This window comes from Eurosta solidaginis, chromosome 3 (assembly GCF_040869045.1).
Source record: "Eurosta solidaginis isolate ZX-2024a chromosome 3, ASM4086904v1, whole genome shotgun sequence".
NCBI classification, from domain to species: domain Eukaryota; kingdom Metazoa; phylum Arthropoda; class Insecta; order Diptera; family Tephritidae; genus Eurosta; species Eurosta solidaginis.
Genome location: NC_090321.1, coordinates 22,146,262 through 23,299,694, shown reverse-complemented (window position 1 = coordinate 23,299,694; position 1,153,433 = coordinate 22,146,262). Strand labels below are relative to the sequence as shown.

Below are 1,153,433 nucleotides of genomic sequence, written 5' to 3'. Positions count from 1 at the left end.
AGAAAAAGAAGGGAACGGACGTGAAAAAAGGGCCCCCAAATTGATGGTTGCCTAGGGCACCGTTGAGGGTTAATGCGGCCCTGATCAACCCCCTTGGAACCTCGGAGTGGTCCTTCCTAATTTTGACTGAGCTGATGATGTTGCTGAACGTCATTTTGCAAAGCTGTCTAAGTTTTGCGGAAAAGCCAAATTCAGCAAATTAGGCAGCTTATATTCGTGCTGCCGAAGACGGCTTCAAAATCGGCGAAGATGTATTGTGTCATAATTCTTTTTTCACGATTCAAAGTGATCTTCAATATTACACATAATTTGCTGGACAGAACCTTACATGCGGTATTAAGAAGTCTGATTCCGCTATAGTTGGCGCAGTTTGCAAGGTCGCCCTTTTTGTGGACTGCGAAAAGAACGCATAGATTCCAACCATCAGGCAGGCACTCGTGCGACCATATTTTACAAAAAAGTTAATGCATATGCATTTCTAACTCCTCGCCGCCGTGTTTAAATAGCTCCGCAGACAATCCATCCCATGGCCTTGTTGTTGTTTAATGCGGTTATTGCTGTTCTGACTTCATCATATATACGGACTTCAGCATATATTCAGTATTCAGACTATCTCCTACTTTCTCTGCAGGGTCCTTACACTCCCCATAAAAAACACATTCACATTCGCCTCCTAAACCCCTTATCACCACTTTTCGTTTCTGTAATCGCTCTGCACATCTTTCACACCAATCAAACAAACCACGAATCGAGGAATTTGTCCAACACAAATGACAGTTGTTTGATCAGCTCATTGTTAGCATGACCTTTCCGATATTCGCCACATGTTAGTATTCCTATAATAAATTGTTGTAATTTTATTAGAATTTCATTAGTGAAAGTAACAAATAGCTGAGCGCTCCGTGTAGAAAGTAGAAAGTGAGTAACATCTGTGCAACTCAATGGAATAATTTATGCGACACGCCTGATTGCATCGCATCGAAGAACGTATTGACAATTTGTTAACAAGCCAAAGGACAAAATTTTTAGCGTTCGATGAACTTTTGTATAAAATCTAAAAATAAACAAGCAATATAAAGGAAGAATTTATTATAGTCCTGGCATAACCATGTGCATGTATGTGTCTGTTCATGTGGAAAATTTTTGAAAACAATGTAACTTATTCTTAATTGGCTTCATACAATTTAATTTCAAAGTTTATAGCAGCCTTTATTGACAGCCTCTTCCGTTTTATTACTTCAACCAGAGTTCAGCTTCAATTAATTTATAAAGCTTAACGACGCTTACAATGAAACTTGAAATCATTTGAATTAAGAAAATTGATGAACGGTTACAATTAATTTTCTCTTAAGTAGCACTTTTATTCATTTAGAAGCGTAGAGTTGTATATCTTAAATAAAATTGGCTAACGTTAAACGTCTTAAGTGAACTTCATTTTTGCGCGCCTTTGTTGCGAATCAATCAACAATTAATTTCAGTTATTAGCTGTAATGTATCGATTTTTCTTCCATGCCTTTCAGTGCAATGGTGAGCAGAGTCAGAAACTCTTAAACAAATGAATCATAAGCAAGAGATTTGCGCATACGAAACATTAAATTTAACAAGAAGAAAAGCGCTAAAGGATTCACAAGAGGGCTCGTATTTGCACACAGATGCTCAGCATACACACTCGCAGGAATTAAATTCTCACTGAACTCAATGCTCGTACATATGAGCTGTGCAATATTGGAAAAATATTGAGCACACAACTCGCGTGTGTACCATATGAAATAAAGCAGGTGTGTGCTCTTTCATTCAAAAATAGTATGCACATGCTCGTGTGTGTGCTGTTTAATTTAATACACTCGCTTATGTATATGTGCTGAATGCAGTTAAAAGAAAGTACATGAGCATGGTTAGATTGCATCATGAGTTAAAAAAGCGTAGCCTGACGTACATATTCGAGGGAACGATACCCTTAATGGTGCTTGTTATCGGTACGTACCGGCAAAGGGTCATTAACACCGATAACACTCCGAGGCAGATGCTGACTCTGAATACCTTAAAGACAAAAATACCACGAGATTATTAATAATACCCCAGCCACCATTTTTTGAAAATTTTTATCAAAAAATATTTAAATATCATACCCCAAGATGATTAAAAACGTTCAAATTTAAAAGCCTTTTCTGTTCGAAAATAACTGTATCGTCGGGAGAAAAATGTACCATAAATGTGATTATTCTTGAATAATCATTTATGATTCTTATTTCGAAACGCTTTTTATTCATATTTGATATCATTGTAAAATTGAGCTTTAATAGTTTTAGAGTAATATTTGACTGCTTTTCACAGTCATTTTCTGATCATATTATAATATATTTCAATCGTTTTGGTTGATATTTTTGAATCATTTTTGAATGCCATTATAATGAATTTATTCTTCATATCTCATTCAAAATATGATACTACATAATAATCTTATTTCATCGGGGGAAGAAAGCATGCGAAAGTGAGCTATTCGAACCACAGCTAACTCGCAAACAAACTTGACCGATATACACCTGCGACTACAGCATCCAACATCAGCATTATCGTCTTCATCTTAAAATACGGATACGATACGGGATGTTGAAGGCGTATCCAAGTATGTCAAGATAGTTTCACTTACCTGGGGTTCAAATAGCTCACAATCTATGTATTGTCCAATCATTGTGTATTTTCTGGAAAGCTGAAGGGGAGAAATGGTTGAAGAACTCTTCGTTTACGAGCAGCATTACATTATTTTTGTATTCTTCAAGAATCTTTTGCATAAATAATAAAATTTTTATATAATTTTTCTTAGCTTCATGATTGAAAAAATATGTGTATGTGAAAAAAATAAAACTTTTAATGAAAAGTAAATTTCAACAAGTCTAAAATTCATTATTCAGTCAACAAATATATTCATAAAAGATTCAGAAAGCTGAATGAAAAATGATTATAAATTTTTGATCACCTAAAGTAAACACATTTGATTCAAATATGATTCTAAAATGTGATTGAAAAACTAGATTCAGTTTTTGATCATCTAAGGTAAGCATATTTGATTATTCTTTTTGTTGGTTTTTATGAAATATTAAAATTTAGTCATTAAAGGACTTCAAAAATGATTTCAAAAAGTGATCGAAAAATGCTTTTTAGTTTTCCATCAAAAGTATTCATATTTGATTATTTCTTTTGTTCAATTGTATGATAACTCATTATTTAGTCAGAAAGAGTAATCAAGTTGTATTGATATGTAGGGAAATTCAAAATTGAATCACCTAAATGCTGAGTGGGACAGAGATTCCAATGCTGAGGTGACGCTGTAGTCATGAAAGAATACCAAATAATTGCTCAATTGAAAATGTTAGCAGTCTTCTTTTACCTACAGTCTCACATCTAGGGTAGCTAGACGGCTGGATTAAAATGCATGTAATAAACATATTTGATTGAAAATATGCAATTTTTCTGAGGCATTTTGATAAAAATTATTTAATATGATATTTTTTTGATATGCCTCTTTGTTTATGAATGCCAATGGCAGTGTTTTTTTGAAAGAAAATACTCAGATCACTCAAATTTTATTTTTTACGCATCACATGTGTATGTGCATTAATATTTTATACACAAAGCACACACATGAGCTGTGTGCTTAACCTTTTTTCTGATAGCGCACAGCTCATGTACATGAGGAAAAAAAAAAATACAAATGTGCTGCAAGTGTGTGTGTAAATAAGAAACTTGGAAGAGAGCATGATGGAGTTTCCGTGAGAGAGTGAACCTTGGTGCGGATATATGTAGTTTTTTCTTGTAAAACTGGAAACAGTGTGGGGACTAATGTTGTAAAAGCCTTCAATCAACATAAAAATATTAAATTTAAGCTTTGAATCTATTTTAAATACCTTTGGTTTCTCTTAGAGTAAAATGCTGATTTAACTATTTCAATTCGGCTGTAATAGCTTGGTCCGAAAACGATGTCAAACAATTTGTGTTTTGCTATTCGAAAGATTAATAAGAAAAATAACTACCGTAACTCATCTTCATTTAAAAAAGCCATTTTATATAAGCCCTCTTTTCCTATTAATAGATGTATCGAACGGTATTTGCTTTGTCCCATTCGCGACAAAAAAAAAGTCGAATGTTGTTACTCTAAAATTTTGCAAGCCGTTCTCTTATTTCATATTTGTTTTGCAAAGTTAGGAACTCCTTTCAAATATATCCAACAATTCAGTTTTGACTTCTTTCAAGTTCTTAAGGAATTATGCAACAATGACAAGTACGCAGAAACAGTTTTTAGAAATTAGTAGGCAACGCTAATACTCCTAATAATCCTAATAGAGATATGAACTAATTACGTCCAGAAATCAAAATACGACATCTATGAAGTAGGTTTTTTCAATACCTTTGGATCTGCGTCAAACCCCTTAGACATTTTAGTGAGAAACATAAGAGAAATACACTCTTTCATAGTAGGTTGTCAGCCAGTGTTGTCACTATACCACTATAGTGGTAGATCTACCACTATTTAGGCTAAAATCCGGATCTACCACTCCTACCACTTTTTTTTTTTAAATTTACTACTTTTTTATTTGCATTTGACTATGTTCTTTAAGTTGCTCACAATGACCTAAAGTTAAGGTTTTTAAGTATGTTGAAAATTAAACGTAAAGCACACTCTGTATAAGCTTTTCAAATTTTCACCAAAGAAATGTGTAATTTTTATAACACCTATGTACATACGTACCTTCGAAAGAACTTATACAATTTTATCTAAAATTTAACTTTATTGATGGGAAATTCTTGCCAAAACCTTTGTAATAATCTGATTTTTCGACTGCTGAGTGGAATATCGCCGTATCTCTGCCGCCGTTTCAAAAACGCCCTATCTCAGCTTAAATTTAATAAATTTGTGACATTAGCTGGGACGTTTATGAAAAACATTTTGGGCGTTCTTCAATCGAGTTCTGAGATAGGTCGTTTTCAAAAGAAAAACTGAAATATGGTGTTTTTGAAAAACATTCTCAGATAGGGCATTCTCGAACTGGCAGCCGAGATACGAGCGATATTACACTCAGCCGTCGATTATTCCGATGGATGCCTTCGATGTCACGGATGTAAGTTGTAAGATTTAAAAAATAAATTATTTTAATGCACAAGTCCATTTCATTAGATTCGGGCTATTGGTATTCGTTGGATACCATTGAAGTAATTTGTTATTTTAAGGTTTCTTAGTAGTATTATTATATGTTTGAACTATTTGTTATGAAAAATGTAATATTTGGAGACTGTAAATTAACTTTAGTCGTATCCACACATGGTTTGTTAAAGTTCTTTAAAGTTCTTGGCCGGTAGTTCGCATTTCATTATCAATTTCAGCTGTTAAGGTTTTTGTAGTAAAAAAATGTTCAAAGCTTAGTTCTTTGATACTTATTCAAATAGTTTATTAAAAAAAAAAAAAACGCCTAAAAAATACCGACTATTAACTTCAGAATTAAAAACTAGGTGAGAGTCCCACTATTATTTAATTATATTTTTTTATTTAATAAGGTCTAAAGCCTATACAGTATACACGTACTCTTCATACAGATGTTTCTATGTATGTTGTTAATGCACTTGAAGTTGTTATGTTCGTTTTAGTCGTTGAATAATAATAATTTGAAAAAATTGGTTTTAATGTTAAATGTTTAAAATTCTACCACTATTTTCAAGAGATCTAGCACCCTTTTTTTTGAAAATCTACCACTAAATAGATTTTAGAAGTGACAACACTGTTGTCAGCTTTGTTTTTTCCTTTCCAACCCGTGTAGTGTGCAGCTGCAGTAAACTCCGAACTTTGTTTCAGTTTAACAGAACTTAGTTCCACTTAACAAAAGCTGATACTAACACATGTTAGATAACAGCAATGAATATTTGCTATATAATGTTAAAAATAGCGTCAAACGTGTTTGAGTGACTTTTAATTGTATCGCACTCAATAGGGTTGAAGCAAACAATCTTATAAGCAACACACAAGTTTGAAGTAAGCAGGTTGGACTTAATAGCAGTGATTTAACAGCATACTTACAGTATTTTTTAAATTTTCTGTATTTAACAGGTTCATCGTTCACAACCGAATCTGATTTTTGCGTAGCCATGCGGAATTTTGTAGTCGCTAGCTATAACAACCTACAACCTAAAGTCTACATGCAGAACGGCATGTAAACTTTTTACTCAGAGTTAACCACTCATGTTAAACTCATACATTTTAAAAAATTTTTGAAATTAACTCTGAGCTAAAAAAAATTTCCGTTTTGCAAGTAGGTATAAGGCTAAGTTTACACATGCCCTAATCTACAATAAATCGTAAATAGATTAACTACGCGTTCACGTATGTTCCATATCTAGAAACTAGACTATTTTCTGTCAAATTTTTACGTTTCTCTTTTATTTTGTGCTTCCAATTAGAGGTAACACTATAGAGGTGAAAAAAATCCGCATCTAAAATTTTATCATAATTACGTATTATAGAAGGGAAAAGTTTATATGGGAAATCTATTTATATAATTTACGATTAGAAGTTAAGAACGAAGGTTAAGATAATCTCATTTAATGGAAACTAAGTATAAGTGTACATGAGAATCATACGAATTGCAAAATTTTTCTCTCGATTTTCAGCAAAGCTGTTTGAAAACTTGAGGCAGAAATATATTTTTAGCGCTTAGAGACAAATATTCGCAAAATATGATTAGTATTCTTAGTAGGAAGATTTCAGCTAAAAAACTTGCCATCCATATCCGAATTCCTCAAAGTTAACAAGTAAGGAAGGCTAAGTTCGGGTGTAACCGAACATTGCATACTCAGCTGCCAAATTACAGCTTGCGAAACTTTTAAATTACCTTCTTTTAAAAGTGGGCAGTGCTACGCCCATTGCCCAAAATTTTACTAATTCTCTATTCTGCGTCATAAGGCCAACCGACCCACCAAGTTTCATAGCTTTATCCGTCTTTGGTAATGAATTATCGCACTTTTTCGGTTTTTCGAAATTTTCGATATCGAAAAAGTGGACGTGGTCGAATTCGTTCATTTTAAATAGCGATCAGAGCTGAGAGCCCATAAACTTACATACCAAATTTCATTAAGATACCTCAAAATTTACTCAAGTTATCGTGTTTACGGACAGACGGATGGGCGGACGGGCGGACGGACATGGCTAAATAAATTTCTTTTTTTCGCCCAGATTATTTTGATATATAGAAATCTATATATATCTCTAGTAGTTTGTGCCGGTATGGGGTACCGTTATGCGAACAAAATTAATATACTCTGTTCAGCTGAGTATAAAAATTTACAATAATGCAAGAAAACCGCTATTAAGTGAATAAAAAAAGAGAATTTATGAAGTCTCTGGTACCAAAAATAATAATAACATTTTTTTCAAGTTCATAAAACGTTATCTAAAATAAAAGAACGCGTCCATATGCCGCCAAGCCAAATGGGAAAACTGCAGGAAATTTCCAAAATTCCCAAGGTCCTTCCGCTTCGCGAGAACGTTAATTACGACGGTAAATTAAACTACAATAATAACAGTAAATTTTCAACAATGTAGCGATAATCTATAAAACAAACGAAGACAATGCTCCGGGAGATATCAAAAATTATTACACTGTTCGACTCATACGAAAAGAAATCAAAAAAACCAAAAATGTAGACCGAAAAAATACACTGTGCAACAGCGAATTTACAACTTTTGCCACATATAAATTGTTCTGAACAAATCTTGCATTTTCACGCTTAATTTGGAGTCTCGAAAGCATGAGCAGAGAATACTGAAGGGTTTTAGTTTAAGTGACAAGCAGACATTGGTGCTTATACAATTATGTAGTCATATTTCATACTACCACCAGTTTTTCATATTTTCTCTAAGCTAAAATAGTTGCTAGATGTTGCTGCAACATGTTGCTAACGATTTAGTTGGCATTTGTACTGCTAGGCCAAACAAAAAAAAAAAAAAAAATACCGAAAGGAATAATGGTTGACGGATAAAATGTGATTTTAAATGTTTGGCTTTTTATAAAAAACAATATCTCGATGGGCACCAATGTTATAACCCTTTGGACCCCTTAATCCTTAGTTGCAAATAAGAAAAAGTGTGAATACCAAGTACTCGTGAAGTTCGATGTGTGGATATATACATTTGTACTATAGAAAACTAAACAAGAGCTCGCCTAATCGTTGATGTTAAATCAGAACAGAGGTTACTTTACCAAAAACTAATAATTTTGGAGCTATTTGAGAAGAGCTTTGTCGGTTTCTTATGGGTAACAATCGATACCGAAAAGTTATTGTTTTATTAGCGGCTTTTCGTCGTTAGCGAATTATAATAGGCGATTTATCGGCTTCGTCATCGGCGCCCATTGGTTTCTTATCGATTTTAGATTAAACTTTTATCAGTATCTGTTTCATTACAAACACATGAGTCTTCGATAACAAATCTATGACTCGCTGATAATAAACAAGTAACATTCTGAAAACTTTTCGATATGAAATCGATAATTTTTTTATAACAAATCGATATTATTGATGGTTTTTGATAGCCTTGTAAGTATTCGTTATTGTAAAACTTTATATGAGCTAGAAGTTCCTGAAGATGATTTCAGGCTGAAATCGAAATATCGACGAATTAAAACTAAAATACAATTTTAAATATTGTGTTTTATTTAAATACGGCCTTTTAGCTCATATAAAGTTTTACAATAACAAATCGATATATTTCTATAAAGAATCAACAAATTTACGATTAAAAGTCGATAACTATTCGATTACCAATCGATGGGACGCTAATACCAAATTGGTAACACTGCTTTAACAAATCCATTAATTTTCGATAGCATATCCATAAGAGTTTGATAGCATATCGATAACTTTTCGATGACATATCGACAATTTTTTTTATTACAAACCAATACATTTTTTAAAAGAAAACGCTAACTTTTTGATAATAAACCCATAAGTCTGAAAATGTAGCGATAACTTTCAGATAGTAAAGAGAAAGCTTTTCGATAAAAACCGATAACTCGTCGATAAAAAATCAGTTATTAATTGATAACCTTTGGTATCGATAGATTTATAAATTTTTTTCTTGCCTCTCCTTTCTGCTTTGCTTACGTTTACACTTACCTTACGTTTACACTCTGGATTCGCCGTTAAGCAAATATATTCACAGACCAACAATAAATTATACGTACTCAACGAACTTAATCGTTTTCGAAAATGATTTGTAATAAGATCGCTTTTAGAAAATACCATCTCTACACTGTTGAAAGAAAAAGTTCGCATTTTGTTGCACTGTGTTTGTAAGTAAAAAAGCAAAGCTTGCTTGCGTGTAAAATTCCATTCATAGTAATAATTCACATAAATAGTATATGCTTATATATATACCTCAATTAATATTAAATCCATTTATGAACCAAATTTATGATAAGACTGTACTGATTTGTTTTTCAATCACGAAAAAACAAAACCAGTGCAAATACGACAAAACGATAAAAAGTGTCAATAAGCTGAAAAGTGCGTTATCTGTTTTATGCCTACAAAGCAAAGCTATCGGAAGTACATAAGGCCAAAGAAGACAATATGCGTTGAGCTTGTGAGCAACAGCTACATATCTACATATCTGGTCAGTTTATAGAGCAAACTCTGCACACAAAAAAAAAAAAAAAACTTAAGCACAAAACGAATATGAACAACGTGAACGCAAATATTTGTGAGGAACTTTACTATGAATTCATTAAATGGAATGCTGCAAAATAAAAGGTGCGTTAAATTTTAAATGATAAAAATTTTTTTAGTAGTGAAAGTAATTTTGCAGTTAGGTGTGGCGCCTAGCATTTATTTTTCGAGTGACTTCCTGTTAAACTTTTAACATTGTCAATGAGCAAAGTTCACGTAGGAAGCACCAAATCTTTTACAAATTTCACAGATAGCGATAAAATTTTAACAAGTGCGGTTGTTTACTCGCAATTTTTGCTATATGTTCAAAATTACCTCGAATTTCGCACTAATTAGAAGTGTGTGTTTATTTTGTTATCAATTTTTGATGAAATTCTTCATTTCATTTTAATAACAATTGTTGTCATGTTCTTAACAAATAATATTCATTAAGATAATAATTATGTTTTGAAAATCTATGGTGTTAGTATGTAGAGTAAACTTTTGGAAAATCGAACTTTAAACCGGACTTGTTTAATATTCTCAGTTTGGAATGTTGCGTAGATGTGGTGGGGATCTACTTGTACTTGTGTGCTTTAAAATACATCGAATATTTATGAACACATTTTATTACCTATTTTCTCTTTAATTTGGCGACGGCCGAACCGAATGTTTTAGGTTCTGTTTTAATTACAAAAAGTTTTTCTAAGCGGGGTCGCCATTTAGGAGTGGTATGCAAACACTCCGATTGTATTTCTGCCGTGGAAAGCTTTTCCTTGAAAATTCATCTGCTCACAGCTCGCCATGAAACCTTTATGTTATGCTTGAGACATTTAAAGCAAACAATAAAAAGGAACATTACGAAAATTGGTAGCGAAACTCGGTTTAATCCATACAAGGTGATGGCAAAGCGAATTTAACCAATTCGTCGTGCAGAAGAATGTCAAGTCAAAAGAAAATTTTCATTGATTTCGATTAACTGGCATAATGTTGTACGAGGCGTTGTATGGAAAATAATCAAGAAGAAGCAATCAGCTGTTGGCATAACAAAACCTGGTACTGAATTCGCCTTGGCTCTGCCTAAAGCAAAATATAAACTTTTGTTGTAGAAAATATAGAAAGATTTTTTTGATTATTTTTTCAGCAGAAAATATTATATTGACCTAATTGATATTTGAGCAACGAAAGAGGGCAATAATCATGGTTATCTACAAGAAGTTATTTATTGCATGCAAAAATTTGCGCTTATAACGGTTTTCGTGTTTACCCTTAATTTGTTATTCTCTTACTTAGATTGAACGATCGGCAATGCCAAAACTGATTTATTTTAAGAGTGAATAAACGAAAATCTTATAAGAAAAATTTAAGGCGCGAATAATTCCCGGAGAGATTTTAGGCTGAGCTTTTCTTCCAATTTGCGTTGTGCTCCTTTTTTAATTTTTCCTACAAATTGTCGGAATGGGACCTATATGTTTTATGGCGACTCCGAACGGCATCTGCAAGGCAGGTGAGTTTTCACTGAGAAGTTTTTATGCAAAAAATACACTTGGAGTGCTTGCCAAATCACTGCCGAGGGGCGATCCCTATTAGAAAAACTTGTTTCTAACTGTAAAAGCTTGTTTCAAAATTTTTGATGTTGGTTTGCCCAGGAATTGAACCCAGGATCTTTGGTTTGGTAGGTGGAACACGCTACCACCACACCACGGCAGCCGCAAAATCTTATAAACATATTTTTAAAGACGAAGTACAATTTAAAGTTGTTGTTGTTCTAACGGAAGCCCCCTCCCACTGTTTCGACTGCGAAAAAATTCTTGTGATCCTTTTGGGGTTTTTTCCAAAGCTTCAAAATTTATTCTCAATTGAAAAGCAAAAGAAAATTAATCAACTCGCTTAGTTTGTTTTTGTTTTCTAAGTTTTAGAAAAGAAAGCGGAGCTTTTTTAAAACGACTCCTTTTTATTAAAAAAATTTCAATCTTTTATTGGAACTCGTAAAAGTTTGTTTCGTGAATCTTTTGTTGTCCCTTTAAGCCGCTTACTGATTGATGCTGCACAGTTTGAACTACAGTGCATGCATTTGAAGACTTACCATTTTAATGAAACATATAATGTAATACTATTTTCACACAGACGGCTTATTGAATAATAAAGGCAGTTTTCTACATTAAGACGCTTATTGAGCTCAATCATCCCTACAAAATTCGAATCTATTATTTCATTACTAGCTAATCGAATGCCTAATGAAGTCAAAAGCACAATGCAACTCTGTTGGCAGCGTTCCGCTTCCGTTTCCGCTTCTTAGTTTTTGGTGTGTTCAGTGCTTAAAAATGTCATTTGTCAAAGCAAATCTCATTGTCTGCATGGCGGAACGATACAAGGTGGCCGCATCGAACAGCTGATTATAACCTTTTTTATTTGATTTGATACATCAACTACCGGCGCAGTACGATTTTTACATTTGTCCATCGAATTTACAAGTACATGAATTTTTTTTGTTTGTAGGTATGTCACCATGCTCCCACCTTGTATCGTTCCGCCATGATTGTCTGTCTCATCCTTCATACTAATCGAGCAGTTACTTCTGTGTGAAAGCAAAAAATTTACGATTTCATTAGCAGGTGAAATGAGATCATTAAGTTTCTGTGTGAAAACAGTATAAAATCCGCCGCATGCTTTTAAATTAGGCCTTGTCAGTAACAGCAGATGTAGGAATATAAGGAACGGTTGAGCACGTTCTGTGTTCGTGTCCTGCGCTCGCCAGTTCAAAGCACCAGCTGTGAGGGGTGGCAGAGTTGCCAGATCTCGAGGCAGCAGTTATGCTAGGTCCTAAAAATGTTTAGTATTTACCAAGAGGACGCAGTTATTCTATAACATAAGTTGTGGCACCTGATTACGGTTCTTCCATTTGGTCGTCAAACAAATTCTGGTAACACTATGAAAATATTCCCTCTACGTGACGTTTCAATATTTTGACATTTTTGTCAGCACTTTTTATTTAGGCTTTAGAAATTCTCTACATATATAAAGTACTTACATATTATTATGAGTTTAGATGATTAGGGGAGAGGTTATCGGTATTATGTTAAGATTGGTATGCGTTAATTAATGTCATATGGTAATATCTAAAAGTTGTTGAGTATAACCAAGTGCTCCCTCAATGAGACATCAGTATACTCGCTATGAAGATGACAAGATTGAAAAGTCTTCAGTCTATCTAAATTAGGGCAACTTTGTTTAAGTTCGGTAAGCTAATCGCCTTTTAAGGTGCGTCGGTTCTATGCAGACTGGTGCCTTAAGGGTGCGTTTTTGCATTTTATTTCGTTCTCGGTCACCAAGTTAGGCATTTTGTGAAACATTTTAAAAATCTTGGAACTGATATTTATTGTCGATTTATCTGCATCGGTAAGCTAGTCAAGTATTTGCATGGGCAGACATAGACTCCTTTCAGTCACACCATTTCTGTCACCATCAGTGCCTAAAGTTGAATAATCAGATCATCCTATTGGTGAGTGAGACAGTTTCGATCGTATAATGTTGCTTTTCGTTTCCGATGATTTATGTATCGTAAATGCCGTTATCTCTATCATGGCTTAAGCCAGGGTGCTGAGCTTCGACCTAAAAAAATCGTTATCAAAGCGATTTTACGTTCGTTCGATTGAAATCGTTTTCGAGATGGTCGGCTTAGTACCGGATCTGCATCCGGCAAAGGACGATCAACATCGATAACACTCCCTAAGGCCTTCGGGGAGTGTCCTTATCGCTACAACAACAACAACAACGTTCGTATTAATATTTCTGAAAGTGGTTGAGGTAACAGGTGTCAATTAGGTTATTTTAGAACGCTACTTATTCGTGTCTGGACGAAGAACTGAATTAACGATAAAATATGTAAAACTGAGAAAGAAATTGTACATTTTGTTGATCATATAAACATTTGAGCAACGAACGAGTCTCGAGCTATAATGAAGCTACTTGAACTTCTCGCTATTCGGGTATCCAGAGTTCCAGTTACAAGTGAACTTTCCCGGTTATGATAACTTTTTGAAATGTTGCTAAAATCCAACCCTCTTTTCCGAGTATTCTTTTCGATATTTAAGGCTCTCAACTTTTGGCCCAGCTTTAAAAATTTGAATTATAAATTTAGAGTGAGTATAATCTTCTATTTGTAGTGTATTTAACGCAAAAGCGGGGTTTCAAACCCCAACATTGTCAATAGGGTAATCTCGTTACATCAAGCACAAATGAACGAAAATTAGTCCCATGCTTTCGAATTACCAAACAGCTCACCAAATAACCAACTATCGATATGGCCAGCTGTAACAACAGCACCAAACAACAGCGCCAGATTCTTTTCCAGTTTGCGTCGTTGTTGTTGTTGTTGTAGCGATAAGGTTACTCACCGAAGACTTTGGGGAGTGCTATCGATGTGATGGTCCTTTGCCGGATATAGATCCGGTACACTCCGCAAACACAGCTCCATTAAGGTGCTAGCCCGACCATCTCGGGAACGATTTACATATATGGCCACATTAAACCTTCAGGCCATACCTCCCTCCCCACCCCCAATTTCCATGAGGAGCTTGGGGTCGCCAGAACCTCGTCTGTTAGTGAAACGGGATTCTCCGCTCGAAGGTGAGATTGACAGTTGGGTTTGGAGAAGCTATATATTGCGCTGGAAACCTGAAAAGGTTGCGCTACACAACCCCTTTAATCTGGTATTTTAGTCGCCTCTTACGGCAGACATACCTACTGCGGGTATATTCTAACCCCCTAACCCGCTGGGGGTAGTTTGCGTGATCCTCTTTCATTTTTCCTACAAATTGACGAGACAGAGCCTACAACCAGATACCCACATACAGGGCCGGCGAAAGGCGTGGGTATGGTGGGTAGGACCATCCACACTGGAATTAGAAATAGTCTATAAAAATTATGTCAAACAGTCGATAAAAAGTATAATAAAAACTCTCATTACATTATTACTTGTGTCAATTGATTAGTGATCATACCTAATTTGTAGAATAAAATAATCCCTCAGGCCTACCACTTTAATCGCCGATCAAAACTACCCAACCAGATTTTGCCCACATATAATAAACAACAAACACCATTGGTGACACTTAGCGCCTGAGGCGCTCGTACTCATAGTACAACTACCAACAACACCTTCGTTGCTGGCTCAAACCTTAAACCTTACCAAAAACTCAATACATCTGACTACCGTTGCGTTCAATATAATACCGCTCAGCTCATTCGACTGTGCCTATGTCATTAGTCAATACATTTTGGGATTACACCTTCATAGTTTAACCACTGTACACAGTCATAATAGCCATAGTCGCCATAGTTCGTTTAGGGTTTAAATTCGTTTCATTTATTTGTTGGTTGAATGCTCACGCGTTTGTGTTCATGTGCGCTCCATAGAATGACCAATTCACATTCGTAAACTCGTAAAATACATTCGTATGCGTTGAAACGCGTTGGCTCGAATTGTGGCTTGCGCGCACACCGGTTGTCGTTGCGCCGTTAGGTGGTGATTGTTATAATGGTGGTGGTGGTGGTGGTTTTGGTGCTAGTGTTAGTCGTATTACTGATGTTCGTTGTCGTCGTCTTCATCATCATCGTCACACCGTCGTTATAGCCATTTGGATCGTCTGCCCATATAGCATTACAAGCGATATGATTTCAACAGTGCTGTAGCAGAGCAGTAGCGCCAGCACAACAATACAACGGGCACCAACAACAGCACCAGGCAAGCAGGCAAGCAGCGACGACGGTGTGCTGTGAAGCCTCCTCCTCTTTCATCAGCATTCGATTTCAGTACAATTTCGTATCGTATCGGATTCATTCAACACTGAACCAGAAGTTTTAAGCATTTAGTTTGTATTTGGTAAGCGTACATTTCAGTTCTGTAGCAACTGTCGTCGGGTTAAGAACGTTGGAAACGCTTCAAGTCAAAAATATTACTACTCATACACCTTTAATAGAGAGCTAAACGAAGTAGAATTATAAAATAAGTGATTTTGAAAAAAATATTTCAATTATGAAACAAAGTTTAAGCGTGTAAAGCAAATGTTTTGAATAAAAAACAACAACAGTTAAACTTTTTGTGAGTTTAAAAAAAATTTAAGCGAATATTTTTACTAAAAAAGTGTTTAAGTGTTTTACATTGCAACAAAAAATTAAAACATATTAATTAAAAAAAGTTTAAAAATATTACTTAAGTGTAAAAGCTAGAAGGCCAGTGAGTACTGCTGTGAAAAAATTATTTAATGCTTAACGATATAAAAGTGTAAATTTGATTTAGCGAACGCAGCACTGCTTGAAGCTGAAAATAAGCAATGTTTGTTTTGAAAGTAAAATAAGAATAATTAAATATAAAAATTGTTTGCATAAACTGTAAAAATTATAAAAGTGCATATAGCCACATCGCAAAATAATTAAAAACAAAAAAAAAAAAGTGCAAAAGAAAAACAAAAATAAAATACGACAAATTTGTTTATAGAACTCAGCTGGCGCGGAAATTTTTCAGCAAAAAAAGAATTTAAGCAAAATTTAAATTTTTTATCGCAAAACAAAAATACTCTAAAAAAAGCAAAGCAAAAATATATTTGTAGTGTAAACAATTAAAAAAAAAATTTTTTTTTTTTGATAAACTCGAACTAAAAATCTTGTTTATATGCAAAACCTCAGTGCAATAACTTGATAATAGCTTAGTGGCAACTTTCGTTATTCAAAAAGCATTATTGCGAATATTTTAAAAAGAAAAAGTGCGCGTAAACTGAATTTTGACGTTTGGATATAATAATTGAGCATTAATAATTTCTAAATATTGCTTCTAAATAAATTTTATTTATATAAGAAAAAGCACAGCCAATGTTGCATTTTTGTGTTGTCGCACAAACAACCAATGTTGGATTATAAATTAAACCCATATATTTGGGGGATACAATGAGGCCAGAAAGATACGATGTAAGTACGAAAAAGATATTTTTTTTAATTTATTTATTTTTTTTATTTAAAAAATAAAATAAATAAATGTAAGGCGCGATAACCTCCGAAGAGATCTAAGACCGAGCTTCTCTTCCAATTTGCGTCGTGCTCCTCTTGAGTTTTCCCTACAAATTGGCCGGACGGGACCTACATGTTTTATGCCGACTCCGAACGGCATCTGCAAGGCAGATGAGTTTTCACTGAGAGCTTTTCATGGCAGAAATACAATCGGAGCGCTTGCCAGACACTGCCGAGGGGCGACCCCGCTTAGAAAAATTTTCTTCTAATTGAAAAATCTTATTTCTAAAATTTTGATGTTGCTTTGCCCGGGAGTTGAACCCAGGGCATACGGGGTGATAGGCGGAGCACGCTACCATCACACCACGGTTTTTTATTTAGTTCTTGTTTATAATTAAAATTTAGTTGAAAGTTATAATAAATACTTACTTTTGTTTAACATTTTTAAATAAAGCAAAACTAAATAAATAAAAAATATTTTATAAATGAATGAGAAGGATAAGAAAATTTTGAAAATTTAAAAATATATTAAAAAGAGAAGAACAAAATATATTTAAAAGAAATGTATTTTAGTTTTTTGAATTAACAAGAAAAAATGGGTTCCAGCTTGAATGATTTTTATTACTCAGATCATTTTATTAAAAATAAATCAAAATATACAAACCATTTAAAAAAATTATAAAATGCATACTACCCTCTAAAATAAGCGATCTCAACTCTTGTGTTCAAGATAAATAATTTAAAAATTAAAAAACCCTTAGAAATATTTCGCAAATTTAACTGGGTATCAAAAAGATTTCCGAAATTCTAACTTTTCGTAAAAAGGAAAAACTAGAACAAAAACAAATTAACTATTAAAAAGAAAAGACATTTAAAAGTTTGAAACCAGTATTTTTCTGATTTGAAAGACTAAACCAAAGAATTTTCGCAGCAACCAAATTTCTCTAATATTAATAACAAAAAAAAAAAAAAAAAAAAAACAAAAAAAAAATAATTTTGTTTGAAACATTGTTTTTTTAGTTTTAAATCAGTTCAATGTTTTCTTAAAAAGAAAAAATATAAAAAATTGAATATTTACAAAAAAAATTAAGTAATTAAAAAAAAACATTTCAAAGTTCGAAAGCAGTATTTTTCTGATTTGAAAGAATAAAACTAAAAATCTTCGCAGAAAACAAAGCCAAAAAAAAATAAAACAACTATTTTTGAAAAAAAAAAAAAATTGTTTAGAATATAAAACCAGACTATTTGAATGTGAAAGAATAAAACCTTCAACAGTTTCTTGAAGAAAAAAAAAAAAAATAACACTTAAAAAAAAATTAATACTCGCAGGCGTGCTTACTTAAATCCCACTCTTGGGAGAAAAGGCTTTGAGGAGATGTACAAGGTATAATAGCAACAGCTTTCGCTTTGTCCGTCCTGGTGTCGTGTTGTATAAATTTTTTCCCAAAATGTGATTGAATACAAAAAGAAAATACTCAGCCATATATTTGAGCCTTTTCATGCTTTCAAGCTAAAATATTCGGAAATAAGAAAAAGTTAGTTTCACAAATTTTTTAAGAGATGCACAAAAACATTTTACAAATTTGTCACTTATTTCATGAAAAAGTCAGAAATACAAATTTAAATAAATGGTAAAAAATTGCTTTCTCTCTAAAATATTGCACAAATGTCAAAAATAGTTTTTGAATAAAATAAACTTATAAGCTATAGAAAAAACCTTTAGAAAAAAACAATTTTTCTCCCAATATTATTTTCCCTGTTGTTCACTAAAAATTTTGTTCCGAACTTTTTTCGAAATCAGTTCGTCACATGTAAATTATTTTCAAAATTGGTATTGATTTGTTTCGAATATTTTGAGAACAGACTTGTTAAATAATGATTTCTAATGATAATGATTACCCGTTCAATTGATAATTTTCTTCAAAACCATTTAATGATTACTTGCCATTATTTTATTTTGATTACTTTCCACTTTATTAAAAAAATAATAAAAAAACAAAAAAATCATGATTTTTTACGATTACTGAAAAGAATAAAAAATAATAAAGCAACTTTTTTTATTACTTTTGATTATTCTTGATTTTTTCGTTTATTTTTAATTTTTTTGATTATCTTTGATTTTTTCGTTTATTCTTAATTTTTTGGATTATTTTTGATTTTTCGATTATTATTATTATTTTTTTATTTTTATTTTTTTTTTCCGCATTGTTGAAAGAAAAGTTCTCGTTCGTTACATATTTGTAGAATTAAAGTCGTAAAAAATAAAAAGTTATCGCTTGTTTTATTGTAAATATATGTAAGTAATGCAAAATTTTAACTGTTTGGGAAAACGCAAATGAAATTTTATTTTTTCATACAGTTTCTTTATAAAAATGAGATTTAAAGGCAGCTATATCGGTCAATTTTGGCCCCTTAAGTGTTCTATATATGTGATCATTTTCTCGCTAGACGTCTATTGAAGGGTGCCATAAAATTTGGAATTTTTTAAATTTTTGATTTGCATCTGTTTACAATAAAACTTGCGACATCACATGGCTTGATTGGTTTTAGTATTGTAAGAAACGACGTCGTTCAGATAAGACTTGAGTGATCAATCGACTAATACACAACATACGATAAAACTTCTTCGGAAATATTCAATTACGGTCAACTTACTTCACTTTTTTGAAATAGTTACCAACACTGTAAGTTAAATGGAAAATAATTCAACTTTCTTCAGAAATGTGACAACTTCGACAAATTACGTTGCTGTATTGGTGTGTTCTTATTTATATTGGTTATGAGTTCTTATTTCCGAAGCTATCAACTACAATCTCGTTTTAACAGTAATAGAAATGAAATTCCAAAAATTTAAAGCACTTATAATAAGATTAGAAATTAGAGTAATAAAATGACTGCAAGTAAACAAATATTATAAATCGATAAAGAGAAATAGTTGAAAGTAGGCCGCTTTAAGCTCATACGAAGACAGTAAACATTATCGAAAAGATAATAGAATAAATGCTATTAAAAATGAAAGAAGTTAAAAAGAAACTGATAAGTGATATAAGTCAATAAAGTAAATAAACAAAGAAGCAAAATACTGGGATATAATAGGAAAAACGCAAAGGGTTGTTGGAATTTTATTAAAAACAAAACTTTCTAAAAAAGAATATTACATGACGATGTGTTCAATGACCTGGCTTTCGAGAGCTTATACCTCAAAGCGTAGTTTGGTTAAAGCTTTATACTTGCTATAGTGTAAAATGTGATATAAAATTATCGAAAGTAAAATGTGAACACAAGCAAATTAGGGAATTTAGACTTAAAACTTCTCATTATCAAAATATAAAGGGATTGCTTAGTTGAAATCAAAATGCAATATTAAGCATCAGATTTTATACGATGTTGTGTACGACACCCAAATTTCTATAAAACAAAACAATCCATAAAGCAACTCAGATTTTTCGACACTCACTGGAGTGAGTAAGCCTAGGGGTCGACCTTTTGGACTTGTGCAGAGTTTTGGTGCAGTTGAGCTATAAAAAATACTCTGCTTTTAGTCGAGCACTCAGAATAGTATAGACAAGTTTTCTGTTTCTTGTTTTAGCTATAATTGAATAAAACTTTTCAAAAATGTATCATGAGCAGACAGCGAACTACTTATTAGTTAATTGTTTTTGCAGTTTCTTATTGTTCAAACAAATTACAAAAAACAAGTAAATTTTACTGTTGTTTCTTTTCAATTTAAGTAAATTATATAGACTCCCTGAAAAAAGTGAGTAAGCATCGGAACGCGTTAAGGTTTTACCATTTCTAACGGCCACGAACTCTGACCAATTAATAAAGAACATCTTTCGAGTTATTTTTCAAGCTTGTTTGGGCGATCTAGCAAAAACAAGTCTAAAATCTTTTGGCGATCACTTACTAGAAAATCTGAGACGCTTATCCGAAAATGCGGTACCGAATCGTCACTTACGATAACGCGATCGAAAAGAACTTACACTCAAATGATAAATATGATTTTGTCAAAATATTTAGAAAAATAATAACAAAGTATGGATCTCGTGGTCTCTAGATCACACATATCATTTCTTTTTAAATTAAAATTTTAAAATGATATTCAAAATACAGGCTCGATTAAAGCTTAAAGCCTATAACAATATTTTTTATGATAATTGTTGTTTCTTAATTTTTTATTTTTTTTATTTTTTTTTTAGTTTCTAAACTGGAAGCATATTTTTTTATTTACGAACAGAAGTTAGAAATTATTATTAATTATCGTTTTTTATTTAATTTTTTTTTTTTAATTTTTTTCTAATTTTTCTATTGTTGAAAAATTATTTTTTATTTTGGAATAGAAAATAGAAATATTTTTCAGACAACTGCAAAATGAAAAATAAATTTACAGTTATAAAAAAAACTAAAAAAATATCATAAAAATTATTGTTATAGGCTTTGAGCCCGTATTGAACCTGGAATAATTTATCAATAGCCCGATAAAAACAAAAAGAATTGAATATTTTAAATCTTTTTAAATTTCATACTTTGATTTGGAATAATTTTCATAAAAATACATAACCGAGTTGGTCTAAATTAATTTGGCTCGAATATGGCCCAACACCTTAAACTTTCGTCTCGTGTCTAAAATTGGCAAAGATTAATGGAAAACAATTGCAATAAACATTACTTTGCAATGCTTATCCGCCATCCTTTGTCAAATTTTTTGCGGCATTGTGCCACCTTCAGCGCCATTTTTCAAACTCTTAATAACCTAAAGCGCATTAAAATTTTGTTTTTTGTAAATTTAAGACCAAAGTTGTCTTCCTTTCGTAGGCAAATAACTGTTAACATTTATAAAATTGCTTTTACGGTTTGTCAGAATGAGAAACGTTTGTTTTTTGCCAAAGTGAGGGTTCTCTGTAAGAAAAAAACAAAGGCTAAAAATGCATTTGCCTTGTAGCTGTTGGTCAGTGTCAGCATAGAAAACATTGCTTCAGTCCCGTCACGCTAATTCGTGGGGAAAAATACAAAAAAGTAGCACGACGCAAATCGAAAGTGAAGCTTGGCTCCAAAGCACATCGCGCTAAGTATTGTTTTTTTTTTTTGAGGTTAAATTAGTGCTTTCCACTATTGAGTGCACTATGCCCAAGTATGATTTTAATTCATTGTTACGAAATTATTTTAATACATAATTCGCTGTATGAACAAATGCGAAAAAAAACGCTTCCTGTTCTATGTAACTTTAAGCTTCTCGACAAACTTGATTCATATTTAAATTTATTTTCTCAAGGCGGCCACGTGTAAAAGGGCACGTGCAGCCCTACAAATACAGGCATCAACGTAAAGAACGTGAATTTTCTATAATACAATTTGAGTGTTTTTTTTTTGCAACTTTTTTTATATAGAGCACAATTTCTATATTACAATAACTATTTGTTTAAATAATTTTACGATTATTATTATGTCTGATTATGAATGATTTGCTGTGAGAAAGGTAAGCGCATAATAAAAATAATAATAATAACAATTAACGCGCACGGTTTGAACACACCCCTTTTAGAAGAAGGGCAAATATGCGACACACACACATATGAAAGACATATGAATGCATGCATGCAGATTAACATACATACATATACATAAGTATATGAATTGTGTATGCAAATTTTTATATTAAATGTGTATATGTATGTGTGCTTGTAAATATATTTGAACGCATTACGATATGCACTCCGGTTTTTCCAAGCAAACAAGCAAGTGAAGAGCAATCAATGTTCGAAATGTTGAAACATACTAAACGTGACAGGGTTGCGCCGGAAGACAAGGGGGCTCAAACAACAACCCTTCGTCAGCGACAAAAAGAACATATAATCCTAATTTTACGTTTGCTACCAATATAAAAATGCAACGCGAAAGTGGTTGTATACAATTTTCATATTACATACATACATACAAAAATACTTGATACTTGCAATAGCTTACTCAATTAAGTTTTTGTTAAAGGGTAAATGGGGGAAAAAATGAAAAATGTTTAAACATTGCCTTCAACTAAGCACGCTCACATGTTTTATACACATACATACAAACATTTACATAACACAGCTTCTTGTTAATGTTATTTATTATTGATATTGCTTGCAGCTGACATGATATAAATCAACTAGTTGTACAGCAAAATAAAAAAAAAAAAGAATAAAATAAATAAATGTTATATGTACTAAGTAATGCAGCAACAGCAAGTAATTCAATTGAAATTGAATTGAAATGCAAGCAGCCTTATAGGCGCACAAACCCTTTTGACAGCAATTTGATGGTGGCGCTGACTGCACTCGATGAACTGGTAGCAGGCGAAAATGATATAAAAATATGTTTGTGTGCATGTGTGTGTGTGTGTAAAGCGAAATCATGCAATATATTTATGTATGTGTATGTGTGTATACAATATGCTATGATGATGTGCTGAATTTTATCTGCCTTCTCTCTTTTCCCCCCTTTTTCACCACAATTGCTTGAGTTATTCGTAACTGCATTGTAATTAAATTGTTATTGTTATAATGTTGCTTTTGTTGTTCTTTATTGTGTAATATAATGCGCTTTCCAGCAAAAGGTTAATAAGATTTGCATAGGTAGGCGCATGCAAGTCTACAAGTTAAGGGTACAGTAGGGTGAGTGATTTGCGACGTCGTGCCAACTAAATTTGGTTTCCGAAAAGTTCTATAAAAATAGAGCTTACGATTTCTTCTCGAACACAAGCGAGATTTTCGAGACCCGAGAAATCGAGAACTTGTCTTCTCGCGAGATTATCGTGTCTCGCAGTACTCGTAAATCTCGCGAGCTTCTCGGCATTCTTACTTAATCGCTGTATGGACAGTATTTATACACTTGGTTTTTTTTACTTGTGACTTTTTTGTTGATTATATTGCTTCAATGACATTTAACTCAAAACATATTTATTATACATATAATTTTGTGCGCAATATTTTATTTTTCAACGAGACATCAAGAACACGGCTTCTCGCGAGATTCTCGAATCTCGAATTTCTCGTAAGGCTCGCGCGATTCTCGAATCTCGAATTACTCGTAAGGCTCGCGAGATCCTGGAATCTCGAATTACTCGTAATACTCGCGATCTTCTCGACTTTCAATTCAGTCGCTGCATACGCAAAATTCTATACATTTCGGGGTTTTTTACTTGTAGTTTTGCTGACGAAGAATGAATCGATTAAGGCGAATGTCAAGAAGCTCGCGTAATTCTAGATTCGAGAAACTCGCGAGAAGGCGAGACTTGCTTGCTCTATATAAAAATAAAAATAAAATACATATGTTATTATTTATTTAGCAAATTTTCAATGAGAAGCTATTTAACCGCGCCAGAGTATTGTTGCATCCTAAAAATACTGAATTCGATTCTGATATGATTTTTCTCCGAAATCGAATGTGATCTTCGAAACATCTCATTCGCTCTAGTTTTCGCGATATTTCGGCACTAAGATGCGGAAAAATGCTTTTTGGGTCAATTTTCAATTTCTATATAGTAATAAGTTGTTTCAATGATGATAAACATAATAAACAAAGTCAAAAATTATGACCCACACATTTGAGTATAGTTTTTACCCTTTATCTTATACACACCATTTTCAGTACATTTTAAGTTTGAAATTTATAAGAGCGTATATAGACCTTGTTTCAAAGTAGGTTGTGAAATTTTCGCAGAGTTCTAAAATTTATGCATAGTAGCCATATTGCTTCACAGAAGCTCAACCACGATGATGAAGGCCCTTAAGCGGATATTACTCCAATGGGTTCTGGAAATTAACACCATTTAGGTGTATTCGAGAAGAATCAACAAAAATAAAAATTTTTCTGGAGAAGGTTTTCAAGTTGCCATTCCATGTATCCAAAGGGCAAAACTTCAAAAAAAGAAAGTTGTTAATGACGATGCCTATTTTTTTAGCACGTGACGCCAGGAGGCAGTGTCCAGTTAATATAACCATCATAAGCCTTAAGTCTTCTCTTTTAGTGATATGAATAACTTTGTAGGTATATCGTGGAATTTACACATGTTCTTAAAAGTTTTCCTGCCCTGCGCTTATGTTTCTCTTTTCATTTCTTTCAAGCAGATCGGGACGTCTACCGTCGATTTATAGAGTGGAAAACACTCCTTTGCCATTTTATTGGCTTTTTCGTTACCTTCTATATTTTACGACCGGTTGCCCAGTGTGGATGTATAATCTGGTCTGAGATAGGCCTCTTCAATGCTTTTTGGTATTCCAAATGAAGTATTGCGCCAGAATATTGCCTTAGTGACCGCCTGACTAACAATACATGTATAAATTCATACGACTGTAGCTTAAGCACACTTCCTCCAGAATTTCAGCTGCTTTCTTAGCGGCTACAAATTCCGCCTGAAAGTAGGTAGATCCTAATTCTGCCGTGAATGTGGAATCATCGGAATACACGTGTATAGTATATTAGTCTGCCATTTCTGCATTCATGTTCATACCCTCCAGTTCCGTTTTGGATCCAAGACCCCTTTCGAAGCTCAGACCAAGTGTCCTAACTCAGTCAACTTATGAAGAAAGCGCTATTTCAGAATTTGGTTTTAAAACGCCAGATCTCTGCTGAAATTGGTATATTGAATTTATGATTCTTAAGCATTTTCAAAACGAATTCTGAGTAGGGGCGTTTTTGAATACAATCTCGGAAAGGTCGTTCTTCAAATAAATTCTTTGAGAGGTTTTTCGGATTTTCGAACTGGTAGCTGATGATACTCTTTCAACTATTAATATACCAACCACATACATAAGCAGCAAGGTGAATCCATATAAGGCGTTGGCAAAGCGAATTCAGAAGAATGTCAAGTCGAAAGAAAGTTTTTATTGATTTCAATTAACTGATATATTGTTGTATAAGGCATTGTATGGCAAATAATTAAGATGAAGTAATCAGCCCAACGGCTGATTATAAAAACACCCGGTACTGAATACGCCTTGTAAAAAATATTTGAAATGGAAAGCAGATTGTTTCGCTTTAACAATAAAATACGAAGCATCATGCAAAGTGGACTATTTTTTTTTTTTTTTACTTTATAAGGCATTTAATTAATTTGTATACCAATTTCACACACACAGCTAATTAAGCAAATAGTAAAGTTTTTCAAATTAAAGGGCTTACTGAGCGCTTTTCCTCATGCAATGTACACATTTGTATTCATTTAATTAGTACCCTAATTGCGCTCAGTAAGCGCTTTTATGTTGCAAGTTGACTAATTGCTTTATTAGTTTTCTATATAAAATGGGTATGAAAACAAAGCATAAGAACTGATTTCTCAATTAAGCATACGAATTTTTAAAAAAATTTGCGAAATTTTCTCATTTTCAACAAAATACACGTAACTTTATAGTTATCAGCTTATCTGCTTATTTGCCTGTTTTTCAAACACAGTTTGCAAAGATAAAATACACTGTAGGGAAATAATTTTTAAGCAGATGAGTTGATAACCGGTTGACGTGAATACCCCCATTTCGTATGCGAATGCTATGATCAAATTTTTAACAAATTACTTTTGAGTTGGTTTGTAAATTTCAAAAAAAAATTCTGTTAATAGAAAATTAAGAGCTTTTTAGTGTAAAGGAGAAACTTATTTTGCAAACGGTTCAACCCTCCACTGTATGTCTGTAGTGTTTTTAGCAAATTCATGAAAAATAAATTCTTTAACAAGCAATTTAATTATTTTACAATATTCGCAAGCTGTTAAGAAACGAAAAATCCCCCTTATAAATTGTAGTACGAAAAGTGATCATAAATGCGCCCACACAAAGTTACGAACGATAAGACAATGGCAGCTATTGAAACGTTTTCAGGCTTTGTTTTTCAAAGTTTGCTTATATCATTTTATTTTCACAGATTTAGGCCATATTTCCTACAACTGAATGAAATAAACTAAAAATTCTCACACAATTGGTGACATTGCAATTAGTGACAATACGCATAGCAACTTGAAGAACTAGCCTGAGAAAATGTTTTCTTTCAACAAATTTTCATTCATTCATAAGTCAAGTTAGTTATTTGAAACGCTTGTGCTTATCACATTTCCCTCATCAAAGCGGTTGTAGCTTTCCCACCCACCCAAGAGACAACATGCTAAACAGCAATCAACTTGTCTGTATATATACTGCTAAACACCGTCAATATATATATATAAAATTTTCCACTTGTTTTATTCTAAACATTGCTTCATTATTGACATTATTATTGTTGTATTTTGCATTTTGTTGTCAATCGTACAAAACAAAAAAAAAAACTTAACTTGGCTTGCGTTTAGACAGCATGCATTATCTATCAGAAAAGCAAGCGCCTCTTTGCGGCATAATTGGTATTTGTACAAGTTTTAATTAACCTTATCACATATTTTGTTGCTCTTGTGAAACTCTGAGAATTTTTAATGGGTTGAGCTGAAAAGGGGAGGTGAAAAGGGTGGGCATATTTTTAACAGTTGTACATTGTTAATAGCTGCTTTGCTGCGGAGACTCGGCTGTTTGTTGGCAAGTTTGTGGGTGTGCTGAACCGAAACATTTGAGGCATTGTAAATTTTACCAAGTAGCGCAACTAACAGCTGATCGGCGAAAATTCGCACATTCACACGCACAGTTCTCGACTCAGTTTCAAAACAAAACTTTAGATTATTTAATTCAAATTTTAAAGCGAGATAATCCTTACAAATTTATGCATACAGAATATATATGGCGTTTTTGTTGTTATTAAAACAATAGTTTTATTTATATTAAAGCTTTTATCATTTTTTTTTTAACTTTGAAAAATCTCCGAACACCATTCCTTCATTATTTGACATTCTACTGCCTAGTCCACTGCCTTCCACTCTATTCGCAACATAATCTCTACTTAAGCTGCCAAACTATATAGTAAACAATGATTTGAGGTGCCTAAAACCGTTGCGTTTGGTAGACATATGACAGACATGACAAACTATTTATTGTTTTTAAAGGAAATTTAGCTGATATTCTGTATTGTTATGAAATTGGCTCGCGTTTTTTTTTTCAAAGAATATTCAATTCGAGCCCCAAGTTGTATTGTTTTCAAAATACTTATCGTTGACAGAAATTTGTGGTCTGCAGAATTTAATTGTTTGTCGTTTTGGATATTCTGTTGGTTGATCGTCTACTTTAACACCCAGGCTTAGATAATTATAATAAGCCAATAAACGTCAATGTTTTGTTTAGAATCTATCCCACAACAGACATGCTAGGTTGAACTGGCCGGTCCATGAGGACCTCACATAGACTGATTGAGTCCGTAGTGTTGAGTAGTTAGACATGCTAAGGTCCCATGAAATTGTACTCATGTGCAAAGGAGTAAAGAGGCTGACTTTTTGAAAATATTTGTTCAAATACCCTTCATGAATATAGCATGGGTATTCGAATTTTGTTGGGTATAAAAAAATTATCTTAAAAAACGGGCTAAGTCAATATATCCGTGCACGTATGTATGCTAGCCTGTTTGATCGCAAACTACTTACTCCTTTATAGAGATAGCCGTCTGAAAATGTGTCTGTTGATAAGTTTTTATTATGTTGGAACAGGTCAATATTAGCAGAATTTTTTTTTCGTGTAAGTAATGCCATGACAGTAGCAATAATAAAAATCCGATCTTGAATTTACTTAACCAAGTAGTAAAAAAAATTTGGCCGTTTAATTAAACCTGATTCAAAAGGAAGGTAAGAAAGCTTGTGAGGTAACCAACAACATTTTAGTTTAATTCTTAGTCATAATAATTTTGAAGCTGCGGACTTTTCAAGTTATTTTATGCTTTTCAGTAGTCAGACAAGCAAACATTTTATGAGTTTTGCGGTCGGTTTTTGTGGGGGCGGAAAAAATTTTTCATCAGCGGTCTGGTATTTTTAATAAAAAATAAAAAAATTAAAATTACTATCGGCAGTTTAAATTAAGTATTAATTATTTGAATTATATTTGGGTATCACATTGAAGCCTTGTAAATAAAGTTGTATCAAAAAAGAGAAAGAGGATTGGAAGGAAGTTAGCAGGCAGTTGTGAGGAATCTGGAAACAAGTAGAAATAGGGAAGGAACGACTAGGAAGAGTAAGCAAAATAAGAGTAGAGGCAGGCAGAAATAACGAAGAGAGGTGGAGCATCAGCAAAAATGGTGCAGAAAAGGGGAAAAAGATTAAAAAAGTGAATTAGTTTACGTAAATACCTGCCGTCGATGGCCTAACATCACGATGCACCAATGAGCACGGATCAGAGCAACGTTGGACACATCATCACCTAAGTAGAGTTGAATCCCTGTCTAAAATCTCATGCAATCTATGGGTCATGGCACCCAGTTACAGTACAACTCCAGCGGGTTAGGGGTTAGAATATACCCGCGGTAGGTATGCCTGTCGTAAGAGGCGACTAAAATACCGGATTCAAGGGGTTTGTGTAGCGTAGCACTTTCAGGTTGCCAGCACAATACATAGCTTGTCCAAACCCAATTGTCAACCTCACATATCCGTGGCGAATCCTGTTTCATTAACAGCCGAGGCTCTGTTGACCCCGAACTCCTCATGGATCTATGGGTTGGGAGGGCGGTATGGCCTAGAAGTTAGCATGTGGTCATAACAAATCGTTCCCGAGATGGTCGGGCTTGGTACCGGAACGTACGGGATCTGCATCCGGCAAAGGACCATCAGCTCGATAACACTCTCCAAGGCCTTCGGGGAGTGTCCTTACTTAAACACCTTACCTTAAACAACTCTTTCGCACAGCCATCACGATGCTCCCGAAGGACCTACATATCTACAACGAGCAAAAACAGAGCTAGCTCCGCGGGCTACCTGATCTCGTGGTAGCAGCTTGTCTGTGGTCAGCCGAAACTACTTCCGGTTGAGTATCCACATACTCAGAATCTTGTATGGTTTCGCTTTGTTGCTGAAATCCCAAGCTGTAAACGTTTCCCCAACCTTTCAGAAATCTTAATATTGATTTCGGTGTTACGCATTTTCCTCCTTACAGAACTAGTATGCCTTAATAAAGAAGCGCCCAATATTTTCATAATCTATTTTTATAATAACAAAAGTTTTACATTTTACCCCTTACCCTTCTCCAAGGCGCTTATATCAATGAGCACACACACAAGCAATCTACATATAGTAACACGTTTGAGTATAAAAAATAAATTAATATTTTTTTGTGTAAATATTTCAAAATGACACGTTCCACCCACGTAAGCAATTCGAGGCTGACGCTCACCATTAATTATAATTATTAATTTCATATGCATTACATTGCAGTAATAAGGAAAATATCGGAATAAGCGATTATTAATAATGAAACATTTATAAAAAAATTTAAATAAAAAAATTAAAAACAATCATAAGGCACATTATACAAGATTATAATTGTATGTAAATTTATGCAAGAGCGCCGCCACACGGCAGGCGGCTGGTCAAGTGCTCACAGTCATAGATCGGAGTATGTGGCAATTAGTCTCCCACGCACTAGGAATTACCTTAAAATATACACTTGGTGGCGCATAAATACTGTAATTATTATTATTATTTTTTTCTTCTTAAACAATTGTTCATAAGATAAACGAATTTGTTGCGCATAACTCATTCTTGTTTATGTCTTTTATTATTTTTATTTTTGCATATGAACACTTAATCCCTGCGGCTGCTAATAGTGAGGTCATAAAGTTGTTGCTGAAAAGTAATTATTTGTTTAGCGAAATCGAGAAGTTGACAATTTAATAAATTTGACAAAAATAAAAAAAATATAAATATACAAAAAATTGTATTTACTGAGTTAAGTATCTGCATATGAGCATGTTGTTAATGATTTGTTGACAGCAGGTGACGCGCTGCGATTTGGGGGTGTTGCAGATGTCAGCAATTTGTTAACGCCAAAATGTCACTGATGAAATGATTGTCAATAGACGCTGGCAAAAGGTCAAATTAAGAAAAAATAATTGAATGAAAAGTATGGTAATCGAAAACGTAATAACTGTGTAAGTGCAATGTCATCAATGTTTTAAAAAATCTAAAATTTGTTATACAATAACTAACTAGCCGGACCCGTGCGCATCTTTCGCAACAAAATACAAAAGTCTCATATCATTTATCAAGAGAAATCAGCTGTTATAGCAATCAGTCATCTATCAATAAAAACTTACATGAGCTTGCGCTGCCATCTGGCGAATGTTAGCTACTGCCGGTAATGCAGTGTAAGTTCTAATCAAATATTCACAATAGTGCCATAGTACAAATAGATTTCTTTGTGTGATCACAGTCGTTTATTTTTAACAAATTATTTTAATAAAATATAGCTAAACAAAAGCACTACGACCAATAATGCTCAATGCTCGCTAATAGCACGATCTCCAACTTTTAGATTTGGATTCGAAATAAGAGCGAAAAAGGGACCTGCGCATAAAAATAGCAATTAGAAATAATATATAAAATAAGTTGACAAACAATTTTGCAGTTGTAAGGGCTGACTCATGGTCAATATTTCAAAATATTGTAAAAAATGCTCACGCTCTTATAAAGTTCTTAGAAGTTATTTCAAAAATAAATGGAAAGCAGCACTGCCTTAAGAGGTAGAGGTAGTGATAGAGATACAGATAGAGGTAGAGAAAGAGATAGAATAGCGCTAGAGATCTGAACAAAGATAGATGCAGAGATATAGATAGATATAGATAGATATAGAATTAATAATAGTACAGATAAGGATAACAATAAATATAATGATAGAGACCTAGATAGTAGGGATCTTATTTGCAGTCCGTTGCTCGACTAATTGACAAGTCGAGTAGCAACTTTTGCGTTGATTGAAAATCGACTTGCTGTATTCAATTTCAATTCAAAATAGCAAGCAATCGACTAAATGTCATTATTCAAATTATGACGGTTTCACAAATGCAATTTTTTTGCCATTAAAAAAAATTAAAATTATAAATTGCATTGTTTGCTGCATACTAATATCCGAAACCGTAGCTGGGTATTTCAGTTCTTTTCTAGCTCCGAGGATACCGAAAAAGCAAAATGCAAAATATCTGAGCTGAATATTGCTACAGTAACACTAAAGAAAGTAAGTTACTACCACCTGTTCGGAACAATCGAGAAAGTGGGCAATATCGTAATAGAAGCAACATGTAGAATTTCGGTCCGGTTTAGAGCCAAAGGAATAGTACCAATAAAAGAACTAGATCTTAATTATAAATTTTTACACTAGTTCGCATATATCGAAAAAGTGGCAATAAAGGAATAATTCCTAATTGGAAATTTTTATCTAGTTCGGAATTATTGAAAAGCTAATGCAGCGTGGACAATTTCCACCACCTAGATCATCGCCCTGTTATATTCGACAGAAGAGAGCATGTAAAAGAGATAGCACTAGAAGCGCGCCATTTTTGAACTAGAAATTTTCTCTAGAGGGAAGACGACAAACGCCTTTACGAAAACCAGAACCAATTGAAAAGATACAAACAAAAACAAAAAGGTATTCGAAAATTTGACAGCTAGTCGATTAGTGATAATCGATTGTTTTACTTAAAAACTTTCGATTATTCGAAGATCGCACTGAATCACTTTTTTCTCGGCTACCTTATCTTTGAGCTTAAACAACTTTTGAATGAATTGTATGTGCTGGCCTGGCCCGGCCCACCACTGTTTTAAGTCTATATCGCATTTCTTTGAGGTGTTAATACATTTTAAACTAAAAGTAATGTTTATTTATGTGAAAATGTATTTACGTAGATATATGTATATTTATATTTGTTATAAATATGTCATTATATAATTGTTGAAGAAAAAAAAAAAAAATCATATCAAATTGATCGAAAAAAAGCGAAGTGTCATTTCAATTCAATTAAATTTACTGCTATCGGCTCGATACCGTTGCGCTTTACTTTTATTACAAAACAAAAAAAAAACTGTCAAAAACAAAAGTCATTCCGCCACAAAAGTTGCTGTCAACATATTTACATTTCATTAATATTAGTAAGCTATTTTTAACATATTTATTTTCATATTATATTCTGAATTTCTGCTTGTCGTAAGTTTTCTGTCTTTTTTGAAAAGAAACCGCTTATGCTGGCATTTGTTTTTGACGACGACGTCTGACAGACAGTGACAACTCGTCATATGAGACAATTTTGTGTGAGCTTTTGCGCCGAAAAAATAATGATATTAATTTGACGCGTTGTGTATTTTTCGTGACTGGTTTTATTATAAAAATAACAAATATTATATTATTTAAGTTTATAATAAAATTTGCAGAAAATAGGCTTAGGTAAATACTTATTTCAAAAATATTGTACGATTATTATTTTTTTTTTTTTTTTAGAAGTATGTTTTTCTATTTAAGTATTCGTATTAGTTTGTTTTTACATTTAGAAGAATTTTTTTCCAGTCTAACAGGCCAACCTAATAAAGCCGTACTGCGTTGCGACATAAAGCATGTGTGCAAACGTCAAATCTAAATGTCAGGCAGAACAAAAATTGGAGAGTTAGGTTTTCAAGCAGCAAATTCAATTTCGGTTGCTCTCATACAAGTTGTATGTGAATGAGACATTTTTGACAGAAAATGACTTGCGTGTGTTTATATTAGGTTGGCTTGGATGTGTTCGTTCGAGTGCAGTTAAATTTAGAATTTGTTTTGTGCTGATAACGCCAAAAGTCGATTTATTTACCTTCTTATAGATAATTATGTTCCTATAAATAGCCATAAATTTGAAATATATGATAGATTAAAAAAAATACTGACGATATCGATAAAAATGCGTAAGGACCATGTCATGGCAGTGCGAGTGTCTTGGAGGGGTTTTAGAGATGTGCATGTCCTTACATTTCCATCAATTTTCAATTCTAACTAAATGTTTAGATTACATGCTATCGAGTGCTCAAATGAGTATTAGAAACTTTGTTGACTAGCACATATGAGTGGTTGTTTTTATTTGGATTTATAGTTTAAAGGTCAAAAGCGCTCTTTGGTCAACTTGTGGAAGACTTAGGACTTTAGCGTTCAAAGAGATATTGTTCTGTATAGAGCAGTGTGAGTGTCTTGGAGGGGTTTTAGAGATGTGCATGTTCTTACATTTCCATCAATTTTCAATTCTAACCAAATGTTTAGATTACATGCTATCGAGTGCTCAAATGAGTATTAGAAACTTTGTTGACTAGCACATATGAGTTGTTGTTTTTATTTTAATTTATAGTTTAAAGGTCAAAAGCGCTCTTTGGCCAACTTGTGGAAAAGAGATATTGTTCTGTATAGAAAACTTAACATTTTATAATAACACTTGACTCTCCACCACTTTTCGTTCCAACAACTTTTAGTCCGAGAAGCAGAAATGCTTTGTAAATGTTTAGCAACATGTTGCATCAACTCGTCAACGTGACTTTATTACTTTGAAATCAGTATAGAAACAAGAAGAAATTGTTTTGAATATAAGCTTTATAATCCGGCATTTTGTTTTGTGCTTCTTTGGGTATTTTGTTACCCAACACTGATTCCATGTAGAAAATTTTGTTTGAACGGGTTGTTGTTATTATTGTAGCGATAAAGACATTCTCCGCAGGTTTTGGGGGAGTTTTATCGATCTTGATGTTGCTTTGCCGGATATAGATCCGTTACATCCCGGTAAAAAGCATCATTAATGTACAAGCTCGACCATCTTGGAAAGGGTATTTATATAGTTGGATTTTTTACTTCAGTGAAAAGATTAATTCACGTCTAATTCGTTCAGTCCATCAAACTAGTTCTTTTGGCTCTTAGTTCGGTCACCTAATTGAAATATTGTTGAACCAATTGAACTACATAGTTCAATAGTTCAATTCGGAATTCAAATCTACTCACTCCCTGATTTAAACATCATATATGCTGCCAGCAACACTTATGGGAATTCGGCAGTACCTACATAAATTTCATTTTTTTTCTTCACGACTTTCTTTAAAGTGCTTCCATATTTCACTTCGCTTTTTTGTTAAATTTATGAAAGCAGAATGGGAACACTTAATATTACATTTGAAAGACTAAACTTCTAAAATAAATTATAAAACTTCACAAAATGACGATAAGGCGGTAAACATCGCTAAATTCGATCAGCTGCTTTAATTTTTGACAAAGAAGTGAAATGCCATACATTTTGAAATTTTAATTTACAAAGTTGCCGCATAAAAGTTTAGTTCACTTTACTGAACAAACTAGCGAACTAGTTCAATTAAAAGATCTAGTCCTTTCGTTCTTTAGTTCAATATATCCCCACCCCTAGTATTATATGACCGAATTGAACCTTCTTCGATATTTGGCCCCCACCACTTAGTTCCATGAAAAATCACCGTGTTTGAAAAAATTGCTGTCACTCTATGCACAAAATTGTAGAACATGCGTTCCACTGTGAACAAGATAAGTGTGATATATTATCCGTTAACTGCTTGACAGTATGTTAAAAATGGCAACTTTTTAGCGTTTCGGCAGCATTTGACAGAATGTTCAATACGGCGACGCATACGTTCGGCTATTGTCAACGGGTGATAGAAAGGGATACAGGTTGAGATCACGATAGTCACTTTAAAAATCAGGTGATCCCTTCTATTTGTAACTTTGACATCTATGCAGAAGATATCACACTTGTCTTATACACAATGCGTGCGTTTAGTATCTAGTTATATGCATAAATAAATAGCATCTTTTACCTAGTTTTCGTTTGCTTTCACAATATTGCAATATTATAATTCGACAGATGTTACGAATGATTTATCGTCATGGTCCCATGCAAGGTTTGCATGTTTAGCACAAATCTATCATTGAAAATATAATTTTTTTGAACTGCTTTATTCAACAAAATTAACATTTAAAAGGTCAAAGTGTCAAGTTTTCCAGCAAATGGACAAACAATAATGAGTGTCCATTTTAAGCCATACAATGCATCATATGCACCCATGCAAGCAATTATGCGACATGTTGCTAGCTCTAGCCGCTATGTAATGGGCGACTGCCTACATTGCAAATTTTAATTTATTCTAAATTTATTTGTCATTTAAAATTGCGATGCTGCACTGAGATTAATAAAAACAAATGTGATTTTTTTCTCAACAATTGTTAGCCTTTTTTTGCTACATTCAACTAAGCATGCAATAACTCACCAGCCAAACATATATCAAGCAACTCATATTAACAGTAACATTGACAGCGCGGCAGTTGACAGTTTAGTTGCAAGCAAATTTACAATATGAAAATAACAACAACAAAAAGAATAATAACATTAACAACATCTAAAAACTACAAAAAACTAAAACAGCAATGACAAAAATGAAACAACAAGGGGAAAACAACAACAACATCCGCAACAACAATAAAATAGCAGTCAGTCAAAAGGCAATCTAAGTAAATGGCGTAGACCATAACATTTAGTAATATGCGAGCAAAAGTAACACGAAAAAAGCAACAACAATTAAAATAACTAAACTTATAAAAAAGCATTTAGTAAAAAACTGTGCACATTTTAGTAGTAAAAATATGAGCAAAATACTTTTTTTTCTCTGAACTTTTACCGCTTTTGTTGCTGCAACTAATTTATGTTGCACTCGAAAAATGCAGCTTTGCAACAACAATAAATGCTAACAAACGCTGTAGCGCGTGCTAGCACATTTATATATACAATTATTTGTTGTGGTGGCGCCGACACAAATTTTCCGAACAACAGCAGCAAAATATCGCAGCGACTGGCCAGTAAAAGAAAAAATAAATAAAAATTGTGAAAAATAAAATAAAAATGTTTACCGCTAAAAAAGTGGCTTGAAAAATTACAAGTGCAACAACGAGGTGTAGCTAGAAAATAAGGGCAGCAACATTTTTTGTTGACATTAATTGCGGCTGCAGGTTCAACTTTTACACTGCATGCAACATTGTAGCGCTGTTTACATATATATATGTTTTAAGTAAATTTTGCTGTGACATTAGCCTAAGCGCCTGTATATTAGATACAGTTAGATGGATTTCAAATAAAACAGGTGAGTTTTATGCGGGGTGGAGGCAGGCGTAATGAAAAGTTCTAAACATATCTATTCCCAAGTGAATATAACTTAATAGGCATTCCTGTAGAGTTCGCAGATCTCGCGGTTTTTGAGGAACAACGTGACAGTGATTTTTTAGTCGCAGCGATTTTAATATGTGACTGTTACTTAACAGCGATAGAAGAGTAATGTGATTTAAACAGTCAAAAGCTCTCGTCAGTCAGAGCACATCAACTAACTGCAAGTAATTTGTGTTATCTGCTGCAACAAAATAACAGTAGATGGCGCAGTAAGCTGGGAGTGTGATTTGTCTCATTGAGTTGTATTTCTCCAATTTCTTTTGGTCCTAAGAATGAACCAGTGATTGGGTTTATCGATAAGCGCGATAAAGAGCTGCCTGCTGATGCTGTCACAGTCAGCCGCTACGATATCTTCAAAGCTATCATCGCTGCAAGTTATTGTGATATTTCAGACGCTGTGACGCAATCACAAGTACATAAATAGCTTCGAATTTTATTTCTATGAATCTTGTGCTCTGATAGGGCCACTTCAATTTAATTCTATGATAGCTTTCTTCAACAAAATATGGATTTTTGTAGTACAATTCATGACGTGCTGGGAGTCGCGCTTTAATTCGCTTAGAAAATCTGCAATAAAAGTTTTGATCTCAACAAATATGCGGCCGAAGGTAGCCTTTAAATGTATAACCTCTCGATCATAACGAACTGCTTAAAAATTATTTCCATTGGCATTCCGGTTGCAACATACCGGGAAACTGTTACACAGATCTCCTGGTTCTAAGGAGTACTTTTCAATTGGAGTTAAAGGGCTGTAAGAAATTCAAAGTTCAGCACCTGCAGACTTCTCTTTACGCTTCTCAGGCACCATCATTTACAGAGTAGCGAAATACTTCTGACCAGAAATGGATAACAGTCGCTCATGTGAACGTATTGGCTTCAGGCTCATTTACTTTAGGACACTGCCTAATGCGAGTCTAAGTGGTGCGGCTAAAAACTCCATTTTGTGGAGTAATGAGATGGAGTCAACAGTTCACACTGCTGTCTAGCTCATCTTCCTCGACATTCCCACGTGTTCGGAGGACTTGGTGATTGAGATGGGTATAGAGAAGAGATAGTGGCAGAGGAAGAGGGAAAGAGAGAGAGAGAGGTAATCGGATAGAGGCAGAGAGTTTTCGGTGGAGAGCGAGGAAGGGAGCGAGATTTAAGGTGGTGGAGAAAGACATGAAATGGCCGGGAAAGTGGAAAAGAAAATGAGGGGGAAATGAGAGATGTTTACAGAAAAACAAAAAAACAAACAAAAAACAAAAAAGAAACGAGAGAGTAATCGAACCTTATTAAATTTTTTTTAAAACTGTACAGACGAAAAATACTTCGGGCATGGCAAAGCTTTCCGGGTGTGCTGGTATATGTGTAGGTTGAACTGGCCGGTCAATAAAGGCCTCACATAGACTGAATTTGTCCATAGTTGGTATATATATGAGTATAACAATTTATTTTATCACTGATAATTTAAAAATTAGTCGGCCGTTCCATTTTGAACACACTTTACTGTAATATGTAGATGAAGTATTCGCCGATCTGAAGGTGTGGTCCATACCTTCCTTTTCCTACTCTTTCACAACCATCTTTGCTTGATTTTCTCATTAACTGACCGCTCCGCTATTGACTTTTCACATTTACATCGACGACCAAAGAGCGATTGAAAGAAAATGATGATAAAGTCAATGATGATGCTGAATATGTCAACAATGATAACTAAGATAATAATGATGTAAATATGATCATTGCCATAAAAGTACTAACATAATGGCCATTATAATGTTTATAATGACGTTTACTGACTGATGAGAGCACACTTGAGCCCATATAGCAGTAAATTTAATTTACGCGCAGTATAAACGTGAAATCGGTTTGATAGTTACGTATGGGTACTAGTTAAACGTTCAACACTGCTCGACTAGTCTCCTAAGCTGGTTGTAGGTGCAACATTTGCTTCACTATCGATAGTTCAAGCGAAGAAAAAATTATTGGCGCTGATAGCAGCTGCAAAGGCATTAGTACCCGCACACATACACATGCAAACCGGCACAGTGCAACCAAGTTTTGCTTATTCGCTTATTACGCAGGTCACATGTAAACTCTTTGTAAATTGCCACAATTTGTGTACGAATGGCTGTCATGAAATTAGGCTCAGTAGTTGTTAGCGATTTTATTGCTTGTTTTTCTGCAAAACTAAGTTTGTTTGAGTATTTTTTTTTAATTTTATCTGCACTTGTAATATTTTGAAATATTTTTACTTCCTTTATATTAGGTCAGTTGAATGTTTGTCCGCTTTTCATACAAATCTGGCAATCGATTTTTAAGTAACTTCTCATTGAGCTACAAACGTGAAACTTTACACATAGGTTAGAACACCGTGACAATGCAACAAAAGGAAAAAAAATCCGTTAGGTGGCGCACGGATCGAAATAATTAGATATAATTTGAAAATTCTCAAACCAGCTTTTAAGTAACTTCTCGATGAGCTATAGACTTGAAATTTCAAAATTAATTCAGGGGTCGATGACAGCCGACGACACGATACAAAAAGATTCGCTAGGTGGCGCACGGGATGAGATATTTAGAAAAAACGTACGAAACAGAGGGAATTTTGGGATTGATTTTTATGTAAGTTTTCATTGAGAAACAACTGTAAAACTTCACATATGGATAAGACGCCAAGAAAAAAATCCGTTAGGTGGCGCACGGATCCAAATATTTAGATAAGAATTTGGAAATTTGGTGATTTGAAATCGATTTTAAAGTAACTTCTCACTGTGCTACAAACTTGAAACTTCAGAGACAGGTTAAGACACCGTGACAAAGAAACAAAAGGAGAATAAAATTCCGTTAGGTGGCGCACGGATCGAAAAAATTAGATAACAATTTGGAAATTTGAAAGCGGGTTTTAAGTAACTTCTCGATGAGCTAGAGGCTAAAAGTTTAGAGCTTAATTCAGAGGTCGATGACAGCCGATGACACAATACAAAAGGTTTCGCTAGGTGGCGCACGGACTGAGATATTTAGAAAAATCAAACGGAACGGAGGGAATTTTGGGATTGATTTTTATGTAAGTTCTCATTGAGCTACAAGCGTAAATTAACAGATAGGTTAATACACCGAGAAAATGCAAGAAAAGGAGAAAATAAAAATATAATAAAAAAATTTTAAGCACTTCCTTTTTATAAATGGACAAAAATCAGCGCAAAATGTCGCCTTATATAAAGACATAATCGTGCTAAACTTTGATTTTTAAATTTTGACATAGAAATTGCAAAAATGTTTATGATAAGTAAAAATATAAATGTGGAGCGCAGTTGATGGACTAATAATATCTCCTTTCCTACCAACTTTTCAATCCAAGTAATATGCGCTCCACTTTTATATTTTTACTTCTCATAAATATTTTTGCAATTTCTATGTCAAAATTTAAAAATCAAAGTTTAGCACGAATATGGATTTATATAGGGAAACATTTTGCGCTAATTTTTGTCGATTTATATAAAGGAAGTGCTTACAATTTTTTTATTTAATTTTTAATTCTTATTTATTTTTATTGTCTTTTCTAACTACTCACTATTTCTTTGAGTTATGTGTTTTTTTTTTACAAATACATATTAGGGGGACTCATGTAACCGTATAAATGCCTTATAAAGTGTGTAAACGTATAAATTTATCTAGTTTACGCAGGAGCTGTCAAATTTTGTATGAAAAATCATTTACACAATTTGTATAAATTTACGCGCACATTTCATTGTGTAAACGCGGTAAACTCAAAGGAATGCAACCTTGCAGACATTACAGACGGCATTTTCATCAAAAATCTCCAACATCAGCAAGTAAAGGCGTTTTAGTTCTGATTTTTCACTTAATCTTGGTGTTTTTTAATTTGTATAACAATCAAAAAAAATTTTTTGGAAATAATACAGCTGAAAAACAATCAAGTTTATCAAGAGTATTACTAGGTGCGTTCATATAACCGCGTGTGTAAATGGATATAATTTTACACCTTATAAGTTTATATGCTATCATGAGTCCCCCTATTGTTTATCTCTTTTGTTATTATTATTTTGTTGGCGCATGGCGCAGCATAGTTTGGCGGCATATTAAAATCGGCGCATGCGTTTGAGAGCGCGCGCGCGTTCTGGTGCATATATGAATTGCTAATGTGCAAGCTTTTCGTTTTAAGCATTTGTTTAATTGTAAATAAACTGCTGCTAAGCGCATGCGTGCCAACGCTTGAACTAAAGTGTTAGTGGTGGCGTGTTGTGCATATTGGCTAATAGCGCGCAACTTAAAGTGACAACAGGCAATACACTTGTAAAAGCGTAAGTAAACATTTTTTTTAAATATTTTTTCTTTGAAAAATTTATATGTTAACGTTTATTTTTAATATTTATTTAAACTTAGTACATATATTATATTTGTGTACGCTTGAATGTGTCTGTAATTTTTTAGTATTTGCTGTCAAGTTTTGTTTATGTTTTATTTTTTTAAATTTGCTCACATCCCGCTGTTCGCTTGTAAATGCATATGCAAATATTTAGAGAATTCTTATTTGCTTACACTTAACAAACTGCAAGCGCGCGTTGTTTGGTTGATTGGGTGACTTACGCGCGCGCTGACTTTCGGTGCGGCGCATCCAAAGAGTTTAGAATACAAAGATATTGCCTGCGCGAAGATGAGTGTAAAGCAGCATAGCGTAAGAAAATCTAGTAATAGTAAAACACTTTCACCACACCACAAATTTTAACACAATTTTGTTGAGTTTTAGAGAATAAAATTTAAATTCTGAACGGATTAGCTGCATAAGATTTCTAAAAATAATTGTTAGATAATAACCGTTTTTTTAAATGTATATACATCCACATTTGCGGATAAAAACCCGCTTACATGGGTCTCCTAAGCCATTATAGAGAAGAGATAGTGGCAGAGGAAGAGGGAAAGAAAAAGAGCGAGGTAATCGGATAGGGGGAGGGAGTTGTCGGTGGAGAACGGCGAAGCTATCTAGCGGCAGTGGTTAAATAACTAGCTACAAAACGGGTTGCACCGAATAGCGGATACACGCACCTCCAATAGTGTATAACCTATAGCTGAATCGGTTGAGGTGCATAGTGGACACACACCATTTGTAAAGGTAAAACATAGAGTTAGTGTAGTGGTTAAGCATAAGCCGTGTTTTTTTTTACACGCGTATACGTTTACGTTTACGGGTGTACCGAATATCGGAGACACAACCCTCTGATGGCCATAGTGTATAACATATAGCTGAATTAGTTGCGATTCATTGTGGACACGCACCATTTTAAGAGGTGATACTTAGAATTAGTGTAGAGATGAAACATAGACACATATTTCAGTTGCATCTGAGTATAATGCCTATTGAAATTTAGGAGTACTAATTTTCAGCGCAGAAATTTCAGAAGTGTAGAAGTGTAAAATTATGCTCGGCAGTCCATGTTAAAATTTAAGTGCTCATGTGTATAGAAAAACACAGCTAATACATGCAGACAGTGGTAGTTAATACATTGTGCTGTGATGAATATGTCCTACTAGAGTTTTATGAAGCTTTTCTCACACTATTGTTCGCGCATGCAATATCTTTGATTTATACCGTCCTTGCGCGTGTAGGATTTGAGCGCGCTCTTATGCTATTTGTAAATATATACCCATGCACACATTTGAAGACAGTTAAGCATAGTCGAGAGACTAAGTGTTTTCTATTATTTCTTAATATATTTTGTTATTGTTTTTGTTTTAATATTAGCATTTGCCTGCTGTCTCAGATATTTTTAGCTTTTCTGTCGCAAACATTGCGTAACTGACCATCAGCAATAACAGCACCAACACCGTCACCATTGTCGTCTACAGCTAACATCAAGCCACAATCAGCAGTTGCACAGTGGCATTCGTCTACTTGACCCCGGCCAGCCACCCATTACTATTTTAATGCCTGTACATTAGCAGCACACGTCGATAATAATCATTGCCACTAAACAAACAAAAACGAAACAAATTTTAAAGCAACAAATATTACCATGCAAATAATCATTAACGGCAACACTTTTCAAGCTCACAATGGCGCTCACAGCTGCAAAAATATTTCATTTTTGATTTTTTTTTTAATTTTGTGAAGCTCCGCTGCTTTCCACCGAAGTTTGCGCCTGCAACATCTTTACTTTTCGATAATATTTGCTAATGGTTGCGTGGTGAGAGTGGCGTAAACGCTGAGCGGGGTACTATTTTCCAACTTAGGCTTTTTTGCACGCTATTTGATACTTTGCTGAATAGGCACACAAAAGCGCTCATACTTAAGTTTTGTTCCTCAAAGAAATTTTTTTTATTCTTTCTTTTATACTTTTTGTAAATTTATTGATTAGGTTTTCATTTTTTACATTTTTGTATGACATTGACGAGAGTTGGTGGTTGTTTTGACCATCAGCGTGAAGAATTGAGTAGCGTGAATTTGCTTTAACATTTGTTGTCACATTCCGTATTGTTAACGCTAATTTATTTGCGTACTTGGTTTTAAATGTTGGAGAGAAATTTTGGGTGTTAGGATTTGGAAAGTGTCAAGTGGCTTCAGCATTTTTTGTTGCGTATACTCATGTCGTTATGATTTGGATAAGTTCCCCTGTGAAACGAGGGCGTTTTTAGCTTTGTAACACATCGACAAAAAAATGGGTGACAGAAACCCTACTTTTACCTCAAAATCATAAGTGGAAAAATACGCGTTGTCGTCGCTTAGAAGTGCATTAATCAAGTTAATTTAATCAGATCTCAAGATATGTTTGCTTTATACTAATTTGCACGCACATTATAGCTGAGTTCCAATCAAGCTCGATACAGATTCCGATAAAAATTCAACATGCAAATACAACAACAACGCCATTGTCCTAATATTTATCTGGATCAATTTCGGATTCGTATGGCGGCTTTGTTCGTTTTGTTTTTTGTAGTCTATTTTTGTTAGCACATCCTTTTTACTTGGTAACACTAGGGTGTCCGATACTTACCAACTTTTTTCCACTCGACACCCCATATATATTTACTTTAAGTCTGACAACGAATTATAAAATAATTACATAATAATCGTTTTAATTCGTGCCGGAGAATCGATATATTTCCCAGGTCAAAATATATGGAACTACCAAATTTTTCGTAGAAAATTTCAAAAGCCAACGTCAATAGCTGCAAAATCTTATGAGAAATTACACAACATTGTGGATAAAACAAGTGTGATTTCTTATCCGTCAACTGCCTGACAGTATGTTCAAGATGGGTACTTTTAAGCGTTTTGACAGGGTGTTCAATATGGCGGCGCATAGAGCCGACTACCTTCAGCGGGTGATAGAAAAGGATACAGAATGAGACCATTTTAGTCAATTAAAATACAGGTGATCGGTTCTATTTGGAATTTTGACGTCTATGCAGAAGGTATCAATGTTATATATTCTACCAAAGGTATTTATTGCAATTGGTGTGAACACAATTTGTTAAATGTTTTTGAAGTTAAAACTCACGTGTTTGACTTCGGTATCAATCCGTAGGGAAAGTAAAAATTTTGCTAAAATCGGCGCTCGATCCAATGTTTTTTTTATACATAACACTTTTTCTGTGTAATATGGGTGTAAATATGAAATATATGTATATTAAATACAAAAACCGCAACAAAATGCGCAATTGTTTGCACATAGCTTCTGACAGAAGTAAAATTTTTAGTATCAGGAGTCGGAGGATTGTAATTAGGCGTCTTTTGATACGTCTTCCGAAATTTTTGAACGTGTTTTAACTGCCTACGACGGTTTTTAATTAATGGTATTCTAGTTTTTACTCCCTTTATATTAGTTTCGTTTGATGTTTTCGCTCCCGTCAATTTCCATACAAAAATGGCTATCCATTTTTGAGTAACTTCGTGCAGAGCTAGTGTCTTGAAATTTTGAACACACAATTGAACCCAGTGACAATTTAAGCTGAGTGAAAAAACTTTGCTAAGTGGTCCAGGAAACTTGGAAATTTCGCTTTCAGTTTTAAGGAATTTCACAATAACTCAGAGATAGGAAAAAGAGTTTTCTAAATGGGAGAGTAATTGAGATATTTAGAAAGTTCATTTACAACATGTGGAATCTTGCGAAATTTTCGAGAATAAGAACTTACCCCGCTATGACAGTGCCATATTAAGAGCTTTACTCTAGACGAGAGCCATTGCTTCGGTGTCAGCGTCACATCAAACGCACGCTTCTCAAGAGTCAGGAGGAGCTTGTCAGACCTCACTTCAATTAAGTTTATGTGAAAACTTCGTTCCACAATTAAAAATATGTATTGTTTATATGGAAATTCGTACTTGGCATTTAATATCTTGCGGTTCTCGTTTTAGCTGTAAAAATATAAAAAAGTTTCAGTCTTGAGACTTAAATTTCAGCTCGTGTGCACTAAAGCGCGAATACCCTTAACGTTCAATTCTCTTTCGTTATTGAGAAGTGAACTAAGTACTTAAGAACTTACTCCATTTAAAGCGCTATCACTTGATCTACATGAGGGTCGTCTGCTCTAATCAGCTTTTATAACAAAGAAAAATTCGGATTAGATTAACTCAAAGTGATTAGGAAATACCAAACGCGCTACATTAATCAATGAACGGGCAAATTAATGCAGATTGGCGATAGAAATGTAACTTAATGCTCTATATACAGCTGCTTTTGAACAACAGATTTTTTGAATTTATTTTATTAACTGAGGTGAAAATATGACAAAGCAAACACTAAATAATAAGAGGGTTTGCGGAAATGTAGAAAGTGAAGTACTACACAGCTAAATAGCATTTGATTTTGATGGCGCAAATCAGGTCTAAAATACTCAAGTTATAATTTAGGAACGAAGAATGCGCATGAGGCAAAATTCTTAGATATTTGAATTATATATTTATAATGATGTCGGAACGGACGTGACTCCAAGCATCATCAGGCTACAGCAAACGTAATATTTTTATTTTATAAATTTAATTGGTAACTATGCTTTGGGAAAGGACACGATTCCAAGCAGCAAATTTAATCTATCAAGCAAAAATTAACGACGCGCTAACTAAGAGGTTGGAAAGGACGCGTGTCCAAGCTAATCTACCGCATTTTTGTTTTTCATTATAAAAAACACTAATTATAATCTTTTTACCAATTTTTGTTGTTATATCGGCCTACTGATTTTAAGATCGCGGGTTCGAATAGAGCTCAAGGCCTAACAATAATTTTTTATCATTATTATTGTTATGATAAATTTTTTCTTAATTGAAAAAATTTTTAAATTAGAATAGAAGAAAGAAAAAATTTAGACAACTGCCAAAGCTCGTTGTATAGATCCATTTCGGGAACTGCTAAATTCCTTCATCGGCAACGTTTAGGCGCCGCTGCTATAACCATTCAGCCATCACAGCGGTTTTTTGTTTGTCTTCATTAATCCTACTTCTATTCTGGTTCGTGCCAATTGATATTCACAACACTGCGACATCTGTTGCAGAATGGCTGTGAAAATTGGACTTGTTTGTTGGCAATGCTGCCATAGTGTCATATTTTATTGACACTTTTTTTCACGTGCTCTGGGATGTATTAACAATTTTTGTTGTTATATCGGCCTACTGATTTTAAGATCGCGGGTTCGAATCGAGCTCAAGGCCTAACAATAATTTTTTATCATTATTATTGTTATGATAAATTTTTTCTTAATTGAAAAAATTTTTAAATTAGAATAGAAGAAAAAAAAAATTTAGACAACTGCCAAAGCTCGTTGTATAGATCCATTTCGGGAACTGCTAAATTCCTTCATCGGCAACGTTTAGGCGCCGCTGCTATAACCATTCAGCCATCACAGCGGTTTTTTGTTTGTCTTCATTAATCCTACTTCTATTCTGGTTCGTGCCAATTGATATTCACAACACTGCGACATCTGTTGCAGAATGGCTGTGAAAATTGGACTTGTTTGTTGGCAATGCTGCCATAGTGTCATATTTTATTGACACTTTTTTCCCCGTGCTCTGGGATGTATTAACAATTTTTGTTGTTATATCGGCCTACTGATTTTAAGATCGCGGGTTCGAATCGAGCTCAAGGCCTAAATTTTTTTATCATTATTATTGTTATGATAATTTTCAATTAAGAAAAAATTTATCATAACAATAATAATGATAAAAAATTATTGTTAGGCCTTGAGCTCGATTCGAACCCGCGATCTTATAATCTTTTTATTTAGAAAGAACGAGTCAGAGGCTTCGCTGACTTGTTTATGTTAGGATAATGGAATAAGACGCTCAGAAAGTATTCTTGTTGGAACGCATATGTTGAAGCAGAGGAAGGGAGGGACATTAACATAGTTGGGAGGAACGGAAGGAGGTTAGCTTAAATTTTCTTGATGCTCAAAATTGACGTCAGCTACTGCCATACAGAGAAAGCTGGCGTGACTTGTCAAGCAACAGCCAAAATGACCTGAACAGAAATAATAAATGAAAGATTAATACATTTAAATATTTTGATCTGAATATTTTTTAGAAAAGGTGATTGAAAATGTCTCGATGGTCTTCAGAGTTTGTTCTTGTCGCTTACTACAACAAGACTGTTCCATTGTCACCACTGTTCTGATTAATTTTGTAACGTAAAACACCAAAAATTTCCAACCAACTCTGTAAAGTATGTATGTAGTTGCATAAACTTCAGGTGGCCAGAGTAGAGCGGAAGATTCCATCCTGGGTTACATGGCAAGTCTATTAGCGTAAAGAACAAATTATCGCAATAAACTTCATTACGGAGACACCATATGACTGAGTCATTTCCCAAAGGTTTTACAAACGTGGTGATTAGGGTTTTTGTAATATGTACAGCCAAATATTTCACTTTATCCACTCAGCCCAACAATTTTCAAATTTTATCTAGTTTTCAAGATTATAAAAAAATAAAATTGCGCTTATTGAATATCATGCACCTGGAAAACTGCTGAACTGATTGTTTGAGTATGATTGTTACAAAAAAAAGTCCAGTGGGTGTCTTCCATTTGATGTATATTGGAACGATTTTCCGTCATTCCTTGTCAAATTTGGTTTTGAGACAAACCGGTTTCGGCGTTGTGCCATCATCAGTGTCGAATTTCGTTCTCGAGAGAGATGATGGCTTAACGCCGAAACCGGTTTGTCTCAATACCAACTTTGACAAGGGATGACGGAAAATCGTTCCAATATACATCATTTAACCACCCTGTCCGAAAGTCAACAAAACAAAATATGTCTCCCATTTATTTTTTTCACATTAATTCGCGTGTTTAGTTTTGACAAAATTTGCCAGCCAAGCAGTTTCCTAATGAGCGGTACAATCATGTCTGCCTAAAACAACTATCGGAATCATACATTCTGCTTGGACCAACTCACTAACCGTGTCTAGCATTGCTTTTTTCCTATTGCAAGGCGTGAGGGCGACCGAAACAAAGTAACGGGTAAGGAACTGTCCGCAGCTGTCGCATTCCTCGACGCGCACTCATCGAAAAAAAAAAAATTTGCTACCGACAATTTTTCGCGTGTATGAACAGGGACAATACATACTGATTTCGTTCATTTCTGAAATGAATATTCATCTCTGGAGAGGATAATTTTAAAATGAAAAATTTACTTGATAAATGGTGCTGTAGTCGAAATATCGTACTTTATTCATAGGTAAAACGCAGCGTATCACGTTCAAATATTGGAATTAATTTTATTGAAATTACATGTTTTTTTCGTTTGTAGTTCACAACTGATTAGTGAAATATTCTAAAGAGATAGTTAAAGCAAAATAAGAAAGCAATTCCCTCAGAGCCACTATTGCTCCCCAACTGAATATATTCCAAGTTGTAATAGGTGCTAAGTAACTTCTGCTCTTCTAAAACAACGAAAAAAACACTAAAAAACTAAAAGAAGACTCAGAGAAGGAAAGAGGTCAAAGGAATGATAATATCGCAGGGGAGAGGAAGAAAAGAGGACACAATGAGAGATTAAATGAGAGACGATGATTAAACCAGTGAAAAGAAGAAAGGAAAATACAGACACGAGAACAGAAAGTCTATATTTCAGATTAGAAGAGATCAGAGAGATCAAGCTAACTGTACTGTGGAAATCGAGAGCATCGAGCACTCAGCAAAGGCAGTAAATGTGTTGTGGTTTATTTGGCGTTGTGATAGGGTGGAGAGCTAATGTGGAAGTGCAGGGATTGGGATAAAGTAAGAAGAGTGTTATAATATTGATAATTTGAGTGTTGGCGGTTACTCTGTATACAAAAATAAATATCAAAACAGCTCTTAAAATCCTTAAAATCTTTTTTATTATTCTTTATTGTTTTATTTCTGAGTGATTGCCATTTTGCAAATTTGATTTTTATTGAAGTTTATGGCGCAAAAATCAAGCTACAAAAAAAAACTGCATATACAAACAGGCATATACATATAATGAATATATACATATACTCATACAAACATATGTTTTCATCAAATTGCGCTAATAATAAAATTTTATAACTATTTTGCGATTTTTTTTAATCAATACACCACAACCGCTTGTTTTACGCAATCAATAGCTTAAATGCAGTAAATAGATGAAAAATATTTGCACTTTAACAAAAGGAACAATTTGGAAAAAAATATATGACTTGATTTCATTTTTGCTGCTTTAGCCGTTTTGTGCCTGCCTGCCACCGATATTGTGACGTTTACAAATTTTTATAAAAATATTTACATTGTTATTTACAACTTTACAATATTTACGTGATTTTATAAAATAAATATATTGGCTTGTGTGGGCGACACTGAGGTAACTTGCGGCTTAAGTGCCTGATAGGAATGTGCTGCCAGAAAACAAAAAAGGTTGTAAGAAATATTTGGCTTTTAGTGAGTCATTTAAAAATTAGCATTTTTATCAGTCAACCTAATTATGGTTTTAGTGTTTATCACATAATGTGCATGCATTTTTCAAAGTAAGAAATTTAAAAACAAATTCTTTTTGGTTTTCCTGCTAGTTTAGTGAGTGACGGTGACTCATGCAAGGAATTCTAAAAACGCGCACAGCTTCCAAATGAGATATTTGTTAAACCTTTTAAAAGGGCGCTAAATATTCAAAGCAGTTTTGTTTTTATTTTACATAGCTACACATATACAAAAATAAAAATATTTATATACGAACTACTTTCAACGTTGGTGGTTTTAAAGTGCCGCTACCATTTGAAATTGTAACAATTTTTCATGCGCTTTTAGTTGACAAATCGTTCAGGTGATTCAGTTGTAGCGCCGTAGCAAGGGTTTCTTTTCCTGTACACACACACACACACACACACACACACACACACACACACACACACACACAACGCATACTTCTCTGCTTGGCAAATGTATTAAATAAATTCTATGTCAATCTTATCTCATATGTGTATGTTCCATTTATACACAGAAAGATCAAACACAGACCATGAATAATTTTTTTAATAGAGTAATGTGTACATATACATAGAAGTATCTTAGACTGGGTTGAAAAAAGTTTTAGAAAACCAATCTTAATTTGAAAATTATATTTAAAGTTTTTCGGCTTTTAAAATCTACATATTTAAGTTTGGTTTTGAAAAGCTCTGTATGTGCTTATATTGTGCTCTTGAAGTCTGCAGTTGTTTTCACATAGAATTTCTACCAACCGTGCTATAGCGCCTAAAAATATGCTTCTCATTTTACCAAACTAAGAAAAAACGAAGGGGGAAAACAGCTGCACAGTTTAGAAGGACATTAGCAGGAAAACAAATATTTATTAAAACTAAGAAAGTAAGTTATCAATTATTAATGTCGGATATCTATAAAGGGTTCAAATTTCCGAAGTGTACCACTCAAATTTTTGTATGTCTCCAAATAAAAAAAAAGTTTGTAGAATTGTTATACTATTCGACTTCAGCTTATAGGCATCAAAGCAAGACTTAATAACAACGAGCTGCGGAGATACAGAGGCTTGAAAACTTAATACTTAATGGAAAAGTGCTAATGTCATTCCTGTTCCTAAATCAAAGACACCGGTCTCATGCAAACACTTTAGACCAAAAAGCTTGCTGCCTGCGCTATCCAAAGTATACGAGAAATTACTATCAAAGCAGATAACTGACTATGTTTATAATAACCATTTACTATCTGAGGTTTAATCTGGATTTAGGAGAGCACATAGTTGTGCTACATCTATGTTAAAAATCCTTGAGGATATACGTCCAGCCTACGACCATAATAATAAACTCATAGTTCTAGTTATTTTAGATTGCTCAAGAGCTTTCGACATGGTTGATTATAAAATATTACTTCGCAAGCTCGAAACAGCCTACAACATTAGTCCTTTTGCAATTAAGTTAATGCAAAGTTATCTCATTTTTTTTTTTTTTTTTGTTATCTCACTGGCCGCTTTCAGCAAGTTCAATGTGATGATAAGTTTTCTGATTTGAAGCGCATAATGTCTGGTGTTCTGCAAGGATCCACCCTAGCCCCAAGTTTACATATCTCGTCCGATCGTGTTTTCCGAAGATTTATTTATTAGGCTGAATAACGATTTAAGACGCATCGGGAACTGGGCTCTTTTGAATAAATTGTCTCTTAATGCTACAAAATCTCTGGCGATGGCAATATCGAACGTAACATATGATTTAAGTAGCTTCCTTGAAATTATGCTTAATGGCGATAAAATATTTCTTCACGATGCTGTTACCTATATAGGATTCAAAATCAATTCAAATCTGAACTGCACTGACCATATCAACTTTGTGGTTGGTAAAATCTATAGTATTTTTCGTAACTTATACAGAATTGCCTATTTATTACCACGAGACGCTAAAATGAAGCTGGTCAAAGGTCTTATAATACCTCACATTTCTTATGGAGAACTTATTTATGGTAGCCTTGATTCAATGTCGCTTAATAAATTGCAGCTAGCCATAAACAATACTGCCCGGTTAGTTTTTAAGCTATTGCATAGATTTTATCGCGGGCTTGGCGACTAATCAAAAAAAACCGTAACGGATATTTGTCAAAAAAGATCCGAAAAGGCTCGAAAAGGTTCGAAAACGTTCGTAAAGGTTCGGTGTTAGCAACAGGCCAAATACATAATATTGGATCTCTATCATAATCAGCGGTGGGCATGTTTCCAAATTGAGAATGTGTTAGTAAACACGAACGCGTAGCGAGCACGAAAGCAAAATCAATTATTTATTTAGTTTGATTTCAATGCTTGAACGGTGAGTATATGTCACACGCACTCTTTGGTACTCTGTTTTAAGCGCACGTCCGACACTTCCTCACCGTACGACCATCGAAATCAAACTAAAAGAGCTGTCGTTGATTTTCACGAAGTCGCCATTGTGCTATCGCTTATCGTATACATATATGGTCGCTTACAAGCCAACCTTATAAAACCGCACTGCGTTTTTTTAGCCCACGCAAACAAACGGCGTTTTTTGCCCTAACCCAAATAAGCATTCGTTGCGACAATGTAAAGCATGTGTGCAAACGTCAAATCTAAATGTCACGCAGAACAAAAATTGAAAATCGAGTTAGGTTTTTACGCAGCAAATTCAATTTGAGTTGCTCACATACAAGTTCTATGTGCATGAGGCATTTTTGACAGAAAATGACTTGGGTGCGTCTATATTAGGTTGGCTTGTTAGCAGGTCTAAGCTCACGCCACCCCGGATCATAAAGTTAAAGTTGAAGTTGAAGTGAATGTTAAAGTTAAAGCGAAAGTTAAAGTTAAAAATAATGTTAAAGTTAAAGTTAAAGTGAATGTTAAAGTTAAAGAGAAAGCTAAAGTTAAAGTTAAAAATAAAGTTAAAGTTAAAGTTAAAATGAAAGTCAAAGTTAAGGTTAAAGTTAAAGTTAAGGTTAAAGTTAAAGTTAAAGTTAAAGTCAAAGTTAAAGTTAAGGTTGAAGTTAAAGTTAAATTTAAAGTTAAAGTTACAGTTAATGTTAAAGTTAAAGTTAAAGTGAAAGTTAAATATTAACTTCTCATTTATTCAATAAAAGTAAAAAATTTGTTTTCTTATCGGTCACCACGCTTAAAAAGGTTAACTTGAATTAATATCAAGGACAAAACTTGAATTAATATCAAAGAAAACAAAATGTTGCATAAATATTATAATTGCATAAGTTGATAATATGCAATAGCTTTACCGCGGCAGTCCCCGAGTGCCACACGTCCTTTTTTTCTAAGAGGAACTTTGACCATATATCTTCGTACGCTGCCCAAATTCTCGGAAGCGTAGTTTGTAATTTCCTAAAAATTAGAAATTTATGTTTCTTACACAAACTAATGCATTCTCAATATCCACGTAACTTATTTAATGAACTAACTTTTTGTCAGTCTACTAGGACGCTGAATCTATTGATCCCGAACTTTAAATTCGTGATATCCTCCAGAATGTTCTTTGTCAGTTAATCCCTCTTTGGAATTCGCTATCCTCCAAGACGAAAGCAATCAGAAAACCCAGATGTTTCCAACTTGCAATAATATCCTTCCCTAATTCATAACGTACCTTAAATTTTATAATTCTATGAACTTACTTTAAATTATATAAATCTATCATTGATTATTCAACTAATGGCTTAAGATATTTTCCTTTTTAAATGTTATTATTTTCATTTCCTTTTATTCTTCAAGAAAACTCGTTTTTATATGTAAGTTGTAGTTGTAAAATCTGATTGATGTACTATCTAAAAGACATAGTCTTACTTGTACAAATCAAAGTTCAAATAAATAAATAAAATAAATAAATACTTTAATATTCATTTGTTTAAATTATATTAAGTCGTACCTATAAATAAACTTGTTAACTGCATTCTGTAGAGCTTTCCGAAGTGTTCAATGAATATTAATGTTGCTCGAAAAAAACATGTTTACGCGTAAAACTTGAAATAATTTTAAATTTTGGGAAATTTTACTTCTTAAAAAAGTTTGAATAACATGCCAACCTAATAAAACCGCACTGCGTTTTTTTAGAGCACGCAAACAACCGGCGTTTTTTGCCCAAATCCAAATAAGCATGCGTTGCGACAATGTAAAGCATGTGTGCAACAGTGAACTGCAATTATTCATATTTTAAGGTTATTAGTGGACTAACCAAAAAATGAGTATTAGTGCGTACACAAACAAAGAATTACAAGCACTCATATCCACTAAAACACATTTACATAGTCATGCTTCGTAAAATGAATAACCGCTCATAAGCCACGAAGCAGTTCAGTACTCAATTGTCTTATTGAGCAAGAAAGTTAACTGTGTTATACGAAAACACTAATAGAAATAAGTAAGACTGACAGTGCAATAAAATGAATATAGTCATATCAGTCTTCTGACGCTAGCAACACAACGATATACACGAAACTAAACTGAATACAGAGCTAAAGAAAAACCGATAATAAACGTAGTATACAGTGCATTACACACGAAACCAACGTGCTACTGAGTTAAAGCGACTTTAACATCAGTTTATACTCAACAATGTCATATATGTATGGGACATATGTGTTGCGGGGCACTCGTATGTATTTTCTATTTTATGTGCTAGCCACTCATAGTATTTTTCTGTACTTGACTAAGTACACATTTAGACACAATTTTTTAGCTCATGACTAAGTGCACTCATTTTTTTGTACTCAAAGCAGATCTCTGGTGTGCAAACGTCAAATCTAAATGTCCCGCAGAACAAAAATTGGAAATCGAGTTAGGTTTTCACACAGCAAATTCAATTTGGGTTGCTCTCATACAAGTTGTATGTGCATGAGATATTTTTGACAGAAAATGACTTGCGTGCGTTGATATTAAGCCGGAGTCATTGGTGCCGTATGTCGTATCGCTGTATCCGTATCCCTAAGGTAATCAACTGTTTATCGTTACGACGGTAAACCAAATCCAAATTGGTTGGCTACGATACGGTTACGACCTTAGCGGCACCAATAATCGATTGCATTGATTCTCATAAGGTTGGTCGAATCAGCTGATAAAAGGTTACCGATACGGTTACCGATAAAGCACCAATGTCTCCAGCTTTAGGTTGGCATTTAAGAAAAACTGAATTTACAAGGATCAAAAAGTAAAAGAAAAAGAAATCGTGTTTCGACGCTCTCTTAACTAGAGCTTCAACGTTTGGAGCGGTCGCTTTTTTAATATGGCGAAATACCCAGTCTAATTCAAATATATAAAATCATTTGTATTCAAACAGTACGGTATGTGTGTCCTCATTATTACTTTTTCCTAAATGCTCAAGGTGCTTGTCTGCATACTAAGGGAGCACATCAGCACAAAAAGGTGGGAAATATATCGACTTGAAGATTTGTCTCAGTTCTAACAAGAGATCCAGTAAGTATATGAGTTGTTTAAAAGCGATAACGTTAAGCAGCAAAGCTGCGACCAAAGCAAAATGATGAAACATGTTTCTAAACAAAGAGGTATAACAAAACGAAAAGAGAAGAATCGCATAAAATCCTTGCGGCTATGGACAAAGCAAGGAAAAGACATATCAAAAGAAGAGAAAAAGCATGTTACTGGGCACTTCCCCTTTTTTTGTTTAATAGTAACGTTCATACACACATAAAATATTTGTTTTCTTTTTTATATTGTCTACCTCAATTGATTTGCATACACGCACATTCATATACTGATCATTGATGGTTGCGTGAATGTTAGACCGTTTTAGAAAAATATATTTGTTAATTTTTGTTTTTAAGGAAAATGTCTAGTTCTGATCTGGTGCACTTCTAGTGCATTCGAAACCATTGCTATTAGTTCTTCGTGAATCTCTTATACATTCTGTATTCTGATCTAATAGGTCAATTTGACCACAGACTTGGTCATATCATGCAAACGACTTCTCATACAACGTCAAACGTGTTTGCCGTCCGTTTTGACTACAAAGGACAATTAAATTGGCCAATAAGTGAAAACTACAATTGCTCAACGGCACGAAAAATTTGATATTGAAATTTAATTTTGACCTAATGAAAAGCAAGCAATAGAGAAAGTCTTAAGCTCAATTCACAAGGGCCCTAACTAACAGATTTTTCGAAATTGCGTTTTTCTCCGATTTTGGTATGATACATATGTGACCTGGAATCATGAGTGATTCTTATAGGAAATTTAACGCTTTTTCCAATGGAATAAAGCACAGTTTTCTATCTTTCTTAGTTTTTTCACAAATCGCATTTAAAGCCAAATCGGGCCACAAATACGATTTTTTGAAATATTTCGATCCATGCGCCACCTATCGGAGATATTTTTCTTATTATTAGTTACTTAAATTTTAATTACAAAATCCGTTCACAACCGTCGGCCGCTACATAGAGTCAAGCTAAACAAAAACTTTAAACGCGTTTTTCTCGAAAACTTGTTTTCGCACAATAGGTCCCTTTCATGATTCCAAGTCACATATATTGAAATAATTCATCACGAAACATTTTGAAGTGGTAAACCAATAATAATGAAATTATGCTATTTTCGGAATGCCTTTACTACATGTAGTGAATGTGAAAATGCTTATTGAATTAAGCTTACGATATGTGAAGCTAGTTTAGCGGAATTGTGCTGTGAAGTGCCCACGCTTTAGAATTTTTACACCGGTGGTGACCTGAAGAGCAGTGCAGAACGTTGGAAACATCTTCGGCGTTCACGTTCGTGTGAGCGCAGCGACTAAGAATGAGCAGAGCAATCAGTGAATCAGTTTTCGGTTGTACTTCGAGCAGTAAACGTATTACGCATTAACTCTTTGCTTAAATTTGTTTACACTATTCTCCAACATACTAAACACAATTTTGCGTTTGTATTTATAATCTTGCTGGCTTTGCAAACCAATGGTTTATTTAGTCTTTCGACGGCAGTAGAACCTTATATGTTCTGCATTCCCTTTAATTTCTTTCAAGGTGGAGCAAAGTAAGGAACTACGGATGAATTTTTCTCCCGAATGCAACGCCACTACATCTCGCTAGCCATGTCTCGATATTTGGTATGATCTTTGGGATCAATCTACACTTTCAATGTTGTTCCAGTATTTCTGGTGTATTTCAACTGACTTTTCCTGTTTAAGCTACACCATAACACTCTTTTAACCCACAAGCAAAAGTCGGGAAGTGGCAAATGAGATGCGGAACCCTGTAATACTAATTTTCTGGGATGAATATGGGCACATAAACGGAGTCGCTTTTATGTATATTGGAACGATTTTATGTCATACTTTGTCAAATTTAGAAAATCGTTCCAAGATACATCAAATATCCACCCTGTCGGAAACGAATAAAACAAAACGAAGTGAGTTTATTTTATACTGCCAGGGTCAACTTTGTAAAATGGTTGAAAAAGAAATATGATTTTCTTTTTTAACAGTCCAATGCATGCGTATCTATAAAAAACTTAGAAATATGAATTTAAATGGGCTTAACGAAATTTTTTTTAGCAATTGCGCCCGAAGCAATTGAAAGATGAAAGGGTTGTCGGGATATGCTTGCCTTTAAATGCTTTTGTGCTCATTTAACTGAGCTTAGAGCACAAACAAACACAGCTTAACATAATGTAATAGTGAAAAGTGCCTACTTAATTGATATTCAGTTTCTTGAAGTCATTGCTGCGGAAATCTTATAGAAAATTAAGTGTGAATATGTTACGGCACGTTTATCGAATTTTTGCAGCGAGTTTGTAGTTAAGTTAAGCAGGTAAATATTAACTGTCAATTGTCAAGGCAGTTATATATGAGCTATGGGTAATTGGAATGACAATGTAATATGTAAATTAGTGAGATTTTATGATTGGAGTGATTGAGATTATGAATGCTCAACTTCGAGGGGTGTTTGTGTTTTTCAAATTTGTTTCTTGTTTCATAATTTTAATTATTTGAACTTTCTTTTTTTACTTTTCACGCTTACTCAATTTCAAATCAAGCACTTGGCAAGTAACGAAAGATATGTGCAAAATTAATTTAAAATTTTCTGTTACAAAATAGTAATTAAAAAAACTGTTTGCTTGAGCAAGTTTAAAATTTCAATTAAAATATTTGTAAGCCTTGGATTTTTCAGCCATACGAAACACGATTACACTTGTGACGACAGTAACACTAAATTAATTTTATGCGTGAAGTTGAAATTCTAAAATGTAGTAGACGGTGAATGAGTAAATATTGGGTAGTACTTTTTTAAACGTTTTTCAAGCAGCTTTTTATTTTTTACCAGAAGACCCGGTAGACGTTGTTCTGCCCTAAATTTGGCCTATCTGCATACATTTTAAGAAGCTTTTTCCGTGTGACTCTGCCCTCCCCCCTCTTCACTTTTTCCTAATCCTTTTGTTCACTCTTCCCTCCGTATTTTTCGCTTCATCTATCTCCATTTTCGTCTCATTCTATCTCTTTCTCAATCTCTTTCTCTCTTTTCTCTTCTCATTCCTCTGCATCCCTTATTGCCTGTCCTAGAGGGTGGTATGTATTTTATTCCAGTCCCAGTTCCACTCCGAGTCTGAGTCCCAGTCCTAGTCCTAATCCCATTCCCAGTCCGTCTCTGGATAATATATATCTCTGTACTAAAGCACTCATCGAGAGCTTTCATTTGATATCCATATTGTATAAACACTGTCTAGGCATTCACTGGTCCTCGTTTTGGCCTATATCTCGAGACCCTAGTCACCAAGGGGTATGAAAATCTACTAAAGCACTCATCAACAGCTTTCATTTGTTATCCATATTCTATAAACACATTCTAGGGGTACTTGGGTCCACGTTTTGGCCTATATCTCGAGACCCTGTACGTCGATCGCAACCAATCAACGTTGATCGCAACCACCCCGTGAGGTTTACTCAACTTGTGTGAAAGTTTGAACAAAATCGACCGACGCATCTCTTTAAACACCAGCGACCAACTAACACACATTTTAGCCTTTCTTTTTATATATATATGTAGATTTTTATTTTTCACACTTCACTATAATATCAAAACGAAATGCAGATTTTCGTTGCTTTTTAAATACGGGTTAAAAATTGCACATTGAACAACTAAAGACTCTCTTGAATTAAAAAAATGTCATAGTACTTCTAAATCGCGGACCCCCTCAGAAACCCCGGGCCCGGGCCTAATTTAAAATTTACAATAAAATAATATTGCGACTTTAAACTGAGATATAACCCATCCTATATTTCAAGTTCGATCGAATTACACACGGGGTGTAAAACAAATTAAAAATCGGGTCAGTAGTTTAGGAGTCCATCGGGAACAAACATAGTGACACGTGATTTTTATATATTAAGATAATACTTTAGGAAAAATTAAAAAAAAACCCTAACGAAAATTGCATTAATGGTTAATTATTGTAATTTAAAAAAATGCATAATACAAAAACCTATTCATAAAGAATATACATACCAACAATAACGCAAAATTTTAGTATATGCAAACACACAAATTATATTCTGTACGAAAGCATACAAATACATAAAAAATAAATATAAAACAACAACAATTATTTTAAATATTTAAGGAGTTTCGATGTTCCCCTTAATGCATAATTTTTGCATTAAAATTTGTCTCAGTGCTACAATATTTTTGAAAAATTGTTTGGTGTATATTTGTTAGTGTAAATTAGAATATTATATCCAAGTGCATTGGCTTCACATGGAAGTGCTTTTCTTTGAACTTTCATATGAAATTCAGGCACTTTCGTATAAAGCTAATTTATAGGGCATATTGGAGTGCTAGGAATTTGTTTTCTTTTTTTTATATTCAAAGTGTGGATTTGTATCAGTGCCTATTTATTAGGGCAAAACAAAAACAAGAGTGCTATCAGTGTATAGGTGTTGAGCAGCTCTGAATTTAATCACTAAAAAATTGTATTTACTGGAAATGAGTCAATTATTCCTTTTTTTACTATCTTGTTATAACAATATGTCAAATTAAAACAAGCCTACTCATATCCGCCAGTTAATTTGACAGCGCCCTCAAAACACTTGATCATAGACTAAGATATGTAAATCAAGAATTTTGACGTCAAGCAACTGAAATATTTTACTAAAATTCCACTGCTATCGTAAAAAAAAATATAAAACTGAAAAGTACAGCAAGGGTGGGCAAGCTTAAAAGAGCGCTCATTTTCTAGGCTTGATGATAGTAAGTGTTTCTCACTTCACTCGAGGCTAACATCACAGCTTCAACATGAACAATATCTTTGAAGGTATGCTTCAAGATAGCATAGTGACTTCACCATGAAGGCAACTTTAGGCCATTATGAACTACATGAAGTTACAAAATATTACATATAACCCAAAACAGAGAAGATAAGAAAAAAAAATTGTATGAAATAAGTACAGCTGGACTATGAAAGTAACGACACAATCGATTTCATGCATAAAAAGCGAGCATTTAATCAGGCTCGAGTTTGCGAGTAAAAGCTGGTTAATTTATTACTGTAGCAAAAACAAAACCACACCTTTTGTTCAAAAAATTGAGTCTGAGCAAATACGCCCAGCGCGTTAAAGGTCTTAGATATTCCAACGGTAGGTATGTCTGTCGTAATAAGCGACTAAATTTCAAAGAATCAGAAGTTTCGACGTGGTCATATCTAATAATTTCAGAGATGCTCGAGCTGATACCTTAATCCTGCTAATATCCGAAACATGCCGAATCAATATAAGGCAAATGACGATTACAAAGGACAATACTTCCCTAAACCTTCAGATGCCTTTGTCGCTATAGGAGTAAAAGTTCTGAGCAAATGCTCGCTTTTTTTGCATGAGTTCAAATTTGCAAAGCAAACATTTGCCCATCACTGCACTAAATTATCTATTTGCACAGAATTTTCGCATACCAAACTCATCTAAACAGTATATATAGAATAATAATAATAAATAACACAAAATAATATTTTTATTAAATTAATGTTACTAACTCAAAAACATTTTCAAACCTAATCAGAGGCACTTCACACAAAATATGTCAAAAACAATTTTTTAATTATTTTAGCAATAAGTAGCAAGTGCATAACAACAACAAAGAAATCACAGTCTGATAGCAATGAACGTGCTGAACAAAGTTTAAGTGGCTATACAAATATCATGCAATCTGCTTTTGGATTTGGAAGAAACAAGCGAAGTAACGATAATTTGAAAAGAAAACAGATTTTAAATGCTTTAGCAAAAATGAGTAGAAACTTTTATTTTGAGTATCATTATAATTTTTTTAATACAATTGAAAAGTGACTAAAATGAAAAGCAAAAGAAAATATCGAATACTGTCTGAGGAAGCTGCAAAATAACCATGATTCAATCACAAGAGATTTGCTCGGCTGAAAAAAATTTTGACGTGTCTCTGGCGACCCCAAGTTTCTCATAAAACTAGAATATTTAAAGTGATCATATTAAATCGTTCCCGAGATGCTCGCGACCATTAAAGCCTCAATTTAAAATTCTAAGGAACTTAGCCATTTTTATATTTTTTTGTTGATCATGTCGACTGCATAGTGCAGTATCACCCTATTCGGCTTCCAGCTCGAAATCGCCCGATCTCAAAGTAGTTTTCAAAAATTTCCGATCTCATGTCAAAATATATTGAATTTATGCTCAAATGGGGCGGTTTTGGAACAATCTTTGAATAAAATTCTGAAGTACGACATTCTTCAAAAAAATTCTCAAATAATGAGAAAAGCAATAAAACTCTTTATCATTTCACGAAATATTTCGTAAAAGATGAATAATTTCCCCAAAACCTGTTGGTATTTCCAAATTCTATAGTTACTAATATACAAATTATGATACTTTTCTACTACGCTGAAGGGGATTGAATTTTCACCAGCTTTCCTTGCTTCGTAAAATCAACTCGTCCACAAATTTTAAAATTTGGAAGCGTCAAAGCTGCGCTGACATTAAAGAACAAACCTCTAATAATTGAAACATTTAAAATAATAGGTGAAAGAAGTTCATTTTTTGCATTTTAATAAGCGACCTAAAAATAGTCACGTAAAAATATTCCATTAGCAAAAACCATCGGCTTCAAGATGTCTACGAAACTCTATTCTCGTCTATCTTTTGTCTGGCATTCACTTAGTTTTTCAAGTACTCCACGTTTTGTTTGGTTATGCCACAAAATTGCACTCTTTGTTTTTATTGAATTTGTATTTATATTTATTTATTTACATTTCAAATATGATTGACACAATTATAAATTACATAGAATTTTAATTAAAAAATATAACACAGTTTACTTGCAAATTTATCTTATCATTGATTGAGTAAACGAGGCTGTTCGATAAATTTTTGTAAAAAAAAGATATATATTTGTTATTGAATATATATATATATATATATATAACAATTACGTATTTAACGTAAGAAACAGTTAAGTTTATTTCGCGTCTATGTATATAAAAATGGGGGCTGGTTTGCGTTAACTTTGTAGCACACACATTTCCAAAATGAACACCCTATATTGTGTGGAATAATTTTTGGCGCGTTTAACAGAACAGTTTTGGTAACATTGAATTTCTCTGTTTGTTAACATTAACCTTTGCATCAATATTTTGGGAGTGTCTCGCTTTTAGTACTTACGGGTTTATCCATGAGAAATTCTAACAGACACTACTCGGCGAATGTAGCTGATAAGATAAAGAAAACTCATCCGTATATTCAGTTTTACGGGGTTCCAAAAACACTTTTTTCGAGTTAGGCCTTTATTAGATCCATATGTGCGATATATTAATTTTTTCCATGGTTTGCTTCAAAACGTGTCTAATATTTATATTATTTTTTGAAGATCTGTATACTTTAAATAGAGAGAAATATGCAAACGCTTCTACCGTAAGTGCTTGATGTTATGTGATGTATAAGAGATAATATTAATAAGTACTCTGTTAAAAATGTAAATATTTGGTAATACTTAACATTTTACTTAAATTATATTCTTTACACTTTCTTCTTGCTAAGAGGTTGATTTCAAGAGAATTTTTGTCGGTCGCTCACTAAAAATTGGTTTAAAAATCCGTTACTCTTACGCGCTATCAAAAATTATAAAGGGAGTTCAGAATTTTGTGTATTTGGTGTTGGAAACGTTGCTATACCAAATGAAATCTTCAGATCGTGAGCAACTTTTTTTCGTTTTAAATTTTTTCTTTGCATATTTTGTTTTGTTTTGACAGTTGTTAATTTGCTATTAAAAATTTTAAAAATAAACTACGGTTTTTGATGTTATGTATTTGCCATGACGTAGCAAATGCGTAGCCGTATTAATTTTTTGGCGTTTTGTGTAAAAATACTAAACCAGTTTGCAAATGCAATGATGTTAGGCCATTTGCATAGAGTCATGAACTCCCTTATAATTTTTAACATTTTGCCTATGAGAATCTTGTTGTTGTCGGAATCGGTTTAAAAAGTAGAACTTTATAAGTTTTCAAAATATTTGCTAGATATTCGAATCTGAATTGTTTATTTAGAAGATACAATCAAGCAAAGTTGTCATCAATACTCTAAAATAGCTCCTCTAAGGCAAACGTGCTGCATTGAATATGTAGAGCTCTTTTCTGAGCACTTTTCGAAGAAAACTAAATCAGTAACCATTAGAAAAATACAATAGATTTCGATTGGATAACTAAATTACTTCTCGGTTTTATAATGAGGGAACTGTTTGTTTCTTCCGTGATTTTCAAGTCGCCCTCTAACATTAGAGAACGGGGGTAGTTACCTGTGTAGTGTGTGTAACACTGGAAACTGGAACTTGCGTTGCAAGCATGCCGCTCGTATAACGAATACAACCCGGTACACGTACGGAGTGACTAAACGTTAAACACTTTCTTTTTTAATTTCTCGATATGCATACAACTTTTTTTTGCCATTTATTTTTTACTTTTTATATGGGATTTCTAGAAGTACTTAGCTTAATTTAACTTACACTCATTCTGTATTTGCTGCTGCTTCTTCTTCTTCTTGCTTAAAACGGTTTAGATACTTAGACATTCTTTTCGTTTAAAACACTTCAATATGTAGCGCAAACTCTTTACAATTGTTGTTTATTCATGGGATTAATAATTTAATTCTTTATTCAATAAGCGTTACTTAAATACAAAATAAAAAATACACAAAAGTAACAATAACAATTTTTTTGCAAACTTCAGGAGTACAATTTTTTATCTTAGTAATTTTAAAGAAAAATTTGATGAATAGAGTTCGAAATATCGAAATTCGTAAACTCTTGATAATAATCGAACATGTTTAGAAAACTTTTTATACAAATGGAGTGATTTGAATATCGGAAATTATGTAAATCAATTTCGAAAACGTGTTCGAAAAAACCCGAAAATTTCAAATATTTAAAATTTTCATAAAAATTTAGAAATAGTTAGAATATTCAGAAATTTTCCGAGTATGCAGTTTTATAGTCCTATTATTATGCAAATAAATTTCGAAAGAGTTCGAAAAAATTCGAAAATTTTAAGTGTTTAAAATTGTCATGAAATTTTCGAAATTTTTTTTTTTTAATTTCGAAAGTTTTTTGAAAACGCAGTTTTCTACACCTTTTTCAATTTTAGTTTGGAAAGTTGTAATTGAAGTTCAGAAAGTTACAATTGAAGTTCAGAAAAATGTAATTAAAGTCTCGCATTTCTATTTGTAGTTCAGAAAAATACAATTTTAGTTCAGAAAATTATGATTGAAGTTCAGTTGAAAATTTTGTACTTGCATTGTAAATTTCTGTGCTTCAATTGTAATTTTTTGAATTTCAATTGTAAGTTGCTGAATTTAAATTGTAATTTTCTGAGCGTCAATTAAAAATTCTGAACTTCAATTGTAACTTTCTGAAAAAAAAAAAAAAATGAAAAGGTGTAGTCCTATCAGTTTTGGTCTTACAAAGTAAAATTTTGAAGTGGCCATTTCTAAAATCTCATAAAACACTTAAACACTTAAAATTTTCGAATTTTTTCGAATATTGTTTCGAGATTTATTTAAATTATTTGCGGCATTCAGCTCATTCTAACTTATTCTAAAAGTACCTACAGTTAAAAAAATTAGAAATATGTTAATAATTTTTGTTGGAATTTTCGTGCTCACAAGTGTACATATCTCATGTCTTATTGTAAATAGATGTAACTTAAAACTTTCGTTTTTTGAGATTTTAGAATATATAATAAAGGCATAGAAGACTGTGAACTCTGTCGTGTGGCGGAACTGCTTGGAGTTTAACCTAGAGTTGAATCATGCAATTTTTGGTGCTTAGGGTCGCTTTTCAGTGCGAATTTAAGACGACCGCAGTTTAACTTTAAAACTTAAGTCGTTTACATAAACTTTCTCGACGCCTCTCAGTTTAAGCGCCCGAATTGTCAGGTTTAAACTCTGCTTATGTTAAAACGCACTGAAAACCTGGGCCTTAGAGTTGGCTTTTGATTTTCTCAAAAACGTCTAATTTAGAATTACATCTGCTTACAATTACACCTGCGATAGACTTACAAGTATTGGTAGATATTGCCTTTAAAATATTTAGAAAAATCATGCACTAAAAAGATGATAGCAAACCAATTTACCATAAGTCAAATATGACAAATATTTGAAAATATTCTACACGCCTATCAGATAACGCGCTAATCCTCCGCTTAAATATTGATCGATACGCTGCAAATCAATGACTCCTATGGAAAATATTTAAGGGAACACCTTGGAAATTTTTTGGAATTTATATTTAAAAATTCCTATGCATTAGGGGGTCGATAGGGGCAATGACATTTATGGCGTATTTCTCTTATCTAATTGTATAAGTTATTAATAAAAGAGATAACAACGAAAAATAAATGAAAATAAAACTCGATAGCTGATAAGAAAAGCGTAAATTGCGTATTAGTTTAATATACCAGACAAAATATTTATACACACACACACCTTCGAATTGTTCGATCTTGAGAAAAATTCTTTGAAAATAGTAAATGGTAGCAAGGTTTTTGATATCAGGTGTTTTCTCCAAGGCCAAAACCAACAAGAGACAGGCAGTATCAACAAGTTATAGATATATGTACACATTCTGTTCTGCACTTGGGCCTATATGGTTTAAAATCCTATTTTATCTGCTGTTAACTATTTGTTTGTTTATTCGCTCACAAATTCAGAAATTTACACTTTACGTTCAAATAAAATTAACTGCAGTGCAATACCCTAATATATCTTAAGCTAATCAAATTAATAGATAATTGAGCTAATGAGTTAATGATTGTGGAATTTCGCATGCATGTGAAATTTTTAAATCAAATAAAAAAATGTGTTATAAAAGCATTAGGAATAGCAGTTGACGCATTTTTTAAAAACTGAAATATTTAAATCGGATATAAAAATTGAATTCATCACGCATAAAATCAACAAATACAGTCTAGACTTTTTAACTCTAATTAAGACGAGAAAGATATCAAAATAAAAGTGCGTTTCTAGTATATTTTTTTAGAAGTTATATGTATGCTTATCGAACTATAATGGAAGGGGGTTTGGTTTTTGAATTGGGGATCCCATGACTAGCATTTCCGATAAGTGTTTGTACAGCTGCGAGCACGAAAATTGCATGGGAAATTTTGATAAAATTTTTTCAATCAAATTCTCATTTCTTGTGTTTACGATAATTTAAGAAAAAAGCTACCAAAAACTATGTAACAGAAAGTATGCAAACTAAGCTCGAAAACGATTCCGAAAAAATTCGAGAAAACAACGAATTTGCATTAAGACATTATAAAATTTTTTTTAGAATATAGTGTCGTAGCCCAATAAATTTAAGTTACAAAATTCGCATTAAATTAATGAAATTTTTTTTCCGTAGGGCATATCAGTTTTTCTTCCATATAAAACAAAACCGTGTAGCCTTCGTATGAAAGAAAGTCTATAACGTCTTTCGAAACAATTTTTTTTCAAAAATCAATGGGAATTTTCACTAAAAGAAAAAGATGGTAAAATCAACCGAAATACGGGTCAATTCAACCGAAATTTCTGTAAATTTTTATCGATCGCAACAAGATGTTGAATCAACTGCGCACAAATCGTTGATTCGTAATTGACCGTTTTAGTAGTCAAATTAACAAAAAAGTTGTTGCGACAGCTTTGTACGAAAGTACCTATGTTGCGGCATTTGCAAGGCAGATGAGTTTTCACTGAGATCTTTTCATGGCAGAAATACACTCGGAGTGCTTGCCGAACAGTGCCGAGGGGCGACCCCGCTTAGGAAAATTTTCTTCTAATTGAAAAACCTCATTTCTAAAATTTTGATGTTGCTTTGCCCGGGTGTGAACCAAGGGCATATGGTGTGGCAGGCGGAGCACGCTACCATTACACCATAGCGGCCGCCATATACATACATAAATATGTGCATACATATAGTACACAACATACATAAGTACAAAGTAGAGAGCGCAGTGAGCGTAAAATTCTCTTTGAATTGAAATTGAAATTTTCTCAACTACAAATTGAAATTCTGAATTTAGATTTTAATTTCCTGAACATAAATTGAAAATACGGAGCTTCTGAACTAAAACTGAAAAAGGTGTAAATTTTGATTGGGCTGCAAAACTGCATACTCAAAAATATCTGAAAGCTCGTAAGAAAATTGGAAATTTTTATGATGTTTTCTCGAATTTATTCGAAAATATTTTGAAATTGTTTTGCATAGTTTCAGCTACAAAATTAAAGTAAGATTTTCTTTTATTGAAGAAGTGGTGATATTTTTTGTGTATTATTTCGATATCGAGTGTATCAATCCTCGAAGTAAATATGTATATGATAAGAAATTCAAATTATTCCATTCAAATAATCAAATCTAAAAATTAGTGTGACAAAAAAATTTAGTCGAATTTCGTCACCCGCATTGAGTTTGCAATTTCGGTAGCACTTGGCCTCAAAAAGCAACATAAGGGAGTTTGTGTGTCACACACCATTGCAATTTTGAGACAAGCCCCTTCTCTACTGCTATTATCGTATATAATAACCCAGCTATCAATTCAAAACATTAAGGAATCGGAAACGAATATTTAAGTTAATTTATTATTTACTTCAAGCCTTATGTGCTCCTGTGAACTGAATGGCTACGTAAGGCTACGTAAGTTGCTATAGGAAACGGAAAGAAATTTTGGTGTTCGAAAAAATGTGTCTCTTACCAAGAAATTCGAGCAATCTTTAAAATGCTAGTTGGGTATTATGTATGTACATATGTGTTACCTTATGTACTCAACGAGCATTCGCGGGAGGCATGAAGGGCACGTGTTCACCAAACACCTAACTAAGTAATGTTAATACTACAGAAACAAAAGTACATTAGCTTTAAGTTTGAAGTTATTTTGTGATTAAGTAAAGGTTGTTAAGTAGCCATTGTTATTTCATTTGCGTTAATACCTACAATGACTGTATTTTGTATTATTTAATACAAAAATAAGGAATAACAAATTATAAAGTGTAGGTGAGCAAAATATGCAAAAAGAACAAATTTGGGAGATCTAAGCTCGGGTGAAAAGGAACGTTATATACTCAGATGCGTGCTTGGCCGTTAGCGCAAATACAACAAAAGGTTCAACAACTTTTCTTGAAAATATATATTTTGAAATAATCGTAAAGGTTAAATTTAACTACAAAAATTGTAATAATATTTTTAAATTTTTTTTCGCCTGCAACAAAAAAATAATTTTTTTTAACTTTTTATTTCGGCCAAAAATTCAAACTTATAAATATAAACTTTAAAAGCTGCTGGAGCTGAATACTGTATACATTGTTTGTAAGACGACGTTTTTGAAATTTAAATTCTTTTAATTCTTTAATTTACGGACAGACGGGCGGACATGGCTAAATGCATTTCTTTTTTCGCCCAGATCATATCTATCTCGATTAGTTTATGCCGTTACGGGGTACCGTTATGCGAACAAAATTAATATGCTCTGTGAGCTCTGCTCAGCTGAGTATAAAAATAAACTAAATGCATATACACGCGAATCCGCAAAAAATCTCTCTAAGCATTTCTAGGCGATCTATTAACTAAGCAGCTTGTTATCAGCAACCTTTTTTTTACATTTATTGGCATTTGCTTTCTTACATACTTTTGCAGATAAAATATTTTACGTTTTTGTTTTATTATTTTCATACTTGTGGTTATTTATTAATGTGCACTTCTAATTAATTTCCTAGTTTTTTGTATTTTATTTTAATCTTTTGTCAGGGGTGTTCCTCAGCGCTTCAACAATTGCTCGATGAGCTAAGTAGGTATAAATATATATTCGCGCTGCTTTCTTACCCTGTATGTATGTATGTATTACCAATAAACTGCCATTTGGGCCTTCAACTCATAACGTTAAAGTTAGTGCAAATTTGGTATTCACGGCTTACGTTTCTATATTCGCTTTATGATAAATGTGATATAAAGAAAAACAAGAAGAAGCAGCCATTCGTCCTTATATCTAATAAGGCTCAAGGCTGATGTGAATTAAATACCTATTGTGTTTACTTATACGATAACTATGATCACGTTTAACGGTAATATTTCAAATGTGTTTAGTGAATTTGATGGATTCATACATTGCTACGTAAATATGAGCAACTTTTTCGTCTGTTTTTGCTATATATTAGATTTCGTTATAATTTGAACTGAATGTGAATATACCGTCATTGACCTTGAACTACAGCGCTTGTTTTACAAAGAAACACTTTTCTAATGAACAAAATGTTCTTAAATGTGATGAATTACATCTTGGATATGCGCATAAATGAATTGTTCAGCTTTCACTTAAATCTAATTGAGTTTGTGATTTATTGGAAAGTGATTTGTGAAGATTTTATGAAAACAGAAAACGGTCAAGATCATAAGTGATGCATAAACATGGAAGATGGAACGAACGGCTAAAAATGTAAGTTTCAGGAGCACCAAGGAGTACATACTTTTAAGTGGCAGTCTGGTAAAAATTTAATGAACACAAGTAAACAAATTTTATGACGAAAAAATGTATAGGCTTGAAAAAGTACACCCTCACAGAAACAGACATCCAATCCAGTTGTTTCTTAATTAATGTAACTAGGCCAGTTTAATTCATAACAATTTTTTTTATTAATGCAAACAACTGTTGTCAAGCACTTTTTCTGATGCTTAAATTCCTAAAGCATGAGCAAACATCGTAAAGAAGTAAATAAATTGATTTCTTTATTTGCTAACTTATCGCAAGATAATTTAACAAAACACCCGCACTTATTCAAGAATATGTCGCTAAGTCTAAATTTTCGATGATTGTGAAATCAAGCATTTCGTTGAATAAAATTCAATAATCGTGGCAATAAAAATTTTAATATATTGCAAACATAGACACTGAGAGAAAAAGTCTGGTAAAATAATACCGAAATACGGGTCAATTCAACCGAAATTTCTGTCAATTTTTATCCATCGCAACAAGATGTTGAATCAACTGCGCACAAATCGTTGATTCGTAATTGACCGTGTTAGTAGTCAAATGAACAAAAAAAATTGTTGTCACAGCTTTGTACGAAAGTACATATGTTGCGGCATTTGCAAGGCAGATGAGTTTTCACTGAGATCTTTTCATGGCAGAAATACACTCGCAGTGCTTGCCGAACAGTGCCGAAGGGCGACCCCGCTTAGGAAAAATTTTCTTCTAATTGAAAAACCTTACTTTTAAAATTTTTATGTCGCTTTGCCCGGGGTGTGAACCCAGGGTCTTCGGTGTGGTAGGCGGAGCACACTACAACCACACCACAACTGCGGCCGCCATATACATACATACGTAAATATGTGCATACATATAGTACACAGCATACATAAGTACAAAGTAGAGAGCGCAGTGAGCGTAAATTTCTCTTTGAAATTTGCTCATGTATTGACTGTTGATCGCTGTTGAAATGACCAGTGAGATCAGTTGTGTTAACAAAAAAATCAGTTAGATTGATTAGGAATTTGTCAATTTTACAGAATTTTGTTAACTTAAGAGCGACAATTCCTCTTCTGTTGAAATGACTCAACCAATTTGTTCGCTTGACAAAGAACCCGGTAGAATTAACCAAAATTCGATCAATTTCACCGAATCTCCGTTAAGTCAAGAACAACAGAACCGATTTGTTGATTTTATTATGACCATTTCTTTCAGTGAATGTTTGTTTCATTGATAGATTTTGCAATCAGTTCGCACACCCACAAAAAAATCCCAAGACAGTAATGTTAGGTTAGGTGGTAGCTAGTCCTGTTAGGGAGGACAGCATGAAATCCCATTGTGATACCACATAACATAACGGTGACGTAGCTAGAGCTACTTAGAGAAAGGTTGCATAGCAACAATATAGTTTCTAACGAAACCAATCTCAACCTTCTATAATACTTCGGGGATCCAAGTGAGTTGTGTCTAAAATATTTTCGTCTAGTTCTGGCAAAAGCTGGCCAAACAAGCATAGAGTTACTATGACTCCATCTCATTATCCTCCATACATCTACCAATACGATGGGGTTTCCAGTATATTGAGATGTGTCGCATGGATTTCCATTAGACAGTGTCCTGTAAAAACCTCATTGACCATTGATTGATGAGCATTAGTGAAACCAAAAGGTGGTGTCTACCCAACGATTACTGAGCTGATTCGGGAACCATCTATGCAGAAGCGTATCACTGCTGGCCAGCGGAATCGCGAAATCCCTACAGCCATCTTGATCCGGTTCAATTGTACCGATGCGGGCTAGGAGACCCGCTTGTCAAATGCCAGGGATATCGCTATGACCTAGGACCCAGATAATCTTAATTAGAAAATAATTCGAAGCAATCGTAAGTGAGGTCAGACACTCTCAGAGCACCTTCGATCAGAATAGATGTTAAGCTCCTTAAACGTAGTAGCGCTGTTATTAAATAAGGCACGATATACCTCTGAGGAGACTTAGGCTGATCTCCTCCTCCTCCTCCAAAACGAAACATTTGTTTATAATTCCCATATATAAAAGTTTCGTTTTGTTGTGAAACTCCACAATTTGCTTCGTGCAGCTTTTTAATTTTTCTTACAAATTTGCGGGACGGAACCTACATATTTAATTTTAGCTAATGGCAGAAATAGTTTTGGAATGTTTGTCAAACGCTGAGGAACATAACAGTGTAGACATTTTTTTTATGCAATTTTTTTCTAAAGATTATGATGTATTTCAGTCATAGTCCAAATTAAACCAGTTTCTGAAAGCGGCATTCCTTCGTCAATAGAAATAGTAGACTTCGGGAAGAGAAAAAAGTTTATATACAAAACAGCAATGCGAAACTGGCGCTCCAACAACAATGGATTAATGCGATGATTTCAAGGAGGACCTGGTTAATACTCCCTGAGGTAGACGCGGAAGCGTCAAAACCCATGGGAGGGAAAAGGAAAATTTAGCGTGCGGTTCGCGGTTGGAATTTCGGTGAAACCTTTGATGACATTATGAAATTGCCTGATGATGATTACGTGGCATTTTGTCGAAATGGTACCATCGCAATATGCCAGTAAATGTTTCTTTATTTCTTTTCAGATTCTCTTAGAAAAAACATAATAATTGAATATTCAATTATTATAAGCCGGTGTTAAGCTCATAAATTCTTAAATAATAAGAAATTGGAGTTTATTCCCAGAGCCGAGCACTTGACTGAGATTTAGTATTAAGATCATCAGTGTAAATTTGATCCTTGATTTTAATACTGCACTTAGGAAGATAAAATATGAACTATATTTTCTAAATTTTTTGTTCCAATCCATATAATGGGGTTCAATTCATGCATACTAAAAACTAAATACTACTAAAACTAAATCAGGGTTACTAAGTTGGCTATAAAACCGGAAATCAATACTCACAAAATCTTTTACTTTGATAATTAAAATTTGGGCTCTTATCATGTTAGGTCTACCTAAAGTAAAACTGCATATATTTTCGAGATTTGCTTTTATTAAGATTTCCAACAATAAAGTACGCCTCATCAAGACATTGTTTAGCTAACAAAAAAAGAGCGGATACGGAAGAGCAGCGAGTGCTAGTTTTGTAAGAAGGGTGACTGTTGCAAAACCACGAAGGGTGATGCAAATTATACACGCCTTCATGCAAACTCATACTCAATACGCTTGCGGAAGCGTTGAAGCCGTTGTAGTACATTTAAGTCTAAGATAAAATACAAAATAATACAAAAACAAATTGCAACAATAGCAAAAAATATAACAATGCAACTACAAATAAAATGTATGTGATGGCTACAAAAAAGAATAATGCAAACTAAAGAAGAAATGACAGAAAGCAGAGCAAAGCAAAAAAAAAAAACAAAACAAGAAAAGAAAAACAATAAGCTTACCCTACATAGTACTCACAGCAATTAACAGGACCAACAACCAACCCTCTGAAGCAAATGTGCAACTAAATAAAATGCAATTTACACCCGAAGGTGATGCAAGGGTGCTTGAAACCGGCACATAGTGTGAACAATATGATAAAATGAAAAGTGACAAAAAGTGCAAGTCTTGCAATAGATTTTGTTGCACTTTTCTTTTGTTTTCGCAGCACTAAAAATCATACATGCACTAAAAAACATGTGCATTTACACATGTTAGTGCTTAAGCTTAAGCGTAAAAGTGTATAAAAAAAAAAAAATTGCATTAAGTGCGCATCCGTTTTTAGGCTAACGTTAAGTGACATTTGTTAACAACACGCACCAAAAAAAAAAAAAAAAATTACGCCTCTCAAAATAATGCATTTTGTTTATTAAAAAGGCGTATTTTTTTCTATTAAACAACACCAAAACCATTTTATGCAGCTATTCGATAAGTGCAAAAAATGCATCAAAAAATGCTGCTTAAAAAGTGCATATTGCATAAGAGTGTGTGTGTGTTAGAGTACCACTTGGCTGCTTAGCGGTTAATGGAAAGTACAAGCCTAATTTTGGTATACAATGCGTGGAGAGGGTGCGAATTGTGGCATATTGTTTTTCATTGCATTGCAAGTGTAGGGTGTGAAAGTGGCTACCCACTTTTTTTGTTGTTATGCGTATAAAAATGAAAATTAAGTGCATTTGTTTTATGTACAATAGTGTGAACAGGGAGTTAGAATAAAAAGGTTGCGAATGCTGCAATGTGTAGCGTTGTAAGTGAGCACAGCATGCGCCGCTTGATATTTCACACTAGCTCGCATACTAACACAAGGCGTACAAGTTCTGATGACAGGGTTGCCAATGCGTACAATTTCTATATAATTTTAAGAAGGAATAACAAGAAAGGAGTTGAAGGCAAATAATAGTTGAAGCATAAAACTACAAAAATTTGCAGATTACAGAGCAGGTACAAGTTGTACAGCGGATGTTGGCGGTTCGAGCCGATCTCGAAACAACTAACCAAATATTGTATGACAAGGCAAGCATACCTCAAATATCACTAAAAGGTTCAGGCTATTGAATACTCCCAAAGCCAGGTGTTTCATCGTTTGGTACTTGATAGACCTGAATTATAAAAAATGAGGTCATTACAAAAAAAAAAAAAAAAAAAAAAAAAAAATATTTTGCTGGGCAAGCGGCAACTCTATCAGTACACACCCTCTTTCCTGACTATTGCAACGGTGTAAAGTGAAAGTGCAATTGAGCAAGGAATTGTCTGGAGTTCGGGTAGCATTAAATTCTTTGCTTCATGCTTTAACCGTAACCACCCTTCGCCCCTTTTGTATGCGTGTCTTTTTTCTCACTACCTTAATCAACTAACTGTAAAACAGTAGCCCATACCCAATTATTATCCGATTACATGTTTGATAAACGACCAAATGTTTTAACATTTTCCGCTTTCAATTAATATATTTTTTTTTTTTTCATTTTTCAGCTTATACACAATTTTTTTTTTCTTCTGCTACTTAAGCTATCGTTCAAATTTTCGCTTGTTGTGTAACGAATTTTGGTCTGTAGTAATGAATTTGTGTGACAGCGCATTAATGATGATGTTTTACGTTTTTTAGCCTGACAAAGAAAGATAGGCACGCAAAAGTGCTGTAACATTTATTGCTATGTTACGTAAGGTATGAGCGGGACTTTTTTACCCCTTTGTTTATTTAAGTATGTATATGTTGTTTTTAATATATTTCTATTATGCGCGGCTTTAATCCTTTTGGAAAATGAGTCACTGTGGAAAACTCCTGGCTCAGTTATAGCGCACGTGGCATCAATTAATACGTTTTCGTGACGTTTATTTATGGCATGGCAAAATTGCTTATAGATTGCTTTTTGATTTGAGGTGCATGAGAACAAACCGCAGAATGATTTGGAAAAGTATTAAGTAACAAAAACAAATTCATAAAATTTTGTGGTGCGATAGGATTATACCATCGATCTATACAATTTATACAGACCACAATGAATGCGCTATACGTAAGCATTCCGTGAAATTTGAAGACTCCAGCTGTTAAAATGGGGCAGTAGGGGCAGGCTTCTTATCTGAACAACCAGTTGTGGGGGATATGTGTTATATTACGACCGATCTCATCCATTTTTTCAGACACCTATATGTGCAATATACGAAAGCATATGGTGAAGTTGGAAGCCTCAATCTGATAAATTGAGGAAGATATGACAAAAATCCTTTTTTCCGTAAAATCGGTTGTATGGGGGATACAAGCTATAGTGGTCCGATGCGGCCGGTTCCGACAAATGTATATTCGAACACCCAAATATACCCGCTCACCAAATTTTATCAAGATATTTCAAAAATTGAGGGACTAGCGTGCATACAAACATACGGACGGACATAGGAACATGGCTAAATCAACTCAGCTCTTCGTCCTGATCATTTTGGTATACTTATTGGTGGGTCTATCTATTTTCCTTTTAGGACTTACAATTTTGAAATTCGTGACAAAGTTAATATACCATTTCATTTTCAAGAAAGGTATAAAAGTTGGAAAAAAGAGATAGTATTATGAATTTGGGGAAAAGTTTTTTTTATTATTTGATGACCAGAAATTGCCACTTGAATACCCAATTACAATTGAAAAAAAAACCAATTACAACCTTACTTCTCAGCTCATACCCACCACATACATCTTCCAACAACATACACCTTCACACCTTAGGTCATTCAACTGTTAAATCATCTTTCAGATCTTAAAGTAAAAGTCAACAACAGTGAAAATGTGACCAATTGTAAAGTAAAAGGGGCGTAAAATCACAACTTCTATGACAAATGTTGACACTTGACGTTTCAATGTGTTTACTCTTACGCTGTGTGTGTGTGTGTGTTTTGCAGCAGCAGCATGTTGCACTCTAATGACAGACAAGGGAGAGAAAATGTGTGCAAATGTCACATTTTGAAGCACATAAATGATGCTAACAAAGCTAAAAATATACCGCAAAAGTGGAAAGCAAAAAGGTAAAAGTGTGAGAAACAAAGATAACAATGGAATATTGCCTTTGAAAGAAAAACAAATAAAAATGGTGTATATATGGGGTAGAAGATAAATAAATGTACTTATATGGAGAATGGAGAACAGGGTGTTCAAAATATTGCGAGAAACAATTAAACTTTATAAATGAGTCTATAAAGCTTGAGGCCGGAAAAATTCTAAAGTTGTATGTTTCTCATAGTCTACACCATGGTTCAATTATATGGTTGGCTCATCTGTACAGCAACAAAATATGTCTGTTCAAATTGTCAAAATCTGTGTATTGGTGTTGGTGCGAATTATATGGAATGGATACATAAAACTTAGCAGTTTTTGTATGAGTAAGAAAATGTTGCCAATGTGTTGGTTTCATTTTGAGTTTGCCATCTCCTTTTGACAATCTCTTCGACCATGCAATGAAATAAATAAAATCAGCTGATGAAATGAGCCAACCATATAATTGAACCATGGTCTACACCATACAATTTTTGAATTCAACTCTGTTGGCGTTCTCTTTTCCGCTTTCTATTCGCGTTTACTTTTATCAATTTTTTCTTTATAGAAAATGGGAAACAAAACAAAATAAAATTAATAAATTTTAAGCACTTCCTTTATATAAATGGACAAAAATCAGCGAAAAATGTCTCCTTATATAAGACATATTCTTGCTAAACTTTGATTTTTAAATTTTGATATAGATATTGCAAAAATATTTATGAGAAGTAAAAATATAAAAGTGGAGCGCACATTTCTTGTATTGGAAAGTTGGTAGGTAAGCAGATATTATTGGTCAAACAATTGCGCTCCACCTTTATATTTTTATTTCTCATAAATATTTTTGCAATTTCTATGTAATTTAAAAATCAAGGTTTAGCAAGAATATGTCTTTATATAAGGAGACATTTTTCGCAGATTTTTGTCCATTTATATAAAGGAAGTGTTTAAATTATTTTTATTTTATTTTTATTTTCTCCTTTTCTTGCATTTTCTCGGTGTCTCCACCTCTCTGTTAAGTTTTACGCTTGTAGCTCAATGAGAACTTACATAAAAATCAATCCCAAAATTCTCTCCGTTCCGTTTGTATTTTCTAAATATCTCAGTCCGTGCGCCCCTTAGCGAAACTTTTTGTATTGTATCATCGGCTGTCATCGACCTCTGAATTAAGCTCTAAAGTTTTAGCCGCTAGCTCATCGAGAAGTTACTTAAAACCCGGTTTTAAATTTCCAAATTTGTATCTAATTTTTTCAATGCGTGCGCCCCCTAACGGAATTTTTTTCTCCTGTTGTTCCTTTCTCACGGTTAACCTGTCTCTGAGGTTTCATGTTTGTAGCTCAATGAGAAGTTACTTCAAAATCGATTTCAAAACACCAAATTCCTATCTAAATATTTCGATGCGTGCGCCACCTAACGGAATTTTTTTCCCTTTTCTTAAATTTTCTCCACGTCTTATCCTATATGTGAAGTTTTACAGTTGCAGTTCTATGAGAACTTACATAAAAATCAATCCCAAAATTCCCTCCGTTTCGTACGATTTTTCTAAATATCTTATCCCGTGCGCCCGAATCTTTTTGTATCGTGTCATCGGCTGTCATCGACCTCTGAATTAAGTTTGAAATGTCAAGCCTCTAGCTCATCGAGAAGTTACTTAAAAGCTGGTTTGAAAATTTTCAAATTCTTATCTAATTATTTCGATCCGTGCGCCACCTTGCGGTTTTTTTCCTTTTATTGCATTGTCAAGGTGTTCTCACCTATGTGGAAAGTTTGACGTTTGTAGCTCAATGAGAAGTTACTTAAAAATGGATTGCAAGATTTGTATGAAAAGCGGACAAACATTCAACCGACCTAATATAAAGTAAGGAAAATGTCATACAAGCAGAGAGAGGAAGAGAAAGCAAGAAAAAATTTAAACGACTTGACCGTAGGGATGCTTTTGTACTCTTCCCCTCTCTTCTCACCTCCTTCGCCTATGTACAGCAGACTTGAATTCAAGAATTATATGGTGTAAAAGGGAACATAATATGAAACATAATATTAAGCCAACAATTTTAGTTATTTCAACAAGATTTGAAAAGTTTTTAAGGTATTTTTGTTCAAAAACCACAAATAGTCAAAACTCAGTTTCTAAGAGGTTGAAATAGAAACTCTGCCCTATTAACAAAGGATTGTTCTTTATTTCTTACTATCAATTCGTTTTACTGATTTCTTAAATGAATGACTGCGTAGTATAAACTTTCACTTTCATTTTAGTGTTTTTTCCCCAAATTAACGTACAATTAACGAAGTACGTGCTCCAAGTACTCCTGCAGTTGCGGTACCAATGACACTTCACGGGGACTGGTCGCCAAGTGTCTATTGATTTTGACGCTTTTCCACCTTTTGTAGGTATTTACCGCTGTAACCGTTTCTGATTCACTTCTTCTTTCTAAGGTCGCTTCAACTATGGGTATAGTTTAGGTATTAAATCCTTGATTTTTTCTGCACAAATTTTACTTCAACTTCAACAAATTTCAACTTCAACTTCTACTGCTATTCACAGCGTCTGACCGATTCTTCTCGTCTAACTATGGCAACAACAACGCCAATATCGTGTATGCCTTTTCTTTAGGCAGATTCTCGAAACCGTGCGATAGATTGGAGCAATTCCCAGCTGTTTTCTGTATTGGATTGAGGCGGGAACTGTTCACACTTAAATCGAATAAACGTATAAAAGCATAGAATAAGAGGAAGATGCTTCTTCGTATATGGTTTTTGACTCTCGTAAGGTTCCTATTGGATGTGCTCTGATAAAGTAAGCTTGCTGTCTAGCCTTATCCTCAAATATTTTGTTAGACAGTGTTCTTCTCCCTATTGGTTTTTAACCCTCATGTTTATGATAGTAAGCAAGCAAAACTTTCTGGAGATGGCATTTCTCTTGTTGCCAGTTACACTACTCAAAACCTGGTTAAATTTGCGCTAACCCAGCTCGCAGTTTCGCGCTTTAATGACATCGGCAATATCGTCTGCTAAAGCGATGAGAAAAGTGCTCTATGGCAATGTCGCGGGGAAGAAGACTGTCAAAACTAATATATAAGAAACCGCGATATAGCACCAAATACGGGGCTGCTCTGCTCTCTATCTTCACCACCCTACAAGTAAAAATTCATATCATGATAAGTGAGTCGTGACCAGATTGCTTTTTCTAATAAAATGGGAAACTTGGAAAAAATAAAAGTATTCTCACTACCTAAACATATAACCACCCTATATTATATTAAAGCTAACTTTACTTGAAGCTTTAATAAGCCTAAGCAGATTGGAGTGTGGTTGAGAATAATATCTAACACAAAAAAGTTCAAATGATATTGTCCTTTAACTACCTACCTATCGACTTTCTCACAACTTGACTGCCTCTTAGCAAACTTTTATTTTATTTTATTAACATTTATTCATTCATTGTTGCTGATTAACTTCCTATCATTGTTTGCTATCTCTGGTGCTTCATAATCTCTTCCTCTTATTATTACATTGAATCCCAGATAACTTTAAGCTTTGACTCCTGAGTTGATATCCCATATAATTTTTTTTAGCTGCAAGTCTAAACGAAATGATTCATACAATAAGAATATACACACGCACATAGAAGTATAAACGTGTCCTTGTTGTTGAAACCCTCAAATATGCCCATATATAAATGCTTGTTTGTGGCTTTGGCATACAATAATATTATTAACAGTGGATGGCATGAAAAGCCGCAGGCTAGTCTAGAGATGAGCTTACGTATGTAGTATACATATGTATGAGTATGAAATATGGTTCCACATATCTTCATAGTGAAGCATGTTTTATATGCATTTGTGTGTACATTCCAATCCTTGTTGTGTGCCTGTATTGACTTTAACGTATTTCTTCGTCATTACTTTTGCTCATAAGCGTGAATATTTCTTTCAAATAGAATTCTTTTATTTTCAACTTGTTTTTTGGTTTCTTTTGGCTTCATTGCTTGTACCTTTATTGTCGATACCTATATATGTATGTATGTACTGTCTTCAATATTTGTAGTATGTATGTACTTCTCTCCTGGTGCTGTTTTTCCATTTCGCTTTGCAATAGTACAAATGTTATTATGGGCTTTTGTTGAGATTTTGAATCCTTTCTTTACGTTGTGCCTCTATTCAATGTTTTACTCAAAATGTCTTGCTCCTTTATGTGCTTACATACATATGTACATATATTACATTGTTTTTGTTAAGGTATCCGTATGAAGTCATAATCGCATGATGTAAAAATCTTTACGCATTTCAAATTGAATTCACGATTTCTTTGTATATTTGAAACCGAGCATTTGTTGCTCGAGTAGAAATGAAGTCAATGGCTTTCATGATATTTAATAAAGATTTATTATCTTAAATACATACAAGTACAATCTTTTTTGAAATTGCTTTACACTTTAAGCAGCAAATATTTTAATACATTTTTTAACTTTTAAAAAAATTTCACGGCCTTGCAAAGCTCACTCAGCCATTTATAAATACTTTTGCACGTTCAACTGGAAATTTTGTGGTACTAATATATATTCTCTCAGTAGATTTTGTTGCAGAAGTTTCTGCTACGGTAATTATTTTGTTCTTAGAAAACTGTAGTGAAAATCAGTAGCTTTTACCCGACAATAACGCAAGAGAAATACTTGATATTATTATTATGTCCATCGAAATGCAACTCTGTTATTGTTTTAATGATAAGCACACTACCCATTGGTGCTGATGGTCCTTTACCTGTACGTTCTGCTAACTAGAACCATTAAGGTACAAGCCCGACCATATCGGGAACGATTTGATATGACCACGTTGAACCTTCTGGGCCATCCCACCGCCAATACCACGCCTGATAAATGCATATATAATACATTCATAATTGTAAACCGATTCGCCTCGAGTAGGTGAGTTTGAAAAGTTAGTTAGAAAAGCTACAAAGCTTTGCACTGCGCTAAACAGCCGCTTAAATGAATGTTATTATATTAGTTACTTATGCTTTTTTGATGCAGTCTCGAATGTCCTTTCGGAACCTTGTTTTTGTGTGTCATCCTCTTTCTCTTATATACATAATTGTGCTGCCCAACTTCCACCATCATACCGCAGTACGGCATTTCAAATCATATGGACGAAAATAACTATTGAGCTCAGTTCATTCTCGTGTGAGCAAGCGACAGACGATGGAATATGCTTGAAAGCATAGAAATCTATAAACAAAAAATATTTGATTTTTGGGATAAAAATACAAAAAAAAAAGAGATAAAAAAATACGTAAATATAAACGCTTGTTTTCGTAAAAACTTCATAAAATGAATCAAACGATAAAAGTTGCTGACTTCTACCTACCGAAACTAGTCGCACAAATGTACCGATCGGTAAAAATCATCATCGAATGTACCCGAAAATAATTGCATTCGATATTTTCATAATACACACACCTATTTCGGAAATATCTTCGAACTACAAATACTAAGCAAATGGTAAAACGGTTCGAACGTAAAGCGGCACTAAAATGACGTAACGAAATCGGGTTTGTAGGTTTACGCCATTTAACAACAGATGATGGCAAATCGTTCCAACTACCATCTTGCCGGAAAATAAACCTACTAAAATGGATCAGATTGATATCGTATTGAAATTCCTGTCGCTATACCTATTAAATTCAAATTCCAGCCGATTTGTAATGCTTATAATTACTTGATCGCTACTCTTCAGGAATGTTACACCACAAGTAAATGCTCAATATAAAGTTAAAAAATTGTGACGTATTTTACACCTGTCACCAGCCCAGCATAAATTTCTCTACAAATTGTCTATTGATTGTTATTATTGTAGTCTCGCATGCACTGCGCCTGGGTGGTAGCTGCAAAGAAATCACGTACGAAATTCTTGAACTAACTAGACGTCACTAAGAGAAACGCTGGTGGAATATTTGAACAGCAAATAAATATGCTGAAAATATAAAGAAAAAAAAGCAATAAAATAAAAAAAAAACACGTGGAAAAATAGCTGTATAATTTAAAAACAAGCTCGTGTAAAAAATAGAAATAAAAAAGATATAGATGTTAAAGGAAATGTCAACAAATAAAATAACAAGCTTTTTGGAAGTATATTAGAACAAGCGCAGTATAGAAAAGTGAACAATATACATATGTATATATAAATATGGTTTCTCGTAGCAAAACACTGAAACAGATTGCTACTGAATTCAATAGTTACTTAAGTCTGAATGTATGTAGATTAGACTGGGTCGATTCACATATAAAATAAAATGATTGCGAAAGATTGCGCCTGACTTGGAAGCTTAGTTATGTAGAAAGGTTGACGAAACCACTCTTTGTTATCTATGTTAATACAATCGAACTTTTATTCTGCTTTATAATTCATTGGTTATTTGTGATCCGATTTTTAAAATTGACACTTTTTTTTAATTTTTTGTATTCTACATATTATTCCTTTAATGTGTGTTTGAGCGACAGCAGACGTTTTTTCATAGTGTGCAGAAATTAGATTTTGCTTTTAGTGGCTATTGCGCGCTTAGCTGACAGTGCATGGTTACGAAACTCAAACGCGAAGTAATCCTATAGCAATTCTATAATAGTTTCTTAATAGTCTCGAAAGGATCCTTAAATATTGCTGCAGTAATACTGAAATTCTGCCAAACTGTTCCCGAAATACTTCCAAAATGACTTCGCAAATAATCCAGAAGTGATCCTGAAATTAAGCAAGGAAATTGTATCGCAATAACTCCGAAATCATGCTTCAAATAATCCCGAAGTGTTGAAGAATTCATTACGAAATGTTGACCAAATAGTGCCGAAGTAATTCCAAAACTACAGAAATTTTTAAAATCGAATGTTAAATATCCAAGGATTTAGAAAATCAATATAAACTTCAAATTTTATAAGGCTATTTTGCAACTATTTTTTTTTTTTTTTAGCCCAATCTAATGTAGTTCATTAGGAAATATGTACTTATTTATACATCTGCATTACTTAAAAAGCAGTAGCTTGCCAGAATAGTAGTAGACATAGCGCAGAACAATCAATAGTTAAAAATTGTACAATATCTAATAAATTCAATGTCACGCTATTCAGTATGCGAAGCATAAATACAAGGTATTGAATGGTTTACGAGTAGGAAAAGAATAAGAAATTGCCAGAAAAATACCATAAAAAATGCATTATTTTGGAATGAAGCAAACATACATACAAAAGGAAGTAAGAAAAATAGCTTCAGTAAGTTAAAAAGCAAAAAAATATATATAGCAACAAAATTAGCTAGAAATGTAAAACAAAATGTGAATTTCTGGAAAAATAAACCCACTTTATGCTCGCTTTTGTGCCCAGACTGAGATAATTACATACCTAGTGTTATGGCATATCCACACGTAACAAAAAGGATTATGTGCAAAGTAGCGAAAACAAGCAGGTCACGTGGGTCAGTTGTGAAAGAAGAACAAAAAAATATACATATATATAAAGAAATAAACAAAAAGTTAAAGAAAAAAACAAAAGAAAGTTTCAACAAGACATACAAGAAGATTAACTACAATCTACAGCAGCGAACAGAACAACAGTGGTGTTTTTGTTGAAATTTCGTCAATTACATTGTTCTTTTCTCATATTCCATATTTTCAGAAAAACTTTAATGAATTCTGTAACTGAAATTATGCAAACTCATGATGTAATAATAAAGGTGATGTCAACAACATAACCTCACTTATTCAGTAGCTCTATTTTCCAGTATTTACTTGTATTACAAAAGTATTAAATTTTCATTGCTTCATATTTCGTACAAAATTTCTAAAAAATTTGTTTTCTGCAAAATTCTAGTAGCGGCTTATATAGTTATAATATTTCTAAACTTATAGTAAAATCTACTCCGATCGCCGTAGAACTCAATGGCAGTTCTGTATGATAGAAAACCCTCTGCCGAACTTGTCAGGATAAGGGAAAGCGTCAACGGGATGAGAACACCTTAATATTCATTTAATCATGACCAAGAACCAATCACAAAAACGTCTTCGAAAAAATACGAAATTTCTAGATAATGTTAAGCTTTTTGTGTGGAGTTCTCTGAATCTTTTTGTGTATGCAGTTTTGCAGCGCAATAAATTTTATGTTTGCAATCACAAGTTATTGGTTTCTCAAAATTCCATTGATTTTTGACAATTTTTTTCCGAATGGTGTTTTAGACTTTCTTCCATAAAAAAAAAAATCATATTCAGAGAACTACAAAAATTTTTTCGAAATTTTCGTAAAACTTTCTCGAACATTCGAACTATTCGATAACGTTTTGGTATTGGTTAACAAAGCTTCAGTTACAAAATTAATCTAAGGCTTTAATTCTGTACTGCGAACGATAGCTAAGACGAACGATTCACCTCCAAACGATTTCGTCTAGCAATGGTTTCTCTATCATTTTCGTTCGCCCTTTACGTTTTTTACTTTATGTCAAACAGGAAGGCGAAAGCAAGTGTCAAACGATATGTTGCCATCGTTTAACATAGTTCAAATACACTAGCGATTCGTCTCTGAGGCGAAACGCACGTTGCTTTCGTAATAAAATGTTATTTTTCTGCTCACCGCTGTATTAATGACATAATGAAGCACAAGCAAAATTGCTGTGTTGTTTTTGTGCAAAACTTTGTAGAACATTTGAAAATAATAGGGTCCATCATGTAGACATAGCAAAATGACTATATCCATACAGACGATTACCATATCAAATAACAAAGCAGCAAGCTATCGTTGATATTCTGAGAAGCAAAGCTAAGCGATGTTGGCAATAGACCAAATGGGGTAGTTATTAGAAATGATTCTCTTGCTTTTTGTTATACTTTTTGCACCCTAGGTAGGTAAATTTTGCACCAATGTTCATGGCATAGTATTACTAGCAAGTTTAAAAAATACTTGGTTTGCTTAAAAACCTCAAGAATGCTTTGCTGAATTTGAAAGGCGTTAGTTGCTACAAATTATCCTTCTGCAAAAAAAAAAAAGCCAACCTAAAATTACATACAACAAGTAGAACGATTTGATTGTTATGTACTTGAATACTATTTTAGTTTGCATGTTCAACTATATAGAGTTTGCTATTGTTGTGTATTACGCAAATGAGCTGGTTGGTAACATATGCTTACATTTGTTGAAAGTTGAAGGCTTTTCTGTTGGGCTTGTCTAGTTGTTAATAGTCTTGCGGAATTTGGCAAAATGCCCGCTATGTATGCAAGGTAATCATTTCATTTGTCCTTGTATTTCGAAATTAAAACAATTACATACAAATATACCTAACTGCAGTAAAGTCTAACACCAATTACGTTTGGGCGGTATAGCGAAGGCGGGGCATGAATAATATTTAACTTTAAGGGATGTAAATTTTAAGATTTTTGGCAAATCGATTAAAATAAGAAAGTTTTACATAATTTCAGACAGATTGGAAAGTTGGCGTACATTGGAAAGATTTTGCCTCATCCCATGTCAATATTTCGGGTAATAGTCTAGAACAGGAGTGGGCTGCTAATACGCGGAAAATAAAAATTTTAACTCGTTCAAAAGATATTAACGAAAAACCGAGTCCCAACGAAACCGGGGGTGGGATACATAGTATTTTTGTGCAGAACACCTTTCTGCGTTGGCCGCCTTCGGCAGCGTTTATAAAAAATTACCCTGGCCGGTCCACAAACGGGGTATGATCAAAATTAAATCCGTGCAAATTACCTTTGTACACAACATTTTTTTCATTGCACAACAACCACATGAACATTGCCAACTTCAACTGCAAATATATACGGTGGAAGAAAAAATTTTTGCTCGAATTTTTCGAATTACTGTTGTCGAAGTAAATGCCCGTATTTTGACACCACTCCCGATATTTCAGTTATTTTGGGTACCAGTTTTTTTTTAAGTGCGAAAGTTTCAGTTTCTTCAGTTCGGAGATTTCTTGATTTTATACAAATTCCCATTTTGGGCCGAAATAGTTGCTTGGACAAGCTTGAACCCTCGTTTCGAAAAATCTTATACTATATTAACAGTGGTTCAATGCGTACTACTAAATGATACATTTAAAAGCGTTCACATTGGTCTCTACAAATTTCGCTTAACCTTCCCTGCAAGACCGGACTGGCAGGACACCAATCCACGCAAGAAAATATACTGAAATAAATGATTCAAAAACAGTACGATGAAAAAAGAAACAAATTAATTAAAAATACAAAGCAGTTGCTAGTAAAATTGTCAGTTTGTCTTTAAAAAAATAGGGGAAACTGTTAAATATATGTAACTCTTCTTGCAAATTTTCTTTAGTAAAGAAACTACCAAAGCGTGTGTGGATCGCATAAGTGTATCGCATTTGCAGACCAAATACACACAAGTGAGTAAAATGCGATTTGTATGACCAAATGCATCGAATTTGGAAATTTCCCAACAAAATGAGGCAATTGGTGCAGTGAAAATGTAGAATTATCGAAACCTTTCATAGAGATATTAAGAGATGTACTTGTTGCTCGTGCCTCTTTTTGACGAACTAGACGTTTAAAGAACAAAACTTGCGTTACCATCTACGAATGGTCATCTGAAGCTTACGTTTTCGTTTATTGTTACGTTATTCGTCAAACGCACGAAAACCGTTGTCAAATTTGCTTTTGTACCTACTTTGTTTCTGACACTTTGTTTTCGCTTTTACAGCAACTGTTCGCGATGGAGAATGCTGAGATAACGTAAGAATCGGCTGTTATCGTTTTGTCTGTCGTATTGCTAATCGGGCTACAAACAGACGAATAACGTTAGGTAATGAAGCCATAAATAAAACGTACTAGCATTGAATATTATTTTGTAGTTTACTAACGTGAGGTTCGGTACTACTTCAGAGGGTCCAAAATGTCAATAAACGCGATCGTCGTTTAAAAGCAAATTCCTCACTTCACTAAATTCAACGTCTTACGAAATTTAAATCTAAAAATGGTTTTTGAAGCTAACCTCTTAGTATTCAATTAAAAAAAAAAAAAAAAAAAAAAAAAACATTGGTATAAATCGTAAGTTTTGTTATCCATGGGAATGGCAAACTGTTACAGACGCAGTATATTGCGCCATCTATCGACAAGTAACAGTAAATGGCGATTTCCTAATCCAGTCCTATGATCTTTTGATTTCATTTGCTGCTCAGAAGTAATGGATGACGCAGTCACAACTCATTCCATCGTCTAGTTTTCCTTAGCAGCGGTAGAAGCAGTAAGAGCGCGAGCCAGAGATGTAGTAAGAGGGGGAGGTGAAGGCAAATTAACCAACAACACCTGAAGAGAAGAAAATGTTAAGTCAAGTGCCAATACTCTACTACAAAGGAACTGTAAAGTAAACGCCGAACAAGAAGGCCTTATATCCTGTTTTTATGGGGTTAGGCAGAAGTTAGATTTGTATTAAGTTCTAGTTTAGTTTTTATATGTATTGTAACAAATTTTGAGAAACTTCGCTTATTTCAAACCTTCTGCTAACGTTCGAATCGCTAAACTGTTGAATAAATAACTCCGATATTCAATAATGCAAAATGGTCTTTATTAGACTACTTTGAAAGTACTTCACAATAACACTTATACTTCACAACCAATTGCGTGCTTAAATCAAACTGATTTTGACTGCTCAGCTTGCGCTCTTTTATGCTCTCTGCTGCTTCATTCGCATATTTCTACTACAGTCTAGACGTTTCGCCTGCTAGAACTGCTGTACATATCTCTTACTTAGCTATATACATGTATATTTGTAGTTTATGCGTTTCTCATAATCATATGCGTGTGTATGTGTAGCAACTTTCGGCTACAACCCTTCTATTTCGTGGTTTCCCAATTGTTTGTATGCGGTAGATGGTATCACTGATCCTCTTCACAATATTGTACGGGCCTTCCCAACTGCACCAAAATTTGGATGGAACACTTTTCCGCTAGTTAGGGTTGTATATCAGTACCAAATCTCCCTCCAAGAAACCTTCCGAATTATTGTTCTTGTGGTACCTGTGTTTAATCCTACTACTCATTATCCTGGGCCGTTCCCTCACACTCTGTTGTTTGGCCAATGAACTACTTCGTAGGGCTTGATCTTGACGAAGTGGCTTTGCATAATCAGTATCGTGTCGACGTTTCACAACAGTAGTCCGCGCTTGCTTGAAACAACCCTTGCATTCTTTCTGGAAAATTCTTTCAGTCGTTTTAGCGCGTTCATTAGCGTTTGTCAATGCCAGTGTTTTTCTCGCAGGTACCTTCGGTTTTGATTTGTTTGGCCTATTCGTTCTATCAACCCTTGCCCGATCTGCTGCCTTTGATTTTTGTGGTTTTTGTCAAATCTCTTTCACCAGCACTCGCTTACTGCTGAACCATTGGTCAAAACTGAAGTTAAGTGGCACATCCTTGTTCTTATACTGCATAATCCTTCTCTGCATATCGATCTTGATGCCATAGTCAACTAAGAAATCCACCCCCAATATGACTTCATCAACGATCTCTGCCACAACGAATTTGTGTAAAACCATGACCACCCCAATTAAGACTTCACATACCACTTCTCCCTGGACCTGGTTATACTCGCCAATAATCGTGCGGAATCTTGCTCCAGGTTAAGGCTTTACTCTCCTGTTGACCAAATCAGATCGGATTAAAGAATGAGATGTGCCCTTATCTACAGTCAGTACACGCTTGTTGCCATCCACATTTCCTTTGACGGTAAGACTGCTCGATTTCCTTCCAGTTCGCGAGATAGGTATCACACGACATTAAATAGCTGGGGGAAGTTCTCGATCTTTACATCTGACTCGCTGTTGCTTATCTCCTCCAGCTTTGCGTTTACGACCAGCCAAGTTGGAACTACCATGACCGGTGTTGCAATGACGTGCAATGTGACTTGGGTTAACGCACTTGAAACACTTCATAAGTCCGGCATTTTTCTGTTGTAATCCCTTCGGTGCTTCCAAAATTGTGATTGTTGTGGACACTTAGATACAACTTTATAGACATAAAGGCCCTGCAGTAGGATACTCACCTTAGTCACAGCTTTCTTTGAGAGTGAGAGTCAGTTATAGCAATTTCGATCTGCCCTTACTTTTACATATTTCACTTTAAATATTTTTACCTTTTACTGCACATTTTGCATCGAATTTTAAAAAATTCTCGATCTCTACACTTCTCATATACCTACCATACAATACTTTTTAAGAGAGTATGCGAAATTCCGTTCTACATGCGCCACCACATTGCCTCTGCCTCGTTTTGTGCACTTATTTCGTTATATTCTTTACACTTTCTGCTATTTTTATTGGTTTATTTTTTCCTCTGTGTGTGTATTTGTTCATGCTTACCTTGCCGAATTTTCACTTTTTTCGAGAACGAAAAAATAAGCAAATAAAAGGTGAGTGTAAGAAGTTTGGCAAATCTTTAAATCGCATAAATAAAAAAGTCTCCCGCTAAGTCAGACATCTTTGACACACGGCGCATACCTTAACGTGTTAGCAAAAATACAAATGCATACCAATTTGTGTTTTTAATATATGTAGATATGTATATTGAGTTTTATTTTTATTTTTAAAGTCAGTCTATATTTGCCCTTTGGGTATTAACTTTTGCAGCAAATGCGTCTGCCGTACCTTGAGCACGTTGCACGTTCACTACCCGGGCTGCAACTAACCTACCCTACCACCATGTGCTTGTTTCGCATAGATTTGGGTTTTGCAGCGGTGTATGTATGTGTGTGTGTTATTGGATGTGGTGTGCTGCAGCAACCCTCTCAGCATGTTTCGCTTTCTAATACTGGGAAGCAATATGTGTTTGCACGGCATATTTCAAATGATTCTACATGGGCTGCTGCGTGTTGAATTTACTTCTTAGTTGAAATCAATGACCTTTGCGGCGATTTTAGTTTTTTCTTTTTTGGTCAAAGCAGCGGTGTTTATTTGATGATTATACTTTGCACGTGGCTGCAGTTTTATTTTCGAAGAAGTTTTAGGAAAATACATGAGTCTGATTTTCAATTTGGTATTACTGCACAAAAAAAAAAAAAAAACAACAAATGGATGTTTTGCTGCCGCCGCCGTGGATAGTGGTAGCGTGTTCCGTCTAATATGCCGCAGGTCAAAAAAAAAATTTTTTTTTAATAAGGAAACTATTTTTCTAGGTGGGGTCGCTCCACGGCAGTGATTTGGCAAACACTCCCAGGATAATTTTGCAATGAAAAGCTTGTCATGGAAAATTCATCGGTCTTGTAGCGAAGTTCGGAGTCCTCATAAAACGTGTTGGTCACGTAACGGCAACGTAGGGTAAATTAAAATGGAACACAAGGCGCGTCAAAGATCATGTGCAGGTCTTACAACCTTAGGCTAACAAATTAACTCCTATCATTAAAAAAAAGAGGAGACTGTAGACTCATGACTCGTATTCTGAATGGAAACTGCCTTCTGGCGTCACATGCCTTTAAACTAGGCTTGGTCATTGATAGCAGATGTAGGAAGTGCGAGTTGGAGGAGGAAACGATCGCGCACGTTTTGTGCTCGCGTTCTGCGCTTGCCAAGCTGGCTTGTCGCAGCTTTCCCATATTAACCGGTCAGTCCTGGTAATCGTAAGTTTGTTTCTCGTAAAAAGAATAAAGAAAATTTGGCAACAATTATAAGTTATGCTAAAAAAACCCAAAGATATTTTCAAATCAGGCCAGAGTTAGGAGGAACAACCTATTCAATTGCAGCCTTTAGGGGACGCCAATTTCTATCTGGTGAACTCAACTGTTGTTGTTGTTGTAGCAGTGCTTCGTCTCATGCAATAGATGCGACCGATCACAAATTGTCATCAATATGCTCTAATGGGAGTCCAAGGAAACTTACAGTTTCAACAGGGGTGGACCACAGTGAGAGGTCTGTTAGAGGCGTTGGTTATACATTACAATTGAAGACATGGTTGGTGTCATGGGGGACACATTGGAAACAGGACATACATTTTGTATATCGCGGTTGATTATGGATAGGTAAGAGTTTAACCTGTTACAGTACCCACAGTGAACTCAACTCATAGATGACTACGAGCCTGAATTAAAGAAAGAAGTAGAGTTTTAACACAATGATGGTTCAAAACTTTAGGATTGAAAAACGGGAACTGGTATCTATGGGCCGAGCTCGAGAAATTGATATAAATGGGATGGTATTCCACAACTAATTCTAAGCTAGTAAGTAGGCGAATGCATTAGAGAACACAACTGTATGAGAGCAAAAAACAGGTTTTGTAAGAAACCATTGCCGGGCATGAGCGAGATGACGTTAATGAACAAGCAAGGCCGCCTTGCTAAACAACCTATTACAGCAGCATTTTCCTCCCAGCAGGTTAGGGGGCTTAGAATATACACACGGCAAGTATGCCAACATCACAGCAGCATTTTATGGGCATAGAATTACTATGGGTTCACCAAAGCACGAATAAGGAAAATCATTAGTAATTTCCTCCTTATTTTATTACCCTTACACTTGTCTAGATTATTCGTGTATTCTCGAATTCTCCTCTGATGTATCGCCGTCTCTTTTTTGCCTTGTAAATATTGACACTTGTTGTAGGTTTTGTTATCTTGTTGGTTACGCTGCACGGTGGGGTATTTGATGAATCTAGCTGGCCAAAAGCGTCAGCGGAGCTAACCACGCATATCTAAAAATTGTGTGCAGTTCGATGTATTTTTGGATTAAAAGGCAATATACGCTTCTAACCTAAATACTTGTTCACTTGTTTAGCTTTAATCAAATCTAGTTACATTTTCTTTTAGGACAGGTAAATGTGTGTTTAATTCATATGTTAGATTTTTTATACCGCATGGTTTAACTGAGTTATTCTACTTGCAATACTACTACTTTTCAAAATTATTTTTTTTAAAAACCTTGCAAACAAAAAGATATATCCTTTTTTCGTGGAATATCATGTCAGTAATTTTTTGGCAATACATAAGTTTGTGCTTTTTTCAAAGTTTAATAACAAAAACGGCTGCGCATACTCTCGATTTTTTGAGTGCTGATCAATTTTGTAAGAGACTGATACCCTTATTGGCTAAAGGTGGCAACTTTGTGAAAACATCCTCAGTGGCAACACCTAGGTAAAAAGTCTTAAAATGAAATACTATATCGATGTACCAAATTTGATTCAAATCGGTTAAGCCGTTTCCCTGATGTTAGTGGATACACAAGATATATAAAAAAAGAAGGTGAGATGGCAACCCTAAGTGGCAACCCTTCTTAAAAATGTAGATAGAAATGCGGAGTGAAATACCTTTCGTTTGATACACATATTGACATATCTTATGTATGTAATGCCAAAAGATGACCATGGGTCCCTTCGAAACCGGGGGCCCGATCCATAGTAATTCTGTGCGGAACACCGTGAATTTACTGTCAAATAATTGCGTTAATAACAATGAAGTGAGACAACTACCTTTTTAACAGAAATAACTGTTGTTTTAGTTTTGGCCAGCTAGATTGATCAAATACCCCACCGTGCGCTGTCGTTGTGCGTTCGTTTATTAGTGACGGCAGTAGGAGTTGGATAGACAAGTGCGATATAGATGAGTTTAAAAAATATTTTCAATATAAATGATGATTATTCTAATTCATAAAAATGATAAATCTCCAAATAGTTAAAGTACGTAATTAAATTTTTTTTGTTGGTGAGCTAAAGAAAATATATTTTTGCTTGACTTTTATATTTGCTTTGCCCACTCGGGTTGTGGCTTGAGATTATTAAGATTATATAGTTTTCTACTTAAAATAACCTAGAGAAAAGCACTTGAAAGTTTTTTCAGTGCCAACATATTTTAACAAAAACCAACAACAAATAAACTGCAGTGCACAACAATCCATGCATGCAAAAATGGCAATAAAAAATGAAAGTTAAAAAAAATTATTGTGGAGGGAAAACAAAAGATTTTAATCGATACTATTAAAACGTGCCACACCATAATGAAAGTGAGCCTAGACACAAGTAGACACTTAAGGTCCAACGACAGTTTTGTTATATGAATGGCATTGCTGCCACTTATAGAGTAAAGCAGTGTGTGCCTGCTATGGCAAGTGTGGCATTCAACAAAATATTTTTTTGGCCATTTTCATTTCTTTTCATTGTGAGAATAATTTATTTTTTATATTTATTCATTGTGTTAAATGCACAAAAATGTTGACACAGACATACTTTGTAGGAGGTTAATGTAAAGAGGCGATGATACTTAATAATATAAAATTATGTGAACAAAAAAAAAGAAAAAAAAAAAAAACAATATCAAGTGACAATGCGCTCTTCAAAGTTTCAATGTAGTGTGAAGCGTAACATTTAAATGCATACAATTTAATAAAAATATATATAATTTTAACACTGAGTGCTACTAACTTATGCAACAATTCAAGATATCAAGCAGAAAAAATAAATAAAATAAAAATATTACAAATGAATAAAAATTTAAATATGCTTACTTATTAAAAAAAAAAAATATGTTAAAGCGGAAATCGTTTATGTGCACTTCAGCTGCGCCTGAGTGCATTTCTTGTTGAGTGCTAGCTGTCAAAAGTAGCACAAGATAATTGTTAAACAAAAAAATGTTAACTGTTAAATGTAAACAACCGTTTTCACAAACGGAAGTGGTAATACTTGAGAGTGATTTCAGGAAGTGACAAAAAGTACCTGAAGCGTTTTGAAAATAAATATGAATTATATTTAGAAACAAATTTTTCTAAACGTGGTCACCCCTCGGCAGTGTTTGGCAAGCACTCCAAGTGTATTTCTGTCATGAAAAGCTGCCAGTGAAAACTCAGCTGCCTTGCAGATGCCGTTCGGAGTCGGTATAAAACAAGTAGGTCCCGTCCCGCCAATTTGTAGGGAAAATTGAAAGGAGCACGACGCAAATTGGAAGAGAAGTTCGGCCTAAAATCTCTTCGAAGGTTATCGCGCCATTTTTTTTTACTTAAACAAAATATATTACAAGATTTAAAACATGTGGAGAAAAAAGTTTCACATAAAAACAAAAAAAAAAAAAAAAAATATAATAAAAAAGTTTTAAAAGTTTTCAATAAAAAAGGTAGTATTAAAATTTACACAAACCCTCTGGTAACACCATGAACTCTTTCAGTGGCTGTGAAGTCCTCACGGGCCGGCCAATTTAACCTAACCTACATCCAACACCAAAAAGAGCACTGAGTTCTTAAAATTTCACTTTTTTTGAGGTGTAAGAATATATGTCTGTTTAAAAAGAAAATAAACAGCCAAAGTAACCACTTTTCTGACCTCACTAGCCTTAGCCTTAGCTAGCTCTCACTCATCACCATACATCCACACAGAGAAGCATTGCCATTTAACATTGCTTATTCAATTTTCTAAACAATATTTGCATATTTTAAAATCTCAGTTATTTATTACTTTTAATAATTTATAGGTTATAAAAATTTCAAGTTGTAAATTTGAATTTAGCAATATGGCAAAAAAAAAAAACATAAATAGATATAAGCAGTCTACGATTGTGCCGAATATATTATACCTTTCATGAATATAATCGAACTATAATGTGATTGTATTTTAAGGTAGCGAACAGGTCGGAGAACGTGAATTGTCATATCAGATGAATTACATTTTTTACAGAGCTTAAGTTGTAATTATACCGAAATAGGATTTTCAATGATGTATCAAAAATTTCCTTAATTGTGACGCCCTACTGCGTAATTACTTGAAGAATCATATGTGGGGAATATGTATATTGTGAGGAGTATTAGCATTTAAAAATGTCACTATGCTGCTTGTAAATAAAGGCACAATAAAAGCAAAGCAAGCAGTCACACATACATGTAAACAGCAAAGGTCAGAGCGAAGAGAATATTTCACATAAGTACATGTAGTCTGCAGCTAAGAGCGAAGTAGAACGAGAAACAGTTACACCTAAGAGCAGAAGAATAGAAGACAAACGCATTAAACTAAAAGTCAAGCGCGAATTTCAGATACAAAAATGCAAAATAAATAAGCAGCTTTTCGAGCAGGCTGTTCGTGAAAAGTCTAGGTCTTAGGAGAAATAGGCGAACGAGGTAACTGAGTGTATAAAAGCAACGCAAGCGGAGGAATATATAATAAGTTTGATTTTAACACGTCATCAGTGAAGTACGCGAGTAATCAAATTGTGAAGCACTACTACCAAGGTAGTGTAAGTAAGGAACATTTCATAATACTGAATATTTGTGTTATTTATTCGACGGCTCAGAGATTCGTACGATAACAGAAGGTTCAGAGTAATCAAGGATTTCTCAAATTCGCTATAATATTATCTACCGATCCTAATTAATGCTTCAGAAAATGTGTTATGATTTTTTAGCTAGCATCCATGAATTTTCACGTTTTTAGGTATTATAGTGCGGCAGAAATTAAGAAATTCATGTTATTTGAAGAGTCGGTTGTATGGGAGATACATATATACTATCGGAACGGACCTTATTTGATCCCGACAGATTACTAAAAGAACACAGAAATATATCCGTGTACTGGATTTTATTGGGATATCTCAGCAGTTTAGGTAATGATTGGTCCTGTTGTAAAACTAAACCATTTATTTAAAAAACTGCCTATTTGAATCTAGGGCAGATACATATCATTTCAAGACTTTAGTTAAGTAAATGTGCCAAGTAAATTGGCTGTTTTGCTTGAAAGGATTTGAAGCTTTTAATTGTATGTATAGTAGCTTTTGTGTGAAAGAAAATCCAAAAACACCCTAACAAGAAAAATTTATCTAAAATCAAGACGTGTTTGAGGAGACTTATATCTTGTACTTTGTTAGACTAAAATTTATTGGCACTAAAAAATTGCGTACTCAAAAACATTCAGAAAATTTGCAATAAAAAGCCCGACATTTTTATAAAATGTGAGATTAGTTTGCTTGGTTTCAGAACTAAATTAATATTTTTTCTTAAATTTTCATAAATAAAAAGAGAATTTCATTGAAAAAAATTGGTAAAAATTCCTTTTATTATTTTCGTGTTCACTGCTGTATATAAATTTCATATGTGACCCGGCCTATGAAAAGGTGGCTTATGACTCAAAAAAGAAACACCTATTAAAGATAAACAATGCATTTCTTCAGTTTCTTAGTAGTTTTTCTTTTGCATTATTTTTTTTGAGCCATAAGTCACCTCTTCATAGGCCGGTTCACATATATATGAAAGGTATACATAATTTAATAAAAATCTTCTTATATGCAAATTATTTCAAAGGCACTCAAAACGCTATTAACTTAAAGAATTTTGAGCGTTACATGTTTTAATTTTTTACTACACTCTTTAATAAACAAAAGCAGAAAAGTCATAAGTCAAGCGTTAGCAATTCATTGTTCAGATATTTATCTATAGTTTCATTGATTTTTTCTCACTTTATATTTTCAACACAATAACTTTGAGTATTTTAAATATAAGTAAAGAAAAACAAACACAAAAAACAAAAACGCGTACTTAGTGAGTTCACGATTTTCGTTTAAAATATGATTTAATTGCCTTGACGTTTCATATGAGAAACAAGCGAGTGATTGAATGATCGTAAAATTTCTGATTGTTGTTAGACCAGACCGGCATTTGTTGGGTGACGGAAGCAAAGCACACAAATTCCACATGTAATTGAGTATTTGAAAAATTATACCTTAAGTATTTATTATTCATTGTGATTGCGAAAAAGTACAAAAAGAATGTTATGCATATTCCTTAATAGAATTTTTTTGTCTAATAACAATATTTATTTTTTCTATTTAATTACAGGTTACCCCAGTTAACGCTCAATGCCAAGATAATAATTTTACTTATGGTGAGTAAATAATAATTTCTTATTTATATTATTAGCATTACATTGATAAAAGGTTTTCCAATGCCATACAATTATCTATGTTCAGTCTGATTTAAGTAACTATGCCCGCTTTTGCGTTATAGCGCATGTAGCGAGTGTGGCGCCACTGGCGCTGATAGAATTTGTCTCAATGGCGTCGTTGACGACAATACTATTTATGACTTCAAAGATGTCACTTGTACACAAACCATTGGCTAGCAATGAGCATTTACGTTCTTTTTTTGTTTTACAGGCATGAAGACGCTTCTTTAAATAATCATATTGAGTCAGTGGTATCTCGTAAACTGTGCCACTATAAAAATACTCTTCTGTGTAGCCATAATCATAAAGCGTCTTTCATAGCGCACTAAGTGAACTTGCATTAAAAATGGCTCATACCCTGGCACTGGCTTTACAATAACAGCGTACGAAAATTTACGCCAATACCCAGGCCTATGTAGGTTTGAAAACTTGTGGAAATGTGACAACTCTGACTAATTTTTTTAGAAAGAGTCAAAATCACAGCATAAAAATTCAGTATTTCCTCCGTCACTTTTTCTCTAGAAAAAGTACTAAAATGTATGCACTTAATAGCAAAATACAAGTTATAGGTTCTACAAAAAATCAAAATTTCTTCTTTATAAAAAGAAAGTTTCACACTTTATATGGAAACAAATCTGAAACATGCTTGTCGTAAATTAATACGAACTCCTAGAGATACTAGTGCTTCCGGAGACTAAAATTGATTGGGCTACATCAATGCTTAAGGCCTGAACGCATTCCACTTTTGTGTCGTTTTGGCGGTTACGTTGCGTTCAACAGCTGACTTTGAACACACAAGTCATTATTGCAACGTGCAGGCCAAAGCAACAGCAAAAGAATTCCAAAACCTTCGTTTTTCCATGCGCTGTCAGTCCCTTTTTCTTAACTACTAAATTGTACGCGAAATCCATTAATTATTATTTTTTTTTTTTCTTGAAAAATCTTTCCATATTCATGGGAAAAATTTGTTACTTTTAAAATTCGATCAATGAAAACAAACCAAAATTTGACTTTTCTTGCGTTCATGGTGGCAGGCAAATTTCCATCGTGCGTTATTTCAAAGTGACACCAGCGCCAAAACGACGCAAATTTCGAATGTGTTGGAACCTTTACTCTACAAAAAATTCCGAGACCTTCAAATGAAAGTTTAAAAATTTTTGTGAAATTTTTTCGAATTATCGAAATTCGTGAAACACGTTTTTGGGATCGGTTAACATTGTTATAGCTACGAAATTCAAAGAAGATTTTTCTAAAAATATCGAAAAATAAAGATTTTCATTGAGTGAAAGTGCGCTGTAATAATCAAGCACTGACAGTAATCAGCAATTGGTTGGGCTGCAGTAAACGAATGTGGATCGGTTGTTATACCGTTTGCTTTGAGTGTGCCGCGAATAGATTTTTTTTGTAAGCGCGGTAAGTGGTAGAAAGGTACCTACAAAGTGAATTTAGTGCAAGGTGGTGTCATAAGAACTGCTGATTGCTGCTTCATCTAATTTTCGTTTTATTGCTCGATAAGATTTTAAAATTTACCTAAACGCTTTGGAATTCTGAGTAAACTGAGTCTGTAGACAAATGTCCAGAGAAATTAGTAACGTGCTTCACATAAATCAATTTCTCTGGAATTAATTAATTTATAATTTATTAGCCCTAAAATTGACCGCCGACACCAAAGTAATTAATTAAAAAAGCATATTCTGTAGCAGAAGCTTTTTCCCTCACTGATTAGAAACACTTTTCCTAAAAAAATACCAAATATAATCCAAGCAAATAAATTTGTTTATTATGACAAACAAACACCCAACGCCTTGATTCAATATCAGTCAACTTGGACACTTTTTAAGTACAAAGCGCTAATTCATTTAATCTTTAGCTACACTCGAATAAGGGAAGTAAACGGTTGGGTCTCATAAATCAATTTAAATTAGATAGAATTTTGTTAAACAAATTTTTTAACTGATTAAATTTTATTGAAAAAAGAAAAAAAAAATAAAACAAATTAAAAAAACAAAGCTATTACTAAAATCAATGTGCACTTAAATGCTTTTTGAATGAAGTTTTCCAAACATGAATTCAAAATTCTCATTGATGAAATCTCTTCTCTTGGCACTTGCTGGCTTTTATTTTTAATCGCACTCAAATCGTAAACAAGCAAAGTGTCAAAATCAAATAACTAGTGCGCATAAAAAAAAAAAAAACATTTTGCTATTATGCAATAAATTCAGAAAACATGCTTAGCAAGAACGAAATAAGCTTGTTTGTTATAGTCACACGCCTTATCAGCCATTTAGTCGCCAACAAGCTTGACAAGTACTTTGTTATTCGAGCGCATTCAGAACACAAAACTGATTAGTGATACGTTTTCAACATGTTTCTATCTGTTGAGTTATAGAAGTTATGTTTTGATGAAAGGCGTATAGAGCCAAAAACTGTTTTAAAAAACATTCTGTCCCACAATTTCAATGTATTTCAAAATTCGTTTAAATAACTCTCCCTATATCAGAATTTGTTTGGAAAAACGGCCTATCTCAGCCAAAATTCAATACATAATGATTTGAAATATGCAATTTTTGAAGAACAAGTTCTGATGTAAAGCAGTTTTCAAGAGTGTGTAGGGATGGGGATTTTTCAATGCGGCAGACGTGAGAGGGTGATATCCCACTCAGCTGTCGATAAAAAAAGTGTGAAATTTGAGGCATAAACAAGACTTCGAAGTATCAAAGGAACTATGGAGTAGCCAAACCAACACGTTGAGTGGATGTAGAAAAGGGTAGAATCAGTAATTTGACGTAAAATCCAATGTGTTGAGAGTTTAATACTCAGTGATTCGTTGAAGAAGTGTTCACTAAACAGTGCCGCAATAGTTATGTCCCACCCCTGCTCCCTTTTCACTTACACATAATTTCAAGCAATAATTTGTTTTCATTTTTCGTGTCTTGTTTGAAATTTAAAGATTTTTTAATTGATAATTTTTTTCGGTTTAATTGATTATTTGCTTGTGACCCCTTTGTCACAGTTCAATGGCATACAACTCATCATTAACAAGTGTTATATAGAATTGAACATATGTACACATGTACTTAGTGTTATCAGCATATATTTTATTAAAAATTTTTGTTTTTTGTTTGTTGTTGTGTTTCTTGTTATTAAAGTGTCTGGCATTTTTGGAAAGTGGTTGCAGACTTAACTCACTTGAGGGGAGTTTCATAGAGAATGCTTAAAGCGCATAAAATTATTTGTACAAAAAAGTGATATCTATGTACATATCTACATTTTTTTCTTTTTGTTGTTCTATTAACGTCGTATTTATTGCTTATACAATGAAATTGGGTTTTGCGCATGTGTATATCAATATTTTTCATGATTTTCAAAAGCCCCGTCAAGTTAAAAAACATATAAACAAATATACAGCAGCGCATACGAAAATAGCAGTGTTGACTTCTATAAAATTTTTCCTTTTTTGTTTTCGCTAATTTAAAAAAGAATTTCTGTAAATTTTGTAACAAAAGCCATGCAAAGTATTTTTGAAAACGTTTTCTAAAAAGTTCGAAAATTCAAGAAAATTTTACGAAATTTTCAAATTTTTTATCTAGAGTTTTCTGATTTTTTTAAGGGGATATAGTTTTTCATTATAGTTTTCCCTCGAACTTCGCATTCATTTTTGACAATCTTTTTTTCGAAGGGCGTTAAAGATTTTCTTTCATATAAAAATAAAGCGATCCATTCTTCGTATGCAAGAAAATATACAATACCCTTCGAAAAAAAGTTGTCAAAAATCTATTCGGATTTTGAAAGATCTTCAACTTGTATTTTGTAACATTAAACATGTTTGAGCTACAAAAAACAAAACAAAACTCTAAATAAAAAGATTGAAATATTCGTAAATTTTCTCGAATTTTCAAATCTTACAAAAATGTTAGCATGACAATTACAACTTTTACAACTTTTTGGATCGTAATATCTCAAAACTTGTGATTCTTAGGAAAAAATCGATTTGAAGTTTTTTGTATATAATTTTATAATCTACAAATTTAAATATACGTTCTTATGATAAAATATACCGTAATTTTTTTGACCTTAGACCTTGAATCGTACACTGCCTATGGAAGCAGTAGAACACGATTTAAGTTCCCTCTGTGTGACCAATTGGCGCTAGTCACCCAGAGAAGAAGCGACTGTCGCGCCTTTTTGGGCGGCCATTCCCGTATAAACGGTTAAGCACCAATTAAGAAAGTAAGTAAGAATATTTGAAATATTTTTATTGATTTTCAGCTTGTTGTTTTTTCTTAAATTATCGAAAAAAAAAAAAAAGAAGTTTGATAAAAATTGCCAGTGCTATTTTCGTGTTCGGTACTGTATATAACGTGTTTCCAAAAAAGTCTACATATTTGTTCCATGACATTCGAAAGAAGTATTTGCTAATACTAACTTAAGACTTCTCAGAAATGCTCATAATAGAAGAAAAATATTTATGTAGATACGCCATTGTACCAAGTATTCGAATACAAATAAAAAAAAAAAACGTTTATGTAAATAGAGTAATTCCAAAAATCCTAAAAAATCCCCATATATTATCTAACCACCCAAAATAGCTTTTAAATATTATTATACTAAATTTAAGCCACACGAGTGTGTGCTTCATATTGCTTGTGCTGAATGAAGGTTCTGCTAACATAAATTCAGAACTTTAGTTATTGAAAATTATTTAAACAAGTGTCTGACATTGAGGTGTTTAAGAAAATACCTTTGGCATTGGAATATGTGACGAACATTTGAAATTCAAGAGCTAAAAGAAAAGAAGGTAGTACTGCAAAATTTTTAGGTAAATGATCTATGCCAGACTTGTTAAAGTTAAGACTAGTATGGATAGAGCTGTTGTTGTTGTACCGTTAAAGACACTCTCTCAAGGTTTTGGAGATTCGTTAAGCTCCGCAACTTGCACTTTAAGGTACTAACCCTACAAACACGGAAATAATTTGATACGATTACGTAGAACCTTCTGAATCCGAGGACCAGACTGTACATGTCCATAATCCATTTACATATATTGAGAGCAGATTTCAGTAAACCTTTTAGTTTTTGTTTTTTTTTTTTGACTCCAAATTATATCAATCATAGATTTAAGCAAATTGGTATTGTGAACTTACTTACCAAAGCTGGAGAAAATTATCATAACGGAGAAATATTTAATAAAAATTCTTAGACACTTTTTGGAAAATAAATAATTTATGTGTCTCAGATTTTATTTCCAAGCAGCTGTACAAGTTGTGGGGACTTGTGTGAAGATTATTGACCACACGGAAAAGATGAGTGTGATCTTAAAGTAAAGGAAGAGATTATTTAAAATTTTTATAAAATATGGAATTGTCGACACACAATTACTGTACTGTCGTGGTTTGAAGATTTTTGTTCCACGTATGCCGATATTTAATACTAATGAAAAATTGTGAAGAAAAAAATAAACGTACATATGTCCATCAAAAGATCTTAACTGGACTTTCAGAAACTTAGAATAATTTTTTGACTTATTAGACGCAACAGAAAAAGTTATTGTAATCAATCACACCGCTTAGGCCCACACATAAGCCCATAAGTTGACTCGAGGTGAATGCCAATGATAGATACGCGTATGACAAGCATGTGAAAGAAAGAGAACGCGATAGTGTTCTAGAATGACATTATAATGATATATTAACTGTGTACTTGCTTGAAAGCTTGCATATGGAACAAATTTGTGATAAGCGCTCGTAAACAAAAGATGTTCTAAGAATAAGGAAGCAAAGAAACGGTTGATTTTATGTACTAAAAACATACTACGCAAATTGCTACAGTAGAAGAATATTTAAAGAAAGAAAGAATCGAACTCAAAATCTAGCGGAAATAAAGACTTTATACGTCAACGAACTTTTAAAATGTATATGAAGTGGTATTTTGCGGGATTTATTGTTTTTTTTAACAGTGTAATGTGGGCGAATTTTTGTTAAGCAAAAACGCTTTCTCGTAGTTTTTTTTATCAAATGACAATATTAAATGTAGAGTTGATTGGTATACATAGATATATGGATCTCAGGGAACTTTAATTGACAATTTTTGCAGTCTCTTGTTTTAAGTTGTTTCTTTTATTTTCCAAAAGTACGTATTCATATTGATATGCCGTCCAAACCTATTATCATTTATTATGCGCATTTTTTAATTGAAAATTGACCTTAAATCCAATTTATGCGCATTCATTTATGGCACGCAAATTTCGTTGAAATGCAAAAGACGTTTAAGAATATTAAGCTTTAAAGTGGCCTTAATTTAAATTGGCAGCATAAGAGGCGACATTAAAGCGCCACATAAATTTCCTGCCCTTCGATATGCAAAGCATATGTCTGCATCCAAAAATATCTTACGCCATTGTAAAAGCGGTAGCAGAACGATGTCAACAAAGGGTTTAACTCCCTTTCACAGATTGTATACTACACTAGAGCTGAATTTCGATTCGATTCTTAATCGTTTTAATCGATCTTTTTTTTTTAGAAATGTGAATCGATTTTTTTTTTAAATCGTTCGATTCTGTAGGCATCGAAGTTTTCATCACTATCTACTTTACGGATGCTTGAGGAAATACATATTCCGTAATTTTTGTTTTTACAACTTTAGCTTTATTGTGTTGGTGGCTTCGAGAGAAAGGAGGGAGATAAAGAAATTTCTTCGCACTTCTGGTAAGCAATATATTGAACATGTGTTTATCTATTTTGTGGTATGATATTGTGTTCAGTACGAAATCAATACCACAGTTTTAGATTTTAGTAAGTCAACTGAAAGTGACTGAAGGGGAATTCAATCTTATAACTAAGCCAAAGATTCGCAGATCTGTTGTCTGGAAGTATTTTAGTCAAGTGCAGGGCGATTCTGCGTAATGCAAATCGTACGGAAAAAAATGTAAAACAGGTGGAAATACAACCAATTTGTTAAATCACTTGAAGCGATCATATCCAACGTTGATGGAAATTTCTTCATCAAGAGCTCTTATAGAACACTTTTTTGAACCTAATAACAACAACATAAGGAAGTATCAGTCTGTAGAAGAGCGAAGAAAACAACTGGATTTTGCTTTGATTAGAATGATTGCCATAGATATTCAACCCTTTAGGATTGACGAAGATAACGGATTCAGATCTTCTACACAATGTTTTGATCCTCGGTACGTTTTGCCTTAACGAGTAACCTTAAGAAACACACTTTTAGCAAATATATAAAATCAATACTTTTTATGATATAGACAGCAGCAAACACGAAAACAGAATGTGGCAATTTTTATGAAATTTCGTCAATTAAATTCCTTATTCCTCCTTATTTTCAATAAGCTAAGAAAATACTTCCATAAAGTTTTTAACTGAAACTACGCACCTCATTAATTATAAGGCTGCAAATATATACTGAGAACATCTTACCTTACGTATGTAATAAATACTTCCTTTTTATATGACGCTGAAAATAGATCGATTTTTATGCCGTAAACGAAGCGAGAACATTATACATATTGTAATAATAAGTATTAAAGAAGAAAGTGTTTTGGTTAATGTTCCCAAGTTTGGTTTCCCTACATTTTGAAATAAAAGATTCAAAAAAGCGCAAAAAGTATGAAGTTTCGGTAAAGACTATACTAATTATCTCACTCCAATGACAGGATCAAGTGAAGACCCATGTTGCATTCCTTGATGCTTCCAATTTTGTCGGCAGGCAACGAAACGAGAGAGAAACTGTAAAGCTTTATGGTTAAGTACGTAAGCAAGTACACTGTTACAAATATTAAGCAAAATTTAAATAAACTTTGTTTGGTTCGATTTAATCGATTTTTTTCTAGAATCGAATCGAAAAAATCGATTCTAAAAAAATCGAATCGAATCCAGCTCTATACTGCACTACATTACAGTGTGGTGCATGGGTAACACTGCGGTGCGCGTCGAGGTGGCGTCATGAAAAGAAATACGCCATTGCCGCTGCCTGTGACAAATCTTAAATTAACATTTTGCAACTAAAGTTCTTAACAAAGTTGCTGATTGAAACTTAAAAGATTGCAAAGTCATCTTTTATTGCAAAATAACGCAATTACAATTATGATACAAGCGCATCAGCCTTTGAGTAATTAGGAGACGTGGCGCCATTTCGCTAAATTTGTCGCCAAACACCACAGACGGCGCTGGTGCTAAAGCGCCCGCATCACAAAAATTGCGCTATTACCCATGCTTTCAACAACTTGCAGTAGATCGTCCTTTTGAGAATGCCGCTTTGTCTCTGTGTCTGTCTGATATATTTTTTATTGGCTTATGCAGACTGCTGTTCAACAGTTGCTGACACAATCACAACAAATAGAGTTAAAGCAAAAAAAAAAAACAATTTCCACTATTACCACATACCACAATGCACAATATAGTCGCATCATGCGACATTGGCAAATCTATTTTCAACATGAGCGCTTTTCAATAAATTCACATTTAATGCCATAACAATTGTGTCCCTGTGTCGTTGCAAGGACTATTAAGCGTAGGTAGGTAGGCTCGTCGGTCGCAACGTCAATTGGCTGTTGTTCAAAGTTTCTACGAATGTCGTTCTGCAAATTTGTTGTTGCTACTGCAGTAGTTTATTGGTGAAAAATAGGAGTCATATAAATGCCACACATTTGGTTATGAATGCATCTTGACACAGGCAGCAGAACAATTTTGTGTTCGTGTTGGTATTTGTGTAGGTGCCACATCTGTGTAGCGGCGCTACAAAGGATTAAGTTTATTGGTTTGAAAAAGGTCTGCTGGTCACATGCAGTTGCTCCTAGCCAAACGTAATCCTTTAGAATGTGTTTTGCTATACATTTTGGCTGAGAAAATATTAGCATTATGCACAATTTGATAGCAGGTTCAGCTAGCAAATTTATGACTTAAAAAAATGGAAAATAATGTTTATTATGAAGTTTAATTGGGCTTAGTTGTTGGTTAAAATAGTATAAAATCAAATTAAAAAAAATTTGTAGCTTGCTTATAATAACAATAAAAGCAAATTTTTTATTTTACTTAAAAAAGTTTTGTTTTTGGAGACTTTAAGAAGAGTAGAAAAAACTACACAAAATAACCTTGGCGCCCCTCCTCGACAATTATATAAATGTTATAGATTTAACTTAGCAAAACAATGCTCTTGGAGACTTTCGAAAAAGTGGAATAACTGCTCACAATTACTTTGTAATATATCAGCGACATTTATATTCAAGTTATAGATTTAATTAGGCAAAATATTAGTTTTGGAGACTTTCAAAAATGCTGACAAACGACTTATGATGGCTGTGCTATACATCGGCGACAATTATGTCAACATTATAGATTCTATTAAGCATAATAATAAATTTGGAGACTTTCAAATTTGTTGAAAAACGGCTTATGCTTACTATTGCTTACATAATTTACTCAGTCTACAAATTTAAAAAAACTAAAGTTGCAACTAGAGCTTTGAATCATGCGCACGAGCTACTAACAGTTGTTTTCCTCTACATAAATTTATTCAAATCACAAAAAATGCACTGTTAAATAACAATGCTATCAGTTAAAATTTGATCAGTACATGATATTATGTGGAGAGTTTAGGGAAGCATCAAAGTGTTAAAAAATGTGCTCCCAAATATAGCTATTGACATTAAGTGACGGGCTTTTTCGTTTTACTCGCCTTTTTCCAAATTTTTATATTAGGAGACTTTCAAAAAAAGTTAGATAGTATTTAGAAACTACATTGTACATCATCAGCGACAAGAATGTACAGTTTTGGGGATTTTTTAAGCAAACTAATATATTTGTAGACTTTCAAAAAACCTGGAAATCAGCTTGTATTCAAAATTCGACTTTATAGAGTTTTATAGTTAAAGAAGTTAATTACTTTAGTCTCTATAGATTTGTCTGAAACTCTATACGGGATCGGAGCATCACGCCTAAGCCACACCACTGTATAATGAGAAAATGTAGACAGTTATATTTTTGCCTTCACAACGGTAACAGGTATGGTTCTATCTACCACAAATCACAATTTGGTCCGGGAAGTGGACCGGGACCGACGTATTCCAAATAACCATATTTATGGTGCGATTCGCTTAAAATTCAGTACTTCCTGTACCTCAATCTACAAATTTACAAAGAACATTTTTTTAAAACTTCTCATACCGGGAAGTGGACCAGGGACGGATCTGTTCTAAATTAAATAGTGTATGTTGCGACTTGCTTAAATTTGGTATATGGGTACTTCCATGACTACATCATTATTTGAGTGCCTTTCCTTTCCAGGAAGTGGACCAGGGACCGACTTATTCCAAAAAATGTTAGTTATAGCACGATTCGCTTGAATTTCGTTACAGGGGTACCTGTTTAACAAAGATAGGTTATGAAAAACTTTTTATTTCGGAAAGTGGACCGATCTATTCTAAATAAAAATAGTGTGTATTGCGATTTGCTTGAAGTTTGGTATAGAGGTACTTTCATGACTAACTTATTATTTGAGAAACTTTTCTTTCCGGAAAGTGAATCAGGGCCTGACCTATTGTAATTATTTTTATTCATGTTATGATTAAGGCTCGATACAGTCTAGTCTTGTCTAGGTTAATATTTGAAAAACTCGTCTTTCCGAGAAGTGGACCAGTGTCCGACCTATTTGAAAATATCTTATTTATGATGTGGCTTGATTGAAATTTTGTACAGTAGCGTCTATCCGACAAGCTATATGCTGGAAACTTTTTTTCCGGCATGTGGACCACTGGCCTATCTATTCAAAAAAAAAACTTATTTTTGGTGCAATTTGTTTGAAATGTGTTGCTTAGGTAGCATTTCGAAAATAAAGGAAACGAGAGAGCAGTGTGGGAATTGATGAGGAAAAAAAGACAAGGGAGGTTTAGGGAGAAGAAAGAAAGTGTGACTGGAAAAAATAGATAAACATGAAGAAAGTGCGAGGGCAAGTTGGGAAGGAGATGAGGTACATATGTGCAAGGAAGGAGATGAAGAAGAATAGAGGAGGGTTGGGGGAGAGGAGAGAAAGTGGGAGTAGAAATTAAGAATATAAAAGGGAGAAGATATTTTTTTCTGCAGAAGCTACAATATTACAAATGCCTTTGTTTATTGGTAGAGTAATAACATCGCAGGGAGGAATATTATCGGGAAGGAGAGCGGATGCATTACCTAGCTATACCTTATTTATAAAAATGAAAGGCACTTTAAAAATCGCGTTAGTTTCATAGAGCTTCCTTAACAGAGATATAGAAATTCGTCGGTCAGGTGAAGCAGGTATTCGATATTTGGTTAGATGCCATATACATATGAGGAAATTGTGGTGAGAGGGGGAAGGGGAATGTGAGTTGGAGAGGGAGTTGTAGTGGGAATGGAAATAAGATTGAAAGTGAGAATCTGAATGTAAAGTTTGACGGAAGTAGAAGTGATTGTGGAAATGAGATTGGAAGTGGAGGTGGGATTGGGGAGAGCGAGTAGAAGTGCAGAAAGATAAATTGAATAAGGGATGAACAAGAATTATAAGAAAAATGGAAGACAGAGTACTAGAGAATGAGAAATATAGTGAAGATGGTAAGTGAGGCTCAATTTTGAAATGTAGGCAAACCAATTTTGGGACAAAACAAAGTCTGAGGGGGTATTCTAGTATAAAATAATGACACCCTTTTACTCAGTTTAATAATTTAAAGTTTAAATAGCATGAAATTAAGTAGTAACTGAAGCGTGAAGGCATGTGCACGAGTTACCGCCAAGTTTTTTTACTCCATAACCCATTGAAGTCGTAGTAAATGCACGACAGACAGATTTTCGATATATTTTTTTTGCTACTGCGTAATATTTACACCTTAGCTTATATTTTATTGTGCATCGAAAAATTACATGTATGCATGTATGTCTGTCGCTGTAAATAGCCAACTGTAGGCATAAAAAATTGATATGACATTATAATCCGACACGTTACACACTTGTCAGCAAAATATTGCGTTGGCTGCCAAAAAAAAAAACCACACACCTGTAATTTGAGTGCGCCTTACAGCACCAAATAAAAAAAATAATAATAAATAAAAAATGCAAAAAAAGCCGCAAACTAAGTCTGAAATTGCAAATATAGTGGTAGTAAATAATTTTTTTGCTTTAGGCGCGCAACAACAGCGTAAGTATGTGGTGCATATTTATTTAAGTACACATGCACTCAGATGCCGGTTTTGCGGTCGATGCGCTGTGGTTGCGTGATTTTTGCATATTTCAATATTAGTTTAAATTACTTTTATTATGCATATTATACGATCAAATAACTGATTTGGGTCGCTTGTGAGGAAGCAAGCGAAAGTGCATATTTCCACTCGTAGCTGTGGCTCGAACACGTGACTCCTTCTACGAAATGCATATGGCGAGAGCTACTCCTTTGTGTGCAAAAAATAACCTTCACTTTCATGCATTCCCTTTTAAAGCGCCGCTTATTCATGATATCCGCACATCATTATTATTAATCAGCTGTTTATTATCATCATTTTATCTCTATAATATCGCATCTACAGATATGTATCTGTATACGAGCGGCTCTTACTCAACGGTTCGCGCTTCATCTTCACAGCCGCTGAGGTGATGATGCCAACTCGGGCAACGCATTTCTTTAGCATGCTTCAATAGCGATGTCATCATCATCAATTTTTGTTCAATTTCATAAGCATTCTATACAAAAAGCTTTTTTTCGTTTCTTTATTATTCCACTTTTAATAATTGTTATTATGGTGGGAATTTTTTATTTTGTGGACTTTCAGCAAGTGCCTTTTGTTCTTTCGCCAACTGAAAAAATAACCCAAACTCTCATACAAGTTGTTTGCTTCGTATCCCAGAACAAGTCGAATATCATATTCAATTTTTGTGACACTTTGTATACGCTTTTGTTAAAAAGCTGCGTCTTGTTGTTGTCGGGTTTTTTGTCAACGCGCTCTTTCTTCGATACGCTTTAGTGTTGGGGTTGCAAAATAAAAATTTATGAATTGCATTTTAATTGTCGCCTATACAAATAATGACTAATAAACTTAGTATTAAATGCGCGCTTCGATGACAATATTTGCATTTTTTTTATTTCATTCACTTTTGTGTGTATGTATACGTGCGTTGCGCTTCATACCAACAATCATGGACCAATGGCTTGCGATGCTTACGTTATTGTTAAGAACGTATTTTATGATAGCGCCTGGAATGCTGATGATGGTTAATTTAATAATGCTCGAAATGTAATAAAGTGGGGTTATGTCAATGGGGGATTAGGCGTTTATGGTTTAAGGAATGCTTCAGTGAAATTGAAAGTTACGAAAAAGGCTCGTACGTGGCTGGGAGTATATTAAATGATTGGTTGTTGGTTAAATGTTAAGAAACCAAAAAAAAAAGAATTACTACAAGGCACAATTCGCTGAAAGTTAGCAATGTGTACCATATGTAATTCGCGCTTCAGTTGGGGTTAGTTTACTCTACCTTTATATGTAGTTTTTGAACGTAATGTGTAATTTTCGAAAGTCTCCAAACTCTCCAAACTATTTCAAACAATGAAAACTGTATAGTGAACATGATTTGACTGACGCCCTGCTTATTTCCCGTAATTTTAAAAGTTTTTGAAAGGCTCCAATAATTCGAGTGTCATCACAGCGCTGTTTAACATCTGCGTATATGGTTGAAGTTAGTGCTGCTAATAAACGCTGCAATTCCGAAAATTTGGTAAAAATTTTCAGTCTCCAAAAATTTTAAAAATTTGTGTAATCTTAATATTTATCACATTTACCAATTTTTCATATCTTTTTTCTAAAAATTGGAATATTTGAATTTTAAGTTTCAGCTTGCTGGTAGAGCGCTCAATGATATATGAGTTGATTATATGTACATTAGGGCGGGTCGATTTAAAAATCGTTCATTGCTCTGTGAAAATCGCATTCTAAGGATCAAAATAAGAAACTTTGCCGAAGGAACCATACCTCTAAAACGAATTCTGATGTCCCTCAATTTGGGTCGAACTTTTAGGTAGGGGCAATTTCAATTCTATCTGCTGTGTCTTGTGGTGGCTTAAAAAAAACAACAAAAGCAATTTTACGATCTGCAATTGTGTCACAGTGATACCTTCATTTTTTAAAACGGTTGAATAAAAAACCCACACAACTATGTTTACGACATGCAAATGCATCACAGTGATGCCTTGATTTTAAAAGGGGGTTGTAAAAACGCTAATTTCTAATATTTTTTTTAATTTCTTTTCTATTACTAAGTTAAATTAATTTTTTCATTTACATATGTTCTGACTAAATAAATTTCTAAAGAGAAATATAAACTCCAAAAAGAAAAAACGTAGGCATTTCAAAGTGGGATTTTTCAAAATTTGCCCCTACGACCCAAAGGGGGGGGGGGGGGACATCAGAATTCGTTTTAGAGGTATGGTTCCTTCGGCAAAGTTTCTTATTTTGATCCCTAGAATATGATTTTCACAGAGCAATGGGCGATTTTTTTGCCTCCCCACAAATCGACCCGGCCTAATGTACATACATGCATACTTACACTTGTACGTATGTTATTAAACTAACAAAATGTACTGTTACAAATTATGTTCAAAGCGCCAAAAAATAAACCATTCGTGCGTTCTGCAATTTGTGCCTCATCTGAGGTTAATTTGAAAGCATATAAGATGTTTATCTCTCGAAAAAATTTCCACTTTCAAAAATTTTCAAACTCTCCAACCTATGTTTAATAAATAAAACAGCTTATTGCGTCCAAGTCGCAACAACAGTTTCCATTTTATTCCAAAGTCTCCAAGCATTCGAGAGCTTCTCATTTGCTGTCTAGCTATCTTAATATAAGTTTTGAGTTGGTACTGCCAAAACTCGCTTCAATTTCAAAAGTCTCCCGACTTCACATGATTTGTTCTGCTACAATGAAACATTAGTCCTTGCAAGTCCAGCTTGCACGTAGAATATTGTTTGAACTAAACTTACAAAGGTTATTATCACAAAATTGTTTGAAGTTAGCTCGAAGGCATATTAGAGACAAGGTAAAGTTTCGAAAAATCTTCTAACTCTCCAAACAATTTTTAATCCTAATATCAGCCTACGAAGCGCAAATCAAATACAGTCCGACTTTTTCGATAGCAGTTTGGAACGTTGTCGAAAGTCTCCAATATTTAAAATGCCTTTAGAGCGTTGCTTAACTATCATTACACTTATCGAGTTAGTATTAATAAAATTTGCTGTAATTCAACAAATTTGGCACAGTCTCCAAACTCTACAAAATTTAAAAAATTTTTGTAATTTTAACATCTTTCACGTATAAAAATGTCACATAATTTTTTTTAGTAAAATTCAATATTTATATGTTTTCAACTTTTTATTTCAGGTAATGTTTGCCTTTGTAGTTCCAGCTTATACAAAAACAAAAGACTATGTCTTAATGCTGACAACCCACAACGACCGAGCGCTACATATAAATGACGTTGGCAAAGTGACCGCAGCTAACATAGCATTTGCACGTAAGTTTTACTTATTGAAGTCAATATTGTACGCGTACATAGCATGTATGTATATTTATTCATATATAAGTATATATGTAGTTGAACTTAAGATGAATATGTATGGAGCTGTGTTCTTGCGTCAATGAATCATCGAATTATTCTTTCACTAATTGGAAAGTTCATATACTCATCTTTTTGCTGAATATTTGGTCTGTTGCTCTGTTTATGATCGCTTGTTTACCCAGAGTGTAATCAATTTTCATTGGAAGTCTTATTGAAAAAAAAAAATAATAATTTGGCAAATTTTAATTGAATTGGCATTTCAAGCTAACCTTGTTTAACTTCTTTTATGTCTATGTCATATTTGATATATATTTTTGTTGCAACTTAATTAAATTTTGGTAATTTAATATTTTATTGAGTTTAATTCGCAGTCTGCTTTACGGGCCACTTAAGCGCTTTAATAAAGATATGGCAGGAATGTCGACTCATGACAGCTACTGCGGTAAAAAAAAAAAATTTGTCAAAAATATTTCATTGTAGAGTTTAAATCAACACATTTGCCTCGCGGTATTGACGCCATATGTCAGTTAAACTGATGATTGTGGTTTCGCCACCATAAATATTCATACAGACTTCATATGGCCCCTTCGGCGCTTGTATTATAAATAAAAAGCTCTTTCATTGAACATGATTATTATTATAAACATGGTCATAAAAATGCAAGCAATAAACAAAAAAAAAATGTGTTGTAGTTGTATAAATGTGTCCAGTTCGCTGGCCGATTATAAAAGTGCTTTGAAGTCAAAACACATAGCCACAATTGCACATTTCAAATAATTAAAGCCCACGCATGCCTGCACTGCACTTATACTTATGCATATGTGTACATGTGTGTGTATAAGTGTGTGTGTGTGAACTTAATAGATGAATTTTGATTATTTATTTTGCGGTTTTCATTTGCTGTCATAATCGCCGCAAACTGCTGTCATTCACAAACAATTTTCTAGGTCGCTGCTGTTATGCAGCAGTTAAGATTTGTTCGCGCTTTAATAAATTAAATAACAGTAATTCACTACATAGCATTTCATACATACTACCAGTGGTGGGTGTGACTAGGTCATACAGCTTGTGTGGTCATCTCGTTTTAATTTCTTTGCAATCATTCAAGTCATTCTCATGTTGTGATTGAATGAACGGATTCATGTCAAAAATATAATTTCTCAAAGTTGCGGTGCGGTAAACAGCATGACGTTTGTATAATAGAAAATTTTGTTGTCGCAAACAAGTACCTGGATGAAATATGTGTTATTAAACCTTTTTTCTTTATACTTCTGCTTGAAAAAAGGAACACTTCAGCTTATAAAATAAAGTTTCGAAACTCTACAAACCAAAAAAAAAAAAAAAAAATCGCAAAAGTTTGAATTTTTGGTCTTATAGCATTTGTAAATGCATTAACGCACTTTATTCAAAAATTTTCCAAAGTCTCCACATTGCATATCTTGCTCAAAAACACAACGGAGCAGCCATATAATGCACAGAAGTACTGCAAAAGTTTCGGGAAATAATTTTTTTCAAAAAGTCTCCAAAGTCTCCACTTTACAAAACTTCCTCATTTAACGATATAAAACACAGGAAAGGTATACATCTGTCAAGAATGCATTAAATAACATTTTCTAAAAGTCTCCAATTTGCAAAACTTGCTCAAAACTTCACAGAAAACCCTTATTAGCCACAGTTTAATTTTAAATTGATAATTTTCTCTTCACATTTAAAATACATATCAAGCTTGATATTAAGTTATTTAAATTATGTATATTAGGCACATACATACATGCATATCTTGATATAAATTAATATATTTAAGTACGCCACTTCACATCTCATTTGCATAACTTTGCAATTTTAATTAAATAACCTTCACCTGTTCCTACTAAATAAACAATAATCAAAACATCAAAATCAAAACAAATGCAGACCAAAATAAAAACTTTTGTTTTGCGTTTTATAAATAAATATTTGTATGGCGCGATAACCTGCGAAGAGATTTTAGTCCGAGCTCCTCTTCCAATTTGCTTTGTGCTCTTTGTAATCTTTGCTACAAATTGGCGGGGGGACGGGACCTACTTGTTTTATGCCGACTCCCAACGGTATCTGCAAAGAAGATGAGTAGTCACTCAGAGCTCTTCATGACAGAAGTATACTAAATATGAGTAACCGGCAAAAAAGATCGGGATTCTCGCAATTCTTGTTAGTTTAGAGACTATGAAAGGGAAACTAACTATCTATTTTGAGCCTTCCTGTAAACACATAGAACCGGTTTACTCTAAGAACCTAAACTGGCAATTCTTGGACGAGCGTACTTAAAATCGAATAAATGAACATCGAGATTTGTGGAATAGAAAGCAAATATTTTTTGCCACTCTCAGCTCTAAACCACAATATTTTTATAAATTTACATATAGAAAATGGAAGGAGTTTTTGCTTTAAGCACTCAAAAAGTTATTTGTGTAGGTAAAAGGCAGTGTACAAAAGAAATGTATAAAACAGACTAGTAAATAAACCATAAACCAATCATATAGCAAAGCAAATAATTTGGAAATTATCAAATAAAACAAGTAAGGACGGGACTGTCTTCGGCTATGCCGAAGACTTCATACCTTTCATGAATGGGTCTGAACAATAATCTTATACCGTTCGTAATCTCCGAATAATCGGATGTATAAGATAAGAAATATCTAGTGAACAGATCTACATACCTAAACAATTTTTAAGATAAACATAAAATAAAACAAGTAAGGACGGGACTGTCTTCGGCTATGCCGAAGACTTCATACCTTTCATGAATGGGTCTGAACAATAATCTTATCCCGTTCGTAATCTCCGAATAATCGGATGTATAAGATAAGAACTATCTAGTGAACAGATCTACATACCTAAGCGATTTTTAAGATAAATATAAAATAAAAAATAGGTAGGTACTTTGTGTGAGGATGCAAAGTTTCAGGTTTTTTGTGGTCTGCGTGTAAAAACTATGACTACGAATATAGATTTTCTTATTTGCACTTATTCGCATAAAAGGGGCTTCACTAGCAAAAAGTCACACGTTTTTCTTTATAAATAATTTCTAGTAAATATTATGCCTTATAAGCTATTTGATAGACATGTATCAAGGTTAGTCAGAAGGTATGTCCAACTCGTGGTAGGCTGATAATTTGAACATATGTATGTATAAACAAGAATATATATGAGATCTGTGTGAAAGTGATAACAAAAAAAAAAAAAGTTTCCTGGAATTTTCTGCAAATTGTAATTTTGAAAAGTTTGCAGGCATAGAAACCTAAAAAATAAGAGTTTCGTATTTGAGACTGTAAATGTATTCTGACGAATATTAGTGACACTAAGTGATACTCAATTCACTAGTCTGATGCTAAGTAAATGAAGCCACCACAACAATAAAGCAGGCAGTAACTTGTATCTACATAAACGAATCAATCATTATGTGTACACATATGTACGTAGACGCAGCGGAGAGAGACGCACAAACACATGCATATATCTTATCTGAAATGCTCCCAAAAGTAGGCAATTATCTGTGGAAGTATCACTCACATATACGCGCGCATATGAGAAGCTATAACGTGCATCTGTAGTTAAGTTATAGCTGGTAATTGTATAGCTGGTAGCAAATTCTAGAAATAGAAACGCCTAGAAATATGGCAACGAGGAAACCAAAAAGTATAAAAGTAGCAGCAGTTGAGGCACAAGGAGTCAGTCTGATTTAAGCAATCTATTGGTTTTGAAGTATCAGTGTTATTGTAAAGTACTTTAATAAAGGCCATTTTGCATTATTGAATATTAGAGTTATTTATTCAACGGTTTAGCGATACGAACGTTAGTAGAAGGTTGCAACTAAGCGGAATTGCACTAAATTCTTTACAGTATGTTAAATAAAATTTTTGCAGAATTTGGAAACTTACTAAAACGTGTGATTTTTGACAAACAAAAACATTCACAGATTAGTATTTATGATTATTCTTAATAGAACATATTCTGTCGAAATATTATTTACGTATTTTAATAAATAATGATCAGAAATTTTTGTAGTTTTCAAAACGTTTCAAAAGTAAATATTGCAAAATTTCACACAAATCTAATATTCAAAGTACGAAAATTAAAGGTTTTGCGCTTTCGAAGTTTCTCCAGAATATTTATAGTGCGATCATTGGGATACCAATTTCATGTGAAACTTAAGCAAAAAAAAACTTATGTAGAGTTAGGAGACTTATACAAATTAGTAATTTCTTAAGCAAGCTATTTATAAATCAATTATGATGATTAATGGAGCGTATTCATAGGAATAAATAATATTTTTTTTTTAATTTACAAAGATCACAAATTTGTGCAAGTCTCCAAAATTATCAAAACTTAGTTTAATAACATTTTTTATGAGCGTACAATTTCAAGTAGTAAAAAACGTAATTTTTTCACCACATTTATTTATTTATTTAATTTTATTTATGTAAGGCCGAGCTTCTCTTCCAATTTGCGTCGTGCTCCTTTCAATTTTTCTCTACAAATTGGTGGAACTGGACCTACTTATTTTATGCCGACTCCGAACGGCATCTGCAAGGCAGATGAGTTTTCACTGAGAGCTTTTTATGGCAGAGATACACTCGGAGTGCTTGCCAAACACTGCCGAGGGGCGACACCGCTTATACACATTTTCTTCTAATTGAAAAAATTTAATACCAACAATACCTATATAGAAAGAGCATAGAATGATAAGACAAAAGCATATGTATCATCCTAATTCTTGTTGTTGTAATCCAGGTTATTGATAGTGGGATGTTTGTTGGAATGTATATATTACGATGAGCCATGCGCAGCCTGCATTGTGTGCTTTTGTTGTTTCAGCACTAAGTTTCGGTAAACCCTTGGACATTGCTCAGTGTCTGTTTTAAAATTCATTCTCCTACTATTAGGGGTGTTCAAAATATGAAGCATTTCCAAAATATATCTTTTGTTATAGTGTTTCTCGGTATCCAAAATTCTAACGTTTTCAAAATCGGGGTGATGCCCAGTATTATTGCAATGGGCAGACAAGGCTGTCTTATTTTCCGACGAATTGTTCCTTAACTTTATATTCGACTTGTGTACGTTCTTGTTTACATATACGGTACCTTAAAATTGTTTATACTTACGGTATTCAAATTTGTTTATATTTTTTTTATTTGATTCCTTTTGAACAAACCTTTCAACCACCTGATCAGTCGATCAAGCACATCACTGCGTGTAAGTTCTATTTGTCCGCATATATATATATATATATGTTTGTACATATTTTAAATTGTTAACATTCTTATATCTTTGGTTTTTGTTTTCTCGTTTATGTTAGTCCTGATGATGACTTCAGGTTGAAGTCGAAATATCGACCAAATAAATATTTTTGAAAAAGGAAAATAAACGTGTTTTATTTACTGTACGGCCTCAAGCTCATCAAACCAATATATTTAATCATATAAAATAAGGCCAACAAAATATTGAAATGAAAAAGATGTATATGAGGGCAATTCTCTGTCTAGGAAGCATAGTAAACGTAGAAAATATTCCACATATTCTAGACCAGATACACTACACTCAGAGAACTCACCACTTACCCAAGAAATTTTCTTTTGATCTTACTTACTTACTCAATTGGCGCTTAACCGTCTAAACGGTTATGGCCGTCCAACAAGTCGCGCCAGTCGCTCCTTCGCTTCGCCAACCGGCGCCAATTGGTCACACCACGGGAGTTTAAATCGTTTTGCACCTAGTCCTTCCAACGGAGTGGGCCGCCCTCTACCTCTGCTTCCATAGGCGGGTTCCGATAGAAACACTTTCTTGGCCGGAGCATCATCATTCACTCGCATAACATGGCCTAGCCAGCGCAGCCGCTGCGTTTTAATTCGCTGGACTATGTTGATGTCTGCGTATAGCTCGTACATCTCATCATTAAATCTTCTTCGGTACTCGCCATCGCCAACGCGTAGAGGTCCATAAATCTTTCGAAGAACTTTTCTCTCGAATACTCCCAAAGCCGCTTCATCTGCTGTTGTCATGGTCCATGCTTCTGCCCCATATAGCAGGAGGGGTACGATAAGTGACTTGTAGAGTATGATTTTCATTCGCCGAGAGAGGACTTTACTTTTCACTAGTCCAAAGTAGCATTTATTGGCAAGATTGATTCTTCGCTGGATTTCAGTGCTGATGTTGTTGCTAGTGTTGATGCTGGTTCCCAAATAAACGAGGTCTTTTACTATTTCGAAATTATGGCTGCCAATAGTAGCGTGGTTGCCTAGGCGCGTATGCGCTGACTCTTTGCTCGACAACAGCAGGTACTTCGTTTTGACCTCATTCACCATCAAACCCATCTTTACCGCTTCTTTTTCTAGTTTGGAGTAAGCAGAAATAACAGCGCGGGTATTTAGGCCGATGATATCAATGTCATCAGCATATGCCAGTAATTGCACGCTTTTATAATATATTGTTCCAGTGCGGTTCAGTTCTGCAGCTAGTATAATTTTCTCCAGCATCAAATTAAAGAAATCGCTCGATAGGGGGTCGCCCTGTCTGAAACCTCGTTTAGTTTCGAACGGCTCGGAGAGGTCCTTCCCAATTCTGACTGAGCTGATGGTGTTGCTCAACGTCATTTTGCACAGCCGTATAAGTTTTGCGGGGAAACCAAATTCAGACATAGCGGCATATAGGCAGCTCCTTTTCGTGCTGTCGAAGGCGGCTTTAAAGTCGACGAAGAGGTGATGTGTGTCTATTCTCTTTTCACGGGGTTTTTCCAAGATTTGGCGCATTGTGAAAATCTGGTCGATGGTAGATTTACCAGGTCTGAAGCCGCACTGATAAGGTCCAATCAGCCGGTTCACGGTGGGCTTCAATCTTTCGCACAATACACTTGAAAGGACCTTATATGCGATATTAAGAAGGCTGATTCCACGATAGTTGGTGCATTTTGCAGTATCCCCCTTCTTGTAGACTGGGCAAAGAACACTTAGATTCCAACCGTCGGGCATGCACTCGTCCGCCCATATTTTGCTAAGAAGTTGCTGCATGCGCCTTACCAACTCCTCGCCGCCGTACTTGAATAGCTCCGCTGGCAATCCATCTGGGCCCACGGCCTTGGTGTTTTTCAATCTGGTTATTGCTATTCTATTCTTTTGATCTTATCCTGCAAATTTTTTTTTTTTTAATTTTGTTTCAATATTCTTGTCACACGAATTAATTTCCTATTCAAATACGCATGGGTTTGAGTATAGCAAACATAGAAACCGTAAAAAGTTTTTCACAAATGTATTTTGTTGTTGCGCGTAGAAAACTTTTGACAGTAAAATGAAAATCTTTCTACGGTTTCTATGGATTTAAGACAGCTAGAATACCCCTATTGTATTAAATTTCCCAAAGGCATAGGGACAGCCTAATTAACAATACCCAAATTACTTGAAAAAATCTCCATTTTTTCCAAAAATTGCACTATATCCGCCAAAAAAAAAGTATCAGATCGTTCTTCCAAGAAAATCAGCAGATAAATTTTGCACAGACGCAGATGTTGATAATAGGCGACACCATGGCGTATACGTACTTTTTGTTATCTCTCAAACGTGTATGATTTTTAGCGCCGTTGGGAGGCACGTACTATTCTATATAGTTTCGAATACCTGTTAATAAAATAAGACTATGGAAGGGCAAATATTTTATCGTACACTATATATGGATGTATGTATGTATGTTTTTGAAAGTAGTTTAAAGCTACCTCTTCACTTTTAGCAGCCACTTTCAAAGCCTACGGTGCTGCCTTAATTTTGTCACATTTATCTTGACCTGCGTAAGAGTTTTCTTTTATTTTAATTATAAAACCGTTTAATAAAGCAATTTATAGTAAGATTTAACTTGCAACTATGTAAGCATAAGAATTTCAAATAAGTCCTTTAGTCGATTTCTTGTTTTTGAATGCATTTTTCATATTAAAATGTTGTAGAACTGCAAACTTTGCGAACTGTGTGCCACTTCCAGCTTACGTTTCTACTCACACCTAGTCTTCACTTACTTAGTTCTGCCTCCTATATGTATTGTCAACTGTTTGCAATAGGTTATCAAAGATATTTGTTTTGCTTACCTGTCATTAGTTAAAGCATTTTCATTAATTTGCAAATATCTATATTCAAAAAGTATTTAAAGAAATTACGTGTTTGTATATAGTATTGAAAGCGCATTAATGCCAAAAATAGTTTACTATAAATCTAAAGAGTTATGAAGTTTTGTTTTAATATAAATTTCTTCCATCTTTTCTTCCAGAGCCCATAACCATGGATATTGTTGGTGATCCATTCAATGGCGATCCGTTTTTCATAACGCTTTATGCTAAACAAGTTGGGCTATTCTTGTGCTTTCGGCGTGGTCGTTTAGTAGGATTGGTAAGTATTTAAATATTTAATAAAAAAATAAACATCATGAGTTCATAATTTTGGAGACTGCAGGAAGAGCAAGGTTAGATGTAGTGAATTTTTAAATTTACAAATTTACTCTGCTAAATTAAAGAGCCGCTCTTTTCTATTACAGTGAAATTTAACAAGTATGAATATGATGTATAATTGCAACGATTTTCCATCATCCCTTGTTAACTTTGGTTTAGAGACAAACCGGGTTCGGCGTTGCGCCATGGTCAGTGAAATTTTTTGAATATGAACGGAAAATTGGAAAATCGCTCCAATATACATACATCAGTTTTTCATCCTGTCGTAAAATCAACAATACAAAATATATCACAACCCGAATACTCAGTTTCAAAAAAATAAAAAATTGCTCACTTTTAGTTTTCCCTACAAAGGGAAAGGCCCACTCCGAACGTCATCTGCATGGCATACGCTAGGAATGTTTGCTATATTAATGCCGACGGGTGACCCCGATTAAAAAAAGTTGATTCTATTTGCAAAACAAATGTTTTATAAATTCTTGATATTACTTTGCCTAGGAGTTGAACACAAGACCTTCGATGTGGTAGACGGAGCACGCTACTATCACACCAAGGCGGTCGCCAACCGGACGCGTTTATATATACATATATATAATATGAACGCACTTAGTTCGGTAAACGAAAGTAGGTTTAGCTGTGGTTTAAGTGGAATTTTAAACCATTCGAAAACCCTGTTTGAAAGTCTACAAAATATTGACTCTGTAGGTATTGCTAAAATTAAAGTTTTCTACTTTGTTTAACTGTGGCTAAAAAATTCGTTCCAAAATTCAAAAAATGTTTAGCTTGAAATTGTGTAAATGTGTAGTTCTCTCCAATTTACTTTGAACTCTCCAAAGAATTTACAACTTACTAAGAGTGCCGGTACATGTCATTTTGGCTGATTTTTTGAAAAACAAACCCAAATTATACAAATTCTTCACTACTATTATGTACTCTTACTGAAGAAAAAGTTATCTAAATTGGAGTCATGCTGAATTATTGCCAAAACACAAACTCTCCACTGTATACTTCGAACTCTACAATTAATTTATTTTGTGTTCTAAATACTCTAAAAGTAATCTATGCTGCATACTATATGCTGAATTTTTGCTAAGACTTAAATTCTACACTGAAAGAAATGATGCCAGTAAAATCAACAAATCGGTTCTGTTGTTCTTGACTTAACGGAGATTCGGTAAAATTGATCGAACTATTGTTAATTCGACCGAGTTCTTTGTCAAGCCAACAAATTAGTTTAGCAATTTCAACAGAAGAGAAATTGTCGCTCTTAAATTAACAAATTTCTGTAAAATTGACAGATTCCTAATCAATCTAACTGATTTTTTTGTTAACACAAATGATCTCACTGGTCATTTCAACAGCGATTAACAGTCAATACATGAGCAAATTTCAAAGAGAATTTTAAGCTCACTACGCTCTCTACTTTGTACTGTTTTCCTAAGCGGGGTCGCCCCTCGGCACTATTCGGCAAGCACTCCGAAGGTATTTCTGCTACGAAAAGATCTCAGTGAAAACTCATCTGCCTTGCAAATGCCGCAACATAGGTTCCTTCGTAGAAAGCTGTCGCAACAACTTTTTTTGTTCATTTGACTACTAAAACGGTCAATTACGAATCAACGGTTTGTGCGCAGTTGATTCAACATCTTGTTGCGATGGATAAAAATTGACAGAAATTTCGGTTGAATTGACCCGTATTTCGGTTGATTTTACCAGTCCTTTTCTTTCAGTTTAATAACCCTCGAAAACTGAAAAAAATTCACATTTAGCTCAAAAATGCTCCTTCCATGAAAGTAAATCCCCTTTAGCGTTATTTATTATTTTTACACCTCTTATAAATTATGAAGTTTTGCTATTTTTTGCTGATTAATTAGTGGGATAGTAAAAATTGAAGTGGTGCTAGAGCTAAATTGCTTGGATTTCCTATCGCACTTTTTAGTCAAGCCGTTTAAGATAACAGCAGCTATCTGAAATAAACAGTTATTCGATAGGTAGAATGTGTATAGTAAACTTTTTCTATTTATTACTAAAATTTCTGCGATTATATTGGGAGAACAAAGAAGTAAAGCAAATATTTTTGTATACTTACATACATATGTACAACTGTATTGGTTTTTGGATAGGAGCAACAAAAACTAACTATAACAGTTGGTTGTTATTGCAAACCGGGGATTACCCATTTACTTTCAATGCATGTACACGTTTTTGCAAGCAATTACTTAAATTTTGTTTTATTAAATGTTTGGGAAAAAATTTAAACAAACCGAAATCAAGACGAACAAGTCGGCAGCTACTTCGATTATACCTTGTTAATCTCTTCAAACCTTTTCTCCTTGGAGTGGGATATGAACACGCACTCCTGTGATGATCGGTCTGTTTACAAACGTATGGGTTTTTGTTGTTACTTAATAATTTTATGAAAATCGTGTACAATTATCATAAAAATTACATCCAAACTATGTAATATTTGATCATAAGCCTGTATCAGCTGATTTGCTCTACAAAACTGAAGCCTAAACGCAAACAGATGATGAAATGTGCGAGCTGACTTATGGTGGCGGTACAACTGAATCGCCTTTGGTAGTGTAACTAACTATCTTATTTGTTATAGATTTATTGTTGTGCTATCAAATGTGCACAAGGCAACTTGTTTTTATTTCTCTTGTTTTTCGTCTATGAAAATGTTTTTTTTATTATATTTTAATACATATTTTTTCAAAACATGCTGCTATATCTCGAGGCAGCAATTAAGCTGAGTTCTAGAGAACTGCTAGGATTTGCCAAGATAACGTTTGGTTGTCAAACAAATTCTGGTAATACTATGGACACATTCAGACTATGTGAGTTCTTCATTGTTCAACCTAACCTAACCTCCCTCCCTCGGTTCTCATTTCATTCAACATTTTGCCTCACAAAATATTTTCTAGTTACTCACTTCAATTTGCATTTATTTTCTTGTATCATTCACAGAAACAACTCACGCGTGATTGCCACTTTAGTGAGACAATAGAACATGGCCACTTTATGTACGCAAATGCCTACAATGGAACGCTGCGCGTCGGCTTTACGAAGCGCTTCAAGCCAATCGGACCAAAACGCTTGCAACAAGGGCATAGCATCAGTAAGGATCATTTCCTATTCGAGCGTCGCCATTTGGAAGATATTATCATGAGTCGAAGCACCTCTACAACAACAAAAAGAACAACAACAACCAGCACCACCACCACAAAAACCACAACTATCACCAAACCCACACACATTCAACATAATAAACAACATAATTCACATAATCACAATAGCAACAATGACAATAGCGCCATGTTGAGGCACTCCATTGATGAGGAGCGTCAACAACCACAAGTACAGCATACAGAAGCTGCAAAGAGTATTACTAATGATAAACATAACAATAGCCAACATAGTCATAGCGAGCATAATAATAATAGTAATAGTAGTATTAATAATAATAATAAAAGTAACAACAAAAATAATCATAATAAAAAACAACAGCAAAGCGTTGTAGCGCTAGACACGCATGAAGTGCAAAAGTTAGAGCACGCGACACGAGAACACCCACTGCGCCATGATGGCAATAGTATTAGAAACAAAAATCGCCGGCGGCGCCTACAAAATCGACGCAAACACCAACAACAAAAGCATCAACATAATTTGCAAGCAAAAAACTTGGTGCGTCACCATAACAACAACAGCACAAAAATGGCGCGTCGACGTCAACATGAACGCGAACAGCTGCTGCGCAAACAGAGTCGTCAACGCCAACAACTGCTGGCGCGTCACGAGCGACAACACCGCGAACAGACATTGCCACCACCGCCGCCGCCAGCGCGCGATTCTGACTCAGCAACCAGTTCTAGCGCTTCAACAGCGGCGTCGGCGCTTACAGCCACTGCTGCTTCGCTAGTGCCAACAACGCTGATTGACATTATGGCAATGTTGGCTGCATCGCGGCGTAAGCGTGGAAGACGGAAAAAGGATGTGGCTGTTGAAGAGGGAGATACATCGACAAGAACAGCTGGTGTTGTGGGCGCGAATAGTGGTAAAGTGCGAACACATGAGGCCGATATGCAGATTGCAGTAGCGCACGCATTAATACCAAGCGCAAGCGATGAAAAAGCGGCGGCGAATAGACAAAAAACCGAACGGCTGCAGCTGGACGATATGGAGCGCGTCAAAGCGAAAGCGCAAAGTCAAGCAGCACTGCATGCTGCACAAGAGGAGAATAGCAGTTATGCAACAACACAATGGCAGCGCAAGCATACAAACAACGCGCGACAGCAAGCGCTTGATATGAATGCCTCGAAACCAGTGAACGCGGTGCAGCATGTTGCTGGAGAGGAGGTTGCACAGGCGGCGCGAGGGCAGTTAAAATTAAAGCAACAAATAAATGAATACTCAAATAGTTATGTTAATAGTAATTTATATAGTGATTATGATAAATTAAATATCTATGCTAATAATGATAATATAAATAATGTTTATATTAATGCAATACCTGCCTTGCCAAAAAACTACTTTAACGATAATACGCATCAACGCGCCAATTATGATGTTCATAGTGACGTAGCTGATAATGATGAAGAAGAAGATGTTAAAATTAATAATAGTGAGCATATGAAAGCTGCTGGTAAGCAAGCGAATAATGTTAGTCATAGCGCCAAAGCGCATAGCAAAAGCAGCAACAGCGGCAATAGTGCGAATAGTAAAAGTAGTAGTAGACAAAATAGTGATAGTATTAACCCTAGTATGACTGATTCTGTTAGTAGTAATCGTATTTTTAAGTTAAGCCAACACCAACAACAACAACATCAGCAGCCACAGCAAACACTTAGCCATAGTAGATTAAGATATCGACGACGAGTTGCTGTAACCGAAGCTACAAACGAAGCAGCGGCTACAACAACTCATGACGTATACGACGACAACGATGTTGCTAAGCACATCGATGTTGATAGGCATGTTGCTGAGCAACATTTGCCAAATCAACAACAAGCACAGCAACAGGCGGATTTGGTAGAAAATGTTGAAGTTGCAGCGAAGCTAATAAGTTCCGTTGCAAGTTTCGGAAGTCAAACCAGCGCGAATACGAATAATAAAAATACGAATATACCTATAAAGGAAACGAAAACGAATATACTTAATGCGAATATAATTAAAAATAATTTAAAAAATATTTATAATAATTTAAATGTTAATAGTAAAAATATGCGTAATTATATAGATAACGGCATTGGCGGGCATGCCGTCTTAGCTGTTGTTGCTGCTGCTGACGATAACATCGCGAAAGACAATAATGTTCGGCGTAATTTTTTTGGTATACGCCTGCCGTTTTTTCGTCAACCTAGCATCAATAACAACAACAATAACAATAATAATAATCATGTTATGCGCAATATTAACAATAACATTAATATGGATGTAGTAGCGTATGTTAATGCTAATCAAATGATGAATGTAAATGCTAATGCTAATCTAGCTAATAATAATTACAACAACAATATTAATCATGCTAATCCAATTAATGTTGCTGCATTGCCTAATAATGAAAATGCTAATAATAATGCTGCCGCTGCCGCTGTTGCTTTAGCTGCTGGCAATTTAGCCAATGCTGCTTACAATTATGATAATCATAATGTTATTGATGCTAATTTAAATATTAATAATTATAATAATGATAATAATAATGGAAATATTTATGCTGCAAATAACGATAATATTAGTAATGTTTATGAGCATTTATTTACTGCTTATTATAAACGTTTCTTTCGTAGCTTAAATTATGCTAATACTAATCACAATGTGAATAATTATAATGATGATGACCATGGCGATGATAAGGATGATGATGATGAACGTAAAAGAAATCATAATAAATATGATATGACTATAGTACAATACAGATATGTAGTTGTCTTTTATTTTATGTATATTTTATCAATTGGAATGAGGGACTGGTTTCTTAAAGGAGAAAGAGGAAAGAGTTGCTACAACAACGGCAGGGATGAGTTGCAGAAAAACTCATACAAAAATTTTAAAATTAAAGATTTTTTTGTTAAAAAAATATATGACACATTTGCATGAGAAGTATCTACTTCCGATCCAAAAGGCAATACCTTTTTTTGCAGGACTATAATCCTGAAGTTTTGAAGATCAACAACAAAGAATAGTGGCGGATTGCCTTAATGGTGTCTGATAGTGTTCTTTCACTCTAGAAAACGAATAAAAAGGTAAATTTATAGCAAAGTAGTGGTTTTTAATAGAAGGCAAGTTATCTGGAAGATTTATGGTCTGGTTCGTGATATCGACGGCGAGTGTCGAAGAAGGTATAATAAAGAGCTTTATGAGCTTTACGCAGATATGAAGATAGAGCCGCGAATAAAAGCACAGCTACTTAGGTGGCTCTGTTATGCGAATGGACAATGCTTCGGCTAGGTTAGGTAGGTGGTAGCTGCCCTAATAAGGGGAGCTCACTTGGACAACGTGAAAGACCGTTGTGATACCACATGCAATAAAATAACGGTAACGTAGATATAGCTACTTAGAGAATCATTGGGTAGCAACGATAAAGCCCCAAATGATACCGATCTCAACTTTGGATAAATCCTCGGGAGATCCAAGTGAGTCGCGATCGAAGTACTTTCGCCTAGTTCTGGCAAAAGCTGGCCAATCAAGCATAAAGTGATTTGGTGATTTCACCTTATCATCCTCCATACAGCTGCAGCAGGATGGAGTTTCCAGTATATTGAGAGGTACCGCATGGATACCCATGGGACAGTGCCCTGTCAAAACCCCAATGACCATTGATAGGTGAGCTTTAGCGAACCCAAATATTTTGGCAGACCTCCTGCCATCCAATTTCGGCCAAAAATATCTTGCTGCCTCGGAAGACGTTGTGTCCGCTCAGAACACCCCCCACCAACCTTTCCGTCAAACTTCGAGCCATCTGTGAAGAAGTTAACCGGTCCCATGCCCCAGATAATTTCTCTTCCCTACTCCTATCTCGGCGAAGGTTGTATAGGTAGCAGTTATCGGCATAAAATAGTCCGTCTTGTCCGGGATAAGGTCTAAACTGGTAAGAAGTCTAGAGTGTTCGAAGTCAGAAAGCACATAGCCCATGCTCCGGCTAAGAAAGTATTTCAATTGACACCCGTAGTTGGAAGTAGAGGAAGACCTCCACTGAGTTGACAGAGGCAGGTAAAGGAAGAATTGATCTCACTAGGTGTTCCTGACGTTTGTTATTGCGCAATAGGGATGGATGGCGTGACTTGTTAGAAAACGTCTAAAACGCTTAGGCAGTTAACGACCAATTTCCAAAAGTGACGGGCGAGACCCCGAAGCTACAACTTATGTAAATTGATGACTTCACTTCTCAAATCCAGAAAAAGTTGTGCTTTAACTATTATATTATATTTTTATATACAAAAATACGATCAAACTTCTTTGAACTTGTGACGGATAGGGCAAGTCAAATAAGTAACATCACAGCTGCCAAGTAAAAAAAAAATTTTCTAAAAGAGAGAGGTTAGGTTAGGTCGAACTGGCCGATTCATGAGACCCTCACATAAACTGAATGAGTCCGTAATATTTATTACCAGAAGTTTGCTTAACGACCAAACTAAAAGACCCTGTCAAAAACCAGGACCTATGTTATAAAATAACTCCGTCCTCTTGGCAAATACCCGAAGCTTGCAAGGACCTCTCCTTTGACCCGAACTTAAATAAACCTGAGCAAAATCGTTTGTGGCTGTGTTTTAACCGGCCCGCCAAAAATCTTGCGACTACTCTCTAGAGTGGTCTGCTGTTGATCTACCTTGTTTACAGTGGGTTATAATAGACCCTTTTGGGCATAGATGGGATTAGTCTATCTAAAAACTTTTGTTGCCGATTTAAGAAACAATAAAAAAAGCTAAATGGGTACAATAAATTAAAACTTAAATGGAATGGAAATTAACTATTTAAGAAAAATGCAGAGACACATGCCTAGCCTAAAATACTAGTGCCTTATGTTCTAAATCAATTTGAAAAAAAAAAAAACTAAAAATATTGTATCAAATTGTTTAAAAATTTATGAAATTGGTAAGAATTTCCATATGGTTGAAATGAGGACTTGTCAGGCAGTATCCGTAGGTGAACGAAGAAGGCATGTCCGACAGTACCCGTAGGGTACCGAGAGGCTCTGTCCGATAGAACCCGTACGGATAAGAGGGACAGTAGAAAAACTACCTATTCGGCAGTATCCGTAGGAGTATAAAGAAGTAAAGTTCGAGATTAGCCATCCAGGCATGAACAGGTACGGTTGGTCGTTCCATGGGAATTGCTCAAACAAAGGATCAGCAAGGGATCACTACCATCCATTACGAAAATTCCTTCGGACTTAAAGGACTTATCGCAATATGGTTGCTCTGGGCTAGGTAACACCAAGTGAACAATCAATCGCTAACAACCATTTGAGCTGCTAGAACGATTTTGATCACTTACAGAGTTCAAGCGCTGTACGAACACCAGCGAGTTTTGTACATAGTGAAACAAAATTCAATACTTATGGCGACGTAACAACATGGGTCTTCAAATTTAGTAGTATTTCTTAGAACGATTTCAATTGTTACAACGACCTAATCAGTATTGCATAATTGACAAATACTAATTTTATTTCTAATGTAATCTGTCAAAATCACTTTAAACTAAATTTCATCGTAAAAAAGCTGTAAAAAACGAGGTCACACTAAAAATTTAAATATTTACAAAAATAAATGTACCTACAGCAACGAACGACAAAAGCAGTACTGGCAATTACTATCAAACTTCGTCAGCTACATTTTCTTTTTCATGTTTAATGTTTTAAGAAAAAACTTCTATGAATTTTTAACTAAAACTATGCAAACTAACATCGAAACGTTTTTCGAAAACTCAAGAAATTTTACGAAAATTTCGAAATGCATGCTCAAAAAATTCAGACAACTCCAAATAAAAAGTTGGAAACGTTTGTACAATTTTTCCGAGCTTCCAAATTGTTTCGAAAAGCTTTTTGAGATTGATTTGCATAGTTTCAGTTACAAAATTCGTAGAAGTTTTTTCTTAAAATAACGCAAATGGAAAAAGAAAAAATTAATTGACGAAATTCAAAAAAATTCATTGCTTTTTTCTCTCGCTACTGTACATATATATAAATATGCATTCATTTATGTATATTTGACAGCTGATAATAAATATTTATATATATTTTTTTTAATGAGCTAACAGAATTAATTTTTTTCCTAATACTGAACAAAAGAAAAAAAAAAAAAAAAATACTTCCTAACTGCTCTATCTATTTAGTTAAAATTGGTGATATTCGATAGTGTTTCGATGAGAACCTGTTTTTGAAATGTTTAACGGAAGCATTCGCCTTTGAAATAAGCTTAAATTTGTTAGAAGAACATGTTAGGACCACATTATGTATAACACAACAAGTAATTTTTTCTCGTGTAAACCCAAATTCCTATCATATAAGAGCGGTCACATATCAGTGAGTGACAGTAAACCTGAGTGCCTTTATGAAAATTGCGTGACTGCGTCGTAAAGTGTCACGGCGTCATAAATAACCTGACCCTAAGGGTAAAAGCTGTCTATGCACTGACTAACTTGCAACTTTTCACGCTTTTGCTATTCATAAAAGCATATTTTTTCTTAAATCCAAGTAATTAATTATATTCTTTATAAAAAAATCTTGCATTCAATATGAAACATAAATAACCGATAACATCAATATTAATATAAAGTTATTATTTGTTGTAACGTACCCTGCAAAAATCGTTGGATCATGTGGTCCACTTGTGTCATACTGGAGTACTTACCATTATACTCCACTGTAATGCAGCAATGGACCAACTCATGTTTCTACACGAACATGTTGTAAGCCGATCATTGCTCGTTTTTAACGATTGTAATCAATACACGATGTTTATTGGACTGTGGGTACTCCATGGATTACTCTGATGTAATGCGGACTGGAGTATATGGTCCAGTCCTAGGACATCGCAATGTTAATTGGACCATATTTTTTGTATGAATTGTGGTTAATTTTGGAGCACTCGGTTGGTCCACAGCGAGTACTCCATACATGCATGCATGGAGTACTCGCGATTTTTGCAGGGTACTTGTTAAAATTTAATATTTTCGAAACATGTAAGTACGATAGCACGCTATAGTTAGTGCGTCCAGCAACGCGAGGCATATGAATTAAGCGATTTTAAGGCACAAGCACGCAAAGCGCTAAGCCAAGAGCATCAAGAGAAGCTGCATAACTGTAGCTATTGAGAGAGAAAAACATCTGTAACCTGTCAAACGCACAAACTATTTATTTAAACATTTTGACAAATTACCAAAGCAGGTCAGTGAAGTATGTGAGTAGGTATGCCAAGCGGGTCGACTGAGCACGCGCTCCATAGCAACACCCGTTGGACGAGTCGAGCTGTGCTGCACTATGGGCTAAGTAGAAATAATTTTACGCATAATTGCGGATATTCGGTTAAAATAGTTGGGCACAATGCGCTAAATTTTCAGGTCCACCATCCACTAAAAATTTAGTGGCTGACTTACATGTTTTATTCCAACTCGGCAACGGCATCTGCCAAGCATAGTCAGGCATCACTAGAAACACATTTTCTTTAGACAAGTTTGATTAACATTTGTGTTTGTCGAGATTATACTTAACTTTTCAATGCTCTTTCCACTTCATCTAATCCATACAACACAACATAGTCCAGCGAATTAAAACGCAGTGGCTACGCTGGCTAGGCCATTTTATGCGAATGAAAGTCAACGGTCCGGCTAAGAAAGTGTGTCTATCAGAACCCGCCTATGAAAGCAGTGGAAACCGATTTAAACTCCATTGGTGTGACCAATTGGTGCCAGTTGGCAGAGCGAAGAAGCGTTTAAACGGTTAAAAGCCAACTAAGTTAGTAAACCATATGAGGCATAACTTTGGGAACGTTTGTTATAGACAATGATAGTATTATCAAGGGCATACGCCAACAATTGTCCGCTGTTATTAAAGATTGCATCAAATTGGCTTAGATGAACCTAAAGATATTGCAAGATCGATCTGCTAAAAGCTAGTTTCAATTAAAATCTCTTCTCGTGAATCTTCTTCAGGATTAAAGTTTCGTTAAGTTTGGTCGATATCAAATTTTTTAGGTCTTAAGCCGCACTGGTAGTGCTCGATCAGTTCGTTGACTAGTCTTTAGCACAATAGGGTAGTATATCGCTTACCAGGTCGCTATTATCTATCCTGCTGGCATTGGCCGCGTTATTGAAACCTTCCGGCATCCCCCGATTGTTACGTAGAACTTTCGTGGTTTATTCCTATTCGCCGACATTTGAAGCGCCTTGCACTCATCTATCTGTAGCATGTTTATTTCTTCTTATTAGGCCACTCTTAATTCTTTGCGTAGCAAAAACGCGTCTATGGCAGAGATTTCAGCCTTCAATTTAATGATAACATCAATAGACCAGACACCTGCACATTCTCTTGCAAGAGTCCAAAGACTCCAGGCACATGTATTTTACACGTTGGTTGCCAATTCCCTTGAACTATAAAATGTTTGTGGTGGTCGTCATCAGAAACAAGAGATATCATACGTGGCTCATTATATAGCCGCTCCCAACTTCAAGATGGAACCCTGGTACGGTAATAAGGTTTGAGTTGACTCTTATGACAGGCTTATATTACCACGTTTATTGTTTAAGCTCTCGCAACCCTTACGGGTTATATAAAGAAAGTGGATATGATATTGTTATTTAAAGTTGTAAGAATTATAATGCAAAAAAAGTATTCAGTGTTTCGTTAGGTAAGTATGTAAATGCATAAGAAGATGAGATCTAAATCAGATTTTTCAAAATAAAATGAACTTTTTACGGGCATAAAGAATTAAAGCACTCTCGTGCCAAATTCTCAGTACTGCCGTTTTATTTCATGATAAACTATTTTCCGACGAATCCTACTACGTCAGACTGACAAAGTGCTTATATCTGTAAAGAGAGAAGCGTCAAGATTCACGATGGGCATATTAACTGTACACTGCCTTCTGGCGTCACATGCTTATAAGTATGGCCTCATCAGTAACAGCAGATGTAGGAAGTGCGAGCTGCAGGAAGAAATGATTGAGCGCGCTCTGCGTTCGCATTCTGCGCTCGCCAGGTAAAGGCTCCAGCTACTGGGGCGACAGAGTTGCCAGAACTTGAGTATGCTAATAAGCTGGGTGCTCGAAAAATTTTAGTATTCTCCTAGTGGACGGAGTTATTTTATAACTTAAGTACTGTCACTTGATTGACGTTCTTCCGTTTGGTCGTCAAACAAATTCTGGTAACACTATGAACTTATTTAGTTTATGTGGGGTCTTCATTGACAGCCCAGATCAACCTTACCTCTTCTGTCGAACAAAAGACTTCACTCATACATCTTACTACCAACAGCAAATGCACAACTTTAAGCAAAACAAAATCCAGCTTTGCCCATAGTCCCGACTGCGAGTCGCATGCTACATTGCCGAGATTTTTGATTAGTGGCTTATGGCATGCGTGTATATTATATGACAAGCACACATCTTAATATACAGTTCGACGTACGCACTTTTTACATAAATGCACAAAATAATGGCTTATTTTTGTTAGCTAATTCTCGCAAGTACCAAACAACTAGTCATGGAAAGTTTTTTTTTCCCAGACTACGACTAACAACTAACGTTTGCTTGCTTAGTAAAGAATTTCACAAATGTTGAAATGTGTTATATAAAGTAGCAGCGGTCAACGGGCCTTCAACAAGAAGTGACATTGTCGGTGTGGCGTTTTGTATGAGCATCATAAAAAAGTTAAAAAAGCTAAGCTTAGAACGGTTTTCTTTAGAGAATGCACTCTTTGAGCTGTGTAAGAGCAAGTTTTAGTTCAGTTGTAACAGAAAAAAAAAAAAAAAAACAAAACAAGTAAGGAAAGCTAAGTTCGGGTGTAACCGAACATTACATACTCAGTTGAGAGCTGTGGAAACAAAGTAAGGGAAAATCACCATGTTGTAAAAAGAACCTAGGATAACCCTGGAATGTGTTTGTATGACATGTGTATCAAATTGAAGGTATTAAAGAGTATTTTAAGAGGAAGTGGGCCATAGTTCTATTGATGGGCGCCATTTAGGGATATCGCCATAAGGGTGGACCAGGCCTGACTCTAGAATTTGTTTGTACGATATGGGTATCAAATGAAATGTGTTAATGAGTATTTTAAAAGGAAGTGGTCCTTAGTTCTATGGGTGGACGCCTTTTCGGGATATCGCCATAAACGTGGACCAGGGGTGACTCTGGAATGCGTTTGTACAATATGGGTATCAAATGAAAGGTGTTAATGAGTATTTTAAAAGGGCGTGGGCCTTAGTTCTATAGGTGAAGCCTTTTCGAGATATCGCCATAAAGGTGGACCAGGGGTGACTCTAGAATTTGTTTGCACAATATGGGTATCAAATAAAAGGTGTTAATGAGTATTTTAAAAGGGCGTGGGCCTTAGTTCTATAGGTGGACGCCTTTTCAAGATATCGCCATAAAGGTGGGCCAGGGGTGACTCTAGAATTTGTTTGTACGATATGGGTATCAAATGAAAGGTGTTAATGAGTATTTTAAAAGGGGGTGGGGCTTAGTTCTATAGGTGGACGCCATTTCGAGATATCGCCATAAACGTGGACCAGGGGTGACTCTAGAATGTGTACGATATGGGTATCAAATTAAAGGTATTAATGAGGGTTTTAAAAGGGAGTGGCCCTTAGTTGTGTATGTGAAGGCGTTTTCGAGATATCGACCAAAATGTGGACCAGGGTGATCCAGAACATCATCTGTCGGGTACCGCTAATTTATTTATATATGTAATACCACGAACAGTATTCCTTCCAAAATTCCAAGGGCTTTTGATTTCGCCCTGCAAAACTTTTTCATTTCTTCTACTTAATATGGTAGGTGTCACACCCATTTTACCAAGTTTTTTTCTAAAGTTATATTTTGCGTCAATAGACCAATACAATTACCATTTTTCATCCCTTTTTCGTATTTGGTATATAATTATGGTATTTTTTTCATTTTTCGTAATTTTCGATATCGAAAAAGTGGGCGTGGTCATAGTCGGATTTCGACCATTTTTTTCACGCATACAAAGTGAGTTCAGGTAAGTGCGTGAACTGAGTTTAGTAAAGATATATCGATTTTTGCTCAAGTTATCGTGTTAACGGCCGAGCGGAAGGACAGACGGTCGACTGTGTATAAAAACTGGGCGTGGCTTCAACCGATTTCGCCCTTTTTCACAGAAAACAGTTATCGTCCTAGAAGCTAAGCCCCTACCAAATTTCACAAGGATTGGTAAATTTTTGTTCGACTTATGGCATTAAAAGTATCCTAGACAAATTAAATGAAAAAAGGCGGAGCCACGCCCATTTTGAAATTTTTTTTTTTATTTTTGTATTTTGTTGCAACATATCGTTACTCGAGTTGAATGTTGACATAATTTACTTATATACTGTCAAGATATTAACTTTTCTTTTAAAATTTGAATTAAAAAAATTTTTTTTTAAAAAGTGGACGCGGTCGTTCTCCGATTTTGCTAATTTTTATTAAGCAGACATATAGTAATAAGAGTAACGTTCCTGCCAAATTTCATCATGATATCTTCAACGAATGCGAAATTACAGCTTGCAAAACTTCTAAATTACCTTATTTTAAAAGTGGGCGGTGCCACGCCCATTGTCCAAAATTTTAATAATCTTCTATTCTGCGTCATAAGTTCAACTCACCTACCAAGTTTCATCGCTTAATCCGTATTTGGTAACGAATTATCGCACTTTTTCTATTTTTCGAAATTTTCAATATCGAAAAAGTAGGTGTGGTTATTGTCCGATATCGTTCATTTTAAATAGCGATCTGAGATGAGTGCCCAGGAACCTACATACCAAATCTCATCAAGTTAACTCAAAATTTACTCAAGTTATCGTGTTAACGGACAGACGGACGGACGGACGGACATGGCTCAATCGAATTTTTTTTCGATACTGATGATTTTGATATATGGAAGTCTATATCTATCTCGATTCCTTTATACCTGTACAACCAACCGTTATCCAATCAAAGTTAATATACTCTGTGAGCTCTGCTCAACTGAGTATAAAAAAAAAAAAAAAACAACAACCAAAAAGTGTAATAATAGCACACCGTTGACGTATTTTTTATCTTCATGTGTGCCGCAGTGCAGGCGGTCTCCAACAAATGCCAAAAAGCGCAGCGGGTTGCTCATCAACTCCACTACTTTTAGAACTTTCTTTCGCCTTCAACTTAACACTTTTTGTTAATTTTTGTTTGTGTATTAAAGAGAGAAATTTATGGTTTTTTAATTAGCTGCATTTTTTCGCTGCAATCGCACCGTGCATACACCGCTAAAACTTTCTTTCATTGCTTAGCTGCTGGTTGGTCTACTCAGCTTTCCAACTGCCCAGCAGCTCGAACTCTTTGTCGCCTTTTCGCTTGCCGCATGACTTTTGTCATTGGTATTCAATCGTACATACACATATTTATAAATGTAAATTAGTTTGGAATTCCTACAAACAAGCTTTTTCATTTTCAATCAAGCACTTCAAATTAATTCTATGTATTCTTCTCAGTCAATTTCTATGTATTTACGCCTCTTCACACCCAACGCCCTCCCTTCGAAAACCTTGGTGGGACTCAGTTATTTTGCTGTTAATCCGGTTATGCGCGTTGTTATACAGGTGCTTCGTATATGTACAGTGTCGTGTATTAAAATAATAGCCTACACACATTAATTCTAAATATTTTATTTTACTTTCTCTGAAACTAATCCAACTTACTTACATGAACACAGGAGGCTGAAAAATGAAAATAGAAATTTGGCTGAATCAAACTCGGAGCATCCGATCACCTGACTCATGCAATGTGGCGGTTTATGTCACAGACAGTGCCGCTAGATTGTTTACGTATACTCCAGTCTAAAGATGTTATAATGCAACACTATAAATCGGCTATACTGAGGAGGTTTACATCCTGCTGCGCATTTCAATATCTCACTTTACCGGTTCCCAAGGCACAACAATATTGAAGGGCATAAAATGGTCAGCAAAGATTCTGAAGCAGATACATATAAAGGAGGCATATGACCAATACTGCGTTGCCTCCGGTGAAAAATCAAAACACTATTTGCGAAACAAGATTATTGTAAACCAACCCGGACAATTTTTATGTCTTGTGGCCATTATGATAGTATTTGGATAAGAAGCAGAGAATAGCATTGATACTACTTGTAGCCTTCATCAAAGGGCATTGTAGTACAGCAGCATCTGGAAGAATGAAGTTTGACGGTACTCGATTCATCAATTTCTCTGCCGATGTTCAGGGCTACAGACAAGACAACTCATATTTTAGAAACCACATTTTATTGAGTACAAATTAAAAAGTCTCTGATTGTACCAATGTTCCCTACCCGGCGCACACCGTGGGCATTCACAATGAACAAAAGTGCCTCCTAGTGGAGGCGTGAAAGTTTCTATACACGCGCTCTGTAACAAAACTAACCTAACCCAAACTACATGAACATCCTTACAAAGGTGCACTACTAAACTACAAAAAGACGAAGAAGAGTTGGGTATATTTTGCAATTGGGAATAACATAATGAGCACTCTCCTGCACTTTGCGGGAATGAGCTTTACTCTATTTGCGGCTTGACTAATTGGTTCCGCAGGTATTCCATAAAGTTCTGGTGACTTTCTGGACATCATGTTGCGCTTAGCCTTTATTTCTAAATTGTCTCCTAGCCTTACTATATTTATTATACTCAGCTGAGCAGAGCTAACAGATTATATTAATTTTGTTCGCATAACGGTATCCTGTAACGGCATAAACTAATAGAGATAGATATATACTTCTATATATCAAAATGATCTGGACGAAAAAAGAAATTCATTTAGCCATGTCCGTCCGTCCGTCCGTCTGTCTGCCCGTGAACACTATAACTTGAGTAAATGTTGAGGTATCTTAATAAAATTTGGTATATAAGTTCCTGGGCACTCTTCTCAGATCGCTTTTTAAAATGAACGAAATCGGATTATAACCACGCCCACTTTTTCGATATCGAAAATTTACAAGAACCGAAAAAGTGCGATAATTCATTACCAAAGGCGGATGAAGCGATGAAACTCGCAGGTGGGTTGAACTTATGACGCAGAATAGAAAATTGGTAAAATTTTGAAAAACGGGCGTGGCACCGCCCACTTTTAATAGGAGGTAATTTACAAGTTTTGCAGGCTGTAATGTGGGAGTCATGATGAAAAATGGCAGGATCGTTACTCCTATTACTATATGTGTTCTAAATAATAGTTAGAAAAATCGGATGACGATTTAACAAAAAATTTAATATCTTTGCAGTATATAAGTAAATTATGTCAACATTCAACTCGAGTAACGATATGTTGCAACAAAATACAGAAATAAAAGAAAATTTCAAAATGAGCGTAACTCCGCCCTTTTTCATTTAATTTGTCTAGAATACTTTTAATGCCATAAGTCGAACAAAAATGTACCAATCTTTGTGAAATTTGATAGGGGCATAGATTCTATGACGATAACTGTTTTCTGCGAAAATGGGCGAAATCGTTTGAAGCCAAGCCCAGTTTTTATACACAGTCGACCGTCTATCCTTCCGCTTGGCCGTTAACACAATAGCTTGAGCAAAAATCGATATATCTTTGCTAAACATAGTTCACGTATTTATCTGAAAGCACTTTATCTTGGTATTAAAAAATGGGCGATATCCGAAAATGACCGCGCCCACTTTTTCAATATCGAAAATTTCAAAAAATGAAAAAAATGCCATAATTCTATACCAAATACGAAAAAAGGGATGAAAAATTGCGATTGGATTGGTTTTTTGACGCAAAATATAACTTTAGAAAAGATCGTGTACAATGGGTACCATATTAAGTAGAAGAAAATGAAAAATGTCTGCAGGGCAAAATCAAAAGCCCTTGGAATCATGGCAGAAAACTGTTCGTGGTATTATATATGTATATAAATAAATTAGCGGTACCCGACAGATGGTGTTCTGGGTCACCCTGGTCCACATTTTGGTCGATATTTCGAAAACGCCTTCACATATACAACTAAAAGCCACTCCCTTTTATAACCCTTATTAATAACTTTAGTTTGATACCCATATCATACAAACACATTCTAGAGTCACCCCTGGTCCACCTTTATGGCGATATCTCGAAAAGGCGTCCACCTATAGAACTAAGGCCCACTACCTTTTAAAATACTCATTAACACCTTTCATTTGATAGCCATATCGTACAAACACATTCTAGAGTCACCCTTGGTCCACCTGTATTGACGTTGCTTTTTTATTGCACGACACTGTGCATACTTGCTTAGAACTTCAAGAACCTTTTTTTGTGTTTCTTAAATTCTTGTCTCATTGTTTGCAAGAGTGTTGCTCATATTTCACCTTCATCCTGTAAGTATGAAAGCATTCTTAATAAGTGAATGATGAATGGTGTTGAAAAAATTACCTATGCAACATTCATGCATACATACATACATACACACATACGTACCTATAAAAATATGACTTAAACTGCTCCACCGCCTAATTAAATGGCGTTGATTATATTGTAGATTCTTCTTCTTTTTTTGACAAATTACCCTGCCTGTGTGCATGTAAGTTTGTTAGGTCTATAATACTTAGATATAGCTGAATGCATATATTTTTTCGAATATGTATAAATATTTGTGTGCATATATCATTTTATAGCTTTGATACACGATTACATATGATTTATGTTAAACTGGGAGAGGCTGGAGGTTGGTGTATTTGGTTGGCCTCCGCGTATTGTAGCTCAAGCATTTAAGTGTTAACTGTTCATCGTTTTATTAACTTATCGGCATTACATACAAACGTATGTAGTTGACTTTGACTCTGCCTATTTACGTATATACTCAAATAAGTTATGAATACTAGGAGGGTTAACGTACACCTTTATGCATTGCCGTATTTATTTGCATCTTTGTTGTGCGGCGGCTGCTGTGGTGTGATGGTAGCGTGCTAAGCCTACCACACCGAAGGTCCTGGGTTCAAATCCGGCCGAAGCAATATCGAAAATTAAGAAAAAGTTTTTTCAATTAAAAAAAGGTTTTTCTAAGCGTGCTTACCGCTCAGCAATGATTTGACAAACACTACGCGTGTATTGCTGCCATGAAAGGCTACTCAGTGAAAATTCATCTGCCTTGCAGATGCCGTTCGGAGTCCACATAACACATGTAGGTCCCGTCCCGCCCACTTGTAGGAAAAATCAAAACGAGCGCGACGCAAATTGAAAGAGAAGCGCGGCCTAAAATTTCTTCGGAGGTCAATAGCGCCAAAGATTTTTGTTTTTTTTTTTTTTGTGTTTACGTGACGCTCAATGATTATTTGATGTATTAATTTAATGCATCGCCTCCGCTCTCGGTATTTTAAATGGTATTTATATACGAAATGGCGTTTTGAGACGCTTCTTTTAGCTTTTAACGAAAAAAAACAGGTTAATACCAGATAGTCATTTACTTTTGTATCACATTTATGACATGTCTCTTTTCTTTCCCTCAGTTATAACAATGTATCAATTGAAAAGAGATAAGGTTCTGGCAAGTAGATGCGGTAAGTTGCAGCCTTGACACACACAATGATATTGAAAGCTTAATGGAATGGAGTTTAGAGTAGGAATGCATCTAAACTTAGAGTTACGAGTAAAAGTTGAGTGTTGTGGAAGCATTGTTCGATGAATACCATAAAGCCGGATGAGACATTTTTAAGTCATGTCTTAAATAGTATTTCTTTTATAGCGAGCGCATGAATAATTTAAAAGAAAAATAGATTGAGTTTGAGGTCAGACTTTTTTGTAGAAATTTTTAGATTTTTTTTAAATTTTTTTTAAAAATGAAAAAAAGAAATATTGCTACTAAAAATAGATTTCAATCAAAAGCAAAAAGGCTAAACATTTTTTTTTTGTGTTTAGTACCACGGCAAACAGTAGAAGCACTAAGTGCCAGCTTTTATATGACGCCATAACACTTTACGTTGCAGTTACTCACATACATACTCACCACTTTACAATAGTAAATAATTCACAAAACCACCAAAATTGACTGCCACTTACTGCCTCAGCGGGTTAGGCGGCTTTAAATATACGCGCGGTAGGTATGCCAAATCGTACCCGAGATGGTCGGGTTTATGGTGCTTGTTACCAAAACGTACTGGATCTGCATCCGGAAAAGGACGATCAACATCGATAACAGTCCCCAAGGACTTCGAGGAATGTCCTTATCGCTACAAAAAAAAAAACAACACAAACTGCCACTCACTGAAATATATGAATACGCTTTACGAAATTTAACGCAAACTAGGAAACGTAGTTACGTCGTGTTGCGATAAAAGAAATTTAACATTAAGCTTAGGCGCTGTGGCGCTGTAACTAATCATGCTAGGTATGCAGGAACTAAGCCCGGAGAAGTGAGTCCCTTAAAAAAGTTATGATCTTATTGAGCTGAACAATAGATCCCGCAAGTCTTGAAAATGGTCTCAAAGCACCAAAACTCGTTCAGGAAGTATGGAATACTACTTTTATATTAAAACCATGAGCAAAATAAATAAATAAATAAATAAAAATTCTTTCAACAAATTTTACCGAGCAAGTCGACTTCAGCAATCGAAATTTTTTTTGATTAGGCTTGAAATAGAGACTGCTATTATCCTAGTTTTTTCACAATCAGAAACGAGGAAAACTATAAAGATTCTTTCTATGGAAGTTATGTGTTTAATTTACAGTCTAGATGCTAGCTGTGAGTGCAGCTTCGAAAATTCTGAACGCCGGAAACCATAAGTCGTTCCCCTTGACAGTCTTTCACCTTTTTTAAGTTAGATAGTTTTAATAGTTTTTTTTTTTCGAAATTCGGAAAAATTGTAGATCCAAAAAAATGTTTTTAAAAACTTGGTTTTTTATTTGTTTACTAGCATTTTTGTTCAAATTAAACAAAAAATGGTAAATAAACTTTTTTTCTCAAAAATTCAGAACAAACTCATTCGAAGACAAAAAAAAATCCACCATTTTTCTTAGATTTCGGTCACTTTTTCTAAGCTTAAATAAAATGTTTTCTAAAAATTTAAAAAATATTTTTTTGTATTTCATATCAATATATTATTCAGTATCTAAGCTAACAGTATCTAACAAAACAAAATTTACGAAAAGTCTTATTTTTTTCCAAAAATATTTAAGAAAAAAGTTGTTCGAGAATAATTTTGTTTTTGGTTTTTAATTCATCCTTGAACAAGTTCATCTTAAAACAAAAATAAATCACATATCCTTATGAAAAACCCTAAAAATCTAAGAAATCTTAAAAGTATAAAATTTTCAGCATTTTATCATGTTTTCTGTAAAATCCTGAAATTTTTTAAATAAAACTTAGAAATTCATATGAAATTCGGAAAAATTAAAAATAAGATAAACAAGTAAGGACGGTTAAGTTCGGGTGTAACCGAACATTACATACTCAGTTGAGAGCTATGGTGACAACATAAGGGAAAATAACCATGTAGTAAAATGAACCGAGGGAAACCCTGGAATGTGTTTGTATGACATGTGTATCAAATGAAAGGCATTAAAGAGTATTTTATGAGGGAGTGGGCCATAATTCTATAGGTGGACGCCATTTAGGGATATAGCCATAAAGGTGGATCAGGGTTGACTCTAGAATGCGTTTGTACGATATGGGTATCAAATGAAAGGTATTAATGAGTATTTTAAAAGGGCGTGGACCTAAGTTCTATAGATGGACGCCTTTTCGAGATATCGCCGTAAAGATGGACCAGAGGTGACTCTAGAATGCGTTTGTACGATATGGGTATCAAATGAAAGGTGTTAATGAGCATTTTAAAAGGGAGTAATCCTTAGTTCCATAGGTGGACGGCGTTTCGAGATATCGCCATAAAGGTGGACCAGGGGTGACTTTAGAATTTGTTTGTATGATATGGGTATCAACTGAAAGGTGTTAATGATTATTTTAAAAGGGCGCGGGGCTTAGTTCTATAGGTGGACCCCTTTTCGAGATATCGCCATAAAGGTGGACCAGGGGTGACTCTAGAATTCGTTTGTGCAATATGGGTATCAAACGAAAGGAGTTAATGAGTATATTAAGAGGGAGTGGGCCTTAGTTCTATAGGTGGACGCCTTTTCGAGATATCGCCATAAAGATGGACCAGGTGTGACTCTAGAATGCGTTTGTACGATATGGGTATCAAATGAAAGGTGTTAATGAGTATTTTAAGAGGGAGTGGGCCTTTCTGGACCAGGGGTGACTCTAGACTTTGTTTGTACGATATGGGTATCAAATGAAAGGTGTTAATGAGTATTTTTAAAAGGGAGTGGGCCTTCGTTCTATAGGTGTTCGCCTTTTCGAAATATCGCCATAAAGGTGGACCAGGGGTGACTCTAGAATGAGTTTGTACGATATGGGTATCAAATTAAAGGTATTAATGAGAGTTTTAAAAGGGAGTGGTGGTAGTTGTATATGTGAAGGCGTTTTCCAGATATCGAATAAAATGTGGACCAGGGTAACCCAGAACATCATCTGTTGGATACCGCTAATTTATTTATATATGTAATACCTGCCAAGATTTTAAGGGTTTTTTATTTCGCCCTGCAGAACTTTTTCATTTTCTTCTACTTAATATGGTAGGTGTCACAACCATTTTATAAAGTTTTTTCTAAAGTTATATTTCGCGTCAATAAAACAATCCAATTACCTTACCATGTTTCATCCCTTTTTTCGTATTTAGTATAAAATTATGGCATTTTTTCATTTTTCGTAATTTTCGATATCGAAAAAGTGGGCGTGGTCATAGTCGGATTTCGTTCATTTTTCATACCAAGATAAAGTGAGTTCAGATAATTACGTGAACTGAGTTTAGTAAAGATATATCGATTTTTGCTGAAGTTATCGAGTTAACGGCCATGCGGAAGGACAGACGGACGACTGTTTATAAAAACTGGGCGTGGCATCAACCGATTTAGCCCATTTTCACAGTAAATAGTTAACTCCATAAAATCTATGCCCCTACCAAATTTCAAAAGGATTGGTTAATTTTTGTTCGACTTATGACGTTAAAAGTATCCTAGACAAATTAAATGAAAAAGGGCGGAGCCACGCCCATTTTTAAATTTTCTTTTATTTTTGTATTTTATTGCACCATATCATTACTGGAGTTGAATCTTGACATAATTTACTTATATACTGTAAAGATATTAAATTTTTTGTTAAAATTTTACTTTAAAAAATTTTTTTTTTTAAAAGTGGGTGTGGTCCTTCTCCGATTTTGCTAATTTTTATTAAGCGTGCATATAGTAATAAGAGTAACGTTCCTGCCAAATTTCATCATGATATCTTCAACAACTGCCAAATTACAGCTTGCAAAAGTTTTAAATTACCTTCTTTTAAAAGTGGGCGGTGCCACGCCCATTGTCCAAAATTTTACTAATTTTCTATTTTCCGTCATAAGTTCAACTCATCTACCAAGTTTCGTCGCTTTATCGGTCTTTTGTAATGAATTATCGCACTTTTTCGGTTTTTCGAAATTTTCGATAGCGAAAAAGTGGGCGTGGTTATAGTCCGATATCATTCATTTTAAATAGCGATCTGAGATGAGTGCTCAGGAACCTACATACCAAATTTCATCAAGATACCTCAAAATTTACTCAAGTTATCGTGTTAACGGACGGACGGACGGACGGACGGACATGGCTCAATAACATTTTTTTCGATCCTGATTATTTTTATATATGGAAGTCTATATCTATCTTGATTCCTTTATATATGTACAACCAACCGTTATCCAATCAAACTTAATATACTCTGTGAGCTCTGCTCAACTGAGTATAAAAACTGCTTCAAAACATAGTTCTTTTTATACCTTTCATGAAAATGAAATGGTATATTAATTTCGTCACGAAACCTTCCTTAAAGGAAAATAGATAGACCCACCATTAAGTATACCGAAATAATCAGGTTGAAGAGCTGAGTTGATTTAGCCACGTCCGTCTGTCCGTCTGTCTGTTTGTATGCAAACAAGTCCCTCAATTTTTGAGATATCTTGATAAAATTTGGTGAGCGGGTGTATTTGGGTGTCCGATTAGACATTTGTCGGAACCGACCGGATCGGACCACTATAGCATATATCCTCCATACAACCGATTTTTCAGAAAAAGAGGGTTTTTGTAATATCTTACCCAATATAACAGATTGAAGCTTCAAACTTCACCATATACTTTCGTATATTGCACATATTGTTGCCTGAAAAAATTTATGAGATCGGTATATAGTATATATCCCCCACAACCGATTGTTCAGATAAGGAACTTTTCGTAATTACTGCCCCATTTTAAGAGCTAGAGGCTTCAAATTTCAACGAATGCTTAGGTATATAGCATATATTGTTGTCTGAAAAAATCATAAAGATCGGTGGTATATATAGTATATATATGGTGGTATATATAGTATATATATATAGTATATATTTATATATATATTCGCAAATTTTAGCCCCATTTTAACAGCTAGAAGCTTCAAATTTCACCAAATACTTACGTATATAGCATATATTGTTGTCTCAAAAAATCATAGAGATCGGTTGTATATATAGTATATATCTCATACAACCGATTGTTCAGATAAGAAACTTTTCGCAATTTCTACCCCATTTTAACTGCTAGAAGCTTCAAATTTCACCAAATGCTTAAGTATATAGCATATATTGTTGCCTGAAAAAATCATAGAGATCGGTTGTATATATAGTATATATCTCATACAACCGATTGTTCAGATAAGAAACTTTGCGCAATTTCTGCCCCGTTTTAACAGCTAGTAGCTTCAAATTTCACAAAATGCTTACGTATATAGCATATATTGTTGTCTGAAAAAATCATAGAGATCGGTGGTATATATATTATATACTTCATATAAACTCTCATTTTTGCCCCTTTTTTACGGCTAGAAGCTTCAAAATTCATCAAATTTCATCAAATAGTTACGTTTGCGTCATATATTTTTGAAATACGTGATTCGCAGTCATAGTTTTTACACCCAGACCACAAAAAACCAGAAACTTTGCATCCTCACACAAAGTACCTACCTATTTTTATACCTTTCATGAAAATGAAATGGTATATTAATTTCGTCACGAAACCGAAAATTGTAAGTCCTTAAAGGAAAATAGATAGACCCACCATTAAGTATACCGAAATAATCAGGTTGAAGAGCTGAGTTGATTTAGCCATGTCCGTCTGTCCGTCTGTCTGTTTGTATGCAAACTAGTCCCTCAATTTTTGAGATATCTTGATAAAATTTGGTGAGAGGATGTATTTGGATGTCCGATTAGACATTTGTCGGAACCGACCGGATCGGACCACTATAGCATATATCCTCCATACAACCGATTTTTCAGAAAAAGAGGGTTTTTGTAATATCTTACCCAATTTAACAGATTGAAGCTTCAAACTTCACCATATACTTTCGTATATTGCACATATTGTTGCCTGAAAAAATTTATGAGATCGGTCGTATATATAGTATATATCCCCCACAACCGATTGTTCAGATAAGGAACTTTTCGTAATTACTGCCCCATTTTAAGAGCTAGAGGCTTCAAATTTCAACGAATGCTTAGGTATATTGCATATATTGTTGTCTGAAAAAATCATAAAGATCGGTGGTATATATAGTATATATATGGTGGTATATATAGTATATATATATAGTTTATATATATATATATATTCGCAAATTTTAGCCCCATTTTAACAGCTAGAAGCTTCAAGTTTCACCGAATACTTACGTATATAGCATATATTGTTGTCTCAAAAAATCATAGAGATCGGTTGTATATATAGTATATATCTCATACAAACGATTGTTCAGATAAGAAACTTTTCGCAATTTCTACCCCATTTTAACAGCTATAAGCTTCAAATTTCACCGATTGCTTACGTATATAGCATATATTGTTGCCTCAAAAAATCATAGAGATCGGTGGTATATATATTATATACTTCATATAAACTGTTATTTTTGCCCCTTTTTTACGGCTAGAAGCTTCAGAATTCATCAAATTTCATCAAATAGTTACGTTTACGTCATATATTTTTGAAATACGTAATTCGCAGTCATAGTTTTTACACCCAGACCACAAAAAACCAGAAACTTTGCATCCTCACACAAAGTACCTACCTGTTTTTTATTTTAAATTTATCTTAAAAATCGTTAAGGTATGCAGATCTGTTCACTATATATTTCTTATCTTATACATCCGATTATTCGGAGATTACGAACGGGATAAGATTATTGTTCAGCCCCATTCATGAAAGGTATGAAGTCTTCGGCACAGCCGAAGACAGTCCCGTTCTTACTTGTTTATTTTATATTTATCTTAAAAATTGTTTAGATATGTTCAAATTTCACTAAATGCTTACGTGTATAGCATATATTGTTGTCTGAGAAAATCATAGATACTGGTGGTATATATAGTATATATCCCATACAACCGATTGTTCAGATAAGAAACTTTGCGCAATTTCTTCCCATTTTAACAGCTCGAAGCTTCAAATTTTCACCAAATGCTTACGTGTATAGCATATATTGTTGTCTGAAAGAATCATAGAGATCGGTGGTATATATATTAAATACCCCATATGAACTCAATTTTTGCCCCCTTTTTACGGCTAGAAGCTTCAAAATTCATCAAATTTCATCAAATAGTTACGTTTACGTCATATATTGTTGAAATACGTGATTCGCAGTCATAGTTTTTACACCCAGACCACAAAAAACCAGAAACTTTGCATCCTCACACAAAATACCTACCTGTTTTTTATTTTAAATTTATCTTAAAAATCGTTAAGGTATGCAGATCTGTTCACTATATATTTCTTATCTTATACATCCGATTATTCGAAGATTACGAACGGGATAAGATTATTGTTCAGCCCCATTCATGAAAGGTATGAAGTCTTCGGCACAGCCGAAGACAGTCCCGTTCTTACTTGTTTCTTTTTCTTTTGCGTTAATGAATTTCTGATTTTCTAAAAAATTTCATCAAATTGATATAAAATTCTGAAAAAAAAGTAATACTAGGTTCAAACCCGCACCAAATTGGCAATTTATACTATTTGGGCAATTTATTACGCAATTTGTCATATAATAAATTGTAATAATAAATTGCCAATTTAAAAAAAATTGCGTAATAAATTGTTTCAAACTGCAAATGCAACATTGTAAAGTGTGTTTATTGAGTATATTTTAACGTCAGTTACGCATGGCTGAACTATGTGGTTGGCTCATCTCATCAGTTGATTTTATGTCTTTCTTTTCACTGGAGTAGGGATTGTCAAAAGAAGTTGGCAAACTCAAAATGAAACCAAAACATTGAACACATTTTCTTACAACACACAAAAAGGCTCGAAAATTATTTTTTTGGGTATGCCTAGTGGAACTTTTTTTTCTGAGTCCAAGTCCTATCGAAAAATCGATCCGTTAATAAATCGACCCAGTCTAATACACATACATACATTTGTATTATTTATAACCGTTTTCATTACACCATAAAGTAATCGAAGTGACAAATTAAATATTGTTTAATATTTTTTACAATTGAAAACGCCTTTAAGCAACAACAAAGGTCAACTTGCTAATAAATAGTACTAACTGATTTACTTTTACATGTTTTTTTTTTTGTTACACATAATATAAAAATCGTGTATGTGTAGGTGTAAATAGTATCTAAACGTCTGTTTGTGTTGAATATTGACGAGCAAAGATCATGCAACTATGTTTCAAAAATATCAACAATTTTTATGAGCTTTGTAAGTTTTGTTTTCATGCTGTCTTCCTTCTACTATAAATAGCAAATTTGTTCTTTTTTTTTTTTTTGTTGTCGCATAAAAACTTTGTACTGAGATGAATTTGTAGGTAATGATGGTATGCGCTTGCGTGGTATTGCTTTAGACGTCATGCCGTTTTCATAATTTAGTACTTATGATTTTATAGACTTTTCAAAATTGTTTAAAAGTTCGTTTTGATTGTCGCCTGCTTTATATACAGATACAAAAAGAAAAAAAAAAAAAAAACAAAAAAAAAAAAAACACAAAAATGCAAATTATCAAAAAAAAAAAAAAAAAAAATTTGTTTGTACTTGGTATTTTAGTTTTGAGAATTTTAATAAGCGGTTGTACATACAAACACGCATAATTATTGGTAATAAAATCAGCTGGCAATAATTTGACGCCAGTCAGGTTGGGGGTTTTTAGAGGTACGCAATTTTTTTATGACTGTAACGCCGTGTTGGGGGCATACCGCTTTATTATATGGCATAAAACAATTCTGTTTTGAGCAAATTTTTTTATTGTCTGTTTTGGTAGTAGATATGAGTGTACTTACATATATGTATATAAAGAGTAATTATGCTCATTTTTGTTGTTTCATATCATATTTACGTAAGCTTATATGTAGGTGTTTCATACGCGCGACAACAAAAAAATGATGCCCAACAATTAGTGGTCATAAGGGAGGGGGTATATAAAATCGATCGCTGGTGGTTTTACGGCAAAACTCGCCATTTATATACTTAACATAATGAGCTAGTAAATGATATTTGCCGTACGAGTAACTATGTAGCTTGCGTTTGTAAATAGCAGAAATAGATCCATAAAAACCAATACAAAAAGATCGATACTTGATTATTTCGTTTTTTAATTTTTGAAATTATTAACAACAGAAAAGTGTAAATCTATTTATGATCACGCGTTTGTCTAAATATAGATATTTTTTGGCATTCACGTCGACGTAACTTAAGATACTTGCTGCTGGAGTGCTTTGGGATATTTCTTCACTAAAAATGTAACCAAAACCACAGCGGAATTTGTTGTTAAATAGATGAGACCCTTCGATAACAAATCGTCAACTTTTTTATAATGTATCAATATATTTTTGATGACAAATTGATAGCTTTTCGATAACAAATCGATCGACGACGACAATAGATTGCTGGCTTTCCGATAACAATCTAATCGATAATCAACTGATACATTTTCGATAACACGTCGATAACTTTTGGAAAACATATCGATAATTTATAATAATAAATTATAATGTTTAAAAAATATACCGCCGTATTCAAATCGCTATAATACCATTTGTTTCCACACATTTATAGCTCATAGCATTAAATTAAATTAAGTAGATTAGGTTGAAGTGGCTGCCCTAGGGCATACTTAGGCTAGTGATAATAGTAGGTCCATTGTGGTACCACGAACAGGCACCATTACCTTTCCTTTTCGAACCATTTTGCAGCATCGACGATAAGGCGCCCAGTTAGTGCCCTTACAAATGTGGAAATTGTGTCCTTGCTTAGGTTGTACAGGTTAGGCAACCTGGCTATCGCTGAAAATATAGATTCCTTTGCCTACATTGTGTCTTCATATTCTAACTATGGCTTCCACGATGGCTAAAACTTCTGCCTGGAAGACGCTACAGTGATCGGGTAATCTGAAGGAGAGTTGGAGAGCAACGTCTCCTGAGCAGACTGCAACTCCAGCCGTTCCGTTTAGCTTAGAGCCGACCGTGTATATGAAAATGCTGCCGTCAACAGCAATGCACCTTTCCGACTTCGCTCAATCAACCCTACTGGGAATAATCATCATAAAATAGTTGGTTTCCGCAACTGTGGTGTTCGCACAGCGATTGGTGCTAGGAGGAAGGAAAGGAAACTGTTTACTATACTAGAGTGTCCTGTGGTCTTTTTCTTTGAACAGCATTGAATTAATTTTATTTGAAACAATTAGGTATATCAATGGGCATGTAATTGACCTTGAACTCACTCGCAAGGATCATTTCATTACTTAGCTCCTGCTGGGTTTTGCTCCTACACCTAGGTACGGCGAGCTTTACAGATGACCACCTACATATCGGAATCTACTCTTTAATTGGTACGTCACTTTAGTACAGTGATGATATTTGATTTTAGAATATTTCTAAGAATAGCTAATGACACAGGTTATTGACACGAAAATAAAATATAGGTCAGATAAAGCAACGAAATATAATATAACACTTAACGGTCAAATGCTGCGACAAATGTGAATTGAAGACAGAAAATTAAGGAACAAAAAATTCTCTTCTTAAAGAAAAAATTTGATACCTTAACTATATTGGAAGGGTCATAAGAAAAACTAGAAATTTGTGATTGACATTCAATTGAGTATAATTTTTGAGAAAAGTAATACAAATAACTCTCAGTGAGCACCATACTGTTTGCAGATAACTAACTTTGATTTGGTTTTCACAGAAATTTTAAATTTGGAGGTGTTTTTGGTTGTCTTTTAACAGCTGGAAATGAATGGCTTTGCGTAGGCGTGAAAATCGCTGCTGTTACTTTGCCACATTTGTATGCCTATTGAATCTCATAAAGCATTGTTGAATTTAACGATCTTAATGATCATAGCAGGTCATAATACAAACTCTACGCCTGTGATACCATTACGCTGCGACACTCAATTAATTACTTTTCTTCGACATTACAAATTAGGTCAAACATACTATTTTCCAAAAAAAAAGAAAAATTTAACACCAATCACTACAAACCAACAAGCTCGTTCGTATTCATGCATCACTTATATAAATGTAAGCAAACCAAAATGAAGACACTAAATCCTACGGGCTCGAATAACAGCCAATATCTTCCAGCAATTGTAAAGGTGTTCAAACAATTTGTCATCTGCACTGGGCGAATGTGGGTGTAATTTTGGTGCTGTCTGATCTTTGCTTTACAACAAGTACTCAAATGTAATAAAAATGCTGGTTGGTATGCGCTGTAACTCTATTTTTATATACTTTTTTGTTGTTTGTATAAACATTCACATATTTATGTCTACTTTTGTGTAGATTTTTCCTTTTATGATCCTTCACAACATTAAAAATGATGAAAAGTTGGCTTATTTTAATGGTTCTATGAGAGGAGCACCTTTACTTTTGCATTCATGGTATTACAAAAATAATAGCTAAAATTGATGTGCGGGTGCGCATCTCTCTTACATTCTGTCTTGCTCTCTAAACATTAGTTTTGTGTTGTGGTTACTTATTGCACCTACTCATCACTGAGGTTTTGTGTTGGTTATTGCAGTTGTTTGTTGCATAGTTTGCATTCCACTTACCTACCTTTATTTTTCCATGTAGTTAAATAGGTTTTGTTTTGCCTGTAGATTTTCACAGGTACATAGCATCATTAAACATGCACTGACCTTCCGCATTCTGGGCGTTTTGACAGTTCTTTGTATTTATCTTTGTGTTTGTTACTGTTACTTATATATTTGCACGCTGATGTTCGAAATGCTAGTTAATGTTGCTGTAAAAGTGCATATGTGCTTGTATGACTATATTTAGACAAAATTTGTTTGTTTGGCTTGATTTATCTCGATGTTTTGGAACGCAATGTGATGATCTCTTTGGTTGAAAGGAGTGACAATACAACGAAGTGGGTTTTTACGGAACGTTGCGAATTATTTAGAGCTAGTTTATCTATGAATGCGGGCACGAACTGCAGAGTGAAATTTTGTAAAATTCAATGCGCTATATTTAATGAGGACTTTGGAATTTAAGTTTAATTAAGCGCAAACATTTACATATTTAAAGATCAAATCACAGGTTCGCATCACATCTTTAACATCTTATGGAAGGAGATACAAAGATGGGTGGCAGGTCTGGAATGAAAATGTTTTTTTATAACTCGAAGATTATGTGTAAGGATAGTTGAATTCATAACAAAAATTTAGAGTAGCTTATCGAAAAAAGTTTAAAGAACGAAACAACTAGTGGTTCTATGAATTATATAGATTAAGGTCCATAGGTATATAACAAAAAACGAATAGACGAGGCATGGTTTCTGAGTTCTTCGGGAGTGTTATCGCTATTGGCGGTCCTTTGCCGGATGCAGATCCGTAAAGTTCCGGTAACAAGCACCATTGAGGCATCATCCCGACCATCTCGGGAACTATTTAGTATGACATGAAACCTTGAGGATCTTGGGGTAGCCAGAGCCTTGTAGAATTATTGGCTCCGAAGAAATACTATCCGGCACGTCTTTTCTCATATTGTGGAATTTTTTTTATACAAAAACTTATTGAAATAACGGCTTTATAAAGATCGCGCGATTACTTCAACATTTTCACTTCCTGCGCTTTTTTGTTGTCGTTTCAGAAATCGGACTAAAATCATTTTTTCAATTAAATGCCTTATTTATCTTGCGGAGATTTTTTATGCTGGTCTGGATACAGTAAAAATATGGTTTAGGCTACTTTCCCGAAATGGTAATAAAGTCAAACCGAAATTTCATAAATGGCCATTAAGTCAAATTTAAAACGTCATTCAGTCAATTGACTTTAATGTCATTTAAATTGGTTATAAGACTAATTGACTTTATGTCCATTTGAAGTGGTCTTAAGTTCAACTGAGCTTGTGGCCGTTGACCTTATATCACCTCACTGTCAACTGCATCTTCGCAAGGTCAACTTTTCTACACATACGCGCCGTTCGCACGACTCCTTATGGAAGGGGCTAGTCGTTTCAACATGTTATATCAAACCGTTAGTGCGGAAAGCCGGACAAGTACTTGAAAGCACAGAACACTCCCTGAAATCTTTAGTTACTATTAGCATTATATATTAGTTACGCTTATCATTTATACTTAATTTGTGCACTCGCGATCCTACCATAAATTCGTATCTTTCTTCATATATCTGTACTCAGAGTGCTGATTCATCCCACATGTACATTTTCGTATGCTATAAATGTACTACGCTTGCGCCTTGTTTACATATGTATGTAGCTACATAAAACCCCCAAAAATACAGCAAAAAAATAAAAAATATTGCTTACATTCTTACAAGTATACAAGTATTTTATGGGTTTACCTTTGTACTTTGTGTATGCACAAACGTCTTGTAAATTGACGGGCATACTTGTAAACTCTTACGCACCTTTGCACTTGTAAAGGCAATAAAATTGTTTGCTTTCTTGTTCTTGCTCATGTTTCCTATTCTTAGTTATTAGATCACTCCTACAGTAATTTGTGCTTGTAGAGTAATTTTTCTCACATATATATATTTTTGGGATGTACCAGAAGTGTGTGTACCCAAGCCGAAGGTCTCATCGCCTTTGTTCTTCATTTATTTGGTTTTAAGTTGCCAACGAAAGCCGACGTTGGAGAGCATTACTGTTCACAAAGCAAAGTTGAAAGGAGTGGCTACGGGTATATAACCTAACTTACCAGCCTATTTATGATAGAGGTAGATAGATACCAGCCCTGTCATGTTGTTGTTGTTGTAGCGATAAGGTTGCTATCCGAAAGCTTTGGGGAGTGTTATCGATTTGATGGTCCTTTGCCGGATACAGATCCGGTACGCTCCGGTACCATAGCACCATTAAGGCGCTAGCCCGACCATCTCGGGAACGACTTATGTGGCCACATTAAACCTTCAGGCCATTCCCTCCCTCCCCATCCCCAAGTTCCATGAGGAGCTTGGGGTCGCCAGAGCCTCGTCTGTTAGTGAAACAGGATTCGCCGCGGATAGGTGAGGTGTCAATTGGGTTTGGAGATGCTATATATTGCGCTGGCAACCTGAAGGGTTGCGCTACACAGCCCCTTGAATCTGGTATTTTAGTCGCCTCTTACGACTGGCATACCTACCGCGGGTATATTCTGATCCCCTACCCCGCTGGGGGGAGCCCTGTCATGTCATATGATTTAGTTGACAAGTACCCCTGTTGAAAGTGCACCAGTCAGATGGATCTCATGGAAAAGATTAAAAGGAGCCCTGCTGAAAGCAGGATCCCTGAGGGTTTTATGTATCCCGGAAAAGATCGTCAGTAATGAAAAGGGTGGCATGGTACATGCTAAAGATGCCCGAGATTGCCTAGCCTGAGCTAGGAGTCAGAGATAGCGCACGGCAATGAGCTCCCAATACAGCCACTATATGAGCACCAGTGGCTCTGCTGATCTGAAATTAGTATGTGGAGACAATCGAGCAAAGTGGAAATGAGTTGAAGTTCGGCCTCAAGAAGAATAAAATGAAAACTTTTCAACGGCAGCAGCACCAGCCGAATGCTTAATGAAGGATGTCAACAGATTTCAGGAAGCGCTCTTCTGGGCGAACTAGGGGCAAAGTGCTCTTGCGTTTACGGTGCATTGTTTATTGTGTCAAAGATTAACTTGCAGCAGGTTGGTCGATATTGATATGCAGGGTTCAGTAACTGTGTAACCACCAAAAACTATAGGCCCACAGTCTAGAAGTTACAGTCTTACTTTTAAGGTTTAATTTTTACCCATTTGCAGGACTTTCTACATTGCACAGGTTGGGGCTGAGTCACGAAGTGGTGGAATCATACACACGTCTTATGGGACAGCAAATGAGTCTCTAGTTGTGAAATAATAACTTAACTGTTTATGCTTTTTATCAACAAACGTGTTTGGCTGTGACATCAAACACGGTTTCTAAAAGCTGCTTCAGCTTACCTCTTAAAAGTTCGAAAAAGTTTCGCAACTTTAAATAAAACCAAGTAAGAACGGGACTGTCTTCGGCTGTGCCGAAGACTTCATACCTTTCATGAATGGGGCTGAACAATAATCTTATCCCGTTCGTAATCTCCGAATAATCGGCTGTATAAGATAAGAAATATATAGTGAAGAGATGTACATACCTAAACGATTTTTAAGATAAATATAAAATAAACAAGTAAGGAAGGCTAAGTTCGGGTGTAACCGAACTTTACATACTCAGCTGAGAGCTTTGGAGACAAAATAAGGGAAAATCACCACGTAGGAAAATGAACCTAGGGTAACCCTGGAATGTGTTTGTATGATATGGGTATCAAATGGAAGGTATTAAAGAGTATTTTAAAAGGGAGTCGGCCACAGTTCTAAAGGTGGACCAGGGGTGACTCTAGAATGTGTTTGTACGATAGGGGCATCAAATTAAAGGTATTAATGAGGGTTTTAAAAGGAAGTGGCCCTTAGGTCTATATGTGAAGGCGTTTTCGAGATATCGACCAAAATGTGGACCAGGGTGATCCAAAACATCATCTGTCGGGTACCGCTAATTTCTTTAACAGTATTCCTGCCAAGATTCCAAGGGCTTTTGATTGCGCCCTGCAGAACTTTTTCATTTTTATCTACTTAATGTGGGTGTGACCATTTTACACAGTTTTTTCTAAAGTTATTTTTTGCGTCAATAAACCAATCAAATTACCATGTTTCATCCCTTTTTCATATTTCGTATAGAATTATGGCATTTTTTTCATTTTTCGCAATTTTCGATTTCGAAAAAGTGGGCGCGGTTATAGTCGGATTTCGGCCATTTTTTGTACCAAGATAAAGTGAGTTCAGATAAGTACGTGGACTAAGCTTGGTAAAGATATATCGGTTTTTGCTCAAGTTATCGTGTTAACGGCCGAGCGGAAGGACATACGGTCGACTGTGTATAAAAACTGGGCGTGGCTTCAACCGATTTCGCCCATTTTCACAGAAAACAGTTACCGTCATAGATTCTATGCCCCTACCAAATTTCAAAAGGATTGGTAAATTTTTGTTCGACTTATGGCATTAAAAGTATTCTAGACAAACTAAACGAAAAAGGGCGGAACCACGCCCATTTTGAAATTTTCTTTTATTTTTGTATTTTGTGGCACCATATCATTACTGGAGTTGAGTGTTGACATAATTTACTTATATACAGTAAAGATATTAAATTTTTTGTTAAAATTTGACTTTTAAAAAAAATTTTTTTTAAAAGTAGGCGTGTTCTTGATCCGATTTTTCTAATTTTTATTTAGCACATATATAGTAAAGTAGTAACGTTCCTGCCAAATTTCATCATGATATCCTCAATGACTGCCAAATTACAGCTTACAAAACTTTTAAATTACCTTCTTTTAAAAGTGGGCGGTGCCACGCCCATTGTCCAAAATTTTACTAATTTTCTATTCTGCGTCATAAGGTCAACCCAACTACCAAGTTTCATCGCTTTATCCGTCTTTGGCAATGAATTGTCGCATTTTTTCTGTTTTTCGAAATTTTCGATATCGAGAAATTTGGCGTGGTTATAGTCCGATATCGTTCATTTTAAATAGCGATCTGAGATGAGTGCCCAGGAACCCATATACCAAATTTCATCAAGATACCTCAAAATTTACTCAAGTTATCGTGTTGACGGTTAGACGGACCGACGGACGGGCGGACGGACGGACATGGCTCAATCAAATTTTTTTTCGATACTGATGATTTTGATATATGGAAGTCTATATCTATCTCGATTCCTTTATACCTGTACAACCAACCGTTATCCAATCAAAGTTAATATACTCTGTGAGCTCTGCTCAACTGAGTATAAAAACAGGTAGGTACTTTGTGTGAGGATGCAAAGCTTGACTTTTTTTGTGGTCTGCATGTAAAAACTATGACTACGAATCACGTAAACGTAACCATTTGATGAATTTTGAAGCTTCTAGCCGTAAAAAAGGGCAAAAAAACAGTTTATATGAAGTATACAATATATATACCACCGATCTCTATGATTTTTTCAGACATCAATATATGCTATACACGTAAGCATTTGGTGAAATTTGAAGCTGTTAAAATGGGGCCGAAATCGCAAAAAAAATATATATATACTATATATACCATCATAAATATATTATATATATCACCGATCTCTATGATTTTTTGATACAACAATATATACTATATACGTAAGCAATCGGTGAAATTTGAAGCCTATAGCTGTTAGAATGGGGTAGAAATTGCGAAAAGTTTCTTATCTGAACAATCGGTTGTATGAGATATATACTATATAACCACCGGTCGCTATGATTTTTTCAGACAACAATATATGCTATATACGTAAGCATTATTTGAAATTTGAAGCCTCTAGCTCTTAAAATAGGGCAGTAATTACGAAAAGTTTCTTATCTGAACAATCGGTTGTGGGGGATATATACTATATATACGACCGCTCTCATCAATTTTTCCAAGCAACAATATATGTGCAATATACGAAATTATATGGTGAAGGTTGAAGCTTCAATCTGTTAAATTGAGTAAGATATGACAAAAATCCTCTTTTTCTGAAAAATCGGTTGTATGGAGGATATATGCTATAGTGGTCCGATCCGTCCGGTTCCTACAAATATCTAATCTGACAGCCAAATACACCCGCTCACCAAATTTTATCAAGATATCTCAAAAATTGAGGGACTAGTTTGCATACAAACAGACATGGCTAAATCAACTCAGCCCTTCATCCTGATCATTTCGGTATACTTAATGGTGGGTCTATCTATTTTCCTTTAAGGATTTACAATTTTGGGTTTCGTGACGAAATTAATATACCATTTCATTTTCATGAAAGGTATAAAAAAACCGTAAGAGCTGTTTGGAGGCCTTTTAAATATCAATAGCTTTAGATTAAAAAAAGATAACCTTCTGGACGTTTCTATGAAAGTAGGAAAAGCTGAAAAACCAGCGGACCTAAAAATTATTGAGGCAATTCAAGAATTTTAATGCCTCGGCATTATACTCAGTATAAACAAGGATGCGTCCCTACCAATACAAGATCCTATTCAAACAGCTAACAGAACATACTTTTTACATATCAAGCTCATGAGAGCTACATTAATATCAAAAGGACGCAAGCTACGACTAAACAGAACTATTATAAGAACGACTTTGCTCTACGGTTGTGAAGAATTGGTACCTAAAGCTGACGATTTGAACGAAAAATATTTAAAAACATCTTCGGACGTGTTCGACAAGTAGACGGAAAGAACCATATGCGGTATAACAATAAACTTAAAACGCTGATCGAAGGCAGACGCATAATGCTCTTGATAATAATACAAAGACGTCTTTGGTCAGGGCATGTCTCTAGAACAACCAACGGAAGCATAACAAGAAGAACATTCGAGAAAAAGAGCCCGGCGACGACAAATTTGCCTGCAAGATTTATGAAACGATATTAAAGCGATGATAATACCATAGAGCAGAAAAAGAGCGGAAAATAGGATTAATGGATGCGTATAGTAGTTGAGGCACACCGGTCTGTTAAGCCAGAACGATGATGTTGAGATTAAAAATCGGTTCCAATTTTTAGAACTTTTATCTAGGAGTTCCACATATACTTCGATTAAAATGCCTTGTATGAAGAAAAGTTCCTTTCGAATTACAGACTCGTCTTCTAATATTTCATTTTATGGCATAGTCATTATTTTTGTAATATCAGTCAGCAAAGACTGCATTAACTACGTAGTAAGTACTTCTGAAATGAAGCCCAAGCACATAAATGAGACTAAGCGACTGTGGACAATTTACATAAAATTTAACAATTATTGCTTAGAGCTACAACTACAAAACCAAGCCTTATACATGGTGTGTTAGTTGTTGTTGTAGCGATAAGGACACTCCCGAAGGCCTTGGGGAGTGTTACCGATATTGATGGTCCTTTGCCGGATGCAGATCCGGTACGTTCCGGTAATAAGCACCATTACGAGACTAGCCCTACCATCTCGGGAACGATTTGGTATGACCACATGAAACCACGACAGAGCCTCGGCGACAAAGCCTCGGCTGCGCTACACAACCCCTTGAATCAATTTGGTATTTTAGTCGCTTCTTACGACAGACATACCTACCGCGGGTATATTCTAAGCCCCTTAACCCGCTGAGGTGATGGTATGTTAGTGTTATTGTTGTATGCAGCAACAGATACTTTTTACACAACTATGACTATCGACTTACAGTCGTTCGTCGTCATAATCGTCATTTCAGCAGTTGCCGTCATTTTATGATTTCGCTTTCATTTTACATGGGGCTACGTTGTGGTCAATGCTGCAGTCACTGTTACTATAGAAATAATATAAACATAATTTAAAACAAGTAAGGAAGGCTAAGTTCGGGTGTAACCGAACATTACATACTCAGTTGAGAGCTATGGAGACAAAATAAGGAAAATCACCATGTAGGAAAATGAACCTAGGGTAACCCTGGAATGTGGTTGTATGACATGTGTATCAAATGGAAGGTATTAAAGAGTATTTTAAGAGAGAGTAGGCCATAGTTCTATGGATGGACGCCATTTAGGGATATCGCCATAAAGGTGGACCAGGGCTGACTCTAGAATGTGTTTGTACGATATGGGTATCAAATGAAAGGTGATAATGAGTATTTTAAAAGGGAATGGGCTTTAGTTCTATAGGTGAACGCCTTTTCGAGAAATCCCCATAAAGGTGGACCAGGGGTGACTCTAGAATATGTTTGTACGATATGGGTATCAAATGAAAGCTGTTAATGAGTATTTTGAAAAGGAGTGATCCTTAGTTCCCTAGGTGGACGCCGTTTCGAGATATCGCCATAAAGGTGGACCAGGGGTGTCTCTAGTTGTACGATATGGGAATCAAATGAAAGGTGTTACTGAGCGTTTTAAGAGGGAGGGGGCATTAGGTCTATAGGTGGACGCCTTTTCGAAATGTCGCCATTAGGGTGGGCCAGGGGTGACTCTAGAATGTGTTTGTACGATATGGGTATCAAACGAAAGGTGTTACTGAGCATTTTAAGAGGGAGTGGGCATTAGGTCCATAGGTGGACGCCTTTTCGAGATATCGCCATTAGGGTGGGCCAGGGGTGACTCTGGAATGTGTTTGTACGATATGGGTATCAAATGAAAGGTGGTAATGAGTATTTTAAAAGAGAGCAATCCTTAGTTCTATAGGTGGACGCCTTTTCGAGATATCGCCATAAAGGTGGACCAAGGGTGACTCTAGAATGTGTTTACGATATGGGTATCAAACGAAAGGTGTTACTGAGCATTTTAAGAGGGAGTGGGCACTAGGTATATAGGTGGACGCCTTTTCGAGATATCGCCATTAGGGTGGGCCAGGGGTGACTCTAGAATGTTTGTACGATATGGGTATCAAACGAAAGGTGTTACTGAGCATTTTAAGAGAAAGTGGGCATTAGGTCTATAGGTGGGCGCCTTTTCGAGATATCGCCATTAGGGTGGGCCAGGGTGACTCTAGAATGTGTTTGTACGATATGGGTATCAAATGAAAGGTGGTAATGAGTATTTTAAAAGGGAGTAATCCTCAGTTCTATAGGTGGACGCCTTTTCGAGATATCGCCATAAAGGTTGACTAAGGGTGACTCTAGAATGTTTGTACGATATGGGTATCAAACGAAAGGTGTTACTGAGCATTTTAAGAGGGAGTGGGCATTAGGTCTATAGGTGGACGCCTTTTCGAGATATCGCCATTAGGGTGGGCCAGGGGTGACTCTAGAATGTTTGTACGATATGGGTATCAAACGAAAGGTGTTACTGAGCATTTTAAGAGGGAGTGGGCATTAGGTCCATAGGTGGACGCCTTTTCGAGATATCGCCATTAGGGTGGGCCAGGGGTGCCTCTGGAATGTGTTTGTACGATATGGGTATCAAATGAAAGGTGGTAATGAGTATTTTAAAAGGGAGCAATCCTTAGTTCTATAGGTGGACGCCTTTTCGAGATATCGCCATAAAGGTGGACCAAGGGTGACTCTAGAATGTGTTTACGATATGGGTATCAAACGAAAGGTGTTACTGAGCATTTTAAGAGGGAGTGGGCACTAGGTATATAGGTGGACGCCTTTTCGAGATATCGCCATTAGGGTGGGCCAGGGGTGACTCTAGAATGTTATGTTTGTACGATATGGGTATCAAAGGAAAGGTGTTACTGAGCATTTTAAGAGGGAGTGGACATTAGGTCTATAGGTGGACGCCTTTTCGAGATATCGCCATTAGGGTGGGCCAGGGGTGACTCTAGAATGTTTTTACGATATGGGTATCAAACGAAAGGTGTTACTGAGCATTTTAAGAGGGAGTGGGCATTAGGTCTATAGGTGCACGCCTTTTCGAGATATCGCCATTAGGGTGGACCAGGGTTGACTCTAGAATGTGTTTGTACGATATGGATATCAAATTAAAGGTATTGATGAGGGTTTTAAAAGCGAGTGGCCCTTAGATGTATATGTGAAGGCGTTCTCGCGATATCGACCAAATGTGGATCAGGTGGTCCAGAAAATCATCTGTCGGGTACGGCTAATTTATTTATATATTCAATAACACTAACAGTATTCCTGCCAAGATTCCAAGGGCTGTTGATTTCGCCTTGTAGAACTTTTTCATTTTCTTCTACTTAATATGGTAGGTGTCAAACCCATTTTACAAAGTTTTTTCCAAAGTTATATTTTGCGTCAATAAACCAATCCAGTTACCATGTTTCATCCCTTTTTTCGTATTTGGTATAGAATTATGGCATTTTTTTAATTTTTCGTAATTTTCGATATCGATAAAGTGGGCGTGGTTATGGTCGGATTTCGGCCATTTTTTATACCAAGATAAAGTGAGTTCAGATAAGTACGTGGGCTAAGTTTAGTAAAGATATATCGGTTTTTGCTCAAGTTATTGTGTTAACGGCCGAGCGGAAGGACAGACGGTGGACTGTGTATAAAAACTGGGCGTGGCTTCCACCGATTTCGCCCATTTTCACAGAGAACAGTTAACGTCATAGAATCTATGCTCCTACCAAATTTCAAAAGGAGTGGTAAATTTTTGTTCGACTTATGGCATTAAAAGTATTCTAGACACACTAAATGAAAATGGGCGGAGCCACGCCCATTTTGAAATTTTCTTTTATTTTTGTATTTTGTTGCATCATATCATTACTGGAGTTGAATTTTGACTTAATTTACTTATATACAGTAAAGATATTAAATTTTTTGTTAAAATTTGAATTTAAAAAAAATTTTTTTTAAAAAGTGGGCGTGTTCTTCATCCAATTTTGCTAAATTTTATTTAGCACATATATAGTAATAGTAGTAACGTTCCTGCCAAATTTCATCATGATATCTTCAACGACTGCCAAATTACAGCTTGCAAAACTTTTTAATTACCTTCTTGTAAAAGTGGGCGGTGCCACGCCCATTGTCCAAAATCTTACTAATTTTCTATTCTGCGTCATAACGTCAACCCATCTACCAAGTTTCATCGCTTTAACCGCCTTTGGCAATGAATTATCGCATTTTTTCGGTTTTTCGAAATTTTCGATATCGAAAAAGTGGGCGTGGTTATAGTCCGATATCGTTCATTTTAAATAGCGATCTGAGATGAGTGCTCAGGAACCTACATACCAAATTTCATCAAGATACCTCAAAATTTACTCAAGTTATCGTGTTAACGGACGGACGGACGGACGGACGGACGGACATGGCTCAATCAAATTTTTTCTGGATCCTGATTATTTTGATATATGGAAGTCTATATCTATCTCGATTCCTTTATATATGTACAACCAACCGTTATCCAATCAAACTTAATATACTCTGTGAGCTCTGCTCAACTGAGTATAAAAACTAAAAAACACGCAAATGTGGTGCCGTTTTAGTATCTACAGTCCACTTAGATATTTGGTGTTGATAGCACCGTAGCACAGAGGTTCGTGTCTCCGCTATTAAGCAGAACTTGCTTTGTAGCGAGTTATTTAACCACTGCCGCGAGTCTTCAATAATTGCCGCTAGATGGGTCTGACTCTCCTTTGCGAGAGAGTTAGCAATAAGCATACATACAAACGAAGCTAATATAAGCGTTTTAAAAACTACTATGTTCTGAATAAAAAATGAAATAGCCAGATTCTCATTGCTTTGACTATTTTCAGTCAGCAATGGCAAATCGCTTTCAACGACCAACTGTATCACAACTCTCTACATACAAACGCATAAAATAGCTCAACTCGCGTGTAGTATTCAATTTGATAAAAATTGAGATATTCTTACAAATATAGTTTTATATCTTTATTATGCAAATTTATAAATAGAATTAAATAAAATGTGTCAAAAATGGTTACAAAGGCGCCAGTTATTGCCATTGCTGGTTTATTTGTTTTGCCAATTTTGGATTCTTTTTGTTTTACAATTTGTAAAATACACGTAGGCAATTTATAAGTTTGTAAGAATCTAAAGATTATAAGTATGGTTTTTTTTCACTGAAATTTAAATACTAATTTATTAGAATTTTTGGTCACTTTTGTTTAACAAAATTGTCGAAATATTTGTTGTTAACACTGAATAGGTTTTTCGACGCCATCGACCATATATGTGTGTATATAGTAACTATTTAGAGTTTATAAAATATTTATTAATATGCAATGTTTTGGTTAATGACAGGCGGTATTTTTCTTGTGGTATTTGCATATATTTAAGTATTTGTTTAAACAAGTTGACAGCTTCCAAAAGCGACCACGAAGGCAGTCTGCAGCGTTAAACAATGCATGAACTGCAGTTATTATTGTTGAGCTTTTTTCCTGATAAAAATGTGTTTATTCAGTTCCGCCTGCTGTTTTGATCTATACACGAGATACAAAATCTGTTTTTTTTTTCTTTCTTTCCTTTTTTAACTGATCGTGCTTTTTTGTTTTGTTTAGCTGCTGGTGTTTTCTGTTTTCTGTTGATTTTTGATATTTTTTTTATTACTTGCCATTGTTGTGATGTTTATTATCGCTTTATGTGCCCTTTCAAATGATTTTCACTTCTTCTAGGTGGCATCATTAATTTTGTTCGCGCCATAAATCAAAGCTACTTTAAATTTTGATTTATTTTTTGTCAACTTTGTTTTCGCTTTAATCTACTGTGACCAAATTTGGGTAAGTGTGCAATGAAGCCGTTATATTCGTATGTGTTTTCCGGCTTTTGTTTAGCAATTTTTTGAAAATGTGATTATTATTAGATATGTTTATGTACAATATGTTAATTTATATGTTTTTCTTGAGAAATGGCGTATATGCGTGGTAAATTTTTGTTTTTTTAGGTAAGCTATAAGCTCATAGGCCTTTTTAAGTTATCACAAAAGGAAATTGTTAAGGATGTAATGCTGCATTTAAATGTATTATTTTATAAAAGCAAAAAATAAATCTTTATTAATTTAGACTTTTTAAATCCCATAAAAAAATGTTTTAGCTTTTTGTGCGTACAAATATTCATTAAACATTTTTTTTTATATGTATACATGGCACATATTTGTCTTCTGCAATTTAATATTTAGGATTGAGCATAAGGCACATTTCATATATATGTAACGGGCAGAGTACTAAATGGCATACTTCTCAGTATATCGCAAAATGTAATGCAAAAAATGATTTCGAAAAATTTGTTAGAATAAAGCAGTTCAAAAATCATTTTGATTTCTTCGAAAAGGTTACAGTTTGTAGAAATTTACAGAAATTGCGGAAAACGTTCATAAATTTAAATAGCTTTTTAAATTTTAGTCGATTTAGTTTGCGTTCCTTAAATGACGATTATACTTAAAAAAAAAAATGCAAACATACTAACTATAATTAATTTGTAATAATTTTACTTTTAATTGTTGCCACACGAAACATGATAATATTGCTTTATACAAATGTTTTTGTTATTGACATTAGAGTAAAATTGGAAAGTTTACAAACGGCGATGGTTACTAGGACATGTTTCTGAATTCCACTTTCACTTTCCCAATTGTGTGGAATATTTATGGGCGCGCTTTCAAGAGCTTAGTAACATTAAATACAGATATTAAGTTAACATAATAGTGAACAGCGGAAGCGTTGCTTATAAAGCTCTGCTAAAAATCCAATATTACTAAGCTCTTGAAAGCGCGCCTTTAAGTATAAATTAGTGGTGTATAAAGGAATAGCAACAAAAAGGCAATACTTAGAGACCAATTGCAAAGCTAGCAGCGAGGCATTCATATGGCTAAGTGGATAAACACTAGTATGAAGTGGGAATGTTGGAGATTTCGACTTCGATATTTTGCTCCCGAGAAGTTAGGTGATGAAGAAGGGAAATTCAGAAACATGTCCTAGTAACCATCGCTCTTTTTAAACTTTTTAATTTTTCTCTAACATCAATAACAAAAACAATTGTATAAAGCAATATGAGCATGCCTAATTAAATACAGATAAAAAACTTTGGTTTACATACATGTATTTAAATAATACGCTTATAAAAAACACATAAGCGAACAAGTCATTTACAATAACCAGTATTCTAAAAATAATCGGAAAAAATCCGCTACAAACACGACTTTTGAATGCAAATTGTTCACTTTGCGCTCTTTAAAAACATGGCTTAGGGTGACCATGTTACTAGAAAGGTGTATCTGTTGGGCACAAAGTTACAAATGAATCATGAGATTGAGGTCACAATTGAAAAATGGGTGCGCACCGCCTTTTTTATGAAATTATTCCTTTAAATAAGGGTATCATATGCATTGTAATTCGAGCCTGTAATAAAATATATTAGACTTAATTTCAGGTACTAATTTTAGAAGAAAATAAAAGTTAGATCCGGACTTTTATTTTTAAAGACGCCTTATCCAAATGAAAAGAGTGTTTTACCAATATGTTCTTCTAAATATCTAGATTTGAAACCCATATAGTCATTTGAAAGTTTTTATTATAATAGCAAGATTCGTTATAGAACAACTAAAACCAACTCTCGTAGTACTATGCTTATATTTTCCATAGTAAACTTGCACCTGTTTTTTGCCATAAAGTTTTATCCAATTGAGATATTGCCTTGAAATTTGATACACCGCTTTCTGTTGAAGCACGAAGGATTCGCTATGAAAAAAAAAGTGGATTCGTATGTACGTGCATGAGAAGTTATACTTCTTTGGCATTAAAAAAATGTTTTTTATTGCATGCATATAACTAAAAATAAATAAATGTAAGGCGCGATGACCTCCGAAGAGATTTAAGGCCGAGCTTCTCTTCCAATTTGCGTCGCGCTCCTCTCATTTTTTCCTACAAATTGGCTGAATGGGACCTACTTGTTTTATGCCGACTCTGAACGGCATCTGCAAGGCAGATGAGTGTTCACTGAGATCTTTTCATGGCAGAAAGTCACTCGAAGCGCTTGCCAAACACTGCCTAGGGGCGACCCCGCTTAGAAATATTTCCTTCTAATTGAAAAAATTTGCTTCTAAAATTTTTGATGTAGCTTTTCCCGGGGCGTGAACCCAGGATTATCGGTGTGGCGGAGCACGCCTCCTTCACACCACGGCGTCCGCCTGCAAATAATTAATAACAATGAAATAATAAAAAACTAGTTCAAGTCATTTATGAGGAGTTCAGTGACAAACCACACGTACAGAAGAAATATATATGTATATATACAGAGGTAGGAAGAAAGGTTTGTTTTTTGCTCGCGGTTATTAAATTGAAGTGCCGTGGACTGTCCATTTGTGTTTCAAGCCAACTTTTCTTTTAGATGTGTATACAGAAAATCAGACTACACATTAATATTCATTTCTATAATCTAGACAATAGAGAAAATATGAACAGCCACTTAAGAAAACTTTTTAAAGTATGTAAATAATACAATATACCAGTCGTCTACAAAAATGTTTGAAAAACACAATTGAGCAAATGGTTCTAGTATTCGAACAGCGATTTAACAGGTGTTTCAAGCTGTTTACTGTTGTGAATGTGTTTTCAAACATTCGCCACTTATATATTCACAATGGTCCAATAATAAAACAACTATCGAATAAAAAAATGTAAGGCGCGATAATCTCCGAAGAGATTTTTGGCCGAGCTTCTCTTCCAATTTGTGTCGTGGTCCGGGATCTACTTGTTTATGCCGACTCCGAGAGGCATATGAGTTTTCACTGAGAAGCTTTTTATGGCAGAAATACAGTCGAAGTGCTTGCCAAACACTGCCGAGGGGCGACTCCGCTTAGACAAATTTTCTTCTAATTGAAAAAACTTGTTTCTACCCAGGCTCTTCGGTATGGTAGGCGGAGCACGTTACCATCACACCACGACCACCTTCATCTTAATTTATACACAGAATTTTCTTTAAGTTAGAAGTTGATGAAAACAAAGTTATTTGAGATTAGTGGAAGGTATTGATAGTAAAACAGCATTTCAATTAGAAAGAAAAACATTTCAGGAAGCCAAGCAACATACCTTCAAAGCTTAAAAATTTTTTTGATGGCGTATTTATAAAATAATACAGACGTTTTTTCGAAAAAAAAAAAATACATTTTATGTGAGAAGATAGCCTAACGTTGTAAGTTATATTTGCTTGCTACGCTGACAACTGTGTAAGTAATTTTCTAAAATAAGTTAAAAAAAAAACATTTGGCTTTCAAAAGTTTATTTATAAATGTACAGTATACAATGGTCATCGATCACTACGATCAGTCAGGAGACCAACAGTTTCTAATTCTCGTTGGGTAAACCAATTATCATTTCCGTATTTCAATTCTAATTTTATTACAGCGATACTTTAAAAAGCGATAAAAATAGGAACAATCAGAATTTAACCAGTAGTAGGCTGTTACATTTTTTACTATTTTTATGCAAATATGCTTAGTTTTGCTAATGTTGTTTAACTTATAGCACCAATTAAAATTGTTGTCATAAGTAGGCGTGAAAAATTTGATTGAGTATCGATTCAACAGTTTACTATTTTTAAATTTGCGCAAAAAGTTATAAATATTTTTTTTTTATATACGAATTTATATGTTTTTTCTTATTATGCTTAACACATAAAACAGACAACAAAAAATGCCACTCGCTCTACGCTCGATCATTTCACGACTGTCAAACAGGTGTGGCTGTTGCGAAGTTAAGATCAAAACAAAAACTGCTTGCCACTTGTCTACGAATGCGATAAAGGTACCGTTGGGCCGGTTAGATATGTTTCTTAATAGCAAAAGCGTGTTGAATGGTAACATTTAAATCATTTTGGTTTTTTATTAATATTGTTATTTTTTGTATTGCTTTTATTCCATTTCCTTTTGTTGTTTTGTTCACCAATTTGTGTTGCTAAATACAAATTAAGTATAATTGTATTAATTAGTTATTAACATAATCAAATTAATTCTTAAGTATTCAGTTTCTTCTTAAGTGATTCGTAACTCACAGTGTAGCAAGAAGCAAGGTAAATAATTAATAAGATTTATACTTAAATAATCCGCTTATGAGAAATCTTAATTTCTATGAATATGCATACATTGTTGTGGTGTATCTCTTTACCAGTACTGAAAAGAAAACATCAAGTCTTGTCTAAGCCATCAAAATCTATAAATATTTAAATATCAACGATTGAATGAAATACTACTATAGTATTTGTATCTTTCAAGAACGTCTCATCACAGTTTTGGTTGTAGGTCGACTTATACCAGTATTTACTTTGAAAACACCCTATCACATGATTGATTCAAAGAACGGCTCCGAAATTTTATTGACATTGCGGTTTTAGGAAAAATTGTGGTATGGAACTCTCTTGCGCTTACAGATATCTGCCGGGTTCAAATCTGAAGGCGATGCTATTATTATTGTTGTAATCGCAAAATACCCCGCGAAGGGTTAGGAAAGTATATTGAATGTGAGCAATCCTCTGCCGCATACGATTCCGGTACCAGCATCTTCTGTTACACTTGATCACAAATTCCAATTTTTTTTCTGCACCAGAGACATCATTATGAAATTCTTATGTAAAATCACCCCCTGATTTCGAAAATCAAAGTTATTTTTAATTCTATGGTAACATTTTTGAGATATTTGCGAATAACGTTTTTTTCAAAAAAAAAAAAAAAAATTGGGTGAACTTAATCATATATATCTCGAGAACGAATTGAGCAATTCGAAAACGTTTTGAAGCTTTTAAAAGGTAATGAAATTTGCTATAAACTATGCATACAACACTTTTTGCTAGGCCCACTTTACAAAGGAATTTCATTTTTCGATTCCACGAACCCTCGGTACTGTGGATTTTAGTCGCTTCTTAATACAGGCATGCATACCGCGGGAATATTTTAGACCTCCTAACCCGTGTCACTGTCAAAAGGCGAACTTCCAATGAGCTATCGATATAATTATGTATAGATATATATATATATGTATAGAAAGGAAGAACGGGCTGTCGAAACAATTTTAAGGTTGTTTCAAACGGGATTGTTTTCAATACTAGTTCAGGACTAATTTCGGACCGTTTCGGGATTGTTTTCAAAATAATTTCAAAGTTTTTTTTTGCAAGATAACTCAAAATCTTTCTTAAGCGCTTCCACGGAAAGACTGACCTCCACGTTAAAAAAAAAAAAATAATAATAATAAAGCCAGTAGATACCTCAGCACTATAAGCTATCGGTTTGAAGAATTTCGCTTTATTCTGTACAGCAAATATCCAAACATCCCAACGTTTAAGGACCAAAACATTATCATTAGTAATATGGAAACCTATTAATAAATTAGGTCTTAACAACAAAAAAGAAACAATGTACATGGGAAGGTATTTTAGGTAACAAGGCATAGTTCCTAGTGGCATAATTCCAAAAAAAAAAATTTGACACTGATTACAGTATCGTTTCAGAATCAAGTTTGGCGTCATTTCAGAACGGTTTCGGTATGATTTCTGCACTCTCTTTAGACCTGTTCAGCAAATTTTTGGGGTGTATCGGGATCTTTCGCGGTTCTTCCGAATTTTCTCGGGATTACATATTTTTGTATCATTTCTCAAATAACTAGAAATATTGGAAATTGTGTTTTCGTAATTTGGGGAGATATTTAGAGATGATGTTAGGGCTATCTTGGGTTCTTTTTGAGATAGTTTTCTGAGATTGAGATCATCTAGGAACTATCTATGAATCATTTCGTGTTTATCCCTGGGTTATTTCATATTTATGTTTCAAGATTACTCTCTGAACTGTTTAGGACCTGTTTTTAGTATTATACCGAGGTTGTATTGTAATAGTTTTAATTTTAGCTTCATCATGTGGAGGGAGCAGCGGTTAAGATCTAGCATTCCATAAATTCTGATCCTGTTTTTTTTATGTTGTTTCCTGTATGTCTTTTGCGCGAACAAGTTAATTATGGGTCTCAACTCAATTTTGCTCTGGCCAGTTTCACAAATGCATTGACCATTGCTTCAATGTAGCATTACAAATCGAGGCTATTAAATTTTAACTATTTTATTGCAATTTACTTGTACACAAATTTAAATTTTTTTTCCTTTCATGAACAAAGCCCAAATGTGATCACAGGATCACATACATGTTACAAAAACAAAAATTTGGGCTACACATAAAAACATTTGACATACCACTCAATTGTCTGCACATCATCGATTGAAATGCCAAATTAGTTGCTTGTAATGCCATTATCCTTGTGGTGATCTGTATTTGAGATTAGCACGGTTCCGACTTCCGTGTGTTAAGAGGGATTGTACACATCCATCAATCGAACGAATGAACCAATCAACTGTCACTTTTGTGCAGCATTATACGCATTTGTCAGATTTGAAGATTTATTTCTATATTAGATGTAGATATATATATGTATACATATATTTTTAAAATTTCTAAATGGGTGTTGACATTTTGCATTTTCAGCATCAGCGTATGTGTGGGTCCTAGTAACTTGAGGTACATTTGTATGTCCTTTCGAATGGTGCCGACTATCCATCAATAGTGGTGGCGCTGCTAACAACGCCGGCTATATTTTGTCGGCTTATCACAAAGCGTGGAGATTAGAGCGCAATTAACACCGATAGACAAAGGAATGGAGAGAGCAGAAAAAATAACAATGGTTGCGTGTTTCAATATGTATATGTTAGTCATTGAAGTGTGCATATTGTGATCCGGGTCCTTAATTTAAGGTATATGTAGTTGATCTTGGTTATGCGTTACTATAATCTCTTGTTTTCAAAAAGATTGTTAAGAAAATTTTATACAAGTTTAAGTTTTTGCAGTATATTTAGTAGTACTCCAGTATATATCGAAGAAGGGTTACAATAGTAACACAACAAGGAAGCTTGAAAAACAATGAGAACGCAACCTCGGCATCTGTACACCGTCACTATGTATGCTCGATATAACGGCAAAACTTTTTGAAACGGTACCAAACCAACGTATTGCGGATGTCATAAAGCAAAAGGGAGAACTTGAATGCAGATAGTGTGACATTAGACCTGGTAGAAGTCAACATTACCGAAATGTAGCACAACAAGGAAGCACCAAATCCGAACGAGTTGGGCTCTTTGCAACGTTAGACGTAAGAATGACCTTAAAGAACGCGGTATGGACAGACATGACGACCGTCTTAAAGTGAAAAGATTACAAATCCCAAGCTACATATGGCGGGCTATCAGAAGCTATCGTAGGGATCGCATTCTCGTATACAAAACTTCAAAGGGCGGGCGAATCCTAAAAGCTGTACCCTAAGAAGCACAGGGATCTATGGATCCTCTGCTAAGATAAACTTTTCAAGCCTTTGTGTTCCAGATGAAATATTCTTAGGCGGAAACGCATCCAATATTGACGCAGCAGAACCACGCAGAAAGTTCAATCAGGTCATGTTACGCACAAAATTGTAGCTAGATTCGTTCGGTCTTCAGCTGGCAGCAGAATAAATAGAGTTAGTACTACTAAAAAGCCACATATTGTACGAAACTGGTCTCGAAATGCTCTCTGGAAATATGGATTCATATAAGCTAGTTAAATATTTTGGATTAAGATTAGACTCCCGCCTAACACACTCCGCACAAATGTAGCATGCGACAGATAAGGCTTTTAAACAGGTGTTGCTGCTAACCAGGCTGCTGGCCAACATCAGTGGACTAACAGGATGTAATACAAAGCTGCTGATGGCCACTACCTCATCAACCCAACTGTACGGCTCCGCAATGTTGGCAAACACACTGAAGACGAAGAACCTCTATAAAGTGCAAATTTTTATACAGCTAACAAACTAATCTGAGAGTAACTTAGACTTATTGCACCATAAGTGCAGCAGCCGTACAAGAGCTCACCAAAACAATCCCTGCCTATTCGTGCTAGAAAGAATAAGGCTATGGAAAGACAAAACGCAGCCAGATGAAGGGCGTGCGAAAGTCGTTCAACAAGAGAGCAGGAAAAAAATAGCCCATACTAATCTTAAGAGACGGTTACTTCGGTTAGAAAACTTCCACACAAAAAAGAAATAATTTACAGTTCCGAGGTGAATACATTAAAATTCTGATGGGAGCGATGCTGAACGTAACTTCTTCGAATGCTTGCGATGAAGCCAGAATCAAACAATGCTCGACAAAAAATCGCCGAGAAGTGCAGAAAAGTTCAGAAAAATCACCATAATTACGCCAAGAGACAGGAGGCTCTTTTAAAATGAATGTAAATCTAAAGAAATGCAATAGTACTCTAAGGGAGAGCGTCGCTTATGCCAAGCCATCAGAGATTAAGCACTTATCCGCCTGTCTTGTTGAATTCTGGGAGCACCCTCTCTTTCCTTCCTACGAAAGTCGAGTGCCTATAAAAATGCTTATCTTATACCCTTAACTTCACTGAGGTTAACCTTGGTATTTTAAATAAAAGAAGAATGTGTGTGTATATATTGTATGCGTTCAAAGTTGTCAACCGATCTTGACGAAATTCGCAGACTATAAAATGTTGATGGTGCCACACCCTCTGTATTGAATTTCAGAATAGTGGGCGTTACCACCCCTGAACTAGAAAAAGTCGGAGCTTTTTACATTGCCACAAATATTTGAAGCAGGTATCCAGTATTTGGTTAGAGATTCTAAAAAGGAGAGGGAGGTGTCCACTAGACTGCGTCGAAAAAAAAAAAGTTGCCAATGTCCGCCCCTAAATTTTATGTTGAGAGGGTTTCGGAAAATTTTTTTAAAAATTTTTTTTTGTTCTTTCGAAATACAGCCGATTTTTAAAATTGATATGTCATTATTTTGGCCTTGAGACGCTTCACATTTCCGTTTAATGTCATTTTAAGCTATGAAGTCGTTTTCACATGATTAGGTCAGCTAACAAAATTTTACCCCGCTCCGAAACCCTTTCAACATAATCTTCAAATTAAGGGCGGACATTAGCAACTTTTTTTTTATGGGTTGGGTCTAGTGTCCATGTTAGTCTGAGTGAGACTAGGTATGTGGGAGTGTGATAGCGGTCATGGGAGAAGAACTGGAATAGAAAGGAAAAAGGGTAAAGGAAGAAAAAGTGTGATAAGGCGAAGAGGGCCATTTGCAATTGTAGTCAAAGCAAATTTCTCGGGCGGACAACTTCTGCCTGGTATGTTAGTTATTTATATATTTTAATAAATTTTTAAAATTTTTCTCTATTTTTTGTATTTTTTTTTTAATTATTTAATTATTGGGCTATACCCGTTACGTTTCAATATTATAGTAGGCAATTAAGATAAATTAAATAAGTCAAATAGGAAATTTATTTGCCTTTTAATTGATTCCTTTCTTTCTTCATCTCTGCGCCTACAGAATAAATATCCATCGGCACTTGTCATACTAACCATGCATTTAATATAAATAAAATAAATAAAATTTATTAACATTTACTAAAAGCAACAACTTTCATAATTAAAATCGTGTTACAACACTAAAGCTTATGCATCGATAATCACTTAACATTTATTTGTATGTATTTACAACAAAAGCATTAACAACAACACCAACACGTCGATATAGTTTAGCATGAAAAACAGCAGAAATCCATTTCATTTTATGGCATACCAACAACAATAAACTTAAAATAAACGCGTATGTGTGTATGTAAATATATGCAGAGCGGCTTTGAAGAAAGAAGTTACCATTTCTGGTAATGTTATTAACAAATCTACATATTGAAATATGTAATGTAGGTATGTCTGTATATTTCAACTACAGAAACATGTAACGGCTACCATGCCGAAACCAAACAAGCCGCACCGATTAAGCTAATAAATGTGACAAGCACACATACAACTGCGGCTGAAGCGGTGCGCATGCGCAAGCTTTAAGAAATTTCCATGGCTGTAACAAACGTTTACATATACTTGAGACCGTATTTGAATGGATGCATTTGTATGTGTTCTCACTTTTTTCGTCTGTTATTTTTGAGTGTTGCATTTCTTTCTATTTTTTATGTTTTTATACCTTTCATGAACATGAAATGGTATATTAACTTTGGTCCGATGTATGTAACCTTGAGAAATATAGAAGACAGACTCACCATTAAGTATACCGAATTGATCAGGGCGACGAACTGAGTTGATATAGCCATGTCCGTCGGTCCGTCCGTCCGTCTGTCTGTTTGAATGCAAACTAGTCCCTCAAATTTTGAGATATCTCTATGAAATTTGGCACAAGGATGTATTTTTGTATTATATTAGACATTTGTCGAATCCGGTAGGCTCGGACCACTATAACATATATCTCCCATACAACCGATCGTTCAGATAAGACGATTTTGGTCATTTCTGCCGCAATTCAGAAAGTACTAACGTGAAACTCGGTGATATATATTCTAATATAACATAGAAAATTTTTCGAAAAAATTACTTTGCCCGGAGCTATATATAGTATATATCCCATACAACCGATCGTTCAGATAGAAAAATTTTTGGTCATTTCTCCCTTAGTTTCCAATATAAAAACGTGAAACTCGGTGATATATATTTTAATATAACATAGAAGATTTTCCGAAAAAATCACTTTGATCGGAGCTATATATAGTATATATCCCATACAACCGATCGTTCAGATAGAAAGATTTTTGGCCATTTCTCCCTTAAAAAATAAAAAAAACAAGAAAAGAAGGTTAAGTTCGGGTGTAACCGAACATTAATACTCAGTTGAGAGCTATGGTGACAACATAAGGGAAAATAACCATGTAGGAAAATGAACCGAGGGAAACCCTGGAATGTGTTTGTATGACATGTGTATCAAATTAAAGGCCTAAAGAGTATTTTATAAGGGAGTGGGTCATAGTTCTATAGGTGGACGCCATTTAGGGATATCGCCATAAAGGTGGATCAGGGTTGACTCTAGAATTTGTTTGCACGATATGGGTATCAAATTAAAGGTATTAATGATGATTTTAAAAGGGAGCGGTGGTAGTTATTTAGGTGGTCGCCTTTTCAGAGATATCGCCATAAAGGTGGACCAGGGGTGACCCTGGAATTTGTTTGTACGATATGGGTATTAAATGAAAGGTGTTAATGAGTATTTTTAAAAGGGAGTGGGTCTTCGTTCTATAGGTGGTCGCTTTTTCGAGATATCGCCATAAAGGTGGACCAGGGGTGACTTTAGAATATGTTTGTACGATATTGGTATCAATTTAAAGGGATTAATGAGAGTTTTAAAAGGGAGTGGTGGTAGTTGTATATGTGAAGGCGTTTTCCAGATATCGACCAAAATGTGGACCAGGGTGACCCAGAACATCATTTGTTGGATACCGCTAATTAATTATATATGTAATACCTGCCAAAATTTCAAGGGTTTTTTATTTCGCACTGCAGAACTTTTTCATTTTCTTCTACTTAATATGGTAGGTGGTCACAACCATTTTATAAAGTTTTTTCTAAAGTTATATTTCGCGTCAATAAACCAATCCAATTACCATGTTTCATCCCATTTTCGTCTTTGGTATAGAATTATGGCATTTTGTTCATTTTCGTAATTTTCGGTATCGAAAAAGTGGGCGTGGTCATAGTCGGATTTCGTTAATTTTTTATACCAAGATAAAGTGAGTTCAGATAAGTACGTGAACTAAGTTCAGTAAAGATATGTCGATTTGTGCTCAAGTTGTCGTGTTAAGGGCCATGCGGAAGGACAGACGGAAGACTGTGTATAAAAACTGGGCGTGGCTTCAACCGATTTCGCCCATTTTCACAGAAACTTGTTATCGATATAAAATCTATGCCTCTACCAAATTTCAACAGGATTGGTAAATTTTTGCTCGACTTATGGCATTAAAAGTATCCTAGACAAATTAAATAAAAAAGGGCGGAGCCACGCCCATTTTGAAATTTTCTTTTATTTTTGTATTTTGTTGCACGATATCATTACTGGAGTTGAATTTTGACATAATTTACTTATATACTGTAAAGATATTACATTTTTTGTTAAAATTTTACTTAAAAAAATTTTTTTTTTTAAAAGTGGGCGCGGTCCTCCGATTTTGATAATTTTTATTAAGCGTACATATAGTAGTAGGAGTAACTTTACTGCCAAATTTCATCATGATATCTTCAACGTCTGCCAAATTACAGCTTGCAAAATGTAAAATTACCTTCTTTTAAAAGTGGGCGGTGCCACGCCCGTTGTCCAAAATTTTACAAATTTTCTATTCTGCGTCATAAGTTCAACCCACCTACCCAGTTTCATCGCTTTATCTGTCTTTGGTAATGAATTATCTCACTTTTTCGGTTTTTCGAAATTTTCGATATCGAAAAAGTGGGCGTGGTTATAGTGCGATATCGTTAATTTTAAATAGCGATCTGAGATGAGTGCTCAGAAACCTACATACCAAATTTCATCAAGATACCTCAAAATGTACTCAAGTTATCGTGTTAACGGACGGACGGGCGGACGGACATGGCTCAATCAAATTTTTTTTCGATCCTAATGATTTTGATTTATGGAAGTCTATATCTATCTCGATTCCTTTATACCTGTACAACCAACCGTTATCCAATCAAACTTAATATACTCTGTGAGCTCTGCTCAACTGGGTATAAAAATAAATAAATGTAAGGCGCGATAACCTCCGTAGAGATCTAAGGCCGAGCTTCTCTTCCAATTTGCGTCATGCTCCTCTTGATTTTCCCTACAAATTGGCCGGACGGAACCTACATGTTTTATGCCAACTCCGAACGGCATCTGCAAGGCAGATGAGTTCTCACTGAGAGCTTTTCATGACAGAAATACACTCGGAGCGCTTGCCAAACACTGCTGAGAGGCGACCCCGCTTAGACAAATTTTCTTCTAATTGAAAAACCTTATTTCTAAAATTTTGATGTTGCTTTGCCCGGGGTGCGAACCCAGGGCATACGGTGTGGCAGGCGGAGCACGCTACCATCACACCAAGATGACCGCCATTTCTCCCTTAGTTTCTAATATAAAAACGTTAAATTTGGTGATATATATTCTAATATATCATAGAATATTTCCTGTAAAAATTATTTCGATCGGAGCTATATATAATATATATCCTATACAACTGATCGTTCAGATAAGGGGGGTTTTTGCCATTTTTTATTTTATATTTATCTTAAAAGTCGGTTAGGTATGTACATCTTTTCACTATATATTTCTTATCTTATACATCCGATTATTTGGAGATTACGAACGGGATAAGATTATTGTTCAGCCCCATTCATGAAAGGTATGAAATCTTCGGCACAGCCGAAGACAGTCCCGTCCTTACTTGTTTTTGTTGTTTTTTTTTTGTTGAAGTTGTGGGTTTAGTTCTACTCTACTTTTAAAAATGTGTCAAGTTGTCGGTGTTTTTTATTAGCACCACATACTTAACATATTTACAGTTTTATTTTTGTGTCAATAAAAGCTTTTTGTAAACTTTAGAACGGAACTGAAAGATTTGTTTGTGTTTACTAACAAGACGATATCGTTTAAAATCAGAGATTACATTTAACGGTTAACCAGAAAGGGAACTCATTTTGTCACGGTTAAAACAGATATTCAAGAATAAAAAGGGCTTTATTAGGCCCACTTGAAATTTTTTAGCTCTGGGTTAATTTAAAAAAATTTTTCAAAAATATATGAGTTTAACCCCTCACGTCAGTTAAGCTCTGAGTTAAAAGTTAACTTGCCATTATGCAAGTGAGCTTTAGTAAGATATTTTTGTTTTCGAATTTTTTCGGTCTTTCTCATTGATTGAGTTTTTTTCTTCAAATATTACATCACCATCATTGAGATCGTTCAGTTTGACTTTAAGGCTGTTATTTTAGGACCAAATTGGGTTTCGGGAATGATGTGTAGCTCGTATGCTCTGTTAGAATTAACATCATGTAAGCATAAAAAAATAAATACTTGGCGCGATTTACTTCCGAGGAAATTTAGGAATTTCCCTACAAATTCGCGGGTAGGTCCCACCCGTTTTGTGTCGACTGCGAACGGCAGCAGCAAAGCAGATGAGTTTTCCTTTAAAAGCTTTTCATGGCAGAAATATACTAGAAATACACCCAAATCACTACAGAGGGGCGACGACTTCAATTAGAAAAACTATTTTCTTAGTTGAAAAAACGTTGTTCAAAATTGTTGATGTTACTTTGCTCGGGAGTTGTACACAGGACCCTCTCTGTGGTAGGCGGATAATATAAGGTTATTACATACTTTTTATTCCGCAAAGTTTAAACCGGAATAACCATACAAAGTCGAGATTATATATTTTTGGGGTTTGACAGGGACTATTTCGAGAACAAATTTTAGATAATGTCTGAAGTGATCGGGGGTAATTTCGAGACTTCTTGGTTGTAATTGTGGAATCATTTCGGAACTATTTTCTAAGCACTAAGGTATTGTTTTAGGTACTCTTTAGAAATTAATTTGGGAATGTGCTAGCGAACATTTAGCGATTATTTGTACGATTATTTCGGAATCATTTCAGTATTATTTCGGAATTATTTTGAGTCGGAGTGGAACCAGCTTGGCATCGTTCAGTAGCCATTTCGATATAACTACGGGATTATGTTACCAACTATTTTGTTATCATGTTGGTACTATTGGAATCAGCAGGGTTCGGAAAAATTCCTTACCTACTGCGATTATTTTCACGATTATTTCGGGACTATTTCGAGATTATTTCGGAATTATTTTGAGATCGCAATGGAACTAGCTTCACGTCATTCAGTAGCCATTTGGGTTTAATTACGGGATTATGTTATCGGCTATGTCGTTATCAGCAGGGTTCGTATAATTCACTTTATAAATACGAAAATTATCGAACTCTTATCATCATCGAATTGTTATAGGCATGCTATTGGTTTGTTGCCAACGAGTAGTCAGCTTGTTAGCGGTAACAACTATTCGACGTGTTATATGTTTATATTTGAAAAGTTGTCGACTTCTTATAGAAAAAATATCGATTTGTTATTAATACGGCATTGATGTGCTATTGAAAAAATATCGATTTGTTATGGAAGTCCTGTCGATTACTTCCGACTTATCGTGAATCGAATTTTTATTGAAAAAATATCGCACTGTTATCTACAAATAGAGGTTTGCTATCGAAAAAAATCGATTTGCTCCTGAAAAGTTATCGCTTTGTTAACAAACAGTTATCCATTAGTTATCCACTTGCTATAGTTAAATTACCGAAAAGATATCAATTTATTATCGAAAAAATATCGCTTTTTTATTGAAAAGTTATCGATTTGTTATCGAAAAAATATATGTTTACCATCGAAAAAAATTGATTTCTTACCAAAAAATTTTTTTTTATCGAAAAGTTATCGATCGCTATCGAAAACTTATCGTAAAATAAGTATTGTCATCAAAAATTCGTTGGGCCATTAAACTGCATATTCAAAAAAAATTCTGAAAACTCTAAATAAAATTCTGAAAACTAAAAATTTTTTGAAAACATTTTTGGAGATTGGTTTGCGTAGTTTCAGTTACAAAATTCATGGTAGTGTTTTCTTTAAATATTGAAAGTCAAAAGAAGAATTTTATTGATGAAAGTTGATAAAACTTGCCGCTGCAATTTTCTTTTTCACCACTGTAAGAAACTCAATCATTTATTTTACAAAAAGCGTTTCAGTTTATAATATTCAATTAACAACACCACACAAACAGAAGATGCATATAGAGAAAATTCTGCTTTGCTTTTATTACTTTAAGTAATTTATACGAAAAAATTCCTTAAAAAATTTTCTCAGCATTTCACTAACGATTTATGTTTTTATCAAATATTATTGTTAGCTCACTAATATCCTGGCAACAATTTAATTGTACACAATAACTATTTATTTACTAAACACTAGAAACCGCCTAGAAGCCACAAAAGTTTTCAACAAAACAAACAAAGAAGCCACAAAATGTCAGGTAATTAATAATAAGTAGGAAAAACGCTAATGAAGGCGAATGAAAATAAAAGGATATGCGGCACAAGAAAGCAAACCTACAAGCACTTAAGAGTTAGGTGAAAGTGAAAAAAAATTATTTATGACGATATCCTTTGTGTGTTTATTAAAAAGTATGAGATATATCTACACTCATATACATATGTATATAGAAATAGGAGTGCAATGGAAGTTATTATAAGCAGTTAATCGATTGTGTACTGGTTAACATTAATTTTATATTAATAGCTCAAAAAACGCTAATGAGGTGAAACCGTCAAAGTAAGCATTCTAGTTATGATATATTGCGGACAATCCTTGGTATATGGTCCTTGAGAAAATTTGTAAATATTATGATTTATTACGCATATTAGTACACAACGGCATACGAAGGCCGATTAGTTTGTGAATTTGAAAGTACAATAGGCGGCTTAATATTTTCAAAATATATTTTTTTTTGTGCGCAATGATTTATGGATTTCTAGAATATTTTCAATAGGGCAAGAAGCTTGAAGTATTTTAAAGTTAAACAAATAAATTGATAATGATGTGATAAACATTATTGTGAAGAGCTAAAAGATACATGAAATACGGATATCAACAAAAATGTCGGATCTGATAATGCGTTATATACATTCCGATGCGCAATGATGCGTTTGAATCCGAATACCCTATCAGAATTGTAGTAGTCCGTTTCGGTCCTAGACTCAAAAACGCTCAATCGCCAAAGATTTGTTGTCCGATTTTTTAAGCTAAAAGAATTTGTTGCATTTTTAGCGTTGCACATTTAGTGTTTAGTTGAACGGTTAGTGATAATGATGTAGTTAAAAAGTATAAAAGCTCATTAATACTTGAAAATTATATAAAATCACATATACTATTAAGCATGTATTAATTAGTAGGGAGATAGAATGTCTTACATTGAGTTGTTGAGTTAAAAATGGGATAAACTGAAGTAGGCAGAAAAATAAAATAAATTATAGCAGGATAGACTAGTGGTGAGCCATGACAAGTATCATAACGAGATATCCTTTATTCGAATTTCGGTGAAACCTTTGAAGGATAGCTTATATTACGAAATTGCCTCGCCATGGTAACGTGGCATCTTTCCAAGTACTATCATGGAGTTTGCCAGCTTCTCCTAACTAAAATAATAATAAAATATAAACTATTGTAGCGCAGTGTTAAGCTTATGAATTCTCAAAAATTGGGTGTAAAACTAAAACTAAAACTTAAAAGTGTTATTGTAAACCAAAACACATTCTTAGCAAGGTCATCACTGCTTTCATAAACCGGAATGACCGGAGTGGTGAGAACCTTGTTGTTGTATTAACGACAAAGGTTTTGGAGAGTGTTATCGATGTTGATGGTCCTTAGCTGGATATAGATCCGGTACGTTCCGGTAACAAAGCACCATTAAGTTACAAGCCCGGCTATCTCGGTAATGATTAATATGACCACATTAAACCTTATACGCCCCCCCCCCCCCCCCCCATCTCCTAGTTCCATGAGGAACTTGGTGTCGCCAGAGCCTCGCCTGCTAAATATGTGTGTGATACATTCATAGTTGTAACAGGATTCCTCTCTCGTAGTTGGGGTTGGCAATTGGGTTGTGGAAGCTTTGAATCTATAAAGGTTCGTATTGAATCCCTTGAAAACCTTGTGGTGTTTTTATGTTGCACCACAAACGTCAATATTATGCTTTGCATAGGAGTGGAGCAAAAGCTTTTAGCGTTTAGCTCTTGTTGTCTATCGCTTTCCATTTTTTACATCTACCTCATTCTTCTTCTAAGACATTTTCTCTTCGCTATCTTGCCTGCTTGCTTTGTACATCCTCATAAACTCAGTTTCCTCTCTGTCTCTTTTAATTGAGAGACAGATTGCATCAGTTCGGATGAGCGGCCAGATAAGCCCACCACCCACATCTGCCTCGAAGTTATATGAGTTGTAAAACTAACCGGTGCAGTTGAAGTAGAGACTGTTAAGAATTGTGGTGTGCCCATTGCTCATAAGTTCATATTCCGCTTTTGGAAGGCTTTTTATATTACAGGTAAATTGTATTACAATCCAGCTCTAGATTCCTAGATCTGAGTTACTTATAGCCTTACTAGCTTGGGCCATATATCTGCGCTCAGAGAAAAACGCGGCTCTAATATCCAGCACCACCGGACTCAATTCAAACTTTTCATGTTCTTACTTTTTTGTTCTTGAAAAACGAACGACCTGTTCTTAAAACAACAACCTTGTTCTTGAACTGATACCGTTTTCTTGTAAAAAGAACGGCTGGTCTTAAAATATGAACAAATGTTCTATTAATGAGAACGATGTTCTTAAATTAAGCCCAAGAAAAAAGAAACGGTACAATTCGTGCGCACTACAATGTTAAATACAACATTTGGCACAAGCCAACAAGCAGTTGTAGTGGCCCAGCGGCTATGATGTTCCGATTGCGATTGTGTGGCGCGAGTTCGAACACCGTCAAACTCTGAAGTTTTTTAAAACGATTTTTTTATGTTATATTTTTTTAACTCATATTTTTCGATCAGTTCCATTCACATATGCAAGGGTAATTCTCAAATTTGTTATGAAATGTTTAGATATATATTCAGATTGCATCAATAAAAAGAAGAATTTCTCAATAAGAGAAATACATGAAAAAATGCATAAAATGGAATTTTTTCAAATTTTGGATTTTAATAATAGTTTTTTTGTTATTAATATTTTTTATTAATGACAAAAAAATTATTATTAATAAAAAATAAATGGGTATTAATTGGAAAAATTACCTTCCCACTCCCATCCCCTCCAAAGGTCAAGCACCAACCGTTCTTGAATTGATACTGAAAAATCTTAAATCGAGCCCAAGTAGTGTTTGAAATAAGCACAGAAGGTTCACACATCAATACCAAACTGGTCATAAATTACGAACGGTGTGATTGGAAAAACCGTTCTTAAAACAAGTCCATCGGTCACGAGTTAAGAAAAAACGTACTTAACAGACTTTTGTCAACGAATGTTCTTAATTTTGAACTTGTTCATTTTAGAACGATTTTTTCTCTGAAGGTGGTATCAGCACGAAGAGAAAGCTTAATCGAAATTGCTACACTTTCCTAAGTATATGTCAAATTTTGATCACTCGCGTGTTCGTCTATTAGTCTGAGATTGCACTACCCCTCGTAAGGTAGCCAATCCTCTTCACAAAGCCGTTTGTCGTCAAGCTTATTATTTAACTTCTTGCGTTCTTTAAAGTAAATGTATCCCTGCTTATTCGTCAGGACGTTACACTTTGCAATTAACACTGGATCACAAATTCCAATTTTTTTCTGCACCAGAGACGCCATTATGAAATTCCTTTGTAAAATCACCCCTTGATTTCAAAAATCAAGGTTATTTTTAATTCTATGGTAACGTTTTTGAGATATATATATCTGAAGAACGAATTAAGTAATTCCAAAAGGGTTTGAAGAGCTTTTAAAAGGTAATAAAATTTGCTATAAACTTTTTGCTAGGCCCTGCAGATTCAAAGAAAACGAACAATCATTACAGATTTTTCCATTTTTTTGTAAAAATATAAAAAAAATTGTACTTTGCGAGGAAGGATCTCGAAAACTTTTTATTTTATTGCAGATTTGTTTTTCTCTCTAAGCTTTGTTTTATTACAAAAAAATAAGCTTTCACTCAAAAAAATTGATGTACTAATACAAAAGTTATAAGCATTCAAGTAAATATATCCATTTAATACTTAAGTACCCTACTGGTAGATATGTGTTAATATTCGCTGACTAACTGATATACGAATACGAGATCCTTCCTCGCAAAGTACACATTTTTTTATATTTTTACAAAAACAAAAAAAAAAAATGGAAAAAATCCGTAATGATTGTTCGTTATATTTGAACCTGCAGGGCCTAGCAAAAAGTGTTGTATGCACAGTTTATAGAAAACTTTATTACCTTTAAAAAGCTTCAAACCGTTTTGGAATTACTCAATTTGTTCTTCAGATATATATGATTAAGTGGACCCAATTTTGTTTTTTTTTTGGAAAGAACCGTTTTTCGTAAATATCTCAAAAACGTTACCATAGAATTAAAAATAACCTTGATTTTCGAAATCAGGGGGTGATTTTACATAGGAATTTCATAATGGCGTCTCTGGTGCATTTTGACAAAGATGCATGCAAGTTTTTGAGTTCTAAATATCGTTCCAAATTGTATTTAGCTTCCTAACTTTCGAGAGGACGCTGTTGTGATAATTCTATGGCCTGCTTAAATGTATCTTTACTAAATCTGAAGACGTTTACTAAATCTAAATGCGAAAACCGATGGCGTATGGCACTTAATCAACTAATCAGTGGTCGTCGCTGCCGTTTGAAAATTAGTTATCACAATTATAAATTTCTTTGACGGATTGTTGAAGCATCATCCCTCAGCCGTGTTGGGAAGGATGCAGAGTGCATATAGCATATTTGTGGAGATAATTCAATTAAGTTTAATTAACTCAAAATATTCCATTCAGCACCTGTTTAGACTAATTTATAAAATTATGTAGAATACTAAATTTGCCACACACATCGTGCCTTGCCTAATTGACCGCTTATCTGATAGTACCTGCAATGAGTTTTTGGGCACGAGAAAAGAGAGATAAATAAATGGATACTATAGGCGCATTACATAAAAAAATAAACACAAAACAAAATTTCCACCAGTAGCAAGGATCTTTTAGGGAAACTACAATTGAGACTTCAAGCAGCGCGCAAGTTAATTATTAATTTTTTTTTTTGTTTTCTAATATCAATTTACCCTTTTTAGTGGAACGTTAGTACGCGCATACCAGCAGATTAAAATTTAAAACAAGAATTTTTGAACGTGTTTGTTTTTTATGCTTAATTCATTACAACAACTAAGCAACGAAAATTGAAATACTTGTATGTAAAAAAAAAATTAAAATCGAAAAAAATTGATTTCACATCTGTAGTCGATCGCGCAGATCGCGCCGCCCGCCCATGTTGCGCAGCTGCAGAGATGCTTATCAGTAGCCGCCAAGCAAGTTCTAAACCAGCAGCAGTCAACTACAATCGCAACATCCAATAGTACCCACCCTAACTCGTAGATATGCAGCGCGATATGTGTGATGTGATGTTGAGCAGCGATACGGCAAGTTTCCATAACGATTGCAGCGCGTGCATGCAAACGTTACATACGTTAAGACTATTTAAAATATTTTCCTTATTATAAACATATTTTTAAATACAAATTTTTTCGCTTATCAATTACAGCGATCTTAAAAAACAGTTTTTCCTTTGCACTGATGGAAGGCGAGACAAGGCGATGCCAAGCAAGCAAGTTGGAAGCCAAATGACTGCCGATGTATGTGGGTATGCAACCAGCTTATGTATGTATATTAGGATATCATGCGAAGCGTTTGGCATTCAATGAATGTTCACATTTACTTTAATATGTTCTTATGAGAAATTTTATATACATATCCACGCATACCTGTTTATATTTTATATATTAATTTTTTTTATAGATACCATCCTTATGATCAAGCATCCTCATTTGCTGCTTTTGTATTTCTATATTTATTTATTTTTTCTCTTTTTCACCCACTTCCCTTTCCATTCGTTGCTTAAGTGCATTGCGGTGATACGCACTTGTCGATAAGCCAAAAACACAAAGGCCAAATTGCCGCCACATTGCCGCCTTCCAGCCTGCTGGGCTGCCAACTATGCTTGGGCTACTTTGTCGCCGACACCGTCGCTGTCGCCTCTGCAGCCGCGCATTCATTCTTATTTCATTAACTCATATTTAAAGGCTCATTCAGGTTTTTAGACAATATTTATATAGTATCTACAATATAGGTTTACCAGTAATGCACAGCGTTGGCAGAGCTTTCACTACAAGTGTATTGGTATGTGTGTACGAATGAAACACTCAAGAAATATTTGGGCATGAATCGTATTCAGGATGAAATCCCTAGCGGCGGATTTACGTAAACGCCTTGGTAGTTTCAAAGCGAGTAAAATCCCCGACACATAAGCAGATTTTAATGTAGATGCGGTCTACTCAATCTTATGCATTATGAGTAGATTGCACGTACTTTTATGCAGAAATGTAGATTGAGAAAGGTTGATTAAATGTTTTCATACTTTTAAGGCAATAAGGGTAATCCCCGCTTAAAACTCATACAAATAGACAACATTGGTTAATTCGTTGCTGTTCTATTAATAGAACAAAAAGTAGCAACACCAAGTTTCTTTGAAACCGCCTTACCAATGCATAACTTTACAAGAACTAAGGCATGACGTGGCTGAATGCGTAGGAGTGCGAGTTCAAATCCCACTTCCGGGAGAAAAGGCTTTGAACAGATTTACAAGGTATAATCGAAACAGCTGTCACCTTGTCCGTCCTGATGTCACATTGTTTAAATTTTTCCCAAACCATTAAATAGGGCATAAGCTTATGTTAAACGCATCTAGGTATATGAAAAATGTCGTTGTGCTGCGGCCTTAAAGGGGCAAAGCATTTCATTATTATTTAATGGCGATATCAAAGCGTCAGAGCGAAGCAGCGTAACCGCATCTGTCTGAAGACCACAGCAATCATACGATTTTTATTTGAAATGGTAGTAACTCCTTACGGCTCATGTGAGCATGACTGAACGTATACGTGCAGCTATTGTTCGTTCAATTTGCCAAGTCATTAGCCGCTTTGGCGCGCAAAAGGACTGTTATGCATAATTGCATACAGGGTGCATAACTCGTAAACTATAGTGGATGATTTTTTCCTTCAATATTAAGTAAAGTATTGCATTTGGTCTTGGGGTTGCAGTTCCAACTGATGCTGGCATCGAAAGTGCAACATAAGCGCAGTCCAAGCGACTTGTTCTGCAACCAGGTTTACCCTACAGAAGTAAAGTATTGCATTTGGTCTTGGGTTTGCAGTTCCAACTGATGCTGGCATCGAAAGTGCAACATAAGCGCAGTCCAAGCGAATTGTTCTGCAACCAGGTTTACCCTCCAGAATATTCACTCACAAAAAGCACAGAGGCTACCATGAACCCACCCTGACTCATCTAAGAAACTAGAATCTTGTTACTAGATTCAATTATGTTCATCGACAGTATATTTCAGTTCATCTTCACTGCATTTCAATTAGCTAAATTTGGAAGTACTTTCTGACTGTTGCAAATGTCTACCGATAGTTGATGGTCGGAAATGATCGCAATGTTGCGCGACGAGCGCAATGAACACTTACGTCATTTAATTTACCGAGTCAAGGGTATTGTGGGGAACGATGTCGCAATTTTGAAATGGCTTAAGGGCGTGGATCCAACCCCACCGTGGTAAAGCACGACGCAAGGTGGTGAACAAATTCCGATGCTTAAGGTCAAGGTATGGATCCCATGCACGAAAAAGCCGAATACTAACGTGCTCCTTCTACAGCAACAGAACCAGAGTATTCCGACACTGCGTTGAAGAATACTTCGGGTATCTCGGCCAACGAAGAAGGCTCAGCGCTTCAACCTCCAAAAAACAAACAGGCAAATGATAATTTGTACAAGAAGTTTATGAAAATATCATCACATGAGCGATATTTATCTGTGGCTCGAAAAGATACAAAAATTAAGATAAGACAGACATATAGCTCCGTGATGCTTCGGATCCTACAAATAACATTTCAAGACATGAAATGGCCGTAAAGACAACTATACTTAACTCTTGAAGAGGACTTCATCGACGCCGAATGAAGCTTTAGACCTCAGCTGCAGTAAAGATTGTTGGGTTTCAACGCATATATTTTGAGTTAACTACCCGAAAACGGAAGGAATAGTGATATGTTACGGAAACATTTTTGTTTTCTAGTTTCTGCACATAAAACATTCTGTATATATCGGTTTAGCATAAATAGAGTAGAGAATGTCAAGAACTTTAGTATACCATTAGAAAGTGACTGTACCACTTATCACGAATTTGTTGATAGGAAATTCGGGCAACTTAAGAAGACTGCCACTGCGGCTATCAAAGGCTTATATATACAGGGCCCGCCTCGTAATAAGCTCCAGGGGCAAAACAAAGCCAGCGTGGTTAAGTAAGTAGCTAAATTTTCTTATGGGTCAGGTTCGGCAGATGTTTAAGCTAGCAAAGCCTGTGGAAATCGGTGTGTGTTGGAATGAATACAGTGACCTTTTGAGCATCTGTGAACGTAAATACAATAGGGCGAGCAGAATCTCGTGGAAACATTTGTATGTTGTGATTAAATGTTCTAGCGAAAAATCGAAGTTTATGAAGGTCCCAACGAAGGGAAATATAATTCAAGAACAGATAAAGAGAGGCAACTTGAAATGGTCACCTAGAAATGAAGAGTCCTATGAGGTGCTACTCGGCACACGTTTTCAATGGACAGGTTGGTTTCCCGGATCGTGAAGCATTCCTTCAACTGCCATATTTGATTGTAGATTTTGCGGAAATTATTTTTATCGATCAGCATATTACAGTCAAAAGAGTATGCTGTTGTTGTTGTTGTAGCGATAAGGTTGCTCCCCGAAGGCTTCGGGGAGTGTTATCGATGTGATGATCCTTTGCCGGATACAAATCCGGTACGCTCCGGTACCATAGCATCATTAAGGTGCTAGCCCGACCATCTTGGGAACGATTTATGTGGCCACATTAAACCTTCAGGCCATTCCCTCCCTCCCTACCCCCAAGTTCCATGAGGAGCTTGGGGTCGCCAGAGCCTCGTCTGTTAGTGAAACAACCCCTTGAATCTGGTATTTAGTCGCCTCTTACGACAGGCATACCTACCGCGGGTATATTCGGAAGTTAAAGTTATGAAGTAAAACTATTCATGAGCCATTTTCCTCATCTCCAGTTAATGCTAAACAGCAGTTTATTCGAAAGAAGCATCAAAGAGCATCGCTTCGAAACATAAAAAATCACTCTACAACAATGTACCCACTATATATTAAAGATATCTAAGTAGGTAGGTAAATGCAACAGTAAAATAACTAACAACGGTACGGTTCGATAGCATATGAATCGTATGGCCGATCGGCGTGAAAAGATAAAATAAGTTCCAATTAAATGAGGCGACACAATCAAGAGATAAAGAAATGCCAACAAACGCCATAAGACATTTTTTTCTTCGGCGATTACCAAAAGCCTGCACTTAACGCAAAAGCAAAAACAAAACCATAAAGCTTGAAAGTTTTCGAATACAATACGAAGAAAGGCTTTTTATGTTAAGCAATGTGAGGCAGTCAAAAGGTCGTTGCTGACCAATCGAAGAAATTTTGATTTTCTTGCTCGAAATTTTTTGAAGATGTTGCTATTGTTGTTCTTCATTGGTGTTATGGCTCACATTGATACTGCTATGTGTTGCTGATGAAACAATATGTTATGCTATGTTGTGTGGTGTTGCCTTGTGTAGTGTAGCAGATGGCATATCAAGTTTTTGTAGTGTGACTCTTAATGCCGTCGTTGCTGATGATCGAAACGCTCTGACGATTGTTGGCGATAACGTTACACCATGACAGATGCCCAATTATAAAAGTATAAATTTAAATTTAAGCGTTCATAGTCGCTTGTATAGAGCATTTCACTCATTTTGTATTACTTAATTTCTTTTTGTTACAAAAATGTATTTGTTCGATACGATTTATCGGTGAGAAAAAATCTATGAAAAGCTTGAAAAATTAAAAATCTTAAGTTCTTTATTACGAAAGTTCTTGATTTCTTTATCTGGTTTTTGTAGGTTCAAAAAATGCTTAAAAGAGCCTAACGTACATGCAAGAATTAATTAAATGAGTAAATAGATGGCTATGTTAATTTCTAGTTTCATTTGAAGCACACATTTATTATGTAATCATTATTAAATCTTGTTGTTGTTTTTTTTTAGAAAATCTTACTTTTCTATATAAAATTTATAAGTGCTTTAGCTGGTGGTTATTAACTTATAGCAAGTAATACAGATAATTGAAGCGAATAAGTTGAAGGCAAAGGGAGTGTAGTGAAGATAGGTGTTGAATACAGAATTTTTAACGCAGACGGCCTTCAGGACCCGAATATGAAGCTAATACCAGAAGATTCAAGACATTAACTCACAAGCTGTTTATGTGATTTCAAGGGTCAGGTTGTCGTTGGGGGAGAGCTCCATGCTACCAGCTGAGCTTAAAAGATGCAGGCCACCTTAGCGGCCTACAGTCGGCATAACATGTCCCAAATCTTGAAAATAACATCACGCTTCTTCGCTGATAGATTTTTTTGCATCTCGAAACACCTAACGATTTTCTGAAAGCATTAAAGTATTTAATTTAATTTTAATTTAGTTTGATTTAATTTAATTTAATTTAATTTAATTTAATTTATTTTTTCCAAAAGTCAAAAACAACAATGGTTCTTACTGACTAAAACGAATAACTAAGCCTAGCTACAAAACAGAGTTAAGTAAATTAATAAAAATAGGCTTCGGATAAGAAAAATCAAGTATAATAGAATTCGAGATCTCATTAAGTTCACGTAGAGAGCGCGACAATGGAGCATTTATCGCATAGTTAGTAGACTTATGTTTAATATATAAGGGGTTATGAGAACGAAGAGACCTCGTTGGAATAAGAAAATGAATCGGGTGCAGCAAAGAGGAGCAATCAATATCTCCATTAACAACTCCGAAAAATAAAGACAAGGAAAAGGTTGACCTTCTGAGCTCTAATGGTTTCAAATTAATTAGCAGCAAGCGGGAATGATAAGAAGGAACTGGGTCTGAGAAATGTAAGGATCTTAGGCAAAATTTTAGGAATATCTTTTGTACTCGCTCAATCCTGTCGATTGCAAACTTGTGATAAGGTCTCCAAATAAATGCAGCATATTCCAGTTTGGAACGAACAAACGATGAGTATAGCAATTTCAAGGTATAGGGATCTGAGAAGTTGGTGCTATTACGCCTCAAGAAACCTAAGGAAGCATACGCGCTTGAAATTACATAGTTAATATGGTTATTGAAAGAGAACGAGGAGTCAAACATAACCCCTAAGTCTTTAGTCTCATCAAGGAAGTGAAGGGGAGTACCCGAGATAGTATATATCGTTGGTAGAACATTGCGAATTTTGGAAAATGTGACATGAAAGCACTTTTTGATATTGAGAGATAGACGCGAATTACGGCACCAAATTGCTGATCTATCTAAGTCTTCTTGGAGACGCTGAGCGTCATCACTATTTTTAATACTGGAAAAAACTTTTAGGTAATCAGAGTAAAGTAAGAACTCCGATGACACAAAACAATTTCCTATATCATGGATGCATAAAATGAAAAGAAGAGGACCTAAGATGCTCCCTTGGGGTACCCCAGAGGTGGCAGTAAAAGAGTTGGAAGATACACCCTCAATAGAGACCATGCAGTGTCCGTTACTTAGGTAGGAATACAACCATTTGAGAAATACAGAGTGAAAACCGAGGGAAGCGAGTTTACGTAGTAGCATATTGTGAGATACCTTGTCAAAAGCTTTAGAGAAGTCGGTGTAAATGCAATCGACTTGATGGCTTGAAGAGAACGCATCAATGCAATATTCACTAAACAAGGCTAAGTTTGTGACGGTAGGCCTTCCTACAACAAAGCCATGCTGGTTTGGTAGTAAAAAATTTTTTGCGGCAAAATACATTTTATACTTAACAATTCCTTAGAAAAGTTTAGAAATGATAGATAGCTTAGATATTGGCCTATAGTAAGAAGTATCATTCTTTTTGTCATTTTTGAAAATTAGGGAAATGTATGCAAGTTTCCAGGCATCTGCAAAGACACCAGAACTTAGAGATCGGTTAAACATGGCCAATAGTGGGGCTACAATAGCCGGACAATTTTTGAGGAGGGCGGTACTAAAACCATCACGATCAGTCTGAGTAGAGTTTTTCAGACTATTGATACCGTTAATAACGTCGATTGCGGTAAGCCGTACTCTCAGAGAAAAACGCCGTTCTAAAATCCAGCACCACCGGACTCAATTCAAGCTTTTCATGTTCTTACTTTTTTGTTCTTGAAAAACGAACGACCTGTTCTTAAAACAACAACCTTGTTCTTGAACTGACACCATTTTCTTGAAAACAGAACGGCTGGTCTTAAAATATGAACAAATATTCTATTAATGAGAACGATGTTCTTAAATTAAGCCCAAGAAAAAAAACGGTACAATTCGTGTGCACTACAATGTTAAGTACAACATTTGGCACCACTTATCAAGCAGTTGTAGTGGCCCAGCGGCTATGTTGTTCATCTTGCGATCGTGTGGCGCGAGTTCGATCCCCGTCAAACTCTGAATTTTTTTTAACAATTTTTTTATGTTCTATTTTTTTTTAGCTCTTATTTTTCGTTCAGTTCCATTCACATATGTTCAGGTAATTCTCAAACTTGTTATGAAATGTTTTAAGTATATATACAGATTACGTCTTCAAATAAGAATAATTTTTCAATAAGAGAAATGTATGAGAAAATGCTTTTTATGCATTTTTTCTTAAACTTTTGAATTTAAATAACAATTTTTTTGTTATAAATATTTTTTATTTATGACAAAAAAATTATTATTAATAAAAAATAAATAAATATATTTAAAAAAATACTTTCCCCTCCCACCAAAGATCAAGCACGAACCGTTCTTAAATTGAGACCGAAAAATGTTAAATCGACCCCAAATTGTTCTCGAAGCGTGAGAACAAAAAATCCCAAATCAAGCCCAAGTAGTGCTTGAAATGAGCACAGAGCTTTCACTAGTGATGGACGATATGGCGATTTTGAGCTATCAGTGAAAATAGATATGGCTATTTTTGAATATCGGCTATTTTTTATAGCTATAGCGATCGCTTTATTTCAACAAGCGATTCCATACAGAAGAGCGATTTTGAGCTATCAGCGAATATAGGTATGGCTATTTTTTACAGCTATGGCTATTTTTTACAGCTATGGCGATCGCTTTAATTTATCTTTAATAAGCGAATCTGCAATTATTTGTATACTTTTATATAAAAATGAATGTTTAAGTCTTTTTACCAGAGTAGATTGAATGTTATACATTAATTTATACTAAATTAAATTTTATTAGAATATATGAACCAAAATTGGAATAAAAAGAAAAAAGTATGTACCTTTAATTGTAAACTAATGTAATGTGAAATTCTACTTTTCTGAGATGTTATGATATATATTATTAACTGGCTGACGACAATATGTTCAGACTCGTATTACACTCAATGAGATGAAACTAGCTGAAATAAATGTATATGCATCTTTGTTTTATAAATTTTGTTAATTGAAAATGCTTTGATTTTTAAATGTAAGATGAATCAACCCGAAATAAATCTGTATATATAACACCATAAAAACATGATTTATTTACTATATTATACTACACCGATGTATTCAGAAATACTCCGTATGAATTTATTCTGAAAGTTGTATTTGGCTGCATAAATTTGTACAGTAAAGTGAATCAATTTTTAATGAAAAATACAGAGGAAAAATATAGCAAATTTTTCAAACTATTACAAAAATATTCTTTAGCAGAAAATTAGCCACCCACTGCAGTGCCCTAGAAATTAGCCGGATAATTCAACCATATGACAAATCTTGAATTGCATTCTCCCAAAAACCTTAAATTTTGAGTTAATCTGTTTACAATAAGACGAGTGATATATGTTTCTATAATTGTTTTATTTTAACATCAAAAACACAAGTTTTATAAAACTGTTAACGGCTACTGCCTAGAAGTATGAACTTATGAATAACACAGGCAATCAATCTTAGGCCAAGTCTAAAGACCCATGTCTATTTGGCGTCACATAGTGTAATTAAAAACAAAAAAAAATCAGTCATTCCATTTCTTTTATACATTTCATGAAATTAAAGTTTTAAAATTAACTTATATTGCTTGTTTAATATTTTGACAAATATTAATTATTTTATTATAAATACTTAAATATAAAATCAAAATATAACGAATTTTATATTTTATGATTGGCGTTTAAAAAGATAAGCATTTTAGCCTTTTCATCATCTAAGCGCATTCTTCTCTCGCTTAAAATAAGGCCGGCTTGAGAAAAGAGTCTTTCACAGGGAACCGATGTTCCTAAACACCCCAACTTTTCGCGAGCTATAGGAGATAGATTGGGATACTTGTAATTGTTTTTCTGCCACCATAAAAAAGGATCAGCTTTTCGTGCAATTACAGTTTCTTCTATATACCTCTGCACTTCGATAATTGCTCTTGAATGAGTTGTGCCTTGCGGTCTCTTTGATCTTTGCGTTGATTATTTTTGAGTTCGATCTTTCGCTTGTTTGTAAAAATTACCCAAACCACGTGGCTGCTTTTCTAGCCGACTTCACAATGTCGTCGTTCTAGTTGTTGCACAAGTTTGCTTTGTTCCGTTCGCTGTTTCGGAAAGTAAAGCACACAGATGAGCAATGATGAACGATATCTCACTATCGATGATTGCATCGCTGCTATTAGTATTAGAATTCCATGCTGAAGGAAAATCGCCAATCGGTATAATCGCTATTGGCGATATTCTGCCAGAGGTGATTGTCATTCAAAAGAATCGAATGAAGGAAAATAGCCAATCACTGATATATTTGGTTTGCAATAGCTATAGCTATTAGCGATTTGTCAATAGCGGCGATGCAATCACCAATAGCGAAATATCGAGCCATCACTAGCTTTCACACATCAATACCAAACTGTTCATAAAATACGAACGGTGTGCTTGGAAAAACTGTTCTTAAAACAAGCCCATCGGTCACGAGTTAAGAAAAAACGTACTTAACAGACTTTTGTCAACGAATGTTCTTAATTTTGAACTTCTTTCGTTCGTTTTAGAACGATTTTTTCTCTGAGTGTAGGTCATTGAAATTCAAGGCTGATTCATGATCAGAATGAAAAACGTAGTTTGGTAAAACAACCTCATTAACTGTGAAGTTGGATTGAAAAATATTGGCAAATAAGTTTGCAATGTCTATGGGGGAGGTAGCAAGCTTATCACCCAGGAAAACAGCAGCAGGCAACCCAACATCATTTTTTTAGATTTGATAAAATGCCAGATATTTTTGTGATTAGACTTAATGTTTGATTAAACCCATATATATATTTATTATACAGAAATTGTTAAGGCAGTTAAACTTCTTAGATAGTTGGGTATAAAGTCCAAAATGAATTTGATCCTTGGATTTTAGGAATTTTTTGTGCCACTTATTTCGCTGATTCTTCAGCCTTTTCAGACCATGAGTATACCAGGGAAGTTTATAAGTCCTCTTTTTAATAATTGGAATGTTCTTCGAGCAAATACCCAAGATATGTGACGTAAAAATAGTGTAATAATCATTAATATTCCGCCCAGAAAAAAGAGCGTCCCAACAAGTGTTTAGGAAACAGGCATTAAGTTTCTGGAAGTCGCAGGAATGAAACTTAAAGGATATTTTGCTGTCAAATTTAAACGCAACAAACTCGTAAAATTCGACCTTCAGACACAACGGAACATGATGTCGATCAGCAGGTGAAATAGGAAAAGAACATTCGGATATTGTTGTATTGATATTTGTACTAATGAAGGCCAGATCAAGAATTCTATTAAGCTTGTTAGTAAAACTATTAATTTGAATAAGATCAAGACTTAAGTTATTGTCGATACAATAAGATTCAGTCGCCGAAGTAATATTAGTTGGTATCAAATCAAGTTTAGAGTAAATACCACACCATGCTACATTGGGAAGATTGAAGTCGCCAAGAACGCATAGGTGATTTCCCGCTAACTTATTATGCACAATATTTACAATGTTATCAGTATATGCTTTATAAATATCAGACGTACTTTCAGGGGGTATATAAGACCCAATAATATATAACGATCCGTATTTGACGAAATACTTGCTGTTATCAAATAGATAATGATTCTGGCCAACAAGTGCTACCTGTGACTGATTGGGCAATTGAAAAGTAAATTTCTCTCTTCATAAGGTATGATACTTGTCATGATATATATCTCAGGATCATAGATGTTGTTGAGAGGAGAAAAGATGGCGCTTGGACTACTCGGGAGAACAGTTCCTTTTCTGTAATATTAACGATGCAATCGAAGAAGGTTTAATGATGAGCCGTATGAGCTTTAAGCAGACATGAGTACAGTGCAACGAATTAAAGAACAAAAGATTCGCTGGATAGGGAATATTAAGAGGATAAACGAAGACATTCTGGCTTAGAAAGTATTCTTGCCGTCACTAGTATTTGTAAGCAGAGAAAATGTAGACTTCCACTGAGTCATAAGGAACAAGTGAATGAATATTTGAACTACCATGATGATCCCAATTGACGTCAGATAACGCGAAACTGGGATAGCTTGTTACAGAGTGGCGACAGAGCAATACATGATCGTTTTCCTCTTTTATAAAAATTTCGTATTGGACTCTGAAAAGGGGGCTCACCGGAAATAGTTCCCAAAGGCATTTACTGATTCTTTGTATGTGAGGCTGAAGGCTCCTTATGCTTTTCTCAACTCATCCACTATATTCTGTGATACCGAATCCTCTCATTGTGACGACGCGGATGTTACCTAAAAGACAAGACTTCATCAAGCAGGTATTAATTTTGATTTCAGATTTGTTGCTTTATTTTCAGTATTTCGCCAAACTATGGTTACATATTTTGGCAATTCTGAACTGCACTCCGTAGCCTCTTCCAGACGATCATAAGTTGTTAGCAAAGCTTCTTTATATTTTTGTAGCGCTGACAGCAAGCGACTTGGGAATTTTTTTGTGGCTCTGCACTTAAGATGCAAATGGGGTTGCGTATGCGTCGAAGCTGAGAGCAATATCAAACGTCACATCAAAATTGAATGGCGCTCGGCCGCTGTAGTTTAGTGGTAGCGTGCTAGGCCCCGGGTTCAAGTCTCAAGCAAAGCATCAAAAGAATTAAGAAAACTGTTTTTTTTTTTCGTTATAGACAAGTTTTTAAAAGCAGAGTGGTCCTTCTGAAGTATTTTGACAAAAACTCCCAAACCAAAAATAATGTATGTTGCGTCCCGCCAATTCGGAGGAAAAGTTAGAAAGGTGCACCATGGAAATTGAAAGACATGCTCTGCCTTAATCCTAAGACACAAAGCGAAACCCCAAAAAAGATATGGAAGGAAAGGATTAACTTTGGACGGTTTGCAGGATCGTTGTTGCTGTTGTTGTTGCAGAATCTCATTTCTGCTTGATTGAGCGTGGAGAAAAAGATTGTATCTTTGAGTAGCAACCATGAAAAAAGATCACTTTCTTAGATAAGTCAGACGATACGTAAATTTAGTTTAAATTTAATGGAACTCCGCTAGCTAGTACAACAACAACATCCAGTCCTGTAACAGCGTAGGTGGAGAGAGTCGAATAGTTATTTCGTAATATATTTCACTTAATTTTTCTCTCCTTTATTTCAAAAATCGTCCATCCCGCTTTTCTCTATTTCATCCAAATTTTTTAAATTTGAAAAACATTGAACTTAATTATTTTATACGTCCTAAAACCGGCCAACTTCACATCGAAAGCCACTCCATCACTCTTACCTCCACGGTTAGTTCTTTGGCTTGTCAGCCTCGTAGTCAATTTGTCGGACAATATGCCGCTATTTATTATTTAATTTTTTTTTTGTTTTTTTGATTGCCACTGTTTGGTGTTTCAACCAAACATTGCCGTCGCCACAGCCAACAAACATATTTTTGACCCGCTTGTGCTCTTCACTCATTCCCTCCTTACCAATTTTACTTTATTTTGTAGTTTAATTGTGCGGGATCACCCAGGATGACTTGAATTATGATTGACCTGTTGCCGACGTGCATTCATTCTTAATTTAGAAGTTTGCAGATGCCTTCTGTTTCCCCACAGCCAACCAACTTGTCATCTTGCTATTGGTTTAAGCGGTCTTTTGTACGAGCATTGCTTGTTGATTATGCATTCCCTGTGAACGATCGGTTTCGTCTGTGTTTGTATGGGGTTGGTTCGTTGGTAGTTTGATCGGTCGATCAGTTGGTTGACTGATTGCTCGCTTGTCCATTTGATTGACCGCCGTTTTGTATTGCGTTGATGGCATTTTTCGGTGCCTGCTACTCGAACTACTCATGCAAGTACTACCGTACACACATGCAAGTAGCGATGATATATTTTGGGTTTGCCGCATTTTGTGGCCATTTTGCATCGGCTCATTAGACATTCCAACGGTGTGCTGCGAATTAAGTTGCTGTGGGCGTGTCTTATGCATATTTTTCATTTTCCATATTAGTGTAGTGGTTTTTTGTTAATTCATTTGATCGGACAGCGGTAATTTATTACTTGAAACGATGAGAGAATTTTTAAACACATTTTGGGAGAGTTAATTTTTTTTTGAAGATTTTTGTGTGTGTTCGAAATTTTTTAAGACGGTAGTATTACGAAAGTGGACGGGAAGATTGATAACAATTTTGAAATATAATAACAATTTTTTTATAAATTATTTGCCATTGCTTTTAAATGTATGTAAACATTTATTTGAAGCAATTTTTAATTTATTTAATAATTTGATAAAAAATTAAACTACGTGACATCAGGGCGGACAAGGCGCCAGCTGTTTCTATTATACCTTGTAAATATATTCAAATCCTTTTCTGTCCGGATGTCATGTTGTTCAAATTTTTCCCAAATTATTAAAACAAATTTTTTTAAATACTGTTGTTGATGTCTTGATTTTGCTTTAAGCTGTCTGTGTTTGAGAGAATATATCTGAATCAAAAATAATAACTATTACGCATACGAGTCGCTGCTTAGTAAAAGTTTGTCAACTCCATATGTATACGGGGTATTCCATCCCATTTCGACCAATTTTGAACCCGACCCCTTTAGAATTGGCTGAAAGTTTTTCTTCTTTTTCTAGCTTACGAAAGACGTTTTTCAGAATTTTTTAAAATTTTTTGATCCAACTCAAAAAAAGTTATGAATTTAAAAAAAAACACCGTTTTTGTCTTCAAAATGCTAAAACTTTTTCAAAAATTGACCGTTTTGGATCTTTTTTTAAATTTGTTTTTAAACGTACTTTTCGGAAAAAATACAAAAAAATTTTTAAAGTTTTTTTTTTGTATTTTTTCAGTTTTTCGAGATTTTTCAAATTTCGCCATTTTTTTTTTTTTCTCATAAAAAGCTTCAATCAATCCTGCAATCATCCCCACTAATCCCGGAGTGGGCCGATTTTTTTTTTTTATTTAATTAAAAAAAACTTTAAAATTTTTTTTGTATTTTTTCCGAAAAGTACATTTAAAAAGAAATTAAAAAAAAAAGATCCCAAACGGTCAATTTTTGAAAAAGTTATAGCATTTTGAAAACAAAAACGGTGTTTTTTTTTAAATTCATAACTTTTTTTGAGTTGGATGAAAAAATTCTGAAAAACGTCTTTCGTAAGCTAGAAAAAGAAGAAAAACTTTCAGCCAATTCTAAAGGGGTCGGGTTCAAAATTGGACGAAATGGATGGAATACCCCATATATGCCCGATATTCATCAAACCTCGAATCGGCAAGAGTTTAATAGCCCTTAAACAGAAAATAAAAGTTCAATATAGACTGATTAGTGTTCATAGTGTACGTCTCATGGGGACATTGTCTTTGAAAGTATTTCATCCTTGTAATTATTCAAGTTATTTCGTAATAAAAACGAAGTACTTACAATAATCTTACACTGAAAGAAATGGTGCTAGTAAAATCAACAAATCGGTTCTGTTGTTCTTGACTTAACGGAGATTCGGTAAAATTGATCGAAATATGGTTCATTCGACCGAGTTCTTTGTCAAGCGAACAAATTAGTTTGGCCATTTCAACAGAAGAGAAATTGCTGCTCTTAAGTTAACAAAATTCCGTAAAATTGACAGATTTCTAATCAATCTAACTGATTTTTTTCTTAACATAACTGATCTCACTGGTGATTTCACTCACTGCGCTCTCTACTTTGTACTTATGTATGCTGTGTACTATATGTATGCATATACTTACGTATGTATATGGCGGCCGCCGTGGTGAGATGGTAGCGTGATCCGCCTACTACACCGAAGACCCTGGTTTCACACCCGGGCAAAGAAGCATAAAAACTTTAGAAATAAGGTTTTTCAATAAGAAGAAAAATTTCCTAAGCGGGGTCGCCCCTCGGCACTGTTCGGCAAGCACTACGAGTGTATTCCTCTCATGAAAAGATCTCAGTGAAAACTCATCTGCCTTGCATATGCCGCAACATAGGTACTTTCGTACAAAGCTGTGGCAACAACTTTTTTTGTTCATTTGACTACTAAAACAGTCAATTACGAATTAACGATTTGCGCGCAGTTGATTCAACATCTTGTTGCGATGGATACAAATTGACAGAAATTTCGGTTGAATTGACCCGTATTTCGGTTGATTTTACCAGTGTTTTTCTTTCAGTGTAGCATCTTTATTTGTTAGGTCTACTGTAGATGCTCTAAACGGTAACGAGAGAAACCGACCATCTGATTCAAACCAATTTGATAACTGTCAAATTTAATGCAGATCGTTATAAAAATAAAAAAGTTCAAAAAAATGATCATCCCTGATGAAGATGTGAGAACGTCGAAACGCGTGGAACGGTGAAACATACATAACGTTGCCTTCAAGTTTCTCAGCCGCCAGGCTCCAGCAATGTAAGAAACTTTTGGTTAGTTTTTAAGAGCAGAGGCCAAGCCGTTGCAGATCTGGCATGAGTAACATCTTAATACTCCTCATTTTCGAGCAAGCCATTACACTAACTTTTCTTTCTTACTACACTCACCTTTTAAGGTTAGGTTAGATTGAGTGGTAGCTATTTCGATCTTAGAAGATTCTTTGTGATTACAACAAAGATACCAGCAAATCATCCTCAAATCAGCAGCAGGAGAGCATAATCAAATTGATTACCATTTCGTAAAGCCAATGTACTATAAAGCCAGGTGAGAGTCCCTGACTCCTACCAATGGCTCCTCTGTAACAATATAATGCAACGTAGAGCTAAAGAGCCCTATCTTCGGGCCTTCATGACAGTTGCCAGCGACTTATCCCCAAATAGTATATCCAGCGGTACGCCCGCGATCCAAGGTGTCCTGAAAGAGAGAACTTATGTCTTATGATACCATTAGTTTTTTAGATTCACACGTATATGGTTACATATAGAACTTCACGAGTACTTCGCATTCGGGCCTTTTTTTCTGAATACTTGTAGCCTCTTCCTATTGATTTATCTTGGAGTCAGTTGGGAAGGCAACAAGAAACGGATAGGTGGGTATCTTGAGTAGAGGCCTCTGCTTGGAATGTTTCAAATTATTTTAGCAATTAAATTTCTTTTTTGTTGTAGATTTTATTTGACTTTAAAGCAGGTAGTCTTATACCACACTTCATTCCTTCTGGATTGAGTGAGATGAAGGACGAGAAGCCTAGCTCTAAAAAATATCTGCAACGAGGTTTATGCCGCGTGCTCCGCCTCCCACGCCGAGGATCCTGGGTTCAATTCCCCGGCAAAACAAATATCGCAAATTTAGAAACAAGTGATTTCAATAAAAAAGGTTTTTCTTAGCGGGGTCGCCCCTCGGCAGTGATTTGACAAACGCTCCGAGCGCATTGTTGCCATGAAATGTTTCTCAGTAAAAATGCATATGCCTTGTGGAAAAAAATTAAAAAAGGAGCACGACGCAAATTGGAAGAGAAGCTCGGCCTAAAATTTCTTTTTAGGTGTATCGAGCCTTGCCTTGCCTAGACAGGGCGCATCGCTCGAAGGTTATAATGAAGACATCGACCAAAGCACGGGGCTGTAAAGTGTAGGAATCATGAGTAGGTTTTAGAACCTTAGATTTACAAAGTTACTCCTATCATTAAAAATAGAGTAACGTAGACTCATGACGTCCATTCTGACTGAACACTGCCTTCTGGCGTTACATGCTTTCAATTAAGCTTGGTCAGTAGTAGTTGTAGGAATTGCAGCATAGAAGAGAAAAAGAACGAGCGTGTGCTCATGCCCTGCATATGACAGGCTAAGATTCCAGCTATTAGCATTGATGCAGCTGTCAGATCTAGAAGCAGCAAGCGGCATAGGTGCTAGAAAACTTCTAATATTTGCCAAGAGGACGGAGGTTTTTTATAACATAGGTCCTTGTTTTTGATAGAGTTTTTCAGTTTGGTCATTATACAAAGTTCTAATAACACTATAAACTCATTCAGTCTATGTGAGGTTATGACGGACCGGCCAGCTCCACTTTACCTAACCTGTCTCTAAAAATTTACTTTAAAATTTAAACTCGAAATCCTCCGAGATATACATACATTTGTGTGCACGTGATTACTTTCTAAGCAGACATTCATTCAAAATTCCCACCGAGCTGAGCAATCAACAAAAATCGAACAGCCAACAACACCAACTAAATAACAACAATGTTAAACATTTAAATTTACACCATATTAGGCGCCAAACTGCATCTGCAACAACTTCGTCTTACACCACCTGAACCTCTAACAAACTTAAATAAATAAATGGAAACACGTATAAAGGAATCCAGTCGAATGCCTGTGAGAATAAATGGGGCGTTTTTCTAATTTCCACACAAAATAAACCGATACCAGCTGGCATAAAGGCAATAGTGCAACAACAAAAACAAATCTTACAGTAGCTCGAGTTAAGCATGTAAACGCCTTATCCGTAAAAGTGGAGACACCAATGGACATCAAACATGAAAAAAAAAAACAAATAAAAACCTTGGTGCGCATTTTCCTAAGAATGAAGCGGAATATGGAAAAGTATTCTGGCAACTATGGAAAATTGTCCACAATACCGTGCAACAAATTCATATGCTGTAAATGTGAAGCGGCATTGAAAGCGATTACGTTGAAATGACAGCGGAAAGAATGTGCGCTTGAATCAAGTATTCAAATAAGTACAACCTAGAAAAGGGGTAAGGAGGGAATAGTTGTAGCAAGCCTACAATAGCTGTACTTCTTAAATGGTTGCTGCGCATGCGCAGAAATATTTGAACATTTTATGCCACCCATGAAGAAGTAATCATCGCCACTTGACCAGTGCGTTCGTTTGCTTGCTGGCTTGTCAATGTTGTTGTTGCTGTTGCTCTTGTAATAGCAGTCGCTGAGTGTTGATGCTGATGGTGTTGGCAAGTTGGTGTTTGGTGACGCTGTCGGTGGCGTTGGCAATGGCGTTGTTGACAGTGATGGCAATTGGTGATGGTCGCCAACAATGAGTGACGTTTTTCTGTAGCTACATGATGTTTTTGTTGTTTTTATTGTTTGGCAATCAACAGTTAATACATTGAAAAAAAAATTATATACATATATACGCAATAATGGCGCACAACAACAAAAGCAAAAATCAAATAACATACACGCTTTATTGGTTTATGCTTATAGCCAAGGTGGACAATAAGGTGTTTATTGTTCAACAGTGGGCCGAAAGCGAAAAAGTCGAAGAAAGTTGAAAAATGCAGTAATCGAGCCGTCTGAGTTTGTGCGTAGTTTAAGTCCTCAGAAAAAAATAAAAATGATGCTATATCGGCCATTTGGGCATTACTTCTCTTCTCCAACACAGTACTAGTCCAGAAGCACTCCGTAAGGAGACATGTAGGACCTGTCGCGCGAACATGCCTTCAAAGGCAAACCTGCGAAAGCTTCAGTTGTTTTATACACCAGCCGTTCCAACATAGTATATTTTCGGGCCAACTCAAACTTACACGTGAGTTAAAACACTTCCGAGTTGTTTTAGATACTAAACTGAATTGGAGCAATCATGTCGGTGTCATAACCGGGAAGGCAATAACTGACCTTCACGCTTCTAAAGCAGCCTTGCTACATTGCAGCGGTAAGTCGCAACGTTTATATCACAGCCTCGACTCCCAACAACCACAGAAGCTTTATAAGTTATCCTCAACTTCCCCACGCTAGAGTAGTGTAGTAAGCTTCACGCTACTTATAATGAGCTTTAGACTGAATGCAGTCCTGCCTTGGATAGGCATTAGATTTTACAAGCCCATATTCTAAGAAAATTTCCCGAAAAACTTATATCAACTAGAAAATACTACGCCGACCCTTTCTATACAACAGCATGTTGCTAATTGGAATTTTAGAATGGAATCAATGGTACAATATCTCTATTCAAGACCCTTACTGCTTGGTCGTATTCTCGGGAGGCTACAAGCTAACGAGCAATGTGGGCTGCGGATTCAACTCGGAGTACTTTTCACACTCCTTGAGTATATCTGAGCCATTGTGGCTAAACTAACAGCCATTATATACAACGCTCTTTGGCTTCATGCTAAAATTCTCACATCCGTGGCAATTTTACACGACAATCAAGCAGGATAATCTTATAGAAGATAGCAATCGACTAGCGAACTGGTATCTCGGTGCGTTCGAACGGTGATATGAGTGTCAGGTCACAGTAGAGTATCTGGAAACTGTACAGCCACGAACTGTCGACGCAGGCACTTAAGCATACCGATTTAAACCAGCTATTTGACAGTGGTTCTCTTAGACACTGGAACCAATTGAGTTGACCAGACAAATATTAAAAACAAACTACGTTTCTAATTGATATCAATCGTATCTGCTTAGGCTAATTAATTGGCACATAAACGCAACAGAACACGGAAGGGGACCCAAGCGGGTTAGGGGATCAGAATATACCCGCGGTAGGTATGCCTGTCGTAAGACCCTTCAGGTTGCCAGCACAATATATAGCTTCTCCAAACCCAATTGTCAACCTCACCTATCCGCGGCGAATCCTGTTTCACTAACAGACGAGGCTCTGGCGACCCCAAGCTCCTCATGGAACTTGAGGGTGGGGAGGAGGGAATGGCCTGAAGGTTTAATGTGGCCACAAAAATCCTTCCCGAAATGGTCGGGCTAGCACCTTAATGGTGCTGTGGTACCGGAGCGTACCGGATTTGTATCCGGCAAAGGACCATCACATCGATAACACTCCCCAAAGCCTTCGGGGAGCAACCTTATTGCTACAACAACAACAACAACAACACGGTAGGGACAAAAATAAAATCTGAACAGGCACTAGATTAACTTTCCAACGGATCTTGGCTCGCTCGGCGGAAAATCTAGTTAAATTTCCTGCATATTTGATTATATATCCAGCTCATTCAATGCTATCATACTAGGTCAGATGACCTAAGTAAAGTAGTAAGCTAATAATGGCACCTATGCTCTCCCGACACTCCTTTGTGTGCTTGACAACCGGCTGTGTTGCTATGATAGCAACATTCGCTTCCATTCCGTATGTGAATCATAAAAAAAATAGTTTTTGGACCACACATTTTTCTTGAGATTAGCCCACTGTGCACTCCAGCTCGTGAAGGAAAAAAAATGTACTTCATGTTGACATTGTGCAACTCGGTAGTAATCAATTGGTGTTGCTATAAGTAAAATTGCTATTTTGGTTTTATGCATTGTTGTAGATTTTGTTGTTGCTGCCTCGATTGCGCTTGCATTCTACGCCTCCAAAAGCGAACAAACTGGCGCTGCTGGTGTTGCTATTGATGTGTGTTGTGAACTGCGTGTGTGCATTTCCAAAGAAAGCCTATCAACAAATAATTATAACAACAACAAACATTTTAATCATGCCGTTGTTGTTATTGTACTTTAACGCTTTTATACGTGCGCTTCCCATACAAAGTCTAATGGATCGAATTGGTTCGTGATCGTGATTGCATTTTGTAGGCCATAGCGCAGTAGCAGTTACAGCAAATATCAGAAACTTGAAAACCAACCACCAGCCAATGGTAAGTCCCCATGTATTTCACTCATCCCGTGGACCAGTGGTGTTGTTGTGGTTGTTTTACGTTGGCGCGAGTGCGAGCACACTGACAATCGTGACAAAATCGCCTCCGCAAAAATTGTTGACGCAACAACATCATCAAAAGTCGCAGCAAGCCACAGAAGCCGATGGTGACCAACGGCAAAAACAGTCACCGCCGTTGGTGGTCAGCTCGTGGTGAAATGAAATAATGGGAGCAAAACATAGAGTGTTGGTGGCTCTAGCTGCTGCTGCATTGATGTTGGCCTTGTGACTTTGTAACATTTTACAACAAATGTTTTTATTTTAATTATTTTTGTTTTTTCCCTTTTGCACCGCTTCACCAGCGTCTCGATCAGCATTCTGTTACGTTTATATATGTTTGTATGTATGTATGTCGCTGCATTCATTGCCTGTTTTGGCTGACGATCGCATTTCTTATCAAACTCAATTAAAATTGACAGATTTGTTGTTGAGCGCTACCACACGCTGCCTCGGCGCACTTGCGCATTAGACGCCGCGCATGCGCGCGCATTAATTGCCCACTGCTTGCCTGCTGTTGTTGTTGCAGCAGGTAAGTTGTTACATACACCGTCTATTGAGAAAATATGTTCGCACTTTCTTGCGTGCGCTTACTTTATTATTGGTAAATCTATTATTTATATATGCTTGTTGTTATTGTAATTTTCTCATTTCTCATTTGTAGGCATTTTATGCCATCATCGCCTCTTCGAACGTTTAACTAATCGTTTCGTTGTTAATTCAGTGTTTATGCATTGATTATTTAGTGATTTTCTTCCAAGTTGTTGTTGTTTAAGATGCTGGTGAAACTTCTTTCTACTTACTTAACTCATCCATTTCACGTGCAGTTTTGCAGTGCCTCATCCGCTTCCCCTACATGTATGCCGGCATTTTACTTTTATGAATTGATATGTGCGTCTCCATTGATATTCAAGTCTTCTACTTCTTCAATGTGGAAGTCTCGCAGGTGCCTTCGACTGCCACTTTCAAATTTAATTTCAATTAATGCTATGTTCACGTTTGCGATCGTGCGACTAATTAGCTTAGAGCCAACTGATTTTAATATGAAAAGGCATTTGAAATTTATTGACGTTTTATCATAGAAGAGTGGTGATGCCTATATAGGTTATGTGACTTTGTGCTGCTTCCGTAATGCTCCACGAGTAAAGGCCTCTCGAATGCCGTTGGTTTTACACAATGGGTAGGTATAGGACGCTAGCAGGGGACGAAGTCGAAAAGGACCTCGAAAGCCTTATAGCAAAGTGGCAGGGGACTAAGCGGTCGCGGACGTCACCATGAAAGTTTTAGAGGAGGACAAACAACCAAATGGTGCTGCGAGTCTCACAGAGGAACACCCAGCAAAGCATTTACACATCGAGAAAAGAAGTATCGAGGATATAAGTCTTAATTTGCAGGAAGTGGAAGATACTGAAGAGGACCTCGAAACTCGTAAAACGAAAGGGCAGACGTCAAGATAAGGGTGTTGCAGCGGGAAAAATAGCTCAATGGTGCTGCGATTCTTACAGATAACCATCCAACGTGGTAAAGTTGCGTCGGTCAAACTCCTCCTAACCCTTGAGGATGGTTCGTTTGAAATTAAAAAAGTCTACAGTACTCTATTTTTTGATACGGGTAACTTGGTAAGCCTAATGCTGTAAGACCTAGACATGATCTTCGACACTTTGCAGTTGGGATATCTACGACGCAAGCATTAATGCTCCCCTTCCCCACCCGATTATGACGAAATCAGTATAGCAATAATCATATTAAAAAACAACTAGACGGCGGGCGCTGATGGATTGTCTGCGGCGCTAATGAAATACGCCGGCGAGGAGCTGCTAAGGCGCATGTATCAGCGCGTATTATGCAAAATGAAGCCCAACGTAAATCAACTGATTGGACCTTTTCAGTGCTGCTTCAGAACTGAAAGACCTACAATCAACCAAATTTTCACAATACGCCAAATCTTGGAAGAAACCCGCGAAAGAAGAATTGGCCAACAAATTTTACTCCCGCAAAGCTTATGCGGTTATGACGATGATTAATTCGAGGTTTCAGGTAGGGTGACCCCCTTTGATGCTGGATAAACTTATCTAGCTGCAGAACTTATTCGCTCGTTCGAGCGACATTGATACCTTCGGTCTGAACACCTTTGTAACTACCGTCACTGTAAGCAGTCATAATTTCGTGTATTTGGGAACAAGCCTAAGCTCAAACAACAACATCAGCTCTGGAATCGAGCGAAGAATAACTCTTACCAATAAATGCTAGTTTGGACTAGGCAAGCAATTGAGAAGTTAAGTTCTCTCTCGGCAAACGAAACTCTTGCTCTACAAGTCACTTATCGTACCCGTTTTGCAGTAGCATGGACCAGATAACAAAAGATGAAGCGGCTCTGGGAGTATTTGAGAGAAAAGCGCTTCGAAAGATTAACGGACCTCTACGCATTGCTGACGGCGAGTATCGATGAAGATTTTATGATGAGCTTTACGCAGACATCAACAAAGTCCAGTGAATTAAAATGCAGGGGCTACGCTGGATAGGCCATGTTTTGCGAATGAAAGATGATGCACCCGTTAAGAATGTATTTTTATCGGAACTCGCCCATGGAAACAGCGGAAATGGGCGGTCCCACTCTGCTGGAAGGACCAGGTGGAAAAACGATTTAAACTCCCTTGGCGTGACCAATCGGCACTAGTTAACCCAGAGAAGTAGCGCCTGGCGCGCCTTGTTGGACGGCCATAATCTATTTTATTCGTAAGATACCGGTTTTCATATTTTGAGTGGCAAGTTTTTTTGTTTCCATATTACCGAGCACCCGATTTTTATATAGCTGTAACGAATACGGTATCGATACTTTCCATTCGATATTGCGTTCTCACTGTTCATTTAATATCCAGATATGTACTTATACATTGTACATAAATATATGTATTTGCGAAATTCCAGTAAGGTCAGTCATATTTAACCTAAGATATCAATATAAGTTAATATGCAAATTAGCGCTATATGAATGTAAGTGACGACCATATACAATGTTGTTGTATGAGTTCGCATATTAGTGTGCAATTATCTACTATCAATTGAGAAAAAATTTAATCATTCGCATATTTTCAACTGCACGATCGAGAAGCGATCAAGCGGCCAAGATCAGGCGAACTAGGAAGTAAGAAAGCGATCAATAGAAAATTTTAAAAGCAACAAGTAAGCAAGGTTAAGTTCGGGTGTAACCGAACATTACATACTCAGTTGAGAGCTATGGTGACAATATAAGGGAAAATAACCATGTAGGAAAATGAACCGAGGGAAACCCTGCAATGTGTTTGTATGATATGTCTATCAAATGAAAGGCCTAACGAGTATTTTATAAGGGAGTGGTTCATAGTTCTATAGGTGGACGCCATTTAGGGATATCGCCATAAAGGTGGATCAGGGATGACTCTAGAATGCGTTTGTACGATATGGGTATCAAATGAAAGGTGTTAATGAGTACTTTAAAAGGGAGTGGGCCTTAGTTCTATAGGTGGACGCCGTTTCGAAATATCGCCATAAAGGTGGACCAGGGTGACTCTAGAATGTGTTTGTACGATATGGGTATCAAATTAAAGGTATTAATGAGAGTTTTAAAAGGGAGTGGTGGTAGTTGTATATGTGAAGGCGTTTTCCAGATATCGACCAAAATGTGGACCAGGGTGACCCAGAACATCATCTGTTGGATACCGCTAATTTATTTATATATGTAATACCTGCCAAGATTTCAAGGGTTTTTTATTTCGCCCTGCAGAACTTTTTCATTTTCTTCTACTTAATATGGTAGGTGTCACAACCATTTTACAAAGTTTTTTCTAAAGTTATATTTCGCGTCAATAAGCCAATCCAATTACCATGTTTCATCCCTTTTTTCGTATTTGGTATAGAATTATGGCATTTTATTCATTTTTCGTAATTTTCGATATCGAAAAAGTGGGCGTGGTCATAGTCGGATTTCGTCCATTTTTTATACCAAGATAAAGTGAGTTCAGATAAGTACGTGAACTAAGTTCAGTAAAGATATATTGATTTTTGCTCTAGTTATCGTGTTGACGGCCATGCGGAAGGACAGACGGACGACTGTGTATAAAAACTGGGCGTGGCATCAACCGATTTCGCCCATTTTCATAGAAAACAGTTAACGCCATAAAATCTACACCCCTGCCAAATTTCAAAAGTATTGGTTAATTTTTGTCCGACTTATGGCGTTAAAAGTATCCTAGACAAATTAAAGGAAAAAGAGCGGAGCCACGCCCATTTTGAAATTTTCTTTTATTTTTGTATTTTGTTGCACCATATCATTACTGGAGTTGAATGTTGACGTAATTTACTTATATACTGTAAAGATATTAAATTTTTTGTAAAAATTTTACTTACAAAAATTTTTTTTTAAGTGGGCGTGGTCCTTCTCCGATTTTGGTAATTTTTATTAAGCATACATATAGTAATAAGAGTAACGTTCCTGCCAAATTTCATCATGATATCTTCAACGACTGCCAAATTACAGCTTGCAAAACTTTTAAATTACCTTCTTTTAAAAGTGGGCGGTGCCACGCCCATTGTCCACAATTTTACTAATTTTCTATTCTGCGGCATAAGTTCAACTCATCTACTAAGTTTTGTCGCTTTATCTGTCTTTGGTAATAAATTATCGCACTTTTTCGGTTTTTCGAAATTTTCGATATCGAAAAAGTGGGCGTGGTTATGGTCCGATATCGTTCATTTTAAAAATCGATCTGAGATGAGTGCTCAGGAACCTACATACCAAATTTCATCAAGATACCTCAAGATTTACTCAAGTTATCGTGTTAACGGACGGACGGACGGACGGACGGACGGACATGGCTCAATCAAATTTTTTTTCGATCCTGATTATTTTGATATATGGAAGTCTATATCTATCTCGATTCCTTTATATATGTACAACCAACCGTTATCCAATCAAACTTAATATACTCTGTGAGCTCTGCTTAACTGAGTATAAAAATGCACAGAAAAGGGGCAAAACAAATATTTTAAATATATATTGACAAGTGACTGGAGGTTAATATGACTTATGAATAATTGCATTACTTGGTTAAGGTTATTTATATATGGCTGTGTTGGTTAGCTGTACTTACTTTTTTTTTTAACACCTTCAAGAGCAATTATTGCTTTAACCCTTTCGAACCTGTTGGTACACCGTATGTACCACTACATGTGTATATTGGACTAAATCCTCAAAATCACACTCAAACTGATTAAAAAATGCACCAAAGCAGGATTTTTAGTTTGTATAAAGGTACATATAAAAACGAAATCATTTTCTCCTGTGCAGTACGCTCAGTTTTGAGTTAAATAGTGAAAGGTATGTACGTATTTGGTTTTTGAATAATAATCTTAAAAAAAAGAGTTGTAACTGCCAAACAAATTATTTTAATGGAAGATATTTATTTTATTTACAAGCTTTAGCATATATAGTGAAACATTTATATGGATTTGCTTGAGTTTTTGGAGATTCAGTGAGCTGGTACTTATATGTACCAGTAGTATTTTAAGCCGGAGTCATTGTTGCCGTATGTCGTATCGCTGTATCCGCATCCCTAACGTAATCAGCTGTTTATCGTTACGACGGTAAACCAAAACCCAATTGGTTGGCTACGATACGGTTACGACCTTAGCGGCACCAATAATCGATTGCATTGATTCTCATAAGGTTGGTCGAATCAGCTGTTAAAAGGTTACCGATAAAGCACCAATGTCTCCAGCTTTATACTGGTACATATTCGTACCAGCAGTGCCTCTCTTCAAAAACGAAGTATTCTCCCGTTTTTCTTTTATAAAGAAATAGGTACCATGTCGAAAAAACAGAGCTCAGACAAATTTACCGAACTGCTGATTGATGAAATGCCTGATTCAAATGACGATGATACAGGCACTGATTTTTTAAACGGAAATGATGATAATTATTTGCCAAAATTGGGTTCGCACGGCGAAGAATCTGGTTCCCCTTCATCGTCCAATAGTGAGCTATCAGATAGTGAAAGCATTATAGCACCGAATGAATTTGTGGGATCCAATTTAGCACAAGACGATAATGAGAATTACATCTCATCAGACTTTAAGTTGTGGTCTTCTCTTTGAGACAATTCCATACTTATACATGTTATAAATGATTACCGTGGACGTCATATAAGTCCGGAAATTCCTCTCAATTCTTTGCCCTTTCAAAATTTTGGAAAAGATGGTTCCTCGAAGCCTGTGCATGTATATCGCTTAATGTACAAATTACCCCATTTCTGAGTTTTATACCGCAGAAAAAAAAAGATCAGTAAAGACTGTTATAAATTATGCTGGGCTCTATGCTCGTTATATCTTATATCAAGCTTCCGACTTTAAAACATTATTGGTCAAAACATCCTTCAATAAGTAATGCTATTATCAAGACCGCAATATTTCGTGACCGCATCAAAATTATATTTTGCGTTTTCTCAGAAACCAACTGATTGCAGTAAAACTTATTACATCGACGATGTTGTGGAGTATTTGGTTAGGCAGAGAAGAGATGAATCAATGGCAAAGTTTAAAGGAAGATCATCCTTAAAACAATATATGCCACTCAAATCAGTAAAACGTGGAATAAAAATGTGGCTTCGATGTGACTCTGAGACGGGATACATATATGATTTCAATATATACAACGGAAGAGAACAAAATCAATACCATGGAAATTTAGGCGAAGGTGTGGTTAAATCTTTCGTTATTACAATTACAGAAAAATGGGAAAGAAATGAGCCCTCGTTCAGGGTCAGCAAATCTGGTCATTAATATCAGGTATTAAAGGTATTAAAACTGCAGCCGTACGCGGATCCCAATCACCATGCCGTTTATCTAAACGAAAAAAGGGAGCTGGGCAACTTATCCTTGCATTTACCAATTCCTATTGAGACTCGAAGACGTTGCGCAAAGTGTGCGCAGGGCAAAACACAAATCAGAACAAAACAAATTTGACAGCAATGTGATATATCACTTTGCATGATGTGCTTCGCAAAATATCATACTCAAAAATAAATTAGAATCATACATAATTTTCGAAATTTAAGAATTGTGTCTTTACTTTTTAAACATTTTTCTAGGAAGTAATATACTTTTTTGTAAAACTTTTATTTTTTCAAATTAATGACTATCCATCAATATGAAATTTTTTTATTATTATTTGTTCGTTGAGAACTCCTGGTACAAATGTTGTACCACACAATAGTACTGGTGGTACAATGTTGTACCCCCCAGCCCCCCATAATAAAAAATTGAAATTTTTGAATGCAAATAATCTAATTATCTGTATCTTAATTACTTGAAACTAATTAAATTATATTTACTTAACAGGCTGAATGTCGGTTCGAACGGGTTAAGTTCGAGCTAATATTTAAACTTTTTTTAAAGGTATAAATTGTGAGTACATACGCATCTGATGGCACATGTATGGAAAACCCGCCTATTTGAGCGACAATTAACACAGCTGTGTTAATTAAATTTAAAAATTTTTGATAAAATATGTATACATGTACAGAACTAAAAATAGGGTTAAAGAGATTAAAAAGAAGCCTCATTCTTAGTATACTACACGTAAGCTAAGTATAAATAGCGCCAATTTTTGCTTTATGTAAGCGATATATGAAGAAGCTTCTGAATTCCCAGAAATTACTTTGTAATGCGTTTTAATTTTGAAACGGAAATAAAATAAATATAAAAAAACTTTTTAGCATTTAGTATTTCAAAGAATACTGAGACCACTAAAATAGCATAAGTACCCTGCAAAAAATGCGATTAGTCTAGGCTGAGTGCGGGACGAGTCGCAAAGCAGTATGCGACTTCAGTTTTGGTATCTTTGTATGAGTTGAACTGTTCCATTTTGTTTGAGCATGTTCTATGAAAAGACTAATTGTACCCATTTCTGTTCAAAAGGGATCATTATGAGTAATACCCTTTGTATCCATATGGGAACATGTGAAGGCTAGCCCCTTTTCGTATCAATAATGACTCAAATAGGGCCCAGTCGGTTTTTCAACCTCAGTGGTAGTAAAATGATAATCTAAAGATAGTAGACGCTTTCTTGTGTCAAAAGACGCGTATTGACCACGACAACAGTAGTCCGAAAGTGGAAAAGAAAAATTTTACCTGTTGCAGTGATAGAATGTTTTTCCCAAACCAATCAGAAGATGAATGAATTTATCACTAAGGGTCATGTTAATTTGGAAATGAAAGTAACTCCAAAATAAAAAAAAATTATGTAAGCGCGATAACCTCCTAACGCCGAGCTTCTCTTCCAATTTTCGTCTTGCTCCTCTTGATTTTCCCTACAAATCGGCCGGACGGGACCTACATGTTTTATGCCGACTCCGAACGGCATCCCAAGGCAGATGAGTTTTCACTGAGAGCTTTTCATGGCAGAAATACACCCGCTTGCCAAACACTGCCGAGAGCCATCCCGCTTAGAAAAATTTTCTTCTAATTGAAAAACCTTATTTCTAAAATTTTGATTTTGCTTTGCCCGGAGTGTGAACCCAGGCCATACGGTGTGGTAGGTGGAGCACGCTACCATCACACCAGAGTGGCCGCCAATCCAAAATAAGAACCAGTAATAGATGACAGAGAAGGTAAGGAGAGATTTAAAGCTGAGCCCATGATTTGAACTCTGAAACGCCGTAAAGCAAGTGTTAACGATTCGTCCGACAGATCCTCTTCGTACCTCTACGGGTGCTGTCGGACAGATACTCTTTCTTCGCCTACGAGTACTCCCCTGTCTACCCATACAGGAATTTTTACCGATTTTATAATTTTTGTTTAATTTGATACAATATTTTTCTTTTCTTTTTAGTATTGGTATTGTACAAAAATATAACAAAAACAAATCCATCGTTAATGAAACCTAGGATACTGGTATTTTACGCTCGGTATGCGGCCTCGGATTTTTATGAAATAATTCGTTTCATTTCCATTTAATTTTTTTACCGCTTTCGTTACGTTTTTTTTGTGATTGTTTCTTAAAATTTGCGACATAAGTTTTCAACTGACTTATCACAACTGCACCCAAAAAGAGACTAGAGGGGATCGATTATTACCGAATAAAGACAAAAGAGATCAATCGCAGGTCACTCTCTTTAGGGATTAATCGCATGATTTTTGCAGGATAGTATTAACGAATTTGTGTACATGTATTTGTATTGTCTTCATGTTCTCGCTTCAAGGTATTAGATTGTATTTGTAAGCTAGTACTCTATTACTATACTACAATTCGTGCTTATTAACATTAGACCGTATCAAAGAAAACAAAAACGCTACATCTATGGGGACACGAATTTTAGTACGATACTTTACCATATCAATACTTTTGCCATACTTTTGACATTGATACCCGATACGTCTATGGCGATACTTGTTTTCATTGAGTACTTCGACCGCGCCGCAGTATCGTATGGAATGTTCTCTCTCTCTCTCTAATTTGTTTCGCTAGTGAAAACAATTTTCAATAATTTATTCAGAAACAACAGATAACTGAACAATCAAAGTTGCCATCGATCATTCCTGTGCCAGATTTATATAGAACGTTTTGCTCAATGCTTCGCGGTGCGCTCCTGCTACACAAAGTTTGTGAAACATAACAACAGCGAACAGTGAAGAGCTTTCTGCTGAGGCTATGGGAAAAGTTTTCGACATCATGTCTCTAAAGAAATGTCAATAAGAGATCCTTTTGCAATTCAGTTTCAAAACTTTATGGAAAAAGACTGCATAACAAAGTCCTCCAAGAAGAAATTTCTCTATTTCAGAATGTATTGGTGTTGGTGGTATTGTAATCAATATTGTAATCGGTTAATTCTTATATGAAATTTTTCGTATTTATATACTCATCTGCTTTCGCTGTTGACGATCGAGCTGAATACGCGTACAAGAACGAACGTGCTTATTTTCCTAGAAGAGTGGTTCAGGGAAACAAAGAAAGACAATTTTTCAAATACCCAATTTTACCGGCATTAGTACTGCGAACACACTTTTTAGTAGAGCTTTTGAATTCAATTTCAACATTATATCTTCATCGTGTTGTGATAGTTGGCTTGTAAAAGCTCTACACTTCTTTTTCTAAAGGCAGTAGGCGGTGACACGACCATTTTTTTTAGGATTAATTTATTAGCCGAATTTTATCAATTTATTAGTTTTTCTTAATGGTGAATCATATTCCTCCATTTTATCGTATCGAAAAACGAGGGTGGTATATATTAAAAATTAATGTACTAAACTTACTAAAGCTATTGTGTCACCAGAGAGATGGACAGGCGGCCGAACATGGCTCAATAGAAATCTTTTTCTATACCAATAAGTGTAATACATATATGTTTCTATATCAATCTCAATGAGAAAAGCGTTTGGAGTAATAATGCTCGTCATTAAATACAGCCGGGTATACAAATATATGAAACTTTGGAAACGAAATAAAAATTTTTCGAACGTGCGGACAGAGCGATATGTACAAAATTGGCGGTGGTCTTTACTTTTTTTATACCGCCTAATATACCTAAATAATTTTATAACGAAAACAAACAAAAAAAACTCAGTAAGACTTATCAGCTTTCAGCTGCAAACCCTTTGCTGCTTGTCAAATTGTGTGGTCAATACGCGTGGCAGCAGTTGGAAAGTAACTAAAATCGCACTAAACTTCCTTTGCGAACTTACCAAAAAATAAAGAAAACTTGAATGTTTTCAGGCAGTCAATATCATGTTGAATGCAAAAGGATATGGTTTACGTAAAAGGACTAAGATATTTCAACCAAACAACTTGAAAAATTGTTCGACTGCAAAACCACAGAAAGGATATATAGCGCAAACAAAGGAAGTTTCGAGCCACAAAGTAGACATTGGTTTTTTCAACATGTGTATCGACAATTGTTTGAGGCGACGAATCTGCAAAAATACAAAATTATTTGTGCCTATCACTACACAAAATAAACAGTATTTATGTCTGACATACACTCAGACAAAAAATCGTTCTAAAACGAACGAAACAAGTTCAAAATTAAGAACATTCGTTGACAAAAGTCTGTTAAGTACGTTAAACGTAGGTAAGCATTTATTTTTTATTAATAATAACTTTTTGGTCATAAATAAAAAGTATTTAAAACAAAGAAATGTTTACTAAAATTCAAAAGTTTAAGAAAACACGCATAATATGCACTTTTTGATACATTTCTCTTATAGAGAAATTATTCTTATTTCAAGACGTAATCTGCATATATACCTAAAACATTTCATACCAAGTTTGAGAATTACCTGTGCATATTTGAATGGAACTGAACGAAAAATAAGAGTTAAAAAAATAGAACATAAAAAAATTGTTTTAGAAAATTCAGAGTTTGACGGTGATCCAACTCGCGCCACACGATCGCAACCGCAACATCATAGTTCCTGGGCCACTACAACTGCTTGGTAGCTCGTGCCAAATGTTGTACTTAACATTTTAGTGCATACAAATTATACCGTTTATTTTTTCTTGAACATAATTTAAGAACATTCCTTCTCATTAATATAACATTTGTTCATAATTTAAGACCAGCCGTTCTCTTTTTAAGAAAATGGTGTCAGTTCAAGAACAAGGTTGTTGTTTTAAGAACAGGTCGTTCGTTTTTCAAGAACAAAAAAGTAAGAAAATGAAGAACTTGAATTGAGTCCGGTGGTGCTGGGTTTTAGAACCGCGTTTTCTCTGAGTGTAAATATGGCCGTTTTAAAAACTTTTTTTTTAGGTAGGGGCTAATGTAAATGATAGAACATAACTTTCTGAAACCATCAGAAGAGTTCATTGTCTGGTGGGTGAAGAAGGGCGCGCAAGATGACCCATCATATCAGCGGATACGGTCGGAGTTGAGTCCCAGTTTGTGGTTAACAGGGACGGTATTCTGACATATCTGTGATCACAAGTCATAATCGCCTAAGTAGATATAGGATGATACACAAAATGAGTTTTTGGTAACATTTTATACGTACTAAATAAGCAGTAACTAATTTAAATGTTTATATTGTTTAACGGTCCTTATTTGGACAATTGGTTTTTTTTTCTCGGACGTTGTGACAGCGCACTGCCCTCAAGGGGCCCGATGAAACCAGGCTAATCCTGTTTTTGTTTTTTTTTTTTCATACATACTTTTTTATTGTTTTTTTGTTTTTTTTTTTTATCCTAATTCTTATTTATGTGTTATTTATAATTTTTTTTGTTACCGAGTCTTTGAGAGGCAGTGGTTTCTTAAGCGCCGAGATCTAAAACCGCTCAGCTACAGAGAAACTCATCAGCTGAGAAATATAGATTCACAAAATACAATAGACTAAAAGTATAAATATAATTTTTTAATTATTAAGAGAAGAGATAGAACCGTCTTTTTTATGGCAAAGAGCGAGTCCGAGACATCAATTATTCTCGAGTGAGAGTTATAATCTTCACACAAACATAGAAAAGGTTCGTGTAGTTGGAAATTGCTTCTGTATTGTTTAAGAATTATAGGTTTATAATGCCTTAAAACTCGGCATGGAACATTCAAGTTTCCTTCGTTCAAAAAAAATGGGCTTGAAATCGATCCATTTAAAAGTCTAGCCATAAATACTACACCTAGCATTGCTCTACGACTTGCAAGGGTAGGAAGATTTATTAGTTTTCATCGATTAGTGTAAGGAGGAAGATTATACGGAGGGTCCCATTGAAGATTTCTCAAGGCGAGAAGTAAAAACTGTTTTTGAATTGATTATAGTCTATCCAAATGAACTTGATAACGCGGATTCCAAATTATCGATCCATATTCTAATATCGGCCTCCACAATGATTTAAAAAGGGTTTTTGTAAAGTAAGGATCACTAAACTCTTTTGCCCATCTTTTCACAAATACTAAAACTCCTCTCGCTTTATTGACTGTGGCATTAATATGAGGGTTGAAACTAAGTTTGCTATTCATTGTAACTCCCAAGTCGACAAAAACATCAGCGCTTTCCAGAGTTTGGTCATTAATTTTGTAGGCTGGCTGTATGTTTTCACGTGAAAAACACATGGATTTACATTTTTCTATGTTGAGAGGCATAAAATTCGCATTGCACCAAGTAACTAAACGATTTATATCCGCCTGGATTACAGAACGTTCTTCAACCGACGCGTATGACTTAAAAAGTTTTACGTCGTCGGCATACATTAAAATTTTAGAATATTTTATAGTTGTGGAAACATCGTTTATAAAGGCCAAAAACAGAATAGGACCGAGATGGCTGCCCTGAGGCACACCGGAGGGAACATCGGTGATATTCGAACAAAGGCCAGGTTGAAAACCAAGCAATTCGAGTTTATAAAAAAGTAATGAGTGGCGTACCTTGTCGAATGCTTTGCTGAAATCAGTGTATATAACGTCGGTATGATGATTGTTTCTAAACCCATTAAAGATGTGAGTTGTAAATTCAAGCAAATTGGTTGTGGTTGATTTGGCTCTAGAAAAGCCATGCTGAGAACTATCTATCAATGTAGAAATCGAAATTGTAAGGTGATTAGTAACGATTGCTTCGAAAAGCTTAGGGATAGCGGAGAGCTTTGCTATTCCATGATAGTTTTCAATAGACGACTTATTTCCTTTTTGATGGAGTGGGACAAGAAAAGATTCCTTCCAAGCCGTCGGGAAATGCCATTTTTTAAAGAGAGGTTAAACAGATCAGTAAGGGGCTGGTAAATGTATTCCGCACATTATTTAATAAAACATGTTGGGATCAAATCGGGACCATATTTGAAGGATTCTTTTAGGATCTTTAGTTGTAGTAGAACATCTTCAGGCAACAAATGTGGGGCATATATTGAGTTACTAGAATGGAGCTCATACGGATAATTTGTAGGTGATGAATCAACCACAGCAAAGTAATTAGAGTGAAAGAATTGAGCGAAGAAATTTGCAATCTCTTGATCGCCGCTGGAAATACTATTTCTAAACTTCATGGCAGAAGGAAACCCGTTAGTTCTGCGTTTAGAATTTACGAAATCATAAAAAGACTTCGGGTGGCAAATAATGTTTCTTTTAATTTTACATATGTCAGCTTTCTGTACACTTTTTATTAAGTTCAAAATACTTATGACGAAAAATAGCGTACTGTGCATAATGAGAATGTAAACCGGTTCTCTTATATAATTTGAATAAACGTGATTTCTTATTTTTAAAGCTTTTAAATCTTTTAATCTGAATGATATTTGTGTATGCTTGATTTTTATATTCGAGATATCGAATCGCTGGCATGATATGAGACTTTGTCTGTTATGAACTGTGACCACAGGTATGTTCAAATGCTGATACATGATACTTCTTGAGATACAAACCTTCTCAACCCATCTCAATCAAATGCTCTAATAAATACGTATAGCCAGAGAAAAGAAAAGGCACTTTAGTGAAGAATGGCAGTTCTTTAAATATATATAGGTGGAGAATTTCCAGTACAAGGCGATTTTTATGTAATAATTTCTGCGTATCATACCATATCTATTTTTATTGCTGGTACTATCGTTGTTACAGCAAAGACATTTACTCTCTCCCCATTTTTGAGTCTGGCGGTATATTCCCGCATATATATCTTTAACCTGCTAGGGCTTCTGTGATGAAATGGAACGCTTCAGCAAAAAAGGTTGTGAAAAGTACTATATAAGCTGTACACTAGCGAACAATGGCAATCAATTTAATTTTCGATATCCTAAGAATAAACTTCAATGAATTTTGTAACTGAAACTATTTCGAAAACATTAAAAAAAAAAAAAAATCGAAAATTCGTGGAAATATTACGAACTTTTTTAATTTGATTTTTTTTATACACACTTTTGTAGCCCAATCAGTTTTAGTCTAACAAAGTGTTAAGGTAACTTGTATTCCAAAGATTTAGATTTTTTTCCACTTTGAATTTAGAAAAATCTTAAACACACTACAAAACAAAAATTGTCTAAAATCATTGCGAATTTCGAGAGACCTTTAACTTGTACTTTGTTGTTCTAAAATTGACTGGTCTACAAAATAGTATACTCAAAAAGCTTAGGAGGATAAAAAGTTTAAAAATTTTCTTAAATTGTCTCGAATTTTTTAATCTTTTCGAACACCGTATATGATTTTTTTTAGTTTCAAAATGTATCCATGTTTTTTCTTACTTATCCAAAAAAAAAAAAAAAAAAAATCTTTCTGAAAATTAAAAATGAGTCTGATGTTTCCATACTTCACACTGAACTCAATGATTTTAATGTTTGGCGCTGTAGAAATAAGCTCGCGCTCAATGTCAGTAAATGTTATAGCGTTACTTATTCTAAATTAAGAAATACATTGACTTCGACTTATCTTGCTTCTGATGCAGCTCTAGTTGGGGTAAGTAAAATAAAGGATATAGGTGTTGTGTTTGATTCTTCATTCACATTTACCGAACATCTAAATTTAATAATTCCCAAAGCTTATGCCTTCTTGGCATTTATTAAAAGAAATGGCTCCAAATTTAAGGACCCATATACTAAGACGCTGTTGTATAATGCGTTCGTTAGATCTAGGCTTGAGTATGCTTCTATCATATGGAGTCTTCACTATGAGGTGCGTAATATGAGGATTGAACGTGTCCAGAAAACTTTTATGAAGTACTGTTTATCTGATATAAAATTCGACCAGTCCCTTCCTCCTTATTCTTCAAGGTGTAAGTTAATTAAACTTCACTCCCTGGAAAGTAGAAGAGTAATATCCACAATTATGTTCCTTTATGATATTGTTAATGACATAATCGATTGTCCAATAATTCTTAACTCTTTGAACTTACATGTGCCACAACGTACTTTGTGTCAACGTTATATGTTTGCTGTTGAGAATTTTAAGTCCAATTATGAGCTGAATGGGCCAATCAAACGCGTAATCATAAAAATTGTATTGATTTTTCTTTATCGCGGCAATGCTTTAAAAATATGCTCTTTTCTGCTTTAAGTTAAGTGGTTCTATATTATATATAAGCATATGAACTCTTCTGTAATCTAGTCTGTAATATTCTCTGTAAATCATAGACTAAATAAATAAATAAATAAATAAATTATCGAAATTAAAAAATAGAAAATGATAGACCAAGTTTGATAAAAATTGCCGCTGCTATTTTTCTGTTCGATGCTGCATATAGATCAAGAACGGATAAAGGAAGAGAATGGTGAAAGGCAACCGAGTAGTGAAGGGTATAGAATGAACAGTACCAGCATTGGTTAAAGGGTTAATGAAGCTCCTCGGAATTAGCGATAGTCTTATAGTAATTCATACCGCTATCGAAATTTATCTAATTTAAAAATTTTTGTTTTTCATCGGGGAACTGCGGACGAATTATCTTCGACAGCAAAATATTTTCGTGCTGCTAGTAACCCAGTAATAAGAAAACGTAAATAATATGGAGAAACACACAAAATATAATGATAAAAGTTAATTTTGTGTTGTGAAAGCGTCTACCAATAATGAAGGTAAGTTAATATTCAGAATACGTACTTAAGTTAGTAATTATACTGTTGCTTTCAAAGTTCATAAGCAAAATATTTCCATTAAAATTTTTCCTTTTCTCGTTATCAACTTCTCATTACAAAATATCTGACTTCGAATCATAATCTTATGTTTTCTCAATTCAATATACGAACTCCCATTACAAATTAACGTTTTCTCATTATTGACTTGAAAAGGTGTAGTAACGCAGCAATGAAATGGGGAGTTTACTTTGTCATTACTTTCTATAGACGTCTGCTGTGTCCTCAAATGAACTCTGCGTTTACCCCATCGGAATGAAATTGATTTAATCTTTCTGGGAGGTAAGTAATGCGTTTGCTTTTGAAATTTTAGCGCCATTCACGTTACAAAATCTTTCAAATTTCTTAAGACGCAGTTTTACAGCAAACCACTTTTGCGATAAATATTATTTACTAAAGTATTTGTTGTAATTTTGGCACCATTGAGTCTTAAAACTACGAGTTAGTACTGTTTGGTATATATTATTACACTGTGTAACATATAAGTTATTAAAGAATATACTTTTCAAGTTGTTGGCCTACCAGTTTTACACCCATGCAGAATTTGTATTCATGGTCTTGTATACAAAATCTTTCTACTTCGAATTTCGCATACATCTTCATATATGGCCTATTACTTTGTTTGTCTTTAAGTATTATTATTAAGAATCGTTTTAGGCAAACGTTTTCTCTAATTTTAACCAGGTATAAAAAAATTATGCAAAAATTTAAATTTATCTTATGTTTTGGAAAAAATCTCTGAAATTTCTAAAGATAAATTAACAAAATATCCGCCGTTTATAGTGGAAAAGTGTCCCCTTTCCTTTGATTTATAAGCATTGTTCGTAGACGAAACATAAATAAAGTGATAGGTGAAAGGATTTTTTCTTTTGACTACAGACTTTGAGAGTTTGGAACTTTAAAGTAAAGTAAAGTAAACTAAAGTAAGTAATGATTACTAATGGTAATGATTACCCGTTCAATTGATTATTTTCTTTAAAAGCCATTTAATGGTCACTTGCAATTATTTTTTTATTTTTAATTATTATTTTCCAATTGTTTAAAAAATTAATCAAAAAATCATGATTTTTTACGATTATTGAAAAAAAAAGTTATCAAAAAAGGAGTTTTTGATTACTTTTGGTTATTTTTGATAATTCGTTTCCCTCTTAGTTAGGTTAGGTTGAAGTGGCTGCCCTCCAGAAATTTGAAGGACACACTTAGGCCGGCTATCCCATTGTGATACTACTGCGTGGGCTCTAGCCCTTCCTCCTTTAGATGTGTAGGAATTTGAACCAATTTGACTTTCTGATGTAGCGTAGAATATTTTCGATTTCCACATAGCCAAGTTCTGCTAAGCACTCGATGAAATACTTATTCCGATATTCCATACGTATACTGGCAAGAGCAGGGCATCTACAGAGGTATTGCTCAACGCTTAATATCTCCTCTTCATCCCTGCAGCTCCGACAAAAATCGTTGGTTGGAATTCCCATGCGTTTGCCGTGTATTCCCATCAAACAGTGGCCCGTTAGTATCCCCATCAGTGAACGTAAGGAGAGACGGTTGAGGTGAATAAGGAACCTAGTTCGATTCTCATTTATGCGAGGCCAGGTTTGTTTGTACACCTCGCATGTGGGTTCCAGCGTCCATCTAGAATTCTCCTTCTTGTTGGAGAATAACGTGAGCCAGTATTTGCACGCAGCAAGAGAAGGAGCGATGTCTTTAAGCTGGCTTAGCTCTGTCTGTTCAGTAACAACAACATCGGCAGCACAATTCACGGGTACATCGCTATGACCTGGGACACATATAACAGCTGTCTTGCACCGCGATGCAAGTTCGTTTAGGGTTTCCCCTTAGTTGCAAACTACATTATCGTCTAATTTCTTCATTTAAGAATACAATAGGCACGCCTATTTGTGGGTAGGTATATATATACCTATATCCCTATATAAGCGCTCACGATATGCAGTTACATCGACCATGTGTGATTTTATTTACAAATTTTCCAGTTGAAACTATGAGCTTCAAATCAAATGTAAGCAGAAAAGGCTTCTTTTATAACTTTTGTTTATTTTTTTCAATAATCGTAAAAAACATGTTTTTTTTCTAGTTGGTAATCAATAAGTTATTGCTTTTTTCGCAAAACCAGTGAAATAATCATTGGCAATTTAAAAAGACATCTCATTTATAAATTACTAATGCTAATTGAAATTTAATAGGTCTGATTCAAAGTATGCAGTCTATAGATACTCGAATGTGTCGTTCATATTAATTTTTTATTTTTTATTTTGTCACACAGTAATATTTTTATTTACTAGGAAGCTTTTGTGTATTACCGACTTTGTCAGCATGTTTTTTTTCTTATGACCCTGAGTGGCTCAAAATATATATCGACTTATGTTACTTTTGTTTTTAATAAAATGTTTTTATTGACTAATATTATTTAAGATATGCAAATATTTAATTGTTTCTTAGATTTGTTCAACTGGAATGCGCTATTATTGTTTCAGCTGCTTTCTGAATAGGAATGTTGTTTTGTCTGTTTATAAGTGGAAATATTTTAGGTAAGTTAGATTATAGTATTTAGATTTTATCGCAGCCCCACACGCATAGGTAGAATAAGAAAAATAGTCTAAATGTACATACTTTCTTTCTTAATATTTATATTTCTCGAAATATCGACGAAACTTATATTAAGCACGTGCCAAATTTGGTATTTGCTTTATAGTAGATATTTTATTCTAGAAATAGCTTTTCCTTGCTTGAATGTTATTTTGAAAATTTTTCATGCAGATTTTTGTATGAGCTACAGCTAAGAGGGTAGTGCACTTCTCCTGGACGATGCAGTTATCAGTTAGAATCCTGATGAGTAAATAATAAGGGCTACATCCATTAACTAATGGCTCGATTAACAATTTCTGTTCTAATATCCATATCAAGGTCAACAACTCTATACTCAGTTCATCTTATCACCACTGGAAATGATAACCGGCTTTTTACACTCACTGTAGAGAAAATCTCTAGTTAAAACCTGATGCGCCTCGAGTGCTTTCGAAACCATTACTACGCTCTTTATATTTTTTGCATGCTTTTAACTGGCGAATTCAATATGGCGAAGTCCTAGGCTGTGGAAATTTTCGGGTTTATCGCTACAAAAAGAAGGATAACATCATCTCTTCGACGTTTTTAGCGATATCACTAATATTTGGTATGAATCTTTCACTTAGAGTGGTCCATATTGTGGAAACATTTTTCAATTCACATTACTTTTCTTCATCCTATTTTGGTATATGTTTCCGAAAATGGTTGATATTTCAAAATTAAGTACAGGCGAACTACTCACTGTAGAAATCAGTTTCGTGATTCGTTTGGTTCTCAAATTGCACAAGTGTATATTGGGTCTCCCTATTTTGAGTGACAGCTATTGAGGGTCACAAGTAAAAGATACCGCTCACGGCGTAGCCCATTAGGATCCTTCCTCAAGTATAGAATCATATTGTACAAGCAGATTTTGGCTACATCTAGGTCCACATGTTGGTGTCATATATTGCACTAGCATGTATTTTAAGTTGATAGTGTTTAAAATAAAGCTTAGGGTTATCTGGATCGTTTAGCTCACAGAGAGCGGGATGCGAATTTCTTTAACGAAACTCACTACTTGCATAACTTCCGTCAAAACCAGGAATGAGGGTACGTACGCCTCTTGATTGTTTCAAGTGTAAAGTTCGATTGAAAAGGGTTACATAAACGCACTTAAGGTAAGGACGAACAAACAAGGGATACACTACTTGTGTATTTCTAGTTAAAAACTTAGGCATTTCGAAAATAAGTGCTAGGTATAAAAAAAGTTATGGTTATGTTGAAGTGGCCGTAGTAGAGGCACACATGAAAACCATTTCGAGGACCTGATAACGCCTACCAAGGCATTCAAGTCGTACTGCACGTCCTGGGGTAGAAAAACATGAAAAAAAAATAAAAAAATTCAGTAGATGATACAAAAAAAAAAAAAATTAATAAAAACATAAAGATTGTTTGAGTCCCTGAAGAATTTGCAATGTCATCTTTTTAAAGAATTTTGCTGCGCATATTTCTTTGCTTCATTTGGGAAGGCTCATACATAAGAGTTAACTTTACCTATTAACTCTATCTGGTCTGATTATTTATATCTCTAAAATAATTAACGATTTTAACGAAAAACGAAAAAATAAGTCAGATAACTGATTATAATATCAGATGCCAAGCCAACGTCTTCGATATATAATTGGCGTCACAGCCAAATTTTCTACTTTTGATTCTCTTTTCACTGTGATAATGTCAGTACTCAATAGTTCTGAAGTCCCATTACTAATCATATAAGAATTATTTACGTATTTCTATGATTAAATTTTTGCTTTGTATTTTATTTTATTTACTTTTTATTTTTATTATTCCCGAAAAAATTCGCTTTTCGTCGCATCACCGGATATTCTTGATTTACTCATCTACCCCTTCTCACCCACTCAATAACACTTTCTTCTACCGCCGCTGTCAATCACTTGCCATTACCGTTAAGATTGCCGCTAATTTTACTACATTTTTTGATTTTAGTTTTTTATTTTTTAATCTAAAGAATTCCTCAAATATCATAAAATCAGAACAAAAAAAAAAAAAAATTGAGAATCGCTTGACAATAAGTTGGCAGGTTCTTCATAGCAGCGGTGGCGTTGATAGCATTGTTGTCGTCGGTTTGATAAGAAAATTACAATGGATTTTATGTGAATTTATCTCAGTTGTTGTAGTCGTAGGCAAACTTGGCGTATTTTATTATACCTTTCATGAACATTAAATGATATATTAACTTTGGTCCGTCCGTCTGTCTGTTTGAACGCAAACTAGTCCCTCACATTTTGAGATATCTCAATGAAATTTGGCACGTGGATGTATTTTTGTATTATATTAGACATTTGTCGGATCCGGTATGATCGGACCACTATTACATATATCTCCCATACAACCGATCGTTCAGATAAGACGATTTTAGTCATTCCTGCCGCAATTTAGAAAGTATAAACGGGAAACTCGGTGATATATATTGTGACGAATATGAGTGACACTAAATGATAGTCACATCCCTAGCCTGATGCTAAGTAAATGAAGTCACAACAACAATAAAGCAGACATTCACTTGTATCTACATAAACGAATAAAACATTATGTCTACACATATGTACGTACACGAAGCAGAGAAGAGATGCACAATCACATGCAGATATCTTATCTGAGGTGCTCCCAAAAGTATGCAATTGTAATTGTTGAAGTGTCGCTCACAAATACACGCATATGAGTAGCTATATACGTGCATTTGTAGTTATAATTATATGACGGTAACTAAGTAAATTCTGGTAGCGCCTAGCAGATGCCACGAGGAAATCACAGAGTACAAAAGCACCAGCGGTAGAGGCGCTATAATCAGTTTTTGATTAAGCACGCAATCTGTCGGGCAATAGTAGAGTTTCATTTAAGCTATCAGTCAGTTTGGTTATTAAGCAAGCTAGTTGCAAAGTATAAGTGTTATTGTGAAGTACTTTAATAAAGGCCATTTTTCCATTATTCAATATTGGAGTTATTTATTCAACAGTTTAGCGATACGAACGTTAGCAGAAGATTTAAAATAAGGGGAATTGCAGTAAAATCGTTACAATTGGTGTCAGAAGAGGAATTGTTGAATAAATTCCGAAGATTTCGAATACAACAAGGATATGGCAAAGTTGAGTGAGTTGAGGATCCAGCAACTGAAGAAGGAGTTGGATAAAGGCCATTTTTCCATTATTCAATATTGGAGTTATTTATTCAACAGTTTAGCGATACGAACGTTAGCAGAAGATTTAAAATAAGGGGAATTGCAGTAAAATCGTTACAATTGGTGTCAGAAGAGGAATTGTTGAATAAATTCCGAAGATTTCGAATACAACAAGGATATGGCAAAGTTGAGTGAGTTGAGGATCCAGCAACTGAAGAAGGAGTTGGAGAGCCGTAGATTGAATACAACCGGTATTAAACTAGAAATTCAGGAACGACTACGACAGGCAATGGAATTAGAAGGAATTGACGTGCAAGAGTATGACTTTCATCTTGATGGCGAGGAAATAACAAAAAGGGAAGAAACGTCGCAGACAGTTACGAGCACAGACTTGAACATGATTTTGGCTGCAATATCTGCTGAAACATCGACAGTGTCATCTCAACTGGAAGAACAGAAAACATATATGGCATCCCAACTGGAATCACAGGAGACACGTATTACATCAAAAATGGAAACTCAACTGGAAGAACAAAAGACAAATATAACATCTCAACTGGCAGAACAGAAGACATATATGGTATCCCAAATGGAATCACAGGAGACTCGCATATCCGAAATGTCGTCACAAATAACTTAAAAATAAATAAAAATAAATAATGCAGTTTGAGAACAAAATCGAGGCTGCGGTAGATGCTTTAAAAGGTCGTATACAGGAGCTGCAACTAAATCGCTCATTTAGTTCAGCAAGCAATCCAAAGGTAAAAACACCATCCTTTGACGGTTCTGTTCCTTTCCAGGTCTTTAAGCTACAGTTTGAGAAGACCGCAGCTGTGAACAACTGGAATCCTAAGATAAAGTTGCAGCTCTATTCGTAGCATTGAAGGGGCCAGCAGCCGAAATCCTACAGACGATTCCCGAAGGAGAGCGGAACAACTATGAAACATTGATGCCCGCTGTCGAGAGACGTTATGGAAGCGAGCATAGAAAAGAGATATTCCAAATTGAGTTGCAAAACCGCTACCAAAAAGCAAATGAGACATTGCAGGAGTTTGCTTCAGATATTGAAAGATTGGCTCATCTTGCAAATGCGGACGCACCAGTGGAATACACTTAAAGGGTAAAAATCCAGAGCTTCATAAATGGCATACGAGATGTGAAAACAAAGCGAGCTACATACGCAAACCAAAAGCCAACATTCGCAGAAACGGTATCACATGCTCTGATTCAGGAAACAGCGTCGCTTCTGTGTAAGCCAGTTTTCAAAGCACGCCGTGTGGAAGTAGAAAGGCCAGAGTGGGTAGACGCAATATTGAAGGTGCTAAAAGGACCGCAAAAGGGAAGTGGAAGAGTTATCAAATGCTTCAAATGTGGGAAGCCCAGTCACAATGCACATCATTGCGATCTTGGTCTTAATAGTTCCAACTTGGGTGGCCGTAAACGCAAAGCTGGAGGAGATGTACAAGGGCGTGCCAGATGTAAAAATCGACAACTAGCTCCAGCTATTGAATGTCCTGTGATATCTGTGTCGCAAATTGGAAGGAAATCAAGCAGTCTTACCGTCAGAGGGAATGTGGATGGCAAGGAGTGTATACTGACTGTAGATACGGGCGCATCTCATTCCTTAATCCGATTTGACTTGGTTAACAGGAGAGTAAAACCTTTACCTGGAGCAGGGTTGCGTACGGTCACTGGTGAGTATAACCAAGTCCAAGGAGAAGTGGTATGTGAGGTATTAATTGGAAAGGTCATGCTTTTACACAATTTCATTGTGGCGGAGATCGTTGATGAAGTCATATTGGGAGTGGACTTCTTGGTTGACCATGACATCAAGATCGATATGCAGAGAAGGGTGATGCGTTATAAGAACCAGGATATACCACTTAACTTCAGTTTGCAGAAAGAGTTCAATAGTAATCGAGAACTGGTGGAAAAGACTCGACAAAGACCACGAAAGTCAAAGGCAAAGGTTGATAGATCTAATGGGCTAAATAAAGCAAAATCAAAAGTACATGCGAGAGAAACACTGGCATTGACAAAACCTGATAGACGCACAAAACCGAAGCAACGAATTTCCCTGAAAGAATGCGAGGGTAGTTTCAAGCCAGAGCGCACTACTGTTGTGAAACGTGGGAACGATACTGATTATGCGAAGCCAATCCGTCAAGCGCAAGCTCTGCAAAGTAGTTCATTGGCCCAGCAACAGAGTGCGAAGGAACGATCCAGGATAATGAGTAGTAAGATGAAACACAGGTACGACAAGTAAAATAATTCGGAAGGTTTCCGAGAGGGAGATTTGGTACTGCTATACAACCCTCACCGGCGGAAATGTGTTCCATCCAAGTTTCGGTGCAGTTGGGAAGGCCCGTACAAAGCTGTAAAGAAGATCAGTGATACCATGTACCGCATACAAACCACTGGGAAACCACGGAGTAGAAGAGTGGTACATTTGGAGACGATAGCGGCGTTTAGATCGGGAGATTTGTCTGATCGGGACGATCAGACTTAGGTGGAGGGCAGTGTGACGAATGTGAGTGACACTAGTGATACTCACATCCCTAGTCTGATGCTAAGTAAATGAAGTCACAACAACAATATAGCAGACAGTCACTTGTATCTGATAAAATCACTTTGATCGGAGCTATATATAGTATATATCCCATACAACCGATCGTTCAGATAGAAACATTTTTGGCAATTTCTCCCTTAATTTCCAATATAAAAACGTTAAATTTGGTGATATTTATTCTAATATATCATAGAAGATTTCATGAAAAAATCATTTGTTCGGAGCTATGTATAATATATATCCCATACAACTGATAGTTCAGATAACGGGGGTTTTTTGCCATTTTTATACTCAGTTGAGCAGAGCTCATAGAGTATATAAACTTTGTTCGCATAACGGTAAGCCGTAACGGCATGAACTAATCGAGATAGATATATATTTCTATATATCAAAATGATCTGGGTGAAAAAAGAAATTCATTTAGCCATGTCCGTTCGTCCGTCTGTCCGTCTGTCCACCTGTAAACACGATAACTTGAATAAATTTTGAGGTATCTTGATGAAATTTGGTATGTAGGTTCCTGGCGCTCATCTCAGATCGCTATTTAAAATGAACCATATCGGACTATAACCACGCCCACTTTTTCGATATCGAAAATTTCGAAAAACCGAAAAAGTGGGATAATTCATTACCAAAGACTAAAGCGATGAAACTTGGTAGGTGCGTTGACCTTATGACGCAAAACAGAAAATTTGTAAATTTTTGGACAATGGGCGTGGCATCGCCCACTTTTAAAAGAAGGTAATTTAAAAGTTTTGCAAGCTGTAATTTCATAGTCGTTGAAGATATCATGATGAGATTTAGCAGGCACGTTGCTCCTATTACCATATGTGCGCAAAATCGGATGACGAACACGCCCACTTTAAAAAAAAATTTTTTTTTAAGTCAAATTTTAACAAAAAATTTAAAATCTTTACAGTATATAAGTAAATTATGCCAACATTCAACTCCAGTAATGATATGGAGCAACCAAATACAAAAAAAAAAACAAAATTTCAAAATGGGCGTGGCTCCGCCCTTTTTCATTTAATTCTTCTAGAATACTTTTAAGGCCATAAGTCGAAATAAATTTACCAATCCTTGTGGAATTTGGTAGGGACATAGATTCTATGACGATAACTGTTTTCTGTGAAAATGGGCGAAATCGGTTGAAGCCACGCCCCGTTTTTATACACAGTCGACTGTCTGTTCTTCCGCTCGGCCCTTAACACGATAACTTGAGCAAAAATCGATATATCTTAACTAAACTTAGTTCACGTACTTATCTGAACTCACTTTATCTTGGTATAAAATATGGCCGAAATCCGACTATGCCCACGCTCACTTTTGCGATATCGAAAATTACGAAAAATGAAAAAAATCCATAATTCTATACTAAATATGAAAAAAGTGATGAAACGTGGTAATTGGATTGGTTTATTGACGCAAAATGTAACTTTAGAAAAAACTTGGAAAAATGGGTGTGACACCTACCATCAAGTAGAAGAAAATGAAAAAGTTCTGCATGGCGAAACCAAAAGCCCTTGGAACCTTGGCAGGAATACTGTTCGTTGTATGACATATATAAATAAATTAGCGGTACCCGACAGATGATGTTCGGGGTCACCCTGATCCACATTTCGGTCGATATCTCGAAAACGCCTTCACATATACAACTAAGGGCCACTCCCTTTTAAACCCTCATTAATACCTTTAGTTTGGTACCCATATCGTACAAACACATTACAAAGTCACCCCTGGTCCATCTTTATGGCGTTATCTCGAAAAGTCGTCCACCTATAGAACTAAGGCCCACTGCCTTTTAAAATACTCATTAGCACCTTTCGTTTGATACCCATATCGTACAAACAAATTCTAGAGTCACCCCTGGTCCACCTTTATGGCGATATCCTGAAATTGTGTTCCCCTATAGAACTATGGCGCACTCCCTTTTAAAATACTCTTTAATACCTTCCATTTGAAATCAATGTCATAAAAACACATGCCAGGGTTACCCTAGGTTAATTTTGCTAAATGGTTATTTTCCCTTATTTTGTCTCCAAAGCTCTCAGCTGGGTATGTAATGTTCGGTTACACCCGAATTTAGCCTTCCTTACATGTTTATTTTTTATTTATCTTAAAAATCGTTTAGGTATGTACATCTGTTCACTATATATTTCTTATCTTATACGTCAGATTATTTGGAGATTACGAACGGGATAAGATTATTGTTCAGTCCCATTCATTAAAGGTATGAAGTCTTCGGCACAGCCGAAGACAGTTCCGTCCTTACTTGTTTTTATTTGTATTTGTATGCCTTTTTCCTGTTTCGTTATTTGTGGTGTGTAATGAAAGGCGTTCCCGGCAATTTATTGCGCTTCAATAAAATTATAAAAAAATAACAATACTTCAGTGTTCTTTATGTTTGTTTACATTTTTTTTTAATTCTTTCATAATAATTTTTTTTGTTTAATAATAATAATAAACCTTCGATGGAAATTGCCGCTTTCATAAATCGTCAAGTTTACTAGGTTTCTAGTTATGTAGATTGTTGGGTTGACCATGGCGTGCGGTCTTATGAACGACGTGAATTTCTAGGTAATCAAAATTTAAGATAAAGTACTGTTATAGATAGCACATATATCTAAATACCTACTTACAGTTACGTATATAATTGTACATATGTATTTACAATTGTAATATGCCAGTAAATTGTATTATAAAAATTATATGCAATTTTTATTATTTCTTGTTAAATTTTGTTGGCTTAATTTTGAGGTATTTTTGTTATCGTTCGATTGGAAAATAACGAATGCGCTGTTTCTGTTTATTTTAGTTATTTTGTTGTTTTTTAATTACATATATGTAAAGGGCAATATTTTCTGGTCTATTTTCATTTATATTGTGGCTATAAAGTTATAAACAGGTAATCATAATAACGGAATTTAATAACCAAGTATGTGGATACCAACATCTGTTAAGCTTTATGAGAATAATTAATAGTGCAAATGGCAATGTTCTACGTATGTAAATATTTTTTATTTATTTATTTTTTTTGAATTTAAAAACATTTCTAAACCCGTAATTTTTAGCAAGAGAGAAAAAATATAAAATGTTCAAAGAAAAATGTGTAAGACTACCTTTATATGTATATGCCCATATATAGCCTAACAAGAGCTCGACCAGGGTCAAAGTAAAACCACTAGAGAGGTAACTTTTCGATAATTAATTGATATTACTTTCGTTAACTATCAGGTAACTTCGCGATGTGAATCGATAGCTTTTAGTAATATATCGAGAACTTTTTATAACAAATCGAATGCTTTTGTTCACAATTCGGTAGCGTTTTACAACACGGTGCACCACCTAATCTTTGTAAAAAATTATCAAAGGTGGTATTGAAAGAGGCGTCGCGACCTCCGCCTTTAGAATCTGAAAGCGAAAATTTAAATTTGTATTTCTTTCAAAAGATATAAGCAAAAAAGCGGTTCAAATTTTCATGTGGTTGTTGTTTTTTTTGACAGATTTGTTGTACACACACACACTAATGCAGAAAGGTGTTCTGCGCGCATTTAGTTTTGATCCCCAAACCGGTGTCGGACCCAACAAGGGTAATTTTTTATAAGCGCGGCCGGAAGCCGCCAATGCTGAAAGGTGTTCTATGCAAAAAACTATTAATCGAGCCACATATTTCGGACCCTCTAGGTGTAATTTTACGGTTTTTTGTGATTAACATTTGACAGAAATAAAATTTTTGATTTCCGCTTTCGGATTCTTAAAACGGAGGTCGAAACGCGTCTTTTTACAACACTTTTGATAATTTAGAAAAAAATTAGGTGGTGCACCGTCTTGTAAAACGTTACCGAAAATTCGATAGCTTTTCGATGACAAATCGATAACATTTCGTTAAAAAATCTAAAACATTTTCATAACAAAACGACAACACACCAATAGGAAATATGGCACCGATAACAAATTGATTAATCACACATTACAAATCGTTAGCTTTTCTGTAACAAATCCATGACTTTTGATAACATATCGACAACTTTTCGATGATAAATTGGTAACTTTTCTCCATTCTCATTAAGGAATGTAAAGTTTCTCCTTAGCTTCGCTAAGTTTTGCATGCTTTCTGAAGCATTAAAAAAATACTTATAGTTCTCGTCGCGTCCCAACCGCTTTATACACATGTATATTGTCATATATAAGTACTTAAATGTTAGAGGTATACAACATTTTTATGGAATATAGCATTCTGCTAGTGTTATCCAAACATTACAGCATCCGCTTAGTCCGCTGCTCATGCTGCCTTTTATGCAGGTTTAAATGCGTGCTAAAGTCGCGTCCGTTACGCAGGACGTGCCCGTAATATATCTTATTGGTATCGAGTACATACCTATAAAATATATAAGTTGGAGCAAAGTGATAAAGACTTGTACCTTTATAAGAAAGTGGAAGTAAGTCAAAAGAAAACAAGTAACGACGGGATTGTCTTCGGCTGTGCCAAAGACTTCATACCTTTCATGAATGGGGTGGAACAATAATCTTATCCCATTCGTAATATCCAAATAATCGGCTGTATAAGATATGCAATATATATAGAACAGACGTACATACCTAAGCGATTTTTAAGATAAATATAAAATAAAAGATAAATAAAAAATTAAAAATAGATAGATACTTTCTGTGAGGATGCAAAATTTCACGTTTTTTGTGGTCTGCATGTAAAAACTATGATCAGGAATCACTTATTTCATCAATATATGACGTAAGCGTAAGTTTTTGATGAAATTTGATGAAATTTTATGCTTATAGCCGTAAAAAGGGGGCAAAAATGACTGTTTATATGGGGTATACACTATATATACCACCGATCTCTATGATTTTTTCATACAACAATATATGCTATACACGTAAGCATTTGGTGAAGTTTGAAGCTTCAATCTGATAAATTAAGGAAGATATGACAATAATTCTCTTTTTCTGAAAAAACGGTTGTATGGGGGATATATGCTACAGTGGTCCCATACAGCCGGCTACGACAAATGTCTAATCGGACACCCAAAAGCACATACATACATCAAGATATCTAAAAAATTGAGGGACTAGTTTGCATACAAACACACAGACGGACATGGCTAAATCAACTCAGCTCTTCATCCTGATTATTTCGGTATTCTTAATTGTGGGTCTATCTACTTTCCTTTAAGGACTTACAAATTTGGGATTCGTGACGAAGTTAACATACCATTTCATTTTAATGAAAGGTATAATAAGGGAGCAACTTTATGCTTATAAAATTAATTACGTTTTATATGCAGTTATTCTTAATTAAAATATTTTTTTTAAAGGTAGTCAATGACAACAAATTAAAACAAGACGCAAGTGTTATTGCTTGCTTTATGATATGAAGACCATATGGCTTTTAAATATGAGCCTATCACCATTGACCATGAAACTTTAGCACGCGTGCAATACAATTTCAATGGACATTCCATTAAGCAATAACAAGGAGTGATTTCGAAAGCAATCAGTCGCAGCTGCACGCTGTCAGTGTTGCTGGAATATTTTTTTCGAAAAAAGGTTAGATGGAAAAAAAAGCTAAAAGAGCTTAATAAAAATTTTTAAAGCTAAAAAAAAGTTTAAGGAAACTTTTCTAGCGTTTTGTTCATTTCATTCATAACGAACGTATCAGTATAAACATTTAATAGTTCTAAAAGAAATGTAGGAAAAAATTCATAGAAAATAATAAAAATTTACAGATGCAATCTGTGTTTTGCAAAAATTGTGTAAATAGACGCATTTGGCACTCTTCTGCTATTATTACTACAGCATATCTGTGAAGTTGAAGACACATTATCACAAAACAAAAATCAAAAACTTTTCTAAATATGTGTCAAATAGTTCTAGAAATTCTGAAGAAGAGAAAAAAAGTTCTGGAACTTTACGCCCAATATTTAAATTTTTTCAAAAGTCGAAATTTTCAAAAAGACTTGAAAAGTAAAAAAATGGTGTTCAGAAGAGAAAAATTTCTGAAAAAAATTAGTGTTCTGAGTAGCTTTTCAATAGTTCTGGAGTTCCTTAAAAGGAAAAACATGATCTGAAAAATGTGATAATTGAGCGTAATTTTGCCCAGCTCTTTTCCTCATTTTCAGAAACTCCAAAACTATTGAAAAGCTACTCAGAACATTTAATTTTTCATTTTCAAAATTTTTATAAATTTTGGACTTTTAGAAAATTGTTATCTCATTTGTGCAGATGCAATTCGTAATGGTCGAAGTGCACCCTTAATGGCAGTAAAAAGCATTGTATATCTTTGTTTTGTCTACTTGCTAGAAAACCAGATAAATGTTTCTCAGATCAAAAATTTAAACTTAGCTTAGAAGTAGTTTTTAAACAGATGGAATCGCCTGTTGAGTTGATTGGCAAACCCACGGAACTAAATCGATATTAGGTTGATATTGCTTTAATACAGTTACTATTCATCAATTTCTGCCTGCAATAAGCGTCTTAAAGTTTTGACATTCAGCCCAAATTCATTCAATGTTCGTAAAATTTAGTCTACATCAAATTGTTCATCTAGATTTTTAGAAATTTTGAAAAAAAAGCTATAAAGAAGAAAAAAATTTCTGAAAAAAGCTTAAAGCTAAATCACAACTTTTCAAGCTAAACGAAGAAAAAAAAGCTAAATCCAAATGAAATGAAAAAAATAAAAGCAAAAAATTTCATATCAAAAACTACTGATTTTCTCGTTAACAAAATTAGATAATGATGAATGTTTTTTCGCTCACTTTCTAATCACGCAAATTTAGTACATGTTTTGTTTAGCAAAAATTAGGTTTGTTTGGTTACACTTGTAAATGAAGTAAGTCATATTTATTTGAGATTAGAAAAAAAAAAAAAAATGATCAGTTATTTTCCGTATGGATTAAGCAAGCTGATAAGGCACCTATAATATGTAGTAATATACAATAATTATGCCTCAATAAATTAATTAAGCTGGTACTGCTCTGACAATACCTGGAGTTGTTAAAAAGGAAAATTAAAAACAATTAATATAAATGAATCATGAAGAAATATGCATTAAAGTAATTTATTACGTTGTGAAAGTGGCATTTCGCGATAAGAGCACTCCATTCAAGATCGTTTCAAATTTAATTGTACCCAGTAATCGTATAACGATAAGAATAAGGGGGCTTAACGTGCAATTTTTAAAAGGTTAGAGTTAGCCTTTCGGTAAGTGAAGAAATTGTTCCCAATTAACATTTTTATTTAAACTTTATTTTAGAAGTAACGTTTTGAACTGCAGTTTGGCAGCTTGGAGATCGTCAAAGCTTAATGTCTATTGCTTGAAATCTTTAAAAGCATTATGATGGCTTTTGAAATTCCAGCGAAAAAAGTCTATATTTTGAGTAAATTTTTTTGGCACATTTTCGAGATGAACTCAAATAAATCATATACTTACGTAATAAGATATTTTTGAAAGTGCATTCAGCGAAAATTCCGATACTGTAGTACTTCCCATTGTAACCGTTTTGCGAGAAATTCATCTGTTGCAAATAGGTAAACAATTCGATAAACCGAACCTGTTCCATAAGATAGCCAACTCAAAAAATTTAGCCAGTTTCAAAAACGAAAAGGTTCTAAGAAAGCAACCTGTTTCAAACACTTAACCACCTTAAAACTTAGAATTTTTGATAAAGATAAACGGGCTTATTAAAAAGTAACCAGCTTCAAAGGAGTGACCAGCCCCAAAAAAAAGTAACCAGCCAAACGAGAAAGCAATCAATTGTATAAAAATAAGCGCTTGCAAAAAAGTAACTATTACCGTTCAAACCAAGGAACCGCTACCAAAAGGATACTCGCTTCATAAAGAATTTAATGGTATTAAAAAACCCTACAAGTAACTAGTACCAAAAAGATAAGCAGCTCAAAAAAGAAATCAGCTGCAAAAAAAAAATTACCGGTTTCAAGCAAGTTAACGGCTCAAAGAAGAAGTCACCTGTTCCAAACAAGTCACGGGTTCAAAAGAAGTCGGGTGCATGCAAGTCACCGGTTCCAAAAATGTCACCGATTCAAAAAAGGAGTCAGTTGCAAAAAAATTATCGGTTTCAAACAAGTCACCGGCTAAAAGACGAAGTCACCTGTTCCAAACAAATCACCGGTTCCAAACAAGTCACCGGTTCCAAACAAGTCACCGATTCAAAACAGAAGTCGGCTGCAGGAAAGTCAACTGTTCCATACTAAAAGCAATCAATTACAAAAGAGTAAACGGTAAATGTAACTAGTTCCAAAATGTAACCGGTTTCGAAGTAGCAACTGATTCTAAAAGAAGTAGACGGCTCCTTAAAAGTAGCTAATTCCAAAAAGTAGCCGGTTGGAAAAGTAACCTGTTTCAATAAAGCAATCCAAAAAAGTACACGGTTGCGGAAAGAAGCCGATTACATGAAAGTTACTGGTTCCAAGAAAGAAACCGGTTCAAAAAAAGTTACCGTTTGTGTAAAAAGAACCGTTTTGTTAAAGAAATATGTGAAAGGTTTTGAAATGGGAGCGGTTCAAAAATGTAAGTAGTTCACCATTTGCTCTTCAAAAATTGTAACGAAGCATTATCGCAATACCGTTTTAGTTAATGAACCGAACGTGAGTCGGCCAAATAGTTGCTTGCTAAAAGCCTTGTTTCCCGCTTTTGAGGATCCAAAAGCCTTATCGTTGATACTCATCCTATCTCGGCTGTCGTTTCGACAACGCCCTACCTCAGCACACTTTGAAAAACGCCTGATACTATTGATACATATATATTGGTTTGAAGAACGCTCTACTTACCTCAGAAAATTTCTCAGTGAAAACAAAATAAATTTAGAGCTAAGAAGAGCTGAAATAGAAGTTTCAATTACCTTGGGTTATATAGTGAAATGTACAAATCCTATGAGTAAGAACTTGAAAATTCTAAGTTAAAACTCTTCAGATCTACAAAGATGTACTATATTATAGAATGTTTCCCCATTCTTATTACCAACATTTTAATGTACTTATATCCGCAATTGCTTCAAGTGTTTTTTCTGGGAAAAATGCTATAAAAAGATGATACCTACACATATGAACACACATACACATCAGCACAATGGTTAATACCCCGCAAAAAATGCGGTTCTCGAATAAATTGCAAAAGAGCATTGATTTAAATTGAATTGAAACTTCCCAATTCGAGACATCTCCAGTTTTGCAGAATTGTTGCTTTTTTGAAGCACGGCTTATACGCCAAACAGCAAGACTTAATAACAACAGGTGGTCAAGATTCGGGGGCTTGAATTTTAATATTTCTCTCATAGGTACATATTGCCGTGTTTTTATTTAACATGTATAGATATGCACTTAAACTTTATATGGAGTGCTTAGTGCATATCTTTATCTACACTTATGAAATTGTTGCACATAAAAATAGTACTCAAAAGTGTAAATCTCCACTATTCTCTGCTTAAAATTTTGGTATGTGTTATACACTATGATAAAAAAAGTGTATTCCTTCACACACTACTACTATGTATGTGCAAATGTCCATGGCGCATTTTTTAGTCGCAAATGCAGATGTATATACATGTAAAAAAACAGGCCTATTGCTTAAGACTAACAAGTCTCAAATACTGGGGATCAATAGTAGCCCATATGAGATTAAATGGAATAATCGCGGCACACTGTCTTAAGGTATTCGGTGAGGTTGAATTGGCTAGTCCGTGAAGATCTCACATATACTGAATGAGTCCATAATGTCTCTTTAGGTATTAGTTGCACAATTTTTTGCAGACTATACATACATAAACTCTATTTAGCCATTTCAACTGATTATATGCATATAACAAAATCGTACCGATTGGCGTTAAAATGCTAAACGATCATTTCATTGACTACCACTAGTACTTATCAGCTGTTCAACTCAGCGTGTTGTCATAGAATAACGCTAAAAATTAAGGTATGTTTATCGAACAAATTATTTCCAGTTAGAAGGCTCGATGAGAGAAATACAGGAAGGTGCAAAAATAATAGACCGCACAGAGCGCAAAATAAAATGCGGCAAGCGTCTAAAAAACTGCAAGAACAGCATGTGATCAATAGATTGTTCGCACATATGTATATGTATGTGTTTACCTGGGCCTAAATTGCTTCCTCACTAAGATATAATAGATGTGCTACATGTGTCCCAGTTCGATCAGCGGCACAAAAAACAATTGCATGTAAACTGATTAGTAATTGGCTAACGCTTCTAGAAAGTGTAAAATTTGGGTACAGCAAAAATGTGGATTACATTGCGCCATGATTTCGTATTACCTACAATCAAATTTTTTCTTCTTCTGCTGCTAGAATTTTTGCTGTTAATTTATGAGGCGTGAATAATTAAACGAAGAGCATGGCAGAATCACCAGCTGATAGTGAATGTTGGAAGACCATACAATCATGCGAAATGACCAATACTTAGTAGATATTGTCCTGTGTTCTGTTTCAGATTGGCGGCTTGCTCTTAGTGCATCCATTTATTTGAATGCACTTTTGTAAATGTATCGATATCTTTGCGTACTTTAATTGTTCCAGGTAATTTGCTTGAACCTGGTAACTGTCAAAAAGGGTAAGATTTATGTCATTGGGTCAATAATGGTGTTGTTTTTCTTGATTGCCATTGAATTGTTGCCGCTATTAATAGGCTTGTAATTTTTAAAAGCAAATTCCTGGGAGGATGCTGCAATTTTATGCTATTTTATTTGTTATGAGGCGCGCCGCACTTTGACAGTTCAATAGTTTTAGTTTAGTATGAAAAAAAAAGGAATAAGGATAAAAGGATAACAGAAAAAAATTCGGATATAGCAATGCGACATATATACTCGTATGATTATGAACGGCTTGAATGCATATCCGTTACCGCGATTTACTGACGTGGTCGTAGTTCGGACCGCGGGTTCAAAATTGGACAAAAAATCACTGGCGATTCAGCGCTTTGAGCCTAGGGATGTGTAATTGGATAAATATGTTCGCTGTATATTTCAAAGATGCTCAACAAACGACACGATACCATTTCACTTCATTAATAAAATAATTTATAAAAAATGTTTAAATTAAATGGTTTTATTGAAAACAATATTTACATGAAGTAATAATAATATTAAAAGCGAGAAATAATTAGGTAGGTACTAGGTACTAGTCATCGCACTCCTCATCAATCTAGGGCGTTGATCAGACAATTAAATAAAAGCGTTGGGCGCGTGAAATTTCTAAAAATGTGAGGCGTAGTATAACCTGATTAAGGTTCAGTTGGTCTTATATATGAATATCAATAGAAATTTGACGCGTTCAACGCTTTTATTTAATTGCCTGATCAACGCCCTAGATTGATGAGGAGTGTGATGACTAGTACCTAGTACCTACCTAATTATTTTCTAGCTTTTAATATTATTATTACTTCATGTAAGTAATGTTTTCAATAAAACCGTTTAAAATAAATTTTTTTTTTTAATTATTTTATTTTCAAGTTTTTAGTCTTTATTTAATTGCCTAATATTTCTCATTCTATTTAGTTCATTTAGTGACTCATTATTACAAGGACTTTTTCCTGACAATTTGTTACAATCTAAGTCCTCAATACATAATCCTACCAAAGACTTTACTCGACTTTGCGCCACGTATGCTCGTCCCTCCTCCAACTCCAAATATTTTGATGTCACTTCTACCGGACTGTATGGAGTATTTGTTCCAAGTATGAGCCAAATCGGACATCATAGGTCGCTTTCTGTTCATGTATGTATTATGTGTTCCAAATATGGACCAAATCGGACAACAAATACGATTTTTTTGAATATCTCGATCTTTGCGACACCTCAGGCGATTTTTTTCATAGGTCGCTTTCTATTCTTGCATGTATTATGTGATCCAAATATGAACCAAATCGGCCCACAAATACAATTTTTATGAATATCTCGATCCTTGCGCCACCTAGCGGCGTTTTTTTCATAGGTCACTTTCTATTCTTGTGTGTATTATGTGTTCCAAATATGAGCCAAATCGGACCACAAACACGATTTTTGTGTATATCACGATCCTTGAGCCACCTAGTGGCGGTTTTTTTTTTCATAGGTCGCTTTCTATTCTTGTATGTATTATGTGTTTCAAATATGAGCCAAATCGGAACACAAATACGATTTTTGTGTATATCACGATCCTTGCACTACCTAGCGGTGATTTTTTTTCATAGGTCGCTTTCTATTCTTGTACGTATTAATCGGACCACACGATTTTTGTGAATATCTCGATCCTTGCGCCACCTACCGACGATTTTTTGTCTTATTATTGTATTGTCATCGGGTTCTGAACTAGATATATTCCAAGTTTCAAGCTTATAGCTTATCGTGAAGTTACTTAAATATCAATTACAAAATTCGTGCCAGCCAGCCAACCAATCAGCCTGTCAAGTCAAGCTAAATAAAATCGTTTAAAAATCAAAATTTACTTAACGAAGTCATTTCGTCTCGCCGGGAAACGAAACGACTTCGTTAACGTTTTAAACGTTATGAAACGCTCGCCCTTAACATTAATTTCACTTACATATAACCAAACGCGTGTTATTTCTTTGGTAGCACTTTTCGTGTTAAGGTTTACCGTTTTTATTACCGTTTCAGCATATACGACATCATTTCGTTTCGGTTTAAAACGAAATAACAATTATTTTGAAAGCCGCTTTAACAATAACTTTCGCAAGTGTTGCAACGAATCCTTTTGAAATTTTTTGTTTTACGTGAAACTTAACGTTACGATGCTTCCTTGGTATATTTATCTAATTTTTTTTATCTCGGCAGCGCACTGCGCTCAAGTGGCCCGATGAAACCATAATACATATTTATTTTTTTATTCTAATTCTTATTTATGTTTTATTTATAATTTATAATCATATTCATATGATGCACCCTGTACTTTAAAATATTTTAATTTAAAATTAAATCTTGAATACAAGTACTGTTTGTAATAAGTGGAGATAGTAATTTAAGATTTCTGTAGGTCTCTATTCTAATTTAGCTATTCTTGCTTTTTTAACATTTAATCATGCATACTTTGTCAAATTCCGAAGCTTTGGTGTTTCCTCAGTGCACTATATTGAATTGTCTTAAACAGGCACCGAAAAATCCCAAACATATTTTTTAAATAAGTTTTTGGTCTACTATTAAATTAATATGATGGTTCACACCTAAGCCTGATAAGCAATTACATCTCAAACTCACAATGTACCGTCTTCCGTTACAAGAGCATTAAGGATTAACCTTAAAGCTGCCCACATGATGTGAATTCCACTCTGTGCCTCTGATAGTAGTCTATTCTGAGTCAGAGATCTGCTTTGAGTACTAATAAAATTAGTGCAATTAGTCATGAGCCAAAAAATTGTGTCTAAATGTGTACTTAGTCAAGTACAGAATAATACTATGAGTGACTAGTACATAAAATAGAAAATACATACGAGTGCCCCGCAACACATATGTCCCATACATATATGACATTGTTGAGTATAAACTGAAATCATACTAGCTTTAACTCAGTAGCACGTTGCTTTCGTGTGTAATACACCGTATACTTCGTTTATTATCGGTTTTTCTTTAGCGCTGTATTCAGTTTAGTTTCATGTACATCGTTGTGTTGCTAGCAGCAGAAGACTGATGTGACTTTATTCATTTTATTGCACTATTGGTCTTACTTATTCCAATTAGTGTTTTCATTTTACGAAGCATGACTATGTAAATATGTGTTAGTGGATATAAGTGCTTGATATTCTTTGTTTGTGTACGCACTAATACTCATTTTTTGGTTAGTCCACTAATAACTTTAATACTGTTTTCACACAGAAACTTAATGATCTCATTTCACCTGCTAATGAAATCGTAAATTTTTTGCTTTCACACAGAAGTAACTGCTCGATTAGTATGAAGGATGAGACAGACAATCATGGCGGAACGATACAAAGTGGGAGCATGGTGATATACCTACAAACAAAAAAAATTCCATGTACTTGTAAATTTGATGGACAAATGTCAAAATCGTACTGTGCCGGTAGTTGATGTATCAAATCAAATAAAAAAGGTTATAATCAGCTGTTCGATGCGACCACCTTGTATCGTTCCGCCATGCAGACAATGACATTTGCTTTGACAAATGACATTTTTAAGCACTGAACACACCAAAAATTAAGAAGCGGAAACGGAAGCGGAACGCTGCCAACAGAGTTGCATTGTGCTTTTGACTTCATTAGGCATTCGATTAGCTACTAATGAAATAATAATAGATTCGAAATTTGTAGGGAAGATTGAGCTCAATAAGCGTCTTAATGTAGAAAATTGCCTTTATTATTCAATAAGCCGTTTGTGTGAAAATAGTATAAAAGATGAATAATTGCAGCTCACTGTCACTCTGAGTCAATAAGGCATCACTTTATTTTTCTACAAGAGCTATTTGAAATACGTTCTCCTAAAAATATGCTAACACAGTTTAACGCATTTTTACTATGCTAACAAAGGCAGCTACCCTTAAAGTATGCTATGATGCGGATATGCTTTTGTCTTTAATTTAAGTGAGCTAAAAGTTTAAGAATTTCTTATCAAAAATATTTTCGGTAAATTTATGCACCCTTGGGTTTTCATTTAAATAATTCATTTGCACGCGTGAGTTAACTAAATAGCTAAAGCTTCTTTCAAGAATTTATCACTTCACACATATGGGCTCCATTGTGTGATTTTGGAATGATGCTTAGCATAAAAATAGACTTGGTCCTTTTGCGCCAATAAAGCTCTTATAAAGTGGAAATCAATTGTAATTGTGTAGCAGAAAATGCTGTTTATATGGAATTTGGTTTTTAGGGGTGCTTGAACTATTCTGCGAAACATTTACTTGTTTTTAGTCTTCATAATATTATTCGTGTCTCCCTCTTAGTGGGAGGATATTTGATACCCTAAAACTTTTCTCTAGTATTTATGTACTTTAAGAATATTATAAGTATTTATCTTAAGTATTCTGCATTTAAAAAAGTAATGTTGGCAGTCGTGACTCTATAGGAACTGTATCATAATCATTCATTAACTAACGCTCAACCACTTAAGTGATTTTGGCCGTTGGGTGACAAGTAGCACTAGCTAGCTTTGTATCGTGAAAATTTATGTCAAATTGAGGGCACCGAGGAATTTAAGCCTTTCTATACCTGTGCCTGGCAACCAAGCTTTGATATGCCTTTTCTTCTGCCTCTGAACTCGTGTGCGATAGGAATACCTTCAGCGGCGGAGTGGAGTTTGATATAGTCAGCGAAGCCTCTAAGTCTTTTATTTGTTGTACTTTGCTTATGTCTGCGTAAAGCTAAAAAAAAGATATATACTTGGCGCGATATAGCTCCACATAGATTTAGGCCGAACCTCTTATCCAATTTCGTGCTCATTTTGAAATTTTCCTACACATTGGTGTGACGGGACCATCATCGGATGTCGATTCAGATTTTATGGCATCATCATCTGCGTAAAGCCAAAAAAATAGATAAATACTTTACGCCATATACCTCCGGATAAATTTAGGCCGAGGCTCTCGTTCAATTTCCGTCGTGCTACTTTTTAAAATTTTCTACACATTGGTGTGACGGGACCATCATCGAATGTCGATTCAGATTTTGTGGCAGAAATGCAATTGGAGTTTCTGGAAACAATCTCATTCAGTTACAAATGGGTAATTAAAATACCAACGATACACACCATCATCATTACAGAGAGGATCATATATATAATCTTCTTTCGCTGTCTTACCTTACTCCTTCGCACCGCTATAACTATTATGTTGGCGTAGAGGTAAGCCCAACTTTTCTCAGAATATTTCTCACACCCTCAACACTCCCCTAATCCTCCGGGAAACATTTTTGCGGTTGCAACATCAACAACAACAGTACAGTGTGCTCCAGGTATGAAAAACGAATGGAGTAATCATCAGGTGCCTGTTTCGTAAGCAGCTGTTTGACGTACCGTTTTTCTTTTCTTCCTGCATGCAGGGAGGCGCGTGCGTATGTTGGGGGTGATATTTGAACCTCGAAGAGTGCGAACATCCATACCATTGGTGTTACTTATGCCTGCCGTCAATCAGGTCGATCGATCAATTACAATGAAAGATTTGGTTTCGTTAAAAATGCTTTCCACTTTAATTTTAAATTATTTATTTATTATTGCCTTTTTGGCAAACCTACTTACACTTTCTACTGGGCATCACAAATAAGACCACACAGTTCGCCACATTGCTTGGTGCATTGAAAATGAAAGGTTTTTTCGACACTTTCCCTTACGAATTTATCCACTAACAGCCGTTATTTGTTTCCCTACATTTCGAGTGTCTAGCAAATTTAATGAAGTTAACGCTATTGCCTATGAGAAGCTTGAAGTGAGAGTTTGAATATATATACATATGACAGAGCTGGGGGCTTAAAGAGCTCATTGGGCATTCATACCGATGGTGGAATTCAGACAAATAGTATATTGCCACTGGTGCAAAAACCGCCACACAGACAGCAAGTTAAATAGGAAATTTAAAATATGTTGCACGCAAAAAAGTGGAAAGGACCGACGAGCAAACAAATTTACAAAAGTCAGACAAAAATTAGTTTTTTAGTTAAGCAAAACAAGTGAATGTAGCGTAGACAGATATATGACAGCTAGTCAGACTTTTAAACAGTTAGATATGCAGATTCGTAGCTGCTTTAGTTTAGAGTTGTACTTTCTTATAATGTTTGCATATAAGTATGTATATGTGACTAAGTTAGTGCCAAAAAAATTCATTGTGCTCCTTGATTGCAAATATGTTTGTGTATGTCACGCCGTCTGGCGTTTATCTGCTTTGTTGAACTCACAGCTCGCGTCAACAGCTCCATGGCAAAGTTCGCGCTTGTCACTAGTTGCATTTCACAGCATTTTGAATGTTTGTTATCAGCAAGTTTGTAAATTAATTTTTCCCACCCACAACTCATTTAGCGATGGCAAATGTAGACGTGATGTAAAACATGCTGTGCTCGCAAGTTATATTATATAATGGAATTTTAATCGAATTCCTTTACGGAAGCACGCAAAAATACGGAGACGTCTCAATCAGTTTTTATGATTTTTTTTCGAATGGTTAAGATTTATATTTGGTAAACAGCTTTTAAGATAGAACAAACTCAACAGAGGAAAATTTACAATTTAATTGTTTAAATATTATCTGTGGCAGAAGTCAAATTCGATGCCTTACGTGACTTACGTAAGGTAAATTAAAGTTAAAAATGTCCGTCGGTTCTGTTTGGGAACGGCCGCACTAATCCACTACATAAGACAAACGTCTTAACGTGTCCTGACATCTTGCGTTGGAAAACTTATTTTTTGTTATCGGTAATTGCAACTTTTGTCTTTACCACAACCAAATTATTTGTGCATAGTTTGCTTTCGGTGTATTTTGATATTTTTTTTGTTATGGCTTTGTAAATATACTCGCTGTTTTTGAACCAAAGAAAACGTTGAATAAAAATTCAATCGATAGGTGGTGCTGAAGTGCGTTATTCTTGAAAATTATGTTTGAGGTAGAATTTGTTCGTATTGTAACGAATTTTGGGAAATGCTGATTATTTTGCACCTTCTGCTATGTTCTAATCGCTGAACTGTCGAATAAATAACTCAAATATTCAGCATACCAATATCTAATTTATTTATAACTGTAATGTAGTAGTACTTCAGAATTACAATATTAGCGTACTTCACTAAAAGCGTGTTAAAATCAAACTGATTGATCATTCCTCAGCTTGCGCTTTTTTTGTACGCTCTGTGCCTCATTCTCATATTTCTGGAATGGTCTATAATTTTCACGAGCAACCTTCTCCAACAGCTGCTTATTTATTTATGTATCCGGTATTCATAATAAATCTTACGTTTTTTTTAATTTAAAATTTGTCATTTTTGAAGGGTCGTGGTAAATATCTTTTTTACAAAAAAATACTTTAATGAAATACTTTCTTAAATTTTGTACGCTACATAACAGCCATAACCTGGACTTCGAAAGAGATCTTGGGGCCACAATTGAGCCGAAGGGTTTGTGATAGGGTGCAGAAATATCAGAAAGTACTAAACATGTGTATACGGATTTTTCCAAGTTAATGGAAGAGGTCGGGTCTGGTGTAAGTAGATCCTACAGGCTTCCAGATTACTGCAGCGTGTTTCAAGTGCAAATCAAAGCCGTGACGAAAGCAGCAGACATTTTGGAGGTAGCGTGTTTAGGCTTCATCGCATCAATATATATATATATATATTGATAGTCAGGCGGCGATGAAGGCAATAATCTCATACAATACTTCATCACGAAGTATTCTGGAATGCAGTCTGTAAGAACTGTATGTTCATAGACTGAATGAATAAATAAATAAATAAATAAATAAAGAGAACTTTGCTTGGACCGGATAATACATATATATCTGGTTTCCTGTCATATAAGGTTAGGTTAGGTTAGGTTAGAGTGGCTGCCTCCGCTGTCCGAGCGGAGACTCACGTAGGCCGTTGTGGCCCGTTGTGCTACCACGCGGGGGGCCCCTATTTCTTATTACCCTACTTTCGAAGAAGAGGAGAGTTTAGACCCCAGTGAGGCTAAACCAGCGCGTTTGCCTAATGAAACGCAAGATATCGTTTGGGTTTATAGATTCAAGCTCCGCAAGGCACCCAAAAGAGTGTCTGTGGAGGCATTGGTACCTGGTTTTTGACAGTGCGGGACAGTGGCACAGATAGTGCTCAACGCCTTCTATCTCCTCCTCGTCCCTACAGCTGCGGCAGAAGTCATTTGTCTGCAGGCCCATATAGGCACCGTGAGTGCCCATGAGACAGTGACCTGTAAGAAGGCCCACTAGTGGGCTTATAGAGATACGTTTTAACAATATCACCGATCGCGATCTCTTTTCATCCAGCTTAGGCCAGATTTTGCAGGTTCCCTCGCCCATCTGGCGTTTGCCGGATCCGTGAAAAGAGATCGCAGGTGGTATTTGCAAGTGTTTAGAGGAGGGCTGGTCCAACCAGCGGAGGTTGTTGTTTGCAAGTTGGTGCCTTCCCTAGCTAGCTCATCCGCAGCGCAGTTTCCTGAGATGTCACAGTGGCCAGGAACCCATATTATGCTTAGGTTGCAATTTTCAGCTAGTTTGTTGAGGGTTTCTCTGCACTTCAATGCCACTAGTGACGAGGTGTTACTGCATTGCAGGGATTTTATGGCAGCTTGGCTGTCAGAGAAAATTGAAATAGAATTAGTTACCTGCAGGTTAGCAATATAGCGGGCTGCCTCCCAGATAGCTATGAGTTCAGCCTGAAAAACACTGCAGTGATCAGGTAGGCGAAAGCTCTCGCTTAGATTGAGCTTCTCCGAAAATATCCCGCTGCCGACTCTGTTGTTTAGTTTAGAGCCATCTGTAAAAATGGAGATTTCGTGTGATCCCGGCTCCACGCCGTTTGCCCACTCGTTCCTCTCTGGGATTCTTGTGGAAAATTTGTTGCCCCAGCAAGGAGGCGATGTTGTATGGTCCAATTTCAAGAAGGTTTCGGGGACTTGCTTCAGGATCCGGGTGTGACCAAACCTGCAATCCCTTCATGGTTCGATAGCGTTGAGCCTCGCCGCGTTGCAGGAGGCACAGTATCTACCATATAGATCAGTTGGGAGAAGGAATAATATGTTTTCAAGAGCTTTGGTGGGAGTGGAGGGAAGGGCACCGCTGGTGAGCATTGCCGCCATCCTCTGCACTCTCGTTACTTTACTCTTGTTGGAATGATATCGAGTACCGTCCACCATACGGTGGCAGCGTAGAAGAGTATGGGTCTCCCACTGCCGTATAGATCCAATGGACTATGCGTGGCTGGAGACCCCACCTTTTTCCGATTGCCAACTGACAAGCGTAGAGAGCCATTGTGGCTTTCCTGGATCGTTCCTCCACATTTCGCTTCCAGTCAAGCTTCCTGTCTAGAATAACTCCGAGATATTTAACCTCGGTAGAGAGTTTGATTTCCTTCCCGTTTAGGGACGGGAGGGTAAATTCCGGTATACTGCGTTTGCGGGTAAAAAGCACCATCTCAGTTTTTTCACTGCTGATGCTGAGTCCGCATTCCATAGACCATGTGCTTGTTAGATTAAGAGCATTTTGCAGGAGTTCGCCAAGTACCGGAAAGTGTTTTCCGGTAACTGTCAAGGCTATGTCGTCGGCATATGCAATGACTTGGAATCCGGTGGGCTGTAGTATAGATATCAGAGCGTTCACCGTCAGGTTCCATAGTAGAGGAGAAAGAACGCCCCCCTGGGGGGTTCCTCTGTTGGTATACCTTCTTAACGATGAGCTGCCGAGCTCAGAGATAATGATCCTCTTGTTTAGAAGGAGCTCGACTAATTTCACAAGAGGCTCTTCCACCCCTAAAGCACGTAGAGATTTTGTGACCGCTGCTGGGAGAAAGTTGTTGAAGGCTCCTTCTATGTCGAGAAAGATACCCAGCGTAAATTCTTTAAAGGCAAGACCCTTCTCTATCCTAGTAGTGATATCATGTAGAGCTGTCTCTACGGATTTGCCCTTAGAGTAGGCGTGTTGGTTGTTGGAGATTAGTGCCTTATTTGCCGATCGTCTAATGTAGACGTCCAGCAATCGTTTTAGAACTTTTAGGAGGAAGGAGGTCAGACTTATTGGTCTGAAATCCTTTGGACTTTTTCCCGATATCCTGCCTCCTTTGGGTATGAAGACTACCTTTGCCTTGGTCCATTCCGTGGGGATATAGACCAGGTTGAGGCAAGCCTTGTATATTTTAGCTAGCAGCGGGCTTATAAGATCGCTTGCAGCTTGCAATTCAGCGGGAAATATTCCATTCGTTCCCGGAGATTTGAAGGGTTTAAAGGACTTGATTGCCCAGATAACTCCTTTTTCGCTTACAATGTGGTCCAGGGGTTGAAATGGCCCTGGGTTAGATTGCGTGTTTAAGATGTATGGTTGAGATCTGCAGCCCGGAAAGTGAGTGCTGATCAGGGTTTCGAGAATTTCCGTACAAGAAGTGGCCCATTCTCCACTCGTTGTGCGAATGCAGCTTGGAGGTATGGGGTTTTTGGAGAGGACCTTTCGTAGGCGATTGGCCTCTGAGACTTCTTCGATGTCATTAGTGAAGTTCTTCCAGGAGTCCCTTTTGGCCTTCTGGATTAACTTCTTAAAAGATTTTAAGGCGTCCCTATAATGGGACCAGATTCCCGTGCGCTTAGCCTCGTTAAAGAGTTTTCTGCTGTTTTTCCTCTGCTCGGAGATTTCTTGGTTCCACCAATAGGGTTTCTTTTTACCCCTCACCTTAATCTCCGGGCAGGCTACTGTGAAGGCAGCGTTACAAGATTTGGTGATGAGATCTACTGCTTCTTCTCTAAAGGAGGCGCTTCATCAGTTGTTAGCGGTAGGCTCGGCCTACCGTGAGAAGCGTTATTTAGGAGAGTAGAGGATAGGACTTTTTTATAAAGGTTCCAGTCCGTACGTCTCCTATTCCTGTGAGCCACCCTAGGCGGTGTACGCAAGAGCAGAGTGAAAATGATATACATATGATCAGAGTAGGAGTTTTCGTTAGAAACTCTCCAATTTTTGACAAGGTTAGAGAATGCCCCAGAAACTAGGGTAACATCTAGAACCTCCTTCCTGTTTGAGGTGATGAAAGTTGGTTTGTCTCCAGAGTTGCATATACTTAGATTGTTACTTATAATAGAATCAAAAAGAGACTCACTCCTACTGTTAATGTCGGTAGAGCCCCAAGCAGTGTGATGTGCATTGGCATCGGCCCCAATTATTATCGGGAACCCTTTACTGTGGGCCTCCCGTACCGCTTTGCAGAGCCGGTCCTGCACAGAAGTTGGGCGATTGTGCGATAGATATGCGGACATCAGCCAGATTGTTTGCCCCTGTAGCTCGAGGCTAATACAGGTAAAGTCCTCGCCACTAAAAAGAGATAGTAAAATAAATACTAGATTTTTCTTTACTAGAATATAAGATCTGATTCTACCTGTCACGGGCTGTGTCACCAGCCGGTAGTCCTTAGAAAAGAGTCCACAAACCTTGCTGCCAACGACCCAAGGCTCCTACTAGACCGACGTCCTCATACGTAGTGCTGAGGCGTAATATTAGGGCAGCCGAGGCTGCCTTAGAATGGTGCAGGTTTATCTGTACTACCTGCACGGCCGTTACGCTTTGTTTGCGGCATCGACGTCCATCCTCTGCTGATCCGCATCGTCGGATGCCTCCTCTACGATAGTATCGTCGAATTCGGCATCCGACGGGTCGGATTCCAGCAAAAGCTGCTCGTCCATGCCCGTAAAGAACTGGCCCGCAAACTCAGATACCGAGAGTGTATCGCTCTCGGCATCCGGAGTGCTGCGTGCCAGTTCGATATCGGCCCCATGTCTACTCAAGGTGTTGCATGAGTCCGTGAGATTCATTGTGGCGGTTGCGGATTCGCTCGAGGCGGTATCCCCGACCACCAAATCCTCCGGCGCGGTGGCGGTCCCTTCCCCAGTGCCATGGGCAGCAGATCCACTCGGGGTGTTTCTGTCTGACCCCTCGCCCTGAGGTACAGGCTCGCCCTCGTCCGGTGTTTCCTCCTTCGCACCATCCCGTCGAATTTTCATCGTGATGGAGTAGAAGCCGTAGCTTGATACTCCACCACATTCGTCAAGCCAAGGGAGAGAAGCCTCGTTTATGATGAAACCAACATGACGCTGCTTCGCCCTTGTCTCGCCGACCCGGACTATCCACCAATCGCTCGAAGGTAGCCCCGGATTCCACTCCGCGATGGTATCAAGGATCTCGCCAGGATCGGCTATGCCGTCTGGGACCCAGGCCTAGGCACTCGGTCTGTTCGGAATTTCTTCCACACCGACCGCATCCAACCTGGCCCCAGGCCACAGCTGTCCTAGCGAAGGTATGGCGAGTTTGTAGAGCTTGCACGAGCGCTCATCGGCGCAGGATACAAGCTTGACCCTACCCTGGTACCAGCCGGCATCACGGATAGTGGGAGCCGGCCCCGGATGCTTGGTCATGATGTCCTTAAAGATCTTGAGAAGGCCGTTAAGGACATCCTTCCAGTTATCCGGGGTCATGTTCCCATCCGGGTGACCGCGGTTCAAAACCGCCAGCGTAAAGTTTTCCTTAGCCGCCTCGCTGAAGGTTTTGGTCAGGGCAGGGGGAGTAGAGGTCGAAGGCCGGTGCCTTTTGGGATCGCTCGAGGCATTTCCCATAGACCTTTGTCTCTTAAGGGCCGGCATCTTCGGGTCAGAAGTTAGTTTGGTGACAGAAGAGGAAGGGGTGGGGTTGTTGTTGCTGCTTTTCTTGGCAGCAATAATCTTCCTGGCCCAGGCCAGAGAACTTTTTTGCTCTGCCCTCAACTTGTCGCTGGGAGAGTTGCCAAGTTTCTCAACGATTTTGACGGCATTGCGAATGTTCCGCTGGTTGCGGATCGAAGTCGGGATTCGCTTATTTGCCTTTGAACCCTCAAGGGGTTCAGCCGACTTGCGAGGTAACTTTACAGCGGTGGAGGCAGTACTTTTGTCCGTGGAGGATTTAGTGCTGTTACCAGCCACCTGCTGACAAGAGGTGCCCGGTACGGGCGTGGGACGGGCCTCCTGTGCTTGCTCAGTCGGACGTTGCTTTCCCTCTTTGGGGCTAGCTTTGCCGGCTGCTGCGGAATTGGACTTGCCCTCAAGGGGTTTAGTTCTTCCGCTAGCTTGCACAGGTGGCCGAAGATTTTTTTGTTGCCGTGAAGGCCTGGTCGGCGCCCTCAGTGCGGTACCCGACGAGTTGTGGACTTTTTTATTTCCTAGTCCAAGGGCGGCATCTTTACCCGTGCAGGGATCCGAGGCCAGGTTTTTGTTGTTCATTTCAAATCTTGTTCGTTAGCTGCCTACTAAGGTGAGACCGTTCGGCAGCCTGAAGTTAAAGGTATAGGGGAAACAATCCGTTCGACTGCGGTAGAGCCCCATACCGCAGCAAGTCGCCGTTACTCCCGGAGGTGGACCGGTATCCGGGAGGCTTCGTAAGAATACAGTCGGATGCCCCTGACTGCAAACCATCCAATGGGCACGGAATCGCATAACACCCTGGATTAGGGGTGGACCACCTTTTCAACTGGGCGTCGTCCAGTTCCCACCTTGAGGCCACGTTTAAAAACCATGCCTAAGCTATTAAGGAGCTGGGGCACAAATGGAGATGATTCCTAAACTTAGCTAGCACTCCCCTGGAAGGGGAAACTATTGTGCATATTACCAGCCGGCACCCTCTGGGAGGGTTCAGCCCAAGGATTTGCGCCAGCCTAAAGGGATATAAGGTAACCGATAAGTTAGCAAAGGGGGTGTAACACTCGCTAAAACGACGATAGAAATCCCAATAAGATTGGCAGAAACTAAATGTAGACAGGAGCTGCATATGATAAATCAAGCGGGGCTGCAAAATTTTTAAGATCATGTGCAAAGCCTACGATATTAGACTCACAAAGTGGCTCATATCTCTGAAGAGAGAAGATTTAAGTTATACTATGGGCATACTAACTGGACACTACCTTCTGATGTCACACGCTTATAAGTTAGGTATCGTCAGCAACAGCAGGTGTAGGAAGTGCGAGCTGCAGGAAGAAACGGTTGAGCACATTCTGTGTTCGTGTCCAAGGCTCGTCAGGTCAAGGCTCCAACTATAAGTGGCGGCAGAGTTGTCAGATCTCGAGGCAGCAATTAAGGTAGGTCCTAACTTCTAGCCTTTGCCTAGAGGACGGAGTTATTCTATAACATAAGTGCTGGTACCTGATTAGGGTTTCTTCTGTTTGGTCGTCAAAGAAATTCTGGTAAAAATATGGCCACATTCAGTCTATGGGAGGTATTTATTGACCGGCCAGTTCAACCCAACCAAAGAAGTTCAAGCTTATCCTAACAAATTGACCAACCATTGACCAAATCGGAATATCTGCAAAAGCATAACATTTTCTTCTCGATTGGCAAAATTATTTCAAGGAGACTACACACCAGAGTCGAGAAGTGAAAGTTTGATTAATTATTATTCTATTAAGGATTATAACAGTTGTCAGATTGTCACCAAAGTTTCAAACTTGTAAAATCTTACTTACTTGTTTAATGGGTGCTTAACCGTTTAAACGGTTATGACCGTCAAACAAGGTCGTTAAAGGGAGCTTAAGTCGTTTCACAACTGGACCTTCCAGCTGATTGGGCGCCGCCCTCTTCCTCTGTTTCCATGTGCGGGTTTCGATAAGAAAACTATCTTAGACGATTCATCAACTTGTACAGTCAGTGAAAACAACTATCGTTTATATCTACAGATACACTATCCACACAACGACAACCACCTTTTTTAAACGGTTTTATTTAGCTTGACTTGACAGACTGGCTGGCACGAATTTTGCGATTGAAATTTAAGTAACTTCCCGATAAGCTACAAGCTTGAAACTTGGAATATCGTTCAGACCCGATGACAATGCAATAATAATAAGAAAAAAACTCCGATAGGTGGCGCATGTATCGAAATATTTCAAAAAATCGTATTTGTGGTCCGATTTTTTTCGTATTTGGAACATATAATACATACATGAATAGAAAGCGACCTGTGAAAAAGCGCCGCTAGGTTGCGTAAGGATCGGGATATTCAAAATCGTATTTGCGGTCCGATTTGACTCATATTTGGAACACATAATACATGCATGGATATAAAGAGACATATGAAAAAAATTGCCTCCAAGTGGCGCAAGGATTGAAATATTAAAAATATTCGCATTTGTGGTCCGATTTGGCTCATATTTGGAACAAATATTACATAGAGTCCTGTAGAAGTGACATCAAAATACTTTGGAGTTGGAGGAGGGACAAGCATACGTGGCGTAACGTCGAGTACAGTCTTTGGAAGGATTACGTATTGAGGACTGAGATTGTAACAAATTGTCAGGAAAGAGTCCTTGTAATAATGAGTCACTAAATGAACTAAAGAGAATGAGAAATAAGAGGCAATTAAATAAAGACTAAAAACTTGCAAATAAAATAATTAAAAAAAACATTTTTAAGTTAAACGGTTTTATTGAAAACAATACTTACATGATGTAATAATATTACTAAAAGCTAGAAAATAATTAGGTAGGTCCTTGGTACTAGTCATCACAATCCTCATCAATATAGGGCGTTGATCAGACGATCAAATAAAAGCAGTTGGTCTTATATATGACTATCAATAGAAATTTGACGCGTGCAACGCTTTTATTTAATTGTCTGATCAACGCCCTAGATTGATGAGGAGTGTGATCACTAGTACCAAGGACCTACCTAATTATTTTCTAGCTTTGAGTATTATTATTACTTCATCTAAGTATTGTTTTCAATAAAACCCTTTAAATTAAAAACAATTTTTTTAGTTATTTTATATTTTGATATTTTCGATATTCGTTATTTAATTAAAAACAAGTAAGGACCGGACTGTCTTCGGCTGTGCCGAAGACTTCATACCTTTCCTGAAGAGCCTGAACAATAATCTTATCCTATTCGTAATCGCCAAATAATGCGCTGTATAAGATAAGAAATATATAGTGAACAGATGTACATACCTAAACGATTTTAAGACAAATATAAAATATGGCAAAATACCCCCTTATCTGAGCGATCGGTTGTATGGTATATATATTATATATAGCTCCCATCGAAATGATTTTTACAGGAAATCTTCTATGATATACTAGAATATATATCACAAAGTTCTATCTGAACGATCGGTTGTATGGGATAGTTATATACTATAAACATATAGCTCCGATCAAAGTGATTTTTTCAGGAAATCTTCTATGATATATTAGAATAAATATTACCAAATTTAACGTCCTTATATTGGAAATTAAGTGAGAAATGGCTAAAAATCTTTTTCTCTGAACGATCAGTTGTATGGGATATATATTATATATAGCTCCGATCGAAATGTTTTTTTCATGAATTCTTCTATGATATATTAGAATAAATATCACCGAGTTTAACGTTTTTATATTGGAAATTAAGGGAGAAATTGCCGAAAATCTTTATACCTGGACGATGGGTTGTATGGGATATATACTATATATGGCTCCGATCAAAGTGAGTTTTTCAGAAAATCTTCAATGATATATTAGAATACTAGCAGACCTGACAGACGTTGTTCTGCCCTAAATTTGGCCTATCTGCATTTTTTAATAAGCTTTTTCCGTCTAACTCTGCCCTCGCCTACCCTTCTTCACTTTTTCCTGATCCTTTTACTCACTCCTCCTTCCGTCTTTTTCGCTTCATTTATCTCCATATTCGTCTCATTCTATTTCTTTCTCAGTATCCTTCTACTTCTCTCTTTTCTCTTCTCTCACCTTCTTCTCATTCTCCTTCATCCCTTATTGCCTGTCCCAGAAGGTGGTATGTATTTTATTCCAGTCCCAGTCCCAGTCCCACTCCGAGTCTCAGTCCCGTTCCTAGTTTTAATCCCAGTCCCAGTCCTTCTCTGGTTAACTTCCCGGAAAAAAGGATCGTAAATACTAATATAGGCATGTCTACACATATGTACGTACACGCAGCGGAGAAGCAACGCACAAACACATGCAGATATCTTATCTGAGATATGCAATTATAATTGTATAAGTGTCGCTCACAAATGCACGCGCATGTGAGAGAAGATATAAAAATTGTGCATCTGTAGTTATAGCTGAGAAACTTATAGCAGATAACCAACTAGTAGATTCTAGAACAGAACCGCCTAGAAATGTCAACGAGGAAAACAAACACTATAAAAGGCAGCAACAGTAGAGGCGCGAGAATCAGTTGGATTTTAGAGCAATAGCAGTATTATCAGTTTCATTTAAGCAAGCTATTAGTTGCGAGTTATAAGTGTTATTGTGAAGTACTTTAATAAAGGCCATTTTGCATTATTAAATATTGGAGTTATTTATTCAACAGTTTAGTGATTCGAACGTTAGCAGAAGATTGTTTATGAGAATTTGCAGTAAATTCGTTACAATATGTTTTGGTGGTCCGATCATACCGGATCCGACAAATGTCTAATATAGTACAAAAATACATCCTTGTGCCAAATTTCATTGCAATATCTCAAAATTTGAGGGACTAGTTTGCGTTCAAACAGACAGACGGACGGACGGACAGACAGACATGGTTATATCAACTCAGTTCGTCGCCCTGATCAATTCGGTATACTTAATGGTGAGTCTATCTTCTATATTTCGCAACGTTACAAACATCGGACCAAAGTTAATATACCATTTCATGTTCATGAACGGTATAATAAAGAATTGCAGTGTTTTAAAAATAAAATTTAGAATAAAGTGTAAACTGCAGCTGTATTTGTATTATCGCCTATTGGGAAAAACATGAGCGTATGTCGTTCGTAATTGAATGAAATGTAAAACTGTAGCAAACTTCACAACATTGCAAAATTAAGCAGAATTTCTCAAATATTCATACGTACCACTTTCCCTACCGACGCCCAGTAGGCTGTTACATCAATTTCCATTTCATTTGCATGACAGTGAAAGTGTGCTCTTGTATGAGTTTGGGTATATAAAAATGGAAATATATCTCCGAAGTGAAATTAAATGGGCAAACTGAAATTAACAAGCACACAATATGCAGCTACTGAAAAAATAGAGAAAATTCGCAGAAAAATGCAAACACACAAAGGTAAACTACGAAGTTACCTTTTTTGCTGCCATTTGCGTTGCATGACGCCGTCGTTTATGATGATTTACGGTTAACCGCAAAAATGCATTTATTTCATTGGAATTTTTAATGAAACTAAAAACACCTTTTCATAGAGCATTTCAATCCATTAAAAACTGGGCGTACAATGTTAAATTATTTTAGCCGTTTGTTTAACAATTGCATGCCGCATAGAACGTGCCACAAAGTCGCACTTAACGACGCGACTGTAGAGAAAACGTATTGGGCGTTCTGCCAATAAATTTAGGATTTACGAATTTTTCAATGAAATTAAAAAGACATTTTTGTATATATTTTGCGCGCAAATACAAAAGCAATTGCATCACATTTTACCAAAAATAAATGTGTATAAGCTATCGAGCGAGTGAGTAAAATTTAATGTGGGACATGACATTTTTGTGGGGGTTACTTGCAGGCTTAAATACTTTGTGTACTTTGGGCGTGCAAAATTTTGTGGTTTTCCGGTAGCTGTAAATGTGTTTTGTATTGTTGTTGCCTCTTCCGCTGCTGCAGCTATTCTTTTGAATATATTTTTGTATGTCGTTCATGCTTAACGAATTCATTACTTTTGTTGCCGCCAGCGCCATTGTCTGCATTCAAAATTGCTTTAAATTCTTTATAACATTTTACGCTTGCATGAGTAGGCGTTTGCGTTCATTTAATGCAACATCCTTGCAACGGTATTTTCATGCACTCCATTGTATGTGTTACACGTGTGTGTGTGTAAGTGTGTTAAGAGTGTATGCATGTTTTGGCCATCACTTCCGTTGTCAACCGCTTTTAGGCGCTCCAACGTTCAGCTGCATTTTTGATTTTTCAATAAATTTCAAAAGGTTTATTTCCTTCTAAAATTTTTGGCTTCGTTCCAGAATTAGTTTCGAATTACATTTTGATGAAAGTGTAATATAATGGCGCTGTATCTATAATAAGGTCAGTATATAATGTGCTAAGAAATGTAATGTCTTATAGGCGCCCATTTGCTGGCTTTGTGCTGCCAAAAAGGACACTCGAAGTAAATAAATTCAGTGCAAGCGTATGAAAGGTGACAGTTTTAAGGTAACGCTAGCAGATATGTGGATCTAGTGGTAAGAAAACTGCTTTTTGTTTCATGAAGTCTGTTGGATAAATCTTAAAATATATATTTCTTCTGTACGTGTGATTGTAGTGAATTTCTTCTAACCGACTTTTTAACGATTTTGATGAAATTTTGTGCTTCTATTCAAGGGGATTTGGGGATGCTTTAGATTCACAATTTGACCCGTTTCCTTTCTTATATCTCCGGTAAGTGAACCAGGGGCCGTTCTATTTTAAATAGAAAATAATTTATGTTGCGATTTTCTTGAAATTGGGTAAAGTGGTATTACTAGCTTATTTTCTGAGGAACTTTTCTTTCCGGAGCAGGGACCGACCTCTTACAAAAGATCATATATATGGTGCAACTTGTTTGCGTTGCATTGTTTAGGTAGCCTTTCAAAAGGAAAATGAGAGATAAGGGTGGGAACTTGAAGAAGATTATCGAGAGTGAGGAAGAAGAAAGAAGGAAGCAGTATTAAATAGAAACGGAAAAAAATGTGAAGGGAATATCGGAAGGAGATAATGCAAGTACAAGAAAGAAGAAAAAGCAAAATAGAGCGAGGTTGAGGTAGAGGAAAGAGAGTGGAAAAATCGAGAATGAGATAGATACGGAGAATAGACAGGAATCAATTGGCTACAAAATGACAACTACTTCTGCTTTCTGGTAAATAAATAAATAAATGTAAGGCGCGATAACCTCCGAAGAGATTTAAGGCCAAGCTTCTCTTCCAATTTGCGTCGTGCTCCTATTTCTTTTTTCCTACAAATTGGCGGGATGGGACCTACTTGTTTTATGCCGACTCCGAGCGGCTTCTGCAAGGCAGATGAGTTTTAACTGAGAGCTTTTCATGGCAGAAATACACTCGGAGTGCTTGACACACACTGCCGAGGGGCGAATCCGCTTAGAAAAAATGTCTTCTAATTGAAAAAACTTGTTTATAAAGTTTTTGATGGTGATTTTTCCGGGGAGTTAACCCAGGATCTTCGGTGTGGTAGGCGGAGCACGCTACCATCACACCACGGCGGCCGCCTTTCTGGAAGAGTATATTAAAAAATGAATGCGATTTTAAAAATTGTGTTAGTTGCATATAGTCTCAAAGTGGTTTATACAAGCAATGATATTGAAATGGAGCGGTCAGGTGAAGCATGTATTCGATATTTGGTATAGAGATTCTATATCTGAGGAAATTGAGGTGAGAGAGAATGAGAGTGGAAGAGAAAATTGTACTGGGTAATGGAAATAGGCCTGCAAGTGGAAATGCAAATGAGAAGTTTAGAGGGACTATGAGTGGTGAGAGTGTGAGGAGGGATTGAAGTTGGAGTGGGAGTGCAAGTGGGAATTGTAGTTGGAGTTGGATTGGGAATGAGTTTGGGATTGGGAGGGAGACAAATGTAATGAGGGATGGGCAAGAATAATTGGAAGACAGAGTAGAAAACATGGGCCAGATAGTGAGGGGGAAAGCGATATAAGATTTTTTAATGTATGTAAACCAGCTTTCGGTTGGGAGAAACCCTGCCGGGTATTCTAGCATAAGTAATCTAAATGCTTATATTATTGAATATATTGGGGAAAAATTGATATACGTGATATCAGGACAGCCAACAAGAAGCCGATGACGATAACAAGTCGAAAACAAACCGAAAACTCTACGATAATAAAGTTAATGTTACCTCGGTGGTGGTTTAATCTCAAACCTTTCGAGTTTTAGTTTATTTAAAAACATTAGTTTTCTAATAACATTGAACTTCAAGAGTACTTGTTCTTCACGGCTTTTTTTTCCTCAATATATATATGTACTAAATATTCTGTGAAGTATTCACCAAACTATCACGCATACCCATCAAATGTTCACTTCAAACCATTAGGAACGCAAATACTGTTAGTAATAAAAGCAAAAAATAAGAAATTTAATTAGGCTTACGCATGAAAGTAGCTACTCGAAGAAATAATTATTTATCGTTATCTTATTAAAATAATTTGATTTTCGTATAAAATATTTATATATCTATGTCTATTTGTATGTATGAAATTGGTGTTTTGCGCTATGTACTCCAGAAATTAAGTATAGAGTTATTGTATATATTTTATATTACAATAATAAAAACTTGGCGCGATATTCAGCAGGGAACTCGAACACAGCATAGGAAATTTTTTTGTAAAATTTCGTCATTAAAATTTTGCTTTATTTTGTTGGTGATATTTTAATTTAAGAACTCATAAACTTAACACCGGCTTATAATAACTGAATATTAAATTACTATGTTTTTCTATGAGAAAATGAAAAGGAAGAAAGAAACATTTGCTGGCATATTGCGATGGTACTATTTCGAAAACCGCCACGTAATCATCATCAGGCAATTTCGTAATATTATCAACTAACTGAGCGCGAGTTTACAAAGCTTCTCATTCGCAACGAAAAATAAACTTTTCAAAAACACAATCTACACAATGCACAAATCAACATAGAGACAGAATATCTCAATTGTGTTGTTAGTGTAGAAATGAGATAAACTGAATTAAGCAAGGGAACAAATACAAGCAGGATAACCTAGTGGTTAAGGCAACTGTAGTTTCACCGTTTGACTCGCGGTACGAATCTCGGTGAAACCTTTGATAACATTACGAAATTCCTGATGATGATTACGTGGCGGTTTTCGAAATGTTACCATCGCTATATGCCAGTAAATGTTTCTTTCTTTCTTTTCAGTTTCTCTTAGAAAAACTTAATAATTTAATATTCAATTATTGTAAGCCGGTGGCCCGACGAGAGGGGGGGGGGGGGGGCTGAGGGGATCATTACCCCCGTGCCCGGGCTTTGGAGGGGCCCGGAAATCTCAAAATGCTATCCAAGCTTTTTGCTTACAGAAAGTAAACAAAGCACACCTTTAATCACTTTTCGTATATAGCAATCATTTTAAATTTCAACAAATTTTAAAAATCTCTTAACGTGTCTGCACCCCGCATAAGGTGTTGTTGGTTTTTGGCTTTGGCTTTGTAGCATAAAGTTGAATTTGTTTTCTGTTCCAGCAGAAAAATTCGGTATGATGCAAATTCTTATACAGCGATATACATATACATATGTATGTTTGTAAAAACGTTGGCGATAACAGTTTTTTGAAAAAAAAAAAAAACCAGATATCTTTTGGGGTTTGGGGAGTGTTTTGGTTGAAAAATTTACCCTTCCGGTATTTTTTTCCGCAGGCTCGAAAATTATTTTTTTGGGTAAAAGTTCCACTTCTTCCTAAGCCCAAATTCTATCGAAAATCGATGGCGCGATATCGGTTAATAAATCGACCCAGCCTAATACGTATACATGTATACGCTTAAATATACTTTGTATATACAAATGCATATAAATATGTAAAAGATGGTAATTTGGTTTTGAGAATTCGTTCATTTTAGTATGGGGGCTCGTATTTTTTTTTTTTTTTGCCCCCGGGCCCGGATTTTCTCTCGGCGGCCTTGTTCAATTATTATGAGCCGGTGTTAAGCTCATGAATTCTTAAATAATGAGAAGAAATTGAACACACCATTAAACAAACATTTGATATTTTAAGAAAAAATATGAATTTTGTAGCTAAAACAATGCAAACCAATCTTAAAAACATTTCGAAAAAACTCGAAAAATGTTACGAAATTTTTGAACTTTTTAAATCTGTTGTTTTTTTTCTGAATTTTTCGGAGTATGCTGACTTGTAGACCAATCAAGTTTAGTCGAACAAAGTACAAGTTTTGGGTTCGCATTGAACAAACTTAACAGTGTGCTCATGCAATTATCACTTTTAACAAAATTAGTCAATAATTTTAAGTTTAAACAGAAGAGTATGTTTCAAACGATGTATGCGGCATAAATGTGTATGTGACGCTGAAATCAAGCTGATGTAAAATGAAAATGCATACATACATCTCAAGTGTTGAAATTCGCTCGCTAAGCGCATGTTTGAATGGATGGTTGGCAGCGAACACACACACACAAACTGCCTTTTTTTGGTTAGATTAGAAAGGAAACAATTATTATTATTTTTTTTTTTTGAGCAGAAAGAATGTTTGTAAATATATTAAAGTTGAATTGCAAGTAGGGCGTGGCTTTCATTAGGTCAAATATCATAAAAACGGCTTGTCATACTAGGTCAAATTCGCTTGCCGTTCGCCTTGACTAAACAGAATAATTAAATTGATCAATAAGTGCAAACAGCAATTGCCGAACCGTATGGCACATTTGATATAAAAACTTCATTTTGATCTAATTAAAACCAAGCATGATTTATAGCGGCGTAAACTACAATTTTATCTCACATAGCTTAGGTTTAAATAGCAAAACGCCGTTTTCGTATGTTATAAAATGTTCATTTCTATTTACCACAAGTTCCTATGTTTGGTATGAGAAGACTTGACGTTTTACTTTTATACCTTTCATGAACATGAAATGGTATATTAACTTTGGTCCGATGTTTGTAACGTTGAGAAACATAGAAGCTATACTCACCATTAAGTATACCGAATTGATCAGCGCGACGAACTGAGTTGATATAGCCATGTCCGTCTGTCCGTCCGTGCGTCTGTCTGTTTGAACGCAAACTAGTCCCTCAAATTTTGAGATATCTCAATGAAATTTGGCGCAAGGATGTATTTTTGTATTATATTAGACATTTGTCGGATCCGGTAGAATCGGACCACTATAACATATATCTCCCATACAACCGATCGTTCAGATAAGACAATTTTGGTCATTCCTGCAGCAATTTAGAAAGTACAAACGTGAAAATCGGTGATATATCTTCTAATATATCATAGAAAATATCCTAAAAAAATCACATTGATCGGAGCTATATAAAGTATATATCCCATATAATCGATCGTTCAGATAGAAAGATTTTTGGCCATTTCTCCCTTAATTTAGAATGTATAAACGTGAAACTCGGTGATATATATTTAATATATCATAGATTTTCTGAAAAAATCACTTTGATCGGGGCTATATATAGTATATATCCCATACAACCGATCGCTCAGATAGAAAGATTTTTAGGCATTTCTCCCTTAATTTCCAATATAAAAAGTGAAACTTGGTGATATATATTCTAATATATCATAGAAGATTTTCTGTAAAAATCATTTCGATCGGAGCTATATATAATATATGTCTCATACAACCGATCGTTCAGATAAGGGGGTTTTTTGGCATTTTTTATTTTATATTTATCTTAAAAATCGTTTAGGTATACACATCTGTTCACTATATATTACTTATCTTATACATCTGATTATTTGGAGATTACGAACGGGATAAGATTATTGTTCAGCCCCATTCATGAAAGGTATGAAGTATTCGGCAAAGCCGAAGACAGTCCCATCCTTAATTGTTTCCACTCATCTTTATAAAATACTTCACATACGAGATATATTTCAATTTTGACTAACTTACATTCCACAGGGAAAAACCATTGAAATCTAGGGAAATCCCAAAACATTTTTCGTCATTACTCCCTCACTGTGTATATGCCAATTAAAGATGTTAATGATGACAGTTGTGCTGTCACTTGCACACCGTTACGTTTCATTGTCTGTCAATATTTGCAACCAATGTCACATTTTTGCTATTGTTCTAAGACACGTTTTTCTGCATACATTTAAGCGCACCCAAGAGAGTTAAATAATGAATGTTTGTCGAATGTGTCAGTTTAGTTTGTTTTTGTTTTTGCTTGTCAGCTGCAGTTGCCGAAAACTGCTTATGTCACGTCATCTTGAAGCCCGCACACAGGCATTTCTATTAAATTTTCACAAAAAACAAAAATAGACATGAAATATTTTCTCCATGTTTGTATTGTAATATTTTGCTGCCTTTTTCGTGCATTGTCTATGATTTGCAATATTTTGTCAATAAATCGTTCGAAAATATGACAACTTATTTTTTTAAAATACACTTCACTTGAATTGGTATCTACATATGTGCTTACATAAATGTGTAATTTATCTTTTTGATTTTTTGGTAGTTTTTGTTAACAATAACCCGCATTGAGCTGAAATATCCGCAAAAAAGCACGTATTCTTTTGTATTGTAAAAAATATTAGAAATTCAAAGGTAGATTATCAAATAGGCACTTGTGCATTTCCTTGTGCAATTCATACATTTGTATATATTAATATGATATGAGAGTCAGGAAGTTATTTGTGAATTGAATCTTTTTTTGGTTATTGAACGGCTACTGTCATAATTCATTTCAAATTCATAAATCCAAAGCTGGTTTTAATTCATAATCCTTTTCTTTTGGTATATGAGCGGATTGCATATGCGTTTGCCACATGCCACATGCTGCATGTGCGTTAGACAGGCAATGTGGAAATTAAAGTAGTTTGAGTAGTTCGAGTGGCTATAAGTATGTAATTCAGTGATATTGTTCTCCACAAGGCTGTGGTAGGCACAGTTGAATATTGCAGGAATTTTTTCAAGGTACATAAGCTCAGTAGAACGATCGACATCTGCCAATATTAACTTTTTTATTATTATTTTTGCACAGTAAGAGTCTGAGTCTATTCTATTTCACATTTGTTTTCGAGACCATTTGTACTTTTCCGGAACCATTCAGAGATAATTTCGGGATTGTTTTGTTGATCATATTTAATGCTTAGGAATTAATTCTTCACTTTCCACGGATCATTTTGGGGCGAATATTAGCACTTCTAACATCACTATGTTGCTAGTAAATAAACACGACAGTAAGCCATACATAGAAGGCAACGAAGATTATTTCACATACACATAGGTAGTCAGCAACTAAGAGCGAAGAAGAAAGAGAAACAGTTATACATCACGTTATCATCAGCTAAGAGCAGAAGTTTTTACTTACATATACATAGCTATAAGAAAAACTTAACTACAGATATACATGTATATAGCTAAATAACCAAGTATGAGATACAACTGTTCCAGAAGGCATGTTCGTGAAAAGTCTAGACCTTGGGAGAAATAGGTCAACGAGGCTAATTGAGAGTACAAAAGCAGCGAATTGCAAGCGAGAATCCATCAGTTTGATTTACGCACGCTATTAGTGAAGCACGCGATAATTATAATTGTCAAGTACTACTGTCACAGTAAAGTTGCAAATAAAAACCATTTTGTCATATTGAATATTGGAGTTATTTATTCGACAGTTCAGTGAATCGAACGTTAACCGAAGATACATAGTTATCAGAAATTTTCAAAAATTCGTTACAAAATTTTGGATTGATTTTGGTAAACTTCACACTATTTCGGTATCTTTTCGGAATCGTGCTCAGTATAGCCTCAGGACTATTTTAATATAATTTCGGCACTATTTAGTTATTGTTGCCGGAATCATTTAGGTAATGCTTGCTGTATCGTTTTCCAAATAATTTCGGGGGTGGGTTCGGTTCATTTTAGGACCAAATTGGGCGTTTTTTCGGAATAAATTTGATTTTGAATAATTTCGGAAAGGAAAACAATTTCCTTAAAATTTAGGGATTATTTTCGAGATCACTTCAGAATACTTCGGAACGATAGCGGAGAGTCTCGGAATCATTTCGGTGTTCTCTGCTGATTATTTTGGAATAATTTCGAGAACATTAATAGATAATAACGTAAATAACTGCTCCAAGGGTGTTGCGAATTCTTTTTTGCCCCTTTGTTGTTTTACTTTTGCGACTAATTTGATATTGTTTTCGGCATCATTTTGCTTCTATTTTAACACCGTGTACATCACTTCAGGAATTATTCGGTATTATTTTTTTAATAATTTATCTATTCGGCTTCGCCTCGGTACTATTTCAGCATAATTTCGGAAAATTTTGAAATGATTTCAGGACATTCCCTGCATAATTTCGGGGCTATTTCGAAATATTTTCGGGATCATTTTCTATAGAAAATTTTGCAATAATTTAGGGGTTGAGCTTGTTGTCATTTCCGTATTATTTCTGGTTTCATTTGAGAACTATTTCGGTAGGTTTTGAGATAACTTTCGTAAAAAAATTCTGGAATATATCCAATTAATTCAAGAATAATTTTGATGCCAAATTTGGAGCCTACATCACTTCGTAAGTAGCTGTTCAGAATAATTTTATAACTTACTCGAGAGTGTTTACGGGATCATCAGATAAGGTTATCCTTTAAAACCACTATGCGAATTTTTCGGAAGAATATTTGAATAATTTCGATATTGTTTTCGTTGCAAATCCTGCATTACTTTCGGGATCGTTTCAGCACTATTTCGGTATAATTTCGGATAGTTTTGATATCATTTCTAAACAACCTTCTGCTCATGTTGCGGCGTTTTTGGACCATTTCGCAAATAGTTAACCCAGTGGGAAAGGAACTCTCCAAGAGAAAAGGGACTTCTCTCCCTTTTGCTTTTTTTAAAGGGTAATTTCGAGGCTAGTTCAGAGAAAACTTGGAATAATTTCCTTATCATTTCGGTATCGGTTCAGGACTTTAACTGGGTGGTTTCGGATAGATTTTGGGACTGTAACCGGAACCATCTTTGAACGATTTCGTTCATAGCAACTCCAGGGGCCAGGTTTATTGCACATCCCGCTATAAGCAATTTAAAAATAAATTCCTCTCACCACTTTTTTTATTCAGGGATAATTTCGGGAATAGTTCGGAACAATTTCGGTATAATTTCTGGAGTGATTGGTTATTATTTTGGTATCATTGCCGTATGATTTTGAGATAGTATACGGACCATATATAGATCTCTGCATTAGTATATGTTCCCGGAGGCGAGGATCTCTATCCACCCGCCTTTGTTACAAAAGCTCTAAAAGCAACAAAAAATCAATTCTAATCTTTTGCAAGGCAACAATACTTTTAAAATTAAAGTTTTCTACAGCATGGAACATTTTAAGCAGAAACTTAGTATAAAGAAGTGAGTTTTCTCAGTCTTTTACGCTTCTTTCGAAGCTTCTGTGGAATGTTCAGCGCACTGTTTGGGGAGTCACAATGGATTATCTTGCTACTTTAGGTTAATTGGGTCTTAATGACTACTTACTTTTTGTTAGCAAAAGAAAAAATATAACTATTTCAAGATATTTTGCTTAAGTTTGTTTGTAGCTCTTACAAATAAGTGCACGCACACACAGCAATTTTCGTCCACAATAATCGTTACAAATTCTAGCATGCCAAGAGCCCCTACTGACACCCATCAATTACTTATTTTTATGACCAAAAAATAACTGTTTTACAAACTGGAGTAAAAATCATATATGTATACGGCTGACACATTAGCACAAATGCCAATGACTTAGAAATCACATGCAAGAATCATGACTCACAAGAACTAACAAACACACTGACATACGTACATGTAAGTGTAATGAAGTTCGCAGGAACAGTAAACAAAACAGCTGACCTACATGCTGATAAAATAAGTTACTTTGACGCAAGACATCTCTTTAGTTGATGATGACCAAATAAATCCTGCTATGGACTCGTACACAGTGACATTAAGTGAGCGAGTCCAAAATTTCGCAGTCAACTATTGTTATTTATGGCTCTAAATATAGGGAAGTGGAGAGCGCAAGAAATTTTAACAAACATAAAAATATGAAGAATTCAGCTGTAGTTTTAAGTGGTACGATGTGTATAATGACGCAAAAGCAACCCAATAGTTAAATGGTTTGAATTCATGGACTTGAAATAGAGCGCGCCGCAGTCATACTCAAAAGACACTCATTAATATTGTATGTATTTGAACTGGTGGAAAGGTGTTGGCGCCAAGTATAGGATCAAGTTTTTGATTGCTTGCTATTTCATAGAAAATAAACACAATGAAATACTTAAATAAAGCAAAATGGCAAAAGTTGACGCAAATTGAGATGCGCACAAAACTTTTGCCATTCATGGAAATATTTATTTAAATGCAAATACTTAAAGACTCTATAGAGTGAGTCTCATGGCTGCTGGCAGCATTTAAAACGATAAGAAAATATGCCAGCCAATTGATTGAATTTGAGAATGAGATAGGGCGCCATACACAAACAAAATTTAAAATTGCGATACTAAAAACTTCCACCTGCCTTCAAGCGCCGGAGAAGTGAATGAGGACGAAACCGCTGCCTAGCACTATTTAACTTTGATTAGGGTCATTACAATGTTAATACGCTGCCGAGGTACCCGCTTACAGTTGAACGCTCTTGCTAAAAGCAAATGCATAGTCTTATGCGCCTTAAAGTATGTTATGTTCATGTTGAAAGTTAGTTATTTAGTTGTGTGTGATTTTTAAGGAAACCAAACACACAATTGTTTCACTTTACACATTTATTGACTGAGTTAGATTATAAAATTAAAAAAGAGTTCGTTCAATGGAAGGGTTAAGAAAAAGGCTAATAGCTGGGAAGTTTTTGAAAAACTTTGTCCTATTTTTTTATTTTTCAATTAATCTCCTATGAATTTCGCAACGAAAACTATGCAAACTGTACATAATTGCCGAGCTTTTTAATTCTAGCTTTCTAAAGTTTAAATGTATGCAGTTTTGACCAAAATAGTCTAAAAAGCTTCAAACTCAAAAAAATTCAGAAAACTTCAAATAAAATGTTTGAAAATTTCGTAAAGTTTTCTCGTTTTTTTTAAAGTGTTTGAGGTTGGCAACAAAGCTGCATGCATTCAGAAAACTCCAAATACAAAGTACGAAACTTTTTCGAATTTTCGAAATTAAAAAAAAGTTTTGAAATAGAGATTAATAAAGCTCCAAAAACAACGTTTTCACGATTTTTTTCAAAAAATTTTCGAATAATAATTTAGAAACTAGCTAAAAACAATTTAAAGAAATTATTTTAAATTGAGAGTTATAAAAATATAAAAAAAAATGCTTAAGTTAAACGGTTTTATTGAAAACAATACTTACATTAAGTAATAATAATACTAAAAGCTAGAAAATAATTAGGTAGGTCATAGGTACTCGTTATCACACTCCTCATCAATATAGGGCGTTGATAATTAAATAAAAGCGTTGGGCACATGAAATTTCTAAAAGTGTGAGGTTGTTCAGTTGGTTTTATATATGACTATCAATAGCAATTTTTATTTAATTGTCTGATCAACGCTCTATATTGATGAGGAGTGTGATGACTAGTACCTATGACCTACCTAATTATTTTCTAGCTTTTAGTAATATTATTACCTCATGTAAGTATTGTTTTCAATAAAACCGTTTAACTTAAAATTTTTTTTTTAATTATTTTATTTTCAAGTGTTTAGTCTTTATTTAATTGCCTATTATTTCTCATTCTATTTAGTTCATTTAGTGATTCATTATTACAAGGACTTTTTTCTGACAATTTGTGTCCTGAATACATAATCCTTCCAAAGACTTTACTCGACTCTGCGCCACGTATTCTTGTCCTTCCTCGAACTCCAAAATATTTTGTTGTCACTTCTATCGGACTGTTTGTATTATTTGTTCCAAATATGAGCCAAATCGGACATCATAGGTCGCTTTTTATTCAATTATGTATTATGTGTTCCAAATATGGACCAAATCAGACCACAAATACGATTTTTTGAATATCTCGATCTTTGTGCCACCTAGCGGCGATTTTTTGTCATAGGTCGCTTTCTATTCTTGTATGTATTACGTGTTCAAATATGAGTCAAATCGGACCACAAATACGATTTTTGTGAATATCTCGATCATTGCGCCACCTAGCCGCGATTTTTTCCTATTATTGCAATGTCATCGGGTTCTGAACTATACTCCAAGTTTCAAGCTTATCGGGAAGTTACTTAAATTTCAATTACAAAATTCGTGCCAGTCAACTCAACCTAAATCAAACCGTTTAAAAACTGCAATAACATAAAGTTTTGTCGATTTTTGAGATTGGCTACAAACTGCGCACTCAAAATATTCCGAAAACTACAAATAAAAAATTCGATATTTTTGTTAAATTGTCTCGAAAATACTAAAAAATGCTTAAATTCGAAATTTTCTCGAATTGGCCATTTTTTTCGAAAACATTTTTCACATTAAACTGCATGCTCAAAAATTCAGAAAATTCCACATACAAAGTTTAAAATTTTCGTAAACCTGTTTCGGATTTTCGGATTTTTCGAAAAAAATTTTGAAAGTGGCTACAAATTATTAAAAAAGCTCATAGAACTCCAATAACTTAACGTTTTCTGTTTGCTGTTTTTTTTTTTTTTGAAAAAGTTTTTGAGATTTGCTAGAAAGCTGCGTACTCAAAATATTCCGAAAACTACAAATAAAAAGTTCGAAATTTTCGTCAAACTTACTTGAAAAATACTAAAAAATAATTCTCTGGATAAAAAGTCCAAAATTTGTGTAAAATTTTCTCGTATTTACGATTTGATTCAAAAACGCGGTTTGATACAAAACTGCATACCCAAAAGGATTGACTACAAAACTGCATATTCGAAAAAATTTCGAAAAGACCAGATAAAAGTTCGAATTTTTTTTTTAAGTTTTCTTTGAACAAGGCCTTTTTGGGAACAAAAGTGCATACTCAAAAAATTCATAAAAGACCAAATAACAAGTACGAAATTTTCGTTAAATTTTCGAAACTTTTCGAAAACGTTTTTGAGTTTGGTTTCTTTTGTTACAAAATTTATGGAAGTTTTTTATTAAATGATTGAAAAAAAAATTTAGTTGATTAAATTTTATAAAAATTGCTACTTTAATTTTCGCTGTTGTATGAGAGTGATTTTCAAAATACAAAACTCATAATAGAGAAAACCAAGAACCACCTTTTCCACTGCTATTCATGCCAACAATTCTTTTTTGCTTATTGCTGGATAATCTTCTTTGACCTTAACAAGTTTTTGAAATTATGCAAACGCCTCTTACAAATAAAATAAATTTAAATGTACGGATACTCTATCAAAAACGTCCTTGAAAGGACACACCAATATATATTTTTTCCCAACAGAAATTCAATCTGCCTCTGCTAACGATACGTCAACGCATAAATCTCCCATTCTACAAAGGTAACACAGCTGAGTTCAAGGCATTAGCGGCGTCATGCCAGGAGCTTCGCAATCAAATTTTCAATAACGCTCGCTACTAGGATTCTATTACTCGTATTGGTGCACCAAATTTATGAATTCTGCCAAGTGGAGTGTGCTAAATATGTATGTACGTATGCGTGCCAACAAAACTTGCTATTTTAGGTTCGAAAATACTTGTACAAAAACAAAAACTATTTAAGAAATCAAATATTTTTTGTTTTTTTTTCTCGAGTCTCAGCGAATGTATTAATAAAGTGCGTGTGCGGCAATTTTTCGTAGAAATCTAAGATCTAATTACTCACATACAAACTTAAATGTACATATGTATATATATAATATGAATTTTTTATTTATATTTTTGCTATTCGATGGCGCCAACAATTCTGCAAGTTTTTGCATAAGTTTTGCTTCAGCATTTAATATGCGTTTTTTTTTTACTTTGAAATATGAAAAAAAAAATCAAGACAAGGCGTGACGTGGAGTATTTCTTTCGTAAAATATGATGACATAACTAATCTAAATATTTATGAATGAATTTTGCAAACCAGAAATGCCACTAAGAAGAATTACAAAGGGCAAAGGAAATAAAAAAGCCCTCATGTACCAATTGGTGAGCCCGAATCTCACGTCTCTTTAGCTGGAATGCTCCCTATGTTTTGAGGAAAGGATAAGTCTTAAGAGAACCTATTATGCGTATTCAGCTTTTCGAAATACGTATACAGTAGCAACACAAAAAAGTAGCAATGACATTTTTTTTGCAATTTAATTCGATTTTATTCTTCATTTGTTTATATTCGTCACATCAATGAATTGTGTCACTTAAACTATGCCATCCAAATTCAAAATGTTTTCGAAAAAATCGAAATTTCGAGAGATCCATCGATTTAAGACTAAAATAGTGCAAGTTTTAACTTTAGCAAATTTAGAACTGATTTTTGACAATTTTTTTTTCGAAGGGTGTTTCAGATTTTCTCCACTAAAATTATGAGCCCTTCGCACCGAAAAAAATCTAAAGCGGGTTTGGTGAATAAAATCAATAAATCAATGCGAATTTTGAAAGTCTTATAACTTGTACCTTATTAGACTAAAATTTACTGGACAGCAAAACTGCAAGGCAACCAAATTTTAAAAACTCTGAATAAAAAAATCGAAATTTTACTTTTCAAACGCTCCACGATTTTACGATTTTGTAATTGATTAGTTTTTGTAATTGACTAGTACAGATTTGTCTACATAATTCAGACTCCCATCGCACTGCAGCGTGTTTCAAGTAGAAATCGTCGCGATTTGGCAAGCCTGTAAATCACTGGAGAGCTTGAATGTAGCTGGTAAAGTTTGCATCCTGTCGGATATCCAAGCAGCGATAAAAGCACTTTCCTAGCCACACATTAACTCACAATTAGTGTGGGCTTGTAAGCGATTCATATCCCAGTTATCCACCAATCTAGAACTATGCGTTGTCTGGGTCCGGGGTCATAGGGTGATAGAGGGTAACGAGAAGGCCGACGAGCTAGTACGCAGGTGCTCATCGGAGATGAACGAGGAAATAACCAGTGTCGAAGTAGGCATACCCTTAGCAGCAGACAAGGGGAATATCCAAAGCTTCTACTTAAGGAAAGCACAAACAAAGTGGAATAACATCACCATCTGCGCAATATCAAAATCCATTTAGCCAAACTATGATGGAAATAGGACGAGAAGTCTTCTGAACAAATCAAGGGCTAACACACGCAAACTGATAGCAGTCTGCACCGGTCATTGAGCAGTAGGTACGCATGCGAAAAAGATGGGCATTCCGTATAACGAGTACTGCAGAATCTGCAAAGATCCAAATGCCAGGGAGACAGTAGAACACTTTATGTGTAAATGCCCGGCTCTAGCTAGAGCCCGGCTAAGGTTCCTTGGAACCCCGTTTCTAAAAGGCCTCAGAGGGTTATATGTGATAGCAATCTCGAATATTCCTAATTTTATCAACAATTCTGGCTGGTTGTAATACATTGACCGTAACATTCCGTAGGTTTTTAGACGAGTTACATGGCATCAAAACGGCTTTAAATAGCTACTTGGGTGACCAGGGTCGCAGCCATTTCACCAACCTACCTACCTACCCAATACAGATTTCATAGGCGTTTTTTTTTTTAATTAACGTAATAAAGAAAAGTACAGACCGATATCTTTTCTTTTATGAGCCCATATTTTTGGTTAATCGGTTGGTAGCTTTTGAGTTGTCGACCGAGATTCGCAGCTTTCATTGTGGTGTTAAACTAATAAACGAATGGCATTCCGCGAATTCTTGACCGGCAATGGCCACAGGTGGTCCTGTCGAACTTGCACCCACAAATAAAGTAGTTCATCTAGCCGTATTTTCAAATGTTCTATCGTTCATTCCGTACCGAAATAGGATAGCCAATAAATGGGTCAAAGGTTGTCAAAATATGCCTTACTTTCCACCTCATATGAGTTAGATCCATCCGTGGAGTCGTTCTTTATTCTTTTATTACATATTTGCTCCCTTTTACTCCGTCGTAGAAGGTTTGCGATTGCTGAAAATGCCAGACGAGCGATCTCTAATCGAAGCCAGGACTGGAAAAAGGTGCTGGTGGACCATGGCCGTATTACGAGGGAGCGTTTTATCCACATCAAACCCTACGTTTAGTTTTTAGGTGATCACAAAAGTGCAGCAACTGTTGAGAAGAATTCAGCGTATCAAACATGTACTATACAGTTTTTTTCCGTTAATCTTTTTACTGCCGAAATCCTAACCATTTTGATCCCAGTGCTTGGGATAACCGAAACCAAAACTAAAATGAAACTAAAACTGAAACGAGCAAAACCAAAAATGAAACGAAGGCTTGTAAACTTGAAACCGAAATCGAAATATTTTGTTAACCCCAACACCAAAATCGGAATAAAACTGCAATGAAACACATTTTGATGAACAAAAGCAAACCGGCAACTGATGGACTTTGCGAAGCCAGAAACGAAACTGAAACTGAGATAAAAATCACATAACTTAAACCGACACAAACGAAATTGAGACTCAAATAACTGTGAAGAACAAAAGCAAAGCTAAAAAATTTTTCGCAGCGCAGTTTACATATTTGTTTTAATATATCTTTTAAGAGTTGCCGTACCTTTTCCAGAAATTTTGTCAACGAACTCATCACCACTTCATCTTATCACAAATAAAGTTTAACCGAATTTATGACATCAGCTAAACTTTACAAGAAATTAGGGAGTGCTTGAGAGAAGAACTTCGAAATAAATACTAGAATAATCAGTTCACTTTTATTTCTAATTATTGTAACATAGCAGAAAAAAAAAGTCGAATACTTTAACACCAGATATACACAGTCAAAAATTTTAGTTTATTCTTTAAACCTAGCAAAGTTTACTGCTAACTTTTAAGCTTTTTACTTCCTTTATGTTAGGTCGGTTGAATGTTTGTCCGGTTTTCATACAAATCCTGCAAGCGATTTTGAAGTAACTTCTCATTCATTCAAACGTGAAACTTTACACCAGGCATGCTTAACGAACGAAACGATATCATTTCGTTACGATAATCAACGCTAATAAACGGAACGAAGTCACTTCGTTTCGTTTATTAACGTTAAGATCGTCAAATTAACGTTAAGTGACTTCGTTTCGTTTATTATCGTTGATTATCGTAACGAAATGATATCGTTTCGTTCGTTAAGCATGCCTGCTTTACACATAGGTTAGAACACCGTGACAATGCAACAAAAAGAAGAACAATCCGTTAGGTGGCGCATGGATCGAAATAATTAGATATGCATTTGAAACCAGCTTAAGCAACTTCTCGATAAGCATGTGACTTTAAATTTCAAACTTAGTTCAGAGATCGATGACAGCCGATGACACAATACAAAAAGTTTCGCTAGGGAGCGCACGGACTGAGATATTTAGAAAAATCAAACGGAACATAGGGAATTTTGGGATTGATTTTTATTTAAGTTCTCATTGAGCTACAAGCTTAAAAGTTAACAGATAGGTTAAGACACCGAGAAAATGTAAGAAAACGAGAAAATAAAAATACAATACAATTTTTTTTTTATATAAATGGACAAAAATCAGCGAAAAATGTCTCCTTATATAAAGACATATCTTGCTAAACTTTGATTTTTAAATTTTGCCATAGAAATTGAAAAAATATTTATGAGAAATAAAAATAAAATGGTGGAGCGCAATTGATTGACTAATAATATCTCCTTTCCTACCAACTTTCCAATCTAAGTAATGTGCGCTCCACTTTTATATTTTTACTTCTTATAAATAGTTTTGACACTTGAGTAATATAATTTTCGATCAAAAGTTTAAAATCCAAACCAATATGTTTTACCCGTACCCCGTTTTTAAACTTTTTTTGTCTATGCATTATAAACTATTAGAGGATAAATCCAATTTTAAATATAATTGGGTTTGAATTTTGATTCAGAAGTTTAAAAAATGGAAATTTCTGGATTAAAATTTAAACCAAAATGTTTCAATTCAAAATCAGTCATGTGAGCTCAATTCGTTTTAGGCTTTGCAAAGTATGCTTTTAAAACCAAAAAAAGTGGTGTGATGGTAGCGTGGTCCGCCTATCACACCGTATGCCCTGGGTTCAACTCCCGGGCGAAGCAACATCAAAATTTTAGAAATAAGATTTTTCAATTAGAAGAAAAATTTTCTAAGCGGGGTCGCCCCTCGGCAGTGTCTGGCAAGCGCTCCGATTGTATTTCTGCCATGAAAAGCTCTCAGTGAAAACTCATCTGCCTTGCAGATGCCGTTCGGAGTCGGCATAAAACATGTAGGTCCCGTCCGGCCAATTTGTAGGGAAAAATCAAGAGGAGCACGACGCAAATCGGAAGAGTAGCTCGGCCTTAGATCTCTTCGGAGGTTATCGCGCCTTACATTTATTTTTTTTTTTTTATATATATTTAAACCAAAATGTTTAAAATTTAAACCAAAATTTTCAACCGTGTATCAATATATCAAAGCTGAAAAACAACCCTGCAAAAATCGTTGGATCATGTGGTCCACTGGAGTACTTACCATTATACTCCACTGTAATGCAGCAATGGACTAACTCATGTTTCTACACGAGCATATTGTAATTTGATCATTGCTCGTTTTTAACGATTGTAATCACTACACGATGTTTATTGGACTGTGGGTACTCCATGGATTACTCTGATGTAATGCGGACTGGAGTATATGGTTCGGTCCTAGGACATCGTAATGTTAATTGGCCATATTTTTTGTATGAATTGTGGTTAATTTTGGAGCACTCGCTTGGTCCATAGCGAGTACTCCATACATGCATGCATTGAGTACTCGCGATTTTTGCAGGGAAAAAGAATCGGCTATAACTTTTTACGACAGTGAGCATATGTATGTAACTGGTAGGACGTTATTGCCTTTATTTGTTGTGCAAAGCACTTTCCTAACTTTGAACAGCCTGCCGTATTAATACGAGAATATTGATTCAATATATGTATATGTATATTTGTGTATGTCGGTATGTGCCTGGTGTTTTCTTCTTCTCCCACAAGCACTTTGCAGTTTGGAAAAAATATGTTGCTTGTTACCAAGTGAATGAATTGATGACGTTAATTTTACCGGTTTAGCGATGACGTAAACTACAAATTTAGCTAAGGATTCCCCATTTGTTCATATCCATGTGGCGTTGTATGTAAATACGTATGTCCTTTTGGGTTGATTGCTTACTTTGTAGCGTGTTCGCTTTTTAAAAACTTTTGTTTTATCATATTTTCGCTATTTTTGTAGGCATTGCACCTACGAAGCTTTATGAGGATATTGTACTTCCGATTCTTATAAGATGGAAAGTGGGGAATGTGATGTCATCTCGTTCGTTATAGATTTAGAATCTATCTTTTCTTTTCTTCTTTCTTAAATTGTTGTTTGATTGTATTTTTATAAAATTTTGACCGATTTTAATAAATATCGCCCGTCATTTCTGTTGGGTATTGATTCGGATTTTCGTTAGAGAATTTTGAGAGCACATATTGTGATGTCGCAAGTGGGGCAAATCACTGTAGCAATATATGGGGTATTCCATCCCATTTCGACCAATTTTGAACCCGACCCCTTTAGAATTGACTGAAAATTTTTCTTCTTTTTCTAGCTTACGAAAGACGTTTTTCAGAATTTTTTCAAATTTTTTCATCCAACTCAAAGAAAGTTATGAATTTTTAAAAAAACACCGTTTTTGTTTTCAAAATGCTATAAATTTTTTAAAAATTGACCGTTTGGGATCTTTTTTTTTTTTTAAATTTGCTTTTAAATGTATTTTTCGGAACAAATACAACACAATTTTTAAAGTTTTTTTTTTAATTTTTCAGTTTTTCGAGATTTTTCGAATTTCGCCATTTTTTTTTTCTCATAAAAAACTTCAATCAATTCTGCAATCATCCCCACTAATCCCGGAGTGGGCCGATTTTTTTTTTATATTTTTTTTAATTTAATTGAAAAAAAAAATTTTCAAAAATAAAAATTTTTTTTTTATCAATTTTATTTATATAACAAAAAATGTAAGAAAATTATTTTTAGGTATTCGTTTCTTTATATATTATGGTAATCTACGATTAAAATAACCAGGATTAATGACTGACACAGTAAACATGTAAATTTTCTAAAAATAATGTAACAAATTATGAATTTATTTTCTTAAAAATCATTTTCTTACATTTTTTTGTTATATAAATCAAATTTATAAAAAAAATTTTTATTTCTGAAATTTTTTTTTCAATTAAATAAAAAAAAATATAAAAAAAAACCGGCCCACTCCGGGATTAGTGGGAATGATTGCAGAATTGATTGAAGTTTTTTATGAGAAAAAAAAAATGGCGAAATTCGAAAAATCTCGAAAAACTGAAAAATTAAAAAAAAAACTTTAAAAATTTTTTTGTATTTTTCCCGAAAAGTACATTTAGAAACAAATTAAAAAAAAGATCCCAAACGGTCAATTTTTGAAAAAGTTATAGAATTTTGAAAACAAAAACGGTGTTTTTTTTTTTAAATTCATAACTTTTTTTGAGTTGAATGAAAAAAATTGAAAAAATTCTGATAAACGTCTTTCGTAAGCTAGAAAAAGAAGAACAACTTTAAGCCAATTCTAAAGGGGTCGGGTTCAAAATTGGTCGAAATGGGGTGGAATACCCCATATACAAAAACAAATTGAGATCAAGTTATTCTCTTCTCAAAGAGTATTTATTCATGAGAGGCGTCACTAGATACCTAGGCATGTTAATCGATGTTTTCTCAAGGTACACGCTGGTTTTTTTTGTCATTGATTTGATTAATAAATTCACTTTAAAAAAAAAATCGCAGTTGCGCAAAGTGACTACACCACATTAATATATAGGAAGGATGCAGTTAACCAAAACTAACCCAAAACTTTCTTGAGAAAACATTCGGCATAAGTATCGAGTGTCGGCTCTTAACAAATAAAAACTCTTTGCTCAACCTAGTAGCTTTCTTAATGTAACATGCCTCTCGTCTCTGCTTTCAAAAGTGAATTCTTACAGGTTATCCAGGGGGCCAATTCATGTTCTCTAAAGCGATAAAATGAAAAATAAAACTCATACAAAAATTGTTCCTAATGTATGAGAATTCGTTTTCATTTTATCACTTCACAGAACGTGAATTGGCCCCCAGGCTGGACGCCTTTTGGGCAAAATTTTCTCTCACGTTGGCTTTTTCCGAATAGAACTGTTCTCTCCAGACTGCAAGCAATAGAACTGTGACTAAATAACTTTCTTAGGTCCATTTCCAAAGACATTTCATCGTCCATGATAACACAATAATTTTTGTTTGCCAATTTAATCTCATAGAGCTTAGGGATATGCTTTTTGACGTTTGTTATACTCAGCGTGCTTTACATCAGTATCGAAAAGAAATTTGATTGAGCCATGTCCGTCCGTCCGTCCATCCGTGAACACGATAACTTGAGTAAATATTGAGATATCTTGACCAAATTTGGTACACGAGCTTATCTGGACCCAGAATAGATTGGTATTGAAAACTAGTGAAATCGGACGATAACCATGCCCACTTTTATATATAAAACACTTTGGAAAACACAAAAAACCTGATTATTTAGTAAATAATACACCTAGAATGTTGAAATTTGACATGTGGACTGATATTGAGACCCTTGATAAAAAGCAATTTTACAAATATTAATCATAACTCAAAAATCGTTAAACCTATCGTAACAAAATTCGGCAGAGAGGTTACCTTTACTATAAAGAATGCTTTGAAGAAAAATTAACGAAGTCGGTTAAAGACCAGCCTACTTTTATTTAAAAGATTTTTAAAAGGGTCGTGGGCGAATAAAATAAGATATATCTTTGCAAAAAAGAGTTTTATATCAATGGTATTTTATTTCCCAAGTGGATTTATAACAATAAATAGGAAAAATTTCAAATTTTAAAAAATGGGCGTGGCACCGCCCTTATATGACTAAGCAATTTTCTACGTCGGGAGCCATAACTCCAAGAAATATTAACGGATCGTAACAAAATTGGGTACACAAATTTTCGTTATAGCAGGAAATATTTCTAGAACAAATGGACGAGATCGGTTGAAGACCACGCCCGCTTTTATATTAAAATTTTTTGAAAGAGTCGTGGACGAAAATTATAAGCTATATCTTAGCGAAAAAGAGCTTTGTATTAATAGAATTTTACTTTCTAAATTGAATTATAACATTAAATTGGAAAACACTAACATTTTTGAAAATGGGTGTGGCACCGCCCCGTTTATGACTAAGCATGTTTCGGGAGACATAACTCGAAGAAAAATTAACATGCCGCAATGAAATTGCGTACACATATTTTCCTTATAGCAGAAAATATTTCTAGTAAAAATGAACGGGATCTGTTAAAGACCACGGCAACTTAGATATAAAACAAATTTAAAAGCGTCGTAGACTAGAATAATAAGCTGACGCTGAGTATATTATGTTCGGTTACACCCGAACTTAGGCACCTTTACTTGTTTTTCACTTCGTTTTGGAACTTTTTTCTTTTTATAGGTTTTGGAAAGGTATAAAAAAAGGTAGTTCCACTCAAAATTTTTTGACCTATTTGGGGATTTTTGAAGTTTCACAATGTTTGTTGTTTTGCTAAAAGCGTTGCCATACCGTTACTGTGTGAGGCGAAGTTGTGGGTTTTCGGGATGGAAATTTCCTTCAGGAGGTAAACGCAAAAACAATAATAATATCCTTTAGCACGATTTATGTGCTTGAATATCTATTGAGAATCAGTAAAACATGCAATTTTATTGAAAAGTAGTGGATGACTCATACATTGGTTAATGACTCATATCTTTGTGGCAGCTTGACCCCTAGACAAAAAAAAAAATACACGGAAAATCCTGTTGTTCTAGCATGGCTCTATTATCATGCCTCTACAGTGGATATTTCTCGAGGCATGTTGAGAAAAATTGGACCTCCAAAGTCTGCAGTGAGTGAGATGTGTTTAATTTTTCTTGTAAAGTAATTGAAAAATAAAATTTCTCTAGTGGTAACCTGCAGAGCTACAGGGCATGTGGACTTGTAGCCAAATTATCACCATTCAATTTCAAAAAAATTGCGATTGAGTATGCTGAGCTCTTTAGAAATTGCGGTTTCGGGTTCTAAGGACCTCCTTTGGGCAATCAATTGACAGACGTGTATATTTTGTCAACATGTTCTGAGCAAACATACGGACACTTAAGAAGGCTATATTCCCTTCTTTGGTACACTCCGATCAATGTTTCTTCCACCAAAGCAATTTTCGGGAGCTCGAAAAACTTATTAAAAACCTTCTTTCCTAGGCTGATATTTCGTATTAAAATATTTCCAACTAATGCGGCCATTTTTTCTTTTTCATTTAAAATAACTATGAAAGTAATTTAGTCGTATCCGTTACTATGAAATCCATCAAAGTAGGAAAATTGGTACCATTTTTCAATCTGGTAGCTTGTTTTTGGTGAAATTGTCAACGTCCCCGCAAAAGTCAAGTGGCTAACGTCACACTAAATGGAGCTACCTCCATTTTTTGTATCATGGGTTTTGGTAGCATTTCTCTGCTTGATTCGTTTGACTTGCTCATATATAGTTTTGGCACATTTGGTGGCATCTCTTGTTGACATGGATCGGTTTTTCCTAGTTAGGGATAGAACATTATTCTCCAACTGGGCGTATGATTATCCCTTTGGGCGGCCACTTCTTGGATTGCCTTTTACTAAGCAATCCTGGAGGTGCAAAAAACGTTCTTAGAACAGTGTCATAGGATAATCCTGTAAGTTTTGTCAACTTTTTGTTGCTAACATTGGGATTATTCGTCCAAATGTACACACTTTTTTTTACGTAGCTCTTCGTACTTACTCATTTTCCCCGCTGTTGAAGGCTTGGCTTCAGAAGCTAAAATATTTTAAAAAATGCTATGAAACGCCAATTCAGAAATAATTATTTCAGAGCCTACTATGTCATTACTAAAAAGCTTGTAGGGAGTTCTAAATTTGCAGAACTCGACGTACTTTATAAAAGGAAACTCCGCGCAGTGCTCATGTTGTTTTCTGTTCTTGAGTCGTAGCTAGACGGCCGAAATGTCGTTCAGAATATTACGTTTTTTCTAGGTTCATTGATTCATTCTCTTACTCAGCGTTTTCTGAATAGTTTGTACGTACAGTGTACTTGCATTTGAATGCATTCCGTTAATGCAGTCCTCAGGTTACTCGAAGCTGAGTCCTTTCTACCAGAAATAGCGATATGAATTGCGCACTTAATAGATTCACACGATTCTTTTATCCTGGGTTAAAGCAGTCCTCTAGTACTACAAAAACCACTTGATCATTGCCTTTTGTCGTGTTGCCAGGAGCCTTAAAGCTGGTCAAAATTTGCTCGTTCATATGTGATTATTCAATATGTGATTATTTAGGTCTACAGTTACTCTACGCACTTGTAATACCAAGACTGGGATTCTAGTCAGACTTCATTAAATTGTGCTTTAATTTAGACGGCTCTTAAGTAAAATCTGAATTTCTGTAATTTTCTTCATTCGAAGGTAACGAAAAATCTTAAATAAAATGTTACTTCAAAAAAAGTATCTTCTAACAAAACAAGTAAGGAAGGCTAAGTTCGGGTGTAATCGAACATTACATACTCAGCTGAGAGCTCTGGAGACAAAATAAGGGAAAATCACCATTTAGCAAAATGAACCTAGGGTAACCCTGTAATGTGTTTGTATGACATGGGTTTCAAATGGAAGGTGTTAAAGAGTATTTTAAAGGGGAGTGCGCCATAGTTCTATAGGTGGACGCAATCAGGATATCGCCATAAAGGTGGATCGGGGGTGACTCTATAATGTGTGTTGTACGATAGGGTATCGACATTAATGAGGGTTTTAAAAGGGAGTAGCCCTTAGTTGTATATGTGAAGGCGTTTTCGAGTTATCGACCAAAATGTGGACCAGGGTGACCCAGAACATCTTCTGTCGGGTACCGCTAATTTACTTATATATGTAATACCACGAACAGTATTCCTGCCAAGATTCCAAGTGCTTTTGATTTCGCCCTGCAGAAATCTTCATTTTCTTCTTCTTAATATGGTAGGTGTCACGCCCATTTTACAATGTTTTTTCTAAAGTTATATTTTGCGTCAATAAACCAATCCAATTACCGTGTTTCATCTCTTTTTTCATGTTTGGTACAGAATTATGGCATTTTTATCATTTTTCGTAATTTTCGATATCGCAAAAGTGGGCGCGGTCATATTCGGATTGGGGCCATTTTGTACACCATAACAAAGTGAGTTTAGATAAGTACGTGAACTGAGTTTAGTAAAGATATATCGATTTTTGGTCAAGTTATCGTGTTAACGGCCGAGCGGAAGGACAGACGGTCGACTGTGTATAAAAACTGGGCGTGGCTTCAACAGATTTCGCCCATTTCCACAGAAAACAATTATCGTCATAGAGTCTATGCACCTACCAAATTTCACAAGGATTGGTAAATTTTTGTTCGGCTTATGGCCTTAAAAGTATTCTAGATGAATTAAATGAAAAAGGGCGGAGCCACGCCTATTTTGAAATTTTCTTTTATTTTTGTATTTTGTTGCACCATATCTGCACCATATATGCTGTAAAGATTTTTAATTCTTTGTTAAAATTTGATTAAAAAAATTTTTTTTTTTAAAAGTGGGCGTGTTCGTCTTCCGATTTTGCTAATTATTATTTAGCAAACATATAGTAATAGGAGTAACGTGCGTGCCAAATTTCATCATCATATCTTCAACGACTGCCAAATTATAGCTTGCAAAACTTTTGAATTACCTTCTTCTAAAAGTGCGCGGTGCCACGCCCATTGTCCAAATACTTCCTAATTTTCGATTTTGCGTCATAGGGTCAATGCACCTACCAAGTTTCATCGCTTTATCCGTCTTTGGTAATGAATTATCGCACTTTTTCGGTTTTTCGAAATTTTCGATATCGAAAAAATGGGCGTGGTTGTAGTCCGATTTCGTTCATTTTAAATAGCGATCTGAGATGAGCGCCTAGGAACATACATACCAAATTTCATCAAGATACCTCAAAATTTACTCAAGTTATCGTATTTACAGGCGGACCGACGGACGGACGGACGGACATGGCTAAATGAATTTCTTTTTTCACCCTGATCATTTTGATATATAGAAATCTATATCTATCTCGATTAGTTTATGCCGTTACGGATTACCGTTATGCGAACAAAGTTAATATACTCTATGAGCTCTGCTCAGCTGAGTATAAAAAAAATAAAGTAATGCAATTCATTTGTAGTTGAATGAGCCTTTATGCTATTTTCACCGCATACTTACATAATAACTGCATGTAAATAACTGCTGAAAACACGCCTCAATACTGGATAATAATGAGCATCGAAGTCGAATGAGCGAACATCAACAAGAAAGAAACTACAAATAAAAAAACAAGAAAGTACAGCCGCTTATAGATCCACTAACGCCTCAATAAATGAGTGAATCGAACAACAAAAACAACAAAGCAAATAAAGGTAATAAAAATTGCAACAACAAAGTAAGTGAAACTTGCAATGCCAAGGCTATCAACGTTAAAGGAATCAACAAAATTTCAAAATAGCAAAATGAACATAAATATAAGTAATGTTTAGCTGGCTAAGCAGACGCAAGTGTAACCGCACGAGACTGGGGCACTCAGCCAACAAGGCGAGCAAGACAATTGCATTGGCCAAGCAGCCTACGAACGATCTAACCAGATTGCCAATTGCATTCTATGCTAGTGAACAACGTACGATCGCTCGATCGGTTGTTGATCGCCTGATAACAAGATTAGAAAATAAGATTTATCTTACAGATTGATAGATTCGATTACCGTTGAAGTTGTTGCAGGTTGGTTAACTGGCTGGCTGGTTGGTTGGTAGGTTGGTTATCTAGCTTGCTGCATATTTGGCGCTGCAATGTTGCCACAAAAACCCATGTGCGACGCAGAGCTTCAATAGGTGGCGAGCTGATCTACCACCACAGCGGAGCAAATCGGATAAGGACGCAGATCGTTTGTAGCTCGAGCGAATGGTGGTAATTACAACACAAGCAATGATGTGGCAGCGCAGTTTGTGTTGCGTTTAGTTACGCTTCGTTAGATGGAAATTGACTGCTGTCGCCTCCCACCGCACCGCGTAACTGGTCAAGTAAAAGGTATTTAATAGACTTTTAACAGGTTTCTCATAATTTTTTTGCACGCCTTTTTTACGTGTTTTAAGTAGAAACATTTGTTGTTATGCGGCGTCTACGCTTGCTTCCTGCCACACCACCAAATATGTGCAGCATTGGAGTTTGCGCAACTCAACTAGACAATACACACATTTTTAATGCACAATGTGCAATGCTGCGCGCATATTTACTAATTTAATAATTCAAAAGCATTTAAATTCCTAATCATATCGCATAAAATGTGGCAGCCACAATCCCAACACGATGTTACATGGCGCATTGCAACGATGTGGCATGGTTACTTGGAGGATAAGCTTGGATTAGCTATTGGCATAGACGCAGGCGTATTTAATCGAGTTGTAAGGCAATAGATCGAGTTAAGAAGAAGATGAAGACGACACAGCGGTGGCGTAAAGCGAGTTGGCAAGATTAGCAGTAGAAATCGTAGCAAATAGTTCTCACCGATCGTGCGCCTGCCAAATCGACTCAACCGCTGCGCATGCAATGTGGCACATGGCAGTTTGTGCAAGTGCTTTGTTTGTATGTATGTGTTAATTTTCCTGTTATAAGTTGGTTGTAAGCTGTGCAACTTAGATCTTGGCTAGGAAATTTCGTACGCTTCCCTTTTAGCGCTACCAGTTAGAAATTGCTAGTAACCGTTGCTAACAGCAGCATTTGCAACAAGTGTTTTGTTGTTGCCACACAAATTTTTTTTTTTTTTTAACTAATTCCGTTGCTCTGAGTGATGTTGTTATAAGTTTGCGTTGTGATTGTATGTTGTAATGTTGTTATTGTGCCTTTTAGTTGGCAATTTGTAGCCGAACAAGAATTTGTAGCCTTTTTATGTTGGTCGATTTTTTACGCCTTGCAACAGTGCAACATTTGCGCCAGTTGCAAGTGTTGTACTTGTAATTGTGGTTTTTTTGTTCTTTATCTGATATATTTCTTAAAAAATTGTTCTCTTGTTGTTGTACAGCCATTAGCGCTGATGGCGTGAGATTATGGATCACTAGACGCCGCCCCAATTTTTCGGCTTCATTTGAAAGCGTTGAGGTTGGCTAAAGAGCTTATGGGATCTTAGAGAAGCAGCGGCTGCTGTGTAATGCTGCTGATTAATTTTACACGATTTGATATTGCTTTTTGCTTTCTTATATTTTTCTGATAAGATTTATGTTTAATGTATATTATTTTATTTAACTGTTGATAAGTATTATTAATCTAATTGATGATTTAATATCTTTTCAAGTAACGAATCGTGAGATGCGATTTGTAATATAGTACATGAAAGCTTCCGAGTTTTGTGTTGGATTGACTTAGCTACAAAAGGTGGTGGTAAATATCATCGTACCATACTTAACTTCAATGTTTTCTTCTGGAGCTCCAGCCACGACCCAATCGGCTATTTGCCTTAACTGCCAACTACGGGCCAAAGAGAAATGGACCCATTTAAATAATAGATAATTGTCTACAGTGATAACGCGCAGTCAATCCAAAGTTTACCAGAGGTCCTCTCAGTCTCCACAGAATGCAATACTGCTTTTATGTGGTTATATAGTACACACAATTAAGGTATTAGTAGACTAGCTGTCTTTATATGTTGGTGAGGGATGGAGCAGAAGATGGAGATTTCAGATGATCCCTTCTACATCGAGATATTTTGGGGTATTTGCTTACAGCGCAAACAGCAGACCGACAATCGATTTAAAATTGGCTGAAGGTCGACGAACATAGCAGCGTTTGACATCGGTGGGAATGGAACTTCAATAGTTGAATAGAATGTAGAATAATTTATGAATGATTAGAGTTAGAGTAGCGGCCACCGTGGTGTGATGGTAGCGTGCTCCGCCTATCACACCGTATGCCCTGGGTTCAACTCCCGGGCAAAGCAACATCAAAATTTTAGAAATAAGATTTTTCAATTAGAAGAATATTTTTCTAAGCGGGGTCGCCCCTCGGCAGTGTCTGGAAAGCGCTCCGATTGTATTTCTGCCATGAAAAGCTCTCAGTGAAAACTCATCTGCTTTGCAGATGCCGTTCGGAGTCGGCATAAAACATGTAGGTCCCGTCCGGCCAATTTGTAGGGAAAAATCAAGAGGAGCACGACGCAAATTGGAAGAGAAGCTCGGCCTTAGATCTCTTAGGAGGTTATCGCGCCTTACATTTATTTATTATTTATTTAATAACAAGGCGGTAATACGGTTAGGCGCCGAGTTTCAGTAGTTGATCATCAGCCAGCCGGTTGCATGTAACTCTTGAGCATACCAATAGACATCATCAAGATTACGTGGGAAATACCAGCGGAAACAGTGAAGCTGTAGACACCTTGCAGAATTATTTAGGAGGTTCTATCCACGTCGTTCTCCCTTAAAGTAGGACGGCTGTATATTGGTGAATACAAATTTCCATTCCGTTCCTTCTTAGCTAGGGTGATAAGCGGACAGAGCGGCTCTGTCGTTGTTATGGCAAACGTGCTCCACATATTTACTAGTAAACCGCTGAGCCTGCCTTGTCGGGCAAGTGGTCGTACAACCAAGATCTTATGTAAACATTGAGTAGGAGATACAGATAATAGAGACGTTAAGTAAGCTAAATGAAACGCTACAAATGGGCAGTCAGACTTGGACATCGAAAATAGAATAAGAAGAGTCGCGGATTGTAATAATCAGAGAAACAAAGGGAGCTCGCTGATAGTATCATGCGGCATAAAGAGTTGAATGGTTAAATGTGCAACAAAGGTGTCCGATTGGCAAGAAAGCAACTACTTCGAAAGTTGCAAGTCAGAAAGTTTGAGGAGTAGGTAGCGATAGACAACAAGAAAGAGCACGAATGGGCGTGACATGCCAAATGGATGTAGCATCAAGACGCTGATCTCCTCATATATATCAAAGGGGTTATCGTAGCATTTCATTTAGACAATTGTGTACCGAAAGGTAGATATCTGTGCAGAAGGAAGTTTCTTTTCTTCAAAATGCCGCCAGACATACTGAGTAAATCGCTTCTAACCTTATACTCGGCAGGATGGTACAGTGGAATGGAATTTCTAATCAGATTGGGCCAAGAAACAAGCGCACAAAGTGTCAAACAATGTTGCAGGTTTTATATCAATAGACTAACAAATTTACACATTCTTTTAATTGGGCTTCGTCAGTTATAGCAGAAGTAGGAAGTGTGGTTTTCAAGAGGGAATAATTAAATAAAATCTTTATTCGTGTCCTCCGTTCCCCATTTTAATACTACAGATATTAAGACTGACACAGCTATCAGATCCAGAAGCAGCAAGTTGAATAGGTCCTAGAAAGCTTATTATATCTTTGAGGACGATTGAGTTATCCTCCAGGAGCTTATACATTAGTTTTGAAAGAGCTTTTAAGTTTGGCTATGGAGCAAACATCTGCCAACACTGTGGGCTCATTCAGTCTTAGTGAGGTCCTTAAGTAGCAATCACTTCCAGCTAACCTTAGAGTGTGGCAGTTAGGGTATGTACCGTCTACCAGTGTCTACTCTGTTACAGGTACTATTGTAAGGAAGAGTAGTACTCTGCTATGAATTGGTCCTCCATTTGAAACATCCGGCCCCAGGTATTTCACACTAGTATTACAGGTGCCGAAGCGTGTGGCGAGAGTGTACCAGCTTTTGCTGTACTATGCCTAAACTACCTTTCTTTACTTGTTCTTGCAACTCAGTGTAGGTAACACGCTTCCTCTCCTGCCAAATTATGTGTTCTTGGAAGGAGCTTTTTATGATTGTAATAGATAGTGATACGACGCGAAATCGCCAATATTTAGTCAATTTACCACTTTGTTTGTCTTTCTGTAAAATCAGATATTTTCATCTTAAAAGACTATAAGTTGCTCCTGAAAGTATACAAGATTTTGCTACAGGACGTTAGAAATAATCAGCCAATTCTGGCAATATGTCAGTGAAAATCTCACTCGACGCTTTTAATAATCAGGAATTTTGAAGCCAAACATGTTCACGCATCCCCAGCTTAAATGATACTGAATTCACTCGGAGCTTTTCGTAGAAAAGCTAAGTAGGTATTGAAAAACGCGTTTCTATTATTTAAATAACAATAATCGTCAAATTTTGCGCATTATTCGAGGTCCCTTCCTGCTTTGCACATTCCCACCTTTGCTAATTTATTAAATTCTTTATACAATTCTCTAAAAGTTATTTGAAAATGTTAATTGAATAAATTTTTCATAAGCAAATATTTATGTTAATAGTAAAGCGCCAGTGCTGCTAATAACATGCAACTAAGATTTATGGCTTAAAGATGGTAGTATTGGCAAATGCCTAGGCTTCGGGATCCCGAAAAATCAAGAATAAAAACAAACGAGTTTTAGGCAGAAATAAGAAATAAGTGTTAGAAAAAATTTCATGACGAAAAATCACGCCCATTACCACTTTTGAAAAACTGTCGAATAAATGAGCAAAATGTTCAAAATGTGCTACAAACAGTCGGTATATTGCGACAAATTTCGTAACTTTAGCAACCTCAAGGGATAGGGGGTTGCTGCTAAACTTTTGGGATTAACATCACCTTAAGTAAATGCATTTAAGTTTAATTTATTTTATTTGCTGTTTGTTTTGTAAATTATGTTAATTTTCGCATGATTACATGAGGCCAGCTTAATTATAAAAGGTTGACTGACTGTTGACAAGCGACAAATTGCTGAAATGTTCGAAAGAGATAGATAGAGTTGGATACAAAAATAACAGGCTGTCTACATTACGTCGAAGCACATGTTACATATTTAGATGGACCGATAACTCAGGTTTATGTTTGAGACATTTATTTTCATGCAGTCTAATCACAACATATAATCATAAAACTAAGTACCTACTTGAAAAAAATTTAGGTAAAAAGGTAAGGAAGGCTAAATTCGGGTGTAACCGAACATTACATGCTCAGCTGAGAGTTTAGCTACGTTGGTTTCGTAGGGTTTCGTAGATGCTTTTTAAGTGGTTTTTAGTTCCATATCACATACGTTTGGGAAATATGGACCAAATTGTAGACTAAGGGTGACGTTTCTTGGAACGATATTCCTATATTCCGATATTGTACGATATGGGTGTCAAATGAAAGGTGTTAACGAGTATTTTGAAAGGGAGTGGGCCTTAGTTCTATAGGTGGAAGCCTTTTCGAGATATCGCCATAAAGGTGGACCAGCGGTGACTCTAGAATGTGTTTGTACGATATGGGAATCAAATGAAAGGTGTTAATGAGGGGTTTAAAAGGGAGTGGCCCTTAGTTTTATATGTGAAAGCGTTTTCGAGATATCAACCAAAATGTGGACCAGGGTGGCCCAGAACATCATCTGTCGGGTACCGATAATTTATTTATATATGTAATACCACGTACAGTATTCCTGCCAAGATTTCAAGGGCTTTTGATTTCACCCTGCAGAATTTTTCATTTTCTTCTACTTAATATGGTAGGTGTCATACCCATTTTACAGTTTTTTCTAAAGTTATATTTTGCGTCAAAAAACCAATCCAATTACCATGTTTCATCTCTTTTTTCATATTTGGTACAGAATTATGTAATTTTTTCATTTTTCGTAAAACAAGGATTGGTAAATTTTTGTTCGACTTATGGCATTAAAAGTATTCCAGACAGATTAGATGAAAAAGGGCGGAGCCACACCCATTTAGAAATTTTCTTTTATTTTTGTATTTTGTTGCCCCATATCATTACACTCAGAGAAAAAATCGATCTAAAACGAACGAAACAATTTCAAAATTAAAAACATTCGTCGACAAAAGTCTGTTAAGTACGTTTCTTCTTAACTCATGACCGATGGATTTGTTGTAAGAACAGTTTTTCCAAGCACACCGTTCGCACACAGCCGCTACAACTGCTTGATAGCTTGTGCCAAATGTTGTATTTAACATTGTAGTACACACGAATTAAATCGTTTTTTTTTCGGGAACTTATTTTGAGAACATTGTTTTTAATTTAAGAATATTAATAGAACATTTGTTCATATTTAAAGACCAGCCATTCTCTTTTCAAGAAAATGGTTGTCAGTTCATGAACAAAGTTGTTGTTTTGAGAAAAGGTCGTTCGTTTTTCAAGAACAAAAAAGTAAACACATGAAAAGCTTGAATTGAGTCCGGTGGTGCTGGATTTTAGAACGGCGTTTTTCTCTGAGTGTACTGGAATTAATTGTTGACATAATTTACTTATATACTGTAAAGATATTCAATTTTTTGTTAAAATTTGACTTAAAAACTTTTGTTGTAAAAAGGGGGTGTGTACGTAATCCGATTTCCTTAGTTTTTATTAAGAACACATATAGTAATAGGAGTACCGTTCCTGCCAAATTTCATAATGATATCTTCAACGGCAGCCAAATTACAGCTTGCAAAACTTTTAAATTACCTTCTTTTAAAAGTGGGCGGTGCCACGCCCATTGTCCAAAATTTTACTAATTTTCTATTTTGCGTCATAAGGTCAACCCACTTACCAAGTTTCATCGCTTTATTCGTCTTTGGCAATGAATTATCGCACTTTTTCGGTTTTTCGACATTTTCGATATCGAAAAATTGGGCGTGGTTACAGTCCGATTTCTTTCATTTTAATTAGCAATCTGAGATGAGTGAACTAATTCATGTGTACCTTAAAATTTATCTGCCCTACAAACACGAAGAATATGTCAGAGGACAGATGGACGTTAAAGCTTACTTGAGAAAACGGCGCTAAGAGATTGTGATTTACAAAGTAGCACAGCGTCACGAGTCGTATGAAAAACGGTCCCAGGAGTTCTCAAATTTTTTAACAGTGTAAAACAGTTTTAAATGTAATTCTACGGTTGAGAGTTTTTATACTCAGCTGAGCAGAGCTCACAGAGTATATTAACTTTGTTATAGACTTCTATATATCAAAATGATCTGGGCGAAAAAAGAAATTCATTTAGCCATGTCCGTCCGTCCGTCCGAAAACACGATAACTTGAGTAAATTTTGAGCTATCTTGATGAAGTTTGGTGTGTACGTTCCTGGGCGCACATCGCAGATCGCGATTTAAAATGAACTAAATCGGACTAAAACCACGCCTACTTTTTCGATATGGAAAATTTCGAAAAACCGAAAAAGTGCGATAATTCATTACCAAAGACAGATAAAGCGATTAAACTTGGTAGGTGCGTTGACCTTATGACGCAAAACAGAAAATTTGTAAATTTTTGGACAATGGGCGTGGCATCGCCTACTTTTAAAAGAAGGTAATTTAAAAGTTTTGCAAGCTGTAATTTCGCAGTCGTTGAAGATATCATTATGAAGTTTGGCAGGAACGGTACTCCTATTACTATATGTGTGCTGAATAAAAATTAGCAAAATCGGAAGACGAACTTGCCCACTTTTAAAAAAAATTTTTTTGTCAAATTTTAACAAAAAATATAATATCTTTACAGTATATAAGTAAATTATGTCAACATTTAACTCCCGTAATGATATGGTGCAAAAAAATACAAAAATTAAAGAAAACTTCAAAAGGGGCGTGGCTTCGCCCTTTTTCATTTAATTCGTCTAGAATAGTTTGAAGGCCAAATGTCGATCAAAAATTTACAAATCTTAGTGAAATTTGGTAGGTGCATAGATTCTATGACGATAACTGTTTTCTGTGAAAATGGGCGAAAGCGGTTGAAGCCGCGTCCAGTTTTTATACACAGTCGACCGTTTGTCCTTCCGCTCGGCCGTTAACACGATAGCTTGTGCAAAAATCGATATATCTTAACTAAACGTAGTTCACGTACTTATCTGAAATCACTTTATCTTGGTATAAAAAATAGACGAAATCCGACTATGACCACGGCCACTTTTTCGATACCGAAAATTACGAAAATTGAAAAAAAAAAATGCCATAATTTGTACCAAATATGAAAAAAGAGATGAAACGTGGTAATTAGATTGGTTTATTGAAGCGAAATATAACTTTAGAAAAAACTTTGTAAAATGGGTGTGACACCTACCATATTAAGTAGAAGAAAATGAAAAAGTTCTGCAGGACGAAATCAAAAGCCTTTGGAATCTTGGCAGGAATACTGTTCGTGGAATGACATACATATATAAATAAATTAGCGGTACTCGACAGATGATGTTCTGGGTCGACCTGATCCACGTTTTGGTCGATGTCTCGAAAACGCCTTCACATATACAACTAAGGGCACTACCTTTTAAAACCCTCATTAATAACTTTAATTTGATACCCATATCTTACAAACACATTCTAAAGTCACCGCTGATCCAACCCTATAGCGATATCTCGAAAAGGCGCCCATAGAACTAAGGCCCACACCCTTTTAAAATTCTCATTAACACCTATACAAACACATTTCAGGGTTACCCTAGGTTCATTTTGCTAATTGGTTATTTTCCCTTATTTTGTCTCCAAAGCTCTCAGCTGAGTACGTAATGTTCGGTTACACCCGAACTTAGCCTTCCTTACTTGTTAAAAACGAAATCTGAGTAAGTCGATTGGACAGGATAGCATAATTTGCATAGTCGGCGATATATTGATTTATATTGTAGGGAAAATTATTTAAATTTATAATCGTAATAATATTTTGCCGCGTTAGTAGAGTCGTGAGACAATACGAATTGTGCGTAAATTATATAAGAGCCCGTTCCCAACTAACCGGACGATTTTTGCAATTTCGTAACAAGCCCCGCCAGATATCCCTGTTTCGCGGTAGCTGATGCCAATTGGGAGCGCCAAGAGATGTCAAGTCTTTCCCCACCTTCTTCATATTGAAATTAGTAGATACTTTTGCATAATATTCACAGTTTTTCACTGGAATTGGCAATAAAATCAGTTCTTTTAACAGTATAATCGTTTATATTAAGTGGGGATTTGTAGTGTTTTCATATTATTGCTGTATTGTGGAGACCAACATTCCTACAACTATTAAACTAAGATTATAATGAGATAAAATTAAAATTGAAACGAGTTTGTGGCCGCGCTTTTCTAGAGCTCCTTTGGAATTTTTAGCAAACCGGACCTACACATTTATTTTTTCGACTCCAAATATCAGCTGCAAGGCAGTCGAATTTTCACTAAGAAGCTTTTCAAATCACTACTGTGGACTGCTTAGAAAAACGTTTTGAAACGAAATTACATATATATATGTACCGTTAAAATACTGCAGAGTGTACGTATTTTTTATAGCTTTGCGCTGATATATACTTTCTGTGTAATTTGTAACCATGCTAAATAAAAACAACTGTCATACACCAGTAGACACGTGCGAAAATTAACACTGTAATGCCAAAATGACAGAAAAATGCATTTGCAAAAAATAGAGACAACAGCAAAAAAATAGCATACGTCAAACTACAGCTGTAATAGCAAATAAATGCTTTAGCTAAATCAACAACAACCTACAAATGTTAGAGCAACAACAAGCAAACAATAATAAACATACAACTAATTACAACGAAAATCGTTAAAATCAATTAACAACTACAACGCAACCAACAACAAAAAAAAATATATATAAAAAAATTTAAAAATGGCCTGCACATAGTCTACCAACATATGTATAGGTACTACAAACATATCCATATACACAGTTAGAGCGCCGCCTTTCTCGAATCGGGCCAAGTGTATGGCAAACCGCAAAAGGCGGTGTGGTATTTTAGCTTGTTAAGCGCCTGCCATCAATTTTTGTTTACGCGCACATAATGAGTTTATTAGATAGTAAAATGACAACAACAACTACAAAAAAACAAATCAGCCGTAACTTCTAATTGGTACAAAAACAATAGCAAAAATTATGATAGAAAAAACTACTTAAATGCCATTACTGTAATTTGCATAAACAAATAAAAAATTTAAAAAATACCGTTAAATCTTAATGTATGTGTTCAAATGCTGGTATGGAATATACAAAAAAATTTTGGTGGAAGAAGAAGAAGACCAACAAATTTAGATTTACAACAGGGAACAAGTTTTTTTGAGAACCATAAAGTGTTGTAATGAATGTTGGGGAGTTTCTGACTATTTTGCAGCTTCTGTTAACGTTAAAATCTCTGAAATGTCGAATAAATAACTCAAGTATTTAGTATAGCAAAACGTTCTTTATTTAGACTACTTTAGGACAAGAACTTCACAATTACAATTTTTTCATACTTCACTAATAGCGTGTTTAAATCATACTGATTCTTATTCCTCAGCTTGCGCTGTTTTTATATCCTCTGTTGCCTTGTTCGCATATTTCTTCCAAGGTCTAGACTTTTCACGAATATGCCTTCTAGAACAGTTGTGTGTCATACTTTGTTATTTAGCTGTGTGTGAATGTATGTATGATTAACAGCTTCTGTCCTTAGCTGATCGTGATGTGTATGTGAAATAATCTCTTTGCTTAACCTTCATGTGCCCGGTAGTCTACATTTGTAGCAATTTGGGAAAAAAGTCAAATAAAACAAATATATCCGAAACAACATTACCCGAGGTTTTCAGTAGCTTCCTAATTGTCAATTCTAAGTCGATTAAGAGCATACATAATATTACTCGAACTATTATTTGCCTGACCCCAGATTCTACTTGAAAAAAACATCATATTGTAGCCGGTAGTCTAGGTTTGTAGTCACTATATAAAATGTATGCAAAATATCATTATATAAATGGTTTTATCCACTCAAAAGTGAGATATATATAAGGGAAAGAACTGAAATGCTAGTCGAGAAACCAACGTAGCAGAAGGTGTTGTGCAAAGGTTTGTATGCTATTGGGAGAACACCGGAATGACTACAATTTGTGGCAATTTTTTCATATCGCTAAAATTGGGCAAGTATTTAATGTCCAAAGGTCTTGCTCTTCATGGTACGGTTCGCCAAAATAAGACTTTTGTACCAAATGAAATGAAGGCTGGCCGCAATCGATCAGAAGAGTCTACCATTTTCGGGTTTCTCGATGGAAAGTTTTCTTTGGTAACTTACGTCCCAAAAAGAGGCAGAGCAGTCATAATACTTGCAAGTATACCTTTGACAAATTCAATTGTAGTTGAAAAGAAAAACAATCCACAATATATCCTTGATAACAATACAAACATAGGAGGCGTCGACGCAATGGATAAAATGCTTTCTGCATATTCATCGAAACGCAAAACTTTCCGTTGGCCCTTGGTCATGTTTTATAACATGCTAGATATAAGTGCACTTGCATCATTCATCATTTACTCGGAAAACAATTCATATGACCGTCGTACAGACGCGCGACGAAAGTTCTTGCGGAGCTTGGCTAAGCAGCTTTTTATGCCAGCAATGGAACAACTCTCTAAAGTTCCGCGGGTGGTGGGACACATCCAAACATGTAAAGCTATCGAAATGGCACTAGATAGATCCCTTGCAGCCACTTCTAGAGGTGATTTATCCATTATACCTGATATTTCCAGCGATAAACAACCAGCATATCCTGCTCGTTGTCAACACTGTGAAATGGGAAATCGTAAAAGTACACGCAAAATTTGTAGTTGGTGTAAAAAAGCAGTGTGCGATGCTCATATCGAAACATATACTTTGGGAAAATTCTGTTCAGTTCCTGAAAACTAATACGTTTTTGACTTAAAATTATTACCTGTATTCAGTATTTTTATATAAAACGTTAGTACACACGTACATGTCAAATAATCGCCATACAAGTCTTTTTATCAAAATATTATCGTGGTTTTATATGCAGTTACATGCTTGCTACAAATGTAGACTTCCGACCGTGTACGTAAGTTTTATATCCTGGGCACATGAAGGTTAAAGCTTCTGGTTATATGATTGTGTGGCTGCTTGATTTGATGTGTACAAGTACGTAAATGTGGCCGCTTGCTTTATTGTTGTTGTGCATTTATTTAGTCGCAGCATAGTCATGTATAAAACTGCTAATAGTCGCCACAGTATTTTAATTGGAGCGTGTTTTTAATTGTTTTCTGTTTTTAATATATTTAAAAATTTGTTAAGAACTACACATTTTTTTATTCTTCAAGCTCTTTAACATTACACTTCAACTTTGTTATGATTTTTGTACATTTACTACGCTTTTGAAAAACATGTACAAATCTCCACACAACTAAGGTCTGCTCATGATCGACATAGACTTTTTTTATAAAATCCATTACACGATGGCTACACGAAACCTCTAACTTTAGGATCACTCTCTCTTTCTTCAATTAGTCTCGTACTAAGTGCGGAACTAAGTCAAATCTTATAAAGACATTTGGTACCCATCAACCTGAACCTATGTTAGTTCATTGGGAATTGGGAAAAAATCGTCGTATCGACAAGGCATAACCCGTACAAAGTAATGAACTACTTCGAGTTTCAATTAGTGGCCGTGTGAATGTGTGTGAATATGTTACTCATGGAGTAATAAGCTGTCGCCTTTTGTCGCAGTAGATGGCCGAAGAAAGTTCTTTGCAAAGAACTTTGTCATGAAAAACCCTCTGTGCTGCAACCAGTATGTGCAGGAAGAGGCTTCAGATGGAATGAAAAGGCAGCGCTTGTCTGAAGGCGTTAGAGAGAGGACTACCCTGAAAGTCAGGCTACACGCTCAAGCAAGACATGTAGATTTAAAACTGGAAGGCAGCGGCTTACCTATAACGAAAGCGGAAAGTTAGAAAGAGGAGGTGAATAAGGTACAAGGAATATATTAGAGAAATGAAATGAAGCCGATAAACCAAAGAGAGGTAATAAAAAAACTTCGGATTTCTCCTTCAACATTAATGACTTGTCGAGACCTTGCCTAACTGATTGTAGCTCTAAAGCCAGATGTCTGCAGAAAGGATGATATCTGTAGATAGTATAACGACTAGGATGTTGTAGGACGTATTGTGCAAAAACTTTCATCTATCAGTGGAGCGGGGTGCAGCGATATACCGACTTTGAGATATCTAAATGGTGTTGTTTCGAACCTGCAAAGATTAGGTAAATCCCAAGAACGCTCTGTCCTTTATCTAGCGTTACAACTCGTGGATACCAACATAGGTTTGGATGGTATTGTGTCGGGCTTGGACTACGGGGAAAGTTCGCTATACGTCCTTCAACTAAATAGGAGAGCAAGGAATATGATGTAAAATAAAGATATTCTGAGCGTAGAATTCCTAAAGACAACAACGCAAACACGCTTAAAGTAAGCGAGTTGGAAAATAACTTCGAAAATATTTAAGCAAGTGAAAGTGAAGAAGACTTATGCGTAAAAATTAAGGTGTTCCATGGAAACATGCAACACAATGATAACGCGGGTCCTTCAAATAAAATCTCAATACAGTAAAGAGGCGTCGAGTAATCTTCTACTAACTCTTGCGAAGAGTCAACTTGACTTTACCCTGACACAGCAGCCATATCCCCCATTTTTATGGAGCATATCTGGGCTTGCAGCGCCTCGTAATCGATATATCAGGTAAGACCTGCAGTTACGGCAAGGGAACACCTATGCCTATTTATTTATGCAATCTATTTTCAGCATTGAGGACATAGTGGTAGTAGCAAAAAATAGAGTAGATCCTTATTTTAGAGGCTTACTTTATAGCTTACAGAATGGTGGTCACATCAGAAACATCAGAAGAGTTGAAGAAGCTGGTGTGTGAAGAAGAGAAAAAAGAATAGCTCGCCTTAGATGAGTGTGCACCACAACGCGTGAGGAGGCGGTGATACAAATAATGAGACGAGTCCTATTTGGCTATATATTTCAATGTAATGTCGTGCTTCTTTATGTGTATTTAACATACTTGAAGCCAATAGCCTCCTTCCTGTTATATAAGAGGTATATTAAGGGTCCTCATTCTCAAACCGGCGATATATCAATCTCAGCATACCCCTACAATCAAATTCCAAAAATAAAAAATATTACAATAAACTTAGGCACCATAAAGAGGTCACGATTGTAGAGAAGTTGGAGGAGTCCCGCAAAACGGGCACAATAAGCCACCTTGGGATTCTTCAGTAGAAGGAAAGTAATATTTTAAATGTGACAGAAGTCGTGCAATTCGCTCGTTGTAGCAGTGAAATCAAAATTACATCGCTTTGGAAATTTTTGAATAATTTTATAAGCTTTGTTTCAAAATTTCCCACGGTATTGGAGGTGCAAACATTTATGCCAAATGTATTACTTTTTTTAATTTCTTTTATCTGAACGAGAGTGCTTGAAAGAAATCGTGATACTCATATAATTGATTATCTTTGTTTACTTAATACGAACTTAGTCAAGTGTTATCAGAAACTAATTTCGATTTTAACGTTTATATAATTTATTAATTACGCATATAAATAAACAAAACGCCAATTTACAAGAAATTTTTGGTCAACAGCAATTTTGTAATTCAAGTGATTAATGTGGTTCATAAATCACTTTATTAAGCCTTTTCGTTACGATGATCGTCACAAGAATTTACATAATTATTTAAAGGTTTACCTTCAAATCTGTCATCAACTATTTACATGGGAACTATTTACATGGGTACACAAATAAGAAAAGTGATTTATATTTTTTTGACTGGACCTACTAAACTCTATATGCTGACGGGGATGTTTACAGAACCATACTTGTCAACACAGTTGAATTTTTGCTAAGAAGCTTTTTGTGGCGGGAGTACATACGGAGCAGGTTTCGAGACTACTGTCGCAGGGGTTGGTGCAAGGATGTTCAAATGGCGGATGAGGCGATACATGTGTATACAGATAGTTCCAAATTAGTGGAAGGAGTAGGGTCTGCGGTATACTGTGCTAATCCAGAAATAAACAGATCCTAAAGGCTGCCGGATTACTGTAGCGTTTTCCAAGCGGAAATAGTAGCCGTAACCAAAGCAGTAGAAACCCTGGAAGAAAATAGCCCAAGCTGCAATCGTGTTAACTTTTATATTAATTATTATAATAATCTCGCATAGCACAGCATCTAAATGCGTGTTAGAGTGTAAGCAGTCCCTGGAGAGAATTGGGTCCCAGGGCATATGGGAAAAGATGGGAATGAAAAAGCGGATGAACTAGCTAAAAAGGGCGCGTCCCTTGAAGCTTGCTCCGTAGACGTCCCAATTAGACTGGGCGAAATTAAGCGAAGGCGAGAGGTGCACATTATCGACCAAGCAGGAAAGGCGTGGGTTCAACCGCGGGCCTGTAAAGTGTCGAAGATTATGTGCAGGTCTTATTTTAAAAAATTTTATAGAATCTTCAGTACTTTTGTTATTTGCTTAAAAAACTATTTCTTGACCGTGTTTTCCACACCATTTTTGATGCAGAAAACAAACAAATGTATAATTAAAACTAGCGAAGAAGAACGCAGTAATTTTTAGTAAGTTTGAAAAATTATATATATACCTGTAATATAATTAACCTTTAGTTGAATGCAAGGCTTTATAAGTAATATTTTAATTTCACAATTTTGTCACTAGCCCCTGAAGAAGACCACAATAAAAGGTCGAAACGTTGGCACCATATGAAATAAAAAAGGCGTTTTTCTAATTTATTAGACTGTAAACCCGATCTTCTAATAACTACAGGTCTTACAACCTTAGATTAACAAAGTTGCTTCTATCATTAAAAGGAGGGACCGTAGACATTTGACGGGTATTCTGACTGGACACTGCCTTCTGGTGTCACATGCCTTTAAATTAGGCTTGGTCTGTGATACCAGATGTAGGAAGTGCGGGTTAGAGGAGGAAACGATCGAGCACGTTCTGTGCTCGTGCCCTGCGCTTGACAGGCTAAGACTCCAGCTATTAAGAGTGATACAGCTGTCAGGTCTAGAAGCAGCAAGTGGCTTAAATCCTAGGAAGTTTCTAGTATTTGCCAAGAGGACGGAGTTGTTTTATAAAAAACAAACTTCTGGGAACACTACGGACTTATTCAGTCTATGTGAGGTCCTCATGGAACGGCCAGTTCAAACTAACCAAACCTCCCCACCAAAGAGAGGATATAGACTTGGTTTAAGCATCACCAATGATTGATACCCTGCTTGCATCGTTCGAAAATCAGAAAAAGGTAGTAGATGAATGCTTCTGTAATATGCAATGTGTTTCAAAATTTGGCAGTACTTGCTGCCAATAAGAAAAAACTTAAAACATACATTTGGCAAAGAAGGCGCGTCAATTAAAGCATGGGTACGTTGTTTATTAGACTGGGAAGGTACAATAAAAAACTTGTAAGAGATCGCCCCTAGACTTGAAGAAATACATTTCTGACTGTTTTTCTCTAATTCTTGTATATATTTTGTCCAATGTTTGGTTTGCTAATCCAGAGCAGCAGTAGCAACGAAAAATGTGCTCTTTTACTGCTCCGGCTTTGAACAAGAGCAGAGTACAGAGCAGAGCCGTAGCATAAAAAAGTGATAGCTAGATTTTCGACGAGCTACGTCGTGTTTTAGAGTGAAATATATAGCAGAATAAACACTACAAACAAAGTGCTACTTGTAGTGGAGCGAGAGCTACACAAACATTTTATTCTGTTTGCTCTGCTCGTTATTGTTATGCAGAGCTTTGTTTTACCTCTTCTTTTTGTTGTTGGAGCTGACATAACGTTGTGATGCTGTTATTTTTGTTCATTTGGCTTTATTTGTCGGTCTTTAAGTTGCTTTTGTAGCTTCTTTTTATTTCTTTTTATCGTTATTTCATCGGGGCACTCTCCTCTGTTCCAATGTTGCATTGCGAGTGGTTGTAGATAAATAGTACGGTGATAAAAGAATAAGTTCTGCATAAAAATGCCCAACAGAGCAAATAGCGTTTGGAGTTTTTATTATGCTATTTGATCCACTCTAAAATACGACGTAGCTCATAGCAGAGCAAGAGAAATGTTATCTCTTCTTATGCTACAGCTCTGCTCCATGCTCTGTTCATGTTCGAAGCGCGAGCAACAGCATAACAAAAAACTCCGAAGTAATAAAGCATTTCCAATCATTGATGTTGTCTAATATAACTCAATTGGTATTGTGAAAAGTTTGATGATTTATCGAACTACTGTTATCGGTTCGTTTCACTGCTTTGTCAAACAAATATATGGAAATACTTTTACAAATTTATATTTTAGATTATATCATCGCAATTAACTTAGAGCGAGTTGAAATCAGCGTACACGTGATACCTCTTGTCGCGTGCCTTTTATGGCTGAACGGAGTGACAGTTTCTGCACGTTGATCTCGTTACTCGTCTCTCGATTCTACGCGTATCATGTCTCGAATTGCCATTGCATGTTCGATCCTTCGTTCATGTGTATGTTGTCATTGTTATTGTAGCTTCGTTTGCTGAATAGTGGTGGGAGCTTTGGAATTGCATAGTGGTGTATGATATTTGATAACATTCGTTAGAGTATATTGTTGGCTAACAAATTTTTTAATACATATTTATAGTTAAACTAAAACTGAAATTTATACCTTGACTGAACCAATAAAAAACATTTCTTAAAATAAACAAATTCTAAATAACTAAACAAAAAAGTCAACTAATAAGCATTTCAAAAATAAGTACAGAGTCTTTTGCACTCTGATTTGCTGAATAAAAATTGAGAAAACAATTTTGGCCTTCGGTCCCTGGCATAGTTTGCTGAACATCTTTGTTTACACTGCCAAAGTGTTAGATTGACTAGCATTAAATTTACGATTACGAATAAATCAATTATCGTCGCGCACATAGTGTTTGTTGGCTTTATCACATTTGCAAAAATCACGTCCAGTTAGCCAAGTGGCTACTGATTATGGAATGCTTAAAGCGGCATTGTGCCATGGGCAGACTAAAAAGGCAATTGCTAAGAATGTGTGGAGCATTAATCGTTCGATAACTTATTACATTGTCGCCTAGGCTGATCGATTTCAATTATAGATCGAGCAAAGCACGTGCCAGAGTAAACTGTATTTGGAATGCTGGTTATTTTTTCTTTAGTTTTTATGTTGTAGTACTTAGTCAGTCCAGGCTAAGAAGAGAGAGACATTCCTTATCAGAATATGGTGCACAAAGTTATACCCTCGCTTTCAGACGTTTCTCCCGGTAGTGGTTGCTTACCTACAGTGGAACTAAAGAGACACATTAGGACGCTCTCTCGCTGGACATCACACAGGTTGTTTCAGATGAGTACAGCTGACCAACAGCGCACGAAAAGAGGAGTGCAGCTATATCGGTAGAAGGCGATATGATTGAAGAATCCATGCTGCTCTCACCACAAAAATCTTTCAGCAGCCAGACCAGTGCCAAGCGAGAGGGATCTGTTATGTCGAATCATCGACTCACTCCCACTTGACCAGTCAGCGCAACTAACTAACAATGATGGTGTGACGTACCTAAGAGGGCACTATAATTTTGGCCAATCTGTCTGCTTTAATAGCGAAGTTCATAAAGCATTGGTGAATCATATAATTTTATTTATTTCACTTTAACAAAATGCTATTGGCTGCTGGTGACCAGCTGATGCTCGCTCGCTGTTATACTGCGTTTCCACCAAGCTCAACCTTCGTGTTCGCCTACTTCGTACGACTGATAAAACATGTCAACAAATATTGAGGGAGGCATGTATATAAAGATGCGTTTTAACTTCAGAATCAATAATTTGGAGCGAAAACAAAAAATTTAATTTCTGTCAAGAGCTATTTTGCATAAAAGAGTTGGCAAACACGGATTTCAGGTTCGATGGAAACGTATCATTAGTCAGCTGACCTGTGTGTGTTACTTTACTGTATTGTAGTGCGGTTTTAGGCACACGTGAAGATACAGGGGCGTCATACTACTTTACACTATCTTAAGAGAAAAAGGTGAGTGTGACCGGGTCGAATTGATCTAAATTATGTTCAGAAGATGTTTGCTGGGTCATATGAGAAATTCTCTCGATATAAGAAGAAATAAGTAAATTTTACTATTAGTGCACAACTTTATAAGTTAAGAAATTTTAATTAGCAGTCAGTGCAAAGATAAGAGCAGATCCATCAAGTACTTTGGATTGAGTGAAAGGAAAATTTACGTAAAAATAAAATAAATTTAATATAAGGATGCTCCCTGAGGAAGACGTGAGAGCATCGAAACGCGTAAGAAAACTTAACTTTGCCTGATACGGCAAAGGTCGCAAATCGCCATCTAAGCAAAGTAAAATTTCGGTGTAAGAAGAAAACATTATACTTAATTGAAATGTTTTAAATATATTTTTCAGAAAATAAGTTTTCGAATCTTGGATATCATAAGCCAACTGTGTTGTAGATGGCCTTACTTACTTACTTAATTGACGCTTAACCGTTTAAACGGTTATGGCCGTCCAAAAAGTGCGCCAGTCGCTTCTTTCTTGGGTTAACTAGCGCCAATCGATCAGGCCAATGGAATTTTCGGATTTAAGTTACTGAGCTCAAGTTCGCGGGTCTATGTTGAGGTCTGCTCTCCATGGATCAAACTTTTACCAACGAATGAATCCTACTGACCTATAGTGCGCTGTTCATAAATGGCGACTTTATTAACTTATGTATTTTAAAACAGTTTCTGAACGCAAAAATAAGTGCAACAGAGATTGGATGGGAAAAGGGCATGAAGAATTTGGTCGATGCCACTAATTGCAAAAGTTACGCATGCGCGCATTCCACTAAGCATTCCCTAAACGTATGTATGTGCATCCGTACAAGTGGCTGCAATGGCATGTCCATGCAGAAGACGCCAAAGCCTGCCTAGTCTACCCTCAACAAAGCAACTCAATTTCATTACAAGGTAATGGAATTCTGAGTAAGCAGAAAAGCCAACTGATATTTTACAAGACAGGAAAAAATAAAAAATAAAACAGATTCTTATGAAAAGTAATTAAGTCTAGATTAATTTACTAGAGCACTATGTAGTGGACGATGAAGCAACAAAAATTCAAAAAAACAAAAAAAATATTTACTCTAAATCAAAAAAAATATGTAAGCAAAAACGAATGTAATAATAATTGGCTTGCAAATATAGAAAACAAATATAGAAATGAACTATCGTAAATAAATGCAAAAGGGGCTGAACAAAAGTCGCGACCAGCAACAAATTATTGTTGAAGTTGAAATTGAAGTTGAAGTTCAATGAGCGGCGCCAGCCATGAGTGCTTTCGTTGGTGGGATATCGTTTTATTTGCTGATATGGATATTGTGACTATGTAGAGTGGAATGAAGGCGTATTTACATATGTACATATTGACATATGTTGAGGTGCAGGATCCAAGGTGTAATAGTTCGCGAAGGTGGACATAAATATATCAGCATACAGTGGCAGTGACATTGAATATCAGGGAAACGCTTAAGGACAAAAACATTGATAGGACAAAGAAGAAATAAAATGATTGAAAAAGAGTTGAATACAAATATTATTTAAAATGATGTTTTTTTTTGCAAAGTGTAACAAGAAAAAAAGGCCGTTCTTTGCTTTGTTTGGTATAAGGCTGTGCAAGTCTTTTAGGAGTGGCTTTTAGGCGATTTCGTTCATTTTCAGAGCAAACAGTTGTAGCTATGAAAAAAAAAAAAATGTTTATGTCAAATTTCGTTCAGATTGAAAGATTTTTGTTCGACTTATGTCATTAAAAGTATTTTGGAAAAAGTAACAGGAGCGGGTCACGCCCATTTTCAAAATTTGTTTATTTTTTTGTTCTAAGCGCAACCATACCTCGATAGAGGTAGAATATCAGTCAAATTTATTTAAATACCATAGAGTTATAGCAAACTTTGTTAAGGTTAGAGCTTTAGGAAAAGTGGGCGTGCTCCTTAACTGTTTTTATACCCAGCTCTGCTTGTAACAGGGTATTATAGCTTTGATTGCATAACGGTTGATTGTACAAGTATAAAGGAATCAAGATAGATATAGACTTCCATATATCAAAATCATTAGTGTCGAAAAAAAATTTGATTGAGCCATGTCCGTCCGTCCGTCCGTCTGTCCGTTAACACGATAACTTGAGTATATATTGAGATATCTTCACCAAATTTGGTACACGAGCTTATCTGGACCCAGATTAGATTGGTATTGAAAATAAGCGAAATCGGATGACAACCACGTCCACTTTTTATATATATAACATTTTGGAAAACACAAAAAACCAGATTATTTAGTAAATAATACACCTAGAATGTTGAAATTTGACGTGTGGACTGATATTGAGACTCTTGATAAAAATTTGAAAAAAAAAATAATAAATTTAAATTGGCGTGCCACCGCCCACTTGTGATCAAATCAATTTTACAAATATTAATTATAAATCAAAAATCGTTAAACCTATCGTAACAAAATTCGACAGAGAGGTTGCTTTTACTGTAAGGAATGCTTTGAAGAAAAACTAACGACATCGATTAAGGACCACGCCCACTTTTATATAAAAGCTTTTTAAAAGGGTCGTGGATGAATAAAATGAGCTATATCTTTGCAAAAAAGAGATTTATATCAATGGTATTTCTTTTCTTAAGTGGATTTAAAAGAATAAATAGGAAAAACTTCAAATTTTAAAAAATGGGCGTGGCACTGCTACTTTTATGACTTTTACTTCTATGTTTCGGGAGACATAACTTGAAGAAAATTTAGTTGAGAATAAAGCCATATGTATATGTATTATTGCGAAGCCTTGTAACACTATTAAGCACACAAAACAAAAAACAACAGCATTTCAAATATACAACTGGGTATGTAATGTTCGCTTTCACCCGAACTTAGACTTCCTTGCTTGTTATTATCTTCACTCAGTCTATATAATTTGACAAGGATAATGTCTCTGCCAAATTTCAATGTAATTACTTTAACGGTTTTTGAATTAAGGTTTTTTAAAACTCCAAATTTTCTTCTTCTAAATATGGATTTGCCACGCCCATATTCCAAAATTTGTTATACTCAGCTGAGCAGAGCTCACAGAGTATATTAACTTTGTTCGCATAACGGTACTCCGTAACGGCATAAACTAATCGAGGGATATATAGACTTCTATATATCAAAATGATCTGGATGAAAAAATAAATTCAATTAGCCATGTCCGTCCGTCCGTCTGTCGGTCCGTCTGTAAACACGAAACTTGAGTAAATTTTGAGGTATCTTGATGAAGTTTGGTATGTAGGTTTCTAGGCGCTCACCTCAGATCGCCATTTAAAATGAACGAAATCGGACCACAACCACGCCCACTTTTTCGATATCGAAAATTTCGAAAAACCGAAAAAGTGCGATAATTCATTACCAAAGACGGATAAAGCGATGAAACTTGGTAGGTGCGTTGACCTTGTGACGCACAATAGAAAATTAGAAAAATTGTGGACAATGGGCGTGGCACCACCCACTTTTAAAGGAAGGTAATTTAAAAGTTTTGCAAGCTGTAATTTGGCAGTCGTTGAAGATATCATAATGAAATTTGGTAGGAACGTTACTCCTATTACTGTATATGTGCTAAAGAAAAATTAGCGAAATCGGATGACGAACACGTCCACTTTTAAAAAAAAATTTTTTTTAAAGTCAAATTTTAACAAAAAATTTAATATCTTTACAGTATAAAAGTAAATTATGTCAACATTCGATTCCAGTAATGATATGGTGCAACAAAATACAAAGATAAAAGAAAATTTCAAAATGGGCGTAACTCCGCCCTTTTTCATTTAATTCGTCTAGAATACTTTTAATGCTTCACATATACAAATAAGGCTACTCCTTTTTAAAACCCTCATTAATACTTTTAATTTGATACCCATATCGTACAAACACATTCTAGAGTCACCTCTGGTCTACTTTTATAGCGATATCTCGAAAAGGCGTTCACCTATAGAACTAAGGCCCACTACGTTTTAAATAATCATTAGCATCTTTCATTTGATACACATGTCATACAAACACATTCCAGGGTTACCCTAGGTTCATTTTGCTAAATGGTGATTTTCCCTTATTTTGTCTCCAAAGCCCTCAGCTGAGTATGTTTTGACCGGTTACACCCGAACTTAGCTTTTCTTACTTGTTGAGATTTGTCTTTTGCGTTATAAAACCATTTCATCTACCGAATTGCAATAGCTCACCGGTATTAGTTGTTGGAATTATCTCATTTTTTCCATGTTACCAAATTTGCGATATCGAAAAAGTGGGTGTAGTTATCGTCCGATTTCGTTCATTTACTATACCTATCTATTCTGGGGCCAGATAACCCCGTACACCGAATTCGGTGAAGACATCTCAATATTTGCTCAAGTTATTGTGTTAACGGACGGATCGACGGACATAGTTTAATAATTTTTTTTCTTTCGATACTAATGATTTTGATATATGGAAGTCTCTATATCTATCTCGATTCCTCTATACCTGTACAACCAACCGTTATCGAATCAAAATTATAATACCCTGTGTACAAGCGCAGCTGGGTATAAAAATTATAATAAAAGTGTTATATTTCTTATCAATGAAATGAAAATTTTAATGGGAAATTGTCGCTTTGATTACTGAATTGAATGGAAGTTAATTTTTGTTGCTTATTTGAGACATAGCAGCAGATACGTCAATATCACAAAATGCAGTTGAGTTTTGCTTTTTATTTTTTTATTCCTTTTTGGAGTATCTGCAGACAGGAGGCGCCCAGCAAGCAATGATGATAGCGCCTTCAATGGCCCAATATATCTGGGAGCAATGATAAAAGCAAAATGAAGGAATGAACACGATTGGACCGATGCAGGCGCAGGGCGAATGAGTTAGACAGTTGGATGTATGCAATCAAGCAGGCGATCAAACAGGCACAATTGATTGCATTAAATAGTATAAGCGCTAAGATTGAAATGTGGCGCGCAACAAGAAAAAAATTGTGTTTTGACTTCATGCGCTATAGAAGTGAAGCTTCTGAATTATTAATGTCAGTTTATGAAGTGCCACAAACATTTTACGTAGCTTAAACTTTGATACTTTTGGTGGAATATCCAAATCTGCAGGTAAAGTAATTCATTAGTTTATTGTATATTTCGAAATAATACGCTCAAGTACATACTACGTTACAAACCATATGTTTTATATTATATTAGTGATAGCCCAGCGGGGTTTTGAAATATCGCCAAAATAATGCGACCTCGTAAAGGGCTAATGAAATTTAGGTTATCCAGTACGGGCTATAGCTAGTTAAATGGCATTATGTTTAGTGCCCTGTCTGTCTGAAGACGGGCAGAGTTGTTAAGGAATGCAATAATAATTCCTTTCATTATAGCCCCAAAGGATTACAGTAATTTTACGTTATTCCATAATATTGACTAAAAGTCAAAGCAAATAAAAAGGTGAAAGTATTCGTCCGGAAATACATTTTTTGTTTTTCCAGAATGAATCGTAATGAAGGACGCAGCAAGAAATAAAGAAACAAAATTTTCCAATTTTTTCCCCAAAATATTCCGGATGAATCAGAACAGCCTAAATGTATTCATTTCATTTCATTTCATTTCATTTATTCAGAGAATATACATTAGTACAGTAAGACAAATTGTCTTTTGTAGTACAACAAACATAATTCGCAACGACAAAATTGATTCATATACAAAAAAAAAAAAAACTCAATATAACGTAAAGTAAGTCAGAATATTTAAGTATATGTTACCGATATGGAAAAAATAAATAAATATATGAATTAAAATATGTATGATTAAATAAATATGAATGTTTGTATATAAATAAACAAATAAAAGATGCTAGAAAACAAGCATATCAAAACAATACTACAAAACTTTAAATTTTTATTTTTTTAAATTTTGGTTAAATTAGATTAAGATAAGATAAAAATAAGATAAATGCCCAGTTTAAGTTTGTTGACTAGAAAAATAAATGAAAATAATATGTTTGTAGTTGCTTTGGTTTACATTATTCCTAATTGCAGCTGGGGTAGAGTTCCAAATACGTACGGTGTTGACGAAAAACAGCTTTGTCGAAGCAACGAAGTTAAAGTTAGGCACAACTAGATTACTCGTCCTGGGAGACCTAGTGAATGTAAATTTCTCAAAAAGATATGCTGGTGATTTTGTGACAATCAAGCGGTACAAAAAAATCACACTTCTCGCTTTTTGGTACTAAAATATGTTACATCCTAATAGCTTGGACCTCCAAGCCGAAATATGATCAAACTTTCGTAACCCGAAAACGTAACGAGTTACATGATTAAAGGCGACCTCAACTTTGTGTGCAGAACATGAGTCCAACTTGTTATAAACGAGCTCTGAATAGTTTATTATTGGCAAAAGAAGCTGTAGGGCCAGTTTTCTTCTAATATGCGGAGGTGTGAAAGGTGCAGATTGCCTACGATTGCGCAAAGTGGTATACACTTTACCCATGACTGTATTGTATTAATGTGGTCTTCACAAGTTAGATTAGAGTTGATAACGAAACCCAAATTTTTAATTCTAGAAACAATTTGTAAAGCCGTGTTTCCAATGTATATTGGTGAGGCAAGGGCATCAACGAACCTATTCTTCGAAATGGGCAAAATGAACGATTTAGTTGCATTAAGGCAGAGACCATTATTATTGGCCCAGCTCTGTACTGACAATAAATCATTATTTACTTTAAGACAGAGGTTGGCTACGTCCGTGAAACTACCAGACAAATATAATTGTATGTCATCTGCATATGCGTGCATTTTCATGTGCTGACAAACCGAGAGGATATCGTTTACGAAAATACTGAATAACAAAGGCCCAAGAATGGAACCCTGCGGAACACCTCGGGGTAGGTGTTGGGTCCCCGAAATTTCGCAACCAGTATTAACAAGTTGTGATCTTCCTGTTAAGTAACTCTCCATTACCATCAAAGCACTGTAGGCAAATCCAAAATATGTTTTAAGTTTATAAGAAAGTAACGCATGGTCAACAGAATCACTGCAAAAAAACCAAAAAAAATTAAATTTTTTTATTTAATATCTAGAAAAATTAAAAAAAAAAAATGCGATACAAATTTTTCGTTGTTGACATTAGCCGTGTTTTTTAACACGCGCGTATACGTTTCGTTTGCGCGTGTTAAAAAACGCCTATCTTCGCTTAGATAATGCTTAGGAGACCCATCTAGCGGCTGTGGTAAAACAACTAGCTACAGCAACAGGGTGTACCGAAAAGCGGAGACGCAACGCTCTGATGACCATAGGGTATAACATATAGCTGAATCAGTTGCGATGAATTGTGGACACACATATAATACATAGAATTAGTGTACAGGGTGAAACAAAGACACATATTTCAGTTACATCTGAGTATAATGCGTATTGAAATTTAGTAGGACAAAATTTATGCGCAGCAATTTCAGAGGTGTATTTATAGTTTGTCTCTTAGCAGTCAATATAAAGTTTAAGCGTAAACGGATATACGCGTGTTAAAAAACACGGCTATTATTGTTAAGCCCTTTATTGTTGTCGTTGCTGTGTTTACTTAAGCTGCAAATGTCATTGCCGTTGCCATCCCTACCAACAAAGCTACGCACATACTAGACCTGATTACATTCACGACGGCGGCTACAAAGCGACATCTATCAAATTATTTTTAAAGATGTTCTTATGAGGCTAACGACAGCGAGTGACGTGCTGCTTATTTTGTCAATTAAAGCTTAAATGGAAGTAAATAACGGATAATATTAGCTAAAATCATTCTTTTGGGCGTTTTTTAAACATGATTAATAGTATTTTAAAAATTGTTCGCTCCTGTTTGCTATGATTTATATATGTAGCTGCGGCATTCAAAGTAATCTAGTAGCCAATGCTTGGCTGTGGTTGTTGTTGTTGTTGGTGTATTGAAGATAATTACACTCCCCTAAGGATTCGGTTCGGATGTTCGGAGTGTTATCGATATTGATTGTCCTTTGCCGAATATATATCCGGTACGTTCCGGTAACAAGCACCATTAAGGTACTAGCCCGACCACATTAAACCTTCTAGGCCATCCCGCCCCACCAATAGTTCCATGAGCAGCTTGGGGTCGCCAGAGACTCGCCTCCTAAATATGTGTATGATAATTGGGTTGAGGAAGTTATGAAGCTTTGTATTGCGCTTGATGATTGTCGTCAAGCTTTGCTTTAATGTGGTTGTGGTCGGTAGCCGCCGTGTTCAATGTAATCAGGCCTAATCGTCTGCATTGTTCTACTTCATATTGCCTTTTGACTATTGACCAGCTAGAACACAGCGCCAAGCAGTTGCTGACGGTTTTTTCTTATGTACCTATTCCTGCTACTGATTGTGTGTGTCATGTAAATGTTTGTATTGATGCTTACTTCTTTGCCTACTGCAATCTCAAGAGCTTTTATTTATTTACATTCCAGTTGAGGTCAAGTGTGATTTTCGATTTTTCACATTCCTCCCTGCATTCCGTTATTGCGCTGCCGTTCAGAAAGAAGTGATTGCTCATCTACCCTATCTTTAATTTTCTTGTCGATTTGTCGTCAGTTCATTCAATGAACGTACATACATGTATGTATATATGCATACACATACATGCCATACATACATATGTGTGTTCATATATTTTCCAATTTGAAGTGTTTTTCAATAATCATTACTTTTTTCATTTTTTCTATGATTTTGTTTCACTTATTTTTATTTGGTCTGCCGTCGCTGTGAACTTCACATTTTGTTTGATCATTGTTCTTCTTTGTTTTTGTTTTTATAGCTGCAGTGGTGGCGCTTGTCACTCACTGAGTCCACGTTTTCTAATATTTTTGTTCTCATATTTTTTTCCCAGGTTAATATTATGTATTTGTTTTTAAATCCTTAACATGCGATTCGTATGCTCATCTGCATTTTTATACTCAGCGTGCTTAGCACACAGCGTATATTAACTTTGATTGGATAACGGTTGGTTGTACAGGTATAAAGGAATCGAGATAGATATAGACTTCCATATATCAAAATCATCAATATCGAAAAAAAAAAATTTATGTCCGTCCGTCTGTCCGTTAACACGATAACTTGAGTAAATATAGAGATATCTTCACCAAATTTGGTACACGAGCTTATCTGGGCCGAGGTATTGAAAATGAGCGAAATCGGATGATAACCACGCCCACTTTTTATATATATAACATTTTGGAAAACATAAAAAATCTGATTATTTAGTAAATAATACACCCAAATAAATAAAAAAAATATATATATCTTATATATATATATAAAATAATACACCTAGAATGTTAAATTTGACGTGTGGACTGATATTGAGACTCCTGATAAAAATTTGAAAGAATTTTTTTAAAGGGACGTGGCACCGCCCACTTGTGATAAAATCAATTTTACAAATATTATTACATAATCATAAATCAAAAATTGTTAAACCTACTTGTGAATGGTTTGAAGAAAAATTAACGAAATCCGTTAAGGACCACGCCCACTTTTATATAAAAGATTGGACTAATAAGATAAGCTATATCTTTGCAAAAAAGAGCTTTATATCAATGGTCTTTTATTTCCCAAGTGGATTTATAACAATAAATGGGAAAAACTTCAAATTTAAAAAAATGGGCGTGGCACCGCTTTCGTTAGCCATAACTCGAAGAAAAATTAACGGATCGTAATAAAATTTGGTACACAGGTTTTCAGTACAGCAGGAAATTATTCTGGAAAAAAGGACGAATCGGTTAAATACCACGACAACTTAGATATAAGACAAGTTTAACAGGGTCATAGACTAGAATAATAAGCTATAACTTAGCAAAAAATTGTTTTGAATCAATGATATTTCACTTATCAAGTTATACTGTAAGAGGAAATGGGGACAAATTTTCTTTTAAACGGGCGGTGCCACGTGTTATGTAGAAAAGTAATTTATGTGAAATCAAATGTACAATTGAAGCTCACGCTGAGTGTATAATGTTCGGCTACACCCGAACTTAGACACCGTTACTTGTTTCAACTGAGTAAGTACCTAAATATTTTTGAAAACTTGTAGATGCATTCATTTTTATACTTTTCAGTTTACTTTTAACAGCTTTGAACTTATTTAAACGTGTTAAGCTTTTTTCCAAATGACTAAGTTAAGCCTTTAAATTGTATCAAAATATAAAAAAAAATATAGTTGACACTAAGCTGATTACAGCTGCCAAAGGTGTAACATAGATACAATGGTCCAAATATCGAAGATAAAAGTTGGAAATAAGATTAAAAATAGTTTGGAATTTCTTAAAAAACTTGAATGCTTGTAATCGAGATAAGTGATATTTTAACGACACATATCTAAGTAATCTCGCCAAAGTTAGATGTGACGCAATAGGTTAGGTTAGTTGAGGTTAAAGTGACCGAGACTGACGTACGCCATTGTAGCTCATTATGATACCACGAAGGAGCCCTTGTTTCCTTTCTATAGAATGTGGTTCATACACCCATAAAGCTAAACCAATGCATTTGCGTAATATAGCGCTTCGTTCATATTTGCCATGTTTAGCTCCACAATGGATCCAAAGGAGTGTCCGTGGAGACATTGGTACCTGGTCTTCGACAAGGCAGTACAATGGCATTGATATGCAGAATTTCGTTTATATTTGCAGATTCTTGCTCCGCAGTATACCCAAGAAGTGTTTGTGGTGAGATCGATACGTGGTCATCGACAAGGCGTCACAATGGCATTGAAAATGCGTCCTCCTCATCCCTGCAGCTGCGACAAAGTCATTTGTTTGCAGGCCCTTGTACACGCATAAGACTGTGACCTGTTAGAAAACCCACTTATGGACTTGCGTTAGCTTGTTCCGTGAACTGAGATCGCAGCCAGTGTTTGCAATACTGTAATCACATGCAATGCTACATCTCACTCACCGGAATCGGAATTTGCTGTACATTTCTAACTTATTTTGTTTTGTTGATATTCCGACAGCGTGGATAAATGATGTATAATGGAACGATTTTCCGTCATCCCTTGTCAAATGTGGTTTTGAGACAAACCGGTTTCGGCGTTGTGCCATCATCAGTGTAGATTTTCGTTCTTCGGAAAACGGAAAATCGTTCTAATGTTCATTTCTAAATTTATTAATTTATTGTATATTTTTCTTTGGCTTTTCCAAAGTGATCTTTTACGCCGACAATTTCTTGATTCTAGGAACTGGTGCTAACATATGTATGTGAGATGATTACCTGTACGAGTTTACTTTTTTCTAAGAAAGTAACCTGTGCCTTCCAAGCCAAATACTAGACGAATGGCTTTAACATCCGGGTTGCAGGTCTTTGGGAAAGGTAATAAACAATTCCAAAGTATTTGCTTTAACGTTTTACAGTCACCATTGCTGGGGTATCGGGTATCAGTTGACCAATTGCAAATAGTGTCCTGACAGACCTGTCAAATCCCTGTAAACATCCCGGCGTATGCTTATGTGTTCCCTGAATATATTTTTCACAGCGAGGCTATTGAGACCTCAGTGAGAAAGCTTAGGATTATGTTTGCTAAGCGTAAATCTTATGATTGCTATCATAAACTTAGATCAAAACATCGATCAACTTAAAAATTCCCAAACTTCAGTAAACGTGAAAAACTGAATTATGGAGGTATTATTAAATGGAGTATACAGTCCGATTGGTATAGAATTTAGAAGCACTTCGCAATTTCAGATTCTTGAGTTAGCTCTAGCTAGATCCAGGTGTGCGATATCGTCAGCTTGAAGTGTAAACTTGCTAAGCTCATGCAGCTGATCACTATACCTCCTTCGATAAGCACCATCGTACTCTTTTATAAGCCACCACAGTTTTGATTTGCTGGTAGAACTATCTTCTCCAACATTAAGTTTAAGAAGTGGCATGATAGGAAATCGTCTTGTGCACGGTTGCGAATCCAATGCAGTAAAATAAAAAATAAAAGGCTAAAAAGGCAAAGCCAAGGGTTTATTGTCAATAAGCTATCTGGTTTGTATCGACGGGAGATGGGCGTATTATCCATTTTTGATCGCCGATTTTTCGTTATGTTATCGACGAGGAATACACGAGCTATCGATTTTCAATCAGAGTGCTATAAACTTGCGAGCCATAACAAAGGTAATTAACTAATTATCGATGATATATATGTTTGTTATCGATTAGTTCGGTTTGCCATCGTAAAACTCTTCATGCTATCGAAAAATTCTACATTTCATATCGAAAAGTTATCAAAATGGTTTCGGAGTGTTATCAATTTATTGTTGTTCTTATGTATAAATAACGTTCTAGATGTATAATCGGATTTTTGTCTGTTTATAATTAAAATTTTATGGATTTTCATTTGAAAAGTTATCTATTTTTCTTCGATAGCTATCGACAAGTTTTCGATTATTTATAGAAAAGCTATTAATATATTACCAGTGAGCTATCGATTTTTTTTGCAAAGTAATTGATTTTTTTCGAAAAGTTATCGATTTCTTCGCAAAGATTTATCGGTTTGTTAGCGGAAAGTTTTCCGAGTGTTACAAATTTGTGTTATCACCAATACCAATTAAACTTCAATATAAAATCATGACGCGTATTCGTCCTCTGTTGCTATTTGACTTCAGTTCTGGGCAGCCTCTAGTTAATTTAAAACATTAGTTCTCCACACGTACCCCTGCAAAATGAAGTTAGTACTTAGATGATTATCTGTTTAAGCAAGGCTCTCTCACGGTCAAATGCTTCATGAATATGCGAACCAAGGAAATACTTTAGGCGAAGTACTTACAGAACTTGTTCCAGGCCTTCAGATACAGGCCTCAACATCTGAATGGCTTCGTTTTTTATTTTTTATGAAACTAGTGAAATCGCAAGGCTTTCAAATTTTGTGCGCGAAGGAAACGCTAAATACTATAAGCGTTTGTACATATAGTTATATTGTGACGAATATTAGTGACACTAAGTGATACTCACATAACTAGCCTGATGCTAAGTAAATGAGGCCACAACAACACTAAAGCAGACTGTCACTTGTATTTACATAAACGAATCAATCATTATGTCTACACATATGTACGTACACGCAGCGGAGAAGAGACGCACAAACACATGAATATATCTTATCTGAGATGCTCCCAAAAGGAGGCAATTATCTGTGAAAGTGTCACTCACATATACACCCGCATATGAGAAGCTATACACGTATATCTGTAGTTATAATTTTATAGCAGTAACTAAGTAAATTCTGGAAACGCTTAGAAGTATGGAACGAGGAAATCGAAGAGTATCAAAAACAGCAACAGTAGAGGCACGACAATAAGTTTGATTTAAGCAAGCTATCAGTTTCGAAGTATAAGTGTTATTGTGAAGTACATTAATAAAGCCCTTTTTGCATTATTGAATAGTGGAGTTATTTATTCAACAGTTTAGTGATACGAACGTTAGTAGAAGGTTGCAAATAAGAGGAATTGCAGTAAATTTATTACAATATCATCAAGACCTATTATAAGAACAATAACTAATAAGTTTGCTACAAAAACGAATTTAACTACTTTAATTATCAATGCTTTGAAATAATAACATTGGTGTTTGAAAGTGGTGTCGCCCTTGATTACCAGCTTCGGTTTCAGTTACTATAGCCTCGCCGTAGTAAACAACTTTTAAAATCACGTCTACTTTAATTCCAATAAAAAACTTAAACATTCACTTAAGGAAACTATTAACAAAACTTTCATTGGCATATTCCTTAACAAACAACCCACACACGCATACATACAAACAAAAATCCGATAAGTTAAAAGGAGAACCAAGAAGCTGACAACGCAAATTTGTACTGACAAGGCATAAAAACGATTAAATTTTTACTATCTACTACTAAACATTAGCAAAGTGGCTTAAATATTAAAAATAAATTGAGAATGTCTAAGAAAACGTTAAAAACAATTTCCATTACAAAAAAAGATAAAATAAAAATTAAAACAAAAACACAACTTAACGCATTATGTGCAAATATAAAATATGCATTTACAAATAGACCACAATAAATGTGTGTTAGTTAAATTTGCTTGAAGCGAAATGGAAATGTCAGGAATGCTGTTTGTGCGCCTGCGCACAGTCTTATTTGCCTTGTTTCACTGCCACTTCAGTTCAGAAAACTCAAATGCAAACTCAACTGACATTTTTATATTCATATTCATGCCTTTTTAACAAGGTGCGATAAACAAGAAATTAATGAGCGTCGTCGCCGTCACCAGCACCGCAAGCAGTATCATCATCATTGCTGAGCTGAGTGTGGTGTGATTGGTGGAATAGCGCAACAAGTGTCTGGGTAGCTATGGCTAACTACTTACAAGTAAACATCAAACTGCATTGAGCATTAGTGCATGTTCGCAAAAGTACCATCTACAGGGAGGCTAACAAGTGTTTGCATGTATGTCCTGTCTACTTGGCTAGGCCAAGGAAAAAGGCACTTGACAGACAGAAAGACAGACAGATAAATAGACAAGCAGTAACGTAATAACAAGCCGACATCAAATGAGGGTGCATAACCGGGAATGAAAATAAATAGAAATAAAAAAAAATGTTGAATCAAATTTGTAAAAGTTAAAATTAAAGTGATGAATGAAATTTTTTTTTTTTGGAAAACTGCTATCAATAGTTTTAACAGTTATTTGATAAACATTGGAGGCTCATGTGAATACATTATGTAGGACATCCAAAAAATTGGCTGTAAAAATGTCAGCTCTTTATTTTCATGTTTAGAGATTGCTCTTAGCGACTTTAGTTCTTTTATACGATTCTTATGCAGAATCACATACAATTTTAGGTAGAGTGTAAACCTTGAACACCTTTTGTACCCTTTTTGTAGACCGTACATTTTTGTATTAGAATATATACATATATCTAGCGATTTCATTACGAAGTTTTAGGTCACTGTTTACACTATTTATAACACCTGAAAGTTCCCCCTAATTTTCGTATGGAAAAATAATCACGATGAGGTGCCGATATATATAAAAGTAAAATGGTGAAACTTTTATAGGTTATATGTGCAGAACAATATTTTCTCTATAGAAAAGATATTTTATTTGTGCCCACCCTAATAAAAAAAATAATAATAATTCGAAATTATTCAAAACTCCTGCACTGTATTACCTTAGGCTAATTACTATGCATCCATGCCTCTTCCTTTTCTTTATAATTTCACTTATGAGCCTATTCGCCTATTGACAATCCTCTTCTACTTCTTTCTCCTCCTCTTCGACTTCTCCTTGCTCTTCCTCCTCCTATTTTGTTTTCCTTTCCTTTCCTTTTCCTTTTCCTTTTATAAACGCTTTGCTTTTCGTTTTGGATTTCTGTTTACTTTAACTATCATTCTCTTTTTTCTTTTAATTTTCCCTTTCCCTTTCACTTGGCTATCCTTTTACCATTTCCCTGACCCTTTTCTTTGCTTTTCCTGTTGTCATTGTTGTTGTTGTAGCGATAAGGTTTCTATCCGAAGGCTTTGGGGAATGTTATCGATGTGATGGTCTTTGCCGGATACAGTTCCGCTAACACAGCACCATTAAGGTGCTAGCCCGACCATCTCGGGAACGATTTATGTGGTCACATTAAACCTTCAGGCCACCACTCTCTCCCCACCACCTTGTTCCATGAGGAGCTTGAGGTCGCCAGAGCCTCGTCTGTTAGTGAAACAGGATTCGCCGCGCGTACGTGAGGTTGACAATTGGGTTTGGAGAAGCTATATATTGCGCTGGCAACCTGAAGGGTTGCGCTACACAGCCCCTTGAATCTGGTATTTTAGTCGCCTCTTACGACAGGCATACCTCTACCGCGGGTATATTCTGACCCTTAACCCGTTGGGTTGATTTACTTCTTACCCTTCCCTGTTTCTTTTTCTTTTACCTTTTCTTTTCCTTTTTCTTTTCGTTTCCCTTTTCCTTTTTTAAATTTTCCTGACCCTTTCTTTGCTTTTTCTCTTACCCTTTCCTGTTTCTTTTTCGTTTGCCTTTTATTTTCTCATTCTTTCCCCTCACCCGTAACATTTTTCTTTTCCTCCTTCTTCATCTTCCTCTCCCTTTTGCACTTATTCTTCCTATGGTGTTTCTTGTTCTTTTCCTTTCCCCATTCCTCTTTCCCTTTCTCTCCCTATCCCTATCATGTTCACCACCTCTGTCCAGTTCTTAAATGGTATGGCATTTCATCTCCTTTTTTCCTCTTTCGCTCAGTCGGTTTTAATTTTTTCAAAATATCTTTGATGTATATTGGAATGTCATGCCTGGTCAAATTTAATTTGTAGGTATACAAAAATTTCTTTTTAGAACGAAAAATGACACCAATAATGTCGCAACCCCGAACCGGTCTGTCTCCAAACAAAATTTGACAAGGGATGACGGAAAACCCTTCCAATTAATTACCCATTCGGTGGGGAAATCAGCAAAACAAAACGATTCAGTTTTATCCTTCGTTTTCCCCCTATTCGTATTCTTTTCCCATTTCCTTTTACTCTCGCGTGCTTTTTCTCTTTATCTTGTTTTCGGCCTTCTTCTATACCTTCTTCTCGCTTTCTGCAATACAGATCGCCTCTACACTTTTCTCAAAGCCATTATTTTTCTCTACGATGGTTTTATAGGGCAATCTTTTTTTGTTGAATACTCCCCCCCCCCCCCCCCCCCCATTTCTTAATCCTTTTTACTTCGAAGACTTCCCTATCCACACCCACTCAATTTCCTACCAATTGCCATACCAGTTTTCCACTACTTTTGCCTCTCGCTGTCCCTTACATACTACTTTATCTATAATCCTCATATGCTAAATGCTGCATACCCACTTGTTTTCTTCCATTTCAAAAGGTTTCTGCTGTTTCGCTCTCTTTCAGCGACTTTTTCTCTCATCCTCTCCATAGCTATTTCTTCGTCATTTACCTACCGTCCTACCTTCCCATTTATTAGCGACATGAAAAGCGCATTTGTGTAAAATATTTGATGCCTCTATGAATTAGTTTTTAGAGTCAGCGAATTTGCATGTTCCAAAAAAGGGGCGTGGCACCAGCTATTTCTTAAATATGGACATTTTATTTTAAATTCATAATATAAATAAAATAGCCTGTACATCTACCGGATTTTCAATCAATTTTCCCAATTTCTTCTCCTCCGTCCCCTTTCCCCAATCAACGAAGTCTTTCCTCTTTCTGCTCGCTTAAAATATTTATACCTATATCTATTTATATCTACTTGAAATAGTGCCAAAGTCAGACAGATGAGTGGCAACGCCTAATTTTTCAGAACTGCAAACTACTTCAACTTCAACACGCATATACGAGGGTTGCTATTTATATATTGAGCCTTGGCAACACTAATTGCTTGCCGGCGCCATCTGATGTTTTCAATTGAAAGTTTGACGTTTTTAAGCATAACCTTCTTCAGAAAATTTTGACATTTGAGTACAACTTGTGTTGTTAACAGCAACTTAAAAATTGTATCTCAGCGAATAAATGGAATTAACTCGTGAACATTTTCGTGCGATGATTTTTTACGTCTTTCGACGTGGATTATCAAGACAGGAGTGCTTTGAACAACTTACTTCTACTTTTGGTGATGAAGTCCCATCCTTTGCCACTGTGAAACACTGGTATAACGAATTCCATCGTGGCCGCCGTTCGCTCAGGGGCGAAAGTCGTTAAGGTCGTCCAAAATCAGTGGTTGTGTAAAAAAACATTAATGCTGTGCACGAACTCATATTGCAAGATCGACACACGACTTATCGTGAGATTGAGGCATCTCTGGGCATTAGTATGACGAGCATCAATAAGATATTGCATGAACATTTAGCTGTGAAAAAAATTTGTTCGCGTTGGATCCCGCATAATTTGACAAAAGCTCAATCCTCAATACCTCAATCGGAGTGAGGAAAGTGCTACGAAAATTGGTTTGAACGCACGCAAAAGTGTACTGATTATCCTGGAGAATACTTCGAAAAACAATAAAGCTATTTTCGATAATTAATTACTGTCTTTTCATTATTAGGCTCAAAATTAAATAGCAACCCTCGTATCGATAAATCTTTAATCTAAACATATTAGTGATAACAAATTAAAGCAAACAGTTTACTGTATTCTGCGGCGAATTATCACACAGCCATGGTCAGCTAGTATACAAATACATATAAATACTTTTACTTAAACTTTTATATAAAAAAATAAAAAAAAAAAATAAATGTAAGGCGCGATAACCTCCGAAGAGATCTAAGGCCGAGCTCATCTTCCAATTTGCGTCGTACTCCTCTTGCTTTTCCCTACAAATTGGCCGGACGGGACCTACATGTTTTATGCCGACTCCGAAAGGCATCTGCAAGGCAGATAAGTTTTCACTGAGAGCTTTTCATGGCAGAAATACACCCGGATCGCTTGCCAAATACTGCCGAGGGGCGACCCCGCTTTCTAATTTAAAAACCTTATTTCTAAAATTTTGATGTTGCTTTGCGCGGGGTGTGAACCCAGGGCATACGGTGTGGTAAGCGGAGCACGCTACCATCACACCACGGTGGCTGCCACTTTTATATATCTACATATTTATTTATAAAAAATATTTAGATTTTTTTATTAAGAATTTTTGGGTACAAATATTTCATTGCACGCTTCAGTCGCTGCGCATGCGCAAAGTAATATACACACATCTCACATGGTTTTAAAAATAGCTCTACTGTATTGTTGACGGAGCTACGTTTGCTAAGTGCTAAACAATTCATAATTGTCTTTTATTTATTATAGTATTTTACGCTGGTTATTAAAATGAATTTTTCAGCTATAGGTTTGATGAGGCCAACAGTAAAGTATGTGGAAAATGAAGGTGAAGAAGACGCAGCAGGAGAAGCCTAATATTGTAATTTTACATACTGGTTAAAAAAAATTAATGGCGAATTATTGCAACCTGATCGGCAATCTGATTAAAACTATGATAAAGAGTTGTCAATTTTTTTTTTTTTGAATAAAAATTTTTATAAAACGCAAATACATATCTTTGCACTAAGTAGACTTTGATCAGACTTTATTAACGCCCAGGGCTAGGCGACTTATTGACTAAGTACGCTATTTTATATATTTTCAATATGCACATACATATATGCATGTGTGCGTGTGTAGGCATGCGCCATGCGTCCCTACTATAATCAGCATTTGTGGTATATCAGCAACACATCGAATGCTTTGTTATTTAAAATGCCACCCGCTGCGCAATTTTTGTCAGAACCAATGGTGAGGAGACAAAGAGCGGGCAGCTCATGACCAAATGCGCGGCCAACTAACAGATCGAAATGGACAACAGCTGCCATGGAACGGCTGTTTTTACATAAGGTATATTTATAAATATTTTCATATATACATATATACATATTAGGCCGGGTCGATTTGTGGGGGCGCAAAAAAAGCGCCCATTGCTCTGTAAAAATCATATTCTAGGGATCAAAATAAGAAACTTTGCCGAAGGAAACGATGTCCGATGTCTGATGTCCCCCCTTTGGGTCGTAGGGGCAAATTTTGAAAAATCCCAATTTGAAATGCCTATGTTTTTTCTTTTTGGAGTTTATTTTTCTCTTTAGAAATTTATTTAGGCAGAACATATGTAAATGAAAAAATGAATTTAACTTAGTAATAGAAAAGAAATTAAAAAAAAAATATTAGAAATTAGCGTTTTTACAACCTCCTTTTAAACCCAAGGCATCACTGTGATGCATTTGCATGTCGACACAGCAGGTAGAATTGAAATTGCCCCTACCCAAAAGTTCGACCTATAGGGGGGGACATCAGAATTCGTTTTAGAGGTATGGTTCCTTCGGCAAAGTTTCTTATTTTGATCCCTAGAATACGAATTTCACAGAGCATTGAACGATTTTTAAATCGACCTGCCCTAGTACATGTGTTCCTAGAAATGCGAATAATATACACTGAATATGTACATATGTACAGAAAATACTAACAACAACTGCTGATACAATAATTTTTATTAGAGTCCCGAAGAAACTTCATCAGTTCCCAAGGTTGCTTTCTTAACTTTTCATCAGGTTCCTTCTCTGTTGTGGGGAGGTTGAGTTAAGTTGAAGTGGCCGATCAATAAGAGCTCACATAAACTGAATAAGTCCATAGCGCTACCAGAACTTGTTTGACGAGCAAACGTAAAATCCCCAATCAGGTGCCGCGACAGAATAACTCCGTCCTCTTGGCAAATACCAGACATTTTCCAGGACCCGGCCCAATTGCTGCCTCGGTACCTGGCAACCCTGCCAACCTGAACAGCTGGAGCCTTGACCTGGCGAGCGTATGAGACGAACACAGAACGTGCTCACCTGTTTCTTCCTGCAGCTCGCACTTACGGTTGTTTCTGCTGTTGTAGGGAAGTTGTAAAACTTGGAAACATAAAACTTTCGTTCTATTTTCAAAGTAGATTTGGTAGCAGTAATAATATCATTTTCTATTAGTGAAAAGGCCAGAGCTTCCGAGGAGGCGTTGTCCAAAAAAATTTAATTGTCCACCGGATGCACAATTTCTTTGTAGAATTCGATAGCTTTCCATTCTTTCCTTGTAGATGCGTTAACTAAGTGAGCAAAGGGAGTTCTAGTGAGCCTCCAGAGGTTTTCAGCCCAGAAGGTTTCATGCAGTCATACTAAATCGTTCCCGAGATGGTCGGGCTAGTACCTTCACGGTGCTTGTTATCAGAACGTATCGAATCTGCATTCGGCAAAGTACCATCAACATCGATAACACTCACCGGGGAGTGTCGTTACCGCTACAACAACAACAAGAACAAGAATAAGAAGAACTAAAGAGAGGAGAAAAAAAAACAACTGAAAAGGAGCTAGAATTAGACGAAGATATAGAGGAATAAATGGAGCTGAAAACAAAGTGAGGGAAAAAACTAAGAGCGAGAAAAAGACGTAGAAAAAGATAAATGCAGAGGGAGGAGTGCAGAAAGGTATAAGGGAAAGGGGGAGAGAGGGGAAGGTAAAGTAAGATTTAAAACCTTTTAAAGAGTTATGCATATAGACCACAGTGAAGGCAGAACAACATCTGCCGTGTCTGCTAGTATTTCTATATTCCTGCCAACATATTTGTATGGGTTTTGCTTCCAAAACTTCGGGATTAACATCTCTGATTACTACAACATTTTTATGTACATGTAAAAGTATATATATATGTAGGTACGCAGACCCATAAATGTATTTATAATCATTTATGAAAAATAAAATTCACTGCATCTTCAGTTCGCAATTTACGCACCACGCAATGTGTGTCCTGCGTCCTTGTACGCAAATGTAACAATAAAAAATTCACCAAAAACAAAAAGAAGAAAAATACCTCACGTTGTTTAACTTTTGCTTTTATCGCAAACAATAACAAGCAGATATAAAAGATTTCGCTATCTCTGCTAGATTTGCATGCAATTTGTAATTTGTAAATGTTGCATGTACGCTGTTGCAAGCAGATAAGCGCGGGTGGCGCTCAGTAACAAAGGAACGCGAGGAAAAAACCCTAAATATGTAATCAAAAAAAAAACAAACAAGGTTGAGTCAAGCAGGCTTGTTAAAAACAAAGTGCAAGCTCTTTGCATCATTTCATCAACAGTTGTTGATCATTTACCTGCTGCTTCTTCTTCTTCCAGGGTCTTGCCTGCTATTGCAATTTGTTGCATTCTAAATTGTACGGCATGCTTTTAGCGTTTTTTCTTGTTTTTTTGTTTTCATGCATGTTCACACCATTAAGGCAACATTGCTGCCTGCCATATCGTAAGTGTTAAAAATTAATGCATCTGTCTGTTGACTGCAGCGCCTAGAAATAGCCAACATCATCAAGTGATAAATGAGCGATCGCGCTGGCGCTACAAATCCAATCGCTATACAATCGTTTGTGTACGCTGCGCGATGAGTTCGATAAGTTAAGCATTGTTTCGGAATTTTTTTTTTTCGAAAATTTGTTATTGCATTTTTTATTGTTTTTATTTTTTAAATACTACATAGTTGGTTGGTTTTTTTTTTGTATTTTTTTTTTTTTTTTATATTTTCATATTTTTTCGACATGTGGCTAAATTGTTTCAAGTTGAATTTTATCGTTAAAAGGCGTTAATTTATTGCTTTTTAATAGCAAGAGATATTTCACAGTTCATTTGCTCCAAGTTGCGGTTACATGCAGATCAACCAAATACTTAAGCATGTGCCACATGAAAATACATGTGCATATATGTACATTAGGGTGGCCCTTATTTTCAAAAATGCGTTCCGATTCTGGATCTCACCCCCTAGAAATATGCGAATAGCCCAAAAACTAGAATATACAAAGTTTTAGGTCAATCGAAAAAGGGTTAGAGGCCTGAAGTCCTGAAAAATTACGAATTTTTACAATTTCTTAAATTTGGTCAACTCTACTTCATTTGTTTTATAATATGATATTATTTTCAAGGATGTAATTAGTGATGATTTAGTATGTGATTCAAACTGTTTTTTGCAATCAGTTACAACTTGTAAAAAATATTGTTTTTCTTGTTCGTCATTTGTAAGTATTCTATTATATTCTTCCATAAGCTTTACTCCCCGTTCTGCTCTGTCGTTAACTACTTTTATATTTATAACAGTATCCTTAGCTTTTTTATAGGTTCCTGTATCCCCCAGTATAGTGGATCTACCTCCAGAAATTGAGATGATATCCCAAACCAACCAAAAAAATCAATTGTATTTCCTGTTACAAAATCGTGTAGTTCTGTTTCTATGAATTTATTGATTTCACTGGGCCTTAAGTGTAACATCTTTAAATTATCCGTTTCTTTGTCGCTGTTGTCTATGCTTTTGATTTTTCCACAATCTTTTTCTTCATGGTACAAGAGACGTCATCATCGAACAATGCCAATGCAATACATTCTTCAGACAGGTGCCATAGGTGGTTACAAAACTTTTTATTGCAATGTCAGATATTTTTTTATTAGCATTCCTTTTTTTATAAATTTCTTTAATAAAAGATAAGTCTTGAAGAGGTACTCTATGAGGATTGGTGCAGTTAAACCAAGGCTTAACATAGAATTGTATAAGAAACGCGCATATAATTGCTATCGAATTCTCTTCGTACTCCGTTAGTTTAAACTGTTCACGAAATAAATAGATTTTTAAACAATACAATGCCTTGGACATCCACCGAGCATGATGAGTAGGCCCTGGTACACGAAACTTTATGCCATCACTTACTCCTAGACATATAGACGTTAATTCCAATAATTCCCTATAGTCATCTCTTACTATTTTCAACTATTCCTTAGAAGGTTTTTTAAAATAGTATCCTTGCTATCGCTTAAAAGTAATTTCACTTCGTTATTTTGTAGCAAATCTCTAAAACTATTTTTGTCGATGTTTTTGGAATTTTCTTGAAATCGCCGAAATAACTGAACGTCCTTACTAGTATTTGCTGAAAATAACTCTCAGCAGAACTTCATAAATATGATGACGGCAAGGTAGATAAAAAAAATTTCCCTCAAGTTTTTTTTGCAGCTCCTTTTATAACGCCTGTGTTAACCGATGTCGTATCAAAACAACAGTCCACAATATCATCCTTCAGATCCCATTCAAATAACAGTTCATACAACGTATCAGCTATTTCCGAGCCTGTTGCAGCATATAATTTTGGAACTCCCATTAGCTGTTCATCATTCCTGTAAGTAACAACAACTGGAAGCCGTTTCACCTTTTCACGACCTGTTATTTCTGGAAGTGGTTTTCCATCCCAATGCAAAGTGCAGTAATTTATATATTTAAAAAAAAACCTACTATTCAAAATTTGTTCATTCAAGAGCAGTGTAGTTTTAATAAGAAAACGTCAAAGAAATTTTTTGTAGTTGTTTGCAATTAATTAAAATATATATTTTCATTTCTTTATACTTTTTTTAAATTTCTTTCGACATGCTTGTTGCAAGAACAAGTTGCAGTGCAGGCTTAAATTTGTTGTGGCATCACGCATTTTGAAAGAAAATTTATAAAAAAAATATATGTGTATATTTTTTTAAATAAATAAACTTCAAGTTTGGCTTCAATGGATATATGTATTTGTATATAAAAAAGTTTATTTGAGCGTTTTTTACCCGAATTCCACGATTCACTGATAAACACATTTGCACAGACTTAATTTACTTTTCATACTTGTTTTTCGAAAGCAATATATATTTTGCCCTGTAACTTTGTTATTTATCGACCGATTTTGAAGATTGTGGCTATTTTAAAAAAGTAAGAAAATACAGATTATATTACGTTGTGGAAAAGCAGTAATTTTTTGTAGGGTTTAGAAATATGGAAGCCTGAAACGCGAACTTGTAAAAATTCGTCATTTTTCAGGATTTCAAGCCCTTTGCGCCATCTCTAGATCTTTTTTGATTGTCCTAAAACTTTGTATATATTCGTTTTTGAGCTATTCACATATTTTTAAGGGGTGAGATCAAGAATTCAAACACTTTTTTTCCCTCCATACAACGAAGGGCCACCCTAATGTACATACATATGTAGGTATGTATATGTTTGTGATATCTATGACTATGCAAAGTTGATAATGATCACGTGTTGATATGACAAGACAATCGAATTCCTAGCCTTCCTTGTTGGGTGCATATGGCTTGTAATAAATTCATTTTTGACATAAAAATGCTAAGAAATAAAAAAAAAAGTGTTAAATACACATTTTCGAATTGGTTTGATAGACTTTTACGGCAAATACCAAATTATTTAATGAATAATTTGGGACAAATTCAAACAACGTGATATCAGGACGGACAAGGCAACAGCTGTTTCGACTATACCCTGCACATCTCTTCAAAGACTTATCACCCGGGAGTGGGATTTGAACGAGAACTCCGACGATTGTTGAAGTGTTAGATTTAATTTTTAATTTTAAAATTGCCTGTACGGCTTACATAGCAGTATAATCGGCAAAATCATTCGTGCAAAGAGGAAGATTTCTATCTGAAATTTTTTTGAAAACCTTATAAGAAGAAGAAAAGGTCTAAAGGCGGAAGCTGCTGCTCGGGCTTTCCCACCTTTATATCTATACCATATTTTTGGAATGAAGCCCAGCTGTAGAAGTTATATATGGGACTGGGCCGGTATAGGAAGAGAAAATTTTAAGGGTTGAACACGGACACATCCCGTGGCATATATTTGTCTGTGTTATGTTTTGGTGCTTGAATTTTTCTCTACCATAAATGGAAAGAAAGCTACCCTTTAGATGTAAGCAATGATAGCCTGTCCTACAGCCCGTTTAGTGATATGTAAGAAAATGTTCTCATGTCTCGTCCGTCAGCATATTTCTGAAATATCTCGAAATATCTTTTTATAGTTTTGTACGACATGCATATAAGAATAACCAAAATCAATTTGTTTTAAATTTTAAACTATATTGCAAATGAGTACACTGAAATGGTTTTAATTTTAAATCAGGGAAGCCTTCTCTCTCAATAACAAAAAACGACTTAAGTGATTACCCTGCAAGTTTTAAACTAGTTTACAGTTTTTGGGCTAGTTTCAGAATCAAATGTGTTTACACTAACAATTTTTGAAGTATAAAATTTTGAGTTCTTTTGTGCATTCTCCAACGATGTATCCCCACCGTGAAAGCCTGCCAGTCTTCGCTAATAGGAATCATGGTATTCGATTAAATTTCAGTCATGTCATGTCATTGAGTCACAATGCTGGAGGGTACAAGTGCCAGTAGGGCTTCATAACCTATAGAGGGGAGGGCTTTAGCCGTCTGGTAGCCAGCCAAATCCAAAGGCGGCAAGTCTAGAATGGCGATCAGCGTTTTGTTCGTGATTATTCCCAAAACTATATTACTATATATTGTAAGGCACCTATGCACTTTAGCCACAACATCTTAAATTTAACGCTTAGCGCGTATACCCTAGAACAAGTGTTTGCGAAACTTGTGCTCAAAGTTTTTAGTCACTGCGATGAGATGAACTCCAGAATACCTTTGTGCCATCCTAACAAAAAATTCACGATAAAATGAAAACCAAATAAATGATTCAATGGATAAGCACATTCTCATTGCTCTAGATGTCGTATACTTGACATTATTGATCAGCTGTGTAAAATGTTAAGAAAGTTTTCCAAATTATGACTGGAATTAATTATGTAGAAATTTTCTCCAAATGAAGTCCACACATAAAGCATAGTTACAAGCATTTCTTAAATTTTTTTTAAATATTTATTTTGTAAAAACAATATAATTTTTACGCGCCAAAATTTAGTACATTTAAATCAAAATTTTAAAACATAAGAATAAAAAGCTATTACATTATTATTATATATAGCCTTAAAATAAGTTTTAAAAATAACAAATAGCCATACAAAAAAAACCTTATCCAATTAAGATATCAGCTTGACTAGCGCTATAGCGCCTTAACAAATATATACATATGTACAAGCAAGCATTTTCCAACATTCACAGATGCAACTGCATTAAAAAGAATTGGTTGCAAGAAGAAACTTCGAGTTTTTTCTACATGTAAAGCGCTCAAACGTTACTAACACAGCGCACATGTTGCCACAACAAGCTGCCACTGTTATTGCATGCAACTACAACAGTAGAGGTGTTGCTGCAACATGCTTGCATGCAACAACAGCATCGACATGTTGTTGTAGTGAACATATACAATTTTATCGCATGATAGAGATTCTGTTATGTTAATAAGATTTACTCTTTAGAGAGCGTATTTGTATAAGCAACAGCAGTGACGTTGGCAGCGAATGCTACAGCGCGCTTAAATCAACCCTTAGTTGATAGAGCGGTGTTGAGAATTGAGATAATATGATAAAGCAAAGGAGTGAAAGTAAATAAAGAGAGCTAATTTGTAAGTATTAGCGTTGGTTAAACAAAATCTGAATTTGAGTGTAAATTTGGCGTGCTCATTAAAAAAAAGGTGAGTTGGAAATGTGTGACAGAAAGTATTAAGCGTTAGTTGATGGTTAGTGAAGTAGCAAGAAATATGTGCAACAGACGTAGAGTCTATATGTTAAACTTTTTTTGATTTTTGATTCTTTGATGGAGAACCCAATTCCAAGGTAAGTGCATTTAAATTTTCTATATTTTGATGAAATTTATCGCGGTCATCTTTCCTCCCTGAAATGCATAATTCACTGCGTAATAACTACATAAATACCATGTCTACACGACGGTCTCGCATTTTTTTGGCACCAACAAAGTTTGTATCTGCTTCCTTTCGTACCGAAATATTAGTCCTTAAATCTCTCTGATTATCTACTACCGTCTTGTTGATGTTGTAGCAGTGTTTCGCCCTATCAAATAGGTGCGCTTACTCACAAATTTTCATCAATATCCTCTAATGGGAGTCCAAGGAAACTTGCAGTTTCAACAGGGGTGAAGCAGTCCGGCTGCAAGTATCTACTGGCAGGTGGGGAGCGCAACAAATGAAATGGGGTTACACTGAAATAACAGTCCGAGTCGCTCCGGTACATAGATCCCGCTGCCTTGGGAAACGTATCTATCTTATATACCGTCTTCCCTTTCTACTATGTAAATGTATGTACATAAGTTGTTCATAATAGGCATACTGAGCGATTTGATTTTAATCTGGTTCAGAAGTTACTTTTCCACCGATTTAACATATAGGAAAAACTGTTTACGGAAAGTAAAAAATCATATTTATAGAATGGTAATACCGATTTCGTGGCCTCACAAAAGACCGCATTGCGAGATAATCTTCCTACTTGTAGCATGTAGCCGATCCAATTTCTTACTATCGTCAACCGAGTGCTTAGGCGTATGCAGATTATGTTTCCGCTTGCTAATGGACAATGTGATGTACATTCCTGGCTATTTTACATTGGGTTAACCGCAAAGTTTGAAAATTATCTTAAAATTTTGCAGGGGAATCTAGATTTTGACAATCTGCCCGGGCTGTTTGTATACAATAATAAGACTGTACTACAGTAATTTTGCATTAATGGTATTTTTCCGGAAGGTGTCATAACACATAGTCCACATCATCTAGTTTACTTTTAATTTGCATTTATAGAAAGCTTGTCACAAGTTGTATTGCGGCCGTGTGTGCAGAGCCACCAAGAGCTTAATCTTTGTTTCGTTAGGAACAGCACTGTCCCATGGGTATCCATGCGGTACGTCTCAATATATTGGAAACTCCATCCTGCTGCAGCTGTATGGAGGATGATGAGGTGGAATCACCAAATCACTTTATGCTTGACTGCCCAGCTTTTGCCAGAACTAGGCGAAAGTATTTTGGTCGTGACTCACTTGGATCTCCCGAGGAGCTATCCAAGGTTGAGATCGGGATCATTCGGAACTTTATCGTTGCTACCCAACGATTCTCTAAGTAGTTATATCTACGTCACCGTTAGTTTAGTTTATTATATGTGGTATCACAACGGACCGTCATGTTGTCCAAGTGAGCTTCCTCTCATCAGGGAAGCTACCACCCAACCTAACCTAACCTAGGAACATTAGTTCAAAGAAAATAAGTAACATTTCATACGAACACTTCAAAACTCCATCATTTCTCCTTCCAGCACTTTTTCAAATTTTTTTCCAAAGGCACTTGGAAGTTGCTACCAGTGTTGCCAGGTGGTGCAAAAAAAAGAAGCTAGATTGGCAAAAAAAAAAGGCTAGAAAAGGCTAAATTTAGAAAAAAAAGAAGCTAAAAAAAGGCTAGCAATTTTTTGGTTAATTCATTACATTTTTTTTATAAAAAAACTTATAAACATAACTTAAGCATAACTTCCTGTTTCAAAACATATCAGGCACATTTTCTCTGACTAGCACATGGAATTACTTTAAATGATTGCATATATGTATATACATAAAAAAAAATATTACAAACTAATCCAATATATAAAATTCTTCTGTCACGGTTTTAGAGGCTGAAATCCTCCGAAACGGCTGAACCGATTCTCATGAAATTTTGTGAGCATATTGGGTAGGTCTGATAATCGGCCAACATCTACCTTTTTTTCGCTACGTGTCTAGGGTCTTGAGATCAAAACGTGGACCCGGGTACCCCTAGAATGTGTTTATATAATATGGATATCAAATGAAAGCTGTTGCTGAGAGCTCTAAAGTGCATTGTGATATTCGATTTAGTCGCATCAGCCTGGCAAAACTGATAAATAAGCATGCGAAGCCGAAATAAAGACAAGAATTAATAATGCCCACATACCTATTTACATACGTCCTATTCGTATATAAATTTGTCTATATTAGTATTTAGGATACTTTTTTCCGTGAAGTATGCCAGAGACGGACTGGGACTGGAATTAGGACTAGGACTGGGACTGAGACTGAGACTCGGAGTGGGACTGGGACTGAGACTCGGAATGGGACTGGAACAAAATACATACCACCCTCTGGGACTGGCAATAAGAGATGAAGAAGAAGGAGGAAAACTGGAGAGAAGAAATAAGAGAGAAGGAGACTGAGAAAGAGATAGAATGAGACGAAGATGGAGATGAAGCGAAAAAGACGGAGGGAGGAGTGAATAAAAAGATTAGGAAAAAGTGTAGAGGGGTAGGGCAGAGTTAGACGGAGAAAGCTTATTAAATTATATGCAGATAAGCCAAATTTAGGGCAGAACAACGTCTGCCGGGTCTGCTAGTTATTTACATAAAATATTCCCCGTCTGAAGAATCAGAAGAGCTTATGTCTGGGTATAAAGTTTGGCTATTTACCATAGATATGAGATCATAGGTAATTTCAAAGTCATTACAACATTTAGATAAGCGTTTTAACGAGCATCTAATATTAAACAGCGCATTAAGCATTTTAATTTTTAGTTTGTTCCTTAATTTAGTTTTCAGAATTTTCATGCCACTAAAAACTCTTTCAACCTCCGCGTTACTGAGTGGTAATACTAAAAAACTAAATATGAATTCGACAAGTTCTAAAAAAGGAGGTTCGTTTAATGCATTTTTATGTTCTCGGACTTCCCCCAAAATTCCATGGTGGAGTGTACATTTTTCCATTGTATAGTTATAAGTTTTCGCCACTGCAGCTCTATTAATGCTATTTGACTTTTAGAATAACTATACTTCTCTTTTTCAAAGTAAGAAAATACTTCTGGCTTTGAAATTTTCAACAAATTTTCAGCAGAAAAAGAATTAATCTTTTGTAGAGAACTCATATTATTAGGTATTAGGTGTTCACAGGAACTATTGAAATTATTTTATTTTAGAAATTTTTAAAAATATATTCGGAGTAAAAAAGGCTAGAAAAAAGTCACGAAGCTAAACACAAAATTTCAAGGCTAAAGGCAAAAAAAAAAGCTAAATCTAGCCTCGAAATGCTAACCTGGGAACACTGGTTGCTACGTATCGATGCAACATGCTGTTAAAAGCGGAGCCATTGGTGCCGTTTGTCGTATCGCTGTACTCGTATCCCTAACGTAATCAGCTGTTTATCGTTACGGCGGAAAACCAAAAACCAATTGGTTGGCTACGATGCGGTTACGACCTTAGCGGCACAAATAATCGATTGCATTGATTCCCATAAGGTTAGTCGAATCAGCTGTTATAAGGTTACCGATACGGATACCGATAATGCACCAATGACTGCAGCTTAAAGATTTAATCGACATTTCAACTTCAAGGGTAAACAAATTTTGGAAGGACTAAGGGTGCAGAGTTGAAGTGTTAGAATGAAATGTTAAACCTTGTACAGGGAGCAATACTTTCTAAGCCGCCAAATTTGTAACTCTTACAGATTTGTTGCATTTTTTCCTTCAAATTATATTTAATTAAAATTAATAATTGCTTTAAAACTATTTTCACACATTAAGCAATTGGGTACTCTCCGCTTTATAACAACAAATAAAGTTTTCGATAAATATATTAGGAGCGAGTAACCTTCGGTTGAGCTGAGTCGGTCTCTTAAATTTTTAAGAATTTAGTTTAGCTTCGCAGATAATTGGAAATCGAATGAAAATAGCGTAAAGAGAATAAAATTACTAAACAAACTTCTTCAGGTGAAAAGTGCCTTCTTTGATATTTAAAAGAAATTAAAAAGCTATTATTGGAATATTATTGACCACGCCGCTAATTGAACTATTGGATCAAGTCTTAGAGTTATATTTATGACTTTAGTACATGAATTCCAACGATTTTAAATTTTAGGTAAAACAACCACGGTGATAAGCGGAAGCATTGCTAATAATGCAGTGCTATAACCCTGCAAAAATCGCGAGTACTCCATGTATGCATGTATGGAGTACTCACTATGGATCAAGCGAGTCCTCCAAAATTAACCACAATTCATACAAAAAATATGGTCCAATTAACATTGCGATGTCCTAGGACTGAACCATATACTCCAAGGGCCCTATTCGCTAACTGTGAGTTTTAAAGTGTACACAAGGAATTGTGTAAACTTTGAAATTCTGATTTGTAAAGCAAAACAATAGTTTACAGAATCGCATGAAAATTTAAAGTGTAAATTGTGTGTGCAAATGAGTTTTCAATGAGTGTACATTTTTCAGTTTTTCACAGTCACGGAATTGACCCCCAGCTCCGAATTGCATCAGAGCAATCCATGGAATACCCACAGTCCAATAAACATCGTGTTAGTGATTACAATCGTTAAAAACGAGCAATGATCGGTTTACAAAATGTTCGTGTAGAAACATGAGTTGGTCCATTGCTGCATTACAGTGGAGTATAATGGCAAGTACTCCAGTATGACACAAGTGGACCACATTATCCAACGATTTTTGCAGGGAAATCCAATGGCAGATATCAAGTTCTGTTGAACGCGCCGAAAAATATTCCACACAAGTTGGGAATAAAAGCTTACAGTTTATATGCACTAAAGTGTGCATAAAATGAAAAGCAGCAAAAATTCAAAAGTTGGAGGCAAATTGCAAAGCATAAAGTGGTGAATTTGCAATCTTCTCTTATATCAATAACAAAAAAGAAAAATGTAAAAAGCAATATGATCCGGTCAAATGTAAAAAGTTCGTTTTTTTTCTAAAATACATGCTATTCATTTATTCTGCAGTTCACAAAATATCACTTCTTTACCTTACGTTATAATTTTTACAACCAATTACGTTTTTCACTTGTCTCCCACCATAACTTGTTCTAAATCGTAAGTACAAGTAAAAAATGCAAACAAGATGTAACGAAATATAAATATCATCCTATTGCCACCATCTAACATAACAATGCCACAATGGGCCACACACAAGAAAAAATGACTCAATTTGCAACAATCAAACCCTTGAGGGCATTTGGTAGCTAGTAAAACGCCCATGAAACATTCAACCAGTTAGTTAGCAAGGGAGTAGTCAGATAAACACACAAAAAAAAAAGAAGCGCCTACTACTTGTATACGTGTTTCTTTGCGCTTTGTACGTACATAGTACACCAAGAGGCATGCAACAAATTGTAAATGCCACACGACTAGTTACGTTTATATTACAAGCATTTTGATTGCTAAAAATATTTATAGTACAAAGCTTGCACATGCCACATGACCGCTGCCAATGTAGAGTATTTTTGTGTCTTTGTGAAACCTGCATTAGCTTGCGGTCAAATGACCGATGTAGCCGTGAAGCTGCTTGGTGCTTGGTCGATTGTTTGACGATATTTGTGGGTAGTTGGGTCGCATAGCACAAATGTCTTTGTTGCGGCTTGCCTCTTTAACTCTTCACTTTTTTATTTAATTTTTCTTTCGTTTGAATTCAGTTCACTTAATTTATGCATGAGCAGCAGTGCTAGTAACACACTGTGTAAGACTAGCTCAAAAAATATAAATAATAATTAATAAATGTTCATAAGAAAGTACAAATAGTTGTATCACAGTTGGCTACTTTTTTCCTGCAGGCGATTTATAGCATTTTTCGCTCGCCTTGACAAAGCCCTCTACCGCTGCAACACATTTCGTATTCGCTTATGACAATCGTAAAAATGGAATTGCTTTAAGCCGCTCTATGACAGGCACGGGATCGCTGTTGCTATTGGTTTTGCTGGCTTTTCATGTTGGTTTTATTTGCGTGAAAGCGTTGCTCTAGTTTGCCACAGTCATTCAGGCTACGAATGATGTGTTACGGCACGAAAGTGTAAAACAAAAACAGTGGCACACATACTCACCACTCATTGGTTTTATTCCAACTAGGCACTTCGTTACTCCTTCTATCGTTTAATTTCTGAGGTTTTGTGAAGATATCTGCGCGTGTGTGTGTGCGTTTAAATACTGCATACCACTCAATTCCCAACAGACCAAGCAACCAGTTTAAAGGCACCACGTAACTAGTTTGAATATCAAATCAAAAAAAAAAAAAAAAAAAATTACGTGAATGCATGAATATGCATTAGAGCGTGTCATCATCCGGAAGGAAGGTTTATGTGTTCGAAGACCGTATTAATGTTGCTCTGTTTAAGTAGCTAGTACCGAGTGGTAGCCCCCCAGCGGGTAAGGGGGTTAGAATATACCCACGGTAGGTATGCCTGTCGTAAGACGCGACTAAAATACCGGATTCAAGGCCCTTTCAGGTTGCCAGCGCAATACATAGCTTCTCCCAACCCAATTGTCAACATCACCTATCCATGGCGAATCCTGAAACAGGCGAGGCCCTGGCGACCCCGAACTCCTCATGGCGGTATGGCCTAGAAGGTCGCGTGTGGTCATACCAATTCGTCCCCGAGAAGGTGGGTCCCAAGGCCTTCGAGGGGTGTCCTTGTCGCTACAACAACAACAACAACCGAATACCAATAGCCCACCTTAATTACCCGTGGTGGTCATATCAAATCGTTCCCTTGAGCGTTAGTGTGTGTCATCATCCGGAAGGAAGGTTTATGTGCCCTGTTCTCCAACACAATTGCTCCCTTCAACTGCCCAAAGTGGTCACATAAAACCGTTCCCTTGATGGTCTGGCTATTATCTCAATGGTGCTTTTTTCCGTACGTACTGCATCAATATCCAGCAAAGAACCATCCACATCGATAAAGTTCCCAAAAATATTCTGGGAATCTTCTTATCACTACAAGAATGAAAAGTGCAAGAAACCAAGAGTACCTATCCGGGCATCTTTATATTATCATAATGTGGAGATGTCACTAGAAGATGACACTGCAAACAGAAATCTGTTAGGGTTTGTTCAGCGGAAATAATTAGTACATAACATAAGTCCTGGTAGCAAGTTGTGTTTCCCCGTTCGATCGGCAAACAAATCCATGCAAGAAATTCTTAAAAGTTTACGTAGTTTTCTACTCAAAGGTCAGTTGTACTTACTTACATATTTTACGCTTAACCGTCTAACCGAAAACATTAAGGAAACCTGAATTACTTTTTACTTGGTAATTTTAACGAAGTGACGACCTCCAACTTCTTCAGCTACCCTAATGGGTGCCGGCAAGATAGCTTCTGGGACAAATAATATCCTCTCGCCAGCATAAAATGGCCTTAGAAGCATAGCCGTTGTGTTCTCATTCGCTGTATTGTGTTGAGGTCTAAAAAACATCGTAGTCTTTCGCTGAAAGCCGTAAATCTCGCGAAGAAATATCTATAGAAAACTGAAGCTATGATTCTGCAATCTGTAGCAGGAACGGCACGATAAATGACCTGCAGAACTTGATTTTCGTTTCCCCAGTTCAGTTCTTATCATATATACGCTGTTAAAAACCCTCAGATTTTAGTAAAGCCATATCTGTCCTATCTCAAATCTGAAAGATCCTGGGATCAGGCCGCGGTGTTGGCAATTCTAAATACAAACCCCTATATTTTGCCATGATCATTCACTCCCTTATATTTTTGTATGTTTCTTTGAGTCCTACATATCAAAAGACCTTGGGTTAGGAAAAAATTAAGTTGCCTAGTTCTGTTCAGGTTCAAATAAGTGTTTCGAAAGTTTTACGATTTGCAGTTTAAGGCAGTAGTAAAATATATAAAGGACTATGGGCTTATTGTGAACCGAAATTCAATTGAAATTCCTAATAAAAATTGCAAGCCTTCTGTTTGGTTGCCATTCTTAAAAAGAGACATTACAGATAGTAATGTAAGGCTGCCTCTTAGCAACACTAAAGTAAACTGGGTTCCGACCTACTAAGCTTTTGAGCACTTCGAAATCTCATAAAGCCTTAGAATTATGGTAATTAGAAATTTGTCTTTTTGAACTGGTTTAGTCTCATTCACAAAGCACTTGTTACTAACTAGTGTTTTTATGACGAACTTGCGGTTTCAACTCGTCGGAGATACTCATACATCTCTATATACATAAAAGCATGTTTGCTACAATTGTCTCAGCTTTTCTCGAATATTTGCTGTTATTTGCAATCCAAAGTTTTGCGGTTTCATATACATATGTACATTTGTTGTTGGGTGGGTGCATCATGTTTTTATTACTTTTGTTGTATTGAGTGGTTTTTATTTGCATTTCATTTGCGGTTTTATGTTATGTTGCGAGCGCGGGTAATGCGGCTGCGCTGAGCGCAACTGCGTCGTAATCGCTTACATAGACGTTAACAGTGACTGCGACTGAACACAGTGTTTCATAATAGTAAATTGTTGTGATAAATAAGAACACATTACCCGCAGCTACGGGAAGTGGTAATGAAGTGTCAGTTCATGCTTCGCGATAGCTAACGCTAATTGGGAGCACTAATAGAGTTCAAAGCTTCCTCAACCTGTCCCTCCCAACTCAGTGGAGGTCTACTACTTCATCTGCTTTCAAATATGGGTGCCGATAGTTATACTTTATGAGCTGGGGCGCTTTTTGCCACTCACATAACATAAATCTTCCGAAGAACTTTTCTCTCGATATTCTCAGGGGTCATTCCGCCACTCTCACAACATACATAAATATTTCGGAGAACTTTTCTCTCGAAAACCTCAGCGGTCATTCTGCCACTCTCACAACATAAAACTTCTGAAGAACTTTTCTCTCGAAAACCTCAGGGGTCATTCTACCACATCTCACAACATAAATCTTCCAAAGAACGGACATTGATTGGTACAGTGGAGTAAGAATCCACATCTTTAAAGTCACATTGCGTGCACCAATCGTCCAAATTAGTTTTCTCCACTATATTTTCCATTTTCCGCACTGTATAATCGCCGACGTTAACTGGCGTTGATATTGGTGTCGCCCGCATTACTATAACGTCGGCAACACCGACAAGAGCGCCAGCAAAACGAAAACTTTGCTTTTGGCAACACTGCATCGCGCACGTTCATAGCAGCTACTGTTGTTATTAGCTTACTCCACCGTCATCGTTGTCGACGTCTTAGTCGAACAATTTCTGCTCGCTTTGCAGCGCTCATAAACGCAACTATGTATTCCTCCATAAGCCATACAGTGGCCAATGCTGCCACTTGTGTTTACACTGTCTTTGCTGTGCTGCTACGACAATAATATTATTGGTTTGATTTTTTAGTTCGCATTGCGACTGCGTTGCTCCACGCGTCACTTACTGTCACCTCGCAGCAGTCATGTTATGTGCATGTGTTCAACCATGCTGCCGGGCGCTGGTGGTTAAGCCAGGCCAGACCGGCCAGGGTAAAGCAACGAATGACTTCGAATGACTGACTACACGTTGTGCGCTTTTCGCTTACGCCTCAGTTTCGTATCGCATTTAGTTGAGTTCACACACTCTGAATAAAAACTCTTGTGAAACACCGTTGGCGTTGTTGTTCAATAACAAATACCGCCACCATCGCTATCACCATCACCAATGCCACACCACTACTACCATAACAAATATCGCAATCATCGCCGTCGAAGAACGTATATATTATTATGAGCGTAGTGGAAGCGTATGTGAATGTGAATGCGAGGTATTCCGGCTGCTACAACGAAAAGTGGAAGCACCACATAGCACCGTTGCACCTCACAACATAGCCCGGAATTGCCGTGTGGCAAACTTGTGTGTGTGTGTGTGTATATGTACATATGTGCGCCTATTTGTTTGAGTTGTAGGGGGCTAAGACGTGGTGCAAGAAATATCAAATAAGCAAACAAGTCAATAAATTAAAAAATAAATATAACCACATAAAAATACAAGAACAACAACAAGTCGGTTGTGTGTAGAAAAAAAAAACAACCAAAAGAAAAGTGCGCAAAGAAAAAGTGAACGACAACAACGGATGGAAAAGATAATGAAAAGCAATGCAAAGTGTTTGTTGGTAGTAAAGTGAAGTGAAGTGTATGACGAAGAAGCGTGTCCGTTGAGGCATAAGTCAGCAAGACGAACGGCAGAAGTGGCAAAAGTGGTTAAACTATTAAGGTGAATGTGCCACAATATTAGTAAAATGAAATTATATGCTATTATTATGAAGTACAAATAATATTTGTCTTTTATATTTTCGATTCGTGAACGCTTTTCATTTTTCATTTAAGTAAGATTTTTTTTATACAAACCGCACACGCAAAGTGGTTTGCAAACATTTTTTTGTTATTTAGATTTTTGTTTTCAATTTGAATATTTTTTTGTATACAACGGCTTTTTAACATAAAAAAAATTGTAATTCGTAAATCACAATACTCAAGAGCAATTAAACTAAATTTCCAAAATCCAGCACAACAACTTCACTCAGTCATAAATATGACATTCAGATCATCTCCACCAATTTTTTTTACAATACAGCTTCATGAGAAACTAAGTCTAAAAAGAGGCGGATCCACGACCATATTTTTAAATTTTGAATAGATAATACTGACGACCCAAATTTTAGTCCAAATACAATATTTGAACGAGTTCGCTCCTTTAATATCTATTCTAGGCCGAATCAAAATTTCAGCAACTGCTCGAGCCTTAACTCAGAAACGGTTGAGACCACGAAAAAGTACTTCAGCCTGGACCTGGTTAGATTTTTCATGACGTTCAACTTTGAACTAAGCTGGAAACTCGTGCAAGACATAGGATATTTGCTAAGTCATATATGTAATACTCCAATATTGCTACAAAAGGCTAGGTACATTTTCAAACATCAGAGTGATGTTTGAACGTTTTTATAGTATATTAACTTTGATTGGATAACGGTTAGTTGTACAGTTATAAAGGAATCGAGATCGATATAGACTTCCATATATCAAAATCATCAGGATCGAAAAAAAATTTGATTGAGCCATGTCCGTCCGCCCGTCTGTCCGTTAACACGATAACTTGAGTAAATTTTGAGGTATCTTGATGAAATTTGGTATGTAGAGGCTCCTGAGCACTCATCTCAGATCGCTATTTAAAATGAACAATATCGGACTGTAACCACGCCCACTTTTTCGATATCGAAAATTTCGAAAAACCGGAAAAGAGCGATAATTCACTACCAAAGACGGATAAAGCGATGAAACTTGGTAGGTGAGTTGACCTTATGACGCAAAATAGAAAATTAGTAAAATTTTGGACAATGGGCGTGGCACCGCCCACTTTTAAAAGAAGGTAATTTAAAACTTTTGCAAGCTGTAATTTGGCAGTCGTTGAAGATATCATGATGAAATTTGGCAGGAACGTTAATCCTATTACTATATGTATGCTTAATAAAAATTAGCAAAATCGGAGAACGACCACGCCCACTTCTAAAAAATTTTTTTTTTTTAATTTTAACAAAAAATTTAATATCTTTACAATATATAAGTAAATTATGTCAACATTCAACTCCAGTAATGATATGGTGCAACAAAATACAAAAATAAAAGAAAATTTCAAAACGGGCGTGGCTCCGCCCTTTTCATTTGTCTAGGATACTTTTAAGTCGAACAAAAATTTACCACTCCTTGTGAAATTTGGTAGGGGCTTAGATTCTGCGACGGTAACTTATTTCTGTGAAAAAGGGCGAAATCGGTTGAAGCCACGCCCAGTTTTTATACACAGTCGACCGTCTGTCCTTCCGCTCGGCCGTTAACACGATAACGTGAGCAAAAATCGATATATCTTTACTAAACTCAGTTCACGTACTTATCTGAACTCACTTTGTATTGGTGTAAAAAATGGCCGAAATCCGACTATAACAATGCCCACTTTTTCGATATGGAAAGTTACGAAAAATGAAAAATGACATAATTCTATACCAAATACGATAAAAGGGATGAAAAATGGTAATTGGATTGGTTTATTGACGAAAAATATAACTTTAGAAAAAACTTTGCAAAATGGGCGTGACACCTACCATATTAAGTAGAAGAAAATGAAAAAGTTATGCAGGGCGAAATCAAAAACCCTTGGAATCTTGGCAGGAATACTGTCCGTGGTATTACATACATAAATAAATTAGCGGTACCCGACAGATGATGTTCTGGGTCACCCTGGTCCACATTTGGGTCGATATCTACTACCACCACTCCCTTTTAAAACCCTCATTAATACCTTTAATTTGATACCCATATCGTACAAACAAATTCTAGAGTCAGCCCTGGTCCACCTTTTTGGCGATATCCCTAAATGGCGTCCACCTATAGAACTATGGCCCACTCCCTCATAAAATACTCTTTAATACCGTTCATTTGATATACATCTCATACAAACACATTCCAGGGTTTCCCTCGGTTCTTTTTCCTACATGGTTATTTTCCCTTATGTTGTCACCATAGCTCTCAACTGAGTATGTAATGTTCGGTTACACCCGAACTTAACCTTCCTTACTTGTTGTTTTTGTATTCAATAATCTAATGTACCTAAATTTAAATTTTTTCTTGTCACACTTATGCTGCTTCAATTACAAAAAATTTATAGGCTGTCTTGTTTTGATTTCGAATTCAAAATACATTGCGAACATTTTCTATTAGCAATATAGGAGTATTACATATAGATATGTGCTAAGTACTAAATTCTGCGACCCTCAAGACGCGCACATGAGATTTAACTTATGACTTTTATACCGTTAACATAATCTCCAAATAGAAGCGTATGATTCCGATATCAAACCTTTAAATGGTTGGAAAAATTTTAATTTTCTTAATGAATCAATTTTGAAGAACATTTTTTTTCAGTGGCATTATACTTTTGTACATGATTCAATCACAAGAGGTTTGCTCGACAGACACATTTTTTTGACAATTGCAGCCAAATCGAATTGACAGTCGTTAAGTGTGTTGTTTCTTTGCGAATTTTCGAAAAATATTAGTAGTAGAAATAGGAAGCAATCAGTTTACAAATACTCGATAAGTACTTAACTGCACAATTCCTTAGAACATTTATTTTAATTTTATGATGAATTTATTAAATATGCCATGTTCTATTAGTGTGGCTGAACATAAGTTTTATGAAAAGTACGGACACCAAGGAATCGTGCACTTTCGTAAACCTATGAACATACGTAACCTAAACCAATTCAAAGTTCGTCGTTCAACGTCAAAACCTCGACTATTAAATCGATTCACGTAAAAATGTCATTAGTAAATAATGGAGATGCCATAACGAAATGTACTCATTGGTCAGGTAAAAGTCTAGAACAGGAGCCTACTGCTAATACGCGTCCAAAAATATCGAGAGAGGTGACCTCAACAACAAACAAAAATCCTAAGGCGGAAAAGAAAATTTGCATCTCTGTCCGGAGATATTTGCAGTTGAGGTTGGCAATTTTCATGTGGTTGTTGTGATGTTTTTGTGCACTGAAAAAGATTTTGTGTACGAAAGGATTTTGCACGCATTTAATATTGATCCCACCTCATTGTTGGACCGGCCAGGGTAATTTTTCGTAAGCTCGGCTGAAGGCCGCCAACGCAACCCGGGGTAATTTTTTGGTTCTTCGTCAATATCTTTTGAACGAACTAAAATTTTTATTTCCTCCTTCGAATTATTGTTATTGCGGTCAATACGCGTCTTTTGACACTTCCCACGATATTCTGTTCTATTAATTCCCTATGTTCGGAGCATTCGTCTCCATTTAAGAATTTGGAGAATCGGTTTATATTTGGAATATTATGCATATTCGGACCTCGGGAGGTAGTATGAAATGAACATATTCCGAATATTCTAAATTAACGGTTTATCCGGAACGCTTCCATGAATACCTAACGGAAAAGAGCTTTCCGAAATTTCAGAATAAAAAGGTGAATACTCCCTGTGTAGAAGGACCGCACAAAAGCCTAACTCTTCTGTGAAAGTCAAGATATGAATATAAAGTTGTAAGACAATGAGCCATTTTCTTTTATTTTTGTTTTTGTCAGTTCATTGCGGCTGCTGAGTAGCGTATCACCCCAAGTCGGCTGCCTGTTCAATATCATGCTATCTTAAAATATTTTTCAAAAATTTCCCAATTCGTGATTTGTCACAAATATTAGAATTAGATTGAAGAACACTTCACCTCAGAATGGTTTTCATTAACACCCTCTTATGACAAAATGCATTGAACTTATGCTCATGTAGGGAGTTTTTGAAACAAATTTTGGGATAGTGCATTTTTGAATAAAATTCTAACGTACGGCATTCTTCAAACAATTTCTGAAAGAATGACCAAATCAACATAACTTTATCAATTCACGAAATATTTAGTAGAAAATGAATTACTTCCCCAAAAACATTTGGCATTTACAAATTTATTATCACTACTAATATACTACCAAAGGTACTTTCCTACTACAATTTCACCGAAGGGGATTGAATTATTCCCCGTTTTCCTTATTTCGTAAAAGCAACCCGTCCAGATTTTTCAATTTGGGAATGTCAAAGATATGTCATCATTGAAGAACAAACCTCTAGTAATTGAATAATGATTTTTGAATAATTTTTATTGTCAATTTGTTAGTATAAATTTATTTTTTATACCGAAGTGCTCGTTCATCATATAAAAGTGCTACTGCTTTGCACTTTTATAAGAAAATCAGATATTTCCATATTAATTTTATGTATGTTTGTTTAATGGTGTATTCAGTTTTATTTTATTTATATGCGAGGGCATATGGGAGTGCTTTGATTTTTTTTTTTATATTTGAAGTTTAAATTTATATCTGTGCCTATGATTCAGGGCACAACAAAAACGAAAGTGCTATAAGTGTATAGGGGCTGAGCAGCTCTGTACTATAGGTATACTTCTGCCTTAAATAAATTTAGCCCACCTGAACTGAGTATGCCCAAGCAATTTTAGTCTTACCAAGTCCAAGTTATAACTTTCTTAAAGTTCGCATTGATCATGGTGAGAATAGACGCCCTGCTCTTCACTGAAATCGCCTAAATTTTCAGCAAATCGGTCCAGATGGCTATGTAGAAATTGCATATTGATACTTATATTTACACCCAGATGGTGAATGTGGAAAGTGTAGCATCAGTTGGTTGGTTGTTGTTTTTCTAACAGTGCTTCACTCCACCCAACATTACAAGCAAGACATACATTATGTCTGTCGAGGTTGATTCTGGTTAGGTAAGAGTTTAACCTGTTACAGTATTGATATCGAAGTTGAGCTAGTGATATGCGTCTCCCTATAGATAATGTTTTCCCCTCCTGTGAGTTTAGGGTATTTTTATTTGACAACGAGGTTGCCGGACAATTCCTGTTGTACAGGTCTGCCGCCTTTTTGTGGATATCACTGCGACTTATTTCTGTTCTTCACATCTTCAGATGTGTTCTCAGTTACCGTATTTCTTCATAATGCTTCGGAGATTATTTCTTAAGGCCTTGGAATGTGGGTCCTCTTCAGTCAGATGTCTGTTGGGTTGCCAGATTTCTGGGTACTCAACAGAAACTGTTTGTTCAGTATTTCATTTCTCTCTCTAATCGGGAATATACTTGCCTCATTGTGTATCATCAGTTGGTCTATATCTTAGACGCATATAGACGCTCAGAGCAGTTAGGTAACTTCCTGTTTCGTGAAAAGGGTTTACAATCCAAACATTTTCAGCTGCTTTTATGCGGCCATCAACCAACTGCTCAGACGATTTGATGGATCGGGCATCTCATGTCGGGTTGACCACTAACGTGGAGAGGAGGGATATGTATAACTAGGAGGTCCCGAATTGGACCAGGTCTTGGCAGGAAGAAGTACCTGCAGGAGAAACCTTGCGAAAAATATCTAGAAGTCATTCTAGATAGTAAGTTGTCGTTGAGGTCCTCACGCACCGGCCAGTTCAATCTAACCTACCCTAACTTAAATTATTGAATATTTCCAGTTTTGCTTTAAAAACAAACAATTTATAAAACTAACAAGTAAGGAAGGCTTAGTTCGGGTGTAACCGAACATTACATACTCCGCTGCCAAATTACATCTTGCAAAACTTTTAAATAACTTTTTTTTAAAAGTGGGCGGTGCCACAGCCATTGTTCAAAATTTTACTAATTTTCTATTCTGCGTCATAACGTCAACCCACCTACTAAGTTTCATCACTTTATCCGTCTTTGGTAATGAATTGTCGCTCTTTTTCGGTTTTTCGAAATTTTCGATTTCGAAAAAGTGGGCGTGGTTATTGTCCGATTTCGTTCATTTTAAATAGCGATCTGAGATGAGTGCCCAGGAACTTGCATACCAAATTTTATTAAGATACCTTAAAATATACTCAAGCTATCTTGTTTACGGGCAGACAGACAGACGGACGGACGAACATTGCTAAATGAATTTCTTTTTTCGCCCAGATCATTTTGATATATAGAAGTCTGTATCTATCTCGATTAGTTTATGCCATTACGGGGTACCGTTTTGCGAACAAAATTAATATTATCTGTCAGCTCTGCTCAACTGACTATAAAAAAGCCAGTGGTAAACTCTGAAGTCTCCAATTGTTTAAAAAAGAACATTGCTTAATGATTGGTTTAAAATGTAGGCTCAAATTTCTAATCGGGTATTAAACAATGTGACACCCTTGCAGCAGGCACACTAGGGGTACAAACCATTCTTAAAACATATTTTCGTTCATGGGTTAATAAAAGAAGCTTATAAATAGTAACAGACAGGGTAATGAAACATATTTATATTATACACATCCATATGTACATACATATATGCACTTTTGAGGGCCATATATTCTGCTAATAGATTCTTAATACTAAAGTGATATATAAATAGGGTTCACTACTAGCCACGCACATTTGTATGCATATACACACATATGTATTTATGTATGAAAATATTTAGCTTAAGTAACTAATCCTGTATTTGACATATTAACTTATCCACACACGCTCTTATTCTGTGGGTTCGCGTTCCTTTTTTGTTGCCCAAAACGTGCTCCATTATTTAGTGGTCAGCTTTCAATGATCTAATCTACCGTTACTGCTTTCAACACAAAATATAGCACTTATGTAAAGTTATCCCGAAATATACTTTTCCCTACTTCGGTCGGCCGGTCAGTTTGCGTGCTTCAAAACACATTTAGCATTATTAAGATTATTAAGTTACAATGACTAAGCAGAATGTCAACCACCACTTACTTAACATATGGTGCATTCCAGGTCAAGTCATCTTACCGACGCATTTTGCAGCACAGATCTAGCTGTAATTTGGAAATATTTTTGTGCACTCGAAAAACATGGAAACAGTTATTTCTTGAATAATTTTTTAATGATATTAGCGAAGAATTACAAAATTTATACAGAGCGATCTTTAAGGCCGTGGCACAATGAAATTTTTCTTATAGATGCGTTTAACTTATGTATTACAGTAACAATCAACCAAGATGTTGCCGTTATAAATTTGAAGGAACTTCAGACTTGATAACTAAAGTTTATTTCGCTTTTCCCATTCACATACAAAATTCTGCGAAGCACTGTTATAAACATTCTCCCTATACACAAAAATACTTCCTAACATATTTTGCGTCGTATTCATTTGTTATATAGCAGTTTTTAATTGCGAAAAATGTTAGAAAAGTTACAAGGGAGTGGAAAAAATAATTTCACTTGCAAAGTGTGACATCACCCTTAGCTAAAGCAAATGTCAAATTCTTCTTCTTATGCTTTGCTTGCAACAAAAGTTTGCAAGTTGGCTACTTTTTCATGTCAGATGGCGCTAGTGTCGCGCTCTACCGTTCCTCATAAAAATACGTGCAATCTATTCATAAAGCATAAGATTGAGTTAAACGCATTTATATGAAAAACTGCGTATTTGACGGGGATTTTACTAGTACATGTTTCTGAATTTCATTTCTTCGCCCAGCTAGCTTTTCGGGATATGAGTTATGAACTCGAAATCTACCACATTTATAGCGGTATGAGTTTGAGCTTTGGATTGAAAAAATTGATTTAAAACACTTATATTTAAGAATTCATGAGCTTAACACCGGCTTATAATAATTGAATTTCAATTATTATATATTCTAAGATAAAATGAAAAGAAAGAAACATTTACTGGCATATTGCGATGGAACCATTTCGAAAACCGCCAACGTAATCATCATCAGGCAATTTTGTAATGTTATCAAAGGTTTCACCGGGATTCGAACCGTGAATCACATGGTGAAACTGCAGTTGTCTTTATAGAGACAAAATGTCTCAATTGTGTTGTTAGTGTAGAAATGAGAAAAACTGAATTAAGCATGAAAACAAATACCAGTAGGACAGCCTAGTGGTTAAAGGCAACTGCAGTTTCACCATGTGATTCACGGTTCGAATCTCGGTGAAACCTTTGATAACATTACAAAATTGCCTGATGATGATTACGTTGGCGGTTTTCGAAATGGTTCCATCGCAATATGCCAGTAAATTTTTATTTCTTTTCAGTTTCTCTTAGAAAACATAATAATTGAAATTCAATTATTATAAGCCGGTGTTAAGCTCATGAATTCTTAAATATAAGTATAAACTGAACACACCTTTAAACAAACGATTTAAGACACTTTTGTCTGAATTTAATTTACTACTTATAGAATAAAAGGCCTAATGTCATTATTTAAGCGATCCTGCAAAAAATGAACAATTTTGTCATATACTCCAGCATGAAGTACATGACCCAGATCAATTTTGGCTTGCGAGTAGTCCATTAATAATTTTTGGAAATTTTTTAGTTGCTCCATGGAGTACTCTGAAGAGGTATTCCTAAATGAAGATGTAATCCGAGCAGAAGTAAGTGATCCTGACCTAGGCCATCGCAGTGTAAATTGGAGCACACTTATTTAAAAGAATGAGGATCAGTTGAGGTTTGCTCGTATACTCTTTAAATATGCCTAAAGGACTCCTTAAATCGTAGTACTCCACTACTTATCCTCATTCATATAAACAACAAAATTTTCAACACAAAATGTGTAAAATTTGTATGACATTTATGCGTTTTGTTATAAAACGACTTCTCATACAAATTATTATATATCTATGTAATTCCTAGAAAGTGCCGTTAAATCCCATCCATATCTAAAAAAAAATATTTTTTGTGAAGCATGTATTTTTGAAAATTTTGGTGTTTTTTGTTTGCATTTAATTATTTTTGTAACTTTTCGAAAACGTTTCAGGATTGAGTTGTGCTATTTTAACCTTTTACTGAGTTTTCCAAAAAGTTATACCGTTAGCTTAATGTGAAAATGTGCTAAGTTGCTTTTTACAAATTTTACAGGAGACGAAAAAAATTTAATAATTTTTGAAATAACCTCTTTTTTTCAAACTGTGAATGATTATACCTTAGCTGCAATACTTTTGAGTGAAGAAGCTTTGAAAAAGATAAATAAAAATCATGTATGCTAACCAAGCAGCTATTTTAGCTATTTAGCACAATTTTCGCACTCAAAACCAATTTTTTTTCCTGACTTAGCACTTTTTACTCAACATGTTTCCCCATCACTCCTCCCCTTTAATGATTGAAATATAACACTAAAACTATATATTTCACAAAACATACTATTTATTTGTCAAACTATTTCCAACGGTTCTGATCTGGACTCTTTTGCAGGATGGTGCGCAGACAATAATTTATTTTTAAATTCAAACAAATGCTGTGCCACTGCCACACACTTTATCTACAAACTAAACGCTAAATCTCGTTGTCAAGAGAGTAAAGACTTTGGTGTAATTTTTGACTCCAAACTCCCTTTTGCTAGTCACATTGGCTCCATTGTTTCAAAATTTGTTGCAATGGTTGGGTTCAGTAGACGTAATACCAGTGACTTTAAGGACCCTACGACGTTGAAGTCACAATATATTTTTGGTCGGAAGTGGTCTTGATTATTGCTCAATAATATGGGATCCTTTCTATGAATCTAACACCTATAAAATTGAGAAAGTTCAAAAATTTTTTACAAAAATTGCTTTACGTATGCTTCACTGGCCAGTTGGACTCCAAATTGCTTGGTCTTCAGGCTTTGCATTACAGAAGAACTTTTATGTCACTCATGCTTGCTATAGTGTAATAAACTTTAGCACGAGTTGCACTGATTTATCTAATTTGTCCATTCCAAATATTCCATTCATATTTTCGGCATAATAGATTATTTATCGAAATAACTCATAAAACGAATGAATGAATGAACCTATAACTAGGACTATACTTCTAGTAAATCGATTCAGTAATGTTATTAATTTTAATAACAGCTTATATAAGTTTAAGCTTGAGTTGTGTTCTATTTTTAACTAGTATGTAAGAAAGCATGTAGTTATCGACATGTAAGAATTGAAGTAGATTATGGTCAGCGCAAAGCATTTATCAAACATCAAAGGCATGTCTCAATTGGGTGAATCCAATTTCAAGAGGTTGTCTTCGCAAACCTCTCAAGCGGTTGCCAGCGCAATATATAGTTTCTCCAACTCAATTTTCAACCTCCTGTTTCATTGAGAGCCGAGGCTCTGGCGATCCCAGGTTCCTCATGGAACTAAGGGGTGGGGAGGGCGGAATGGCCTAGAAGGTTTAATGTGGTCATATACATCATTCCCGAGATGGTCTTGCTAGTACCTCAATAGTGCTTTGTTACCGAGACGTACCGTATCTATGTATATCCGGCAAAGGACCATCAATATCGGTAATACTCCCCAAAGCATTCGGGAAGTGTCTTTATCGTTAATACAACAACAACAAAGCATGCACATTCTTTTTAACAACTGACGACTTAGCATATTTACACATCATTGTGATCGATGTATTTTGATTTAAGTTTTAAAACTGCATTAAAATACAATTTTTCAAAAAAAGTGACTTAGCACATTTTCACATTAAGCTAACGATATACATTTTTTCGATTTTTTTTAAACTTCTAAATAATAGTTCCTGTAAAACAAAAGCGCAGTAAAAATATAATGGTGAAATATGCCTTTTTTGTATTTTTATTAAAACCTTATTATTGTTGTTCGGAGTGTCATAGTGGTAAAAAATTATTTTATAAAAAAAGGTCAAATTAATATAAAAAAATTTAAGTATAGCAAAAATCTTAAGTAAGATGAGCATCGACTGCCTCATATACCCCATACAAATGTTTGTATATATAAACATATAGTTTTTCATTTTTCAGTATATATGTAGTGTAACTGACAAGTCTATGTCTGGATATTTTTATTTTTTCTTCACATATACATACATATGTATATTAGTTAATCCCTTTTTGGCTTTACAAAGGATTTGTATGCTATTTGTTTTAAATTGTATTACAAATGCTTTATTATGAATAGTGACCTAGTATATTTGCCTTTCGTTGTTTTCAACACGCAACAGCTGACCAGCTAATTAGTGATGGCATTCCAAATGCACCGTTGAATATTTGCACCATATAGGTTGGACTTTTTTGTCAGATGACCGATATTACAATTTTACCGCTACCTTGGTTCACATGTTGTAAATTGACTGCTCGACAGTTCTTTAACATTTGGAGCGTTGTTTATGCATACAATTTTTTTTATGAACCTCAAAACAGTACTTTGTCCATACCAAATTTGACAAGGAATTGGAAAATGTTTTTTTTTTTTTTTTAATCAACCAAATATATAATTGTCATACTTGAAAAATTTCTAAATTTTTTAACACAATTCGCAACATATGTAGATCCTTACACTCAACTTTGTACATGCAATCATTTACTGCAAATTATTTGCACACAACTATTCACTGCCATTCAGCTGTTTTAGAATTTGACAGTTAGTTTGAAATGTGTGCTTACACTCGCAATCTCTTTTTCTCACTCTCATAACTTAGCACATTTTCACGCTAGCTTTTCCTCCTTGAGCCTTTTGCAATATGTTTTTCTTTTACCGCATGCTCCCAACTAACCATCTCTCCAAGCACACATACATATATAAGCTAATCCGTACTCGCTCTCTTTCATACCGCGTTCCTACATATATATATATATATATGCATATACTACATTTCATACATATAATCCACTCAGCGTTAAAATTCTTTACCAATTTGGTAGAAAGGCGCGTTATACACATCGTATGAAAACGCTCAAGAACCTACTTACTTACTAAATTGGTGCTTAACCATTTAGACGGTTATGACCGTCCAACAAGGCACGCCAGTCGCTTCTTCTTTCCGCCAACTGGCGCCAATTGGTCACACTAATGGATTTTAAATCGTTTTCCACCTGGTCCTTCCTTTTCCCCTTTAAAGCCAAAACTGAAGTTGTTTTATTTCAAATTAAGTATTTTCAGTTATTATTATTCACATAAATATGAAATATCTTTCAAGCTGTGGTCTGTATTAGAGATATAAGCCGCCGATTTTCGTCGTTTTTTGCATGCCGCCGCCGAATGTCAAAAATATTGGCGCGGTGGCGGCGGCGGCGGCGTCCGGCGCGGTACTATATTTTCTACTCATTTAAGACTGTCTAGGCCATTTATTGTTCATGTCGAAAATTGGACGGATATGGTCGAAAGGAGTATCAACGGATGCGCATCACTGCCAATTATAAGAATTCAAAACACGAAAAGAAAAGTTATATAAAAAATTTAAATGCTCACTTTGCATAACTTTAAAAAAAAAAATAAGAAGGAACAATGAATTCAAATAAAATGACCCAAGTCGAACTTGTTTTCAAATTGTCCTGAAGTTGTTAAAAAAGCAAGTTATGATTTTTCAAAAATTCTATATTCCAATTGGCGTAAATAATAAGCGAAATCAATTATGCAAAATCCTTTAGTAGTTTGACATTTCCTAAAGTTGGCGGCCCTATCCCAACTAGTCCCTTGGAGTGAATCACAGTGATTCTAGCCTATCAACCAAGTTTAAATACCTACACGTTTCGTCTCCTCTTACATATGTGAATACGTAGGCACATATATTTACCAGGTGAGGCTTTGTCCTCCTCAAGAATACTCAAAGTGGTAAGCAAAAGTTTTCCCCAGATAGCTGAACAAATGACCGGGCGTGCTACTACTCTAACGTAGTGGACAGTCGAAGTAGTTTGAAAACTGAAGCTACGCGGTTATTCATAATGAATTCTTATATCAAAAGGCCGGAAAACAACAGTTTGAACTGAGCGCATAACCTTAACATCTTTCAATTTAAAATCGGTCGACTTTCATTCTAAAATATCGTTTTTGTTTAGCGAAGACTATTGAAATCAATGTTTCGAACACAAAAGTCTGCAAATTTTGGTCTACATTTAAAAAAAAAGGTATCCAGGCTCCTTGTAAAATTTTAATTATGTAGGATAATACTATTTTCACCCATGAGTTACGCAATAATATCCACTTGGACTGCTTATGATTTCGAGGGCAGCATCCTTGGCCGAATAGTTACTCCCTAACGTTTCAAGGTGTTTCTCTGGTAGTGCTCGGAAGTATAGCGCGACAAAAAACATCTGTTAGAAAGTCTTCGGAGCTATACATAGAGTTTATAGTGACGTTCATGAAGGTATGAGTTCGAAGTCGCAGCCCTTTAGCTTCTGTCTTGGCATGTTGTATGAGGGCCAGGAGGTGTAGGAGCGACTGGTGGTGGACAGGTTTGCTACTGTTCGCACTTCGGGAATTATAGCTCTTAAATCACCCCGAAAAACCTAGATGCCCCCTTTGGCGCGATTAACAATAGGCCAGAGTTGGTGCTCATCATTAAAACTGTGCCATGAGAGCCATGAATATTGAAAGACCATTAATAGCAACCGTAAGTCGCCTTTGTGCATGACCAGCAAGGAACTACGCTTTGTACGAGACATACAGACAAAAGTGACTCTTTTAAGTACCAGTCCCTAAGACCGAGGTTAGGTTCGAACCCTCCCTGAAGTAAGTGAATGAAGGACAGTCCCTCCGCAAGGAGCTGCTCTTGAAATTTTTTGAACAATCCGCGAGACTTTGCGGCAAAAACCCCGGATCTTTCGGAAATCGTCAAAACGTTGATCTCCTTAAATACATACAAACCAAACCTTTCCTAAATATTATTTTTTTAAATAGAAAAAAGCTTTTTAAAGCAAGAACACCGGCGTATACTGGCGCGCCGCCCACGTCGCCGCCGCCGGTATATAATAGTGCATACGCCGCCGCCGCCGATATAGTGATCGGCCTAAACCTCTAGTCTGTATGTATCAATTAAAATATACAAGTATTTCTTGACCACTTCTTGAGCATTCCTTCAAGCGTCTATAATGCTCAAAATATCTAGGCTTAAATTAATGGTTGCAGCACTCAACTCATCAAATAGGAAAATACATATTTTCATATAAAAAATGTCAAGTTTGGCTTAGAAGAGAAAATTAAAAAAAATGTTTGAGCGTTTCCTTGTGATATCCGGCTCTAAAGAGAGAAGAGAAGGATGAAAATTCGTTTGTAAAAACAAAAGTTCCGACAGGAACAGGGCATGCCGAATTCAAAAGTTTTAAATATCTTCATGTTGGGAAGAAGCACTTTTCTTAAGGTCGCAGCACTTTTCTTTGTTTCAAAAATATAATTTCATTTCATAGGTAGTTCATAATGCCCCACAAACAAAAGTCCGCACTAAAAATCCACACTGTTCCTATATAAGATACTAACAGACCCGGCAGATATTTTTCTGCCCTAACTATGGTCTATCTGTAAAGCTTTTGAGAAGTTTTTATCTCTCACTCTCCCTCCCACTCTCTCCTACTTTTTTCATATCATTTTACTCACTCCTCCCTGTCCTTTTCTCTATCTCTGCGACTCGCCCTCTCCCTCTTTTCTCTCACTTCCTTTCCGCTCCTCTATCCCTACCTCTATATCTTCGTCTAACCCTATGTCTTTCTGTTTCCATTTTTTCTCTTATCTTGTTCTAATGGTTATCCATTCCTTATTCACAGTCTCAGTCCCAGTTCAAAGGGCTATCTTTATATAAAGTTTCAGGCGCGTCGAACCATGAATATGATTTGATAGAAAATATCCGTCCCTCGTCCAATTCCCAGAAAAAAATATCGTAAGTTCAAATCTAGGCGAAGGGCTACAAATATACCAAATTTCAGGCAAATCTAACCATTACTAGAGTTTTTTCGGGAAGATCGGTCCCTGGTTCACTTAGGGGAAAAAAGGTTCGTAAATACTAATCTAGGCGAGAGCTACCCATGTACCAAATTTCCGGCAAATCAAACCGTGAATAGAATTTGTTCCAAGAAATCGGTCGATGGTCCATTTACCGGAAAGAAACTTCACAGGAACACGGGTTGCTGTGATATCCTTGTTTATATATATAGAATAAATATACGATTAAATCTCATTAAAAACCAAACATTAGCATATACATACAAATATACAAAAAAAAAAACAGAATTTTGTCTAAATTTTTTAACGAAATATTCAACAAATTTAAGAAAAGCGTATTATTAAATTGATATATGCATTGTTAACCATTTATGTTGCATTCACATGGCAACCAGCTTGAATATGTATGTCAAGGTGATATGGAATGAAAATACATACAACCATCCAAGCATACCTATAAATATACTCCCGAAGTTAAAAAACGTTAGCGAATGCTGGATTGTTTCACCATTCGATCTTATTCAATTTGTTTGTGACGCATTATGTAATGTGGTTAAAGTCCCACTCAAAGCAAGTTTGCTGGTACAGTTCATAGCGAACAAACAGACGAATTGCGTTTTCTCGGGAAAAATGCTAATTTTGTTTAAATAATTTTGCTGATAATAAAAAGGAATCAAGTACTTTTTTTTTGTACAGGACGAAGGGTAATATTTCAAAGTTTTACTGCAGTGAAGAAATATTATAAACGATCAATTCGTTTTTGCTTTATAGACGTGTAAAAAAATTGTATGATTTTTCACTACTTTTTGGCAATTTGCTGCGCCCCGATAATATATAAAAGATGTCGAATCAATAGTAGTTATGTATATGAAATGCACTGTATGCGCATATTTTGTGCTGCTAAAACTCACCTGAGTTCTGACAGAAGCAGCAACATAACTAACAACGAGCGCGCATTGTTATTGTCATTTAGGAAAATGAGAGAGCACAGAAGAAATGAGCAGCAACGGCAACGAGGATTTCAATCGTAGTAGCAGAGTTGCAGATATAAAAATTATTTTTTGACATTTATTTTAATATTTCGTGACACACAAATCAATTTTGCCGTCGTTGTCGTTCGGTGGTGTGTTACGTGAATTTTTCCAAGCGAAACGATTTAAATAAATATAAAAATTTTTTGTGAATTTTTAGGATTACATTTAATAATTGGTGTGATATTATATAAAGAAAAGTGTGGGAAAGCGTGCGTTTAAATTAAAATTGTCTTACGGCATGGCTTGGAGCCAAGAAAACGTGGAAAAATTGTGCGTTTGAAGTTGATGGCAATAGTGACACAATTTAATGGGCACAAATACATACATACGAGCAAAGAAATGAATTTAATTTAGTAAAATACTAGCGTGCTGTTTTTAGGGGCACGGCTGCGGGCTTAAATCGGTTACGAAAGTAGCTATAAAAATTGTTAAGAAGTTTTTCTTTTTTTTAAGGATTCAGTGTGCGGTTTGGGAGCACTTCGATAGAAAAGTGCCATTTAAAGTGTTGATGAGTACTTAAGGTATGCACTTAGTAGTCAAAAAACAAAGTTCTTTACTTAGCACATACATATGAACGAGTACATACAAATCATCAGTATATACATATGTAAATATAGGTATGTGCAGTGAAGGTGTGCTATCTTGTTTTTTATGCATAAGCTTTTGCTTACCACAAAATATTCTCAATGACTTGCCACTTTTCTATTTGCTTCTATACATTTTCACATACATACATACATAGTATATCTACAAACAGCATGCGAGCGCCGTGATACACCAACACGCACACCACTTTAAATATTTGTGTATGGAAAGGCCCATTCTGTGTGTACTTGTGGTTACTCATACCACATAGCGTACTTACTTCTAAGAATTGTCTTTTCTACTGCTTGTACTGCTGCTTTGCTAATCGATTTTGTTTCCGGCATTTTTCACGTGGTCTGAACCACTACTCTGCCTTTTACTCTTTGCCTTTGCACAGTTGTACGCTTGTGTACATATATATATACTTATATGTATATGTAGAGAGATCTGTATGAAAGGGTGTTGTTAAGGAGTTTGAAAGCTTCACGTCAGAAGAATGTTGACAATGACTAATATAACTCAAGAAATTATTTCTATAATAATACTAGCAACTCGGCAGATGTTGTTCTGCCTTAACCTTGGTCCAGCTGCATAACTTCTAGTAATTTTTTACCACTTACTCTCACTCCCACTATCTCACCCTTTTCTCTATCCTTTTATTCTCTCCTATATCTGCGCATCTTTCTCCCTCTACCTATTTTGTATCACTTCTTTTCTCTCTAGTTCCCTATCCTTCTCCCACCCACGCTCTATCTATCCCTATCTCTCTATTTTCGTCTAACTCTATATCTATTTCTTCCTCAGTCTCATTCTCCGTCCCTTGTTTTTCTTCTCTCTTGTTACCAGCCCCAGTACCAGTTTTAGTCCCAATCACAGAGAGTTTTATGTGTTTTTGAATGCTGTTTGATAAAAAGATAAAAACAAAGAACTTTGTTTAAAAAAAGTTTTGGGGTATGAAAAATTGATATGATCCGATTCTCGGACCCCCCCAATATCTTCACAGAATTGCATGGTTGTCCTACCATGGATTCATCATACGCGCAGATTGGCTTTAAATTGCTCTAGATGCTATTTTGTAATGCAAGAAAACTCACTTAGGTTGAAGCGTGCATCTATACTGAGTACAAGGTCGCAAGTAGCTAAAAAGGAATGAAAAGCCCGATAAGTTGTCATAGAGGGTGCAGCTAATGATGAATATATGTATATGATCACTCAAGTAAGAAAGGAGTGGAATGAAGTATGGGGTTGCAAAGATTCTAGGATTGTATGTAGGTACTACCATATAAGGCTCATAACGTTGATCATGTCTCCAAAGAGAGAAGAATTAAGGCTTATGATGGGCATACAAACAGGACACTGCTGTTCTGTGAGGAAAATATGGGGGAACCGATGGTCAGTGTCGTTTGGTTTGAACTCTTTTGCTTCATGCCGATTTTCAGTGTTTCCTATGATTCACTATGTCGATTTTCAGTAGTCATAAGGAGACATACCGTCACAGTTCTGAGTGCAGTATTTTGGCAGGTGTGGAGCCCTTCTTACAGTGAGTGTTTTAAAGTCCAGCGACCAAACCGACCACCCATAACATATAAGCGGCCGGCCAGTTGCAGTGTGGGCTATTAGTAACGTTTCCCTTACTTTGCTTCACGTGGTGCTAGTATGCGAGTGAAGCTAAGATTGCTTTGTAATGTTCAACCTGATATCATTTCAGGACAGCTAGTCGGTAGTATAACGTCATCAATATGAACGTCCTATATTTACTTCGCCTGTTCGTTCCACGTCGTGAACAAAGCGGCTGTGGACTAGATCGATGACAATGTAAGAACTAAAAAAGCCAAAGAGACTGTATAGATAATATTTTATTTTGAAAACTAGTGCATCTATTGAGAGGCCGGGGCCTTTTTCCATTTGTGTACAGTCTTAAGTAGAGACAATAATAGTTAATCCTTCTAATCGTGATAAGGGCTTTGAAATGTAAAAAGTCTAAAGAAGTGGAGGTAGGAACTAACCAGTGACAACGCCTGCACAATTGGATTGAAGCGGTTGATAAGCACAATGTAGCTTCAAAGCTTCCGAAACCCAATTGTCAATATCACATGCGCGAGGAGAAACATGTTACAGATATGAGTGTATCATACACATATTTAGCATATGAGGCTCTGGCGACCCCAAGTTCCTCATAAAACTGGGGGGTGGGGAGGGCGCGATGACCTAGAAGGTTCTAAGTTGCTTCTAAATTGCTAGTACCTTATTGGTGCTTTGTTGCCGGAACGTACCGGATCTATATATGGAAAAGGACCATTAACATCGATAATCACTACCCAAAGCCTTCGATTGCGGTTTTGGGGTTTGTACTTTTGAATCCTGTTGTTTTATGCCCATATTACATATCTAATTCACTCTATGTAGCGATAAATACAATCCCCGCAGACTCCGGGTAGTTTTACCAATATTGAGGGTGATTTGCCGGATCAGGCCATCCCACCCGACAGTTCCTGAAATACTCATTTTACTTTTGAATTTAGTCACTCATAAAAAATCACCCTATATACACTCATACCCATATTTGTACTTTTGTTTTCAGGGTTTATGCCTTATTTTCTACAATATTTCTTCCTCACTCGCATGCCTTGCTTTATTATCGTTCTCTAACTGAGCTTTGGTGTGGTGTGTCAGCTGTCTTAACGATTTTTCACCGAAAATGCATAGAAATGCATGGAAAACTTTAGCAGGTCGATTACGTTCAAATCATTTGTGAAGGCAAAGCAAAAGCGCAGTGACCATTTTATTACCAATTTTGACAACTTCTTGGCTCCACATCTATGACTGGTGCTTATAGTGGCTTGAACAGCGATGCTGATGTTTTAAGTGCAATTTTCGACGCATCTGCAATAAGTATTTATGTATGAGCAATTGACCGCACAGTGGAAGAGTTCAAAAGGAGGCCCGTCAGCTGCATTTTCCTGCTGCGATTTTATTATTGTTGTTTGCTGTGCATATTTTGGTGATGGCTGACTAGTCTGCAGCTGCTATAAATGTTGTTGCTGTAACTGTATATCTGCATTTTGACCTATCGACCGGATTTTTGTTGCTGGTGCGTGCTATGCAACCAATTTGCATGTATTTGTATTTGTGTATGTGTAAATGCGCTTATGTGTGTGTGTAAAGGTTCTATGAAGTTGCAAATGTGCTTTTTAAGCAGCTAAAACATAAAAAGGTGCTGTAGAACAAACATAAATACAAAAAAGTTCAAGAAGAACTTGGGTTGCATAAGTAAAATTTTTCATTGTTTGAAAAACGTGTGTAAAAATAAATAAGTTATAAATCTACTTCCTGCTTCTCGACTACTATCGGTACTTTTGTAGTACTTTTTACAACTTCTTCCAGTCACGCGAGCTCTGCTTATGTAAATTACATAATAGAGAGAGACATTTTTGTTTGTTTCTATTTTTGTTGTTGATGTGCGCGTGTGAGAAAAAAGTTTGATTTTGCCTTCGAGTTTGTGTCTCAGCGCACAGCTGACTGATTGCTATACATAAATATACACACAAAATTTTCTCAAATAATCGCCTAAAATTTAGTTTATGCGCGTCTGGCAGCGCTCTCCATGAAAAGGACTTCAAAGTCGGTACACTCATTTGCCACAAACAAATTCTAACAGTTTCAAAGGTTTAAGCAACGGCACCGGTCCTATGAGTTGAAAACGTCGCACATTATTTCTTACTTTTAACGGTGATTTTTTTCTTCGGTATACGCAGTTTACACGCGACGGTCAACTGGGTTGGTCAGTGATGCGAACGCGTAAAAGTTCCTTTAAAATCTTGGTGGAGATTTAAACTTTCGCGATTTTCAATGGAAGGTAATTTGTTTTATGGTAAACTCAAATTTTAATTTAGCTAGTGTCAAACGAGAACTTCATCCATCGTGTGTAGGAAAATATGTGTACCAATGTGATTGCATCTGATTCACAGCACCAGTTATATATATTTCCCAGATATTTGTTGTATGGGTGCTCTTCTTAAAAATATCTCGCTTTTTTGGCGAAAGTTTAAGCTGAGAGCAGGTGAAAACTTTATTGTTATCGTGACCGCCTTAGTGAAAATTACGGGTTAAGAGGAGCAGTGAGCGTGAAGATCGAGTTCTTGTTGCGTTGGGCGTGTTAGATCTTAATAATTGTCTTGATTTCATATAAAATTTTCGTGTCACAATGTTTATGGTTGAACTCTTTCTAAACGGTTCGACCGATTCTCATGAACATTTGTGAGCATATTGAGTAGATCCGAGAATTGGATCTTATTAATTTTTTATACCCGAAAATGGTAAGGAAGGTACACTCCTTAATTTTTTTAGACATAATTTTTATTTTTTATATTTTTTATGAAACAGCATTCGAAAATAAACACAAACTTCTGGGACTGGGACTGGGACTGGGAGTGGAACTGGGATTGTGAGTAAGGGATAGAAAAGGGTATAAAGACCTTAGAAGAAGAAGAACGAGGGAAACAGAAAGAGACTAAGAAAGATATAGAGTTAAAAGAAGATAGAGAGGCAGGTATGGAGCGGGGGAGGAAGTACTAGAGGGCGCTGGATAGAAAGAATTGGATGGAAAAGACGGAGGGAGCAAAAGAGATGCAGGGAAAGAGTGAAAAAAAAATTATAAAAAGAGGGGAAGAAGAATAAGAGGTAAAAACGTATAAAAGTTATGCAGACAGCCCAAAATTAGGACAGAACAATGTCCGCCGAGTCTGCTATTTGGGTTGAACTAGGTTGGGTTGAATTGTCGCGTCAATAAAGACCTCACATAAACTGAATGTGTCCATAGTGCTACCAGAATTTATTGGACGACCAAACTTAAGAATCACTCTCAGGCGCCACGAATTTTGTTAAAGAATAATTGCCGCCCCGAGAGCTGGCAACTCTGTCGCCCCTAATAGCTGGAGCCTTGGATTGGCGAACGCAGAACATGAACACAGAATGTGCTCAATCTCTCCTTCTTGCAGCGCACACTCCCTATATCTGCTGTTACTGACGGGGCCTATCTTATGAGCCTGTGACGCCAGAAGGCAGTTTCAAGTTACTATGCCCATCGTGAGTCTTAAGTTCTCTCTTCTGAGATATGAGCCAACTTGTGAGTCTAATATCGTATAAAGTGCACATGATCTTAGAACTCTTGCAGCTCCTCGCTTCTGCCCTCGCCTTTCCTACTTGTTGGAACATACGCTGATCATTGATAATTTGCATACCACCTCTGGTTTTTTGGTATACGTATTTTTTTGTATAGCTGCCCACCAAACAAGGATCCCATATTAAAATATGGGTGTAACAATTGCTTTAAGTACCAAATGGGAGAGTTTTGGTGATAGGCCCGACGTGCAACCTAGCATCATCTTGCATGCATTTTTCTCGCTCTCACTTCCACATGGAGGATGACTCCTAAATATTTTGTGCTACATTTTTCTTTGTTGGGTTACCCCTCCAAGCTTAGGCTTAGTGCGAAAAGGGACCTTAGATTTCTTAGCAAATAATACTAGACCGGATTTTTCCGCGTTTGCGGTGAACCCAATTCCAGATGCCCAGGTATGTACATCCCGAAGTGGCTGATGCATCAGAGAGTTGATTATTGTTAGGCATCTGAAGCTTATGGCGGCCACCGTGGTGTGATGGTAGCGTGCTCCGCCTACCACACCGTATGCCCTGGGTTCGCATCCCGGGCAAAGCAACATCAAAATTTTAGAAATAAAGGTTTTTTAAATTAGAAGAAAATTTGTCTCAGCGGGGTCGCCCCTCGGCAGTGTTTGGTAAGCGCTCCGGGTGTATTTCTGCCATGAAAAGGTCTCAGTGAAAACTCATCTGCCTTGCAGATGCCGTTCGGAGTCGGCATAAAACATGTAGGTCCCGTCCGGCCAATTTGTAGTGAAAATGAAGAGGAGCACGACGAAAATTGGAAGAGAAGCTCGGCCTTAGATCTCTTCGGAGGTTATCGCGCCTTACATTTATTTTTTTTTTTATCTGAAGCTTATGATGACTGGAACGTCATCTGCATATGCCATAAATTTGACTGGTACACCGTCGAATCGCCTAAGCTATTGTTTTATAATCGGCCTCAGCATTGGCAATAAAATCCCACAGTGCGACGTTCCTCTGTTGACAGATTTTGTTGCCTCGTCCCATTGCGTTGTATTCATTCTGCAGCGTAACAATGAGCCGTTCCAATTTGTTAAGGCCAGATGAACTTCAATCGAGATGAGAATGTCCATGTTTGCTCGTATCGAAAAATTGCTCCGGCGAAGTCCAGAAAACACCTAGGGCTTGTTAATGGTGTTCCAAGGCTTCCTATATATCCATAGTATCGATGGACTGGCCTTGTCGGGTCTGCTAGTAAACATATAATTTTTCAAATTAATAACCCTTTTGTTCCTACGTACATATAAATATAGACATAATAATAATAACCTAATACACCTTAAAAAGGTCTTAACAATAATGTACTAATACCCCTGAAGAAGGTGTAACAATTCGTCGAAACTCGTAGAAGTAAAAAAAGTTATTTTATAAACGGCACACAAACTTTTCTCTAACAAAAACAATTGAAAATAAATTATTGACTTAAGTTTCAAAAATTTCAATATGTTGTTTTTTTATTTATATTTACAGATAGATGTGAATAGCGAGGCGAAAATATCTTAATCGAAGGAACAGATAACTGCGTCGAAGAACCATCGAAATTGGTACTTTTAATGCACCGTTTCCAGGGAAGTTTCGAATACAGTCATACAAAATCGAGTCAATAAAATAATTGAAATTTATTAAAAAAATTTAACCAAGCACATTGTTTAATCAAATAACTAAAGTAAACGTCGAAATTAAAGAAACAACCTTTATAAATAATTATAAGTTGCAATTAAAAATAAAAATTATATGTACATGATAAAAATTAAAAGAAAAGAAAATCACTAGTGAAGTATTTAAGTAAGTATAAAAAAAAATTGCATAATTATTGGGGAATATTTTAGTCGAAACATATAATAAATGCCTTAAAAAAATTTATATTTTTTTAAATATATAAATATAAATATAAAAAATATATTTGCGAACTAATTTGCAAAAAAAAAAAAATATAAATTTGCTTAATAAATTTTCCACAGCATTGGCAAAAATTCTTGGAATTATGAAACACGCTTTTTCGAAACAAAATCAATATAACGAAATGTGTAAAAAAGTGTTAGTTCATTATAATAAATGTAAAAATACATATTAGTCAAAAAAAAAATATTTTTAATATAATTTAATAAATAATATTTGAATAATTAAAACAGAAATTAAAATTGAATAAAAAAAAAAAAATTAAAAATTAGTGCGTAAAAGTGACTTTAAACACAATATAAAATTCTGAATTGAATAAAACTATATATATAAATATTAGTGCAAAATAAAATTATATTGAAAAATATATGTATTAGAAAACGTGTTTAAAGTAGTTCCCTTATATATATTTAAACAAAAGAAAATAAAAAAAGTACGCTTTAAAATTATTTCAAGAAAAATTGCGTTACTTTGTGGACTTCATCAATGGTCGCTTGTCGTCATCGTAAAGCGTAGCCGAATGCGAATCTTAATTACATGCAAAATAAATGGGTACAATGAGGCCAAATAAATACGATGTGAGTATACAGATTTTAAAATAAATACCTAAGTAAATTAGGGGCCCATTTTGATAGTTATTACGATAAAATTTTTTTTTTTTAGTAGAAAATGTTTGGTTCAATAAATAGTCCTAGATGAAAGTTTACGGGATCACGGGGATACCCATAGCATTTTCCTGACGAAGCATGCATGCTTTAAAAAAAAATTCACAAATAAAAGTAAACTCCGTACTTTTTTTTTAAAAGTGCAAAAATAAAAGTCCATGCTTTTATTTTTTAAGGACAATAAAAGTCCGGCTCTCAAACTATGGAATGGGTCATGCAATTGAACCAAAGTTTATACGAGCAGATTCTTCTAAATATCTTTATTGTCATCTGAAATTTTTTGTGACTAATACCAAAAATGTGTTATAAAAAATTTAAAACCAGCTCTCATACTACTGTAACGCATTTTGAGGGACTCCGTTTATTGGGGGACTCCGTTTATTTTGCAGCTTCTACTAATGTTCGAATCGCTGAACTGTCGAATAAATAATTCCAATATTCAGTTTTGCAAAATGGTCTTTATTTAGACTACTTTGCGGGTAGTACTTTACAATCACAATTATACTCCACTAATAGCGTGTTTAAATCATTCCTCAGTTTGTGCTGCTTTTACACTCTCTGTTACCTCGTTCGCATATTCGCGGTCTAGACTTTTCACGAACTTGCCTTCTGGAACAGTTGTATTTCATACTTGGTTATTTAGCTATATGCGTGTGCATGTGTGAGTTATAACTTCTGCTTTTAGTTGATTACCATGATGTAATAACGACAAGGTGGTCTATGTAATGACAGCTCATTTGAAAACTCCCATACAATACGAATGATGAGAGAAAGGGGAAGAATAGAAGAGGCCGTTTTGTAAAACAGTATTAAATAAAGTACTTTTTAGTATCAAAGCCTAAGTATGTTTTTTACACTTTTAATGAAAATAACTCTTATATTGAAGTACGTTTATGTCAGGCTCTCCTAATATACTTCTGGTTCTGCTATTAAAAGTAAAAACATGCAGGGCCGCCACTTAAAGATATATTACTATATTTTCTTCAAAGCCTTTGTGACCTAATGTTCGTGAATTCTGTTTTAGTATGGCAAACCTGAGATATTTTGCTTAATTTGTATTCCGAAAGGCAAAATGAGTTACAAGAAGAATAAACAGTGAAGGTATGTGGCGGCCACCGTGGTGTGATGGTAGCGTGCTCCGCCTATCACGCCGTATGCCCTGGGTTCAACTCCCGGGCAAAGCAACATCAAAATTTTAGAAATAAGATTTTTCAATTAGAAGAAAATTTTTCTAAGCGGGGTCGCCCCTCGGCAGTGTCTGGCAAGCGCTCCGATTGTATTTCAGCCATGAAAAGCTCTCAGTGAAAACTCGTCTGCCTTGCAGATGCCGTTCGGAGTCGGCATAAAACATGTAGGTCCCGTCCGGCCAATTTGTAGGGAAAAATCAAGAGGAGCACGACGCAAATTGGAAGAGAAGCTCGGCCTTAGATCTCTTCGGAGGTTATCGCGCCTTACATTTTTTTTTTATGTGGCAACTTAATGACGACCAAACTCCTCCACTAATGTTTGCGGCTATTCTACATAGTAGTTTCTACTATACATACATAAACATAAACATAAGATGACGCAGTGAGGGATGGAGGTTCGATGACGTTGCGCTGATGATGGAAATACCAGTGGCCTGCTATAGTTTGCAAATCGCCTGAAGAGAGGTAGGGCTGATCATTTTACTTGAGTAGATACCCGGGTACTCACGTGGGGGGATCCAAATAGCCGGCCTACCGAGCATTACCCAAAATCTGTGAACAATGTAAATAAATAATTAAAGGCGTGCTAACCTCCGTAGGGATTTAAAGTCAAGCTTCTCTTCCTATTTGCGTCGTGCTCCTTTTAATTTTGCCTACAAATTGGCGGGACGGGTCCTACTTGTTTTATGCCGACTTCGAAGGGCATCAGATGAGTTTTCACTGAGAGCTTTTATGGCAGAAATACACTCGGCGTGCTTGCCAAACTCTGCCGAGGGTTGACCCCGCTTAGAAAAATGTTCTTCTCATTGAAAACTTGTTTCTAAAATTTTGATATTGATTTGCCCGAAGAGTGAGCCGAGGATCTTCGGTGTGGATGGCGGATCATGCTACCATCACACCACTGCGGCCGGTATGTAGTAACTGCATGTGTTTGTATATGAAGAGGAGCATTAGTTATTTCAGAGAAGAAAGGTCAGATAATACCCAGCTACCCAGCTATCCAATTACCGGATTAATTGGGCATTACCAAAATTACTGAGGCAGCCGGTTCCAATAAGAACATGGCAGTTTGCCATGTCGGTCATTGATTCGTCGATACTGCTACTTCATATGAGGCACGTCTCACAGCCCCATCCAAGATTAACCAGTAAGCACCGCAGACAAGATGGGATAACCTGCGGGGATAAAAATTATAGAAGCTTGTAACTGTATAAAGAATGTACATAAGTATGAAACTTTCTCGTCATTCACCATCGAATAGCCCACGGCTACACTGACCATCAGTATGGTAATGTGCTTAAGGCTAAAACCTGGCATGTTCACTCCGTCATAAACTGTTTCCAGATTTTCTGATGGACCGCTTTCCAATGAGTATTTTAACACTATTGCTTGCTGACCGAGATGTGTACTCGAATTGGCACCTGCCACATAAAACAATATATACACGATCTTGTGTAGTAGTTCTTTAATGTAACATTAATCTACGAGCTACAGACAAAGAATATTATATTGTACTAGCGCTTGTAATGAACTTTCGAGCGCTAACTCTACAAATATATAAAAGTCGGGTTTAGCGACGTAAACGACAGGGTTAACAAAAGTGTGCCTGTGTGACACCTGAAACATTGGCAACAGGCGGAAGAAATGCTTTCGGAATACGCCTCAGAACGGCAAAGAGCAGGAGAAAAGCACTTGGAAAGGAAAAGCGAATGACCCGATTAAAAAATATTATTTAAATATGTATTATAATGATTATTATAATGATTATTTTAAACAAATTACCTTTATTTTGCGACGGAAATATTAAAATTTCTATAATTTTGTTAGACAAACAAAATTATTTTATGAAAATTGTCACGAATTCGAATTGTATAAAAGTCAACACAAAATAGATTTGGAGAAAAAAGTGTTGCATAGTTTTTCGGAAAAATTGATTTTTGTAGTTTTTAGGACACTTTTTCTTCTGAATAAAAAAGTAGTTTTGCAAAGAGGCAAATTGAGTTTCAGAGTGGGAGTTCAAGATGGCGGATTAGAAAGAGAAGCTGCCAACGTCAGTCACCTTGTAATTGCATCATGGCTGATTACTATATACAGCCCTTATTCAAATCAATCTTCTACAGAATATTAAAAATTTTTATTTTCTCATTATTGCTTTATTGAATGACTAAAAAATATAGATGGTTGCTTGGTATTTCGGATTCTATTGTCAATGTAATAAATGATAATCAAAAATAATTTATTTTTAATAATTTACAAAAAATAGAAAATTATCAGAAAAATAAAAATTTTTATTTTTGCAGCCTTTTTTTAAAAATAGGCACATATTTGGTTAACTGCAAAATCTATGAATAGTTACACATGCATTGTATATTAATTGGCTTTAAAGTTAAAGAAAATGGCGCTTCTATCCATTTCAACTATTTTTTGTAAAAAGCATACCATTTTTTTGGGCTGCTGACAGATGTTCGTTAATGAAGCAAAAAGCCCTGTGTGAAAAGGAACAGCTAATTATTTCATTTAGCGAAATGGCGATTCCATTAAGTTTCTGTATGAAATCGGTATATCTCTTTTCAATCGCACAACAATTCCCAAAGTCATTCGATACAACAAATTGCTAAGTGTTTTGTTATTTTTTAATTACTTACATATTTGTTTGCGCATTTCTTACGAATCAAAATAAATAGTAGTATTTACACTGCAATTCCTTTTTTTTGTAACTAAAAGTGTCATCTTCTGTGCGCCAGTTGGATTGTCTCCGAATGTTTTGCAATTAAAATAACAAATGACAGTTGAATGATTGGTCATTGCTACAAACATGACAAATGTATGCATTTGGGTCATTGAACTTAGACAATAAATAATAAATATATGTATTTTGTTTTTAAGTAATGTGTATTGTTTATACAAATCATGTGCATAAACAATGTGTTGCAAATTTGTTGACAAATGTCTGGCGTTTGATGTTTTGCTTCCTCGAAAATATGTGAGCTTTAGACTTACAATATGTATTTACATAGGAGTTAGGAGCGAACAACTTTTCGTCATAAAATTAGTGCTCACTGTAAGAAAAAAAAGCTGGCAAAATAACAGAATTACGAGTCAGTTCAACAGAAATTTCTGTAAATTTGTATTCATCGCGAATAGCCCTTGAATCCACTTCGCACAGATTGTCGAATCTGTATTGTCCATTTAAATAGTCAAATCAGTAAAAAAAAATGCATGAGTACCAAGTAATCGTCAAGGTCCATGTGTAAAAATACAGGTTGCTTCGTCTTGTCGAGAGGTTGAGGTTGAACCAGAACACAGGAAACTTCTTCTGAAAAAAATATTTTCGGGTTTTTGAGAAGAACTCGTCGGATTTTTATTGGCAACAAACTGTATTGTTTTATAATATGCCTATTATCGATAACCAAAAACTATCGTCGACTTATCGGTTTTTAACCACCTTTTTATTGCCGAATCATCATTGGCTTCTTATTGGTTTCTTATCGGCTTGTCATAGAATGGTAACACAGTTGTCATCGATTTTGCATTAAAGTTTTACAGGTATCTGTATAATAACAGATCGATGAGTCATTGTTAACAAATCGGCAACATGCCAATAACAAACCGATAACACTTCGATAAGAAATATTCACAACTTATGATAGCAAACTGGATAACTCGCCGATAACAAATTCCCAACAGAAAATTGCCAAAAAAATGTATATCTATTTATAATATATCGATAACTTTTCGAGTAGTCAATGCATTTTTGATAACAAATCGATAACTTTTCGATAAAAATCCGTTAAGAAATTACTCACAATCCGATACCAAATCAATAACATATTCATTAACAAGTAACAAGTGCCGCCAGCTTTCCCTGTTTTGCGATAACTGACACCAATTAGTATAACACAACGCAGTGGAGGTCTCCTCCCCCCTCCTCTGCTTCCAAAATTCGGTGTCGACTGAAATACTTTCTTGCCCGGAACAGCTTCGTCCAATCTACTTCCAATTTTTCGAGGATAAGTCCGTAACTTATCGATAACAAATGGATAATTTATAGATTAAAAATCGATTTAATTTTATTTTATTTTAATCTATTTTTTTTAGCTATATTTAATTTGTTTCAAGTTAGTTTAGTTTAATTTAATTTAATTTAATTCAATTTAATTTAATTTAATTCAATTTAATTTAATTTAATTTAATTTAGTTTAACTTAATTAAGTTTTATTTAATTTAATTTAATTTAATTTAATTTAGTTTAATTTAATTAAATGTTATTTAATTTAATTTAATTTAATTTAATTTAGCTTAATTTAGTTTAGCTCAATTTAATTTAGCTTAATTTGATTTAATTTAGTAATTTATTCCATTTAATTTAATTTAATTTTGGTTAATTTAATTTAACTTATCCTAATTTAACTTTATTTTTAAATTTTTTATCAGTGTATATCTCACCACGTTTGTTTGCATTTGCTTATGTTCGCTCTGGATCTTTATTTTCAGCAAAACAGTAGTGTACTTGTACATTTGTTGCCCCTGCATTCTCGAAACTGTGCTCACAGATTTAAATATAAACATATGTATGTGACGTGTTCGCCTTGAGTTGCTGTGTAACTTCGCTCTTATAAACTCTACACTCTCATTCTTAATTACTCCTAATAGCTTATCAATACCACGCAGAGATCAAAAAGCTCATAACATGTAAGCTCTGTCAACTTAACAATTATTACTAAACCTAAGAACACATAACACTGTTAATATAACAGATTATCGTCAACAAAATTATAATAACAGTGAAGACTGTTGATATGACAGGGATTTAGGTGTCGTGGCACCTTGGTCATAGCAACAAATTAGTGAGCGCCTTGAGCGTAAGTTTCTCTTTAAAATTAACTGAGGTGTTTATATAATATTGACCGTTGTTCATTATTTAAATTACTTGTAAGAAGAATTGAGAATCTGTCATTTATACAGTAACTCTTAGAAAAGAATCGCATAAATTAACCATAATGCGACCAATTTTACCACTGAATATCCGTTAATTCGAAATCGACAACCTCGATTTGTTACTTTACATTATACTTTTACAGGTATCTGTATAATAACAAATGGATAAGTCATCCTTAACAAATCGACAACATGCCAATAACAAACCGATAACACTTCGATAAGAAATGCCCAGAATTTTTGATAGCAAAATGGATAACTCGCCGATAATAAATTCCCAACAAAAAATTCCCAAAAAAATTTATATCTATTTATAATATCGTCGGACCAATGCCAAAGTCACGAATGTGCATATTTGATGTGTTGAGATAAGCGCGTAAGACATTGTTAAAAATAGAGATTTAATTAATAGATATTTAATTTTGTATTTTTCACTATTGAAAGGTTTACTTTTGTAAACCACTAAGTAATGTTAATTGAAAAATGATTTTTAAATTTTTTTTTTTCAAAAAAATGCACATTTGTTGTTTTGGCTTTGCAAAATTTGACATATATAATATTTCGTGACTTGGCATTGTACCGACGATATATCGATAACTTTACAAGTAGTCTATCCATTTTTGATAACAAATCGATAAGTTTTCGATAACAATCCGTTTAGTAATTACTTACAATCCGATACCAAATCAATAATATATTGATCAAGAAGTAACAAGTGCTGCCAGCTTTCCTTGTTTCGCGATAACTGACACCAATTGGTATCACCCAACGCAGTGGAGGTCTCCCCCTCCTCTGCTTCCAAACTGCGGTGTCGACTGAAATACTTTCTTGGCCGGAACATCTTCGTCCAAGCTACGTCCAATTTTTCGAGGCTAAATCCATGACTTGTCGATAACAAATGGAAAACTCATAGATTAAAAATCGATTTAATTTAATTTTTTTAATTTTGTATGGCTAAATTTAATTGGATTTAAGTTAATTTAGTTTAATTTAATTTAATTTAATTTAATTTAATTTAATTTAATTTAATTTAATTAAATTTTATTTTATTTAATTTAACTTATCCTAATTTAACTTTATTTTTAAATTTTTTATCAGTGTATATCTCACCACGTTTGTTTGCATTTGCTCATGTTCGCTCTGTATCTTTATTTTCAACAAAACAGTAGTGCACTTGTACATTTGTTGCCCCTGCATTCTCGAAATTGTGCTCACAGAGTTTAATATAAACATATCTAAGTGACGTGTTCGCCTTGATTTGCTGTGTGCATTCGCTCTTATAAACTCTACACTCTCATTCTTAATTACTCCTAATAGCTTATCAATACCACGCAGAGATCAACAATTTCATCACATGTAAGCTCTGTCAACTTAACAATTACTACTAAACCTAAGAACACCGAACACTGTTAATATAACAGATTATCGTCAACAAAATTATAATAACAGTTAAGGCTGTTGATATGACAGGGATTTAGGTGTCGTGGCACCTTGGTCATAGCAACAAATTAGTGAGCGCCTTGAGTGTAAGTTTATCAGAGTGGTTTTAGGTACTGAATTTTCGGAAATTTTTTCTATTCTTTTTGTGGTAAAATTAGAAATATGCGTATTTCCACATATATATACTGGTTTAAATATTTTTCAAAATAAGTATTTACACAAAAAGTCAACATTTCACATAACAACGATTATTTACAAATACTGGTTCCCGTCGAATCGTTCATTTCTCAATCTCCCATTGCGATTTGTTTGAAAGCTCTAGCTAACCAGTGTCAAATTTTGTTGACATGCCATAGCTACCGCACTTTAATTAATCTCTTGGTAACGCTTTTAAACAGCACACAAATGTCAATACAATTATGTTTGTATGTGTGATTGAAAAATAATGAAGTATAAAATATATATGAGCTGAAAGCATGCTGGATCATGCAAAACCATAAATAAGCCATGATCACGTATTTGCGTTAAAATCGTCGATATGAAATGCGCCACGAGCACATGCGCGACGCATTAGAGCGCTTCCAACATGTGGCTTTTGGTATGTCATTGTTTGTCATTTTATGTCCAAACACATGTCAAAGACAATCTTATCAGGACACATATTAGAGTAAGTATTTGGTTGCGTATTTGACTTCTACAAAATCGAGTTTTACGAGCAATTATTTTGTTAATATTAAAAAAAAGAAAAATTATAAAAAATTTGTGCGGTCTGACGAAGAATAAATGTCAGTGTGCTTAAGTTTGAAAGTACACTAGGGTACCTAAAGGGTATGATCGGGCTATTTGGGTTTTCATACTAACTCAAATTCTACTCACACTAGTATGTATATACCTTTACTCGTTTACACTGTAAACATTCGAGCAGAAGTACGCAGAGATGTTGCTGCCGTGCAGGCGCGTAAAAGATTTTATCCGATGCTGGCAGCAGCAATGGAGCTGCAGTGGTGCAGGGAAGTGGACCAGGAACTGATTGCCAAGCTGAAGCCTTGGTTGGGAACGGCCACATGGAGAGGTCGACTTCTACCTGACACAGTTAGTTAGTTAGTTAGTATAAGTGGCCACAGCTACTACCGGGTATACCTCCACAGGATGGGCAAGGTGGAAAATCCGAGTTGCTTATACTGTGAGCTCATAGACGGGGCACGCCACGCCTTTTTCAAATGCGATTACTTCGCACAGAAACGGAGCATAGTGGAAGTGACACTAGGCGACCTATCCCGGGCAGTATCGCCCATAAAATGACCTGCAGAAGTGACAGATGGGACATGGTCAGCAGATACGGTAAGAATATTCACCTCGCTAAACGGCTAGATGGATGCTTAGCCCAATAACGTGAGAGTAGCCAAAGCGTTCACGTAGCGTGCTTCCGTACCCGAAATTATCTTTAAAGCGGTCCCTGGTGTGGAAAATGCGCAGGCCGTGGGAGGTTAGGTTATAGTGGGGAGCCCATGAAGAAAAAAAAAGGGTTTCCTACACTCATATAGGCTTGCTGCTACAGAGAGTAGCACCGAGGCTTAACAAACCGTTTAGTGCATGAAGCATTTCTTCCTTCCACGTCACACAAAAAAACAAAAAAACAACATTGTGGATGAAACAAGTGTGATATGTTATCCGTCAACTGCCTGATAGGATATTCAAGATGGCTACTTTTTAGCGTTTTGACAGGATGTTCAATATGGCGGAGTATGGGGTCGGCTATCTTTAGCTCTTCAGCGTGTGATACAAAGAGATACAGAATGAGACCACGATAGTCAATTAAAAATCAGGTGATCGGTTCTATTTGTAATTTTGACGTCTATGCAGAAGTTATCACACTTGTCTTATCTATAATGATTGTAAATCTTAACAAGTAGCGCAACTAACAGCTGATCGCTCAAAATTAGCACACATACACATATACACAAACATCACTAATGGCCATATTACGAAAATCTTTTGGAAAGATCAAGTTAAATTTTTAAACAGAAATAAACTTTTATTATTTTGGAATATACATACAAATAGTTAAGGACACCTTATTTTCAGAAAGTAAGTGAAAATGTTTTCTTATATTCAAGTATTTAGTTATTACATTTATTTTTAATATTGATATAAATATTGAAGGTATATTGACGCAATGCAATTCTGCTCTTCTTGCGGTTCTTCATTCCACTTCATTCGACTATCTTTTTTTGACTGCCTTCCAGAAGTTATTACTTACACATATCGCACACTAACTACAAAAGAGTCACAACTTAAAATTTTCAAAATCGGTTTTTTCCATAAACCAATTCACAGTACACATCTCTAACTGCCCCTTATATTTCGCTGTCATTATTTTCTTCTTTATCTGGAAAATTACCGTTATGCCAGTGTTGATTGCATCGCTTGCGCTCTATCAACTAAAGAGTACTATTTTTAGTTGTGTCGATGTGCTTAAGAACAGGTGAACAGTTTTTTTTACGTATAAAGTGTATTATTTTAAATTCTGACTATCTTGTTGCAAAAAACTTTTAATTTTGTTGTATATAAATTAAAATTGTGTTTCTTTATACGTAAAGAGTGAGTAAAGTTACTTGTGTTATTGTGAAATGTGCCTTTTTTGATGAAATACTTGTGAATGTACGAGTAGTAAGTTTTCCTAGAAATAGTCATAATTCAAAATTGCTATAGATTTTGTCCGTAAACAAATATTTACAATAAAATTTCGTAAATTCATTTTATAGTGAAGGTATCCTTCTTTGTAAAACTGGATTTCAGTATAAGATTACAGACGTTTTCACATAAACCGTTTTTCTTCTCTCCTGAACATTTACATTTTTTCAAGTTGTGACTCTTTTGTAGTTAGTGTGCGATATTTTTACACGCATATCACTAGAAAATAAACGAGAATATTAGATACAGAAATGAGAAATAAATAAGCAGCTTCGTGAAAAGTCTTGACCCGAACCCCCGAGTCGAACGAGGCATCTGTAAGTAGGAAAGCAGTGCAAGGTGAGGAATAATCAGTCAGTTTGATTTTAACATGTTATAATTGAAGTACGCGAGTATTGTAATTGTGAAATACTACTACCAAAGTAGTCTGAGTAAAGAAAATTTTGCTATACTCCATATTTGAGTTATTTATTAGAGGATCCAGAGATTCGAACAGAAGCTGCAAAATAATCAGAGTTTCCCAAAATTCGTTACAGTATTATATCATTTCTGGTTAAACCATCTTTCTTCAAATTTTTACTATTTTGAAGGTTGAAAATTTAATTCACTGCTCTATAAATATCAATTTTTTGTATACTGTAAAAAATATTGGCCCTGATTAACATTTCAACTAAGATAAGTTTTTTTAAATAACGCTTTGAAAGGAGGGATACTGTAGGAAAAAATTCTAGTAAAATATAGGTCACTCTAATATACTTATAGGTTTGAATAACATTAACTGTATGTTAGTATATATATCATGTTTTAGCATATTTGTTATATAATTATTAAATCAGCTAATTAAGTAGATAATAAATTGAGTAAAAATTGCACTACCAGTTGAGCAACAAACTCGTGAATTGATAACACCACACTAATGCGTAACGTGCAGTTTGACAACCAAAGTATATAAACACTACTTACACTGTTTGCAAAATATTTCCCATAATTTAATATCACATTGTAATCCGCTTAGCGAATACATAAAAATTTGATGACATTCACAATAAATTTTGCATGCCCGATTTGTGCAGCGTCTTCAACTTAAGCCGCTTATGCGCATATAAACTTTATGAGGGAGTTGTAGTGGCGCAGTACTTCAATTTAGAGTGAGAAAATCAGCGTTCTTGTAAATAGTTGGCACTTGTATGAGGGCTTTTTAAGTGGCAGCTAATTGACTTATAATAAACGCTGGCGCGCAGGCGTACCTACTTGCGCAACATTGTATGGCAGCGACGCCCACTTCGTTGCACTACATTTCAATTTTTTTTTTTTTGCCTTGTGCTGCCTTACTCACCCTAATAATTTTTGCCACACACGTTGTTGAAAAATCATCTGCTCGATTGCAATTAAAATTCCGCTGACTCAATATATTCTACGTTGAGTTGATTATGTTTATGCAATTGTTGTTGCTGCTTGCTGTATTGATTGCATCGCGTGTGTGCTGCTCTTGCGGCGCTTGCCGCTCACTTCTTCGTTTTATTTTTAGTATTTTTGTGCAATATTTATTTAAAAATTTTATCATTTTCTGTTCATTGTATCGATTTACATATATTTTTTTTTTCAAGGAATTCTTCTCTGTTTCTGTTTGCATACTGAGCCCCCAACTGTCTGTCCGCTGCTGTATGCAGCACTAACCACACTCAACATGCAACAGCTGTCGAAATTGTTGCATGTTCGATCATCGCGTTTACTTAGTGTGTGCTACTCATATACACCAAAGTAAACAATAAAAAACAATAACAAATGAGTAGCGCATAAAATCGATTGCAATGTTGTCCGCTGATATCTTCACTAGCTCACTCAGCTTCTCTGTTCTGCTCTTGACTCATACTGTCTGGTGGGCTGTTGGGTTTGACGAGCGCTCGGATTGCGGGGTTTTAAGACAATCCGATGTACGCGCCATCGTTGTGTGTGTGTGTGATCTTGCCACTTGGCCCTTGGCTTCAATCAATTGCTACTGTGTGAACGTGATGTTGCTCTAGTTACAATATGGTTGTAGTATTCTGTGTTGTTGCCGCCAATGCCACCAATGCAATGCTGTTGCCCATTCCACCACCAACACCAAACGGCCAGCGGCGGCTTATCTCCCTACATGCAATTGATGTTGTTGCTGTTTTGCTACTCTTTTTTGATTTTATCAGATGCTATTTGTTTTTGTGTTTCCCATTTGTCTTACGTTACATTTACGTTTATTTGGCGCAATTGCTTTAGGTTATTTATGTTGCTGCAGTTCAGCTGAAGTAGCTACAAATTGAATTTGCATTTTTAGATTCATTCGATTCGATTATTGGCGCTACTTGTATTCCTTCCTGCTATGTATTGCAATTTGCTTGGTGTTGTTGTTATTGCTGTTTGCCTTTTCACCTAGAACTCGTTATGGATCGATCGTTCAATTATCATTTACATTTGTTATTCAAGATTAAGGGTAAGTGTTATTGTTGTTGCTGGTGCTTTGATCTGTAGTTTTCAGTTCAATTTTACAAATGGAATTTTAATTGTTGGACTATAATTTTAATGTAAATTGAATAAGGCGGGAGTGACAAGGCTGGCACTGAGGTCAGTTTGAATAAACTTTTGAGTTTTTTAAGTTCAGGGAAGGCCTTTCTGAAATTATTTTCGGATTTTTCAGTCATTTCGTTCTGTGTCTAAACTTAGCTCTGGGAAAATGCGGTTTTCTATAATTTGCTGATATAAGAAGTTTCGCTGCTGTGAATAGATTTTTTGATCAGAAGCCGATAAATCATTCCAATATAAATCAACCCAACCGCATCGTTGTCTAGACTTAGTAAGGTGGGTTCCGTTAATGGCTGGAAGGAGAACTATTCAAATTCAAAAAGGCACACTAAGTCGCCGACTAAAAATAAGCTGCCTGTAGAATCAGCGAATTTGTGATGTGAAATTAAAGCCAAAACGATCTCATGAAATGCATATTGACGTATTCTTAAAATTGCCGCTGGTATCGTTGGATAGTGAATTAGTCAAGAGTTGACTGATTTAGAGATGAACCGTGACTGGTTGAATACTGACTGGTGTATGGTGGATTATCGGACCATGAATGGTGAAAAGGGCAGTGGTTGAGGGATGCCAAAAGTACCAACAGACATAGAACGGTTGAGTCGGTGAACAATGAAAAGGTGACAAGATAAATGGTGGCTGGTTGGAGGTGAATACGTAGAGAATAGAAGGTCGTCCGGTACATGATGAAGCAGCGTGTGATTTTTCCTTGCCAAAATAACATTGGTCACTTATTCAAAAGCACTGGTGGATCGGCGAATAATAGGTTAGATTGAAGTGGCTGCTGCGGAGGCACACATATACCAGTATCAGAATGCCCGTTGTGATACCAACACAAAATACCATTACCTCTTTGAACCATTTCGGGGATCAGATCGATCGGTGACTTATTTATACCCAGATTCGTTAGGATGTTGATAACGGCGTCTGGGATGTCCACAATGGTAAGCCGATATCAAAATAAGCAGTAGATCGGTGAAAGTAAAATACAAATGTATTCGGTGTTCTGGCCTGGTATGTACGGTGCTATTCGACGCAGCATTGTGTCTCTCTGAAATGAGAAGTTTGTGAACCGCAAGGTTTGTTCCTTGAAGCATCAAAACATCAAGATTGCCTTCTGGCGTTAAATTTGTTTAAATAAGGCTTCCTCAGTAAACAATTACAAACAGCAAAGGGTATTTTTTAACATGAAAGTGTTTTCCAGTTTGGATATTGAGCGAACTTCTGGTAACACTATGGACATACTCAGTCTATGTGACGTGTTCACGAGTTGGCCAGTTCAACCTTACCTAAACTTAAGTACCCGATGTGAGTGGTCACCTACCGTTTTTGTGTCTCTTTTATATTCTAACAATGGTATTGTGTGTAGTGGTAGAAGTGCAGGTAGTGGTAAGAATGAGTTTTTATAACTTTCATGAACATGAAATGGTATATTAAATTTGGTCCGATGTTTGTAACGTTGAGAAATATAGAAGATAGACTCACCATTAAGTATACCGAATTGATCAGGGCGACGAACTGAGTTGATATAGCCATGTCCGTCTGTCCGTCCGTCTGTCTGTTTGAACGCAAACTAGTCCCTCAAATTTTGAGATATCTCAATAAAATTTGGCATAAGGATGTATTTTTGTATTATATTAGACATTCGTCGCATCCGGTAGGAATCAGACCCCTATAACATATACATATCTCCCATACAACCGATCGTTCAGATAAGACGATTTTGGTGATTTCTGTCGCAATTTGGAAAGTATAAACGTGAAACTCAGTGATATATATTCTAATATATCACAGAAGATATCCTGAAAAAATCACTTTGATCGGAGCTATATATAGTTATATCACATACAACCGATCGTTCAGATAGAACGATTTTTGGCCATTTCTCCCTTAATTTACAAAGTATAAACGTGAAACCCGGTGATATATATTTTAATATTTCATAGAAGATTTTCTGAAGAAATAACTTTGATCGGAGCTATATATAGTATATATCCCATACAACCGATCGTTAAGATAGAAAGATTTTTGGCAATTTCTCCCTTAATTTCGATTCAAAAAACGTTAAACTTGGTGATATTTATTCTAATATATCATAGAAGATTTCCTGTAAAAATTATTTCGATCGGAGCTATATATAATATATATGCCATACAACCGATCGTTCAGATAGAAAGATTTTTAGCCATTTCTCCCTTAGTTTCCAATATAAAAACGTTAAACTTAGTGATATTTATTCTAATATATCATAGAAGATTTCATGAAAAAATGATTTCGATCGGAGCTATATATAATATATATCCCATACAACCGATCGTTCAGATAGAAAGATTTTTGGCCATTTCTCCCTTAATTTAGAAAGTATAAACGTGAAACTCGGTGATATATATTTTAATATTTCATAGAAGATTTTCTGAAGAAATAACTTTGATCGGAGCTATATATAGTATATATCCCATACAACCGATCGTTCAGATAGAAAGATTTTTAGCCATTTCTCCCTTAATTTCCAATATAAAAACGTGAAACTTGGTGATATTTATTCTAATATATCACAGAATATTTCCTGAAGAAATAACTTTGATCGGAGCTATATGTATATAGTATATACCTATCCATACAACCGATCGTTCAGATAGAAAGATTTTTGGCAATTTCTCCCTTAATTTCGAATCAATAAACGTTAAACTTGGTGATATTTATTCTAATATATCATAGAAGATTTAGTGTAAAAATCATTTCGATCGGAGCTATATATAATATATATCCCATACAACCGATCGTTCAGATAGAAAGATTGTTAGCCATTTCTCCCTAAGTTTCCAATGTAAAAACGTTAAACTTGGTGATATTTATTCTAATATATCATAGAAGATTTTTTGAAGAAATCACTTTGATCGGAGCTATATATAGTATATACCTATCCATAAAACCGATCGTTCAGATAGAAAGATTTTTGGCCATTTCTCCCTTAATTTAGAAAGTATAAACGTGAAACTCGGTGATATATATTTTAATATATCAAAGAAGATTTTCTGAAAAAATCACTTTGACCGATCGTTCAGAGAGAAAGATTTTTGGCAATTTCTCCCTCTTTTTAATATAAAAACGTGAAACTTGGTGATATTTATTCTAATATATCATAGGAGATTTCCTGTAAAAATTATTTCGAACGGAGCTATATATAATATATATTCCATACAACCGATCGTTCAGATAAGGGGGTTTTTTTCCATTTTTTATATTTATCTTAAAATTGTTTAGGTATGTACATCTGTTAACTATTTATTTCTTATCTTGTACAGCGCATTATTTGGAGATTACGAATGGGATAAAGTTATTGTTCGTCCCGTCCTTACTTGTTATACTTGTGATAACCAAAGCAAATTGCAAATTTTATGTGATTCTTTGCAAAAATTCCTTAAATAGTCGGTCGGTGTTGCAATGGTGGGGCTCCCAGTTTGATAGACATTTTTAAAAACTAATCAAGAAGATATTCTTCAACGGTGTAACATTTAGCAGAGATTATTCAGGAAACAGAAGTTAATGAAGTTTCACCATTCTTAACAACCTTTTGTTCTCCGACTTGCAAAACTATTATCATGCCAAGTGCGTACATATGCTGTCAACACCTTAGTTCCACACCTCAAACTGTCTTTAGTTTCTTCAACTTTTTTAACCTCCTTAAGCCTTGTCGCCTCAATTTTGTTCTTTGCAATTTATGTCAAATCAATTGTGTGGCACTCAAGTGGCAAATCGTCACTCAACGCGGCACTAAATTGACCAAAACAATTTGCAAAAAATAATTTGTAAGTAGTTGAGCTGCCACAAGCAGAGGCAAATAAATAATTTTTAGCAAAAAAAATAGCAATTTCATAGGCAAAACTATGAAGAATGAACACACAAAAAAAAAAGAAAAACAAATGTTGCAACGTCATTGCTGAACGTGTGTTGGGTTTGCATGGCGCATGCGTGGCCCACTTCAGTAAACGCATAGAGTTGGGGTGCCGATGTATTGGCGCGTAATCGCATTTAAATGATTTGTGTGGGCCGCTTTCACACTGCCGCCAACAGCTGCTGCTGAATGGGCAGCAATGCTAGTGGGCGTACAAATTAAGCGAGTTTGCTTTGATTTCTCAGGATTTATTGTGCGCTACAAACATACAAACGCATACGTAAATATATGAACCTGTAAGTGGTATTGTATGTAAGCAAAAATGCCACTCTGCGTATTTGACCCGCAGTGGCGTGCGAATATCTGATATACTTAAATATGCAAACGTGTTGCTGGCGTTGATTTGACTTTGAAATGTGCGCATGCGCATGGACTCGCTTGGGCAGCGTATGAATACAAACATACATTTAGGTTTCTCACATATTCGAACTTTAAGTAAAATATGCATTTTTTCGTATTTTTCTTTAAATGTTTTTTTCGGTGGTCTTAGTAGGAAAAACAAAAACGCTTTTGTGCATTTTTAACGCGAATTTTATGCCTTCTGACATTGATGAAGTGCATTAGTGGCGGCTGTCGGGCGGATTGCCGACTTTTTGGCCCGTTTGTTGTGCAAATGCATACTAAACTAAATAATATGTACGTGACATGACGTGACATGATTTGACGTCTGTCTGTCCGATATGAATTTATGCGCCAAGCAGTAGGGCCTACGCAGTGCGTCTTCCCTTTAGCCTTTGTGCGTGTGCGTGCGTGTGTAGTGAGCTGCCAACCAAAAACACCCCGTCACTTAAAAAGTCTACAATACTTGACACTTAGTAGCTCAACGATTCACCAATCCTGCGCCTAAATCATACTAATGAATGAACGCTTGTCACTAGCAATCAGTCTATCAAACTATACTTTGGCAATTGGTCAAACGTCCATTTAGCGGGTTTCGCAGCTGTTGTAGAGTTGTCGCTGTAATTTTTAATCGATATGCAATGCATTTGCTCGAATTTATATCAGCAACTTTGTCGTAAAGCTGTGAAGTGGTAGGCGCTTTTGCGTCCTGTCACTATGATTTCCATCAATGCTTTGTAAATTGTAAGACTTTTATGGGCGAGGATGGTGATTTAGTCGCCACGGCTTCACATTCTTATTGGTCTGCACCTCCTCTAAGCATGCGTCATGGCTTTGTAGCTGTAAACGCCATTTTAAGTTAACTAGATATCTAAGTGAGGGCTCCTTCCCAAAAACTCTGTGTACAGTGAGTCTGTCGCCGAGCAAACGGGGAAATGGAACATTACTTATTAATCGTTGTCCAGTTCGGTAGGGCAGGGTGGGCAAGAAAGATTGTCGTCTATCCTATCCTGATGTAAATACTCTTTGAAACCGCCGTGCCGTCTCAACATAACTGCAGGAAGTGATAGATTATGTCGTAGTGCTTTCACTCATACCATTCCGTTATTTTCCTCGATTCGTCCCAACATTCTTCCAACTTATCTATTCTTCGTGAGCGTGTACCTTTCCTTGGCATCTTGATAGTAGATCTACTAGGACTTTTCGAGGTAAAATAAGAATCACGCAGGACCTCGTCTGATAACCACTTGCTTATGGTATAGCAGCAAGTCGGTAGGCTGCTAGTATATCTTTTTGGTGGGTCAGTTTAGATGCATGCCACACTGATGTCCGTATCATATTACAGAGCTGGTAACGTTGGACAATAGCATACAGGTAGCTTCACCTGCGCCGCCAATGTTAGGCATTATTTGCATATGAGCTCCGCTTTTTTAGAAAATATCTCGCCCACCGCTCTAAAGCACTCCTTAAAAGTAAGTTATGAGTCAATGGATACTCCTAAATATCTCAAGTAAGGCTTTATTTGATTATCTCCGATGGCTAACTCATTCAACGTCCACTTTTGTCTTACTGCCAGCGATCTTCAGCCACATATTAGTCAGCCATTCCTTTATTCTACGGCACCATTACATGATTCTTAGAGCAGATCCAATTTCTTGGCCACCGAACATTTCTTGGGCACCAACATCGCATTCCATAGCGTTGGCCCCAAAAAAGATTCCTAAAGGACGCCTTATCAAAGAGGTATCCTTTTTCGCTAAAATAACTAAAAATTATTCTGCATAGGTAAGCAGGGGTGCCAAAGTTTCCTAACGCTTTCATGCAATTTGCAGTGTTCAAAGCACTTCTTATATCCAAAGACATCAGTGCACAGAGCTTCCTTTTACTTTGATCTGCAGGCATGACTTCCCAGGCTTTATTGAAAACTGTTTGCATTGTACCTATAGTGGATCTTGATTTTCGCAATCCAAACTGATTTTTTGACAAGCCGCCTGTGCTTTCCGCCACCTGCTGTATAAGTTCACTAATAATACACTCGAGAAACGTTCCTAGCGAATGCACCATACAAAGACGCCTGTATTAGGATGGCATCTTACCAAGTTTCAGCAAGACGACCAGTCTTTGATGTTTCCATGTTCAATTTTTATAAACGTATGTTTGTTTAATGGTGTGTTCAGTTTATAATTATATTTAAGAATTCATGAGCTTAACACCGGCTTATAATAATTGAATTTCAATTATTATGTTGTCTAAGAGAAAGAGTTTTTTATAAAGCCTGCGAATTTTACGGTTTGATATCTAAAATGCTGCACGTATACCTCATTCCAATCTGATATGCGTACAAACTGTCACTGCTTCCTTCGCTCCTGCACACAACTGAACTGCGACTACGCGAGAACATTCCAGAATTCAAAGTCGTTTCATGGAAATGCTCTCTCAAGATATGTCAGTCGGAGAATAGGCAATTTCCCATCAAATGTTATTATCCTTAGAGGATATGCCCGTTTCCACATATGTACATAGCTTATCTTTTTTTAATATTTTTTATATTCTTAGTTACAAATAACATTATCGCATTTTCGTTTAATGCTTTCTCATATACAAGTGACTATTCTCATTTCCATATGACGATTTCGCATTTACAACTGACTATTCTCAATTACAATTGACGCTTTCGAATTTTTAATGTACGCTTTCTCATTTACAAGCGATTACTCTCATTTCCATATGACGCCTTCGCATTTATAATTGACTAATCTCATTTCCATATAACGCCTTCACATTTAAAATTTATTATTCTCATTTACCAATGCCTATTCTCAATTACAATTGACGCTTTCGAAATTTTATACGATGCTTTCTTATTTACAAGTGACTATTCTCATATCGATGTGACGCTTTCGCATTTACCCTTGACTTTTCTCATTTCCATATGACGCTTTCGCATATACAATTGACGCTTTCTCATATACAACTGGAGATAGTGTAATGCTAACGTTGTCCATGTGGTTATAGCAGCATTCATGGAGTGTTGGCTGGGGTTTGTCAGGTTTGGAGTTGGATATGGTTGGAGTTGGATATGCGATACTCGATGCGATTAGCCGCTTTATTTTATTCAACAGTGCCATATGAGCCTACTTTTTTTAATAAATTTATTACAAACAGTTGACTTTGTATGTACTCTTTGCGATGACGTTCGGTTTTTATACATTCTCCGAACAAATTAGTTAAATAAATATTGAACGAGTTTTTGACTTTGTGGTCTATCTAAGGTACGCTTATACTCAAGATACTTACAAAAGATGGAAGCTGAGAGAAAAAAATCAAAACGAAGTACTTTATGTACAAGGTGTTTCTTTTTTTGGAAGTGTTCACAAAAAAAAAAAAAAAAATCAAAAAAAGCAAAGAGAAGCGCCGCATTTAGCTCAAAATTCCCCTTTTCCCAATGCTGATACTCCACAGAAATGACAATATGCTTATAATGATTTCGTTAAGCTTGATCGCTTAAATACATAAATAATTAGTTCATACTTGATTGAATGTGCGTCAATATGTCAATCTAAAAATAGAATAGAGTACTACGCAGAAGCTTTGCAAATTAAATTGCTAAATAAATAATTACTACACGAAGTTTTCACATATCCGCTTTAAATACAAAATGACTTAGAAGAATTTTTGCATTATTTTGCGAGAAAATCTCACATTGTTCAAAGAATAAACAGAAATTGTTTTGAATCGTAATCTACAGAGAAAAAATAATGAGCCAAGGTTGTGAACGCAGTGGAAATATTAGTTGGCTATTGTCCCCTTCAACTTCAATTTCTGTGAGAAAATGTTTTATTCAACTGCGTGGGCTACGTGCAAACTTCTTTGGCTCTTTGCTGCTAGTTTGCTCTGATATAATCTTTTCTCGGCCTTTTCATATTAGCCGCAATTTCAGGGGATATCAAACGACTACAGTTGACTAAACTCATTCCCAAAATCATTTGATCTCACCTTCTTTGGCTTAGAACACTTAAAATTTCTTTAAGAGCTTTTCATGCCAAAACTGCAATGCACAATAGATCTGTACAAAGGTCGTAGTGCTTCCAGGCCTAGTAATAATAATAATGCCAAAACTGCAATAGAACTTGCCTGAAAAATTTAAATTGTCTATTGTTTGCTGCTTGGGAATCGAACTATAATGCGAAATTATAGCAAAACATGTGGTCGTGGTGCTAGTTAGGCTAGTATCGGACCGATAACTAAGGATACCACATAGATAAAGACTACTTTTCTGATAAACTAGCGAACATATACGATCGCTGGTCCTACCACGGCAAAGAACTCAGATAGGGTCGGATTAGTCAGCATCAGGGTTGAGGTTGATCGACTTCGCCACCGCTCGAAGTCTGGGCTCAATATTGCCAACTACTCCGCTACATTTATATGCCAAAGCATGAACTGGAACTGATCACATCGTCAAAAGCAGGCTAAGTAACGGTGTACTGACTATGCGCTCTCTAAGAGGTCCTGATTTCGACTCGGAAAACTACTTTGTGGACACTAAAAGGAAATAGAGATATATAGTTTGGAAATAGCAGACCTACAGGTTTAGATTTGCGCTGATAAGGAAAAAATGGCCAAAAGGTTACAACATAGCGACCTGATAGCGTACCGTGCTCAAGTAAGGGCACTTCGCTTGATAAATAGATGCTGAGGTAGATAAGGAACGCTATAGTGTAATCCCTGATAATGGTATAACAAATTCCACCACCTGACGGAAAATGTCATACTATGAGCCAAGGTGTTCAAATATGAAGGCGAAGAGCATGCAAAAACGACAACGAAAAACACCGCTGGATAAGGCCATGGTCGACGAATTGAGTGGGCTTATCAGTCGTGCCTCAAATATAATAAATTTAATACCGAACAAAGTACTGTACATCAAATCTTGAAGAATGCACAAATTATCGGAATCGCTGTTTTGTTAACTTCCAAGCGGTTTTTTTGCTGGTTCTTGCATACTAATATGTCTGAATTGAAGTTCCATGTATAGTATAATACAACACCTTCGTGGCATTCAAGGGGTTGTTAAGGGCATTAGGAAGCTTAATACCTTCACAGATTCCCCACCAAATGGTCAAACTCACCAGTCCAATGCAATAATACCTGTTATAAATATGAACGTATCATACACATAATAAGCAGACGGGGCTCTGGTGATCATAAATTACTGATTTAACTAGAGGGGAGGGGCGAGATGACCTTCAAGGTGGTCGTATTAAATCGTTGTCGAGATGGTCATGCTGGTTCCTTGATGATGCTTGTTATTGGAACGTACTGGATCTATAACCGGTATGGTCGATGACCATACCCAAAAACTTGGAGAAAGACCAAAGGCTCCGTAAAGTTGCGGAGGACCTATCCGTTCCATTGGACCAAGCGTGGCTTCAGCCAAATTGACTCACTTCGACGTGGTTTTTGAGTAGAAATCTCTCATGGTGAACTTAAATCAAGCTTAATTAATCTCTCAAACCAGTTCTAACACACGATTCGCTATCATGGTCTGTATTGAGAGAAGATGAGGTGGCACTTGGATAATTGGAAAGAAAAATTAACCGGAAGTTTGATTGATCTGGCCGTGATGACATTGGCATCTAGCCTGTATTACTATCAACAACTTGAGTGTGGTAGCAGATAAATGAAGAGACCTGCAATGAGTTTTGAGGGACTTGATCTCTCTTTGTACGCGCAATTGGCGTTACATTTATTTCAAAGTCTACTATTGCATATGGGCATAGGACATTAACACAAAAACAAAATTGTTAAATAAAATTATTATCGTAATCACCGCACAATTTAACTGCGAAATTTAAAATTGAGTAGAAATCAATCAACTTAAACAAACGACATACATTTCATTAAATATCTTTCATCGAAATGCATTTATACACCAAAAATGTTTGAGATTTTTCGAGTGATATATGTAATGCATTTTGAACAATAAAATTTTACGACTCGCTAATTTGGCCAAATCTCGAAATTATTTATCAAATTTTCAATCAACACGCATCAACATTTAAACAAATGCCACTTTGAATTGCTCAGGTTTGTACGCATAGTCGTATATATTAAATAAATAACCCGATAAATCACCATTATACTTCAGTTTTCAAAAATTTAAACACAAAATTTATCACATCGCAATAAATTTAGAACATTCAACAGCTATTCAAATCCTAAATTATTAGCAAAGACGGCAACGCTGTACCCGACTCTTGTCAACGACATACGTCAAACGACGTAAACTCGAGTGGCGATTTACAATATGCCAGACAAATCCACTTTGAACTATTGCCATAATAACAATAACAGATACGTTAGTAGACGCACGCTTGATTAGTAACAAGCAAAGCACCAAAAATTGCCAAAATTTTGCAATAGAATATGAGTTGTAATCTTTGAGGCGCAAATAGCAATTACATAAAACCCAAAGCTCTAAAAATGCATACAACGGTTAAATACTTGCAATTAACAGTACTGCTGTATTAAAAAAGCTTAGATATGCTGAATACAAAATACAAAAAATACAACAAACTGACCAAAACAATATCGTTCTACATTTGCGTTTTGTGAGATTTGTAAAACCAGCTGTTAGGCCACCAAATGTACTTTGAACGACGCTTTTCAAATCAGGTTGAACGTCAAGGCGGTTGTGACGGTGTCGACAATATCTCACAAAAACTTGTCTAAGCGATGCATATTTAAATAAAGATAGGGGATAACATTGGCTCTGCAAATGTTAGGAAATATGTATACCGCATGTATTTATTGGAACACTCGCGGCCAGATAAATGGTTAGGTTAGGTTAGGTAAGGTTAGGTGATAGCTGCCCTGGTAGGGGACAGTCACTTGAACAGAATGAAGGTTCATTTTAACACAACATAAAATGAAGGACCGGTAGTCTATAGCTACTTAGAGAGTCGTTGCGATATAATTTCGAATAAGACTGCTCTCCACTTTAGAGAAATCCTTCGGAGATCCAAGGGGTCGCGACTGAAATATTTTCGCATAGTTCTGGCAAATGTGGGTAATCAAGCATAAAGTGACTTGATGAATAAACCTCATCATCTTCCATACAGCAGCAGCAGGATGGGGTTTCCAGCATATTGAGACGTGCCGCATGGAGTGTCTTTTCAAAATTCCAATGACCATTGAAAGATGAGCCTCAGTGTACCCAATCATTTCAGCAGACCTTCATTAATCGCGCCAACTTCCGCTGGGAAGACGCTGTAGAGATCAGGCAACTTAAACTTGCGAGTTATACATATTGTAACGAATTTGCTGCAAATCCCCTTATTTGCCCTTTTTGCTCTGTTCGTATCACTAAACTGTTGAATAAATAACTCCAATATTGAATAATGGAAAAATGGCCTTTATTAAAGTACTTCACAATACCACTTATACTTTGCAACTAGCTCGCTTAATAACCAAACTGATAGCTTATATGAAACTGACTTTCAAAATAATACTGCTATTGCTCGCTAGATAGCGTCTTAATCGAAACTGCTTGATAGCTCAAATCAAACTGAATTCCAGCGCCTCTACATTTGCTGTCTTTTATACTCTCGGATTTCAACGTTCGCATCTTCTAGGCGCTTCCATTTCCAGAATCTACTAGTTGCCATTGGCTCTCAAATTTCTCAGCTGTAACTACAATTGGACGATTTTATAGCTTCTCTCATTGCATACTTTCAGGAGTATCTCAGATATATGCACGTGTTTGCGCATTGATTCTCCGCTGCTCGTATACGTACATGGCACATATGTGTAGACGCAATTATTGTTTTGTTTATGTAGATACATAATGATTCATCTATGGATGTGCATGATATCACTGTTTAGCATCGGCTAAGAGATAGCAACACTCCTTAGTTTTGCTAATATTCGTAACAATATACAAAATAATAAAACTTTGTTTTGAAGCACCAGTTTCAGTTAAATATTATTTCCATTTCTATGATTTCATTTGTATTGGAAGAAAACCTCAAAAATTATTTTTTGTGCGCCATGGCGTATGAGTATCGGTTTTCCTATCATTGAAGTTAGAAAGAACACAAATAAGCAAATTTTATAACTTAAAAAATATAGAGATCAAATAAATTACCGTTGTGTTCTTCTGGGACGGTCTGACGACTGCAATATCAGCCCTTAATAAGTTTCACTTCGTGCCTCAATGTAGCAAAGCAAATGCGAGTAGTAACACAAGGAACGTTTCTTCCTTCGATTTTAACAACTGCTCACTGAGAGCGATACAACCAGTGGGGGACTTACTACGTACCACCGCTGAGGACATCAACGGTTTCAACGATTCCCGAAAACGTTACAATGAGGAATGTCACTCCGCTTTGCGCAAACTGAGCCGAGAGTATGGGCGCAGCAACGGAAGGTGTATGAGATTGTATCCGTGACAAGCAGAGAAAAGAAACAGGGAAACGTGAGATCGAAAGGCATTAATGTGGATCGGTTCGGGTTTTGGCTGATGAAAATATCGCTTGCAAGTTCCAAGAAAATTTTCGGTGGATGGTGGAAGGTTTCGTAACAGGGGCAACAATTCTTGCCGTCCTGGTGACCAATGCCTAGAGTATGCTTATGTAATCAAGACCATACCCCAGTGCTTGACGTGGATATACAACAATGGTAACCTTAAAGAAATAATTTCGGGTTTTTTGATAAGAGCTGGGTCCTCGTCTGAGCGGCAACAACCTATAGCGATAAGTTATTGTTTTATTATTGGCATATTATCGATAGCGAGTTATGGTCGTCGAGCTCACAGTTTTTTGTCGCCAAGTAATCGGCTTCTAATTGGTTTCTTATCGGCTTTTTATCGACGGGTTATAGATGCGTGATAGTATTGAAGTTGAACTCGCATCTGTACCATAACAAGTGAGTCGTCGATAAAAAATTGAACAGACCGATAACAAAATGGTAATACACCCAAAGGAAAGCGATAGTTTATTGATATGAAATCGATAAAGTTTTCATAACAAATCGATAATTTTTCAATAAAAATCGATATTTAAAAAAATTAATCGATAACACGGCGATAAAAAAATGGTATCACTCCGACAAAAAAGCGATGGCTGTTCGTTGATTAGTCGATAAATTATCGATAACTTGTAACTGGCATTTACTGGATATTGATAATATGGAAAATCTTCCAAATGGAAGTGTGCACTAAAAAATTATACCATCATCTACATATGTACGTACCAAAGATATTTCAGTTAGCCCATTCGCATAGCTTAGTCTATTTTGCTAAATTATTCGCAGATTTCACGAAAATTCCATCATCAGTACATGGGTTGAAAATTTTCTACAAAGACCTGAAATATCCAAAACGATTCAACGCTAAACACAGTTACGCCTAGGAAGTGAAAGTTGGATTGGACCCAAGGCGAATCCATAAAAGATGATGGCAAACTGAATTCAACCAATTCGCCGTGCTGAAGAATGTAAGGTCAATAGAAATTTTCATTGATTTTGATCAACTAACAAAGGCGTTGTATGGAAAATAATCAAGAAGAAGCTGTCAGCTGTTGGGATAACAACACTTTGTACTGAATTCGCCTTGGATTGGGCCTACACAACATAAACACATTGTTGTACAGAAGAGTAGAATAAATCTTAAGGAGAGATAAATTGGATGTCCAATGATTAATGAATCTTTATATATGACCTGGTATCATGAAACGAACCTATTGTGTGAAAACAAGTTTTACTAATTACACAATGTGGTTGTTTCATTATTCCATGTTACATATGGGGAAATCCGCCAAACTTTGGTTTTTTTGGAGAAAAAAATTTTTTTTTTTGGAAACATGGTATCACGCAAATATCTTTTTGTTAGGAACATTCAAGGTAAATTGGAGCTTTAGTGCATCGCCGTTACTCGTCTTACATAATGCCTCACAAAGATATAGTCAAAAGATCGAGCAAGATATATATAATTTGAGGGCGCAATGTTAAATATACATTTATTTCAACACCTCTGTACCGATTATATCGAAATTTTAACAAAATATGAAAATATATGCAGCTGTTAGCTATGTAAAATTTTTTTGATACACGAGACCCGGTTTTGTAGATATCGTTAAAAATATAAAACCGAATAACGTCAAATATTGTTTACTGCAAAGTTTGCAACACATTTATTTTAACACCTTTTCACTGATTCTTTTGAAACTTTAAAAACATATAGATATATGAACGAAGTCTATTTAGGTAAACAAGTTTTAATACCCGAGATCCGATTTTGGAGATATTGATAAAAATACAAACCCGGAAAACCTTAAATGTTTTTACTTATTTGAACACTTCTTAACCGATTGTGTTGAAATTTTATCAGAATATACATACCTATATGGGGTATATTTAGGTAAAATTTTGTTGATACCCGAAATCCGGTTTTAGAGATATCGGCAAAAATATGAAACCGGGTAACTGTCAAATATTTCATACCCGTTTGTTAATTTTTTCTCTACACCACAGTAGTATACCATCAACTGCCCCATCTTGGAATATTCGCTCAAGGAAAGTTATTGATGTTTGTACATGGGGCAAATATACGAAATTTTCGCCAAAAATTGCCAATCGTCAAAAAGTGTAGAAAAAAATTTTATTTTTTTTTAATTTTTGTACCAAATTTGTGTTTATTTTCATTTACTTTTAAATAAAAACTGGTTTAAAAAAATACAAAAAAAAATTGTCTGCACTTTTTGACGTTTGCCAATTTTTGTCGGAAATTTCGTATATTTGCCCCATGTACAAACATCAATAACTTTCCTTGCGTGAATATTCCAAGATGAGGCAATTGATGGTATACTACTGTGGTGTAGAGAAAAAACTAACAAACAGGTATGAAGTGATAAAAGTAAAATTATAGCTGTGCCCACAAAAAAAAACGCTCCTGAAAAAAAATTTACGCAACCAAGTGCTTCCACTTTTCTGCCTCTACCTTCAAAACTGAAAGGGGCACATCGAATTTGAAGCACCACGTATTTTTAGTCCCTGATAGGCTATTATCGTGCATAATCCAAATTTCAATAATCAGTTGCCTCAAAAAGCTATAAGCAAAAACCTGCAATATTGAAAATGACAAAAAAAGTATCGCTAATTTTATTGATGATAGTTTTGAGTGTTGGAGCGGCACTTTAATTTGCCCATACTTTTAGATTCTCCGTCTCAAAGACAACATTCACTTTGAATTCCATAGCGTTTTAGCTATGCCTCAAAATTTTATCGAAAAAAATTCAAAAAAAAAAAAAAAAATGAAGGGTATCGCTCGAAAAAGTGTAAAAATCGGCGTTTTTTACGTTTCAAAGTTCTGCAAAAACTTACTATCAACTTCCTTGATTTTTAAAATCATCAGATCGGATATTCAAAAGGTCAAAATTAATGCCCTTTTAGTTTTTTCCGTATGTAAAACCCGAGTATCCAAAAAAGTAAAAGTTTTTGGGATTTGCCCATATAAGCTTTAATTTTCATATCCCTTACCTAATATATCGGATTGGTCCGATTTTCGACCACGGGTGATACTAGCTTATGATTCCAGGTCACAGGTTAGGTTAGGTTAGGGTGGCTGCCCGAGGGAACACTTAGGCCAGTAGTATTAGGCCCGTTGTGATACCACTAAAAACACCGTTACCTTTCCTCTTCGAACCATTTTGAGGACCTTATGAAAGCTACCAGGTCCTTGACGTCATGCTCCACAACCTGGCTCAGATTATCAAGAAATTGAGCTCCCAGTAAGCGCTGCCGTGCTCCGCTTAGTGATGGGTAGTTGTAAATGAGGTGAACCACCGTTTCCTCCTCCTCATCCTCTTTACAACTCCTACAGCAACGACGATGAGGTGCTCCTAACCTTTCTGCATGCCTACCTATGAGGCAATGACCCGCTAGTGCCCCCACAAGTGTGGAAATTGTATCCCTTCTTAGGTTGTACACGTGACGGAATCTTTTAGAATCCGATTTAGGTCAGGTTTCTTTCGGTGTTCGACACCCCGGTGTTTGTAGCCATCTTTCGTCGGCTTGACGGTAGATGTGCTCTTTTAGCATTAGCTTGCATGTGGACAGGAGCATATCTAAGCGTTCTTGTCCAGAGAGAACCTGCCTGGTTGTACTCTGCCTAGCGAGTTCATCTGCAATGCAGTTTCCCTCGATATCCCTATGTCCGCGGACCCATGTGAGGTGTACACTGTTCTATCGAGCCATCTCTTGAAGAGATTGGCGACAGTTTAGTGCTAGTTCAGAATTGAACGAGTGGGAGCCCAGAGATTTTATGGCAGCTTGGCTGTCGCTGAAGATAAAAATTTCTTTGCCGACATTGTATGTCCCTATCCTAGCTGCGGCTTCCATTATGGCTGCAACTTCTACCTGGAATACACTGCAGTGGCCGGGTAGTCTGATTGAGAGCTGGAGGTCAAGGTCCCTTGAGTATACTCCACCTCCGACTCTACCGTTTAGCTTGGAGCCGTCCGTGTATATGCAAAATGCTGTTTGTCATAGTAAGGCACTTATCCGACTACGTCCAGTCATCCCTGCTGGGTATGTTTATATTAAAGTTGGTTTCCGCAACTGTTGTGGTCGCACAGCGATCCGTGCTAGGAGGAAGAAAACTGTATTTGTTTAGTATACTTGAGTGTCCTGTGGTATTGTTGTTCCAACACGACAACTCCCTTAGACGCAGGGCTGACGTTGCCGCTGCTCGATGACCAGCTAGATCCAATGGAAGGATGATTCCAGGTCACATACAAGCTTTAATTTTCATATCCCTTACCTAATGTGTCGGATTGGTCGAATTTTCGACCCCGGGCGATACCAGTTTTTATAATTGTGACATTTATCTGGCCACAACTGTTAATTATGTAAACATATTTTTATATGGGACACTTATTGACGAATAATTTAATGCTGTGTATTTACGCTTGAGTTATGCAATTGCAATGGGGATTTAATGCAAAACGTGGTCGCCGCAACACCGGTTGCTTATCGTTAGATTTGTTTTAATTTATTTATGTTAACAATTTTGCTTTTCCCCCCTCGCAACAACTGAGTCCGCTATGCCAATAACAACACAACGAATAATTTCTATTAACTGATTTCTCTACAGCGATATATCGCTACCGCTATTTGCTAATCAAATACTTATTTATTTCAACAATATTTTGTCGTATCTCAATTACAACTACATTATATCAATGGGAAGTGATAAATTGTTGTGAATGTTATGTACATACATACATACTCTTATTTAGTATGCATAGTTGTTGTTATATAGCATCTTATTGCATGCAATGCGAGTTAGTTTTAGTAAATTAAGAGATTTAACAAAAATTTACGAAACATTTTTACAAGCGATTTGCTGAGTTGCTTAACAATCATTGTTAGTGACAGTATTTCTTGTTATTACTCTTGTTGTTGCTGTTATTTTTTCTATCATGCACGCGATCATATGCTGCTGTCCCATGAGATAAAAGTAACAATTGATTGCTGTTGGCGGCTGTTGCTGTTCGCATAATTGAGTGTGAGTCTTTGGACCCTCATGTTGTGGCGCTTGTGAACTGTTGTTTTTTTTTTTTTTCATTTTCTCTCTAACAAAGCTAGCAAATCAATTGGCACTGGGATTTGTTATCCTGCTGTGATGTTATTACATCTGCGCTTTGGTGACTGTTGCAAATTGAGTTACAAAGTGTCAATAGCAAACAGTAATTTACAACTTTCGGCATTATTATGAGCTCCACATTGGCTTTGGTTTCAAAAAATCTTTTAATTCAGCTGGGAAAAGCATTTTGCTTCTTAAAATTGGCTATATTACATCAATGAGTTGTTTGAAATTCTTCTGTGGGATTTTTTGGAGCTTTAAGATTTTTTGAGGATGGGTGGATTTCAGATCTCATATACCTCAATTTTAAACTATAATATACTAGAGTAGCAGCAGACTTTGCTTTGCCGGAGATAAAGATAAATAATTGAGACGCTGACCTGCCCGATAATATACCTACCTGCGTTATATCTACTCTCCCAATTAACAGCAGCATTTTTTAGCTTCTGCAAAAAAAAGAAAAAAAATGGTGCATCTTTTTGCCTCTTTCTCCTCTACCCATGTTTGATCTTTGTCTTGCTTTCGTATCTTCTCCCTATGACTTTATCGATTCTTCTCTCCTCTATTCCCAATTTCTTCCCTCAACCACCCTCAGCCACCCTCTAGTCTTCATCTCCTTTCCTTATTTAGCTTTTTTTCCTTTTCTATTTCGGTGTGTATCAATTTACTATCGAACATATGTGCATCGATTTTTTATCAAAAAATTTTCTATTATCTATCGAAAATCTATCATTATGTTACCAAAAAAATATCGCTTTGCATACTTGAAGTTATCCTTTTGCCCGGAGATTACCAATTTTTATGGTTATGTTAAAAAAAGTTATCGATTTATTATCGTAGGGTTAACAATTTGCTATCGGCGTGTATTCGATTTGTTATCAAAATATAATCGGGTTTTTATGAAAAATTAATCGATTTATTATCGTCAGGTTATCGGCTATTTATCGCCAAGTTATAGATATGTTAATAAAGGGTAATCGATAGCATGTCTAAAAGATATCAGTTTGTGTTATTGGACTGTTACAAATTTGTTATCGGCGTCGATTTCTTACCGAAATTTTGTCGATTTGCAATAAAAAGTTATCGGTTTCTTATCTGAATGTAACCAAATTGTTACCGCTTGTATACCAGTAATCCATCGATAACAAAGCGATAAGAAGCCGATTATACTCGGCGATATCAAGATGATAACAAACCGACTATAATAATTTGCTGTCGATAATAAGCCGACGAATGTTTTCGCAAAAAGCTCGAAAAATTTTGTTTCTGGTAAAGATACCTCTGCTGTGGCTTAATTTGAACCTCTAAGTGAGCTCTTACTTACTTTCTTAATTGGTGCTCAACAGTTGAAACGATTATGGGCATCCAACAAGCCGCTCAAGTTGCTTCATCGATCGGTTGACTTGCTTGGTCACACCAAGAGAAATTAAACCAGTTTCAATCTGGTCGTGCCAGCGGAGTGGCGGCTGCCCCTAAGCGGGCTCTAGTTAATTTAAAATTATTAGATTTCTATATTTTTTTTTACTGTATGTTTACACATTTACTACATTTCACACACAAGTTTGCCTCCTTTTATCCGACTGAGATGCTTCTCCGGGTCTACTAAGAATGAGATGTATTGAAAGTCACAGTCACTGTTCGTTTCTGTATGATTCTAAAGGTGAATCTAAGATGCCGTCATGATAGCTGGTATGGTTAATCCACAGCCTGGTATCTTAAAGGTGGAAGACGAGTTTATAGCTGTAAGCCCCAGTTTATATGCGACTGGAGGCTTTCGAGAATAGTCGAATCGTTTAGCGAAGTGCTTTTTTTTTAATGCCAGTATATGTCGCTGGACGTCGGGTAGCAGCTTATTATTGCAACGATTTTAAATTGAGCAAAAGCTTAGCCGTTTCTTTCATTTGTTGACAAAGGCTTAGTTCCACGCGCAAGTGCTAATGTTGTGTTTCAGTTCATTCTTCACGCCAATGGCCAGGGTCTTTTTGTATATATTAATCGCAACATCAACGCTGTTTCGCCTAAGGCTTTTAGTATAACAGTCAAGCATCTCACTCTAATACACGGCAGCCGAAAGCTTTGGGGCTAAAAAAAATTATATATTCTGTTAAAGATTTCGATTAAACAACAAAAGTGTGAATATGCGTCTCAAGAAATTTAGCCAATATCAATCGATTACATGGTATAAGCGGCAGCGCTTTTTTCTGACATAAATATGATGAATATGATGTTATGCCAACTGAAAGAAAGAGGAATAAAACCAACTTAAAACAGAAGGAAAAAGCGAAAATAACAATTCATAAAACTTGCAGCAGATGCACGTTGAATTGAATGACAGGCGAAACATGCCTTGAAAATCAATTACATGCATATGACAGCAAAAGGCAGTTACTCCAAGACAGTTACACCAACAACAAAAAACTCAAGAGCAACAGCACAAACCAAATATCGTACTCATAAAAATATTGAAATTTGCTAAAAAAAAAAAAAAGCAAAAAAATAAATTTTGCAAGAGGACGCAACGGCACTTCAAGTAATAGAATGAGGAAGGAAAAGAATAAAAAATATGCCAGAAACAAACCGTCAGTGTCATTGGTGAATTATGCGGAGGCATGCGTGCGTAGATAACCGTTGCGCATGCGCAGACGCCGGCTGGCAAAATTTAAATATTCTTTGATTTTTTCATTTTTGGTAGTCATAAGTGAAATGCGCAAGCAATGTAGCGTAATGAAATTGTAAAATGATAAAACGTGCAACAAAGTCGTATAAAGAGCTTTAAGTGTGGCGCGACGATATAAATGTTGGCACTTAAATCGGCAATAATGTGCTAATGGGTGGTGTAGGAGGGCACTAGACGCCAACGCCAATGAGAATATTAAATGTTTGAGTGCATAAATGACAAATTAATTGAGCACAGACAGTAGTCTTGTGGATTGTAGATGGAAGGAAAGCAATATTAATAAAAATATTTGCAATCACATATTTGTGATGTGACTATGTAGTTTTGAAATTTAGCTTTTTATACTACAAGCCATGTTTTAATGGCTCTTCAGATTTCGCATTATTAATATGAAAATGTATTTTTAAAGCCCTTCTAGGATTTGCATTAAGATATAGTTTTAATAAAGTGGCTTTTTGTTGTAAAAAAACTCCATTGTAATTTTTGTTATATTTTCGGCAATGTCTGCAATCTGACGTTATGGTCAAGAAGTGAATTTTAATAGCAATCACTGATACATACATGTACCTTTGTTAGTATTTTTCTTACATATTGTGGGGAATCACAACAACAAAAAAAGCAAGCAGCCAGACTTATGCACATGTACACATTAAAGCAAGCAGCCACACTAATGTAAAAGGCAACGAGGAATCTTCCAGCAGCTCGAAGTGAAGAGATTATCTCACATACAATTCTGTAGTCATCAGCTAAGAGCAGAAGTTGTTACGCACACATACACACGCATATAGCTAAATAAACAAGTATGAGATACAACTGTCTCAGATGTTCATGAAAAGTGTAGACCTTAGGAAAAATAGGTGAACGAGACTAGCTGAGAGTATAAAAGCAGCGCGATGCAAGCGATAGTCTATCAGTTTGATTTAAATACGCTATTATTACTTTGTACTACCCCCAAAGTACTCTAAATAAAGACCATTTTGCAATACTGAATATTGGAGTTATTTATTCAATAGTTCAACCATGTTAGCAGAAGGTGCGTAATTATCAGAAACTCCCTAAAATTCGTTACAATATACAAGATTTACTAGTTTAACGAAATCTTTCATTAAAATCAATTTATTCCGATATAAATTTTATTGAAGTGAAAAGCTCATTACTTGGTTTTCTCGTTTTTGACTCATTCCTAGACTATTGAGATGTTCTTAAATGTGTCCAAAAAGTATACGCATAGAACCTTAATTTTTGTTATTCTCCAAAGTTTAAAATTCATTCAAAATTCATTTTTATTTTAAAAGCTGTAAATTAATATTTATAGTTTTTTCGAAAATCTACAAACGTCTGAAAAGTTTTCAGATCTATTATTTCCACTCTTTGCGAAAGTCTCCAAATTTTTCAAATCGTGCAAATGGAATACAATCGAATTACGTTACCAGCTATTGAGAATTTATTTAATTTTTTTTGTAACATCAATGCCTGGAGGTTTCTCGCAGAGTTTTCAATCTTTAAATTCTGCTAAAATTTAAACTTTTAGAATTATAAAACACCCGATTATTTATTATACTCAGTTGAGCAGAGCTCACAGCGTATATTAACTTTGATTGGATAACGGTTGGTTTTACAGGTAGAAAGGAAGCGAGATATATATAGACTTCCATATATCAAAATCATCAGTATCGAAAAAAAATTTAATTGAGCCATGCCCGTCCGTCCGCCCGTTAACACGATAACTTGAGTAAATTTTGAGGTATCTTCATGAAATTTGGTATGTAGGTTCCTGGGCACTCATCTCAGATCGCTATTTAAAATGAACGATATCGGACTATAACCACGCCCACTTTTTCGATATCGAAAATTTCGAAAAATCGAGAAAGTGCGATAATTCATTAACAAAGACGGATAAAACGATGAAACTTGGTAGGTGCGTTGACCTTATGACGCAGAATAGAAAATTAGTAAAATTTTGGACAATGGGCGTGGCATCGCCAACTTTTAAAAGAAAGAAATTTAGAAGTTTTGCAAGCTGTAATTTGGCAGTCGTTGAAGATATCATGATGAAATTTGGCAGGAATGGCTAATAAAAATTAGCAAAATCGGAGAAATTAAAAAAAAAAGTGAATATCTTTACAGTATATAAGTAAATTATGTCAACATTCGACCACAGTAATTATATTGTGCAACAAAAAACAAAAATAAAAGAAAACTTCAAAATGGGCGTGGCTCTACCCTTTTTCATTTAATTTGTCTAGGATACTTTTAATGCCATAAGTCGAACAAAAATTTAACAATCCTCGTGAAATGTGGTACGGGCTTAGATTCTAGGACGGTAACTGTTTTCTGTGAAAAAGGGCGAAATCGGTTGAAGCCACGCCCAGTTTTTATACACAGTCGACGGTCTGTCCTTCCGCTCGGCCATAACAGGATAACTTGAGCAAAAATAGATATATCTTTACTAAACTCAGTTAACGTACTTATCTGAACTCACTTTGTATTGGTATAAAAAATGGCCGAAATCCGACTATGACCACGCCCCCTTTTTCGATATCGAAAATTACAAAAAATGAAAAAAATGCCATAATTCTATACCAAATACGAAAAAAGGGATGAAACATGGTAATTGGATTGGTTTAATGACGCAAAATATAACTTTAGAAAAAAACTTTGTAAAATGGGTGTGACACCTACCATATTGAGTCGAAGAAAATGAAAAAGTTTTGCAGGGCGAAATTAAAAACTCTTGGAATCTTGGCAGGAATACTGTTCGTGGTATTATATAAAATAAATTAGCGGTACCCGACAGATAATTTTCTGGGTCACCCTGGTCCTCTTTTGGTCGATATCTCGAAAACTCCTTCACATATACAACTACCACCACTCCCTTTTAAAACCTCATTAACCTTAAATTTGATACCCATATCGTATAAACACACCCCTGGGCCACCTTTATGGCGATATCTCGAAAAGGCTTCCACCTATAGAACTAAGGCCCACCCCCTTTTAAAATACTCATTATCACCTTTCGTTTGATACCCATATTGTAAAAGCGCATTCTAGAGTCGATCCTGGTCCACCTTTATAACGATATCCCGAAAAGGCGTCCACCTATAGATCTAAGGCCCACTCCCTTTTAAAATACTCATTAGCACCTTTCATTTGATACCCATATCTTACAAAAAATTCTAGAGTCACCCCTGGTCCACCTTTATGCCTTTATAATATAAAATAAATTAGCGGTACCCGACAGATGATTTTCTGGGTCACCCTGGTCCTCATTTTGGTCGATATCTCGAAAACTCCTTCACATATACAACTACCACCACTCCCTTTTAAAACCCTCATTAACCTTAAATTTGATACCCATATCGTATAAATACACCCCTGGGCCACCTTTATGGCGATATCTCGAAAAGGCGTCCACCTATAGAACTAAGGCCCACCCCCTTTTAAAATACTCATTATCACCTTTCGTTTGATACCCATATTGTACAAGCGCATTCTAGAGTCGATCCTGGTCCACCTTTATAACGATATCCCGAAAAGGCGTCCACCTATAGATCTAAGGCCCACGCCCTTTTAAAATACTTATTAACACCTTTCATTTGATACTCATATCGTACAAACAAATTCTAGAGTCAATCTTGATCCACCTTTATGGCGATATACCTAAATGGCGTCCACCTATAGAACTATGGCCCACTCCCTCTTAAAATAGTCTTTAATACCTTCCATTTGATACACATGTCATACAAACACATTCCAGGGTTACCATAGGTTCCTTTTTCCTACATGGTGTTTTTCTCTTATTTTGTCTCCATATATCTCAAATGAGTATGTAATGTTCGGTTACACCCGAACTTAGCCTTCGTTACTTGTTTTAATTTCCGTTTATCTAAATTTTATTTATTTTTATTTAAGGATATTTACACATTTATTTCCACTTTTTCGAAAGTCTTCGAATGTCTCCAAAATTTTCAAATCGTGAAAATGGAATCTTGTAGGTTCCTTGAAAAGTCCCCAATATATACATGTCAGTATAAGTGAATGTTTATAAATTATTACGCCCTTTGTACTACTTTTGTATGCTTATGATTGTATTAGTGCCGAATGCATACAAAAGCATTGGAAAAACATTTATACATCCATACGTATATACGTATGTATGGTTGGTACATTCAAAGCGCTATACCTGCAACGATAAATAGAAATTAATCTACATATGTAATTACTACAACAATAACAATGATATAATGAGAGATTGTGCAACTTGAAGCTATCAACTTGGATTATATAGACCGTTAATACACGCACAATTCTTATCAGTTTGTTCGAATCCCACTATTTTGAAAATTGTCCTCACAACTGTTCAATCACGGCAAAGCATCCTGAGCCAAGTGGTCGGCGGTCGTCATTAATCTTCGATATACTCCAATTTTATTGCTCCAAGTTGCCCAATCACAATCAGTTATTTATATCCTAGAGTTCTTTTCGAAAAACGGGCAATAAAGAAAAATGAAAGAGTCCTAAATCATAAAATTATATATTTCAAACATATGATCATTCATACAGTATGCATATTTCATTCATGCATAAAACACGAATCCTACATACTTTTTTATGGATTTAGCTAATTACATCCTTAATGCATACAATTTATTTCAACTGGAAATTATTAATGTTTGTTACTACTTTTAGAACTCCAAATCAATATCTCTAGTCTCTAAGACATCTTTGATAGCATTTTACATCAGTTTAAAGTGTTCTAAATGGTTACGATTGAAAACGAGTACACACATTTCCTTTACACGCATTTTCAATATGCGGAAATTCCTATGCCTTAAACTTAAAGCTACAATTTTTCCAAAAACCTACAAAATGCTTTAATTCAATTTCAATTCATTTTATTTATTATTTAAGATGCATTGGCGCATTAAGACTTAGTCTCTTATTGCACAATACAAGCAGAAAACTTAAATATATAATACGGGGTTCAACTCCCGGGCAAAGCAACATCAAAATTTTAGAAATAAGATTTTTCAATTAGAAGAAAATTTTTCTAAGCGGGGTCGCCCCTCGGCAGTGTCTGGCAAGCGCTCCGATTGTATTTCTGCCATGAAAAGCTCTCAGTGAAAACTCATCTGCCTTGCAGATGCCGTTCGGAGTCGGCATAAAACATGTAGGTCCCGTCCGGCCAATTTGTAGGGAAAAATCAAGAGGAGCACGACGCAAATTGGAAGAGAAGCTCGGCCTTAGATCTCTTCGGAGGTTATCGCGCCTTACATTTATTTTTTTTTATTTTTATAGTATAGTATAGTTATATTTTAGTATAGTTTAGGTTAGTATGGAATAGCTAGGTTTTAAAAAAAGATAAAAAAACAAGATTTGAAAGCATAACACAAAAAAAAAAAAAAAAAAAAAACAAAACAAAAAAAAAAACAAAACAAAAAAAAAAAAATGAGTAGATATATCGCAGTTATGAATAAAGGTATCTATTGTCATAGTACAAAAATTCATATAAAAAGTACTTAAAATGTACAGCTTAGAAAACCTCTGAAGAAAATTTATAACCACAGTCTTATGCTGTTTTAACGATAAAATATTTAAATATGATGCTCTTAAAATTTTCAACGCATAGCGAATTCCTTAAATACTCCAATAATGGAGTATATCATATCTTTAAGCCGTGAACATTCCTAGTGGCAAGGTTGAAAGCAGCATTGAGTTTGTGAAGAGAAAGTAGGTCCAGTTTACTGTATACTACCTCAAACGAGCTTCCTTTTCTGTCTGAGGGTACAAAAAGCGAAAAGGTTCTTAAGCACTGCAAAGTAAAGTAAATTTTTCCCACAACTTCATTGATGTGTCCTCACATCGCAGCCTAGAATTGATAATGAAACCCAGATTTCTCACTTTCTCGACTAAAAAATTTCTTGCATTCTGTCACTAAAGTAACTTCTTAAGAGCTTTACAGCACATTCATCGAATGCAAAGTAGTTTATAAGTTTTATACATAGTAGGTTATGGTTGACAGAATCAAACGCCTGGGCACAAAAGTGTAAGACGCCCGTGGTCAAACTTCTTGCGGACATCATCCAGCACTTCGACAACAGCTGTAGAAGAAGAGTTGCTTGCTCTAAAACCGGATTCAAACTTACGCAGCAGATTATGCTCCTCAACGAAAGCAGTAATTTGTTGCGCCATAAGTGACTCAAGCACCTTCGACAGCCCGGTCTAAATCAAAGGGCTCGGAAGCACCAGGTTTTTTGCAAGAGGGTTAACAATAACTACTTTCCATGCGGAGGGGAAAGTGGATGTACTGAAACAATGGTTTAGAACTGTTGCTCAAATAAGCTTTAATAAAACCAAATTGCAAATAATTATTTATATTGTAACGAATTTACTTCAAATCCTCTTATTTGCAACCTTCTGATAAGTTCGAATCACTAAACTGTTGAATAAATAACTTCAATATTTAGTAATGCAAAATGGCCTTTATTAAAGTACTTCACAATAAATAACTCTCCTATTGCCCGACAGATAGCGTGCTTAAACGAAAACTGATTCTAGCGCCTCTATCTGTCGCTACCATTTATACTCTTTGATTTCCTCGTTCGCATCTTCTAGGCGCTTCCATTTCCAGAATCTACTAATTGACCATCAGCTGTCAAATTTCTCAGCTGTAAATACAATTGCACGATTTTATAGATTCTCTCATTGCATACTTTCGGGAGTATCTCAGATATATGCATGTGGTTGTGCGTTGTTTCTCAGCTGCGTATACGTACATATGTGTAGACATAATGATTGATTTATAGATGTGCATACAAGGCGCTGCTTAGCATCTGCTTAGAGATGGCAGTACCCCTTAGTGTTGCTAATATTCGTAACAATATACTCAAGGTTTCTAAAAATTTATTTGTAAAAAAATTTATCACTTACTTTCATTTCTTACTTACTAACTTTAAAGCTGTAAACTACTATTTTCTGCTTTTTTGAAAATCTAAAAAGTCTAGTAAATCTACTAAAGTCTAGTAAAATTAATTCATGTATTTTATATATTCAAGCTTTCTTAAAATTCATTTGTAAAATAAAGCTTCTAAAATCTCTAAAGCTTTAACTTCTTTCGTATAATAATTTTTTTCTCTTTCAAGTATAGCTTACGATTACAATATCAGAAATATTCCAGTGTTAAACACGCTACCTATATTAAAACGCACAGCAATTATCCTGTGAGTCCAGCCTTTTCAGCGAATGCACAAACGGTCTTGCTTCCTTTTCTCTGGAATTTTATAACAACAACAAAAATTGCAAACACCAGTGCAATTTTATATGCAAATTGTTTTTGTTACTATCTTTTGTTGTCATTTTCTGCTATTATTGTATAATGTGTCTCCTCGTAATTTTTCATGTCATCAACAGCAAATACGTTGAGTATAAATAACAACAACATTATCAACGTCAACAACGACAACGTTGTTGTCATTCTCATACACTTGACAGTTGTTGCATACTCCACACACACACACACACACACACGTACATACGCACAAACTTTCATACGCACTTCAGCAGTTTTGCACATTCATCAACGGATGCGTCATTATCAGCAAATGTTGTCATCTAATTGAGTTGTTCTGCCAGAAAAATGCGCAGAAAACGGCAACACCCAACAACAATGTAGACAACAAAAACGGCAAAAAATAAAAATAAAAATGCAAAACCAACAACATTAACAACACACAACTTGAAAGCTTAAACAAGAAACATAAAAGTAGTACAATCATACAAATCACAACAAGCGGTAGCAGCAGCAGCAACAACAATAACTGCTTTTGCGCACAAAAAAAAATAGCTGTTGAAGCATAGAAATCGCTGTTGATTGATGTTAAATTGCAGCATTGGCGTCTGTCAGCAACAACAAAGCATAAAAACTATAAGCTGACTACGTTTATTGTTGATAAGTCGCTTCTCGCTCTATGAGCACCAAAACAACATCAAATTGCTATAATCATTGAAAGTCTTCACACAAGTTGGTGGTCACTTGATCTGCTTCAGCATTCAGCTCAACTGTCATCATTTGCATATATCAAATGCTAAGCAGAAAATTTTTTGTATTGTTGCTTGTTTATTAATATTTGTAATTGTTGTTTTTGTTTGTAGCTATATTACCAACATCCCCGGTCCATCACGTCCAGCACACCTTCATTGCCAACCAAACTCAACGCTCGATCGCTGTTTCAATGTCTAATCCTGATAAACAGACCAGTCTATTCGACATAAATTGTTCAACAGCTTGATGTACAACTTGCGTAAGATTTTGTGTTACTATGCATACATTTGCGTGTGTGTGTGCGTACAGTTTTTGTAATTTATGCGTCAAAAGCATTACGTAGCATGCAACATTAGCTGCAAAATTGTTGCACTTAATCACGCACACATGCAAAATAGTGGAAACTTATTTAAGCAACTTGTTTTTTACCAGTTCATCAGTTCATCCGTTGATCGATAATTGTGCTTCCTAACTCATATCCAGTTTGCTTGGTTTGTGAGGTGCAGTGGCTTTTCTAAAGTCCAGCGAAATTTACGTTTATTAACCTTGCAGCTGATAATTGGATTAATTTCAATTTCATTCACGGATTATCGGTTTTCATAGACGCGCACTACCACCAGTCCTTTGGCTGGCGTACACACGATAGGGAGTGCAATGGGGGTGTTGAGTGACTCGCATTAACGTTAAGTGTTAATTTACCGTCTTTGGTTACGGTGCAAAGTGGCTTTTTTTTTTGGTTTAGCAACCTGTTGAAAAGCGAAAATATGTGTGTTTACACGGCCATCCCAAAGAGTGGTGATGGACGGACCCGTTTGCACAAAAATGAAAACAGAAAACTTGATGCATTTTCCAGACGTATGCAAAACTTTGTTATTTAAAAATTCTAATAAGTAGCGTTTGATGCATTTTATTTCTATATTGTATTTGTTTTGCTTTCTTTTTTAGACTTTAGTCTACATAAACCAAATCAGCAAATTTTAGAAAGCTATACAAGTCTCTAACTGAAAAATTATATCAAAACCATGACCCAATAAGTTCAGACAGGTACGGTCCTTAGTACAAAACAACAAAATTGATGGCACTCATAGTCCGGTCATGAACTCCAAAGTAGTAGGGAGGGAAAAGTGTTGGTACTATTTTGCTACCTTTTAACGACCTTTGTAATATAAAATGCGGAAAATGCCAACCAAACTCGATATATCTCCACATTGGAAATGGCGACATGAAAGAAAAGAGAAAACAGATTGAAATGGGAAAAAAAGTAGAAAAAGTTGCAAAGAACTCTGAAAAGAAAAGAGAACAAGAGGAATAGGGATAGTGAGTGTTAAAGTAAGAATAAAAGTACTGGTTTGAGAAAAAGTAGTTAGAAGATATTAACAGAAAGGTTAAGAATAAGTACAAAACTAACAGTAATAGTGAGAGTTAGACTTGGACAAGAGCAAGATCAGGAAGAATAAGTAGAAAAGCGAGGATATTCACGGAAGAAAAAAAGGGATAGGAAAATTTAATGAGCCGATTCAAGTAATTTACATGGGAGTGGAAATAAAATAGGAAGAGGACTAGATAGAGGAGAGTCAGGTGGATAGATGGAAAAAGTCAGAACATGTCTGTCTGGTTTGATCATACGACTGGAAGTATTTCATGTTTGTCTAAACGGGTTAGACAGAGCTTTTAAAAATAAAGTTATGATAAGCCAAAATTTTTTTCTGCCATTAGGTAAATCTATAAGCTCTGATTTGTCAAAGCATTGTTACTATAAAACCTCTATATATATTTTTACACCAGCCACCTTTTGCTGCTCAATGAGCTTAGATCAACGCTTGGTTAACATAGTTATATGTTAGGTCTTGGAACCGTATACCATCAATCCCGAGTTTTTTTATTACAATACTCCCAGATACTCATCTGCAACTTAATTATATTGTTCCAGATCGTTATTTACTTCGGCAGTATATTTCCATATTCCTTAGTTGTGGACAATGTGATACTCTGAATGTGATACTGTGAAGATCATTCAATTCCGTTTACTATAAATTTTCAATTTCCGCTCAGGAAAAGGAAAGAAATACACAGGAGTTATTTTCCTGCACGTTACCTCACATTTAAGAAAGGCATTTATGTAGTAGTTTTTTATGATATTGAATTATGATGATAATTTTATGATAATGAATTTTTATGCTATTAAATCAATGCTGCAGATAAGTCAAAAAGGGACATTTAAAATTATAAGCCCAAGTATTCTCAAATGTAACTCCGTTTTGTGACATTGACTTCACATGTCTGGTTTTATTGCGTCATATTGCAAAAACATGAAAAACTCCGCGACGTTAAATTGGCTATTCTGAGACACTGCAAGGTCTACACTAACTAAAAAAAAATAGATATGTAAGGCGCGATAGACTCCCAAGAGATTTTAGGCAGAGCTTTTATTACTATTTGCGTCGTGCTCCTTTTAATTTTTCTTAAAAAATGACGGAACCGGAGCTACATGTTTTAAGGGCCAGTTAATGGTGACTTAACCATAACCAGATAAAACAGCTGATCGAACCAACCTTATGGAAATCAATGTAATCGATTAATGGTGCCATACCATAATGCTAAAGCCATAACCATTGGTTTTTAGTTTTTCGCCATATCCATAATCTATAAATATTTGAGTTGGAGAATTATTAACTTTTATAAATTTTATTTATTGTTTTGTATACGTTTTGACTAAGAGACTTAATTTTGTGGTATATGTTTGTAAGTTTTTGCGTTTTCTTCATTTTTATGAAATTTTCACGATTTTTAGTTTAATGCACCAATAACTGATGCCAATTTGGCATGGATAAGTAAAAATATGGTTATGACAATGCCGTTAAGGCTATGTCTATTTTAACTCTGCTTTATATCAACTCCGAACTGCATTTGCAAGGCAAATCAGTTTTTACATACAAGCTTTTCATGACAGATATACGTTCGGAGTGCTTGTCAGGGGCGACCCGCTGGGAAAAACTTTCCTCTAATTGAAAAAAACTCTACAAAGTCTCCAGTAACTAAAAAATTAGATCAAAACTATACAAAATTTCTCGGACTTTAAAAAGCTCACAAAATTAACTTTTCTATAGCTTCTTGCTTTATTTCAAATTATACAAAGTTTCCACTAACTGATTTACACAGCTTCTCTATTAAAGCAACGAGAACCGCACTAACAGGTACGTCAAACGATACCAGCAAAAAACACAACAAATCGTGTGATAGAAAATACTATTTCAACTTTATTTAAAAAGTCAAATCCACTATTTATTTTAAAAAGGATAAAAGAAATTAAAAATTGTTTAAAGGTTAAATTTATTTTTTTGTATACATACTATACCCAATTTTATAAGATACATATTTTTCGCACCATAGTTCACTTTCTCATGGAACCTTCCTTCAGTATTTTATTCCAAAACGCCCTATGTCAGTTTAAATTTAATATATTTTGACGTGAGTTGAGACTTTTTTGAAAATAAAAAAATCTGAAGTACAGCGTCCAGCCGATAAAGAGTAATAATTCATTCAGCACTTATTTAAACAAAAAAACTCCTTCCAGATTTTGAATTATGAATTAAATGTTGTATGAAACTTCTAATTTGTGGATCAGCTACATTTATATAAAGTTTCGTCTTTTCTCGTATTCCCGAATATATTCCCACCGCACAAAATCTTCGATTCACGACGCCCGGTCCTCCAGCATATCCATAATACACTTCTTCGCCACATATAGTACAATACATTTTTTCTCCTTCGAGGTCATCCGTACAGACCTCTACTTCTACTATAGTTACGTCATATTCTGCGTGTTGACAATAATCTCTATCTATTGAAGGTAAAGCCCATTGTCTAGTTTTCATCTTTTCTCGCACCGAAAGTTCATTTTCGCAAAGTTATATTGGTGCCATTAAATAATTATTTTGAAAGGGTGTCTCCAGTTCAATTCCAGCTATATCATATTTGCCTTTTTTGCATTCTCTATTAATATTTTGATAATATAAGTCCTTCACTGTGCGAAGTAGTTCGCCTAAAGGTGTTGCACTACGTGCAACGGATATTACACTTTTATCTAAATAGGTGCATACCGCAGCTGTGATTACTATTTGCAGACTGACTAGTGAACCACTGCAATGATAGCATTGGCCATCAAATATATGTACGAATTCTCAGTTTGAGAATTTATATGGATCAAAAGAGCGCTAAGTAAGACAACCAGGATCGCGATATAATTGTGGAAATTCATTTTAGTTCCTGGCGTTTTGCGCTGCTCGTTAAGTATAAAATGACTAAAGCAAGAAAAATTTTGTAGCCGCTATTTATATACATTGGTGAAGTTAGATTTTTGTTTTTGAATTTTCGGGTGCAAGTACACGGTTAGAAATCTGAGCCTAATTTTTAACCATTAATCGGTTTAAACACTTTTTTTTTAAACTTAGCTACTAAATTGGAAACCTCTCAATTTAATATTGTCTTTTTTAATTTTTTAGAGCTTACGATTTCTCGAACTTGTACGAGACAAGATTTCTCGCGAGATTCTCGAATCTCGAAATACTCTCGAACACACGAATCGAGAATTTCGGGACTCGAGAGCTCGAATCTCGCGAGAAACGAGAAGATGTTCGAGACTCGAGAACTCGAGTTCTCGTTTCAATCTCGTTTATCGTCGTTCTCTAATTCATTTATTTATCAATTAAAAAATAGTATGCAACACATAACATTTGTTAAATATGCATACATGTGTATATGTATAAAGTTTTTTGTATAGAAAACATTAATATGGGTTATTAATTTTAGATTATTAATACGTATGTAATTTGTATTAAATTTTATTCAATATATTTTTTGTAGCTGGGCACCGCCAATTCCATAAATTTTTTTAAATCCAGTGCTCGAAATGAATTAGGCAGTTGGTTACGTACTATAAGCTTCGCCTCTGCACCGTGTATATGCTCCATTTTTTCACTGGGAACGTGTTCTTATGCTGTTTTTTTGTAAGGCACTGCTCTGGTATTCGATTTGTGGCTAGTGATAATAAAAATATGCATATATGTACAAATTATAATTAAGAGTTCCAACAACACTCTTTCCAGAAAACTTAGCCATTTCGGCTAAAATTGCTTGAAGTTTTGTGAATACTTTGAATATGCCGTACAATTCCTGTTGTGCTACTTCCTTTACAGGCAATGGTTGCATTGCACAGACAGAAATTGGCCCCTATATTCGTTTTTGTTGCATACTGCCATACCCAGCTTCTTTCTGGAGGCACTGTAGATATTATTAAATTTTCATATTAAAATATTAAATATTGTACACGTTGTTTTAAAAAATGGATATGTATGAATTATGCCTCTGAGTTGGAAGATAAAAATGTTATAAAAAAATTTTACACGTACGAGTTGATTGAAACGTCAAAGCCAACGCAATAAACAAAAAATTTTATATCTTTACAGTATATAAGTAAATTATGTCAACATTCAACTCCAGTAATGATATGGTGCAACAAAATACAAAAACAAAAGAAAATTAAAAAATGGGCGTGGCTCCGCCCCTTTTCATTTGATTTGTCTATGATACATTTAATGCCATAAGTCGAACAAAAATCCAATCCTTGTGAAATTCGGTAGGTACTTAGATTCTACGACGATAACTGTTTTCTGTGAAAAAGGGTGAAATCGGTTGATGTCACGCCCAGTTTTTATACACAGTCGATCGTCTGTCCTTCCGCTCGGCCGTTAACACAATAAAAAATAAAATAAAAATAAATAAATGTAAGGCGCGATAACCTTCGAAGAGATCTAAGGCCGAGCTTCTCTTCCAATTTGCGTCGTGCTCCTCTTGATTTTTCCCTACAAATTGGCCGGACGGGACCTACATGTTTTATGCCGACTCCGAACGGCATCTGCAAGGCAGATGAGTTTTCACTGAGAGCTTTTCATGGCAGAAATACAATCGGAGCGCTTGCCAGACACTGCCGAGGGGCGACCCCGCTTAGAAAAATTTTCTTCTAATTGAAAAATCTTATTTCTAAAATTTTGATGTTGCTTTGTCCGGGAGTTGAACCCAGGGCATACGGTGTGATAGGCGGAGCACGCTACCATCACACCACGGTGGCCGCCTCGTTAACACGATAACTTGAGCAAAAATCGATATATCTTTACTAAACTCAGTTCACATAATTATCTGAACTCACCTTGTATTGGTAAAAAATGGCCGAAATCCGACTATGACCACGTCCACTTTTTCGATATGCAAAATTACGAAAAATGAAAAAAATGCCATAATTCTATACCAAATACGAAAAAAGGGATGAAACATGGTAATTGGATTGGTTTATTGACGCAAAATATAACTTTAGAAAAAAAATTTGTAAAATGGGTGTGACACCTACCATATTAAGTAGAAGAAAATGAAAAAGTTCCGCAGGGCGAAATCAAAAGTCCTTGGAATCATGGAAGGAATACTTTTCGTGGTATTAGATATATTAATGAATTAGCAGTACCCGACAGATGATGTTCTGGGTCACCCTGGTCGACATTTTAGTCGAAATCTCGAAAACGCCTTCACATATACAGCTGCCACCACTCCCTTTTTAAAATTCTTATTAGTACCTTTAATTTGACACCCATATTGTACAAACACATTATAGAGTCACCTCTGGTCCCCTGGTATTGCGATATATCGAAAAGGCGTCCACCTATAGAACTAAGGCCCACTCCCTTTTAAAATACTCATTATCACCTTTCATTTGATACCCATAAAGTACAAACGCATTCTAGAGTCAACCCTGGTCCACCTTTATAACGACATCCCGAAAAGGCGTCCACCTATTGAACTAAGGCCCACTCCCTTTTAAAATACTCACTAACACCTTTCAGTTGATACCCATATCGTAAACAAATTCTAAAGTCACCCCTGGTCCACCTTTATGGCGATATCTCGAAAAGGCGTCCACCCATAGATCTAAGGCCCACTCCCGTTTAAAAAACTCATTAACACCTTTCGTTTGACACCCATATTGTACAAACGAATACTAGAGTCACCCCTGGTCCACCTTTATAACGATATCCCGAAAAGGCGACCACCTATAGAACTAAGGCCCACTCCCTTTTAAAAAGAATCATTAACACCTTTCATTTGATACCCATATCGTACAAAAAAATTCTAGAGTCACCCCTGGTCCACCTTTATGGCGATATCTCGAAAAGGCGTCCACCTATAGAACTAAGGCCCACTCCCTTTTAAAATACTCATTATCACCTTTCAGTTGATACCCATATCGTAAACAAATTCTAAAGTCACCCCTGGTCCACCTTTATGGCGATATCTCGAAAAGGCGTCCACCTATAGAACTAAGGCCCACTCCCTTTTAAAAAGACTCATTAACACCTTTCATTTGATACCCATATCGTACAAACAAATTCTAGAATCACCCCTGGTCCATCTTTATGGCGATATCTCGAAAAGGCTTCCACCCATAGATCTAAGGCCCACTCCCATTTAAAACACTCATTAACACCTTTCGTTTGACACCCATATTGTACAAACGAATACTAGAGTGACCCCTGGTCCACCTTTATGGCGATATCTCGAAAAGGCGTTCACCTATAAAACTAAGGCCCACTCCCGTTTAAAACACTCATTAACACCTTTCGTTTGACACCCATATTGTACAAACGAATTCTAAAGTCACCCCTGGTCCACCTTTATGGCGATATCTCGAAAAGGCGTCCACCTATAGAACTAAGGCCCACTCCCTTTTAAAATACTCATTATCACTTTTCAGTTGATACCCATATCGTAAACAAATTCTAAAGTCACCCCTGGTCCACCTTTATGGCGATATCTCGAAAAGGCGTCCACCCATAGATCTAAGGCCCACTCCCTTTTAAAACGAATCATTAACACCTTTCATTTGATACCCATATCGTACAAAAAAATTCTAGAGTCACCCCTGGTCCACCTTTATGGCGATATCTCGAAAAGGCGTCCACCTATAGAACTAAGGCCCACTCCCTTTTAAAAAGAATCATTAACACCTTTCATTTGATACCCATATCGTACAAAAAAATTCTAGAGTCACCCCTGGTCCACCTTTATGGCGATATATCGAAATGGCGTCCACCTATAGAACTAAGGCCCACTCCGTTTTAAAATACTCATTATCACCTTTCATTTGATACCCATATCGTACAAAAAAATTCTAGAGTCACCCCTGATCCACCTTTATGGCAATATATCGAAAAGCGTCCACCTATAGAACTAAGGCCCACTCCCTTTTAAAATACTCATTATCACCTTTCAGTTGATACCCATATCGTAAACAAATTCTAAAGTCACCCCTGGTCCACCTTTATGGCGATATCTCGAAAAGGCGTCCACCTATAGAACTAAGGCCCACTCCCTTTTAAAAAGACTCATTAACGCCTTTCATTTGATACCCATATCGTACAAACAAATTCTAGAATCACCCCTGGTCCATCTTTATGGCGATATCTCGAAAAGGCGTCCACCTTTAGAACTAAGGCCCACTCCCATTTAAAACACTCATTAACACCTTTCGTTTGACACCCATATTGTACAAACGAATTCTAGAGTCACCCCTGGTCCATCTTTATGGCGATATCTCGAAAAGGCGTCCACCCATAGATCTAAGGCCCACTCCCGTTTAAAACACTCATTAACACCTTTCGTTTGACACCCATATTGTACAAACGAATTCTAGAGTCACCCCTGGTCCACCTTTATGGCGATATCTCGAAAAAGCGTCCACCCATAGAACTAAGGCCTACTCCCTTTTAAAATACTCATTAGCACCTTTCATTTGATACCCACATCGTACAAACAAATTCTAGAATCACCCCTGGTCCATCTTTATGGCGATATCTCGAAAAGGCGTCCACCCATAGATCTAAGGCCCACTCCCGTTTAAAACACTCATTAACACCTTTCGTTTGACACCCATATTGTACAAACGAATTCTAGAGTCACCCCTGGTCCACCTTTATAACGATATCCCGAAAAGGCGACCACCTATAGAGCTAAGGCCCACTCCCTTTTAAAATACTCATTAGCACCTTTCATTTGATACCCACATCGTACAAACAAATTCTAGAATCACCCCTGGTCCATCTTTATGGCGATATCTCGAAAAGGCGTCCACCCATAGATCTAAGGCCCACTCCCGTTTAAAACACTCATTAACACCTTTCGTTTGACACCCATATTGTACAAACGAATTCTAGAATCACCCCTGGTCCATCTTTATGGCGATATCTCGAAAAGGCGTCCACCCATAGATCTAAGGCCCACTCCCGTTTAAAATACTCATTAACACCTTTCGTTTGACACCCATATTTTACAAACGAATTCTAGAATCACCCCTGGTCCATCTTTATGGCGATATCTCGAAAAGGCGTCCACCTATAGAACTAAGGCCCACTCCCGTTTAAAACACTCATTAACACCTTTCGTTTGACACCCATATTGTACAACCGAATTCTAGAGTCACCCCTGGTCCATCTTTATGGCGATATCTCGAAAAGGCGTCCACCCATAGATCTAAGACCCACTCCCGTTTAAAACACTCATTAACACCTTTCGTTTGACACCCATATTGTACAAACGAATTCTAGAGTCACCCCTGGTCCACCTTTATGGCGATATCTCGAAAAGGCGTCCACCCATAGATCTAAGGCCCACTCCCGTTTAAAACACTCATTAACACCTTTCGTTTGACACCCATATTGTACAAACGAATTCTAGAATCACCCCTGGTCCATCTTTATGGCGATATCTCGAAAAGGCGTCCACCCATAGATCTAAGGCCCACTCCCGTTTAAAACACTCATTAACACTTTTCGTTTGACACCCGTATTGTACAAACGAATTCTAGAGTCACCCCTGGTCCATCTTTATGGCGATATCCCGAAAAGGCGACCACCTATAGAGCTAAGGCCCACTCCCTTTTAAAATACTCATTAGCACCTTTCATTTGATACCCACATCGTACAAACAAATTCTAGAATCACCCCTGGTCCATCTTTATGGCGATATCTCGAAAAGGCGTCCACCCATAGATCTAAGGCCCACTCCCATTTAAAACACTCATTAACACCTTTCGTTTGACACCCATATTGTACAAACGAATTCTAGAACCACCCCTGGTCCATCTTTATGGCGATATCTCGAAAAGGCGTCCACCCATAGATCTAAGGCCCACTCCCGTTTAAAACACTCATTAACACCTTTCGTTTGACACCCATATTTTACAAACGAATTCTAGAATCACCCCTGGTCCATCTTTATGGCGATATCTCGAAAAGGCGTCCACCTATAGAACTAAGGCCCACTCCCGTTTAAAACACTCATTAACACCTTTCGTTTGACACCCGTATTGTACAACCGAATTCTAGAGTGACCCCTGGTCCATCTTTATGGCGATATCTCGAAAAGGCGTCCACCCATAGATCTAAGGCCCACTCCCGTTTAAAACACTCATTAACACCTTTCGTTTGACACCCATATTGTACAAACGAATTCTAGAGTCACCCCTGGTCCACCTTTATGGCGATATCTCGAAAAGGCGTCCACCCATAGATCTAAGGCCCACTCCCGTTTAAAACACTCGTTAACACCTTTCGTTTGACACCCATATTGTACAAACGAATTCTAGAATCACCCCTGGTCCATCTTTATGGCGATATCTCGAAAAGGCGTCCACCCATAGATCTAAGGCCCACTCCCTTTTAAAATACTCATTAGCACCTTTCATTTGATACCCACATCGTACAAACAAATTCTAGAATCACCCCTGGTCCATCTTTATGGCGATATCTCGAAAAGGCGTCCACCCATAGATCTAAGGCCCACACCCGTTTAAAACACTCATTAACACCTTTCGTTTGACACCCATATTGTACAAACGAATTCTAGAATCACCCCTGGTCCATCTTTATGGCGATATCTTGAAAAGGCGTCCACCTATAGAACTAAGGCCCACTCCCGTTTAAAACACTCATTAACACCTTTCGTTTGACACCCATATTGTACAAACGAATTCTAGAGTCACCCCTGGTCCATCTTTATGGCGATATCTCGAAAAGGCGTCCACCCATAGATCTAAGGCCCACTCCCGTTTAAAACACTCATTAACACCTTTCGTTTGACACCCATATTGTACAAACGAATTCTAGAGTCACCCCTGGTCCACCTTTATAACGATATCCTGAAAAGGCGTCCACCTATAGAGCTAAGGCCCACTAGCTTTTAAAATGCTCATTAGCACCTTTCGTTTGACATCCATATCGTACAAACACATTTTAGAGTCAACCCTGGTCCCCCTTTATGGCCATATCCCGAAATGACGTCCAGCTATAGAACTATGGCCCACTTCCTCTTAAAATACTCTTTAATACCTTCCATTTGATACACATGTCATACAAACACATTCCAGGGTTACCCTAGGTTCTTTTTACAACATGGTGATTTTCCCTTATTTTATCTCCAAAACTCTCAGCTGAGTATGTAATGTTCGGCTGCACCCGAACTTAGCCTTCCTTACTTGTTTCGTTATAAGTCACTTAACCTTATCTGAATGTATACATCCGAACCGATTCTCATTTAAAGTGTTTGTTTGTGTGTATTTCTACTATGAAAAGCTCTTCAGTGAAAATGCTTCTTCCTTGCATCAACTCCCTTTGGAATCGGCATACAACCTATATGTACTTAGGTACCGTCTGCCAATTTGTAGGGAAAAACAAGCAAGACGAAAATTCGAAGAGAAGTTCGGCCCAAATCTTTTCGGAGATAAATCGGGACTAGCATTAAATATTTTTTTTATTTTTTATGGTTAATGCGTCAAGCGTAATACAAATTCTAAATCAGCTAAAAAAATAGTTCTTGATCAAGCAAAATATCAAATTCGAGGTTGTTATGTTTATTCAAGCGAAATGAAATTAACGCGTATATTCTATTCTTTTTCAAAGGAAAATTTAATTGCTTGTTTCTATATTTGTACAGTTGAATTGTGCTATTAAGTTTAGATAGCTTAAGTGACACGTGTACAATATGATCGTGTTTTTAACCCTTTCTGGCATGTGGGACACCGGTGCTCCAAAAATATTTCCTTGTATAGCAAGAAGGCTAGCAATATTTTACTAATTTTTTTGTTATAAGTTACTTAATCTTATCCGAATGTGTAAATTGCGCATGTGATGTCAGCCTAATGGTCTAATTCAATGTAATACCTCAACAGCTGATTTAATTCGCCGTGCCCTTGACACTGAAAATTAAAATCACTGTTCGGTACCCTAACTACGTTCTCTCGCTCTCTTTTTGGCGAACATTCATCAGAGATGGACACACTTTTAAGAAGCTACTCATTCCCCAGCTAAATGCAAATAAGTATTTCCATAATATAACTTAGCTGTGATCTTTTTTATAACTAAATAAATATAATCAAACGCATTAATAATTAACAATTGATTTGGCTTTCGAACATTTGGTAAGTTGCAGAAACCATTCCCCTACATTGGTGACCCCGACGAAGAATTGTTTCGCAAGAAATAATTTTGCGACTTACTATCATCATCGTTTGTGAAATCATCACATTGCCATGCGGTAAATAGCACGTTGCTACTATTTTCCTTCTACCCGAAGTACGTACAAAACCAACATGACTAATCCGGAGAACACTGCGCCTGAACTCAAGCCTATATTTGCTCACTCTGTAGTGAGGCAAATTCAATTTAATCCTGGTAAGCCATTTTTTTGGTTTCCCAAATCGAAACTCAATTTATTATTTTAAATGTTTCGAAAGAAGTATACAAATTTTACCATGCAATTTCGGTAATTTATGGCCGCCACCCCGCAGAAGTGGAGGACATAATTATCGCACCACCGTCGGTAAAACCATACTCGACCCTTAAAACGGTGCTAATAACGCGTTTTTCAAAATCCAAGGAGGCAAAGCTGCAACAATTACTGGATGGCGAAGCCATCGGCGACAGAACGCCTTATCAATTTTTGAGCCACCTCAAATCTTTGGTAACCGGACTTGGTGAAGACGTTATTAAAGCAAAATGGTTGTCAGCGCTCCCCAAAGACACACGCGCCATGCTTGCACTACAAACCAACGCTTCGTTAGACGAGCTAGGTGCCAGCGCTGACAAATTGCACGAAATTCTTCACAATAGGCAGACAGCTGCGATTTCCTCAAGTACTACGGACGTGAGTACGCAAGCATCATATTTAACTAAACAAGTGGCCGCTTTGGCTACTACTATTAACAATTAGCGGTCTAGGCGAAGCAGCCGAAAACAATACCAACCACGACATAGGTCATGTAGTTTTTCAAAAGTTCGCAAACTAATTTCGAAAGGAATTTGCTATTACCATGAAAAGTTCGGTAAAGATACTAAATGCTGTACTGAGGGCGCTAAGTTTTCGGGAAAAGCGAAAGAGAATCACTTATGGCGGATAGTGATTCACTACCCGACTTTCGCCGCCTTTTTATGATCGCACCTCTGGTACGTCATATTTGGTGGACACAGGTTCCGATCTGTCCGTATTTCCTAGATCGCGGTTGAGAACCCAATTACCTCCAGTCAACTACCAGCTCCATGCAGCAAATGGTACAGTGATTCAAACTTACGGCACCAAAACAATTTCATTAAATCTTGGCCTTTGACCCGAATTGACATAGAACTTCATCGTTGCGGATGTAACGAAACCCATTATCGGGGCATATTTGTTGAGGCACTTGACCTACTTGTCGACCTTAAGTGAAAATGTTTGTGTGATGGAGTTGCAGGGTTTACATCACCTGCGTTTTTGCCAGCGCAATCGGCGCTTCATCGATTAAAGCAATCGACGGCGACACAATTTTTCACACATTACTCAGTAGGTACCCTGAAATCAGCAAACCTGATGGTGTCAATAAACCTAAGAAGCACGCTACACAGCACCATATTCAAACTACAGAAGGACCTCTAGTAACAAGCAAGGCTCGCCGACTTGCCCCAGATAAGCTTAAAATCGCCCGCGAAGAGTTCAACAAAATGATAAAACTAGGTATTGCACGACCTTCAAATAGCCTCTGGTCATCAGCACTACATCTACAACCTTAACGTTCTGGGGAATGGCGACCTTGTGGAGACTTCCGTGGTCTGAATGCTCGCATTGTTCCTGATAAGTACCCAGTACGCTACTTGGACGATTTTACGGCAAACCTCAGTGCTAAAGAAATATTTTCGACTATCGATCTAGTAGGCGCATTCAACCAGATCCCAGTGACGCCGCAGTGACATTTGCAAAACCGCAATTATAACACCTTTCGGGCTTTTCGAATTCACGTACATGACGTTTGGCGTTTTTACCAACCCTTCGAAATCTGTTTTTGGCAAGAGTGAAGTTCCTTTTTGGGTCATACGGTAAAAGGGCATGGCATTAAGCCATTAACTGAAAAGGTTGACGCTGTTATTAATGTCGAGCTACCTTCTACAATAAAATTTTGCGAGGATTCCTTGGAACAATAAATTTTTACAGGAAGTTTGCAAAAAATGCCGCAGAGATTCTTGCACCACTTAACAAACTATTGGAAAAGCCGAACGTGAAAGGCTCCCAAAAAAATCGACTGGAAGGAGGAACGAAAAACTGCATTTCAGCAAGCGAAAATCGCTCTTGCAGAAGCCACCCTTTTAGCACACCCAAACGTAACAGCACAGTGGGCCATATTCACAGACGCATTAGACTACGGGGTAGGAGCAGTTTTGCATCAACTTGTCGGTAAAAATTGACAACCGTTAGTATTCTTCAGCAGAAAAATGCGGTCATCTATTCAAAAGCTGTCAACGTACGACCGCGAGCTACATGCAGTTTACGAGTCGGCGAAGCACTTTCGTCATATATTCGAAGGCCGTTCCGTCATCATTTATACGGATCACAAACCACTGCATCATGCGTTTCAGTAACGTACAGAGAGGGCTTCACCGTAGCAGCTTCGAAGGCTGGATTTTATAAGCCAGTTCACGTCTGATATCAGACGTCTCTCAGAGCGTGATAATACAGTAGCCGACACCCTTTCGCGTGTAGAAGGCATCTCACGTACCATTTCGATACGTCAGCCCGCATTTGCACAGCAGACAGACATATAACTCCAACTTCAAATTAACAATTCCTACACCGCTTTAAACCTACAGAAGCTGCGTATTGAGGCAAACGAGCCTACATTATACTGCGACGTATGAACGGGTACTGTCAGACCCTACGTTTCTATGCCTTTGAGGAAAAACATTTTTGATGCGCTTCACTCTCTCGCACATCCCGTAATCAAATCGTCCCAAAAACTCGATAGTCAGCGCTACGTATGGCCTTCGTTGAACAATGATTACCGTACGTGGGCCAAACGTGTATCAACTGTCAGCGCAACAAAATACAACGTCATGTGTTTTCGCTGATAGGAACCTTCCAACCGATTTCGCAACGCTTTGAACATATCCACAAAGACTTGGTATCTCTGCCGTCGTCACGCGGCTTCAATCAGTGTCTAACTATAGTCGACCGCTTTACAAGATTTCCAGAAGCGGTGCCTTTGGAAAACGGAACCGCAGAGACTGTAGCGCGCGAACTCATACGAAATTGGATTGCGAGATATGGAGTTCCCAGAAGAATTACCTCCCTCCGACCAAGACCGGCAGTTTGAATCCAAGCTATTTCAAACACTGTCGCACTTTTTTGGAATCAAGCACTTAAAAACAACACCGTATGATCCACAATCCAATGGCTTAGTTGAACGTCTCCATAGACAGCTTATGTCAGCACTTTTATGCCGCAACGAATCGTGGTACGACGCTCTACGCGTGGTAGTACTTGGTCTTCGTGCGGCCTGGAAAGAGGACATAACAACAACTCCTGCCGAACTTGTAAACGGGGAGCCGATACGCCTACCAGGTGAGTTATCGCTCCATATAACTCTAAAATTTCAACTAGCGAGCTCTTATGCTCTTTAAAGAACTTTTTCAAAACTTTGGCGCCCGCCAAAATGTCACGTCACGGCAAGCGCTCTCCTTTTTATTTTAAGGAACTCGATACCTGCTCACACCTCTTAATACGAAACGACCACATCGAGATATCGTTTTCGCCACCCTACGAGGGACCTTTTTGAGTCATATCACGCCATGATAAATATTTCATAGTGGATTATAAAGGAAAACATAACGCAATATCAGTCGACAGACGAAAGCCAGTATATGTTGCAGATCAAAACCTCTCATACTTTGGCATCGACTCAACACTCTGCAGTAGTTTCATTTAAAAACTAGTTAAAAAAATAAATAAATGTAAGGCGCGACAACCTCCGAAGAGATTTTAGGCCGAGCTTCTCTTCCAATTTGATTTTTCCTATAAATTTCATATTCTTGCTAAAATTAGATAACCAAATTTAAACATTGTTTATTTTTCAAAATTTTTGCATTGTCATCACATGATTAATTTATATTACTAAATATCACAATATGTTTTTTTAAACAAGGGGAGTGTGTAGCGACTTTCGTTCAACAATTGCGCATGTGATGTCTGCCTAATGGTCTAATTCAATGTAATACCTCAACAGCTGATTTAATTAGCCATGCCCTTGACACTGAAAATTGAAATCACTGTTCCATGATCGAATGGGTGAAGATCCCGTATTCCAGAATTGTTGTATTTGTAATGGAATATGAAAAAAAAGTTGGATGACGTAGCGCTTTTGAAATTTTTCGATTTATTACATTTTTTTTTTTAGTGTTCGGAGAATTTGAAACTGTTACCTGAGTAAAGGACTACGGCATGGTAAAAATGAAATTTTCGGAGTATATTTTTTCTTCCTTTTTGAAAGCGGGGAACAACTAACATCAAATTGATTTGGTGGCTTGGCAAACCTTTCATTTGTGTTTTTGCCATGAAATGTTTCTCAGCAAAAAAGTTATCTGCCTTATCAGATGCACATGGATTCGGCCTAAATCGTGTAGGATGACCAATTAATGCTCCCATTACACACCACATTCTATCTCACCGAATATTTATCGCGAAAAAAATATTATTATCTGTTTACCATAAATATTTCATGCAATTTTAATGACATTAGGTTTCAAGACCGGTGCAGATTCCTGTAGGAACGATAATAGCGACCTGGTAACTGACGCACAGAATGTGGAAGAAGACACCGGGTTCGCCCTCCGATCGCCGATGATAAGAAGCACTCCACGGCATCCAATATCACTGCTAAAAAATTACAAGGTGCCAAGTAAAGGCGAGATACCCGCCGGGCTGTTCAAACATGTAGGCGAAGAGTATGTATTAGATAAAGAAGCAAAAAAAGTGGGTATTGCAGTAAATTTGGACAAGACGAAGTACTTGCTGTCATCGTGGCCTTTGTAGGCACGTCACTATTGACGGATATAAATTCGAGACTGTGAACGATTTCGTTCATTTGGGAAGCAGCATTAAAAGCAAAAACAATGTCGGCCTAGCAATCAAACAGAGAATAACTCTTGCCAATAAGTGTTTCTTTAGGCAATTTAAAAGTAAAGTCCTCTCTCGACGAACAAAAGTCTCGCTCTACAAGTCACTCATCATACCTGTCCTGATGCATGGCTCGGAATCATGGAAGGTGTCCTATCCGTGTTGTCGACGGCGAGTATAGAAGGAGTTATAATGAGCTTTACGCAGACATGACGATAGTGCAGCGATTGAAAATCCAAAGGCTTCGCTGGCTAGAGCATGTTATGCAGATGAACGAATACGCTCTGGCAGTTTGTAAACAGAGGAAAAAGAAAACCTTCACCGAGTTGGGAGAGACCGTTGGAGGAAAGTTTGACCTCGCTTGGTGCCCCAATTGGCGACTGTTATTGCAATACAGGGTTAGCTCACCTCACTGACTCAACGTACTTCATTTTTATATTAAACCTCAAGAAGTGCTGTATGTTGAATTTTGTCAGGATTTACAGATCGCGCCCGGACACATTTTTTGTTCACATTTTACTCCTTCTTTTCTCATTCCATACGAAAAAAGTACAAAAACTGTGAGTAAAATAAGAAGACACATGTCCTAAGACACAAACAATGAATTCAAGTCATTTCATGCAATCGTCACTTGGAAATAATCAGCTTTTCATAAGTATGCAATAAAAACTTCAACCAAAAGATATTAGATAGTAATACTATTTCGTTTTCAACTCGACCCAAATAAACCTTTGAAATAAAAAATGTAGTAGGAGGTAAGAGCGGAGCAAAATACTCCGATTGGAATAAAGTTTGAACACTGCGTCAGCAACGAAACATGTTGTCAAAAGCGTGACGTCACCAACTATGATTTTTTGCTCTCTCATTTTTTAACGCGGGATCTGTTTATTGGTTCATGTCACTGTTCGGTACCTTAACTATGTTCTCTCGCTCTCTTTTTGCCGAACATTCCTCAGAGACGGACACACTTTTAAGAAGCTACTCGCTCCCCAGCTAAATGCAAATAATACTAGGTTCAAACACACACCAAATTGGCAATTTATACTATTTGGGCAATTTATTACGCAATTTGTCATATAATAAATTGTAATAATAAATTGCCAATTTAAAAAAAATTGCGTAATAAATTGTTTCAAACTGCAAATGCAACATTGTAAAGTGTGTTTATTGAGTATATTTTAACGTCAGCTACGCATGGCTGAACTATGTGGTTGGCTCATCTCATCAGCTGATTTTATGTCTTTCTTTTCACTGGAGTAGGGATTGTCAAAAGAAGATGGCAAACTCAAAATGAAACCAAAACATTGAACACATTTTCTTACAATACACAAAAATTTCAAAGTTTTATGTTTTCATTCCATTTCATTAGCCTAATAATGTGGGTGTTCATTTTGACAGTCTGAACAAAGGTATGTTCTTGCTGTAGAGATGAGCCAACCAGCTATCAAATTACTATTGTGTAAGCTAAATCGAGTTGTATGAACAGCACTCAATTCAAATCGAAATTTCCTCAATTTATTTTTCTGTTTGAACATAGTATAAGTATTTGCATAATATAATAACTTAGCTGTGATCCCTTTATAATTAAATAAATATAATTAAACGCTTTAATAATTAACAATTCGTTTGGCATCCGAACATTTGGTAAGTTGCATTCAACCCTTCCGCTACATATACATCCGAGCCGATTTTCATTTAAAGTGTTTATTTGTGTGTATTTCTACTATGAAAAGCTTTTCAGTGAAAATGCATTTTCCTTGCATCAACTCCCTTTGGAATCGTCATGAAACAGATATCTACGTAGGTCCCGTCTGCCAATTTGTGGGGAAAAGCAAGCAAGACGAAAATTTGAAGAGAAATCTTTTCGGAGATAAATCGCGCCAAGCATTAATTATTTTTTTATTTTTTATGGTTAATGCGTCAAGCGTAATACAATTTCTAAATCAGCTAAACAAATAGTTTTTGATCTACCAAAATAACAAATTTAGGTTAATATGTTTATTTATTTATTTGTTGCTTTTTGAATAAAAAAATTTAAAAAAAGTAAAAATTTTCAGTAAAATTCGTTTAATACTTAAAATTTCATCAATTTGTTCCCAAAGTCAGTGCTGTATTTACAGTTGATGACGAAGATTGATGATGATGAATTTTATCAATCAAATTTTCCATGAAACTTCTAATTTGTGGATCAGCTACATTTATATAAATTTTCGTCTTTTCTCGTGTTCCCGAATATATTCCCACCGCACAAAGTCGTCCATTCACGATGCCCGGTCCTCCAGCATATCCATAATACACTGCTTCGCCACATATAGTACAATATATTTTTTTTCCTTCGGTGTCATCCGTACAGTCCTTTGGTTCTACTATAGTTACGTCATATTCTGCGAATTGACAACGATCTTTATCTATTGAAAGTAAAGACCATTGTCTAGTTCTCATCTTGTGTTGCACCGAAAGTTCTTCTTCGCAAAGTGCTATTTTTCCCATTCCATCATTATTTGTAAAGGGTGTCTCCAGTTCAATTCCGGCTATATCATATTTGCCGTTTTTGCATTCTCTATTCATATTTTGATAATGGATATTCTTCACTTTGCGATATGGTGTGCGTAAAGGTGTTGCACTACGTGCAACAGATATTACACTTTTATCTAAATAGGTGCATACTGCAGCTGTGATCACTATTTGCAGACTGACTAGTGAACCACTGCAATGATAGCGGTCTCCATCAAATAAATGTACAAAGTAATCGCCAGTTTGAGAATTTATATGGGTCAAAAGACCGCTAAGTACAACAACTAGGATCGCCATATAATTGTGGAAATTCATTTTTGTTCCTGACGTTTTGCGCTGCTCGTTAAATATAAAGTAACTAAAGAAAGACAAGTTTTGTAGCCGCTATTTATATACAGTGGTGAAGTTAGCTTTTTGTTATTGAATTTTCGGGTGCTAGTGCACGGTTAGAAATCTGAGCCTAATTTTTTAACCATTAATTGGTTTAAACACTTTTTGAAAAATTTAGCTACTAAATTGGAAACCTCTCAATTTAATATTGTCTTTTATAATTTTTTTCAATTTGAACTTAAAACTTGTTTAAAAGACAATTTAAAAATATTAAAATTGTTTTAAAACAAAACCATAAAAATTTCAAATAATGCAAAACTACAAACTTGTAGTCAGTTGTGGGTTTAAAAAAAAGCAAAAGGTTTAAAAAATCTAAAAATAGAAACTGGAATAGAAACTTCTGGCCTCAAAATTTATCCTTAGAGTTTAAATTTGGCGATAAAAATTCAAAGACAACAAGTTATGAATCATTCTCAAAAAATTGTGTTATACATATGAAGTGTTATGAAATTATTTCTTACACAGTAGGTAGAGCGACGCCCTCTATATCTTTAACATGCTTCCAACTGGCAAATTTAACATGGCGATGTCCTACTTTATTTGAGTTGCATTAACTGTTCAATAGTTCCGAACTAGATACAAATTTCCACAATGGAACTCGTTGACTTAACTATTTCGGTAGTTCCAAACTAGTGTTAAAATGACAGCTTACTTATTTTTTTGGTACTATTTCGTTCGTTCCGAACCGAAGAGAAATTCTAAATGCTGCTTCTAGTACGATATTAGAGCATTTATTCATAACACCGAGCCAGTGGAAAGGTTTGGATAAAGAAATCATACTCATAGTCGCAGTTAATTAAAGCTGGTAGCAGTAATATATTTCTCAAATTAAACATGTATGTAAAATATGAACCCAAGCTGTCGATTTTATAACTGCGTAAAATATTGTTAGTACCGAACTTGTGCTTCTTTGGCAGTTTAGGTATAGTTCCGAACCACAAACGTATATCACTAGTTACTGACTAAAAGGATTTCAGAGAACCGCTCACTATTTTTTTTCTAACTTTAAGTGTAGACTTCTCCAGTTTCAAATTGAAACCCAGTTCCATGTACTCACTTTCAGGAAGACCATTATAATCTAAATTTAAACAAAATTCGGTTTGATCATATGTCCAAAATGTTTCAGATTTAGGGTTAAACTTTTTACCGTGTACCTGCCAAAATCTCAAACCACTAATTGGTAAAAAGTGGGCGCTGTGGGCTGGTGAGAGCGTGCTTCGCATACCACACCGAAGGTCCTGAGTTCAAGTGCCGGCTAAAGCAACATCAAAAATTCAGAACAAGTTTTACAATTGGAAAAAATATGTCCAAGCACGGTTGCCCCTCGGCAGTGATTTGGTATACACTCCAAGCGTATTTCTACTATGAAAAGCTTTTCAGTCAAAATGCATCTTCCTTGCATCAGCTCCCTTTGGAATCGGCATTCAACATATATGTAGGTCCCGTGAGCCAATTTGTAGGGAAAAGCAAGCAAGACAAAAATTCGAAGAGAAGTTTGGCCTAAATCTTTTCGGAGATAAATCGCGCCAAGTATTATTATTTTTTTTTTAATTTTTTGTGGTTAATGCGTCAAGCCTAATACAAATTCTTAATCAGTTAAACAAATAGTTCTTGATATACCCAAATAACAAATTCAAGGTGGCTATATTTATTCAAGCGAAATGAAATTAACGCGTATATTCTATTCTTTTTCAATATTTGTACTGTTGAATTGTGCTATTAAGTTTAGATAGCTTAAGTGACACGTGTACAATATGATCGTGTTTTTAACCCTTTCACGCATATGGGACACCGATGTTCCAAAAATATTTCCTTGTATAGCAAGAAGGCTGACAATATTTTACTAATTTTTATACTCAGTTGAGCAGAGCTCACAGAGTATATTAAGTTTGATTGGATAACGGTTGGTTGTACATATATAAAGGAATCGAGATAGATATAGACTTCCATATATCAAAATAATCAGGATCGAAAAAAAATGTGATTGAGCCATGTCCGTCCGTCCGTTAACACGATAACTTGAGTAAATTTTGAGGTATCTTGATGAAATTTGGTATGTAGGTTCCTGAGCACCCATCTCAGATCGCTATTTAAAATGAACGATATCGGACTATAACCACGCCCACTTTTTCGATATCGAAAATTTCGAAAAGCCGAAAAATTGCGATAATTCATTACAAAAGAGATAAAACGATGAAACTTGGTAGATGAGTTGAACTTATGACGCAGAATAGAAAATTAGTAAAATTTTGGACAATGGGCGTGGCACCGCCCACTTTTAAAAGAAGGTAATTTAAAACTTTTGCAAGCTGTAATTTGGCAGTTGTTGAAGATATCATGATGAAATTTGGCAGGAACGTTACTCCTATTACTATATATACGCCTAATAAAAATTAGCATAATCGGAGAAGAACCACACCCACTTTTAAAAAAAAAATTTTTTAAAGTAAAATTTTAACAAAAAATTTAATATCTTTACAGTATATAAGTAAATTATGTCAACATTCAACTCCTGCAACAAAATACAAAAATAAAAGAAAATTTCAAAATGGGAGTGGCTCCGCCCTTTTTCATTTAATTTGTCTAGGATACTTTTAACGCCATAAGTCGAACAAAAATTAACCAATCCTTTTGAAATTTGGTAGGGGCATAGATTTTATGACGTTAACTCTTTTATGTGAAAATGGGCGAAATCGGTTGATACCACGCCCAGTTTTTATACACAGTCGTCCGTCTGTCCTTCCGCATGGCCGTTAACACAATAACTTGAGCAAAAATCGATATATCTCAGTTGACGTACTTATCTGAACTCACTTTGTATTGGTGTAAAAAATGGCCGAAATCCGACTATGACCACGCCCACTTTTTCGATATCGAAAATTACGAAAAATGAAAAAAATGCCATAATTATATACCAAATTCGAAAAAAGGGATGAAACATGGTAATTGTATTGGTCTATTGACGCAAAATATAACTTTAGAAAAAACTTGGTAAAATGGGTGCGACAGCTACCATATTAAGTAGAAGAAAATGAAAAAGTTTTGCAGGGCGAAATCAAAAGCCCTTGGAATCTTGGAAGGAATACTGTTCGTGGTATTACATATATAAATAAATTAGCGGTATCCAACAGATGATGTTCTGGGTCACCCTGGTCCACATTTTGGTCGATATCTGGAAAACGCCTTCACATATACAACTACCACCACTCCCTTTTAAAACTCTCATTAATATCTTTAATTTGATACCCAATCGTACAAACTCATTCTATAGTCACCCCTGGTCCACCTTTATGGTGATATCTCGAAAAGGCGTCCACCTATAGAACTAAGGCCCACTCCCTTTTAAAATACTCATTAACTCCTTTCGTTTGATACCCATATCGTACAAACATATTCTAAAGTCACCCCTGGTCCACCTTTATGGCGATATCTCGAAAAGGCGAACACCTATAGAACGAAGGCCCACTCCCTTTTAAAAATACTCATTAACACCTTTCATTTGATACCCATATCGCACTAACAAAGTCTAGAGTCACCCCTGGTCCACCTTTATTGCGATACCTCGAAAAGGCGTCCACCTATAGAACTAAGGCCCACTCCCTTTTATAATACTCATTAACTCCTTTCGTTTGATACCCATATGGCCCACCTTTATGGCAATATCTCGAAACGGCGTCCACCTATGGAACTAAGGATTACTCCCTTTTAAAATACTCATTAACACCTTTCTTTTGATACCCATATTGTACAAACAAATTCTAGAGTCACCCCTGGTCCACCTTTATGGCGATATTTCGAAAATCCGACCACCTATACAACAACCACCATTCCCTTTTAAAATACTCATTAACTCATTTCGTTTGATACCCATATTGCACAAACGAATTCTAGAGTCACCCCTGGCCCACCTTTATGGCGATATCTCGAAACGGCGTCCACCTATGGAACTAAGGATTACTCCCTTTTAAAATACTCATTAACACCTTTCATTTGATACCCATATCGTACAAACATATTCTAAAGTCACCCCTGGTCCACCTTTATGGCGATATCTCGAAAAGGCTAACACCTATAGAACGAAGGCCCACTCCCTTTTAAAAATACTCATTAACACCTTTCGTTTGATACCAATATCGTACTAACAAAGTCTAGAGTCACCCCTGGTCACACCTTTATTGCGATACCTCGAAACGGCGTCCACCTATGGAACTAAGGATTACTCCCTTTTAAAATACTCATTAACACCTTTCTTTTGATACCCATATTGTACAAACAAATTCTAGAGTCACACCTGGTCCACCTTTATGGCGATATTTCGAAAATGCGGCCACCTATACAACAACCACCACTCCCTTTTAAAACCCTAATTAATACCTTTAATTTGATACCCATATCGTAAAAACACATTCTAGAGTCACCCCTGTTCCACCTTTGTGGCGATATCTCGAAACGGCGTCCACCTATGGAACTAAGGATTACTCCCTTTTAAAATACTTATTAACACCTTTAATTTGATACCCATATCGTACAAACGCATTCTAGAGTCAACCCTGATCCACCTTTATGGCTATATCCCTAAATGGCGTCCACCTATAGAACTATGGCCCACTCCCTCATAAGATACTCTTTAATGCCTTTCGTTTGATACACATGTCATATAAACACATTCCACGGTTTCCCTCGGTTCATTTTCCTACATGGTTATTTTCCCTTATGTTGTCACCATAGCTCTCAACTGAGTATGTAATGTTCGGTTACACCCGAACTTAACCTTCCTTACTTGTTTCGTTACAAGTTACTTAATCTTATCTGAATGTATACATCCGAACCGATTTTCATTTAAGGTGTTTATTTGTGTGTATTGTAATAACTGAAATAATTGAATTTGCGTAGTGCCAATTTAGCGGCACCAGACGGAATTGAGTTCTTTATTAAAAAGCTGTTTCTTCTATACAAAATTTCTATAAGCTAAAATACCTACTTACACTAATATTTACAAACTAAGTGTATTACATACATATACCTTCGGTTCCCTGGGAACTGCATTCTAAGCATAAATAAAATTAGCTGGGGAATCTGCCACGCAAGCATAAGTGAATCATGTTAATAATTTGTATACAGGTAAAGGCTTGTGGTGAGCAAGCTTTAAACAGTAACATACCAAGGTTCAAGTTAGACGGTGCGCGGCGTAGTTACCGTGGCGTGTAGAAAATATATGTTTGTGCAAATGAATGAATGTGTCAAATAATCTCAGGTCGTACCAAAGCGAGCCAAAATATATGTATGTACAAATGTATTAATATGTATGTAAGAGTCAAAGCATTTTAAGACATTCCAAAACGGGTCAAATTATATGTTTGTATAAATGAATGAATAACTTAATGAGTGAATGCTACAGTATTTCTGCTATGAAAAGCTTTTCAGTGAAAATGCATCTTCCTTGCATCAGCTCCCTTTGGAATCGGCATTCAACAAATATGTACATAGGTCCCGTCTGCCAATTTGTAGGGAAAAGGAAGCAAGACGAAAATTCGAAGGAAGTTCGGCTAAATCTTTTCGGAGATAAATCGCGCCAAGCATTATTTTTTTTTTTTATAATTTTTTTTGGTTAATGCGTCAAGCGTAATACAAACTCTTAATCAGTTAAACAAATAGTTCTTGATATACCAAAATAACAAGTTCAAGGTGTTAATATTTATTCAAGCGAAATGAAATTAACGCGTATATTCTATTCTTTTTCAAAGGAAAATTTAATTGCTTGTTTCTATATTTGTACAGTTGAATTGTGCTATTAAGTTAAGATACCTAGGTGACATGTGTGCAATATGATCGCGTTTTTAACCCTTTCATGCATATGGGACACCGATGTTCCAAAAATATTTCCTTGTATAGCAAGAAGGCTGACAATATTTTACTAATTTTTTCGTAACAAGTTACTTAATCTTATCTGAATGTATACATCCGAACCGATTCTCATTTAAAGTGTTTATTTGTGTGTATTTCTGCTATGAAAAGCTTTTCAGTGAAAATGCATCTTCCTTGCATCAGCTCTCTTTGGAATCGGCATACAACATATATGTGCAAAGGTCCCGTCTGCCAATTTGTAGGGAAAAGCAAGCAAGATGAAAATTCGAAGAGAAGTTCAGCCTAAATCTATTCGGAGATAAATCGCGCCAACCATTATTTATTATACTCAGCATGTTTTGCTCATAGAGTATATTAACATTGATTGGATAACGCTTGGTTGTACAGGTATAAATGAATCGAGAGAGATATAGACTTCCATATATCAAAATTATCAGAATAGATTGGTATTGAAAATGAGCGAAATCGGATGATAACCGCGCCCACTTTTTATATATATAACATTTTGGAAAACACAAAGAATCTGATTATTTAGTAAATAATACACCTAGAATGTTGAAATTTGACGTGTGGACTGATATTGAGACTCTTGATAAAAATTTGAAAAATAATTTTAAAATGGGCGTGGCACCGCCCACTTGTATAAATGCAATTTTACGAATATTATTAATCATAAATCAAAAATCGTTAAACCTATCGTAACCAGATTCGGCAGAGCGGTTGCCTTTACTATAAGGAATACTTTGAAGAAAAATTAACGAAATCGGTTAGGGACCACCAAAAGGGAGTAAACGCTTTATTTATATTGTTATTTCCACTACTCTACAAAGTCTCCAATATTATGAAATATATTATAAAAAAGCTATCAAGCTCATTCTTTCAATCTCTCAAGAATCTCCCCATAAACCTCCCAAAAGTTTATACATGTCTCACACTCCCTAAATTTCCGTTAGTATTCTAAAATTTCCGTTTCCCATAATTTTTCGTTTAGAATAGTCCGCTTTCTACATATCGACTGCTGAGTGAAGTCTCACACAATTTCGACTGCCCTTTCGAAAACTCCCGATTAATTGAAACTTTTGAATAAATCCCTATTTCAGAAATTTTTTAATTGAAATTCAATACATTTTGACATTAGCTGTGGCGTTTATGATAAAATTTTAAGATAAAGCATTCTTCAACCCAATTCTGAAAAAATTTTCAGATTGGGCTTTTTCGAACTGGCAGCCGAGAGTGGTACTCCATACGCTCGTCAATATACACCCTTAAAACTTGGTTTTTAACCTAAAATATTTATATATGACACTCAATTCAAAGTACAATTCCATTTCTTTAACAATTTTAACAGCCCTATAAAGTCTCCAATAGCTGTCGCAGTGATCCTAATGCGCCCAAATATCCATTTAAACTCTTCCAAGTCTCCAAAGCCTAAAACTATGCTTCCGATACCCTTACATAAAAATGTATATGCTCAAATCCCATTTCATCGATGTTTGCCTTCCAACAATTTTGAAACTCAAGATATGATTATGAAATCCACAAAGTCTCCAATCACTACAATGGGGACTTAAAAGCTACAATAGTTTTGTTTAAAACAAAAAACCGCAAAAGCGTAGCGTTTAGATAGTTTTTAGTACACAGTAGGTCTAAATAAATATCACAGAGCGTCAAGGCACAAGGTAATTTTTTTACACACTCTCTAAAGTCAACACAAAATTCAAATTTAATTTTATTAAATCAAAGCAACCCTTTATTTATTAATTAACTGCAAACTAATTTTAAATTCCACAAGTTTTTTGCTACTTTGTTTTAGGAATATTTGTTTGTATGTATCTCAAACTATTTATATGCAACATTTAACTAAATGACATTTAAAACTGTAATTAATTAGTTAATTAATTAGTACTGTGTAGAGTCTCCAATGTTACCATTATAGGTTTTGAAGGTTAGATATATTTGTATTACACAAACATGGTTCACAAATATAGTCTGAGCTTATTTTAAACTCTACAAAAAACCGAAAGGGTTTCAAACTCTTCAAAGTCTCCAAGCGCTTCAATATAGATTTTGAAGCTTAATATGTTTGCCTAACACAAAAGTTGTTCGTAAAATACTGTAGACAGACAAAACGAACTAATTTTACAACTCTAAAAAGTGTCCAAACGCTCTTATATAGATTTTAAGCTTAAATACACAAACGTCAAAGTAGAACACATAATTATTTCGACTACATAGTAAAATAAAATTAAAATAAAGATTGTTAGAATATAGTACAAACATAAATAAATTAAAAAAAAAAGTTAAAAATATGGGTAATTTCATTCATGAATTGAACTTTTAACTAAATAGAAACAGAGCATAGCTAGATATTTCACTCTTCTTTATACCATACATACGTTTTGAGGTATACGTTGAAATTGCGCAACCTGGGTATTTTTATTTGATCGCTTATAACTTACGTACTTTTGCATCGATTTTCTTCTATGATAGCTTATCTTTTTATACTCAGTTGAGCAGAGCTCACAGAGTATATTAAGTTTGATTGGATAACGGTTGGTTGAACATATATAAAGGAATCGAGATAGATATAGACTTCCATATATCAAAATAATCAGGATCGAAAAAAAAATTTGATTGAGCCATGTCCGTCCGTCCGTCCGTCCGTCCGTCCGTCCGTCCGTTAACACGATAACTTGAGTAAATTTTGAGGTATCTTGATGAAATTTGGTATGTAGGTTCCTGAGCACTCATCTCAGATCGCTATTTAAAATGAACGATATCGGACTATAAACACGCCCACTTTTTCGATATCGAAAATTTCGAAAAACCGAAAAAGTGCGATAACTCATTACAAAAGACAGATAAAGCGACGAAACTTGGTAGATGGGTTGACGTTATGACGCAGAATAGAAAATTAGTAAGATTTTGGACAATGGGCGTGGCCCCGCCCACTTTTACAAGAGGGTAATTTAAAAGTTTTGCAAGCTGTAATTTGGCAGTCGTTGAAGATATCATGATGAAATTTGGCAGGAACGTTGCTACTATTACTCTATGTGTGCTAAATAAAAATTAGCAAAATTGGATTAAGAACACGCCCACTTTTTAAAAAAAAATTTTTTTTAATTCAAATTTTAACAAAAAATTTAATATCTTTACTGTATATAAGTAAATTAAGTCAAAATTCAACTCCAGTAATGATATGATGCAACAAAATACAAAAATAAAAGAAAATTTCAAAATGGGCGTGGCTCCGCCCATTTTCATTTAGTTTGTCTAGAATACTTTTATTGCCATAAGTCGAACAAAAATTTACCAATCCTTCTCAAATTTGGTAGGAGCATAGATTCTATGACGGTAACTGTTCTCTGTGAAAATGGGCGAAATCTGTGGAAGCCACGCCCAGTTTTTATACACAGTCCACCGTCTGTCCTTCCGCTCGGCCATTAACACAATAACTTGAGCAAAATCCGATATATCTTTACTAAACTTAGCCCACGTACTTACCTGAGCTCACTTTTTCTTGGTATAAAAAATGGGCGAAATCTGACCATAACCACGCCCACTTTATCGATATCGAAAATTACGAAAAATGAAAAAAATGCCATAATTCTATACCAAATACGAAAAAAGGGATGAAACATGGTAACTGGATTGGTTTTTTGACGCAAAATATAACTTTGGAAAAATCTTTGTAAAATGGGTGTGACACCTACCATATTAAGTAGAAGAAAATGAAAAAGTTCTACAAGGCGAAATCAACAGCCCTTGGAATCTTGGCAGGAATACTGTTAGTGGTATTGCATATATAAATAAATTAGCAGTACCCGACAGATGATTTTCTGGATCACCTGGTCCACATTTTGGTGGATATCACGAGAACGCCTTCACATATACATCTAAGTGCCACTCGCTTTTAAAACCCTATTAATACCTTTAATTTGATATCCATATCGTACAAAAACATACCAGAGTCACCCCTGTCCCACCCTAATGGCGATATCTCGAAAAGGCGTCCACCCATAGAACTAATGCCCCCTCTCTCTTAAAATGCTCAGTAACACCTTTCGTTTGATACCCATATCGTACAAACATTCTAGAGTAACCCCTGGCCCACCCTAATGGCGATATCTCGAAAAGGCGTCCACCTATAGACCTAGTGTCCACTCCCTCTTAAAATGCTCAGTAACACCTTTCGTTTGATACCCATATCGTACAAACATTCTAGAGTCACCCCGGGCCCACCCTAATGGCAATATCTCGAAAAGGCGTTCACCTATAGACCTAATGCCCACTCCCTCTTAAAATGCTCAGTAACAGCTTTCGTTTGATACCCATATCGTACAAACATTCTAGAGTCACACCTGGCCCACCCTAATGGCGATATTTCGAAAAGGCGTCCACCTATAGAACTAAGGATTACTCCCTTTTAAAATACTCATTACCACCTTTCATTTGATACCCATATCGTACAAACACATTCTAGAGTCACCCTGGCCCACCCTAATGGCGATATCTCGAAAAGGCGTCCACCTATAGACCTAATGTCCACTCCCTCTTAAAATGCTCAGTAACACCTTTCGTTTGATACCCATATCGTACAAACATTCTAGAGTCACCCCTGGCCCACCCTAATGGCGATATCTCGAAAAGGCGTCCACCTATAGACCTAATGTACACTCCCTCTTAAAATGCTCAGTAACACCTTTCGTTTGATACCCATATCATACAAACATTCTAGAGTCACCCCTGTCCCACCCTAATGGCGATATCTCGAAAAGGCGTCCACCTATAGACCTAATGCCCACTCCCTCTTAAAATGCTCAGTAACACCTTTCGTTTGATACCCATATCGTACAAACATTCTAGAGTCACACCTGGCCCACCCTAATGGCGATATCTCGAAAAGGCGTCCACCTATAGAACTAAGGATTACTCCCTTTTAAAATGCTCATTACCACCTTTCATTTGATACCCATATCGTACAAACACATTCTAGAGTCACCCTGGCCCACCCTAATGGCGATATCTCGAAAAGGCGTCCACCTATAGACCTAATGCCCACTCCCTCTTAAAATGCTCAGTAACACCTTTCGTTTGATACCCATACCGTACAAACATTCTAGAGTCACCCTTGGTCCAGCTTTATGGCGATATCTCGAAAAGGCGTCCACCTATAGAACTAAGGATTACTCCCTTTTAAAATACTCATTACCACCTTTCATTTGATACCCATATCGTACAAACACATTCTAGAGTCACCCTGGCCCACCCTAATGGCGATATCTCGAAAAGGCGTCCACCTATAGACCTAATGCCCACTCCCTCTTAAAATGCTCAGTAACACCTTTCGTTTGATACCCATATCGTACAAACATTCTAGAGTCACCCTTGGTCCACCTTTATGGCGATATCTCGAAAAGGCGTCCACCTATAGAACTAAGGATTACTCCCTTTTAAAATACTCCTTACCACCTTTCATTTGATACCCATATCGTACAAACACATTCTAGAGTCACCCCTGGCCCACCCTAATGGCGATATCTCGAAAAGGCGTCCACCTATAGACCTAATGCCCACTCCCTCTTAAAATGCTCAGTAACACCTTTCGTTTGATACCCATATCGTACAAACATTCTAGAGTCACCCCTGGCCCACCCTAATGGCGATATCTCGAAAGGGCGTCCACCTATAGACCTAATGCCCACTCCCTCTTAAAATGCTCAGTAACACCTTTCGTTTGATGCACATATCGTACAAACACATTCTAGAGTCACCCCTGGCCCACCCTAATGACGATATCTCGAAAAGGCGTCCACCTATAGACCTCATGCCCACTCCCTCTTAAAATGCTCAGTAACACCTTTCGTTTGATACCCATACCGTACAAACATTCTAGAGTCACCCCTGGCCCACCCTAATGGCGATATCTCGAAAAGGCGTCCACCTATAGACCTAATGCCCACTCCCTCTTAAAATGCTCAGTAACACCTTTCATTTGATTCCCATATCGTACAAACACATTCTAGAGACACCCCTGGTCCACCTTTATGGCGATATCTCGAAACGGCGTCCACCTATGGAACTAAGGATCACTCCTTTTCAAAATACTCATTAACAGCTTTCATTTGATACCCATATCGTACAAACACATTATAGAATCACCCCTGGTCCACCTTAATGGGGACATCTCGAAAAGGCGTCCACCGATAGACCTAAGGCCCACTCCCTCTTAAAATGCTCAGTAACACCTTTCATTTGATACCCATATCGTACAAACAAATTCTAGAGTCAGCCCTGGTCTACCTTTATGGCGATATCCCTAAATGGCGTTCATCCATAGAACTATGGCCTATTCTCTCTTAAAATACTCTTTAATACCTTTCATTTGATACACATGTTATACAACCACATTCCAGGGTTACCCCAGATTGATTTTCCTTATTTTGTCTCCATAGCTCTCAACTGAGTATGTTATGTTCGGTTACACCCGAACTTAGCCTTCCTTACTTGTTTCTAATTAAACAGAGCTTTACGCAAATAAAAAATATTTGGAAAAAAAGTTGTGGTTTTGGAATGCTGCCCCCGCAAAAAGTAATTTTTTTCATATTTTTTCATAAAAAAAACAAAAATCTGAAATGATGAGCTAAAATCTCGAAAACTATATGGTTGAGCAAAAAACAATGTATGATGCATTTATAGGAAATTTTATCGCCTTTCCGATTATGTAAACTTTTTTGCAATTGCTTGACCCCTTCTTGAGATATACGTAATTAAATGGAGCCATCTTTTTGGTTTTTATGGGATTTTGGAATAACGGTAAATTGCAAATATCTCAAAAACGGTATCATAGAATCAAAAACGAACTCGATTTTCGAAATCAGGGGATGGTTTTACATACGAATTTCATAAAGGCGTCTCTGGTAAATTTTGACCGTCGACCAGTGTAATTGCATTAATAACAAGTGTCAAAACTTTACTTTTAATCTATTTTGCTTCAATGAGATACCTGCTTTTCCAGTTTGGAAATTTACAAGCAGTTTTTTGGCATTCCAAAAAATGTATACCACCCTGCTTTAATATTACAATGTAAATAACAATTGATAAGCCATAAATTTGCAAATACAAAAATGTCTGTGCTTACACTGAAACCACTACTGCATTACAACGCAACAAATAGTCCCCGTTGCAGTTATGTTTCTTAATTGAAATTGATTTACTCACATTGCATTGAATACAAATCACCTGGAATGGCTGAATCCATAGCAATATCTCAGTTACGGACACATAAATTTGCTGTGTGTGTGTGCATGTGTAGATAAATACAATAGTAATAAAACTAAAAGTCATTTGTGGATACTTCGAAAAAGTTTGCAATGCGATTTATTTCCACAAATTGTGGCAAAACAAAGTCGTGGCAAAATAGAAATCTGAATTAGTATAAAGCAAGTAAGGAAGGTTAAGTTCCGGTATAACCAAACATTACATACTCAGTTGAGAGCTATGGTGGCAACATAAGGGAAAATAACCTTGTAGGAAAATGAACCGAGGGTAACCCTGGAATGTGTTTGTATGACATGTGTATCAAATGAAAGGTATTAAAGAGTATTTAAAGAGGGAGTGGGCCATAGTTCTATAGGTGGACGCCATTTAGGGATATCGCCATAAAGGTGGATCAGGGTCGACTCTAGAATTTCTTTGTACGATATGGGTATCAAATTAAAGGTATTAATGAGGGTTTTAAAAGGGAGTGGCCCTTGGTTGTATATGTGAAGGCGTTTTCGAGATTTCGAACAAAATGTGGACCAGGGTGATCCAGAACTTCATCTGTCGGGTACCGCTAATTTATTTATATATGTAATACCACGAACAGTATTCTTTCCAAGATTCCAAGGGCTTCTGATTTCGCCTTGTAGAACTTTTTCATTTTCTTCTACTTAATATGGTAGGTGTCACACCCATTTTACAAAGATTTTTCCAAAGTTATATTTTGCGTCAACAAACCAATCCAGTTACCATGTTTCATCCCTTTTTTCGTATTTGGTACAGAATTATGGCATTTTTGTCATTTTTCGTAATATTCGATATCGAAAAAGTGGGCGTGGTCATAGTCGGATTTCGGTCATTCTTTACACCAATACAAAGTGAGTTCAGATAAATACGTGAACTGAGTTTAGTAAAGATATATCGATTTTTGCTCAAGTAAAGGTGTTAACGGCCGAGCGGAAGGACAGACGGTCGACTGTGTATAAAAACTGGGCGCGGCTTCAACCGATTTCGCCCTTTTTCACAGAAAACAGTTATCGTCCTAGAATCTAAGCCTCTACCAAATTTCACAAGGATTGGTAAATTTTTGTTCGACTTAAGGCATTACTTTTAATCCTAGACAAATTAAATGAAAAAGGGCGGAGCCACGCCCATTTTGAAATTTTCTTTTATTTTTGCATTTTATTGCACCATATCATTACTGGAGTTGAATGTTGGCATAATTTACTTATACACTGTAAAGATATTAACTTTTATTTTAAAATTTAAATATAAAAAAATTTTTTTTAAAAAGTGGGCGTGGTCGTTCTCCGATTTTGCTAATTTTTAGTAAGCAGACATATAGTAATAAGAGTAACGTTCCTGCCAAATTTCATCATGATATCTTCAACGACTGCCAAATAACAGCTTGCAAAACTTTTCAATTACAAATTTCATAAATTAATCCGTATTTGGTAATGAATTATCGCACTTTTTCGATTTTTCGAAATTTTCGATATCGAAAAAGTGGGTGTGGTTATAGTCCGAAATCGTTCATTTTAAATAGCGATCTGAGATGAGTGCCCAGGAACCTACATACCAAATTTCATCAATATACCTCAAAATTTACTCAAGTTATCGTGTTAACGGACAGACGGACGGACGGACGGACGGACGGACCTATATGGTTCAATCGAATTTTTTTTCGATACTGATGATTTTGATATATGGAAGTCTATATCTATCTCGATTCCTTTATACCTGTACAACCAACCGTTATCCAATCAAAGTTAATATACTCTGTGAGCTCTGCTCAACTGAGTATAACAAGTAAGGACGGGACTGCCTTCGGCTGTGCCGAAGACTTCATACCTTTCATGAATGGGGCTGAACAATAATCTTATCTAATTACTAATCTCCAAATAATGCGATGTATAAGATAAAAAATATATAGTGAAAATATGTACATACCTAAACGTTTTTAAGATAAATATAAATAAAATAATTAAAGAAAAGTTTTTAAGTTAAACGGTTTTATTGAAAACAATACTTACATGAAATAATAATAATACGAAAAGCTAGAAAATAATTAGGTAGTTCCTAGGTACTAGTCATCACACTCCTTATCAATCTATGGCGTTGATCAGACAATTAAATAAAAGCGTTGGGCGCATGAAATTTCTAAAAATGTGAGGCGTAGCATAACCTGATTAAGGTCCAGTTGGTCTTATATATGAATATCAATAGAAATTTGACGCGTCCAACGCTTTTATTTAGTTGTCTGATCAACGCCATAGATTGATAAGGAGTGTGATGACTAGTACCTAGGACTAGTTATTTTCTAGCTTTTCGTATTATTATTACTTCATGTAATTATTGTTTTCAATAAAACCGTTTAATACTATGTTCAAACAGAAAAATAAATTGAGGAAATTTCGATTTGAATTGAGTGCTGTTCATACAACTCGATTTAGCTTACACAATAGTAATTTGATAGCTGGTTGGCTCATCTCTACAGCAAGAATATACCTTTGTTCAGACTGTCGAAATGTGCGTGTTGGTATTAGGCGAATGAAATGGAATGAAAACATAAAACTTTGAAATTTTTGTGTGTTGTAAGAAAATGTGTTCAATGTTTAGGTTTCATTTTGAGTTTGCCATCTTCTTTTGACAATCCCTACTCCAGTGAAATGAAAGACATAAAATCTGCTGATGAGATGCGCCAACCATATAGTTCAGCCATGCGCAACTGACGTTGAAATCTACTCAATAAACACACTATACAAGGTTGCATTTGCAGTTTGAAACAATTTATCACGCAATTTTTTTTAAATTGGCAATTTGTTATTACAATTTATTATATGATAAATTGCGTAATAAATTGCCCAAATAGTATAAATTGCCAATTTGGTGTGTGTTTGAACCTAGTATAACTTAAAATATTTTTTTTAATTATTTTATTTTCAAGTTTTTAGTCTTTATTTAATTGCCTATTATTTCTCATTCTATTTAGTACATTTAGTGACTCATTATCACAAGGACTCTTTCCTGACAATTTGTTACAATCTAAGTCCTCAATACATAATCCTTCCAAAGACTTTACTCGACTCTGCCCCACGTGTTCTTGTCCCTTGTCGAACTCTAAAACATTTTGATGTCACTTCTACCGGACTGTATGCAATATTTGTTCCAAATATGAGCCAAATCGGGCATCATAGGTCGCTTTCTATTCATGTAGGTATTATGTGTTCCAAATATGAACCAAATCAAATCGGACCACAAATACGATTTTTGTGAATATCTCGATCCTTGCGCCACCTAGCGGCGATTTTTTCCCACAGGTCGATTTCTATTCTTGCATGTATTATGTGTTCCAAATATGAGCCAAATCGGACCACAAATGCGAATTTTGCGAATATCTCGATCCTTGCGCCACCTAGCGCAATTTTTTTTCTTATTTTTGCATTGTCGTCGGGTTCTCAACTACATCCCAAGTTTCAAGCTTGTAGCTTATCGGGAAGTTACTTAAATTTTAATTACAAGATTCGTTCACAACGGCCGTGTATGCAGCCTGCCTGTCATGTCAACCTAAATAAAACCGTTTAAAAAATGGCAAAAACCCCCTTATCTGAACGATCGGTTGTATGGGATATATATGTTATAGTGGTCCGATCCTACCGTATACGACAGATTTCATATAATACAAAAATACATCCTTGTGCCAAATTTCATTGAGATATCTCAAAATTTGAAGGACTAATTTGCGTTCAAACAGACAGACGGACGGACAGACGGACATGGCTATATCAATCCAGTTCGTCGCCCTGATCAATTCGTTGTTCTTAATGGTGAGTCTATCTTCTATATTGCTCAACGTTACAAACATCGGACCAAAGTTTATATACCATTTCATGTTCATGAAATGTGTAAAAAGAAAAAAAAAATTGTAAAACTGCATACGCCATGCCTGAGCAGCAAAGTTGCGAGCAAAAACGCACAAGGCATATCAGCCCAAATGCAAAAGTCTACATACTTATGTATATAAACATACAAAGGCAGATATTTAATGTGTAGCATATGTGCATACATGCTACAGATCTTTTAAAAATTAATTTTGCACACATTTTCCAGCTGAGTTCCATGTGCCTTTTGTTAACGTTTTGTACATAAGAAGGTCTTTTCATATTTTCGAGTATGTTTTCACAAATATTTTATTTGTTTTTACTTTTATTTTAAAAGCTCCAAGCATTAATGTCGCAGTCTGTTTTCATTCAAGGTCATGTGCGTACGATGTAGGTCTACGCATTTAAATTTGTAACTGCGAATGCAAAAAGCATAACATATTACAACGGCATACGTAGATATAACACTTCAACTAACACAAAAACGTGTGCATATTACCAAATGTATGCATATCTTTAGCATTACATATCTACATTCATATTTATTGTGGCATTGAAATTCAAGCTGAGAAAACTCGGCACCAGTATGCCTCTTTCCAATTGCTCCACATTTTTTTTTTTTGCTTTCAACCTCTTCAAATTTTTCGGTGCTTGAGTGCAATATGTACTGCAAATGGCAAGCGCTCAGGTGCAACCTACACATATACAAAACACATAAACACACATCTTTCATATCATGCTTCATCATATCATTTGGTGGGAGACTTGAGTTAGAGCGCAAAAAAAGTGGGTGGAGGTTAACTTTGGTGCAGGTAAATATTATTAAATTTGACATGCTTTTAAATGCCAACAGCAGATGCTGCATTTAATTAAAAAAAAACTTTTGTATGCGCTTTTCCAGTTTCAACTGATATGCAACCACTTTGCACAGCCATACATACATACGTACCACATTGCACCTCGCTTTATATGAATGCAAATTGAAACGTATACGCCGTGTAGTACCGCGCTATTTATGTACGGCGTGTGTCAACAATGTGAGTAGCTGACGTTAATGCGCGCATATGAATATTCCTTGACGTAATTTCAAGCTATATTTCATAACATATTTTAAATTGTGTTTTTTTACTGTTTTTATACCAGTTTAAGTGACACCGTCTGTAACTAATTGCACAATAAATTACAGCTAGATAAAATTTATTATGGTATAACGAATATTTTTATACCTTTCATGAACATGAAATGGTATATTAACTTTTGTCCGATATTTGTAACGTTGAGAAATATAGAAGATAGACTCACCATTAAGTATACCGAATTGATCAGGGCGACGAACTGAGTTGATATAGCCATGTCCGTCTGTCCGTCCGTCCGTCTGTCTGTTTGAACGCAAATTAGTCCGTCAAATTTTGAGATATCTCAATGAAATTTGGCACAAGGATGTATTTTTGTATTATATTAGACATTTGTCGGATCCGGTAGGATCGGACCACTATAACATATATCTCCCATACAACCAATCGTTCAGATAAGACGATTTTGGTCATTGCTGCCGCAATTTAGAAAGTATAAACGTGAAACTCAGTGATATATATTTTAATATGTCATAGAAGATTTTCTGAGAAAAATCACTTTGATCGGAGCTATATATAGTATATATCCCATACAACCGATCGTTCAGATAAGGGGTTTTTTTGACATTTATTATTTTATATTTATCTTAAAAATCGTTTAGGTATGTACATCTGTTCACTATATATTTTTTATCTTATACATCCGATTATTTGGATATTACGAACGGGATAAGATAATTTTTCAGCCCCATTCATGAAAGGTATGAGGTCTTCGGCACAGCCGAAGTCAGTCCCGTCCTTACTTGTTTCGTTTTGGTTGCTGCATAAATTGTTTGTATATATGTTATCAAAGTATATGACGAAAGTGTGTAGTAGACGAATCTGTAGCTATGTAATTCAATAAATTCGTTAGGCTGGCATTTATAGAATTTTTTAAATTAAATTCTCAGCAACCGGCTTTTAGCGCTTGGCTTGAGGAGGTGGTGCATATTCATTCTGCTGAAAAGTTTGCTGGTTTTTGAAATTAAAAAAATGTATTTGGGAGATTCCATGTGAATGTGTTCCTTGTCGCAGAAATAATTTTTCTTACACAACTTAAAAAAAAAAAAAGTAAAAGGTTCTTGGATCTGTCAGCAGATCATTTGATCTATTCACTGCGATATCACATCTGCGAAACAAAGCATATCAAAATCAAATTTCTCTTGCTTCAAATCATTGATTCTTTTTATCAACATTTTGCGCAAAACATTGAAAAATTACGTTTTATATTTAGATGAAATGAAGCAAAAGGCAGTTGGGAAAAAGTTGTAAAACACCAAGCTTATTCAACTAAGTTTTGTATGTGCCAACGTGCAAACAAATGAGGCGGCAATTGTGAATAAGAATGGTCTTTATAGTAAACGATGTTTGTGATTGTAGGGTCGGAAAACTCCGATTTAAAGTTGGAATTTCAACGAATGGCTTGATCAATATAATGGTGAGTGAAAATATGGTTTCCTGACCTTTCTGCTGGACAAAAGGTATCAATCTAAACTATGTGCTGCACTATGCGAGATCCCAATATCGACTCGGAAATTCATCTTGTGGCCGTAGAAGAATGCACAAAAAGCTGCTCATGATATAGACAGCTGATGATTTCTCCCCTACGCTCTCACACCCTCAGTCTTTAGGCAGTTTTCGATAAAACGATGAGACCGAGTACTTCTCATATGCAATCCCCAAAAAGAAATGTTAGTATGAGGAAAGAAATATGTGGCTGAATAGCGTGCGTGCCAGGAGCATTAGAAGCGACCTGATAGAAATAATATCCGAAAAACTCTACAAGAAAATCGCAGATGATAGTATATGTTAAATCCGATATGGATAGTCGGCATAAAGTGTGTGTTAAAGTTGTGAACGGTACCTGTGTTTAGGTGTGTCTGAGTCTAATTTGCTCAAACTATTGGCAATTAAAAATATATAAAATATTAATATATATAGAACTTTAGAAAAGTTGACGGTGGGATGTCCCTATTAAAAAAATTTTTATTCGCTATATCACCGTACTTCTTTGAATCAGGTATCCAAAATTTGGTATACAGATTCCATGTATGAGAGAGGTGGGAGGAGAGCGGGAGAAATAGAATGAGAAGGTAATAGGAGGAAATAACGACTGTATTAAAATTTTAATTTCGCTATATCTCCAGAATTAATTGAAAGAGATATGCAATATTTGTTATATAGATATAACATATGGAAGAAATTATGGTGGGGGCAGTGGTAGTGGAAGTGACAATAGATTTGGGAGTTAGAGGCAGCGGTATAATGAGAAGAGAATCGAGATAAACGGAATAAGGGAAGAACAGGCATAAGGCGGAGAAATGCACAACAAATTAGACAAGGTTGTTAGTAGAGAGTAAATAAGCAAACATATTTCAGGCAGGATAACTTCTATTATTTTATTAAAATTTTATTGATAAATTTATGTTAAATTTGTTGAATATAATTTTTAGGATTATTTTCCTTTTTTATAAATGAAATAAGTTATTAGCAGATCTGCCCAACCCCTATACACTTGTAGCACCTTTGTTTTTGTTTTGCCCTGAATCATAGGCACAGATTCAAATTCACACTTTGAATATAAAAAAAAATTTCATAGCACTCCAATATTCCCTCACATATTATTTCGAATCATATGAAAATTCTTGAATTTCTTATGAAAGTGCAAAGAAAAAGCACTCCCGAATGAAGCTCGGTGGGTTGTGGATGATAAAAAAAATTTACGCTAACAATTTGACAACTAAAAATTATTCAAAACATTATAGCACTGAAAAGCATTTGTAATCAAGATTGATTCATAAATAAAATTAAAATATATAATTGACCGCGGAGCTGAAATATATGGGACATATGACAAAAGAATGTAAGCAAAACTGTACAAAAACAAGAGGAGCCTATTCTAACTTTATATGATATTAGTTAATTACACTCAAGGGAAGTCAGTAACTAGAGATACAAAATTCTAGTTCAGAACTAGACCTAAAGTGCCAAATAAGTATTAGTTCGTTAATAGCTAGATTTTCAGTTATAAAATCGACAAAACACTGTTACCAGCGGCTACATATGAGTATGCCTCTTTCTCAACACTACTCCACCAGTACGTAACTATCGAAAAAGTATTAAAAAGAAATTTGTATATAGTTAGGAACTAATGAAAAGTTAAAGTAGCGTGGGGCCATTCCACCGCATAGGATATCAGCATTTTAAACTCGCCAGTTGAAAACATGTAAAAGAGATAGATGGCGAAGTATTAGTGGTTCAGAATGCAGTAGAAATGCAGTTATTTTGAACTAGAGATCTTCCTTACGGGGTATTTTCTTGGACCTTTTGTTTCAATTCGGTATATTATTTTTCTTTTTTATGAGACATTTTTTGACTGGGGGAACTGTAGAGTAACCATGGCTATCATTTACTTGTTAAACATTTTATTAAATTCAAATGGTATTTCAGCACCTCAGTAATCTTTGTTGCTAATATATGTATAAATTGGAACACAACTTTAAAACAAACCACGTGGAGCATTTCAAAGTTTTGAAACTCAATTTCCAATGCAACATTCACGGAAATCTCTACATTCACTTTTAGTATGATTATTGAAACTCAAATTCGGACGATATATGTGTATATAATATGTTTCCACAAAACTTGAGGCTAGAGGTTAATCTAATTTTCCGCTACTTTCAGAATTAAATTTATTGGCTCTTGTATGATGGTGATATAACTATTGACGTAAAATTTTAAGCAAATATTTTGTAACTTGAAACCAAATATTCAACTTTTCCGACCTCAAATCATCAGTGTCGAAAAAAAATTTGATTGAGCCATGTCCGTCCGTCCATCTGCCCTTAACACGATAACTTGATTAAATATTGAGATATCTTCACCAAATTTGGTACACGAGCTTATCAGGACCAAGAATAGATTGGTATTGAAAATGAGCTAAATCGGATGATAACCACGCCCACATTTTATATATATAATATTTTGGAAAACACAAAAAACCTGATCATTTAGTAAATAATACTCCTAGAATGTTGAAATTTGACGTGTGGACTGCTATTGAGACTCTTGATAAAAATCTCAAAAAATATTCGTTTTAGATGGGCGTGGTACCGCCCACTATTGATAAAATCAATTTTACAAATATTATTAATCATAAATCAAAAATCGTTAAACCTATCGTAACAAAATTCGGCAGAGAGGTTGCCTTTACTATAAGGAATGGTTTAAAGAAAGGTCAACGAAATCGTTTAAGGACCACGCCCACTTTTATATAAAAGATTTTTAAAAGGGTCATGGACGAATAAAATAAGCTATATCTTTGCAAAAAAGAGCTTTATATCAATGATATTTCATTTCCCAATTGGATTTATAACAATAAATAGGAAAAATTTCAAATTTTAAAAAATAGGCGTGGCACCGCCCCTTTTATGTCTAAGCAATTTTCTATGGCGGCCACCGTGGTGTGGTGGTAGCGTGCTCCGCCTACCACACCGTATGCCCGTGTTCACACCCCGGGCAAAGCAACATCAAAATTTTAGAAATAAGATTTTTCAATTAGAAGAAAAATTTTCTAAGCGGGTCGCCCATCGGCAGTGTTTGGCAAGCGCTCCGGGTATATTTCTGACATGAAAAGCTCTCAGTGAAAACTCGTCTGTCTTGCAGATGCCGTTCGGAGTCGTCATAAAATATGTAGGTCCCGTCCGGCCAATTTGTAGCGAAAATCAAGAGCAGCACGACGCAAATTGGAAGAGAAGCTTGGCCTTAGATCTCTTCGGAGGTTATCGCGCCTTACATTTATTTTTTTTACATCGTCGTCTCCTATATTTATCACCCGCTGAAGCTAACCGACGCTATGCGTCGCTATATTGAATATCCTGTCGAAAAGCTGCCAAAACGCTGAAAGATATTTCACGCTTGTTTAGTACGCAATGTTTTAACTAACATCTTTGTTTTGAAAGTAATAACTTTTGAGTGCTAAACTTTGGAATGTTGGTGTATGGCCGCCCCTGATTAATTTATTATTAATTATTTTTTTTGTTAATAATTTGCCAAATAACGCACTTAAAGCTTACATTAAAAATTAATACTAAAGGCGTGTTAGCCATTAAAATAACACTTTTAATAATGATTGATGTGCAGAGCTGTTGCGTATGTATGTAAACAGAAGCCTGCTATTGCTAAGCGAGCTACTCCTCCAAATAAAATCTAGTGGCATAGGTGGCATGTAATTATGCAATTTTTAACAGATATGCACACCCATGCATATAAAAAAAAAGCATATGAACTTGCTGTACAGGCCAAAACCGTCTACGCTGTTAATTAAGATCGTATTATGCACTTCTCTAAAATTTGCAATTCCCCCACTACGAATATTTCAACATTCCCAATATTGGATCAAACCCTTTATCGATTGTTACTAAAAACTATTTTCAAGCAATATAATTGTGATCGCGCTCTAAATAGCAACTCTTCCTTTTTGCATGCCTTTCTCTATTACGACTAATTGCTAGCACAAAAAGTAGTTTGGTTAGTTCATACAACTTTGCTTACTCATCTCTTGCAGCTACCAAGCGCTGGAAAGCAAATAAAAATAAAACAAAATGTTAAAAACTTAAATGAAGTCACTAACTTAAACAGCAAGAAAAAATAAAACCTTCACAAAAACAGCTGCGTCATATACAAACAAGTGAGGAAGGCTAAGTTCGGGTGTAACCGAACATTACATATTCAGCTGAGAGATTTGGAGACAAAATAAAGGAAAATCACTATGTATGAAAATGAACCTAGGGTAACCCTGGAATGTGTTTGTATGACATTGATATCAAATGGAAGGTATTAAAGAGTATTTTAAAAGGGAGTGGGCCATAGTTCTATTGGTGGCCGCCATTTCGGGATATCGCCATAAAGGTGGAACAAGGGTGACTCTAGAATGCGTTTGTACGATATGGGTATCAAACGAAAGGTGTTAATGAGTATTTTAAATGGGAGTGGGCCTTAGTTCTATAGGTGGACGCCTTTTCGAGATATCGCCATACAGGTGAACCAGCGGTGACTCTAGAATGTGATTGTACAATATGGGTGTCAAATTAAAAGTATTAATAAGAATTTTAAAAGGGAGTGGTGGTAGTTGTATATGTGAAGGCGTTTTCGAGATATCGACCAAAATGTGGACCAGTGTGACACAGACCTGTCTGTCGGGTATCGCTAATTTATTTATATATGTAATACCACGAAAAGCATTCCTGCCAAGATTCCAAGGGCTTTTGCTTTCGCCCTGCAGAACTTTTTCATTTTATTCTACTTAATATGGGAGGTGTCACACCCATTTTACAAAGTTTTTTCTAAAGTTATATTGTGCGTCAATAAACCGATCCAATTACCGTTTTTCATCCCTTTTTTCATATTTGGTATAGAATTATGGCATTTTTTCATTTTTCGTAATTTTCGATGTTGAAAAAGTGGGCGTTGTCATAGTCGGATTTTGGTCATTTTTATATGCCAAGATAAAGAGAGTTCAGATAAGTACGCGAACTAAGTTTAGTAAAGATATATCGATTGTTGCTCAAGTTATCGTGTTAACGGCCGAGCTGAAGGACAGACGGTCGACTGTGTATAAAAACTGGGCGTGGCTTCAACTTATTTCGCCCATTTCACAGGAAACAATTACCGTTATAGAATCTATGCTTCTACCAAATTTCACAAGGATTGGTAAATTTTTGTTCGACTTATGGAATTAAACGTGTTTTAGACAAATTAAATGAAAAAGGGCGGAGCCACGCCCATTTTGAAATTTTCTTTTATTTTTGTATTTTGTTGCACCATATCATAACTGGAGTTGAATGTTGACGTAATTTACTTATATACTGTAAAGATAATCAATTTTTTGTTAAAAATTGACATAAAAAAATTTTTTTTTAAAAGTGGGCGTTTTGTTCATCCGTTTTTGCTAATTTTTATTTACCACATATACAGTAATAGTAGTAACGTTTTTGCCAAATTTCATCATGTTATCTTCAACGACTGCCAAATTACGGCTTGCAAAACTTTCAAATTACCTTCTTTCAAAAGTGGGCAGTGCCACGCCCATTGTCCAAAACTTTACTAGTTTTCTATTCTACGTCATAAGGTGAACCCACCTACCAAGTTTCATCGCCCTATCCGTCTTTGGTAATGAAATATCGCACTTTTTGGATTTTTCGAAATTTTCTATATCGAAAAAGCGGGCGTGGTTATAGTCCGATTTCGTTCATTTTAAATAGCGATCTGAGATGAGTACCCAGAAACCTACATACCAAATTTCATCAAGATACCTCAAAATTAACTCAAGTTATCGTGTTTACGGACGGACGGGCGGACGGACGGACGGACGGACGGACATGGCTAAATAAATTTATTTTTTCGCCCAGATCATTTGATATATAGAAGTCTATATCTATCTCGATTAGTTTATACCGTTACGGATTGCCGTTATGCGAACAAAGTTAATATACTCTGTGAGCTCTGCTCAGCTGAGTATAAAAATCAACAACAAATACCAGTATTTGCGTACAAGTTAATGTAGTCAGGTGGGTGAGAGTTCTGATGGCATAAGATTTCTCCGATTGTTCGTCGACTACTTAGACCAACAGTAAGTTAGTGAACCAGCAACACCTTATTTCATATGTATATGGGGTATTCCATCCCATTTATTTTGAACCCGACCCCTTTCGAATTGGCTGAAAGTTTTTCATCTTTTTCTAGCTTACGAAAGACGTTTTTCAGAAGTTTTTAAAATTTTTTCATCCAACTCAAAAACAGCTATGAATTTTAAAAAAAAACGCCGTTTTTGTTTTCAAAATGCTATTACTTTTTCAAAAATTGACCGTTTGGGATCTTTTTTTTTTAATTTGTTTTTAAATGTACTTTTCGGAAAAAATTCCAAAAAATTTTTAAAGTTTTTTTTTTGTAATTTTTCAGTTTTTCGAGATTTTTCGAATTTCGTACTTTTTTCACATAAAAATCAATTCTGCAATAATCCCCACTAATCCCGGAGTGGGCCGAGAATTTTTTTTTATTTAATTGAAAAAAAAAATTTTTTTATTTTTTTTGTATTTTTTCCGAAAAGTACATTTAAAAACAAATTGAAAAAAAAGATCCCAAACGGTAAATTTTTGAAAAAGTTATAGCATTTTCAAAACAAAAACGGTGTTTTTTAAAAATTCATAACTTTTTTTGAGTTGGATGAAAATATTTGAAAAACTTCTGAAAAACGTCTTTCGTAAGCTAGAAAAAGACGAAAAACTTTCAGCCAATTCTAAAGGGGTCGGGTTCAAAATTGGTCGAAATGGGATGGAATACCCCATATTTACTAGCAAATACAGTTCTTTAGAAAAGAACTTATGCATGACTCAATGCAAGTTTATATGTATGTAGGTATGTTACAGCGCGCGCATTTGTGACGGATGAAGCCTAACTAATGCTTCACAATTAACACCATATTATGTTGACGCGCCAAGAAAAAAAGACGAAGAAGAATGCAAATAGGTTGAAAAAAGAAATAAGTAATGTAAAGGAACAGGTAGAGGCAAAGTTAAAAATTGCATACATTTCGCATTCCAACTACATAAGTACTCATTCATTTATACGTACATGGAAGTTTAAAACTCCATAAGTGCGAATGCGATTGATAAGAGCCTTAAAGAGAACTATATTTTTATACTTTTTCGGATTTTCTAAATATTGAAATGTATGACAATTTTTAAAAACTAGTGCATACAAATTAGAATTTTGGTAAGCAGACACCGATATAATTTCAATATAAAGTCGGACATACAAGCTATATTTCAAGCGAACATTACCTGCCGATGACAAAAGTGGCACAGTGATCGGAAATCTGATTCTGAAATGTGTACTTATGCAATGCTAAAAACGACAAATAAAATATCTGCCATTTGCTTTGAGGTCAGTGTATTTATTCAATGGTATAACTTACAGAACCGGAAGATATTGTTCTGTCCTAAGTTTGGTCTAACTGCATGATTTTTAACTAGTTCCGAAGTCTCTTCCCTCCTCTCCCTTTCATTCGCTTCTTCCTTTCTCATTCTCTTCCCTTGCGTCTTTTTCTCCATATCCGTGTTACTCTCTTACTCCTACTAACACAGTCACAGTTTTAGTTTTCCAGAGCCTTGAAATATAGTTTTTTTTTTTGTTGAAACCAGAACTTGCTCTTTTTAATTTACATTGCGGACGTTGTGTATTTGTATTTGCGAATATTCGCGAAACCTCCAATATGTTCTACATATACCAAAATGCATCCAAGAAACTAACCAGCATTTAATAGAGTCAAAGTTCAAAGAAATTTTTTCTTTAGTGGCTTCAGTCGCCAAATAGCACAAATAAAATAATCCTATTGCAAAAAAGTGACCAAGTCCGTTATGATTTATGAAAAGTAAGTGCCGAATCCAAAATTCTGGAAAATCAAGAAAGTATATGAAGTTCTGATTATTACTTCATCCTGCAATTTGGTTAAAGGAAAATGGAGGTGAAAACAAGAAATTCAGTTAAGAAACAGGAAATGTTGTTAAAAGTTGAAACCAACAAGAGGGCGAATAACTTATCTGAGGCTATAGATCAGTGACCTTGGTCACCGATGGATCCAAAGTCGATGGAAAACTTTGGTGGAAGGATGATTTCTATTCGTAGCTAAAGGCAAGCTGAAGATTGCAGTTTTGTCTTGTCCAGAGCTCTTACGGTTTATGAATTCAACATTTAAGTACACGGTATTCTGATCGAGAATGAAGTCCGTGAGAGCGGAAGTATTGCGATCGAAGATGGTTAGAAATTTTTAAGCATGCGCCATCGTGTCTAACTATTTTAATATAGATATCAATGGATACTTTAAGACAAAACGTGGTCTGTAGAGAATTTGGCTTAGAAGGTTTTATGTGGTCATGTTAAGCGTTCTCGAGATGATCCGGCTAGTACCATAATGGTGCTTCAATACCGGAACAGACCGGATCTATATCCGATAAAGGACCATAAACATCGATAACACTCCCCAAACTCTTCGGGGAGTGTCTTTATCGTTAACACAACAACAACAGCCTATGCGTAGAGTTCCATAAAACTCTGTTTGACGAACTTTTCCCTTGAACACTACCCGAGCTGCTTCTTCTGTCATTGTCGAAGAGTGTTTCTTCGCTGGATTTCTAGGCTAATTTTGTTGTTTATGCCAAGGTAAGTTCTGAAATAAATGAAGCCCTTTATAATGTGGTATTCATGGCGGCCAACTATGACGTGATTGCTAAGACGCAAACATGCTGACTCTTCGCTTGATGACTTCAGGTACTTGCTTTGTCCCCATTTACCTCAAAACCATCTGTACGCTTCTTTGTCCAATTTGGAATAAGCAGAACGAAAAGTTTGTTGGAAGGTTCTCAAAATTATACAGGTAAACCAATGTTTTTTTGAAAATGTATTCGGGGTTTTCCTACTCCTAATAATCTTATATAAAACTGAATGTATATTTATTTATTTATATATTTTATAAACGGCGAAACTATTCATCAAATTGCAATTAAACTTATTACTCATACAGCATGTACTTCGTCGACGGTAGTTGACGTGGTAAAATACCGGGAAATGGATCAGCGACCGAATAATTTCAAAGCATTTCACTTACGCGATTTACGTGAAATTGGTTTCAGGGTTTCAACTACGTTAATATTTAAGAATCTTTGGGGAAGTGGACTAGGGGCTGACCTGTTCCAAAAATACTTATTTATATGTGATTTGTGTACAATTTGGTACATGAGTAACTCTCAAACAAAGTTAATATTTGGTATATTTTTCCAGAAAGTGGGCCAGTGGCAGGTAGAGCTAGCGAGACGCATACAGACAGACGGAAAGGTCAAGGAAATGTGAAATGTACAGGGGTAGGCGAAGAGAGGGACAAGCACAGGAAACTAGAGAGAGGCAAAAAGAGAAGGGTGGAAAGGGGGGGGGGGGGGTGAGGATAGCAATAGCGGTAGAGGTCTTCAGAAAGAGAAAAGTGTAGTGCGAGGAGAGAGGTAGAGGGAAATACAGGTGGAAATTAAGGGGTATAAGAAAAAATAAAGAAAAAAAATGAGGAGAAATGAGAGAAAATTGGGAGAGAAAAGGCAGTGGTGAGTAAAAGAGAAAGAGAGACAGTGTATGAGTGTGACTAAGTAAAATGGATGACATAAGCTTATCTGCGCCAGCAATGTACTCGGTAATAACTAGTACGAAATAAATTCATTATAGTTAAGATCATGAAGTAGCCAAAAGTATACGCATGGTTGCTTTGATTTGCAATTGGCAGCAAAGTTTCAACGCACCATGTAAAAAATTAGTTTTGAGCCCAAAATGACAGAAAAAAGTAGAACAAAATTATCTAAAAGATAATAATACATATATTATGTTCAGAAAATTTCGAGGCTACAAAAGCAAGTTAAGGTAGGGTTTTAGTTAAGGTAAAAAACTTACAATTTGAAATGTGAACTAGCAATAAATAATAGAGAAAAAGTCAAACAAATGAGTGCTGTCATGTTGCGTGCTACTACATCAAAAGATTTTCGTAAAGATATTTCAACAAATATCTATGGAATATAGACAAAAATTATTAAAAACAAGTAAGGAAGGCTAAGTTCGGATGTAACCGAATATTACATACTCAGCTGAGAGCTTTGGAGACAAAATAAGGTGAAAATCACCATTTAGCAAAATGAACCTAGGGTAACCCTGGAATGTGTTTGTATAACATGTGTATCAAATGAAAGGTGTTAATGATTATTTAAAACGTAGTGGGGCTTAGTTCTATAGGTGGACGCATTTTCGAGATATCGCAATAAGGGTGGAACAGGGGTGACTCTAGAATGTGTTCGTACGATATGGGTATGAAATTAAAAGTATTAATGAGGGTTTTAAAAGGGAGTAGCCCTTAGTTGTATATGTGAAGGCGTTTTCGAGATATCGAACAAAATGTGGACAAGGGTGACGCAGAACATCTTCTGTCGGGTACCGCTTATTTATTTATATATGTCATACCACGAACAGTATTCCTGCCAAGATTCCAAGGGCTTTTGATTTCGTCCTGCAGAATTTTTTCATTTTCTTCTACTTTATATGGTAGATGTCACACCCATTTTACAAAGTTTTTTCTAAAGTTATATTTTGCGTCAATAAACCAATCCAATTACAATGTTTCATCTCTTTTTTCATATTTGGTACAGAATTATGGCATTTTTTTCATTTTTCGTAATTTTCGATATCGGAAAAGTGGGCGTGGTCATAGTCGGATTTCGGCCATATTTTATACCAGGATAAAGTTACTTCAGATAAGTACGTGAACTAAGTTTAGTTAAAATATATCGTTTTTTGCGCAAGTTATCGTGTTAACGGCCGAGCGGAAGGACAGACTGTCGACTGTGTATAAAAACTGGGCGTTGCTTCAACCGATTTCCCCTATTTTCACAGAAAACATTTATCGTCATAGAATCTATGCATCTACCAAATTTCACAAGGATTGGTAAATTTTTGTTCGACTTATGGCATTAAAAGTATTCTCGATGAATTAAATGAAGAAGGGCGGAGTTACGCCCATTTTGAAATTTTCTTCTATCTTTGTATTTTGTTGCACCATATCATTACTGGAGTCGAATGTTGACATAATTTACTTTTATACTGTAAAGATATTAAATTTTTTGTTAAAATTTGACTTAAAAAAAAAAAATTTTTTTTAAAGTGGGGGTGTTCGTCATCCGATTTCGCTAAGTTTTATTTAGCACACATACAGTAATAGGAGAAACGTGCCTACCAAATTTCATCATGATATCTTCATCGACTACCAAATTACAGCTTGCAAAACTTTTAAATTACCTTCTTTTAAAAGTGGGCGGTGCAACGCCCATTGTCCAAAATTTTAACAATTTTCTATTCTGCATCATAAGGTCCAACTCACCTACCAAGTTTCATCGCTTTATCCATCTTTGGTAATGAATTATCGCACTTTTTCGGTTATTCGAAATTTTCGATATCGGAAAAGTGGGCGTGGTTGTAGTCCGATTTAGTTCATTTTAAATAGCGATCTGAGATGAGCGCCCAGAAACCTACGTACCAAATTTCATCAAGATACCTCAAAATTTACTCAAGTTATCGTGTTTACAGGCGGACAGACAGACGGACGAACGGGCGGACGGTCGGACATGGCTAAATGAGTTTCTTTTTTCACCCAGAACATTTTGATATATGGAAGTTTATATGTATCTCGATTAGTTTATGCCGTTATGGATTACCGTTATACGAACAAAGTTAATATACTCTGTGAGCTCAGCTGAGTATAAAAAACAAAAATAAAAAACTGAAACAAAACTTACAATATCTACTAACAACAATGTCATAACCTTGAGCTCTAACTTCATGTGCAAAATAGTATGATTAAAGTTAATAACTTTGCCAAAGATAAAAAATTTACCCAAAACAAAGACACACACACCTTAACTAAACTAAATACTTAGTGGCGCGCTAGTGAGACCAACCCACAATAATGCTGCTGTTTGAATGTAGATATGTATGTTGTTATGTGCATTAACCTAGGTCGATTTGTATGGACGAAAGTTAACCGATATCGCGCCATCGATTTTTCGATAGGATTTGTGCTCAGGAAAAAAAAGTTCCACTACGCATACTCAAAAAAATTATTTTCGTGCCTGCGAAAAAAAAATGGCGAAAGGTTCAATGTTTCGACCAAAATACTCCCCAAAACCCAAAAAAATTTTTTTTTTTTTTTTTATTTCAAAAAACTGTTGTAAATTCGTTGGTGATAACAGTTTTTTGTAAAAAAAAAAAGATTTTTTGAGGTTTTGGGGAGTGTTTTGGTCGAAACATTGAACCTTTCGCCATTTTTTTTTCGCAGGCACGAAAATTATTTTTTTGAGTATGCGTAGTGGAACTTTTTTTCCTGAGCCCAAATCCTATCGAAAAATCGATGGCGCGATATCGGTTAATCAACCGACCCAGTCTAATGTGCATAGTAAATTTATTTGCTTATACATATAGACACATGCATTTGCTGAAAGATCTTCCAACATTATTTAATTTACAGCTTCTATGTTTTGTATTTCGAGTAATTCTGGGTATGCCAGCCAATATGTTCAGCTGTCATTGTTGGCTGTCATTGCTGGCTGTCAGTTTTGCACTGTTAGCAGCTGTTACGAGTATTTCCACTTGGTTGGCTTGGCTTGATTTAACTACACTTTTTACTTAAATTTTATACTAATAGTAATAGTTGTTGTGCTTTTCAGGACATGCACATTGCAATGTTACGGCAAAGTAAACAATCTGGCATACATATTAATTATTTATTTAAACTTGCAATGCAATGCATGGAATTTGTGTCACAATACATAAACAAAATCATTTCAAGAAATACCCTGTAGGGTGAGGAAAGAAAGTACTGTTCGTCTTCATAACTTTGGATAATTTTCATTAAATGCAGTTAACCCTAAGTTTATCCAAACTTCTAAAATCGTACACTCAGAAAAAATCACCCACCCATAACAAGGAAAACCATTTTTAGACAAATTTTCTTCTTTGTCATGAGTAAGAAATTCTTATTTTATGTATAAAACTGTTCATTCATTTGAGGGAACGGTTTTTCTTCAAGAATACATGATTGAATATTTCTCTCTAAAAAAGAGTACTTGGCGTTAAAGTTGCGAACTTCGGCTACATAATTAAATTTTTAATTTTTTTTTTTTATATAATTTTCTTAATTTTTAAGAAAACTATTCTTACCACCAAGAAAAAAAAATTTCGTCACACTTTCAGAATGGCAATTAATTTTTTTAGCTCAGAGTTAATTGAAGTTCAGAGTTTTCAATTCAAGTTCAGAAAATTACAATTGAAGTTCAGAAAATTACAATTGAAGTTCTGAAAATTACAATTGAAGTTCAGAAAATGTAAATTGAAGTACAGAAAGTTACAATTGAAGTTTAGAGATTGATTGATTAAAATTGAAGTCCAAAACTTCTACTTGTAGTTCAAACCATTACAATTCAAGTTCAAAATTTCCATTTGTAGTTCAGAAAATTACAATTAACTTCAGAAAGTTACAATTGAAATTCAGAATTTCTATTTGTAGTTCAGAAGATTGCAATTCCTAAGGTTACAATTCACGTTCAGAATTTTTAATTTAAGTTCAGAGAATTAAAATTGAGGTATAGAAAATTAAAATTGAAGTTCAGATATTTATTTGTAATTCAGAAAATTAAGATTGAAATTCAGAAAATTAAAATTGAAGTTCAGAAAATTATAAGTTAAGTTCAGAAAATTTAAATTGAAGTTCAGAAAGTTACATTTGAAGTTCAGAGAATTCAATTTAAGTTCAGAAAATTAAAATTTAAGTCCAAAGCTTCTACTTGTAGTTCAAAAATTACAATATAAGTTCAGAAAATTTAAATTGATGTTCAGAACTTCTATTTGTAGTTAAGAAAATTACAATTGAAGTTCAGAAAGTTATAATTGAAATTCAGAATTTCTATTTATAGTTAAGAAAATTATAATTGAAGTCCCGAAAGTCACGTTCAGAATTTTCAACTTAAGTTCAGAAAATAACAATTGAAGTTCAGAAAATACGATTAAAATTCAGAAAATTTTTATAGAAGCTCAGAAATTCTATTTGCAGCTTAGAAAATTAAAATTGAAGTTCAGAAATTTACAACTGAATTTCAGAATTTCTATTTGTAGTTCATAAATTTACAATTGAAGTTCAGAAAGTTACAATCGACGCTCAGAATTTTGAATTTAGTACAAAAGTCACAACTGAGGCTGAGAATTATTAATTTAAATTCAAAAAATTACAATTGAAGTTCAGAAAATTAAAATTGAAGTTCGGACCTTCTACTTATAGCTCGGAAAATGACACCTAGGTTAAGTTAGGTTAGGTTAGCTTAGGTGGTAGCTGCCCTGATAGGGATAGCTCACTTGGACAACATGAAGGTCCGTTGTGATACCACATACACCAAAAATAACGGTGACTTAGATCTAGCTACTTAGAGAATTGCTGAGTAGCAACGATGAAGCTCCGAATGGTACCGATCTCAACTTTGGATAAATACTCGGGAAATCCAAGTGTGTCGCGACCGAAGTACTTTCGCCTAATTCTGGCAAAAGCTGGGAAATCAAACATAAAGTGATTTGGTGATTTCACCCCATCGTCCTCCATACAGCTGCAGCAGGATGGAGTTTCCAGTATATTGAGACGTACCGGATGGGTTCCCATTGGACAGTGCCCTGTCAAAACCTCAATGACCATTGATAGGTGAGCCTTAGTGAACCCAGTTATTTCAGCAGACCTCCTGCCATCCACTTTCGGCCAGAAAGATCTTGCTACCCTGCAAGGCGTGGTGTCCACCCAACGTTTGCTAAGCTGACTCGAGGCCCAGCTATGGAGGAGAAATCCACAGGTGGCCAGCGGAATCCCGAAATCCCTACAGCCGTCTTCATCCAGTTCAGTTGTACCAATGCGGGCTAAGAGATCCGCTTGACAGTTACCCGGGATATCACTATGGCCCGGGACCCAGATAATCTTAATTGTAAAATAATTCGATGCAATCGCAAGCGAGGTCAGACACTCCCAGACCACCCTCGATCGCACTGTGGTTGAGCTCAAGGCCTTGATAGCCGCTTGGCTATCAGAGTAGATGTTGAATTCCCTAACCGTAGTTGCACTGAATAGCATTCCACCCACCGCATCCTTAAACTCAGCAACTTCCTCTTGGAATACACTGCAGTGATCAGGCAACTTAAACTTGCAACCTACATTTAGCTCTTGACAAAAGACCCCCTCCCGCCCCCCTCTCCCGCCAACCTTTCCGTCCAACTTCGACCCATCCATGAACAAGTTAACCGGTCCCATGCCCCAGATAATTCCTCTTCCCCACTCCTCCCTCGGGGGAAAGACTGGGGTGAAGGTTGCATAGGGAGCGGTCATCAGCATAAAATAGTCCGTCCTGTCCGGGACAAAGTCGAAATTAGTAAGAAGGCTAGAGTGACCGAAGTCAGAAAGCCCATAACCCATATCACGAAGCCTGACCAACGACCGGGCCGCGACTGCCTTTCCCGCAATATCTACAGTATGTATGTTCAGCATGACATTCAGTGCCAAGGTAGGTGTTGTTCTCAGAGCGCCACTGATACCAATCAGCGCCGTCCGTTGCACTGACACTAATATTTTGGAGGTGCTCGCGGTGTCCGGTGCTTTCCACCAGACCAGCACCCCATATAGCAGAATCGGTTTGGCCGCCATCTCATAAACCAGTGTACTACTTCTGGCGAGAGTCTCCATCTCTTTCCGATAGCCCCTCTGCAGCAGTACAAGGCAACGTCGGCCTTCCTGGCCCGATCTTCCATATTGGGTCTCCAGGACAGTTTCTTGTCCAAAACAATGACACCTGAAGTTCAGAAAATTACAATTGGGGCTCAGAAAATTATAGCTGAAGTTCAATTGCAAATTCTGAGTTACAATTGTAATTTTCTGAATTTCAGTTGTAATTTTCTGAACTTCTGTTGAAGTTTCTGAACTTCAATTATTGCTTTATTCAATTGCAACTTTCTAAACTAAAACTGAAAAAGATGCAAATGAAGGAAAGCTTTTCTATGGTGCAAAATCATTCCCATTTTTTCTTCGTTTTCAGAAATTTTTGGGATTCAAAAAATGAGTTATTCATTGCATAAAAAAATTCCTATATGCCATCTCTTAGATTTAGTTAAAATATTTGCAAGCTCTATGATCAAGATATCTTAGAATCTTGAATTGCTAGTCGATGATGCTACAATCAAGATTATATCGTTTTATTTTGCTTATAAATAAGTTGATATATACTATAATATGTGTACTACATATAAATAAAAAATAAATTTCAATAAATTTGGATTTACTTGCTTAGCTATGTTATTCATCTACTAAGCAGTCAAGGACGATATTTGTTTTAAATTTTATGCTACGCTCTAATATTGATGCAACTATTTGCAACTGAAACATGTGCAAATCAAGTTGGTGCAGCTGCTGTATTTTAATTGGCTTGAGACTCTTGCATAAATATTTTATACGTGCGAACAAATATATACATATTTGAATTAATATTAGTGTCATCTTTAGAGTTGCTCTCAGCATCTACAAATGCAATTCCAAGGTTTCCAGTTCTATAAAAACTACATAATCAAGTTACGCTTTTTTTATTGTCAGCCTGGAAACGCAACCAGTGATGATGGAATAAATGTGCCCCCACCCGAATATGACGAGGTCAGAATAGCAATAACCTGCACCGCCGGCGCTGATGGGTTGCCTGCGGATCTATTCAAATACGGCAGCGAGAAGTTACTAAGGTGCATGCATTAGCTTCTTGGCAAAATATGGTCGTACGAGTGCATACTCGACGACTCTAAGTGTTCTTTGCCCAGTCCACAAGAATGGAGTTACTGCAAACTGCACATGCCTATCTTTCCAGTCTTTGCTCTCACAAGGCATCAATGTTCCAGTTGTGTACCGAATCCAGTGGACTGAAATTCAACATACCAGTCTATCTAATCTCGAATTGATCGGCAAGGCGGACAAGATGGATACGTTGTTGTTTACTAAGAATCATAAGATACCGAGCTGGGCTGGGCCTAAGCTTGGAACGATACCCCTGCAGGAGAAACCTTATACAAAATATCTAGGAATCATTCGAGGCAGTAAGTTATCGTGGAAGCTCGACGTGGAGTAGTGAAGAAGGCCCGATGGCAGTTTAGGCATGTAAAATAATGCTGAGAGGCTCGTGTTAACTGTAGTGCTCTTTCTCTAGTATTACGGCTTAAAGCGGTTTTTTAGCCTATTCTATACAATGGAGGCCTTTTTGGAGGGCAACGATATAAAAGAGCACCTACATCAAAAATTAGGGAGATATCTAGTATATAAATGCTTAGCATAACAGAAGCCCTGAAAACTACCCGAACGGATGCACTGTATGTCGTTCTCGAAATCCCACCTGTGAAACTGGTAGCGAAGAACATATCATTAACAACTGTAACGAGACTAAATCGGGGCAGCTAGAGCAAAGATCATACGGCCATAATTGTATAGCGTCACGTTATCTTATTCTGTACCTAGGCTTGGATGGAGCACTAAGAGCCACACTAGATACCGATTTTCGGCGAACGGGCTCTTACATAACAAACGCGGCGATACAAATGGGCATTGATTGTTCCAAAGTAATGGAAGATATAGGGTCTGCGATATACTTAGCTGATCCGAAAATAAACGGATCATAAAATTTGCCAGGTCACTGTAGTTTGTAGTGACCAAGGCAGGAGAGCGCCTGGAGCGCAACATTCTAAAGTGTGTTAGAAGGTAAGCAAATCATTGAAAGAATCAGGATAAGGAAAAATATTAATTTTATCGAATTCCGGGCATATGTGAATTGATCTAAATAAAAAATCGGATAAGCTAGCTGGAAAAGGCGCATCCCTCGAAGCTTGCACCATAGAAGTCTCTCTCCGATTACGAGAGATGGAAATAAGGCGAAACTTGCACGTGTTCGACAAGCTGGAAAGGCATATAATCAAGTGCGGGGCTGTAAATGTCGAAGATCATGCGCGGATCTTACGACCTCCGACTAAAAAAGTTACTCTTATTACTAAAAATAGAAAACCGCGGGCTCATAATGAGTATTTTGACTGGGCACTGCCATCGGGCATCACATGCTTTTAAACTAGGCCTCGTCAGTGATAGTAGATTATGGAAGTGCGGTGCAAACGATTCAGTACTTATTGTGCCCGTGTCTTGCGTCAACAGGCTAAGACCACAGTAAATATAGCTCGAAGCAAGGAGTAGCATAAGTCCTAGAGAGCTTTTAACATTTACCAAGAGGATGGAGTTATTATATAACACAGGTCCTGGTTTTCGAAAGGGGGTTTTCAGATTAATCGCAACGTAAACTTCTAGTAACCCTACTCGAGTTCCACACGGCCAACCAGTTCAATTAAGTGGCGGGTATCGAATCCATCGCGCTACTTAGGATAGGTGAAAAGAATTTTACACATTGAAATAGTGGTCAAAAAATTCCACAATTGTTAGAATGGAAACCGTCAGAACAAGGTATCGGCTATGTCAGCTGTTCCGCGAATATTTTCAAAATTATTAAAGAAAATCCTCTTTTATGTTTGTTATGCATACGTAACGTAGTTGAAAGTTTCCTAACTGTTAAGCTTGGCGATACTCTCAAATGAGGTGCGATTGCTGTCAGTCAAGGTTCCAAATGATAAAAGTCAACAGTAGCGGCAAAAAAAAAAAACAAATAACGCAAACAAATATAAAGCGAGATGTGTATCGTGTTTGTTTGAACTTTACACACACGCACACACATGCATAGACACAATAAAAATTGCGCTTTCATTGGCATTACTTGGCCATGTATGTTCGATAGGTCTGCACGCATGCGCGGTTTTCAATTAAAATATTACAGCCACAAAACTTCGTCTACCGCTGACTGAGTGACTTAACCAACAGTGGCGGCTTAGTTAACTAAAACTACATAAGTAGTATGTTTGTATGTTAAAACAGCGTATGTATACAATTGTTTGTATTAATTACCAACTAAGTATTTGACCGCCTAACACGCTGGCTGCCGTTTAAGCCTATGCATTGTATGGCGAAGTATTCAAACAAACAATCTCTAATTTCATAATCAGCATGTACGCCAAGATGCGGAACAACATTTAAAGAACAACAACTACAACAAAAAGATAACAACAACAACGATAAAACTATTTATAACCACAAAACCAACATCAACTTTTACAAGTCAGTTGCTTCACGATCGTCGAATTGTTTTCAAACGCATGAGAGCACTCACCTAATGCATATAAACACACACACACACACAAATGCACACACACAGCAATGCATAACTCAATTCGCATATTTGACTCTTAGAATCTGCGCTTGCCACATTGCCGCCTTGCAACATGCAGCCGGTAAATATTTTCGTTTTTTCTTTTCTTTTTCTTTGTTTCTAAGTCTGTCGTCATTCCAGTTTGACTTTTCAATTTTCCACAAACTTACCGCTGTTGTTTACTGTTGTTTTTTTGTTGCATTACTTGCTTGCTCAGCTGTTGGTTGCATGCCGGCTGCATTTGAAGAATTTCACAGATAAAATCATAACAATTTTATCTTACACTTTATGTCAATTTAGATAAAACATATTACTAAGCGCATAACATAAGCAAAAAAGTAGTTTGGAAAAGTTACATGTGCAGGGTAAGAATGTCGATTGGGTTTTGGTACTGACTTTACATTAAATCATAATTGACTATAGGGGCAGGAGCTCACAAACTTTCTGCTTTCCTACCAAATGAAATTCATATTGAGTTACAACTAAATGATGTAAAAGCGGTGCAAATATACTGTAACGAATTTAGGAAAATTCTGCTTATTCGAAAACTTCTGCTAACATTCGAAACGCTAAACTGTTGAATAAATCACTACAATATTTAGTATTGCAAACTGGACTTTATTTAGATTACTTTGGGAGTAGTACTTCACAATTAAACTTCACAACCAATAGGGTGCTTAAATCCAAACTAATTATTATTACTGAGCATGCGCTGCTTTTATACTCTCAGTTGCTTCGTTTGCATATTTATCCTAAGGTATAAACGTTTTACCTTCTAGAACTTTTGTATCTCCTGCTTGGTTACCATTTATATACGTGTATATTTGTAGTTTATAGTCATATGCGTATGTATGTGTGAGTAACTACTTCGGCTGTTGTTGCTGTTGTTTTTGTTGCGACAAGTTTGCTCGCCGAAGGCTTTGGGAAGTGTTATCGATGTGATGGTCTTTTGCCGGATACAGATCCGGTACGCTCCGGTAACACAGCACCATTAAGGTGCTAGCCCGACCATCTCGTGAACGATTTATGTGGCCACATTAAACCTTCAGGACATCCCTCCCTCCCCAACTCCAAGTTCCATGAGGGGCTTGTGGTCACCAGAGCTTCGTCTATTAGTGAAACAGGATTCGCCGCGTATAGGTGAGGTTGACAATTGGATTTGGAGAAGCTATATATTGCGCTGGCAACCTGAAGGGTTCCGCTACACAGCCCCTTGAATCTCGTATTTAAGTTGCCTCTTACGACAGGCATACCTACCGCGGGTATATTCTGACCCCCTAACCCGCTGGGAGTAACTACTTGTGCTGATGACTGTGTGTGTGTGAGATATCTCTTCCCTTCGAACTGCTGATTATATGTGCATGTACATAAGTTTGGCTGCTTACTGTATTTGTTGTTTGGTGATTATTTACTAACAGCCTAGTGATGTCAACATTCGCGACAATACAAACCTGAACATTTATAAAACGTGAATAGTAAGTAGTATTTATTTGTAACTGGCATCTTCCAATGAAAGCTCGTAACTCTCACCACAGTCAGAGTTAGGGGCTGCAACGTACTTGAATCATACCCGGCCACTCTGTCAATCTCGCCGTATCCAACAAAATTTTGGAAGACGTCTTCAAGAAAAATGAATATAGCGAAATGTATACTTTTGAGACTTCAAGGCATCAATAAAGACGCTAAAAAATTTGGAAAGAACAACGCACTAAAGAAGCCAATGTGTGCGCCTTACCCCAAAGTCCACGAACATCTTCACTCAAACGTTAATGGTATGGTGGAAGTTTCAGCTACTCCGAAATTCTGTGATATATTGCACTGAACTAAAATCCATCAATGTGGACGAATTAAATGCAATAGCTAAGAGACACATAAAAGCTAAGGATAGGTGATTACAGGCACAGTAATGTGGTTATACCAACAGACTTAGCCGCACATAAATAAGAGCTGAGTTAGGATTTCCAATTTGGCTCAATCTGCGTTTCCGAAGTGCACTGATCGCAGCGAAGCAGTGTCCAATGAAATTGCATGGCTAACGAAAGGAAATACGGTGTACGGTTTCTATCTTAGTCATTGGGCAGAGATGTAGAAACAAAACGTTGAATGAATTCTTTTAACTTTCTCTCCCTAAATCACGTATTAAGATGTCTGAAAAAGGACTTAAAGGACTACTTAGCGTAGTTAGGATCTTTTCACATCAAGGAGAATTGACGAAAAAAACTATATACTACAGGTGGAAGGATTCTAGCTCATAGTAATACCTCCATCTAATATACTAATGAGCGACCGCCAGATTTGACAGTTCGTAGAACTTTTATGAAATACTGATATCTGTGACTACGTCTTCTCAATCGCAGTAATTTTGATTAGTGATAGAAGACGAATATGATCTATATACAGTCATTTACCGCACGTTAGGGCACGGCTTAGGAGAGCCCACCCTCGTACCTAGTGTTAAAAAGTGAACCGCAACTAATTTAGGTGAACAATTTAGGAACATTAAATCAGTAAAATTTAGGAACATTACATCCAAACCAAGAACAAGTGAAAAATGGGGAACTTCCGAGCGGTGTTCTATCCCAACTATCGCCCAAGTCTTGCCATTTTCCTCGCTTCGCGTAACTTGGCACGATCACCGACTAAGTCCTCGGCAACCTTATTTACATTTCTATGATCATGCAGCCGCAATTGCAACTAAAACTCAGATCCGACCAAAATCCTTAAGTCTCTCACTTGCATCCTTTTGGGAAAAGAACGCTGATAGCTACTTGTAAAGCAATTTACCAGTCGCTTGTGTGCTAAGTGGCTGCAATATTAGCACCGAGCCTAAAAGAAGCAAGCTTCCGGGAGTTTCTGTGATGCCCGAAGATCATATACATTATGAGATGGGAATTCCTCCCATAGAGGAGTGTAGCCTTATTCCAAACAAATAGTTTCTATTAAATTTCCAGCAACCATCCTTGCAGACATTTGATTGATGTGGTCCGCTTCCCAAGCCCCCAATCGCAGCTTTGATCTGGATGCTGTGATAGGTGTAAATCTTACTTGTCAAGAACTTATACGGATCTACGCAATATATGTCATGTATAGTTTTCACACATGACATCAACCATCATTTCAACTCCATTAATACCTATGTCTCATTGGTCTTACCCTATACAAGTTTCCTTAGGCTTCAATTAGAGCGTACTGATAATTATTTGTAAGCGATCACAGGCTATGGACATGGCGAAGTACTGATTTAAAAAGAAGAAGAAGAGCAATGCGATCTTATGCGCAATTCACAATAACTCTTACCTATGAACAAAATAACAGACCCACGAATCCCTAATTTTTGCTGCTAGCTACTGCTGTATGTCATAGGTCATAGCTTACCTGCTAGAGAGGGAATTTGCAGTTCACTGCGACATCTAGCAGTGAATAGCAATACAAGTCACGGATTTATTGATTTATTTAATCGCAGTTTATTGTTTCTATGACAAAGAGCTTTGAATAGCTCTGTGATTGCGATTATTGGTAAACGTGATTGCGAATAACAAGCTGAAGCTGTCACGGACAACTCCTCTTTTAACAGAAGCTGTAACACAAACAGTCTTTCATGCTATTAGCATAGATTCTTAATTATTAACGTTTCAATATTAACTCATCGACATTGAACTGCAAAGAACTCATCACATCAAAAATTATATTAGCAAAACATAAATTATGGCCCAACCATCTCTAGTAGCCAAACTTTCTTTTGCATTCTTTAAAACTTTCAATATCAACTATAAATCTATGTTTAAAACACTACCTAACTACCTTACATTTTTAGCTATTCTTAAATATAATTTATGATTTTTTAATGACTTCATTATTTTTGTCAAAATATCGCATGCTGTTTGCGCTATACCGACCAACACATCAATACTCATTTATACTCTGTCAGTGGCATAAAGTGGCGAACTCATTAGCCAAATGGCATGTGACACAAACACTTTCATACAAGCACAACTATACTCAAACCGAAACTATGCAACAAACATTTTTGTTGAATATGCGCTACACGCTGACGTTGCCACCTTTTGCTAAATGACAAATGATGCACAGTAAGTCAATAACGGTCAACCGGTCGGCATCGGTCGATCGTCGGGGCAAATGGTTGACTGCCCAAATGACTTTAACCTACTTTCAGTTGGTAGCCAAAGTTGCTTTCAACACTCACTTAGTTTAAATTGAATGACTAAGTGATTGTAACAGAACTTTTGTAAATTTTGTTCCTATATATTTAAGTAGGTTTAGAGGTATTGCACACTTGGTCATAACTATGTACATATGTATGTGTGGATGACTATGTGTGTATGAAAGTAACATTCTGTTATACGTTACATATATATTTCAGTAAAAAAATGTACTTTACAACTTTAAATGTGCGTCAATATTCGTAAGTATAATAATAACAGTAACTTCGTCCAATGTACATTCACTTCGAAGGAAATTTAGGCCCACTTAACTTAGGTATATATAGACAAATGAAGCTAATAATCTGAGTTCCAAGCACTAACGAAGTGCGATGTGTATACATGCAGGTGTACGTCCAGGAATCTTATGGTTTTAAAGCAGACTAAAGCTCGTCCAGAGGACTAAGTCAAAACAAAGTTAACTTTATCAGAAACAAATAGTTTTCGACTGAGGATCAACTGGTTTAATATTGATTTATTATTGGCTTGTAATCGATTATATATTGAAGTTGCATCTGTATCTGCTTCATAACGCGGCGGTGAATCGTCGTTAATGAATCTATAACACGCCGGAAACAAGTTAATAACTTTTCGATAGCAAATCGATAACTTACCCAACATTTCAATAACAAATACATGACTTTTCGACAACCAACCGATAGCTTTTTGTTATCATATCTATACTTTTCAATTAGTAATCGATACCTTTTCTATAATAAAGCGTACTATGCGATAACATGGCGATAGCTTTTTAATAACAAATCGATATCGTTTTGATAACAAATCACTAAAACACCGATAAAAAGGGAACTCTCTGGTAATAAATCGATAAATTTGATAACTGTTTTATAAGATCGATGGGTACTCGATTACTTTTCGATAAAAAAATAGTTAGCTTTTCTATAGCAAACCAACAACTTGCCGCTAAATCATCGAAAACTCATCGATAACCTTTGTTTTATTGAGGGGTGACATAGCATCAACGGCTTACCGTCAATCGTCCATATAACCACTTTAAATGGCCACAAATTCGATTAACGTTATGACCATATAAAACGGACACAACATCAAATTTGAAAAGTTTACATTGGCAACGATATCGACGTGTTGACCATCGCGTATTTCCGAAATGGTCATCAGGGGTCAACTCTTTATTTCGTAAGTGCCCAAGATGTGAGTTATTTTGTTTAGCAAGATAACAGTTATGTTCTATTTTTTTGCAATATTTTAGTTCAGTCTAATGAAAGCATAACTTTTTTTTATTTTAAATCTTCTATTCTATTGAGAATTTGAGTAAAATTTGGCCCAATGAAGTAATCTCACAAATATGTATAATATAATAAATATAAATATTATATATACTAAAAGTTTAGAAAAATGTTTAAATCCAAATTTTTGCCTACAGCGCTGCTTTTCCTAATTCAGGTTTCACTATAGTGCAAAATCTAATATAAAGCTGAGCCAGTTAAGATACCTTCGTAATAAGAAGAACTTACTTAACTTAACGTCTACCCCATTCTGCGGAAGTTTTTGTCTTGTGCTGACTTTAAATTGGTTTATGTGGTTATGATCTTTTTCGCGAAGTGATCTTATGGCCGCTGACCTTATGTCACCCCACCAGCTTTTTTCCTCCTGCAAAACTTTCGAAATTGTGTTATACACCCGTCATTGAATTAACTCTGGTTTTAAAACTTTTGTTACACGAATTACTTCTTTTAGCCAACATCTCAAGCTCTTCACACACCCGCACTCCCGTTAGCCTTGTTTCTTCTTACGAAACAACTGGCTTGAATAATACGTGCCGTTTTGTGGCGGAACGTTCTTTATCATCGGTTCCCCGGGGGCGAATGGCTATGTAAAACTTCTTCGCTCTACAGAGGCATATGGCTATCTTAGTTAATTTGGTTTCGTGCTTTTTTACAAAGAGAGAGTCTAGTAGCTTGGGTAGTCATCATATTTTGAGCCACGGTGAGAGCACATTGACCTTTTTCCAATATGAGATAATAGTAATGCTAAATTTTACGAAAGAAGGAAGGTATCGTTCCAATTTGGATTATTATAATATTTTTATAAAGAACATTACAAATAAAAGAAAACACGCTAGAGACAAAAAAGTTGTAACCAGACATTTCCAGCTCAGAATAGAATTAATAAATTTCACCCCAAGAGAATCACCGAAAATAGGTACTCAGCAACTGCAAAAATTCCGAATTTTCAGAGCACAACCTTAAAAAAGTTCAAAAGCAATGTGTAAACACTATAAAGTTTTGTTGGTTTTGCCTAAGAAATTTTTTTAGATACTGTCAACGGCGAGCTAAAGCAATAATTAATTATTAAAGCGATTTGCGTGGGCTGGGCCGTTGAAGTTCAGAAATAGCACAAAATAGATAGAAAATACATTTGGAAAGCAAAGACAAAGTTCTCTGAAAAACCAAATTTCATTTATCACGCTTGTTAAATTTGTTATCACGGAAGTGCGTGATTTATCTAAACGTAAATACAAAGTAATTAATTGACAGGGCCATATGAAACGGTTACTAGATTGCATTATATTTGACCTACTTTATTGTTACTAAATGGAAATAAAAAATTTGTTGGTTAAGGGTGGATGATATATTAATTAGGGTAAAACAGATAAAAGTTTGGTAACTTATTTGTACATTAAAGCAGTATTCTAGAAGTTTAAGGGTATTAGTTTAGAGAAGTTAAGGGAAAGTTTTGTTAAGTGATGTCGTAAGTGGTAGCTATTTGAAAAGTAGAAAGAAGAGTGGGTAAATAGAATGGCTATGACCCAATCCGTCCAAGAAGCTACAGTAGATAACAGCTACAGCTTCGAAAAATCGCCGTGCTTAAACGAATGAATTGAAATTAGCAATAGAATGTAGACAAACCCTAAACGAACTTGCATCGCGGTGCGAGACAGCTGTTGAATGTGTCCTAGGTCATAGCGGTGTACCCGGGAAATGTGCTGCCGATGAACTAGCGAGGAAGGCTACTGAACAGATAGAGCTAAGCCATCTGAAGGACATTGCTCCCCCTTTTGCTGCATGAAAATACTGGCTCACATCATTTTTCCCCTAGAAGGTGAATTCCAGATGGACGCTGGAACCCACATACGAGGTGTCCAAACAAACCTGGCCTCGCATAAATGAGAATCGAACTAGGTGCCTCATTAACTTCAACCGTCTCTCCCTACGTTCACTGATCGGGATACTAGCTGCCTGATAGGAATACATGGCGAACGCATGGGAATTCCAACCAAGGATTTTTGCCGGAGCTGCAGGGATGAAGAGGAGATAGAAAGCGTCGACCACTTCCTCATAAGATGATCTGCTCTGACCAATGTACGTATGGAATGTCTGAATAAGTATTTCATCGAGTGCTTAGCAGAATTTGGCTCTACGGAAATCGAAAATATTCTACGCTACATCAGAAGGTTAAATTGGTTCAAATTCCTGCACACATAAAGGAGGAAGGGCTATAGCCCACACAGCGGTATCACAATGGGTCAGCCGGTCTAAGTGTATCCCTAACATTTCTGGGGGGCAGTCACTTTAACCTATTCTATCCTAACCTAACCTAACTGAATGCGATGAAATCTTTTTCATTAATGGCAATCACGCTAACTAATAATCGCAGTAATTGACTCAGTCACACCTTTCGTCGCAGGTACAATAAGCTGTGATAATATGAACCAATCATATTCTACACAAATCACGGATTGGTTGATTCACACTGTCGCAACTAATTGGTCTGCTGTAACGAGAGCAGTGATTAGATCTGCGACTGTGATTATTGGTAAGTGTTTTTGGGAAACACGAACTAAATCGCAGATTTGCATATTGCTAGTTTATCACCTCTCTGACTCCGTCAAAAAACGCGTTCTTCTCCAAAATTTACGAGATCTGCCAACTCTACTGTGTGTTCTAACACAAACAGCCAGACTTGCACCTTGAATCACCAAATCTCGCCCAGATTCTTCAAAATGTCTACCAAACTTTTACAATCTAGTATTTTTATCTTTATAGCATCTGCAAACCACTCATTCACTCTGTACAATTGATGTACCTATAAAAAATAAAAAAAATAACACCCTAAAAAATGGCGCCATTCCGATGACTATGTTGAAACCCAAATACATAAATATATCTTAGAAGATGTCATTTTAAAAAAATTTTCACATAAATTTAACATTTTTAAGCATGGAAATGAAAATCAATGAATTTTTAATAATAAATTAGAAGGAAATCGACTGTGCAATAACAAAAATAAAAAATTGCACGCAAACGCTTTGATTACACAGCGGGTGGTTAGACTGGCTATGCTGCAAATTAGAGGCCAAACTTACGAATACCAATGAAAATTCAGGGGTGCCCGTCAAAAAATTGTGTAAGCAGTTATAGTAATTGAAGAATACGGTTTGATGACTTTAAATCAACATTAAAGGTTTCAAGGCTAATGTTTTTTGTAAAAGCTTGCTATTTTCGTTTATTTTTAAAATAAATTATTATACTCAGTTGAGCAGAGCTCACAGAGTATATTAACTTTGACTGGATAACAGTTGGTTGTACAGGTATAAAGGAATTGAGATAGATACAGACTTCCATATATCAAAATCATCACTATCGAAAAAAAATTTTATTGAGCCATGTCCGTCCGTTCGTCCGTCACTCCGTTAACACGATAAATTGAGTAAATTTTGAGGTATCTTGATGAAATTTGGTATGTAGGTTCCTGGACACTCATCTCAGATCGCTATTTAAAATGAACGATATCGGAGTATAACCACGCCCACTTTTTCGATATCGAAAATTTCCGAAAGTGCGATAATTCATTACCAAAGACGGCTAAAGCGATGAAACTTGGTAAGTGAGTTGAACTTACGACACAGAATAGAAAATTAGGTAAGTTTTGGACAATGGGCGTGGCACCGCCTACTTTTAAAAGAAGGTAGTTTAAAAGTTTTGCAAGCTGTAATTTGGCAGTTGTTGAAGATATCATGATGAAATTTGGCAGGAACGTTACCGCTATTACTATATGTATATTTAATAAAAATTAGCAAAATCGGAGAACGACCACGCCCACTTTAAAAAAAAAATTTGTTTAAAGTCAAATTTTAACAAAAAATTTAATATCTTTACAGTATATAAGTACATTATGTCAACATTCAACTCCAGTAATGATATGGTGCAACAAAATACAGAGATAAAAGAAAATTTCAAAATGGGCGTAACTCCGCCCTTTTTCATTTAATTCGTCTAGAATACTTTTAATGCCATAAGTCGAACAAAAATTTACCACTCATTGTGAAATTTGGTAGGGGCTTAGATTCTGGGACGATGACTGTTTTCTGTGAAAAAGGGCGAAATCGGTTGAAGCCACGCCCAGTTTTTATACACAGTCGACCGTCTGTCCTTCCGCTCGGCCGTTAACACGATAACTTGAGTAAAAATCGATATATCTTTACTAAACTCAGTTCACATACTTATCTGAACTCACTTGGTTTTGGTATAAAAAAAGGGCCTAAATCCGACTATGTAAAATGGGTGTGACACCTACCATATTAACTAGAAGAAAATGAAAAAGTTCTGCAGGGTGAAATCAAAAGCCCTTGGAATCTTGGCAGGAATACTGTTCATGGTATTACATATATAAATAAATTAGCGGTATCCGACAAATGATGTTCTGGGTCATCCTGTTCCACCTTTATTGCGATATCTCGAAAAGGCATGCACCTATAGAACTAAGGCCCACTCCCTTTTAAAATACTCATTAAAACCTTTCATTTTATACCCATACCGTACAAACAAATTCTAGTGTCACCCCTAGTCCACCTTTATGGCGATATCTCGAAAAGGCGTCCACCTATAGAACTAAGGCCCACTGCCTTTTAAAATGCTCATTAACAACTTTCCTTTGATACCCATATCGTACAAACGCATTCTAGAGTCACCCCTGGTCCACCTTTATGGCGATATCTCGAAAAGGCGTCCACCTATAGAACTAAGCCCACTCCCTTTTAAAATACTCATTAACACCTTTCATTTGATACCCATACCGTACAAACAAATTCTAGTGTCACCCCTAGTCCACCTTAATGGCGATATCTCGAAAAGGCGTCCACCTATAGAACTAAGGCCCACTCCCTTTTAAAATACTCATTAACACCTTTCATTTGATACCCATATCGTACAAACAAATTCCAGTGTCAGCCTTGGTCCACCAGCGATATCCCTAAATGGCGTCCACCTATAGAACTATGGCCTATTCCCTCTTAAAATACTCTTTAATATCTTCCATTTGATACACATGTCATACAAACACATTCCAGAGTTACCCCCGGTTAAGTTTCCTACATGGTGATTTTCCCTTATTTTGTCTCCATAGCTCTCAGCTGAGTATTTGTTCGGTTACACCCGAACTTAGCCTTCCTTACTTGTTTTTATTTATTATTACTGTCATATCATAATTTGGCATTATTTTTTCCAAAATATCAGCGTTTGTTCCGTTATAATAATGGAGTTCAGGAGTTTGTGGAAATGGTCTACATCATTGCATTGCAAATTTCCTTGGCATATTTTTACATTACACTAACAAAATACATGGCTATGCATTCGCTACGTCAGTGCAAAAATTCATCATAAAAACATAGGAAATCATGAACTGTCAAAATAAAAAAAAGAGTGCAAAGAATATATTTTAAATGAAAAAAGTCGCTCACGATCCGTAGCTTATATTTGCTATAGCAACGTTTTAGACGTCAAATACATAAAATTCTGAAATCCGTTAATATATATTTTTTCTTTTAATTTGACAAAATTAATTGACAAAATTAATCATTTTCTTCTGTGGAATATAAATCTTGAGTCATGCCAATGTAAAATAAAACTGTACAAAAGAGGCCGTTTTCATAAATATGAATCCTTTTCATTATTAATGGAAACAATGATAAACTTAGATCTAATGAGTTTTCGTGGTGATAGTTCAGCTATTCAATTTAATTAAAAATAACATGTTTTTTCATTAAAAACCATCAAAATACACGCAAAACTTATTCGTAGCACCCCCAAAGGCGGGTGCCGATGCGTTTATTTTTTATTATTTGTCATAAAAGAGAGTTTCCGCCGCAGGAGAGCGCTGGTAGTGTCCTAAGCCTACCACACCGAAACTCTTGGTTTCAAAGGGCGGGAAAACCAATTTTCAGGGGTCGCCCTTCAACAGTGGCAATTAAAAATAGAAATGAAAAAAATATAAACGAAAAAAAAAAAAATATTTAGTAAATAATATTCAATAAAACTTAGAGAAATTAGATATAAATAAAATTAATTTATTAAGAATTAGCTAAATAAATAAAATGTATTAAATATTAAATTATAAAAGAAATTGAAGCGAGAGAAACAAAAATGTTTAAAAAATACAAAATTAATAGAAGTAAAAAAATCAACAAAAAGTAACAAATTAATTAATAATACGAAAAGAAATAAAGGATTTATAAACAAAAAAATAAATAAAAATAATTTTTGTTGTTATATCGGTCTACTGTTTTGTAAGATCGCGGGTTTGAATCGAGCTCGAGGTCTAACAATAATTACACAAGTTTACAAATTCAGGTCAACTTTTGGATCTGAGCAGATAAGAACGATTCTTAACTATATTTGATATGCTGAATTCGAATCTGCATTCAGTTTTTTAAGATTGATTCTAGTTTCCGAGTTCTCGCATGATACCACCGTTGTGTTGTTATAGCAACTTTTAAATAGTGGCACTGCTTGATAAGGCATTTCAACTGTAACTGTAAAATAAATTAAGTGATTAGGACAAATAAAAATGCAGAGGCAGTGTCGCAAAGTTGTTTCAAAGTGTTTTTGTTACGTTTGTGGTTGTTATATGAATAAAAAAATGGCAAAATAATAACAAATGCGCTCAAAGATGCGTATCTGCACTACTTTGGTTTCAGAGTATCAGACACTCATAAATTATGGATATCGACATTTATTTCAAGAGGTAAATGGTATCTTAACTGGGATGCAATCTGGATTCACCAAATTTTGTTGTTTTTTATGCTTGTGGGACAGCCGCGCAACTGAACATCATTATCTGAGAAAAGAATGGCAAAGTCGTACTCAATATGAGCCTGGACAGCAAAACGTCTCCGCTGAACCACTTGTAAATCCACAAAACAATTTTCTGTCACCTCTTCACATTAAAATAGGCCTTATAAAGAACTTCGTCAAAGCATTAAACCGCGAATGACCGGCTTTTCAGTACTTAGTCAAGTTGTTTCCTAAATTGTCATATGCAAAAATCAAAGAAGGAATATTTGTCGGACCAAATATCAGAAAATTAATGGCTGATAAACAATTTACAAAAATGTTTAACGCCCGATGAAGCAGCCGGGTGGGCATCTTTTCAAAATATCGTTCACCAGTTTCTTGGTAATCAAAAATCCCCTAATTTTAAGGAAACTATTGGCGATAGGTTGTAAAATTATCGAAAGATTGGAGCTAGAATGTCTCTAAGGATGTATTTTCTGCATTCCCATCTCCATTTTTTCCCGAAAACTTGGGCGATACGAACGACGAACAAGGAGAGCGGCTACACCAAGATCTAGCCAAAATTGAAAGACGATACCATGGATTTTGGGATGAGGGCATGATGAGCGACTACTGTTGGACTCTAGTACGCGCAACAGATACTAAAAAATACAAAAAGCAAAGTTCCACCAATCTTCATTTCTGATTTGTTACTTTTAAGTTAATAAAATGAATATTATTTGACAAAAATATTTAAAAATGAATTTATTGACTTTATTAAAAACTAGAATCAATCTTAAAAAACGGAATGAAGAATCGGATTCAGCATCATAAATTGTCTTAAAAACCACTTTTAGTTGCCTAGATCCAAAACCGTGTATACTTGTGTTATTTTATCATTATTATTGTTATGATAAATTTTTTCTTAATTGAAAAAATTATTAAATTGGAATAGAAGAAATAAAAATTTAGACAACTGCCAAAGCTCGTTGTATAGATCCATTTCGGGAACCGCTAAATTCCTTCATCGGCGCCGCTGCTATAATCATTCAGCCATCATAGCGGTTTTTTGTTTGTCTTCATTGTTCCTACTTCTATTCTGGTTCTTGCCAATTGATATTCACAGCGCTGCGACATCTGTTGCAGAATGGATATAAAAATTGGACTCGTTTGATGGCAGTGATGTCATAGTGTCATATTTTATTGACACCCTTTCCCCGTGCGATCTGACAAATGAGTTGGCCGATATAACAACAAAAATTGTTAATACATCCCAGAGCACGGGGAAAAAGTGTCAATAAAATATGACACTATGGCATCACTGCCATCAAACGAGTCCAATTTCCACATCCATTCTGCAACAGATGTCGCAGTGCTGTGAATATCAATTGCCAAGAACCAGAATAGAAGTAGGAATAATGAAGACAAACAAGTAACCGCTGTGATGGCTGAATGGTTATAGCAGCGGCGTCTAAACGTTGGCGATGAATGAATTTAGCAGTTGCCGAAATGGGTCTATACAACGAGCTTTGGCAGTTGTCTAAATTTTTTCTTTCTTCTATTCCAATTTAATAATTTTTTCAATTAAGAAAAAATGTATCATAACAATAATAATGATAAAATAATTATTGTTAGGCCTTGAGCTCGATTCAAACCCGCGATCTTATAAATAAAAATATTTATTAAAAAAATACAAAATTTATAACAATAAGAAACAAATTGGGTCAAAAATAACAAAAGAATTTGTTTAAGATATAAAAAGATAAGCAAATTTTAAAATAAAGAACTAATCAACAAAAAAAAAAATTTATTAAAAAAAAACGAATCGAGAAAAATTAAAATATTTATATGTAGTTTTTCAGCTTTACTGATCTATTAGGGTCAAGTGCAAATAAAATGCGATTTATTCCACCATTTAGCCCAACGTTTCGATATGGTGGTGTAAATGGTAGAATAAATCGCATTTTATTTGCACTTGACCCTAATAGATCAGTAAAGCTGAAAAACTACATATAAATTAATCAAAACTGATCGGAAATTACCATTAAAATATTTATGTTTGTTTGTTTAATGGTGTGTTCAATTTATACTTATTATTTATGAATTCATGAGCTTAACACCGGCTTATAATAATTGAATATTCAATTATTTTGTTTTCTAAGAGAAACTGAAAAGAAAAAAAGTTTCTTTGAAAATATTTAAAAAATACAAAACTAATTAACAAAGAAGCAAATAACAAGAAAATAAATTTAAAGATAAATATGCCCTACATAAAGTGCAATTTTTTTTTGTTGGGTTGCCACAGATTTAAAGAAGCTAATATTGGTAGGCCACCAAAATTGGCGGCCACCGTGGTGTGATGGTAGCGTGCTCCGCCTACCACACTGAATGTCCTGGGTTCACACCCCGGGCAAAGCAACATCAAAATTTTAGAAATAGGGGTTTTCAATTAGAATAAAGTTTTTCTAAGCGGGGTTTCCCCTCGGCAGTGTTTGGCAAGCACTCCGAGTGTATTTTTCAGTGAAAACTCATCTGCCTCGCAGATGCCGTTCGGAGTCGGCATAAAACATGTAGGTCCCGTCCGGCCAATTTGTAGGGAAAAATCAAGAGGAGCACGACGCAAATTGGAAGAGAAGCTCGGCCTTAGATCTCTTCGGAGGTTATCGCGCCTTACATTTATTTTATTTTTAATATTGGTAACTACAATGCCACATTTTGCCAAAGATTTATCTTCGTTAGATATCACAAATCTGTGAATCAATGCAACAGACAAAATTGTTTGTCATTTGTTAATTGCACGATTTTTTTTTTTTTTTTTTTTTTTTTAGAAAATGTAGGTTTTGTGCGCTTTCAATTTTGCTTTCTTTTAACTAAGTGATAATAAATAGTTAATCGATTTGCTTTATGCTTGCTTAATATAAAACAATCATTTAACTTGATTCTCTTAACGAAATGAAATGCAAAATGTACGCTATTAAAGATTCGAAAATTTTAAAATAATTGCTTCCTTAAGTTCAACGCAATTCTTACAGATAAAGACTTTTGAAATTGATTGTAGACAACTTAAAGTCCCGCAGGTGGTATGTGCTTATTTAAAAAATAGTATATCAGCGCGGGTGATATTTAAATCTGAACTAAGTGATTCCGTTCAAGTATTTGTCTTACTTTTACCATTTCTTCACCACTTACATAACAAAATATAATTTAGTATGATATCTTTTGTTATGTAATATTTACTTCCAAACAAAACAAAAAAATATTCTACTATTGCGAACAGATGAACAGCAGAGACAATTTTTTTAAATTTCGTCAATTAAATGGTTCTTCTTTTATTTTAAATATTTTGAGAAAAAAATTCGTTGTGTGTTCTAACTTAAACCATGCAAACCAATCAAGAAAGCGTTTTTGAAAAAATTCTAACATTCAATAGATTTTTACAAAAATTTCGTAGTTTTTAGTTGGAGTTCACTGATCTTTTTTTTTTGGTATGCAATTTTGTTGCCCAATCAATCTAAGTCTTATGAGTACAAGTTATATGTGTACAAAATTTCACATTGATTTTTGAAAATAGTTTTTCACGCTTTATATAGAGAATATTCTAAAACAGCCTTCGTAAAAAAATTTGCAAGAATCGATACGAATTTCGAAAGACCCATAACTTGTACTTTCTTAGACTAAATTTGATAAAACTACAAAACTGCATACAGAAAAAATTTCGGGGAGCTCCAAATCAATTTCGAAATTTTTTCGCTAATACAGATAGTAATATTGATATCATAGTGAACAGCGGAGGTACAGCTTATAAAAGCAATGCTATATAACCAATTTTACTAAGCTATTGGAGTGCGCCTATAATTATTTCACACAATTAGGATCAAAAAGAATATACCTACCATACCCAAATGGTGAATAAAGGAATAGCAGCAAAAAAGCAACAACTGCAGCCTTACATTCATATGGCTGAGTGGATAAAGACATCTGCTTTTACACTAGCATAAAGTATGAATGTTGGAGATTTCTAGTTCAATAATCAGCTCTCGTGAAGCTAGCTGATGAACAAGTGAAATTCTGAAACATGTCTTAGTAACCATCGCCGTTTGTAAACTTTGTAATTTTTTCTAATATTAATAAAATTGAAAGAATTTTATTGACAAAATTCGATATTAAAACTCGTTGCAATTTTTCTCTGTGCTGCTGTAAGCGCTAAGAAAGATCTTGCCTCTCAATTAAATATCTAGTATTAGTTTATGTTTTTATTTGCCAGCTAGTTACTGCTAAGAAGCTTGTTTACGTAAATCTCGTTCGAAGAATCCTTTATTTTAACAGATTCGTTATTTATCTCTCTATATATGATGTATTAGTACCTGGGCGACCGAGCTTTGCTCGACAACGTTTCGTTATGCTGAGAAATCTTTCTAATAGTAATCTGTGAGAAACTGCAATTTTTCATTTAAAAGAAAATTATTTAAAATTAAGTCGAATCATGTGTAAGATTTTTTACGAAGATTTTTAACTTTAATGTTCTCCTTTAAAACTATAATAGAATATGAGTAAGTATAGTACTATTTCGTCTAACTACCCCAACCCTAAATAGCAACCCTACTCAAAAATGTCCCTATTGTAATGCGGAGTGAAATACCTTTCGTTTGATACCCATATCGGCATATCTCTTGCAATTTTTTAAATTTCGAATAAGTGGCAGCCCTTAATGGCAACCCTGCTCAAAAATCACCCTACTGTAATGCGGAGTGAAATACTTTTCGTAACATACCCATATCGGCATATCTCATGCAATTTTTTTTAATTTCGAATAGGTGGCAACCCTACTCAAAAATGTCCCTATTGTAATGCGGGGTGAAATACCTTTCGTTTGATACCCATATCGGCATATCTCATGCAATTTTTTAAATTTCGAATAGGTGACAGCCCTAAATGGCAACCCTGCTCAAACATCTCCCTATTGTAATGCGGAGTGAAATACTTTTCGTATCATACCCATATCGGCATATCTCATGCAAGTTTTTTTAATTTGGAAAAGGTGGCAACCCTACTCAAAAATGTCCCTATTGTAATGCGCAGTGAAATACCTTTCGTTTGATACCCATATCGGCATATCTCATGCAATTTTTTTAATTTCGAATAGGTGGCAACCCTACTCAAAAATGTCCCTATTGTAATGCGGCGTGAAATACCTTTCGTTTGATACCCATATCGGCATATCTCATGCAAATTTTTAAATTTTGAATAGGTGGCAGCCCTAAATGGCAACCCTGCTCAAAAATCTCCCTACTGTAATGCGGAGTGAATTACTTTTCGTATCATACCCATATCGGCATATCTCATGCATGTTTTTTTAATTTGGAAAAGGTGTCAACCCTACTCGAAAATTTCCCTATTGTAATGCGCAGTGAAATACATTTCGTTTGATACCCATATCGGCATATCTCATGCATTTTTTTATTTCGAAAAGGTGGCAACGCTAAATGACAACCTGCTCAAAAATGTCCCTATTGTAATGCGGAGTGAAATACCTTTCGTTTGATACCCATATCGGCATATCTCATGCAATTTTTTTTAAATTTCGAATAGGTAGCAACATTGTGAAACATTCTGAGTGGCAACACCTAGGTAAAAAGTCTTAGAAGGTGATACGTTATCTCTATGCCCAATTTCATTTAAATCGGTTGAGCCGTTCCCGAAATCGCTCGGCTATACAAACAAACAAGAATTGCTCGTTTAAAGTAATAAGATAAATCACTGCAATATATGCAAAATATTAAATATATATATTTTTATTTTTTTTATTTTTAGGTTACCACAGCTTACGGTCTATGCCAAGATTATTTACCTCCTGATGGTGAGTCAATATATTGCAAATAAAATTTTCCAAAAAAAAAAAAAATTCCATTATATAATGTATTGTATAAGGTTTTCCATACATTTTTTAAATTTTTTTCTTTTCATTATTCAGTTTATCTTTACTCTCTAATTCATTCTAGCAAATAATCATAAAAGCCAATTTGTTTATTCATTAATATATTTTGTATTGATTAATAACTTACTTGTTAATTACGTATGTATTTGTTTGCCAATTGTTAGAGCGCAAGCGAATTAAAAACAAAAAAAAAGAAAATTACCAAAAAATAAATAAAAGGCAAAAAATTTATTTACTCTGGTGAACGTTTTGTTTATTTTGCAATCGTTAATAAACAATTTGTTGACATTTTCAAATTCCAATAGCATGCTAAAACTAAGTATGGCTGCATACATATGTACATATTTGTATTTAGATATGAATGTACTTAAGTAAATGTTTGGAATCAACCAATAAGCACAACATTGGCGCCAGCTAAGCAGTACTACAAAAATACGTTTATCGTTATATAAGCACCACAATTTCGGAGTTTCCTTCTTAGATAGGAAATAATCATAAGAATCAGTGGACCATGATCAGTGGAAGTGGACCATGGGCCGACCTATTCTAAAAAGAATAGTGTATGGTGCGATTTGATTGAAATTTAAGACAGCAGTTCCTCTCCGACAAGCTATATATGTACATGGGTCCTAACTGTTTCAAAAAATTTTCTTTTTGGTGCTATTTGTTCGGAATATATTGGGTGAAGTGAGAGTTGAAGAGGGGTAAAAGAGAAGCGAGTGTAAGGAAGAAGAAAGAAAGTGTAAGTAAAAAAGGGAGATAAAAATGGAGAAAATGCGTGGGGAGAATGGGAAGGGGAGGAAGCATGTGCAAGCAAAGATAATAGAGGAAGGGAGAGGAAGGAAAATGGGAGTAAAAGAGAGGAAAATCGAAAATGTATTTGGGGAAGATACGAAGGAGGGACAAGAATCAAATATGGAGAGAAGGAGGGAGGGAAAATGTTAAATTTTTTGTTTGCAGAAGCAACAATATGACGAATGTCACTGTTAATTAACTGGTAGATTAATAACATCGCATGGGGAAATATTATCGGGCAGGAGAACGGGTGAATTATAATTATTATATATAATTATATATCTATGCCTTATTTATAAAAATTAAAGCTATTTTAAAAATTGCCTTTATTTCATATAGTTTCGCAAATGTTTTGACATTGAAATTGGATGACAAGGTGAAGCAGGTATTCGAAATTTGGTATAGAGAGAGAGGGAATGGGAGTTGCAGAGGGAGTTGTAGTCGGAGTCTAAGACTGGCAGTAGGAATGGAAATATGAAGTTTAGCGGAAGTAGGAGTGAATGTGGTAGTAGTAATGGGATTGGGAGTGAAGGTGAGCTTGGTTAGTGGGTGTACGAGTGGGAGGCAGACAAATGGAATAAGGGATGGACAGAATTAAATTATTAATTAATATAAAAGTAGAAGTAATGAAGGCAAACAAACAACCGAATTGATAGGTGAATGGTTAAAGCAGCGGAGCCTAACCGGGCCGATGAAGGAATTTAGCAGTTCCCGAAATGGATCTATGCAACTATAGGCAAATCAATTTTAGGGCAGAACAAAATATGGAGGGTAGTCTACTTATTTAAAAAAACACAAACTTCAATTAAAAAATATGATTGAAAACAAAGATGCACGTATATTCCACATGATATTTAGAAAGCGTTGAGTATGTTTACTGGGTTGCATTGTATACAAATATTTGTATGCGCAAAGTACCTGTTTAATATTTGTATGTATTTTATTTGTCGATATTTAATTAATTTTATGTATTTTTGCACCTACTTAAACTTCGTGCTGGAGATATACATGATTTAATTAATATTTTATTTTCTCAAACAAATTATCTTTAAATTCCCTATACGCTTTGTGACATACATACACATATACAGCAGCATAAAAGAAAATAGCAGTGACAATTTTTTCCCCTTTCGTCAATTAAGTTGTATTTTTTTTAATTTCGATATTTTAACTCGAAAAACGAAACTTGGAAGAGTTTTAACAGAAATTTGTTTTTGTTTTTGGTAGGTAGGATAGCGTTGCAAAATGGCTATGGTCGGAGATTTATCCAGCATTCACTAAAGCTCTTAGGCCGTCTTCAATGATTTCGATACTTCAGCAAGCTGAAGAAGTCTCTTCAGAAAACAATATTAAAAATGTTCGCAAAAAATTTTTGTTATAACTACATACAACGAAACAGATAGTACCTATAAGAGATAAGTCCAAAACTCGGCTACTGTTTTCCTCATGTTTGTCGCCTCGTTCCGTTTCGTTGAAATCGAATCCATTGATCATAATGCTTTTGAGCAACTCGCCGATTTTGGCTACATAATCGTTTGTTAATGATGGATTAAGTGAAGGAACCTTTTATGTGTACATACTACTTTTAATATCGAGGGGCCGTATCATAGCACATGTACCCAGATAGACTGATGGTTTTTAAATCTCAACGGCTTTGAAGTTTTAAGTCAGATTCGATGGAACATGTGAGTTTGTGACTACGGTTAGTCAAACAATCCATGACTAATTACTACTTTTATAACACATTACACATTTTGGTATATATTGTAAAAGTAAATTTGGGTTTCGATTATATATCTTAAGCCTGACTTCGAAGAATGCAAATGGCTTCAAGTAATTTTAATTGTCTTCAAAAAGACTTCTCATTTAATGATTGCAATACGTGAATATCAAACAACGCGGTAAAAAAAGAGTACAAGTTACATAATGAAGTATGGATGGTGACTTCATTTTTTAAGTATCAGTCATAGAATTAAAAAATTGGCTGCATTCATTTTGCGAAAATTTAGGTAAATAATTATTTAAGAAAGATTGCATTCTTTTACAACTCTGTAACAAGCAAGTGAAATACGAATGAAGTCAAGTTCAATAAGTCTTCAAATTACATTGTTGACATAAACAAAGCTTGCCTTGCAAAAAATAAATATTGTTTTTTTCAAGTAAAAACAAGTAAGAAAGTCTAAGATCGGGTCAAACCGAACATTAATACCCAGCTGCTTATTGAAGCGCTGTTGTTGTTTTTTGTTTTTTGTGGTTAATAGTGTTTACGAGGCTGCGCAAAAATATATATATATTGTTCTATTCTGAAATAATTTTCGTTCAAAAGAAGCAAAACGGATACAGAGGCTTGAGCGGATAAAAATGCAGTTTAACAGTTGTAGCTATGAAAAAAAATGTTGATGCCAAATTTCGTTCGGATTGGGAGATTTTTGTTCGACTTATGGCTTTATAAGTATTTTGAAAAGAGTAACAAAAAAGGGGCGGGTCGCGCCCATTTCAAAATTTGTTTAAGTTTTGTTCTTAGCTCAATCATACCAATTTTGAGGTAGAATATCAGGCAAATGTAGCGAAATACCATAGAATTAATGTAAAATTTGTTAAGGTTAGATCTATAGGAAAACTGGGCGTGGTCTTTAACCGGTTTTGATTATCTTCACTCAGTCGGTATAATTTGGTAAGGATAGTGTCTTTGCCAAATTTCAGTGTAATATCTTTACCGGCTTTTGATTTACGCTTGTTAAACTTCCAAATTTTTTTCTTGTAAATGTGGGTGGTGCCACCGCCATATTCCAAAATTTTTTGGAATTTATGTATTGGGTCATAAAAACCTGTAACATTTCATTAGCTTAGGTAGGTAGGTTGAACTGGCCGGTCCATGAGGACCTCACATAGACTGATTGAGTCCGTAGTATTACCAGAAGTTTGTTTTAACGACCAAACTGAAAAACCCTATCAAAAACCAGGACCTATGTTATAAAATAATTCCGTCCTCTTAGCAAATACTAGAAGCTTCCTAGGACTTAAGCCGCTTGCTGCTTCTATATCTGACAGCTGTATCACTCCTAATAGCTGGAGTCTTTGCCTGGCAAGTGCAGGGCACGAGCATAGAACGTGCTCGATCGTTTCCTCCTCCAACCCGCACTTCCTACATCTGCTATCACTGACCAAGCCTAGTTTAAAGGCATGTGACGCCAGAAGGCAGTGTCCAGTCAGAATACCCGTCATGAGTCTACAGTCCTCTCTTTTTAATGGTAGGAGCAACTGTGTTAGTCTAAGGTTGTAAGACCTACGCTTGAACCCACGCCTTTCCCGCTTGGTCGATCATGTGCACCTCTCGCCTTCGCTTAATCTCGCCCAATCTAATTGGGACATCTACGGAGCAAGCTTCAAGGGATGCACCCTTTTTAGCTAGTTCATCCGCTTTTTCATTCCCATCTATTCCCATATGCCCTGGGACCCAATATAGATGTATGCTTCTCCCTGTCCCGATTCTCTCCAGAGACTGCTTACACTCTAACACGCATTTAGATGCTGTGCTATGCGAGATTATTGCCTTAATTGCTGCTTGACTGTCAATATAAAAGTTAACACGGTCGCAGCTTAAGCTATTCTCTTCCAGGGTTTCTATTGCTTTGGTTACGGATAATATTTCCGCTTGGAAAACGCTACAGTAATCCGGCAGCCTGTAGGATCTACTTATTTCCAGATCAGCGCAGTATACCGCAGACCCTACTCCTTCCACTACTTTGGAACCATCGGTGTACACATGTATCGCCTCGTCCGCCATTTGCGCACCCTTGCGCCAACCGTCCACCTCTTTTGTGGCCTTAAGATCTCCCTCGAAGCGCAGATAGGGAATCATGTAGTCTGTTCGTCTTGTGATTGATGACGCTATACTACTATGGCCATATGGTCGGCGATCAAGCTGCCCCGAAGCACCGAGCCTGGTAGCGGTCGTTAACGCTTTGTTCTTTGCTACCAGCTCTACAGGTGGGATGTGCAAAATGGCATACAGTGCACCCGTCGGGGTTGTTTTCAGGGCTCCCGTAATGCTAAACATCGATAGTCTGCATACCCCCTCTAATTTTTTGAGGTATGTTGTTTTTTGTGTGGCTTTCCACCAAACAAGAACTCCATAGTATGGAATAGGGCGTACAATCGCTGTAAAACCCAATGAGAAAGAGAGGGCGATAGGCCCCACGTACACCCCAGCATTCTTTTACATGCGTAGAGTGCCGTTGAGGCCTTCTTGACCCTCTCCTCCACGTTGAGCTTCCATGACAGCTTACTGTCTAGGATGATTCCAAATATTTTGTGCAAGGTTTCTCCTGTAAGGTCACTTCTCCTAACTTAGGCCTGATGCCCAGGTATGAATATCGCGAAGCGCCCGATCCATCAAAGAACTAATCGTTGGAAGACACTTTCCACTTATGACAATTGCAACGTCATCTGCGTAAGCCGTAAGTTTTACGGGTCCCTCATCGAATTGCCTGAGCAGTTGGTTGATGACCAGCGTCCACAGCAGAGGTGATAGCACCCCTCCCTGCGGCGTGCCCCTGTCCACTGATTTCGTGGCCTCGTACAATCCCCATTGTGATGTAATCTTTCTGCAATTTAACATGCAGCCGATCCATCTGATTAAGGCAGGATGTACTTTAATGTAATTAAGACCATCCATAATCGCCCATTTTCAACATTATTGAAAGCCCCGGCAATGTCCAAGAAGACTCCTAGAGCATACTCCTTATATTCCAGGGATTTCTCTATGCTTATTACCACCCTATGCAATGCGGTGTCTACCGACTTGCCTTTGGTGTACGCATGCTGTGTTGTGGAGAGCAGCTTTTCATCCACGTTGGACTTTATGTACACATCTATCAGCCTCTCAAAGGTTTTGAGCAGAAATGATGTTAAGCTAATGGGTCTATAGTCTTTGGAATACATGTGACCGATCTTCCCCGCCTTTGGTAGAAAAGCTACACGAGCAGTTCTTCAAGAGTGCGGTACATGATTCAGTCGTATGCACCCACCGAATATTATTTTAAGCCATTCCACGACCGCCCTACTTGAGACTTGTAGCATGGCCGGGAATATACCATCTGGGCCCGGCGATTTAAACTTAGAAAACGTCTTCACTGCCCACTCGATCTTGGTATCGGTCACCAAGCCCGGCACTACTAGCTCCGTGATCGGAGTGTGAGTGATGTCTGCTGGCTCCTCTAAACCGTCTCCCGATGGGAAATGTGTATCGAGAAGCACCTCAAGGGATTCCTCACTATTACGTGACCATTCCCCGTTCTCTTTCTTTATTAGTCCCTGGACTATGTTTCCATTTGCTAGGAATTTTTTCAACCGTGCTGTTTCGCTGGAGCACTCTATGTCCGTACAGAAACTTTTCCAAGAGTTTCTCTTCGCCCTGGTAATTTCACGCTTGTAGATCCTCAGTAGATCCCTGTACTCGTCCCGACACGCTTCGCTTTCCGCGGTCTTTGCGAGCTTAAACATTTCTTTAACCTCTCTTCTTAGAAGACTCAGCTCATTGCTCCACCATGGCGGCTTTGCTTTTCCTCTGAATCTTCTTAGAGGGCAAGCTTTGTTATACGCAGTCATAAGCGTCCTTGTTAGGAATTCATTCGACTCTTCCAGTTCCTCTACATTAGCAACTTCTTTGGGTTGTCCCAGTTTTGTTTCTACATGTTTCTGGAATTTAGTCCAGTTCGTTGACCTAGGGTTTCTAAAGGTTCCTCCCTTCTCTACCCTCTTTAGGGGGATGTTGAAGCTGATATACGCATGGTCGGAGAAGGATGGTCTATCAAGAACCATCCAATCATACCTTGATATATCACGCTCGGAGCTCAATGTAATATCCAGAACATTGCAGGATGTTGGACCTATGTATGTAGGGACATTTCCCCTGTTGGCTATCTGCAAATTGGTTTGCAGGATGTAACAAAACAGAGATTCGCCTCTCTCGTTCGTATCTGCTCTACCCCACGCATTGTGGTGCGCATTTGCATCTGCGCCTATGACCAACCACCCTTTGCGCCCTTCCTCCTGTACTAGCCTTTTGCACTCCATCGGTGGGACCTCCGCAGCATGGGCCATGTAGCATTCATTAGCTTAACAGTATTAGTTTTTGAATTATTTCATTTCATTACCAATCTGTTATGGGTCCGCAGGCCGTATACTGAATTTCGTGAATATATCTCAATATTTGTTCAAGTTATCGTGTTAACGAACAGATGGACGGACATGGCTAAATCAATTTTTTTTGATGATTTTGATATATGGAAGTCTATATCTCTCTCGATTAATTTATACCTATACAACAAACCGTTATCCAATCAAAGTTATAATACACTGGGTACAAGTACAGCTGGTTATAAAAAATTCAAATGATGAAGATTAAACCACTTTGCCTTTGCATTGGTGAAAGTAATATCGATTACACAAGAAATTAAAAATATATTTAGTATTATCTTTCCATTGCTTGTAGAAGCAATCAATAAAAATGTTTGTCATATCGAATCTAAAAACGCTAATTACCTAATAACATTGGAATTTTATCAAAATTAAAATTTTTGCTAAGGTCGTTCATGTGAGCATATGGCAAGTAATAAACAATAACATTCCTTAGTAATTAGTGTAGAAACTAAAAAGGGAAATGTATTATTTTTTTCGTCAATTGGAGCAATTTCATATTGATATGTCATTGTGGGTGGGGCTGCGTTTTCAACTGGCAAGCTGCATTACTTTACCATATTTTTTAAATGTTTCATCGGTTATCATAACATATGTAAATATTACACTCGAGTAACAGGTGAACTTTTAATTGTTGTGGAAAAAATATATATATCAAATAAAAAATAAAAAAACAAAGGAATTTTACAGCCTAAGTGCTCTATGTACTTCAAAAATTATTTATATTCACTTCGCTCTCGATTGATTGTGGAAAAGCACACTTATTCAATAGATAACATTGGAATTCACAAATTCGACGCAATAGGCTGAGCTATACCTAGTATCAAGTACTAATAACGCGTACAAATACTTGTATGTAAGTATGTTTTGTGGCCATAAGTTTTTGGCATGTGTCATTATTTTTGTATGCAGGCCAACACTTCAATTCCGTTCAATAAGAGTTCCAATGAGCACGTGTACTGAATTAGAAGAGTTCAAAAAATTATCGGAATTAATATAAGTTCTGTGAAACAGCCTGACAAGTCTAAGTACATACTAATATCTGATTATTTTTAATATATTTAATTAGAGACAATGTTATAGTTCCATCGGTATTTTAGTATACTATAGGAAGAAAAGAAGACTAAATTGAGCGCAACTCACGACCCGGTTTTTCTTATTGATTTGCTTAAACTCGAGACAAATTTATGCTCTAGTTAAACTCCAGAGCAGTTTTTCAGTCACCGGAAAAGTCGCCCTTTGGGGAGACTTTTTTGGTCGGCAACATTGGTTATTCATTATCTAAATAATTTGTAGATATGCTGGATTTTATTTCCCCAACAAACCTAGAAAAAATATTTTTCCAGCCTTAGAGAAATATATATATCTTGCTCTGGAGTTGATACAACAACTAGGGGATGACTTGGCTGAATATGTTTGTCCTGATGTCACGTTGTTTAAATTTTTCCCAAATTATTAAATAATTTGATATTTACCATAAATCTCCAATTATTCTTAAATCTGATAGTTTTCATTTAGATATTCAACATCATTCGCCAATCACATTTTCCTTCCTTTGAGAGATTTTGTTAAATTAATAGCCCTCGAGTTGATCTCCAGCGTATGTATAGTTCTCAAATGAACATCCGGCACATTTCTCCGTTGATAATATTAATATTTCAATTAATGTTTGAAAAGTTTAATGAACATAATCTGAAAATCCGGTCCTTACTATAGTTCAAAATAGCTCTGTAAACCTGCTTTAAAAAAAAGGTAATAAAATGAAAAAATAATGCTCAATTTAACCGAAACTTCTACAAACCTTGATTCTTCGCAAAAAATTGAATCTGAATTGTCCGACTTAACAGTCAAGTTAACAAATACAATAGTTATTACTGTCACCCTAAGAGTACCAATGAAAACTGTTAAAATAGCAGATTTCTATTATCACTTGAATAATGGCATAGATTAATGTGCACCATATCCTCAAGAACAACGCAGTGAGAACGGTGAGAGTAAGTTTATCTTTAAAATTAGTTGGTGCATTTGCATAACATTAGTAGTTGTTTTTTGTTGAAATAACGAACGTGATCAGTTCTTTTAACAATAAAATCGATTAGGTGGATTAAGAGTCTGTAATTTTTACAGTATAGTGTTAACTTGTGAGCAACAGTTTCTCTGCTGTTGCAATGACTAACCAAATTTGTTCTCTTGACAAAAAATCCTGTTGAATTAGTAAAAATGTGATCAGTTTAATCGAATGTGTCTTTATTCAAGAACATAAAACTCGATTTGTTGATATTACTTGCGTGGTTTCTTTCGGTGTAGGCATAATAGACTTGAAAAAAGTGTACACAAATTGATTCATTTTGTTTTGTTGATACTATGGCAAGATAGATAATATATTTTCGAATGAAAAACTATACTGAAGATGGCACAGTTTCGAACGAAAAACAACACTGAATATGGCACAAAATCAAACAAGAAATTACGGAAAATAGTTGCAGTATATATAATGTTACGAATGTTGGCAACACCAAGGGGTACTGCCATCTCTATGCCGATGCTAAGCAGTGACGTGAATGCACATCAATAATTTAATCATTTTGTTTACACCTATGTACGTACACGCGGCGGAGAAGAGACGACCAAATACATGCAGATATCTTATCTGAGATGCTCCTAAAGGTATGCAATTATAATTGTGGAAGTGTCGCTCACACATACAAGCGCAAGGGGTATGAGAGAAGCTCTAAAAATTATACATCTGTAGTTGTAGCTGAGAAATTTATAACTAACTAGTAATTTCTGGAATTAGAAAAGCCTAGAAATATGCAACGATGAAATCAGACAGTATAAAAAGGCGACAACAGTAGAGGCGAGAATCAGTTTCATTTAAGCTATCAGTCAGTTTGGTTATTAAGCAAGCTAGTTGGAAAGTATAAGTGTTATTGTGAAGTACTTTAATAAAGGCCATTTTTCCATTATTCAATATAGGAGTTATTTATTCAAAAGTTTGGTGACTCGAACTTAGCATAAGGTTGCAAATAAGGGAAATTGCAAGTAAATTCGTTACAATAAGTATTGTTCTTCAATAGCTATGCGTGGAATATATGGAAATTCAAGCCAAAAAGTTCAATATTTTCTTAACCTTTAAATGACTTAAAAGAGCACAGTGTATGAAATTGAAAGACTAGGAAAGTTTTGCAAAAAATGAGCAATATTTATAAAAAATAAAAAAAAAACTGCTATAAAACTTATATAAATTGTTCAATCACTCAATTAAATACTCAAAAGATAAAGAACGTGCCTACTTAAAGCACCATTAAAATATATTCTGTCAATTTTAGTTTATTTACCTACTTCAAACTTCTTAATATTTGTATATTGATTAAAGGTTTGCATCTTTTAGTGCTTCTATAAAACGTCGAAAATTTAACAAGCACACACTTCCAGCAGATTTATTAAATATACAGTTGCATAGTACACGTACGAAAATTATCACATTCGATGCCAGGATACTGATGCACAACATGTCGATAGTTCCTTGGAAGATTAACACATTTCGCTTTTTTTCGTCAAAAACTAACTTATTTTCACCCAAATAACAAGGCATTCTTGTTTTCAAAGCGAATAATGAAATATATTGGCCCTCCGTGGAGATTCGGCAATTTCGAATGGGTTAATGGGAAAAAAATTGTTTTTGGTAAAGTATGAGTCTTATAAACATGTAAAGTAGATTTAAGTTAGGCTTAGGAAAGCCGTAATAAATAAATACATTATACATTATGAGTAGTGTTAGTGTTAGTGGTTTCTTTTATGCAAAAAAAATAATAAGACCCAAAGTTTGAATGTTTGTTATACATGAGCTTGTGTCGGACACCCAAATCACATACTTAACTGCTTTCTGTTGAAAGTATTTGTATAGATACACCAAAAACGCTTGAGATACTGGAATTTTTTTATTTCAAAAAACTACTTCGAATAATTGTATACTTAAAGAAAATATTAAAATGAAAAGATAAAAGCAGAAGGAAAATACTTAACAATCACTAATAATTAAAAGCAGGGAACGTTTTTATACTCCTCGTGCTTTGGATTATATCTTTTTATTCAGATGTTTGAACGTTTTGAAATGCTCACATAATATGACAAATTACAACTCGGTAATAAAGCAGATGGACCATACCACTAGTATTTTCAATAGACCACATCTTTGATCGAACACATTGTTCTTTGTACAAGGTCATGCCCACCTCTGCTATATACAAAGCAATATTAAGGTCGAAAGAATTTTTTCACAGAACGACTAAGGCTGATATTGCGTATTTATTTTTTTACTATAATATATTGAATATAGTTTTGATGTTGTTACAAACTTTAAACTATTTCATGCTACCAATAAATTCCATTGTCAATAGCCCTAGATTATTTTATTTTAACATGCATATTTCAAAAGATTTGTTCCGATTCGGTAAAATCTAGGACAGTCTTTAAACAACCACACCAAATTCAAAGCCTTGAACTGGTTCGGAAACCATATAAAAAAAACATAAAGAACTATCCCTAAATTATGCAAAAATTATCAAAAAAACCTTCTTAAAATCATAGCTTTCTCGAAATTTTTTTCAAGGCCCATTGGGCAAAACCCTGTCCCAGAACTTTCTATAAAAAAAATTGGTAAAAACGTTCTACATTTATATTTGATTTTAAAAATCCACATCTAAAAAACCGTTTCAAAATTTAGAGTGTTTTGAATTTAGGTTAAGATGGAGCACTTTTCGAAACCAGTCCAAACAAATTAATTTAGATTACATTGTTTTTCAATAATTTGGCAAGGCGGAGCATTTTTGGATCCACAGCGGAGAATTGTTATCCTTGACTGTCTTCAATGATTATAGACAATGTTATTACTGGTAGAGTGAAAATGTTTAGCGATGGAAGTAATGGTCTCAGAACAGATCCTTAAATAAATCAAGAAATGCTTCTGCAATAGTCCGCATTGCTGCCGAAAATAATGCCGAAGTGATCTCGAAATGGTCTTGAAATATTGCAAAATTTGTCCCATGAACAGCCCCGCTTTATTACGAAACAATTTCAAATATGTAGCAGCAACCACCAATTTTTTTGTTAAATACGACGTAAATAGCCTTTATATGTACATACTATGTAGCAGACCTGTAAAGTACTGAGTACATACTTTTATTAGTACCAAATAAGAACAAGTACTCAAGTACTTCAAATCTAAGTACAAAGTATAAGTACTACAGTACTTGTACTTCGAATCCGAAAGTACAAGTAGATATACTTACGAAATACTTGCAAGTACACGAAAGTAATTTTTCCGAAGGCATTATATTTTTTTTTTTTTAATTTTGTATGGGAAAATAATACTGCGTTTATGCTGTGTGTGTGCTAAATATTCACATCTTCCTTTCCTTAGTTGTCTCTTATTACAAGAAACTTCAAAAACCATGTTTGACTTTTATATTAACTTTTGTAATAAACGTCAGCTTTTAATTTTTTTACTCAGCATGCTTTTCACGCAGAGTATATTAACTTTGATTGGATAACGGTTGGTTGTACAGGTATAAAGGAATCGAGATAGAATAGACTTCCATATATCAAAATCATCAGTGTCGAAAAAAAAATTTGATTGAGTCCTGTCCGTCCGTCTGCCCGTTAACACGATAACTTGAGTAAATATTGAGATATATTCACCGAATTTGGTATACGAGCTTATCTGGACTCAGAATATATTGGTATTGAAAATGGGCGAAATCGGATTATAGTCACGCCCACTTTTTATATATCTTTATAACATTTTGGAAAACACAAAAAACCTGATTATTTAGTAAATAATACACCTAGAATGTTGAAATTTGACGTGTGGACTGATATTGAGACTCTTGATAAAATTTTGAAAAAAAATTTTAATACGGGCGTGACACCGCCCACTTGTAATAAAATCAATTTAACAAATATTATTAATCATAAATCAGAAATCGTTATACCTAAAATAAAAAATAAATGTAAGGCGCGATAACCTCCGAAGAGATCTAAGGCCGAGCTTCTCTTCCAATTTGCATCGTGCTCCTCTTGATTTTTCCCTACAAATTGGCCGGACGGGACCTACATGTTTTATGCCGACTCCGAACGGCATCTGCAAAGCAGATGAGTTTTCACTGAGAGCTTTTCATGGCAGAAATACACCCGGAGTGCTTGCCAAACACTGCCGAGGGGCGACCCCGCTTAGAAAAATTTTCTTCTAATTGAAAAATCTTATTTCTAAAATTTTGATGTTGCTTTGCCCGGGAGTTGAACCCAGGGCATACGGTGTGATAGGCGGAGCACGCTACCCATCACACCACGGTGGCCGCCAATCGTTATACCTATCGTAACAAAATTCAGCAGAGAGGTTGCCTTTACTGTAAGGAATACTTCGAAGAAAAATTAACGAAATTGGTTAAGGACCACGCCCACTTTTATATAAAAGATTTTTAAGAGAGTCGTGGACGAATAAAATAAATTATATCTTTGCAAATAAGAGCTTTATATCAATGGTATTTCATTTCCTTAGTGGATTTATAACAATAAATAGGAGAAACTTCAAATTAAAAAAAATGGGCGTGGCACCGCTTCTTTTATGACTAAGCAATTTTCTATGTTACGGGAGCCATAACTCGAAGAAAAATTGCAGCAGGAAATATCTCTAGAAGAAATTGATAATATCGGTTAAAAACCACGCGCACTTTTATATGAACGATTTTTAAAAGGTTCGTAGTCGAAAATAATAAGTTATATCTTAGCGAAAAAGAGCTTTGTATCAATAGAATTTTACTTTCTAAATTAAATAATAACACTAAATTGGAAAAACTAAAATTTTTGACCCCGCCGCTTTTATGACTAAGCAATTTTCTATGGTTCGGTAGCCATAACTCGAAGAAACATTTACATATCGTAATGATATTGTGTACACATATTTTCCCTATAGCAGAAAATATTTCTGGTTTAAAGACCACGGCAACTTAGATATAAAACAAATTTAAAAGGGTCGTGGACTAGAATAATAAGCTATAACTTAGCAAAAAATAGGTTTAAATCAATGATATTTCACTTATCGAGTTTTATGGTAAGAGGAAATGGGGAGATATTTATCTGAAATGAAATGTGCAATTGAAGCTCACGCTGAGTATATAATGTTCGGTTACACCCGAAATTAGATACCTTTACTTGTTATATTTGATTTTTATTATAAATCTTAAAAATAACAGTTAAAATTTGATTTTGTGATAAAAGTCAAAAATAACTAATATTTTATTTTAAAAGTCATAACCTTTACGAGCCTTGGTTAAAAGTGCAAAATTGATAACTAACAAGTAAGGAAGGCCAAGTTCGGGTGTAACCGAACATTACATACTCAGCTGAGAGCTTTGGAGACAAAATAAGGGAAACTCACCACGTAGGAAAATAAACCAAGGGTAACCCTGGAATGCGTTTGTATGATATGGGTATCAAATGGAAGGTAGTAAAGAGTATTTTAAAAGGGAGTAGGCCACAGTTCTATAGGTGGACGCCATTTCGGGATATCGCCATAAAGGTGGACCAGGGGCGACTCTAGAATGTGTTTATACGATATGGGTATCAAATGAAAGGTGGTAATGAGTATTTTAAAAGGGAGTGATCCTTGTTCTATAGGTGGATGCCTTTTCGAGATATCGTCAAAAAGGTGGACCAGGGGTGACTCTAGAATGTGTTTGTACGATATGGGAATCAAATGAAAGGGCTTAGTTCTATAGGTGGACGCCTTTTCGAGATATCGCCCTAAAGGTGGACCAGGGGTGACTCTAGAATGTGTTTGTACGATATGGGTATCAAATGAAAGGTGTTAGTGAGCATTTTGAAAGGGAGTGGGCCATAGGTATATAGGTGGACGCCTTTTCGAGACATCGCCATAAAGGTGGGCCAGGGGTGACTCTAGAATGTGCTTGCATGATATGGCTATCGAATTAAAGGCAATAATTAGGGTTTTAAAAGGAAGTGGCCCTTAGTGGTATATGTGAAGGCGTTTTCAAGATATCGACCAAAATGTGGACCAGGGGTGACTCTAGAATGTGTTTGTACGATATGGGAATCAAATGAAAGGGCTTAGTTCTATAGGTGGACGCCTTTTCGAGATATCGCCCTAAAGGTGGACCAGGGGTGACTCTAGAATGTGTTTGTACGATATGGGTATCAAATGAAAGGTGTTAGTGAGCATTTTGAAAGGGAGTGGGCCATAGGTATATAGGTGGACGCCTTTTCGAGACATCGCCATAAAGGTGGGCCAGGGGTGACTCTAGAATGTGCTTGCATGATATGGCTATCGAATTAAAGGCAATAATTAGGGTTTTAAAAGGAAGTGGCCCTTAGTGGTATATGTGAAGGCGTTTTCAAGATATCGACCAAAATGTGGACCAGGCTGACCCAGAACATCATCTGTCGGGTGCCGCTAATTTATTTATATATGTAATACCACGAACAGTATTCCTGCAAAGATTCCAGGGGCTTTTGATTTCGCCCTGCAGAACTTTTTCAATTTCTTCTACTTAATATGGTAGGTGTCACACTCATTTTACAAAGTTTTTTCTAAAGTTACATTTTGCGTCAATAAACCAATCCAATTACCATGTTTCATCCTTTTTTCGTATTTGGTATAGAATTATGGCATTTTTTTTTTCTCATTTTTCGTAAGTTTCGATATCGAAACAGTGGACGTGGTTATATTCGGATTTCGGACATTTTTTATATCAAGATAAAGTGAGTTCAGATATGTACGTGTACCAAGTTTAGTAAAGATATATCGATTTTTTCTCAAGTTATCGTTTTAACGGCCGAGCGGAAGGACTGACGGTCGACTGTGTATAAAAACTGGGCGTGGCTTCAACCGATTTTGCCCATTTTCACATAAAACAGTTACCGTCATAGAGTCTATGCCCCTACCAAATTTCAAAAGGATTGGTAAATTTTTGTTCGACTTATGGCATTAAAAGTATCCTAGACAAATTAAATGAAAAGCGGCGGAGCCACGCCCATTTTGAAATTTTCTTTTATTTTTGTATTTTGTTGCACCATATCATTAGTGGAGTTGAATGCTGACATAATTTAAGTATATACAGTAAAGATATTCAATTTTTTGTTAAAATTTGACTTAAAAAAAATTGTTTTTTAAAAAGTGGGCGTGTTCTTCATCCGATTTTGCTAATTTTTATTTAGCGCATATATAGTAATAGTGGTAACGTTTCTGCCAAATTTCATCATGATATTTTCCACGACTGCCAAATTACAGATTGCAAAACTTTTAAATTACCTTCTTTTAAAAGTGGGCGGTGCCACGCCCATTGTCGAAAATTTTACTAATTTTCTATTCTGCGTCATAAGGTCAACGCCCTTACCAAGCTTAATCGCTTTATCTGTTTTTGGCAATGAATTATCGCATTTTTTCCGTTTTTCGAAATTTTCGATATCGAAAAAGTGGGCGTGGTTATTGTCCGATATCGTTCATTTTAAATAGCGATCTGAGATGAGTGCCCAGGAACCTACATACCAAATTTCATCAAGATACCTCAAAATTTACTCAAGTTATCGTGTTAACGGGCAGACGGACGGACGGACGGACGTACATGGCTCAATCAAATTTTTCTCGATACTGATAATTTTGATATATGGAAGTGTATATCTATCTCGATTCCTTTATACATGTACAACCAACCGTTATCCAATTAAAGTTAATATACTCTGTGAGCTCTGCTGAACTGAGTATAAAAATACTACAATGAACATTTGAACTCAGTCATCCTGTCGCGCTTTAACTAATTTTTCTCAGCTGCCTCTATTATGCAGTACATATTAGCTTTTGCCTTATTGACTTTGCTAATGTATAGGTAAATATCGCACATTTAACCACTTTCTGCGCATTTTTCGCAATAAAGAAAATTATGTGTGATATGTAGCATGTGCACAATTGGAAGTTTGTTTGTTTGGTAGAAACTTACAAATGAGCGTTGTTTTACTTACATAAGACACAATCCACTCTGAGGTATTGTAATAAATACACATTTCTACTTTAACCTTGGAATAGGTTGCTCAGATTTAGTTGAATAGGGGAGAAAAAAAACATTCTTTTACGGAGGTTATTGAAAACCTCATTCACCTCCTGGAAAGGCGAATATAAGTACAAACATATGGAAGTACTGAACATTCGAAACGGCTTTCGTAGTTCTTAACAGAGCTAGGAAATTGCATTATCATTGTAATAACTTGTGTAGGAATGCCAAAGTATTTGAGGCTTTTATAAACAAAAATATTGGCCTCACGGACCGGCCAGTTCAACCCATACAACGAGAAATATTTTGAAAAAGCGACGCATAAAATCTAGCCAGGCCGAAAGGTCCCATAAAACTCGTCATCCGAACCAGCTGACGGTACGCCTACGAAACGTAACGTTTGAATGGAGTCGGACTACGTTGACATTGGCATAGCATGATTTAGTTTAACGCGGCATGTGAAAAAGGGTTAACATTGTGCAAAATATATACATTGAGTGTATAAGAATTTAAACTGGACAGGCAAGAATTTAACATACCACAGTAACTGGATACAAGTTTAACTGAAGTATGGACTGCTTGGGGCTAATTTTAAGATAATTTCGAGACTTTTTTGTTGTAATGTTGGAATCATATCAGGATTTGTCATCAGGGGTTGTTAGCACCTATTTTCAGTTTGTTATCGAAAAATCTTCGATTTACTATGGAAATGTTATCAATATGTTGTTGAAAATTTATTGATTTGTTATCGAAAAGTTATCAAGTTACTATCGAAACAGACGGCTTAGAAGAGCCAGCAGACACCACTCTCACTTCGACCACGGAGCGGGCAGTGCCGGGCTTGGTGACCGATAGCAAGATCGAATGGGCTGTGAAAACGTTTTCTAAGTTTAAATCACCGGGTCCAGACCGTATATTCCCGGCCATGCTACAAGTTTCAAGTATGGCGGTCGTGGAATGGCTTAAAATAATATTCGATGGGTGCATAAGGCTGAGTCATATACCGCACTCTTGGAGAACTGCTCGTGTAGCTTTCCTACCAAAGGCGGGGAAGATCGGTCACGTGTATCCCAAAGACTATAGATCCATTAGCTTAACATCATTTCTTCTCAAAACATTTGAGAGGCTGATAGATGTGTACATAAAGTCCAACGTGGATGAAAAGCTGTTGTCCACAACACAGCATGCTTACACCAAAGACAAGTCGGTAGACACCGCATTGCATAAGGTGGTAATTAGCATAGAGAAATCTCTGGAATGTAAGGAATATGCTCTAGGAGTCTTATTGTACATTGCGGGGGCTTTAAATAATGTTTCCAAATGGGCGATTATGGATGGTCTTAGTTACATTAAAGTACATCCCGCCTTAATTAGATGGATCGGCTGCATGTTAAATTGCAGGAAGATTACATCACAATGGGGATTGTACGAGGCTACGAAATCAGTAGACAGGGGCACGCCGCAGGGAGGGGTGTTGTCACCTCTGCTGTGAACGCTGGTCATCAACCAACTGCTCAGACGATTCGATGAGGGACGCGTAAAACTTACGGCTTATGCAGATGACGTTGAAATTGTCACAAGTGGAAAGTGCCTGCCAACGATTATTTCCTTGATGGATCGGGCGCTTCGGGATATTCATACCTGTCGGGTTGAAAGACCAATGCGGATATGGTCTTGTTTACAAAGAGGTACAAGGTCCCAAATTGGACCAGGCCTAAGTTAGGAGGGGTGACCTTACAGGAGAAACCTTGCACAAAATATCTAGGAATCATCCTAGACAGTAAGCTGTCATGGAAGCTCAACGTGGGGGAGAGGGTGAAGAAGGCCTCAACGGCACTGTATGCATTTAAAAGGATGTTGGGGTGTACGTGGGGTTTATCGCCCTCTCTTTCTCACTAGGTTTTTACAGCGATTGTAAGCCCTATTCTATACTATGGAGTTCTTGTTTGGTGTAAAGCAACACAAAAAACAACATACCTCAAAAAATTAGAGAGGGTAAGCAGACTATCGATGCTTAGCATTACGGGAGCCCTGAAAACAACCCCGACGGCTGCACCGTATGCCATTCTGCACATTCCACCTGTAGACCTGGTAGCAAAGAACATAGCATTAACAACTGCAACCAGGCTCGGTGCCTCGGGGCAACTTGAGCGCCGACCATATGGCCATAGTAGTAAAGCGTCATCAAACACAAGACGAACAGCCTACCTGATTCCCTATCTGCGCTTCGAGGGAGATCTTAAGGCCACAATAGAGGTGGACGGTTGGCGCAAGTGTGCTCAAATGACGGACGAGGCGATACATGCGTACACAGATGGTTCCAAAGTAGTGGAAGGAGTAGGGTTTGCGGTATACTGTGCTGACCTGGAAATAAACAGATCCTACAGGTTGCCGGATTACTGTAGCATTTTCCAATCGGAAATAGTAGCCGTAACCAAAGCAGTAGAGACCCTGGAAGAAAATAGCCCAAGCTGCAATCGTGTTAACTTTTATATTGACAGTCAAGCAGCAATTAAGGCAATAATCTCATTGCATAGCACCTAAATGCGTGCTAGAGTGCAAGTAGTCCCTGGAGAGAATCGGAACAGGGAGAAGCATACATCTATATTGGGTACCAGGGCATATGGGAATAGATGGGAATGAAAAAGCGGATGAACAAGCTAAAAAGGCGCATCCCTTGAAGCTTGCTCCGGAGACGTCCCAATTAGATGGAGCGAAATTAAGCGAAGGCGAGAGGTGCACGTGATCGACCAAGCAGCAAAGGCGTAGGTTCAAGCGCGGGGTTGTAAAGTGTCGAAGATTATGTTCAGGTTTTACAACCTTAGACTAACAAAGTTGCTTCTATCATTAAAAAGAGAGTACTGTAGACTCATGACGGGTATTCTGACTGGACACTGGCTTCTGGCGTCACATGCCTATAAATTAGGCTTGCTGATTTATAGCAGATGTAGGAAGTATCAGATCTAGAAGCAGCAAGTGTCTTAAATCCTAGGAAGCTTCTAGTAAGGACGGAGTTATTTTATAACATAGGTCCTGGTTTTTAATAGGGTTTCTCTGTTTGCTCGTTAAAACAAACTACGGACTTATTCAGTCTATTTGAGGTCCTCATGGCCAGTTCAACCTAACCTAGCTTCGAAAAAAAACGAAATATCTTTGTTTTGGTATAAGGCTTGTCCTTCGCATATATTCTGTTTTTGTGTCGGATATTAGTTTAGTACAACGAGTATAATTATACAATATAGCAATAAATAAAAGAATCCAATTGTTGTTGGTTCTTTTATGAAAATAAAAAGTAAATAAACAAATTCTTGCGGAAGCTAGTAACAAAATAATTATTTAACCAAAAAAAAGTATAATAAACGTATCAAATGTTACATTTCCATATTTTTTCTCCTGAGCTAAGTATTCATGAACATGTGGAGAGGGCTTTTAACAAATAAAGGACAATCCCGAAAAACGTTGTAAGTGCAAGCACTAAATTCTTGCAGGGTGAATTACTGTTATTATTGCCCTTTTTCGTTGATTCAATATCAATTCGTTTAATATGCATAATATAAACTTCCTTCCATACTGATATGATATTGTAACGAATTTACTGCAGTTCCGCTTATTTCAAATCTTCTACCAAGGTTCGAGTCACTAAACTGTTGAATAAATAACTCCAATATTTAATAATGCAAAATGGCCTTTATTAAAGTACTTTCAAAATAACACTTCTATTTCTCGACAGATAGCGCGCTTAATCTAAACTGACTCTCGCGCCTCTACTGTTGGTGCTTTTATTACTCTGTGATTTCCTCGTTGCATCTTCTAGGCGCTTCCATAATTTACTTAGTTACTGCTATATAATTATGACTACAGATGCACGTGTAAGCTTCTCATATGCGCGATTATTTGTAAGCGACACTTCCACATTACAATTGCATACCTTTGGGAGCATCTCAGATAAGATATCTGCATGTGTTTGTGCGTTTGTTCTCCGCTGCGTGTGCGTACATATGTGTAGACATAATGATTGATTTGTTTATGTAGATACATAATGATTGATTTATGGATGTGCATACAACTCACTCTTAGCATCGGATTAGAGATGACAGTACCCCTTATTGTTGCTAATATTCGTAACAATATATACCTAGTGTGAAAACATGCGAAATTAGGCGCTGTGATCTGATAGGCAGAAAAAAGTTGAAAGCAGGGGCAGAAATGATCCTTGAATGCGAGTAGTTTGAGCTGCTGGTTACCAGAAATAACCAAACCAGCTACTAAAAAAGTAGCAAGTCAGCTGAGAATTCCGCTTATATTATTTCAATAATTAACATAACCACAATCTACAAAGAAACACTTTGAAATGTAGGAAGCTTAAATTTTTCTATTGTTTTTTTTTTTTTTTTCAAACAAAAAAAAAATTGATAATGTTGCTTATATTGTTTATTGAATTTGGATTGATTGATTGCTTAAACAACAATAAATCTTCGACGCAGGTTTTTGGTAACTTGTATCTTTTTTTTTTTTGTATATGCACGCTTGGTAATAGGAAATGTCAAGATAAACGTTGAATAAAAACACGAAACGGTGGCAATTGTCTTAATTATCTTGCGATACAAAAATAACTACAAACATACCTACATATACATGATTTTTTTTTTTTCGAAGCAATAGCAAAAATTGTATTTTTTCGCTTTATTTCCTCTTGTTAAGTTTATGTTAATGTTAATTAAATTATTGGTCAATCATACAAAATTGGCAGTGATGATATAATTTGAACTATTTGACGCTTTATATGTACATGCATACTTAAGATTAAACATGTTTAGGTTCAGTTGTTCAATGTATGTATATTAGTAAACCGAGAGTATGGTAAAAGGAATTTGAAAGTATTATTGTTTTTTATTGTTATTTATTTAGCCATGTCCGTCCGTCCGTCCGTAAACACGATAACTTGAGTAAATTTTCAGGTATCTTAATGAATGAAATTTGGTATGTAGGTTCGGGCGCTGGGCGCTTATCTCAGATCGCTATTTAAAACGAACGAAATCGGACTACAACCACGCCCACTTTTTCGATATCGAAAATTTCGAAAAACCGAAAAAGTGTGATAATTCATTACCAAAGACGGATAAAGCGGTGAAACTTGGTAGGAGCGTTGAAATTATGACGCAGAATAGAAAACTAGTAAAATTTTGGACAATGGGTGTGGCACCGCCCACTTTTAAAATAAATTTATTTATAAGTTTTGCAAGTTGTAATTTCGCAGTCGTTGAAGATATCATGATGAAATTTGGCAAGCACGTTACTCCTGTTACTACATGTGCGCCAAATAAAAATTAGCAAAATCGGATGACGAACACGCCCATTTTTAAAAAAAAAATTTTTTTAAAGTCAAATTTTAACAAAAAATTTAATATCTTTACAGTATATAAGTAAATTAAGTCAACATTCAACTCCAGTAATGATATGGTGCAACAAAATACAAAAATTAACGAAAATTTTTAAATGGGCGTGGCTCCGCCCTTTTTCATTTAATTCGTGTAGAATACTTTTAAGGCCATAAGTAGAACAAAAATTTACCAATCCTTGTGAAATTTGGTAGGTGCATAGATTCTATGACGATTACTATTTTCTGAGAAAATGGGCGAATTCGGTTGAAGCCATGCCCAGTTTTTACACACAGTCGACGGTCTGTCCTTCCGCTCGTCCATCAACACGATAACTTGAGAAAAAATCGAGATATCTTTACTAACCTCAGTTCACGTACTTATCTGAACTCACTTCATCTTGGTATAAAAAATGGCCGAAATCCGACTATGACCACGCCCATTTTTTCGATATCGAAAATTACGAAAAATGAAAAAAAGCCGTAATTCTGTTTCAAATATGAAAAAAGAGATGAAACATGGTAATTGGATTGGTTTATTGACGCAAAATATAACTTTAGAAAAAGCTTTGTAAAATGGATGTGACACCTACCATATTAAGTGGAAGAAAATGAAAAAGTTCTGCAGGGCCAAATCAAAAACCCTTGGAATATTCGCAGCAATACTGTTCGTGGTATGACATATATAAATAAATTAGTGGTATCCGACAGATGATGTACTGGGCCACCCTGGTCCACATTTTGGTCGATATCTCGAAAACGCCTTCCCATATACAACTAAGGGCCACTCCTTTTAAAAACCTCATTAATACCTTTATATTGATACCCATATCGTCCAACACACATTCTAGAGTCACCCCTGGTCCACCTTTGTGGCGATATCCTGAAATTGCGTTCACCTATAGAACTATGGCGCACTCCCTTTTAAATACTCTTTTATACCTTCCATTTGAAACCCATGTCATACAAACACATTCCAAGGTTACCCTGGGTTCATTTTGCTAAATGGTGATTTTTCTTTATTTTGTCTCCAAAGATCTCAGCTGAGTATGTAATGTTCGGTTACACCCCAATTTAGCCTTCCTTATTTGTTATTCATGCAGTTGCTCAGCAGGCTTTTCCTTGAAGACCTCACATAAACGGAATGTGTCTATAGTATTACCAGAAATTTTCTCAACAACCAAATTAAACAACCTTTTCAAAAACAAGGATCCATGTTATAAAACAACTTCGTCCTTTTGGCAAATTCTAAAAGCCTTCTAGAACCTATCCTACTTTCTGCTTTTAGACTCTTTTAGGTAGCTCTGTCATTCCCTATAATTGGATTCTGAGCCTGGATAACCTTTCGCAGTATATGTGGATAGCATCCGCTCGATCGTTCCTTCTGAAGCTCATACTGCCTGTTCCATGATAAAGCAATGTCCACTGAGAATAAATTTATTAGTCTATGCACTGTACGTGATCTATCACAAATACAAAATACCCATCACAGTTTTTGTTGAGATGAAAATAAAAAAACCCCAACTTTAATATGTAGCTGTAATATGGGTGACCAATGGTGGTAGACCTGTTGGTTGTTTAAATAACTGGTTCTTTAACAAGACCATTCTGACAGACTTGTAATGGATTATTCACAATTACATGTGCTTTTCAAGAACATTGTATGCATCTTTTTTAGATCGTTTTAAGAAACGATTTCTGTATTACTTTCGGAACTTTTTCGGGACTCAATTTCTATACGGTATAAGTTTTGAATGTAATCGGGATCATATTTTGGTCAACACTGCCACGGCATCAATTCAGATTTTTTTTTAGATAGTTCCAGCACTATTTTGGGAATAGTCAGTCTTCAAGACTGTTGCAGAATCAGTTCGGGATTATTTCAGAATAATTCTGAATTTATTTTCATCGTCATATTTGGATATTGTAGGCTATTTTCACGATCATTTCAATCTCGAGACTACTTGGGTATTGTTTTCACAATTATTTCATCCCTATTTCATGATGGTTTCCGAATCATTTCGAGATAGCTGCTGAGTTTCTTGCAATAATAACTGACGTGGAACCATAACATAGTTGTTTGTTCTTGTTGCACATATTTTATGTCACTAAGGGTAGTTCTCACCATCTTCAGTTAGTCTCTTATCTATAAGTTAAAGATATTCTACTTTTCTTCGTGCTAACTGAATGACAGTCAGTTAATGTTAAGGCAAAAGTAGCCGTGTTTTTTACACGTATATACGTCTACGTTTGCGCGTAAAAAAACGCTTTACACAATGCTTAGGATAAATGGGCGGCAGCTAGCTACAGAACATGTTCTACCGAAAAGCGGGGACACAAACCTCTGTTGGTGATAATGTATAAGCTATGGCTGAATCGGTTGTGGCCAATAATGGACCCAAGCCATTTGTAGAGGTAAAACATAGACACATACTTCAGTGGCATCTGAGTATAATGCGTATTGAAATTTAGGAGTACTAATTTTCTGCGCAGAAATTTCAGAAGAGTAGATAAAGTTTAACGCTTAGAAGTCCATATAAAGTTTAAGCGTAAACGCATATAGATGTAAAAAAAAGCACAGCTAGTGTTAACGAAAGTCAGCTGTTGTTGGCTTATTTCCGTTTATTCACTATATTCATTGTAAAACCGTACAAGGTTGACGCACGGTGGAGTTCGTACCAACATAAATATTTATAATTAATTAATAAATTAATAAATATAATTAGATGTTCTAATGTCACAATGATACTACTTGAAGTGTCAAATCATACAAAAAAAAGTACAAATCAGCTGATTTCCGGCCGTCAACTGTTTCTAATTCCGCCATGGATTTGCTCGAAAATAGATTTACGCTTATTGGCTTAACTGGTGGGTGACAAACCCTGTGTTGATGGAAACGAAAATGTCAAATGAAAATATGTGAAGGATTGCTATCCCCAGTTAAATTCCAACTTAATTAGTGATGGTGAAAATTAGCTTTAAGATTCTTTTCACGATAGGGAAATTTCGAGAAATTGCAAAAGACTGCGGTCAAAACTATACATCGATATGAGAGGTTCTATTCAAAAATAAAAATTATGCTTACAGATTATTTTAAAAATATATATAAAGACTTTCAATGAAAGGCCTTGACATTACTATCTCAGGCCAGTTTTTTGTTCGGTTCTTTGATTAAGTTTCCGCTGAAGCCAATGACAAAACAGAGAAAGAAGACAGTATTTCGTTATTTCTAGTTCCGTTTGGTTCATATTGCGGTCAAAATATAAAAACAAGAAAAAAGTATTGAAAAACTTAGATAATGTCACAAACTTGTTCCATCACAGCGTTGAGTCTATTACGCGTTTCGGTATTCGCCGAGTTCCTTCTCCACTCATGAAATTCACATTTTTGGGTTATTTGAGGGTGATCCCAGTACTTCTTAATACAAAGTTTATTTTTTATTGAAAAGCTGAGATAATAGTGGAATAGCGCTAAGATCAGGTAACAGATTTCAACACAGGCATGGTAGTCGAGTGGTTAAAACGCTTTCATTTAACAAGGACCTTTATATAAATTAAACGACATCGACCGCGCTTCTAGAAATAACCCTTGGCCGACCCAATGCAATGCCCGGAACGTGATCCAAAGCATTTCTAAGAAGTATGCCTTTGTGGTAGCCTTAAGCCATTCTAATGAAAAATAAATTCCAGATATTTATTAAGGTTTTGATTTTGTTATATGTTTAACTATAGCTCTAAAATTAAGTTATAATAAATAAGACGCAGCGAGAAACCGACAAGAAATCATAAAACTTGCCACCAGCTGACAAAATAATTAAATTCTAATGCTGACCACAATGGGGGTGCCAAAATGCAAGTGCCATTTAAAAATTCAGATATAACAGTTTCATATATTTATAAACATTCGTATGCATTTATCTACATTAGTGTGGGACATTATTTAAATAAAAGGTCATAAATAAAAATTTAACTTCAAACCTGTCTGTGGTCTTCAAATGACTTGTTTACTTTGTGCGTATTAAAAGGTTTTCGAAAGATTTACGGACCTATATGCGTTAGCGATGGCGAGTACCGAAGACGATTTAATAAACATCAGCAATGTCCAGCGAATTAAGACGCAGCGGCTACGCTAGGCTAGACCATGTTAAGCGAATGAAAGATAATGCTCCAGCTAAGAAAATATTTTTATAGAAATCCGCCTATAGAAACAGAGGTAGGGCCAGTCCCACTTCACTCGAAGTACCAGATGAAAAACGATTTAAATTCCTTTAAATTGAGTGTTACAACTGCGATTTTGCCTGAACAATTAACACTAGGAATTGTAATACCGATTTTCAAAAAAGCTAATAAAAAATATATGGCTAACTATATGCCGATTTTATTTTTGTCATCAATTACTAAAATTTTTGAAAAAATTGTAAAAGAAAGGATGTTATCCTACTTTCATAAAACAAATTTTCTTAGTCCTTTGCATTTTGGTTTCAGGGATGGTCTTTCTACGGAATATGCTCTTTTGGACTTCTGCTCTACTATATACAAGGGTATAGACTAAAAAAAAGATTGTGCTGGGCTTTTTGTGGACATTACAAAAGCATCCGATATGGTTGACCATGGCCGTCTTTTAAATAAGCTTTATAATTTGGGAATTCATCACTTCTTATACATTTGATTTGTTTCTTATTTAGGAAATCGAACCCAAAGAGTGAAAATAGGCAACACTCTTAGTGAAACCAAAGTCATAAACTCTGGTGTGCCACAAGGATCGGTTCTTGGTCCCATATTATTCCTTATCTATGTGAACTCACTATTTATTCAATCTTTTAAGGGTAAATTAGAAGCATTTGCGGATGACCTAGGAATTGCATATAACTCAATGGATCCTTTAAATTTGATAGCGGATCTTAGCCGCGATATACACTTACTTCGATCGTGGTTTGCGGAACATAAACTAGTTGTCAGCAATAAACCCAAATTAATGTGCTTTAGTCCAAAACTTCAAGAAGCACAAGATCTTAATATAACTTTTCACAGTGCAATATGCCAACGTAATATCCTATATAGTAATAAGTGCTCCAACCATCGTTATGAGTGTTCTTTTCATAATAATACAGCGTGGGACTCTAACTGCCTTGAAATTGAAAAAAGTGAATAGTTTCAAATACCTAGGAGTCACAATTGACTGTAATTTAAACTGGAATGAGCAATTCGCAACTCTTAAGAAAATACTTACTTACTTAATTGGCGCTTAACCGTCTAAACGGTTATGGCCGTCCAGCAAGGCACACCAGTCGTTCCTTCGCTCCGCCAAACGGCGCCAATTGGTCACCCCAAGTGAGTATAAATCGTTTTCTACATGGTCCTTCCAACGGAGTGGCGGCCGCCCTCTACCTTTGCTTCCATAGGCGGGTTCCGATAGAAACACTTTCTTGGCCGGAGCATCATCTTTCATTCGCATAACATGGCCTAGCCAGCGCAGCCGCTGCGTTTTAATTCGCTGCGCTATGTTGATGTCTGCGTATAGCTCGTACAGCTCATCATTAAATCTTCTTCGGTACTCGCCATCGCCAACGCGAAGAGGTCCATAGATCTTTCGAAGAACTTTGCTCTCGAACACTCCCAAAGCTGCTTCATCTGCTGTTGTCATGGTCCATGCTTCTACCTCATATAGCAGGACGGGTAAGATAAGTGACTTGTAGAGTATGATTTTCGGTCGCCAAGAGAGGCCTTTACTTTTCAATTGCCTACCTAGTCCAAAGTAACATTTATTGGCAAGATTGATTCTTCGCTGGATAGAGAAAATACTTACTTTCATCCAATCGTATACTTTACCGTCTCAGAAAATACGTTTCAAACCATACACTGAAAACAGTTGATTATAGTATATTTCATTCAAAATTTGTATATGGAATAAGTTACTGGGGTGGTGTTCACTCCAATAAAATCAATCAATTAACTGTACTACAAAAATGTGCGATAAGAAAAATTTTTAATTGTCCACGTCGGACTCACTCCTGTGACTTATTTAGAAGATCAAATATATACTCCCAGCGCGGCATTTGTTCTACTACAAAGTTTTAAAAATTTTTTTACATGAGGATCCAACTCGAGGTATGTACAGCCTGCGTAGTAACCATAGCACACTTGTTTCTTTGCCAGTTTTTCGAACAACATTGTTTAGAAATTCCTACACTGTCTTATCCGGCAAACTTTTTAATTCCAGAAAACATACGAGACAGATCTGTGTTTTTAAAACAATAAAAACTTGGCTTCTTGAGTTTGATGCCAACCTAGAAATTTTGATGCACTACGTTGTATAATACAGCTACATATAGTCTTAATTTTATATAAGTATTGTATAGTTTTGAATTTTCCTTTTTCTGTTTTTATATGGGGAATTCTGTCAACTTAGCTTTTATCTTCTTTCTTAAAATTGTTTCATGAGCTTCATTTAGTCAATTTATTTTTGTCCTTCAGAATGTTGTCGAAGTAAAGGACCTAGGAGTTTTTTTTTTGACCCGAAACTATCTTTTAACAAACATGTTGATATCATCATTGCGAAGGCCTTCTCTGTTCTAGGCTTTATCCGTCGGAACTGCACCAAGTTCTCAGACCCTTATACTCTTAAAATGTTATATATAACTTTTGTTCGCTCACACCTTGAATATGCAGTTTTTGTCTGGAGGCCATATAACCAGGTATCAATAAAAAGAATAGAACGTATTCAAAAGGTGTTCATTAATTTCGCTTTACGGTCCCTCAAATTTGATACTCCCATTCCACCCTATGCATCCCGTATTATGCTATTTGACCTACAATCTCTCGAAACCCGTAGGTCAATCCTATCTTTGACTTTCGTGTTTAATGTTATTCATGGTACCATAGATTGTCCTTAACTTCTGGAAAGGATTACCTTTAACATTCCAAGGCGAAATCTTCGCGTCACCTATCCTTTTTACTGGAAAAAAGTCAAAACTATATTTGCCAGTAATGCTCCTCTTGCAAGATCTTTGCGCGAATTTAATATTCTATCTCAGAGTATTTCCCTTGATTTTTCCATGGGAAAATAAGCTTTTTTGAATATTTTGCTCTCTTTTATTTTAAGTATGTATGTTTTATTTTGTATCCTACACCATTGTTATTAGTCTGTAAGAAATGTTCTTTCATAGAAAGTATTCAATAAATAAATAAATATTTTATTCTCATACATAGATCTTGTATTCTTTTTTGTTCACCCCACTACTACTATTTATATAATTGAATTTGTTAAAACATAACATACAACGCTCTTTTTATTATATAAAATAAAGATGTCACTATATATTCTCTATAAGTAATGATATTGTAGACAAGTAAAATTAAGCTATCGATATATGTACATATACTTATGAGAATAATGAAATAAACAATAATAAATAAATAAATAAAATTCCGTTGGTATGACCAATTGGCACCACTTAACCCAGCGAAGAAGTGAGTGGTGCACCTTTTTGGAGGACGAAAATCGTTTCAAGCGCCAGGTAAGTAAGTGAAGTATAAAAGTTACGCCTAGGAATCGCCATCGTATATGAAATAGCGAGTTCTGAAAAAAATAAAAATAAAGTGTCACAAGCTATATACTCTCAAAGAAGCTTCGAGCTGTCGACCAATTTAAGGAAACACATTTTTTTTTTCAAGATCGCAAAGGCTCGTAAAAAGTGGACATGCTTGTTACAATTTTTTGTAGAATGCGATTCTTCCAAGAAAAAATAGCGAAAATTAATTAATTTAACAGAGCGAATTGCTTTTTAAAAGCAATAACTTAAGACCCACACTGGCGCTCGTGATGTCATTGCATTTAAAAATTGTCTTAATAATTTTGATAGTAAAATATGTGACATGCGTAAATTTGTTCTATATGTAAATAAATACATGTTTATCTTCGTGGGGTGGCAATAAGTAAATAAAAAGACTTCTAGTCAGACCCGGTTATGCAGATAATATCATGCACACTCGGTCATTCACCTGTGGGGGGTCTACCCATATGACAGCGTTGTCTAACGGACAGGTCACTATGAGCAACGTTTGTTTACGTAAATACATTTACCTGTTGTCATTTTTGCATGGCTAACTAAGTGTTAGTCATTGGTTAGAGTTATCAGCGTATTTATTAATTTGAATCTGAGTTTTTGGCATACGCAGTGATTGTGAATGCCAGTGGCAAATTTATGTCATTCGACTAATTTTTGTCACACGCTTTGTTGATATAAAATTAAGTTGCGTAATAAAACACGATCCAACTTATCTCGTAAATTAATACAGGAATTGGCAATTTTGACAGTACAATTTTTTCGGTTTTTAGTATTAGTTATAAACTTCATATTTATGCATTTTGGTATGCATGTTAGATCTAATAAAATTGTAAAGTTCCCCTACACTGTCGTCCATAGCAAAAAGGCAGTAAAGTGCAAAACGTAAAATCGGAGAAAATATAATTTTCATTTCGGAAAGTACAAATTTTTCAACGGAACATCAAATTTGAGATCTTGTTTTATCTTCCATTGTGAATTTTAAATGAGTATTTATTTAGTTAACGAGAATCGCAGAAATTTACTGCCATTAAAATTTTTAAAAAGAATAAATAAAAATAAATGTAAGGCGCGATAATCTCCGAAGAGATCTAAGGCCGAGCTTCTCTTCCAATTTGCGTCGTGCTCCTCTTGATTTTCCCTACAAATTGGCCGGACGGACCTACATGTTTTATGCCGACTCCAAACGGCATCTGCAAAGCAGATGAATTTTCACTGAGAGCTTTTTCATGGCAGAAATACACCCGGAGTGCTTGCCAAACACTGCCGAGGGGCGACCCCGCTTAGAAAAATTTTCTTCTAATTGAAAAATCTTATTTCTAAAATTTTGATGTTGCTTTGCCCGGGAGTTGAACCCAGGGCATACGGTGTGATAGGCGGAGCACGCTACCCATCACACCACGGTTGGATTTACTGCCTTTTAGCTGTGGACGGCAGTAGACCCAAACCAGTTTTCATGTAAATTTGCAATGGAAATTTTTTATCGGAAGTACCTGCCAGTTTTCCAACGACTCCAAAAAAGGCCATAAAAATGTAGGTTCGTTCTAAAGAGGCGTTTAACGAAACCTTAATAACTCTTTTCAACATACCCACTTTTTTAAGCAAAACAATCAAATTAACGTCAGTTGAACCCCTTGATGCCCCATTTAAATTTCTCAAAAATTCACACAAATTTGTGTTGGTAAATGTCACATATTTCAACGCCAAATAGCATAACTAAGCTGCTGATGTTTTATTACAAAATGTGGGATAAGGAAATTGTGGTAATCTACATACATATGTATGTAGCTGTAAAAAGGGTCAGTTGGTGTCTTCAACAAATTTTACCATCATACTTTGAAATTTAACACAATTCGTTATGCATTTATTAGTTTTGGGCATCACACTAACTTGCATATAAGTTTCACTGTCCCTCACCCAGCCAGCATATTTGCTTGACATCAATTCGTAACACATTTTATATTGTAACGAATTTTTTTTGAGAAAATTCCTGATTATTCTGCATCTTTTTTTATAGTTCTAATCTCTGAACTGTCGAAAAAATAAATGAAATATTCAGTATAACAAAATGTTCTTTATTTACAATTCTACTGTTGTAATATTTTCCGACTAGGCTCTAGACTTTTCGCGAAGAGCCTTCTCGCACAGCTGCTTTTTCAAACGGTTTTATTTAGGTTGACTTGACAGGCTGCACGGCCGAATTTTGTAATTAAAATTTCAGTAACTTACCGATAAGCTACAAGCTTGAAACTTGGAATATAGTTCAAAACCCGATGACAATGCAACAATACGCAAAAAAATCGCCACTAGGTGGCGCAAGGATCGAGATATTCACAAAAATTTTATTTGTGGTCCGATTTGGCTCATATTTGGAACTTATAATACATACAAGAATAGAAAGCGACTTATAAAAAATCGCCGCTAGGTGGCGCAAATATCGAGATATTCAAAAAATCGTATTTGTGGTCCGATTTGGTCCATATTTGGAATAAATATTACATACAGTCCGGTAGAAGTGACATCAAAATATTTTGGAGTTGGAGGAGGGAAAAACATACGTGGGGCAGAGGATTATGTATTGAGGATTTAGATTGTAACAAATTGTCAGGAAAGAGTCCTTGTAGTAATGAGTCACTAAATTAACTAAATATAATGAGAAATAAAAGGCAATTAAATAAAGACTAAAAACTTGAAAATAAAATAATTTAATAAAAATTTTTAAGTTAAACGGTTTTATTGAAAACAATACGTACAGGTCCTAGGTACTAGTAATCACACTTCTCATCAATCTAGGGCGTTGACCAGACAATTAAATAAAAGAATTGGGCGCGTAAAATTCTATTGATAGTCATATATAAGACCAACTGAACTTTAATCAGGTTACGCTACGCCTCACATTTTTAGAAATTTGACACGCCCAACGCTTTTATTTAATTGTCTGATCAACGTCCTAGATTGATGAGGAGTGTGATTACTAGTACCTAGGACCTAACTAATTATTTTCTAGCTTTTAGTATTTTTATTATTTCATGTAAGTATTGTTTTCAATAAAACCTTTTAACTTAAACATTTTTTTCTTTATTATTTTATTTTTATTTCTTCTTTATGTATCTGATACTCACGTTTTTCTTCTTAGTATATCCGTGTATATGCCTGAGTAATAGCCTCTGCTCTTATGTGCTGACTACATGAATGTATGTGAAATATTCTCTTCGCTCTTAGTTTCGCTGTTTACATGTACATCTGGCTGCTTGTTTGATGTTTACATATGTATATGTGTAGCTGCTTACTTTGCTGTTGCACACTTATTTAATAGCAGCATAGTGATGTATAGAAATGCTAATATTCGCCACAATACGCTTAATTACGTGTTGTCAGACACAAACGCCCTTTTTTAATGTATTTTTGAAAGATGTAAAAGATTAGCATTAATACCATACACTGGTCTTCATACGCAACTGGCTTCTAGTAAACAACCTTCCTGGTGGATAGGACCGAAATCATCTTGTTGGAGGAGACGGTACAGCTTCTTAGGAACTCGGTTATACCTCTGATCATCATAACTGGGTAACTTATGTGTCAACTATTGTTCTTCTTAAATATGGTCACGCACACGTCTTATCCTTTGAAATTGCTTCAATCGGTAGGTAGGAATATTGCATGTATCTGGCTCAGGTACAAGATCCACGACCTGTGCGTCGTTAACCACTTAGATTTGGACGGCTTTACTTACTTACTTAATTGTCGCTTAACCGTTTAAACGGTAATGGCCGTCCAACAAGGTACGCCAGTCTCTTTTTCGCTCTGCCAACTGGCGTCATCCGAATAGCACACTGTTCACAGAATTCAAACCTAGACAAAACAAATATTGTTGCTGCTTGAATTCTTTACTCGAATAAATAAGTGATCTGCTGCCTGAATAACTTACCGCCATGTCGCCGAAACTCATAAAAGTAGTGCGTACAAGTTTTGACCACCAATCTCGCAGTCACTGTCCAATACTTTCGCCGAAGTGTACGCAAATTTATCATATTAAGGGGCAGATATGCCTGTCGTGAGGGACAACAAAAAGGTTTGTGAGGTTCAAAAAATCGTTAACGAGGCAGTCGGGTTAGTTCCAGAAGTCGCTGGTACTGAAGAGTACCGGTTTCATATGAGGTAAAGGGCTGCCAACTTAAACAACACTCTCATAAATCGACGGTAAGTGTACTTGCCGATAAGTTGACTAACGACTGCTGACACTGAAGCACGTTTTAGTGATTTAGTGAGTATGTTTGACATTGATTGGGAAGAAAAATTCTTATTTTCCGAAAACTTTTTCGGTCAAGCAGAATGAAAAAATGTGTATATGAAATAGTTCTAGATGGCATTGGAAATTGTTTTTTCGATAGCATAAGAGATAAAATTTTTTTAAATCCATGTAAAAAGTATTTTTGCATAAAATGAGCAGTGTTTAATTATATGGAAAGGTTGAGGCCGTAATTATCAAACATTACAATCTGAAAAGGTGCTCATTTTTGATGCATTATGCTTTGCCCATCCAAGGTTATATAAGTTAAGGCAACCGCTTACCAAGTTGACCCTTACCAACGGCCTGCACGCGCAACTTCATTAAATGCTTCATCATCGATTTATTTGTAACAAACAACAGTCAGCAATAAGCACAGTAAACAACAGTCAGCAACGATCGCAGTAAACAACAATCAGCAATAGTACGATTTTGGGCAATAACAAGAAATAGGGCACACATGCAAATGCAACGTGACGTATGGCCAATGATAGGTGTAATTTTAAGTTAAGACATTCATTGTAATTATTTCTTAAGTTGAATCACAACCAATAAATATGAAAGCGGACGCAAGTCCGCTACCTTTTTAAAAAATATAAAACGTACTATAAAACGTTAATTGGCGCCCAACGAAGGGGCCGGTGTTATTGTGTTCGATAAAATAAGTATTCGGTCGAATAGTATTTGGCAAAAAGTGCCAACGCGAAAAAACGAGTTTCGTGAATATCGAGGCAAAAGCCAGCCCCAAAGAACCCAGCGTTGGATTCCTGTAGGAAGAACGCACGTCTCCAATAGTGCGATTTGGCGATACCAGAGTAGCGGCAGCAAAAAGGAGCAATATCCCACCGCCAGGAGGCGCTTACCGTAAGATTAGTTTAGGTAATATAAAATTTTTTTTTTTCTAAAGTGAAATTATATCGAAGTGATTGAAAAAAAATAAAGGAAAGAAATTACATATATCGAAAGTATACCAAAATATTAAAATGAAAAAAATTATAAATTATTGATGCAAAATAAATCATATCGAAATTATATCAGAATATCTTAGCGAAAAAAAAAAAATAATAAAAATAAAATATTTATTATTGAGAGAAAAGAAATTAGGACAGACATAAGAAATTTTGAAAAAAAACAAAATCCAAAAGAAAGAATAATAATCATAAGGATTTACCACAAATTTTTTTTTAGGAAACTAAATATTGCTTAGACTAGTTTACAATCTAATATACCAATTTATAATAATATCTGGCTTGTACAGCCATAAAATAATATAATTCAAAGCTGCGATTCACCACGTTCGTGGGGAGCCTCCAGCTTATAACAGCGAATATTCTCTGCGATTCACCACCAAAGGGACCCTCCAGAGAATAATAACACGAAAAAAAATATATTAATAGTATTAATAATAGCAAACTGAAATAATATAAGTTTTTCAAACAATGTCAAACCCTAATGGCATAATCCGACCCCCTGTGTTAAATGCAAATGCGCCTAACCCACCTTCTCAACCAACTACCGCTCCTTCAGGTCAATTTAATATGGATCAATTAACAACCATAGTGACAGGACTTGTCACCAATATCCTTAAGCAGGAAGGACGAAATTTAGTACAGGCAGCCCTTAACCCAAACGCTTGCTTTTCCAACATATCTGACGTAACCATAGACGAAAACCACTTGAACAACATAACGGAACTCGACAAAATACCGGACGTTGTTCGATGCCTCCGCGAATTTTCTGGTAATCCAGGAGAGTTTAACTCTTGGAAAAAAAGCGTAGATCGTATCCTTCAGATCTACGAGCCCCTAAAAGGAACGCCAAAATACTACGGCATCCTTAATGTTATAAGGAACAAAGTTGTGGGCAACGCCGATATTGCTCTCGAATCTTACAATACACCATTGGATTGGAAGGCTATTTCAAGATGCCTTACTCTCCATTACGCCGATAAGCGAGATTTAGGTACTCTCGAGTACCAAATGACCTCTCTAGTGCAGGGCAACCTCACTATTCAAGAATTCTACCAACGCGTCTATTCCCATCTCTCCTTTATCCTCAATAAGCTCTGATGCATGGAAGTCGGTGCAGAATCTATGCATTTACTTACCCGCACATACCGTGATAAAGCCCTCGACACTTTCATACGAGGACTGAAAGGTGATCTACCAAGATTGCTTGGAATGAGAGAGCCAGTAGATCTTCCCCACGCTCTTCACTTGTGCCTAAAATTGGAGAACCAAAGCTTTCGTTCCCATTACGCAATGAATAGCAATAGCGCAAATAGGAAGCCTCATGACTTCCGACCACCTCTACCACCCAAAAAACCAGCCAATGAATTTTACCCCCAGTTGGCATACATGCCAAGACCTCAGATGCAAGCCCAGAATCTTGCGTATCACTATCGCCCTCAACCTACCTTTAACAATTTCCAAAATAATCAACCAAATAGACCATTTGGTCAACAAACCCCTTTCAAGCCTCAACTTCCACGTCCAGAACCAATGGACGTCGACAAATCCCTACATTCAAGAGTGGTAAACTATATGAATAGACCACAAGCCAATAATGGTGTGAAGAGACAATCAAACTCCTCACAACAAGTACCCCTAAAACAGCAGAGGAATTTCCACGTAGAGGCAAGTGAGCAAGATTACCAGCAAGACCACCAACAAAACTACCAACAAGATCCACAATATAACACTGACCAATACTATCAACCAAACTGGACTCCTACTGCACAGGAGTACGAGACAGCATTAACAGCAGAAGAAAATGGACAATCAGTCCAGGAATACGCTGAGGGATGCTCATATCCTGAAAAGCAGGACCATATTGATATCCATTTTTTAGAATGAGAAGTTCTTCGTTACCCTACGTCGAATGTAGAACGAAGAACGGGAAAATTCTTAAAATGTTGATCGATACAGGATCGAGCAAAAACTATATCCAACCCTGTCATGTCCCAAAGAAAATACCCAACGACGAACCCTTCATCGCGAACTCTATTGCCGGACAAGTTGCAATTACCCACCATACCATCATTAATATATTCGGCAAGAATGACACACCTTTGAAGTTCTTCTTACTTCCCACATTAAAATCCTTTGACGGAATAATAGGAAATGACAGTCTTAAGGACCTTTGTTCACCAATAAATATACGCGACGATACCCTGACATTAGGTAATGGCCTAAGAATAAAAATTAAACAAAAACTTTCTCCAACCGTTAATAAAATTGACATTAGAACTGACCATATGACAGCTACACAAAAACAACACATACACCATTTGACTAGACGTTATCCACATCTTTTTTCAGAGCCCGATGAAAAATTAACATACACCACTACAGTAGTAGGAGAAATCAGGACCTCCTCTGATACCCCAGTCTATACAAGATACTACCCATACCCCTTGCTATGAGAGACTTCGTAACAAAAGAAATAGGAAATCTACTAAAAGATGGAATCATCAGACCATCCCGTTCACCATATAACTCACCCGTGTGGGTTGTGCCAAAAAAAATTGATGCATCAGGACAAAGGAAATATAGACTAGTAATAGATTACAGAAAACTTAACACTCAAACAATAGCTGACAGATACCCAATCCCAGAAATCAATGAGGTTATCTCACAGCTGGGAAACAACAAATATTTTTCCGTTCTCGACCTGAAAAGTGGCTTCCCTCAGATTCCATTAAAAGAATCAGACATTGAAAAGACAGCATTTTCGATTAACAATGGGAAGTACGAATTCACAAGACTTCCGTTCGGACTAAAGAACGCACCCTCTATTTTCCAGCGCGCACTCGACGATATATTGAAGGAGCACATAGGAAAAATATGTTATGTCTACATAGACGATATAATAGTGTTTGGCAAAGACGAACAACGCCATCTTCAAAACGTCGAAAAAATTTTTCATACGCTAGAAAAAGCGAACATGAAAGTCCAGCTCGACAAGTGCGAATTTTTTCGTCAAGAGGTCGAATTTTTAGGATTTATCATATCCCCCACAGGTATAAAGACCAATCCCGCTAAAGTAAAAGCCATTCAAGAATTCCCATGTCCACGAACATTGAAAGACCTAAGATCTTTTCTTGGCCTCTCGGGCTATTATCGACGCTTCATCAGAGATTACGCTAAGCTAGCAAAACCTCTGACCTCGCTTTTAAGAGGGGAGGATGGACATGCGTCCAAAAATTCTTCAAACAAAAAGCCGGTTGTGTTCGATAACGACGCTATTGATGCCTTCAATAAAATAAAATCAGCATTAACATCGCAAGAAGTCATACTATCGTACCCTAATTTGAAAGAAGAATTCCACCTCACCACAGACGCTTCAAACTACGCTTTAGGTGCCGTCCTTGAACAATCGGGGAAACCGATAACTTTCATATCTCGATCACTAAATAAAACTGAGGAGAATTACGCCGCAAATGAAAAAGAAATGCTGGCAATAATTTGGGCCCTCACTTCCTTACGAAACTACTTATATGGATCTGCAAAGGTTGTAATTTTCACCGATCACCAGCCACTCACTTTTGCATTGAGCAATAAAAACCACAATGGAAAAATGAAAAGATGGAAGTGTATCCTGGAAGAATACAACTATGAGATGAAGTACAAGCCCGGAAAAACAAACGTTGTTGAGATGCACTATCAAGACCGCCACAAACTGACATTAACACCCTCACAACTACAGAACATAGCAACGAAAGCTCCTCACACCCTCTCATTCCTGCCACTGAAGCCCCCATAAATGCTTTTAAGAATCAATTGTTTCTAATGTTTGGCAACGAGGATAGCTACTCGTTCCAGTTACCATTCCCTACTTTCCACAGACATACAATTACAAAGCCAAACTTTTCTACACAGGACATCATTGATATATTTAAAAGATATTTAGATCCAGCCCTCGTCAACGGTCTGTACACTACAGAAGGGTTGATGGGTAAAATTCAGGAAATATTTCCTCTCCACTTTAGTAATGTTAAAATCCGTTACACACAAACTCTACTTCAGGACGTCACGTCAGAAACAGAACAAGAGCAAATTATAATCGAAGAACATCAACGAGCTCACAGAAACAGCCGCGAAAATAAAACCCAAATTTTACGTAAATTCTACTTTCCAAGAATGTATGCGAAAATTGAACAATTTGTAAAAAAATGTTCAACTTGTCGCGTCCAAAAATGCGACAGGCATCCAGCAAAACCGCAAATTCAGCCGACCCCCATTCCTCAGTTTCCTGGTGAAATAGTTCACGTTGACATATATTCCACTGAGAAAAAACTAATACTTACCGCAATTGATAAATTCTCTAAATATTCCCAGGTTAAAATGATACCTTCTAGAGCAATAGAGCATATTAAAGATCCGATTCGAGAACTAATGATCGCATTTGGAATACCAAGACTCGTAGTAATTGATAACGAAAAATCTCTTAACTCTGCCTCAATCTCATCCTTACTTAAGGATGAAATGTCCATTAACGTCCACACCACACCACCATACAGTAGCACAAGTAACGGTCAGGTAGAAAGATTCCACAGCACACTTTCAGAAATAATGAGATGTCTCAAAAGCAATCAGCCTACAATAACATTCGAAGAACTTCTATTTAAATCGGTACAGGAATACAATTCGTCGATTCACTCAACCACAAAGAACAAACCCATAGAGATATTTTTCGGAAATAGACTTTACAATGACCCACAACAATTAGAACAGAAAAGGCAAGAAAACATTGCCTTACTCAGGAAAAAACAAGAACAGGATCTCTCGTATCACAACAAAAACAGACCTGAAAATAAAGATTTCCCCATAGGAGAAATAATCTATGTTAAAATTAACAAGAGACTAGGTTCCAAGCTAACTCCAAAGTATAAAAAGGAGGAAGTCTTGGAAAATCACAGGACAACAGTTAAAACAGTATCAGGACGAACAATTCACAAATCTCTAATAAAAACCTAATTAAATTTCCAGGCAAAATGGACCTCTACAAACTTCTTATTCTCCTCATTACTACTACTACCTCTTCCTCAGACGTTCGAATTCTAGACTACAGCAAATCCCAACTAGTAACAATAGACAATGGACAAGCGAAAATACAAGACGGAACATTTAGACTTATTCACCTCATCGACTTAGAAAAATACGAACAATTTTTGACAGAGACATATGAAGAGATAAATAACCAAATCCCTAACGATCACTTCCTATATCCCCTCCTCAAACATGAAACCATTCAAACCCTTGAAATCCTAAATACACTTAAACCCTCTAACATCAATTATAAAACTAGAAGATCCATTGATATATTGGGAACGGCATGGAAATACATAGCTGGATCTCCCGACCACGAAGATTTAAACATAATAACCAATAATTTAAATAATCTAAACGAAAATAATAATGAGCAAGTAGTAATTAATAACCTATTTGAAAAAAGAATAAATAACATAACTAATATAGTTAATAGAATGATAAACACTATTAGAAAAGGAGAAAATGTTTTAACGGAAATGATAATAAATTTGCAAAATAGAATTAGGTTAATTAAGGAAGAATTAATAAATATAAAATATGCCATCCAATGGGCAAAAGAAAATATATTGAACTCTGTAATACTAAGCAAAGAAGAAATAGAATTGTCAATCAACAAGATGAAAAAGGAAAAAATACCATTTAAAAGTGCCGAAGAAGCACTAGAAATATCACAAATAAATGTACTAAGTAAAGGAATGAAAATTTTATACATGGTTAAAATACCGCTAACACTGAAAGAAATATTTAGAAGAATTATCATACGACCTGTAAATGGGCAAAAAATACTATAATAAAAACTGAGTATAATGAAATACTAAAAGGAAAATATTCACTGTACGGAATAAACAATGATTGTGAAAGTTATAATGATCTAACGATCTGTAAAGAAACAAATGTTATAGATTTAAGTAAAGACTTATGTGTAGCTAGAATAATAAATAGTTTAAATTCGACTTGTTCGACAACGAACGGCCATCACGTCCCTACCTTAGAAGAAATCAAACCCGGAGTAATATTGCTAAACCGGTTCGAAGGCGAAGTGCAAACTGATAAAGTATCTCAACCAATCAATGGAACGCATGTGATAATATTTAACAATGCAACAATAAAAATAAACGGCCAAACATTCGAAAATGTTGAAGCAAGATCAATTGAAATCATTCCCGCAATACTACAGCCAACTCCATTAGAAAAAGACCACATTGAATTACTCTCCCTAGAAGCTTTAAAAGACCTGCACATCAAAAACACGCATCAAATCAATTCTATTAAAAAAGCGACACTCTCTGTCGGAAGTTTCACAACGGCAGCATTCCTAGTAATCATAATACTTATTTTCTTCCTAAGGAAACGATCCGTGGAAATACGATATGTAGAAGAAGAAATAGCAAAGCCAGTACAATCCATTACGAATCAAGAAGTTAGCCAGTCAAGTCAAGAAAATCATATTCCAACATATGTGAGTTTTAACAATTTGCCATTCTACTAATGATCGAGGACGCTCACACTTAAAGGGGGAAGAGTTAAGGCAACCGCTTACCAAGTTGACCCTTACCAACGGCCTGCACGCGCAACTTCATTAAATGCTTCATCATCGATTTATTTGTAACAAACAACAGTCAGCAATAAGCACAGTAAACAACAGTCAGCAACGATCGCAGTAAACAACAATCAGCAATAGTTCGATTTTGGGCAATAACAAGAAATAGGGCACACATGCAAATGCAACGTGACGTATGGCCAATGATAGGTGTAATTTTAAGTTAAGACATTCATTGTAATTATTTCTTAAGTTGAATCACAACCAATAAATATGAAAGCGGACGCAAGTCCGCTACCTTTTTAAAAAATATAAAACGTACTATAAAACGTTAATTTATATTGCGACGAATATTAGCAACACTAAGGAAACTATCATCTCTAAGCGGATGCTAAGCAGTGACTTGTATGCACATCAATAAATCAATCATTATGTCTACCCACATGTACGTACACGCAGTGGAGAAGAGACGCACAAACACATGCAGACATCTTATCTGGGATGTTCCCAAAAGTATGAAATAATAATTGTGTTCACACATACATGCGCGAATGAGAAGCTATAAACATAGTAATTTTATAGCTGATGGCCAACTAGTAGATTCTGGAAATGGAAGCGCCTAGAAAATGCGAACGAGAAATCACAGAGTACAAAAGGTAGCAACAGTAGAGGCACAAGAATCAGCTTGATTTAAGACGCTATCTGGCGAGCAATAGTAGTGTTATTTTGAAAGTAGTCTAATAAAGGCCATTTTGCATTATTGAATAGTGGAGTTATTTATTCAATAGTTTAGTGATTCGAACATTAGTAGAAGATTGCAAATAAGAGGAATTGCAGTAAATTCGTTACAATATTATCCTCACTGTATATAACTTTGCTTAAGATCTTTCTGCGATCGGCACAGCAACTCGAATATACAATTTATGAAATAGTTTAAAATAACAATATTTCCATCTTATACATTTGAAAATTTAAAACATTTGTCTTAATATGCTCTTTTATTTTTATTTCCAGGTAAGTGATATGCATAAGCTTTCTGTAATGAAATGGAATATATAGATCTGGGCTAAGTAAGTACAATTAAGTTGAAATTTGATACGACTACCATAATAAGCCGTCGACATATATATTTTTAACTAAAATATGATTGAATTTCGTCTATAAAATGCGCTTATTTCACACTTAGCGAAGCACAGAGCATTCGAAACAATTTCTTAAGAACAAAAGTAGCAAAAAAAAAAAAAAAACAACTGACTATGAGCATGTATATTTGCTGAACTCTTTTTGAAGCATATAACTCAGCTTTGGATATGTTTTATTAATTTCTGCTGCTAGCCCTACTAAAACCCACAGTTCACAATCAAGTGTAAGCCATTGGTCACGGTTTCAATATTGAACAGAACTAACAACATTTTTTGTGCTTCCCTTCAAAGTCGATTTCGCAAAACATTTACATATGCTATGCTCTTATTTATTGGATTTTGTTATACTTTTTGTAAACAAGTGTTATTAACACTTGGCATAATGCGACATAAAAATGCACTTTTCCATACAACAACACAAATAATAATAACAAAAGCTTTAGCAGCATTTCATTTCCAATGAAGTCGATGGCAGTGCACTTTACTGTTGCAGTTCGTATGCGATTTATTTTATTTTTTTTTTATTTTACATTTCATTCTTTTGAATTTTTTGCAAATTAAACAAAGTGTCCAATGTCAACAGCAACGTCAACAATAGTAGCACCCACTACAATGGAATGTTTGGGTTATACGCAGCAATTCTTTTGTAAACTTCATTGATCAATATATATACATATTTGTTCAGATATAAATTTTTATTGTCTCGGTAATGGACTTGCGGCAATGCAAATTCATTTAGCATCATTTTGTTGTCTTTATTCTTTTTCATTGTTTTTGATTTATTTAGTTCAAAAGGAATGAAAAAATTATGATTATTGAAGTGGTTTTAAGGATACTTTTAGACGTCAATATCGTCACATCAGAGGTTGCGAACATGTGATGAAATCTTGAAATGCCAAAAAATCAAATATAAGGGACATTGGCATAAGTTATGATGAAGAAATCGCGGAGGTATATTTGATTGTGGGCTTAGTGTGTGAAATTTATTAAACATCATATATTTTGATATCATACGCTATACCAGCGCGCGATGTGATATCAAGTCACTCGACTGAATGCGATCTCATATGACAACATTTGGTATAACATATAAATTGGCATAATTCTTGGTTGAAAAACAACAGAAGTCTATTTAATAGCATAGGTAGTGATTGAAAGTTATTGAAAATCTTATATTTTGATGGAATATAATGTAAAGTTGTGCGATGCCATAGTGTGATATGATATCATATCATTTAATATAACACCATGTGATTTGATATGATGACGCAAGATGTTGCATGCAATACGATATGGCAAGCGACAAAATTACAGATGTCTTACTGTTGGCACGGTCGAGGATTAAAGCTTCTTTATAGTCATATATTTTGAAGAATATGATGTTAAACTACCAAGTTATTTGAGTTAGTGCGATATGATAGTATATGATATCACATCATTCGGATAACATCATGTGATTTTATACGATATCGTATGATGTTGCATTATTTAATATGGCATGGCTTTTATGAGACTGCGTCATATATGACCAAATTATATATTATAATATCACAGGCCAATCTAAATACATACTAAGAATAAGAAAATGTGGCAATATGCAAAAAAGCAACCTAAACTCTTAAGCTTATCATCCTGTCATAGTAGTGTCCATCAATATTGCTTTTATTTAACACCATACGGTTACACCAAAAATTTATGGCTTACATGCAATCGAAAGTACTTAAACCACAAAAGCGGATGCCTACAAAAAGACGTGTAATCGAGTAAAACAACACGTGTACATAATAGAAATTGATGCCGAAAAATCAAAAGGAAGTATTTTGTGGTTACGAAGCGTGTTTGAATGAATATAAAGCCCAATGTCATAGTGCCGGAGCAGGTGTGGCATGTGAAAACAAAGGTATTAAATATGCTTCATACCACATCATCGCAGTTGCAAATTAAGGGGCTAACGTTAATAATAAGTAAAATATTTAAAAAAAAAATTCTTAACTTATGTGCGCAGAAACAATTTTGCAAACGCTTTTCGTCCATGGGCGATTTGTGGTTATCGTAAATTAATACTTTCACAAATTAAGTACTGTGAATATACGGTTTGCAGTTAATTATACTATTGTGTGATATAAAATACGTACCTATACAGGTCAGGTCAGGTTGGGTGGTAGCTTCCCTGATGAGAGGAAGCTCACTTGGACAACATGACGGTCCGTTGTGATACCACATATAATAAACTAAACTAACGGTGACGTAGATATAACTACTTAGAGAATCGTTGGGTAGCAACGATAAAGTTCCGAATGATCCCGATCTCAACCTTGGATAGCTCCTCGGGAGATCCAAGTGAGTCACGACCAAAATACTTTCGCCTAGTTCTGGCAAAAGCTGGGCAGTCAAGCATAAAGTGATTTGGTGATTCCACCTCATCATCCTCCATACAGCTGCAGCAGGATGGAGTTTCCAATATATTGAGACGTACCGCATGGATACCCATGGGACAGTGCCCTGTCAAAACCCCAATGACCATTGATAGGTGAGCCTTAGTGAACCCAATTATTTCAGCAGACCTCCTGCCATCCACTTTCGGCCAGAAAGATCTTGATATCCTACAAGACGTAGTGTCCGCCCAACGTTTGCTGAGCTGACTCGAGGCCCAGCTATGGAAGAGCAATCCACAGGTGGCTAGCGGAATCCCGAAATCCCTACAGCCATCTTCATCCGGTTCAGTTGTACCGATTCGGGCTAAGAGATCCGCTTGACAGTTACCCGGAATATCACTATGGCCCGGGACCCAGATAATCTTAATTGTAAAATAATTCGATGCAATCGCAAGTGTGGTCAGGCACTCCCAGACCACCCTCGATCGCACTGTAGTTGAGCTCAAGGCCTTTATAGCCGCTTGGCTATCAGAGTAGATGTTAAATTCCCTAACCGTAGTAGCGCTGGATAGCATTTCATCCACCGCATCCTTAATCGCAGCAACTTCCGCTTGGAATACACTGCAGTGATCAGCCAACTTAAACTTGCGGCTTACATTTAGCTCTTGACAAAAGACCCCCCCGCCAACCTTTCCGTCCAACTTCGACCCATCCGTGAACAAGTTAACCGGTCCCATGCCCCAGATAATTCCTCTTCTCCACTCCTCCCTCGGGGGAATGACTGGGGTGAAGGTTGTATAGGGAGCGGCCACCGGCATGCAATAGTCCGTCCTGTCCGGGATAAAGTCGAAACTAGTAAGAAGGCTAGAGTGTCCGAAATCAGAAAGCATATAACCCATATCACGAAGCCTGACCAACGACCGGGCCGCGGCTGCCTTTCCCGCAATATCTACTGGATGTATATTCAGCATGACATTCAGTGCCAAGGTAGGTGTTGTTCTCATAGCGCCACTGATGCCGATAAGCGCCGTCCGTTGCACTGACACTAGCATTTTGGAGGTGCTCGCCGTGTCCAGTGCTTTCCACCAGACCAGCACCCCATATAGCAGAATCGGTTTGACAACCATCTCATAAAGCCAGTGTACTACTCCTGGCGAGAGCCCCCATCTCTTTCCGATAGCCCCCCTGCAGCAGTACAAGGCAACCGCGGCCTTCCTGGCCCTCTCTTCCACATTGGGCCTCCAGGACAGCTTCTTGTCCAGAACAATTCCCAAATATTTAACCCTGTCAGTAAGTACCAACGGTACCCCTCCAATCGAAGGAGTTCTGAAGTCGGGTATCTTATATCTCCTTGTAAAAAGAACCAATTCTGTTTTTCCCGGGTTGACCGCCACTCCACATGATTCAGCCCACCTAGCCACAGTATCCAGGTATCCCTGCAGAACATCGCGCAGGGTGCCCAGAAATTTGCCCCTGACTAGGATAGCGAGGTCATCTGCATAGGCAACCACCCGACAGCCATTGGCTTCCAGCTCCACAAGAAGCTCGTTGACTACCACAACCCAGAGCAGAGGAGATAGGACACCTCCCTGTGGCGTGCCCCTGCACACCTTCCTCCTTATTATGGCTCCTCCCCACTCCGCTGCGACAATTCTGCCGCATAGAAGTTTGCTAATAAATTCAACCAGAGCCGCTTCGACTCCTAAACCCACCAGAGCTCTTTCGATTGCCCCCGGTAGAACATTGTTAAAAGCCCCCTCGATGTCTAGAAAGGCACCCAGAGCATATTCTTTATGTTCTAGAGACCCCTCTATTTGCTTTACAATCGAATGGAGAGCCGTTTCCGTCGATCTGCCTTTGCAGTACGCATGCTGTGAAGCCGACAGTAACCCCCCAGGTATCCTTTCTCGTAGGTACAGGTCAATCAGCCGCTCAAGCGTCTTAAGAAGAAACGACGAGAGACTGATTGGCCTGAAATCCTTAGGTGTTACATGAGAGCCCCTGCCGGCCTTCGGAATGAAGATGACCCTAACCGTGTGCCACGACCTAGGGATATAGTTAAGCCTGAGGCAGTTAGTGTAGATGATGGCCAACCAGCGGCAGGAAATCCCTAAAGACCTTTGAAGTTGCGCAGGAATGATGCCATCCGGACCGGGTGACTTATAGGGCTTGAACGAATTTATAGCCCAGGATATTTGGCTTTCCCGTAGTGGGATGGCAGGCATTTCTGCATGGCCAGCAACCGCCGACCACGCAAGCGAAGATCCCTGCGCAACTGGGACATCGGGAAAATGATTGTCCAGTAAAAGTCTCAGGGACTCCTCGCTACTCATCGACCAGTCCCCACCATCATCTCTCAGATACCCCCGAGGGGCGGGATTCCTAGAGAGTATTTTTCTAAGCCTCGCGGATTCATTGCAGCCCTCCACGTTTTCACAGAAGCTTCGCCATGAATCCCGCTTGGCTAACCTTATTTCATATTTATAAATCCCCAGACTCACCTTATAGAGCTCCCAGTCCGAGGGTAGTCTACTCCTCCTGGCTCTATTAAAGAGCCGCCTACTGGACGCTCTTAGGTCGTCAAGGGAATCAGACCACCAGGGCGGCTTGCCCTTCCCCCTGTAAGTTTTCAGTGGGCAGGACTGTTGAAAGGCGCTATTGCCTGCCAAGGTGAAGTTTTCCACCAGATCGTCTATTTCAGATTCGGACAGGTCCGAACCAGCGATAGGCGCCTCAGGCAATAGCTCTCCCAACGTACCTATACAAGACGTACCTCATTTTGGTAGATGCTAGGATTTTAAACTGATATCAATCGAAAAAGTTTTCGGTGATGCTTTTTCAAATTTGTGTTCGAAGCTGTGCCATCTTCAGAGTTATTTTTATTTTAGACACTGTAGACGGCATAGCACCGGAACTAAATTTATACTAACTTAATTTGAGTTGGCACATCGTTGAAAAACACTTTGAAAGGGGGCTCGAATTAGTGTCAGCAGACCCATTGGGTAACAAACAAACCTCACAAACCTCAAACCTAATATCTAGTTTTCCCTTGACAAACCTAAAATTACTGGTAACTGAAGATAGAAAGAAACTCACCAGTACTAAAGGTTGGAACAAAGTAAGAGAATTGTTATATAAACAAAATTGTGGCGAATTACCCTCTCTCCCTCTTTCGAGTCAATCACTAATACGTATACTTAAGTTATGATAAATAAACCAATCGCGAATTATGTGGGCGAAGGCCTACGCAATAAATTTCAATAAAGTACTCGCTTACCTTAATATCTGTTTGATCACTGTACTGTGCAAATGCTTCTGCATGCAGCAAAACTGATATTACACCAAGAAAGAAGTGCTGTCAATAACTTCGTGGAGCTTCGAAAACTTTTCGGCCTTGAACTACATATCGTGTAAGCGCAGCGACTGAGATTCCGCAAAGCAAGCAGTGAATCAGTTTTCGCTTGTATTCAATTCAAAAAAACTAAATTTCATACTCATCTGCTCTCGATGTTGACGATCGGGTTGGATGCCTACGTGTAAAAAGCCGATTGTGTATGAGGGAAGGTTGAACATTTTTGGTTCGTTTCGCAGGTCCAAGGCCTTTAAGAAATCAGCATTAAAAGGCCACTTAAGTGACGTATGTGGCCACAGCCTTTGAGCTTTTGTGATCTTCATTGATTCTAGTAGGATGAGAAATATTAAATTTCGATCACAAGGTTCTCCAAAAATATAATTATTTTTTATTATTAAAGCTCTCTAAATTTCTTTGCGGATGGCTTTCAAATCTTTAATTACTACGAATCCCACAAAATAAAACTCGTTTCCTTATTGTTTCCCCACCATACCTCAAATAAAAAGCCACGTGATGATATTCACAGAGCGAGCCAAACAATTTATTAATGCAAAGATTTAACTGTCAATTTTTTTTTTTTTAAGTTTTTACAAAAAAATTACATTTTTATGTCACACAAGAGACAGCAATGAAAAACAACAGGAGTGTGTACCGAATCAAATAATATCCAAGTTGTAAGTACAAAGTGAATAAAGTTGTCGTACATCAAAATCTGGCGCATCCTTCCGAACATCAACACACACGCATATAAAACTCCAGAATGAAAGATTAGAAGACCAAGATAGAGAACCATACAGCGTGAAGAAAACACTAAAAAGTTCAGACTGCAAGGAGCCAAACAGTCCTGTGCAAATGCTGTCGCAAAAACATGAAACCAAAAGAAAATGGATTGGGGGTCGTTAAAGTTGAATTTGCGGCTGACAAAGGACATTTGCACAAAAAAAGCAAAGGAATGTATGCGTGATGCACGCAAATGAAAAGGGCTTCCTGCTGTGCGTCTCCCATTTCTTAAATAAACAAAAGAAGTTTTCGATAACATGCCGACGACTAGATGACTTTACCGCCAATTTTTCGCAGCATCTTTCACAAACCAATATAAATGCATTTTAAATATATACATATTTATAAAAACAAAAGCTATCATTTACACAGAGTGAAAAGGAAAAAAATAATAAATGAAATAAAAGCAAGTGGATTCAGTATTTCTTGAACTTTCTCGGCAGCCCTTTTGGCAGCATTGGCACAAAAAGGGGTAAGTTTCATGAAATGGAGTGTGTTGGTTTAGTATTCGGGAGCAAAAAAAAAAAAGGGGGATGGGGAGGTATATAGACACATATGTATAAACAAATGTACATGAGGTAAAACAGTTAAACGAACAAGGTTGGGACTTTGATTGCTCCACATTCATATATGTACTACTCAAACTCCCATCTTCTGTCATTTCGTAAACTTATTGTGATTTTTTTTTTGTGTGGGTGTGTTTGCTTAAGTTCAGTCACCGCCTCAAATGCCAACTTTTGCACTTTGTGTACATTTACTTTTAGGGATTTCCCCCTTTTTTCTTGTATTGACTTACTGGATAAACATTTGATAGACGCGCCAGCGCTAAATGTTTCCGGTTGCGGAAATGAAGGATAGTCGATGCGGAGAACTTTCCAATGAAGAAATAATAAAAGTTCAAAGTACATATGTACTTGTCGGTGTGCGCAAAAGTTGGATAACTTATTTTCAGAAAATACATTTGAATATAGCAGTATATGATCTTTGCCGTAATTGTTTATATATTCTACATATATAATTTGTCAATTCTTCTGTTTTTACATCGCTTCAATAGACGTCCCAATCCGTTTGGACAGGAGTTGCGTATGATCCATTAAGCAGGAAAGGCGTGGATAGAAGCGCCGGTCTGCAAAATTTCTAATATCATTTGCAAATCCTACGATATTAAGCTTACAAAGTGGCTCGTATCTATGAAGAGAGAAGACTCAAGGCTCACGATGGGCATAATAACTGGGCACTGCCTTACGCGTCACATGCTTATAAGTTAGATATCGTCAATACCGACAGATGTTGGAAGCTCGAGCTGCAGTATGTAACGGTTGATAATACTAAGATTTTGCTCATATTTATCCAACCTCTGAGAATTTTTGTTACGTTATTTATTGGGAATAGACAAAAATATTGTGGGGAACTGATATAAGGAACTTAATGATTTGAAAAAATGTGTGGAGTTGGTCTTACAAATCTTAACAAAAGTATAATTAATGCGAGTCTACGCGACTTTAAGCTATAAGTAAACAGTTGATATTTTTAGTACCAGTGGGTGAAAGGGCTTAGAACATTTGCGCGGTGAACCATGCCTTTCATAGCAGATGATTAAATCCGCATATCCGAAAGTTCTGGGGTTAAAAAATCATTGCGGCGCTAGTCAATTGCCCGACTAGAAGGTGTTAATATAGAAGTGGTTTTGTGGTTACGATAGCAACAATATTAACAGCTGATATCCATAATCATTAATTAGCGTTTAGCCGCCTAACGAAGTAAAGTCTTTCCCTACCTGCCTTTCCCAACTCAATTGAAGGGAGCCCTTCCTCTGCTTCCAAACTGCAGTGTAAAATGGAATACTTTTATGTCCGGAGCGTCTTCATCCATTCGCATAACATGATCTAGACGCCGAAGCCTGTGGGTTTTAATTCGCTGCACTATCTTCATATCTGCGTAAAGCTCATATAGCTCATCATTATACCTCCTTCGATACTCACCGTCGGCATCCCGAACAGGACCATAGAACTTCCGTAGAATTTTTCTCTCGTATACTCTAAGAGCCACCTCATCTTCCCTCGACACCGTCCATGATCGAATGATATTAATATAATCATTGATAATGGATTGTACCTAACTGTTTAATTTTAGTGCTGATATTATATTAGAAAATTTAAATAATTTTCCTATATTTCTTTGTAACTCAGCTCAGAAAGAATGTGAAATTCTATTAAATCTAAATTCACTTAAGCGAAACGCTTTCAAAAAACAAACATATTCACCAAAGCCTAAACCTGTGGCAGGTCGCTTACCTAAAGTCTTTAAGTATTTTTATTACTTATTTAACATTTCCTCTACATTCTTGCAATCAGAACATTTCCTGATACTCCTAATGATATGTTACTGTCCTAGTTTGCGTGCAATGCTGCACTTTCCAACTTTCTTTACCAATCTATTGAGTGTTTATCTTTTAACGACCACATTTTTGTTTCACATTACTTTTTTGTCGTTTTTAAGGGCTTTACGTAATAAATGTGCTCCTACAATTTTAAATTTGGTGTAATTACAGTTATTGCATTCATTTTTTTTTTTTCTGTACTACTTCATGTTTTACGTGGAGTTTTGCCACGCAACGCGTTTGCCATTGACCAGTGGCATGTTGCATGTTCCAGAAAGAATATTGTACTTAAAGATTTATTATGTTCTAGAATGTTTTGGTGTAGTGAAAAGAGAAGTGAAGAAGCACCTACGTTTATACATAAAAATTCTTTAATGCAAGAAAATGCTATGAATGAGTTTTCAATATAAAAACAAGTAAGGACGGGACTATCTTCGGGCTGAACAATAAGCTTATCCCATTCGTAATATCCAAATAATCGGCTCTATAAGATATTGTGGCGAATGTTGACATCACTAGGCTAGTTAGTAATCATGCAACAGCAAAAACATGAAGCAGCCACTCTTATGTACATGAACACATTAAAGCTAGCCACATTTATGTACAATGCAACGAAGAGATACTTAGTACCTAGGACCTACCTAAAGAAAAAATTTACACAACTGCCAAAGCTCGTTGTATAGATCCATTTCGGGAACTGCTAAATTCCTTCATCGGCAACGTTTAGGCGCCGATGCTATAACCATTCAGCTATCACAGCGGTTTTTTGTTTGTCTTCATTATTCCTACTTCTATTCTGGTTCTTGCTAATTGATATTCACAACACTGCGACATCTGTTGCAGAATGGATGTGAAAATTGGACTTGTTTGATGGCAATGATGCCATAGTGTCATATTTTATTGACACTTTTTCCCCGTGCTCTGGGATGTATTAACAATTCTTGTTGTTATATCGGCCTACTGAATTATATTTAGTTCATTTGTCGACTCATTATTACTATCTTTCCAGAAAATTTTTTTACAATTTAAGTCCTCAATACATAATCCTTCCACAGACTTTACTCGACTCTGTGCCACGTATTCTTGTCCCTTCTCGAACTCCAAAATATTTTGATGTCACTTCTACCGGACTATATGTAATATTTGTTCCAAATATAAGCCAAACGGACATCATAGGTCACTTTCTATTCTTGTATTTATTATGTGTTCCAAATATGAGCCAAATCGGACCACAAGTACGATTTTTTTGAATATCTCGATCCTTGCGCCACCTAGTGGCGGCTTCTTTCATAGGTGTCTTTCTATTCTTATACGTTTTATGTGTTCGAAATATGAGCCAAATTGGACCCCAAATACGATTTTTTTTTTTGTGTGAGTATGCAAAGTTTCGCGATTTTTTTTGGTCTGCATGAAATAGCTTTGACCATGAATCACTTATCTCAACAATATATGCCGAAAATGTAAGTATTTGATGAAATTTGAAACTTCTAGCCATTAAAACGGGGACAGATATGACAGGTGATATGGGTATATACGACCGATCTCTATGATTTTTTTAGACAACAATGAATGCCCTATACGTAAGCATTCGGTGGAATTTGAAACCTCTAGCTGTTAAAGTGGGGCAGTTATTACCCGACCAATAGGTTGTGGTGGATATATGCATATATACGAACGATCTCATCCATTTTTCAGTCAACAATATGTGCAATATACGAAAGCATATGGTGAAGTTTGAAGCTTCAATCTGATAAATTGAGGAAGATATGAAAAATCCTCCATTTCTGAAAAATCGGTTGTATGGAGGATATATGCTATAGTGGTCCGATCCGGCCGGTTTCGACAAATGTCTAATCAGACACCTAAATACACCCGCTCATCTAATTTAACAAGATATCTAAAATTTTGTGGAACTAGTTTGCATACAAACAGACAGACGGACAGATTGGCAGACGGACATGGCTAAAACAACTCACCTCTTATTGGTGGGTCTACTTATTCTCCTTTAAGGACTTACAATTTTGGGTTTCGTGACGAAATTAATATACCATTTAATTTTCATGAAAGGTATAAAAAGCAAAATATATGATTTATTTTAGTTTGTTATTCTGACTTAAGGAATTCATTAAATATTTGTAGTGGTAGCAAAAAATTAAAATTTTTCCCCTTTTCTTGATAATAGAAGCAGATTTCTTTATGTGTAGTTTTGTTGCATGAATATTCTACTAAAACAGAATTATCTCAATAATGCATACACCACTCCTGAATTTTATTGTCAAAACACACATCACATAAAAAATTGCTCCTAAAAATCTCGACTCATCATGAAATCATGCAACCATTCCTCATTTCCGCTTCAACCGTTAGTATTTGTTGTACAAAAAATGTACGTAAAAAATGGCGTAAAGCATGATTTTATAGCCAACTTCCGTTTGGATTAACCAAAATGTGTTTTTTTATCATTATTTCGTTGCCAAATGGTATGTGCAGTATTTATCTTTATTTGTACGCTTTTAAAATCATACTCTAATTTAACTGTTATGCAGGTACGAATAAACTCAAAACAACCGAAAAGCATGGCATTTTTGAAATTACATTGCTGTTGGAAAGCATTTGACTCCAAACCTTGCCTCTGGCTGTTTTTGCGAATGGCATTCACCCTCTTAGCTCTAGTCAGCCTTTTTATGCACCTTACCTACTTTTTTGTTCATTTTTATTTGCCTTCCTGCACCTTTTCAATTCAACAATATAGCACACAAACAACAGGATTTATGGCTTAAATAGTAATTACGACATACGATGACCAGCTTTTATATTTCAAATTTTTATGAAAGTTGCGAAATTTTGCTTTTATTACAGATTTTCCGGTATATTGATTGCTATGTGTTTGCTCCCCTAATATATTCGCTATATACTATGTACATTAGGGTGGGCAACCATTTTTTTTTTCTTTTTGGTATAGTGATTCTATTATTCAGGACATCCGAACAGATAGTTTGTACAAATTTCAGCTTTTTATTTCCATGTTTAGATGTGCTCAACGCAGTTTTAGTTTTTCCATACAAATCGTTTGGGAAATGTTATACAATTCGAGGTTGAATTATAGCCCCTAACAACTACTTCACGAGTTAACTTAGCAAAACATCATGTCTGCCTCTTTTGTAGACCCTTAAATTTCCTAGTTATTTGGGTATTAAGAGGTGATGGCCGCAGTTTCACGCTCTTTCACAGTGATCATCATATTGTGACGAATATTAGTGACACTAAGTGATACTCACATCACTAGTCTGATGCTATGTAAATGAAGCCACAACAACAATAATACTGTTTTCACACAGAAACTTAATGATCTGATTTCACCTGCTAATGAAATCGTAAATTTTTTGCTTTCACAGAGAAGTAACTGCTCGATTAGTATGAAGGATGAGACAGACAATAATGGCGGATCGATACAAGGTGGGAGCATGGTGACATACATACAAACAAAAAAAATTCCATGTACTTGTAAATTCGATGGACAAATGTCAAAATCGTACTGCGCCGGTGTTCGATGCGGCCACCTTGTATCGTTCCGCCATGCAGACAATGACATTTGCTTTGAAAACTAAGAAGCGGAAACGGAACGCTGCCAACAGAGTTGCATTGTGCTTTTGGCTTCATTAGGCATTCGATTTGCTACTAATAATATATTCGAATTTTGTAGGGAAGATTGAGCTCAATAAGCGTCTTAATGTAGAAAACTGCCTTTACTATTCAATAAGCCGTCTGTGTGAAAATAGTATAAAGAAGGCAGTCACTTGTATCTACATAAACGAATCAATCATTATGTCTACACATATGTAAGTACACGCAGCGGAGAAGAGACGCACAAACACATGCATATATCTTATTTGAAATGCTCCCAAAAGTATGCAATTGTAATTGTGGAAGTGTTGCTCACAAATACTCGCGCATATGAGAAGCTATACACGTGCATCTGTAGTTATAATTTTATAGCAGTAACTAAGTTAATTCTGGAAACGCCTAGAAGTATGGAACGAGGCAATCGAAGAGTATAAAAGCGGTAACAGTAGAGTCACCACGATCAGTTTGAATTAAGCACGCTATCTGTCGAGCAATCGAAAGGTTATTTTGAAAGTAGTCTAATAAAGACCATTTTGCATTATCGAATATTGGATTTATTTATTCAACAATTTAGTGATTCGAACGTTAGCAGAAGGTTGCAAATAAGCGGAATTGCAGTAAATTCGTTACAATATTATCGCTTAATATTATATTTCCTAGGACTGTGCCCGTACTCAGCTTTAAGAAAATAAATTTCACGAAACCGCTAAACAATAGAAAATCTGAGTTTGTAATATGGTGTATTGTTCTGGCTATTTAACGATAAAAAAAGTTTTTATTTTCTTACAAAAATTTAAAAAATTTAAAATAATTGAAAAATGCTGTTACTTAATATCAAGTACCAATAAAATGTGCTTATACTTGGTAATTGGTGTTTTCAATTATTGAGTATTTGTAATAGTAGTGGTAATTGTTCTTGATTCTACCAACTCTTGAGCTCTGGTATACTTTTATAAAAAGATGAGAATTCTCCATACGGGTTTTCAGCCAAAACTAAAATCACGTCCTTACCAATATTTCCAACAAATCAAAAGCAAGCCAAATTTGTTTTGGATCAGCGTAATGTACATATGAATGAAGAATTGGGAGTGTGGTTTTACTCTCAGTATCTACAGGGTAGCGAATTTCGTTAACTCTACCACCCACACCATCCCTTGATTATTGTCTACTCTTTTAAAAAATGTTGAATGGTTTCGGTAATTGAAATTGGCATTTATCGGCATGTAACATAAGGCAAAAACATAAAAGGTGGGCAACATATTCATTAGGAATATGAATCATGTCATTTTGCGTGTATTAAATAACGAAAGGAATGGTAAGTGAAGTTATATTGAAATTCTGATATTTGATTAAGTAGAAACTTAAAATTTTATATATATCGTATTGAAGATTATTCCAATAATATTTTTTAGACTTAGGGCCAGATTATGTGTCACGCCGTGACACTTTGCGTCGCAGGCAGTTACATTCACAGTCACCCCCATAAAATACCAAAAATTTAATAAAGGCATTCAGGTTTGCAGTAATTCACTGAAGTGAATGAAAGGTTCTATATGTTTGGAATTTTGGTTCCCACGAGAAAAAATGACTCCTTGCGTTATACATAATTTACCACTTAAAGCTTCATTTTAATATGTAATTTTGTATTTTTTACAACTTTGAAGGAACTGAAGTTTTAACAATGAGGGGCTAAAAGGATCCATCCCCAGCTGAGCTGGGCGTAATTCAACATCGACTCATAAATCTTATAGAGTTACACGATCTACAAATATTCTTTTAAGGTTAGGTGACAACCCTTTCATTTGACATCCATACTGGCAATGTCTTTAATTTTTTTTTAGTTTTAAATGGGTTAAATTTTTTTTTATTTTTCGAGAGTTGAAATGAGCCATGCCGAGTATAACATTAATACCGTCGTCGCAGCAACCATGTGCCCGTGAATTTAAAAATCGCTGACCCCAATACCGCTCTTACAATATTTCAAGTTGGCAATCCATATTCCTTTATTCCTACGTCCAGGTCCCGCCTTTTTCCTCTGAGTGTGGTTTCAACGAAGTTTCTGGTTTGTTGCCACCCTTTGGGCTACTCTGCATTTTTTCTGTAACATTATCGACAATGCCTTGGCCATATCTTTGCTCAAGCATTCGTCGATTCTGGCTCCATCGAGAGCTTTGGATGTGGTGTATTCAGCACCGTCCTTAGGATTTGCTGCCTTTTTTATTCTCGTCAGGAGTTTTTTCAAGTATCTATGGACGAAAAGCTTTTGGGTAACGTAGTAATTTACCTCGCCAAAGCTTTTGGTGCTCCATGCCTTGACTTCTGTGAATATTTTCGGTGTTCATCTGCCTCGTTGTGCATTTTGTCATCGTTCTTGCCACAGCCTTATCGTTTCTTCTCTGCTTACTTGGTTAACGACTTCCAAGCGCTTTTGATCCACTTATTTCTTGGTTTACGACTCCGAGTAAGAATGAATCCGATCAAGATTGAAAATTTCATCATAGCTAACGATAGGTCCGGATAATCGAGAATTGATCCCTGCGCTGCTCCGCCTGTGACTTTTATGATCTGCGAGCCCACTAAAGTTTGATATAAAAGTATGCGATCAGTATGGTAGCGTCTGATCATTCAGTGTAGATATCATGGAATTTTGAATCACCGCTCTAGGGAAACTATCATGTCTGCCAATCTCGCTGTGTTAAAAGCGTTTTTTACGTCTAAAGTTGCAAGGAGTTGTCTTTCCTTTGGACTTTGCAAGGTAATACTGTTTTAGTTCTACGCTACTAAGAACAGCGCCGATTGCGCTTAAAGTGCATTTTCGGGTCCCCTTTTCCCTTGCCAATTTATATTAGCTGCTGCTTTCTCCATAATTCTGCAAACAGTTCGTCCCTTAGACAACTGTTATATATATCCAACGTGAGCTCTGGATTTTTACAATTTCTTAAATGGCTTCTGCCGGATTTTTATCTGTCTTTTGGGACTTATGGTTTTAAAGCTTCTTGCCGCAAGCTGTAATACTTTTGTGGTAAATGAGGGAGATTCTTCAAGCCTTAAATGGGTTGAAGCCTTGTAAAAATCATTCTTAGTGGCAACACCTAGATTGAAATGGCCGGTCTGTGAGGATCTCGAATAGACTGGATGAGTCCATAGTGTTGGCAAAACCTTTGACTCAGTAGATATTTAGTGTATTAGCTTTATGTTAAAGACCGTTATTGTACACGAAATTTGTTACTCTTCCAGATGTGATTCCGCAATCTTTTAGTGCAAATTAAAAAGAACTCAGGGGACCGTAATATATTCAGCGGCAATTATTTATGTATACGAAATCCGTTTTCTGAAAAACGAAAATAAAGAACGAACCCCTGGAGTCCTATTTAAGCTCTATAAAAAAAATTGTAAAAGCGCACTAAAGGGCATACAGGAAAATAAAGAAATTTTTTATCACCAAGCCGTTTCATTGATATTTTATCAACTTGACCACAAAGTGCCATTATCGCTTAGTGATAAGTCATACAAATTTACAGGTGCATACATAAAAACATACTCTAGATTGCTTCGTCTTATGTTACCTTTCTTAAAAGTGGTCTTCTTCTTTTCCTCAATGCTTAAATCATATAATATTCAATTCACACTAGGCATATCTATTGTTGTGACTATATGTACATTAGAGCGGGTCAAATTATATGGGGGAAGAAACTTCAGGTGCACATCCAGTTTCTGAATCTATAAGTCATACTGAGTAATATTTTCCATGGGACCATAGGTCTGAAATGAATTTCGAGCCTCCCTAATTTTGTTAGACAATTTTATATCCCAATCCGAATAGCGGCTCTCACAAATAAAATACATAAAAATAAATGTCAAATTCGGATTCGGATTGCGGTATAAAATTGTCTAACAAAATTAGGGAGGCTCGAAATTCATTTCAGACCTATGGTCCCATGGACAATATTACACAGTATGACCCATAGATTCAGAAACTGAATGTGCACCTGAAGTTTGTTTCGCCATACAATTTGACCCGCCCTAATGTACATATATACATAAGTACGAAGTGCATAAGAATTGTGCCGGTCGATATCGCATTGACGTGTTACTGGACAGCGCGCTGAAAGGCAGAGGAAACGCCAGTGCTGCCACGTTAAAGCTAATATATACAAAGCGCTTATGTGTCAATAACCTTTTGTCATAAATGCAACGTATTCTAGCATATATCTACATATATGACGTATATATGTATGTATGTATGTGTTATTCTAAGTCAGTGCTGCACAGTGACGCCAGAGCTTCCAATAGATAACTGACACGTTTTTTATCTCCGCCAGGTTTTGGACGTTGTGTTGCTTCTCGTACTCGTGAATGGTGTTTATGCGATACGAGTAACCACGAGTACCTAGTATTTTTTGTTGTAGAATACCTCGTACATGTACTTCCTTTGGTAACGAGTACATGGGTACAGTATCTAGGTATACAATTCGCGCTAAAATTTATTTTTTGCGCCCTAAGACAATTTTGAATAACCGTATAAAAATTGGTTTAATTTTGAGAATATCGCTATGAGCTCAAAAATTATCTGGCACACTGTCAATTTGAATGGTTTACTCGAACATTCAAAAGCAGAAGCTCGATATAAGGCGCAAGTTTAAGTTCCCCATAACAGTAGCGTTTTCCCCGTAGATGGGATGATGTCCATTGCTACTACGGTTAAAAAATTTAGCATCTTTTCCAATAGCTAGCTGTTAGAACCCTGAGTTCAACCAGCATCCCATGCGTCAAACTATTTTTAGGTATAAGGATCATAACATTATATCCCCTAGCGCTTGCGAGTACAACTGAAAGGAATGTGGATGTTAACGGGAATACGAACTACCCCTGGCAACTTGGGTCTGTTTCTCTATAGATGGATATATCTCTGGCAATAGCCACGCGGATCTCCTAGCGGTATGAGTACAGTTGAAGCGAATGTAGATGTACGGAGTACCCCTGGCCACTTGTGGTTTGCTTCTCTATAGATGGGTCTCGAGTCAGCCCAGCAAACGCTGGGCGGCCACTACCGTTTGCAGGGTAGCGTAACCCTGACGATGTTTTGAGTCGGGGTTTCATTTATTGGTTTAAGGTCAAAGACAATTATGTTGGGGAATATTAAAAGGGCTATATGTGGCTTATTGAAACACAGTTTACACCTACGCGATTCGGTGCTATTTTGCACCTTCTTCAGGGAGTCTTGAAAAACTCTTTTTTTGACTTGGACGAGAAAGCCGCCATAAAGCTGATTACATATTTCTCAAACTACACTTAAAAAAAAATAAGCTTTATTATGATTCACGAAACTGCTGAGCACACCACTGCTTTAAGTTCATAAATAAGTATGAAACTATGCCACTCCACTTCCACTGTTCACTTCCCATCAAAGAGTGCAGCGATTTTCTATTAGCGCTTTACCTTTTCATAATTTTTTCTTTTTAGTCCGCTTTGTCACTACTTCTCAATTTCTTATTTATTTGTTTAAACAAATAAAAAAACTCCAAAATAAATAAACAAATTCATGTGACGTTACTGCGTAAGGAGAGTGAGTATGCGTGTGCTTTCACAAGAGCATGTCACACATCGAGCATTTCTATACTTGCTGAGTAAATGACAATCCATCATTAGTTGAAATGAAGTCTCAAGCAACACATTTTCCTTGGCTGCTCCATACTTTTTCTTATTTCAATTTAAGTTTCTCTCATTGAGTTTCTTTGCTGACTAATTTTTCTTAGAATTGTTTAGTATGGTCATGTTCGCGTTTTGTTTGTAAAGCGATATATGCAATTTCATTGACTTTGCATAAATAAAGGCAAAAATTTCGTTGAATGACTATTAGTCTGAAGAGAAAAAGGTTGTAGTAAAGCCTATAAGTATTCTGTATACTTTAACTGGCAATGATCTTCACTATTGCAAAAGCACGATAGTCGAAGGGGTTGAGCAACATAAGCGAAAGAGGGTCTCTAAGCTAAGCTTAAATATATGCCTTCCCTTTAATTTAATCAAAAAGATATTTTTGTCCTCCAAAGTGACCCCTACCACCTCTTAACGCATTCACCCAACTGATATTACGAATCAGGTTTTTACAAACAATGTCCTTAAAAATCTTGCTCATCTCAGAAGGCATCGTCTGTAGCTACTTCATTGGTGGTCAATAGTTTCAAATCCAAACTTACACCACCAAACTCTTTAAGGCCGAGCCACAATCAACTTTTTCATATACATGACCTTTACGCAATCTTATGCATGTCAGTAACACCGCCACAATTACGCAAGATGTTGCGTTCGTAAATATAAAAGAACTTCAGACTTACCATTTGAAGTTTTTTTTCGCATTGCTCATTCACATACAAAATTTCGTGAAGCACTGTTATAATCATTTGCACTATACAAGAAAAATATTTGCTATCATATTTTGTGGCCTAATCATTTGTTAAATTTCGTCTTTTAACTGTGTAAAATTTTAGAAAAGTTGCAACGTAGTGTAGGAAAATCGTTCCAATATACATCATGTGAAAGCACCCCCTAAGCAAATGTTGAATTCTTCCTCTTATGCTTTGCCTGCAGCATAAGTTGGAAGCTGGCTACTTTCTCATGTAAGATGGCGTCAGTGTCGCTCGCTCTATCTGTCGTTCTCATAAAAATACATGCAATCTACTCATCATGCATAGAATTGCTCTAAACGCATCTATGTATATGAAAAACATCTTATGTGACGGGTCTTTTATTGGTCGATAAAGCCCACATTAAGTATTTGCTATTTAAAGGCGGTAGGTATTTGTTTTTGTTGATCTCCGCACAAATCTCGCACACATTAAATCGCCTACAACTTTGTCATTTTTTATATTGGCATAAATTTCACTTTTTAAATGAAATTCTAAACTGATTTTTATGTGTACGCTTTAATGCGTTTAAATGTTTCAATATTTTGTTTTTTTTTTTTTTTTTACTTTTTATCTTTTCGTTTTACATGGTTTATTAAGACGATAGCATATCTTAATTCCCAGCAGCATAAAATACCCTTTCTCTTCCTCAAACGGTTTCCAATTATATTCCCTATGCTACGCAATTCATTTATTTTCTGCATTTCGTTGTATTTATGATCATTATCGGCTTTAACGATGATCATCAGTAGCTGGAAATTTACAGCAGCATTAAAATTTAACAATAAAATTGTACCTAATTAAAATTACCAACACTGTAGAGTTTGTTACATATATTTGACATACATATGTCTATTTCCTTGTATAAATTGCATTTATTTTAGGATGATTCTGCGACTAGTCGCGTTCGGCGTAAAACATGTAGATCCGGTTCCGCAAATTTGTTGGAAAAAATAAAAAGAAGCACGATGCAAATTGGAAAAAAAGCTCGGCCTAAATTCTGTTTGAAGGTTTATCGCATCTTGCACTGTTTTTTTTTTAATTTTATTTATGAGGAGCTAGCAGCAACAACTTTAAAGTCAGTGTGTGTGTGTGGTTGAAGTGGCTGCCACATAAACCAGTGTCAAGAGGCTCGTTGTAATACCACAAAATCACGCAATTACCACCCCTCTTCCAACTATTTCGAAGACTACCAATACCTTGATATCCGCCTCCACGAACTGGCGCAGTGTTACCAGAAAGGTAGCTCCTAGTCAGCTTTGCATGCCACTACTTAACGTCGAACAGTTACCTTGAAGTGATCCAGCAATTTGTTTTCTTCGTAATCTTTATAACACTCACAGCATCGACACTCCTAGCCTTAGATGCTCACCAATAGGGAATTGCCCAGTTAGTGCCCCTACAAGTGTTGAAATTGTATCTCTACTTAGTTTGTAAATGTTACTAAATCTCTTAAAATCACATTTTCGTAGCTTTGTTTAAATTTGACCCCCGGGGCTTGTAAGCATCTATTGTACTCTACTAGCATTAGCTGGCATGTGGCAAAAGGTGTACCCAAGCATTATTTGTCAAAAAGAATATACTCTGTCGTGGCATGCATAGCAATTTCGCATGCAATGCACGTTCTCACAACGTCCATGTGTACCGGGACCCATACGATTTGTACACGGTTGTGTTAGGCCAACTCTTGAAGAGAGAGTGCTAGTTTCCAATTAAAGCAAAATTAAGATTTCCTTGCAGATAGTGTGTTTTCCTATCAAAATCGCATCTTCCACGAAAGCTGATACATCTGCCTGGAAGACACCACAATAATCAGATAGTCTAGTCTGAAAGACAACTGGGCTCTGTTCATAAAACGGAAACCTATGAACAGAGCCCTCTACCAACGCCGTTTAACTTAGAACCGTCGGTAAATATGGAAATGCTGCCGTCAGCAGCAAATCATCGATAGGAATTGCCGCTCAGTTCACATCGGAAGTTGCACAAGGCAACCTCTCTCAAGGCTTCCTGCATAAGGTCACACAAAAGTTGAGATGAACTGCCTCTGTAAGCAATAGCTGAGTTATCACAATATGCCACAATCTTCCCGCCCCTAACTTATATATCTCTTAATAGCGATATTACCGATAGGTTCCACAGAAGCGGGCAAATAGCGTTATATATCAGACGCCCTCAACCATGAAGATATTTTCCTTCCCTTGAATATTTTAAATAAAACCCACTAGGGACCTTTTTACACCCAGCTTCGCTAGGGCGTTGTTAACGTCGTCTGGGCTTCTGTTGTTGAACGCTCCTTATTGCATTGTCATCGGGTTCTGAACCATATTCCATTATGAGATCGTGATATTTTTCGATTAAGGATGTTTTAGTAATAGAAACGAGGCTGTGAAGCGCAGTTTCCGTATATTTATATTTGGTGAATGTGCACATGTTGATAGATATATACCAAACCAAGACTGAATTCGTTATCAATATCACTAGCTACTTTTGTTGTGTGAAGGAGGGTTAAGTTTCGCTATCGACTGACGCATGAACACAAGGGTCTACAGGTGTTCCTTTAGGATGCAGTTCCCCTCAACCCTCGAGACTTGACCGATAGAGCTCCACCTTCTATGAAGATATATTGCATGTATCTGCAACAATATATGAGGTGGTGGTGTTCAACTTGGGAGGTAATAGTCTAATGTATTATCTCTCGTTACCGCTGTTCAAGCTTCCCTGCTTAAGTTTTGGTATGTTCTACTTAGCCATACCACTGCTGTTAGTGTCGACCACACCCATTTTATGCAAAATATTGCCCAACGCAGGTTTCGCCATTTGAGTTACACCCACTGCCTGAAAAAAAAATAAAAATCAGAGTTCACAACTACAAAGGGCTGTCTGTTTAATGTATCATTTGCAGATTAGGTAATGCAAAAAATTGTAAACAAATGCGAGCCTGCACATATTGCCTTTAGGCTGCGTTATGCAGCCTCTCTCACAAGCAAATAAGGGTACACTTCCGTAATCACTATAATCAAAGAAGAACTGGGGAAACCCTCAGCTTAACCAACAGGTGCAAACCGGTAGCCGCTATTGCTGAGTCACGCCGGGTGGGCGCCATTATTAGAGCCAATCCCTGCAGGAGATGAAAGCAGCCATCCCAGAGAGTCATGCTTTGCTCTGCCTTAACTTCCCAGTGGCACCAATTTTTAACTTTTATGTATGTATAATTTATAAGATCGTCCTAATAGCCCCCCTCCCCTCCCAAATCGTGCTGGATCCGCCCCTGGCCGCTCCACTGTTGTTTATCAGAAGGAATCTCCATTTTTATTGTGGTATACCGTCCCAATCTCGCTGTGAAAAGCTCGTGTTCTATACTTCAGGCCGTGTGCGTGAGTTAACATATATTTTGATTAAATGGGAGGCTTGGGAAACTCAGGGATATGATATGAGTGCCACCCCAATTTTCTGGTGAAAAAGTTTCATATTTAGTTCATATTCTACAAAATAAATTTGTCACATATTCTAAGGGTATTGAATACGAATTTTTATCAGTACACATCCTTTTGAAATTCATCTGCTACTACTCTTTTTAGAGACTAATTGCTAAATTTTCTACAAGACTACTAAATGTTAAGCATTTGTGCGTATTTGTATTGGCGACATTTACTTTTGGTGAAATAGTTATTGAGAAATTTTACGGCCCCATCAAAATGTCCTTTTTTTGGTGTGTAACATACCCCTGAATGACGCGCGGTTTTAATAAAATTGTTTGTGCATTTAATGAACGAAAGAATAGACATTTTAAAAGCTTTAACGGCAAGACAGGAGGAAGCTCAGTTTTTATATTAGTGAAACGCGTGAACAAAAATGTGTTTTTAGCAAATATTTTTGCTATGAGGCTAAAATTAGAAATACAGATGTTAAGATAAAATGTAAAATAATAAGTTTTTAATTATAGAAATTCGTTTTTATATCTCCTTTCTGATAAACTTGTCTTTATCTTTGCCTGTTTTAATGCATGCTTTTCAATTGGCGCTTTAAGTATCTGATATCTGTTCACTCATTTTTTACTATCTTGACATTTTAGCCAGAACTTTGTATACCCTTTACACATATAAAAAGGTAATTTAGAGTTGGTCCACCGTTACGTTAAGTTTCACGTTATCGATGAATTTCAATCTTTTCCGTTGTAAAATTTGCGAATGTTATTTTCAAAGGTGTTATCAAAAAAAATTGCATTACATTTTTAACAAAATGATGTTTTTAATGTTGAAACGTTAATAATAACGTTCAACTTTAACACGAAGTTTGCTATCAAAGCCATATCATGGTTTGGTTGTATGTGAGTTAAATTAACGTTAAGGGCGAGTATCTCATAACGTTTATACTGTTAACGAAATGGTATCGTTGCGCGTCAAAACGAAACGAAGTCATTTCGTTAAGTCAATTTTGATTTTAAACGAAGCGAAATGCTATCGTTTCTTCTGTTGAGCGAGCATCTTTTATTTAAAGGACCATTACGATACTATTTTGATGCAATTTTAAGGAATTTTTAGGATCATTACGAATGATACCTTATCACTTTGGGACAACTTCTGGATGAATTCGAGACTATCTTGAAACCATTTAAGGACTGTTACAGGATCACTTCGGAACTACTTATGGTATCAGTTCGAGACATATACTGGTTAATTTCGAGACTATTTCGAAAACATTTTAGTATTATTACAGGATGACTTCAGGATCATTTTAGGTAATAATACCTGGCGAAAATCGGGATTAGTTTGGAACAATTTCAGTATTACTTCGGGATTATTTTATTCGAGGCCTGAGCGGAGTAAAGCCTTTTATCGTTTGTTAGTTTATATGCTACCTCACTACGATTAAATTTTTTTTTTTTTTTTTTAAATTCGCTGTTTCATTAACACCATTTCTCAGTATTCAACCCAAAAACTGCATTTACCAGAAATAGTTTTATAGAAGCACTATCAAAGCTCGAAATATATTGAACTTGTGCTAAGATAGGACACTTTGAAACCAATTCTGAAATAAATCATTCTACAATATAATTTTGGGGTATGGCGGTATTGAATAAAGTCTGAGATAGCTCGTTTCGAAAACAGAATCTCATGTAGTTCGTCTACATTTTTGAAAGGTATAAGGCCCTCGAAACGGTCTTGCTCTTACTTGTTTTTAGATAAAACAATTTTAGGTAATTAATTTTTGTTTTTAACATTTAATTATGGTCTGTCAATTGGCCATTTATGTGGCGTCTTACTAATTAAATATTTTGTCGAGAAAGTTTTAAAGTATTTATCTTTATTTTGGGGAGCGCTTTAATTTTTGGCGCTGATTAGTTTGCACTCGCATACATGCGTGCATACGAGGTTTAAAACGGGTGTTTCGTTTTTGATGTGCTTGCTCACGTTATAGGCGACGCGAAAACGGAAGGGAAAGGAACAGACGATAGGAAAACAAAGGAATGGAAAGGTTTGTTATGGGAGGTATAGACGAGTTATCCATTTTTTTATCAAAGTGTTATTGATAACAAAGGTTTTCGTTGTTTTAGCGACGAGTTATCGGTTTTTTTTTTATCGAAAATGTATCTGCTTATTATAGAAAAGTTATACATATTTATGGAAATGTTGTCATATATTTTTATATTATCAAAAAATTATTTATGTGCTGTCGGAGTTTTATAAATTTGTTTTGAATTCCACCAATTGATTATAGTAATCGAAAAACTATAGAACTTTTATCAAAAAGTTATAAATTTTTTATCGAAAGGTTACCGAATTCTCAACAGAAAGTTTTTTATCGATTTATTAACGAATATTACTATACTTTTAACAAAAAGCAATTTCACATCCTGTAAAAATCACCCTTTATAATTAGAGATATTTTCTAGGTAAAATTTATGATAAACTTGAAATTAAAATTTTACTTTTGCAAAGTCACGTACAATTGTGAAAGACAATTTTAAGCAAAACTAATTAATATTTCAGATTTCTTTGTTAAAGAAACAATATTACAAAATCAGTGTTACTTGTCCGATGACCACGGAAAACCACCGTAAAAACCATGCTTTGCATCCGTGTACAATACAAATTAAATGTTTCATTCTATTAAGTGGCAAATTTAAGTAGGTATCTCAAAAATGGGTAATTTGTTGGTGGACAAGTGGACAGATAAGATAAGATATGATCGAAGTAATTTAAAGCTACTGAAGGGTCATCGTATTACTTTCACAACGAGATTTATAAATTCCTGAAAACAGTTCTACCGATAAAGGCTTTCAGCAACTAGCTGTCACTCATTTGCGAATACCTTTTCATATACGGCATTATATTTTAATGCTTTCTGCATGATTTGAAATCAAATTATTTGGTAGACCTATTTATACGAAGGGGGAGTGTTATATTGTTTTTATATGTACCTCGATGAACTGCGGCATTTATTTACATCTATTGTTCTTGTTGGGCACATTTAATAAGGAACTGGTCCAGCGCAGATAGTTTTTAGCCATATATTAATATTTAAGGTACGAATCTAAGGTGATCACATAAGTCATATTTGCTTATCACCAAAATTGACAAATCTTTCGCTCGAATATCGTCGTATACTCTAGTACTTCAGTTTGTGTCGTACAATAGGGCACTTGTTCTCAGTCAATCTTTAAAATCTGCCGTCTCAATATAGTCCTTAAACCATAGCCTATTCCCGTAATTATTGCAATCACTTTTGTTTTATAACAGAGATATATTCCCAGGAAGCACCTAATATTGCGAGCTCGGGTTAGTCTGTTTCTGCGTTTATTCAGTTCCGCTTGTAATGCATAATTTTAGTTATCAGAAGTATTCACAGTTGAAGAAAAATCTTTCTAAAGAGATGCACAACAGAGCTTCGAAGTATGGAGAATAGCGATACATTTTTAACACAGAACCTACGCAAGAGATGTTTACTAGGGTGGGTCCATTTGTATGGACAAAATTAACCGATATCGCGCCATCGATTTTTCGATAGGATTTGGGCTCAGGAAAAAAAGTTCCACTACGCATACCCAAAAAAATACTTTTCGTGCTTGCGAAATTTCATTTTTTTTTTACTTTTTTCCGACTTTAATTTTTAAGGTTTTTTTCATGACCTACTAAAAAAAATTTCCCTGTCCCACCCAAAAATGCCCGCTAAAAACATTTTTTTTTTTGTTTCAAAAACTGTTATCTACAACGTTTTTAGAGGACATTTTTGGGTCGGACATGCAAATTTTACAATCAAATGAAAATTTGTTTAAAAATCATAGTCAAAAAAATTTAATTTCGCAGGCTCGAAAATTATTCCTTTGGGTATGCGTAGTGGAACTTTTTTCCTCAGCCCAAATCCTATCGAAAAATTGATGGCGCCATATTGGTTAATAAACGACTCAGTCTAATGTTTACTGCTTGAAGTACAAGCGGAAACCGACTCACTGTTTCTCAGTTGCTGCGCTCACACGGCATGTTGGTGAATATCCAATAAATTTCCGTTACTCTATGAAGGACTCTGGTGTAGATAGCACCACGCACGTCCTAACTGTAATAACCGATCAGCAAGATTAAGGCACTCTCCATTGAATATTTGTGTGATTTTCATTCGACAGTACGTAAACTTCTCAAATGCTTTAGCATGACTTATTACAAAGTTTGCTCACCGAAAAATGTATATAGAAAAACGCTTATTGATAAATGTGTTTACCAACTTTGTCAAGTTGCCAGCAAATTTGCCGCACAGAACCTCTTCGTCTACAAGGCATTCTGCGATGAGTAAGTGGCAAAACTCTTTAGACATAAAACGACAGAATACAACTGTGGTGAAACCATTCCCCGACCGACCCTCCGCTATTTATGGCCGAGCCACAATGAAGTTTTTCATATATGAGCCCTTGATTTTGAAAGTGGTCTAAGTCATATTTTCCTTGTTTCGAGATAATTAGATTTTTGCGTTATAAAGGATTGAAAAATATTTTTGCACTATGGAAAATGATTTTTCGACAGTAAAGTAGTGCCAACAAACAAGAATTTATTATGGTTGTGAAATTTATTACCATTTTTTACTGGAAATGTGCTTTTGAAAGGTTGGAAATGACTTAGACCACTTTCAAAATTAACAGAATGACTTTATAAATGACTTATACCAAGGAAACATTTTAATTAGTAATTAACATTTTATTCAAACTCATTTCATTATAACAAAGTAAATTATTTATTATGACATATTTAGGGAAGTGAAGTGTTTGTGAAAAATTGGTGGGATATAGGGTAGTAAATCCATCATATCTTTATGTTTTTCTTTTGTTATTGGTCTAATAGTTGTGTATAATGGAGGCAAATCAATATTTGCATATATTCTAGGTCTTCCTTTTTTAGGTGAGAGGTCTAATATTTTGAATTCGGAATTGTCATCCAAGGAAGTTTTATAAAACATCTTATATGGAGATTTTTTTAGAAATCTGATCCATTGAATTTTAAGCCAAGACACAGCTTCTCCATTGGTGTTTTTCTTTCTATTATTCGTTGAATCTTTAAGTTTTTTTGTCGAAATAAAATTTCTCTGAGCCATTTGTACCACCAAAAATGGGTTTTTCTTTTTACATACTTCTATTAAACTATAATAATGCTCAGGTATGTATAAATAATTTAATTTTTTAATTTTAGTTTCTATTAAACCAAAATCCCGATCATTTGGCAAAAAAGAATGGCGGGATACCATAAATTTATGATCAACAGTTTCAACATTATTATCAGATGACTGAACAATTTTTAACCAAATTAAAGCTATGTTGATGTTACGATTTTGTCCTGTGCAGGCATCACTGTAAGCTATGACATGCTTTTGAGTGGTAATGTCCTGAATGTGCTTTAAGATGCAAGACGCAACTTCCTGTGATCCCCTTGAAGCGATTGTTTCATCCCATACATACATTTTAGCATTTTCATTGTGGAAATTATGAAACCCTAAATTGTATACATACATGTTGCGCTTATAATAAGCTACCGAGACAGAAAGTTTTGGGTAAGAAAGTGCTTTCTGTAGATCAAATGTGAAACCGTAATATTCACTCGGGTTATCTTTTGCTCTTTGTATGTCTTCTGTCAAACTTTTTCTAGCCTGTTCGGCACTGTTAAGATGGGAATCATGAATTTCCATAAGATGCAACTTCTCGTCTTCGTTACTGGATGCTTCTATTTTTAGTTTTAGTGAATCACACTTTTGGCAAGTGTCTTTGCGAGGAGTATGAAAATTTAAGTTGAACTCCGTATTGAAAATTTTCCTGTAAGTCCACTCCTTCACACGTGGTGTATTATTTTCATCACATTTTTCTACATACAGCTCATACATTTTTCGAATATCTAAGTCAGCACTTAAATACTTTCGACCTGAAGTGTGATGTGATCTCGTGTAATGGCTCTCACATGCTGGAAAACTAAGAATATGTTCTCGTACCACTTTAATTTTTTCTTCATCTGTTTTTCTCGATGAACCAGTCATTTTGCCACGTAAATCCATTCCAGGGGATTTAGCATTTAAGGCACGGCTTAATCTTCCGTAAGATATTTTAAAAGTATCCAAAAAAAAAGTTCTACAAACAGAAACTTCTGACATCCGTAAATTTATATGAAACTTATAATTACATTTTCTCATGTATCCTTTGTTATTTCTGTGTCGCCTTTGCTTTATTAATAGTTTTCCAACCAAACCATGCAGAAACAAATTCTGTTTTTCGAAACTTGCTAATTTCCAAAATGCATCAATATTAGCTTTCCTGTCTTCATATCCAATTGCATTTATACATTGTTTGGAACAAAAGGCAATATTTATTTTCGAAAAGTTTGCCACTCACAAGCTTAGACTTTTTTGTTTCATATTCCTCTCCCCTATTTCTCTTAATTTTTCTTAAATTTTGTGCATAATTATGTTGATTTCGGCTCCTCTTTCTTGATTTCATGTTAATTTCTTCCATTTGTAGGGGTTCCGAATTCACTTTTAAAGTATCAGTTGATTCATCTGAAGACGATATTACTCTTATTCGTTTCCATTTCTTGGGAGCATTACTTACACTTCTTCGCAGGATAATGTCTACAATTAACTATATATAGAACATTTTTACATTTTAAGGATTACTTGATCATACCTGAATCGTTATCTGAAGGCATTACAAAATTACTATTTATTTTCCAAAATTTCTCAACAGACTGACTTAGACCACTTTCAAAATAAACAGTTTCTATATTTTGTTTAACAACCAAAAAATTCATTCAATTTTACGAGTTAATTTTCATGGCATACCGCCAATCTCTTCAGATTATGTTATTTTATTAAGGTTAGATAACAAGTAGCTGATAAACTCGATTTTTAAAAATTTTGACTTAGACCACTTTCAAAATCAAGGGCTCAATATGTAGATGCGTTCAACATAATCTTATGCATTCCAATAACATCGCCACAATCAACCAAAATGTTGCGTTTGTAAATATTGTTACGAATATTAGCAAAACTAAGGGGTGCTGCCATTTCTAAGCCGATGCTAAGCAGCGCCTTGCATGCACATCCATAGATCAATCATTATGTATCTACATAAACGAATCAATCATTATGTCTACACATATGTAGATACACGCAGCTGAGAGCAACGCACAAGCACATGCAGATATCTTATCTGAAATGCTCCCAAAAGTATGCAATTGTAATTGTGGAAGTGTCGCTCACAAATACAATCATATGAGAAGTTATATACGTGCATATGTAGTTATATTTATATGGCGGTGACTAAGTAAATTCTGGAAGCGCCTAGAAGATGCCACGAGGAAATCACAGAGTATAAAAGCACCAGCTGTAGAGGCGCTACAAGCAGTTTCAGTTAAGCATGCTAAGCTGGTTGCAAAGTATAAGTGTTATTGTGAAGTACTTTAATAAAGGCCATTTTTCCATTATTCAATATTGGAGTTATTTATTCAACAGTTCAGTGATTCGAACGTTAGCAGAAGATTGCAAATAAGAGGATTTGCAAGTAAAAGCGTTACAATATGTATAAAGGAATTTCAGACGAGGCAGTTGCAGTTTATCTCGAATTGCCCATTCACATACAAAATTTCGTTAATCAGTGTTATAAAGGTTCTCTCTATACAAGACAAATACTTGCTAACATATTTTGTGTTCTATTCATTTACTAAATTGCATTTTTTAACTGTGAAAATATTTAGAAAAGTAACAACAAGTGGAAAAAGTAATTTCACTTGTAAAGTGAGAAAGCACCCTTAGCCAAATCAAATGTCAAATTCTTCATCCTATGCTTTACTTGCAACAAAAGTTGGAAGATGGCTACTTTTCATGTCAGATGGCGCTAGTGTCGCTCGATCTTCCGTTCCCCATACAAATACACGCAATCTACTCAGATTGTGTTAAACGCATCTTTATGAAAAACTGCTTATGTGACGAGGCTTTTACCTTCAATCATCTACCATTTATCTAACGGTTCATCATTGAAGAGTGCCGCGGTTTTACGTCCACTTGTAGCATTTGCATTCAGCAAGCACTAACGGATCCACGTTTTTAAATTTCGTTTGCACTTACACCGTATTCTCCGCTATCCGTCTACTTCTATCCTTCAGCCCGACTAATAGCAACTCTACGCAGCGGTGTTCATGCATGTCTGGCTTAAATATCAAAGAGAATAAGCCTACCACTCGTCTCTAGATTGACTTAGTGCTATCACAGCTTTCGACGATTATGCCCTTGATTTGATTATCGTTTCTAGATTGACTTAGTGCTATCACAGCTTTCGACGATTATCCCTTTGCCTTGATTATCGTTTCATGATTAGCTTCAGAAAGTTACCGATATATTTACTTGTTTTTCTGACCGTTTCGAATTAACCTGGGCAAAAGTGAAAGACCATCTTCTTTCTCCCCCATTACTTTTTATTTTACAAATAGATTTCTAAAGTAAAAACAAAATGCCACAAAATGCACAATGTATCTCTCTCACTCTCCTCGCTAGGCCACTTGCATGGAATGCAATTTCAACGTACTATGATCCGATAAGACCAATACAATTCAATTTCATTTACCGCCAAAAAACGAAGAAAATAACAAAACAACCAAAACGCACAGCAGCACATGGGCCACCCGCTTGATTTTCATTCTCTTTTTCTTCTTGTGGAAATTTCTCTGCTTCCAAGCAATTTTCCTAAAAGCTTTTATTACAGCGAGATCAAAAACTTGCGATAACCAGAACAGCCACTGACAGATTGAGTTGCTCGGTCAAGCGCACATTGTATTAGGGCATTACAGATATGCTTATCGTACGTATTGTTTGGCTATTGGCAAAAACGAAATCCACTTGCTACACACGACATTTACCATTCAGTACTTGACACAGTGGCGGCGACAGCGTTACGCCATAAAGGCGACCTTAACAACGTAATGGTGGCAGGCAACAGCGGCTGGGTCACTTTGACTGAAAATGCAAATGAATTGCTTTGAACTGGAATGGTTGGCATATTCATTGGAACATTGGGTTGTTGGGCTCTTAAACTATGCGCCATAGTTCAAGTTTTGTATGGTTTTGTGGCGATTATTATGATTAAACTTACACTTGCATAAACTATGCTGTTAGTGTTGTTGTGAAGTTATTGCTTTTATCGATAAAAACCACAAAGCAATTGTTTGCCTAAAAGTCGCACACAATCAAAAGGCAACAAATTGAATTGTTGCTTGAATGCAGCAGGCGGTCAAGCAGTGAGAGGTTTTCATCGCTTGTTGCCAACAACATTTTTATTTAAAATTTTTTTTTTTTTTTTTCATTATATTACCGAAAACTTTTTTAACTTGTATTAGCATGTGGTGACTTATGGCATTATATTGTCGTTGACAGCACAGTAGAGTAGCAAAAAAACGCATTGCGTTGCAAAAAAAAAGAAAGCAGAAAATTATTGCTCTTTGAACCAATAGCAGCAGCGTTGGCAGCTTGAAAAATACCGACACACAATTAATGGTGCAGTATTTTGTTGCAATTTGTTGCGATAACGATGTGGCATGACGGCGCAAGTCAGTCGCCAGTCACCAGCTGGAGTGCCCATAAGGAATTGGCAGCAGTCAATGCAGAAGCGTACAAATAGCTCTTACTTGCAGCTGAGGGTAACTAAAGTAAGAAAAAAAAACTTGTAAAAGTGCAAAATGAAAATATAAATTTGTTATCTGCAAAGTGTGGCATGTGGCTTTTATTACCCATTTGATATAAACTGAGGGTGGAACAGCTTGCTTATGCCTTTGTTGTGTGCGTAGCTTGTGCCACTGCGTGTTGCAAGTTTAACCTCGGCGCTTTGCGTGCGATGAGCTATGAACAAATTGCTCAATGGATTGTTAATATTTTTACGTAAGTGATTTTTAGCTTTTTTTGCTGCTTGGTATTTTGATTATTATTGTAATCTTGATGGAAAGTAAAACTATATACGTGCGAAGCTTTTTCAATTTTAAATTTTTTGGCTATTCAACTATGATTTTCGGACATTTTGGGGTTAAAGGAAACTTGAAACCACAAACAGCACTAAAAATAAGTCCACTATCGTCTAGCTTATCTTGCTGTATATGTTGTTCGAAAAGGCGTTTGGAATTCACAGGGAAGGATATATGAACGAAAAACATGGTGTTGATAGTTGGAGGTGAGAGGCTGTGATTTGGAAAAATCCTCCAGTTGCGCTCCAAAATACTGCAGCTAGAACATTTATATTTTGTCACCAAGCACCATACCCTTATTAAAGAGAACTTAGAGGAAGAAAAAGGTAGACTTTGTAGGCAGGGCACATGATCACAATCTTTTTCACGCGCCTACATGCCAGCCGTATCCAGATACCATATAGCAACTACCTTTTGTGAGTTAAGGTCAAGTAGGGTGAGCAGAATGGGCATAGGATTTTCCTCACTTTCACTTGGATAAATGCGTGAATGCTGTCAGTGAGTCTTTTATATGGCTCGGAGTAACGAGCAACGGTTCATTGTGTCAAGAGCGTACCAAGCTCTTACGGCGGTTAAGTTTTTCATGATACGAATTTTCCTAGGCTGGATAGGGAGGCAGCGGCCGAAAAGTTAATAGAGCCCGAACCTATCATGGCGATATAGGCACACCACACACAATAAGGGTAGAACTCAGGCAGCAGAAAGCATACCTCAGATAACAAATGCACTAATATCAGGATATAACACAAGGCGTTATAAAGTCATGTTCTACCTTCTAAAAAGCAGCCCTATTTTTTCAACAGGCATAGATACAGGTCACTGCAAACTAAGAAGCCACATTCACAAGCTATGCATATGGTCTAATGGCATCTGACGGTTCTGCGACAGCGAGGATGAGACAGCAACACACATCCTTTTTGAATGCGATGTAGTCGCAAGAAGAAGACTTCGGATCCTTCGATCTCTAAAATTAAAGAAAAAGCAAATACAATCTCTCAAACCGAGCATAATTTTGGATTTCCTTAGAGAACTCGGCACGGACGAGGTGCTGTGAAGAGAACAAAAGAATAATAGACATATAGGACGCAGTTCATAGCTTCAAAACAATCTTTCTGTCTAACGTGATCGCCTGGTCGATATAAAAGAGTTTGAGCACTTGGTTGGATGCAACAGACAGGTTCGATTGCCAGTCGGCGGTGCCAACTCGTTCACTGGTATGAGAGAGTCTCGGTAATAAATTCCAAACTGCCTTCGTGTACTCGCTCATGGTCTTTTCTGTAGAAATGTTTGGTTCTGAGAGAGCGAAGGTGACACAGCAACACACATACTTTTTGAATAAGATGCAGTCGTGAGAAGAAGACTAAAATTAGAAAGAACATACATACACTCCCTAAAGCCGAACATATTTCTGAATTTCCTCAAGGAATTTGACTTGAGCGTGGTGCTCTGAAGATAATAAGGGCACAATAGATATATAGGTCACAGTTCAAAGCCTCACAATAATATTTCTACCGAATAGAATCGCCTGATCGATATAGTGAGATTAGTTCGAGCTTTTGTTTGGGTGCAATAGATAGGTTCGACTACTAGTCGGCGGAGTTTACTCCGTCACTCGTTTGAGAAAGTATCGGTAATAAATACGAGACCGCCTACTTTTCTTCGCTCACGATCTTTTCTGTAGATATTATGGCTATCGCGGAGCTCCGATCTGTCGGCTAGCTTTTTTTTTTATTTAGTAGAAATGCTGATATGAAATCGGTTATTGTTGTTATATTTCCAGTTAAGGAGTTGTAGTTGACGTGCAGAACTTTGCGTGGAACGTGCAAGAAGTCGTCACTCTGGATGTCAAAGATGGATGAGTGCAACATGGAGATATGAGGCTAAGTGGCGTCCGCTGTTTCATTCCTGGAGCTCGAGTGTCTAAGCTGGAGCCAGAACTAAGTTCGCGGTTGGCTAATTAGCTTGGATCTAGTTGATATACACCCCCTTCCAAGTTTTCCAGTTTTGAGCGACATGTTGGAAGAGTTATCGAAAGCAACCCTTTGAGTTTTATTGATGTCAAGAGATATTTTAAATAAAGCAGTTCGGCAAACATGGAGTTTTGATTTGTGGAAAAAGTTTCATTAGCCACCAAAACTGTTAATATTGAGCAGAAATATTGTATTCTGCCTAGTCAGGCGTGGTTATACGGATCTTCTGAATTTGCAGTCACTCTAGTGGCGTCATGGACATGCATATTTTATGCCGATTTCAAACAGCAGCTGCAAATATGAATTTTCGGTTTTCGTGGCAGAAGTACGCTCGAAGTGTTTGCAAAATCACTGGAAGTGAGCAAACCCCACTTCGATGTTTCTGAATCCAGTACCTACGATGTCCGACATGGACGATAATATACATATGTATAATGGAACGATTTTCCGTCATCCCTTGTCAAATTTTGTTTGGAGACAAACTGGTTTCGGCATTGCGCCATCATTAGTTTCGTTCGGAATCCGACACAACAAAACGAATGGATAATAATAATTCGTCATCTATGATGAGCCGATAATAAAAGAATAACCTATTGGTATTGGCTGTGACAGGTAAGTAGCCGACGAAGCTTTTCTCAAGAAGCCGCATATTATTTCTTTCAGGTAAAATTACCTTTGTTGTGAATTAACTTCCGCAACTCGGCGAGCTTTGGTTAAACTAAAAACGTACGTTTTTTAAACGGTTTTATTTAGCTTGACTTGACAGGTTGGCTGGCTGGCTGGCACGAATTTTTTTACGTAGACCTGTTTGTTCACACATCGAACTTCACGAGTACGTGGTATTCACGCTTTTTATACTCAGCTGAGCAGAGCTCACGGTGTATATTAATTTTCTTCGCATAACGGTACCCCGTAACAGCATAAACTAATCGAGATAGATATAGACTTCTCTATATCAAAATGATTTGGGAGAAAAAAAAAATTCATTTAGCCATGTCAGTCCGTTCGTCCGTCTGTCCGTAAACACGATAACTTGAGTAAATTTTGAGGTATCTTAATGAAATTTTGTACGTAAGTTCCTGGGCACTCATATCAGATCGCTATTTGAAAGGAATGAAATCGGACTATAACCACGCCCACTTTTTCGATATCGAAAATTTCGAAAACCCGAAAGAGTGCGATAATTCATTATCAAAGACGGATAAAGCGATGAAATTTGGTAGGTGGGTTGACCTTATGACGCACAATAGAAAATTAGTAAAATTTTGGACAACGGGCGTTGCGCCGTCCACTCTTAAAAGAAGGTTATTTAAAAGTTTTGCAAGCTGTAATTTGGCAGCTGATGTTATGTTCGTGATGTGCTGTATGTAATGTTCGATTACATCCGAACTTAGCCTTCCTTACTTCTTGGTTTTAGTATAAATATTTTCACCAGTGGAAATTGCAATTACGTAAATTTTATATATCTTTCCATTTTTATCTCAGCGCTTACTTCATATTTATGTAGTTCCATTGACACACATTTCTCTTAATCCATTATTCCATTTCACATTCCTGCATGGCCAACAACAAATACCAAATAATTGCGCCACCTGTTTCTGCGCCCACATTAACGCCAATCAAAATCAAACGAAGCCCATTTAAAATAATCGCCCAAACACAATTACCACATTATACAGCAGCATCAACAAAAACCACAACAACAACAACAGCAACAATAACAGCGACGTGAACAATCACAACAACAATCAAGCACGAAAGTACCAACAAGATGCAATGGAGCGGAAGATGATTATGGTGATGCGGTAACCCCGAAAACAAAAATGCAGCAAGTCACGCTTTGTAAGCAAAAGCATAGAGGAAAAAAACACAAAATAATGCCAAAAAAGAAAAAAATTCGCTAAAGAATGAGTGTTGAGAAAAAAGTAAAATAAAATTGCTGCATCAACAACAAAGCGCGGAAGTAAGTGCGAAAGCGTGAGTTGGCTGCTACTTGTTTTGCATATTGCAGGCGTAGCAAAGCGTTGCCACAGTCGAGTTAATTTGCTGTTGCATTGCAAACTTGTGCTGCTCAATGATTTTGATAAAGTTATTGTTGTTGTTGGACTTTTTATTGTTGTTGCTGTTGCAACTGCTGTGCGTTCTGTGCAACGCTGCTGCAACGCCCTTTCTTGCAATTTGTTGCGCTTCATTTGCCCGCTGATTTCAGTTATTATCTGTTGAAAAGCTGATTGTTATGTGTGGCAACAACAACAACAACAAGTGTATGTATACAACAAAGCGAATTCGGCAACAGCATTATGCGATTTGTGTGCCAGCGATGTTTCTGGCGTTGCAAGGCCTTAATATGGCACATAAAAGTGTAGGCCATGGTTAACAAGGCCTTGAGGGTGAGCGCAGTTTTTAATTTTCGGAAATTAAGTAGATAATCAGCTGAATGGTTATTTTAATAAATAACAATTTGCGTTAATACATTACTGAATAAAAATTAGTAATGGGAATTTGGGAATATTAAGTTAAAGCGATTTAATTTAAAATCTTAATGGCTTGAATTTAAGTTAGGTTAGAGTGGCCATCGTTGCGAGCACCAGTGCACTTACGCCCATAAAGTCTCGTATTGATACCACGTCGATCTCTCGTCTAGTTAAACCAACAGGTCGATTCAGCAAATTCAGAATTTCTTAAGTTCCAAATTAGCCAGACCACAAGGATCATCAAAGAAGGCAGATCTCAAAAATGTCTTTCTCTTGTGCCAAAGCAACGGAAAATCGCACAGGAAGCGCTTAACTGTTTCTAACTCCTCTTCGTCTCTACAGCTTCTGCAGTAATCATTATAGGGAGCAGCCAGCAGTTGTACATGCCTGCTCTTCCAAGAAGAAGCGTACTTATCGCGCGTGTCATTCACATCGAGTAAAGCTCGATTTATGATTCATTCATCTCACACTCGCTACCCTAAGGAAAATCCCTTTCATAATGCGCTCAAAGGTAGCCGGCAGCATGCTCAGTCTCCGCCGAGATAAAGAAAGCGGAACGGATGTGCGTTACAAGTTCTTCAGACATCTAATTGCCTGGTGTATCCGAGTGTCCAAGAACCTATAACAGACTAACGAAAATTTGCTCAGCAATCTCGTTAAAAGATTTGTGGCATTTTTCTACTGTCTTGGACCTTTAGGTGATCGATCCGAAGGTAACAAATTTTGTTATAGCCGTGAACAGCCTTTCTCGGATGGCCTCTTTAATTGCAGCAACCTCTGCCTGAAAGACGTTGCAATGATCGGGTTTGCTAAAGGATATACTCTACCCCAGCTGAGGTGCAAAGATTTCGCTATTTTATTATTTAGTTTGGAGTCGTCAGTATATCTGTGAAGCACATGGCCCAGGTCCGGCGGCTCCTTCAACCAATAATCCCTATCCGGGATGAAGAGATCGTAATTCATATTGAAAAGCATAGTCTGAGCGCATTAGCCCGACGAATGCGAATTCAGATTCTTAAGAATGGCTGGATGGCAGTTCACGGATAGCTATCGCAGCCGCAGAGCAGAAAAGGCTGCGCATAGCTTGTTCATTAGATCTATTGGCAAGATATTTAAAATAATGTCTAGCGCTTCCGCAGAGGTGATATGCAGCGTACCTTCCACGCAGACTAGAGCACTACCTTGTACCTTCTGGAATACCCGTATTTTGATTTAGTATCTAAGCTCGTCCACTAGATCAAAGCTCAGTATAAAAGGATTGACCTAACCACAGCAGTGCAAAGCCACTTTCGCGCAACAGCTTCCCTACAGCTGTACGGTGTCATCGTTGCTTTCTTCACACGCTGCCCAGCGCTTTTCTTGCAGCATAGTCTCTTATCCAAAATTACTCCTAGGTAATTAGCAGAGCTCCGCAGCATCAGAGTAGTACCCGATGTCACCGGCAGCTGCAACACGGGTATTTTACATTTCCTAGTGAGCAGAATGATCAGAAAACATCTAGAAGTGAAATGTCCACAATTGTACCTTAAAGAGTGTTTTTTGTACTTTTACGTTTGAATAACTCAAAGCCTTAAAATTTCTGGAGTCAATTCTGGCTCACAACACCGAAACATTCGAAAAATTTGATTGATTGTTTACAAAATGTATTTCGATTTTTTCGGCTTTTAATATAGCGGTAAAAGCGTTTTCCGCAATTTGAGATACGAGTATCTCAAAACTTAAACCAATTCGGATAATCTGACTTTTAGCAAAAATATTTACCGAGAATTTTTTATTTGTTTTATTCCATACTCTTCATATTGATTTGATCTTAATAGGTGGATATTTGTGGAACACGTTTTAAATTATTTAAATGAATATTAAATGGCCAGCTTAAAGAAAAAGCGACTAAAGTCCAATAATCTCGGGATTTTTGGGACTGAAGAAAGACAGGGATTTCCGGGATCGTCATCCCTAGTTTCAACTGGATTTATGACAATGATGATGAACTAAGTAGGACATACATTGGGTATATCGGGATTGCTTCTGAAAAAGTATGAATTTACCCTGTTAAAGATCGTAGTAGAGCTAGAATGACGCGCGTCTACCTGGATAGGTAGTGTTCTCAATTGCGATTTCAGTGTATTTTTCTTTGAGAACGGGATTCACCGGGTAACCCAACGGCTATTTTTGGATGTCCCTGACGGCCTTTCGTGCTCCTTTTCTTCATACGGCTGACTTCTTTATTGCCGGATTTCTTCATAGTGCTCTACAAATGAATACAACTACAGTGAGGGGTTCACAATAAACGGAATCTATTGTTAACTATGACAAATACTTACGTGAATTCTCAAGCATCGTTTCTACTAGAAATTGTGATAATAAGTATATTAAAGATATTTATTGGAGGAGTAAGCTTCACATCAATATTTTATGCGTATATATGTATGTATTTGTTTAAGTATACGAGGGTAATGAGTAATTCAAATACATTTAAGCGTCATAATCCGCACAAAACAATGCAGTAAAGGCAGTTGGAATATTTCTGTTGATCTGGTTATGTTTTTTTCTTTTACGCAGGTTACAAACACCATAACCGACAAGAAAGAAAAATGTTTATCCACTTAATTTGTTATCTATACTAACTTGAACTCCACAAGTCTAACTAAGCAACTACACGCAACATCCAAAGCTTAATTTTTACCATAATAAAATTGTCTCTGTGCGTATTGGGTTTCTTTGTTAAAGGTTCAAATCTCTCAATTTCAATATCGATGTATAATTAGTTCGCAGATAAAAGCTAATAAGGAAATTAAATGTCCCAAAAGCAATACTGTCACTGGCAAATACAGATAGTCAATATTTAATGGTTTAACAGACATATCGAGCTCATCGGTGCGGAAGTATTTTAAATATCCCATTTCTAACGAATCAATAAAACTTTTAAATGTAATATGTCGAAGAAGGCCTGCCTCAAAGAGTAGTTGACGATGCCTGTAATATAAATATTCGAAAAAAAGTATTATTCCGTATAAGCATTTCACTCCCTAGCGAAGCAATGGTCAAATCAAGCATAATCATTTTAGGACGCCGGAGATATTGTTGTTGTTTCAGTAACACCTGACATTTCTCCAATGTGCAAATATAAGCATAGCGTGTGTCCAAGGTCAACTGGTGTTTTTGCAGCACTGCAGCTGGCACCACTAATGTTCGTTCGAAAAACTCATTGCTTGCATTATAATTCTTTAAAATAACAACATTACTCGCCCTGATTAGTATTGAAATATTGCGCTCTTTTAAATCAGCCATACTCTTGATGGGTTTATCATATAATTGAGCACTAAAGTAGCTCGATAGAAAAGCCAAATAAAGCGATGATAATATGAATCCAAATCCTAGTAACTGTACATATATGAAACTACGAGTAGTACCTGAGAAATGTGGTAGACGAAAATTTAAATAAAGGATACTTGCAAATATTTGAAGAAATATATCATCGATGCACCAAATAGAGTAGCGATACCAACAAATCAAACCCAACATAATTGCAATGAATAGCAGCGAAATTAAAATCATTATCCATACACCCAAACTGAATGGTTGATCAAAACATTGATACATTGGTAATGGGCGTGCATTAGGTACCAATAAATGCATATTATGATAAAAAAGTGGATTAGACAAGTGAAATATTCTGTGGCCGGAATCTAGTTCAGTGCATATATCAATTTTATTCTCGCTGAAAAGTTGGTAGCTATCTGTCATTGAATCTTCCGTTGAGAGTGCAACATGTTGCAGAGTAGCATTGTGTGCTGCGGCGAAAAGTTGTAACACACGTGGCAAATTACCTTTCAACACCAATTCTCCATTTTTATTCTTATACACTATAGAGCGCGGAACATGAAAACCGCTACCAAATCGAATGGGATATCCTTGAAAATTAAGATGTTTGCCATATACTTTTAAAAACATGCTGATCGTAGTGTTGACCACTTCAAAGCGTGGAAAGGGTGTATATGTCTTAAGTATTGAGGAATTACTTGATGTTGATATGTATATAACATTAATAAAATAATTTTTCAAACACCATTCGAAAAGCCAATGCATATTTGCAGTTTGAGACAGATCCGCTATGAAAAGCACCGGACAACGTCTGCAATGTACCACCGTGCTAGCCAATATTTTCAATTGTTGTTGTTGTGTAGATTTCGAGTTGTCTAAAAATACCACAGATATTACAATTGTTTCATAGCTTTCATATAAAGTGACGTTTCGATTTGTTGCAATTAGATATCTCGGTACTTGTTGGTTTTGTATAATTTCCTCAAACTCCAAGTTACATCCCGGATTTATAAAAATTATATTACTTCTAGCGCCCGTTATTGTATTAAACGTTCTTAATAATTCAGCCACTTTTGAAGCCCGCGCCATCCAGCAGCCGCATAGCAGAACTAATAGTAATTTCATTTCGAAAGCTTTGAGTCTGCAGTATTGTTGTCCAATTTCAAATTTCTTTTAAAATTAATACAGAAGCTATTGAGCTAAGCCGTTTATATCGTTTCGCCGTATAAAAGATAAAGCTTTTAATGAAATGCTTTTGAAAAAATTATACTAAGTCTTCAAATTTAGCATATAATTAAAACCAGAAGTGGTTATAAATCTTTGTTGATATCAATTAATCGATTTTAGAATTTATATTTCATCTACAATTAACATTTACTAAGTGACTATCAAATTTATTGAAATAATGGGTTTTTAGAACAATCCATTAAAACAAGTGACGTGCTAGATTTTAAGTACTGCATGAAACAAATTTAAGCTTTATATATAAGAGCTATAGTCATCAAATTTAGGAAAATTTTGTATACAAAATGGAGGAGCTATTGCCTACTAACAGAATAGCAAATCCCTACACGGTTAGGAATTTGAGTCTAAATTGTAAACCATGCATCGGTTTTAACAATTTTTGAAAGTTTTTTGTACTAAATTGGAAATTTTGTATTACTACTAGTAGCAAGCCAGCTTGAAAAAAACGCTTCAACTAGCTAAATAGCTTCATTTTGGGGGCTAAACAGCTTCATATATTGTGTCACAGTGATACCTTCATTTTTTAAAACGGTTGAATAAAAAACCCACACAACTATGTTTACGACATGCAAATGCTTCACAGTGATGCCTTGGTTTTAAACGGGGGTTGTAAAAACGCTAATTTCTAATAATTTTTTTTAATTTCTTTTCTATTACTAAGTTAAATTCATTTTTTTTCATTTACATATGTTCTGACTAAATAAATTTCTAAAGAGAAAAATAAACTCCAAAAAGAAAAAATAAATGCATTTCAAAGTGGGATTTTTCAAAATTTGCCCCTACGACCCAAAGGGGGGGACATCAGAATTCGTTTTAGAGGTATGGTTTCTTCGGCAAAGTTTCTTATTTTGATCCCTAGAATATGATTTTCCCAGCGCAATGGGCGATTTTTTTGCCTCCCCACAAATCGACCCGGCCTAATACTTATATCGCATACAACCGATCTTTCAGATAGAAATATTTTTGGCCATTTCTCCCTTAATTTAGAAAGTATAATGGTGAAACTCGGTGATATATATTTTAATATATCGTAAAAGATTTTCTGAAAAAATCACTTTGATCGGAGTTATATATAGTATATATTGCATACAACCGATCGTTCAGATAGAAAGATTTTTGGCAATTTCTCCCTTAATTTCCAATATAAAAACGTTAAACTCGGTGATATTTATTCTAATATATCATAAAAGATTTCATGAAAAAATTATTTCGATGGGAGCTATATATAATATATATCCCATACAACCGATCGTTCATTTAGAAAGATTTTTAGCCATTTCTCCCTTAATTTCCAACATAAAAACGATAAATTTGGTGATATTTATTCTAATATATCATAGAAGATTTCCTGAAAAAATCCCTTTGATCGGAGCTATATGTATATAGTATATGTCTATCCCATACAACCGATCGTTCAGATAGAAAGATTTTTGGCCATTTCTCCCTTAGTTTCCAATATAAAAACGTGAAACTTGAAGGAAATCAGCTAATTGATATTTTTATTTAGCTGCTTCGACATTTCTACTTCCAGCTCAGTACGTTTTTGACACGCAACCAGAGAATAACAAAAACAAAATACATGGAATGCGTGTGTTTGTGTGTAGGTATGTCACCCTGCCGCCAAGCTATTATTTTGTTATTTTTGTTTATCTACACATTCCAAGGCGAATTCATTACAGGTGGTGTTATCCCTTCAGCTGATTGCTTTTTCTTGATAATTTTCCATACAACCCCTTGTACTAAAACATGTCAGTTAATCGAAATCAATGAAAATAACTTGACATTCTTCCGCACGGCGAATTGGTTGAATTCACTTTGCCACCACCTAGTATAGATTCGCCTTGATACAAGGTGATGGCAAAGCAAATTTACCCAATTCGCCTTGCTGAAGAATGTCAAGTCAAAAGAAAATTTTAATTGATTTCGATTAATAGCTCTGACACATAAGCAGTTTTTCATATAGATGAGTTTAACACATGCTTATGCATTATGAGTAGATTGCATGTATTTTTATGGAGATTGATAGAATGAGCGACACTGGCGCCATCTGATATTGAAAAGTAGCCAACTCCTCAATTTTGTTCCAAGTAAATCATAAGAAGAAGAATTTGACATTTGCTTCACGAAATTTTGTATGTGAATGGGCAAGGCGTAATAAACTTCAATTGCCAAGTCTGAAGTTCCTTCTTATTTACAAACGCAACATCTTGGTTGATTGTGGCGATGTTATTGGAATGCATAAGCTTGTGTTAAACGCATCTATATGACAAATTTCATTGTACCGCGGCCTTAACTGACAGAACTATTAAAGTACAAGGCGTTTATAGAAAATAATCAAGAAGAAGCAATCATTCACTAACTTTTTTAACGACAGTTGCCATCTCTTTATTTGCGAACCGATAACTATAACGATTTCGTTATTCAGTAACTATTTTTATCGATATTCGTTTATCGACGATCAGCTGTGTTGTTAAATAAATGGCAAGTAAATTGGGTGTGTTAAAAATCACCAAATTAATATTTCTGGCAATTTTAGTTATATACTTTCAAAGACGAAAGGCTGCTTTGTTTATAAATCAGATGGCATTTGAGTACTTGGCGTACGTTTAATCACAAGATGTAGAATTATTAAGTCCATTGAACAGACACCTTCTTAGAGAAGTAGATAACCCATTCCACTTAAGTGCAACAGAGTTTCGAAAACTGTACTGACTAACCCCAGACTTGGCTCATGATATTAGAACCAAGAATAACTGCGAAATCAACAGAGAAAAAAAATAAATTAATACCTCATTTACTTACCTTTTGTTAAAATAGGTAAAAACTTGCACAATAATGACTTTTAAAAGCACTTAGTATACGGAATTTATTTATTATACCTTTCATGAACATGAAATGGTATACTAACTTTGGTCCGATGTTTGCAACGTTCAGAAATATAGAAGATAGACTCACCATTAAGTATACCGAATTGATCAGGGCGACGAACTGAGTTGATATAGCCATGTCCGTCTGTCCGTCCGTCTGTCTGTTTCAACGCAAACTAGTCCCTCAAATTTTGAGATATCTTAATGAAATTTGGCACAAGTATGTATTTTTATATTATATTAGACATTTCTCGGATTCGGTAGGATCGGACCACTATAACATATATCCATACAACCGATCGTTCAGATAAGACGATTTTGGTCATTCCTGCCGCAATTTAGAAAGTATAAACGTGAAACTCGGTGATATATATTCTAATATATCATAGACGATATCCTGAAAAAATCACTTTGATCGGAGATATATATAGTTATATCCCATACAACCGATCTTTCAGATAGAAATATTTTTGGCCATTTCTCCCTTAATTTAGAAAGTATAAACGTGAAACTCGGTGATATATATTTTAATATATCGTAGCAGATTTTCTGAAAAAATCACTTTGATCGGAGCTATATATAGTATATATCCCATACAACCGATCGTTCAGATAGAAAGATTTTTGGCAATTTCTCCCTTAATTTCACATATAAAAACGTTAAACTCGGTGATATTTATTCTAATATATCATAGAGGATTTCCTGCAAAAATCATTTCGATCGGAGCTATATATAATATATATCCCATACAACCGACCGTTCAGATAGAAAGATTTTTAGCCATTTCTCCCTTAATTTCCAACATAAAAACGATAAACTTGGTGATATTTATTCTAACATATCATAGAAGATTTCCTGAAAAAATCACTTTGATCGGAGCTGTATGTATATAGTATATACCTATCCCATACAACCGGTCATTCAGATAGAAAGATTTTTGGCCATTTCTTCCTTAGTTTCCAATATAAAAACGTGAAACTCGGTGATATTTATTCTAATATATCATAGAGGATTTCCTGCAAAAATCATTTCGATCGGAGCTATATATAATATATATCCCATACAACCGATCGTTCAGATAAGGGGGTTTTTTGCCATTTTTTTATATTTATCTTAAAATCGTTTAGGTATGTACATCTGTTCATATATTTCTTATCTTATACAGCGCATTATTTGGAGATTACGAATGTGATTATTGTTTAGCCGCATTCATGAAAGGTATGAAGTCTTCGGCACAGCCGAAGACAGTCCCGTCCTTACTTGTTTTTGGCATTCTTTTTGTGCTTTTCGCATTTTTTATGGTTCGTTAAGCTGTGCTGCCACCTATTTACTATTAAAACGAAATATAAGTGTCATTTATTTCGAGTCGTTAAAACTAAGTTAGTGAATAGTAGAATCGATAAAGCAAGTGACAAAATCGTTAATTAAAATTTCGACAAATCGTATCGGTATAAGTTAGTGAATTCCACCACTGGTACTGAATTCGTCTTGGTACATATCGTTCGCTCGATCACAATAATGCCCTTTTTTTGGTCGATTTTTGTTTAAGCGATTTCATCTCAAACCCATTAATCAACTCAACTAGCTTACTTGCTGTTGCTTTGTATGCTAATTTACCTTGCGTTTTATTTCCACTAACGTTCCAAAAATCTAAAAATACAAACGCTAAACACTTCTGGTTTTAAAGCAAACTCTGAGAGCTTTAACTTGGTGCTGGAAATTTAAAAATAAAAAATTTTTAAATTTAAAAGTAAATAATTTTTATTTGTGAAAAATGCTGCAAAGTCCTTTTTCGAAACATTTTGTTACGCATATGAGGTGTTATGATATGTTTTCTTAAAAGATGTGATAGTGCAGTAGGTAAAGCAAGCTACTAGAATCCGTGGCACATCGGCTCTAAAACTGGCGATCGCCCATTACGACTTTTCTTTCTTACACCCTGAATTAGGTCCAATTGTATGTCTGTATTTAATCGACTCCTTTGAACTCGGTTTTGACCCAATTTTAACGGAAAGATTTAATTAAAACTTTGTACACTTATCAAAGACCAATGACAATGCAATAATTTGATGCTGGGGTGGCATAAGGTCAACGAACAAACGGTCTTGTGACAACTTCAAATGGCCATAAGTTAAATTTTAACATTGTGCACATATCAAGGAACGATGACAATAAAATAATTTGATGCTGAGTTTACTCAAATTCAGCGGACGTAAGATAAATTGACGTCATGAATACTTCTAATGATATTAAGGTCAGTCGAAATATAACACATGTATCAAGGATCAACGATAGTATAATAATTTAACTCTGGAGTGGCATAAGGTCAACGGACATAAGGTCGATTGACCCTATGACAACTTAAAATTGCAGTAAGGTCACTTGAAACTTTGCGCACGTATCCACGACCAATGCAATATCTTAATAGTGAGGTGACATAAAGTCAGCGGATATAAGACCAATTTATCTTATGGACCTATGTATTGGTCATAAGGTCAATTGGACATTTGAAGGGGCTATGAGGCCAACTTACTATGTTTCCGAAACTTCATTTAGTGGTAATTTAAAGTCATAACGATATTTTTATTTAATGAATTGAGAGCAGCACAAAAACAAGAACTAAACTATTAAAAATAAATAATAGTTAGTTAGAAAAAACTGAAAAACCACACTTTTATAGCTAACCGAACTAAAAATAAGAAATAAGTTTTTAATCAAAATTAGGTGAAGGTCGAATAATTTACTATAAAAAATAAACTCAAAATAACTTTACTTATAATAAAATTAAAGTTCATAACATGATAAAAATTCAGGATAAAAGGGTTTCGGCTCATTTCACTCTATTTTCATAACTCTCTTCTTATAGATAGTTGAAAATAGAATAATTTTAACATTAAATACATCAAGAACCGCACGACTTTTACTCTGAATTTTACTATTATATATTAAATATATACTAATTATTTTATTAGTAAAGTTATATCGAGTTAATTATTTATAGTTAATTATTCCACATTCACTTAATATATCATTAAGATCAACAAGTCAAGATATGTTTGTAGGATATTTAAAACTTTCACCGAAAGCCGACCTCAAAAAACATGACAAAAATATTCCTTCAGCCATCGAGCAATATGTAAATCTCAAGTTGATATTCAACGTTGTTCTTTAATTTTCCTCCAGAACTATCGTTCTCAAGTTGAAATCCAATAGCTTTCTCCACTCATTATTATCCAACCTTTGAGAAATGTTGTGAATATACAGCACATTTTTTCATGTTGATTCCCACATTGGATATCAAAATGAGGTGAAATGAATACAAAATATTATTCAAGGTGGCTCCACTAAACCAACTAGGGTTTATTTGCAGAAACAAACAAGTGATTGGTAGCAATAACTAAGGCCTGGTTTTCATTGTGAATTAATGCTCCAGTTAAAGTGGGCTAGAGTTTAACCCTGCCACTTCGGCCGATTAAGCTGAGATGAGCAACAAGATTTTATGTCATAGAACAATGTGGGAAGGCTAAAATCTAGTGAGCTTTCATTGGAGTTTGAACTCACACTGAAAAATCGGGATTAAGCGTTATAAAATAACCCATACAAAATAATGTGGATAAATCTCTAATACGGTCTACACACTGTGCGTCTGAGTCGCTAGTCAGTTGTGTACGTGTTGACTCGTCGTTAAAATCAAACGTATTCTGATTTTCACGAGTCAGCCACAGTCATGTCTGTATGACTAATAATAAAATATTTTCACTAATTAACTTCGCAGCTGATTCTTAGCTCTGATTCACTGATAATGGAATAGTATGGAAATTACATTTTTTAAAGCTTGATAAGCATTTTATATTTTTATACAAAAGAGGGTACAAGTATTTTATATATGTTTCATTTTAGTTTCATGAAGATACAACAGCATTGGGATCTTACATTTGAGTCCAATTAGAGAATCACATTTGAGAACAAAATGAGAACAATATTTTTCTCAACTTTAAAAACTGCATCTCTTTTCACAACAAAAAAATTATTTTTGCTGAGAACACTATGATTCTCAAGTTCATCCATTGTAAAAAACGAAGCTTGCGATTTGAGAAGTATCATCTTGAGTTCTTATGTGACTCAAGCCCAAATGTTTACTGAATCTATTACGAAATATTTCAAATATTTAAGTAAATTTTTGAATATCATCTATATATACTAAAAATAAAGTGATGGGTAAATTAATAGGTGTTTATTTGAGGAATAAATTTCATACTAAAATCATATGCAGATCCATGTACATGTGTATCTAAGTATATGAGTAATTCAAATAACTTTTAAACGGCTTAGGCCAAATAATCGGTAAAATTGCTGGTTATATCTTTTACTCAGCTTACAAAATATAAAGGACTAGAGAGAACTAATTATTAAACACGTAATTCGATAATAACTAGACTCACATCCACAAGGGAAACAAGTCGCAAAATCTTAAGCGTCGTTTTTACAATAATATATATGTCTTATTTGTTGAAAGTCCAAGTCATTCAATTCCAATATCAATGCAAAGTTAGTTCGCTGATAATAGCCTATAAGAAAATTAAATGTCCCAAAACCAATACTGTCATTGGCAATATTTAATTGTTTAACTGTAATATCGAACTCATTCTTGCAGAAATATTTAAAATATCCTATTTCTAATGAATCAATACCTTACCGAAGCAGTGGGCAAGTCAAGCATACTCATTTTAGGACGCCGAAGATACTGTTGTTGTTTCAGTAATATCTGACATTTCTCCAAAGCGCAAATATAAGCATAGCGTGTGTCCAAGGTCAACTGGTGTTTTTGCAGCACTGCAGCTGGCACCACAAATGTTCTGTCAAAAAACTCATCACTTATATTGAAATACTTTAAAGTAAGAGCATTACTTTGTTTGATTAGTATTGAAATATTGCGCTCTTTTAAATCAGCCACACCCTTGATGGGTTTCTCATATAATTGAGCACTAAAGTAGCTCGATAGAAAAGCCAAATAAAGCGATGATAATATGAATCCAAATCCTAATAACTGTACATATATAAAACTACGAGTAGTACCTGAGAAATGTGGTAGACGAAAATTTAAATAAAGGATACTTGTAAATATTTGAAGAAATATATCATCGATGCACCAAATAGAGTAGCGATACCAACAAATCAAACCCAACATAATTGCAATGAATAGCAGCGAAATTAAAATCATTATCCATACACTCAAACTGAATGGTTGATCAAAACATTGATACATTGGTAATGGGCGTGCATTAGGTACCAATAAATGCATATTATGATAAAAAAGTGGATTAGACAAGTGAGATACTTTGTTGCCATAGTCTAGTTCAGTGCATATATCAATTTTATTCTCGCTGAAAAGTTTGTAGCTATCTGTCATTGAATATTCCGTTGAGAGTGCAACATATTGCAGAGTAACATTGTGTGCTGCGGCAAATAACCTTTCAACAACAATTCTCCATCTTTATTCTTATACACTATAGAGCGCGGATTATTAAGACCGCTACCAAATGGAATGGGATATCCTTGAAAATTGAGATTTTTGTTATAGTTTTTTAAAAACAAGCTGATCGTAGTGTTGAACAATTCAAAGCGTGGAAAGGGTGTGTATGTCTTAAGTATTGAGGAATTACTTGATGTTGATATGTATATAACATTAATAAAGTAATTTTTCCAAAGCACCGGACAACGTCTGCAATGTACCACCGTGCTAGCCAATATTTTCAATTGTTGTTGTTGTGTAGATTTCGAGTTGTCTAAAAATACCACAGGTATTACAAAAGTTTCATCGCGTTTTGATAAAGTGACGTTTCGTTTTGTTGCAATCAAATATCACGGTACTTGTTGATTTTGTAAAATTTCTTCAAACTTCAAGTTACATGGAAAATTCATGAAAATTATATTACTTCTGGCTTCCATATTTTCGGTAAGTGTTCTTAACAAATCAGCCTCTTGAGAGGCATACGCCATCCAACAACCACAAAGTAGAAGCAATATTAACTTCATTTCAAAAGATTTTGAGCTGCCGTATAGATATCTAATTTCAAATTGCTGGTTATAATTATTTTTGGAAAAGTATAAGAAAAATACTGAGTTACCGTGCTTAACCGTTTTTCATCCTTGCGCCCAGTAAAATACAAAACGATGAGGTTCACTTGAAAAAGCTTTATACTAAGTCTGCAATTTTATCACATCCACACATACCGTTATTGTTATGAATTTTCGTTGACTTCAGTCAATCAACTTTATTACTCTTTTACATACCTTTACCATTTAGTAATTTATTGAGATAATGTGTTTTCATCACAACCCATAAAAAGTAATGGCGTTCTTTTTCGAATATTTCAAGTACCGTATGTTACAACCATAACTTTGTACCGTCATCAGCACTTACATTGTAATTTTTTCAACCACAAATAGAGATGACGTGTAATAGTGTCAATGTAGTCAAATAGTGGGTGCGAGTGGACTTAAATTTCTACCTAAATAGAGAAAAACCCTAAATCACTTGGAACTGTCGGTAAGGCAGTGCAAAATAAATATTTAGAATTTTTATGAGCATACTTTTCAACCTAAATTCAAATGTCAAATTTCAAAAACAAAAATATTGATTTTTTAATATTGTATATGCAAATAGATGGCTCTAGTCCATTCAATTTAAGTAAATCATAGATCATAGAGCGATGATCGCTGCTACGATTAAGGTCCGATCGATTGTACGTGTTGGTGAGCTCAATTTTGTTCAAGCTGATGTTGGCGACACAATAATTGGATCATTCTCAAATATGGATCGCAATCTGAACATATTTGGCAGCCAAGTGCACTAATTGGCCTAAAGAAGTTATTGCAGGCGTACCAACATCAAGTATTGAAATCGAAATTGTGGAAAAGGTCATTGTGCACGCGCTCCACTATGTCCGAAAAAAAGCCTTACAAAACGGAGCCACTGCATTTTCTTGAACTGTTATCTTGGGATAGGTACTTACCGCGGACCTTAATTAATCTCTGTTCTTTTACCTAAAATTTAGGCGAACTCGCACCCAGCCAAAGTATCGAAAAAAATATGTAACATAGCTTTGGAACTTCATTTTATATATTATATATCTAAATATATAAAAAATACTTGTCACAAGTTTGAGGCCAATGGCCTCCTAAACTACTGAACCGATTTTGAATTTGTTTTCCATCCCGTGTGAATTAAAATAATTTTTGTAATTGATATTAGAGAAAAATTGTAAGTTTACAAACGGCGATGGTTACTAGGACATGTTTCTGAATTTCACTTCTTCATCAGCTAGCTTTTCGGGAGCTGAGCGTTGAACTCGAGTCTCCAACATTCACATCAGTGCAAGCCTTTTTAGCTGCTACGCCATATGAATGTTCCGTTGTTCGCTGTACAATTGGTCTCTAAGAGTTGCCTTTTTTGTTTATATTCCTTTTGATCACCATGTAGGCACATACACTCTGTATGTAGTTTATTCCTAATGGTGTGGATATGATTTTTAGGCGTGCTTTTGAAAGCTTAGTAACATTTGTTCGGATTTTTACAGTATTTGTTTTTAATACTTCCGCTGTTACTATTATATCAATATGATCATATGTATTTAATTAGCGAGCTTTGCTCATATTGCTTTATACAATGGTTTTTGTAATTGATATTAGAGAAAAATTGTAAGTTTACAAACGGCGATGGTTACTAGGACATGTTTCTGAATTTCACTTCTTCATCAGCTAGCTTTTCGGGAGCTAAGCGTTGAACTCGAGTCTCCAACATTCACATCAGTGCAAGCCTTTTTAGCTGCTACGCCATATGAATGTTCCGTTGTTCGCTGTACAATTGGTCTCTAAGAGTTGCCTTTTTTGTTTATATTCCTTTTGATCACCATGTAGGCACATACACTCTGTATGTAGTTTATTCCTAATGGTGTGGATATGATTTTTAGGCGTGCTTTTGAAAGCTTAGTAACATTTGTTCGGATTTTTACAGTATTTGTTTTTAATACTTCCGCTGTTACTATTATATCAATATGATCATATGTATTTAATTAGCGAGCTTTGCTCATATTGCTTTATACAATGGTTTTTGTAATTGATATTAGAGAAAAATTGTAAGTTTACAAACGGCGATGGTTACTAGGACATGTTTCTGAATTTCACTTCTTCATCAGCTAGCTTTTCGGGAGCTGAGCGTTGAACTCGAGTCTCCAACATTCACATCAGTGCAAGCCTTTTTAGCTGCTACGCCATATGAATGTTCCGTTGTTCGCTGTACAATTGGTCTCTAAGAGTTGCCTTTTTTGTTTATATTCCTTTTGATCACCATGTAGGCACATACACTCTGTATGTAGTTTATTCCTAATGGTGTGGATATGATTTTTAGGCGTGCTTTTGAAAGCTTAGTAACATTTGTTCGGATTTTTACAGTATTTGTTTTTAATACTTCCGCTGTTACTATTATATCAATATGATCATATGTATTTAATTAGCGAGCTTTGCTCATATTGCTTTATACAATGGTTTTTGTAATTGATATTAGAGAAAAATTGTAAGTTTACAAACGGCGATGGTTACTAGGACATGTTTCTGAATTTCACTTCTTCATCAGCTAGCTTTTCGGGAGCTGAGCGTTGAACTCGAGTCTCCAACATTCACATCAGTGCAAGCCTTTTTAGCTGGTACGCCATATGAATGTTCCGTTGTTCGCTGTACAATTGGTCTCTAAGAGTTGCCTTTTTTGTTTATAGTCCTTTTGATCACCATGTAGGCACATACACTCTGTATGTAGTTTATTCCTAATGGTGTGGATATGATTTTTAGGCGTGCTTTTGAAAGCTTAGTAACATTTGTTCGGATTTTTACAGTATTTGTTTTTAATACTTCCGCTGTTACTATTATATCAATATGATCATATGTATTTAATTAGCGAGCTTTGCTCATATTGCTTTATAAAATGGTTTTTGTAATTGATATTAGAGAAAGAAAAGCTAGCTGATGAAGAAGTGAAATTCAGAAACATGTCCTAGTAACCATCGCCGTTTGTAAACTTACAATTTTTCTCTAATATCAATTACAAAAACCATTGTATAAAGCAATATGAGCAAAGCTCGCTAATTAAATACATATGAAAATAATTTTTATTTTTTTATTTTTTAACAAACATCATCATTTAAAAACACTGATTATTTATTTTTATTTTTATGACCACCTGTCAAGTAAATTCCTCGAATTTTTTTTTTCTTCAGGTAGGTACACATATGTACATTGTACATATACGTTCAAATGGCTCTTCCCCACAGAGGCGTCAAAATGCCAAACAATTACGACGCACAAAACATTTTATGTTCAACGCCTAAAGGCGAAAAATCTGCGCCGCATCATCAATTAGTCATAATTTTTTTATCTATTTATTTATTTATTCAATAGTATACAAATTGAGCGATTTAAACAGACTAAATGGCAAATAGCAGTACATTTAAAAATATTATGTCTTATACAAAACGAATGTGCAGTGTAAAACATTAAGTAAATAATCTTAAGAGTTATAGTTACATACAGGGGCGTAGCGACGGGGGGTTTTGGGGTTTTAAACCCCCCTTGCCTCAGGATCATTTGATTTTTTAGGTCGTTACAATTTAAATATTTGATGTTTTTATGTCTATGTTAATAAATCTCTTTATAATTCTGCTACGTATTTACTTTGTTAGTGATATTATATTTTTAATATGCAAGCATATGTATGTACGAAGTGAACATTTATATTTTAATCATATTCTGTTTCATAATAATTCTGCAATTTATTAAATATACAAATGTACATGTTAACTTGTATAATTTCATAAAGAAATTTCCTTGTAAATTTGCCTAACGACCATCTACATACATATCAGAGAATAGCAAAAATCGAACACAACAACGTTCGATTACATTCGGCAACATGAATGTGTTCAATGATCCAACTTGCTGAAACGAACATAATCGACATTGAGTTAAAATCAACCAACTTATTGCATGCGTAAATATAATCAATTCAGGCGTTTACACATTCGTGTTTTTTCCGTGAAGATATGACTTTTTTAAATACAATTTTTTTCTATTCGATCAGTTTCTTTCTTGTGAATTTTATATACGTATACGTTAGATCTCATGTATGGGCTCAAAAAGCATGAATTCTACTTATTCCTGAAGGATGTACTTCGGTTTTTTTTTATCAATTTATCTATGATTAATATTACAGGAATGCGATTCTGTGGTTTTTCCTAATGCTCACATGTTGTTGAAAATCTTGTGTACGCTTCCAGTAACAACGGCAACGAACGAGAGATCTTTTTCAACTCTTAGGCTGATTAAAAACTATTTGAGAAACACGATGAGTGAAAATCGATTGAATGGCTGTGCATCACTAAGCATCCACCGTGATCAAATTGTTACCGTTGATGAAGTTTTAGATGAAATGGCAAAGAAAAGCCGACGCATGCGCTTGAGTTTTTAATGTAACCTTTTTCATATCATATTCTAAATACACGTACTTTCATGTTAAAGCTAAAGAAAACATTTTTTTTTATTTATTTTTTTTTGAAACCTCCCTCTCCTCCTGTGCCGACTTGTGAAGCAACGGTGGCCTTATCGCAACAAGGGGCGATACTGCCACAAAGCGATGGACTTCAATCATCCTCAACAAGTCAAAGGGAACGACGAAACAGTTCGTGACTGTGATGCTGAAAGATCTCAAGAATTAGCAGATATCCAGCGAAACTAGGAGAGCTCAAGAACAAAAGTTGCTTCATAGTCAGAATGATGCGGCATGAACCAAGTAAACATCGCCCACTCTTCGATTCATCGGGTACATTGTAGTTAAGTTGAAATCCAATGTGTAGCGGAGTCGCCCAAACAAATTATTTAACAATGGTTTACAAGGTGTTTTTCCCACAAAGCGGTCAGAGTCTCAGAACCACTACTCTCCTTAAACGAGTATACAGATTTATTTTTACTTTTTTGATGCTTTATTTTAAATTTCATTGAATCAGTAAAATTTAATCTCAGTAAACATTTATCTTCCTTTTATTGATAGGTGAATTAAAACACCCCAAAAAAATTAAAAATTTTGCATATTTTTATTGAGGTCGCAACTGGTTTTCAGCATTTAACAAATTGCATCACTGACATTTAACATAGTTTATGTCAAATAAATTCAAAGTGGAATTTCCTTGTTTTTTGTTGTATCATAGGTAGCCCTCTCTTTAACAAAAGTGCCTTAGCAATTTTCCTCGTCTCTACATGCAATGCTGTAGTAAAAGTTTGTCACCTCCTACTACAAGACTCTTCCTTTTCAAATATGAGGGAACAGAGCAAATTTCAATCAATCAAAATCAATCACCCAGCTGTCATAGTACCCGTTATAGTACCCTTAAAGCTTTCTTATTACGAAATCGCAAAATAGTAAAAGGTATACCACAAATACCTTATCATCGAAAACAACAAAGCCGAATACGCATATTCAAAAGAGAAAAAGCCAAAGTAACTTAGCAGTGTGCCCAGATCGCGCAAGTGCTTTGCCTTCGAATAGTGGAATTTATTTTGGAAGAGTAGGCAGTTTTCAGGATCGCTTCGGAATTATTTACGAGATATCTTTAGCAACATTTCGTGATTATTTCAGGATTATCTCCGGATCATTTGAGGAACATTTCAAGATAAGTTCGGGGCGATTTTGGGTCTGTTTTGGGTGATCAGGATTGTTTTTGGTACTATTTCATATATTTTTATTTTTTTCTGGATAATTAAAGATCTATTTCAAGATCATTTCGGCACGATCTATTTATCAGTTTTTGATTATCTCAAGACTATTTAGAAATTCGGTGTATTGTCATATTGATACTATTTCGAGATCCATTAGAGTCTGTTTCAGCATCACTTTATAGACTTTTATGTTGGGATCATAGTTTAAAACATTAGAACGGGAGGCCAACGTTGTGCAGACGTAGAAATGGCCAGCCTTTCACCATAAATTACTTCTTTTTTTTATTAAAACCAAAAAAAATGGGTTTCAAAATAATCTGGCCACCTTTGCAATTATATAAGATAAATATAAAATGATTAATTAATTTAATAAAAGATTATAGAATTTAGTTAACACGGGGCGAGCAATAACTTGACTATAGAAACGTGTTAGCTATTACGTAGGCTTTGTGAATTGTTTTGATTGCAGCGTGAATACGAAAAAAAATCCAGTAACAATTCATGATATCAATTAAAATATTTGTGCAGCAAAAACAAAGTTAATAGCGACGCCAAATAATTATGGCGCCACTTTACGTTTTAATCGAAGAAGTGGTAGACTTTCAATATTGAGAGTGATGAAGAAAGTTGGTTCGATGACGAAAAGTGAAATAACGTCAATATAAAATAGTTTTAGGTACTAAATTTTCAATTTTGTTGCGGAATAATGCATAAATTCTTCGAAGATCCGAAATACTTTCGCCTCGTTTTGGCAAAAGCTGGACAGTCAAGCATGGAGGGTCTCGATGATTTCAGCTCATCGTCCTCCATGCAGTTGCAGCATGTTCAAACGTATCACATGAATGGCAAGTCAGAACCCCAATGACTATTTATAAATTAGTCTTGAAAATAATAAGCAGACCGCTTGCTAACCACTTCCGGCCAAAAGGCAGTGATCAGGCAACATAAAATTGCTGCTTACATCGAGCTCCTGGTAGAAAATCCCTCCTCCAACCGTGTGAAAACTCTGCAGTGATCAGGCGACATAAAATTGCGGCTTACATCAAGCTCCTGGCAGAAAACCTCTCTTCCAACCGTCCCGTCAAACTTCGATCCATCCGTGAACCAGTTTACTTCCTTTCTCCACTGATCTCCCAAATAGAGTGTTATGAAGTTTGCATAGGGAGCAGTTGCTGTTACATAATCGTCTGTATTGTCTGGGATTAAGCCAAGGTTGCTAAGTACGCTGGAATGACCTAGATGAGAAAACCCACAACATCCAGATCGGCTTTATTACCATTTCATAAAACCAGTCTACCACTCTTGAGGTGTGTCATAAGATCTTACTGAGTCCCTGCAGCAGGACCATGCAACCGAGGCTTTCCTAGCGCTATCCTCTACATTTTCTCCCCAGAACATTTTCTGTTCAATATAATCCCCAAATACTTAACCTTATCAGAAGGTAACAAATTTATTTCCCCAATCGAGGATGTTCCGTTTTTTCAGCTTTGATTGCCAGTCCAAATGTCTATATTGCCAGTTCTGGTCCATTAGTCTAGATAGCCCTGCAAAATATCGCGTTGGGTATCTAGAAATTGACTTCTGCCAATGATTGCTTGGCCATCCGCTTAGGTCACCACGCGACAGCACAGTTTCTTGCTCTACCCGAAGTTCGTCTAGTACCACAACCCTTAGTAGAGAAGATTGAACACACCCTGTGGCGTGCCGTGGGTAGCAGCAATAGAACACTCCCCTGTGGAGGGGAGAATCTGCACAGAAGTTTGGTAATAAATTCAACCAGAGCCCCTCCACTTCTAAGTATTTGATGCCAGAATGCATTTTTCAGTTAGTATACCCATCGTGAGTCTTAAGTATTCTCTCTTAAGAGATATGAGCCACTTTCTGAGTCTAGTACCTTAGTCTTTGGTTATGGTCTTAGAAATTTCGCAGCCACACGCTTTTGTCCACGCCTTTCCTGCTTGATGAATCATATTGTAACTCCTGTCTTTTACTAAATTGTCCCAAACGGATTGTAACGTCTATCGTCGATATAGGGTTACCCTTCCAAGCTTAGGCTTAGTCCAATTAGGGAACTTATATTTCCTAGTAAATAATACTAGATCGATTTCGGTTAACCCGACTCCAAATGCTCCGGTATGTACACTCTGAAGTGCCTGTTCCATCAGAGAGTTGATGTTGTTAGGCATCTGCCGCTTATGTTGACTGAAACTTCATCTTCTTCTAAGGTATAAGTTGGACTGGTCGTCCCTCGAACCGCCTTCGCAATTAGTTTATAACCAGCGTCCACAGAATTGGTAATAAAACCCCACCCTGTGGTTCTCTATTTACAGATTTTGTTGCCTCGCATATACCCCATTGCGAAGTGATCATTCTGCAGCTTACCATGAAGCCGATCCAATGTTTAAAGGCTGGATGAATTGGCAGGTAACCACAGGACCAAATATTTGAAAAGTCATACGCGAACAATCCAAAGACAGTTAGATCCATCAATTTGTAGAAACTGTCGCTTTGATAACCTCGTTATAGATGCAAGCAAATAAGAATTTACGGTATTATTCGAAACCGCCTATCAAAAGAAGACTTTATGGTTTTTTAATGCGCTCTAATGTCCTACATACGTGCATGTGACTTATGTTTTTCATTATGTACGTACCTTCCTGCTCTAAATTTGTCGTCCACTTAATCTCATTATAATTAGGTCCGGTTTTTCAGTACAAGTTCAACAAGCGGCCAATCTGGCAGGATTAAACTAGTTAACCTATCAATTATTTGTGTTCGTTCGAAATGGCGTCGAATATACTCAACAAGCATTTGGTCTTGAGTACCATTAGAGCTCATGTTCATAACTAGACACACTTCTAAAATCTCAAGAGCTGTTTCGACCCAGTGGCTCAACTCGAGAATCAAAGCGTACTCAGCAAAAAGGGAAGTTTTTATAAAACAAAAAATGCTATTATTTAAGTTGAAAAATTTTAATTCCCAAATTTTGGTTCTCTAACTGGACTCGCATGTAAGATTCCATACTACAGGATTTTTATGAAAATAAAATAATATGTATTTAATTTATTTTACGCTTCATTACTGCTATCAAACAGGTGCATTTAATCGCACAATAAACAGCTGTTGGTTTTGGTGGTACCACCTTGAAGATTTTTTTTTTTTCAACTTCACCTCAACTCGATATCCAATGTAGGCTTCAACTGGAGATTTGTGTTGAATATTCATTTGAGAGCTGTACATTTCTCAAAACCTCTCAAAGTTTGGATAATAGTTTGATAATGATAATAATGTTGGAGATAAGCTTGAGAACCCTAAATTTTACAAAATTTCTCAAAGGTTGGATAGTGTTTGGAGAATGAATTTCGATATCTACTCCGGAACTATCTGGTTTAAAAATAATTACATAATGACTTTGGATATCACCTCCGTAACTAGATATATATTTCGCTGGAGAAAATTTTTCCTCCATGTTTATTGCGTACACAAAATTCAGCTGTTTTATCCAGCTGATGAAAAATCAATGTTGCCGCACAAAAAAGCCTACCCCAAAGGTGGCCTTAAACTGTGACGGAAAAACTGTGCAGTAGTTTAACTGGAGTTTAAATTTGACTAGAGTTTAAGCAAACTTAATTTAACCTTAACTTAACCAACTACTGAAAAAACGGGCCTTAACCACACAATTTCTCTTTCTTTTTTGTAAGCCTTTTCTCGGCCAATATCACCATCGTTAATAATCAATTTTTAAGTGCACCATAATGTTCAAATGAAGTTATCATGCTCAAATTTTGTTTACAGCGTACACACTTGTGATGTGTAATAAAATCGTAAAAAATACCTTCATTTATGTTTAGATTTGCATAGTTTCTTCATTTATCTCAATTTCTAGGTTATCTGTTTTTTGGCCGCGGCGGCGACGGCGGCGAATCATATCTTGATCAAGCATTGATGCTCATAAAAATTATTATGACCAACAATAATAATTACACCCACAATGCTTGTAAAAATCGCATGAAATCTGATAAACTTCAGTTATCTTTGTGAAATGAAGCTATTTATGTATTACATTGTCTTCGACGAAATTGTCGCTTGAATAGAAGCTTTTCGCATGTAGCTCGATATTGAATTTCATGACCACTTTTAATTGCACAAGAGATGATTATCGATTTTTGCAATGCCATGATTGTATAGTTTGTGATCTTTATGGGAGATTTGCGGAAAAAGCGTACGAGTTTTTATAGAGTTGAAATTTTTGAAATTCAAATTCAAGGAAATCATTTGATGGTTTACACACATAGAGAATCCATGGTGTTACGCGGACGTGCGTATTGGATGCTTTGCAGTGAAGCGGTCGACACGACTGTATATTAAACGGATCCTTACAGAAACCGGTTCACTTAGTTGTGGGCCTTACTATAGCAGGTGGGCTGCTATGCTTGTTGTTGTTGTTGTAGCGATAAGGTTGCTCCCCGAAGGCGATGTGATGGTCCTTTGCCGAATACAAATCCGGTACGCTCCGGTACCATAGCACCATTAATGTGCTAGCCCGACCATCTCGGGAACGATTTATGTGGCCACATTAAACCTTCAGGCCATTCCCTCCCTCCCTACCCCCAAGTTCCATGAGGAGCTTGGGGTCGCCATAGCCTCGTCTGTTAGTGAAACATGATTCGCCGCGGATAGGTGAGGTTGACAATTGGGTTTGGAGAAGCTATATATTGCGTTGGCAACCTGAAAGGTTGCGCTACACAGCCCCTTGAATCTGGTATTTTAGTCGCCTCTTACGACAGGCATACCTACCGCGGGTATATTCTGATCCCCTAACCCGCTGCTATGCTTCTTCCCATATTTAAGCACGGAGTCACTCAGATAATGCTACGGCCATGATGGATCACACAGAAGTTTTAAGTAATGATGAGGAGAGAAAGAGAAGGAATTCCAGGGGTAAGCTCGGGAAGTTGACAAGTTCGGAATAGAGAAGAGGAGTGCATAAGTATCAGGCGGCATATAGATTTGGCCAGAGCTTGAGAACGGATAAGTAAACACTTGCTACTTGCAGCAAATGTAGCTTGGAGCGCAAAGAAGAAGCAGCAATCGGCTGCAGTTAACATAAATACTGCAACTTTTTAGGAGAGGCCAAAGAAATTTTGTTGCTGGTAATACGGGCGTAGCGCACCAATTCCTGAATATGGCGCTGATTGATCATAACATTCTCAGGGGATATATTAGTTTCATGATCAGGATGTTGCCGGACGCAATGAATGGTTTCCATTATATTGGAGTTATAATAGGGTTGAGATGATAATGTGCAAAGGTATCGCGACCATGAGATATCTAAAGGAAGTTGTGGCAAACCTGCAAGGCTAAAGAACAAGCGCAAGATTTGAGGTCTTGCATAGAGCGTAGATCACCACGACACCAAAAGCCAAGGTGTGTATGCCATGTGGATGAAGTCGGGTAAGCGTAACTCTTCCTGCAGTATTAGAACCTGCATAAACCGACACATGATTGAAAGGTACTTGGCATATCTCGATTTACGATGAGAGTCAACACTTTAATGTTCTGGGACACAGGCTGTATTTACCTGCGCCTTAGAAATAGAGATCTTAAAGACAAAATCACTACATACTGGAAGCATTCCAGAAGAAAGGTCTGAGGGAGCCTTAAATCTAGAGGAAAGGGGAGGACGTGGGCGCAGTGACGAGTTTTATCCTTCATTTGATATTTACCTATATATAAGGTCCTTGTTTGGTGGACAGCCACACAAACCAGAACCTATTTCAAAACCCCTAAAACACGCTTACACTGTATGCAATTCTGCACCTGATGGCAAAGAACCAAGATTAAATGCCTCAGGTAAGCTTTTGCGCAACCATACGGCCATAATATTATAATGTGATCAAATATTGCACTAACTGACCTCCTGATCTCGTGTCTGAGCTCCAGTGAGGCTGCAAGAACCACAATATTGGTGGAAGGTTGCCGCAAAACCGCTCAAATAGCGGATGAGGAGAAGCACGTGTACGGATGTTCCGAGCGGATAAATCTCTTTAGTATTTTTTAGGTGGACGTAGCAGTCGTCTCCAAAGCTGCAAAAACACTGGAGGAAAAGAGGTCAGGCAGCAGCCTCATCTTTTATGTTGGCCGTCAAGCAGCAAGGCAATAATCTCACATTACACAAGATCTAAAAGAGAGTAAACAATGTCTGGAAATAATCGGGCGAAAAATGATTGCAACGCTTGACTTTTGGAAATAGTTGGAAATAAAAAAGCTGATGAGCTAGCTACAAAGAAAGCAAAGCTTATACCGTAGACGTACTAATGAAATGAAATATGGCGAGATTAAAAGAAGGCGAGAGATATGATCGACCAAGCATAAAAGCCATGGAACCAAGCGCGGGACTACAAAGTAACTAATGCCGGTCCTACAACCTTAGACTAACAAATTTACTCTTATCATCAAGAACCGAGGACCGTTGGCTCATGACGAGTATTCCGACTGGACAGGTCTTACGTACGTATGTCACTAAAAAACATATATGGAATGGAATTTCCAATTATTTGTCCCATAAACTATTGTCTGTCGAATTTAAGGCGGCAGCAGGCCATATTAATGTATCACGCTGTCCTTCAGATTGCTGCATTGGTCGATACATGTTTACACAGTACATATGTATGTGTTGCAATTGATTATCCCTGATGCCTGACACAGTCGGCTTATCCCTTATTCAAACACAAATAAGTCCTCTACACTACTGTTCGTTTGATTAATTTCTAAGGATATTAACACCCACATGATTGGACGTTACAATGACAACAAAGGTTCAGATGAATTTGATTGAGTTGTGTCGTAATTGGATATACAAAGAATACAATAAATACGCAGGCATGTGTATATATGATTGTATGTAACTTGGCTGTTTGCTTGTCAAACAAATAGCTCTCCTTTATCAGCTGTGACACAAATTCTCGGCAAAGTGAAAATTTGGCAGTGTGCGCTTAGTTGTTATTGTTCTTTGTTATCTTGACATGACCGACTTAAATGTAGTAAATTTCAAGCAATTGGCTTTAACAGTTAACTACATACACACACCCATACATACACATGCGTGTAGCCTTATACATATTTGCTTCCTTTTGTGCTTGATTGTATTTTAACATTGACCGGAAGTGCTAGCCGCTGGCGTGTAATGTGTGCTTCTATTAGGCTTTTAACAAAATTGCTTCGCCTCTCATGTGAAACAACTAACAAGCTAAAAGTGGAGTAATTGTAGTTTCTATTATTTCGGGTTTATTGTATGTCATTAGCATTAAATCTTTAAATTGTGTCAATTGTTATTTTTCGTACAAATGTTAAAGGCAAGAGTATAGAAAAGTTGAAGAGGACGAAGCGCAATATTCAACAAATTTACCCATAAAATGCTTTTATTTCAAACCATAAATCCTTGATACTTCCTACCACGTACTTAGCTTATTACCCCGTCAAACTGAGTTTTGAAATTTCAGAGGAATGTTCGAAAATTATTTTTATGCTGTTGAAATGTAGGTGTTGCCATTTTTATTGCTGAAAGTATGCGATTGAGTACTTTTCTGTAAATCCTTTTTTGAAGGGTGGTGCAAAGGTCATTTTGAGTGCATGAAAATCCCGAAATAAATTGTATTGAGGCGAATTGAAGAATTTCAGTTACTCCAATAAGCGCAACACCAAACGAGAAATGAAGAAAATTTGACTTTGTTTATACTTAAGCGCGGTTGACATTTAGCACTTTGCGATGAATATCAATTACATGAGAAGTTGATTCAAAAATTTATTTCAGAAATTTGATTCTCTATCAATTTCACAAAAATTTTTTTGTGAAGGAAATTGTTTGTATGATGATATAGAATATTCTGGAATATTCATTATTATTGTCTTAATTTCTTAAAAAAATAAAAAAAAAATGCTCAACATTCAAACACACGCATAATTAATAAAAATACTTGTAACAAATGTAAACAAGAGAAGGTTTGCTTGACAAAAAAAGTTGAGCAACAAGAGTCGACTACCTCGCAACTTTGTTGCATGCAACAATTGTTGCACAATCAGTCAACCTTAGTCAATTTTTAGAATCAATTATAAATTGATCAAAAAAAGGGTTTTTACTTCTTGCAATTTTCTGACTAGTTTTTAATTATGTGAATGTTTTTTGGAGGCTTTGCTGATATTATAATTATGTGTTAAAAAAATTCTTTCTATGTAAGCTTTTGTCAAAAAAAATGTTTGTTATAGTGACAAAATATGCTAAAATTAATTTCACCCCCGATGATGCCAAGTAGTTTGGCGAAACGTTGGGTAAAACTGAAGGAAAAATAAAGAATTTTCATTTTAAATTGAATAAACCAGCAAAGCCTACACAAAAAAAAAAAAAAAACACATTCAAAAGAGTTTTTGTATTTTAGAAGTCGCAGACATTTCTATTTGGTAGATTTTTAATAGCAGAACTTCCATAACTTTTCAATGATGAATTTTTCTCAAAACGTCGCTGATGGCCTTGATCTTTTAGCTGATTGACCTACCCAGAATTATAATAACTTCATCATCTGGTTTATAAAGCTTTCTCAAAAGACCTTACGGAACAAATTTTCAGTTATAAGATTGGCGTTTCAATTAGAAGAAAAATTGTCTAAGCGGGGTCGCTCTCGGCAAGCACTCCGAGTATATTTCTGCCATGAAAAGCTCTCAGGAAAACTTATCTGCCTTGGAGATGCCGTTCGGAGTCTGCATAAAACAAGTAGGTCCCCTCCCAGCCAATTTTTAGGAAAAATTATAAGGAGTACGAGGCAAACTGGAAGAGAAGCTCGGCCAAAATATGTTCGGTGGTTATCACGCCTTACATTTATTTATTTTTTTTATGACAATTGGTTCTTTGAGAGGAGAACTAAAAAAGAAATATAATGGCCGAAATTGTAGGCTTTCAAAAGATTAGAATGAATTATTAAATTTTTATAAGAATAAATATTTCCTTGGGAAAATAAACATCGGTTATCAAATTTGTGTAGGTTATTCCCAGTCAATCTTGGAACTAAAGTTCTAGCACTAGACGCGATAGATTATACTGTTAATTAGCAAAACTTATCTGTACTATGCTCCTTAACCCTAGTGAGACAACGTACGTCTGTGAGACGTACGTCGTTTTAATTTTGCTCTAAGTCTCCCACAATCGTAAAGAGAGAACATTCTCATTCTCAGTTTTCTCAGCTACCATTACCAGCTTGTCAGTGGGGGGTGTTTTTCAGTAGCAACTTTTTTGTTTGCTGAAATATATACGATTGTTTTTTTAAAAACCCGTCTAAGAGACGTATCGTTATCTTTTACGTGACTACAAATTTTATATGTAGTTTTTGCCTAAAATGGTAATTTTAGCTAATATTTTTTTAAGTATAGTTTAAAACAGTGAATTCATTCAATTGAAGTACAAAAAAATATATTTTATTTTAATGTTTTTGCTATAAACTGAGGTCCTTCGAAAAAGACTGATTTTTATAAGGACAAGTACAAGACAAGTCAAACTTAATTTTTAATACATTAAAAAAATAATATTTTTCTTTAAAAAACATTTAAAACAAGTGAATATATATCAAATAAATTATTTAAAAAAAGCAAAAAAAAAAAAAGGTCCTTACACTTGAACACGTCTCTCAGACGTACGTTATCTTTCTAGGGTAAAAAAAAAACGTTATCTTTCTAGGGTTAAAGAAAACAAATATGTATGTAGTTGCATTGTGGCAAACTTTCTGTAGTTTTATTATCGTAACGGACAAATTTGTTGGATTTTTGACAAAAAATTTGTTTTCTGCGGAATATCTACTAGAGATGTTACAGAAGCTTAAAAATACTTCTTCTAATTGAAAAAACTTATTTCTAAAATTTTGATGTTGTTTTGCCCGGGCGTGAATCTAGGATTTTTGGTGGGGTGTAGGTTTCCCAAAGCTTAAAGTACAAATAAACAGGACGAAGACGGGCCGGATATACAAACAAAAATTATCACTTTACAAACTTTTTACAAAGAAAGAGTGGAAAAAATTTGTGAAAGTGTTACCTTTCTATTGGAGGCCAATATGTTCAGAAAAAAAAAAATTTTTTTTTAACCAGGCTTACTCTGTTGCGCTGAAATTATCTTTATCTGTTGTATAGTGTAATTAGCCCTCAACGTGCAATTGCTTATCCCAAATAAACATTTAAGTGATTTTATGTTGTTTGAATGCACTTAGACGCATAACTGCAATCAAAACATTGCTACAAGTACATATTCATACTCAAGTTTGTGCATAAACTCTTTTATATTCACGAATATGCGCAAACTTGGCTTTTATAGTATCTACTAGTAATATTTGCTTATCCAAAACCTAACACTGACCACACGCACTTATTTATCGATCCATCCAGATCCACGTACACACTTGTTCGCAATGCCTTTGAACTTGACAAAAACATCGTAAAATCGCTACAAGGCGCTTGTCTAGCCTCGTAAATGTACCGCCACAAAACTATCGCCATAAAAAAATCGGTGTGTAAAACAAAACTTTTGCGTTTGCATTATTTTTTTTTTTTTTTTTGTTGATCGCTGTTTTTGATTCAGATCAGTTCAGATCCGCTTGTTGATCACGGCATGCAATCGTCTGTTAATTGGCGCAAAGCATTTTCTAAGAGTATGACAACAATGTAGCCGTATTAACGTGTTTTTTGTTGCTTATCATTACAGCAAGAAAAACTGCAGGCGGAAAATTTAATTAGGCGATAAATATTGGTGGAGATTTAGTTGGTGAGAAAATGTTGAGTGTGAAGTTTTTCGGGGATTTCGAAAGAGAAATAAAACATTAGGCGGGCAAAGCAAGAGAGATGGGTTGTAGGCGACATAATTCCTAAATATGTAAATTAAACTTTAATTACGGTCAATCACAAAATTCCTAGTATCCATTTAAAAGCTATCTTGAAATGGTTAGTGGTTCGACCGGCATTGCTAAACATTTTGTTCGAGGAACGTGTTAGAAACAACAAATTTCATGTAATCTTATATATTTTCTAATTGCTGTTTTTATTTCCAGGTCCCTTTTTCGCTCTTGTTTGGAATCCAAGTCTATAAATAAAGTTTTGGTTATAAAGATGGAGATTCGTGTTATTAGCGAGTTTTGGGCATTATTGGTCGTAGTGCTTTTGTTTAGCTATATTTTATTCAAATAACTTGTTGAAAATAAACTATTGTGAGCACACAAAGAAATCTATTTGTACTATGGCACTATTGTGAATATTTGATTAGAACTAACACTGCATTACCGGCAGTTGCTAACATTCGCCAGATGGCAGCGCAAGCGCATGTAAGATTTTATTGATAGAGGATTGATTGATAGAACAGCTGATTTCTATTGATATTTGATATGAGGTTTTGTATTTTGTTGTGCAAAATGCGCACGGGTCCGGCTAGTTTTTTTTTAATTTCGTTTCACAGCAAACTTTTCATGAGCCCATTAGTAAATACTTGAGAAACAATTAAATATATGTTCTGGTTTAACTTTTTCCGATTTGAAACATAAAAATACGCCACATACCCTAGCACGTTATAATACAAAATCTGTGAGAAATTTTAACTCGCTCTTTTATTTCTATGTTCTATATGAGGCGTTTCGCTGTAAGTGCTCCCACTTGAAAATCTTAATATCTCCAATATACACGAAATTTAGTGGACATTTTGTTACTGGAGGACAGATTAACTGTAACCAATAGAACAACGAAGATCAGATCATTCTTGTGTTATGATTTTCGTACTTTAAAACGGAAAATTATAAATTTTCATGCTTTGCAACATTGGACGATCTCGATTTTTTTTTTAACTTTGGTCAACATACAAAATATTTAGGATGCTTTATGGGGCAACGTCGATTTTTATGTGATGCGTCTTTTTTTAAACACCCTTTATAATTCAGTTCTGGAAAATTTCAAAACAATTACTTTAAAAAGAAATACCAAAATTATTATTGTAATCTGGGTTGAGCTGGCAGGTCTGAAGCACTTTATATTGGCTGAATTTTCTTATTTTTATTTAAGTATATTTCTCTCCGACAAGCCCGCGAAAACATCTAGTAAGATGAGGAATGTTGCGCTGCCTATAAGGCCCGCAGTGAGGCCGCGGGAACGCGCAATATATCAAAGCGAGTTCGTAACTCGAATAAGAAGAGAACGGCTTATTAATAATGCTGGTAACTGACGTTAAGAGCTTGCAGAAGTTGTAGAGGGAAAATAAGTTCCGGTATTTGACTATAACGAGGTGAGAATGCCAATATCCCGGAAAATATGACCTGATGAGCGCATGTCTTCAAAATTGGGGTATGCTCTACCCAATCCACAAGAAAGGAAATCACGCAAACCGCGCTAACTACCGCGGAATAAACTTGCTTAACATCTAGTATAAGGTTATATCTCGTACCTTGTGCGATAACGAAGCCCGAGGCCAATTAACTGATTAGACCTTCTCAGTGCGACTTAAGACCTACTTTCGACAAGATCTTGATGATGCGCCCCAAATCCTGGAGAAAACGGTAACGATTGGAAGGACCTATTCGAGCCATTTGAAACCAAACGAGGCTTCAGAAAAGACAAATCCCTTTCGTACGATTTTTTTAACCTAATGCTGGAATAGATAATGTTAGCTGCAGCACTTAACCTTGATGGCACAAACTGTTATAACAGCGCACAATGGTTGGCGTATACTGATGAAATTTATATCGTTGGCCTTAACTAGCAGGCAAACAAATGGGTCTTGTTGTAAATGAGCACAAGTCGAAGTACTTGCTGTAATGCAAGATAGAATCGACTTATTCCCACCTTGACAACCACGTAGCTGATGATGGATATAAATTCAACGCTATGAAGCACTTTGTCTATCTGGAAACCAGCAATAACAGCAAAAAAAATAACTTTAAAATCAACCGGATAATAACTATTGCTAACAAGTACTTCTTTGGACTGACTTACAAAAATCATGCACTTCAAGTCACCCACAACACCTGCCTTGTTGATGTTTCTTGTTGGAGTGTTCGAGAAGAAAGTTCGCTGAAGACTCACCTATGGTCCTGTTCATGGTGTTGACGGCGAGTAGCGAAGGAGGTGATGCATGAGCTTTACGCAGGCATGATTGATAGATTATTGCCTAGATTAAGTTATGCTAATTGACGACGACACTTCGGCCAAGAAAGTATTCCAATCGACACAGCAGTTTTGAAGCAGAGGAAAGTGGAGACTTTGGAAGAGGCAGGTGGAAGCTAGTGCGTTTCAGTTGCTCGCGTGATAGACTAGCAAAAAACGAACTTAGGTAGTTTTCCACGCGAACATTTTAAAAGTGTTAGTCTTCCACTGGTACCGACGATATAATACATTAAGGTCCCTTAATGCTAACTGTTACATTATTTCACAAAAATCAATTGGTAATACGTGTAATAAAGTATTAGCTAGCGTTATCCACACATTTCCTACTAGGCAAAATGTGTTCCAAACTCTCGTGATCATAAAAAATCGCATGCGACTTTTATATCAAATGTCTCTTTTTGCCACTTTTATTGCTGTGACTGAATGCGCTGTAACTGTAAATAAATATACATACATATGTAGGTAACTGAATACCGGCTTTCTTTAATTCAACCTCGACAGTGAGCATTGTGTATGCCGAGCTCAATGGGAAACCAAATTTTGCCACATTTTAATGTCACTCACTCAATACTTTGCATTGGCTGCTGTTTCGGCTGTTGCTGCTGCATTGCTTCTCTCGTGCTAGTGTGCATGCCTTGGACGTCGTGTAACAAAGTAGGCATCGCTGTTAGCAGCACTGTTAGCATCGTTGTCTACGTCGACGTCGCTGCCGCTACTGCTGCCTAAGACAACGTCACTATTCATATTAACAACTGCGCTGCTAGCGTAACTTAAAATACGAGTGCGTCGAAATTTTGGTGTTTATGCTTGATTTTAGTCTTCACAGTTCCATCGAAACGTTTAGACGTTTCGTCGCGGGTCCAGCATATTGTGAAAACGTGCATATAGGCATATAACAATTCCGTTACCACAACAACAAAAAGATTTTACGAAATTTTCAATGTGCACGCGTGACAAGCGATAATTTGCCGTCATATCGCGCTATCTCTCTCTTGGGCGCGGATCGTCGCACGTGCTTTTTTATAACGGAATAAAATTAATGTTTTATTAAAAAAAAATATTTGTTTTATTATTTTATTTAATAACAACAGCAAAATTAATGAATTTTTATTGTTAGAAAAAATGTTTTTTTACTGACCTAAGAGCGCGAAATGTCGCATGTGACTTTTTAGTGATTTGATGAAATTTTTTATTAAATGCAAATAAAAGCAAAAATAAATAATAAAACTATAATAAAAATTAAATAAGGTGCGTTTGAAACAATCGTGAAAATGTGTATGCAACAACAACAACAATACTTTGACTTTATTGGCCTATGTTGGAACTGGTTGCGGTTAAAATCGGACCAAAGACAGTGTACAATTTAAATATAACAAAAATATCAAAAAAAAAAAAAACAAAAACAAAACAAGTCACAATTTAAGTGCAGCTAAAATAAAGTAAAAGTAAATATTGAAACAAACAAAAATAAAAATAAATTGTACATCGTAAAAGTTGTGGCGGCAAGTGGTTGTGGGTAATCAAAGAAAGCCAGCAACAACCATTATTACAACAACAACAATAAAATATGCACTTTGCTTGCCGCTGTGGCACACTTCCATTTGGCAAATAGTTTGAGGTGCTTTAGGCTTTGCTGTATACCTAGCAACAACAATAACAATAATAGTACTAGTAAATACAAATAGGATTTGCAAATTGGAAATGTTAATTGAACGCCGAATGAATGTCGAATCAGTTGAGGTTGCTACTCTTTATTGTAAGTACATTTCTTAATCATAAATTAAGCTTAGGCAGATAATTGAATTTTGTGCTGGTTCGTATTATTTTTTGTCATTATTATCGAAGTATCAAATGGTTAAAAAGATGAGCAATTGTCTTACCTTCGAGTTTCCTGCTTCCGTGTTTTCGAAATGGAACATTAGAGCAAGCTTTAACTTTCAAGGCTTTGAAGATTTCAAATTAATCCTATTGGCTTCATTTACCCACGCAAGTATGGGTTGGTGGCACACAATTCAAAGTAATAGAGAAAGAAAGATAAGTCGATATAGGCAGAAAAAAATATAACTAGCAGAGTTCTAAAAGACTGCAAATGAATTGATTGCAGTCTCAAAAAATATTGCATTCAAATCAGTTGTCAATGAAATGTGATTGTAAATATTATAATCTGCAATCACTTCTAGGCAAATGATTGCAATCAATTTCTACCATACCTCCAAAGATTGTGGAGTCATTGATTCTATAAAAATTACAATTCAACATCAAATTTAAAAAATTGCAATGAGGTTGTTGCAGCAATTATTGATTACATATATATTGTGAATGCATTAAATTTTTACTACTTATTAGTGATAAATCTAGAACAACGATTATTTAGGGTGCCAATTTTTGCTTTAAACAATCATTAAATTTTTTCTGACTACAAACTTTATAGTGCCTTCAAATCGATTGTAATCAAATTGATTTCAAAGTTGTGGTAACAACAAAAGGATTGCAATCAATGATTGGAAATTTATTGTAATTGGTAAACAAAAAAATTACCTAATTTGGTTTTAGCATTCTATATCTACAGTTCCAGGAAAGAATCCAAAGCACTATGATGGGTATCATGATACCCATACAATTCTTTGCACTGTCAACCCCTTTATTCCGTTAGAGGATTTTGACGATAATTCTCGCAATAAAGTAGTATTGCAAGAACAAGAACAATAACATAACAACAAATATATCGATTCATTACTCGTATAGAATGCTGGAGCTTTTCAAAAAAAAAAAAAAAAACTGTTTGCAGTTGCCCCCTTAGAATGAAAGCTTAATCTGCGGTGGATTCGGCAGAGTACAAGTTTACGTCTTCAACAAGTCCCAAAATCAGCCTTTATTGTAAGAATTACAGCTCCCGAGATATGATGAGAAATTTAGTGCATAAAGGCGTGAAAAAACGAATATCTTAATTATTCCCGACCTCTCTTCTTGACGACCTCAGTGTTACTCCAAATACAAAATCTAGGAAAACGTAAAGTTTGAGCGACTGCTTACGCTTTCCACGCTGTTACTCAAAAATCGTTGAGCTCACAAAAAATACTTCAGGCTGGACTTGTGGAGAATTTCATGATGTTCAACTTCGTAAGGGAGCAGAGGGTAATCTCCAACTTTTTTTTTGTATGGTGCGCACCTGCGAAATTGTACTGGTCTTCCAGATAAGGAGCTGTTTCGCTTTAAGCAAAGTGAGTTAAAAAAGTGTCAGTGCAAGAAGCTTGTCAAACTACCCAGGCCAAATACCTGCAGTGCAGTTAAAGCGATATTGAACCTGACATTCAAAGGGCCCTTGGATTATGAGACCAAGTTTATTCCCATTGCCAAACACCGGCGTGAGGATGGAGTCCTCAATAAGAGGTTTGACGCAAAGGAACCCACCTTCAAAAGCTAAAAAACCAAAACATCTTCAAATTAAGGACTAACTGCCTAAATGTTTAGGCGTAGATATAATGGGTCGGGAGAGTATATGCGGGACTCTTAATTGACTGACGGTAACTGCACATTCCTGCACATCACTGTCAGTGGACTGAAAAGGCATGCCAAAACATAAGTTTTAGAAATTTTTTTGCGTTGCCGGCTGTTCAAAGTCATCTGTTGACATAACGTAAGCGCAAAAACGCAAAATTGTTTAGGCCTATACTTTTTCAGTTAATACCTATATGACACTACTTTATTTTCTGGTATTTTCTATGTATTTTTTTAGAATTTTTTTATTTCCCTCCCTCCTAACACGGTTTCAGTACTGGTGTAAGTCTGTTGGGAAGCTCTAAGTAAGAGCTACAGTCTCACCAGCCTGCAAAAAGTTCAGCGCACTGCGTGCGTTGGTGCCGTAGGGCCCGGACGCACTTGCCCCACGGCTGCTTTAGACCCCATTTTGCACCTGCTTCCGATCGGCTTGCATATACTTTGTACATCGTCACAAACCGCACAGAGATTCAGAGAGTCTGGGTGTTGGAAGGATACTCAGCTAGGGCATAGTAGTATCCTAAATAAACTTCCGGATGGTACATGTAGCACCGAGACAGATTACTACCCTCGCAAACTGAGTACGGTTGTAATACCGCCATTCCAAGCAGGAACGAGTTGAAGAGAAACCCGGGCATAAGGGCCGACGACATCCAAATCTACACTGACGGCTCCAAGATGGAATCGGGAGTGGAGGCCGGAGTCTTCTCTGAGTCCCTAGATTTGTCTGCATCATCAGACTCCCATCGCACTGCAGCGTGTTTCAAGCAGAAATCCTCACGATTTGGCAAGCCTGCAAATCACTGGAAGGCGTGAATGTATCTGGTAAAGTTTGCTGCCTGTCAAATAGCCAAGCAGCGTTAAAAGCGCTTTCCTCGCCACACATTAACTCAAAATTAGTGTGGGCTTGTAAGCGACTCATATCCCAGTTATCCACCAATCTAGAACTACGTGTTATCTGGGTCCCGGGTCATAGGGGTATAGAGGGTAACAAGAAGGCCGAGGAGCTAGCACGCAGGGGCTCATCGGAGATGAACGAGGAAATAACCAGTGTCGAGGTAAGCATACGCTTGGCAGTAAGAAAGCACAAACAAAGTGGAATAACATCACCAGCTGTGCAATATCAAAATCCATTTGGCCAAACTATGATGGAAAGAGGACGAGAAGTCTTCTGAACAAATCCAGGGCTAGCACACGCAAACTGATAGCAGTCTGCACCGGTCATTGGGCAGTAGGTACGCATGCGGAAAAGATGGGCATTCCGTATAACGACTACTACAGAAGCTGCAAGGGTCAAAAATGCCAGGGAGATAGTAGAACTCTTTATGTGTAAATGCCAAGCTCTAGCTAGAGCCCGGCTAAGGTTTCTTGGAACCCCGTTTCTAGAAGACCTCAGAGGGTTATCTGTGAAAGCAATCCCGAATATTCTTAATTTTATCAACAACTCTGGTTGGTTGTAATAAATTGACCGTAAAATTCCGAAGGATTTTAGACTAGTTACATGGCATCAAAAGGGCTATAAATAGCTACTTGGGCGACCAGGGTCGCAGCCATTTCACCTACCTTTCACTACTGGTGTAAGTGTGTAAACTATATTCCCAAAAAACTAGCGAAATACGAGTTCATTAAAAACAAGGCGAATACAGTACCAGGTGTTGTTATCCCAACAGCTGATTGCTTCTTCTTGATTATTTTCCATATAACGTCTTGGACTCCAATAGGGCAGTTAATTGAAATCAATTAAAATTTTCTTTTGACTTGACATTGTTATGAACCGCGAATTGGTTGAATACGCTATGCCATCACCTCGTATGGATTCGTACCGGAAATATATCAGTTAATCGAAATAAATGAAAATTTTCCTTTGAGTTGATATTCTTCTGCTCGGCCAATTGAATTGAATTCGATTGAATGTATCGATTGTATCGAATTTGGCGTTTTTTTTTTATTTTATTTTACTTAAATTAATTTAAATACTTGAATAACTCAAAAGAGTTTCTTTTAAGATTTGAATTGTTTCCATGGTATCCAATATAAAACTTGTTTAAAGCATAGCACATACGGTGAATAGGAGACCTTGTGAATTGCCCAACTATATTTTTGGTTGCCGTTTCTTGTTTTATGTAATGCCTCGAAAACATATATCTAATATATATAAAAATCAAATTCTGTGTGTGTGTTCGCTATGGAAACGTATTTCCCACACTTCAATCATCACCAGATTTTGGTTATAGGTTCTTTCGATCAACACGAAGGTTTTAGGCTAAAAATAATTTCGACATATTAAAGGGGCGTTGCACCTCCCATACAAATGGAACTTTTGGAACTACATAACTCTGAAGGTATACATGCCAGAACATTGAAATTAAGTAAGGAGTTTTATGAGGTCAATCGCTAACACCAGCAAGAAAATGTGGAATTGGGAAAAAGAGGGCGTGGCACCTCCCATACGAATGGAATATATCATAATGCATATCTCTTGATGTAGTAATGGTAGGATAATGAAAATTGGTAAGGAGATATGACGTTAAGTCCTAACACCTCCAGTAAAATGTGGAATTGTGAAAAATGGGGCGTGGCACCTTCCCTACAAATGGGATTTTTCACAACTATGGCTGCCGTACAAACCTAGGTTATTTTAACACCTAAAGTTTGACTGCATTGTTGAGTTTGTCCGTTATTCCTTTTTACCGTTTAGTAATCTGCCGCCGTTAAAAAAAAAAAAATTGTTAACTTCAGTCTATCTACATCTTCTATAAAAATCAAATTCTGTGTGTGTGTTTTCGCTATGGAAACGTATTTCCCACACTTCAATCATCACCAAATAAATGGCTATAGGTTACTTCGATCAAGACGGAGGTTTTTCATATTTCAAAATTTTAAATAAAAATTTTATTTTGGGCTATGCGAACGAGCAATCTTAGCTCCCAAAAATGATCATGTATACAAAATCAATGATCGTATTCAAAACCATATTCCTGGTGAAGTGACGAAATATAAATCGATTGACACAGTTACAGATGAAGATCAAATTGTGAATTATCCAATTGACTTTCTACACTCTTTAGAACCACCAGGAATGCCTGCGCATATATTATTAACTTTCAAAATTGGCTCACCAATCATGCTTTTTTCGGAATTTAGTCCCACCAAAATTGTGCAGTGGAACCAGACTATGCGGAAAGAAATTAATGCCGAATGTAATCGAAGCAACAGTCATCAGCAGTAAAAGCAAAAGTGAAGATGTGCTCATACCACGGATCCCAATGATTCCTACAGATTTGCCGTTCAATTTTAAGCTCTTATAGTTTCCTGTACGCCTTGCTTTTGCAATTACAATCAACAAAGCACAAAGACAATCGCTTACTGTTGCAGGATTAAATTTAGAGAGTCCATGCTTTTCCCATGGCCATCTATATGTTGGTTGCTCTAGAGTTGGAACGCCAAAAAATTTGTTTATTTTTGCACCGAACGAAAAAACCAAAAATATTGAGTTTTAAACGAAAATTTCACCAAATATCCGTACAAAATTCAATTCAATTTACAGAACAATAAACTAAATTATCAACAAAGAAAACAGAAAAAATAACCCAACATTCATTCGATCTCGGGCGTTACAACGTACGCCGGGTAAAGGCTATAGTATACATGGAGTATTCCATCCCATTTCGATCAATTTTGAACCCGACCCCTTTAGAATTGGCTGAAAGTTTTTCTTCTTTTTCTAGCTTACGAAAGTCGTTTTTCAGAAGTTTTTCAAATTTTTTCATCCAACTCAAAAAAAGTTATGAATTTTAAAAAAAAACACCGTTTTTGACCATTTGGGATCTTTTTTTTTTTTATTTGTTTTTAAATGTACTTTTCGGAAAAAATTCAAAAAAATTTTTAAAGTCTTGTTTTTTTGTAATTTTTCAGTTTTTTGAGATTTTTCGATTTCCGGCCTTTTTTTCTCATAACAAACTTCAATCAATTCTGCAATCATCCCCACTAATCCCGGAGTGGGCCGAGAATTTGTTTTTTTTTTTTTATTTAATTGAAAAAAAAACTTTAAATTTTTTTTTGTATTTTTTCCGAAAAAAAAGTGATCCCAAACGGTCAATTTTTGAAAAAGTTATAGCATTTTGAAAACAAAAACGGCGTTTTTTTAAAAATTCATAACTTTTTTTGAGTTGGATGAAAAAATTTGAAAAACTTCTGAAAAACGTCTTTCGTAAGCTAGAAAAAGAAGAAAAACTTTCAGCCAATTCTAAAGGGATCGGGTTCAAAATTGGTCGAAATGGGATGGAATACCCCACATATAAATTGAATTTGCAAAGCTATGTTACATATTTTTTTCGATACTTTGACTACATTGACACTATTACACGTCATCTCTATTTGTGGTAGAAAAAATTAATTCGATTTGCTTTAAAACACCTAAGTGCCGATGACGGTACAACGTTAAGGTTGTAACATACGGTACTTGAAATATTCGAAAAAGAACGCCATTGCTTTTTATGGGTTTTTCTGAAAACACATTATCTCAATAAATTTGATTGTCACTTACTAAATGGTTAAGGTGACGTCAGTGCATATTCATAACAATAACGTTTTGTGTGGATTTGATAAAATTGCAGACTTAGTATAAAGCTTTTTCAAGAGACCCTAATCATAAGTTTTGTATTTTACTGGGCGCAAGGATGAAAAACGGTTAAGCACCTCTGTATTTTTTTATACTTTTCTCAAAAAATACTATAAGAAGCAATTTGAAATTAGATATCAATACGGGCAGCTAAAAATCTTTTGAAATGATGTTAGTATTGCTCCTACTTTGTGGTTGTTGGACGGCGTACGCTTCACGAGAGGCTGATTTGTTAAGAACACTTACCGAAAATATCGAAGCCAGAAGTAATATAATTTTCATGAATTCGCCATGTAACTTGAAGTTTGAGGAAATTATACAAAACGAACAAGCACCGATATATTTGATTGCAACAAATCGAAACGTCACTTTATCTGAACGCTATGAAACATTTGTAATATCTGTGGTATTTTTAGACAATGTAAAATCTACGCAGCAACAACAATTGAAAATATTGGCTAGCACGGTGGTACATTGCAGACGTTGTCCTGTGCTTTTTATAGCGGATCTCCCTCAAACTGCAAATATGCATTGGCTTTTCGAATGGTGTTGGAAAAATTATTTTCATAATGTTATATACATATCAACATCAAGTAATTCCTCAATACTTAAGACATACACACTTTTTCCACGCTTTGAAGTGCTCAACACTACGATCAGCATATTTTTAAAAAACTATAACGAAGGTCTCAATTTTCAAGGATATCCCATACGATTTGGTAGCGGTCTTCATGTTCCGCGCTCGATGGTGTATAAGAATAAAGATGGAGAGTTGGTGTTGAAAGGTAATTTGCCACGTACGTTACAACTTTTCGCCGCAGCACACAATGCTACTCTGCAACATGTTGCACTCTCAACGGAATATTCAATGACAGATTGCTACCAACTTCTCAGCGACAATAAAATTGATATATGCACTGAACTAGATTATGGCAACAAAGTATCTCGCTTGACTAATCCACCTTTTCATCGTAATCTATATTTATTGATACCAAATACACGCCCATTACCAATGTATCAATGTTTTGATTATCCATTCAGTTTGGATGTATGGATAATGATATTAATTTGGCTGCTATTCATTGCACTTATGTTGGGTTTGGTTTGTTGGTATCGCTACTCCATTTGGTGCATCGATGATATATTTCTTCAAATATTTGCAAGTATCCTTTATTTAAATTTTCGTCTACCACATTTCTCAGGTACTACTCGTAGTTTCATATATGTACAGTTACTAGGATTTGGATTCATATTATCATCGCTTTATTTGGCTTTTCTATCGAGCTACTTTAGTGCTCAAATCTATGAGAAACCCATCAAGAGTGTGGCTGATTTAAAAGAGCGCAATATTTCAATACTAATCAAACAAAGTGATGCTGTTACTTTAGAGTATTTCAATGTAAGCGATGAGTTTTTTGAAAGAACATTAGTGTTGCCAGCTGCAGAACTGCAAAAACACCAGTTGACCTTGGACACACGCTATGCTTATATTTGCACTTCGGATAAATGTCAGATATTACTGAAACAACAACAATATCTCCGGCGCCCAAAAATGATTATGCTTGACTTACCCGCTGCTTCGTTAAGGGGTGAACTTATAATACGAAATAATACTTTTTTCGAATTTTTATATCTCAAGCATACTCAAATACTCTTTGAGGCCGGTCTTTTTCGACATATTATATACAAAAGTTTTATTGATTCCTTGGAAATGGGATATTTGGAATTTTTCCGCACTAATGAGTTCGATATTACTGTTAAACCATTAAATGTTGACTATCTTTATTTGCCAGTGACTGTATTGGTTTTGGGATATTTAATTTCCTTATTGGCTTTTATATGCGAACTAACTATGCATCGATATTGGAATTGAATGACTTGGACTTTCAACAAAATAAAACATATATATTATTGTAAAAATTACGCTTAAGATATTGCGACTTGTTTCCCTTGTGGAAGTGAGTCTAGTTATTATCGAATTAAGTTTTTAATAATTAATTCTCTCTAGTCGTTTATATTTTGTAAGCTGAGTAAAAGATATAACCACCAATTTTACCCATGTTCTAGTCTAAGCCACTTAAAAGTTATTTAACTTACTCATTATGTCATATACTTAGACACACATCATGCATATGGATATGATTTTAGTATGAAATTTATTCCTCAAATAAACACTTTACTTATCATCATTATTTCTAGTATATCTGTATGATATTCAAAAATTTACTTAAATAGTTGTAATATTTCGTAATAGATTCAGTAAACATTTGGGCTTGAGTCACATAAGAACTCATGTTGATATTTCTCAAATTGCAGGCTTTGTTTTTTAACAGTGGCTGAACATGAGAATCATAGTGTTCTCAGCAAAAAGGATTTTTTTTGTGGCAAAAGATGCAGTTTTTCAAGTTGAGAAAAACATATTTCTCAATGCTGTTGTATTTTCATGTAATTAAAATAAAACATTTCTGACGCCGTCGTGGCGTGATGGTAGCGTGCTCCGCCTACCACACCGAAGATCCTGGGTTCACGTTTTAGAAACAAGTTTTTTTCAATAAGAAGAACATTTTTCTAAGCGTGTTGGCCCCTCGGCAGTATTTGGCAAGCGCTCCGAGTGTTTTTCTGCCATGAAAAGCTCTCAGTGAAAACTCATCTGCCTTGCCGATGCCGTTCGGAGTCGGCATAAAACAAGTAGGTCCCGTCCCTCCAATTTGTAGGAAAAATTAAAAGGAAGTAAAGCTCGGCCTAAAATCTCTTCGGAGGTTATTGCGCCTTACATTTATTATTTTATTTTTTTTTTAATAAAACATATATAAAATGCTTTTACCCTCTTTTGCATAAAAAAATAAAAAAGAGGTTTATAAAGCTTTAAAAAATGTAATTTCCATAAAAATTGTCCATTATCAATCAGTGGCGAAGTGTTAGTGAAAATATTTTAATATTTTTCACACAGTCCTGATTGTGGGTGACTAGTGGAAATCAGAATAAATTTGATTTTAACGACGAGTCAACACGTACACAGCTGAGCCGCGAGTCAGACGCACAGTGTGTAGACCCTACTAGAGCTTCATCCACATTTTTGTAAAATGTTTCGAAAAGGGACCTATGACTAGCAGCATTTTTCACAAATGAAAATCTTTTAAATTTTTAAATTTCCAGGACCAAGTTACAACTCTCGGAGTTTGCTTTAAAACCAGACGTGTTTAAAGTTTCTATTGCTAGATTTTTGAAACGTTTTGGTTTTGTTTCAAACCCAAAACTGACTACAAGTTTATATTTTTCGATTTTTGAAACATTTTTGGTTTTTATTTAATTTTATAATTTATTTAATAATTTGGGAAAAATTTAAACAACGTGACATCAGGACGGACAAGGCGACAGCTGTTTCGATTATACCTTGTAAATCTCTTCAAAGCCTTTTCTCCCGGGAGTGGGAGTCGAACTCGCACCCCTACGATAGTTGAAATGGTTGTAAACGCATTCAGCTACGTCATGCCTGTTGTGAAGTCTTTCCCAATTGCCTTCTTTATGCATATTTTAATCTTTTACACATTGCATACTTCGTATGCAATTATGTGTTAAAGCTATGCTTGGTACGGCGGTTTTTCAAAGAAACTTTGGTTTTTGTTGCTGTTTTCGTTCTATTTATAGAACTACAACGAATTAACCAATTTTGTCTGTTTGTATGATTTTTAATAATCGGGGATTGCCCATATTGCTTTTTTTTAAATGTATGAAAACATTTATTTGAAGCAATTTTTTTTTTTTTTTTTAATTTTATAATTTATTTAATAATTTGGGAAAAATTTAAACAACGTGACATCAGGACGGACAAGGCGACAGCTGTTTCGATTATACCTTGTAAATCTCTTCAAAGCCTTTTCTCCCGGGAGTGGGAGTCGAACTCGCACCCCTACGATAGTTGAAATGGTTGTAAACGCATTCAGCTACGTCATGCCTGTTGTGAAGTCTTTCCCAATTGCCTTCTTTATGCATATTTTAATCTTTTACACATTGCATACTTCGTATGCAATTATGTGTTAAAGCTATGCTTGGTACGGCGGTTTTTCAAAGAAACTTTGGTTTTTGTTGCTGTTTTCGTTCTATTTATAGAACTACAACGAATTAACCAATTTTGTCTGTTTGTATGATTTTTAATAATCGGGGATTGCCCATATTGCTTTTTTTTAAATGTATGAAAACATTTATTTGAAGCAATTTTTTTTTTTTTTTTTTTTTTAATTTTATAATTTATTTAATAATTTGGGAAAAATTTAAACAACGTGACATCAGGACGGACAAGGCGACAGCTGTTTCGATTATACCTTGTAAATCTCTTCAAAGCCTTTTCTCCCGGGAGTGGGAGTCGAACTCGCACCCCTACGATAGTTGAAATGGTTGTAAACGCATTCAGCTACGTCATGCCTGTTGTGAAGTCTTTCCCAATTGCCTTCTTTATGCATATTTTAATCTTTTACACATTGCATACTTCGTATGCAATTATGTGTTAAAGCTATGCTTGGTACGGCGGTTTTTCAAAGAAACTTTGGTTTTTGTTGCTGTTTTCGTTCTATTTATAGAACTACAACGAATTAACCAATTTTGTCTGTTTGTATGATTTTTAATAATCGGGGATTGCCCATATTGCTTTTTTTTAAATGTATGAAAACATTTATTTGAAGCAATTTTTTTTTTTTTTTTTTTAATTTTATAATTTATTTAATAATTTGGGAAAAATTTAAACAACGTGACATCAGGACGGACAAGGCGACAGCTGTTTCGATTATACCTTGTAAATCTCATCAAAGCCTTTTCTCCCGGGAGTGGGAGTCGAACTCGCACCCCTACGATAGTTGAAATGGTTGTAAACGCATTCAGCTACGTCATGCCTGTTGTGAAGTCTTTCCCAATTGCCTTCTTTATGCATATTTTAATCTTTTACACATTGCATACTTCGTATGCAATTATGTGTTAAAGCTATGCTTGGTACGGCGGTTTTTCAAAGAAACTTTGGTTTTTGTTGCTGTTTTCGTTCTATTTATAGAACTACAACGAATTAACCAATTTTGTCTGTTTGTATGATTTTTAATAATCGGGGATTGCCCATATTGCTTTTTTTTAAATGTATGAAAACATTTATTTGAAGCAATTTTTTTTTTTTTTTTTTTAATTTTATAATTTATTTAATAATTTGGGAAAAATTTAAACAACGTGACATCAGGACGGACAAGGCGACAGCTGTTTCGATTATACCTTGTAAATCTCTTCAAAGCCTTTTCTCCCGGGAGTGGGAGTCGAACTCGCACCCCTACGATAGTTGAAATGGTTGTAAACGCATTCAGCTACGTCATGCCTGTTGTGAAGTCTTTCCCAATTGCCTTCTTTATGCATATTTTAATCTTTTAAACTCTTTTGGTTTTGTTTTAAGACAGTTTCAAGATTTTAGACTTATTGTTCAAATAAGTTTTAAAATTAAACCGAGAAAATGAAAAAGTACAGTTGCCGATTTTTTGCAAGATAGTGGCAGATTAGCATACAAAGCAACAACACAAAGTAAGCTAGTTGAGTTGGCTAACGGGTTTCAGATGAAATCGCTTAAACAACAGTCGACCAAAAAAAGGGCACTATTGTGATGGAACGAACGACATGTACCAAGGCGAATTTTGTACCAGTTGTTGTTATCCCAAAAGCTGATTGCTTTATCTTGATTATTTTCCACACAGCGCCTTGTCCTTTAATATGTCAGTTAATCGAAATCAATAAACAAACTTCTTTTGACTCGACATACTTTATCACGGCGAATTGGTTGAATTCGCCTTGCCACCACCTGGTATGGATTCGCCTTTATTAAAAACAAACGTGCCAGGTTAGTTTTCGATAGTGTTTTTTTTTTTTTTTGACGTTCGGCCGTTTTTTCTTTATTTTTTCTGACAGTTGAAAATTATGTTTGTAATTTGAAAATTTTGTCGACAAACATGTAACGAAAATCAACGTGCTTTTGATATAAATAAACCAAAATAACGCTGTAGTTTCACTGCTTTATTGTGAAAAAATTTGGTAAAAAATAAATTGAAACAAGTAAGGACGGGACTGTCTTCGGCTGTGCCGAAGACTTCATACCTTTCATGAATGGGGCTTAACAATAATCTTATCCCATTCGTAATATCCGAATAATCGGATGTATAAGATAAGAAATATATAGTGAACAGATCTACATACCTAAACGATTTTTAAGATAAATATAAAATAAAAAATAGGTAGGTACTTTGTGTGAGGATGCAAAGTTTTTTGTGGTCTGCGTGTAAAAACTATGACTACGAATTACGAATTTCAACAATATACGACGTAAACGTAACTATTTGATGAAATTTTATGAATTTTGAAGCTTCTAGCCGTAAAAAAGGGGCAAAAAATACAGTTTATATGGGGTATATAATATATGTACCACCGATCTCTATGATTTTTTCAGACAACAATATATGGTATATACGTAAGCATTTGGTGAAATTTAAAGCTTCTAGCTGTTAAAATGGGGCAGAAATTGCGCAAAGTTTCTTATATGAACAATCGGTTGTATGAGATATATACTATATATACCACCGATCTCAATGATTTTTTCATACAACAATATATACTATACACGTAAGCATCTGGTGAAATTTGAAGCTTCTAGCTGTTAAAATGGGGAAGAAATTGCGCAAAGTTTCTTATCTGAACAATCGGTTGTATGAGATATATAATATGTATACCACCCATCTCAATGATTTTTTCAGACATCAATATATGCTATACACGTAAGCATTTGATGAAACTTGAAGCTTAAAATGGGGCAGAAATCGCAAAAAAAATTTATATATACTATATATACCATCATATATATATTATATATATCACCGATCTCTATGATTTTTTGACACAACAATATACACTATATACGTAAGCAATCGGTAAAATTTGAAGCTTATAGCTATTAAAATGGGGTAGAAATTGCGAAAAGTTTCTTATCTGAACAATCGGTTGTATGAGATATATACTATATATACAACCGATCTCTATGATTTTTTCAGACAACAATATATGCTATATACGTAAGAATTCGGTGAAATTTGAAGCTCCTAGCTGTTAAAATGGGGCTAAAATTTGCGAAAATATATATATATATATACTATATATATATACTATATATACCACCATATATATACTATCTATACCACCATATATATACTATATATACCACCGATCTTTATGATTTTTTCAGACAACAATATATGCTATATACGTAAGCATTCGTTGAAATTTGAAGCCTCTAGCTCTTAAAATAGCGCAGTAATTACGAAAAGTTCCTTATCTGAGCAATCGGTTGTGGGGGATATATACTATATATGCGACCGATCTCATCAATTTTTTCAGGCAACAATATGTGCAATATACGAAAGTATATGGTGAAGTTTGAAATTTCAATCTGTTAAATTGGGTAAGATATTACAAAAATCCTCTTTTTCTGAAAAATCGGTTGTATGGAGGATATATGCTATAGTGGTCCGATCCGGTCGGTTCCGACAAATGTCTAATCGGACACCCAAATACACCCGCTCACCAAATTTTATCAAGATATCTCAAAAATTGAGGGACTAGTTTGCATACAAACAGACAGACGGACAGACGGACATGGCTAAATCAACTCAGCTCTTCAACCTGATTATTTCGGTATGCTTAATGGTGGGTCTATCTATTTTCCTTTAAGGACTTACAATTTTCGGTTTCGAGACGAAATTAATATACCATTTCATTTTCATGAAAGGTATAAAAAGTCAATAATAACATGTCAAAGTTATTGCTTTTGTAGGCAATATTGAACTCTCTCTCTGCTCTGGTTGAGAATTGTTTTTGTATTTGACATATATGTAGGTATAATGGCTGTTATGATAAAAAATAAAACTAAATTATTAATTAGAAGAAGTACTGTCTCTAAAAATGTAATCTTATAAGGAAGCGCAAGCGTCGTCAAAGATAAAGAATCGTTAACTTGCCTCAACAAAATAGAATAAAAATATATACTAAACTAGAAGACCCGGCAGACGTTGTCCTGCCCTAAATTTGGCCTATCTGCATACATTTTAAAAAGCTTTTTCCCGTCTGACTCTGCCCTCGCCCCCTCTTCACTTTTTCCTAATCCTTTTATTCACTCGTCCTTCCGTCTTTTTCGCTTCATCTATCCCCATCTTCGTCTCATTCTATCTCTTTCTCAATCTCCTTCTCTCTTTTCTCTTCTCTCAATTTCTTCTCATTCTTCTGCATCCCTTATTGCCTGCCCCATAGGGTGGTATGTATTTTATTCCAGTCCCAGTCACAGTGCCACACCGAGTCTCAGTCCCAGTCCTAGTCCTAATCCCACTCCCAGTCCGTCTCTGGATAATATATTACTCTGTACTAAAGCACTCATCAACAACTTTCATTTGATATCCATATTGTATAAACACTGTCTAGGCATTCACTGGCCCACGTTTTGGCCTATAATTCGAGACTCTACTCACCCAGGGGTATGAAAATTACCCTCTACACAACTAAAGGCTCTCCTATATTAAATTAATGTCATAGTACCTCTAAATCGCGGGCCCTCTCAGAAAACCCCCCACCCTCTCGGCCGGCCTGGTGATGTGCTATACTTCATATCATTCGCTATAATATTTTTTATTGATAAGCACGTTGTTTAATTAAACACCAACCAATTACACGGAAATATATCCGCACCCCTGAAGATGTGAGTGCCGGTGCGTATACGTAACATTTTATTATTACGTATAAACAAATAAAAAAATTTGCAATAAAATAATATTGCAACTATAAGCTGAGATATAACCTATCCTATATTTCAAGTTAGATCAAACTACATACGGGGTGCAAAACAAATTCAAAATCGGTTCAGTACTTTAGGAGTCCATTGGCCCCAAACATAGTGACACGTGATTTTTATATATTAAGATATAACTATGAAAAAAACAAGTTCCATCTATTATTAAGAATTTCAGTTAAAGATAAATACATACTTTCCCACCTTACAAATGGCGCTTAAATTGGGTAGTATCAGTCTAACTTATTACTTTCTTGCGTTGCTGCCTTCAAGGGCTTTTCACTCACCTACTTCATACTTTATCTAATAACAAATTATAAACCAGCATAATTTTGTAAGTGTAGTCTATCTCATATGCATTTACGGTACATATAGCTGGTTGATACTGATACTAGTTTACAGATAATTAACAAAAATATAACGCATTAAACATTTTTGATATATTTATTAGTTTATTGTTATAAGGTGCTTTTGTTTTATGAATGAGCGAGTATTTTTCTGGTTTTTTTTTTCCTTTTATCTTGCTTTGCTGCGGTAACATAAAAAGCTCCATTTTCTACCTATTATACATACATATATATGTATATCTTGTCCGTCTCTGCAAAGAAAAATAGCACCACATAAACAATAAACCTACATATGTGTATGTTATTTTCAGTTTCGCTGTAAGAAACGAGGTTACTTGTAAAGCGCGTTAAACGCCAGTTTTTTCTGATAAGCAATTCGTAACACTCTCAGCTTTTATATTCCGTCTGTCAAATTGATAACTAAATAGTCAGTCAGTGAGCATTGTGGATAAGTACAAGTGTGTTGACTTCTTTCTGACAGGCACTAGGGCTGGTCACATTCAACACGGCGTCTACAGACCACAACCACAATAAAGCAAAGCTTGACGACAACCGTAGCCAAGCATTGGCTCCTTGATTACTTTGAAAGCGGCAGCCACCAATATAAATTAAAGCAAACAGCAGCGCCAATTTAGAAAAAAGTTTTAATTATCTTTAAAAAACGCCCAAAAGAATGATTTTAGGTTTTATTATTTGTTATTTACTTCTATTTTAGTTTTTATTGACAAAATAAAAAGGACGCCACTCACTGTCGCTTCCCAGAAATAGAATTAGGTTTAATCTGGCGACAACGGCTTTCGTGATTGATTGTTGTGCTACTCTGTCGCGCCGAAAATAACGACACTCAAAAGAACATGTTAAAAAATAATGCAACAGATGTGGCGGCTACACCGCCGTCGTGAATGTAATCAGCCCTACTCGCTTAGGTTAGTATAACGGGAAAATCTAGGTTGCCATTGTTGTTTTGGTTGAAAACGGTCAATTAGGGTTCTATGCAGGGACATAAAAGATTGAAACAGGGTTTATGTAGTCACAAAATTTCCTGTTCCACAACATTTTGATTTTCTATCGTGGCGAAAATTGTTTAGTTCAGAGTTATTGATTTCCATTAAAAATATAATTTATTGCATAAGGTTACTCCTCTAAATATAAAAAGCATAGAAATTGTAGAGTTTTCAAAATAATTGTGAAAACCCTTTAAACTCAATAACAAAGTATATTGGTAAACTATTTTCTAGGATTTCTGAATTTCTGTACCCAAGCTCATTATATTTGTGCAATACAAGAATTTGGTAACAGCATTTTAAAATGAAAAATCCACAATGTTATTGCAAAAAAAAAAAACAAACACGTATTAATAGTCAAACTTTCACTCATTCATATTTTTGCCTGCTCCCTTGTTTGACTTCCACTCACAGCACCGTTTTTTTTTTTGCGGGAGACTTTCACAGCAGCATAAATTAGGGCGAATTTACATAGACGCTTTGGTTGTATTGCATCGATCTGACGCTTTGGCTGGTCCATAATATAAGAGTGAGACTCCTTGTCAAGCGATAAAAGGATTGTGTGGGGAGGGGTTTACTTCAATATTTTATGTCGTATAGTTGATTGTAACATAATGTAGGCAGGGTGCATTTATTTTGATTTTTACCGATGGCCAAAAAGGCAAAACGTTCTCCAGAAAGAAGTTTTCAATTATACAACACGTAGGGAAGTCTGAGTTCGGGTGAAACCGAACCTTACATACCCAGCTGTACACTTGAAATGCTGTTGTTATTTGTTTTGTGTGCTTAATAGTGTTAAAAGGCTGCGCAATAATACATATGGGGTATTCCATCCCATTTCGATCAATTTTGAACCCGACCCCATTAGAATTGGCTGAAAGTTTTTCTTCTTTTTCTAGCTTACGAAAGACGTTTTTCAGAATTTTTTCAAATTTTTTCATCCAACTCAAAAAAAGTTATTAATTTAAAAAAAAACACCGTTTTTGTTTTCAAAATGCTATAACTGTTTCAAAAATTGACCGTTTGGGATCTTTTTTCTTTAATTTGTTTTTAAATGTACTTTTCGGAAAAAATACAAAAAAATTGTAAAGTTTTTTTTTCAATTAAATAAAAAAAATATATATATATCGGTCCACTCCGTGATTAGGAGGATGATTGCAGAATTGATTGAAGTTTTTTATATGAGAAAAAAAATAAAAAATGGCGAAATTCGAAAAATCTCGAAAAACTGAAAAATTACAAAAAAAAACTTTAAAAATTTTTGGAATTTTTTCCGAAAAGTACATTTAAAAACAAAAAAAAAAAAATTATGGCTCCCGAAACATAGAAAATTGCTTAGTCATAAAAGGGGCGGTACCACGCCCATTTTTTTAAATTTGAAATTTTTCCTATTTATTGTTATAAATCCACTTGGGAAATGAAATACCATTGATTTAAAGCTCTTTTTTTGCAAAGATATAGCTTATTTTCTACGTCCACGACCCGTTTAAAAATCTTTTATATAAAAGTGGGCGTGGTCCTTGACCGATTTCATTAATTTTTCTTCAAATCATTCCTTATAGTAAAGGCAACCTCTCTGCCGAATTTTGCTACGATAGGTTTAACAATTTTCACACGTCAAATTTCGACATACTAGGTGTACTATTTACTAAATAATCAGGTTTTTGTGTTTTCCAATATGTTATATATATAAAAAGTGCGCGTGGTTACCATCCGATTTCGCTCATTTTCAATACCAATCTATTCTGGGTTCAGATAAGCTCGTAAGATATCTCAATATTTACTCCATTAACGTGTTAACGGACAGACGGACGGATGGACGGACATGGTTCAATAACATTTTTTTTCGATACTGATGATTTCGGTATATGGAAATCTATATCTGTCCCGATTCCTTTATACCTGTACAAGCAACGTTTATCCAATCAAAGTTATAATACCCTGCGTACAAGTACAGCTGGGTATAAAAGGAAAGTGGAAGAAAAAAATTCCAAAGCGTCTACCCAACAAGAGGGCCAATGTGATGAAGCGGTATTTGAAGAGATAGCAAGCTTCTCAGTTTCAAGCTGCTGTTTCTAGCGTGCAATTCCAAATGTTGCTGTTGTTGTTGTCGCGATAAGGACACTCCCCGAAGGCCTTGAGGTGTTCACTTGAGGTGGGTACAATTTTGATGATTACCTACAAAATTTGTATGCTATATTTCTTATTAAATCTTATTTTTCAGATGGTGAATCCAAATGCTTTCGAATATGTAAATAAGATATTGCGCATATTAGCCGTCCTACCAGTTCCGACAGCAACACCAGAACGCACATTTTCTGCCCTCAAAAGGTTAAAATCATACTTGCGGAGTACAATCGGTCAAGAAATTCTGAATGGATTCAATTCATTGAATATGCATATTGATATACCACTTTCTGTAAACGAAATACTAGAAGAGTTTTTCAAAAAACCTAGGCAATTGTTGGGAAATAGTTATGGGAAAAGTTAGTTTCTTAATGATGTATGTGTTTAAAGCTTGAATATACAACCATATTTTACTGACCGATTTTAGCTACGAACCAATTTTCATGTCGTAAAAAAGGTACGAACCCGAACCACCTCCGTAAATCCGCCACTGCTGCAACTATATTATCCGTAAATACTACAAAGTTTTATTAAACTATCAAATGCAACTCAGTTTAAAGTAGTCTTACGTACCAAAAATGCAACTCTAGACCTGAGATTTCCATCAGCTGGCGAGGATGTTTGTAGTTTTGACGTTTATCGCCATTGTGAATCAAACTAAAGCCTCCATTATTGATACTTAGCATAGACTTGACTTGACTTGAGAACTGTCACTTACAGTTCTGTTAAATGAACATTGCATGTTACTGATTACTCAAAACTTAGCAACACTTAACTTGACTTAGAAGTCTGTTGAAGTTTGATTTTCTATCTAAGTTCTAAGTGACGTTTATATTTTGAGATGCCATTTGTTTGTTTCCATTTTCCTTTTGACATTTTGTCATACAAATTGACATTTATTGATTATGATGCCAGATTGTATGCGCTAAGTGGAGTATAATCGTGGCTAAGTTGCCAAGTTTACACCAAGTCATGTCAAATCTATGCTAAATATCAGTAATGGAGCCTTAAGTGTGATATCTTATCTGGCAACTGCCTGACAGGATGTTCAATATGGCAACTTTTTAGCGTTTTGACAGGGTGTTCAATATGGCGGCGCATAGGGCCGCCTATCTTCAGCGGGTGATAGAAAGAGATACAGAATGAGACAGCGATAGTCAATTACAAATCAGGAGATCCACTCACTTTGAAATTTTGACGTCTATGCAGAAGATAACACACTTAGTTTCATTCACAATGTTTATCACTAGTGTTGGGAACTATCGAATGAATTCAACTATCGATAGTTAGTTACTGAATGATTTTAACTATCGAATGAATTTTTTCATTCATTCATTCATTCATTTTATCTGCTCTTTAGCTAGCCAGAGGCCAGGGGCCCTATTCAGTAACTGTGAGTTTTAAAATGTACATTTTTTCTTCATATAATTTGTATGAAAAAAAATGTACATTTCAAAACTCATAGTTACTGAATAGGCCCTCAGTACCCATGTTTTTTGTAGTACATTTACAATACAAATAATAATTTCTGGACTGTTTTGGTTACCCCCGGTGGTAACTAAAGAACAAATCTATATAATACAAATGTTGAATGCGACTAAAATAGTGTAAATTTTGCTTCAAGTAAATAATGAAAATATTCAATTTAAATGCCTTTGTTACATGTTATGCAAAGCGCAAGCATGATATGCAAATGGTTTTGGTTCGCAACCCACTGAGTTTTTTGGTCTTTCAGCAAGTTCTTTCTTTCTTCATTGTACTTGTTTGGTAAGGAATATAATGGCTGACGCTTTTTTTATATTCTGCAAATCCTTCATTTTCAAAGATGGAAAGCGGCTACAAGTCTTTCTTAATCATCTTTAAAAGAGATTCATCTATGTTATTTTTTTCTTGCTCTGAGAGCTCAGAACGTGTGCTGGTAACAAATAATTTTGTTTGAACAGTCCTTCTCAAACATCCACTATTTGAAATGTTTTCGACAGGTACAGTTAATGAACTACTCACTGTACTTACTACAGTAGTTGAAGAAAGAGATGTAGAACTACGTTCTCTTCAGAAATTACAGGCGCTATTTCTCCAGAAGTTACATTCCTTTGTTCTGAGGAAGACGAATGTTTACGGAGTAGATGGTCATTTAAATTTGATGTATTTCCAGACAGTTTAAACTTCTTTTGCATATATGGCATTTAACTTCATTGCCATATCTCTTCAATCCAGGTCGCATTATAAATATCTCTACACAAATTAAATAGTTAAAAGCATTTCCTCAGATAAAAATTTTAAATAATTACCCCGCTTAAAACGTTTGTCGATTAGGTTGAAGTATGCTAAGCTTTAAAATTTATTTTAATACCTTTTTAATTGAGATCACTGATATATGCACAGTAAAAATTTAAGCAGAACGAACGATTTGAAGAAATAGTAATGAGCGAATCATTCATACCAAAAACTAGTAATTCGAAAAAATAGTAGTGAACGAATCATTCATACCTAAAACTAGTAATTAAAAAAAATAGTGATGAACGAATCATTCATACCAAAAACTAGTAACTCCAAAAAATAGTTGTGAGCGAATCATTCATACCTAAAACTAGTAATTCGAAAAAATAGTAATGAACGAATTTCAAATGACTATCGAATGAATGGAAATTAGTGAACTATCGAATAACTCGATAGTTTTCATTCGATAGTTCCCAACACTATTTATCACTTAGTTGACACACTTGGTATTGTACACAATGTCAGTGAGTTTTTTCTGTTTTCAATTTCGGTTATATGTACTAATAAATGTTTTATTTGTGCTTATGTATAGGTATAACACGTTGGTCGTAAATTTGGTAACAAGTTCATATGTAATAGTGGAAGATTGTGGAGTTACCAAAGAATTGGCAATGTACCCAATGGCGGAATCATACAAGGTGGCAGCTGAGCGACAAATTTACATACAAATAAACATATAAATTCCATGTATTTTGCTTTTGTAACTCTATGGTTTTATGTCAAAATTCTATGTTTTATGCTAGAAGTTGAAATGTCAAATCAGATGAAAAAAATGCCATCAGCTCATTGCTTTAACCATGATCTAGCCAAAATATGGCTAGGAGTAAATGTGGGCCATATGCGCTCTAAGTTCAACACTAACCAAAAAGGTTAAGTAGAACTATTTCTACTTAACGAAGTGATAATAGCTGTCAGCGGCTTTTAACAACGGCGCAGGTGCTTGAGACGGCATCTGAACAGCTACAATTAGACCCTAATGAGAGTTAGACGCAATCGGGTATATGATAGATACCAAGATAAGAGACAGTTTAATAGTTCTAGGGCTACATAACAGGAAAATAATAAAGGAATGGCTGACGAAAATGGGGCTGGAGATGGCTAGCAATAAGACAGAAGTGGGTTTGGTGAGCTCAAAGCGGAATGTGGATGAGTTAGTCCTAACCATAGGAGATTATTAAATAAATTCAAAGCCTTCCTTGAAATATCAAAACGAACTATTAAGAAACACTGCAGGGCGGTGGGGGAGAAAGTTTCTAGAGTTAGTTGAGCCCTAACGCGAATAATTCCCAACATCAGCGGACCAAGCGAAGCTACCCGTCGGCTATTATCCAACGTAACCACCTCTATAATATTATATGCATCACCAGTATGGCACGGATCTAAAATGAGCCTACCGCATTACTGCTATACGAACAGCATGTGCTTATCGGACGGTGTCAGATGACGCCATCGATGTTTTATCCAGGAAAATCGCAGTAGATCTACTCTCAGGTGAAATGGCCGATCTCTATGTCATTGGAATCAGCCGGCCATCCGAAGATGCTTAGAAAAGCGCAAGGTCACGAACAATAGTTAGGTTGCAAGAATGGTGGGAAGAATCGAGAAAAGGGCGCTGGACCTTCATGCTATAAAGCGAGAACACGGCAAACTAAATTACCACCTCACACAGATATTGAGCGAGCACGGCGGCTTTAAGTAATATCTACAATAGAGGAGGATCCTTTCCCTCCACACTGTCCCTCCGAATAGGAAAGCGCAGAACATGTAATGTTTCACTGCCCTCGTTTTCACGGCGAAAGGCTCTCTGTACACAGAGTTTTTGGAAAGGAGCTTTCCATTAGGAATTTAGTTCCACGATATTGCAGGACTGCTGTGAGCAAGATGGCCTTTGTAGTAATGACGAAATTTATGCATGCTGAAAGGGAGCGCAGAGAAATGCGCATACGAAGTAGTGGCGACGAAATATTATTGATAATTTTCAATGTTATTCGCTCAATATCGTTCTGTTTGTCATCGACAGCCAAACGGAGACAAATTGATAATTTCGTGGGACATAGAGAGCCATTAAAACCAATGCGCCCCATTGCGAACAGCCATGACCAAGAGAATGCTACTCACCGTACGCTCTATTAAACTTCAGTGTTATTTTATCGAATTCTCTTTATTGACTGTTGTGAGCCAAATGGAGCCAGAGTAATAATATTATTGTGGGCCGTATAGAGCTAATTAGTACCTGATTTCTTATCACTACGAGGCATTACGTTATTGAATAAGCTATGAGCTGCAAGGGCACAAGCCCTATAATTTTTCGTTATGTACTGGCCATACTAAAGTGAAATAAGATTCAGTCTAGAGCTAGAACGGACAAATAAGCTAATAGTGGCCACTAAGAAATGCCCTCAATGTGGCCTTAGTCATAGATGACCTCTTTCGCCTATTGAAAATATACTGCTTTGAAACACATGAGCATGCAGTTGACTTAGTAATCTGCATTGCAGTGATGACCGGGGAAGTAATATCCCATCGCAAGCAACACATCCTGCGCATAATAGAAAGAGTTTGTTAACCTATGGAAGGGAAGCAAATACCTCGAGTTTGCACTCCACCAAAAACCTCCTGCTAGAATGCTCACCGAGAAGATACTTAAAATCGAAAATAATCCCATATTTTTACGGCAGTGAAATGAGCTTGCGCAGAACTGTCACATAAAGAGGCAGTAGAAGCTCTAATTTTATCCTCTCGCAGTGCTTTCAACTGACATTTTCAACGTTATCATATCCTTAAAAGTGGAATTTCACCTCTTTTCGGAACTGTTTCAGTCTTAGGTGATTCTAAGATAGTCGCAGCCCCTGATTGACCTAGCCCCGCCTACAAGACGATAAAACCAACATCTCCATAAACACTATGATCAGATCCGGCACCTGCCAACACAGCCGTTTGAATAAGACAAGCATTAGGAGGCCCTAGGCAAAATCCTTGCAGAATCGGTAAACGCCTTCGACAGGACGTGAGCCCTGTTATCAATATACACCATCTGACTCTTACAAGAAGAAGAAAGCGCACTAGCAAGGGATACACGAGTCAGTTCGGCCCAACTTTGTTGTGGATACTGTAACAGATAAAACTCTTAATTATCCAGAATCAACCTCGACATACTTAATAGGACTTTGATGAGAACTCGTGAGTGTTCGCACCTATTGAAAGCACTGTTAACACAACAACAAAAATAAAATCAAAATTAAGACATGTTTATTGTTGGGGAAATTAGAAAAAAATTGGGGTAAGATGATGATTATGACTGAATAAAAAAGTGTTTATAGGAACGACCTTTGACGAAGTTTGAAAAAAATTGTCCAGCTTTCATAAAAATCGGTGATAAAATGACGAGTTTTCTTGGAGCGCCCCAGATGTATGAATGTGTGATAAATTACGACACCATTTATGCTATATATATTTTAAAGATAAGATTAAACAAATATTTTTAGTTCATGGAATAAAAATGGAATTTTAAGCTTTCGGTAATTGATCTACTGATGACATAGACAAATTTATAGCAAGATAATAAAGTACAAACGAACAGAAAGTAAATTTACTCAATGGCATTGTAAAAACAAATCACGCAAGTTGTATGAATTATGTTTATGTAATTATTTATTAATACAGAAAGTCCTTTTACGCTCTTACTCAGTTTGCTGTAAAATCCACAACATTTTAAGGTGACACCTGAACTCTTTTAATTCGTATTAAGAAAATTTCCTATTAGTTTAAAATTAAAACAAGTAAGGAAGGCTAAGTTCGGGTGTAAACGAACATTACATACTCAGCTGAGAGCTTTGGAGACAAAATAAGGGAAAATCACCATTTACCAAAATGAACATAGGGTAACCCTGGAATGTGTTTGTATGACATGTGTATCAAATGAAATGTGTTAATGATTATTTAAAACGTAGTGGGCCTTAGTTCTATAGGTGGACGCCTTTTCGAGATATCGACCAAAATGTGGACCAGGGTGACCCAGAACATCTTCTGTCGGGTACCGCTAATTTATTTATATATGTCATACCACGAAGAGTATTCCTGCACAGATTCCAAGGGCTTTTGATTTCGCCCTGCAGAACTTTTTCATTTTCTTCTACTTAATATGGTAGGTGTCACACCCATTTTACAAAGTTTTTTCTAAAGTTATATTTTGCGTCAATAAACCAATCCAATTACCATGTTTCATCTCTTTTCTCATATTTGGTACAGAATTATGGCATTATGGCCGTGGTCATAATCGGATTTCGGCTTATTTTATACCAAGATAAAGTGACTTAAGATAAGTGCGTGAACTAAGTTTAGTTAAGATATATCGTTTTTTGCGCAAGTTATCGTGTTAACGGCCGACCGGAAGGACAGACGGTCGACTGTGTATAAAAACTGGGCGTAGCTTCAACCGATTTCGCCCATTTTCACAGAGAACAGTTATCGTCATAGAATCTATGTCCCTACCAAATTTCAGAAGGATTGGTAAATTTTTGTTCGACTTATGGCATTAAAAGTATTCTAGACGAAATAAATGAAAAAGGGCGGAGTTACGCCCATTTTGAAGTTTTCTTTTATCTTTGTATTTTGTTGCACCATATCATTACTGGAGTCGAATGTTGACGTAATTTACTTTTATACTGTAAAGATATTAAATTTTTTCTTAAAATTTGACTTAAAAAAAATTTTTTTTTAAAAGTGGGCGTGTTCGTCATCCGATTTCGCTAATTTTTATTCATCATACATATAGTAATAGGAGTAACGTGCCTACCAAATTTCATCATGATATCTTCAACGACTGCCAAATTACAGCTTGCAAAACTTTTAAATTACCTCCTTTTAAAAGTGGGCGGTGCCACGCCCATTGTCCAAAATTTTTCTAATTTTTTATTTTTCGTCATAAGGTCAACGCACCTACCAAGTTTCATCGCTTTATCCGTCTTTGGTAAAGAATTATCGCACTTTTTCGGTTTTTCGAAATTTTCGATATCGAAAAAGTGAGCGTGGTTGTAGTGCGATTTCGTTCATTTTAAATAGCGATCTGAGATGAGCGCCCAGGAACCTACATACAAAATTTCATCCAGATACCTCAAAATTTACTCAAGTTATCGCGTTTACAGACGGACGGATATGGCTAAATGAATTTCTTTTTTCGCCCAGATCATTTTGATATATAGAAGTCTCTATCTATCTCGATTAGTTTATGCCGTTACGGATTACCGTTGTGAGTTCTGCTCAGCTGAGTATAAAAATAATAAAAATCGAACATATTTATTTGAATGTTTTTTGTTTTATCGGCCTATTGATAAAGGATTCTAGATTCCGTTCGAGCTTAAGGCCAGAAAAATAGTTTGTACGATAGTTATTCCTTTTTTAATTTTCTAATCCTCTTTACCAACCATATCTTACTAGCGTTGCGCCATCTGTTGTAAATTACTGATAATGTTTGATTTTTATTTACTGAGAATAACTTTTTGTCATTTCCATGTGCTCTTGGTTTATTAACAATTGTTTTTGGTTTATCGGCCTATTTATAACAGAAAATTCCTCTTTGAAATTATTTGACTTAGTATTTCCATATTTTTCTTAATGGAATTAAAATTTCCTTTAAAAAAAACAGCTGGCGCTATGCACTGACGCTAACACCTTTAGAGCCGCATGTTACAAACTTTCAAACTTGTTAACAATTCGTCATTGTTAACGAATCTAACCAAGTTTGTAGCTCCAGCGCACATGCCAACTTAATGAAACTTTATTTCATAAGCAGCATTGATATGAAATTAAGTAAGCGTATTGCGATCAAATCTTAAAAGCGCTTGCGTGGGTGTGACATCACGTCATACGTTTATCAACTAATTCGCACTCCAAATTTGCAATGCGATTAGTTAATTGTTTATAAAAAATAAACACACACAAAAACGAGCATGGAGCGAGTCTAAGCGCATGCAAAATGTTTAATTGACGTCAATTAGTTTGAAATAATTTTAATGTAAATAATAATATTTATTGAATTCGTTATGACTTTAAGTGACAATATAATTGCAATGTGACATATAATTACATATTTGTCCAGATGCTTAGATAGTTTTGACTTAAATTTTAAATATATTCATGCTCGTTTTTAAGATCTTAGCTACAGACAAATATCCAAATAACTCGTTTTAGTATATTCTTGACAGATAGTCTCAACTTGAATGGTATTAAATGTAAAGTCAATTTTATATCCTGCATAGAATGATCACTGCAATATGATCACCCAAAACCTTTATGATGTGTTGTTTAGAGTTCTTAATTGGATCGCGAACATGTGATGTAACGACTCACCGATCACATAAATCGCAGCGATAGCTTCGATAAAAGCACTCTGATGGATGTATATTGACTCTGATTGACTGTGACAACATCTACGTTTGATTCACTCAAATACGAATCGCGTTCACAACAACCTCTACTCTTCCTTTTCAAAATTTTATAAACCTACGTCTAAAGTTTAGTTAGATTAATCCAATTATATACGAGCTTAATTAAACTAGCAGGATTTTGTTTTGGTATTTCATGAATATCGCTGTAAGTTTATTAATCTGAAACAAAACGGACCAGCTGCTAATCTTCTAAGTTACAGTCCTATACTAGAAAAGTATGTCGGTAGTAAATGGCTTCCTCCTGGGTATCGTCGGAATTTTTAGGGTGTTGACTAGAGCTTGCGATTTCTTCTCGAACACAAAGAGATTTTCGAGACCCGAGAAATCGAGAACTCGACTTCTCGCCAGAGTCTCGTGTCGTGAAGTCCTCATAAATCTCGCGAGCTTCTCGACATTCTTACTTAATCGCTGTATGGACAGTATTTATACACTTGTTTTTTTTACTTGTGACTTTTTTGTTGATTATATTGCTTCAATGACTTTTAACTCAAAACATATGTATAATAATATAATTTTGTTGGCAATATTTTATTTTTCAACGAAACATCAAGAACACGGCTTCTCGCAAGATTCTCGAATCTCGAATTACTCGTAATACTCGCGATCTTCTCGACTTTCAATTCGGTCGCTGCATTGGCAATATTCTATACATTTCGGGGTTTTTTACTTGTGGTTTTGCGGACATTTTGGCTTGCTCTCCAGAAGAAATCGTAAGCTCTATATAGAACAGCAATGAATCGATTAATTTGAATGTCGAGAATCTCGCGAGCCTTACGAGTAATTCGAGATTCGCAAATCTCACGAGGCTTACGAGTAATTCGAGATTCGAGAATCTCGCGAGAAGGCGAGATTCGCGAGAAATCTCTTCTCGAACATGTTCGAGAAATCGTAAGCTCTAGTGTTGACACAAGGACAACAAAGCCAAAACCGGTTTAAACAAAGTGAGTTAGCGTAATAAAACCAAGCGAATTTTTGACGCAGTTTAGTTGTGAGTTGGGCTTTACATGCGCCATTGAGTCGAACGATAATTGTGTGTCGGCCAAATGTTATTGGCACTGAGTTGATGAGGGTGTCATTGGTAATTCAGCATGCGCACATAAGAAAGCAACATCGCCTAAGTTCTATATAAAAGTACTTCGATGAGGTTGAAGCATATTTTCACACTGATTCAAGAACCTCTTATATATCATTCATTGGCTTCATCATTATTTCCGTGGTCTCAAGCGATAACAGCCTAAGTCGACTTCAGAAATGTGTATACCACAATGCTTACTACCTGTTTAAAAAAAGGACTAATTTTTGTAAAACTTTTTGTGATTTTTGTATTATTTTGTCTAAGGGCTTTTAAAAAAGTGTTTAGCTTTAGCTGTCGTTATGAAATTTGACACTAGAAATATTTCGTATTGAATATTTCTTAAGTTGACTTAGGTTGTTATTGCTTGTGACCACAGATTTTAAGCCAGGGTCGAGACTTTTTGCGACTAGCCTTCCCAAATACATAGTTGCTTATTTACTTCTCGTTCTTTTGTATCTCATATTCGCTGTGGCTATATACAAGTGTGCGTGTGTACTTTGTCTAACGTCGTCCTCCGCTTAAGCGATTTCAACCAATTCGCCGTGCATAAGAATGTCGAGTCAAAAGAAAATTTTCATTGATTCCGATTAACTGACATGTTGTAGTACAAGGCATTGTATGGAAAATAATCAGGAAGAAGCAATCAGCTGTTGGGATAACAACACCTGGTACTGAATTCGCCTTGAATTAATGCTGTCGTTGTGGCTATTAGCAGTTGAGCAGCATTAACCGACTAGCGTTATAGTGATGTGTCGAACTTGCTAATATTCGCCACAGTACGATGCAGAAAGTGTCGTGTCAGTTCGTTTCATACTTTTTAAGTTTTTTTCCATTTCGTGCATTGTAATAATGGAATAGTCCATTTTTTTAAGATAAGAACTCATTTCAGCTTCAAAAACAATATTGTAATCTGTCCAAAATCTCTGGGCATTGTTTTACCCTTCACAAGGTAATCCTGCAACCCAAACAACTTAGCTCACTTTCTTATTCGCCGACCTATCGCCCTTGGCCTTCTATGGTGCACATTCACTGGAATCTAGTGCATTGGTTTCTAGTGTGGTGAGATGGGTTCATATTATGCCTACGGAAATGAAACGGTGCGAACATTTTATCAGATAATTTTGTTCACAGCATAGAAATAATCTCATTACACATTAGAAGCTTAGTGCACTTTACGCGATATTAAATGGACAAATAATGGTGGATCAGATGAGCTCAAATATATCAAATCAATACTCAGCTATGCTCAGCTATTTTCCAAAGAAGTCATACAATTAAGCTGTTGCACAAATATTTAGTTGTCCATTGATTCAACTCCTTTACCTAAACCCACACGTATGTACATACATATTTAGTTTCATATCCTTGCATTCAATTAAAGAAATTCTTCAAATGCCATAAATCATCTAAGAGCAATTAAATGCAGTATATACAACTAAACAAGAAGGCATAAACCAACTACAAAAAGGAACAAGCATGAAATAAATAATTTAGTTAGCATATTAGGGTATAGCAACAACAACAATTAAAGAGGCAATTAAATGCATGTCATTTACAGCAAATATTTTACAAGATAACGTGAAGACAATACAAAGACATTGGCGAATGGCATATTTCAGTTTAATTATTATTTAATAATAACAAAACGATTGCAGACAACAAACAACAATAGCAAGTGTTATAACAAGCATAGTTAATAAGTTTAAACAAGCGATAAATTAACGCTGCTGACAATTGCACATCTCAAATATAATTTTCGCTGCAATTACTGTAAAGTTTCTATTGAAAATTTTAAATGGTTAAGAATTGAGTTAACTTTGGACGCCAGGTCGACTTGTTATCGTCGAGTCCTCGGCTTCTTACTGGTTTTCTTATCGGCTTAATATCGCCGTATCACAGATCTGTCATCGATTTTCTATTGAAGTTTTATCGGTATCGGTTTCAAAACATATCGATGAGTCGCCAATAACAAATCTAAAGCCCGATAACAAGTTGGTGATATTTCGAACTAACTTTTTGACCACAAATATATAACAAATCGATAACTTTTCTATTTTAAATGCATCATATATCAGTAATTTCTCGATGACAAATCGTTAATATTTTAGCAAAATAGTGATAGCTTTGCTCTCATTATCAATAATTGATTGATAGTTAATCGATAGCTCTTCGAAAGCAAACCAATAACTTTTTGATAGCAGATCGATAACACGCCGAAAACGGTTACATACTGAAAACAAATTGTTAACTTTTCACACTCTGATAACAAAACGATAACTCTTCAAAAAAAAATCGATCACAAACCTATACATTTTTCATAAATTTTCCTAATAAATCGATAACTTTTCAACAACAAATGGATAACACTTCGATAACAAGTCGGCTATGTTTCGATTATAAATAGCTAGCTTTAGATATCAATGCGATAATTCGTTTATCTTATCGTCAATAGCACACCGTTAACAAACCGATAATTCGCCAATAAGAAATGGATAACACGCCCCTATCTCGTCGATAGCAAAGCGATAACTATTCGATAAAATACCGTTAACACTTTCATAACATATTGATAGCCCGCCATACGGTTTCGGTTTCGGTTCCGTTGTTTATTTCCTCCTCTGGCCTTTTTATTCCCTTTCCTTTCATCTCCTTGCCTATTTTTGCCTTGGCTTCACTACCGTGACGATAACCATAACAATCGTTATTATAATAAACATCGTAATCGACATTTTTACTATTTTTTTTTCTTCCTCCTCTTCTTCTGATTCATCTTCTTTACTTTTACTTCCTTTCCTGTGTCGCTTCAATTTTTTGTTTATACATATATCTTCGGTTTATTTTTTTGCTTGATATGCTGTCGGATTTCGCTAATATCAACTCTACCGCGGACAGTGCTCGTACATTATGCTACACAGTAGTGACTACACTTACACTTATATTCTGTATTCCCTCATACAGCAAATCATTATATTTCAATGAGATTGGAATTGCCTTTATTCGACGACGCCCGTTTTTATCTGCTTCTTCCCATAAACTTTTTCTCCAGCGCTATCATCAAAACGTTAACTGATAAAAAGTGCTGATATGAATTTTTTGAAGATGTTTTATCAATTATCTTCTACATCAATAAAAAAAGATGCATAGTAAGATCCTCTTTCGCCACTGGACTTACACGCTACCAGTGTTTATTTGAACTTGAATATTTTCTGATAAGAACTAACTCGACAGTTTCAACTTGTTCTTGTGTCAAAGACATGAAAGATTGTTGATATGAGAGTGATTCGACTATTTGCCTTTTTTTTAGTATCAAAACAAAGTTACTTCTACAGTTCCTCAAGTCCTAACAATGTCTTCAAATAACTAGTTATTCAGATGTCTAAGGTTGCATATTTTTTGTATTTCAGGTGGTGATTTCGGGTGCATTATGTACAGTAGAAGATTATGTAATAATGTCACAGTGTGCACACAACAAAGCCATACATGTAGCTGCGGAAGGAACAGTCTCAGTGACAGACATTTCACAGACACGTAAGTTAAAAAAAAAAATGGAAATAGTAGTTTCTTTGTTATAGTTTAAAAATACGTCTGTATATCATACGTTGATTAAAAAATATCATATGATAAGTTTTCTATGATATCTGATCATCGATTTTCTATAATATCAACAAAAAGTATTAAACAAGTGATTTTGTTATTTCGCAAAATGTAATAATATAGATATATCTGCAGTTCATAAATTAGTGTAGTATCCATTCCAGAGCTTTAGTTCAAGTCACAGTTCTATTGATTTTTAATCAACGGGATATTTTGTATAACACGAAGCGATGTAACAAAGCACTTTTTTTTTCGTGCGACCAAAATTTGTATCATAACAGAGCATTCACTTTCCTCAGTGTGTGCCAATAAATCTTTATCCCTTGATAAATTATTTACTATAATATATAGGCGAATGTGAATGTGAGTGAAGCCACAGCGTCGTATAAGTCAAATCTGGTCTTAAATATATTTAAAACTCTTTTCAGCTGGTTATTTTAGTAAGGAGTGACTTTTTACTTTCTTCTTTCACTATGATTTAAAAATTCGTTATTTTAATAGTTCAGCTGAACTGGATTTGGAAGTGCAAAAAGTGCAGTTTGTATTTGGTTTTTTTGTGAAAATTCGGCCACGAAACCCTTAATGAACTCTCCATGTATTATTTAGCCCACCGACAGTGCAGTGTCCGCACAACGCCTGTCACATGCCCTGACATAATTTTATACGCCACATGATCAGGATGACAATCGAAATTGAACCTTGAAAAAGTGCGACAACAACAACAAACAATTAACACGAGCTATGATCACAAAAACAGCTGTGCACATCTGTCACATTTTTCTTTTTCTTTCATTTATTCTTTCGAAACAAAATTATATGCAGCCGCAGAGGAAAGCAGAATGGTGATGCTGTTGCGCGCTGTCCTTTCCCTGTGACCCAGTATCATACACATTATTATTTATATATATGTTCTATGCATGAATGCACATTAGACTGTCCACAAAAATATATTTTATTTACCATTTATCTCAAATTATGACCTTAAATCCTATACTAAAACTTAAAACTGTCGGGAATTTGATGAAAAATATTAATAACATTAACAAAATACAATTTTTCAAATTTAGAAAAATTAAAAAATAACAATAATTTACATTAGAAAAAAATTTTTGTTCTGGCCTTGAGCTCGAATCGAACCTTGAATCATTTATCAATAGGCCGATAAAGAAACAAAAACAATTTTTAATAAACCATGAGCACTTGGGAATGTCAAAAACAAAGTAATTGACAATAAACAAATCCAGCATTATCAGCGATTTGCAACAGATGGCGCAACACTGAATAAATATAGTTGGTAAGAAGGAATAGGAGGAGCGATTTGTCAGTCAAACAAACCACCGCTGTATAGCTATATGGTTAGCGCAGCGTGCCTAAAGCGTACTGATGATGAAGGTTTAGCACCCTTCGAAAAAAATATTAATGTTTAACGGTGTCGGGTGAAAGATTTGAGTCTATTTTGTAGAGTGTAAAACTCAGCGTCCTTTGAAATTCTTGTACTCGAAAATTTCTCAGAATACAATTTTTACATATTCAACTGTGCATTCCAGGTAGCCAGAAACCGTATGTATTTTCTACCTTATTGTTAAACAAGTCTTTAATGGCATCAGCCGCATCATCTGATGGCCTTTTGAAACATGTATCACAGAGACACAAAGGAGTGCACGTCGTTTCTTGCAGTGAGGTTTCTTTCGCTTTGCATTTCCTGGCCACTATAGTAAATTTCGCTATAGTCGCCTTCACCTTTCATAGAACTTCCTACATTGCGCTGGTGCTAGACTTTACAGTCACGAAGACCACAATTAGCCTAGCAAAGTAATCTTCTAAAACCAAGGACCAGGCATTCTGGTGCATGCTCAACACTTGGTCTGTAAGAGAGCTCCCATCCGAGGTTATGGTTGAGTTGAAAGCTTTGATTGGAGGCAGTTGGAAAGTGGTAGTTTCCAAGGCCACCACAATATCCCTCAATATAGAGCCATGAAAGCAGGCTCTTTTTTAAGTACATACACCAGTTTACAATGGTGAGGCGATATAATCGGTCGCATTTTAATAAATTCTTCCGAATTCAAGGCTACCTTGGGAACTGACCATGGCATTACAGCAAGGGGCGCTGCTATGACCGGCGATTTTTCTTCCCCAGCTGCTGTGTTGGACAAGTGATCGAATGACCACGATAAATCACTCAGAATCTCATAATTAAGTTAATAAAAAGGAAGAAAGGAAGTGTCGCAAGCCAGGAAATTTCAAACTCCCACAAGCGATGAGGGAAACATAAAAAGCAAATGTAGTTGAAAGCTCTGTATGCAGGCGAGTACAAGCATTTGAGATTTTAGAAGAGTATGAAGCAGAGATAGCAAGAGAGCAAGGTCCCCCATAAAAAGCAACGTCAAAATACTTAAAAAGTTTCTTTACAACCGGTGTCACCAGTCGGCAGCGATTTTTTGTCGTGAAAAGCGTCTCGGGAGCTTGTAGAAAAAATTAAAAATTACATCGACTCAAATTGGAAGGAGTACATATATACCAAGTATTTTTTTTTTTTTTTTTTTGGCAGCTGCGTCTACACAACAGACCAGCAGAGCGGACTGGTGACATAGTGACAAGCCCACTTTAGTAGAAAGTAGTAGAGAGGACGGAGAGAGGACCGAGTTCCGCATCGAAAAGACATGACAGGTGTAAAACTGTAGGACAGAGATGGATTTGCTTGCGACTGTCTAACGGGGAGGAATATTCTAAGCCCGTTAAGCCATTGAGGTATCTACTATAAATCTTACAGTTGCCGCGGTGTCGTTCTCTGGCTGTCCTGTTCATTCGTTCACTGGGGGAAAAAATATTTTTTTTTTTGCCCAGCCTAATGTAAGTATAATAGTGTGTGCCCACGTGCACAAAAAGGGTGCTTTGCACTAAAATAACTTCCTCTACTTAGTGCGTGTTTGTAGGTGTATATGTGCAGCACGCGCTGCACGTAACAATGCCAGCTGTATGTGCCTTCTGTTGCATTGCATTTACTTATTTGACTTGTTGTTGCTATTTCTTTATGCGGTCATCCTGTTATCTCTATTACCTTTTGTAATAAATGTATTGTTTTGTCGGTGATTGTTGAAATTCTCAGAAATTTAAAGAGGACCCATTTTGATGTTCATATCCCAAAAATTGCGCCACCAACAACAAGATAATTGTTTTTGTTTCGTTTGGTCAACAGCAACAGGTGCAGATGTTATCCTTAAAAATGGAAAAACCCGCAAATTGCGAAACTAAAAATGTAAAAGACTGCATCTTTGTAGATATCAGCAAATAATAGCGGACATAGGTTGACGTTGTTGTTGTTTCAGTTGTTCCGCCTTGACTCTAATGCTGATGTGCGAAAAGTCTTTATGTCAATTTTTGCGTTTCAATGCCTTTAATTTGTCCGACTGTTTGCCATGGTTGGTTTGGTTGTTGCTAACGGCACTTTTCTTTTGTATTACAACAAAATCAAGCGTTGCTTTTAACTGAAACTAGCTGCATAATTGATTCTTCTAGAGGGATTTCCTTTCAGAGGCGTTGTAAATGGTTGAAAAATCCTCTATTTACTTTGGATAATCCCAATTTGTTTATGCGATGAATAATTAATTTTTCTTAGGAAAAAATGGTAAAACTGCATAATAGAGTTCATAATAAAAGAATAGAGGCGGTATTTTTAAAGATTCCTTTATTATTATTAAGCCGGATTTTGTATAGCTCATTAGTGTTATATGAAATGTCAATAAGTTTTTTATATGTGTTTTCTTTTGTCCTAAAAGTGACTGGCAATTCGAGTGTGCATTAAGAAATCCGGTTTTACCAGGATTTGAAAACTGTTTGTAGAATTTTCGCCTTATTTGGAATATCAGAAGGAGCACCCCTATGAGAAGACGCCAATAACCAGATTAAATCCGTCTTCACTTTACTCACATTACTACGCACAGAAATTTTGCTGTCTTTCATCTTTGAAATAATGTTTGAAGTCACCAACTTTCTGTTACCTTTTCATAACACTGCTACCGTTGCCCAAATGGATCTTTCGCCCTTCGGTGTACCGTTCGAGACTATGAAGGCATTCAGAACTTCATAAGGCAATGATTGCCAGCTTTTCAGGTACTATGGTCGAATCGCAGCCCCTGCAGGCTCTTACGATTCTTTTCTAACTATCATTCTTACTTTTTCTTATGCGTACTTTGACGTAGATATAGGGAAAAGGAAGCCTCAATCATTCTTGGAATGATCAAGAGAAGAAACTGGGCAAACTAACTACGATATACAGGGGGCTTAAATATAATTAATACCTCGTATTGCAGCTGCGGTATTTCAATAGCCAAAACGCGCGGTAACCTCATACCGTTCGATTCCCCAGCGCATAGAGGTATGAAACTCCAACCCGTTTTTTCCAGGATCGGTCTGTCATCTTCTATTCGAAAAAATTATCCAGCCTCCTGCGCTATTAATTGCCTTTAAATGACCATATTGTGATTGAACTTGGCACTCATATCCTCAATGTCACTAGAAAAGAGTAGTCGTAAAAGCGAACTCGGAACATTAAAAATGTGTCTTCGTTTAACATGTGACCGCCAATGATTTGTGTGAGCTGAGTTTCGACGTAGCCTCAAGTTAGACACACTGAAACTGCAATTAACAGCTAGCTATCATGGAAGCTTAATAAAGGGTATAAAGCTAGGGAAGCTCCCTCCTTTGCTATAAATATGGCGATCAAACCGATTCTCTCCTATGGAATGTTTTCCAAGAGCAACGCACCAGGCATTACTTCTAATTTGAAAAGCCTTGATTAAAATCAACGGACAACACCAACTATACAAAGGATTAGGGGAATACGGTATGCTCCAATAGCTTCAAGGCCTTCCCGACTGCCTCGGGGACGATTTCTTTGACTCCTCCAGTCTTTGCATGTCTGAGTATAGGTCGATCGTACCGACATTGGCATTTGTCACGTGGATATCTTGCGAACAAGAGTAACGCCGGTAGCCATTTGCAGCCTGCTTATGGAAGAGTGGGCCTCGGATCAGTAAGCAGGTAGAAGTTGACGAGGCGCGATCTCATGTTATCACTAGAGATACATATATATGCTTATAGCCACACTATTGCTGTGATAAACTTTTCCATAGGTTTGGGGAGTGGCTGGTACACTACTGGGTCAAGCCACCTCAACTTTGTCAATGAATTTTCTTTGATTTTGAAATTGTCAAACCCATACTTTACTAAGGGGTTCTTGTTTGGTGGACAACCACACAAAATAAAACGTATAACAAAAAACTACAGAGGGTATGCAGATTATCAATGACTAGCATAGCGGGAGCCCTAAAAACTACCACGACAGCAGCATTGCATGCCATTCTACACGTCCCACCTGCTAGGCACTGCAAGCAGGATTAAGGCCTCGGCGGCTTGAGTGCAGACCATATGGCCATAACATATCGCGAAATCTAATACCGTACTAGTGTTAATATATATAAATATATATTGATAGTCAGGCGGCGATGAAGGCAATAATCTAAAATAGTAAGTTATCAAGAAGTATCTCGGAATGTAAAGAAGCATTGGAAAAACTTCTCTCAGGCCGAGCCATACATCTTTACTGGGTTCCCGTCCATAAAGGGATTGAAGGTAACGAAAACGCCGATGAGTTGGCAAAGGAGTGTGCAACACACATTGAGTCGACTATAGACGTCCCAAACCGTTTGTAAGAAATCAAAGGAGACAGGAGTTTCATATAATACATCAAGCAGAAAAGGCGTGAACAGAAGCGCGAGGCTGCAAAATTTCTAATGTCATGAGCAAATCCTACGATATTAGACTCACAAAGTGGCTTATACCTCTGAATAGAGAAGACTTAAAGCTCACGATGGCCATACTAACTGGGCACTGCCTTCTGGCATCACATCCTTATAAGTCAGGCCTTGCAGATGTAGGAAGTGCGACCTGCAAAAAGAAACGGTTGAGCACGTTCTGTGATCGTGTCCTGTGCCCGCCGTATCAAGACTCCAGCTATAAGTGGCAGCAGAGTTGCAACGTCTCGAAAAAAACTTCTTGTATTTGCCAAGAGGACGGAATTATTCTATAACATAAGTCCAGTTGCCAGGAACTGATTGGGGTTCTTACGTTTGATCGTCAAACAAATTCTGGTAAAACTATGATAATATTCAGTCTATGTGAGGTCTTATTGACCGGCCAGTTCAACTTAACTTTACCTGGCACCTCTTCAGCCACAACTTTTTAAGCCATTACAAACATTTATGTCGCCTAGGCCTGCGATTGCAGTGAATTTTGGACTCAATATTCCCTGGACACTTGTGTTGAAGCTCCAAAAAGGCAAACACTTTACATCCAATTGTGACAAACGTTTTCTACTTGTTTGTTAAGTCAAGTAGTAAAAAGAGGTTCAAAATGTAAATTTTTTAAATAATAGAATTTAACTCCTGCTTATTACGCAAGAACTGCCTAATCGGCACCTAAATGTTTCGCAGTTATGTCTCATATCACAAACTCTATTTATACCCAAATCTTTACGCTTTTAAAAACTATCGCTTCCCATTAAGGCAAAAATTTGGGGCTATGTTGGATTCCAACACGAAAAATATGTATCCGGTTCGTCGTTTTCCTCTCATTATAAATTTTTCTCTGTTTAACTACCAACAATGGGCCATAAAGAGGTGTTAATAATGTGGAAAACATTTAGCACCTACATTATGAACAATGATTATAACAGAATATTACTAAACAGTGGGCAAACGATGCCAAGCCAACAACAATAAGAACATAGCTGTAGATATTAAGAATGTTTTGTTATTTTGGGTTATAGTTCAAGTTACTTTTATTACTGGAATATCGAACTATCGGTGTGGTAATACATTTCTGGGAAATCACATATAAGTGTAACAACAAAAACTATAACATCAACAAACAAAAAAACGCTTCAAAAATACCTTAAAAAGAAGAAAAAAACTCATTCAGTTGATAAAAAATATGAAAAGAAACAAAAACACCACTGAACCTGTTACGGCAGCCGCTAAAGGGCTATTGAAAGCAAGCAATGGCAAAGCAACTATTTATCAATTAACAAGTCAACCAACCAACAACAATAACAACAACAACGAAAGGAAGTACACACTTCATTAAAAAGAAAATCACCAAAAAGTCATTGAAGCAGCAAAGAGCAATTGAAGATCTGTAGAAGTGACAGAATTTGTTAAAAAATAGTAAGGTGAACGAACAGCGCGCGGTAAGCGGGAGAGCAAGCGTGTAGCGTAAACAAAACTCGGTGGCAATGCATAACCCATTCATCCAGTTCATTCTCTTTTACATGCACTTCTCCGTCAAAGGTGACTGGGTGGAGCAATCGATATTTTCTAGGTAAACAAAAAAGAGCTCTAAAGGGCGATGAAAACTATTTGAGCAAATATTAGAGCTAAAAATGAAAAGGAAGAAAATAAGCAAAGCATACAAAAGCAGCAGTGATAGCATATTTCGAAAAAAATAAAATAAAATTTAATAAATAAAAGCGATTCAAAGAGAAGAGAAAACGGCGCATATGCCGATATTACCTATAGCGGTCAGTGTAGCAACAAAAGCTGCAACAACACTGGTGGCAGTAATATCAAACAGACGTGTGCATTATGAAAGTGGTAAGCAGTTGAATAGTAGTGCAGGAGTAACTAGAGATGCAAAAAGTAGCAACGGGATTTTTGGACATACTCAGGAAGAAGTGTACATGCGTAGATTTTATTTGAATATATATATATATTTTTTTTTATTTTATTTTATATCATTTATTTAATTTAATTTTATTTCATTTTTCTTTAATTTTTTGTATATTTTTATTTTTTTATTCTATTTTATTTGATTTTATTTTATTTCATTTATTTTATTTCATTTTATTTTATTTAAATTCATTTTACTTTATTTTATTTTATTTTATTTTGTTTTGTTTAATTTATTTTATTAAATTTTATTTTATTGTAATTTATTTTATTATATTTTATTTTATTTCATTTTATTGTATTTTATTTTATTTTATTTTACTTTACTTTACTTTATTTCTTTAATTTAATTTTAGTTTATTTTGTTTCATTTTATTTAATTTTAGTTAATTTTATTTCATTGTATTTTTTTGTATAGTTTTACTTTAGTGTTTTAATTTTATTTATCTTTATATGTTTAATTCATCTTATTTTACTTTATTTTATTTTGCTCTATATTACTTTATTTAACTTAATTTTATTTTAGTTCATTTTATTTTATTTTACTTTATTTTATTTTTTTATTATTTTATTTTATTTAATTTTACTTTATTTTATTTTACTTTGTTTTATTTTATTTTAATTAATTTTACCTTATCTTATTTTATTTTATTTTATTGTATTTTATTTTATTGTTTTTTTTTTATTTTATTTATTTTTTTATTATATTTTATTTTAATTTACTATATATTATTTTATTTTACTTTATACTATTTTATTTAATTTCGTTTTATTTTATTGTTTTTATTTCATTGTATTATAATATATTTTATTTTATTTTATTGTATTTTATTTTATTTTATTGCACTTTATTTTATTTTATTTTATTTTATTTTGCTTAATTTATTTTATTTCAATTTATTTTATTGTAATTTATTTTATTATATTTTATTTTGTTTCATTTTATTGTATTTTATTTTATTGTATTTTATTTTATTTTGTTTCATTTTATTTAATTTTAGTTAATTTTATTTCATTGTATTTTTTTTATATAGTTTTACTTTAGTGTTTTAATTTTATTTATCTTTATATGTTTAAATTCATCTTATTTTCCTTTATTTTATTTTGTTCTATATTAGTTTATTTAACTTAATTTTATTTTATTTTATCTCATTTTATTTTATTTTACTTTATTTTATTTCATTTTTTATTATTTTATTTAATTTAATTTTACTTTATTTTATTTTACTTTGTTTTATTTTATTTTAATTAATTTTACCTTATCTTATTTTATTTCATTTTATTGTATTTTATTTTATTTTACTTTACTTTACTTTATTTCTTTAATTTAATTTTAGTTTATTTTGTTTCATTTTATTTAATTTTAGTTAATTTTATTTCATTGTATTTTTTTATATAGTTTTACTTTAGAGTTTTAATTTTATTTATCTTTATATGTTTAAATTCATCTTATTTTCCTTTATTTTATTTTGTTCTATATTAGTTTATTTAACTTAATTTTATTTTATTTTATTGTATTTTATTTTATGTTATTTTATTTTATTTTATTTTACTTTATTTTATTTTATTTCATTTTATTTTATTTTACTTTATTTTATTTCATTTTTTATTATTTTATTTAATTTAATTTTACTTTATTTTATTTTACTTTGTTTTATTTTATTTTAATTAATTTTACCTTATCTTATTTTATTTTATTTTATTGTATTTTATTTTATTGTTTTTTTATTTTATTTATTTTTTTATTTTATTTTATTTTAATTTACTATATAATATTTTATTTTACTTTATACTATTTATTTTATTTCATTTTATTTTATTGTTTTTATTTCATTGTATTATAATATACTTTATTGTATTTTATTTTATTTTATTTTACTTTATTTTATTGTATTTTATTTTATTTTATTGCACTTTAATTTATTTTATTTCATTTTATTTTTTGCATTTAATTTTATTTGATTTGATTTTATTTTAATTTACTTTATTTTATTTTATTTTATTTTATTTTGTTTTATTTCATTTTATTTTATTTTATTTTATTTTATTTTATTTTATTGTATTTTTATTTTATTTTTTTTCTTTTTTATTTTGCTTTATTTTATTTTATTTCATTTTATTTTATTGTTTTTTATTTTATTGTATTATGATATATTTTAGTTTATTTTATTTTAGTTTTTTATTGTCTTTTATTTTACTTTATTTTTTTTTTATTTTGCTTTATTTTATTTCACTTTATTTTAATTTACTTTACTATATTTTATTGTATTATATTTTATTTTATTGTATTTTTATTTAATCTTTTCGTTTCATTTTATTTTTTTTTTCATTCATTTTATTTTATTTTATATTAATTGAATTTACTATATTTTATTTTATTTTATTTAATTTAATTTAATTTTATTTTCTTTATTTTATTTTATTTGATTTAATTTTATTTTATTGTTTTTTATTTTATTGCATTATAATATATTTTTTTTTATTAAAAATTTTTTTTTACTTTATTTTGTTTTATTTTATTGTATTTTATTTTATTATATTATATTTAGTTTATTTTACTTTATTTTATTTTATTTTATTTTAACCATTGAGTAATCATAAAAATGTACTCAGTGCTACTATTACTTTATATACATTAGGTATATATTAGAAAAATCAAAATACCATCCAAGCGGTAGTTCACTCTCCAAAACTAATCGAATGACAATTGAATAGCCAAACCAATTCAAAAGACTGGCCACAAATAAAATGTAATCTAAACAAACGATCACTTATAAAGCTGATCACTTTGCGCGTAGCCACTGTTGACATCGAATACAACAATTGGCACACATACCAATAAGCGTTACTGAATTAGGGTTTTGGGGCCAAATATATTCAATCAGACCTAAAGGTACTTGTGTGTGTACTTCAAGCTCAATGAAGTCTTACATGGCCATAAGTAAAAGGCTATGTATTTATTTGTGTCCCCACTTGAATTCTGGCTTTTCACTGTCGCACAAATATTTTCATACATATGTATGCTTTTTTTTTAAAGTAAGCAAGTGTCAAACAAAAGCATTTATTTTTATTTCCCACACTCGTTGAATGAGTTAAGGGCCACAACAACAGCAGTACGATGCGATCGTTACCTTCACAGCGTTTTTTTTTCATTTTTTTTTTTCATTCAAAATAAATAAATTACTTACATACATACATACAAATGCGTATTCATAAATATTTTTGTATAGTCTATTACATTTAGTTGTGTTTGAAAATTACAGTCATCACTATTACATTACTTTTTTTACCTTCCATATTGATCATCAATATTGATAGCCAAAGTTTCTTACATTAATTTTCCAACCTATTTTTGTGTTGTTTATATGCATACGAGTACATACGTACATTGTTTAAACATACACACAATGCTTTGAAAATATTTAAGCGCCATTTTTTTGGTTGTTCTGGTATTTTACTTGTAGTATTTTGTAGAACGCTATGCAACCTTCTCATATTGCTACCGAACGTCAAGTGCCACTCATTGAGTTTTAATGAAAACTTCGATCTACGGTCGACCAAACTCTTTTTATTTCGTTTACTATTTTCATTGTTATTGCTTTAACTGAGTTTGTTTTTTCTTAAAATAATTTAAAATTTGAATAACAATAGAAGCGCTGAGCTTCAAAGTGCTCTCGCTTGTTTTTTATTGATTGTTGATCCTCGGTGATCGTTTGCTTGTTGATCGCATTTCTACTTGTTTGGCTTCTTTTCTATTGTTGTTGTTCATGTCAAATTGGTTGTAGCGCTGAACTTCTATGACAGCATTTGTTGTGTTGTTTTTTTTTTTACATGCTTTTTCAATTTTATTTTCTAAAATTGTATTTCTTTACTTTCAAATACAATAATTTTCTATGATTGTCATGATTTGATTCTTATTGATGTTTATGTATGTTTGAAGACCAACAATTAAGTGCTCGAAGGTGATAATGCCGCACATTTAAGTGTCGCCTTAAAGCTTCAATATTGGTTATTCACTTGGTGATCTGTTCCGAGAACAGTAACAATCCTGGGAAAATTTTTTTTCAAGTGACTTCAACTCATAACCGAAAGATATCTCAGGAAACAATACGATTTGTCGTAAGTGGTTGCGTTACTCTGACATATTTTGATATCGCTCCCAACAGGTGTGCGGAATCCGCTCGTTAAGCTAGCAAATTATATCGTTTAAACGATTTTTTTATAGAAACCGCAAGTACTAAAACTGGCATTTCATTAAGTTGATATCAATTGTGCGTTCGAACGAAATAACAATAAATAAATAAACCAAAAACACAATAATATTTAGCACAAATATTACACAAGCAAAGCCACAAAAGTTAAGTGACAGCTGGAAATAAAGAAAGCATCACTACAGAAGCGTGACTCTAAATGTGAGAGGTGTTATGAATATAGATTATTAAAGGTCTGTTTTATTGAACTAAATTACAATTATACGTTCTGAATTCGCTACGAAATCGCAGACTTTATTTCATTCACGAATACACTTGTTTCCAGAATCTTCAAATATTTCTGGAAATGCTCGAGGAAAAACTCCCAGCCTTAAATTTAAAGTGAAAATAAAAGCTTCCATTTGTTCTTAAGAACTTAGTAGAGGGCGCACAAACCTAAAACAAAGCTTGGAGCGCCAAGACCAGCAACAAGATAATGTGGCCTTAAACAGAAATTGGTAAAATATTGTTCTAAAAAGTAATGGTTTTAAAGGCGTTGTTGTTGTATCGATATATTAAGCGCGTGGCTTGTGCCTGTAACTACAAAGTCGCTGCTATTTTTAATCATGATTGTGACCGGACAATGTAAAAAGCAAATCGCAGTACCTCGAGCGGATTAATGTGTTACGAATATTCCTGCGGTAGGAATGCCTATCGTAAGAGGCGATTAAAATGTACACCACCAAAAAATCAAGGTTGCTGCCACAGTTGAATATTCTCAAATTATTCATTAATTTATTATTAAATTTTCATTTTCCGTGAGAACAGCAAATAAAATATTCTACCAACTGCGGGATTTTCCAGCCAAAAGTAGAAATTTAAAGCAAATAACTGCACAGACATTAACACTTTATTGTCTAATCGTAACTATATATTATTACAACTCGACATCAACACCTTCTTTTCCACAGCAACTGTGTATATTTAATTATTACAACAATATCAAATAAACAATATAAAAACATACAAAAGACACATAGGGGTATTATACTATTTGCCGTTGTTATTTTGATGGCGTCAGAATGAAACGTTAATTTCTTCATCAAACATGTTTATACTCTGGGGATTTTTATGAACACAAAGCGGCAGTCAGACGCTAGCATTGCTGTATTCTTTCATGGTACACACTTTCTAACTTTTTTAGGTCTTTTTGAATTTACTCATGTGTAGCTTTAATTCTTTTCATTCTTTATAATCACTGAGAAAGTTGAAGCGTTGATGGTTACAGGACATGTCTATTACGCCTGCATTAGTAAACAAGAGCCATGACTTCGATAACATTAGATATCATTTCGATATCTTTTGTCAATTGTTATCGATATTTTTCGCGAGAATAAATCATGATTCAATGCAAAAAAATACAACACACCATATTGATCCATAACAGTCCAAAGCTAGTGTAACCAAAAAATAATATTGTAGAGGAGAAGGGCTTCACGGTGCCACCCCAAGCATTCAAAGGAAACTGGTTAAGAAAAACGTTACGTTATCTCACCTATTGTTGTAACATCTCAACTTGTTTTCTTGGAACTATTTGTGGCACTTAAAATGCTTTCTTCTGCAGTTATTCCCTTGTTGGTTACACTAAAATCACACATAGGGCTCGATGTATATTGTAGAAAAAAATTACTGCAGGAGTGTTTGTTGCCAATTAGACCTTAAGAGTACCTTAATAGTGTTAGTTACCGGAACGTACCGGATCTATATCCTGCAAAGAACCATCAATATCGACAATACTTCCCCAAACCCTTCACGGCGAACTTTTCGTTATCCCAACCGTACTATGGATCATCATCTAGTGGCAGTCTAGATATATACATACATTCCACTGTACTGCAAAGAATACGCACAAAGGATAGCAAATAGTTTGTCACTAGAATGATATAACTGAATGTCTAGCAGTCTACGATATAACGATGACACTGCGCAGTGGGAGCATAAGTAATACTCACTCGGTATCATGGCAGTGAATACAGTAGTAAACAAGCGCGCCTAGAAGAAAAAACGGGTACGAAGAGGTGAAAGTTAGGCTAAGCAGGGTCATTTGTTAAGTAGTTTGTAAAGCTAACAAATACGAAAGCGAAAGTTTTCCATTATGGCAGACTTAAAACAATAGTGAAAAAATGGATGTCTGTACTTGTGTACGCACGTGAGAGGTTATACTTCTTTGACATCATTAATAAGTATCGGTAAAAATAATCTATGCAAAGGGTACGAATACACCAAATTTCAGGCAAATCGAACAGTGAATAGAAGTGGTTGGAGTAGATCGCTCCCTGATCCACTTCACTCTCCGTGCTGCTGTGATGCTATCCTGCAAAGGAGTGAGTGAGTGCGAGGAGTGGTTTCGTAGTCCATACGCTGCATACAAATATATGGCTCAAACATTGGTATTTATGTACATACATATATACCAAAAATTTAACTTTTGTTTAAGAATTTTAACGAAACGTTTACAACTCTTTGCGAAGAAATATTTTTCAAAGGTGTATGCATTCTTAACCACTAACAGCATTTACACGAATTTATGTACATATAAAGGCAAAGGAGGGTGCAACACTCGCTGAGTCGACGATAGACGTCCCAATTCACTTGGGAGAAATCAAAAGGAGGCAGGAGTTGCACATGATCCATCAAGTAGGAAAGGCGTGGACAAAAGCGCGGGGCTGCACAATTTCTAAGATCATATGCAAAGCCTAAGCTATTAGACTCACAAAGTGGCTCATATCTCTGAAGAGAGAAGACTTAAAGCTCACGATGGGCATACTGACTGGGCACTGCCTTCTGGCGTCACATGCTTACAAGTTAGGTTCGTGTTGGTGTCCTGTGCGCGCCATATCAAGGCTCCAGCTATTAGGGGCGGCACAGTTGCCAGATCTCGAGGCAGAAATTAAGCTAGGTCCTAGAAAACTGCTAGTATTTGTCAAGAGGACGAAGTTGTTCTATAACATATGTCCTGGCACCTGATTGGGGTTCTTCCGTTTGGTCGTCATACAAATTCTGGTAACAATAACACTATGGACACATTCAGTCTATGTGAGATCTTTATTGACCGGCCAGTTCAACCTAACCTAACCTGAAAAATCATGCAATTTTTTATTGCTCTCTATGGAATTTCTATATTAAAAATACTTTTGAATTAAAAAAAGAGAAGTATGTAGATTTTTCAAAACTATGGACACATTCAGTCTATGTGAGGTCATTATCGACCGACTAAGTATTACCCTACTGCACGTTTTATTCATCTTACATTAAATTTTTCTGTTTGAACTGAGAAGTAAATAATCTACTGTTTCAAAATAATTTTTACATCTAATCTAAATTAATTTCATGTGACCAAATGAAAAAGAAAAATTAAATAGTTCTTGAAATTCCATCAAAAAGCAACTAGTTTTAGTTTGCATGTTTCAGTGCAGCGGTCGATGATCTTTTTTTATTGAAAAATCAAAACCAATTTTAGCCTCACCCATGAATCATTTAATGTTTCCAATTGAAAGCCATTAATGACTACATTAAATATTGTTTCATATGTACTTGTAGCTCGAAAAAATTCAATTCCTCTTTATTCTTATTAACTATGCATTACGAGCTTTAATACTTCCAAATGGATATGGCGCTCGCGTGCCGGTATGCAAATTGTTCCCACCAGTAAAAAAAATAAATAACACCGTTGTTGAGCTTTTGCAATAAATTTGTGAATATGTAATACAGGATGCGTGATACAATTTTACTATAAGTATTTCAGGCTGCGTGTCAGAGTAATATATAAGTTTTTTGAAGAACAAAAGAACCTAGTATTAAAGCAAAATTTAAGTTAGTGGCGTGTTAACGTGCCCAAATTGGCAGGAGTTAGCTGCCACCTTTCGTTTTTAATGATTTTGCCGTTGGCGCTTAAATAACTGCACATTACGTACTACGTTCCCTTTTGCAATCCTATTATAAACCAGTAAGGGTGTCTAAGTTCGTGTGTAACTGAACATTATATACTCAGCGTGAGCCTCAATTTTACAGTTTTTCCAGATAAAATTTTTTTTCTGCAACACGTCAATTACCTCTTACAATAAAACTTGGTAAATAAAATATCATTTATACAAAATTAGTTTTCGTATTATTCTAGTCTACGAACCTTTTAAAAAATAAAAATATAAGGCGTGATAACCTCCTAAGAGATTTTTTAGTTGTTTTGTGCCGACTCCAACCGGAATCTGCAAGGCAGATGAGCTTTTCGTGGCAGAAATACACTCGGAGTGCTTGCCAAACACTGCCGAAAAATGTTCTTCTAATTGATAAAACTTGTTTCTGAAAGTTTGATGTTGCTTTTCCCGCGGCGTGAACCCAGGATCTTCGGTGTGGATGGTGGAGCATGCTACCATCACACCACGGCGGCCGCGACGACCCTTTTAAACATCTTTTATATAAAAGAGTTCGTGGTTTTTAACCGATCCCGTCAATTTTTAACACGCTAATATTAGCTTCACTTGTTTGTATGCCTGTTTGTAACTCTATAGGCTAGGCGCGCAAAGGAGAGTTAGACCCATCTAGCGCCAATTAGTGAAGACTCGCGGCAGTGGTGAAATAACTCGCTACGAAACGAGTTATGCTTAATAGCGGAGACATGAACCTCTGCGCTACGGTGCTGTCAATATCAAATGTCTAAGTGGATTGTCGAAACTAAAGTGGCGCCATATGTGCGTGTTTTTTTTATAGTTTTTGAACTATATTATTACTAGAAATATTTCCTGCTATAAGGAAAATATGTTATGGGCGGTGCCCCGCCAATTTTCAAAAAGTGTTCAAAATTTTTATCAAGAGTCTTAATATCAGTCCACATATAAAATTTCAACATTCTAGGTGTATTATTAAGTAAATAATCAGGCTTTTGTGTTTTCCAAAATGTTACATATTTTAACGAATTTTGGGAAATCCTGGTTATTATGCACCTTCTGCTAATGTTCGAATCGCTGAACAGTCGAATAAATATATATATATATATATATGTATATGTATAGAAATATATGTATGTGTGCATTTTTGTGCAATTATGTAAATAACTCCAATATTCAGTATTGCAAACTGGTCTTTATTTAGATTACTTTGGGAGTATATCACAATTATACTTCACTTCACAACTAATGGCGTGTTTAAATCAAACTGATTAGTCATTCCTCAGCTTGCGCTGCTTTTATACTCTCTGTTGCTTCTTACGCATATTTCTCCTAAGGTCTAGACGTTTCACTTTCTAGAACTATTGTATCGTGTACTTGGTTAGTTAACTATATGCGTGTGTATGTGTGACTTCTTCTCTTAGCTGATGACTACATGTGTGTATGTTAGATATCTCTTCACTTCGAGCGGCTGGTTATGTGTGTACATATACATAAGTTTGGCTGCTTACTATATTTGTTGTTGTGGTTATTTACTTACCGCAATGATTCTAATATTCGCCACAATATATAACAAGTGGGCTTGGTTATCATCCGATTTCACTTATTTTCAACACCAATCTATTCTGGAGATAAGCCCGTATACCGAATTTGAAGATATCTCAATATTTGCTCAAGTTATTGCGTTAACGGACGGACAGACATATACTCTGTGTGCAAGGCACGTTGAGTATAAAAATGTATTCCTTCTATAGGTTTTACTTTTTGACAACATAAATTTTGTAAACAGCTGAGTTATTTTGTAGTCTGTTTGAGTTTTACGTCTTACCCAACGCTGATTGTAAATAAAAAAATACAAGAGAAAAAAAATCGTCGACTTTTTTAATGCACATTTTGCCCTTGGTTATGCAAAATCCTTTAAAGACACATAAAAATGAGTTAAGGAACAAGAAAATTAAACACTTTTAAGTAGTAGCAGATATAAGTTAAGAAGCATTGCATGTCAGGGTGCGATGTTTCAAGCCGGCTATGAATACGGACACGCTATAACTGTTCAGATGCAATTTAGCTAAAGCATTTGTGCTACTTGTGCAAGGCAAGTACTATTTATAAAGGAATTTTTTGAAAAAATATATTTATTCCTCCTAAAAAAATAGGGTGTAGTAATGGGATGCAAAAAGTGTTGAAACTGTTAGTCAAGCGTGCCGGTTATTAGCCAACTTTTGAAGTAGAGGGCGATTGAAGTTGTTCGGAGAAGAAAAAACTTTCATTCAAATTAAAATTATAATTGTGTCCACATGCTACCAGATTAAGGTTCGTAATATATTATTTATTTATAGAAAAATTGCCGATATGTGACTCGAAAAGTTGTCGATAAGTTAGCAAAAAGCTATCGGTTTGTTATCGAACAGTTTTGGGCGGGTTTTCAAGGTGTTAGCGAAAAGTCGTCGATTTCTTAGCGAAAATTTATCGATTTGTTATTGCAAAATTATCAATTTGATATCGAAAAGTTAGCGCTCTTTTGTCGGATTGTTGCCAATTTGTTATCGCTGTGTCATCACGACTCATGCGTTTGTTATGAAACAGATACCGATAAAACTTTTATTAAAATCGATGACACATCTATAACTCGGCTAAAAAAAACACCGATACGAAACCGAAGCCTCCGGTATAACAATTCTATAAAAAACCGATAACTCGACGATAGTAATTCGCTGTTGATGATAAGCTGATAAAAAAGTGATGCATATTGGAACAATTTTTCGTCATCTCTTGTCAAGTTTTGTTCGGAGACAAACCCGTTTTGGCTTTGCGCCATCATCAGTGTCATTTTTCGTTGACATGAAACGTTAAAATATACATTATTTATTTATACACACTGTCGGAAAATCAATAAAACAAAACGAACCGGTTATAAAACAAAAACTAGTCGGAATAGGTTGTTACAGATTAGAAGGCGGCGAATCTCTTCTTGATCGAAGAGTGAAGTTCATCCAATCGATTTTAGTGAAACTCACGACATAATTATAGTCCCCCAGCAGGGTATGGGCTTAGAATACACCCGTGGCAAGTATGCCTATAGCAAGAGGTGACTAAAATACCCAATTGAGGGTTGTCAGCGTAATTTATAGCTTTTTCAATCCAGTTGTAAACCTCACCTACCCGTGGCGAACCCTGTTTCAGCCGAGGCTCTGGCGATACCAATTTCCTCATTGGTCTGGGGGGGTGGGAAAGCGTGCTGGCCAAAAAGGTTTCATGTGGTCATACTAAATCGTTTCCGTATTTGACAACACTTTTATTGTAGGGCATGTCGAATTTTTATGTGGAAACAATAAAATACTTCGAAGCAACGGAATGACGAATTGTTGCTTACGCGGATCACCTGGCAATCTGGGTCAGGGGTAAGTTTTTGGGTACTCTGCGCTATGTAAGTAAGTATCTACTAAGTAACTACTTGCTCGTTTTTCGATGAAACATGAAATTTCTGGTTCCAGACCTTTAACGATTAGGAGAGTAAGCTGATACTTTATCAAATTACCCTGTTTTCAAAATTCAATATTGATATAGGTATCTCGAAAGGCCACGTTTGATACTTCCTTAGTCCGAATGGTGCTACTACGAGTAAGATTTGCTGGAACAGAATTCCTACAGAAATTATGATCGTTTACTCCAAAGTTCGCATGTAAGCTTTTCAAAAAAGATTGGCATTGGAATTTGTCTATTGGGCACGTATTTTATAGTAAAATCGGACTGTCTTCGTCCATTCGCATATCGGCGTAAAGCTCATACAGCTCAGCATTATACCTTTTTCGATACTCGTCGTCGGTTTCACGGACAGCGCCATAAACTTCCGCAGAACTTTTCCCTCGAACACTTCAAGAGCCATATCATCTCCTCTCGTCACCGTCCATGATTCCGAGCCATATATCAGAACAGGTGTGATGAGCGACTTATATTGCGTTATTTTTGTTCGTCGAGAGCGGACTTTACTATTCAAATGCCTTCTTAGTCCGAAGTAGCACTTGTTGGTAAGAGTTATGCTCTGTTTGATTTCTAAGCTCACTTCGTTTTTACTGATAATGCTGGTTCTCAAATAGGCGAAACCAAGGACGTATGCAGGGGGGGGGGGGGGCGTTTCCCCCCTTTCGCGAACTAAGAACACAAAACCGAAAGTTAAACATCAACAACGTAAAAGGTTTTTAGTTCCTCACCTTTTTTTCAAATTATGAGCTTAATAATATTTATTTGCATAAATTTATTAATAACTACATACACATACATACATAAAACAATGGCAGAATCTTACCTTAATGGTAAATAAAGTTTTTTTTTAATATATTTATTTTATTTTTTTTTTTCAAAGGTTTATGTATGCTGAGTGCTCACAGAAAATTGCTCGCGGAAAATGATAAGGAGTTAAAAGATCTAATTTTAGATGAATTTAAAAAAAATCCTCGAAGAACCATACTTACTTAGCAGGTTGTCTAATACTCAGAGAATAAGTAATGCAATTTAAAATACATCTCTGTAACTAAATAAAGTATGTGGAAAAATATAATTTTGTTGAATCTGAAACTCACTTGGGGGATCACATTTCTAAAGTAATTACACCTTGTACTGACTTTTAAATTAAATAAATAAATAAATAAATGTAAGGCGCGATTACCTCCGAAGAGATCTAAGGCCGAGCTTCTCTTCCAATTTACGTCGTGCTCCTCTTGATTTTCCCTACAAATTGGCCGGACGGGACCTACGTGTTTTATGGCGACCCCGAACGGCATCTGCAAGGCAGATGAGATTTTCACTGAGAGCTTTTCATGACAGAAATACACCCGGAGCGCATGCCAAACACTGCCGAGGGGCGACCCCGCTTAGAAAAATTTCTTCAAATGAAAAACCTTATTTCTATAATTTTGATGTTGCTTTGCACGGGGTGTGGACCCAGGGTATACGGTGTGGTAAGCCGAGCACACTACCATCACACGACGGTGGCCGCCGACTTTTAAATTAATCTATCTAATTCAACAAAATTTTGAATTACCAAAGTCAAGACATGGTAGATATATTAGGGAGCTCTTGATAAATAAATAAAAATTTTCACGGACTGCTAGAGCCCACATCTGGGTTTATAAAGCAGGCCTCGCTTTTACCTAGACGTCATTACTCTTTATACTTATAAATACGCTATATATGAATCTGAAATTAAAAAAAAAAAAAAAAATTTACCCCCTTTGTGAAAGGCTGGATATGCCCTTGGACGAAATTCTTCAGTCTCGAATTTATATCCCTCAACACTGACGTGACGCCAATACGCCGTTAAAGAAATAACACGAAAGGGAATCACAAAAAACACCATCTAAATATACTTAGAAAAATTTCATTTCAAATTCCAAAATTTGTATGCAAAAAATTATAGCAAAGCTACTCACGACATGTCAAATAAAATGGAATCACTTCCCCATATCAACGCCCACAATGGCTAAAATTAAACCAACATTGACACACAACAAGTATTTACAGGAAATTAGAATAAATATAACTGGCGCTAAGCTCAATAGACCTGTATTATTAACTGAATATAAAAAACCTTAATAATTACAAAAAAAAAACATAAGAGACACCGACAGCCTGAATGAAATCACAACACAAATCATATTCAATCACTTGCTACCATAAAAGAATTCAAATAAAAGCTTTACCAGCATAATATATAGCCCTTAATAATAGTAGAACATTAAAAAGCATAACAAGAGCATGGTAAAACAAAAGCGTATAACCACCCATTCAAATGCTAAATACCCAAAGTGATATGATCGATCAGATGAGGAAGGGTTTTTTTGATCGATCTAAGGCAAAATTGTCGGTTTTCAAACAAGAAGTAATAATAATACCATCAAAACGCTAAAAGGGCTTTGAAATCAGCCGAATGCGTATAATAACAATATAGAGTAAAAAAAACTAAAATTTTCATATAAGAGCTACCCTGGCGACTCGCTCGCCACTGCATTCAATGTGCTACGGAACCAAATTTTTTATTGATCATCTCATATATTGGTATTTAGTTGACTGCTAAAGAGTTTGACGTTTAACCAAAAAATACGCAGAAGCGAAGGAGTGAAGGCATTAAAGAAGCAGAATAAATGAGTTAAGAGAACAAAAAAAGCAAAAAAAAATAATTCTTAATGGCTTTTTATGTTGAAACGATCAATGTGGAGCGTTCTTGCTTTGGTTGGGATACCATGATCGTCATGATCGCGTATGCAGTAGACATACATATATACATGATCGATACAGAAACAGATATATATTATGTTATTTATGTTAGTATATATATATCTCTATACAACAGAAATTAAGTTCAATTTAAAGGGTATTTAGGTGACTGATTGCAATATGTAGCATACATAAATAATGAGTTTTTGTGGCAAAAGTCGATGTCGGTGCGGTTTTTGGAGTCGGCATGAGGTGTACCCAAGTCTTTGTGTTGTGTTTTTATTTCTATTTTTTTCGATTGCTCCTAGCGGGAATAGAATATACTCATTACAGTTTTCATATAAGTAATGCTGATTGCTGTGATGAAGGATTATCGTTTAGCCATTATTTAGCGCCGTTTAGGTCTATGGTTATAAGGTAACTTAAATGACTTTACGCATTTGTAATTTGATTGAGTGCACAGAGAGAGAGAGAGATAGGGGTCACAGTTATTGAAATGAAACTGTGCTGTATCTGAAATCAAAATCAAGCAAACTCGTAAGAACTCTTGTATTATTTCTGATGATAAAACAAAAGAAGCGATATATATTAGTGGTCAATATTATTTTTTGATAACCTAGCACTAAATTTAGATATGGCTTTTACAAAACATAGTAGGTCATAATGATTAGATGCTAATAGCTTTTTTGTTATAGGTCGTTTGATGATGGCCATTATCTTATCTTAAGATATGTAGTTTGACTTACTTGCCTTGCCTATTTTAAGTTTAAATCGGACAGTTTTACATAGAATTACCCAAGTAAAAATATAAAACTAAGTTCGACAACTGTGGATTATCGGGGCAGAAGGTTCATTCCACAATTGGCCGTTGAGAATGGCATTGCCAAGGTGAAAGCTGCTCTATGATGTTTTACTGCTTTGGAGTTTGAAGATAGCATCATGAAGTTCAAACCTTCCAAATCCATAGGCCAGAGTTGAGGTCACTCACAGTTGAATGGTAATGCAAAAAATATCAGCCTCACTCAGCTGGAGGGGTTGTGAAGTTGAAAAATGTTTCACTAAAATTTAAAATGTGAGAATATTTTCAGCTTCAGCTTATTGCAAAAAATGTTTCCTAACTTATTTGATTGAAGCATATAAAAATGCCAATAGTTATATTTTTTTATTGCACTACCCCCAACTGCCATAGTTGTAGTTAGTAAACCAGTGAAGGCTAACAGTCTAATACTATGTTCAAACAGAAAAATAAATTGAGGAAATTTCGATTTGAATTGAGTGCTGTTCATACAACTCGATTTAGCTTGCACAATAGTAATTTGATAGCTGGTTGGCTCATCTCTATAGCAAGAACATACCTTTGTTCAGACTGTCAAAATGAACACGCACATTATTAGGCGAATGAAATGGAATGAAAACATAAAACTTTGAAATTTTTGTGTGTTGTAAGAAAATGTGTTCAATGTTTTGGTTTCATTTCGAGTTTGCCATCTTCTTTTGACAATCCCTACTCCAGTGAAATGAAAGACATAAAATCAGCTGATGAGATGAGCCAACCACATAGTTCAGCCATGCGTAACTGACGTTAAAATATACGCAATAAACACACTTTACAATGTTGCATTTGCAGTTTGAAACAATTTATTACGCAATTTTTTTTAAATTGGCAATTTATTATTACAATTTGTTATATGACAAATTGCGTAATAAATTGCCCAAATAGTATAAATTACCAATTTGGTGTGTGTTTGAACATAGTATAAAGGAACAGACACTCGCACGTGATATTTGAGAAAATTCTGTGAAATATTTTATTTGATTTACATAGTTAAATATACTATCGGGATCATCTTGAAAATATTTGGGGATAGTTTTCGGGATTGTGTACGGATCAAATAAATCATTTCAAGCATATTTCGGTATAAATTACTGATACTTTTGATATCCCATGGGGATCATTGCAATATATTGGAAGTGTTTTGTGGGCAATTTTAGTGCTCATTCGCGATCATCTCGAGATTCGAGATCTTTTCGGGATCATTTTCGGGAGCATTGCTGTTTCATTGTCATTTCGAACTAGTCCAAGACCATTTCGGAACTATTTATCTTAAATTTTATATTTAAATGAGTTCCTATATATATATCAAATGACTTTAAACTTTCAAAACAAGAGTTCGTTCTAGTAGTAAATCCCCTTTTACCAGTTCAACACCCGTTTTGAAGCATTTGTCACCATTTGCATAGTGAACTTTAAATAAAGCCAAATATTTATAGTGAGGGGTGAAAGTGGCAGCTGGCAAAGCTTTCTTATAGTTAATCTGCAACGACGCAGTAAGTTTATGGGATGTAGGGGGCAAACTTCCGGCCAGAACCGTCACGATGTGCATTTTTATGTTACATTTTCAAGGCGAGTATTTTCTCGCTTTAGAAGGCATGGCGACTTGCTCCTGAAGTAATTTCAGTTTGGGTGCTATTTTACAGTTTCCTAAAAACCATTCTCTTCTAACAATATTACTCCCAAAACTTGCCATCGAACGCTGTTGTCTCTTTTAGAAGACCCCATGTAATTTTTCTTGGAAATTCTCACGGTTATAAAGTTTCATAATTTAAGTCACAAAAAGTAAAATAACATTGTTGCTAACTGCCTCACATATTTAAACAAATTTGTCAAATAATATTTAGTCATTTTCCACACGCAATACCAGCTAAGTAAAAAATGCAACAACAAATATTTCGTATATTGAAAGAAGTTAGCTATAAAAACAAACCAAAATGGGTGTGGCAGTGGTCAATTGATTCCTTGAAAGAACAACGTGTGTGTTCGATGTCTTAGCATAATTACAACTATTAAGTACTTCATATTGTTTGTTTTTTTTTTTTTTTTTGTAGATTTTTAAGAACCTATACTTGCGCTGATTGATTTGCCGATACGAGTGGTACAAGTATTTGCGTATATCGCTTTTTGTATGTCTCAAAGCAGGGATGGGTAAGCACTAGGTAGGTTGAAAACAATATGCAAACTGTTAATGCTGCGAAGGTTTAAGAAAAACATGGCAAATGAAAAAATGATGGTTCTATGTAAAAATAAGTAAGGAAGGTTAAGTTCGGGTGTAACCGAACATTACATACTCAGTTGAGAGCTATGGTGGCAACACAAGGGAAAATAACCATGTAGGAAAATCAACCGAGGGTAACCCTGGAATGTGTTTGTATGACATGTGTATCAAATGAAAGGTATTAAAGAGTATTTTAAGAGGGAGTGGGCCATAGTTCTATATGTGGCCGCCATTTAGGGATATCGCCATAAAGGTGGATCAGGGTTGACTCTAGAATTTGTTTGTACGATATTTTAAAAGGGAGTGGGCCTTAGTTCTATAGGTGAATGCCTTTTCGAGATATCGCCATAAAGGTGGACCAGGGGTGACTCTAGAATGTGTTTGTACGATATGGGTATAAAATTAAAGGTATTAATGAAGGTTTTAAAAGGGAGTGGTGGTAGTTGTATATGTGGACGCCTTTTTGAGATATCGCCATAAAGGTGGACCAGGGGTGACTCTAGAATATGTTTGTACGATATGGGTATCAAATTACAGGTATTAATAAGGATTTTAAAAGGGAGTGGACCTTAGTTCTATAGGTGGTCGCCCTTTCGAAATATCGCCATAAAGGTGGACCAGGGGTGACTCTAGAATGTGTTTGTACGATATGGGTATCAAATTAAAGGTATTAATAAGTATTTTAAAAGGGAGTGGACCTTAGTTCTATAGGTGGTCGCCTTTTCGAAATATCGCCATAAAGGTGGACCAGGGGTGACTCTAGAATGTGTTTGTACGATATGGGTATAAAATTAAAGGTATTAATGAAGGTTTTAAAAGGGAGTGGTGGTAGTTGTATAGGTGGTCGCCTTTTCGAGATATCGTCATAAAGGTGGACCAGGGGTGACTCTAGAATGCGTTTGTACAATATGGCTATCAAACGAAAGGTGTTAATGAGTATTTTAAAAGGGCGTGGGGCTTAGTTCTATAGGTGGACGCCTTTTCGAGATATCGCCACAAAGGTGGACCAGGGGTGACTCTAGAATGAGTTTGTACGATATGGGTATCAAATTAAAGGTATTAATGAAAGTTTTAAAAGGGAGTGGTGGTAGTTGTATATGTGAAGGCGTTTTCCAGATATCGACCAAAATGTGGACGGATGTTCTCATCTGTTGGATACCGCTAATTTATTTATAATGTAATACCTGCCAAGATTCCAAGGGTGTTTTATTTCGCACTGCAGAACTTTTTCATTTTCTTCTACTTAATATGGTAGGTGTCACAACCATTTTACAAAGCTTTTTCTAAAGTTATATTTCGCGTCAATAAACCAATCCAATTACCATGTTTCATCCCTTTTTTCGTATTTGGTATAGAATTATCGCATTTTTTTAATTTTTCGTAATTTTCGATATCGAAAAAGTGGGCGTGGTCATAGTCGGATTTCGTTCGTTAAAAGTATCCTAGACAAATTAAATGAAAAAGGGCGGAGCCACGCCCATTTTGAAGTTTTCTTTTATTTTTGTATTTTGTTGCACCATATCATTACTGGAGTTGAATGTTGACATAATTTACTTATATACTGTAAAGATATTAAATTTTTTGTTAAAATTTTACTTTAAACAATTTTTTTTTTTTAAAGTGGGCGTGGTCCTCCTCCGCTTTTACTAATTTTTATTAAGCGTACATATAGTAATAGGAGTAACGTTCCTGCAAAATTGCATCATGATATCTTCAACGACTGCCAAATTACAGCTTGCAAAACTTTTAAATTACCTTCTTTTAAAAGTGGGCGGTGCCACGCCCAGTGTCCAAAATTTTACTAATTTTCTATTCTGCGTCATAAGTTCAACCCACCTACCAAGTTTCATCGCTTTATCTGTCTTTGGTAATGAATTATCGCACTTTTTGGTTTTTTCGAAATTTTCGATATCGAAAAAGTGAGCGTGGTTATAGTCCGATATCGTTTATTTTAAATAGCGATCTGAGATGAGTGCTCAGGAACCTACATACCAAATTTCATCAACTTACCTCAAAATTTACTCAAGTTATCGTGTTAACGGGCGGACGGACGGACGGACGGATGGACGGACATGGCTCAATCAAATTTTTTTTCGATCCTGATGATTTTGATATATGGAAGTCTATATCTATCTCGATTCCTTTATACCTGTACAACCAACCGTTATCCAATCAAACTTAATATACTCTGTGAGCTCTGCTCAACAGAGTATAAAAACATAAATTTAACTTTTGTTGGAGTACAATTAAGCTATTTGTTATTTGCTTTGTTTTAGTCAAATTGCATACTGAAAACTACGGAAATAACTTTAGACTTAAAACTTTACAACGAATACCACACTTTTGTGAAAAGCCCAACTATTGCAGCATCAATTTACGAATTTGCCCAACTCTGCGCACGATTATGTGTTATTAGCCTCAATATCATTTAATTATCACTTTGAACCATAAAAGTGGTAAAGAAAAAGCTCTCAAAATTTAAGAAAAACAATTTAAAAGGCTACATTTTTATACAAGCAATATATTCACATGCCGATGTATGTAAGTTTCTGTATGGCGAAGGTGGGACGCCACCTTAAGGCATTTAACATTGACAGTTGTTATACAATGTCATTCAATCTCAGACATGCTAATAACCATAGTCGTCAATACGAATGCTCACATATATGTACTACATACAAATACCGTCACACAAAATTGCAGGCTTGCACAGATGTCAAAATAAGCATACGTCAAAGCTTCCTATTCAATATATATACAATGCTGTGCACTAAAACAGCAGCATGAGCAATTGAGGCCATTTACCGATTTTATAAAAAAACTACTTAATAAATTTAATAAAATAATACTAAAATGAAATAAAATTAAATAAAATGCAACAAAAAAATAATAATAAAACAAAAATAATATACAATGAAATGAAAACAATAAAACGAAATAACATAAAAGAAATTGAAACGAAAAAAAAAAAATGAGTTAAAATAAAATAAAATAAAATCGAGTACAATAAAAACATTTAATATATAATAAAATTCAACAAACAAAATAAAATTAAAATAACATAAAATAAAATAAAATGTAATGAAACAAAAACTAAAAAAATAAAAGAAAATCAAAAAAGAAAAAAAAAAACAAATGAGATCAAATAAAATAAAATGGGGAAAAATAAAAACATTTAATATATAGTCAAATTAAATTAAATTAAATTAAATTGCGGCCACCGTGGTGTGATGGTAGAGTGCTCCGCCTACCACACCGTATGCCCTGGGTTCACACCCCGGGCAAAGCCACATCAAAATTTTAGAAATAAGGTTTTTCAATTAGAAGAAAATTTTTCTAAGTGGGGTCGCCCCTCGGCAGTGTTTGGCAAGCGCTCCGGGTGTATTTCTGCTATGAAAAGCTCTCAGTGAAAACTCGTCTGCCTTGCAGATTCCGCTCGGAGTCGGCATAAAACATGTGGGTCCCGTCCGGCCGATTTGTAGGGAAAATCAATAGGAGCACGACGCAAATTGGAAGAGAAGCTCGGCCTTAGGTGTCTTCGGAGGTTATCGCGCCTTACATTTATTTTATTTTTTTTTTAATTAAATGATATAAAATTATGATGAATTCTATAAAATTAAATTCAATTAAATTGAATTAAACTAATTAAATTAGATTAAATTAAACTAAACTAAACTAAATTAAATCAAAATAAATTAAAGTTATTTATGTATATTTTAAGCTACGGAGATCTATTGTGTTGGGTGCAAATAAAAACAAAGATTATTCCACCTTCCAGCTCGACGTTTCGCCAAATTTCCTTGGCATCTTCAGGAGCGTGACACTGTTAAATACAAAAAAGAATATACAGACAATATCGCCGCCGCGTACCTATTATATTTGTAATTTAGTTTTGGTATGACAAGTTTACCGCAAGTAGGTGGTATCGATTTTTTCTACTTCATAAACTTTCCGCAATTTTTTAATATTCAAATGTTTTTAAATGTTTAAATGTTTTAGTAAAAATTGTGTTTTTCTTTAATTTTCCCATCATTGTAAGAAAAATTTTTGTGCAATAAATATTTATTTGCAGAATTTTAAATTTTAAATCTATATGTATTTGATTGTGTTCTTTGTTGTTTTTTTTGTTTTATTAAATAAATACAGTGTTCCGCTCCTGAAGATGCGAAGGAAATTTGGCGAAACGTCGAGCTGAAAGGTGGAATAATCTTTGTTTTTAATGGCAACCAACACAATAGATCTGCGTAGCTTAAAATATACATAAATATTATTCAAACAGATCGGAAGAAAATTATATAAATTAAAGTTAGTTAAATTGTATTAAATTAAATTAAATTAAATTAAATTAAATAAGATTAAATTAAATAAAATTTAATTTAATTGAATTAAATTGAATGATATTAAATTATTTTAAGCCAAATTAAATTAATTTAAATTAACTAAATTAAAATAAATTAAATCAAATCAAAATAAATCAAATTAAATTTAAGTAAATTAAATTATGTTAAACTAAATGAAATTAAATTAAATAAGATTAAATTAAATAAAATTTAATTAAGTTAATTAAATCGAAAGACATTAAATTAAATTTAATTAAATTGAATTAAACTAAATTAAATTAAGATGAGTTAATCGGGGATTGCCCGTGTTGCTTTAAATGTATGAAAACATTTATTTAGAGCAAATTTTTAATTTTATAATTTATTTAATAACTAGCAGGGTACCCGACGTTGTTCGGGATGCGTATTTATATTAAAGTGGCCCTTATTTTTTTTTTTTTTATTTTATTTAGTGTATGTGTACGACAACCAATCGCACACCTAACAAAGCATCGCAGTACACACGAAAACTTTGCGCCACTTGTCAGCGAATAGATAAACCGAATTGCACCAAAACGTTTGATTCCCTGATTAACGCGTTAAAAGGTTTAAAATCTTAGCTAAAAATATTTCATATTGTAGGTAAATTTAAAGAGTTTGACCGATAACTCAGTTATCGATTAATTTATCGATATATCACAAAATTCAAATGAAACCTGTGACCTTCCTCTATTGTTTGATGCCCATATTGTACGCATATTTAGAGGTTTTAGGTAACCTCATTTTAACCGATTATCGTAATATGGCAGCGTGAAATAATTTTGTTTGGTACGCCACTGTATCTATTCATGAATTTGATTTTTAATTTATATGAAGCTGAAAAAAAACTTTGCAAAGGCATTCTTTGATATTTGTTTGGAAACTAAGTGTATTTTCCTTCGTTTTTCAAAAAAAAAATCCTTAAAATTAGCTTAATTATAGCTTAAACAACTATATCTTTTTTGTTTATCACGCGATTTTAATGAAATAAGTTCTAGATTCCCTTCTGGATTACAGGCTATCCATCTGTGAAAGTCTCATAAAAATCCATTCGTTAGTTTCCGAGATTATCGATATCATACAGACAAAGCGACAAACAGACAAACCGACAAACAGACAAACAGACCAACAGAAAAAAGTGGTGCCGATGGATCCTACGACATTCCAAACGTCAAGTACGCTCATTTTTTTAGAAATATTGGATGTACAGACACGATTTTCTAGAGATTTATTATAGTATAGAAGAAGAAGATAGATTTCCTTCGTTTTTCAAAAAAATCCTTTAAAGTAGCTTAATTATAGCTTAAACAACTATATCTTTTTTGTTTCTCACGGGATTTTAATGAAATAAGTTCCAGATTCCCTTCTGGATTACAGGCTATCCATCTGTGAAAGTTTTATAAAAATCCATTCGTTAGTTTCCGAGATTATCGATATCATACAGACAAACAGACAAACAGAAAAAAGTGGTGCCGATGGATTCTACGACGTTCCAAACGTCAAGTACACTCATTTTTTTTTAGAAATCTTGGATGTACAGACACGATTTTCTAGAGATTTATTATAGTATAGATTTGGGAAAATTTTAAGCAACGTGACATCAGGACGGACAGTTTCCGAGATTATCGATATCATACAGACAAACATACAAACAGAAAAAAGTGGTGCCGATGGATTCTACGACGTTCCAAACGTCAAGTACACTCATTTTTTTTTAGAAATCTTGGATGTACAGACACGATTTTCTAGAGATTTATTATAGTATAGATTTGGGAAAATTTTAAGCAACGTGACATCAGGACGGACAAGGCGACAGCTGTTTCGATTATACCTTAATCAGCCATCGCCTTGTCCGTCCTGATGTCACGTTGTTTAAATTTTTCCCAAATTATTACATAAATTAAATTAAATTGATTAAAATTTAATTAAAATAAATGCAATTAAATTAAACTTGAGTCATTTTAAATTAAATAAAATAACATGAAATAAAGTAAAATAAAATAAAATAAAATAAAAGAAAATAAAGTTAAATAAAATAAACTTAAATATTATGTGGATTTAAATTTCAAATCTTTTCCATAAAATCAAACCAAAACCCATGCACAGTGTAACAATTCAAAATTTTCAATCCAGACAAATTATGTTGCAAATTTATTGCGCAACAGTGTAACTACATATGTATATTCAAGTATACTAGCAATACTACCAACAGTCCAGGGCCGCTGTTGACTAGCGGGTAGGCGGAGGCTCTAAAGGTGCAAATATGCCAAAAACAAACAGACAATAAAGCAAGAAAAAAATACAAAAACAACAATAACATTCATGACGACAGCAAAGTGCGCTCGTAAAAATAACTAAAGTGCACGCAAGAATATTGAAAACCTACAAAAACCAAAACTAGGTACAAAAAAAGCAACCAATATTAATAGCTAGAATAAAACAAACACAATTTAGAAAAAAATGCTGACAGGACAACGCCGTCATGCAAGGATCCCAACGCAAACAGAGCAAAGGCAAAAAAAGACAAAAGAGACAAGGTGGCGAAGGCAAACAAAGAAGTGTTGAAAAAAATGTGTTAAAGTATGCAAAGAAGCAACACATTAAAAAAAAGAAGGCACCGAAAAAACGCTTGTGAGTTCTTGTAAATAATTTTTTTAGGCCACCCGGCAGGCAGCACGGGACACGCACGCCTGCTATGCGTCTAGAAAAGATTCGCAGACTAAAGCCGACTAATAAATAAAGCCATCTGCAATTTGTGGCAACTGAGATTACTTTGGGTACAACATGACATTTTTATTGAGTTGTTCTAGCATTTATGTCAAGGAGGTTGGAACGTACTTTCTGTGACTCCACAAATAGCTGACTTGTGTGGTGAATGAGTGAAGCTGACGCATCAATTCAATGATTAGTCGTTGTTCAACGCAGTGAGACCTTAATAAATGTGGCTTAAACCAAGACATTTTTGTTAAAGCAGCTGTATATAACTTAGCACATACATATGTGGAGACAGAGAAAAAAGGACTAAAACAAATACAGCGGTAAACGACTAGAAGTACAATCAACATAAGGTGCCAGAAAAATTACGCACCACAAGTCTGCTACGTGCTTGGCGGCCACCGTGGTGTGATGGTAGCGTGCTCCGCCTATCACACCGTATGCCCTGGGTTCAACTCCCGAGCAAAGCAACATCAAAATTTTAGAAATAAGATTTTTCAATTAGAAGAAAATTTTTCTAAGCGGGGTCGCCCCTCGGCAGTGTCTGGCAAGCGCTCCGATTGTATTTCTGCCATGAAAAGCTCTCAGTGAAAACTCATCTGCCTTGCAGATGCCGTTCGGAGTCGGCATAAAACATGTAGGTCCCGTCCGGCCAATTTGTAGGGAAAAATCAAGAGGAGCACGACGCAAATTGGAAGAGAAGCTCGGCCTTAGATCTCTTCGGAGGTTATCGCGCCTTACATTTATTTATTTTATTTTTACAAGTCTGCTACACACTGACAAAGAGATTAAGTAACTTTTGCAACACTGTTGGGAGATAATTACCCAAGTTGTTATTGCTCAAAACTCTTTTTTAAAGACTCTTATATATTATTTCTAATTCCTTTTTCGCTCTTATTTTTGAATCCAAATCTATAAATAAAGTTTTGTTTGTAAAGATGGGGATTCGTGCTATTAGCGAGCTTTGTGCATTATTAGTCGTAGCACTTTTGTTTAGCTATATTTTATTAATATAATTGGTTAAAAATACACGATTGTGAGCGCACAAGGAAACCTATTTGTACTATGGCACTATTTGAATATTTGATTAGAACTAACACTGCATTACCGGCAGTTGCTAACATTCGACAGATGGCGGCGCAAGCGCATTTAAATTTATAGATGTTTGATTGATAGAACAGCTGATTTCTGTTTGATATTTGATATATGACTTTTATATTTGTTGCCCAAGATGCGCACGGGTCCAGCTCGTACTCTTTAATTTTATTTCTGAAAATTACTTTTACTATTAGTATCCCAACCTGAGTACAGGGTGATCAGCAGTTTAAACAGAAATATCACGAAAATCTAAGTCGATAAAGAGCCGTTTTCACCATCTCTGGTTAAGCCGCAGTTTACATTTACCAAAATTCACTTCATTTTCGTACTACACTCCTAATAGTTAAATAACTAGATTTCACATATAAATTTTTCCCTTCGGTAATCTATAATTATGACTAAAGTTTAGAGACACCGATTTTTTTTTTTTAAGAAAAATATCACCTCTAGAGTGTAATCACCAATTTTGATCAAGAAATAAAAGAAAAACGTGAAAGATAATAATCTATTGAATGGTACATATCGTAACGAATTTTGGAGATTTCCTGATAATTATGCACCTTCTACTAACGTTCGAATCGCTCGAATAAATAGCTCTAATATTCAGTATTGCAAAATAGTCTTTATATGTACTACTTTGGGAGTAGTACTTCACAACTAATAGCGTGTTTAAATCAAACTAAATAGTTATTCCTCAGCTTGCGCTGCTTTTATACTCTCTGTTGCCTCGTTCGCATATTTCTGCTAAGGTCTAGACTTTTCATGAAAATGGAGCAATTGTATCGCATTTTTGGTTATTTAGCTATATGCGTGTGTATGTGTGAGTAAGAACTTCGTTTCTTAGCTGATGACTACATATGTGTATGTAAGATAATCGCTTTGCTTTAAGCTGCTGGTTATGTATGTGAAATACTCTTCGTTGCCTCTATGTAATGAATGAATTTTTACTAAGAGCATAGTGATGCTAATATTCGCGCCACAATATGTAAACAATTAGAATGAGTATTTTTTGAAGATTAGTGAATGTGTCCACGTTTACACTAATTCTAAGTTGGAATTTATCTGGAAGATTTCAATACTTCAGATAGCTTCATTTGACATTTTCAAAGAGAAAGCTTTACGTTATAGGTTTTTAGTACATTGGATAGCCAGTGGAAGTTCTTAAGCTTTTCCTGTTGGAGTCTTATGAGTCTTGCATGAATACCCTACACGTCATCTGACTAGTAATTTACGGTCATTGTGCCCGGTCATTCTAGTAGTAATATTCATAGCCACATTTGCAAGGGCGAGAGTAGATTTTTTACCAAATTTTTTGTTCGTTCCTATTAATGCGATTTTGCCGTGTGACTGTGTGCGTTTTTGCTCACACAATTTTGCAGGTTATTTGCAGTGTCTACTAATTCATCCTGTTAACGTTGGAGTTCTCAAACACTTTCGGTCTAGTATTGAGAGCCTTCCTTGGAATTTTCGATTGGGATGATGTGTCTACTCATTCACCCTGTAAGTTGTTTAACGCTTTGTAGCACATAACAAACATATGCATATGCGATACTTGAACTTATGGCACACATATACAGATGAAGATGTCGTCAATCCTTTCCACCTTCGCAGAACTAATAATTGCACCTTTTATAGCTCAGTTTAGTTGTTGTTATTTGTTTAAGCCAAATAAATCACTGCGTAACACTTTGCCGTCTTCGAAAATTTTCTATTTCTTCGTTTGCGTTCGATTTCGTAGTCTTATTAGTGTTCAGCTTTGTTGTTGGTGTTGTAAGTGCTGAAAGTATGTAAATTGTGTCTTCTTCTGAGAACGATGTATATGTTGTCCCCTTTTTTATGATTTACAAAACTGTAGTAAAATTTTTTATGTGTCTGAGTTAATGAGTTCCTCTCGATCAGTTAATTATAACGTTTAAACGTTTAAGATAAATTTGTGATGAGGAAGAGCAGGCTTTGGCTATAAGGATTTTGTGATTCATTTGTTGTCAAGGCCTTAGACGTGATATTGCGCAGGGGTTTTCTGTGTTAACATATTTAAGAACTTTTGGATTATCTGCAAAAGTTTCCAAAAACTAAACAATGTATTCTATCAGGAACTATAAGTAGTAAAAACGTGATATATTTACGTAAATAGCTTCCTATAAAGGTTTGTCATGGCATGTTGCGCCAGCAGTGAGTATTTAGCCGGCTGTTTGTTGCTAATGAGTTTACAAATTTGTCACTACAATTAGGGAAGACTATTGAAGCTACATATTAATATGCGACACACTGTATTTGCACAAAATTTATTACTACAAAAATTTTAATACACACATATTTCGGTGAAGGCGCTTCAACTTAGGTTTTTTTTACTTTTTGATTATATTGCTTTAGAATTAATTTTAAGCTTGAGTTACGTACAGAAATAGTTTTATTTAAAGGGCTGCGCATTAGACCGTATCAAAACGCAAAAGTCTCGTCTCGGACAAGTAAGTAAAATAAGACTCATACTTTTTAAGGAAACAACCACCAAGCATTTATTAATTTGATTTTGTAAAAATATATAATTAAAAAACAAATACAAAATGGCGGTTCTCTTAGCGATTTCATTTTTCGCCATAGCTTCGTCAATTGTAGCCTCATAGTCCAGAACTTTTTCAGAAAAAGGGCTAAATGGACAAAAATAAAAAGCTAAAAAAAGCTAAAAAAAATTTTTAAGGCTAAGAAAAATAAGTTAAAAATGTTTAAGGCAATTTTCCAGCGTTTTTTTTTTCATAAAAGACATAACAAAATAAAAAATTTTATTTATTTTTTGCTTTTATTTCATAAAAAATAAAAAGATATAATTTAAAAATGCTATCTATGGTTTAACTTAAAAGGGATGCTTGATTAATAAAACCCCACAATAGTCGATAAGTTTACATAATATTTTTAAGGAAACTGGTTCTTGTAATTGCAAAAAAGAACGCCGATAAAACTGTTTCAATAGGGAAATATAGTTTTTGCCCTTTCAAAGAACCCATGAAAGATGTAAATTCCGCATTTCACACTATATGAGAACCTCTTCTTCAAGTTTTTGGTATGTATTTTAAACCAACTACAAACCATATATGGGAAATGATATTTGGTAAATGAATTTTTGAAAAAAAATATTTTCATGCCACTTTCTGGGCTGGCCTATGAGTTACCCTCGGTTAAATAATGTTTTGAAATAGTCTATTATGAATATGAATACAGGAATTTAAAGTCAGATGGTGTCTTATTATATGTAAGTCAAGCAATTTTATATGTGCAACTTATAATTAGGTTATACTATGGTATACTAATCATCATTCAACCTTTTTTATAAGCCATATAATATATATTTTATTCATTGTATTATCTTATTTTAACACGTTATAAAAGCCTGTAGTAGTAGCATCTCTTAATAAGGCCTAACGAATGTAAGTAAGCCTTATTTTCTTTGCTTCATCATCCTTAGCAAACAATTTGTTATATAACCCTAACACATAACGGTACGTTTCAAATAAATCGTATGTCGGTTGATACAAGTACAGAATAATCAGGAGTTATCCTATTCGTGAGAATGCAATTTGCTACGGGTCAAGTCCGTCGTTTAGGGCAGCTACATTAGAAAACTAATTAAATGTTTCTGAAATCAAAAACTCAATTTCGCTGTGAAGCAGATGAAGCAACCAATCGAATCGAGTGGCAAACACAATGAACAAAAACGATATTAGGTTGATGTTTCTGTAATAAACTTACTAACCCTCGATTTCTGCTTACCATAATGCTAGCATTGCTGTTCCTTGCCCCCCTAAATTTTCAAAATCTAGCCCGAATTCATTCAATGTTCTTTAAATTGAACCTGCACCTAAACTGTTTATCTAGATTTTCTAAAACTTTGAAAAAAAGCTAAAAGAACTAAAAAATGTATGAAACAATCTGAAAAAAGCTTAAAGCTAAATCACAATTTATCAAGCTACACGGAGACAAAAAAAGCTAAATCTAGCTTGAAAAAAGCTAAAATGGCAACTCTGGTCATAGCTTCGAAATATTGTAATAGAAACAAAAGTTCTTATAAGTTGTGGAGAAATTATACCAGGCATAACCATACACTCAAGCACTTATCATATTTAACGTACATTTGAGGAGTTTTCCTTGATCGTATACAAATGTATGCTACTTGCCCCCCGGTAACTAGTTTCGACAATTTCTTTCTTGTTTGCTTTATTGTTTATAAAGGGTTTTAGGCAACTCAAAAATAAAAGTAAATTTTTATTTTTTTTTCTAAAATGCCCGCACACAAACAACTAATAATGCTGTTTTACAGGGTGTGAAAATTTTTTCCTTTTTTCATCTCCACTGCGACTCTTTTAGTGATACGCTCTAATATGCATATATATTTTTTTTCTTTTTTTTTCAAGTTTATTAATATATTTTCGTTGTTATATTTGTATTCAAATAGCATTTGCATGTTTTGTGTGTATGCTTGGGCATTCGTGCATTTTAACAATACGCTCACATTAATATTTTAGTCATGCTGTGCATTTATCGATTAAGTGCGCCTAATTTTGAGCTGATGACTTGAATTTCATGAATTTTTAATTTAATTTCAAAAACTTTAGTTTAAAAATTCGCTGGCATATGACAAAACACACAAGCCTGTCAAATATTTTTGTTTGTGCTATTTATACGACATCGTGATCACTGATCGATATCTTTTTATTTATGCGCGCATAAATTTCTTAAATACAGCTTTTTTTAGTGCGTAGGTTGTTTATAGATTTGTATCTTTTGAAGCTTTCATCTGATTTTCCTGCATTATTGTTATACTTTTTTCTATAACTTTGTGTTTTTATTAGCATTTGTCACTGCTTGATTGTTATCTTGCGATCTTTTGAAGCAATTTAGATAATGATTAAATAGATTTTTAGATACTGAGTTTCTATAAACTTTTTTTTTTTGTGGTTTTCAATAAAAGCTCAGCATGTGGTCGAAATTCCATTTTATGTTAATTTAATTGCAACGTTTATGCAAATATTTAGTAATATATTTACAAATTTACAGTGGTACACTATCAGCCGTAGTTCGGGTGCTTTGGGATTGAAAGTGAAAAAAGTTAATAGGAAGAAAAAAATGTTTTATTCAGGTGAGCATGTTATAGCAGTTTTGCGTTTTTGGAGACAACAACAGGTGTTACTCCTAATATGTTGGCTAGTCTTCATAAATACGTATATTATTACATATATGTAAATGTATATAAATTAACAAAAAAATTTCATATATTACCAATAGTAATACTTATATGGTAGAATTTGAATAAAACACATTTTACGGCAGTATAAAAATAATTGTATGCTAAAATGAAATTGTTAGTAGCTAATAAAGTACACTATTTACATAATCTTGATATTATACCACTACTGATCGTAATCTTTAAGAGCATAATGAGATAAAAATTGATAAAAACTGCTTGCCCCGGGCGTTACGCACAGGGGGCGCCAAATGGGCCGCAAAGCAGAACTTCCTGGATAACTTAAATTTTTTATACTCAGCGTGCTTTGCGCACAGGGTATATTAACTTTGATTGGATAACGGTTGGTTGTACAGGTATAAAGGAATCGATATAGATATAGACTTCCATATATCAAAATTATCAGTATCGAAAAAAAATTTGATTGAGCCATGTCCGTCCGTCCGACCGTCCCTACGTCTCTCTGTCCGTTAGCACGATAACTTGAGTAAATATTGAGATATCTTCACTAAATTTGGTACACTAGCTTAAATCGAATGATAACCACGCCCACTTTTTACATATATAAAATTTTTGAAAACACAAAAACCCTGATAATTTAGTAAATAATACACATAGAATGTTGAAATTTTACATGTGGACTGATATTGAGACTCTTGATAAAAATTTGGAAAACTTTTTTAAAATGGGCGTGGCACCGCTCACTTGTGATAAAATCAATTTTACAAATATTATTAATCATAAATCAAAAATCGTTAAACTTATCGCAACAAAATTCAGCAGAGAGGTTGCCATTACTATAAGGAATGCTTTGAAGAAAATTAACGAAATTGGTTAAGGACCACGCCCACTTTTATGTAAAAGATTTTTAAAAGGGTCGTGGGCGAATAAAATAAGCTATATCTTTGCAAAAGAAATCTTTATATCAATGCTATTTCATTTCCCAACTGGATTTATAACAATAAATAGGAAAAACTTCAAATTTAAAAAAGGGCGTGGCACGGCCCCTTTTATGAATGAGCAACTTTCTATGTTTCGGGAGCCATAACTCGAAGAAAAATTAACGGATCGTAATAAAATTGGGTACACAAATTTTCCCTATAGCAGGAAATATTTCTAGAAGAAATGGACGAGATGGGTTAAAGACCACGCCCACTTTTATATCAAAGATTTTTAAAAGGGTCGTAGACGAAAATAATAAGCTATATCTTAGCGAAAAAGAGCTTTGTGTCAATAGAATTTTACTTTCTAAATTGAATTATAACACTAAATTGGAAAACATTAAAATTTTTGACAATGGGTGTGGCACCGCCCCTTTTATGACTAAGCAATTTTCTATATTTCGGGAGCCATAACTTGAAGAAAAATTAACATATCGTAATGAAATTGTGTACATATATTTTCCTTATAGCAGAAAATATGTCTAGTAAAAATGGACGGGTTCGGTTAAACACCACGGCAACTTAGATAGAAAACCAGTTTAAAAGGGTCGTAGACTAGAATAATAAGCTAAGCTAACTTAGCAAAAAATAGTTCTTAATCAATGATTTCACTTATCAAGTTTTATTGTAAGAGGAAATGGGAAGATATTTTTTTTTAAACGTGCGGTGCCACGTGTTATGTAGAAAAGAAATTTATCTGAAATGAAATATGCACTTTAAGCTCACGCTGAGTATATAATTTTCGGTTACACCCGAACTTAGACACCTTTACTTGTTTATGACTGATGTCTGGAAAAAAATTTTCTATACTAAAAAATGCATGCATATATCCAGAACACTTGCACAGGTTATGGAATAATTGAGAGCATATAGCTTTTTTTTTCACGTTCAACTTTACGATGGGAGTTATTAAAAAATGTTTTAACAAAATCTGTCAAACGTGAATCTGAAACACGATGGGGCGTCAGAATACAAGCGGTTAGCGATATCGTCGATGGGCTAGAGAATGTAGTAGAACACTTAGAACAATTATCAGAGGACACTAACACCAGAAGTTTCATAATATTAATTCATTTCTGGTATGAAATCTTAAGTAGAATTGATCGTGTGCAGCTCAGATTACACGTTCCGGGGATGAATTTTAGGAAACGTATCATGATCTTAAATCATTATCGACTGAACTCTCTGTGAAGAAGCTATAGAAAAAGCGAAGTATATTTGTGAAAAATGGGATATTGATATAGTAAAACGTGAAAGGAGGCGCCGCAAAATCGGCAAGATATATTGATATTTCGGCATAATATGAAATTTCTCGCGTTATCAAAAGTGCTTTCGATCGTCTCCTTAATTTTTTATATTTGGATTTCTCTTAGAAGTTGGAAATTTGTTAAACAAGAATAAAATACTTTGCGCCGGGCGCAAGAAAACCTAACTACACCACTGCAAAATTGTCTTTATTTGGACTACTTTGCGAAGTACTACTCCCAAAGTAGTTTAAATAAAGACAATTTTTCATTACTGAATATTGGAGTTATTTCTTCGATAGTTCTGCGATTCGAACGTTAGCAGAAGATTTAAAAGAAGCGCAATTTCCCAAACTTCGTTACAACTCCTCCAATACGATGATGTCATACAGGCACACCAATCATGTTTTCCAATGTAATCCTTTTAATACCTGATCCATGAGACTCTCGAAAGTAGCTGGTGCATTACAAAATCCAAAAGGCATCACTGTAAATTACCAAAGCCCATCTCCGACGCTGAAGGCTGTTTTATCTTTGTCTTCCTCCTTAACCACCACTTGCCAATATCCGCTTTTCAAGTCCAATGTGGACAACTAATAGCATGTTTAAATCAAAATTGATTAGTTATTCCTCAGCTTGCGCTGCTTTTATACTCTCTGTTGCCTCGTTCACATATTTCCAGAGACATTTTTAAGATAGAGAGCTTGACAAAACTCTGGTAGGTCACATTCACCACTTACCACATCAGAATTTGTTAAACTACCACTGTCTGTATTTATTATTACACAATTATTTGTACATTTTTTATTCAGCTAATCTGTTCAGAATTTTAAATTTTACTCTCTAAAACTCCAATCAGTGTATTTTGTGTGCTTAAATTATGTTAAGTTTTTGGTGTGGAGAAAGTGACCTACTAGAAATTTGTGAAGCTCCGCTGCTTTCCACCGAAGTTCACGCCTGCAACATCTCTATCTTAAAATTGTTTCTGATATTTCTCCTAAGGTCTACACTCTTCACGAACATGGAACAGTTGTATATCATACTTGGTTAATTAGCTATATGCGTGTGTATGTGTGAGTAACAACGTCTGCTCTTAGCTGATGACTACTTATGTATATGTAAGACAATCTCTTTGCTTTAAGCTGTTGATTATGTGTGTGGAATGTTCTTCGTCACTTTCTATGTAAGTGTGGCTACTTACTTGGTTTAATGTGTACATGTACATAAGTGGGGCTGCTTACTGTTTTTGTTTGTGATTATTTACTAACAGCATAGTGATGCTAATATTCGCCACATTATTTTAAATAAAATAATTAAAAAAAATGTTTAAGTTAAACGGTTTTATTGAAAACAGTACTTACATTAAGTAATAATAATACGAAAAGCTAGAAAATAATTAGGTAGGTCTTAAGTACTAGTCATCACACTCCTGATCAATCTAGGTCATTGATCAGAAAAATTAATACATAAGTGTTCCTTACGAATTTTGAACTTATGTGCTCTAAAGTATTTTGACGTCACTTCTTCCGGAACTTTTTTTACTTAAATTTCGCTTACAAAATTTCAACTTATGTGCTCCAAAGTATTTTCATGTCACTTCTACCGGAGTGTATGTAACATTTCTTCAATGGGCCAAATCGATCTCGATCCTTGCGCCACCTGGCGGCGATTTTTTTCATAGGTCGCTTTCATGTTTGCAATATTTGTTCCAAACATGAGCCAAATCGGACCACAAATACGATTTTTTGAATATCTCAATCCATGCGCCACCTAACGGAGCTTTTTCTTTTTATTGCATTGTCATCGGGTTCTAAGCTATAAGTTTCAAGCTTGTAGCTTATCAGGAAGTTACTTAAATTTCAATTACAAAATTCGTAAACAACGCTACAGAGAGTCAAGCTAAATAAAACCGTTTAAAAAGGTGGCAACCTGCCTGTATGGTAACATACATACATAGGTGCATTACTTCCGATCTAGCGCAGAGCTGTCACAGTAAGACACAGTACTAGCCGTAATTCCGTGCCCTCGCAATGCTGTCAACTGAAACTCTTAACACTGTGATGTTCTGCGAAACGGCAGGCCTTTAGAATGCATTCTTAGTTGATTTAGTCGTAGGTGGTTGTCAGATAGTCGCTACCTTGGACTGATTAATTTAAATAGATGTAGCTCACACTTTAGTACTATTGGTGCAAGTGTGGCTCCTTACTGTGCCGCTCTATATCCGATTAGCGGCATTTCAGACGAAGTCTTTAAACTTGCGCAACTGTCTCCGCTTTGCACCACTGTCTCCGATTTTTTGAAGGATTACGTCTGTGCCACGGCGGTAAACTCTTTTTCGTAGAAAACAGTCCCGAGATTGGCGCATTGATGGTAGATCACTTTAAGCTTCCAGCGTGAGGAGTAGCACTTTTGGTTTTGCTTGATGGTATACGGTCGCTGCATTTTGCACTACGCCTATCACTTCTGCTATGACATCTATAGTGGAAACTATGCGGGTGATGTTACAGTCCTACGCCCCTTCTATGGTTGCCATAAGGCGTAACTTCAGAAGATGTTCATTGTTTATTTTGCAGCGCCCAGCATGCGTAGTGTTTTTCGTTCTTGCCACCATGTGCGCTTGGTGATATGGCGGACCAGGCAGGCGTTGTTCTACCCGAACTTCCCCTACATAATTTTAAAAGAATTTCGGGAAGGTTTTATAGTTTACTCTTCTTTTTCTCCCTTCTTTTACTTTCCTCGTAATACTTTCTCGATCTCAATCTAATATCCTATCGTTTCCTCTCATTTATCCTTCTCTTGCTTCAAATCCTTCCCCTTTCTCCCCATGGCCTTTTGCATCTACATTTGCCCTCTTTCTATTATTCCCTCTTCCACAGCTCTCATCTCTTCATGCCGCCTGGCTTTACTTTTGCTTCTCTTTCTGTCACTCTCTCTCCAGTCAGCTGCGCAAACTCTTTCTCAATCTTATCCTTATTCTCAACCTTATCCCCATCCTGATTCGCATCCTTATCTTCATACACATTCTAATTCTAATCCTCAAGGCCATATTCCTCATCCTCATCCTCATTCCCGTCCTCATCCTCATTTTCAACTTCATCCTGATTCTCATCCCCATTCTAATTCCTATCTTCAAAGTCGTCCTCATTCTACCGGTCACCATACTCCTCTCCGTTTGGGTCCATAAACAAAAATTTTTGAATAGGGTAGTCCAGGGTCTAGCTCTATTTCCACAAATAAGAGTATCATACGACCAATGTAATAAGCTACCTCCGTATAAAATTTCAAGCAAATCTAGCTATGTAGCTGTAGAATTATGTAGGTAGATATAAATATTTGACTAAAATTTTGAATTTGCGAGATTGTGCTATTCTTTTAGCATTTAGATTTTCTATTGAAGTTCCTCGTCCTCCTTCCATAAAACATTTAAGAAAAATCTCACGAAACCATTTTCACCCAGTTATAAAAGCACAGCCAATCAATTAAAAATGACAAATGGGGAACATTTAGCAATGTCACAGACATATGCCCCCGTTGACACCCGCAAAGTCTGTGGCAAGCAACTAATATCTAAAACACAAACATTGAACACAACCACAAACAACAAACAAAGTGTCAAACTTCAATGACAAGACGAGCAAAACATAAATAGTCTGTCGCATGGCTGATGGGCTGGCGCATCCATGTGTGGAGCTTAAATTCCTCATATGTCAGAATGTCGTAGGGGTTTAGGTGATGAAAAAAGTAGATATTAGTGTTAGGCCGAAAAGCCGAAAATCAAAATTGACAAAGAAATTACAGCGCTTTTTATTCGACAACGAAGTTGCATTTGGGTACGATTTGCGGGTGTTTGTTCTTGTTGCTTACTCTGTAATGATGATTTAGAAGAGCATTTAACTAATGGAATGCGTGACAATGCCACAATGTCAATGCTTAAATGCACTTTTATAGAGCATAAAATCTAGTTTAAATTTCGAGTCAAAAGAGGGGAATATCAAGCGCATGCACAAATGTAAATTAGACCGTTAGAGAGAAAGTACTTTTCAGAAGAAAGCTGTTATAATAATAATAACGTGACAAGATATACCTTCAAGAAGGCTTAGGCCTAGCTTATCGTCCTATTTCCTTTAGTTAGAAGCTAACAAAACCACTGACTGTTAGATAGCGAAGGAGTTAACAAACTGTGACTGCTGAAGCTACATGTCTCCAGCCAACTATAACGAAAATAGAGGACAATACTGCCCAGAGGGTTGGGGGATTTGAATATACCCACGGTAGGAATGCCTGTCGCAAGAGGCGACTAAAATACCAAATAGATTCTAGGGGTTGTGTAGCGCAACCATTTCAAGGGGTTGCCAGCGCAAAATATAGCATCTCCAACCCAATTGTCAACCTCACCTATCCGTGGCGAATCCTGTTTCATTAACAGCCGAGGCTTTGGCGACTCCGAACTCCCCATGGATCTAGAGGGTGGGAGGGCGGAATGGCCTGGAAGGTCGCATGTGGTCACACCAAATCATTCCCGAGATGGTCGGGCTTGGTACCCGAACGTACCGGATATGCATCCGGCAAAGGACCATCAACATCGAAAAAACACCAAAAGGCCTTCGGGGAAGTTATTCGATAGGAAGTTATAGCGAACAATTGGTAACCTGCATCCACCAATATTTTTATATGTCGTTTATATGTCGTAAAGAGCGCATGCCCCCAAGATTAAAAACTATTCTGCTTAATAGCGCACATAAGGTTCCATCTAGGGCATTGTGTCGAAGCCTGAAGTGCAAAACCAAAAATCTATCTTATCAATGTGACTTCGGAGCTGGAAAATCCACTTTTCACTATACGCCGCAAATACTGAAGCAACCACGCGTTAAAAAAATGGACACACTTCACCTCTTTTTATACCTTTGATGAAAATGAAATGATATATCAAGTTTTGTGCGAATATCAAAATTGTAAGTCCTTAAATAAGAAGAGATAAGCGCGTTAATGAGTAAACCGAAATCATCAGGATGACCATGTGACTTGGTTTAGCCCTGTGCTTCCGTTCGTCTTAACTCAAGCTAGTCCTTAAACTTTTGAGATAGCTTGATGATATTTGGTCAGCGTATATATATTGGTGCCCAATTAAACGTTTATAGGAACTAATCGGATCGGATCACTGTAGGATGGGGGATATATACAACCTATTTTTCAAAAAAGAGGTGTTTTGTAATACTTTCCTCAATTTATCAAAAAGATGGCAATGGCTTTTTGCGAAGGAGGTTTTATGATGAGTTTTAAGCAGATAGTATGGCTAGGTCAAGTTTTAAAAATGAACAAAGATGCTCTGGCCCATTAAGTAACGACACTCATTTTACAGCGGAGTATCCTCCCCTTCAACTGAGTTGCAGCTGGAAGAAGTCTTCATCTGCTTTGGTGGTCCCAATTGGCCTTAGTTATTGCAAAGAAGTAATGACTGGTGTGACTTGCTATCAATGGCCAAAATTGACAAGGTAGAAAAGCGCCAATTAATGATGATGGTCAAGGTATCGTCCAGGACAAAATTTTAGATACACTTGGAGCGAAAAAATATAATTTCTCCTAGACTGCCTAATATACTACTACGTACCTAAATAAGTCTTTTTCTAACATTATTTATTACAGACAATTTAGTTTAACAGCCAACAAACCGAAAAGGAAGAACGCGAATTTCTTCACTAACCCATCAACTCTTGCCACCGCTTATAACCAATTGTCAGTCAACAAATCTACATACAATATACATACGTACATACACTGTTATTTACACAACATTTGTTACGCTTTTCGATTACGATTATAATGCTACATACATATATGGCTATAAATGTTTGTCCAATGTGCTACCTTCCCTCTTGGCATTCTTAATTAAGTTATTAGTTGCGGTTATTAAATGGCATTTGTTTAAGCTTTAAAACATTTTTAATGCGCCGCAGGCTAAGCGTTGGCGCACGCGTTCCGCATTTAGGTGTTTCACCGTTGTTAGATGTGGCTGCCTCGGCTGTCATTCAGTTGCCAGTTTGATTGTTGTGGCGGTGGATTTTTATGATATAACTTTTTTCATTTTCCTTCCAACCCACAGTTAAACATTTGACAGTCTGCTATTAGCGTCACAATGTTTGTGGCACATTTGTTTCAAAAGCTTGTGTGGTACGTTTATTTAGTTGTTGTTATTCATATATTTTCTTTCGTTTAACGTATTTATTTATTTGTAACTCATGGCGCTTGGCCTGTCGTTTCGCTTTAACCTGGTGATTTTCTCCGCTAATCTTTTGCTACAATTTTGTATGTTTTGACTAATTTCTCAAATGCGATTTATTCCATGCAACACACACAGACATAGAAACTTGAAGCTTCCCAATAAACATTTTTGTCAATTCTCAGTTTGAGATACATTTGAGAATCAGTCCATTTCTTACATTTCAAATGTTAGTTTTCAAAGGCATTTCAAGTAACCGTTGATAGCATTCTCAAGCTAAAAGGCACATTTTTAATATGGAATTTTTCTTTATTTTCAAATTGAGAATTTTTGGATTCTCAACTTTTTCTCAAACGAGAATTAAGCGAAACGAAATGGAATCCACTGTTGTGCCACTTTCAGTAATCAAATTTATTATTTGCCTGACTTCACTTTTAACTCGTTTAGATTTATGCATAATGTAGTACAATATCACTTAATATTATTAAAATGTATAAGGGGTATTCCATCCCATTTTGACCAATTTTGAACCCGACCTCTTTAGAATTGGCTGAAAGTGTTTCTTCTTTTTCTAGCTTACGAAAGACGTTTTTCAGAACTTTTTCAAATTTTTTCATCCAACTCAAAAAAAGTTATGAATTTAAAAAAAAAAAACCGTGTTTTTTTCAAAATGCTATAACTTTTTCAAAAATTGACCGTTTGGGATCTTTTTTTTTTAAATTTGTTTTTAAATATACTTTTCGGAAAAAATACAAAAAAATTTTTAAAGTTTTTTTTTTTTGTAATTTTTCAGTTTTTCGAGATTTTTCGAATTTCGCCATTTTTTTTTCTCATAAAAAACTTCAATCAATTCTGCAATCATCCCCACTAATCCCGGAGTGGGCCGATATTTTTTTTTTTATTTAATTGAAAAAAAAACTTTAAAAATTTTTTGTGTATTTTTTCCGAAAAGTACATTTAAAAACAAATTTAAAAAAAAAGATCCCAAACGGTCAATTTTTGAAAAAGTTTTAGCATTTTGAAAACAAAAACGGTGTTTTTTTTTTTAAATTCATAACTTTTTTTGAGTTGGATGAAAAAATGTGAAAAAATTCTGAAAAACGTCTTTCGTAAGCTAGAAAAAGAAGAAAAACTTTCAGCCAATTCTAAAAGGGTCGGGTTCAAAATTGGTTGAAATGGGATGGAATACCCCATAAATAATTCCTTATTTTTTCACTTTATGTCCAACTTCACTCAATAAAATCGCTTGTTTACATTTCCAGCTAAAGTATGCAAATTAGAGATCGACGAATTATCAACGGCACTATCGACGACACTATCGATAGCATTGATGTAAAATAAGCATGTTGTACTATGTTTTATTTTATTTTTCGTTTTCATGATTACTTATTATGTACTTTAAAATTTATACACATTGGCGCAAAAAAGTATTCACATTATTATTAACGAAAATACTCCATGATATCAATGGTTTTCAACCAGAATGGAACGAAATGCAAGTATGTCTCAAACCATTCTCAAGTTGAAGAACAACGTTTGAGAAAAAGTTGAGAGAATATTTAGCTTCAAATGATTAATAATGCTGAATATTAATCTGGTAAATAATGTTTACTCAAACATTTGAGAGAACAAAATTTTCAAGTATGTCTCAAATTATTCTCAAGTTGAAGATCGACGTTTGAGAAAATATTTTGTTTCAAATGATAAATAATGTTGAATATCAAACTGAAAATCAATGTTTTTCGCAAAAAATAGAGATTTTTGTTTTCAGTGTTTGTTGGGTTTACTTGACTACGAATTTGTGTAGGTGTCCTGATCTTTTTCAGTCAAATGGGTCGCCGCTTTAATGATAAAGAGCTTGGCATTTACAATCTTATCTTGAGAAAAATTTGCGTCTGATGATAGAGTATTTGTTATTTTTAAGGAAATTAGTTGGAGTGTAGGAGCTAATTTTATTATTTTTCAAAAAGTTGCAAAAATTTTGTCTTGCTTTCAGTCTATGGTTTGTTTTTTTTTTTTTTTTTTGGGTAAAAAACATTTTGCTATAGTTAACTTTATTTTACTTGCATACAACGGCAGTTTTTAGCAAGTCAGTTATCCTAAACACACTTATATATAGATATTTCTAAACTCCTTTCCTTCTCACCTTTCAGGTAGTATTCCAGGCTATAGGGTCATCAAGAAAATTAATCACCTAGAATAATATCAACAGAAAGCTCTTATCTATTTCGTAACGAAGATATAAGAGGTCTAACTATTGTCTTTTAACTTAGCTCATTTGTGTTCCGCCTTATATGAGATGTCCACAGCACGCCATACACACTCATATAAAATACAGACATAAAAAAGGCACGCGCATAAAAAATGACCTGCGACTTCATGGGAGTATGGCACACATTAGCAGTATTAGTAGTAAAGGCCTCGACCTTCTACAACCCTTTTTATAGGTATGCTGAATTTAATGTACGCATGATCAGAGAGAAACGGCCGCTCTTTCGCTTGAGGGTCACAACCGGTAGACCCTTAATACTAAAGCTAGACCAAATGAATGAGTTTAGTTGTTCCCATGCCAAGACCAGCAAACACCTCCTGCATTTCTTCCAATCGAGAGTCTTGGCTCCTGGCTTAAAATACATGCAAAGCACAATATACTTCCGAGCAGATCTATGCCAAGCTTCTCTTCCTACTTGTCTACTGAAAACATAGTTTCCTACAAATTGACGGAGAGTTTTATGCCGACTCCAAATAGCATCTGTAAGCAGATGAATTTTCGGTGAGAATCTGTTCATGGCAATAATACATACTTAGGTTGGTTTGCCAATTCTCAGCTGAAAGACGACCCCGTTTAGAAAATTTTTGTATAATTGAAAACGAAAACTTTTTTCTAAAGATTTTGATGATGCTTTTCCCCGGCCTTAAACTCAAGAACTTTGATGTTATAAGCAAGCATGCAACCGCCACACCACGGCGACCGGCTGGAAAAGCCCCTTGGCAAACGAAGCTTTCTAAAAGTTAGAAGAAGTTCGCTTGATAACACTTTACTGCGTTGAAGCGTTATTTGTAGCACCTGCAGCATGTCAGGGCTGCATGTCCTTCTCCAACACCTTCATCACTGCGGCCATGTCCTTTTTTCTTGCCTTCTTAATTTAATTTTTTCGAGGTTATTTTCTACATTTTCCTTATGCGTAGGCCGAATTACAATTCAATACTGCGTCCGTATGTTCAGGTTCTGACAGTGCAGATGGAATAACGTATCCACCGACTTTACCACACTCATGATCCATACCTGAGCCTTTGCCAGCGGCGGAAATAGAGGTCGCTCCACCGCCTTACACTGTATGCTTGAGGCTATCTTTTGGAGGCTTCACCCAATCCCTTCTAGCTATCTCAAGTTGCGGTATCAACTTAGCCCCATTGCACCACCCTGCTAAATCGAAGTATGGAAGCCGATTACTTGAGTCGTTCCGAAAAACTTAGAAGCCGATTACTTGGCCCGTTCCGAAAAAATGACTAATCATTATTCTAAGAAGCTAACCTCAGTCAGAGAGGGAAATCCACATGGATTCAAGAAGTTTGTAAGCGCAATACAAAGCTTTATAGCTTCAGAGCTACCGCATCCGCATTGTCAAGCTGATCCCATATAGGGGAATCCAACTGCAAATATGAAAGTATCGTACACATATTTAGGAAGCGAGATGCTGGCGATCGCAAGTTCCTCATGGAGCTAGGGAGTGGCCGCGGGATGCCCCAGAAGATTCAATGTGGTCATATTCAATCTTTCTCGAGATGATTTGGGGTTAATACATTTTTGGTAGCGTTCATTATCATGGATTTTAATTAAATTTTTTTTATAAATATTTCTTAAATATCTTTCATGTACAGACATTGATCTACTGCAATCTTATATATAAAACTCTCATGCTTCAGTGTTTGTGCTTGAGCTCCTTCGAAACAGCTCCACAGGGATTGAGAAGAATAAAAAGGGCCGGATATCAGAAAAACGACGCAAAGATATTGAGAAAGTCAGAGGGATAGGGATAAGATGAAGACGCAGAGATAGGAGTGAAGAAAAGGATAATGAAAAGGGTAATATAGGAGAGGAAAGTAAGAGCTAAAACTTGTTAAAAGTTAGTTTTCACTAAAAGAAAAAGATTGGGTCAATTCAACCGAAATTTCTGTCAATTTTTATCCATCGCAACAAGATCTTGAATCAACGGCGCACAAATCGTTGATTCGTAATTGACCGTTTTAGTAGTCAAATGAACAAAAAAAGTTGTTACGACAGCTTTGTACGAAAGTACCTTTGTTGCGGCATTTGCAAGGCAGATGAGTTTTCACTGAGATCTTTTCATGGCAGAAATACACTTAGAGTGCTTGCCGAACAGTGCCGAGGGGCGACCCCGCTTAGGACAATTTTTTTCTAATTGAAAACCCTTATTTCTAAAATTTGTATGTTGCTTTGTCCGGGGTGTGAACGCAGGGTCTTCGGTATGGTAGGCGGAGCACGCTACCATCACACTACAGCGGCCGCCATATACATACGTAAATATGTGCATACATATAGTACACATCATACATAAGTACAAAGTAGAGAGCGCAGTGAGCGTAAAATTCTCTTTGAAATTTGCTCATGATTTGACTGTTGAAATGACCAGTGAGATCCATGGCGCAACGATACAAGGTGGCAGCATGGGACAACTGATTATAAACTTTTTTTATTTGAATTGATACATCAACTTCCGACGCAGTACGATTTTGACATTTGTCCATCGAATTTACAAAAACAAAGTACATCAAACTTTTATTTATGTTTGTAGGTATGTCGCCATGCTGCCACCTTGTATCGTTCCGCCATGGTGAGATCAATTGTGTTAACAAAAAATCAGTTAGATTTATTAGGAATCTGTCGATTTTACAGAATTTTGTTAACTTAAGAGCGACAATTTCTCTTCTGTTGAAATGACTAAACTAATTTGTTCGCTTCACAAAGAAGTCGGTCGTATTAACCATAATTCGATCAATTTCACCGAATGTCCGTTAAATTAAGAACAACAGAACCGATTTGTTGATTTTACTAGCACCATTTCTTTCAGTGTTATTATAACTGCATATGTGATGGACTTTTTTTCTCAACTTTGACGTAGTGTTTCAATAAAAACTCGCTGTAATATCGATTATTATCTTTAAAAATTTAAATTAGTAGAGACAGTGGAAGAAAATAAAACAAATATCCTATAATACAATAATTAAAATTTCATAGCCACCATTCTCACTCCACTTATGTAGCGACAATAAATCTTGCTCTTCCCATAATTTACTAATCACCAATTCTAATGAAATGCACACACCTTTTCTCATATCGAGAAGAAAAATAACGAAAGAAATACCCGCTTGATAAAAATATGCCTGAAAATTCCGCCCCAATAAAAACAATTTTCCAAATGATTTAAATGTCTCACCTAATTCCACATGTGAAATTTTAAGGCAGCGACAGCTGTTTTGACATAATTTTAACGAAGCCGACGTAAGCACGATTGAGGTGTCTATTTTCATTTAAATTAATTATACATTTAACAAGAAGTTTTGACAAATCGTGTTAGATCGACCCGGACATCAAAAGGAATTCCCATACAAAAAAATGAAGGGGAGTAAGGCAAATGTCATTAAAAATATTCAACAGAGAATATCGAACGCTACGTAATGGGCGAATGAGAGGTCCGAGTATACTGAAAGAAATGGTGCTAGTAAAATCAACAAATCGGTTTTCGAATTATGATCGAATTATGGTTAACTCAACCGAGTTATTTGTCAAACAAACAAATTAGCTTAGTCATTTGAACAGAAGAGAAATTGTCGCTCTTAAGTTAACAAAATTCTATAAATTGACATATTCGTGTTCAATCTAACTGATTTTTCTGTTAACACAACCGATCTCACTGGTCATTTCAACAGCGATCAATAGTCAATACATGAGCAAATTTCAAAGTGAATTTTACGCTCACTACGCTCTCTACTTTGTACTTATGACGGTGGTGCCACTTGTTTAAAAAAAAAATACAAAAATAAGAAAACCACCGAATCGAAAAAACCACACAAAATGGGAAAAAACAAAATACTAGTTTTTCAGTTATTAATACAGAACGAGAAATGCTTTTTTGAATTTACTGTGCAAAAAATTATGAGATACCGGGACACCTATTTATCGGGTACAATTTTGCAACTTCTCCTCCAAGCGAAATGCAAATTGCGCCCTCTTGTTGCAAAAGTTTTGTTTGAACGAACAGGATTTTTCCAAAGTTAGTAACATTTTGTTCAAGTTTTTACGAATTTTCACTCACGCGAACGAATTTAATAAGATAATAAAAAACATCACTTTTTAATGTTGATGTTTCCGACAACATAAAAGTTTGAATTGTTTTGGAATCGTTTCAACTTAAAGTGTTACGAAAATTGAACTTGCCGAACTACATGTAAAGTTACTCCAGTGGTGAATTACCTTACAAGTTCTCTATTTAAAAGGTTATGTCAAACATTTATACAAGTTTTGTTCGAAACAATCAAGTGTGGCAACAACATGCGTGAGAAGAAAATGAGAATGAGCTGAGTTGCAACTGAAAGAATTGAGAATCAGTTTGTGACTACTATTTTCATTTCTATTTGCAAAGCGAAGTTCAAAACTATAAACTAAATAAATTATAAAATATAAAATTTGGTGAAAGTGCGTTTAATAAAACAAAATAATAAAGTGTATAATATTTAATGTGTGCCAGCATATTTGATGTAAGCCCAATTGACGTTCGATTAGTAGGTGCCACCGTGGTGTGATGGTTGCGTGCTCCGCCTGCCACACCGTATGCCCTGAGTTCGCACCCCGGGCAAAGCAACATCAAAATTTTAGAAATAAGGTTTTTCAATTAGAAGAAATTTTTTCTAAGCGGGGTCGCCCCTCAGCAGTGTTTGGGAAGCGCTCCGAGTGTATTTCTGACATGAAAAGCTCTCAGTGAAAACTCATCTGCCTTGCAGATGCCATTCGGAGTCGGCATAAAACATGTAGGTCCCGTCCGACCATTTTGTAGGGAAAATCAAGAGGAGCACGACGCAAATTGGAATGGAAGCTCGGCCTTAGATCTCTTCGGAGGTTATTGCGCCTTACATTTATTTACTTATTTGTGTATATGACAACATACGTACTTTCGTACAAAGCTGTCGCAACAACTTTTTTTGTTCATTTGACTACTAAAACGGTCAATTACGAATAAACGATTTGTGCGCAGTTGATTCAACATCTTGTTGCGATGGATAAAAATTAACAGAAATTTCGGTTGAATTTACTCGCATTTCGATTGATTTAACCCGTCTTTTTCTTTCAGTGTATGTAGGCAGAGCATGAATGTTTCTTTGAAGGCATGCAAAATGATAAATTACAATTGGGATCCGTTTTGTTTTTTTTTTTGCTGTTGTTTTTAAGTTGTAAAATTTAATGTTTTGGTTTTCATTCCACTCTATAAGCACGAAAGCCCACGCGTATTTATTTAAATTAAATGTATGGCTATAAAATCCAATTGTATGCAAAAAGTGCAAGCAAAAATGAAAAATTCAAAGAAATTTTTTTTAAAAGACCAATGAAATAAATCTTCCACGCGTTCCCTTAACCTTTTAAACAAACAAAAACTTTGTGAAGCAAAATAAAAAATTAAAGTTGCGGGGTTCCTACAAACAAACGCATTTTGCTTATTATTCGGACATTTCGTTTGAAAGACCACACAAATAGTTTATTGCACATAAATAAATAGTTTCGTTTATTAATATTTTATCTTTTGTTTTGATATCTTTTATTTGTTACTATTTATTGAGTTAATGCTATTTTTTTTTTATCTTTTGTTGTGATTTTGAAAAAGTCGTAAAAACTAACTATAATATAAAATTATTTGAAAAACATTCATTGCATACAAGCTGATTAATTGTTTTCTTTTCAATTTATTTCCTAAATAGATTTTGTTTAATGCGTACAGTAGTGAACACGAAAATAGCAGTAATTTTTATTTTTATTACCTTTCGTTAGTTTTAGAAAACATATTATGAAAATGTAACCAAAATTATTCTAAACCAATTTCAATACGGGTTTCGAGAAAAACCGAAATTTCGAAGGTGTTTCGAGAAAATTTCAAAAATTTGAGTTAAAATGCTAATCAATTATAACCTTACAATGTTCCATTTCGAAGTCTCCAAAAATTCGCATTGATTTTAGACAACTTTTTCAATTGATTGATTTTCGGTACTTTTTTCCGCTATGACACTCAACGAAAATTTTGGGGAGTTTTATCAATGTTGATGATCCTTCGTCGGATGCAGATCCGGTAACAAGCACCATTAAGGTACCAGCCCGACCATCTCGAGAACGATTTAGTATGATCACATGAAACCTCTTACGACAGCCCCCTAACCCACTAGGGAAAATAGGCGTCGTAACGCCCACTTTTTCGAGACACTACACGGATTTAAAAATAGGGAACATGTACCCTAATTTCAGTAATTTGAACAAACTGACTCGTATTCTTAGTCAAATGATATTTTGATTGCCTGGAGGCGCTGCTCCGTCGCCTTTTAAACAAAATAGAGTACAACTTTGGAAATCTCGACAAGTTCGGTTAAATAATATGGAAGCCTTTAAGACAAATATTCAAACACACATTCATTTTAATTAATAAAAAAGGAAGAAAGCTACGGATTTTTCACCCTTCCAAAAAAACAAAAACATTTCCAAAAATTACTTAGAATTTCGAAAGAATTCATTCTTGAATTTTTCAGCACAAACATTTTTTTTAAATTTTTCATAAATTTTTTGAAACCATTCGGCAATTTGTAAAGTTTATTTCGAAAAAGTTTTGGAGTACGGTTTTCAAACTTTTCCTTATACAAAGAAAAAAATAAATATTATTACAGTTTTGTTGCTATTTTCGTGCCATATTTTTTTCAGAATAGGATAAAGGGAAGACGTTCCAGTAGGTAAGTGATTTCTAGCTGATCTTCCGATCCAGGTGTCTGTCTAGTATTCTAGTAAGACTAAAACCAACGTTTAATGGCCAGACGCAATACCGAGAGCACCCCTGCCGCTCCCCGCTCATCAAACTTCTGCAAGAGCTCCGACGTAAGACACTTTATGGCATTAAAGAATCTAAACGAGTTAGACATCAGCTTAATGCAATAATTTCCAGGCCTAGCTCATACTTCAGACGATCTGTACAGAGCGCATGCTAAATGGATAGATAATGAGGAAATTGTTCGCAATCGCAATTATTTCACAGTTTAATCTTTCGCGAAATCAGTTGCAGATTCTAAAGGTATTATTCCGGGTTTCGGAGATTTTCCGTGCACCACGACCTCTGGGAAATAATCAGGTGATACGTGTATCAGACCGCTTTCATATACTGATCTCAAATACGCGATCAGCCGATTTCGCTACCAACTGACATAATTTCAGAAACCTGACCTGGCATCTTAACTTATCAACACAAATTACCAACACAAATTACAAAGTGCATTAAGCGCTGCAACATCATCGATTTTCCGACCTTGTCAAAAAACACATGAAAAGGTATACATCTCGAGCTCCTTCTGCGAAATATCCTAGGTTAGGTTGAACTGGCCGGTTCATGTGAACATCACATAGACTGAATAAATCCGTAGTGTTACCATAAGTTTGCATTAACGACCAAACTGAAACCCCCTATCAAAAACCACGACCTATGTTATAAAACAACTCCGTCTACTTGGCAAATACTAGAAGCTTCCTAGTATTTAAGCCACTAGCTGCTTCTAGATCTGACAGCTGTATCACTCTTAATAGCTAGAGTCTTAGCATGGCAAGCGCAGGGCACGAGCACAGAACGTGCTCGATGGTTTGCTCCTCCAACCCGCACATACTACATCTGCTATCACTGACCCAGCCTAATTTAAAGGCACGTGATGCAAGAAGGTAGTATCCAGACAGAATCCCGCCATGAGTCTACAGTCTTCCCTTTTTAATGATAGAAGCAACTTTGCTAGTCTAAGGTTGTAAGACCTACACGTAATCTTCGACACTTTACAGCGCCGCGCTTGAACCCACACCTTTCCCGCTTGGTCGGTCAGCACCTCTCGCCTTCGCTTAATCTCGCCCAGTGTAATTGCGACGTCCACGGAGCAAGCTTCAAGGGATGCGCCCTTTTTAGCTAGTTCATCCGCTTTTTCATTCCCATCTATTTCCATATGCCCTGGGACCTAATATATATGTATGCTTCTCCCTGTCCCGATTCTCTTCAGGGACTGCTTACACTCTAACACGCATTTAGATGCTGGGCTATGCGAGATTATTGTCTTAATTGCTGCTTGACTGTCAATATAAAAGTTAACACGATTGCAGCTTGCGAAATATACTATTACACATTCATCACTTCTGCCTTAAGCCTTCCCTGGCGGGTGACGATAAGAAGAAGTTGATCAGTAGCAAATAATCCAAAAAGCGAGCGCTGCCACCCTATTGTTACGAATTTTAGGAAATTATTGATTATTTTGCAGATTCTGTTAACGTTCAAATATCTGCAGTGTCAAATAAATAGCTCAAATATTCCGTATAGCAAAATTTATTTACACTACCTTGGTAGTAGTACTTCACACTTACAATATTCGCGTTCTTCAATTATAGCATTTAAAATCAAACTGATTGATCTGCTCTTATACTCTCTGTGGACTTGTTCGTCTATTTCTCCTAGAGTCTAGACTTTTCACGAACAGCCTTCTCGAACAGTTTCTTAGTTCATAGTTGGTTATTTAGCTATAAACGTGTATATGTGTGAGTAATTTCATCTTCGCTCTTAGCTGATGATAAATTGATGTGTGACCGTTTCTCTTATTTATTTTCTATTTGTTGCCGGTTACATGTATGTATGTGAAATAGTCTCTTTGCAGTTAGCTTCGCTGTTTACTGTTGTTATGCATTTATTTACTAGCAGCATAATGATGTAACGAATTTTCGCTAATTTTCGCCACATTATGCTTATGCGCTTATGTATGAGAATATCTACATAATACTGAATCAAGGCGGACAAAAAAACTGTGGTCGCGTTCGCTTTGTGCCTCGTTTGATACTAATTTCATTTTAAACTATGTGATATGTGTGGAAATAAATTATATGCATGGAAGAGAATGCCGACCACTGATTTTAGATATCTAATAATCCTCATATTACTAAACCTCTTTTTATACTCAGCTGAGCAGAGCTCACAGATTATAAATTTTGTTCGCATAACGGTACCCCGTAATGGCATAAACTAATCGAGATAGATATAGACTTCTATATATGAAAATGATCTGGGCGAAAAAGGAAATCCATTTAGCCATGTCCGTCCGTCCGTAAACAAGATAACTTGAGTAATTTTTGAGGTATCTTAATGAAATTCGGTATGTAAGTTCCTAGGCACTCATCTCAGATCGCTATCTAAATTAACGAAATCGGACTATAACCATGCCCACTTTTTCGATATCGAAAATTTCGAAAAACCGAAAAAGTGCGATAATGCATTACCAAAGACGGATAAAGCGATGAAACTTGGTAGGTAGGTGGACCTTATGACGCAGAATATAAAATTAGTAAAATTTTGGACAATGGGCGTGGCACCGCCCACTTTTAAAAGAAGGTAATTTAAAAGTTTTGCAAACGGTAATTTGGCAGCTGAGTATGTATGTTCGGTTAAAACCGAACTTAGCCTTCCTTACTTATTACACATATTCTTGTAGAGCTCTGTATTGGAATATGGTTCAATTATGTTGAATCCACGTTACCATATTCATAGTGCCAAATTAACAGAAACAAATTTTGATTTTTGTTTCTAACACCATTTGATCGGTAAGGAATCTTCCTCGGTACCAGAGCCGGTTTACATTTCTAATGCAAAAACATTGACGCCTGCCCTCTATAAGTAATTACTGAATCGAATGCTTCGCATCAACTCCTTCCTGAGAACTGCTATTGAGCAAATTTTTAAGTAATCCTAAATTTGTAAACGGAAACTGGTAAGATGGCATAGTCTGAGCGGTAGTTATTAAATGAGTGATTTAAACAATCTATTCAATTTTAACATAGTTCCCTGGTGGTTTGAAACATGAATCGAATGCCAGTAATTCCCCACTTTTCTATTCTCTCTCATGCCCATAGCAATACTTTCTCATTCAGAGCATTCTCAGTCAGAGTTCATTGAGAATCTTAATCATTCTGCTAGATTATGCACCACAGATTACCCGAAAAACCCCAATCAATTTTAAAAAACTCGTACTCTTCTAGATCCAGAAGTCCATTTTTTAGCTTACCAATTCATGACCACGCATAATATTGCATCCTCCTTCGTTCTGCTAACCCAGCGTACATACATATATATGGGGTATTCCATCCCATTTCGACCAATTAGAATTGGCTGAAAGTTTTTCTTCTTTTTCCAGGACAGCGAAAGCGAGTCATTTTAATCGTAGATTACCATAATATATAAAGAAAAGAATACTTAAAAATCATGTTCTTACATTTTTTTGTTATATAAATAAAATTGATAAAAAAAAATTTTTATTTTTGAAATTTTTTTTTTCATTTAAATAAAAAAAAAATATAAAAAAAAAATCGGCCCACTCCGGGAATAGTGGGGATGATTGCAGAATTGATTGAAGTTTTTTATGAGAAAAAAAAAATTACGAAATTCGAAAAATCTCGAAAAACTGAAAAATTAAAAAAAAAACATGTGGTTTGCTGGGTAGAGCTTTTATGGTCGTTTTAATAAGTGTACTTTATTGTTTTTGTATTCTTTGACGCGTTTCGACGCTTACTGCGTCATCATCAGAAAGATTGATTGTTTAACTAATTGTAATATCACAGTTTAAAAACACACACACATATTTACATATTATCAAGTAGCACTGATTTGCGATTGTTTCTTTGCTCTTTGTACATCTGCCTATTATTAAAACGACCATAAAAGCTCTACCCAGCAAACCATATAGTTTCAAATTGGTCTAAATAAAAATAGTAAAATAAAAAACACTTTAAACATTTTTTTGTATTTTTTCCGAAAAACAAAATTTTTTTTAAAAAAATGATCACAAACGGTCAATTTTTGAAAAAGTTATAGCATTTTCAAAACAAAAACGGTGTTTTTTTTTAAATTCATAACTTTTTTTGAGTTTCTAAATGGGGTCGGGTTCAAAATTGGTCGAAATGGGATGGAATACCCCATATATGTATATAAAATAAATATTGCAAAATTACCATAATAGAAAATTAATTAAAAACTCCTGCACCAACAACTGCGGTTTCATTTATGAATCCAATTTACACTACATACAAAATGCATAGTCACGGCGGAGTGTTAAATCAATAAACAAAATTGAGTTTTATTGGCTTACTTAATTCGCTATCAATAAACAGCCTGAACACCCGGAATCATTCAGTGCATTGAGCGCATCATGAATTAACAGCAAGAGTAACTGCAGTGAATATCTGCCATGTCAATTGCCAGTACAATCATTCATCCCTCCATTGAGACCGCCACAAACCCACACACTTTCACGTGTTGCAAATGCATTAATGAAATTGCACGGCCATAGCATTTTGTGTACTTTCTCGTACTTATAATTTTTGGGCATATCAATTGTTTTAATTTCAAGTTTACATTACAATTTTTGTTTTCATTTAGCGGCAGACAATCATTCATTTAACGTTATTGTGGGTGAAATTGCAAGAATGTTGCTGCGCTTGCATTTGGCATTGTGGCCCTGCTGTGTCTTCATCATGATAATGAACTGCTGGTGTCATTTTATGTTATTTTTTTTTTTTTTTGTTACTTCGATTTGTTGTTTAATTTATTAAACTCCTTTATAAACATTTAATGTAAGTATTTATAAGCAAAAACAACAACTGAAAACAATTAAGGTCGTAAAAACAGCTGCAACATTGTACAGAGCTCATATGTACATATATGTAAGTAGTTAAATTTATTTTATGGATTTTTAATGAAGTCAATTCACAGCACAACAAATTTGGGTAAACGGTTATGGTGGCCAAACAAGGCGCGCCAATCGCTTCTTTTATCTGCCAACCGGCGCCAATTGGTCACACCAAGGGAGTTTAAATCGTTTTCCACCTGGTCTTTCCAGCGGAGTTGGGACCGCCCTCTACCCTGCTTCCATAGGCGGGTTCCGATAGAAACACTTTCTTGGCCGGAGCGTCATCTTTCATTCGCATAACATGGCCTAGCCAGCGCAGCTGCTGCGTTTTAATTCTCTGGACTATGTTGATGTCTGCGTAGTCTTCTTCGGTACGTGCCATCGCCAACGCGTAGAGGCCCATAAATCTTTCGAAGAACTGTTCTCTCGAAATTATGGCGGCCAACAGTAGCGTGGTTGCCAAGACGCATATGCGCTGACTCTTTCCTCGATGCCAGCAGGTACTTCGTTTTGTCCTCATTCACCATCAAACCCATCTTTACCGCTTCTTTTTCCAGTTTGAAGTAAGTAGATCTAACGGCGCAGGTGTTGATATCAATGGCATCACCATATGCCAGTAATTGTATAGATTAGTCCGGCACATTTCAGTTTTATTTGAAAAAAGCTAAAGGGCAGACACGTAAGCAGGCATATTTGACGCTTTAAAGAAACGATGCTCGTTCAATGGCTCCTTTGGCTCTGGATGGCTTCCACCAACATCATTTTGGCTCCGGGTGGCTCCCAACAACAACCAAACACACTGATAATTGTGCATGGCTTGAAATTCAAAGGAATTAAACATTTTTGTAACACAAGCAAGACAATCGATCGACATTCACTACTTTGGGCATTAAAGCAAATTGATTTCGGTAGAAAAACGCGCAAAGCGATGCTTTATAATTCAAGCGAATTTTTAAAGACTTAAATAAATAAATTTGAAGGCTTAAAGTTAGAAATCCAACTCTCATACAACACACATTGGGTCACACATCTATTCTAGAGATTAAACCTTTATTTACAAAACCTCAAAGGGGAATTGGATCGTTAAAGTCACATTCAGAGCAGCTCAAAGTTTCAAGCAGCTCTGCGATTAGCCTCCGCTTAACGCACAGTGTAAGAACCATTTATATACTTGATCACCCAAAAACACTAGAGACAATAGGAAGCTGGCCTCGTTAGCTATGAAAAGCAAGAAGGAAATGTTTATGAAGCTAACAACAAGAAAACAAAACAAAAAAATATTTCTACTTACTTCTAGTATTTGCCAAGATGACGCAGTTATTCTATAATATAATACTGGCACCTGATTGGGGTTCTTACCTTTGGTCGTGAAACAAATTCTGGTAGCACTATCGACACATTCAGTCTCTGAAAGGTCTTATTTACCCGGCCAGCTAAACCTAAGCTACTTGCAGCAAACATGGAGGCAGCGATATCATTCTAAGCAGTTCTTAAATCAGCGATAAGGTCTAGAACATCAGTATTTACGGATCTCTTCAACGCCTGTTTCCAAGAAGGCGTATTCCCCCGCTCATGGAAACGTCAAAGACTGGTTCTTTGGTTCTGGAAACCTTGGAAAGCCCAGGTGGCTTGTCAAATAGTCAGTTTGGATTTCGAAAATCGAGATCCACGATAGATGCAATACAAACAGTTGTCAATATAGCCCGCGGAGCCATAACCGGAGGCCAAAGTAAAAGGAAGCTCTGTGCGCTGATAACTTTTGATATTAGAAATGCTTTTAACACCGCGAACTGGATGCAGATAATGACAGCGCTACGAAACTTTGGCACATCTGCTCACCTGCTTCGAATAATTGGTAGCTATCTAAGCGACAGAGTACTCCTTTTTGATACGGATGAGGGACCAAGAAACCACAACATCACGAGCGGTGTCCTCAGGGATCTGTTCTAGGTCCAACTCTTTGGAATGCGATGTATGACGGTGTGCTACAAATCGACCTTCCCGCAGGCACGGAAATTGTCGGCTATGCAGATGATATTTTCGTATTAGCAGTGGCCAAGAAACTTAAAACTCCAAGCATTATGTAATGACGCCGTGGGAAGAATAAAGGAATGGCTGACGAACATGGGGATGGAGATGGCTAACAATAAGATAGAAGTGGTTCTGGTGAGCTCAAAGCGGACTGTGGATGAGTTGGTCCTAACCATAGGAGATTGTCGAATAAATTGAAAGCTTTCCTTGAAATATCTAGGTGTAATCATTGACTCAAAACTAACTTTTAAGGAGCACTTCAGGGCGGTGGGGGAGAAAGTTTCTAGAGTTAGTGGAGCCCTAACGCGAATAACGCCCAACATCGGCGGCCCAGGCGAAGCTATCCGTCAGCTATTATCCAGCACCAGTATGGCACGGATTTAAAATGGTCCACCAAAAAGATATACCAGCAGCCTACCGCATTACTGCTATACTAATAGCATGTGCTTAGCGGACGGTGTCCGACGACGCGATCCATGTTTTATACAGGAAAATCACAGTATATCTACTCTCAGGTGAAATGGCCGATCTGTATGGCATTGGAATCAGACGACCATCAGAAAATTATTAATAAATTTAGTCACGAACAATAGTTAGGTGGAAAGAAGGGTGGGAAGATTCGAGAATATAGCGGAATGGTACGAGCGAAAACACGGCGAACTAAATTACCACCTCACACAGATATTGAGCGGGCACGGCGGCTTCAAGGAATATCTACATAAGCGTGGGATAGAGGAGGAGCCTTTCTGTTCACACTGTTCCTCCGAATTGGAGCAAACACTTGCAGAAAAGATATAGACAGCCCTATTATTTGAGGAGTGTTTCTAATATTAAAGTAATTTCGCTTAAAAGCACAAAGTACTTTGAGATACCTAAACTTTTTTGCATTTCTCATGAAAAGTTGGTAAGAAATTAATTTTCGGTCTCACACCCAAATAAGTAGTAAGTTTCTTACTCTCCTCTATTTATAGTGTCTGTTGAAAACAACTTAAAATAAGTTTATTTATTCTTTACACTTCACACAGCATCTTGAGCTGCTTACAATAAAACAGCTACCCAGACTCATAAATTCTTCAACTGTCCATATGCATGATGCAATAAAGGTCATTGGGTCCATTAAGCATCGACTGTTAATTAAATCATTAACTTAAACGCATATATAATTGCAACGGTCAATGCTGAAGGCTAGCGACCATTGACTGTGGACTTTGTGTGTGAATTGAAATTTGAGTGTCCACAACTTATCTTATAATCATTGAATGCGAAATGACAGAATGTGTGGGAGACACTTGCAGAGGAATCTTGCTAGTGTCGGGTGGTAATTGCAAAGATATGAATGTATTTGTGGATATACATATGCACACGTACGCTGTAGGTAATCAATTACTAGAGATCACGTTTTATATTTAGAGCAGGCAGGCAATTACTCAGATATGTGTAATTTTGTTAAAGCAACGAAAAGATCACAGCGCATCGCAGCGACAGCTTTTACAAAATCGCCGTGACTGGCGCTCTTCAATAATTTCAATCACAGAACCAATCACAGTTTTCGTTACAAATACAATCTGTGTAAAAAGAATGAAAACGGACAACGAAAGCAAGCGTTATCAAACTAACCCTTTAACAATATTGTAACGATTTTACTGCAATTCCGCTTATTCCAAATCTTCTGCTAACGTTCGAATCGCTAAACTGTTGAATAAATAACCCCAATATTGAATAATGCAAAAAATGGCCTTTATTAAAGTACTTCACAATAACACTTATAGTTCGCAACTAATAGCTTGCTTAAACTGAACTGATTGTCGCGCCTCTACTGTTGCTGCCTTTAATACTCTGTGATCTCCTCGTTGCATCTTCTAGGCGCTTCCCGAATTTACTTAGTTACTGCTATAAAATTATAACTACAGATGCACGTGTATAGTTCATATGCGCGTGTGGTTGTGAGCGACACTTCCACAATTACAATTGCATACTTTTGGGAGCATCTCAGATAAGATATCTGCATGTGTTTGTGCGTCTCTTCTCCGCTGCGTGTACGTACATATGTGTAGACATAATGATTGATCTATTGATGTGCATACAAGTCACTGCTTAGCATCGCCTTAGAGATGATAGTATCCCTTAGTGTTTCTCATATTCGTCACAATATTCTGTTAAAGTCACAGATAAAAATCACACTCACAAATCACTTTGTTCTAATATAATCGCAAAAACTACCATATCTAATATCACAGTTAGTTCCGCTACTTAAAAATATTCGTCGTTTAATCAAATTACACATTTTTGCGAAAGTCTGTGGAACAGTGCTCTAAAGAATCATGCTGCAAGGTATCAGTGACGAATTGAAAAAGTGATGAATGTGACGAGGCATAAGGGCTGTTTTATTGCTGGAAATCGCCTTGACTAACGCTTTTCAATAATCTCAATCACAGAATCAATCAAAGCTTTCAACGAAAGCAAACGTGATCAAATTAACCCTTTAACAATATTCTGTCAAAGTCACATAAAAAATCACGCTCACAAATCACTTTGTTCTACGATAATCGCAACAACTACCATATCTAGTATCATAGCTAATTCTGCTACTTAAAAATATTCGTAGTTTATTTAACGAGAACAGCCGATCGCAGATTAATCAAATTACACATTTTTGCGAAAGTCTGTGGAACAGTGCTCTTAAGAATCATGCTGCAAAGTGTCAGTGACGAATTGAAAAAATTGATGAATGTGACGAGGCAGAAGCGCTGTATGGTGCTGGAAATATTGTTGCATCAGCAGAAGCGCAAGCCCGTACATATTATTGGCGTTGCATTTGTGGGAGCTAAAAATTTTTAACATTTTCGCTCCAAATTAAATGGCGCTAATTGTGATAGCAGATCGTGGCATGTATAGCGGAACTTAGTTGAAGTTTCATATATGTATGTACAATAGAATCTTGATAAAGGGATAAGTGCGGCTAGTGGGAATGCAAGTACTGATCGTGCCAATTCAATTAGCGCATGCGCGTAGTAGGAAAAATATGAATTCTCATAGCATAAAAACAAAAAAATAGAGCATGTACTGGTCTAGAGAGAAAAAATTCTACCAAAAGATGCTGAAACTTTAAAATACACATGTAGGTATGTTTTGCAACAAAAGTATGCGGGTATTTGTAGGCTGTAAAGAAAATTATAAATTTTTTAACGGCGTTAAAAAAAATCTCAACTTCCAAATGAATTCCTGGAAACGTGACAAAACAACAATTGGAGGCAGTGGTGAGAACTTGAACTGGAAATATGTATAACTAACTGGTCGCATATGTTCAAATGAACAGGCAAACTGAGATGTATATAGATTGCATATGCACATTAGGGTGGTACTAAAAACCAATTCAATTTATTTCAGTCTCTCAGTGTTACAATGAACGATATAACGCAGTATGCGACGAAAGCCAGTTTTGATCTCTTTGTATGAGTTGAACTGTTTCCTTTTGTTTGAGCATGTCCTATGAAGAGACTAATTGTACGCATTTATACCCGAAGGGGACCGATAGGACCAAGCCTCTTTGTGCCCATATGGGAACATAAGAAGACTAGTCCCTTTTCGGTTCTAAAAGGAATCATTTTTCTCAAATAATTCGATTCAATCACTTGTAATCTTTTTTATTTTACTCATTTGCCGTTTTTTAATATTTCTTAAAATAGCGTTTTTTAATATTTCTTAAAAATCAGTTGCCAGTTTTTTTTTTTTTTTTGTTTTTTTTTTGTTTAGGGTAATGCTACAGTTGAAAGTTTTGCAGTTGGCAGATCCACATGATTTTTGAAAAAACCATGTGATCATTGATTGCGACCTCTTATTCGCAGCGGTTTTTGTCTGTGATTGTGACTCAACAATGATAAAATGGCAATATGATCTTAATCCCAGCTAACACTTTCCACTTTCAGATATCGCAAAACCGTTTATATAACATTACTGTTACTGTGACTTTGTGTGACTAAAAGCTATAACATCTGAAGTAACTATTTATAGGATTTTATGATAGCGTTTTGAATGCCCTTACCGTTATTTCAAATAAATAAAATTAACGTAATTGAGGGAAGAGTGGGTGAATAGCCCAGATTAGCCCACTGACAGCATTCAGATCTAAACAGATGGAACTAAACTGGATAACAGGGTCGGAGGGGGAGTCTATTCGGAACGATTGGACGTACAAAGATCGTTTCGCATTCCGGATTACTGTAGCGTATTTCAGGTCGAGCCTGCGGCCACACAAGACGCTGTGGACTGCCTTATGCAGAAGGCAGTCTCTCAGAAGTACATTTATATTTTCTCACACAGTCAAGCAGCACTGAAAGCCCTTGACTCTGTAACAACTAATTCTGAAACTGTAGTAGGCTGTCGCAGATCACTTAACGTGATGACTGAACAGCTTACTCTGCATCTGGTATGGGTTCCGGGACATAAGGGCATACCAGGTAACGAGATGGCGGATGAGCTTGCAAGAAAGGGTACCTCCCTTCCACTTTCGCCATCCTATAAGAGGTTGGATATGCCGCTCTAAACCTGCAAGCTCAAGATAAAGGGGGCTCTACTGATGGAAGCAGGAGCCAGGTGGAAGCATCATGATAAATGCCACACGGCAAAACTCAAATGGATTGGAATGAGAAGAGATCGCGAAAGCTTCTCACCCTCCGCAAGAGGGATATTTCCTTAGTTGTAGGTCTTCTCACTGATCACATTTGTATTGGACCGCATGCGAAAAGGATTGGCGCTTCATTTAGTGATTATTGTAGAAGCTGCGGCAACGAAGAAGAGCCTGAAACTATTAGGCATCTACTTTGCGAATATCCAGCGCTCGGTAGAAAAAGGTAAAAGGTTGCATGGGCAAGATGCTTCTTGTAGATCTGACTGATATAGCTGAGGTCAGTACGCGACGCTTAGTTAGCTTCATAAACTCAACGAAGTGGTTTGATTATGAGAGTAGGAACAAATCCGTATGGTTTCACAATGGGCCTATAAAAGCCTGAGTGTGCCGCTCCGATGTGGACGGCAGCCACTTGAACATAACCTAACCTAACATAATTGCTTTCATCCAGCGTGACACTTAACAGTTAATGGTAGTACCGTTACTTCTGCTACCGACTTGAACACTCAGCACGCTCTTCTGAAACTTTTGAAATATGACTGGCTATTTTGGCTTGTAACTACAGTTTTAATAGGATTGTAAGCGAAACTATTTGCATAGCCACCTTTAAAGCATTTTATTGGAACGTCGATTTTTATTCAGTCGCAGTTAAAAGCCCGAACACATACGATTTTGAGATACAGCATCGTGCGCTAACAGATAAGTAGATTGCATGCGTTTTTAAGGGGAGCGAAATATAACCTGTTTGTTATTCGGGCTTATAAGTAACATGCTCACTAGCTCACCGCATGGCAGGAAATTATTCCTGCGAGAGAGATCTGTTTGAGTCTGTGATTGTTATTATTGGTAAGCCGAGTCGACTGCTTCCAAGCTGTTGCTTTTATTTACTATGATCTTTCAGTCGCTGTGACAAATCACTCCTACACGAATGGTTGCCAACTCTATTTTGGTTCCGATTAGTTACAGTTATGGTGTGTTTTCATGGTTTGCGTCCCAATGAGTACAAAAAATTTGCATGGTATATTTTTGACCGTTGTTTTTTAAGGACAACCCTTATATGCATACATAAATTTGGAATTCTTTCATAGAAGTGTTTGTTTAAACATACGTTCATATTGACTATTAGGGTTTTGCAAAAACAACAAAAACAAATGCAGTACTCTTTAGACTCGAGTTTCAAAACAAATCTATGCATGCTAATTAGGCGACATTTTTCGCTGTTTTGTTTATTTAAAATTTTCTTGCATTCTCTGGCATGCATTCACTCAAACTTAATTATAAGCGTACCTTAGTATTTGTGTTTTTTTTTTTTATAATTTTCTACCTTATCACTTTTTCTAGAAGCAGTTTATAATTATTTGCAGCCCTTTTGCTTCAACTATTAAATACCGCGCGTACACGCCTAAAAGTGTGCTAAATTTCTAGGAATGCATTGAGAAATGCGTACTAAAGAATTTGTGCAGGTTTTTCTTTGTTTACTTATGCAGTTAGTAACTGTGATTATTTATTTAACTTTACCAGCCTTAATGCGTAAAAAATTATTTTCCTGGAATACATTTCGCGCCACATTTTGTTGCAACATTCGCTGCGCTCAATGCATTTTAACGTTTCATTCACTCATTGATTTGAAGAATTGCATACAATTTAAGTTAAAATGAAGTTTTTTTTTTCATGCAGCTCAATTAAGCTGATACAAATTTGCTAATGACAATATTAATGCCAGTTTTTTGCATTAATTGCTTTTAATGCTCTGTCTGTCACCAAATTGCACTAAACTAATGCAATAGCAATTTGTCTTTCAGACCATAAAAAATTGCTTAAATATGTGTCAAAATGAAAACGAGTGAAATATGTTGGTTTATTGCGATGTTTATGCAGAATACTTGTTTATCACGATATAAATTCATATTACTACTTGTAATAAATATCTTTAGATATGCCTGCGAAAATAGATGTGTAGACAAAAGTATTATATATTGTATCTACACTTTTGATTTAAGCCATAGGCCGAGAAGCGAAGTCCCAAATTGGATCAGTCCTAAGTTAGGAGGGGTGACTCTACAGGAGAAACCGTGCACAAAGTATCTAGGAATCATCTTAGACAGTAAGCTGTCATGGAAGCTCAACGTGGAGGAGAGGGTGAAGAAGGCTTCAACGGCACTTTATGCATGTAAAAGAATGCTGGGGTGTACGTGGGGCTTATCGCCCTCTCTTTCTTATTGATTTTTTACAACGATTGTAAGCCCTATGGAGTTCTTGTTTGGTGGAAAGCCACAAAATAAGCAGCCTATCTCAAAAAATTAGAGGGGATATGCAGACTATCAATGCTTAGCATTACGGGAGCCATGAAAACAATTCCGACAGCTGCACTGTATGCCATTCTGCACATTCCACCTGTAGACCTGGTAGCAAAGAACATAGCGTTAACAACTGCAACCAGGCTCGGTGCCTCGGGGCAGCTTGAGCGCCGACCATATGGCCATAGTAGTATAGCGTAATCAATCACAAGACGAATAGACTACCTATCTGCGATTCGAGGGCGATCTTAAAGCCACAATAGAGGTGGACGGTTGGCGCAAGCGTGCTCAAATGGCGGACGAGACGATACATGTGTACACAGATGGTTTCAAAGTAGTGGAAGGAGTAGAGTCTGCTGTATACTGTGCTGTTCCGGAAATAAACAGATCCTACAGGCTGCCGGATTACTGTAGCGTTTTCCAAGCGGAAATAGTAGCCGTAACCAAAGCAATAAAAACCCTGGAAGAAAATAGCCCAAGCTACAATCGTTTTACTTTTATATTGACGGTCAAGCAGCAATTAAGGCAATAATCTCGCATAGCATAGCATCTAAATGCGTGTTAGAGTGTAAGCAGTCCCTGGAGAGAATCGGGACAGGGGGAAGCATACATCTATATTGGGTCCCAGGGCATATGTGTATAGATGGGAATGAAAAAGCGGATGAACTAGCTAAAAAGGGCGCATCCCTTGAAGCTTGCTCCGTAGATGTCCCAATTAGACTGGGCGAGATTAAGCGAAGGCGAGAGGTGCTGATCGACCACGCAGGAAAGGTGTGGGTTCAAGCGCGGGGCTGTAAAGTGTTGAAGATTATGTGTAGGTCTTACAACCTTAGACTAACAAAGTTACTTCTATCTTTAAAAAGAGAGGACTGTAGACTCATGACGGGTATTCTGACTGGACACTGCCTTCTTGCGTCACGTGCCTTTAAATTAGGCTGGGTCAGTGATAGCAGATGTAGTATGTGCGGGTTGGAGGAGCAAACCATCGAGCACGTTCTGCGCTTGCCAGGCTAAGACTCCAGCTATTAGGAGTGATACAGCTGTCAGATCTAGAAGCAGCTAGTAGCTTAAATCCTAGGAAGCTTGTAGTATTTGCCAAGTAGACGGAGTTGTTTTATAACATAGGTCGTGGTTTTTGATAGGGGTTTTCAGTTTGGTCGTTAAAACAAACTTCTGGTAACACTACGGACTTATTCAGTCTATGTGAGGTCCTCATGGACCGGCCGGTTCAACCTAACCTAACCTAACCTTGGGGAGTTTCTGATAATTATGCACCTTCTGCCAATATTTAGTATTGCAAAATGTTCTTTATTTAGACTCCTTTGAGAGTAGTACTTCACAGCTAATAGCGTGTTTAAATCAAACTGATTGACTATCGCTTGCATCGCTCTGCTTTTATACTCTGAGCTAACCTCGCTCACCTATTTTTCCTAAGGTTTAAATTTTTCATGAATATTTGGAACAGTGGTTTCTCAATCTTGGTTATTTAGCTATATGCGCGTGTATGTGTGAGTAACAACTTCTGCTCTTAGCTGATGACTACATGTGTGTATGTGAGATAATCTCCTCACTTCGAGGTGCTGTTTATGTGTGTGGAATTTTCTTCGTTGCTTTGTACATAAGTGTGGCTGCTTGTTTTAATATGTACATGTACATGAGTGTGGCTGCTTGCTTTTTTGTTGTTGTGGTTATTTACTAACAGCATAGTGATGCTAAAATTCGCCAAAATATAGTACTTACATTATTGAATCCCTGAAATCGATTATCGCATGTAAAGCGCCATTGACTCAGTTCGATGCTCAAAAGTAAATTTTAAATTTTCCTTTACATTTAGGTTTGTATTTTGTTGAAAAAAAATAACTTATTAATTATCGAAGTCTTATAAACTTGATGTCGATAACATAGGCAATCGAAGTTTTATCCATTTTTTATTGACGCGATTTTGGGTTTCTATTGAAATGTTATCGATTTATTTTCCAATATTTTTCAAATATTCATATGTTATCAAAAACTTTCCGATTTTTTATCGAAAATGTATCGATTTGTTACGGAATTTTATCGACTTGCTATCAAAAAGCTACCGATTATTTATTAAAAAATTATCGATATGTTATCAAAAATATGTCGATTTCTTATCGAAGAGTAACCGATTCGTTAATAAAGTTTTACAGATAAGTTATCCAAAAAGTATCGATTTGCTATCAAAAAGTAATCGACAAGTTATCGACTTGTTTTCGAAGTGGTACGAAGTTGTTATCGCAAAGTTTACAACTTTTTCGACCAAAATGCAAACTTTCGTCTGGTTTTTAGTTGTTTGACTATTGTATTCAATCATTGAGACACAAACCCTGCAACTATAAGTATAGTTTTCTCATCTGATAACTGTTTTGATTTGTTTGGAAAGGAATGGGACGTGGATTGGCAAAAAAAGTAGTTCAAACTGATACCAAGCCTTGCACGAAAAAGATTTCAGCATCCTTTCTAAATCGTATTTGATTCAAATTTTGAGTAATACTACTTTCGACAAACGACCCCTTAAACCAGATTATTTTTAAAATATACTTCGAATAAATAAAATTTATGCGGATCTATTTTTCTCATAGAAATTTATGTGTTTTCTAAGGCTCAATGACCAGACAGAAAACATTGAATAATTCAAGTTAAATTTGATGAGCCACTTTTAAAGATTAAGCAAAAAAATTTGGCAAAAACGACAACATTGGGTAAGTGCGAAACAAAATTTTAAATAACAGACAGACAGCATTGCCAGGCTGAAATTTGTGTTGCATCATCGTCATCGCAATTAAATCTGCAAGTTTTGCACTTAATTAATAAAAATGTTAACAACTTCATGCAACAAGCGCAGAGAGGGCAGACGAAAAATAATGCAGCTATAAATGTGCAGGTGGACAGAAGCAGCCAGACATACATTCAGATAGCTTATAAATAAAAATGGATGTGTGTATGTGTGTGTGTTTTATAGGTGTCCGACGTACACAGACAATCTTCACAAAATTTTCAGGGTAGGTTCACCTGGTCACCGGGTATTTTTTTGGCTATATTTGGAATTTTGGAAAATTAAGCGGTGTCACGTCCACAGCCAATAGAAATTTCATTTTGTCGAAAATCATAATCCGTTTGCCTCAAACCATTGATAATTGTCTATATGTAACTATAGAATTCTGGAAAACTAGGCGGTGCCACGCTTAATCCGAACTGGAAAAAGAAGCGGTAAAGATATGTTTGATGGTGAATGAGGACAAAACGAAATACCTGCTGTCGTCGAGCAAAGAGTCAGCGTATACGCGCCTTGGCAACCATGCTACTGTTGGCAGCCATAATTTCGAAATAGTAAAAGACTTCGTTTATTTGGGAACCAGCATCAACATCAGCACTGAAATCCAGCGAAAAATCAGTCTTGCCAATAAATGCTACTTTGGACTAGTGAAAAGTAAAGTCCTCTATCGGCGAATGAAAATCATACTCTACAAGTCACTTATCGTACCCGTCCTGCTATATGGGGCAGAGGAATGGACCATGACAACGTCAGATGAAGCGGCTTTGGGAGTGTTCGAGAGAAAAGTTTTTCGAAAGATTTGTGGACCTCTACGCGTTGGCGATGGCGAGTACCGAAGAAGATTTAATGATGAGCTGTACGAGCTCTACGCAGACATCCACATAGTCCAGCGATTTAAAACGCAGCGGCTGCGCTGGCTAGGCCATGTTATGCGAATGAAAGATGATGCTCCGGCCAAGAAAGTGTTTCTATCGGAACCCGCCTATGGAAGCAGAGGTAGAGGGCGGCCCCCACTCCGTTGGGAAGACCAGGTGGAAAACGATTTAAACTCCCTTGGTGTGACCAATTAGCGCCGGTTGGGGGAGCGAAGGAGCGACTGGCGCAGCTTGTTGGACGGCCATAACCGTTTAGACGGTTAAGCGCCAATTAAGTAAGTAAGTAGGTAATTATCTTAAGGCGGTATAAATATTTGAAGGGGTATGCAATATCTGGTATATATGAAGATTCTATAAATAGATGCTGGTTTATGTGGCAGAGGTAGAGCCCGTGGAATACACTCGGAATGTTTTCAAAATTACTTCCGAGGGGAGACCCGGTTTAGAAAATTTTGTATATATTTTCCATATATGAGCTTACTTGCTCGAAGAGGTAAAAGCCGTGGAACTGGGAACAGAAGTGAGAGTGTGAATGAAACTTAAATTTTATTCTCAATGCCTCTGTAATTTTTTGGAGGGTGTACCCAATATTTGGTATGTAGATTCCATATATGAAGTAATTTAGATGGGAGAGATAGAGAGTGGAAGAGGGAGTAAGACTGGGAATGGGAATGCTGATGGGAGTGGGAATGAGGGTGCGAGTAGGAGTGGGAGTGGTAGTGGAAATGAGGGTGGGAGTGGGAGTGGGAGGGAGAGTGGAAGTGGGAATGCGTATATGAGTGAGAGGCAGGAGTGGAGATAAAGGCAGTAAGGAAAGGCCGGAATTCGAAGGAGAAATGGACAAAAAAGCAGTAAAATTGTACTCTATTCGATGATATAGAGAGTGGTAGAGGGAAAGCAAGACCAGTTTTCAAATACAGGGCAGGACGCTAATAATCTTTATATATAAAATTCCAGTGTCACGTTGTTTGTCCGCGATGGACTCCTAAACTACTGAACCGGTTTAAATTTGTTTTATACCGCGTGTGCACGTTGATCTAACTTGAAATATAGGATGGGTTATATCTCAGTTTATAGTCGCAATATTATTTTATTGCAAATTTCTTTATATGTTTATACGTAATAATAAAATGTTACGTATACGCACCGGCACTCATATTTTCAGGTGGTGCGGATATACTTCCGTGTAATTGGTTGGTGTTTAATTAAACAACGTGCTTATCAATAAAATATATTATAGCGAATGATACCAAGTATAGCACACCAGCAGGCACGGCGCGAGGGGGGGTTCTTGTTCAAACGTCGACCCGGTACACCTAGAATGTGTTTATATAATATGGATATCAAACAAAAGCTGTTGATGAGTGCTTTAGTACAGAGTAATATATTATACCGCTTGGTGACTAGGGTCTTAAGATATAGCCCAAAACGTGGACCCGCATACCCCTAGGATCTGTGGGTAATATGGATATGAAATGAAAACTGTTGCTGAGAGCTCTAAAGTAATTTTCATTGTGATATTCGATTTAGTCGCATCAACCTGGCAAAACTGATAAAAATGCATGCGAAGCCGAAATAAAGACATGAATTAATAATACCCACATACCTATTTACGTACTTTCTATTCGATTTGCCAGAAATTTGGTATACAAATTTGCCTATATTAGTATTTACGATCCTTTTTTCCGGGAAGTAGACCAGAGACGGACTAGGACTGGGATTAGGACTACGACTAGGACTGAGAATCGGAGTGGGAGTGGGACTGGGACTGGAACAAAATACATACCACCCTCTGGGAAAGGCAGCAATGGATAAAGAAGAGTGAGAAGAACGTGAGAGAAGAGAAAATAGAGAAGGAGAAGGAGACTGAGAAAGAAATATAATGAGACGAATATGGAGATAGATGAAGTGAAAAGGACGGAGGGAGGAGTGAATAAAAGGATCAGGAAAAAGTGAAGAGGGGTGCGGGAAGGCAGAGTTAGACGGCAAAAGCTTATTAAAATGTAAGCAGATAGGCCCCATTTTGAGCAGAACAACGTCTGCCGGGTCTGCTAGTATATATATATAACTTAGTAAATATGTATTTAATACATGCAAATGTGTTAAATCGCACACATTTAATTTTTATGAATAAAATTCACTAAAAACATTGCATTTATGACACTTGTTGCAACACAGCGCTACTTTTGTACTTCACTGTTAACGCATGAAGTTTGCAACGCGAACCCATAACGCATAAAAGTGAGCGGTGTCAGCCAATTATTGCGTATATGCAAAGTGCATTTATTTGTTTACTTTTAAATTACATGCTTTTTATGACCACAATTTTGCTCATATTAAATTGCAGTTACTTTTTTTTTCAAATAAAAAATAAATATGAATATAAATACATTTTTTATTTTATAAGTTTGCACGATATTAATTTCGTAATGCTTTTATTGCATGCAAAGTGCGTCAATTTCACTATTTGTTTTTTTTTTTTTTTCTTAGACGCATATTTTTCTGCCGGCAGCTTGTTTGTTGTGTTGACGACGTCAACAGGTTTTCATGTAAATTTCACGATTATTCAGTCCATTGACATGCATTTGTTTTTAATGTTCACACAATTAGATTGCATGCTGAACAGGTGTCGAGATATGATTTAGTTACTCATATATCAACAGTGCGTCATTTAAGGCGTGGTTTTGTAAGTTGAGATAAGGATTTAATGAAAGTTCGATTTAAAGGATAGTTATGCGGAAACCAGACCGCTCATCAGTATCCAAAGATTAGTAGGACATCAGGGTTCTTATAGTTAAATTTTTTGCTTTGGCAGAAACGGGTTGCTTCGCTTATAATGGGGAGTGTTGTTTTATTGTTGTTTAGAAAGCAGAATGGATGTAGGAGAGCCCCCGTTACCTCTTATATGTATTCAGCTAGGTTGCGGGGTGAAAAAAACGGATTTGGAATAACAAATTTAAGCTTTCTTTATCTTTAGCCACTTGTAAATTAGACAGCTTATTCAAAGGCCAATTAAAACAAAGAAGGAAAAAAGGCGTGAGTACCAAGCATTCGTATACTACTCATACTGTTTTTGACTTAACTAGTGCTCACCCAATGGTTAAAGTTAAACCACGACAAAGGTAACTTTATCAGAAACAAATACCAAATTTCAAACCATTTGAGAAGAGCTTCGTTGACTCCTTTTCTTATTATTGGCTTATTATGGAACGCGAAAATGTCGTGGTAATATATGAATAAAAAGTGCAAGGCGTGATAACCTCAGAAGAGATTTTTTGCCGAGATTCTGTTCCAACTTGCGTCATACTCTATTTAGTTTTTCCTGTAAATTGGAGATCCTTTCCATACATTTACGCCGACTACGAGCGGCAAAGGGATTCAAGGGGTTGATAAGTGCAGTACAAAACTTTATAGCTTCAAAGCTTCCGCAGCCCAATTGTCAACCTCACCTACATACGCGAGGCGAATCCTGTTATAAATATAAATGTATGATACACATATTTAGCAGTTGAGACTCTGGCGACCCCAAGTTCCTCAGGGAACTATGGACTTGGAAGGAACAGGTGGAGTAAGTATTGAACTAGCCTGGTGCGCTCAATGAGAGCCAGTTATCGTGAGGCGGTCAACATTTGTGAGATTTCTCTATACAACGGCATGGGCGGTTATGCGACAATTAATGATGATGATGAATCGAGCGAAGTAAGGCAATCCGAAAGCACTTTTTATCAGACCAAGGTTCAGCTCAATAATTTAAGTGGAGCTTGGCTATCTGAGTAAATGTTAAATTCCTTGCAAAGCATCACATTCACCACTTCCTTCACTTCCGCTTGGAAGGCGCGAGTGATTGGGCAACATCAAACAACGAGCTTCCTCTGCACCAACCTTCCCTTTACAACTCCAACACATTCGTGAACCATTCAACTAGCACACAGCCACAGATTAGTCGCTGTTGTTGTTGTTGTTGTAGCGATAAGGACACTCCCCGAAGGCCTTGGGGAGTGTTATCGATATTGATGGTCCTTTGCCGGATGCAGATCCGGTACGTTCCGGTAACAAGCACCATTATGGTACTAGCCGGACCATCCCCGGAACGATTTGTTATGACTAGATGCGACCTTCTAGATCATACCGCCCTCCCACCACCTAGATCCATGAGGAGTTCGGGGTCGTCAGAGCCTCGGCTGTTAATGAAACAGGATTCGCCACGGAAAGGTGAGGTTGACAATTGGGTTTGAAGAAGCTATATATTTCGCTGGCAACCTGAAAAGGTTGCGCTACAGAACCCCATGAATATATTTCGAATTTTAGTTGCCTCTTACGACAGGCATACCTACCGGGGGTATATTCTAACCCCCTCACACGCCTGGGGCACAGAGTTGTCGCTCTCCCCATCCTCTTTCGAGGGAATGACTGTGTTTAAGCTTGCACAGCCTGCCTTGCCTGGGTTGAAGTAAAAATTTGTAAGAATGCACGAGTTTCCGAAGTCAGAAAGCCATTTCACGAAGCTTGATCCAATGCAGTAGCCGCTTTGCGCCCAATATCCACCGAATGTATGCTAAACATGACATTGAATGTATTCTTTCTAGTTAGAGTGACACCGTACAGCCCATTGTATTGCCAGTAATATTTTGGTAAATATTACAACTTAGGACCTTGAAGACAGTTTTTTGTCCAAAATACCATGAGATATTTTACTCTATTTGAAAGTATCAGCGGTATGCCGCCAATAAAATGTGTCCGGAAAGCGATAACCTTTTTTACACGCTCGTAAAACTAACCAGTTAATTTTTTGTAACAGCCTCGAAGACATAGCGCAGACCAACTGCCCGTCGTCTACACAAAATATCGCTCCGAGTACTCAAAAGTTTGTTCAGGTTTTTGTGAGGTCATCTTCGTAGCCAACCACTAGGCACCCAAAGCATTTGCTCGCGCAGCTTAGTCTATGGGCACGGACAGAACACCATACTGTGGCATATATGTATTTACACATCTTTTGGTCTTGATTCCTTTACCAACCAGTGGCTTTCGACAGTAAAATTGAATGTTCTTTAATAGACGGTTATTCAAAGAAATAAGTTTTAACCACTGAAATGTATACTTTTCGAACTTTAGTCGGACCTCTAGAGTAGTGCAAGAAGCATACATAATTTATTCAAGCGTGAAACGCATTTGATTTAAAGTTGTTAAACAAAAAACAAGTTTTTCGACAAACTTGGTGAAAAATAGTATAATGTTATCAAATGGATTATTTATTGCAGCTGAAAACGTTTTTGTACTTTTTTTTAGTGATTGGTATGTAGACTGGTGTTTGGGCTGTTCTCCATAAGTCTGAAGAAAAACGTTTATTTATTTTTCTCATATCAACAAAGGGCTGCCCCAGAATAGCTGGCTAAAAAAAAATAATGAGCTGAGCTACAAAGTCTTAGATGTAAAATTTGATCATAGTGTAACGAATTTTGGGAAATTCCGATAGTTGTAGACCTTCTTCTAACGTTCGAATCGCTGAACTGTTGAATAAATAACTCCTTTATTCAGTATTGATAAATGGTCTCTATTTAGACTACTTTGGAAGTAGTACAATTATACTTTACTATCAAGTACTTCACAACTAATAGCGTGTTCTAATCAAACTAATTACTGATTGCTCAGCTTGCACTGCTTTTATACTCTCGGTTTTGTCGTTCACCTATTGCTCTTAAGCTCTAGTCTTTTCGCAAAAATGTGTTCGATAACAGTTGTATCTCATGCTTGGTTACCAGCTATATAAATGTATATTTGTAGTTTATGCTTTTCTACTAGCCATATGCGTGTGTATGTGTGCGTATCAGCTTGTGCTCTTAATTGATGACTATATGCATATGTATGTGAGATATTCTTCGTCGCCTTCTATGTAAGTTTGGCTGCTTGCTGTTTTTGTTGTTGTGATTATTTACTAACAGCATAGGGATGCTTATATTCGCCACAATAGCTTAATCCGCTTTTTTAGTCACTGTGCGTCACAATGCGGCATTTTCTTATTGAAGGTGGCGAAGGTGTACCATAACAAGCTACATTGTTTGTTTTTAATTGTTATGAAAATATATTTCTTTTTTTTTTTTTTGCTTTTTTATGTTGTTCTTTTTTCATTGTTCATTGAACACGAGCGGGGTATTGAACTTCGCGTCGTTTTGGCTCAATTGCAAACAACGTCGCTTGGGGCAAAACAGCAAAGATAAGTAAATAAATAATAAAAATTGTAAAAATAACACTAGTAACAAAAACAACAATGCGATTTATAAATATAACAATATGTGATATAGGAAGCAGCAGAAAGTCATCAACAAGCCAAAACAAGTGTACAAGAATCTTACCAGCAGCAGCAGCACCAACGCCGTACAACAAGTGCACCAGCACAACCAGCAACCACACTCCAATAAGTGAAGCACTTGAAAAGGTACTTGAGATAGATTGATAGGTGACTACATACCAGATTCAATACACAGGCCATCTTTCTATAGTTAACCAACTATGCAGGCATAGCCACAACAAGCAAGTCAACCTAGTCAAGCAAGCAAGCAAATGTGCGACTGTTCGATGATGTGCACTCGCTCTGTTTTGTTATTGTTTCAATTTGCATTAATTTTTCTTTTTTACTTTTATTTTAAAAAAATGTAGCATTATGCGCAAAAACTCTCATACTTCTTATTTCCTTTGCTATTTTTTTATTTGTTGCGCGCGCCAATTGTTGTTTCACATAATATTTAATATGTATGTAGATAACACTTGTGGCAGAATAAGAGCAACTTTCAAGTTGTGCTGCAAGTTCAGTGAGCTTTGAGGCATTACAATGAGTGCTTGTGGCCCTCAAGTGTCAGAAACTTTGCTGCTGTAAGCCATGTCATCAACGAGGTGTATGCCCTACAACAAAAGGCGCTTTAACTGGCACCTACCTAGAATACTGGCCTAGTCGAAACTGAGCGCACTGCAACAACGACAGTCGGTCAAGCAGCAGCTAAGACGACGTTCAACGTTGACTTCTACTGGTGGTAATTAAATTTATGCTCGTCACTCTAACAAGAGTAAGCTTTTTATTTCATATTTTCCAACAATCAGTGAGCTCATATTTCAAAAGAAATTTATTTTACATAACATAAGAGAAGAAGTGCATTGAAACACACAGGCACAAGTGCTTAATACGTGAGTGTGTGTTTAGTATAGATTGAACAAGTAAGAACGGGACTGTCTTCGGCTGTGCCGAAGACTTCATACCTTTCATGAATGGGGCTGAACAATAATCTTATCCTGCTCGTAATCTCCGAATAATCGGATGTATAAGATAAGAAATATATAGTGAACAGATCTACATACCTTAACGATTTTTAAGATAAATATAAAATAAACAAGTAAGAACGGGACTGTCTTCGGCTGTGCCGAAGACTTCATACATTTCATGAATGGGGCTGAACAATAATCTTATCCTGCTCGTAATCTCCGAATAATCGGATGTATAAGATAAGAAATATATAGTGAACAGATCTACATACCTTAACGATTTTTAAGATAAATATAAAATAAACAAGTAAGAACGGGACTGTCTTCGGCTGTGCCGAAGACTTCATACCTTTCATGAATGGGGCTGAACAATAATCTTATCCCGTTCGTAATCTCCGAATAATCGGATGTATAAAATAAGAAATATATAGTGAACAGATCTACATACCTTAACGATTTTTAAGATAAATATAAAATAAAAAACAGGTAGGTACTTTGTGTGAGGATGCAAAGTTTCAGGTTTTTTGTGGTCTGCGTGTAAAAACTATGACTACGAATCACGTATTTCAAAAATATATGACGAAAACGTAACTATTTGATGAAATTTGATGAATTTTGAAGATTCTAGCCGTAAAAAAGGGGTCAAAATGACAGTTTATATGAAGTATATAATATATATACGACCGATCTCTATGATTTTTTCAGACAACAATATATGCTATATACGTAAGCATTTTGTGAAATTTGAAGCTTCTAACTGTTAAAACGGGGCAGAATTTGCGCAAAGTTTCTTATCTGAACAATCGGTTGTATGAGATATATACTATGTGTACCACCGATCTCAATGATTTTTTCAGACATCAATATATGCTATACACGTAAGCAGTTGGTGAAATTTGAAGCTTCTGGCTGTTAAAATGGGGCCAAAATCGTAAAAAAAATATATATATACTATATATATATACTATATATACCATCATATATATATTATATATATCACCGATCTCTATGATTTTTTGACACAACAATACATACTATATACGTAAGCAATCGGTGAAATTTGAAGCTTATAACTTTTAAAAGTGGGAAGAAATTGCGCAAAGTTTCTTATCTGAACAATCGTATGTATGGGATATATACTATATATACCACCGGTATCTATGATTTTCTCAGAAAACAATATATGCTATACACGTAAGCATTTGGTGAAATTTGAACATATCTAAATGATTTTTAAGATAAATATAAAATAAAAAATAGGTAGGTAATCTGTGTGAGGATGCAAAGCTTCACGTTTTTTGTGGTCTGCATGTAAAAACTATGGCTACGAATCACGTATTTCAAAAATATATGACGTAAACGTAACTATTTGATGAAACTTGATGAATCTTGAAGCTTCTAGCCGTAAAAAAGGGGTCAATATGACAGTTTATATGAAGTATATAATATATATACCACCGATCTCTATGATTTTTTCAGACAACAATATATGCTATATACGAAAGCATTTTGTGAAATTTGAAGCTTCTAACTGTTAAAACGGGGCAGAAATTGCGCAAAGTTTCTTATCTGAACAATCGGTTGTATGAGATATATACTATGTATACCACCGATCTCAATGATTTTTTCAGACATCAATATATGCTATACACGTAAGCAGTTGGTGAAATTTGAAGCTTCTAGCTGTTAAAATGGGGTAGAAATTGCGAAAAGTTTCTTATCTGAACAATCGGTTGTATGAGATATATACTATATATACAACCGATGTCTATGATTTTTTCAGACAACAATATATGCTATATACGTAAGCAATCAGTGAAATTTGAAGCTTATAGCTGTTAAAATGGGGTAGAAATTGCGAAAAGTTTCTTATCTGAACAATCGGTTGTATGAGATATATACTATATATACAACCGATCTCTATGATTTTTTCAGACAACAATATATGCTATATGCGTAAGCAATCGGTGAAATTTGAAGCTTATAGCTGTTAAAATGGGGTAGAAATTGCGAAAAGTTTCTTATCTGAACAATCGGTTGTATGAGATATATACTATATATACAACCGATCTCTATGATTTTTTCAGACAACAATATATGCTATATAAGTAAATATTCGGTGAAATTTGAAACTTCTAGCTGTTAAAATGGGGCTAAAATTTGCGAAAATATATATATATATACTAGATATATATACTATATATACCACCATATATATACTATATATACCACCGATCTTTATGATTTTTTCAGACAACAATATATGCTATATACGTAAGCATTCGCTGAAATTTGAAGCCTCTAGCTCTTAAAATAGGGCAGTAATTACGAAAAGTTCCTTATCTGAACAATCGGTTGTGGGGGATATATACTATATATACGACCGATCTCATAAATTTTTTCAGGCAACAATATGTGCAATATACGAAAGTATATGGTGAAGTTTGAAACTTCAATCTGTTAAATTGGGTAAGATATTACAAAAATCCTCTTTTTCTGAAAAATCGGTTGTATGGAGGATATATGCTATAGTGGTCCGATCCGGTCGGTTCCGACAAATGTCTAATCGGACACCCAAATACACCTGCTCACCAAATTTTATCAAGATATCTCAAAAATTGAGGGACTAGTTTGCATACAAACAGACAGGCGGACAGACGGACATGGCTAAATCAACTCAGCTCTTCAACCTGATTATTTCGGTATACTTAATGGTGGGTCTATCTATTTTCCTTTAAGGACTTACAATTTTCGGTTTCGTGACGAAATTAATATACCATTTCATTTTCATGAAAGGTATAAAAATAGCAATACCTCTTCAGATGACGTTATTTATGAATGTTGCCAAAGTTGTAGTCGTGCATTTTTCAAGGCGTGCAAATTCCACTTCCGCGCCAAGCTGCTTGACTTCATAGCCGCATATCTATCTGACGCGCTGATTGACTTGACTTTTTTGACTAACCGACAGCTAGGTCTACCAGCAATAGGTTAGTGCCTCGTCTGCCATTGTAACCTCTTGTGTTCACAGTCACAAATTTACTCACACCTTGGACTTAAAGCAAGCAACATTAAGTCACTTGGCAGTTCGTCAGCGTCAGTCGGCCGTTGGCCGTTGGCAGTTGGCAGTGATGCGTCATTTTTTAGGTGGAAACTCTTCAAAAGTGAATTGGTTTCATATACCTACCGAACTCCTGCTGTTTAATGTAACAACCGTCTACATGTTTTTGTTGCTTTTATTTGTGGCCGCTGCATGCGAGTTCGAGTTTGAGTACGAGTTGAAGTTTGCAAGTGGTTGCTCTTTTTGGTCGAAAGTTTTTTGTTTTGCTACTTTTTTTTTGCTTTTTTTTATCGTAAGCTCTTTGATTGGCGCGGGTGTTGCCGCTTTTACATACACGCATACACAGAAATAAAACGAATGTCTGATATTAATATCTACTGTGTATCATGTTTATGTGTATAACTTATGCATATATTTGCCCATTTAAGTGGCATGTCAATCAGTACATAAATCTACCGCGTAAGAGGATGCATAGATGTAGCAAAACGTAGTGCAAATAGGATTAAGGCTGCAATATGAAAAGTGCCGCGAATTACACAGGCCTACAAGTTTTAGAGCCAGACCCTGCAATTGCAGCATTTCGCAAACGGAAATGCTAGCAAATATGCGCTACAGCCAATTATTTTACACGTGTGCCCGTGCTAGGCTGAACTGGTCGGCCAATAAAGAACTCACATAGACTGAATGTTTCCAAAGTGTTACCAGACTTTGTTTGACGACAAAACCGAAGAATCCCAATCAGGTGCCAGCACTTATGTTATAGAATAACTCCGTCCTCTACTAGAAGTTTAATTGCTGCCTCGAGATGCGGCAACTCTGCTACCCCTAATAACTGGCGCCTTGACCTGGCGAGCGCAGGACACGAACACAGAACGTACTCAATCGTTGCTTCCTGCAGCTCGCACTTCCCACACCTGCTATAATAGGTCAGTTATCTAACACCTAACCTAACTTATAAGCATGTGACGCCAGAAGGTCCAGTTAGTATGCCCATCGTGAGCCTTAAGTCTTCTCTCTTTAGAGATATAAGCCACTTCGTGAGTTTAATATCGTAGTCTTTGCACATGAGCTTAGAAATTGTGCAGCCACACGCTTTTGTTCAGGCCTTTGTTGCTTGATTGATCATACGCAGCTCCTGTCTTCTTTTAATTTCTCCCAAATGAATTGGGATGTCTATTGTCATTTGAACGAGTGTTGCACCTTCCTTTGCCAACTCATCGGCCTTTTGGTTACTTTATATTCTTTTACGATCGGCAACCCAGTATAACTGCATGGTCCGGCCTGAGCAAAGTCTCTACAATGCTTATTTTCATTCCACAGGACAGTACTTGACGAAGAACTATGAGCGTATTGTCATAATAGTCGCCTGACTATCAATATACATATTCACGAAAGGCACTTTAAGGATCTGGGTGCCTATAGAATCTACTAATTTATGGACCGATACAGCATATAGCAGACCCGACCCCATTGACTTGCAACCATCAATATACACGTGTATAGTATGTTCTGGCATTTCCGCACCTTTGCACCGTCCCTTCGCCACAATTATGGCCCAAGTTTCATTTCGTAGCTTAGGAACGGACCATGTAGTCTGTTTTCCCCCAAATTTGATTGCACTATAATGCTATGGCCATAAGGCCAGCACTCAAGATGCACCGAGGCCTTAAGCCTTGTTACAGTTGCTAGCGCTAAATTTTTGTCTATTAAGTCTGCAGGTGCGGTGTGCAGAATGGCAGGAAATGCTGCTATCGGGGTAGTTTAAATGGCTCCCTTTATGCTAGTCGTTATTAGTCTACAAAGGTCTTGTCGTGCGCAAACTGTTAAATATGTACACTGCTAGAATGGGCGTTGGATCCCAAGACTGGTGGACGCTGCAGATGTGTTTAGGAGGAAGACATCATGCAACATTCGAAGTACCAGTACCATTGTGGAAAACTCAACTATGAACAAACCCAAACAAAGGGCATTAACAAATTTATGATGACTTCACAAGGTGGTGCGGTCCACAGTAGCCGGCACAGCATAGAATAGATGCCAATTTCGTTGAAAAAAGAAATTGATAAAGCATAAGTGAAAATAACTTACAAAGGTGCGCCTGCGCAACCTTTAATGAAAGGCAAACATTACAAGGCTGCTACTTAATACACTCAGTCGGTAGATCTCAAAGATGTAAGCAAATAAACAAAGTTTTGAGCGAGCAAATACAACATCAAAAGAAAGGGAAACGTAAATCAACTTCACGCATGCGCAATAGGCAGCGATTGAAGTGGACCCTTTAAAATCGGTTTATTTGACAAATTCGTTAGTGTGTCAGCTTTCACTGCGTATTCATGTCAGCATACATAGTAGGCGCACAACAATAATCTCCTCGAGCAATTGCAGTTAATGTGAAAAATTCAATATAGTTTTATTATGAAATGCCTAAGCGATCATACAAAGAACTGGAAAAGTAACCAACTCAAAATGTAAAAGGAAATAAATACATACATTATACTGGGTCGATTTATTAACCGATATCGCGTCATCGATTTTTCGATATCATTTGGGCTCAGGAAAACGTTCCACTATGCATACACAAAAAAATAATTTTCGAGCCTGCGAAATTTCATTATTTTTTTTACTTTTTCGACTTTGATTTTTAAAGTTTTTTCATGTCTCCCCCTTCCTCTGCTTCCAAACTACGGTCTGGATTGAAATACTTTATTGGCCGGAACGTATTGGTCTATTCGCAGGAATCATCTAGCCAGCGAAGCCTATGGGCTCTTATACGCTGCACTACAGAACATCGTTAAAGCTCCTTCGATTTTACGCCGTTGGCACAGGACCATGAATTTTCCGGCGAAATTTTCTATCGAAATTGTATTCATACCTAGGTTTTACGCATGCCGGGATCTTTTGGCATCCCATTTTAGCTAGGTTTCGTTCGATGTCCGACACCCCGGTATTTGTAGCCACCTTTTGTCGGCTTCGCGGGGGATGTGCTCCTTGAGCATTAGCTTGCATTTTGCAAGGGGCATACCTAAGCGTTCTTGGTCAGGAAGAATCTGTCTGGACGTAGAATAGCTTTTTATAATTTTATTATTTGTTATTTTAGTGGTGTCTAAGCTTTAATGATTCGACGGGCGAATAGTTTTTTGTTATTATATTTTATATTATTTGTTATTTTTGTGGACTGTGTGTTATGTTATTATTTTTAGAGAGGGGGGTCGCTATTCACCTGTTACACCTTGTATTTATTCATTGGGGCGAGCACTGGGGGCTCCAAGGTATTAATTGCGGGTTGAGCCACCTTGTTTTGCTTTGAAAAACCCCCGCTTTGTCTTTAGAATATTTCACTAACCAGTTGAGAATTACAACAACACTCAATGCCTAATGAAACAAATGAACGAAAAATGTTCATAGTTTAAGTCACTTAAACAAGTGGACTGTGCGACATTTTATTTATGTGTTTATTGTATATGATTTTTCTTCTAGAATAGAGGGTGCTAAGCCCCTGTTACACTTTTTTATGTATTTAATAGGGGGTGAACACTTGGGGATCTGAGGGAAAGCTTCATCATTTCGATGTGAAAAGCCCGGTGTGGCACCTTATATGTATTTGTTGGAGGTGAGCACTTGGGCTCTGAGGTATTGGCTGCATGTTGAGCCACCTCATTTGCTATGAAAAACCCCGATTTTAGATAAAATTGTGAACTATATCTTTCAAATATTTCACTAACTAGTTGAGAACTACAAGCGCAATGAATAACTAATGAAACGAAGGAAAGAAAAATGTTCATAGTTTAAGTCACTTGAATAATAATATTTAATTGTTCATGAAGTTTTAAAATTTTAATTTTTTGTTTATTTGCAGAAAATATAACGATAGTCGGCCTCCCGGACTATGTGAACAACAATCTCAAAATAGCACTGTACGCAAAAGAAACACAACGATACCTCTGTTTCAACGAACAGTGGAAATTAGTTGGAATGGTAAGTGAGAAAAGCATATTTTTATAGTTCAATTAAACTAACTTGACGACTGTTCCTCGTGAAAAAAGGGGGCGGTCGGGCTTGTGCATTAATTAATCTTCGGGAAGTGTCCTTATCGCTGCAACAACAACAAAATTGAACTTCAACAAGAGTTGGCACCCTATCGGGTTAGGGGGCAGAATATACCCGCGGTAGGTATGCCTGTCGTAAGAGGCGACTATAATACCAGATTCAAGGGGCTGTGTAGCGCAACCCTTCAGGTTGCCAGCGCAATATATAGATTCTCCAAACCCATTTTTCAACCTCACCTATCCGCGGCGAATCCTGTTCTACTAACAGACGAGGCTCTGGCGACCCTATGCTCCTCATGGAACTTGGGGTTGGGGAGGGAGGGGATGGCCTGAAGGTTTAATGTGGCCACATAAATCGTTCCCGAGATAATCGGGCTAGCACCTTAATGGTGATGTGGTACCGGAGCGTACCGGATCTGTATCCGGCAAAGGACCATCACATCGGTAACACTCCCCAAAGCCTTCGGGGAGCAACCTTATCGCTAAAACAACAACAACAAGAGTTAGCTCCATGATGCAATAAACCACACAAGTGAAGTCAATACATATAACAAAATGGAGTCGCATTTGACAATACTCGCCTTCATAAATTTAAGTGATGCTTCTTGACTTATCTGCAGCATTTATTTTTTCAATATAAAATATGAAGTAACGTGCAGGAAAATAACGCTTTTGTGGGAGGGTTTATTTTGTTTTTCCTGAGAGGGCATGAAAATAGTTTTAATCAATGGAACTGAATGGCTAGATCTTCATAGTATCACTTTTTATCACTAAGGAATAAGGAAACATACTGCTGATTGACGATCTGGAACAATTTCATGAAGTTTCGGAAGAGTATCTGGGAGACCTCAATACAAAAATTCGGGATTGACGGTATATGTTTCCAAATCCCAACATATATCTATCCAAACCAAGCGTTGATGAAGGCCCATTGCGCAGAAAGAGGTGGCTAATGTAAATATATAGTACCTGGGCGACCGAGCTTTGCTCGGCAATCTTCGAGTATGCCGCATAACATACTTTGTTCTACATGCCATCATTAATCAAACTCTACTTTTTTTATGTACCTACATATGTAATATATTTTTACTTACCAATATTTGATTTCCTTGAAAAAAAGATTTCAAAAACATATCAAACACTAACCGCAAATTGAACTGGAATGAAAATTTTGAATTGGTAATTCCAACCTATAGTATAAGGGATTGTTATGACAATTAGTGAAATTGAGAACTAAGTTATTTAGGTCGAGTATCTTCATGCGCCGAATTATTAATTTCAAACATTTTTTTAGTTGTACACTATGAAAGTTTTACACTTTTATTACAATCCAAAAACTTGTAAATTTCACGAATGACAACTACCAGTTATGACAACAATCAGTTAGTTTAATTAAATGTCAACTTACTTCCATAAGCGCCATCTGCTGGTAAGTAGTTAAATGGTTGGATGTCATTTTCGAATTGAACATACGCCTCTAGTGTTTTACGGTAGCAAATTACCATGGTGGGATATCTTTTTGCTATGGTAAGAAATCTTTCTAATAGTAATCTGTGAGAAATTGCAATTATTCATTCCATATTTGCCAAAAATATCCATTTAAATATATTTTGCTAGAATTTGCCACGGTTCCTTGATATTGCATTTCAATTTTATTACCATGTGTGAAATTAAAATTATTAGGTAGAATCATGTGCAAGATTTTTTTAAGAAGATTTTTAACATTTTTGGTAATTTTTATAGCCTTATGCGTTTATGTTATGTTAATAATAATGAGCTTAAAGGCCGTGGTTAAATAAAACACAATGTTTAAAATTTCATTGTTTTTATACTCAGTTCAGAAGAGCTCATAGAGTATATTAAGTTTGATTGGATAACGGTTGGTTGTACATATATAAAGGAATCGAGATAGATATAGACTTCCATGTATCAAAATAATCAGGATCGAAAAAAAAATTTGATTGAGCCATGTCCGTCCGTCCGTCCGTCCGTCCGTCCGTCCGTTAACACGATAACTTGAGTAAATTTTGAGGTATCTTGATGAAATTTGGTATGTAGGTTCCTGAGTACTCATCTCAGATCGCTATTTAAAATGAACGATATCGAACAATAACCACGCCCACTTTTTCGATATCGAAAATTTCGAAAAACCGAAAAAGTGCGATAATTCATTACAAAAGACAGCTAAAGCGACGAAACTTGGTAGATGAGTTGAACTTATGACGCAGAATAGAAAATTAGTAAAATTTTGGACAATGGGCGTGGCACCGCCCACTTTTAAAAGAAGGTAATTTAAAAGTTTTGCAAGCAGTAATTTGGCAGTCGTTGAAGATATCATGATGAAATTTGGCAGGAACGTTACTCCTATTACTATATGTACGCTTAATAAAAATTAGCAAAATCGGAGAAGGATCACGCCCACTTTTAAAAAAAAAATTTTTTAAAGTAAAATTTTTACAAAAAATTTAATATCTTTACAGTATATAAGTAAATTATGTCAACATTCAACTCCAGTAATGATATGGTGCAACAAAATACAAAAATAAAAGAAAATTTCAAAATGGGCATGGCTCCGCCCTTTTTCATTTAATTTGTCTAGGATACTTTTAACGCCATAAGTCGAACAAAAATTAACCAATCCTTTTGAAATTTGGTAGGGGCATAGATTTTATGACGCTAACTGTTTTCTGTGAAAATGGGCAAAATCGGTTGATGCCACGCCCAGTTTTTATACACAGTCGTCCGTCTGTCTTTCCGCATGGCCGTTAACCCGATAACTTGAGCAAAAATCAACATATCTTTAATGAACTTAGTTCACGTGCTTACTTGAACTCACTTTATCTTGGTATGAAAAATGAACTAAATCCGACAATGACCACGCCCACTTTTTCGATATCGAAAATTACGAAAAAAGAAAAAAATGCCATAATTCTATACCAAATACGAAAAAAGGGATGAAACATGGTAAGGTAATTGGATTGTTTTATTGACGCGAAATATAACTTTAGAAAAAACTTTATAAAATGGTTGTGACACCTACCATATTAAGTAGAAGAAAATGAAAAAGTTCTGCAGGGCGAAATAAAAAACCCTTAAAATCTTGGCAGGTATTACATATATAAATAAATTAGCGGTATCCAACAGATGATGTTCTGGGTCACCCTGGTCTACATTTTGGTCGATATCTGGAAAACGCCTTCACACCACTCCCTTTTAAAACTCTCATTAATACCTTTAATTTGATACCTATATCGTACAAACTCATTCTAGAGTCACCCCTGGTCCACCTTTATGGCGATAACTCGAAAAGGCGTCCACCTATAGAACTAAGCCCCACGCTCTTTTAAAATACTCATTAACACTTTTCATTTGATACCCATATCGTACAAACATATTCTAAAGTCACCCCTGGTCCACCTTTATGGCGATATCTCGAAAAGGCGTCCACCGATAGACCTAAGGCCCACTCCCTCTTAAAATGCTCAGTAACACCTTTCATTTGATACCCATATCGTACAAACAAAGTCTAGAGTCCCCCTGGTCCACCTTTATTACGATACCCCGAAAAGGCATCCACCTATGGAACTAAGGATTACTCCCTTTTAAAATACTCATTAACACCTTTATTTTGATACTCATATTGTACAAACAAAGTCTAGGGCCACCCCTGCTCCACCTTTATGGCGATATCTCGAAACGGCGTCCACCTATGGAACTAAGGATTACTTACTTACTTACTTAATTGGCGCTTAACCGTCTAAACGGTTATGGCCGTCCAACAAGGCGCGCCAGTCGCTTCTTCGCTCCGCCAACCGGCGCCAATTGGTCACACCAAGGGAGTTTAAATCGTTTTCCACCTAGTCCTTCCAACGGAGTGGGGGCCACCCTCTACCTCTGCTTCCATAGGCGGGTTCCGATAGAAACACTTTCTTGGCCGGAGCATCATCTTTCATTCGCATAACATGGCCTAGCCAGCGCAGCCGCTGCGTTTTAATTCGCTGGACTATGTTGATGTCTGCGTATAGCTCATCAGCTCATCACTAAGGATTACTCCCTTTTAAAATACTCATTAACACCTTTCTTTTGATACCCATATTTTACAAACAAATTTTAGGGTCACCCCTGGTCCACCTTTATGGCGATATCTCGCAAATACGACCACCTATACAACAACCACCACTCCCTTTTAAAACTCTCATTAATACCTTTAATTTGATACCCATATCGTACAAACAAATTCTAGGGTCACGCCTGGTCCACCTTTATGGCGATATCTCGAAACGGCGTCCGCCTATGGAACTAAGGATTACTCACTTTTAAAATACTCATTAACACCTTTCTTTTGATACCCATATTGTACAAACAAATTCTAGGGTCACCCCTGGTCCACCTTTATGGCGATATCTCGAAATGGCGTCCACCTGTACAACAACCACCACTCCCTTTCAAAACCCTCATTAATACCTTTAATTTGATGCCCATATCGTACAAACACATTCTAGAGTCACCCCTGGTCCACCTTTATGGCGATATTTCGAAACGGCGTCCACCTATAGAACTAAGGCCCACTCCCTTTTAAAATACTCATTAACACCTTTCGTTTGATGCCCATATTGTACAAACAAATTCTAGGGTCACGCCTGGTCCACCTTTATGGCGATATCTCGAAACGGCGTCCGCCTATGGAACTAAGGATTACTCACTTTTAAATACTCATTAACACCTTTCTTTTGATACCCATATTGTACAAACAAATTCTAGGGTCACCCCTGGTCCACCTTTATGGCGATATCTCGAAATGGCGTCCACCTGTACAACAACCACCACTCCCTTTCAAAACCCTCATTAATACCTTTAATTTGATGCCCATATCGTACAAACACATTCTAGAGTCACCACTGGTCCACCTTTATGGCGATATTTCGAAACGGCATCCACCTATAGAACTAAGGCCCACTCCCTTTTAAAATACTCATTAACACCTTTCGTTTGATACCCATATTGTACAAACAAATTCTATGGTCACCTCTGGTCTACCTTTATGGCGATATCTCGAAAATACGACCACCTATACAACAACCACCACCCCTTTTAAAACTCTCATTAACACCTTTCGTTTGATGCCCATATTGTACAAACAAATTCTAGGGTCACCCCTGGCCCACCTTTATGGCGATATCTCGAAACGGCGTCCACCTATGGAACTAAGGATTACTCCCTTTTAAAATACTCATTAACACCTTTATTTTGATACCCATATCGTACAAACGCATTCTAGAGTCACCCCTGGCCCTCCTTTATGGCGATATCTCGAAAAGGCGACCACCTATACAACAACCACCACTCCCTTTCAAAACCCTCATTAATACCTTTAATTTGATACCCATATCGTACAAACACATTCTAGAGTCACCACTGGTCCACCTTTATGGCGATATTTCGAAACGGCATCCACCTATAGAACTAAGGCCCACTCCCTTTTAAAATACTCATTAACACCACTCGTTTGATGCCCATATTGTACAAACAAATTCTAGGGTCACCCCTGGTCCACCTTTGTGGCGATATCTCGAAACGGCGTCCACCTATGGAACTAAGGATTACTCCCTTTTAAAATACTCATTAGCACCTTTCATTTGATACCCATAACGTACAAACGCATTCTAGAGTCAACCCTGATCCACCTTTATGGCTATATCCCTAAATGGCGTCCACCTATAGAACTATGGCCCACTCCCTCATAAAATAATCTTTAATGCCTTTCATTTGATACACATGTCATACAAACACATTCCAGGGTTACCCTCGGTTCATTTTCCTACATGGTTATTTTCCCTTATGTTGCCACCATAGCTCTCAACTGAGTATGTAATGTTCGGTTACACCCGAACTTAACCTTCCTTACTTGTTTTAATTTCTCAATATTTCGGCTTCAGTCTGAAGCCATCTTCAGGACTATAAGTAAACACAAATGTATAAAAAGGGGACGTTCATTTCAGATACATGGTCATTAAAAATTACGTCATGCAACTAGGTATACATATAAACGAGACACAACTTACACTTGTGGTTATTTAATAAGATTAAGATTATATAAGATTTTTAACTTTAATATTTTTCTTTGAAGCTTTAATAGAATATGACTAAGTAGAGTACTATTTCGTCTAACTACACCAACCCTAAATGGCAACCCTACTCAAAAATGTTCCTATTGTAATGCAGAGTGAAATACCTGTCGTTCGATACCCATATCGGCATATCTCTTGCAATTTTTTTTTTATTTCGAATAGATGGCAACCCTAAATGGCAACACTACTCAAAAATGTCCCTATTGTTATGCGGAGTGAAATACCTTTCGTTTGGTACCCATATCGGCATATTTCATGCAATTTTTTTTTATTTCGAATAGATGGCAACCCTAAATGGCAATACTATTTCGTCTAACTACCCCAACCCTAAACGGCAACCATACTCAAAAATGTTCCTATTGTAATGCAGAGTGAAATACCTGTCGTTCGATACCCATATCGGCATATCTCTTGCAATTTTTTTTTTATTTCGAATAGATGGCAACCCTAAATGGCAACACTACTCAAAAATGTCCCTATTGTTATGCGGAGTGAAATACCTTTCGTTTGATACCCATATCGGCATATCTCTTGCAATTTTTTTTGTTTCGAATAGGTGGCAACCCTTCTCAAAAATGTCCCTATTGTAATGCGGAGTGAAATACCTTTCGTTTGATACCCATATCGGCATATCTCATGCAATGTTTTTTTAATTTCAAATAGGTGGTAACCCTAAATGGCAACCCTACTCAAAAATGTCCCTATTGTAATGCGGAGTGAAATACCTTTCGTTTGATACCCATATCGGCATATCTCATGCAATTTTTTGTTAATTTCGAATAGGTGGCAACCCTACTCAAAAATGTCCCTATTGTAATGCGGATTGAAATACCTTTCGTTTGATACCCATATCGGCATATATCATGCAATTTTTTTTTAATCTCGAATAGGTGGCAACCTTGTGAAACATTCTGAGTTGCAACACCTAGGTAGAAAATCTTAGAAGGTGAACGTTATCTCTCATTTAAATCGGTTAAGCTATTCCCGAGATCGTTCGGCTATACAAACATACAAATATACAAGAATTGCTCGTTTAAAGTTATAATATAGAGGCAGAAGTTTTACAGCAACGATACTTCAACAAATTAGAGCTTAGAAATTTACCTGATAGCAAAAAAAAACTTGGGCTTAACAGAACTTTATTCTAAACATCTCTACAGACCGTACAGACATTGTTCTGACTTTCTCTATCTATCAACCTGCCTCTCCTCTATACAACTCTCTTCCTCTTTTATTTCCTCTCCCATCAGTATTTTCTAGTTTACCTTAATCGGCTAATTCCCTGGGAAATCTTTTCCTCAACTGCTAGTTTCTTGAATTGGATGGACACTGAGAACAGGGTTCGCCGGACATTTATCATAAGACTGTGTTTTTTTGTATATGAGGCTGAGCACGTGTTTATACTCATCTGTTCCAAATATCTTCGTAGTGCTTGGAGAGATGTCCTCTTATATTCCTGGGAGAATGCTTTTGATGGTTAAGCATGTTTGATGGTTTCTTCATCCCTTTTGGTGGTGATAGTGATGGGAGAAGCACCATATTTATGTTTATGATTCTGTGCGCGTATTTTTTTCCTGCCGTTGGTGTATTTCAATAAAGGAGTACATTACATATTGCCGACAGAAAACGCTCCAGCAATATCTCGCGTTCGACAGCACTTTATTGCCGAAGACGATGGAAATTTTGTATTTTCCTCTATCGGATGAGAGCTGGACTTTCGGATGTCCGTAGCTTAACCGACGCGGCAAAGAGGTTACAGTCCTGTAGATGTTCCTCTCATTTTGCGAGATTGTGTTTATTCACAAGCTGTCTGATGTGCAAGCTTATGTCTCTGATTTGAGGGTGCCTAAAGTCGCACCAGGTCACGCTCAGACGCGGATGTTGTTGTGTTGTATTAACGATAACGACACTCCCCGAAGGTTGTGGGGAGTGTTATGTTGTTGATGGTCCTTTTCCGGTACGTTCCGGTTAGAAGCACCATTAAGGCACCAGCTCGACCATCTCGGGAACGTCTTAGTATGACAACATGAAACCTTCAAGGCCATCCCGCCCTTCCACCCCCTAAATCCATGATGAGCTTGGGGTCGCCAGAGCCCCGCGTTTTAGAGTAACAGGATTCGCCACGGGTAGGTGAGGTTGACACTTGGGTTGGAGAAGCTATATTTTGCGCTAGCAACACCTTGAAAGGGTTGCGGAGTGTTATCGATGTTGAGGGTCCTCTGTCGGAGGCAGATCCGATACATTCCGGTAAAAGGCACCATTAAGGCACCAGCTCGACCATCTCGGAAAAGATTAATATGACCACATTAAACCTTCTAGGGCATACCGCCCCCACCCCCTAGTTCAATGAGTAGATTGGGGTCGCCAAAGCTTTGCCTGCTAGATATGTGTATGATACATTCGTGTTTGCAACGTAGCGTAGGTGAGGTTGACAATTGGGTTGCGGAAGCTCTGAAGCTTTGTAGTCCGCTTATCAACCCCATGAATCCCAGCAGATGCGGATCCAACGACCGTGCGAAAAGCACGTTTCCTTCACGGACATCAGTCGAAATTGGAATGGCAGCAAAAAGCATGGATGTGTATGCTATTTAGCCTACAGCGAAACTACTTCCCTTTTTGAAATGAATGTGCGATGTTCAGATATGTATGATGAAATCGGCTAATCGTTCCAGCGAGAAGAGTAAGGGGTAGTTCGACTGCCAGTTAACGCACTTAAACGATGGAAATGTTTGACGAGCCATGACGATTTCCTCCCACATGTGTGACGGCATCCCTGTTCACCGTGCAGAACGTCGTGTCGTATATTTGCTCTGCCAAAATCTCTCCGTTATTGTCTGCATGCAGTTTGAAATGCTACAGATCGTGATGGCCATTAGAGAAAATTATGCAATTTCGGCCAGTGAGTATGGAACAGATATTAAAGCGGTATCGTCGACGGGGGCAGCAGGTAACGGGGGAATGTTGACATGAGGAATGTTAAGAGCATTTTCCTTGTGGCCGATGTCGGTGTAAAATAGCTTGTATTGCACAGAGATATGGGTGATGATGAAAGAGGAGTCTAGACTTCCTCTCGCCTCTTTCGGAATGTTTACAAGATTGCAATATAACTTCCAACCTGCTGTGGAATTGGTTTTTGCACTTTTTCAGCAATATTTATAGATTGTTGCGTTGGTTTTTCGGATTATTTAGAAATGGTTTTGAAATCATTCAGGGAATATTTGCGTAAAGTAAATATTTGGGTTGCAGGGTACCAATGCTTTTTAATTCTCCATATTAAGTAGAATGCAAAATATAATGAAAGCCGTAAACCAAAGCATGCAGGAACATAAAGGCAAATGCTCTCGCAGAGCAACTGAGTTAGTGAATATGAACCTACTATTAAGATGGCTCTTAGTAATGGAGACAGTTGTAATTCACATATACTGCTAACATTGGCCGACAAAAAAGTATGCACGTAATTCACTTTAATCAACAATAATAACAAGAAACGTCAAGTTATCAACATCAATAATACAATGAGCACAGCTCAAAGTGTCACCAAGTGTTTGACTGAAGTATCCAACTTCACACAAGCATGATCAAATCAATTCAATTGAAATCAAAATCATTCACAAATTTGCATTTATATTCATTTAGTTAAACTTTATAACATTCTAAAACCAATTTAAACTTCTTAAGCCTTTTTTGTATTGATTATGCCTGCCTAAACTGCCTGTCGCTCACGGCATTGTTGTGACGCATACAAATTTTCACAATTCACTATGCTCACACATCGTGAGTAGCATTCGCAGCAAAAAATATTGCACCACTCAGTTTGCAAAAGAGCTGAGCATTTAAAAATTCAACTGTCACTCAGTTGACAATTGTCATTTAGCTAATGTCAACTACCGTTAGACAGCTAAGCATTGTCACATATAAAATGTCACTGAAAATTGTCACACACACACACATACGCACATAAAAAATATTATCTATGCAATGCAATTAGTTAATAAAACTAGAAATTTGGAAGTAAGTAAATTGAGTAAAAAAAAGTTCAAAAATGAATTGATAATAAAATATTGGCGGTGGCTATGCGCAGGCGTGTAGGCGTTTCATTCTACTGTTTCGCCTCCACTGCTACAAATCCTAATTAATGTGCAAGGCGGTATTAAAGTGACACCCGCACTCGCACTCGCACACATTTTGAAAGTTGACTTGTGACTTTACTTACTTAAGGTGCTTGTATTTAATAAAAAATAGAATTGAATTGGCTTTTAATTTGCTATAAGCTGTAGACAAAATATATTTCTTGTTTAATTTTTTATATTTTTATACTATGTATGCAAGTGTGTGCAGTCTGCAATGGCCAATTCTCGCTGCTCTGATTACTAGCTCAAGATAGATGTATGTACCTATACGTGTTGAGAAGTTCATATAAATTAATTGAGAAAGGCGCCTTAGGTTATGCGGCTTCTTAAGCACTTAAGCGGTTTACACGTTGTAAATTACTTTGATCATTGTTCGATATTTTCGTGTTAACAATCAAAAGTTAGACTGTAGGGGTTATTTATAGATTAACATTTCGCACTGATGCAATTCAAATGTGACTAACGTTATTCTAAAGAAATACACGTCATACTTGGAATCAGAGTTGATGAAGAAAAAGGCTTGGCGGCTGAGATAGCAAGGAAGCTGTTTAATATAGTAAGAGCTGTGTGGAGTTGGAATTCGTACAGAATCGCTCTAACCTCATACAACAAATTTACAATTACACCGATAAAGACTGGGGAATCAACTATCTAGACCTCACGATAAATACTGATAAAGTTCCCAAAATATTTAACTACGACATATATAAAAAGCCAACGGCCACCGACACAATGATACATAATACCTCAACTGACCCCCAACAGCATAAAAATGCGCAGAATTAAGGCATTTGGTAAATATACTTGAAAGAATACCTTTTGCACAAGAAGAATACAAGAGATAGCTTGAAGTAATATATAACATTGCTGCAAACAACGGATATAAAAAAGCACCAGTAGATAAGCTCAGAAGGCCGTATGCAGAACCAAAAATAAATAATGAAAAGCAACGACTATGACATATACTGGAAAAGCAACATAAAAATTGGCAAACGTCTTCAAAAAATACAACATTAACACTGCGTTCAAAACATCGAATAATCTAGGGCGAAAACTATGAACTAACATCAACTCAGAGGATCGGTTTAGTAGCTACGGCGTATACAAACTTACCTGCGGATGCCAAAACAGTTATATAGGACAAACAGGACGGCAAATAAGAACGAGGTTCAGAGAATACATTAGAGATAACAGCAAAAAAATACGGAATCAATACATTATACCAGATTCTAACTTCGCGAATCACATGGGCGAAAATGAATGTTCCCCAGCAACCATCAATAAAACAGTTAGGGTCCTTCACATAGAAGCAAAAGGCCCGCGTCTGAACGTACTCGAAAACATGGAAATCTACGAACAGAAAACATTTGACGGTAGAAAAATAAACGAACAGATAAACACTATTTCACAATATTTGGGCCTTTAAAACTTGTTTACAAGAAAGTAATCACCAAGGTACAACAGACAAACACAACAACAAATAAACACAAAACTATAAACGCACCAAAGCAAAAAACCCACAAAGAAGGTCAAAGGACTAGAATTACTGACTTTTACCTGCCTATCAGCCACACAAATCGATCAGTAAAAACCACCCTCGGTTCTGAATGAACACACAGCACATACACATAACTAAATATACACAAGCATCAATTTCGACAATACCTGCTCATGTGCCTAGGAGCTATAAATACAGGACAAACGACAATAACAGATCAGAACAAAATCGACACTGATGATGGCACAACGCCGAAACCGGATTGTCTCAAAACTAAATTTGACAAGGGTGGAAAATCGTTCCAACATACATCACAACAAAGAACTAGGAGAGCTACCTGGAGTGAAAATTATGAGAGTATGAATGGCATTCCAACAATTCCAACAGCGGTGCGACTGCAAAACTTCCTCTCCATAAGTCGAAAGAATGTAATTGGCACTCGAAAAAAGGCAGATACCAGCTACACCAAGCATCGGAAAGAGACATGCAAATTCTTACTTAAAACTTCTTTTCCCGACTGTATAGCTATTTACAGTCACATATAATGGGAGGCTTGCGCATAGTTAGTGAAAAAGAAAAAACTATATCAACAAACTTTTAAGCGAGAGCAATGGGCTTTGTATACTTTCAGCCCGTTACAGTCACCAGTACCGGATGGGGTATATCCTTGTCTGTTACAGCAATGAATAAACTTTATACCCGCCGCTGTATCCAACTTATATAAAACATCTCTACTACTCGGTAATATTCCAAACAGGTGATTAGAAATATAGGTAGTATTTATACTAAAGCCAGGGAAAAAATTAAAGGGCGAGTGTGAAAATATATCCCCCCGCCTTTTTGTTGACATCCCAAGGACTTTCGATAACACGACACATCAAGCTATAGAACAAGCTATGATTGGTAAGGAGATAGCACCAATGAATACTGTTTGGTGTTATCCATGCTAGGTAGGTAGGTTGAACTGGCCGGTCCATGAGGACCTCACATAGACTGATTGGGTCCGTAGTGTTACCAGAAATTTGTTTTAACGACCAAACTGAAAAACCCTATCAAAAACCAGGACCTATGTTATAAAATAACTCCGTCCTCTTGGCAAATACTAGAAGCTTCCTAGGACTTAAGCCACTTGCTGCTTCTAGATCTGACAGCTGTATCACTCCTAATAGCTGGAGTCTTACCTTGGCAAGAGCAGGGCACGAGCACAGAACGTGCTCGATCGTTGCCTCCTCCAACCCGTACTTCCTACATCTGCTATCACTGACCAAGCCTAGTTTAAAGGCATGTGACGCCAGAAGGCAGTGTCCAGTCAGAATGCCTGTCATGAGTCTACAGTCCTCTCTTTTTAATGATAGGAGCAACTGTGTTAGTCTAAGGTTGTAAGACCTACACATAATCTTCGACACTTTACAGCCCCGCGCTTGAACCCACGCCTTTCCCGCTTGGTCGATCATGTGCACCTCTCGCCTTCGCTTAATCTCGCCCAATCTAATTGGGACATCTACGGAGCAAGCTTCAAGGGATGCGCCCTTTTTAGCTAGTTCGTCCGCTTTTTTATTCCCATCTATTCCCATATGCCCTGGGATCAATATAGATGTATGCTTCTCCCTGTCCCGATTCTCTCCAGAGACTGCTTACACTCTAACACGCATTTAGATGCTGTGATATGAGAGATTATTGCCTTAATTGCTGCTTGACTGTTAATATAAAAGTTAACACGGTTGCAGCTTAAGATATTCTCTTCCAGGGTTTCTACTGCTTTGGTTACGGTGAATATTTCCGCTTGGAAAACGCTACAGTAATCCGGCAGCCTGTAGGATCTCCTTATTTCCGGATCAGCGCAGTTTACCGCAGACCCTACTCCTTTCACTACTTTGGAACCATCGGTGTACACATGTATCGCCTCGTCCACCATTTGCGCACCCTTGCGCCAACCGACCACCTCTATTGTGGCCTTAAGATCTCCCTCGAAGCGCAGAGAGGGAATTATGTAGTCTGTTCGTCTTGTGATTGATGACGCCATACTACTATGGCCATATGGTCGGCGCTCAAGCTGCCCCGAAGCACCGAGCCTGGTTGCGGTCGTTAACGCTTTGTTCTTTCCTACCAGGTCTACAGGTGGGATGTACAAAATGGCATACAGTGCAGCCGTCGGGGTTGTTTTCAGGGCTCCCGTAATGCTAAGCATCGATAGTCTGCATACCCCCTCTAATTTTTTGAGGTATGTTGTTTTTTGTGTGGCTTTCCACCAAACAAAAACTCCATAGTATAAAATAGGGCTTACAATCGCTGTAAAAACCCAATGAGAAAGAGAGGGCGATAGGCCCCACGTACACCCCAGCATTCTTTTACATGCGTAGAGTGCCGTTGAGGCCTTCTTGACCCTCTCCTCCACGTTGAGTTTCCATGACAGCTTACTGTCTAGGATGATTCCTAAATATTTTGTGCAAGGTTTCTCCTGTAAGGTCACCCCTCCTAACTTAGCCCTGGTCCAATTTGGGACCTTGTACCTCTTTGTAAACAAGACCATATCCGTCTTCTCCGCATTGACTTTCAACCCGACATTAGATGCCCAGGTATGAATATCGCGAAGCGCCTGATCCATCAAAGAACTAATCGTTGGAAGGCACTTTCCACTTATGACAACTGCAACGTCATCTGCGTAAGCCGTAAGTTTTACGGGTCCCTCATCGAATCGCCTGAGCAGTTGGTTGATGACCAGCGTCCACAGCAGAGCTGATAGCACCCCTCCCTGCGGCGTGCCCCTGTCCACTGATTTCGTGGCCTCGTACAATCCCCATTGTGATGTAATCTTTCTGCAATTTAACATGCAGCCGATCCATCTGATTAAGGCAGGATGTACTTTAATGTAATTAAGACCATCCATAATCGCCCATTTTGCAACATTATTGAAAGCCCTGGCAATGTCCAAGAATATAATAATAAATAGATGATAAATCAGTATTTAGCTGGGAGGAAACCAGTTGTGGCCACTAGAGGACCACCTCAAGGGAAAGTACCCTCTCCACCCTTGTGGACTCTAATTATGTATAACCTCTTGCAAGTACTGAAAACCAACGGATTTGACACAAAAGACTAAGCAGATGACTTAATTATCTACATCACAGGGATGCCCGAGCAAACAATATTCTATCGTTTGAAACAAGCCCGGCGAGCACAAAAAAGCGTTGTGAACCAAAGGATTGTTTATCGATCCGAAAAAAACTGTCATATTGTATTTTACCCTGAGAAGAAAACTAACCAAGCCAAACCTATCCCTAGATGGCACAAAAAGTTGGAGGCAATGGAGGCAAAATACTTATGGGTTACACTAGACAGAAGCCTCATATCGAATGTTCAGCTACAATTAACAAAACAAGAATAGCTCTCTTTACCTGCCCTTGACGCTATGGCTTCCTTAGTTTGGTAGCCGCAGACCCCACAAAGAACAGCAATAACAAAATTAAGCAAACCACATCGAGTAGTTTTTATTAGCATAACGATGCACTTAGGGCCTTAGTAGAAATACTTCGCTTCCTTATTCTATAACAGAAAGAGGCAGCACTTGCTGCACTAAGCCTTTAACTATTTCAGAGCTAATGATCAGAAATATGTCTGCGCATATGAAAATAGTAAAAAAATGCATAGAAAATCCCATATAGCAATAACATGATTCAATGGGCACTACGCTCAGAGTCTCATGAGGTGTCGATTGTGGACAGAACTCTTTGGCAAACTGGAAATTCATATGCTGACACCTACTCGGAGGTCTGATTCACATATGGAACGAAATTTGATGACGGAAAAACGGAACTTTGTATCTATGGGCTAAAAGAAATCGAGAAATCGATAGCAATGGAATGCTATCCTACAGTCATACAACTACTCCTAAGGTAGGAAATGAATTCATTGGAGTCCTATATGATCTGCGAGCCAAAAACAAAGTGTTTTTAGGATAGGTTTCCGAACAGCAGGGCACAAAGATAATGAACAGGGAGACTACCCAGCCAAACAGGGTGATATAGTAGCATTCTATGGTCGAAATCCCTTCTGAAGAGTTACAGATGCACAAAGTACTGAAACCATTAATAGCTTGGAAAAATATCAATTCAGACAACATTGGATAGAAAGCCCAGCGCAAAGGCTGGCCAAATTGTTTATATTACTTATATTACCAGCAACAAAAATATCAATTTATCTCAGCAATATAAATACGAGCTCTCAATTGACACTATAATCTACGTTATCACCTAAGTAAATTAAATATATACGATAAAAAAAGTCTGTCGCTTTTGTGACTCTCAATCCCCTGGCTATATGGAATGAAAATTCTTTTGGCATTAGCTGGGTTCCTTATAAAAACATTCTGAGATAAGGCGTTCTTCAACCGAATTCTGAAAAATTCCCCTTTTAAAACAAGTTCTGAAATAGGGCGTTATTTAAACGTTTTCTGAGGCATTTTCGAAACCGCAGCCGAGATATGGTGATATTCCACTCAGCAGTCGATATGGAGGTAAAAAATCTAAAATACTCACTGCGAGTTTCAATATTCTTTTACTTTGCTTGAATAAAATTGATTACGTTACAACACTACCTAAAATTTTCCTAAAACTTTTTAGAATTTTCGTATTTTTTCGAAAACCTTTTTGAGAATAATTTGCATAATTTTAGTTAAAAAGTTTATAGAAGTTTTTTTCCTTAAATATCGAAAATAAAAGGAATGACGCGGGTTCGAACCATGCTCAAGGCCTAATTGATGAATTGAAATTGATGATTTAATAAGATTTTTATCTGCCGTTGCTGTGCCAAAAATGCATGACGCGCACATAACTCTGTAGCCCACACTATTCATCTTTCTCACCCAAGCGCAACTTTGAAAGCTAACAAAATTATTGTCTTCATTTTTATACCTTTCATGAACATGAAATGGTATACTAACTTTGGTTCGATGTTTGTAACGTTGAGAAATATAGAAGATAGACTCACCATTAAGTATACCGAATTGATCAGGGCGACGAACTGAGTTGATATAGCCATGTCCGTCTGTCCGTCCGTCCGTCTGTCTGTTTGAATGCAAACTAGTCCCTCAAACTTTGAGATATCTCAATGAAATTTGGCACAAGGGTGTATTTTTGTATTATATTAGACATTTGTCGGATCCGGTAGGATCGGACCACTATAACATATATATCCCATACAACCGATAGTTCAGATAAGACGATTTTGGTCATTCCTGCCGCAATTTAGAAAGTATAAACGTGAAACTTGGTGATATTTATTCTAATATATCATAGAAGATTTCATGAAAAAATCATTTCGATCGGAGCTATACATAATATATATGCCATACAACCGATCGTTCAGATAGAAAATTTTTTAGCCATTTCTCCCTTAATTTCCAATATAAAAACGTTAAACTTGGTGATATTTATTCTAGTATATCATAGAAGATTTCCGTAAAAATCACTTTGATCGGAGCTATATATAATATATATCTCATACAACCGATCGTTCAGATAAGGGAGTTTTTTGCCATTTTTATACTCAGTTGAGCAGAGCTCACAGAGTATATTAACTTTGATTGGATAACGGTTGGTTGTACAGGTATAAAGGAATCGAGATAGATATAGACTTCCATATATCAAAATCATCAGTATCGAAAAAAAATTTGATTGAGCCATGTCCGTCCGTCCGTCCGTCCGTCTGCCCGTTAACACGATAACTTGAGTAAATTTTGAGGTATCTTGATGAAATTTGGTATGTAGATTCCTGGGCACTCATCTCAGATCGCTATTTAAACTGAACGATATCGGACTATAACCACGCCCACTTTTTCGATATCGAAAATTTCGAAAAACCGATAAAATGCGATAATTCATTGCCAAAGGCGGTTAAAGCGATGAAACTTGATAGTTGGGTTCATATTATGACGCAGAATAGAAAATAAGTAAAATTTTGGACAATGGGCGTGGCACCGCCCACTTTTACAAGAAGGTAATTTAAAAGTTTTGCAAGCTGTAATTTGGCAGTCGTTGAAGATATCATGATGAAATTTGGCAGGAACGTTACTACTATTACTATATATGTGCTAAATAAAAATTAGCAAAATTGGATGAAGAACACGCCCACTTTTTAAAAAAAAATTTTTTTAATTCAAATTTTAACAAAAAATGTAATATCTTTACTGCATATAAATAAATTAAGTCAAAATTCAACTCCAGTAATGTTATGATGCAACAAAATACAAAAATAAAAGAAAATTTCAAAATGGGCGTGGCTCCGCCCATTTTCATTTAGTTTGTCTAGAATACTTTTAATGTCATAAGTCGAACAAAAATTTACCAAACCTTCTCAGATTTGGTAGGGGCATAGACTCTATGACGGTAACTGTTCTCTGTCAAAAAAATGGGCGAAATCGGTGGAAGCCACGCCCAGTTTTTATACACAGTCCACCGTCTGTCCTTCGGCTCGGCCGTTAACACAATAACTTGAGCAAAAACCGATATATCTTTACTAAACTTAGCCCACGTACTTATCTGAACTCACTTTATCTTGGTATAAAAAATGGCCGAAATCCGACCATAACCACGCCCACTTTATCGATATCGAAAATTACGAAAAATGAAAAAAATGCCACAATTCTATACCAAATACGAAAAAAGGGATGAAACATTGTAACTGGATTGGTTTATTGACGCAAAATATAACTTTGGAAAAAACTTTGTAAAATGGGTGTGACACCTACCATATTAAGTAGAAGAAAATGAAAAAGTTCTACAAGGCGAAATCAACAGCCCTTGGAATCTTGGCAGGAATACTGTTAGTGGTATTGCATATATAAATAAATTAGCAGTACCCGACAGATGATTTTCTGGATCACCTGGTCCACATTTTGGTCGATATCGCGAGAACGCCTTCACATCGTACAAACACATTCTAGAGTCACCCCTGGCCCACCCTAATGACGATATCTCGAAAAGGCGTCCACCTATAGACCTCATGCCCACTCCCTCTTAAAATGCTCAGTAACACCTTTCGTTTGATACCCATATCGTACAAACATTCTAGAGTCACCCTTGGTCCACCTTTATGGCGATATCTCGAAAAGGCGTCCACCTATAGAACTAAGGATTACTCCCTTTTAAAATACTCATTACCACCTTTCATTTGATACCCATATCGTACAAACACATTCTAGAGTCACCCCTGGTCCACCTTAATGGCGATATCTCGAAAAGGCGTCCACCGATAGACCTAAGGCCCACTCCCTCTTAAAATGCTCAGTAACACCTTTCATTTGATACCCATATCGTACAAAAAAAATTCTAGAGTCACCCCTGGTCCACCTTTATGGCGATATCTCGAAAAGGCGTCCACCTATAGAACTAAGGATTACTCCCTTTTAAAATACTCATTACCACCTTTCATTTGATACCCATATCGTACAAACATATTCTAGAGTCACCCCTGGTCCACCTTAATGGCGATATCTCGAAAAGGCGTCCACCGATAGACCTAAGGCCCACTCCCTCTTAAAATGCTCAGTAACACCTTTCATTTGATACCCATATCGTACAAACACATTCTAGACTCACCCCTGGCCCACCCTAATGACGATATCTCGAAAAGGCGTCCACCTATAGACCTCATGCCCACTCCCTCTTAAAATGCTCAGTAACACCTTTCGTTTGATACCCATATCGTACAAACATTCTAGAGTCACCCTTGGTCCACCTTAATGGCGATATCTCGAAAAGGCGTCCACCGATAGACCTAAGGCCCACTCCCTCTTAAAATGCTCAGTAACACCTTTCATTTGATACCCATATCGTACAAACAAATTCTAGAGTCACCCCTGGTTCACCTTTATGGCGATATCTCGAAAAGGCGTCCACCTATAGAACTAAGGCCCACGCTCTTTTATGGCAATATCTCGAAAAGGCATCCACCTATGGAACTAAGGCCCACTCCCTTTTAAGATACTCATTAACACCTTTCATTTGATACCCATATTGTACAAACGCATTCTAGAATCACCCCTGATCCACGCTTATGGCGATATCCCGAAAAGGCGTCCACCGATAGACATAACGCCCACTCCCTCTTAAAATGCTCAGTAACACCTTTCATTTGATACCCATATCGTACAAACAAATTCTAGAGTCACCCCTGGTCCACCTTTATGGCGATATCTCGAAAAGGCGTCCACCTATAGAACTAAGGCCCACGCTCTTTTATGGCAATATCTCGAAAAGGCATCCACCTATGGAACTAAGGCCCACTCCCTTTTAAGATACTCATTAACACCTTTCATTTGATACCCATATTGTACAAACGCATTCTAGAATCACCCCTGATCCACGCTTATGGCGATATCCCGAAAAGGCGTCCACCTATAGACCTAATGCCCACTCCCTCTTAAAATGCTCAGTAACACCTTTCGTTTGATACCCATATCGTACAAACACATTCTAGAGTCACCCCTGGCCCACCCTAATGACGATATCTCGAAAAGGCGTCCACCTATAGACCTCATGCCCACTCCCTCTTAAAATGCTCAGTAACACCTTTCGTTTGATACCCATATCGTACAAACATTCTAGAGTCACACCTGGCCCACCCTAATGGCGATATCTCGAAAAGGCGTCCACCTATAGACCTAATGCCCACTCCCTCTTAAAATGCTCAGTAACACCTTTCGTTTGATACCCATATCGTACAAACACATTCTAGAGTCACCCCTGGCCCACCCTAATGACGATATCTCGAAAAGGCGTCCACCTATAGACCTCATGCCCACTCCCTCTTAAAATGCTCAGTAACACCTTTCGTTTGATACCCATATCGTACAAACACATTCTAGAGTCACCCCTGGCCCACCCTAATGACGATATCTCGAAAAGGCGTCCACCTATAGACCTCATGCCCACTCCCTCTTAAAATGCTCAGTAACACCTTTCATTTGATACCCATATCGTACAAACACATTCTAGAGTCACCCCTGGTCCACCTTAATGGCGATATCTCGAAAAGGCGTCCACCGATAGAGCTAAGGCCCACTCCCTCTTAAAATGCTCAGTAACACCTTTCATTTGATACCCATATCGTACAAACAAATTCTAGAGTCACCCCTGGTCCACCTTTATGGCGATATCTCGAAAAGGCGTCCACCTATAGAACTAAGGCCCACGCTCTTTTATGGCAATATCTCGAAAAGGCATCCACCTATGGAACTAAGGCCCACTCCCTTTTAAGATACTCATTAACACCTTTCATTTGATACCCATATTGTACAAACGCATTCTAGAATCACCCCTGATCCACGCTTATGGCGATATCCCGAAAAGGCGTCCACCGATAGACATAAGGCCCACTCCCTCTTAAAATGCTCAGTAACACCTTTCATTTGATACCCATAGTGTACAAACAAATTCTAGGGTCAACCCTGATCCACCTTTATGGCTATATCCCTAAATGGCGTCCACTTATAGAACTATGGCCCACTCCCTCTTAAAATACTCTTTAATACCTTTCATTTGATACACATGTCATACAAACACATTCCAGGGTTACCCTCGGTTCATTTTCCTACATGGTTATTTTCCCCTATGTTGCCACCATAGCTCTCAACTGAGTATGTAATGTTCGGTTACACCCGAACTTAACCTTCCTTACTTGTTTATTTTATATTTATCTTAAAAATCGTTTAGTTATGTACATCTGTTCACTATATATTTCTTATCTTATTCATCCGATTATTTGGAGATTACGAACGGGATAAGATTATTGTTCAGCCACATTCATGAAAGGTATGAAGTCTTCGGCACAGCCGAAAACAGTCCCGTCCTTACTTGTTTCTTTTAAATTCTGCTTACGCGCGCGTGAACAATTATGCGGCAATTACCCACCGACGTGTGCCGTACGTACGGCCGTTTGTCGTACGAAGCACGTTTGACCGAACTCTCAAGCCCGTAGGAATCATTGTGTGCGTCTGTGTACATGTACATAACATATTTGTGTGTGTATTGTTTACAGATAAGCACTGTTGCCATTGACCATTTTGCATGCATGCTTATGGAAACATCAACTTTTTCCAATTTAATTTTTGATGTTGTAAAAGGCTGGAATTAATATTAAATAAATATAAATAGATTACATATTTATAATCTGCACCTTTACATAATTATTTCGAATTATTTTCACAATTTATCAAACTTTAATTAGGTGTTTTTGCATAAAACTGCACACGGTCAAAAATTAACGCACAAAAGTTTACTAGGCAACTCTGTCTAGTGAGAGAGCGATCAGCTGACACGTTCATACGGAAAAAATCAAAATTGTTTTGATTTCTACGTTCCGGGCTACGTACGTACGGGCGTTGCACGTCGGTGAGTTTTCGTTTACATTGCACACTCATAAGATAGGTCGTGTCAGCTGACACGTTTTTTCTACGTACGTTCGTGAGTAACCACGGCTTTAGTGTTCATGTTAAGCGTCAAACATTGTCAATTCAACTATGCAAATAATTAGAGTACAAAAGTTCATACAAGTAAACAAAGCGCTAACTTTAAGAAACAAGTACACATACACACATACATCTATATAGATACGCAAGTTTGTAAATAAAAAAATTTTTAATTGTTTATTTGTATAATGTGTAGGTACGCGTGTGCCACAAAATGAGTCGCGCCCGAAAATAATTTGAAATTCATTCATCAGAATGGGTTAAGTCAAATAAACATTTGCATACATACAAATACAAAGATAAGCACAATACCAACGTACGTACATTCATACATATGTACATCACCATTTGCACTCGCATTAATGTTTGTACGTGCTCGCTTACAAAAGCGGTACAATTTTTTTTTTATACTCAGTTGAGCAGAGCTCACAGAGTATATTAAGTTTGATTGGATAACGGTTGGTTGTACAGGTATAAAGGAATCGAGATAGATACAGACTTCCATATATCAAAATCATCAAGATAGAAAAAAAATTTGATTGAACCATGTCCGTCCGTCCGTTAACACGATAACTTGAGTAAATTTTGAGATATCTTGATGAAATTTGGTATGTAGGTTTCTGAGCACTCATCTCAGATCGCTATTTAAAATGAACGATATCGGACTATAACCACGCCCATTTTTTCGATATCGAAAATTTCGAAAAACCGAAAAAGTGCAATAATTCATTACCAAAGACAGGTAAAGCGAAGAAATTTGGTAGGTGAGTTGAACCTATGACGCAGAATAAAAAATTAGTAAAATTTTGGACAATGGGCGTGGCACCGCCCACTTTTAAAAGAAGGTAATTTAAAATTTTGCAAGCTGTAATTTGGCAGTCATTGAAGATAGCACGATGAAATTTTGCAGGAGCATTACTCCTATTACTGTATGTACGCTTGATAAAAATTAGCAAAATCGGAGAAGGACCACGCACACTTTTAAAAAAAATTTTTTTAAAGTAAAATTTTAACAAAAAATTTAATATCTTTACAGTATATAAGTAAATTATGTCAACATTCAACTCCAGTAATGATATGGTGCAACAAAATACAAAAATAAAAGAAAATTTCAAAATGGGCGTGGCTCCGCCCTTTTCAATTTAATTTGTCTAGGATACATTTAATGCCATAAGTCGAACAAAAATTTACCAATCCTTCTCAAATTTGGTAGGAGCATAGATTCTGTGACGGTAACTGTTCTCTGTGAAAATGGGCGAAATCGGTGGAAGCTACGCCCAGTTTTTATACACAGTCCACCGTCTGTCTTTCCGCTCGGCCGTTAACACAATAACTTGAGCAAAAACCGATATATCTTTACTAAACTTAGCCCACGTACTTATCTGAACTCACTTTATCTTGGTATAAAAAAAAGCCGAAATCCGACCATAACCACGCCCACTTTATCGATATCGAAAATTACGAAAAATGAATAAAATGCCATAATTCTATACCAACTACGAAAAAAGGGATGAAACATGGTAACTGGATTGGTTTATTGACGCAAAATATAACTTTAGAAAAAACTTTGTAAAATGGTTGTAACACCTACCATATTAAGTAGAAGAAAACGAAAAAGTTCTGCAGGGCGAAATAAAAAACTCTTGAAATCTTGGCAGGTATTACATATATAAATAAATTAACGGTATCCAACAGATGATGTTCTGGGTTACCCTGGTCCACATTTTGTTCGATATCTGGAAAACGCCTTCACATATACAACTACCACCACTCCCTTTTAAACTCTCATTAATACCTTTAATTTGATACCCATATCGTACAAACACATTCTAGAGTCCCCCCTGGTCCACCTTTATGCTGATATTTCGAAACGACGTCCACCTACAGAACTAAGGCCCACTCCCTTTTAAAGTACTCATTAACACCTTTCGTTTGATACTCATATTGTACAAACGCATTCTAGAGTGACCCCTGGTCCACCTTTATGGCGATATCTCGAAAAAGCGACCACCTATAAAACTACCACCACTCCCTTTTAAAACCCTCATTAATACCTTTCATTTGATACCCGTATCGTACAAACAAATTCTAGGGTCACTCCTGGTCCACCTTTATGGCGATATCTCGAAACGGCATCCACCTATGGAACTAAGGATTACTCCCTTTTAAAGTACTCATTAACACCTTTCATTTGATACCCATATCGTACAAACAAATTCTCGAGTCAGGCTTGGTCCACCTTTATGGCGATATCCCTAAATGGCGTCCATCTATAGATCTATGGCCCACTTCCTCTTAAAATACTCTTTAATACCTTCCATTTGATACACATGTCATACAAACACATTCCAGGGTTACCCTCGGTTCATTTTCCTACATGGTTATTTTCCCTTATGTTGTCACCATAGCTCTCAACTGAGTATGTAATGTTCGGTTACACCCGAACTTAACCTTCCTTACTTGTTTTTTCATATTTTATTCAGTTGTTTAATGACTTGTAGTACAGTATAGGTAATGTGTTTGTTGCATTTATTTGCATTTATTTTAATTTTATTATGATTACACTCATACTGTTATTATTTAAGTGCTATTGTACAAGTCTGGTTTTTTGTTTTTGTTTGTATGCGCTTTTTTCCTTTCAACTCATTTTGTGATGTCACTTTTTATGATTTTAATCTGCTTTGAGAGCAAATGTGCCCACATAGATAACTTTATGTATAAGCCGACGGAAATTGATTATTAATTTTGAGAACAATAAAATTTTTGACAACAAAAAACACTCATCCGCCATGTACAACCCACAAAATTCACGCAAAATGCAGTAGACATACTAAGAATTGTTTTGTATGCAAATAAGCTCTTTTTACAGCTTTTTATGTTTTCCGAGGTGGTAGAGAGCTTTTTTGTAAACATGAATATTCGGTATATTAATCATTAGAAAAAAACTCTACTCAAATATATAGTGAGTAATGTAGATGTTTGCTCCGTAGACGTCCCAATTAGACTGTGCGGGATTAAGAGAAGGCGAGAGGTGTCATGATCGACCAAGCGGGAAAGGAGTGGGTTCGAGCGCGGAGCTGTAAAGTGCCGAAGATCATGTGTAGGTCTTATAACCTTAGACTAACAAAGTTGCTTCTGTTAGAAAGTATAGTTTATTGAGTTCATTTCGTTAGATCCCCAATCGGCATCAGTAAATCCACAAATGTCCTCACTGACTCCAGTCGAAAATTTTAAACTCCAATCCGTCGTACCTTGTAAATATCGGAATGCACTTTTCACTGCTGACCAATGAGCGTTCGAAGAATTGTTATTAAATTTACTCAAATGATTAGCAGTATGACAGATATCAGGACGAGATGTTTGAGCTAAATACATCAAACTTCCTACTGCTTCCTGATACGGTACATTTTGCATTTCTTGTTTTTCAGCTTCGGATGTTAATTTCTTTAGTTTTGTATTCGGATGAGAGGTGTTCCAATAGGCTTACAATCTGGCATACCAAATTTTTTTAATATTTTTCTATACAGGCTTTTTGATTAAGCCTAATTTGATTTTTTTCGTCTTTCTACATGCATTCCCAAGCAAAATTTAATCGTGCCCAAATCTTTCGTTTTAAATTTGTTCATTAAATAATCTTTTAGCCGGTTCTTCATTTCTGTATCGTTGGTAAAAATTAGCAAGTCATCAACTTAAATGGTAACGTAAATCCTCAAATGATTATGGATTTTATAGTAAACACATGGATCAGTTTTTGAGCGAATTAAAGTTCTTTGTCTAACATTAAATTCCAAGATAAACTTGCCTGTTTCAAACCGTATAATACCTTTTTTAATTTGCAAACCTTCGTCGGCTGTTTATTGTTCAGGAAATTCGGTTGCTCCATATAAACTTCTTCGCGTAAATCGCTTTTCAAAAACGTCGTGATTGCGTCCATCTGTTCGATTTCCATTTTGTATTTTACAGCAAGCGCTAGTAAAAGTGTAATTGAAGTATATCGAACTACCGTGGAATATGTTTCCGTGTAATCTACGCCATTGCGTTGACTACAACCCTTTATCATAATTCGTATTCTAACAGCTTCCATCATTAAAAAGGGAGGACTGTAGACTCACGACGGGTATTCTGACTGGACACCGCCTTCTGGCGTCACATGCTTTTAAATTAGGCTTTGTCAGTGATAGCAGATGTAGGAAGTGCGTGTTGGAGAAGGAAATGATCGAGCACGTTCTGTGCTCGTGCCCTGCGCTTTCCAGGATAAGACTCCAGCTTTAGGAGTGACATAGCTGTCAGATCTAGAAGCAGCAAGTGACTTAAGTCCTAAACAACTTTTAGTATTTGCCAAGAGGACGGAGTTATTTCATAACATAGGCCCCGGTTTTTGATAGGGTTTTTAAGGTTATTCGTTAAAACAAACTTCAGGTAACACTACGGACTCATTCAGTCGATGTGAGGTCCTCATGCAACGGCCAGTTCAACCTAACCTAAAGTTGTGTTTACTATTTCAAATAATTAGCAGTATCATGTTTTTGGTACAGTTGACGTGGCTACCTGAAAGTTTGTGAAGTCGTTTTTAAAAAGTTTTCTGGACTATTTTTATAATCTACTTCTTATCGACGAGTTATCGGATTGTTATCTTTGTATTATGAAAGACTTACAGACCAGTTATCGATTTGTTGTCGAAGTTCTACACAATTGGCGGCCACCGTGGTGTGATGGTAGCGTGCTTCGTCTACCACACCGTATGCCCTGGGTTCACACCCCGAGCAAAGCAACATCAAAATTTTAGAAATAAGGTTTTTCAATTAGAAGAAAATTTTTCTAAGCGGGGTCGCCCCTCTGCAGTGTTTGGCAAGCGCTCCGGGTGCATTTCTGCAATGAAAAGCTCTCAGTGAAAACTCATCTGCCTTGCAGATGCCGTTCGGAGTCGGCATAAAACATGTAGGTCCCGTCCGGCCAATTTGTAGGGAAAAGCAAGAGGAGCACGACGCAAATTGGAAGAGAAGCTCGGCCTTAGATCTCTTCGGAGGTTATCGCGCCTTACATTTATTTTTTTTTTATCTACACAATTGCCATCGATAGCAAAGGTGATCAATTAGTTATCGATTTTTTATCGATGAGTTATCTGCTTTTATCGAAAATTTATGGTTATGATTTTCAAAAGTTATGGATTAACTATCTACAGGTTTCGATTATTTATCAAAATGCTATCGATATGTTCAACTCAAAAAGCAGTCGATTTTTTATCGAAAAATTTTCAATCTGTTTAATAAAAAATATCGTTCTGACATCGGAGTGGTAACAGTTCGTTTTCGGCGCGTTACCAGTGAAATAAGTGCCGACAGCAAACCAACTGTCCTTCCGTCTTCACCTCCCTTTATCACTCTTTCAATTCTTTCTTTTTTTTCTATATCCGCAGTTTTAAAGCTTTTTTTCCTTCTACTATTCCACCCACCTTCATTGACTTGCTTTACTCCTTTGTCTCACCCTTCGCTTTCATGTTTTTTTTTCTTTACGCTCTCCTCTTCTCCTCTTGCATTCTTCCAACCTTTCCCTTAACCTCTATCCCTCCATATTCGATTCCTCATCCATGCCTTAATTTTCTCCCCCTTGTTTTTCTCTTCTTTTAAGCCGAGCTTCTCTTCAAACTTAGGTCGTGCTTCATTTTTAATTTTTCCTACAAATTATCGGGACGGGAACTACTTTAGAAGCTTTTCATGGCAAAAATAAACTCAGAGTTCTTTTCATATCACGGCCGAGGGGCGATCACGATTCGAAAAACTTTCTCCTGATGAAATTTTGTATGTTGCTTGCGCGGGCCGTGAACCCAGAATCATCTGCATGGTAGGCGGAGCACGCTACCACCGCACCACGACGGCCGCCGCTATTTTAAGGCTACACAGAAGCGAGCCTTTTAGAGTTCATTCGCGTTGTATGCAATCAGTAGATTCTTAACCCAATACCTCATAACTACTCGTAACAACTATGTAGACCAAAGTACTTATAATATTTTTACTTTTCATAACTTTAATCTAGGCCATTGTCGAAGAGTTTGTTATTTCTAGCAATGACACTCAATGCGAGTTTATTTTTGCACATTCATTTAGTTCTTGATAAACTCTTCAGATCCACATTAGCCTTGTTGCGCTCTTGACTCTGACATACATACATTTATATATAATATGGCACATAGTTAATGAAAAAATGCAACATGTAACAAATCACGAATTTTGCTTTTACAACAAAAACATAGTGTATTTACATATGTACATATGTAATCGAGTGTTCTATTGTTAATCATAAATAGATACATAAACCTGATGTTGGGTACTTACACAATTTTTGTTGACGTGGCAATATTAAAGTGCAACAAAACACACCTAATACAATCACCATAAATAAAAAATATTTACTAATATAAACAATTGAGATGCATGATTGTATTGTTGTGCCTAATTTTTTATTCATGCATGCCAACATTTTTAGTTATAATATTTATATTGTAACGAATTTTGAGAAATTCCGCTTATTTGCAACCTTCTACTAACGTTCGAATCACTAAACTGTTGAATAAATAACTCCAATATTCAATAATGCAAAATGGTCTTTATTAGACTGCTTTCACAATAACACTTCTACTTCTCGACAGATAGCGTGCTTAAATCAAACTGATTACTGATTCTCAGCTTTACCTCCTTCTATACTCTGTGATTTTCTCGTTCGCATTCTTCTAGGCTTTTCTAGAATTTAACTTAGTTACCAGCTATAAAATTACCATCTATAACTACAGATGCGCGTGTATATGTGAGTGATACTTGCACAAATTATTGCCTACTTTTGTAAGCATCGCAGATAAGATATATGCATGTATTTGTGCGTTTTCTCTCCGCTGCGTGTACGTACATATGTTGATTCGTTTATGTAGATACAAGTGACTGCTTGCTTTATTGTTGTTGTGGTTTTATTTACTTAGTATCAGATTAGTGATGTGAGTATCACCTAGTGTCATTAATATTCGTCACAATATAAAAGAGTCAGTCACTGTCAATTTCGTTGCGACTCAATCAAACACTTGAAGAAATCAAAATAAACGAAAACAGAGCAAAATTCTCATTTGATATTATTCATATTAATAACAAGTAAGGAAGGCTAAGTTCGGGTGTAACCGAACATTACATTAATCCAGCGAAGAATCAATCTTGCCAATAAATGCTACTTTGGACTAGGTAGGAAATTGAAAAGTAAAGTCCTCTCTCGGCGAACGTAAATCATACTCTACAAGTCACTTATCGTACCCGTCCTGCTATATGGGGCAGACGCATGGACCATGACAACAGCAGATGAAGCGGCTTTGGGAGTGTTCGAGAGAAAAGTTCTTCGAAAGATTTATGGACCTATACGCGTTGGCGATGGCGAGTACCGAAGAAGATTTAATGATGAGCTGTACGAGCTATACGCAGACATCAACATAGTCCAGCGAATTAAAATGCAGCGGCTGCGCTGGCTAGGCCATGTTATGCGAATGAAAGATGATGCTCCGGCCAAGAAAGTATTTCTATCGGAACCCGCCTATGGAAGCAAAGGTAGAGGGCGGCCCCCACTCCGTTGGAAGGACCAGGTGGAAAACGATTTAAACTCCCTTGGTGTGACCAATTGGCGCCGGTTGGCGGAGCGAAGGAGCGACTGGCGCGCCTCGTTGGACGGCCACAACCGTTTAGACGGTTAAGCGCCAATTAAGTAAGTAAGTAAGTAACCCTGGAATGTGTTTGTATGATAGGGTTTGAAATGGAAGGTATTAAAGAGTATTTTAAAAGGGAGTCGGCCATAGTTCTATAGGTGGACGCCATTTCGGGATTTCGCCATAAAGGTGGACCAGGGGTGACTCTAGAATGTGTTTTTATGATATGGGTTTCAAATTAAAGGTATTAATGAGGATTTTAAAAGGGAGTGGCCCTTAGTTGTATTTGTGAAGGCGTTTTCGAGATATCGACCAAAATGTGGACCAGGGTGACCCAGAACATCATCTGTCGGGTACCGCTAATTTATTTATATAAGAAATACCAGGACCAGTATTCCTGCCAAGATTCCAAGGGCGTTTGATTTCGCCCTGCAGAACTTTTGTCATTTTCTTCTACTTAATATTAGTAGGTGTCACATCCATTTTAAAAAGTTTTTTCTAAAGTTATATTTTGCGTCAATAAACCAATCTAATTACCATGTTTCATCTCTTTTTTCATATTTGGTATAGAATTATGGCATTTTTTTCATTTTTCGTAATTTTCATATCGAAAAAGTGGGCGTTGTCATAGTCGGATTTCGGCCATTTTTTATACCAAGATAAAGTCAGTTCAGATAAGTACGTGAACTAAGTTTAGTAAAGATATGTCGATTTTGGCTCAAGTTAACGTATTAACGGCCGAGCGGAAGGACAGACGGTCGACTGTGTAAAAAACTGGGCGTGGCTTCACCCGATTTCGCCCATTTTCACAGAAAACAGTTATCGTCATAGAATCTATGCCTCTATCAAATTTCATAAGGATTGGTAAATTTTTATTCGACTTATGGCATTAAAAGTATCCTAGACAAATTAAATGATATCATTACTGGAGTTGAATGTTGACATAATTTACTTATATACTATAAATATATTCAATTTTTTGTTAAAATTTGACTTTTAAAAAAAATTTTTTTTTTCGCTAATTTTTCCTGAGCACACATATAGTAATAAATAAAAACGTTCCTGCCAAATTTCATCATGATATCTTCAACGACTGCCAAATTACAGCTTGCAAAACTTTGAAATTACCTTCTATTAAAAGTGGGCGGTGCCACGCCTATTGTCCAAAATTTTACTAAGTTTCTATTCTGTTTCATAAGGTCAACCCACCTATCATGTTTCATCGCTTTAGCCGTCTTTAGTAATGAATTATCGCACTTTTCCGGTTTTTCGAAATTTTCGATATCGAAAAAGTGGGCGTGGTTATAGTCCGATTTCGTTCATTTTAAATAAATAGCGATCTTAGATGGGTGCCCAGGAACCTACATACCAAATTTTATCAAGATACTTCAAAATTTACTCAAGTTGTCGTGTTTACGGACGGACGGACGGAAATGGCTAAATGAATTTCTTTTTTCGCCCAGATCAATTTGAAGTCTATATCTATCTCGATTAGTTTATGCCGTTACGGATTACGGTTATGTGAACAAAGTTAATATACTCTGTGAGCTCTGCTCAGCTGAGTATAAAAATAATATTTAAGCATAGTAAATAGGCAAATAAATAAAGTCATAGTAAACTAATTGAAAAGATAGTTGAACTTCGCTACTCGCGTACAATGATAAACTAACAAATTGTAGGTAACTTGAACTTTATAAGGTTTAACGAATGAACTTAAAAAATTTCAAGATCTTAATGCACTTATTAAAGCACTTTTGAATATAAATAATAAGAGAAGAGATAATAGGCCGAGCTTCTCTTCCAATTTGCGTCGTGCTCCTCTTGCTTTTCCCTACAAATTGGCCGGACGGGACCTACTTGTTGTATGCCGGCTCCGAACGGCGTCTGCCAGGCATATGCGTTTTCACTGAGAAGTTTTCCATGGCAGAATTACACACGGGGCACGGAGTGTCTGCCAAGCACTGCCGAGGGGCAACTCCGCTTAGAAAAATTGTCTTCTAACTGAAAAAACTTGTTGCAAAAATTTTGATGTTGCTTTGCCCGGGGCGTGGACCCAGGATCTTCAGTATGGTAAGCGGAGCACGCTACCATAGCATAACGGCGGCCGCCAATTTGAACGTGAATCACTACAAAATAATAAATTAAAAAAGTTAATGGTTACTGTGGAAACTCTCAATGAAATATTACTGAGCATAGACGGTAGCGGCTCCTGACGCCGCCGGGACATGGAGATAGTGTCCTTGCCTACCATATATGCTTCAAAAAAGTCTTTTAAAACGGGGTTACCACTTTCTTTACAAAAATTAAACTACATTATCACATGTCTAAAAATATATTATAACGAATTTTTGCAATTATATTTTCGTTCGAGTCACTGAACTTTCGAGCAGGCAAACACCAATGTTAGTTACAACAAAAAGTTCTTTATACACCACAACAATATTAGAATTTCGCAATTTAATTTATTCACGTACTTCACTTCTAACGTGCTTAAATCAAGCTGATCGACTATTCCTTAGATTGCGCTGCTTATTTACCATTCAGTTGGGTCATCATTATTTTCCCCCTGGGTCTAAACTTTTTGAGAGCAGCCTTCCCAAATAGTGCTTGTTTACTTTTTGTTCTTCTGTTTATCATATTCACTAAGCACATGTGTGTGTGTTTCATACAATGCTTTCTGCACTCTTTGTTGTTGTGTGCATGTATGTGTAGCTGTTTAATTTCTCATCTGCTATTGTTGTGCTGCATTTATTTACTAGCGTCATAGTGATTTGTCAATTATTCATTCCTATCAGATACATTTCCCGCTCCAAATGCTGCCACTCTTTCCAAGTGAACTAATTTCCTTTCGCATTAATTAAGCGCGATTGCCCTCATTGCTTTTAAGAATATGGAAAAATATAATTATTTCAAACATTATTTTTATTTTTTATTTATTTAATAATTTGGGAAACATTTTCGAAACGTGACATCAAAACGTTTAAAGCGACAGCTGTTTCGATTATACCTTGTAAATCTCCTAGAAGTCTTTTCTCCCGCGAATGCGACTCGAGCCTGCACTCGTGCGATGATTGAACTGTTACAAAAGCATTCAGATACGCCACGCCTTCGTTTTATGTAAACTCATTCCAATTGCCTTCCTTGCATAGTTTATTCTTTGCAGAGTACATAAATTTGTATATTATCATGTGTCTAAGCTATAATTTTTGTTGTTAGCGGTTTCAAAGAAACTGGTATTTGCTTTATTCTATTTCTAGAACAGTGATGCACAAGGCCGGCAGTGCCTCGAGTACAAACGCAACTTTTTTGTAGTAGTATGTGTTTGTGTGAATTTTTAGGCATTGAATTCGCCAATGAAATGTTAAGTACAAGATAAAACTGATCGATTGTTTGCTTAAAAAATCTCTCTCGCTGCGCTCACACGACATGTTGGTGAACGCTGAAAAGTTTTCCGAAGCTCTCGAGTAGTATGGTGAAACGTTTCAATAGAACATTGGAGGAGCATTTAGGGAAAGTAGTAGACAAGTACCATAAGGAGTGGGATACCCGAATACCATTATTCTTGATGGCTTACCGATCAGCAGTGCATGAGACAACGGGTCAAACCCCTGCAAAAGTAATTTTTGGCAATGACCTTCGACTGCCAGCTGATTTGAAGCTTCGGATAGATGCCGATGTGGAGAGAAATGTCAAGAAATCCACTGGTGTCTTGGAAGAAGAGCTGAGAGAGATACGCGATCTTGTAATGCAACGAGCAAAGATTATGAGTGACAAGATGAAAGCCAGATAGGATAAAGCAATTAATTCGGAAGGTTTTCAGGAAGGAGATTTGGTGCAGTTGTACAATCCACAACGAAAAAAAGGTTTGTCCCCGAAATTGCAGTGTAATTGGGAAGGCCCATACAAAATATAAAACGGATCAACGATGTAGTTTACCGCATACAAACCATTGGCAAACCTCGAACCAAAACGAAAGTGGTTCATTTGGAAAGGCTGGCAGCGTTTAGATCGAGAGATTTGCATACTTTCGGGAGTATCTCAGATTTATGCATGTGGTTGTGCGTTGCTTCTCCGCTGCGTGTATGTACATATGTGCAGACATAATGATTGAATTATTGATGTGCATGCAAGTCACTGCTTAGCATCGGCTTAGAGATGATCAACTCCACTTAGGTGGAGGGCAGTGTAACGAATATTAGCAGCACTAAGGGATACCAATCATTATGTCTGCACATATGTACATACACGCAGCGGAGAAGCAACGCACAACCACAAGCATAAATCTGAGATACTCCCGAAAGTATGCAATTACAATTGTGTTCACACATACACGTGCATCAGTAGTTTTAGTTATATAGCAGTAACTAAGTAAATTCTGGAAAAGCCTAGAACTATGCAACGAGGAAACCAGACAATATAAAAGGCGGCAACAGTGGAGGCGCGACAATCAGTTTCATTTAAGCAAGCTATTGGTTGTGAAGTATCAGTGTTATTGTGAAGTACTTTAATAAAGGCCATTTTGCATTATTAAATATTGGAGTTATTTATTCAGCAGTTTAGTGATTCGAACTTAGCAGAAGGTTGCAAATAAGAGGATTTGCAGTAAATTCGTTACAATATCAAAGATTGTAGACTGAGATACGCCTGTAACTATAGTCAGGAAAAGCGCATATCCTTCGACAGAATAACTTCTCGAACTTTTTTCAGTTTGTGGTACAGAGATGAAGGAGTCCTCAATCCTATCTTCAGAGGTTATTGTCAGGAAATCGAACTGGTGATTTGTTATGGACAAGTTATTTTGAAATCGGCGTGTTTTCGATTTGTTATTAACGAATTATCACTTTGATACCCATGGCAACGTTACCGAAGACTCATAAATTTTTATTGAACAGATACCGATAAAAGTTGATTAATACGATAAACTGTTGACTCTCCTGATACGGCGAAAGGTAGTTTTGCTCCAGATTTCGCTGCTGAAACAACCCCGCCACCTGCGTTATCACAGTAACCGCCAACCATTTCGCTTACACTCCATAAATTTAAAAACACTTCCGCTCATATTCACTACAAAAATTCAAATTTTTGTTTGGGTTGCCTTTAAGTTTATTTATGAATACGTTAAACGAAATACGTAAGTATGAATACGTATGTATATAGATATATGCATATAAACGTATTCAGTTTGCTTAAGTTGTTTAATAACAACACTTTGTCAGTATTTCAAGCGACTTCCTTGCCACGAAAGTAATTTTGGTATTCCGTTTGTAATAAATTACTCACATCTGTTTACAATAAATGATAACAGCAAGTTTTCTGTTGTAGGTAATTGTTGTTGCATTTGCTTCCGTGCTGCTTGAATTCGAGCAATTTGAAGTCGTGCCAAAAGCAATTGAGCATGTGAGTAGCGTGTGAACACCAAGGTACGTGTGACAAGTGCGAAGAAATGTGTTGCGCATGCGCAAACACTTTTATAATGCCAACAGTCAAACAAGACACGCTTGTAACAAATGATTGACGCTGGCAGCATGAATGTTTAGAATATTTTTCTGTCGCTGTCTACTCACATTAAATTTTATATGTAAACAATAATCAGTGTGATGGGAAAGTTTAGAGTGCTAGTTGGTTGGAATGTTGAGTGGATTAGAAAGAAGCTGGAATTTGAAAAGCTGATAAGCAAATAAATTGGTGAAATGAGAAAAAAGGATAATTTCATCTATTAGAGGAGTATTTCATGCTTTACATAGAGTTTATCAACGTTGTTCTTCTTTCAAAGGAGTATATGAGACTTACGTCGGATTGAGATCACTCTCGAAATAGAAGAGAATACGAGTAAATTTTTTCATCAGCAAAACTAAGCCTAAGGGCACAATAGACCAATAGATCGCAATGCTTATCCTCACACCACATATCTATCTAAGCCTAGTAGTATACGACGAGACCAAAACTGATTTTTGGCATATCTTTCCTTCTCTATTCGATTATGTTATCGTTTTTCGAGATCCGTTCGGTATGACTTCCGGATTATTTCTAAGCTTTGTCGTGTTCAGTTCAGGATCATTTTACGATTGTTAGGTGACCATTCGGAACTGCATATTAGATATTAAATCTAATGTTAATTGAAGTAGCATACGCATGCTTAAGTTGAGTTTGGCTTTTATTCCTGTTGCTATTGCTTTGCACGTAGACCTTGGCCCAATATAAACACGTCCACTTATAAATGTTAATAGTTCTCTGAAACGTTTTGAGTATAATTCTAAAATGGTCCTTACAACGTGTCGTGGAGGGTGAATTCAGTTACGCATATGTATATGCAGGACAATTGCACGACATGGAACCGAAGGCGGAGTAAGGACGTCAGTATTACGAACGTCAACGTAACTTTATACGCAACTTCGCTATGAAGAATGAATACACAGAATACTTTTCAGAAGGCGTACTATCTGTATGCTAATGAAATTCAGGCAATCTTTACAACAAAGGGAACGAGGGTAGTCGCATACGATTGCGATTTAGTTATACTAATCAGAGCAAACTCGTTCCAACGACTATCGAACCCAGAAATCGATTCATCATTATCTCTGCCTGTGTCCAAGACTGCAAACAAGATGGTCCACATTTTTGTAGGATTCAAAGAGTTGATCAGCGCAATACAAAGCATTATAGCGTCAAAGCTTCCACAACCCAATTGTCAACCTCACCTATGCAAGGGGAATCCTGTTACAAATATAAATGTATCATACACATATTTAGCAGGCGAGGCTCTGGCGACCCCAAGTTTCTCATGGACACGATCGAACACACTCGAAATTTTCTCTGAGTGGAAGTGAGGGAAGTTCCCATATGCGCCCTTTTAACAGGAGCTGACCTGGCCCTTAAATTAACCCTAAACTGTTTCGAAAAGAAGGCTTAAAGGTCCTTCAAACCCGTGAAATTGCCTTAGCTTGGTGAATGTTGTTGACAGTAGCCCTACGCCAAAACTGCGTTTTTGGTTGCTAGTAACCAGGGATGCACCTTAACGTTAAGCTAATCGTTTATCAAAAAATTTCCACCGTTTCGGTTGAAACACTTCGAAATATTATCGATAAAAAAATTATCAAGATAAATTGTATCTCCTTTTATGTTTGAATTGTGTTGGCAATGCTATAGCCATGGTGAAGCCGTAAGGTGGGAACAGCGAGCGGACATACACACACAAACTCCATGTAATTTGTTTGTGTAATTCGTTGGTGGTAATGTCAAAAATACTCTAAGAAATGTTCGTACTGTCAAAATTCATGAGAAAAGTTGCAATCAGCGTGGCTAATGCTTTCACCTTTAATGACTCCGCCATCAATCAGCTTTGCCAGCATAGTTTGAAATTAATAATCAACATAAACGATTTGATTTCGAAAACGAAACAAAATCATTTCGTTAATTTGACGTTCTTAACGTCACGAAATGACTTTGTTTCGTTTATTAACGATAATTATCGTAACGAAATGATATCGGTTCGTTGGTTAAGCATGGTTGCTAGTAACCCTATGCCTGACATAAATTACTTCTAAGTATCACCAAGACTTTCGACTACTCCGTATTAACTTGTCTCTTCTTACTTTTTTTACAGAAAGAACTGCGCGACACCTGCTACTTCAACGAAACCATCGTACACGGTTATTTCGTGTTTCGTTCCGTAGTCGATCTGCAGCGACGTGTCGGCTTCACGCATCGAGGTAAAGCAGTCGGCCCGAAAAAGAATGTCAACGACGCCTGCTATCTATTCACGAAGATACAGGCCGATCAATTTTTCCATCAGCATACGAATTATTTAGCACCAAAATCGAAAAGCACCAAAAACAACAACAATAACAATGGCATTAGCACATCACAACCACACAGAGCAGCAGCAACAACAACAACAGCCACACATACAACATCAGGAGCCTCAGCACGAATGTCAACGCAACGAGCTGCGCTTTCGGCAGCAGCAACAGCGACGGCGACAGCAACAGCAGCGCATCGAAATCATAGCAACAATAAAAACAAGCGCGTGAATGGCATATACAACAACAACAGTAATAATAATAGCAAAAATAAAAATAACAATAATAACAACAATAGAAATAATAGCAACAATAACCAAAACGAAGAGTACACTAAAGGCCATAGTAGCAATTTAAGCAACAACAATAGCAACAATAGTAGTTTAGATAGTAATAATCAACAGCAAGTAGTTTTAAGCCATCAAAAACATCACAATAACCATAGCAATAATAGCAACAACAACAATAATAAAAGCCGTACACGCGAACACGTGCGCCACCACCAACAACATCAAGTGCGTCATCATCACAACGATCCGAATTTGATTGCACGCCGCCAGCAACATGAACACAAACAAAAACGACGGCCACATCAACGACAGCAACAGCGTACGCGCAGCGGCAAAATAACTAGTCCAACTACAAACACAACAACAAAAATAGCTCAACCATCAGCGCCAACAACAGCGCAAGTTGCATACAACAATATTCCAAGAGGTAGCAACAAGAGCAAGCAACACAACAACACGCATGAGTTGGAGCAACAACAGCGGGCCATAAATCTCTCAGATGTTGCTGAGAAAGTAGCAACAGCAACAACAATAACTATGAAATCTACAACAATAGCTAATAAGCGTAAAGGTCGACGAAGAAAGGGGCGAAAGCATAAAAAGCAACAACAACAAATGTCACTGCGCTCCCAGCAACTTGGAGTCAAAGAACAACAAACTTATCATAGCGCAGCGTTACCAACTCTGCCGTCTTGGATGTTGAGCGAATCACCAACGCCTGCGGAGTTTACAGCCTCGTCAACGCAGGTGCAAAAAGATAACGGCAGCAGCATATCAACGTCAACAAGCTATAGCGACTACAGCGGCGAGTGGCTATCTTCATTGGCAACATTCGCCGAGGAAACGCCTGAAGCGCAAACTTCGGCGTCATCTTTGTTGCCATCATTGTCGTCATCTGATTTTTCATATGGCATATCTCACGCGTCTACGCATGCGTATTCTCTGTCAACAAAAGACGTTGGTGATGACTTATCCTCGCTTACACCAACAATAGATTACACCAACATCACCGATTTCACGAGCGAGGACTTTGGTGAAGTTGACGCTTTCAACGCAACATTTGTGTCCGAAATTGATGATGAAAACTTAACGTCAGAGACCACATTGGCCATAGGCGCACAATTAAACAGTATTAATTCCCAACCACAACAATACCTTACAACAACATTACATGGAGCGGCATCGGTGTCGGAAGAGCAATCTTTGATGCCCACTTTAACAACATTTTTCGAAAACAGCGATCATAGTTGGTCACCAGCAACAATAGGTTCGACAATCGACAGTGATGTTGCAGAAACAATGTTGGCAACGCCTAAAGCAACAATTGAAACTGAACGTGTTACACGAACATCTATTTCAATTGACGCCGACAATGTGACTGCCGCTGACGATGCTTACTCGAATGAAACAATGAACTCTACCTCCAGTGAAATCGCAGCGGAAAGCGGCAGCTTTACCAGCGGCAGCACCAGTATTGGCTTGACCGATTCCTTAACAGATATTTCTGGCATAGCGCCAACAATGCATGATCGTTCTAAAAGCGCTAACGTTAAACGCAAGCCAAAGAAGCCTTCAAGTATCGCAGCCAGCATTGCCACACTTTTCTACAATCAATTGCTTGCAACGAATAGCAGGCAAAACAATAAATATGCTTGGAAGCCACAGCATGGTGATGAATACTCAGAAGAAATCGTAACGGAAAAGGCGAGTGCAGCAACTGAAGCGACAACGACAGAAATTGCTGAAAGTGAGCGTGCCGAATGGTGGCAGCAACATATGAATCATAGCGGCAACTATTTTTGGGACAAAGGTTTTGATGAAATACCGCTCACCGCTAGCAGTGAAATTGGTTGGCATAAGCGCGGTCGCAAGCACAAAAATGCGGGCAAGCGTAGGCTACATAATCGCAAAACCGACAACACCAAAACTGCTGAAGTGGTGTCACAACAACCGCTGCAAGCGTTGCTAACTAGCGAATCCACAAGCCTTAGTCATAGCAAAAAATACTTAACCGAAGGCAATTCACAGCGACAAGCCAGCAAATCGCGTTCACACAACAACAAGTTATTTGCAATATCCGCGAAAGCAACAACACAAGCGTACAGCAGCACAGTGGCAACAACAGTGCGCGCTATAAGTACAAAAGCGGGCGCTGTGGATGTAAAGCGCTACAACTCAACAACTGCAATGTCTAATACAACGGCTGCAACGATAACTACAACAACTTATACGCAACCTACCTACGCACTACAACAACTGCTGCGCAACAAATCAATTGCAGTGCTTGACAATAACCCACAAACACAATACTTTGATGGCAACACCAATCACTTGTCTCAAACATCACCAACAGCAACAACGTTTCTTACTACATCCACTTCTACAGTAGCAGCGCCACCAACCACCAGTGCCGCAACATCTACTACGACGTTTGCAGCAGCACCAGGTGTAACCACAAAAAAATCGATACGCATCTCAACGCAAAAGCTACTAGCAACCCCGTTCCATCAGCTGACCTACGTGCGCAACAATGCTGGTGATATAGATATCGATAACATCGATAATATCAGCGTTTATCCGGATTTGTTGGAGGAATCAAGCGAAACGGCGGAACAATATTCGACAGAGCGCGCGAATACAGATGTGACACGCAATAGTCGACTAACGATTGTTAGCGGCTATTTGCCGACCTCGGCAACAGCGATACTGCCCGAGTCCATACGACTGGCTAAGGTTAAAATAAATAAAGAACGTAAGCGTATGATGGCGTTGAGACAAAAACATGCAAGGCGTCCTGCGTAGTCGAAAGCTTATAACGCTTGAAAAATACATCTAGCAGACAAATTGAAGAACGAAGCTCTTGCGCAGCTAAGCTTTTGCATTAAAGTTTTGGTTGAAGAGCTTTAAAAAATTTTCACGTAAAAGCGATTTGCACTAAAGCTTTGGTTAAAGAGTTTTCAAAAGCCTTGCTCGAAGTGCTTTCAGAAGCTGTGGTTAAGGAACTTTCAGCAGCTTTCTCCTAAAAACGATTTCATAATTTACTCCGAAACTTTTAGAAATTGGCTCATGCCTTAAACTATGCTAATCTTTTAAAACACACCAGAAATCATGAGGTTGAAAACAAAGCTATTTAAGCATTTCAAAAAATGTTGAGCTTCTCGAAAAAAATTTTGTTAGTCATAAACGAAAGCTTACCATACCAAATATGCAGTTTAAATACTGAGACTTGTTTGCTAACACTTCATGTTGTGCTTATTTCATTTACAACTCAATAAATTTTTCAGCTTTCACTATGAGAATAAAAATTGTTAGAAAAAAAGGTAATCCGCAAGCTTCGCAAAAGGTCTCCTACCTATATAATTTTTTTAAAGCCTATTTTGAAATCCTTGCAACTAAACTTATTGAGTTGTAAATGAAATAAGCACAACATGAAGTGTTAGCAAACAAGCAGCAGTTCCAAGGACTTTAAAATAGGATCCTAAAATTAAGAAGAGGTTTTGCGAAGGTTTAAACTATTTGCGAGTAATTTTCAATTTCAGTGTGAAATTTCTATTTACTTAGCCGCGTGAGCTGTTAATGAAAGCTTCAACAAGAAATTAAGGTTTTGAAGAAGAGGAGCTTAAAAACCTTTATTGAGTAGTTACAAGCACTTCAAAACAGCAGATTAAAATGCAGAAAAGCTCTAAGATCAGAAGTGCGTTCACGAAGTTTCGAATCTGGCTATTTGCTTATTATTTTTATATTCCTCGGGAAATCCTTGAAGGAAAGCAGAGTAAACAACGAAACTAGTTAGTGGCAAGAACCTCAAAACAAGAGATAAATTAGAGAAAATCGTTAACAAAGATCCAAGTCAATTATTTGTTAATAATTTGTAAACTCACTGTGAAAGCTCTAATCTAAGTTTCGAGTGAGTAATTAACGAAATCTCCGGCAAAAAGTGGAAGCTTACTAAAAAATTAGTTTAAAAGTCGAAACTGTTTATATGCACTTCAACATAGAAGTTTAATATGCAGAAGAGCTTTTGCAAAGCTTTCGACCTAGCCATTTGCTTATAATTTTCATTCTCATTATGAAAGCTCTATCTGTTCAAAAATTCGTGTAAGTTATAAAGAAAATCTTCAGCAAGAAATGAAGACTTAAAAGGCAAGAAATTTAAAGACCTAAACTAAGTAGTCGAAAGGATGTTAAAGCAGCAGATTAAAATGCAGAAAATCTTATACACCAGAGGGGCTTCTGCAAGGTCTCGATCTCAAAACAAGAGACAAATTACAGAAAATCTTTAACAAAGATTCAAGTCAGTTATTTGCTAATAATTTGAAAATGCATTGTTAAAAAGCTCTATCTATCTAAATTTCGAGGGAATTATTAACAAAAGCTACAGCAAAAAGTGAAAGCTTAGGAAGAAATATGTTTAAAGGTAGAAACTGTTTAGTTGAACTTCAACACAGAAGAGCTTTTAAAAAGCTTCCGATCTGGCTATTTGCTAATCATTTTCATATTTATTATGAAAGTTCTATCTGTTCAAAATCCGTTTAAGTTAATATGGAAAGCTTCGGCAATAAATGAGCGCTTAAAAAGCAAGAAACTTAAAGACCTAGATTGAGTAGTTGCAAGGACTTCAAATAGGAGACTTGAATGCAGAAAAACTTGACCATCACGAAAGCTCAAAGCTCCAAATAATAACATCACAAAGCTATCAAACGAGAAGATTATAAAAATGTCTGGCTTTATATATTCAAGAGTTGCTGATCAAGATTTTTACTGAGATAAGTAATTATAAAAATAAGTGAAATAGTTAAAAGTAGGTGTTGCATAATTTATTATATCTTATAGATATTGTATTTAAAACAAAAAGAACAAACATACAACTATATAGCAAAATTTGTAATTACGGCAATAAATTACACTTCAGAAAAACCACCAGCAGCTGACAAAATACACACAGTAATCGCACCAACGCACGCATGCATAAAAAAAAACACCAAAATACAAGTTTGGCAAGATAAATACATAAAAATCATGATTTCGCATAAAACAGCCACTGCATTCCATGCAAAACTGAATTGTTTTTTTTTTTTTTTTTGAACAGGCTGATTAAAACAATTTTAAAAATTGCATAAATAAATAAAAAACTAACTTTGTTGCAGAATGTAAAAAGAGTAAAAGAAATAAGACAATAAACAGCTGATATGCGTTGAAGTGGCATATGCGATATAGAAAGAAATAAAAATATAAAAAAACAGAGAGAACAACAAAATTAAACTAAATCTGCGAAAATTATGTAAAAAAGAAATATGGCACAAAATTGTTGTCAAAAATTATTCTAATAAATGTGCTTTTTGATATATGCAAAAAAAATCTCATACGAAAATAGGAATTAAATGTAAAAGAAAACATAGAAAACACTAAAACGTGCACGATGATTACACAAAGGGCCTAATTAAAAAAAAAATTCAAAATTAATAGTTATACTTAAAAAAAAAACGAAAAAAGCAGTAGAATATAAACTGAATAACGAAAACTTTGTCAACTTAATCGCACACAGTAAAACTTCCAAATGTCAATAAAATGAAATAACTATTTAAAAAAAAATGTGAAATGTATACAAGATTTTTTTTTCTGCGAACAAGATAACTAAAAGAACAAAAACATATAAAAATTAATTGTAGATTATGAAAATGCAACAATACGCAGCTACAGAGTGCATATTATCTTATTTACTCGTACCAAAACGAAATTTACTTATTTGAAGCAATTGATAAAAAGATAAAGATATTTCCATACTAAGGACTCGAATAAAAAATTCAAGCGTATACATTAGGGCAGTTCATGATCAGGCGCAAATTGCCTTGCATCGTTGCATAGTAAACTTTCATTGCATACCATGCGATTCATAAATTTCCTAGCAATAAAGCAGCGTTCATACGTATATATAAGCCAATAGAAAAATATTTGAATATTATTGTAATTTAGAATTAAACCACAAAAAAAAAAAGAATTTAAGCTTTTTCAAAATATAGGAGACATATTATATAAAATTTAAAAATTGCAATCATAATTAGACGAAAAGCATACTAGTATTTGTTTTAAATGTAATTTTTATTCATTTATACTTAACGGCCACAAAAATTAAATCAACAAAAAAATGTATGAGCCTTGCGTCAGCTTTCCCATTCATGGCTAATGCAACATTATTCCTTTGCCTCTAGGCGTTTTGGTGCTATTTCGCACCTTCTTCAAGGTGTTTAGTATATTTTACAGATTCCCTGAAAAAGATGCAAAACAACACCAAAATGCTTAGATGAAAAAGTAAAACTGTTTATTCCTAATAAGAAACCGACTTCTAAACTTTTTGTGCCAAAAATATTTCAAATATTGGCCCGGCAAAAAATCAAAAAAAAAAAAACTTGCGCCATTCGATAAAAAAATACACTTAAAAATCGAACGACCAACAAATTAACAAGCTAGTATGAGTAACGATACTATTATATCAAACTCTATATGAGGCTATCAACAGAAATGCGCTGTATCCTCAGATTAAACGTAACGGTTTGAAATAATCAACTCCTGATGAATCAAGTACGAAATGACTTACATATGAGTTACAAAAGTACCCTTAGACTGGGTAATTCGTGAATTACATAATGGGTAACTTCATACTTTGTATCTTCTTTGAACCAGACTGACCAATGAAAAAAGTTTGTTGTAGAGTTTTTAATGAAAGGAGTTCACCTGCAAGGTCGCCACTAAATGATTATTCTGTACAGAGAGCTGCCATGAAAACTCTCTGAAGGGAACAGAAAAAAGTTAAAACCGTGCGATGAACTTGAGTACGGGACCACAGAGGGATGGATGTAAATGATCCAGAAATACAGCGGTCAAAAGGCCCATAGGGCCTGAGCCAAACATGACGATAGGGTCACACACAATAACAGAAGCGCAGGTAAGAAAAGGCATTCCTCAAAGAACAACACTGGCGTGAAAGTCCAGGACTGGTCGGGCAAAGGCACATAGGAAGATAGAGCACAAAGCAGTTTAAATCGATATTTAAACTCCCAAAAAGCAGCTCTACATACTTACATGTCACTGCAGGCTATAAATGCAAAGGTTCTGTGACAGCGAGGATGAAACAGTGGAGAGAAGGTCCAAGGATCGATGAGATTAGAAAGTAGGCACTTATATCCACTAATGCACCGAGCACCACTATAGAATTTCTCAGGAAGCTGGGCTTAGAAGAGGTGCTTTAAAGGGAATGACGGTGCAATAGACCTACAGGTCGCAGTGCATTCCTTTGAAAGGAAGTATTGAGGTGTAGAGACCGTTTGGAGCAGTAGCTTAGTGAATGAATTAACGTTTTACTCCAAGCTGGATATGAGAGTTGAGTTGGAGTAGAGAATTTTTCAACAGCTCTTAAGCGGCCGCAGTTCCAGATATTCAATTACTTATTATTATTATGAAAATTACTCGTAGCATTTGTATCAAGAATCTACAGCGGATATGTTAGTCCAATTTTAGGTAAGATCTGAACTAAAAGCGTTACTGTTATGGCTGCACTAGAAATTCGTGATGAGGGGACTTCACAGTTCCGCAGTCCAATTAAAGTCTATTTTTAAGCAGCACGACTATGCTCAATCAATTTATGCTTTAACCGCAAAATAACTCCTCGAAAGTGTGAGGAGTTTTAGGGATATAAGGAGTTCTTTTCCAGTGTGAAACCGGTACGCTCCGGTACTAGCACCACATTCTACTGGACCGACTGACGCGGAAACAATTTTGTGCTTCGGTCCAGTGAGGCGTAGTGGTCTTTTAAAGCAGTCTTGTTCACTGCAATATCGTCGGTTTGCGAAAAATGTATTATTATGATTTCTAGGCCGGAAGATGGATGGTATCTTCTTCAGAGTTCTCAAATAACGTCGGTTTGAATTAAACAGTTTCCTTAGCAACAAAATAAGTTTTTTTTATTTTGAGCAAACTAAAATCAATAAAACTGATCCAGAGCTAAAAAAAATCTTACTTTTTGATTACTTATGTAATAAAAACTAGAAGTATAGAGAAATATTAAAAATTAAAAAAAAAACCGAAAGGTAATAAAATAACCCAGATATATATCGATTGCTGAGTGGAAAATCGCCCACCCGGCAGCCAATTCGTTAACGTTCCATCTTTGGATATATTTCAGGAATTTTTTCAAAAAATATCATCTCAGAATTCGGCTAAAGAACACCCTGTCACAGACTTTTTTCTTGAACGCCCTATCTAACATCAAAATATATTAAATTCACGCTCAGAGAGGGCGTTACTGAAATAAACCTGAGATAGGGCGTTATTTAATATTTAATTTTTAGAAATGTCATTCGAGATAGGGCGATATTTCACTCAGCAATCGATATTCTTTCTACTCCAACAGTAAATATTTATTACTACATAGATAAAACAATAATTTTCATTTCTTTAAAAACAGAAAATTCAAAACTAAGAGACTCAAAATATGTATATACATACATTTACACATATACTAGGAACATAATAATTTGTATAGAACACCATGCGAAGCAATGAAATTAACTAGGAAATAATTATAAAATAAAACACAAATTAACACAATTATGCTAAAAGTTGCAGGAAAAAATTTAAGAGGAAACCAAATAACTAAAAATGATAAAATGAGTCACCGCTAAAAAAAAAATAAGAAAATATTTAACGTAAAAGTAAATATATACATATGAAAAATTTATTACAGAAGGAATATGCGCACTTTGAATGTTAAAAAAAATAAGCAGCTACTAAAATGTACAGGGTTAGGCAATCGAAGTTAGGCGGAAGAGAGCGCTGCGCCATATTGCCAAATTTTTTGCAATTGCTGTTGTTTGTACGCAAAACGGCTTTATAATTCCCAAACTGCAAATCCGAAGGACTGTGGGCCTTGTTGAAGAGCAACGCGGTGACAAAGAAATGTACCAGTTATCATGTGCTTGAGTAAGCCCACTGCACAAGAAGAGGCTAAACTGTATTAAAACGATATTGAAAGCAGAAATTGCCCCATAGTACTAAAGTCAATGGATTTTAAAACCTTGATTATTACTACAAATTTTGTAATCAAACAATAAAAAAATTGCTTTAAAAATGTTTTCTTACATAACGCAATAGGATACTCCTTGCTTAACAATAATAGAGGCGATTTATGGCTAGTTATTGCCAGAAACAAATGCATAGCTTTCGTTACAAGCAATAACACACATACAAAGCCAATATATACACCAGAAGGCAATTGGGAAAAGTTGTCTAACAAGACGCTGCTTTGCCAGAGCATATTCGTAAATAGGTCGATAAGCGCAGAATTGCGGTTTCGAGCCCCACTCATGATATAAAAGGCTTTGGAGGAGATTTTCAGCTGTCGCCTTGTCCGTCCTGATGTCAAGTTGTTTCAATATTTCCCCAAACACTTTATAAAATAAAAACTTAAAAAATTACTCGCTAATAAAGCTTAAAGCATATAAAAGGAAATGCTCAATTCCCGCTTTGCAGTAACAACCAACTGTCATAGTAAGCTGTTGTTGCTCCTACTCAACAAAAAACTTTTTTTTTTCGTAGCGACAAGGACACTCCCCGAAGGCCTTGGGGAGTTCTATCGATGTTAATGGGGTTTTCCGGCGGCAGCTAAATATTGCGCTAGCAACCCCTTGAAGTGGTTGCGCTACACAACCCCTTGAATCAATTTGGGTATTTTAGTCGACTATTACGACAGGCATACCTGCCGCGGATATATATGGGGTATTCCATCCCATTTCGGCCAATTTTGAACCCGAAACCTTTAGAATTGGCTGAAAGTGTTTCTTCTTTTTCTAGCTTACGAAAGACGTTTTTCAGAATTTTTTCAAATTTTTTCATCCAACTCAAAAAAAGTTATGAATTTTAAAAAAAAACACCGTATTTGTTTTCAAAATGCTATAACTTTTTCAAAAATTGACCGTTTGGGATCTTTTTTTTTTTAATTTGTTTTTAAATTTACTTTTCGGAAAAAATACAAAAAAAATTTTAAAGTTTTTTTTTTTAATTTTTCAGTTTGCAAGATTTTTCGAATTTCGCCATTTTATTTTTTTTTTTTCTCATAAAAAACTTCAATCAATTCTGCAATCATCCCCACTAATCCCGGAGTGGGCCGATTTTTTTTATATTTTTTTTTATTTAATTGAAAAAAAAAAATTTCCAAAAATAAATTTTTTTTTTATGAAAAGAATACTTAAAAATCATTTTATTACATTTTTTTGTTATATAAATGAAATTGATAAAAAAAAATTTTATTTTTAATTTTAAAATTTTATTATTTTAAAAATTTTTTTTTTCAATTAAATAAACAAAAATATAAAAAATTCGGCCCACTCCGGGATTAGTAGGGATGATTACAGAATTGATTGAAGTTTTTTATGAAAAAAAACAAAAATGGCCAAATTCGAAAAATCTCGAAAAACTGAAAAATTTAAAAAAAAACTTTAAAAATTTTTTTGTATTTTTTCCGAAAAGTACATTTAAAAAAAAATTTAAAAAAAAAGATCCCAAACGGTCAATTTTTGAAAAAGTTATAGCATTTTGAAAACAAAAACGGTGTTTTTTAAAAAATTCATAACTTTTTTTGAGTTGGATGAAAACATTTGAAAAAATTCTGAAAAACGTCTTTCGTAAGGTAGAAAAATAAGAAAAACTTTCAGCCAATTCTAAATGGGTCGGGTTCAAAATTGGTCGAAATGGGATAGAATACCCCATATATTCTAAGCCCCTTAACCCGCTCAGTTCAAAACATTGGTCACTATAATTTGTGACGCTTAAACTGGCTAACCCAATTTATACATTTTATATATAAAAATAGCGAATAAAAACTTAGTATTTTTTTATTTAATTAGTTTTATTCTCTTTTTTACTTTTTTCTTTCAGCTGTACTGCAAATGTAATTAATTTTCTAATTACACTCACATAAATATATTTACTTAACTTTGAGCTTAAGGCCTATTTTTATAAATAAAACACTTGATTTTGTGTTAAATTATTTAATTTATTCGATATTTCGACCTTAGTCTAAGGTCATCATCAGGACTGCAAGAAACAATACAAAAACACTAATAAATTTATCAAATATTAACATTTTTGACATAAGTCATTTTCACATATAAACAACATATAAAAAATATAGATATATTTAACATAAATCATCAGCACAACTTACGTTTTAAGCAATGCTTTAAAGACTAAAATGCGAAAACAAAATAAATTAAGGAATAGCCGACGAATCAAACAAAGAGTGTGCATAAACAAATGAAGTCCCGTAATTGTAAACAAAAATTTTATAAAAACAATAATACATTAAGCGGCGAAAAAACAGCATGCAGAAAAATTGATCACAGCAGTGTAGTGTTGTTGTTGGGAGAGCTCAAGAGTGGCTTTTGTGCTTTATTATTAGGTTGCGGTAGGCGTAGGCACAGTGTTCAGTGTCTGCCTTAAAATTCATACGTTTATTATTAGGGGTGTCAACTATGTGTAGCATTTCTAACGTGAAGCGTTTATTATAATTTTTCTCCTCTTCTAAAATGGTGACGTTCTCAAAATCCGGGTAGTGGCCTGTGTCTTTACAATGTGCTGTTAATGCCGTTTTATTATCAGAAAAATTATTCCTTAATTTTATATTTGATTTGTGAGCGGATATCCTTGTCTTGAGTTTAGATTTTGTAGTACCCACATATACTTTCTCGCATATGTGGGACCCGTCACCAATACAAGGAATCCGATACACTACGTCAGATTTTTCCTCTTTAGCTATGGGATCTTTCAGTTTGCTGAATACTTTTTTTAATGGGTTGCTGTAGGTAAAGGCTAGCTGCACCGTTTCCTTGTCATACAGTTTGGAATTTTTGATCCTCTCCGAGAGCCCAGGGACATAAGTAACCGATTTATAAATTTTTGCAGTTTGATTTTCCCTATTCTATCTTTATCACGCCTCGAGTAAAATTCGTATATAAGTTTGTAGATTAATTTCGTGGGGAAATCATTATTTTCTAGGGTATCCTTAATGATATTGATGTTTTTGTTGTGGTACAATGTGTCGCTGATGGAGAGAACACGCCTCACAAAATTTTTGGCAGTGTTAATTTTTATATTTCTAGCATGCTGCGAGTAGAAGTTAATCAATCTTCCAGATGTTGTGGGTTTTTTGTACCAGTCTATTGTTAATCGGTTATCTCTCTTAATTATTAGGGTATCCAAAAAAGGTATTTTTCCGTCCTTTTCTATTTCGATCGTAAACTTAATGGATTTATGATACCCGTTGAGTAGATTTAACAATTTGTCTGTGTCCTCTGTTTTTACTATGGCTGTTTTTACTATACAGAGGACACAGACAAATTGTTAAATCTACTCAACGGGTATCATAAATCCATTAAGTTTACGATCGAAATAGAAAAGGACGGAAAAATACCTTTTTTGGATACCCTAATAATTAAGAGAGATAACCGATTAACAATAGACTGGTACAAAAAACCCACAACATCTGGAAGATTGATTAACTTCTACTCGCAGCATGCTAGAAATATAAAAATTAACACTGCCAAAAATTTTGTGAGGCGTGTTCTCTCCATCAGCGACACATTGTACCACAACAAAAACATCAATATCATTAAGGATACCCTAGAAAATAATGATTTCCCCACGAAATTAATCTACAAACTTATATACGAATTTTACTCGAGGCGTGATAAAGATAGTAATAGGGAAAATCAAACTGCAAAAATTTATAAATCGGTTACTTATGTCCCTGGGCTCTCGGAGAGGATCAAAAATTCCAAACTGTATGACAAGGAAACGGTGCAGCTAGCCTTTACCTACAGCAACCCATTAAAAAAAGTATTCAGCAAACTGAAAGATCCCATAGCTAAAGAGGAAAAATCTGACGTAGTGTATCGGATTCCTTGTATTGGTGACTGAACACTGTGCCTACGCCTACCGCAACCTAATAATAAAGCACAAAAGCCACTCTTGAGCTCTCCCAACAACAACACTACACTGCTGTGATCAATTTTTCTGCATGCTGTTTTTTCGCCGCTTAATGTATTATTGTTTTTATAAAATTTTTGTTTACAATTACGGGACTTCATTTGTTTATGCACACTCTTTGTTTGATTCGTCGGCTATTCCTTAATTTATTTTGTTTTCGCATTTTAGTCTTTAAAGCATTGCTTAAAACGTAAGTTGTGCTGATGATTTATGTTAAATATATCTATATTTTTTATATGTTGTTTATATGTGAAAATGACTTATGTCAAAAATGTTAATATTTGATAAATTTATTAGTGTTTTTGTATTGTTTCTTGCAGTCCTGATGATGACCTTAGACTAAGGTCGAAATATCGAATAAATTAAATAATTTAACACAAAATCAAGTGTTTTATTTATAAAAATAGGCCTTAAGCTCAAAGATAAATAAAACTGATATATATTTTTACCGGCCAATAAGTAACTCAATTATATTTACTTAAATAAAAATGATTTACTCTTTTAAAATGTAAGCAAAAAAGTATAATTAAAAAAAATAAATAAGCAGAAATAACGAAAAAGATAATTAAATAATTCACACTTCAGTTAACTACTAATTACGTAAGGCTTCTAATATTTATAGAAATTACTTTAAACAATTTATAGAGTATGAATATGAACGAATAAAAAATAAAAAATAAAATATTATGTAATTAAAACGCTATATGTAAGTAAGTAACAATTTAATTAACAAAAATATATACATACATATTAAATATAGCGTAACACTGAGTAAGAAATATGCATCAAAATATAACTTGAAAAAGTTTTGAATATTGTAAATTATTAATTTGCTGCCTCAAAAATATATATAGAGTATTATAAAACATGTATCCGCATTACACAACTAACCACTTATATCTTCACTAACACTACTTCAAATGATTTCAAATACTTGTTTTACGCCATGATTTGTTAATATTTTTTTTAAACACTCACTTTTGCTTTTTTTGGTCACTTAATTTCCACTCACAACTTTCAAAACTATTCAACTGTGTGTAAGCACTTGAACTGCGTGAAAGCTTTTTAACTGAGTGAAAGCTTTTCAACTATATATAATATATAAGCTCTTCTTAAAGCTTTCACTTTATTTTAACTTAATTGAAACTTTCAAAAGCTTGCATTCTATAAACTAATTACCTTTGTAGATAAACTTTCCTAGCTTAAAAAATATATATAAAAATGAACTATAAATTTAGCGGATATTATTAATAGATCATGTTTATATTAAATATATTATATTTAGTTTTAAAATTTATAATTTTTTTAATTTTTTATGCACTGTGTAATTAACTAATAAATAATAATTTATATGTAGAAAAGAAGCGACACAACTGCTGTATGTAATTATTAGTATATATATATAATATAGAGAAAATATTGTTTTTTAACTAAACGCTATTCTTATTTTTTTTTTTTTTTTACTAATCTAAAATTATTTCACAACATTTTCGTCAATTTAGTTTTCCTCTCAAGAAATTGCAAATTTTTCGGGAAGTTGAAATCCTTTAACTGGATGAAGAAATATCAAAAATGTATACAAACAACATATATTCAAATAAATAAAAAAAAAAAACAAAACGTTAGGCAAACCCCTTCTACTAATTCGAAGTTATAAACATTAAAAAAAAAAAGAACAAAAAAGTAAAGTATTTAAAACAGCAATTCTTAGTTACTACGTTAATTTTCAAAGTCAAGTGAATTTATGAGAAAAATTAAGAAATTAATAAAAATGGAAGTACTTGAAGAAAAAAACTGCGTAAAAATAAATAAGTTTAATAATAAAAAAAAATTACCAAAAAAAAAATTATAAAAGTGGTTGTTATATTTCTTAATATAGTGCACGAAACGTATCTAAAGGAAGTGCTTTTGGCACTCGATTCCAATAGACACAAACATCAGATCTAATAAACCCGACATAGGATTCGGAGAATAAAAAAAAGATGATAAAAGAACTTAAGGACTACTTTTATATAAATGGACCAAAAAATAGAAGGCAATTACTCCTTTAATACAAACATAATCTTGTTCAATTTTGACTAAAAAACTTTAACAATAGCTCTTGTAAAAGAATTTTATCATCTTTTTATTTTCACTTTTTTAGTGCTGCCTACAAAAAGGCATTTGGAATTTTGGATTCTGACTCATGGCCCAAAGTTTCAAGTCTCTAGCTCACCGGGAAGTTACTTAAAAATCGATTGCAAGATTCCCCTCGTTTTTAAGGATTTGCAGTTATCTTGACTAGCGCGCCACCTGGCGGAAATTTTTTTCTATAAGTTGTATTGTCACTAGGCCTCTAACTAAGTGCCAAGTTTCAAGTCTCTAGGTAACCGGGAAGTTAGTCAAAAATGGATTGAAATATTCCCAAATCAAAATTAATTATCTTAATATCTCGATTCATGCGCCACCTAGCGAAATCTTTTTGATAAAATATTGCATTGCCACCGGGTTCTGACTCACGGCTCAAATTTCGTATCTCTAGCTCACCGGGAAGTTACTCAAAATCGATCGCAAGGTTCCCTGCGTTTTTTCAGGGATTTTCGTTTATCTCGATTCGTCTGCCACCTGGCGGCATTTTTTTCCACGAATTGTAGTGCCATCGACTCGCAAACTATGGGCTAAGTTACAAGTCTCCAGGTCACCGGGAAGTTAGTTAAAAATGGATTGAAAGATTCCCAAATCAAAACTAATTTTCTTTATATCTCGATCCATGCGCCACCCAGCGAATTTTTTTTTATCAAATATTGCATTGTCACCGGGTTCTGACTCACGGCCCAAGTTTCAGGTCTCTAGCTCAGAGGGAAGTTACTTAAAAATCGATTGCAAGATTCCCTGCGTTTTTTCAGCGATTTTCAGGGATTTTCGTTTATCTCGATTCGTCTGCCACCTGGCATCATTTTGTTTTCCCCGAATTGTATTGCCAATTCAAGTCTCTGGATCACCGAGAAGTTAGTTAAAAGTCGACCTCAAAATTTCCATTTTAAAATTAATTTTCTGTATATTTCGATCCATGCGCCACCTAGCGTATTTTTTTTTCACTTGCATTGTAATGTCTCACAGATCTTAACTATGCTCTAAGTATCAAGTGTCTAGCTCAACGGGAAGTTACCGAAAAAGACTTTTCCGTGGGTCAAAATTTCGTATGGAAATGAGGGGACAAATATGAAAGCGACTTAAAATAAAGGTATAAAATACGTATCTAAAAAGTCCCCAAAGAGATAAGCAAAAAGCTATTAAAAAATATTCATGGATTTCAAAAGTATGTGGTGCAGCTCATGCGTTCGTATCTGATAAGTGAGTCGCTGCGTGACAACGATAGAGGTACATATAGGTAAGGCAGATATGTACGGCTCGTCCTCGCAATGGCTAGACAGCTGAACATACGGTCAAATAATGAGATCATCTCGCCGTCCTTTATACAGATGGTGCTTTCTAGTATATTAAGGCGCACCGCATGGACTCGCATTGGCAACAGGTGTAGAAGCCGGTGTACATAGTCTGTCCTGCGAGGTATTAAGTCGAAGTCAGTTTGAACGCTGAAGTGTTTGTAAATTACAATCTTATTATCCGCGTTTCCAAGCTTTATTAGCTGCTGTCATTTTTTCCGCGATTTCAACCGGATACAGGTTCAGTTTCACAGAGAACCGTGCTTATTACAACCAACTATATTCGTGGCACCGCCTACATTCTCTCGACAGTGAAAAAAGTGTGTAGTGCACTATACCAGAACTCCACAGAAGCTCACGTATCGACCACCACAGCATACAATCAATCAGGGATGTCATTAAATCCAAATTTCTGTCGATATCAGATGTGAAGAGAATGAACATTGCTGCAATGAAATCAAAACATTTTGGATTGGTGATGGAATTATATTTCTTTTTGGTATTAAAACTAATTTGAACTCACAACTCATGGTCGAAATATTTATTGCTTTCAAATCCGATTCCGACAACAATCGAATTCCATAACACCTCTGAATATAAAACCCTCGAGGAGAGTTTAAAGTGTTTGCAAATTTCTCGACAGCAATACTTGCAACACAACCGCAGCTTTCTCAGTTCTTTACTTGACATAAATATTTTATAACAGCTTTCAAGAACATTTCCAGACCTCAAAACGATACTTCTCCAAATGCGCGTGGCTTGTGTTCAGGAATATGGTAAATCCGCGTAAATATAACCAGCTCCGTGTTGAAGAGATTGACAACTTGTCCACATAATACGGACCACCTAGTTACGACACCCTTGTGCTCCTGTAAGACGTCTATTAGTGTCTTGTATGTGGTAAAGATTGCCTGATCATCACTCCCTTTGGCATGCCGTCATACCTTTTTAGGGCGTCGTTTCCCTCACTCTGTCGTCTAGTGCACCACTCAGTAATCTGCTGATGAGGACTACTAGAAGCAGTTTTACTATTAGTAATAGTAGGGTGCTTTCAACGGCTGCTGAAAAGATATTGTTAAAAGCTCTTCCGCTGTCAAGAAAGGCACCCAGCATTAATTATTTGCTTTCTTATGAATTATCTATCGATATTAAACATAATGGAGAGTCGTTTCTGTATACCTGCCCTTACAATAGGCTGGTTAGAATGCCGAGAGCCAATATTCACGCTATCCTGCTTCTCACTTAAAGGTCAATCACTTGTTAGTGGGTTTTACAAAGAAAGAGGGCGGCCTTATTGAACTTAACTCTTTGGAAGAAACGTGAAAGGTTTTCCGCCTTCGGAATAAAAATTTTATCATAGTCCAAGACTGGGGTTTCCAGACAACTTCAGGAAATCCCCAAAGATGTCCGAAGTTGGGCAGTTGTATACGTGGGCCAGTTGGATACGTAGTCTCAACTGAAAACAGTTTCCCCTAAATCCTAAGGTAGTCCCAAACTCATCGCCCAGCTTCCATGCAAATCGCTCGGGCTCCTCAATAGATGATGATTTCTTCAGATGATTTTCCAAAGTCCCGTGAACTCACAACACCTAACGATTTCGCATAAGCTTACCCGCTTGGCTCTCGCAGTATCATTTTTCAAAATACGGATCCCCAACTTGTCAAACTTACAGTACAAGGGTATTTTACTGATATTGGGTTTGTGTAAGAGCCACTCACTATTTTGCCTCTCCCGCTCCCGGCACAAATGCTCGTCTCCAGCTTTTTCAGAAATAGTTCGCTTCCACAAAACTTCCAGCTATTATTATTTCCTGATTATATTAGACTTAATGTGACTAAAGCTTCCTTAGTCTCACTTAATCGCCTTAAATCTAGTTAGTTGTGGAACTCAACTTTGGAAGATTTGCAATCACATCTGCTTAATTAAAAGGTAAGTACCAGCCTACGTATGTGGAAAATTTATTATTAAAAATCCAATAAATACTTACCTCGACACATTCAGCATTAAACGTCATACTCAAACTATATTTTTAATCACTTATCTTTGTCCTCATTTTCTTCAGCTTTTGATGCAATTTATTAACCATAAGAATGGTTAATAGCAAAAGCGAAATTAAATTGGCTTACGATAGATAATATTTTAGGAGACGAGTAGACGTATTTAGAGATGAGCGCGGTACTAATTATATAATACCGATCGCAAGCTGTGTAGTTTATAATACTGTGGCGAATATAAGAATCACTATGTTAGTAAATAATCTTACTTAATTACCTAATTGGCGCTTAACCGTCTAAACGGTTATGGTCGTCCAACAAGGCGCGCCAGCCGCTCCGTCACTCCGCCAACCGGCGCCAATTGGTCACACCAAGGGAGTTTAGATCGTTTTCCACCTAATCCTTCCAACGGAGTGTGGGCCGCCCTCTCCCTCTGCTTCCATAGGCGGATTCCGATAGAAACACTTTCTTGGCCGGAGCATCATCTTTCATTCGCAAACATGGCCTAGCCAGCGCAGCCGCTGCGTTTTAACTCGTTGGACTATGTGGATGTCTGCGTATAGATCGTACAGCTCATCATAAAATCGTCTTCGGTACTCGCCATCGCCAACGCGTAGAGGTCCATAAATCTTTCGAAGAACTTTTCTCTCGAATACTCGCAAACCCGCTGTCATGGTCCATGCTTCTGCCCCATATAGCAGGACGGGTACGATAAGTGACTTGTAGAGTATGATTTTCGTTCGCCGATAGAGGACTTTACTTTTCAATTGCCGACCTAGTCCAAAGTAGCATTTATTGGCAAGATTGATTCTTCGCTGGATTTCAGTGCTGATGTTGTTGTTAGTATTGGTTCTGGTTCCCAAATAAACGAAGTCTTTTACTATTTCGAAATTATGGCTGTCAACAGTAGCATGGTTGCCAAGGCGCGTATGCGCTGACTCTTTGCTCGATGACAGCAGGTACTTCGTTTTGTCCTCATTCATCATAAAACCCATCTTTACAGCTTCTTCTTCCAGTTTGGAGTAAGCAGAACGAACAGCGCAGGTGTTTAGGCCGATGATATCAATGTCATCAGCGTATGCCAGTAATTGTACGCTTTTATAGAATATTGTTTGCGGCGAAGTTCTGCAGCTAGTATAATTTTCTCCAGTATCAAATTAAAGAAATCGCACGATAGGGCGTCACTCTGTCTGAAACCTCGTTTAGTTTCGAACGGCTCGGAGAGATCCTTCCCAATTCTGACTGATCTGATGGTGTTGCTCAACGTCATTTTGCACAGCCGTATAAGTTTTGCGGGGAAATCAAATTCAGACATAGCGGCATATAGGCAGCTCCTTTTCGTGCTATCGACGGCGGCTTTAAAATCGACGAAGGGGTGATGTGTGTCGATGCTCTTTTCACGCGTTTTTTTCCAAGATTTGGTGCATTGTGAAAATCTGGTCGATGGTAAATTTACCAGGTCTGAAGCCGCTCTGATAAGGCCCAATCAGCCGGTTCACGGTGGGCTTCAATCTTTCGCACAATATACTTGAAAGGACCTTATATGCGATATTAAGAAGGCTCATTTCACGATAGTTGGTTTTTTTTGCAGTATCCCTCTTCTAGTGGACTTGGCAAAGAAAACTTAGATTCCAATCGTCACTTAGATTCCAATAATCACAACAACAAAAAAGCAAGCAGCCACACTTATATACAAGGCAACGAAGAATATTTCACACACATAATCAGCAGCCAGAAGCGAAGATATTATGTCACATACACATATGTATTCAGCAGATTAGAGCAGAAGCTGTTACTCACACATACATACGCATATAGCTAGAAGAAAAATATAAACTACATATATACCTGTATATAACTAAATAACCAAGTATGAGATACAACTGTTCTGGAAGGCATGTTCGTGAAAAGTCTAGACCTTAGGAGAAATAGATGAACGAGGCTAACTGAGTATAAAAGCAGCGCGGTGAAAGCGATAATGAATCAGTTTGATTTAAACACGCTATTAGTGAAATATAATTGTGATTGTGAAGTACTACTCCCAAGTTAGTCTAAATAAAGACCATTTTGCAATACTGAATATTGGAGTTATTTATTCGACAGTTCGCCGATTCGAACGTTAGCAGAAGGTGTATAATTATCAGGAATTTCCCAAAATTCATTACAATACCAAAAGTTCGAATTCGTATTTGTAAAAGAGAGTAAAAGACTATAGCAGCGAACAGAGAAATACAATTTTTATGAAATTTCGTCAATTAAATTTTTCTTTTTTCTTTTCGATATTTAACTGAAATTTTGCACACCAATCTCTTTAACGTTTTTGAAAAAAATTCGAAAGTTTGAGAATATTTTACATGGAAGGAAATCTGAAACTCCTTTTGGAAAAAAATTTGTCAAGTTCAATTCGATTTCGTGACACCTGCAAACTTTGTCGGATCAAAGCTGATTGCGTTATAAAACAACATAATCAAAAAAATTCAGAGAGTTTTCGAAAAATTGTATCGAGTTTACGAATTTTTTCGAAAACTTCGTTCAGTTCAGTTCTTATAGTTGCAGTAACAAAATTCATAGAATTTTATTTTTAAAATAACGAATACAAAAAAACCAAATTTAAATAGAAAATTGCAACTGCTATTTTTCTGTTCACTGCTTTTAATAGATTCGTTGAAATTATCATCCCAATAAGTTTGCAAAATGAAATTGAGAAAATATTCAGAAACTATGCAGAGCAACACTGTTCGAATATAAGACAAGAACGATCATTGCCCTTAGAGTGAGAGTTTGAAAAGAGGTCTGACGATGAAGATATGGAAATTTTTGAGATTCCACATTTTTACCCCGCTGAACGTGTTTGTTGACATTTCACGCCATTGTGTTCTGTTAAGCGCACCTAATTATATTCCACACAATTTGGATTAAAAACATATAGCATACTTATTAACCTAACTGTGTTTAAAAGGAATAGCACCCGAAAAGGCAATACTCAGAGAAAAATACATATAAATAATAATACTGATACATTAGCGAACATCGAAGCATTTCTACTAGCGCACTGTCAAAAATCCAATGATACTAATCAAGTTCTTTTGAGCGCATCTGCAAATATTCCACACAATTTGAATTAAAAACATCGAATAGTGTACATAATTGTGTACAAAAGGAATAGCAACAAAAAAGCAATAGGTACTAAGAGACAAATTACAAAGCGTTCAGCGGAACATCAAAGTGGCTGAATGGATAGAAGGATCTCGTTTTACACACCAGTATGAATGCAGGAGAGGTCGACTTCAAAACTCAGCTCCCGAAAAGCTAGCTAATCGTCGTGTCCAAATTTTTTAATATTTGTTTAATATCTTTGTATAACGAAAATGCTTTCGGTTTTTGAAAATTTTGCTATTTAGGGCCAGATTATGTATGAAGCTTTGCCGTGAAGCTTTGTTTCGCACTCACTCACATTCACAGTCACCTCAAAAATTACGAAAAATTTCATAAAGGCATTCAAGTTTACTGTTACTCATTGAAGTGAATGAATGCCCTTTTATGATGCAAATTTTAGTTCACGCGAGAAAAAATTACTCGTTGCATTATACATAATTATCACCTAATCCCGTGTTTTTGAGAAACAAATTTCGTTCCGTGCCGCCTTCAGGTCTTAAGAGACTTTTTCCGTAAGGGGCATCTTTTCCATCTCAATATTAATATGATTTCAGTTACCCATCTTTAGTAGCTCTGCGATTGCATATGCTTAGACGCACACATACACACACACACAAATGTGCAAATGTCAACGATCAGCTGGTTGGTCGCGCATGCGCAGTTAAATGGACGTGTCATTAAATCAAAGAGGCGCAAAAGTTGAAGTCATAATTTTATTGCCATGATCAGTGCGCGCAATTGCGCACAAACCGATGGTGCTAAAACTAGTAAAAAACTTACAAAAACATGTATATTGGACAACACAAAAAAATCTCACACAGGCGTTCAACGCCAACATTTAATAGCTGACAGCATTGCGCGGCGTATACAATTTTCCGCGTGCTCACAATTTTATAGCACTTTTAACTAGTTTTTTGTGTATTATTTTTGCACAAATTGCATTTTAGCGCCAATCCATTGTAGCTTAAATATATTAACAGCTAGGAGCTCATGTAGACTTACAGACATATGTACGTGGAATATTGTAGATGCGTTAAGCGCCACAATCAACAAATCGCGCACAAAGAAGTGCAGGTGTTTTAGGTGTTATTTTTGTTTTAAACATTTTATGACTATTTGCTGTTTATTTAGTATAATTAAATATTTGTTATTTTTGTGTTTACTTTTCGAGTGGCTCGAACTCCTTTTTTCGCATTACTGCACGTAATGGAGACAGTTCACACAACAATAAATTCATTTGGCAATATGTTGCTGGCGATTTCCGATTGTTTTATGTCTACTAATAAGAATATGCGTTAAGTACACTGACAACTAGACAAATTAGTAATTTTTTTTATCCTAAAATATTTTATGTCCAACTAAACGCTCACGCATCTTCCAGTCACCAACTTCTGAAGCTAAATATGTACGCCTTCCCTCGGCTACTTAGTGCCAATCGCTTTGTATATTAACTAATTTTATTAACCTCTTAACTACATTAACGCTTCAATACAGGGTGCGCATAATCCATAGTTCCATAAGAATTTAAAAATGTATACCTTATTGTTGAGGAGTTTAGGATAGAATATCATTTTTAGACATTTTTCTACAAGGAGCTTTTCGGCGTTCTCCTACGCGTTTTTGTGTTTTTTTATATCTTGATAAGGGGGTTTGGTTTATAATAAAATAAATTATAAAACCTTTTAGTGTAAGTAGGTAAATATATATATTTTTTTGTTTTATTGAAGTGGCCCACCACACCGAAAATCCTGGGTTCAAGCCGCTTTTTTTTTTTTATTGGAAAACAGTTTTTCTATGCGGGGTCACCCGTCGGCAGTGATTCGGCAAACAATCCGAGTGTATTTCTGCCATGAAAAGCTTCTCACTGAAAATTCTCTACCTTGCAGATGACGTTTGTAGTAGGCATTTTTCTGCCATGAAAAGCTTCTCAGTGAAAACTCATCAACCTTGCAGATGACGTTCGGAGTAGGCATAAAGCATGCAGATTCCGTCACGCCAACTTGTCGGAAAAATTAAAAAAAGAAACACGACGCAAATTGGAAAGGAAACTCGGCCTTAAAGTCTATCGCCTTTTGCAGTTATTTATCTATTTAAATTGAGCATGACTCGATAATTAAGTACAAATAATAATCATATATATTATTTCTAATTATTGTTTTTAAGTACGGGTCCATTTTTCGCTCTTATTTGAAATCCAAATCTATAAATGAAGTTTTGGTTGTAAAGAGATTCCGGCTATTACCGAACTTTGATTTAGTCGTAGTGCTTTTGTTTAGCTATAATTTATTAAAATAATTTGTTGAAAATAAACGATTGTGAGCACACAAAGAAATCCATTTGTACATGGCACTATTCTGAATATTTGCACTGCATTACCGACAGTTGCTCCCATACGTCAGATGGCAGCGCAAGTTGTAAGTTTTAATTGATTGATAGATCAGCTAATTTCTGTTGATATTTGATAAGAGACTTTTAGATTGGTTGCGCAAGATGCGCACGGGTCCGGCTCGTATATATAAATAGTAAACAGCGGAAGTACTGCTTATAAAAGCAATGATATAAACCCAATGATACTAAGCTCTTAGAGCGCGCCTATAATTATTCCACACAATTAGGATTAAAAAAAAGAAAGAAAAAACAAAAACCCTATAGAATTAGTATGTACCTAAATGGCGAATAAAGGAATAGCAACAAAAAGGCAACACTTAGAGATCAATTGCAAAGGGAGCAGCAAGGCATTCATATGACTGAGTAGATAAAGGCATCTGCCTTTGCACTAGTAAAAAGTATGAATGTTGGAGATTTCGAGTTCAATACTCGGCTCCCGAGAAGCTAGCTGATGAACAAGTGAAATTCAGTAATATGTCCTAGTAACAATCGCCGTTTGTAACATTTGCAATTTTTCTCTAATATCAATAACAAAAACAATGGTATAAAGCAATTTGATCATGTGTCACAGATTTACTTTATATACCGTCGAAAGTTCAGCATGTTCATTGACTGGTCCAAATAAATTGAACGGAGCAATTGGTTCCAGGAAAAAACAGCAGCAACAACCAACCAACCCTACACTCATCTTCTGAAAGATAGTTCAAGGGGAGAATAACGAGCATTGAAACTTACCTGCTCATTATAGAAAGCGTGCTTTGAACCCATCCACATATAAAATCAGTACCTCAGCAAAGGAACTATCATAAAGTAGTACTAAAGGCACTAGAACTTCATCAAAATTTTGGAAAAAATCTTTGATTAAGATCCTATGGCAGATATGGCAGTAACTAAGTAAATTCTGGAAGCGCCTAGAAGATGCTACGAGGAAATCACAGAGTATAAAACCACCAAAGGTAGAGGGGTTAAATGGGGTTACACATCAGCACCCAGATAAATTGCGGTTTAAATCAAAACCCCCACCATAGAACAGTACTCGTAGCGCTAGACCTATCAAAAGCTTTTGATACGGTCAACCATGGCTCGTTACTGCAAGACCTGGAAGGGTCTACCCTTCCCCCATGTCTTAAAAGGTGGACCGCAAATTATCTGGGTGGTCGGCAGGCATCGGTGCTATTTAGAAACGAAACATCAAAGCCAAGGAGAATTAAACAAGGGGTGCCACAGGGTGGTGTCCTATCCCCACTTTTGTTTAATTTCTACATATCTAAGCTACCTTCACCACCGGAAGGATTCACAATCGTTTCCTACGCCGATGACTGCACAGTAATGGCCACAGGCCCAGGCCCACAGATCGATGAGCTATGCAATAAAATAAACGGCTACCTCCCTGATCTCTCCAGTTTTTTCGCCTCGCGAAACCTGGCATTATCACCGACTAAATCTTCCGCGACCTTATTTACAACATGGACGTCCCAAATGTCGACCATTTTGAACATCCACGTCGATGGCTCTACGCTACCGACTGTCCTACACCCCAAAATCTTGGGTGTGACGTTTGATCAGGATCTACATTTTGGTGAGCACGCAGCCGCAATTGTTCCGAGAATTCAGAGCCGTAACAAAATCCTCAAATCCCTTGCTGGCAGTACCTGGGGAAAAGATAAAGAAACGCTCATGACTACATACAAAGCAATTAGCCAGCCGATTACGTGCTACGCGTCACCCATATGGTCGCCAAGCCTAAAAATTACCCACTGGAAGAAGCTACAGGCCTGCCAAAATACTGCTCTCAGAATTGCCACGGGCTGTCTTCTTATGTCCCCAGAACACCATCTACATAATGAGGCGAGAATACTCCCCATCAGGGAAAGAAACGAGATGCTGACCAAACAGTTCCTGTTGAATACCCAGAAACCTGGGCATCCCAACAGACATCTGATTGACGAGCCAGCACCGCCTAGGGGCTTAAGGAGTCATCTCCGTAAGCATTTTGAGGAAATACGGCATCTGAGAACACAGCCGTATGAAGCGAAAAAACATAAGCAGGTCCTTGGTGAACTCCACAAACAGGCGTCGGACCTTTATGCCGGGAATTGCCCGGTGAACCCAGTACTCAAAGTAAAGTATCCAAAACTTGCGGAAGAGGAACGCATACTCCCCAGGGAAACGCGTGTCACTCTGGCTCAACTTCGTTCTGGATACTGTAACAGGTTAAACTCTTACCTATCCAGAATCAACCCCGACATACAAAATGTATGCCCCGCTTGCAATGTGTCCCCACATGACACCAACCATCTCTTTAATTGTAATGTGGAACCAACGCCTCTAACACCCCTTTCCCTATGGTCCACCCCTGTTGAAACAGCAAGTTTCCTTGGACTCCCGTTAGAGGATATTGATGACAGTTTGTGATCGGTCGCGTCTGTTAGGTGGGGCGAAGCACTGCTACAACAACAACAACAACAACAACAACCAAAGGTAGAGGCGCTACAATCAGTTTTCGATTAAGCAGGCTATCTGTCGGGCAATAGTAGAGTTATTTATTGTGAAGTACTTTAATAAAGGCTATTTTGCATTATTAAATATTGGAGTTATTTATTCAACAGTTTAGTGATTCGAACTTAGCAGAAGGTTCCAAATAAGAGGATTTGCAGTAAATTCGTTACAATATTAATCTCATTGGGTTCGGAAACTCTTTGTTAAAAATCTGAGAACATTTTGCAACACCCATTAAATGTGCTTGTCTTTGCGTTATTTACCAAGTGATTTGGCAATTATCTGGCCAACTGTTGTTACTTAGTTTCAATTGACAAAAAATATGCTAAGCTTTTTTGCAACGACTCTACGGAAATCTACAATGTTTTGTTTTTCGAAAAACTAAATACATTTTTTATTAGTTTGTAACGCAGTATCTGTCGTCATTTTTGCAAAGCAGACAGGTTATTAAATATATAATATTGGAAGGCATATAGACAGATGAATAAACATATTTATATGTTAAAATATGTATTTGAAAGCCTAATTGTTTTACTAATTACTCTATCGGCAAGTTAATTAAGTTTTAAAGTAAAATAAATTAAAAAAACTACATCCTAAGCCTATTAATGAATAATTCATTTAACATAAATTCTATTCAAAGTGAATCTTGCTTGAGTGGTTTTTGAAAGGCAGTCAAGGTTAAGTTTTTTTTTCGATAAGACACCAAAACGTCGGAGCATCTTTGAATGTCACCCAAGCGCGTATGCGTATTTTTGAAAAATTGCCGTTGAAATTAATGAATGGCATTTGATGCCTGAAAAGTGAGTTGCTTCTTTAAAGATCTTAATTAGTATACGCCTACTTCACATTATACGAAAATTAGTGAGTAGAGTTTGTTGTAGATATTTCAATATATTCTATTTTTTATATACGTTGTATTACATTTGATTTATGTTGTTGTTATAAGCATCAGCAGCTAAATTTCATGCAAAGAACTATAACTATCGACTTATAGTCGTTCGCTATTCATAGACATCAGTTCAGCATTTGGTTTAATTGAAGTGTTTGCATATTTCGTTTTTCAAATTAAGTTTCGACTACTTCATAGTCAATGCTGTAGTCGTTGTTATTACACACAAAAAAATGACTGTGCATTAAGAACGAAATAGTCGAATTCAAATTTCTATGAGTGTTATGCAGCCAGCAATGCAAATCAGAAGCATCAAAACTAAATAGTCGTTACCACAATATGCGTGTTGAGTCCGAGTAAAAACGAGTTTCAGGCACAATGCCACTGAACGCTATACATTTCGTTCGTTTGTCTTACCCCGAGTGCGTAAACTTCTCAAACATTTTATGTTGACTTATATTTAAGTACGCCAATTTTTGCTTTGCTTCTTAAAAACCACGTCACTTCTGGCCGCTATAATTTTGAAACAGTAAAGGACCTAGTTCAGCATTGGCACAAGTCTTGAGAAAAATACCTTTGCAAGCAAATGTTTCTTTGTACTGATTAGGCAATGAAGAAGTGATTTCCTCTTTCGCAAACGAAAATCATGCTCAGTAAGTCGGTTATCGTATCCGTTCTGCTTCATATCACAAGACCTCGTTCTGGGAGTATTCGAGAGAAATGTTCTCTGTTATAGTTTTACACTTCTAACTAGGGACGGAAAATAATTATTATATTTTTTCGAAAAAGTTCGGGTCAAAAAATTCTCCTAGGTGAAAATGTCTGAGTTCTCAGGTATCCCTATAGCAATATCATGTCGAATCATGCATCCTATTTATTTTTCGAACTTTTTCCATAAAAGTCCACATATAAAGTAAAAACTGTATTTTTATTTTTTGGGTCCGATAGAACTAGGACAAAATAAAAGTCAGAGTTTTACTAGTTCTATAGGACTCAGGTAATAAAAATGCGAAAATAATTTTTATCTTGATCGAAATATATTAAAAGTCCAAAATTAACAGTTTTTCATGGAATTATATTATAAAAGGAATAACAGTTTCCGCCCCTGCTTCTAACTTGGCTGGAACCAAGGTTGAAAACGATTTAAGTTTCAGCTCAACGAAAGAGTTACTTTCACAATTTGTTGGATCACCAACACCGTTTAAACAGTTAACAGCTAAAACCGAAGGTAAGATTTGCGCTGGATAAAGTATAGGCTTGTTTGTATAGCGGAAAGTTTCATACCTTAGATTTTGTTCGAGTACATTAGTTGCCTGCTATCCGGCACAAACTCTCCATTCGTCACATTCATTCTGAAATCAATTTGCCTTCACCGAGTAATTGTAATAAAAATCAACCACACTCGCTTTCAACATGCGTCAACATAACCTCTAAAATTCATCTTTAACGATTTACCAATTATTATGAATATTCCATCATTCACCGTTTCATTGTTCACTGGTTCCGATCAACTACTGATTGGTTTGAACATCGACTTTTAGCTTACCTTTGTACCAAATGCTTTAGACTACGTATCATCACACTCATCATCATCTTTCAGTTTTTTAGTATCTGTAACCGATCTGCCTACACAGGATAATTGTGGCAAAAATCAACCACGTGCCATTTCAGCATGCAGCGGCATACGCTCTATCATTCGTCCTTAAACATCTACCATTCAGCATCCACCTTCCACTACTCACCGGTTCATCATTCACTAGTTTCGACGTACCACATGTTCTGAGAACTACATATTTTTTTGGGTTTCAGCTCACGGCTCACCTATCCACCTATTTTTTTGGTGTCTGTAACCGATCTGCCCCTCACGCATTATCCAGGCACCGTTTACCCTCTACTATTCGTCCCTAACCATCTACCATTAATCATGAACAATGCACCATTCAACGGTTATCGCTCACTAGCTCCGCCGTACTACATTTTCTGATAACTTTGCTATATTAAGCTAGCTGATTTTGCGCTATTGGCGCACTTTGCAGGGTCGCTGTTTTTGTGGATTGGGCAGAGCACACTCGTGCGACCATATTTTGTTTAACAATTGATACAACCTCCTAGCAACTTTTCGTCCCCGCGTTTGAACACCACGACTGCAGTCTTCAATTCCACGGCGCTTCGTTATTTTTAAGGCTGGATATTGTCATTCTCACTTCGTCAGCGGAACTTATATTCCGTCCTCAGGGAAATGTAGTAGTAGTAAATTTATAAATTGAAATCCTTTATGCTCAGTGTGCTTACAAAAAGTTCCCTGATCTTAGCATTTCTAGTTCGGGTAAAATTGTAGACTTTAGCATTTCATGTTTATAACGAACTAAGATGATGTCGATTTGACTTTAAAGCGCAGGTGCAGTTTTACCATACCGTGTACCGATTTCTTTTTTTTTCGCTGCACTCAATTTAGAATAAATTTTTTTCTTCGACATAATAGCTTTATTAGTTGTTATTGTTGTTACTATTTTCATCATTTTATGATTAGTTATGCGTCTACATTTACACACAGCACCTCGGTGCCGTACCATGAAGTGACGCTTGGTCGGTCAGTGGTGCTGCAGTAATTAATTTTAGCGCGATGTTGTTGTTGTAAATTATTGACATTGTTTTTGCGAAACAGAACATAGTTTTTTTAATGCAATAAACCAGTAAAACTATGCAAAAAACCACAAGTAAGGAAGGCTAAGTTCGGTTGTAACCGGGCATACATACTCAGCTGCCAAATTACAGCTTGCAAAACTTTTAAATTACCTTCTTTTAAAAGTGGGCGACGCCACGCCCATTGTCAAAAATTTTACAAATTTTCTGTTCTGCGTCATAAGCTCAACCCACCTACCAAGTTTAATCGCTTTATCCGTCTTTGGTACTGAATTATCGCACTTTTTCGGTTTTCCGAAAATTTCGATATCGAAAAAGTGGGCGTGGTTATTGTCCTATATCGTTCATTTTAAATAGCGATCTGAGATGAACGCCCAGGAACTTACATACCAAATTTCATTAATATACCTCAAAACTTACTCAAGTTATCGTGTTTACGGACAGGCGAATGGACGGACGGACATGGCTAAATGAATTTCTTTTTTCGTCCAGAATATATAGAAGTCTATATATATTTCAATTAGTTTATGCCGTTGCGGGATACCGTTATGCGAACAAAATTAATATACTCTGCGAGCTCTGCTCACCTGAGTATAAAAACACTCCACATTTGTGGGGAATATATAGCAAAATAGCAACAACAACAACTCCTAAGTATGTACATATGTATGCAAGTGCAACTGAAACAGGACACTGTCGAATAGTCAGCATAGGAAAATGTCATTTTGACTGCCACTACAGTAGTAAACAGCAACCAAGCATCGAATCCAACGCCTTGCGATAAAAGCAGCAACAACAACTTAAGTATTTGGTGCTTCGACTATGCTTGGCTGTTGCAGTTGCTGCTGCAATGCAGGTGCAGGAAATCGATACCAGTTTGGTGTTCAACTGAACTGGAGCATTTGCATCAATTTTTTTTGTTATTCTTTGTGTAACGAGCAACAGTCAGAGCAGCAGTAACCTGCACTAAAACCATCTAGTTTGAATTCCAAACACAACCAGTCGTCCAACGCGCCACAAAGGAATAAACTTACAAGACAAGGTACGAGAAATCAAATTCTTTCGCATAAACTTAATCCAAATAAATAATCAATCGGAAACTAGCAAACATGGCCGAAATGGAATGGGAAATAGATCACTGCCTTATACGATGGCATACAGATATCCTGCGTGTTGTCCTATGGGGATGATATAGACCAAGGCAAATTCAGTACCAGGTCTTGTTATCCCAACAGCTGTTTACTTCTTCTAGATTATTTTTCATACAGCGCCTTGTACTTTAATATGTCAGTTAATCGAAATCAATTAAAATTTTCTTTCGACTTCACATTCTTAAGCAAGGCGAATTGGTTGAATTCGCTTTGCCACCCCCGGTATGGATTCGCATTGATATAGGCAATGTTAAAGCTGTGTGAAATAACAAACTATTGAGCGCCTTGCCTCTGCTAGTCCGACACCCTTTCTATTTAGTTTAAGGCAACTTGCAAATCTTGTTAGGAATACTGCCCATCACTGTACATAAACAAACGGAATCAAATTCAGATCATTCAGTTAACAGTTAGTAAAGTTACAGAACTCAAGTACCTGTTATTTTGCCATAGTTACTAAAATATTACGGTAAATAGCAGCCACATCTTACAAGGAATAAGTATGACTGACGGCAGCGTCATCTCGTTCATCATCAGTCTTACCAAAACTAGCAATCACAATCAGACTCCTCGCAGCAACAATTAGGTGCATTAATATAAATTATTCAAACATTGATTTCCGCTGCGACTATGTAGCACGAAATGTCGCAGTGATCTGATACATATGCCGCTGTGCAAAGCCCGAGGATACCGTGTTGGGAGTTCGGCATAGCATCCTACAAAGCAGTTTATACCAGCATCAAGTAAAGAGCAACAGCAGAAATCACGGCCGCATTGATTCATATTCTCGCAGTCAAACGCTCTGTTGTGATGTTAGCTGTGATTTTCTCGGTGACTGCGATTATTGGTAAGCGTGATTTTGAGATGCAATTTAAATCATATTGCTCTTCTAGCACTTTTTAAGCACAGCCACTGATTAGGCATAGTCACAAAGTTCATGTTGCTCCTCAAAAACCGAAGAACCTGTTACATATATACATGACATGTGAGCATGTTGTCTAAGAAACAGTTTGGTACAACGTTTCATTTAAAGTGTTGTCTACGAGCGTTACTAACGTACGCAAACCAATATTAGCGTGCATTGACTTCCATTGGCTCATTCCATTGCAAGACACCCGGTTCGCGCAGGACATGATTTTTGATTTTGATGAAATTTCAATATGTTGTTCTTTGGTCAAAATAATGAAACACGTGTATTTTTTTACCTCGTAAATATTTTTTCGGATTTATCGGCAATTGAATTCCGTAAAATGTAATCAATATTTTATTCACCTATTTTTTCAACTGTCAATAACTTTGTCAAAAATTAACCGAATCTCATGACTTTTTCTTTGAAATGTTCGTCATTATATTTACTTTTACACAAATTTATAAACAATAGCATATAGTTTAAAAAAAACTCATTTGCCGCCGTTTTACTACAAAATCACTGTAATTCTAAATAACAACAAATGAATGTTTTCAATAATAAATGTGAAATTTTTAAATAACCTTTTTTGAGATATTAATTTTTGAAAAATTCATAAATTTTTTCTAAATACACTGAAAGAAAAAGACTGGTAAAATGAACCAAAATACGGGGCAATTCAACCGAAATTTCTATCAATTTTAATCCATCGCAACAAGATGTTGAATCAACTGCGCAAAAATCGTTGATTCGTAATTGACCGTTTTAGTAGTCAAATGAACAAAAAAAGTTGTAAATAAATGTATGGCGCGATAACCTCCGAAGAGATTTTAGGCCGAGCTTCTCTTCCAATTTGCGTCGTGCTCCTCTTGATTTTCACTACAAATTGGCCGGACGGGACCTACATGTTTTATGTCGACTCCGAACGGCATCTGCAAGGCAGATGAGTTTTCAATGAGAGCTTTTCATGGCAGAAGTACACTCGGATCGCTTGCCAAACACTGCCGAGGGGTGACCCCGCTTAGAAAATTTTTCTTCTTTCTTCTTCTTCTTTCTAAAATTTTGATGTTGCTTTGCCCGGGGTGCGAACCCAGGGCATACGGTGTGGCAGGCGGAGCACACTACCATCACACCACGGTGGCACTTACTAACCGAACGTCAATTGCACTACATCAAATATGCTGGCACACATTAAACATTATACACATTATTATTTTGTTTTATTAAACGCGCTTTCACCAAATTTTATATTTTATAATTTATTTAATTTATAGTTTTGAACATCGCTTTGCAAATAGAAATAAAAATAGTAGTCACAAAACTGATTCTCAATTCTTTCAGTTGCAGCTCAGCTCATTCTCAATTTCTTCTCTCGCATGTAGTTGCCACACTTGATTGTTTCGAACAAAACTTGTATAAATGTTTGACATAACATTTTAAATAGAGAACTTTGTAAGGTAATTCACCACTGGAGTAACTTTACATGTAATTCGGCAAGTTTAATTTTCGTAACACTTTATATTGAAACGATTCCACAACAACTCAAACTTTTATGTTGTCGGAAACATCAACATTAAAAAAGGATGTTTTTCATTATCTTATTAAATTCGTAAAAACTTGAACAAAATGTTACTAACTTTGGAAAAATTCCTGTTCGTTTAAACAAAACTTTTGCAACAAGAGGGCGCAATTTTGCATTTCGCTTGGACGAGAAGTTGCAAAATTGTACCCGATATATAGGGGTCCCTGTATCCCATAGTTTTTGCACATTAAGTTCAAAAAAGGGTTTTTTTTATTCTGTATTGATAACTGAAAAACTGGTGCTTTGTTGTTTTCCCATTTTGTGTGTTTTTAGATTTGATGGCTTTCTTATTTTGGTGTTTTTTTTTTAACAAGTGGCACCATCGTCATAAGTAAAAAGTAGAGAGCGCAGTGAGCGTAAAATTCTCTTTGAAATTTGCTCATGTATTGACAGTTGATCGCCGTTGAAATGACCTGTAAGATCAGTTGTGTTAACAGAAAAATTAGTTAGACTTACCAAGAATCTGTCAATTTTACAGAATTTCGTTAACTTAAGAGCGACAATTTCTCTTCTGTTCAAATGACTAAACTAATTTGTTCGTTTGACAAAAAACTCAGTCGAATTAACCATAATTCGATCAATTTCACCGAATCTCCGTTAAGAACCGATTTGTTGAATTTACTAGCACCATTTCTTTCAGTGTACTAAAAAAAAAAATTATTTTAAATATACTATATGCTATTTTTTATAAATTTATGTACAAGTAAATAAAAAAGGGAACATTTCAAAGAAAAAATCAAGAGAATCGGTTAATTTTTGACAAAGCTATTGACAGTTGAAAAAATAGGTGAATAAAATATTGATTGCATTTTATGGAATTCAATTGCCGGTAAATCCGAAAAAAAATATTTACGAATCAAAAAAAAAACACGTGTTTCATTATTGACCAAAGAACAACATATTAAAATTTCATCAAAATCAAAAATAATGTCCTGCGCAGACCGGGTGACTTGAAATGGAATGAGCCCAGCTACCGTATTGATCTGCGAATATCCGCCAATGGAAGCAGAGCAATCCGCCGCACTGCTGCATGGCCCAGGCGAAAAGTTGATTCAGTTATCTTGGTGTTACCAGCTGACGGTTAACAAAGAAGTAGCCGACTCGTTTTATCGGACAGCTGGCGCCGTTTAAATGGCTAAGTGCTATTTAAGGAAGGATGTTGATGGGAATCATGTCCTTTCCGACAGCATAAGTGTGAAAAACAGCATTTTTATAACGAATATGATCACTCACTCTGCTCACCAAAAATTTAAATTAAGAGAGGTATGGGAACACATCCTTTACAACTGTCGATGATGAATGTCTGTGTAGCTCCTGCCTATGATTGGACCTAATTGGAATCTCGTGCCCTCCGTCAGCCTAAATAATAATACAAATGGAATACAGTTTACCTTTGAAGGAGTGAAAGCACTCATTATTCAAACTCTTAAAATTAGGGGACCCTGGACTCGTCAGTTTAAATTACCAGTTTATACACTGATCGGAATCTAGTTCACCCCGACAACATTACAAATAAATTTATTTAATGCAATTATTTATAAAGTGATTTCATTGTACATAGTCAGCAAAGACAGGTTCCTTGAAGCTTTGATGTTCTAGCAGCATAACTCGTTTTAAAGTAAAATAGCGATTTTCAAATATAATCTGGAACCTCGGTGAAACCTTTGATAACATTACGAAATTGCCTGATGATGAATTCAGGGCGGTTTTCGAAATGGTACCATCGCAATATGCCAGTAAATGTTTCTTTCCTTCTTTTCAGTTTCTCTCAGAAAAACATAATAATTGAATATTCAATTATTATAAGCCGGTGTTAAACTCATGAATTCTTAATAATAAGTATAAATTGAACGCACCATTAATACAAACAAACGCAAATATGTAAAACTGAGCACAAGTTTACAAAGCTTCTCATTCGCAACGAAAAAGAAACTTTAAAATAACAGATCTACAGACTACGCAAATTAATAGAGACAGAATGTCTCAATTGTGTTGTTAGTGTAGAAATGAGATAAACTTAATTAAGCAAGTAAACAAATACAAGCAGGATAGTCTAGTGGTTAATGCAACTGCAGTTTCACCGTGTGATTCGCGGTTCGAATTTCTGTGAAATCTTTGATAACATTACGAAATTGGCTGATGATGTATTCGTGGCGGTTTTCGAAATGGTACCATCGCAATATGCCAGTAAATGTTTCTTTCTTTCTTTTCAGTTTCTCTCAGAAAAACATAACAATTAAACATTCAATTATTATAAGCCAGTGTTAAGCTCATGAATTCTTAATAATACAAAGTTTCCAATATTGAGTTACCCTCTTGGGTTCATTACAATAACTTGAGGAGAAATATGGGAAGTGCTCAGAAATGTGCTTATCAACTTTGCCAATTGAGCCAAGCAGATCTAGGAAACTGTAACTATATTTCACTCAAACTTTAGACACTGCAAAGCTTTGGAAACGTGAACGTTACAAGTCTAGTTTTTAGGACTAGTAGAATTTCACTCACAAAATAGTACTTTTATACTAGGAGTAGTGTTTCAAGACATGGTCTGACATATGTACTTGTGTTACTACATAAACGAAGCAGCACCAGCAACATTGGAAGAGGGAGGTGAGAAAGCAGCAGAAAAAACTTTATAATTTGTTTCGAGAAACGCTTAATGAGCGATTTTTTTCTTCTATTTCAGTTGCTCATTGGTGTTTGCAGCAAGTACTGGTCGCTGGGTTGAAAATAAAATGAAAATTCCTAGAATTGTTTAAATCAAAGTGAAACTGATGCCCGAGTAGGTGGCTGTTAAGAGTTTCAATAGGAATACATATTCAGTAGAAGAAGAAAGTGAGAGTAAAGTATTACAGCCGGTTTTATATAAATTTATGAGGCAGCTAATATGATGCTGAAAGGTTAGAGGATCAGTGGAGACAAAAATATATTACATTTTCTACTTATACTTGACAGCGATAACTCTTAAATTTTTTTTTTTTTTTGTTTCTTACAAAAAATACTTTTTCCGAAAGTCAAAGCCAACGTCATAAATCTCACACACATATTTGCTGTTATTACCTGTTAAATGCCGAAATGGCGGGAAAAAACTAAAAATAAAACCGTAATCATAAATAACAAAAACAAAAAAGAACTTGTCGCGTGTGTTATATCAACCGCCCAAAAAAAAACCTGCTCCAACAACAGCCAACAAGTGAATAAAATGAATAATGTTGCACATGCGTACGCACACTTCACATATAGCTGCACCATTGGACAATGACAGCCGCCACATGCAGCACAAGCAATATTGGCACAAAGCATCCCGCCAAAGAAACGAAATACACAAAAATTTAGAGTGCAGACAGAGAGTTCGACACCAAATATTTAAGCGACAGCAAACAGGCCACAGAGGACATACCTGAGTTCTTAATTCTTGAAATATACACACACTCACGTAAGTGTCAGTGTAAGAAAAAAAGTAGATATATGGCATGCAATAGCTTTGGCGCGTTTTGGCAGCCGCCAAATGGTCACTTGTTGTCCGCCAGCTATAGGTGAGAGATGACAAAATGCCGGCGTCTGTATAAAAAAATGTGTCCAAATTCAAAAATTTAGCGCTGCATGCAAGCAGTGATTGGAGTGAGAGTAGCGCTACAGTCGGTATATCCTTTATCAAATTTTTCTAACTTTCTTACTTTCCCAATCCTATTGCACTTGCATACATTTTTTTTTTATAGATTTTCGGCCCCACATTTGTAATTTTCATTTTTGAAACAATTAATTATAGCATTCCTTTACTTTTTTGTAATTTTGTCCCTTAATATTCTTGTTGTTGTTGTAGCGATAAGGATACTCCCCGAAGGCCTTTGGAAGTGTTATCGATGTTGATGGTCTTTTGCCGGATGCATATCCGGTTCGTTCCGGTAACAGGCACCATTAAGGTACCAAGCCCGACCATCTCGGGAACGATTTATTATGGCCACATGCGACCTTCTTGGCCATCCCGCCCTCCCAACCCCTATATCCATGAGGAGTTAGGGGTTGCCAAAGCCTCGGCTGTTAATAAAACAGGATTCGCTACGGATAGGTGAGGTTGACAATTGGGTTTGGATAAGCTATATATTGCGCTGGCAACCTGAAAGGGTTGCTCTACACAACCCCTTGAATCTGCTATTTTAGTCGCCTCTTACGACAGGCATACCTACCGCGGGTATATTCTGACCCCCTGACCGGCTGGGGGAGCCCCTTTATCTTCTCCTTACTGTTGTTGTTATTTATACCACACCAAAAAACTCGTCTTTATCACCGAATTGCTCTGACCACTCGAGTGTTTGAGTTTGCGGATTCTCGACATCTTTTTCCCCCTCAACTCCTTGGGATTCGTTGTTTGGTTTGTGCTAGGTCTCATTTTGAGTTGAGTAAAATGCCCGAGCTCCAAAACACTTCTTGATGAAGTACTGTGTGAGATTATTGGCTTAATTACCGCCTTACCATCGATATATATGTTGACGTGACAGCAGCTTAAGCACGCTTCTGGCAGGCCTGTAGGATGTACTTATTTCTGGATCTACACAGTAAACAGCAGACCCGAACTCTTCCACTAATTTTGAACGATCCGTATACACATGTTTAGTATGGTCCGCATTTTTCTGCAGCCTAGCACCAACCTTCCGGCTCAATTGTGGCCCCAAAATCTCTCTCGAAGCTCAAGCACGTGACCATATATTTTATATGCCCGATATTATATGGCCAGAATTTCTAAGAGCTCCGAAAATATTTCATTTCGTTAAAACTAATTTTCTAGATCTTATCGCTCCTATGAAGTGCTCCTATCCTTATCCCTATGTCTACCGCTATCTTTTCTTTTTTCTTGAACGTTGTGAAATCATGCTGCTCTCAAGTGGCCCAATGAAACCAGGTTATTCCTGTTATATATCCACACCACTCGGTACTGTCGATAGGTATAACGTTACGTGGAGAAAAGGCATGCCTATTTCTCTTCGCTCCCTTGTGACAAGCATTAGCCATGCCGTCACCAACGCGTAGAGGTCGGTAAATCTTTGGAATAACTTTTCTCTCGAACACTCCCAGAGCCGCTTTGTCTGCTGTTATCATGGCCCATGTGCCTGCACCATATAGTAGGACGGGCACGATAAGTGACTTGTAGAGCATGAAATTCGATTGCCGAGAGAATACTTTACTTTTCTGTTTCTGCACGCCCTCAGAAATCATATTAATCTGTAGCACACCTAATAAATAAAACAAATGTAAGGCGCGATAACCTCCGAAGAGATTTTAGGCCGAACTTCTCTTCCAATTTGCGTCGTGCTCCTTTTTAATTTTTCTTACAAATTGGCGGGACGGGACCTACTTGTTTTATGCCGACTTCGAACGGCATCTGCGAGGCAGATGAATTTTCACTGAAAGCTTTTCATGGCAGAAATACACTCGGAGTGCTTGCCAAACACTGCCGAGGGGCGACCACGCTTAGAAAATTTTTCTTCTAATTGAAAAACCTTATTTCTAAAATTTGATGTTGCTCTTCCCGGGGTGTGAACTCAGGGTCTTCGGTGTGGTAGGCGGAGCACGCTACCATCATACCACGGCGGCCGCCACTCATTTATTTATGCTTTTATTTATTTTGTGATTTGCACTATTTTACTTTAGTTCTTTATCTTTTTTAAGCACTTTTTTGTTTTCACTTGACCAACAAACTGAACAACCAAACATAAACCAAAGTCGCAAGTTTTTCAGCGGTGAATTTGAAAGGAATTTCATCACCAACGAAATCAGATTCAACTACACTGAAGAATATGAAATTATTTCCTGTTAAACGAAGGCAATAAAAAGTTGTAGGGACTACGGATGGCGGCAGTGCATGGACAATGGTAAAACGCGGGAAAAAGGATACAACATACAGTTTGAAGAATAAGTCTGAATGAATATTCAATGTGGCCCGCAGCCGAAAATGGATGGCTCTTAGCAACGCGGCTCGAAGTGTTTACCTCTGGTGAATGACGATAAGTGGCGTGACGAAAACGTAACAAAAAATAAAAATAAAAATTATATCAAAGTAGTAATGAGAGGAAGGGCTCATCAGCAGAAAGAGATAAAATGCGAAAAACGTCGATACTGTCGATAGTTTTGGTAACAGAGCCGAAACAGTTAGTTAGGCAATTGATGACAAAAAAACTGCTCTGGACCCATGATGAAAGAAGGCTAAAAGAAAAAAACTGCATAGCTTTGGTGGATAAGATTTTGGCACTGCATTTTAATTAAAATCTCTGGCATAAATGAATATGATTAAAAGGAAGGCATGCAAGGAAGTACTGGCGATTACTTGCGTACATACATATATATACCCCTTCGCAGTGGGTACTCAAGTGACTGCAATGGAGCAATAAACTCAATGATAGCAAGGTCAGCAGGGCAACATTTTGCAACTTGTGTGGTCTTTTGACAAAACAGAAGCGAAATACATACTTTGCGAATGAAGATTGAGTGACAAGTTCAAGAGGAGGCTTGAATATGAAGGATGAAGCAATTAAGTATTGGAAATGATATTGAAAAGGAACGCATGGGAAGCGTTGCAGAAATAGTGAAAATGAGTGGAACGTAGGCGGTTTTATGTGCAAAAAAATGGTTTTCACTGGGAACTTTGATGCAGCGGAACATATTTATTTCATAACTTTACCAAACGTTGCATAATAGGAAGCGAATAGCTCAACAGCTGTCAGAACATCCACTTAGAGACGTTTAACATAAAAGCTCTTCCAACCAAAAGAACAAGCATCCCTTTGGAGCATAGTGTGTGCAAGCTAGGTCAAATAAGTCTGCGAAAAGTTGGCGTATAAAGTCTATGGAGTCGAAATAAAAATATGATAGCGGTAAGGGGAAGAAGGGCTACAAGAATTGATACTGAAAAATGTTTATGAGAAAATTAAGGCAAATTTTGTTCAGATGTTAAAGAAACTCTTTAGAGGGAAAAGGTGAGCATGGAAAGAAGTTGGTATTAAGTCTAGAAATGCCTGTTAATACCCTGCTGTACAAGTCTTGGCGTTGGAATTTCGTTCGGGTTTTCCTGCTGTTGGCTAGCCGTCACTTGTCCCAATTGCCTTAAGTTAGGTTATATACCTAAGTCTTGGAACATGGTCAATGTTACCTGCAATCCAAAGCTGCGAATGCCTGTCACATGTATCCCAATGATTTCAGATTAGTCAGTACCTTATCGTTCTCCTAAAAACATTTGAATGCATAATTGATCTATACATTTGGTACAGAATTCTTCAGAGGTTCTTATTGACAACATTCCAATTGCAAAAGCAAGCCAAGAAATATAGAGGTGAGTGGAATTCAAAACATTGACTGGGCCTTTGTCGACATCGAAGTGGCATTGAACAATTCCCTGCTTGGGGTTATCGAAAGATCCCTAGCTTGTTTAGTAGGGAGCCAAAAATTTACAAACTTCTTTGCAACAGAATTTTCGCAGCTGCTAGGGACTACAAAAGAGAGAACAGTGAGCACGGCACACTTCTGTCTCTCTGGTACTAAACGACCTGCTAGTAGAGCTTGATGCCAGTGTCTGCCAAGTAGTTGTTTTGGTTTTCAAGCGTAAATTTGTGAGCACCCTGCGTGACATTGCGCTTCAACCTCTAGAGCAATAGATCTACTTCTGTTTACGAGGATGTAAAATATCCTTACTTTCATTCCTCTCTCGTTTGAGGGACAATTCTGCTTTCCAATATTCAAAATTAAACCACAGAGTTAATTTGTCGGATAGGTGGGCGCACGTAAAATTGGGTCACTTCAAAATACATAACGAGGAAAAGGATTCGGAGAGAAGAATAGTGAGCCTAGATTGGACTATAGGGCCTATGTAGTACAATTCTTGAAAGGGTCTTCCAGCGCATTTTTTAGTTTCTCCAACCCAATTTTCAACCTCACCTACGCGAACTGAATTACAAATATATAGCAGGCTAGAGACCAGCGACCACAAGCTGTTTACGGAAATATGGGTGAGATGACCGAAAAGGTTCAAAGTGGTCATTTCAAATCGTTCCCGAGGTGGTCGGGCATGATGCTGACTTGGAAAGCGAATGAATCCTGGAGTCATTGAGCTAGGTAAAGAAGTGGAGGGAAGCAGGGCTGGAATTAGAGAGACGAAAAAAGGCGTGTCACAGTACCGAGCTGAACTCAAAATTGTCTAGCATTTCAGACCCGTGTTCGAACTAACCGTACAAGAGCGCACACATGGTATATACACGTTAGACGATGGAAGCAAGCCGACGATAGTTTTCTTTGAAAAACTTTCCCACGAGCAATTCGCGGTACAGCAAGCGAGTTGATGAGTCAGGATTTTTGGGGAAAAAAGGCAGTGACCGGCTAGGAGCAAAAAAACAGTTTTCAAAAGGATTATTGAATAACATAAACGGACAAAGACCTCACTGTGATGTAGGCTAGCTCCAACGAGCAGGCATGTTACTCTAGAGTTGCAGGACCCCGGGAGAGGAAACTCGAATATCGGAGAGCTATGTTCAACGATAAAATAATACCAAAAAAAAGAAGAGATCGGTTGATGAAAAATCATGGTCTAAGCAGGTAATTATAGCGCAGATCCCTACAAAACCAGAAGGCTAGGATTGGTATCCATATGTGTTGAAGTCTCCTAAATAAACCAGAAAGCTGTGGTTATCTTCTTCCCAGAGTATGGAAAAATTGATCTTCACCTCAGAAAGAGAGGCAGCGGAGGTACACAATAACTTAAATTTGGCAAGGGTAACACCTTCGTAGGCATATTCATGGAAGTTTTGGAGGGGGACAAACAACTCATTGATATGGCCAGTTCAATTAGTAAACTTTCAACATAGTAAAGTGCATACGGGTGAATACCTCCCGACCTTTGAAGTGTGCGCATTCGATGTGGCGCTTATTCAAGAGCTCTGACTCTAGCCTTGAAGAAAGGTTTCTGATTCTATCGGCAACGGTCTGAGCTTTTCGCACGCTGAAGTAAACCCATATATACGAACTACTATATTGCATTTTCAGAATGATAATATTGAGACCACGAAATCTGGTTTACTAAAAAGCCACTGACCAATATTACTTATCTACCAAAAGGAAAAAAATATAAGTATTCACTGTGGTAGGCAGCTGCTCTTACTAGGTAACTTGCTAATTCAGTGACACTGATTAATTACTATAAATGTTACATAAAAGTGCCTACTTTATGACTGTCATTAAGCTTGCGTGGAGATTAAAAACACGCCGCATTCATTCAGACACGTTAAGAGAGCTGAACGTGTGGCACCGACACTTGCAACACCTTCTTACCTAAGCTGTACTTAGCCCCTGCTTATCGGATATTTATAATATTAAATACCAAAAAAATCTTGACAGAAGCAAACTTCCATAAAAAGCAAAAACTTTTTGACTGCACATGCACTACACCTAAGTCTGCCTTACTTTGTAGAATGTCTGTATTTTGCAAGAAGCACTTGTGGCATGTGACAATGTGGCACTAGACTTGGGTGTCGCACAATGTCACAACATTGAAATTTGTCATTTTTATTAAGCTGCATCTGTGGCGGTATCGGTGTCGTCGTCGCGTATGCGCATGCGCAAAACAATTCAATAATAAGGTGTTGCAAAAGCTACAACAAAAACAAAGGGAAGAGGAAAAAAACTATCAATTGTCATAAAAGAAAAAACAAAATGGAGGAGAGAATAATGCGTACACACGCATTGTTATAAACTGCGCAGCGCATGCGTGATGCATTATGCCGACGAGTAACCAGAGTCTTTTTACTGATTATTATTCTTAGTTGAATTCTTTCGTCGCCGAGCTGCAAAATATCACTGTAAAATATTGAAACGCATGTAAAACTTATTGAAGCTTAACCACCTGAACGATTTTGACAATTGCTTAACGATAACTATCTCTGTTTGGCGATATCCAATGAAAATTGGGAGCCCAGAAATAGTTCCAGTCTTCGTCTACCTCTTTTCATTTATTTAACTGTCACACACCACTCACTGAAAAGATTGCACCCATCTTCTGGTTCCACTAAGAGCAATTTTTGAGCCGGATCATCTTCCTTCATTCTTATAACATGAATGGTCAGAGAAACCTTTGGTCGGCGGCCGTCGTGTTGTGATCGTAGTGTGCTGTGCGTACCACCGAAGATTCTGGGTTCACGCCCCGGTCAAAGCAACATCAAAATTTGACAAGTTTTTCCAATAGAAGAAAATTTGACTAAGCGGGATCGCCGCTTGGCAGGTGTTTAAGCGACTTAAAGAGTCTTTTTCTTTCGTTTGTTTCATAAGCGCTGAAATTCTCATCCGGCTTATGAAATATTCTAAAGACATAGTTTTAGTTTTTAATTTAAAATGGAGGTTCTTCGAGTAGAAGATGGGGTACCAATACCTCAGAGCCCAGTGCTCGTCTCCACATCACATTTTGAAAGGGGTCTTCAAATAGAAGATGAGGTGGCTCATTAGAGCGAAATCTCAGAGTTCCCTATGCTCGCCCCAAATTAAATACATAGAGGTTTTGCTAGTAGAAAATGGGGTGCCAATACCTCAGAGCCCCGTGCTCGCCTCCATATCACATTTTTAAAGGGGTCTTCAAATAGAAGATGAGGTGGCTCATTATAGCGAAACGTCAGTGTTCCCTATGCTCGCCCCAAATTAAATAAATAAAGATGTACCGAGGCTTTGCATCGCCCCGTGTTTGAAATACACCATAAACTAAATAAATAAAGGTGTACCGATGCTTTGCATCGTCCCGTGTTTTAAATACACCATAAACTAAATGAAAATAAAATACAGTCCATTAAAATAATAATTTATAAAATTATAAATTTAAAAAAAAATGCTTGGTTGCAGTGGGCTTTGAACCCGCAACCCCAAGCGTTTGAGTCTGGTACGTCATCCACTGTGCCACGACTCCTACGCCTGCAAGCACATCAAATTACTCCCTTATAACTCACAGTAAACTGCTCGCCCTTAACTGCCCCACGCTTAGCTAGCAGGGTTTGGCAAGTACTCTGAGTATATTTCTGCCATGAAAAGCTCTCAGTGAAAATTCATCTGCCTTGCAGATTCTGTTCGGAGTCGGCATTAAACGAGTAGGTCGCGTCCCGCCAATTTGTAGGAAAACAAACCTCCTTCGATTTGTGTAGCGCAACCCCTCAAGAGATAGTCAGCGCAATGCATAGCTTCTCCAATCCAATTGTCAATTTCACCTATCCCGTGGCGAGTCCTATTCACTTAGCAGGCGAAACTCTCACGAAATGAGATGCTAATATGACGTAGAAGGTTTAACGAGCTCACATAAAATCGTTATATATTTCGATATTTGGGATATTTTCCTAAAGTAGCGGGTCAATAACCAGCAAAGCATATTCAACATCGATAAAACTCCCCAAAACCTTGGGGAAGTGTGTTAATCGCCACAAGAAGAAGAAGATTACAGCAGGGACTATAAATCTTCCGGAAAACTTTTCTCTTGAATACATGTAAAGGCTACCCCATCTGCTCTCGACAACGTCCATGTTTCCGAGACATACTTTCCTAAATATGTATATACTTTCCTTTCCGTGCGACTAGTTATTTTGAATGTAAGTTCCGTTGTCAGAGGTGGGAGTGTCGGGTTCTTCTTATACTTAATTATTTAGCAATTAGGCGACGAAAACCCTGCACAACTTAAGTATTGGGAAGTCGTGTTCATTGTTGCAGGAAGCTGCGCTACTAACAAACATCATCAGCCATATTTTCTAATAACATTATTGGTAAAAATTCTATTCAGCGAGTACCTGAAGCACCTCACACTCACGGTGTTCTGCTTCTAGGTAGATGTCCCTCTTTTCTCTTCGCGTCACTATAACGCGCTCCAATGCGCCGCGATTTGCCACACTCGTATGCAGCGTGGCTCTAAAGGCAGCGTCTTTTTTTCCGGGGCAGGCGACATTCGTCATGATATCATCTATGATGGCGACAGCGGGAGCACAAAGTAAGTGAGAAAGTAAGTGCTCGGCCGTCCAACAACAGGCGCCAGTCGCTTCTTCTCTCTGCCAACCGGCGCCAATTGGTAACACCAAGGGAGTTTAAATCGTTTTGCACCTGGTCCTTCCAGCGGAGTGGGGGCCGCCCTCTACCTCTGCTTCCATAGGTGGGTTCCGATAGAAACAATTTCTTGGCCGGAGCGTCATCTTTCATTCGCATAACATGGCCTATCCAGCGCAGCCGCTGTGTTTTAATTCGCTGGACTATGTTGATGTCTGCGTAGAGCTCGTACAGCTCATCGTTAAGTCTTCTTCGGTACTCGCCATCGCCAACGCGTAGAGGTCCATACATTTTTCGAAAAACTTATATCTCGTGCACTCCCAAAGCCGCTTCATCTGCTGTTGTCATGGTCCATGCTTCTGCCCCATATAGCAGGACGGGTACGATAAGTGACTTGTAGAGTATGATTTTCGTTCGCCAAGAGAGGACTTTACTTTTCAATTGCCTACCTAGTCCAAAGTAGCATTTATTGGCAAGAGTTATTCGCTGGATTTCAGAGCTGAATTTGTTGTTAGTGTTGATGCTGGCTCCCGAATAAAGGAAGCCTTTTACTATTTCGAAACTATGGCTGCCAACAGTAGCATGGTTGCCGAGGCCCATATGCGCTGACTCGTTGATCGATGACAGCAGGTACTTCGTTTTGTCCTCATTCACCATCAAACCCATCTTTGCCGCTTCTTTTTCCAGTTTTGAGTAAGCAGAACTTCGGTTTCTTTAAGGCAAACTTTCCTTTTTTCACTGTGATAAAGTAATGGTCCGAGTCGATATTGAAACCGTGTAGCGGACAATGACGATATGCCGGTCGTCAACCATAACATTATCGATTTATTTCGACAAGCGACAGACAAGTACATTACGGTATCGTCCAATGCTGGAATCTGTTAAAGCAAATGACATTTGGATGGATTTTTCAACTGTTGACCAGAGACCCCTTCCTTGCGCACAATGGCATTAAATTCGTCAATCATGAGTTTGGCGCCATTGCGTGGCAGTCATCGTATCTAACAACAGTACCTGATGGCGAAGCCTCTTTCCTACCACAAAACCAACACAGTAGATACGAACTGCGCTGCTCTTCCCAAGTCCTACCTATACGGTAGACGTCGCAATACACTATTGTCTTTCTGCCTTTTCTAATCGCATTTCACTGTTCTTTTGCCACACGATTTCAAAAGATTCCAATTTTTGTTGCATGCCTATGGTATAGCTGGTGCGATACTGCTTGTTGTCTCACTACTGGAAACGTGCTTTATTATTTGTCAACACTGACAAAACTACTTGCGCACTCACCAGACGGCCAAGAACAATGGACTAAGGACAGCAGTGCAACACCAAGAAACGAGCTTTGCAGCTGTTGCAAATACCAACTTGATTCTTTCTTGTTTCTGTAATAACTTTTTTTCTTTTCTGCAAATATTGCTTTATTGACATTGCTATATAGTTGTTTTTTTTTTTCGTTTCAATGCTGCGGTAGGCATTTCCACGCCACATACTCAATCAAGTAACTTTTGCTTTCCGTTTTTGTGTGTGCATTTTGTTTGTTGTTGCACATACTTCCAATTCATTTGTACAACACAAATTACAACGCATATTTCTTCACACTCTCTCGCACTCCACTCAACTGTCTTCCAGTGCGTTGTGCAAATATATTGTTATACTAAACTCTTCACCAGAGTCCACTTCCCCATCTCCCTTCATCGCTGGACGTATGCACGTCCGCAACATCCTTAGCCGTTACTATTTCTCTGTTACTCAATTATTGCCTTTTTGATTGATGACTTTGGCTGTGACAAGTTGACATTTATTTTCTAACCGCGTCACTACAGCCGCCGACGCCTCCACGCAACCATAGAACTGGTTAGCTGAGTTTACTGGACGTGCTGGGCTATGCGAAAATGTTGGTTGGTTTGGTTGCGTGCAGCTTGATTTCGTTGTCTTCAATCGTCACGGTATCCTGCCTTTTGGTGTATCCATTTTTTTCCTATATTTAAGTAAGTGATTCCAAGCAAGGAATTTCTGTTTAGTTTTTCTTCTCGCACATATTAATTTCGTCGCGAAACATGCCAAGCTACATACAGAGCCTTTGAAAACTATGCTAAATGTGTGTAGTTGGGAGCAGGGGTAAAATTACTGAGTATTGATCAGTGTAAGGATTTTTCACTTCCAGTATTTGGGAAACACCGGTCCGCACATTCGTTTCGAACTATCTGCATGTTCGTTCATATTGCACGAGCTACCATGTTCTTTTATCATATTTGACTAGCCATCGAAGCTTGGAATCAATGCGTAGAAGCTACTTTCTGCCAGGCTCGTTTTATTCCAAAAAGCTGAACTAAATAAAACTGACAACCTGCACAGTGGTAACGGGTGCACTTTGGTCATTTTTTAAGGATGCGCTGAACAGAAACTTGGACCAATAACCCCGGGACTTCTGCATTTATGTCACCCGCACAGAATCAGCCTTAAGGCTGAGGGTGTCCAAGTGCTGGACCGAAAAGTAAAAGAGCCACAGCGATACCTCAAACTCCCTTTCGCCTGGAAATTTTACTGGAACTTTAAAGTGAATTTGATCTGGTGCAGAGACTGGTGGGGTGACAAGGTTTGTTAAGAGAATGTGACTCTAAGTTAACTGATGTAAAATGTACTGTTGTATCGGAGCAGGATTTGTTTCAAAGAAATCACAGGTCGCATCATCCAGCCGTCTCTCACAGACAGCTCGCATCTTCCAAGCGGAAATAGTTGGTATCGATTCGGTCTCCTACTAGAACATACAGCAATAAGGCGAGAGGTATATAAATACCGTGGTGTAATGGTAGCGTGCTCCGCCTACCACACCGTATGCCCTGGGTTCAAACCCCGGGCAAAGCAACATCAAAATTTTAGAAATAAGGTTTTTCAATTAGAAGAAAATTTTTCTAAGCGGGGTCGCCCCTCGGCAGTGTTTGGCAAGCGCTCCGGGTGTATTTCTGCCATGAAAAGCTCTCAGTGAAAACACATCTGCCGTTCGGAGTCGGCATAAAACATGTAGGTCCCGTCCGGCTGATTTGTAGGGAAAATCAATAGGAGCACGACGCAAATTGGAAGAGAAGCTCGGCCTTAGATCTCTTCGGAGGTTATCGCGCCTTACATTTATTTTTTATTTATATTAATACTTCAACCACCAAACATCGCTTGCTTCACCTAAATCCCTTAACTGGTGAAAGGGGCTTTAAATATTCCCTCCTTAGTCATGCCTGTTATAAAGCGTGCCGAAAATCAGGAAGCCCCTAGGTTTGAGGGGCGAAAAAAGATTCGGAATAGCAGCAGAAAGTGCTAGTAACGAAGCGTACCAAATTCATGTTCGAAAGAGGACTGCCCATATAAGTAACACTCTCCTATCCTTCGGAGAGTGTTTTGAGGCTACAATAACAACAAGTTTAAATCTTAGGTTGCCAAAGGCTCTTAGTTGATAATATGATACTAAAACATCACATTTTTCTGGGTTCCTGTTCAAAGGAGTATTGCTGGCAACTAGGACAGCTTGCACTAGCAAAGATAGCGGAATCGGTAGTTAACAATGGGGCAGGTGTATTACACACAAAAAATTAGTTAGAGCTTCCTCAGTAAATTAAGGAAAGATTCTTCTGCTACTGAGCCAATATGCTTAGAGACTGTGATGCAGGAGCAGGCCTTAAAGTCTTCAAAGAATCGATCACTCACTTCATTTGCGAGTGTCCTGCTCTAGCTAACATAATACTCAGCTCGTTTGGCAGATTTGTGTTGGAAACGAGGTATTAGACCATACTAATTTGTTCGAGCAAACCACAATCAATATACAACAACGGATAACTCAATTGGTTTCCTGGTATGTGCATCAAAGTCACGCCTCGCACGCTACTTGACGCCTGTTCTTTTGACTGGGCGTTGGGTAAGCGGTGGATATTTATACACTTCAGGGATTTCTTATAGCTTTACACACTCACTGTGAATAGCTAACTGCTACTTTTGCCAATAGTTGGCACTCAAAAACTCTAATGACAGCTCTCGTCATACGGCCTATTATCTGCGATTTTTGCTGTGACTGGTGCAGCACCGCCCACTATTACTAGGTCAGCCAAGAATATGCCGCTTCAACTTCAACAAAGCTTAAGACCTCGGGGCAGCTCCCAGCGGGTTAGGGGTCAGAATATACCCGCGGTAGGTATGCTTGTCGGAAGAGGCGACTAAAATACCAGATTCAAGGGGCTGTGTAGCGCAATCCTTCAAGTTGCCAGTGCAATATACAGCTTCTCCAAACCCAATTGTCAACCTCTCCGCGGCGAATCCTATTTCACTAGCAGACGAGGCTCTGGCGACCCAAGCTCCTCATGGAACTTGGGGGTGGGGAGGGAGGGATGATGGCCTGAAGGTTTAATATGGCCATATAAATCATTCCCGAGATGGTCGGGCTAGCACCTTAATGGTGCTGTGTTACCGGATCATACCGGATCTGTATCTGGCAAAGGACCATCACTTCGATAACACTCCCCAAAGCCTTCGGGGAGCAACCTTATCGCTACAACAACAACAACAACAACAACCTCGGGGCAGCTTTGGTGCAGACCATATGGCCAGCACATTTAGCGTAATTTAGTATAGGACGAAAAGACTTCATAGTCTAGTTACTGAATTTCGAATAAAATCTTGAAGGGTTGGTGCAAGAGTGCGAAATGATAGAATAAACGGCATGTGTAAACCTTACATCTATGCGGAGTTCCCGATCATAAAAAAATAGGAGGTAAGTAAAAGGCCGATGAGTTGGCTGATGAGTTGAGGTTAAGGCTCCAGTTACTAGGCACGGTAGAACTTCCAGATCTCGAGGCAGCTATTTACTGAGTCCGCGATAGTTGTCACAATTTGCAGGATCACTTGTAGACAGTGCAATAATCGAAGTAGTCCTGACTGGATTATTCCATTTGGTCGTCAAACAAATTCTGTTGCCACTGTTCAGCTACACTCACATTTAAAATCGCTGCGACTAGAAGTCACAGACACAAGTTATGTTTCACAAGAATCACATGGTCTGCTGACTCTAACTGAAATGCTTTTAGGATTTTAACTGTGGACTAAAATGCTTGGACCAGGATATTTCGCAATCGTAAATAAGTGCCAACGTGTGTGGCAATTTTCTGCACTAGCAAACAAGTAAATAAAAATAATAAATAAATTCAAGTTTGCAATAAAATTAGAATATAAATTACTTTCACCTCAACTAAAATTTTATTGCATTTACAACTTGATCTATGAGTATTTTACGTGTTTTGTAAAGGCATCTGAAGGCAACATTTTGCAACATTGGTCTCACACAAACAAACATACGGGAATAACAATATATTTGCCTACATTTTATTAACATTCTTAAATTTAGCGCTACAAGCTGTTATCTATTGTAATACAAAAGGGTTTTTCACACTTGACTACTACACTTTCCTATATAGAAATGCATACAATTGGCGCCAATGCCATAGGAAAAGATTAATCGCAACAATCAACATAATTTGGCGAAGACAACGCATACACCACACAAAGCGCTTGACTTCATTTGCATGCAAAGTCCAACAGCAACACCGTGACACCCTAGTACAACTACCAGATATCAGCTGTAGACGGAATAGAATTAAATGAAACACCCGCCGCATCACGACCATTGGCATGAGAATGGCGTGTGGCAGTACATTGTAATCGTAGATAGGTTTCTGTTTGCACATGATGATGGGGGAGACTCCCCACGACTGTTGTATGTACTATGACTGGATTAGCATAGCAATTGAAAATGTTTATACCCAGCTGTACTTGTACACAGGGTGTTATAGGAAAACACAAACAATTATTTAGTAAATAATACACCTAGAATGTTGAAATCTGACGTGTGGACTGATATTGCGACTCTTCATACAAATTTTAAAATTGGCGTGGCACCGCCCACTTGAGATAAAATCAATTTTACAAATATTATTAAAAATAAATCAAAAATCGTTAAACATACACTGAAAGAAAAAGACTGGTAAAATCAACCGAAATACGGGTCAATTCAACCGAAATTTCTGTCAATTTTTATCCATCGCAACAAAATGTTGAATCAACTGCGCACAAATAGTTGATTCGTAATTGACCGTTTTAGTAGTCAAATGAACAAAAAAAGTTGTTGCGACAACTTTGTACGAAAGTACCTGTGATGCGGCATTTGCACGGCAGATGAGTTTTCACTGAGATCTTTTCATGGCAGAAATACACTCGGAGTGCTTGCCGAATAGTGCCGAGAGGCGACCCCGATTAGGAAAATTTTCTTCTAATTGAAAACCCTTATTTCTAAATTTTTATGTTGCTTTGCCCGGGGTCCCATATACATAGGTAAATATGTGCATACATATAGTACACAGCATATATAGGTACAAAGTAGAGAGCGCAGTGAGCCTAAAATTCTCTTTGAAATTTGCTCATGTATTGATTGTTGATCGCTGTTGAATTGACCAGTGAGATCAGTTGTGTTAACAAAAAAATCAGTTAGATTGATTAGGAATCTCTTAATTTTACAGAATTTTGTTAACTTAAGAGCGACAATTTCTCTTCTGTTGAAATGACTAAACTAATTTGTTCGCTTAACAAAGAACACGGTCGGATTAACAATAACTCGATAAATTTCAACGAATCTCCGTTAAGTCAAGAACCACAGAACCGATTTGTTGATTTTACTAGCACCACTTCTTTCAGTGTATCGTAACAAAATTCGGCAGACAGGTTGCTCTCGCTATAAGGAATGCTTTGAAGAAAAATGAACGAAATCGCGCCCACTTTTATATAAAAGATTTTTAAAAGGGTCGTGGACGAATAAAATAAGTTATATCTCTGCAATAAAGCGCTTTATATCAATGGTATTTCATTTCCCAAGTGGATTTATAACAGTAAATAGGAAAAACTTGAAATTTTAAAAAATGGGCGTGGCACCGCCCCTTTTATGACTAAGCAATTTTCTAGGTTTCGGGAGCCATAACTCGAAGAAAAATTAGTTCAGAATAGAACCATATATGTATGTATGTATTATTGCGCAGCCTTGTAACACTATTAAGCACACAAAACAAACAACAACAGCATTTCCAGTGTACAGCTGGGTATGTAAAGTTCGGTTTCACCCGAACTTAGACTTCCTTACTTGTTATAATTATTGTTGTTGTTAATTTTTTTTTTTTTTTTTTTGCACACAAGTGACAAATCACCATCATTCGCATGAAATCAATCAACAACGCAAGACATGTGTCACATGCAGATTTCGATTGGATTATTAAAGTATTAAATTTTATTAACTATTAAGATAAATAATGAGAGAAAGATTAAATAAATTTATTTATATAAATGCCACTAAATTGAATTTACAAAAAGAAAAAAACTAGCAGTGTAAATAACACAATCGTCAAGATTTTTATCTTATTTAATTAATTTTAAGAGATCAACTAAAAAGCACAGCTGCTGCTATAACGCAAACGCATAGTAAAAACTATAATTATTCACACGTTGCTAATGGCGACACACACATACACACATATATATATGAGATGTAAAAAGTCTCGGCATAATTATAGCCAACATGTTTGCAATTAATGAGTGACCAACAACCACATAACAACATGTTGCATGCCACTTCTTTATTTCTTCCTCGTCGTTTTCTTCCATTTTTGAAAGAGTTGGAATTGCGCATGCGCAATTACTTGAGCTAAGTTGTGCGCAATATCAACTCATATTAATTACTGTAATTGAACAGCGCAATATAAATGGGAGGTGTGAATGGCGCATTGAAGGCATTTTTATTCACATTCCACGCCCATGTATGTGTGTGTATTAGTGCTTTTGTTGTTGCTTATCATTATCTGTCTGTTTAGCTGATTGTCTCGTTATTTTACGCTTTCTTACGATTGCAAATTAATTTGACTAATTGGCAGGCTCTGTGTATAGTTTTGTTGTTGTTATTTTAGTGAAAATGTATGGAATAGCTGATGAAACTGTGTTGATAATTTTATGGCATTGATTACAGATATTAGTGGAAAATGGGTTGGCGCTGTAATGGGCGGGAGAGCATATAGCGGTGGGTCAAATGTAGTAATTTTCATACGTGCGCGTGGTCAAGCAATTGTTATGCAAAAACTTGTTGAATTATGGAGTACGAATTCAGCTAGAGGGTCCATCAGCTCATCACTCATTGATTACTTTGCAAAATAAAATATGTGGTGTTTTTTAATCTCAATGTTATTGTCAATATTTGTATATGCCCCGAGCTTCTCTTCCTATTTGCCTCGTGCTTCTTTTAATTTTTTTACTAATTGGCGTGATGGGACATGCATGCTTTAACGGCGACTCCGAACGGCATCTGCAAGCAGATGAGTCCTCACTGAGAAGCTTTCCATTGCAAAAATACAATCGAAGTATTGCCAAATCACTCCGGAGGGGCAACCGCACTTAAAAACCTTTCTTCTCATTGAAAACCCGTATTTCTTAGTTTTTATATATCTTTGCCCAGAGATCGAACACAGAATTTTCATCAAACCACGGTGGCCCCAGTTAGTTAATCAAAATAAATCCAAGTGGTTTTAGCTAAACTTTAACATAACAAAATGTCTTCGGTATCTAAATATAATTTATGAGAGCGTTTCCTTATACGCTCGGTCAAAGTCAAGTAATGACCTTAATATAACATAAAGTTCTATTCAGGATATATCAAGGTATGACCTTGAGGTCCTTGGGAAGCCATTTTTCTCAGCATTGTCCTAAAGGGTGTAGAGATTACGGTCAGACCAAATTCCAGGAAAATGTAGAATAGAAACTTTAATGGTGTTCCGGAAGCAGATTTATTTTGCCGCAAATAGTCGAATGACAGGAGATGAGAGTTGCTTATTTACTTACTTAATTGCTGCTTGTTATAGTTTACTACAGCCGATCAATTCAGCAACCAGAGAGGAACTACTGAGGGGAGCGCTTACGAGTTAGGGCAAACTATGCAGCGGTGAAAGGGCTCCTAGAACACTTTAGGCCGGGATTTCAATTGACAAGGTGGATCGAGTAACTACAAAGATACGGTTTTTGATTGAGGACCGTAAAAGGTAGGATCCATGGAAAAGCGCTTGCGATATCACGTGGAACATGTAACTTAGACCGGAAGCATTGGTCAAAAGCCTTCAAAAAGGATGACTGATGACAGTTACGTTTACAAGTAAATGAGACAAGGCACTATTATGGAAGTGTCACCATAAAGATCCAGATGCGACACATGGAATGCAATGGCTCGAACGAAACAAATTACCTACAAGACAGGAGATTCCAACTAAGTCTTATTGCGCACAGTGTAATATGAGGAAAAGAATATGATCAATATGTTCGGAAACTGATTGCTGTCCTAAAGGAAAACTATCTCTGATATTTTCAATGAGTTACATAACAACTGCGACGTGCGAATTAGAACATAAAGATCCAAAACCCAGAGCCTTGAGTATATGAAGCAATAAAACTTAGGTGAAAATTTTAGAGAATTGCTCTTTCGTTCCCAAATAGCAGACTGGGAAACACTGGATGGTTATAGTGTACTATTTGAGGAAATGGTCAGAGGTACACTCAATATCAAATCAAAAAGGGGGCACTATAGAAGAAAGTTGTTAAAACAGGTAAGTTTCTAGGCATGGCGCACCAACTGACTTACGTTCTGACTAATTTGGGAATTTCAAATTGGCTGTGCTCCGAGAAATTTGCAAGGCATTGGGGACTGGAATACTCAAACAATTGTGTTGCATTTTCAATCCGAAAGAGTTCCTTAATAAACGTTGGATAGCTTCCAAAAACAACATAGCAGGCGCCCGATGAAACCAGGCACAACAAAGAGGTTAAACCGAAAGTTTATTGGTTTTTTATAAAAAACACAGCGACAGAAAGAGATGCTCCTTAAATTCCCTTGTGATTGGAAAACCACGTAGGTACACAGTTGAAACGCGGATTAACGGCGGTGTTGTCTACCGCCTGCAAACTATATGAAAACCACTAAGCAAAACAAAATAATTTCACTTAGAGGCTGACGGAATTCAGATCAAAAACTGTATCTGAATCATGTTTTACAAATCGTTGCGACCAATGAGCCGAAATTTTGGATAAAACTGAACAGCTCCTTTACAAGACGCCACAATGCAATGGATGGGTATTCAGTTTAATTCTATCTTTAGGTAAATGAGCATTAAATACACTAAAAAAAATGTACTAATATAGTTTATAGATCGAGTTATTGAATACGGCATATGGCGGAGTTTATTTAATTGACAATTCAGTGACACGAACCGCTAAGAAATAGTCATAAACTCGTCAAAATCTTCACAACATTTTAATTTAGTTGTGACGGGTTGCCGGTTTGATAAAGGCAAAAATCAAAGCCTGTTTCGCATTCACTCTGATCTTGTGAGTAAGTGTAAAAAACAACATTCAGCTGTGCACTAGCTTTTTGGAAGCGCAATAAGACGTCCACTTCAAGACGGTATTATGAACAAGTGAGAGTGGCAGCAATTATAAAGCTACGAAACCAGAGGTGAAACTTATACTACCATCATAAATCTCGGATTTTATTCTACTTAAATCTGTTATCTTAGCAATCTTACTCCATTTGATCTTAAAAGGCTTCGGCCATATTACTGCCAAACATAAATAACGAAATACCACTCCTCTCCAAATAAATGTTTGCTCATTATGGTTTCATTACTAAATATTGCCAAATTCAAAAAAGTAAAATTACTAATTTCGAATGTGTAAACTTTTAAAAATATGTTGCAAGCAAGCCTATCTGCAATAACAAGCACACAGTTTGGCGCCAAAAAGGTTGTGTAAACAAAAAAACAGTGCTGCCAAGTCTTCGCGCTCACGCACATAAAAATTCAAATAAATACTACATTGTTACACTTGAAGACTTGAAGGCTTGTTGTAATAGCAATTTTATGTAAAATGCAACACTTTGCTGTTGTTCACATGTTTTTATACCAAGTGTGCTTATACACACGGGTATTATAAATTCAATTGGATAACGCTAGTACAAATAGCCTCTAATAATCGAGATGGATATAGACTTCCTCATACCAAAATTATCAGCATAGAAAAAGGTTTATATTGTTTTCACACAGAAACTTAATGATCTCATTTCACCTGCTAATGAAATCGTAAATTTTTTGCTTTCACACAGAAGTAACTGCTCGATTAGTATGAAGAATGAGACAGACAATCATGGCGGAACGATACAAGGTGGGAGCATGGTGACATACCTACAAACAAACAAAATTCCATGTACTTGTAAATTCGATGGACAAATGTCAAAATCGTACTGCGCCGGTAGTTGATGTATCAAATCAAATAAAAAAGGTTATAATCAGCTGTTCGATGCGGCCACCTTGTATCGTTCCGCCATGCAGACAATGACATTTGACAAATGACATTTTTAAGCACTGAACACACCAAAAACGAAGAAGCGGAAACGGAAGCGGAATGCTGCCAACAGAGTTGCATTGTGCTTTTGACTTCATTAGGCATTCGATTAGCTACTAATGAAATAATAATAGATTCGAATTTTGTAGGGAAGATTGAGCTCAATAAGCGTCTTAATGTAGAAAATTGTCTTTACTATTCAATAAGCCGTCTGTGTGAAAATAGTATTAGATTAAGCTATGCCCATTTTATCTGAAGCCAGAACCACATTAAAAATGGGTGAAATCGAACTGTAACAATGCCCACTTTTCCGATATCGAAATTTTCGAAAAATGGAAGAAATTCGATACTCATTACAAAAGACCGATAAAGTGATGACAATTTTTAAATTTGGAAAAGTTTTGCAAGCCGTATATCGAAATTCGGGGAAGATATCATATTGTGACAATAATCGGAATCGGTTGACGACTACGCCCACTTCAAGAGAAATCGATATCGAAATTTCGAAAAATGGAAAAAATGCGATTGGTTATTTCAGCACACACATATCTGGGCATCTACAAGGTCCCGGTCCCAAATTGAACAGGCCTAAGCTAGGCTTAGGGGTGAGCCTGCAGAAGAAGCCTTGCAAAACAAATCCAATAATCATTCTAGAAAGAGAAAAGGAAGAATGGCTCTACGGCAGTTTATGCATGTAACAGAATGCTGAGATGTACATGGGATACAGCAGTGAGATATAAAAGCAGCAAGTCGTATAGATCTCAGAAAGCTTCTAGTATTTTCCAAGAGGGCGTAGTTATTATTTTATTACATAAGTCCTGGTTTTTGATAGGGTTTTTTCAGATTGTTCATTAAACAAATTTCTGGAAGCACCGGACTCATTCAGCATATGTAGGTTCTTCACGGACCGGCTAGTTCAACCTAACCTAATCGTAAAAAAATGGTTCCGGCTTGCTCCTTTTAATGAAAGTCGAACATAAAGCTACCGAATTTAATGATATTTGGTAAGAACATTGTTTAAATGGCCTTAACTGTTTTATATGTAACTGCATCTCTTATAAGAGCAGTATTTATTACTCACACATACACACGCAGATAACTAGAAAACAAAACGTGAATATAAGACACATACAGGAGAAATAAATAAGCAGCTGTTCGCGTAAAGTCTAGACCTTAAGAGAAATGTGCGAACGAGGCAACAGAGAGTATAAAAGCAGCGCAAGCTGAGGAATAAACAATCGGTTTGGTTTTAACACGCTTTTAGTGAAGTACGCGAGTAGTCGTAATTGTGAAATACTACTACTACAGTAGAGTTGTATATAAAGGAATATTAAACGTTTTTATTTTCGACAGTTCAGCGATTCAAATAATAGCAGAAGCTGCGAAATAATCAGAATTTACCAAAATTCGTTACAGTATCTTTAATATATATGTGAGAGCACACGCTGGGTATATAATGTTCGGTTTCGGATGAACTTAGACTTCCTTATTTTTTTGTTCTTTGTAACTGCAATACGCAACATGTTGTATGCAATATGTAGTCATTTGATTTTTTTAATTGGCATGAGGCAAATTGAATTTCACCACGCACATTTTAATGCTAAGTGGTTTTCAGTTAAATTTTGTTTATATTTTGGTCTGTTTTCAGTTAGTTTTTTAACGAATTTTGGCATTTAACAAAACACGAAACTTGATCTCAATTACATTTTAATAAATGGTTTGGCTCATTCATAGTTAGTCTATTATCATAGATTTCGAATATAAGTAGATTAACTGCGTGGGTGCAATATGCGATTTACATGTATCCAACTTCACCTGGTGTGTGAATGGTATGTCTTCATTTGACATCAATGCCTGAGGCTTATGAGGCATTCAAAGCATTATTGAGTAGCCATCTTAGCTGATAGCAAATCGGCTCTTCGGACTCTTGGGTCCTCCAGGAAAAAATTAAATCTGAATATTCAGTAAAGAGATCTGTAATGAACATGCAGGGTTCACACAACTTTTATTTAATGGGTGAGAGCGCATCAACAGCGTGGATTGGCTCTAAGGATGGAGCAAGACGCTAGCTATAAATAGTTTGGAAGAACCGCCGTAATTCAAGTTTGTTAGGCTTGGACCACCAGACTTTTTTATTCGCCATCCTTCTTAAAATACACTAGAACTAAAAGGGGTCAGAGGAGAACTCGCCCTTTACACAAACCAACCAACAATAAAGCAGCAGCAAAGCAAGCTTAGGTATAGGTACAGGACATCTTTTTATCTTGCACCGGTGAACTTTAGTTCAGCGTTGCAACAGCTGGGCTTTTCTACCAACGTATGTATCAATTATTATCTTTTAAAATTTTTCGTAAAAACGTGGGCCGTTCACTTGGCAAAGTTAGGTTAGACTGGAAAGCAGTGGAAGCTCATTTGGACAACATGAAGGTCCGTTGTGATACCACATAAGATGACGGTAACGTAAACTACTTAACGGTTACCTTTGTGTGGCAACGATGCAGTTTCGGATAAGATCTATCTTTACGCTGGATAAGTCTGAGATCTTAGCATGAAGTGTCTACCTCTTCATCACGTATTCAGCTGCACCATTTTCCAGCTTTTTAAACGTACCACATGGGCTTCTATTGTCAAATCCCGTCGATGGATAAGCTTTGATGAGTCCAATAACTTGAGCAGACTGCTTGGTATCCACTTCCGTCCTAAGTATCTCGCTACCGTAGGTGACCAGGGGCACCCGGTATTCCCTACAGTCATCCATATTCTGTTCAGTTGTACACATACGTGCTAGGAGGTGTGCGCGACAGTTGCCTGGAGCCATATGATGTTGATATTGAAAAAGTTGGGCACAACCGGAAGCGAGGTCAGCCATAACCACCCTTGAACGCACCACAGCTATTGGTGTAGTTGTGTATTGTGTACTCCCTAACCGTTGTAGCACTGACCAACATTAGATCCACCGCAGTCTTAATTATGCGTTATTCGTTATCTCACCTAAAAAAATATTGATGGTGCGAAGTGAATGCTCCATATCTGTGGGTCACTCATCCATTTGCACTTGTTGTTGTGTTAACATTACTTCGCCCTATTCTATGGGTTCGACCACACACAAGTTGTCATGAAAGTCCTCTAACGGAAGTCCACGGAAGCTAGCAGTTTTAACAGGGGTGGGCGATAGGGAAGTATCCAAAACGAAGTTGGGCCAGGGTGAATCGTGTCTCCCTTGGTAGTGCGATTCCTTCTTCTGTAAGAGTAAGTAGATTTAGAGTTTATACAATAAGTTTAAATGTCAAGGGTATGTTTATTGATAAATAAATATTTTGAAATAAATAAAAATTTAACTAGAAAAACCCACCAAGCCGAGCCCCTATATTAACTTGTTTTTGTTAAATTTATATATATTTAATTTAAATATACATATAGCGTTTACAATTAAATGGCAATAAAAATAAAACATGCGTCGAGCATTTGCAGTCCATACAGCTTTTTGGCCAAATTTCTCTACTTCTTGAATGCAGCCACTGAGAGTTGTCGACGCAACAATAGCAACTTCAGCCTTCCAGCCAAATTGTCACATGCATACACCAGCCGCAGAAAAATTAATATACCCAGCAAACACTCGGGGTCGAAAAAGTATCAGCAAAGACACCTAAATTAGAGCATTTGAATTCATTATGAGCTCATCTTGGGATAGTCGCCCGATATGACCCTAATTTCATATATCTTATGAGTCTGAAAAAGAGTCAAATATGAAACTTATTGTACTCATAAACAAATCATTTTCTACGCATATCGATGACTCTTTTAAGATAATTTTCAGAGCCCTATATGACTCTCTATGATTCTTGCATAAGAATGACATATTTTGACATTGGAATTTTGAGGCATTTGCAAGCTTGTGTGAAAACATGAACTTTGTGTCCTCCTTTAAAATAAACAGAGAAAGAAAGCAGTATGCTTTCCCCATAAATAGGACATACGAATTTCCGTTCAGTCACCGCTAATTGGAGATAGAGGATTCCACATGCCAGTTATGGAATAATGCGGTGGTCGCAAACACAAAATGTTTAAAATATTTACGCCAATAGGATGCAGAGACCTCTAGCGGCAATAGAAAGTAACAGCGAGGAAAATTATATCAAAGGCAAAAATCTATTTCATCGCGGCCTGGAAACGAAATACATTATTATTGAATTTTTATTTAAAATAAAATGTCTGACATGAAAAATTTTTGAATTTCTCTTACGAAGCTGCCTTATTTAATAATATGCATAATTTTTGGTTGCTCATATGTATTTTCATAATATTAAAAGACTCCTAAAGTCATAAAAGACTCCTATAGTCATAAAAGACTCCTATAGTCTTAAACGACTCCTATAGCCATAAAAGACTCCTATAGTCATAAAAGACTGCCATGGTGATAAAAGACTCCAATATGATCATATTTCTTAAGCTCATATTGTTCACATATTTCGACATCATATCGGATTTCTAAATTATGGGCGCTACGAGAATGTTTGAGGTATTTTTCCCCCCTTTTTGTAATGGTCGCCCGATGTGAGCCTTATTTCATACATTATATGAGTCTTAATAGAAGTCCTGTAAAAGACTCCAATTTAAATTGGGGATAAAGATTTGCACGTTCGGGGCGAAGTTTGGATGCAGATCCATCATGCATACAAATGAATCCGAAAAGGGTAATAAAACAAATAAATTATGAGTTATTTATTAGCGTAACAGGAGTCTGCTCAGACTCATATTTAAGCTCACATTATGTATGATATAAAGCTCACATCGGACGACCAACGCAAGAAGGCAAATGCGTTCATTTCGGACTCCCAGCCCATAAAGAGCGTATACGCACCAATTTAGGGGAATTTTTTGACTCATTTAATACTCCGAATGTTTGCTGGAAATTATTTCAGACTCATAAATAAGCTCATAATTAGCGTAAATAATCCGAATTAGGACTCCTTTCTGCCTCTTTTTTGACTCCAAATGTTTGCTGGGTAATTATTTTTTCAACGCATATTTATATAAAACCTAAATAAAACAAGTAAGGAAGGCTAAGTTCAGGTGTAAACGAACATTACATACTTAGCTGAACCTTGGGAAACCCTGAAATGTGTTTGTAGACATGTGTACCAAATGAAAGGCATTAAAGAGTATTTTATGGGCCATAGTTCTATAGGTGGACGCCATTTAGGGATATAGCCATAAAGGTGGATCAGGGTTGACTCTATAATGTGTTTGTACGATATGGATAACAAATTAAAGGTATAAATGAGGGTTTTAAAAGGGAGTGGTGGTAGTTGTATATATGAAGGCGTTTTCGAGATATCGACCACAATATGGACCAGGGTGACCCAGAACATCATCTGTCGGGTACCGCTAATTTATTTATATATGTAATACCACGAAGAGTATTCCTGCCAAGATTCCAAGGGCTTTTGATTTCGTCCTGTAAAACTTTTTCATTTTCTTCTACTTAATATGGTAGGTGTCACAACCATTTTACAAAGTTTTCTCTAAAGTTATATTTTGCGTCAATAAACCAATCCAGTTACAATGTTTCATCCCTTTTTTCGTATTTGGTATGGAATTATGGCATTTTTTTAATTTTTCGTAATTTTCGATATCGAAAAAGTGGGCGTGGTCATAGTCGGATTTCGTTCATTTTTTATACCAAACTAAAGTGAGTACAGGTATGTACGTGAACTAAGTTCAGTAAAGATATGTCGATTTTTGCTCAAGTTATCGTGTTAACGGCCATGCGGAAGGACAGACGGACGACTGTGTATAAAAACTGGGCGTGGCTTCAACCGATTTCGCTCATTTTCGTAGAAAACAATTAACGTCATAAAATATATGCCCCTACCAAATTTCAAAAGGATTGGTAAATTTTTGTTCGACTTATGGCATTAAAAGTATCCTAGACAAATTAAATGAAAAAGAGCGGAGCCACGCCCATTTTGAAATTTTCTTTTATTTTTGTATTTTGTTGCACCATATCATTACTGGAGTTAAATGTTGATATAATTTACTTATATACTGTAAAGATATTAAATTTTTTGTTAAAATTTTACTTAAAAAACAATTTTTTTTTAAAAGTGCGCGTGGTCCTTCTCCGATTTTGCTGATTTTTATTAAGCGTACATATAGTAATAGGAGTAACGTTCCTGCCAAATTTCATCATGATATCTTCAACGACTGCGAAATTACAGCTTGCAAAACTTTTAAATTACCTTATTTTAAAAGTGGGCGGTGCCACGCCCGCTGTCCAAAATTTTACTAATTTTCTATTCTGCGTGATAAGCTCAACTCACCTACCAAGTTTTATCGCTTTATCCGTCTTTGGTAATGAATTATGGCACTTTTTCGGTTTTTCGAAATTTTCGATATCGGAAAAGTGGGCGTGGTTATAGTCCGATATCGTTCGTTTTAAACAGCCATCTGAGATGACTGCCCAGGAACCTACATACCAAATTTCCTCAAGATACCTCAAAATTTACTCAAGTTATCGTGTTAACGGACGGACGGACGGACATGGCTCAATCAAATTTTTTTTCTATCCTGATGATTTTGATATATGGAAGTCTATATCTATCTCGATTCCTTTATACCTGTACAACCAACCGTTATCCAATCAAAGTTAATATGCTCTGTGAGCTCTGCTCAACTGAGTATAAAAATTGTTACAGTGACAGTTGCTCTGTCAGCAATGAAAACGGGGTTCCAGCTAAAAATAAAAATGGAAATATGCCTCTGACTATTACAAAATACCAAAATAAAGTCGTCCGCTGTGGCAAGTTAAGCAGCCGGTATATGGCACATTAAAAAAAGTTTAAATAATTTGAAAAAATTTACCAATTTTTACAAGCTTTAAAAAATGTATAATACATTGTATGTAATAATAGAAAAGCAGGAAAAAATTAAATATGCGCAAAACCAATCAATGACATTTGAATAATTTTTACTTAAACTGCGCGAAACCAACGGCAAAGCAGCTGCAACCACTCACACGACAGTTATCACATACAAAATAAAGGCCACATTATAAATAAAGTCGTACAGCAATGACCATTTCAAATGAACCAAAAATTTCAAGTTAATTAAATTGACGTAATGAATGAATGTATTAATGAATGCACTCCATAATCTAACTAACAATTTTTTAAATGCATAGACTCGTTGCCTACATATGTATTTAATATGCCAGCTGGTTGCAGCCAAAGTTGTTCATACGCATTTATACGCGCAGTCATTTGTGTGCGCATGCGCAACCACTTTTGGGTGTCTTCAAGCGATTTGTGTGTTCATATTAGCATACGATATTAGTATCTTTAGTTGCATAGGCTTAATTGCACGCCAATGGGCATAAAGTACGAATAGTGTTGATAATTGAATGTTGATATTTTGATGAATACCACATTTATGTTTTATTTCGTTTCCAATTTATGATTTACTTAATTTTCGCTGGGTTTAGACGCCAGCATCGATTGCATCACGTAAGCATTACCGCAATATTTTTAAGCAGATTTAGCACAAGTGCGAAAAAAATAATACTAGCGAATAATGATTTTTGCACGAAATAAAAACTTAAAAATAACCAAACAAAAAAAAAAAACAATTTTAAATAAAGCCAATTTTGAAAAATGTGTTGAGTTAAAAAATCTGCATTGCAAAGTGAATTGCCACTCAACGCCCAATGCCTGCAGCGCTGAGTTGCCACTCAAAGAGTGACTAACAAGTTTGCTGCAGCAAGCGCAAACAAGACGGCGACCTCAAGTGGTCTCACAGTAAAAGCTTGACACATATTTGCATGCCTGTATTTTTTTTCGTTTTTTTTCCAACAAATAAAAATATTTGACTTCGACATTGCGACCCCGACTGTCCAGTGGGTGGGCTTAATTAATTTGCTGTAATGTCTAATTTGCTCGAGAGGCCTGGCAAATACATGGGGCATACAATGCCTTTGTTGTTGTTTTTTTATTGGATGTTGGGGTAGCATTAAACTAGGCCAATCCTGTTCACGTGCCCGCACCCCGTGGAACCGCCGTTAGGCATAACGTCACGGGGGGAAAAGGCGATTTAATAGCGACTACTTCGCATTCGCATTTCTCTGTGCACCCTTTCAGCATGCATCAATTGCGTCATAACTATAAAGGACATCTTGCTCACAGCGGTCCAGCAATCTATTCGTCTGCACATTCGGGGAACTAAATTCCTAATGGAATGCTCCATGCCTGTACGGGCATATAAAACTAATTTGATGCATAAATCCTAAAATATGTGCGTAAAGGCACGGCAGGCAGCGCTAGCACGGCTCATAGTTCGCTTGGGAGTAAAACGAGGCGCGCCTTTTACGCTAACTCGCCCGTGACCAAGCAAACTGAGGGGGCGTGCTACCTTATAACTTCCCCACCCCTTCCCTAAGCCACCGCACCGCAGCCAGCGAATCCAGCAATGCTGAGCTAATAGACCGTCCCTGGCACATTACTTTAGTTTGCGAACATGAGATGGGCGATATCAAGGAAGTAGACTGGTACTACCAGCTGCGTGAAAGGGTTGCTGCCATGACACTGGCCAACCTTCACTTTCGGGGATAAGGGCCCACTCTTCCGTTCAGCACTCGCTCCGATCGTGCATTGATGCGTGCGCGAAAGGGGGCTTCCGCTGTGCCTTTATGGTGCACTTCCCTCAGCTCATGACACTGTATAGGCATGAAAGCCATGGCTTCCAGCAAGTGAGCAAACTCTAACCGATTTCTCGCAGTATCGTTACGTTCTATATGTCGATCACCATTGTCTTGCAGGAATCTGCACAGTCTTTAAAGTTTCCATCATCCGTCGGATTTTTTGGTTGAAATTTTAAACATTGTTCTTGCATACTAGAAGATGGTCTAAGTTGATATTTTGACCTCGTAAAACGGCACGCATCTGGTTTACTGATGTTATGCCTACCTTCGTTCAAGGCGTGATCATTTAGTTTCATGCTCTTCTATCAGAAGGCAGCCAAGTAACTTCATTTTTATTTTTTTTTTTTTTTTCTAAAAATTGGTACTGCAGATGACCCCATTTAGTGCCGTGGTGAAGTCAAACTGATTTTTCCAATTAGGCAATAGACCCTTCCTGGCGTTTGAGTCACGCAGCATGATTTGATGTCATTGTGGGGCAATCATCGTATTTATTTCCCCCTTATGGTCACTGTGATAGGCTTCGTCAGGTATCTATTGCCTTCACAATGACACCCGGCATAGGTGGATAAATTGCGTACAAGCAAAGCTTGGTCTAAAACAAATATTTCTACTTCATTTATTTGAACTATCAAAACCACCAACAATTTCTCTCTATGTATGCTTCCTATTTGCATACTGCCTGCGGCGTTAATCGATGCAAATGCGTCACATGAAACCCCAACAGCGCACCTCATGGTCATATTTAGCCTCCGGCGTCGAATTAGTAATATATTCCAGTTGTTTTGTTGCTATTGTGTTGCTGTTTTTGCTGCAAATTCGCACACGACCGCACCTCTTGGCTGCCTTGACGGCTTTACTGCACTTGTTATTCACCAATCTGTCAATTCATCATATTAATGAGTGCTGATTGACGTGTTGCATACATATTAATTCTCAACCGTGAGAGCTGCCAATAAATTCAAAATTTTTAGGTTGCTTGTATTATTAGTGCTTTAATGCATTCGTTCTAACGGCGTTTTCTGCTGCTGCATTGAAATACTAGCTGCTCCCACAAACGTTGCGCCTACTGCGTCGGGGTCTCATGCACCTTTGTTCATTCTTCTGCATATTAGAATGCTTCCAGCCATAAGGCTACACTTGTCAGCATATTTGACAGTTCGTTCGTTCTAACGGCTTTTGCTGCTGCTGCATTGAAATACTAGCTGCTCCCACAAATGTTGCGCCTACTGCGTCGGGGTCTCATGCACCTTAGTTCATTTTTCTGCATATTTGTAATGCTTCCAGCCATAAGGCTACACTTGTCAGCATATTGACAGTTCGCCTATGTTATCAACAAATTTCCATTGTAGCCGCATGACGTTCCACCCTTGCCACCAAAGTGTCGCAAAAATATTGGTCTTTTCACACCCAATGTGGGCCTACCTAACCTGACAACGTCACTTGGTGTAACGTGGTTTTAATGTCATTTTAATGTTTTATGATCGATTTATAGCTGTCATTTTGACAAATTGTTGCAATATGCATTTTCATCGGATGTGTGTGAGACATGAATTCTTAGTTGTTGTTGCTTTTGTTTAGCTCATTGATTTGCTGTTGCCAATGCTAATTGAAACTGAACAATGCCATTCTCAATAACTCAATTTGAGTTACGATTGATGGAGATACTCGTACATGCGTATGTGACTGTTGAATATATTGAAATCTAACAATATATTCTGACGATGCTGAGGTGTGTTCGAGGGTGTAGACTGTCATTTTGTTAAATATTGTTTAGTATTTCAATGTTGCGTTGCAGCTCGATTTTTAAATGAGGATTTTTTTTTTTTTCTTTTATAGAAATTCAATAAAGCTTTTCTAATATTGAGCTTTCGTATTGATATTGGAGTCCTCATATAATTTAGTCTCAAAAGTAACTTAGTAGGGCTACATTTGGACTCATAAGGAAAAAGGCTTGTTCACCAAGTATTCGTGAAGGGCGATATATAAGCATACAGCTTTACGTGAAGAAAACTAAAGTTTTCAAGTTAACTAAAACTCATCCAGGAGTTGAAGTTAAAACACAACAGAGGTGACTTTACCAGAAACAAATAAAATCGAACGTTTGAAAAGATGTTGTTGTTGTTGTTGTAGCAGTGCTTCGCCCCACCTAATAGGTGCGACCGATCACAAATTTTCATCAATATCCTCTAACGGGAGTCCAAGGAAATTTGCTGTTTCAACAGGGGTGTACCATAATGAAAAGGGGTGTTAGAGGTGTTGGTTCCACATTACAATTAAAGAGATGGTTGGTGTCATATGGGGACACATTGCAAGCGGGGCATAAATTTTGTATGTCGGGGTTGATTCTGGATAGGTAAAAGTTTAGCCTGTTACAGTATCCAGAACGAAGTTGAGCTAGGGTGACTCGCGTTTCCCTGCGGAGTATGTTCCTCTTCCGCAAGTTTTGGGTACTGTTCTTTGAGTACTGGATTCACCGGGCAATTCCTGGCATAAAGGGCCGACGCCTGTTTGTGGAGTTCACTGAGGACCTGCTTGTGTTTTTTTTTTTTTTTGCTTCAAACGGCTGAGTTCTCAGGTGCCGTATTTCCTCATAACGCTTACGGAGATAACTCCTTAAGCCCCTAGGCGGTGTTGGCTCATCAATCAGATGTCTGTTTGGATGCCCTGGTTTCTGGGTATTCAACAGGAACTGTTTGGTCAGCATCTCATTTCTCTCCATGATGGGGAGTATTCTCGCCTCATTATGTAGATGGTGTTCTGAGGACATAAGAAGACAGCCAGTGGCGGTTCTGAGAGCAGTATTTTGGCAGTCCTGTAGCTTCTTCCAGTGAGTAGGTTTTAGGCTTGGCTAGCATGCAATCGGCTGGCCAATTGCTTTGTATGTGTTAATGAGCGTTTCTTTGTCTTTTCTCCAAGTACTGCCAGCAAGGGATTTGAGGATTTTATTACGGCTCTGGATTTTCGGTACAATTGCGGTTGCATGCTCACCAAAATGTAGATCCTGATCAAACGTGACACCCAAGATTTTGGGGTGTAGGACAGTCGGTAGCGTAGTGCCATCGACGTGGATGTTCAAAATGGTCGACATTTGGGACGTCCATGTTGTAAATAAGGTCGCGCAGGATTTAGTCGGTGATAATGCCAGGTTTCTCGTTTTGAAAAGATCTTCGTAGGTTTCATATTAACAACCAATAACAACAAGTTATTGTTTTATTTTCAGCTTATTATCGATAACTAATTATTATCATTGTACAAGGTGTTGGCTATCGCCGAGTCATCGACTTCTTATCGGTTTGTTATCGACGGGTTACAGAAGTACCATCAAGTTTATATTGAAGTTTCATCGGTATACGTTTCATAAAAAACCGATTAGTCGTCAATAAATTGGTAGCACTCCCATAACCAAACGGTAACTTTTCGATATCAAATTGATGCAAAAAGTTACTTGACACGATATACCTCCGAATTGATCTAGGCCGACCTTCTCTTCCAACTTTCGTCGTGCTCCTTTTGATTTCCCCTACAAACTGGCCGGACGGACCTACATGTTTCATGCCGCCTCCGAATGGCATCTGCAAGGCAGATGAATTTTCACTGAGAAACTTTTCATGGCAGAAATACACTCGGAGTGTTTGCCAAATCGCTTGCGAGGGGCGACCTGGATTAGAAAAACGTTGTTCTAATTGCAAAAAAACTTGTTTCTAAACTTTTGATATCACTTTCCCCGGGAGTTGAACCCAGGACCCTCGATGAGGCAAGCGGAGTACGCTACCACCACACCAAACTTTTCGATAGTAAACCGATAACTTCAATAGTAAGTCGATAACTTTTTAATAACATATCGATAATTTTTTAATACAACCCAATAATTTTTCGAACAGATCGATAATAATTCTATAACAAATCAATAGCTTTCCATAATAAATTGATTTCATTTTGACAATATACCTCCAACTTTTCGATAAATAAGCTATAACTTTTCAATAATAATGCGACAACTTTTCGATAACACATCTATAACACGTCACAAAGAAATCGATAATAAATCGATAATCTTCCTTAACGATAGCAAGCTTGTTGCACTTCGATAACAAATTGATAACTCGTCTAGGCTTTGTAAATAATAAATATTTCCATTTTTTCCTTTCCTTCCCTTTTCTTGCTTTATCTTTCCAACTTTGCCAATCAGCAATGTAAATACCAAAAACTTGCCTATCCCAAATTTCAATGGCTTTGTTGTTGTCTAACAGAAGAAACTTTCTCGAAACATTTTGTGTAATGACAGCCGTCAGCTGGCGCGTAACCAAGTGGGAAAACTTTGGCAGAGCGTAAATGAAAGTCGCCAAGGAATCCAATACAGTCAGTTCGTACGCAGAGCCTTCTTATTTGTGTGAAGAAAAGCGTTAAGGCAAAGCTTTTTGGCATTCGTTTTCTGTGCCCTTTCACTCTCTATATATGCTCGGTGATTTTGCTGCTCTTTCGTTTAAGGAAAAGCAGAGACACGTCTTCTAAGTGCGGTGTTCTGACAGACCTGGGGTCTTCCTCAACTGCATTCCATTCGATTTGGTGTTCGAATATCTTCAAGAGCCATCTCATCTTATGCTGTCAATGATCATAATTGCATGCTGTGAGATGAGCGAGTTATAGCGAGAGAGTCTTTGATATTATCATATGAAAGTATATGAACTTTTGTACTACATATGCACTTGTATGAAAGTTCATTTTTTATACTTCTATGAAAGTTTATGCTTTGCACTTCTATGAAAGTTTAAACTTGCTTGAAACTTTGTATTTTGTACTCATATGAGAGGCAGTACTGGTATGCGATTTTTACACACGGTACTGAAGTATATGAAAAACTCTACTTGTATGAAAATTTTTAAATGTTTCTGTTTTTTCCTTATACTTGGATCAAACTTCGTGCTTTGAGCTTTTAAGAAAGTTAGTGCTTATCTTACACCTTGTACTTGTATTGGGGTTTTTACTTCTATCAAAATTTGTAGTTTGTACTCATATGAGAGTTATTACTTATATGAAACTTTGTATTTTGTATTTATATGAAAAACCGCACTTTTAAGAAAGTGTTTACTTGATTGAATATTTTCTTCCTATATTTGTATGAGAGTTTGTGCTTCTATGAAACTTTATATTTTGTGAATATATGAGTCTATGTACTTGATACTTATATGAAAGCTCGTATGGACATACACGCAGCTTTGTACTTTACACCTATTCCTCACATAGTTGTACTTGTATCCATATGAAACTTCATAATTTATACTTTTATGAAACTTTGTAAATTTTACTTTATTTGATAGTATCATCTATACTATTGATTCAACATAACAAGAATCCTGGACCGCCATGCTTAAGTATCGCCGTGTTACTACCTAATTTAACGATGATGGGATGTCACTTTTCGTCGGCGTTTGTGCTACCTGATTCATCATATCTTTTTTCTGTACTTAATAAGTATAGAATATCTTGTTTCTGTCCCTGGAGCTAACAAAAGCCATGAATTCTAAATATCCTTTAAGTTCATAGCTATTACCAAATCATAAAATCAAATGAAAGTAAAATTTGGACTCATCCCACAATTGGGTTCGCGCTTTCTCTGAAACACTAAACAAATGAGCTTATTCCATTTCACTTAACACAAAGCACATCACTAACATACAACTACAAACATTCCGCAATGGCAGGTGGTTTCTAAACGTCAATAACAACATACTTTTGAACATCTCCCAATGGAATTGATGCCTCTAAGCGTTTTTGCTTTGACGCAAAAATGTCAAAACCATTTTGTCAACATTAGTAACAGTACAAAAACGTTTTAAATGTCATAAAGGTGTATTCAAAAAAAAGAGATGATGAGGGTGAATAACACAAAGTTGATAAAGATATTTAGCACATCCAAATATGTCAGCATGAAACATATGCTTTGACACCTTTCTAAAGTGAAACAAAAGACAATAACAACAACAAAAATGTTCATACAATAACATCATCCATGATATTGATACAAGCATTGCATCAACAGAAATGTAAGCTGAACATTAGTGTATGGTTGACTGGTTAGCAGCAACAACAACTATTGTAGCGATTTGCTGTTGGTGATGTGAAATTTCTGTTGGACGTTCACGTTGATGATACTTGACTTAATTTTTGGCTTCACAATAACTTCAGCTCCATTGAGCTGTCAAAGCTGATTGTCATTGTTCGAACTTTGTATATACTGGACCGAAGAGCATAATGAACACAGAGTATAAGGAACGCTTTACCAGATTGGTGGTCAGGCGGACAACAAAAATGCTGTGTGTTGGCGCTGACAAGAGAACAACACAAAGCAGGGTGGGACGAATATTGGAGAACAATGAAGGTTTAACAGATAAATTGGCTAAATGGACAGGTATATAAACAAATTTGCGTTGCATACGAGTTAGGTATATATACATATTTACGCAAATGTGATTGGCAAATTTGCGCGCTGTAACTTGTGCTGGGTTGGTTGCATCACGGGCATCGGCCTGTCAATAATTTTCTCATCGATTTATTAGTTTTTTTTGCATAAATTTTCTTTTTTTGGCAAAATTTTTGTTAAAAACAACAAGAACAACTATGCCTGCTCAAAAAATCATGCCGGCTTAATTGCGTGAATTAATATTGTAAATCATTTATGGTAAATTGGACCCTTAAAAGCCATTTTAATGCAACTCATTTGCAAATTTACAGGAATTTGGATGTTCAAGTAGCTGTGAATACTTTGCCAAGGAATTTATGTATGTAAATGTAACAGCAACAACAGTTGACAACAAGTAGCAACATGAATTTACTGACCTCTGTCGAGTTATTGTGTTGTTGTCACTAATTTTGTTGGAATTTCTTTAAGGCCCTTTTAGCCCGCTGCACCCCGCTACCCGCCGTCGTGGCATGGGTATAATAAATTTTGTTGCCAATAATGGCATATTTAATGTGAATTTAGCTTGCGGCTACAATCACTTTTGACATCATCGTCAATTAGGCGTAAGTTATGTGTCAAAGAAAAGAGGATGTGGAGAGGGATGAGGCAGCTTTAGTGCTGTAAGTGCACTTAAAATAGTATAAGATACCTGATTTAACTTTACGTTCTTTGGTTTGTTACAATAATGGAATTGCACTGGATTGGAGAGGAATTTTAGTTGAAATTAATAACGCTTTTGGGAAGTATAGGAAAGCGCGGATGCCTTCTGCCAGTCAGCAGGTTCTTCTGACACCAGTGTTGTGAGCTAGATTTGTGAAGAAATGCTGAAGATTTCGACACATCCTAACTACACTAAAGAGTCGTTGAATTCGTTTAAAAGTTCAAGCCTTCTTTTGGCTAGAACAGTTAACCGTCATAATAATGGCTAACCCCGAAGGGTAAGAAGACTCAGAATATACCAGTGGTAAGGCAAGCCTGTTGTAGGAGACGATTCATATCAAAATCCTGTACACAGGACATGTGCTGTGCCACGTGAAAGCCTCTACAAAAAAAAACAACCTAGATAGCAAGCGAGCAAGGAGATGTCTTTCTTCTGATGAGAATTACGATTTGAGCGCATGTATACATGGCCGGCTCTGTGACGTACTCGTTAAGGCCAAGGCCGGCATCACCACCATTCAGAAAGCACTATTTACGGAGCAGGGCAGAACGACAACTGGGTTTTGCGACGTCTACGGCAGTTGCTAAGGGAAAGAAAGTGCAATTCGAAGCCAAGGTCATTGTTTTGTGTAATTTGTGTTTAAATTTGTACCTACGTACCAATAGATGATGCAGCCGGCGGAAAACCCATGCGGCGATAGCCTGCTCAAAGACCTTAATGCCAAGTTAGCAGAGAAACGGGTATTTTCTACTACAATCGCACAATTTCACTTCTCCAATAAAGGGATTAAGTCAGCCGTGGCACGAATTATGGTCATCTGCAGGATGAGGGCCCAGCGTAAAAAAAAAAAATAAACAAAGTTACTTAGCTGTCCCCTGATAGAAGAACACGAAACCACATCGATTATGTCGTGATTCATGACAAGCAATGCACAAGTCTTTTTCTAAGACTTGTAGCGGTATAGACGCTCCCGAAGATTTTGGGGAGTGCTTTCGATGTTGATGGTCCTTTTTTTGTGGCAATAAAGATGCTTCATGGAGATTTTGGGGAGTGATATCGATGTTTATGGTCCTTTGCTGGTTTCAGCGCCGGCACGTTCCGGTAAAAAGCCGCATTAAGGCACTAGCCTATATAATCACATTGAATCTTCTGAGGTCTATGGGGAACTTGGGGCCTGACCCTGTAAATACGTGAATTGCCCTCGGCTAGGTGAGGTTGACAATTGGGTTGCCTTATCTGTAAAGCTTTGTTCTGCGCTTATCGACCGCTTGAATCCCCAAAGCATCAGTGTTATGGATGTGTGCACGCTATGAGTTTCAAGTATTGACTCGGAAATGCATGGAGTTCCACATGAATCGTTTGCTGGCTATGCAGTGAGTGCCATGAGAACAGTTGTCAGGAAGTTTCCACTAATATGCGAACATCGAAGATTGACTTATACTACCTGATTTTGGGGATATAGGAAAATACTTCAAACAGAACATCAACCGGCTGCAATGCGACCACGTTAAAATAGGAGCAGATACTTACAATTAAAATAGTTCCCAAACCCTTTATTTTCTGGCTCAATGAAGGCTTGACGTACTGCTGGAAGTACTGTGCACTACTCAAAGTTCAGCCGCCGAGAAACCAGGTTGGTAATTGAGAACGTACAAAACCAGCCATCAAAATTGGCTCATTGAGTTACGTGACTACTGACTAGCTGCACTAAGCTTCTTGTGTGAGTAGCACATTCTAGTGAATCCCGCAACATTCCTTAAGTAGGCGGTCTTAGACAGTATTTGATGAAACCCCATTTGGTTATGTTTCGCTTTGGAAGACCAATCGACAAAACTTTCGTGCGAGACTTTAAAAATTACAGAAAGAAACTCGCCACCAAGAAATTATTTAAAGCAGCTCTCTGTTGACCGGAATTGTTTCTATCATTAAAAATATAGGACTGTAGACTCATGACGGGTATTCTGACTGGACACTGCCTTATGGCGTCACATGTCATTAAATTAGGCTTGGTCAGTGATAGCCGATGTAGGAAGTACGGGCTGGAGGAGGAAACGCTAGATCACGTTCTGTGCTCGTGCCCTGCGCTTGCCATGCTAAGACTCCAGCTATTAGGAGTGATACAGCTATCTGATCTAGAAGCAGCAAGTGGCTTAAGTCCTAGGACGCTTCTAGTATTTGCCAAGAGGACGGACTTAGTTTATAACATATGTTCTAGTTTTAGCCAGGGTTTTTCAGTTTGGTCGTTAAAACACACTTCTGGTAACACTACGGACTCATTCAGTCTATGTGAGGTCCTTATGGACCGGCCAGTTCAACCTAACCTAATCTTTTGACCGGAGCAAAACTTCGTACCATGATACATTAGACGGAAATGAATGGCGGATGAGAGGGATACCTCAATCCTCGAAAAATTTGAAATTTTTAACTTTCAACCTTGAGGTAAATCCAACTCCGTAGTTGCATTCAAACCCAACTCCAAATATTTGAACTTCAGCACTCGCACAGTCTATAATCAACAACAAATCACAAACCCTGTTACCATTAAGGCGCAAACAAGTGCGAGTTTCTGCCATATAGCTTTCCTTCACAATTCGTCCCCACATTGTCTCAATCTCCAACTTCGCTACTCAATCAATTTATTTCAATTACACTTTATTGCTAACTCTTTTTGTTTCTTTACTTACTTAAACACTTGTCGCCAACAGCAATGTGTGCAACAAATTGCCAACATGTTGTACCAAATAATCAAATTAAATAAGTGTCTAGTCAATATAAACGTCGACATACAAACATATAAATACAATTTAGTTGTTGTCAGCTGAGATTGGCTTTGCATAAAAGTGGGCAATAGCGACATGAAATTCTATTAACTGCAAATGCAATAGCAAAAATATCAATACAACAAAAATGGTGACAATGTTTAAGGCGTTAAATACATGCAACATACAACAAGCACAGCAACATAAGGCTCGAAATGCAATACCAGCGAATGGCGAATTTTTAGCCGCGGAAATTCGCCTGCCAAATTTTAATGTGCCAATACTTAATTATGTATCACCATGTCCATAATATACCGGCTGGTAAATAACATGAGAAAATCTATACATAACTTGGGTCCCGTCTAGTAATGGTATATAGCTTAGGAGCATAGTCAGACTCAAAGCTGTTGGAATATTCAATGTGACTCATTAGATTATTCTATGCGTTGGCTGCATATGAAATTGTGACTAGGTTCAATATGGAGCCTGTTAATTTTTCTTGGGTTATTATACTCAGCTTGCTTTGCACACAGTGTATATTAACTTCGATTGAATAACGGTGGGTTGTACAGGTACAGGAATCGAGATAGATATAGACTTCATATCAAAATCATCAGTATCGAAAAAAAAATTTGATTGAGCCATGTCGGCCTATCCGTCCGTCCGTCTGTCCATTAACACGATAACTTGAGTAAATATTGTGATATCTTCACCAAATTTGGTATACGAGCTTCTCTGGACCCAAAATAGATTGGTATTGAAAATGATCGAAATCGGATGATAACCACGCCCAGTTTATATATATATACATATATATAACATTTTGGAAAACACAAAAAACCTGATTATTTAGTAAATAATACACCTAGAATGTTGAAATTTGACGTGTGGACTGATATTGATACTCTTGGTTAAAATTTGAAAAAAAAAAATTTAAATGGGCGTGGCACCGCCCATTTGTTATAAAATCGAGTTTACAAATATTATTAATCATAAATCAAAAATCGTTAAACCTATCGTAACAAAATTCGGCAGAGAGGTCGCCTTTACTATAAGGAATGCTTTGAAGAAAAATTAATGAAATCGGTTAAGGGCCACGCCCACTGTTATATAAAAGATTTTTAAAAGGGTCGTGGACGAATAAAATAAGCTATATCTTTGCAAAAAGGGCTTTATATCAATGGTATTTCATTTCCCAATTGGATTTATAACAGTAAATGGGAAAAACTTCAAATTTTAAAAAATGGGCGTGGCATCGCCCCTTTTATATCTAAGCAATTTTCTATGTTTCGGAAGCCATAACTCGAAAAAAAATTAACGGATCGTAATTAAAATTTGGTGCACAAAATTTCCCTGTAGCAGTAAATATTTCTAAAAAAATGGACGGGATCGGTTAAAGAGCACGGCAACTTGGATATAAAACAAGTTTAAATAGGTCGTAGACTAGAATAATAAGCTAAGCAAACTTAGCAAAAAATAATTTTGAATCAATGATATTTCACTTATCAAGTTTTATTGTAAGAGGAAATGGGGAGACATTTTTTTTAAGGGCGGTGCCACGTGTTATGTAGGAAAGTAATTTATCTGAAATGAAATGTACAATTGAAGCTCACGCTGAGTATATAATGTGCGGTTACACCCGAACTTAGACGCCTTTACTTGTTTTATATTCTGATTGAGTAGAAACTGTAGATTTTTCTAGATGCTATCTGCACATATGTATGTACCGTTTGGTATAGACATCACATGTAGTCTTCCTACATTATTCCAGAGTACAGCTAGATAATTATAGACTGTGATTTGATAAACAAAATTTATTTAGACGGTTTTCCGATCTCTGTGTAGTTTAGATTTTTGTCTTGCGATGGCCGACATTACGACTGTGAATATTCAATCTATACAATATCTTTTGTCAAAATGTCGTAATAAAAATTCGTCATGAGTATCTTTGTTTAAAGACAAATTTTTCTCATCAAATTATATCGCACACCAATATCAAAACAGCCCCCAGCGGGTTAGGGGGCTTAGAATATACCCACGGCAGGTAAGAAGTTACTAAAATATCAAATTAGTTCATGGGCAGTGTAGCGCAACCCTCTGCGCAATTTATAGCTCTCCAACCCAATTGTCAACCTCACCTACCCGTGGCGAATCCTGTTTCTTTAACAGCCGAGGCTCTGGCGACTCCAAGTTTTAAATGGATCTAGGGGGTGGGAGGGCGGTATGGCCTAGAAGGTTTCATGTGGTCATACTAAATCGTTCCAGAAATGGTCGAACCAGTACCTTAATGGTACCGGAACGTACCGGATATGCATCCGGCAAAGGATCATCAACAACCTTCGGGGAGTGTACTTAGAGCTACAACAACAACAACAACAAATCAAAACAGTGGTAAAATAAAAAATGCGCAATGTTCAGAAAACTCAAAAATCTGACTAACTTCCTTATATGCTGTAATGCAATTTTAGTTTTTTTCAAAGATTTTTCTCGTTGATTAGTGGACTCCAATAAACCATAAAGGTCTCACCCAGACTTTTATGACCGCGTTCATACTGTGAACCCTAGGCTACATAAATAAAACTAGCTGGTGACATCCGTAGAGGTTAAGGGCCTTGCAGTATTTTTTGGTCGGTACTAACCTTGGCACACTAAACAAAACTTCAGGTCGTTTTCATAATATTCAGTTAATCACTTATCTATAAGTCACAGAATTTATATCAGAAACAATAAAGCGCAGAGAAAGAGTGGGCATCATCAAGGCGCAAAAATCCTAAACCAGATAAATAATTTTGCATATAAATGCAACAGCAACGATTTGAGTCAGATAAATACAGATAGAAGTTTGGTTAAATTTGTGAGCCAGCTAATTTGTTAATTTCTTGTTTGTGGTTTGGAAACACTCTCTTTAATAAACGCTACTTTTTGCGAAAAAGATGTTGCTGCTTGTTATTTATGTTAAATCACACATAACAGCGACATCTGCCTATCACAACTAATGTGTACAATCATATCACGAACTCTGCTTCTCAAGTCTCCCAATAATCCGGAGTATTCCCGTGAGAATTGAGCTTGATACGGAGCCAGAAAAATCACTAGATGACGGCTTGTATGAATGAAAGTCGGCTGATTTGTTGTTGCTTTTCAAGTATTCACAATATATTTTTGCGATTTGTTCTCTAAAGTATTCACAATTATTCAAGGAAACTGTGCAATGATGCTACGTTATGCGGCAGTTACTCACGAACGTACGTACCAAAAACGTGTCAGCTGACACGACCTATCTTATGGGTGTGCAATGTAAACGAAAACTCACCGACGTGCAACGTCCGTACGTACGAAGCCCGGAACGTAGAAATCAAAACAATTTTGATTTTTTCCGTAAGAACGTGTTAGCTGATCGCTCTCTCACTAGACAGAGTAGCCTAGTAAACTTTTGTGCGCTAATTTTTGACCGTTTGCAGTTTTATGCAAAAACACCTAATTAAAGTTTGAAAGATTGTGAAAATAATTCGAAATAATTATGTAAAAGTGCAGATTATAAATATGTAATCTATTTATATTTATTTAATATTAATTCCAGCCTTTTACAACATCAAAAATTAAATTGGAAAAAAGTCGATGTTCCATAAGCATGCATGCAAAATGGTCAATGGCAACATTGCTTATCTGTTAACGATACACACACAAATATATTATGTGCATGTACACAGACGCACACATTGATTCCTACGGGCTTGAGGGTTCGGTCAAAAGTGCTTCGTACGACAAACGTTCGTACGTACGGCACACGTCGGTGGGTAATTGCCGCTTTAATGTTTGCTTTTCTCCACATGAATTCTAACTTATTTAGGGATGGTGAAAACGGTCGTTAAATGTATAGCACTAGCAAAATAGATCCGCATATCCTGTCCAGAAATCCCTCTTCTTGGATTAGTTCTTTTTTTTTTTACAGTTTATTTTTTTTAACTCTCTGTTGCTTTTGAGAGAAGAAAGTACAATAAATAAATAAAACTAGGAAATAGTAAGAATTCTGTTAGATTTTTAGTTCACTGCATTTTTAGATTGTTTTGTTTGGTTTTGTTACGTTTCCGACAGCGAAACCACCAAGCTAATATCATCCATACGTCAACGCTTCATTGAGCGAATTCGTCGCTCGACGTTATTTTGTGTGCGACCTTACAAGCGAACACTTAATAAACTCACATATGGTCATGCACTTTAATTGATGCACTTGCATTTGCTCCAAAGACGGCAATAAGGCAATCAAGTATATAATTCGATTAAATCAAAATTAAAAGCGATTTAATAGAAACATTTAGCAATGGATATATGAAGCCGTGAAGGATTGTGTTAGGTCAGAATGGCAATGTTTGTTGCAAAGAAGGTGGTGACAATACTGTCAAGTTTTAATGTGAATGTGTGTGCTTAAGTGAGTTGATTGCGCCGCACTTTAAATCGTGTTATGCATAATAGATTTCCACTTGATATCATAAAATGGCAGTGACAATATAAGTAAAATACATTAAACCATTTAGTTGCTTTGTGTAAGGATGTCATATGCAAATTGCTGTTTTTTTGGAGCAATGCTTGCTGCTGTGAATTGCATAAGATGGTGACAGGAAGTGAAAGCTATTAAGTATATTGAGGAATGTTTAATTGATGGATGTCGATTTGAACCGAAGTTCGCTTGTGCTTTGAGATTTTCTCCTGAGCGGAGTGTAGTCCCTGCCAAATATGGATTACAACAAAACATTGTTCATTAGAAACTCTATTCCATAATTCGGCGGATGATTTTGAGTTGGAGGACACATAATTCAAACCTCAAGGGTGTCTTTGATGGGGATGTCTCGCCTTGCAAACACCGGCGTCATCCCAAAACGTCGACTCGTAGGTGCTTGCACCCTCTCCCCATATTGGGGTGGAGCCTCCTCGCGGTGACACCTGGTAACGCTTCGGCGGTGAATGCGAGCGGCGACCCGTTTCTCCTCCCTTCAACCAGATTTCCCTTCTTCTCCCATCTCCCATCCGCACTCCGTTTCCGCTGGGCCAAGTTTTCCTATAAACAGGTGCTATTTTTAGTTCAAGACCGGCCATACATGGCGAAGAGTCACACCCTGAATAAGGTGCACAAGCTTTGCTAACAAATATGGCGGATCTAGAGAGGACAACTCGATAAAACCTCAAGGTCTTAAATAAACCCTTTTTTTCAGACAATTGTATATATCTTACTTGTAAATTTCACTCATCCATTCACAAGTTTAAATGATACAAATAATATCGCGGATTCGAATCGAGCTCAAGGCCTAACAATAATTATTTTATCATTATTATTGTTATGATAAATTTTTCCTTAATTGAAAAAATTATTAAATTAGAATAGAAGTAAGAAAAAATATAACAACAAAAAAATTGTTGATACAAATAATTTTATTTTTAGACATGATTCCAGACCTTGTAAACTCTTACTCAGAATACTTTTCATTACTCCTAATTTTCTAAATAACTGTGTCAGCTTAGCAGTCGGTCAGAGAACTAAAAACCTTAGCCAGTAAGACAACATTATAAAATATCCTGAAGTGGGTCAACAGCTTCAAGAGTCTACACTTGCAAATAATAGCAAACAAAATTTGAAGCTTCAGTAGAAGTAGAGTCCATTATGCCGCTGAAAAGGTGCTATGTAGATTAACATATTTGCTTGTTAACTTAATGAAGTCATAAATTGTGTGCTATCTGCCACAAAATCTAATGAGCCACACAAAAAACCAAGCTCTAATGTGAATGCCAAAAAGGCACAAGTCTAAGCTGTCGCTTACTTATTTGTATTTAAAAGTGCTTAACTCGACAGCTTATAATTTACGGACCGTAAAGTTTTTTTCAACTGAAATTCCTGCTTTGATAACTTTTTTACGTACATGACCGCAGCGGTATATCTCGACCGCAATCGATCATTTGATTTACCTTTTTTGTGAAGGATTTAGCGGTCAGTAGGAATTTCTAAAACCAAATGATCTTGTAGAGTAAAATTGCTATTATTTGAGTATCACTATTTCTGTCTACAGAATGGCTGAGTAGGCAGACAGCTATTATTGCATAGTCTTTAGGTCGTGGTGAAGGACACATACAGGCTTCCGATAAATCGACAAGGCTGGAGCAGAAGCAGATCCAGCCGCGAAGGTGCAATGAATAACAAGAGCATACACTTACTACCGATAAGTTGATGATATTGATGTCATTAGCCTCAACAAAGCCTGCGCAGGTTTTGCCTTCCTGAGTCGAGTGAATAGTATTTAAAAAAAAAAAAGTTGGTTTTGGAGAAGGAGGGCAATACGAGCTTTGCTGTTATCAAATAAAGAATCGCCACGTCACTCTTTATCGATATAAGTACGAAACTGGGAGAATCCCTTGCAAAAATTGTTGGACCATGTGGTCTACTGGAGTACTTACCATTCTACTCCACTGTAATGCAGCGATGGACCAACTCATGTTTCTACACGAACATGTTGTAAGCCGATCATTGCTCGTTTTTAACGATTGTAATCACTACACGATGTTTATTGGACTGTGCGTACTCCATGGATTACTCTGATGTAATGCGGAGCTGGAGTATATCGTCCGGTCCTAGGACATCGCAATGTTAATTGGACCATATTTTTTGTATGAATTGTGGTTAATTTTGGAGCACTCGCTTGGTCCATAGCGAGTACTCCATACATGCATGCATGGAGTACTCGCGATTTTTGCAGGGTCATTCTTGACAATAAGCGCTACTTTTGACTAAGTACAAAAAAATAAAGATTTGAAGAGTTTTACCTCCGAGGATATTTAGAATAAATTTGGATGACGCTCCTTTTTTAATTTTCCTTCAAATACGCCGACTCCCAATGGCAGCTACTAGGCAGATGAATTTTCCCTGAGAAGCTTTTCATGGCAAACATATTTTCTGAGTGTTTCTAATTAAAAAAAATGTATTCTAAGTGTTTTGGTGTCGTCTTTCGCGGGACTTGTACCGAGGACCATCGGTGCGGTAGGCAGAGCACGCTAACACCACACCACTTCGGCCGCGAAACCAATGTTTGCTTAGAAATCAAGAGGAGAATTATCCCAGCCAACAAGAGCTATTGTGAGCTAAGCAGACAATTGGAAAGTAAAGTCTTCTCTACACAGAACGTGACGCTCTATTAGTCTTTCACCATACCTGTCCTGAGGTATGGCTAGGAGTGATGGACCGTTTTGAGAGAAGAAGTTATGGTGGTTGGAGTGTTATTGAGAAAAGTTATCCAGAAGATTTATGGTCCTGTCCGTGATGACAATGATTTGTATCGAATGTAATTAAAAGATGATCTGTATGATTTCTACGCAGATATGAAGAGAGTGCAACGAATACAACAAAGGCTTCGCTAACTGTTCATGAGTATGAAAGAAGATGCTCTGGCTCTGGAAGTAATCCTGTCGGTATCTGATTAGAGATCTCCATTGAGTCGAGAGGGGCTGGAGGAGGAAGACTTGAACCCCAGTCTATCCAGTTATCGCGAAACGAGGATAGCTGGCGTGATTTGTTACTCTACATATACGGTAGGTATGTACGAGAAGCAAAAAGTTTATTCAAACTAGTTCCAATTCGTTACTGAACCGCATTCGGTGAGGCAAAAATCTTGTATAATTGCAAATAATCGAAGAACTGTCATATAGAATAAAATAAACACGTTAAAGGAATGTATCGAAAAAAATGTATGCTCAATAATTTGACACAAATTCCCAACCGTTGAGTAGATCAAAAATACTCGGAAAACTATCACTCAACAGTTGATCAACACTTGTGTTCGCTAAAAGCCCCCATTGATTTCTATAAAGTTAGTTAGATCAGCTGATTATATGGATATGGATATAACAATTTTGAACGGTTTTTGATAAATGTTTTCAAAATTCTGTTCGTTGAAAACTTAACTCGCTCTTTTTCCATGGCGGAACCAGAAAAGTGATTGCCGGAAATAAGCTAATTCTTTATCTGATTTCACCTTTCAACTTCCGAAAAATAGTGTGAAGCAAGCCTCACAAAACTCTAGTAGGTCACATTCACCACTCACCACAGCAGAATATGTTAAACTACCACTGTCTGTATTTGTTATTTAACAATTATTTGTGCACTTTTTATTCGGCTAATTTGTTCAGAATTTTAATTTTAACTCTCTAAAGCTCAAATCAGTGTATTTTGTGTGCTTAAATTATGTTAAAACTTGTGTTAAAGTTTGTGGGGTGGTGAAAGTGACCTACTAGAATTTTGTGAAGCTCCGTTGCTTTCCACTCAAGCAATATTTCGTATTTTAAATTTGTTTCTGGTTCCGCCATGCTTTTTGTACAAAAATTGTGATGCTGGACAAAGCGTGCTGGCATATCATCAAATATCAAAACTATTTCAATTCATTGATCAAATCTTCATTACGTGAACGCTTTGTTTATGTCTTAATGGTTAGAAATGGGTAAATTCATTATAATCTTACTTACACGGCACTGCATTTTTTTCATTTCATATCCTTCACCTTTTATTGTTGTCTATTTCACAAATTTGCAACAACATAATTTTTTACAACACATTGCACATTAACACAATATCGTATTTTTTGCACAAAATTTTATTTGCATTTCATTTTATATGAACTTTAAATCACGTTTGGCGCACAGTAGTTTCGTCACCTTGATCTCTAAACTCTTGGCAACATCTATGTACATTAGCCTGGGTCGATTTGTATAGACGAAAGTTAACCTATATCGCGTCATCGATTTTTCGATAGGATTTGGGCTCAGGAAAAACAAGTTCCACTACGCATACCCAAAAAAATAATTTTTAAGCCTGCAAAAAAAAACGATTTTTCGACCAAAATCCTTCTGTCTTCATAAAAGAAATTTTTTTTATTTTTCAAAAACTGCATTTACCAATTTTGCATTTGCCAATTGACACGAAAAAAAATACATAAAAAATGATTTGGAGCCTTGAAAATGAAAAAATGCATAAAAAATCGAAAAAATCGTTGAAATTTTGCAGGCTCAAAAATTATTTTTTTGGGTATGCGTAGTGGAACTTTTTGCAGCGATTTAGTTTAGCACCCCCCGAGTTCGGGGTTTAACTTGGTATCACATGAAAGAGGAAGTTCTCCCGATCACAAATATATATATTTCAAGGTGCGCAAACTTATAATTTAAAAGTTATTTGTTGTTAAAGTTTGCAAATCGCTATACAACTTTTATATGTGTATACGTATATATATTTTATGACATTAAAAATCTGTGCTGCCACATCTAAAAAAATGGAACAAGTGCAGAAACGAAAAATAACTTATAAAAATACCTTTCATCTGATGTATATATATCTTTAACTTTTCTAGTCTTTGTATTCCAAAAATTTGGAAAAGCTCTTTTTTGCATTCGTGAACGAGCTGATATTACCTTATAACTATTATGTTTATTCTTATGTTATCCGATCGAACACCGGCTGCGCCATGCACAGTAATTCTGCGTAGAACACCTTTCTGTCACGGTTATGCCACACACCCAGACTTGGCATGGCGTAGCCCAGGGTTATTTTTTATAAGCGCGGCCGAAGGCCACCTACGCGGAAAGGTGTTTCAACTTTTCAAAATGAGTAGTAAAAATATATATTTTCCTTTTTCTTTATTAACTGAAAGGTGGTAAGGTAATATTTATATTTGTTTTTTTTTGTTGTTTATGTGGCAGCACAGCTTTGTAATGACATCAATAAAATATATATATATAAATGTGCATGTTGCTACAAAAGCGCAATTGATTTAATAAAAACGTTTATAATAAGTAGAAACAATGCAAAAATGAAATGTGAAATATACAAAAATGGAATTTAAGTTTATCGTTGCCAATTTATATAGATATGAATGTGGATTAAGCTTTCGAAAGATGTGTAAATTGTAATTTAAAGAGCTATAGAAATTTGCTAAATTTGCAAACTTTAACAACAAATAACTTTTAAATTATAAGTTTGCGCACCTTGAAATATATATATTTGTGATCGGGACAACTCCCTCTTTCCTTTGATACCAAGTTTTAGCCCTAACTCGGGGGGTGCTATTCTAAAATTTTCCCGAACTTTTTTTTCCTGAGCCCAAGTCTTATCGAAAAATCGATGACGCGATATAGGTTAATAAATCGACCCAGTCTAATATACATATTTACTTTCTCGCTGGCAGCTGATTACACGCCGTTGGTGGCTCTGATTACTGGTCAATGCAAACAGCAATTTGCGTACGTTTATGGCACTATTCACATTTACCTGCAATATATACTGCCACAACAACAACAACAACCAGCAATACCTTATGTGCTCCAATGAATGTTAGAATGTCCGCCACGGTCACAATGCAATATCTACATGATTTGGCTTTTATGCTATAGCCACTCGATGATATTCCAAAATAGCGGCGAAATTCATCTACCACCCGCTGTTTGCGAAATTCTTTTTATTTTCTTTTTTCACCGTTTTCATTTTATTTGAATTTAGAAGCGTGAATTCAACTGCAATACGAACACAACAAATCACACAAACATTGCAACGAATGAAGTTATCACTTTGCCGCGCATAGCATACTAAAGGTGGCTTTACCGCGTATCAAATAAAAGAAGACAGAAATAAATCGATTTTTTTTGCTTTTTAACTCCTTTGTCGATAAAGCGTATTTGCCCCTATTTTTATATATTGTGTGTGGATGTGCAATTTTTTTTTTTAGTTTAACCGCTGTTATTTTTGGTGTTACTTGCAATATATTTTGTTAATGATTTTTATTTGCATATTCTTGCTGTTGCCGGCGTTAAGGTGCTTTCAAAATTTATGTGATGCTTTGAACAATTTTTTCTTAATTTTTGTTTTTTAATTTTAATAAAAATAAAATAAAAAAATTTTAAGCACTTCCTTTATATAAATGGACAAAAATCAGCGAAAAATGTCTCCTTATATAAAGACATATTCTTTGTAAACTTTGATTTTTAAATTTTGACATAGAAATTGCAAAAATATTTATGAGAAGTAAAAATTTGTGTCCATTTATATAAGGTAAGGTTAAGTTAGGCGGAAGCTGCCCTGATAAGGACAGCTCACTTGGACAACACGAAGGTCCGTTGTGATACCACATACACCAAAAATAACGGTGACTTAGATCTAGCTACTTAGAGAATCTTTGGGTAGCAAGGAAATGAGAACTTACATAAAAATCAATCCCAAAATTCCCTACGTTCCGTTTGATTTTCCTAAATATCTCAGTCCGTGATCTTTGTCACGTCTTTGTCAGGTCTTTGTCTTAACCTGTCTCTGAGGTTTCATGTTTGTTGCTCAATGAGAATATACTTTAAAATCGATCTCAAAGTACCAAATTTCCAAATTCTTATCTAAATATTTCGATCCGCGCATCACCTAACGAAATTTTTCTCCCTTTCCAAAATTGTCTAGGAGATTTATCCTATCTGTGAAGTTTTACAGTTGTAGCTCAATGAGAACTTACATAAAAATCAATCCCAAATTCCCTCCGTTTCTTACGGTTTTTCTAAATATCTCATCCCGTGCGCCCCCTAGCGAATCTTTTTGTATCGTGTTATCCGCTGTCATCGACCTCTGAATTACGCTCTAAATTTTTAGCCTCTAGCTCATCGAGAAGTTACTTAAAACCCGGTTTCAAATTTCCAAATTATTATCTAATTTTTTTTAATCCTTGCGCCACCTAACGGAAATTTTTTCTCCTGTTGTTCCTTTGTCGCGGTGTCTTAACCTGTCTTAGGTTAAATGTTTGTAGCTCAATGCTAAGTTACTTTAAAATCCATCTCAAAACACCAAATTTCCAAATTCTTATCTAAATATTTCGATCCGTACGCCACCTAACGAAATTTGTTCTCCTTTTCCTAAATTTTCTCGGCGATTTATCCTATCTGTGAAATTTTACGCTTGTAGCTCAATGAGAACTTAAATAAAAATCAATCCCAAGTTCCCTCCATTTCGTACGGGTTTTCTAAATATCTCATTCCGTGCGCCCCCTAGCGAATCTTTTTGTATCGTGTCATCGACCTCTGAATTAAGTTTGAAATTTCAAGTCTCTAGGTCATCGAGAAGTTACTTAAAACCCGGTTTCAAATTTCCAAATTATTATCTAATTTTTTCGCGGTGTCTTAACCTGTCTGAGGTTTCATGTTTGTAGCTCAATGATAAGTTACTTTAAAATCGATCTCAAAGTCCAAATTTCCAAATTCTTATCTAAATATTTCGATCCGTGCGCCACCTAACATAATGTTTTTCTACTTTTCTTAAATTTTCTCGGCGTCTTATCCTATCTGTGAAATTTTACAGTTGTAGCTCAATGAGAACTTACATAAAAATCAATCCAAAAATTCCCTCCAATTCGTACGATTTTTCAAAGTATCTCATCCCGTGCGCCCCTAGCGAATCTTTTTGTATCATCTCATCGGCTGTCTATGAATTAAGTTTGAAATTTCAAGTCTTTAGGTCATCGATAAGTTACTTAAAAGCTGGTTTGAAGATTTTCAAATTCTTATGTAAGTATTGCTATCCGTGCGCCACCTAACGGATTTTTCCCCCTTTTTTGCACGGTGTTCTAACCTATGTGTAAAGTTTGACGTTGGTACTTCAATGAGAAGTTACTTAAAAATCGATTGCAAGATTTGTATAATAGGTGGACAAACATTGAACCAACCTAATATAAAGGGAGTAAAAAGTATGCTAAATTAATTTTTGGCGCATATAACAGCAAATATATTCAATCTTCCTTTAAATGACTTTGTGTTTTATGTTTTCGAATAGCTTTACGACAGTCTAAGTAATCAAAAATATTTACTCGTGTTTTACGTTCATAGAAATCAGCTGCAATTCCAAGTAAAGCTCAAATTGAATCCGCTTTATTCACCTAAATAGTATCATAAATTACGTTTTAAACACTTCAATGGAATTTACGTTTAATTTTTATTTCGCCACTTTTAGGCACTTTATTAATGAAATATCTTTTCACACTCAATTAAAATTGCTTGTTTTGATTTGAAAAAAAAAAAATTTTTTAAATCAGTAAGAACTACAAAAATGTAGCAAAATGAATAAAATGGATACATAAGTCATTAACTGTTGTCTCTTCTGAATTAAGATATTAATTATGTTTCCTTTTATTTATAGCATATTAATAAGGGGCTTTTAGATTTACAGATAATTAAAATTTGCTGTTAATTGACTTTTAGTTGGAGACAGGTCAGGGTTGCAAGGTTGTCGCACCGGGCTCGAAGTTAAGATTTTTCTGACAGAGAGAAAAGAATAAAATTATTATTATTGTTTGTGCTATAACACAACAAATCAATAATACTACAGCAAATGATATCACATATAAATTTATGCCATGATTGGAAACAATTAAAGAGTGCCACATGGTTGTTAACTTTAAATTTTTAATATATTGTTGCGAATATTAGCAACACTCAGGGGTACTGCCATCTCCAGGCCGATGCTAAGCAGTGACGTGAATTCACATCAATAATTCAATCATTATGTATTTACATAAACGAATCAATAATTGCGTCTACACATATGTACGTATACGAGCAGCGGAGAACCAATGCACAAACACATGCATATATCTTATCTGAGTTGTCACAAGAGAGGGCAATAATTTGTGCAAGTATTACTCAAATGAGAAGTTATAAACGTAGTTGTGGCTGGCGATTTTGTAGCTGAAACTAACCAGTAAGTTCTGGAATGGAAAAGCCTGGAAGTATGCAATGAGAAATCAAAAAGTATAAAAGGCGTGACAGTAGAGGCGAAGGGAGAGTTTCATTTGAGGTATCAATCAGTTTGGTTATTAAGCAAGCTATTCGCTGCAAAGTATAAGTGTTAATGTGAAGTACTTTAATAAAGGCCATTTTTCCATTATAAAATATTGGAGTTATTTATTCAACAGTTTAGCGATACGAACGTTAGCAGAAAATTGCAGTAAATTCGTTACAATATTGTTGGGAAGCGTGAAGCCTTTACAGAAACAAAAAAAAGCAGAGGCCAAAAGGAGTGAGTGCGAGAAGCTTGAGCTGCTAGCCACCAAAAAACACCCAAAAATTCTATCAAAAAATTCGACTACAGACGGAGGGTTTTAAGTCCGAGACAAACTTCTGTAAGAACTAAAGCGGCGACCCATTAACCGAGATCCAAAGAGTGCTTGGATTAATAAGGGAGTACTAATAATAATAATACTACTAATAATAATAGAGACAGCGAAGTACCGTCCAGGGAAGATGATTAAAAAACAAATAAGGAAGGATAAGTTCGGATGTAACCCAACATTACATATTCAGCTACCAAATTACAGCTTGCAAAACTCTTAAATTACCTTCTTTTAAAAGTGGACGGTGCCACGCCCATTGTCCAAAATTTTACTAATTTTCTATTCTGCGTCGTAAGTACAACCCACCTACGAAGTTTTATCGCTTCATCCATCTTTGGTAATGAATTATCGCACTTTTTCGGTTTTTCGAAATTTTTGACATCGAAAAAGTGGGCGTGGTTATGACCGATTTCGTTAATTTTAAATAGCGATCTGAGATGAGTTCCCAGGAACATACTAAATTTCATTAATATACCTCAAAATTTACTCACGTTATCTTGTTTACGGCCAGACGACCGGACGGACGGACGAACATGGCTAAATGGATTTCTCTTTTCGACCAGATCATTTTGATATATAGACGTCTATATCTTCTCGATTAGTTTATGCCGTTACGGAGTACCGTTATGTGAACAAATTTAATATACTCTGTGAGCTCTGGTCAGCTGAGTATAATTACAAGGCAGCGAGTGCTGATGAATTTTCCGCGGAGCTATTGAAATACGGTGGCGCGGAGTTGGTAAAGCACATGCACCAGTCCAGAAGAAGGAGGATCCTGGAAGCGTATTGTGCCCACGGTGAATCTTACCAATGCTCATTCAAACCTGGTAAACCTACCATGGACCAGATTATCACTATGCGCGACACAAAAGGAGCAGCCTAGAGCCCCGCTATGTCTGAATTTGGTTTCTCCGCAAAACTTATAGGTTGAGCAACACTATTACTTCCGTCAGAATTGGGAAGGACCTATCCGAGCCGTTCGAAACTAAACGAGGTTTCAGACATGGTTGCATAGGGCGATTTCATTAATTTGATGCTAGAGAAAATAATAAAAGCTGCAGAACTTAACCACTGTGGAACAATGTTTTATAAGTGCGTGCAATTACTGGCGTATGCTGACGACATAAGCTCTGCGCCCTAAGTTCTGCTTATTCCAAACTGTAAAAATAAGCAGAAAAGATGGATTTAATGGTTAATGAAGACAACAAGAATTGCCTGCTGTAATCAAGCAAAGAGCCAGCGCACTTGCGTTTTTGTAACTACTCAACTATAGTTTCGAAATAGTAAAAGACTTTGTTTATTTGGGAGCCAGCCTTAACACAAAGAACAACGTCAGCTTTGAAATCCAGCAGAGAATAACCCTTGCCCATAAATGGTTCTTAAGACTTTGTAGGCAGTTGAAAAATAAGGTGCTCTCTTGGCGAATGAACGTGGTACTCTGCAAGTCACTTATCATAGCCGCCCTGCTATATGATGCAGATGCACGAACACTGACAACGTCTGATGAGGCGGCTCTGGAAGTGTTCGAGATAAAAGTTATTCGAAAGATTTACGGGTCTCCAAGGTCTAAAGGTACGGCATTTAATCCAGCCCAAAGTTACATATGTAGGAATGAATATAAAGATGCTCGACCATATTATTGAATCTGATGGTGTCGTGTTTTTTTTCAGAGTGTAGCTTGCTTCCGCAAGGAATAAACTGTTAATCTAAGCTACTACAACACTTGGGCCTTGGTCCATACAGCCTACCATCTGATCACAGAAAATTTTAAAGAACCAGAAGCTATTGGCATAGAGACAACACCGGCCCTGCCGCAATCTGCATAGCAGGTGCTAACGTCAATGTTGTGAACCTTGCTGCTGGATACGTCTACGTCTATGTGACTGCTCCTAATAACACAACAGTCAGCTGATATTTGTCCCCGAATAATCTTATTCAAACGTTATGAGATAAGCCAGATCATATAAAATGATCTTCAGGGCCTAACTGGGAAATGATAGTCGACGAATGTCGACAACTAATGGCTGGGAAGTAAGACACAATGTACTACCTGCGCCACGCTTGTAATATCTCTATCATAGAGGCTCTTTGCCACGGTGAGAAAAAAGGAATCATTCCACGAAAAAGTGAATAAAACAGCCGTGCCCTAAGAAACCCCCCACTACAATATATGCTTAACTCTGTAGGAAAAATGATCAAGAGCTTTCTAAAATGCCTTACGTCAGCGTTGGTGGATGGGAAGGATACACACGTAATATATATGCTACAGCGTTAGTGATAGACGTAGGTAGTCAGAAAGCAGTCAAAAACGCCAGATGGGATATTATGATTGACGCAGTAGATGCTTTTTTGAGGAAGCGCGAAATCTGCTAGATATATGGAGGCTCCCGCCGTGGCGTGCTCCACTGAAGTTCCTGGGCTCACGCACCGGGCGAAGCAACATCAGAATTTTAGAAACAAGTTTTTTCAATTAGAAGAAAAGTTTTCTAAGCGGAGTCGCTCCTCGGCAGTGTTTGGTAGACAATCCGAGTGTTTTTCTGCCATAAAAGCTTCTCAGTGAAAACTCATCTCCGTGGCAGACGCCGTTCGGAGTCGGCATAAAACAAGTAGGTCCCGTCCCTCCAATTTGTAGGAAAGATTAAAAGGATCACGACGCAAATTGGAAGGGATTCGCTCGGCCTAAAATACCTTCGATGGTCATCGCGCCTTACATTTATATATTTATTTACACCTGGAGACACTAACTGCGAAACCTTTATCGCGACTCGCAGTCTAAAGGGTCAGTTATACTTACATAGCATAGCAGGGCACAGCAACATTGCTCTCACAAACAATATCTGTTCAATGAGATTTGCGTGTACTTGATTAGACTATGCAGTGCATTGCATTGCATTGCATGGAAGTCTGTTGAATTTTGATTTTCATGTATGTGCTATGCGCGCGACTCTCTCACTCCCCGTGCTGTTAACATTGTTATTGCAAAGAGTGGAAAATGGGCATCACTCTCAGAATAGCACATATTGCTTGCTTGTGGTTGTGTATATTTTACATTCAAACTTTATTTGTGTGTGTGCTTGCCCTTGTCAGCGATAGTCTATGTACGCTACGTAAGGAATAATCACGTTTATGTTTCACATGCTATGTACTGTTTTGTCATGCAATGCACTGTAAGTATAACTGACCCTTAAGATGAAGATATCAGGCCAATAAATCGATCTCTGTAATCTTTTCGGTTGGGCAAGTCAGGAAGCACTTTTCACGTCGTCTTAACCAAACGGAGCTGAAACCAAACTTGGCGCAGCGGAAATGGAGATCGTCAACCTCATTAGCCGTGGATTTACAGACTATCAATAAGAAGACGGTTGGGAGCCAACAAATATAAAAACGTGCTTATTTAAATATTTGGCTTGAAAACAAACACGCCTTCTACATTCGAGATCTATTCGAAAAAGTGGCACACACCCTGCAATTAATTGCAAAAACAAAGGCCTTCTGTTTTTTGATTGCTTCATGGTCCTTATGCCTCTAGGAGGCAAGTCTCTTCAATTAGATTTGTGTTAGAATGACCAGATTTCTGAGTATTCAACAGAAACTGTCCTGCTCGTAGCGGGAACCCACGGGAAGAAAAGAAGTATACGCCGCCGACGCAGTAGCGAGAAAAGATGTTGTTGTCATACAGGCACAATAGTAATCGATGCGAAACTGCCAATAGCAGTAGAGGAGCAGTTCTGGAAAAAAGTGTATCAGGGAATTCAGTCGTGGAAACTGGAGAGGTCAAATTCTACCTCTCCATCCAATTGTCAGCGTGCGGCCTTGATATAATGACGTTAGCTCATTCATTCATAACGTGAGAATATCCTCACAGCTCATGTTACGTGCTTCGGTGTTCGATATTGTCTAAACAAAATGTTTCCATTTCCGCCTTAGGTTTTGTGGGTAATTATTTACAATAGTGGTCGACTGCTAATACGCGTCCAAAAATGTAGGCAGAGCTGTCAAATGTCACATATTGAGCTCAAAATTAATAATGCGAAGGCGAAATCTATTGTTAGAGGATGTTATCAAGGACTCTATGGTGTACATTGCACACTTATATAAGGACATTATAAATGAATCGTTTGATAGTGGTATTGTACAATGAAACCAGACAAGCTGCGTCCGATTAATACCCTACCTATTGATGAAAAAATTATGGAAACAGTGGTCAAAATTCAACTAGTAACATACCTAAGCGATCATAATATAATCATACCAGAGCAATCAGGCTTCAGGAAAGGCCACTCCTGCGAAATAGCATTGAACATGGTAATTGCAGAGTGGAAAGAGGCTGTTGCTGATAAAAAGGTAGTAGTATCTTGCTTCTTAGACTTAAAGAGGGCGTTTGAAACAATCGACTAAAATGAATTGCTGAAATTAATGGATAAAATTGGGATCAAGGGAAAAGCTTTGGAATGCTTTCGTAGTTACTTGCGTAACAGAAAGCAGAGGACGGTAATTGGAGACGCAGTTTCATCGGTTATTGATGTTAACATTGGGCTGCCACAAGGCTCAGTACTTGCTCCGATATTGTTTATAATTTATAAAATAAGGGGGGTTTGAGTAAAAAATGTTACTGCCGGGCTAAGGAATCTTGTGTTCGAAGGAAGAATTAGAGGGGCGTGGGTGTATCTAGTGGGTACCAAAAAAGTTTTTCGGCAGCAGGTTAGGTTAAATCTTATTATTTTTTTGTCATTAAAAAAGTATTAAATAACCGATAATATTCGCAAATTCAAATACATATATAACCCACTCATAATGTTTTAACCATTTATACAATTTCGTTTTTACTTCAAAATTGTTTGTATAGAAATGTTATTTCAAAGCCATATAAATTTACAGTGTTCACAACGTTCATATATTTTAAGAGTTCAAGATCAAAAAACCCGAGATACAGTTTTGTAGCTATTAAATTTTAGTCTAACAAGGTGGCACTTTTGAGCAGTTCTAATATAATATTACTTAGTGTGACCCATAGATTCAGAAACTGGATATGCACCTGAAGTTTTTCAGCCCCAGTTTTCCCCATACAATTTGACCCGCCCTAATGTATATCCCTCTGAAGAAAATTAAGCAAGGATACATTTCAGCTGACTTGTGGCGGAAGGTTATTTGTTTAATGTAACCAAACCAAAAATAAAAATAAAATAACTACGAACCATATTATTTACACCACATTAACAACTCACTAAAAGTACATACAAACTTCTTCCGCCGATCATCTTTCGTCCATTTTGTGGCGTTGTCAATATCAAATGCGGCCATACCCCTTCCCCGCTGAATTTATGCTTGCCTGTGTTAAAAACTTGCAGAGCTTTTGGAGTTCATAGTTTTCATTTTGTTTGGTGTAGAATTTCAAATTTTGCATTTTTAATGATTTTATCTGATTTTTGCTTGATTAAAGCTCATTTTACCATCGTTTGCAAAAGCATAAATGTGTAAATCGCATACAGGGTGAATGAGTTGCTACCAATATATTGTAACAGTAGAGGCGCGACAATCAGTTTGATTTAAGACGCTATCTGGCGAGCAATAGTAGTGTTATTCTGAAGTACTTCAATAAAGACTATTTTGCATTATTCAATATTGGAGTTATTTATTCAACAGTTTAGCGATACGAACCTAGCAAAAGGGGCAAATAAGAGGATTTGCAGCAAATTCGTTACAATTGGTGTCAGAAGAAGAATTGTTGAATAAATTCCAGAATTGCAGAGCACAACAAGGACATGGCGAAGTTAAGTGAATTAAGGATCCAGCAACGGAAAAAGGATTTGGAAGCCCGTGGATTGAATACAACCGGTAATAAGATCGAACTTCAAGCACGACTACGAGACGCTATGAAGTCGGAAGGAATTAATGTGGACGATGATGTCTTTCATCCTGATGGGGACGAGACAACAACAAAAATTGAAGAGAAAAACGAAACATCGCAGACAGTTACCAGCACAGACTTGAACGTGATATTGGCTGCAATATCTGCACAAACGTCGACAGTAACATCGAAGATTGAAGCACAAAAACACGTATTTCAGAAATTTCGACACAGATAACATCCAAGATGGAAACTCAACTTGAAGAACAGAAGACATATATGACATCTCAGTTGGCTGTGCAGTTGAAAACACAAGAAACGCGTATTTCAGAAATGTCGACACAGATTACATCCAAGATGGAAGCACAAGAGGAGCGCTTATCATTGCAGGTGGCACAAGTGTCTTCGCAGTTAGAAGCACAGAATACAAAAATTGTACAGCTCGAGGACAAAATGGATGCCGAGATAGAATCTTTGAGAGGTCGTATACGGGAGTTGCAAATAAATCGCCCAACAGTTTCAGCGAGTAATCCAAAGGTAAAGACACAATCCTTTGACGTTCTGTTCCTTTTCAGGTCTTTAAGCTACAGTTTGAGATGACCGCAGCAGTGAACAACTGGAATGTTGAAGATAAAGTTGCTGCACTGTTCATGGCGTTGAAAGGGTCTGCAGCTAAGATTTTACAAACCATTCCAGAGGGCGAACGGAACTGTTATGAAACATTGATGAGCGCTCTAGAGAGATGTTACGGAAGAGAGCATAGGAAACAGATATATCAAATTGAGTTTCAAAATCGTTACCAAAAGGCGAAAGAGACTTTACAGGAGTTTGCGTCGGATGTTGAAAGATTGGCTCATCTCGCAATGCAGACGCACCCGTGGAATACACCGAGAGGGTTAAAATTCAGAGCTTTATAAATGGAATACGGGATGCCGAAACGAAACGAGCTACATATGCGAACCCAAAGCCAACATTTGCTGAAACGGTATCCCATGCACTGACTCAGGAAACAGCGTCACTTTTGAGTAAGCCCGCATACAAAGCTCATCGCGTGGAAGTGGAAAGGCCAGATTGGGGAGACACAATTTTGAAAGCACTGAAGGGATTACAACAAAAAAATGCCAGAGTTATGAAGTGTTTCAAAAGCGGTAACCTAAGTCACATTGCACGTCATTGCAGCACCGGTCATGGTAGTTCCAACTTGGCTGGTCGTGAACGCAAAGCTGGAGGAGATAAGCAAGAGCGAGTCAAATGTAAAGATCGAGAACTTGCACCAGCTATTGAATGTCGTGTGATACCTATCTCGCAAACTGGAAGGAAATCGAGCAGTCTTACCGTCAAAAGAAATGTGGATGGCAAGGAGCGTGTACTGACTGTAGATACGGACGCTTCTCATTCTTTAATCCGATCTGATTTGGTCAATAAGAGAGTAAAGCCATTACCTGGAGCAAGGTTGCGTACGGTCACAGGCGAGTATAACGAAGTCAAGGGAGAAGTAATATGTCATGGTTCTACACAAATTCATTGTGGCGGAGATTGTTGATGAAGTCATATTGGGAGTAGACTTCTTAGTTGACCATGACATGATATACAGAGAAGGGTTATGCGTTATGAGAACCAGGATGTACCACTTAACTTTAGTTTGGAGGAAGGGTTCAGCAGTAATCGAGTACTGGTGGAGAAGACTCAACAAAGACCACGGAAGTCAACGGTAAAGGTTGATGGATCGAATGGGCCAAATAAAGTGAAATCAAAAGTACCTGCGAGAGAAACACTGGTATTGGTAAAACCAAAGGGACGCACGAAAACGAAGGAAAGAATTTCCCAGAAGGAATGCGAGGGTAGTTTCAAGCCAGGGCGCACCACTGTTGTGAAACGTGGGAACGATACTGATTATGCGAAGCCAATCCGTCAAGCGCAAGCTCTGTGAAGTAGGTAATTGGCCAAACAACAGAGTGCGAGGGAACGATCCAGAATAATGAGTAGTAAGATGAAACGCAGGTACGATGAGAACAATAATTCGAAAGGTTTCTTGGCGGGAGATTTGGTTCTGTTACACAACCCTCACCGGCGGAAAGGTGGTCCATCCAAATTTCGGTGCAGTTGGGAAGGCCCGTACAAAGTTGTGAAGAAGATCAGTGATACCATGTACCGCATACAAACCATTAGGAAACCACGAAATAGAAGAGTGGTACATTTGGAGATGCTAACGGCGTTTAGATCGAGAGATTTATCTGATCGGGACGATCAGACTTAGGTGGAGGGCAGTGTGACGAAAATTAGTGACACTAAATGATACTCACATCCCTAGTATGATGCTAAGTAAATGAAGTCACAACAACAATAAAGCAGTCACTTGTATCTACATAAACGAATCAATCATTATGTCTACACATATGTACGTAGCGGAGAAGCAACGCACAACCACATGCATATATCTGAGATACTCCCGAAAGTATGCAATGAGAGAAGCTATAAATTCGTGCATCTGTAGTTACAGCTGAGAAATTTTATAGCTGATGGCCAACTAGTAGATTTTGGAAATGGAAGCGCCTAGAAGATGCGAACGAGGAAATCAGAGAGTATAAAAGGCAGCAACAGTAGAGGCGCGACAATCAGTTGGATTTAAGACGCTATCTGGCGAGCAATAGTAGAGTTATTTATTGTGAAGTACATTAATAAAGGCCATTTTTCATTATTGAATAGTGGAGTTATTTATTCAACAGTTTAGTGATTCGAGCCTTAGTAGAAGATTTGAAATAAGCGGAATTGCATTAAATTCGTTACAATATTGTTATAATTGTAAGAGGCAGATTTTAAAGCACCCTTTGCGACATAATTCAAAGGGCATTGAGGGAAATGAAAGAACGGTGTACTGAGGTGGAGCTAAGTATCAACCCTAACAAGACAGCCATTGGTGTGCAGACGTATTGCAGGAAGATCTTGGGGGTGCAGCCCAAAGATCATAAGATGGATATACACTACTATAGTGAGACTTATCATAGTGTATGAAGCAGTTGTGTGGGCATCAAGGACAAGCATGGTGACCGTACAAAAGTCACTCACGGAACTTCAACGCTGGTCATGTACCTGCATTACGGCAGCTATGCGAACATGGCCGACGGCGTAACACAGCTAAAGAGGGATGCGGAAGAGGCAAAGTGATACAGTCATGGAACATGGAGAAGCTGAAGGAGCAGATTTCACCCATCCAGCTTCCCAGTGATGAGACGAGGAAGCTAATTAAGTTTGAGAAGCGCTTCAAAATAGAGCTGGGGAACAAGTGGACATAGGACACCTCCAGAATTGAAGCGCTTCACCAGGAACACACTATAATATGGTACACCGATGGCTTGAAGTCACCGGAGGGCATAGGAGCGGAGATCTTCGGCCCCGAACCAAAATGTCCCTACCAATCGGAATATGTCCAAGCATCTTCCAAGCCGAAGTTTTTGCCATGAGCCGGTGTGCAGAGATAAGTTTACAGCGGGGATATACCAACGACGGAATCGCTATACTCAGCGATAGTCAGGTTGCGCTCAAGGCACTAAAATCAAATCAAATCATCAACAGTCCTTGAGTGCGTAGAGAGGTTAAGCAGTCTAGGGGCCAATAACACCATCCGTTTAGCCTGGGTAACTGGATACAGAGGAGTGGATGGTAACGAGCTTGCCAGGTTGGCGGCGGCGTAAAAGCCAATAGGACCCGAGCCCATCATACCGATAATGTCACACACAATAAGGGAAGAGTTCAGGCAAAAAGAAGCGTGCCTCAGAGAGCACTGGCGCGAAAGTCCAGGATAGGAGGATAAGCGATGTTAAGCCTTGATTAAGCTCCCAAAAAGCAGCCTTAGAATTTTAACAGGCATACTCACAGGTCAATGCAGGCTAAAGAGCCACATGGATAAACAAGGTATATCGTCTAGTAGCCTCTGTCGATTCTGTGATCGCGAAGATGAGGCTGCAGAAAACATCCTGCTGGAATGCAATGCAGTAGCGAGAGGGAGAGGAGAATTAAAAGTTGAAAATATTTACTAGTTTCAATAATTAAAGTTTTTTTTTTTTTTGACAGAAAATATAATTTTTTTTACTCACCACAGTGCTCGTTATTAGATTTTCACAACCGAGTATTGCAAAGAACACGAATCGCCTAATATGAAAAAGAGATGTGATAAGATAAAATGAAAAAATTAATTTCACTTCATCACTTCATAACTTCATAGAACGTGATTTATCCTACATGTTTGCTGCAATTCTTTTCCAGTTTTTTTGTAAAATAATTTTCAACGGAAACGGATTCCGCAAAAATCCCTCTAAAATAACTAAAATACACCAAAAACTCGCGTTGCCAAAAGGAAAAAAATGTAAATAGCATTAAATTAGAGTTGTGCTTTTTCGTTCATTTCAGAGATTCGGTTCTTTCGTTCTTTTTCTGATGAACGAACAAGTTGTTCTTTTTGTTCATCTGTTCCTTTTTTTCCAGGTACCGAATGTACCTAAATTTCAATTTTTTCTTGTCACACTTATGTTTCTACAATCACATTGCGAGTATTTTGTATTAGCAATATAGGAGTATTACATTTATGTATGTATGTATGTATGATTTTACAATGTTTGCGAACGAGAAGAGGGAAAGAACTAAAATATCAAATAGAACCGAAATCGAAGATCTAGTTCACTTGTTCAGTTGAAAGACCCGGTGAATTGAACAAGTTCAGAACGAAACGACCCACTCTACATAATAACATTATTACATCTGTCAATACAAGAGCTCTGTTGTAATAACATTATTACCTCTGTCAATAGAAGAGCGCTGTTAATTTTCCAGTCTTTTCTTTTCCACATTTGTTTTTGTGCCATTTATGCTTTGTGATCGTTTTCTGTTTTGGTTACTAACCGCCGCACCATTGGGTTTTGTTAAATGCGGATTTTTACTAATTTTTGCAAGTAAAGTTGGTTAAATCAACATTTAAACTATTTTGATGTACCAATAAACAAGTGGAAAGTTTTGTTTTTCCATATTATTTCCAAAACTTTAAGTTCATTGTAATTGCGCCATGGCCGTTTTGCCACCAGATCCAGTTTTCAACCTGCGTTGCCCAGAAATGGGTCCAGTTAATTCAATTTGTTTCCACAGCTGCGAACGACTGTTGGCCGGCACACTCAAAGGCAGCGTTTTCTTGTGGGATTTGCAGGTGGGCAGCGCAGCGCACGTTGTTGTCTTCTTGTCGTCAAAAAAACTTTTTAATTCATACTATCATATTAATTGCAGACAAATCGTTCCCCATTGCATTTCGAAGTTGGCCAGCAACCAATAACAACACTACATCACACCGATGATATTTTAATTACACAGGAGAAAGGTGGCACGGTCACGCTTTGGTCGCTATCGAACAGTGGCTACATGCGTGACCGCACAATCGAAGGTAACTTTGCTGCATTTTGTCATACAGCATTGTACACGTCACCGGCCGGCGGTGGTGAGCCGCTACTCTTTTATCCATGTGATGAGAATTCTATTGGCGTGCTACATGTGAATAACGATGTTAACTCACCACCGCAAATGCTTGTACCAAACGATTCACAACTACCCAAATTGGGCAGTGTGTCTTGCTTTAAGCCATTCGAATGCGCGTCACAGCTATTTCTACTAGCCGGTTATGAGTCTGGGCATTTTCTAACGTGGGATTTGAGTTCAGGTGTTGTTGTAGATTTGCGGCAATTTGAGCCCGAGCCTATGGCTGTGGATTATGATCCAGTAACAAATTGTGGCATTATTGGCGGGCCTTGTGAGTTGCTGTTATTCAAATATTAATTCCATATTTATTTAAATCGCCTACTTTTCTAATTGCAGCCGAAAAGCTCATATGTATTAGATACCAGCACCAGTCAATGCAATTGCAACGCTCGAATTATATTGTCATAAAAAATGCAGGCATTAATTGTATACGCATACGTGATGATCAGAAGGTGTTTGCTACTGGCGGTTGGGATGGACGCGTACGTGTTTTCTCTTGGCGTAGTCTACGCCCTTTGGCTGTATTGACTGAGCATAAGAATGCTTCGGGTGGTGGTATTATGGATATTGCTTACTCAGAGGACAAAGTTTCAATGTGGAATGCGCGTATTATGGCGGCAGCAGGTACAGATGGCCAAATCACACTTTGGGATTTATACAATTAAATTGTAAGCAACTGCCGAAAAGAGTTGCGTTTTTAAAAAGTTCATAAAACAAGCACCAGAGAAGTTTATTAAACTTTGTGCAAGACATTATATATATGTAAATGTCCAAATATGTTGCTGTAATGTATGAACTTGTGGGTTAGAATATAAGCTTTATTCTGTTATAAATTCACCAACTGGCCTTTATTCAAAGTCAAAACACAATTTGTTCATTGTAATTCACTTTTAAGCTAAGCGAATTCAAATGATTCCGCCGTTATTGGGTACTGCTTTTCTGATTAGTAGTACAAAAGACAGTGCCAACCTTTTTCCTAAAATAATGATCGAAATCTTCTATTGTTACATTTAAGTCCAATTTCTAAAGCTGTGCTCCTTTTTGGACGATTATTACAGATACACTTAGGATATAAGAGAACAAGCGCTCTTTTATTTTAAAAGGCTGGATGGAAAACTGTTATGTTAAAACACAAATTAAACACAAAATATATTGTTATACAGATATGTAATTGAACTGAAAAATATAAAACAATAAACAGTGGTCCCTTATTAACCAAAAAGAAAAAGAGTTGAATCCTCTTTTTCATAGTACACAGATATGCATGGAATGCAGCAAGAACTGTATTAAAAATTGGGAATCTTGAGGTAGTTCTTATACGTACATCCGCTCTCATGGTAATTAGAATAATACATGTTAAAATCCATAAAATATTTAATCCGAATCAGATATATCGATAACTGCTGAATTCTTAGCGCCTCGTTTTGCACGCGCATTTGCCAAGGATGTCATTAGACTGGAACGCTAAAATTATTTTGAAATTAATTAAATACACAGCATTGCCGAATAAGTAAATGAAAAAAAGCTCACGTTGGAATTTACTGAAACGTTTAATGCTTGTCGTGTGGATCGTGTTGGAGTAGCAACAGCAGCGCCACGCCCACGCCCTTTACCACGACCACGTGTGGCAGCTAGTTTCGGGCTGGTATCAGCTTTGGTAGCTTTGCGTCCACGGGGTGATGTTGCTGCCCTAGTAGTAGCCGGTCTAGCTATTTCATCACTATCATCACTGTAATCTTCGAAAACAGGATGTGCCGCTCTGGTTTGCCTTTTTGGCGGTTTCTTGGGCTGTGGTTCGTCCTCACTGTCGTTTGAATCATCATCATCTACAGTCTTAGCTTCAAGCTGCTTACTCCTGCTTTTCGGAGGACTGACTTTCAACTTCGGACCAAGAGTTTCTAGGCGATGTATAATTTCATCAAGTGAAAGTTTTTTATTGAATGCTTCCAGTGACTCTTCAACTTGATCATCACCTGGTAAGGTTTCCATTAAATACTCTAAGGCGCTATCTTTACAATGCCTGCATTGTAATTGTATTTCATTATTTATTGAATAAATGCATATTTTATATAATATTACCTTATAATGCCTTCTGCAGCATTTATATCATTCTTTTCTACTAAACGATTACACATTTCTGATAATATTTTGGGGTTTAAAACTTTTAGCCTACGCTTGGCTGGAATTTCTTCAAAATAACGCTCTATGAAATTCTCAATTTTCAAATCGCTGACTGAATCCTATAGTAAGTACATAATAAGTATGCGTTACCTTATAAACAATTATTAAAAATCTTACAATATGTATGCCATCCAAGGCACCACGTAAAGCTTCCTTGTCGTCATCTGTATATTCCCCTTTGACGCGTTTTATTACCTTTTTGAAATGTATCATATCCGCAGGATTAGCCACCTAAATACCATTAAATCGTAGTTATTGATGTTCAAATCTAAAAAAAATTAATATAAACCTTTTCATTGTACGACTGTCCAAAGCGTATTGCATTAAACATTTGATCCTCACTCGTAAACACAATGCGCAAACGAATGAGAGGCAATTTAGGTTGCTTTGGATGCCCCGTCTCCTGCTCCTTTGCGCGCTCTATCATCTCTTCTACACGCTGTTTTGCCATAGCCATCACTTTATTTGTGACATCCCCCTCATCTAATTTTAATTCTTCCGCCATTTGAGTCAAGTCTACTGAATCGAATACAAATGGTCGCACAGTTTGCAAGGGTAACGACTTCATTTGAAAGCGTGTTTTATGTATTTCTAATAGACCAACATGTTTTTTGAGCGACTCGCCTTCGGCAAGCGATGTGGCAACAGATGAACCTGGCTGGCTAACATAAAAATTACGCTTAGGATTGAACTGTGGCTCAATGTGGCAATCATGTTCATGCCCCCATATAACTAAATGCAAAAAATCGGGTAACATTTCTTCGGGAATATTGCTTTTGGGGCCACGATCTGCATGATTCTGATGTAGCACCATCAAATGAAACCATTCACCCTCTTCCGAACCTGGATATTCCATATTGACTTTGTAGTCCTCAAAGAGTCGCCGTAATCGTGCATCATGTATATGGCTGAGTCCATACAGCGCCAATTGTGTTTGACCTTTACGCAATAATACCGGATTAATAGTAACTTTCGTTAGATCGGTCCAGCGTCCAAAGTAATTAATCAGACCAGTAGTTGAAAGTAAATCAAGTGAGCTGAGACGTCCAAAACCACTGGGATCATCATGATTGCCATGTATAGAGAAGACAGGAATTGCAACGTTCAGATTAGGATCCTCATAATTGACCGTATCATTAACAGCATTGTGAAAATTTACTGCCTGATCACTGAGCATTTCAATATTGATTGGTTTGTCACCAAAGGTGTAACGCCGGAGTAACTTCATACAACTAAATAATAGAAAATTAAGCAATATAAGTGAAATCCCCGATTTTATCTTACTTAAGCAAAGTGTTTTGACTGGGCACTGCATCATGAAATAAGTCCCCACCGAGTAAGATGAAATCAACATCTTCTTCAACTGCCATTTCCAGTATATCTTCGAACGCAATGAAGCTATCATCTCCTATCATGATGAATACACATTTTAATACTTTCCCTCGATATTTTAAAAGGCTATCTTACCGCGCACAGAATTCTTCTCCTGATAACCCAAGTGATTGTCCGTAGCCACCATAATACGCAGCACATCCTCAGTATCTACTTCTTCACTCATTTTGTACAAATTCCGGCTTTTTTCCAAACTTTTTTTCAGCAATAAATAACTTGTGATTTGCCGCGATTTGTTTAGCTCGAGAAATCGCAAATTTGCGCACACACAGGGTTGCATGCTTGGTACAGCGTCATCCATTCCACGGTAATGCCAGATTATAGTTTAAAATTAGAATAAGGCCTTGTTCACATATAAAGTCAGATAGGTTCTAAAGCTGGTGTCAGCTTTTTGGCATAATATCCATTGAGCTATCTGCCAAACAAGCGTCAACAAAACCTAGAACTTATTTTATTTTAACCAGGCATGCTTAACCAACGAACCGATATCATTTTGTTACGATAATTAACGTTAATAAACGACACAATGTCATTTCGTTTCGTTTATTAACGTTAAGAACGTCAAATTAACGAAATGATTTTGTTTCGTTTTCTGACATATCAAAACGAACTCAAATCGTTAATGTTAATTATTAACTTCAAACTATGCTGGCAAAGCTGATTGATGGCGGAGTCATTAAAGGTGAAAGCATTAGCCAAGCTGATTGCAACTTTTCTCATGAATTTTGACAGCACGAACATTTCTCAGAGTATTTTTGACATTACCAATAACGAATTACACAAACAAATTACATGAAGTTACGTACCCCAGCGGGTAAGGGGGTCAGAATATACCCGCGGTAGGTATGCCTGTCGTAAGAGGCGACTAAAATACCAGATTCAAGGGGTGTGTAGCGCAACCCTTCAGGTTGCCAGCGCAATATATAGCTTCTCCAAATCCAATTGTCAACCTCACCTATCCGCGGCGAATCCTGTTTCACTAACAGACGAGGCTCTGGCGACCCCAAGCTCCTCATGGATCTTGGGGGTGGGGAGGGAGGGGATGGCCTGAAGGTTTAATGTGGCCACATAAATCGTTCCCGAGATGGTCGGGCAACAACAACAACATGAAGTTACGTGTGTATGTCCGCTCGCTTGTGTGTGTATGTCCGCTCGCTGTTACCACCTTACGGCTTCACCATGGCTATAGCATTGCCAGCACAATTCAAACATAAAGTATCACGTTTTAGTTAACGTTTTTAACGTTAACGAAGGCTTTTTGTTTCGGTTAAAAACGAGATACAATTTATCTTGATAATTTCTTTATCGATAATATTTCGAAGTGTTTCAACGGAAACGGTGGAAATTTTTTGATAAACGATTAGCTTAACGTTAAGGTGCATCCCTGATTTTAACTACGAATATACGCCGTCATATTTGTTTGTTGGCATTCCACAATTAATGGAATTTTACAAAGCAATCACTGCTCGAACGTCAAACCGTCGACCACAAAATCTACCCATGTTCTTATTATTGGCGCATAGTCATAGTCGAAATGAAATAGGCTTTAAATTTAGTTGCAACCTTTTTGACAGATAGCATAAAAATTATGTCGAAAAGTACAAAAATATAAAACCTCTTTTATTTTGACTATCACTATGCGCCATTAAGTTTCTAATAACTAAAAAGATGTCATCACTAAATCTAATTGAGGCTCCAAGTAATAAACTGCAGACTTCACCGAACAATTTCTGTCACATAAAAATCCAAAGAAATCGTGCGGTGATCTGTCAAATATGGTGCAAATTAGCGTAATGACATCATTAAATTCGTTATTTGCAACTGCCTCTTTTGCTTCATTTTTATTTATTTGTTCATATGTTTGTGTTGAACTCTTTCTAAGATTCGATAGAGATTACCTACAGATAAAATCGGAGTTGGTTCTACGACCAATCGTGCGACGAGGAGGGCACAGATATCTAAAATATAAAAATAATATAAATGCTGCGGGACTGAAAGGCTAAATTTTAAATCAGACGATTATGTTTATTGGCTGCAAACGTTCTGCATAGCATATTGAATTAGGGGGGCCTAGCAGATTCGATTTTATCCCTGACAGGACGGACTATGCCGATAACCGCTCCTGTGCAGCCTGCACCTCAGTCACTCAGTCACCCGAGAGAGGGCTTGGAAAGGGGACTCATTTGGGGCAGGGGGACCAGTTAACCTGTTCACGGATGGGTCCGAGTTGCACGTTGGGGTGTCTTTTGTCAAGAGCTAAATGTAAGCCGCTAGTTTAAGTTGGCTGATCACTGCAGCGTCTTCCAAAGCGGATTAAGGATGCGGTGGATAAAATTCTATCCAGTCCTACCACGGTTAGGGAATTGAACATCTACTCTGATAGCCAAGCGGCTATCAAATCCTTGAGTTCAACTATAGTGCGATCGAGGGTGGTCTGACCTAGCTTGGAATTGCATAGAACTATTTTATTAATATTCCGGGCCATAATAATATCCCGCGTAACTGTTAAGCGACCACATCGATACAATTAAGCCGGATGAAGATCGCTATAGGGATTTCGGGATTCCGCCGGCCACTTGTGGCCTGCCCCTGTATAGATGGGCCTCAATTCAGCTCAGCAAGTGTTGGGTGAACACCACCTCTTGCAGCTTATAAAGATATTTCTGGCCAGAAGTGGAGGGTAGGCGGTCTTGCGAAAAAAATTTGGTTCACTAAGGCTCATCTATTCATGGTCATTTTGATTTTCGTTGGGCACTGAGATGATGATCAGGTGGAACCATCAAGTCACTTTATGCTTTATTGCCCAGCTTTTACCAGAACTAGAACTAACAAGTAAAGGTGTCTCAATTCGGGTGTAACTGAACATTATATACTCAGCGTGAGCTTCAATTACACATTTCATTTCAGATAAATTACTTTTCTACATAACACGTGGCACCGCCCATTTAAAAAAAATGTGTCCTCATTTCCTCTTACAATAAAACTTGATAAGTGAAATATCATTGATTCAAAACTATTTTTTGCTAAGTTATAGCTTATTATTCTAGTCTACGACCCTTTTAAACTTGTTTTATATCTAAGTTGCCGTGGTCTTTAGCCGATCCCGTCCATTTTTACTAGAAATATTTTCTGATATAGGGAAAATATGTGTACACAATTTCATTACGATATGTTATTATACCTTTCATGAAAATGAAATGGTATATTAATTTCGTCACGAAACCCAAAATTGTAAGTCCTTAAAGGAAAATAGATAGACCCACCATTAAGTATACCGAAATATCAGGTTGAAGAGCTGAGTGGATTTAGCCATGTCCGTCTGTCCGTCTGTCTGTTTGTATGCAAACTAGTCCCTCAATTTTTGAGATATCTTGATAAAATTTGGGGAGCAGGTGTATTTGGGTGTCCGATTAGACATTTGTCGGAACCGGCCGTATCGGACCACTATAGCATATATCCTCCATACAACCGATTTTTCAGAAAAAGAGGATTTTTGTAATATCTTACTCAATTTAACAGATTGAAGCTTCAAACTTCACCATATACTTTCGTATATTGCACATATTGTTGCCTGAAAAAATTGATGAGATCGGTCGTATATATAGTATATATCCCCCACAACCGATCGTTCAGATAAGAAACTTTTCGTAATTACTGCCCTATTTTAAGAGCTAGAGGCTTCAAATTTCAATGAATGCTTACGTATATAGCATATATTGTTGTCTGAAAAAATCATACAGATCGGTGGTGTATATAGTATATATATATATTTTCGCAATTTTAGCCCCATTTTAACAGCTAGAAGCTTCAAATTTCACCAAATGCTTACGTATATGGCATATATTGTTGTCTGTAAAAATCATAGAGATCGGTTGTATATATAGTATATATCTCATACAACCGATTGTTCAGATAAGAAACTTTTCGCAATTTCTACCCCATTTTAACAGCTATAAGCTTCAAATTTCACCGATTGCTTACGTATATAGCATATATTGTTGTCTGAAAAAAATCTTAGGGACCGGTGGTATATATAATCTCATACAACCGATTGTTCAGATAAGAAACTTTGCGCAATTTCTTCCCCATTTTAACAGCTAGCGGCATCAAATTTCACCAAATGCTTACGTATATAGCATATATTGTTGTCTGAAAAAATCATTGAGATCGGTGGTATATATAATATATACTTCATATAAACTGTCATTTTTGCCCCTTTTTTACGGACAAAAGCTTCAAAATTCATCAAATTTCATCAAATATTTACGTTTACATCATATATTTTTGAAATACGTGATTCGTAGTCATAGTTTTACACGCAGACCACAAAAAACCTGAAACTTTGCATCCTCACACAAAGTACCTATCTATTTTTTATTTTATATTTATCTTAAAAATCGTTTAGGTATGTAGATCTGTTCACTATATATTTCTTATCTTATACATCCGATTATACGAAGATTACGAACGGGATAAGATTATTGTTCACCCCCATTCATGAAAGGTCCTTACTTGTTTTTCTTTGAGTTATGGCCCCCGAACCATAGAAAATTGCTTAGTCATAAAAGGGGCGGGGCCACACCCATTTTCAAAAATTTTAGTTTTTCCAATTCAATGTTATAATTCAATTAAAAAGTAAAATTCTATTGATACAAAGCCCTTTTTCGCTAAGATATAGCCTATTATTTTCGTCTACGACTCTTTTAAAAATCTTTTATATAAAAGTTGGCGTGGTCTTTAACCGATCTCGTTCATTTTTTCTAAAAATATATCTTGCTACAAGGCAAATCTGTGTACCCAATTTTATTACAATCCGACAATTTCTTCGAATTCTTCGAATTATGCCTCCCGAAACATAGAAAATTGCTTAGTCATAAAAGGGGCGGTGCCACGCCCACTTTTTTTTTTTTTTATTTGATGTTTTTCCCATTTATTGTTATAAATCCACTAGGGAAATGAAATACCAATGATATAAAGCTCTTTTTTGCAAAGATATAGTTTATTTTATTCGTCCACGACCCTTTTAAAAATCTTTTATATAAAAATGGGCGTGGTCCTTAACCGATTTCGTTAATTTTTCTTTAAAGCATTCCTTATAGTAAAGGCAACCTCTCTGCCGAATTTTGTTACGATAGGTTTAACGATTTTTGATTTATGATTAATATTTGTCAGATTGATTTTATCACAAGTGGGCGGTGCCACGTCCATTTAAATAAAGTTTTCAAACTTTTATCAATAGTCTCAATATCAGACCACACGTCAAATTTCAACATTCTAGGTGTATTACTTACTAAATAATCAGGTTTTTTGTGTTTTCCAAAATGTTATATATATAAGAAGTGGACGTGGTTATCCTCCGATTTCGCTCATTTTCAATAGCAATCTATTCCGGGTCCAGATAAGCTCGTGTACCAAATTCGGTGAAGATATCTCAATATTTACTCAAGTTATCGTGTTAACTGACAGACGGACGGACGAGACTCAATCAAATTTTTTTCGACACTGATGATTTTGATATATGGAAGTCTATATCTATCTCGATTCCTGTATATCTGTACAACCAACTGTTATCCAATCAAAGTTAATATACTCTGTGTGCAAAGCACGCTGAGTATAAAAAGTATTTCGGTCGCGACTCACTCATTCGAAACTACATAAATCGTTGCTACGCGTTAACGGTATGCTACCGACACGAAAACTATACTTACCACTGTTTTAAACCCTTGCTTTGATATTTTAGGCTCAAAGATAATAGAGTTTATATTTCTGCATTATTTTTAAAGAAAAATAATTTAATTGTATTCATCAAATATTAACATTTAAACTAACTTAAAAGAATTCTTTTGTAACGAAAAACCTAACCTACAATATATTTTTGCTTTATAATAAATTATGTACACGTAATACAGCAAACTATTTTTCTCAGTGTATCTAAATTTTAAGCCATTTTCTCTTCGGCATATGAAGTCAAATCGTTTGAGTCATCTCTTGAGCTCTTACGTAATAAACTTTTAATTCTCTGAACCTACCAAAAACTAAATAATTTAAAATTATACTTAAACATATAAATATATATGTATGTGTGTATGTATTACAACTTTAAGTAATTGTCTAAATCTACTTTTTATTTTGCGTTTTACTATTGCTATTGCACGCTGTTACTGTTTCACTGGTTTCTATTTCGGTTCCGTCTGCTTCAGCCTCCACGTTCGGCGTGCTAGATGTTTCGAAGCCATCGCCATCTAACTCTGCAGCTTCCTTCAAAGCCAACTTTTGAAAATCGCAATCGATTATGCGCTTCCGTTTACGCAAAGGCCGGCTGCATTCGGCTGCCGCTGACGTGGGCGTGGTAGGTGATTCTTTGGTTTGGATAAGCGTGCGTTTCGTTTGTAGCCGCGTTATTTTGAACTTCGGTAACTTCTGCTTGGCATCATCCGATTCGCCATCTGCGGTAAGTAAATCCTCAGCACCATCCTCACCCAAGCCACATCTTGGGGTTTCCAAATCGTCCGAGCGTACAATGCAATGTGTTGCTTTGGATGGTGTAGATGGTGAATAGGGCAAATTTTCAGGTGATGTTGTTACGGCCGTAGTCGTAGTGGTTGTAGTTATCGGTGATAAAGTCGTTGTCGTCGTCAAGGGTTCCTCAGATGCGGCGCGTTTAAGATCGGATGTTGCGTCTTTGCGTGATTGTGCAGAGATCGATGCAACTTCGTCACAATGATCATCAACACAGCATGCAATTAAACAGTCTTTGGATTTCGTGAAGTCTAATGGTTCTTCGTTCACAGCATCTTCCTTGGCATGCATCTTTTGCTCACTATCGCTATCCTCCATTATGTCTGCAGCATGCGCAGCCTCGTTCGCTACAATTTGCACTAAATTAGTTTCTTTGGTTTTGCTTTCTTCCTCTTCCTTAAGTTTGTTACGTTCTTCAGGTGATAGATAAGCTTTGTAGAAATCCATTACGGGCAGTGGCACTGGTATAGGTATCAGCAGCGGTATAATTATGGGATATGGCACCATGACAGTGACAGGTGGAGGCGCACCGAGTACACCGCCAAGTCCCAAACCACCCAACAAATCAGGTGGTGTTTCTATCATATGTTGAGGGAAGCCAGGATATCCAGGGAATCCTCCCGCACCGAAGAATCGTGGAAACATGCCAGCTGCAGCAGGAGCACTAGGATTTGGCAAGTAGGGTGGTGCGTGTGGTGGAAATGGGCCGTGCGGTAGCTGGTTATTTGGCCCGATCGTATTTGGCGTTTGACCACCTGTCGGCGCAGCGAAGTAAGTTGGTGGCATGCTCGTTGAGCTCCGGCCACTCGTATTCATTGCATGCGGAGGTAGCGTATGCGGAGATGTTTGTTGTTCCAGCATTGGTGAAAGTGGTGGCACACTCATATGCAAATCTTGCACGCTTGAGCCAACGAATTGACTTAGAGCAGATGGACCCGATTTAACAGCACTTCCACCAGCACCAGAGGATGTCATATGAATACTAGGACTAGTACGTAAATTGTTGTTAGAGTTAGCACCAAGCAATGATTTCGACTTTCCCAATAAACTATTGGCTGTAGAAACATTTAAATTGCTGTTATCCAGTCCTATTACGCTGTGCGTTCCCTTCATGGAACCAGTGGACAAATCGGCATGAGCGCCAGCATTACCGCTCAAGCTAGAGCGTAGCGGACGCTTCTTGCGATTGTGTTTTGGTGAGATGCGATTCGTTGTTGACGTCACTGGCGCAGAACTTAACATTCCCACGTTTTTTGACATTAATTTTGAAACGGGTGCTACTGAGATCATAGGTTTGTGTGTGGCTATAGTAGTGGTTCCCAAATTCAAGGCAGCCGATGAGGGTGGTGATGACGAAGAGCCTGCAGCTAAGCTGGTATTATTTGCTATAATAGTGGCAGGTCCTGTTGGCCCCGGAGAAACTGACAGTGTCGAAGCTGGTGATGCGGAACGGCTGCGGCAATTACGCAGCCATAAATCAGGCGTTATGAGACCAGCACTATTGCCGGAAGCCACTGCCGCTAGACCTCGTTCACGCAGATGTGGATTCATGTCCAAATGCGCTTGTGTCTCTTTGCAGAAAATTTGCATTTTATACTGATTCAGGCATTTGTCGGAGCAAAATTGTAATTGTGAGGCGCCATCATTAAAGTCGACATAACTGATGGCATGTCGTACATGTTTACACCAATCGCAAGTTTTGGCTTTCTTGAAAGAGGCGCGTCGTGATTGCGTAAAGCAGGATTCAGAGCAGTAGCGTGGACCGTCGGAGATTGTAAGAAATTCGGGCGCATTCTCGGGTACACGACGACGACACCAGCAACAGTTTTGAAGATCTGAAAGTAAGAGAATACAATTTGTTTTTAAAATACTTGTCATGATCATAGTTATGAGACCTCAAATTAGTACAAGTACTAATACTAATACGGTGCCACGCCCCCGAAAAGGTAGGTAGAGAGGGGGAGAATGAAAATGTAAGGAGAAACATTTTAGAATAGAAGGCTAGAATTGGGTAAATTGGGGAAGGGGGGCGGTTAAGGAAAAGGATATTGGGTAGGTAGGAAGAGAAAGGGGATGGGCAAGACGGATAACAAGAAGAAAAACAAGAGTAAAAGGAACGGTGGAACGATGGAAAGAAAGCGAGGAGTGAAAAGATGGGATCTGAAAACAAATGGAAGCTTAGGAGGAAGAAAGGAGAGGAGGCGATGGGAACAGATAACGAAATGTTGAAAGAAGATAGATAGCAAGAAAAGGAATATGATGAAGTGGAACAGGGATTGAAAAAGTAAAAAGGAGGTAGGGGAAAAGAGAAATGGAGTGGAAGAAAAAAAAAAACGAGGATGCCGGAAAGCGAGTGGGAAAAGAAGGATCTTGTGGAGAGAAAGGCGATGAGATGAGGACAGGGAACGGGTAAGTAAAAGTAAAAGGGAGAAGGAGAAAAGCAACAATGAAAATCCTAGATAAAGAGAGGGAATTTAAGAAAATGTATTTTCTTTCGAAAGCGAAAGTGAATATCGAAAGAAGGCGAAAAATAACGGTTTAGAGGGGTAGAAACGAGTTTTAGAAAAAGAAGCAAATAAAGAAAAGGAACAATTAGAGTAAGAGAAAAGAAAATAAAGAGACAGTTGGCAGTTTGTCTTCTCTGAACTAGACAAAGAGGCAAACAATTGGGTTTTGCGGTAAACGAGGACAAGATGAAGTACTAGCTCGCATCCAAGAAAGAATCGGCACAACCATGCTGATCACCTTACTGTTGACGGATACAAATGGACGCTGTGAAATAATTCTTCTATCTGCAAACAAGCATTTATAGCGAAAACAATGTCAGCTTAGAAATCAAACAGAGAATAACTTTCTTCTGATTTATTGCTCGTACACACGGACGGTGTCGACAGAAGATGAAATGACTCTTGAAGAGCTCGAGAGAAAGGTTATGCGGAAAGCTAATGGCCCTGTTCGTAAGTCGACAACGAGTTTCGAAGGAGGTTCAACGATGAGCTGTATGTGCTTTATGCGGATATGAAGATAGTGCAGCGAGTAAAAGTCCAAGAGCCTCGCTGGCTAGGTCATTTTATGCGACTGGACGAAGACACTCCGGCAAAGGAAGACCGAGTAGAATTTACATTGAAGTGGGAGTGGAAAGAGGTGTGTCATATATTAGTAGCAACACTACTCACTCACCCTGTATACGATTTACGTATTTATGTTGTTGCGAGCGATGGTAAAATGAGCTTTAATCAAGCAAAAATCAGATAAAATCATTAAAAATGCAAAATTTGAAATTTTACACCAAACAAAATGAAAACTATGAACTCCAAAAGCTCTGCAAGTTTTTAACACAGACAAGCATAAATACAGCGAGGAAGGGGCATGGCCATATTTGATATTGATAACACCCCAAAATGGACGAAAGATGAGCAGCGGAAGGAGAAGTTTGTATGTACTTTTAGTGAGTTGTTAATGTGATGTAAATAATATGGTTCGTAGTTATTTTATTTTTATTTTTGGTTTGGTTACGTTAAACAAATAACCTTCCGCCACAAGTCAGCTGAAATGTATCCTTGCTTAATTTTTTCAGAAGGATATACACTAGGGCGGGTCATACTGATTAATATTGTCATTGGGACCATAGGTATGAAATGAATTTCGAGCCTCCCTAATTTTGTTATAAAATTTTATATCCCAATCCGAATCCGAATTTGACATTTGTTTTCATGTATTTTATTTGTGAGAGCCGCTATGCGGATTGGGATATACAATTTTCTAGCAAAATTAGGGAGGCTCGAAATTCATTTCGGACCTATGGTCCCATGGACAATATTACTCAGTATGACCCATAGATTCAGAAACTGGATGTGCCTTTTCAACAATAAATTTGACCCACCCTAATATACACGCTTTCGCACATTAAATATACATATATATATATACATATATATAAACGTTCTCAAAACTTTGCTGGGTGTCGAATTCTGTTAGTTGATGAGCTTTACAGACCAACACACCAACAGAAAGAGAAGATCCAGTTGGCTGCTGCTGAATTTAATTTTAAGTCAAATAAATACCAAACGAACTCATGTTAATGTGCATACATTGGACCTTTCTTTTCGGATTATTTGAGGGATATACATGGAAAAACCTACATTCGCTTTAAGAGGATTTATTTGGCCCAGCGGTCAGAAAGTTCAGCTGCCACTACGAAACCATGCCTAAAGGATTGAGGTGACATCGCTAGAGCCCATAAAAATCTCCATCAAGTTGCGTGGCAGTCCTTCCATCGAAAAACATACAACCAGCTCTAGTGTCCAGTAAGTAAAGCTCCAGTGTCAGTGCCATTACACAATTCTGCGCGACTAAAAGCTCCAAACAAAAAGCTCAATAAAAAGCCAGTGGTCGAAAAGTTCCCAAGGCTGGCAAAAATTTCACAGGCAAGCTCTTACACTTGCTCTCTGAGAGCACAAGTTACTCCGACGAAATGCAGAGCTCATGGGAGAATATCTGTAGAGCCCTTCATACTGCAGGAGACCAAGAAAAAAAACCTGGAACAATGAAGAATGGCGCATTGCAACCGAAAGAAAGTTCTTCCCTATGGGACAGAGTTTAGATCGAGCGCAACGAGAGGTGTGCGCGAGTTGAAATTGGAAGCAAGATATAATTCATAAACTAAAAAGTAGAAACAGAATTGTGTAGGATGACCTGCAGAAAAAGCGTCTTCAAATTTTACAAAAAAATTCGGCGACAAACGAAAGGACTAAAAGCGGCGACGTCATAACCGATGTCTATAGGGTGCTTACATTATTGCGTGAACGCTTCTCTGCCCTGTTAAAGCGGGAAGCGATGAAGCGCCTTAAAAGATGATAAACCCATCATCAGCGCATGCCTGAGGTTTGGAATTTAAGTAGAAAAGAGGTCTTGCAAACTCCGCCAGGCGTCTAAATAAGGTTCTGTCAAGCGTATTGTGGGAAGGATTGATGCGCATTTGTGGACTGGCTGATTGGACCTTATAAGTAAGTCTTCAGACTTAGTATCCAAATCTAGCGTCAAACAGGTTTTCACTTTGCTGCAAAACTTGAAAAACCCCACGACACAAGGGCACACATCACCTCATCGTTGGTTTTAAACCAGCTTCGACGGCACGAAAAGGCGCTGCACATAAGCAAAATGACATTGGGCAGTACCACCAGCTCTGTCGAAATGAGTGAACCTATCCGATCCCTTCAAAACTAATCGAAGCTTCGTGTGATCTTGCTGATTTGTCTAAAAACGTTTGAAATAAACAAGGAATGCCAACCCGGGGCTATGCTTCTGATTTTTTTTATACCCTGACCACTGATTTTCCCCTAAAAATCTCATTTCTCTCCTCGTTTTCACTACTCACCAACTTTCTCCTCCAAAATAGCAATCTTGCCCGCCGAAAGCGGACTCTTGGAATCCTCTTCACGCGAACTGCGCGTATCATGATCAGATGTTGTGCTTTCACCACCTCCGCCATTGGCAACGCCTGTAGCGCCGCTTGCACTTCCTCTACTCGTGTTGCGATAATTTGGCGCCAGTTTTCTCAAGTTGTTATTTTTGTTGCTCGCATTGTTATTATTATTGTTGTTATTCATAATGCTACGTATATGTTCACTTTGTTGTTGTTGCAATTGCAACATTGTTGCAGCTCGACTACGACTTCGCCTCTTCTCGATACCATGCCTTTGTTGACTTAATGCATTGTTGCTACTATTTGAATTATTGCTATTGCCGTTGTTGTTGTGGTTAGCGTTGTTGTTATTTGCTGCTGTAATTGCAGCATTGTTGGCTTGTGCAACTGCTGCTGATTGCAGCAAGCGGCTAGTCTTCGTAGATAAATCGAGGCGATCTACACCCTCAAATCCATACCAACCGAGCAGTTCGTTCATTGTGTTCTCGGCGAATTCCTGGAAAGATAGCAAAATAGGGTATTTAGCTTATGAAGGAGATTGAGAGGTCTTAATTTAAATATGATTTAATTTAATGGTCTTCCAGTCAGGGTATGAAGCGAAAGCTAAGCTGCTAAAACTGCTAGAATCTTTTCATAAAAGTTTACTAAAGCGGCCTAACCTCTCTCGGCAAACGAAAATCATACTCTAAAAGTCACTTATCGTATCCGTTCTGCTATATGGTGCAAAAACATCAGATGAAGCGGCTCTGGGAGTGTTCGAGAGAAAAGTTCTTCGAAAGTTTTATTGACCTCTACGCGTTGGCGATGGAGAGTACCGAAGAAGATTTAACGATGAGCTGTACAAGCTCTACGCCGATCAACATAGTCCAGTGAATTAAAACGCAGCGGCTGCGCTGGCTATGCGATGTTAGGCGAATGAAAGATGACGCGCCGGCAAAGAAATTGTTTCTATCGGAACCCGCCTATGGAAGCAGAGGTAGAGGGCGGCCTCCACTCCGCTGGAAGGACCAGGTGGAAAACGATTTAAACTCCCTTGATGGGAGCAATTGTCGCCGGTTAGCAGAGAAAAAAGCGACTGGCGCCGTTTATTTGGACGGCCATAACAGTTTAAACGGTTACGCGCCAATTAAGAAGAAGAAAACGGCCTAACAAAGCGTGTACCGTGCAGCAATTCGTAAAAAACTTGACGTGGATAACCTAAGATAATCGATAGCACTCTGCTTTTTACGAACTGATACTAATGATAGTTCGTTAGCCGCTGCAAACACATCTGTATGTATGCATACTTTGAACTCTTCCCATATCCCTTAATTCTGCAAGGAAACCTCAAAAAGCAGACTGATGCCGATTTCACCTATGTATATCATGTCATACATCCATACATACATATGTATGTGTATTAGGGCGGGTCAAATTGTATGGGGGGAAAAAAACTTCAGGTGCACATCCAGTTTCTGAACCTATGGGTCATACTGAGTAATATTGTCCATGGGACCATAGGTCTGAAATGAATTTCGAGCCTCCGTAATTTTGTTAGAAAATATTTTTTTTTAGAAATTTTTATTATTATTTTTTGTTAGAAAATATTTTGGTCTATTTAAAAATTGAATTTGCAATATGGAAAAGTAAAATATTCGTCGCGATAATAATAAAAATTTCTAAAAAAAAAATATTTTCTAAAAAAATTAGGGAGGCTCGAAATTCATTTCAGACATATGGTCCCATTGGCAATATTACTCAGTATGACCCATAGATTCAGAAACTGGATGTGCCTTTTCAACAATAAATTTGACCCACCCTAATGTGTATGTATGTATATTTGCACGTGTTTATTACTTTTCACATATCTTTTGTGGCAGAATAAAATTCGATTTCAATTCAAGATATGAGCTCTCGTATTTGTGACCACAAAGACCCACAAAATCATACTTAATACGACACCTTCGTGGGGAAAGGATCAAATTAAAGGTATGAAAGTCTGTACGTAAATAAGATAACAGGCACATAATTTACCACATATTATTATTACATATGCATACATATAATAAGTATTAAATAACATTTCAACATTTTATTGTCAACGGACACCATAGCCTATTTTGTTTGCACACTTCCATTCGTCGATAACAAAAACAAATTAACCCCCTCTCCTTAAATTCAGTAACAAAAAAATGTAAACCAAGTGAGACCCTTCATCTATTCTTACAATACATATATGTACATGTATTTATTAGGGATGTTAAGGACCTTTGACTTCGACTTCCAGAAGTCGCTGAAAAAACTTTTAAAGTAGATGTGCGCTAGGAGCGTTTCCCGTAGCCGATGAGCGATCCCGTTTTGGAAATAAAAGTTCTAAAGCATTTTCATGTTCAATATTACTTTTCCCAGAATATAAGTGGGGAACCTTTCGACATAGTGACAAGTGGAAGTTCGTGCTGTCAACAACTTCGTCTATGTGGCAACCTGCGGAAACAGCTGATTTAAAGCTGATTTAAAGCCAACCTTGTGATAGTCTGGAAGATTGGAAAATTTAGAATTTGACATTTCCAATATAATAGCAGCCAAAGATGACCCCACACGAGTGGCAGAAACTGGCACAGCTCGCTAGATATCTCCATCGTCAACGCAGTATTAACAAACTACATCTACTAGCGTCCGACTTCCTGCCTCTATTGTTCTCTCCAGAACAGTAAATCAATTTTTATACCTCTGAACGCATTACACTTAAGGCTATGAAAAACTCACGGAGCGCCGTTCGCTGTCTTTCTATTCCGAGCGATATTCGGTAAGGTTAATGTAATATTTTGCACCAGCTCACAGTGATACCCTGATGGTATCTTCAACCGTGAAGTCTCTTTCAGATCTGGCGGTACATAACGACACAATTTGCATCGCATTTGGTGCTAAAGTTCCGTCGAACTCGAGAAAATGGCGGATGTAAGTGTTACATCCTTCGGTTTACAGGCCAGTTGACCAACCAACAGACAGTCACATGAGCAGAAGAACCACATACCGCTCAATATCATCAGCACCGTCACAACTATATTGGTAGCTCATCATCATTAACCGTGAAGTCTCTTCCAAACCTCGCGATACATGACGACACAATTTGCATCGCATTTGGTGCTAAAGTTCCATCGGACTCGAGGAAATAGTGGCTGTAAGTGTTGCATCCCTCGGTTAACAGGCCAGTTGACCACACAATAGACGTTCATATGAGCAGAAGGAACAAATATCGCTCATCATTATCACCACCATCACAACTACAGAGCTTAAAGAAAGCATAAGAAAGATCAAACCTTTCAAAGAAATGGGTTCGACAAAATAACCATGTCAATGTTAAAACACTTTGGAGATGAGGGTTTCACTATGCTTCTTTTTCATTCCTAAAGATTGGAAATTGGCAAGGTTTGTCCGGTTCATACAGCTTGGAAAACGGGACGCCATCTTTTCCTTCCAGTCCATAACAAGCTAGGTGGTAGACAAGCGTCCGTATAATTTATGAATGAAACATCTATCTCTAAAACTGTGGTGTCCACAAAGTGGTGTACAATCACCTCTTATATTTAATTTATACATATCCAAGCTCCCTTGCCCATCACAAGGTCTCACCATTGTTATCTATAAAGACGGCTAATCAATAATGGTAACAAAGCCGGTACTGTTTTCGGTCATCATTCACGTCGAAGGCATTACTCCACTGACTGTGAGGTTTACAAATATATTGAGCCTGACCTTCTTCTTCATTTTCTTCTTCTTCAAACAAACAGTTTATATTGAATACTAAGAAACTTAATAGACAACTGAACTAAAGCGTAGGTAAAGTCTTATGCCGATAAATAAGTGGCGAACCTCATTCTCAGAGTCCAATTATTGAAATTCGCAGTAGTGGAACGCAAACTTCCGTTAGGGGATATCAACAAAAAACTCCGAGCGCAGTGCTAAAACAACAACAACAGACTTTCAAAGATAGGATCAGTTTCAAAGCACATGCAACTGAAATTGCAACTAAGGCACAGAGACGCAACAAAACCGTCAAATCGAAAAACATCTTCTACCAAGTAAAAAAGCTCTAGGTCATCGACTCAGGTGCTGGAGAAAGCTGTAGAACTGCCAGAACTCCACACTGGCAACTCTATGTCTCTTTACGGTGCTTGAGCATCATTTACATCGAAACAGACAATTTCTCGAGGCAGACCCGCTTCCTAGACAAATAAGGAGACCGTCAACAACATTATAAGATCCCTCAGACTTATCCCAGAAACTGATAAATTCCTTTTCTGAGTCACGTCACAAAGTTGAATAATCAGCTATAACATAAAAGGAAAGCAGACTTTCCTTGGACTTACACCTCACTCTGGCTGTACTTTGATTTGGATACTTTAAGCAGATATTAGATGCGCAAAAAGCTTTCTGAGATATCTAGCAACAACGCCTGCAAAGCAGCTCAACGTTCGGTAGTCACCAATAATTTTTTAGAAGTTTTTTCTATAAATTTATGTTTTTCTGACCTCCCTCATATATCTTATATGAACTTCTTGCCCCTTTGTCGTTATAAACTTGTTTTTCTTATCACTGCCGGGTGTTCAGTATTGATTTCATTGATATGCCAACGTATGGTATGTATGCGTATATTTGCATCTGCTCTTTTGCACCATTGCAACTGGTGGCACCAACGCCATCACTGTTCCATGCATACAGCAAGAATAACAATCAAAGTTCGGCCTTGCGGTGCATGGCACTAAAATCGATCTTTGACAAAGTGCATTATTTTTTCAAATTCTTTGGCTTTTAATTATTTTTATTGCATTTGTTTTATTTCTTCTTCTTATTGAAATGTAGCTCTTTGGTACCATGCATTATATTAGTGTTCGTATAAGTGTGTGGAGCTGATGAACTCAATCAATTGACATATACATGCCCTGAAGGGAGGTAATTTACTAGTGATACGAACTTCTGGTTCGGAACCAGACCTAAAGTTAAAAATAAGTACTAGTTCGACAGTAACTAGATTTTCTCCAGTCATAAAATCGAAAGTTTGGGTTTTTATGTTTCGTAGTTAACGGATATTTGAAAAAACATGCTATCTACAAAAAACTGTTACCAGCTTTAAGGAGCTACGAATATTCTTTGTCAACACTTTCCCCACTGACTTCCCCACTGGTTCGGAACTATGGAAAAAGGGTATAAAATCGTACTAAAAGCAACATGTCGAATTACGGTCCGGTTTGGAACCAACGAAATACTAGCAAGAAAATAACTAGATCTAAATTATAAATTTTTAAAATAGTTCCAATAAATGAACTAGTTCTAAAATGAAAATTTGCATCTGGTTTGGAACTATAGAAAAGGACATCGCCATGTTAAATTGGCCAATTGAAATCACGTAACAGAAAAAGAGGGCGAACTTGTAGTAGTTCCAAATGCACTAGAAGCGCACCAGTTTTGAACTAGAGATTTTCCAACAGGGTACATAAATGCACAAACCAATCAAAGCAGAAACGGTCTGCTGGCTCGTCGACTGATGCTTTCAGGCATGCGCTTTAAGCTCAACCAAGCATCAAATTTGATATCACATAATAAATGGAAGGTGTTTAGTTCCAACTAAAAAATGCAATGGCACAAAGTATATGGTGGCACAACAAACAGACATTTACACACACACACACAAACTCATATTTATTAATATGCGCAAGTAGTGTGAAATTATTCCAATTTCAATTACTAATGCGATCGTTTGTGAGTTTGTGACATGTGTCGAGCAGTCACTCAGTCAGGCAGCCGTTATCAGAAACTTTGTACAGCGACCAGTTGGCCTCACACGGCTGCCAAGATCGATTTGTTGTTTTAGCGTTGTACCAACCATTTCTTGGTTTCTTTGTACGTCGAGTTTTGTATGATTTTACGATATTTAATCAGTTGTGAAATTATCGTTGTTGTCCATATGGATTGTATCATGTTAACAACAACACTTCTGCAAAATTTAAATTCATTGTTATTCGTTATTGTTTCTGATTTCATTTTTGCGCCTCTTTTTTTTTTGGTTCTTTTAAGATATCAAATAACATTTTCCATTCCTTTAGCATATAGCTCTCGCCATGCCAGGGCAAAAAAGCGTTAATACAAAATATACTATAAAAGCAAAACAAATTTATTTTGAATATGAGAATTGGATAAAAACAAGTTTCGTTTTAAAAATTGTACACATTTGTATTGAAGCAGAAACAACATCCCAGATCAAGTTTAAAAGTAACAAGTAAGGACGGGACTGTCTTCGGCTGTGACGAAGACTTCATACCTTTCATGAATGGGGCTGAACAATAATCTTATCCCATTCGTAATCTCCAAATAATGCGCTGTATAAGATAAGAAATATATAGTGAGCAGATGTACATACCTAAACGATTTTAAGATAAATATAAAAAATTGCAAAAAACCCCTTATCTGAACGATCGGTTGTATGGGATATATATTATATATAGCTCGGATCGAAGTGATTTTTACAGGAAATCTTCTATGATATATTAAAATATATATCACCGAGTTTCACGTTTATAATTTTTAAATTAAGGGAGAAATTGCCAAAAATCTTTCTATCTGAACGATCGCTTGTATGGGATATATACTATATATAGCTCCGATTAAAGTGATTTTTTCAGGAAATCTTCTATGATGGAAATCTTCTGTGATATATCACCGAGTTTCACGTTTATACTTTCCAAATTACGGCAGGAATGACCAAAATCGTCTTATCTGAACGAACGGTTGTATGGGAGATATAAGTTATAGTGGTCCGATCCTACCGGATCCGACATATGTCTAATATGATCCCAAAATACATCCTTGTGCCAAATTTCATAGAGATATCTCAAAATTTGAGGGAATCTTTGCGTTCAAACAGACAGACGGACGGACAGACGGACATGGCTATATCAACTCAGTTCGTCGCCCTGATCAATTCGGTATACCTAATGGTGAGTCTATCTTCTATATTTCTCAACGTTACAAACATCGGACCAAAGTTCATATACCATTTCATGTTCATGAAAGGTATAAAAATGTAGCATATGGAATCATTCATTGGCTTTGTCGTAGAGAGAATTTATTTATGGGGAAATTTATATCGATTTCTTCTCCGAATGTCGTTATATTAAAAGCTGCATCTCTAAGTTTCGGCCATTCAAAGTTTTTTATATTTTTTGGGGGATCACAGTCCTTCAGTTCATGTATTCAAGTAATTGAAGGCAAACGCAAGATATGTTGCATACAGTTGAATAAAGTTAACAATTTGTTATCGCTCGTTATCTATTTATTATGGGCGAGTTATCGATATGTTATCGACGAGAGATAAGTCATCGAATTTTTATAAATTTGATATCGATAACAAAGGCTACCGATAAGTTTGTCCCTTCCTTTGTTATCGAAAAGTTATCGGAGTGATATCAGTTTTTTATCGGAGTGTTATCGAAAAGATGTTGATTTATTTTTGAAAATTTATAGATTATTAATCAAAAAGTTATCGACATGTTATCGGAGTGTTATAAGTTTGTTTTTGAAAAGCTATAGAAAAATATAGAACATTAATCAAAAAGTCACCGATATGTTATCAAAAGGAATAACAACTCTTCTCTCTCTTCGAATGTCCCAAGGACCATCCCATCTTTTTCCAATACCATCCATGATTCAGAGACATGCATAAGGACAGGAATATTGATAGACTTATAGATCTGCTATGGGAACTATCTTCTCGAATGCACGATAGAGAAACGTGTTATCTGAACCTTCGTTTGGCTTCGAATGGTTCGGCGTTGCTCGTCTCAATATTTACTGAGCTGGGAGGTTTGCTTAGCGTCGTTTGGCAATTTAAATTCGGACATAGCAACATAAAGGCGGCTCCTTGTCGCGCTGTCAAAAGATGATTTGAAGCCGACAAATGGGTGGAGCGTATCAATTCTCTAATTGTTGAAATTCTCCAAAACTTTGGGTGTGACGAAAATCTGGTTGTTGTTGTTGTTGTTGTAGCGATAAGGACACTCCCCGAAGGTCTTGTGGAGTGTTATCGATGTTGACTGTCTTTTGGCGGATATAGATAAGCTAAGTTCTGGTAACAAGCACCATTAAGGCACTAGCCCGACCAGCTCGATAACGATTTAGTATGACGACATGAACCCTTCTAGGCCGTACCGCCCACCCACGCCCCAGTTCCATGGAAACTTTGAATCGCCTTGCGTCGACTGCTAAAGAAACAGGATTTGCCACGGGTCGGTGAGGTTGACAATTGAATTGGAGAAGCAATAAATTGCGCTGGCATACCTGCCGCGGCTATATTCTAAGCCTCCTAATCCACAGGTCGATAGTAGATTTACCAGGTCTGAAACTGTACTGGTAAGGTCAATCAATTCCAATTTGGAGGCATGCGCTCATCCGAACATAGGTTGCATAGTACTTAGTGCATGGTTTCTTACCATTTTCACTTCGTCATAGCCGTGGTATCGCTTTTGCCTTCTGCCTCTCTATGTACCTTTCCATTATCCGCCCTGTGTTCGGATAGAGTTTTCAGACATTATTCCCACCAAAAAGCATCTAAAGCTTCTCACACTAGTTGTCTCTCACTTCGTCTTGGAGGAAACCAAAAAATCAGCATACAACTTTTATTTTGTCATTATCACATAATCCAGCCAGTACTTAGATATAATCTTATCGAAAGCAATCAGATATTTGTGCATTTTCCCAATGTAAATAATCCGTTAACGAATTCCATGGTTAACGTTACCAACATAAATTAATAATTGCATGAAATCAATAGCAAAATGTTATAAATACTTTGGACAGAGCTGCAGATGGTTGAGACTGAAAACGCATTAAAGTTCGCTAGTCTTAAATTTCAAAAATTGTAAATCTAAATGAGTCAGAAGAAAGACGATTAAATAAATTTAGTTCCCGCTTGCATCCGCGCTCTGTCAATACCTTTTCAATTTTAATATTAGTAGCACGAAAGGATATTAAATGGCTAGTAGAGCTTAAGCACGCGGCAATGGTGGTAGATAATTGCAACAAAGCAAAAAAAAGCTTATACTGACATAGAGCCAACCGTGTGCTAGAATAATCATATCGAATTGTAGCATCGTTTCCCTTTGCATATACACTAAACTTTTTAGAAATTAATTTACTTACAAAACTCAATACAATATCGCGCTACCTCTGCTTACAACCTCTTTATCCCTTATTAACTCTTGGTTTTTATACCTTTCATGAACATGAAATGGTTTATTAACTTTGGTCCGATGTTTGTAACGTTAAGAAATATAGAAGATAGACTCACCATTAAGTATACCGAATTGATCAGGGCGACGAACTGAGTTGATGTAGCCATGTCCGTCTGTCCGTCCGTCTGTCTGTTTGAACGCAAACTAGTCCCTCAAATTTTGAGATATCTCAATGAAATTTGGCACAAGGATGTAGTTTTGTATTATATTAGACATTTGTCGGATCCGGTAGGATCGGACCACTATAACATATATCTCCCATACAACCGATCGTTCAGATAAGACGATTTTGGTCATTCCTGCCGCAATTTAGAAAGCATAAACGTGAAACTCGGTGATATATATTCTAATGTATCATAGAAGATATCCTGAAAAAATCACTTTGATCGGGGCTATATATAGTATATATCCCATACAACCGATCGTTCAGATATAAAGATTTTTGGCAATTTCTCCCTTAATTTAAAAAGTATAAACGTGAAACTCGGTGATATATATTTTAATATATCATAGAAGATTTTGTGAAAAAATCATTTCGATCAGAGCTATATATAATATATATCCCATACAACCGATCGTTCAGATAAGGGGGTTTTTTGCCATTTTTTATTTTATATTTATCTCAAAAATCGGTTAGGTATGTACATTTGTTCACTATATATTTCTTATCTTATACATTATTTGGAGATTACGAACGGGATAAGATTATTGTTCAGCCCCATTCTTGAAAGGTATGAAGTCTTACTTGTTATTTTTGACTTCGATCCAACTAACCACTGCTCTCCTCTCCAAGCCGATTGAGTCATATTACTTGCTACCGCCAATCAGGCGAATAGCTAAATAGTCACCAAGTGAGTCAGACACCCCGACAACCAACCAACCAGTCAAAAAGCTAGCCAAGTTGCTTCTTGACTGTTGCTTGTTTGCTTGCCGATGGGATGGCAGCCTCATCTCATCAGCCACGCAATCGAATTGTGTTTATTGCGCAAAGCACACAAATCAGAAATTAAAAACCTCACATAAATTAAAATTAATAAAATTTAAAAAGAAGTAAATAAGTAAGGTAAGGAATATGTCAGTTTGTAATTTGAGCAGTTGAAAGATCTCATATCGTTGTCGTAGTCTCTTCAGACTTTTTCGTTAGCGTTGTCGGTGCCGGCAAACGTACCTAATGGTTTTTGGTTGAGTAATAGTAGCTTGTGCGGTGGTAGATGCAGGCCATCAAGCCTTTGAGTGCGCCAAAGGTTTTTTGCAGTGTTTACACACGCATAAAGTTTCCAAGTTTGTAAACGAGTCTACTGAATTTTCATGGGAATTTAAGTTATTAATTAAATCAAAGAGCGTTGCGCGCCCATATTCAATGATACTCACAAATTTATTTACCAATATTGGTGTTCACATGTGATACTCTAAGCATGTTCATGGGTCATTCGAAATAGTTGCTTGTTGGGTAGATTGTAAGACTATTAATTTTACATACAGAAGATGTGATTTTAACTCTAACCAGGGCACAGTGGTTCTAATTAAAATGTTTCTGGCAAAGAGGAAACTAAAGCAGCTAAGAAGTTAAAAAATGGCAACGCCAATGTAATATGTACATATATGTAAGAACTACACATGATACAGGGCCAATCGGACCCCGCCGACCATCACCGCCAGTGCAAAGCTATATGCGGAACTTTGTTGCAGAAACTACTTCATACACGAGGCGTAATTACATTACTGGTGGCCTTCGAGTGGAGGAATAAGCAGGTCTTTATCTTGGCATTCTACTTTATTAACCATGATGCGGAGACACCACCAGAGGAGCGCAAGAGGCTATTGGAAGAGGAAGGGCGCAAAGGGTGGTTGGTCATAGGCGTGGTTGCGATGGGGAGGAGGCGATACAAATGATACAGGCGAGTCTCTATTTTGTTAAATATTGCAAAGAAAACCTAACAGACAGGAGAAAAAAGTTTAAGCAAACAAAGTTTGTGGAAAGAGAAGCATGCATGGACAACTACAGAGAACTGTTGAGGTTTTAAAAGCGTGAAACAAGAGGACGAAGAGAGTGTCATGGAGAAATTTATCTGCGGAAACTGAATGCTCCAGAGAAACAACGCGGTTTCAAAAAGTCCTTCCCAGGGGAAATATATTGCAAGGACTAATAAGGAAAGAGCGCAGGGAATGGCTACGTAGTAGTGAAGAGTCCCTTGAGGTGCTTTTCGGCACACATTTTTAATCGGGAGATGATGCAGAAGAGCCAGCATTTACACTTCGATCATGAAGATACCAGGATTCAATACGCAGTAAAGGCTTTATCTAAGTTTAAAACGCCAGACACAGCTACATGAATGCCTTGCTACAAATTTCGAGTTGAGCGATCGTGGCATGGCTTAAACGACAAGATAAACACCCGAATTAATCATAAACCACACTCTAGGAGAACTGTTCGTGTCATTTTTCCACCAAAGCCGGGGAAAATCATTCATATGTAGTCGGTAGTCATGTAACTTAAGGGTGGTTACAAACATAGAGAAAATGTTGCAAGATTAGGATTACGCCTAAGGATTCCTTTTACACATTGCTGAGGCTTTCAACAATGTCTCCAAACAAGCGCTCATGGATAATTTTAAAAACCTTGACGAACATATATACAGTCCTAGCCAGATGGATCGGCTTGATGCTTAATAACAGGAAAATTTCTTCGCAGTGGGGACTGTATGAAGCCAGAAAATCAGTGGACAGGGACACTTCGCAGTATGTGGTATAAGCATCTCTGCTGCTGACGATGGTTATCAAGTAACGTCTAGGGTGGTTTGACGAGAGATGCACCAAACTAACGGCGTACGCAAATGACATTGCAGTTGTCATAACTGGAAATGGCTTTCCAACAATTAGCACTTTGTTGGATCGGCCGCTTCGGGATATTTACCTATACCTGGACATCTAATGTTCAAGCAGTAAACATCTCATGAGTGGGTTCTATGCTCATATATTCTGCATATAAACACACACTACTACAAACAAAAAGTTGCGTTTGTATACGAAGCTCTGACGACGTTGTGCACAGTTGGTCTAAGGGCACCCCATAACGCTAGGAAAAAATTATAAAGAGTTCTCTTGAGTGCACTCCTAATGCCCGCCGACCCACAACGTAAAATATGCGCATGTTCATTTTCATATAAAATTTCGAAATGCCGTTAAGGATTAACATACTTATAAATTTTGCCATGTTTAAAACTTAATTTGGTTTTTAATTACAAAAAATTCTACGAAACTATTTTTGCGTAATTGGAGCGCTTTTGCAGGGAAAATATTCGAAAAAGCATATGCATCGTCATTGTGCATGTATTTGAAAATTTTACAATAATAAAAACAGAAACTACAACTAGAGCATCAACGGATCTCGTGGGAGCGAGGTTGCAGTGTCAGCGGGTGAATTGCGGTGCTGCAAATCTGAATATCAGCAAATGCTGTAAAATGAACCGTTAAACATTTAATGTAATTAAATATTTGAAAAAATTTTGTTATTATTAACATTTGAATTTAGCGCTTTTTCACAAGCAGCAACAACAACAACAACAATGAGCATCAAATACAGCAAAACGAATGTTAGTGAAAAAAGTTTGTAATTGAATACTTTGGAAGAGCGCAATGTGCGGCGCGGGCAAACAAGCCATGTGGCGCGAAAATATGAGCAATAACAATAACAACAACAAAAACTATTAGCTGAAACCAATAAGCAATGAAAAATTAAAAACTCCGCCTCTCTACACAATCACACCACATACACGTACGACATAGCACTTACCAAACGCTTACAAAAACAAGCAAATGCAAACAACAACAGAGTCGAGATACCCACTAGCAAACAACAATAACAACAATGATTGGTGTAATGGTGGAAAATTAATTTTATGCCAAACAACGAAACGTGGTGTAATTGGAGATGCAAATGTAATTGTATACGCTTACAACAACAACAACAACAGCAACATACACACATATGTACATACAATACAAATAACAACAATAGCAATAAATAAAAGCACAAGCAGCGATAACAACAAAAAATATAATTTGAATAAAATATACCATCAACAACAACAATAACAGCAAAAATGCTAAATGAATCGTATAATGTGCATAATACTACAATAATATTATAATGAATGAAACAGGAAGAGGCGTTTGGCGCAAATGCTGAATTGGTGAAACGAAAAATTGAATGCAAGCAAGTCGAGAGGCGTTACAAGGTCCGATTTGCTAAAATGCTGATGGCACATAAATACCCGCGGAATGTTTTTCGATTGTGAAAAAAAGAAAACTTTAATTTGTGATTTGATATTTTGATATGGAAGTTTTGAAATGTGAGTGATTTCGGAAAAGGAGTTGAAAGCGTGTTTTGTATTGCTTTAATATTTGTTGTATTGTATTGTTTTTATAAACGTTGGTACTTATGCATAGACAAACGTACCCACTAGGGATACAAGTCCCGAAACCCCGGCTTTTTTAAGTCCCGAAAATAGCGCGATTATTGGGAAGTAATCCAAGAATTCCTGAGATGTGGAACATCTTACGCTACATAGTAAATAGGTAAACAAATGTCATATAAAAACAATCAAATCTTTCTTATATGGAAAAAATGTTAAGCCATGTCGGGAAAAAAAGTTTGGGGTTTGCACATTATTATACTAAAAATCGAAAGGCTATAAAACGGCATACTTGAAATTCTTCTAAAATTTCTGAATATAAAATTGAAACATTTTACATATTTGTTTTTTTTTTTTTTGGTATGTAAACTGCGTTACTTAACTTAAAGTAGCGTGAGCTACCGTGACGTAAGTTCTTTAATTTTTATAAAATATTCTTTAGGGTATACATAAAGCACAATTTAAAGCTTAGCGCAAAATTCGTGCTAATTTTTCAAAGGACAAGTTTTATTTATTAATAATTTAAGATTATTTATTCGAGAGAAAAATTTATAATATTTCAATGAATTTGTATTCAATACTTTTTTTGTGCTTTTTGCATTGTACTTTCTTTGAAATATATGTATGTACCTCATCTTCCGAAAATCCCGGTATTATAAATATGAGAAAAATCGGCATCCCTAGTACCCACTAAAAAATGTGTAACTCACCTTCAGTGAAACAGTGACATTTCATAAATGCCCTCTTGGGATGCAGAATTTGTTAATAACCACTTTTGGTATCAAAGGCTCGAGTCAGTAGTGTGTCCGTTTTCACCAGTCCGATTGCCCTGAGGCAGCAGTTTCACCGTTGAGTTTGTTGTAGCATTTTCCTGAATAATGATCAATAGAAAAAAACACACTATCCTAAAGTAGGGCTGAAATTATCACGAAAATATTCCTGAAGCAACATCGAAATGAACTTGAAATGATCCAGAAAACAGTCCTGAAAATAGCTCAGTATTGATCCCCTATGATCCTGTAATAATACCGAATTCATTCCCAAACGGTCTGGAAATTATTTAAAAAAATACTGAAATCATTTCGTAAATTATACCATAAAAGCCCTGGAATGATTGAAATCATCATCTAATATATAAAATTCTTCTGTCACGGTTTTAGAGGCTAAACTCCTCCGAAACGGCTGAACTGATTCTCATGAAATTTTGTGAGCATATTGGGTAGGTCTGAGAATCGGCCAACGTCTACCTTTTTTTCCGTTACGTGTCTAGGGTCTTGAGATCAAAACGTGGACCCGGGTACCCCTAGAATGTGTTTATACAATATGGATATCAAATGAAAGCTGTTGACGAGTGCTATAGTACAGGATAAATTTCATACCCCTGGGTGACTAGGGTCTTGAGATATAGGCCAAAACGTGGACCCGGATACCCCTAGAATGTGTTTAAACAAAATGGATGTTAAATGAAAGCTGTTGATGAGTGCTATAGTACAGGATAATTTTCATACAACTGGGAGGCTAGGGTCTCGAGATATAGCCCAAAACGTGGACCCGTGTACCCCTAGAATGTGTTTATACATAATGGATATCAAATGAAAGCTGTTGATGAGTGCTTTAGTTGATGGTAATCTTCATGACCCTGGGTGACTAGGATCTCGAGATATAGGCCAAAAATGGACCCGGGTACCCCTAGAGTGTGTTCACAGAATATGGATATGAAATGAAGGCTGTTGATGAGTGCTTTAGTAGAGGGTAATTTTATACCCCTGGGTGACTCGGGTCTCGAGATATAGGCCAAAACGTGGACCCGGGTACCCCTAGAGGTGTTTATAGAATATGGATATCAATTGAAAGCTGTGGATGAGTGATTTAGCAGGGGGTAATTTTCATACCCCTGGGTGACTAGGGTCTCGAGATATAGGCCAAAACGTGGGCAAGTGAATGCCTAGACAGTGTTTATACAATATGGATATCAAATGACAGCTGTTGATGAGTGCTTTAATAATATATTATTCAGAGACGGACTGGGACTTGGATTAGGACTAGGACTGGGACTGAGACTCGGAGTGGGACTGGGACTGGAATAAAATACATACCACCCTCTGGAGCAGGCAATAAGGGATGCAGAAGAATGAGAAGGAATTGAGAGAAGAGAAAACAGAGAAGGAGAAGGAGATTGAGAAAGAGATAGAATGAGACGAAGATGGATATAGATGAAGCGAAAATGACGGAGGGAGGAATGAATAAAAGGATTAGGGAAAACTGAGAGGGGGAGGGCAGAGTCAGACGGAAAAAGCTTATTAAAATGTATGCAGATAGACCAAGTTTAGGGCAGGACAACGTCTGCTGGTTCTTCTAGTACTAAATAAATAATACCGATACAATCCCGATATAGCACCGAGTACAGTCCAGAATCGAAATGATCCCAAACTAATTTTGAATTTATCCAAAACAGATCTTGAACATTTTTCCAACTTAGCAAAGTATGAAGTTCACACAATATTCTGAAAGTTTACATGTGGCGGTCTCAATTTTCCAAAACTGTGATCCATCACAGGTCTGCCACCATAGTCTCCATACAGTCGTAATTGGTCACCACAAATGGGAACTACGTTTTAAAACTTGCTGTTGTTTTCGATGGCATAAGATCAATGTATTACGATTGATAAATACAAAAACAAAAAACTTCTGCAGGATTGGTGAGAGGTTTAGTAAAATATATTCTTCTTATTTCAAAAGAATCCTCACCAACTCAGCTTTTAATTCGATCTTGCTTTTTAATGAAACCAGATTCAGGAAAGGCCGCCCCTTTTTAATCATTTAAGTGATTTATTCTTAATTTTAGGAAATACATGCTAGACCAGAATTAGCAACGTACTTTTCACTAAAATTAGATCGGAATATGGAAGAGAAACCGCCGCAGGCTTCTTCTTCTTATCTTGGAAAAGACCTCATTTGGTCAGTTTTTATTGAACTTTTCATTGGAATGGGACCAACGTACAGTAAACGAAGCGCCGTATCTGAAATCTTGTGATAACAATTTTTTTCTTTTGCTTCCTTTATATTAGGTCGGTTAAATGTTTGTCCGCTTTTCATACAAATCTTGCAATGGATTTTTAAGTAACATCTCATTGAGCTACAACTGTAAAACTTCACAGATAGGATAAGAGGCAGAAAAAATTTAAGAAAAGGAGAAAATAATTCCGTTAGGTGGCGCACGGATCGGAATATTTAGATAAGAATTTGAAAATTTGGTGTTTTGAGATCGATTTTATATTTCCACTTTTATATTTTTACTTCTCATAAATATTTTTGCTATTTCCATGTCAAAATTTAAAAATCAAAGTCTAGCAAGAATATGTCTTTATCTAAATGGGAAAAAATTTGCGTAAATTTTCTCCTTATGGTGTCTTTATATAAGGAGACATTTGACGCTGATTTTTGCCCATTGATATAAAGGAAGTGCTTAAAATTTGTTTATTTTATTTTTATTATTTGACTTAACAAAAATATAGCGAAAATAAGTATACATTACTGTAAATGAACAGCGCTTAAAATTTTAATAGGTACGTGCAGGTGCGAAACACCCTATGGCTGCTACTGGAACTTATGGATAGGATAGGATAGGATAGGATAGGTTAGGTGGTAGCTACCCTGATAAGGATAGCTCACTCGGACAACACGAATGTCCGTTGTGATACCACATACACCAAAAATAACGGTGACTTTGATCTAGCTACTTAGAGAATCGTTGGGTAGCAACGATAAAGCTCCGAATGTTACCGACCTCAACTTTGGATATATCCTCGGGAGATCCAAGTGAGTCGCGACCGAAGTACTTTCGCCTAGTTCTGGCAAAAGCTGGACAATCAAGCATAAAGTGATTTGGTGATTCCACCTCATCATCCTCCATACAGCTGCAGCAGGATAGAGTTTCCAGTATATTGAGACGTACCTCATGGATACCCATGGGATAGTGCCCTGTCAAAACCCCAATGACCATTGATAGGTGAGCTTTAGTGAACCCAATTATTTCAACAGACCTCCTGCCATCCACTTTTGGCCAGAAAGATCTACCCTGCAAGACATGGTATCCGCCCAACGTTTGCTGAGCTGATTCGAGGCCCAGCTATGGAGGAGCAATCCACAGGTGGCCAGCGGGATCCCGAAATCCCTACAGCCATCTTCATCCGGTTCAGTTGTACCGATGCGGGCTAAGAATCCGCTTGACAGTTACCCGGGATATCACTATGGCCCGGGACCTAGATAATCTTAATTGTAAAATAATTCGATGCAATCGCAAGCGAGGTCAGGCACTCCCAGACCGCCCTCGATCGCACTGTAGTTGAGCTCAAGGCCTTGATAGCCGCTTGGCTATCAGAGTAGATGTTAAATTCCCTAACCGTAGTAGCACTGGATAGCATTCCATCCACCGCATTCTTAATCGCAGCAATTTTCGCTTGGAATACACTGCAGTGATCAGCCAACTTAAACTTGCGGCTTAAATGACGTTATGGCTACTAGAGCAAAAAAAGAATTGACTTTATGAACATTTCGGAAAAGCAGGATGATCATAATGTCAGTATCGTTGATATTGTCACAATTGCATATGGTCATAACTAAAATTTACTTTGTGGCCATTGGAAGTGGTCATAAGGTCAATTGACGTTATGACCGTATACCTAATGCCAGCCCTCCATTTTTTTCAAATTATAGAACCGGAACTCTGATTGTTATCTTTTATTTGTGTTATTTACATGAAGTATCACGTACCAGTCATTTTACCTGCAGGGATAAGTTCTCATAAACACTTACACTTTTTTGTGCAGGGAATTAGCGAATTACATATTTGAATGCAGATAGAAAACGCCCCATCTTCACCAAAAGGCTGGAAAAATGTTATAAAGCGAACTAGAAATACGTGACGATAAGGAACTGGCAATGAGGGAATTAGCTGTTGTTGCATGTTTTCAAGCTGTCACTGTCCTCCTGTGTCATCCCTGAGATATTTATATAGGAAAGAACTGTACCGCAACTGAAGCGCACGTAATCCGTTAATCAAATAGAGTCAAATCGATATTTTCGCCAATAGCGAAGACCCTTAATAATGTTTGCTTTCTTATCGCAGTGCAAATCTTGGGTTAGCCAATCTTATAGCTTAGCTTCTGCAAAATGCATAGCACCACCACCGCGCTAAATGTGATAAACACCCATATAGATTGCAGTCCTAATAAAGAAAATAATGTGATTGTAGAATATCTAGCTTGACGTTGTTGTTGCTCTTGCTCTTCCTTCACAGTTTCACCAGGAATTGAATACTCTTGTAATATGTAGACTATTGAAGTTGAGTTGGTCTTTCTATAAAAATTAATTAAATTTTACATGATAGTTTCTAAAAAATTTGTTTGGAGTTATAAAGAATTGTCATTTTACCACATGCAATTTGATATCCTTTTTCATGTATTAAATTTTGTCAGCCCATTACATTTCCGACCAATTGCAATTGCTAATATATCTGCACACATATACATATGTATGTATGTTTATGTATTTAAGTATATGAGTTACTGTTAATATGCAATGAATCACACTGACTACTGCACTCTTGCCACCTTACTCCCTTTATATTGCATGCATTACCCCACGGCGTCCATTAACAGCCGACCATCCTGCCAGCAATGCATTGCTTGTAGCCAAAACCAGAGAGAGCATATCAAATATCAGGGTAATGACAGCTTCTCAGTTGCTTTTACTTATTTACCTTTCTCGTTACTTTTGTTGTTGCCATACTCATATGCTTTACGCTGTTGTTGCATGTGTTTTTTTGTTTATCCCAGTGAGCATAATGAGGATTGCTTGATTTGGAAAAGAACGTTTGCTAATACATACAAAGTTCGCTTTAGCAATGAAACTCTACAAACTTCTGAATGCCGCAAAGGCTATAAAACTTGTTTGGTGTTATGCTTTTTACTTAGGGGTGGAGCAAAGTAGGTCCAAAAATTCACTTTAGTGAGGTCGAAGACATACTTCCCAGCGTAGAATGAGCAGAGCAAGATAAAACCGAGTTCCAGCGAGTTTGCCTCTTTGCAAGCTTAGACTTAAGAAACGCTTGCAACAGCACAAGATGGGGAGGTATGCTGGCCGCATCATAGGGAACCGATTCCAAATACTATGCTCTCTACAGAGCTTAATCAGTATCTGAGGTTTAGACCATGAAAGTCACATGCGGAGCAGCAATAGGGATCAATCCTATGTCATAATCTATGGAACGTCAACAACTATGAAGTTTTCATGAAGTATTTTTGAAACCTTCTTTGGATATATAACTCCCAACTACCAAGGTATGGAGAGGTAAGGTTAGGTTGAACTGGCCGGTCCATGAGAACCTCGCATAGACTGAATGAGTGCGTAGTATTACCAGAAGTTTATTCAACGACCAAACTGAAAAACCCTATCAAAACCAGGAACTATGTAATAAAATAATCCCGTCCTCTTGGCAAGTTCTATAAGCGTTCTAAGACCTATGCCACTTGCTGCTTCTAGATCTGACAGCTGTATCACTCCTAATAGCTGAAATCTTAGCCTGGCTAGCGCAGGGCGCATGCAGGGCGCGTGCTCCCAACTACCAAACGAGGTCAAAATTCAATATGCGACTAAGAAAACATCAAAACAGCTATCGTTGAAGGCAAATATCAGGGGACAACAGAAAGCAAAAGGAAGCTTCTTTATCTACTACTATCACCTTAACTACGCTACTGTACAGAACCGAACCGTGAGCAAAAACACACTCCAGATAAGGAATCGTTGCAAGTTCCTAACTTCTGTGCAGCGAATAGCAGGTCAGAAAATAAACCCTGCTTATTGCGCAGTATCAGAACTAGCTGTACAATTTATCACAATCTTCACCGACTTGGAAAGAAAACGGATCGGATGCGCACGAAATTCGTTAGCTAAGAAGACAAGTAAGAAAAGTTTAGGTAGTGGCAAGACGGAGGTAGATGGACTGCGAAACTAATCACAGATATTCAAGCTCTATGGCTAACTTTTACGTTTCCCAAATGCAATTTACATATAGGAGAAGGACGTTTTTTAATTCGCGGATACACGGTTAAACTCCGACAATGTGGCAATTAAGGTGCATTAGACATTTTTCTTGCCCAGCCGCCAAAAAAAAAACATCCAATTAAAATAATTGTGAATGAAAAGAAATAGACGGTTGGAGCTTTCTAAAAAAATATTCCTCAGAAAATTTGACTGTGATTGCTCTTGGACGAAGTCTTTGTATAAAGAAACAGCGACAATACTATTTAGAATTATCATAGCATTAACATTTTCTTTCCTGCCAAGGTAAAGAAGTGATTTGATGGCACCCCAGCGGGATAAGGGCTTAGAATATACCCGCGGTAGGTATGCCTGTCGTAAGAGCCGACTAAAATATCAAATTGATTCAAGGGGTTGTATAGCGCAACCCTCTCAAGGGGTTGCCAGCAAAATATATAGCTTCTCCAACACAATTGTCAACCTCACCTACCCGTGGCGAATCCTGTTTCATTAACAGCCGAGGCTCTGGCGACGCCGAACTCTTGATGGATCTAGGGGTGGGAGGGCGGTATGGCCTAGAAGGTTTCATTTGGTCATACCAAATCCTTCCCGAGATGATCGGGCTAGTACCTTTATGGTGCTTGGTACCGGAAGGTACCGGATCTGCATCCGGCAAAGAACCATCAACATCGATAACACTCCCCAAGACCTTTGGGGAGTGTCCTTATCGCTACAACAACAGTAACAACAGTGATTTGATGGAATTAAAGCAGATATTTTCGAAAGTAAAGAAAATTATGAATAAAACGCATAAAAATTGGTGCAAACTTCAAGGTTGAATTTTTACATTTATGTGCCGGATCAAAATGTTTGGCTTTTCATCCTAAATTATAATCAATGTGGCCACACAAAAAACTATGCTTCAATAGGATAGCTGGACCCCAGCGGGCTAGGGGGTCAGAATATACCCGCGGTAGGTATGCCTGTCGTAAGAGGCGACTAAAATACCAGATTCAAGGGGCTGTGTGGCGCAACCCTTTAGATTGCCAACTCAATATATAGCTTCTCCAAACCCAATTGTCAACCTCCCCTATCCGCGGCGAATCCTGTTTCACTAACAGACGAGGCTCTGGCGACCCCAAGCTCTTCATGGAACTTGGGGGTGAGGAGGGAGGGATGGCCAGAAGGTTTAATGTGGCCACATCAATCGTTCCCGAGATGGTCGGGCTAGCACCTTAATGGTACTGTGTTACCGGAGCGCACCGGATGTGTATCCGGTAAAGGACCGACACATCGATAACACTCCCCAAAGCCTTCGGGGAGCAACCTTATCGCTACAACAACAACATCAACAACAACAATAACTGAGCTGAGCTGAAGCTTAGATTTCGATTATTTATCCTAATGTTTGCTGGGATCAAACATGTTGCATTCGGTAATGTTGTCGTAACTGTGTAGATTGATTCACAATCATAGCTTGTTGTTAGTACTTTGTATTCAAATTGCCAAAAGGCAAAATACTCCAAGCTCAAGAAGATAAATGAAGAAGAACAATTTATGCACATTGTTGGGTGGGGTAGCCTTGGTCGGAGAAGCGGGCTAAATTTATTAAAGCATCTCATTTAAGTGTTCCACTACGCATCGTTTGCAAGTTTTATTATACCAAAGAAAAATGTGCATTCCGCTACTTACATATTTATTTTGCTACTTGTATGTATGTAGCTATATTGATACATAGTCACAATTGTGTGTCGTATTGCACCTTGCAACATAATTCCTTGGGTCACACGTATGCACTCAAAGCGCTATCGAGTTTCTATGAATTCCTCTTAACTGCAACTCCTACCTATCACACAATTTTAGTATCTAGGCTTTATAGCATAAGATTTAAGCTTCAGTTGTAGATTTTGGAGTGCCTGAATCGTTCTATGTCAACTCGAAGCGTATGGTGTTGCAACAACAAAGATGCCACAAAGGTATTTGTTGCATGTTGCCTTACGCTTAGCATTATGTTTTCTTTTTGTTGCTTTGCATTTTTCGGTTGTTGCAACATTTGTTGCATTCACACTTGCATGCAAATATACAAACATGTACGTATGTGTCTTAATATGCAATGCATGATATTATGCATGAACATCTATGTACATATATTATTCATATGTGTATGTGTGTGTGCTCGTGCTCAATTCATTATAAAATAAACACGATATGCTTTTTTAAGCTGAGATTTCACAAACGTATAGGCAAAAATTGCAACGATAATAAGAACAAAAGCAACAATAACAAGAGCAAAAGAAACTACATCTATAGCAATAACAAATGCCAAATGAGTGAGCGAAAAAAATTCACATAATTATAAACTGGCATAAATATTGCCAAGTCAGATTGAAATGCCGCAAAGGCAACGCGTATGTATTCATAAGGCCACACTTCCTCTTGGCCAGTGGCTGCACCTTTCCGTTTCACTTGTTTTTGACTCTACTTTTTCAACGTTTGGTAGTGTTCGCACAGTCGTCGTTGTTGTTGTTGTTCTATTAACGATAAAGACACTCCCCGAAATCTTTGGGATATATGTACATCCGGTAACAAGCGCCATTAATGCACTAGCCCGACCATCTCGGGAGCGGCACCGTCGTTGTATTCGATCTTAACGCATTCCTGTCGGCAACGTCCTCTCTTCTGCGAGGGCGCCGATCTCAAGTTTTTTCACGGCGACGATATGAAGTGTCCTAGAGATATGTAGCTACTATACATGCATCGCGTCGGATTGTGCTCTTAGAGAACAGGTGTGAAAGTTGAGCTGCGAAGTCATTGGCAATTTTGTAGCTCTTCGATGTCTAGCTTTCCTTGTGTGTTTTTTTTTTTTTTGCATGACTTTAGACACACAGAGGTGCGCCCAGAGTCCAACTCGTTGTTAGGACTGCGATTAGTGGGCACATGCCGGGTACTGGAACAATGTTGTCCTTTCATCGCAGCTTGGTCGATCTAATTGCATGGTTTGGTTTTCGATCCGGGGACTTCTGTGCAACGCGAAAGGGGATGGGTAGCGTAAAGAGTGTGCTACAAAAAGGAAGGGAAGGAATGGATGACAGCAAGGAAGATAAAGAGAATGAGAAAGGATAATTAAATTGAAAAGAAGGAAGTAGTGGAAGAGAACAGAAAGGAGCTTGGCAGAAAGCGTAGGGAAGACCAGAGACAGGCTGTAATCAAAAAGAGGGAAAATAAGGACAAAATTATTCGAATATTAGAAAAAGGCGCGATTGGAGGGGTTATTAAGCGTGAAAGAAAGCTTTATGGCTTCACAGCTTCCCCAACCCAATTATCAACCTCACCAACCCAAGGTGAATCCAGTTACAAAAATTAATGTATCATATACATGTTTAGCATTCAGGCTCCTTCGGCAATAACTTCCTCTTTAGGGTATAGGGAGTGGGACGGCCTAGAAAGTTAGCACAACGTACCGGATCTATATCCGACCAAGGTACATCAACAACGATAACACTCCCCCATCTTTTCTCACGATATGAGAGGCAATAGAATATAAGCCTAGGATAAGTCTAGGCGCTATGTGTGGGAGTGGTGAGAGAAAATAAAAGGAAACGCTAGAAGAGAAGAAGGAGAAGGGAGGAAAGGAGAGATGGGAAATCTTAACTGAAACTGGAACCTGCACTGAAAGACGTATTATTGAATTGTTACAGACTACTATACTATAGATAGTGTTTACTATCGGGTTGTTATCGACAGCAAACGTTATCCACGAGTTTGTTATCCATAACTTTTCAACGGGTTATCGGTTTCTTAAACTTTTTTACTCATATGTTTATCGATGAAGTCTAGACGAGTTGCCGATTTATTTTAAGCTTTCTATCAAAAACAAAGGTTACCGGTTTCTTATAGACTGGTTATCAATTTTTTGTTATCGATTTGTTATCGAAGTACTAGCGATTTGTTAACGTCGAGTTATCGGTTTGTATCAAAGTTTAATAGGAGTTGTTTCGACAAGCTATCGCTTTGTTTTCGAAGTGTTATCGGTTTGTTATAAATAAGAACCTTTTAGCCTGTTCATTGGTTCTTATTCAAGCACATACCAACAACACTTCAAAAAAGATTCTTAACTAATTCCTTAAAGGTCCCAATAACAATATGAGATATAATACCATCAGTTACTATACGAATCCAGAAAGTTTAAATAAACACTTGGCACGATTTGTGTCTGAGGAGGCCTAGGCTGCGCTTCTATTACAATTTGCTTCGTTCTTATTTTCAATTTTCGCCACAAAATGGCCGAACGGGACACGGCGGGGTATTTGTTCAATCTAGCCGACCAAAATTAAAGCAAGTGAGCTTATCTACCTAAAAATTGTACATTAAAATTCAACTTTTGGCCGATCATGAAACACCCCATCGTGTGGACCTGCATGTCCTATGTCGACTCCGAACGGCATGTGTAAAGCAGATGAACTTTCACTGAAGAGCCTTTAATGACAGAAGTACATTCCGAGTGTTTGGCAAACCACTGCCGAGGGGCGACTACGCTTAGAAAAACTTGTTTTATAATTTTAAATTTTGATTTGTGCGCAACTTGAGGCCACTGTGGCCGACATTTTTACTCTACAAAATTTTGATTGATTGATCAAAAGTAATTATGTAATACATACATACATGTACATGGGCATACAGCAAAACGTGATTTATAAATGCAAATATGTACATATATCAAAACAGCCAAATAACCTTCTGGGATATAAAAATAAATACTCAGCGCCAAAACAACAATAATATTGTATCTGTCCTAAAAACGTGGTTTGACATTATCATCCAAATGTGACTGTTTATGGCATCCTACAAACGTCATAATAATTATAAAAGAAAATGAAATAATCGAGTTTCGCGATGTTACCAGAAAACAATGCCAACTGGATTATCTAAAATTACATATCTCGATGCGGTAAACAATTATCCATATTTTGTGATCGATTAAGTTATGACCGCGCTGCTTCCCCTTTCTTTCTTGATTGGTTTTTTGTCTTCGCTTGTCAATAGATTTCAAAGAAATTGGAACAAAATATCTGCTATAAGCCAAAAGTTATATGTTTTGGTTTCGGTCAGTGGCGGATACACAGGGAGTGTTTAGGTGTTAGAACACCCCCCAAAATTAAGAATATTATATATATGGGTTTGGAAAAAGGTTGTAAATGAAAAAATTAAAACTAATTTCGAGCAAAATAAGGTTACAAGACTTTTGATTTCTTTCATATCATCCAAAGTTTTTCTTTATTTATACAAGCAGTATCGCAAAAACAATCACAAGAAATCGCCTGCTCCATATAAAAATTTCCTTGATTTTTTGAAGTGTTCTCCAAAAATTTCATCAACTAACAGTTGAATGTCCCTGTGAATAGTCATAGATGCTAGAAAGTTGAGCCACTCTTGACCTATTGTACTTTGTAAGTATTGTGAATAGTCATGAATGCTAGACAATTGAGCCTTCTTGACCTATTGTACTTAGTAAGTAGCTTTTGATTCTCTTTAAACGTGAGAAACTTCTTACGGGTGTTTCGATTGAAACAGGTTATAGTGCCAATATGCGCTAAATCTTGAAAACATTCACAAAAGGCCTTTTGTTTACAAAGAACTTCTAATGCCGCGAGAGAGTTCCGAAAACGTTGTCTTAAAGTTCATTCTTTTCAAATTTCCACTTCCGCAAGAAAGTTTTGTTTCGAAAAATTGATCATAGTATCAAATATTTCTCCAGCTTTTCCAGCGTCAAATTCATACTTTGGAAAAGAATACACGCAAATTTTCTAAAACTGATTTGTGGTAAAGAGAGCGGCTTTTTAAATGAGTAGTATCTAGAAAGAGCGGAGTATAAATGCAATACGATAGAACGAGTCAGCGTCATTTGTTTTCAAATTGAAACGATTCATTTGGCGACCACTGAAATGTAGTACATTGATTTCTGTAACTATGTCGGTGCATATTTGTTAAACGTGACCAAACATCAAACGGAAGTTTTGACGCATTTCTTTGAAGTCTATCAAAGCATCGTTTGCTAATCTGATTACTTCTGCTAGATTTTGATTGGGCATTTGTAATTGCCGGCTGAGATGAAGAACTATCGCCTGTACTGATTGCATTATGAAGCAGAAAATTTCAAATTCAGCTGCAGAAATCGCATTCAGGGCCTGAGAAGCTGTACTTTGTAGGAATTTATAATGGGCGTTTTCAGCAAACATAATCCTTGAGTGATAATTTTCTGAACGCACCGTTGAGCATTATAATCCACTCAACGGTTGGGACTTTACGTCAAATTTTTTTCGCAACATTTTTGGACGTGTTTATTCGGCTACCTACCTGACAGTTCTTTGTGGTTTTAAAGTGTTGGTTATGAATAAAATCTTTCCCTCTTGACACTATAGGGAAGTGTAAAAAATAATTTAAGAAGCTCTTTTCTAAGTTGAAGTATAATTATTTCATTTGGCAGTTGGCTCAACTAGCCGTTCAGAGAACAACTACTTTATCACTCAACTGACGGAGACATGTTTGCAACGTATCAACAAAAATAGTGTTCACTGTAAACTGTCACAGTGTTAGCGGTTGAACTCCTTCGAAACGGCTCTTCCGATTTCCATGAAATTTTGTGAGCATATCGAGTAGGCTTAAGAATCGGATCTTATCTATTTTCCGTACCCCAAAATTATAAGTGTGGTCCACTCGTTAATTGTTTTTTAAACACAATATTTTGTTTTGGTTTGAAACAGCTTTTAAAAATACATACAACTCTTATGAAGGGTGGGAGTAGGGATGTGAGTTGGAGACGGGCTGGAACTGGGACTGGGACTAGAAATAAAGGATGGAAAAGAACTAGAGATAAAAAAACGAGGGATGGAGAAAGAGACTGAGAAAGAGGTAGAGTCAGACGAAGATATAGAGATAGGGATAAAAGGAGCGGGAGAGGGAGCTAGAGAGAAAAAAGGGATGGAAAAGACAGAGAGGTAGAAAGAGACAGACAGAAAGGAGTGGGAAAAAGAATAAAGAAAAGGGGGAGAGAGAGGGAAAGAGAGTTAGAGATAAAAACTTATTAAAAATTGTGCAGATAGACAAATCAGAACAACGTATGCCGGATCTGCCAGTATTTCAATGTAGGGTTTAATAACTTTTTTGACTGTGGTTACACTAGTTTGTATTAAACTGTAAATTATTTTGAAAATATGTTTTCTCATTTTTTTATATAGATTAAACGCTCTTACAAAATCAGTATTATGAAAGCGAATATTGGACCCCACCAAAAAATTTTCTGGATACGCCACTGGTTTTCTTCATACATTTATAATGAATACCACATATTTAAGTTAGAATTTAATGTGAAAAAATTTTGATGTAAAAAAACCAGGGGCTGAAACTGTTATTCCTTTTATAACATAAGTCCTCGCAAAACTATTAATTTTGGACTTTAAATATATTTGGATCAAGATAAAAATTATTTTCGGATTTTTATTTTTTTGAGTCCGATAGAACTAGTTAAACTCGGACTTTTAAAAATAAAAGTCACGAAAATCAAGACTTTTATTTGTTAAGGCCGAAATAAAAGTCCCGCTTGATGACAAAGAAACGGCTTATCCGAAAAAAAAATTTTTTTTAATTCGGGTAAGCCGTTTCTTTGTTATCAAGCGAGACTTTTATTCCGGCCTTAAAAAATAAAAGTCTTGATTTAACTTTTATTTCGGGACTTTTATTTTTAAAAGTCCGAGTGTAACTAGTTCTATCTGGCTCCAAAAATATAAATACAGATTTTACTTTTATATGTGGACTTTTATGGAAAAAGTTCGAAAAATAAAAAGGATGCATTATTCGACATGATATTGCTATAGGGATACCTGGGAACTCAAACATTTTCACCTAGGACAATTTTTTGACCAGGACTTTTTCGACTCCGAAAAAAAAAGATTATTATTTTCCGTCCCTGAAAAATACTGTATTTAATACGAGCACAAAATATTTATCACATCATAACTCTGTGTGCATAACAAAAACAATGTTGTTATGAATGAGTGAGTAATATTAATTTACTTGGCATATCCTTTGATAAAAACATGCAATGTGCACGTTTTACGTTGATCCTTTTTACTCCTCCCATTTAGCATATCTTATTTTACTTGCCCATTTGTACTTTTCTGGCGATTTTCCCGGTGTGTTAATAAATGGCGCCTTATACAAGACGTTTTGAAATTTCATAGCCTGCATGCGTATTTCTTACTCATAAGCTAATACCAATCAGCAAAAGAAAGGAAGAAATTATGTGTCACGATAACAACAGAACTCTTATGTGGCCAGTCTTAATGAAATAAGGATAAAAAAAATATGTAATATTTTGGCTCTAACTAAAAATATGCTAGCTCATGTTACTTTAATGCTTTGAGAAAGAATATCAGCTATGTTGCTAATAATAGTTGCAACCCGGGATGAGTTAAAACTAATTAGCAATATTCAGATTTTTTTAGAAATGCATGCCGTACGCGGTTCTTTAACAGCCTCATTAAGAGAATAGGCTTGAAGTATGTATTTCCCATAGAAGTTTTTAAAATTTGTATAAAAATTCGTGGGTTACAAACATTTTTAAAATACGTGTTTTAATTTTGGTAGTTCCGCATAACATTAACGTCTCACTTACATGTGTTCACATTCCCTACTTTATTAATATTACTAGAGTTCGCCCAGTGGTAGAAATTCAAACACAGGAAAGGAAAGGAAAGGAAAGGAAAGGAAAGGAAAGGAAAGGAAGGAAAATCAATGGAAGGGAAATGACAATAAAATAAATATAATTTGTCATTTTAATATAATAATAGGAACATTCGATGGGTAATATACTGAATAAGTAAGCTCAAAATGGGGAAATTTTATATTGCTCTGGCAGGAAGGGTATGATTTAATCAATCTGCTTCTCGTAAACAAAAGATAGGAAAAGGAAAGGTAAAGAAAGGAAAGGAAAGGAAGGAAACCCCAAGGGAAGGGAAATGAAAATAAAAGAAATGAAAGAAAAGAAAAGTAGAGGAATGGAAAGGAAAGGAAAAGAAAGGAAGGAAAGGAAAGGAAAGGAAGGAAAATCAATGGAAGGGAAATGAAAATAAAAGAAATGAAAGAAAAGAAAAGTAGAGGAATGGAAAGGAAAGGAAATGAAAGGAAAAGAAAGGAAGGAAAGGAAAGGAAGGAATATGAATGGAAGAGAAATGAAAGTAAAATAAAGCAAATAAAAAGAAAATGAAAAGAAATGAAAGGAAAGGAAAATAAATAAAAATTAAGGAAAGGAAAGGAAAGGAAAGGAAAGGAAAGGCAAGGAAAAGACAGGAAAGGAAAGGAAAATAAATTAAAGGAAAGCAAAAGAAAGGAAAGGAAAGCAAAGAAAAGAAAACAAAGGAAAGGAAAATAAATGAATATAATGAAAAAGAAAGGAAAGAAAAGAAATAGACTTGATGCATGCTCAGCTATGTATTTTTGTTTAATTTTTATTGTGTACAAAGCAACTCCTCGGCCATGCTCACGATTCAGCATAGTACACAAAAAGCAAGTACACACACACAGCCGGTCTATAGTATGAATAAGTGCATGTGTAGTGGTGTGAATTTTATGTTAAATTTTTTATATTAAAATGATTTTTAAAATTTTTTTAATTATGGATAACAGTGCAGCTCAAAATTTCCTATCAATACATATATAATTTGTATACCTTAGAATTATAGTTTAGCAGAAAACGGTTCCAGATTTTTTCATCTTGTCTATTTATATATAAGATATATTTGTATGTTGAATAATATCGGAACTATTTTGGGGATAAATTTGGAACTATTTGGGGTTGGGTTTAAGCACTGTGCTCGGAACTAATTCTAGATTATTTTAATTTATAGGAATCGGGTTCGGAATCATTTCTTGACTACATGTTTGTTGCAGGACTATTTTGGGACCGTTTCGGTATTGTTCTAGGGACCATTTCAAGGCTATTTCAAGATTTTTTGGATTCTTTCGGAAGCGTTTAGCGATTGTGAAAAGGATCTTTTCGGAATTATTTCGGATGATTCTTTTGTTTCTTCCGAAGCTATACCATAATCATGTCGGAACTGTCTTCATACAATTTGTGGATTGTTTTCGAGATTAATGAATGTGAGAATGTTTATGACCTTTCTGAAACCGAAGAATGTCTGAGAGTCATATCGAAAGGATTGTTTCGGTTTTTGTTTTTTTAACTATAGCCGGATCATTTTGAGATTGATTTTGAAACTATTTGCAGTCCATTTGGCGAATATTTCGTAAAAATTTGTCAAATTTGAAACCCACCTTTAAAAAAAAGAACCATATATATATCCTTGCAGATTATTGCCTATCTATATGGCACAAAGTTAAACATCCCGACATCCAATCTTTCGAATTAATTATATATTTCATCCTTCATATAGATTTCCATCTGAACAATTTTCAGAAATTAAGCAGTTTTTGTTATAATTACCGGATCATTTCGAAAATATCTTTGGATTATCCCAAGACTTTTTTTGAGCTATTTATAGCCGTTTCGTTTCGAGACTATTTCGAAATATTTTCCGCATTGTTTTTTGGAGAATTTCGGACACATTTCACGACCATTTATGGGGTAACTTTTGGGCAACTTTAGAATGGTTTCAGGACTATCAAAATCAACAAATCTGGTATGTTGTTGATTTAACCGTTATTCAGTAAAACTGACCGCAGTATGGTAAGTTCAATGGAGTTTTTTGTTAAAGGGACAAATTTGTATGTTAATTGCAACAGAAGAAAAGCCGTTGGGTCTTAAGCTAACAATATTCTGTGAAAAAAAATTACAGATTTTAAACCAATCTAACTGATTTTTTTGTAAAAAAACAAATCTCTGTAATATCAACAGCCACAGGCCTGGACAAAATAACATGTTTAGAAAACAATTTTTTATCTGTATTTTTTTAACAGAGCTGTGGCTTTCATTTGGTGAGCTTTTTTTTTTTTTTGTTCAGCTAACTCGAAATCAAAAATGTGAAAAATCAGAAATTGAGCCGTTTTTCTGTGATTTCAACAGTTTTGTCTCTTTCAGTAAGTTATGTCGAGATCTTGAAAAGCGGAATACTGAATAACACCCAATAGAACTAGAATGGGGAAACAGTTCTACCATATGAAATGGTCACAACGTTCAATATCAAATGGCAATAGTGTCAACGATAATGGCACTATGACCATTTTGCTTTTTGAATAATCGATTAGTAGATTAGCAAATGTTGTTTAGTAAAAATAATCGAGTGTCATTTAAAGTGGTCATAAGGTCAATTGACCTTATGGCTTTTGACTTTATGTCACCACGAAAACCAAAAAATTGTGTTTTTATTAAGTTAAATTAGACAGTACGCCATTATATTTAAATTCAAAAAAAATCTCAATGAAAATCATGGCTGAAATATGTTTATTCGCTGCAAGTGGTGGATGGAAGGTCAAACACAATGACGATATGTATAGATTTTAGCCAATTTCGTACATTTCTGTGTGTGGGTACGTAAACGTGTCAGAGTCATTTTGTTTTGTTAATAATTTTTCATTTTACACGAATGTCATTTAATATCAAAAACTGCATTTATGATACGCCTTGTAATATAATAATCTTCTGAATATTTATAACGCTTTACTCATATGTATATCCGCCATAAGTAACAAACGCACAGTCAAACATAAACTATGGTTAGGTATATAGTGCCATTAAATGCTTTTTTTTTAACATCCATATAAACATAGTTACAAACTGAGGAAGGTAAATATATGATGTAAATAAATATGTGCACGGCTCATTCCAATCGCTTGTTTTTGTTGTGCAAAAACACATAAATGATAGCTGAAAATATTAAATTGCAACAAAATAAATATACCCATACATACATACACAAGTACATGATATCTAAGAAAAATGCTACCAAGAAGAAGGACGCTCACGTTATTTAATATCTAGCTATCGATATTCGATTACACATTGGTCGGTCGGTACCAACCCGGTTTGTGTTAGTAAAAATTCAATACTTTTTGTTGTGCATTAACCAGAGTGCTAGCTCATACTCGCAGTCGATTTGATAAATGTAGGTTCACACTTACAATAATGCATATCTACTGTACTTTGTAGAAAAACCCAAAACTTTTCCAAGCACAAAATACTCTTGCATATGTAACTCTGTACATATCTACATATGTTCATATAAAAAAGATCCTAGACAAACAGCGTAACATTAGAATTTGTTCAAAGGATGGGAGTGAGGATATCAGAAATGCGATATCGCTTACCAGCAGAGTTATTCCACCGCCGAACTCTCAAACATCTATAATGCTTTGTTGTGTGCAACGCTCGCAAAACTGCTTACTTAAGGTTTCAAAATGCATTTTAGATTTAAATTACAAAGTTTTAATAAAAACTTTTCTTTAGCAACTGACTTTGTTGCTTCAGGCATTCATTATTTGATTTATTAATGATGCACATAATATTTGGGAGACATTTTTTCAATCATTGTTAGAGCATCGGTTATGCATCACCGTAGCTTATTTAGTAATGGCGCTGACAGGCATCGAATTGGGTAAAGAAGGCAGTAACTCAGAGCGAATGAAACGCCCACTACTGTTTGGCCCGATTTGCCGCATGACACAACAACTTGCCTAACACTAACATCATTAGTTGGCGAGAACTTAAAACTGACTGCCAAGACTGTCAGTAATGTTACATGTTGCACAGTGGGTTGATTTTACAATTGTATGTATTGAAAGAAATGTTACAGAGAAAAGACACATACAAAATTTAAAGTGCAAAGGTAACAAAAATCAAGTTTACCCAAATATCTCGATAATCGTATATTATAAAGGTGTAAAACATGACATTCTCTATACATCTTATCGACAATGCTTTTCCATGGGATCAACCATTTCTGTGTTAAGCCCCATAGATCGTGAACTCTATGACTTATGAAGCCATTTCGCTCTAAGTTTGTATTTACAAATATGAAAAATTGAAAGTTTCACCACCCTCATGAAGAGTTCGTAGTTTCGCCGCTGTTCCGTTGAAACAATTTTCATACAAGACTTGTTTTGAATATCATATTCTTCAAATTTTTAGTTTACAAAATGCGCAGTATAAGCCTTAAAGTTCAAGCACATTCCACTTAAGCGTCGTCTTGGCGCATATTAATGAGCTATGTAATAAAATAAACAGCTATCTCCCTGATCTCTCCAGTTGTTTTGCCTCGCGAAACTTGGCATTGTCACCGACCAAATCACCCTTATACACAACATGGACATGGCAAATGTCGACCATATTTGACATCCACGTCGATGGCGTTACGCTACCGACTGTCTTACATCCAAAAATAATGGGCGCGACATTCGATTGTACGTAAAATCCAGAGCCGTAGTAAAAACCTCAAATCTCTTGCCAGCAGCACTTGGGGTGAAGACAAAGAAACACTCAATACCACTTACGATTACTGGCTGGCCGATTTCATGCTACGCGTTCCAGTTATGGTCGCCAAGCATAAAAGTTACTCAATTAAAGAAAATACAGGCCTGCCAAAATACCGCTACGGGCTGTCTTGTTATGTCCCCAGAACAACACCTACGAGAGTACTCCCCATTAGAGAGAGAAATGAAATACTGAACAAACAGTTTCTGTTCATTGCCCAGAAACCTGGGCATCATAACCGACATCTGATTGAAGAGGTCACACTTCCCAGGGGCTATGAAGTCATCTCCGCAAGCATTATGAGGAAATACGGCACCTGAGAACACAGCCGTATGAAGAAAAAAAAAACAAAACAGGTCTTCAGTGATATCCACAAAAATGGGTCCGACCTCTATGTCAGGAATTGCCCGGCGAACCCAGTTCTTAAAGAAAAATTAACAGAACTCGCAGAAGAGAAACGCATTCTCCCTTGGGAAACACGCATCACTCCAGGTAAGCTTCGATCTGGGTACTCTAACAGGTTAAAATCTAACCCCCAGGATCAACCCCGCGATACATAATGAATGTCTTGCTTGCAATGTGTCCCCACATGACGTCAACCATCTCTTTATTTGCAATGTGGAGACAACGCCTCTAAAAGCCCTCTCACTCTGATACCCCCTGTTGAAACTGTAAGCTTCCTTGGATTCGGGTTAGAGGATATTGATGACAATTTGGGCGGGCACTGCTACAACAAAAACAACATGCGTATTTTTAAGTAGTATCTCATCCCAACAATGATACACTGAAAGAAAAAGGCTGGTAAAATTAACCGAAATACGGGTCAATTTAACCGAAATTTCTGTCAATTTTTATTCATCGCAACAAGATGTTGAATCAACTGCGCACAAATCCGACAGGCATACCTACCGCGGGCATATTCTGACCCCTAACCCGCTGTTATCGCTGTATATAAGTTTTTAGCGGACAATTTTGAGTCGGAAAGGGTATACATGAAAATTTTAAAATCAAATGAAATTTTTTTAAGTAGGTCATGAAAAAGCCTTAAAAATCAAAGAAAAAAAGTAAAAAAACTCAAATTTTGCAGGCTCGAAAATTATTTTTTTGGGTATACTTAGTGGAACTTTTTTTTCCTGAGCCTAAAACCTACCGAAAAATCGATGGCGCGATATGGGTTAACTTTCGTCCATGCAAATCAACCCAGCTTAATATACATACGTAAATGTGTGCATACATATAGTACACAGCATACATAAGTACAAAGTAAAGAGCGCAGTGAGCGTAAAATTCTCTTTGAAATTTGCTCATGTATTGACTGTTGATCGCTGTTGAAATAACCAGTCAGATCAGTTGTGTTAACAAAAAAATAAGTTAGATTGATTAGGAATCTGTCAATTTTACAGAATTTTGTTAACTCAAGAGCAACAATTTCTCTTTTGCTGAAATGACTAAACTAATTTGTTCGCTTGACAAACAACTCAGTCGAATTAACCATAATTCGATCAATTTCACCGAATCTCCGTTAAGTCAAGAACAACAGAACCGATTTGTTAATTTTACTAGTACCATTTCTTTCAGTGTAACAATTTTTTCATAAATGAGAATTGAAAATGCTCTCGAATTCAGGATTATCTGGTTTCCTTTACACTAACAAAAACTGTTATTAAGTTACTCCAAGTACAAAAAACAGTCTAAAAAGAAAGCGTTTCCTTCCAATAATCCATACACTAACTTCTCACTGAAGTATAACGGTTTACTGCTGAACGAAGCCACTGTACCAATAAATAATAAGGTAACTGTGTAAGTACGTGAGTTGGGTGGATACCTTCCTAGTAGTACATTGTACTCAAACATTGACATTTGATATTCGACCGTAAGTCTAGACTTTGCGTTAAAGTTTAAAGAGAAGAACAACAAAACCTAAAACCAATGTACAAACGCAACAGCAACAATAACAATAATAAATGCATTAAAGAAATATTAAATGAAAAACAAACACAAAATAGAAACGCAAAAAGGAAACCAACTAGAGAAATAGAAAATGAAACTGAGTGCTAAATCATCATCCTAATATAGAGACTTTGGAAATGAGATATACCACTTGATTGTGTGAGCATGTGGATGGTGGGGCAAAATGGGTTTATGCGTATTAGATGTTGGCTGTTACGAATAGAAAATCGTTGAATGAATGCCAATCATTATGTTGCAAATATCGACTATTCTAAGGTATAGCTTGCTGTTGCATCGGGTGTGGGGTGGCGAAAATGTTTCTATTGCAATTTGACATTGCTGTTGGTGCTGACGCCGAACCAGTGTTAGTGTAGGTGTTGAATGACTCGTTGTTTTGGATTTCTTTTTATTTGTTATTATTACTGCAACTGCTGCCAGCGTACAAACGTACAAACGTACAACAAAACATACAAATATCTGGTGGCACCACAGTATTCGGCATGCACATAGTTGAGTCATATTCGCTTTTGGAGTGCTAAATATACTCATGTTATGTTGCTCTTTATAGCCAGCTAGCTATTCGATGCGAGAACGCATGACCTTCTCAGTTACAAAAGGGTTGTGCCATGTAAATGCTGCTGGCTTATGTTGATTATGATGTTATTATGTACTGGGAGCTAGTTATTGTTAGCGAATAGAATTTGCAGTCAGGAGTTTGTGTTACAATAATGGCTATGAGACGAATTATTATAAAGATCAAGTTAAGCAGCAACATTTTTGTTGTAACATGTCATAATATTTTCAGGATAACGTTCATTATATTAAAGATAGTGAACATACTACTTTCTAATGTGAAGATTTTGATTGACTGATTTACATATCATGCCCTCAATCCAAAGAGCTACGACTCAGTACATTTTAAGTTCGACCTCAAACAAAATTATCAACTACCTTAGAACGTATCTTCAGGGAAAGACGTTTTGCGCCCATTAACGAAATCTTTACAAGATGTAACACTGGTGTTGGTCCTGCTGAGAAATATGTGAGCGAAAGTACATATTAGTAATGGATAGTATTAACTATGAAGGGCATATCTATGATATCCCTTAAAGTCCCATTCCTTTGAATAGGCAAATATTTTCGTGGCCATTTCAATGTCGGACACGGACATGGGATCAACACTATCGACCCATTCTGTAAAAGAACACTCCCCAGTGGGTTAGGGGCTTAGAATATACCCGCGGCATGTATGCCTGTCGTAAGAGGCGACTAAAATACCAAATTGATTCAAGGGGTTGTGTAGCGCAACCACTTCAAGGCGATGCTAGCGTAAAATATAGCTTCACCAACCCATTTGGGAGAGCAGGATGGCCTTGAAGGTTTAATGTGGTCATAATAAGTCTTTCCGGGATAGTCGGGCTGTTGCCTTAATGGTGCTTGTTACCGGAACGTACCAGATCTGCATTCGGCAAAGAAACATCAACATCGATAACTCTCCCCAAGTAGGGGAGTGTCCTTATCGCTACAACAACAACAAAAACTAAAAAAATCCCCTCATCAAACTTGATTAAGTCATTAGACAGTGTGCCAAGACATGTTGGAAATACTACAGAGCGTTTTTTATCGGAACCCAGCTACAACATCAACCAAACCCCAGCGGGCTAGGTGCTTAAAATACGCTCGCGGAAGGTATGCCTGTCGTAGGAGGCGATTAAAGTACCCATATAAATCAATGGGTTGTGTAGCGCAACCCTTTCAAGGGGTTTCCACCACATTTTATAGCTTCTCCAATTTTCAACATAAACACCAACAAAACATTTTTCAAATATAATACATTTTATCTTATTCAATATCTGTAAAAATGCGCCCTGCAGCACTTTTTTACATGTCGTGTTAAATTTATATAATTTTTCTTTCGAAATTATGCTCAAGTTTCAAATGTGTCAAAGTGACATATTATCTGCGTTGCAAGTTGAGAGCACACTCATTCATATACAAATCACTCAAACAGGCAGCTCAAAGTATGCGCTCTACAAGCGTAACACACTCCACGCAACACTCACTCAAGCCAATGGTACTCAATTACACACACGCACACAAACACATGCAATGCATTCTGAACCACTACTCGTGCTACTCTCTATTGGCTTATCGCAACTTGCTTTTTACTGTCATTTGTTTATATTATCTTACGGTTGATAGTAATTTGATATGTTTTTTCATTAATAAAGAAGGCAGCGGTCATTCGAGCCGAGGCAGTAAGTATCTAATATATAGAATTGTAAATATGTAATACGTGTGACTGAAGTGTCTTTGTATAAAATGCAATTAGACTGGGATGTGTTTGGAAACTAGTCGCAAAGGGTCATGTGATTAAAATCACAGGACTATATGAAATAATATGGCTGGTCCGTTGAAAGACAAATATGTGAATAAGCTTTTACAAAAAGAGGTACATATATTTCAATCATACTTAAAGAAATATTGACGGGTTACAGATGTGTCATCGATGTTATATTGAAGTTTTATCGGTATTTATTTCATAATAGACCAATGAATCGTCGTTAACAAAACGACAACAAACTGGTATCGCTCCGAGAACAAATCGATAACTTTTTGATATCACATCGATTGGATTTTTATGGCAAATCAATAACTTTTTGATTATAAATCGATAACTTTTTGATAACATATCGGTAATTTTTCGATAGCAAATCAATATTTTCTCAATAACAAATCGAAAAGCTATCGATAACAAATCAATACACACAGATAATAAATTGATAATTTTCTGATACCGAATTTTCGATAACTCAACGATAAAAAATTCATAACTCATCGACTCATCAACTGTTATTGAAAGCAGGTTGGGTGGTATCTGCCCTAGTAGGGAAAGCTTACTTGGACAGCGTGAAGGGCCGTTGTGATACCACACAAAATAACGGCCAAGTAGCTATAGCTACTTAGAGTATCGGTACGTAGCAACGATATAGGATCTTATGTGACCGATCTCAACCTTGGATAAATCTTCAGGAAATCCAAGTGAGTCGCGACCGAATTACTTACGCCTAGCTCTGGCAAAAGCTGGGCAATCAAGCATAAAGAGACTAGATTATTGCACCTCATCATACAGCTGCATCAGGTTGGGGTTTCCAGTATACTGAAACGTACCGCATGGATTCCCACTGGTCACTGCCCTGTCAAAACTCCAATGACCATTGAAAGATGAGCCTTAGTGAGCCCAACCCATTTCGGCAGACATCCTGCCATCCATTACCGGCCAGAAGGATCTTGCTACCCAGCAAGAGGCGGTGTTCGTCCAACGCTTGCTGAGCTAACTCAAGGGTTATCTATGCAGGAGCAGACCACAGGTGGCCAGCGTAAGTCCGAAATCCCTACAGCCATCTTCGTCCGGTTCAATTGTACTGATGCGGGCTTGCGTTTGGAAGACGCTGCAGTGATTAGCCAACTTAAACTTGTGGCTTACATTTAGCTCTTGATAAAACACCGGCCAGCAACCTTTCTTTCCAACTTCGACACATTCGTGACCAAGTTAACTTGTCCCCTACGCCAGATGAGTCGCCTTTCGAATTCCTCTCTTGGAAGAATGACTGGGCTGGAGGTTGCATAGAGAGCAGTTACCGGCGAACAATAGTCTGTTCTGTCAGGGATAAAGTCAAACCTGGTAAGAAGGCTAGAGTGCCGGAAGTCAGTAAGCCCATAGCTCATATCACGAAGCCTGACCAACGACCAAGCCGCAGCCGTCTTCCCCATAATATCTACTGGATGTATGTTCAGCATGACACAATGCCAAGATAGGTGTTATTAATAGTATTTATAAATAGCAACACCATAACAAACCGATTACTCGTCGATAAGAATTGGATAACTCGCCCGTTACATATCGATAACAAACTGTTGTCAAACCGTTTCTCTTACATCAACTTAACCATGTACAATGTTGCTAGATTACTGCAGTATAGTAACTATCTTTACGCTTGCGTTCTAAGCCAAATATTTTAGTTTGGGACCTGATGATGATGCCCAACGGCTCTGCTACCAGGATTACGCTTTTAAGAGACTAGTCGTACAACTTTTTGCAGGGTTAGTATAAAATAAGGTACTGATATGTATGTATGTAAGTTACAAGCCGTAAAATGTTTGAGTATGTGTGTTTGTTAGATAGATGGTTTAGCATTTCTTAAAAACGTGCATGCGTACGTTTCTACAAATGACTACTAAGACATCTCATATCTCATAGTTTATGCTCGTTCCTCTGCCTCTGTTGCTACATAATGAAGTTATTCTCTATGCCAACCGACGCTAAAAGCCGGGTTACCCCACTTACTACATTACTAATCTATTGCTGTTTTAGAAAAATCCTATGGAAATAAGTATATATATATGTACATTAGGCCGGGTCGATTTGTGGGGAGGCAAAAAAATCGCCCATTGCTCTGTGAAAATCATATTCTAGGGATCAAAGTAAGAAACTTTGCCGAAGGAACCATACCTCTAAAACGAATTCTGATGTCCCCCCCTTTCGGTCGTAGGGGCAAATTTTGAAAAATCCCACTTTGAAATGCCTATGTTTTTTCTTTTTGGAGTTTATTTTTCTCTTTAGTAATTTATTTAGTTAGAACATATGTAAATGAAAAAATGAATTTAACTTAGTAATAGAAAAGAAATAAAAAAAAATTATTAGAAATTTGCGTTTTTACAACCCCCTTTTAAAACCAAGGCATCACTGTGATGCATTTGCATGTCGTAAACATAGTTGTGTCGGTTTTTTATTCAACCATTTTAAAAAAGTGAAGGTATCACTGTGACACAATTGCAGATCGTAAAATTGCTTGTGTTGTTTTTTTTAAGACACAGCAGGTAGAATTGAATTGCCCCTACCCAAAAGTTCGACCCAAAGGGGGGGACATCAGAATTCGTTTTAGAGGTATGGTTCCTTCGGCAAAGTTTCTTATTTTGATCCCTAGAATACGATTTTTACAGAGCAATGAGCGATTTTTAAATCGACCCGCCCTAATGTACATGTGTATGTAAATACATAAATACATTGAATGCATTTGAATTATTGTAATATGATATTTGCTGAGCTTTTACTTTGTAAAAACTTCCTCTTCAAATTACATCCATTTTCTTACATTTAAAAAGGCACAAGGACATTCTGAATATGATACTTATTTACAGTATTTTTGCCTGTTTTGTAGTAATGGTCATTCTAACAATGCCGCTTTCGTAACCTTTTTGGTCAGTAAATACTATATTTATTCAAGAAAAAAGAGATGTCGATATGCTTTTTTTTCAACCATAGAAAGTTTGAAAGTACATAAAATTTAAATAGCAGTGCTTGAACAAACACATACACATATATATACATACATATATCTAAGTCCGCGATTTACTTTTACAAAAAACTATATACACGTGTATTTTTATTTTTTCTCCCCTTTCCGAAAACGTATATTTGGTTCATAGGACAGAATGTGTGTAACGCGATGCTATAAGTCAGCCACATTGATTCCCTCCAATAAAAAAACATGCATATGGTCTTCCCCAGCCACTCAAATGCTTGCTTTTCTTGCTAATTAAATGCGTTGCTTAATAAGTAAGCGTTAGTAATAAAAATTCCACTTTTCCGTATATAAAATGTTATTTTTAATCCAGAACAATATACCTATACATATGTATGTATGTATGTATTAAAGCTACATATAAGTTCTTGCGACTGCAATTTTATGCTCTTCAAATACGTTTTGGGCATAAACAGGTCGATACCCCTCGGATTGTGCATAGACAGCAGATCAAATCTAAAGACGGCGAAAAATACACAAAATGTGTTGAAAAATAAGTAAGGAAGGCTAAATTCGGGTGTAACCGAACATTACATACTCAGTTGAGAGCTATGGTGACATACGGGAAAATAACCATGTAGGAAAATGAACCGAGGATAACCCTGGAATGTGTTTGTACAATATGGGTATCAAACGAAAGGTGTTAATGAGTATTTCAAAAGGGCGTGGGGCTTAGTTCTATAGTTGGACGCCTTTTCGAGATATCGCCATAAAGGTGGACCAGGGATGACTCTAGACTTTGCTTGTACGAAATGGTCTTAGTTCTATAGGTGGTCGCCTTTTCGAGATATAGCCATAAAGGTGGACCAGGTGGGACTCTAGAATGCGTTTGTACGATATGGGTATCAAACGAAAGGTGTTAATTAGTATTTTAAAAGAGAGTGGGCCTTAGTTCTATAGGTGGAAGCCTTTTCGAGATATTGCCATGAAAATGGACCAGGGGTGACTCTAGAATGTGTTTGTACGATATGGGTATCAAATGAAAGGTGTTAATGAGTATTTTAAAATGGCGTGGGGTTTAGTTCAATAGGTGGACGTATTTTCGAGATATCGCCATAAAGGTGGACCAGGGCTGACTCTAGAATTTGTTTGTACGATATGGGTATCAAATTAAAGGTATTAATGAGGCTTTTAAAAGGGAGTGGTGGTAGTTGTATATGTGAAGGCGTTTTCCAGATTTCGACCAAAATGTAGACCAGGGTGACCCAGAACATCATCTGTTGGATACCGCTAATTTATTTATATATATAATACCACGAAACGTATTCCTGCTAAGATTTCAAGGGTTTTTTATTTCGCCCTGCAGAACTTTTTCATTTTATTCTACTTAATATGGTAGGTGTCACACCTATTTTACAAAGTTTTTTTCTAAAGTTATATTTTGCTTCAAGAAACCAATCCAATTACAATGTTTCATCCCTTTTTTTGTATTTGGTATAGAATTATGATAATTTTTCATTTTTCGTAATATTCGATATCGAAAAAGTGGGCGTGGTCATAGTCGGATTTCGGCCACTTTTTATACCAGATAAGTACGTGAACTAAGTTTAGTAAAGATATATCGGTTTTTGCTCAAGTTATCGTGTTAACGGCCGAGCGGAAGGACAGACGGTCGACTGTGTATAAAAACTTGGCGTGGCTTTAACAGATTTCGCCCATTTTCACAGAAAATCTATGCGCCTACAAAATTTCACAAGGATTGGTAAATTTTTGTCCGACTTATGGCATTAAAAGTATTCTAGACAAATTAGATGAAAAAAGGCGGAGACGCGCCCATTTTGAAATTTTCTGTTATTTTTGTATTTTGTTGCACCATATCATTACTGGAGTTGAGTGTTGACATAATCTACTTATGTACTGTAAAGATACCCCATTTTGTTGTTAAAATTTGACTTAAAAAAAATTTTATTTTTTTTGCTCATTTTTAGTTAGCGTACATATAGTAATAAGAGTAACGTTCCTGCCGAATTTCATCATGATATATTCAACAACTGCCAAATTGCAGCTTGCAAAACTTTTAAATTACCTTCTTTTAAAAGTGGGCGGTGCCACGCCCATTGTCCAAAATTTTACTAATTTTCTATTCTGCGTCATAAGGTCAACCCACCTACCAAGTTTCATCGGTTTATCCGTCTTTGGTAACGAATTATCGCACTTTTCCGGTTTTTCGAAATTTTCGATATCGAAAAAGTGGGCGTAGTTATAGTCCGATATCGTTCATTTTAAATAGCGGTCTGAGATGAGTGCCCAGGAACCTACATACCAAATTCCATCAAGATACCTCAAAATTTACTCAAGTTATCGTATTAACGGACAGACGGACGGACATGGCTCAATCAAATTTTTTTTCGTTACTGATGATTTTGATATCTGGGTCCCGGGTCATAGGGGGATAGAGGGTAACGAGAAGGCCGACGAGCTAGCACGCAGGGGCTCATCGGAGATGAAGGAAGAAATAACCAGTGTCGAAGTAGGCATACACTTAGCAGTAGCCAAGGGAATAACCAAAGCTTCTACTTGAAGAAAGCACAAACAAAGTGGAATAACATCACCACCTGTCCAATATCAAAATCCATTTGGCCAAACTATGATGGCAAGAGGACGAGAAGTCTTCTGAACAAATCCAGGGCTAACACACGCAAACTGATAGCAGTCTGCACCGGTCATTGGGCAGTAGGTACGCATGCGGAAAAGATGGGCATTCCGTATAACGACTACTGCAGAAGCTGCGAAGATTCAAATGCCAGGGAGACAGTAGAACACTTTATGTGTAAATGCCCGTCTCTAGCTAGAGCCCGGCTAAGGTTCCATGAAACCCCGTTTCTAGAAGATCTCAGAGGGTTATATGTGATAGCAATCCCGAATATTCTTAATTTTATCAACAACTCTGACTGGTTGTAATACATTGACCGTAATATTCCGTAGGTTTTTAGACGAGTTACATGGCATCAAAACAGCTTTACATAGCTACTTGGGCTTCCAGGGTGATTTTGATATATGGAAGTCTATATCTATCTCGATTCCTTTGTACCTGTATAACCAAACGTTATCCATTCAAAGTTAATATACTCTTTGTGCAAAGCACGCTGAGTATAAAAAATGCTACTTGAAAGTGAACACAAACATATTTATTGTATAAATTTACATATAACATGTGTGAATCTGTTAGAAACGCCTCTTGCTTAGTTTGCGCGATCCTCCCCAAAGTATACATGTGGTGTGAGTTTATAGCTACTAGATGATCCCGTAAAAATAGCCTGAGCATTTATCATACAGATCTCTGTACATAACTAAGTATGTATACACATTGTACAAGAATAGTTCTTACTTAAGTTTTCTATGCGCTATTGTTTGTATTATTTTGTATTTTTTTTTTGTCTCTGCTTTAATTGTAACATAAACAATAACGAAAGACAATGAGAGTATAATCGATCGGCAAGAGATCAATAACGTCAACGATGACATTCGAAAAGTCAATGAGACGAGCATGATGAAAAAAGATATTCAGGGGCATCCGATTGTTGTCGGAATTGGATTTGAAACCCATATATATTTCTGCTATGAATTATAAAATTTTTTATTTGATGTTCAAATTGGATTTATAGGCCAAAAAGAAACATAATTCAACCCAAAATGCTTTAGATAGATTGCAGCAATATTCATTGGTTTCAAATCCCATTCCGACAACAATCGGATTCCACGACATCGCTCATTTTTTTAACATAAATAAATGTAAGGCGCGATAACCTCCGAAGAGATTTTAGGCCGAGCTTCTCTTCCAATTTGCGTCGTGCTCCTTTTTAAACTTTCCTACAAATTGGCGGGACGGTACCTACTTGTTTTATGCCGACTTCGAAGGGCATCTGCGAGGCAGATGAGTTTTCACTGAGAGCTTTGCATGGCAGAAAAACACTCGGAGTGCTTGCCAAACACTGCCGAGGGGCGACCCCGCTTAGAAAAATTTTCTTCTAATTGAAAAACCTTATTTCTAAAATTTTGATGTTGCTTTGTCCGGGGTGCGAACCCAGGGCATTCGGTGTGGTAGGCGGAGCACGCTACCATCACACCACGCTGGATTTTTTTTTAACATACTTAAAGAATATCAATGTATATTTTACATCATAATTTCACAGAGAAAGTTATGCTAAACAGATGAACTATCAATTTATATAAAATAATATGAACAAAATTTTTAAGTTAAACGGTTTTATTGAAAGCAATACTTACATTAAGTAATAATAATACTAAAAGATAGAAAATAATTAGGTAGGTGCTAGGTACTAGTCATCACACTCCTCATCAATCTAGGGCCTTAATCACACAAATAAATAGAAGCGTGGGTCGCGTCAAATTTCTATTGATAGTCAACCGCTCACGTCTTTGCAAATAATTTTTTAATATATGTATAAGTAAGACCAACTGAACTTTAATCAGGTTATCCTACGCCTCACATTTCGCCTAATCGGAGCTGAATATCTCGGTCCTTGCGCCACCTAGCGACGATTTTTGTCTTATTATTGCATTGTCATCGGGTTCTGAACTATAATCCAAGTTTCAAGCTTGTAGCTTATCGGGAAGTTACTTAAATTTCAATTACAAAATTCTGTTCGCTACACAGAGTTAAACTAAATGAAACTGTTTCAAAAAGCACCGGTTCAAATTTTTTAGAAATTCTATAAAGTAATCACTTTTATCTTACTACAAGAATCAAGATATTAACTGATTTTAAGCTCATTCATAGTTGCGATTGCAACTCCATATCTATATGTATATTCTAGGGTATTCGATTATAGAAATCTTTCCCAAGAAAAATGTCAATTTCATAAAAACCGGTTTCTATTTAGCAAATCTAAAAAATAAGGTAAAAATCTTTTTTTTTTTTTTGAAAAAATTTATAAAAAAAAACATTGCTTTGACTCTGGCATTAATATGTAATCCACACTTGGTAGGGATATATTATACTTCTAAAATTGTTCGAAATGAGGCCCTGAAGCACGGGCTAGGCAATTATCTTCTGGGTGTGGAGGTAAGTACTTTCCTAAGAAATTTTTCAAAAATTAATTTGCGTTTGAAAAGTCTAGACATACTACAATGCAGTTGTAACAAGTCGCTGTCTATACAATGATATGAGTTATTATTAGACCCAATGATCCCGAATCAACAGTTTTGAGAATTTTTGTCTGTCTGTTCGTCTGTATGTGCGTATATACCCCAGAAACCACTATCTTCAAACCACTTCAACTTTCATCGTTGTTCTTGCCAGGGTAGTCCAATAGGTTTAAGACCAAGAAGGCCCGGCTTGAGGACTTCAACACAGAGCAAATTTATTGCTGTATCAGTATAGATTAACGAGTTATAGAGCGGAATGTGTTTGGTTTCGTGTTTTATAATACAGTCATCAAACGAAAGGAATCAGCAACGCCTCTTTCATATGGGTGTTTTAAGCTCAATGGAATCATTCCCGAGGGATGTTTCATACCATACGGTGATAAGATCGCCTGCTAGCTGATAACTGGGTCGATATATATTTGAAAATAATATTTTTCGAAAATATATCGGCTCCGTTGCCGCTTGAAAGCTATTCGTGATATCCAACATGAGCAACGTTAAGGTATGTGGTATTTTGTATTATAAATTTGTTTTTCAACTTATCTAAACATTGCGTTTGCCATAAATATATGTATATTATTATTTTTTTATTTTTTTTTAGTATCTTCTGCATAATTCTATATTATTTTTTTAGAGGTCACTATTTTGCTATTAGCTATTCCATGGTGAGCATTTATGCCAGAGCCAGACAGTGGTGCAAAATAAATATCGAATGTAAAGTACCGAGAGTAGACGATAATACACATAGAAGAGAAGAAGAGGAATCGATACACAAATATATCGAAAAATGTATTTCTTGTAGAAATACACATTTTAAATTATATCAAATGCCACCTGCAGTTAGATGAATATTAGATAACTACCAGTGTTTTCGAATCCCTATTGTTAGAGGACGACTCAAGAAATATTACGTTCTCCAATCAAAATTGAAAAAAATTGAGAAAAATTATAAGTCTCCAATCGAAATCATATGTATTTTTTTAATGGTATCGTAAAGCGAATTGTATTTGCAATAGTTTTCTAATGGAGTCGAGTGTAGTTTTCTAACAATTATCTCGAGTTGAGAACACCCTAGTTGTTTAACGTGCCATAAACAAATTCCCTAACGTTAACGACTGCGTTTTCTAGGAGGAATCCGCGATATCCAACATAAGGGCGGTGCCATCCTCTTTAAGTGTATACCTTGGAAAGTTGGTTTTTCATTTGTTCCCATAGTTTAAAGTACATAGATGCACATTATCCCTGTTTCGATACTCATTTGTATAGAATCTTAATTTTTCTAAAGAGTTAGGCTCACATAACAGTGGTTTTAAATTTTATACAGAAATTTAAGTATACATATAAACATGTAAAAACGCTTCAAATGTCCTTAATTTGCTCAACAAAAAAATACATTATTATTTTCTTTCACCCCTTAGCCACATTTACCCCGCTGTGCCAAATCGTTTCTCAAATTTAAATTTTAGAATGAACCCCATATGTTTTAACCGTAAAGAGAGATTCCATGAGAATGTGAACCGTGGTGGGGAAATAATTATTTTTATAAAACTGGTGGCAGTGTGAATACAAATGTTTGCTAAAAATTTTAATCAACCCAAAAATATTAAATTCATTCTTTAAACCAATTTTCAATGCCACTTTTTAGTCTTAGAGTAAAGTGCTGATTTTAGAATTTCAATTAGATATAAATAGCTTGTTTTGAAAAAGTTTTTAAACAATTTGTGATACACCAGAAATAAGTAGACATTGGTAACACGCCTTACAATCCTCATAGAGATATGAAATAATTAAGTCCAGTAGATATTTTAATCAAAACACGACATCTATGAAGCCAATTTTTTCATGGCCCTCAAATATGAATCAAAGCCTTAGAACCATATTCCAAACCTTTGTTTACTATTAAAAAGTTCTTGAAATGGTTGTAATTCGAACATCTCCCACCCCTGACACTGACATACATTTTAGATTATGGTTTTATCAGAAGGTTTCAACAACAAAGGCGGCCGCCGCGGTGTGCTACGCCTACCCCACCGAGGGTCCTGGATTCAACTTCCGGCCAAAGCAACATTTAAAATTTAGAAAAAAGTTAATTCATTTAGAAAAAGGTTTTTTTTTAATCGGGGTCACCCCTCGCAAGTGATTTGGCAAAAACTCGAAGTGTATTTCTGCCATAAAAACCTTCTTAGTGAATATTCATCTGCTCGGAAATGCCGTTCGGAGTTGGCATTAAAATGTATCCCGTCCATGTTGAAGCTCGGCCTTTATCTCCTCGGAGGTAAATCGCGCCAAGTATTTATTTATTTTTTTTTTTGTCAATATAGATGAAATATTGCGTACAATTGTCCCGCCCGTGACGATGGAATATCTATAAAGACGAAATGTTTCAAAACAAAAGCAAATACTTGTTTTCAACTACTTACTCTGAAAATTGGGTTTGCAAGGAATCACAAACAAACAAATTCCTCTTATTTACAACCTTTTACTAACGTTTGTATCGCTAAATTATTGAATAAATAACTCCAATATTCAATTATGCAAAATGGTCTTTATTAGACTACTCTCACAATAACACTTCTACTTCTCAACAGATAGCGTGATTTAATCAAACTGATTACTGCTTACTCCGCTTTAACTCCTTTTATACTCTGTGATGTCTCGTTCACATACTTCTAGGCGTTTCTATTTATAGAATTTACTACTCGTTTACCAGCTATAAATGTCTTAGCTATAACTACAGATGCACGATTATTATAGCTTCTCGCTTGGCCATATGCGCGTGTATATGTGAGTGATACTTCCACAGATGATTGCCTACTTTTGGGAGTACCTCAGATATATGCATGTGTTTGTGCGTTCCTCTCCGCTGATTGTATGGACATATGTATAGACATAATGATTGATTTCTTGATGTGCATTCAAGTAACTGCTTAGTATTGGCTTAGAGATGATAGTAACCCTTAGCGTTGCTAATATTCGTCACAATATATAGAAATAAAATCCAAAAAATGCCATTTTGGAAGCTCATCTTAACTATCCTATTATAGGGACCGCTACAAATGGTATCACCTACCTACGTTACAATTTGTAGCTTGTAGATTGAATATAATTTGAAAAATATTTGCATATTCTGTTTTGAGTTTATTTATTTTTACGTTTTATATTATTTTGCTTTTCCAATTTTTTTGTTATTTATCAAAAGAAAGTGAAACGATAAATTGGCGACAAATTTAATGCAAACAATAACACCACTGCCAGCTCAGTGCCACTGACATGGCGAGTAAATACGATAAAAGTCAAAGTAATAAATTTACGGATTCTTTATGAGTAAGAAGCGTGAAAAACTCTTTAGAAAAAGCCTTACAATTTTCAATAGTATTCAAATGAAAAATAAGTTATTGTAGTTTACATTAATTTACGTAAATCAGGGTGGTCCTTATAGTCTAAATAAAGGATTTTTTTCAGTCTCATCCCTTCAGAATATCACATATAAATTTTGGCCCCAATTGGAGATGGTTAAGGGGTGTCGCACAGGGGTCAAAATTAAGATTGTTGTATAGAAACCCATTAAAGCCCCGTCACATAAGCAGTTTTTCATATAAATGCGTTTAAAACAATCGTATGCATCATGAGTAGATTGCACGTATTTTTACGAAGAATGGCTGATCGAGCGACACTAGCGCCATCTAACTTGAAAAAGTAGCCATCTTCCAACTTTTGTTGGAAGCAAAGCATTTGAAGAAGAATTTGACATTTGATATGGCTAAGGGTGTTTTCACACTTTGCAAATGAAATTATTTCTCCCACTTGTTGGTACTTTTCTACAATTTTTCACAGCTAAAAATTGCAATTTAACAACTGAATATAACACAAAATAAGGGAGTTCAGAATTTTGTGTATTTGGTGTTGAAAACGTTGCTATAACAAGTGAAAGCTAGGAATTGTGAACAACTTTTTTGCGTTTTCGATTTTTTCTTTGCATTTTTTGTTTTGTTTTGACAGTTGTTAATTTGCTATTCAAAATTGAAAAAATAAACTACGGGTTTTGATCTTGTGTATTTGCCATGACGTAGCAAATGGATAGCTGTGTACCTTGTTAGTGTGTTGTGTAAATATACTACACCAGTTTGCAAATGCAATGATGCTAGACCATTTGCACAAAATTCTGAACTATTTTTCTTGTATAGTGAGAATGTTTACAAGAGTGCTTCGCAAAATTTTGGGAATGGGCAAGGCGAAATAAACTTCATTTGCCAAGTCTGAAGTTCCTTTATATTTACAAACGCGACATTTTGGTTGATTGTGGCAATGTTACTGGAAGGCATAAGATTGTGTTGAACACATTTATATGAAAAACTTCATTGTGGCTCGGCCATAAAACTAAAATTGATTTTTGATACCACAAACTCGGTAATACTTTCGTTGGCGATATAACATATATATTTTGGTCCCGATAAAAAACAGTTAAGTGGTAAGCACAGTGGTTAAAGTTCAGTTTTTGGGGTAATCTAAGTTTGGACTCCAGTACAACACACCTAAAGCGTTTCCAAGCGGGACCAAAATGTATATGTAACATTTGTGACCTACGTTTTACCGTCTAAAGGAGGAAGACTACAACAATCGTTAATTTAAGTGGTAAGGACCACCCTAATGTATATATGTAGACATACATACATATGTTTAACATATATATTTTTTGTATTTATCAAACAATATAATATTTAATTGTCTATTATAGAGCGGATAAGTACGTCTAGAAGGGACTTAAATTGGAATTGATTTTTTCTACAACAAGTAAGGAAGGCTAAGTTCTGGTGTAACCGAATATTACATACTCAGCTGAGAACTTTGGAGACAAAATAAGGGAAAATCACCATTTAGCAAAATGAACCTAGGGTAACCCTGGAATGTGTTTGTATGACATTGGTATCAAATGAAAGTGTTAATGTTTATTTAAAACGTAGTGGGCCTTAGCTCTATAGGTGGACGCCTTTTCGAGATATCGCAATAAGGGTGGACCAGGGGTGACTCTAGAATGTGTTTGTACGATATGGGTATCAAATTAAAAGTATTAATGAGGGTTTTAAAAGGGAGTAGCCCTTAGTTGTATATGTGAAGGCGTTTTCGAGATATCGACCAAAATGTGGACCAGGGTGACCCAGAACATCTTCTGTCGGGTACCGCTAATTTATTTATATATGTCATACCACGAACAGTATTCCTGCCAAGATTCCAAGGGCATTTTTTTCATTTTTCGTAATTTTCGATATCGGAAAAGTGGGCGTGGTCACAGTCGGATTTCGGCCATATTTTATACCAAGATAAAGTGACTTCAGATAAGTACGTGAACTAAGTTTAGTTAAGACCGATTAGTTAAGACCGATTTCGCCCATTTTCACAGAAAACAGTTATCGTCATAGAATCTACATATGTCCCTACCAAATTTCACAAGGATTGGTAAATTTTTGTTCGACTTATGGCATTAAAAGTATTCTAGACGAATTAAATGAAAAATGGCGGAGTTACGCCCATTTTGAAATTTTCTTTTATCTTTATCTTTCTTTAACGTGCCTACTAAATTTCATCATGATATCTTCAACGACTGCCAAATTACAGCTTGCAAAACTTTTAAATTACCTTCTTTTAAAAGTGGGCGGTGCCACGCCCATTGTGCAAAATTTTTCTAATTTTCTATTTTGCATCATAAGGTCAACCCACCTACCAAGTTTCATCGCTTTATCCGTCTTTGGTAATGAATTATCGCACTTTTTCGGTTTTTCGAAATTTTCGATATCGAAAAATTGGGCGTGGTTGTAGTCCGATTTCGTTCATTTTAAATAGCGATCTGAGATGAGCGCCCAGGAACCTACATACCAAATTTCATCAAGATACCTCAAAATTTACTCAAGTTATCGTGTTTACAGACGGACGGACAAACGGGCGGACGGACGGACATGGCTAAATGAATTTCTTTTTTCACCCAGATCATTTTGATATATAGAATTCTATATCTATCTCGATTAGTTTATGCCGTTACGGATTACCGTTATGCGAACAAAGTTAATTTACTCTGTGAGCTCTGCTCAGCTGACTATAAAAAAAGGTGGTACACCGTCTTGTAATGCTTATACCTATATAGGCTATGGATATATTCAACAGCAAAGACTTTATTTTACACTTTTTTGCGCACGCTACTTTTTTTTGTTCTTGCAAAATGTTGACAGCAGATATATTTTATTTGTTTACAAATGTCTTTTAGAAGGTAAAAGTAAGAAAAATAAAATAGCTGTAAAAAATGTTATGTTTAACTAGACATCTATATAAAATACATAATAGGGTGTCCGTTATTTACTAAGATTTTTTTACTAGGTGCAGGGCCCGGGTTTTCCAATGGGTTTAAGCTTCAGTTAAAGTTGACTAGAATATACCTTGTAGCTTTGGCCGATTACATACAATTTTGCTGCTCAACTTAGTTCAAGCGGCCAAAGTGTCAGGGTAAAACTCGAATCAACTTAAACTGGAAAACTCGCATCGAAAACCGGGCCTACGACTCAAAACTTATGATCAAAACGATATCAGTTTTTAGTTCTTATATTCGAGAGAGAATCGACTGAGCTAAATGATGATTACTATGGGTACTTAGTCTTCGCAAGGTTAGCAGAGTGAAGCACCACAGTGTTAATTGTTCGGAAGGTTGGAAAGGACGAGCTTCCAGTCTCTTCAAGAGTACTACTTGTTGAAGAGCATCGTAAAGGCTATAACTTACAAATGATGCATCCTCAAGACATTGTAAAAAAATTATTTGAAAAATTATTGAGATTCTTAAAAATATTGTCGATTTCGGCTCACTTTAAGCATATATACATATGTGTGTCTTATAAAACAAATTGTTCAAGTATTACGATTCTTTTTTGAACTTGAACTTTGGCTACAAATATTCGTCAAAATCATTAAACATCACATCCCCTCTTCGTAGGATTAAAACTTGTGCTTTTTAAAATAACAGATTCATACTATTTGAAGATGAGCGTTCTCTACTACTTGGTACTACTTATATATCAAAATTTTTATCAGATTATAATTGAGTTAGATTTATAAAACGTATTTGGCACAGCCCTCACTTACCTTAATCTCATCGCTGGGCAATTCCTTTTTTATCTTGACCGCTTGCATTGTTATCGTGTTGGTAATATCATTAACAGCTGTGTTTAAATTAGTACTTGGTGCTAATGTTGTTGGTGTTTTTATAGTATTTTCTACATGTGCCGTAGCTGTTTTTGTTTTTATTTTCGCAACAACACTTGAAAGTGTGGATTTTTTGGACATACTTTTGTATATAGATAATAAATAATTATCTACAATTTTTTCACAAGAATATTCTTTGTGGTTTTATTGACAAACACTACCGTTACGTACTGATTTAATTGACAACTGAAGCATTATAAGCACTGTAAAGTATTAGAGATACATTTAAATGAAACATTTTATTTAATCTGCATGAATTACAAAACTTAAAAAAGAAAATTATAACACTTTTTTTTTGTAATTTTAATTGGTTTTCATATACAATATTCAAAAGAAAAATCACGAACAAAATTTTGTTAACCAAAAATATGTTTATTTGTTTTTAAGCGCACAAATTAGCTGTGAATTTTTATATGAATTGACTTTCTTGTTTTTTTAATTTTTGTTGGTATTTTATTCTACTTGAGAACGACTGTATACATATGTGCATGTATATACATATATAAATCCAGTACAAAATTAACGCACACACACACATACACTTAAACCCCTGACTGAGCAAACGTATCTTTTTACACATTGATTTGCGTGCATTTGTTTCATGTCTGCCTACCCGTCAACTTTAAGGTAACTTAATACTTTTGTCGAAATGTTATCAAGTATCGAATAACGCGCGGCAACACTTGAAAAATGTAAAAAAGTTTGAAATAAATGACATGATGCTATAGAATAGTCGGTTTTAATGTTTGTTGGCAGCCAAAGCTAAAATGAACAAAGATTCGGATTTTAAAATTTATTTTACATACATATTTACATATGCGTACATACTTATGTAGTTATACACATATGTAGGTATGTATATATCTCAGTATGTAGACTTTTTTTAGGTCGTTTTAGTTCTGTTTCAGACTGTATGCCTTTATTGATACAAGTTCTATTATTGTTTTTTTTTTAGTTTTTTTACCTGTTTTAATTTATTCCATTGTTTCTCTTATTTAACTAAATTAAAAATGAATATTGATTACTTATTCAATTTATCTTCATTATTTGATTCTCTACTTTTTTATTTATTATAAGTTTTCCTACATTTGCTTCGTTATTGAGTTTTTCACTTAAATTATACCTTATTATATTTTATATTTTATTTTATACCTTTGAATTATTCAAAATTTTGTTTAATTGTATTAATTTTTTTTGGTAAAGTATTTTTGTTCTTTTATCATTTTACTTTTTTATTTCATTTAATTTTTTTGATTTAAATTTTTTATTTTATTTAATTTTATTTACTATTTTTAAATATTATTTTTATTTTTTAGTTGGTTTTATTTTTTTTATTATATTTTGATTCATTTAATTTTATTTTATTCTATTTAATTTCACTTGATTTTATTTTTTTATTTTGTTTTATTTTATCTAATTTAATTTTTTTCTTGTTTTGTTTTATTTTGATTTATTTTATTTTATTTTATTTTATTTTATTTGTTTTTTGTTTTATTTTATAGTATTTTGTTTTATTTAATTTAATTTTATTTTTATTTTATGTTATTTTATTTTATTTTATTTAATAATTCTTTTATTTTATTTGTTTTTTGTTTTATTTTACAGTATTTTGTTTTATTTAATTCAATTTTATTTTTATTTTATGTTATTTTATTTTATTTTATTTTATTTTATTTTATTTTAATTTGTTTAGGTTATGTTAGGTTGAACTGGCCGGTCCATGAGGACCTCACTTAGACTGAATGAGTTCGTAGTGTTACCCATATCAAAAACTAGGACCTATGTTATAAAATAACTCCGTCCTCTTGGCAAATACTAGAAGCTTCCTGGTACTTAAGCCACTCGCTGCTTCAAGAGCTGACAGCTAAATCACCCCTAACAGCTGTAGTCTTAGCCTGGCAAGCGCAGGGCACGAGCACAGAACGTGCTCGATCGTTTCCTCCTCTAACCCGCACTTCCTACATCTGCTATCACAGACCAAGCCTAATTTAAAGGCATGTGACGCCAGAAGGCAGTATCCAGTCAGAATACCCGTCATGAGTCTTCAGTCCTCTCTTTTTAATGATAGAAGCAACTTAGTTAGTCCAAGGTTGCAAGACCTACACATAATCTTCGACATTGTACAGCCCCGCGCTTGAACCCAAGCTCCTCCCGCTTGGTCGATCATGTGCACCTCTCGCCTTCGCTTAATCTAGCCCAGTCTAATTGGGACGTCTACGGAGCAAGCTTCAAGAGATGCGCCCTTTTTAGCTAGTTCATCCGCTTTTTCATTCTCATCTATTCCCATATGCCCTGGGACCAAATATAGATGTATGCTTCTCCCTGTCCCGATTCTCTCCAGAAACTGCTTACACTCTAACACGCATTTAGATACTGTGCTACGCGAGATTATTGCCTTATTTGCTGCTTGACTGTCAATATAATAGTTAACACGGTTGCAGCTTAAGCTATTCTCTTCCAGGGTTTCTACTGCTTTGGTTACGGCTAATATTTCCGCTTGGACAACGCTACAGTAATCCGGCAGCCTGTAGGATCTGTTGATTTCCGGATCAGCACAGTATACCGCAGACCCTACTCCTTCCACTACTTTCGAATCATCTGTGTACACATGTATGGCCTCGTCCACCATTTGAGCACCCTTGCGCCAACCGTCCACCTCTATTGTGGCCTTAAGATCTCCCTCGAAGCGCGGATAGGGAATCAGGTAGTCTGTTCGTCTTGTGATTAATGACGCTATACTTCTATGGCCGTATGGTCGGCGCTAAAGCTGCCCCGAGGCACCGAGCCTGGTTGCAGTTGTTAACGAAATGTTCTTTGCTTCCATGTCTACAGATGGAATGTGCAGAATGGCATACAATGCGGCCGTCGGGGTTGTTTTCAGGGCCCCCGTAATGCTAAGCATTGATAGTCTGCATACCACCTCTAATTTTTTTGTTTTGTTTTATTTTAGTTTATTTTATTTATTTTAGTTTAATCTCATTTCATTCAATTTTTTTTTTCTTTATTTTTTTTTTTACTTTTTTGTTTTATTTTACTTAATTTTTTTGTTTTTTACTTTATTCACTTTATTTTATCTTACTTTATTTTATTTAATTTTATTTTATTTATATATATTTTTCTATATGATTTTATTTTATTTTTCTCTTCTATATTATTTTATTTTACTTAATTTTTTTCAATTTCGTTTTTTTTTCTTATTGTTATCTATTTCTCTTTTTATTTCATTTTATATTATTTTTATTAAACTTTTTATATAAGTAGATACAATTTTTTCCTGCTATTCAATTTTATAATTTATTTCTTTATTCAATCGTTTTTATTTTATATTGTGCATATTTTTTACAGTTTTTTTTTTATTGTTTCTTATTACATGTACATTTTATTTTTTTAAGTTCCGTTATTCCTTGTTTTCTATTTTATCTTATTTTGTTTATATTTTTGATTTCATTTTGTTTACTTTGCTTCTTTTATGATGTTAACTTTTTCCTTTTGTTTTGTTTATTTGTTTTAGTTCATTAAATTAATACTTTTTTTAATTTTTATTTATTTTGAATTGTGGTATTTATAAAACTATATTTTAATATTTAATAATGTATCTTATTTTATTCTATATTTTGTATTAAATTTTTTCTAGTTTTAAACATTTTGTCATTATAAACTTAATTTTTTATTATTTTTCAACTTTTTTTTTATTATTTTTTTATTAAATTATTTCACATTTATTTCGTTTGAGTTTAACTTAATAATACTCCAATTAGTTTATTCTATTTTACTTTTTATTTATTTTATTTTTCTTATTGTTATTTAAATTTGTTTTAAATTTTTCGTCTCGCTAAAGATTTTGGTTCATTTTCTTTCTGATATTAGCTCTTAATTTTGACTCATTAAAAAAATATATAACAAAATGCATTTCAAATCCACATCTTTTCACTTTTATGTTAAAAGTTTCATACATACATATGTACATATGAATGTATGTATATATTTTACATTTACACATATGAACCGACCAAAAAACGTTTGTAGCTGATATTTTCCATATTTCACTGAACGCATGCCTCTTTCAATCCAAAAATAGCTTTTCGATATTCACTTACATATATTTTTGCCTCGAGAATTTGATGGGCATGAACATACAAATAAAGATGAAATTAATATATCTTTCAAATAAAATTTATTGATCTTTTGTTGTTTATTATTGTTTTTAATTCAATTATTAACCGCTTAAATTTATTAAATTAACAACAAAATTATTTATATACTACGCACATAAACACACTCTCATATTTCAAATTTGTTCATTCGTTTAAATTAATTACTCATAAACCGATACTGTGCCCAACCAACCACACACGCTCAGGTTTCGCTTACAAATAAGCGTTTTGCACCACGTTCTATCTGTTTTACTCAAAGATATTGTATTTTACTCGGGATTTGCGTTTACAGTAAAACCTGCCTTTGGTGGACAGCAGCAGTCCGAACTGTTCTCTTTTTAATTTTAAATTACTTTCTTATTCAATTTACTAAAAAATTAATATTAAATTTTTCATATAAAGAATGGTATTTCTCGTCAGAGCTACACTCAACCAATCTGCACTTGCATATTATTATGTCAGCACTTTATTATTGACAATCTGAAACTATTTTCATATTTATCTAGCTTTGCATAATGAAATGAATATTCAGGTGTTCTCATCCCGTTGAAGTTTTCCCTTATTCTGACAAGTTCGGCTTTTCTACCATACATAACTGCCTTTTAATTCTACTTATAATCATTGTTTATCAGCCGCTACCAGAATTCTTTAGACAAAAATATTTTGGTAACTTTGTATTCCGCAACAAAATTAAGAAACAATTTTGAAAAAACACTAGTTTCTTTGAAGAATTTGTACGAAAAATTAAATATTCAAAATGTATTACCTTTAGCAATACACATAAATACTGGCAAATAGAGCTGCCGAAAAAGTGAGGTTATGTTTATGATATGTTGATAGGACCAAATTCTTTATGAAATTGTTTGCTGTGGTCCGATTTGGCCAATATTTGGAACACATAATACATACATAATACATGAAGAATTTGCCGCTAGGTAGCGCAAGGACCGAGATATTCACAAAAATCGTATTTGTGGTCCGATTTGGTTCTTATTTAGAACACATAATACATACAAGAATAGGAAGCGACCTATGAAAAAAATTTCCGCTAGGTGGCGCAAGGATCGAGATATTCACAAAAGTCGTATTTGTGGTCCGATTTGGCTCATATTTGGAACACATAATACATATATGAATAGAAAGCGACCTGTGAAAAAAACTCCACTCGGTGGCGCAAGGATCGAGATATTCACAAAAATCGTATTTGTGGTCCGATTTTGTCCATATTTGGAACACATAATACATACACGGCCACCGTGGTGTGATGGTAGCGTGCTCCGCCTACCACATAGTATGCCCTGGGTTCACACCCCGGGCAAAGCAACATCAAAATTTTAGAAATAAGGTTTTTCAATTAGAAGAAAATTTTTCTAAGCGGGGTCGCCCCTCGGCAGTGTTTCGCAAGCGCTCCGGTTGTATTTCTGTAATGAAAAGCTCTCAGTGAAAACTCATCTGCCTTGCAGATGCCGTTCGGAGTTGGCATAAAACATGTAGGTCCCGTCCGGTCGATTTGTAGGGAAAATCCAGAGGAGCACGACGCAAATTGGAAGAGAAGCTCGGCCTTAGATCTCTTCTGAGGTTATCGCGCCTTACATTTATTTTTTTTATTTTAATACATACAAGAATAGTAAGCGACCTATGAAAAAAATAGCCGCTAGGTGGCGCAAAGATCGATATATTCCAAAAAATCGTATTTGTGGTCCGATTTGGTACATATTTGGAACACATAATACATACATGAATAGAAAGTGACCTATAATGTCCGATTTGGCTCATATTTGGAACAAATATTACATACAGTTCGGCAGAAGTGACATCAAAATATTTTGGAGTTGGAGGAGGGACAAGCATACGTGGTGCAGAGTAGAGTAAAGTCTTTGGAAGGATTATGTATTGAGGACTTAGATTGTAACAAATTGTTAGGAAAGAGTCCTTGTAATAATGAGTCACTAAATGAACTAAATAAAATGAGAAATAATAGGCAATTAAATAAAGACTAAAAGGTTGAAAATAATTAAAAAATTCTATTGATAGTCATATATAGCACCAACTGAACCTTAATCAGGTTATGCTACGCCTCACATTTTTAGAAATTTCACGCGCCCAACGCTTTTATTTAATTGTCTGATCAACGCCCTAGATTGATGAAGAGTGTGATGACTAATACCTAGGACCTACCTAATTATTTTCTAGCTTTTAATATTATTATTACTTCATGTAATTATTGTTTTCAATAAAACCGTTTAACTTAATTTTTTTTTTTTTAAATCAATATATGTTGTTAAGTAGAAGTGATTTTTAAATATGCATCAAAGGTTGGCAATATTAGTTCTAAAGTGGTATTTCGAAATAACAGACAAAACAAATGCTAAAAATTTACAGCATGCTACTGCATCAAAGCTTTGCCAGTCAGTTAAATCAACGGACCAATTTAGAAGGGACTGTGAGCAGCCTAACCGTAGTTATATACCAAATTGATATTGTAAACTTTTTCACAATCATAGCTGGTATGAAATGCAATCCCCCCGATATGCGAGCGACTCATACATTCCCATTCCTGGACGAACACTTTTTGATCGCAGCCTTATTCCTTATTTTTAAATAATAAATTTGTTTAGTCATTATTCCTTTATATTAGTCAAGACTTATTGATCCTTTTTTACATTCCTCTTTTGGAAAAACAAACTCTTGTGGAACAACAAAATTCAAAAGCATTCCGGAAGTGAGTAATAAAATTGGAAAACAAAAGGAATGCAAAGGATTGCGGAATGCATTCCTCCGAGTATTGCAGCCCATTGAAAGCAATCCATCGAATAAAAGAAAGAGGAATAAAAAAGTATTGCAGAAATTATGGGAATAATTATACCAAAGGAAATGCATTTCTCAACAGCTCTGGTACCAGTTCGATCCTTTTTTTAAGCATAATTGTTTGAAGTGAGCGAAGTATTCAATTACTTTTGCAAATTTTCAACCGGTCTACATTAATTAGCAGTTGTAACACCTTTACCAAGACCTTTATCGAATCTCAATATTACATCTTAAACGGTTTTTATTGAATGGTTTTGATTAAGTCAAAATTACTGAAATCAAAAAGTGCCATAAAGTGACTATCTGATCATTTCGTTTCGAATCCATTTCCACTATGTCACATAACTCACTCGGACTCGATAAAGCACTGTGTGGTCAAAACCTGAGCTATATTTGTTGTCAAATGAAAATAAATTGCCCTTTTCACTTATTAGTCAGCTAAACCATCCCATTGTAGTTAAAACGGACGGAAAACGCATTTATCGTTGTATGAAATGCCATTTTCATTAATATGACCAAGTTTGTGGTCAAATTTGAGGTAGCTCATTTTTTTTTTAATGTGGGCGGTGCATTTTTTGAACCCTAATTTCACTGAATTTAGTAAATTTTTAACAAATGTAAAATCAATCCACCAGGCAGTATTCATGAGTAACAATTTCATTTATGGAAATTTTATTGCCAAATTGCTTCATTTGTTTATATTATCAGCCTTTCTTATGAAAATAAATCTTAACGGTAGATAAGAAAGAAAGCATCTCCCTTTATGAGCTATAAAGGTATTCGGCAAAGACTGATATTTGGCCCCCGTCAAATTTGTTCCGAGAATACTAGTGAAAACTTTGTATATATTACTATACACCCCACATTCGATGTCCGTTTAGAGGTGTTTATCTGTAATTTGGTACGGTGAAGTGAGCCAACGAAAGAGCAAGTTATTGTAATTCTCACTCATTTCAGGCATTGCATGTGAGTGAAAAATCTGCTATTCTCGTTTTCTCAGATCCAGTAGCAAGGCGCTCAATTTAAGAGAGTTTTATTTATTTTTAACTTCGGTTACGTTTTAGTTTGTGTTTTATTGTTTTTTTTTTTACTTCTAATATCTTTTTTTATTTACTCGTGATTTAGTGGCTTTAGAATGAAATTGAAAACAATAATGAAAATGAAAGCAAATTAAAATGAGAATTCAAAGCGTATGAAAAAGAAAATAATTAAATAAATAGTGCAAGAAAAAATATTAGGAGATGTACATATTCCTTAGATGTATTATTTAGTTTCAGTTGATGAGACTTTTCGAAGCCCTATCAGAGCTGCCATAAATATACATAAATGTTTGTACATTTTTTCTTTGATTTTAACACAAAATATTTGTTATTTTTACAGTTTTATGTTGTAAACTTAAGACTCGAAAACTTGTTATGACTTCACAATTAAGGGTTTTACTAATTGCTTAGCGGATCTGAAACGCCATCTCTGTATATATTAAATTGCAAACATGCATACCGACCAATTAACTTGCTTGTTGCTTATGAAAATATACTAATTCAATATGCTCAGAAAAATAAATATAGCAGAAAGTGTGATATTGTAAAAGACAAACCAAATACAAAAATAAACAAATTTAATAATTCTATAAGAAATATAGCTTTGTGGCTTAATTAAGATATTTTCTTAAGTGTGCTTTGCAGAAGCAAAAAATTAGTTAAGATATAAGTGATATATATATGTATGTATAATTATATTTGCGAACATACATATCGCTCATTTACTTCAATAGTGTCATAACTCAAAAACATGACTTTTGAGTTAATAACATATAAACCTACCCAATATCATGATCTATGTTGTATAAAAAAATCTTTGTGATCAGTTAAAAATTTACCACGTGCTATAAAAATGAAAATATGCCTTTGTATGCGCAACATATGGCAGTTAAAATCTTTGAATGGCTCTCCTGGAAAATTGTGTTTTTTGAGTTATGACACTATTGAAGTAAATGAGCGATATGTATGTATGTTTTTGCATATGCTTTACAAAATATTTAAATTTGCTTGATAATTAGTAATGAAAATAGCCAATTTATGAGTTTGCACTAGGGATTGTAATTTTTTCGATTTTTGCGATCCCGGTATTACATATATGTATGTACATACCATACCAGCAAACGAATACCCGGGATTTTAGTTTTTTTTTCTAACTCAACAACTTGTGCCAACATAAAATTTTACACATTTTCTTGAGTCGAAAACATTTAAAATCAAAATTTATTTGTAAACCTAAAAACTTGGCTGAGATAAAGGGCTTTCAAGCCTACAGCCGGTATACGGCTCAACCGACAATATAGTAAATTTTTGGATCACACTAGTCAAAAAGGCTTTGAACAGCTTAGTGTAGTATATTTTATCTTATAAAGACAACAAATTCTGTAAAATCATCCCTTTTAGTTAAAAATTCACTACATATTTCTCATAATGCAATAATAAAGGTGATTTCCACAACGTAACCTCACTTTTTCAGCAGGTCTATTTGCCAGTATTTACGTGTGTTACAAAAGTTATAAAGTTTTTGCTAAAGTGATTGCTTCATTTTTGGTACAGATTTTTCAAGGAAATTTATTTTCTGCAAAATATTTGCTATATTCTTTTTGAGGACTACAAAGTTACGTTAATCTTTTATATAGTTAATCTTGCTTTAAAGGTGATTTTTCTAAATTAATGCCCAATTACAAATATCAAGCCACGAATACTTGGTATGACGAGATCTCGGTATTGGCATACCTAGTATGTACGTCCATATACAATATTTGTAAGAAGAAGTTATATTAGCATAGTATATAGGTTATGATATTCTAATTATACAACACTTAAGGATGATTATATGCCCCCGCAAAGCTGTTGAAATTGATGTAATTTTACTATTTTGTCAAACCATAACGCCTTAGTCACATCCATACCATAAGAACCTGGCAAAGTTGGCATAGTCATAACGCCATAGTCATAACCATATTTTTACTTATCCATATCAATTGGCATCGGTTATTGTAGCCTTTACCTAAAATATGTGACAATTTCATAAGAAAATGCAAAAAAATACGAACAAATTCCACAAATAAAAGGTCACTCCGTGAAAACGTATCCAAAACAAAAAACAAAATATCCAAAAAGTTTATGAATTCACCAAATGAAATATTTATAGGTTATGGGTATGCAATAAACCAAAAACCAGTTGTTTGGTATGGTATGGCTATGGCTAAGGTGTTATGGTATGGCACCATTAAACAATTACATTGATTTCCATACATTAGGTTGAATCAGCTGTTTTAGATGTATATGAATATGTCAACTTTGCAGGGCTTATGCCAACTTCACACAGAGGCTTAATGAAATAGTTAGTCAAGTTTTCTACATTAAAGACGTAATTGAACTCAATCTTCCATACAAAATGCAAATTCTTAATTATCTCATTATTGGTTTATTGAATGCCTAATCGAGTGAAAAATCCAGTCGGCTTTGCTTGGTGCTTCGAATTTTATTGTAAATGTAACAAATGACAATCAAAAATAAATCATTTTCAATAATTTACGAAAAATGGGAAAACACGAAAAAATTCAAAATTTAATTTTCGCTGCATTTGCTGCGAAATATAATATGGCTTTTTCGAAAATAGGCACAAATTTGGTTATTGTATTTATAGTTAAGTTGGAAACGGTTGCATTCCATTATCCTAGTTTTTGTAAAAACGAAATATTTTTTTTGGGGCTGCTGACAGATGTTCGCTTAATGAAGCAGAAGACACTGTATGAAAAGGAAAACTTAATTATTTCATTAAATATAATTGTGATTCGATTAAGTTTCTGTGTGGAAACGGTATTATAGCCAACAAATTGGTTTTTCGCCATATCCTTACTTACTTACTTAATTGGCGCTTAACCGTCTAAACGGTTATGGTCGTCCAACAAGGTGCGCCAGTCGCCCAACTGGCGCCAATTGGTCACACCAAGGGAGTTTAAATCGTTTTCCACCTGATCCTGGTCGTTTTCCACCTGGTCCTTTCGCCATATCCATAACCTATAAGTATACGAGTTAGCGCTTTTTAATTTTGTTTGATATTATTTAATTTTTCAATTTGGATACATTTCGATTACGTGACTTATTATCTGTGCCTTTTGTTAGTAACATTTTGCATTTTCTTCTCTTTTTTGTAAAATTATCGAATTTTTTATGTTAAAGCACCAATAACCTATTCCTATAGATATGGTTAACTGAAAATATGATTATAACTATGGCGTTATGACTATGACAACTTTGCCAGGCCCTTACAGAAGCGTACTAGTGTAATTAAAGCATCATTGTTCTTTTTTGGCAGGTAAATGAGCCAATATCAGATTTATTGAAATGTGTTTAAGTGAATTAACTTCAAAATTGTTTCCTTCTCCTTGACTCGTCTTACAAATGGATTTGACAATTAGACATCGTTTTGTAACCTTCGAAATGGGTATATAACGTTATTGCAACTTTTTCTTTCAGCCAATGGGAAGATCTAAATTCTTGAAAATTTAGGATTTTTTATTTTTATAAGCTGTGAAAATTTTTCTTTCCAATTCTGCTTATAATATAAGCAATCGAAATGTATCCGTCTTATTTGCTTTAAATACCTATTACTAGAGGTCGCTTTTCGATTTCTACGTGAACACAAAATTATTTCATTAATTTATGTACATACATATGTATGAACAAAGATGTGCACAAATAAATGCTTTTTAAAAATACAGATGTACACACATAGATAGGTATATATAAATTTTTTTTTAATTTAATGTAGAAACACCAGACCAATTGTCCGCATGCTGATGACGAAACGGGCTAATAAAATTTGCTTGTACATTTACACATATTTGCTTTGGCCGAACTTTTGCACTTCCTTTTACAAAACAGATTTTTGTATGCACTACTATGTAGTAAAGTTTTTGTGGGTACTAAACCCAAACACTTGAATTCATATACATATAGATATATATCTTAAACGTTTATCACATTTTCTATAAATTTACCGGCAACAAACATTTGCTTTAACTTCCGCTGAATTCATTTACACATCCGACGCTCAGAACCATTGTTTACTATATAGTTTGGCAGCTTAAGTAGAGGTTATGTTGCGAATAGAGTGGAAGGCAGTGGACTAGGCAGTCGAATGTCATATAATGAAGGAATGGTGTTCGGAGTTTTTTCAAAGTTAAAAAAAAAAATGATAAAAGCTTTAATATAAATAAAACTATTGCTTTAATAACAACAAAAACGCCATATATATTCTGTATGCATAAATTTGTAAGGATTATCCCACTTTAAAATTTGAATTAAATAATCTAAAGTTTTGTTTTGAAACTGAGTCGAGAACTGTGCGTGTGAATGTGCGAATTTTCACCGATCAGCTGTTAGTTGCGCTACTTGGTAAAATTTACAATGCTCAGAACCGTTAGTCGAAAAAATGACAGTAGCTAAAATCTGGTGAGTTTTTCAGAGCTAAAACCTACCACACCATGAACGTTGCCGTTTTGATTTAATCATAGAATTTTTACACAATAACATTGTATGCAAATGAGGAAGACGGCAACATGAATTGTCTGCAGATGAGGAATATGAGAACATGGAAATTCGATATTCGAAAGTTAGTTGAGCATGGTGAATTTGTGGTAATATTATTCGAGCAAATATGTTTTCCCTTTTTCTGATGGCCTGCTAAAATCGGCTGTTTTGGTAAAAATGGGCACCTTTCCTAATTCATGGGATAGCAATGGATGGATCAATAGATAAAAAATAAAACAACAAGCGGTATTTGAACCACAAGTTGGAAAAAGAAAAAATAAATTGGTACAAGTGCTTTACACCTGCACCAAACATACTATTGCATAAATGCCTCTAAGGTCTTACTTAATAGGGTAAAACAATTTACAATGAAACAATACCAATCATAAATTATTTACAAAAAATCAGAGAATTAAAACTTGCAAGGATATTTGCTCTAATCAGAGAATTTTTTGGTAACAGACGAACAGAGAGCATGGTTAAGAAAATTTTCTGTAACGTCTTGCTACATGTTAAGTTAACTTGAATTTGGGGAAACGTGGTGAGTCGCAAGACGTTTCATATGCAAATGGAATTATAAGCAATAGATGTACTTAAAACTCCTTCTCATTGTACAAAAACTCTTTGATTTAATGTTTGTTTTTTCTAGTATTTTTTTTAAAATCTGCCGCTTTGATACTTTTTTATTATAAAATGATCTATTTTTATACATTTTCCTGATTTCTGAAAGTCAGTTAAAATTTCATACTGACAAGTGAAATTATATATTTTTTGTTCTTTCATAATTTAAATTCGTATCGGAAAATTTATAAAAAAGTCTGTTTATGTCAATTATCAGACTTTATTTCGAAAAACATTTTATTGTAGCGCTTTTCTCCAACAAACTAATGTATAACAATCAAATATGAGCAATACAATTTTTTTTTTTATCAATACAGTATTCCACATTTGTTGACAGTAAAAAAGTATAACTTCTTTTTAAGCTTGTTTGTCGGAATTTTTTATATTATATTGAAAATGCAATGCCTAGCCCAGTGAACCCAATAACTCGGAACCGAAAAAGTGCTCATTCAAGCTTCTGGATTATGATACATTTTACTAAAACTAGTACAGATTCTGTCAACCTGCTGTGCCAAACTTTGCCTGGACAACCGCAGGAATAAGCAATCAGCTGATGGGATAACACCGTCTCATACTGAATTCCAGGCATGCTTAACCAACGAACCGATATCATTTCGTTACGGTAATTAACGTTAATAAACGAAACAAAGTCATTTCGTTTCGTTTATTAACGTTAAGAACGTCAAATTAACGAAATGATTTCGTTTCGTTTTCTGCCATATCAAAACGAAATCAAATCGTTTATGTTGATTATTAATTTCAAACTATGCTGGCAAAGCTGATTGATGGCGGAGTCATTAATGGTGAAAGCATTAGCCAAGCTGATTGCAACTTTTCTCATGAATTTTGACAGTACGAACATTTCTCAGAGTATTTTTGACGTTACCACTAACGAATTACACAAACAAATTACATGGAGTTTGTGTGTGTATGTGCGCTTGTTGTTACCACCTTACGGCTTCACCATGGCTATAGCATTGCCAGCACAATTCAAACATAAAGTATCACGTTTTTGTTAACGGTTTTAACGTTAACGAAAGCTTTTCGTTTCGGTTAAAAACGAGATACAATTTATCTTGATAATTTCTTTATCGATAATATTTCGAAGTGTTTCAACGGAAACGGTGGAAATTTTTTGATAAACGATTAGCTTAACGTTAAGGTGCATCCCTGCTGAATTCACTTTAATTTAAGTACAAGTTCGTCTGGCAACACGAATGCAGCTCACCGTTACGTTGTCACAGAAGAGATGTGAATTTAATTTAATTCTTTTTTTATAATTCGCAAATATCTCTGAACAAAATTAATTTTTTTAATATTCGCCTTCGGATAATTGATACCGGGGTCAAAATGCGCCATCCCGCATCTTTTTGGATTTGTTTGGAATTGTATTAGAAGTATACCTCTGTCGTAAATAATTTATTAATCTAAAAAATTTCTTAAAATCGTAACAGCCACATACCAGCAATACTTTCCACCCAGCGGGTTACGGGGTTAGAATATGCCAGCGGTAGGTATGCCTGTCGTAAGAGGCGACTAAAATACCAGATTCAAGGGGTTGTGTAGCGCTACCTTTTCAGGTTGCCAGCGCAATATATAGTTTCTCCAAACACAATTATCAACCACACCTATCCGTGGCGAATCCTGTTTCACTAACTGACGAGGCTCTGGCGACCCCAAGCTCCTCGTGGAACTTAATGTGGTTTAATGTGGCCATATAAATCGTTTCCGATATGGTGAAGCTAGCACCTTAATGGTGCTGTGTTACCGGAGCGTACCAGATCTGTATATGGCAAAGGACCATCACATCGATAACGCTCCCCAAAGTCTTCGGGAAGTAACATTGTCGCTACAACAACAACAACAACAGTAGGATTTTCAATTCTTAAAACAAAATCTCAATGAATATTTCATTGAAGGCATTATCGCACTATATACTCACACTGCTGTACGGATACTTGCCGTAGAATACACTGCTTCTAGTACATTTTTATTTGCTTGTTCGCTTTTCGTGTAGTATCTAGGCGAATTAAGTACCACGTGTTTTTATCCCAAGAGCTGAATGCTTCTTCTTCGTTATTTTGATATCAGAATGAGACAGCGATAGTCAATTACAAATCAGGTGATCCAATCACTTTAGAATTTTGACGTCTATGCAGAAGATATCCACTAAATTTCATTCACAATGCTTGGTAGTTTGTTTTGCAAATTTTGAATGATCAGGTAGCCCAACCTTTATTCACCATATGCCAAGCTGTCACGGGTGATTTGACCAAGAAAAAGGGAATGTAAAAACATCAACAAAGATTGATCGTAGCAAAATAAAATATGAAAACAGCTGTTATTAATTGGATGTTCTTATAAAAATGAGCAAGTCAAGCAGTTGAGAAATATTCTGTTTTAATTAAAATAATATTCTTTAAAATGACAAAAATTGCAAAAACAGCTTTAAATCTGAAGCAGGTGAATTACAAATGGAGTACATGAAGTTAATCTAGTGTATCTGAATAAATTTTGGCGCTTCCTTACAGTTCATGCTGCGCCAGGAGGTGCTCAAATTATATCGAGAAATCTTTCGCACCATACGACTTGTGCCTGACAAAAGTAATCAACGAGAACTGCGCGATTGGGCACGTCACGACTTTCGCTTGCATAGCGAACAATCAGATGAATTGGCTATAAAGATGATGCTACAGTATGGGCGCCGTAGCTTAACGGAGCTACAAACTAGTTTAGATTTGAGCGGCTTAAGTGATAAAAAAGTAGCGCCTGCAAAAACTAAGAACAGCAAGGAAACGAGGAGCAAAAACTGAAATTAGGAGAAAACAAATTAATTGCGCTTGCAGACTTGTAGCTAAAGTTAGACCTTGATATTAGAACAGATTTAGCTCTTACGAATCTATAGAAAATTTTGATATACTAAATGCATGTACGCAACCTCCGTAGGTGGAGACTATGCCTCGAAACATCTATTCACACGCCCTATATGAACAAGCTTTTACTCGATTTTAATTCCTAAATAGGCAACTAGGCTTTGCAGAGTTAACGAGAAAGGAAAAATAAAGCCCATAATCAATTTGAATTCATCACTAACTTTTTTATTTACCATTTTTGTGCATACTTTTTTTGTTTTTAATTCAGCAGCAAGGTGTTTACTCGACAAACGATATTGCTTAGTCTTATTAATTAATTTATTAGTCTTGTTATATTTTTATGCGTATGAAGTACCAACGTAAATGTATACGTATATAATGTATTTTTAGAAAATGTTAACTCGATTTAATGCATGCTATTTGCATCAGGATAACCTAAATTATTTCTAATGCAGCAATCTAAGCGCGTGTAGTAGAAAAACTATAATCTAACATACAAACTTTCTTGTATTTATATGTGTATGCATATTATCTTGGCCTACACCAACCCACATTTTGTTGAAGGAAAAAATAAATATTGAAAGAAACAGACGTTTAGAAGCACAGCTTTAAGCGGCACCACAATTAAAACTAATTAATAAACTGAACGTATCACACTCATCCAAAGGACTTTCAATAACGCTGTACCAAAGAGCAGCGTGCCAGTGCCAGCAACAAGTAGTGCAATAAAATCGCGCTTTGGGCGTTCAGCGATACGCTGGACTAGAAAACTATGTACAATGGTGCTTGTAATATGATAGCCATCGAGACCAAAACATGGTATGGCATTCAAAAGTGCCTGACCAAAACTGAAAATCACATTATATTTAAGGAAGAGAGCATAGGAGTCACCCCATTGTGGCGATACGTACGATTGACGTGGAACAAATGGTGAAATGTGCACAGTAATAGAAACATCAGATGGATGACCAATGTAGATAACATCACGCAATTTCGTAGACTGGCTATTAGCCTTGTATGCAGTACGTTTAAAATTTAATATTGTGCTTGTATTATGAAGTAATGGCCTTAAACAAAAACCACTCTCACAGAAACTGACATCATTTGTTTTGCCATTTTTGCTGCTACTACTGCAAAAGCCATGCGAGTCTTCCAGCGTGCGACGTACATCGAGACAAACGTGCTGAGGTATTTGCGCATGTTCCACTGCATCTGTAAGCTCTGCAGTTTCTAAGCTATGAAGACCTTCAGCTACCGATTCGAAACAACACAATTTTTCATTACGTTCATCGCAGCATTGTAACATGCCATCAGCGCTGTGGTGTGCAATTTCGATGCTTTCGTCATTGTAACGTATAAAATCGTGAGAAACGCAATAACCAAGGCGTGTACCACGTAATGAACGTAAGAGACATGTATACCAATCGGTTTCTGTATTTACTTCACAGTCGTTGATTTGCGTAACTACATCACCAGCCATGAGACCCTTACCAGCTGCACCGAGTAACGGTGAATTGCGTGTCATTTCAGTCACAACAACGCCATGATCCATAGTATAAAAGGGTGCAGCAACATAGCTCAGTGTGGAGATTAGAAGATAGCAGAAGCAAGCAAAAATGAAATTGTGCCAAACTCCAGCGCATATGATACGCAACTTTTTGAACCATTTCAAGGCATTTAAATGCTCTGTAGAGATCTCGGTGTATGCGAACGGCAAGCATAAATACAACTACAACAAAAGGAAATAACGCTTCAAAATATGTACATAAATCAAAATTTAATAGCAGTATTTACTTGAAAACCAAATCCAATCACTGGTATATCCTCTTGCACCGCTGCCAATGCATGACCGAATTCGTGCACTATTGTGCACAGCAGCAACGTTAAGGTATAGTAACCGATTTCCTCGAGTGGTAAATTCACTCCAGGCAATAATATTTCAACTTTTGGTGCATTTTGTAGCATACTGTTTTCGCCATTCACGCCATTACCAACGCTACCACCGTCTACAGTATTATTACTTTCATTGTTAAATATCGTTATAAATAGTAAAATAATTCCTATTGGTAATAATGACAAAGCAACCAAGACACCAACTGTGTAACTGCGTATGAGCCATAGACGCATCCAGCCGCTGTTATTACCCCATCGTAGCATAGCGCGATTGAAGGCAGTCGTATGCCAACGCAGGCGCATAAATTGTACCGTCAATCCAGTGTTTTTCAGAAATGCATCATACGGATAATGCATGCAGCTCTTTAAAATAAAGAAGCACAGTACAATTTTTTGTTTATAAAAAGTACAAAGTGCAGCTGTAAGTATTTACTCACCTTGAAAAGACGATCAATGAAGAAGCACATGCAATAGAGTATTACGATTACGCTGAGGAATATCCATGGATCCATTTCGTCGTCCTTTATTGGTTAATGTACGTGCAATTTAGGCATCCATTTTAAGCTTCACCATTATAAAGAATTGTGTATTTTAGCTTATTTTTACGCCCCTATTACAAAACTATTCTTATTCTAACTCATCTATCTTGTATGCCGATTGCTATTGTTGACATTGCTACTTCGGCGTTAGCAGCTGTTCAGCAAAGATGCTGCCAGATTCACAACTGTCAGGCCCAAAAAGACCCATTTGCATTGGGCTAATTTGTATTTCGTAAATACACATTTTTGGCACCTCAACGCGACAAGCGTTCGATGTTAAGCGTGGGGCTGTGGTGAACGCTAGAAACTCCATAAAGGCAAATTACTCCGTCCGAACTCCCCTACAAGAATACTGACTATCATATGACAATCATCTGATTGTCAGCAATGTCAACCCAACGATCAGCGCCTCATACAAACTTTCTATCACAATGTTAAGGGGACTTGCGCAAATGTGATGTAAACAACTGTGTACGTCTGAGTTTTTGTCTCTTTATTATAAACCAACATGGCCTACTGATTAAGTATATAGCCGTACTGCTCACTCTCATTCCTTTTCCTGGATCAGTGCTGACACTCTAACTATCAAAATGTGTCATAAATGATAGTTTACTGTAGATATCAGGTTTGACTGTTATACTATCATAAATGACCATTGTTATATTCCGCCAAAATGAAACAATGCTGTTTGCTTTTTATTTACTTTATTTCATTACGTTTTTAATTTTGTACGGGATAAAAGCATACGTGTTTCTTATTTGTTTAAAATAAATAGTTTTATAAGAATTCGAATTCAGAATGTTCAATTTAAATTCAGAAAATAACAAAACAACAGAAGAACGTTTTCCTCATGCGGAAACACATTTAAAAATGAATCACCACTAACCACTATTATTTTTCGCGTATAAATTTTTTGACTGCGCCCCACAGATTCCGACAGCTTTTGGTATTTTTAAATATTATTTTCGATTTTTTTTTTCTTTTAGCATGGAGCTTTGAAATGCTCTCTTTTTCATTTTTTAAACTTATTTTTTATATGGTTTTCGTCGGTTGAAAATGGCGGAATTAAAAATATAACAAAATAACCGTGATAATCATTTGATTGTCATATGACATTCAGTAGTGACAACATGATTAAATCGGATAATCTGTTCTCGCATACATAAAATTCCGTTGAGAATTATGTATCTGTCTCACATGCATTATGGTATCTGCTGTATGTTCTTTTGTTCTGTACCAGGTGTCCGAAGCCTTCCCAGTTTCAGTCCTTTTTCATGATTATAGGCTGTCGTTGGGAACATGCGGACATGCGTGAGCGAACAAAGGAACATACATAAATTTGAGTATCAATGTTTACGTCATCGCAGGATCAGCATTGTCAATTACAAGTGTGAGTGTATTAGTAAAACTATCAGCGTTTCTTGTAGGGTCGTTAGCATGTTCACTCCAATTATCCATTTCCAACAAAATCTGGGATTAAACCCTAAGATTGGTGTGGTAAAAACTCATTTGAGTGCGAGCTTGCAAAATTAATTTATACACTTTAAAAATACTCTTACACAAAGTTTTTGGAAATAAATTTTTATTCATACTAAGGTGCATCCATTGTTGTGAAAATCGGAGTAATAGCAGAGATTTTACACAAAGGAAAATGCTGGCAAAGAGGTTATGGAGAGCTTAAATTCTTCTACACCTTCACACACTGCTTTCAATTTTGATACGCATTTAGAACTAATTTGTAACCGGCAGGGATAAGGGCCAGGTAAACTTCCTTAAGGCAAATTAAACTTCCTTAAAGCGGAGTCATTGGTGCCGTTTGTCGTATCGCTGTAGTCGTATCCCTAAAGCTGGAGACATTGGTGCTTTATCGGTAACCGTATCGGTAACCTTTTAACAGCTGATTCGACCAATCTTATGAGAATCAATGCAATCGATTATTGGTGCCGCTAAAGTCGTAACCGTATCGTAGCCAACCAATTGGGTTTTGGTTTACCGTCGTAACGATAAACAGCTGATTACGTTAGGGATACGGATACAGCGATACGACATACGGCACCAATGACTCCAGCTTAAAGTAATCAGGGGGCCTACTCTGTATTGCGATGCGAAAGAAAAAATACGCGAAATCGCAAAATCGGTACTCTGTGTCTTGACATTCGCATGTATATTTTGACTTTCGCATTCACATTTTGCCCATTCGCAATTTTTCTCCCTTTTCGCATTGCCGGCACTCTGTAAAGCGAAAGCGAATCTCAAACAGCATTCATTTTCGCATTTTTCTTGCTACAAGTAATAGGCATTCGCATTGTTCAAATATGTAAGTATTAATTGATGATTTTATAAATTGATATCTTTATATTCATTTAAAAATATATAGGACAACTCAAAAAACAAAACAAACACAAAAGCAACAATTTGTAATCCTAGTGGACTTAAAATACATAAATAAATAACAACTAAATCGAAACCACTTTTTTACAAAGCATTTCTATTGTAAATCATCTCATTTTTATTTGTTCTCTGATACAACTAGCAATATTTCCCATTCTATGATTTTCCACGTTTTCTGTATTTATCACGTTCACTTCTTCCAGTTCAATTTCTGAACTGGGAGGATTTATTCATTTAAATCAATCCTTTCTTCATTTAAATCGTTCCATAATGCTACAGAATCCTTTTTTTAATTTGTTCAACAAAAATTAATCGTTTGCCGAAATTGTAATCGCCTTGTTTCTTTTGTTCTCTTTCTTTGAGTTTGGTCAGTGATGCATACTCAAGCAATTAGCGAAAAATAAAAAAGCGACATTGTTAGCGATGCGATAGCGCTACAGAGTTCCAATTACCTTTCGCATCTCAATTTATTTTCGCATCGCACTGCCTTTCGCATCGCAACACAGAGTAGGGCCCCAGCTGTTTATCGTTACGGCGGAAAACCAAAAACCAATTGGTTGGCTACGATTCGGTTACGACCTTAGCGGCACCAATAATCGATTGCATTGATTCCCATAAGGTTGGTCAAATCAGCTGTTAGAAGGCTACCGATACGGTTACCGATAACACACCAATGTCTGCAGCCCCTACAAGAATACTATCATCTGATTGTCAGCAATGTCAACCTAACGATCAGCGCCTCATACAAACTTTCTATCACAAACTTAAGGGGCTTGCGTAAATGTGATGTAAACAACTGTGTACGTGTGAGTTTTTGTCTCCTTCTTATACACCAACATGGCCTACTGATTAACTATATAGCCGTACTGCTCACTCTCATTCCTTTTCCTGGATCAGTGCTGACACTCTAACTATCAAAAAGTGTCATAAATGATAGTTTACTGTAGATATCAGGTTTGACCCTTATACTATCATAAATAACCATTGTTATATTCCGCCAAAAATGAAACAATGCTTTTTGCTTTTCATTTACTTTATTTCATTAGGTTTTTAATTTTGTACGTGATAAAAGCATACGTGTTTCTTATTTGTTTAAAATAGTTTTATAAGAATTCGAGTTCATAATGTTCAATTTAAATTCAGAAAATAACAAAACAGCAGAAGAGCGCTTTCCTCATGCGGAAACACATTTAAAAATGAATCATCACTAACCACTTTTATTTTTCGCGTATCAATTTTTTGAGTGCGCCCCATACATTCCGACAGCTTTTGTATTTTTTAATATTATTTTCGATTTTTTTTTCTTTTAGCATGGAGCTTTGAAATGCTCTCTTTTCAATTTTTTTAACTTATTTTTTATATGGTTTTCGTCGGTTGAAAATGGCGGAATTTAAAAAATAACAAAACAACCGTGATAATCATTTGATTGTCATATGACAGTCAGTAGTGACAACATGATTAAATCGGATAAACTGTTCTCGCATAAATGACTTATACGTAATATACTTATTACACTAAATACGTGGAAGCCCGTTCTGTGCATTAGTAGATCGATTAATGGATTCGTCTCGAAAGGAGCTACCATCATCTGGGCTTGAATTCTCAAGGTCCTTGAGTGACTCCAAGCTAGGGATTTTTTCGGGGTTATCGTTGGCTTTACGCTTTATGTGAACTATGCCTCTGATTGTGAAGACGGCGGCTACTTTTTTCCTTCTTTTAAGGCGGATGGCTGCCTTGAATATTTCAAAATTCCGTTTCGTCAGCGATGCATTTACGTAAAACGGAGCTTCGGAGTTTATACCCACATCTACAAGACGGAGCCCTCGTTTACTTTTATTTTCAGGGTCCGGACGCCTGAAGCTCGAAATTGTTTTTAGGAGGGTATTTCTATCGGATGGAGATTTGAACCTTATGACGATGGTTGGATCAGTGACACTGTCGCGTAATTTCCGAGACCGAAAGATGCTGTTTATGGGGGGTGGCTGTAAGTTCAATGTGAAACACAAATGGTGGAAAATGCTTTGGAGATTTTCCCCTTCATCAGCTGGGATACCATGAACCCGGACGTCGCAACCAGCTACTTGGTTTTCTCTTTCGCTCTCTTGTGTGGTCAGCTTTACCTTTAGGGCGGATATTTCATCCACCAGATGCCCAATGCGAACGAGTGCTGTCTCCAGCCGAGAAACTTCTTCCTCGAGATGTCCTAAACGATCAAATACAGCGTCCAGACGGGATACTTTATCGTTCAGCTCATTTAAATCCCGCTTTAAGCCCACAAATTTGTCCTCTAACTTTAAGCTTTCAAATTTGTCTTCTATCTTTTTACACACAAACTCAATAAGTCTTTTTTCAGAGTCTAGAATTTGTTTCGTTATAAACTCGTTATTTTTAAGGATGCGCTGATCAATGCTTCGGATGAGGCTCGGGAGGATTCACTGATGCGAGGAGCTTTGATAACTTCTATATCATTATTCATTGCTTCACCGCGACGCTTAGTGGAGGTCAATAGAAACAGTTTCTTACTGACGGGCAGCACGGAAAAAATGAGTGACGTTTAGCAAAAACACAAACCACGTTATGTGTGCGCGGGCAATGCAGTAGTTGTTGTGACTTTTACCGGCAGCAAGAACAACAAACACAGGTCACTGCTGTGGTTCCAATTTATTGGCTTTTTGTTCATGAGCAAAAGTATATGTACGTTCACCTGATCGAGTGATTCCCTGATGTGACACAGATTGTATGGCACTTGTTTTAAATGTTTATATGGTGTATGATAAGATGGAATCACGAAAAACTAAACAAATTTGAAAAATTTAGCAGATCAAAAAGAAACATATTATTCACACACCAAGGTTACCAGATCCTTTGATAAAATATTATATATTATATAATATATAAATAAAATATACAAAAAGTTAATAAATTCACCAACTCAAATATTTTTATGTTATGGATATGGCGAAAAACCAAAAACCAACTGGTTGGCTATGATATGGTTATGGCGTTAGCATTATGGTATGGCACCATTAATCGATTACATTGTCATAAGGTAGGTTCGATCAGCTGTTTCATCCGGTTATGGTTTTATGGTTATAAGTCACCATTAATTAGCTCTTTAACCCTAAAGCCATAGCCGTAACCATAGTTTTACTTATATATATCAAATTGACATCAGTTATTGGTGCTTTAACCTAAAAATCGTGAAAATTTCATAAAAATGAAGAAAACACAAAAATAATAAAAACATACCACAAAAAATAAGTCTCTTAGTAAAAACATATCCAAAACAATAAATAAAATCTACAAAAGGTTAATAAATTCTCCAACTCAAATATTTTTAGGTTATGAGAGGATAAATATAATAAGAGCCACCAGTCTACTACGAGTGGCAAGTAACTCGCTGGAAATTAAAAAAAATTGATGCCTAATGTTTTCTATGAGGGACATTTTTAATTGTCTCGCATTTATCCATGTCGTGTAGGCACCTTATACAAATGAGATTTTTGGAAGGATAATTAATTAATTAATTAAATACAGTCGCAAAATTAAACACAAATACCCCACGAAAATGTATAGACATTTATGCACATATCGCCAAAAAAAAAATCGATTACCCTAACCAAAAAAAGTAACGAGTGACGTCTCTTATTATATTTATCCTCTTTGGTATGGATGATATGGAGAGTTTAAATTGCAAAAAATAACAATTAATTGCTATCGGGCAAAATCAAATTTAACACTAAAGTGCTAATAAATATATCAAACATATAAACAAGTTCAAAATTTAAATTAAAAAAAATTAAAACAAGTAAAACTTTCGTTTTACACATATACATACATTACTTCATGATACTATCATCAAGTGCAACAAACGGAACATGTAACGGGAATTGATAACCTGGCGTGGGCCACATAATACCAAATCGAATTACGAATCAGCTACATTGAAAAAATGGCGTGGTGCCAAAAAAAAACCTAACCTTAAATTTATGCATACATACATAAACTAACGGAATATCTGGCGTGACGCCATAAAAATCGAACACAATTCGCTTTAAATACATATATAATTGAAAGACACTGGGCAACAGGCCACTGAAAATTAACATTCATATACATATATACAATTCAATAATGAATTGCAAATTTTGAAAAAGCACATGGCAATAAGCCATATATTTAGCAATTACAAGGAGACAATTTGTGCTACGGGTTTTTACTTTGCGACATATGTTAGCTGCTTATGCACGTCTAAATGTTGCAAGTATATTACCCTTATACGTTTGTTAACCTGGCGATATAAGAGGCAATTTAAAAGTCCTCTTGCCATTTATTGGAATTGGAACATTCAATTCCTAAAACGGAAAAAAAAGAGAGCTTAAATTATTCTGCACCTTCACGCCATGCTTTAAATTTTCAACAAAATCTGGCGCTGTCAAAGCGAAGCAACGCGACCGAAGCATTTATGTTAATGCGCATCTAGAGCTAATTTGTAACCGTCAAGAGGTTAATTGTTGGTTAACTACGTTCAATCGAACATAGCTAGCAGTTGACGTCGGCGAAATTTATTTACATAAAACAGCTGCTAAATTGTAAACAATAAGCAACTTATTTAGTTGTTTGTGCAGACGCCTGTTATATTGAGAGAGATCTAAAATACCATGTGTGAATTGCTGATTCTCACGCATCTGTGGATCTTGTTGGAATGACGCATTATTGTACATAAAAGATTTTTGGAAACACTAAACGCTGTTTTGGCAATGACTCGTAATTAGAAACGTGGATATGGAGTAAGCATTTGAGTGAAGTATTCACCAATTAACCAGCGGCTGTGGCTAAGGTAAGACGTGTACTTTAAATATAAATCGTGCAGTGCTTATAAATCCTTTCTGCAACTCACAAATTAGACGGAAATATTCAATAAAATATGTTCGACTACAACTTACAATTTGCTCGTGGTGGCGCTCAAGTGGCCACAGAGCTGCTGGCACTACTGGCAGAAGGAAACCTTAAACAAAATATAGTATTCTCACCGTTTTCAATACAAACATGTGCTGCATTGGCTTTTACCGGTGCAAGTGGCGAAACTGCCGATGAAATTGCCGAAAGTCTTAAATTTGCATCAAATGGTCAACCTGAAGTCGCAGAAACATTTCAATTTGTATTTGATAAGTATAAGGAAAGTGAACTCCTCAAAATTGTCACCAAGGTTTATATTCAGGAGGGTCAAAAACTCAAAGCTGATTATGAAGGGCAATTGAAGGAAAGTTATAATGCCGAAGCTGAAGCTGTCAATTTTGCGGAAGGCGAAAGTACTGCATCAACCATAAATTCATGGATAGAAGAAAAAACTGCTGGAAAAATCACAGATCTTGTGCAAGCGTCAAATTTTAATGCGCTAACACGTTTGGTACTACTAAATGCATTGCATTTCAAAGGCTCATGGGAGATGAAATTTGATGAAAAACTAACGGCTGAAGGTGATTTTTATATAACTGAAGATGAAACTGTTAAAGTGCAATATATGAGTCATAATGCGAAATTTTGCTATGGGTACCTCGAAGAGTTGGATTGTCAAGCGTTTGAAATGCCATACAACAATTCAGATTTAGCCATGTTGGTGTTGTTGCCCAATAAACGCAATGGACTGGGAGAACTTGCGGAGAAATTGAAATCGACAAACTTGGTAGACTTGGCGGAGAAGCTAAATTTCAAGCAAAAAATAATGGTTAAATTTCCGAAATTTAAAGTGGAGTTTAGTGTAGATTTAACGGACACATTTAAAAAGGTGAGGAGGGGGAGGGGGATATTTGGAAAATTTAAAAACTGTCCATAGTCATACTCTAAAATTTAATTCTCGGTCGGCTTCAAAGCTACTAATCATAGCCCTGCCAGTTATCAATAAATACATAAACGATTTTCGTTATTTACCAAAATATTCATGTGTCATTATTAAATACATATTTTTATACGTACATTTCTGTAATCAGTTGCTATGGTCATACTATAAACAATGGATATACAAATGTACCGGCTGAAATTAATCACCATTTGAAATTTATATACCAACTTTCGGCACTAAACTTTACATACATATACTAAATACATTCAATTATAATCACTTTCAGCTTGGTGTCAACAAAATTTTCAGTGATAATGCCGATTTCTCTAACATGCTCGAATCACACGAAAGTTTGAAAGTCTCGAACATATTTCATAAGGCAGTTATCGAAGTTAACGAGGAAGGTACTGAAGCAGCAGCGGCAACTGGTAAGATAAATTGAATAATTGAACAAAAGTAAAAAAAATAATATTGACTAAATTCTGGGTTTTAGGTATGATATTTATGCTATGTTCTATGCCACCGCAGTTTGTTGCCGATCACCCATTCTTCTATGTAATTTGGAATAAGAGAAATATCTTATTTGCTGGTACATTTGTTAATGCACAGACGGCTTGAAGTTAATAATGAAAACGATAATGAGCTATGCATGACACAAAAGGTTTTAAAAGGTTAATTAATTTTAAAAGGTTAATTAATGGTTGTTTGTATCAACAAGTATTTAGTTATTTTTATGTGTTGTTTTGATGCGAAAATTTTGTATTCAAGTTGCTCTTATACATGTATTTTTATATTTAATTGAAACCTGTATGTTTTTATAAAAAAAAATAAAATATTAATATGTATACGTATGTTGTTGTCTGTTTTGATATGACAAAATTGGAGAATTCATAAAATGCATATAGAAAGTGTTGTTTTTTGCGATTCACCGTAGTACTATTACTACAAAAGATAGTATACAATTGCATTGATAGAAACAAAATTACAAAAACTATATTAATTTTTGAAGGAAGAAACACTTAATTGTATTTTCTTATTCTTTATAACAAGATGCATATATTTTTGTGAAAAGCGGAGTAATAACAGCGATATTCCATTGGAACGGAGTGTTCAGTCGAACATACTTAGCAGTTGACGTCGGCGAATTTGTTTATTTACATAAAACAGCTGCTAAATTGTAAACAACCTGCAATTGGTTTGCTCAATTGCTACAAGTTGTTTGCTAGCGCAATGAGAACCCAATTGTGCTATGGAGTGCAGACCCCTGATATATTGCGAGAGCATTGCGTAAAGAGATCTCAAATTCCATTTGTGTATTATTGATTCTCCCTCCTCAAACAGTTGTGCTTCTTGTTGGAATAAGGCATTATTGTACATAAAAGATATTTGGAAATACCGAAACGCTGTTTTTGGCAATGACTCATAATTTATAGAGGCCATAGAGAAGTGGGTGTGGAGTAAGCATTTGAGTGAAGTATTCACCAATTAACTAGTAGCTGTGGCTAAGGTAAGACGTGTACTTTAAATAAATCTAAATCGTGCAGTGCTTATAAATCTTTTCTGCAATTTAAAAATTAAACAAAAATATTCAATAAAAAATGTTCGACTTCAACTTACAATTTGCTCGTGGTGGCGCTCAAGTGGCCACAGAGTTCTTGGCACTACTGGCTGAAGGAAACCTTAAACAAAATATAGTATTCTCACCGTTTTCAATACAAACATGTGCTGCATTGGCTTTTGCCGGTGCAAGTGGCGAAACTGCCGATGAAATTGCCGAAGGTCTTAAGTTTGCATCAAACAGTCAACCTGAAGTGGCAGAAACATTTCAATTTGTATTTGATAAGTATAAGGATAGTAAACTCCTCAAACTTGCCAACAAGGTTTATATTCAGGAAGGTCAAAAACTAAAATCCGATTATGAAGGGCAATTGAAGGAAAGTTATAATGCCGAAGCTGAAGCTGTCAATTTTGCGGAAGGAGAAAATACTGCGTCAACAATAAATTCATGGATAGAAGAGAAAACTGCTGGAAAAATCACAGATCTTGTGCAAGCATCAGATTTTAGTGCGCTAACACGTTTGGTACTACTAAATGCATTGCATTTCAAAGGCTCATGGGAGATGAAATTTAATGAAGAACTAACGGCTGAAGGTGATTTTTATATAACTGAAGATGAAACTGTTAAAGTGCAATATATGAGTCAGAATGCGAAATTTTGCTATGGTTACTTTGAAGAGTTGGATTGTCAAGCGCTCGAAATGCCATACAACAATTCAGATTTAGCCATGTTGGTGTTGTTGCCTAATGAAAGTAATGGATTGGGAGAACTTGCGGAGAAATTGAAATCAACAAACTTGGTAGACTTGGCGGATAAACTAAATTTCAAGCAAAAAATAATGGTTAAATTTCCGAAATTTAAAGTGGAGTTTTGTATGGATTTATCGGAAACTTTTAAAAAGGTGAGAAAATATGTGCTATATAACATTTTAACGTAGATTTTTGGTTTAGTTAGTTTTAACGGTTGTAACTATAGATACTCTGTATAGCTATATTCGTTTAAGCAGAAATATACAAAGTTTCCATGTTCATACTCTAAAAATAAAATATCGTTCAGCTGCAAAGTTACTTATCTTTGCCCTTGCCATTTATCAAAAATACATTAATAAAACATCGTTCTTTACCAAAATATTCATGTATCATTAATTGCATGTATATATGTATATAACTGCCTGTGTGTATACATCTTATCTACACAGCTGCCATCGTCGTAGTATATATTATATGTGTATCGGCTCAAATTAATCACCATTGAAATTAATATACCAATTTTCGGCACCAATGTTTACATTCATAGACTAAATACATTTATTTATATTCACTTTCAGCTTGGTGTTAACAAAATTTTCAGTGATGATGCCGATTTCTCTAACATGCTCGAATCACACGAAAGTTTGAAAGTTTCGAACATATTTCATAAGGCAGTTATCGAAGTTAACGAGGAAGGTACTGAAGCAGCAGCGGCAACTGGTAAGATAAATTGAATTAGTAATTGAACAAAAGTAAATTTAATAATATTAACTAAATTCTGGTTTTTAGGTATGGTAATGATGGCTCGTTGTATGCCACCGCAGTTTGTTGCCGATCACCCATTCTTCTATGTTATTTGGAATAAGAGAAATATCTTATTTGCTGGTGCATTTGTTAATGCACCGCCGGCTTGAAGTTAACCAAATTATAATGAGCTATACATGACACAAAGGTTAATGGTTGCTTGTATCAAAAAGTATTTACTTATGTTTAAGTGTTGTTTTTATACGAAAATTTTGTAATCAAATTGTTTATATAAATGTACGTGAGTTTTTAAATTCAATTAAGTAAACCAGTGCGTTTTTATTAAAGAAAAAATAATAATAATTTTGGGCACATGCAAGAGCTGTGCTAAAGGCGAAACTAGTATTACATACATATCTACAAAAGCTGTTTTATATGTTACAAAGAGAGATTCCTTGGTCTGCCGTCATAGAAAATCATTAATTCATACTAACTCAGTTATACGTATATTAAGTTTATTGAAATTTGCATTGTTGTGGAATTACAAAATTTGAGAATACATAAAACGTATACATATAGAAAGAGTTATTTTTACGATTTACCGTAGTACTATAACTACAAATTGTAGTCTACAATTACATTGAGAGAAATAAAATTACTAAAACTATATTAATTTTGAAACAATAAATTTTTAATTTGATACGAAATAATGTACGTAGTATAAATGCATGTGATATAAATGCAGTGACATTCGCAGAGTTAAATAAATTATTACGAACAAAATAAATAAAAATACCAATACGTATATGTGATTTTATGATTGCCGAAACATAAAGTATAATAAAAACAAATATCAAAGAGTTCTGAATTGAGATTCCGACTTGCCTTATATGTTTAAGAACAATGTTATTGGACAATGATCGCTACCCATCACTTGCGAACGTATACAATTATCGACTACCCGCTTAATGAAGCGTTCCGATACAATAAAATAATCCAAACGCCAGCCAACATTGCGTGATCGTGCATTTGCCATGTAAGTCCAGTATGTATATGCAGCTGTACGGTCTGGATACAAATGTCTAAATGTATCGACAAATCCAAGACCCAACAGCTCAGTCATTTTGTCACGTTCTTCTTTTGTAAAACCAGCACTACGTGTATTTGTTTTGGGGTTTGCCAAATCTATTGCCTGATGTGAAACATTCATATCGCCGCATATAATGACTGCTTTAACAGCATCCAAACGTTTGACATATTCTTGAAATAATTTTTCCCAGCGCATACGTGCCTCTAAATTTACTAGTTTTCGTCCCGAATTCGGCACATAAACATTGATTAAAAAGAATTTTTCATATTCAGCAGTAATCATACGTCCAACTGCATCAAATTCCTTATTACCAATACCATATTCAACGTTAATCGGCATAATTTTTGAATATATAGCAACACCAGCATAACCGCCTGGCATGCAAAGCCAATAGGGATGATAACCGGGTATGCGTGCCACTTCATCTGGCATTTGCTCTGTCGTGCATTTAATTTCCTAAAATGTCAAAATCAATTAAAAATCAAATTGAAATACAAATATGGCGTTTAATCAACCTGCAAGCAAAATATATCTGGTAATTCGTACTCCAAATAACGTAAGCCATCTTTATTTAGCCAAGAACGCAAACCAGCCACATTCCAACTGGAAATTTTCAAATTGTATCGCTCTTCACCATTGTCACCGGGGTGTAGTTTGAAATCTTCTTTATCATATTTGGTTGCTGTTGAGTTCATTAGTTTACCACCGGTTTTCTTGGCTTTTGCCGCTATATAAAAAAAAGAGATATGCATAAGTAAGTTTTTTTTTTTGCATGTAATGTTTTCATTAAAATCTTACGTTTTGCGCCATCAGCTTCTTCTTTTTCTACAGTCTCATCCGTTGCTGCTGCTGCACGCTTACGTCCTTGTGGTTTCTTTTCTTGTTGTACACCTGCAATATTATGTATGTATAAGGAAGTTGTGTTGTTGTTGTTGTTGTTGTAGCAGTGCTTCGCCCCACCTAACAGCCGCGACCGATCACAAATTGTCATCAATATCCTCTAACGGGAGTCCAAGGAAACTTGCTGTTTCAACAGGGGTGGACCATAAGGAAAGGGGTGTTAGAGGCGTTGGTTCCACATTACAATTAAAGAGATGGTTGGTGTCATGTGGGGACACATTGCAAGCGGGGCATACATTTTGTATGTCGGGGTTGATTCTGGATAGGTAAGAATTTAACCTGTTACAGTATCCAGAACGAAGTTGAGCAAGAGTGACACGCGTTTCCCTGGGAAGTATGCGTTCCTCTTCCGCGAGTTTTGGATACTTTTCTTTGAGTACTGGATTCACCGGGCAATTCCTGGCATAAAGGTCCGACGCCTGTTTGTGGAGTTCACCAAGGAACTGCTTGTGTTTTTTTGCTTCATACGGCTGGGTTCTCAGGTGCCGTATTTCCTCAAAACGCTTACGGAGATGACTCCTTAAACCCCTAGGCGGTTCTGGTTCATCAATCGAATGTTTGTTGGGATGCTCAGGTTTCTGGGTATTCAACAGGAACTGTTTGGTCAGCATCTCATTTCTTTCCCTGATGGGGGGTATTCTCGCCTCATTATGCAGATGGTGTTCTGGGGACATAAGAAGACAGCCCGTGGCAGTTCTGAGAGCAGTATTTTGGCAGGCCTGTAGCTTCTTCCAGTGGGTAATTTTTAGGCTTGGCGACCATATGGGTGACGCTAGCACGTAATCGGCTGGCTAATTGCTTTGTATGTAGTCATGAGCGTTTCTTTATCTTTTCCCCAGGTACTGCCAGCGAGGGATTTGAGGATTTTGTTACGGCTCTGAATTCTCGGAACAATTGAGGCTGCGTGCTCACCAAAATGTAGATCCTGCTCAAACGTCACACCCAAGATTTTGGGGTGTAAGACAGTCGGTAGCGTAGTGCCATCGACGTGGATGTTCAAAATGGTCAACATTTGGGACGTCCATGTTGTAAATAAGGTCGCGGAATATTTAGTCGGTGATAATGCCAGGTTTCGCGAGGCGAAAAAACTGGAGAGATCAGGGAGGTAGCCGTTTATTTTATTGCATAGCTCATCGACCTGTGGGCCTGGGCCTGTGGCCATTATATTTGTATATGTTTATTAAGTCTATGAACGAAAAGAATCTTACACACTAGATACATATGAATAGAATGATATAAAAACTATATAGTCAAACTTATATATTAATTACCGTGTAAATAATAAAAAAGAAAAAAGATATCAATGAGATTAATAAATAATAAAAATAAATTACAGCCACAAATCCAGAGAAGACTTGAACGTACTTCTCGACAAAGAGAAATCAAGAAGGAAACTCCCTGAGAGTCTATTAAATACGGTAAGTGCGCGGAAAATTGGGTCAAACATGCAATAGTTAGCTCTACCGACACGCAAGTAAAAGGGAAAGAAAGTACGAAGACACCTATTAGGTACATTAAAATTAGGTACATTAAAATTACATTAAAATTAACTTATTGTGCAGTCATCGGCGTAGGAAACGATTGTGACTCCTTCCGGTGGTGAAGGTAGCTTAGATATGTAGAAATTAAACAAAAGTGGGGATAGGACACCACCCTGTGGCACCCCTTGTTTAATTCTCCTTGGTTTTGATGTTTCGTTTCTAAATTGCACAGATGCCTGCCGACCACCCAGATAATTTGCGGTCCACCTTTTAAGACATGGGGGAGGGTAGACCCTTCCAGGTCTTGCAGTAACGAGCCATGGTTGACCGTATCAAAATCTTTTGATAGGTCTAGCGCTACGAGTACTGTTCTATGGTGGGTGTTTTGATTTAAACCGCAATTTATCTGGGTGCTTATGGCATTTAGCGCGGTGGTAGTGCTATGGAGTTTTCTGAAGCCATGCTGATGAGAGGCTAGCTGCAAATTTGCTTGGAAATAAGGGAGCAAAATGGCTTCAAGCGTCTTTGCTACTGGCGATAGGAGAGATATCGGACGATACGACTCACCTATGTTAACTGGTTTCCCAGGCTTTAGTGGCGGGACCACCTTGGCCGTTTTCCATTTCTCAGGTATGACAAAGGTGGAAAGAGAAAGATTGAAGACCTGCGCTAAATATTTGAAACCCTCTTTCCCTAGGCTTTTAAGCATCGGCATGGCTATGCCGTCTGGGCCCACTGCTTTGGATGGTTTAGCGCGACCAATGGCGTCCTCAACCTCTTTAGCGGTGATGGTGATTGGTCACGCGCTGAAATTGTGTTTATGTGCGTGTCTGTTGGCCCTCCGTCTATCTTTGTCGACCGTAGAATGCATTATATATTGTCGGCAGAAAGCGCTTGCGCATTTTTTCGCATCCGACAGCACTTTGTCGCCAAAGGCGATGGAAACTTTAGTCTTTGTGCTTAGTCGGATTCGATAGGGACTTTACGGTGGACTAAAGTTTAGCCACACCAGTAGAGAGGTTACAACCTCTTAGGTGCTCCTCCCATTTCGCCCGCTTGTGTTCGTCCGCAAGCAATCTGATGCGTTGGTTTATATCCCTTATTTGGGGGTCGCCAGGATCAAGCTGCCTTATAAGGTCACGTTCTCTCGCTAAGTTTGCGGCCTCCGCCGGGAAGTGGGGTCGGATTTCGGGAATTCTCCCGGCGGAAATGTAACGTGCCGAGGCGGATTCAATGACCTTACGGAAGGCACGCTCCCGTTGGCGAGTATCAGTCGGGATAGGGAGGGCAGCAAAGAGGTTATCTGCAAAAGATTTATATTCTTCCCACTTTCCTTTTTTGAAGTTTATGAAAGTGCGTTTTTCGGTGACGATGAAGTCGGCGGTACGCTCGAGCGAAATAAGTATAGGCAGGTGGTCGGATGCCAATGTTACCATCGGCTGCCAGTTGACACAGTTTACGAGTTCTGCGCTCACGATTGAGATATCTGGCGAACTGTGACAGATTCCTACCATACGTGTGGGGGCGTCTCCGTTTATTGTGCAGAACGTCGTTTCTTCTATTTGATCCGCCAACATCTCACCCCTACTGTCCGTCCGCAAGTTTGAGTGCCATAGATCGTGATGGACATTGAAATCGCCTAAGATAATGCGATTGTTGCCAGCGAGTAAGGCTCTGATATTAGGGCGGTATCCACTGGGACAACAGGTGGCAGGAGGGATGTAGATGTTGATGATTTCTAGGTTTGCATCGCCTGACCGGACAGATAGGCCTTGACGTTCTAAGACATTGTCCCTGCGGTCGATGCCCGGATAAAATATATAATATTGCACAGAGTGGTGTATGATAAACGCGAGGCCGCCTCCATTTCCGCTCTCGCGGTCTTTCCTGTGGACATTATACCCAAAGCAGGTCTGCAATGCAGATCTTGCTGTGAGTTTAGTCTCTTTAATCGCAGCAATGCGGATGTTGTGCCGCTTCATGAAATCGACTATCTCCGTAATCTTCCCAGTTAGTCCATTACAGTTTAACTGCAGAATTCTGAAGTTCATAAGGGGAGACGCCGCCACTCTGGGGGTAAGTGACGGGTGACTACGCCTGAGTTGTGGAAGGCAAGGACGCAATTGCTGCTGTGGCCCTGGGACTGGGCGTCCTTGGACAAGCATTGGGGTACCCGGATGATTTGGGTTTGCGACCTGGCAACAAGGCGCGATGAAACCCGTCGGGGGGTTGCCGTCGCGGAGACCAGAACATCTAGGAAAGTGGCACCACTCAAGGCAGGAGCTGCATTGGGCGGATGTCGCAAACATATATATTCTGTGCTGGCAAACGGTGCAAACGGAGGTAGGGACTAAGAGTCTGTTTCCCTGACCTACACGATTGCTGCCGGAAAAGAGTGGGGGAGAAGACGGGGGCAGGGGCTGATGCTCAGCATTGCTACCGACTCTACTACGAAGGTAGTAGTTATGAGTGGTAGCAGCTGTTTGAGTTGTTGGCGCCGTGGGCGCGAGCAGTAGCGGGTACTTGTTGTGGCTTGTTGAGCAGCGGGGCTGCTGGGAGGTAGTTGGGGGGCGTAGGCGTAGACTACGGGACGCTCTTGCGCGTGAACAGCAGGGAGCCACAAAAGATTTATAAAAGTTACGTGGACGTCGGGTTTTGGGATCAAGCCCAGAAGAACCTGTCCGATGCAACCATTCCTTTCACGAGACACACTGAACAGAGTATGACCATCCTAAAAAGATTCTTTTCCGGCAGATGCAGCAAATACATTTCTCAGGACCGGGGTCAGGAGACGGACCCGGATTGGATTCGATGCCTTCCCGGAGTAAGAGAATATGGAGCAGTCCTGTTGCAAGGAGATGCTGGGAGGATGACAATTTGTGGGAGGGACGCAACAAACTAAATGGGGTCACACTGAAATGACAGTCCTTGGTCGGGAAAAATTCCGAGTCGCTCCGGTACATAGAACCGACTGCCTTGGGAAGCGGAAGGCACGCTCCCCTTGGCGGGCATCAGTCGAGATAGGGAGGGCGGCAAAGAGGTTGTCTGTATAAGATTTATATTCTTCCCACTTTCCTTTTTTGAAGTTTATGAAAGTGCGTTTTTCGGTGACGATGAAGTCGGTGGTACGCTCGAGCGAAATAAATATAGGCAGGTGGTCGGATGCCAATGTTACCATCGGCTGCCAGTTGACGCAGTTTACGAGTTCTGCCCTCACGATTGAGATATCTGGCGAACTGTGACAGCTTCCTACCGTACGTGTGGGGGCGTCTCCGTTTATTGTGCAGAACGTCGTTTCTTCTATTTGATCCGCCAACATCTCACCCCTGCGGTCGATGCCAGGATCAAATATATAATATTGCACAGAGTGGTGTATGATAAACGCGAGGCCGCCTCCATTTCGGCTCTCGCGATCTTTTCTGTGGATATTATACCCAGAGCAGGTCTGCAATGCAGATCCTGCTGTGAGTTTAGTCTCTTGAATCGCAGCAATGCGGATGTTGTGCCGCTTCATGAAATCGACTATCTCCGTAATCTTCCCAGTTAGTCCATTACAGTTTAACTGCAGAATTCTGAAGTGCATAGGGGGAGACGTCGCCACTCTGGGGGTAAGTGACGGGTGACTACGCCTGGGTTGAGGAAGGCCAGGACGCAATTGCTGTTGTGGCCCTGGGACTGGGCGTCCTTGGGCAAGCATTGGGGTACCCGGATGATTTGGATTTGCGACCTGGCAACATGGCGCGATGAAACCCGTCGGGGGTTGCCGTCGCGGAGACCAGAACATCTAGGAAAGTGGCACGACCCAAGGCAGGAGCTGCATTGGGCGGATGTCGCAAACATATTGTAACGAATTTTACTTGCAAATCTTCTTATTTGCCCTTTTTCTAGGTTCGTATCGCTAAACTGTTGAATAAATAACTCCAATATTGAATAATGGAAAAATGGCCTTTATTGAAGTACTTCACAATAGCACTCAAATTGTGCAACGAATAGCTTAATAACCAAACTGATAGCTTAAATGAAACTCTACTATTCAAAATAATACTGCTATTGCTCGCTAGATATCGTCTTAGTCGTAACTGCTTCACAACTCAAATCAAATTGAATTACTTCTTACTCGCCTGCACTGCTTTTATAGTTTACGCTGCATACTTCTAGGCTCTTCGATTTCCAGAAGTTACTAGTTGTTTCGGCTACAAAATCGCCAGCCACAACTACGTGCACAAATTATTGCTCTCTCTTGTGACAACTCAGATTAGATATATGCATGTATTTGGGTATTGCCGCTCAGATGTTCGTATACGTACATATGTGTAGACGCAATTATTTATTCGTTTATGTAGATACATAATGATGAATTATTGATGTGCATTCACGTCACTGGTTAGCATCGGCTTAGAGACGATAGCATCGCTCAGTGCTGCTAACATTCGTTACAATATATATTCTGTGCTTGCAAACGGTGCAAACGGAGGTAGTGACTAAGTCTGTTTCCCTGACCTACACGATTGCGGCCGGAAAGGGGGGGGGGGGGGGGGGGGGGGGGGGGGAGAAGACGGGGGCAGGGGCTTATGCTCAGCATTGCTACCGACTCTACTACGAAGATAGTAGTTATGAGTGGTAGCAGCTGTTTGAGTTGTTGGCGCCGTGGGGCGCGAGCAGCAGCGGGAACTTGTTGTGGCTTGCTGAGCAACGGGGCTGCTGGAAGGTAGTGTGGGGGGCGCTTAGGCGTAGACTACGGGACGCCCTTGGGCGTGAACAGCAAGGAGCCACAAAAGATTACGTTGACGTCGGGTTTTGGGATCAAGGCCAGAACAACCTGTCCGATGCAACCATCCCTTACACGAGACACACTGAACAGACTATGGCCGTCCTAAAAAGATTCTTTTCCGGCAGATGCAGCAAAACCATTTCTGAGGACAGGGGTCAGGAGACGGACGCGGATTGGATTCGATACCTTCCCGGAGTAAGAGAATATGGAGCAGTCCTGCTGCAAGGAGCTGCTGGGAGGATGACAATTTGTGGGAGGGACGCAACAAATTAAATGGGGTTACACTGAAATGACAGTCCTTGGTCGGGAAAAATCCCGAGTCGCTCCGGTACATAGAACCGACTGCCTTGGGAAGGAAGTTTTTTATTTGCATGGAATGTTTTCATTCAAATCTTACGTTTTGCACCATCAGCTTCATCTTTTTCTACAGTCTCATCCGTTGCTGCTGCTGCACGCTTACGTCCTTGTGGTTTCTTTTCTTGTTGTACAACACCTGTAATTATATGTAAATGAATCAAGACAGTTATATTGCATACCTTTTTTTTACTAACTGCGAGTTTTCATTTTGAAACAAAGGCCAATTTTATAAATATAATGTGCTACCAGAGAAAATGGAATACAGAGAAGGGACAACGACGAATTTCAGTGTGAATTGTCAAAACTTGTAAATTCGCGGGTAAGGAATTGATCATTTGCTGTCTAGGTGAACAGAATTTCAAATATTAGGTTAACATAATAAGTTAACTGAACATGAATTTCTGTAATAAATCTGTATGGAAGCAACCTGCAATATCATAAATGCAAATAGAATGTCCAAACTGATTTGGATAATTTTAACTAAATTCAATATATAATTTGCTGTCAGATAGTAACCGGTTTCATCATAATAATCAATTAAATTATTTATTGTTTTTTTCAAGCCAAATACACTAATGGATCATTTAACCAATTCGATTTTCTTTGGTGCTACTCGAAATTATAACTCTCCAATAACAAAAAGTTTATGAAGATATTTCGTTTCAAACTCACCATTCTCTAATTGATTTGGAGTATCTTTCCCTGGTGTTTTTTCTTTCTTAGATCTGAGTTTAGTCTCCTTAGGTTTCTCAAGGTGGCTGGCAGTACCTGTCTCTGTGGTCTCAGCAGCTTTAGCGTTGGACTTAACTTCTTTTGGTTTCTTGGCTTTAGCTTCCTTCTTTGCCTTTTCTGGATAGAAAAATTAATTATTACTAGTCATTGATGTATCAGCAAGTTTTTCATTTACATACTTTTTGGACTTGGTTTCTCTACACCCTCCATATTTTCGACTTTTATTTCCACATCCTTTGGTTTCACTGGCTCTACTGCTTCTTCATTGCATATTTTGCGTTTAGAGCCGGCTTTAGCCTTTGAGGATTTTTCAGTAGACTTATCAAATAGTGTGCCAACTATTTTATCTTCTGGTTCTTGTTTAACGACATTAGCCATTGCTTCTGTGCTCTTTACGCACAAGTCCGTCTCCTCTGACTTACCATTTGCTGCTAACTTTGCCGCTCTTTTCTTCGATTCCATTACTGTCTCCACGACATTTTCACCGTTTTGATTTTCTTCCTTTATAGCAATTGTTTTAATGATCTTTTTCTTACCACGCTGCTTCACAACTTCCTCACCGGCGGGCAGTGCCACTGTGTTTTCCTCAACCGGCATGGTAGGTGCCGCCGTATTTTTCTTACCACGTCCTAAGAGAAATGAAGAGGTATGAACACATTTTTTTCTTTGTACACGCAAACCATTAAAACTGTTTTAGATACCTCGCCCTTTTGCTGCTGGCGCTGCTGTAATCACAGTAGCACCCTTTTCAACATTCCCTTCTTCCATTGTAGCTGCTAATGCCGTTTTGGACCTGGGTTTCGGTGACAATGTCGGTATACCATTTTCTGCATTTATGCTCTCATTTGTTTCCGGATCGCTTTTAACATTTACAACTGTTTCAGGCTTTTTTCCGCGACCCATACCTGCAGGCTTTTTCCCTGCTTGTTGCAACGTTATCACCTCTGTAGATGGTGCTTCCGTGCCTCCTAAAGCTGCTTCAGCTTTTTTACCACGACCTTTCGCGGCAGGTTTTTTTTCTACCTCCACATGCGTTGCAACTTTTTTACTACGGCCTTTAGCGATAGGTTTCTTCTCCAAGTGCATTGGTGGTATCGCCTCTGCTGATGACGCTTCCAGCTCTGTTACTGCTGTCTCAGCTTTTTTTCCACGACCTTTTGCTTTCTTCTCTACTGGTGATTTTGTTATCACCTCTGCTGTTGCTATTTCGTCATACTGTAATTCTGTTGCAGTCTTTTTTGAACGGCCTTTAGCGGCAGACTTTTTATCAACTGGTATTGATGTGACCACCTCTGCTGATACCGTATCTGTCTCCGCTACCTCGTGTTCAACCTTTTTGACACGACCTTTTGTAGTAGACTTCTTCTCCGTCTGAGTTACCGACTCCACCTCTGCTACTACTACATCTTTGTCTTTGCCACGACCTTTCGCGACAGGCTTTTTCTCTAGTGGTGCTGCTGTTAACACATCCACTGGTGGAGCTTCTGGCTCATTTTGATAGTTTTCCTCCACTTCATTCTGCTCCTTATTACGCCCGCGTTCTGTTCCACTTTTTTTCCCCGGTGATTTTTCATCGTTTATTGCCGGCTCCAGTTTTACTTCAGCAATTACTCCCTTTTTGCCTTTGCGACCGCGTCCTTTACCCTTTAACGAAGTCACTGTTTCATCTTCGCCACTTATGAAGCCGCTAGACGATGATACCACAGCCTCTTCGTTAATTTTCTCCACTGGTTTTTTTTCTCCGACCGGCTTCGCTAATTTGGCCATTATTATAACACTTTCTGGCAATTCTTTACTGTTTGAAATGGAAGGAAACTTCGCCTTTTGTTTTTGTACACGATTTATGAGTACAAATTTATAAATTTCTTGCCGAAATTTATAATTTGAAAATGCAAATTTGCACTTTGCAAAGACGTGAAAAACTTTTGTTGTTGAACTGTGCGCGCTACCTACGAAAGACGGACGAAAAATGCTATGCAATAGGGCGCGAAAAAACATAACAACTGTCAAATTCTTCTTCTTCGATAAGACTCAGCCAAAATGTGAATAGTTAAAAAACTTGAAAATTCACCATATTGTGGATACAAAGTTGTTAAAATATGATTGGTATGAAATAGGTAATTCTAATAAGTCCGTCGATTATAATCGCTCTTGACGACAGGCGTGTCAACCTCGATAATAGTCTAAGCCCCTTAACCCGCTGGTCGTGATAAATATCGAGACTTACGCCATATAATATCGAGTTATATGACACGGAAAAACATAACCTATAAAGGTCAGGAACTCCTAGCGCCACTACAAAATACTTTCTGCATGGATTATTATGGAACAATTCCCATCTTGCAGCAGCAGGACCACCCGTTTTATTAACCCTAGAAAGATTACGTTATTTGTTTACCCTAGAAAGATAACGTACGTCTGAGAGACGTGTTCAAGTTTAAGAACCCTAAAGAAATAAAAAAAAAAACTTACAAATTTTTTTTGTTTTTTTTTTATCATTTATTTGATACATTTTAAATCTTTTTTAAAGAAAAATATTGTTTTTTTAATATATTAAAAATTAAGCTTGACTTGTCTTGGCCTTGTCCTTACAAAAGTCAGTCCTTTTCGGAGGACCTCAGTTTATAGCACAAAAAAATAAAAAAAAAATAAATTTTTTTGTACTTCAATTGAATGAACTAACTGTTTTAAACTATACGTAAAAAAATATTATCTAAAATTACCATCTTAAGCAAAAATTACATATAAAATTTGTAGTCACGTAAAAGATAACGATACGTCGCTTAGACGTATTTTTAAAAACCAATCGTATGTATTTCAGCAAACAAAAAAGTTACTACTGAAAAACACCCCAAAGATACACACCCCCCACTGACAAGCTGGTAATGGTATCTGAGAAAACTGAGAATGAGAATGTTCTCTCCATGGTTCAACTATATACAGGTTGGCTCATCTGTAAAGCAACAAAATATATCTGTTCAAATTGTCAAAATCTGTGTATTGGTGTTGGTGCGAACGGAAACATAAAACTTAGCAGTTTTTGTATGTGTAAGTAAAATTTTGCCAATGTGTTGGTTTCATTTTGAGTTTGCTATCTCCTTTTGACAATCCCTTCGACCATGCAATGACATAAATAAAATCAGCTGATGAGATGAGCCAACCTGTACATAATTGAACCATGGTTCTCTCTTTACGATTGTGGGAGACTGAGAGCAAAATTCAAACGACACTCACAGCGTTGCCATATATATTTTTTCCAAGTCATCAAACGCCGCCCAAAAAATCGTCAAAAATCGTCATATCAATGGCAACAACCAAAGTCGATTTAGGACGAAATTGGGTCTTTAAAAGCGCTTTCCTGAAAATTGTCTTTGGCTGTTATTTCTTGTTGCCATATAAATGACAAAAATGTCTTAAAAGATAAATTGTGTATTACATATAAAAGGTACTTGTTTTCATTCAATTACATTTCTTAGTTAAACATTTTCGCGTAAATTTTTTTTAGCATATTTATTTGCGGTTCAATATTATGACAGGAAAAGTTATTTAATTTTAAATAATCTTGAAATCCAGGCCTAACAATAATTATTTTGTCTTATTATTGTTGTTATAATTTCTTTTTCTTTCTTCTATTATATTTTCATTTTAAAATTTTTTTCATTTAAGAAAAAATTTATCATAACAATAATAAGATAAAGTAATTATTGTTAGGCCTTGAGCTCGATTCGATCAAGCGATCTTACAAGTCAGTAGGCCGATATAACAACAAAAATTGTAATATTGAGCCAGCAATATTCCTTTTAATGTACAAGTTTCCAGACGGTTTCTGATTTTTATTTTGTTTAAATTTATTTTAGAAAAATTCGTTCTACATTCGCTGATGAGTATGGCAAGCACATTGCATATGCAACGAATGCAGCGTATGTAGAGTCGGCTCTTTTGTTAGTAGAAATAGTTTTCAGAAAAACTTCTGGGGGAACCTTAGAAATGTCTTCAAAATATGTCTTAAAACTTCAATTACCTATACTCGCTTTCAATATCCTGAACAATTTTCTGATCGACTTTGTGTGAAGAATATTGCAAGACCAGATGCAAAGAACAACTTTTTTTGGGATCCATGAAACTTAAGTTTTGTAGTACAACATTGCTAAAATCAAAACGCTTTTTAATTTGATCATACAGTTCACTATAAAAATAACACAATCTTGTTTAAATTGCTTTTTCTTGTTCGAAAATGTTAGAAGCAGTCTTAAATCGTCATTTTTCATTACAAAATCGTCCAAGCGTCATTCTAGTTGAAAATCCTCAAAATGACGACGGCGTCGTCAATCTGTCATCGCTGGACGTACGTCTCACCAGAAACGATATAATATAGAGACATTGCATAGACGAAAAATCGTGTGAGGCAAGCTTCACAAAATTCTAGTAGGTCACATTCACCACTTACCACAGCAGAACTCGTTAAACTACCACTGTCTGTATTTGTTATTTAACAATTATTTGTACACTTTTTATTCAGCTAATGTGTTCAGAATTTTAACTTTTACTCACTAAACCTCCAATCAGTGTATTTCTGTGCTTAAATTATGTTAAAAATTGTGTTAAAGTTTTTGGTGTGGTGAAAGTGATCTACTAGAATTTTGTTACGCTCCGCTGCTTTCCACCGAAGTTCGCGCATGCAATATCTTTATATTCAAAAATTTTTGGTATTTCTGTGCTTAAATTATATTAAAAATTGTGTTAAAGTTTTTGGTGTGGTGAAACTGACCTACTAGAATTTTGTTACGCTCCGCTGCTTTCCACCGAAGTTCGCGCATGCAATATCTTTATATTCAAAAATTTTTGGTCTCACAGACGTACGTTATCTCACTAGGCTTAAGCCAAAATAGATGTGCAGAATATCTGCAAGCATGTATGTTCGTTTTTCTGTCATCGTTTTGTTTTAAATTTATAATATGATATATTTTTTCATATTTGTTTATTTGGCATTTTGTTATTTGTAACTGATCGTGCTTGTTTACCCAACACTGATTCTATGAAGGAAAGTGCAGCGACCTCCATGGCATGCCGCGACATACATGTTTTGTGTGATGTAAACCAATATATTTTGAAATCTCTCTGTGCATCACTTCTGCAATTATAATTTGGGCAAAAATTTTTGAATATAAAGATATTGCATGCGCGAACTTCGGTGGAAAGCAGCGGAGCGTAACAAAATTCTAGTAGGTCACTTTCACCACACCAAAAACTTTAGCACAATTTTTAACATAATTTAAGCACAGAAATACACTGATTGGAGTTTTAGTGAGTAAAAGTTAAAATTCTGAACACATTAGCTGAATAAAAAGTGTACAAATAATTGTTAAATAACAAATACAGACAGTGGTAGTTTAACGAGTTCTGCTGTGGTAAGTGGTGAATGTGACCTACTAGAATTTTGTGAAGCTTGCCTCACACGATTTTTCGTCTATGTAATGTCTCTATATTATATCGTTTCTGATTTGGGCATAAAACATATCGCTCAACATTTGATCTAAGCCGTCAAATAGGGCGGCCAGATATAACAGTACATATAAACCATGGCGGAACGATACAAGGTGGCAGCATAGAACAGCTGATTATAAACTTGTTTTTTTTTTGATTTGATATGTCAACTTCCGGCGCTGTACGATTTTGACATTTTTCCATCGAATTTACAAAAACAAAGTACATACATGGAACTTTTATTTATGTTTGCAGGTATGTCTCCATGCTGCCACCTTGTTTCGCTGCGCCATGATATAAACAAAAGTCAGCTATTTTTCTGGTTTTCGTGTATGAACACTAGATTTTTGCGATTTGTTCTATAAACTAATTCACAATTATCATTGGTTACACTGGTTAAGCGCCTTCTTTAACGTATTCAGTTAGTCACATATCTATAAGTTATCGAAATTACGGTTTTCTCCATGCTAACTGAAGCTTTGCTTCTCAGTTAAGTCCAAGGAAAAAGTGTAAGCAAAAGTCAGCTGTTTGGCTCATTTTCGTGTATTCACAATAGATTTAATCGGAGGTTGGTCACCCTGTGCTGGTGAAAATGAAAATATCAAATGAAGCTATCTTAAAGGAAGGTAAAATCTAACTTAAAAGCTCCGACACATAAGCAGTTTTTCATATAGATGAGTTTAAGACAATCACATTTGGAGTGGATTGCACGTATTTTTATGGAGAACGGTAGAATGAGCGACACTGGCGCCATCTGATATTGAAAAGTAGCCAACTCCCCAATTTTGTTGCAAGCACTGGTTGGTAAATTTTCTAAAATTTTTCGCAATTAAAAACTGCAATGTAACAAATACATACGACGCAAAATATGTTAGCAAGTATTTTTGTTGTATAGGGGGAATGTTTATAACAGTGCTTCACGAAATTTTGTATGTTAATGGGCAAGACGAAATGAACTGCAATTGCCAAGTCTGAAGTTCCTTCATATTTACAAACGCAACATCTTGGTTGATTGTGGAGATGTTATTGGAATGCGGAAGCTTGTGTTAAACGCATCTATATGAAATATGTCATTGTGCCGAGGCCTTAACTGGAGTTGGTAAAAACGGCCCAAGCCAACTGTAATATGAAGCTGTGTGAGGTTTTGCTTTCCAATAGTAAAATTCCAATTCCAGCTAAATTATAAACACTCTCAGATATATAGGCCCGTAATCATAGTCGCTGGCTAAAATACTCTTTAGTTAAAATATTGTCTAAATTAAAAATGTGGTTTAAAATTTTGGTCTGTCATAGACATATTAAAAAAAGGTATTGTTTGGCGCTATGAAGGAATTTTTTAGAAATTTTAAAAATCCACCCTGTTCCTTACAACCGCGGTTACTTGACTCCACGTATAAATAATGGTAATTTTTTACTAGATAAAAACTATTACAATAGCACAAAAATTGTCAAAGGAGTACCTGGAAACGCGTTTTGATCATAATCCGGTGGCTGATAATTATCATTCAATTCTATTTAAAAGTTATTAGCAAACGTTTTGTAAAAATTCGCTGCCGTCAATTTAAAATTGCATGAACAATCTTTTAATTGAACATGAACATACTTATTTAAAGAACATAAACGAATAAGTAGTTAAAGCGGATTTGGGCTCCTTAAAGCAAAGGCATCAACAAAGCTATTTACTCATACACTCGTATTCATGTTGAATAGTTTATATAGTTTGTAAGAATGTTGTAGAGAAAAGTTGTTTGCATTAAGACAGCTGCGACGGCCGAAATGATGCAAACCCTAAATGTTAGGAGGCCCTAACCGTTAAAGTCGTTTGATTTAATATACCCGAAACCGAATAGGGATATCTCTAACCTCGATACTGATAAGTAAGCAGGACATTCAATGATAATCAGGTTAAATCAAACTTAGGTTTGTCTTCGCAAAGTCAGCATAAATAAAGGGAGTTTAGCATAGTTTTCCATAGGAAAGAAGTGACCTAGAATGTTGAGCCATTGTACATGGACCTGCAAAATGTAAGTCCCTTTTACATTAGAAAATCATTGAACTCAAGTCGACCATGACGTAGACTAAGAGGGTGATAAAGGGGGAAGTAGTTCAGCAGCGCCCGTACCAAGCAGTTCTTAAAATTTTTGTTGCTAATTCTTGTTGTATTCCGTGTTTTATTTCACGGTTTCTTTTCCGAGGAATTGGCAAATGTAAAGGGGAATAGAAGACACAAAAGGAAATGCCAGCAGAATTGAATTCAAGAATTGCCATACTTTTTATAATAACATACATACATACATAGATGCCCATGCAAATCTACATCTTTTTAAATTCATTATTTTTTTTGCTGTTATGTACAAACAAAGCTACCAATCCTAATGCAAAACGGAAACGGAAAAGAAAAGTGAGCCGTAAAAGGTGAAAATGCATGTATAATAAAAGAAATGAATTACCGATGCAAAAGAACTGGAAATGCACAGACGGCGCAAACTCACGAAGTGCAAAGAATTATATTATTATGCAACAACAATAAAAAAATTTGCATACAGCAGTGGAGTAAGAACAAACAAAGCTGTTTGAAGAGGAAAATGCAACAACTTTATGACAATAGAGAGTATGAGTAAAAGTAAAAGTAGGAAGTATTAAACGGCAGCTGGCTCACGTCAAAGGAAAGGATTATAAATCGAGTTGAAATCTAGAGTTTTTGTGCATATAAACTCAAATGAAATAAAATAAAATAAAAAAATTTTAATAAAATTTATTCAAATAAAATCAAACAACATAAAGGCAAAAGAAAATAAAACAAAAAAAAAAGAAAAAAGATTAAAGAAAATTAATATAAATTATGTATAAAATAAAAATAATAAAATGAAATAAAAAAAAAAAATAAATAAAAACATATAATAAAGAAAAATTTAATAAAATTATATAAAACAAAAAAAAAAAAAAAAAAAAAAATGGAAAAATGGAATAAAGTAAACTCAAATAAAATTAAATAAAATCAAATAAAATAATGAAAAAATTAAATAAAATAAAAAAAAAATTTAGTTAAATTAAAATAAAGTAAAATAAAAAAAAAAATAATAAAATAAAGTGAAATAATAAAAGTTAAAATAAGATAATATAAAGTTATATTAAATAAAGTACAATAAAAATAAAATAAAATAAAATCACAAAACTGTAGCCTTGAGATCCTTCAACTCACCGAAAAGCGAGGAGCGATACAGAAGGCTGTTATTTTATCGACAACGTCTACAGTTATATAATTCTTAAGCATACAATAATCTACGATGAATTATATAAATTTAAAAACCTGATATATATGTATGTAGTTATTTATAGAAAATCTTACCAAAAACTGTAAAACCAAACCAATGTAACTACAAAAAAAAAAAATAAAAATAAATGTAAGGCGCGATAACCTCCGAAGAGATCTAAGGCCGAGCTTCTCTTCCAATTTGCGTCGTGCTCCTCTTGATTTTCCCTACAAATTGGCCGGACGAGACCTATATGTTTTATGCCGACTCCGAACGGCATCTGCAAGGCAGATGAGTTTTCACTGAGAGCTTTTCATGGCAGAAATACACCCGGAGCGCTTGCTAAACACTGCCGTGGGGCAACCCCGCTTAGAAAAATTGTCTTCTAATTGAAAAACATTATTTCTAAAATTTTGATGTTGCTTTGCCCGGGGTGCGAACGCAGGGCATACGGTGTGGTAGGCGGAGCACGCTACCATCACACCACGGTGGCCGCCAACAAGGAGAAAATTTTAAATAAAAAACAAAATAGAATAAATTAAAATAAAATAAAAAGAGATAAAGAAATATGGAACAAAAGAAAAAATAAATAAATAAACGGAAAAAAAATAAAAAAAAATAAAAAAATTAAAATAAAGTAAAATAAAATAAAAGAAAATAAAATAAATTATAATAAAAAATTAAGTTTAATTAATTATGAATTATTTTTAAAAAACCAAAAATTTGTTAGATGTATTCTATGTATACAGTGGGCAAAATATTTTGGATGCTAAAAAAAAAAAATAAAAAATAAAATAAAGCAAAATAAATCAGAATAAAAAAGATAAAAAATAATGAAGTTAAATGAAATGAAATAAAATAATATAAAATAAAAAAAAAAAAATACCTATGTATGTAATTAGTGAGACTTCATACAATATCAATAATAAAACAAAAAAAACAATAAAAAAAGAAAACAAAATAAATCAAAATAAAATAAAACAAAATAAAAAAATATGGAATAAAATGAAAAAATAAAAAATAATAATAATAAAACGAAAAAGTAATTAAAGTAAAAATAACATAAAATAAAATAAAATAACGTAAAATAAAATTAAATAAATTATCAATTGTTTTTGTTTTATCGGCCTATCCAAACGAGCTCAAGGCCAGAACAATAATTTTTTGTAATGATTATTGTTTGTATTGCTGTATAGTAAGTTAGGTTGATTTGCATGGCCGAAAGTTAACCCATATCGCGCCATCGATTTTTCGATAGGTTTTGGGCTCAGGAAAAAAGGTTCCACTAAGCATACCCAAAAAAATAATTTTCGAGCCTGCAAAATTTGAGTTTTTTGACTTTTTTTCTTTGATTTTTATGGTTTTTTCATGACCTACTTAAACAATTTTCATTTGATTTTACAATTTTCATTTATACCATGTCCGACTCAAAATTGTCCGCTAAAAACTTTGGCGATAACACTTTTTTGAAAAAAAAAAAAAATATATTTTTTGGGTTTTGAGGAGTGTTTTGGTTAAAAAATTTATTTTTTCGCCATTTTTTTAAGGGTTTCTTCAGAAACGTGCAAAAGTGTTGCCGATGAAAACGAATTTGTCTCATAGTTCCTATCCCACTTAAAATTATGCGATAAAATCGTTGGCAATAACAATTTAAAAAAAAATTTTTTTTTGGTGTCTGGGACTTGTTTTGGTCGAAATCGATTTTTTTCATTTTCAAGGCTCCAAATCATTTTTTATGTATATGTTTCCGTTAGACCCACCAATAAGTATACCAAAATGATCTGGGGACGAGCTAAGTTGATTTAGTTCTGTCTGTCAGTCAGGCCGTCCGTCTGTCCGTTTGTTTGAACGCAAACTAGTCCCTCAATTTTTGAGATATCTTGATGAAATTTGGTAAGCAGGCATATTTTGATGGGGGATTTGACATTTGTCAGAATCGACCGGATCGGACTACTATAGCATATACCTCCCATACAATCTATTGTTCAATAAAGGCTTGGTTTCCTCGAAAGCGGTGCCTCTATATAGCGGCCGTTACATAGCGGTAGAGTACGTTGTCAAAAATATTGCAATGTAAAAGTAATTATGTGGAAACTAAGAAGACGGTGAAGTTCACCGTAACGTAATATAGCGGCCGGGCATAAAACAACCCTTCCGTCATGACTGTAGAAACGCGTTCATCACCGTTTTTTCCCACCGCTATTGTCAAAGCGGTGAATATTTTGTCAAATATTTAAAATTATTTATAAAATAAACAACATTTTTGAATTGAAATCTTTTCTTATGAGTTTTGTAAAAGAAAAATTATAAAAAAACTAAAAAAAAAATGCAAAAATAACTTTTGTAACTCGTCTGCCGTAACAGTTCGTAGTTCCCAACAAAGCGTTGCCGCTAGAAACGGTGATTATACCGGCCGCTCTTTAGCGGTCGTAACATAGTGGTACCGCTTTTGGAGGAAACCAAGCCTTAAGAGGATTTTCGCCATTTCTGCCTCATTATACTCAGTTGAGCAGAGCTCACAGAGTATATTAAGTTTGATTGGATAACGGTTGGTTGTACATATATAAAGGAATCGAGATAGATATAGACTTCCATATATCAAAATAATCAGGATCGAAAAAAAATTTGATTGAGCCATGTCCGTCCGTCCGTCCGTCCGTCCGTCCGTCCGTCCGTCCGTCCGTCCGTCCGTCCGTCCGTTAACACGATAACTTGAGTAAATTTTGAGATATCTTGATGAAATTTGGTATGTAGGTTCCTGAGCACTCATCTCAGATCGCTATTTAAAATGAACGATATCGGACTATAACCACGCCCACTTTTTCGATATCGAAAATTTCGAAAAACCGAAAAAATGCGATAATTCATTGCCAAAGGCGGTTAAAGCGATGAAACTTGGTAGATGGGTTGAAGTTATGACGCAGAATAGAAAACTAGTAAGATTTTGGACAATGGGCGTGGCATCGCCCACTTTTACAAGAAGGTAATTTAAAAGTTTTGCAAGCTGTAATTTGGCAGTCGTTGAAGATATCATGATGAAATTTGGCAGGAACGTTACTACTATTACTATATATGTGCTAAATAAAAATTAGCAAAATTGGATGAAGAACACGCCCACTTTTTAAAAAAAATTTTTTTTAAATTCAAATTTTAACAAAAAAGTTAATATCTTTACTGTATATAAGTAAATTAAGTCAAAATTCAACTCCAGTAATGATATGATGCAACAAAATCCAAAAATAAAAGAAAATTTCAAAATGGGCGTGGCTCCGCCCATTTTCATTTAGTTTGTCTAGAATACTTTTAATGCCATAAGTCGAACAAAAATTTACCAATCCTTCTCAAATTTGGTAGGAGCATAGATTCTGTGACGGTAACTGTTCTCTGTGAAAATGGGCGAAATCGGTGGAAGCCACGCCCAGTTTTTATACACAGTCCACCGTCTGTCCTTCCGCTCGGCCGTTAACACAATAACTTGAGCAAAAACCGATATATCTTTACTAAACTTAGCCCACGTACTTATCTGAAATCACTTTATCTTGGTATAAAAAATGGCCGAAATCCGACCATAACCACGCCCACTTTATCGATATCGAAAATTACGAAAAATGAAAAAAATGCCATAATTCTATACCAACTACGAAAAAAGGGATGAAACATGGTAACTGGATTGGTTTATTGACGCAAAATATAACTTTGGAAAAAACTTTGTAAAATGGGTGTGACACCTACCATATTAAGTAGAAGAAAATGAAAAAGTTCTACAAGGCGAAATCAACAGCCCTTGGAATCTTGGCAGGAATACTGTTAGTGGTATTGCATATATAAATAAATTAGCAGTACCCGACAGATGATTTTCTGGATCACCTGGTCCACATTTTGGTCGATATCGCGAGAACGCCTTCACATATACATCTAAGGGCCACTCGCTTTTAAAACCCTCATTAATACTTTTAATTTGATATCCATATCGTACAAACACATTCTAGAATCACCCTGGCCCACCCTAATGGCGATATCTCGAAAAGCCGTCCACCTATAGACCTAATGCCCACTCCCTCTTAAAATGCTCAGTAACACCTTTCGTTTGATACCCATATCGTACAAACATTCTAGAGTCACCCCTGGCCCACCCTAATGGCGATATCTCGAAAAGGCGACCACCTATATACCTAATGTCCACTCCCTCTTAAAATGCTCAGTAACACCTTTCGTTTGATACCCATATCGTACAAACATTCTAGAGTCACCCCTGGCCCACCCTAATGGCGATATCTCGAAAAGGCGTCCACCTATAGACCTAATGCCCACTCCCTCTTAAAATGCTCAGTAACACCTTTCGTTTGATACCCATATCGTACAAACATTCTAGAGTCACCCCTGGCCCACCCTAATGGCGATATCTCGAAAAGGCGTCCACCTATAGACCTAATGCCCACTCCCTCTTAAAATGCTCAGTAACACCTTTCGTTTGATACCCATATCGTACAAACATTCTAGAGTCACCCCTGGCCCACCCTAATGGCGATATCTCGAAAAGGCGTCCACCTATAGACCTAATGCCCACTCCCTCTTAAAATGCTCAGTAACACCTTTCGTTTGATATCCATATCGTACAAACATTCTAGAGTCACCCTTGGTCCACGTTTATGGCGATATCTCGAAAAGGCGTCCACCTATGGAACTAAGGATTACTCCCTTTTAAAATACTCATTACCAACTTTCATTTGATACCCATATCGTACAAAAACATTCTAGAGTCACCCCTTTCCCACCCTAATGGCGATATCTCGAAAAGGCGTCCACCTATAGACCTAATGCCCACTCCCTCTTAAAATGCTCAGTAACACCTTTCGTTTGATACCCATATCGTACAAACATTCTAGAGTCACCCCTGGCTCACCCTAATGGCGATATCTCGAAAAGGTGTCCACCTATAGACCTAATGCCCACTCCATCTTAAAACGATCAGTAACACCTTTCGTTTGATACCCATATCGTACAAACACATTCTAGAGTCACCCCTGGCCCACCCTAATGACGATACCTCGAAAAGGCGTCCACCTATAGACCTCATGCCCACTTCCTCTTAAAATGCTCAGTAGCACCTTTCGTTTGATACCCATATCGTACAAACATTCTAGAGTCACCATTGGTCCACCTTTATGGCGATATCTCGAAAAGGCGTCCGTCCACCTATAGAACTAAGGATTACTCCCTTTTAAAATACTCATTACCATCTTTCATTTGATACCCATATCATACAAACACATTCTAGAGTCACCCCTTTCCCACCCTAATGGCGATATCTCGAAAAGGCGTCCACCTATAGACCTAATGCCCACTCCCTCTTAAAATGCTCAGTAACACCTTTCATTTGATTCCCATATCGTACAACTAGAGACACCCCTGGTCCACCTTTATGGCGATATCTCGAAACGGCGTCCACCTATGGAACTAAGGATCACTGCTTTTCAAAATATTCATTAACAGCTTTCATTTGATACCCATATCGTACAAACATATTCTAGAGTCACCCCTGGTCCCCCTTTATGGCGATTTCTCGAAAAGGCGTTCACCTATAGAACTAAAGCCCATTCCTTTTTAAAGTACTCATTATCACCTTTCATTTGATACCCATATCGTACAAACACATTCTAGAGTCAGCCCTGGTCCACCTTTATGGCGATATCCCTAATGGCTTCCATCCATAGAACTATGGCCTACTCTCTCTTAAAATACTCTTTAATACCTTCCATTTGATACACATGTCATACAACCACATTCCAGGGTTACCCTAGGTTCATTTTCCTACATGGTGATTTTCCTTATCTTGTCTCCATAGCTCTCAACTGAGTATGTAATGTTCGGTTACACCCGAACTTAGCTTTCCTTACTTGTTTATACTCAGTTGAGCAGAGCTCACAGAGTATATTAAGTTTGATTGGATAACGGTTGGTTGTACATATATAAAGGAATCGAGATAGATATAGACTTCCATATATCAAAATAATCAGGATCGAAAAAAAATTTGATTGAGCCATGTCCGTCCGTCCGTCCGTCCGTCCGTTAACACGATAACTTGAGTAAATTTTGAGGTATCTTGATGAAATTTGGTACGTAGGTTCCTGAGCACTCATCTCAGATCGCTATTTAAAATGAACGATATCGGACTATACCACGCCCACTTTTTCGATATCGAAAATTTCGAAAAACAGAAAAAGTGCGATAATTCATTACAAAAGACAGCTAAAGCGACGAAACTTGGTAGATGGGTTGAACTTATGGCGCAGAATAGAAAATTAGTAAAATTTTGGACAACGGGCGTGGCACCGCCCACTTTTAAAAGAAGGTAATTTAAAAATTTGCAAGCTGTAATTGGGCAGTCGTTGAAGATATCATGATGAAATTTGGCAGGAACGTTACTCCTATTACTATATGTACGCTCAATAAAAATTAGCAAAATCGGAGAAGGACCACGCCCACTTTTAAAAAAAAAATTTTTTAAAGTAAAATTTAAAAAAAAATTTAATATCTTTACAGTATATAAGTAAATTATGTCAACATTCAACTCCAGTAATGAAATGGTGCAACAAAATACAAAAATAAAAGAAAATTTGAAATTGGGCGTGGCTCCGCCCTTTTTCATTTAATTTGTCTAGGATACTTTTAACGCCATAAGTCGAACAAAAATTAACCAATGCTTTTGAAATTTGGTAGGGGCATAGATTTTATGAGGCTAACTGTTTTCTGTGAAAATGGGCGAAATCGGTTGATGCCACGCCCAGGTTTTATACACAGTCGTCCGTCTGTCCTTCCGCATGGCCGCTAACACGATAACTTGAGGAAAAATCGTTATATCTTTACTAAACTTAGTTTACGTACTTATCTGAACTCACCTTACTTTGGTATTAAAAATGGCCGAAATCCGACTATGACCACGCCCACTTTTCCGATATTGAAAATTACGAAAAATGAAAAAAATTCCATAATTCTATACCAAATATGAAAAAAGAAATGAAACATGTTAACTGGATTGGTTTATTGGCGCAAAATATAACTTTAGAAAAAACTTTGTGAAATGGGTATGACACCTACCATATTAAGTAGAAGAAAATGAAAAAGTCCTGCAGGGCGAAATCAAAAGCCCTGGAATCTTGGCCGGAATACTGTTCGTGGTATTACATATGCAAATAAATTATCGGTACCCGACAGATGATGTTCTGGGTCACCCTGGGCCATATTTTCATCGATATCTCGAGAACGCCTTCACATATACAGCTAAGGGCCACTCCCTTTTAAAGCACTGATTAATACCTTTAATTTGATACCCATATCGTACAAACGCATTCTAGAGTCACCCCTGGCCCACCTTTATGGCGATATCTCGAAAAGGCGACCACCTATACAACAACCACCACTCCCTTTTAAAACCCTCATTAATACCTTTAATTTGATACCCATATCGTACAAACACATTCTAGAGTCACCACTGGTCCACCTTTATGGCGATATTTCGAAACGGCGTCCACCTATAGAACTAAGGCCCACTCCATTTTAAAATACTCATTAACACAATTCGTTTGATGCCTATATTGTACAAACAAATTCTAGGGTCACCCCTGGTCCAACTTTGTGGCGATATCTCGAAAGGGCGTCCACCTATAGAGCTAAGGCCCACTCCCTTTTAAAATATTCATTAACACCTTTCATTTGATACCCATAACATACAAACGCATTCTAGAGTCAACCCTGATCCACCTTTATGGCTATATCCCTAAATGGCGTCCACCTATAGAACTATGGCCCACTCCCTCATAAAATACTCTTTAATGCCTTTCGTTTGATACACATGTCATACAAACACATTCCAAGGTTTCCCTCGGTTCATTTTCCCTTATGTTGTCACCATAGAGCTCTCAACTGAGTATGTAATGTTCGGTTACACCCGAACTTAACCTTCCTTACTTGTTTTAAGCTAGCAACGTCAAATTTTACCACAAGCTTACGTATTGGGCATAGATGGTTGTCTGAAAAAATCGTCAAGATCGGACATATTTATAATAAAAATCCACTGTTCAGGTAAGAGGATTTTCATCATTTTTTTTTTCGTTTTTATCGCATAATTTTAAGTGGGATAGGAACTATGAGACAAATTCATTCTCATCGGCAACACTTTTGCACGTTTCTGAAGAAACCCTTAAAAAAACACTCCTCAAAACCCAAAAAATATTTTTTTTTTCAAAAATCTGTTATCGCCAAAGTTTTTAGCGGACAAATTTGGGCCGGACAGGGTATACATGAAAATTTTAAAATCAAATGAAAATTTTTAAGTAGGTCATGAAAAAAACCTTAAAAATCAAAGAAAAACAAGTAAGGAAGGCTAAGTTCGGGTGTAACCGAGAGAGAGTTTTGGAGTCTAAATAAGGGAAAATCACCACGTTGGAAAATAAACCTAGGGTAACCCTGGAATGTGTTTCTATGACAATGTGTATCAAATGGAAGGTGATAAAGAGTATTTTAAAACTGAGTGGGTCATAGTTCTATAGGTGGACGCCATTTCGGGATATCGCCATAAAGGTGGACCAGGGGTGGTTCTAGAATGTGCTTGTACGATATGGGAATCAAATGAAAGGCGTTAATGAGTATTTTAAAAGGTCGTGGCCCTTAGTTGCATAGGTCGACGCCGTTTCGAGATACCGGCTTATGACATTAAAAGTATTCTAGACAAATTAAATGAAGAAGGGCGGAGCAACGCCCATTTTTAAATTTTCTTTTATTTTTGTATTTTGTTGCACCATATCATTACTGGAGTTGAAAGTTGATATAATTTACTTATATACTGTAAAGATATTCAATTTTTTGATATAATTAGACTTTTAAAAAAAATGTCTAATCGGACACCTAAATACACCCGCTCACTAAATTTCATCAAGATATCTCAAAAATTGAGGGACTAGTTTGCATACAAACCGACAGACGGACAGACGGACATGACTCAGCACTGCATCCTGATTATTTCGTTATACTTAATGGTACTTCTATCTATTTTCCTTTAAGGACTTACCATTGTGGAATTCGTGACGAAATTAAAAATTCCATTTCATTATCATGAAAGGTATGAAGTTTTCGGCACAGCCGAAGACAGTTCCGTCCATACTTGTTTCAATTAAAAAAAAAAATATTTTGCACTGACCTAGCAAAGTTTTAGACCCAACCTAATAATCTGGCTTATTTCTTTTTATATTTTTCAAATATTAAATTTTAACATATTTAATTTTCAAAGTGCCTCAAAAACATTTTAACATACAAAAATAATTTTTTTTGTTGAATTCCACGGCAGTCTCAGCCCCGCCACCCCTTAGCCAGTTCTGCATTTCTATACTTAATACCATTAAAAAAGCGTTGTACATAATTTTCATTGTGCCTCAAATACCTGCTCAAAAATGCTTACCAGCTCTCCTACTATAATGCGATTACTGATGTTGAAGTAAATCGGTAAAATATCCACATTGCCAATAGCAACCGAGCCGCGCAAAGATGTTAGCAGCAGGGCTGAACTTAGGTATTGACTAGGTCGGTAATAATAGGCTCGAAGGCTCCTTGACATGGAAACTGAAAAATATGTTCAAAAAATTGAAATCTTGTTTACCTTTGGAAAGTTAACTATAATTTAACCCTGCAAATTTTGATGCTGAGGGCCAATATTTTAGTTCAAATTTATGTTTTTGTTCATCTTAACCTAGCCTAAATGGGCCGTAGGGGCCAGTTTAATAAACTCTAGTTAATTTAAACTTACATTCAAAAATCAGAGGTTTCGTGCCGTTGAAAAGGCATATGAACCATGAGGTCTAAATGCGCACCTGGTTAGAAGCGTGTCTAATCAAAGTGAATGGTGTGAAAATAGAGAGAAAGAGTGGGACTGTAAGTGATTTAACGTGTAAGTACATGTTCCTACAACTGCTTACATAGTATGAATTGATTGTTTATATGTAAGGGAATTGAGGTGAATACGAAATATTTATATATGTAGCAGCGAAGTTATTCGAAAGGCGGTTAGTAGCGAGGGATATACTTATCGGAATTTTTGACAATTATGAGGCAAAAACAGTTTTCCACTCTTGCCAAATTAAAGTTAACGAAAACTTTTTTGCATATAAATATCATATTAAGGGACTTCAGAGAATGGAAGACAGGTATGTTTGTATGCTCGCGGTAAATAAATTGAATTGCCATGACCTTCCCATTTGAGTTTCAAATCAACTTTGGTTTTAAATGTTTCTGTAGCAAATCAGACTTGTATGAATGTGCAATACTTATTTGTAAAATCTAGTTAATACAGAAAATAAGAGCAGCCTTTTAAGCAAACATTTCAAAATATGTAAATTCGATGGCCGGAAAGAATTTCAAATGACGACTTATGGTCTAGAACAAATCAACCTAAGGCTGCCACAGAAATAACCAAGCGTAAATGGTCGTGGATGGGTTACACTCTCAGAAGACCTCCAGTAAATATAGCCAGACAAGCATTGCGATGGAATCCACAAGGAAGCCGACGACCTGGAAGAACTGTGGATAAAGAACTCGAAGACGCAGGATATACGTGGAATGATATCACGAGAACCGCACCTAACAGAATACGATTTAAGTTGGTGGTCGAGGCCCTAAGCTCCAATAGGAGTTGAGGAAGATGATGATGATGAGGAAATTTTGCAACACACCAGTCTTTTTCGAACATTTTCGAAAAACACATCTGAGCAAATGATTTAAGTAATCGAACAGCGATTTAACAGATGGTCGAGGCTGTTTACTTGTATGCATTCACAAGGCTCAGAACAAAGAAAATAAAAAAATAATAAATAGTAATTTAACAAATCAATTTTAAACTTTTTTTATTGCGGAAAAAGTCGATAATGTCAGAAACGGTTATATCTAGTATATGTCTTTATCATGTGCATAATTACGTATTAGGGATGTTACGGAAGTAAATTTAACTGAAGCTGAATCAAATTTGCTTTATCGAAATTTGAACTGCAGCCAAAATCAGAAAATGGAGAAAGGTCCACATATCTGCTTAACTATTAAGAATAAAATAATAAGATAGCTCAGGTTTTCGTGCTAATGCTCTAGTATTATTACATTGTAAACTTCCGTAGCATATTTTTGACAGTACACTTACCTAATACATGGCTATGCATTTGCTACATCATTGCAAAACTGCAACGTCAAAAATCATTGCTTGTTTCTTCAATATTGATAAGTAAATCATCTACTGTCAACACAAAACAAAAAGGGCAAACACAATTGAAAAATAAAAAAAAGTTGCTCACGATCCGTAGCTTATATATGCTATAGCAAAGTTTGCAATATAAAATACACAATTCTCTGACCATTCGTGACAGCCATTCTCCCTGTCAGCCTTACTTGATAGGTAGTAGAGGTTTACGCCGATCACTTTATCGGCGGCGGCGGCGCAGGCTCTTTGGCCATTTCGGAAAGATTCGGAGTTTTTGCCTCAAAATCTCGCAGATCATTCAAAAATAGCAGCTCCTTGCGGATGGATTGTCTCACGTTCACTTACTCTAGAGAGGCTTCGAACCTAACCCCGGTATTTGGAATTGGTAATGCTGCGTCTGCTGAAAAGAAATAGAGATACATAAAATGGTCACACCTTTGTCTGTATATCTTTATGGAAATCAACGTTTTGGCCATTTCGGATAGATCCGGGGTTTTTGCCTCAAAATCTCGCAGATATTGAAACATTTTCAGGAGTAGCTCCTTGCGGAGGGATTGTCTCACGTTCACTTACTCTAGAGAGGCTTCGAACCTAACCCCGGTCTTTGGAATTGGTACTGCTGCGTCTGTGAAAAGAAATAGAGATACATAAAATGGTCACACTTTTGTCTGTATATCTTGTGCAAAGCGTAGTTTCACCTGGGGTTAACTCCTAATAATTGTCGCGAACAAAATTTCTTCAAATCATTTGTGGCTCCTTGGCGATCACGCACAAAGGCGACTTACGGCTGCTGTTAATGGTCTATTAATACTCATAACACTCGAGGCCTCCAGTTTTTCGGCTGTTTTTAAGAGCTACAATTCCAGATGTGCAAACAGTAATAAGCCCGTCCATAAGCAGTCACTAACACGCCTCCTGGCCCTCACACCATATGCCAGCACAGAAGCTATAGGACTGCGACTTCGAACTCATACTTTCGTCGACGTCACTTTCCTAGAAGCTCTAGGTGTAGCTCCGAAGAATTTCTTACGAATGTTTTTGTCGCGCTATGCTGCCGAGCTACACCAGAGAGAAACACCTTGAAACGTTAGGGAGTGACTATTCGGCCAAGGATGCCGTCCTCGAAATCATAAGCAGTCTAAGTGGATGTCATTGTGTAACTCATGGATGGAAATCGTATAATCCTCGGCGCATCTACATAATTAAAATTTTACAAGGACCCTGGATAAAATTTTTAAAATGTAAACAAAAGCTTGCAGACGTTTGTGTTCACAGCATTGATTTCAGTAGTCTTAATTAAATCAAAATGATATTTTAGAATGAAAGTACACCGATTTTAAGTTGAAAGATGTTAGCTGCTGTTTTCCGATCTTATGATATAAGAGCTCATTATGGATGACCGCGTAGCTCCAGTTTTCAGACCAGTTCGACTGCTCACTACGTTAGGGTAGTAGCACACACGGTTATTAGTTCGACTGTCTTGGGAAAGCTTTTGCGTCACCACTTTGAGTGTTCTTGCGAAGGACAAACCCTCACCTGGTAAATATATGTGAGTACGTATTCACATTTGTAAAAGGAGCCGTAACGTGTAGGTGATATTTAAACTTAGTTGATAGGCTATAATCAATGTGATGCACTCCAATGGACTAGTTTTGGACAGGGCCGCCAACTTTAGGAAATGTTAAACCGGGAGCCTTGGATGTTGAAGGATGAAGTGTCAAAATCAAAATTAACATTTCAGACGCTATTGTATAGTTTTGCAAATAAGCAAGAGATGTTTGAATGTAAGCCCAAGTGATTTTTCAAACCCCTCTCATACGTACATATATCCTCAACTTAAGTATGAGGTAAGAAACATTTCAAAGTAGTGTTTATGCCCCTAGAACCTACTAAAGGATTATGCATCACTGATTTCGCTTATTCTTCCAGCCAATCGCAATATAAAATTAAAAAAAAAATCGGCACCTATTTTGGATAATTTGACTTTTTAACAACTTGAGGACAATTTGAAAACATCTTCGCCTTCGGTCATTTTATTGAAGTCATTGTTCATTATTAATTTTTTGAAAAAAGTATGCAAAAGTATCATATAAATTTATTATATAACTTTTATTTTATTGTTTTGTTTTAATAACTTGGTGAATTGGGTGATGGAAAGTCCGTGTTAAGCTGACATCGAAAGCGCCTGTTTTTATACTCAGTTGAGCAGAGCTCACAGAGTATATTAAGTTTGATTGGATAACGGTTGGTTGTACATATATAAAGGAATCGAGATAGATATAGACTTCCATATATCAAAATAATCAGGATCGAAAAAAAATTTGATTGAGCCATGTCCGTCCGTCCGTCCGTCCGTCCGTCCGTCCGTCCGTCCGTCCGTCCGTCCGTCCGTCCGTTAACACGATAACTTGAGTAAATTTTGAGATATCTTGATGAAATTTGGTATGTAGGTTCCTGAGCACTCATCTCAGATCGCTATTTAAAATGAACGATATCGGACTATAACCACGCCCACTTTTTCGATATCGAAAATTTCGAAAAACCGAAAAAATGCGATAATTCATTGCCAAAGGCGGTTAAAGCGATGAAACTTGGTAGATGGGTTGAAGTTATGACGCAGAATAGAAAACTAGTAAGATTTTGGACAATGGGCGTGGCATCGCCCACTTTTACAAGAAGGTAATTTAAAAGTTTTGCAAGCTGTAATTTGGCAGTCGTTGAAGATATCATGATGAAATTTGGCAGGAACGTTACTACTATTACTATATATGTGCTAAATAAAAATTAGCAAAATTGGATGAAGAACACGCCCACTTTTTAAAAAAAATTTTTTTTAAATTCAAATTTTAACAAAAAAGTTAATATCTTTACTGTATATAAGTAAATTAAGTCAAAATTCAACTCCAGTAATGATATGATGCAACAAAATCCAAAAATAAAAGAAAATTTCAAAATGGGCGTGGCTCCGCCCATTTTCATTTAGTTTGTCTAGAATACTTTTAATGCCATAAGTCGAACAAAAATTTACCAATCCTTCTCAAATTTGGTAGGAGCATAGATTCTGTGACGGTAACTGTTCTCTGTGAAAATGGGCGAAATCGGTGGAAGCCACGCCCAGTTTTTATACACAGTCCACCGTCTGTCCTTCCGCTCGGCCGTTAACACAATAACTTGAGCAAAAACCGATATATCTTTACTAAACTTAGCCCACGTACTTATCTGAAATCACTTTATCTTGGTATAAAAAATGGCCGAAATCCGACCATAACCACGCCCACTTTATCGATATCGAAAATTACGAAAAATGAAAAAAATGCCATAATTCTATACCAACTACGAAAAAAGGGATGAAACATGGTAACTGGATTGGTTTATTGACGCAAAATATAACTTTGGAAAAAACTTTGTAAAATGGGTGTGACACCTACCATATTAAGTAGAAGAAAATGAAAAAGTTCTACAAGGCGAAATCAACAGCCCTTGGAATCTTGGCAGGAATACTGTTAGTGGTATTGCATATATAAATAAATTAGCAGTACCCGACAGATGATTTTCTGGATCACCTGGTCCACATTTTGGTCGATATCGCGAGAACGCCTTCACATATACATCTAAGGGCCACTCGCTTTTAAAACCCTCATTAATACTTTTAATTTGATATCCATATCGTACAAACACATTCTAGAATCACCCTGGCCCACCCTAATGGCGATATCTCGAAAAGCCGTCCACCTATAGACCTAATGCCCACTCCCTCTTAAAATGCTCAGTAACACCTTTCGTTTGATACCCATATCGTACAAACATTCTAGAGTCACCCCTGGCCCACCCTAATGGCGATATCTCGAAAAGGCGACCACCTATATACCTAATGTCCACTCCCTCTTAAAATGCTCAGTAACACCTTTCGTTTGATACCCATATCGTACAAACATTCTAGAGTCACCCCTGGCCCACCCTAATGGCGATATCTCGAAAAGGCGTCCACCTATAGACCTAATGCCCACTCCCTCTTAAAATGCTCAGTAACACCTTTCGTTTGATACCCATATCGTACAAACATTCTAGAGTCACCCCTGGCCCACCCTAATGGCGATATCTCGAAAAGGCGTCCACCTATAGACCTAATGCCCACTCCCTCTTAAAATGCTCAGTAACACCTTTCGTTTGATACCCATATCGTACAAACATTCTAGAGTCACCCCTGGCCCACCCTAATGGCGATATCTCGAAAAGGCGTCCACCTATAGACCTAATGCCCACTCCCTCTTAAAATGCTCAGTAACACCTTTCGTTTGATATCCATATCGTACAAACATTCTAGAGTCACCCTTGGTCCACGTTTATGGCGATATCTCGAAAAGGCGTCCACCTATGGAACTAAGGATTACTCCCTTTTAAAATACTCATTACCAACTTTCATTTGATACCCATATCGTACAAAAACATTCTAGAGTCACCCCTTTCCCACCCTAATGGCGATATCTCGAAAAGGCGTCCACCTATAGACCTAATGCCCACTCCCTCTTAAAATGCTCAGTAACACCTTTCGTTTGATACCCATATCGTACAAACATTCTAGAGTCACCCCTGGCTCACCCTAATGGCGATATCTCGAAAAGGTGTCCACCTATAGACCTAATGCCCACTCCATCTTAAAACGATCAGTAACACCTTTCGTTTGATACCCATATCGTACAAACACATTCTAGAGTCACCCCTGGCCCACCCTAATGACGATACCTCGAAAAGGCGTCCACCTATAGACCTCATGCCCACTTCCTCTTAAAATGCTCAGTAGCACCTTTCGTTTGATACCCATATCGTACAAACATTCTAGAGTCACCATTGGTCCACCTTTATGGCGATATCTCGAAAAGGCGTCCGTCCACCTATAGAACTAAGGATTACTCCCTTTTAAAATACTCATTACCATCTTTCATTTGATACCCATATCATACAAACACATTCTAGAGTCACCCCTTTCCCACCCTAATGGCGATATCTCGAAAAGGCGTCCACCTATAGACCTAATGCCCACTCCCTCTTAAAATGCTCAGTAACACCTTTCATTTGATTCCCATATCGTACAACTAGAGACACCCCTGGTCCACCTTTATGGCGATATCTCGAAACGGCGTCCACCTATGGAACTAAGGATCACTGCTTTTCAAAATATTCATTAACAGCTTTCATTTGATACCCATATCGTACAAACATATTCTAGAGTCACCCCTGGTCCCCCTTTATGGCGATTTCTCGAAAAGGCGTTCACCTATAGAACTAAAGCCCATTCCTTTTTAAAGTACTCATTATCACCTTTCATTTGATACCCATATCGTACAAACACATTCTAGAGTCAGCCCTGGTCCACCTTTATGGCGATATCCCTAATGGCTTCCATCCATAGAACTATGGCCTACTCTCTCTTAAAATACTCTTTAATACCTTCCATTTGATACACATGTCATACAACCACATTCCAGGGTTACCCTAGGTTCATTTTCCTACATGGTGATTTTCCTTATCTTGTCTCCATAGCTCTCAACTGAGTATGTAATGTTCGGTTACACCCGAACTTAGCTTTCCTTACTTGTTTTGAATAACTTTTGAAAAGTTAGAAAGAGTTAAATTTCGCAATTATTTTCTTTTGACTGGCAGTGATGCGCATCCGTTGATACCACTTTCGATCATATCCGACCATATCCGACCAATTGAACAATATATGGCCTAACTCATGACTGGTCAGATCTTTATTCGAGTAATGACATCGACTCAGCGGCTTCATTATTTTACGGTATTCTTGATGGCTTCTTTGAAAGCTGTGTCCCCCTTCGATGTGTTAGTGCTGGAACAAGTAAACCACCTTGGTTCACAAGACAACTTATTAGACTCAATAATGTTAAATCTAGGCTTAAAAACGTTTCAAGAGATTAGGATCGTCTGCCGATTTTTCTAAATATTCGGTTGCTCGTTGCAACTTTCATTGTCTAAACCAGCGATGTTATAAGTTGTACTTAAGCAGTTGTAAATTTCAATTTTTCAACAATCCAAAAAGATTTTACAGTTTTGTTAATTCCAAGAGGAAAACATCTGGTTTTCCAGCTACTTGTTCTTTTCGTTGCAAGAATGCTAGTTGTGATAAAGATATTGCGGAATTATTTGCAGAATTCTTCAGGTCGACCTACTCATCTAAACGTTTTCAACGCGGTCAACACTCCTACAATTTGGAAAGTTTTAATTGCATTCCTAATCCAGTAATTGATAAGAATACTGTTCTTCAGAGCCTTCTCGGTTTGAAACCGATTTTTTCTCCGGGTCCAGATGGTGCAGTTAACTTATCTGAGCCGATACATAAATTATTCCAATTATCTGTGGAATCTGCCACTTTTCCATTGATTTGGAAGAAATCATTTATTATACCTTTACACAAAAAAGGTAGTAGGTCTAGTATCGAGAACTATAGAGATATAGCTAAGCTTTCAGCTATTCCCAAAACATTTGAGCGAATAATTACATGTCAACTTCAATACATGTGTAGCTCCATATTATCGCCCTGCCAGCATGGTTTTGTGCCGCGTAGATCAACTACTACCAACTTGCTAGAGTTTACTTCTTTTGTAATGGATGGATTTTTAAACAATAGGCAAACGGATCTGATCTATACCGACTTCAGTAAAGCGTTTGACTCTGTCAATCATGAGCTTTTAGTTTACAAACTTGATTTACTTGGATTTCCGAAGCATTTACTTGCATGGCTCGAAAGCTATCTCGCGAATCGGACTCAACAAGTTTTGTTTAAAAACAGCCTTTCTAGGTTGTTTGATGTAACGTCTGGTGTGCCTCAGGGTAGTCATTTGTGTCCGTTACTTATTACCTTGTTTATAAATGACTTACCACAAACTCTCATACATTCCCGAACTCTTATGTATGCGGATGATGTTAAACTTTGTTACTCATACTTGCCTTCGGAGTCTTCCCGTGTGGAGTTTCTTCAGGTAGACTTGGACTCATTTCAATGTTGGTGTACTGCAAATTTACTAGTTTTGAATTGCTCGAAGTGCAAACTAATGACATTTCACCGAGTGAAGCCAAGTTTGACATCGTATATGTTAAACAGCACGCCTTTGGAGCGTATATCTGTCGTAAGTGATCTAGGCGTTCTTTTTGATCCTAAACTGACTTTTAATACGCATATTTCATCAATGGTAAGCAAAGCAACAGGTATACTCGATTTTGTGAAGCGATGGGCTAAGGAGTTTAATGATCCGTATCTGACTAAGACCCTCTACACATCGTTGGTACGACCAATCTTAGAGTATTGTTCGTGTGTCTGGTGCTCAGGGTATCAAAACTTTATAAAGCGTATTGAGTCAGTACAGAAGCAATTCATTATATTTGCACTACGTGGTCTTAACTGGGATTCTAGTGTGCATTTGCCACCATATAGAAATAGGCTTCTCCTTATAAATCTGCCAACTTTAGAAAATCGAAGAACTTTACTCGGGGTAATGTTCATTCACAAGCTCATTATGGGCGAGATCGACTCATCTGAACTTGTTAGTCGACTAAATTTTGCTGTTCCTGGTAGAACGTCCAGGCACTTTGTGCCTTTTTATTTACCACTTTGCCGGAAAAATTTTGCCAAAAATAATCCACTGCGAAGCTGGTGTTCGCACTACAACAACTTGTATAACTGCATCAGTTTTGAATCTTCGTTTTCCGTTGCATAATTCAATACTGAGTTGCATAATTCAATACTGTCACGTCTGGCCTGATATTTTGTACTTTCTTTCCTATGTATGGCTGAATTTAAATATTTTTAATTCTAACATTAATTTTATGTTTTATATATCTTAGTAGTCGACCGCATTGTGTCTGTGTCGACTTTAATCCAAATAAATTAAATTAAATTAACAGTCTTAAACGAGTAGAAAATACGCCGCCACCGCCACCGCCGCGCCGATATTTTTGACCTTTGGCAGCGGCGTGCGAAAAACGATAAAAAATGGCGGCGGCGGCGGCGTTTATCGGCGGCGTATATCTCTAATAGGTAGGTAGGAATGGAGCAATAGAACGATTTTTTACATGTAGAAATTCACAATGGTACTGAGACTGATTTTTAAATCTATATCATTGCACCGAAAAATGTAGCCAACCCACGGCATTGCAAAATATATTTTACATTGTCGGAGCGATGCGCTTACGCCAGTATTTTGCCCACCACTGATCTACCTTTACTCATTTATACATTTGTATATGTTTTCTTTTAAACACATACATATGTAAGTATGTTGTATATAAATTTACATATCTTTCTACGTTTATGCTTTTGTAACTACGTGTTATTCGTCATAAGCCGACATTCAAGTTTGCCGCCACAATGGAAGTTAAAATAAATACAATTTTTGTAAATATTCTTGCATATTTTTATTATTACCCAGAACAGGTGCTACGTGCTACTTTGTGCGGTGTGTATGACATACATATGTATGCAAAAATGAATACACAAAATAATATTAAGTTGGCATATTAAAATACTTCTGTCCAATTTATTATCCTATTCACTGACTGCTGCGACTGAGCGTTTCTTATTCACGTTTTCTATCAAACGCAGTGAAGCATATTTTTAGGCGCATATGCCGTGATATATTTGTATTTAAGGACATATGACTGTAAGTATAATTTTGGAGCATTTTTTTATTTTTATGAAATTTTTCAATGTTTTCTTCATTTTCTCTTTGATTTTGTATGTGTGCCATCAAAATGTAAAATTATTAATAAGCCTTTATTGAAAAGGCGCTGAGTTGATTGAACTTTTAGTGTGTTTAATTTTAATATGAGTGATAAAATGGACAACTGGATTACTGTTTGACATCTTTTATGACAAAGACGAAGTTAAATGTGTGTTGTTCTGCTTTCGGGCACGTAAAATTGCACGACCAGACTTAAACATCCTGATTCTTGCGTGCCATTAGTAAACCATAAATTCTACGAAAAGATAGGTCCACTATGCTCGGCTTAGAGTCCCACTGAAATCTACAGTGCCTTCGCTGCATGAATTGCAGCATTAAGTGGGAGCATTTCCAGCCAAAAGTAAATCAAAATTCCTTCATTGAAAAGGCGCAGAGCAGAGTTGATTGAACTTTTAGCGTGTTTAATTTTAATATGAGTGATAAAATGGACAACTGGATTACTGTTTGACATCTTTTATGACAAAGACGAAGTTAAATGTGTGTTATTCTGCTTCCGGGCACGTAAAATTGCACGACCAGACTTAAACATCCTGGTTCTTGCGTGCCATTAGTAAACCATAAATTCTACGAAAAGATAGATCCACTATGCTCGGCTTAGAGTCCCACTGAAATCTACAGTGCCTTCGCTGCATGAATTGCAGCATTAAGTGGGAGCATTTCCAGTCAAAAGTAAATCAAAATTCCTTATCTGCCGTCCTAAAAATGAATGTGGATATCTACATTCTTACTGAAATTGCACTCATTTGGATGTGATCTTTCTATTTCACGGCTTTGTAAATGACAAATCTTCGAAATAAAAAATGCAGATATCCAAATTTTTTATTAGGATGGCAGTAATGACAAAAGACTTTTAAAAAGACTACTGCTTTACTTGTCATCTGCATATGAAAGACTACAAGCCTATTAAGTTAGACATCTTTTCTGCTCAAAACCCTAGAGAGATGAATAGATGTGTATATAAATTCAAATATGAATTAATCTCTTCAGCACAAAGGCAAGTCAGTCGATACTGTATTGCACAGGGTGCTCGTGAACACAGAGAAAACCCTTGAATACCAGGAATATGCCCTAGGTGTTTTTCTGTACATTGTCGGAGCTTTAAACAATGTTTCGAAATGAGCAATCATGAACAGTATCAATTCGATTGACGTTCATTCGGCCTTCAGAAATTGGATCAGCTTCATTCTAAGCTGAATGATTACGTCGGAATGGAGTCTATGTGAGGCAACAAAAGCTGCCAACAAAGGAACGCCGCAGGGTGGGGTTTTATCACCAATGCTGTGGACGCTTGCTATCAATCGATTGCTTGGGCTATTAGAAGGAGGACCAGTCAAACTTCCGGCATATGCAGATGATGTTCCAGTCATCACAAGTGGCAGATGCCTAGCAACAATCAGTTCTCTGCTGGATCAGGCATTTCGGGCTGTATATTCCTGGGCATCTGAAGTTGGGTTAACGGCCAACGCGGAGAAAACCGATCTAGGTCCCTATTTGGACACAGCCTAAGCTCGGAGGGGTAACCCAACAAGAAAAATGTAACACAAAATATCAAGGAGTCATCCTAGATAGCATGTTGGTGTGGAAACTCAATGTGGAAGAGAAAGCGAAGAAAGCCTCCGCCGCATCGTATGCATGTAAGAGGATACTAGGATGCACGTGAGGCCTATCACCCAAACTCTCTCAATGGGTATTTACGGCAATCGTCAAACTAATACTTTACTATGGGGTTATTGTTTGTTGGACAGCCATACAAAAAAGTACGCATGTACGTATACCAAATAAAAAGAGGGGGTATGCAGATTATCAGCTTGAGTGCAGGCCATATGGCTATAGCTGTATAGCGCCATCTAATATCGGGCAAACGGAATATATGGTCCCGTACCTGAGCTTCGAAAGAGTTCTGGGGGCCACAATTTAGCCGGAGGGATTGTGACAGGGTGCAGAAATGACGGAACATACTTTTCGCGTGTATACCGATGGCTCCAAGTTAACGGAAGGGGTCGAGTCTGCTGTTCACTGTGTCGATCCAGAAAAAAGTAGATCGTACATGCTGCCAGATTACTGTAGCGTCTTTAAGGCGGAAATTATAGCCGTGAAGAAAGCAGCAGAACTCCTAGAGGAAGCGTTCTAAGCTGCAGTCGCGTCAATATATATATATATATATATATTGGTAGTCAGACAGCGACTAATGCAATAATCTCACACATTACTTCATCAAGAAGTGTTTTTCTGGAATGCAAAGAAGCATTAGAAAAACTTTGCTCAGGCCAGGCCATACATCTATAATGAATTCGATGTCATAAAGGGAAAGAAGGTAACAAAAAGGACGAAAAGGCCGATGAGTTCGTAAATGATGGTGCAACACCCGCTGAATCGACGATCGTTGTGCCAATCCGTTTGGGGAAAATCAAAAGGAGACAGGAGTTGCATATGATCCATCGAGACAGGAAGGTTAGACTAATTTAGGTTGAAGTGGCTGCCCGAGGCCACACCTAGGCCAGTGACAATAGGCTTGTTGTGATACCAAAAAATATACCATTACCTTTCCTCTTCGAACCATTTTGAGGACCTGATAGAGGATACCAGGTCCTTCATGTCATGCTTCACCACTTGGCTGAGGTTGTCTAGAAATGGAGCATCCAAAAAACGCTGCCGTGCGCTTGTTAATGCCGGGAAGTTGTAGATGAGGTGAACCACCATTTCCTCACCCTCTTTACAACTCTTGCAGCATGGACGATAAGGCGCTCCTAACCATTTTGGCCAGGTTTCCTTCGATGTTACACACCCCGGTGTTTGTAGCCATCTTTCGTCTGTTTGACGTTTAATGTGCTCTTTTAGCATTCACTTGCATGTGGCGGGCACAGTTTAGTATTAGTTCACAATTGAAGGAGTAGAAGCCAAGAGATTTTATGGCAGCCTGGCTGTCGCTGAAAATAAAGATTTTTTTGCCGATATTCTGTGTCCCTATCCTAACTGTGGTTTCCATGATGGCTGAAACTACTGCCTGGAATATGCTGCAGTGATCGGATAGTCTGAAGGAGAGATGGAGGTCAAGATCCCTTGAGTATACTCCACCTCCAACTCAACCATTATCGCCGTTCGTGCATATAGAAATGCTGTCATCAACAGCAAGGTACCTATCAGACTCCATCCAATCATCCAATTATCGAGCACGAAAGGCGTGGATAAAAGCGTGGGGCTGCAAAATGTCTAAGATCATGTGCAAAGCCTACGATATTAGACTCACAAAGTGGCTCCCTTTTATCTATGAAGAGAGAAGACTTACGGCTCGGGATAGGCATACTAATTGGGCACTGCGTTCTGGTGTCGCCGTCACATGTTTGTAAGTTAGGCAGGTGTGGAAAGTGCAAGCTGCAGGAAGATACGGTTGAGCACGTTCTGTGTTCATGTTCTGCGCTCGCCAGGTCCAGGCTCCAGCTATTAGGGGCGGCAGAGTTGCCAGATCTCAAGTCAGCAATTAAGCTAGGTCCTAGAAAATTTAAAGTATTTGCTATGAGGACGGAGTTATTTAATAAGCACCTGATTGGGGTTCTTCCGTTTGGTCGTCAAACATATTCTGGTAACACCATAGACACATTCAGTCTATGCGAAATTCCTACCCGGATTATAAGGGCCATCAAATTTTTTTTTGCTGTACTACTGACTTCATCTGTCTGGTTTTATTGCGTCATTACGTGAATTAAAAAAGTTTTGAGTTTTAAAAATGTCTCAATAGTAAGTAAGTATGTATGTATAAGCAAGCTGAGTGTTCTTTGCTTCCCTTGTAAATAATTTCGATTATCTCGCTCTCTTAACATTCCCTTATGTAGTATGTACCTGCATCCTTGGTCCACTTCATTGTTTTCACTAAGAGCCATTAAATTGAATTACGACCGTAATGACGATTTAATTGTTCCGTTGATGATGGTTAATAAAGCGTTGGTTTAATGACAATCTCCCTCCAACAAACATTTAAAATAGACGAGGTTGATGTTGCAATGCGCTATACTCCATCATGAGTACGTATGTATGTGTATTCCCACACTACACCCACCTTGAAGGTTGCACCTGCACCCTTATGATAGACGTGTGAATTACACATAAATTACACAAATTAACTACATATATACAATATTGTTGCATAATTAGCTGGAATGATTGCATCTGGCCAACAACAAAATGAAGAGAGTAATTTAAATTTTTTAGTGCAGGTTGGAAAATGACTGGATTGTACAGTTAAGTCTGAGTTCTCACAAATGAATAAATGTCATCGAGTCCAATGATAGGGGAGAAAGGGTTGGGGATGGTGGTGTTTTTTCATTGCTGTTGTACTGCTTTATTGCGTGAATGCTGGGCAAAAAGATAACTAAAATAAAGAGTAAGACAAAGAAGGAGTATATGCTGATTAAGTATATGGGGTATTCCATCCCATTTCGACCAATTTTAAACCCGACCCCTTTAGAATTGGCTGAAAGTTTTTCTTCTTTTTCTAGCTTACGAAAGACGTTTTTCAGAGGTGTTTCCAATTTTTTCATCCAACTCAAAAAAAGTTATGAATTTTTAAACAAACGCCGTTTTTGTTTTCAAAATGCTATAACTGTTTCAAAAACTGACCGTTTGGGATCTTTTTTTTTTAATTGCTTTTAAATGTACTTTTCGGAAAAAATTCAAAAGAATTTTTAAAATTCTTTTTGTAATTTTTCAGTTTTTCGAGATTTTTCGAATTTCGCCCTTTTTTTTTCTCATAAAAAATTTCAATCAATTCTGCAATCATCCCTACTAATCCAGGAGTGGGCCGAGAATTTTTTTTTATTTAATTGAAAAAAAAAAACTTTACAATTTTTTTTGTATTTTTTCCGAAAAGTACATTTAAAAGATATCAAAAAAAATTTTAAAGTTTTTTTTTTTCAATTAAATAAAATAAAAAAAAAAATTCTCGGCCCACTCCGGGATTAGTGGGGATGATGGCAGAATTGATTGAAGTTTTTATGAGAAAAAAAGGGCGTAATTCGAAAAATCTCGAAAAACTGAAAGATTACAAAAAAAAAAAACTTTAAAAATTCTTTTTGAATTTTTTCCGAAAAGTACATTTAAAAACAAGTTAAAACAAAAAAAAATTGTTCCCAAACGGTAAATTTTTGAAAAAGTTATAGCATTTTTAAAACAAAAACGGTGTTTTTTAAAAAATACATAACCTTTTTTGGGTTGGATGAAAAAATTTGAAAAACTTCCGAGAAAAGCCTTTCGTAAGCTAGAAATAGAAGAAAAACTTTCAGCCAGTTCTAAAGGGGTCGGGTTCAAAATTGGTCGAAATGGGATGAAATACCCCATATATATGTCTTCGGCTTGGTAACTACACTTACTTTACTGTCTTGGCGGCCGCCATGGTGCTCCGCCTACCACACCAAAGATCCTGGGTTCACGCCCCTGGCTAAACAACATCAAGATTTTAGAAACAAGTTTTTAATTATAAGAAATTTTTTCTAAGCGGGGTCGCCCCTGGCCAGTGTTTGTCAAGCAGTGTGAGTGTGTTTCTGCCATGAAAAACTATCAGTGAAAACTCATCTGCCTTGTAGATGCCGTTTGGAGTCGGCATAAAAAAGGAGGTCCCGTCCCGCTAATTTGTAGGAAAAATTTAAAAGAAGACGACGAAATTTGGAAGAGAAGCTCGGCCTAAAATCTTCTCGAAGGCTATCGCGCCTTACCTTTATTTATTTATTTTTACTGTCTAGAAGATTAAAACTGGGTCTGACAAAGAGCGGCTGGTATTTCTTACTACCAACAATTTAAAAAGAAAAGTGGTCGCCTCTTGATAGTTCTTTCAATGAGAATCCTCAAAAAACAATTTTCAAGAAATTTCATTCTAATTTAGCAATGTGCCCGAGTTTCTACTTTACAATACTGTCAACACTATGGACACAATCAGTATATATGAGGTCCTTCTAGACCGCTCAATTCAATATTAGCTTGCTATTCGTCTTGTCCATTCAGTCGAAATTGAGTAACTTTTTGGTTTTGTAACTGTAAGGCTCAGTTTATCCAGTTGTTATTAAGTCCTTTAATTTGGGGTATCATTGAACCGGACAACGAAATACATCAAGCACACATAATATCACAGGCTAAACGGCCTTAACAGCTTAGGTTAAGTTGAACTGGACTGTCTGTGACCTCACATGGACTGCATGAGTCCATGGTATTACCTGAAGATTTCCCAATGAATGAAAACCTACTAAAATAGAATCTTTGCTTTAAAATGTCTTACTTCTCTTGGCAAATAATAGAAGATTTCGACGATCCATGCTACTTGCTACTTCTAAATACAATAGCCGTTTCACTGTAATGGCTGCAGTCTTTGCATGGCGAGCGCAGGATACGAGCACTGGACCTACCTACAATCATTTCCTCCTGCAAGCAACACTTCCTACATCTGCAATACCTTATTTTGAAGCATATGATACAGAAGGTAGTTTTCAGTCAGAGTACCAATCATGACCCTACCCTTTTATGCTAAAAGTAACTTTGTTAGTCTAATTTCGTAAGACCTGTACATGATCTTCGACACTTTGCAATTTGCCCAATCTAGGGATGTACCCTTTATAGCTATGTAGCTCATCTGTTTTTTCATTACCATCTATTCCCATATGCCGTGGGACCCAAAATAGATGCATACTTCTCCTTATCCTGATTCTTTCCACGGACTCCTTAATTTTGGACGTTGTGCTATGCGATTATTGCATCGATTGCTATTGGGCTGTCAATAAAAAAGTTGGCAAGGCTTGTAGCTGTTAAGGTTGCTTTTAAAGATCCCATTATGCTAAGCATTTACGGTCCGCAAACCCGCTAATTTTTGAAGCATATACTCTTTGTGTGGCTGTCCATGAAAATAGGACTCCATGGTATGAGATAGGCTTATTAATCGTTGTAAATGTTCAATGAGAGAGAGACAGAGCAGAGCGAAAGGTCCCACGCCTTCTTCATTATTTCTTCCACGTTGAGCTTCCACGACGATTTATTGTCTAGAATGACTCATAAATATATTGGAAAATGTTCTTTCTTCTTCACACCTCCATATTTTCAGGGCTAGTGGTGAACGCGACAGTCAACATAAAATTACTTTAAATATTGTGCTTAACGGCATCTTCCCACGGTATTGGTTGGACAAAGCATTTCAACGAAAAAACTTTCAGCCCGAGATGTTATTTTGATTCGGCAGCAAACATACATACAAGTTCACTAATGATAAAAACATTGGCGCTGACGGAAAAAACTACCTAACGTATCTTTTCAAACTTTTGTTGAAGACCTTTGCCACGCCGAACAATGGAAAATTACAAGGCTAATTCCATCACTAAAGCTTGGCAAACCAGCTAACGAAGGCGAGTCATATCGACCGATATCAGTCCTTTCCGCAGTGGCGAAGATATTGGAAACCGTCCTGCTCTCTCATTTCACTGCAAGTCGCCGCTTAGCCACTCATCAACAGGGCTTCCGTAAAATGCAACGCACTACCACCGCACTAAACGCCACGACACTCAGATAAATTATGGACTAAATCAGGAAAAATCTTGTCATAGGGGGGTGATGGTGGCACTCGCCCCTTCAAAAGCTTTTAACATAGTCATAGTTTCACCCCTTCTCCCTGGTCTAAAAAGATGGAACGAAATTATCTGAATGGTCGGCAAGCGTCGGTTAAATTTAAGAGCGAAACCTCAAATCATAGGAGTATTAAACAGAAGGTACCAGAGGGGCATGTCCTATCTCCGCTTCTGTTTAATTGCTACATGTCAAAGCTCCCTATCCCACCAAAAGAAGTTACTAAGCTGACGATTGTACGATAATGGCAACAGAACCTGGCCCTCCAATAGACGAATTAGTTTCTAGAATAAACAGCTATCTCCCCAGTCTTTCTAATATAATAAACGGTCACTCTGCCTATAACGTGTAGGCGAGCAAATATTGGACGTTCACGTCGATGGTGCTAAGCTACCCACTGTCAGTCACCCAAAGATCTTAGGGATAAAATTCAATAGTAGTCTCACGTTCAAGGCGCAAACCACCGAAATTGTATTTAAAGTACAAAGCTGCAACAAAATCTTCAAGTCGCTTTACGGTAGCACTTGCTTGTTGCTAGCCACGTACAAACCAATTGGTCGGCTTGTGCGCGTGTCGGTCATGTGCGCGCTACCAGTTTGGTCGCAAAACACATACTAGAGAAGGCTGCAGGTCTGCCAAAATGCTGCACGCAGAACTGCCATGGGATGTATGCTTCCTTATGACCCCTAAACACCACCTCATTGCGAGGCTAAAGAGCTCAACATTAAAAAGTACTACCAAATGCTGAACAGGCAGGTTTTGCTTGATTGTTACAAACCAGGACAACCTAGTAAAAAACCGGTTGATCTAACCACGCCTCTATAAGCAATATAATGGCATCCGGTAAACCCCGCTATCGATATACACTATCCTACTCTTGCAGAAGAAGAAAGCACTTTTCCAAGGGAGACATGAGTCACTCTGGCCGAACTTCGTTCTGGATACTGTAACAAGTTAAGCTCTTACTTGTCCAGAACCAACTCCGACATACGTAATGTATGTCCTGCATGCGATGTTTCCACACATGACACAAACCATCTTTTCAATTGAATTGTGGAACCTACGCCTCTACTACCAACTTCCCTATGGTTCAAGCTGCCGTGTACTCTTGTTAGAGGCCTTTGATGAAGGTTTATGAGTGGTCGCACCATTGAGGGGGCGAAAAGATTTGGATCAAATGAAATCGTGATCACTGCAACAAACAAATATTTTTAGAACTTCATTATTTGGAAGGAACTAAAAATGCATAACAAAATTTGTCGAGCTAAATTGGAATTAGATATATAACCTATTTAAGAAAAAATCATTTTACGCAAAAATAACCTAACTTTTATCGCGTGCTTTCCAAAATCTAGCTTCATATATATTCTCTCAATAAACAAGTAATCAAATAGTACATTCACAATAGCAGTCTTGGTCACTACCACTGCATTGTCCAACTTAAAAATGCTTTTCAAAGAGCAACACTCGCTCCTCACTACACCGAATTACAATTACATTTGCGCGCTGCCTGTCAATTTTGACGTGAATAACTGAAATTTGCCTTGATAATAGTCATTATTAAACCGTTACCTTGGCCGATGACCACAGCGTAGCATTCATTCATTGCGTTGTAAATATTGAAGCCATTTCACAGCCATGCATGCAGCCTACAGATGACCTTCAATAGGGGAATGACGGCAGCAGGCAAACATCGAAAGAGTAAGAGCAAGTGGGAGTGTTATAGGCGAGATAGTAGAGAAATGCGATTATGAGGCTTGAATAGGCGAAACGCTTGATAATTTGATGGCTAAAATAAGCGCTTTATTATGAAAATCAATAATTGCTGCAGCAATTGGAGGACACAAAATGAGGGCAATATGATTGCTGAATTCAATGAAAGCTGCATGAGCGAGAGAAGTGCCAATGGCGCCCACTTATTGCTTGCTATTTACTCAATTACAATGATTTTATATATTCATTATTCCTTTTTATACCTTTCATGAAAATGAAATGGTATATTTAGCTTGTAACAAATTTCAAAATTGTAAGTCCTTAAAGGAGAAGAGATAGACCCACCAATAAGTATGCCGAAATGATCAGGATGAAAAGCTGAGTTGATTAGCTATGTCCGCCTGTCTGTTTGTATCCAAACTAGTAGATCGGTGGTATATATATCATACATCCCCCACAACCGATTGTTCAGATAAGAAACTTTTCGTAATTTCGGCTAAATTTTAACAGCTAGAAGCTTCAAATTTCACCAAATATTGAGGTATATAGCATATATTATTGTCTGAAAAAATCATAGAGATCGGTTGTATATACGGTATATATCTCATACAACCAATTGTTCAGATAAGAAACTTTTCCTACCTAGCTATTTGTTATATTCAGCGTGCTTTGCACACAGCGTATATTAATTTTGATTGGCTAACGGTTGGTTGTACAGGTATAAAGGAATCGATATAGATTTAGACTTCCATATATAAAAATTATCAGTATCGAAAAAAAATTTGATTGAGCCATGTCCGTCCGTCCGTCCGACCATCTGTCCGTTAACACGATAACTTGAGTAAATTATGAGGTATCTGGATGAAATTTGGTACGTAGGTTCCTGGGCACTCATCTCAGATCGCTATTTAAAATGAACGATATCGGACTATAACCACGCTCACTGTTTCTATATCGAAAATTTCGAAAAACGGTAAAAGTGCGATAATTCATGACCAAAGATGGATAAAGCGTTGAAACTTGGTAGGTGAGTTGAACTTATGACGCAGAATAGAAAATTAGTAAAACTTTGGACAATGGGCGTGGCACCACCCACTTTTAAAAGGAGGTAATTTCAAAGTTTTGCAAGTTGTAATTTGGCAGTCGTTGAAGATATCATGATGAAATTTGGCAGGAACGTTACTCCTATTGCTATATATGCGCTAAATAAAAATTAGCAAAATCGGATGAAGAACACGCCCACTTTTTAAACAAAAAATTTTTAAAAGTAAAATTTTAACAAAAAATTGAATATCTTTACAGTATATAAGTAAATTATGTTAACATTCAACTCCACTAATGATATGGTGCAACAAAATACAAAAATAAAAGAAAATTTCAAAATGGGCGTAGCTAGAATACCTTTAATGCCATGAGACGATCAAAAATGCACCAATCCCTGTGAAATTTGGTAAGAGCATAGCTTCTATGGCGGTAACAGTTTTCTGAAATCGGTTAAAGCCACGCCCAGTCTTAATACACAGTCGACCGTCTGTCCTTCCGCTCGGCCGTTAACACGATAACTTGAGCAAAAATCGATATATCTTTACTAAACTCAGTTCACGTACTTATCTGAACTCACTTTATCTTGGTATAAAAATTGGCCGAAATCCGACTATGACCACTTCCACTTTTTCGATATCGACAATTACGAAAAATGAAAAAAAAAAATGCCACAATTCTATACCAAATATGAAAAAAGGGATGAAACATGGTAATTGGATTGGTTTATTGACGCAACATAAAACTTTAGAGAAGACTTTGTAAAATGGGTGTAACACCTACCATATTAAGTAGAAGAAAATGAAAAAGTTCTGCAGTACGAAATCAAAAACCCTTGGAATCATTGAAGGAATACTGTTCGTGGGATTACATATATAAATAAATTAGCGGTACCCGACGGATGATGTTCTAGGTCACCCTGGTCCACATTTTGCTCGATATCTCGAAAACGCCTTCACATATACAACTAAGGGCCACTCTCTTTTAAAACCCTCGATAATACCTTTAATTTGATACCCATATCGTACGAACATATTGTCACCGCTGGTCCACCTTTATGGCGATATCGCGAAAAGGCGACCACCTATACAACTACCACCACTCCCTTTTAAAACCCTCATTAATACCTTTAATTTGATACCCATATCGTACAAACACATTGTAGAGTCACCCCTGTTCCACCTTTATGGCGATATCTCGAAAGGGCGTCCCCGTATAGAACTATGGCCTACTCCCTTCTAAAATACTCTTTAATACCATCCATTGATACACATGTCATACAAACGCATTCCAGTGTTACCCTAGGTTCATTTTCCTACATGGTGATTTTCCCTTATTTTTTCTCCAAAGCTCCCAGCTGAGTGTGTAATGTTCGGTTACACCCAAACTTAGCTTTCCTTACTTGTTACTTTTCTGTTCATTTTATTTTTACAAAAAATTTATTTCCTTTGTGCGAAAATTCAAAAACAGGGAATTATGATAATAATATATGTTTTAATTGCGATTATTCGCAAAACACTTTCAAAAGACGAGGAATTCAACCAGCAGCTTCTTATTGATGGCATGGTATTGAATCCAGTAAGATACAAAATTCCAATAACGTTTGAATTTCTGTGAAACCTCTGGAAAATGATGTATCACTACAATCTATATTTGCATAGTTATTTATACTCCACACCATTAAGTCAATCACTTTATCATCAATAAATAGTTTAAAGAGCTCGTAAGGGTTTAGTGGTGGCGGTTACAAATTGCACCACTAATTTTTATTCTGCATGTTCTTACCCAGTTTTTCAAAGTTAGAAGAGTGAACATGCTGTTGTGAAAATTCATATTTGGAGGACTTACTCCATGGATGGAAATATTTAAAAAAATCGTATTTGTGGTACGATTTGCTTCATATTTGGACACATAATACATACAATAATAGAAAGTGATCTATGAAAAAAATCGCCGCTAGGTCGCGCAAGGATTGAGGTATTCAAAAACGTCGTATTTGTGGTCCGATTTGGCTCATATTTGGAACAAATATTCCATACAGTCCGGTAGAAGTGGCATTAAAATATTTTGGAGATTGAGGAGGGACAAGCATACGTGGCGCAGAGTGAAGTAGAAACTATGGAACGATTATGTATTGAGGACCTAGATTGTCACAAATTGTCAGGAAAGAGTCCTTGTAACATTGAGTCACTAAATGAACTAAATAGAATGAGAAATAATAGGCAATTAAATAAAGACTAAAAACTTGAAAATAAAAAAGTTTAAAAAAAATTTTTTAGTTAAACGGTTTTATTGAAAACAGTACTTACATGAAGTAAAATAATACCAAAGGCTGGAAAATAATACGGTAGTTCATAGGTACTAGTCATCACACTCCTCATCAATCGAGGGCGTTGATCAGACAATTAAATAAAAGCGTTTGACGCATCAAATTTCTATTGATAGTCATATATAAGACCAAATTTTTAGAAATTTCACGCGCCAAGCGCTTTTATTTAATTGTCTGTTCAACGCCCTAGATTGATGAGGAGTGTGATGACTAGTACCTATGACCTACCTTATTATTTTCTAGCTTTTAGTATTATTATTACTTCATGTAAGTTTTGTTTTCAATAAAACTGTTTAACTAAAAAATCTTTTTGAATAATTTATTCATCATTAAGGCCATTGAAATTTTAATTAAGCGTTTAAATGCGTGCGAATATAATAACAGTTTGGAAACAAATAAAACTAAATAAGTTTACGCTTTTTTCTTTTCATGAAAATATAAAGCTAATATAATAAGAAATTTGTACAGAAATGTCATTTTAAAAAGCTGTATAAATATTTGTATTTTTCATCATTAAAGCCATTGAAATTTTAATTATGCACTTCAAACCAAAAATTTGCTCAAGCTATAAGAGGTGGAGAAAAAAATGTTCTCTTTGCATAAATAGCTTTAACTTAAATGTAGATCTTAACATATAAAAAACACGTGTCACACCTTTGAGGCCAATGGACTCCTAAACTAATGAAACGGTTTTGAATTTGTTTTGCACCGCGTGTGTAGTTTGATCTAACTTGAAATATAGAATAGGTTATATCTCAGGTTATAGTCGCAATATAATTTAAAATTTTTTTATTTGTTTATACGTATACGCAGTGCTGCACCTCTTTTCAGTTGGTATGGATATATTTGTGCACGTGCTTATTTAACTTTACATACATATAATATATATATACAGCACATCACCAGGGCCGGCGAGAGGGGGCCCGAGGTTTCTGAGGGGGCCCACGATTTGAGGTACTAAGACATTTTTTTTAATTCAGGAGAGTCTTTAGTTGTTCTATGTGCAATTTTTAAGCCGAATTTCAAAGGCAACGAATATCTGCATTTTGTTTTAGTATTATAGTGAAGTGTGAAAAATAAAAATCTATATACATATATTAAACTGACTCGGAGTGGGGCTGGGACTGGGACTGGAATAAAATACATACCACCCTCTGGGACAGGCAATAAGGGATGCAGAAGAATGAGAAGGAATTGAGAGAAGAGAAAAGAGAGAAGGAGATTATGAAAGAGATAGAATGAGACGAAGACGGAGATAGATGAAGCGAAAAAGACGGGGGGAGGAGTGAATAAAAGCATTAGGAAAAAGTGAAGAGGGGAGGGGAGGGCAGAGTCAGACGGAAAAAGCTTATTAAAATGTATGCAGATAGGCCAAATTTAGGGCAGGACAACGTCTGCCGGGTCTTCTAGTATTTTTATATATTTATGAGTTTGATAATTTGTTTATACTTTTATAGTAAAATTTTATGGAGCGACTCGGGAAAAAGGTTGAAAATAATATGCAACCTAACATGTGTACACATCGGTTGATTGCTGTCAACTCTCAGAGTACGATCCTGATCGTTCTAATGAGATTTGATCGTGATTCAGAGCTCGATGGCTCAATGGAACGCTGGTAATATTCGCTCTGTCTGCTGCTCATGTTTCATTTTATGCAGGTTTAAAAGCGTGCGAACACAATAGCAAGTTGGAAACAAACGAAACTAAGTTTATCCTTTTTTCATTTCATAAAAAATATAAAGCTAATATAATAAGAAATTTGTACAGAAATGACATTTTAAAAAGCTGTATAAATATTTGTATTTTTATACTCAGTTGAGCAGAGCTCACAGAGTATATTAATTTTGATTGGATAACGGTTGGTTGTACAGGTATAAAGGAATCGATATAGATATAGACTTCCATATATCAAAGTCATCAGAATCGAAAAAAAAATTCGATTGAGCCATGTCCGTCCGTCCGTCCGTCCGTCTGTCCGTTAACACGATAACTTGAGTAAATTTTGAGGTATCTTGATGAAATTTGGTAGCTAGGTTCCTGGGCACTCATCTCAGATCGCTATTTAAAATGAACGATATCGGACAATAACCACGCTCACTTTTTCGATATCGAAAATTTCGAAAAATCGAAAAAGTGCGATAATTCATTGGCAAATACGGATTAAGCGATGAAAATTGGTAGGTGAGTTGAACTTATGACGCAGAACTGAAAACTAAGAAAATTTTGGACAATGGGCGTGGCACCGCCCACTTTTAAAAGAAGGTAATTTTGAAGTTTTGTATGCTGTAATTTGGCAGTCGTTGAAGATATCATGATGAAATTTGGCAGGAACGTTACTTGTATTACTATATGTCTGCTTAATAAAAATTAGCAAAATCGGAGAACGACCACGCCCACTTTTGAAAAAAAAAAATTTTTAAATTCAAATTTTAAAATAAAAGTTAATATCTTTGCAGTATATAAGTAAATTATGTCAACATTCAACTCCAGTAATGATATGGTGCAACAAAATACAAAAATAAAAGAAAATTTCAAAATGGGCGTGGCTCCGCCCTTTTTCATTTAATTTGTCTAGGATACTTTTAATGCCATAAGTCGAACAAAAATTTACCAATCCTTGTGAAATTTGGTTAGAGCATAGCTTCTATGGCGGTAACTCTTTTCTGCGAAAATGAGCGAAATCGGCTGAAGCCACGCCCAGTTTTTATACACAGTCGACCGCCTGTCCTCCCGCTCGGCCGTTAACACGATAACTTGAGCAAAAATCGATATATCTTTACTAAACTCAGTTCACGTACTTATCTGAACTCACTTTGTGTTGGTGTAAAAAATGGCCGGAATCCGCCTAAGACCACGCCCACTTTTTCGATATCGAAAATTACGAAAAATGAAATAAATTCCATAATTATATACCAAATAAGAAAAAAGGGATGAAACATGGTAATTGTATTGGTCTATTGACGCAAATATAACTTTAGAAAAAAACTTGGTAAAATGGGTGTGACACCTACCATATTAAGTAGAAGAAAATGAAAAAGTTTTGCAGGGCGAAATCAAAAGCCCTTGGAATCTTGGAAGGAATACTGTTCGTGGTATTACATATATAAATAAATTAGCGGTACCCGACAGATGATGTTCTGGATCACCCTGGTCCCCATTTTGGTCGATATCTCGAAAACGCCTTCACATATACAACTATGGGCCACTCCCTTTTAAAACCCTCATTAATACCTTTAATTTGATACCCATATCGTACAAACACATTCTAGAGTCACCCCTGGTCCACGTTTATGGTGATATCTCGAAAAGGCATACACATATAGAACTAAGACACACTCCCCTTTAAAATACTCATTAACACCTTTCATTTGATACCCATATCGTACAAACAAATTCTAGAGTAACCCCTGGTCCACCTTTATGGCGATATCTCGAAAAGGCGTCCACCTATAGAACTAAGGCCCACGCCCTTTTAAAATACTCATTAACACCTTTCATTTGATACCCACATTGTACAAACGCATTCTAGAGTCACCCCTGGTCCACGTTTATGGCGATATCCCGAAAAGGCGTCCACCCATAGAACTAAGGCCCACTCCCTTTTAAAACACTTATTAACACCTTTCGTTTGATACCCATATTGTACAAACGCATTCTAGGGTCACCCCTGGTCCACGTTTATGGCGATATCTCGAAAAGGCGTCCACATATAGAACTAAGGCCCGCGCCCTTTTAAAATACTCATTGACACCTTTCATTTGATACCCATATTATACAAACGCATTCTAGAGTCACCCCTGGTCCACGTTTATGGCGATATCTCGAAAAGGCGTCCACCTATAAAAGTAAGGCCCACCCCCTTTTAAAATACTCATTAACACCTTGCATTTGATACCCATATCGTACAAACAAATTCTAGAGTCACCGCTGTTCCACCTTTATGGCGATATCTCGAAAAGGCGTCCACCTATAGAATTAAGGCCCACGCCCTTTTAAAATACTCATTAACACCTTTAATTGGATACCTATATTGTACAAACGCATTCTAGAGTCACCCCTGGTCCACGTTTATGGCGATATCCCGAAAAGGCGTCCACCCATAGAACTAAGGCCACTCCTTTTTAAAATACTCATTAACACCTTTCTTTTGATAACATATCGTACAAACAAATTCTAGAGTCACCCTTGGTCCACCTTTATGGCTATATCTCGAAAAGGCGTCCACCTATAGAACTAAGGCCCACGCCCTTTTAAAATACTCATTAACACCTTTCATTTGATACCCATATCGTACAAACAAATTCTAGAGTCACCCCTGGTCCACCTTTATGGCGATATCTCGAAAAGGCGTCCACCTATAGAACTAAGGCCCGCGCCCTTTTAAAAAAGACTTATTAACACCTTTCGTTTGATACCCATATCGTACAAACAAATTCTACAGTCACCCCTGGTCCATCTTTATGGCGACATCTCGAAAAGGCGTCCACCTATAGAACTAAGGCCCACGCCCTTTTAAAAACCACTTATTAACACCTTTCGTTTGATACCCATATCGTACAAACAAATTCTAGAGTCAGGCCTGGTCCACCTTTATGGCGATATCCCTAAATGGCGTCCATCTATAGAACTATGGCCCACTTCCTCTTAAAATACTCTTTAATACCTTCCATTTAATACACATGTCATACAAACACATTCCAGGGTTACCCTAGGTTCTTTTTACAACATGGTGGTTTTCCCTTACTTTGTCTCCACAGCTCTCAACTGAGTATGTAATGTTCGGTTACACCCGAACTTAGCCTTCCTTACTTGTTCATTATTAAAGCCATTGAAATTTTAATTAGGCACTTCAAACCAAAAATTTGCTCAAGCTATAAGAGGTGGAGAAGAAAATATTCTCTTTGCATAAATAGCTTTAAGTTAAATGTAGAAGTATTTTTATATATTTTTGAGTTAGATAATTTGTTTTTACTTTTATAGTAAAATTTTGTGGAGCGACTCGGGAAAAAAGATTGAAAATAACAGGCACCCTAACATGAGTACACATCCCTACAAGACAGGTACTCGTTACTTAATTGATTACTTAATCGTCACCGATAACTTGGTCACCAATTATCGTCTTAATGACTTTTACATTGCCCTTATTACTCTAGTGAACTTTACATATATGTATATTGAAATGTACAAGCTAATTAAGTACATGCTCAGTGATGATACCCAATTTTTCCTGCGCTGGTGGTGTTGTTCAACGTCAGTTTGCAGAGCCATATGAGTTTTGTAGGCATAATACCGGAAGCCCCAATTCGTGCTATCAAAGTCGATTTACAGGTGATATTGAGCTTTTGGTCTTGACCCTTTCCTATAGTATGCTTGTTAGCGCCTTATATGTGGTACTGAAAAGGCGGAGGGATAGTTGTCGCAGTTTTCCTATAATTTGAGCAAATTTATGTTCTTCCTTCAGTCACAGCTGGAATATTTGGGATATTGCTATGCGCACATCGTCAAAATCAAATTACCTAGAATGGGACAGAAACTAATATCAGTAAGGATAGATTAAAGTTTTTAATATATTTAACCCGAAAAGTGTGCTATAAATAGGGCTCCACAATTAGCTCTTTTCTGAGAGGCCAAAGGCACAAGGGACTCAAGGAGATTTCAGATAACTAGAATCAGGGGTACTCGAAGAGACTTCGCTGTTGCATTCATAGAGAACACAAAATTATAACAAGGGATAATTGATTGATGTTACGAAGTAAATTAGACGTGCTACAAAAACAAACAAATGCAGATGACTCTTTAGTTTATTATCCGAAGTTCTTGTATAGATGTGCAGTATGAAAAGGGCAAAGTACTGCTAAAATTGCTTTCCCCGGGTAACCCGGGAACGAATTGATATGACTACGCCTATACTTCTTTAGCTGCAGGGCCTAGCACCAGTTCCCTATTGGACAGGAAAATAAACGTTTCGTTGTCTCCAAGTTGATCATATGCTATTACAGAATATACTCGTTTGCTGCATCCGAAGAGTACATCCAATTTTCTCAGATTTTCTGGGCTCAGCAAGGGTATCCTGCTGAATGGTGCATTTGTTGTACGCTGCTGCCTGGCCGCTCACCCAACAACACCAGTCACGACGGAACTTGCCTTGGGACACCCAAGGTCACTCACGCTTCTCATGGCTCCAGCGGGTTAGGGACTTAGAGTATACCCGCGGTAGGTATGCCTGTCATAAGATGCGATTAAAATACCAAATTGGTTCAAGGGGTTGTGTAGCGCAACCCTTTCAATGGGTTGCCAGCGCAATATATAGCTTCTCCAACCCAATTGTCAACCTTACCTACCCTTGGCGAAACCTGTTTCTTTAACAGCCGAGGCTCTGGCGACCCCATGTTCCTTATGGATCTACATTTGAAGGCGCTTAGTTAGCTGACATCGCTTACTTAACCGGTTGATTCTAAAGTAAAAAACAAAATATAGGTTAGGTTGAACTGACCGGTTCATGAGGACCTCACATAGACTGAATAAGTCCGTCGTGTTACCAGAAGTTTGTTTTAACGACCAAGCTTAAAACCCTATCAACAACCAGGACCTATGTTATAAAATAACTCCGTCCTCTTGACAAATACTAGAAGCTTCCTAGGATTTAAGCTACTTGCTGCTTCTAGATCTGACAGCTGTATTACACGTAATAGCTCGAGTCTTAGCCTGGCAAGCGCAGGGTATGAGCAGTGTCCAGTCCCAGAATACCCGTTATGAGTCTACAGTCCTCTCTTTTTAATGATAACATATTTAAAGTGGTCTCTTACAACCTGATCGGTGGCTACGTCCAAATATATAGGTAGTGCTTTGTTCCACCTTATATAAACGTAGATACTGTATGTGCTCAACCGTGCAAATTGATATTAGCAGTAATATTATTTACATAAACATTGTTTGGTATTTGTGCAGGCATCAATATAGCATACATTGGTCCAGTTCGATGTGCACCAGCCACTGGTACAAACACTTTTGAATACATGGCTTTAATATAGATTGGAGCAGCCCATTACATATTGGCACAACCGGAGCACTGCTGCCCTGGGTCCCAGTCCACTCGGGAGCAGAGGGTAATGAGCATACGGACTCAGTGTTTAATTTGTTGCGTCCCTCACACAAATTGTCATCCTCCCAGCGGATCCTTGCAGCGGGTCTGCGCCATACTCTCCTCTCCGGCAAGGTATCGAACCCAATCCGGGCCATTCTCCTGACTCCGGTCCTGAGAAATGGTTTTGCTGCGTTTGCCGGAAAAGAATCTTTTTAGGACGGTCATACCCTTGTCAGTGTGTCACGAGCCAGGGATTGTTGCATCGGACAGGTTTCTCTGGGCTAGATACCAAAACCCGACGTCCTCGTAACTTTTATAAATCTTTTGTGGCTCCTTGTTGTTCACGCAATCATTACATTATGAGGAAATACGGCACCTCAGAACACAGACGTGTGAAGCTAAAAAACATAAGCAGGTCCTCAGTGAACTCCAAAAACAGGCGTCGGACCTCTATGCCAGGAATTGCCCGGTGAATTCAGTACTCAAAGAACAGTACCCAAAACTTGCGGAAGAGGAACGCATACTCTCCAGGGAAACGCGAGTCACTCTGGCTCAACTTCGTTCTGGGCACTGTAACAATTTAAACTCTTACCTATCCAGAATCAACCCCGACATACAAAATATACGCCCCGCTTGCAATGTGTCCCAACATGACACCAACCATATCTTTAATTGTAATGTGGAACCAACGCCTCTAACACACCTTTCATTATGGTCCACCCCTGTTGAAACAGCAAGTTTCCTTTCCCGTTAGAGCATATTGATGACAATTTGTGATCGGTCGCAACCATTAGGTGGGGCGAAGCACTGCTACAACAACAACAACAGAGGCAGCAACTGCATCACCCATCGATCCCGAGCCGTTCCTTCCAGTTGGCTTACAGAAGCATTTATTTGTAGAAGGGAGGGAAAAGAGAGAAGAACACTGGAGCAATACACCAGGTTTCAGACAATCTAAGATACTGTTTGGAGGTTATAGCACAAGACGCTACACGGAAATAATAGACCTGTCGCAAGATAATCTAAAAATCCCAAGAGCTGTTCTTACAGGGCATTATAGACTGAACAGGCATATGCAGAACCTGGGCATACTATCGAATAACACATGCCGATTTTGTGATCGTTCAGCAGACGGCCATATCCTACCAGAATTCGACGCAATCTCAAGACGTAGTGGTAAGTTCATGGGCTCACTATGGCCAGAGCATTCCCACATTTAATCCCTCAAGCCAAGAACACTGCTAGGGTACATCAAGGAAGTCGACTAGGATGAGTTGCTGTGAAGGAGATGTGCAAGTCACTGTGCAATCCTCAATAAATTATCTATATATCTACGTTTCGGTAACAAGCACCATTGAGGTACTAGCCCGATCATCGCGGGAACTATTGATATGACTACATTAAACCTTTTAGAGATTGAATATTAAAACTGACCGCAATGCGAAAGTCTGCTAAGATTTACCATTCTCCATGGAATGCTCGATATATAACTTTCCACGATTTGAATCAGTAATGGAAAGAGCAAAATTATAAGGTGATGATGTCCTCTCTTAACGTAATGTAATGACAACGGCGACGCAGGGAAAATGACAAAAATTTTGTAAATCTACTGATCATAATTAATTAATTCCTCCCTTTCTATGCAGTTCTATGCATACATACTCTTTTACTCAAAACGCTAATTAAAATTGGTATTTACATGAACTTAGAACTCTTTGGTATTTGCTTTCTTCAGTTGATTATCAACCAACACATGGCAAATTATTACTAACAAATTCATACATGTTGTTTATATATTTAAAATGGTAGGCAATTTACTTACCCTTTCTGGTGCGATGATTCCTAGACAATCGGGTCTGACTAGACCCGATTTATTTTGCCTTAAGAGAGCGTGCTTAACGCGAACCATATCATGTTAGGGCACACGATGCAAACAATCAAAGAAATTTCTGCTTCTAATGCTTCTAGGATAGCAAAAGCAGCTCCCGGTGGCGGGACATACATAGCAGTTGCATGCGGATCAATTGCCTTTTTGCTTCTGCTACCTATTCAATTTTAATTCACATTACATTATCTACTATTGCAATTTTTAATCTAAACAAATATAAATTACCGAAGCAAATACTGGCAACAAGATGCGTAGTTCCACCCTTTTTTGGGAAAATACATCCAACCAGTTTGGTACCGTATCCCAAAGCATGTTGGTTGTGGAGAGTAGGTACCTTGTTTACCGGTAAATCCTTGGCAAATGACACGTGAATCTACATTTAATTGGAGGTTTCCTCTTGTTTTGGCATATTCTGAGCCGAATCGCACCCCGGCAGAGGTGTTATCTATTAGAATAATATAACATTTTTTTCTTATTTAAAAATGCACATACGTATGAATGAAAAGCAGAAAATAAATTATGTTGTTGTTGTTGTACCGATGACACTCCCCGTTATGGACTTTGTTGGTCCTTTGCAGGATGCAGATCGGGCTCTCCGGGAAAAAGCACCATTAAAGTACTAGCCCAACCATCTCGGCAGCGATTTAATATGACCACATGAAACCTTCTAGGCCATCCGGTTGATTCTACACAACTTAATATTATTTTGGGCGAAAGCCGATAATGCAGAAAGGTGTTCTGTGGAACAAAATTTTTAATTTCCGCTTTCGGATTCTAAAAACGGAGCTTGACACGCGTCTTTTGATACCACCTTTGTTTAGTTTAGTTACCTTTTTTTGGTTTTGGAAATCGAATCTCCCAATTCCAATTGGCGGCAAGAGGACTTGGTTGCCTCTAGTTAAAGCGCCAGGTTAACATATAAGGGTAATATACTTACAACATTTAGAAGTGCCTAAACAGCTAACACATGTCACAACTAAAAGCACAAGAATTTTTCCTTTTTACACACCAGGTTAAGCGAGAGCTTGTAAGACTTTTATTAACATCTCAACAATTATATTTTTTCTTCGTTTTAATGTTTTCCGGAATAATTAATGAACTGTCATTGCGATGACAGCATGCAACGTCGATGTGTTAGTGGAGAGCGAAAAAAGCTTTGAATGTGTGGGTGAAATAGTTAGCACCGTCTTGTAGGGATCGGCTGATTGCTGTCAACTCTCAGAGTACGATCCTGATCGTTCTAATGAGATTTGATCGTGATTCAGAGCCCGATGGCTCAATGGAACGCTGGTAATATTTGCCCTGTCTGATGCTCATGTTTCTTTTTATGCAGGTTTAAAAGCGTGCGAACACAATAGCAATTTGGAAACAAACAAAACTAACTAAGTTTATTCTTTTTCCTCTTCATAAAAATATATAATAAGAAATTTGTACAGAAATGTCATTTTATAAAGCTGTATAAATATTTGTATTTCTCATTATTAAGGCCATTGAAATTTTAATTAGGCACTTCAAACCAAAAATTTGCTCAAGCTATAAGAGGTGGAGAAAAAAATGTTCTCTTTGTATAAGTAGCTTTAACTTAGATGTAAAAGTAGTTTCATATATTTATGAGTTTGATAATTTGTTTATACTTTTATAGTAAAATATTATGGAGCGGCTCGGGAAAAAAGGTTGAAAATAACAAGCACCCTAACATGTGTACATATCGGTTGAGTGCTGTCAACCCTCAGAGTACGATCCTGATCGTTTTAATGAGATCTGATCGTGATTCAGAGCTCGATGGCTCAATGAAACGCTGGTAATATTCGCTCTGTCTGCTGCTCATGTTTCTTTTTGTAGAAAAATAGTAATTTCCAAGTTCAGTTGAAATAAAGAAATCAATTCAATAGGTTATGGCACGGAGTCTCCGCAGTTTTAAAACATAATTTATCGTTAACAAGTAACATATACATTTGCATACAGTCGTAATGAGTTCCATGTATCAGATAGAGAAATTGGATGAAGGTAATTATGATACCTGGAGCATCCAAATGCGTAGTGTGCTGGTGCATGCAGAGACATGGAAGGTAATGGAGGAACAACGGCCAGAAACAGAAACAGCTTCTTACGATGCAATGGATCAAAAAGCTTTAACAATGATTACGCTGAGCGTGAAGCCTTCACAACTATGCTATTTGAAGAATTCCACGAATGCAGCGTATGCTTGGCGGAAGCTCAAAGATGTACATCAACCCAGCGGACCAGTAAGGAAGGTATCCCTATATAAGCAGCTGCTAGGTTTGCGAATGATAGATGGTGTCGGTATGTGTGACTATATAAATAAATTTTGTTCAGTCATAGATAAGCTCTCGGAGGTGGAAATTAAGCTTGGCGAGGAGCTGGCAGTAATCATATTGCTTTCTAGTCTATCGGAGCAATATGAAAATCTCGTCATAGCTATGGAAGCACGCAATAGTTGCCTTCCCTAGAAGTCTTAAAAATAAAATTAATAAAAACAAGTAAGGAAGGCTAAGTTCGGGTGTAACCGAACATTACATACTCGGTTGAGAGCTATGGAGACAAAATAAGGAAAATCACCATGTAGGAAAATGAACCTAGGGTAACCCTGGAATGTGGTTGTATGACATGTGTATCAAATGGAAGGTATTAAAGAGTATTTTAAGAGAGAGTAGGCCATAGTTCTATGGATGGACGCCATTTAGGGATATCGCCATAAAGGTGGACCAGGGCTGACTCTAGAATGTGTTTGTACGATATGGGTATCAAATGAAAGCTGTTAATGAGTATTTTGAAAAGGAGTGATCCTTAGTTCCCTAGGTGAACGCCGTTTCGAGATATCGCCAACAAGGTGCACCAGGGGTGTCTCTAGTTGTACGATATGGGAATCAAATGAAAGGTGTTACTGAGCGTTTTAAGAGGGAGTGGGCATTAGGTCTATAGGTGGACGCCTTTTCGAAATGTCGCCATTAGGGTGGGCCAGTGGTGACTCTAGAATGTGTTTGTACGATATGGGTATCAAACGAAAGGTGTTACTGAGCATTTTAAGAGGGAGTGGGCACTAGGTCTATAGGTGGGCGCCTTTTCAAGATATCGCCATTAGGGTGGGCCAGGGTGACTCTAGAATGTGTTTGTACGATATGGGTATCAAATGAAAGGTGGTAATGAGTATTTTAAAAGGGAGTAATCCTCAGTTCTATAGGTGGACGCCTTTTCGAGATATCGCCATAAAGGTTGACCAAGGGTGACTCTAGAATGTTTGTACGATATGGGTATCAAACGAAAGGTGTTTCTGAGCATTTTAAGAGGGAATGGGCATTAGGTCTATAGGTGGACGCCTTTTCGATATATCGCCATTAGGGTGGGCCAGGGGTGACTCTAGAATGTTTGTACGATATGGGTATCAAACGAAAGGTGTTACTGAGCATTTTAAGAGGGAGTGGGCACTAGGTCTATAGGTGGGCGCCTTTTCGAGATATCGCCATTAGGGTGGGCCAGGGTGACTCTAGAATGTGTTTGTACGATATGGGTATCAAATGAAAGGTGGTAATGAGTATTTTAAAAGGGAGTAATCCTCAGTTCTATAGGTGGACGCCTTTTCGAGATATCGCCATAAAGGTTGACCAAGGGTGACTCTAGAATGTTTGTACGATATGGGTATCAAACGAAAGGTGTTTCTGAGCATTTTAAGAGGGAATGGGCATTAGGTCTATAGGTGGACGCCTTTTCGATATATCGCCATTAGGGTGGGCCAGGGGTGACTCTAGAATGTTTGTACGATATGGGTATCAAACGAAAGGTGTTACTGAGCATTTTAAGAGGGAGTGGGCATTAGGTCTATAGGTGGACGCCTTTTCGAGATATCGCCATTAGGGTGGGCCAGGGGTGACTCTAGAATGTTTGTACGATATGGGTATCAAAGGAAAGGTGTTACTGAGCATTTTAAGAGGGAGTGGACATTAGGTCTATAGGTGGACGCCTTTTCGAGATATCGCCATTAGGGTGGGCCAGGGGTGACTCTAGAATGTTTTTACGATATGGGTATCAAACGAAAGGTGTTACTGAGCATTTTAAGAGGGAGTGGGCATTAGGTCTATAGGTGCACGCCTTTTCGAGATATCGCCATTAGGGTGGGCCAGGGTTGACTCTAGAATGTGTTTGTACGATATGGATATCAAATTAAAGGTATTAATGAGGGTTTTAAAAGCGAGTGGCCCTTAGATGTATATGTGAAGGCGTTCTCGCGATATCGACCAAATGTGGATCAGGTGATCCAGAAAATCATCTGTCGGGTACTGCTAATTTATTTATATATTCAATAACACTAACAGTATTCCTGCCAAGATTCCAAGGCCTGTTGATTTCGCCTTGTAGAACTTTTTCATTTTCTTCTACTTAATATGGTAGGTGTCACACCCATTTTACAAAGTTTTTTCCAAAGTTATATTTTGCGTCAATAAACCAATCCAGTTACCATGTTTCATCCCTTTTTTCGTATTTGGTATAGAATTATGGCATTTTTTTAATTTTTCGTAATTTTCGATATCGATAAAGTGGGCGTGGTTATGGTCGGATTTCGGCCATTTTTTATACCAAGATAAAGTGAGTTCAGATAAGTACGTGGGCTAAGTTTAGTAAAGATATATCGGTTTTTGCTCAAGTTATTGTGTTAACGGCCGAGCGGAAGGACAGACGGTGGACTGTGTATAAAAACTGGGCGTGGCTTCCACCGATTTCGACTATTTTCACAGAGAACAGTTAACGTCATAGAATCTATGCTCCTACCAAATTTCAAAAGGATTGGTAAATTTTTGTTCGACTTATGGCATTAAAAAAATTCTAGACACACTAAATGAAAATGGGCGGAGCCACGCCCATTTTGAAATTTTCTTTTATTTTTGTATTTTGTTGCATCATATCATTACTGGAGTTGAATTTTGACTTAATTTACTTATATACAGTAAAGATATTAAATTTTTTGTTAAAATTTGAATTTAAAAAAAATTTGTTTTAAAAAGTGGGCGTGTTCTTCATCCAATTTTGCTAATTTTTATTTAGCGCATATATAGTAATGGTAGTAACGTTCCTGCCAAATTTCATCATGATATCTTCAACGACTGCCAAATTACAGCTTGCAAAACTTTTAAATTACCTTCTTGTAAAAGTGGGCGGTGCCAAGCCCATTGTCCAAAATCTTACTAATTTTCTATTCTGCGTCATAACGTCAACACATCTACCAAGTTTCATCGCTTTAACCGCATTTGGCAATGAATTATCGCATTTTTTCGGTTTTTCGAAATTTTCGATATCGAAAAAGTGGGCGTGGTTATAGTCCGATATCGTTCATATTAAATAGCGATCTGAGATGAGTGCTCAGGAACCTACATACCAAATTTCATCAAGATACCTCAAAATTTACTCAAGTTATCGTGTTAACGGACGGACGGACGGACGGACATGGCTCAATCAAATTTTTTTGGATCCTGATTATTTTGATATATGGAAGTCTATATCTATCTCGATTCCTTTATATATGTACAACCAACCGTTATCCAATCAAACTTAATATACTCTGTGAGCTCTGCTCAACTGGGTATAAAAAGGGGAGCGCAGAGGGGAGGAATCCAAACCAATATAATGCAGCGAGCAACAGGCGTTTCATGCGAATACCAAGCCATTGCAGAAAAAGCGTCGAGAAAAGAAAAGTAATCGAGTGCTACAAGTGCGGTCAGCGTGGGCATTACAAAATGAATGTAAAAATTCAGCCAAGGCGGATCAGTACGCAGAAGCAACCAAATCGTGCATTTACCGTTTCGGCAGCAACAGATACGGGTAATATAGATGTTTCGACCTGGTGTGTGGACAGTGGAGCAATAGCGCACATGTGCTGCGTACGTAATTTTTTTTACGAATTACTGCTCTCAGGAAGAAGACGTAGTGTTGGCTGATAATAAGGCAATACCTGCAGTAGGCAGAGGTGATGTCGTACTACAAACAGATTCATGTGAACTAAAGTTAGTCCCGTAAATGAGGGGGAACTTTATTTCGGTAAGTCGAGCAGTTGAGAGTGGTTGTACAGTGAGTTTCAACAACAAATACGCTATTATAAGCCAACAAAGCGAAGAAAAACTATTTATCTTTGAAAGCAAAAATAATGTATGCTATGGTTTAACGCAGGGCAGTGGAGTAGTATGGTATAATGGATATGGCCATTTGCATTATGGTAGTTTGAAAAATCTCATAAAAAATAAGATGGTGCTCGGCATAGAAAATGCCGATTTTCTTGACAGTTCGCAGTGCAGAACGTGTATGAAGTGTAAGATACATACAGACCCATTTCCAGCTGCGTCAGAAAATCTTTCAAAGGTATTGCTCGATTTAATACATACTGATGTATGTAACCCTTTTGAGAAGCGTTCCCTTGGTGGGTCAGCTTATTTTTTAACTTTTATTGGTGACATGTCTAGGCGCATATTTACATATTTTCTGAAGTCAAAGGATGAGGTTTTCGAAAAATTTATAGAATTTAAGAATATGGCAGAGCGTCAGACTGGACGAAAAATCAAAGCAATCCGTAGTGATAACGGCCGAGAGTATATCAATAAACGTTTCGATGGTTTCCTAAAACAGCATGGTATAGTGCGGCAACTGCCTGTTCCATATAGTCCACAGCAGAATGGTGTTGCAGAAATGGCGAACCGCACTCTCGTTGAAATGGCAAGAAGTTTGCTTGCACATTCTAATATGCCAGAGTTTTTCTGGGCTGAGGCACTGCAAACAGCGTGTTATATACGGAACAGATCGCCAAAATCAGCACTAACTGGTATGACTCCATTCGAGGCGTGGAGCGGAAGAAAACCCAATGTAAAAAATATGCGTACATTTGGGTCCGTAGCTGTAGGTTTAGATAAGACACTTACTTACTTAATTGGCGCTTAACCGTCTAAACGGTTATGGCCGTCCAACAAGGCGCGCCAGTCGCTCCTTCGCTCCGCCAACCGGCGCCAATTGGTCACACCAAGGGAGTTTAAATCGTTTTCCACCTGGTCCTTCCAACGGAGTGGGGGCCGCCCTCTACCTCTGCTTCCATAGACAGGTTCCGATAGAAACACATTCCTGGCCGGAGCATCATTTTTCATTCGCATAACATGGCCTAGCCAGCGCAGCTGCTGCATTTTAATTCGCTGGACTATGTTGATGTCTGCGTATAGCTCGTACAGCTCATCATTAAATCTTCTTCGGTACTCGCCATCGCCAACGCGTAGAGGTCCATAAATATTTCGAAGAACTTTTCTCTCAAACACTCCCAAAGCCGCTTCATCTGCTGTTGTCATGGTCCATGCTTCTGCCACATATAGCAGGACGGGTACGATAAGTGACTTGTAGAGTATGATTTTCGTTCGCCGAGAGAGGACTTTACTTTTCAATTGCCTACCTATGTAGTGTAAACAGCCAACAATTTAAAGCTAAATATTTAAATCAGCTACCCTGTAACAAAAATAGTCTAAATGTTCATCAACACATAAAAAAGCATTTTCAATTCTTGCTGACATATCCATTCAACCGATTTAGTACAGGTGTGTGTACAACACACAACCAAACAAATTTGCATTCAAGCAAATTTGCGAACGTTGCATTTCCCACAGAAGTCACAACTCAACACAGGTGTGTAGGTACATATTTTGTATCAAGTTGTATGTAGGTATGTAAGTATGTAAGCTTAGGGTAAATATGTATGTAAGTATGTATGCTTAAATGTAAATATGTATGTAAGAATATGTTAGAATAATTTTGTATAAATAAACTGAAAACATTTGAATAAAAGAGCAATTAAACATTGAGCTTTGATCACTCACAACGCAGTCTATTTTATTTCAAACTTTTTACATGGCGATCCTGCCTGCTAATTCTTTCTCAATTGTTGCTTTATTAATTTCTCCTTTAGTAAATGATCTTGATGCATAGGCAATTGTTAATTATTTTCCTTCATACTCTTCGCTTAATACTGCTCCGCAAGCATATCCACTTGCGTCAGTTGTTATACAAAATTGTTTATTGAAATCGGGATATTGTAGGATATTAGGGCTTATTAACGCAGCTTTCAAATAGTCAAAGGATTTTTTGCAATCCTCTATCCAGTCGAAAACTACATTTTTCTTGCAAAGTCTTGTTATTATTCTAGAATATTCTGCAAAATTTGGGATACATCTTCTGTCATAATTGCAAAATGCGACGAATCTTTTCGCCTCATCCGCATTTTTAGGTGTTGGGAAATTTTTAACAATTTCGAATTTGTTGGGGTCTGGCAAAATTCCTTTGCTTGTGCATTTATGACCAAGGTAAGTTACTTCTTGGTTGAAAAATAAGCATTTATCCGGATGTAATTTTAAATTATATTTTCTACAAGTTGCGAACACATCTCGTAAATTTTTAATCATATGATTTTCGGAGCATCCTAATACGACTAAATCGTCCATGTATAGGAATGCTTGTGAAGGATTTAAGCCTGCAAATGCCAATGTCATCATTCTTTGGAATGAGTTCGGTGCTACTTTAAGGCCATACGGTAGTCTTTTAAAACGATAAGTACCATTATCCGCTGTAAAGGATGTCACATCTCTTGACTCTTCGCTGAGTTCAATCTGGTGAAATCCAGACATTAAATCTAAGCATGAAAAATATGTAGCTCTTCCTAATTGATCTAGTATGTCATCAATTCTTATCTTTATCTGCGGTTAATTTTTTATTTACCTGTCTGTAATCTACAACCATTCTCCATCTTTTGCCTTGGTTATTCGGTAGTGATTTTTTCGGTACTAATAAAATTGGAATATTGAATTCTGAAATTGAAGGTTCTATTATGTCAATTTGTTTACTTGTTTATTAATTTCACCCTTAAGAGCTTCTAAGCATGAAAAATATGTAGCTCTTCCTAAATGATCTAGTATGTCATCAATTCTTATCTTTAACTGCGGTTAATTTTTTATTTACCTGTCTGTAATCTACAACCATTCTCCATCTTTTTCCTTGGTTATTCGGTAGTGATTTTTTCGGTACTAATAAAATTGGACTATTGAATTCTGAAATTGAAGGTTCTATTATGTCATCTTTAACTAATTTGTTTAATTGTTTATTAATTTCACCCTTAAGAGCTTCTGGTATTCTATAATTTTTTACTTAGACTGGGTTGTTGTCTTTCATATGAAGTTTTTGTTTGTAAAAATTATTAGTAGTAATTGGTTCTGTTTCCAATGAAAAAATGTCAATGAATTCTGCACATAATGCATTAAGTGATTTCTTTGCAAATTTTGGAACATTTTTTTCTTATCTTTCTAATTTTTCCTTATTGTTGGCCTCATTTTCGAGTTTTTTTATTTTCAATTATTGTATAATCATTCAAGTTTTCTGTACGTATATTAAAATCTTGCAGTGTTGCATTTTTATTTGTTGTATTTATAATTCTAACAAATGTTTGTTGTGAAGTGTGTTTGCAATAAAAATACCTTCAGACAATTCTTGTTGTGGGATTAATAAATCTGAATTCTTATTTTCTATGTGAATTTGTCGAACTACTTCTGATCGTGCGGGAATTGAAATACTATTGATTGTTGGTTTGTTAGTCATCTGAATTATTATGTTTTCTGGGTAGTCATATGGTCTCAGTATTAGAGTGTCACCTTTTGTTTGATAATCCAAAATGCAATTATATTTTTTAATGAAATCTAGTCCTAATATTCCATCACATGGGATTGGGAAAGTGTATTCTACTACGTGAAATTTGTGTCTAATTAATCATCTTTTAAATCTGCTTTAACCGTGCCAGTAGTGCTTGTTATTCCTTGACCAATTCCTCTTAGATCTGTTTTTTGAGAATTATTTATCGTGACATTACTGTCAATCCGCCCCTTTTTATACCTTTCATGAAAATGAAATGGTATATTAATTTCGTCACGAAACCGAAAATTGTAAGTCCTTAAAGGAAAATAGATAGACCCACCATTAAGTATACCGAAATAATCAGGTTGAAGAGCTGAGTTGATTTAGCCATGTCCGTCTGTCCGTCTGTCCGTCTGTCTGTTTGTATGCAAACTAGTCCCTCAATTTTTGAGATATCTTGATAAAATTTGGTGAGCAGGTATATTTGGGTGTCCGATTAGACATTTGTCGGAACCGACCGGATCGGACCACTATAGCATATATCCTCCATACAACCGATTTTTCAGAAAAAGAGGATTTTTGTAATATCTTACCCAATTTAACAGATTGAAGCTTCAAACTTCACCATATACTTTCGCATATTGCACATATTGTTGCCTGAAAAAATGTATGAGATCGGTCGTATATATAGTATATATCCCCCACAACCGATTGTTCAGATAAGGAACTTTTCGTAATTACTGCCCTATTTTAAGAGCTAGAGGCTTCAAATTTCAGCGAATGCTTACGTATATAGCATATATTGTTGTCTGAAAAAATCATAAAGATCGGTGGTATATATAGTATATATATGGTGGTATATATAGTATATATATATAGTATATATATATATATTTTCGCAAATTTTAGCCCAATTTTAACAGCTAGAAGCTTCAAATTTCACCGAATATTTACTTATATAGTATATATTGTTGTCTGAAAAAATCATAGAGATCGGTTGTATATATAGTATATATCTCATACAACCGATTGTTCAGATAAGAAACTTTTCGCAATTTCTACCCCATTTTAACAGCTATAAGCTTCAAATTTCCCGATTGCTTACGTATATAGCATATATTGTTGTCTGAAAAAATCATAGAGATCGGTTGTATATATAGTATATATCTCATACAACCGATTGTTCAGATAAGAAACTTTTCGCAATTTCTACCCCATTTTAACAGCTATAAGCTTCAAATTTCACTGATTGCTTACGTATATAGCATATATTGTTGTCTGAAAAAATCATAGAGATCGGTTGTATATATAGTATATATCTTATACAACCGATTGTTCAGATAAGAAACTTTTCGCAATTTCTACCCCATTTTAACAGCTAGAAGCTTCAAATTTCACCAACTGCTTACGTGTATAGCATATATTGATGTCTGAAAAAATCATTGAGATCGGTGGTATAAATAGTATATATCTCATACAACCGATTGTTCAGATAATAAACTTTGTCCAATTTCTGCCCCGTTTTAACAGTTAGAAGTTTCAAATTTCACAAAATGCTTTCGTATATAGCATATATTGTTGTCTGAAAAAATCATAGAGATCGGTGGTATATATATTATATACTTCATATAAACTGTCATATTGAAAAAATTTGATATGCTTGGTTCTTTCGATTGCCGTCTAGTTTACCATTCAACTGTTGAAGTGTTTTTCCTACTTTGTTAAATAATTCAACTATTATTTTAAGATGCTTTACTACTGTTTCTGCCTTTACTTTTGTATTTTTATAAATACATTTGTAAGATTTTTCTCCTATCGTTTTTTCTTCTATAAGTAGTTTAACGATATCTTCCCATTTGCCCATTGGGGATGGTAGTTAAAATTTAGTTAAACCCTATCTAAACCATCTGTGCGGCTGGTATATCGCTTTTTTAGGAATTTATTATGGGTTGAGTAGAGTTTCAGAAACAAACTGATGCAACTGACTACGCAGATTATTAGAAGCATGATTCTGATAGTATCTAGTGCCTCAGTATGATCCTAATACTTGGACTGAGTTTACAACTTTTGCCGTTGGTTTTTCTATTTTTGATTTTTGGCTTCCCATCGTAAAAAAATATGAAGACAAAAAAAAATTTTTTTTTGTTTTTTTTTTTTTTCTTTTAGTAAAAAAATGTTTCTTTTTTTTCAATATATTAATCTGTTCTTCCCATAAATTTGACTTCGTACCTATATAATTCTTAGGGTGTTGTTGCTGGTGGGTTTCTTACATTCCATATTGTTGGTTCCCCAGGCATATCAATAAGTTTCCACCATTTTTTTAACCATACTAGAGTTTTTTTCTCATCTACAATTTTAATTTTATTTTTGAGGTCCACAAGTGGGCCTTTTACATAACCTTTAATTTTTCTTGATCTTGATGATTCTAAAATCAATAGTTGTACAAAATTGTATTTTATTTTTATTTATTTTTTTTCAACACCCTAATGTTTACATTGCTGGGTTTGGTTTTTATTTTGATAAACATTTTACCTTAACTCCTTGATTTCTTGTTTTAGTTTAATTTTTTCTGCCTGATTTGTGCTTAAATTTATTTTTTCATAAATCTTGGCTATTGTTTTTCGAATGGCAAATTGCTTTCCTCCTATTTTTCTTTTCAATTTTATTGGTTTTGGAAATTTAGGTTCCTCAATTTTTTGAATCTTATTTTTCTGTCTATATTCCTCGATTGTTATTGGCTTAGGGCCTTGCTTGGGTATTTCAGGTGTTTTGTTTTCACCTTCTTGGAACTTCAGATTTAGTTTAACTAATCTTTCAAAAATTTGATCAACTTAGCTTTGACTTTGTATGTCCTCTTCTTGGAACATATCTCAAAATTTAGCAAAAAAAAAAAAAGGTTTTTACAGCAGAAATTTGAATTTTTGCTTGTCAATAGGCAGCCGTTAGGTTGCCCGAATATTTTTCGTGCTTAGAAATTATGTCTAAAATGTTAAAACTATTTCAAAATTAAGGTAATTATATTGATTATATTTATACTTATTATGCTGCCCGTCTTGTTGTTTATTCCGAATGTGGTTCTTTTGTTCCTTCCAAGGTAATATCAATATTTTTACTGGTCATATCCACTGCTCCTGCATCATTCCGATTATAAAGCCCGTAAATTATCATAAAAATTGCTAAATGGCGTCATTTTTGAGTGCTCCAAATTTATTCAAATTGCTTTTCTTCTTCCAGAGTAAAAAACTCTTTTATAGCTTCACTCTTTGTTCCTTTTATAAAGCTTAGGCTGTAATAAGCCAGTAAAGTTCTTGCCAGTATATGAAATTAGGCTGAACAAGTAAGGAAGGCTAAGTTCGGGTGTAACCGAACATTACATACTTAGTTGAGAGCTATGGTGACAACATAAAGGAAAATAACCATGTAGGAAAATGAACCAAGGGTAACCCTGGAATGTGTTTGTATGACATGTGTAACAAATGAAAGATATTAAAGAGTACTTTATGAGGGAGTGGGCCATAGTTCTATAGGTGGACGCCATTTAGGGATATCGTCATAAAGGTGGAGCAGGGCTGACTCTAGAATATGTTTGTACGATATGGGTATCAAATGAAAGGTGTTTATGAGTATTTTAAAAGGACGTGGGCTTAGTTCTATAGGTGGACACCTTTTCCAGATATCGCCATAAGGGTGGACCAGGAGTGATCCTAGAATTTGTTTGTACGATATGGGTATCAAATGAAAGTGGTTAATGAGTATTTTAAAAGGGAGTGGACCTTAGTTCTATAGGTGGACGCCTTTTCGAGATATCGCCATAACGATTGACCTGGGGTGACTCTAGAATGCGTTTGTACAATATGGCTATCAAGCGAAAGGTGTTAGTGAGTATTTTAAAAGGGCGTGGGGCTTAGTTCTATAGGTGGACGCCTTTTCCAGATATCGCCATAAAAGTGGACCAGGGGTGACTCTAGAATGTGTTTGTACGATATGGGTATCAAATTAAAGGTATTAATGAGGGTTTCAAAAGGGAGTGGTGGTAGTTGTATAGGTGGTCGCCTTATCGAGATATCGCCATAAAGGTGGAGCAGGGGTGACTCTAGAATGCGTTTGTACAATATGGGTATAAAATGAAAGGTGTTAATGAGTCTTTTTTAAAAGGGAGTGGGCCTTAGTTCTATGGGTGTTCACCTTTTCGAGATATCGCCATAAAGGTGGACCAGGGTGACTCTAGAATATGTTTGTAACATATGGGTATCAAATTATAGGTATTAATGAGGGTTTCAAAGGGGAGTGGTGGTAGTTGTATAGGTGGTCGCCTTTTCGAGATATCGCCATAAACGTGGAGCAGGGGTGACTCTAGAATGCGTTTGTACAACATGGGTATCAAACAAAAGGTGTTAATGAGTATTTTAAAAGGGACTGGGCCTTAGTTCTATGGGTGGACGCCTTTTCGAGATATCGTCATAAAGGTGGACCAGGGGTGACTCTAGACTTTGTTGGTACGATATGGGTATCACATGAAAGGTGTTAATGAGTATTTAAAAGGGCGTGGGGCTTAGTTCTATAGGTGGACGCCTTTTCGAGATATCGTCATAAAGGTGGACCAGGGGTGACTCTATACTTTGTTTGTACGATATGGGTATCAAATTAAAGGTATTAATGAGGGTTTCAAAAGCGAGTGGTGGCAGTTGTATAGCTGGTCGCCTTTTCGAGATATCGCCATAAAGGTGGAGCAGGGGTGACTCTAGAATGCGTTTGTACAATATGGGTATAAAATGAAAGGTGTTAAGGAGTCTTTTTTAAAAGGGAGTGGGCCTTAGTTCTATGGGTGTTCACCTTTTCGAGATATCGCCATAAAGGTGGACCAGGGTGACTCTAGAATATGTTTGTAACATATGGGTATCAAATTATAGGTATTAATGAGGGTTTCAAAGGGGAGTGGTGGTAGTTGTATAGGTGGTCGCCTTTTCGAGATATCGCCATAAACGTGGAGCAGGGGTGACTCTAGAATGCGTTTGTACAATATGGGTATCAAAGAAAAGGTGCTAATGAGTATTTTAAGAGGGACTCGGCCTTAGTTCTATGGGTGGACGCCTTTTCGAGATATCGTCATAAAGGTGGACCAGGGGTGACTCTAGATTTTGTTTGTACGATATGGGTATCACATGAAAGGTGTTAATGAGTATTTAAAAGGGCGTGGGGCTTAGTTCTATAGGTGGACGCCTTTTCGAGATATCGCCATAAAGGTGGACCAGGGGTGACTCTAGAATGTGTTTGTGCGATATGGGTATGAAATTAAAGTTATTAATCAGGGTTTTAAAAGGGAGTGGGTGTAGATGTATATGTGAAGGCGTTTTCCAAATATCGACCAAAATGTGGACCAGTGTGACCCAGAACATCATCTGTCGGATACCGCTAATTTATTTATTAAATATGTAATACCACGAACAGTATTCCTGCCAAGATTTCAAGGGTTTTTTATTTCGCCCTGCAGATTTTTTTAATTTTCTTCTACTTAATATGCTACTTTGCCAATAAATGCTACTTTGGACTAGGTAGGCAATTGAAAAGTAAAGTCCTCTCTCGGCGAACGAGAATCATACTCTACAAGTCACTTCTCGTACCCATCCTGCTATATGGGGCAGAAGCATGGACCATGACAACAGCAGATGAAGCGGCTTTGGGAGTGTTCGAGAGAAAAGTTCTTCGAAAGATTTATGGACCTCTACGCGTTGCCGATGGCGAGTACCGAAGAAGATTTAATGATGAGCTGTACGAGCTATACGCAGACATCAACATAGTCCAGCGAATTAAAACGCAGCGGCTGCGCTGGCTAGGCCATGTTATGCGAATGAAAGATGATGCTCCGGCCAAGAAAGTGTTTCTATCGGAACCCGCCTATGGAAGCAGAGGTAGAGGGCGGCCCCCACTCCGTTGGAAGGACCAGGTGGAAAACGATTTAAACTCCCTTGGTGTGACCAATTGGCGCCGGTTGGCGGAGCGAAGGAGCGACTGGTAAGTAAGTAATATGGTAGGTGTCCCACCCGTTTTACAAAGTTTTTTTCTAAATTTATATTTTACGTCAATAAACCAATCCAATTACCATGTTTCATCCCTTTTTTCGTATTTGGTATAGAATTATGGCATTTGTTTCATTTTTCGTAATTTTCGATATCGAAAAAGTGGGCTTGGTCATAGTCGGATTTCGGACAATTTTTATACCAATACAAAGTGAGTTCAGATAAGTACAGAACTGAGTTTAGTAAAGATACATCGATATTTGCTCAAGTTATCGTGTTAATGGCCGAGCGGAAGGACAGACGGTCGACTGTGTATAAAAACTAGGCGTGGCTTCAACCGATTTCGCTCTTTTTCACAGAAATAAGTTATCGTCCTAGAATCTAAGCACTTACCAAATTTCACAAGGATTGGTAAATGTTTGTTCGACTTATGGCATTAAAATATCCTAGACAAATTAAATGAAAAAGGGCGGAGCCACGCCCATTTTAAAATTTTCTTTTATTTTTGTAATTTGTTGCACCATATCATTACTGGAGTTAAATCTTGAATTAATTTACTCATATACTGTAAAGATATTAAATTTTTTGTTAAAATTTGACTTAAATATTTTTTTTTTTTAAAGTGGGCGTGTTCGTTTTCTAATTTTGCAAATTTTAGGCATACATATAGTAATAGGAGTAACGTTCCTGCCAAATTTCATCATGATATCTCCAACGACTGCGAAATTACAGCTTGCAAAACTTTTAAATTACGTTCTTTTAAAAGTGAGCGGTGCCACGCCCATTGTCCAAAATTTTACTAATTTCCTATTCTCCGTCATAAGTTCAACTCACCTACCAAGTTTCATTGCTTTATCCGTCTTTGGTAATGAATTATCGCACTTTTTCAGTTTTTCGAAATTTTCGATATCGAAAAAGTGGGCGTGGTTATAGTCCGATATCGTTCATTTTAAACAGCGATCTGAGATGAGTGCTCAGGAACCTACATACCAAATTTCAGTAAGATACCTCAAAATTTACTCAAGTTATCGTACAGACGGATGGACGGACGGACGGACATGTCTCAATCAAATTTTTTTTCGATCCTGATGATTTTGATATATGGAAGTCTATATCTATCTCGATTCCTTTATACCTGTACAACCAACCGTTATCCAATCAAAGTTAATATACTCTGTGAGCTCTGCTCAACTGAGTATAAAAATCAGCCAGAAGAATCATAGGCAGGATCGCCATGTAAAAGGTTTGAAAGTGATCAAAGCTCAATCCTTAATTGCTCTTTTATTCAAATGTTGTCAGCTTATTTATACAAAATCATTCTAACATATTCTTACATACATATTCACATTTAAGCATACATACTTACATACATATTTACCTTAAGCATACATACTTACATACCTACATACAACTTGATACAAAATATGTACCTACACACCTGTGTTGAGGTGTGACTTCTGTGGGAAATGCAACGTTCATATTTTACACCTAGCCCAAAGTAGCATTTATTGGCAAGACTGATTCTTCGCTGGATTTCAGTGGTGATGTTGTTGCTAGTGTTGATGCTGGTTCCCAAATAAACGAAGTCTTTTACTATTTCGAAATTATGGCTGCCAGCAGTAGCGTGGTTGCCAAGGCGCATATGCGCCGACTCTTTGCTCGATGACAGCAGGTACTTCGTTTTGTACTCATTCACCATCAAACCCATCTTTATCGCTTCTTTTTCCAGTTTGGAGTAAGCAGAACTGACAGCGCGGGTGTTTAGGCCGATGATATCAATGTCATCAGCATATGCCAGTAAGATAAGACACGTCATAGCAAATTGCAGCCGAAAGGGAAGGAGTATCGCCTTGTAGGATACTCATTAGTGTCAAAAGCATACCGACGTTACGATAATGAAAAACGTCAAATTGTAGAAAAACGTGATGTTTTTTTGATGAACCTTCAGATTTTGATCGGAATGATGTCCAAACATTGTTTGATCTACCATTAAGAAGTTCGCCAGATAACGTGTCAAGTCATGAAAGAGTCAAGCAGTCTCCATGTAAAGTTGACGCCATCCAGTTTGAAGAAATGAGCAGTGGAGACGATATGGAAAGTGATGATTTCGCGAGTGGAGACGAACCAGATTTCGAATACACACAAGATTTAAAAATCGGGCCAGACAGACCGAGACTGATTCGGACAGGCATCAGAGGACGTCCGAAGAAGAGTTATAATATCATAAATTCAGTACAAGCTGAGGAGATTCCGCTGCCACTTACATTTAAGGAAGCAGCTACCAATAAGCATTCAGCATAAGCAGGCAGCCATGGACAATGAATATGAGGCACTGATTGCGAAGTGTACGTGGACGCTGACAGACTTACCCCAGGGACAGCAAGTAGTTGCATGCAAGTGGGTATATACAACCACAAAAGATGAAAATGGTGTAATGGTACGTTATAAAGCTCGTTTGGTAGACAAAGGGTGCTCACAAAATTTTGGCGAAAAATACTGTGAGACGTTTTCACCAGTGTGCCGGTATAAAACGATACGTTTATTGCTTGCTTTGTCTGTTGAGCTGAAGCTATACTGACACCAAATGGATGTTTGTACGGCCTATCTCAATAGCGAGTTGGATGATGTTGTCTATAGGAGGCAGCCAGAGGGGTGTAAAGACAGTAGCGAAAACGTTTTGAGGCTCAACAAAGCAATTTATGGTTTAAAGCAAGCGGGGAGAGAGTGGAACTTAAAATTAAACGCAGCGCTATGTGAAATGGTATTTACTCAGTGCAAGAATGAGCCACGCTTGTATAAACAGAATATAAAAGGTAGTCTTTGTTTAGTATTAATCTATGTGGTTGATTTACTAATAGCATGCCAGAGCGAAACAGATTTGATGAAAATAAAAACGATGATTTTGACGAAGTTTGAAGGCTTTTCGATAAGGGCCAATTGAAGATGTTTTTGGGTATACAGAGTCAACGGGACGGTGAACTAGGTGACATATCAATGAATTAGTCACTTTATATCAATAATATGTTACAAACTCACAGTATGCAAGAGTGTAGAGTTGCAGCTATGCCATTAGATACAGGTTTTCAAGTAGCGTGTGATAACGAAGAATGCGTAATTGAAGGTTTAACCATATATCAGTCAACAATTGGTGCGATAATGTGGCTAGCTTTGACTTCGAGACCAGATATCTATCATTCGGTTGTAAAATTGGCACAAAGAAATAACAATCCCCATAGTGAAAATGTAAGAGGCATAAAACATGTAATACGCTACCTAGCAGCTGCAAAAGATCTTAAGTTAAACTATTCTTCATGTGGGCAGGCACTTGAAGGTTTCGTAGACGCAGATTGGGGTGGTGTTAAGAGCAACCGCAGATCGTACACCGGGTATGTATTTTTCTTAGCTGGTGGACCCATTTCATGGAAGTCGAAGAAACAGAGATGTGTGGCTTTAATCAGCACAGAAGCAGAGTATATGGCATTGTCGTCTGCAGCCAAAGAACCGTTACATTTGAGACGTTTAATTATTGAGATTGGTTGTGGTAAAGCAAATACACCCACCGTATTATATTGTGATAATCTGAGTGCACAAAATCTGGCGAAAAATTCTGTTTACCATTCCAGATCAAAACACATTGACATCAGGTACCATTTCGTTCTTGAGGTTATCCAAACTGGTGATGTAGAACTAAAATATGTTTCAACTGAAAATATGATAGCAGATGTTTTAACTAAGAATGTTACGAAAGCAAAGCATTCGCATTTTGTGAAATTAATGAAGTTATCTTAATTATAACTTATTTATAATGTAAACAGATTCTCATTGAGAAAGGGTGTAGAAAAATAGTAATTTCCAATGCGATCTGTGTTGATAAAATCAACTTTGCTTATATACTTTGCGGATATGAGCACTTGGAATTTACTTATATTAATACCTTGCAGATATCAATACGTGGAATTTACAACTCTAGGAAATATTAATATTCAAATGACTTTTATGTTTTATGTTGTCAAGTGTGCATTGTGAAATAATTTGTAAAGTTCAGTTGAAAGAAATCAATTCAATACTTTTTATGCAGGTTTAAAAGCGTGCAAACATAATAGCAGTTTGGAAACAAACAAAACTAATTAAGTTTTTTTTTTTTTTTTCATAAAAATATAAAGCTAATATAATAAGAAATTTGTACAGAAATGTCATTTTAAAAAGCTGTATAAATATTTGTATTTTTCATCATTAAAGCCATTGAAATCTTAATTAGGCACTTCAAACCAAAAATTTGCTCAAGCTATAAAAGGTGGAGAAAAAAATGTTCTCTTTGTATAAGTAGCTTTAACTTAGATGTAGAAGTATTTATATATATATGAGTTTGATAATTTGTTTTTACTTTTATAGTAAAATGATACGGAGCGACTCGGGAAAAAAGGTTGAAAATAACAGGCACTCTAACATGTGTACATATCGGTTGAGTGCTGTCAACTCTCAGAGTACGATCCTGATCGTGCTAATGAGATTTGATCGTGATTCAGAGCTCGATGGCTCAATGGAACGCTGGTAATAATCGCACTGTCTGCTGCTCATGTTTCTTTTTATGCAGGTTTAAAAGCGTGCAAACATAATAGCAGTTTGGAAACAAACAAAACTAATTAAGTTTATTCTTTTTTCTTTTCATAAAAATATAAAGCTAATATAATAAGAAATTTGTACAGAAATGTCATTTTAAAAAGCTGTATAAATATTTGTATTTTTCATCATTAAAGCCATTGAAATCTTAATTAGGCACTTCAAACCAAAAATTTGCTCAAGCTATAAAAGGTGGAGAAAAAAATGTTCTCTTTGCATAAGTAGCTTTAACTTAAATGTAAAAGTAGTTTCATATATTTATGAGTTTGATAATTTGTTTTTACTTTTATAGTAAAATGATACGGACCGACTCGGGAAAAAAGGTTGAAAATAACAGGCACTCTAACATGTGTACATATCGGTTGAGTGCTGTCAACTCTCAGAGTACGATCCTGATCGTTCTAATGAGATTTGATCGTGATTCAGAGCTCGATGGCTTAATGGAACGCTGGTTTTATTCGCTCTGTCTGCTGCTCGTGTTTCTTTTTATGCAGGTTTAAATGCGTGCGAACACAATAGCAAATTGGAAACAAACAAAACTAATTAAGTTTATTCTTTTTTCTTTTCATAAAAATATAAAGCTAATATAATAAGAAATTTGTACAGAAATGTCATTTTAAAAAGCTGTGTAAATATTTTGTATTTTTCATTATCAAGGCCATTGAAATCTTAATTAAAAAAAATTTCCTTTGTATAAATTAAACTATTAACTATTGTTCAAATTCCGGAAATATAGAAAGAAATGTTTTTGCTTATTGTTTATTCACACGTCCCATTTATGTATAAATAGCGACCACAAAATTGATATCGGTGTAGTTTATACTTAAAAACCGATGAAAATAGTCTTAAAATAAAATGGATTTACGCCATTACTTTGCAGTCTTGTTTTTGATATTTAGCTGTATTTCGACGTATACGAGTTCAGAATTTCGCATAGTAGGGGGCATGCCTTGGCCCATAGATTTTAGCCCACATTTAGTGTCAATACACCACAACCGCAGACATGTTTGCGTAGGTTCATTGGTCACTTGGAATAAGGTCATTACAGCTGCAAGTTGCGTGGCATATATACCAAAGAGCGAATTTACTGTTGCAGCTGGTGTAACGGATTTATGTGAAATACCCTCTGTTGCACAAACTAGCGGTGTGGACAGGATAGAGTTTGCAAAGGAATATGATGCCGTAACAAAGGATGTGGATATAGCTATGATGATATTGCATGAATCGTTTGTAAAGAGTGAGACAGTACAAACAATAGAATTTTGCGGAAATGATTTAAAATCAAGAATTGATATTCGAATTAGTGGATGGGGTTGGACAACTCCAATAAATGGAGAGATTTCGAACACACTCCAATCTACTGTTTTGAAAACAATTTCAAGGAGCACATGTTTCGTTCGTTATCAGAAAGTAGGGAAGCCTATCACACGATCAATGATTTGTGCTGCGCGTGGTAGATCTGATGCGTGCTATGGAGATTTTGGCGGACCGGGCGTTGTGAATGGAAAACTTTGTGCAGTGGTATCACATAATCCGGGTTGTTCGGACCCCGACTATCCGCTTGTTTTAACAACTTTCGATAATCCAAGAGTTGATACTTTTTTAACAGAAGCAATGGCATTATAATTGCAGGGCGTTGCTATAAATCGACTCCTGAGTGGAAAATCACCCTCACTCGGCTAAACGCCCCAGAACTCAAAACAAACAGAATTTAGATATAGCTTTTGCGGAACGGTAGCTGAGATATGATGATATTTTAATCAGCAGTCGAAATGACGATACTTCTTTTTGTATTATCTGTAAATAAATGTTTATAATTGCGATTTACAAAAAAAAAAAAAAAAAATTGTTTTATTGTATGTAATGAAAGTGTGACACATGCAAAGCCCTTTATTCTTAGCTGTAAAGTTCCCTCTTCAATCAATAGAACATGAGCTAAAAAAAAATTGCGGAATAAGTAATTTAAGGCCCTGGCAAACTCCGTATAAAATAGCTGATGCAATCAACCTTATGGAAATTAATATATGTAGTCTGATGTATTCTGACGCCATATCGTGACGCCTTAGTGGTTACCATACCGTAGTTAGGCAATTTGTTTTTGGTTGAAGTACATACGTAGCTGAGACTAGCCTACAGTGGCGTACCAATACCCACGAGGGCCCCGGGCCAAGAGGCCGCGAGCTCAAAAATATTTTTTACATTGTACCTGAGTTTTTTATTTTATTTGAAAAGTATGTTTTTTTTTTTCAAGTTCTGTTCTGTAATCCAAAGTTAGACAACTAAAGACTATAATACAATTTCAAATTAATCGTTGAGCATTTCAACCAAACTAAACAAAAATATTTAGATTCATTTTTAGAGATGTACACGTTACAAGTGAGAGAGGTTATTGATATGCAAAATTTGTTTGAAACAATTCAACAATTTTATAATTTTCTTGGGCATAGATAGTACCAAAAGATTGAGTGTTTTATCAAGTTTTATATCTAACTAGCTTTACCAGGCGTACGTTGTAACGCCCGAGATAGAATGAATGTTGTGTTATTTTTCTGTTTAGTTTTCTGATAATTTAATTTATTGTTCTGTAAATTGAATTGAATTTTGTACGTATATTTGGTGAAATTTTCGTTTAAAACATTTTATTATTGTATCTTATTGTAATGCAAGTGGGTACATAATATTTTTGGTTTTTTCGTTCGGTACAAAGATAAGCAAATTTATTGGGTTTCAAACTCTAGAGCAAGCAACATATAGCTGGTCATGGGAAAAGCACGGACTCTAAATTTAAGCATGCAATAGTAAGCGATTGTCCTTGTGCTTGCAAAAGCAAGGCGTACAGGAAACTGTAAGCGCTTAAAATTGAATGGCAAATCTGTAGGAATGATTGGGATCCATGGTATGATCACATCTTCACCTTTGCTTTTACCGCTGATGATTGTTGCTTCGATTAAATTCGGTATTAATTTCTCAACGCAAAGTCCATTTGTACAATTTTGGTGGGTTTAACTTCCGAAGAAGCATGATTGGTGAGCCAATTTTCAAAGTTGATATATGCGCAGGCATTCCGGGTGGTTTTAAAGAGTTTAGAGATTCAATTGGATAACTCACAATTTTATCTTCATCTGTAACGTGTGTCGATCGATTTATATTTCGTCGCTTCACCAGGAAATTGGTTTTGAATGCGATCACTGATTTTGTTAACATGATCATTTTTTGGAGCGAAGATAGTTCGTTCGCATAGCCAAAAAACAAAAACATTTAAATTTAAAATTCTTAATTCTGAATCGAAGGAACCAACAGCCAGCTACACACAGAATTTGATTTTTATATATATAGATAGATGTAGATAGACGGAAGCTAACAAATTTTTTTTTAACGGCGGCAGATTACTAAACGTCCAAAAGGCATAACAGCCAAACGCAACAATGCAGTCAAACTTTAGGTGTTAAAATAACTTAAGTTTGTGCGGCAGCCATAGTTTTCCCCCATTCCACATTTTACTGGAGGTTTTAGGACTTAACGTCACATAGCTCCTTACCAATTTTAATTATCCTACCATTACGACATCCAGATATATGCAGTATAATATATTCCATTTGTATGGGAGGTGCCACGCCCCCTTTTTCCTAATTCCACATTTTCTTGGTGGTGTTAAAGGTTGACCTCAAACAACTCCTTACCGAAATTCAATGTTCTGGCATGTATACCTTCAAAGTTATGCAGTACCAAAGATACCATTTGCATGGGAGGTGCCACGCCCCCTTTTTCCCAATTCCATATTTTCTTGGTGGTGTTAAGGATTGACCTCATATAACTCCTTACTTAATTTCAATGTTCTGGCATGTATACCTTCAAAGTTATGCAGTACCAAAGATACCATTTGCATGGGAAGTGCCACGCCCCTTTTATATATCGAAATTATTTTTGGCCTAAAACCTTCCCGTTGATCGAAAGAATATATAACCAAAATTTGGTAATGATTGAAGTGTGGGAAATACGTTTTCATAGCGAACATACACACTTACACAGAATTTGATTTTTATATTCTTATGGCTAAACCGATTTGGGATTACAAAATCAACTAACCATCATCTCTCTATCCTGTATCTTTTCTAAAAATTTCATGGCAATCTCGCTATCCGTTCTCGACTTATGGAGTGACAATCAAAATGTACACTTCTTTTTATATATATAGATAAACAAAGTGAATCTTCAACTTTGTTTTTGCTTGCCTGGTAAAACGCAATATCGATGAGCTTTGCGAAGATGGGCTTCTCTAAGATCCGAAAAGTTTGTTTAAAGTGAACATATTTTATCGAATATTGAACATCATTATAAACCAACTGAAATGGCATTGCATTCCAATGAATTAGATTGTTTCAAATTCCAGTGTTTGCAGCCTTCCACCTTAAAAGTTTTAAATGACACACACTGATCTATTAAAAAAAGCTCCACAATTTGCTGAGATATATCAAAAAAAGACAAATAAATACCAAGAAATAGAAAAATCATCATCTATTAGAGACCTTGCTGATTTATTGATAATAAATAAGTAAGGACGAATCTGTCTTCAGACTTCATAGCTTTCATAAATGGGGCTGAACAAAAATCTTATTCCATTCGTAATATCGAAATAATCGGCTGTATAAGATATGAACATACCTAAACGATTTTTAAGATAAATTTAAAATAAACAAGTAAGGAAGTCTAAGTTCGGGTGAAACCGAACACTACATACCCCGCTGTACACTTAAAATGCCGTTGTTGTTTGTTTTGTGTGCTTAATAGCGTTACAAGGCTGCGAAATAATACATATATATATGGTTCTATTCTGAACTAATTTTTCTTCGAGTTTTGGCTCCCGAAAGACAGAAAATTGCTTAGTCATAAAAGGGGCAGTGCCACTCCCATTTTTTAAAATTTGAAGTTTTTCCTATTTATTGTTATAAATGCAATTGGGAAATGAAATAAAATAAATAAATTTAAGGCGCGATAACCTCCGAAGAGATCTAAGGCCGAGCTTCTCTTCCAATTTGCGTCGTGCTCCTCTTGATTTTTCCCTACAAATTGGCCGGACGGGACCTACATGTTTTATGCCGACCCCGAACGGCATCTGCAAGGCAGATGAGTTTTCACTGAGAGCTTTTCATGGCAGAAATACAATCGGAGCGCTTGCCAGACACTGCCGAGGGGCGACCCCGCTTAGAAAAATTTTCTTCTAATTGAAAAATCTTATTTCTAAAATTTTGATGTTGCTTTGCCCGGGAGTTGAACCCGGGGCATACGGTGTGATAGGCGGAGCACGCTACTATCACACCACGGTGGGAAATGAAATACCATTGATATAAAGCTCTTTTTTGCCACGATATAGCTTATTTTAATCGTCCAGCACCCTTTTAAACATCTTTTACATAAAAGTGGGCGTGGTCCTTAACCGATTTCGTTAATTTTTCTTCAAAGCATTCCGTATAGTAAAGACAACCTCTCTGTCGAATTTTGTTACCATAGGTTTAACGATTTCTGATTTATGATTAATAATATTTGTAAAATTGAGTTTAGCACAAGTGGGAAGTGCCACGCCTATTTTAATTTTTTTTTCAAATTTTTATCAAGAGTTCTCAAAAAACTCAAAAAATTTTAACATTCTAGGTGTATTATTCACTAAATAATCTGGTTTTTTGTGTTTTCCAAAATATAAAAATATATAAAAAGTGGGCGTGGTTGTCATCTTATTTCGCTCAGTTTCCATACCAATCTATTCTGGGTCCAGATAAGCTAGTGTACCAAATTCGGTGAAGATATCTCAATATTTACTCAAGTTATCGTGTTAACGGGAAGACGGACGGACGGACAAGGCTCAATCATATTTTTATTTGATACTGATGATTTTGGTATATGGAAGTCTAGATCTACCATGATTCTTTTATACCTTTACAACCAACCGTTATCCAATCAAAGTTATAACATCCTGTGTACAAGTACATCTGGGTATAAAAACAGATAGGTAAGTTTTTTGAGGATGCAAAGTTTCACGTTTTTTGTGGTCGGCATGAAATATGTAGCTTTGACCATGAATGGCTTATCTCAACAACATATGTTGTAAACGTAAGTATTTGAAGAAATTTGAAGCTTCTAGCCGGTAAAAAGGGGACAGAAATGACAGTTTATATGGGGTATATACTTTATATGCCATCGGTTTGCTATATACGTAAGCATTTGGTGAAATTTGAAGCTTCAGTCTGATAAATTGTGGAAGATATGACAAAAATCCTCTTTTCTGAAAAATCGTTTGCATCGGAGATATATGCTATAGTAGTCCGATCCGGCCGGTTCCGACAAATATCTAATAGGACACCTAAATATATCCGCTCACCAAATTTTATCACGGAATCTCAAAAATTGGTGGACTAGTGTACATACAAACAGACACACGGACAGACGGACATGGCTAAATCTACTCAGCTCTTCATTCTGATCATTTCGGTATACTTATTGGTTGGTCTATCCCTTATCCTTTAAGGACTGTAGCATTATGCATGGTGCCCCCTTATGTCAATACGTTCGTAGCACTATGCATCATGCTCTACTACGCCAATGCACTTTCTATGCAGATCACACACACAGCCATATTCCATTCACATTACAATATCGACCTAAATATATTACGTTTAGCGGGAGTTCAACATCACATACTAGTGCCGACAGCAAGACCTATATCCGGTTACATTTCTACTGGCGTATTGACCAATTCGTTAATAGCGTGACCGAGCGTCAATGACAATTTGTCCATATGCCTGCCAAAATATTTCTACAGTTACAATTTCTAAAATTAGGTCGAACTAATATGCTGACTCAGAATGTAAATGTTAAGAATGTATTGTATTAGTTTTAGTGTGATTACGTATGTGTAAAATATATAATTTTGTATAAAAAGAAAGACATTTTTCCTAATAAGCTCAATCACTACTTTGCGCTACAAATCAGCGGACATATTTTTATTTCGTTTAAACATTTCATGGCGATCCTGCCAGTTCAATTTTTGACGCATAAAGTTGCTGAACAAGCAATGCAAAAAAGATCTAAACTGACCAAAGATCCTGCCATGTTTTTTATTTAATCAAAATTAATGGCCACAAACTTGGGCCAAAAAGCAAGTCATACTGGTGGAAGGAATTGAAACTGCATTATTTGACTAGCAAATCGAAGCTAACCAATGGAAAAATTTGAACTGGTAATGGAGATGGATAAAAAACTTTTTCATTAAACCGCATAAAGAGTGGAATAGAAATGGTAATGGAGATGGACAAAGAACTTTTCATCAAACCGTATAAAGAGTAGAATAGAAATGGTAATGGAGATGGACAAAGAAATTTTTCACCAAACCGCATAGGGAAGTGGAATACCACATTAACATTTCAGATTGGCAACAAAACCCACAACGATTCCCGTTTTGGATGAAGAAAATGACAACATAATCATAACTAGATGCAATTAAGTGTATAAAATTAACATTAAGTCTTAGAATCAACTGAGCGGCTTTAGGAACGCTACACCATGAGCAAAAACTTTTGCTTAGGAAATTTTTTTTCTCTCTTCATTAAGTTAGAATCAACACTTGTTTTATTGAAAATTTTTGTCAAAACAAAAAAAAAGGGAAAGGATTTAATCAATTAAAAATTGGAACGCCTAGTGAGAAGAATACAACTTTCAAATAATTTGTCAAAAAAAAAAAAAAAATTAAATAAAAATGTCGCAGCTATTTCGGTACTATGTAAGAGATTACAACTGAGGAAGATTTTCATAAAATTTTTAAAAAGTGTGAAGACACAATTAGAGAATTCATAAAAATCTCCGAAGAAGTCTTAAAAAATCGTAAAGCAGCTAAGGCGTCGGGCCCTGCCTTTTACAATTACAATAAACGAGTATCGGCGACGGAATAAGCTTAACAAAAAGGAAGAAATTCCTATAATACCTTACCCGATAATACAAAGGAGAAGAAAATGGGGAGGTAAACAGTTTAGGAAAAAAGGAAATAGCTGAACATTTTAAACTATTAAATCTTACCACCAATAAGGAAGATAGATTAAAATTAAAATAAAAAATTATTAGAGTTAAGTAATAAAAAATAAATAAAGAAACTGTTTATTATAAATGAAAAAAATTTGTTTAAAAATATCAGGTCATTATTACTAAATAAGTCAGTAGATTGGAATGTTCAGGTCGTCCTTATAAAAAACCCTTTAAATGTGGAATTTTTCTTTTATGCTCAGTGATGTTTTCCTAAGATAGCAATGAATAAATAGGAACAAATTTATGAGGCGTTATCTGAAGAAAAAATTAAAGCAGAAAAATCATAAAATGCTTAAATAAAAACACCGCAATAAAACCAGAAACAATAGTAAACATTTGAACACAATCGTAGAAGCTCTAAATAATATAGGACAGGTGATCAATGCGGTAAATAATATACTTACCAAAGAGCACCAAACAGAAGCTTACCAATTCTTTTCCTACGTACGAGATAAATTAGTATCTTCTTTAGCCAGGTACAACATAGAAATAATTATACCAACTAAGTAGAGGAAAAACTTCAGATTGATTTTAACTTAGAACTCTCCCGGAAAGCACCCCATCATAATCGTTGAGTCAGACTTCATCGGCGGAAGAAAATAGACCATTAAATCTCCCAGTTATTAATATCACAATGGCACAAACCGTAGTGGAATTCATCAGAACCGCCTCATCAGTGCTACCAGAGTTTGATGGTAAGCCAGAAAATTTGCACAGTTTCCTAGATGCCCTTGATATCCTCGACCAAATCAAGGATAGTCATGAAGCCTTAGCAATAGCCATGATAAAGACCAAGGTAAAAGGCACGGCAAGGAATTTCATAAGTAACGAAAATACAATCGCACAAATATAACTAAAATTAAGAACTGCAATAAAAGGCGAGTCAGTGGAAATTTTGACAGCAAAACTCCTGAATATACAACAGCGCAGTAAAACTGCAAACCAATACACTGAGGAAATAGAAAAGATAACTAGGCCATTGGAGGGAGCATATATTTCGGATGGATTAAACCCAGACTTAGCAACCAGATATGCTTCTCAAGCAGCAGTCAAAGCCATGTGCAAGAACTGCTCCAATGATAAAGTGAAAATGATTATGCAAAAAATGAACGATGCGATTTCAAAATTCACAAAGAGCTGCACGTAAATAACAGGCAGCTCAAACACTATTTTGAATATAAGACATCAAAATCAATACCGCAGTAATTTCCGTGGGGGTTACCGAAATAACAATTACGGAAGTTATAGAGGCAGAAGGTTCAGACCACAACCAAGGTATAACAATAAACATACCACAAGACCAAATAATAATACCCAAAGGGTTGCAACCCAAAATGGAAATAGGAATTATAGCTAGACATGTAACGTACGCAATTGCACGCACCAGGAAAACCTACACTGAAATAGCTACATATCCACTAAAACGACTCTAAGTAACTCAGTTTCAAACCTCCCAGTAGAAACAGGAGCAGTTATTTCAATCATAAACAAGTAAGGACGGGACTGTGTTCAGCTGTGCCGAAGACTTCACACCTTTCATGAATGGGGCACAATAATCTTATCCCGTTCGTAATCTCCAAATAATCGGATGTATATGATAAGAAATATATAGTGAACAGATGTACATACCTAAACGATTTTTAAGATAAATATAAAATAAACAAGTAAGGAAGGTTAAGTTCGGGTGTAACCGAACATTACATACTCAGTTGAGAGCTATGGTGACAACATAAGGGAAAATAACCATGTAGGAAAATGAACGGAGGGAAACCCTGGAATGTGTTTGTATGACATGTGTATCAAATGAAAGGCATTAAAGAGTATTTTATGAGGGAGTGGGCCATAGTTCTATAGGTGGACGCCATTTAGGGATATAGCCATAAAGGTGGATCAGGGTTGACTCTAGAATGCGTTTGTACGATATGGGTATCAAATGAAAGGTATTAATGAGTATTTTAAAAGGGCGTGGACCTAAGTACTATAGATGGACGCCTTTTCGAGATATCGCCGTAAAGATGGATCAGGGGTGACTCTAGAATGCGTTTGTACGATATGGGTATCAAATGAAAGGTGTTAATGAGCATTTTAAAAGGGAGTAATCCTTAGTTCCATAGGTGAACGCCGTTTCGAGATATCGCCATAAAGGTGGACCAGGGGTGATCCTATAATTTGTTTGCACAATATGGGCATCAAACGAAAGGTGCTAATGAGTATTTTAAAAGGGAGTGGGCCTTAGTTCTATAGGTGGACGCCGTTTCGAGATATCGCCATAACGGTGGGCCAGGGGTGACTCTAGAATTCGTTTGTGCAATATGGGTATCAAACGAAAGGAGTTAATGAGTATTTTAAGAGGGAGTGGGCCTTAGTTCTATAGGTGGACGCATTTTCGAGGTATCGCAATAAAGGTGGACCAGGGGTGACTCTAGACTTTGTTTGTACGATATGGGTATAAAATGAAAGGTGTTAATGAGTATTTTTAAAAGGGAGTGGGCCTTCGTTTTATAGGTGTTCGCCTTTTCGAGATATCGCCATAAAGGTGGCCCAGGGGTGACTTTAGAATTTGTTTGTATGATATGGGTATCAAATGAAAGGTGTTAATGATTATTTTAAAAGGGCGTGGGGCTTAGTTCTATAGGTGGACCCCTTTTCGAGATATCGCCATAAAGGTGGACCAGGGGTGACTCTAGAATTCGTTTGTGCAATATGGGTATCAAACGAAAGGAGTTAATGAGTATTTTAAGAGGGAGTGGGCCTTAGTTCTATAGGTGGACGCCTTTTCGAGATATCGCCATAAAGATGGACCAGGGTGACTCTAGAATGCGTTTGTACGATATGGGTATCAAATGAAAGGTGTTAATGAGTATTTTAAAAGGGAGTAATCCTTAGTTCCATAGGTGGACGCCGTTTCGAGATATCGCCATAAAGGTGGACCAGGGGTGACCCTAGAATTCGTTTGTGCAATATGGGTATCAAACGAAAGGATTTAATGAGTATTTTAAGAGGGAGTGGGCCTTTCTGGAACAGGGGTGACTCTAGACTTTGTTTGTACGATATGGGTATCAAATGGAAGGTGTTAATGAGTATTTTTAAAAGGGAGTGGGCCTTCGTTCTATAGGTGTTCGCCTTTTCGAAATATCGCCATAAAGGTGGACCAGGGGTGACTCTAGAATGAGTTTGTACGATATGGGTATCAAATTAAAGGTATTAATGAGAGTTTTAAAAGGGAGTGGTGGTAGTTGTATATGTGAAGGCGTTTTCTAGATATCGACCAAAACGTGGACCAGGGTGACCCAGAACATCATCTGTTGGATACCGCATATTTATTTATATATGTAATACCTGCCAAGATTTTAAGGGTTTTTTATTTCGCCCTGCAGAATTTTTTCATTTTCTTCTACTTAATATGGTAGGTGTCACAACCATTTTATAAAGTTTTTTCTAAAGTTATATTTCGCGTCAATAAAACAATCCAATTACCTTACCATATTTCATCCCTTTTTTCGTATTTGGTATAGAATTATGGCATTTTTTTCATTTTTCATAATTTTCGATATGGAAAAAGTGGGCGTGGTCATAGTCGGATTTCGTTCATTTTTCATACCAAGATAAAGTGAGTTCAGATAAGTACGTGAACTGAGTTTAGTAAAGATATATCGATTTTTGCTCAAGTTATCGTGTTAACGGCCATGCGGAAGGACAGACGGACGACTGTGTATAAAAACTGGGCGTGGCATTAACCGATTTCGCCCATTTTCACAGAAAACAGTTACCGCCATAAAATCTATGCCCCTACCAAATTTCAAAAGGATTGGTTAATTTTTGTTCGACTTATGGCGTTAAAAGTATCCTAGACAAATTAAATGAAAAAGGGCGGAACCACGCCCATTTTTAAATTTTCTTTTATTTTTGTATTTTGTTGCACCATATCATTACTGGAGTTGAATCTTGACATAATTTACTTATATACTGTAAAGATATTAAATTTTTTGTTAAAATTTTAATTTAAAAAAATTTTTTTTTAAAAGTGGGCGTGGTCCTTCTCCGATTTTGCTAATTTTTATTAAGCGTACATATAGTAATAAGAGTAACGTTCCTGCCAAATTTCATCATGATATCTTCAACGACTGCCAAATTACAGCTTGCAAAAATTTTAAATTACCTTCTTTTAAAAGTGGGCGGTGCCACGCCCATTGTCCAAAATTTTACTAATTTTCTATTTTGCGTCATAAGTTCAACTCATCTACCAAGTTTCGTCGCTTTATCGGTCTTTTGTAATGAATTATCGCACTTTTTCCGTTTTTCGAAATTTTCGATATCGAAAAAGTGGGCGTGGTTATAGTCCGATATCGTTCATTTTAAATAGCGATCTGAGATGAGTGCTCAGAAACCTACATACCAAATTTCATCAAGATACCTCAAAATTTACTCAAGTTATCGTGTTAACGGACGGACGGACGGACGGACGGACATGGCTCAATCAAATTTTTTTTCGATCCTGATTATTTTGATATATGGAAGTATATATCTATCTCGATTCCTTTATATATGTACAACCAACCGTTATCCAATCAAACTTAATATACTCTGTGAGCTCTGCTCAACTGAGTATAAAAATAGGTAGGTACTTTGTGTGAGGATGCAAAGTTTCAGGTTTTTTGTGGTCTGCGTGTAAAAACTATGACTACGAATCACATATTTCAACAATTTATGACGTAAACGTAACTATTTGATGTAATGTTTTGAATTTTGAAGCTTCTAGCCGTAAAAAAGGGGCAAAAAAATACAGTTTATATGGGGTATATAATATATGTACCACCGAGCTCTATGATTTTTTCAGACAACAATATATACTATACACGTAATACTATGTTCAAACAGAAAAATAAATTGAGGAAATTTCGATTTGAACTGAGTGCTGTTCATACAACTCGATTTAGCTTACACAATAGTAATTTGATAGCTGGTTGGCTCATCTCTACAGCAAGAAAATACCTTTGTTCAGAATGTCAAAATGAACACGCACATTATTAGGCGAATGAAATGGAATGAAAACATAAAACTTTGAAATTTTTGTGTGTTGTAAGAAAATGTGTTCAATGTTTTGGTTTCATTTTGAGTTTGCCATCTTCTTTTGACAATCCCTACTCCAGTGAAATGAAAGACATAAAATCAGCTGATGAGATGAGGCAACCACATAGTTCAGCCATGCGTAACTGACGTTAAAATATACTCAATAAACACACTTTACAATGTTGCATTTGCATTTTGAAACAATTTATTACCCAATTTTTTTTAAATTGGCAATTTATTATATGACAAATTGCGTAATAAATTGCCCAAATAGTATAAATTGCCAATTTGGTGTGTGTTTGAACCTAGTATAAGCATTTGGTGAAATTTGAACATATCTAAACGATTTTTAAGATAAATATAAAATAAAAAATAGGTAGGTACTTTGTGTGAGGATGCAAAGCTTCACGTTTTTTTGTGGTCTGCATGTAAAACCTATGACTACGAATCACGTATTTCAAAAGCATATGACGTAAACGTAACTATTTGATGAATTTTGAAGCTTCTAGCCGTAAGAAAGGGGCAAAAATGACAGTTTTAATGGGATATATAATATATACCACCGATCTCTATGATTTTTTCAGACAACAATATGCGTAATATACGAAAGTATATGGTGAAGTTCGAAGCTCCAATCTGATAAATTGAGGAAGATATGACAAAAATCCTTTTTTTCTGAAAAATCGGTTGAATGGAGGATATATGGTCCGATCCGGCCGGTTCCGACAAATGCCTAATCGGACACCCAAATACACCCGCTCACCAAATTTTATCAAGATATCTCAAAAATTGAGGGACTAGTTTGCATACAAACAGACAGACGGACAGACGGACATAGCTAAATCAACTCAGCTCTTCATCCTGATTATTTCAGTATACTTAATGGTGGGTCTATCTATGTTCCTATAAGGACTTACAATTTTGGGATTCGTGACGAAATTAATATACCATTTCATTTTCATGAAAGGTATAAAAAGAATCAAATAGAGCACAATACAAAAATAAATACAAGACAAATAATAGATTTAAAGGGCATAAGTCAAGGCATCACCAGCACAATAGGCACAGTCAAAACGAACTTAAAAGGTGATGACCTTCTAATTTATCATAAATTTCACGTCGTAGAAGACGACTTCCCAATACCATGCGATGGAATCATAGGTTTAGACTTTATTGCGAAATATAATTGCATTCTAAATTATGGCAAAACAGAGGATCAACTAATCCTAAAACCATATGATTTTCCCCAAACAATAACAATGCACCTAGCAAATTGTCTGTCCGTCAATAAAATTACGATCCCAGCTAGATCTGAAGTCATTAGATAAGTAACAGTAAACACTGATAGTAAAAACATCTTTATACCCCCTCAACAATTACCTGAAGGCATTTTTATAGCAAACACAATCACAAATAAAGATCAAATTTTCGTCAGAATTATTAACACAACAAATAAAAACACAACTATTCAAAACTAAAAAATTAATACTGAAAACTTAGATGAGTATACACTAATTGAAACAAGCACACAATAACCTCCCAAAATTTGTCAATTCTGAAATAACATCATTATGCACAGAATTCATAGACATATTTGCATTGGAAACAGAACCAATTTCCTCTCATAATTTTTACAAACAAAACTACACATGAAAGATAACACGCTAGTTTACATAAAAAACTATAGATTGCCTGAGGCATAAAAAGGGGAACTAGGTTAATAAGTTGATCGAAGATGACATTATAGAACCCTCAATATAGAGTGCAGGTCTCAAACCATCTCAAGCGTTCCTTTACATGGATGATTTAGTCGTATTAGGTTGCTCTGAAAAACATATGTTAAAAAACTTACGATACGTGTTCTCCTCATGTACAAAATACAACCTAAAACTACATCCAGATAAATGTCTATATTTCAGCCAAGAAGTAACCTATTTAGGCCATAAATGTACAAGCAAGGGAATACTACCCGACTCAAGCAAATTTGAAACAGTTCAAAATTACCCAACACCAAAACAGCGGACGAACTTAAAATATTCGTAGCGTTCTGCAATTACTACAGAAGATTTGTACCGAACTTCGCAGAGAACTCAAGAAAATTAACTAGGCTTTGCAAAAAGAATGTTTCCTTTGAGTGGACGGAAGAATGTCAAAAAGCTTTTGTCTACCTAAAGAAAGCATTAATTAGCCCAAAACTTTAGCCCAGACTTCAATAAAGAATTCTGCATAACAACAGACGCTAGTGGGTATGCCTGCGGAGCAGTCCTGAACCAAGAACATGATGGCAAACAGTTACCAATTGCTTACGCTTCTAGGTCATTCTCAGATATATGCATGTTGTTGTGCGCTGCTTCTCCGCTGCGTGTACGTACATATGTGCAGACGTAATGATTAATTTGGTTATGCGCATACAAGTCACTGCTTAGCATCGGCTTAAAGATGACAGTACCCCTTAGTGTTGCTAATATTCGTAACACTGCCCTCCACTTAAGTCTGATCGTCCCGATTAGACAAATCTCTCGATCTAAATGGTGCTAGCCTCTCCAAATGAAACAGCCTTCTGTTTCGTGGTTTCCCAATTGTTTGTATGCGGTAGATGGCATCACTGATCCTCTTCGCAACTCTGCACGGGCCTTCCCAACTGCACCAAAATTTGGATGGAACACCTTTCTGCCGGTGAGGGTTGTATAACAGTGCCAAATCTCCCTCCAAGAAACCTTCCGAATTATTGTTCTCATCATACCTAAGTTTCATTTTACTACTCATTATCTTGGGCCGTTCCCTCGCACTCTGTTGTTTGGCCAATGAAGAACTACTTCGCAGAGCTTGATCTTGACAGATTGACTTTGCATCATCAGTATCGTTCCCACGTTTCACAACAGTAATGCGCGCTGGCTTGAAACCACCCTTGCATTCTTTCTGGAAAATTATTTCCTTCGTTTTAGTGCGTCCGTTCGGGTTCGTCAATGCCAGTGTTTCTCTCGCAGGTATCTTTGATTTTGCTTTGTTTGGCCCATTCGTTCCATCAACTTTTACCTTTGACTTTCGTGGCCATTGTCGACTCTTCTCCACCAGTACTCGATTACTGCTGAACCCCTTTTCCAAACTGAAGCTAAGTGGCACATCCTGGTTCTTATAGCGTATAACCCTTCTCTGCATATCGATCTTGATGTCATGGTCAACTAAAAAGTCCACTCCCAATATGACTTCATCAACGATCTCCGCCACAACGAATTTGTGTAGAATCGTGACCTTTCCAATTAAGACCTCACATACCACTTTTCCTTGGACTTGGTTATACTTGCCAGTGGCCGTACGCAACCTTGCTCCAGGTAACGGTTTTACCCTACTGTTGACCAAGTCAGATCGGATTAAGGAATGAGATGCGTCCGTATCTACAGTCAGTACACGTTCTTTGCCATCCACATTCCTTCTGACGGTCAGACAGCTCAATTTTCCACCAATTTGCGACACAGATATCACAGGACATTCAATAGCTGGATCCAGCTCTCGATCTCTACATCTTACTCGCTCTTCCTCATCCCCTCCATCTTTGTTATTAAGATCACCCATGCTGTTGAAACCACTACGATCAAGAGCGCAATGACGTGCAATGTGACCGGACTTCCACCATTTGAAGCATTTGATAACTCTTTCACTCTGCTTTTGCGATCCTTTCAGCGCCTCCAATATTGTGTTCACCCAGTCTGGCCTTTCCACCTCCACACGGCGTATTTTGAACGCTGGCTTACACTGAGGCGATGCTGTTTCCTGAATCAGAGCATGTGATACCATTTCTGTGAATGTAGGTTTTGGGTTTGCGTATGTTGCTCGCTTCGCTTCGATATCCCGTATTCCATTAATAAAGCTCTGGATTTTTACCCTTTCGGTATATTCCACGGATGCGTCCGCATTCGCTAAATGTGCCAGCCTTTCAGCATCCGATGCAAACTCTTGCAATGTCTCACCAGGCCTCTGGAAGCGGTTCAATAACTCCATTTGGTATATCTATCTCCTATGCTCGGTTCCGTGTCGTCTCTCTAGAGCGTCCATCGATGCTTCATAACAGTTCCGCTCTCCTTCGGGAATCGTCTGTAGGATTTCGGCTGTTGGCCCCTTCAATGCTACGAATAGAGCTGCAACTTTATCTTCAGCATTCCAGTTGTTCACTGCTGCGGTCTTCTCAAACTGTAGCTTAAAGACCTGGAAAGGAACAGAACCGTCAAACGATGGAGTTTTTACCTTCGGGTTGCTTGCTGAAGCAGCCGGACAATTAAGTTGCAATTCCTGTGTACGACCTCTCAAAATATCCACCTCTGCCTCGAATTTTTCTTCAAACTGCATTATTTTTTCGTCGATGCGCGCTTCGGGTTTTGATGATATACGCACCTCTTGTGCCTCTAGCTGTATTGTTATGCGTGTCTCTTGTTCTTTCAGTTGAGTTGCCATATATGTCTTTTGTTCTTCCAGCTGTGATGAAATTAGTGTTTCCTGTGCTTCAATCTTGGCAGTTATACGGTTCTCCTGCGATTCCAGTTGGGATGCTATACTGTGTTCTGTTCTTCCAGTTGAGATACTTTTTGTGACGACATTGATGTTACTGTCGATGTTTGTGCAGATATTGCAGCCAAAATCGTGTTCAGGTCTGTGTTCGCCATTGTCTGCGGTGTTTCATTTTTCTCCTCCAATTTTGTTGTCTCATCGCCATCAAGATGAAAGACATACTCTTCTACGTCAATTCCTTCTAATTCCATTGCCTCTCGTAGTCGTTTCTGAAGTTCTAGTTTAATGCTGGTTGTATTCAATCCACGGCTCTTCAACTCCTTCTTCAGTTGCTGGATCTTGAATTCACTTAACTTTGCCATGTCCAAGTTGTATTCGAAATCTTCAGAATTTATTCAACAATTCCTCTTCTGACACCAATTATAATGAATTTACTGCAATTCCCCTTACTTGTAATCTTCTACTAACGTTCGAATCACTAAACTGTTGAATAAATAACTCCAATATTAAATAATGCAATAATGGCCTAACTTGCTTAGTTAAACAACACTGATTGTCGCGCCTCTACAGTTGCGGCCTTTTATACTCTGAGATTTCTCGTTTGCATCTTCTATGTATGTGTGAGAGACATTTGCGCAACCATTGCATACTTTCAGGAGTATCTCAGATATATGCATGTTGATGTGCGTTTTTTCTCCGCTGCGTGTACGTACATATGTGTAGACGTAGTGATTAATTGGGTTATGTGCATACAAGTCACTGCTTAGCATCGGCTTAAAGATGACAGTCCCTCTTAGTGTTGCTAATATTCGTAACAATATAAACGAGCCAATGACAATAACGGAGACCCCTCCAAGGGCTTTCGATATTGTACAAATCGATACAGCCGGACTATTACCAAAATCCATAAATGGAGACGAATAGGCAGTTATCATTATATGTGATCTGGTAGCGATCCCGGTCCCAAGCAAACACGCAGCAACAGTCGCTAAAGCCGTGTTCGAGCATTTCGTTTTGATCTACGCATGCATGAAAACAATCATAACAGATATGGGTACAGAGTACAAAAATAGCTTGTCCGAAGAACTGTGTAAACTGCTAAAAGTTGAGCATAAAACCTCAACACCGTATCATCATCAAATTTTGGGTACTGTAGAACGCAGTCACAGAACATTCAATGAATATGTGCGCTCATAAATATCCAGTGACAAAGACGATTGGGATGAATACCTTAGGTATTTCGCATATTGTTACAATACAACACCATCAACCGTATATAAACATTGCCCGTTTGAGCTCATATTTGCAAAGAACCCCCCGGATTTCGAACTCCTAAAAGAAAACAAAGTCAGTCCACTATCCAATTACGAGGCCTATGAAAAAGAAATAAAATATAGACTACAAATAGCCCAGCAACGAGCTAGGAAATTAGTCCAAGAGACTAAAGAAAAACAAAAAACAAACTATGATAGAAGTAGCTACAGTAAGAAATATATATAGGTGATCTAGTGTTAGTTAGAAATTATCAAGGCCATAAGTCAAATAATAAATATAAGGGAAAATATAAGGTAAAGAAAATCGATAAAAATAACAATTTTACATTAATACCACATAGAGTAGAAACTAGGGATAGGAGCAATAAAGATAAGAAAATAATAGTCTATAAGAATATGATTAAACCTTTATAAAATATATGATAACAATAACTCGCGTAGTTTAACAAAAAACAAAAAAAAACCCAACAACTACACACACGCATTCCACTTTACTCGTCACTCGAAAGTCAGCATACAACAAATATGAAAAAAATTATAAAACAAAAAACAAGGTCAATATGCACACACGACAAAATGTAAACAAATAAATACAAAACAAACAAGTAAGGAAGGTTAAGTTCGGGTGTAACCGAACATTACATACTCAGTTGAGAGCTATGGTGACGACATAAGGGAAAATAACCATGTAGGAAAATGAACCGAGGGAAACCCTGGAATGTGTTTGTATGACATGCGTATCAAATAAAAGGCATTAAAGAGTATTTTATGAGGGAGTGGGCCATAGTTCTATAGGTGGACGCCATTTAGGGATATCGCCATATAGGTGGATCAGGGTTGACTCTAGAATTTTTTTGTACGATACGGGTATCAAATGAAAGGTGTTAATGAGTATTTGAAAAGGGAGTGGGCCTTAGTTCTATAGGTGGACGCCGTTTCAAAATATCTCCATAAAGGTGGAGCAGGGGTGACTCTAGAATTTGTTTGTACGATATGGGTATCAAATGAAAGAGGTTAATGAGGCTTTTAAAAGGGAGTGGTGGTAGTTATATATGTGAAGGCGTTTTCCAGATATCGACCAAAATGTGGACCAGGGTGACCCAGAACATCACCTGTTGGATACCGCTAATGTATTTATATATATGATACCAATAACAGTATTCCTGCCAAGATTTCAAGGGTTTTTTATTTCGCCCTGCAGAACTTTTTCATTTCATTCTACTTAATATGGTAGGTGTCACACCCATTTTACAAAGTTTTTTTCTAAAGTTATATTTTGCGTCAATAAACCAATCCAAATACCATGTTTCATCCCTTTTTTCGTATTTGGTAATTTTCGATATTGAAAAAGTGGGCGTGGTCATAGTCGGATTTCGGTCAATTTTTACACCAATACAAAGTGAGTTCAGATAAGTATATGAACTAAGTTTAGTAAAGATATATCGATTTTTGCTCAAGTTATTGTGTTAACGGCGGCCGAGCGGAAGGATAGACGGTCGACTGTGTATAAAAACTGGGCACGGCTTCAACCGATTTCGCCCTTTTTCACAGAAATAAGTTATCGTCCGAGAATCTAAGCCCCTACCAAATTTCACAAGGATTGGTAAATTTTTGTTCGACTTATGGCATTAAAAGTATCCTAGACAAATTAAACGAAAAAGAGCGGAGCCACGCCCATTTTGAAATCTTCTTTTATTTTTGTATTTTGTTGCACCATATCATTACTGCAGTTGAATGTTGTCATATGTAATTTACTTATATACTGTAAATATATTAAATTTTTTGTTAAAATTTGACTTTAAAAATTTTTCTTTAAAAGTGGGCGTGGTCGTTCTCCGATTTTGCTAATTTTTATTAAGCTTACATATAGTAATAGGAGTAACGTTCCTGCAAAATTTCATCATGATATGTTCAACGGCTGCCAAATTACAGCTTGCAAAAATTTTAAATTACCTTCTTTCAAAAGTGGGCGGTGCCACGCCCATTGTCCAAAATTTTACTAGTTTTCTATTCTGCGTCATAAGTTCAACTTACCTACCAAGTTTCAACGCTTTATCCGTCTTTGGTAATGAATTATCGAACTTTTTCGGTGGACGTTGTTATAGTCCGATATTGTTCATTTTAAATAGCGATCTGAGATGAGTGCTCAGGATCTTACATACCAAATTTCATCAAGATACCTCAAAATTTACTCAAGTTATCGTGTTAACGAACGGACGGACGGACATGGCTCAATTATATTTTTTTCGCTCCTGATGATTTTGATATATGGAAGTCTATATCTATCTCGATTCTTTTATACCTGCACAACCAACCGTTATCCAATCAAAGTTAAGATACTCTGTGAGCTCTGCTCAACTGAGTATAAAAACACTTAAACATATAAATTCATTTTGGCATCAAGTTACCGTTACCTCATAACTATTAAAGAATAATTTGTAAACATAAGCGGATTTTTAAGTGAGTCGACACGCTTAAAAGTCAGCTGTGCAAAATGAATTTCAATAAATAAGAGCTTGATGCGAAACATTACTCATAATTATAAACATACGACCATACAAAAAAAAAAAAATTTTAAATAACAAAGTCAGCATATTAGAAGCAAATGTAAACAGACTCGCTGATCCCCATATCAAGTAACCGCTAAGCAATAAATTATAGTAGAACTCAAAAGCAGTTAAAATCTTTTTCTAATTCAAGCAAAACTCAAATGGGTCATTAAGACTCTCAAAAAGTCATATACAACTGTCTCCAATTATATATGCCTTTTTCTTTTTAAGATGGATGGTGTAGCATTATGCATTGGGATCCCTTCCGGCATCATTCCTGGATAATTTGCGGGATCCGTCCGGGATCCGAACGTGGTAATTTCGGAACTATTTCGGGATCATTTGGGGTACCTACCGGCATCATATCTGGATGGTTTTCGGTATCCTTCCGGGATCCCATCGGGGTCGTTCCTAGGAACAGTTATAATTTAATTATTGTATTTTTTTGTCCTTGTCACTGAATCACGCCAGAACGTCTTCACGGATTTTGATGAAACGTGGGACACAGACAACAGTCTACTAGCGAAATTTTTTTCGAACATGGAAAGGGGGGTGGGGTCCCACGACCCCTTCGAAAAATTACTTTTTAATAATTTTAACACATTATAACTTACCTATATCGACGTTCACCAATATTACAAACTCAATGGGTCAAATAAGTCGAGGGCTTACAAAGTGAGCAGTGACACCCTCCACCCCCCTCCCCCCTTCTCGCCTCCCTGGTGTTAAATCTTAGATTGTTATAATTCAATATAAATTTTTTCCTAAATCAATAGTTTTTGGTATCTGGCACATACAGATCGAGATCTAAACAATTTTGGAAAAACGAGCAGTGGTCCTCTCCTTCTCATCCCGCCATCCATCCTCCTTTAATTGTTTTTATTAGCACGCTTTTATTAGCTTTACCTGTATGTTTCTTTGTAACTCTTCATTCGCCTCAACGCGCTTGCTGCCTTATTAAACTGGTTTCATAATCAGCTTCAAGTTATTTGTAATCCCGTTAGGGTCATATCGAGACCCTTCCGGGATAATTTCTGGATGGTTTTCGGGATCCCGCCGGGGTCATTTCGGGACTTTTTCGGGAACATTGTGGGACCCTTCGGGATCATTTCTGTATAGTTTTCGGTATCCTTCCGGGATCCCATCGGGGTCGTTTCGGGACTTTTTCGGGATCATTTCAGGTCCCTTCCGGCATCATTTCTGGATGGTTTTAGGGATCCGTTATGGATCCCGTAGGGATCATTTCGGGACTTTTTCGGGATCATTTAGGGTAACTCCTGCCATAATTTCTAGATGGTTTACGGGATCCTTCCTGGATCCCGTGGGGGCATTTCGGGACGTTTTCGGGACTATTTCGGGATCATTTGGGGACCCTTTCGGCATCATTTCTGGATGGTTTTCGGGATACGTCCGGGATCCCATCAGGGGCATTTCGGGACTATTAGGGGATCATTTGGGGACCTTTCCGACATCACTTCTGGATAGTTTTCGGGATCCGCCCGGGATCCCGATGGGGTCATTTCGAGACTTTTTCGGGATCATTTTGGGGTATTTCCCGGCATCATTTCTAGATGGTTTTCGGGATGCGCCCTTGTCCCGTCGGGGTCATTCGAGACTTTTTCTCGACTAATACGGGATCATTTGGCGACCTTTCCGGGTACCTTCCGGCATCATTTCTGGATGGTTTTCGGGATTCGTCCGGGATCCCGTCGGGGACATTTCAGGACTTTTTCGGGATCATTTGGGGTACCACCTATATGGCGATATCTCGAAAAGGCGTCCACCCATAGAACTAAGGCCCACTCCCTTTTAAAATATTCATTAACACCTTTCGTTTGATACCCATATTGTACAAAGGCATTCTAGAGCCACCCCTGGTCCACGTTTATGGCGATATCTGGAAAAGGCGTCCACCCATAGAACTAAGGCCAACTCCCTTTTAAAATACTCATTAGCACCTTTCATTTGATACCGATATCGTACAAGCAAATTCTAGAGTCACCCCTGGTCCACCTTAATGGCGATATCTCGAAAAGGCGTCCACCTATAGAACTTAGGTCCACTCCCTTTTAAAATACCCAATAACACCTTTCATTTGATACCCATATTGTACAAACAAATCCTAGAGTCAGCCCTGGTCCACCGTTATGGCGATATCCCTTAATGGCGTCCATCTATAGAACTATGGCCCACTCCCTATTAAAATACTCTTTAGTACCTTCCATTTGGTACATATGTCATACAAACACATTCCAGGGTTGCCCTAGGTTCATTCTACTACGAGGTGAATTTCCCTTATTTTGTCTCCATAGCTCTCAGCTGAGAATGTAATTTTCTGTTACACCCGAACTTAGCCTTCCTTACTTGTTCTTCATAGCATCCCTTATAGTAAGGGCAACTTCTCTGCCGAATTTTGTTAAGATAGGTTTAACGATTTTTGATTTATGATTAATAGTCTAAGAGCCCGTGACTGCCAGACCTTTGTCATTTTATAAAAGTTGAAATTTCGTCAGTGGATATTTCCAACTGAAGCAGGATCGTTGGTCCATTATAAAACTTGAGTCATGGTGGCTTTAATAGGTATAGTGCAAAAATTTTGCAGAAAAATAGACCTTTCTTTCGTCATTTTATAAAGACTGATTTTCATATATGATCTTCGTCAAGATATAAGAAGCCATTAGCCTTATTGCCAGACACTTTCCATAGCGGCTTTGTCCAGCCAGACACTTTTTGTAATGCATAACAGTACTTTTTCATAAAATGAAAGCTGAAAGTATTTTACGGCAAACAAAATTTCAAAAGTTTTTTTTTAAAGATTTTGTATTCGAATTTCAGTATAAAATTGCTTCGATGTTCGTTGAAGTTTAGAAGGATTAAAAGTGTCTGGCAATGAGGCTAGTGGCTTCTTATATCTTGACGAAGACCATTTATGAAAATCAGTCTTTATAAAATGACGAAAGAAAGGTCTATTTTTCTGCAAAATTTTGGCACGATACCTGTTAAAGCCACCATGACTCAAGTTTTATAATAGACCAACGATCCTCCTTCAGTTGGAAGTATGCACTGACGAAATTTCAACTTTTATAAAATGACAAAGGTCTGGCCGTCACGGGCTCTAACTCTATAATAATATTTGTAAAATTTATTTTATCACAAGTGGGCGGTGCCACGCCCATTTTAAAAATTGTTTCCAAATTTTTATCAAGAGTCTCAATACCAGTCCACATGTCAAATTTCAACATTTTAAGTGTATTATTTACTAAATTATCAGGGTTTTGTGTTTACCAAAATGTTATATATATAAAAAGTGGGCGCGGTTATCATCCGATTTTGCTCATTTTCAATACCAATCTATTCTGGGTCCAGATAAGCTCGTGCATCAAATTTGGTGAAGATACCTCAAAATTTACTCAAGTTATCGTGTTAACGGACAGACGGACGGACGGACATGGCTCAATCAAATTTTTTTTGATGCTGATGATTTTGATAAATGGAAATCTATACTAACAGTTATCCAATCAAAATTAATATACTCTGTGTGCAAAGCACGCTGAGTATAAAAATGTGGACCCCCTCTTCCCAAAGTACTGCATCCGCCACTGCTCAATATGTACATATATATATTTGTATCTATGTATACGCTTGAGTAGTGAAAAAAGAACAAAAAAAGTCACACAAGTTGCATACGCAGTAAACAAATTTTGATTAAAATGCAGTCGCGCTAATGGAATTGAATTTAAGTATTGCAATAAAATTCTTGATTGCTGTTCGTTATTATTGTTTAAAGTTAATATGTATGTGATGTATCTATAGATGAGCAAATATATATATATATATATATGTATGTGTACATACATATGTAAATGTGTATGTGTATTAATGTACATATATGCTTATATTTCGTAATTATGCATGCCATGCTTCGGTTTTTATCTGCTGATAGGAGATATCAGCGCTTGGTTGCTCATACGCCATGTTGGCCCTGTAATTCATATTCAGTACAGCAGCGTTCAATGTAGGTATTCGATTTAAATACTTTAACAAAAACTTCTTCAACGTAAATTTTTGCTTAAATTGTCTATGATTACAACAAGTTTTCAAGTGTGAAACAGATTCAATACAATATATATAAAACAAGACTACTTTAAATAATAAAACCAAATGTATAATATAATGGTGTATAACTTCTTCTTAGAAATGTGGTAGTGCTGATGAACTTCGACTTTGAAATTGATTAATTTTTGACTAATTTTGTGTGAAAAAACTTCAAGTCATAGATGGCAGACTGCAACAGCAATTTCGCGGACAAAATTAACTTCGACTCAGAACGAACAACCCAGACATATGCAGTTCAATCTCGAAATGGTTTTGCATTCTTTGCACAGAGTTATTTGCCATGGCCATCTTAAATTAGCAATATTTTCTTTGAGTAAATTTTGAATGAGTGATGTAATAGACAAATATTTTCAGCATAGTTGTACTTTCATAATACAACTATATTACCTGAGTCATTTAGCTCTAACCATCTCATATTGCTCAACTCACGTGCAATGCAATACACTTTCGGTATTTCGATATTAAATATCTATTGACCTTCATAGCGATCAGCACATGTGCACTCAGATTACCCTTGTTCATTCATACCAATCAGTGGCTTAGTTTTTGGAAAATTCTCTTTATTTAATTATTAATCTAACACTGACCTTTTCCCGATTTACTCTCCATTACTTTTTCTCCCCCATTTTTCTATCATTTTTCCACCATTTTTCCTCTTTCTTGCTCGTCCTTACTTTATTTTTATATCTCACCATTGCCCTCCAATTCTCTCTCTGCCTCTCTACTCCCTCCTCCTTCTTCTTCCTTGAATTTCCACCTTCTATCCCTATCCCCACCTCTCAACTTTTCCCTCTCTTTACTCCTGCTTCTGTCATCTTCTGTGGCTCTCACACTTTTCGTTACTGATGATGTGTCCTGCCTATAGTTATCCTTTCCCTTTACCTCTCCGTCTAACTATAGATGCGCAGCTGCCTTTACCTCCATATCTCTCTCTTAACATCGCTCTCAATCCTCCTATGGATTTTTTCGAAAAGGCCCTGAAATCAAGCTAGCTAAGAAGCTAATTAATAAACAAATTTTAAGGATACCGCAACATGAAAAAGACTTTTTGGATTAGATCCATCCCTGATCCACTATGGGCAAGGTTAAGTATCCTGAATATTAACCTCATCGACAAGTTGCTTAGCATTATCATATTTAAATTATCAGAAAAGTACGTTACCTGTTACCCTTTCCGGAAATAAAATTATAATTAAATTTAAAGCAAAATACACCAAAAAAAAAAGGTTAATTACAATAGGTCAGGCCCTGGCCCACTTAAAAAAAAAAGATAAAAAAATAAGCTTTTTTGCGAAGAAAAAAATTCTCGAAAATCAGGCTATTCGAATAGAGCGGCCATTGGTTTACTTTACAAAGAAAAAAAATTTCGAATATCAGGCTAGCCAAGCAAATCAGATTATAGATATGATTTTTGATAGGTCGATCCCTGGTTAAATTCCCAGAATGAAAACTTTCTCAAGTATTAATTTGGTCCAAGAGCACCCCATTAGGCACTTTATACTAGATTTTTTGGCTGGTCACTGGTCCATTTCTCGGAGGGAAAAGTGTATCAGTTAATAAGAAAGTCAGGGACGTAGTACAGGAGCCAAATTTCAAAAAATTTTAACCATGGATACGTTGGTTTTGGAAATGGCAGAAAAAAGGAGCAAGTTGTGAGTTTAAACATTTGCTTTCAGATCTTTCTAAACACACACAACAAATTTCATCAAAATCGGTGCAGTTGTTTAGGAGGAGTTACAAAGGCACACGACAGATACATATATACATATGTATAAAGATTTTACAAGGAATGATTTTGTTAAATATTAAGCCTCCCACGAGCTTATTTTACTGCTCTTTTTTAAGAAAGTTTCTATAAAACAGGCAAAAATATATTTTAGAAGGTTATTCGCCATAAAATTTCAGGTGCTTTCAGGCGCATTTTTTATACTCAGCGTTCTTGGAACACAGAGTATATTAACTTTGATTGGATAACGGTTAGTTGAACAGGTATAACTTCCATATAGATATAGACTTCCATATATCAAAATCATCAGTATCGAAAAAAATTTGATTGAGCCATGTCCGTCCGTCCATCCGTCCGTTAACACGATAATTTGAGTAAATATTGAGACATCTCCATCAAATTTGGCAAACGAGCTTATCTGGATCCAGAATAGATCGGTATTGAAACTGAGGGAAATCGGATGATAACCATGCCCACTTTTTATATATATAACATTTTTGAAACCACAAAAAATCTGATTATTTAGTAAATAATACACCGAGAGAGTTGAAATTTGACATTGAGACTCTAGATAAAAATTTGAAAAATTTGTTTAAAATGGGCGTGGCACCGCCCACTTGTGATAAAATCAATTTTACAAATTTTATTAGTCATAAATTGGCGGCCACCGTGGTGTGAACGTAGCGTGCTTCGCCTACCTCACCTTATGCCCTGGGTTCACACCCCGTGCAAAGCAACATCAAAATCTTGGAAATAAGGTTTTTCAATTAGAAGACAAATTTTCTAAGCGGGGTCGCCCCTCGGAACTGTTTGGTAAGCGCCCCGGGTGCATTTCTGCCATGAAAAGCTCTCAGTGAAAGGTTATCTGCCTTGCAGATGTCGTTCGGAGTTCGCATAAAACACGTAGGTCCGGCCAATTTGTAGGGAAAATCAAAAGGAGCACGACGCAAATTGGAAGAGAAGCTCTGCCTTAGATCTCTTCGGAGGTTAACGCGCTTTACATTTATTTTATTTTTTATATAATAAGAAATTTGTACAGAAATGTCATTTTAAAAAGCTGTATAAATATTTGTATTTTTCATCATTAAGTCCATTGAAATTTTAATTAGGCACTTCAAACAAAAAATTTGCTCAAGCTATAAAAGGTGGAGAAAAAATGTTCTCTTTGCATAAATAGCTTTAACTTAAATGTAGGAGTATTTTTATATATTTACTAGCAGACCCAGCAGACGTTGTTCTGCCCTAAATTTGGTCTATCTGCATACATTTTAATAAGCCTTTTCCGGCTAACCCTGCCCTCGCCCCTCTACAGTTTTTCCTAATATTTGGTATTCACACCTCCTTCGGTATTTTTCGCTTCATATATCTCTAACTTCGTCTTATTCTATCTCTGTCTCTGCTTCTCCTTCTCTTTTCTCTTCTCTCAAGTTTTTCTCATTCTTCTTCATTTCTTATGGCCAGTCGCAGAGGGTGGTATGTATTTTGTTCCAGTCCTATTCCGTGACTCAGTCCCAGTCCCACTCCGAGACTCAGTCTCAGTCTCAGTCCCAGTCCTAGTCCTAATCCCAGTCCCAGTCCGTCTCTGGTCTACTTCCCGGAAAAATGCACTATAAATACTAATACAGGCAAAGTTATATACCAAAATTTCAGGCAAATCGAATAGGACGTATGTAAATAGGTATGTGTGTATTATTAATTCATGTCTTTATTTCGGCTTCGCATGCATATTTATCAGCTTTTCCAGGTTGGGGCGACTAAATCGAATATCACAATGAAAATTACTTTATAGCTCTCAGCAACAGCTTTCGTTTGATATCCATAATACACACACATTCTAGGTGTATCCGGGTCCACGTTTTGGCCTATATCTCGAGACCCTTGTCACTCAGCGGTGCAAATCTTACTCTGTACTAAAGCATACAGCAACAGTTTCAATTTGATACCCATAATGTAAAAACACATTCTAGGTGTATCCGGGTCCACGTTTTGGCCTATATCTCGAGACCCTATTCACTCAGCGGCATAAAACTTACTCTGTACTAAAGCACACATCAACAGCTTCAATTTGATATCACTAATGTAAAAACACATCCCAGTGTTACCCTGATCCACGTTTTGGCTTATATCCCGAGGCCCTAGTCACCAATAGGTATGAAAACTACCCTGTACTAAAGCACTCGTCAATAGCTTCAATTTGATGCCCATATTGTTAAAACACTATCCAGGCGTTCACGGGCGCATGTTTTGGCCTATATCTCGAGACCTTAGTCACCAATAGGTATGAAAACTACCCTGCACTAAAGCACTCATCAACAGCTTTCATTTGTTATCCATATTCTATAAACACATTCTAGGGGTACCCAGGACCACGTTTTGGCCTATATCTCGAGACCCTGTCCGTCGATCCTGAATTTTCTTTGCTATGAACATCACGGGACCTTTCCAACGAATGCAAAACCGTGGAAATCGGTTCGTGGGTTCTGGAGTTATAGCGTCAGGAAAACCCGACTTATTTTTATATTATAAAAGATGAGTTTGATAATTTGTTTTTACTTTTATAGTAAAATTTTACGGAGCGACTCAGAAAAAAGGTTGAAAATAACAGGCACCCTAACATGTACACATCGGTTGATTGCTTTTAACTCTCTGAGTACGATCCTGATCGTTCTAATGAGATTTGATCGTGATTCAGAGCTCGATGGCTCAATCTAACGCTGTTAATATTTGCTCTGTCTGCTGCTCGTGCATGCGAACATAATAGCAATTTGGAAACAAACAAAACTAATTAGGTTTATTCTTTTTTCTTTTCATAAAAATATAAAACTAATATAATAAGAAATTTGTACAGAAATGTCATTTTAAAAAGCTGTATAAATATTTGTATTTTTAACACGCTTTTATTAGCTTGGCCTGTATCTATCTATGTATCTATGTATCCATGCATGTATGTAACGGAATCTGGAGTGGAGCCGAGAGCCCCGGTAATGCAGAGCTCCGAACTCCGTTGCACATTTTGAAGCAGTTTAAGATAGGTACTTTTAGCTAGTGTAGGCCACCAGACCAAGGCATCTAAAGAAGAATCGGGGGCACAATTGCTGTGTAAATCCAGTAGGTCACCTTAAGGGAGAATCCCCAGGAGGTGCCAATTGCCCTCTTGCAGATGAACAGCTCTGCTGCTGCCTTCTTGGATTGCTCCACTATATGGTCACTCCATAATAGCTTCCTATCCAGAATGAATCCCAAATATTTGACTTGATCGCTAAACGCTAAGAACGTACCCTCAATTCTTGGCGGTGTAAGATTTGGTACTTTGTACCTCCTCGTGAAGATGACAAGCTCGGTTTTATCCGGGTTGACTTCCAAACCTCTGGCTGTGGCCCAGTGCGAACTTTTGGATAGTGCCCCTTCCATTAGGTAGCAAAGAGTTTGCGGAAATTTCCCCCGCATGGTGACGCAAATATCATCTGCATACGCGATCTCTTGGTGACCTTCTGCCTCCATGAGGCGTAGTAGTTGGTTGACGGTAACCACCCAAAGTAACGGAGAGAGAACGCCGCCCTTCGGAGTGCCTCTGCGGACCGGTCTACGGACCACGCATCCACCTAGCTCAGTTTTAATCTGCCTACGCGTAAGCATATTGTATATAAACTCCACCAGGCCCGCGTAGACCCCCAGATCGGCCAGCGCCGAGGTGATAGCCTCAGGGAGAACGTTGTTGAAATTTATATTGATATTGAATGTTACAATTATTCTATTGGCAACTATCTGAGAGGAAAGATATGAAATGTAGTCAAATGCACCCCACGCTTTTTAATCTGAATTAAATTATTCTGCTAATAACTTAAATTTTATTATAATTTTATTTTGAGGTGATTAACTATAAATGATTGTTTGACCTTCTACTACTGTTATATAACCTCGCTTTAATTGAAAATTATTTTCTATTTTTTAGTTCGGTTAGCTATAAAAGCGTGTTTTTTTAGTTTTTTTAAACTATTATTTATTCATCATTAAGGCCATTGAAATTTTAATTAGGCACTTCAAACCAAAAATTTGCTCAAGCTATAAGAGGTGGAGAAAAAATGCTCTATTTGCATAAGTAGCTTTAATTTAAATGTAGAAGTATTTTTATATATTTACTAGCGGGAGCCCGGTGTGCTTCGCTACACCAATAGAAATATTGGAAAAAGAATAAAATTTCATAGATTGTTTTTAATCTTTATTTCAATTCTTAATCCAAAACATTTGGATACACTACCTTTTTCGCTTTTCCATCTGGGATATGAATAAACAAATAATTTGGAATGCCTACTCTGGAACAGGCACCGTATAGCTGTCCGTGCGAAAAGCACGGTTCCTCCAAATTCAATCCGCATACCCGAAGCGTTTGTCTTTGCGCCTTGTTGACTGACATAGCAAATGAGAGGCGCACTGGAAATTGCAAACGCTTGAATTCAGTGGTATCAGTGGGATTCGCGTATAAGCACAATTTAACCTTTTGCTTTGCTGGTGAGTATTGTTGCTTCAGTTAAATTCGTCATCAACTTTTTTACATTCAGTATTGTTCCATTGCACATTTTTGGTGCATTTAAATTCCGTAATAAAATAACTGGTGAGCCGACCTTCAAATTTAAACAATGCGGTAGCATACCAGACGGTTGCAATGAATTCAAAAATTGGATAATTCACTGCGTCATCTTGATTCATGGCGCTATCCACTGACTTGTATGTTGTCACCACACCTGGCAATTTTTTCAGAATGTGATGATTGATTTCATTGACATGCATATTTTTTGGTGCCAATATTGCGCGTTCTCTCAACCAATCGTGATTCATGTAATTTTGAACAATATTTGGAAACACTCGTTCAATTAATTCTTCTCTTGATTGGAAAATTGTACAAAAATTTTTTGGCAATGTAATCAAACCCTTTGTTTTGTCGAATGGAATTTTGCCATTTCCGACCTCTAACAATTGCTTCGAGAACTGCTCTGCAGACTGATCATTGTGCAACTGAACACGCATGTTTATGTATAATGATAATTTTTTCACGTATCACCACAAAAAGGAAAACTTCAAACATGCATTGATCTAATCTGCCGGTGTTGATCGTGGAATAACGGGTAATGTTTGTCGAAAGTCACCTGACAATAAAATTAAAGCACCACCAAAAAGCCTTCGGTTTCCACGTAAATCTTGCATCGTTCGATTTAATGCTTCCAATGATTTTTTTTTGCCATTGTACACTCACCCCATAGAATGACCGCTGCTTGTCGCAAAACTTTTGCCATCGCTGAATTTTTGGATATGTTACAGATTTCAACCACCTGTATATTCAACGGTAATTTTAAAGCTGAATGCGCTGTTCATCCTCCATCCAATAAAGTTGCAGTAATTCCATCAGAAGCGAGTGCCAAAGCAAATTTCTGTTGCGATCGAATAGTTGCTAAAATCAATGAAATCACAAATGTTTTTCAGGTGCCGCCAGGTGCATCCAAAAAATATAATCGACCAGTGTTATCAGAAACAGCTTGCATGATTTTTTCATATATATCATTTTGTTGATTGTTCAATTTGGTGATGTTGGATTGAATAAATGTATTAAATCGTCACAATCGAATTGTTGTTCACGCTGCAATTCTCGATCAAATAAATCATGCATTGGCCGATTTGGTGAAATCAAAGCTAACTGCCCCAATGCTTTATTGGCAATCGCAAGACAAATATATTCAATTATTATCAAAGTTTCATCGTACATTTCCAATTTAATCAGCAAATCGAGATCCATTTCTCTACGACGCATCCAAATTAAAATATCTTTAATTATTTTATATTGGGCCAGGTCGTAAAATTTAATTATTAAATTGTGGAGCTTTTCGGCCGATTTTTTTGAAATAAAACCATCGTTTATTTTATCTTCTACGCGTTTCGATGCATATTCGCGTCTTCCTCAGGAAGGTAAGTTAACAATTATTTAAATATCACATCTGGGTATAATCAATGGAAAATTATATGTATATAAAAAACACCGCACATCTTCTCTTGTCCAGGCTCAAACATTTTGTGTGATCGCAGTAGCATATGCGCAATTTATGTTGTTAACGTCTTCTTTAAAATTCATTGTTTTGTTAAATTGTTGTTGTATCCGTAACCCTTCTAGCGTCATCCTTCTTCTTGTTCTGTTCTCCACATCCAATATTTTTGTGTTGTTAAAATCAGCTGTGTGGTTATTTTCTATCAGGTGTTGCGCTAATGCTGTAGTGTATTTGTTGTTTTTGGCATCCGATTTTTGTTCATTTACCCGTGTTTCAAGCGATCTTTTTGTTGTGCCAATGTAAACCTTATTGCAGCTTTCTCCTTGTTTGCCTTTGCACCGTATTTCATACACTACGTTGTGTAGTTGTTCGTTATTAATTTTGTCGTTTGTTTTTGTGTATATGCTGCGAATTGTGTGATGCGGTTTGTGTGCGTAGCTTAAATTGTTGCTTTTGATAATTTTACCTAAAGTGTTGTTGTCCATTAGTTGAGGTACATATGTGACGCCAATGTATATTTTGTTGTTGTTATCTTTACTTTCTGTATTGATATTGCAGTTTGTCGTTTTGTTTTTCGCTGCAGTAATCGGCTGAAAAGCTCCACAATTTAATAATAATAAAATATCTTTAGTCATGTAATCTTTATACTTATTCCACAATTCAATTGGATTCGATGGCAACATGCATATTATAATCGAAATAGCATTCGTATTTGCTGTGGATGAGATGAAATCGATACATCATGAAGTGTTGCGTCCCAATGAATATCATCTTATAACAAATGCAAGAGCTGACATGCTTCGCAATATGTCTAACAAAAATGACCGTGAACTGTTCTTTAATCCTGAAATGATTTTGGCCCTCGAACGTTTACCAAAACATTCACAAACAGAAACATTAAGCCTTGTTGGGATGTACCGTATACATCCTGCCCAAGGCATCTCTTTGAAAATACCTGGATGACCATCCAGTGGTGTTCCTTGTTTATGCCGTTGAAATTTTTTCGATGATGCATTACAGGTGTAATATTGCGGTATATCAACATATATCAAATTTCTGGAAAATGTGTCGATTTCACACAATTGAAAAAAAAGCAGTTAAAGTAGTTGCAGGTAGATGTGCTGCTCTCTGCTGTACATTCTCAGTAGTGAAATAAACTCGTTGACCATTCTCCAGATTAACTGCCAAATGGACAAAAACAGGATGTTTTTCGTGCAAAGGAAACGAAAAGATAAGCCAAACTGCTTCATTACTGCTTCTGTATCGCCCCATTTGATATTGAGTGATTTCATCATTTCTATTTTCACCATCTTCTCCAAAAACAGCCATATCACTTCCTTTATTCACATAATTACAAATGTATTTGATAGACTTTACTGAGTTACAGTAATCAACATTTATGTGAGCCTGAAAAACGTTTGACAGTATCGGTGAATATGGCACAACCCAACGATTGTCAACTTCGATTACTTGATTGCGCACTCTTATTATCGCCGTTTTACCATTAGTTTCAAATGATCGACGTCGATACAATGGATATCCGTCATTGCCTGTTGTGGTATCGGAAATTAATGCTCTTGGATACCGCTTTGAAAATTTCCCATCGATCATACATGGTGAATTCATATTTACTTCACCGCATGGACCGTGAATCATGTTTTCTGTTACCACTTCAAATAATTCTGGATCGATGGTTTGATCTAGTATTTCGGCTGATATGACGCTATAAATCTCGTCCGGTGCTATTTTACGTACCAGCCAAATCAATATGTGTGCGTGTGGCAAACCTCTTTTTTGATATTCAGTCGAGTACATCCAATATTGTACCTTTCCAAAAACGCTTAATTTCACAATTAAATCCATCAGTGCCTTCAATTTTTGCCGGAATACACGAGCTGTAACATCGTGTCGGTCTGTTGGTGACTGACCGTCGAACAAATTATTTTTATTATCGTTCCACATCGGATTACACGTAAAAGTGATGAAAATATCTGGTCGGCCGTATTTTCGAACATATGATATAGCATCTTGTGCATATTCGTGCATGTGGCGTGGACTACGAATATAAGGAGCTGGTAATATCGTCAGACGTTCGATATCATTCACATTTGCATCATTCGCTATTGCATCTTGTAAATGTATGCACTCTTCAGATCGCGATTTGGCTTGGGTGAATCGGATGAATGTATTGGTGAAAAAGTTTACCACATCTCAGAATGTAATTTTGTTCTTGTGCACGAATCATCAATCGATAAGAATAATAATTCCTCGCACTAACTTTCGAACATCTCGTTCATTTCTACGATGAATTACAATATCGCGGGATTGGAACTGATCACCAACAATTACAATTCCCACTTCATCAATCGTCGGTACATTAAATCTTCCGGCATGCTCACCAAAGGCGGTTTATCAGCTCCGATTATGATTTTGTGATTTTCAGATGGCAGATAATCGTGAGCGGTTTTGAACAATTTCACCAATTCATTGTTCTGATAAAAAAATCTTTGGAGAACGCAAATAATCGCTCATTTTGTATGTAAGCCAATTGTGCAATGTTCACCCAACTCACGATTTTCATATATTAAAATATATTTGCAAAAATTGATGGCTAGCGTCAGAAACTGGTAACAATGCACCCGCTCGATGATAAATCTGACCTTGAATCTGTAATGTGTATGCAATGAAATTTGTTGTTGGGTCAGAATCCTTAAAAACATTGTAGAAACTGTTACTTATAGCCACAGAACAGTTAGATATTCCACATGAAGTAATCACCTTTAATGTCGGCATAAAATTGTCTCTTATAATTTTTGTAGCACCAAAAGAAGTCATTTGAAATGATGAATTGTATTCTTGTATATGATTCATAAAATGCTTCGACATTGGTGATCCTCCAAAAATCAATGAGTCCAATGGATCAGGTGGAGTTTCAAATGTCGGCAATTTCACTTTGCCATTAGCACAACACATGCCAGCCGTTTCACCCAGAAACTTAGCTGCTTCACAATGTGGACATATCGCACTCATTAATCCAATATATCCATGCATACTGTAATAAATATGTGGATCGTAGTTAAAAGCAGCACGATACATATTTTCTAGAACACGACATCGTATTTGTCTTGGTCGTGCTGGATTTCTTTGCCGCTGTGGTTCTGCAGATCTATTTCGTGCATATCGTTAACGTCGTATTTCATTTTGTTGTGACAGGTCATCAATACTTTGCGCTGGATGCGCACTACGCATACGTCGGCCCATATTTTGACGTCTGGCTCCAGGCATTTTCTTCAACAGAAAGACTAAAACTACATGATCAGCGCAAGAAATTTATTATTAGTGATTTTGGGCCAGAGTATAATTTTTATTGGTTTTTCCAAAAGGAGCTTTTCGGCCGATAAATAAAAAGACAAAACTTTTGTTTTTCTTATTCTCCTACACGTTTCGATGTTTTTATATAACATCTTCATCAGGGAGTCTACTTTATGTCATAAAACATAAAACGAAAGTACAAACATTAAAAAAGTTATTAATATTTAACCTCAGTTCACTTACATTTAACATAATACAATAACATTTGAACTACAATTCTGTCTTTAGACGTAATATTTAACATAGAATATTTACCTTTAACATGAGATGTTTACTTTTTACATGTAACATTTATTAACAAAAACATTCATTCGAACACATATACATATAAATTTGCACAATTAAATTTTTTTGGCTGCGTTCATTGCCTCGTCCATTGCATTTGATGGCAGTTGTGTATGCGCCGTTTATATTATCTATGTCTTCTTTGAAGTTTACCGTCTTCTCTATTTTTTGTTGTATGCGTAACCCTTCGAGTGTTAGTCGCGTCCTCTCTCTCCTCTCTATATCTAAAATCTTAACATTATCGAAGTCCGCTGTATGGCATTTGCTGGTTAGGTGCTCAGCAATAGCAGTAGTCGTTTTCATATTTTTTGCATCTGATTTATGCTCACTCATTCGGATGCTCAATCAGGGATGATAAATGGATTTTTTCATTTTTTACCAAACGAGGGGAAAAAATGTATCAAATCATCCAAAAATGTACCAAAAGTCTTCGGATGTGAATTTGAACCAAACTAGAGCTATATTCTGCTTTTTTATCAAAAAACTGTTTTTAGTCAGGAAGCTTTCTAACACAAATTAAAGGTAGTATAACAGCGAAATATGATTTAATAAGAAATACTTTTCCAGTAAAAATAATAAAAGAAGTTTATCGATTGAAGCGTACAATTATGTACATATATAAAAACATTCCTTGATTTAGTACCAGTAAGGAACGTAAAATTAATATTAAAAAAAAAAAAAACAGCTGCATTCAATGCAAAAACATTTCAGGTACAAAAGATTTAGATTCAGGTATAAAAGTTGACAAATTGTCGCCTACATCTATACTAATAACTCATGTTTCAATCACTACATTAACAGTTCTTCTTCTTTGAGTTCTTTAAATACCTCAGTTGACAAAAAGCTTGTTTTCGTATCTATATTATAACAACTATTGTTAATTAGTCATCAAGTCTTTATTTTTATGAAATTCGAAACGTGTTATTGTTTGAATTCTATTTCTACACTTAGTTTTAATTAAATTTTGTTTAGAAAATATCCTCTCTACGATTGTGTATGAATGTGGAATCGAAAATATGCCTTGAATTATTCTATAAATATTGGAAAACATTTGCTCATTTAATTTATTTTTAACTGATCTTAATTCTTCCCAAAAGCTGCATATATTTAAATTCTTGAATTTTCTAAGGCTCTCATGCTCTGCTAAAGCTCTAAATTCGGAATTAATTTTCCCTATTTTATCAAATGCAGATTTCGGAACCAAGTCCATAACTAAAGGCACAATACTATTTGTTTCACCGCTTAAAATACTTTCTGGTGAAAGCTTTGCAGCGCACAACAAAGTTCTATCATACAAATTTACTCTCTTTAATAAAGTACTACAAAATTTTATATAAAATTGTTTAGCACAGCTCTTAAATATGTGTACGTCATCTTTTTTGAAAAGGTTTTTTGATAGAATAATATCCACATTAGCACCGCAGTAAACTTCATCTGGGGTTAAGTGATTTTCATATGAATCAATATTTAACATCCAAATAGGACTGGAGTCTAAATAAGATTTTTTTATAAAATTTTTGATTTGGCAATAAGTAAATATATCTTCAGACTGCATTTCTAATTCACATTATTTATTTCATTTAAAATATAAGAAAGAAATGTGAAATATACGTTATAAATAGGACTTTGAAAATTTTCAGATATAAGATTAATATTTTGATTACTGCTTTTATTTTCAATACGTAAAGATTAAAATAATACTTGAGGGCATCCCATTGCTCAAGAATTCTATCTGTACCTGCTTGACTACAAAGCCACCTTGTGGGGGCGTACTTTAGTATAACATGCATTTCTGTACCGAAATGTTCTTGAAAACTCTGAAAGTCTGCCCTCCTGAAGGGGGCTGTTACGAAAATGATAGCTTACGTCTTTTAAAAATGTATCAATTTTGTTGGGAAATACATCACAAGCGGCCATTGAAGCTAAATTTAAAATGTGACAATCACATCCATTAACAGGAAGATTTGGAACAACTTGCTTCAGCCTTGCTTGCACTTGCACTCCGCTTTTTGCTCCCATCATAACCGAGCAATTGTCGGCTGTGAAACCCATAATTGTTATACTCAGTTGAGCAGAGCTCACAGAGTATATTAACTTGGATTGGATAACGGTTGGTTGTACAGGTATAAAGGAATCGAGATAGATATAGACTTCCATAAATCAAAATAATCAGTATCGAAAAAAATTTGATTGAGCCATGTCCGTCAAATTTGGCAAACGAGCTTATCTGGACCCAGAATAGATCGGTATTGAAACTGAGCGAAATCTGATGATAACCACGCCCACTCTTTATATATATAACATTTTTGAAACCACAAAAAATCTGATTATTTAGTAAATAATACACCGAGAAAGTTGAAATTTGACTTTGAGACTCTAGATAAAAATTTGAAAAATTTGTTTAAAATGGGCGTGGCGCCCTCTTGTGATAAAATCAATTTTATAAATATTATTAATCATAAATTGGCGGCCACCGTGGTGTGAACGTAGCGTGCTTCACCTACCACACCTCATGCCCTGGGTTCACACCCCGTGCAAAGCAACATCAAAATCTTGGAAATAAGGTTTTTCAATTAGAAGACAATTTTTCTAAGCGGGGTCGCCCCTCGGAACTGTTTGGCAAGCGCTCCGGGTGCATTTCTGCCATGAAAAGCTCTCAGTGAAAGGTAATCTGCCTTGCAGATGTCGTTCGGATTTCGCATAAAACACGTAGGTCCGGCCAATTTGTAGGGAAAATCAAAAGGAGCACGACGCATATTGGAAGAGAAGCTCGGCCTTAGATCTCTTCGGAGATTATCGCGCCTTATATTTATTTTATTTTTTATATAATAAGAAATTTGTATAGAAATGTCATTTTAAAAAGCTGTATAAATATTTGTATTTTTCAGCATTAAGGCCATTGAAATTTTAATTAGGCACTTCAAACAAAAAATTTGCTCAAGCTATAAAAGGTGGAGAAAAAATGTTCTCTTTGCATAAATAGCTTTAACTTATATGTGGGAGTATTTTTATATATTTACTAGCAGACCCAGCAGACGTTGTTCTGCCCTAAATTTGGTCTATCTGCATACATTTTAATAAGCCTTTTCCGGCGAACCCTGCCCCGCCTCTCTACAGTTTTTCCTAATATTTGTATGCACTCCTCCCTCCGTATTTTTCGCTTCATCTATCTCCAACTTCGTCTCATTTTATCTCTTTCTCAGTCTCCTTCTCCTTCTCTCTTTTCTCTTCTCTCAAGTTTTTCTCATCTCAGTCCCAGTCCCACTCCGAGTCTCAGTCCCAGTCCTAGTCCTAATCCCAGTCCCAGTCCGTCTCTGGTCTACTTCCCGGAAAAATGCATCATAAATACTAATACAGGCAAATCGAATAGGACGTATGTAAATAGGTATGTGGGTATTATTAATTCATGTCTTTATTTCGGCTTCGCATGCATATTTATCAGCTTTTCCAGGTTGATGCGACTAAATCGAATATCACAATGAAAATTACTTTAAAGCCCTCAGCAACAGCTTTCGTTTGATATCCATAATACACACATATTCTAGGGGTATCGGGGTCTATGACCCTAGTCCTCCAGCGGTGTATTACTTACTCTGTACTAAAGCACACATCAACAGCTTCAATTTGATACCCATAATCTAAAAATACATTCTAGGTGTATCCGGGTCCACGTTTTGGCCTATATCTCGAGCCCCTAGTCACTCAGCGGTGTAAATCTTACTCTGTACTAAAGCATACAGCAACAGCTTCAATTTGATACCCATATTGTTAAAACACTATCTAGGCGTTCACGGGCGCATGTTTTGGCCTATATCTCGAGACCTTAGTCACCAATAGGTATGAAAACTACCCTGCACTAAAGCACACATCAACAGCTTCAATTTGATACCCATAATCTGAAAACACATTCTAGGTGTAACCGGGTGCACGTTTTGGCCTATATCTCGAGACCCTAGTCACTCAGCGGCATAAAACTTACTCTGTACTAAAGCACACATCAACAGCTTCAATTTGATATCCATAATGTAAAAACACATCCCAGTGTTACCCTGATCCACGTTTTGGCCTATATTTCGAGACCCTAGTCACCAATAGGTATAAAACTACCCTGTACTAAAGCACTCATCAACAGGTTCAGTTTGATGCCCATATTGTTAAAACACTATCTAGGCGTTCACGGGCGCATGTTTTGGCCTATATCTCGAGACCTTAGTCACCAATAGGTATCAAAACTACCCTGCACTAAAGCACTCATCAACAGCTTCAATTTGATACTCATAATATAAAAATACTATCTAGGTGTCCACGGGCCCACGCTTTGGCCTATATATCGAAACCCTAGTCACCCAGGGGTATGAAAATTACCCTCTACTAAAGCACTCATCAACAGCTTTCATTTATTATCCATTTTATATAAACACATTCTAGGGGTACCCGAGTCCACGTTTTGGCCTATATCTCGAGACCCTAGTCATCCAGGGTTATGAAAATTACCCTCTACTAAAGCACTCATCAACAGCTTTCATTTGTTATCCATATTCTAAAAACACATTCTAGGGGTACCCAGGACCACGTTTTGGCCTATGTCTCGAGACCCTGTGCGTCGATCCTGAATTTTCTTTGCTATGAACCTCACGGAGCCCGAGGCCTTTCCTTCGAATGCAAAACCATGGAAAGCGGTTCATGTATTCTTATTTTTATATTATAATAGATGAGTTTGATAATTTGTTTTTACTTTTATAGTAAAATTTTACGGAGCGACTCAGGAAAAAGGCTGAAAATAACAGGCACCCTAACATGTACACATCGGTTGATTGCTGCCAACTCTCGCAGTACGATCCTGATCGTTCTAATGAGATTTGATCGTGATTCAGAGCTCGATGGCTCAATCTAACGCTGGTAATATTCGCTCTGTCTGCTGCTCGTGCATGCGAACATAATAGCAATTTGGAAACAAACAAAACTAATTAGGTTTATTCTTTTTTCTTTTCATAAAAATATAAAGCTAATATAATAAGAAATTTGTACAGAAATGTCATTTTAAAATTCTGTATAAATATTTGTATTTTTAACACGCTTTTATTAGCTTGGCCTGTATCTATCTATGTATCCATGTATGTATGTAACGGAATCTGGAGTGAAGCCGAGAGCCCCTGTAATGCAGAGCTCCGAACTCCATTGCACCTTTTGAAGCATTTTAAGATAGGTACTTTTAGCTAGTGTAGGCCACCAGACCAAGGCATCTAAAGAAGAATCAGGGGCACAATGGCTGTGTTAATCCAGTAGGTCACCTTAAGGGACAATCCCTAGGAGGTGCCAATTGCCCTCTTGCAGGTGAACAGCTCTGCTGCTGCCTTTTTAGATTGCTCCACTATATGGTCACTCCATAATAGCTTCCTATCCAGAATGACTCCCAAATACTTGACTTGATCGCTAAACGGTCGTATGAACGTACCCCAATTCTTGGCGTTGTAAGATTTGGTACTTTGTACCTCCTCGTGAAGAGGACAAGCTCGGTTTTATCCGGGTTGACTTCCAGACCTCTGGCTGTGGCCCAGTGAGAAATTTTGGATAGTGCCCCTTCTATTAGGTTGCAAAGAGTTTGCGGAAATTTCCCCCGCATGGTGACGCAGATATCATCTGCATACGCGATCTCTTGGTGACCTTCTGCCTCCATGAGGTGTAGTAGTTGGTTGACGGTAACCACCCAAAGTAGCGGAGAGAGAACGCCGCCCTTCGGAGGGCCTCTGCCGACCGGTCTGCGGATCACGCATCCACCTAGCTCAGTTTTAATCTGCCTACGCGTAAGCAGATTGTATATAAACTCCACCAGGCACGCGTCAATCCCCAGATCGTCCAGCGCCGAGGTGATGGCCTCAGGGAGAACGTTGTTGAAATTGATATTGATATTGAATGTTACAATAATTCTATTGGCAACTATCTGAGAGGAAAGATATGAAATGTAGTCAAATGCACCCAACGCTTTTTAATCTGAATTAAATTATTCTGTTAATAACTTAAATTTTATTATAATTTTATTTTGAGGTGATTAACCATAAATGATTGTTTGACCTTCTACTACTGTTATATAACCTCTTTTTAATTGAAAATTATTTTCTATTTTTTAGTTCGGTTAGCTATAAGAGCGTGTTTTTTTTAGTTTTTTTAAACTATTATTTATTCATCATTAAGGCTATTGAAATTTTAATTAGGCACTTCAAACCAAAAATTTGCTCAAGCTATAAGAGGTGGAGAAAAAAATATTCTATTTGCATAAGTAGCTTTAACTTAAATGTAGAAGTATTTTTATATATTTACTAGCGGGACCCCGGTGTGCTTCGCTACACCAATAGAAATATTGGAAAAAGAATAAAATTTCATAGAATTTTTTTAATATTTATTTCAATTCTTAATCCAAAAAATTTGGATATACTACCTTTTTCGTTTTTCTATCTGGGATATGAATAAACAAACAATTTGGAAAGCCTACTCTGGAACAGTTCGGAATACGTTCATTTGATACTACCACACGAGGTCCGAATATGCATAATATTCCAAATATAAACTGATTCTCCAAATTCTTAAATGGAGTTGAATCTTCCGAACATCAGGAATTAATAGAACAGAAGGTCGACTTTTAATACGCACACAAAAATATCGGGAGAGGTGTCAAAAAACTCGTATTGATCTCGGTAACCATAATTCTAAGGTGGAAAAAAAATTTTATCCCGTTCAAAAGATATTGATGAAAAACCGAAAAATTACCCCGGGTTGCGTTGGCGGCCTTCAGCCGAGCTTATAAAATATTACCCTGACCGGTCCACCAATGAGGTGGGATCAGATTTAATCCCTTTGTGCACAAAATCTTTTGCAGTGCACAAAAACATTTCAACAACCACATGAAAATTTGCAACTTCAACTGCAAATATCTCCGGACAGAGATACAATTTTTCTTTTCCGCCTTAGGATTATTGTTGTCGAGGTCACCTCTCTCGATATTTTTGGACGCGTATTAGCAGCAGACTCCTGTTCTAGACTTCTACCTGAATAAGTTAACATGCCCAATGGGTAAATTTCGTTATGGCATCTCCATTAGTTACCTATGACATATTTACGTGAATCGATTTAATAGTCGAGGCTTTGACGTTGAACGATGAATTTTGAATTGGTTTAGGTTTCGTATGTTCATAGGTTTACGAAAGAGCACAATTCCTTGAAGTCCGTACTTTTCAAAAAACCTATGTTCACCGCCACACAAATAGATCATGGCCTAGTTAATAAATTCATCATAAAATTTAAAAAAATGTCTTAAGGAATTATGCAATTCAGTACTTATCGGGTATTTGTAAGCTGAGTGCTTCCTATTTTTACTACTAATATTTTTCGAAAAATTGCTAAGGAACAACACAATACGTATGTCAATTCGATTTGGGAGCAAAATGGCTGCAATTGTCAAAAAATGTGTCTGTCGAGCAAACCTCTTGTGATTGAATCATGAGCATATACCGAATTTACTAAAATCCAGTTCATTTATTTTTTTTCACAGTTTTTATGAAAAAAAAAAAAAAACAAAACAAAACAAAGGACTTCTTTTTTTCTTTTTGTTTTCACTTGAGAAATGCCGAACGTCAAATTATAATTCTAGAAACGTCATTTCCATTGAGTGATGCAAATGGAAATAAGCACCACCTATTCCGTTTCATGAAACAACGCAAATATGCAAATAAGCACCATCTATTGGCATGACACGTAGCTGTAGCTTGGTGTGTAATATCTCATGAACCGCTCGACCAAATTCAATCAAACTTTACAGAAACTATCTACATGACAGCCCAAATGTACCGTAGAAATTTGGTTGAATTTGGTGGAGCCGGTCTCAAGTTATAAAGTAACACCAAAAATGTGTACTTATTTTTATATATATAGAATATACGTAAGCATTCGTTGAAATTTGAATCCTCTAGCTCTTAAAATAGGGCAGTAATTAACAAAAGTTTCTTATCTGAACAATCGGTTGTGGGGGATATATATTATATATAAACCGATATCATCCATTTTTTCAGACAACAATATGTGCAATATACGAAAGCATATGGTGATGTGTGAAGCTTCAGTCTGATAAATTGAGGAAGATATGACAAAAACCCTCTTTTTCTGAAAAATTGGTTGTATGGAGGATATATGCTATAGGGATCCGATCCGGCCGGTTCCGACAAATGTCCAATCGGACATCTAAATACACCCGCTCACCAAATTTTATCAAGATATCTCAAAAATTGAGGGACTAGCTTGCATACAAACAGACAGACAGACAGACGGACATGGTTAAATCAACTCAGCTCTTCATCCTGATTATTTCGGTATACTTCATGGTGGGTCTATCTAGTTTCCTTTAAGGACTTACAATTTTGAGGTTCGTGCCAAAATTAATACACCATTTCATATTCATGAAAGATATAAAAAGCTGTATAAATATTTTGTATTTTTCATCATTAAGGCCATTGAAATTTTAATTAGGCGTTTAAATGCGTGCGAACATAATATCAATTTGGAAACAAATAAAGCCAAATAAAACCGCCTTACAAACACATTACTATATACGAATTATGTGATGTGTAGAAGATAATATATGCGAAAGAAGGCAATTGGGAAAAAGCTTTACAACGACTAAGGCATGACGTAGCTGAATGCATTTGTAACCATTTCAACTATCGTAGAAGTACGGGTTCGACTCCCACTCCCGGGAGAAAAGGCTTTGAAGAGATTTACAAGGTATAATCGAAACAGATGTCGCTTTGTCCGTCCTGATGTCAAGTTGTTTAAATTTTCCCAAATTATTAAATAAATTATAAAATTAAAAATTGCTTGAAATAAATGTTTTAATATATTAAAAGTGATACGGGCAATCCCGGGGTAATTCATATAACAACCAAATAAGTTTTTTCATTTCATGAAATTATAAAGCTAATATAATAAGAAATTTGTACAGAAATGTCATTTTAAAAGGCTGTATAAATATTTTGTATTTTTCATCATTAAGGCCATTGAAATTTTAATTAGGCACTTCAAACCAAAACCTTACTGAAGCTATAATAGGTCGAGTAAAAAAATTGTTTCCTTTGCATAAATAGGTTTAAATTAAATGTAGAAGTATTATTATATATTTATGAGTTTGATAATTTGTTTTTACTTTCATAGTAAAATTTTATGGAGCGACTTGGGAAAAAGGTTGAAAATAACAGGCATCCTAACATGTGTACACATCGGTTGAGTACTGCCAATTCTCACAGTAACATCCTGATCGCTCTAATGAGATGTGATCGTGATTCAGAGCTCGATGGCTCAATGGAACGCTGGTAATATTCGCTCCGTCTGCTGCTCATGTTTCTTTTTATGCAGGTTTAAAAGCGTGCGAACATAATAGCAGTTTGGAAACAAACAAAATTAATTAGGTTAGGTTAGGTTAGGTGGTAGCTGCCCTGATAATTATAGCTCACTTGGACAACACGAAGGTCCTTTGTGATATCACATACACCAAAAGTAACGGTGACTTAGTTCTAGCTACATAGAGAATCGTTGGGTAGCAACGATAAAGCTCCGAATGATACCGATCTCAAATTTGGATAAATATTCGGGAGATCCAAGTGAGTCGCCTGTGTCCTATCAAAACCCCAATGACCATTGAGAGGTGAGCCTTAGTGAACACAATTATTTCAGCAGACCTCCTACCATTCACTCTCGGCCAGAAAGGTGTTGCTACCCTGCAAGACGTGGTGTCCGCCTAACGTTTGCTGAGCTGACTCGAGGCCCAGCTATGGAGGAGCAATCCACGGGTGGCCAGCGAAATACCGAAATCCCTACAGCCATCTTCATCCGGTTTAGTTTTACCGATGCGGGCTAGGAGATCCGCTTGACAATTACCCGGGATATCACTATGGCCCGGGACCCAAATAATCTTGATTGTAAAATAATTCGATGCAATCGCAAGCGAGGCTCCCAGACCACCCTAAATCGCACTTAATCAACTTAAACTTGCGGCTTACATTTAGCTCTTGAAACAAGATCCCCACCAACCTTTCCGTCCAGCTTCGACCCATCCGTGAACAAGTTAACCGGTCCCATGCCCCAGATAATTCCTCTTCCCCACTTCTCTCTCGGTGGAATGACTGGGGTGAAGGTTGTAGAGGGAGCAGTTATCGGCATACAATAGTCCGTTCTATCCGGGGTAAAGTCAAACTGGTAAAAAAGCTAGAGTGTCCGAAGTCAGAAAGTCCATAGCCCATATCAAGAAGCCTGACCAACGACCTTGCCGCGGCCGCCTTTCAAGCAATATCTACGAGATATATGTTCAGCATGACGTTCAATGCCAATGTAGGTGTTGTTCTGAGAGCGCCACTGATACCGAGCAGCGCCGTCCGTTGCACTGAGTTTAAAATTTTGGAGGTGCTCGCCGTGTCCAGTGCTTTCCACCAGACCAGCACGCCATATAGCAGAATCGGTTTGACCACCATCTCATAAAGCCAGTGTACTACTTATTATTAAGAATTCATGAGCCTAACACCGGCTTATAATAATTGAATATTCAATTATTATGTTTTTCGAAAAGAAACTGAGAGAGAAAGAAACATTTACTGGCATATTGCGATAGTACTATTTCGAAAACCGCCATGAATTCATCGTGAGGAAATTTCGTAAAGTTATCAAAGGTTTCACCGAGATTCGAACCGCGAATCACACGATGAAACTGCAGTTGCCTTAACCACTAGGCTATCCTGCTTGTATTTGTCTCCTTGCTTAATTCAGTTTATCTTATTTCTACACTAACAACACAACTGAGACATAGAGGCACTATTAATTTGTGTGTATGTAGATTTGTTTTTGTAAAATTTCTTTTTCGTTGCGAATGAGAAGTTTTGTAAACTCAGGATGGCGAGAGTCCACTTCTCTTTCCGATAGCCCTCTGCAGCAGTACAAGGCAACGGCGGCCTTCCTGGCGCGATCTTCCACATTGGGTCTCCAGGACCGTTTCTTGGCCAAAAAAATCCCCAAATATTTAACCCTATCAGAAAGTACCAAGGTACCCCTCCAATTGAGGGAGTTCTGAAATCGGGCATCTTATATCTCCTCGTAAAAACAACCAATTCCATTTTTCCTGGGTTGACTGCCAATCGATATGATTCAGCCCACCTAGCCACTGTATCCAAATAGCCCTGCAGAACATCGCGCAGGGTGTCCAGAAATTTGCCTCTGACTAGGATAGCGAGGTCATCTGCATAGGCAACCACCCGACAACCATTGGCTTCCAGGTCCACAAGAAACTCGTTGAATACCACAACCCAGAGCACAGAAGATAGAACACCCCCTGAGGCGTGCCCATGCACACTTTCCTCTAAATATGGCCCCTCCCCACTCCGCTGCGACAATTCCGCATAGAATTTTGCAAATAAATTCAACCAAAGCCGCCTCGACTCCTAAACCCACTAGAGCTCTTTCGATTGCCCCCGGTAAGACATTGTTAAAAGCCCCCTCGATGTATAGATAGGCACCCAGAGCGTACTCTTTGTGTTCTAGGGACCCCTCTATTTGCTTTACAATCGAATGGAGAGCCGTTTCCGTCGATCTGCATTTGCAGCACGCATGTTGTGAAGCCAACAGTAACTCCTGAGTTATCCTTTCTCGTAGGTACAGCTCAAGCTTCCGCTCAAACGTCTTAAGAAGAAACGACGAGAGGCTGATATACCTGAAATTCTTAGGTGATACATGAGAGCTTCTGCCGGCCTTCGGAATGAAAATAACCCTAACCGTGTGCCAAGACTTCGGGATTTAGTTAAGCCTGAAGCGGTTAGTGTAGATGATGTCCAACTAGTGGCAGGAGATCCCCAAAGACTTTTGAAGTTGCTCAGGAATGATTCCATCCGGGCCCGGATATTTACAGAACTTGAAGGACCCTATAGCCCAGTTTATTTGACTTTCCCGTATTGGGGCAGGCACTTTTGCATGCAGGCGAAGATCCCTGCGCAATTGGGACATCGGGAAAATGGTTGTCCATTAAAAGATTTAGGGACTCCTCGCTACTAATCGATCAGTTCCCACCTTCATCTCTCAGAAACCCCAGAGGAGCGGGATTCCTAGAGAGTATTTTTCTAAGCCTCGCGGATTCATTGCAGCCTTCTACGTTTTCGCAGAAGCTTCGCCATGAATCTCGCTTGGCAATCCTTATTTCATATTTATAAATCCCCAGACTCACCTTATAGAGCTCCCAGTCCAAGGGTAATTTACTCCACCTGGCTCTGTTGAAGAGCCGCCGACTGGACGCTCTTATGTCGTCAAGAGAAACCGACCACCAGGGCGGCTTGCCTTCCCCCTGTAAGTTTTCAATGGACAGGGCAGTTGAAACCGCTATTGCTTGCCGAGGTGAAGTTTTCCACCAGAACGTCTATCTCAGATTCGGACAGGTCCGAACTAACGGTAGGCGTCGCAGGCAACAGCTCTACCAGATTCCTACAATACAAGTACCAGTTAGTACTTTTAGGGTTCATAAAAGATATTTTACCGGGACGTTCCTCGTTCACCGAGAACTGAATATATCGGTGATCAGAGAAGGAGTGCTCGTTGAGAACCCTTCAGCCAGATATCGGAACTTCCAGTTCTCCACTAACCAGAGTGAGGTTCAGGACATCCTTCCTTACCGCAGTAATAAAAGTCGGGTCATTCCCCCTTTTACATATACAAAGCCCCTCATCTACAATAAAAGTAAATAAAGACTCACCTCTGGTGTTGGTATCCGAGCTTCCCCAGATGCTATGAAGGGCATTAGCATCGGCACCGATGATCACATCAACACCTCTCCGTCTTGCTTCAGCGGTCATTTCGCCCAGTATCGCAGGTGGTGGTCCCGTCACGTCCCCATGGGGCATGTACGCTGAGACCACCCACATTTCATTACTGCCTCACTCGAGACAGACCGTGGTTATGTCAGCATTGCTGAAATTAGAGAGAATAAAAGCTTTAATCTCTTTTTTAACAAGCACACAGCATCTAGGCCTATCTGCCTCCCCATGCACCAAGGTGGTGAATTTTCCAGGCCTTAATCCAGAAATCTTTCTGCCGTTACTACTCAGCCACGGCTCCTGGACAAGGACTATATCCACTCCGCCTTTTTCAAGGCAGAACAACAAATTTGCGGTAGCCGCCTTAGAGTGATGAAGATTGATTTGACAGATTTCCAATAAAACTGCTCTTCTTCCGCAGACCACACTTGGCGGATTTGTGCTAGTCCTGTCCATTCTTAAAACTCCCCCCTCAAGGCCGCTATCCCGAACCGACTGTGTAGTCGCCCTTCAACGGTCTCGTGGTTATTTATGCTACGCAGGGAGGTCACGCGAGGGTTGACGCATTACCTTATGGGTAAAGCGTTCAGAGCCAGACCGAACATAAAGCGTGGGCAGCAGCATTAGCCTACCAGCCATTTCGATAAGGTTTCACCCCGACCTACTAAGGTGGCAGAATACCGCATCTACCAGCCCAAAGTCATCAAGTCCAAAACAGAGTCAAAATCAAAATCCCTAACAATCCAGTTCGTCACCGTTCTGTACCGATCTTGACCCTTTACAGGGTTCTCCCTCCCCTGAGTTCGGCACAATGACTCAGGGGTGCGGGTTTTATCGAGTTGACCTTTCTAGATCCGCCATTATCAGCAGAAGCAGAAGCACCTCGTGCAGGATGTGATAACTAATCAGGTGTGACAATTCGTCACTATGGCGGTCTGAGACTGATATCAGTCCCTGATCCAGAGCCTGGAACCACGTATGATATCCAAGCCAAGTATCTTAACCCCCACAAGACTAATTAAATTTATGCTTTTTTCTTTGTACAGAAATGTCATTTTAAAAAGCTGTATAAATATTTGTATTTTTCATCATTAAGGCCATTGAAATTTTAATTAGGCACTTCAAACCAAAAACTTGCTCAAGCTATAAAAGGTGGAGAAAAAAATGTTCTCTTTGCATAAATAGCTTTAACTTAAATGTAGCAGTATTTTTATATATTTATGAGTTTGATAATTTGTTTTTACTTTTAGAGTAAAATTTTGTGGAGCGACTCTTCCCGAGTTGAAGGTTGAAAATAACAGGCACCCTAACATGTATACACATCGGTTGATTGCTTCCAACTTTCAGAGTACCATCCTGATCACTCTAATGAGATTTGATCGTGATTCAGAGCTCGATGGCTCAATGGAACGCTGGTAACATTCGCTCTGTCTGCTGCTCATGTTTCTTTTTATGCAGGTTTAAAAGCGTGCAAGCATAATAGCAGTTTGGAAACAAACAAATCTAATTAAGTTTATTCTTTTTTCTTTTCATAAAAACATAAAGCTAATGAAATTTGTATAGAAATGTTATTTTAAAAAGTTGTATAAATATTTGTATTTTTCATCATTAAGGCCATTAAAATTTTAATTAGGCACTTCAAACCAAAAATTTGCTCAAGCTATAAAAGGTGAGAAAGAAATGTTCTCTTTGCATAAATAGCTTTAAATTAAAAATTAATTAGATTAGTTGAGCTGAAAGGCCGCGTTTAATGAATAAAACTTCCTTTTGGTTTGTTTTATATTCATAAATTTTAATTTTGGTCGATATTTCGACTTCAATCTGAAGTCATCATCAGGGCTGAAGACAAAACAATAACAATAGTTAATTACACAGAACATACATATGAACACATGAATAACAAAATATGACTTACACATATGGACATGTATGATCGACTGATTGGGAATATTACCAAAAAATTACAAAGAGCTCGAGAAAAACAAAAGAAGAAATCAAAATATAAACAATTTGGAAAAGTCCCGTAAAAATAAACAATTTTCATGAACAGTAAGGGTAAACAAAAATCATGTATACAATAACAACATTGATATAACAACTAGACTTAGCTTAACACATATGTACGTGTGTATGTACATATTTCATCCCATTTAACTATTTGACAATATTTCAAATGACCGCCTTGTGGTGTTGTTGCTTCAAAATTAAATTCCTGTAAGACTGCGCACAATTGTCTGTGTCCATTTTGAAGTTCATTCTTTTTTCATTAGGGGTGTTCAAAATATGTAGCATTTCTAAAGTGTATCGTTTGCTGTAATGTTTTTCATTGTCCAGTATAGTTACATTATCGAAGTCGGGGAAGTGCCCTGTGTCCTTGCAGTGGGATGTTAAAGCCGTCTTGTTGTCCGACGCATTATTCCTTAATTTAATGTTAGATCTATGAGCGGAAATCCTTGTCTTGAGTTTTAATTTTGTTATCCCCACATATACTTTCTCGCATACGTGGGACCCGTCGCCGTTGCAAGGAATTCTGTAAATAACGTTAGATTTCTCCAGTTTTGAAATTTTGTGCTTAGTTTTGCTGAAAACTTGTTGCAGTGTGTTATTGTATGTAAAGGCTATTTCATATTTTTTTTTGTCATATATATTCGACATCTTGATCCTCTCTGAGGTTCCGGGAACATAGGTGATTGACTTGTATATTTTACAATCTTTCTCCTTTTTCAAATGTTCTTTTTTATTATTGGCATGATAATTCCGGACCAGCTTGTTAATTAAGTTTATGGGAAAATCATTTTCTTCTAAAGTTTTCTTGATTATCGCAATATTTTTGTTATGAAACATTTTATCACTTATCGTGAGTACCTTTCTAATAAAGTTTTTCGCAGTATTTATAATGGTTTTACTTTCATGCTTTGAATTATAATTGATTAGTCTCCCTGAAGCCGTAAGTTTTTTGTACCAATCGAGTGTGTTTAGATAGGGGAGTTCGTTGTCTTTTTCCACCTCCATAGTAAACTGTATGTTTTTGTAATACCTATTGAGTCGTGCAAGCATGGTTTCTATTTCATCTGTTTTGACGATGGCAAATAGGTCATCTACATATTTGGTCAACAGGCGTGGCTTGGTTGTTGACTCTTCCTCGAATTCCGTTAGCAGTTCTTCCAGAACTATGTCCGCTATGACTGGGGAGGCTGGTGAGCCCATTGGCATTCCTGACCGTTGTTCGTAGATTTTATCGTTATATTTAAAATATCTATTTTCTTTTACGCAAAATTTAAGAATATTCAGAAATAACTCTTTAGATAGCAACGTGTATTCTTTGATATCATTCTACTTCGAGGAAATGATTTGGAATGCAATATCCACGGGGATGCTGGGAAACAAGGAAGCCACGTCAAAAGACACTAAACTCTCATCATCGTAAATATATGTACCTTTGACTCTTTCCTTAAATTCTGTGGCATCTTTCACATTGTATTTGGACGACTTTGTAATATTTTTCAGTATGCCAACGACATATTTACACAAATTGTAGGATGGGGAATCAAAACATGCGCATATAGGTCGAAGGGGAATGCCTTCTTTGTGTATTTTTGGCAACCCATAAATCCTAGGTGGATTTGCACTTCTACAAATGAGAAGATTCTTTTCTTTTTCCTCAATGTAGCCATTGTTGAACATATTCATTACAATTTCGTTGTTCTTATCCTGTAACATGTTGGTCGGATCACGCTTTAAAACTCTATAAGCTGAAATATCGTTCACCATAGTTTGCGTTTTTACAGAATAGTCTGTTCTGTCCATCGCTACAGTGGCATTGCCCTTATCAGCATTAAGTATCAGAACTTGCTTATTGTTTTTGAGGAACTTTTTGGTGGAGCGTAAAGTCGCACACAAATATTTGTCACGCACTGAGGTTGTCTTCTTTTTCAATTGCTCATGTATCAGTGCCGTGAAATTGTTTCTTTCAATTTCCTGCCTTTCCTTATTTTGTATTGTTTGGATAATATTTTCCCCGTCAGCTATGAATTTGAGAAGTGGGAATTTTCCTTCTTCAAATGGCTTAACATATTTCGGACCTAGAGATAAGAGCCATTGAATGTCTTTAGGAATGTCTAAATGTGTGGCATTGTGAAAGAATTCTGGTACTACCCTAATGTTGAGCTTTTCTTTTTCTTTTTGTTTCAATTTTTCGTACTTGTTTATTTGTTTTTTTCTAATGTTTTTAGCAAGTTTGTTTTTGAGTACATCCTCGCTCTCAAAAAATGCCGATGAGTGATGAGAGTCTAGGCTTTGTGTTTTATCTATTTTCAGTATACCTTTTTCCTTCTCTTTTTGTCTTCTAAGCTCATGTTTAATACGGATGATGTGGTTTAGTAGTTTAGTTTGCTTTAAATTAAATGTAGAAGTATTTTTATATATTTACTAGCAGACCCAGCAGACGTTGTTCTGCCCTAAATTTGGTTTATATGCATACATTTTAGTAAGCTTTTTCCGTCTGACTCTGCCCTCGCCCCTCTACACTTTTTCCTAATCTTTGTATTCTCTCCTCCCTCCGTATTTTTCGCTTCGATTTATCTCCATATTTGTCTCATTCTATCTCTTTCTCAGTCTCCTTGCCCTTCTCTCTTTTCTCTTCTCTTAAGCTTTTCTCATTCTTGTTCATATCTTATTGCCAGTCCCAGAGTGTGGTATGTATTTTGTTCCAGTCCCATTCCGAGTCTCATTCCCAGTCCCACTCCGAGTCTCAGTCTCAGTCTCAGTCTCAGTCCCAGTCCTAGTCCTTATCCTAGTCCCAGTTCGTCTCTGGTCTACTTCCCGGGAAAATGCATCGTAAATACTAATACAGTACTAATACAGGCAAATTTATGTACCAAATTTCAGGCAAATCGAATAGGTCGTATGTAAATAGGTATGTGGGTATTATTAATTCATGTCTTTATTTCGGCTTCGCATGCATATTTATCAACTTTTCCAGGTTCATGCGACTAAATCGAATATGACAATGAAAATTATTTTAAAGCTCTCAGCAACAGCTTTCATTTGATATCCATAATACAAACACATTCCAGGGGTTTCCGGGTCCATACTTTGGCTTATATCTCGAGACCGTAGTCCCCCAGCGGTGTAATACTTACTCCGTATTAAAGCACACATCAACAACTTCAATTTGATACCCATAATGTAAAAACACATTCTAGGTGTATCCGAGTCCATGTTTTGGCCTATATCTCGAGACCCTAGTCACCAAGCGGTGTAAATCTTACTCTGTACTAAAACATACAGCAACATATTCAATTTGATACCCATAACGTAAAAACACATTCTATGTGTATCCACGTTTTGGCCTATATCTCGAGACCCTAGACGCCAAGCGGCATATAATTTACTCTGTACTAAAGCACACATCAACAGCTTCAATTTGATATCCATAATGTAAAAACACATCCTAGTGTTACCCTGATCCACGTTTTGGCCTATATCTCGAGACCCTAGTCACCAATAGATATGAAAACTACCCTGTACTAAAGCACTCATCAACAACTTAAATTTGATACCCATAATGTTAAAACACTATCTAGGCATTCACGCGCCACGTTTTGGCGTATACCTCGAGACCCTAGTCACCCAGGGGTATGAAAATTACCCTCTACTAAAGCACTCATCAACAGCTTTCATTTGTTATCCATATTCTATAAACACATTCTAGGGGTACCCGAGTCCACGTTTTGGCGTATATCTCGAAACCATGTGCGTCAATCCTAAATTTTCTTTGCCACAAACCTCACGGAGCCCCAGTCCTTTCCAGCGAATGCAAAACCGTGGAAATCGGTTGGTGGGTTCTGGAGTTATAGCGTCAGAAAAGAAAACCCGACTTATTTTTATATTATAATAGATGAGTTTGATAAATTGTTTTTACTTTTATAGTAAAATTTTACGGACCGACTCAGGAAAAAGGTTGAAAATAACAGGCATCCTAACATGTACGCATCGGTTGATTGCTGTCAACTCTCTGAGTATGATCCTGATCGTTCTAATGGGATTTGATCGTGATTCAGAGCTCGATGGCTTAATGCAACCCTGGTAATAATCGCCCTGTCTGCTGCTCTTGTTTCTTTTTATGCAGGTTTAAAAGCGTGCGAACATAATAGCAGTTAGGAAACAAACAAAACTAATTAAGTTTATTCTTTTTTTTTCATAAAAACACAAAGCTAATATAATAAGAAATTTGTACAGAAATGTCATTTTCAAAAGCTGTATAAATATTTGTATTTTTCATCATTAAGGCCATTGAAATGTTAATTAGGCACTTCAAACCAAAAATTTGCTTAAGCTATAAAAGGTGGAGAAAAAAAAATGTTCTCTTTGAATAAACAGCTTTATCTTATCCTCTCGGTATTTTTGGACGCGTATTACCAGTGGCATGCATTCGTATAGAATTCCCATATATTTTTGCGTCCTAACATTAATATTACGATATTTTATTCAAAACCGAATTTTTTTTTGGTGGAAATAACGTTTTTTTGGTGGGATCCATAATTTTCATTTAAAGAATTGTAATGTGGTTTCCCGCAAAAAGAAGCATCAGTCCACGACCCTCTTCTGAGGAATTTTCCTCAACAAATTGTTTAGAAATGTATCTATGTCTGCGCGACGAGAAGAAAAATCCGACTTACCGCCAAGGTGTACGGAAGAGATACATATCTACTAATAACAACAATTTGGTGTGATATATATCTGAGGAGATTAAGGTCTAGCTTTCCATCCAATTCGAAGGCTACCTATCGCGTATTCGTTTTTCTACGAACTGGCTCACCTAAATACATGTTTTTTGCCGACCCAAAAATTTATCTGCTAAGGCGGTCGAAATTTTGGTCCCAAGGTAATGCCGAGACACAATCAATACCATTTATAAAAATTGTCTTAAATATTTTTGATGGATAGGCCAACACACTAGCTCTACACCACGGCGGCAGCCTTTAACCGTTCAGCCGGTCAATTCAGCCTCCACGAACTATCATACTCAAACTGGAAGATGATGTTTAGCTAAGCTGCGAAGAGCTACAGCGTTTTTGCTGGCGTGGGCAAGTTATGGGAAGATCTCCACTGCGTTCGGAGAAGCAGGTGGGGAAGACTTTGATCTCTTTTGGTGCCCCATGTTGACGTCAGTTATCGTGGAACAGGGTTAGCTGGAGTGACTTGTTACGCAACGTCCAGCATCTCCTAAATGGTTAAGCGCCAACTAAAAAATGTATCTTCCAAGCGCGAGGAAAACGACCAAAACAAACCAAAGAATATCTCCAAGATCATTTTTTACGCAGTATCGAGGACACTTGAGACTGCTGATCTCCTATAAAGTGAAGTTGCAGCATACTTAAGTGTTAAAGACGTATCAACGAAGTGAAGAAGGATGAATGAAAAATAAATAAGGGTAGTCTCCAACACTCGCTTCTTAATTAGAAGAGGTTAAGAAGTAAGGCGTTTTCTTTTGTCCCTTTGCAAAAATTGGACGTGTTGAGGCATCCATTATATTGGTAACTCATTTTTTTGCCATATACATAAAACTCGATTTCAAAACTTTTCGAAATATTTTTGCACTTATTACATAAGCATTTTATATTTTGGCATTAAAAAAATTGAAAAATGTCATACCAACAATTTTGTTTGTGTTTTCTTTGGTTTGGCATTTCCACAAAGTTGAAGAGAGTGATTTTAAAATTTTTTTAAAAATCAAAAAACGATTATGGCCGCCAAGAAGAGTAAATGGTTTTACGTGGTAATATTTATACCATGCTTTTCACTTTGTTTTTTGTATTATGAACTAATGTTGAGCTAACTATGTCCAAATCTCCGATAGTGGTACTGATGGGTATAAATCTTTTATGTCAAAAGATACCAATTTACTGTTCTTTTTTAGCTCTACTGTCTCAAGTCTCTCTATTAGTTCTGTCGTGTTAGCTATTGGATATTCGTTCCTTAGTTCCAGAGTATTTTTCAATATCGTTTTTAAATATTTGGACAGTTTGTAACATGGTGCCGATTTAAAATTAATGATGGGCTTCATTGGCGTGTCCGGCTTGTGGATTTTTGGTAGCGCAATCAGTGGAGGATAATACAAAAAACAAAGTGAAAAGTATGTAAATCACAAATACGCTAAGAACCATTTTACGTCAAAACTATTTTCAATTCAACAACAAAGTATATAGACAAACAAATGGTCTTGGAATGGGAAGCCCCACATCAGCAATTCTTATAGAATTTTTCATGCAAAATCTGGAAGAAAAGCGCATACAGGAGCCAAGTCCAAATTAGGCGTGTCATTTTATGCTAGATACGTGGATGACATAATATGCGTTTTAACTACTAATAACGAGGAGCTTGTACTGGAGTACCTCAGCACGGAAATATAAAATTTACAATGGAAACCGAATAATTCAAATCACCCCCAACAGCATAAAAATACAGCATTAAGGCATTTGGTACATAGACTTGAAAGAACACCTCTTACACAAGAGGCATATAAGAGAGAACTCACTCTCAGTACCAGTCCTAGTCCTAATCCCAGTCCCAGTCCGTCTCTGGTATACTTCCCGGAAAAAAGCATCGTATATACTAAAATAGGCAAATTTATATACGAAATTTCAAGCAAATCGAATAGGACGTATGTAAATAGGTATGTGGGTATTATTAATTCTTGTCTTTATTTCGACTTCGCAGGCATATTTATCTGTTTTGCCAGGTGAATGCGACTAAATCGAATATCACAATGAACTTTAGAGCTCTCAGCAACAGCTTTCATTCGATATCCATAATACACACACATTCTAGGGGTATCCATGTCCATGTTTTGGCCCATATCTCGAGACCCTAGTCACTCAGCGGTGTAAAACTTACTCTGTACTAAAGCATACATCAACAGCTTCAATTTGATACCCATAATGTAAAAACACATTCTAGGGGTACCCGGGTCCACATTTTGGGCCATATCTCGAGACCCAAGCCTCCCAGTTATATGAACATTATCCTGTACTATAGCACTCATCAACAGCTTTCATTTTATATCCATATTGTATAAACACAATCTAGGGGTACCCGGGTCCAGGTTTTGGCCTATACCTCGAGACCCTAGTAAACCGATTTGGGATTTCAAAATCAACTAGCCATCATCTCTCCTTCCTGTATCTTTCCGAAAAATTTCATGGCAATCTTTCTCTCCGTTCTCGAGTTATGGAGTGACAATCAAAATGTACACTTCTTTATATACATATATATAGATTAGCGGTACCCGACAGATGATGTTCTGGGTCACCCTGGTCCACATTTTGGTCGATATCTCGAAAACGCCTTCACATATACAACTACTACCACTCCCTTTTAAAACCCTCATTAATACCTTTAATTTGATACCCATATCGTACAAACACATTATAGAGTCACCCCTGGTCCACCTTTATGCCGATATCTCGAAAAGGCGTCCACCTATAGAACTAACGCCCACTCCCTTTTAAAATACTTATTAACACCTTTCATTTGATACCCATATCGTATAAACAAATTCTAGAGTCAGCCCTGGTCCACCTTTATGGCGATATCTCGAAAAGGCGTCCACCCATAGAACTAAGAACCACTCCGTTTTAAAATACTCTTTAATACCTTCCATTTGATACACATGTCATACAAACACATTCCAGGGTTACCCTAGGTTCATTTTACTACGAGGTGATTTTCCCTTATTTTGTCTCCATAGCTCTCAACTGAGTATGTAATGTTCGGTTACACCCAAACTTAGCCTTCCTTACTTGTTTTTATATTATAGATGAGTTTGATAATTTGTTTTTTACTTTTATAGTAAAATTTTACGGATCGGCTCAGTAAAAAGGTTGAAAATAACAGACACCCTAACATGTACACATCGGTTGATTGCAGAGTACGATCCTGATCGTTCTAATGAGATTTGGTCGTGATTCAGAGCTCGATGGCTCAATGGAACGCTGGTAATATTCGCTCCGTCTGCTGCTCATGTTAAGCTATTGCATAGATTTTATCGCGGGCTTGGCGACTAAATAAAAAAAAAACCGTAACGGATATTTGTCAAAAAAGGTTCGAAAAGGTTCGAAAAAGGTTCGGTGTTAGCAACAGGCCAAATACATAAAATTGGATCTCTATCATAAAGTTAAAGTTAAGGTTAAATTTAAAGTTAAAGTTAAAGTTAAATTTAAAGTTAAAGTTAAAGTTAAAATTAATGTTAAAGTCAAAGTTAAAGTTAAAGTTTGTTTAAGAACGGGTAAGTAGGTTTTTGGGGATCTATGGCGCTACTTGCACCTCACTTTTTTGTCCCTTTTTTTTCAAAAGAAGGCGCACTGTTTTTTACTAAAGATTACTTTATTGAACTTTAATAACTTCACTCAAAAAAATTCGAACTAAAATGATGTACATTAGCGGACGGTAGTTGATAACGAACTAACTTAACTCTTAAGCTCCAAATTTTTCAGCCTCCTTCGCAGCTTTTTTTTTTTTGTTGCGGGGAGGCTGAAAAATGCCTAATGCACCATAATTGCTGCCATCGCAGCAACCGTGTGTCCGTAGACTAAAAAACAGACCCGTTTTGGAACCGTCGCCCACCCCGGCACCACTTTCGCATTATTTCAGGGTGGCGTTCCATGTTTCTCATTTTTTTTGAGCCTACTGTTGTCCCTGCGTCCAGGTTCCCGCTCTCTGCGCTCCCTCTCAGCATCCATCAGACGTGTCATTACTATAAAAGCCATTTTGCTCACTGCAGTCAAGCACTCTTTCCTGTTGCACAATTGTGATACTAAATTTCTCGCAAATAAAATTCAAAAAAAGGTGGGTCAAGTGAGTATGGGTGTAGAGAGTGGGCTGTGATGTGAATCTCTAGAGTTGACATGGTTTGGAGAGATATATAGCGTGAGGGTGGACAATCTATTCTGATAGGGGAAGTACACACACTTTTGCTATGGGGCGTTTGTATATTCCGTCTTGAGTTCGGGTATCTACTACTCGAACGTTTTCGTCCGAGCCAGGGTGGAGTAGAATGATGCGTCCAAGTCGCCATTCATTGGGCGGAAGAAGGTCATCCTTGACGACAACTAGATCACCTTCTCTGACGTTCGTCTGCTGAGTCTTCCATTTGGTGCGCTTATGGAATTCTTTGAGATATTCATTTTTCCAACGCTTTCTAAACTGATGATGTAGGACTTGCAGTTTCTGGCATTTGTTTGTGAGTGACAGATTTTCCGAGTTGGGTTCAGGTGGGGAGAGTAACGGAGCGCCACGGAGAAAATGCCCCCGGGTAAGAGCCAGTAAATCATTTGGATCGTCTGACATTGGAGAAAGTGGTCTCGAGTTGAGAACTGCTTCGATCCGCGCGAGTAGAGTCGTAAATTCTTCGAATGTGAATTTTCATATGAGTAAGAAAAAGAGTCGGTTATCGAGTTCCATTTTATGCCGAGGGTCTTTGTTGAACTGGAGTCGTGGAATTTGAGGAAATCTTCCTCTAGCAGATCAGATTATGGGACTAATTTCAGAATATCAGGGTGATTTGCCGTAATTTTTTAAGGGGAAAACTGGCTGTTTTTAACGCTTCGATAACTTGATGCAGAGAGCTTATAGCGGACTGTAAATTATGTTCGTCGGAAAGTATATCGTCTACGTAAGTTTCTCATAGTAATATGTAATGGGCGAGGGGGTGGGTAGATATGGTGTCTTGTGCGAGTTGGTGTAGTGTGCGTATGGCGAGATACGGAGCACAGTTGACGCCAAATTGACAGTCTTCAATTTAAAATCCTCCATCGGCAGATGTGGGGCCCTCCGAAAAACAATTCTTTGAAATTACTGATCTTCCGGGTAAACGAGTATTTGGCGGTACATCTTTTCGATATCGCCGTTGAAGACATATTTTAGCAGAACGAGCATTAAATCATTCTGGAGTGCGTTAAAGACTACTCGCACCTTTGTTGTTTTGCTGTCCGGTTTTAAGACAGCATGGCGAGGCAGATAAAATGAAAGGTATTTTCCTTATCGATGACTTCGCAAGATGAAGTTGCTTCCGTATGATTTAGGGATATATATTCTTCCATAACTTCTGAGTATTTTTCTCGTAGGTGGGGGTTTCTTTCCAGGGACCTCTCTACGCTGATGTATTGTTGTTACGCTGCTATTCTTGAGTGTCCAAGGGCAAGGGTATCAGGAAATTCCGTGAGGAGGTATTTTTTAATGGCCAGAGCTGCATTGCCTCGGGTTTTTGCTTTTAGGTGATAAAGTTTCTGTACCTGAGATAATTTAGGGTGGTTTATGTACACGGCAGTAAACATATCTCGGAACGACGGCCAGTCTTCATATCCACCGTAGAAGACCTCGGTGTCGCATGCGGGGACTTTTAAATAGGGTTGATGTTCAGGGAGGGTCTGCACGATTATTTGTTGGGGGTCTGTCGCATTGATTTGAGTAGTCTGGCGGGTCGTGATCATCTTACTAATATTAAGTTTCGTGCTCATCGCCATGCCGAGCGATGTGTCGTATGCTTGCTCACACGCTGCCTTGGATCTTTCCTAGGTGACGTTGAAGAGTGCCTCTTCATTTGCAGTTTCCACCGCGTCTACACGTTTATTTAGATCATCGAGACATATTTTGAGACTAGTTTCGGAGTGGGTCCATCACGTTCCACCATTTCGCGCAGAATTTGTGTAAATTTGTCACTTCGAAGAAGACTTTTTTCTCCGAGTTCTCCTTCCGACAGTGATCTTGACCGGGTGATTACTCCTGGCAGGGGCAGTAGGGTTTTGGGTTTCTCCTGTTTCTCAGTCATATTAAAATTTTTAATATAAAATTTGCTGCGATTCTAAGTGTTTATTCCACTGTAATTTTATTCGTAATTTTATCTACTCACGCCCACTGTGCTATTTTGGGTAGCGGAATTTGTTTCACATAAGTGGTGACGACCGGCTTTTGTATTGAGAGTGGGATCTGCATTGGCTTAGCGCTTCTAAGTAGCAGTGTGTGTGTGTATGTATAAAGAGTATCACAGTCGAAAATAGAAAACGAAGTGGGTGGAGTTATAATTGCTTTTCAGTGAGTGTTGAGTGAAAAGGTTCAGCTTTAAATAATTGGGTATTAGGGTGTGCAATTTTTAGTATGTATTTTTATGGGTGAAAAGGGTTACTAATTTTATTGCGTTCTGAGTTAGGTAAAGTGCAAAAATGTGGGCGGAGCTTATATAAGCCAGTACATAAATGAAGTTCTTAGTGTTTTTTTTTGTTGCAAAGATATATGCAAATGCAATTTTTTGGGTAGCAACTAACTTTGAGTGAAAGTGATTTAACGGGAGAGTGTATGTGGTATGGGTAAGTAATATATACGTTTTTGTGAAATATATTATGGGTATAAGTACAGCTTTTTGAGGGGAACCGCTATGGGCTTTAAACTATATACCTATGTACGAACTACTGGGTTTAGACGAGACTGTACTTGGTTTTATCCAGAGTCTGATGTTTTGTACCAACGGGTATAATGTACTGATATTGGGGTGCTTGGAGTTTGCTGTACTTATCGATATATACGTATAATAATTTGTGCAGGATGTACTCACTTTGGCATTCCGTTTATGTTTTATTACCACCTGTTTTATCGTGATTGCGTATAATGTTGTTGCTTTTCCTGTGCTGGTGATTTTCCTGTGTTGTTGGAGGTTTGCTGCAGTGTTTTTGTGAATGTTGTTGTTGTTGGTCCACTTATGCAGGTATACTGCTCGTGGAGACAATAAAAATATTTTAACAAATTTGTTGTAAATATACTTTGACACTTTGCACGTATATATGCTAAACAATTTGTCTACTAGGGTGTACCGTTTTTTATAATAATAAATTTTTACTTTTTAGGTAAATTCCTTTTGTTTAATTTTCAATATAAATTTCTTTTATTTCTATTTCTTAGCACTTGTATCACTTTCCGCACTTTGTATTTGTTTCTTTTCTTTTCGGCACCTTGTTTTCCAAAATTTTTCGTTCTTCGGGTAATTTTTCCCAATTTTAATTTACTTTAAACCTGTTTTATTTTCAGCACTTTGTAATTTTTAAATAAGTAAATGTAAATTTTTTCTACAATTTGCACTTTTTTGTTCGTTTAAATTTATTTGCAGGTTGTTTTAGCGCGGACGTACCGGGTAAGTATTTGACGTTACTTTTAGTTTTTTGAAATTTTATTTTTTATTTTTTTTTTGCACTAGCATAGGTACATAAGTATACATTTGTATTAAGGTAAGTAAGAACTTTTTGGTCTTTTTTCGCGAGTAAGTATTTTATAAATTTTTATATTTTGCAATATTTTTATATCTTAGGGGGTTTTTTCCACTTATTATTTTTATTCAACCCCTTATAATTTTTTTCCAATTTTTTTCGCATTTAGGGTTTTAAGTTTTTCTATTTTTTCCTATAGGTCACTGATTCACTGATGGCCGCAATGGACCATGTTTAAGAACGGGTGTTTAAGCGGCTTAAACTATGATTTTGTTTTCTTTCGTTTGTTTCATTAGCCATTGAGTGTGCTTGTAATTCTCAACTTGTTAGTGAAATATTCTAAAGACATAGTTTAAATTTTGTATCCCAAAGGGGGGGTTTTCAAAGCAAAACAAGGTGGCTCATCCCGCAGCCAATACCTTGGAGCCCCCAGTGCTCGCCCCCAATGAATAAATACAAGGTGTAATAGGGGTTTTTCAAAGCAAAACAAGGTGGCTCATCCCGCAGCCAATACCTTGGAGCCCCCAATGCTCGCCCCCAATGAATAAATACAAGGTGTAATAGGGGTTTTTCAAAGCAAAACAAGGTGGCTCATCCCGCAGCCAATACCTTGGAGCCCCCAATACTCGCCCCCAATGAATAAATAAAAGGTGTAACAGGTGCATAGCAACCTCCCTCTCTAAGTAAAATAACATACAGTCCATTAAAATAATAATTTATAAAATAAAAAAGATAATAAATTTAAAAAATGCTTGCTTGCAGTGGGCTTTGAACCCGCAACCCCAAACATGTGAGTCGGGTACGTCATCCACTGTGCCACGGCTCATACGCCTACAAGCGCATCAAATTACTCCCTTATAACTCATATTAAACTGCTCGCCCTCAACTGCCTCACGCTTAGCTAACGGGTAAGTACGGTTTTTGGGGATCTATGGCGCTACTTGCACCTCACTTTTTCTCACTTTTTTGTCCCTTTTTTTTCAAAGGAAGACACACTGTTTTTTACTAAAAATTACTTTGTTGAACTTTGATAACTTCACTCAAAAAAATTCGAACTAAAGTGATGTACATTAGCGGACGGTAGTTGATAACGAACTAACTTAACTCTAACGCCCCGATTCTAGTGTGGTAACAAAATTCTTCACCACGGTAACGAAATCATGTGGCAACTTTTACACCCATTTGGTATTCTACCCGCGAAAGTAGCCGGATAATTTTTTACCCACAAAAGTAGGTGGTTACATCGAAATAACCACACAACAGCTCTTGTTTAGAAAAAGGCAAAACAGAAAAATAAAGAATTGTAAGCGCAAATAAGTAAAGATAATAGTAAAAAGTGTTGCCTCTTGCACACATCGTCTCGTTTATTCGTTAACCTGGTATCTACAAGTGAGACATTTTCGGTATAGCGAACACGGTTGCCACACCATGTTTTCATTTTGGACCAAAATTCATCGAAAAAAAGGACCAAATTTTTGTTTTATTTTATTAGTATAAAATACAAAATTTTAGAATGTTTCCATATAATTTTACTACACATAGTGAAGACTTTCTTTAATTCAAGCCGAACAAACAAATATATGTGCATGCAACCAAAAATGGTACTATATTTTGACATAGGATAAGTCTATGTCTTTCACCAACCAAATGTTTTGAACCTAGTTTTGGTCACAAAGCTTTTGGTTTTAGCATTATGTTGTACATATGTCGAAAACTCAGTAAACCATAAATGAAACTAGGCAATTTTGTTAGTGCTATTTTTATAGATGCTTACTTTTTCCTTTAAAATTTAAACTTTATATCAGAGCCTAGATTCAGTAAGTGTGAGTTTTGATCTCAGACCTCAGGGGTTCTGCTAGCACCTACGGGAATAATTTTATACAAAACATTTCTTCCGAAATCAAATATCTTTTGCATTTGCTTCCTTCTGTCTTCGAGATAAAATATTTCTTGTACCAAGATACTTATTTTTCAATTACCTTGCGTGGCTTAACACAAAAATAGTCCTGGAATTCCTTAAACTCATTGAGCTGGGTGGGAAAGATATCAACGTGCCAAACGAGAAGTAATGCAAAGAATTTCTTTGTATAAGTTTTGAAAGTGTTAGGCTCACGACAGAGTGCTCGCTATAAGCTATGCTAGGCGAGAAGCAATTTTTATTTTCATATATTTTACATAGTGTTGTTTAACCGATCGAAATATCTAACCGTTATTAATATTATTATAACACAAGAGTTTTTTTTTGATTAGTCGGTTATTTCATCAACAATTAACGATAATGTGCTTGCCAACACTTTTCTTTTTAATGCCTGGCATAAATTATATCCTAGGTTAAATGTTATTGTTCTGGCACATTTTATTGACTTTTTTATGGCGAGAGTTCCATTGAAGTAAATTCAAAATTATATGGGGACTAACGAAAATGTGGCGAATTTTTGGGCAATATTGTGAATTTTTACCTGAGTGAAAAAGAAAGAAAAGTACAATTCGTGGCTACTGCGTACAAAGGACCAAAATTGAAGAAAGGGGACCAGTGGACCAAATGGGGTTGGAAGGGACCATTTTTGGTCGAAATGGACCAAAGTGGCAGCTGTGAAAGCGAAGAAAACTACCTTTCAAATTTCTCCACAGACACTGGTGAGTTTTTCGGTGATGACAGCGTTACCACTTGGGCCAGAATCGCGGATAAATGAACTGGTAACGATATTCGGTTACATAATGTTCTGGGTACTATTACCGGTAACGCTCAGAATCGGGGCGTTAAGCTCTAAATTTTTCAGCCTCCTTCGCAGCCAGGAAACGGTAACTATTTATATGTAAGTATGTATGTAAAAGTAATGTACAAAGCTGAGTGCACGGAAATTACAATAAGCAAAAATTTATAAATTCATTGTTTACAGGGTGGTTCATTAAGTTAAGTATTTTAACACATTTGCAGGGTATTTCGTTAGGTAAATATTTTAGCAAAGGTGAGTATTTTAATCGAGGGTAAGTGTAATAATATATTATAGTAAGTATTTTTGAATATATATGTGTGTGTAATTCATTGTTTGTGTCAATATGTAAGTTAATGTTAAAGTTAAAGTTATAGTTAAAGTTAAAGTTAAATTTAAGTTAAAGTTAAAGTTAAAGTTATAGTTAAAGTTAAAATTCAAGTTAAAGTTAAAGTTAAAGCTAAAGTTAAAGGTAAGGTTAAAGTTAAAGTTAAAGTTAAAATTATAGTTAAAGTTAAAGTTAAAGTTAAAGATAAAGTTAAAGCTAAAGTTAAATTTAAAGTTAAAGTTACAGCTAAAGTTAAAGTTAAAGTTATAGTTAAAGTTATAGTTAAAGTTAAAGCTAAAGTTAAAGTGAAAGTTAAAGTTAAAGTTAAAGTTATAGATAAAGTTAAAGTTATAGTCAAAGTTAAAGCTAAAGTTAAAGTGAAAGTTAAAGCTAAAGATAAAGTTAAAGTTTTTTTTTTTTTTTTTTTTTTTTTTTGTGTTTCGTGGAAGGAGGAAATGCTTTATGCACTGACCGGGATATTTAAGCCTCACTGCGAGACTCTCCGAGTGTAGGACTCCCTTCTTCCATGAAGGCCTACCCACTTAAACCTAACCTCCCACGGCCCGCGCTAATCCCCGTACCTGGGACCGCGTTTAGCATTACTTCGGGTACGGGTGCGCGTTACGTGAGCTCTATGGCTACTCTCACGCTAATGGGCTAGGCATCCGTCTTCTCGTTTACTGGTAAGTATATGCCTCACATATGTGCTGACCGTATCCCATCTGTCTCTTCGACAGGTCATGTTATTAATGACACTGCCCGGGGATAGGTCGCCAAGTACATCTTCTACCCTCCTTCGCTGATGGGAGAAGTGCCTGCATTCGAAGAAGGTGTGGCGTACATCGTCTATTTCCCCACAGTACAGGCAGCTCGGGCTATCAACCTTACCCATTCTGTGTAGGTATTTGCGGAAGTAACCATGTCCCGTTAGAAACTGGGTCAGGTAAAAGTCTACCTCTCCGTGCGGTCGCTTCAACCATGGATTCAGTTCAGGGATTAGTTCCCTAGTCCACTTTCCTACGATGCTGTTGCTCCACTGATCTTGCCAACGTCGGATCGATTCTTCTCGCACCTGCATGGCAACAGCAGCTCTACTTACTTGGGATCCGTTGTCATATATTGTTTTTCTTTCCTCAACGAGAAGATATATCGGTATGGTTCCCGCAACGACCAGGACAGCTTCAGCTGATATCGTGCGGTAAGCCGAAGATATTCGCAGCGCCCCTATGCGTTGGACCGAGGTGAGGGCGACTCGGTTCTTCCGGTATTTCATTGTGTTCGCCCAGATTTCTGCACCATATAAGAGTATAGAATCCGAGGCTGATGCAAGCAACTTCCTTGTGCATGGCTTTGGGCCACCTGTGTTTGCCATTAATCTACTCAACTGCGCTATTATGCGCGCAGCTCTTTCGCAGGCCCCTCGTATGTGATCCGAGAAGTTGAGTTTGTTGTCTAACCTCACTCCCAGATATTTCGTTGAAGCGAGTGTTTCTATTGGCTGGTCCCCAACCATCATGTTCCTGGTAGTGGGAATACGTCTCTTTGTGAGGATGACGATCTCCGTTTTCGCTGTTGCTAACTGGAGACCGTGCTCAGCCATCCACCTATTTACATTACGCATGACCTGGTTTAATTTTAGCTGTGCCAGCTCGCAGCTTGGTGCTATTATCACAGCTGCCACGTCGTCTGCAAAGGCAACGAGGAAGGTGCTTTCTGGCATGTCTAACCGAAGAAGACTGTCGTAAGTTATATTTCAAGGATCGGGACCTAGTACCGAACCCTGTCTGCTCCACCTGTTATTTTTACCTTTTTTTGACCGTGAGTACTTTCATATATTAGATACCTCTCTCTTAGGTAGTCCCTTAAAATTTCTAATAAATATTGCGGTACTTTGAAAGTGCTTTCTAGTGCCTCAAGCATGTCCTCCCACCTAGCTGAGTTAAAAGCGTTTTTGACGTCCAGCGTGGCCAGCAACACTATAGGTCTTGCTCTGTGGCACGCTGTCTCGGCTTTCTTGACTGCGTCTATAACTTCTGCTATGGCATCGATTGTGGAGTGCCCCCTCCGAAAACCATGCTGTCTGGGCGACAGTCCTCCGGCGTCCTGTAACGCTCTGGTGAGGCGTTGCTTCAGGAGACTCTCCATCAATTTCCCTGCTGTGTCCAACATATATAGGGGACGGTAGGATGATGGAGAGTTGGGATCTCCTTTCCCTTTTGGAATGAGAACCAGTCGTGCTGTCTTCCATATGGTGGGGAAAGTTCTTTCTTCGAGACATTTGTTGTACATGTGCAACATAAGTTCTGGGCAGTCGTTTTCAGCTAGTCTAATTGCCTCCGCGGGTATTCCGTCGGGCCCAGATGCTTTCTTAGGTTTCATAGTTCGCACGGCAGTTTTAAGCTCTTCTTCTTGGAATGGTTCCACGTTGCGATCTTCATGGGTAACGTACCCGCCCTCCCTAGGCAGTTGGGTGGGGAACAGGCCATCCACAATGTTCCTTATTTGGTTCTCGTCCATCAGCTGGTTTGGCGGACGGAACTTCTTCATTACTATCTTATATCCCTGCCCCCATGGGTCTCGATCCACTTCCTCGCAAAGCGCTTTCCAGCACTTAAGCTTGCTTTGCTTAATGGCAACACTAAGAGCTTTCTTCGCTCCTTTGTACGCTTCCGACTTTTCTAGAGCCTCAGGCCTGCCGCGCGCTAGTTGATAGCCTTCGCATCCTGTGGCATATTTTCCGCAGCTCCGCGATTTCGCTATTCCATCAGTATACCTGCTTTTTACCCCTCCACACTCCCCTCCGTGGCATTAAAGTTAAAGTTAAAGGTTAAGTTAAAGTTAAAGATAAAGTTAAAGTTAAAGTTAAAGTTAAAGGTAAAGGTAAAGGTAAAGTTAAAGTTAAAGTTAAAGTTAAAGTTAAAGGTTAAGTTAAAGTTAAAGTTAAAGTTAAAGTTAAAGTTAAAGTTAAAGTTAAAGTTAAAGTTAAAGTTAAAGTTAAAGTTAAAGAGAAAGTTAAAGTTAAAGTTAAAGCTGAAGTTAAAGTTAAAGTTAAAGTTAATTTTAAAGTTAAAGTTAAAGTTAAAGTTAAAGTCAAAGTTAAAGTTAAATGTTAAGTTAAAGTTAAAGTTAAAGTTAAAGTTAAAGATAAAGTTAAAGTTAAAGTTAAAGTTAAAGATAAAGTTAAAGTTAAAGTTAAAGGTAAAGTTAAAGTTAAAGTTAAAGAGAAAGTTAAAGTTAAAGTTAAAGCTGAAGTTAAAGTTAAAGTTAAAGTTAATTTTAAAGTTAAAGTTAAAGTTAAAGTTAAAGTCAAAGTTAAAGTTAAATGTTAAGTTAAAGTTAAAGTTAAAGTTAAAGTTAAAGATAAAGTTAAAGTTAAAGTTAAAGTTAAAGTTAAAGATAAAGTTAAAGCTGAAGTTAAAGTTAAAGTTAAAGTTAACTTTAAAGTTAAAGTTAAAGTTAAAGTCAAAGTTAAAGGTAAAGTTAAAGTTAAAGTTAAAGTTAAAGTTAAAGTTAAAGTTAAAGTTAAAGTTAAAGTTAAAGTTAAAGTTAAAGTTAAAGTTAAAGTTAAAGTTAAAGTTAAAGTTAAAGGTTAAGTTAAAGTTAAAGTTAAAGTTAAAGATAAAGTTAAAGTTAAAGTTAAAGTGAAAGTTAAAGTTTATTGTTTTGTTTTATTTATTTTGTTTTATTAAAACTAAGTTTGAATTTAATATTTCTGATCTCTAATTTTCTGATCTCCAATTTCTTTCTATAAATACGGGAGAAAGGGGCTGCAAATAATAACTCGCCTAGGGCCCCAAATTCTCTTGAATAATTGCATAAGTTGATAATATGCAATAGCTTTACCGCGGCAGTCCCCGAGTGCCACACGTCCTTTTTTTATTCTTCAGGCACCATAGTAAAAAAGTTAGTAAGTGTGCAGGAACAACAATTTTCGGAACGCTGGTGAATATATTCGTTGAACTCGAGGGATCCATGAGTTAGGTTACCAAATAATTGTAGTGATATTGATTAGAAAAGAGGTGGGCGAATATTTCTAACGTTGACTTGATCCGTATTTCGAAGAAACATTGTACATGTAAATCTTATGGCTATGAGACTTGGTAGTCGTAAAATTGCAAGTTAAATGGCAACAGTCAACGATTCTGTATCTTCGTTTTCCCAATAGGTACGTGATTTCTCGTCGTGAAAGAAGATTGAACACGTTGCGCCGAAACGTTGTTTGTTGGGACAGTTGTGTAATGAAGAGATATTGTACGTTTTCAGTAAGGAGCGACCATTTGAAAAGAACCAGATGAAATTTGCGGAACGTCGTGTTCTGATTTCAAGAAATCTAAAATATTGACCGAAATAATGCATCAGCGCTTCGTCGTAAAAAATGCGATGGACTCAATACTCTTGAATTCTCGTTGCCAAAATCCCAGCCAAATGAATTTGCCGATGCGAAATGTATAACATCTTTATCAAAATGCAGTCGGTCAGCAATTTCTAAGATTTTTTCAACTGTATTCATGGTTGTCTCTGAAGGAAAGCAACACAATTCTATTACAATGTTGTCTCTTTTATACAACAAAACCACACTTAAAAAATTTAGTGGGACATTACTCACCAAATTGAAGCACAGCATTTACCGAATTTACTTAAATCCAGTTCATTTATTTTTTTTCACAGTTTTTATGAAAACAAAAAAACAAAACAAACGTCAATTTCTTTGAATAATGCAAAATGGAAATAAGCACCATCTATTGGTATGAAACGTAGCCGTAGCTTGGTGTGATATATCTCATGAACCGCTCAACCAAATTCAATCAAATGTTACAGAAACCATCTACATGATAGCCGAAATGTACCGTAGAAACTTGGTTGAATTTGATGGAGCCGGTCTCAAGTTATAAAGTAACATCAAAAATGTGCACTTATTTTTATATATATAGATGAGTTTGATAATTTGTTTTTACTTTTATAGTAAAATTTTACGGAGCGACTCGGGAAAAAGGTTGAAAATAATAGGCACCCTATCATGTGTACACATCGCTTGAGTGCTGCCAACTCTAAGAGTACCATTATGATCGTTATAAAGATATTTGATCGTGATTCAGAGCTCGATGGCTCAATGGAACGCTGGTAATATTTGCTCTGTTTGCTGCTCATGTTTCTTTTTATGCAGGTTTAAAAGCGTGCGAACATAATAGCAGTTTGGAAAAAAACAAAAATAATTAAGTTTATGCTTTTTTCTTTTCATAAAAATATAAAGCTAATGGCGGCCACCGTGGTGTGGTGTTAGCGTGCTCCGCCTATCACACCTTATGCCATGGGTTCACACCCCGGGCAAAGCAACATAAAAATCTTAGAAATAAGGTTTTCCAATTAGAAGACAATTTTTCTAAGCGGGGTCGCCCCTCGGCAGTGTTTGCCAAGCGCTCCGGATGGATTTCTGCCATGAAAAGCTCTCAGTGAAAAGTCATCTGCCTTGCAGAAGTCGTTCGGAGTCGGCATAAAACATGTAGGTCACGTCCGGCCAATTTGTAGGGAAAATCAAGAGGAGCACGACGCAAATTGGAAGAGAAGCTCGGCCTTAGATTTCTTCGGAGGTTATCGCGCCTTACATTTATTTTATTTTTAATATAATAAGAAATTTGTACAGAAATGTCATTTTAAAAAGCTGTATAAATATTTGTATTTTTCATCATTAAGGCCATTGAAATTTTAATTAGGCACTTCAAACCAAAAATTTACTCAAGTACAAAAAAAAATTTCCTTTGTATAAATTAAACTATTAACTATTGTTCAAATTCCTGAAATCTAGAAGGAAATGTTTTTGCTTATTGTTTATTCACACGTCCCATGTATGTATAAATAGCGCCCACAAAATTGATATCGGTGTAGTTTATAATTAAAAACCGGTGAAAGTAGTCTTAAAATAAAATGAATTTACGCCATTACTTTGCAGTCTTGTTTTTGATATTTAGCTGTATTTCGTCGTATACGAATTCAGAATTTCGCATAGTAGGGGGCATTCCTTCGTCCATAGAGTTTAGCCCACACTTGGTGTCAATACACCAAAACGGCAGATATCGTTGCGTCGGTTCATTGGTCACTTTGAATAAGGTCATTACAGCTGCAAATTGCGTGGCATATACACCAAAGAGCGAATTTTTTGTTGCAGCTGGTGTAACGAATTTACGCGAAATACCCTCTGTTGCAAAAACTAGCTGTGTGGACAGGATAGAGGTTCCAAAGGAATATGATGCCATAACAATGGATGTGGATATAGCTATGATGATATTGCATGAATCGTTTGTAGAGAGTGAGACAATACAAATAATAGAATTATGCGAAAATGCTTTAAAAGCACGCATGGATATTCGAATTAGTGGATGGGGTTGGACAACTCCAATAAATGGAGAGATTTCGAACACACTCCAATCTACTGTTTTGAAAACAATTTCAAGGCCCACATGTTTGAATTATTATAAGCCAAAAGGGAAGCCTATCACACAATCAATGATTTGTGCTGCGCGTGGTGGATTTTGTGCGTGCTATGGAGATTTTGGGGGACCGGGCGTTGTGAATGGAAAACTGTGTGCAGTGGTATCACATAATCAGGGTTGTTCGGACCCCGACTATCCGAGTGTTTTTACAACTTTAGATAATCCAAGAGTTAAAACATTTTTAACAGAAGTAATGAAATTATAATTACAGGGCGTTGCTATAAATCGACTCCAGGTTGGAAAATCACCCTAACTCGGCTGAACGCCCCACTTTAGAACTCAAAACAAACAGAATTTAGATAGAGCTTTTGCGGATCGGTAGCTGAGATATGGTGATATTTCAGTCAGCAGTCGAAATGACGATATTTCTTTTTGTATTATCTGTAAATAAATTTTTATAATTGCGATTTACAAAAAAAAAAAAAAAAAAAAATTGTTTTATTGTATGTAATGAAAGTGTGACACATGCAAAGCCCTTTATTCTTAGCTGTAAAGTTCGCTCTTTAATCAATAGAACATGAGCTAAAAAGAAAATTGCGGAATAAGTAATTTAAGGCCCTGGCCAAACTCCGTATAAAATAGCTGATGCAATCAACCTTATGGAAATTAATATATGTAGTCTGATGTATTCTGACGCCATATCGTGACGCCTTAGTGGTTACCATACCGTAGTTAGGCAATTTGTTTTTGGTTGAAGTACATACGTAGCTGAGCCTAGCCTACAGTGGCGTACCAATAGGTTTGCAGGGCTGGGAAAATGCCACGGGCCCCGACCCACGAGGGCCCCGGCCAAGAGGCCGCAAGCTCAAAAATATTTTTTTACATTGTACCTGAGTATTTTATTTTATTGCAAAATTATGTTTATTTTTTTAAGTTCTGTTCTGTAATCCAAAGTTAGACAACTAAAGACTATAATACCATTTCAAGCATTTAAACCAAACTAAACAAAGAGATGTAGGTTCATTTTTAGAGATGTACACGTTACAAGTGAGAGAGGTTATTGATATGCAAAATTTGTTTGAAACAATTCACCAATTTTATAATTTTCGTGAGCATAGATAGTACCAAAAGATTGAATGTTTTATCAAGTTTTATATCTAATAAACAAAGTGAACCTTCAACTTGGTTTTGCTTGCCTGGTAAAACGCAATATCGATGAGCTTTGCGAAGATGGGCTTCTCCAAGATCCGAAAAGTTTGTTTAAAGTGAACATATTTTATCGAATATTGAACATCATTATAAACCAACTGAAATGGCATTGCATTCCAATGAATTAAATTGTTTCAAATTTCAGTGTTTGCAACCTTCCACCTTAAAAGTTTTAAATGACACACACTGATCTATTAAAAAAAGCTCTACAATTTGCTGAGATATATCAAAAAAATAAAGACAAAGAAATAGAAAAATCATCATCTATTAGAGATCTTGCTGATTTATTAATAAGAAATAAGTAAGGAGGAAACTGCCTTCAGACTTCATAGCTTTCATGAATGGGGCTGAACAATAATCTTATACCATTCATAATATCCAAATAATCGGCTGTATAAGATATGAAATATATAGTGAACAGATGTGCATACCTAAGCGATTTTTAAGATAAATTTATAATAAACAAGTAAAGAAGTCTAAGTTCGGGTGAAACCGAACGTTACATATCCCGCTTTACACTTGAAATGCTGTTGTTGTTTGTTTTGTGTGCTTAATAGCGTTACAAGGCTGCGCAATAATACATATATATATGGTTCTATTCTGAACTAATTTTTCTTCGAGTTATGGCTCCCGAAAGACAGAAAATTGCTTAGTCATAAAAGGGGCAGTGCCACGCCCATTTTTTAAAATTTGAAGTTTTTCCTATTTATTGTTAATAATCGACTTGGGAAATGAAATACCATTTATATAAAGCTCTTTTTTGCAAAGATATAGCTTATTTTATTCGTCCACGACCCTTTTAAAAATCTTTCATATAAAAGTGCACGTGGTCCTTTACCGATTTCGTTAATTTTTCTTCAAAGCATTCCTTATAGTAAATGCGACCACTCTGCCGAATTGTGTTACCATAGGTTTAACGATTTTTGATTTATGATTAATAATATTTGTAAAATTGAGTTTATTACAAGTGGGCGGTGCCACACCTATTTTAAAATTTTTTTTTTCAAATTTTTATCAAGAGTTCTCAATATCAGTCTACACGTCAAATTTTAACATTCTAGGTGTATTATTTACTAAATAATCTGGTTTTTTGTGTTTTCCAAAATGTTATATATATAAAAAGTGGGCGTGGTTGTCATCTTATTTCGCTCAGTTTCAATACCAATCTATTCTGGGTCCAGATAAGCTAGTGTACAAAATTCGGTGAAGATATCTCAACATTTACTCAAGTTATCGTGTTAACGGGCAGACGGACAGACGGACAAGGCTCAATCATATTTTGATTCGATACTGATGATTTTGGTATATGGAAGTCTATATCTATCTCGATTCCTTTATACCTGTACAACCAAACCGTTATCCAATCAAAGTTATAATGCCCTATGTACAAGTACAGCTGGGTATAAAAATAGATAGGTACTTTTTGTGAGGATGCAAAGTTTCACGTTTTTTGTGCCCGGCATGAAGTATGTAGCTTTGACCATGAATCACTTATCTCAACAATATATGCTGTAAACGTAAGTATTAAGTATAAGTATAAGTAGAAATTTGAAGCTTCTAGCCGTTAAAAATGGGACAAAAATGACATTTTATATGGCGTATATACTTTATATACCACTGATCTGCTATATACGTAAGCATTTGGTGAAATTTGAAGCTTCAGTCTAATAAATTGTGGAAGATATGACAAAAATCCTCTTTTCTGAAAAATCGTTTGTATCGGAGATATATGCTATAGTGGTCCGATCTGGCCGGTTCCGACAAATGTCTAATCGGACACCTAACTATATCCGCTCACCAAATTTTATAACGGTATCTCAAAAATTGGGGGACTAGATTACATACAAACAGACAGACGGACATACGGACATGGCTAAATCTACCCAGCTCTTCATTCTGATCATTTCGGTATACTTATTGGTTGGACAAGCTTTATATACCATTTCATTTTCATGAAAGGTTTGAAAATCATTTTATGTCTTGCAGCTTTCCTAAGTTATGCACTCCATTATTGTTATTTCTTACAATTCCTGTGACTGCAGTTTGTGCTGAACGATCATTTTCAAAACTAAAATTTATAAAAACATTCTAAAGAAACTCTATGAGACAGGACAGGTTATGTAACTTGGCTATTCGGTCTACGGATAAATCTATAATCCGAACTTTAAACTTTTGTGATGTTATATACACTTTTGCGGAACAGAAATATCAAAAAAAAAAAAAAAATTTTTCTTAATAAATATGTTATTGAAATTGAATTGTTGTTTTTATTTCAGAGTTTATTAAAATTAAACTAATTACAACGTAACGATTTTTGTGGATAGGGTTCCATCAAAAGAGTTTGCCACGGGCACCAGATGCTTTAGTTACGCCATTGCTAGCCTAGCAATTCATCAATCTCTAATTAATTTCTTTCAAAACTTAATAATTCGCTTGAGATAGGGTCAAATATCAAAAGATGTTTGGAATATTTGCTGTTTTTAAAACTTGTTTATGAAGGAAAAACAGCTGGAGCTGCGAACATCTTAGTTACAAGGAATTAAGTTCACAGGGGTTGATTTTCCACTACACGTCACTAATCATATTGTGGCGAATTTTAGCATCACTATGTTGTTAGTAAATAAAGACGCAACAATAATAAAGCAAGCTGCGACTGTTATGTACATGAGCAAATCAATCATCATTTACACACATACATACAAGGCAAAGAGAGATACCCACAAACACATGTAATCATCACCCGAAGTAGTTACTCACACCTACACCCGTGTAAGTCTACAAGAAAAACATAAACTACAAATATACATGTATATTTGTGGTAACGAAGCAGAAGGTACAAAAGTTCTAGAAGGCAAAATGTCTAGACCTTAGGAGAAATATGCGAACGAAGCAACCGAGGGTATAAAAGCAGCGCAAGCTGAGTAATCAGTAATCAGTTTGATTTAAACACGCTATTAGCTGCGAAGTGTAGTACAATTGCGAAGTGTAATTGTACTACTCCCGAATAGGTTAATTAAGACCATTTTGCTATACAGAATATTGGAGTTATTTATTCGGCAGTTCAGTGATCGAACGTTAGCAGAAGGTTTCAAATAAGAGGAATTTTCCAAAATTCTTTACAATATGTATTTTATAGTGCAGTTCTACATTTATACTGTGACTTGATGTACACATATGCTCGTTAGGGTATGTCGATATGAACCCCGGTTACTAAAAGTGTCATAACTTGTTTAATTCTGGTTTTACGAAAAAATGTTATATTATAATTGTGGGAATATAGAAATGGATAACTAGACGGACTTATACGATAGTATGAACGGACTATAGTATGATCGGACAATAGTACAAACAAATACACCTCTGTATATTTGAGGAACAACGAAAATGACACACAGAGACAGACGAGAGATACAAGTGACTGAAGAGAATTACAGTTTACGTGCTACCGCAGGCCACAACGGACGTCTATTTACATTTAACTAAAATCAATAAAATGTGTTATAAACTATTGTACTAAATACCATTTAAACTTATTTTAATGGAACAGTGATCTTAGTTTCAACGAAGTGTAAGTACTTGGCTCCGAACCCTACAAGTGGTGACAGAAGTAGGATGAAACCCTAAAAAAAAAGCCTACAAAAATTTTCAAGTGAGCGTTTTTTTAAATGAACATTTAATGTACGGAACTTTGTGCGAAAATACGTGTGGTCTGCGAAACAGAATTTTTCTAGTTTTTGGGCTAGTACAGTCATTAAACTGTGTAGCTTCAGAGAGCCGTTAGCACCGGTAAATGCACATCACCCGATGATTGGAGTATCCTGCTAATTTCAGCCCCAAGTTAAACGGTAAAGTCTCGGTTGCTAAGAGACGTGAGCGCAGTAACGCTCGTTTGTAGAAGCAGGGGCGGTTGGCTTCTGTGTGAAGCAGCAACGCGCACAGTCGTTCCTGAAGTTGTGCGCAGCGCCAATTGAGTTGAGCTTCTGTGTGAAGCAGCGACGCGCACAGTCGTCAAACACCGAATTAGTAAGCGCGGTTGGCTTCTGCGTGAAGCAGCGACGCGCATAGTCGTTTTAAAGTTGTGCGCAAAGACAGTTGAGCTTCTGTGTGAAGCAGCCACGTGCAGTCGTCAAACACCGAATTAGTAAGCGCGGTTGGCTTCTGTGTGAAGCAGCGACGTGCATAGTCGTTTTAAAGTTGTTCGCACCACCAAGACAGTTGAGCTTCTGTGTGAAGCAGCGACGCGCACAGTCATCAAACATCGAATTTGTACATGCATAGCAGCAGGCGCGGTTGGCTTCTGTGTGAAGCAGCAACGCGCCTAGTCGTTTTACAGTCGAGCGCAGCTTCAAGCGCACAGATATAGAAAGTGGCGATACGATTGTCCAAACAAGAAGAGCTTCTGAGTGAAGCGAAAATCATCAACAGTTTAAATTGGTACGCGGTATCAGGTGCGCTCGGCTCTATGTGAATCAGCAACGAATAAGTATAAATTTCAAACGCAGCGTCATTAAGCGCAGCGTCACGCTCAGTCGCGGAAGTTACGGCCCGTTATCTACAAAACAGCACAAATTGGTGCGTAGCAGCAGGTGCGTTTATCTTCTGTGTGAAGCAGTGAAAAGCCGAGTTTCAAACTCAGCGTCAGCAGCACAGCATTACCAAACATTCAATTGAACGCAGGGCGTTTAGACTTTGAAATTACGGCCCGTTACTGTACAAGCAAATGTGTAGCAGAAAACAGCAACAACAATTAAATACAGACGCAATCGTGTGCATTTCATAGCGACCAAAGGCAAAATCGCAAAATTTTTGAAAACAAAAACCATCGAGTGGACAACAACAACAGACAGCGGTATCGTAAGAAGAGAACTTTTTTTTTAGTTTACAGTAATAAGGTATGAGTTTTTGATTTACTTGATTCGTTATTTGATTTTTATTTTCTCAGAGAGAAATTAGAACGAAATAGAATTGATACGTTGCACTAATAAAAGAGTTTGCAATTGGAATAGCATTGAAACAAAAATTTGTCGTAAAGTAGAAAAATAATAACAGAGTAAATACAATTCCAATAAGAATTTAAAGTAAGCATAGAAGAAGAGAACTAATAACAAAGAAAACAAAATCCAATAAGAATTAAACGTAGGCAACTAGAAGTAAACAAAGTTTGTTATTTTGCGAAGAAGACTGCTTATTAATTTGTTTGCATAAGTTACGAAGCATTTAAAAAATTTAAAAATTTGCTGATATAAAAATTAAATCTGATTCAATTTATGTTTTATGTATACTTGTTAATTTGATTATTATTGTAAGTTTTAACGTTTGTATTGACCATGGACCGTGAACAAATTTTTAGATTAATAGTGAACGAACTTAAAGATAAATTAAGTGGATTGAATCTTTCAACTAATGGTAGAAAGGCAACGTTACAAGACCGACTATGTGAGCACTTCGGCCTGACTGTAAGCGACGATAATTATTCAAGTGATGAAAGCGTATCGGTTCAAAGCGTTGCTGCACCGGCCGTCGGTGGTGGACGTGCGGTCTTCGTGTCATTGAACACTCCATGCTTACGTTTAGTGGCTCTGGTTATCCTACTGTCGGAGAATGGCTAGAAGTGTTCGAAGAAAATGCAGCTGCCGTGAAATGGGATGAGTTGCAAAAGTATATATATGGGAAGCCGCTGCTCAAGGGGGCAGCTAAAATGTTCGTCCGCAGTCACCGCGGTATTTCAGATTGGAGCTCATTAAAGCGTTCGTTGAAAGAAGAGTTCGGCACAGCGGTGTCTTTCATTGAAGTTCATAGGGCGCTTAAAAATCGCCGAAAACGACCCAATGAGGACTTCCGTGAATATTTATACAGTCTCATTGAAATCGGCAAGCCTATAAATCTAGACGATAGGAGTTTAATTGAATATTTTGTCGAGGGCATACCAGATGATAGGACTAACAAAAGTAACCTGTACCAATCAAAGACAATACAAGAGTTGAAGGAACAAATCCTTGTATACGAAAAGGTTCGCAACGGGCGCCAACCCAGTACAAGCTTTTCGAATCAATCTAGGGTTAAAGAGGAGAAAAATCCGGTTTCCTCTAAATCACAAGGGAGTGGTAGTTCAAGGCGTTGCTACCGATGTGGAATGGTATGGCCCATAGCAACTAGCTGTGCACAAACACAAACAGTTTGCTACGGGTGTGGTCAACCAGATCATCGTTTAGCGCAATGTCCTAAGAAACAATCTGAGGTTAAAAACGAGAAACCCAAGATAAATACATTAGGGGTTTCGGAAAGAAAAAAATCGAAAGGTTGCGTGATTTTTAAAGATTTAAAATATAACAACTTTACATTTTCGGCGTTACTAGATACCGGCTGCGATTTATGCCTGATGCGATACGACGTTTTGATGATGATGGGGGAAGTTGAGTTAGCAAACAAGATACACCGGCTGGATGGTATAGGAAACAGTGACATTAGTACTCTAGGTAGTTTAGATTTGAAGTTGATTGTCGACGAAATAGAGTTACATGTCACGTTCCATGTCGTATGCGAGCGTGACATCGGTTATCAAGCCATTATTGGAAATGATGTTTTAAGGCAGGTGGATCTAATGGTATCAGAGGACGAAGACTTATTTAAGCGGAAGGGAAATAGTAATTTTGTAGAAGATATTGTAGAGGGCGATGGTGAGCTAGATTTAGTAAGAGAATTTAGGAGTTTGTGTTTGTTCGCAGTATCAGTAGAGAAAGGCGATGTTGACTTAGACTTATCGCACCTTAAGCAGGCACAAATCGATGAAATTCAAACCCTTATCAAAGATTATAACCCTCGAATGCGCCATGCCTCCCCGATAGAAATGAAAATTTCTCTAATAGACGATGTCCCTGTTTACCAGACACCTAGACGCATGTCCTACGCTAATAGGAACATAGTAGAGAACCAGATTTCAGAGTGGCTACAAGAAGGAATTATTTGCCCAAGTTCTTCGGAATATGCATCCCCCGTCGTTTTTGTAGGCAAAAAGGACGGTAGTCATAGGTTATGCTGTGATTACCGCCGCTTGAATGAAAAGATAATTAAAGATGATTTCCCGATGCCATTGATGGACGACGTCCTTGAGAAGTTGCAGAATGCGCGTATGTTTTCGACCATCGACTTACGTAACGGATTTTTTCATGTGCCTATCGAAACTAAATCTCGAAAGTACACGTTTTTCGTGACCCACCAAGGTCAATACGAGTTTCTATTCGCACCATTTGGCAAATGTAACTCTCCCGCGGTTTTCTCAAGGTACATTTTTGCGGATTTTAAAGATCTAATAGATAATGAAACTCTAGTTGCTTACATGGACGACCTAATTATCCCATCAAGAGACAGAGAGGAATGCGTCGTCAAACTAAGAACTGTGTTTCTAGGCTACATCGTAGAAAATGGTAAGATTCGACCTTCGAAAGCAAAAACGTGCGCAGTTGAAAATTTCCCTATGCCCAAAGACAAGAAATCAGTTCAGAGATTTTTAGGGCTGACATCATATTTTAGGCGTTTTATAAATGGGTATGCAGTGGTCGCTAAACAACTGTCAGACCTTTTACGGCAGGGCACCAAGTTTGTGCTTGGAAGTGATCAAGTCGCAGCGTTTCAACAATTAAAAGGAGCGTTAATTATTGCACCTGTACTGGTAATTGTCGATGCGTTCTCAAAATTCGTTTGGTTATACCCAACTCGTAGCACAGGCGCTGAGGAAGTAGTCGGCCATCTGAAGAAACAGTCGTCTGTTTTCTTTAACCCGAAACGAATTATCTCAGACAGAGGGACGGCTTTTACATCCACGTCCTTTAAGCAATACTGCGAAAGTGAAAACATCCAGCATCTATTGATAGCCACTGGCGTACCAAGGGGAAACGGACAAGTGGAAAGAATACATAGGACCATCGTGCCCATGCTAACAAAGCTTTGCGGAGAAAATCCGAAATATTGGTACAAATATGTCGAACAAGTTCAAAAAACCTTGAACAATACGCCACCTAGAAGCACTAAGATTTCACCATTCAAACTGCTTACCGGAGTGGAGATGCGCGACAATTCAATGCCGGATTTGCGAGAACTCCTCGAAAATGAAGCGATTGACGAACTTAGCAAAGAGAGAGAATACATACGCACGGAAGCACAGCAAAACATTGAAAAAATCCAACAAGAAAATAAAAGAAATTTTAATGCAAAACGAAAAGAAGCAACCAGTTACGAGCTAAACGATTTGGTAGCCATTAAGCGTACCCAGTTTGGTAGTTCACTAAGATTGCGACCTAAATTCTTCGGGCCTTACTCGGTAGTAAAGATAATGAACCATGGACGATATGAAGTGGAAAAGGTAGGGGAAGGTGAAGGCCCAAAACGAACCACCACTGTCGCTGAATATATGAAAAGGTGGCAGCCTCCGTTTGAGGCCAAACGTTACATCAGGATGGCCGAATGTGGGAATATAGAAATGGATAACTAGACGGACTTATACGATAGTATGAACGGACTATAGTATGATCGGACAATAGTACAAACAAATACACCTCTGTATATTTGAGGAACAACGAAAATGACACACAAAGACAGACGAGAGATACAAGTGACTGAAGAGAATTACAGTTTACGTGCTACCGCAGGCCACAACGGACGTCTATTTACATTTAATTAAAATCAATAAAATGTGTTATAAACTATTGTACTAAATACTATTTAAACTTATTTTAATGGAACAGTGATCTTAGTTTCAACAAAGTGTAAGTACTTGGCTCCGAACCCTACATAATAAATTATGGAAAAATATCATAGAATACGAAAATGTACATTTAAAGTCATAAGTCCCAACTTTTAAATTTCGGTCCACTGTGCGTTTGTCAGTCCATTAACACGATAACTTGAGCAAATATTGAGATGTCTTCACCTAATACGTTTACGGGCTTATCTGGACCCACTATAGATTGGTATTGGAAATGAGCGAAATCGGACGATAATCACGCCCACTTTTTTGATATCGAAAAATTTTAAAAATGAAAAAAATGAGATAATTCAAAAACCAATACCGCTAACCTAATGAAATTTGGTAGGTGGATGAGTTTTATAATGCAAAATAAAAATTCCACAATATTGTGGAATATGGGCGTGGCACCGCCCACTTGTGATAAAATCAATTTTACAAATAATGCTAATCATAAATCAAAAACCGTTAAACCTATCCCAACTTATTTTGGCAGAGAGCTTATTATGAGAAATGCTTTGAAGGATAATTAACGAAATCGGTTAAGGACCACGCCCACTTTTATATTAAAGATTTTTAAAGAGCTTTTAGATGATATTTCTCTTCCAAAGTGGAATTATAACAAGAAGGAGGAATAAATTAAAATTTTTGAAAATTGGCGTGGCACCGCCCTTTTTATTACTAAGAAATTTTCTATGTTTCGGGAGCCAGAACTCGAAGGAAAATTAACATATCGTAATAAAATTGGGTATAGCAGAAAATATTTCTGGTAAAAAAAGGCGGGATCGGTTAAAGACCAGGGCCACTTTCACATAAAAGAAGTTTAAAAGGTGTAGAAAAGTGATTAATCTGAAATGAAGTGTGCAACTGAAGCTCACGCTGAGTATATAATGTTCGGTTACACCCGAACTTAGACACCCTTACTTGTTATATATTTTTCATTTTCTTATTTTATATTTATGTTAAAACTCGCTTAGGTATGTACATCTGTTCACTATATATTCATATCTTATGCAGCCAATTATTTGGATATACGAATGGGATAAGATTATTGTTCAGTCCCATTCATGAATGGTATGAAGTCTTCGGCACAGCCGAAGACAGTACCGTCCTTACTTATTTTGTTTGCAATTGGACTGCACCATGTTTGATCTCCAATTACTTACAAATATCCGCATATTCTTTTCATTTCCTATTTGCTTTCATTGGCGCCGGGCGAGTGCACTTGATGAATGAATGAATGAATGAATGAATGAATGCAAGCATTGAATAAAGTAGGTAATGAAAGTTGTTTAATTGCATTTTCATGCCACTTTTGTTGGTAATTGACCTTTGATTGAGTAATTGCTGTTTTCATTTATTTATTATTGCTATTTTTTTTTTTTAAAGCAACTTAATTACTCAAAATACTTGAAGAGAGTTGATTGAAAAAACGGGTAGATGAGAGTTCGTTGGCCAAAGATGGATTTAATAGATCTGAGAAAGCGTTTTTAAGTGTACATGCAAAACGGCCCTCTACTCTTTTGCTCCATTAAAGAAATAAAAAATAAGACGAGCGTTCCCTCAGCTTTGCATACTTCTGTGGTCTTTGCTTCTACGCTTTATAGGCCGAGGTGTGATTTTTAAATGGCTGTCTGTAAATCTCAAGGTTAAAATAGTGATAATGATAGTCCGTCCCAATACACCTCCGTGGAGGCTAAGGCCGATTTTCTCTTCCAATTTGAGTAGTGTTATTTTTGAAATGATTCAACAAATTAGTGGGACAAGACCTACTTGTTTTATGCCGAATCTGATCGGCAACTACAAGGCGAAGTTTTTCATGGCAAAAATACGCTCGCAATATTTGCCAAATCAGTGCCAACGGATGACACCTTTTTGTTTTGTTTTTCCCTGGACTTGAACGCAGGACGAAGCGAGCAAGCTACTTCGACACCAAAACTTAAACTTGCTTTCTTATAAATCCCTAAATGTGCAGGTGTAAAAGGAGGTAGGTAATAAGAAATGCTTCAGACTCCTTCCAACGGGTTCTTTGCGGATTCTCTGAGCAAGTATTTCGGAAATACCAAATTTCGCGTTTAAAGAGATTATAAAAGAACTCTGTGTGCATTTCATAGAGCAATTTTCTCTATTGGAAACTGCCCGTTGGAGCAGCTTACAGGCTCATCTGGTTGGTTAGCGAAATCGGCGTTTTCTTCGACTTAAATGTACGGCGATGGAAAAAATTCGTGGCCACTGCATCGGCGACCACTCACGCATTTTAACGAAATCCTTCGAAGGAAGTGGAAGGAAACTGCTCGTTGGTGTTGGATGCATTAGCTTCACATAACAATTGAAAACATGATTGATGTGTGAACGAGGTGCATCTGTCTTGAGTCGGGAAAGGAATTCACTCACTGAGTAGATGCGAATGCGGGCCTCCTTATGTTTCATTCCACTGTTTACCTATCTCCGAAGCGCATTATGAACAAGTAAGGAAGGTTAAGTTCGGGTGTAACCGAACATTACATACTCAGTTGAGAGCTATGGTGACAACATAAGGGAAAATAACCATGTAGGAAAATGAACCGAGGGAAACCCTGGAATGTGTTTGTATGACATGTGTATCAAATGAAAGGCATTAAAGAGTATTTTATGAGGGAGTGGGCCATAGTTCTATAGGTGGACGCCATTTAGGGATATAGCCATAAAGGTGGATCAGGTTGACTCTAGAATGCGTTTGTACGATATGGGTATCAAATGAAAGGTGCTAACAAGTATTTTAAAAGGGAGTTATCCTTAGTTCCATAGGTGGACGACGTTTGGAGATATCGCCATAAAGGTGGACCAGGGGTGACCCTAGAATTTGTTTGTACAATATGGGTATCAAAAGAAAGGTGTTAATGAGTATTTTAAAAGGGAGTGATGCTTAGTTCCAGAGGTGGACACCGTTTCGGGATATCGCCATAAAGGTGGACCAGGTGTGACCCTAGAATTTGTTTGTACGATATGGGTATCAAATGAAAGGTGTTAATGAGTATTTTAAAAGGGAGTAACCCTTAGTGGCGGCCACCGTGGTGTGATGGTAGCGTGCTCCGCCTATCACACCGTATGCCCTGGGTTCAACTCCAGGGCAAAGCAACATCAAACATTTTAGAAATAAGATTTTTCAATTAGAAGAAAATTTTTCTAAGCGGGGTCGCCCCTCGGCAGTGTCTGGAAAGCGCTCCGATTGTATTTCTGCCATGAAAAGCTCTCAGTGAAAACTCATCTGCCTTGCAGATGCCGCTCGGAGTCGGCATAAAACATGTAGGTCCCGTCCGGCCAATTTGTAGGGAAAAATCAAGAGGAGCACGACGCAAATTGGAAGAGAAGCTCGGCCTTAGATCTCTTCGGAGGTTATCGCGCCTTACATTTATTTTTATTTTTAACCCTTAGTTCCATAGGTGGACGCCGTTTCGAAATATCGCCATAAAGGTGGACCAGGGGTGACCCTAGAATTTGTTTGTATAATATGGGTATCAAAAGAAAGGTGTTAATGAGTATTTTAAAAGGGAGTGATGCTTAGTTCCACAGGTGGACGCCGTTTCGAGATATCGCCATAAAGGTTGACCAGGTGTGACCCTAGAATTTGTTTGTACGATATGGGTATCAAATTAAAGGTATTAATGAGGGTTTTAAAAGAGAGTGGTGGTAGTTGTATAAGTGGTCGCCTTTTTGAGATATAGCCATAAAGGTGGATCAGGTTGACTCTAGAATGCGTTTGTACAATATGGGTATCAAATGAAAGATGTTAATGAGTATTTTAAAAGGGAGTAATCCTTAGTTCCATAGATGGACGCCGTTTCGAGATACCGCCATAAAGGTGGACCAGGGGTGACCCTAGAATTTGTTTGTACAATATGGGTATCAAAAGAAAGGTGTTAACGAGTATTTTAAAAGGGAGTAATCCTTAGTTCCATAGGTGGACGACGTTTGGAGATATCGCCATAAAGGTGGACCAGGGGTGACCCTAGAATTTGTTTGTACAATATGGGTATCAAAAGAAAGGTGTTAATGAGTATTTTAAAAGGGAGTGATGCTTAGTTCCAGAGGTGGACACCGTTTCGGGATATCGCCATAAAGGTGGACCAGGTGTGACCCTAGAATTTGTTTGTACGATATGGGTATCAAATTAAAGGTATTAATGAGGGTTTTAAAAGGGAGAGGTGGTAGTTGTATAGGTGGCCGCCTTTTCGAGATATGGCCATAAAGGTGGACCAGGGCTGACTCTAGAATGCGTTTGTACGATATGGGTATCAAATGAAAGGTGCTAACGAGTATTTTAAAAGGGAGTTATCCTTAGTTCCATAGGTGGACGCAGTTTCGAGATATTGCCATAAAGGTGGACCAGGGGTGACCCTAGAATTTGTTTGTACAATATGGGTATCAAAAGAAAGGTGCTAATGAGTATTTTAAAAGGGAGTAATCCTTAGTTCCATAGGTGGACGCCGTTTCGAGATATCGCCACAAAGGTGGACCAGGGGTGACCCTAGAATTTGTTTGTACAATATGGGCATCAAACGAATGGTGTTAATGAGTATTTTAAAAGGGAGTGGGCCTTAGTTCTATAGGTGGACGCCGTTTCGAAATATCGCCATAAAGGTGGACCAGGGGTGACTCTAGAATGTGTTTGTACGATACGGGTATCAAATTAAAGGTATTAATGAGGGTTTTAAAAGGGAGTGGTGGTTGTTGTATAGGTGGTCGCCTTTTCGAGATATCGCCATAAAGGTGGACCAGGGGTGACTCTAGAATGCGTTTGTACGATATGGGTATCAAATGAAAGGTGTTAAAGAGTATTTTATGAGGGAGTGGGCCATAGTTCTATAGGTGGACGCCATTTAGGGATATAGCCATAAAGGTGGATCAGGGTTGACTCTAGAATGCGTTTGTACGATATGGGTATCAAATGAAAGGTGTTAATGAGTATTTTAAAAGGGAGTAATCCTTAGTTCCATAGGTGGACGCCGTTTCGAGATACCGCCATTAAGGTGGACCAGGGGTGACCCTAGAATTTGTTTGTACAATATGGGTATCAAAAGAAAGGTGTTAATGAGTATTTTAAAAGGGAGTGGGGCTTAGTTCTATAGGTGGACGCCGTTTCGAAATATCGCCATAAAGGTGGACCAGGGTGACTCTAGAATGTATTTGTACGATATGGGTATCAAATTAAAGGAATTAATGAGAGTTTTAAAAGGGAGTGGTGGTAGTTGTATATGTGAAGGCGTTTTCCAGATCGCGACCAAAATGTGGACCAGGGTGACACAGGACATCATCTGTTGGATACCGCTAATTTATTTATATATGTAATACCTGCCAAGATTTTAAGGGTTTTTTATTTCGCCCTGCGGAACTTTTTCATTTTCTTCTACTTAATATGGTAGGTGTCACAACCATTTTATAAAGTTTTTTCTAAAGTTTATTTCGTGTCAATAAACCAATCCAATTACCTCACCATGTTTCATCCCTTTTTTCGTATTTGGTATAGGATTATGGCATTTTTTTCATTTTTCGTAATTTTCGATATCGAAAAAGTGGGCGTGGTCATTGTCGGACTTCGTTCATTTTTCATACCAAAATAAAGTGAGTTCAAGTAAGTTCGTGAACTAAGTTCATTAAAGATATGTCGATTTTTGCTCAAGTTATCGTGTTAACGGCCATGCGGAAGGACAGACGAATGACTGTGTATAAAAACTGGACGTGGCATAAACCGATTTCGCCCGTTTTCACAGAAAACAGTTAGCATCATAAAATCTATGCCCCTACCAAATTTCAAAAGGATTGGTTAATTTTTGTTCGACTTAGGGCGTTAAAAGTATCCTAGACAAATTAAATGAAAAAGGGCGGAGCTACGCCCATTTTTAAATTTTCTTTTATTTTTGTATTTTGTTGCACCATGTCATTACTGGAGTTGAATGTTGACATAATTTACTTATATACTGTAAAGATATTAAATTTTTTGTTAAAATTTTACTTTAAAAAATTTTTTTTTAAAGTGGGCGTGGTCCTTCTCCGATTTTGCTAATTTTTATTAGGCGTATATATAGTAATAGGAGTAACGTCCCTGCCAAATTTCATCATGATATCTTCAACGACAGACAAATTACAGCTTGCAAAAGTTTTAAATTACCTTCTTTTAAAAGTGGGCGGTGCCACGCCGATTGTCCAAAATTTTACTAATTTTCTATTCTGCGTCATAAACTCAACCCATCTACCAAGTTTCGTCGCTTTATCTGTCTTTGGTAATGAATTATCGCACTTTTTCGGTTTTACGAAATTTTCGATATCGAAAAAGTGGGCGTGGTTATAGTCCGATATCGTTCATTTTAAACAGCGATCTGAGATGAGCGCTCAGGAACCTACATACCAAATTTCATCAAGTTACCTCAAAATTTACTCAAGTTATCGTGTTAACGGCCATGCGGAAGGACAGACGGACGACTGTGTATAAAAACTGGGCGTGGCATCAACCGATTTCGCCCCTTTTCACAGAAAACAGTTAGCATCATAAAATCTATGCCCCTACCAAATTTCAAAAGGATTGGTTAATTTTTGTTCGACTTATGGCGTTAAAAGTATCCTAGACAAATTAAATGAAAAAGGGCGGAGCCACGCCTATTTTGAAATTTTCTTTTATTTTTGTATTTTGTTGCACCATGTCATTACTGGGGTTGAATGTTGACATAATTTACTTATATACTGTAAAGATATTAAATTTTTTGTTAAAATTTTACTTAAAAAAAATTTTATTTTTTAAAAGTGGGCGTGGTCCTTCTCCGATTTTGCTAATTTTTATTAGGCGTACATATAGTAATAGTAGTAACGTCCCTGCCAAATTTCATCATGATATCTTCAACGACTGACAAATTACAGCTTGCAAAAGTTATAAATTACCTTCTTTTAAAAGTGGGCGGTGCCACGCCCATTGTCCAAAATTTTACTAATTTTCTATTCTGCGTCATAAATTCAACTCATCTACCAAGTTTCGTCGCTTTATCTGTCTTTGGTAATGAATTATCGCACTTTTTCGGTTTTACGAAATTTTCGATATCGAAAAAGTGGGCGTGGTTATAGTCCGATATCGTTCATTTTAAATAGCGATCTGAGATGAGTGCTCAGGAACCTACGTACAAAATTTCATCAAGTTACCTCAAAATTTACTCAAGTTATCGTGTTAACGGACGGACGGACGGACGGACGGACGGACGGACGGACGGACGGACGGACGGACATGGCTCAATCAAATTTTTTTTCGATCCTGATTATTTTGATATATGGAAGTCTATATCTATCTCGATTCCTTTATATATGTACAACCAACCGTTATCCAATCAAAGTTAATATACTCTGTGAGCTCTGCTCAACCGAGTATAAAAATATTTGCTTAACAGAGAAAAGTGCAAGCCTTACATGAGATAGACGGTTTTGTTAGTTGATTGCTGCGCTGCCTGTTGGGAGAAACGCCGACTAGAATTCGATTTTAAAAGAGAAATAATGTGAGTTTACTATAATTTGATTGATATTATTGCACCTCTGCAGTAATTTTTTCGTGTAATAACAGCAAACTTCAAATCCTACAGATATCATAAGCCAAAAAGTAGTTCATTAGAAATGAAAAAAAGTCTCGTTTCATTTGAAAAAAGTCCTGTTTGATTTGACTTCATTTAATTTAACCTTTCCATCTACCATTGTGATAAAAAGTTACTTCAAAGAAAACTTGAAAACATGCTTTAGAAAGCTGACGCACTCATCGCCAAGATATTTTTGGCAATGGCACGGCTATTCGCTCTGGGCCTATTGATTTATAAAAATTGGACTTTCAAATGCCTTCTCGCTGTAAGATGAAGTCCCCGTGAAATGAAATGTCCGTGGAATGAAACATAAGGAGACTTTCATCCGCATCTACTCAGTCGGTGAAATTCTTTCCCGAGTAACAGCCAATGAACTATGTTCTTTGTGTTCAATGCGGACTTTTTGCAAAAGAGAAAAGGCGGATTCTCAGAAAGTTCCGCTTTACTCGAGCTCAGCCTTGTTATGGATACGGTTATAGGTTCAACGCTAAAAGTCTGTCTTGTAAAGGGCTACCACAATTCAGATTCATGAGTGGACGACTAACACATTTCAAAATTCATGCGTGAATAATAAGCACATGTCCTGCTATTCTGCGCTATTAACAAAACATGCCAGTCTTTCATTATGTGGAAAAAATTATCAAGGTACTTATACTTTATTACTCATAAGCTTAAAGAAACTTATATGATTGGTAGCACGAAACGCAAGATATATAATTTGCTGTAAAGTTCCTGTTTGGTACTCCCTATCAAGGATTTGAACTAAATATGTTTTGATATGCAAGGTTTTCTAGGCATAAAAAATCTTTTTGCAAACCGTGATATCGGCTCTCATGGATTTGAGTATTTGAGTAATAGCTTTACAATTTGTTTGTGTAACAGCATGTCAAAAATCATGTCTGAGCAAATCCTCAGTTTTAAGCATTAGGCTCATAGGGTTTGGTCAAATGATCCATTCAGTGAGTTAACCGGGGATTGCCCGTATCGCCTTAAATGTATGAAAACATTTATTTCAATAAATTTTTAATTTTATAATTTATTTAATAATTTGGGCAAAATTTAAACAACGTGACATCAGGACGGACAAGGCGACAGCTGGTTCGATTATAACTTGTAAATCTCTTCAAAGCCTTTTCCACCGGGAGTGGGAGTCGAACCCGCACTCCTACGATAGTTGAAATGGTTACAAACGCATTAAGCTACGTCATGCCTTAGTTGTTGTAAAGTTTTTCCCAATTGCTTCTTTCGCATATATTATCTTCTACACATCACATAATTCGTATGTTATGTATATTATATATGTCATTATAAGTAGACAACATTTGGTTAATTCGTTGTAGTTCTATAAATAGAACAAAAACAGCAACAATGCCAAGTTTCTCTGAAAACCGCCTTACAAACATGCATAACTTCAACACATAACTACATACGAATCATGTGATGTGTAGAAGATAATATAAGCGAAAGAAGGCAACAACAACTAAGGCATGACGTAGCTGAATGCGTTTGTAACCATTTCAACTATCGTAGGAGTGCGTGTTCGAATCCCACTCCCGGGAGAAAAGGCTTTGAAGAGATTTACAAGGTATAATCGAAACAGCTGTCGCCTTGTCCGTCCTGATGTCACGTAGGAGTGCGGGTTCGAATCCCACTCCCGGGAGAAAAGGCTTTGAAGAGATTTACAAGGTATAATCGAAACAGCTGTCGCCTTGTCCGTCCTGATGTCACGTTGTTTAAATTTTTCCCAAATTATTAAATTCATTCAGTGTTGCTTATTTCGCCGTAGTGCCATTTTAAATGCTCTTTTATCATTCTAGAGAACCAAACCAAATTTGACAAGGAATGATGGAAACTGTTCCAATATACATCGGTTGTCTCATGCTTTAGCCCCATGATTAGTAAAGGCTCAGGTATATTGCATATATCGAAAATACGGGTACTGTATAAAAGTAGTCCTAGGTTGTTTGGGACTAAAAGGTTTGATATCAGAATTGAAATACACAGATATATGTATTAATCCTTGCATTTTTTTTTTAATAAAATTCATAGCTGTAATAATTTTTTGGAGGTACGTATATTCAAAATAAAATTGCAATGCCTCTGGGCTATATAAAGTATTTTAGCTAAATTTACAAATTCCTGCAGCTACTCTGATAAATTTATACAATAGCCGTGTTATCTACTCTATACTTAGGTCTAGGAGCTATATATCCGACAAAGCCCGCAAGTCAGGCCAAAAGCATTTCACATCACAATTAAATTACAAATTTGTATGTAAAATCAACAAGAACGCTACGCTACGTGGACTCAATATTGTTTGAATGTGTGCGTGAACAATAATTGGCATTGATTATGTTCGCTGCTTTCCGCCAACTGTACGCTTATATATACCCTGCAGTCAAACTAGCTAGAAGAATACTAGTTTTCCAAAAACACCAACAACATAGAGTTCTGAATTTGCTCCATATTAACAACTGGTGTTTTTAACACGGCGATTTTGGGTGACTGACAGTCAGACAGATAGCGTAACACCATCGACTTGTATGTCCAATATTTATTACGTCACCTGCTCCTTCCATGCCTTGTAGAGGTTGGCCGTAAACTTGGTTGGCAATAACTTCAGATCGCGCGAGGTGATAACAACAGAAATACTGGATATATGAGTACATATTGTAACGAATTTACTTGCAAATCCTCTTATTTGCCCTTCTGCTTAGTTCGAATCATTAAACTGTTGAATAAATGACTCCAATATTGAGTTATGGAAAAATGGCCTTTATTAAAGTACTTCACAATAACACTTCTACTTTGCAACTAGCTTGCTTAACAACCAAACTGATTGATAGCGCAAATGAAACTCACTCTTCGCCTCTACTGTCGCGCCTTTTATACTTTTTGATTTCTCATTGCATACTTCCAGGCTTTTCCATTCCAGAATTTACTAGTTAGTTTCAGCTACAAAATCGCCAGCCACAACTACGTTTATAACTTCTCATTTGAGTAATACTTGCACAAATTATTGCCCTCTCTTGTGACAACTCAGATAAGATATATGCATGTGTTTGTGCATTGGTTCTCCGCTGCTCGTATACGTACATATGTGTAGACGCAATTATTGATTCGTTTATGTAGATACATAATGATTGAATTATTGATGTGAATTCACGTCACTGCTTAGCATCGGCCCGGAGATGGCAGTACCCTTTAGTGTTGCTAATATTCGTAACAATATTGTGGAAACTGATTAGCTTATTGAGGGGCTCTGACCATTATCGAGCAGTCGTCGGCGTAGGAAATATTGCTGGCTCATTCTGGTAGTGAAGCTTTGATAGGTATCAATTAAACAGAAGTGGGGATAGGACACCACCCTGCGCCACCCCAGTAGGATTACCCCAAGATTTGTGGTTCCGTTCCTAAATTGAACCAAGGCATGCCGACCACTCACTTTGCAGTCCATCTATTTAAACAAGGGAGAAGGTTGAACCTGTGTCTTGGAGTAGTGTGCGGTGTTTGACTGTGTGAAAAGGTTTTGACAAGTCAAGTACCACGAGCACCGTGCTATGATGGAGTTCTTGCTGGTTCAGTCCGCAATTAGTATGGGCGCTAATGACGTTTAGCGCTGTGGTGGGGATATGTATTTTACGGGAGCCAAGCTAATGGCTGAATAAATGAAGACTTGCGTTTAAATGAAGAAAGCAGAATGTTTCCAAAGTTTTTGCTATAGGCTAAAGAAACGATACCGGTATATACGCTTCCCACTGTTAGCTGAGTTCCTAGGTTTTGATAGTGGGATTGTTCTTCCCATTGTTCATTATTTTACAATGACAAAGGCAAAAACGACAAGTAGAAGTCATGCGTTAGGTAGCTGATGCTCAAGGCATTTCAGCATCGGTAAAGTTATGCCGTCTGCGTCTGTTGCTCAGCCTTTTGGATCAATTCTTTAATCTGTAGAATTAACGGTGAGGTGCTAACTGCTCGTATTTGTGTTCACATGCCCGTTGATTTGTATGACATCTAGCCTTGTTGCACTGCAAATTATCGGAAGAAATCGCTCGCACATTTCATCGAGTTGGGTGGACGAAATTGTTGTCCATGAACTAATCAAAAACTAACCAGTATGAATAACGCGACAAAATTCCAGACGTTGAACTAGAGTGTATGCTGACTACTTTATTGCTGGACTGCAGGAACGACATAATCCATGGCATATGTATATACAATCAAGAATTACGCCTGTAGGCAAAAACGGCTTCGCAATGAGCCATAATGCGCTTATTAAAGGCCGTGACACAATGACATTTTTCATAAAGATGCGCTTAACACAAGCTCATGCATTCCAATAACATCGCCACAATCAACAAAGATGTTGCGTTTGTAAATATGAAAGAACTTCAGACTTGGCAATTGAAGTTTATTTCGCCTTGCCCATTCACATAAAAAAATTCGCATAGCACTGGTATAAATATTGTCCCTATATAACAAAGATACTTGCTAACATATTTTGTGTCGTATTCATTTGTTATATTACAGTTTTTACTTGCGAAAAATGTTAGAAAATTGTCCAACCTGTGGGAAAAGTAATTTGACTTGCAAAGCGTGTCAACACCCTTAACCAAAACAATTGTTACTTTCTTCTTCTTATGCTTTTCTTGTAACAAAATTTGGGAGAGGGCTACTGTTCAATATCAGATGGCGCCAGTGTCGCTCATTCTACCGTTCTCCATAAAAATACGTGCAATCTACTCATAATGCATTAGCTTGTGTTAAACTCATCTATATGAAAAAGTGCTTATGTGTCGGGGCTTTAATATTATTCTGTGTATGATCATTATCATCATTATTATTACTACATATGTACCAATATTTGTTTTCATCCTTATTGTTATTTTTCTTGTTCTGGTAGATGATGTTTATTATTAAAGCGACTTGCATTGTTCACAACAGACAATAAATGAATGTCACGTAAAAAAATAAAGCAAAGATAAAAAAAACAAGTAAGGAAGGTTAAGTTCGGGTGTAACCGAACATTACATACTCAGTTGAGAGCTATGGTGACAACATAAGGGAAAATAACCATGTAGGAAAATGAACCGAGGGAAACCTTGGAATGTGTTTGTATGAAATGTGTATCAAATGAAAGGCATTAAAGAGTATTTTATGAGAGAGTGGGCCATAGTTCTATAGATGGACTCCTTTTCGAGATATCGCTATAAAGGTGGACCAGGGGTGACCCTAGAATGAGTTTGTACAATATGGGTATCAAATTAAACGTATTAATGAGAGTTTTAAAAGGAAGTGGTGGTAGTTGTATATGTGAAGGCGTTTTCCAGATATCGACCAAAATGTGGACCAGGGTGACCCAGAACATCATCTGTTGGATTCCGCTAATTTATTTATATATGTAATACCTGCCAAGATTTTAAGGGTTTTTTATTTCGCCCTGCAGAACTTTTTCATTTTCTTCTACTTAATATGGTAGGTGTCGCAACCATTTTATAAAGTTTTTTCTAAAGTTATATTTCGCGTCAATAAAACAATCCTTACCTTACCATGTTTCATCCGTTTTTTCGTATTTGGTATAGGATTATGGCATTTTTTTAATTTTTCGCAATTTTCGATATCGAAAAAGTGGGCGTGGTTATAGTCGGATTTCGTTCATTTTTCATACCAAGATAAAGTGGGTTCAGGTAAGTACGTGAACTGAGTTTAGTAAAGATATATGGATTTTTGCTCAAGTTATCGTGTTAACGGCCATGCGGAAGGACAGACGGACGACTGTGTATAAAAACTGGGCGTGGCATCAACCGATTTCTCCCATTTTCACAGAAAACAGTTAACGCCATAAAATCTATGCCCCTACCAAATTTCAAAAGGATTGGTTAATTTTTGTTCGACTTATGGCGTTAAAAGTATCCTAGACAAATTAAATGAAAAAGGGCGGAGCCACGCCCATTTTTAAATTTTCTTTTATTTTTGTATTTTGTTGCACCATATCATTACTGGAGTTGAATCTTGACATAATTTACTTATATACTGTAAAGATATTAAATTTTTTGTTAAAATTTTACTTAAAAAAAATTTTTTTTTTAAAAGTGGGCGTGGTCCTTCTCCGATATTGCTAATTTTTATTAAGCGTACATATATTAATAAGAGTAACGTTCCTGGTAAATTTCATCATGATATCTTCAACGACTGCCAAATTACAGCTTGCAAACTTTTAAATTACTTTCTTTTAAAAGTGGGCGGTGCCACGCCCATTGTCCACAATTTTACTAGTTTTCTATTTTGCGTCATAAGTTCAACTCATCTACCAATTTTCGTCACTTTATCGGTCTTTTGTAATGAATTATCGCACTTTTTCGGTTTTTCGAAATTTTCGATATCGAAAAAGTGGGCGTGGTTATAGTCCGATATCGTTCATTTTAAATAGCGATCTGAGATGAGTGCTCGGGAACATACATACCAAATTTCATCAAGATACCTCAAAATTTACTCAAGTTATCGTGTTAACGGACGGACGGACGGACGGACGGACGGACGGACGGACATGGCTCAATCAAATTTTTTTTCGATCCTGATTATTTTGATATATGGAAGTCTATATCTATCTCGATTCCTTTATATATGTACAATCAACCGTTATCCAATCAAACTTAATATACTCTGTGAGCTCTGCTCAACTGAGTATAAAAATATATATAAAATAAAATTAACAACAACACGGAATTACTAACCACTATCGATTAGTTATGCTTGTACGCCATTGTGCGACTGTGTGCGTTATATGATTGTATGAGTGCTTTAGATAGGAAATTCTTGCTGTCTGAATTCTTGGTTGTAATACATGGAATGCAATTTAATAGTAGCCTCGGTAGCTATCCAAGCGAGAGACGTAATAAATGTGCAATATTACAGCAAAGCTTTGGTTGTTCTTGGCGTTGAATCGAGAGCTGGCTAACTATAGCTTTCCTTCACGTTTTATTGTTGCGTTGCTATAACAGCATAATGAATTCGATACGTTAGCTTGCGTGAACGTATTGAAATCCAGCATTAAACTGTTAACAACTAACTACATACCTGCTCACATACATATTTATATTTTTAAGCTAAATACTAAACAGCTGAACTAACTATGAGGTCACAATACTTCAACAAGTAATAATTGCTCGACTCTGCTAGTAAATGGCTTATTATAGTTTTATTGTCATTATTATTTTGAAAGAAATTGAAATAGTAGCCAATTTATGACGACGTCAATACAAAGTTAAGCGAATAGCTTATAATGCGTGGGGCAAGACGATGATAGATGAAGAAAAGAGAGGAGAGGAGAAGGTGAAATGAAGGCAGGTGGCAACAAATGTTAAGAAAGGGAGTGCGGGGTGAAAGTAGGAGAAGAGAAGATAGGATAGGAGCTTATTGAATATACTTTAAAATTTTGCAGGTAGGCAAAGTTGAGTAAAATAAAATCTGTCTTGTGAAAATCTAACAGATAAACAAATTTAGAAAATTTGTTTGTAGTTCATGGAGCTTAGGTCTCACGAAGTGAACGTATTACGTCTTTTAAGAAGCAAGTTGCATTTTTTGGTTTTTTTTTTTTTCAGAAGGTATCATCTTATTTGTTCGTCTGCAGCAACTCACCAAAATAGTACCAAAAGGATCTGTAAAATAGTACCGAGGTGATCTCGAATAGCATCGCAATGGATCTAAAACAGAACCAAGAAAGTTCTGAAATGATTCAGAGACAACCCAAAAAAGATCACGCAATGACTCTTTAATCACTCCGAAAACTGCCTTTGTTCCCAAGTGAATGGTTGAACGTTCTGAGATAGTCTCGAAATAATTCATAGAACTATTCAGAAAATGTTTCGAAATACTCCGGAGACGACGGCAAAAAAGGAACAAAATGATCTCGAACAGCATCGAAATGGACTGGAGATAATCCAAATATAGAGATATTCCAGAGAATATCCCGAAATGGTTTCTAAATGATCCTAAAAAAATTCTAAAATTATTTCGTAATTACCGCGATAGTTGCCAAATTGTTGAAGATGCAATGTGTGTCAATTCTTTCTTCGCAGGTTTTTTCCAAGATTTGGCACATTGTGAAAATCTGGTCGATGCTAGATTTACTAGGTCTGAAGCCGCACTGATAAGGTCCAGGCAGCCGATTCACGATGGGCTTCAATCTTTCGCACTACACACTTAACAGGATCCTATACGCTACACTGAGAAGGCAAGGCTAATTCCGCGATAGTTGGTGTAATTTGCAAGATCTCCTTTCCTGTGTACTGGGCAAAGTACACTTAGATTCCAATACTCGGATATGCATTCGTCCGACCATATTTTGTAGAGAAGGTGATGTACACGCCTCACCTGCGAACGCTGGAGACAAAGAAAGGTGAAAGCAAATACAATGCCTTAATTTATGCGACATGTATGTTTTACCATTTTATACTCAGTTTAGCAGAGCTCACAGAGTATAATAACTTTGATTGGATAACGATTGGTTGTACAGGTATAAAGGAATCGAGATAGATATAGACTTCCATATATCAAAATCATCAGTATCGAAAAAAAAAAAAAAATTGTTGGAGCCATGCCCGTCCGTCCGTTCGCCCGTTAACACGATACTTGAGTAACTTTTGAGGTATCTTGATGCAATTTGGTATGCAGGTTCCCGGGCACTCATCTCAGATCGCTATTTAAAATGAACGGAATCGGACTATAACCATGCTGACTTTTTCGATATCGAAAATTTCGAAAAACACAAAAAGTGCGATAATTCATTACCAGAGACGGACAAAGCGATGAAACTTGGTAGATGAGTTGAAATTATGACGCAGAATAGAAAATTAGTAAAATTTTGGACAATGGGCGTGACGCCGCCCACTTTTAAAAGAAGGTAATTTAAAAGTTTTGCAAGCTGTAATTTGGCAGTCGTTGAAGATATCATGATGAAATTTGGCAGAAAAGTGACTCCTATTACTATATATATGCTTAATAAAAACTAGAAAAATCGAAGAACGACCACGCCCACTTTAAAAAAAAATTTTTTTAAAGTCAAATTTTAACAAAAAATTTAATATGTTTACAGTATATAAGTCAGTTATGTCAACATTCAACTCCAGTTATGATATGGTGCAACAAAATACAAAAATAAAAGAAAATTTCAAAATGGGCGTGGCTCCGCCCTTTTTCATTTAATTTGTCTAGGATAACTTTATTGCCATAAGTCGAACAAAAATTTACCAATCCTTGTGAAATTTGGTAGGGGCTTAGATTCTGTTTTCTGTGAAAAAGGACGGAATCGGTTGAAGCCATGCCCAGTTTTTATACACAGTCGACCTTCCTTCCGCTCGGCCGTTAACACGATAACTTGAGCAAAAATCGATATATATTTAATAAACTCAGTTCACGTACTTATCTGAACTTACTTTGTATTGGTATAAAAAATCCGACTATGACCACGCCCACTTTTTCGATTTCGAAAATTACTAAAAATTAAAAAAAATGCCATAATTCTATACCAAATACGAAAAAAGGGATGAAACATGGTAATTGGATTGGTTTCTTGACGCAAAATATAACTTTAGACAAAACTTAGTAAAATGGGTGTGACACCTACCATATTAAGTAGAAGAAAATGAAAAAGTTCTGCAAGGCGAAATCAAAAGCCCTTGGAATCACGGCAGGAATACTGTTCGTGGTATTGCATATATAAATAAATTAGCGATACCCGACAGATGATGTTCTGGGTCACCCTGGTCTACATTTTGGTCGATATCTCAAAAAGCCTTCACATATACAACTACCACCACTCCCTTTTAAAACCGTGATTAATACCTTTAATTTGATACCCATTTCGTACAAACACATTATAGAGTCACCCCTGGTCCACCTTTATGGCGATATCTGGAAAAGGCTTCCACCTATAGAACAAAGGCCTACTCCCTTTTAAAATACTCATTAACACCTTTCATTTGATACCCATATCGTACAAACAAATTCTAGAGTGACCCCTGGTCCACCTTTATGGCGATATCTCGAAAAGGCGTCCACCTATAGAACTAAGGCCCACTCCCTTTTAAAATACTCATTAACACCTTTCATTAGATACCTATATCGTACAAACAAATTCTAGAGTCACCCCTGGTCCATTTTTATGGCGATATCTCGAAAAAGCGTCCACCTGTAGAACTAAGGCGCACTTCCTTTTAAAATACTCATTAACACCTTTCATTTGATACCCATATTGCACAAACGCATTCTAGAGTCATCCTTGGTCCACCTTTATAGCGATATCTCGAAAAGGGGTCCACCTATAGAACTAAGGCCCACTCCCTTTTAAAATACTCATTAACACCTTTCATTTGATACCCATATTGTACAAACGCATTCTAGAGTCATCCTTGGTCCACCTTTATAGCGATATCTCGAAAAGGGGTCCACCTATAGAACTAAGGCCCACTCCCTTTTAAAATACTCATTAACACCTTTCATTTGATACCCATATTGTACAAACGCATTCTAGAGTCATCCTTGGTCCACCTTTATAGCGATATCTCGAAAAGGGGTCCACCTATAGAACTAAGGCCCACTCCCTTTTAAAATACTCATTAACACCTTTCATTTGATACCCATATTGTACAAACGCATTCTAGAGTCATCCTTGGTCCACCTTTATAGCGATATCTCGAAAAGGGGTCCACCTATAGAACTAAGGCCCACTCCCTTTTAAAATACTCATTAGCACCTTTCATTTGGTACCCATATCGTACCAACAAATTCTAGAGTCACCCTTGGTCCACCTTTATAGCGATATCTCGAAAAGGGGTCCACCTATAGAACCAAGGCCCACTCCATTTTAAAATACTCATTAACACCTTTCATTTGATACCCATATCGTACAAACAAATTCTAGAGACACCCCTGGTCCACCTTTATGGAGATATCTCGAAAAGACGTCCACCTATAGAACTAAGGCCCACTCCTTTTTAAAATACTCATTAACACCTTTCATTTGGTACCCATATCATACAAGCAAATTCTGGAGTCATCCCTTGTCCTTCATGGCGATATCCATAAATGGCGTCCACCTATAGAACTATGGCCCACTCCCTCTTAAAATACTCTTTAATACCGTCCATTTGATACACATGTCATACAAACACATTCCAGGGTTACCCTAGGTTCATTTTCCTACATGGTTATTTTCCCTTATGTTGTCACCATAGCTCTCAACTGAGTATGTAATGTTCGGTTACACCCGAACTTAGCCTTCCTTGCTATTAAGTTCACATTTTGTGTATGTTGCATATTTGATTTCTTATTTTCCTTGTATATTCGCGAGTTTTGTAAAAGGACTTCGTCAGAGAGAAACCCTTGTAAAATTTTTCGGCCAAATATTTTTCATGAATATTTTAACCCTATGACGACCACCGAAATATCTCGTTCTTGCAAATTTTAAATGACCATAGAAAAGACATTTTACCAAAGAATGCGCTTCACTATATTGGTATATATATTTCTTCTACAAAAGGTATATTGCACCACCAAACAATTACCCTCAAATTATTTCACAGTCTATTCTGCTTAGAAAAAATGAACTTCACTGAGTAAAATGTTTCGTTTGCTGTGTTGATGGAGAAGGATTGCCATTTGTTTTTAAACAAAACGTGGGAAAAAATTGATAAATTTCCCTCATTGTTGTGATTATTTATTATCAGCGCGTATAAATATGCTTCAATTAATTATCGCATGAAAAAAGATGTGTCTGTAAGGAATTGAATTGATTGCATGCCATGACTCAAGACAAGATTGGAACTACTCAGAATTGGTAAGATGTACATTTACTTTATAATTAACACTCATATGAACACACGCTATATATTTTCCTGCAACTTTATTAAAAATGAAATCTTCTCAAGCAATTGCGTTTTTAAACACTACATCTTGAGTTTCATATAACCAATTACTGCTCTTTTGCCCTCTACTACTTTTGAGTTCGAGGATGCTGCCAATATTTAAAGCAAAAGAAGACGAAAATCATATTGAATCGAATTTATTGGCCAGAAAAGCGCAATTAAAACTCAGGTGCAATAAAACGTAAAGAGATTGGAGCGCAGGATAATAGCATTGCAATTGAATTTAATAAAAAGTAAAAAAAAAAAATAAATGTTTACAACCAATACGAAATGCAGCAATTAAAAGCTTTGAGTAAAAATTATATGATAGTGCACGTGAGCTCCACAGACGTATGCACTTATCGCCGCTATCCAGGGGGCGAAGAGGGGTTCGGGTATGAATTTTGTTGCAATAACCATTCATCTCATAGTTAAACGAGGCTTTTGAAAAGTTCTTTCAGTATTTCGTCTTCAGTCAAATAAATCCGGTTATGGATATTCAAAAAGTACTTCCATTGTAACGATCTTTTTTTTATCATATCTTTCAAATAATACTTAATTATTCTCAATGTTTAAGATGAACATTTTAGAGTTTCTGCAATAAGTGGCAGAATTGACAAATCTCGCAAAGCGGTATTTACATTTTTTAATGAGTTCACATCTATTACCTGAAAAAAAGTAAAAATTACGGAGTTCTAGAGATAAGAAAAGAAAACTTAACGGCAACGCATCCAGCGCATGTTGAGTGCTTCAACAGCAGATTCGTTGCCTTCACATTTGGACTTCAGAAAGTAGAACACTTTCGCAACAATCCAGTAATTCATCTGTAGAGTTTTGGGCACTTCCCTTCATTGAATTCTTGCTTGAGACATAACTGGCGATCACTTTGAAAATTTCAATTTGTGCTTTTCGAAGTTGACAAATGCAATTTACGAGAAAAGGCCCATAATATGTGATTCCGTAGTAATCCTGATTTACGTGAGGTCCAATTTTAGAGCAGATTTTTTTGACGAATGCTGTAACAAGACTTTTTAGTTCCAAGTCTTACTTGGAACACGTTTTAACAAATTTCTTAAAGATAAATTGAAACCACGAGTGAGTGGTTTGCCGCTTTTCGTTAATTCATTCAAAGCATCATCTCCCAATTTTTTGGCTTCTCCCAGGGTTATATTAGCCGTGATCGAAATCCATTTTTTTAATCACATTAGCTCTGACGTGATGAATGCTTTGAAGAGTATATTTTAATAATTTTGGGAAAGTCCTGACTATTTTGAAGCTTCTGTTAACGTTGCAATCTCTGAACTGTCGCATAAATTACTCAAATATTTAGTATAGCAAAACGTTCTTTATGTAGACTACTTTGGGAGTGGTACTTCACAATTTCAGTTATTGCGTACTTCACCGAGTACATGTTTCAATCAAACTAACTGAATACCGCTTGCACCGCGCTGCTTTTATACTCTCAGTTAGCCTCCCCCACCTATTTCTCCTAAGGTCTAGACTTGCCACTTGATTATTTAGTTATATACATGTATATCTGTAGTTTATGTTTTTCTTCTAGCTATATGAGTGTGTATGTGTGAGTAACAGCTACTGCCCTTATCTGATGATAAAGTGATGTGTGATGGGTTCTTCGAAACAATTTGTATACTTACTCATTAGATACATGTTTTATTAAAATTTTTATTAATATTTTGACAGATTCATAATTATCATTTGAGTCAAACATGTTTTTCATCCGTGGTCGCGAAATACCATATGGGCGCTGGTCTAGTCAAAATTGCTGACAAAAGTTGAGAAGCCTTTTGTGAAGTCTCCATGTGAGACATGATACTTTGAATTTACACTGCCGATACCAATAACATTTTGTTCAAGAAAAAGGCCACCCCTAGTCTTACTTAAAAAATGAGAAGTTCTGAAGAACTGTGGATAAGACATGTCCTCGAAACTAAATTAAAAATAAATGTGGATCCCCCTTCCCAAAGTACTGGATCCGCCACTGCTAAATATGTACATATGTATGTACATTTGTATCTATGTAATTGTATGTTGAAAAGGTACATCCAGTTTCTGAATCTATGGGTCATACTGAGTATTATTGTCCATGGGACCATAGGTCGGAAATGAATTCGAGCCTCCCTAATTTTGTTAGAAAATTTATATCCCAATATGAGTAGCGACTCTCACAAATAAAATACATGAAAATAAATGAGAAATTCGGTTTCGGATTTGGATATAAAAATATCTAACAAAATTAGGGTGACTCGAAATTCATTTCCGACCTATGGTCCCATGGACAATATTACTCAATATGACCCATAGATTCAGAAACTGGATGTACACCGGAAGTTTTTTTCCCCCATTTTTCCCCATACAATTTGACCCACCCTAATGTATAAGCTTGAGTAATGAAAAAAGAACAAAAAAAGTCACACAGTTTGCATACGCAGTGTACAAATTTTGATTAAAATGTAGTCGCGCTAATTGAATTGAATTTAAGTATTGCAATAAAATTCTTGATTGCTGTTCGTTATTATTGTTTAAAGTTAATATGTATACAGGTATATATGTGTATATACATATGTAAATGTATATGTGTACTACTTTTTATATATGCTTATATTTCGTAATTATGCATGCCATGCTTCGATTTTTATCTGCTGGTAGGAGATATCAGCGCTTGGTTGCTCATACGCCATGGTGGCTCTACAATACATATTCAGTACAGCAGCGTTCAATGTATGTATGTATTCGATTTAAATGATTTAACAAAAACTTCTTCAACGTAATTTTTGCTTAAATTGACCATGATTACAAGAAGGTTTAAAGCGTGAACGAGATCCATAAAAACAATAAAATAAAAATTTAATAAAAAACAAGCAAATTTGTCTAAGTTCGGGTGTAACCGAACATTATATACTCAGCGTGAGCTTCAATTGCACATTTTATTTCAGATAAATTACATTTCTACATAACAGGTGGCGCCGCCCGTACAAAAAAAAAATGTCTCCCCATTTCCTCTACAATAAAACTTGATAAGTGAAATATCATTGATTAAAAACAATTTTGTGCTAAGTTAGCTTAGCTTATTATTCTAGTCTGCGACACTTTTAAATTTGTTTTATATCTAAGTTGTCGTGATCCTTAAGAGATCCCGTCCAATTTTTCTAGAAATATTTTCTGCTATAAGGAAAATATTTGTGCACAATTTTATTACGATCCGTTAATTTGGCTTCGAGTTATGGCTTCCGAAACATAGAAAGTTGCTGAGTTATAAAAGGGGCGTAGCCACACCCATTTTCAAAAATTTTAGTGTTTTCCTATTTAATGTTATAATTCAATTTAGAAAGTAAAATTCTATTGATACAAAGCTCTAATTCGCTCAGATATAGCTTATTATTTTCGTCTATGACCCTTTTAAACATCTTTTATATAAAAGTGGGCGTGGTCTTTAACCGATCTCGTCCATTTTTTGAAGAAATATTTCTTGCTATAAGGAATATTTGTGTACCCAATTTTATTATGATCCGTTAATTTTTCTTCGAGTTATGGCTCCCGAAATATAGAAAATTGCTTAGTCATAAAAGGGGCAGTGCCACGCCCATTTTTCAAAATTTGAAGTTTTTCCTATTTATTGTTATAAATTCACTTGGGAAATGAAATACCATTGATATAAAGCTCTTTTTTGCAAAAAGATAGCTTATTTTATTCGTCCACGACCTTTTTATCAATATTTTATATAAAAGTGGGCGTGGTCCTTAACCGATTTCGTAAATTTTTCTTCAAAGCATTCCTTATAGTAAAGGCAACCTCTCTGCCGAATTTTGTTACGATAGGTTTAACGATTTTTGATTTATGATTAATAATATTTGTAAAATTGATTTTGTCACAAGTGGGCGGTGCCATGCCTATTTTAGATAAATTTTTCAAATTTTCATCAAGAGTCTTAATATCAGTCTACACGTCAAATTTCAACATTTTAGGTGTATTACTTACTAAATCATAAGGTTTTTTGTGTTTTGCAAAATGTTATATATATAAAAAGTGGGCGTCGATATCATCCGATTTCGCTTTTATTCAATAGAAATCTAGTCTGGGTTCAGATAAGCTCGTGTGCTAAATTTAGTGAAGATACATCAATATTTAGTCAAGTTATCGTGTTAACGGACGGACGGACGGACGGACCTGGCTAAATCAAATTTTTGTCAATACTGATGATTTTGATATATGGAAGCCTATATCTATCTCTATTCCTTTATACCTGTACAACCAACCGTTATCCAATCAAAGTTAATATACTCTGTGTGCAAAGCACGCTGAGTATTACAATAAAACTACTTTAAATAATAAAATCAAATGTCGTAATATAATCTCTTATTAGCAATCTGTTAGAGGTGTTGGGCTTCTGGTTTGAAAATGAATGATTTTTTACTTTTGTTTTAAAAAATTTCGAGTCTTAGCAATTTTTGGGAAAAAATAACCTCGACTCAGAACGAAAGACCCAGAAATATGCAGTTCGATATCGGTTTTGCATTCTTTGTTCAGAGTTATTTGCCATGACCATCTCAAATTAGCAATATTTTCTTTGAGTAAAATTGGAATAAGTGATGCAATAGACAACGATTTTCAGCATAATTGCACTTTCATAATACAATTATATTACCTGAGTTATTTAGCTCTAATCATCTCGTATTTCTCAACTCACGTGCAATGCAATGCACTTTCGGTATTTCGATATTAAATATCTACTCACCTTCATAGCGATCAGCATATGTAATTTCATCCACGAGTTTCTATTTGGAAAATTCACTTGATTTAGTTACTAATCTAAAACTGGCCTTTTCCCGATTTACTCTATATTACCTTTTGTCCCCCATTTTTCTACCACGTTTCCTCTTTCTTGCCGTAACTTAATTTATTCGTAAACCTTACCAGTGCCCTTCAGTTCTCTCTCTGCCTCTTTCCTCCTTCCTTCTTATTCTTCCCTATCCCCACCACTCCCACTTTTTCTCCCTTTTCTCCTTCTTCTATATTTTTTTGTGCCTGTCATACTTTTCGTTTATGACCAAGTGCCCTCCCTATAGATATCCTTTCCCTTTACCTCTCCGTAGACGTGCAGCTGCCTTTACCTCTATATCTTTCTCTTAACCTCCCTCTCAATCTTCCTATCGATTTTTTTGTGAAAGGCCCTGAAATCCAGCTAGGCAATTAGCCAATTATTTACCAAATTTTAAGGATACCGCAACATGAAAAAGATTTTTTTGGATTAGATCCATCTCTGATCCATTATCGGGAATGAATAGAATCCTGAATATTAAACTTAATTTAAACTTAAATTAAAAAATAGCATTATATTTAAATACGGTTTTTTAGAAAAGTACGTTACCTGTTACCCTTCCCGAAAATAAAATTACATATTTAAAACAAAATACACCATAAATAAGCAAAACGCAGCATGAATAAGTATTTTCGAATATGCCGGCCATTGGTCCACTTTCAAAAAAAAAATAAAAATCTCGAATATCAGGCTAGCCAAGCAAATTACACCATAAATATGATGTTTTACAACTGGTCGATCCCTGGTTCACTTTCCGAAATGAAACGTTTCTCAGGTATTAATTTGGTCAAAGAGTACTCCATTAAGCATCATATATTAGATTTTTCGCTGGTCACTGGTCCATTTCTCGGAAGGGGCGCAGTATAGCAGCCAAATCTCAAACAATTTTCAGCATGAATACCTTGGTTTTGAAAATTACAGAAAAAAGGAGCAAGTTGTGAGTTTGAACCTTTCTCAGATCCTTCTAAACACACACAACAAACTTAATCAAAATCGGTCCAGTCGTTTAGGAGGAGTTCAGTGACATACAAGGGCACACGAGATATATAAAAACAAGTAAGAAAGGCTAAGTTCGGGTGTAACCGAATATTACATACTCAGTTGAGAGCTGTGGAGACAAAGTAAGGGAAAATCACAATGTTGTAAAAAGAACTTAGGGTAACCCTGGAATGTGTTTGTATGACATGTGTATCAAATGGAAGGTATTAAAGAGTATTTTAAGAGGAAGTGGGCCATAGTTATATAGATGGACGCCATTCAGGGATATCGCCATAAAGGTGGACCAGGGCTGACTGTAGAATTTGTTTGTACGATATGAGTATCAAATGAAAGGTGTTAATGAGTATTTTAAGAGGGCGTGGGCCTTACTTCTATATGTGGACGCCTTTTCGAGATATCGCCATAAAGGTGGACCAGGGGTGACTCTAGAATTTGTTTGTACGATATTAGTATCAAATGAAAGGTGTTAATGAGTATTTTAAGAGGGCGTGGGCCTTACTTCTATATGAGGACGCCTTTTCGAGATATCGCCATAAAGGTGGACCAGAGGTGACTCTAGAATTTGTTTGTACGATATGGGTATCAAATGAAAGGTGTTAATGAGTATTTTAAGAGGGCGTGGGCCTTACTTCTATATGAGGACGCCTTTTCGAGATATCGCCATAAAGGTGGACCAGAGGTGACTCTAGAATTTGTTTGTACGATATGGGTATCAAATGAAAAGCGTTAATGAGTATTTTAAAAGGGCGTGGGACTTAGTTCTATAGGTGGACGCCTTTTCAAGATATCGCCATAAAGGTGGGCCAGGGGTGACTCTAGAATTTGTTTGTACGATATGGGTATCAAATGAAAGATGTTAATTAGTATTTTAAAAGGAAGTGGGCCTTAGTTCTATAAGTGGACGCCTTTTCGAGATATCGCCATAAACGTGGATCAGGGGTGATTCTAGAATGTGTTTGTATGATATGGGTATCAAATTAAAGGTATTAATGAGGGTTTTAAAAGGGAGTGGCCCTTAGTTGTATATGTGAAGGCGTTTTCGAGATATCGACGAAAATGTGGACCAGGGTGATCCAGAACATCATCTGTCGGGTTCCGCTAATTTATTTATTTATGTAATACCACGAACAGTATTCCTTCCAAGATTCCAAGGTTTTTGATTTCGCCCTGCAAAATTTCTTCATTTTCTTCTACTTAATATGGTAGGTGTCACACCAAGTTTTTTTCTAAAGTTATAGTTTGCGTCAATAAACCAATCTAATTACCATGTTTCATCCCTTTTTTCGTATTTGGTATATAATTATGGAATTTTTTTCATTTTTCGTAATTTTCGATATCGAAAAAGTGGGCGTGGTCATAGTCCGATTTCGGCCATTTTTTACACCAATACAAAGTGAGTTCAGATAAGTTCGTGAACTGAGTTTAGTAAAGATATATCGATTTTTGCTAAATTTATCGTGTTAACGGCCAAGCGGAAGGACAGACGGTCGACTATGTATAAAAACTGGGCGTGGCTTCAACCGATTTCGCCCTTTTTCACAGAAAACAGTTATCGTCCTAGAATCTAAGCCTCTACCAAATTTCACAAGGATTAGTAAATTTTTGTCCGACTTATGGCATTAAAAGTATCCTAGACAAACTAAATGAAAAAGGGCGGAGCCACGCCCATTTTGAAATTTTCTTTTTTTTTTTTGTATTTTGTTGCAACATATCATTACTGGAGTTGAATGTTGACATAATTTACTTATATACTGTAAAGATATTAACTTTTCTTTTAAAATTTGAATTTAAAAAAATTTTTTTTAAAAAGTGGGCGTGGTCGTTCTCCGATTTTGCTAATTTTTATTAATCAGACATATAGTAATAAGGGTAACGCTCTTGCCAAATTTCATCATGATATCTTCAACGACTGCCAAATTACAGCTTGCAAAACTTCTAAATTACCTTCTTTTAAAAGTGGGCGGTGCCACGCCCATTGTCCAAAATTTTACTAGTTTTATATTCTGCGTCATAGGTTCAACTCACTTACCAAGTTTCATCGCTTAATCCGTATTTGGTAATGAATTATCGCACTTTTTCGATTTTTCGAAATTTTCGATATCGAAAAAGTGGGCGTGATTATTATCCGATATCGTTCATTTTAAATAGCGATCTGATATGAGTACCCAGGAACCTACATACCAAATTTCATCAAGATACCTCAAAATTTACTCAAGTTATCGTGTTAACGGACAGACGGACGGACGGACGGACGGACGGACGGACATGGCTCAATCGAATTTTTTTTCGACACTGATGATTTTGATATATGGAATTCTATATCTATTTCGATTCCTTTATACCTGTACAACCAACCGTTATCCAATCAAAGTTAATATACTCTGTGAGCTCTGCTCAACTGAGTATAAAAATAAATAAATGTAAGACGCGATAACCTCCGAAGAGATCTAAGGCCGAGATTCTTTTCCAATTTGCGTCGTGCTCCTCTTGGTTTTCCCTACAAATTGGCCGGACGGGACCTACATGTTTTATGCCGACTCCGAACGCCATCTGCAAGGCAGATGAGTTTTTACTGAGAGCTATTCATGACAGAAATACACCCGGAGCGCTTGCCAAACACTGCCGAGGGGCGACCCCGCTTAGAAAAAATTTCTTCTAATTTAAAAACCTTATTTCTAAAATTTTGATGTTGCTTTGCCAGGGGTGCGAACCCAGGGCATACGGTTTGGTAGGTGGAGCACGTTACCATCACACCATATATGTACATATATATGTATAACGATTTTACAAGGAATAATTTTGTTAAATATTTAGCCTTTCACGAGCTTATTTTTCTGCTCCTTTTTAAACAAGTTTCTTTAGAGGCATTAAGGGCTAAGAAAATTTTTGTACAAAAAACGTAAAAGGGCACAGAGACGATTCAAGAAATATTTCCCCCTTAAAATATGCAGAAATTTTGCATGCTTTAATTACCATTTTCTGTAGAAACGAACGTGAATGTTATGCTTGTTACGTTCCAATGAAGCGTGATCCAGATACGGATAGAAATTAACATGCAAATGCAACCACAAATTGATCCATATGGGTCACATTGTTGTTGCATTTGCTTGTTAAATCTCTATCCGTATTTGGATCACGTTTCATTGGAACACGAGGGTTTAGTTTATTGATTGTAGGAAACAGAAATTTAACACGAGAATGATTAAAAAATATCTTGCTTATTTGAATGCGTAAATTTTTTATTTTTTCCCTTGTATTAACACGTTCGCGAGCTCAAATGTATTATCATTATAATTGTCAAAAATACCATTAAAAAACTTAAAATGTATCACAAAAATTAGCACGTCAAATTGGATCTCATGATTTTTATCTTCCTTAATGTTTTTCAGAATCCACGAGCTTGAATCTTGGGCCTTTCGTCATCAAGCAGTATAGTCATTAACCTGGGTCGATTTGTATGGACGAAAGCTAACCTATATCGCGCCATCGATTTTGGATAGGATTTGGGCTCAGGAAAAAAAGGTGCACTACGCATACCCAAAAAAAAATAATTTTCGAGCCTGCAAAAAAAAAAATGGCGAAAGGGTGAATTTTTCGAACAAAACATTCCCCAAAACCCAAAAAATATTTTTTTTTTTTTTTCAAAAAACTGTTGTAAAAACGTTAGCGATAACAGCGTACGATCGAAAAATCGATGGCGCGATATAGGTTAATAAATTGACCCAGTTTAATAGTCATAGTTGAATAAAGTATTTTCGAAAACTTTTTTTTTGAGAGTCTACAAAAGCGCTCAAGGATGTTACTCCAATGGAGCGGAGTAGGAAGCATCTGGCAGGATTCTTGTGGGATCGTGCTCAGCTCTATTACAATATTTATCATTGGTTGATTCATGAAATGCGTAATAAAATGGCACGTCAGCGCTTATTGACCTCGCTAAGCTGAACATTAAGACTCGAGTTATCTGGTTCTAGCTTTAGAAAAACCAGTCAGACTGTTTTGTAAAGACGTCGTGACTGAAAAACAGAAATATCTATAAGGTAAAGTAACATTTTAAATTTCGAATTATTGCAAGTTTCAAATTGAAATATTTTTACATCATTGATTTCCGCCAATGTGCCAAAGCTTCAGCTTTTCATTATCTCTTTACATAGCTAATAGTATATGTAAGTACATGCATGCTATTAAGTGTGAGTGTGTTTGTGTGTGTGTATAAGCGCATGTTAAGTCAAAGTCCTTGAAATACTTCAATGCTGCAACATCTGCATATTGAGCGTAATAAAAAGGCAACATATTCGCATAAACAAAGAGGAAAGAAACAATATATAAGTGAGCGGAAATTTATATGTTTGAGTGCGTATGTATGTATTTACATTTAA

At 36.3% G+C, this 1,153,433-nt stretch overlaps 10 protein-coding genes across 26 annotated transcripts; 6 read left to right on the top strand and 4 right to left on the bottom strand.

The window, feature by feature from the left end:
• The first annotated feature begins 69,221 nt into the window (after nt 1-69,221).
• Nucleotides 69,222-137,754, top strand: pyr (pyramus). Its single transcript, XM_067777068.1, has 6 exons — nt 69,222-69,640; nt 96,921-96,966; nt 112,419-112,551; nt 120,880-120,998; nt 124,025-126,996; nt 137,694-137,754. The coding sequence occupies exons 1-6, from the start codon at nt 69,603-69,605 to the stop codon at nt 137,752-137,754; spliced, it is 3,369 nt and encodes a 1,122-aa protein (XP_067633169.1). The 5' UTR covers nt 69,222-69,602.
• Nucleotides 137,755-288,272: 150,518 nt separating this feature from the next.
• ths (thisbe) lies at nt 288,273-769,942 on the top strand. Of its 9 annotated transcripts, none has more exons than XM_067771232.1 (7): nt 360,486-360,936; nt 364,579-364,856; nt 367,652-368,658; nt 487,754-487,799; nt 633,758-633,881; nt 721,638-721,756; nt 759,327-769,942. In XM_067771232.1, coding segments are annotated over exons 3-7 (3,579 nt in total). In that variant the 5' UTR covers nt 360,486-360,936; nt 364,579-364,856; nt 367,652-368,656; the 3' UTR covers nt 762,615-769,942. The 9 variants fall into 9 exon arrangements, with proteins under 9 accessions (XP_067627340.1, XP_067627336.1, XP_067627333.1 ...); XM_067771231.1 differs by having other exon boundaries at nt 364,200-364,856; XM_067771237.1 differs by lacking the exon at nt 360,486-360,936 and having other exon boundaries at nt 364,112-364,856; nt 367,652-367,966; nt 368,314-368,658.
• Nucleotides 769,943-860,422: 90,480 nt separating this feature from the next.
• Nucleotides 860,423-862,313, top strand: LOC137243447 (guanine nucleotide-binding protein subunit beta-like protein 1). Its single transcript, XM_067771230.1, has 3 exons — nt 860,423-860,762; nt 860,840-861,356; nt 861,422-862,313. The coding sequence occupies exons 1-3, from the start codon at nt 860,625-860,627 to the stop codon at nt 861,748-861,750; spliced, it is 984 nt and encodes a 327-aa protein (XP_067627331.1). The 5' UTR covers nt 860,423-860,624; the 3' UTR covers nt 861,751-862,313.
• Nucleotides 862,236-864,948, bottom strand: mre11 (double strand break repair nuclease mre11). Its single transcript, XM_067771229.1, has 7 exons — nt 864,734-864,948; nt 864,551-864,674; nt 863,556-864,498; nt 863,384-863,497; nt 863,165-863,325; nt 862,616-863,105; nt 862,236-862,549 (listed from the first exon to the last, which is right to left on the bottom strand). Exons 1-7 carry the CDS (start codon nt 864,936-864,938, stop codon nt 862,460-862,462), a joined length of 2,127 nt encoding a protein of 708 aa, XP_067627330.1. The 5' UTR covers nt 864,939-864,948; the 3' UTR covers nt 862,236-862,459.
• Nucleotides 864,949-870,415: 5,467 nt separating this feature from the next.
• Nucleotides 870,416-942,544, bottom strand: Sobp (Sine oculis-binding protein). 9 transcript variants are annotated; one of them, XM_067771224.1, is made up of 5 exons: nt 942,481-942,544; nt 941,341-941,497; nt 930,352-930,674; nt 876,555-877,098; nt 870,416-873,012 (listed from the first exon to the last, which is right to left on the bottom strand). In XM_067771224.1, the coding sequence occupies exons 3-5, from the start codon at nt 930,550-930,552 to the stop codon at nt 870,776-870,778; spliced, it is 2,982 nt and encodes a 993-aa protein (XP_067627325.1). In that variant the 5' UTR covers nt 930,553-930,674; nt 941,341-941,497; nt 942,481-942,544; the 3' UTR covers nt 870,416-870,775. The 9 variants fall into 9 exon arrangements, with proteins under 9 accessions (XP_067627325.1, XP_067627324.1, XP_067627328.1 ...); XM_067771223.1 differs by having other exon boundaries at nt 941,345-941,497; XM_067771227.1 differs by lacking the exon at nt 930,352-930,674.
• A 3,403-nt stretch (nt 942,545-945,947) lies between these two features.
• On the top strand, nt 945,948-947,166 carry LOC137243443 (LYR motif-containing protein 2). Its single transcript, XM_067771218.1, has 2 exons — nt 945,948-946,096; nt 946,165-947,166. Exons 1-2 carry the CDS (start codon nt 946,058-946,060, stop codon nt 946,444-946,446), a joined length of 321 nt encoding a protein of 106 aa, XP_067627319.1. The 5' UTR covers nt 945,948-946,057; the 3' UTR covers nt 946,447-947,166.
• S2P (membrane-bound transcription factor site-2 protease) lies at nt 946,705-949,086 on the bottom strand. Its single transcript, XM_067777390.1, has 3 exons — nt 948,837-949,086; nt 948,301-948,762; nt 946,705-948,235 (listed from the first exon to the last, which is right to left on the bottom strand). Exons 1-3 carry the CDS (start codon nt 948,909-948,911, stop codon nt 947,141-947,143), a joined length of 1,632 nt encoding a protein of 543 aa, XP_067633491.1. The 5' UTR covers nt 948,912-949,086; the 3' UTR covers nt 946,705-947,140.
• Nucleotides 949,087-955,980: 6,894 nt separating this feature from the next.
• LOC137246280 (serine protease inhibitor 42Dd-like) lies at nt 955,981-958,016 on the top strand. The gene is made up of 4 exons (XM_067777389.1): nt 955,981-956,169; nt 956,237-957,117; nt 957,458-957,599; nt 957,665-958,016. The coding sequence occupies exons 2-4, from the start codon at nt 956,257-956,259 to the stop codon at nt 957,787-957,789; spliced, it is 1,128 nt and encodes a 375-aa protein (XP_067633490.1). The 5' UTR covers nt 955,981-956,169; nt 956,237-956,256; the 3' UTR covers nt 957,790-958,016.
• Nucleotides 958,017-958,356: 340 nt separating this feature from the next.
• LOC137243442 (serine protease inhibitor 42Dd-like) lies at nt 958,357-961,183 on the top strand. The gene is made up of 3 exons (XM_067771217.1): nt 958,357-959,630; nt 960,057-960,198; nt 960,268-961,183. Exons 1-3 carry the CDS (start codon nt 958,770-958,772, stop codon nt 960,390-960,392), a joined length of 1,128 nt encoding a protein of 375 aa, XP_067627318.1. The 5' UTR covers nt 958,357-958,769; the 3' UTR covers nt 960,393-961,183.
• Rrp1 (Recombination repair protein 1) lies at nt 960,717-971,529 on the bottom strand. The gene is made up of 7 exons (XM_067771216.1): nt 970,255-971,529; nt 969,733-970,182; nt 969,494-969,670; nt 968,862-968,957; nt 962,111-962,203; nt 961,828-962,039; nt 960,717-961,768 (listed from the first exon to the last, which is right to left on the bottom strand). The coding sequence occupies exons 1-7, from the start codon at nt 971,318-971,320 to the stop codon at nt 961,109-961,111; spliced, it is 2,754 nt and encodes a 917-aa protein (XP_067627317.1). The 5' UTR covers nt 971,321-971,529; the 3' UTR covers nt 960,717-961,108.
• Nucleotides 971,530-1,153,433: the final 181,904 nt, after the last annotated feature.

Coding starts and splice junctions, on each gene's coding strand:
- pyr (XM_067777068.1), top strand. CDS start 69,603: ATGCATAAACATGGAAGATGGAACGAACGGCTAAAAAT. Junction 69,641..96,920: donor TGGAACGAACGGCTAAAAAT/GTAAGTTTCAGG, acceptor ATTTAATTACAG/GTTACCCCAGTTAACGCTCA. Junction 120,999..124,024: donor GTGGTCGTTTAGTAGGATTG/GTAAGTATTTAA, acceptor TATCATTCACAG/AAACAACTCACGCGTGATTG.
- ths (XM_067771239.1), top strand. Junction 487,800..633,757: donor AGATTATTTACCTCCTGATG/GTGAGTCAATAT, acceptor TTTGTATTTCAG/GTGGTGATTTCGGGTGCATT. Junction 721,757..759,326: donor AGTGGAAATTAGTTGGAATG/GTAAGTGAGAAA, acceptor CTTTTTTTACAG/AAAGAACTGCGCGACACCTG.
- LOC137243447 (XM_067771230.1), top strand. CDS start 860,625: ATGGCCGTTTTGCCACCAGATCCAGTTTTCAACCTGCGTTGCCCAGAA. Junction 860,763..860,839: donor TTTTCTTGTGGGATTTGCAG/GTGGGCAGCGCA, acceptor TATTAATTGCAG/ACAAATCGTTCCCCATTGCA. Junction 861,357..861,421: donor TGGCATTATTGGCGGGCCTT/GTGAGTTGCTGT, acceptor TTCTAATTGCAG/CCGAAAAGCTCATATGTATT.
- mre11 (XM_067771229.1), bottom strand. CDS start 864,938: ATGCAACCCTGTGTGTGCGCAAATTTGCGATTTCTCGAGCTAAACAAA. Junction 863,106..863,164: donor GCTGCAGAAGGCATTATAAG/GTAATATTATAT, acceptor ATTACAATGCAG/GCATTGTAAAGATAGCGCCT. Junction 862,550..862,615: donor ACGTTTCAGTAAATTCCAAC/GTGAGCTTTTTT, acceptor AAATAATTTTAG/CGTTCCAGTCTAATGACATC.
- Sobp (XM_067771224.1), bottom strand. CDS start 930,552: ATGTCCAAAAAATCCACACTTTCAAGTGTTGTTGCGAAAATAAAAACA. Junction 877,099..930,351: donor TGCCCAGCGATGAGATTAAG/GTAAGTGAGGGC, acceptor CTATCTTTCCAG/GAATTCGCCGAGAACACAAT. Junction 873,013..876,554: donor TATTTTGGAGGAGAAAGTTG/GTGAGTAGTGAA, acceptor TCTTACTTTCAG/ATCTTCAAAACTGTTGCTGG.
- LOC137243443 (XM_067771218.1), top strand. CDS start 946,058: ATGACAAAAATTGCAAAAACAGCTTTAAATCTGAAGCAG. Junction 946,097..946,164: donor CAGCTTTAAATCTGAAGCAG/GTGAATTACAAA, acceptor GCTTCCTTACAG/TTCATGCTGCGCCAGGAGGT.
- S2P (XM_067777390.1), bottom strand. CDS start 948,911: ATGGATCCATGGATATTCCTCAGCGTAATCGTAATACTCTATTGCATG. Junction 948,763..948,836: donor TCATTGATCGTCTTTTCAAG/GTGAGTAAATAC, acceptor TTTATTTTAAAG/AGCTGCATGCATTATCCGTA. Junction 948,236..948,300: donor TGATTGGATTTGGTTTTCAA/GTAAATACTGCT, acceptor CTTTTGTTGTAG/TTGTATTTATGCTTGCCGTT.
- LOC137246280 (XM_067777389.1), top strand. CDS start 956,257: ATGTTCGACTACAACTTACAATTTGCTCGTGGTGGCGCTCAAGTGGCC. Junction 957,118..957,457: donor TAACGGACACATTTAAAAAG/GTGAGGAGGGGG, acceptor AATCACTTTCAG/CTTGGTGTCAACAAAATTTT. Junction 957,600..957,664: donor TGAAGCAGCAGCGGCAACTG/GTAAGATAAATT, acceptor TCTGGGTTTTAG/GTATGATATTTATGCTATGT.
- LOC137243442 (XM_067771217.1), top strand. CDS start 958,770: ATGTTCGACTTCAACTTACAATTTGCTCGTGGTGGCGCTCAAGTGGCC. Junction 959,631..960,056: donor TATCGGAAACTTTTAAAAAG/GTGAGAAAATAT, acceptor ATTCACTTTCAG/CTTGGTGTTAACAAAATTTT. Junction 960,199..960,267: donor TGAAGCAGCAGCGGCAACTG/GTAAGATAAATT, acceptor TCTGGTTTTTAG/GTATGGTAATGATGGCTCGT.
- Rrp1 (XM_067771216.1), bottom strand. CDS start 971,320: ATGGCCAAATTAGCGAAGCCGGTCGGAGAAAAAAAACCAGTGGAGAAA. Junction 970,183..970,254: donor GCCAGCAGCAAAAGGGCGAG/GTATCTAAAACA, acceptor CATTTCTCTTAG/GACGTGGTAAGAAAAATACG. Junction 962,204..968,861: donor TGAAGCTGATGGTGCAAAAC/GTAAGATTTGAA, acceptor ATAATATTGCAG/GTGTACAACAAGAAAAGAAA.